This window comes from Brachyistius frenatus, unplaced genomic scaffold (genome assembly GCF_029030835.1).
Source record: "Brachyistius frenatus isolate BFR_SWC_R1_liver_20210118 unplaced genomic scaffold, ASM2903083v1 Contig_45, whole genome shotgun sequence".
NCBI classification, from domain to species: Eukaryota; Metazoa; Chordata; class Actinopteri; family Embiotocidae; genus Brachyistius; species Brachyistius frenatus.
In genome coordinates this window covers 1,339,361-2,492,793 of record NW_027210644.1, presented here as the reverse complement: position 1 = coordinate 2,492,793, position 1,153,433 = coordinate 1,339,361, and the positions used below count along the sequence as shown (strand labels likewise).

General features: G+C 39.4%; 18 protein-coding genes across 27 annotated transcripts in view; 9 read left to right on the top strand and 9 right to left on the bottom strand.

Annotated features, from left to right (window-relative positions):
* The window catches only part of sypl2a (synaptophysin-like 2a), a 12,084-nt gene extending 5,831 nt beyond the window's left edge, over nucleotides 1-6,253 (top strand). Inside the window, exons 3-6 of the mRNA XM_069703260.1 lie at nucleotides 446-561; nucleotides 1,975-2,170; nucleotides 2,767-2,940; nucleotides 4,452-6,253. Of these exons, the coding sequence (XP_069559361.1) occupies nucleotides 446-561; nucleotides 1,975-2,170; nucleotides 2,767-2,940; nucleotides 4,452-4,577 (612 nt within the window). The 3' untranslated portion in view covers nucleotides 4,578-6,253. The remainder of the gene's footprint in view (nucleotides 1-445; nucleotides 562-1,974; nucleotides 2,171-2,766; nucleotides 2,941-4,451) is intronic.
* A 3,340-nt stretch (nucleotides 6,254-9,593) lies between these two features.
* On the top strand, nucleotides 9,594-27,363 carry atxn7l2a (ataxin 7-like 2a). The gene is made up of 10 exons (XM_069703255.1): nucleotides 9,594-9,752; nucleotides 10,873-10,941; nucleotides 11,770-12,109; nucleotides 12,671-12,921; nucleotides 14,988-15,070; nucleotides 19,039-19,250; nucleotides 20,395-20,572; nucleotides 20,760-20,881; nucleotides 23,225-24,182; nucleotides 27,044-27,363. The coding sequence occupies exons 1-10, from the start codon at nucleotides 9,623-9,625 to the stop codon at nucleotides 27,059-27,061; spliced, it is 2,361 nt and encodes a 786-aa protein (XP_069559356.1). The 5' UTR covers nucleotides 9,594-9,622; the 3' UTR covers nucleotides 27,062-27,363.
* A 1,217-nt stretch (nucleotides 27,364-28,580) lies between these two features.
* On the top strand, nucleotides 28,581-33,975 carry cyb561d1 (cytochrome b561 family, member D1). Its single transcript, XM_069703259.1, has 3 exons — nucleotides 28,581-28,994; nucleotides 30,204-30,241; nucleotides 33,359-33,975. Exons 1-3 carry the CDS (start codon nucleotides 28,838-28,840, stop codon nucleotides 33,866-33,868), a joined length of 705 nt encoding a protein of 234 aa, XP_069559360.1. The 5' UTR covers nucleotides 28,581-28,837; the 3' UTR covers nucleotides 33,869-33,975.
* Nucleotides 33,976-38,273: 4,298 nt separating this feature from the next.
* Nucleotides 38,274-50,388, bottom strand: zbtb40 (zinc finger and BTB domain containing 40). The gene is made up of 12 exons (XM_069703254.1): nucleotides 50,321-50,388; nucleotides 49,480-49,644; nucleotides 48,317-48,750; nucleotides 47,957-48,150; nucleotides 46,757-46,970; nucleotides 45,827-46,216; nucleotides 44,340-44,546; nucleotides 43,858-44,022; nucleotides 42,840-43,054; nucleotides 41,804-41,960; nucleotides 40,180-40,424; nucleotides 38,274-39,084 (listed from the first exon to the last, which is right to left on the bottom strand). The coding sequence occupies exons 2-12, from the start codon at nucleotides 49,629-49,631 to the stop codon at nucleotides 38,863-38,865; spliced, it is 2,595 nt and encodes an 864-aa protein (XP_069559355.1). The 5' UTR covers nucleotides 49,632-49,644; nucleotides 50,321-50,388; the 3' UTR covers nucleotides 38,274-38,862.
* Nucleotides 50,389-52,165: 1,777 nt separating this feature from the next.
* usp48 (ubiquitin specific peptidase 48) lies at nucleotides 52,166-67,688 on the bottom strand. Of its 4 annotated transcripts, XM_069703247.1 has the most exons (28): nucleotides 67,202-67,688; nucleotides 66,911-67,048; nucleotides 66,143-66,263; nucleotides 65,814-65,955; nucleotides 65,283-65,410; nucleotides 64,834-64,958; nucleotides 63,658-63,766; nucleotides 63,078-63,211; nucleotides 62,803-62,888; nucleotides 62,410-62,589; nucleotides 61,945-62,082; nucleotides 61,589-61,738; nucleotides 61,186-61,386; nucleotides 60,173-60,284; nucleotides 59,912-60,054; nucleotides 59,226-59,300; nucleotides 58,958-59,082; nucleotides 58,519-58,641; nucleotides 58,354-58,415; nucleotides 57,989-58,099; nucleotides 57,330-57,460; nucleotides 56,479-56,585; nucleotides 56,273-56,380; nucleotides 55,578-55,796; nucleotides 55,350-55,475; nucleotides 55,149-55,197; nucleotides 55,003-55,029; nucleotides 52,166-52,825 (listed from the first exon to the last, which is right to left on the bottom strand). In XM_069703247.1, the coding sequence occupies exons 2-28, from the start codon at nucleotides 67,042-67,044 to the stop codon at nucleotides 52,791-52,793; spliced, it is 3,201 nt and encodes a 1,066-aa protein (XP_069559348.1). In that variant the 5' UTR covers nucleotides 67,045-67,048; nucleotides 67,202-67,688; the 3' UTR covers nucleotides 52,166-52,790. The 4 variants fall into 4 exon arrangements, with proteins under 4 accessions (XP_069559348.1, XP_069559347.1, XP_069559349.1 ...); XM_069703246.1 differs by having other exon boundaries at nucleotides 66,911-67,688; XM_069703248.1 differs by having other exon boundaries at nucleotides 52,216-54,098; nucleotides 66,911-67,688.
* Nucleotides 67,689-70,477: 2,789 nt separating this feature from the next.
* On the top strand, nucleotides 70,478-83,232 carry LOC138623631 (calcium/calmodulin-dependent protein kinase type 1D-like). Its single transcript, XM_069703258.1, has 13 exons — nucleotides 70,478-71,540; nucleotides 72,986-73,094; nucleotides 75,520-75,645; nucleotides 75,863-75,937; nucleotides 76,334-76,472; nucleotides 76,581-76,704; nucleotides 77,915-77,990; nucleotides 78,526-78,638; nucleotides 81,246-81,324; nucleotides 81,412-81,499; nucleotides 82,199-82,509; nucleotides 82,946-83,027; nucleotides 83,131-83,232. Exons 1-12 carry the CDS (start codon nucleotides 71,435-71,437, stop codon nucleotides 83,007-83,009), a joined length of 1,410 nt encoding a protein of 469 aa, XP_069559359.1. The 5' UTR covers nucleotides 70,478-71,434; the 3' UTR covers nucleotides 83,010-83,027; nucleotides 83,131-83,232.
* An 808-nt stretch (nucleotides 83,233-84,040) lies between these two features.
* Nucleotides 84,041-103,442, bottom strand: lamb3 (laminin subunit beta 3). The gene is made up of 22 exons (XM_069703245.1): nucleotides 103,359-103,442; nucleotides 101,815-101,969; nucleotides 97,918-98,032; nucleotides 97,568-97,641; nucleotides 97,162-97,353; nucleotides 96,584-96,647; nucleotides 96,298-96,485; nucleotides 95,534-95,654; nucleotides 94,733-94,921; nucleotides 94,030-94,185; nucleotides 92,647-92,840; nucleotides 91,533-91,629; nucleotides 90,744-91,119; nucleotides 90,282-90,442; nucleotides 89,834-90,045; nucleotides 88,889-89,095; nucleotides 88,227-88,371; nucleotides 87,907-88,114; nucleotides 87,005-87,146; nucleotides 86,734-86,910; nucleotides 84,952-85,111; nucleotides 84,041-84,781 (listed from the first exon to the last, which is right to left on the bottom strand). The coding sequence occupies exons 1-22, from the start codon at nucleotides 103,381-103,383 to the stop codon at nucleotides 84,642-84,644; spliced, it is 3,498 nt and encodes a 1,165-aa protein (XP_069559346.1). The 5' UTR covers nucleotides 103,384-103,442; the 3' UTR covers nucleotides 84,041-84,641.
* Nucleotides 103,443-107,715: 4,273 nt separating this feature from the next.
* Nucleotides 107,716-109,449, top strand: LOC138623578 (G0/G1 switch protein 2-like). Its single transcript, XM_069703169.1, has 2 exons — nucleotides 107,716-107,907; nucleotides 108,385-109,449. Exon 2 carries the CDS (start codon nucleotides 108,428-108,430, stop codon nucleotides 108,794-108,796), a length of 369 nt encoding a protein of 122 aa, XP_069559270.1. The 5' UTR covers nucleotides 107,716-107,907; nucleotides 108,385-108,427; the 3' UTR covers nucleotides 108,797-109,449.
* Nucleotides 109,450-113,158: 3,709 nt separating this feature from the next.
* On the bottom strand, nucleotides 113,159-124,428 carry ldlrad2 (low density lipoprotein receptor class A domain containing 2). The gene is made up of 5 exons (XM_069703244.1): nucleotides 124,204-124,428; nucleotides 119,132-119,617; nucleotides 118,636-118,785; nucleotides 118,372-118,512; nucleotides 113,159-116,928 (listed from the first exon to the last, which is right to left on the bottom strand). The coding sequence occupies exons 1-5, from the start codon at nucleotides 124,301-124,303 to the stop codon at nucleotides 116,624-116,626; spliced, it is 1,182 nt and encodes a 393-aa protein (XP_069559345.1). The 5' UTR covers nucleotides 124,304-124,428; the 3' UTR covers nucleotides 113,159-116,623.
* A 3,006-nt stretch (nucleotides 124,429-127,434) lies between these two features.
* nampt2 (nicotinamide phosphoribosyltransferase 2) lies at nucleotides 127,435-146,194 on the bottom strand. The gene is made up of 11 exons (XM_069703257.1): nucleotides 145,903-146,194; nucleotides 140,372-140,507; nucleotides 139,999-140,102; nucleotides 139,771-139,899; nucleotides 138,481-138,639; nucleotides 137,263-137,393; nucleotides 136,765-136,990; nucleotides 135,611-135,730; nucleotides 132,836-132,976; nucleotides 132,281-132,406; nucleotides 127,435-131,070 (listed from the first exon to the last, which is right to left on the bottom strand). The coding sequence occupies exons 1-11, from the start codon at nucleotides 145,948-145,950 to the stop codon at nucleotides 130,909-130,911; spliced, it is 1,482 nt and encodes a 493-aa protein (XP_069559358.1). The 5' UTR covers nucleotides 145,951-146,194; the 3' UTR covers nucleotides 127,435-130,908.
* A 2,925-nt stretch (nucleotides 146,195-149,119) lies between these two features.
* cadpsa (Ca2+-dependent activator protein for secretion a) lies at nucleotides 149,120-323,048 on the top strand. Of its 4 annotated transcripts, XM_069703250.1 has the most exons (29): nucleotides 149,120-149,889; nucleotides 184,009-184,122; nucleotides 187,374-187,706; nucleotides 205,327-205,407; nucleotides 205,653-205,889; nucleotides 206,112-206,233; nucleotides 210,919-211,030; nucleotides 211,123-211,262; nucleotides 215,665-215,731; nucleotides 222,848-222,956; nucleotides 224,636-224,848; nucleotides 236,715-236,851; nucleotides 238,620-238,807; nucleotides 245,386-245,487; nucleotides 245,579-245,642; nucleotides 246,077-246,200; nucleotides 249,907-249,975; nucleotides 255,246-255,352; nucleotides 259,935-260,091; nucleotides 264,924-265,065; nucleotides 265,646-265,780; nucleotides 270,307-270,462; nucleotides 270,963-271,110; nucleotides 275,011-275,085; nucleotides 275,877-275,960; nucleotides 276,719-276,751; nucleotides 278,753-278,860; nucleotides 314,805-314,909; nucleotides 318,031-323,048. In XM_069703250.1, exons 1-29 carry the CDS (start codon nucleotides 149,539-149,541, stop codon nucleotides 318,202-318,204), a joined length of 3,987 nt encoding a protein of 1,328 aa, XP_069559351.1. In that variant the 5' UTR covers nucleotides 149,120-149,538; the 3' UTR covers nucleotides 318,205-323,048. The 4 variants fall into 4 exon arrangements, with proteins under 4 accessions (XP_069559351.1, XP_069559352.1, XP_069559353.1 ...); XM_069703251.1 differs by lacking the exon at nucleotides 249,907-249,975 and having other exon boundaries at nucleotides 149,121-149,889; XM_069703252.1 differs by lacking the exon at nucleotides 265,646-265,780 and having other exon boundaries at nucleotides 149,123-149,889.
* Nucleotides 323,049-337,954: 14,906 nt separating this feature from the next.
* fezf2 (FEZ family zinc finger 2) lies at nucleotides 337,955-342,926 on the top strand. Of its 2 annotated transcripts, XM_069703167.1 has the most exons (5): nucleotides 337,955-338,066; nucleotides 338,368-339,258; nucleotides 339,556-339,690; nucleotides 339,808-339,940; nucleotides 342,150-342,926. In XM_069703167.1, exons 2-5 carry the CDS (start codon nucleotides 338,494-338,496, stop codon nucleotides 342,398-342,400), a joined length of 1,284 nt encoding a protein of 427 aa, XP_069559268.1. In that variant the 5' UTR covers nucleotides 337,955-338,066; nucleotides 338,368-338,493; the 3' UTR covers nucleotides 342,401-342,926. The 2 variants fall into 2 exon arrangements, with proteins under 2 accessions (XP_069559268.1, XP_069559267.1); XM_069703166.1 differs by lacking the exon at nucleotides 337,955-338,066 and having other exon boundaries at nucleotides 338,172-339,258.
* A 9,604-nt stretch (nucleotides 342,927-352,530) lies between these two features.
* Nucleotides 352,531-357,104, bottom strand: cep15 (centrosomal protein 15). Its single transcript, XM_069703243.1, has 4 exons — nucleotides 356,991-357,104; nucleotides 356,485-356,608; nucleotides 355,274-355,342; nucleotides 352,531-353,890 (listed from the first exon to the last, which is right to left on the bottom strand). The coding sequence occupies exons 1-4, from the start codon at nucleotides 357,041-357,043 to the stop codon at nucleotides 353,714-353,716; spliced, it is 423 nt and encodes a 140-aa protein (XP_069559344.1). The 5' UTR covers nucleotides 357,044-357,104; the 3' UTR covers nucleotides 352,531-353,713.
* A 3,598-nt stretch (nucleotides 357,105-360,702) lies between these two features.
* LOC138623620 (receptor-type tyrosine-protein phosphatase gamma-like) lies at nucleotides 360,703-739,772 on the bottom strand. The gene is made up of 29 exons (XM_069703240.1): nucleotides 739,238-739,772; nucleotides 661,500-661,616; nucleotides 520,611-520,793; nucleotides 509,314-509,462; nucleotides 476,956-477,051; nucleotides 459,259-459,325; nucleotides 446,797-446,954; nucleotides 437,457-437,649; nucleotides 426,059-426,243; nucleotides 414,181-414,289; nucleotides 413,603-413,652; nucleotides 412,164-412,908; nucleotides 403,134-403,287; nucleotides 392,942-393,033; nucleotides 389,367-389,458; nucleotides 386,380-386,476; nucleotides 385,776-385,858; nucleotides 385,425-385,559; nucleotides 383,964-384,098; nucleotides 383,382-383,551; nucleotides 379,605-379,740; nucleotides 379,299-379,445; nucleotides 377,414-377,507; nucleotides 376,641-376,717; nucleotides 375,565-375,693; nucleotides 372,128-372,274; nucleotides 370,566-370,708; nucleotides 367,463-367,598; nucleotides 360,703-366,750 (listed from the first exon to the last, which is right to left on the bottom strand). The coding sequence occupies exons 1-29, from the start codon at nucleotides 739,329-739,331 to the stop codon at nucleotides 366,601-366,603; spliced, it is 4,263 nt and encodes a 1,420-aa protein (XP_069559341.1). The 5' UTR covers nucleotides 739,332-739,772; the 3' UTR covers nucleotides 360,703-366,600.
* Nucleotides 739,773-751,226: 11,454 nt separating this feature from the next.
* LOC138623621 (bis(5'-adenosyl)-triphosphatase-like) lies at nucleotides 751,227-1,027,967 on the top strand. 2 transcript variants are annotated; one of them, XM_069703241.1, is made up of 9 exons: nucleotides 751,227-751,270; nucleotides 758,138-758,218; nucleotides 781,149-781,230; nucleotides 851,078-851,202; nucleotides 972,176-972,321; nucleotides 976,803-976,832; nucleotides 987,650-987,718; nucleotides 1,025,242-1,025,352; nucleotides 1,027,756-1,027,967. In XM_069703241.1, the coding sequence occupies exons 4-8, from the start codon at nucleotides 851,097-851,099 to the stop codon at nucleotides 1,025,338-1,025,340; spliced, it is 450 nt and encodes a 149-aa protein (XP_069559342.1). In that variant the 5' UTR covers nucleotides 751,227-751,270; nucleotides 758,138-758,218; nucleotides 781,149-781,230; nucleotides 851,078-851,096; the 3' UTR covers nucleotides 1,025,341-1,025,352; nucleotides 1,027,756-1,027,967. The 2 variants fall into 2 exon arrangements, with proteins under 2 accessions (XP_069559342.1, XP_069559343.1); XM_069703242.1 differs by lacking the exon at nucleotides 987,650-987,718.
* Nucleotides 1,027,968-1,089,236: 61,269 nt separating this feature from the next.
* On the bottom strand, nucleotides 1,089,237-1,100,573 carry apobec2a (apolipoprotein B mRNA editing enzyme, catalytic polypeptide-like 2a). Its single transcript, XM_069703231.1, has 4 exons — nucleotides 1,100,155-1,100,573; nucleotides 1,093,615-1,093,839; nucleotides 1,092,774-1,093,082; nucleotides 1,089,237-1,089,772 (listed from the first exon to the last, which is right to left on the bottom strand). Exons 1-3 carry the CDS (start codon nucleotides 1,100,379-1,100,381, stop codon nucleotides 1,092,779-1,092,781), a joined length of 756 nt encoding a protein of 251 aa, XP_069559332.1. The 5' UTR covers nucleotides 1,100,382-1,100,573; the 3' UTR covers nucleotides 1,089,237-1,089,772; nucleotides 1,092,774-1,092,778.
* Nucleotides 1,100,574-1,103,983: 3,410 nt separating this feature from the next.
* LOC138623611 (dihydropyridine-sensitive L-type skeletal muscle calcium channel subunit alpha-1-like) lies at nucleotides 1,103,984-1,141,736 on the top strand. The gene is made up of 42 exons (XM_069703230.1): nucleotides 1,103,984-1,104,355; nucleotides 1,104,553-1,104,658; nucleotides 1,108,479-1,108,618; nucleotides 1,110,702-1,110,844; nucleotides 1,111,047-1,111,199; nucleotides 1,113,065-1,113,270; nucleotides 1,114,207-1,114,310; nucleotides 1,114,471-1,114,616; nucleotides 1,115,872-1,115,953; nucleotides 1,116,836-1,116,996; nucleotides 1,117,405-1,117,630; nucleotides 1,117,887-1,118,094; nucleotides 1,118,374-1,118,494; nucleotides 1,118,616-1,118,730; nucleotides 1,119,540-1,119,642; nucleotides 1,119,743-1,119,812; nucleotides 1,119,911-1,120,043; nucleotides 1,120,538-1,120,667; nucleotides 1,120,785-1,120,844; nucleotides 1,121,582-1,121,688; nucleotides 1,121,819-1,121,906; nucleotides 1,122,005-1,122,112; nucleotides 1,122,226-1,122,278; nucleotides 1,123,220-1,123,366; nucleotides 1,123,621-1,123,822; nucleotides 1,124,882-1,125,040; nucleotides 1,125,537-1,125,647; nucleotides 1,126,973-1,127,056; nucleotides 1,127,502-1,127,549; nucleotides 1,128,548-1,128,574; nucleotides 1,128,667-1,128,792; nucleotides 1,128,876-1,128,941; nucleotides 1,129,419-1,129,510; nucleotides 1,130,617-1,130,776; nucleotides 1,131,714-1,131,841; nucleotides 1,132,204-1,132,300; nucleotides 1,133,299-1,133,401; nucleotides 1,134,312-1,134,413; nucleotides 1,135,231-1,135,361; nucleotides 1,136,904-1,137,014; nucleotides 1,138,100-1,138,254; nucleotides 1,140,869-1,141,736. Exons 1-42 carry the CDS (start codon nucleotides 1,104,168-1,104,170, stop codon nucleotides 1,140,876-1,140,878), a joined length of 5,010 nt encoding a protein of 1,669 aa, XP_069559331.1. The 5' UTR covers nucleotides 1,103,984-1,104,167; the 3' UTR covers nucleotides 1,140,879-1,141,736.
* Nucleotides 1,141,737-1,143,969: 2,233 nt separating this feature from the next.
* optc (opticin) lies at nucleotides 1,143,970-1,153,190 on the bottom strand. Of its 2 annotated transcripts, none has more exons than XM_069703165.1 (7): nucleotides 1,153,108-1,153,190; nucleotides 1,149,991-1,150,207; nucleotides 1,148,264-1,148,408; nucleotides 1,147,995-1,148,153; nucleotides 1,147,694-1,147,896; nucleotides 1,146,636-1,146,731; nucleotides 1,143,970-1,145,406 (listed from the first exon to the last, which is right to left on the bottom strand). In XM_069703165.1, the coding sequence occupies exons 2-7, from the start codon at nucleotides 1,150,189-1,150,191 to the stop codon at nucleotides 1,145,239-1,145,241; spliced, it is 972 nt and encodes a 323-aa protein (XP_069559266.1). In that variant the 5' UTR covers nucleotides 1,150,192-1,150,207; nucleotides 1,153,108-1,153,190; the 3' UTR covers nucleotides 1,143,970-1,145,238. The 2 variants fall into 2 exon arrangements, with proteins under 2 accessions (XP_069559266.1, XP_069559265.1); XM_069703164.1 differs by having other exon boundaries at nucleotides 1,149,991-1,150,203; nucleotides 1,153,108-1,153,186.
* Between the last annotated feature and the right edge of the window lie 243 nt (nucleotides 1,153,191-1,153,433).

Here is a 1,153,433-nt window from a genome sequence, read left to right as displayed (position 1 = left end):
CTCTGCTGTATTTAAGTTGCAGGATTTGACATTTGCCTGTAAACTGTAAAAGGATGACTTGTTTAAGAGCTTGACTGGTTCAGTTTGTCAGCTTCATGTTTTAAAGGCCATGTTTGCTTTCTGCTCTGAGAGGGAGGGAGTTTCCTATGTGGAAGAAGGATGTGACAACTGCAGGCAACAGTGCGATAGTAACTGTGGGGAAGTTAGTTCAGAGGGTCAGAAAATCAGATCTGTTTTTTATGGTAAGGGAAAGCATCATGGTTTCAGTTTTATGTTGTCTTAAATGTAGAAGTTTCCCTCTGATCCTCAAAGGCAATGTTGCAGCTTTGCTTCAATAAAGTTTTTTATTTTTATTTTTTTTCCTCTAAAACAAAAATCAAGGTAGCTCGAAACGCCTGTCAGTCCAACAAACTCCCGACTGTTTTATATTTCTGTCCCTCAACAGGTCTTCACCATCTTTGCCTTCGCCACCACAGGAGGTTACTCTGGGACAACCCACTTTACAGCCAAATGCCCAACAACCGAGGACACGCAGAATGTGACGTTTGGCTACCCGTTCAGGTACAACCTAGTCTTTGCTGTTATGTCCTGCCAATTACTGCTACACCCAATAAAAGACAAAGAGCTGCAGATCTTTCTCCCTTTTTCAGTTGGCAAACAATCCAAATGTAGATTACTGCCATCATGTGGTGATTAAAAAGTGTTAGGTCACTTGACTTCAACAGGTTAAACATCTAGTTGATCTCCTGTTGCTGTATGCTATTGAAGAGCTTATTTTGTATCTCAACAAGTCTGAGCGCAACACTTGCTGACTCATAATGCTGTCAGAAGACCTCTGAGCCACAAAATACCAGCTTGACTGTGCTGTTTTAAATGTTCCCATACTCCTCTACATTTCAATCCAATATAAAAATGGGGCTTGACCGTATGATTTATATCAATATCACAATGAGAATATCTTTAAATTGCAATATGACATGGTGTGAAAAATGTAAGCAAAACCATTGATTTGAGACAAAATCTAATTCCTTACTTGTTTGTTATACCTTTTTAATGGAGTAATACATTCGGAGAACACTGCTGTGTGAACCAATAACATGATAGCATTATTATATCACTACCATAAATCCTACTAAAAGTCAATAAAGACAGTCAATGGCGCTCACACTGCTCGGCAGTAGAATAAATAGTGCCAACATTAAATTTATCAGTAGTTGGCTGACTTGGTCGGTAGGAATGGAGCAAACAAGAGCTGCAAGCATCAGAGAGCTGAGCAGAAACAAGGTCGAGGAAGCAGAACAAGTGTGTCTTACTGCCTTTGTGCCCTTCTCTTTGATCATTAGTTATGTTTGTAATTTGGACACTTTGAGATTAGGCTATAGTGATATTTACATTTTTAGGGTTTTGCGTCTATTTTTGTTCACCTAAGCAAGCTTTCTTCTTTCTTTTTTTTTCTCCACTTGTTTCGAGCACTAATCTGATCAAAGGGGTTTAAAAATGTCTTTTCATAACTCTTCTTCTTTCTGTCCTTTACTGGTGCTTCAGAGTATTTCCTAGCAAGTTACCACCAGCTGATAATTGGAATAGTGCCATACCATTAGTAGCAATGCGTTGCCTGTCACCTGCGTGCACATGTGCGTCCTTCTGTACGTGTGCATCGTGGATGAGGATGGAGTTTAAAAAATCTCCATGGAGCCCCTAAACATATAAAAAAAAAAAAAAAAAAAAGACTGGATTTTTAAATGTAAAATCCCACTTCCTATCAAATGCCTTCATGAATAATCTGCCCTCCGATCAGCTCTGTTTAACGGTTGCACGCAGTCTTTCTAACATCTTAATCCTTTCAAATTCTCTCCTCTTGCGTTCCTTGGATAGAAGAGTAACCCAGGTGAGGACATGTTTTCTCTGGAAATCACACAGTACAAACACAAGAGCCATCAGAGCCTCTGACGAAGGTGCCCTCTACCCCTCCAGGTTGTCAGCATACCACTACAAGATCCCGACATGTAACAGCAGTTCAACTGACGCCTTCCTGCAGGGCAACTTCTCCTCGTCTGCGGAGTTCTTCGTGTCTGTCGGCGTGCTCGGGTTCCTTTATTGCACCGCCACGCTGATCCTCTACCTGGGCTACCAGAACGTCTACCGTCAGACCAGCCGTGCTCCCGTCATAGTGAGTGCACATCGTCCGGCCAGCAGTGAGCTTTGTTTATAGCCACTAATTCTTTACACACTAGCAGCCAGAAGCACACATTTGAGACGGCCGACGGCCTGCCTCATTCAGTTTTAGCGGTATTGTTTGTTCCCACTTCAGTTGCAATAAGTCTTCTCATCTAATTTAGTGTAAAACGGGTCCAGGTTTAGGAAAACAGGCAACTGCCTCGATTGTTATATCGCCTTCCCAACATGTGCACTTAAAGGTCATAATCTTTTTTTATTTATCTTTGTTTGTCTTCATTTAAATGGTCAGAAACTGCATGTTTTGTTAAAATTCAATTTTTCTACCACTTAGACCTTTTACATTGAGATGCTTTGTTTAACTAGCAGTGAAGAGGATTAAGTACTTGAGGATCAGGCACCGTTTTGACGAGTCCTCCCTGACGGTGTATTGGAAGTAAAAATCGTTGTCATTTTAAAATCATTCTATGAATGACATCAGCTCATTTTATTTAGCAGATCATTTTTACGTGTAACATGAACTAAAAGGTTTCTGAGTATTGATGCGATACTGATGTGCGTCAAACAGTGTTTGCTGTTCTCTCCTGTCAGGACCTGGTGGTGACTGGTGCTTTTGCCTTCCTGTGGCTTGTGTCCTCCTCCGCCTGGGGAAAAGGCCTGACTGACGTCAAATGGGCGACGAACCCCAATCACCTGGTGGAGTCGTGCAAAGATATCTGTCATCCAGGAGAGTTTCCTTCCATGGGCCGCCTCAACGCCTCTGTGGTAAGTCGGGTTGAATGGCAGCAGCTGCCTCAAACTTGATGAACTTCTTCTGTAAAAACACAAAATTCTCATTGTGGACATTTTTGAGGAATTTTATTTGATCAACTTTTATAGCCTTATAAAAATCGTTCTATCTGCTCGGGGATTTAGGAGAGACGCAGAGTCATCAGGAGTTTGCCGCTGGTGCACAAAAACAGGAAATGCATTCTTGCACTTTGCAGGACAACTTGGGTTTCTAGATTACACTGATCAGTTGCAAACATGTTGAACAAGTTGAAGCAGTGTGAACCGGCCCATCTCAGCTTGACTCAAACCAGCTGACCGTGTCGCTGCGACTCAGATGGCACTACCTGTACTAATCTATTATCAGCCACACTCCAGTGGTGTATTTAGTCATCTGTGTTAAAAATATAAAAAGGAGAGGTCCTGAGGTTGGCAGGAGATGCTAATCTGTTGCAAAAGGCTATTTGTACGAAGTTTATAACTGTGATCTTCCTAAAATTGAAAAGTACTGGGTGTGTCTCACTATTTGTTGCGGCAATGTTAACCATGTAAAATACATTGTGAGTTAATTGAATTTTGCAATTTGTACCAGTTTTAATTTTCCATTTTTGGGATGCACTTTAAATTAACATGTAAATGCAGTAATTGTTTTGAGTTTTCATTTCCAACATTTATTGATAGTTGTGTAAGTGTAGAGCTGCACATCTAACTTCTTTTTAAACCTCATTTCGATGTCTCCAATATTCAGATTTCAGTGTTTACTGCAAAGCGCTCCAGAGTGTTTCATAGTTTTACACGATTGTCTAATTCAATCTCTCTTCTTTCATATAAATGTTGGGCTCCCTGATACAAGTGATGATGGGTAATTTTGTGTTTCCCAGTTTGACCTCTGGATGGAGGTGTTGCTTCACTGTTACGGTGAATAAATAGAATGATGATGCAGCCTGTCAGGTTTACTTCAGAGCAGCAGCTTCATAGATACTGGAGGGTTGTGATGGCAACAGCGCTGCAGATGAAAATGTATCTGATGAGGAGCAATCAGTTTGTATGCCATTCATGGATCAGATCATTTAAAGCAGAGCTGGAGCATAAAAATGGATCTTTCTGTGAGGAAGTTGACCGAGTACAAGATAAAACAGAATAACGTGAACTATATCAGGCTATATATATATATATATGTATATATATATATATACATCTTGATGGATTTAAAAAAAAGAATATATATATATATTGTCAATAATTTGTGACATTTAAGAAACTTCATAAAGGACAAAAAACAATTTTGTGTGTGTTTGTTTCTGTTAATATTACAATATGGGGGACAATATGATTTTAGTGTATGGCTTCATTTAAAGGAATGTAATTCAGTGAAAGGCAACTCCTGCACAAACTGCCCTCAGAAATGACCTGTTCAAAATGAGCACCACCCGATCAACAAAAACTGACCAAGATGAGCTTCCGGAGCACGCAGTAAACATCTGTTCTCTTTTCCTGTCTCTCTATAGATTTTTGGCTTTTTGAACTTGATCCTGTGGGCAGGTAACTGCTGGTTCATTTACAAGGAGACTCCTTTCCACAAGGATCCCAACCCACCAGCCACCATGGAGGAAGGTGGTGCCCCTGGGCCCTAACAAGTATCATTGAGGGTCCTCAAGCATAGCCATGTACCCACAGAGAAATGCTTAATACCCCCCAATGGTCTCTCATGTTAACCTGCAGGAATGGAAAAAAAAAAAGGAACGCAACTGTCATAAATTCCCCCTTTAAATCCCAACACTGGTGTTTAACTTCAGGTAGTGATCAACACTTGGTTTATCTCTTTGAGCCTTGAAAACACTGCGTGTCAATACACTAAATGTTTCGACGCCATGTACAAACCAGAGCTGAACGTGTAGTTCAGAGCAGCAGGCCTGCAGTGCATCAGCATGTTAGCACCTTGTCCTCCATGATGTCTCCCTCCAGGGAGCCTCCTAGTGATGAAATTGTGCTGTAAGAAATGCTGGTCTCCAGCCAAGGAATTGGACAAAAGATTTAATTTGTATCCACATCCAATAAAAGCAAGTGTTGCCATAAGAAACATCCAGAAGCAAAGATTTAGATGGGAGCAAAGGCACAGAGGAGGAGTCTGGTAGCGTCCTGCTCTTCCTTCATGCTACTCCACGTCTGTCACTTCAGTTTTAAAATGATCACTTGCAGCCCGAAGTTCAAAATAAGTTGAAACTATTTTCCTTTAGTTGAAGAAAAAGCTGATATCAGGACTAGAAGACTCTCCTTAATTTCTAAAGTCTTCCTCTGTGGAACCCCCCTCACCTCACCTCACGGCACCTCACCAGAACCTTATGGATATTTCAGTTTCACAATGTACGCAAGAAGGAAAATCACACTACAGTCTGCACTACACTACAGTTTCTGCACTGCCCTGCACTTCAAATGGGTAAGCAGATGTTTATTTTGAAAGTGTCCTTTTGAGCCCTGTATGAAGCTTTACAGTGTCTTGTTCCTGAAGGGGTAGGCTCTACAGGTTTACTCCTGCAGCTGTGGGTCATGACCTCACAGTCTGCTTCGTAACACTAACAGTCGTCCTTGTTTCAACTGTCTTTTGGAAAAGGTGACGTGCAGCAACTTTATTTATATACAGTTCACATGTACTTTTATCTACATTAGTTGGTCCGGTGAATATTTTGAAAACCAGTGTTGGGTTTTTGTTCTTGTCAAAGGCAAAGTTTGAGTGTGCAACTTCTCTTTGTTTTTTGTTTTTTTTACTGTTAAATTGACCGTGCCACTGAGGAGCTTCAGGCTTAATGTTGTTCTGACAAATGGTTCCAAATAACACAGACAAAATGCAGTTTCCAGACTGATTGCTGTACTTCTTTCTGACTCCTGCCTGTAGTTCTTCTCTAAATGTAACTTTCCATATGTTGTAAGCTTTTGTACTGAACTCCTGCTGTTGTTAGGAGAAACTGTTGATCATTTTTTTTGTCAACACTCTGACGGTTTGTGTTGCACTAAGGAATCTAATGATCTCTTTTCAGTAACTGCATCAATACGTTGTTGGGGCTGTTGCCCTTGTATGCAATAAATGAGGGTCTGTTTCAGTCACTACAAGTAAAGTAATATATTTTGAACACATCTTATTGAAATTAGGCACAGTAAGATCAATTTTAAAAGATCATTCTTTGTTTGATTAGAGCACAGTGACGTGTAGGATGTTTATGTAATTGATTACTGACTTTGAACTTTCTGTATTTTATTCCTTGTGTGTGCTTGGTTTATCTGTACTGTCACTTGTAAAACATGAGAGCTGCAACTGCTGGATTCGGTCTCCTTTCTTAATCGTTGCAGAGTGTGTTTCTTCACAGGTAGCTGTTCATCTCTCACCCACAGTACTTACACACACATTCAAACTCCATGTCAAGTGTTTTTGCACATTACACATATAAAGTGGTGTTGATGGTTTTTTTTTCCAACAGCTTGTGTAAATGCTGCGTTTTCAAAGATAAGCCTGAATGTGTCTGCTTGGATTGATAAAACAGGAAAGACTCCCAAGATCTTTTCTGTGGAGTACTGTGAGGAAAGTAAGGTTATAAATTGGTTTTAGTTTATCAGTAAACTTCATTCAAAAAGCGGCAAAGAGAAACATCCCAAATCTGATCAGTGTTGACTGTGAGCACTTTTTGCCTTTCAGACAGCAGAACTTCTCCTTGGCACACTTTCATACAGGAAGGCAGGCTGTTCAGCATCTTGGAGAACTGGCAACCGCTCTTTCTGTCACTTCATGTCATCTAGACTGACTCCATGATGCAGAGATCAGGCCTGCGTGGGGGGCCTCACCATCTGTTGCAGCCTTCTTATAGTTCTTTAGGACACCTCCCTGGTGATGCAGAGCTTTTTTCAGTTTGATTTAAAATGCTTCATTTTCCCGTGAAACGTCAATTTGTGGCAGCTACAAACAAACACCACAGATGCACGTTAAAAGTCGAATTCATCACAAGACAAACTGCGCGTTTGTTCAAAGTTCTCATGGTTTTTGGAAAAACATGAAACTTGTCTCAGTTTGATTTACACGAAGCCGATCTAAAACCCATTCCTGATGCATCAGCTTGTAGCAGTCACTGCACATGTCTCTCGGGTTGTTGATAATCCTGTACATGTTTTGGATAAACTGCTATGGATCTGAGTTTTACCAAAATGTCTAGAGATAAGTTTAACAACACCTTTTGATCACTTCTTGTCCAACAACCAAGAATCGAAAAATCTAAAGTGCCTGAAATGTTTCCACAGTGCTGTTTATTACCACGTATGAAAAGCAGAACAGATTCAGAATTTGTCTGATTGCAGACTTTAAAAAAAAGAAATTCAGTCTCTGTCCTCCGATCGATCGAATCAGGCAGTATGTTTGCCAAAGTATACATTGTCCATCAACACGGGTAAGCACCATAACCAGACCCACTGTAGTTCCAGCCGGATGTTTCAGCCTGCTGTGTTTAGTGGTATGTTGATCCACCCATCTGTTGCGTTGTTGCCCAATAATATTGTTTAAGAATGTCTTGAGGGAATGTCTTTAAACTCGGCAAAAATATTCACTTGATAACAAAGGTGAACTGATTAGATTTTGGGAGTTAAAGGTCATGGTCACTGCCCCCTCACATCAACGCATGGTTGTGAGGACCATATCTGGGGAAGGCCTTCAGAGAATGTCTTCAAATTTGACACAAACATTCACTTAACTGGGCTCAACAAATAAATGATTACATTTGTATGGTCAGAGGTTACAGTCACTTTGACCTTACGTCTGTCCCATTCTTGTAAATGTGATATCGAAAGAATCCCTCGAGGGAATTAAAAAAAAAATGTGTCACTGACATTCAGTTGGATTCAAGGATGGCCTGATTATAATTTGGTGGTCAAAGGTAACTGTGACCTCACAAAACATGTTTTTGACAAAACTCAATAATTTATATCTTAATTATTACCATATTTCATCCAAATATCTGATGGGATGAAATTATTATTATTCTTTTCTGTCCATTATTCAATACCATAGCTGAGGAGCGGAAGGGGAGATTGTGACCATATTTTACCAGACTGCACATCACCTTCTGGACTATAAAAAAGGATAAAAGGCATAATGTACTATAAACTTAGAATCAAAGTTTTATACTGTTGCTAGTCCTAAAACTATGTAAATGATGTACGTGATACTAAAAGATAGCATTTTAGTGTTTTTAGTGAACATCATCTACGGGTTGACAAAGACACAGTTACACGTCTTTACAGCGAACTGTTGTCGTTTCCTTGCGGCTCTGATTAGCTTAACCACTTACAGGGATTAGGATCAAGGAAGCTGATCGCGTGTGGGCCTGTGACTTCTGATCACCATGTTAAAACAGTGGGGCTGTCTGCTCTGTGTTGCACTATTGTCCACAAGACACAACATTTTGTTTCCCTGCATGCCAAAACTTGAAATGAGACCAACAGCCGGGGCCTCAGGTTGATGCAGCTATATGACGACAGTATGGTATATTTGTGGTTGGGAATGGTAGCATTTGGAAGAATGTGTATAACTTTTATACAAGTGATCTGTGGTCATGTTTATTTTTGAGACTGTAGTTGGTGACAGTATTTTGCACAGTACACATAGTGAAGAGGTATTCCTACTGTTGCATCTGCCCATTTCAACAGAGAGGAAGAGAAATCGGAAATCTTCTGGAGGCTTAGCTTCAATTCCAAAGACTGGATTACCAACAGGGGAAAGAAAAGCAGGCAATTTACAGCTCGTCTTCTCTTTACAGACAGATAGCAGATCATGTCACTGAGCATCTTTTACTACTGTAGTTAGCGTTTATTGCATGTACACACACATTGATATGTGCCTGTCTGTGTGAATCAATTTAATTTATATTGAGCTCATGTGGCGCATACTCCAAAAATAAAGCTTTCCAATAAAACTAACTACCTGACACAGTTACCCTGGGGCCATGAAAGACCCGTGGTTGTTTTCACTGTGCAAATTGGATAATAAAGCCACATCTAGTTCATGGAGTGTACTGTATGGGTACAACAACATGTACTGCACAGTAGAAGTTGTGAGGGATTCAGGCTCAACAGGAGGCCAACATCAGTTTTCTGGCAAGATTAACTTGCACTATTCTTCTATTTGTTGTCAAGGATGGTGAACCCTGTTAACTAGGGTGGACTTTTAGGTGGAATTTAGTTTAGCCCGAGTGCTTTCTCTTTAAATAAAAATAAAAACCATTTAGGCCTTCGTGTGATGTTTCACCTATGTTGCTGGGTTAGTTCTGTGTATTTCTTCACCCAAAGGACTCGATCATGTGGGTTTAACAGGTAGTCAAGTACAGAAATGAGCTGGTCTTGCCTCACAGGCTATACGCTTAAACGTGTTACATTTCCACTGATGGCCTATCGGTGTATCTTGAAGAAGATGTGTTGTTTTTACTGCTCAGTAATTTGAAGTGCCTCTTCCAAGGATCAGACAATAACATTACTCAATTATTTTTTTTTTTTTAAAGTAGTCCGAAAAAGAAGAACAGGACATGCCACACAGACAGGCAGGGGACTGCTTGCTCTCTGTGTGGGTGTCCCCAGAACGCGCACGCAGGAAGTTCCTATCCTGTCGAGAACGCGAGATATGACGTAAGTTGCTTGCCGCGCAGTGATGATGGCGGTGCGTGAACGCGCAGTAAAAGTAATGGCTGCTCTGGATCGGCGGGTGCCTAGCCTCGATGATTTCGTGGGTCAAAGCTGGACTGCCTGGGCCGACTGGGCCGGTGTGACAGCTTCGGATGGTAAGGAAGCACATCGACGCAAACACCGGCAGCTATTGAGTCATTTAACCAAACCACCGGGGTTTATATTCGTGGAAACGGAGGACAGGGCTAACCATGTTACCCAAACAAAGACCCTGCCGGGTCCTAGTGCTGGGTGGGTAACATGTTGCTCTCTCCCATGTCTCACTGCATCCACTGTCCTCAAGCTAAAAAAAAAACAAATAAATAAAAAACAAAACAAGTGGTGGTTATTTGGACATCACCGTCACAGAGTGCGTGTTTACCGCTTGTTGCCATGAAACAGGCTGCCAGCCTCCCCCCCCCCCCCACCCACTGTCGGGGATCAATACAGTCCAAAACCGGCCGGGCAGCGGTGGCACCGGAGCGGAAGGAGGCTCGTGTGGATGGCTGGGCGAGCAACTTCTTGCTGTGCGAAGCTAAGCTAACAAGCGAGCCAGACCAGCCGTAGACGAGGAGGCAGTTAGCGCTAGCGTGCTAATTGGCAGCAGCAGCAGCAGCAGCAGGCGGATTGAGAGTAGACACCGGTGACGGAGGAGGAGTCTGATGCTGCTGCTGCTGCTGCCTCCATGGAAATGCTTGGCCCAGCCTTTGATATTAGCGAGCGTTCCCCGGTGGGCTTTTCGCTTCATCTTAATGTCCCGTCCCCCCCCCTCCAAATCCATTGCCTTGCGTCGCCGCCTCCGTTTTTACTGACGTTAAAATGTCTGTGAACAATAGGAAACCTCAAATGTGTGACTTCTGCCCCGAGACTCTGCTCTTGCCCTTCCCAGCTTTTTTTTTTTTTTTTTTAAGTATGTGCGCTCATTCATTGTCTGGCATCCTTCCCAAGTGCTACTCTGTCCATAACTGCGAAATAAAGTCCTCCCGCCACACAACGCCACGAGCTACTCATTGTAGTCAACAAACTATGAAAACAGCTGGTCACAAAAACCTGACCAGCAGCTGTGAGTGCAGAAGCAGTTGACCTGCAAATCACAGCTTAAAGGCCTGCTTCTATGCAGAAATTGTGAATTAAGGTTACACTTTGGCTCGCCGATGATCGTGTCATACAACTTTTGGAAAACATCAGACCTCACCCGGGGGCTTCTTGAACATGCTGTGATATGTGATGTTTCAGGGCCCGATGTGGACGACTGCAGCAAGAATGGCAAAAAGGCTGCAGAGGCCATGTCACTCAGTAAAGAGGGTAAGTCTGCACACTGAAATCTGCAAGACATCGTCAAGGCTGTCGTTGTCGGGGATCTCTAAAGACAAGAAAGCATGACCAAACAATCATACCCGTGTGTGTGTGTGTGTGTGCGCGCGCTTGTATTTCTGTCCACATGCATTGAGCATGCAAGTCTCCTGCTTTGGCCAGAGACAGGGATGTAATAGAGCTCCTGGTTTGGAGAGACCTGGGCAAGTATTAGTGTTGGATAGTGTTGCGCTTAGACACCTTCTGGCACCGAGCCTGTCTGTCTGGAGCAGAAACTGTTCAACAAGACGCTCCTGTGTGTCTGTGTGAGTACGAGAGGATAACGCAAAAGGAGCGCCTTGACAGTACATGTGTGGAAGTTTGTTCACCTTCTGAAAACTGAGCAGGGATCAGTTCACATCGACATGGGGATTTGTTTTGGAAGTAACCTTAACATTCATGAGATGGTAGAACAGGCAGCTCTTTCAACATTGGTGTGTGAGTGTGTTTGAATGATTGGAATAGGTGACAAAAAAACGAGTGCTTTGTAAACCTCTAAGGTAAAAAGGTACCATTATAAGTGCAGACCGTTTCCCATTTGGTAGGCTGACCTATGCTAGGGACACTCTGGGCTCCTAAATGGAATTTAAACTGTATTTCCCACGCAGTTGTCCAGCCCTGACAGCTCTTCAAGTGAGAGGATCTACCATTTTTTCCATAATGCCGTATCATCCCTTCCTGCTCCCTCAAAGGGACATAACCATGTTCCTCCTCGGCAGCCTGATGTGTGTCCATTGTATTTTCTCACCTCTCCACTCCTCCTCTCCACGCTCGTTCCAGACATGTCCATTTTTGGCCTCTACCCCGGCCACGATGACTTCTACCTGGTGGTTTGCAGCCATTGTGGCCAAGTAGTGAAGCCGCAGGCGTTCGAAAAGCACTGCGAGAGGAGACACGGACCGCTGGCCAAGCTGTACGCCAGACTGCGCTCTCCCACTCCTGCACCTCAGCCCCAGCAGAGGCCCCACCACGGCCACTCTCCTTCTCATGGGACCAACGCTGCTTCCGCTTCATCGTGGGACGGTCGAGGCCAAGGGGCCGGGCAGCAACGGGCGGCCCCGCCGTCGCCTTCCACCCCACCCCAGTACAGACACTCCAAGAACACCAAGGATGGAGTACGGTAAGAACAGAGCGGGGCAAGTTGGGGAGTCGTGGAATAAAATGTTAGGAATAAAGGTCAGAGCTGGGTTGAATTAAAGTACTAGTTTTAAGATTTTGGAAAATACACATATTCGTTTTAACAACAGTTAGATGAGATGATTGGTGCCACTCTCACATCTGTTTGGTGAACAGACAGCTTGGTAGCTCTCCTTTGCTACAGACCAGAAACAGCGGTTCAGAAGCTACAATATCTGCAGACGAGCATCTCTAAAGCTCACTGATTGACTCCTGATATGTTGTTGGTTATGTTCATTCAAGATTGAAATACGCACTGACACGTTGCTGTTTTACATATGATCGTGTGCTGGGCTTCTTCTCCTGGGCTGTGTTGTTGCTTCAGGGAGGAAGTTAGGCTTATTTCAGTTTGTAAAGAATGAACCGTTGGAAGACATATTTAAATAAATGTCAAACATTTATTGAAAGATTTTTTTTATTTTTTTTTATTTTTTTTTTTAGCTTGGTAGATATTCAGATGTGTTACAAAGTTAACTTCGGCCTGGTGCTTCTTCTCCCATCCCAGACATTCCCCACTGGAGAAGTCCTCCCACAGCAGCCACACGGAGTCATCAGTATTCAAGCAGCCGCCACCTTTGGAGCCTCCGATGAGCTCTCCGCCTCCATCACTCAGAGATCCGCCCTGGCCTCATGGAGGTACTCCGCCTGGTCGGCCTTCACCCAGTGACAGGCACCCTACACAGAGGAAGGACTCCCCTCAGCACTCTGCGGTGCCAGGCCACCGGATCCCCAGACCCTATAACAAAGTGGCCTCCAGTGAGTACAAATGGAGAGATGTGGATAATTCAAAAAGAACAATAGGTGGGGATAAAAACTTTTTCATGTCCTACTAAAACATTTCAATCGTTTTTGTCAGTTCCCATATACATCGAAAATTTCGTAACACATTATGTAAATGCTTGAAGATTCAAACGGTATCCTGCTTCATCCACCACAGCTGGCTGAAAAGCTCTGAGACACCTTCACTGCTCCTTGGAGTCACTTGCAGTTTATTCGTGTACTAGTCTGTTCCGATAGGACGTTTTACAAACTTGGCTCAGATAGTTGCTGATGGTTGCGCAGCCTCTACCTGTAACACAGGGATGCATATCACCGTTTTTATGAAGGCTCCATACAGAAGGACAAGTTAAGGTCTTTTTGTCCTTCACAGTAATGCTGTACTGTCCATCCAGCATAGCAGGTGCACTAGGGAAGAGTTTTAGTCACACTCGACAGATTTTTGTGACAATAATGGTTCCTCTTCCAGTCCTGCATATCACGTGGCCTGTCCTACAGATCATGTATACCAACTAAATATCCATGGTCTTTGTTTTTAGAGCCAAACTGGAAGTCGAGAAGAGGATGTTGCAATTACATACAATATCAAAAGAACATAGAAAAATATGTGCCAGATTCACTTTGAACCCCCGACATAGAAAGTACTTAACTGTGCCAGAGGTTGTCTATTTTCAGATAATGTGTAGCAGTGACTTTCTAATGACACCTGGAAGTCTACTGGTTTCAACTGTTAACTGAACTGTCTTGCGTCATTGTGTGGCCCACTGTTCCCCGGCTCGGTGTAAGAACCGCAACACGTCTTAAGACTGAGGAGCAAAACGCTCCTCCTGTTCTTCTGATGCTGCATTGGCTGGGCATGTTGAGACAATGAAAGGCTAATTTGAGTATCCTCTGAATTGGAAAGATTATCATGAGGCAAACACTGCAGAGTAGTGTTAAATACCGTGAGGCACGGTTTTCCTGCCCTCGAAGGCAATCACAGGGGAAATATGCTGGTCATGTTTTAAAGGTGAAATGCATGTATTTGCCATTTTACTTTGCTTGTACTTTGTTTTGGGGGCCGTGCTAATGAACCCAGCGTTATACGGTGTCTGCTCAGACTGAGTGGGGAGAATTCGTTTGGTAGCACAGCTTCAGTCTTCTATGAGGGCCTCTGTAGGATGCATTCAGGCACACCGTTGCTGCGTAGTCGTTTGACCTGCACAGTCAGATACAGTTATTGTACTTCTGTGAATAGAATTGAAGTTTCTGGCCGAGTTCCAAATGAAATACTTCCCTCAGTACACTAACAAAAAGTGGTCTTACGTGGTAGAACTCTTACTTGTAGAGTACTGAAACTTCAGTGTTGTCTCAAACCGCATACTGCCGTTCTGTGCGCGCCGGAAATAACCGTAGCATTTGAATGCATCACCCGCCAACATATTTAAATTTTTTTCACCCAGGAACTGTGTTTTCATGCCCTCTGGTTCACACGTTCAATAAACACATAGATAGCTTCAATCCAACAGCAGTATGATGGTATTTAGGGAAAAGTAAACACTTTTGTGAGGTGTTCTGCAACAGCTGCAGCTTCCTTAGACGTCCTAGTTTGAACACTTTTGAAGTTGGTGGTCCCTTCTTTTCTGCTATGCAGCGGCTGTTGAGTGTGAAAAGTGTCCAGCATTTCATACAAATTTTTTGGGCCGTTTTAAGTGCATCATATAAGTATTTGTATTTATCAGTACACAGCATCTTACTTGAATCTCCGAAGATGTTTTAGGTTGCGTTTCTGAAACGCGTACTGTCTCGCTGTCAGTGTAAACATCTGTATTGATCATGTAATCTGTCAGACGTGTGAGGTGAAAAACACCTGCTGTTTAGACACCAGTCAAAAACACAATAGCGTCAGTTTGTAGAACATATTCTTGTAAAAAGTGACAAATGTGAATGTCTGTTTGTTTTTGTTTTTTATAATTATTGACAGCACTGTGTGTTATGGAGGTGTGGACATGTTGTTGGTTCGGTGTGGGATTTTTGGAGCTAAAATGGTCTCTCTGTCTCCTTAGAGAGGGAGTGTGACTTGGACAAACACTGTGGCGTCCTTGACCCCGACAGGAAGAAGGTCTGCACTCGCCTCCTGACATGCAATGTAAGCCACACACACGCTAAGCTCCACCACACTGATGCTCTCCTTCTCATGTCTGTGCAGTTTTTCTTTCTTTCTTGTTTCACTTTTTCAGTTTAGCTTTAGTTCAGTGGAAGGTTAAGAGGCGTTGAGCATCTGGTCATGTCCCCTTTTGCATTTGACCCAGCTAGAAGACGTGAGAGCAGCAAAGTAGTCTGTGAGTTTGTGGTCTCTCGTTTCTCAGACAACAGCCAAGAAGTCAGATATTATCATTGGCTTTGAGTCTTTATCAGACTGCAAATTCTTTTTTTTTTTTTTAAATGCATCAAGTTCAGATTGTTTTTTTCCTAACTGCAGTTATGGTTGTGTGTCAGTCCCACACTTTCATTGATTAGGAATCACAATTTGGAATTGTTTTTTGATTCCTTACGAGTTTTATGGTACTTGATCAAATTGAGGACTGAGGCCCAATCCCATTTCCCATCCCGTGGCTTTACCCCTCGTTTCGGAGGGCCCTCGACTGGGTAGTTGCCCTTCAGATTGAAGCTAGAAGGAGTAGAGTTTAAAATCCCAAACTGAGGAAATGGGACTGCACTCGTTGTGTCAACATTATTAGATTTATGGAAATCTGCAGTGTGATGACTAAATATTATATCTCAGAGAATCAGCTATTAACGCTCCCAAACAAGACTTCTTTTAATCAATGTTTGAACCAGAAATCGCTTTATCATCACAAAGCGGCACTTTGAGATTACAAAAATACTTTTGAAGAAAAATCGATTTATTTATTTTGTGGACCATTTGTCATGTTGTGTTGCTTCAGTTTGGAAAGCATTCTTCTGCCACACTGTTTGAAGCCTTGAGATGCATGACTATGCTGATGATATAATTTCAGTCTATACGTGGTGTTCTCACTCATATTTGCCTGTAATGACTCGAGTACAAATCTGTGCTCAGCGTGTATCTAACATACTAACATATGACAGTGAAGACCAAAATAAAGATAAATATGTTGCTGAATCTCGAGTGTCCAGATCTGCTTCAGCGTGCTTTGTCACAGCTTTTCAAAGTGTGTGGGCCTCTGCTGCAGGGATGAACCGCAGTTTTCCAAAAGATATTCCCCGTACTGGTGTTTGGATGACTGCGGCGGACACGCCAAACTCTCCCGTTGGTTCTTTTCATGGCCATCTCCTGTATGGAGGTATTTTGGTTCGTTATGGGTTTTCACTCCTTCGGGTTCCTCCTTTCATTTGTTATCCTCCCGTAGTACTTGGTAGACCGCAGTGCTCACCAAATGGCATTTGAACAACCTCTGATCATTTTATAGCTCAGACTGGTAGCGTGTCAGCCAGACGTTTGCACATTAACACTGAATAGGTGTGCAACAAATTCCATTCACAATCACAGTTGATCTGGTTTCGTAGAGTTATGAAATCTGACATAAAACAAAAGCCGACGTTTTAAATCATGTAGATGATAGAACAGTTTGAGTCAGTGTCTTGATTAATGAGCTGTACCTTCCTGTCTGCATTGTCCTGCTGTACGTGTGTGACGGTGTGTTTAAAAGTAGCAGTAAAATCAGGTGACCTGTTGTTTACAGCTGAGTGACTCACTGGCTCTTCATGTACCCGTTTCCTCATAAAGCCGTGTGATCTTATTGTTAGAATATCTTGCGAAGCTTCAGATTATCTCCCTGAAATGTATCAAATATCAAGCTAGGGGAGCTTTTAGTCCCACATTTAATGTAAAGTCGCCATTAAAAGAGCAAAGTGGGGGTGGGATGGGGGTGGGGAATTGGGGGGGCGGGGGAACACACGACCAGCGATGACTCTGTGAGATGAGAATAGACGTTTTCAAATGAGAGTGCCGTCACAGCTGATCAGCACTGAGTGATACTGAGCGGTGAAAATGGCTCCGACCACAGGAAGAGTCCTTATATGGTGGCTGGTGTGTGTAAAGGAGGAAGTGAGTGTGAGAGGCCACATCCAGCCGGGGAAAGACAGGATGACCTGATTAACAGGAAACGACAGGAGTGGACGAGAAAGCCACGCTGGAACACAGCCTGCATCTGATACCTGCGCTCCGTAGGAGGCTGTGCTTTCTCCTCCACCTGCTGCTCAAAATGCAATATGTCATGGAGTTATCGCAACGGCTCATTCAGCAGTGTTTACAAGTGTGCCGTTTAAACGATGGCGATGTATAATCCCAGTGATAACTTCCATGGAGCTGTTCAAAATTCAAGGTTTGTCATTTAAACTAGAGCCCGGCTGATGCTGGATTTTTGGGACCAATTCTGATATTCAGGAGTACGCAATATATCAGACGATATTCTTCACATATTTACATACAGTACAAATAAATGCAAGTTTTTTTTTTACAATGATGCCTCATGAAGTAATCAAACACTTTTGATCTTTGACAAAAATATGTAATGAAGGCAGGATATAATGTTTATTTTCCACGCTGACGTCGGTGCACTGAAACAGACAACTTTACTGGGGATTGAAGAAGTATGAATAACTAAGAAAATAACCACTTATAGAACCATATTCATTCCAAGCATCTTTTTCCGCATTAGGTTCTATAAAAATATTTGTATTATATCGGTCAACTTGCAATATCACAATACCATTATGTCTGTGAGGCAGATGTATTGGTTGGACTCTACTTTAAACAAATTAAACTTCAGCCGGTCAGAAGAGCTTTGTGTTTCCTCTGCTTTTGGCTTCGTGAACGTTAAACCTCCAGTGTGGAACATTTGTCTCCCCCTTCAGCCAGTGAGAGTAATTACAAAAATGAGCTCCATTGCTGATGTTGCAGCTGTAAAATGATAGATAACTTGAATTAGAGATATCACAACCTCCACAAGAGAATTTGATCCATTCTGTCTGAAAACATTTGGAAAGTCTAGAAGAAGCAGCATCATCGGATTATTTTGTCCCCGTTTAAACTAGCATTGGGCCGAACCGGAATGTAGCCAGCTTGGCGAGTCTTTACATAGATCGGTGGCACGTCTGCTAACACGCCGAGCTGTGACTCGGGATGCACCGGCCAACGTTCAGTCCTGATACGATAACCTGGTATTTGGGTACCGGCTCATACTCCAGCACTGGTCTGACAACAGGGTTTAGTTAATAAGTTGAATGCGTCACTGTGTGGAATAGGCTGGGAGCATTTCTAATCAGGTTTCACTTCTCAGTGTAAAATATCTACAAACAGCTGACACTTAGTGTTTTTTGTTAGCTCCCTCCTCCTTCCTTCGACCGGGTCCATCATCACGTTACTGATACACGACGTAGTACGTGCATGTAGATGGATACATTTCAATTAAATTAAATAGATTGAGCTTATTGTCACAGATACACCATCCAGCTCGTTGAGTGAATAATTAGTATTAGATTGGCGCATCCCAGGCTGTGACCTGCAAGTGAACTATGCGACCACCTGTACATGATTTAGTTTTTGAAGCCTCAGCTGAAATCTTGAATTAAAACCGTACACCACAAAAACACCTTTGAATGATTATGAGGGCTGAGCAGCATTTCCTTTCGTTGTGAAGAGCCTTGGTCATATTGGTTGAGGCTGCCGTTATATCATTGGTGCCTCCATTGTTTCCACTGCAAAAATGTACCTTGTAACCATGGCAACCACAGAAACACATAGGGGAAAACAATACAGTGGTTCCCTGAGTGGCGTTCCCTTGCTTTATTAAATACATTTCCGATATTTTAAGCTAGGCGTTGCGATAAGCGCATGTGGAACCTGTGCCTTGTTCTGTTGCCAACCAACCGCAGGCCATCAGCATTTCTGGGCAGCAGTTGTTCTGGTAGCTGCTCATCATCGGAAAGAAAACTTTGCACCTTAAGCTGGTCAGGGCTTATTATCTTGTGCTTAAAGGCAGCCTTCTCCTTTGGCAGGCCAATCACATAACCCTGTTTAGATACACAAACACTCACAAGATCAAAATTAAATATTGATGGACTTGTCCTCAGATTCACTCCATCCACCAGCGGAGGAAGGTGGTGGGCCGCAGCAAGAACTTTGACCAGCTAGTGGCGGAACTCAAGACCAAGGTTCGGGAGAAAGGGGCCCAAACCCTGGAGGGAGGCTCCTCCACCGGCCGGTCCCCCAGCCCTGAGGCCCCCAGGGAGCAAGCTGGTGCTCCACACTGCAGGAGACCTCTGGCCAGCCTCCCTGCTTTCAGGTTGTGAGCTGTACTAAAGCTAATGATGCATACATGAGTGTGGCTGCCAGTCAAATTATAAGATTCGGGTCAAACTAAGATAACCAAACAGTGTTTGTTTAAGCTTGTTAATCACAACTCACTATTAACTTAACCAGCATGCTCGTGTCAAACATCCCAGTGGTGGATGAGACACCGTGGGCAAAGATGATGGAAAGATCTCTTTTCTGCATGTTTCTGCTTTTTGTCATGATAATGATGTATAATGTCAAATTTCTGTGGTGCCGTTCCTCTAGCAGTGCTGCCGCACAGATGTTTTAAGCATGAAGGGGAAACACTGCCACACTGATCAGACAGAATTTGGCCTACAGCAGGAAACCAAGGTCTTTCACTTAGGAGTAGGCCGGCTGACACATTTCAATGTGGACTCCTGCTTTCGGTAGAAGTGTTTCTTGCCGATCCAGTCAACAAGTGCTCATCCCACACTTGGCTGATTGGCTGCATCGTCAAACAAGTCAGTATTCACAGACAGCAGCCTGCAGTTACAGTCTCTGAACCATAAAATGTTAAAGAATTACACAACGGAGCCACCAAATATAGAGTAGCTACTTTGACCGTCAGCTCTCAGTGGCTTTCGCACACTCTCCCCGTTACCGTCCTGAACTGTCCCCGTTCTTCTCTCTACCTCATATTGTGGGGTAAGTTAAGTGTCACTACTATTGAATTAACAATGTCTTTAGTTGTCTCTCTGAAAAAGCTCAGTTCCACCGAGTAGAGACCTCTGTTCGCTAAAAGTGGGCACTCCAGGTGGAAAGGGTGGTGGTAGACGCAGGCTGGCTGGCTTATCCTTTTTCAAAATGACCACCAAATCATGTAAAACCTCCGACACGGTTTGGGTCAGTATACCAATACCTGGTCGAAGCCGATTCATTTCACTGTGGATGGGACTAATTACAAACCCTTGCAGCCACAAAACAAAGTAGCATGTTGGAGTCTTATGGTGCACGCCCATTCTGACTTGGAAACGAAGCAGACGTTTTCCACGTTCATCAGACCAACCCACAAGCAGCTCTGACTAATGTTGACTAATGTCGAGGGTCTAACTGGGTCTTGCCCCTGCATGTTCATGTGTAGTTGAAACTAACTCGCTGCCTTTGGTTTCCAGTCGATCTACTGTGCCAGAAAGCACCTCAGAGGAGGAGAAGCAGCGGCAGGATGAGGCTAGTTTCCAAACCCCCTCACCTCTCGTCCACGGACGAATCTCCAGTGAAGAAAGTGAGGCAGAAGGACCTGAGGAGCCCGCTGAGTTCCCATCTTCCACTGCACATCCCAGACCAGTTGCGGTGAGCAGTTTTTTTTTTTTTTTTTTACTGAAGTTTAGCAGAGTAGAAAAAAAAAGCAACAGGCCAAAAACAACTTCTGGTTTTCTTGTGACAGAAAGTCACCAGGCCGTCTTTCAGGATATTTGGGCCTCAGGATTTGTTAACTGCTAAATGTGCCAGTGGTTTTGAGCAAGTCTTCTCTCCATAGGTGTGTTCATTCGGAAGCCATGTGTTGGGTCACGGCATCTACACGTTTGACAGGAGACTCCACCACCTGAGGTCGGCTCTCAGCAGCATGCTGGAGCAGCACATCAGCGCCCATCTTTGGAAGTAAGAAACCCGAGTTCACGTTGCTGCATGGCTTTGCGCCGCTTATATGGTGCTGATACTTAAGGTTTTTTTGTAAGAAAAAAAAAAAACCGGGCTCTCTTTTTGTAAATTCTTTTGTACGTTTCCTTCCAACTAAAAATAAGTATCAGTATCACCTTCAAACCCTTTTGAAAACATCCAATCTTTATGTTTAGCTCAAACCTGTTAATCATTTGCGTGTTGCTCAGGGGCTTTTAATGGTTTTCAATGTCATCAAATCGGAGAATTGTGTTTTAATAATACATTTGTTTTAAATATCATGATTTAAATCAGGAAATACAGTACTTAGTCAAAGAAGAAGTTAACATGAGAGTATAGCATCCCATGCTCAATCGTTACAATACTTTTAATCTGGTATGTTATGATGTACTATGACATAGATTTATCTATGGATTTTTTTTAATATTAAATAAAAAACAGACATGTAAGCATAGCATGTTAAAGCACTAAAACACTAATTTTCCAGATGTGAGCAAACAACACACAAGGCTTTACAATATAAAACTAAGTCATAAAATCCTGAAATCAAATATTGCAATAACACATTATCACACAAACACTCAAGATATTTGCATGAAAACACACCTGTCCTGGTATTTTAGAGACGCTGTCATTCTATCCTCCTAAATACATCACTGCCAACATGGGGTTTGGGATGCATTAATAAATATAAACGATTATTTGGCATCACCTGCAGGTTTTTCCTGAATTAAGTTGTCACTGCTATACTAAACAAACAGGCAAAATCAAAATGACACTATCGATGATGATACAAGAAGTTTCTCAGTAGAAAGGTCAAAAGCCTGGTTCTGCCAAACAGGACCTTCATTTTGCTATTTTAGCAACCAAGAGCAACTGTTGTATTCCTAAGTAGAAGGGCCCTCAGTGAGCGCAGTCTTCTGCCAGGCTCATCATTTCTTCTATAATATAATAATCAGCAACCACTATATAGAGTATGTCTGGATATTCTTACAGTATGCTGGTTCTGATTCTCCCCTATGAAACTTCCTTTCCTGAGTGATCCACAGTATTGTGCCCGCCATTGGAAATACCAGAATAAATCACAGTGGACCACTACATCGGAGGCCCGTTGGACCGTCAGAAATCTGTCTGTCCCTTTAACAGCCGTCACTGTGTGCCTGTTATTCAGAGTGCACATCAGAGTGTGTTGCAGGTGGTCCGGTCCCAGTGGATCATTCCAGGGCTGAATCTTTTGTTCCTAGTACATCTCTGGTGCTCCATAACAGCTGCTTGCAGTAGTAAGTTTGAGCGAGTACATGCGCATCCCCGAGGATTGCTGGTACCCTTGAATGTAGATTGTGATATTATATTTGTAGAGGTGCATTTGTTTTATCACTGTTGAATTTTCCTGATATCTACTGATTTTAACATGTATGGCCTTTAGTCAGACAGTGCCCTGTCTGTAAGTCCAAACCGCCTTGGCAGCTGGGGAGTGGGACTCGGAGGGTGGACGGTTGGGGACGGGATTTACTGCTAGAGGAAAGCGTGACATCGGTCTGTTCGTGTGGGAGAGGCGAGGGAACGGGGCTTTGGAGGAGGAAGATGAGGAGGAGGCAGTAGAAGGTGGGCGGCCCCGGTCCTGGAGGATGATGCGGTTCCTTCCTGGGACGGGGCCTCGCGCTTTCGGAGGACGGCAGCCGCAGCGGCCTCCTCTCGCAGCTTCAGCATCTGCTTGCTGGGACGCCCCACTGGATTCTTGGTTCGCCTAGAACCCACCTGACGCCCCACTGGATTCTTGGTTCGCCCATTCAAGTTCAATACTAATGTATTGAACTTGAATGGCTATTTGACCCTCTTTGTTCTTGACAACTTCTTGGTCCCAAACAGGACAGACTTGGTTTTACTTGGACATGCTGAAAGATTTTTGACTATGGTCCACATTCACAGATCCCACTAATATGCCACCGTCAACATCAGCAACAAGTGCTTTCAATTTACAGCAGCTAGCATATGAATAAGGCTCTAAAATAGAGCCTTGTGGCACCCCACATGTAATATCCCTGGACTCTCATTTTGCTACCTCAACAATTGTAGAACACTGTTGGCATGTTAAGCTCAATTTTGTTTAAAAAATATATATAAAATACTGGATTTCAGAAGCTGCAAGTTAGAAAAAAAAGTCCTTTTGATAAACCTCAAAATTCGTATTAAAACTCATCGGTAAGTAAAAGGTTGGAATCAACAAGGTAAAACAGACAGTTGAATTATTTTTTTCTTTTTCTTTTTTTTTACTAATCTAAGTATCTGGGATTGATTTAATGGGTTTCTTTTTTCTCCATCCAGGAAAATACCTCAAGCCACATCTCCACCTGCTTCAGCTAAGGCCATCACGTCCTCATCGCCCTCCTCCATAGCCACTACGTCCCCCTCTTCATTACATTCTAAAGTCCGCACAGGAAGTCTTTTCAGCTCCTCCCTCAAAACTGCATCGTCCTCGTCCTCTTCCAGTCGTGGCCCAGGGAGACCCCAAACAGCCATACAGTCAGAAAACTCTGGGGGCGGTGGCAGCAGCAGCAGCAGCAGCATCACTGGTGGCCATCTAGTGTCTCCAGGTAAGCCTGCGGTGGGGCGTCAGGTGGGTTCTAGGCGAGCCAAGAATCCAGTGGGGCGTCCCAGCAAGCAGATGCTGAAGCTGCGAGAGGAGGCCGCTGCGGCTGCCGTCCTCCGAAAGCGCAAGGCCCCGTCCCAGGAAGGAGAGCACTCAGGCCCCGACAGGAACTGCATCATCCTTCAGGACCGGGGCCGCCCACCTTCTACTGCCTCCTCCTCATGTTCCTCCTCCAAAGCCCCCGTTCCCTCGCCTCTCCCACACGGACAGACCAATGGCACGCTTTCCCCTAGCAGTAAATCCCGTCCCCAACCGTCCCCCTCCGAGTCCCACTCCCCAGCTGCCAAGGCGGTTTGGACTTACAGACGGACACACCCTCCTCTGGGCCATTCATCACCCCCAGACCCTTCCTCCGCCACCAACTCCCACAGCCGGGCCGGCGTGGGGGACTCAGGACTGCACGGGCTGGGCAGCGGGAGGAGCTTTGAGCACCAGGGACTAGTGAAGAAACGCAAGGGGGGTGGCATGGAGGAGCACTCCTCCTCCAAACCCTCAGCGCACCGCCTACCCTCCTCCTCCTCCTCTTCCAGCTCTGCCACCTCCTCCTCTTCGCGCTCTAACTTCTACCCCTGGAAGGACAATAAAGGTGGGGGGCTGGCTGGGGGCGTGGAGAAGAAACTGGGCACACAGAAGGTAGGTTTGGAGGAGAGAAAATCTGCGTACTGAGCAGCACAGAGTGACAGGAAAGATGATTAAAGTTACAATGTGCCGATTTCTCCTCGAGGCCGAGGTGTACGGTTAGTGTCCTTATTCCTAACTTGGTAAATAGTTCCAGCCCAACACTGATTTGTCAGAGGTGAAGAAACGGCCTCTGTAAAGCTTCGAGAACACTGCCAATCAAAACCAAAAACTAAACTAATCTTGATGGTTTTTCTTTTTACTTTCATGATGTGTAGCTGTTGTCTTTACACATCCAACTGAATGCTTTTCATGCACATACACCGACCAGCCACAACATTAAAACCACCTGCATAATATTGTGTAGATTTCCCTCGTGCCACCAAACAGCTCTGACTGGTCGGGCCGTGGACGCCACTAGACCCGTGAAGGTGTCCTGTAGTATCAGTTTGCCAAGATGTTTAGCGGCAGATCCTTTTTAAGTCCTGAAAGCGGCCCCGTGGGGCCTCCATTGATCAGACTTGTTCTTCAATCAAATCCCGCAGATGCTCAATTGGATTTAGATCTGGGGAATTTGGAGGCTGAGTCAACACCTTGAACTCTGTCATGTTCCTCAATCCCTTCCTGAACCAGTTTTTTTCAGTGCAGCACGGAGCGGTTTTTTCCTGCTGAAAGAGGCCACTGCCATCAGAGAATACCGCTGCCGTGAAGGAGTGCGTGTCAACGTAACATCCACATGAATGTCAGGACCCGAGGTTTCCCAGCAGAACGTCTCCCCAGAGCGTCACACTACCTCTGCTGGCTTGCCTTCATCCCATAGTGCATCTCTTCCCCATCTGAATGATGCTCACGTACTCGGCCGTATGTTTGTTGTGAGAAAGAAATGTAAGGGAAGGTGATTCATCAGATCAGGCCAGCTTCTTCCACTTCCACGGTCGAGCTCGGACACTCGTGTCCGTTGTTGGCCCTTTCAGCAGAGTACACGGATCGGCGATTCAGACCATCTTTCTACATTGGTTGCCCTCGTTCGCCGAATTCTTTTCGAGTTGGATACGCCAGCACATAATTTAGGACCACCTACTTCTTTTGGCACTGCAACCACACTTTTAAGTTTCTGTTTTTGTCAGTGCCCATACATATAGATAATTTCCTAACGCATTATGTAAATGACTGCAATTTCAGTATCCTGCTTTATCCTTAGCCGCTGGATGAAAAAGCTGCCAGACACCTATACTGTTCTTTGGACTGAACTGCTGCTCATTTGTACATTAAATTTAGGGACTCTGCTCGAAGGACTGCAATGGTCCTTGTCAAAGTTGCTCTGATCTTTTACGCTTTCCTATTTTTTAAAAAAATTTTTTTTTAACTGTTTCGAACACATCAACTTTAAGAACTGACTGTCCACTGCCGAGTGTATCCCATCTACTGACGGGTGCCATCAGAACGAGATAATCAGTGTTATTCACTTCACCTGTCAGTGGGTTTAATGTTGTGGCTGATCGATATATGATACACTTTTATGTTATGTTCTCCAAAACATCCTTAAAAAGTCAAGTTCAGGTAAATCAGAGGTGCAGACGTGAACTTAAGGATTATGCAACGAATAAAAGTGATGTTTTGAGGATCAGACAGGTCTTTTCTGGCGCTCGGTATTGGAAGGCGGTACTGACTTTGAGGCTAAAATTAATGGGACACTGGGTCACCAATCTGAGCTGCCTGTAGCTGCTGTACTCTGCAGAGGACCAAGCGTCAGGACCACAGACGCATGCTAATGAAGAAAAAAAAAAGATGCCCCCCAAAAAATGGTACATTCTAAAAAAAAAAAAATTGGTCTGTACTCAGGATCGGTGTGTTGGTGGTCTGTGGTGTCTGTAGTCAGGCCGGCATCAGCTCTGCTCCGAGACCAGTCGAACACCAGTCTGCTGCTCAACATGGAAAAAATGGATGATCCTTAGGTCGGCAAAGCTTCTCAACTTATCCCGAGGCTACCTCTCCCCTAAGAGGCGCTTCCATGGCAGCAGTCAGGGACACTTAGTACAAATGATGGACAGAGACTGCAATACACCACCCCCCTCTCCCCCCGTCTTGAGATTTACAGCTTTTGATGTTAAAAAGACGTTGCTGCTGCTCTTCAGTAAGGCACAGTTGCTCTGGGGAGTCGACTGAGGTGAGCAGCCCGGGGCCGAAGCCTCCTTATCTCTGCATTTTAAACCGAGAGCTACCGACAGCACAGAGCGACTCGTATTTAAATAAAGTTCCACCAAATCCTTCAGTAAACATAAGACCTTCGAATGCTTTTTATGAAATATGAATTCAACACGTACTGTCTGCACAAAACAAAGGGCAGCTGTGAGGCTGTATTAACTCAGGTCATTTAACACATTATATATGATTAGACTGATGCAGGGAAGTGTGACAATCAGTAGCCTGAGTCTTATAACACCGCATTTCCCATAAACCCTGTCACATCCTGTTTCGCCATTTTTCCCTGTCAACTGGCCTGTGGTTTGTTTGACAATGAGGAGAGGTTGAAGAGCTGCTGCCTGTAAACGAGGAAGTATTTTTGCTGATAAAGCAGGTTTTGTTTGGAAAAGCCGTAATACCTTTAGCCGGGCTTTGAGGAACTTTATTGTGGGAATTTTGCAAAATTGCAAGCTCCCGCAAATATTGTAGTTTGGGTGAAGTTGCATTAATTATTGCGGTCGCAAGACTGCAGTTTCCTGGAGGGGCCCTTTAATGTCTTACTATGTTGCTGATATATCTGACACTGTATAATGTTTGTTTTAATTGACTCCATTTTGTACAGTTCTGAAGTGAAGATACAACCAGCTGTCAAAATGAAGTAATAATTCCAAACATGTTCTTTTGTCCCACAGCCAAAACTGCACCATTAATTGTGCCTGCCTTACAAGCCACTATGAGGGAGCCAGCTCTGCTCAGTCCAGGACTGAGGAAACAGGACTCGTGTGTTTGTGTTTGTGTGTGTGTGTGTGTGCGTGTGCGTGTGCGTGCGCGCGTGCGTGTGTCCCTTTTGTCGATTGAGCATACGCTCAAGGATAAGTGTGTCAAGTTGTGTTTGTATGTGCACAGTTAGTGAACTATGGATCTGTCTGTGTGCGTGTGTGTGTGTGTGTGTGTGCGCGCGTGTGTGTGTGTGTGTTTGTATTTGGATGAATGTCTGAGGGAGAAATGGGAGTGGGAGGGTGGGAAGAATTTTAGAGTATGGATTTAGAAATACCTCAAGACCATCCGGTTATGCTGCTAAATTAAATATGTTGGTTTATAAAACTGGATTAAAAATGTTCTTTTCACTTGGTTGGTTTGACTTTTTTTTTTTAAGACTATACTGTAAGTGTTATGGAAAGGTGGTCTGCGGGCTTCTTTTCCCATCGCAGCACTGCGGAGCTGTTTCCTGTTTGTTTGTTTGTTTGTTTTATGCATGTTAATGAACACGCAGGCGACACAACACGCATTCCTGCCAATTGTGTCACACTGATCTCCAGTGCAGCAGATACACCAGAAAACACCAGAAAACGATACATATTCTCCACTTATGTAGCACTTCACAACACACACACACACACACACACACACACACAATTTGAGGCTCAGTGTCTCGGGCACGTGGACCAGAAAAACTGGGGATTAAACTCCCAACCCTGTGATTTGTGAACAACCTGCTCCACCATCTGAAAAAAGGGAAATCCAGTCATCATATGTGTTTCACTTCAGTATTTCCATCCTCGTTGTCTGACCATATGTGTTTTCGCTGCAGAACTTCCAGAACAAGCCAGTTTCCGGTGTCTCTAGAAGACTTTATAGAGTACGAAGGGACTGTCTTTACCCCATATTTATTCCAGAAATGACAACTTGATTTAATTAATTGATCAATGCCATATATAAATGGACAGTCCAGGCCAGGACACATTTTGAAAGAGGGATGAGTGGATTTAAAGAAGTCCTTTACATTCCACACCAGCTGAAACACGAGCTTTATCCACATGTGGGGAATCCAGTTTTCATTGTTATTTGCACTGCAGCTTTATTTCTGGACTGGAGGTATAAAAACTGCTCGGTTTGTCTGAAGGAGAACGAGCTCCCCGCGTGTGACGTCAGTGTTTGAACACGGGGCTGATCTCTGCACGTGGCGGGTTAGGACCCGGAAAACAGGAAACGCGTGACCGCTGAAGCGTCGCACCGTTCAAACCAGGAAGTGGAACCAAAATACGAAGCGTCAAGCCGAGATGGTTTAAAGGTTCAGTCTGCTGTCGCTTTATCTCGGGAGGCCCGCCGGACTTTGGTTCTCAGGTGTGTGTGTGTGTGTGTGTGTGTGTGTGACCTCCCGAGGGATTTGTTGAAACAAAGTAGCTGCTAGAGAGCAGCCCGGTTGTCCGTGTGCGCGTGAACCCCCACCGGAGCTCATTCTGCATTTCGTGCAGCGACCAGCCGACTGCTTTCTTTCACCCTCGACCGGACAGCGCTCAGCTCGGGAGGGACTCCCCTCTTGTCCACTCGGGTTTTTGTTGTTGTTTTGGCAGCTCGCTTTGGGTCGTTTTTTTTATTATTTTTTAACCGCGTTACAATGAAGCTGGTGCTGTTTCTCAGCCGCACGTGCGCCGCGTCTGCGCGCGCAGCCGGCGGCAGGTAGCCGGCTCCAGGAGACCAGCGGCATGCCGTCGGACGTGGAGTACAGCCCGGTGGGAGAGGGACTGGGGATGCGGGACTTCTGGCTGTACGTGTGGATGCGGAGAGCGGCGGTGATAGCGGCCCATGTCACCGGTCTGGGCCTGACCGTCGTCATCTCTCTGCTGTCCCGGCCCGGAACCAGTGAGTGGATTGCGGGAGTTTTTTGTTGTTGTTGTTGTTGTTGTTTTTGGATGTACACAAGTGCGAGCCAAAACGGCGTTATAGCTCTCATCATCACAAGTTCATCTAAATCCAAACTGACCCAGATAGAAAGAGCTGCGGGTTTTTATTTTTTTTTATTTTTTTAAAGCTGTTTAAATCCTCAGATCATTTGGCTCGAGTCGTCAGTTGCTTCACTCACATGACGAACTAATGTGAAGAAATCAATGAAATGGCCTGTGTTTTAGAATTAAGAGCAGAAACAGCGTCTGCATGTAGCCTTAGTAATAAGGGCTTTTAGGATTTATGTAATTTTATTTGTCAAGATTTTGTCACTTAAAATGCAAATCATGCATTCCCCTCCTGCTTTAATATATACCCCAACAATTTCACTGAATTACGGCTGCAGCCAGCAGTTATTTTCATTATCTATTAACCTGCAGATGGATTCCGAATTGATTGAACAGATTTTTTTTCCCCCTAATGATTCCATTTTAAACGAACATTTAAAATGTTATTTTTTTTTCCAATAAACTGTCCCAAACCACCAAATATTCAGTTTCAATATAAAACAAAGATTAACAAACAGAACATCTATACATTGAAGTAACCCAGATGGAAACATTTGTATTCCCCATTAAACTAAAAGCAGCAAATTCTCCCATTTGAGAACCATTAAATGTCATTTTTGCGAAATAATGATTTATAATCTCGAGTTTTTAAATTTAAAAAAAAAAAAAAATGGTAATATTTCTGTTTATCTCCAATAGGGTAGAAAATTATGATTATTTTCATTAACAGTTACCTGTCAATGAACCTATGGACTAAAAAAAAAAATAGAATATCTTAAATATGTGACCTCTAACATTAAATGCCAACTGTCTAAAACTAGTAAACCATCTTGCTAATTTGTATTAGTTAGATGAAAATGAGTTAATTCTAGTTAAGATTGTTTCATTTAGTCATTACGGGATCCGTTTCCCAGCTGGGATATCAGATTCTAAGCTCTGGAAAGTTTGATCATCGTTTTGTACGCAGGCAATAGAAACTGGATGGAAACCAAGGTCAGTGACCCCTGATGAAGCCTCAGCTCATGCTCAGCACATAGCTGTCCTTAATGAACTTCCATCAAGTTTCTTTTTGCGTAGTTTTGAGTTGTGAGATGCTCACTGGTGTTTCTCTTTGTTACAGGTTTGTTTTCTTGGCATCCAGTGTGCATGTCTGCTGCCGTAAGTTTACACTCCATATATGACATCACTTTCTCCACACGCACGCACACACACACACACACACACACACACACACACACACACACACACACACACTCACTCACTCACTCACTAATATCTCCAAACTCTTTGGGGTCGTCAATTTCATTTCGTTGTCGAGTCCCATCCCACTCCGGGTTTTCCTTCACTGTCTTTTCTATGCTGACCTACAGCATTATTGTAGTAAGTCATGTCGTAGCAAATATCATTATGCATAATGAACAGTTATCTTATTATCTTGAAGCAAATTCCATATTCCCTTTGGTCTTCTGCACAGTTGGAAAGCGGGTTATTTTTGGCTGGTCGCAAGCAGGTTCTGGACTGTTTAACTGAGAGACCTCCACTGAAGCCTTCTGAAAATGAACGCATAGACCAGTTTGAAATATAGGTCATTGAATTATTTACATGCTCTTTAAGCGTGGGGCGTTGTTGTTGTTGACTAATTTAGGTAAAAACTCAGCCCTGAATCCATGACTACGCCAAGATCTCTGGTTTGGTTTGTGGTCTTTAACACTAGCGGCTGACGTTAAAAATGTCTTCTTTGGCCACAGAAATAATTATTTCTCTTTTATTGTTTAGTCATTGGAGGTAATTTCATGACAATCTGATTAAAATTGTTCAGTGCACCAGTGTCTGTATGGGACTATGGCCACCTAGTGACGATATATTAAGTCTTATTCTAGTACCCGGCCCAGGAATGAAGCTTTCGAGAACTCCACATCATTATGCTCAAATGTTTGATTACCAATTAGCACAAAGTAGTCGCTGTCCTTCAAACAGGATTCAAACCGGTTTAGTGTTGTGATTAGAAAAGTAGTTTTTCAGTCTGTGTAGTGATATGTCGTGGTCAACCGTATAAATGCAGACCTGAGATGCAATTATTATCGAGGCTTATATTTTGCCGGTGTCTCTGCCTCAGAGCTGTAGCGTCTTCAAAATCCTGGAAACCATCTGGCTGAACAACCCCATTTCAGTTGGGACGCAGAATTTGCAAGTCGTGTAAACCCATACTTGATTAAAAATAGTCCAATCATTTTGAATTTTACGGCAACATGTTTCAAAACAGTTGGGACATGCGCATGTTTAGCACTGTGTTGCATCACTCCTTCTTTCAACAACATTTTTTTTTTTTTTTTTTTTTTTGAACAAAATGCTGTTTACTGCTGTCGGGTGGTGAAGTGCTCACTAACCTGGATGTTAACACATTTGAGAATACAAATTTGCGAGGAATAAATATTGGACCGCGAAAGTCTTCGATCTTTGACCTCGGCTCATGAAAACTAAGAGGCCAATTCCAGAGTGTTGCGTTAATATTTTAGTTTGAGGGTACAAACGATCCAATTTTCTTAAAACAAAAAAAGGCACTTAGTCACATCTGCTGACTGCTAAATGTATAATAGCTCTGTCATGTAAAAATATGACTAGGCCGTGCTTTAATGACTCCAGGAGATGCTTCTTCGAAGGTTTTAAAAGGCCTTTGATTCTCTTTCCAGAAAATCTGAATATGTCTGAAGAAGTACAAGGAGCTGAGGTCATGTTTAAGTGATGAGAGCTTGCGTTGAAGCAGTGAGATGAATAACTCTTCCCTTTCTCTTCGTTAGATGTCCTTCTTTTATTTTAGGCTACTTTTCACTGGTTGGTTTGTACATTTTGCAGTTATTTGGCTGCACTCGGGTCGTGTCAGTGTTGTCTCGGTGTTAGTTTTTTTTTTGGTTTACGATGGTCTAAAATCAGTAAATACACCGTCTCAAAAAAACCCAAAAACCAAACCTTTCCTGCGAGCGCTCGGCAGTCGCCCGCTCTCAATCCCTCCGGTCTTTGTGTCTCCATCTTCTTTCCGCTGTGAATAATAGATGGGAAGGGGTTGGGAGCGCCGACACCCGACGACTGGCTTGCAGTCGCTACGTCGGCTATTGTGTTTCACATCGACCCAGAAGATCTCGGCTTTTCACCCTCAAATGACTTTCTTGGTCGTCGCTTGATGAGCCGGCCGCGGCGCATCGTCACCGAACGTCAGCCGTGTTGACTTCCTGTGTACAAACATGACGCCTCTCCTGTTCACAGGCGACCCTTCCCTTTGAGCTGTGGAGCTTTGATTGAAGTTCCTGCCTGCCTTCTACAGAAAGCAGTTCAACACACACACACACACACACACACACACACACACACACACACACACACACACACACACACACACACACACACACACACACACACTTCTGATAAATAAATCACACACACACACACACACACACACACACACACACACACACACACACACACACACACACACACACACACACACACACACATTCTGATAAATAAATCATGTCAGTCTGAATTTCAAAGCTTTGGAAGGTTGAAGTCTTGCTTTGTCTCATCATGACCAGCATAACGTCTCTTAATTCTGGAAGCATCTGGGTTCCAATATGAAAAGATGTTTTGATTCGTTCACAAAGTCGGAACGACCTGCGCTCTGTCACTTCACCAGCGTGAGACGGAAGCAGTGCCACCAGCAAAGCGAACTTGAAATTCACGATTACAACTCGGTGTTCATTTATTAGCTCGTCCCGGTTTCACACGGCATTCGCACTTTACACCGGTTCATAAACTGGAAGGGAGCCATCATATTTAGTTGAAACTGATCAAACTACAAATTTAAATCCTGAAGTCAAAAAGTTAAAAATACTTTTTTTTTTTTTTTATTATTATTTCAACTAGAGGAAAGTGCATGTGTTGGATGACAGCGAGTGTTTCTGGCAGCAGGACGGTTTCTGTAGGATTTGAGTCAGAATGAACTGCCCCGTATTGTGTTTATTTACTTCACAAATACATCAAAAAAGTCAAAATACGTGTATAGAATGTTTGCAGATTTAAAGGCGCCCACAGCCTTTGGGGAGGTGGCTGAGCTATACGAGCCATCAACGTACAGCAGGAAGAAAACACTTGTATTTCCTTCCTGTCTGTGTGTGTGTGTGTGTGTGTGTGTGTGTGTGTGTCTGTCTGTCTGTCAAACAAACAAACACCGGCGAAAGCACCTTTCCGAACACCGTGCTTCTTCTTCTTCTCCCCCTGCAGTACTGCCTGTGCCTGACTGAAGGCATCCTCCTCTTCTCAGCTGAGGGATCCCCCTTCTGCTTCAAGTCGCGGAAGGGTAAAGTCCGTCTCCACTGGTTCTGCCAGGCTCTGGTCCTGATCGCCGCAGCCACGGGGCTGGGCTTCATGGTGGCCAGCAAGAACGTGTCGGAGCGCCCCCACCTGGCCACCTGGCACAGCCTGCTGGGCACCTGCACCCTGGCCGCCACCGCGCTCCAAGCGGCCTGCGGCATTTGCGTGATCTTCCCGAAGCTGCTGCGCCTGTCCTCCTCCTCCCCGGCCAGACTGAAGCTGTACCACGCCACCTGCGGCCTGGTGGTCTACCTGCTGGCCACGGTGACGGTGATGTCGGCCATGTTCTCGGACTGGTTCCAGGCCACGGTGAAAGGGGCGGCGTGGTGGACCTTCTTCCTGCTGCCCCTCTTCCCCGCCCTGGTGGTGATGAACCAGATCACGAATGCCTACCTGCCCCGCAAGAAGCTGACCAGCTAGGAAGCGCGTCGGGCTCCGTTCGCTCGAGAGGCCCGGAGAAGGAGACGGAGAGGGTCGAGATGAGTCGAGCAAGGCGGCTTCGCGGGGGAATCGCGTTCGGGGAAAAACGCGAAAAAGCGCCCGGGTGTCTTTCTGAAGGACAGTTGTGAATGTAGTGAAACGGGCGGAGCGCTGTTAAAGACGCGGCTTCAGTGACCACAGCGCCGCGGCTCATTTCAATACCAGCCTGTTTATTCTCTTTATTTATTCATTTAGGGTCTTTTTTTTTTTTTTTTTTTTTTGGTGCGTGTTTCGGCTTTCACGTGTCACTTGAAGCGTTTTAACGTGAACGTTTGCGTCGATCCACATTTCCATTAACTTCCAGTTCTCCTGCGGGACTTTTACACGGAAATGACTGGCTGTTACTGTCCGGTGAGACACGGCTCCGCTGGGCGGAGGAATGCACCAGACTTCCAGCGGCGAAGCAAGTTAGCAGGGAGCTACCCTGGAAGGGGGAGCGTAGCTCATTTAAAATAACTCAACATGCTGCTCTGCTAGACTTTCGTAATTTTGTTATTGGACCGAAGTGATTCGCTCTGATAATGAAGCGGAATAATTTCGCAGAAGTTTATCCACAGCCAATTCACCGTTTTACAGCCGCAGCATTAATGACAAAACAGACTACCGAACAAAGTTTTACTTGGCGAAGCTCCGTATGTTGTCTAACGGCCGTTGGCAGACAGCCTCCAGGTGCGTTACCGACACCTTTTGCGCCATTACAATCGGGAGTCGGTTAGAAACGGGGGGGGGGGGACATCAGGACGAAACGACAGCCGCCTTTACTAATCGCGATTTTCATATTTGAGTATATTCAAAACTCGCGTCCCAGCCTTGTGACGTACGCACATGTCGACAAGGGTTTTGTAATTGCTCTCTGGCCGAAGGAGCAGACCAAAGTTTCTCACTGAAGGTTTAATACGAGGTTTCGTTTGCAGCAACAAACCCAGTTGGGAATTTTTGCCCATCCGTGTAGCTCAGGGTTTTGGTTTTGTGCCCCACTGCTGTTGGGACACCGATAGGCTGGACACCGACCGATAGGCTGCCTAACAGACTTTCGCGTCGGTAAGCAAATTTAGGAGGCGAGAGGCCTTTGGCGACCGTTAGCAATCGTCACTGGGGTTTTATCATTTAGAAAAACTCCACGTGGTTATCTCCCGATTTATGAGCCGTGAATCATTTCCGTCAGCGTGTACATGTGACGCCCTCCCGTCGTCCGTGGGCTTCTAGGTTTCGTTTGCTTTTGTTCTAAGTGCGCAAAAAAAAAAGAAAAAAGAAGAAGCTGCACTTTGTGTTTTCCATTCAAGACCGAAGGCACGAGCTTTTGTCAAAGATGCCGTCAATCAGCCAATCCTGATATTTCTTGCAAGAGAAGAGAGGAAAAGTTGAGTCCGGTAGTCGTAGTATTTTTGCAAAATAGTCAAATTAGAAGACTTGCTCCGTTGCCCGTGAAGGGAGTGAACTACACGACAGGCTGAATGTAGGGCACGGACGCCGTTTGGCTGCAGATGCTTCTTTGAAGCCACAATAATTGGGATGACGAATGCACTGAGCCTGAAGCACTTTGCCAAAACCTCCCGTCTTATTTGACAGCACCCAAAATACGCAACGCAACATATTCACTGGATGACCTTCAGACAGCGAGCGGGCTTCGATATCCGCTGTACCGCGTCCGTTCAAAATATCTGGGTTCTCCGAAAGTATTCATGACATGAAATCAGGATTTCATTTTTTTCTCTGAACTTGTTCTTCCTTTCTGCCTTTGTCAGCGCTCGTGTATCTGGTTTCACTCCAGCTTGGATGAAAAGCATGGAATGAAATAAATGCAGAAATATGGGAAATACACTTTTTTGTTGTTGTTTTGTTAAGGTCTCATTTTCCTGATGACGCAGCAGAACGGTTGTGCAGAAACCTTTCTCCTTATTAAATGGCATGAATACACTGCGACCTCTTTTTGAGCTCAACTTTGTTCAGCCTACTCAGGACTTTGCCGTATGATTGTGAGATGATAATAATGGAGGTTGAAGATTGTATTGATCCGATCCTTGTTAGCAGGTTTCTGCTTGTGAACTTTCTGGAATAAACGTTTTAATCCCAATGACACAAATCCTCCCTTAAACACTGGGCTTGTTTTTTTTTTTGGTGACAAACCCTTCTGGACTCATGAACTTGGTCTGACGGTGTCATTTCAATGTTCCTGTAAACCGGAGAAACTAATGTCAAGTGTGAAGAGAAATGTTGTTTGGGATCTGTAGAAATATCCTCCTTTACTTCACAGAATAACGACAGAAAGAAACCCGACGGTCGCACTAGATTGCGCAGCCACAGCAGCGCGCATGACCTTGACATGCCAGCTTCACAATTCTGAAAGGTAAGATCGTCAGTATCCAAACGTTATAATTACAAAATCCTATGAAAAGACCCTAACCGTTATAAACCAGTAAAAAAAACTAGTTTATTTTGACTGCAGCCAGAAATCCTTGCCAAAGCACTGAGTGTATTAATCCTGTGATAACGTGTCGACAGGCCAGGTGGGCGGAGTCAGGTCACGATGGGCGAGATTCAGCTCACCTGGTCTGCTCGGCTACACAACGAAGTGGCATTCAGCCGTTCCCTTCCGCCTCGTTCTTTGGTTAATTTCTTTTGTAGTTTGGTAAAAAAAAAAAAAAAAAAAAAAAATCCGATTTTCAGCGACAGTTTATGCGGTCTCTCCCCTTCTTTGTCCAAACGCGAGCCGTGGCGGGACAACCCCGAAGCTGAAAACAGTCTCTTAAGCAAATGCCACATTTCTTCCCGTCGGAGGAGGGGAAGAGCTCGTGGTTATTAAAAACTAGTGTCCAGGTGTTTGGGTACAATATTCGTCCTTATATTAAGAGTTAAAGTACAGTTGCAACCCGTTCCTAAGGATGTGTATCTTCAGTTGGAGCTGAGGGAAGTCAAGACAGTCCCGACAGGTGAACAAATGTTAGTTTTTGGTCTTTTCGTGGTGTTTGACAAAAAAACAACAACACACAATGCAAACCTTCACCTACACTACAATGAACACACTCTTAAACATAACCTGACAGTATCCGTCAGTGCAGCAAGTGCGCTCAGTCAGTTGTGTACTCATGGCCAGACCGAAGTGGAAATTATGGTCGTCTCGGTTTGCTCAAACAACCTTTTCTATAGCTATTCTGAGTGCGTCGGTACATTCACACTCGCCAGAATGGTGCACAACGGACTGCAATGATTTTGAAATCACATAAACGTATATTCATTTGGAAATAGACCAAACGCAATATATCAAATGTTGAAACTGAGAAATTGTTTCTGAAAAACACATGCTTATTTAGAATTTGATGGCAGCAACACGTCTCCTGGGACGGGGGGGGGGGGGCAACAAAAGACTGGAAAAGTTGTGTAACACACCAAAAAAAACCAACAAAAAAAACACGGTGGAACATCTCGCAACAAATTAGGTTAATTGACAACAGATCAGTAACGTAATTGAGTCTCTCGGCAGTGAAGATGGTGAGCGGTTCACCACTCTGTGAACGACTGTGCGGGAAAATAATGCAAACAAATTAGGAATAATGTTCCTCGATGTAAAATTGCAGAGAATTTGGGGGTTTCGTTATCTACAGTCAATAAAATAATTAAAAGAGTCAGAGAATCTGGAGAAATCTCTGTATGCAAGGGAAAATGCCCAAAACCAATACTCGATTGGCAGTGCTCTTCGGGCCCTCGGGCGTAAAAGTCCGGGGCGACGAAACGCTTCCAAAAACAATTGTCTGTGAACGCAGTTTTTACAAGCTTCCTCAAATGCTGGTTAAAACTCAACCATGCAAACAGGAAACCATATTAAAAAAAATAAATAATAAAAAACATGCAGAAGTGCCGTTGGATCTGTGACGGTACTGGAATGCATTAGTACACATGGCGTGGCTGCCACTCGGGCAACTTTCTCATGAAATGGAAAATATGACAAAGGAGATCCTGAACTGTTGAGCAGCTGAAATCCTATTTCAGGCAACAACAACAAAAATGGGACAAATTTCACATTCAAAAAGGTCTCCTCAGTTCCCAGACGTTTACAGTGTTGTTAAAAGAAGAGATGATGCAACACGGCGGTAAACACAACCCTGTCCCAACTTTTTTTGAGACGTGTTGCTGGCATCAAATTCAAAATGAGCATGTATTTTTTTTTTTTTAAATAAAACAATACAATTTCTCAGTTTCAACATGTGATATGTTGCCTTTAGTCTATTTGCAATTAAATATGGGCCTACATGATTTGCAAATCATTGCATTCTGCATTCATGTTCGGAGTTCAGGCAATATAAACTACTGAATAAAAAGGTGCAGCACCTGGGGTTTAAAAATACTAACCGTTAATAATAATAATAATAATAATGAATAACTAACATTTGAACGCATCACCTGCCAACATCTGCAGCTTTAATTATTTGACACAGAAATGAACGTGTTTTTCTGCCCTCTGTTTAACACCTACAATAAACACACGTATGTCCAACAGTGGTATGGCGGTACTTTGTGAAAAATAAACTTCTGTGGGGTTCGGAAACAGCCGCCGCTTCCTCAGACCCTCCAGTTTGAAAATAATTTAGGTCGGTGGTCCATTCCTTCTGCTGCACAGTGTCCATTGTTTCATGCCTAGTTTGTGGAGTGCACCATCAAGGCACTCGTAGTATTTTCGTACTTAGTGTGAATGCACTTATGCACTCAAATTGCTAAGTGTAAGTACACTTTTTGGAACACAGCACGGGTTCCTGTGAATAAATCAAAGGGAAACACACGTTCACCTCATTTAAACCTGCAAAACAACTCTTACCAGAGAAAGAAAAAAAACCCTCACACAAAAGGTCCTCAGCTCAGTCTGTGGTTGTGTTAATGATCGTGACGACCACAACACTGCTCAGTGTCCCAGGCGATCCTCCAGGGATCACGTCTCACAGTTAAGAGTCGGGACCTGATGGTTTGTCTTCACAGATGAAGGTGACCGAGCTGCTCAGCAGGTCGTACATGTTCACCTCCACCACCTCCGCCGACAATTGGCCCTCTCGCGCCCCTGACAGAGCTACGAACACCTGCTGGCCTGCTCCCAGCTGACTTTGCTCCTCAGGCAGGACCGACGCAGCCCCTTCCTCTTGGTCCCCGGGTGGATCTGTAGAAATCACCTGATTGGACAGAGAAGACAGACAACATATGTTTGCATTTATTTTAAAAAGTAAAACTGCAGAACAGGTTTCCACTAGAGACCAACATTTTTTTTAATTTTTTTTATAACAGATATACTAGTACTTATTTAAATATGTATAGTAACATGAGCCTTAATCTGGTTAAATAGCCGCAACAACCCAATCATGTTGAGACTAAGTAACTGGTGCTGTATAAAATAAGTTTATTATTATTATTTTACTTGTATCTCTACTTCTTTTTCATTAAGATGCAACATAAATGTTTTTTTTTCTTTTTCTTTTATCTGTTGATGTTTCTGTACTGTATTCCCTCTGGTGTCCAAAGATCTCCCTGGAACAAATATACAGCTGCATGAAGCCAAACTGCTACAAGCATTTCCATTGTATTTAGCGCCGTTATATTTTCACAGCCTTCCCCTGAAAATGAAAAGAAATGAACGAGGATTCAAATCAAATGAAAAAAAAAAAAGACAGAGACTGTATTTTTGGTATGAAATGCTCTCGTACTCTCTTTTTTTCTTATTTCTGGCTTTGGAAATATACCAGATATCTGCTTTTGTGTGTGTGTGTGTGTGTGTGTGTGTGTGTGTATATATAGAAATATATGTAAGGCGAACTATGAAATGACACGTTGTACATGCTAAGATCTTAACATATTAATTTACAGGGCAGTATGTTTGATGAGGCCTCTTATGTACAGGTGTCACCATCCTACTGAGTGAATGAATCACTGGGTCTAATAAACGCACACAATAGTAACCATGTCACATTACATTAAGGAAACATTTTTTTTTTTACCATTAATTATAGTTGTTGCAACTAAAACAAATTTATAGATAAAAGCAAGTAAATAATTCGCTGAATGTTCGACAGATTACTACGGAGTCCCTTAAGGGTCACGAGGGAGGCTGTTTTCAGGACTACTTTTGCGTTCCCTCGCAATATGTTTTCTTCTTCCGTTTGCTCAGGGTTACCTCGCAAAAGTAGTAGTAATACATATATATTGAAATAAATATATATATTTATTTTATTTTTTTTAAGAGTATTTGGCCAGGTGAAAGTTGTTCTCCATACCGTGTAGGAGGTGGAGGCCTGCTCCTCCTCCACGCTCTCCTGCTCGGGCTGGGCCTCCACGTGGCAGGCGAGCAGGTGCTGCTGCAGCTCCGGCTGGGAGGTGCTGACCAGGGAGCAGAGCGGGCAGCCGAACGCCTCGCCGCTGCCCTGGCTGAAGTGCTGACTGCTGATGTGCTCCTGCAGCTCCTCGTTCCCGCCCAGCGCGGCGGGGCAGTACGGACAGCGCGCCGTCGTGGCCTCGGAGCCTGGAGGACGCACGCACACACACACACAAAATATGTTTATACACAAATAAAATTCACACTGGAGAGACTTGGAAATAACATGAAAACAAGCAGCGCCCCATCGTGGTTCAGTCATTTCAAACTCATGCTCTGCAACTAAGCCTCGTTCATGTTCTCTCTCTCTGTGTAAACTTCACAACAACAAACACAAGTTTTAACAACCTCGAAGCTACTTGCGGCCAATGAAAGGGGGAAATGGATGTTAAGGGGTTAATAAATAGCATTCATAACGCATGAACATGTAGCTTCACGCGAGACACACGAAGCCCCACCGTGAAGGATCCGTTTTCGTTGAAGTCATCCCACCATGCTGGAGTGAAATCAGTGAAGAAACTGGGATTCTCGTTTAATCCTCGCATGCATACTTCACTGCCTACATTAGACAGGGGTCGTTCAGGGGTCCCATGTTTGGTGTGGAGCAGTGTTTCCTCGGATGTTGAAGGGGTTTGATGGCAACCGGAGATGCCACTGAACGACACAACTAGAATCCATTTTGGTGGCATCCATGAATCAGATCATTTAAAAACGGAACCACACGAACTCTGAGCAGCGGTCAGCTCTGATTGGCGGTTGAATCTCGCGAGAGTCCTTCAGCTGACTTGCTGCTGTAAACGCACGAGTCACGTTCCGGGTCAGAACAGAAGATCTGACAAACTGCAGGAAAGCGTCCGCCTTCACCCGCAGAAAAGGAAAGAGGAGCCGCGACTTCCCGCAGCTCAAGGAGGGCTCTAAGAGTCTTTAGTTTGTCCAGAATCAGAACAGAAACGCTGGAGGCCCCTCGTGTGTCTGCCTGCAGCTTTGTGCAACAACCAGGCTGCAATAACCGAGAGCACCTGACTGTCATTAATTATTACTGTGCCGACAGATTTGGCTTTGGTAGGTGTCACTCTTGTGAGAAGTTACAGCAGCTGCGTACAACAGAAGACACTTGGAAACAGGAAGTCATTACTTGTTTGATGGCTCAGGAAGTCTGTGGTTAAAATCCAGCCTTTCTGTGATTCTACCTTGTACAATACTGTCAATAATTTGCACTTGCATAGTTTTCTATTCACTGGCGTTGAGTTCATTATTATCACTATTACATGATGGCTCTGTTTGGACTTTTTACCTAAATACATTTACTGTTATTTCCTTTAAAGTTTCCCTGAGGTTTATTCATGATCTATAATGTGTCTCAAAAACCGGACAACACATAATGCAAACGGGCGTTCTAAAGGACGATAGACTCCGACGTTGTTGTATTTGTCCGTGTCCTCAACTATCTGCGGCTGCTCCGGTCATGTAGTCGTGTGGTTTGTCTGTGCTTCATCGTCATGGTTGCTGGCGTGCAGCAGACTCACCTTGGTGCTCGGCAGCTTGGTGTTTGGCCACGCTGGCGGCGCTGGGGAAGAACTTGAAGCAGACGTCACACTGGACCAGAGTCTTCAGCTGCCGGGTGTGGCTAGCAAACACATCGGGGTGGTTGGTCCTGTTGTGGTACCAAAGGCCTGACAGTTGCTATGGCAACAGAAAGAGATGCACACATGAAATATACGGGGAACTACTCGATGTTAACTTTGGGGACTGGAATATATTTAATCTATTGTCTGATTGATTGATTGATTGATTGATTGATTGATTGATTGGTTGTCACAACGAACAGCTCGGCCTGAGAACCACACTGACCACCGAGCTGCAAAACAGAACACTGAACTACGAAGCAGGTTCAACAAACCGAGGACATATTTTCATTATATAGCTTCATGAAGACCAACAAACGTTGATCTGGCAATCACACAAAGGTGGTTATCAACTCGATAAGTCAACCCCAGCTATCTTTGAGCAAACTCTGACCAATCACAAACATGGACACAAAACCATCGTGCCTGACCGTCATGAAGAGCACGAGTACATCTGACTATAATTACATTCTATTAAATGTGCCGATTGGATGTATTCTCACGGTGTGTTTGACAGTTTTTGTTTTATTCTTTCAGCTGCAGTGTCAAACTGACGAGGGAGCGAATAAGGAGTAAAACCATAACTCAAAGTAGGTTTACTGTTAGGTCTTATAAGTACAACCAGTACAAGACTTTAGTGCTTTAATAAAAAAAAATGGTCAGGCAAAGAGGTTTGAGACCATCTCTGAACACCCTGCCCGTGTCTCTTCCAGCACACCGAGCTCCACAGGATCTTCTATAATAAGGTATGCCATTCATGTGTTTTGATTTGTGATCTCGAACTTAACCCGCTCTGCAGCACGAGTTACCGAGAGGATGAATCCTGGTAAGAAGAACCGCCTTTATAGTCCTGAAAAATCTGAGGTTAAACCTGAAATTACCTCGATTAAGCTCAGATCCTGCTTCATAGTTCAGGCCTCTGAACCATCTGTCCTACCTGGTATGACTTGTTGCAGAGTTCACAGCTGAAGGGCTTGGTTCCGGTGTGTGCGCTCTTGTGTTTGTCCAGCAGGGCGGCGCTGGTGAACACTTTGTTACAGGTGGGACACTTGTGGAAGTCCTTCGAGTGGAACTCCTGGATGTGCTGACGATGGTCTTCCAGCGAGGAGAAGCTGAGACAACACTTCTGACAGTCGTGGGGCTCTGACAAGTCTGACACAGAGCGGAGAAAAACACTCAGCAAGAAAAAGTCAGTGAGCTCTTTGGAATAACCTGGTTTCAAAAATGCATTCAGATTTGAATCTAAGTCACAAGTACAGCAATATACAATGTGCTTGAGCTAATAAATGCATGGAAACAAATTAAACATTCCCTCTGTTGGTTTTTATAAGTGGTGAAACCTTCTTTTGACAGCAACAACCTGTGTTTCTATTAGTTCCAGATCAGATCAATTGAGTTTTTCCCCCTCCCATGGACACCTGAGCTCTGCCTGTTCAATGATCTGCACATGTTCAAATCATTGAACAAGATATTAAACGGCTCCAATGATTCCTCTGAGCCGCAGCGTTACTCTGGGCTTCTTTTTCTTGTTTTTTTTTTTTAATTCGTTTCAGCATTCTGTACCTGGGCATCCTCTTCAAGAGAGAGAAACCAAAGGACCAAAATTCAATGTTTTCAGTTTGTGGTCAGATAAATGTCTGAAATTTAGTTTTATAAAAATACAAATATTTGATGGTAGTTCTTCGGTGATTATATTCTAAGCCAAAATTAAACATAAATGCAGATAATTCCAACGGATTCACTTCCTGTTTCTTACCACTGTCTCATCATATTTAATATGGTATTAGGTCATTTATGATTTTATAAATAAAGAAATAAGTTCAACTTTCTGTGTCAGCTTTTCTAATTTCTTTGACAGCTGCGCGACTCGTATTCAACAGGAACATGAAGTCAGCCCAAAAACATGGGAAGCCAGCCGCCGAGTGACTGGGAGTGATATCCTGATGTGTTCTTACTGTGGAAGGTGTGCAGGTGGACGGTGAGTCCGCTGGCCTGGCTGTAGCCTTTTCCACATTCCCGGCAGACATAAGGCCGGTCGCCGGTGTGTGTTCGCACGTGACGAGTCAGCTCTATGGACTGGGCGAAGACGGCCTTACAGTACTGACACACGTACATCTTCCCTAAAAAGACAAACGCACAAAGTCCAATGAAGCCACAAAAGTAGAGGATGGCCCAGATGACAGTCCAGTGTGAGTGATGGGAGGACAAAATCAGCAGCCCTTGTTCTGTGTAGAAAGACATTCCGGTTCGTCTGAAGTTAATATGATTCGTTAGCGGTCTGACACACACACACACACACACACACACACACACACACACAACACTGGTTGGTTGGTGTGTGTGTGTGTGTGTGTGTGTGTGTGTGTGTGTGTGTGTGTGTGTGTGTGTGTGTGTGTGTGTGTGTGTGTGTGCGTGTGTGTGTGTGTGTGTGTTTTACCCTCAGAGTGTTTCTTCTTGGTGTGGTATGCGAGGGCAGCGGCCACGCTGAAGCTCATGTCGCAGTGTTTGCAGTGGTACGGTTTCTCTCCCGTGTGCAGCCGCATGTGATTCTTCAGCGATGAGTTGGCGCCGAATTTGGCGCCACATTCCTCGCAAGCGAACGGCTTCTCTTCAAAGTGCTCGGTCCGTTTGTGGTAAATCATACCTGGAATATGACAAGTTCAGTCTCTCGCCACAATCACGCCTGCACAACTTTCACATTGAAGTTGAAGAGAGACCTGCGAATGAATCGGGAGACACTCGGGGACAGGACGACACTGCAATGCAAATCTAAATCTTTATTTTAACCCTCGTGTTGTCCTCGGGTCAAAATGACCCGCAGCTGTGTTCAACCAAGTTCTATTTTATTTCTATATTTTTATATTTTTTGGGGATCATTGGTGATCACTCTTTAAAGAAACCCTCACAGCCTCCTTGTCACCAATGATCCCAAAAAATATGAAAATAAAATAGAACTTGGTTGAACACAGCTGTGGGTCATTTTGACCCAAAGACAACAGGAGGGTTAAAAACTTATCATAAATTATTATTTTTTTTAAATCAGACTTTGTACTTTGACAGCCGAAGCTGAGCTGTGGGCCGGTGAGTTTCTACCAGTTCACACGTGGAGCACGTCTTGGAGCAAACTCATGTCCAACAAATGTAAAGGATCTCTTGAGGTCTTTACTGAAACTGGCCAGTGTCTGAATCATCTGGGGAACATGCAGCAGTCACTGCTGCCACAGAATCTGATTAAGGAGGATAAATTAGCAATAACTAGTTGATCTGGTGTCATTTTCTCTCATCACAATTTTAAAGCTAGGTATTGTATTATAAATGTTGTATAACAAACTACAAACTTTAATTCAGAGAAACCGGGAAAGTGAGCAAATTATCTTGAGGATGACTTGTTTTATGTTTCCTATGAAAAGAATGGAAAAAAAAATTTTAAATATCATTTCTATGTATTTTTTCAATGATGTAGTAGTGAAGAGTCAACACATCAGATTGTGATCTTAACACAACCAAACATGTAGTTAGCGTGTTTTGCCTTTGCAGCACATAGACACGGTTTCGCCACTCATCCAGCAGCTTTTTCCAGCTGTTGTCCAACTGACTGGTTTAACTTTATCCTGAAGACCAAGAAAAAGGAACCAGTTACCAAATTAAAATGTTGTATTTTGATATGGACTATTGGACGAATGCACATGAATTTTACATGTTTTTTTTTTTGTTATTTATTATTACGATTATTATCGTTTGTATCGTTTTTTATTTTTTATTTGTTTACTTCCTCACTTTTTTGAATTGTTTGACTGGCTGCTCACAGGCAAACTCATATCTTTATGCACAAGATATGAGTTTGTTCACGTCAGATTTGAGTTTGCGTATGTTGAAATTCTTAACACGACACCTTGCAATGTCGAGATGTCAGCTGGTCCTCACCTGATGGGTGGGCGAAGGTGCGCCCGCAGAGGTCACAGGCCACCTTCTTCTTGACCCGCGTGGTGCTGCGGTGAGCCTCAGCCCGGTGGCGCTGCAGAGCCCTCTGATTGGCCAGTTTCTCGGGGCACTGTGGGCACTGCTGCGCGCACTCCTGGGACATGGAGCAGCGCTTGGTGTGGGCCAGCATTCGACACTTGTAATCGAACGTCTTCTTACACCAGCGACAGGAGTAAGGCTTGGAGTGGGAGGAAGGGGAAGAGGAGGGGGGCGGTGAGGGAGAGTCTGTGGTATCATTTGTGTCTTTCTCGTCCTCTTCGGTCTCTTCCTTACTGTTTTCATCTTCGGCTTCTTCCTTCGGCTTTTCTTCGCTCGTGGTGTGATTCTGCTGTTCTGAGTCAGATGTAACGGACGGAGAAAAGGTTAAAAGACCCCGACGGACATGTTTTAAGATGTACAGTTTGTGTCTGATACGATTTTATCACAAAAAAAAAAAAAAAAAAATCTTTCAAATCAGTCTTTCTTTCTCATTAAACAGTCCATGAGTTCAATAAATATGCAGATATATTTCATTTTTAAAGTTTAACTGCTGGACTCACGATGCCTCCTACTTCACTATAAAGTCTATTCTCAGTGTTTGTGCAGTGGAGGTTTCAAGTTTCCACGTTAAAATCGCGTAATCTGAAATGGACCACGACCGGCTTCCAAACTATTTGTGATGTCACAAATCCCGCCAAGTAGCACTGCCCCCTTTAAATGTCATGACAACAGCCCTTCCAGTTTTAATCTTGGCACATCTTTTACTGTGCACAGTGAAGCTCAAACGTTCAACTGCGGGAAACAAAAGAAAAACGGGTCTGAGTGAAGGGACACTTTAAAAATGAGCAGATCGACGATGTCCTGATCGCGCCATCAAAAGGTCCTCGTCTTTACCTCCTGTTTGTTTTCCGTCAGGCTGCTCTGCGTTCTTCTCCACCTCCTCCAGCAGAGAGAGCAGTGCTGCGGGGAAAGAGGAGGAATCTTTCTGCTGGACGGCCCGGAGCAGCTTGAGAAGCGCTGCCTCGCTGAGCCGCCCCTCCTTCACTCTGTTCAACAGCTTCTCCATCACTGCGCTGGGATCTGCCTCCTCACAGCACTCACACACAACCTGGCAGGAGCACAAATGTGTTGCAAGTTCTCAAATAGCAGTAGAAGGCATGACTGACAACTGCAGAGAGAGACATGACGGGCATGTCTGTACTCCTACTTTTACACGAATATGTAACATTAATGCGCCAGTAAGACACCTACATGCTCTCTGTTAATTTGTCGGTCATGCGTTAAACTATTGTAAATGAAACGTAATTATTCCCACGGAGATTTTCTAATTAAAAGGCCTCCCATATCTCAAGGACTGTCTCATCCTCGAAGGCTTTCAATTTGAAATATCTGCAGAAACGGGCCTTTATTTGTTTGAAATGCCAGTCTGTATTTGGAGACTTTACAGTATACAGACATGAGGGCTGGGCAACTGCAGTAGAGTCTCAGTTATCCAATTCTTGTACCTCTAGTACTGTTGGGCAGGCGAGGGTGTAGGACACACACATGCCAGTTCTATCTCACAGCATGGTGTCACAGCATTATTCTTTTCATGCTCTCCAGTGACATTTACAGTATGAAGCGCTTAAAAGGTCCGTTTTTTGTGTGTTTTTTTTTTTTAAATACAGGGCTATGTGGGATTTTTATAAACTGTTCACTTTTTTCCAGATATTCTTATTTCACACCCATCACCCCTTACTCTCAATAACTTGGTTTACTGCTTCTCCTTTCCTTACAACGTGATTCCTCCTTCTTCATATTTCTACGAATTACTCTTTGTAGCACCGAGAACGACCATGCTGCCGCTCGATTTTGATTTCGAAATGATCACTTCAAACTGGAACTGAGTGGGTGCAGTTGTTCTGAACGAAAATGGAGATGGAGAACTGTGCAGATTACAGCAGAAAGGCGCTCAGCTGCGAGGAAGTGCAGCGAGGTGTAAAAAAAAAAAAAAAGGCTGATGATCACTTGTAAAAATGTGTTGACGGTATTTTAAGATGTACGGTTTTAACTGTAGCTCTACAATCTTTTGAGGACTGAGGCGTGCTGCTCCACCTGTCTTTCCTGCTCATCCAGGCTGCTCTGTGCTGCCTGGACGAGCAGCTCCACGACGGATGACGCGTTGGTGAGGAGCTCCACAAGCTGGGAGGAATGTTTCAGGAGACCAGCAGCAGGCCCGCTGGGTTCCTCCTCTGCTGGCGCGTTGTTTTCTTCCACGGCACGCTCGGAGGATTTGGCTTCTTCAGTCCCTGTGTACACAAATGGGAGTCCGGTTGGTGGTGACTTGGATTTTTTTTTTTTTTATTCGGGGGTCAATTCTGCCTGCTGAAGTGTTAATTCAGATTATTTATGCTTTGAACACGTTTCTAGACTCTCCAGAACGGGCTGTTGAAATGGGAACCAGCTGAAACTGACCTGAGGTGTCAGAGGGCTCCACACAGGCTCTTTTACATGCCGGTTCCTCTGTGTCGTCTCTGTCGCCCTCACACTCGTCCTCCTTCTGCTCAGCCCTGACCTCCATCATGTCCGAAGTGCAGTCGTCCTCGCCATACGAGGCTGAACCTTCGGGATTTTCCCCCTTGGCTTTGTTGATCATGGTGAGGTTTGGGGTTTGTGTAGAACGGACAGGTGCCGGGGACTGCTGGTTCACCAGGCTGGTGAGGACGTTTTTAAAGCCGACAGCCACGTCGAACATCTGCAGGCTGTCTGCGGCGGCCACGATGCGGCTGACGTTGTGTTTGCCCAGAGGCAGCTTGCCGGTGTAGACCATGTCCAGTAGGCAGCCAAACTCTTGCGAGGAAACCACGGCCGTGTCGATGGAGATGGTGTCGGAGCCATCGAGGAGAGACCTAACAGACACAAGATTATTTGATTTATTTTCGAGTCTCCATTTAAAAAAACAAAACAAAAAAAACCTCACCGTCCCACTACATCAGCCATCTTTCTTTTCCTTGCTCACTTGTTCTGACAGTGCTTTGATTAATATGAATGTGCTGAATGAGTAAGACACACAGTAAAGACCGGGCGACCGGCTTCAGAGATGTCTGGTTGTTCTAGCGGCAAACAGTTATTTCCAGATGAACTTCCAAGACATGATCTTGAATTGGAAGAAAATCTTACAGACAAATTCAAAGATAAAGCAAACTAGTCACTAGTCCACCTTCGCTAAGGTTTTTCCAGTACTGTCAATGTGTATGTTTTAACTGTCTTTAATATTGAACATTTATGTCAGCTGCTTAAATGGAAAGTTTAGTTTGGAAACAGTTAAATGCACATGAAGGGGAAATGCTGTGTCATTGTGATGCAACTCGCCCCTGATCATCTGTGAACTGAGACTGCAGCTGAGATCGAAGCCCCCCCCCAACAACAACAACAACAACAACAACAAAACCTAGAACCTGAAGATTGAAAGATTATTTATTTGATCAAACTTTCTCCAAGGTTAAGAGTGATATTTCAAACTCGACTCGTGTCTACCAACCGGTTTGGATTGATCTTATATGACATGCTGGATACAAATCCCGGACCACCGCATCGTATAATCATCAATCAATCGGCAGCAAATGACGGGACGCTACCTGAAGAGCATGCTGGAGGCGGCCAGCACCACTTTGTGTGCAGGGTGTCGGCTGTCTCCCACCAGGATGGTGCAGTCGCAGAAGTGGTCCTCCTTCCTCAGGGCCCACAGCTGCTGCATCAGCTGGCTGCTGTAGTTTGGGAGCTCCATCATCTTGTTTCGTGGTCTGGAGGCAGAGCCGGAGAGAAAAACAAACAAACAACATCGTGGCTTTTAATTTATGATCAGGAATCAGCAGCAGACGGAATATCTGGATTTCTTAGTGAAATAACAACAGACACGATGAAGAGGAGCGGCGCTTTTTTTCTTTTAGAAAGTTCAGTTTTTTGGGGGGATCGTTTTCGGATAAATAGCACCACTTCTGACCTCCTTATTCTACTTCTCATCACGAGAAGTGCTGAACTTTACTTTGTGTGACGTACACACTTTTGGAAATGTGTTTTAATTCATCTTTTGAATCACAAAAATACCCCCCCCCCTCATTTCCCCTCCTCCCGGAAGTCTTTTTGAGTTGTGTGTCTGTAGAAAAGCCTTCCCGGCTTATTTCACATTTGAACGGAGCTCCTGCGTCTCTCCGACGTTACGACACAAGCGGTCTGCGGGTCACAGCAGCTTCACAGGTTGACGTTTAGGTTGATGTTGTTGCATGTTTTTTTTTAAGTCTTCAGCCTCGCTTAACCGGCTCGAGCTAGCGCTAGCTTTGAGATGCTAACGTAATCTTAATGAAACTGTTCATGTCAGTGCCGGTGAAACGATGCGGGATACGGGAGCCGCTCACAAGCGCCTATTAAAGCCGCGACGGCAATCCGACATGCAAGCCTCCAATCAGAGGAAGTCTTTACCTTGAATAATTCAAACGATCCGTCTCTTTATTTAAACTTCTTTGCTGAACAACTCTGGCGTGTGCAATAAAGCTTAGCCGTTTTGAAAATGGCGACAAGGGCGGTCCGGCAAATAAATACGACCGCTTCCGGTTTCGTTACTTCTGCTAAAAAACAACAACAACAACAACTGCATTACACGGCTTCTAGTACCTCAACGTAAATGAGAAACAACATGTGGATTGTTAAATGAATCGTTTTAGCGTCGTAGTTTAATTACCGAGCTTTTGTAAAGCGTGCTTTGTCGTCTGCTAAAAATTAGTGCTTCGATTCTTCCGCACGTGTTGTTGAACGTTGTGTTTGTTTTCTCGCAACGAATTGAGAGAATCTGTTAGAAAAAAAAACACACAAAAAACCCAAAAAATGTTTTCACTCCTATGATTTAACAATGTAATTTTGTTTTAATGTACCACGTAGTCAAATTACTGTTTGGATTCGACCCAAATATGTTGTAATTCAGTCCTTCTCTTTTCTCTTCTCATCACACGTCTGTTTATTATTATTATTTTTTTTTTTATAGGTCTCTAAATGACCTGATCTCTGTCAGGCCTATGTCAGCATATGTCCCAATGCTGCTCTAAGATGTTCACCTCGAGCACAGAATCGGACTTTAAAATGTGATTAATCACTATTCATCACAGCTAGTTGTTTTATGTCGACAGGAGGACACCAGACTGCATAAACAGAAGTGTGTTGTGTAAAGTTCAGCTGGGCACATGCAGTGTTTTACATCCGCCATGCCTTTTAATAAAACTTCCATTTTCTCCAGGTTCAACTTGTACCCCACTGTCACCACATCAGACAAACACATTTGGTCAAACCAGATTTTTTTTTATTTTCCTGAAAATGCAAACTAAGAGTGGTTAGTGGGAAGAACATTATGAAACTCTTCCTCGGTGTTGTCAGTGTATAAAATCTGGTATTACTGGGAATCGATGGAAATGGAATTTTCCTGTCATCTTTTTTTTTTCTTTGGGGTCATATGTGTGACAAAATAAAAAATGTTTGTCTTAGATTTGTTTGGTATTGGACCATTTGTTCTTGCTTGGTACACTAGCATTTACCTCAGTCCCATTGCTTATGTATTTTCAGAAAATAGTGCAACCAGACTGATTAGTTCATTTTAATCATCTTTTCCATGCAAAGTTTCTGGGTATTTTGAAAACTTTTCCTTCAAGCTCAATGAAACTTAACTTTAAAATAGTGTCATAGTAGTTTCAATACGTATTATATCTGTAACCAAAATCATTTGAAGGCCTCTTACGATGATAATAAAATGTTTAACAAACATTATTGAGAGTTATTACCTGTATTACTTTATTAAGTATTGCAATTTTTTTTTTTTTTTTTAATCCCTTCGCCCATTTGTTTGGCTTTCAGAAGCTGGTTGCCTAATAAATGTATCCTCTTCAACGGCATTGCGCTTTCTAGTTTTTCTTTGGAAAATCCCTCATTTCCTGACTGCTTCCAGTTTCTTAGAAATCTTTTTTTCTCTAAGGCAGTGCCCAAACAGAAGTTTTCAGGAAAGTCCTCTTGGTGGCAGTGTAGTTCTGCTAAGCTGGAGGTCCCGTCATACCCTTGTTACCCCAGTTTCACCTTATCTCGGGTACATTTATTTACATTTTGCAAAAAATCCGACATCTGTGACTTTTCTGCTCATTCTGCTCGAGGGCTACAACACTTTCCTCAAGTAGTTTTATAGATAAATGTTTGCTTGGATCCAACCCAAGTGTTTTAAACTTTAGGGCGCCTTCTAATGTTATTTACCAAGCATGCCAAGGGTGCAGAAAGTAGTGGACAGACTGGTTTTCAAACTGTGAAAAGGGATTCATTTATTGAAGAGAATCGTACAGAGCTCCACATCAGTCACGTTTATTAATTAAGGTGGATCAATGGTTTTAAACTTTTTGGACAAAAAACATTTCACTGCAAACCATTCATATTTCTGAAAAAAAATAAGTAAAAAGTTTAATTCTTTAATAAAATAAACATTTGTCTGTAACCTAGACACAGTCACTGTCCTTTGAGAGACTCACAGAAGACACAGGACAGTCGAGGGGCGTCACAATTTAAGAGACTGTGTTTTTACTAACTTGCCATTCATTTCCTTGAGACAGGTAAAGTTAGCTTTTGTGCCAGTAGCAGGTGAATAGTTAACTATACAGCACACTAGCACTCTTCGTTGTTGGTTAATCTAATCATAATCAAAGGTCTCTGAACAGATGAACCTCTCTCCGGAGTGCTGCGCCTGGAGCTGTCCCACCTGAAACACACTTAACAGTTTGCCTCAACTCAAAAGCTCCGTCATTTTCTTCAGTTCTTAAGTGCTTATTTCGCAGCCCGCTTGTTAAGTCTGGGAGTGGGAAAGGAAGTAGCAGCTGGTAATCTCGTCTGTGAACCATTATCCATATCCAAGCTGGAGTGTCTGGTATTACCTGCTGTCGAAAACGCACCCCAACCAGCCGCCTATCATCAGCAAACAGGCAACCATGTAAAAAAAAAAAAAAAAATCAACATACATTACACAGATGTACATTTTGTATGGTATATATACGTACAAATATATATGCTGCCACACCACGGTCCTTCATCTCGGTAAGACAGTGATAAAATATAAAAGGTAAACAACAATCCAAACAATCATACAGTATCTACACGTCTTATCAACTGCAGATGGAAACGCAAGAATTTGGACTGAAAAAAAAAAAAAAAAAAAAAACCTTCCTCTGCCTGTTTGAGGAGAATAAAAATGATGTTTTTGGTTTTATTCCGTCCAAAAAAAAACTTCAGTCCTTCACAAAGTATTTAAGAGTACAAGCTTGATACATGGAAAATGAGTTTAAACAACGGATGACGTAAGCTGTTGGCGCGCCGAATACACCTAAATAATCATGTTCGGTCAGTGTTACATGAGGTACCGGCGTTCACGGGACAAAAATAACTCTCAGGCCTTTGATTTACATTTATAAACACAAACAACTGTAAGCATGGGAGGACAGGGTGCTTTGAAAATAACTTTATTGTCCATAAGAAATAACAGTGAAAAGAACAGGACATATCAATGCTTGCATTCTGTTTCTCACTTCCAACGCATGAGGTTTGCACTGCTGAAGCCTGCAGGAATCAGCATCTATACATACCTTGTAGTTATGTATCTCTAAATGCCACGTGGAGTATATGGATATAGATTTGCTGTAGAGGTAATAAATGATCTAACATTTGAGAGCAGTTATACTTGTAATAATTAACAGTTACTCGTGCATTCTTTTGGCAAACCTGAAAACTGTGCAATGAGAACACAAGCTTCCACATATCGGAAACGAAGACCATCGTCTTGGATTTTTCTTGTCATAATTTAAAAGAGTCAAAAACAAAAGTTCATTTTCTTGACTACCAGTAAAACGTTACGGAAGCCAACGGATCATTTGAGCTTCTTCCAACATCTTTCTATTAGCCAGGCTGAAGCACTACCACAGTGTCCTCCAGAATGATTAGGAATTTTAAATATCAAAGGCCAGCTAACCTTATGTTGAGAAAAACAGCGGCTTTGCAACATAGTCACAGTTTATCAAAGAAAGCCTACTCAATACGTTACAAAAACAAAACAAAATTAAAGCACTTATTTATATATGGACACTTGACAAATTCAAGCTTTTTTTTTTTTTTTAAAACTTCCGTCCGTCATCCTTCCAATTCAAGCATAGCTAAAGCTTTCCTCAGTGCCCGAGAAGCCCAGTGCCTGGAGAGGGACAGAAATTCTTCGATTAAATCAGATCACAAAAGACACTTTCCAACCAAGCAGCCTCCAACGATGATCCCCGTTTGGTTTGTGAACTGATGTCAGGAGGCCTCAAGTTCCAATTTTGGCCGTTTCCATCTTGGCTGGCTCGGGAGCGGTTCGGAGCGGTTCCCGTATTTGGACCACGTTTCTATCTAATTGGAAACTGACAATACTGCGTCCCGTAGCGAAAACCTGACTGCGCCACAGGCCCGTCCGTCGAACAGGCCGCCCCCAAAAATCACGGCTTTGTGAGGCTTATTTTCGAATTAATGACGGGATTATTTTCAGATGGGCCGCCGTGTACTGTTAAGGACGAACTCTAGCTCACAAACTTTTGGAAAAAATGTATTGTCTTTATATTGCGTGAGAGAAGTGGACAGAGAGTCCATGGAGCCGAAGGCTTTTTGGAGCCAACCTCTAGTGGCACTTTGGTGGTATTGCACTTTACGGTCCTTCTGCTCGGCCTCATTTCTCAGACCTGGAAGGTGACGTCCACTTTTTAAAACATTTTTTTTTTTATACATTCTCTGTTCCGAACACACAAATAATCTAACTGAAAACAGCAGATCCTCTAACACACAATAAAATGAATAACCATCCTATGCTAGCAGTGGTGCTCGTCGGTTTGCCCCCGTGCGGCCTACTTCCGCAGCTCTGAAACACGCCGCCCACATCTGACCAAGTTTTTTCTGCTCTTCAGATAGAACCCATGAAGTACATCCCATCTAGTTATCAGGATCCTCCCTCTCAGCTTTAATGCATAAAGCGTAGATAATAAAGTGATGCTAACTTCCAACGGAATGAAGTAAAAAAAAAAAAAAAAAAAACCTTTTCACCACAAATGAAGTAAAAGCATGCTTACCCTTGAATCCCTCTTCAGGCATTCTCACTGTGAAGGAAGTACATGAAAGCAGTTTTACCATTACGTACCTCGTATTTAAAAATAAATAAATATATAAATCATGGCGCGTAACAACTGCAGTAAGAGCTGAGGATAAAACCACCTACCCTGATAGACATCATCCATTGCAGCATAATCTGCTATTGGCTCATCAGCCTGGGAGGAAACAAAGAAAATGAACGTTTCGGAGGGAACGGAAAATGTCTGCACTCCCGCCGCAGACCAATTTGTGGAGGAAGATTCTCGTTATGAATGCGCAATAACGCCGGTGGACGGGTCTAGCCACGGAGGACTGCGGCGAAGCGCACCTTTAGAAAGATGATGCACTCGGGGATGACGCCCAGACTGCCCAGTGTGGCCGAGTCGTCCGTCAGACTTTTGCCATCAATGGAGAGGTTCTGGTCAAATGGAGCCACGGAGAAGGCGTGCATTATCTACGGAGTCAGAAGCGGGAGAGGGGGGGAGGGGGTCAGTAGCTGTGAAAACAGACTCTTGGCCCCACCGGCAGTGTTGTGTCCCGCGAGACGAACCCTCACCTGTATTTTCAGCTCTTTTAGTGTCTGATTAGCTGAAACGATGAGCGCTTTCTCTCCGCGCTGTTTCCTGTGCCGGGTGCTTCTCCTGATTCCCCCTAGTTTGGTCATACTGGTCACAGGAACAACGGCCGCCGCCGCCGCAGCCGCCACCACCGCCGCCGCCGCCGCCGCCGCCGCACTGCTGTCGCTCAACTTCAACCGCTTTGCGCTGTCTTGAGACTGAAAGGAAGGGTGTGATTATTATCGGGGGAGGACGGCTTTAGTCTTCATTTTTTTATTTTTTTATATAAGCGCCAAAAGACGGCGCTCGACTGTCCAGAGCGGAGGTCCCCGACCTTTTTTTTTTTTTTTTTCCCCTCGGAGAGCTACTTTGACAAAATGAATAAAGTCCTAGAGCTCGTCGTGTTTAGTAACATTTACACTCGTAGCTTGAGCTCCACCGAGCCAGCTGAACAAGCTTCTTTGATCCCGATGAAAACTGAAGAATCGTGTTGTTTTACTCGTGAAGTCTAACAAACACCACGACCAACTAAATATTGGGAGATGCTTTTTCCACAAGGCAAGCGCAACCGGTAATGTGATACCCAGCCAGTCCCCGTGGTGGAGCCGTTCCTGAAAGCCTGCGCAGCTCCGAGCGTCCGCTTCGAGTTGGCTGATTAAAAAAAAAAAAAAGAGGCGCTCAAGTTCACGGTTACCTGACTGAAGTCCGGGTCTCGCTCTCCTTCCACCTTTGGATGCTCTTCCTTCTCCTCCTCCGCCTCGGAGCTGCTGGCGTTCAGCTCCGGCGCGGCCTCCTTTATCATCTGTCGGGAGAGGGCGGCGTGAAAACACAAAGTTAAACGGCGAATCGGCCGCGCGGCGTTGTCACCGTTGAGCTCCGGTGTCTTGTTTTCTCCCGTACCCTTTTGTCTTCGATGACTTTGCGGATGTAGATGGTTGCTTGGGTATACTCTCTGAGGTCCCTCTGCTGCTGGAAAAGGAAGCTCTCTCTGCAATCCCAGCAAAGATCTGAACATACAAACACACTCTGTATCAATATGACAAGGATCGGGGACGGCGAGAAGCCAAAATGGGCCCAAGAAACACTCCATCCCAACTTCGACCTGTTGCGGTGTTACAGAGTAGATGTGAAAAACACATTTAAGCCACAAAAGACAAATCTAAAGTCATCAAACAAATCCTTCTGCAAAATCCACTACGGACCTGGAATACTAAGGACTTGTCCTTACTATGTTAAGTGCCTTGAGATGTCATGTTATATTTTGGCAATATAAAAATACAACAGTGTAAAACACCACAGGCCTGTCAATCAAACAGATACACCCCCAATAACACAGCTTTCTAAGGCCTGTTTTCTAATTATTGACAGGATTATCTTGTGCTGGACTGCTGGAAAACTAATAACAAGGAGGGTCTTTAGCTAACAAACACCATAATGACTTGTGGAATTTTTTTAAATTTTTTTTTTTTATTGAATTTTGTATTTAAGGAGAGAAATTGAATGGGAGTCTATGGAGCAAGAAGATTTTAAAACCCAACACTAGTGGCACTCGGTGGTATTGCAGTTTACGGCACTTCCGCATCAGCCTCATTTGTCAGACCTGGAAGCTACGTCCACGTTCATGTACAGTCTCACGCATTTTTCACTACAGGCACGGAGAGTGCACTCGTAAGAAAAAAAAAAAAAAGGGCATTACAAACACATTATGAAATTGAGAGGTTAACCGTTTTCCCCTGACTTTGCGCTCTTACCAGGCTGAGTGGTGTACTGGGTGGTGGGACCATTAGGTGTGGTCTGTTTGAGGCAGTGGATGGAGATCTGCTGGTCCACAATGAAGAGTCTGCTGATCACCTCCCATTCGTTGGGCCAGAGCAGAGCTATACTGTGCAAGAAAAACAGCACAACATGAGAGCACAGCACAGTGCTCACAGTTCTCCAGGTCAGGGTTCTTCATATATTCCTTTCATTCATGCAACCTGCCCTGTTGTATTCAAAGCCGCACACCTTCTTATGCAGACACACAGCTGTGGACAGAAGCATTATGCTTTTGGGTTGTCCATCTGTCCAATCGTCTGTGTGTCCCATGTTTGTGAACGTCCGAGTTCCGCTTCAGTTTGCAATAGTTATTTAAAACCTGGTCAAACTCTTGGACAAGTCAGCTGCTGGCTGAAATGTACCCAACGAACATAAAACGGGCGATTGTGAGGTTATTGTGGCGAGTTGAGGCGCCTGCAGTTGATGCACACTTGTGGCTATGGTTTCACACTATTCCAGGGATCAAGCTAGTCCACACGGATGCAATAAAACATCGTAAGTAATCTAAAGAAGAAAAAAAAAAAAAATCGTTTTGATGGGTATCGCTGACGTAAATCTAATGTTTGTTGGTTTGCTTTAATCAAGCGGAACTCACTGTTGTGCATCTCCACTGATCAGGGAGTCGTAGGTGAACATGAAGCCTCCGTGGGGACAAAGCAGCAAAGTGTTGCCCACGTTAGACACTGGAGAAGATTTTGTGGGCCTCCTGAAAATAAATCCACACACAGACGGAAGAAAAAAAACAAAAAAAAAAACATCTAAAAGGATTGATTTTTATCTGCAGGCATATCCGACATCATCAGTGACCAGACAACTTAGAAATGTCAACTAAATAAACCAAGTGGTTTTTAATCAGGACCCCTGATCGAGCCCTGACATTCATGCCAAACTTTGATCAACGCCTTTCGTGGAAGGCCGACGTGTTCTGATGTCTTCACCTCTCTGCTGTGACTAACTTACCTGATGAATTTTCTCCACTCGTCCACAAAAAACAAAGGGACTATGTAAAGTACATCTGTGCCCTGAGAAGACAAATCAGACAGGTAACACTCAATGTTTGCTCTTTAAACGGCGCTGTTGATGTGAAAGGCCGGCCGGCCGGTAGCCGCTCGGCTTGGCGTTTACCTGAGGCCACTTGGTGAGTGTTGGCCGGTTCTTCTCGTTGAAGAGGTTGAGCAGCTGGTTCTTCTGGTCGAGGGCCATCATCTTACTGACTGCTTCATTGTCCTTCTCCTCCTGCTCTAACGTCTGGACGCACAGGGAGAAAACGCCGTGTCAGCAGAGCCGGCAACCCGATTCCCAATTCTGTTCCTCGACACATCTCTCTTGTCTCTGAGCTCCGCGGGCAGTTTCTTCAGCCTCGCGGTTTGGTTTTTGCTCTCACATACGTCGTCATTGTTATTTAGACATGCGTGTGCCTTTTTCCAAATCGTGTCCAATCAATTCAATCCAGCAGGTGGTCTAATGTTGCTAAAGTGCTAAGTTTTGAGTCTACATTCAGTCAACTGAAAAAAAAAAAAAAAAAAGTTCAATATGAAAGATCCAACTAAGGAAAGGTACCCACCAGGCACTGCTGACAGGCCTCTTGGTTTTGGGTAAACTCTGGGGCTTTGGGAAAGTATTCCCTCAGCTTGGTCCAAACTTCAGAGGATACCAGCTTCCGTTCAGTCTCCAGAATGCTCAGACCTCCTACAGCAGGAACATAACAGTACAAATTATATTATGGCTGCATATACAACAGCAACGATAACAGCAAACATTTTTTGTTTTTAGGGCCACTGTTAAGAGGGTTTTTCTTAATGTCATTCCAGATGCTGACGGGTGGGACATACCGTGACAGCAGACAATGTCTTCATTGAAAGTCTTCATCTCATCCTCAGTGCCCTCCGAGAGCTCGGGGCCGAACTCTGAAAATCAAACAAATTACCAAGGATGTTGTCATTCGATGTTTGAATCCAGAGGAACTGCTGAATGCGAGACTAAAATTCAAGGACACCGAAATGCACAGCTTCAGTGTGGCATGCTGGGAATCAGCTGGTGTCTCAATGTCCTTTAATAATATGATAAACATGAGGTTCTTTTTCGCAGCCCCTTTTGAGTGTTGAGTGAAAGACCGACACAATTATTGAAACGATTCAAGTAAAATTTGGTACATGCATTCGTGTGATCTCTTTGACGACACTGTAACTCTTCATCCAGCTCCACCATCACGTCTAAACTTGTACTCTTATTTTGGTTGATGACAAAAAAAAATAACAAAACAAAAAAAAGATCCTACGACATTCACCTGAGCCTCCGCTTTCTAACACACGACAATAACGTGCACATGGTCGACATTGTACCGGCTGACCAGCACTATGTTAGCATTGTCAACACGAGCAAATTTGACACCATTTTCTAATAGCAGTTTGGCACGACAGATTATGGAAAAGAAAAAGAAAAAAAAAATCGACTAGAGTCGCCGCAGATTAACACACACACACACAGAAAGAACAAACGTGATCCCGTTCATTCCCACCTTTGCTGTTGGCGCTGTGTGGTCCCTGTCCATTGGTCTGGCCATTACTGTGTTTGGTTTCATGTTCGTCCTCCTCCAGCTGTTCCAAAGCCAACTGCCTCCAGCTACGCAGAGATGCTTTGCCCACCCAGTACCCCTCACCGCTGACACACACACACACACACACACACGCACACGCACACACAATAAGTATAGAAACTTGAGTTACGTCACAACAGTGCTGCAATCTGTCAGTCTAACACTTAACTTGGGTGTATTTACCTGAGCATGCGTTTGACCAGATTGGAGATTTCCTTGTAGTCTTCATTGAGCTGGTTTTTTAGCCGCAGAACTCTGCACCGCTGGCCAACACACTCTCGACACAGAGAGGAGCCTGAACAAACGTCATATGTCCAAAGAAAAACATCATGGTTTTAGAAGCAGCGAAGATTAAAAACATTTCTACGGACTTGGATATACTTTGTGTGCAAAGCTTCTGATCTGACTGCAAACAAGGGAATAACTAGTGAGATTAAGGACTCGATTGATGAAGATCGTCAAACTTGTTTTTCAACAGACCGCATCAGTTTGCTGCAACTTCTTGGACTATTCCTCCCTCTTTGTGTTAACAATGGCGTAACCCTTCAACTCGTTTTTTTGTTTTTTTAAATTGAGTTATAGTGAACAGCCTGCACACACACAACCCACCCCTGACTACGTAGCTCATGCATACTCGCATTAAAAAAAAAAAAAAAAAAAAAGTGTTTCCTAAACTGTGGTCCTTGAAGCTCCACCTGATGGTCTGTAAAAGCCTTGATGACTACGCTGGTATCCGCAGTGTAAACGCAGAGACAGCGTCGGGATTTCCCATTTAGAAATGTGCAAAGATACACATAATAATACAATAATAATAATAATTCTGTGCCAGAACTTTAACTTCAGTGATTTTGCTTCACAAATACCCACAGGGTTGCCAATTTGTACACTTTTGTTGTAAGACACGTGTTTCCTTCTGTCTCAGGCTGCTCAAACTGATCTGATGTAAAATAAGACAAAGCCCCTCCATCATGAAAAAACAGTTACATATTTTAAGCAGGATATTTTGTACTGCACACAAGACTAAAGTTTTCCTCACGTTTCAGCACCAACGCTGGTGACTTCGTGCCCATAAAAATGGATTTAATTTTCGGAATCATTGTGACGGATGTGCGACTGGACGCTACGTATTCTAAAACTTCGTTAGAATTGCAGAAGCTCATGATTTGTGAAGAGATCAGGCCTTCTACTTGACTAACCGTCCAGCCTTGGCCCTCCGCCGTAGCGATCGTAAAGGAGTTGCGCAGCTTGCAGTGAAACCCTCTTGGACTCTCCCACCTTGTCTGGATGCAGTTTGCCATGAGAACACAGGAAGAGGGAGCTGTCGATTTCTTTTGTGGCAGTCGAGTCGTCAAGCCATTTCTTCAGCCATTCCAGGGGGATAAACTCGTACTCCTCGCCTGTGGACGGAAAGAAGGTAAAAACACATCAACTAAAAAGAGACAAAACAAGGTTTCCTCTGTAAAAACAACTGTATATTATCCCACACGTAGCAGCATAAGCACAAATGTTAGGTGTGTGCGTTAAGTGTTAATATCTTTATATTACACCATATCAAGCTACAGTATATACTGTGGGTGACTAAGGAATGTTTTTACCAACCGTCTCTTGCAGGCAGAAGCTCGTAGAGCTCCTTCACCTCTTCATGTTTGGCCTTGCCCTTATCCACGCTCTGTTTTCTCATGTCGGCCATCTCACTGCACCACTCCTCGAATTTGTGGTTGTCTCGGTCGACCAACCTCTGAAGAAAGGCTGGGAGTCAGGACAGAAAGAAAACAGCATGTCATCGTGCTGCAGTTCACTGTTAAAAGCCGATTTCACAAAGCCCGCTGTAATTCCTTGACACAAACTGGTGTCAGTGACCAGAAATGATCATTTGCTTTTTGTCTGGTTACCGGCGTTTTATAGAGACACATGACACACAAATATGTGACATGAATTACAAGTGCTGTACTCACCTGGCACTTCAATGTTGGTCCTGGATGGATCAGAGTTCTCCTCTTCCTGGACCTTGTACACCAGCATGTAGGCATTTCTGGAGCAATGGTAGCCTTTACTGCACTTTGGCTTTCGTGTCTGGGATTTCACTGTCTCAGCTTGAGAGCAAGAAGAACAGAGGAAGAGGACTTTGAGAAATATGAAATATGTATGCAATTATAGACATGACCCTCACGTTGGTACAATGTAAATCTCTTTAATTCAGTCCTTTATTTTATTAAAGCACTGTCATCATGGTGACTACACATTTTTTTAAACAATTACCTCCTTGACTGCAGTTGGATATTCCAGCATGTCTTTAGTAGTAAAGAACATTATTGCACATTACAAATAACAGAAAGTAACACAATACTGTTGCTTTGAACTGAAGTGTTTCGTTCTGTTATGTACCTGTTGAAGTTCAGTGTCCGTTTAATACTACTCACCAATGTCCTCCTCAGTACCAAGTTGCAGCTTCTTGCCTTCCATCTTCTCAATTTCTTCATCGTTGAATTTGTACCAGTCACCAGTACGAGCGTCCTTCACGTGGGCGATGTAGTGGCCAGAGTAGGCACTGATTCCCCGATGGATCAGCACCGCATTCAGTTCATAAACACACTTCTGGTCTGGAGAAACAGTCAGTCCAAGTACGCACAAACATCAGCATGTTTACTTCAGACTTAAGAGTCATCAACAAAAACTTTTGCTGGGGGGGAGAAGAAGTAGTACAGTCAAGGAAGCCATATAATGCCTCGAAATACCTCACACTTAGCAAGCGAAATGTTTGTCTGCATATGTGTAGACTGTGAATGTGCCACCGAAACACATACTGCTCATACCTTCTTTTCCTTCCAGGAAAGGCCCCATGTCCAGCTGCTCTGGAAAGCTGATAAAAGTGTTGAGCTTCTTCTTGTGGCCTGTTTGTCTGGAGAGGACACCGCACAGTTCAGTAAAGCCTCCGCTCTCAAACTAGCAGAGACACCGGTAACATCAGCAGTTCATCAAATACAACTGCTCTGAGACCGTTTTAACACAAGTGTTTTGGGACACTCGACCTATTTTATGATCGCTATGCCCTTTTACAATGGGAGTCCAGTACAGCGTGACGGCTGACCTATCGAAGACGAAGCGCATCAGCTGCAGGTTGAGGGTTGGCGGAAGGCTGTGCAGTCTGATCCTCCGGGTGGCACTCTGTTTACTCTGACAGCTCTCGCAGAAGTAGCGGTTCTCCCCGTCCAGCTTCTCCTCCTGCAGGGTGAGATGCGAGTAACCGTTACTGAAAACTGCCCACAAACACGCATGTCAAGACATCATAAAAGGCAGTAATTCATCTACAGGGTGCACGCGAAACTTGCGTGTGAAATTTCAAAAGTCAATATGGACTGATGAACTGACTGTTCTGTCTAGCACATTTAAAAAAACAACAACAACAACAAAACTGATCCCAATAACTCTTTTAACAAAAACTTCCCTCATGTTCATGGCAATTATTTCCTCATGTATATTTGAAAAGATTTTGCTTTTGAGCCATTCAAAATGTGTGTGGATTGATGTTTTGTGTGTCCCGTTGCTGTAGTTTCTTCCTTTGTTGTGTAATCTATTGTTGATACACAACATTACAATACACTCATTCAAATGTATGATTCACTGCAGTAGCTGTAAAAACATTCATCATGTTAGAGAAGAGAAGTTACCTTTAAGAACTCCGTGACACACTCCGTAAGGTTCTTGTGGCCCTGGATGTTCAGCTCCAGCTCGTAGAACCTGGACGGCAGTGCAGATGATCGTCCGCACTGATTGCACCTGGAGGACGGCCAAACCAGAGGGACGGCATTTATATCGGCTCCATGCATGCTCTAAAATGATGTTGTTGATGGGAGTCATTTTTGTGATAATAATGAGTTTTCATATTCAATGTCAATTTAAATGATCTAAATTGAATATAATGTGCTCCTAAATATTGGATTATTCCAGACTTAATACTTAATCATCATTCCCACTTTTATAAAAAATGTAACCAAGACCCCCCAAAAAAACGGCTGTGTGCAACTGGAAGATCCTGGTCCCAATCACAATTTTGACTACATTACATTCACTAAACCAAACTTTAGTGTGCCTGGTATCGAGCTCGCTCCGTTAACATGACAACGAGATGCCTTTGATCTCCCTCAGGAATGTGAAATAAATGGCCGTAAAACCGAATCTCACCTTTGACTGGCACCACATCTGATAAAAGCCAGACGCACAAGACAGTGTGACATTTTGGGGAAAAAAATGTCCTTCAGTAAAAACAAAAGCACGTCTCCCTGAGCAACAAGAAAACTTCCCCACTGGAAAAGCCTGTTCCTGTCTTCCACATACCTGCGTTCTCTTGACATGACCCAGCCAAGTTTATGACACGGTCTGAACACAGTCTGAAAGGAACTTGTAACACCTTCCAAAGTAAATGTCCTTTATCCAAACAACTGTTTAAGTTTGATCTGAAATACAGACGTGCCGAGCTATAAGGTTGTCACAGTGAAGAGCCGAGGCCTGACACCTCACTCACAATTGAGGTTCGACTTACATTTTGGTCACGTTGTCAAGGTGACAACGGCCTAAATTTTACATGAGAAAAAAAGAATTGTGCAACAAGTCATGGGACATAATGCAGAGAAGACAGTTTTGGCATGAAGCAAATATTTTGCACATCTGCAACAGATTTTAACACTGTGTAAAATCACAGACAACATCATACACTGGGTGAAACGTCACATGACAGATGGTGACAGAATGCTCAACAACATCCTTTTGGAGCTCAGGGTACCTCGAAGTTAACGAAACTAGTGTCATAGAAACTAGTGTCAGGTTTGAGTGTTGAGCGGCCTTACATCGTAACGTAGGAGAACTGTCCACAGAACTGCTGCTGGATGACATTCTGCAGGTTGGGGTTCTTCTGCTTGGAAAGCGTATCCTCCAATAGAGACAAGAAAAGCTTTGAAAACTCCTGGGCATCCTGGAAATAGAAGGTCTGGCGTTAGTGCGCTGCAGGTAAAACAATCCTGCACTCATAAAAAAAGCTGGCATTGCACTCTGTTTATTAATTCTGCTGTGGACTTGGATAATCAGATTTTAGGGTAGCGTCTGATGGGTGTTGCCTTTGCAATGCTCTACAGAGAAGTGGGAAATTTCTGACCACAATTGTCACAATGAGGAAAAACTAAAAGAATTGAGCCCTGGTGAAATAAATAGCCACAGTTATCTACAAAAACTGTGAAACCAGCTCTGCACTTCTGAGTTCAAGTTATGATCATTTCTCCTGGTTTGTGTCTGGATTTACCTGCTGCTGTCCCGTGTCCAGGCCCAGTGCTTTGACCAGTCCTGAGGGGTCAATGTACTTTCTGTTGCTATTCTGCAGAAGTGCAAATAGATACTGCAAATGCTCACAGATGGACTGAGGCTCATAGTCTGGAAAAGACAGAGATGTCTATTTGAGAAGATGATAAGTATTCATCAAATCAACAGGTAAAAACCTACAGAGCAATCACAGTACAAGTTTAGTGTCAAGTCAGCCTCACTAAACCACACAAGCCAACACCAAGGTGGGCCTTCACTTATGTCGAGTTATGTCATCATCGTGTCATCCATCATGATAGAGTATTATAGAAAAGCTCTGACGCGTCATTCGCCCCGAGCAACAGATGTATTCAAACTTAGCGACATGGCAGTGCTGATGTTTAGTTCACTACTGTAACTTCCAACAACACGGTTGTTATTGCCCCTTTCACTTGAATCAAATCATGCGCACTTAAACCAGTGAATATACAAACACGAAGAAGCAAGCGCCCCTGTGTTTCGTGTTCGGTCATACCAGACTCAGTGTTGTGCTCCTGTGCTCTGGAATTGTGGCATTCGTAGAGACTTCCACGCAGCTCCAGGTTGTGGAACCACACTTGCAGGAATGTGTTGACGTAACACGTTGCACCGAGGTTGGTCAGGCCAACAAATGTGTTCTGGAAGAGGGCAGAGACAGACAAGAGTGAGATACTAGGACGAACTGGATCTTTAGGTATCCCTCCCGTCTCCGGTCTTACGACAGCTTCTAGCCGGCGCACGTCCACCGAGGTGGTCTTCGGTGACCGGGAAAAGTCAAGGTGAATACGTTATTTGCAGCACGTGTTGGGTCGATTGATAAATTACCTTGTCACGACGTTCTGAATTTGGGTCATCGATATTGTGGAAAGCATTTTCATCGATCTCACCGAGCCACGCCTGTTCACCAATACCCACAAGACAGTTGGGATTCCCTTTGCAGTTCCTCCTGGAAAAGCAAGTCATGACCATTCACGTTACTCTCCCGCGACCTTCTTCACCTGCACTGCTCTTCAAACAAAAATAACAATCTGTTGACTGCCTCGTGATGTTCTTCTGCATGCAAAGACACACACACACACACACTTTTCTTTTTTTCTCTTCTTCCCCGCACTGAGCCTTTCGTTTGTTGTTTCGGGGCCACAAAGCGAGATAAAAGTTCAGGGACATTATTATTCCCCCCCCCCCCACCTCCCCCCGTGACTACAGGAATCAGTGCCGGCTGTGATACAAACTACAGACACACACACACACACACACACCGCCCTGGTCCCATGTCCCAGCTACAAATGAAACATGTCGGGATCTCAGAGAGGATCTCTGTGACCTTTAATCGTCTCCAGAGCTGCCCGACGCGGAGCAAGGAGACAAACCCCCCCCCCCCCACCTCCACCCCCCCCCCCCCCCCGCTGCGTGAGGCGGATTAACATCTCTAAAACCCTCAACTTTAAAAAAAACAACAACAAACCCCCCACCCCCCCCCCCCCCCAATGCACTTCTACTAACTGGTGTTGGTTTTGTTCACTTACATACTTTAAACACAACAGCGCTGAACACTTTTTGTTTTGTTTCTTTGTTTTTTTTGAACGACGGTACCTGCAGGCTCCTCTCTTGCAGGCCGGGAGCTTGACGCGGTACGCTAACTCGATGTGCTCCCGCCCGATGTCTTCGGGTTTGACGGTGTCCACCCAGCGCCAAGCCGCCTTCTCGAGCTGTATGCGCGGCGCCATGACCCTGCGACGCAACGTTCACCACAGTCAAGAGACACACGCGACTCGGGAGCAAAGCAAAAGCGAAGCGAATGAGCAGAAGTCAGCCGGACCGGGTCCAGGTATGCTAACATCGCCGGCTAGCGGGAAGCTAAATTAAAGTTCCGTGAAAACAAACCTGCGTTTTTAAGCTAATCGGCGGCGGGCTACTTTAACCTAGCCGGCTAAAGTTAGCTCCGCGGAGGCTCTCGCTGCCGCGCCGGGACTGAAAACGGGAGCGGAGCGGCGCCCGCATCGCGGCGACGGATAGGTCGGGGGGAGATGAAGTAGCGACGGAGGGTATTTGCGGGTTAACGTCAGAAGAAAGAACCAGACTCGTGCTAAATGGTGGCTAACTAGCTAAACTGTAGCTAGCCCCCGACCGGCGGCGTTAGCAAGTAAAAAAAAAAAAAAAAAAAAAAAAAAAAATCTTTCCTCTTTTTACTTTCTAGTTAAACGCTAACTGACGCTAACGTAACGACTTTATTGTGTTTAAGCTCAAACATGATCGAACCTTTCATGCGTGCGGCTGCTTCACCAAAATATTGATGTATTTTCACATTTTATTCACGGTTTATTTTAGATTTAGCGCCCTTGCGTCAGTATATAAATAAATTAGTTCTCCGCTCAAAAAGCAACACGTACGTCACGTACGTCAACACGTGACGTACGTGACGTCTCTTTGTTGTGACCGCTGCCCACGTGAGAGCTGGACCAGAACCACGGGCCTTCTTGTCTCTGTGACCCAGTTTACACCAGTTTTATTGTAAAAAACTAAATAAATAAATTCGCTGTCTGATAAAATATGTTGTGTTCAATATTTCTTTTAAACTACTTTAGTTATTAAAACGTTTTTTTTTTAATTTTTTTTATTTTTTTAGTTCTGTTCATGTGTTGCTGTGAATAGCTGTATAAATATCTCGGGTTTAGATTCAGAACCAAATCTGAGAGGAAAAAAAAAAGTGGTTTCTGTTAAAAAACTCTTTGTTTGTTTGAAGTAGAGCCACCCGGCCTGCCTTGGTGCTACTTGTCATTTTTAGCCTTGGCTTGTAATATTTATGACTGCGCATCTTTGAAGCCTACTTTAATTGTTCTGTAAAAGAAGCCAAATCGGCCTAGTGTGCACGGGACCCTGGAGGAAGGGATGCTGAAAAAAAAAATACCTGATAGTACTCTCCAAGGACAATGAAACCCCCCACCCCCCAAAAAAATGAGTAAAGCAGAGCCAAGCGGAGCCCAGCCAGCATTCATGGCAGTATAATGATATGGTTTTAGAGCAGCATATGCTGCTACCCCAGACAATGTCTTTTTCAGTGAAGGCTTTGCTTATTTCAGCAAAACAATTTCGCTTTGCATTCTCCACGTATTAAACCACATGGCTACGTAATAGAATAGTCTGGCTGGCAGGTCAGGTTAGCACCCATTTAAAAACAGTTGGCTCATTACGAAACAAAAAAATACGACAAATGAGACCCCCAAATAGCGAAAATCCTTTACTATGCAAAAATGGAACAACATTTCACTTTCAAAACTCCAGCGACTGCTCTCCTTAGTTCCCAAATGTTTACAGAGAATGTTTAAGAGTAGAAGTGATGCAGCACACTGGTAAACATACCCTTGTGTCTCAACTTCAAATTCAAAATGAGCATATATTTTTCATTAAAAAAAAAATGAAATTTCCAATTTACATTTGACGTATTTTCATTATTCTCTTTTGAATAAAATATGGGTATACATGATTTGCAAATAATCTAGTACTCTAGTTGTTATTGCTCACATTTGCCCCCCCCAAAAAGGATAGTAAAACTACTTGATAATGGCTGAGAGGAAGGTGGTTTAACAAATTCTACTTTTGGAACAATAAAGCTTGGCCCTGCCTGTTAACAAGCAACTTGTTCACGTGACATAACTAAATATTGCCTATGTTTGAACAAAAGCAGAATCTCATATCTTGGAAAATGGTTGTTTATGGTCTCCTTTCACATGTTCTTTGTAAATACTAATCTAAATATAATAACTAATGCAGTTACAACATAAATGGCCAACAGGGCATCCCTTTGCATTAGCTGCTGACACATTATATATAATCTCCTTATCTGTGCTATTAATATCTTTGTCTTGTGCCACAGCATTGCATATCTTCATGCTGCTGAAATATTTCCCGATGGGGAGTTGCAACACCTGAAATCTTCTCCAAATTTCTTGTGGTATATGAAAATGTTCAATTTCAATTAAATTGAATTTTGATTTCAATTGTAAAAAAAAAACAGCATAAAACATTTTACAGCCACACACACACACAGAACAATAAAAAAAGGAAACAAAATGACGGAAAAAAAAAATCATTGAAACATCAATGTTAGACAAGTAAGACTGCGGGCCTCCAGCACCATAACTATGGTTCAGGATCATCTGAGCCAATTGAACAAGAACAAACTGCAGTAGAGAGAAGACAAAAAGTTAATGTCTTTCAATGATAGTGAAAGAGAGATAAGAGTAGAGAAGTACTCAGTTCACCATGGGAGGTCCACCAACAACCAAGGCATAGTTTGTTTTCACGCCTTAAAACAACATGATTTTTAAAAATGAGGCTTACATAAAACAAAAAAAATATAGGTAATTCAATGATTAGTAAAAAGAAAAAAAAAATACTGTTAAAACCAGGTTAAAAATCCGGTTTAAATGCAGGTGCAGCCCAACAAATCTTCAGTTTGTAAGAAAAACTTAAAATCCATGACCGATGAATAAAATTATTCAAAAACAGTTAAAAGATATAGTTAAAAAGAACAAATATTTAAAAGAGTGTATTGTAAAAAATGTGAGGTTTGTGAGCAGACTGTGTACATGACAGATCAGCACCTGACAGCTGCAGAAATAAAGATACATACGTCCACAAACAGTTTAGTGCATCATCAAAGAGAGGCTGTACCCGAAGAGCCAATGACCATGTGATTTGGTGATGTAATCATGATGGCAGGTATGCTGACTACCTGTTTATAAGATAATCACATGCAATAATACAGCTGTGCTGTTTCAGCGGCTGCCTCTGTTCACTATTCTGAATGTGTCCATGCGAAATATGTTGCCTCCAGAGAAACAGATTAGGAGATAAGTGTACAGCAGGGTTCACTGTGATGAACAGGAGAAGGGTTATACAAGGCATTTAATCCTGAAGCCTCTACTAAAACAGCAGGTGATGATCCCTGTGCAAGTGTATGCAAAACAAAGAGAAGAAAGGAAATGTTTCTTTTGGCTATAGTAAGTTCATGGGCATTCTCTTCACCTCTTAATTTAGACACTTAATTTTAACACACTACTATGTTCTATAGCTCAAATTTACTATTTTATCTATTTAGTGATTATTTATTTATTTAGATTCTAGTTTGTTAATGTCAGCAATGATTGTTCTATGTGCACAAAAAGTAGTCATCAGAGTTCCTCAGGGTTCTGTTGTAGGATTGATACTTTTCACATCATACATACATGCCTTAGTCAATATTCTAAGTAAACACTCCTTGAATTTCATTTGCTATGCAGATGACATACTTATGTATGAAACCAGACAAAAAAAACATAAATTAATCAAACTTAGAGAAGGTCTCAAAGGCATAAAGGGCTCACTTTCACTGAGAGTGAAAGACAGATGAGAGTTGAGAGGAGCTCAGTGGATCATGTGAGGTCCCCCATCACCCAAGTTATATGGCAGTTTAACTAAGCTAACCAGCTTTTTTAAATTTTACTTTGCAAATTGAAAAGGTTAAAAGGCGCTTAGACCATTTACCATTTAACTTATACACACAAAGTGCCCTGCAATAACTAATGATGTCTTCCCTCTGTCTTTCATTGGTCCCCCATCTTTCCTTCATTTCCTAATTCAAATCACATTTTTTTTGTGTAAAATTGGTTCAGTCCACAGTATCCATGTAAGTAATGAAATTATACTTGCAACATCATTAAAAATTTAAGTTGCCTGGGTTCTTGTTTTTATCTTCCATGTTTTCTTAATGTAGATTTAAGTTTGTTAAATAATATTAAACAAAACATGATATGAACACAGGGTGGCATGCAGTGTTACATATTTCCAAGTAGTTATTGTGACAACAAGATGAAAAGTATTGTCATTGTGGTATTGTAAATAGAAAAGATGCCTTCACAGCTATTTTGAAAAGAATACATTTTTATTATTGAATTGCTTAAATATAATAACACAAACATATTTCTGAATGTAGTGGATAAATATCTGCAATGAACAAAATGAAAGCACAGAGTGTGTAGGCTTTACATAAAGGGAACAACAATGTAATATCTGGCATGGTGCAGCTTCCATGAGTAATGAAACGCAGCACCTTGTCAGACTGCTGTGAGGACACAAATGGATGAGGCTCCACCTCCCTGCTCCTGGAGTGCTACACTCTACCCGAGCCAGTCAGGTACATGCACGAATACCTCAACACAACCATCTCTGCACTGCTGCTCAGGTAAGAACTACATTTTTCCCACTTCAACTCATTTTGTTGCCATCTTTAAGCCATATTGATAAAATGAAGGAACATACTCAGTTGTAGGCTATAATTCGTTTTTAAAATTGAACCTTCAGGGAAAGCAGTTTCCAACATGATCTGGCTCTTTGGCTAGTTTCTATCCTCTCCTCACGCCAAACTTCATTTAATAATGTATGATATTGTAGATGGACAACAGTCTTCACTTTAGATGAGATAAACAGCACTTAACTGAACATAATGTTATTAATCCACTTGACAGAGTTTGCTCCAGTGTGGAACTACTGTGTTCTGGTGTTGGGTTTGTGGAGCCATTAAAGGACAGACACATCTAAAACAAGGCTATATTTATCATCATTTAATCTGTATCCTCTTAATTCTGTGTTTCCGTCTCTGCTTCATTTTGTGCCCTAGTTTTTTCTTACATATGGTTAAACAGTTGAAAGTGTCCTCTGAAGAGCAGGGTACATTTAGGTATTTCAAAACTAGGAACCAAACAAATGATTGAGGAGATTCTGTTCACCGATGAGGAACAAGACCATGAACAAAAGTTGTAAATCTGTACTTCAAATTGTTTATTTACAGAATCAAAGATGGACTTGTAGTTCCGTTTATGGAGTATATTTGTGTAGCAGCATACAAAGCGGTTGTGAAATATTCTGTTCTTGCATTTTATCAAATGTCCCACAAAAGAAATGAAAAAAATTGATGAATGTGTCATAATTGAGCTTTTTCAATTTTAGTATGTACTGCTGAATATTGGTGCATTTCAGAATGTATTTTTTGGAAGGCCAGACTTTATTGGCCATTAAACGCCCGGATTATAAAACGACCCAGGTTTGGGAATCACCAGATAATCTGTTCCCACAACAGACACAAGAAAGAAGGCAGGGCTGAGAAGATTAACTAACTAACTGCTATCACCTGTTAAATCCTCTGCCTTTTTTTTTTTTTTTTTTTTATCTTGTGTAACTGACAGGTACAAATGGGATTTACTCAGCAAGAACTGACCTCAGCTGTGGGCATGCAACTCTTTATGTAATTAGCACACATGGGGAAGTGGAATAACACTCAAAAAAGTCTTGGAACACGGAAGGGTCAGGGGTCAGGGATCAGGGAAGGATTTTGAGGTCCTGAGTCCACCATCCCCAACAAGAATTTCAACAGAACCTTTTTAAACATTTTGTTTGAAATATTTGAACATTATTTCAATATTTATTTTATAATGATCCAGCTGTCCATTTTCACAACACTAGGCTTTCTATATTTCCAGCACTATAACAATGCATTTTCAAATAATGAAGTGATAATCTAGGAGGTTTCCATCAAAAGCACCAACAAAACACAGCATTTATTGCATGGTGATGTTTTTGTGTTCTTTCCCCCAGAAATGTAAATAATCAATGTCACCTTTGCTTCAGGAGTCTGCGGCAACGCTAGAGCCAAGATGCGGCGGAAGGAGATCATCTGTAGCTGGAAGAAAAGCATCAATAACATCAAGGATGTGTTCGACTTCAAGGGGAAAATGGGATCGTAAGTACTGCAAGTGCAAACAATGACAGAGTGGAGGAAGAGGAGGTCAAAGCTCTGTGTATACTTGAAGGAGAGACCACAATGACAACATGACAATGACAGGCAGCTAACCTTTCTAGTTAGGAGAATTTTTCAAAGTTACATATTGCAACAAATTTAATCAATCAACTCTCACATAGTATGCTTTTAGGGAAAAAAATATTTGAACTTTAGCCCGTCGTTTAGCTCTGAGGCTGGAGATTTTCTCAGTGAGCATGCTCGACTCTAGGTTCATGTAAAGAGTAAAAACTGAGTTATCATCCACGATGGGATCTGCATCTTTGTTGCAGACACTATCCAGATGTACAGTAACATAAAATTATTTTGTCTAAGTTGCAGATGATTGAGTGCATTTAATCACAGCTGTGAGTTGATTTCAGGTGTAAAACATAAAACCTGCCAGTGCAGGACCTTACATCATTAAATTTTTGGGTGACACTTGAGCCTCACAATTAACCATTTAATGCTAATCTAATCTGATTTTGCTGTAGCTCCAAACAGCTGTTTTTATACATGTGCTCATGTAATACCTCTATTTCACTGCCAATGCCAAACTATAGTTGTTCAGTGACTTAGCTTGGTGAATGTAAACCTGTTTTTCTACAAAAACCACTTCACTTTGAGGGACACACCACCAAATCTGAATGTCAAGAGTCAGTTTACTAGTCACGAGAAACACCAAGGAAATTGTTCGGAGTGACCAAACGAAAAGTGCTGTCCTCCTGCATAACAGAAAATGTGGTTGCCTCAGTCATTTCAGTTTTCAGCAAAATAAGTAAAACTTTGCTAAATCCTTATGTTTATGTCTAAACACAACCAGATTTATATCAACCTTCAGTAAAACTTACAGGGCATTTCTGATCAAAGAATGTGAATGATTGTAAAAGGCAAATTAAAAACATTTCAACCACAAACTGAGTTTGCACCCAGGCTTATATGTGATAAATAATTAGTGGCCTAAAACTTGCAGAAGCACTGGTATGGTCCTTAACCTTTTAAAAACAAACCTATTTTTTTAGGCCTCTGCTCGAAAATTGCATACCCATAATAAAAAGAGTACATCTCTGCAACCACAAGGTCTATTTGAATGATTTTGGTGTAATAATAAAGGGAACACTTGTGAGATTTGTTCAGATGTGTAAATATCAGTATATAGGTCCATATTTTAACAATAGTTTTGCTAAGTCTTCTCCCTGGCCCCCAATTGGGGGCCTCTCGGGCTTAAAAGGTTAAAACAAATATGATTGCACAGAGTTATTTGTCTGCATCATTTTCAGACACTGAAAGCAGGTTAGTCAGTGCAATTACCAACACAAATGGTTGTTAACTGAAGGAGCTATCACACAGTGTCAAAGCTGCTTAAAGTGCTTCCTTCTTGCCTGGCTGTGAATGAGTCCAATGTGTGTGTGTGTGTGTGTGTGTGTGTCTGAGGTCTCTGAGCAGTGACGTTAGAGCAGCAGCCCAGGAACATCCTAGCACCAATTCATTATAGGATTAAAAGTACGATTGTACTGAATATACTGTATGTAAACTGTATGTAAAGGGAGCAGGTGCAGGTGTGTGTCTATGCAATCACGAGATAGATGAATGTGAGTCAACGGAGTTACATTGCACTTAGAACATTTGTATTTGGGTCTTCCCTGTTGGGTTTGAGGTGTTTAAGGTTAGCACTGCAGTACAGATGCTCAACTCAGTGGCCAAAATGTACGATTATACTGTGGCTGCCAAAAAAGAAGTTCCATGCTGGTACCCAGCCAAGACTCTCTGGGCTACATGGTGCTGATTTCAATGCTGCCTGGCTTAGACTGGTTTAATACTGCCAGCTGCAGTATTATGAAAATCGCTTCAGGAGCTTATGTGGTTGCCTTTTATGAAAGCACTGACAGCAGATGCTCTCCCCTCACCCCAATAGGTCGAGGCAGGTGATACATTCATGTGCCTCGGTTATTTACAGTGAGTGCAAAACGGCAGTGTGCGGTTTGAAACAACACTACCCTGTTGAAATTAGAGTACTACACAAGTAAGAGTCCTAACATGTAAGAGCGCTATTTGTTAGTGTACTAACGGAAGTATGTCATTTGGAACACAGCAGAGGGGTCCTCATTATGGGACGTTTCAGTGAGACCATCTTGTTCAAGTGGCTTCAAATTTGATACCAAATGCATCTGGGCTGAATGTAGCAGTATTTTCAGATAACTGTCCATCACCCTGGAAACATTCATGTTTTTGTCTTTTGGAGAAGTGACAGAACTTTTGAAGCAGAATAAACACCTGGTCTGTGTAACCAGCACATAAAGGCAGTTGTATCCTTTATAGTTTAAAATGTTTGTAAGATGTTTATCCCCATTTCAATTTGTCTCTCTTTCTGTGCCGTTTTATTTTGCAGGGGCTCTTTTTCAGAGGTTTTTATGGTGAGAGAGAAGAAGACAGGAAACCTGTTTGCCCTGAAATGTCTGAAGAAAAAATACCTCGCCCACAGCAACCTGGAAAATGAAATCAACGTACTGAGGAGGTAAAAAACACACACGCACGCACGCACACACATTTGTGCAGAAAGCAGTGCAGCAGTAGTTTCCTGCTCCATGTGAAATCAATGTTGACTTACTCCTTGACTGTAATTCATTATATGTGCAGCACCTTCTTATAGACAGCCAGAGGAACATGCAGTAGCTGCAACACTGTAAACATGAGGACAGCAGGACTCCTCATTGTCTTTCTGATTGTTTCAGGATAAAGCATGAGAACGTGGTTGGACTGGAGGATTTCTATGAGACTCGAACACACTACTATCTGGTCATGCAACTGTAAGTGGGCTCTTTTCTACCACTTTTTCTAAATGATTACATTAGAATCCTGCAATGGGTCTAATATTGACTGCAATGAAATCATTTAATGATGTGATCAGGCACTCATGTTCAGACAGTAGCATGTGCGTCCTCTTTATACTTATGATAACAGTTTACTAAAACTTAAAGCAAAATTTTGAGGTTTTCAGATCCTCAACAATGTTTTGTGTCCAACAGAGTTCAGGATTGGGATAAAGGGATTTAAGAAGACAACAAGATTCCTAGAGAGATAGAAACACTGACAATTCCTCTTTGTGTGTGTGTGTGTGTGTGTGTGTGTGTGTGTGTGTGTGTGTGTGTGTGTGTGTGTGTGTGTGTGTGTGTGTGTGTGTGTGTGTGTGTGTGTGTGTGCAGGGTGTCAGGTGGTGAGCTATTTGATCGCATTTTAGACAAGGGGGTTTACACCGAGAAGGATGCCAGCAAAGTGATCCAACAGGTGCTGGAGGCCGTCAGCTACCTGCACGAAAACAGCATCGTACACAGGGACCTTAAGGTAACAGACACATAGACGAACACCAACACGCACACATACACACATGCACACCGTTTTTTCTCTGCCTGTTTTACTCTCTCACATCCTCTCTCTCTCTTCTCTGTACAGCCTGAGAACCTGCTGTACTATAACTCAGATGAGAATGCGAAGATCATGGTCAGTGACTTTGGTCTGTCTAAGACGTTGGAGCACGGTGTGATGTCTACAGCCTGTGGTACACCAGGATATGTTGGTGAGTTAATGGGGATGGGATTACACAATGACAATTTGGAAACCTGATATAAAATAGTGCTCATAAATAACACAACAAACTACATGTATTTTTTTTAATCTCATTATATTTCAAGATTAAATTACCATTTTTTTTAAATGATCCCCCCAGAAACTTTTCTTGGAAGCTTATTAGGGTTTTCTGCCATACTCTTAGCTGCTACTCCTCTCCATCACTACATTTGAAACTGTTGCTTTGCCCTCCACACTTCAACTCTGGCGAAACAATCACTGCTGGGTGACAGAACCATCACTATTGGTGCCGGTGCAGGAATGTCTCACCAGACACCACATGTAGAGACTGTAGAGAGAGTTATCTGGCTGTGACAAGTTTAATCAGCATTATGTGGACTTATTCAATAAGGTCTTGAATGTATGCATGTTTATTATATGTAAAAAGTGCGGGATGCGCCATTTGAAATCGGCACGACAGGTATTAAGATGCTTCAACGTGATGTATTGTGAAACATCAGTCAGTCCTGATACGGCAGCTGGACAGACAGGGAGGCAGCCATTTTGAAAGAGAAGTTTAGTTTGGGAATATTTGGGGTTTAGACCTGATGATACAGGCGAGCCCATCGACACAGACCAATCTGTGAGCACATTCTGCATATCTCTTTGCATGTGAGCTTCAAATGTAGCATCTGAATGAATTTTGTCCACAGTGGAAACCCTGGATGTCACAATACCTGAAATGCACAATCTGATTGGTTGTCTTTATTTGCGGTGCAAAAGCTCAGAAATATCTATGCTCTTCTGAAAAAAGAATGTGCTGCTTTTTCACATCGTAATATTTGCCTTCTGTGTGAAAGTACTCGTGACAAAAACAACAGTTTGAAAAAATATAAATATGCTTCAACTCCAAAACAGAAATGCTTATTCATTGTGTTGAATGATTTTTTTTTTCACTCATGATATGTCTTCTAGCATATATCAAACACCACATGGATGTGTGAGATTAAAGACTGGATTTTAACAGCAGGGGGTCTGTAAATTTACTGATAATATCTATCATTTAAACATTTGCCGTTAGTTATAAGTGCAGCGACTGTGTTATTCAGTTCAATTCAATTGTTTGTCATTACATTTGTGCAGCTGAACATCCATAATAAAACTAATCTATTTGGAAACGTGTTTCTTTTTTTCACTCACTGTTGTGTGTCACTTTACAGCCCCTGAGGTTTTGGCTGAGAGACCCTACAGCAAAACAGTGGACTGCTGGTCTATTGGAGTTATCACTTACATCCTGTAAGTATATTTTCTGTTCTCTATCAAAAACATTATATATTGTATGCTGATCATTAATAAATCAGCAATAATTTAATAGTAATCTCAGTAATAACCACTTTTTGTCTCCTGGATATTTTGTAGACATTATTTTATGGCCATACAGGCAATACCAAGACCTAATCTTTCCATCAATTGTGGAACGGTTTTATAGACTGAAATACAAACATTTATCTGATGAAGATCCAAACGGGATAAAAATATTGCCAGTCAATTGTTGTGGCTTGGTGTAAGTGTGCTGCTGGTACTTAATTTCACTTACACTTCAGCACCCATGAGCCTCAATGAATGACAAAACATAGCATACAGTATGTGTAACACTTTGTTGCTGTTGGAGCCACAAATGATTCGATTTTGGATATTAATAATGAATTTGTATTTTTATTTATCAAAGTTTATCCGTTGCTATAACCAGAAACACAACACTGCATCACTGCTGGAGACACTGAAAGTTTTGATTTAAAGGGATCAATCGTGTTCACTGTGTGTGCTGCAGGCTCTGTGGCTACCCTCCGTTTTTTGAAGAGAACGAGACCCGTCTGTTTTCAAAGATCATGAGGGCCGAGTACACCTTTCATACCCCCTACTGGGATGACATCTCAGACTCAGGTATGAAAACAGCAGAAACCACTTCACCTTTCAGTGTTCAACAATGACCCTGTTTTACCGTTTCATTATCTCAGTGTAAATAGTCAGGACAGTCTTGGCCAGGACAGTCTTGGACATGTGCTAATTAGAAAATTAGGACAGGAAATTAAGACTGGAGACCTACTTATGACTTGATTGTATTTAGATCCGGCTTTGGTTAAGACCTGAAAACTTTTTTGTAAATGCTGTGCACTAGTAGTCATCTTTGAAACATCTTCGTTACACTTTGTAGGACATTTTTCTAAAAATGAAATAAAAATAGATTGCACTGTTGCAATAGCTAATAGGGAATATTGAAAGCAAGAAGTTTCATATTGTTATACATAATAAGGTCCGTATGTGTCTGCCAATTTTCTCTGAAACTACTAAGACTTGTTTTGTGTTTTGGTTTAAATCCAGTTTTGGTTGTTCTACAAAATGTAAGAAACAACAGTGTCATTATTATGGCTGACCACAGCGTTAGCTAAGTGTAAACAGAGATTAACCTATAATATACTACTACTGACATCATCACCAGAGGCAAGTTAGTGGTTGACTTGCTGGATTAAGTCAGAATTAAATGCTGCAGATACTAAAAGAGAAAAGATAGTTTTTACCTACCTAAGAGATTAAATTATCCACCATTAGGAGACATGTCAGCCGTCCTCCTGACCTAAACAATAAAATATAGGACTGAATTTTGTCTGTACTTTCATCCAGCAGTTTTTATGTCTACTTTATTGGTGCACGACCCTAGTACGGCACACGACACAAGTAAAGTTAAATCTCTTTTAATGATTGAGGTGCAAAAACCAACCAGGTAGCCAGGTAAACAGAGCAGTACGCAGAGGTATAGGAGGGAAAGGCAAAATCCAAAAGTCATAGCATGGGTCAATGCACAAAAAACTCAAAATGTTGACAGGAACGCTGGAAATATGACACAGGAGGTAAGGAGTGCACAGACTTTATACAGGAGGGCAGGAAGATAATTATGCACAGGTGAAAACAATCAGGGGGGATCACTTACTGCGGGGCAGGAAGTGAAAGTAACAGAAACAAGACAAGAGGTGAGTTAGCAAAATAAAACAGGAAATTAACATGAAAAACTGAAAGGACAGGGAGACATAACTGAACGATGAGGATAAGATAGAAAGAAAAAACTAAACAATGCGGACAGACTGTGAGACACAGTAAAACTTGCATCTGAAAAAAGTAAATGCAAAATGATAGAAACATAAACACATTATGTTTCCGGACCTACTTTTACTTTATTCATTTGCAACTGGGCTGCTGCAGCACTAGATCGTGCTGCCACCCACTGTTACATCCCTCGCCTTCACTCCACCAGATTATAAGAAGATATAGAGCCATATATAAGAAGAAATGGCCGAGGCCAGAAACTCTGGGAACAACTTCATGTGTTAGGTAAAAGTAAATTCCACATTAGGCGTGAAGAAACAATACAATTAAAATGAAATATCAAGATTTCCATGTTTTCAAATGTATTTAAACGTGATTAGAATTGTATTTATCGAGCACTTTTAATAACTGCCATTACAAAGTGCTTCAGGACAATAACAGAGACAAATGGGAGACAATCAAGTACGAACTCACAGTCAACAAGGAAAATTACAAATACTGCAGTTTAAACAAAAATTGTTTTAATTTTTTTTAATAAAAATAAAGTAGGCAACATGACAATTTAAAAAAGGCTACATGACAAAAGTAGGTTTTGAGATGCAGTTAATGAGAAGTCAGAGAATTTTCTATTCCAAGTTCCTCAGGCCCTGTCTCCCATAGTCTTCAAATTTGATCAGAAAATAGCTGACAGGTTTTTATCTGAGGATCTTATTTACCTTATTTACCTGCATTTACGTTCAAGATGATAAAGTCGAACATAACAGTGGCAAATGAAACACAGACTGAGCCCATGCTAACCCTGGGCAGGGCCTCATTTTTCTCCTAACATCCTCAGTTCTTGGTGTCATGGTGTCACAAGATGTTGGAAACCTTCCTCTGAGGCTCCGCTCTATGTCGACATGATTCATTACATCATTTTTGCAGATTTGTCAGCTGCACAATAATACACCTGATCTCCTGTTCAACCACATCCTAAAGGTCCTATGCTGACTAGGGCAGCCAGTTTGAGATGACGGAGCATTATTCTCCTGGAAGATAGCACACTGTGGCCATAAGGAGATACACATGGTCATGGTCTACAATGCTCTGACTGATTAAAACCATAATTGTTGGTGTTAAGTGCCATGAAAGGTCCAAGAAAGTATTCAATATTCTCCAGAGAAACATCACTCTAGCAGCAGCAGCCTGGACTGTTGACAGCAGGCAGGTTGGCTTCATAGATTCATGCAGATAATGCTAAATTCTGAGCTGACTGTCTGCAGCATCAGCAGAAATGAAGATGTGTCACACCAAGCGTGCAAACTGTTGTTGTCTTCGGCTGTTGCAGTGCATTCACTTTAAGGTTGGATGTGTTGGCCGGATCACATGTTTATTACTGTATGTTTGCAGCAGGTCAGTGAACTAAGCTTTAATCAGAAGGTGACATCTGTCCATGTCATGTGTCAACAGCCAAGGACTTCATCAGGAATTTGATGCAGAAAAACCCGACGAAACGCTTCACCACGGAACAGGCGCTCATACACCCTTGGTTAGTCTTTTCTCTGCCAAACACACACGCTTTTGACCATTTTTCATTTTCTTCCCACACTAACATCTGTCCTTGACTTGATTGCAGGATTGCTGAAGGCACAGCTAAAGACCTGGACATTTATCAGTCTGTCTGTGACCAGATGGAGAGAAACTTTACCAAATCCAAATGGAAGGTAAGCAACACTGCTTCTGGCATATGGACTACTTTCTATCACTACTACATTTGCTTTTAATGTTAATTACAGCCCTGCAGCAGAAACTGAGCTCACCCCATAAGATACACACACAAGCAACAGTGTATGTTGTGAACAAGTGGATTATGCTGCGGAGGGCTTTAAGAAGTTTTTTATGCAAGAAGTTATTATATCTTTTACACTGTTACAGCTTTTTACCATCCATTCTTTATTCATGTGAGCTGTCATCAATTCAAACTAATCAGAGCTGCTGTTCTCTGTAAAGGAAAAAAAGAAAAGTATTTTCCAGTCAGCTTTAAAGCATACATGTGAATGTATTTCATACTAAAATGATGATGACACAAGAAATTCCAGTGACCTAGGATAAAGATGCCAGGAAGCTCAGGCATCAAATACAGTAACAATGCCCTTTAAGTGTTGGCACAGTAAAAAGCACTGTAACTGCATTTTACACTTAAACATTTAATCATATCACAAGAAAGTTTCCAAACTGTGCCATTATACTGACGGATTGGTGAATTACATGATATATCATCATGTGACAGAACAGCTTATTAAACAGCTTATTAAATAAAGCAGACATGTTTATGACCGACTGTCCTCACTAATTCAAGGCAGATGTGTTACGTCAGATGTAGGTCAAACCACTAGAACCAGCTTTCTTTGTGTGTCCAACAGCAAGCCTTCAACACAGCCTCAGTAGTCCACCACATGAAGAAGATGCAGCCGACCCACAGCGAGCCTTCCCTCCTCTCCGTGCCCAGCATCGTAGTACAGTCCTGCCTGGATGACGGTGACCCCCTTGACCCCAACGGAAATCCCATCCACGATGCCAGCCATGTATCCTGCAGCAACCCTGAGTCAGGCAGAGGTGCCTGCTCTCAACTGAGACTCAGTCACAGCCAACCCAGCTACCCCATTACTGATGAGTCAAAAGAAGTTCATAACTCCCATTCAGGGAGTGACCCTTCTTTGAGGCCATCCAAGAGGTGAGAGCTGCTGCCCTGTTGAGGCTGCTAGAAACTCCTGCACGTCCGAATAGAGCCTTGAGGTGACCCACAAGAGATAAGAAAGCTCTTTAAGAATCATACCAAGTATTTTTTTTTTCTCAAGTGCAGTGGATAATATAACTCCAGTATGAGTTGATAATGTCATAGAGCATAACTCATTTTTGTGAGAACTGTATCAATTAAGTATATTACCATTTTCTAAATGGTTTAACGGTATATTTTGAGATTCGATTGTTAGCTCATTTTGAGATAACATGCATCCTCTGTGACATTCTCCATTTTTGAGGAGGGGAATAAAATAATAAGATATGTGGAACTTGAAAAGGTCATTCTGTCTGTAGTTTTTTTGTCATTATCTCACAGTTCATTTATGTTGTGACAGTCTAATCCATTCTTGTTGTTTGATGTGTTGTAGCCTTGATGCTGTGGCTACGAGGACGGACAAATCTCTTGAGTCTGGAGTGTGTTCTGTCATGTGAAAGATGAATCTTAATCAGGTAAATATTTTGTTCTCGCTCTCTGTTGGAATTGGATGTACTGTACTGTACAGATTGCCTATAACTGATAACTGATGATAACAAAATCTCTTCTTTTTTTCAGCGGTCGACATGTGCTGCTCTGTGCCCCATCAATATACTCATATAGAGTAAAAAACACTTTGAAGTAGGAAGACTCTCTATAGAAAGTTAACGCCACATTCAAAGCAGGAATTTATCACTGATATATGATGACATTATATATATATATAACAAATATATATATATATAAACAAATATATATATATATATAAAACAAATATCGTTTGTTGTGTATTACTATCAACATGTTAAAGAAAACAATTAAAATGTATTTGTTTTGAATAGACTTAAGGTGAAATATGCAGTGTCTGAGCTGATGGATGTTTTTTTGTTTTTTTTAGCTCTGTTTTGACTGACATGGCTTCGCTTTGAATTTTGGTGGGCATATGAGTTTTCTAAAGGGGATAAAGTCATGTCATTTGTATGCTGTGGCCACACTATTTTTATTAAGATATTCACTTCACAGTGAGACATTATACATTTTGGGAATGTACCTTTAGCCTCCGCAGATTTTTTTGGATATGTATTATTATTTTGCCTGTTATGCTGGACTATGCTGATGGATTTCAGTGCAACTTCTGCATCACACAAATACGATGGATGGAGAGTGTGCTTTTTCTTTAAGAGATTAAACCTTATTTTGAGGCTGAGTCATTGACACATAGAGGGCTGTTTGTTGTTGGTCTCTTATATGTGCACAAGCTGCTCTCTTGTTAAACGTCTCAATCATGAAGTGCCACAAGCTGGTGTAAAGATATTCTCAACACTAGTGATGTAATGGAGGATTCTGAATTAATATGTGTCGTGAGATGCATGTTTTTACCACTTTGTTTCTCAATAAACGTGTGGTAACAAGTCTTCCCGCTTCCTCTTGTTGAACATAAGCAGCTGCAGTTCTATGCGGGCCTCTCCCAGGAACTTTAAAACTAAAATGAAGTATAAACAGGATTTTATTTAAATATAACACAAACAACAGGTGCAAAACAGAAAATAAATAATGTAACATTCACCCTTTCAACAGTTCTGAAAAATACAGTAATTGAAGTGTAATGTTGACAGTAGAGGGGGCTGCTCCTGACAGACAAGAAGTTTGTGATGGCTATTTGCAGAGTTTAAAGAAAGTCAGGCTTCATTCGATTGTAAGTGAATAAGACCTCCAGCACCATCACAGGCCCTCATGTGATGACATTTTTAGTTTCTTATTCTGACTTTTTGTCTTGAGGGTTACTCACGCAAGCGTTCCCATTTGGATTCGCTGAAGTATGATTGCAAATTAATACTAAATTACATATGAAAATATTTTAAAGCAGTCTGTGATGAGAGACAGGCGGGGGATGAGTGTCATAAGGAATATTATAGCCTACAACAAGTGATGTTACACTGTGCCAATAAAATTCCAATAATACAAGGTATAACAATAACAAACATAACATTTTAAAATCCTCTCAGAAAATTGGCATGATGAAGAAACTCCGTCGAAGGTGTGAATATTGAAAGTCTGCTAGGATGTGTTGTAGTGACAGCTGCAAGTTCTCAGCCCTGGCAGGTGCTGAGATCATAGGCTTTCTTTCGAAGTTGTGCCAAAAGGTCTTTAAGCTTGGCATCAAGTCCTTCAAGCTTTGCTGACTTCTGAACAATGTCACCCTGCAGGCCTCGAAGGGAGTCTGCTTTTCCTGAAGAAAGATAAGAGGTGTGAGCAGAGCGCTAAGATCAGCTGTATTTAGCTTTCAATCACTACCTGGAATCACTCACCTGAAAGGCAGAAAACAAAAAGTTCTCCTTCTCTTTCTTTTTATTAAAAATAGAAACATAGACTTGTGGAAGTGTGATTTTGGTGTATTACCTTCGAGAGCCTTCATCATGTTTTCAGTGGTGTTAGCCAAAGCTCCGGCATCCTGCTGCAGCTTTGCCAGTCGCTCCCCCACCTGCCCAGGATCTCCACCTCCTCCCATGGCATTTTTATCTTTAAGAAGATCAAGCTTCCCCTCCAAAGTCAACAGGTCCTACAAACACATATGCTTGTATTAATACATTGAGCTGACCACGTGCAAAGGTTTTAGCCACTTTGATGATCAGGGATGTGTCGGATTGGTCCAGAATATATTCTGCAGCAGGACAACGAGCCAAACATACAGATTGTGGCAAGCACCTTTTAACATTAAGTTTTGTAATGCATTTCTGACTAGTTGCCAACTTGTAACTAATTTTGGAGTCAAAATTCTAATTAGACATCTGTAAGTCAGCATCACCCACTGAGTCATTAAGAAACACATTGTAACCCATTCAAATTAAACCAAGGTCCCTGTGGGTTTTCCCCATTTGCTGTTGTCATTTTAGTCCAGCAGAGGGCAGTGGCGGAGACGCCGAGAAAAAACAACAACAACAGCAGAGTTTCCCGGAGAGAGAGAGAGAGAGAGAGGGAGATTAGAGTGAAAGGAGGAACGGTAGCTGAAGGCAGAAAGGAAAGTTGTTGTAGAGTAAAAGCAGATCAAAAAAATAGTTAGTTCAGGGATTCGCTTTTTAACAAACAATGTCATGCAGTTCTGCTGTTTACTGAATTTGTGTGAGTTTTGTAAGGTGGCAATAACCTCTTTAAAAAACAACAACAATTGGAGTTTTGAACGTGCAGCTATTTTAAAGGGTGCTTAAGTACAATAAATTGAAGTTTCATTTCTAGATTTGGTAATAATTAATAATGAAAATGAGGCTGGAGCCTATCCCAGCTCACTTTGGGCGAAGGCAGGGTCCACCCTGGACAGGTCGCCAGTCTATCACAGTGATTTCGTTGTGATTTTATTTATTTTCTCCTTTACCTGAGTTGGTTGTTAAGGGGAAACCTGACTAACAAAAAAAACCTGACTAATCAGCTGAACATATTACAAACTGTGTGAACCAAAAGGGAATTGTGCAGGTTATTTTGAGAACAGGTTAAGAAAATGAGTTAATATGTTAATTGTTTACTGTTAAACAGGCTCTTTGTTTTTAGTTCTCTTAAGTGTGAGACTTTTATCATTCCTCTACTGCTCCTTGAAAAGAACCCTGAATAAGTTCTTGTGCATAACTTCTTACAAAGTGTGCTAAGCAAGGGCTACAATATTTACAATTATATTTCACCAACCTGAAAAAATGAAAACAAACAACGAAATGAAATGTTGGAAAGGCTCGCCACATGCAGAGTTATAAAGAACTACGACTGTATCGTCAACTACAAGAAGAACAGAGTCATGCAGCAGTTGGTGTGACCCACAAAGACTCCTGATCTCAACCTGACGTGATCAGTCTGGATTGTATGAAGACAAAATGAGTCCACAGAAGAAGGCAAGACAAGTTATCCAAGATGTAAAGCGGGAACAGGGTTCTCGCATGTTTCAACAAATCCGTTTGCGGGACACTTAAAAAAAAGAACCCATCGAGCAGCCATTTGCTGCCTCATTGGCGACGTCTCTTAGAAATAACCTGCAATTAACAGTATACTGCTAATATTCATCTTTGCAGAACATGAACAATACAGAGAGAGGTTACCCGAGTTAACATTGCAGTACGTATCCTCTTTATCACGTCAAGAAAACCTTGTGAAAGTGAGCGCTCATATTTCACATTAGAACTGCTACAACAGGTCTCTCACCTCATTTGCAGTTTCTGCTTCACCCTCAGCTTTGTCTGCATTCTCCTGTGCATCCTGCGCCTGCTGGCCTCCATCCTGCAGCAGGTCTTTCAGATCATTCAGCTGGGGTTTCATTGGCTGCATCAGCTTTGATGCATCATCCAGAGCTTTCTCTGTTGGTGTCAGCTGGGCTTGGGCCTGGATGAAGAGAACCGCAACAGTCAGTGATGCCTGGTGAGCAGCTTTTATTGGAAGTGTGTCATCCATTATTTAATGTATCCATGCTTCCTACCTCAGTCAGATTGTTGTTCACGTTCTCTATGAGATCAATGCTGTCCTGCAGTTTGTCCTCCAATTCAGAGAGGGAACCCTCCACGGAGCTGAAACTCCCCAGCAGCCCGTCCACATCGGCCTTCACTCCCAGTGCTGTGTCTCTGTGAATGTGCAACCAGAGAAATCATCTTTTTTATCAGTCTGAAGAACTGCCCAGCTAAAACTGATGGAAGCTGGAACACTATAGATAAAGTCTTTGATAATCATGTATTCATATTTAAGTTTCAGAAATAAGGTGCACTTATAACCTTGTTGCATCCTCATTTTGGATTCAATGTAAGGCCTTCTTTACAACTGGTTTTTACATGTGTTCAGTATCAGGATATGCTACCTGGAGGCTGACATGGGTCTTTGTATTTACAACTGATGTTTAAAGGCATTCTTGTTATCTCCACAGTGCCTGCAAATTTGCTCTGATTGCAGTTTAGTAGAGTAGTTTGGTGAGGCTGACTTCTCAACAAATATTGCTCATCCCAGGTCCAAAGAAGTAATCCTGCTGTATGGCATCTATTTTTTTTTTTTTTTACCACTGTCAAGCTACATTACTACTTCTACCTGTAGCTTTTGTTAGACTTAATGGAGTTAAGGATACGTTTACGCTGTACAGACTGCATCAACACCTGCAGAGAGAAAATCTGAGCATGTGCTTTCCCTCATTCAGATAACCTATCTGCATATAGATTGCATTTTAATATCTGGTGTCATTGTGTTAAAAATCTGGCAGCCTCTTGGTTAAAACTGTCGTGAATGTTTGCAGTGTATTCACAGAAAAAAAGAAATCGACTACATACAGATTCAAAGTGTTTGAATAGACAGTCGAAGTCGGCAACAGTACTCTGATCATGAAGTGTGAAGGCCCACCTAGCATCCCGGGCCTCCTGCAGCAACTTCCTGGCTGTGTCCAGCTGCGGCTCCGCCTCCTTCAGCACGGCTGTGCTGTCTGGTAGATTGGCCGCCAGTTTCTTCAGGTCATCCAGCTTCCTCTTCAGAGTAGCCAGGTTGAGGGGCAGTTTGGCTTTCAGGATCCAGTCGCTCACCTCCTTGATGTGGGTCAGGTTGGAGGATGGGTCTGGACACAGAAATGGGAAACGTTGAATAAATTCATACAGAAGCCCAGTGAACCTTCACCCTCCTTTCACAAGTCAATCCACGCATCTATCCACTGTTAAACACTTGTGTACCTGACAGGAAGTCTTTGAGCTCTTTCACGACGTCACGTGTCTCCTTTAAGTCGTCTTCCAACTCATTTCTGGTCTGCTTCATCTTACTGGACAGCTTCTCTGCAGACTGTCTCACCTGGTTGGTTGTTTCTTGTGTTTTCTGGAGCTGTGAAGAATAAAATAATTCTTTAGAGTCTGTAAACTAAAATAATCTCAGAATAATAAGATTAAAGAGTCCCTATAGACATGAATTAAGTTCTATAAAACGCTCTATTTTAAATAAAAATGTTGATATTTACATGAATATGCAAATATATTTGATTTCAAATTATGTCTGCTACTTCAATGTAAAGTCCATTCTCAGTGTTTGTACTCGGGAGGTTTAAAGTTTCTACATCGTGCTTGTGTAAGTTTAATGGACCAGGATTGGCTACCTATTTGGGATGTCACAAATCATGCTCATAGCCCCTTAAAATCTGATTTTCAATTCCAACTGGAGAAACTTTCCTCCTTATACAACCTTATACTTTTAAACTCTGCACAATAAAGCTCAAACATTTAACTATCGGAACAAGAAGGAAAACACTTTTTTGAGTGGAGTGGGTCTTTTCTGAAAAAAAAAAAAAAAAAGGCTAATGCTTTTGCAACAGAGGTACAGTGAGGCAGATAAAGAGAGCGTGTACCTTCTCTGCAGCCTCTGTGATCTTCCTAGTAAGCCTGTCCACTCGGTCCTTCACATCTTCAGCATCGGCGTCCGCCCTCTTGCTCAGAGGCAGAGCACCCACACACTTCTTCCCCTTTTCACAAGGTGGGGTTCCCTCTGCTGGACACAAGTCCCCACCCTCACACTGCAGAGGGGTGCAGGGCTGCGAGCGGACACTGCCGCACACCTGAAAAACAAAGTCACAAATAAGTGGCTATTGGTGCATGGAAATTTGAGAACCTCTATCCCCAAAACAAAATTCAAACCTAATTTTCCAGCCAGCGCTTTATTTTGAACAAAACTATCCACATGTATAAGTTTTCCCTTCAAGGTACTTGCTTTACAAGGGGTGGAGCCCAAAGATGGTGATGCTGAGTTTCAGTCGTCAGCTCATTCAGGTACAGATACTTATACACACCAACTATTTACCAGAAAGTCACGAAATGCAGCAAACATTTACAGTCCACAGAGGATGATCCCAAATTTAATGGCCCTCCGACCCTCGTGCTACATAAGTGTCAGGCAAAAACACTTGTCCTGTTTGTACATATGACAATCTGATAGATGTAATCCATTTAACTTTACTTAGCATTTGGATCAACAATTTTCTGGATCAAAACAAGGGTTTCCTACTAATTACAAAGCTGGCGGTTCAATTGTCAGGTTCTACTGTCCACATGCTCAAGTATCCTTAGGCAAGACACTCCCGATGCATGGTGCCTTTGTCCCCGTTGGCGTGTGAATGGGAGGGAAATGTTAAAGCGCTTTCACCGTTAAGGTGAAAAGGTACAAGAAATTAACAGATGTTGTCAAGTATCTAGCAGATGAAGGAGTTCTGCAACACGAGGTGTAGTTTTCATCACGTCACAAAACAGACTACAGTCTATTTCTGTGTTGATGAGGTTAGGTCGGCCATGGTAGGTACCTGTTTGGCAGCAGGAGTGAGGTCAGGTTTGGAGGCCATGCTGTGGTTCAGTTTGTCCAGATCTCTGGTGTTGGCTGGCTGTACTCGGTTCTGAATATCCATGGTCTCTTCTCTGACATCAGCCGACTCTTTCACCGTGTTTTCGCTGTCATTCACTTTCTTGGCTGCATCTGTAGACTCATCATAGGCGTTCTTGATGGCATTAAATGCTCCTGCAAAGAACAGAAAAAGTCAACATGAGTGAATTTTATGCTGTCAGTGTATCGGAGGCTGTTTGAGAATAAAAAAAAATTGCTGATGCTGGTTCCATATTTTAGATGGATATATTGAAAGTTTAGATGAATAAGAACCTCTTGAGGTTGCTGTTACCCAATTTATGCACCAAAACAATTGAAGTCAATGATTCATCGCTAAGTGTTGCAGTGAGTGATGTGTCTTTGTTTCTGACCTGCGTTGTTGGGATTGATGGAGTTCTCTATAGCATCCTTCTTAACTTTGTACACCAAAGAGAGGCTGTCAAGCAGATCCTGCAGTTTTTCCAGCTCAGAGTTCAGACCAGGAGTTCCCACCAGGACTGAAAGGTCATTATCAACCTTTTCCAACTGGTCCCTGTAAGACAATGAGAGTTGCATTATTAGTGAGAATAAAGAATCAAATCAACAGGGTGAAGAATTTACATTCATGAATATCAGAAAACAGCGTTGCCTAGTTGAATGACACAACTCACTGTATCTGTTTCAAATTATCAGCTCTTGTTTCAAAGTAAGAGCCTTCTTCTGTTTTATACACGGCCCAGCCTTATGAGTTATGAGAACTGAGTTTTTTGACAAGGTCAAAACTCAATATAAACTCCAATTTAAAAAAAGAAATATGAAAAGCTTTCCTCCTTAAGTTGTCAGCAGTTCCTCACCTGAGCTTGTCCAGCTGGGACACGACTTCATCAACCTGTTTAGTAGTATTTGGTCGGCGGGAGATGGACTCCTGGATCAATTTCAGGCTGGCTTCCAGGGCACGAATGCGGGGCCCGATATTTCCAGGATCACCAGCACTACCAGGACGAGTGGGGACTCTGGCAGAAAGTCTTTCCAGAGTTAAGCTGAGGTTCTGTCGCTGAGCGTCCAAAGTGAAGAAGCAGGAGGGACACAATTCGCAGACAGGGAAAGAGTCACAGTGTCCTCGACTGCAAGAATCACAGCGAGTCCCTGTGATGCCTGACCGACACAAACAGACCCCTGTCTGCTTGTCACAAACCTCTGGAAGAGTTCCTTCAATATCACACCGACAAGCTGGGGAGGCAGAGACAAGAAGGTCAGAAAATAAGAAATTCACTACAAAATACTAGCAGGACTTCAAGCCTCACGTTTTAAATGTTACATTTTAAGAAGCTGGGTCACTGCTGCATCTCAGCACTTGAATTAAGCCACAGAAAACATATGGAACAACAGTAGCGGACTCTGGCCATGCCATCATGGCAGTATGAGGGGTCACTGTGACTGCAGTCTGGTAGTATGTTTAATGAAGCTTCATTAGCCTGAACTTTGTGTGTGAACACAGGTTTACAAGCCACTCTTAATAACTGAAGTGTAAATACTAAACTTTCTTCACCGTGGCTGGCACAGCAAAAATGCATAAATCCAATAATCCAACAAAAGTCCTCTCAGCAGTAAATAAAAGGAAAGATCAATGATGGCTGACTTACGTCGGCAGCCAGTGAGAGCGTCTCCAAATGTGTTGTCGGGGCACTTGGTACATGTACGGCCTCCAAAGCCTGTTCTGCACTGACACTGACCCGTCAGCTGGAAAGAAGGAAACACAACTGTTTTTAGTATCATTACCAGTAAGGACAAATATAAACTCAAATATTACAAAGCCGACCGCATGTCTTTTGATTTAACATTAAGTTGTTGCATTATTTGAATGATATATAAAAAAAACCCCACTAAACCGATAAGAAGATAAGATAAGAAAACTAATAAGTGAAAAGAAGAGTATGTCCCAGTTTTCTTCAGCCCATATCACGCCAAAGTGTATCAGTTTTAACGGCTGAATTTGACTCAGCATGAAAAGATGCATGTTACACAACAAAAGTCACGTGACAGGTCATGTGTTAAAGTACAAAAGTGTAAAGTCCACATGGGCAGGCAGGTCAAGGTTGTTGGATGGATAAAACAGTGAACTTTTATTGAGGTGAACCAAGGTTTGATAGCCTGCTGTTGCCAGACACAGATATTGACAGTACACTTCATATGGAATCGGTTCCAGTTGTTGCATGCTATTGGGCGAAGACCTCAGGATAGTTTTGAAATTATTAGAGCAGCCTTTAACCAATCAGGATTAACCACCATATGCATTGAAACTCTACCACAGCTGCAACTACATTCAGAAAAAAAACTTTGACTTCACCATCATCGCATTGAGCCACTCAGTTGATTGGTCCACATCTTCAGAGTGGCTGAGTGAACCTTAATCTGAACAGGGTTTCCAGACTGTAATCACGGCAAAGAAAACTGAAGCTGTGAGCCAAAGTCTGGCGAGTCTAAAGGTTTAACTCAAGGACAAAATGACGTGGATTTGTTTTTAAGAAATCTTTTCTCAACCCCAAACAAGTAGTTTTGGTCCCCAACGCCAGTGGTTTTGTTTTCATAAACAAAAATGTTTTTTGAGGCTTTGGTGAGTCAAAGCTGTAATGTGACACACTGTCCTCTAGTGGACTGGTAGTTGTATTACATGCTTTGGTGTGATATTTTACAGTACACCTTTGGTGGGAGCTGATTGGTCTGAGCTGTAGAGGTGTGGGCAGCTACAGGTCATACCTGGTCACAACTATCACTGCTAGACCTGGTGGGGTCACAGCTGCACGGTTCGCAGCGGTCTGACAGCAATGGTTTCCAGTAGCCTTTTGAACACGTGTCACAGGTGTGGCCGTGGAAGTGGGGACGACAGGGACACTGTCCGGTTAACTGGTCACACACATCTGACCGCGAGCCATCAGGAGAACAGGAACACTCTGGACAGCAGGAGGGAGTCAAGAGTTAGAAAAAGTAACCGGACACTTCACACATCACATCCAGAAATAATAAAATTCTGTTTGACAGGATTGAACAAACATTAGCATCAGTATCCTTCTTCAAAAACATAAACTGTTCAATTTATTTATGAATATTTGGACACATAGACACTTTCCTCAAAGCTGTGAGGATGAGTGACTTGGTGTATTGAACATTCGGGAGCATGCAGTGAATGCATTTCAGGTGGAACTATTGAGATCCTTTAGATAAGTGTATGTCATGTTTTTGGTGTGGTTTGTTTGTTTCTCAGATTACAGAAAAACTACTGGCCCAATTTTTATGGAACGTGTGTGTAGCATGGACTGAGGAAGGAAACATTACATTTGGGAGTGGATCCAAATCGCAGGGTTGATCCATTAATTATTTTTTACTTTCATTTGGCCTACAAAGTATCATACCTCTTAAAATCCAGTAGCTGGAACTAAAGTTCACGAGACAACAAGCCATTCAAGAAATACGATGACTCCATATCACAAGCCACATTCACTCATCTCTGTAATCCTCTAGGATACACATGGACTCAAACTTAATGTGGCAAGCAACTATTATGGGGCACTTTGGATCAGTGGTTTAATAGAGAAGAACTGGTACATGTAGTGGCTGTGGTTGTGGATTTGCATATTATAGAAGAGTGGACTAGGGAAGTCTGCACTCTCCAAGTGTCCTTATAGTAACTTACGCATTCATTTGAAAGCAAATCTTCACATTTGAGAATCCAGAACAACAAAATGTTGTTTTTTAATGGAAATGAACCCAAAATAATTACTAAATAGTTGCTAATTAAGTTTCTGTCAGTCATAATGGTTTCAGCTGTGTGTGTATTTATTTGTAGGTAGTTTATTTTCTAACAAAGCATCTATTATATTACATATTATATCATATATATTATATTTTAAAAGTTTGTTATATATTTAAGGAAAAAATATTAATTGCATAAAGTAACCAGATACTAAAGCTGTAAGATACATGTACTTGAGTAAGTAAAGAAAACTGAAACAGAAAATCTTCCTCTTAATTGTAGTGAAAGTAGAAGGTAGCCTGAAAAAAATAAAATGAAAAAATGCAAGTAGAGCACAAGTTCAGTACAGTGGGTCTAGCAGGACACAGCTGTTGTGTTGGATGACTCACTGGTGCAGCCCAGAGGGTTGGAGGCACTCAGGCCATAGTATCCTCTCTTACAGCGGTCACAGCGGGGCCCCTCCACGTTCACTTTGCAATGACAGGAGCCTGTGCTGTCGTCACACTGGCCTCCATTCACGGTCCCCTCAGCACTACAGATACAACCTGCCAGCAACACAACAACACAAATATGAGCTGCTCATCATGGAATGTTCATTCATAAGAATACTGTTAGTTCAGTGTGTAGGATTTAGGAGGAACTACATACAGAAATATAACACAATATTCATAATTATGTTTTCATTAGAATCACAGAGTTTTCATGAGCCCTTCATGCCTACACAGGAAGCAGGGCCCTCTTCCATGGAGCCGCCATGTTGCACCACCATGTTTCTACAGTAACCGGAAGGGACAAACCAAACACTGGCTACTGGTTCAGTCCCAGGGTATTTTTAACATACAACAGTGTTTTGTCATAATAAAGACAGCTGGTTTGGACCCTAAAAATCCAGCAAAATTTGGGTGTTAAATTTGATTCTGTCACACCGTTATAACCCTCATCGCTTGCTCGGGTCTTTGGATCAGCAGGTTTAATAGTTCCTAGATCACGAGTACACTTAGTATGCAGTTATATGTTGCCGTTTTTCCTCAGAGGTCCACAAAGTGTTTTACATTACCTGATGTAAAGTTCAGTGATTTTCATTTCACTTACGTATGCAGGCATCAGGACGGTCCATTTGGCTGCGGGGGTTTGGCTGGTAGCCTGGGGCACACTGGTCACACTTTGTCCCTGCGGTGTGGTGCATACAATCCTCACACACACCTCCGCTCCTCCGCCCGCTGGCCTCGTATACTGCCCAGTCGAAGTGACAACGGTGGGAGTGCTTGTTACACTCGCAGCCTGTAGAGAGCACACAGGGGTTTTAAACACTACATACAATATGGGCAATAATTAAAATGAATAGAAACACTTTATGAATTGAAAAACACTTAACAAAATAAAATAACAATCAAGAAATGCCTTCAATGTAACAAGTTGTCTAATGTGGTGGACTGTAAACTCTGTAGGTCCGTATTGACCCTCATTCGTTTTCTGTTCTCAGGAGGGAGGCTTCATTTCATTTAATCTGTCCACTGGTAATTTATATAAAAAAAAAAAAAAAAAAGCTGTATTTTAGCACACAGCCCGATTTTTTACATTTAAAACAAATTTCAGAAATACTGTCATTATATTTTCTTAGTTTAGCAGTCTGCTAGTAGTATTAAAGCTAACTTCAAATATCTCTCTGTTCAGTCGTCAGTAAAATGTCCTCATTTCTGATCTAATTTCCAAACTTCCAGTTTAAACTCTGAGGTTTTGTGAGAAGCAGATACAAATTATTTTTTCATTTTATTTTCCAAATGAAGAAAATGTGAGCCTTTCCAATGATTTATGTCGTTGCAGTGTAAATGAAGCTTTATATTTATAGCTAATAAAGTTTAAAGGAAGTGTAACATGTGAGGGTAGTCTTACTTTTGCAGGTGCGAGTGTTGCTCTCCTCTGCAGGTGCCCAGGGCAGATCATTGTAAAGATCAGCACAGCGCTCACAGTTCACACCTGCTGTGTTATGCTGACAGTCACACTGAGGATTCACCTGCAAAGACACGTGTAAAAAAAGATCAGTAACAGTCGCAGAGTTCAGTTCACAAACATGTTTGAATATAACATAGTAATAACAAAGACCATGCTTGTTAGATAAGCTGTCTCTTTTGTTTGTGTCAAATTTGAGCATGCATGTGGATCAATGTCAGGCAGCAGGCAACAACAAGTGTTCTACTGAACAAAGTTTTTGTTCTCCAGAAGGCAGAAGAACAAGGCGATCAGCATAAAACAGAGACCTCACCTCTCTGTGAGGGAAAACCCAGGAAGAGCACATTGATCCCACTGAGCAGCCAGTTCATTTATCTATTTTAAATAACATTGGATTGCTGCCATGACAAACACCTCTGAGGAATTCAGTTTGTTTGTCTCTTTTAACAGCACTCCTATTTTCCATTCATATAGATTTAATGAGATCTTTTATTTTGCCAACTAAACCGCAGTGAAGAAGTCTGTAATAGAGGCCGTCATGTTTTCTGTTTGGTGTAAATGTTGGTTAGTTAAAGTTGAGAGGATGTATACATGGTCGGTGGTGCAGTGCTTTGACCTAAATTATAGGCTTCGATATAATGTTCTATTTCAGCTACAGAGTCGTAGTTTTTGTGTTATGCCCCCCCTAAAAACATGCTCAAACCTACCTGTATGTTGTTGGACAGTGCGTTGTATTCTTCTGGCAGGCATCGGTTGGCATGTCCATGGCACATGCAGCTTCCCATTACCCTCATCTCCTTCAGGGCATAAAACCTACTCAGAGCTCTGCCTGGCGGATGAGGAACATCGCCCAGCTCCGTCAGCCTCACCCTCAACCCCGTTAATCCCGACACAGCTGTGGATGAATCAGTGTCACTCACCGAGTCGCAGACTTGAAGTTGGTGTATGCTCCTTATTAGTTACGAGTCATTCATGACATCAGAAGACACTTACCTTCAATTTTGTGGCTGTTGGGAGCTGCTACGTAAGCATACTGACGCAAAGGATTGAACTCGATCTGGGGATGAGAATTTTTCACATTTTTAATCTATATACACCATCATTCTTTTTATTCATCCAAGAATGTTTTAAACTGTTGAGATCCTGTAATTCACTTTTTTATTAATACATTTAGAAGGAACTGGCAGAAACAGGTCTGTTGTGTGTTTTTGCTGTCTTTCTTTACAAGTGATGAGTGATCAATTAAATGTATTTTACTTATACTTCAGTGTATTTGTGTGACGTTTAAGGGACAAAACTGCAAAAACAAGAGACCCAGACTTTAAAAAATACATTTTTGAATTCTACATCGTGTTGATGGTCAAAATGATACAGCATCCTAAAAATGAAAAACTCGTTGAAAATTGTTGTTTTCTGCTTCAAGAGGGCAATGAACTGAGATGCTGTTTTGGCAGGGACATCTAGGAATATGCTTCAAAATAATGTAATGCAGCTGTCGGATTTTTGTAATCTGCCAAAACTAAAAATGTAGAATAATTAGCCCAGATTGATAACAGATTGTTTGCACTTACCACGTGATCTTGATATGCATTGGGTCCAGTAGGGGGCAATGTGTAGCAGTACATCTGGTCCAGGGTAAGAGGAGTTGATGTGGGAACACCGGGAAATGCTTTTTGACAATCTGTAGCCAAGTAGAGAGCAGGCTGCCATGTCCTGCCATTATCCAGAGTCCTCTCTATGACGAATGTACTGGGACGAGGACCCTGCAGAGAAATTATCAACAATCATTCCAAAAAAAAGTATACTCTACAGATTGAACACATCTGTTTTGTTTGATTGATTGTTTTGATTGATGTTTCTACTTTTGATATTAAATTGGATTTGAATCTTCACACACAGTGCTTCACGATTAACAAAGGAAAGCAATGAGTGTATCTCTGTAAGAACATGGTGTTGGTATTGCAGACTGTATCCTACCTTGAAGCTGAGCACCAGGTTGTCAAGCTGAAACAGGTTATTGAGGTCCAACTGGAGAGTAACTGGATTCACCTCTACAGGACAGACAAACAAAATAACAATTCCATTATATACATTGTAACTCTATGATACAGTTTGGGAGTTTGTTTGGACTTTGTTTTTTGAGAAATTGTTTGATTTGATAAGTGCTAGTATTCTCTGGACCTTATGTTACATTTCCTTCAGCATGCAGAATATGAGACAAATGACAAGGACCTGCAAGTCATATCTTAGTGACCATTCATGAGTTTTTTTTTGTTGTTGTATTTTTTTGCATGAATAATGAGGACTCTTTTGCTTTATTTCCTGACCTTTCCTGGACTGCCACCATTTATCTGGTCCAGAAGTAGACAGGACATCTTGGATAGTGTGGGCCAGCTGATTGTTTGGGTCCCTGGAGTCGCATGGGCAGCACTTCATCCTCCTCTGAGAAAAACAAAGAACAGATATGGAGTCATTTATTATCCTGCGAGGTAAGAGCGTTATGTTTGGTGCATACGTGTGGAACTGTCTCAGAGTAAAAGTGAAGATTTGGCCCTGAAACTGACCCATGGACCTCAGACATCCACATGAGGAATCAAACTTACAGTCAAAACCGTTTAAATGTATTCTCCTCTCAGGGAAGTGAGAACTAAAGGCTCCCGACACTGATCTTTAAATAATGTCATTAAATTATGAACGACAATGCCTAAAGAGCATTTCATGACGGTTATATTAATCTCACTACCCAACAAAATGAATTCTCTGAGTTAGGTGGGTTTTTCTAAGTGCAGTTGAAGATCTGTTTGTTAATAACACTTGGATATTAGTAGTAGATGATTTTAAGGCAGGGGAAGAAAAGTTTGGACTTTTACTGTAAAGGCTACTGCAGGAGTGGTTTGGCTGAAGATGATCTTCTTTAAAGAGCTCCAGTCAGTTTAGGAAAGTGAGTTTTCCACGAGTAGGATATTTCTACAAAAGTCCTTAACCAGATATAAAGCAGACAAATACATGTGTGTATGTGTGTGTGTGTTTGTGTGTTTGTGTGTATGTTTGTGTATGCGCGTGTGTGTGCATGTTTGTTTGTGTGTGCATGTGTGTTTGTGTGTGCCTGTTGTAGTCCCTGTTTGATTGCTGTAGCACAAACAGAATAGGACATAAAAAATAGTGTATTATGTTACTGCAGCAGCAGGTGAGGCACAGTCCTATGTTTCAAAAAATAACTGAGATTTTAAGAGTGTATAATAAAAATAAATAAAAGATAAAGATTTAACCATTTCAAGGACTCAAATGTGTGTCCATGCCATTTTCACCAAAGTTTCACCTCAGTTACCCCAGCAAAGCACAACAGGGGAATTCTTCTTCACTTTAGGTTAAACATGACTCCACGTGGCACCTCAGGTTTTTGGCTTTTAGCACTGTAGTGTGTAACCGCAAACACACACTGTTTGCATTTATTCAGTGCCAGCTGTCTGCATCAAAATGCATTTTGACTCACAGGGTGTAAAGTCTACAGTGAAGATTATGATCAAATAAGCTGGACAAACTTTATCTGGATCTGTGCTGGCACAAAGAAGGCGGTGGTTACATTTTAACTAATTTTAACTGCATACTTCAAAACTAATGATTAAAAAGATAGGAAGAACAACCACAAGGTCTGTGGTTGTCTTGTGCCAACAAAAAAAATGTTTTTAAAGGTGCCCATACATAAGATTAGGAAAGAAAACAAAAAGCCTCCTCTAACTGCCTTAGTCTTTTTTACTGAGTCATTGGGTTGACATGGTTTCATTAACACGGTTTGGAGACAGACTGATCTTTTATCATGCGGTGCTGACTTTAAATGTAGCTCATTTCAGTTTGAGAGTTAATGAGATGTTCCAGTCTGTTGGAGGTTTAAATCTACCTTTACCGAAGCTTCACCTGGACCACTGTGCAGGACAGGTCTACAAAAACTAACAATTATATTCTCACATCAACAAGAACGTGCGTTGCAAAATCGCAAGTTTTCCAGGATATGCTGAACCACTTTTAGCTCTTCCATACGTTACTATCAAAGCTCCTTTTTAAATAATATCTACACGACTATGTTTGCACGGTACAAACACATCATCATTCTAAGCAACTATACTAAACAACACAACTGTATTTCTGCTAACAGAGGATGATATTGTAATGTTCATTACATGAAATTACTTGTTTCAAAATCTGATACCTACAGCAGTGAGAGGAAGCACACCCAACAAGACCTGACTAGTCAGTGGGCATTCATCTTTATCATCGTTTGTCTCGTAATCTTTAATGCGTGTGTGTGTGTGTGTGTGTGTGTGTGTGTGTGTGTGTGTGTGTGTGTGTGTGTGTGTGTGTGTGTGTGTGTGTGTGTGTGTGTGTGTGTGTGTGTGTGTGTGTGTGTGTGTGTGTGCACGCGCGCATGTTTCTGCTTAAGCTGTAAGGTACACCTGAGTGTTCCTTCCTTCCTGCCCCTCCCTGTCTGGACGAGGCATGGCTCAGGCAAGTAACGGGAAAAAAAAGGCAGTCCACACCTAACAGCGCATACTTACTCATTCACTCACTCACTCACTCACTCACTCACTCACTCACTCACTCACTCACTCACTCACTCACTGATTACTTTGAGGAACTATTTTTCTTGAATATTTTCTGTTCATTTCAGCTCTGCTACATCACATTTTATAAAGTAATAAAAATAATCATTAAAATTAGCTGCACATCAACAAACCAAATTACTACATCAACAATCATCAACTAACTAACTATCATCAACAATCATCAACTAACTAACTATATAATATAGAGATATATATATATATATATATATATATATATATATATATATAAGCTTATTATATATATATAATAAGCACCTCTACTTTTTATAATCTAGGTACATTTTGTTGCTCATACTTTTGTCTAAGTAGTTTGAAATACAGAACATTTTGTAATCGAGTATTTTGTAGGCTGGTGTTACTAGTTTTACTGAAGAAGAGGATTGTTTTAAGCTGTGGAGACTTTTTTTTCTCGACTGAATTCATGTGATGACAGGAACTTCTAGTTAATTTCACATTTAACATCATGGGCTACTTTGACCTTTGTTGCCCTCATGCTCTGCCTTGCCCCGCCCTTCTTATCACAACAACATTAAATTACTGGTAATTAAATACTTTGCATTGTACATTAAATATCATATGGAGCATCTGTTTTAAAAAGTCCCTCTCCAGGGGAATTATGACAGCACAGCAGATACACAGTACAATACATGAACTAGATTGTGCAGGCTCAAATTATCCATGATAGTTTCAATGCCTTTTTACTTTTTTTTTTTTTTTTCCGTGGGTTTTCTTTTAAAAAGCTTCAGTATGATTTCTGATGAAAGACGAAAGTTCTAAACTCACACTAGAGGCTCTTTTCCCCCTTTGTTGAGTGAGAATAACAACACGGCAGGCTTGACTCGTGCTCATTGCATAACTTTGATTTCAAAATCAGCATTTATGTCCAGAAAAGGATTGTGTGTGCTGAGCCAGCTGATGGGCCAGTGACAGTTTTTTTCAGACATTGGTCAAAGAGTATAGTTGCAACATGATGCTTTGGCACTGTCCATTTCACAAATGGACAGCGGCGAACTGACTAAAACCACCCCCGCCTGCTCCATCTGCCACGTCTGTCTGTTCAGCATGACCTCTGCACTGCTTGCCCTCTGCTGATACAAACCCCACGCAGAGACCCATGCGTAGCCTTGGTGATCACAGCTGGCTGAGGCAGTGTCTGGTCTGGTTTTTAGGAAACCAATATTGATATTTTAGAGCTGAAGCTTTAACTCAAACAGCCTTCATTTGCAGAGAACTATGTCCTGAAGTTTTGAGCTCAATGTTGATTACATTACATTACATTTCATTTAGCTGACGCTTTCATCCAAAGCGACTTACAATAAGTGCATTTACAACCACGAGGGTACAAAACCCAGAACAACAGGAATCAAGTAAATACAATTTCTTCAAGAAAGCCAAACTACAAAGTGCTATTAGTAAGTGTCATTTTAAGCGCTACTAAAGTTCTCCTGTTCAAGGTAAAGTCGGAAGAGGTGTGTTTTTAGTTGTTGATGTTGATGTTGATACTTACTGTATATCGTGCAAAAAAGTGACAAATAATTGTGTCTGAAATGTCTTTAATCCACTGAGATGAAACTTCCTTTAATCACACGACCGTGCTCTTACCTGTTGGTATGGGGTGCAGTAGACCTCGGAGCTGGTGAGGCCGCAGGTGGAGGAGGCCCGGAGCTGCTGAGCCCTGCCAAGGAGCAGGTCATTGCTGGGTGGGTAACACGCCCCCCGAGAGCAGTCATTCAGGGCCTGCGATACTGCTACTACCGCTGTTAGGGGGAAGGTAGCACAGTGTTACGGTGGACTGTAACTATATGACAGATATAAATGTCTCACTTCATAATTAATACTGACATTAATCATGACATACTCTGGAAAACCCTGGCGTCATGTCGTGGGAAAAAAATAGAAATGTGAAAATGTATGTGTGCAGATTTATAAACTGACTGTCATCTGTGTACACAGACCTTCGTTTGGCCTGATGGTATAGGTTGTTAAAGTATAAGAAGGGTATAATCTGTTAGCAGCTGATGTTAATTATTTTTTTAAAATATTTATACATTTTCAGATACTGATTTTTAAACAGACATTTAAATCAAAGAGAGTAAATTTGTCATTGACCACTGATTTATCAATCTGCAGTTTAAAGCAAAGGAAAGCAGAAACATTTCCATAACAACAGTCTAGAAAAACGAAAAGTTTAAAAAAGCGAAACGTTTTTTCATACAAAGAAAAGGTTCTTTCTACCAATCATTTGTGAATATGTTCATATATTGTGTAATCAGCAGTAAAGAGTTACCATCTGTGTCACACAATGTACATCAAGAGTTACACAACGCTTCAGGTAAAAGTGCAGCATCAAGGTTACGCCCAATTTACCTTTAGCTAATCTCCTTATGTGATGTGAAGACAATTTTGTAAAATAATTAGAGCTGCAGTTAATATATCAACTAGTCGCTTGATAAAGAAATTAATTGGCAATTATCTTACTGTTTTAGTCATTTTTCAACCTGAAAGGCAAAACATCTGCTTTTCAAATTCCAAAAGATAAAAGAAAACACTGATATAATGGTGACTACTGCTCAGTATAACTCTTGATTACAAAATTTTACAAAATAGATCTATTACACTGTTGTATGACTGGGCTTCACTCATAACAGAAGTACTATTGTTCCAGTCTGTTTTTACAGTTACAGTCAGTTCACCCCCTGAGTGGGTTAGCTGCTTTAGTGTATTTCTACAGATGAGTTGAAGACTGACACCAACATGCTGTGAACAAATATTTTGTTTTTGAAAATCTGAACACCTTTCATGCAAGAATTCCAAGTATTCAGTGTTTTCAGTCTTAATCCTCATCAGGGTGGAGGAGTCTCTGAGTAAATAAATGACTGTAAATGTGTGCCATCATGACCACAAAGAAGCCAATGACGGTTTTCATTGCAACCAATCACTGCAGTAACGGGATTCAGGTTACTTCTTCCCCTCTGCTAGAAAAACTGAGTGATAAGTGTAATCCGCTGTTGCACTCCCGGTGATTTAGGAATCTAAACCTCTGGTGTGGAAAGTTGAAGTCCAGAAGTTACAGGACAAACATGGAGATTGAAAAAGACAAGAAAGTAAATCATAATAGCAAAAGAAAAAAAAAACTGCATTCTTACCTGCTAGAAGTAAAAGTATTCTCATAATGTGTTCCTTCTGTGAAAAAGTCTGGGACAGATGAGAAAACAGAACAGCTGACCTGGCAGCTGTCTTATCAGCGTTATTAAAGTGTGTGCTGCTACCTGGCTGCTGCTTTATAAACACACTGTCTCACCTGCATGGAGTGATACAGTGTGTGTCAGAGTCACACCCTTCACCACCACTCCCTTCACTCATGAATCAACACATACACACTCAGGCATGCAGGCAGACACACAGTCAATACAAAGAAAACCAAGGAGCCATCAACTCAAACAAGAAGGAACCGAGGTGGAATAAAACATGATGACTTCCTGTGATCTCATGTACAGACACAACTAAAAAAAAACATTAAATGTTTGTAGATCTGTTTCTTGTTAAAAAAAAAAAAGATATCTGTACAACATTTTGTCCAGATTTTCAGAGACCCTGAGGAAATATTCTAATAAATTTAACCTCTGATGCTCCATCATCAGATCTACATTTTAATTTGTGTATTAATTTGGTTTCTGACCAAATACCCACAAAACTAATGAATCCTCATCAGCCTCCTCTCTGCTTGTGTTAAGTGCTAATTTCCAAATATAAGCACGCTAACAGATGATTGATGATTAACATGGCAGACATAGTGTGTGGGTCCAGTTGGGGGCAACACAGCTCAGACACCAGGCCGGGTTAACTTTATTCAGTTGATTTGTTTTGACCCAGTGTTATCCAAATTAAAATCTGGACATTTAGCCTGAGTCTTCAGTGAGTAACAGCTCTACAACTGGGTCCAAAATGAACAACCTCAGGCTCAATGGACGAGAACTCTTTGGAGAATTTCAAAATAAGCCTCATTGTCCCCATCAGTGGGTCACAGTGAGAGAACTGACATTTTACTTGCACCTTTCTACAGCAGCTGAAAGGAAGAGTGAAACGGTTAAATTCCTGAAGCCCCAGAATTTTCAACAAACATGTCTAAACAAAGTCAAGCAATATCATTTTCTACATTTATTTTCAGAGACATAATGCATGAGTTTTGATCTGCAATGATTCTATAAGTTATTTATTATAAGAAAATGTATGAAGTATCACAATTTACTGTAAACATTGTTTTTTTTTGTTTGTTTGTTTTTTTGTCACACAGAAAAGATGCCCTCCAGACAGTGTTTCAGCTCAGCCAGGCTGTGGCGGTAACTCCGCCGTGTGCTCCAGTCCTGCTGATCATCACTTGTGTGGAAAGAAACCGCAGCCCGAGGGCCAGCTGAACACACACCTTATGTCTTTTTCATTCTCCGCAGACAGAATGACTAAGACCAAGTACAGGGTGTGTCTTCTGACGCACACACACACACACACACACACACATACTCACACACACGCAGACCACTTTACACGTGCTATTTCAGACAAGTACTATCAAGCCCGTTGTCGCGCTGGATGGTAGCTGTGATTTATTTCTTGGTAACAGGCTTGTGTCTCGACAGCCAGAGTTCTTTAGTTACACGCTGAGATGAAGTCAAGGCTGCTTTGTTGGAGTTATTGATATCATAAGGTGGTAAACATCAAAGCTAAACACAACCATAATCACTAAATACCTGATAAGTAAACTTTTGATTGACACACACACACACACACACACACACACACACACACACACACACACACACACACACACACACACACACACACACACACACACACACACACACACACACACACACACACACACACACACACACACACACACACACACACATCATCATCATCATCATCATCATCGTCTCATCATCACATCAAGATCTCCTCACTGCACAGCACTCCTGAGAAAATGTGACTGATGACACCATGGTTGAATAGTTTTACCACTAACACAGGGAATATTTATTGGATGTGTTTAATGAAGACATGAAAGATTGTACAGTAACTGATTGTGTGTTATTATCTTAGATACTTAGACAAAGACTTGAACTTAAAAAAAGACTTTAATATGTTTTTCCAATTAATGCAAAAAAACAGGTTCTTCAAAAGGGATCAATGACTTTTTCTTGCCACTGAAGCAACGGCATATAGGTTTGCATATGTCGCTACCAATAATTTGGTATTATTTATACTAATTTCTTCACATAATCCTTGGATTGAGGTCCTACTCAATAATTCCAATGTGGCCTTCCCAATGATACGTTTCCAGAAAGACTAATATAGGCAGGCTGGCTTTTGATTGGCTGAAAGAGAGAAGAATATATAAAGGCTCACGTCAAATACAAATACTTTACTTACTGCCAGATGCGGAAAAGCACACATGACTTATTTCTGTTCATGCCAACTTGTTTTGCGCGTTGTTGATATGCTGCTAGCACCCGGAGAGTAAGTAACAGGTAGTAAACCAGCTGTCCAGTGGCCACGCTCTTTTTTGTTCAGCCAAAATAAGAGCAGCCATCCACTTAAACAATGTGTCACACTACATCAAATGTATTTTCTCTGAAATAACACTGACAACCTCAGCCACTGTTGTGTTGTCTGCATCATTGACTGTTTTCTTCACGTGTGCCTGGAACACACAAAAACTAATAATACATAAAGTATGAAAAATACTTTCATACAGTCAGTAAGTAAGTGAGTAAGAAAATGTTTTCTCTTGTAGGAGACTTAAATGGGGCAGCTTTAAAGACTGTTAACTTAGCAAACACCTGCCAGCTCCCATACATCTGGCACATGACATCCCATTAGTAGATTTGTGCAGCCTCAATTTAAGCAGATCATTTAATAACACTGAGGGCAGAGGAGCTGGCTACTGTGAGTTCATGGTGTAAGTGGGTTTTGTGGATAAGCGCTTAAATGAGTAGCCCCAGTCAGACCTTTTGCACCCCTATACGCCAGCCTGCCCCTCCAGATCAGGTCATCGACTTCACTAACAGTATCCAAATCTCAATTAACAACATAATTATTTTCTCTGGCGTCTCCAGATTAGGCCCAATTTAATTTTGATTTGACTTAAATTGTGAATTTTTCTTGTTCATATTGCTTTTAATTAATTTGTTTTTGTTTTTGTTTTGTTGCTTATTTTGTTTTGATGTTGTGCAGCACTTGCTATATTTAAATGTGCTATGTAAATACAATGATTTGACTTCAAATAATTGTAAGAAATGGGGGGAGCGATGATAAAATTGTATCCCAAAGAATCATTATAATAGAATTGAGAGAGAAAAAAATTATACACAGCAACGAATTCTTCATAGTATGGAGAGTGTCATAGACTGTTTCTTAATTATAGAATCACCACCTCGTGGTTGTTTCCCTCCGCCAACCAGTCAGGTGTCAGTTGTAGTGACACCAATGGACAAAAAAGTGTTTTTGCAGAACATTATGATGTCAAGGTGAAGTTTACCTTCAGCTTTTCGGGCCCTATTTTCGGGCTCAGTGCAGATGCAGTGCAAACCCAGTTGCATTAGCATTTTGCTGCAGTGCAAGGGGCTTTTTTTTTCTGTGATTGTGCAGATTTGCAATTTTTGTGGCCCAAAGTAAACCCAGCTGTGCTGAGATGGGCAGAACGGCGCTACAGGGGATGTGACGGTGGAGGGCTGTTCAATGCGCAAGAGATCATATGAACAGACCTATCTAAAATCCCACAGACAAGGTTTTGCGGATGTCCTTCAAATTTAATCCCACTTACATAAATAATTAAAACAATAGGTTTTTTTTAAGGCAACCTTCCAAATTAGGTAATCATATGAAAAATGAAGCTGACTTTTTTCTACTTGAGTTGGATGTGATTGAATCCGGCAGTTGAGGGAGTATAGTCTCAAATATACAAAACACAAATAAAGGAAGAAAACCTCTTCACCACTTTTCACGCACATTTAGAAACACTGCTGCCAATAAATATAACAACCGCGAATTACAAACACATATGTAGCCTACATAGATGCGCTGTAGTTGTTGGGTTACAATGGAGACATCTGTGGGATACAAAATCTAACAAAATACATCAACTACTTGACAGAGACGTTTGAAAATGAGCTACAATTGATTTCTATTATTAATTCAAACTAATTGCAGTCTATCAATATAATTGGGGATACTGGCTTGTTTTTTAGTGTGAATTCGTGGTATGGAACAGTACATTTGTTATGATACTAAAATAACAACAGCACCACCTCAAACAATCTAATACCATAAATTCACAAATTAACCAGCAGCAATAAACACTGTAATATCTGTAAATGTTACTGTGAAATATCAAATTGAACTACTAACAATTACAGACACTTAAATGGGATATTAGTAAAAACAGTAGTGGCAGTGTTGACTGTGCAATAAGCCTACACACTACTGGGTAAAAGGTTTTGGCCCAGATCCTGCTTTGACTGACCTCCATGCTTCATGATTGTCCAGCAGCTGTCACTGTGTGGGTGGAGAACAGGACGCTATAAAGGACCACAGTCTCCAGTAAAGGTGGCTATTAGTCCACTATTCCATTAGTTAAAGCTTGCCACAAACTGGAACTTGTGAGGAGGGTGGACCTGTGATCAACCAACAAACTTCACAGTAAGATACTGTTTCTTTCTTTCAAGATATTAGTGGTAAAAACTATGTCAATGCAGTGGGATAATATACTATTTTTTATATGATATTAGATAATTTTTGTAAATTTTAAAGAAGCCCAGAGCAGCAGAGCCCACAAACTTATTTAATTATTGTGTCTACTGAATTTTCTTTACATATTCTTTCCAAAACCTGAAGTCAAATATCAATATATTTAATTGTATTTTATATCATATAAATCAATTAAATTGGTCACTTTGTAATACTATATTGTTATGGCTGTGCAGCTAGCAAACAAAGTAAAGATAACATTTGATGATTGCAACATTCAATGTCTTTATCCAATGAAATTGGACAGTTGAAGAGTTTTTGAATGAAACAGAAATGTGCCCATTAGAGAACCTGGACCCCATAATGTTTGGTAGTTTCTCATAAATAATGCCTCACATCTTTAAACTGGTAAATGTTGTTCATTTTCAGACATCTACACAAAACACCTCGTGTCTCAGCTGAAGTAGAGCCGATGGAAATGGAAAGGATGCAGGAGTTGATCCTGTTTGCAAAAGAAATGCTGAGTCAGAAACCCAGCAGGGGCCTACTGAAGGTCTACCTGGTGGGTTCTGTGTTTGCAGTGCTGGGTACAGTCATCGGGTTGGTCGAGACAGTGTGTCATCCCTTCTCTGGTGAGCCAGTGGACACAGAGATGGTCCTCATGTTGGCCCGGGAGCGGAGAACTCTTGAGGCTGTGACACAGCACAGCGTGGGAGGCCAGGCGGAGGAGAAGGAGGAGCCATTCACTCATGAAAATGGGGCCAAAACCCAGAGTGTGACTGACTCAAAGACTCATAGACTCAGCCAGCGAAGCATGGCCAACCGCCTGTATGCTTCCTAAAACCAACAGCGTCAACCCAAAGTGTCTTGGGGTATTTATTAAGAGGCTGCTCCTGCAACGCACACCCAGTCTGATGAATGAGAAGTGCCTGACCTGCTATTCTGTGCTGCTACTTCTTGATAGGCCCTTCATGGGAACCTGGAAATCATGTCGATACTCCAGTATATGGTATAGCTGAGGTGGCTCAGGAATGGTTATGTGGAAAGTAGAAAATATTAAAGTTACCGACAGCTGAGTGGAGTTGTAGGCTATTTAAGAAGTAAAACTCATATACTACTCATATACTATATTACACTATAGTGTATATCACTAGAATTATTTTAAAACAGTAGTCTGTAGGTTACTATGAATCTAGTCAAGGTTACAAGATATGAAAACTCTGAATGAGCCCACAAAACCTTTTTTTTAAAGTTTGGTGTCCAGAAGAAAAAAAATGGAGTTCATGAGGAGTGCCTGAAGGCACCATGGTGCTGAGTCTCTCCGTGTGCGGTAAGCTGCTGTGTAGCGCCGCCTGTTGTCCAGTGGATGAATCTGAACTGCGACTGCACCCACTGTTAAAGGAGAGGAAGGTGTGTTGTAAATATTTTGCTACGTGAAAATACTGTCATTATACAATCTTTTTTTATACCAATAAAATCTGTCTTGTTTAGTAAGTCAGTTTTCCTCCTGGTTTAACTCTTGCAAGCATCACACACACTGAATACACATAGAATCACTCCGTACTGATATGACATGAAAAAAGGTGGACCACCTAAATGTTTGAATAAACCTGCTTGACCAGGAGTTTCTGGTTTTGAGAATTCCAGTAGAATTTGAATCAACCAGTTGACTGGATGATATTTTTACTGTGTCTACAGGAGCTGTGACGAGGCAGGAAACTACCGCAGTGTTTCCCTCACCAACAATAATGATTTATTGTATATCCAATACTGCATATTGTTATTGAGTATGAAGACATTTTAAACCCAAAAAGGGTCAATTATAACGCCATGCTCTTTTTGAAGCAGGGATGATGGCAAAGCTAAAGGATTTATCATGGATAAAGATTTGTATACATCACCGGAGCTTTAAGCATATTAGTGAAGATTAAGTGTATAGAATATATGAGTTTCTATCAGAACCACAGCTCATCTCTTTACGTGTATGCACATACTGTGAGTTTTTACATATGATGTTTGTGTTGCAGCTACACCAACATGTTAACTCTTTTCTTGGGATCAAGGAGTTTTTGTGATATCCTGCTGCCTTGCAATACAAGTCGGTTGGTGATTTACAAGAGGTTTATGCATCCGTCAGTGAGGACAGTCCTAAGTAAGAACTAGAATTACCACCTTGCAGTTGTATGCCTCCACAAACCACTCAAGTTGGAGTTTAGATCCGTATATGTCCAAAGTCATGTTGATGTTGCCGCAAAGAATGCACAAATTCTAAAACGTGAATGCTTTCCAAACAACGTTTAATCCTTACAGCACAGATGATCTATACAATCACCACAGTTTCGAGATGGGGTTATGTCTCCAATTCAGTATTTGTCATGAATGTGAAAACCGTCACAATTTCCCCCTCTGTTCCAGGGTAACTGCTTTGAATAATGACCAGAAGAGTGTTTTTGCAGAATATTAGAATGTCACAGTGAAGGTGACCTTTTGGATATAAATTATAATTACTTCATCCCTTTATCCTCTTATATATTTGTGTGAAATTTTGTCATAACTATCAAAAATGTCTTATGTGAAGTTACCATTGACCTTTGACACCAAAATTGAATCACTTCATCATTGAGGCCAAAACTGAAGCAATTCCCTGCAGATGTTCCCGAGGTATCATGCTCACAACCATGGGTCGGTGTACTGGGTTTGAGGAAATTCATTCAAGGTGTTTTTGTAATATTGCATTCGCGATAGGAACCTTTCAAAGAATAAAAGATTGAACACAAGTGATTGGAACTAGCAAACGATGCTCACACCAAATATTGATTTAATTTAGCATTCATCCTTTTACTGAATTTTTATCTTATTAAAGGATAAATAAAAAAAACTATTCATGGCTGCTCAATTTTCCTTCAGTAACCACAGCCTTTGCACAGTACTGTACATTATGAGGAAAACATTGTATACTTTTCACTTCACTTCCACTCATGTTACTTCAGTGAGTTGAAGTCGCGTACCAGGTCAGCTGGTACCAGGTTTGGGTGGAATGCCTATAAGTTAACGGGTCCTTACACAGTCTGTGTTGACCAGAGATACTCAGCAGGACACAGTTTAGTGTTGACTCTTTGCCCTGAGCCCTGCTGTTTTGTTGGCTGACTGCAGGCTTTATAGGGTCACAGGACATTTCAGCTGAATCGCTAACAGAGCCAGCAGCATGGCTCACTGAGATAGCACAGCAACAATGGGACAATGCCGCCTCACACGTGAACACACGACTGTGAGGCCAACATAACCCTGAGTCAACATGATACTCTTTGGTCTAAGAATAGTTTGAGTGATGGTCTCTATGTGGGCTTAAACCTGCTGACTGTGAGCCTCCTTAAATTAGAATGAGGGATTACATTAGACTGTCCAGAACTCTTTCTGACTGGTTTACTCCTTATCTTTTTGCATAGCAATTGATATTAATTTCTTCAAACATTTGAGAATAGCTTATGGGGTTCCCTAAGGATCGATTTCAGCTAGTACTTTTTAATTCATTTAGTTTACCCTCTGGTGGTGTCAGCAGGAAACACAGGAGACAGTTATGCAGATGACACACAGCTTTATGTGACTGTGTTTGCTGGTGACACAGAAGAGGTTTTCACTCTTTTCAAATGCATTTCAGATATCATTGCCTGGATGTCACAAAACATTTTATAGCTCATCCATGATAAAACGGAAATTTTAGTTGTAGGTTCAAAGGCTCAGAGAAAGAAACAGGACACAAAATGAAATTCTCTAGGAATTACTCTGTGTCAGCAGGCTAGACACTTGTGGGATATGTCAACATATCTGCTTTTCATCCTCTCAAAACTGCCAACTCCTCTCAAGATTAATCCATGCATTCATATCCAGCAGGTTAGAATATTGTAATGGCTGCCTATCTGGGCTACTTATAAACATATAAGTCAATCACATCTAATTGTGAACTACAGCATTCCTTACATTGGCTGTCTATCAATTTCTGTATAAGTCTTTTATCTATTTTAAAGCATTTTATACTCTCACAGCAGCTCACTTGTCTGACAGACATCCAATGTATGAATGGCCCCCAGACTAAAACTTTTGGTGACGTTTTTTTTTTGTTTGCTTTAATCTGTTGGAAATGCCTAAAACTGATGATTTATTCAAACAAAAACTTAAAACCAACCTATTCAGCCTGACTTTTGATTGGAATATTTTATAGCCATTACTTAATTTACTTGATGTTTTATATTATGGTTTTAATGTGTTGGAATATTCTGCCACCTATGTCTGATTTTATCGGACGTGGTCTTTTGTTCATTTTATTTAGTTTTATTTAATTTTCCTTTTTAAAATGTATTTTTCTTTAAAAAAATAAATACTTCTTGTCCATTTTATTCTCATTTATTTGAACTCCATTATGGATGTTTACATGTAGTGTAAATGGTAAATAATATTAAACAATGATATCCAGGTCAGGACATTGCAGTTTGTTAAAAATCAGTATCATGGATAGATGGATGGATGGATAATTAGTTCTACCTCAATTTATAATAATTTAAAGGGGATTTGATCTAATTTAGGGCTTCCCTTTCCAGCTGTGATATATGTGAACATAAATAAATGAGACCATGCAGTCAGGTAAACTCTGTTGCTGTGGCAAATAACAAGCTGGGCAAACAGTTAAACTGCTTTTCCTCTCTGCTTAAAAAGGTTAACCATCATTTTCAGACATTAATACCTCTATACAGAAAGTTTGCCTCGTGTCAACACATTTGAAAAAATTATGAACTGCCCAACTTATTAATTTAACTAGGGGTCAGGAGGTCAATTACAGAAAGTCTAATCAAAGTGACAAAAGGGCTGGGAAAGACTTTTTCTTTCAAAGATACGAGGATTTGACTTGAAAGGTTGCCAGTGGATACCAGAAGCAACACACACAGTGTGAAGCTGCTGACTTTGCCAAGCCCTCCCCTATGTCAACCAAGCAGTCTGAGTCAGATGAAGATCAACAGAGACTGCACAGTGCTGCCGTCGGAGACGTGATTACATCCTGGTTTGAATTGTGAGCTTGGCTTTAAAAGCACCATGTGTGGCACAGAAAGCCACTCTCGTTAATTATAGCCAGTTGAACCGTTTAATGGTGTTTAAACTCACTGGCAAGTGGAAGAAAAATTACTAGCTGCGTGATGAAGATTTGCTCAAACTCAATTTTATTATGAATACTAATATTTCTAATGTGATGGTGCATTCAAGGCATCATTAGTTTGAAGATCTTGTCGCAGTGTAAGCGCTGCGTTCAGTGAAGTGAATAAACAGTATGTTATGTTGTCACACAACACAAAGGTTCTGCTTTAATCTGAAAGCTATACCATGTGGACAAAATCTAGACATTAAAACATAGCAGTACATTTATATTATCCAGTGGTAAATAAGACAATCCAGGACATACAAAACTAACATTGACATGAAGAAACGGCACTATAAAAACACTGAATAATCCCCAAAAATAGAAAAAAAGAGAACACAATATTCTCTTCCTTTTAGGATAGAAAATCTTCCTTTTTAGCTGTGCAGCATGTCATTATTTACATTGTGTTACAGCTTATGGAAAATATGATTTCCACATGTAAAGTGATAAATGTTCAGTATGTTTATAGCACATTCTTTTTTAAACAAAATCAAATCATTCCAAAACTTGTATTTACATTTACTGCAAAGTGATAATTCTGTCATCACAGCGAGTGAGTTTGACTTTTATATTCGATCCACTGTTGATATAAAAATTAAAAAAAACTTTAAAAGCTGCTTAAAGAGAAACAAAAGGAGGAAGCTTTTCATTGAAGGGCTTTAAACCCAGATTCTATAAAAACGGCCCGTATCCGTGGAATTTATCAATAAAGTTATCTGAGGAAATAGATCAATGCACATGAAATGTAATCCTTTCGTCCAGTGGGAGAAGAGTGTTTTTTGGCAGGACCATTTCGCCGGAGTGATGACCTTCTCCACGGAGTGATGCACATACATGTCTGAGTGTGTGTGAGTTGAGTGGATGTATACTGCAGTTGGTGTGTATGTGTTGTCTGATGGGTGTACAGATACGTGTGTATTCCCGTACAGTCTCAACAGAAAGCGAGACAGATAAAGAAGTCGGCATACTTCATTGTGCTGCAGCCTGGCAACCTGAGGGTCAGAAGCACAGTGTTTGTTTAGGCATATGGCCTTATGCTTTACCCAGGACACAAGTCAAAATTCCTAGAAAGACAGTGCAGGGGGCTGTGTGTGATGCGGTTACACAACACATGGGCGAGGAGTTATGGAGCTCCTCCATCTAGAGGACACCACAAAGAAAGTTTGCCTGGTGGACACATGAACCCTTCACAACGAGCATCAATCTGGGGGAAAGGAGGAGAGGACAGGCTGACTGACTCTACTGTACTATTTGAAGTGTACATGAAGCCTGGGAGAGAACAGAGGAGTCTGCTGGAAGGACAATATTTTGATCAGTGCAAAAGCTGTTAGTAGATTATTTTTCAAAGCAATGGAGTGATTCACCCAAACAAATCATTAAACTGTCAGTTTGCATGGCCTAATTATGTGTCCTTTTGCCTGGTTTTGTTTTTACTGGTTTTGGCCCGGCCACTCAGTTCCACTGAAGTTAAATTACAGTATATTTACACTACATCATACGATGATGTCCCTGTCAGTAGTAACACGTGTGTTTGGTCTTTTCCATTTTCATTGCGACCATACCACAGAGCCACTCTTTACCTCCTTGCGCAAACCCATCTGGGATGAACTGGAACACCTGGAGGGTCTTATTACTGAACATCACTGTTGGACCACACTAACAATCTTGAGTATGAATGGGGGAAAAAAAATCTGGATCCAGATGACGTTTTATAGAAGGCCTTCAGAGGAGTGATGGCTGTTATACTGCAGCGGCAGATTAATGCCCATTGTTTTGGAAGGCACACGTGGGTATAATGTTCAAGTGTCCCCATAAACTGCTCGTGTGCTGAAACACAATATTATGAGGGTATCATTGAGTTGACACATTTATTCTTGAATTATGATTTTTGTTGTTGTCAAAGAAGACATTGATGACAACAGACAGCCGTGCTTGCGCCCCTGTGTGACCAGACTTTGGTACAGCTTGTCTTTGAGTTAAATGCTTTAAGTTCAGTAAGCAAAACTGATGCTACTAAAGTGAGGCTGATGGGAATGTGGTTCTTTTTGCAGGTCAGTGGTTAGAAACAGATGTATTGAACAAGTTCAAATTTTAACCTGATGATGGCACTACAGCAAAGTCAGTAGATCACCAACTATATTACAGTTCATCCTGAGGAGAACTTGACTGTGTGTACCCGATATGATGTTAATGGCCCAGAGAAATAATTCACAGCAGTCCATCGCTATCATCAAGTTGTTCTGCTCACATGGCTAAGAGACATATAATGGAAGAAAAACTGACCTGATTTAACAGTCACATGGTGGTGGAAAAAATTAAAAGAGGAGCAAGTTATTCCAACAGAAACCTCTTAAAGATACTCTCCAAGAGTTTGTCAGTTTTACGACTTCTTTTGAGCTTCACTTTTCACACTGGTAGAACAGAAGCAGACTGAAATAAAGCCAAGACTTTGATCATTCAGGAGCCGACACCCTCATTCTGGCCTCAACACATGATGGTGAATGTTTGTCAAAGAGTTTTTTAATTTCAGAATATATCCATCACTTTCTTTATTAGTTTATTGTGATTGCATAATATAAAAAAGTGACTGTATTTGATATAGTATCACTTAATATTTCAGCTTTATGTCTCAGAAATGTGCCCACCACAGCTACTGTCACTGTTTATAGTTTAATGTACTTGATACTCAGCTTGTGTGAGCTGTTAGTTTGTTGTAATTTGGATAAATTTATATAACGCCCATAATCGAATGTTAGAAGCTACAAGACACAGACTGCTCTACTGAATAACTTTGTGCTCTGGTGTCCAAACTTTCACATTGGCTTTATGAAGAACAACAGTGGACTGCTGGGAGGAAAGTGGAAAGTTTGAAGGAATTTCTCCAAGGGAGAACAGCTGTTGTCACCAGGTGGGGGACTATGTGTCCCCGGCATACTTTTGGTCAAAGCTGTGGACTGGAAGCAAAGTTTCACTGCATGACTGAATTTTTACTTCGAAGACAGAGTGAAAACAGCTGTTTTAAATGAGCAAACAAGACTAGAACCTTTTCATACAATTTCACATTCTTCAAGGTCTGTTCTCAAACTTAATAAAAAAAAGTCTCTCAAACACAGTGAATAAGAGACAACTTCAAAACAGATGAACTGTGCTGGGAATAAAAAGGTTTCCTTTGTGATTCTAATTATCATTTACATTTATACTTTGATACAATCCGTAGTCAAACTGTACCCTGCTTTACCTTCTCATAGCAACATAAACAGTAGTCTCCTCATTTGCATTATCACATTTAAAGCCACAATAAACCAGTTTATCCATAAACCAGACCCTTTCAGCTCTGCTCATGTTCAGCATTGCGTATTGGACCACATCTCTCCAACCTCCCCTAAAAAAATACTTGGTAATGTCCACCACTGGTCACAGCTCAGCATCAGTATACTCTACACACGTCTCTGTATGCCAAATCTGATCAGTCCTTTTGCGCTACACAGCTGCTGTGGTGACGTTTTCCTCAGCACTGTTGGCTGTTGCTGCCGTGCCCGTTGGCGTCCCGTTGACCGGCGTGTGCGGGGTAACTTTTGCCAGCCGGTGCTCCTTGCTGTGGTTGCAGCTGCGGGCACAGAACTGGCAGGAGGCACAGGCCGAGTTGCAGCAGGGTGAGAAGCGGCAGATGCTGACGCGCCACAGGAACCAGCCGGGTGACCAGCAGCACCAGCAGAGCACTACCCCGCCCACCACCGCAGCCAGGATGATGTAGAGAAGCAATAGATACAAGGAGGCAGGAGAGTCTGGAGGTAGGGGGGAGGGGCAGATGAGGGGGGGGGGGGCACACAATACGCACAGTTCTTTTTATCTCATGTGGCAACTTCAAAAACACTTATAAAATGCTGGTGACTTCATTCAAAGTATTTCTGATATTTGTAGAGATTGAAGTCTTCCTTGTGTGCAGTGCCACCACAAGCTGCAACAGACAGCAGGGAAGTCTCACATTCTACTCGCTGCTCAGCATCAGCTTGTCAGATACTGAACTGGTGACACCGATCTTGGTTGCCCATGTTGAGATTTTTCTGATTGTATAGATCTTCTGTGCTGTCGAGTTGAAGATGTGTGTGAAGCACTCACTTTTTAGAATTCATAGCGCATCTTTTCACAGCAACTTCTTTATTTGAGGCATCGTCTACTATCACGGCTACAACGTTGTGTTCTATCAGAATCAGATGACTGTTTTTGGTTTTTGTCAATGAATTTACATACTACCACAGTAGCAGAAGTCCAGCAGGACAAGACCAACAAAGCGTAACAAAGTCAGAGTCAACATTGGCACCATCACTTATCAAAAAGAGATGTATAACAATGAAATACAGAGCATATTTAAAAAGTATAAACACCAAGGATGAATAACAATCCAACATTTACATGTACGTGATTCAGTATGTTGTTGTAAAACACCAACACAGAGATAAAGAAGGCCCAAGTCCAGAGTTAACATTAACTAACTTTTCCTTCTAGCACATCTAAAGCGGACTAATCACTCTGGTGCGAATGATGCACCTTCTCCCTAGAGGGTGCCTGTAACAGCACTGAAACTTAATATTGTGCAATAAAATAACCCCACATAATTATATCCCTGGAGCTCACTGACTGTTTAAAATCGTGGTATTTGCTCTCTTAGAAAATGAAACAAATTCAACAGCTGCCAACAAGTTGCAACAGAATCAGTCTGTCAGTTCATCTACAGTAACTGTGGGCAGAGCAGGGCGCATTGAAATGCACCTCAGCTAATAAAACAGCTGGTAATTTGCACAGCAGGCGAATGTGAACCCTGTGTCCCCCTCCCAGTTGAACAGACTGTCAGAAAAGAAGAATAGCTGTTTTCTTTGGCCAGACTTGGCTCACTCTTGAAAGTAATCAGAAGCTTACAGGCTGGTCCAGACATCCTCTGTTTGCACCACCGATATTAGAGTAGAGACAGACCACTGAAAAGGCTGCCTTTGCTGTGAGAATCCATCATTGTTTATTGGTTTATGAGTCTTTTGGTGAAACTGACGACTTAACGCTCCCATCATCAGGACACTTTGCATCCGAATGGGCACTTAGTTAACTTGTTTACCGACCAACGGACTGCAGGGTATAAGCATTGTGCATCACACTGTTATTCTGATTTAGAAAGGAAAGTCTTCCTGCCTTTCTGAGTTGAGTTAATACATATTTATGTCACATTGCTTACTCACCTGTTATTGACTCATGACTGGGAGCGCTGTCCGGCACGCCACAGTTCATATGTGTCGGAATTGGCACTGTGGGTGGATTCATGTAGAGTGGGGGCGGGGTCGCTATTGGTGGTGCAGTCTCAGGAGGTAAAAGCTGACCTGCTGATGAAGGACAGATTTGGGTCAACTATTAAGTTGTAGGAAATGTCATGTTGTTGTTGTACTTTAAAATCCTCAAAATCCTCCCAAGTAGTCCTCCCCGTATCAGTCCAACACCTAACTAACCTTTGCAGCCTGTGGTGAGGTTTTCCTCCAGGTCACTTCCATCCCCACAGTTGTCAATGCCTTTGTCATCACACACCAGACTGAGAGGAATACACTTCCCATTCCTGCAGGTGAAGTAGGGCTCGCTGCTGCAGTCTGATTTGTTGAAACCTGAAGAGCAAGATGACAATCAAGGAGTCAGTGCAAAAGAGGAAGGCTCATGTCAGCCATCCAAATTATTAGATTGTTAAGAGCGTTAAAAGAAGCTGATGCCTTTTGAGGATTCTTCATCAGCTTTTCAAACAGTGTTATTACATTTTGATTGTGTAGCTGTATGCATGGAGCATCCATCCATCCAGCCATCCTTATTACCATGCAGCCAAATAGCAAAATTCAGTTTGTGACAGACTCCTGCTTTTTTGCCTGGATTGACATGCACATGCTGTTAGTGTCCTGTTACTTCGCAAAAGTCAGTGATGGTTTCTTTCAACGATGATTAAAATCCTTTCTATCTTACCCAGTCTGAAGGAGGTGAAATCCCCCACAAAGTCAACCCTGGGCTGGGTCCCCCGGGTCACCAGCCTCAGGGTCAGGTAGTTTCCCGTGGACAGCACAGGTCGGGGTGGACTCTTGCCACAAAGAGGAGTCCCCAGGGCAGGTGAGCTCCTGTCCTGCCCATCGTAGAACTGAACATATGAGCCAGCGTGACAGGGGTCCCCTGGGATTTCACCAGAGGTGGGCTCCAGTCTGGGGTTGAGAGGGGCGGAGCCACGAGGGGACTCTGGGAAGAGAGGGGCGGGGCTCAGAGGGGCCACTCTAAGCAAGCTGTAGACCAGGAAGAAGCGGAAGTGGAACTGGACCTTGTCTTTTGGAGAGCTAGCCTGCATGGTGAGGTGGCAGTCGGTCCCCATGGTCACAAAGTAGTACTTCTTGGATTCCTGATGTGAGTTGACGATCATGCCATCACCCCGGATCGTCTGGCCACAGAAGTCCACCACGTTCACTGACAAGGAAAAAACACTGTTCAACTTTTGGTGTCATGTTAACACAGTGTTTTCTGATTCTATTAAAATCCTCTATAATAACAACCACTGCCACATTCAGTTGAAAGCTGATAAAACAGTCATATTTATTGGTCTATGTATCCCTTCTGTTTGTTATGATATCTTATCATAAAAAAATTATCAGACAAAACAAATGATCCTAGCTGTAGTGAGAGTTCAAACCTCCAACACTTACCTGAGTGACAGAACATCAACTATATATGTAGAGTCTTACAAATTAAGTCACTTAACCTCTGAATGCATTTGAGTATTAATACATGAATCAAACAGCAAATTAGACATCATATCCAGACACAGAATTAAAGCCTCCACGGATGTGCACTTTCTGACTTTTTATTGCATTATATTAATATTGTGCTGTTTGACTGGGTGTGCAATATTGAAGTATTCATCTTCACTCGAACATATTTAGCATTTTAAGCTGTTTATAAACATGGGATTTAACTGTTTTTTATGTTTGTAAATGTGCTTGCCTCAAATTTTCCTGCGAGGGACGGATACAGGATCAAATTAATCAACTGTCTCAAGCCATAAAAAAAAAAAAGACATTTTGAAGAGAATAACTGATGACAGCATTCACGCTTTTCCAAGTTACATATTACACGGCGGTGGATTTCTCTCCGCTAAATGGCCATCATATTAAAACAGTTTCTCCAAAACTCCCTCCACCATCCTTTACCGTCAACAAAACCATCCGGTAGTCATCGCTTCCCCTTCATGGGAGTAAAGGCCAAAAAGATCCATTCCGACAACCTCCATGTTGTCAACGTCAATAATAAAGAAGAAAAAACTCTCTCGCCATCATGTCATCGTGCGCTGTCTTGTGTGGCTCTCACTCACTTCTTCATACTTGAGTCGAACGTGTTCTGCATCTTTCTGTGTGCCCTCGGTCTCTTCTCCTGCTGTATTATCACCCTTCGCTCAAATTGCTTCCTCCAATGCTGCCGCGCGCCCAGGAACCGACGTTTTTTTTTTCTGCTTCTTCCGTTTCCTGTGAAATGCTGAGTTCACTCTTCGTCAATCAATTCGTTCTAAGTTGTCACCTCTGGTTATCCGACCTTCACCTCATTTACAAGGACTGCTGGCTCCACTCTAACAAGCAAACATACCTTATCGGCAACGTGGTTCCCATATTCAATTTCAACACATCCACATGTAAACCCTTGCCAGCCACAAACGCATAACCTGCAGCTACAAATCCTACCATGTTTTCTTTGCCATAAAATCCGGCAACGTCTCCACTTGATCCTGCTTGTACCCCCACTTTCATCATGTCGGATTTTCTCCCGACTTTTTTTTACTGGCCACTCCTTCCAGCCGTGTCTTCCCCTAACACAGGAGTCCCAGATCACCTTGTCATGGTTATGGTCTGATGGGCTTCCGAGACCTGCGCATCGCTTAGTCATCACTGTTTTCTTAGGAAGGCTTTTTTGGGGGATCTGCGAGGCCCGAGAGCCGCAGTGGATTCTCAATAAAGCCTTACCTAAATTGCAGTGTCTTACCCAGCCCCAATGCATTCCACCATATCGTAATCAATAAATTCTGTTAATACTTAATTGAGGTGGCGGTCCTTGCTCGTGAAATACTGTATGTGGAGTTGTTGTTCCTAAACTTTGGTTTAAAATGAATCTGGAGGTCGACAGCTGCATCACGACAGAGGCATTTTAGAGAGGATTCTCTGCATGAACTCATTTTCAGGTGCAATTGACTTGCTTTCTTAGATTTACATCAAAAGAGTGTGATTCAAATTTGTATTTTATATGTTTAGACAGGTTTCATTTTCATAGCAGGTTTTTGATTATTATTAAAAGGGCCTCTGCACATCCATCAGAGAGAATCTCACCCATTACTGTTAGTCTGAACATGTTTATTGGTGATGTCTTAAGTTTAATTAGGATCACAACAACACTGTAGAGCTCACCAGTGAAGAATATAACACCCCAACGACACAGCAACGCACATCAAATGAAATCTGCTGCCCCAGTGCAATCAGCAATTTTATGATTGATCATCATAGTTTTAATTGTCTACTCGTTTTGCCTTTATTTCAAAATAAGGGAATACTGCGATGAAGATAACATCATCAATAATGAACAAATAAATACTCAAACTGCTTCAAAGAACCAAATCAGCTCAATGAGAATAAACAGGATCATTTTGGCCTGATTGCAGCATCATAGTCTGGCTGAGTTAAACAATATATGAAAAAGGAGACGCCTGAATGATTGAGCATCTCCTGACAAGTCCTCCGACCCAATACGATTCACAGGAGTGTTTCCTGAATCAGTGTGCTGGTTAGGTTCAGGCACAAAAGACACTTGGTAAGGGTTAAAATTATCATTTGAACTGTGTTGTGCATTAAAGTTACTACTTCCTTAAAGTTATGCTACCTTTGTTGTCATGGCAACCAACAAAGCCGAGCCTTCAGCTTTGAGTGTAAACCTGCATGGTCTGCTAAATCAGCTCCGTTATCAGTGTCGTGATAGTTTGAGAAGCAACTCACAGCTCATCCACAGGCAGGACCAGGAGCAGATGGGTGGGCAGATCTGGCTCCAGCAGCCCCCACCCAGTTACCCACTGCCCCCTGTCTCTGGGCCACAGGCCAAATAATGAGGAAATTTATGACCACCCCTGGAGTTTATTAGCTCCGTTTCCCTGGGAGACAACTAGATCCTTCTTCACTGACCCCCAGGAATGTCTCAAAACCCGGGAGCCCTGTTGGTGGGAAACAGCTCATCCTCTCCAAGCATATACAAAACCTCGAGGGGACACGGTCCAAAAACATGGGTGACCAGAGGACGCCAAGTCCACAGTAAACCTTTTTACAAGCTGAAAACTGAACTCTTTTTAAACACAATCATTGTAAATGGAGTCCATTTCAGTGAGCAAATCCAGAGAGAGGGTGAGGTTTGAGGTCCTGAATGACACACTATAGTAAGAATGTCTCTGCGACAGCATTGTGTGGAAAAGGGCAGCAGCCTCACTGTCCATCCATGTGCTATCCTAACACTAGTGACTCAATGCAGCTCAGCTTCCATTGTATCACTATACACTGTCCTGCTTTACGCCAAAGTCAATAAATGACACAGAGATCACGCAGGAAATATGTAATAAAAATAAAGAAAATTAATATACAGTGGGAATACTTGCTCAACAATCAAAGGGATTTCCAATTTGCCTCCCATTCACCCACTCCAGCCTGCCATTGGAAGCAACTTGAGTTCAGCGCCTTGCCCAACGAAACATCGGACAAGAAGACCCGGGGACCAAACCGCCAATCTCAGGATTAGTGGGCAACCCGCTATATCATCTGAGCCAATGTGTATTAAACTGCTTCATCACACAACAGTAATACGTTTGTCAAACATAAATGCAGACTTCACAGCGTTTGATCGACTATTTCTCGATCCGAAGCTGTTTCATTCGGTGCATTATTGTCCTCACTTTGAAATGTGGTGAGAGTGTAAATGTATGTTTTCAGTGTATGTTAATATAATCTGTGCATGTATGTGTGGAGGTTCTTTAGGGGAGACCGGGTATGGTTATAACATGGGGAGAGTCGCAACACCAAAAATTCCTCCAATCAGGAGCAAGATAGGGGTTATTTGATCATTTCTGTTTACCTACTTCTTCCCTGATCTCACATGGTGATTGTCAAAGCTGTGAATAAGCATTTGCAGATTTTATAGAGAAAAAAACAAAACATTTAAGTAAGAAAGTACGTTTTTTGACCAAAATTATTTTTTTTGGTACTTGCAGATAAAATCACAAAATCTATATTAGATGAAATTGTAGTTTGTCAAGCAAAATGTAATGCATTTTCTCTAATGCTGATATCAAACCACTATGCTGATACAGCTGTTTGAACCATGGGGTGTAACACATCTGAAAATATTGTTACAACCATTTCACAGAATATCTAGGCAGTGGAAAAGAAAGATTGACAGAGTAATGCCTGCCAATGTCTAAAAAAAACACACATCTTATGAGGGAAAGTCAGTCAGATCAGTTTTTAAGGCACATGGGATTCTTACAAGGGTTTAAATCTGTCCCTTTTGTAGTAAACAAATGTGGATAGTTTGTATAAAAGTTTTGGAATTCTGTCTCAAAAACTGAATGCGTTACAGCCACGTGTCATACCCAAGAGGTCAAATCAATCAATTGGTGTGATTGATTGTACAACTCGTGCAAATCTGAGTTAACTAATCAATCTGAATCACAACAAATGTATTAAAGATTCTCGCAAAGTTTTAAAAACGGCTGGCCGCGATATCAAGTTATTTATCAGTAACACATCAGTTCCTTTGAACCCCAAAGAAGGCCGAACCCGAAATAACACGTTGAGTTATTCTGCATTTCTTTGCTTCTGCCTGAACATACACCAGGACACTCGGAGCAATCCGTTTTAAGCACAGAGGAAATTAATTACGCACACTCACAAGTGGGCCTCATAAAGAATCCAAACCCCATTAATCAGTGAGTGAGGGTCCCTCAGTCGGTGTATCCGGTTGTTGTGAAATCTTACCCGTCTCGATGGCCAAACTGCGGAGAGTCGTGAAGCAGAGCAGCAGGAGCAGCAGCTTAAACACGCGCTGCCTGCAACTCTCCACCTCCACCTCCATCATCCAGACTCCGAACGGTGCGCAAAGCAGAGAGTCCGTTCCGGGCAGCTCACAGAGGAAGCATCAGGCTCTCTAACTTCACATGAACCTGTCACATGTGTCCACAGGAGGAAAGAAGCGGTCTACCAGTGAGGGTTATCTCGCAGTCACTTCTGCTCTCCATCATAAATACCTTTTCTCCAGCAGAACCTCCTCTCGCTCCCCTCGGTTCACGTGTCCTCTCATCTCCATGACAATACCCAACCAATCAGTGGCCAAGCCAAAGAAAAAAGGCTTGCGTTTAAAATAAAGGTCCTTAAACTTGATGAAAACTTTACTTAAACAGCTTCCATGAACTGAGGTGCTCCTTGCTGATGTCGCTACTCCGATCAGTATCTTGAACCTATCCTTTACATGTTTAAATTATAATTTATGGCATAATAAAGGATGTTCAATTTAAGCCAAAAATTAGTGTGATAAGATTTTTTTTTCTAACTTTTCAAACTAATAGCCTATATTTCGTCTAACTGTCTAAAACCCCATGAGGAGATCAAACAATTTACTAGTCTATCTCTCCATGTCAGTCCAGTTTCAGGCATCAAATTCTGACATCTTGTTCAAGCCACTGGCATCAGTACCATAACCAACCAGTTTAAAGAGGTCATGTAACGGAGTAGAAAGATTGACAACAGTGAATATTTACCTGGGAAACTCATGTACATACATTAAGTAACTTACATGTAATGAAATTGCTAGAATTACTTATTTCAACTTAAACTGTAACCCTAACCAGAGTTTGTGGTGCCTCAACCTGAAGCAACATATTGTATCCAGCAGGTTGTGACAAAACGGCAGGATTTGATACACTGGGATGAAAATGGCTTGCAAGTTAGTTGTTAGTGGATACATTCGTTGTTAATTTGGGGATTTTCACGAGAAAATATAGATTGTTACCAGACTCCTATTTTTATTCTGTCTGACTGATTTATTGACTGATATTTTCAAGAAGAAAAGGGTTTGCATTTGTGAGAAATGGGAGGCTGAGGTTGACTGAGGTCCACTGGCTTTCACGCTGAATATTAATCAGGTTTGGGGGGAAATCTGTTGAATTGTTTCCTGGGAAAAAAAAACTGAGAGAGCATATTTGAGCGCAACTAAAGCAACAACAGATGAAAACATGCAAAAATTTAGAATGGAAGTGAAAGTAAGACCTAATGGAGTTTTGATCAAATGTTATTATTTTGAAACTTCAGAAGTGAGCGTTTAGATTGAAGCCAACAGACAGTGATCACATTACCAACCGTCTTGATGTCCTCATCACAAAGACACCCTGGAGGACAGCGAGATGGGTCTCTGACCCCACAGCTATAGAAATGAATCGAGGGGAATATTCCTTCTGATGCTCAAAGTATTGAAAATATTTGTTTCCACAAAGTGTCACTGGCAACCTACTGACGTCACTGAGAACAGTTTTCATACCGACTGTGTCCCAAATAAGTTCCATTTCATTTCTTCTTGTATTTTGGGTGACCGGAAACTTTACATTAAGTCCAGGTCACCTTTACTATGTTTTTAGATGCAGTTGGAATATAAAAGGGCTTCTTGGCATTGGCAGTTGGACAAAAAAATAAATAAATTATAATATAAACAAACAGGTAAACTTGTGTTTTTGCAGCGAGGATTCTTCTCTGACATCATGGCCACACAGGTAACAGTGAGCGGCCCAAACCCAAACTTTGTTTGACTCTTCTTCCCTCTTGTGGCTAAAAGAGGACAACATACATATACACAAATCAATCCACAATCCAAGTTCCATGTAAAGGGCAATAACTAAAAAAATAAAATAAATTATATCTAAAAACATACAAACAAACAAACAAAAAAACAACTGCAAAAAACAACCCAATCACTCAGTCTCAAAGGAAAGACTAAAAAAAAAGACAAAAAAAAAATAACCAAAAAGGCACATCAATCAATAGCGAAAAGACAGAAATGACTGCAAACGAGTGTGTCTTTGGGGTCTGGTCCCACAGTATGTGGGAAGGTTTGGGGCCTTTCAAAGTCTTTGCAGGGGCCCACTGTACAATAGGGCTGCAAATTGGCTCCAAGTGTAACCCAAGTGTTTTTGTTTTCAGACAGACACAGTTGGTTTTTGCCCATCCAACATCCACATGAATTAAAAAGCATTTGTATCTGAGCACCCATGGGTGTGCTGCTCTAAGCCTTGCCATCTTAAGATGCTTGTACTTAAATCGACTGCATGGTACCATATAAAAACCTGCTCTGATAGTCAGTGCCGCAGTATTCTACTGTTATTTGTGGATCATGGTTTTAAAGGTTCAGTGTGTAGGATTCATGGGCAGAAAATGGAATATAATTCATAATGATGTTCTCATCCGTGTTAACAAAACACTTTCTCTCCAGAGGGCCTTTCACATTTTTATTGCTGCAGTAGATTTTCCTACATGCTTGGAAGAGGAGGGTGACTGGCCCTTTGGGAGAGTAATATGCAGCTCCATAGGCAGGCACACACCGCGTTTACACTCTGCTTGTCCCACACAAGGGAAATGAAATATAACGATTACAATGTGAAAGATTATTATTGTGAACATCAGTCTGCACACGAGCAGATCCGTTTCCTCGGCAGAGAGGAGTTCTTTCTACGACTTTGTAAACCCTATAATAGTAACCCTTCAAAGTGCAGGCGCACCTGGCTTTTACAGGACATGAGGATGACACTGTGACTGGTATAATTTAAAACACAACTGTGATTAATTGAGAGACGGAGTATCGTCTATAAACCATGCACCTGTTTGTGCTCAGATTATCGGCTGTTAAACTAGAAGCAGATTCGGACCACGTGCTGTAGACTGTGTGCTCAGACCATCAGGTCCTGATGTGGTTTAACTTTTCACCTTTGACACAGATATGTACAGATGTACTCCAGGATCAACAGCAACAGGGCACACCTCCAAGCGCACCTACCTACCAGAGAGTCATCAGAGGTTAAACTTTGAACCAGTGAAACCCTGCTGACAAGAGACTCTTTAAATAATGAATGCTTGGTCTCAGTAACAGAGAGAACACCCTCCACCTCTCTGGTGCCGTTTAAAGCTTTGTTTTCAGCTCGAGCAATAAAAGACTAAACCCACGTATGAGTTTACAATTTTTGTTTTGTTTTTAATCTTACAAAAGGTCAGTTTTTAAAATGCAAATAAAATCAAAGACACAGAGGACTAAAAAGATACAGACCAGTTCAAAGCAAATCCTTTCCTTCGGCATATTTACAACAGAATTACATACATGATTAATGTTGGCACAGAAGAGGAAAACCATGAATTGTCTTGTGTTGGTGGCAAAACGCCTTACTTCTTTATCACTAATGTGTTTAGAGCAGCCATCAAACAGGTCTGCAGTCTGAAACTGAGGTGAACAAACCAAAGGGCAAGAAGAGAAAGTACACTTCAAATATTTTCCTTTGTCAGCACTTGTGTAGCTCACACCACTGTGTGTCAACCAGCCAAGCAGCTCACATTTTGTCTGATCTGCTCAGATGACATACAAATCAACAGGCCGGTTGGTGTAAAAGGAGTTCCTATTTTCTACACCGCTATCTGCTCAAAACAGAAGAAAGGAACCACCTGATATTATGTTAAGGCAGGAAATTAGATGATGAGATTTAAAGGCTCCACAGCAGTCTGAATCCTCTGAAGCACAGTCGATACAGAGATTATAAGGGTCTGAGGGACTACCTGTAAGTAATAAATGACATTTTTTTAGGAGGTTTTTGAAAGGCATTCTGGGAAATCAAATCAATCATTCTAAGCAAATAAAAGGGAGCAATGGTACATATAGAATTATGGTGTTATGAAATTATGGATTTAATCAAATACCTGGCAGCAGGACGGGGACATCAGAGGATGATTTACTTTTAGTATCCAGAGGATTTTCTCTTGGCCAATGTCTGTAATCTTCTACTCAAATAGATTCTGTTTGTGAATAATTGCTTCTAACACATGAGATTATACTTTACCACGTACTGCTGTCATTTCAGCAGTACACAGTAGGCCTCCTACTGCGGTACATTTAATAATGGCAGTTTAATGTCCAGTCCATTTCCCAAGGTTTGTCTGCACAAACAAATGATTCATTGGTCAAAAATCAATACAGCATCAAACAGCAGGAGATCAAAAGAGAATCCCTGCACAGTGGTGAACTAAAACAGAGTTTGGGTTTAGTGCTATTCTTTAGGTTTTTAGGAACATTAAAGACAAAATGCCTGTGCATCATGACAACGACTGAAATATTACAAAGCACATAATCAAACTGCTTTTCATCAAATTCATTAAAATGCATACAGTGTATTTTAGATGAAAATCCTAAATTGAATAAAATCCAAACTTCATTGCAATCCATGACTGATTGTGGTTCAATTTGTCTTCATCTATGTAGATGTGACAACTCAAAGTCATCACATCTCCACATCACGTGTTTTTCACAATCATGTCAAAGACGATATAGAGTTATACTACGGGACCTTTGAACGCCTACTGGAATTACAAATGACGGAGGATGCATACACCCTGCATGGAAGATAAGAAAGTGGTTCAATGTGCCTTCGCTGTACCTCATTATAGCAGCACCACTAATTCAATGGAAAACAACTCAAAGGTCAAAAGGTCATTAAAAGCAAGCCAGCACCTAAAGCACACACGGTGGTCTTCCTGCTGTCACTAACTGCCTACAGACACCCGTGTGTCTCTGCGGGTGATGAGTGGGACACTGAAAGACTAACTTGACCAATATGGTAAGCTGAATGTCTGCAATTCTCCAGGACAACCGACTACTTGCAACCTGTTGTATTTGAACAAAATACAAGTACTGGTGGCTTTAATGTTTGAATGGGAATAGTTAACGTTAACACCTGCATTTATTTCCGTTAGAAAAACACCATAAAGTCACCGAAGTGCCACAAAGGTCAGAAACCAGCTAATACAATTCACAATTTAGACATCAGCAGAATTTATCAGAAGACTGGATGATGAAAAAGAGTGATAAGGTTTTTAATATCAAAGGAAACAATAAGCAGGTATAAAAGGAATACTCATAAGATTTGGTTGTGTAAAATATATAAATGCTCAAATCATCTCTAAAGTTAAGAATTTAAAACTAGACTTCTTATTATATAAATTCTTTCTTCAATATTTTATCGTCTGTTTTCATGACAGAGCTGTGGTCACCCCCGTATCACCTTTGAAACAATCACTGTCTATAAAGCTGGCCACCGTGAACTGCTGTTAGCAGCAACTTAGTGCGGCTCGCAACCTGTTAAACAAAACAAAATGGCAGACGGTAGGCAGCCGCTTACTTTACATCAAATATTTTTCTAATCAGCACTTAGTGTAACCTGCCTGGTGGTGAAGCCCTATTACTGTATCCCATAACGGTTATTGTTTGTAATTTTTTTTTTCCATTTTTTTTGTGTCCCGTGGTTTAAAATACTGCTTTAAAAGGATTTTCTTAATACGATTTTTTTTTAATACGAACACTAAATGTTTTTACACACAAGGGGCGTTTTCTTTCCTAAGTCAATATATATTTTAAAACTTCTGTTTTGGTCAAGAGTACTTTCAAACAGAGGATGGATACTACGTGTTGAAAAAGCAACGTTTTATTTTTCTAGGAAATAAGTGGATTTTTAAACCAAAACCATCAACCAATCACATTGGGGGAATTTTATCCAAATGTTCCGCTGTGGAGAATACTCATTCTGATGCTGTACTTGAAGCTCACATGCAGAGCGATTTGCAGACAAGAGCTAACAGCTTGGTCCGTGTCAGTAAGCCCACATGTATCATTAGGTTTACCTCCTACTGTGGAATATCTTCATACCCCAATACCAGACATGCAGATTTAAAAAAATATATTTTTGTCATTTTAAATCCATTAGTGTTTCTGAAAAATGAGCTGTGCAAATGTACTTCAACTTTTTTTTTTTTTTAAATCATCACAAAGTCACATAAGTGCTGATATAAAGAGTTTTGCCTCCGGTGTGTAAAGACTTTAAGAGAAAGAAATCTAACGGAAGCTCGGAACATTTGGAAGTTTAGGTGATTTCTGGCCAGAAAACGCTCACTATAAAATATCTTCACGGGCATACTTTCAAGATTTTTCTTTCACTGGTGAGTCGCTATTTCAAACTGAGGAAGTATAGCTTCAAATTCAGAAATGAAAGCAGTACAAGCAAACTTGGCTTGTCGGATGCGGCCCTGAGATTCAGTTCTGGTCATGGTTTTGACGGGACAGTTTAAACTGTGCGCGCACAGTCCTGCAGCATCAGTGTGCTGGCTGAGAGAGGAGGAAGTGGGACGAGCTGATCTACCCGAAAACACTATAATCACTTGGCTCCTGGGATGAAGGTGGTGGTGGTGGCGGGGCGTTGGTGTTTCGGTGGTGACCGTTAGGAGGAACAGCTTTTTACTCCCCTTCTAAAATGTTCAGTTCACACTGTGATGGGTGCCTTTCTAAAACAAAACAAAAACAAAACAAAACAAAAAAAACCTGCAGACCTCGTTCCAGCACACCCACTAAAACACAGTGGCCTGCGCACGTGAGCGGGCTTTGCGGTTCTAATGATTTCCGTTGATGATGTGATTGTGCAGCAGCTCCTGCTCTTGGTTGTGCAGGCTGGGGTCCAGCTCCTCATCCCGCAGCCGAGCGTGCTTCCTGATTTCCTCCAGTGAGTAGTCCTGCACCAGGCTGCCGTTCTCAAAAACAGTCACCAGCAGATCCTGAAGAAGGCGGAGCACACAGAGAAATCAGCAAGTACAGGAGGAGAAAGCTAAACGACCTCTTCGATGCCAAATTCAATGTCAGGATCGATATGTCTTATTGTTCGACTTGGCTGCTCTCCTCTTTCTGACATCACGACCAAGTTGTGTTTTTTGAGCATTATGTAATATTGGCCGTTTCTACTCGAACGTGCAAAACACCGGGCGGGAACATGCAAGTGGAACAATTTAGCACCGCAACGATATTTACTAAACCTGAAAGTAGAAACGGGAGAAGTGATCGCGTGTTTATTTTAGTACGAAAGAAAGCGACGTATCAATCAGGTGCGCGAATCTGGAGAGCCGGCCGCTCTTATTGTGGCGAGAAGGAGACGCGGGGAAAGCAAATAATATGTAGAGAACGTGGTTTTACACCCGTGGAAACGTTTGAGATGTCGAGAGGCAAAAAATAAATAAATACGTAGACATATCGTTTGTCCAGCGATGAATACCAGCAATTAAAAAAACAAAACAACAAAAAAAACTTTTTACGACTCAGCATTTTCCTGCCTCCGAGTCATGCCAGCGTATCCGCTGCTCGATATCCCACCCGGTCCCGTTATTCAGGTGTGCCGTCACAGGTGCCGAACGTGTCCCGCAGAATTCACAGGCACATAATGTTCCCGAGCGCTCGCAAAGTCGCCCGCTCATCGCAGAAAGAGCTGCACCTGCCGATCTGTGTTTGGTAGAGGATCTCATCCACCGTCCCTCCCGTTTTATCGCTTTGTTTGAGATCTTAGTAAATCAGGCCCTAAATGTTATTGACGTACTGTGGTTTCTTCTTCAATATCTACATATTAAATTACTGGGGTCACCAAATCTGAAAGGTGTTTTTTTTTTTTTTTTTACAATGTAAGTCTTCCATGTAAAACATGAGTTCTGGTAGCTGTTACAGGGAGGTGAGTGCAGGCAATTGCTCTGCATGTGCAATGAACTCTATTATACCAGTGTGCCGAAGAAAAACGACAGAAATAAAATACTACCTATTGAAAAGAAAAACCTTGGAAGTGGAATTGTGTGTTTGTAACGTGTAATCTACTAAGCGCGTTTCTAATTTCAATAATCTGCTCACTTAGTGTTAAACAGTTGGACCGGTACAGACAAAACTGCTCTGTACTTTAGACAAACAACATACTGCCAGTGAGGGTTAAAATGAAATGCCATGACTGACCTCCTCAGGCTTGCCAGCTCCTTTCTCTATTGTCTCCAAGAATCCATCGGAGTTTCTCCTGAGTGATAATCGGCCCCTCTTTGACTCTTTGGACGGGTCGCCCACCGGCTGCTTGTACACGTCCATCTGGAAGAAGACAAAACTAGTGTAAAGGAAACTGAAATGTGGCTCACATGCTCCAGGAGCAAATGGAAAGTCGGTCTCTGTGAAGCAGGGTCGTAATTATGCAAAATGACAATCAGGTACTGGCTCTGGAAGAGAATTGTAGCGCTTTTCTACACAAGCAGAGACATTTATTAATAACCTGAATTAAAATAGTTTTTCTCGCAGATCATTATTGCGACGTTGTCTGACACAATCACAGGCTACCCAAAATCTAACAGCCAACGACGGGAACTCAACACTGATGATTCTGGTTAAATTTCCCATCAAAAATCCTCTTGCGCTCGTGTAAATTTTACGAGCAAAAAATGAAAAGCGGTGATGACGATAATGAGCGCAGCCCGGCCGTAGGCAGTGACAGCATCCACATCAATCCATAATCCTTTGACCTACCCCCTTTCCGTTGCTCTCCACATAGCTGCACTTGAAGGCACAGCTGAGTGTATCTCTGTTGAGTTTCTGAAGCAAAGCGCTGCCGCAGCCAAAGAAGACGTTCTCGGCACTCCAGCCTTCTTCACTCAGCTTCTTGAGAATCTACGACGACAGAGAAACGAAGGACTCAAACACAGTAAATCAGACCCCATTATGATTTAGATTTTATTTTGAAGCAGAGGAATATGCTTTGTTTCCTTGCCAGCCTGAGGTTAAGAGATGAGTGCAGAAGCCAGAGTGGTGGTAGTTTGAGAGATGGAATAAAAAGACGGCAGCAGACAGTCAGTGCATCTTTTAGAGAAGCTAAACTTAGAGTGATAAATACTCCGAGACAAGACAGTGGAAGTTTACTGTTGTCGAGACATCCGCGAACCTCTGCATTATGAGGCTGGCCGTGGAAGCAAACACCGATATTACTAATTGCTTTAATCATGACAAAACACATTAACATAGTGGCCTTGAGAGCAAACAGCATAACAAACTGTTCCATGCATCTTTGTGAGTTACATTTCACTTGTTCACTACTGTGCGGACGTCGGAGGATACAGTGACTCTTGTGAGTCACAGAATAAATGACCAGACAGGTTTGAACAAGTCCATAGTTGAAATCAGGTCCAATGGAGAGTGTTAACTTTTTAACATATTTGAACAAGCAAACACTTGATTCTTTTTTTAAAAACAGAATCTACAGATAAAACAAATTCAAACTCAAACAAATAACATAAAATGAACATTAGAAGAAGTTAATTATGCCAAAGTGGGAAAGGCTCGCTTCTGATGCCAAGAGTGTACTTAGTTTTTCAACAGAAAATTACTATACCTATTCATATTTTTGTTAAATAAATGATTCAAAAACCTAATTTCTCTTTGTTCCAAGTGTACCACCTTTATCTGTCGGCACCGTTTCACAGAGGCTAAAATTTCTGCTTGTTCCAAATATCTCCAAAAGGCCAATAATATTTTCCATGGGATCTACTTATTTTTTCATTAATGCAGGTTGTCGCCAAGGGTACCACGAGCTGGAGGGGGGGCCATAGAGGAGGAGGAAATATTAAGTTTGGAAGTCAGTCATTGATATCGAGTGTGCCCCTTCACATTGCTCACGCAACAGATAATACTGAGAGGAGGCGACAGACAGGCTGACTTCTTTTCCAACCATGCAGTTCATCAGCTCTCACTGCTGGGTAAAACCATCACTTCAGTTCCCTGCAAACATCATAATGTGAGCCACACTGGGATGAATCTGTAGTCCTTATTAAATCGGAGAGTGAGTAGCTTTAAAAAAAAAAAAAAAGCAATAATAAAACAATGTTCTACTCCCTGAAATCAGAGTAACAGTGACAGGAGGCAGCCATTTTCATAAAGTTACCGATCAGCTAAAAATAAAAATCTTTGCTTCTGGAAATATCGCTGTCAAAATCCCCACCGGCGCGTTATTAAAACACTGAAGGCGCCACAAAAATGCATCCAAAAAGCTGTAATGCTGAATGTATACAAAAAGTGTGTCAGCAGGGCTTTTCTGTCACTTGTCACACGTGTCGCGTGACAGATGTGCTTTTATTTGAATTATCCAGCTGTCTACACAGGCAGAGTAAGACTCAGGTTTTACTTATGGCATACACTCAGAAATGAGTGCATTTCTATTCTTGTCTTTCTGTCTTTTTTCCTTCGTTCTGTGCCCGCAAATACAGTGAATGTATTTAGACTTTATATCTGAACGCAACCTGTGCTGACACAGACGAGAGTATCGGAGCTACCGGTGCTGCTCTGCTAAAGCTGTGTATATAAAAGCAATCAGCAGTGAGTGAAGCCGTGACATTTAGCAGGTAAACATATCTCTGCACTGCTGCTGCAAAATTATTATTTTGTTAATACTGAGGATACTGATAAGAATGACACAAAGATTAATGAGTTTCTGTCCGAATCCTGTTCACACCTTCCTGGTGAGGTGAAAATGAACAGTGGAGCTGTTGTGTGATGTCATTTGCAGAATGAGTTTTTTTTTGGCGGGAATTAGAAAAAAAATGCAGGTAGATAAAAAAAAAAGATGGCTTTTTTGCACACTACCTCATAAAGAGTAATATGTAATCACTTCTCTTAATAAGAAACATCTGTTGAACTTAGAAAATACAGAGCTTTACAGAGCAGGCAATCTGTGACTGTCATACAATACAATGTCTACATCTGCTGTCAAAATAAGAGCTTTAGATGCTGTTTATTTAATATTAATTCATTATTAATTCAGGCCTACTGTATGCACAAAAACAAAGTGCAGTGTCTTACAACTTGAAGTGTGTATAAAAGTAATTTAACATTCAGTATTCCTCATTTTAACAAGACGACCTCATTCCCCCAAAAACCCGGTCACTTGCGTTTGAGAAGAAGAGCAGAGCCTTGCTGATTGTTTACGAGTTATTTTTCTTAATAAAGTGAGTTTCGTATAGAAAAGGCTGCTTTATGCTGTCACACATTCAGCAAAGCTTTTGATGACGACATTTTTTTGCAGAAAAATCTTAGAAATTTTGCAAAATGGCGAGCTCCCGCAAATTTAATTAGGTTAACTACTGCGATGTCTTGGATGGACTGAATAGCCAGAATGAAGGCCTCAATTACACAAGGACTAGCATATCAAAACTAAACATGCAACACAAGAGATACAAAATAGAAAAAATATGAGACAATATAAGATGTCAATACTCACGATAGAACCAGTACGACAACCAAACTGTTTCTTACCTCGTCTACAGAGGTGAGGTCAATGCCATCTCCTTGGATGATTCGCAGGTAAGAAGGCAGCACCTTGTATCCAACAGAGTTAAGAGAAGAGCCAAAACACTCCTCCAAAATCTTGATGACCTGCAAGTAGAATTTCAAAGATTATTTGAGTTTGATGCAGACACAAGGTGTCAGCTTGGTTGAAACAGCCCGAGCACGATACAACCTCAGCATATATAATCATGTTTAGGAATGCCCCAGGTCTAGTTTTAACCTGCATTACAGCATCAGACAGTTGGACACTAATAAGGTGTGGTCCAATCCAAGTATTTCTGCATGTCATAGCTGTGTGTCACAAAAGTGGACACTTTTGGCACTTGGGAGGGATAAACATGGTGGATATGGTCATGAACGAGGAGCTACCCGAGACTAGTTTCACTTCATTAGGGTGTATTTTCCTTGCGCAAACATTTTATGAAACAGGAATGCAACAAGGTGAGAGCTGAGTTTGTCTGAGGTAAGCATTTACATCAAAACACATCCAATCGGATTCTACAATGGTAACCTGAGTCCTGGACCACAATCATGTGAAAAAAAAAAAAAAAACGTGTTTGGCCCTGGTCGAGAGGAGAGTCGGGTGACATGAGTTGTCACAGATAAAACCCCGACGCGAGTTGAACTCGTGTCACTGTGCTGGTATCAATTAGGGCTGCAAATAAAAAAGTTTCCATTATCGATGAATCGGTTGATTTTCTCCATCGATTGATTGGTTGTTTGGCGTTTGAAATGTCTGAAAATTGTAAAAAATGTTGACCTGTGTTTCTCAAAGCCGAGCGTGCAAACTAAAATGTCAAAAAAGTCTTGATTTGTCCTGACCAGCCGTCTACATTGTGCTGTTGGTCATAGTTTTTTCAAAAATTTTAACTAACCCAAAGAGTTGAAGGATATCAAATGAATGAATGATGAAAATAAAAGTGCGGTGACTCATTGCGGAAAGTAAGTAAAACTGGACTTTTCTGACGCCCAATAAGAAGAACACATTAAAAGTTTGAAGATTTCTCTCACTTTCATTGTTTAAAAAAAATAAAATAAGTAGGAATATAAAACTGAAAATGGAACATAAAAGTTGCGGTATAGACGGAAATCAGCACTAGTAATCCAGTCCTGGTATTTACCTCCAGGAGTGTCTCGGCTGGGTCTCCGGAGTCCGGCCGAATCACCAGACAGGAGTCCTGGCTGCGCTCCATCACTCGCTCCTTCAGCTTGTCTCCCCAGATGTGTTTGCAGGCGTTAAAGATGTTATAGCTGTCACTGACCACTGCCACGGGCCCTGAGGAGAATTGGTCTAGGACTCGCTCAAACGCCTCCTTCTCCCTGCTCCTGCCCCAGGAGATGATGGTACTGGATAAGAGAAAGTAACGGTGAGTAGTTAACAGTCTCATCATGCCTACGGTAGAATATATACAATATATAAAATATATAAAAGTTCTAATATTTGAAGATACAACCTGTGGTGGCTACAGATTCCTCACAGTTCTAAACTAACTATTTAATCTACAACTAACACCAAAATAAATGAGAAAGCAACGAGCAGCTTTATGTTGTTACCACGGAATACATGGAAGAGACCATCTGTCATTTCAAAATCCGTGTGTGTGTGTTTGATAATGTACCTGTGCTCGGCTGCTGGAATGGAGAAGCCCGCCATTGGACAGCCATAATATCGTTGGGCCATCAGTAGCCCAGCAACTGTGTCTGTGCTGCAGAAATTCACCAGGTGAGCGGCTCCACCCAACGCTGCAGACTGGACATTAGAGGTGGAAATCATCACTTTGCTGTTTCAAACCATTCAACACATTTCAGCAACCACCAATCTGTGACAAAGCTAGGAGATCGGAGTCATTTCCTCAGTGAGATGAAAACATGGGGGGAGAGGGAAATCATATCTGGTGGTTATGAGGTGACAGAAAGAGAGTGACTTCTATTAGTCAGTGCAAAGCATATAAAGTAACCGCCTGCTCTCTTTGCTGAAAGACCTGCATTGCCAGATTGCCGAAAATTATGTTTTTATAACTTTACACGAGTCTGACATGATTTTTACAAATGCTAAATGACTTCCCCTTCTACGTTTCCATATTTACAAAATGTATCGACAAATTTTCTCAACAAAGGTTGAGTTGCTCGGATGTACAAGAGACTGACTCCAGATTTATGGATATTATCTGACAATTCCCCTCTGACTCCACCCCTCTTAATCTAACCTTTGTGCGTGTAATCAGTGATGTGACCAGTACGATAACATGCAGTAATTAGATGACATCAGCATGACATAGCCGTTTGCAGATACCACAACACAATTTCTTTTCATTCGTTTCTGATTCCCTAATCGTTACCGAGGTTGACACCGATTATGTAGAAAGAGACCATTTTGTATGACACTGGCCCCATCGCAAACCAGGTGCCGCATGACAGACAAGTTTCAAACACAAATCAAAAATGAGCTCTAATTTCTGTCACTGGCATCAAAAAGGCATCAGCATGTCTGTGTCTTCATATATAAAGCCTCAGTATAAACCCTGGCGAAATATTTGACATCTGTAGTTGAACGCAGAGCTGAACACCCAGATCACAGGAGAGACTGGCTTTAAAAGTTCCCCTTCCCCTGTATACTTTCAAAACTTTAGGGACTTTAAAACGTTGTTTATAAAGTTAAACATAAATATTACCATGGAACCGTTTTTATTTGTGTGGCCATGTAATCTCTATGAGTTGACAAAAAAAAAAAAAAAACATAACTGACTACCCAACTACGCTACAGTGCTGACATACTGTCTATACATGTAGTCCAACATCAGCAGAAGCAAGGTGTGAGGACAGACATTCTTCCTGACCTCCTGTGAGGAGACTCCTCTGTAGCCAAAGTCATGTAGTTTCAGGTCCAGGCCTTCCACACTCCCGGAGGTAGCCATCAGGTGTTTGGCCAGGATCTTCTTAAACTCCCTGGATATGGTGGCTACTGTGATAGGATACCACATCTGGACCAGCATGGTCTACAGCCGGCAAGATGGCCGTTTGAAAATAGGAGGAAAATGAGAAATAAGCAATCAGTTGGTCAGAAAATAAATACCCAGAGAAAAGTGCCAGTTGTTAAAGAGAAAGTGTGTGTATGAGTGAGTGTGTGAGAGTGTGTGTGTGTGTGTGTGTGTGTGTGTGTGTGTGTGTGTGTGTGTGTGTGTGTGTGTGTGTGTGTGCGGATGCCTCGGTGAAGGTTCTAGTCCAATTTTGAAATATAGGTAAATAAAAGCCATAAATTGTAGAAGTGAGGTGCACAACTGTCATCTCAAATATTATTTCCTGTGAAAAGAGAATATAAACATGGACGTAATGGAGGAAATCCAGGAAATAACAATTCAAATTTGAAAATAAGTTCGTAAACGACAGTGCAGCCACTTTATTATACTGTCAGATAATTTGGGCTCAGTCTTCACTGTTCTTTACCTGTGACGTTGTCTTGTAATTCAGTAACTATGAGGGAACATCATGTTTCCTCTAATCTGGTGGATCAGAATTCCCAGAACCTTCGAGTAGCTCTCACAGATTCTTGTTTGTGTTCCCGCAGCAGTAAATCAATAATAACACGAGCATTTTTTGCAGAACTGTTCCCCTGGCATTTAGGTTGCACAATGGCAAGTACGGAATACCCGACCATTCACAGATAAAGCAGATAACGGTGATTATCCCACAACAGAGGTGCATGAGGAAGGTCTGGGATATATTATGTATTGAAGCAACAGTTGATTCTCGTAGTGAACGTGTTGGATGTGGGAGAAGCGGGCAGGTAAAAAGACCTGGGAGACGTTGACAAATGGGTTGTGGGCCAATCAATGAAACATCTTCGGTTCGGCGAGGACTGTGGTGTTCTCCTCTCCGCAGTGGTGAGTATCTACCGACAGTGGTCCAAGGAGGGACGGGGTGTTGCGGGATGTGTTGGAACAAGTCTAATCTGCAGGATTTAAAAAGGATCTTGCGGCCTTGATCCCACAGGACACCTTCAGAGGTCTCGGCCGGGTGGTCGGAATGTTTTGGCTCATCAGTGTATACAATCTGATGAATCTACTCGTGCAGCCCTTTCATCATTTAAAAAAAGATCCAAGTCTATGTATACACATTTCTGAGTTTACCTCAATGTAGTTGGTGAGCCAGTAGAAGTTGGGATCTGTGTTTTCCACGGTGAAGAGCACATTGCCTCTCGGTATGATCCTGCCCTCGGGGACGGCTTTAATCCGGATAGGAAGGCGACCATCATGTTTCTGACACGGAAGCAAACACGTTTTAATATAGAACGACGAACGCCTCTCGCTCTGTGAATCTATCGAGACAGACGGAGTGTTAAAAATCTCTCGGTATACCTCTAGGACTTTCCTCCAGCCTTCTTCATCAAACACATCCTGTTTGAAGTGCATCTGGTAGAAGAGCTTGGCTTCCTGAATCTTCTCCTCAGTGACCACCGGACCTGCGGAGAACCCATCAACGATGGAACAATCAAAATGTGTTATTATATTGTATGTATGTATTCCGTGGTCTATTTTAGTGAAACACTGGGCAATTATCAGGTGTGTTGACAAGAATGCTGTTGGTTTTATTGCAAGGCACTCCTTCAACTAATACTCATTTACATGCATTTCCTCATATCAGGAGATGTTTTCTTAAACATGCATATCCCCGCTCCTTTCTTGCTGCATGCTTGTGTCAGATAATTTTGGAGATTAAAAGAGAACATACCCGTGAGGTACTTCTTCAACAGATACTGAAGACCAAAGAACACCACTTCATTGAACTGTGAGCCTTTCCTGCGCCTGCATTCAAAGTAGGAGTATATTTTGTTGACATTTGGAGGATACTGTTTGTAGTGTGTTATCTGAAAGAGAGGAAAAAGACAAGAGTCAAGCACATCCAGTTAGCTGACTAACTCTAACATTCACCTACAGTAGTGTTAATGTTCATTATAACGTCACACAGATTTGTATTGTGAAATGCCACGGCAAAAAAAAAAAAAAAAAATCCTGGTATGTGCATTGATGGTGACCCCTCGAGCTCGTGGATATTTTCGGGGACTTTTTTGCTGAAAAAGACATCTAAATTTAATCTGCGAGAGTTCCACAACCGTATGGCGTAAATGAACAGTCTTGGGCGCGATGGATGAAGGTTGGATTCCACCAGGAACTGCTGCGACGTGGCAATCATTCTACACAACGCTTGTGAATCCACAGAAGCATCCAGGAAGCAGCTCTCCGCTGAAAATGTGCACCTCGTCTACTTTTGATGGAAGCCGTGTCAAGCTGCACGGAGCAGATCAGCCGGGCAGGGAGTCAGACACGGAAACGATCTCGGAGAATCCAGACAATTTTCAACATAAAACAGTCTGGGAAGACTTCTGATCGTATATCACATCACTATGTCTTTCAAATAGAAGAAGAAATGGGTTCTCCTCCTGTTAACACAAATTATGAGGATGAATTTTTTTAAACAACTAAAGTTGGTCCAAATAAAATCCTTATCACAATCAGCCAGTAAACACTAAACACTACAAACAAGTATACCAAATACGCTGCAGAAATTAAGCAAAACAAATGCTACTTCTATTTTCATCATGGTACAAAGTGCTCTCTACATTTGAGCCATTTGGAGAGTTTTGACAAACGTATCACACGAATCCACCTCCTCGAAATAGCTGCGGGAGGTGACATCGTGTACGAGTTACAGTGTCGTGGTAAAAGAACACTCGAGTGGAAAGGGTTAAGCAGAAAACCAGAGCTCAACGTGATGCTTGCGTTTACAGTAAACTTGTAACAATGATGACGTTTAAAGCACAAGTCTCTCTTTATTCTCCTGCAGCCCTAATTGAATAATCGGCAGCAACAACCAGTCAGTCACTGGAAGAAATAGCTTCAAGGGGCATTCACTTTACATTCTTCTTCCTGCTATTTCAACTCCATCTGGTCTCCCCCTCCTCCAACGTCAGGAGAACAAACTCACAATCACTGGGTCGCCAAACAATGGGAAAACTGTAGAGTCACAGGAAGCAATATAAACATTTATCCTGCGTGTAACTTTGTCATGCAATATTTGAGTATCGTTTGCTTCAAGGATCTTTTTATCACACTTTATGGGTGGTAGATAAAGCAGTATGCCTCATAGCGTGTGCTTGTGGCCTCGCCCTCCCGTCACACTGGACCCCAGATTGGAATTTGGATGCTGCGTCCACTTCGTTCAGCACAGCGTTTCTTCTGTAGGCAATTGCAACACCACCATGAAAGCTTTTAAAGAATGGAAATACGAGGACTGAATCGTCCCTATCAGATCTGGACTCCCCCAGTACTCATGACTGTGCTCTGAGTTGCAGAGTTAAATGAAGGAAATATGGACCACACATTGTGCTCTTGTGGCCACGTACGGTGTGTTCATGTTCTCGTGGAAAGGTCTGGACATCGGATCTGTTACTGTTGTTTTGTTACATTTGCTCTTTTATGCGTTATGCGTTTCCCAAGAAGGTCATCGATAATACTCCAAACAAGTAAACGGAGCTGCCTTAGAATTAAAAAAAAGTGAGAAAATGCAGCAATAATGCTCGAAGAAGAGCGCCGAGCTTGAAACACCTTGCAGTCCATAGCAGATGTTTATTCAAGCCTACTAACATTTGTCCATATATTTTGCATAATAAATGTTCCCATTTTTGTATTCTACTGCTCGCCTCTCTTCTTTTTTGACACGCAATTTTTAAATAACAGTGTGTTCGCTCTGCCTCTTGCTTGTCCCCCTGCTTCAAGTCGCCCGGGGACCTTGCGCGTCTCAGCGAACAGCCTTTCACCGATTATAAGGTCTTAAGATACACTGCGGCACAACTGTCCTGATGTCAAAGCATGCAAGCTGGCAATGAGTGTGTTATTACTTTCGATCATCCTCAGAAAGTGTTTTTGGAGCACCTAAGTTATGTTATGTAGTTACTTTATTAATCCCCGAGGGGAAATTTTACAGAGAGGTTGGGATGGGGCAATGGGGACTGGACCACGAACACACCACAGACACATAACAGTGCTAAAGAATAAAAAGAGTAGTACTAGTAAGTAGCAGACATGTGCATACGCCAGCATGATTAGGGTATTAGCTCGCTGTTAGCCAAATCCAGGGTGTAGTGAAGTATTAAGAGCTGCGCACAGCAAGGCACGAGGAAATATCAAACCTCTGTTGATTGCTCAAACACTTTGGCAGTATAAGCTAAAGCTCGCAGTGTTTCGGAGTGCAGTGCTGTAGGTTCATACAGGATATAGTGGTTAATTATTACACAAGTTACGCAACCGAAAAGTTCAGTTGAAAACAAAAACACCCAAGTCACATGCTGACCGTTGGCTAGTGCTCAAATGAAAAAGCACATATTCATGCATGAGATGTCATAATCAGCGTTATTACTGCTGTGAGAATCCAATTATGCAAGAGTGGATAATTAAATCTGCGGCTGCAAATTGTCGAAGGAACGCACCAAACATAAGTCAGGTTGCTAGAGATGGTGGAGCATCTGAGGTGAAGGTTGAACTGCTCCTCTTCTCTCTTGCACCGAAGGCTGATGGGAATGTCGACGGTGTTGCATTTTGGACATAAACTTGGGGAGGTTTTACCACTTTGGTCCCTTTAAGCCCTCAAAACAAACAGCAAACAGCTAGTCAGCAATTTTTGCACATTATGTTAACAGTCCAAACGCACTCAGACCCCCTCTGAAACGAACTGAACCGAGACCACCCCATCAGGTTCAAGTCCCCGTTGTGGTTTGCTTGACGTGTGCATGAGGGTCACCAAGTGCTCCTGGTTTGCTTCTCTTTTTGCCCTGTGGGTGTAGATAGATAACGTGCTGCTGCACTCAACAACATACATAAATGGGACCACGGCCGCTGGCGACGACAGAACAACTGACGCCCAGGGAGTCGTTTGGTTTGAAGGAGAAACCAGTGCAAGGACACTTAGGCATGTAGACAAGAAGACCCGGCGAATCACGCAAACGTCTCCAGAGTAATATCTTTGCCAATTTATTCCATGATTTTCAAGCTACTGCCTCACATTAGAATAAAGTCCTAAATGCTAACCAACGTACCGCGTTATCAAAATAAAGAGCAGAACTTCTCCTTTCAGATGACACACATTGCTTCTTTGTTCGACAGAAACTATTGTCCACTTATCCGGTTTTGCAACCACAGCTCTCCGACATAGGGCTGAACTTACATCTCACTTTGTATGAAAAACATATAAATATTTGCAGGGCTTCCCGATAGCGGCGTCATTAGCGATGATGTCACATGTGAGCAGCGAGTGTCTGGTTCGGGTTGTGACCATGTGAGCAGTCGCTGCATATCATTCATCTCTTCTATTCACCCTTATTTCCTGTCAATCTCCACTGTCAAATAAAAGGCAGAAAATGTCCTTAAAATTGATATTTAAAAAGATAAATAAATGAAATGGAAAAACCTGCCCCATAATATTAATATTAGGCCCCTTAGCGCCTTATAGTTCTGCAAGAATAGTTCGGGGTCAACTTAGCCCCATTTTACACACACACACACACACACACACACACACACACACACACACAGAGAGTTAAACCTGGGTTAATGTAAGCTCAAGGCTACATGAATTACGCTGCATTTCCTCGAGCCCTGGGTTTACGGTCTCTTACTAATGTTTGAATTTTAGAATGATGTTGATGTTACAGAGTACCTGTTAAAACAGCAAGTAGCAAACTTAAGTTCTGATTTGCGGTAGATGAAAAGTCTATAAGAAAAAAAAAGTTCTTACCAAGTTTGGGTTGACACAAAGAAGGACACACTGTGAGTGATGAGAAGCATCAGGAACATGTTCTGTGGCCGCAATGATTGCCCTACTTAAAAGATTTCTACACAAGTTAATGAAAGGCTTTCGTTTCCTAATCATGGAAGTTGCTGTTTTCGTTTTTCAGTCTGAGTGCACGTAACCTCAGGGCTTTGTGTCTTATAGCTCATAGTGTCGCATTTCTCTGAAAAATAGGTGACCATCAATAAAAAAAAATAAAAAAAATCATTTTGGTGAAAAACAGTCCTTTAAAAAAAAAAAAAAAAAAAAAAAACTGTCAGGTGCTGTCCTGTAAACTTGGCAACCCCAGGGGACTTTCAGATGAGCACTTCACATTGTACATTACATCTATTATGTAATTGTGATATCAGACAACAGTGAAAGAATCCTCCTGACTGTGCTGCTGCTTTGGACTTGTTTTCAGGGGTCGTTGGAGCCAATAAAAAGGCTGGTCGGTTGTCCTGCAGACCTTTCCCATTTGGCTGCACTGCAAACCTTTGAAATGACATCTAACAGTGACATCTGACATTTAACATGCTATTGCATACCACCACGCATTTCGAAGCAGTGAACTGACTCATGGGGGATTTAAGTTACAGTTTCAACAAAAATGAAACTGAAAGTTACAGCAACTTCAAGGGTTTGGCTTCCCGACACGCACACATGCACTGTAAAGTACAAAAATAGGCGTGAATTACTGGAAATGCGTTTTAATGCACTAAATCACACTATGACTTGAACAAGACAGAAGATCTGAAGTTGAATTAAACTGGAGTCCAGGTCAACTGAATGGTCCTACCGAAAATTGGCAATACATGTTGAATTATAACTTAATCAAAGTTCTTAAACATGATTTCTTTAAACAAATATAACTTAATTATAAGTGTAACTTTCTTATCGTTTGTATTTTGTTTTTTAAATTTATTATAATCTTAAAAGCTTAATGGTGTTTTAACACGGGTCGTGCGCCATGGTTTAGGTCGTCCTAATTAAACACTAAGGTGTTTACACTGGCATCCGTAAAAATGTCGACAATTATCCATTTACTGATGTCCTTTCTTCGACAAAAGGTTTTATGGATTAGACTTAGATTTTGTCCCGGGCTGGGACTCTGGGAATTCTTACCAGAGTCAGCTTGTTGTAAACCAACAATCGGGTGAAATAAAAAGTGTATAAAAGTCATGTGTTTAATCACATTCTCACGCTCGTGTTTTACTTTCGGTTTTACGCATGGTTATCTACTGCAACCTCGTAACAACATTCAAATGACCACTAATTCACAACTCACGTTGTCTGTGATGTGCTGCGGTATGTCGCGAAATACAAGTATTTATAGCTGCCCGAATGCCAATATAAATTGGATTTATGTATTTCTATCATTAAAACAGAAATAGCACGGAAAAGGGGAACATGCAAGAAGACCAAACGGGTCCACTCACCTTGTAAGAATCCGTCGCAAGCAAGAAATTAAAATCGTGTGCTGCCATTGTTGTTGTTATTGAATGAATTAACGTAAATGTCACTTCAGGCTCCGTCTCCTGCTAGCGACTTAGGACACAGACCGAGAACCCCGACCAAGGAACTGATGGGTGAAGACAGGGTGGAGAACACGCAGCGCAGAAAACGAGCATTCAGCGTCGAAAAATGGTGATATCCACTCCGGTATTTCTTCAGCGAGCCCGGAATCCGACGTTACAGCACTGGCGGAGGAGCCACAACGGTAGTCATTTTGTAGGTTGAGGGGGTTGTTGTAAAGGGGCGGGTTTCAGTACGCATGGCCATGCGCACGTCCTCTCATCGCCTTTCTGATCTGGTACGTCATGCTGCTTTCAGGTGCAAATAGGATTTTTCGAAACAGAAATTTTGATAATGTTCTCTTTCTACCCATCGGTCTCATTTCTCCTTTTACTTTATCTTGCATTTCAGGTTAATTTACTAATAATCAGAGGCTACCTGTAAATGTTTTTTTAGATTTTAATTGGATTGGGCCGCTGCATTTGCAAGCTTCTCAGGAAACCTATTGTACTTTTGTAAGTCCCTCTGGTGGCCTATTGTGGAGTTACACTATACAGTTACATTACAGTTAGCTGACGCTTTTATCCAAAGCGACTTACAACACACAGATCGGGAGCAATTTAGGCTTCAGTGTCTTGCTCAAGGACACTTAGGCATGTGGACATGAGGAGCTGGGATTGAACCACCAACCTTCCGGTTAGTGTGCAACCCACTCTACTGACAGAGCCACAGCCTTCCCCTTCCCTTAAGACTACATAGTGTCATAACCACGTGGCGTCTCCACCCAGTAAAATGTATGTATTAGGAACTGTATATAGGATTGAAAGAGGGTGCCTAATTCTAAGCAATGAAATGTGTTACTCAGCCGAAAGGTTTCCATGCTTCCTTCATGAGGTACCTGGATGATGAAAACTGAAAACTGCACCATCAGTAATGCAGAACCACAATACTGAGACTGTGTTCCAAAATGACATACTTCCTGTAGTACACTGATAAATAGTGCTCTTCCATGTTAGGATTCTTACTTTGAGGAATTTTGACAGGGTTGTTTAAAATCGCACACTGCATTGACAGGAAAATAACCTCAGCATGTGAATATATCACTGCCAAAATATCTGCAGCTTTATTTATTTTAATCAGAAATAATAAACACACCGATTCTTCTGTCCCGCTGTAGTACTAAAAAAGAAACAGTTTTGTGTGGTATTCAACAATAGCTGCAGCTTCTTCAGAAGTCTCAATTTGAAAATGTATAAGTTGGGAGTCCCACCCCTTCCTCTATGTAGCCAAAATGGCGACCGTTTCGGGTGGAAAGTGTCCAGAGATTCACACTTCATTTTTGAACTGCTTTGAATGCATCATCCTGGTGTTTATAATGCACTGCATGTCTTTGTACTTGACAGTGTGAACACACTTCTGCACTCAAAATAATGAGTGTTAGGGCACAAGTACACCATTTGGAACACAGCATGGATGTAGGTATAAAAAGCTATTTGATAGCTTAGGAGACTAACTAAAAAAGTGTGGAAATAGATAGTCGAGTGACAATAAAAACACGTTATTGTATCTTCATTTGCCTTATTATAAATTACCATCACTCATGGACAGAATAGTCATTGTTTAGGAAATCATAAATTAAGATTATTCTTTTTTGGGTTCTGGCACTTTATGGGTGAGGTTGCCCATATTTATACACAATGCATGAAAAATGTTAGCCTATGTGTCACTGCAATTGTTCCTCCTATCAATACTTGCCATGAAGAGAAGAGATCCCTTCAAAAGTCATTTCAATGTAACAGTTGGGGTACAAAATCCACAGTCCTCATTCCCTGAAAATGTGTTCCAGAGTTAAGCTGAAGACAAATTGACTCAAAGAAAGGGACAAGTAGGGAGTTGATGAAAGAAATGGACTTAAATCAAATTTAATATATCAAAAATCAACTGCGACGAACCAACAATTGATTGTGGAGGCCAGCAATATCAGCCAGGCGAGTAGTGAATAGTTTGTTCACTACAAATTGTTGATGCCAGGTAGACAGAACAGAGACATAATGAAAACATGTACAACCTTTCAGAGACTGGAAGGCTCAAGTGAGCTGCATGTGATGACAACCCTCCAATGTCAGCCAATCCCAGCTAAGGTAGGCTAGGAGTGCCTCATAGACGGTGGGAGAAGCATCACAGAGGCTTCAGTTGTCTTGATTTAGTCAAACGAAATGGGTATTCTTGAAAGTTCTAATGTTTTTATCGAAGAATCCAATCTTTGTGTTATTTTCCCTTTTCACAGAAATTTCAGAGGACATTTTCACCAAGGCATTTCTCCAGGCCTTCAGGGTTCACAAGAGGTTTTGTGGTCCAGGTTCTACCCAGGGACATCTCAAATTCCTTTGACATCTTCACACTTTTATACTTCTGCCTGAATGTGTAACTTATTACAAGTAATATTTTAATTAATTATATATATTTTTTCTATTTACTTGATATTGTAACTCTGTGTCTCTGAATTGTAATTCTACCACCTCATCACACATCTACTCTGTACATAGATACTGTATGACTTTGGACTGTTTTTCTTTGAACAACAAATTATGGTGTAACAATGACATTCACTTATACCAATAGCCTGCTTTATGTATCTGTAAATATTAACATGTGAAACAGTTTGAGATGATACATCTGTTACCACAAACAGGTCTTTAATGCTGTACCTTTTTCCATGAATGACCAGTGTCGCACTGATGATCAATGGTCAATCCTTCAATAGATAGATAGACAGACAGATACGTCACTGATCCCAATAGAAATTCAGTAGCTTTACATCATTTGTAAAATAAATAGGCTTTGTAAACATAATAAACATCCTAAACTAACACTCAATTTCACCCCGATGTCACTGCGTGAAGTTGAAGACAACAGACTTCCTTTCAAACCATGTAGTGAAGCTTTTATTGTGAAAGCCGAACTGCTTTGATTCCGGTTTGGTGCTGTCTGAACCTGTCCTATTTTGACTAGATCATCAGGTGGCCGTTCATCCATAGTGCTCGCTGCTTGATCAAACTGATCCCAGAGCAGCCTGGTATCGGGTTTCAGCACCGCGGTCAGCTCCGAACCCTCCTCCTCCTCCTCTTCCTCCTCCTCCAGCGAGCTGAGCATCAACACATCAGCGCTTCCTCCTGTTTTTTTTTTCTCTCTGCGACCCCTCCCCCTTTATATCAGCTCTCCTGATAAATCCCTCCTGTGTACCTCTGACTGGAAGAGTTGAAATTCTCAGAAATCACGTTGCCACTTAGATTCTACAACTCTTTGATTTTTCTCGCTGAGATTGACTCGTGTGACGGCAGTTTTTTTTTTTTTTTTTTTTTCTTTCTTTTCTTCTTGAGAAGCAACAGTCTGAGCCGCTCATCAGTCAGGTTGTGCGTCTCCAAGCGGTTTCCCTCGGATTTCTCCCTCTGTGGTTGACACAGCCGCTGATCAACCTATTTAAAAAAAATATATATTTTTTTTTACTTTTGTAGTTTTACCTTTACTGAGGGTAAAGTCTCCATCCAAGCCACAGCAGAATGTTGGACCCATCTTCCAGCGAGGAGGAAGGGGATGAGATACTGGATGTGGAGAGCAAAGAGCTGGCGGCCCCGAAAAGCCTCGGAGGAGAACGACTGACACCGGGCCGAGCAGCCGACGGCCACAGCGGAGGAGGGCTCCAGCCCCGGGCCCGCGGGAGCGGCGGTGTGCGACCCTCCAGCCCCAGCCCGTCGGTAGGCAGCGACAAGGAGAAGGAGGACCTGGAGAAGATGCAGAGAGAGGAGGAGGAGAGGAAAAAGAGACTCCAGCTGTATGTGTTTGTGATGCGCTGCATAGCCTATCCGTTCAACGCAAAACAACCTACTGACATGGCCAGGAGGCAGCAGAAGGTAAGAGCAGAGTGAAAAAGGAGAGGAACCCACACCTAACTTCAAAGCTGTGATCTGAATACGTTGCTCTTGCAGCAGGCATCGCCTAGATCCATGACACCAACTGTTGCTTCCACAGTCGCACCGCGGCGCGTGCTGCCTTGAGGTCGAATAATCAAGAAAACAGAAAATATAACTGAGTTTATTCAACCTTACGCACCTTCACATTTTACATTGAGGCTACCGCACGTCGCACAGTGATCCAAAGGTAGATCGACTGTGATTGAGGAAGTGCAGTATCAGATTAGAGTTTGCGCCACCTCACTGCATCGCAAAGATTCTACTAGAGGCATGACACTAACTCCACAAGAGCAAATATTCTGTTTGATTGCAAATATGTTCTTTTCTCCCTCCACCCCACACCGTGGCGATGACAAAGCTAAACTGCAAAGCTAAAGGTGTAAAAAGGTTTCTGAAGCAATCATGTGGGAATCCAAAGTAAAAAAAAAAAAAAAAAGACCTGATTGGCAACAAAAGGAAATACTGAAAGATGAAATGAGAGAGAGAAAGAGACAAAGAGAGAGAGAGAGAGAGAGAGAGAGAGAGAGAGAGAGAGAGAGCGCGAGCATGTGCCTTCATGTTGTTCCCACCCATTGTAGTAGCTCTTGGAAATGTGAATTGTCTCTGGGCATGGCTGCATCAGTGTTCCCTCCTCCTGTTGCTCTCAAGCAACACTCTTATTTGAACAGTCTGTTGCACAGAAGAAAGAGACTCTGCAACACTCACCATGTTCTGTTTGATTGAATGTTCTCTATACAGTAAATATGCGTTGATGTACCATTTATGAAGGAATACCACTTTATGTATGACCAAGCTATGTTACCTGGTGGTTGAGGGTTGACAGACCCCCAGTGTTCTGTGCTGGTACTGCAGACCTTTAAGTCAGGCGTGATACTGAGGGCGTTTGTATAGCATGCTGTCCCCAAACACTGGAGGCAAAAGTGTTTGCAGTTGTTCCAAAAATCCACACTGGAAGGCTGTCTGAAAAACATACTGCCATAGAGAGAGAGGAAGGAGATGCATTAAAGTTCCAAAAAAAAGGGGATGACATCACATATTTATGGACAATCTTCTCCCTGCAGGATGTTACAGTGTGCTTGAAAAATAGCAGCAATCATTGTGTGTAGAGAATGAAAAAGGAGAGCTTAAAGGTTCAAACTTCGCTTCCTTTCTTATTTCCACATGCGAAGTGGAGGGAGGTGCACTTGTTCGACAGTCTGCTGTTGGTAAGGTTGTGTAAATTGTTGGACACAGCATCTCAATTTCAAAATTCAAGGTTTTGAGGGCAGGGGTCTGAAAAAGGCTGCCATCTTAATGTCCAAAATGACAGACTCCAAGTGGTCTGTACTGGTATTAAAGGCATTCGGTGACAGCATGGCTCTGAGCCCACACCATGTCGACACCAGTTCTGCTGTGCAGTCCTCAGACAAGGCTTGACAATACTTAGCGTAATAGCATGAGCAGCCACAGCAGCATGTGTATGTAAGAGGGGAGAAAAGATGCCTTGGGATTCAATTACAGGTGCAAAATGTGATGCAGTACAAGGCTGGTGTAGACAGCTGGACTGAGCAAAACTGAAGATTACACTAAATGCTCACGAGATAGGCACCTGAAAAACATCCAGTGGGTCGACTGGGTGTGGCATTTTTGAGTTCTGCCTGCAGTTCCTGAACCACAGTGGCCTGATGTTGTTGGATTGCCTTAATTTTGTTTGGGCTTCAATTTAGCAAATTTGCCCTTCTCTTTCTCCTTTCCCCTCCCCCGACCCCTTTTAATGAAGTTCTTGTGGTTAATTAGCTAATCACAAAGGCTCCAGGACTCAGTGGAGGCTGAAAACCGTGTTTAAGCACTTTAAAAAAATCAGAGTAACACATAGGTTACTATTTGTACGCTTTGAAATAAATAACTAAAAGTAATTTTGTCATACTTTGCCATAAAAACGGAGGTTTGGCTTCGACATTGCTGCCCTTCTAGGTTGTAAAATAACCGACTAAGTGTAGCTTCAATAGTAACCTGATTTTCTGAAAATGTCATGTGACGTCAGGTGAAGACAGCTAAAGAGAGTCATTTTATCTCATTATTTAACTGTGAACTTGTTTCTTGAAGTGTGTACACAATCCCATGACAAAGATCCACAAGAGGGTAGGTAGCATCAATGTGGCAGCCGCTTACTGAAATAAAAGAAAAATCAATGTTTTTACCAGTCTAAAATAATTCTATCCACAGTTTGAGGTCACAGAAACACCAGTCTATTGGCTGTAAGCTGAATCAGGTCATTTTCCACAGCGCAGCAGTAAAAGTAAAAATGTACGTACAACTGAAAACTAAGAGAAATCCCCCTGTCTAAAGAGCCTATTGTTACATTGCAGCATAGGCATCATGGTACATTTTCAAAAGGAGAAATTTACCAGAGCTCTCAAATAACATTAATTCTTTTCATCCATTCAGCCATTATCTGTAACCATATTATCCTGAATAGGGTCATGAGTTGATCCCAGCTGAGCCTGGACAGCTTGTCAAGTCCATCACAGGGCCAACACAGAAAGGCAGACAACCATTAATGCTCACATTCTACCTACAGCTACGTTAGAATCACCAATTAACTAAACAATTAACTAAACATTTATGTCTTTGGGCTGTTGGAGAAAGCCGGAGCACCTGGTAAAAACTCACGCAGGCACTGGGAGAAGACGCAAACTGCACAAAGAAAGACCCCAGACAACCTGCAGGTTCAAACCCAGAACCTTTGTACTGTGAGTGAACAGGGCTAATCACTGCTGGCTAATTTAATTCAAATCACATTTGATTGATTTTTGCCAAATCACAACACAGGTTATCTCAATGTACTTAACACAGCAAAGTCCTTACAGAAGATCCTTATAATATCATAAAGAGGAACCCAACAACTCCCACATGAGCGACAGCTGGAGTGATAGCAACAGCTATCTTTTAACAGGAAGAAACTTACGACAGAACCAGTCTTAAAGGTGGCCAGCCATCTACCTCAGTCAGTTGGGGTGAGGGGCATGCAGAGAGAGAGAAGAACAGTAGAGAGATACAAGAGATAATAAACTGTCGGTGGGGCCGGTAACCGCAGAGCAGAAATATGCAGCTCCAGAGACAGTTGCAAAAAAAAAAAAAACACACAACAACGTGAGTGTGGAGAACTGCATAGAGAGATGACAAACAATAACAAAATTATGGGCAAGGAAAGGCATAAAGTTAAGGAGATGTAATGGTGTCATATAAATGCTTAGAGAGTGAAAGACAGAGAGGAGAGGAGCTCAGTGCATCGTGGGAGGTCCCCCAGCGGCGTCCTTTAATAGCATAACTAAGGGATGGCTGAAGGTCATCTAAGTCAAACCCTAATAACAGGCTTTAACAGAAGGTTTTAAGCTTAATTTTAAAAGCAGAGAAAGTGCCTGCCTCTTGAACCCAAACAGGGAGCTGGCTCCACTGGAGAAGGACCAGAAATCTGAAGACTGTCTCCCATTCTACTTTTGGAAACTCCAGGAAGCACAAGCAGGCCAGCATTGAGAGTGAAGCGCTCTGTTGGGATGATATAGTACCAGTTGATCTTTCAGAAAAGATAAAGCTTGGTCATAAAGAGCTATGTAAGTCAGCAGAAGAATTCTAAATTCTTGATTTTACAGAAAGACATCATGAAGAAGCTAAAATAGGAGAAATATGACCTCCTGCTAAATCCTGGCAGGACTCTTGCTGCTGCATTTTGGATCAGCTGCAGGCTATGTAATAAGGTGACATCCTGACAACAAGGGAATACAAAAGTCCTGCGCTTAAGTAACAAATGTATGAATCAACTGTTGAGGCAGGATGTCCCTGATTTGATTAATATTACATAAATGAAAGGAAGCACTGAGAGACTTGCTTTATGTGTGAGTTAAAGGACAAATCCTCATCAAAAATGACACCAAGGTTTCTCACACTGATGCTGGAGGCCAAAACATTGTCATCCAGAGTAAATATGTCATTGGAGAAAGACTTTCTGATGTATTTACAATAACTTAAGTTTTGTGTGAATTTAGAAGGAGAAAGCTACAGGTCCTCCAGGCCTTTATGTCTTGGAGACATTCTTGAAGTTTACTAACTGGTTTTATAGATAGATTTAACTGGATTTTATCTGCAAAATGATGCAATTTATGCAGTACATCCTTTGCATAATTGATTTGCGACAACTTTTTAAAGAATTTTAGAAATAAAGGTCAGGTTGGATATAGGTCTATAGTTACTGAAAACAGCTGGATCATAATTGGGTTTTCAAGCAAAGCTTTAATTGCAGCAACCTTAAAAAGTCTCCAGCATGTAGCCGGTTATTAAAGATAGATTGATTGATTGTAATAATTAAAGTTAAAACATCCTTGAAAGCTGGGTTGAGTTTCTAAAAGAAGATTGATGATTTTGATGAAGCAATTGAAAATTTAGCTCAGACATCAACAGCAACAGAAGAGGTCTAAATGTAAATCAGAACTTACAGAGATTTTGATGCCGCTGTGCTTGATGCATCAGTGAAAGCTATAGGAAGCCTGATAGTAACAATTTTAGTAGAATAGAAGTTTATGAAGTCATTAATACTGAGAACTAAATGAATACAAGACTATTGCTGTGAGTCTTTGTCCACTTGGCTACAGTGCCAAGAAAGAAACCTGGGGTTCCTCTGTTAAGAGGTGATTTGACAACACTTACCCCAATTTTGAAGATATTTCCAGAATCCTCCAGATTCCTCTAACCATCTCGATAAAAACAGGTCTGTCTGCTAAAAAGATTTTAAAATCATTTTGGTTGTAAGCCAGTTTCTTGGGTAGTAAAAGTTTTCTAACTCATTTTGGTGACATACCAAAACCCAATGGTAGCTGGGAGCTATGAAATATTGTCATAGTGTGAAGTGCTCGCTAAAATGAAACGTATATAGTATGTGTGACGGGGTTCAACCTCAGCCCTCGGATAGCACAAAACATGGCGTAGTCGTAGGTAGAGTGATGGTGCAATTTATTGTGCTCATCTTGCAGATGTGTAGATTGGTGTCAAAACTATATTTGATTACAGTAGATTACATTAGATTTAGATTTGATTTTATTAATCCCACAGTGGGGAAATTTACTCGTCACAGCAGCATAGAAAAAGAAAAGAAAAAGTGCACACAATATGAACAAATTTACAAATACCTGAGATATAAGAAATTAAATAATTATTTTAGAAAAAAATAAAAATAAGAGCAATGAATAAAAATACACACACACACACAGACTATATACACAAACACAAATTAAATGAAAAATAAATACAGTTTGGCATGATGAATGTAAAGTGACAGGTGCTGTGGAATGAAATGACCAGTGCAATATTATTTTATTGTGGTATTGAAAAGTCTGATGGCTATCGGAACAAACGAGCTACATTAGCGCTCCTTCCTACTCTGAGGGTGCAGCAGTCTGCCGCTGAAGGAGCTGCTTAAAGCTCCTACAGTCTCATTGAGGGGGTGAGAGGTGTTGTCCATGATCGATGTCAGCTTGGCTAACAACCTCCTCTCACCCACCTCCTCTATGCAGTCCAGAGGACTGCCCTGGACAGAGCTGTCCCTTTTGACCAGCTTGTTTATTCTCCTCCTGTCCCAGACCACCGCATAAAAGATGGCAGACGCAACCACAGTGTCGTAGAATGTCCTCAGCAGAGTCCTGCAGACTCCGAAGGACCTCAGTCTTCTCAGCAGATGGAGGGGACTCTGGCCCTTCTTGAAGAGGACATTGGTGTTGTCCGTCCAGTCCAGTTTATTGTTGAGGTGAACAAAAGAATCAAACCTGTTGAAAAACAGGTTCAGTTCGTTGGGGTCACCCAGGGCTTGTTGTTTGAGAAACACCTTCTTGGTGGGCACGGTGTTCTCCACACAGAATGACATGTAGTCCGTGATGCAGTCGGTCAAGCTGTCAATGTCCTCCCCGTGAGGCCGACATAACACGTCCCAGTCAGTGGTGGCGAAGCAGTCCCTCAGCGCCTCACTGGCCTCCTCAGACCATCTCCTCACAAACCTGGTGGTGGGGGGTTGTTTGTTCACCACAGGTATGTAAATGGGGAGCAGATGGACTAGGTCGTGATCTGAGCGGCCCAGCGGGGGGGTGGGGGTGGGGTGAAGAGCTGTATGAGTCCTTTGTATTTGCATACAAAAGGTCCAAGGTTGTATTGTTCCTGGCGTTGCACTGTATATACTGGGTGAAGGTGGGGAGAGTGGAGGACAGGGATGCATGGTTGAAGTCTCCGGAGATGAGGACGAGGAACTGTGGGTGCAACGTCTTCAGCTGTGACACAAACAGAGTCAACTAGAAAAATGGTACCAACAAACAACAAAAATGTTTGTAAAACAATAAAACAAATTCTAAACCAAAAACTTACAAAAGTCAACACCATCTCAATCAAAGTAACTGTTACCTTCTGTAACTTGGCCCACACTGACCTCCATCATGAGGAGGCCCCTTTAAATGTAGTAAGCCCCTCCCATCAGGCTAATTGATTATAATAATACCTACAAAAAAGCAAATATCTAAACCCAGAGGTTATCATTTGTCTGCTTACTGCAGAAACCAGATCAGAAAACTAATTTTTATTTTCTTTCACTGAGCCTAACAAACAGCTCTCAGATAAACCTGTCTTTTATGATTAAAAATTTTATTTTTAATAGCAGGGACCGTCACATACTGATGATGTCACACAACTACTCATCGCTACAGGCGTACTAAACAGCTGATTGGCCTCTGCTTCGGTTTGAACGGGAAGCCCCAGCAACAAGGTTAGAGGAGAGTCGACCTACAGCAAGTGACCAACGGTGTAAAGTTATGCTAGAACTACCAAGTGTGCACCCTTGATAATTTACTGGCAGGCCAAATAACTGATGTTTCCCGGGTCCCTGACGTAGTAATCTGTATGGAGTGTGATGAAACTCAGTGAGAGCCTTTCACTTCACCACCCTCATGCACGAAGCATTGAGTGGTGAACTAACTGTGCTTACTAGTATGAACTTGTAGTCTCGTCTCTTAAAAATAGCAGAAGGCTGCGTTGACAGATCTGTGGCTGAAACTGAATTCAAATGACATTTTAACAGTTTATAGACAAAACTATTATGCTTGTAAAAACACAGGAAAATAAGACTGTAGTCAATAAAATGGGAGCATAATTTTCAACATTTTTCAATTCAGTTGAAAGTATGATTTAAAAAAAGTATGCAGAACATCATACACACATTTTTTCTGATTTAATAATCCTTGCTCAAAAAGTATCTAATGTTAAAAGTATGCTCTTTTCAGAGGATCATCAGAATGGAATAACTTGCCTCAAAATCAGTCAGCATCCTTACCTTTAAGAAATACACATTAGCTCTGTGGCTGAACATTCAGCTGGGGTTACTGTTGTTAGCTGGTTTATAACGTGTAGAATCATGATATTTATGTAAGCACTACCTTTGGTTATTGTTGAACCCTGTAAAATGAGCAACCACTGTGGCAAATAAATAAACAAATAGTAACATAATTCTGAGGAAGGATTTTTCAAATCTGAATATGTGTTTTAGTTTTAAAGTCATAATGGTGTGTGTGTCCACACCAGTGCCTACTCGTCAGCACCCATTAAAGCCTGTATGTTACTTCAGTAAATTCATTTTTCAATTTCAATAATGATGTTGGAGTTCCCAATCATAAAAGCTCTCTCTTGTTATTATCATTACCCTCTACACGACCCTTTCCGCTGCGTGACTTAAACACAATGTCTCATTGTCATTGCACTGTTATATTAATAATGTTTCTCCCATGCTAAGCTCACTCAGATGAGAAAAACTAATGTGTAGATGCTAAAATAGTCATTAGTTGAGGGAGAACTGATGGTACAAACATTAGCTGTTGGCTCATTCATCACTAACAAAGGTGGAAACTGATTGAACTGATGTCAGAACAAAGCATACACTTTTGGCATCAGTTCAAACAACTGTTGTGTGGACAGAACCAAAGCTATTCAAAAACACATTATCACGAGGGTTCAAACTTGAAGCTATGAGAAGAAATGCAGCGGTTGACAGAAAATAAAAGTCTAATTTGACATTCTGTGTTTAGATCACACTCCGGAGTTCATCCGCCTTCTCAAACACATTTGCCAGTCAGCTGGGAAGTGGGTGGCACTGCATCAGGCTTGAGATGCTGTGGGCTGATGAGAGATAAAGCATGGCTGTTCCTTGTTTCAAAGGTTTCTTTACTATTCAAACCTGCCTCATGAAGACTTTGCAAATTGTAGTATTTTGGTCTTCAAACAGTTCTTGCAGGAAGCAAGAAGCAAAAAGTGTTGACTGAAACTTCAGAGGGTGGGGCCAACCAATAAGCACAATGTTGATATATTGTTACCTAATATAGCTGTAATGGTTATCAGACTACTCCCTGTTTACACATCTACAGCAGACACAAAATGATATCCGGCATGCACGATTCACCGGGGCGGTGTTTCCTTCAGTCACCCAGCCTCCCTTGCTCCCTGGCTGCTGGGGGAAGGTTAGGAGCGGCGCTGGCCGACTACAGCTATTGATCTTGTTTTCATGGTGTGAAGTGTTGCCTCCATCACAGCAAATAAAGTACATTTATTCCGTGTTCCACTATCTATGAAGGAGGCAGATGTACATCAAGTTATCAGCTGCTGTAATCAGGAATACAACAAATAAACTGGGTCGAGACACAGCAGACATGCTGCCACCAGAAACACAGAAAAAGCAGATAACACGCTCACCACAGCACGCCATTTTGGTAATGATGTTGAGAACAACAAAGCATGCATTCTCAGAGATAGATAGATATTGTTATTTGATATAAGCAATTTATTTTATGTCATTTTTCTTTGACATATTGTGCAGCTGTATGTTTTCAAACAGAAAGGAAACCCACTATTTTTATTTTATTTTAAAAGCACTTGTGACATGTTATTTGTGGCCTTGACTTACACATTTAATAGGAAATACCCAGATACATATCGTGTACCTCCATTCAGCCAAAATATAATGTAATATAATATTTGGTCCATATCGCCCAGACCTAACAGTGTGGGACATTTACATATAAATGAACGTTACTTGACTATGTTGTCTGTCTTGGGGGCCACTCATCGGTTAACACTTCCATAACATGTGGAATTCCTCAAGGCTCCATCTTAGGCTCCTGTGTTGTTCAGTCTCTATATGTTGCCTCTGGGAAACATTATCAGACAACATGGGATTTATTTTCGGAGCTATGCCGATGATACTCAGCTGTATATCTCTTTATCACCCAATGACATTACCCCTATCGATAAACTGGTTCACTGCATTGATCACATCAACTTGTGGATGTCATACATTTTTTTAGAGCTGAACAAAGACAAAACTGAGGTTTGAATCATTGCAGCAAAGGTTTAAAGGGAGACTCTGTGCTCCGGCTTAAAAACTCTTGCCCAAAATGCCAAGCCCCTTGCAAAAAATCTTGGTGTGCTTCTGGACCCGGACCTTAAATTGGAATTTCACATAAGCAATGTCACCAAAAATGGCCGAATTATTGTTAAAGTCCAACCATTGCTCTCACAGGGAGATACTGAGAAACTTATACGTGCTTTTATTACCAGCAGGCTCGATTACTGCAACGCTTTCTTTTCTGGTTTACCTAAGAAAGCAACAAACAAGCTTCAGATCATTCAAAATGCAGCAGCACGAGTACTAACTAAGACACGTAAGTCTCTTCACTGGGTGTTACTGAGTTTTAGAATAGATTTTAAGATCCTTTTATTAGTATTTAAATCTCTCAATGGTATTGCACCAGATTGCCTATCAGACATGCTTTTAATTTATGCTCCCTCTAGATCACTCAGATTCTCTGACACTGGCCTTTTAGTAATTCCCAGGGTGAGGACAAAGACAAATGGGGTGGCAACATTTAGTTTGTAAGGTCCTCGCCTCTGGAATAGCCTGCCAGCAGAGCTGAGGGCGTCACTCTAATCTTAAAACATACCTTTTTGACTTAGCATTGTCGTAATTTATCTTATATATATTTTATACAATTTTATATATTGCCTTCTCTGCCATGTCACTTATTTTATGTCACTTATTTTATATAGTCTTTTTTTTCTTCCCTTCTTTTATCTGTTCTAAAAAAATGTTGTATGTTTTATTGTGAAGCACTTTGTATTGCAACTTTGCATAGAAGGTGTTATGTAAATAAAGTTGACTTGACTGGACTTTCTATCCCTTACCTAACAAGTTCACACAAAGCTGATAATCCTATCAGATCAACCTCTGTGTATTTCACAGTATATAGACTTTTCAAATCTGGTGTCTGGTGAGGCACTCCTGTGCTCCCTGTCCCTTTCTCTCCTCTGTGTTTATGTGTCTCACGCTGAACAAGCTTAAACAAAAGCAATTACTGATCGCCATTATCAAAAGGAAAGCGCAATAATTCAATGATAGGACTGGCAGTTGCAGTGCCGCAGCAGACACGCTGCTAGTGTGGACACTGTGAAGCCAGGTAGAGGTGATGCACACGCCCTGCAGGCACGGTGTCTCAGGCACAAAAAAAAAAAAATCTCCCAAGGGGTTGTTGTGAGACTTTGTGGGGTTGGGGCATAGTGCACTGTGCCTGGAAGGGCACATATGATTTATTGTTCTCATCCATGCCAATTTTAGGGAGTCCCTGATTGATGTATCAATGGAGCCTTCCGTGTCCCTCCAGCAGATCAATGCGAAATGACAGCCCCATGCATTTTAAGATCCTTATTTGGATCGCAATTGACATCGATCACACTCAGAGTTCTTAAAATGATTGACAACAGTTCAATAATATGCAAATTTTCACTAATGCTCGGATATAATATGAAATCAGTGGTAATGATTCCACGGGGATTATAGCATATGTATATTTATGACATTGTTTTTCTGGCAGCAGGCTATGTTTTTAAATTTAAATTTTTTTTTTTTTTTTACTTTATTGAACAATAAGTCAATTTACAAGCATTGTAAACGAGTACTCATTATTTTGTACAGAGGGTAGTAATGTGGAAATAATAGGACAGTAGAATAACAAATAACAACAGTATAAGATAAGTAAATAGATAAAATAAAAAAACAAATGGATTTAAAAATATAAATTCTCTTGATGCAAAAATATCATAGGAAAAAAAATTATATACCTGAAAATAGCATGTGATTCCTCTTAAAAAAATGTCTTCATACAGTTTGACAGTTATGTTACTTTTCTCAGTATCAATCCGTTTGAGAGTCTTAATATAATCTTTGAATTCATCCAAAAATCTGGTGAAGTTGAGGGAGATTTTTGACATTCTACATTTGTGAGTGAAGAATGTGTCATACAGAATTAATACATTTATAATGAACTCAATATTATGATTTTCATGTTCGTAATATGTGATAACATTTTTACATTCAATTTTAATATTTGCATTTATTTTACCCATTATATAATCTTCCATTCTAGACCAGAAAATAATAAATTACTTACTGTATATGACGATAAGCCATAAATCCTGTTTGGGTTTCATTTATGATTTCTTCAAGGTTGCATTTTAAACGTTGAGCAAATACCAGTGCAAATAATTTATAATCCACATTTAGGAGTGTGATTGGTCTCCAGTTTTCTATTGACAGCGGGTCCTTATTTGATTTTGGTGTCAAACTGATGAATCTTTGCTTCATTGTTGTTGTCATTTCTTTCTTATCAATTAATTATTTATACATTTCCATAAGAGGAGTTTCAATAAAAGTAAATTTCAGTAGATAAACAATCAATTACGTTTTTCCAATGCAAAGAAATAGCTAGTGTTTTTTCCCCCCATTTTCCAACCATCTCGATCTGGATCGTCAAAAGGCTCATTTAGCAGTGTCTGTGTATAATTTATCTATTTCATTCTGAAGTTGTAAGAATTTTAGTTTCTTATTTTCTGAAAGAATTTCTTTATTTAATACAACTTTAAAATGTTCTATACCAATACCAACCATTCACTGAAGCCCTCCAGATCTTCTTCCTGAATGTTCGCATGGTGAACTGTATTATCACTGGACGTGAACTCCTATCCTCTTTCGGTCGTCTAATCCAATGTACAGTGTCGATGAGGAAGCCAAGTTTGTTTTTCTCATCTGGAGTGAGTTGACCAAAGATTTCAAAAACTTGCTTTCTGGCATCCTCTGCAGTTTCGTTGACAGGTTCAGGGAGGTTAAACGGCTTTAGATTCCAACGCCGGCTGTAACGTTCGGCTTCTTCAATCTTCATGTCTTGTTGGGAGATCCGCTGATTCATAGTATGCATCTTCTCAGTGTTTACCTTCATTTGGTGACCTATTCCTTTAATGTTGTCTTTAATATCCACGATGTCCTCTGTGTTTTTGTTTATTTTTTTTTCTTGGGCAGTAAATCTGCTGGATAATTCCTGGATGGCTTTCAATATGTCCACATTGGACACTTTATTGTCCTGGTTGCTTGAACAGACATTTTTAGGATTAGGACTCAACACAGGAGTTACTGGTTCGGGTGAACATATAGAAATCACGTTTTCTTCTTCTAAGTCCATGAGGAGGTTCCCCCTCCTGTCCTTATCTCATTTTGGCATGTTTAACGTGCGGCAGCCAACTCAGCTTGTAGCTGGTTGGTTAGCAAAACTTGTCGTTGAAGTTGGAATTTCTTCCGAAAATTACAGTTCTGTATTAGACTATTACCTTGTCAGGCATTGTACCTTGTCGTGCCAATTCTTTAGGTCGACATTTCATAGATTTTGTTTGGACTAGAGCAACTAGTACTCAAAATCTTTTTTTAGAGCTCAGAGCAGAGCGTGTGCACTGTCCGCCATCTGGCAGCAGGCTAATTGCTTGTGTCTGCAAATACTGTGACACAGAGACCTGCTGTCCACGTCAGTCATGTCAGCTTTCTGCTCCAGCCACTGGTCAATTATTTCTAATCCTGCTTCTTATCAAGATCCACTTTCAATCACTGAGAGAGTTTTTTCTTAAATCTTTGTATCCATGTCTGTATCTGCAGAGAGAGAAGAACTTTTACCGGCTGTCTAGAGGAGGGCTAATTTTGCTGATATATGACACATGCCTGGTTATTACTGATTACTTTGATCTGAGGGGAATTGATCAAAAAGCCAGAGCAGCCACTTCTCACTGTGATTCATATTCACAGCACATTTGTACACTTTATGGGTCCATTTTGTTTGTCTTTGATTCACTGCATATCAGCAGGGTTCTTGCACTGCTGGTTATATATAGAAGCTGAGGGTTGAAGTGGAGACAAAGACATTATTTGAGGTAAATCTGGGTTAATAATTGTACACGTTCTCAGAGCCATAACTCAGTCAAATCTGAACAGAAACACGTAAAATATGTATTGATATAATTCATGCTCAGTTACACTTTCCTTACCAAGACCAGTCTCTTTATATCCAATGTCCATTGTGAAAATGAGTCCATAATTTTACGTAGAAACGACTCTCCAGGACTTCATCAGCAAGTTTTGAAGGTTTCATCAGTGTCACAATAATCCAGTAAAACAAGACAAGTTTATTTGTACATTTTAACAGCAAGGTAATTGAAAGTGCTTTATATAAAACATAAAAAACAAAATGTAAAGACAACGGATAGAAATGAAAGAGAGTCAAAATAAGAGCATTTAATGGGGCCATTTTGACAAAAATGTATTAAAAATGAACAGGGGTTCAAATGGAATACCAATACCTCCCTGCTGCTCACACACATAAGCTTTTATTTGCCCTCTTGATGACTTTCATTTATTCTCTCACTGTACTGGCTCCCAAGGCATACATGCTGCTGCTGTGTTTCCATCTGTCAGATGAGCAAAAATATTTTTGGCTCTCTCCATTTTCACACAACAGTCAACATTCTCAATGAGCCGATGTAGGAAGAAGGACTCTTCACAGGGCTAAACAGTCAAAGATTCACTTGAACATACAAGGATGCTGCTATGGGTGAGATTTAACTAGATGGGAACACCAAATTCACAGAAGAATTGCAAATGCAGCTGTAACTGACTTGAGGGGAATAGTGCATGTTTTGATATGAAAGTAATTCACGTCATGAATGTCATGAACAGCCATATTGCCTGTCTCTCAGCAGGTTCAATACAAGCTTTCTAAAGGGCTACTACCAGCCTAATGTTATGTAACGTTTCAATCATAGGCTGAAATAATCCTTCAAATTGGGTCAGTAAATTTGAGTTCAAATGCACATCCCTTCTTCTTGATTAATTTGATTAGGAAGTGTTCACCACAGTGAGGTGAAGGCCATACCAAATTAAACGTTACGACTATACCTTTCCAGTGATGTTAGTTGTTTGTCTGTGTGACAAAGTGTCACCGGGTGGTTAGCATGCATATCACAGGGGCACATATGCCCTCAGCAGTGAGTCCCAGGTCCAGGGACAATGACGATTATTTTTGTTAAGCACGAAGCACATCATTTTCAAATTGCTAAATCCTACAGTATCCCAACATTATGGTTCTGATGTTGCCAGATTGTAGACAATCTCCCCAACACAATTATGAACAGTTCTCTCTACTGCCAACATTTTGTGGTGAGATACATTGAAAAACATAACAATTTACAAGATGCAATCTTTTTTCCCTTGATATAAAGATTAATATTAAAAAAAAAAAAGTTTAGTATTATCATATCAAATGATTGAAGATCTGGACAGCCTAAACTGGTATGTAAAAAAAAAAAAAAGTATAGAACATGAATGGGTAGCCCTTATAATGACCCAGATAAGACCTTAAAAGTGAAGGTAATGAAATTCTCCTGAATATAGCTGGAAGGGAGGATTAACTCCCCACTCAGCCAAAAAGGTGACAATACAAAATTAATTTGTGTGTGTTGCCGTAAAAATGATGACATAGTGGCTACTTGTGCTCTTGGTTGCTGATAGAAACAGTCTTTTAAAGAATATATATATATACGACTGACTCATAACTGTAGACCCTTGCCCTTCCCACCTTTAGAAAGGTAGTTATAATCAATATTTCTATCGCAATGATATTGGATAGGATTATTTGTTGACTGTCCACCTCCCTTTGGCTTTAGTGAGCTTCAGCTCAATGTTCAGTTGTCTGGCCACAATTTTGCTGTACATCCACTGCTCAAACAGCTGTTTTGCTTTGAAAGAACAGTAAAACCCTTTTGTAATCTGCATTCATCAGGTAAGGATCTAGCTATTCCCCTCAGGAGTTGGTGGAGAACAAACGCAGAGCAGAAATATATTGAATACTGGACTTAAATTCATAAGGTGAACACAGATCCTGCTCCACATGAGTGATCCATGTTGCTTTATAACTGTTGGATGTAAAAATAAGCAACTATTTGCTAAAAAAAAAAAAAAAAAAAAAAAATCACCCTATCTATGTAAAAGGTAATGCTACGTCAATGCTGTGCTCAAACTGTGTTTCTGCTTCCCCCAATGTCCAATAAGAAATCAGTTATTGCAGATTTAAACTCTGGCTGAGCAGGATTACAGAGAATTACTGGAGATAATGTGAGACAGTGGACATTATAGCTTTCTCCATCATAAGCTCTGTGACTCTGTAGCTGTCTTTTCTCAAAGCTCTGCATTATAAAAGGTTCGCAGTTGGTCATTGTAAAAATAATGCATTTCTGAATTGAATTGCTTTTATTCTATTTTCTCTGTCTCCTTACCAACCAGCCTGAGGACTGCTGCTTATTTCTGATCAAAACCACTACTGTTTCCATTAATACAGAGCTGAGGTGAACGCAAAACTTTGAGGTTCCTCAAACTCACATCAACAATTGTTTTGGTTTTTAGCAACAAAAAACAGAAACAATGTATGAGTTTATGAATAGTGAGCAATGCACTCACACTAAATTATCTTGGTCTCCTCAGCGTTTCAGCATCTTTTAGACCAGTGAGACACATTGAGAGAATAGATGGTGAACACAGTGGAGCATTTAGCAGCTAAAGAGACAGATATTTTTCTCAGGAGTTGGTGGGAACCAAAACAGTTTAAAAATATAACGTGCTGTTGTGTATTTACTTCATATCATAAAACCAACACAATGCGGATGAATTTCACTGACTAACTGGTGGGCCCATATCCTGATAAAGAGTTTATCATCAAGAAGTTATGACTATACGATTGACATTCTATCTGATAAAAACACCTCCTTTCATTAAATATGGCACCAATAGGACCTCTGCTTCATTGTGTAATAAACTACCTTAAGCACCGCAAATTGTCTTTGTCATACTAGTTATGTAAGGCTGAGAAACATGATGGTGAGCTTTTCTCATCATCATTACTGTGCAATGCATAACATTAAAACCCCAAACACCAAAAATGAAAGATTATGAAGAATAGTATGAAAACACATTAAGAATACGATACTGTAATGCATGCATTTTTTGCTGTGATGTCTGGATTAGATTGCTTTTATGCTGTTTTCTCTGTATTTTTGTTTGGTCATGGTTTTGACAGCTTAGTATGCACATTACATAATATAATTAGACTTTTGTCACACAATCACACATTTCACAGTGTATTTTCTTCCTCTCTCTTATTTTATACATTGCTTTCTCCGCTAATCAGGCCGGGGGGGATTAGTATGCCCAGGTGAGACACTTAACATGGTAACACAATCAGGCCATCTGTCTGCTTGTTTGCTTCACAATAGGAGCTCTGATGGATCCACTCCTCTTTCCTCTTCTGCTCAACAGCTCCTCTTACTTTGCTTCCAATTCTGCTTTTTTTTTTTTCATCATCTCTTTTATAATAAGATGGATCCTCAGATCTAGGATACAGGCTCACTCACCCTTGCTCATCAAGAGCAACTTGCTGCACCTGTGATATGCTCCCTCACCTGGTGGCAATCAGCCTGATCTAAAGCGATATTAAGAGGTTGGTTTGGTATTCAGTAGTACGTGTATCTCCAGAGGGTCAACTCGGTCGGTCGTATGTGTGTCTGTGTGTCTGTGAGAATATAATTGGTAGTGGTTTTGATTTGACTCCCTGTAAGAAATCCCACTATAGCTGTGTTTGAGTTGTACACTCGTTCACAACTCCGTACTCCCTATATAGGGGAGTTCTGTGCAGGGCACTATATTAGCTCATTGGCCAACTGCATTTTTGTGATAAATACATAGTGGACTGAGTGTATTCACCCAGATTTATTAATTATAAAGTATGAAGTACTTTGTACCGTGTCGTGATTCACTGTTCTGCTTAAATTAAACACATTTTTGCACCACGACTACGGCCATAAGCATACTATACTCCATCAGAAATAGAAAACAGCTTAGTTAAAAAAAACAGCTTGTTGCTCAGTGGAAATGCCACCTAATAGCAATCCTTTTTCTCACAATTATTCAAATACTTCTGTCTAAAAGAAGCAGAGTCAGAAGACCAGCAAATTGGGAGAGAAAAGTTAGACATGATGACTGTTCACACAGTGGCAAGTCAATAATGTATATTTCTAACGCTTTACATTAATAAAGTCAACAAGAGAATTCTGCTATTTTCAACAACTGTTCTGGATTACTCATCTAATGTGTGATTGTCCAATTTCAGTCACAACACCTTCCTGCAAATGTTCCTCAATGAAAGCCCTTTTAAGAAATAAGTCATTTCTATCTAATGAAACGCAAGGAGACTTTAAACTTGAAATAATGAAAAAAGTGTTTGGAGAGTTTGTTAATGCTATAACTTTGACAGGTCAAATGGTAGCTGATCATAACGAGCCTTCAAGTTGATGTTGTAATTCAATTAATAGGCTACATCTTAAATGTATTTAGGACAAATCTGACCATTCCGTTTGTTTTTATCGTGTCTTGCCTGACATACGCGTTTGGATCTTCAAACACTTCAAACATGTTAATTAATTTCTGCCGGATCAAGAAAACTGTGAACAAGTTATTCCCACACTTGGAGAAAAAACAGTGGCGGAGTGTCGTTACAGTTCAGCACTACACCTATGCCTCTCAGTTTAAGGTGTGAATGCATTTCTTCTTTAGCACCAACTAATTCTCACTGCTTTCAGGGTCGTTTCCTGGCAGCATAACACCCGGCAGTTAAAGAAACGAAAACCTTCTTGAATTATGCCATCAAAGGTTTGTGTGTGTCCGTGTGAACGTGTTTTTAGAAACAAGTCCAATAGTATCTGAATAATTCATGAGGACAACATGCAGGCTGCTAATGGTGATGAAAGCCTTGTCAGTTGGCTTGTTGTGTTCATGTACAAACACACATACACACACACACACACACACACACACACACACACACACACACACACACACACACACACACACACATACATAGCACACACGTGGGCACCTAGCATGTGCTTTAATGTATGGTGGTCCTTTAACACGTTCATTTATAGAAAGCAGTGAGTGCTCTGTAATTACTCACTCTACTGAGACTTTAATATGATACTGAACATTACAGTCTCCACAATCTTCCATCAACAATGATGTCATAGCTCATAACACAACAAAAGTTTTACACAACTGAATAGCAAAAACTAAAATGTTTTGAAGGAAGCATAATTGTGACTGGTCTCTTAATGTGGTCAAGAAATGTTAATGAACATATTTGTAAAGTTGCAAATACGTTAATACTGAACGTATCAGTAAAATGCTGACACCATATTTTTTTCTGCCCACAGCTATATATCCAGTTGTAGTGACCACAACATTATTCAACTTTTTTAATGTTCTGTTTAGACACTGGCAACTTAAAATTAGAGAAAGACTGCTTTAATACAGAACAATATACAGGGACTTCAAACACAATATAAATACAAGTTCCACCATAATTCCCAAACTAACTAAAGTGCTTCTGTTGCCTAAACCACAGATGGTACTCTAGATTTTAACCCTGATCTCTAGTGAAGGAGTCTCAGGCACCATCCACCCCAACAATCCCCTACTGACTCCAATGGAGTTCATAAATGGAATTTTCCTTGTTAATATCAGATGGTACATTTTTTTTTAATGATATCCGGATGTCATAATTACAAAATGAAGTCCATGCCTTTGTTCAGCACAGTTTCATGTTGTTTTCTGACCATTTTGTTATTGCAAACTCAGCACTTCCACCACCCATCTAAATATTTTCAGGTATCCAGAAAACAAAACAAATCCAGTTGTATAGGAGCATCATTTCTTGGAGACAGGCTTGGGAGAGAGTTGGAGGATCACACGCTTAATTCTCATGTACTATCATCAAGATGGCGTACTTCGCTCTTTCGTACTTTTTGTGATTTTGTTTATTTGCGTGGTTTTCTGCTCTCCCTCTCTGGTCACATACACCAGAGAGGAACTCTTAAACTTTAGGCTATCCTCCAGTAAAACCTTTTCTCCAGTTTTCACCGAACCAGAAAGTTTTACGGAGTTATTGGTCGGCGGGGCACCGTATCAGCACCATTTGCACTTGGTGCAATTGCACCATTGTTTATGTGTATATATGTTTCTTAGCTGTATATATGTCTATTTATGTATGTTCTTGTTTTTGCACGTTGAGAGAGAAGTTACAACCGGGGTCAAATTCCTTGTAGTTGTTAACATACCTGGCCAAAAAAGCTGATTCTTATTCACTTAGGCTGTGTTCAGACTGCAGGCCAATCGGATTTGTCTCTCAAATCAGATCTTGAGGACAGACTGTCTGTGGTGTTGTTTGAAAGTGAGCGGACTGAATTTGGCGTGTCTAAACATCACCAACCTATCTGCATGGGTTGCTGTGGTAACAACAGATGTGCAGCTATGCTGGTGACGTCCATTTCCAACACAGAAGACAATTTATTTCGGCTTCTGTCCGTGGACTGTTGTTGTCGTTTTCCTCCGTAGCGCCAAAACCTACACTCTCTGATATTGCACTGCTAGGGGTAGCATAGATTCTGCTTACTCTGTTACTCTAAAAATGAGGTTGTCACTTAGATGCAATAATTGGATATGAGCTACCAGATTTTCCGGACTGAGACACAACTGTAGAAATCCAATTGAAAGCCCATTTCGCCTGTTTTTTTGCTGTCCAGACTTAAAAAAAAAAAAAAATCAATCTAGATACAATCTGGATATGACAAAATACGGATTTGCGCTGGCAATCTGAATCAGGTTTAATCGAGAAACAGACAGCATAATATCCAGGCCACATGACTTTATTAGAAATATATCTGTTAACCTTGGATTTACAGGATGGTTGGGAGTGGAGAAACCAGAAGACTAACTGACATAGGCAGATTTCCAAGCTGCCGGTGCCTCCATTTACTGATAATTTATTTGACTAATCCCTAGTCTGTCACTCCAAGATTAGTAAAATCTATCGAAATCAAAAGTTCTCGACGCTGCTTACAACATCAGCAGGCCAAGAAACGAGTCATGAAAGGTCAGTTTATTGCATCCAAAAGGGTGAAGTACAGCATCTTTTGGCATCAAACGTCTTTTGGCAAGAGAAGAGAAGCTGGCTGGAGGTAAACTTTTGACAGAATGAGTTGCCAGCAGCTGATCCAATGCCAATATTGAGTGGGTGGTGTATTTGAAGCTGTCTGAATTCAGTATCCATACACTCTCAATCACAAAGTCATTGCTCTGGGAAGACTTTTTGCCTAAGTGTTGATAATTAGTTGCACAGGAAAGGTTTAAAAATATGGCTTTTTTGTTTTCCTGTATTTGAGAATTGCTTAAGGACCTGCAATCATGGCATAACATGAAGGAGGAGGCAGAGTTGTGTTTGAGTGTGTTGCAAGAACTTGCCCCTGCCCTGTATTCATGTGAAAGCCTCTGTGTGAGTGTGCAAATAGAAGCTCTTGCCCTGATGAACACTTTCTCAATCCTTTGTTGGTCTGTTGTGCAGTGTGTAATCTGGGATTACCCGTCCATTTGATGTTATATCATTGCCAGAGAGCTCGACATGTTCGGAGGGAGAAAGGGTTAATATAAATACTAATGTCTGTGAGCGTAGATGTGTGTGTCAGAGTCTGTGTGTGTGCGTATGCGTGTGTGCGTGTACATGTGCTCGTATTACTTAAGTCTGAATATGCAGATCAAATGTATATATGTCTTTGCTTTTCTGTTGCTATAGTAAATATTTTGCCCAATAAGGGACAACTGTAGATTTACATGTTATTTTCCTTTGATCCGTATGTTGTCTAAACAGGAGGCTGAACTGAAAGACTTATCAAACTGATCAAATTTTGGGGCTAATTTGAACTAAAAGTTAAAAGTGTGTGAAATTGGCTGAACAGTGATTGGGGGATTGCTGCTGTTGAGTTGGCATGAAAACAGTCAACATGCAATTAATTAATTTGTACACCCTTTTATTGTATTACATCTGTGGAAGAAAACAGTTTCACGTCAACAGTTTGTAAAGTACAGTTGTGAGCACAAAGGATGGATGATTTGTAAAAGATAAAATAAAAAAAAGACTTGTTGAAGCAAATTAAATAAGTCGGTTTAAGCAAGTAAATTGAATTGAACCTGACATAGAGGTCTGGTTTCTTTGCTTAACCCTCCAGAGGAGCTGCACTGAACGAGTTAGTGTGTGTGTGTATGTATGTATGAAGGTGGGATGCTTATTAGTGAGAATTCCAGTTCTTTACCTCCCACACAGGTCTTACTGAACTGCTAAGCACGGTGGAATCGGTCTGGCTGCTAAAGAAGGGTCTGCCATGTACAGGGTCGTGAGATTGGAGTGTCAAGGGAGGCCATTAGTCTGTTGACCCCCCAGGCCACAGGATGGCCTTCACGTATTCTATTGCCATCTTTATCAGTTTTCAACTATTTTGTACCATCTCTTTTTAACCAGATTAACTATTTGGGCATTCACAACTGTGAATAATAAAATGTAATTGATTGAACTCCAGTGTGTTGTCTTAAGAGACTGAACCCTAGTCTCCTGGGTAAATGTCTTGGGTTTTATAGTCAGCGCAACTTGAATGCACTTCATTGTTAAAAAAAGAAAGAAAGATAGGATGACATACATCTGCTCACGCGCTAAACTGTTTCATCATGTGTTTTCCAAATTCTGGGAAGGTGTCCTTCGCAGCCTCTGTAGGACCTCTGGAGGGACCCCTCCTCCCAAGGATGCATCTCTGTGGATTTATGGGTATTTTTCAATCTTACAGTGTGCATGTGGAGGAGGTCAGGGTGAATGGATGGGCCTGCAAGAAACTGAATTTTCATCAGTTAGGGATATTATCAGAGCAGAATAGAGATGCAAATCAAAGCAGCATATTATTCACTACGAGAAAAGGGGTCTTGCCACCCTCCATACAGAATCGTTTGCAATCGTTCCATCCTACTGGTCGTAGACCTTTTAACCTATCAGCATGTGTCAAAACTAGTCGACAACCTGCCACCGCTGCAACTACCAATGTCCCGTGTACACCAAAGCATGGTTTCCTGAATACAGCAGGATGTCTGTCTGTCTCTCTATCTATCTATCATAACTTGTAGACATAAGGGTTCCAAGATTGTGGAAACTTTGGTCAAGTGCTGTTGCAAAAACCATCAAACACTGTGATGAACCTAGATGGATGGATTATGAGGACCAACCCATGGAACGAGGACCAACAGTAGTTTAATTTACCCGCTTGGTAGTATCATGCAAGAAATGTAGCTAATAATTTTTTTTAACAACAGTGACTATTCAGTTAAAGCATGTACACAGTGCCATTTTCATGCATCAGTGAGTCATCAACAAGTATTTGAAGAGTTTCTTTCAGTGGTACTTGACTCAGACCTCTGAGTGACATAGGCAGCACTTTAATTTACAATGATTTTGAAGACTATCCTCAAGAAAAATGTCATTGAGAAACAATCAGTTTATGTAGGGTGCATTGAGGCCTTGCTTTCAGTGAAAGACAAAAACAAATATCTGACTGCTTCAGTTTAAGTTAACAAAATGAGTTTGCTCCTGAAATATGCTCTTAGGCTAGAAACTGACAGCAGTGCGGCTGCTTCACTCCAGAAGCCACACAGGTTAGAGCAATAACTGGCAAGTAGATAAATCCTACTAAAACAAACAAACACACACACACACACACACACACACACACACACACACACACACACACACACACACACACACACACACACACACACACACACACACACACACACATTTTTACCCAAATCACGCACTCCCACCCCACCCCCAAAAAACTGTTACTTAGTGAACAGATATATGCCATCACAACTTGCATAATACAAGTACACACACAAATAGATGCACATACACCGAGGCAAGAATCTGTTCCCAAACTGACACACTCACGCAGACCTACAGCAGTGTTATCTTTGTGATGTCCCAGATGGCAGCCGTAGCGACTGGTGATCGTGCACTCGCAGCATACACTCTGCTTACACATTGCCCAACTATTTCTGTCTGTCTGTGTATTTAGTTTAATTTTTCAAACATTTTGCGAGGGCGGAAAAGAAGCGGGATCTCTGTAGATGGTGTAAAAGAGCTGACACAGCTAATGTGTGAATAGTTAAATGTCCAAATAGAATGAGCAGTGGTGCTCTGTGAAACATCAGTTAAACAGAAAACGGTGCTCTTTATGTCTGAAATAAACATTTGTACAAGCAGAGAAAACAGGGGTCCTGACACCGCCAAGCTCGCCACGAATCAACTAGTTTCTATAACTCTGCCATGGATGTCATGAGAAAAACACTATACAGTGTCCCAAGATGGCACCCCACTTGTTCCATGTAAGAGTTGGTTTAAAGCATGGAGCCTATGTTTGCATGAGACAGATGCAATTCATACAGGCTGCCGGCATAAGGAAAGCATAAAATATCAACCAATAGCTTTTTTTCTCTTAAAAGCTAAGAAGGGCAAAGAAGAATAAAATACAAACATTTTAAAATATTATCTTAATATCACAGTCATTTAGGGGTGCCTTTGGAGAAAGTCTTTTTGGACAAATGTGCTTCACCTGATCCTGCATCACACAGTATGGTTCATCCACCAAAGTCATGTCACAATCCAGAGCTGTTCCCTCAGGTTAAACTCCATCCAATCTTTCATTGAAGGTCTGACTCAAAAAGCAAAATACATTTGTGGGGTCTACTATTCATTTTCAAAGATACAAATCTAGTAGCCAAAGTCTGAATTTGAAAATTTTGACTTGACAACTGTTGAGACTTGTAAAATAGAAATAACTCTCAACTCTGTACATGTATTCTCATTCCTTCTTCGTCACACCTTTATACTGGAAAAGTAATTAGCATTACCCTCTTCAGGCCACAGTAGAAGTTTAGACATTTACTTTTAGCATTTAAAGATGCAGTAACTTATCTTTTATATTAAGCATTTAGTGTACCATCTGTCTGAGTGGAGGCTGATGTTTGAGCTTGCTAATAGCAGTCACCACTGGACTGTATCTTTAAGCTGATTGTTTTTGTTTTATAACCCACAACTTTACTGTTTCAGTTCACTGTTCTCATGAACCTTATTTGCAGCATCAGGCAGCTGTTTCCTGCAAAAAAATTCAAAACCAAGCGCACATTGTCTGCACAGGCAGACTCTTGGTACCATACATTAGGTGATTACGAGCCAGAACCCCCGATAAAACGATGTCAGCCAAAGTTTGGCTGGTGATGCCGGTCTGCTCATTCTCCAGCCTTCAGAAACTGACAATAAGCTGCGTCACAGCGGTTTTAAAGGCAATGAGGGGAGCTGATTTGATTGGCCATGACTGAAATCAGCTGTGACACACCTTCTAGTTATCTTTTCCTCTTACTTTACTGCATGCGCCACAGTGCACCAGAATTTAGCCTGCGCTTGTGTTCACAAAAATACCAAAGAAGTTTGATGCAACTACTTGCTGTGCCCTGGCAGACAAAAATAGGTCCCGTATTGCAGTACTTTTTGACCCTAACTACAGTTTGCATTTTTCCCCTTTCTATCTTCCAAGCTGTCTAGTTTCTTGTCTATTCATATTACTGTTTTTTTTATTTTATTTCCCTTTCTTTGATTCTCTGTTACTCATTTCTTCTTATTTCTTTCCTCTTTACTTGAATGGAGTCTCTCATTACTTCCTTCCCTTCCTTCCCTTATCGAGCGATTGCTTCTGTCTTTCCTCTTCATCCCCTCCTTTCTCTTTTCTCCTCCCACTTCTTCTTTCTCTGTCATCTTTTCCCAGGAGTGGCAGTGGTAACAGAGCGGTACATTATAACAGATGCCTCTTGACATGCATAACTGGAGTGGAACAGTATTTTCAGAAAAGCGAGTAGAGAGCCCAAGAGTGGGAGCCCTGAGGAGAAATGATTTTGTTTTGAAAGAAAAGTGTGCACTAGGCCTACATGATGCGGTTTGTGTCATTATACTATTAAACATGCAGTCAAATGCTGTATACATCAATCATTCACAACATTAACCACTGACAGGTGAAGTGAGTAACACTGATTATCTCGTTATGCCACCTGTCAAGGGGTGGGACTCCTTTTTTGGGCAGCAGGTGAGTTATAAATTCTTTAAGTTAATTTGTTGGAAGCAGGAAAAATGGGTGAGCGTAAGGATCTGAGTGATAGTGACAGGGGCCGAATTGCTATGGCCAGACAATCGGGTCCAAAACTGCAGATCTTGTTGGGATGTTCCCATCTGGAAACAAAATTAACTATTTAGTTTAGCAGGCAGGTTGGCTGGTCGATGAAAACGTCGTCTGCAATACATGGAAAATACATAACATCAGTTTCATAAAATACTGAAACTCATTTCGGGCTTTGTTTTCTATTTTCCTTCTCATAGTCACAGGATTTATGGTACAAGTTGGCCTCCACAGGCTGATGATGTTTAAGCAGCTTGGAAAGAGGTAAATAATATTATCAATGCCTCTTTTCCTGGTATTATGAGAACCACTGCTCAGTGTAGAAAGCAGTTCAATGATATAAAACAAAAACCTCTGTCTTATAGACACCAAACATTTGCATTAATTAAATGTCAAAGTGAACAAAAAAAACCAACATATCCAATTTATTCCAATCAGGTGCTCAAGTGAGCAAATGTATATTACGCGCATTTAAAGCTACAAGTGCAATTTTTGTTATTTTTGAGGCTGAGATTCGCCACTGCGACATGACACACGCCACCTGCCCGATTCACATCCACTTCAACAGACATGAGTAAGTTTAATTTTCTATATAGTGAACTTAACTAGAAAGTGGCATTCAAAAAAATCTTGTTTCATTATTTATGTGATTCGAATTAAATATGTAAAACATCCACCAAACCTGACTGTGGGATTTTGGATTGGTCTGCTCATGCGCTGCGCTGCACTTAGACCGGGTTTAAGGTGGCAAAAACTCAAACGCAACTTCCTGTCAAAATTGCACAGCACCAGTGCATCTTTACTGACACACCCCTGTTCCACCCAACTCAGTGCAGCTGGGTTCATGTTGAGCCACAACAATTTGCAGAAAAAAAAAATCCTTGCGCTCCATGAAAATCCCAACGTGCCTGGATCTGGACCTGTGTTGTGGTGGGTGGGAAAATGTCCTTTGTGGTGATAGGGTGTTCCTCCCTGTTGCTGTTGGGATTTTAAAATAATGTTAATGAAGGGCATTATGGTTACCATATATGGTATGCACCACCACCATCACGATAAGTTCCTGTTCGGGTTTTAGAGTGGAAATTCTTGCAAGAGACCGGTACCACACAATGTCAGCTGAAGTCTGCTCTGGGACAGACCTTTACACAGATCGACTTCGTCAACCACCTGTTGAGAGGAAAACACACCTTGAGTCCATAGCACAACAGAATAATTTGGTTGCTTTTCAGTAAGCATCTTCATATGTTTAGGTGTTTAACCCTGTAGACGTCTGACGGTTATATAAAAAAAAAAAAATTCTAGAGGCGTTGACAGGCTGTAATCAGCTTCTCTGGTAATTGCCAATAAAAACAAATCGTAATGAAGCAAAATCACATCAGCAGGAAAACAGAGGTCAACAGGCTTGTTAACACCACATATCTGCTGATCTTCAGAGCAATTCAGTTGTGCAGAAAGTCAATATTATGAACTTGGTGATGATGTTTTTTTTCAGAAGGATAAAACAAATGCAGGGAATTGAAAGTAGCTTGTAATTCTGCATTACAGATATAGACTAAATTGTGTTATGTTTAAACAAAGCTGCTGAGCAACTGCATGAAAAATGAAACTTATCCAGTGATTGCACTCCAGTTTACATAAATATTTTCTCAGAATCAGAGGTGTATAGCTGAACTGAATCTGATGTTAATCACAGCATAAGTGTGAAAGACGCCTGTGAGCCAAGCATGTGCACAGTTTCAAATTAGTTTCCCTTGAAAATCTTGTACCCTTGTCGGAATGTAAATCTCCGACAATGACACCCCTCTTCTGCTAAATCAAGTCAAATTTATTAAGCCCAAATCAGGGATCAAGGATGTACACTTATGTATAGCATCAGACTTTATCTGTCCTTATATAACCTCAGTTTGGATTTAAGCCCAGCATATGGAGAGCTGTGGAACTCTGCTGCTATGTACAGAAAGTCCTGTACAGTTTACACAAGTCCTTAAGAAAGATAATAAGAAAAATGAATTGGAGCTTGCTATTCTTGAGATTACGATCTCCTTTTCAAGAGTGATCTGGCCAAGGACCAACATGAACATTGTAACAACAATAACAACAACCAATACTAGCGGACGCGTCACGTACAACTGTCACACACTACAAATGAGTGAACACAATATCCATTTACAAGATTACAAAATTAGTTACAGTGAAGACTGTTTTCTCAATCCCTTAAAATAGACTTAAATTCCCCAGTAGTAATTAGCTTTGCCAATTTCATGCCCTTGTGTACATCATAACAGAAAGCAGAAGATGCAGGCAGGCATTTTTTCCTAATTCAGATTTGGACTCTTGAAGGATTGTGAGGACCTCCTGGTTGAGAACTAGTGGTTTGAATTGTGCATGTCTGTGGAGATAACGTACCAAGCAGTACACAGTGGTGCAACACAGCAGAAAGATCATTTTTTTCCCTCTCTATCTTGTTCAAACACACAGATACTGTTAATAACTCACTGCAGGTATATTGTGCCAACATGACTGGATAAATGACTGTAGAAACAGGAACATTGTTCCAGGTCATGCTTGCTCCGACTTACACAACCGTTCTCCAGCAGTAGAAATCTTTGCGGGAAAACAAATTGAGATTAAACAATTTTTTTTTCTATTAACATAATGACATTATTTTGCACATTTAGCAGGTCGCAAGATATTGATATTGAACGTGTCAGAAAAATGTTAACTGACACTTTGTTTTCTACCAAAATATTGGATATCCACGAGTGACAACAGGATCATTCACGTTTTTATTTGGTTATATTTAAACCCTGGCATCACTTCGCTGAGGTTAGAGAAAGAGGGTGATTTGGTAATTCAGCAATAATACAATCACTTCTCTACATATTCTGTAATTGGATGTAATTCATATTGATGTAATATGTCATTAATTACATAATTACTCTAAACAAAAAGTTCTGCGTGTTTCTCTGCTGGGTCAATTTGAATGGCATCGAGAGACTGTTTATTTCACTGTGAAAATGCAGTATGAATGTCCAATCACTCTAATGTCAGAAAATTACTCAGTAACTAATGACTCAATATTAGTTAGGCTACCATATGGACAGTGGAAAATAGAAATTAGCGATGTGCTGGAGTGAGAGTATATCTTGGAGGTTATTTTCCCTGTTGTTCCTGGTGATTTAAGTCGTACATTTGCTGTTATAATTTTGAAATAATGCCAGCTGAAGTCATGCCCCAGGATATTTGCTTCAATTATAAAACACTAGTGTACAATTTACTCACCAGCTCCATATAACTATTTTCACGTCAGTATTTAGTCATGCACTAATTTATTACGGATAGCAGGAGCACACAGCTGGAGTTACTGTAATTGACCTCAAGTGTAAACTTTGTCTTCTAATAAGGACGTTGTAATCTCACACTGCTTCCTCTGTTGCAGTGGCCATGGTAACCGTTACCAGGGCAGCGAGCAAGAACTGGCCGATAGGTGTTGAGTCCAGCAGGGATGGAGGCTCTTTTTGGTCATGAGTGTGAATGTGTTTGTTGAAGGATGGTTCAGTGTTGCATACAGTACTATATTTTTGGACAACTGTCACAGCCTACACATCTGAATGTCACTGCAAGTATAGATAGATTTTCAGTTGTGACTGGAGGATCATTCACAAAGTGAGATCAAGACTATCATCGCCTGCAGAAAACCAGGAGGCCAGACGGTGAAAACTATCGACAAATTCAGGAGACAGCCAACGTTTGAGGACAGTGGAGTTCAAAAATAGACATAAAAAAAAAAAAAAAGCACAAATCTACCGATTTTAAAATTATAATAGCAAATGTACTGCTTAAATAACCAGGAACAACAGGGGAATTCACTTCACGAGAAGTGTAAAATAATAATAATGTTTGCTATCAACTTGATAAAGTTTATTCGTGAAGTCTAAATGCATACATAGACAACGCTTTACCTTGTTTTTCGTGACTGTGTCAACCGTTGTTACTGAGCCATTAACCTCATAAACTGTCATATCAGCCTCGATTTGTACAAAGCTGAACAGACAGTTTTAAAGTAACACTGGATTTACTAAAGTTGGGACAATCTGTGTGTGTGTTTCTTTAACCCCAGAGCATTGCAGTGAAATCTGCCTAAAATGCCTCATCAAGTCAAACTCAAAGTAAACAGAAAGCTGTTCTTGAACTGTTTGTTGTACAAGCAGTTTGGTCTCTTCTGAAAAGAAACAGTATGAAGTTTTATCCCCGACATCAGAAATACTACAGGTGTTACTCGCACTGAGTTATACAAGTTTGAACACTCTAAAGTAGAAGGTTTTTATTTCCTCAATTTTTTTTGTGCAAACAATGGCCTGCAGATGACTGGTGCTCTGTCTTATCATCTGGAAAACACAATGGGACCACAGTATGAAGGTAAATGGTTGCATATGTAACTGCAACTTAACAGCAAAGTGGATAGGGTGCATATTGCATGGGCAGAAATGTCCTCAGTCCTGACTGCTGCATGTGCTTCCCCTGTACTCTTTCCAACATTAGCTTTTTGTCTGTGCTGTGACTAATAGAGGCAGCAAGCAGGAAAGAAAAAAGTGCAGCATTTGTATTTTTTTTGTGATCTTGTTATTGTTAAGGAAGGATTTTATTTAGTGTCTCATCCCTTGTATTGATTTAAGGAAAGCTCTGTTTGAAAAAAAAAAAAAAAAAAAAATCCACCTGAAGACTCCTAGTTTCTTTTGGTTTTCTGAAGGCAACATTAATGTGATTGTTTGCTAAGGGAATTTTAGTTTTTGATAGAAAAAGCAAAGCAACAGAGACCCCCATGTAGTTGCTGTCATGGAATTTAAATGCTTTAACATGTTTTGTTTTTGAATTGTGTACTGTGGTTGTCATGTGACTGTCCTGGTGTTGATATTTAGTGGTAAGTCAATATAAAAGGAATGCAATTATGTCTACCCTGTACAACAACAAAGGTACAGTTTAATCAGTGTGTAACGTTTATTCAAACAAGGCAATTGTGTCCTCAGCAATGTTGACAAAAAGAGAGAAAGCAGGGTTACTTTGTGTAATTCTATTATGAATGAAAAAATAGACAAACCTGGTGCAGCAGATGGCTGAAAATCCAGACAATATGCTCTGTCAGTTCTGCAGCAAAGTTCAGTTTTTTTTACATTTTTTTATCACAGCAATCACAAGACTACAATTTTAGCCATAACATGTAAAATACTCCAGTGACATTGAAACAGTCTCATTACAGCAGACAGCTTACCAAAACTCCTGACCTGCAAGACATTTTGCTGTTTACCCAAAAGCCGGGGTCCTGCTCCTGCTATGTTTGAGGACAGAACTGAACCCGGATGCAAGACACGAGACGAAGTAAACGTTAAATGATTCATTAAGATGTTGTTGAAGGTGGCTCAACCAGGGGGTTTGGAGACTTTAGGCTGGCGGGGCTGTCGAGGTGAGTGGCTGGAGATCAGCGTATGAGGAGAAGCTGAAGTAGAGCTGAGGAGGAGTCATCGACTGGCAGGCTGAATTTATGAACACGGGAGAACAGGTTCCAGAACAGACTTTCGAGAAACAATAACTCGGCAACACTAAACAGTTTGCCACTCTTTGATGACACAACAATGCGGCATCGAGCAACTGCAGGACCGGAAGGCTGATGACAACATTGTGTCCAGGTGTGCGGCAGGTGATCAGCGGCAGGTGGACTGAATGTAGAATCTGCAGGTGGAAGGGCTTAGCGCTGAGGAGACAGACTACATGAAAGAACCCCAAAACAAACACACAGGATACAGAAGGAAACCAGGATTGGGAAAGAAATTGGGATCAGGAAGCCAGAAATGGTCAGAATCTAACAGCTTTATGAAATATGCAACAAGAAAGCTGCAGCTTGCAACCACAGGTTATCTTTTCTCTCTATTAATTTGACACATTTATCTCATCATAAGAAAACATTATGCATGCAACCCTGCATGAGCACTTATCTGCAACTGAGACAGTCATTTGTGAAACAGGAAATCTCTTTTGTCCTACATCACTGATTATTCCATGACTACTTAAATTTGGCCTGATTTTAAAATGAGTTGGTGTGAAAAAATATGTTTGATCCACACAGACAGACGGGTACAGCGTGTTAACATCACACTCCTTTCAGAAAGAAAAGTGACACACATCAATTTTTAACTTCCACCTCGAGCACAGGGATAACCAATACAACTTTTGATGTTTTTTTTGTCTGTTGACAACTTTGCCTGTATGTTTAACACAACCTCTGTCAAACTACAGGTCAGAGTGAAAGCACACACCTGTGCCGTGTTAGAAGACGAACTCGGCCATCTCTTTTGTGATTATACATTTTTTTTTTCCCATCATTTGATGTGTCTTTATGTATCATTAACATTTTTAAAGACAGTTTAAAGAGAACTATGTGTTAAGTTTGAAACAGTTGCATGAGGGTACTGGACGATTTTAGGTGCTATTCAGCATTTATGGAGAAACAGGGAGTGTGTTTTTAAACTATCATTGCTTTCCTTAGTCCTTTAGGGTTTGTCATTGAGCAGATGCTGTCAGCAGTGCTGCCTCTCTCTTCTTGTTCTCTGCTGACTGCTCTCATCACAGCAGATCTACTGAAGCATGACACTCCAGTCTGTCTCCCTCTGGATGTCTTTTGGGCATCTTTGTGTCCAACATCTTAAAATGAATCTCTGTGCTGACAGTTGAGGGTGATTTGACATGGTTTTACTTTTAGTTCTACGGACAGGTTTCCAATTCCCATGCAGTTGTGAGCACTGGTACGAAGGCACACTATCAGTGTCACGGTGACATGAAAGCTTGTATACGGAAATGTTTTACGATACATGTCATATTTTGTCAGTCTTATGATTATTACCTGCACATGTTAAGAGAACAGAGGCCCTCTCACTGTGGATATTATTGATTTCAGTATGTTGTTTGCCATTAAATTAAACCACACACTGCACATACAGTATACCAGAACCCAGTAACATTTTATATCCTTCCATTTATCCTTTCTAACCAGAATGTAAATATGTGCTAAATGGGACATAAACACAATCCAGCATAGGTATAAGAGGACACAGGTGTTTTTATTTTTGAATTACTATAATTCTTCAAAAGGGAATACTTAAAGAGACTCGGCACACCTGAGGGCTCACAGGTATAGTACTAATACCTCTACTATTCATAAAGATAAAGGTACAAAAACTAGTTCTCCTGTGGTTCTACCATCCCATTCATTGATTACTTTTTTTTTTTTTTTTTTTTATCAACATGATGAGGAGACTGTTGATTATTATATTTGGCAAGTCCAAATGCTCTGATTTGGAATGTATCAGTAAAATCTTCACTAACATCTACTGATGTTCTGATTTTGCAGTTAAATACCCACTCATAGTAGCTACAGTATTATTAAACTTTTTTGTGGTTATGTTTACAGTTTGGCTGCTCTTGGTTTGGGAAAGATCATGGTCTGGTTTAATATAAAAATGTCCACAGGGACTTGAGACATAAAATGTTTGTACTAATACTGATACTTCAACTATTTTTCATCCTTACTTTTTTGGCTGAAATAAATTGCTTCTTGAGTTTCCTGTATATACAGTAAGTGAGGAGCAGGGATGGATATTATTAATATTTTAATGACACTACTGTTCTTACCATTACTGCTTATTGATCCAATACTCTAATGACTGTAATAGGTACTTTTTAATTTATTTTAAGAGAAAGAAAAACGCCACATGTTCTCTATATAAATTAACATTTTTGGGTAGCAAACTGCAATAGCATTATTTTAAATAGCACTTTTTCTTTGACAATATTCTTATTGTGCAGTAGTTTGCCTGCAGCCCCCTCATCATGAATACTCCGCCGTGCTCTGATTACTAGGAAAGTGAAACTGTGAGTTTCTGTCTGACAGCTAAGATGATGCCCTAACTATTTCAGTCTTAATTCATGAACTCACCCATAACTATCAGCTGGTTAATGGTTACTTTCTTACAGTTAATGCATGTTCATATAATTTAGTTGACTTCGTGTCTTGCTGCTGGCTGCTTTACACCGACAAAATTAACTTTGAGCTTGGTTGTCGGAGACTTTGCATCTGTCCGTCTGTATGTGACGGGCTTTGTGGATGTCTCTTAAAATGCGTTCATTCTCTCTGCCTCTGTCAGTCAGAGTAGGCGGGTCTCTGCTGCAGCGGCCATCTGTCCGCTTAGAGGTTCCAACTCAGATCACGCGTCATTCTCTTGGACAGATTAAACAAAAAATAAAGGAAAAATACTGAAATGGGTCACCAAATACTTGGGCGGCCGACAATTTACCTGGGCGGGCCGCCACAATAAAACGGAGCTCATATACATTCTGTGTTTGTTTTATTCATCAAGTGGGATTATTTTTAGGGGTTTTAGTTGTGGTTTTCATGACCTATAACAGCGTCTGTGTCTCCTGTCCTTATGCCTCCCTCAGATCAGTAAACAACACCTGCAGACAGTCAAAGAGCGTTTCCAAGCGTTTCTCAACGGAGAAACTCAGATTGTGGCTGACGAGGCCTTCATCAACGCTGTCCAGAGCTACTATGAGGTGAGTTTCTGTCATGTTTTACATCAGTATGGCAAAACACATATTTAATGTAATCATTGCTCCGCTCTGGTATGAATCATTTCAAGTATCCCTGACTGATTGAATGTGTTTGCTGTGCCTGGCAGACCTACCCTACCTTAAATAATTGACCTCTGGGCTCTCTGTGGAGAAAAAAGAAAAAAGACAGTGCTAAGTGCTAATTGCATAGAATACATTAAAATAAGAAATGTCTGCAAACCTTATTTAATTTTAAAAGGTATCCACCCTAATATGTCAAATTATCCAAGGTTAATGTTGTGTTTAGTTTGAATACTGCAGATCAAACCCTCTCCACGTGATACAACAGTAAATTGTAGACCTAACTTTTAAGGGGACTTTCAAAGTTAACATAATGATACTCCACACACTGTAACTATTTCAGCTCATCTTTCTTGAAGTGCTTAATGGTGGATTTTGAGATCTGCTTTGAATCATTGCCCTGTTGTAGAAGCTCTTTTCACTTTCTGGATTTGGATCCAGAAATTGCTTATATGTAGTGGAATTAATTCTTTCCTGCTTATCATGTACAAATCCCGAAAATGACTTCTACTTCTTAGTCATAAAAATGTCCTAGAATCTATGAATATGCAAATATATATAATTTCTAAAGTTCGATTGCCTTCTGCATTATAAAGCTCAAACATTCAACTGCAGGACCAAGAAGGAAAACATGTTTGAATGGAGATGTTTTAATGATGTTATTTGGACTTCAGTTTCCCTTCTATGTTCTATGTAGACATTTTGAAATGGCATGCAGAGGACAATATCCATATCTCTCTTATATCTAGAGATGTAAGGGTGCTGGTGGGTGCTCAAACAAACCTATGTTTTGTGAGGGGTTGGCCACACTGACACATTCACTGGCATTTCCTTATCGTAAATGGAGGCACTGTGATATTTAACAGATGAAACTGATGGCACATGTTATGTAGTTCAATTGAAACTAAAGCCCTCAGCTTGGCTTTAGACTTGGACTTAAACTGAGTCAGACAGCCAGACAGAGGGAGAGAGAGAAATAAAGGCACAGACAGAAATAGAAGGATGGAGAAACACGGACAAAGGGTCAGAAAGAGTTCGGCAGTGTTGGCAGCTGGTGACAGGAATTCACCATCCATCAATCACAAGTTTGTTTGCAGTTTAAATACAAGTCAGCATTCGCTCAAAGACAAAATGTTTGGTTTGTGATTGGAAATCCAGCATATCTGTCTCTAAGGTTTCTCACTACAAAGGAGGACAATGGAATTTCCTTTGTGCTTTTGACTGTAATTTTCACAGAACTTGTTGCAATCAATATACTCAATTTTGCAGTGGCTTTTCTCACAACTGGTGATGCAAGAGTTTTATGTTTTTCATTGTGCTGTAAAACTGCTGTAGAAAATTTGTAGAAAGTTTTTTTTATTTTTGAAACTTAAAGACGCAACGTTACAAAAGATCCTGATTTATAAAAGTGACTTAGCTTTACAAAACAGTCTGACTGTACAATAGAACACAAAGATTCAAACTTCTGTAAAAGTAAAAGGTTTAAATGCCTTTTATGAAACATTAATTCAACCAATACTGTATGCACAAAAACAAAGTGCAGTCTCTTACAGCTGTGAGGCTGTATAAACTCAGGTCATATACTGTATGATTAGACTGATGCAGGGAAGTATGATGATTGGTAGTCTAATTCTCATGAGACTGAATTTCCCATAAATCCCATCACTTCCTGTTTTGGAATTTTTCCCAGTCAGCCAGCATTTGATATGTTTTAATAATGAGGCTGAATGTAAAGGAGGAGTTCTATTTGTTGTTGAAGCAGGTTTAGTTTGGAAAGGTTGTAATACCTTTACAGTAGCAGAGCTTCTGTTGGGGACTTTCACTGTGAAGCAATTGCTGGAATTTTGCAAAATTGCGAACTCTTACCAATACTTTGGAGAATAGTTGGATTTGCATTAATTATTGTGATCACAATTGTGCAATTTCCTGGAGGGAACTTTCCAGTGTGTTTTGTTGTTGGTGATGATTTTTTTTAAAATATAAGGTTTCAATGTTATGATCAGCATAAATTAAATTCCACCACCCCTGCTGTTAGAAATGTCAGTCAGATATTTCCAAATCTGGACAAATGTGACCATCAGTAGAGGTAACACAGATAATATGCTTTTTTTTGTAACTTTGATGGAGTGAGCTTTTAAACTTGCCCTGAGCTTGTGACTCTGATTAAAGCATTGTTTTTACATTGTAGGCTTTTGCATTGGTAATTCAGTTTTTGTCAATAATATGAGCTTCATTTTTCCAAAAAATTAAAACAATAGGTAATTAATGAAAAATGTGAATCTGCAGTGCAACATACCTTGATGAGACAAAACATTATGACCAATTTGGCTCAGACCTGTTGACGCCAGGACTCCAGACTTGTGAAGGGACCCTATGATATCTGGCATCAAGATGCTAGCCGCAGATCCTTTAGTTGTAAATTGTGAGTTTGAGCTGTGTCAGACTTGTTCCAGCATGTCCTCCAACACTTTGTTCGCCTCGTTCACGGTTTGACAAAGCTCAGAACACACTGATGACTGGGAGCGTGTCAGAAACCTGGTCATTTTAGGGATACTCTGACCGCTACCGCCCTTGTTTAACTGGTTCAAGTCTCACATCCAGCACATTAACTACAAGAAACATCTGATATGTTCCAGACGGTGACATTGTAATTTGGGATTCAGCCTGGCTTGCATCATCTGTGAGTGGTCACTATGTTTTGGCTCATTGGAGTATATGTATTCTGTAGTACTAACTGTGGACGGAAAATAGACAGTAGTAAATGTTCATACATGTTACAAATTAGATTACAGATTACAAATGTTCAAATTTCTATATGTATGAATAGAAAATAAGATAAAAACATGTACGGCCTGTTTTAAGGGCTACGTCACACTGCTAGTAGGACAAGCAGCAGAAGATGTAGAGTGAGTTTTAAATGACAATGGTAACCGCTGATGGCCACTGTGAGGATAGATCTTTGTAGTTCAGTGGTGTAGCTTGGTGGTATGCTGCTGCTGAAGGTGTTCCTATGTTTATCCAGACATTTGTCCATGATGTAAATATAGCAGCATTCTTCTCTCAAAAATGAAGATCCAACCCCAGAAAGGACCCAATATTCCTGTTTGTATACAATCTAAAAATATTTTGGACTGAAAAACAAACTGATTTGTTGGTTTAAAACTTGATTGCAGATCTTCCTGAAAAGTGACCGTGTGTCCCGGATGGTGCAGAGTGGCGGCTGCTCGGCCAGTGACTCTCGGGAGGTTTTTAAGAAGCACATAGAGAAGCGGGTGCGCAGCCTGCCTGAAATTGACGGCCTGAGCAAGGAAACGGTGCTGAGCTCCTGGATAGCCAAGTTTGACACCATCTACCGAGGTGAAGAGGACCTCAGGAAACACCAACAGAGAATGACAGCCAGCGCCGCCTCTGAGCTCATCCTCAGCAAGGACCAGCTGTACGAGATGTTCCAGCAGATCCTGGGCATCAAGAAGTTTGAGCACCAACTCCTGTACAACGCCTGTCAGGTCAGTCCTCCAAAGTGGATTCTATGTTTCTGAAGAAAACTGTTGATATTTGAACTCTGCAACCAAACAGATCTCAAGATCTCACACCAGTAGCACCTTTCTTCTCCTCTTCCTCAGACCACCGCTGCATAATCTCATCGTAATGGTGATTCAATTTCAGATTCACGTGGTTTGCGGTGTTGCCACAGTACCTGACAGTCCTCCCCCATCCATCACATACAGCTTCATGGCTGCTTTGATGACGGAAAAAGGTTCACACATACTGCACTTGTTGTCTGCAATCATCAATGCCAAAACTCCGTTCAGTGCCAACACATTAATAGAGCTGTAGTTCTCATATGACATATGCATATTCTAATTCATGTCACTTGATCAACAACATGTTACAATTGTTTGTGTGACCACTGATGTGTGTGCCGTTGCAATTTCATCATGGATGTGAGCAGAGAGCACACATCAAATTTGGATCAAACTCTGGAGAAATGCTTCAGAAAGTCTATGACAATGAATTGAAAATGCACAAGTTTCTCACCTTCAACAACACAATGGTAGCTCTGCGACTTACCTACTCTTCGGATTTGGCTCCTTGCAGCTTTTTCTGTTTATAATATTTCAATAATTATCTTTAAAATTGTTTTCTCCCATTCTAAAGTTGTATTATAGTCTTATTGTATTATTATAATTTAAATTACAGTTATATTTTTTTTTACAATTTACAATATTGCAATAACAATCTTTATTATTTTGTAAAGCATTATGGTTTTAAATAAACACTACACTAACACTCAGAGGACAAAACAACAGACCTGCTGTCCAAGCTTCAAATTAATTAAGTGCTTGTTCCTAAATAAACCAGCTTTTTTATTTTATTTTTTATATATAGTTTACAATTAATCTCAGGAAGGAAACACATCACTAAAAAGACAAACAGGTTTCTTGGAGATTCATTTTAAGCTATAAAAAACACAAGCAGTTTCTTGCTTTATAACTTGGACAGCAGGTCACTTATTTGGTCCTTGGAGTTCTTGAATGTTTATTTAAAACCATAATGCTTTACAAAATAATAAAGATTGTTATTGCAATATTGTAAAACAAACCCAATATAACTATAATTTAAATCCTAATAATACAATAAAACTATAATACAACTTTAGAATGGGAGAATTTTTTTTTCACAAATATGTCACCATACAAATGTGCATAAGTGTGCTCTGAGTGTGCTTAAAATCTGTTCTTACTTAAGACCTAATCTTGAATAAGAAAACATTGTTGAATGTCAGAAGTTTTGTAAAAACTGCACAAGTGGGTTTTAAGAATACATTTCTTCTCAAGATTGGTAAGATAATAATGGCCCAATGTTCCTCTTCCTAAATGTCTAGACAAATGACCCAGACTGTTGTTTTTCTGGTGTGTTGAAAATCCACCATGAATCTTTTCGCAACAGGTCTTTGGGTTTTAAACCAAAATATGAAAAACTTAAAAGCAAGTTTTGCAGAGTACTTTATAGCAGAGGAAGGATCATACGATGTGTTGAGGCTTCTTCAGGCTTTTGGCAAAGTGAATGCTGGGAATCAGTCTGAGCCTGGGGGAGGAACAATAAGACAGGCTTCTATACATAGATGATCCACTATTGAAGTGCCAGGTATTGCATCACCGCAAAATGTGCTGCTGGATGGTAAATGAGTCATTAATATATGCAGAGTGTAATGATAATAACAGGGCAGAGAGCTGGACTGTAGAGGCTGATTGATGTTGTAATGATGGTGCCCAGTTGCCAGCAGCTGGAGGCCGACTTATTGGTACTCAGCCAGGCTTTTGTCAGAGGTCGGTCCATCACTGGAGACAGTGTGTCCAGTGAATCCTACAAACTGTCAGGGCTCCTTTATCCTCGTATCTCTATTTCCTTCAATGTTTTATTCTATCACAGGCTGACAAAGAGTGAGCCAGCTACCCTGAATCTGGAAACACATCCCTTGTTAAGTTTTTTGCCAACCAAACGTGACAAATGTGAAGAAACACAACCATATTTGTACTACTGAAGTGTTAAGTGTGAACCAAGGTCTTTACAAATAAGATCAAATGCATGCTCATCCTCCTCATTTTAACATTTTAAAATTAATCAGCTCAGTGAGAACACCGTCACAGTCTTGGAGTTGGGACCATTAGTTCATACACTCAAAATCTTAAAGGTTTTAACCCTTGTGTTGTCCTTGAGTCAAAATGACCCGCAGCTGTGTTCAACCAAGTTCTATTTTATTTCTATATGTTTATATTTTTTGGGATCATTGGTCATCATTCTTTAAAGAAACCCTCACAGCCTCCTTGTCACCAATGATCCCAAAAAATATGAAAATAAAATAGAACCTGGTTGAACACAGCTGCGGGTCATTTTGACCTAAGGACAACACAAGGGTTAAATACAACAAAGTATACATTTTGATGAACTGGGTATTCAATATAATTTTGAAAACTGGGATTTAAATACCTACCACCACTGCCATAAATCCTTACATTGGATAAACTGGGAGGGTAGTTGATGGGAATAAATAAACTATTTATAAAACTTCTGTTTAATTGAAAACAGAATACAGCGATATGCCTTATACTACACATGACAGGTAAAGAGAGATGTCTATGATATCAATCGATTAACATTTTTTATTGGGTTAATCACAATAAAAGGCATTGATTAATCATGATTAATCACAAGTTTAAGATACTAGTATTTCCTAGTATTTTGTGGGGAGACACAAAGATGACAGAGCTGATCTCTTTTCTTCTTCTCAGTAAAACCCTGTCGAACCTATGTGATTACTCTCCGTATAATGTGTTCTACACACGATATAGGCTCTAATAGTAGACTTCATGCTGCCGTGATCAAATTGCGAGCACTATCTGTTCCTGTAGTGGTATGTGTTATCCTCGACTCTTTCGTAACCCTGGATTGTGGCTTGTATTGTGTGTCTTCTGAGGCGATTTGGATGATGCCTGGAAGCCCCTGCTCTCCAGCAATGTTGATGAGTCTGCTGTGCATGGTGATCCATTTAGCAATAGCTTTGGTTAGTTTAGTTGTTGTCACTTTGTTGACAGACTTGCCCCGTCTGCACTCGTTGATGTTGTCGACTTGTTGATGAACATGTAAATCAGTAAAGATGTGCTTTATCTAAAGGTGGTACTTATAATACTTCAGTATAAAGGCAGTTCATTACTGCAGAGTGTGCACACAACTTTTGTCTAAACTTTGATCTGGAGGCTTTTTAAAGCAAAATTTTGCCCTTCAGGACACAAGTGTCTAATTAATACCAGGCAGGTAGGAACTATTTCTCCTTACATCTGACATACTCATATGCAAACTAGGGCTATGAATGCGTAAACCAGTGTTGACATTGATGATAGCAGACCCCAAATGCAGTCATCCGTGGACCTTTTTCCATTGTCAAAACAGCAACAAGGCTGTGTAATGTGTGTGTGTGTGTGTGTGTGTGAAGACTGACTGTGTACTCTGCCCACACCACAAACTTTGTTAAACACATGAAATGTAATCACAATACAGGTTATGATGAGGTTATGTGGCAGGAGTCTGAAGAAGAGAAGGAGAAAGGTGCTGCTATCGCGAGACAAGTTTATGTTATACTACAAGTATTACCTGAATAGACCTGATCTTAAACACTCAGACTGACCAGAAAAATAGCAACATGCAGTCTTCTCTTGATTTAATCCTGTGGTTTTTTTAATATGGTGGTGTCAACGCTAAGGTCATGTTGAATATTTAAGTTCATGGCAGTAAGTAAGTTTGTGTCATAAAACGTTGTCAATTTTATGAAATTTTTTTGCATATTGGCCAACTGGCTTGCAGAAATTCTGTTTTACGTCTGATGTGTTATTTTCTAGTCAGTGCCCCCTAATCCTAACATATCCTAGAAACCTATTTCCATGCCTGACTAAGGTACAAAATGGAGGCATTTTATTTCTTTTGTCCTCTCGTCATGGACAATTGCCATTTTGATGTAACCACTATGAATTAATGAGCTGTAAGCTGAGAAATCTGCTGCTGTCTGTTGCAATACAGCACTGCAAGGAGACATGGGGGAAGGAATAATAGGAAGACTTCTTGGTGATGGCAAAGCTGTTACTCCGCATTTGTGTTGCTGCTTTGCAATCTTGAAGGAGTTATCATGCTATTCTCATTTATAAGTCCTGATACATATGGCTGTCTGAAATTGTGCGTTTGCATCTGTGCAACAGCTGTGCTGTGTTCTTATTAGCGATATCAGCCCGATCCTAGAGGATATTATATTATATTATATTATTATATTATATTATGGGAGTACATTGATTTTTTATTCAGATGGAAAATGGGTTTATTTCTAAGATTCTCTCTTTTCTAAGTATTTTTTAATCGTGTTTTAGTATTAAGCCTCCGGTTTCCTTCTCTCCTTTGCAGCTGTTGCTGTACAATAATAATATATAGTCTGTACATCTAATACATCAATTCAATCTATATAATGCCAAATCCTAACACAAGTTATCTCAGGCCACCCTTTAAAGTCCTTAGAAAAGTCTCTCACAACATTATAGAGAAAAAAAAACCCAACAATTCCTTCATGAGCGGCAGCTGGGAGGAAAAAAACTCCTTTTTAATAGGAAGAAACCTCCAACAGAACCAGACTCAGTGGTGGGTGTCCATCTGCCTCCACCGGTTGGTGTGACTGGAGAGCAGAGAGAGAAAAGAACAGCAAAGAGATACAGGAGCCCAGCATCTAAGGCCGATAGCAGCATAACTATGGGGTGGTTCAGGGTCACCTGAGCCAACCCAAATGATAAGCTTTATTAAATGGAATGCTTTTAGCCTAATCTTAGAAATAGAGAGGATGTCTGCCTACTGAACCCAAACAGGGAGCTGGTTTCACAGGAGAAGGGCCTGAAAGCTGAAGACTCTGCCTCCCATTTTACTTTTGGAAACTCTAGGAACCACAAGCAGGCCAGCGTTCTGAGATTGAAGCGCTCTTTTGGGATGATATGGTTCTATAAGCTCTCTCAGACAAGAAGGGACTTGATTTCAACAAAGAGCGCATTAATGCAGGCCTTGCCAATTTACACCAAAGCAACTAGATAAGACCATGTAACGGAATATAAAGGAACTTCCTCCACTTACTTTTGAACTGCCGGTTTTTCAGGCGTTTTTGTAGCTGGATATAATTTGTAGCGTTTACAAACATGAATGAGAATAGGGATAGGAAGTTAGTGCAACAGTATGTGTCATCCACACATGACTGTTCCTCCAATAATGTGATGATGTAATTGTCTCTTTCTTCTGTCGAACACGCAGCCATTTCCATCAGCTGATAGTTTGTATCTGTGACTAACTAGCTGACTTTTCTGTAAGCTGATTAGCTGTTGAAAGAGATGACTTACGTTTTAAAACTGCCTACTGGTGACTTGACAAGTTAAGTTTGTCGGTGACACTGGCGGCTGGTTTAAGTAGAGCTCAGACGGGACAGTTCACACACATTTTCAGCTCATTCTGAATTTTTGTTTTTAGCTGGTTAAATGGTAAATATTACATTTGGATAATTGTAAGGGTTGATTCTGTATTTAAATGGATTTTTTTTTTTTTTTATGTCAGTACTCTTTTCATTGTAACCTCAGTCACCAGATCGACACATATACGTGTAAAAAAAAGTCCATATTTTGGAAGGAAAGTTCTTGTTCCTTGAAACAAGGACACAGGCTCTCTGGCCTGGTAAGTTGCCTGTTGTAAATTTACCCGTCATGACGACCAAATGCATGTAGTTTAACTAATTCAGCACTATTTCATACATCAATGCAACTGTCCAATGTGTCTTTATCAAAGTCAGGATGGCCCTCTGGAGAGAATTGTTGCCCACCCCTGGTATAGGTTATCTATTACTGCAACAAGACAGTACTTGCAGTTTTCACAAATAAGTATCCAAGTGAAATCAACTGTATTTGTTTGTATGTCAATACTCATTAAGTCTCCCTCAGCTTCTATTAAGATAAGAAGAATGAGGGAGCGATAGAGATGATAAAAAAAAAGACTAGAAAAAAATAGAGGACTGGAAAAAGAGCATTGGGTTGTAGGAGGGAGAGACAGAAAGAGAGGAGGATGAGTTAATTGAACTGTTCAAAAAGGGGTGGTGATTAGGAAGAGGCAGACAGGAAGGGAGGGCCAGCCATTACAAGAAACAAAGACATTTCCACTGAATGAGCCATTTGTTTTCCAGTTATCAGTGCTGAGAGTAAATATTGGCTGCTTGATGCTGCACACTGTGGCTAATAACTGCTAATTTAATCCGTATCAGTACCAAGCCATGATTAAACAACTAATCTCCCACAAAAGGCAGATGGTAACTCTAAAACAGTGCTTTCACTGGGAATAAACATGGCAACCAATTTTGAAGCTTCAATTCTACAAGAGCTGCTGTCCCTAAAAATCAAAGTGAAATAATTCCACAAAAGGTAAAGCTCTCTGGAAGCACTGACAGATGGTTTGCACAGTTAAAAGATAATATTATGTTCAGTAACTTCTCTACAAATATTTTGTATTTGCATCTCACACCAGGACATCATTTGAACAGGCTTCAAATCCAAACCCACAGCATACTGTACAAACTAATCCTTTAATCCACATTGTGCACTTGGAAATCCCTCCATTAAACTGGTGTTGAAACATCCTTTGCCACGCAAACTGATATCTTGATTTTGGTGCTATGAAGCGGGCTAATGCAGCGCCTGTGCACCATGGAGATGACTGAAGTTGGAACCAGTTCGGAGCAGATGTAGGTTGAGGCAGCTGGAATGAGATTTGTCCCCCGCTGTCATCTTTGGCTGCCTGTGGCTCAGTTTGGATGCTTTTTTGAAGAAGAGCCAGACAGAGAGCCCCCTCCCCAATGTCTCTCTGAATAACATGTTGCTTCCTCATTAGTGAAATGACTGCTATCTGGCCCACAATGAGACAGATGCTGAATGTCTGTAAAGCTCAACCCAAGAGACGTGTAACCTTAATTTCCTACAGGTAGAGTCTACTAAAGGTCAATCTTAAGAAATCATTCAGGGTGTTGTTAAATGTCTTTATCAGTTACTAAGTACTGAACAGCATAAAGAATAGGATCATCATTTTTTAAGTCTGTCTTAAGGTATTAGTCATGTTCCCATTTGAACACTGAACCAGGTTTTGCTATCTGTAATCCTTCCACCTTTTCATACTGGCCATTCCCCCCCTATGTACTTCTCATGTACAGTAAGTGATGATCCTTCTTCTGTGCAAAGATGCATCCAATTGCTTTCTTTAATTTAGCTCATAAGAAGAGATTGATAGTAGCAATAACAGACAAAAGGACTAGTGATGATGAAAAGTTACAATGCGCATAACACACACGCAGTACCTGTGTATCCACTTTGCTTCAGTGAATTCCTCACAACAGCAAATGAGCTGATCACCCTCTGACAAATTGCACACATCATATAAAGAGCAGAGGAGTCAAAAGGCGAGGCGCATCTCTTTTGATGCATGTGTCTTTGACAGTAATGATGGCTGGAGCTGGGAAACAAATTCAATTGTAGGCCGTGAGGGAAGAACAGAGTGGGTGTTTTTCCTTTTTATCAGATGGATTTTAGCCATTAGGGCTGCGGTGAAGTCAGCGGCCACTGAAAGCTTCTAATTGGTCACAATATACTGGAGACAACACACCGGAAATCACATTGAGTGCTGAACCAATCAGACCATGAGAAAATGGAAAAATTATCAATGGTGATTTCAGTAATCAATCAGAGGGCAAGTTCACCCAAATAGAATCTGCATTAACAGTAAAATGTCTTGTCAGAAAGTCTCTCTGCTCTGTTGCTCTAGACACCACTGTGTACACATGTACACATGACCAGTATGTTAGTGACAGTTAGTCCAGTTTGGTGTTTAAATGTTATCTGTCATGCCAGATTATCCGACACATCCCATGTTTTTACCCATCCCAAAGCAATTTCGGCGATTTGATCCACCATAAAGCAGATAAAACAATGTACTGCCATCTTGTGTATAAATAACACAGACTCTGTATAAAAATGAAAGTAGCCACCAGGTCTGAAAAGAGAAGCCAATGTGGACGTGCCTTAAAGTACAATACCACTTAGGGGATCGAGGTACTGACTTCAAAAATCCTTTGGCTTCTTTGACTCCCATTCAGCTTCTCTTATGATATACAAAATCAATAAATGTTTTCCACGAATTAGTATGGTGTCATTAGCTTTTTTTCTTCAAGTGAGAAAATAAAATGTTCCAGGTCTCTTGATCCAGTTGAAATTCATTTACATGTTTTAAGTGTTTGAAGATCAAAAGATCTGCCCCGGCACTGTCAAACGGGGAGCAAATAAGAAGATCTGTATGTCATGCAAGAGAGCAAATAAAAACAAACGTAACGGTCAAACTTGTCATGGTTATATTTAAGAAGTATTCCTTGATTCACAACATGAACGTAAAGCCTCGTTATGATCAGTTACCTTTTGTTAAAGTTACTGCATTACGTGGTAATACAAAAGCAGCACGTCCCTTAGTAGTTCAAAGTAAAAGACCTCTAGTGGCTTGTTAGATGAAACCCCCCTCGTTTCTTAAAAAAAGGATTTTATTGCTAAACATTTGCAGGAACGTGTTGTGACCAAAGTTGGACAATCACATTTTAGATGAGTGATTATATTGCTTAATTTATTAAAGCGATAAAAATATACATGATTTAATTGCCACCGTGGGAACAGTGGTCACATATGAGAAATGAGCCGTCCGTGCCCCCATATGTGCACGTATATGGCGCTCGTGCACGTGTGTCACATTGTGTTACGTGCACTCCAGTACTTCAACAAATAGCACTACACCCCTTGATTACACTATTTAAAACTATTTTGATAATTAATTAATTGAGCTGTTTTGCAAGAAAAATTACGAAATGATCTGATTCCAGCTTTACATGCTTTTACTGTTTTATATCTTTGTAAATTGAATAGGACACGAAGAGACTATCCTTTTGTCTGCTAGACTGTGTTAAGAAAATCTTCCATGTAAATATATGTGCACTGGGTGAAGTTGTGAGGACCTGTGCAGCCTCACCACTGATAGATGGCAGCTGCCAGTTTGAGGCAGAACTCTGACCTTTTGCCCAAAAAGGCTTTGAAGATGCAATTGCAAACATGTGAGCCTTCCAGTAGGTGCAAATTTCCACTGGTCCCTCACCTTTGTAAACTAAAGACTTATTGCTTTTTCCTTATTTGTCTGTCTGTTTTGATAGATTATCTCCCGATTTACTATAAGAGAAAGGTAAATGACGTTGGGGAGGACGTGCACTATGGTTGATAATCCAGTACAAGCTCTCAGTAGGCTACTGCTGTAAAACCCTTGATTGCTCTGTGCATAGTTACTCTGATAACACAAATGATGGAGAGACCAAATAACCTGCAACTGTGCTTCATCAAAGAACTGCTGCTGTCCTGGTCAAACAGAGACCATGAACATTTCCACGGTGTCACGTTGTGTCACATTTCCAGTCTATCTCCACAGTTAATCTCAGCATTTTGATCTCAGCACTGCGTGTGTGCGTTTGTTAGTGTGTGCGTGCGTTTGTGTGAGTATAAGAGGGATATGAAATGCCTACTGATGATGACATGCAGTATACCTGAAACACGATTGCGTACATGTGAGCACTGCACAGAAGTACACATACAAATAGGTGCAAACACTCTTCAGTGCCCTTTATCCCCTTGTATTTGGTTGCCATGACAACTGTACACAGGGCCCACTGCTCATCCCCCCCCTCTTTTCCCCCCTTTGATTTGCCATGCCGACTGTTGTCCCCTTATCTGAAATAAGGTCGAGCGATTGCTTTTCTTTTAATCACCATCAGGGTTTGGGGCTGTTAATCCATCCAGAGGAGACAGCAACTTGCTTAAATCAATGGCAAGTGGAGAGGATTAGGGCGGATGGGGTCTGTGGAAGCAAGGATGAGGAAAGAGTGAGGTTATTGTCTATTCTATACTATTAAATAAAACGATGTACCAGTGTTCTTAGTTAATATTGCGAAATGTCCCCATCAAATTCACATTAAAACATTTTTAGATGTGGGCATTCATTCTCTCAAAACAAACACAAAAAATGTATATATTAGTGCAATGAGTTGATTTTTTTTTTGGGGGGGGATGATGTAGTTTTATAGGCTATAGAGATTTTCTAATACATTTCACCACAAGTAGATCGTAAATGTTTAGGCTGTCTAGTTTTCCTATGGTTGCGTGTCGTTTACCAGTGGCAAGTTGTTACTTATTTCAGATTTGTGCTGCTTAATGGAAGATTCTTATCAGACAAACATTTTTTTGTTATCTTTAATTCATATGTTTATCAGCAGAAATGAAGTTTTCTAGCAAAGGGGTTATCATGTTTATATTTACGTGTTGACGTCTGTACTACAAAGCAGGTTTCACATACTCACGATATCTTTCCGTTATCTGGTTTAACTAAACCTGACAAAGAAGACTGTTGCATGCTGGCAAGCTGGTTCACAACTCACGAAATCAAGCCAGGGTTTTCCTAATCCAGCTAAGAGTGTGTTCACATAAAAGTAGCAGGGTTTACAGCAATTGACCTATCACAAACATGGACAAGTGTACTGGCAGCAGAGCATCATGTTTTACAAACACAGATCAAACTATGATATCAGACAAATATGAAGAAATTAAAGACATAATCCAGCCTGAAAGCAGAACAGCTGCAGCGGCCAAATGCAGGAAGGACAGCTGCCAACAAATTTACAGAATGTGTGAATGTTTTAGTAAAAAGGGTTCTCATATTACTGACCATCATTAGAGCATGAATGCATCTGACTATAATAACATTCCATTAAATTAAATGTATCATAATCAGATTAATTACTACATTTTCACATAGAAGAAATTAGTCTTGGTGTCGTGGGGGATAATTCAAAACTAGGAGAAAAATCAAGTGATAAAAATACAACACAAAAGGCAGGTGATGTTTGAATAACATTTCACGATTAAGTACAAAAATACATTTTAGTGTACAAATGCACACAGTATAGTTCATGTAATGTGTGATTTAACACTGCACTACCTGGCTTTGATAAAGTGAAGGAGCACTCATTGGACCTTAACACACAACTGAAAATTGTACACCAACTATTAGAGTCCCATTTGTGTATATCTATTGGGCCAGTAGTCATTACAACACATTGATGATGTTTTTTTTTTTTTTTTTTTTACTGAGTGCAACTATTATATAGTATATTAGTTATGATTATATTTTTAACAATCTAATTTAAGCCCTAAATCCAGTTTTAAGATATCTTAATATGTTTGCTGGAGTTCTGTGGGGTACTTCTGTTGTGTCATGGGTCAGTTCAGAGGACAGCAGGTGAAAGTTGCAAACAGGTTTACTTTTGGTTCCCAAAGGTTATCTTACAAGGCTGTAGAACCAGGTAGGCTGACAAACATCGGGAGCAGGCAAAGGCAGAGTCCAGAAACAAGCAGTTTACCAAAAGGTATAAGGGTAGAAGTAGAGGTACTGCAGGAGTAGTGGTGGGAGTGAGCTGGGAGTGACAGAAACACTGAGGACCTCTGGTGGGAGGAAGGGGTGATAAGCAGAAAAAGAAATATCCGATCCAGGCTTCAGTAAAGACTAGTTCACTAAATCCTTGCGCTAGTGGAGTGAGGATCAGTTATGCTGATCAGTCTCTGACAGCTTGACTGCTATTGTTGGATTACAACGGTTTTAATAGTTACTACCATGTACCTGTAGGTACTATAGGAACTCTTTTGCTAACAGCAAATGAAACTGAGGGATTCACAGTGAAGCAGACAAATTCAATGTTTGAGGTTATTCTAGGTAAGGGGCAGCCTTCAGCTTATTGGAGAGGCAAGTCCTGAACCTGATTGTTCAATGAAGACTGAGATTGGAACTTCAATGACAGTGATTCAAATTTATTTTTAAGCTCTGTAACTTCAGTATGAGAGCAAAAATGCAGAAAAAAAAACTTGCATGGCTTTGAGACACCAGGCTCACTATTCTCTGTTATATGAGTGTGTGTGTGTGTGTGTGTGTGTGTGTGTGTGTGTGTGTGTGTGTGTGTGTGTGTGTGTGTGTGTGTGTGTGTGTGTGCGACTTTCTGTCCAGATGAGCGTGCATACACAGTATTGCTCTGCACGCATTCTGAGGTGCATATCATGGAGTGTGTGTGTGTGTGTGTGTGTGTGTGTGTGTGTGTGTGTGTGTGTGTGTGTGTGTGTGTGTGTGTGTGTGTGTGTGTGTGTGTGTGTGTGTGTGTGTGTGTGTGTGTGTGTGTGTGTGTGAGTGATGCATGTGCTTGCCTGGGAGAAAGCAGTAATTCAAACGTGCTCCTCAGTCAGTGGTAACAGCAGGGGTAGGTGTTCTGGCAAGATGTTAATACCAGTGGGAGGAAATCAATGGCAAAGACAGAAGGGTCAGAGGGTGTGAGCGAGAGAGAGAGAGAGAGAGAAAGAGAAAAATCAAATCAAGCTTCTGTATCAGTCTGTTGTCTTCTCTACATGTCTGTCATTAGATGTAAAGAGAAATACCAATCACAGAATCAGACAGACCAACAGAGACAGATCGACAGATACATGGATGGATAGATGGATGGAGTTACAATGTTGAAGCAGTATATAGCCTACGGTTGTGGAGGAATTTGTTGGTACCCTTAACAGCTCATTAAAAAAAAAAAAAAGGAATTATTTTCTTTTGTTAGTATCACACATCTTCAATCTTGTAATCAGACATTGAGCCTGTTTTAATGGGAGAAAAAAAAAAGTGGTCACTCTGTTCTTTGGTATCATTGTGGGCACCACACTGAAAATGGACCAGAGAAAGCAAAGCAGAGAGCTGTCTGAGGAGATCAGAGAGAAAACCTTAGACAAACATGTTGAAGGTAAAGAATAAGACCATCTCCGAGCAGCTTCATGTCCCTGTGACTACAGCTGCAAATATTATTAATACGTTTAATAACTCTTATCATCCTCCATTTCTGTAAAGCAAAGTCAGCAAAGGTCCGTGATCATGAATACCAAAGGAGGGGATTTTTTGTTGTTGACTCTTTTCATGTACATGGTGAACATGACCCCAAGTTTCACGCCATAAGATGTTTTTTCCACTTACGTCAATATCTGGGCTAATCAAAATTAGCTATCTTTTTGATAGCATGACATTTTTGACATGGCAACAAGGATTTTTAAGAGTTAATCACCAAACAATAAAAATAATAGTGTTAATCGTATCATACCATCTGACAACACAAATTACCGCTGATGAAGTAAACAGTCATAAACTTTACCTTGCAATCTATCCAAATACCCAGGAACATTATTTTGAACTCTTTGATTTAATACGGACCCCTTCACTACCATGGTATCCACATAACTGCCTGTTTAAATTACAAAGTTTTGTCAGACCATTAAAACCATGTTTTAAAAACACCTATTAATATTAGTTTAACTTTGTAATTAATGATGATTTATATCTTTAGAATTTATTCAGATGTTAATAGAGAAACTGGACAGTCTTACCAATGATTTTGATGTTCGGATAAAAAGTACAGACATAAATCTCAATTAACTGATTGACATTTTTTAACAAATACCCATTTTTATCGTTGCGTGACTTCCCGGACTGTTAAAATTCTACATCATGTCATTCACACATTACACACTGCTTAATCCTCTCCTTCATACTTTGGCCACCACGGAGATCGAAGTTGACCTTCAGTGTTTCCATTTTGTTGCACTTTTTTCCTCCTCACACTCGAATAGTGATATATATTTGTGTAAAGGAATTAGACATCAAAGCCATTACATACAATTATTATACCATAGCCAGCAACCAATCAGATTGTTTGATTTGAGCCAACCTTTTTTCTAAGTCTATTTTGATCCGTACAGCTCAGGCTGCATATTGGTTTATGTTTCGCTCGCACTATATGTGCATAACTGTTGCTTGTACTTTTACACTTCAAGTCAATCTTATTTTGTTTTAATGTGTGGAAATAAAGTGAGTTGTTTTGGCCTTGGAGCACTGCCAATGCCACTGGCCTACAGTTAATACACTGCCTGAACACATCATGTGTGGAAAGCAATACGCCCAGTTATGTGTCCTTGCAAGCTTCAATAAATGTATTACCTCAGTCTTCAAGTCTTACGCACAAAATCCATAACATAAAATATACAAATCATGAAGGACTCCATCTAAGGTATTTAGGACTCTTCTCATGTCAGTCTAAAAACTTGCACAGGATTAAAATGGAGCCCCAATGTAACACTTTCATTCTGTGATTGTAAAGATTGTAAAACAGACATTAGTCATAATTTGTTATCAAATAAAATAATTAATAAAGCTGATGAGAACAATGTATTTGTAGTCTCGCTGTAAACCAAGGAACATTAAATTAAAAGTCAAATATATACTGCATGAATGACACAAAGCTGACTCATTCATGGCTTAACAAAGCCAGCAACATGAGGCAGAGCCCTTAACACATCATATGACATCTGGGCTGGTGTTTGCCAGACAGTATGTGGGAGTCACAAAGTGCAGAAGGTTTGGTCTGATGAACCGTCGTGACACTATGTTTTCTCCAAACCAACTGAAATTCCCCTCTCAGCATGAAGCGTGGTAGTGGCAGCACCCCACTGTGGGGAGGCTTCTCTGCAGGAGGAGCTGAAGGGGATGTGAAGGTAGACAGTGACACGAAACTCCTGCTGCAGTGTGATAAAGAGGAGAACATCAAAGAGATGATACCACAAGACACAGCCCCAAACGTAGAGCCAAAACTCCACAGGAATGACTTCAAATGCACTTCTGTGACCCAAGTGACAGTCCAGAGCTCAATTTAATCCAGAATTCATGGCAGGCCTTTAATATTGTTGTTTACTCACATACCAGCAAAACTCTGCATGGTGAAAATCATCAATGCAAAAACAAATTATTTTTGAAGGCTGAACTTCTGCAATGGATCAGTGTCAATGTTTTTTACTTAATACAAAGAGCTGCACATAGAATCTCCCACAGGTTGATAATTTATTTGCAGATGGTCACATTTGACACTTAGAATTCCACAAAATGACTGAATCCAGAACCTTAAACTAGAGTTTTGTTGGATGACCAAGTCACTGCTCTTTGTTGTGTCCTTACCTGAACATAGCAGGAAATTAAAAAAAAAAAAAAAAAAATCAACTCAAATGCATGGCATTTTGAGTTTTATTGAGTCAGAACAGGGTGGAAAATTGTGCTTTATCTCCAATTTATTGAAATACCATGAATTGATTTTCTAAAATAATAATTTCAAAAGAATCTAGTTAAAACTGTAAATAGAATCTGCAAAGTATTTTTGTCCTAGTTACATGAGGTAATCAGAGTAGGTTTCTTGACATATTGTTCATGGCGGGTCGCCCGGCACTTGAAACAGTTCCTGGCGTCCCCCTGTAACAGGCCGTTTCATTTTCCTGTTCCAAACTGTCTGCCCACTCTTCCTCTACCATCTGCCCCCCTATGAGGATGAGGCAGTTGTTGAAAATACTGAACAGCTTACTTTGGAAACCAGGCAAAGAAAGCAGTCCGTAACACTGACAATGGTCAGAAGCAGCTCAATTACAGTTCAATGCAGTATATGACAGTGTGTTCCCTTCATTTCATGGTTAGCTTTATTAAAAGATGCAGCCACAGAAAATATAATCTTGTTTTTAATCTTAATGGACAGAAGCAGTTTGTTACACTCCTAATTTCTTATTTTGGTTTTAAATTTAGCTTTATTTATCTTTTCCTATCATGTATAATATTGTCCCCACCAGAGAAACAACAGCACCTGTTGTAAAAGAAAGAAAAAAGTCCAAAGCACTCTTCTTGCAAAAAACAAATCACCTTTATTAATGAAACAATGAAATCTAAAAACAAAGTGCTTGTACATGTTAAAGGCAAACTGGGGAATGTTAAAGGTACCTTCCAGGCATGTTGGAAGTATATAAAAGTACTTTGCTTTAAATAATAATTTGTCTGATCACTTTTCCATGAAAAAGTTAAAGTACCTGTTTAGAAATTCTTAAAATTACATCTACACCTACTCCCTAATTGACAAATCAAGGATCTATGAATATGCACAGAATGTGTCCAAATTCACAAAACTTTTTCTCAGTTAAATTGTTCGGATAGTATTCATCACATCAGGGCAGCACGCACATTAAATTAAATGGCATTACCTGGCCATTTCAACAACACTAGTTGCTTGTATGTGCGACAATTTCTTTTAACAATGACATCAAAATGAATCATAGTTACAGTCTGCATACAGCTCTGAGTCCATTTCCACTATAGCTTTAATTACTGGTAACACTTTGCAATTAGGGTACATTAATTGACCTTAGCTAATGCCGTAATAAGCATTAACAGTTAATTAACAGTTAAATAATATGTAAATAATAATTTATTACTGGTGTTCATGTTAACTAAAGTATTAATTCGGTCCTGGGCCTTTCCGTGCGGAGTTTGCATGTTCTCCCTGTGCTTGCGTGGGTTCTCTCCGGGTTCTCCGGCTTCCTCCCATCATCCAAAAACATGCACCTCAGGTCAGGTTACCTGGCGCCGCGCTAGTGGCAGCCTGCTGCAGCATCTCCCCCCTGCTGTAGTGAAGAAATTTCCCCTCTGGGATTAATAAAGTGTATAAAATCAAAAAAAAAAAATCATACATCATCTAATAGTTTACAAAGATCCTATAAGCAAGAGGCTTACCTGTTACTATTCTCACCTGTCTGCTTTTCAAGTCTAAATAATTATACATTTATTTTTCAATAATGTTGGCCTGGCTCTAAAATGGCACAGAGAACACCAACAAGTAAAATGAAGACATAACTGAGGTTCAAAAGTCAAATCCCAATCAGTACAAAATGCAGGCCAATTAACAAACTGATGTTACCAGGACTCCTAATGGAGAAGAGTCTGTTGGTGTAACGTTAGCATCAGCAAAAACACTACTATTCAGTTTAACACTAGAACATACTGGTGCCAGTTCTGTAAGTATGTGAACATCTGATTCATTATGGATATCAGTGTTGTTTGTCCTCCCAAACATATCCAGTGCGTTCTGAATTTATGCCATCATCAAACACGAACTATTACTACCTGATTGTCGACTGCTTCTTATGAACTGTGCAGAGTTAAGAAAAGACTGGCATTTGATTGGATCACTAGCAGGGATGCTTTTCCCATGTTGGTTGGCATCACTTACATTTGTACCAAAAAGATGGGTTTAAAGAAAAAGATGATCTGAACGTACGACTGCTGTGCATTTATGAAGTTAACAGCAGGGCAGTCAGAGCCGCAGCTAAATGGCAGATAACTATGAGTCCTCAGAATCAGCTCATCTGTTGTTTTCTTTTGATCAGATTAAATACATTTCAACAAGGACATTTTTTTTTTGGGCACTTAATAGTCAGAAATGTAATTTTTAAATTTACTTTTTTTACACTATTGTTTTTATATTAATTACTAAACTGTATGAACATGTTTTGTATGATTGTAAAGAGTAATGTGTTCCTGTCTTTCCCTTAGCTTGACAACCCAGATGAACAGGCAGCTCAGATCAGAAGAGAGCTGGATGGACGACTGCAAATGGCAGACCACATCGCTCGAGTAAGAGACAAAAGATGGATGATTGTTTGGAGGGATAACGGATGGGTTGACTGGCTTTAACTGTGAATATATAAAATAACTTCTGAAGGATCTACAGTGTGTGTATGTGTGTGTATGTATGTATACACATATATATACACACACATATATGCATATGCACACACACCCGCGTAAATTTATCATGCATAAATTGGATCACTGGATCACATTCATTATTTCATTGATTGCCCGACTGTCTTGGTCAGTATGGTGGAAGGTTCCCTAGGTTTGCCTCCAGAGAGATGGAGGCCATGCATATAGAGGAGCTGCGATCCTCTGTCAACCTGCTGATGGCGAACCTGGAAAGCATGCCAGTGTCCAAGGGAGGAGAATTCAAGCTTCAAAAGCTGAAACGAGGCCACAACACCTCCATAATGGACATGGGCCAGGAGGATGAGAGCACGCTGTCCAAGTCTGACGTGGTGCTGTCCTTCACCCTGGAGGTAGGTGGAGACCCCCCCGAACAGTCATGAAAACGGTGTTTGGCTGGGATCTTTTACTGGTACACATTACACCGAGAACCAAGACATAAATAACATCGGTCATAATCTGGCCCTTGCAAGAAAAAAATAATGGCAATATTTAGTAACTTTCAGACTGTGTGACAGTTTGTGTTTGTTTGTTTGTTTAATTTTGTGTTTTACCTCTGCGTGTGTGTGTTGCAGGTGGTGATAATGGAGGTACAAGGTCTCAAGTCTTTAGCTCCTAACAGGATTGTTTACTGCACCATGGAGGTGGAGGGAGGACATAAACTGCAAACGGACCAGGCGGAGGCATCAAAACCCACGTATGTACACTGCGCACTCAAACACACAGGCATATGCGGTTTGAGGTCATTGTGTTTTTTTTCATGGTTTACAGGGACCCACCTTTCCCACCATCCAGTCAACTCAAAAGTTGCACTCATGTATCATGTCCCAATATATCAGCCAGCTGATCTGTTTCGCTGTTCATTAAGTTTAGGATTTGTGAAGTGGTTGCAATTTCTTCGCGCAGTTGAATAGATCTTAAATAATCCGACTTCTTTGCACCACATTCATCTGCGAGACACTGACGTCCTCTGTAATAAGTCAGGCATTGTGGTACAGCAAATAGGTACTCGTCGTCGTCTGGTGCACCACATTTAATTTTTTTTTTTTATTAGATTTAGTGCATTCATCATTTCAGGTGTTAGTAGCACTTCTACCTTTCTCCCCCTTTTCCCCTTCAATTCAATTCCTACAGCCCCATTTCTTCATGGGTGTTTGAGTAATCTTGTTCCAGGAAATACCTCCATTTCATCTTCGGTGTCTTCCCCTACTTGTCTTCCGTTCAAGAGGAATATCTTAATCAGTGTTGTTTTGAAACAGTTCTGCACTGTCGTCTTCCTTCAGTGCTGCAGTTGCTGTTTCATCATTGTCATCAAGATATTTGTGAAGTTTTGTGATGTCCTCAGTGAGTGGTAGTTTGGTTGGTTTGTTATGGTTCAATTCACTAGGCAAATCAATAACTCAAAGCACTGTGATATGTTTACTGGCCACTTAGCTTCCGGAATGCTTCTGAGGATTTAATTAGGTTCTCATCTCCAGCAATAAGAGTATTGCAATAAATAATGTCACTCACGTTTAACAGGGAGTGAAGACGTTTGGTCGCATCTTGTTTCATGGTAGACACTCATTCATTGTCTCATTACTTACACTTCCTGTTTTTCTGTACTCAGTCTTGTTTGTGCCTTTTTAATAACTGTTTTACTAGTACAGTGGGAGTAGGTCATGGGAAAATGGCCAACATGGGGGATCAGTTCCTGGCTGCGTACACTGCTTATCTCCATCAGCTGGGCTTCTTAAACCCTGAAATGTGCTTTGCAAAAATCTAGACTGGCTTTATATTCTGGCAGACATGAGGACAGACTAACTGTAACACAGATAGACGTTCCTGAAATCTGCTGCAGACTTGTGGAAATTAGGGTTCTTTAATTTGGAGCAACACTGTATGTGAAACACAGAAATGTTAAACTCAATAAAGAATTTCACAATGGAGAAAAATCAATATGAAGGCTGAAATACATTTTGACTGTGAGTACTGACTGCATGCCAGACAGGGGTAAACACTATCAGGCGTTGATGCTTCGATTTAAAAGCGGGAGTTCTTTTCACGAATCATCACCTGGCTCTGCAATCTGCTTCGCCTAGCTGTTTTAATTTTAAAGGTGGCGATTTTAAGATTTCGGTTTACACTCATTGCTCTCATTTACCTCATTTCGAGCATGCAGCTGTAACAAAAAGACACCGAAAAACCAACTGTACACCATCCAGCAGCAAACAGCCGACAGACGCATAGAAACTAGCTGGTAAGTATAGTGGAGCACTTAGTTGCCAAAGGGCCCAATATTTTTCTCAGGAGTTACTGAAGACCGACAACAGAGCTACAGGGAAAGTTATTATTGGACATCTATTCAGTGGATGTCCAAAAATACGACTACGTGCAGGGTTCAGGGTGCAGTCCAATGACTGGATGAACCTCCAGGAAGACCCTGGCACAAAAGTTTGTTGTTGGGCCCCAAGCAACTCCCAGTATACATGACGGTTTCATTACCTCTCCAGGCATTATAAAACCAACCAGTGCTCTCAAGCTGAAATTATCAGATAAACAACCGATAAGTCATTTCAGAGAAAAAAAATATTTTGACAACTGATTTGTTGGTTTTGTATTTTTTTTCAGGTATTTTCTTTTTTTTTTTTTAAGTCAATACATTTTCAGTTCTTGATATTTGCTAGTTTTCCCTCTTTTTTCTATGACAATAAACCTCTTGAGTTTTAGCTTTTTGACTTTTGTTCAGACAAAATAAAACACTGAATACCACATTGTATTTATTGTTCTGACTGAACATGGCAATATAATTGACAGAGAAGAAAAAAAAATCTATCTGACTGTGACTCGGTCATCCAGTGTTCTTGAGTTTCTGTGTCTTCTGCTCAGTAAAGGATGTGAGTGTAACATCTGAGGTGTGTGGGATGTTAAATTGATTTCTCCAGTAGAAACATCATTATTGTACACAACCACAGGTCTCATGTCAACATTACTGCAAACAACAAGATAATGTGTGCCAACGCTGTTCCTGAAAAACCCTTGGCTCTATTTCTAACATGACAGATTTCTGTTCACAAGCGTGATACACAACCACAGGTGAAACAGCACCCACTGGAACTCCTGACTTTAAGGCAGCAAGGTTTGTGCCTCTTCTTGAGATCTATTTACAAAGTGGCTTAGTGCAATTTGAATTGTTAAGCTTAGGGAAGAGGCTGGATGACCTCATTGCTGTCGATGGCATCCTGTTTAATCAGTTGAAACACAATCTTAATACATATTTCCAATATTCCTTTTTAGCCCTGTTGTGTGTCTCTACCAACTCCTTAGAAAAATATTTTGCTCTTTGGCAGCTAAGTGCTCCACTATATTCACCATCTAGTTTCTGTATCTGCCTGTGGTTTGCAGGTGGATTGTGTACAGTGGTTTTGTTAGTGTGTTTTTGCTAAAAACACCTGCTTGCTCGAAATGAGGTCAATGAGCATAAACTAAAACAGAAAAATTGTTGTCCTTAAAATAACAACAACTACAAAAGGCAAAGCAGATTGCAGATCCAGGTGATGTTTCTCTGAGTTTCCCCCTTCATATTACACAAAATTATCTGATCCATTGATCCAAAACTGCTAGATTAGAGCAGATTTGAACGGCCATATTAAAAAAAAAAACTAATTGTATAAAATACATTTCAAATTTTATCAGCTTTTTAAACCAGAAGATACAGCTTCACATTTCCTTGCAAATAAACAAACTAGTTGTTTCTCCATTGCTTGTAGATCTAATGAAACCGAGATGTACAAACAATGAAACAATCTGGGTTCAATAACAAGTTAATAAAACAAGCATTTCATCTGTGTCATTATGCATTTGAAATAGAGTTATTTAACTCCCCCCCCTTTTTCAATCCATTTCATGCTTGCAACACTTTTTTAAACATACACTATTTTCTTTTCTTTTTTTTGGAGGGGGGGGGAGTTATGTTCATATCTTGTTTACTGATGTAGAGAATATACAGAAATAACTACAAAATAAGTGAAATAACATTAACGTTAATTCAGCTTGGGATATACTTTATAGTGTAAATAAAAAAGGAAGGAACGGGGTGTTGTTACACCCTGCACTCCTCTCCTGGTGGAGGTTGACTTGACCACTTACATTTCAAAAATTTTAATTCTGTTATTTCATTTTCAAAAAGTAATTTGTAACATTACCTTCTAGTCAAAAGTAATGAAATTACAGTAATTAATGTTATGGAAATCGTGTAGCAAGCAGTTATTCCCAACACTGGTAATAACTAAACTTGACAAGTTATTTAATTTGTAATATGGCCTGACACATGAATAGAAACTTAGAATGTAATGTTTATAATCCATCCATTATCTATACCCACGTTGTCCTGAACAGGGTCAAAGGGAGCCAGAGTCTATCAGCTGACTTTGGGCAAAGGCAGGGTTAAACCCTGAACAGCTCACCAGTCCATCACAGTAAATACACAGCTAATACAAAAAGACAGATAACCACTCTCACCTACAGGCAATTTGAAATCACCTATCAACCTCGCACACGTGTCTTTAGAATGTGGGAGGAAGCTGGAGCAGACAGAGAAAACCCATGCAGGCACAGGGAGTAATGCAAACTGCCCACAGGGAGGCCCAGCCAGGGTTCAAAGTCACAGCTCTGTCTTACTATTGTGACATCAGGTGTCAGAGGGAAAATCCCAGAGGAAAAATCTGCTACTTCTTCACTGGCAGTGGTCAGTCACAATGTTTTGGCTCATTGGTGTCCACTATCGCCCTCCGAAGGCAAAATGCAGCAACCAAATATTTGACCAAAAGGAAGTTCAGACCTGAATTTGACTGTCTAACATTTTACCTTACGATATAAACGTCAATTGGAGCCATATAACTTAAAACGTTAAGCTAAATTACCCACATTTTCCTTTTTCTTGTATTTTAGAAAGTTAATTAATGATACATCCTAGTCATTGATGTATCATTAATGTAATACTTGTTATTTGTTCCATCTGCTCCAGGTCCAGGTCACAGCAAAGCAGCATTTTAAACTCCTGAAAGGACTGCCTGGGGATGCAGTGATTAGCATTATCGATTCACAGCAAGAACAATTTAAACCTGCCAGCCAGCTGGGGCCTCTCTGTGGAGTTTCCATGTTCTTCCTGTGTCTGCATGCGTTGTTCCTCCCACAGTCCAGAGACATTGAGGTTAGGGTAATTGCCCCGATGTCAGCTGGGATAGGCTGGAGCCTCCTACAAAACCTCAAGAATAAACTGGCTAGCAGCTAAACTAGTTAGGCACTAAGTGTCAGACAATGCCATAGTCATCATCATCTCTAACACAGTGCTTTCTATCTGTGTTTTTACCTGGCTGTATGTATGTGTTTGTTTGTGTGCAGATGGGGTACCCAGGGTGACTTTACCACCACCCAGCCTTTACCTGCTGTGAAGGTGAAACTGTTCACTGAGAGCACAGGAGTGTTGGCTCTGGAAGATAAGGAGCTGGGGAGGGTAAGAAATGACTCAAATGATTAATTTAGGTGATTTCACTTTTTTCTATCTTGTGTAGCTCACATGCACTGTTGTTACGTGATTACTCCCAGGTCGTGCTCCACCCGACCCCCAACAGTCCCAAGCAGTCTGAGCTCCATAAGATGACAGTGTCTAAAGGATGCCCAGACAGCGACCTCAAGATCAAACTGGCCATTCGCATGGATAAACCACAGAACATGAAGCATTGTGGGTAAGTGACAGTGAGATTCTACATGCTGCTGGCCCCAAAGATTCAGAAATTAGATACTTATTCTCCACATTAGATTTTAATTTAAGCACACTATAGAGTTGTTTTTGTTACTGTAGTTTTGGGCACTACCCAAACTAAAGCAACATTGAAAAACATTTGTTTCATAATGTACATTTGAAATGTAAATGAAGACCTTTATTGGACACTTTGTTGAAGATATTACAAAAAAAAAAAAAAAAAAAGATCTAAAGGTCTCTTCTGTTTTACTCAATCATTGCAACTATTTTACTGAAACAAGAGTAGACAAAGATTATCGTATCATAGTAAGAAGTTTAATAATTTCCCTTATCAGTTATCACTGTTGTAGGCAGGCTACTGGTACAATGCAATAGATGTCCCACTGTAGGCATTTTGTCTACAAGATAATGTTTTGCTTCCCTCTTGTGGTCACCAGTTGTTACAGCACAGACTTTATTTTCCACTGCAGTAAAATATGTGACCACCTGTAGATCACTGGAGTAGTTTTGCTTCACTGGTAGGATAATGTATCAAGTATCCATCCTCTTTCTCGTGCATCAGATAAATAAAACAGTCCCAGTCACAGAAAAACAACTCCATTGCTTTACTAGAGGTTAAAAATTCTACAGGCAATCTTTAAAGGCCCAACTCAGGCCCCAGGTGTTTTCATTTAGTTTACCTAATTATACCTCCTGTCCAGACTGCGTGGTATCATTTTATTGCACATGTTTGAGGCAACTTCCACATTTCTTTCTGGAGGTGCAATCACACCTCTAGAAATCTCAACTGTCACATGACATTTTTGGTCAACGAAATGTATCTATGCCCAGCCCCCTAACAAGACATGATGTCACATTACTGAAGTGAGGAATAGATAAATAATGATCAGGGTGATCATAAACTATAAACAGAGCATGAATGTAATGGCACAGTGGGTTTTCTGTTTGTGTGCCATTTAGACTTTAGTAAAAGTGAATTAGAAACAGAGTGAATATGGTTTGAGTGGACATGACTTCACCTTATTATGACTCGCCATAGTAGGAAAAAACTCAGGTGTAACTGGTAACATCAATGAGACTGAGATTAATTATATGGGACACAGCCATGATTGACATAACTAACTGAAGCTGTGCTTTTCTTTCCGTAACACTGATGTGAGGAGGATTTGTTATTACACGCTTCCTGAACGAACTACTGCACCTTTCTCCGGTTCGATGGGTTTTATTCTCCTAACTGAGAGTTTCAGCTCCTTCCATAGATATTCAATTGGATTAAAATAAGGACTCACAACTGATGCACTCAGAATGGTTAAATATTTTCTTCTCATGGTTTTAGATGTCTGTTTTGGCTGATTGTCCTGTTGAAGGAGCCAGTCCTATATCTAAAACAGAGCATTCACTCAAAAACATCTTTATAATCTGATTAGTGATTCATTATGTCCTGCACAGACTCTAAAGCACCCTGTGCAAGGTACAACATAGCACAACACAACTAGTACTTTGGTTCTTCTGAACAAAGTCCTGATGTGACGCACCAAAAACCTCTAATTTTGTGTTCACTGTCTTAAGGACACTATCCATGAAGCATTGTGATTTGTCAATTTAACAAATTCCAGTTGTGTTTTTCTGTTTCTCTTTAAAAAGTGGAATCTTCCTGTTGGGTCAGAAGTGAATTCTTCTTCCATGAAGCGCACTTTTATTCACAAAGTGACATATGGTGCGACTAGATAAGGTTGTACCTTGATCTAGGATGTCAGTTTGTACATGTTTTAAACTTTTCCTTCATTCTTTTACCAGTATTTGAACTGTTGTTTTTTTTTCAAACGGGTCAGTTTTCTTTTTATAGCCATGACCCAGGAGGTTGGCTTTGGTCCTAGGGACCTTAAACTTCCTATTCATATTGGCAGCTGTGGTCACAGGAACAAAGAGCAGTTAGAAGGTGCTCTTGCTGTTGCCATGACCATGCTTGATCATTTTTCTGTTTCAGCTCAGACAGCTCTATTCTTATTCTTGTCCGTGTTCACCAGTTAACACGATGACACCAAACAACACAATGAGCCATTTTAAAAGACTGACTCACTGATTATAAGGTTGAAAACACCACACAATCAATGATTTTATCTAGGAAATTGTAGATCTTTAACAATAAGCAGGAATTCAGCTCTTTTCCCAGATTCTTTGTTTTTCATGCGGACAGTAATGACAAACGATTTTTTTTTGTGAGAATGGAGCACTGTTTCAATAAAGACGGATTTGAACTGTTGAATCAAGCATGGTTCAAAACTATTGACTTCTTCATGTCTGTGAGCTGGTACTAAAGCGGAACCTCAATAACAAGGCCCAATCCCATTTCCCATCCCATAACCCTATCCTTTGTTCAGGAGTGCCCTCTACTGGGTAGTGTCCTTCCAGAACAGCGTTAGAAGGGGAAGGGCTTAAAATCTTAAACAGTATCCCAAATTCGTGTAAATTATTTTAATTAATAATTTGTAAGTCTCAGGAATTTGATTATTAAATTTATGGAAATAGTATGATGACAAAATGGTGTATCTCAAAGAATCAGCTATTAATGCTCACAAAAGACTTCTTTCAATCTGTATGAACCAAAAATTCCTTTATTATCCCAGATTACAAAAATATTCTTGGGAAAAAAAAAAATCTATTTATTTATTTTATGGACGATTTTTCATGTTATGATAATTCGGTTAACCCTCCGCATGGAGTCTGCATTTTAAACCACTTTACACTTTTGGAGGTCAATTTGAGGGCTCTCCAGAGCGAGCATGCCCATTTCAGAGATAGTTAGGCTTTAGTTTTGTACAGTTGGGAGAAAAAGGTAATGTTTTGTCCATCTTTATCCACAGTCTATGCTGTAAAACTAAAGTGGCAGTGTGGAGAGATGTTGACTGGAAAAGAAGTGCCGACCCGGGTCACGAGACAGTGTGTTATACACACTGGGCACACATACTTATTGTTTTAAAGCATTGCTCCTCTGTCTGTAGCTTTAAGAAGTTGAATGTCTGCCTCCCTGCCTCTCTTTCCTCCATATGCTTTCATTTGGGAGCCTTGGAGGAGGCTGCTGGGCTGCCCTGTAAGATGCCCACACTGCCTCTCTGTACCACATTACTGGTCACACTCTGCACAGCACACAGGCAGGGTGCCTCATGTGTCACCTCCTGGATGCTGGTTTATTTGGCACGACAGGCTGAAGCAGCTCTCGGAGGGGCCGGGGGCAAAGGCAGACCAAGGCAGTCTGAGGCAAACTGAGGCGGGCTCACCAGGGAGACCGACAGCTAGGCTGGGAGCAGCAGAGGCAGATCAAACTGGGGTCCTCACCCTCAGATGTTCTTTTAAAAAAGCCCTCTTCTGCCCTTCTAATTCTGCGCCGCATGTTCTCCTGTCAAATCTAAAATTAAAGTAAGCACAACAAGCCTGAAGATTTACAGAGCACTCTTTAATTTGCACAGTATGAGGAAACACTACCTAGATACCAGAATAACATTCTGGCTGTTGAATATCTGAATGAAATAACAAGAAAGTAATCAGAGTGACTCCCTCATTGAAGGGCTAAGAGGTTACGCTCACATTTTAGAAAATCACAATCAAATGAATCACAATCAAATGAATGATATTGTAGTTGACAGGAACTTCTTTTATAATTACTATTACTGTATAAACTTCTTTTGTTTAGTTTTCAATGTTATCCAATGTTGTTCTTATAAATTGTGGTTGTGAAATAGCAGAACTTTATTTGAACTGTGAATCAGATGTCAAAGTTTCCATAACTATCAAATGTGACATGCATAGTAAAAATATAGAGTTGGGTAGTTTCAGAGGGTTGTTTTACAAAACTCAGATCAGGGATTAAGATCATGTTCTGTTTGTCTCAGCATGTGCTATAACGCTATTTTAATCATCAAAGTGCTATAATAGATAAAATTGAGTTGATCCGAGTTTCTCATGCAGACACTTTTACCCCTTTTACAAAGGTTTTACTAAAACAAATCTGGTGCTGTGCATGCTGGCTCATCTGACTGAAACAGTGAAATGTGTCATTAGTTGCACCTGCACTTTTTCCTGTTATGACAAATACATGGTTTAAACCAGGTTTATTAGTTTATTAGAATACAATAATGAGAATATACTAGGATGCACTTTAATGTGATGTGCCTGATTGCAGTACTGCCATTCTACCAGAAGAGGTCAGTAGATGCACTACAGTAAAGCTCTATGCATCCGTTCTGTAGATCCAGTCTGGCGCATCAGATATCAGTCACATCAGTAATGACAACTCAGAAAGAAGCAAATGTAGGTTCATAAAGGTCACACCAAGACATCTCTGTAACAGTTTTATTTTGTATAAATGAGTGTTTTTACCCCCAAAGGTATCTTTGGACCATCGGCAAAAACGTGTGGAAAAGATGGAAGAAAAGGTTCTTTGTGCTGGTTCAGGTAAGAACTGTCAGACGTTCACTGGATTCATCTGGATCCTACAAGACACATTAAACTCGTACTGCAGAGTAAAACACCAAAAAGAATAAATATAGTGCACTACATACAGCTGGATTTGGTGTTTGAAAGAGCAGTTGTGCGATTCAAGTTTTTAGTTTGCCACATTAACTAAACTGTATTTCTAATGAATTTGAGCCACTGTAACTATGACAGCTACAAGCCTTGTTCATTGGGCTCTGGATCCTACGTGGTGTCGGATCTTGTGCAGATATAATTGTTGTAAAATTTCAAGACTAATGTTTTATATACATACATTTTATAAAAATAAAAGCCTTTGTCAGCTCACATACAGTACACGTATGCATTTAATCCTGATATAATTTTTACAGAGATGATATGTTAATCAATGAATTTGTCAATGAATTTAAAATTAATCTTAAAATATTTAGATAACCATTTAGATCATATGTCATAAAATAAAAATAAAAATAAATACTCTCATCCAAGTTTTCCAACATGCAATTATTGTGGCTGAATCTACATCTGAAGTACAACTAAAACTAGATAAGGTCAAAAAGGATTTTCATAATCTACAGAGCTCTGTCAAGGAATTAGGATGTCTGACAAAAGTGCACAAGCCATACGGTTGCAGGCAGATTGACCCTTTTTGTTATTTTTTGTGTTATATTGTCTCAGAAGTTATTGGACAGCATGATCAATTAAATACCGTCAGAGGTCCAGCTAAGTGCTCAGGGTCACAAGGTCAAATGCTTTCTCAGCCAATTTAAGTCTTTATTTACTATTCATGTTGACCTTTGTTAAAATGGCCCTTACTTTGTTCAGAGAGCTACAATAAATACAATACAAAAATTAAGACTTCTATTTTTGTGTACAAAACTGGAGAGGGTGCATCAGTGATGAACTGGTCAGTGATCAACATGTTTTCTTTGTCTTTGCTCATTATCATACTTTCAAAACCACACGATCAATTTTGGATTGAAGTAGATGTAGCATGAGCTCAGCCACCTGATCACACCCAACACAGAAGCACAAAGCAGCCTTCAACATGAGCTCTGCTTTATGGCTATAATATTTTCACTGGCCACATGTTGTGTGCAGCGAGAAAGAGAGATGCAGCCAAGCTGTCTTCCCTCGGCTGTCAGAGGAATGATGGAGAGGCCAAGCAGGCTTTTGTCAGGAGGTGGGGGGTGGAGTGGGGGGTGTATATGGGAAGCGATGGTAGCGGCCATTTCCTGGTGGCTCTGCATTGGGAGGTGGGCATCAGGCGGGGGGAGTGGGGTGGTGGGCGGCCTGTCTCTTGTGTGTTGGAGAGGATATGTCTCAGAGCTACAAGTTGACAGGGGATTGACAAAGTCGAGTGAACACTAGCTGGCCTAACACTTGCAGCTAGAAAAGCTTGAGCACCGCCAACTTGAAGCCTCTCACTTGCTCCCAGCTAAATATATAGCAAGTGACAAATAATGGTCAATAGTGTGTGTGTGTGTGTGTGTGTGTGTGTGTGTGTGTGTGTGTGTGTGTGTGTGTGTGTGTGTGTGTGTGTGTGTGTGTGTGTGTTTTTTTGTCTGTCTTTGTATGTGCACGGATGTTTGTCTTGAGGAGTAGAGACACTATCTGGTTATTGCTGTGTGGCTTTGTGGGTGCACTGCTTGTTGCTGTTTTAGCGTTGCTGTATTGTAGAGATAACTGTATTGTGATTTTTTTTTTCTTTTAACACATTTTGTAACAAAGTGCTTACTGTTGGCATTTTATTACTACCTCTATCTGCTTTGATTTGATTTGATTTGGATCTAGTTCTCTTAATTGTGAAAAAAATATTCTTTGCATCAGAATAATCTTGTACCTCCTTACTTTAAATATGACTTTTAAAAGGGAATTCGCACTTCCTCTGGTCCTTCAGTTTCCCACATATAGCAGGACGTTTGTTAAAGGACAGGTTCACATTTGGGAACGGTACTTACATGTCATGTGTACATTAATAGAGTCACTGCTACCAGTAATCATTCTTCTCCCTTATACTGGCCTTGAAGTGATCAAGAGATCAGCATTGCATGTTATTGGCCCATTAAATGGTCTCTATCGGTTGCTATCACGACGACAATTATGGTTCAGACTCGGCAAACTGCACCTACTGTGTCCTTATCTGGCCGTAGTAATTATGATGGAGCAAAGGAGGAAGTCAGTTGACTTAGTATAAAGAGTAACAAAGTCTATGTAGGGAGGAAGTCGGGATAGCTCAGTGGATTATTCAAACACAATACATTTGCCCAGGAGATTGCTGTTCATGTCCTATATGAAACTGTCCTGTATATCACCTATACCTAACTTAAATAATAGATATTCATTTAATTTGAAGATCTGGGCTATTTTTTTTTTAAAAAAATTTCACTCTTAACTCTTGGTCCCTGAATAGGGACTGCCAGAGTGGAAAGGGTTAATAAACAGCACCGCACTTTATTACCACAGAAGTCTTGACGCCTAAGAGCTTTTTCAGACTGTTTGTAGCTTAAATATGAGTACAGACTCCAGTCTGTCCACCAGTTAAAACAATATTTGCAGAGAGCAAATCCCATCCTATGTTCACATTTATAGTAGTAAAACAATAATAATTATAATAATAATAATAATAATAATAATCATTGTACGTGTACAATAGATTCCAGCATATGAGTTGTAAACCTTGTTGGTACAACAAACATAGTTTGGACTAAATTAGGAGTTGAAATAGTAGTAGGCCTATTTACAACTTTCTGCATCACACCAACAGTTTCTTTCTATCATTCGCTCCATCTCATTTCCAACTTTCAGCCCATCCTCCTCTTCTGCATGACATTTATCTCTTGTCTGTCGTTCCTTCCTTTCCCATCCTGCAGACTTCCTCTCTGTCCTTAAATCACTTCCTTGTCCTCGCTCATCCATCAGTTCATAATCATTGCAGTGTTTGTGGCCCGAGTCGCCCCTCCTCAGAGAGATTACATATCAGCTAAAACCTTGCGTGTTCATAGTGAACCAAATGTAATCACACATATGCTCACATCTGTCTTTCATTTCAGTCCAGTTCACTTCACTATAGTCAGTGAACTGTCAGTTCAGTTCATTTTACCTCACTCAGTTCACTTCACTTTATTTAAGATCAATTTATTTATTTTAGTTAAGATCAATTCAAATATATGATTTCACTTTATTTCAGTTTTGTTTAGGTCACGTTACCTATTTTGAACACTTATTCAATTCACTTAACTTCAACGTACTTTAGTTTAATTCAGGTAAAAAAAAAAATTAAAAAAAAAAAAAAAAAAAAAGTTTAATTCTGTTCATTTATTTATGACATTATTCAAACATGCTGACTGCATAAATACTTTGTTCAATGGACAAATATAAATGTAAATTTATATTTGGTTGGAAGCGAGAGTGCAAACCGACATCTCGGACCATGTGTTACGACTTAGATGCATATTTTTGCTATTGGACTCTGAAGTTTGTTAGTGAGCACATATGCCACATCCAGCAAATCATCTCTGGTATTCATGTCCATGTGTTTCCTGTAATGATGTGAACATAAACGACTGCAGCAATCGCTTTCATTCTGCCTTCCTTTCTAATTCTTCATCACTGTCTCTCTCTGCTGACTGACAGCTGAGAGATAGAGAGAGAGAGAGAGAGAGAGAGAGAGAGAGAGAGAGAGAGAGAGAGAGAGAGAGAGAGAGAGAGAGAGAGAGAGAGAGAGGCAGAAAGAAAGGGAGCTGGTGTTTTGGGGTGTGGGTAGAGGGGGGTCTGTACTTTAGACTCTGATTTGCCTTTGTGGTATCCTGGAGGCCAGGGAGCTGCTGGAGTGTTGGTCCGGTTCCCTCCATCCTTTACTTGGCCTCAGGTCTCATCAGTGCTGTCGTGGGGAATCTCATTTGTCACACACACACACACACACACACACACACACACACACACACACACACACACACACACACACACACACACACACACACACACACACACACACACACACACACACACACACACACACACAGCATGCAGCTGCAGCTAGAGTGAGAGCTGCCACTTGCAGCAGCAGAGGTGGTGACAGCGGTGGATTGGCCAGGCCTGGTGATTTGTGACGACAGGCTGGAATGACTGGCAGCTACAGTAACAGCAGGCCAGCTACAGCTAGCAACAGAGTGTCTCTATACTTCCTGTTTGCAACACAGACAGCAGTGACAAGACCACAGCCACAAACCAAAACTAAAATTTTAATGGTATACGGGTCACCATGGGCCTTTTATTACCTGGACTGAAAGTGTAAAGTGCCGCTAGCTTCTAGTACAGATTACATTACGCTGTACAACATGAAAGAGTTGGGTGGAACAAATAGCTCATTATGTTTTTCTTCGTAGCGGTGCTAATGCTGCATCTTTGTCATGCAGGATGGAAGGTAGTCAAGAACACTAACAAAACCTACACAAATGTTGGCTACATTTTATCAAAGAACACAATGCCAAGCAAATAATAAAGTAGCAGAGGAATGGAATTCAAACAGCGTAACAACATTGAGAGATGTTTATTTAATGCATAGTTGGACATGTGAAGATTAGAATAGTGAGTTTGTTCAATATAGCACCATATTTATTACATTTCAGTGTAATGCCTTCAACAATGGATGTTGGATGATGTGGCACGACCATATTTGCTGGCAGTTCCTTACTTTGCAACAAGTCAGATCAATCAGCATTTAAATATTCTGAATAATGAAAAAAATTTAAATAATTCTGACATGACATAAATACAGCATAAAGGAAACCTACCGGGTCATTCAAATTAAAAGTCAGCCCCATGGGAGCGTGATCGTCTCTGCAAATAAGATGCATTATTTTTCACGTCAATCTGAATACTATAAGAAAGATCATCGTAGTGTCCAAAATGAAAAGTGTTCATCCTCAAGGGAGCATGAATGTGTTCAGTGAAATTAGTATTCAACTATAATGTGATGGAAATTGAATCCATCCTCTGGGATAATACATACACACCAAATAAAGATGGACATCACCCATTGGTTTGCATTGCAGTCCTTTTGAAGCCCAGAGTTGCAGTTTATGGTCAGGGTCATTGTCATTGAGCCAGGACCTTACTGAGGACGAAATTGGACCAAATCAACACCAGCTTATTGAAGACAGTGACCACTCCACACATGGAGAAGTTAATAGAGCAATTAATTCCTAAATGACCACCCACACACTCACACTTATTAAAGGGCACCATTTTGTAATTGAGACCATAATGACAAATGCAGCAAACATCTAATTCAATTCAATTGAGTTGTATTTATATTGTGCCAAATTAAGGTTGAAAAACTCCCTTTTAACAGGAGGTAATCTCCAACAGAACCAGACTCAGATAAGTCTGTTCAGACCTGGCATTAACACGAAACCTTGGTGAGCCAACATGATGAAACACAAAAGCAAACCAATTATGCCATATGATGTGAACGTGACATGAGCTTTTATGGAGCATTCACACTAGTGTGTCACAGAACAGTCATTCACCCCTTTTTAACTGAAAAAAAGAGTTATATATTCACTTCACTATATATTCACCCACACGTACACAGTCTCTTCTCATTATTGCTGATCAGGCACACACATAGATACTTTATCAGTGCTTTTTTCTACAACACATCTTCAAGTTAACCCCCTAATTCAGCTACTTCAGTTTTCTATAATGTGATTATCATAACACACATGCACACACAACAAGAGGTCCACTTAACCTCATTGTAACAGCTGTTGTGTCATACCCCTTTTCACCCCGTCACCCTCTCTTTCTCTCCTGACTATATTGTGTGTCTGGCAAGTATCATTGTCTGTTGTTGTTCACTTGTATCCACAAACTGGCCTTTGGCTTGCACAGTAACTGCGGGCCACTACTGGATCCTGGAGTTCTCATTGCAAATCATCTTCTCAAATCTTGGAAACATTGCCACTATGGATGGCACTTTCTTTTTATGTAAAATGTTTGGGAAAGCCTTGCATGCGGCACAGCTTTCCCAAACATTTTGAGGACAAAGCCCGGGGTCTTTATGTGAAGCCAATAAGCTTAAATTAGCACTGCTACCTGACTTTCAAAGACTTCTCTGGTCCTCCAACCCCATATGATTTGTCTAATGTTCAAGATAATGCAGAATTCTTCAAAAATGCTGTAATAACATTCATGTGTAAACCATCTGTATCACACAACCCAGTTGCAACTGCAACCCCCTAACAACTAAATGGAAACACAAGCATACATTTAGTATTCTTTCCTCTGCAAGCACCATGCATATCTTTCACAGGTAGAATTTACTTTTAATTAAAAAAGCAACAAGTGAATCTACCTGGATAGAGTACACATGTTAACACTGATGCATTCACATCACCTCTCAGACTTACACATCTTACATGTATTATGCACATTCTAAACCTGAAAACGGAAATAATTTTATTACAGGCAGTGTTTGGCAGTAACACTGACTATGGGGATAAATGCATCAAATGAACCCCTTCTAAAAGTAACATAGATGTTGTGGTGATACAATTTAAAAAGAAAGTAGCTTTTGTACTTGTGCAGTGTTTATTGCAAACTGCACTAAACCTAAAAAGACACTATCACAAAAAGAAAGCATTATTATTTGTCTTTAACTGTTATTAAGGAAAAGTGCATAATTATCTTTTCTCAAATGTGTCCTATATGTTTATTTGTCTTGGTGGGAAATATTGTGATAAAGAGTTTTGAAACATTGTGCATTCAAGTTGATGTTTATTGTAGCTGACGCTAATTAAGTGGCACGTACTTATTACTGATACATTTTTAGGTGGACAACTTTCCTGACCGTTACAACATGTCTGCATCTCATTATATGGTCAGATTTTGGAATGCCATATTTTTGTGATTGTTTCATAATTTTGTTTTTGTTAACATGTTTGTCATTTATGCTTAGTTTGGATGTTGTATAGTGATTACTTCATCAGGAGGAAGGGATGGGTGGTATGGGAAATAGCTGACTCACCAGTATATGAATGTTGATGATGAGCCATCTGAATAATGCGCATTTCCTGTCTGTGATTGGTGCAGGTGAGTCAGTACACCTTTGCCATGTGCAGCTACAGAGAGAAAAAGGCCGAGCCAGTGGAGCTTCTTCAGCTGGATGGCTACACAGTGGACTACACCGACCCCCAGCCAGGTAAGAGCAACCATATCATACAGCCGTGCAGTGCAGTGACGCGAGGCAGCGTCAAAGACGGGACTATGCGTGGTGTATACGAACTGTGCTCAACTGATATCTCCATCACTGTCCTGTTAGGGTGGGGATATACTGTACTTGCTTTTCAACCACAGGCCGAAAACCAATATTTGATGTTTTTGATCTTTGGGCCATCAGGCAAGAATGGGACAACATTTCACTTCCAAAACTCCAGAAACTGGTTTCCTCAGTTCCCAAACGTTTCCAGAGTGTTGTAAAAAGAAAAGGCTGTGCAAGACAGTGATAAACCTGCTCCTGTCCCAACATATATTTTTCATCAAACAATTACATTTCTTGTTTGTATATTCATACATAATTTAGATCCATAGACATCACATAAATGCTCTACCCAACTTCAACTTGACTCGATATCTGCTCCTTTAGACTAATTCAAAATCCATTTAAACAAATGAACAGGACTTAATGTATGCTGTACAATGGAATATCATAGGGTCAAACACAAAGTTTAGCTTTACCAACGTAAATGTTAGTTTATTAGTCATGGGGATGGCTATTTAGCCTGTTTCTCCTGTGCCTCCTGAGGCTTTGTCAAGTCTTGGTTAATAGTTGGTAGGGCTTTATTTGGGAGTCCCCACATATAAATTATTTTCTGCTCCTACAAGTAAATGAATTGAACAAAAGGTCCACAACTATACTTTTACAATATTTATTGTCCCGTTATGTTCATAGACAGTTACTCAATTTTCTTAATGCTAGACAACTGGTCCTGCACATCAGGTCACATCTAAGGACAGCTCAAAGTGACTGTTGTTAAGCTGTGTGCAAAACTTTTGAGAAAAATATCAAAATGAAGTGCTTTGCTATGGTAATCAAGATGCACATGTTACATTTTATTGAAGGGGCATGTAGTTAATAAGTTTCAATAAGATCAATACAGAATGAAAATGTGATAGTTGGACCTTATCCTATCATGGTTGATATCTCTCTAATTTGACAGTCAAGGATTTTGTAACTGATGGGTATTGACTATCTAAAGCTATATTTAGTCTCAAGCCTTTGTTTTATGTCAGCTGTTGCACAGGTGTCATAAATGAAGAGCACGATTTGTGGCAGGATGCAAAAGTGAATTCTGACAGGCAGGTAAAATTTGTGCAGTGTGGAAATATTTTAAAATGAAACAAGAAGCAGAACAACAGCCCATGATGTCTGCGATGCAGAATTTTGCGTGGCAGTAGTAACAGGGCTGAGTTACTCATTGAACCAATGGTAATACCTGCAGCCTGCTGGTGAGATGCGCCTGGTGTGGTCGCAATCGTTTGATTTAACATCAAACGGAGAAGGTTGGACTTCACCTTCAGATGCAGCAGAGGTCACAGATGAAAGCAACAAAGTCTCACAGATACTTTTGGGGCAGGAGTAGAATTTAGGAGTTCATAAGAGCATCGAGATGTGCTGCATTGACCCGCATTCTGACATTGGAATTTCTCTCGTTTAAATTTCCAACTAGCCCCAACTTTATGTAGTTTTGAATTAGATTTACCAAAACTGGGGCGGCACCCTGGTAGAGCTGCCCCTGAGTCAGTGAGTATGTCCGCTCTGATCTTGTTAACATGACAGACACACTTAAGTCAGGAACGCCTTCTTCCTCTATTCTTCAGGTCTGGATGGTGGCCGAACGTTCTTCAACGCTGTAAAGGAGGGTGATACTGTGATCTTTGCCAGTGATGATGAGCAGGACCGCATCCTTTGGGTGCAGGCCATGTACCGGGCCACTGGCCAGTCACACAAGCCGGTTCCGCCGACCCAGGTCCAGAAACTGAATTCGAGGGGGGGCACAACGCCGCAGCTAGATGCACCTATATCTCAGTTTTGTAAGTTTTTAGTTCTCATATCAGTATTTGTCTCTGACTACTCATACAAATGCTTTGCCATACACAGGATATCATTGTCTATCATTTTGAATTGCCAACTTGACAAACTAGCATCTACTGTAGGTCTACCTGTTAAACAGTTTTTTTTAATATATTTTTTTTAAAACCTCCTTTACAAAACATGAACCTAACCATTTAAATACAGACAACAATCAGTGGAAAAACTAGATTAAAAAGCAGTTCAGACTTTTCTTTTTGTCACCCAGAGCTTCTCGTTCTCTTCTGTGCTCCACATCTCTCTCTGGCTCCCGCTGAGCAGTTGTCAAAATATTTTCGTACATATTAGCCAACAATGTCCTCAGTTTGTTCTGGACATGCAACTGTTACTGTTATTGTTTCTCTGTGTGCTGCTTCGCTCTTTGTCGTAGAACTGCTGTAGTGTTAAAGTCTTGGTGGCTTTGCTGTGTGTCTTTATGTTTCTCTGTTTGTTCCTTCTTCCTTTTTGTCTTCTTCTAAACCCTGACCCTGCTATCTTGTAGCTGGATTAAAGGGTAAGTGCTTTCCTCCCTTTTCTTTCTCTTTCCTCCTTTTGTTGTCCATCACTCTTCCTCTTTTAATGACTATGTGTCCGATTGTTGTGTCTGTCAGGACAGAAATATCAGATATACTAATGTCTGTGTAACTTAAAAAACATGCAGAATTTATTTGCTTTGGCTTTGCTACTATATAAAACATTAACCAGTTTTGTATAATCAGGGTATTTAATAAAATGTTTAAAGTTATTGAACAACAACACCAAAACAATACTAGGTGAAAACATTGTATATAGCTGAACTGTGTATGGATTAATAATTTGAAACAATGGCTTTTAATTTGAAATGGATACAGGATGTTGCAACCTTTGGCCAACCAATGATGTAACCTTATCACTCAGTCACTCAGTGACAGACATTTGTATTTAAATGACCACTGTTGCAGTTCAACAAAAAAGGTGAAGGTGCTTCCAGGACGCGGCACTAAGAAGAAATTCAATGAGAGAAGTCTGCGAAGATTGGTGTTGAAAAAAAAACATCACGCAAGACATCTAAACAGCTTCAGGCTGACCTGGTTCAACCAGGTATAGTACTCCTGATGAATAGTACTCATGGATGATGGCCAAGGTGTACTCATCACAGAAACGCACAGAGAGGCGGATTAATGTTTCCAAAACCTGTCATAGAGAACAGATGAAAACAAAGTAGACCTCTTTGGGAATACAGCGCATCCATTTCTTTATAGTTGACGAAAGTAAGCCCATAAGGAAAAGAACACCCCATATACAGTAAAAATGGTGGAGGTCCTATCATGCTGTGTACTGGAGGTACTGGAGAAATTTTAGAACAAAACGTGTAAACTAGCCAGCTGTGAGTCCTGACATAAGTCCCATTAATAAAGAGCTAAAATCTACCAAAATGGACTCTTGTAAACCTGAAAGAGCTTGAACAATCGAACAGTGGCAGAAAGTACAAATAGGTGTGTGCACAAACCTTTGAGATACAAGAAACATTTTCAATCTGTCATTGCGGCCAAAGCAAGGGTACCAAGATTTGTATCTGGGGTGCATTTTGTCTATATTATTTTTTTTCTTCAGTAATCTTGGACAGTTCATAAAATATCTTGGATATTAGTTTATTTGCATATATTTCTGAAGATATTCTGAATTGTGCATTTGAAATTTGAGGTACTAGAACTTTTAACCAGACCTTTTCAAAAGGTGTTCGCTGGTATTGATTTGAATGCATATGTAACCTAATCACTTACATTGGACAAGAAATATCTGTTTGTCTTCTGCTGCACGTGTGTGTATGACAATGTTACGCAGTACTGTAAGTCACCCTGTTTTTTACATCAATCAATGAGAAGTCAACCAGTGCAGTGCACTTAAGATTACATTTATATCAAGTTGTCTACATTTTAAAATATGTATAAAAACGATTGGTACACCCAAGAAAAAGTTCCTCGAAAATCTATCTGTAAAACAAAACTGCACAAAACACTGACTCAAAAAAAAAAAGGGTGCAGAACAACATGCCCAATTAATGAAGAAGTGCTCCTGCATGCAGTTGTGTGAGTGAATTTACTGAGCAGGCTGTTTTTGACACAACCACTGGAGTCCCACTGAGTCCCAGCAGCTGGTAATTACCAAGTTAAAAGTGCCAAGCCATGAATAATACAGTGTGGTTGCTGTACAATTAGATTGGGCAGCAATCAGTCAATGTTACCAAATAACTACTTGCCAGTTCACAACTGGATCAGCGCAATTAATAATATAACATCATGTCACCCCCACCCACCCAGTCAACTAGACCCCCACCCAAATAAAAATAGACTACGTTAAAACATTGTAACAACAAAGACAAAATTGAGAATTTTGCTTTCAGCTGCTGAGAGCTGAAATTAGGCTTCACAGTTTACTCTTTTTCTTGGTGTGCTGACTGACAGTTTAATTTGTTTTGACATATTTTAGTGCCACAATAGGAAGATAATAACTATTCCATAGCTGAAGTGAAACTATAAAGTTTGGGAAGTTTTCTGTACTTTTTAGCTTTTCCTTTTTCTCTTGTCTTGATGTGAATGATATTCACATGCTCTTCATACATACAGTGTAAAACCACAATCTGGTCTTTGAATTAGTTTTGTACAGTTTATTTGCTCTGACTAATAGGCTCGTACTTCATCACCTTCATTTCAACAAAACATTGAAATTTTGACGGAACATATGACTAAACCAAAAACATTACACATATATGTTATGATATATTTCAGCTGTTTGTTAATTTTGGTCAAATGTGGGAGCCAATAAGTTGATGCAGACATTAACTTGTTAATCTTATATCTTAATTTATTTCACCTCTCAAATTCCAAATTTCAATATTTCATTGAAAATCTGCCGTTGGGACAAAGCAGGGAAGCTAATCTTGAGAAGACCTGTAGGATAACAAACAGAGAATTTTCACCCACCCTTTTTTTAAGGGCATTTTCAACTTTTTTTTTTAAAGAAAAATCAAGAAATCTAGAAAAATATCGCAAACAGTACACTTGGCTGAGGTGGAAAGGTTTGTGTATTGATAAAAGCATGTGGCAAAGCAAAAAAAACATGTTGACTTACAGTGTTCAACAAAACTGTTTACACAAATGTTAAATTATTCTAAATGATATCATTTTTCAGTATTATTATTTTATTGTACAAGCCTGAAATGTCACATAGCTCTGTATGGTAAGGAAGAAACCAAATTGTGAGACTTCATAAAGATGGGAGACAACATCAGTATGCTTCTGAACATAAGCTCAAACCCAGCTGCAGCAATGATTAGAATGAGTAGGAAGAGCCATACTCTCAATAACATAAGGTACAGTGGTCCTCAACAAATGGAACCAGGCAAAAGCCGCACAACCCTGCATTGAAATATATGCACCGTGATTATCTCTGGAAAGTGGTGTTTAAGAATGCTCAGACAGTGTTAAGGATGTTGAATGAAGTCAACCTCTAGATAAGACATGCTAAAGAACATGAACATGTTGGCAGCGCATTCTTCAGTTAGATGAAACCAAATTAAATTTGTTTGGATCAGATGGGGTCCACCATGGGCGTGGACCAGGCCAGGACTGCCAAATATATAATAAGGAGGTGGGAATGTGCTAATATGGGGCAGCGCACTCCCACCTGTTGGGGATATGACAATTATAAATGCCGTGCCACCATGAATGCAAGTTTTATACACCCAAATACCGAATGAATCGACAACTCCCAGTGTCAAGACGCTTAGCCCCCAACATTTTTTTAAAATCTGCAGCAAAGCGCAGCAGTAAAGGCGTGTAAAGATTGGCAGAATATCTATGTCAAGGAGGATCACATCTGTGATAAAAAATGGAGGCAGATATACTATATATTTGTAATTATGAGCTAATAGCTATAAGACTGTAACTTTAGGCATTGGGGATGTGTGACCACTGTGGTAAATCGATCAGAATGCAGCGATGTTATTCCACTCTTCTTTATTGAATATTATTGTTCGGTTGTGTCTGTTTTTATATGAATGTGTGTGGTTGTGTATGGATAAGTCTGTGTCTTTAAATGTGTGTTTCTACAAGAAAGCAGAAACAAAAGAAACATCAGCACACAGTGGTAAATACTGAACAGAAATAGTGTGCAAGGCTCTCGCTAACAACGACTGAAAGTACACTACTTCACTCAATATAGCTTAACTTCAAACATAAACTGCAGAGCATCCACTCACAGTCATTACAGAACAACATACTCATTTGCCACAGATAACTATCATTGCACACCACTTTAGCAATCACCGTGGCTATTTCGGCCTCTGATTAACAAATGCTTAATAAGCATTGCTATGCGATCCCATTAGCATTTGGCGAGCAGACTTTATGCTTATACAGCTCAATTCTTAACTAAACATACTTAACTCATAAACACACACTTAAAGCACTTAATTATGTATCACATGGCTATACTTACTGGTCTCTGAACGCACACATGGATGATTGACACAGTGAAACTCTGGTAACTCTGTCTGCCCTATAAACTCTCTGTCACCCACCTACCGCTGCAGCAACAACGTCAATAAGTTATATATATATATATATATATATATATATATAAAGAATTGAATCACATGAATGAATACTGATGTCTGTTGCCTTGAGGTTATATTGAGGTCTGTATTTTTTAATGTACTCAATCTGACCTGCATTTAGTTATAGCCTACATTAGTTTATCCTTCACTTTACCCATACACAACTAAAAATAATACAGTTATGATGACATCATTTGGAATCATTTAATATTTCAGTGATATTGTGTACTTAGTTTTGCCCTATAATGTCAAGCTTCCACAGGAAGGAGAAGAAAACGCCAGATCTGTGTGGACTGATGCGAAAACTTCAAACACTGTGTGTGTGTGTGCACTTTTAATCCTTCATGTTGTGTGTTCTTATTCTGCAATTGTTTGGTGGAATCTGACTGGAAAATTAGCACCACCAAGTTCTTCTGATGAACTAACTCCTAATATTTGTGCAACAGTAGTTGATGGATATGTGCATTTCATGACTGGGTATGCACTTTAGTGATCTCCTGTTAGACTGAGGTTGGATATGGTAATCAGTGAGGATCTTCACAAGTGTAGTGGCCGAAGGATCTCGATCTGTTTGTGTTTGCATGTGTCTCATGGTCAGTCCACAAAAAAAGCAACACACGTGCTAAATAGCCCCCACTGCTTTTGACCACCAAACTCAGGACCAGCAGTGTGTCCACTGCCTCCCGGTTCCTCTCCTCTGGATCTATAAATGAATAGCAGCCATCAATCATTGTCAGGGCCGTCCTTCCCCAGCCCAGACGGACGGGGGTGACTAATGTCACTGCATGTTACTGTCCAGCCCTCCTGCCTCCACTCCCGCTCACTCACATCAAACAGACCTGACAGGCCACTAGCTACAGACCAAAGGGGCACCACAATGTCACCTTTTTGGATTTCTGGGGGAGGGGTTGGGGTGTGGAGACTTGTTGAGGGGACACAATCAGCTCCAAGCATCCCGATCTTTGTTGTGTTTGTTGACTGACAGCTGGGGTTCCTTCGATGGGCAGTGAAGAGGACGATCGCTGACCAATCTCCTGATTGCTGTGTAGCTCAGTATAACCTTTAGTCACATCCACCCCAGGTTTGTCCCAACTGTGTGTCCTGTGTCTATTCAAGATCTATTGGAGTAAAAGTCTCATTAGTATTTACAAACAAATGTTGTTATGTAAATTCAGTGATTTATGTCTGTAAATCTGTGCCTGCAATTTTGGACTCGCATATCATTTGTATGTCATCATACCATATTTTTAACAGAAATATTTTTGTGAATCTCACCCCACTTGTGAGGAAACTTGTACTGTGCCGTGTGTGTCCCACAAATACACAAATGCAGAAAAGACAAAGCACTTTCCAGTAGATGGCGAACAAGCGCTGGTTGCCTGCTCTGGAAATTAAGGGGGCGGCAGCAGCATGGCTAACTAACTAGCTGCTTTCATGGAGAAATAACTAATTTAATAACACTTTATTTATGATGCAAAGTCACCACCTGTTTCTGAAGAAATATACTGAACTAAAACATACAGCATGCAACGAGTTCAAACACGATTCAGTTGCGGGCAATGATTCAAAATCAAGCCAGCCCATTGGACCTTATTGCAGATGGTTTCTTTAGGCTATACTTTTTTTAAATGTATAATTTAGTAAAATATATTTGTCATTGACATGTATAGGTTTTATTCTATGAAAACAAACCTAACTGCTGTTACAGGTTCTTCTTTATAGACATACATTATCAAGCATTCGGCTGTCCCATTACTTCCCAAGCAGGCAACCATTGACAGCCAGCCAAGAAAATCTCTTTTTCTAGTCTTCCCTGCATTTGTGGACTTTGAGGGACACACGGTGCAGTACAACTGTCTCAAAAGTATCCACATGAATACGTAGAGATTCACACATGTATTCACGTTTAAAAATGCTAAGTTGACCTACAAATAATGGCATGTGACTTGTAAATCAGAAGGACATTAGTTTACACTGGGTGCCCACTAGGGATGGGACGAGTACTTGGCTAAAATGATTATCCGGTAAGGAGAATGTACTTTTGACGAGTATGAGTATCATCCGAGTAATTGTGTCAATATCCGTGCAGATGAAGGCTTCTAATAGACACTAGCTGTGTCCACACAGACCCCCGCCTCCTCACTAACAGACTGCTGTAGCTCTCCTAACACATGTCCAGTGTCAATCAGGTTTTTATAAAATATCATCAGCCGAATTACTCTGACAACTTTGCTATTCCCAGACGAGTTGCAAGTTATAGTTCGTGACTCTGCTTCTGCCCTTTTGTTTTCCTTTTTTCCCATGGGCTCGCAGCTCGCTCCTTCCTCTTTAAGATATCTTCACTCAGCTGACCGCTTTCAGCAAGAATACAGTGTAAGACTAAATGCATATTTCGATGTGGACTGTTTCTGTTTTAACCATCCAGCTTCCCAACATTAGTTTATTTAGTAAAACAATAAAACCAGGTTAACAACCCCCCTTCCACACACACACACACACACACACACACACACACACACACACACACACACACACACACACACACACACACACACACACACACACACACACACACACACACACACACACTATAATATAATTTTAATTGTATTTTCTATATGACTAGCCTGACACTTTTTATAACTATAGCTCAACAATAACAAGAAATATAGCAACTTTTCTAAAGAAAATAAATAAAAAACAAACAAATGTTTAATTAGTTATCTTACTCTTGTGAGCACAAACATTGCTCTGAAGCTCAATTCTGGGGATGTTCTGGAAATAGTTTTCTAATATATAATATATTTAGCAATTTTTTGATCAGCACATATCAATCTCAGGCTTAAATGAACAACTTCCGGTTACTTCCCACCCACTTTTGCTCTAAGCACTGCCTACTTACAGATTAAGCCCCGCCCCATCCAAGTACAGATTCAGATGCAGATAATATAGTTAGTGTAACAGATACAGATATAGATACAGGTACAGATAATGCTGTACTTGCTCGTCCCAAGTGCCCACCCTCTGTACTTATAATACTTTTTGACATTTGACTGATCCTACCCCTTTTTTATTGGAGTGTTATTTGTGACCCAAATGCAAAGCCTTTTCCCACCGTTTCCCAAAAAGAGGACAAGCATTGTTTTGGACATGTCAACAGAGCTGTGCTTGTCAGAAAATGATGACTTTGAGTATTCTTTGCGCCAATAATTTTTAAGGTAAAGTGTGCAAATGCCACAGGTCCCTAGATTTTGTGGCCTTTTTTCCTCGAAGAGTCCTTCTAATTCCTGAATTATTCAAATTTTTGGTTTTGCGTGATGCATAATTCTAAATGAGGTGTGATTACTCAAATTACTTAAACAATTTGATGCATGGAAAAGCTGTCCTGGGGCCAGATGGTTAGGGGTTTTGGTTGGTGTCTGGGTCTCCACATAATGATCTATAGTGTGCATTGGATAGGGACCCAGCAGCTTATTTGTGCCCTGGGGCCTCCAAATGGTTCAATGCACTAGTTCTGGTAAACTGGTGGTGCAGATCATGATCAGTGCTTTTACTGAACATAAAATTAATGTTATCTGTCTTTGCAAAAGACAGGACAGTTTAAGTCTTCTACTAAGACAGATAATATGTTGTTTTTTTTATATTCATCTTTTGTACCTGAGTTATTTTTTTGGAGAGTCTGATCTATGAGCCACGCACGCACACACGCACACGCACACGCACACACACACACACACACACACACACACACACACACACACACACACACACACACACACACACACACACACACACACACACACACACACACACACACACACACACAGTTTTACTCTTTTTTTTCTACTTTAATGTTTCATCGTCACTATACAGAATGATATATGTGCATAGTTTAAAGCTAGAAGGCTGTTTACACCTTCATCTGCTGAAAGTGCGAAGTTCCTCTCCTATTCACACTAAGAATGGACTTTACAGTGAAGTAAGAGACATGTTGTGTCCAGCAGTTAAACTTTAGAAATGAATTGTATTTTATAGAATTCATGGAACTTTTAATCAGTGAGAAGAAGTAAATTTTATTTCAAAATAATTGAACTCTATGTGGATAATGGTATCAGACACACATCATTTTTCCAGATTATTTTGTAAATGTCTTCATACATGTTTGGAAGGGATCTTTAATTTAATGCTAGTGTCAAGCAGGATGGATTTTTGGTGTTAAAGGTTACTTTGCTGTGACATATCAAACTATTTGTCTGTAATTACCTCTATTGCAAAACACTGTTTGAGTTGTAGACCAAGAACAATATTGCACAACATTGACACTGCATATTAACATATAATTAACATATCATTAACATAGGGTTTGTTAACACACTGACATGTAAATCTCAAATTAAAAAGTGGAAACAGAAACAGATGACCCCCACTACTTTGTCGCCCAGTAAAGCCCGGTGATACAAAATGCCCTGCAAAATGAAAATATACCTTTACTCTGAACTCAATCCCACAGTACCCTGATGAGATTATAATACACCACCAGGACAGCAAGTGAAAATGTGTTGACAAATTTAATTTAAGCGCTGTATTTTGAGGACAATTAAGATGTGTGTGTGAAGTGTGGGGCTCCCACATCCTTGGATCATTCTAACATATTCAGGTCTACATTTGATTGGGAGCCACACCAGGGTGCTTGGGCCACCACCACTGCAGTGAAGAGGCCTCAAAAATGGGGTGTGTTAGTAAGTGCAGCAGGGGGACTAGGGAATGGTATTTTGTGTAGCAAAATATTTTAAACCTTAATTATTCTTGAGTTTCAGAGTTGAAGTGTGTGCCTAACATATAACTGATCCATTGGCAGTACATGCATTAGCCTGTTTTATAAGGCAGCAAATCTGACTATCAGCTGTGCAGCACCTCCTAATTCTGAAGGCCTCCATTTTACTGGCTATTCAAAATGTCACTGACATCCACACATTCTTTTTTTTTTTATTTTTTATAGTTAGTCACTTCTATAACAGTCATAATACTGTTTCAGCAGAACTTGTACTGTGAGTCTACAAACCCTTAAAATCTCAAACATCTGTGGTGATCGTGTTGTCTATTGTTCGTTTTGCCATCCATTGTTATTTTTTATTCTACTGGCTTTTTTTAGTCACTTGAAAGTTACATCATTTTACATGACTATTTTTACTAGCTGTTGCCACTTCTATAGTGTATATACCATAACAGTGGGCAAATTGAGCTTAGTTCACAAAACACTGATGGGGTGCTATTGAGCAAGGCTAACTACTCTTATGTTCGTAAGTGCAGGCATGTTCAGCTGGCAGCAGTAAAATGCTGCGATTGCATGGCCAGCTGTCAGTGTTTGTAATCTTTCAGGTACTCACAAACACTGACTAGGTCTTGTGGTCTCGCACCTTGTCTACATTGGCCACGTAGTGAAGCAGTATGTCAGCAGCTCAGCAGCAGCAGCTGCTGTCCTCTCCTCAGCCAACATTTTGCACAATGCATGTGTACTGCTATGCACTACAAGGGTTTTCGTCATGGTTCACAACCCACAAGACCAAAGAAAATATACTTGAACCTAAGAAGATGTTTAGACTTGTGTAGATTCAAATTAACACGTAAAGTATGAATATATATGAATATGCATGACGACCACATGAACATAACCCCCTGACCTCAGAATTAACCTTCATCCTCCTCCTGATCAGCAGTTCCCTCCTGACATCTGCTTGGAAAACTTTCCCATCCACCTTAACTTTACCCAGACTGATTAATCAAAACTGTCAACCTTCATGAAGGGCCCGTAATGGAGTGATTGCTGGACACATTAACTAAGAACTGATTGGCTAATGCTTATGTGACATTTCATTCTTCTTGGTTATTATATTTCATGGATAGGACAGTAAAATCATAATTTTTGAGTATATCATAGTTATTTCAGAGGCCACCATTGTGAAAGCCAGGCAGAGGAATAAACATACAATCCAGGTCTGACAAGTGCCTTAAAGTACCATATCACTAAGGGCCACTAGGGACTGACTCCAAAAAACCTCTGGATCCAATAGACTCCCAATAGAAAAAGCATCAACCTTCGAGAAAGGTATGTTTGGGGCATGCCTGGTTTTCAGTATCGGTGGGCATGCATAGCGTTTCTTGGGCTCTCGATCATATCCACCCTTTGCACCTAAGCAGGATCCCCTCTCATCCAAATATTGTCACTTCTGGCTCCAAAAAAAAGATGGTGGCAGTTAAAACGTCAGTTCAGAAACCAATGGATGATGTCATGATGGTTGCCCTTTAGGGTCTACCAAAGTGGAAACCTGGAAGTACGGTGATACAACGGTGGCTTGGACCACAGACCAAGAGCTGTTACTATATTCTACCATGAACAATGTCAAAAATGGGCTGAGGAGGAATGCCAAATACCAAGAGCAGTTTTGTTGAAAGAATAAAGCGACTGGATAGAGGGGTTCATTACTGATCATTAATGGCCCAATTCTGCATGTAGTTACACTTACAAAGGTACATAAACACAAACACACACACCTTCAAGTTCCCTAATGTTTTAATTGCCTTCCTTGATAAGCACAAGCTTAAAATGTTATTAGATGATGGTGTAGAAACTCAGTGGAACTGCTGCAGCTCACTCTGACTTAGATCCTTTTACTGAGGGAACAGTGCATGTTCAGTAATTAATTCACTATCATACTACATAGTAAGTAAGAGTATACTCTGCAACTCAAATTGCCTAAATCAGGCCCAGCAAGTTCAAGAGTTATTCAGAATCATGGATCAGTTAAAAAGAGTTAAACGTTGTCACCAGCGTAACTCTTAGAATAGCAGCAATAAAATATATACAGAGTTTGGTGTGTTTATCAAAGCGACAAGGATTCTTGTAAGATTTTTTATATTTCAAAATGTCGACTGGCTTGTTATTAGCAAATAGTATTTGTCTTGTATAGATAATACAACAAAAGATACATGTAGCCTACATCAAAAGTGACAATTCGGAACAATGTTACTCAACTTCTACCCACTGAGAATTATTACTCTGATGTCATTTTGCATTTTGCAGAATCTTACAAGTCTAGTTTATTACATTATTTAACTTTGTTACATATGAAACTTTTAAAGTTGTTTTTTCTGCCAGGATCTGACATTTGCCTCCTGTTTCTGTCTTTTCCTCTTTGTGTCTCCTTTTCGGATGGGTAACTTGGTGAAAACAGATGCTGATCGAGCCCAAAAGCACGGTATGGATGAATTTATTTCAGCCAACCCCTGCAACTTTGACCATGCATCACTGTTTGAGCTGGTACAGCGCCTCACCCTGGACCACAGACTGAATGACTCCTACTCCTGCCTGGTAAGGAAAGATTTTATATTAATTCCCACTGTCGTTTCAGCATCTGACATAAATGTGAAATAAGGTCACAATCTCCCCTTCCGTTCCAAAATGATGGCATTGAATAATAGCCAGAAGTATTTTGCAGAAGATCATGATGTCACAATAAAAGTGACCTTTTGGATGGAAAAATCATCAGTTCATCAATTAATCCTATTAGATGTTTGTGTAAATTATGATAATTGTGTATGAAGTATACAGATATATAGAGTTATGGCCATGTGAGGTCACAGTAAACTTTGACCTCTAAATTCTGAATAGATCATTCTTAAGTAAAAGTGAATGTTATTTCTGCATTTCGAAATCCTCTTACATTCACAAAAGTGGAATTGGATAAACTCAATGTCATATTGGCCTTGATCTCTAAATGTTGACCACCAAATGCTGTTAAGTTTATCGTGGAGTCAAAGGGAACATTTCTGCAAAATCTGAAGAAGGTCCCTCAAGTTCTTGAGCTATCACGTTCACAAGAATAGAAAAGACGTGTTTTCACAGTGACTTTTTTGACCGCCAAAATCAAATCAGTTCATCGTTCAGGCCAAGTGCAAAATTTGAAGAAATTCCATCCAGTCGTTTGTCGAGACATCACGATCATGGGTCAATGTGAGGTAACAATGACCTTGACATTTGACGAGCAAAATCGTTCCTTAGATATGGCGTTCATGTATAATGTGACAGCATGAGATCGATATGAGGTCACAGTGACCTTGAACTTTGACCTTTGTCCACCAAACTCAAATCAGTTCATCCTTAAGGCCAAGTGAAATTTGCCAGAAGGCGTTCCTGAGATATTATGTTTATGAGAATAGATCAAATTGAGGTCTCAGTGAACTTAACTCTGGACTTTTGACCCTGAAAATATTATCAGATCATCCTCGGGACAAAGTGAATGTTTGGTGTCAAGCTTGAAGAAATTCTCAAGGCATTCTTAAAATGTTGCCTTCAGGACAGTGGGACAAATGGATGTACAACCTGAAAACATCATGACTTTTGCCTCATGGAGGCATACAAATATTCACTGAAGGAAAATGTTTCCACTTACCCCAATGTTCCTCATTTCTGAAATGACAGAGGAAATCAGCCTGAAGGAAATTAACAAAAACAACATGGGTTTCTGGTATGTTTTGAGATTAGTCAGGGTCAGAGCTGTCACTCAAACACAACCCAGCGTTTTGGTTGGTGTATCTATTGTGCACTGTAATACAAACTGTCCAGTCATCAAATTCAAGTGAATAAAGCATGGAAGAGATTCACTTCACGTTTTGAACACTTATTAATACATATCAAGTAACGATTGCTAATTCAGTATTCTGGAGGTCAATTCCACCTGTTTTTATGCACATTTAAAAAATGTTTTTACACTTGACACCAAAGATTTGGAAAAATCAAAATACTGAAAAATAATGTATCCTTGACTAAGGTGAAAAAGTTGGTGTGTCGATAAACTGAAATGTACCAAAGTTCAATGGAAACAAACTACCTAGTGGATAAGCGATGACGCATATGAAGCATGTGACCTCAACTTCTACTCAAACATCTGCTCCACTGAACTGTAACCTTCTTCACATTAATTCATGAAACAGAAATATCATACTCCCATCATGTTTTTTACATTCTTTTTTAGCATTTCAAGCTCCCTGGCTTGTAGACTTTTATGGCATTTGCATGTGCATATGAACATTTACCTCATCAAAGAAGTCACACAGCAGTGTTTGTCTGTTTCTAACAGGGCTGGTTCAGTCCCGGTCAGGTGTTTGTCTTGGACGAGTACTGTGCTCGCTACGGTGTCCGAGGCTGCCATCGGCATTTATGTTACCTGAGCGATCTGCTGGAGAGGGCAGAAAATGGAGCCATGATCGACCCCACACTGCTGCATTACAGCTTCGCCTTCTGTGCCTCCCACGTCCATGGAAACAGGTAAAAATCACACGACTGGGGAATCCTATGTCCTTCATTTTACCTGACAAGTGCAAACTGCCCATGGATGCTAAAATCACTTAATCTCGAAATATACAGCGATAAATGTATGGCAATAAACTTAAAACACGAGAACTCCATAATTATGTGCAAATAATGCAATATGGAACTCCTTTGTGTGTTTTCATGCCTTTAGGTCTTAGTGCTATGATTTCTTTTTTTCATCTGATATGTCTTTTAGTTTCACTTTGCATGTTATGTGCATGCTCACTTTTCCTCTTTCTTTTGTCTTTTTTCCCTCGTATAACCTCCTTACCTTTATCACGTTCACAAAATTACCTCCCCTCCACTGTCCCAAAAACCCTGCACTTCCACATAATCGCACCTAGTCAGCGTGTGTCTGAGTTGTTAAACTGGCCAGTATCTGAGGCCGAACTCGAACGAGCCCTATTCCCCTCTGTCCCTGAGCTCCCTGCCCAAACCGCTAAGAGAGAACTCAAAATCATTGAGTTCATGAAGAAAAGAGACTTCAGATCCACAGTTTTCTCAGGAACTAGAAGGTAAGTTATTTCATGATCCAAGCTACGCAACAATCCTGTACACAGAATACAGTAAGTACCGGGTAACTGCTCCACCAGGACACAGCTCAGTAAAACCTGTGCTTTCACTTTTGAACAGGTGGTTTAGATAACTGGGGAAAACTACAGACTCATTTCTAACCTGTCTGTGCAGTCTTTTGAGAATAAATAATTCAGGTTTTCAAAAAGAAATCTGAATCATGATTTTAGTGTCTTAGAGTATCTTAACTTTACAGATTTCTACATATCCACAGACCAGATTTTAAAACACTGATTTTGTCTGTAAAAGTTCAAAGCCTTGTGACATGTTCAAACTTGGAATGATGTTTTTTTTATGGTGGAGTATACCAGAGCTGTAGGGCTCCAAACAGGGTCGGGTTTTTCAGTGATTGGGAAGATTTGGCTTTGACATTCGGATTGAGCAAAGAAGACATATTTTCCTACATTTGGTGAAAAAAAACTATACGTGTAGAGGTAGCATTTTGGGCACAGCAGCAGGTTAAAGTGGAAAATCTCTTTATATGCCTCTCTCACTTTGCCGGGTCATGTGACTCACTCTGGCTCTTTGCATCCAGTCTATTACATATCCACTGTAAACTAAGAAATAGTCCAAAAAAATGTAAAACTTAAACTAGGGTTTCCTAAAAAACACAACAGGTATCAAAACAATTTCGTGATCTGAAGTTCAAAGCCTCATGATCTGTTTAACAGGTATGCCTGGGCTATAAGGCATACCTGGCTGCATTTTCCATTCTTTCGGATGATTTTGCATTCAATTCAATCGAACACATATCACAGATTTTTTACAAATTACATAAACACTGCAAATTGTTGCGAATCTTTAGTAACCCTGTTGTTATTCTCTGCAGGTTATTCCACTTATTTATTATGTCATATGTGCAATTCTGTAAGTTTTATTAGGTATATGACGCAATTTGTCACATTCTTTTGACTCTGAAGAAGACATTCTTCATTGTGGAACAAAATCTGCATAACCGTCAAAGTGCTTTTGCCTCTTTGTTGTTTAACTACCGTGACCAACTACCATTGTCCAGTTCACAAGTAGTTTAACCGACTTGACTAGCTTTGAGCACTAGAGCTGTGAGCATTAAAGCAGGAAATGGCAATAAAGGTGAAGAGTAAGGGTAGGCATCAAGCATAATTTTTCTCTTCCATTAAAGTAAATTTGCAGTTAGCTCATTTTAGGACAAGTTAATTTTTGTAAATGTTGTTGACTGAAGTTTTTGTCTCCTTGACCGATTGAGTGGTTGAAATTTGAAGTGAAACTATGTTTGAGATATCCCAGTTTATGACGTTAACATCTGACCACAAAGTCTCTCCTATGGCTGTGATGTAAAACGAAATTAGGAATAGTAGTTTTTATTCAGAAATCAAATGGTGTCATTTTGTGAACGTTTTTTGGTCTGTGACGCAGATGTCATCTGGTCTTTATTATATACTCTGTTACCTAAGTTGCACTACTTATCTCTTGTCTAATCTGCTGTGATGTGCTCAGACATCAAATCTGTCAACATCACAGTCAGCCGTCTGCGGATGAAGCGTAACAAAGATAGACGAGGGCCACTCCAGCGCTGAGGGCAAAGGTCAGGGAGGGCTGTCTGTCAGTGCCCCCCACGTCCACCTCCCCCATCATCCCTCCAACTAACCCCATCCTCCATCTATCTATCCATCCATCCAGCCTTCCTTCTGTCCCGCTGACAAACAGTGACGGAGGACTGAGGCCTTTTCTGATCAGCATGGACACATGGACAACAGTCGCTCCAAGAGAGAAAGAGAGAGAAAATAAATAAATAAAAAGAGGGATAAAAGGAAGTATGGAAATATGACCAGAAATGGAGTTGAACAGAAATCTGTTGGATAAATGTGGAGGCCAGTATTCTTTTTTTAACAACGGCAACAACAACAACATTTATTTACACAAATATTAGTTTGATTGAACATCAAAAACTTGTTTGTTCCTATCAGAGAAACAGAGTTCAGATTATTATTACATTTCAAATGAAGACACATTTATGTGTCTTCACATATGAACATACATTTTTCTTTGACATAAAATCCAAAAATAATGAGGCCTACATAACCTCACATCCACATGCATCAAGAGACCTGCTCTGCCAGTCCAGCCGTCGTGCCTGGAGGTCAAGGCATGACAGGTTGACAGGTTGTCATGTGTGACGGCCGAATGTCTCCACTGCCAATGCTGCTGCTGCGTGTGCCCCCATGCACACACCTAATCCAGACCACCCCCCTACTTACCCACCAACCCAAACAAACATACACACACTCACAAATACCCCACCCCCACCCCTGCCTCCTAATAGCCTGCTGGCCTGGAGGTGTTGGTGCACCAAGTTGGACTCGGTTGCCTGGTCGCCAGCTAAAGTGTCAGGATTTGACTTCTGTCCAGCTAAATGTCGACTCTATTTAGATCCACTGTTTGTTATGAAATGTTGTTAAAATAGATAAATGATATATGAGCTGCTATTGATTGTATATAAAAGAAAACACTGAGATTCATTTGCTAAATTTGAAACTGCAGTGAACTGAAAAATAGATTATTATTCTTGATAATGTGTTGTCATTCCATCGGGCTAATTTCAATATAAATGTTTTTAAATTAGCTTCTCAGGTAAAATCATTTTGGGCAGATTCAGTGCAACGCCTTAACTCTAATGTTTATTTTATAATCTAAACAATTTGACCCATAAAATGTCTGAAAATATGCCGTAGAATACTTCCATCACAGGCTTCCACTTGACATATTCAAACATTGTCATAGAAAATTAAGACAATCAGAAATCACTTGTGTGATAAACTTGAACCGTATAATTTTTGGTTTCTTAATTTGAATGATGTCTTGCGCAATTTACCAGTTAGCATGTTTCCAATTATTCCGGAAATAAAATACTTAAAATAAATTAGTGATTAAAAAAAACAAAACATTAAGGATGACAGTGTGCTATACACATATAATTTCTAGTTAAAACTCCTTTTTTTTTTTTTCAAACTGCAGGAGATTTTCATTGCAAATGTCTTAAATAGTAGTTTACCTTGATGACTTGATGTGATCGTCCACTGTACAGAAAAGCAGATGTGAAAGTGCTGGCTTGCCGTCTGTCTGACACTGATGGCTCATTTGTTTGTTGTCTTCATTGAAGCTGTGAGGTCATCAGGTCAAGCAAACATGAGGAAGCTGCCAGAGAATAACATGCGACTGGTAGAAAAAAAAAGAAAAAAAACAACAGCCCCGCAGGACTTAATTAGTGTGAAATTCCCCTCTTTCATTTTCTGTCACAGACAGAAAGGTGAGATGGCCTTTTACTGTGAATTTTTAACAATTCCTCTCCCATTTTTATTTTTTGCCATGCACTTACTGAAAACAATTTTCTGATGCATATAATCACCAGCCTCAAAACAAGGGGTAACAAAAGCAACAAGAAGTGTGACATGAGATAAAGCAGCTAAAATCATGCACAAAAGTCACAACCGTGACCAAAAACTGCCTGAGATTTTAGGCTCCATTCATTACTTTTTGTATTTTTTTTTACATGTATTGTCTTCTACAGTGTGTTATAATTTTCCAATATTGTATTATCATCACATCTTGTTCCCATTTTTGGTAACTCAATACCATTGTATTTGCACTATATTTACTTTAGAAAATACACATAATGATTAATAAATCTTGCCATGCAGTCCTCTCAACCTCCTCAAGCTCTCAAAGCAGTATAGAGGCCCACAGGTGGCTGAGAGACACACTGTGTCTGCTCAAATGTCCATGAAAACTGAGGGAAGTCTGGATAAGAAGGTCACTGGTGCTGACCAAATTGGTACCCCTTAAAATCGAAAGCACCCCACACCCCCTCCCACCCTGCCCAACACACTCACACACAGTTTCTCACTGTCCGCTGAAATGACATGTCAAAGGGAGGGTAGAGAGAGGGAGAGTGTCATGTCTCCTGCTTCTCATCATGCTGTCATGGCCACCAGTTCAGCGCCTCTTCTGTCACATGCACTCTGCTCACACTCCACCCAGACCCAACCATGTCACAAACGATAAACACATCGGGCCCGCACGCCCGCACACCCGCACACACACAAACACACACACACACACACACACACACACACACACACACACACACACACACACACACACACACACACACACACACACACACACACACACACACACACACACACACACACACACACACACACACACTTTTAAAGCCATAATGGATAGATGTGTTGAAATGAGAAGAACATGATACAATAATGCTCTGATTCACGTCAAATTCAATACACAAAAGTCAACATAATTTTTTTCTATGATTAACTACATTACATTACGTAACATTTCATTTAGCTGACGCTTTTATCTAAAGCGACTTACAATAAGTGCATTACAACCATGAGGGTACAAACCCAGAACAACAAGAATCAAGAAAATACAATTTCTTCAAGAAAGCCAAACTACAAAGTGCTATCAGTAAGTGTCATTTTAAGCGCCACTAAAGTGCTACCTATTCAAGGTAAAGTCGGAAGAGGTGTGTTTTTAGTTTGCGACGGAAGATGTACAGACTTTCTGCTGTCCTGATGTCGTTGGGGAGCTCATTCCACCATTTAGGAGCCAGGACAGTGAACAGTCGTGATTTTGTTGAGTGTTTAGCTCACAGTGAGGGAGCGACAAGCCGGTTGGTAGATGCAAAGCGGAGTGAGCGGGCTGGGGTGTAAGGTTTGACCATGTCCTGGATGTAGACTGGACCCGGTCTGTTCGCAACGCAGTACGCAAGTACCAATAACTAAATCGGAAAGTTGCATTCAAAAATGTTGTTTTATTATTTATGTGGCCTAAATAAGGATTAAATACGTAGAACATCCACCAATTTGGTCTGTGGGAGAAAATAACCCTGGGTTGAGCTGGCACAGGACAAATTGACCTCAAAATTGTCCCCAAAAATGCACTGCACAGGTGCATCTTTACTGACACCCCCTGTTACGCTGTTCCACCCACCTCGGCATAGCCGGGTTCACATTAAGCCTTAAAAAAATAGCCATTTGACTCAAGCGCAGTCAAAAGCCCTTTGTGCTTAACCAAAACGTTTAAATACATTTTTGGGAAATTGGTTTGCCTTTGTGAAACACTGTGAAGTCCCAAAGGACAACACCCCCAACAACAGTATATACACTTACTGGTTGAGAAAAATATATTGTGTTGCCTTATTTTTTAATAATAGTGTGATTAAATACATTTCAAGCTTGCAAAATACCACTACAGAAAATATCATTGCATTCAAGATGCAAAGTCCTATAAAAATCCACTTGACACCCTAGAAGAAAATAGTTTGGATTTTAAAAATGTCGTGGCAGCTCTGATAATTCCACTGTAGAAGCAGCTATTGCAACTTTTTACTTGTGCTGCCAGAAAATGAGATTGAAAACCAGAGAATGATGTTCAGTGTCATGTGTCCTGATTGGAATATCAACAGCTTTTTATACTGAAACAACAACAAGTTTCCCCACAGCGATCCATGGCTGAGTATTCAAGAATGATACTCATTATGTTACCCAATAAGAGTTAGACTGTGTTATATGGAAATGGCGACAGAACATTTCATTCAGGTAAAGTTCAAGAAAAGTGTTATATCGCCAATTTTTAGGTGAACCCTGCCAAGATTTGAACCACACTGCCTGAATGAAAGCACCCTGAGATAACTGCTAACGACTGTACACGACGCACGCTCTGAAAATAGAAACCTATTAGTGTTGAGATCTGGCTGTGGAGCTCTTACTCACTTTTATACCTTCGGTCTGCTGTTTTCCCATTAAGGCATGAAGAGGAGGCCCATTCATTGAATCTGACATTGACTTACTCTACAAAAATAATCACCAATTTGATTCACTTTCCGAGCACTGAGACACTGGCTGGAGAAGCTGCAAAACTTTTCATTACTTGTTAATGCCTCTGTCTTTCAGGCCCGATGGTATTGGCACAGTGACTGTGGAGGAGAAGGAGCACTTTGAAGAGATTAAGGAGAGGCTACGGGTGCTTCTGGAAAACCAGATCACACACTTTAGGTAGGAGTTGGGTGCACCAGCCATGTGCAGAGATCATGCCAAATTTCACTGCTCAGGGTTAAAATGAAAATCAAATCTGTTGCTTCCACAGGTACTGCTTTCCATTTGGACGGCCAGAAGGAGCGCTAAAAGCAACTCTGTCCCTGCTCGAAAGGGTACATTATTTTTACAACCTGTAAAACTGACAAATGCATACAAGATTTTACAATATAAAACTTTAAAGTATGCCTTCTTTGTAATTTTGAATGTCGATACAGCCAATCATACAATACCACTATTCATTTTTTCCCCCCCATTGCTGTGCTCATGTTACTGCTACTGTTCGACTTGTTAGAATTGGCAGGAAGGGGCATGCAGGTAACCTTTCAAAGCACTGGACAGAGTGTATTTATACCTGCTAGATCTGACAATAGAATTCCTCCTGACTGGTTGATCTGATCGACTTCTGAGCCAAATGTGTTCTGTGTACATTTAAACCTTGTGTTCAGATACAGATCACATCTTCATACCAGATGTAAATCTAAGAGAAGATTTTGTGCAAACTTTTCCCAATAAAAAACTTTCCATCTTGCTGTATCTTTCCTTCAAGGTACTGATGAAAGATATTGTCACCCTGGTGCCGCAAGAGGAAGTCAAAACTGTGATCCGTAAGTGTCTGGAGCAGGCAGCTATTGTCAACTACCAGCGCCTGTCAGAATACGCCAAACTGGAAGGTAAATTACTCCTCCATCAGAGCTCCTTTGTGCTTGTACTATTGTAATAAGGACACAGCATGAGAATTCAGCCTTGATATGGCTGTTAATGTAGTGTTGAGAAGATTTCTAATCTCAGTGGGGCAGAGCTTGGTTGTGTTACAGTATGTGGTTATTATTGAAAGCAAATGGAACAGTCAGGGATAGTCAAACAAAACTAGTAAACCTGTTTGCTAAATTTGACCCCACAGGATATAATGAAATAACATTGTCAACTGATGATGATGTTTTTCTGGTCTTGTTATGGATACATTATTGGAACTGTTGCCGTGAACGGTTTTCAATTAAGCCCTCACACATGACTAGCCATGTTTAGGTGGGACTTTGATGTTACATTCATGCATAGTTGTGATGTTTGAAGGATGTTAATAACTTGAATGGAATAGAAGTTAAGATGTTTATTCTTTGGTCAGTGGGAATCCTTAAAATATAGCAGCTATGCAGTAACACAGCATAGAATAGATTTGTTGCATTGCGATTATGGATATCAAAAAAGGCTAATGACTAATACATTTTTCTTCACAGCTGCAGACAAAGCCTCTCTAAGTGTCTTTTGTGTATTTATTTAAATAATACTTGTTTGAAGTGACAAATACTATACTTATTTTGTCTCATCTTCAACCTATTTAGTAGTGAAGGTACAGTAAGTAAAAATGCATTCAATTCAGTCTTTATGCTGACTTCGTCCACCATGCCTCAGTTTCTCTTTCAGCTGAGTCTTACACTGCCTTAGCCCTACTTTGGCTTACCCAGAAGCTCCTTCTTTTCCTGCTGTCTTTGCCATACTTTTCCTTGCTCTCTGATGACTTCCATACTCACTCTTCTCTTTTCCTTGTCTTTTGGCTTTTGCTGCTTCTTATTAGCTGCTGTTTGAGAACAGGAAGCTCATTAAATAATGGAACTGCCCCTTGTGGCAGTTTTCTTTTTCTGTTGCGCAGTCCACATTTTCTTTAATAGGCATTGCAAACATCTTTCTTTTTCCTACATTAGTTTTACTGGGAGGAGCATCAGGTGAACAAAAACATACAGATACAATACAAATGAAAATTGTGTCCCTCTATTATTTAATATTTTCCTCCTAGTACCCTCCTATCCAATCCTCATACATTGCAGTTAAATAAACATCAATAACATGTATATGAATTAAATACAAAATACAAATGCAATCTTCAGAGAGCTTTATATCAAACACACAATGTACTTTTATCTCGGGAACCAGGCTCAAGGACATCAAATTTAAAGCAAATGTGCCATCAGTATAGCGGTCTATACAGATACACAGCATCCAATTAAAATAAAAATGTAATTGTGCTGTTAGCAGAAAAACGTTAGAGTAAGGGCCAAAGTAGTGCGTGTGTTTGTGCTGAAAGCCACGACTTCCTGTATCCATTTCAAATTAAAAGCCCTTGTTTCAAATTAAAGGCACTGCAACTTTTCATTCACATTCCAGCCATATTAACCGTGTCTTGTTTTTTTTTTTTTTAAAAAAAGCATAAAAAACAGACTATCCCAATGCCTAAACTAAGTCATATGCAAAATATAATCCAGTACTAGAATTGCAAGCAATTATAAAAGGGTCCAAGCACATAATAATAATAATAATAATAATAATAATAATAATAATGCAAAATTCGACCAAAAACAATAGGGTTCCACAACCGTTGGTGCTTACATCCCTTATAAATACAAGAGCTGAAGTTACTATTTTTTTTTATCATGAACTGATCATAAACGATCATTACAAGTTATCCACTACTGCACTCTGTCCCTGTGTGAGCTACTTTCAATCTAGGCAAAGTGCACATGCAGGTCTAAGTTCGGTGGACACATATGTAGGTGTGTCCAAATACTTTGATAGTTTGGAAAACACAAGTGCAAGTACATCAGTATCACAACATGGCAAAGTGGTGAAGTAAAAGTAATAGATACTTAGAAAGTGTTTCACATCGTCAATGACCTAATTACTTAGCCTGGTAGAGGATGAAGTAACCTCAACAGTCTTAGCTTTGAGTATTCTGGGTAAAATTACTTTTTTTGCTAATTTATCATTAATTAAATTTCAAAGTGAACAAAAAAAAAACCTCAATATTCTAAAATCAGGTGCTGGGATAATGTTGAGGAGTGAGCAGAAGTAAATTGTGCATACTGATGCAATTAATTTATTAAAAACAACGTCACTGATGTTGTGTTGTTGATAAATCAATCATATCAGGAGCTGCCCTAAGCTGCCATGTGTAAATTGCCCTAACTTTTGTACTTAAATGACACAGTGTCACTCTCCGTGGCCTTGCAAGGCTGGCTAGATTACTGAACCAAATGAAAAAAAAAAGTATTTACTCTATTGCAACCACATCACAGTTGTGTGTAGCCACAAATACCATACAACTATATTCCCCAAAATACTGTTCAATTAAAATTGTGCTAAAAGAGACCATGACCTTATGGAAGACAATGAAGATTTAACCTTAATATCTCAGTTGCGATGGTTGATTGTTCCCAGTACCCCTTTCCATTTTTCTGCCTTCCTTCTTCAACAATTAGGAACAAAAAAAAAAACACACAGACCTCATCTTCGCAGAGGAAATGTTTCAAAGATCCAACTGACTGACTGAATCACCTCCATACATGCTTGGATATATTCTACTGTACTTGTAGCCGGTTACCCATCTCTCTCATTAACAGGCATAATGCCATCTTACTCACTTTGACTGTCCCCACCCAGCCTGGAAAATATGAACTCAAAGATTAGACTGATAAAGTTTTTTTGCTGACTTTGGCCTATTGATGAAAATCAAGGACATGGATCAGTCATCCAACTCAGGTATGAGATGTGAGGATTTGATGCAGTTTGATAACATATTTATAAAAAATAAAAAAAATCTTGAAGGTGCTCTGTATAGCATTTTGATATATTCTTTACTTGACATAGCATATTCAGTTAATATGTATACATTGGTATTACCAGAATAAACAAACCAGCAAACAACTTCATTTTTTTTACATGACATTTTTTGCCATGCCACTCTCTTCTAAGGAAAATTGTTTTACTGCACAAACGTATGGAATGACAACTGTTATATAAGTGTCATCAGAAATGTGAGGTTGGATTTAGTTTTATTTTGACTTGATCATTCTTATTTCAAAGGAGCCACACAAATTGTAAAATAATAAAATAAACTTCGAACTGGAAGTATTCAAAACTGTTGGGTGTTTAAGTACATCAAGTCAGACGCATTTCTAGCAAATTTGTGATTGATCAAATCAGAATCATAAACTTTGTGATCTAAGCCCCCTGGGTCTGGTTGGTAACCCAGCTTTAAAGAGAATCCTAAAGTGTATAGTGAAGCTAAAGAATTCAATGGTCTGACAAAGTGGCTTTTGTAAAGTCATTTTGTGGTTTTACTCAGTGTAATTAGACCACGTGACTCTGGTTAATTTGCTTATAATACATTGAAATTTCAAAATGACACCTATTTCACTTTTGATTCCGTATAGTTTTTGGTTTTAAAACATGCAATTCTGCTTTTCCGGCATGAAATTTGTGAAATTTCAAGATTTTTAATTGCAGCACAAAACCTCATATCAGTCATACCCTAGTGACCTCTGTGCTCGTCCGCTCTGACCCTGGCCTCTCGCATGCCTCGGTATCCTCCCTCTTTCTCTGTAGGGAAAAAGAGAGAGATGTATGAGCATCCTGTCTTCTGCTTGGCGTCTCAAGTGATGGATTTAACCATTCGTGAGTACCTTCCTCATTTCCCAGCCACACCCCACCTATGCACCCTTTTGTTTTTCTCTTACAACCAGTATGCACGCCAACTACCACAAGCGACCTCAATTTCTCTCGTACCTGTCCTTTGGTTTGGTTGTATATTATTTTAGTCTGTAAAGTGGACTTGTTACAGTTCTTTAAAATGTTTCAAGCTCAGCTTGTCACTAAAAACACTTTCTACTCTTTCCGTGAACTTTTTTTCTGTCCTGCTCAAACCACCTGTTTCTTGTCTATGATTTGAATGCATTTTTACTTTGCTTGCGTGTAAATCCTTTTAAGTGTTTAAGATCATGGTACATTCAAACAAAAGACACCCGCATCAAGGAGTTACTTAGAGGGTATCCTCTCAATCCTTTGAGAGAAACATGTCCATTTGTCAACATGTCCCCGTCTTTGAATGTATCCACAATGAAATGCTGACACAGACTGAATATCTTACAATTATTTTAAAAAGTTTTTATGTTTTTTCCAGATTTTCCCATGCTGGATTTTAGGTTAAAATGAAGATGCTCTGTGTTTTGTCTCTTTTTCTTCTAAAGTGTCGGATTTTACAAAATGTACCGAAAGAAGACACCTTTGGCTCAAAGGCTGCTGATATATGTTGAATTGGTTGCTTTTAAAGTGTCAGTCTAACATTTACTTTTATTTTTGACTCCTGTCTTCCACTATATTCTGCCTATTCTACCTGCACTGAATGTTAATCTCTTCTCTCACCCTTGACCTGATACTTTCCCACCTCTCTCCACCTTCTCTCCATCCTTGCAACCTGTATTTTTTTTTTGTGTGTGTCTGTCACTTAAATTGAACCTTTACTAAGTGGAGAAATCTCAGAAAGAAATGAAGGATGCAGGTGATGTACTCTATGTCTAACCTCTGCTGTTAGCTCATTCCTGACCAGAAAACACTCTTAAATCATGCCACCATAGACCCTGTCACAACCTTCCTGATACATTGCATAGCCTTATAAGAACATGTTTCAGGAACATTGTGACAACATCTGTGCCTCCCCCTCCCCTCCCCCTCAAGAGCAGTAACAATTAACACAAATTCAAGGGTGGCACGGTGGTGCAGTGGTTAGCATTGTCGCCTCACAGCAAAAAGGTTCCGGGTTCGAATACGGTCCTGGGCCTTTCTGTGCGGAGTTTGCATGTTCTCCCTGTGCTTGCGTGGGTTCTCTCCGGGTTCTCCGGCTTCCTCCCATCATCCAAAAACATGCACCTCAGGTCAGGTTACCTGGCGCCGCGCTAGTGGCAGCCTATTGCAGCAGCTCCCCCCTGAGAGCCCCCCTGCTGTAGCAAAGAAATTTCCCCTCGGGGATTAATAAAGTGAAAAAAAAAAGAAGAAAAAAGCAGGTTTGCAATAATTGCACTTTTATGATAATATAAAATCCAAGATCAAATTAGGTCTTATCCAAGCGACGCCCATACTTTAAAACCAAAACCAAAGGAAGTGCTTTTACAGGAAAAAAAAAAAATAACAGGAGAGAATCAATGAATTGATGTTTGACAAATGGGGAGATTCATTTTAAGAGGGAGCACAACAGAGTTAGAGAGTGCAAAGTTAGCATGATCTATAGAAACAGAATAGCAACATTAATATGGAGTACGGTTGAAATAAACCGGAATTCTCCGTAAAAACAGAAATCTATGATCTTTTGTCTCAACTGAACAGCCAAGATCAAGCACTGCATCCAGTGAAACCTGAACTTAGTGTGAGAGAAATAGAGAAAAGAGGAAGGGGATCTCTTGAGGTCATTATAAAACAGAGGAATGATCACAGCATATAAACTCTATTTCAGTGTTATAGACCACTGACTGCTTTTAGGATAGGGACAGGCAAATATTATGAACCTGTCAATCTGTCGACTAGCTGGCCTGATTTTAGAATATACAATTGAACAACAAACAGAAAACATCTTTTCTTTAATTTCCTAGACTTCATAACTCTTACATAATAACCCTGACTTGAAAGACATGACTAAATCCTAACAATTTCCCCATTGAAGCAGGACACAAGTCCCATTCTATGGGAGCTTTCAGCCATGTTGGCATGACTTAAGTTCCAGCAGGCAACCACTCATCATCTGCTCTCTGGTCAACAACATTTCTGAGCTACACGATCTCAAGTGGTCGCTGGACTGAGCACAGTCATGACTCTGGCATGTCAGACTAAGACTCTTTATATCAGTATTTTTGTGTGGGTTCTTATCCAATAGGATGATGGTGCTGAGTACACCATTACACACAAGACATACTGTATCTTTACTTCCACATGATAATGTTTTAACTCACTTGAATTGTTGAGCTGGTTGAACAATTAACTCAATAGGAAGGTGAGGTGTGTTCAAGCAGTATTTCCCCCTCTTAGAAACAAATTTAATGGCATTTGTCAAACATAGATCGAGAAAAAAAACAGGCACAATGACAAAAACAAAAACAAAGCAGCATTTTAAGATTCCCTTCAAAACAGTGATTTATAGAGGTTTGCCAAGAATGCCTTCGTCAAAGATAAAGTTTATACATTTAATCTTAAAGTGAGACTTTTGAAAGAAGAAAACAAAAAATAAATTACGTGTGAAAAGTGGAATTCATACACATTCAGTGTTTGATACAATACAATCAAGGGTTTTGCTGCTACAGCATTATCCTGTCTGATATGACCAATAAACAGTTTGAGCTAAATACTAAATACTTTGTGAAAAACTTTTCTTCAGTGGTTTTTCCATACTTGTACTTCTGCTACACAATTTTCTTTTAGAATTGACCATTGTCTGCTGACTTTTCCCAATACAAATTAGTTACAAAGCTTTGCTTAAAACATGAAATTAGGGAAGAGAGGTTAAAACTGATGTAATATGTTGTCATGGTTTGCATGTTTTTCTATACATCTGCGTCAGTGACTGCTTTGACCAGCGGTATTATGTTTGCTGGTTGTCTCTCCGTCTTTATCAATCTTGTGATACATCAGGATATCTTAAAATTGTTCACAAATGTTCACTTGAACTCGAGGATGAAATAATTTGATTCAGTGGTTTTATGTCCATTCGAGTCTTGTGAATGCAATATCTCAGGAACATCTTAAGGGTGTTTGATTACATCAGGCAGAAACTTTGTTTTGCCTTTGTTTTGGGAGAAATCAGATTTTTGGGAGGACAAAAAAAGTCTGTTTGGTTTTTGAAATGGCACAAGAGGAATTAACCTATGCCTCATGCTAAGGTTGCACATTGTGCAATGTGGGGTCTCGTCAGCACTGGCATTAAACAACGTAGAACAAAATTGAACTTAGACTGCAAACAAGCTTTCCTCCAAGAACCATGTCAAAGGGATTATAGGTTTCACAAATTTAGTGAAATAGAAAAGAGAATTTTTTTTCCATATCTGAATTACCAGAGTCAACTCTATGATCCAGTCCCACCAGGAACCTGCTGCATTCTGGTTGGCTGCATTGTAAGATGAATAATGTTCAACACAATGGGCTTAATTGTCTGCTCTACCTACATATACGTTTGCTATCAAACCAACCTTTGGGTTGATGGTAATACAGTTTAATTTCATCCCAAAAAAATTCCCAGTCTTTTAGAACCCCAGCCAGTCAATTTGTCCCGGATAATGTTACTCTATTTTGTGTACGTGTGTGTGTGTGTGTGTTTATTTATATATATGTATATATATTCATATATACTTATAAATAAATATGCACCTTGGAGTTAATTATCATGCTTATACCATGGCCTCTGTCAAAAAGCACCAGTCAGACAAAACCACGTATAGTTGATGCCTCCTGGCATATGTCCAACTAATAAGAAACAGTACATTTTCTGGCCATGGTATAATTTCTGACCTCCCACTGAACATGCTAAAGACATGAAAGTCAAAATCCCATGTTGTGCAGTCTACACTGATGAGCCAACATATTAGGTCCGTCTCTGAGTAATATGGGATGGTTGGTTGCATACCACCACAACAGCTCTGAGTCCCGTGGCATGTCCTCAACAAAGCCTCTAAATTGTCCTGTGGTATCAGGCACCAAGACGTTTGCATGAGATCCTTTAAGTCTGTAAATGTCTTGTTCCAGCCTGCAACACCCTCTCACCCGGTTCCAGGTCTGTTCCTCCTTGGACTAATTGTTGCTAGGTGACTTTACTGAGTGGAAGCAACGGTTTTCAGTGATTCTCCAACCTTGTCTTCTGGCCATACGTTCTTGGCCCCTGTCACAGTAGCTCAGGTGTTCACACCTGCCCATTTCTGCTACATCCAAGATGCTGACTATAAGAACCAACCATTCGCTTACTGCTTGACATATCCCAGACTTTGACATGAGCTGTTGTCATGATATGATCAACTTTATTCACATCATCTGTGAGTGGTCAGAATGTTTTGGCTCATCAGTGCATCTTAATAACAGTACATTGATATGAAACTTCAACCCCCAAAACAATAATAATTTGCAGCCTGTGAAGATAAACACAACATGGCCACAGTACTGCATGATGAGTGTTCGGTGTACATGCTGTTTACATCCCTCATTACGCCCATGTTTCTCTGGATGACATCATCATTGTTCTGTCACAGTGACAGAGATTTGACTCATTAGCTTGATACTACAGGCCATTACTACTTCTAGCCACCCAACAGTGCTTTTCAACACTAAAGGAAATACTGTTGTCATCACACAATGAGTTAAACCTAAAATTACATTATAAATAGGGCTGGGTTAAACATACAGTGCGTTTAATGTCACACTTAAACTTTGCCTCCAAAAATTATAGAACAAAGTAAGGATCAGTGCAATTTAAGTCAGCCAAAATCTGACCAGATATATTTTCAATTTTGAATCGTGATTTAGCCTTTCGGACAAAAGTATGAAGGTCTAGTACCCAGCCCTAATTATAACAAGATGGAATTTCATGCTTTTTAATATGACTATGAGATTGTCCCGATGATTCAGGATGAGGCTATAGACTGGACTAAGGATCACTTTTGAGGCAACAGCTATATCCAAAATTTGTGAGTGACTTAATCCTTAAGCTCCATTGTTTGGGAGTAGGAAGGATAACATGCATGTCGGTTACCTTTGTACAATATAAATACTGTATCAAAGAAGAAACATATCTCAAAGCACGGTTGCTCTTAAACACCTTAGCTTGCATGAATAGAGAGTCAAGAGCCTTTGTTCATAAATGAGTAGATACTGATGGATCTTTCAGTCCACACTGATCTTTGACCTTTGTGCTCCAGAGAATGTGGGGCGGTTACTCACCCCTGCCAAAAAACTGGAGGACACCATCCGTCTGGCTGAGCTGGTGATCGAAGTGCTTCAGCAGAATGAGGAACACCATGCTGAGGTTCGTGTGCTGGTATATGTGCATGCATCTACACACACACACACACACACACACACACACACACACACACACACACACACACACACACACACACACACACACACACACACACACACACACACACACACACACACACACACACACACACACACCACGTGGTTTACTAGCAGTGTGGCTTGCTTGGGCTGGTTAAAACTAGTGATCAGCATGAATTGTGTTCTACCTATCTCAGCTCCTTGTATAATGAATAAATATCATTAGTGAAAGAATGTTACTGAGTTCCGTGAGCTTCTACAAAAGAGATGTATTTAATATTGATAGGTAACAATTTAAGAATGACATCAGGATGTCTGTAGGTAAGAAACACTGTCAGCAAATACTGAATCATTTAAAAGACATTTTGGCAAGTTGAATGTCCAATATCCTTGTTTTACATACCTGATTTAATCAGATGTATTTGACTATGATATTAATCTGTGTAATTATTGTAAAATATTTAAGTTATAATTAAGATATTCAGTCAAATGTTGTCTCTTCTTTCAGTGAGCTGATGATATTTTTCTGATGTGAAATCATTATAATATTATAGTGACTGCCAAACCGTGTTTCCTTGAAATTATGTTTCTCAGTTATAGTGGGGTGCAACACAATTACTGGCTGAAAAATGTTCACAAAAAACATTTATTTGAATAAAAGAGGTGCTGCATTTATGACTGCATCAGAATTAACAGGAATAGGTCGGGGCTGAAATTGGGGGTCACATCCAGACTCCAGTCTGTGGTTTAGGCAACAACAGCACTATCAGGGGAGGATGGTGGTTCTGACTAAATGCAGATAAACACGTGTCAAGTCACTTTAAACTTTTTCTGTACCAACCAGACTCCTGTATTTTCCTAACCTGAAAGAGCTACTTTAATGCTCAGTATGTTAATTAACAACATTTCCTTATTGTGTTGATAGGAGACAGAGTTGTCTGCCAATCAATTGCAACCAGCCATTTGGTTCCTCAAAAAGTAAACAGCTATCCTAAAACTAGTTAAATGATGCGATGTACGAGGAGCAATGAAAAAGTCTGCAAGAAGCCTGTGCAGCGAGATCCTCATGCTGCACCTTTGTTTGGTCAGAAACCTGTGTAGCTGAGCCATATTCCAGTTTGAGAGGAGTACCCCATAGGGCCACTTTTCTCAAACTGTTACAATAGATGTATCAGTAACAGAGTTTGGTTTATGTTGGGGATATTGATTGACTTCAGTTGATAGACTTTCCATTTAATATGTTTACATTTATGTCCATTACAGTTTTTAAAATCTTCAAACCTACAGTGCACCTCAAAATTAATTAATAAATAGATAATAGATGAATTCAACAGGTTATATTGTAGTGCTCCTGACTGTTGGTACATTTAGCTTCTAAATAGTACAACACAGATCCCCATTGCCCACCTGCGTCGAATCATCATGCTACTGTATGTATTATGTGCACAGTAGGCCTGACACAAAGTACACACTCTAAGTAGTAGTGGAGAACTATCAGTCATGGTCTCACAGCAGAGCAGCTTCTCTGTTTACACTGAGCTGAAAGGATACTGAAGGAAAGCAACACAAAACATGAAGACAGAGGGAAAAGAAATGCAGTAAATAATATGCATTCTGAAGGTTTGCTTTCATTTAAGTCTTTCAGCTTTGATACTTACATATAGTACATTACATTTGTGACCTTGTTATTTAACCAAAACAAAACTGACTCACTTCCTTTTTGCTTTTTATTTTAATGATTTATTTGGTTTGCGGGGAATTGTTTGAACAGGGAAAAGAGGTATGTGATTGTCTTAGAGCATATGCCCATTCTCTATCCTACCCATATTAAAAGTCCTTTGCATGATACAGCTTTTGTTGTAGAGGATCAATAATGTTTCCCATCGCAACAATGACCCACAACCCCTTTCAGCTTGTGGCCACTGCTAATCAAGTGCTTGTGGTTTCTGAGCTAGCAACCGTTTTGCCCTTGGTGATAAGGAGCAGAGACAAGCACTTAGGCAGCGTGCTTTATTTGTCAAACTCATTAATCTACGCTCTGAAGAAGCAAAGTACAGAGTTGTGACTTTTGGTGCTGAATGGGTATTTTTTTGTTGCAACTCTGTACCTTGTTTTCTGGGAGTCTATCCGAAATCATCCCTGAATATTACCCGTTTCTTGTATTATGTATTATCTATTCCACCAAGTCTAGTTAGTAAGCTCGGGGAAGGTGTTGGGTCATGTTATTTTTTCCTAAAGCAACCCATTTGTCTCCTTTGGATCCCTCAGCACACACAATGGGGGAAGTGTGAGGCATGCTTTGTGTGATCAGGGATAACATGATCCCTCCCCTTGCATTTAAACAAAAGTCATGCTGTTGTTTACCAAGTTATGTGAGCACATTGGTGAACAAGCCTAACCGGCGTTAGACTCCAACCTAAACAATTATGTTGCTGTTTTGGTCAGTTCACAATGTGAACACAATCAGAGCACAAGATTGTTATAATTCAGTGCAATTACCGTTTATTAATTACCACTGATGTAGCTCTAATGCTGGTTTTTGCTCATATTTACTAGGCCCATTTTATGCCTCACATGTAATCACCAGTTGTAACTTGAAGACTTTTACACAGATAACCACATTCAATGTAGAAATGATCCACAGTTTTATAAAAAAAAAAAGATTAATAAAACTGCAACAGGCTGTTTAACAAAACTTGCATTTGTAAATATATGCCCCTAAACCTCTGAGACGCTTCTGTCCTGCCACTAATAGAAATATAGCAGAGGGGAATATAAATTCAAGGCATATGCAGCCTCCTAGAAAAATGGCGATGAGAAGGTAATAGCTACCTAAACAAAGATGGCATGTAGATACAGTGTTAGGGTTATGATGGTGCCCTATACGACTAAAGTTCTTCAGACTCTGACAGTCCTGATACATGGTACATGCACATCTGGGTTGGTCTGGATGAGAAGAATTCTCACACAAATAAATGACATTAAAATAAAATGTTGATGTTGAATTAAATCTGGGCTCTTGGTGGCTTTTAAACACGTGTAGGACCTACTGTTTCAAGTGAGCACAAGTCTGTTGTCCTGCAGTGTGAGCAAACAACTTTTTGAGATGTCCCATTTGTTCTGAAATTTCTCTGTCAATCTGTGTGTGTTTAAGGACATTTTCATTTTGATGGCGAGGCCACAGCATGAGATTGTCATTGTTTCTTGATCTACTTCATCCACATTATTTAGTGAAATATCTGAGTCGCCACGACAGGCCAACGAAAGGACCATTAGACCATTGTAATTGCTGATGTACAACAAAGATTTTTGTGTTCCAAATTAAAGTACCAGACACCAGTTCCTTGCTTAAATACCCTCTCATTGCCTTTCCATGATTGGGTAAACAATAATTATTAATGCTGTTGGAACTTCGAGACTTAAAATGCAGTTTTAAAGCTAAACAGTTCATCACGTTCATGGAAGTTTAATAAGCAGCTGTCATTTCTGGCCGCCATCTTTGTTTGGTTTAATAATTGGGGGTGCAGCCTACAAGCACCTTCAAATCATAAATCTTTGTCTTCACCCTGGAAATTGGTTTGTAGTCCAGGAGAGTGTTGAAAGAAGAGTCTTAAGACATGCTTTTAAAATATTTGGTGAAGTGTCAGAACTATCAAGTTTATTTTTCTATTTTTGGTTCATTTATTTATGTTTATGATCTGAAATGAAAATGAGAAAAGTCTCAAATATAAAAATGATGATTACATGAGTGGCACTGACTGGAGGTATCTTCTTTCCAACTGTCCCGCACCAAATATCCACTGCTAAGAGCTCCCATGGCAAGTGCATGAACCCCACCACCACCGCCACGTATGCCAGTGGGTACATTCACATTACAGTGTTGACAGCTTGATGTGAATGAGCAAATACCATGGATCATCAGGGGTCCCTCTTAAGAGGCCCGCCAAGAGTGGAGGTGCATGGAGAAAAGCAAGTGTTTTTGATGTGCATGAGAGTAGCCCGGTCCCTAACTGTCACTCCACTGCCTTTACTCGATGGGGAGATATGAGCATGGCACAGCTCACTAGCTCCTTTCTTCTGATTGACTCACTGAAGGAGCTGCGGGTGAGTGTTTAAGTAGCTCCCTGCCATGCCTGTCAAGGAGCTGCTGCTGTTTCCTCTGTGAGCCAACAGAAAAGCGTGTGATTTTCCGTGCCCAAGCACTGTTGTTTCTGCTTCGAGTTGTGAAGAATCCTTCCCCGGAGATCACACAGTGAAGTCGTTGAGGCAACAACTTGATTTCATATGGTGAAAAGTGAGAGAGAGGGAGCCAAGAGCCTGTGCAATAGAGTTACATTTCCTCCTCAGACTTTATGGTAAATGTGATTCAAATTGTTTCCTGTAAATTCTCAAAGCAGTATAAGTGCTCATTGGGGAGCACTTACACTGTATGTATTCTCTATGTGTCTAATTTCTCTTCTTTCTTTCACTCTCAACTTCTTGAATTTCTTCTGCTCCTTGGATTCTGTCTCTCTTCCTTCTCTGTCTTTCCTTCTGTCCATCTCAAGGCCTTTGCGTGGTGGTCAGACCTGATGGTGGAGCATGCTGAAACCTTCCTGTGTCTCTACTCAGCCGATATGGACGCAGCTCTTGAAGTTCAGCCACCTGACAGCTGGGACAGTTTCCCTCTCTTCCAGCTGATCAACGACTTCCTGAGGATGGACTGTGAGTGAAAAGCTATTAAAAGAAAATATTTAAAAGATAGCAAAGGAGACTGAAGTGGCTGAATGTGCCTGAAGTGATCTAATGTGGGATGCCGCCATGATCAGGGGTAACATCCAATGTAAATATCAATTGCGATATAATCTCATTGTCAAAACACACATGAATCATGCAATGTACACCATTTACATTAATACAAGTTTAACAAATTAAAGTTGAACATTTTCACCTTACTCAAATTTGACAGATGAGCTTTACAGTCTATGATTTTTTTTCCACTAACAGTTACTTACCATACCTTACTGTACACACCTCATCTGTAGCTGTTAGCTAGATAGCATCAAGCCTAAATGCAAATTTTACCATGACTAGTACTTCCTGTTATTTTCCTTTTTCTCATTTTGTCATTTTATAAAAGTTGAAACATTTTGACTCATGCCAAACATCATGCTGACTACTATATTTGCAATTTATGCATTCATTTCAGTCACTATTATTTGTATTTGTAAGCAGAAATAGGCGATATTGGTGATATCACCAACAGTTGAAATCCCTCATTTTGAACCATATACAATCCATTGTTTTTTGTTTTTTTAGATATCATTATTAGGTGATAAACTAAGTCTGTGGCCTCCCCTATATATATTGGTACTAACCCCCGAAATCTTGTTGACATGTTAACTTATTTACAGCTCGTTATGTTTAAGGTTGTTGTGATTAAAGTAGCACTTGTCACTATTATCTATTCAGCCTTTGAAAGAAATTTCCAACCCTGCTTTACCAATCTTGGTAAATAGCATGTTTTATAGTAGCTACAATAGCTGTTGGTGAATTCATGTAATATACCTTAGGTCTGTCGTAATAATCACCTGAATATTTGAGCTAACTTTGATCATTCTGTAAATATATTAGAATCGTTTCCATTCATCTGTATGAACATTAGCAGGCATTTTTTCACTGTTGAAGGTTTGACTGGTGCTCTTTTAATGACGTCACCTCGTTGCGCCCTCTTTTTCTGCTATGATTTAATGGCACACGAGTGGAGAATTGGCGTCAAGAACTGTTTACCTTGCAGTCTTGATTGTTTATCTAATACTTGATCGGTCGCATTTCTATGAGCATCTGTTTTTTTTTATCATCATGGATTTAGTGGCAAAGCCAAACACCAACAGCCAATAAATTGGCTCTTCTTCTACATAAGGTGTATTATTAAACTATGATCAAGCTTACAGTAGAATAGCAGCATAACATGAACTGAAAAAGACAATTAAATCAGCAATCACAGTTGTTTGTATGACAATTAATTGATCAACTAAAAGTTCACAAGACAGCACTAATGTACCCCTTCAAAAGTGGATAAACAATTTATAACAAAGAAAACCTTTGTTGTGATCAGTGTTTATGGTGTTTTATCACCCAGTTCTGTTATCATAATCAACTACAAAAATCAAAACCCTTTGTAATGGAGCTTTAAAGCCACTGTCGACCCTGAAACATCCCTCAAATGTCTCACACCTGCCAACGTGAGATGTACATTTGGCCTGGGGCGGTTCACATACTGAATCGTGTGTGTGTGTGTGTGTGTGTGTGTGTGTGTGTGTGTGTGTGTGTGTGTGTGTGTGTGTGTGTGTGTGTGTGTGTGTGTGTGTGTGTGTGTGTGTGTGTGTGTGTGTGTGTGTGTGTCTGTGTGTGTGTGTACATGGCCAGGCATGTCTGACTGAAGATAATGGTATGGTCTTGATGTTGGTTGCTGCAGGCCAGCCATCTCTCTAATGAACTGCATGCACTTGCCTGCAGGAAGACAGTGGAGCTGTCCGTGGTCCTGTAAAGGATCCACTTCAGTGTTCACAATGCGGACTCAATCTGCGGGGTGCTAATTGTCCCTGGGGAATGCTTCCCCTTTTCAGTTTTGTCAGCTGGGAGTCAAGGAGAAGGCAGAGCGAGGTCCACTTATTCAGCTGAACAGAGATGACTGCAAATAGCTCGTTATTCTCATTTGTTAATGTCATCAAATTGGCCTCTTTCTCATTTGCTACACATGGTCAATTATGTGCAGATAGCAATTGAAGTGCATAGCAGGGGACATAGCTACACTAGGCAGCAGTAAAAAGAGTGCTGGCAATAATACAGTGACAAAAAAACAAAAACACCCACAGACTGTAAATCTTCTTGTGTGTTACAAATTGAGTTTCTAATTAAATCAGCTGGAACATATATATATATATATATATATATATATATATATTTATTGTGTCCCATTTGAGAGACAATAACAAGGCTTTGTAAGCAAAATTCTCTAGTTCGTGATCAAAACCAACAAAATGATGGATAATTTGTAATGCTGATCATTTTATTGTCCATTCTTGTGTTTTCATAAACAAAGTGTAAGAAAAACTCTTGCTCTTAAAACTTTTTCGAAAAAATAATTCCATACAAAACAACACCAAAAACAAATAACAGATTACTTTCTTTTTTTACATATATATTTTTTTAATCTTCTGAACAGCTCATGAATATGAAGTGTCATTAAAGAATAGGTCAGTAATTTCCCAAAATAGGTGGAGACAGTGGATCTTATCAAAATCTACTCAAACAGGAGGAAATAGGGCTTTTGTTGGGGACAGTAGTTGTGTAGCATGGTGGCAACAGAGGATCTTGCTGTGAACAACCACAACAAACAATCTTCTAGTACCAATGAACGACCCAGCAGAGCCCCCCACTGCCCATACAGTGAAACAAACACAGTTTAGTAAAGCATATCATCACAGGGACATCTTTTCCACAGAAGGTCATCTGCTCTGTTGCCCCAAAGCGGTGCACTTATGTAGCAGTAAATAGCCGAAGCACTAGACAGGCGCCAAAGTCGGGCTGCCATTCGAGGAGTTAATGAGGTCTAAAGCAGTGGTAGCTGGGCCAGGGAAAGCCCTGCGAACACACTCCTGGACACAACACATCCAAGTGGACAGCAGCCGCTCAAGTGGCTAATTGGTATAGTGGCAATCAGGGAACACAACAAACATTGCACCTACTGTGTATCATCGACCTTGACTCCAATGCCAACACAAACACACACATGCTCAGAGGGGGAGAGAAAAACAAAGAGAGAGAGAGAGAGAGAGAGAGAGGAAAAGCAGACACACTGCATGGAGCCGTGAGGCATCACATTAGCACACACTGGCCTCCATTTTATCTCCTGTGGTCTTTGTCAGTGTTGCCTTTTTACCAGTTGGGAGCCGGTGGAGACTGGGGGGAATGTGTGTGACGGGTTGGATTTAGAAACACCCGAGACTCCGACCTTTTGTTTGGAAAGATCGAAGAGTGGAAATGCTGTGTCATACCTGCTAATGAAGAGCCACAAACACCAACCTCTTCTGTCATTGTTCATTATCACCACCATGGACAGGGCTTTTTTTAATTTTATTTTTTTTTTAAATTTTTTTTATTATTTCTCTCTCTGCCCTTCATGTTGTAACCCAACATGAGCTGTTGCACTGCCTGCATGTACATATGTAGTGACTAAATCAGAGGAGTGTCTCTTGTGTTAAATGACTTGAGAAAGATGACTGAAAACCCTGACTAACAGGCCTTCAATGTGTGTCCATAAATCTGCAGATGAAGGAGCGTTTCAGCTGAAAATAAGTTTCCCTCACACTAGGAAATGTACCAAACAGATTTACTATTGTGGGTGAATTTTTTGTTACCCTTCCATGATAAAACACACACAAAAAAAAACAACACAATTTTCACTGGAATAATATAAAACTGAAAAAGTGATCGGCCTCTATCATTGTTAAATCAAAAGCAGAGTAGGATTTGTATTAAATATGGATTACAAAATACTTTAGATAATGAAACAAATTTAAATGGCAATGACAAATTTATCGGGACCCTTAACTTAATATTTTGTTGGACCTTCAGAGGCAATCACTACAAATAATTGACTTGTGTAGCTTTCAGTGAGACTTCTGCACCTCTCAGCAGGTGGTGTCGTCCAGTCTTCCAGAGCAAACTGCTTCAGCTGTCTCAGGTTGGAAGGCTGCCTTCTGCAGTCGGCATGTTTCAGATCTTTCCATAGATGTTTGATAGGATTCATATCAGGAATCATACAATGCTACTTAAGAACAGCCTAATGTTTTGTTCTGGGTCTTTCTGGGTGATTTTAGTTGTGTGTTTTGGGTCATTATCTTGTTGTAGGACCCATGACATGTGCCTGAGACAGAGCTTTCTCACATTGGGCAGCATGTTTTGCTCCAGAATGCCTCGGTAGTCTTGTGATTTCATTTAGCTCTGCACAGATTGAAGGCAGCGAAGCAGCCCTAAAACAGAACCATGTTTCACAGCAGGTACGGTGTTCTTTTCTTGGAAAACTTCATCTTTTCATCTGTGAACATAGAGCTGATGTGATTCAACACAAGATTTTGAGCCCACTGCGCTCATAAAGTGAAACATGCTGCAATCAGAGACTGATGTACCTAGACCTTGGAGTTCTTCTTTCTTTGACTACCATTACCACCATCTTTATGTTCAATCTGGGGTCAGTTTTCCTCTTGCTGTTGCATCCAGGCAGTTTGACTGCAGTTCCATGGACCTTAAACCTGTTCATAATATTTGTAGGAGAAACAATAGTTGATAGTTGTGTAAACTTTCTTTGCTTTACTCTGTGACAAATCAAAGGCTGCAGGTATACAGGAGAAAATTGCTTTTAATTTCACCATTTTTTTCAGATAAATGAAGCAATTTTTTTCAATAAGCTGTTAACAGTACCACCAAATCCATCAACGACTGTATCTGTGTTTTAAATTTCATGTCTTATTTCTTTATCTTCCCTCTCTCAGGTAACATGTGCAATGGGAAGTTCCACAAACACCTGCAGGACCTGTATGCCCCCCTGGTGGTGAGATATGTGGACCTGATGGAGTCTTCCATTGCTCAGTCCATTCACAGAGGCTTCGAAAGGGAATCCTGGGAACCTGTTAAGTAAGGATGCCTTCATTTTCTTTATCTTTACTAACTTCTTCACAGAAACAAATATTTTCACTTTGCAGGTGGGTGCTCTTGCTTTTGATTCCTCATCAGCCACATACAGTATACAGCCAGGTTGTTAGATTGTTAGACATTATAACAAAATCCATGGATGTGCATCTCCATGCAAAACACATCTTTAAATGTAAGACTTGTGTATCTAAAATTAACATTTTGGTGTTGATGACCATTATGATGACCATGTGAGGGTCCAGTAATTTTGAAAAAATAAACCACAGTGTATAAATGCTGACAGCAACATTCAAACATGTGTAGTGTTTTTACTTGTGTGCAGATAACAGATTTGAATGCAAATTTTAACAGATAAATAATATGGAATTGGGACTTTCTCATGGTTGGGTTTCGAAACTGCACTGAGCTGGGAGAAAGATTTAGGTTTAGGAGTCCTAACGGGTATACAGCTATAGTATGAATTTAATCTATCTTGAACTTGTTGCCTATGACAACTCATTTGCCACAGTTTTGATGTAGAATCTATTCCTTTTGTTTTCTGTTATTTTGTTTTTCTCCACAGGAATATAACAAACACTCTGCCCAATGTCAACCTCCAAATGCCCAAAGTACAGAATCTAACAGTGCCAAGTGTTAACCTCCCACAAATACCAAGCTTTTCTACACCAAACTGGATGATGGCTAATTATGACTCACAGTGTGTATCTGCCTTGAACAGCCTGAGACACACGCACATGTTTTTGGCATGAACGTGGCATCAACCCCACAGCAACTGGGTCATCTGGTACCTTAATGGCTCTTTAATAAAAACAGAAACATGTTATCCTAACTTGGTTTGTTGGTTTGTTGTCGCAACAAAACCATCCTAAACAATGTCAACTTTGCGTTAAATGGGGCATAATTGACGGAATGACACTTAATGGCCACAATCACAAATATTCATAAAGATGAATGTTCATTACATGTGTCATGTCAGTGTTATGCACATTCCTTTAAGTAAAGTGTAGCCTAATTTTATTTCTATAATACTAGTATTTTAGTGGTATATGCAATAATTTTTGTATTCTTCACTTTTGTGTGTTATCTTTAAAATCACACTTCAATACTCTTGACACATAATCTACAGCACTTTGAAAACATTGATCTCCGTTGTTGCTGAAGGCAACACAGATGAAAGGTGTAAAACTTCCTTCATATACTGCAGCATCCTGCAGAGTGTGATGCCGTCACCGCAGCACATCCATCCCTGCTCCCTCATCTGGGAGCTTGTGGATTCATATTCAAAAATACCAGCCCTGGCGTTGTCATTGTGATAAATTTGCTGAGAGCTGCAATTCAACCTTCTCTGTATAGTTACCAACAAATTCACTTTCCAAAAGAAACAGGGTGTCAGCAGTGACGATAGACTTGTTTCATTTGGGCTTCCTAATATCCAAAGAGCAACAATAAAAGCCTTCAATAGCTATCCAAAAGGACCCGTGGAGATAAGTTTAGGAAGGCATAAATCAACATGTGTAGATGGTGGTCTGTTGCCAATGTTTTATAGAGGCCAAAAGCCACGTTCATGCCAATGTCACAGCATAGTGTGTGTGTGGATGGATGGAAGAAGCACTAACTTGTAATGAAAGCCCAACATTTTAACTCCTTTATGTGTTTTTGTTTGGACTGGAAAGATGCAAAGGCTTAACAAGAAGACAGAAACAACCCATAAAAGACCAACCATTTGAAGAAAATAAGTTATTACAAACACACAGGTCTGCTAAGAGAAAGGATCAGCTAGTAGGCTGCTGGTTTTACTATCTGATCTTTAATTCACATTTACTCAATTTATAATGCTCTACCTTAAACCTCTTAATTTATGTCACAGTCTGTTCAATGTAGAAAAAAATGTTTTAAACAAGCCAAGGATCACTGTGAGGCTGTACACAGTGATCTTTTAAACGAAATGCTGAAATCAGCATGATAATAGGAAAGAGAACATCTGCTTATGACAGATACATAAAAAGAAAAACAAACATTTTAAAATCAATATTTTGTGACACACAAAAGGTTTATTTCACTAAAATATTGTTTGGGAATTTGTTAAATGATGTGTTACTGAGCACTTCACCTTTGACAAGATAATCCATCCATTTGACAGGTGTGGTAAATCAAGTTCCTCATTAAACAGCAGGATTATTGCACAGTGCCTTGGACTGGACACAACAAAACATTTAACACATTATACTAAAATGATAAACTTGGTCATGTATTTATTGAGGAAAATGATCTAATATTGCATATTTGTGAATGACAAAACTATTTAAGTCTTTACTTTACAATATCTAGTGTGATCCCCTGTGTGAAAATAACAACTCTGGGATGTTGGTAGTTTTCCTCAAAAGAACTACTCGCTCCTGGTCCTTCCACAGCATTTCTGTCGGATGAAGGTCAGGAATTGGATTTGGTAATTCTAAAACATCAACTTCATTCTTCTTTAACCTTTCCTTGTTGGAACGACTTGTGCACTTTAAGGTCATCTGGCTGCATGACCCACATTATTTTGAGATTTAGTACACTGATAGATTTCCTGACGTTTTCCTTTAAAATTTGCAGTTGTAATTTGGAGAGCTGTCCTGGTCTAGATGCAGCAAAACTAGGCCCAAACCAAAGCTCTGTTTCAAATGGCGTACTTATGTACTAACACTCACTATTTTGAGTGCATTAGTGCGTTCACATTTAAACGTATGGGAACATGTATACGTATACATGTATATATGAATTATGTATAAGTACTCAAACGGTCCAAAAAATGAATGGGAAACGCTGGACACTTTTCACATCAAACTTTTGCCATCTTAACTACAAAGTGGCAAGGGAGGAACCACCTAAGTAAAGAATTGTCAAATTAAGGCATCTAAGGAAGTTGTAGCTGTTGCAAAACACAGCACAAACTTGTTTATTTACCACCATACTGCTATTGGATTGAAGCCACCGGTGTGTTTATTGGGTGTGTGAACCAGAGGGTCCAAAATCACATTAATTTCTGGGGTAAAATAATTAAAGCCGGCAGATGCAATCACATGCTGCAGTTATTAGCACCGAACTGCAGTGTGCAATTTGGGATAACAGTACCCTTTCGAAATTCAAGTATTATACAAGTAAGAGTCCTAACATGTAAGAACACTATTTGTTAGTGTACTAAGGGAAGCATGTCATTTGGAACGAAGCCCATGTATCACCACCATACTTCAAAGATGGTATAAGGTTTTTTTATGCTTGATGCAGTGTTTTCCCTTGTCCAAGCATAACACTTATTATTTAAACAAAAAGGTTCTATTTGTGTCTATTTGAGCAATATTTCTTTTGGAGAGCAGTGGCTCTCCTCTGTTTGTGCTATACACTTCCACAAGCGTGTTGTGCAGCTCAGACTTTGATAGATCCTTGTTCTTTGAAAAAAGAAAAAGGGCGCCCACTCACACCTGATTAGCATCCTATTAATTGAAAACACCTGATTACAATTTGACCTTCAAATTAACTGCTAATCCTAGAGGTTCACATACTTTTTTCTTTTTTTTTATCACTTACTGGTATGTAATATTGAATAATTTTCCTTAATAAATAAATTACCAATTTTGTTATGGCATTTGTTTAATTGGGTTTTCTTTATCTACTTTTATGACTCGTATGGAAATCTAATAATGTTTTAAGTCACATTTATGCAGAAATATAGAACATTCTGAAGGTTTTATACACTTCAAAGCACCACTGTAGGTCTTTTTCCAGATCTAAATTAATATATGCTCTGAAAATTGCTTTGGCAGCATGTTGCAATTGCCAAACTTCCACCAAAAAAGAAATCATTTACAAACTGTGAAAGATACAGAGAGGTTACCTTTGCAGTAGTGATTGTTATGAACTTGCATCTTTTCATTTCTTTCCATTCCAAAGCCTTTCCCTGAGTTGTCTGGTGTTGTGGAACCCTCCCTGCTTTCTGGGGGTAGATGTTGAGAAGGGTTCCCCCTGTGTCTGCATTTTCCTTTGTTCTGTCTGCTTGGACTGAATTGAAGTCAGAGTTGAAATGGTCTTAATAATGTTGTCAGTGGTAACAAGATACCAGCATCTAGTGGTATTCCTGGTCGTACCAGTACTCCTCTTTATCTAAACATGCTGGCTTGAATGAACTGAGGGTCCCCATTCATTCTGATAAACATGTGCTTTTAAAGCATTAAAAAGACAATGAAAAGACTGACTAAATTGCACATGCGGCCTTGACCACAATACCTTTGGATTTAAAAATATCCTGAAAATAGTTCTGTGAAATATGTGGGAACCCTGAATCTGTATGGATTAGGGGTTCCCACACATCTAAGTATGAGGGATATTTTATTTGTATTTCCTCTGCGAAATAAATGCAGTCTTTCTTTTTGTGAGCTTAGTACTTTGGTTTGTCTGTTCTGTCAGTAGTTTTTACTAACACACACAGTCAGCATGTATCCTGCACCCACACATTCACACAGTGTAACCAACTAATATTGCTTGGTGTGCAAATGACAGGATAGATTATCCATAAATTTTCCCCTTTACTCAGTGTGGTGGGGATAACAGTATTAGCGTGCATCCTGTATCAGTGCACAGTGTGGAAACATATACAATCACATGGTATTCACTGTGCAAAGGTCCATTTGAGCATTTAAAAAAAAAAAAATGTAATTACATGTTTCGTTATTAAAGTAAAACTAAGGAAACACTGACAGAATAACATTTAGCTGGTAAGAGGCTCATAGACAAAGCAAACAGCAGCTCTGGGCACCGGGGCCACCAGGAAACCCGTCAACCAGCAACTCACAAACATGAAATCTTCTTTTTATTGCCATATTTATTGAAACAGACTGTGACTATTTCCTGTACTGTGTATTCACAGGAGTTCAGTAATGCCTCAAAAGAATCTACAAGGAAGCCACTAAAATATGAACATGTATTTTGCGAACTCTTGACATGTTGGCATTTTTTTTTATGTGGTAAAATTTTGTTTGTCTTGATACCTCTTTCACAAAACTAATAAAATGGGTTATTACTCATTATCAGATAACTATCATCTTGGCAGGTTAAATTAAAAATACATGACACAAAATATCATTAACTTTTTTTTAAATCAACCTTAGCAGAGTAGAACACCATTTATCACCATTTTGTAATCGCTCTTGTGTTCAAAGTGCCAAATTCTGACATGTTGTTCTGCAGTAATGGCTCAGGGACGTCCGAGGATCTCTTCTGGAAATTGGATGCTCTGCAGACCTTCATCAGAGATCTTCACTGGCCAGAGGAGGAATTTGGTAAACACCTGGAGACACGACTGAAGCTCATGTCCAGTGACATGATTGAATCCTGTGTGAAACGGTGAGATACTGTACAATCATAATTACTGTTTCTAGTTGTAATTCTCTTTACCAGTTAGACATGTGGGGGAGTTGTACAGATTCTTGATTTAAGTAAAAGTAAAAAAAACTCAAATGTAAATAAAAACAGATGCAGTGATTTGCAAATCATGTAAACCCTTATGTAATTGAAAATAGAACAACGACAACAAATCAAATGTTGAAATTTTATGTATTATTATTTTATTATAAAAAAAAGATATGCTTATTTTGAATTTGATGCCAGCAGTGTGTTTCAAAAAAGTTTGGACAGCGGCATGTGTGTGTGTGTGTGTGTGTGTGTGTGTGTGTGTGTGTGTGTGTGTGTGTGTGTGTGTGTGTGTGTGTGTGTGTGTGTGTGTGTGTGTTGAAATACGAGAAAAGAAAAAGTACAATTTTATATTTTATTTGATGTTTATTTTGGGGTTTGGGGCCTGGTGATTTTAAATGCTGTGGCCTGGACATTCCTTCCTTTCTCTAAAGGACTCGAGCAGCTTTTGAGGCCAAACTTCAGAAGAGCAGCCGGGCCACAGACTTCCGTGTGCCGCAGTCCATCTGCACCATGTTCAATGTCATGGTGGATGCCAAGGCCCAGTCAGCCAAGCTGTGTGCCATGGACCTGGGGCAGGAGGTAGGACACACTGAACAAATCTTTCCATACAGTTTAAACTAACTGCTCGTGGACATCATCATTTCTATGACTAAAACTCACATCATGGTGATGGAACTTAAATGGAAATCAATTGTTAAATAACTTGGAGCATGCTCCATATAGACAATTAATTTTTTTAAAAAAAGGTGAAAGCCTTTATTTTTTTGTTACTTATATGCAGCTTTCTTTGTTCCTTTGTCTATTGCTTCATGTGTAATTTTACATGTGCCATGTCACGTCTATGTTTTTCCTTTTCTGCTGCTTTTTTTCATTCTCTCTGTCTTGTGAAAGTTTATTAGAAACTGGGTAAGTGTGGCTACAAATTCAATTGAAATCTCACCCCCCCTGCCGGTTCCCAAATGTATAATTAGTCATCAGTTTTCCCTTTCTGCCTTCCTCCACTTGAACTGTTTGGATTTCATTAGCATATGGGTAGATAGTATTGAATATACATGGGGCAGAAGTGAGAGATCTCATATTTCGCAGAATCTTGAGACTGATTCCAATTACTGACGATGAATTAATTATTGCTAAGTCCTTCGCTGTTCTGTTGGTGCTACAAGGCTAAACAAAAGGATTCCTTTCAGGGATTCTGCCTCTGAGTTTCCATGACAGCAGTTTTGTAGCAGGACTAATCATTTCAAAGTGTTCACTGCTCTCTGCTTTACAGGACAACTCAAAGGGTCTGAAAAATGTGTATTAAGCACTAAATCTGTTAACATGTAAGATAAACAAAATTATTTTATAAGTAAATAACATAATATGTCAATATATAGGCCAAAAGAAAAAAAAAAGGCTTTTTGAATTACCTTCAACAAAAAATAAATAGATTACTTAATTTGAAAAACAAAAAAAATAAAAAAATAAGAATAGGATCTAACTGAGGGTTTCATTGTTCAATCTCCATCTCCATTTAGCTGTCGCATTTTTACATTCGTGTAATGAGTGTTTCTGTGTGTGTTTGTCCACCTATTTAATCCTCACATTCTTGTTCTCCTTTAACATTTAGTTAATTTCATTCAGTTTGACTTCAAATGGAATCTGATCCGTTTAATGTGCTCTAACGTAGCCTGCACTCCTAACCAGTGAGCTGTACTGTTCAGTACAGTGAAGCCTGACTCAAACTCTATACTTTGACTGAAGGCCACGGACACTTATTTTCAAATCAATCCATTTTTCAGCAGCGTATCTTATTTTATATATTTAACATTTTCTTTGACCAGCAAAAGTCCTAAACTGAAAAATCTCTTTTTCAGGGGAGTTCTGGTCAAAACAGGCAGCAGCACAAATTAAGAGCGAATAAAGTTAAACAGACACAGTATAAAGTATACAAGCAAAATAGAATTACAATATAAAACATCCCAAGGAATAAAAGTGTCATGCCAGCCATGCATCTAAGAACATCAACACCCCAACGACTCTTGTCCTCTGGTTTCCTGGGGCCGTGTTCATAAAACTTCCAAGTCCTAAGGCATGGAACACACTGCCTGCCTGGCGTGTGCGTTACCTCTCACACGCTGTTTAGCCGCGGCACGGTCACAGGTGTGTATCTGCGGAGCTGAGTTTCTCTTTGATAGTGGCCATTAGTGGTATTTCTGAGATCCAACAAGTGATGAGTTGTAACTGAAAAGCAGGCACGTGGTTTTTGTTTACCCTTGTTCATAGCGAGGCACACTGACACACATAGGCACTCACACCCAGACAGAGGAGAGATACAGAGAGGGAGGGAGGGAGGAAGGGGAGGAAAACGCCGCTCATTACCTAGTAAAGTATCATCATGATATAATTAGAGCCTACACCGTGTTTCCGCTATGATTAAACAGTACAAATGTGATTGCAGATCGTTTCCCTCTATATTGTAGTTGGAAACCGCACGTGGCACAGGAGAATAATATACGTTGGTTCTATTTTATAAGTGATGCCCAGCCCGTGCAAGGCGTGAGACGCAGGTGAGACGGAGGTCTCAGCATGCAGTGTGGCTGCTTTAATCCGTTAATATGGATGGCAAAATGAAATTACGCCACGCTGGGAAGTATGTTCCAGGCCTAAGAGTTACTCCTGGTGACAGAAATTGAAAAATAGCCTTAGAATTATAATATGTTCTAAGAATATTTTGTTAAGTTAAGACTCGATCCATGTCAAGATAAAAGTTATTCACAAAGTATCTTAGCCCTTAAGAGGAAAAACTGTTAGGAGCAGCGAGGAGGACTTTAAAGAAGCTTAATAATATCTAAAGCAGAGGAGAAAATTGCAGAAAGTACATGGTAGGAGGAATATTCTTCAAACGAGGAATGACAGTGAGTTAATGAAACACTACAGATTATATCGTGCAGGGATGACATTTGTGGTCGATCTCATTGGAGACACACTCACATCTCCCACACAACGCAATAACACAATAACACCAGAAATGAAAGTGATCATAGCACTAAGATATTTGGCAACTGGAAAAATGCAACAGTGCAGCAGTGATTACTCGGGTTGGTCACAATCTTCATCAGCAGAGTGATTACACAAACAGTTACAGCACTTTCACAGCCTCATGTTGGGATGCAGTTCATTTAATTTCCACTGGATATAACTGTCCATCCTGTGCCCATTATCAAATAAAGTGTTTTTTCAACCAATTACATATTTTAAAACAATTCGTCATACCTAGCAACGGGGTCAACCACACCTCCTCCTCTGTCCCTTTCTTGCTCAGAGTTCAATGACATCAAATGAATGGGTTTTTAACCTCTCTGTAATAGATTCCAGTCTGAAGGTCAAGAGTACCCAAACAAAGTTTCCCAGTTTCTGTACAAATGTTTGGTAGAGATCAGTTGACCACAAAGAATTAAGTCAATCACACATCAGTGTGATACAAGTACATAGATAGGATGGAAGAGGCCCAAGAATTGCCTTGTATATGAAAGTATACCAGTATTAGCACCATTCTACCCTGGAATAAAGCTCAGTTGTGAGTCAAGGCTTTATAGTTTGCGATGAATCTGAATGAGGCGTGGTAGCAATCATATGCGATGGCTCAGCAAAGGCATGCATATATACAACATGCCATGAATTCAGCACAATTCAACAAGTCTTTTATTAAAAGATAACACAACTTGTTTTTAAAACAGGAACTTCATTTAAGCCTCAGTGTTTTTACCAAGCTGTGTACATGTGGCTTAAAAGTGAGGAAATCATTAATTAGAATGCCTTGCAGGTATTATATTAACCATCTCAAAGACCTTTTACTCAAGAGTGACCGCTGAAGGGATATTCTGTTGCTGTTTCTTTGCATTAGAAAATAACAAAAGCTTTGAGAACAAGCTTTAGTTGGGCCAGTGTGTTCTGTACAACAGTGGGTTGTATTTATTTTTCACCCCCCCAATACATTTCTGTAAACCAACTGTGATGTGGGTTAGGCTTATATCCATCATAAGCAGATTTCGGCATGTGCGACAAGGACAGTTGCCATGGCCACATCTATTTGTGTGTGTGTGTGTGTGTGTGTGTGTGTGTGTGTGTGTGTGTGTGTGTGTGTGTGTGTGTGTGTGTTTTATGTCATCCTTTATTTAAACAGTTATTCTGAAAAAAAATACATACAGTTCAACATAGACGCACAGATAATTGATTGACACTCACAGAAATACATTATTTATTTTTCACAATTACGAGAAACATTTTATAGTGTAATTGCAAATTCAGAAGTACAACCTTTTGAAATGTTCAAATGCAATAAGACCATAGGACTTCATATGTTTTGGAGCTCATTCAGTTTGTAAGCATCAAATAATGTTAACCCTGTTTCTCCATGTTTGTTGTGAACAAGAGGTATAGCTAATGTTAAAATGTCCTGAGTGACCTGAGTAACGTGTTTTTTTTCTTCTTCTGTAGAGACAATACCACTCCCAGATCGACAATCTGATTGAGGAGACAGTGAAAGAGATGATTACTCTGCTGGTAGCAAAGGTACAAAGGAGTACAGTACAGTATACACAGACACCATGGACAGATTATGAGCATGTCATACAGATACGGAGCCTCTGTTTAAAATAACTGTTTTGAATTGGAAACTCAATCAAATGACCATGAAAACAACTTCACAAAACAACTACGAATGGACACAAAATAACCAAAATGAGACATTTAACATTTACGAGATATAAAACAATGGCAATGAGATGCACAGGACTACAAAGAGATTCAAAACAATCACAAAGACAGAGAAGCACAACAGAAAGACTAAAGGAAAATCAAAATGACCACAACACAGAAATTTAAAATAGACACAGAGAAAAAAATATATAAAAAGAAAAATTTGAATTTGATCACGAAGACATGGAAAATAACCACAAAAAGACTCAAAGTGACTCAAAATATCAACAAATAAATTTAAAACCACCACAGAGACATAATATGACCAGACAAAGATTCAAACTGACCACAGTGAGAGTGGGGCTAGTAATATTTCTTCTACTTTGAGAGCTTTAATGAGAAGTAGTTTAAGCTACTTCTTACAGGTCAAATCCGTAATAATGTAAAACATGATGGTCGCAACTGAAAGAAAGTGATTTTTACTATCATTACTTTTGTTTTTGATACTTAAGCACATGTTGCTGCAAATGTAATACGTATCAATTTTACAAGACTTTATTTTTGTCAGACTATTTATCATTAGTGGTAGTGCTGCATTTCCATAAGTAACAAAATTCTTCCACTGCTTATCATCCACCTTTTGTTTCTTCTCTCCTCTTGGTCAGTTTGTGGTTATTCTAGAGAGTGTGTTAGCCAAAATCTCCAGATATGATGAAGGAACACTCTTCTCTTCCTTCCTTTCTTTCACAGTAAGTACATTGCATATCCATACTTCCAGCTCCATACTTCTTTTCTTCCTATCACACCTTCCTGTAGGATACTTGCCAGCTTCATTGTTGGACAAATTTCCAGTGCAGAGCATCATGTGTCCTTGGGTGATTGGGCTCCTCGATTATCAAACTCACTGAATTGGACCATTTGAGTTTTTGACTGTTGGATTAAGAAGAGTTGCCTCCAAGTTTAACTTTGACCTGCGGGGTACTAACTGTCTGAATAAAAACAAAAATATCAAAAACAATTTTGCAATGATGCATGTTTCAATTATAAATGACATTTTGAATCTTTTACCTGTTTTATTACATTCTACAAAAAAAAAAGTGCTGAATTCACAATTAATTTAGCTGAATCGCCATCTTAACAAATGAAAATGCTTTTAATTTTCATTTCATTTTAATTTATTGGACGACTCAGTAATTCTGTATTTTGAAATGTATAGGGTTTTATTTTTTGATGGTAAATGTAATCCAGTTTGACCTTTTCTGAAGCCTTTCTCAGCACCAAATAGCTTAACACCTCAGCTGGATTTCCACAGTATAACAAAAGCCAGATTATTGAATTTGTGAGTGCACTTTTACAGCTGAAATCACCTCGAGTCACTGTTGCCAGTTCAGCAGGCACTAAACTATAGGGTGTTCATTCTCACCACGGTGGCCTTTGTTCTAAAAAGTGGTGCCACAGCTGGGTTACTGACTGTTTGTTCACCCTCTCCTCCCTCCTTCACGTGAAGGTGAAAGCTGCCTCAAAGTATGTGGATGTACCTGTAAGTATTAATATTTGTTGATTTTAATGTGTGTGCACTGTGGGACAACATGCCTTAATCTAATCACTAATTTGCTTTGTTAGATATACTTTGAGAAAATGGCAGATTAAATAAGATAAATTAATTTACTCCTGCAAATTACTTGTATATAAGTAAAACCTCCGTTAGTTTAATTGTATCTTATTGTGCAAACTAAATATAACGTAAGTTAAACCTCATTCATTCCTGCTGAAAACCATAAACAACATTTATCACTTGGCATCAGTCTTAAATGTTGGTGTTTTACTCCTTGCAGTAAACATTTCACTTTTATCCAATAATAGTTTAAAATGGTTTAAAGGATTTAAAATGAAGGCATTTTGTTCCCTTGCTCTGTGTATGTGTGTGTGTTTGTGTGTTTCTTGTGCATGTACAAATATTTGACCATGCTTTCACATGTAGCATCATAATCCAGATGGTTTTGATTGTTGTATTTCCACAACGACTGTCCTTGTGTTTCCTCCCCCAAATGTCCATTCATATGCATGTGGCCAGATACTGACAGACAGCCATGCCTCGTGCCTCGTGCCTCACTCTCTGCGCAGCATACATTGTGAGTCCATGTTGTACAACACATGCCCATTCTGCTGTCAGGTTGGCGGTGGCGGTGGTGTGTACATGTGTCTGTGTGTGCATCAGATCTGTATTAGCTGCCAACACTTCGGCCGTAACAACTTGCCAAATTTCAAATTAATGCCTTGTCAGTGAATGTGAAGAGGCACTGTGTACGCTGGCAGGGGTCACAGTTTCTGGCCCAGCGTGCTGATTGTATCCTTAATGTACAAAATTAGAGTTTCACTGGTAAAAAAGACACTCATTTACACATTTTAAGCTTCATGGCAGATGTGTTAACTAAGTTTAGTCGTAGTTCACAATTAGGTCTCTACACGACTTTTGGAATTCTTAAGAGACAAACCGAGAGCAGAAGGTTAAAAGAGTGTTATCCTATCCTGAAAATGGGATATGTTGATGTAAGAAAGACAAATTGCCCTTTAAAATTGCATTGTCCTCAGTGAATATTTTAGATGTCAGAATGGCAGGCCTCCTAACAAGCTGTTCTCCCCATCAAACCCGAGTGTCTGCAGTGCCCCTGTTCCCTTTGCACATGCCCAGACTGCAAGGGCTGGTTCCCCGCCAAGCTTAACTCTGTGACAAGAGCTGAGTGAAGAACACAACGGCTCTTCAGCCCCAGCCGGCATCTATGAGAAGGAATTAATGGTCCTTCTCTCCAAATTATAACCCTAACCCAAACCATCTCAATCTGAATGGAATATAAATAGCTTCAAACTAAATTGTATGAAATCATTCACGAGCCAAACTCAATACATATTTTTTTAGTTTGCCTGTTTTGTGCTTTTTGTCATACAAAGAAGGATTTCAGAATTTGTCATGAACAGCATTTAGATAGCTAGCTAGTAGTGTGCTGTGTGGCCAGCATCATGGTGTTGATCGATCGATAGCACTCGCGGGAACAATGACGTGATGTCTCACAACACACCAGAATTTTCATTGGTTCCCAGCTAGGGTGAGGAAGATAGTAGCACAATGGTGTGTGTTTTTTGTTTTTTTAATTGTACAGGTGTTAACATGTATAAATATCACAAGCACTTTTTTTATTATTATTTTGAAGAGCTCAATAGGCTCCAATTTATAAAAAGAAAATGTAATTGTAGATATTCTCAACAGAATCGTTGCGTGCCAAACTGTGCTTGGTAATTTAATATAGGCAACGGGCTAACTTTTCACTTTGAAGAAATGCATTCAATAATTAGGCATGGGATTGAACTGCCATACTTTTGTTCTATTCATTACCTCCCAAATTAATACATATATATATATATATATATTTATGTATTCAGCAAATACAATTTTATTCGGACTGGAAATAATTTTACATTTCACCAGTTGGATGAGCAAATACCATTTTTCTTTCTTTCTGTCCCTTTTCATGGTCTTTCGCAGAAGCCAGGGATGGACATTGCTGATGGATATGTGACGTTTGTTCGTCATTCCCAGGACATGCTGCGGGAGAAGGTCAACGAGGAGGTGTACATAGAGAGACTATTTGATGTAAGTAAGCCACAACAGCACCTCCTCTTCCTGTTAAATCCAGTCCAATGATTACATTCATGTGGTAATAGTGAAACTTTCAGTTTCACATTGACTCCCTCACATGTGATTATAAAATTCCTATTAATTGATTCCTCTAAATGAAGGTATAAAAGCGTAACTGATGATATAAGTTGTTTTAACCTGTGTTAAACTGGACTTCATATAGGTTGAATCACAGTTATAGAATTGAATATTCAGAAATAAAAATGCTATGACTTTGTTTTGGCATGGATCATGCTAACCAAAAATAAATTGTTTAGATATTTTTAAGTGAATTCTGACATGTCTGTGAAATCAGTCAGGGTGTGTTTGTTATGATGGACCTGCAGGTACATCTCATTGGTGTATAACTTCTGAACGTCTTGTCTGTCATTCTGCCAACATTTTGTGCAGATTCATATCTCTTTGAGTCTTCACAAGTCCCTTTGTGAAGCTGACTGTACTGACACATCAGTATCCTCCTCCTTAGCTGACAAACTGTAATCAGCTCAAGCTGTAATCAACTTGCAAAACAGCCTCAGGATGCTGTTTACGCCATTATGTGACATAAGGTCAAATAACTCCAAAACAATCTGTAAATCTCTAAGCTCGGCTGCTGAGCCTCCTCTTGGGTCAAACTGAAGGATTTCTCCCCAAAAAGTGCTAAAACAATCCCTGTTGATGAGTTGTGTATTGAACCAAGGCTCGATGCGAATCCTTCTATGCGATCCTTTTTTTGTTGTTGTGAGACCTGTATTTCTACAATGCTTTCCTCCCTCCTCGCCCTGCACTCCTTTGTCTCCTGGTGTTTGTGTGCAGTTGGAGCTGATCTTGAGGAGGGATTATCCTAAGCAGCGCTCTCCTTTTCTGAGTCAGCAAACAACAGTTAATCAATTGAAAAAGAGGCACAAAAGATCACTTTGTTCAATGGCTTACCTCCATGTTTACAGGCAGCCTCCCCCAACAGATTCTGTACACATTTTGTTTTTGAGGACTTACAAGCAGGTCATCTCATTAGCTGCTTTAAAAGAAGCCTGAAAACTCTGAAGTTAGTGAGGTGTGGATTACTATCTGAAAAGACAGAACTCAAACTTTTTGTCATAAAGTACAGACAGGCACATAAATGAGGAGACACTGGCTGCTGTCAGGAGGAGGTTTCCAAGTAGCTTGCTAAAGGTTTTGAACAATATGCAGTGTTTCCCATACATAGACTAATTTGGCCCCTCTGAGAATCGCGACCTTAACAGGGTGGAGGGGTTTGAGTGGCTCAGTGATCCTGGGAGTTATGTTGTCTGGGGCATCAGCCCCTGGTTGGGTCTCACAAGGCAAACTGGTCTCAGGGGAGAGCCCAGACTAAGAGTTCAAAAGTCCCCCAATGAACAGCAGCACACAGAGTTCAGCCACGCTGCCCGGATCAGGGAAAACGGGGTAACGGGGTATCCTGGTATCCTAGACCTGGGAGCGGAGCTCGCCGGTGAGCGTCTGGTGGCCGGGCCTTCGCCCATGGGGCCCAGTCGGGCTCGGCCCTAAGAAACATCATGGAGCAGCCACCCTTTGGACCAAGCATCGCGGTTAGGTGCATTGTTGGCCGGGGGCCCGGGCGAGCCGATTGCCGGCGGCATAGACTAGCTCTAGGGACGTGGAACGTCACCTCGCTGGCGGGGAAAGAGCTGGAGCCGGTGCGGGAGGTGGAGCGGTATTAGCTAGATATAGTTGGGCTCACCTCCACGCACAGCACTTGCTCTGGAACCAAGCTCCTGGAGAGGGGCTGAATTTCAGGTCTCCTGAAGCAGCTGAGAGGTACCGGCAGGCTAGAAGGGCTGCAGCTGCGGTGGTCGCGGATGCAAAAACTCGGGCATGGGAGGAGTTCGGTTGGCCTCAAGGAAGTTGTGACAAACCATCCGACGACTCAGAAAGTTAAACCAGGGCCTACCCCAGGCTGTTCTCAGCGGGGTGTGGGGGGAGGGGGGGGGGACTGTTGACTCAGACGGGGGATATCATCGGGCTATGGAAAGAGAACTTTGTGGAACTCCTAAACCCGACCAGCATGCCCCCTGGAGAGGAGGCAGCATCTGAAGACTTATCCAGTCTACATGTGCTTTGTGGACTTGGAGAAGGCTTTTGCTGGGTCCCTCGGGGGTTTTTGTGGGGGGTACTGTGGTAGTACGGGGTGCTGGACCCGTTGCAACTGCAGTAGGAGCCGTGTTTGTATTCTCTGCAATACGTCAGACATGTTTCCGGTGGGTGTTGGCCTCCTCCAGGACTGTTCTTTTTCACCGATGTGACCTTCATGGACACGATATCTAGGGACAGCCGGGGGGAGGAGAACATCAGGTTTGGGGTCTTGGGATCGCCTCTTTGCTGTTTGCAGATGATATGGTCCTGTTGGCCTCTTCAGACCGTGACCTCCAGCATTCCCTGGGGCGGTTTGCAGTCGAGTGTGAAGTGGTGGGATGAGAGTTATCATCTCCAAATCTGAGGCCATGGTGCTCTGCTGGAAACCGGTGGATTGCTCCCCGCCAGGTGTGGTCAGAGTGCCTGCCCCAAGCAAAGGAGTTTAAGTATCTCCTTTTGGTGAGGAGGGAGCTGAGCCGGAAGGTGAAGCTTTCCATTTACCGGTCGATCTACATTCCGACCCTCACCTATGGTCACAAGCTCTGGGTCGCGACCGAAAGAACGAGATCGCGGCTGAAATGAGTTTCCTCCGTAGGGTGTCCGGGCTCAGCCTTAGTGATAGGGTAAGGAGCTTGGACATCAGGAGGGAGCTCGTAGTAGCTGTGCTGAGGTGGTTCAGGCATCTGATCAGGATGCCTCCTGGGTGCCTCCCACTGGAGGTTTCCCGGGCACGCCCAACTGGCAGGAGACCCTGGGGAAGACGCAGAACACACTGAAGGGATTATAGATATATATCTGTTACTGAGTGAGAGATCAATGTTACATCGCTGCTGGGCTGAATTCTGCGGCTTTTCAAATTAAAAGCATACAGAAAAAAACTTGCTTTGAATTTAGGCTGTTGTGATACAAAATGTGTGTTGTTGTTTTTTTTATCAATTTTTTATTGTTCACCTGCAAGCTTTTTCAGCTGGTTTTTGTGGAGCTCATATGTGACTAAATATTACTGGACATGAGTAGCTCTCGTACACTTTAATTTTATCAAACAAGTTCCTAAAGAACAAAGATTGGAGACTCCTGGCATAGATGTACAAACAATACATGGAAGCAGACAATGAGCCATGATAAATACAAATGTCCTGTGCATGTCACCATCATTAATGATGACAGATAAAGTCAGGTCGCTGACCAGGGCAGAGCTGGTCATAAAAAGGCTGATGACATGATATTAGATTGGTGCATGTCACACACTGCAGTTGTGTTGCACTTTAGATTCTCATGTATCAACGTTAAGAATCTAAATGGATATCCACACTAGCTGAAAGTCCTGAGCATTCAGCTGGTGTTCACTGCTTCACGCTACTGTCAGAGCGATCACTCACTTAGAGCACTCCTACAGTGCTCAGGCTGTGATCTACTAAATAAATTGATCAAGAGAGAGATTGTATGAGGATCTGTCTGGCTTACCCGCTCAGCTAAATCATTCCCGGGGTGACCCCCTACTCGGCAGTGAGGATCCGCCTGTAATTCTGGGTAATCTTTGATCTCAGAGTGAACACGATCACACAAACATGTTTTCTTTCGACTCTTAGCCAAAATGAAGTCATCCTTGCCTTTATTTCTTCTTGTTCGACTTCTGGAATTTGCTTTATCCAGGGCTCAGACAAAGGCTGTCGCCTGTCAGTTAATCCAAAACACTTCTCAGTTGTCATTTGTTTCTGTTCTAACTTAATTTGACAAAGATAGAGAGAGATAGTTCATTTCTTGTATCTGGGAATGAGTCAACAAACACAAGCAGTCGGATGATCAGACAGGTTGTAAACAAACACCCAGGTCACAGACAATTTTGAAGTAATGACAAAAAGGAAACATAGAATACCTCCATCACACTTTACAGACCACTTTTGATCTGTGTGACCTGTGGACTGTAGTTCTCCACAATTTCAGTTTGACCTCCAAATCAAGTGGTTTTAGTTCATCTAGATAAACTGTTCACAACCTGTCTGATCGCACTGTCAGACTTTGTGGTAGTGATGTTACAGTGTTTGCAGATCTGAGCAACATAATAAAGAAACGACCACAATTTAATTCCCCTCGGGGATTAATAAAGTATATACCTACCTACCTACCTACCAATTTAAGATTAAAGTTGAAATCAACTGAAACAGAGACAGATAAAAATGGAGTGAAGAATACTTAACCGAGCACATCATCCACGTTGTGTGATCCCTTTGTCGGATGTGACTGTCACCTCCTCATCCTGACTGTGTGTGTGTGTGTGTGTGTGTGTGTGTGTGTGTGTGTGTGTGTGTGTGTGTGTGTGTGTGTGTGTGTGTGTGTGTGTGTGTGTGTGTGTGTTAATGTTGCATCCATCTCTCCGTGCCATTGTGTTCACTCGAGGCTCTGAGGTGTATTCCGTCTCCTATCGTCTCCCTCTCAGTTTGTCCTGACAGAGGGTGACAGAGAGGTGTCCACTGCTGGATGTTTGCTGTTTGTTGCTGCAGTTTGACCCGCTGCTTTGCCATGTATCCTCTTTTCCTCTGCAAGAGCATTTCTGCTGGGATTTGTCTCAGCCCGGCTTCTCTTTGTTGTCATTCCGTATCAGTTCTCCCTCCAGCGTCACCGAGGACGATGAAGGTGTCTGTGGCTGCTCTCTGCAGCTCTGTTGTGCTTTTCTTGTCACTCTAACATTTTTTTTTTTATCTATTTCTCTTTCTCTCTCTCTCTCTCTGTCTCTGTCCTATTAAGTCATTTTCAGTTGCAATCCCGTTTGTGTCTCAGTTTTATAATATGAAAGTAAAGTCAATATTCTATTTGCTAATGTGAACATTACACAATAATTGAATGAGCTGAAACATTCTGACCTCTCACAGATGAAGCTAATAAGACAGATTTTACCGTAACAACCCTGCATGTCTTCATACGACAGCAAGTAAACAGCTGGTTTTCACATTAAACGAGCGACCATGACAAGGGCCAAATTGTTATGGCGAGATTACTGTCAGAGCATCACTGGAAACAGCTTGTGGGTGCTCCTGTCAGGAGTGGTACCTGCAGACACCACAGGGTCCCTTCAGGCGTCTTGTAGAGTACAAACCTCGGTGGGTTGGACCTGTTTGGTGGCATACAAAAGACCAACACCATATTAGGTGGTGGTGGTCATAATTTATTTCACACTCAAGGAAGACTTTATTGTGGGCATGAAGTGTTCATTTCAACAACATCTCTTTGCAAACTTTAAAACAAGAACTATGGTAAAATTGTCGGTTAAGAAACTAGACATTGTTTTAGGCAGGTGAATGGATAAATAAATTAATCTCTATTTTACTGCAAAGTCTTATCCAGTGACATGCAGCGTCTTGAGAATTAGTAAATGTTTCCTCACACTGTAAACGTACACAAAGATGGCCACAGCTGTAGCCTCACCAAGACATAAACAGAAAAAAAAAGCAAAAATTAGAATAAATGTATTCAGTTTTTGTGACAATAACTAACAATTATAAAATGACTAAAATTAGACTAAAACCAGAACACATTTTCATCAAAAGAAAAAAATAATTAAATCAACACCAAGATTAATACTAGGCAGAGTGTTGCTATGGCCCAAAAAAATCTGGCACAGGATCAAAGTTTCAAAACTGCAAATAAAGGACAAGTCTGAAACATTGGAAAACAACATTATAAAAGCATTAAATAAAACCTGAGCAACAGTAACCCAACAGTCTCCTCTAAGTGATACAAAAAGGAATCTACACTCATCTTAAAAGTCACCAAGGCTTGTACCAACAGTGAAGTCCTCATAATTATCTCAGAGCGTTCTGATACAAAACATCTAAAGAGAGAAGAATAGGTGGTGGTGCGTTCATATAACTAATATCACCATGATACATAGCAAGCTTCCTGTATGTGTAGCACAATTTTGTTCTATACCACAGTGTAGGCAGTTACAATTGTGAATACAATACAGTATAGGACAATGTGGCCTGATCATGTACACATCCATCCAGTGTCGCCGACTGAAGCCCTAATGCCCTCAATAGGAATCTATGGCAGGACTGTCATTAATCCTTTGCATCGAGTATAAACCCAGCTTTAGTGTAATACATCGTGATGCTAACTGCAGTAGCCTCTGACAACCCATCATCATGTAAAACTTTGAATGAATCACGTTCTAAAACAATCAGAAGGATAAAAGATCAGTTGCTTCATAAATGAAAAGTGACTCAACACTTTGACTTGATGTGAGAATAACACGATGACAAAGAGAAAAGCTGAACAGAACCCACTGCTGCAGAGTACTGAGTATAATGAGGTGAGACAAGGACAAGAGTGTCACTTAAATTCTCTCTTCATTAATTGTATTTGACCTAATGTATGATTTTTTTTAGAAGCATATAATGTTTATAACACTGCATAGTTATTATTTTTTAGATTTGAGGGAAAGAGCTCATTTTCCAGGGTGGGACAAAGCTTTTCCATAAACCTAGAAGCAAACCCGTCCAGAGAAGTACGAGTTTTGCAGGTTGGACATAGTTTGAGCTCTGGATTTTAATGATGTCACAGACAAAGACAAATGTTAGACAAGAGTACCTCATTCAAAAAAATGCAGGGGGATCGATGTGTTACTGACAGGCACAGTCAGGTTTTATGATGAATTATCATCTGAAAAGGAAAACAAGGCAATGTACAATGTTAAGAGTCCCAGTGAGACAAACAGAGCTACCCTTAAGTTTGATTTATATATAAAATACTCAGTATTGAGTCACTGCATTGAGGATATTTCAGCTGCTTTGGAACTTTCCATCTTTTCATGGAATATCTGGAATACCAGGGAATTATATATAAAAAGAACAAAAAAATCTATTCCACACATGGAAAGTTGGGGAATTTGATGATTTTTGATCTTTTTTTTTTTTTTGGGCTAAGTCATTGGCAATTTTTTTTGCAGCATGTTTCAATTTTAGTTGCCATTTATCAAAAATGAATATTTTCCATGAAGTGTTTTTCTATATATTGTTATTGAACTTGTTTCCTGAGTGGTTTTATCCCCTTCCCACAATCATTTTGTTTTCATTTCAGAAGACATATTTTTCTCAGTTTATTGTTTAACCACCTAAAAAAAAACTTTAGGTTATTGTTCTAAGAAAGCCTGTGAACTAATAGATAAAGCTCACAAACTGCTGAGAATTAAATCATGTGACTGATTTTTTTTTTTCCTGATCAGTACAACGGCGGACTGTTTTTCACATCATTATGGTCATGAAAAAATTTGACTTTTTAGTCAGTGAAAGTCACAGAATTTGACATTTGACTGTGTGGGAACCCTGTCTGATGAGAAACCACTTGAATTTCATTCTGGATGAAGGCGGTGAAGCCTGGTGGGTGTGTTGAACTATTTGTTTTTAATCTTTGCTGGGTTGTAGGAGTATTAATTTTTGAATGGAGTCCTACTAGCTTTTTTATTGTCCTGTGAATATGGCCTAAGTAACTGGTTTATTAAGAAATGCACATCTGGAAAATTTGCCTCACCTGTCTTGCATAAGTATGATTATGCAGGAGGAGCAGCAATTTACCTCAACATGTCTTAAAAGCATATTCATACTCTTAACAATGTCATCATTGAAATAGGCCTCGTTCGAAAAACATTATTCAAAATAGTAAAAGATGCATGATGCAGGTTATGTTGAAGACAAAAAAAAAGTATATTTTAAGGCATCATGTACAGCCATAAAGTAGTGGGGATGGGGTGATTTTATGCAGATTAAATATTACACAGTAATTTTGTGGCACCGCAGAAGTCAGTACTGAGTAACACAGCATGCGTGGTAATCAGTTAAAGGTAAATGTACATGAGCCCCGATAAATGAGAGTGTTGCAGCCCACCAAAGCAGATACCCCAGCGTGTGTGTGTGTGTGTGTGTGTGTGTGTGTGTGTGTGTGTGTGTGTGTGTGTGTGTGTGTGTGTGTGTGTGTGTGTGTGTGTGTGTGTGTGTGTGCGTCTTGGGCTTGGGGAATGTTGTCTTCTTAAAATAAGGTCAAGATGGACTCCCCCTAATCTTTGCTTTGTTAGGCGACCCCTCCCCTCCCCAGTGGACTTCATTTATTTATCTGTTTCGTCCGTTCCCCCTGGTGAGGATTACAACGGCTCCCATTCACGATCACAATAAGACAGCTCCTTACACAGAAATATTGTCTTATGGCTTATTGGTTTTGCTGTGGTCATTTCCTGCAATTGCATACATTTACTTAGTCATGCCTTTTGTGAGTCTTAAAATAACATTTTGTTATTTAATTTTACAAACCCTGCAAAAACTTTACTTGTTTGCAATACAAAATCAGTTTTGTTTTCAAGAATTTTCTATAATTCATTTGAAATAATGAAAAACATAACAAAAATGTAAACAACAAAGAAAAGCGGAACAAAAATAAATGCTTGGAAAACAATTTGCACTTACTCACCTACATATAATCCATTTAGTTTTTTTTAGGCGATAAAGACATTATATGATGTTTTTTTTGACCCGGCAGGACACATTTTTTTATGCTGGTTGACAGGATTAAAGTATTTCAATCCTTCAATGGGCCATAGCGTAGGATGAAAGAAGTCCATCGACTGTCCCGAGGCCGTGATAAAGAGATTACATTTCATATCGCATCAACACATCAAGTCCTTTATGTATGTTTCATTTCACACATTCTTGCCAAATGTGAAGATGAACATCATTGTGTTTTTGGTCTGGACACAGTCAGTAGAACAAAACAAAATAAAAATCTGAAATAATAGAATAAAATACAGGTTGAAGATGGAGCACAGGGTTAGTGGAAACGTTTTGCATGTTCCTCAAGTAATTTAGGTTTCTTAAACATTTTTGGCTTTGATTTTTCTGGAGACATTAAGCCTAAGGTTATATGTCTTTTTAATTGGGGTTATGACATGCATCTATTGCAAGAGTAGTATCAGCCACAGTAAGCCGATTACAGTATTTTTCTGTGTCCTCTTAATTTCTAAATATGTGTCAACACTCACAATTTGATGTCTAGTGACAGCAGACAAGCCCATATGTGGTCTAATGCTGATAATGTTAAACAAAAAACAGTGTCTTAAGAAATGAATCATAATCTGAGACACATTAACAAGTGCTTATATCCATGTTCTGACAGAGATTAGTAGGCAGGGGGGCTTGTCAGAACAGGACATTTTTAATTGATATTTGACCCACTTCTCTGACCAATCACAGAGGGGAAAGAAAGCTTCCCACTTTATTTTTGCTCCGTCACAAGCATATAATGTGTTCCTTTTCAGCGTCAAAATCAGATTTACTTTATGTCATTTTATTGACCATAGTCCTGAACAGTAATCCAGTCATAGAATTGTTTCATTATGATTATTGCTTTTGTGAAAATTGCGCTGAAAGCAGGTGTCTGTGCCATCATGATTAAAGTTTGCTTGGAAATCCCCCACAGAGGGGTGGCTGTTGTGAAGTTGCTTTTATTTTCTGATATGTGGTTGCCACGGGTTATGACCTTTTTAAGCAGTTACATTTGAAAACATTTTGCCTGCAAACTGAAAGAGCATTAATCCCACTGAAAACTGATGTTTTTAAAAAGACTGGTTACATTTCAAATTGCAACCTCTGCACTGTAGTGGGCACTGAAAAAAATGACTAAGCTGTGTTTGTTCTGCTCATACCTTTTTACTTTATCAATTATCATCAGTCACTTTATCTGATCACACATAACAGGTGTATTTACTTGTTAGTAGTAGGAGATGGTGGGGCTGGCTTTCTTACAGGCTTTTGATGCTTGTATCAGCCCTATCGGTCCTAAAAGATTGACAGGAAGTAATGTGCATTGTGGGCACTGGGCTCCACCATGCCAGCTTTGGTGAGGTGTGTCCCTGGAAGTACTCCAGTCACATCCAACCTACAATAGATAAGAATATACACATCCAATGTGACCCCGGAGTACTCGGGATCGCCCTGGAAGTGTTATAAGAAGTGTTCAGGGATAAGGTTTACCATGCTTAGGCTGATCGCACCGCAGCCCACACCCAGATACTTCAGGGAAAATGATGGAGGTTTTGAAACTTGTGGTACAACTTGTAGCAGCTTTTCCGTATGACTTGCGTTCTTTATTTGCAGGGTTTCAGAGCTTTGCAATCTTTTGAAAGTGATGTGTAACTCCGACAGTAGTCGGAATATTTTGTAAGTTATTATGAGATCTGCGTCTTTGTCAGAGGAACAGGGAGAAATTAATTTGCTCCCCTGCAAACCCCCCCCTCTCACACACACACACACACACACACACACACACACACACACACACACACACACACACACACACACACACACACACACACACACACACACCCCCCCACTCTTTTCTGAAAGAGTGGCTGAAGAGGCCCAGATTAAACAGATGTGCTTAAATGATACTGGAGGGGGACTTAGCACGGCGCAGCCTGGGGATCATTGATTAAAAAAAAGCCATGTCTTCGGTTTTAGCCAAATCCAACCCTGCACTGACACACCACAGCTTCCTGCCCCATGGTGCTCCCCCTGCAACAAACAGGGAGGAAGAGGAAGACTGAGATGGTGCTCTAGTGCCAGTGAATCTGTTAGCGCCCCCCACCCCCACCCTCCCTCCCACCGAGGCTAGAGTTGCAGATACTGGGATTACACAGGTCAATTATACACTTAATCTGCCTTTGCCCGGAGGGGATTAGCAGTGCAGTCATTGATTGATTTGAAGTATTTCCGTTGACCTTGGGTAGTTATCAGATTCACAAGCGTGGCGAAATTGCACTTCTGTGTGACGAAAGTTAAAGCGCTTTTCAATCGCTGCTGCTCCTCCCGTCTCGCTCTGCTTACCAACTGCCGCACGGCTGTGGTGGAGCAGGGCGAGGTCAGAGGTCAGATTGAGCTGCAGATTGGGGGATTTGAGATTGTTGTCGTCGCCACCGCAGCACTTTGGTCACAATGGATGCATTTGTGGATGGTTGTGTGTGAGCATGTGTGTGTGTGTGGGGGGGATAATGGTGACAGAGAATGCCCGCAAATTCACAAGTGATGGAGATGTCGTCATACCACTTGGCTGTCCGGGGACACTTCACCACTTTTCCGGCTCTGGTCACGAGCCGCTGGACCCACAGCCGCACCAAGTGAACAATTTAATCAACACTGAGCTCAGGCAACATGCAAAACTAACTCCCTCCATCTGTCAGCCGTCTTCTTCTGCTCAAATGACTTGGTTGTATTTTATTCAGAATCTTGAGACAAATCTTGAGTTAAAATTTTTTTTTTTTTTTTAATCCAAAAATATATAATAGAATATAAAAGGTTGGAAAATGATTTTTGCTTTATTTCAGTAGACTAACTGTTAATGAAGGCTTTTTAGGGGAGTTATGGGGCCTGGTGTAGCAGTTTGAAATTAGTATGTATGATATTTATAAGGATTTAATACTGATTCTAATATAAACGGCAAATGCAAAACTACCTGGAAAATTAATATAACTAAAACATTTTACATCATTTTGTTAGTGTTTGCAGCATTTATAACAGCACTTTATAAAATGACTTTAAATCATGTTGCTTGTGGTCAACATAAAATTATATATCACGCATACATAGACAGTAAGTGATGAAATAATATGCTAAGAAGGATGAGATCTGATAATTGTATCTCTTTTTTTCTTATTGATACTCAGTGAGAAAAGTAGAACCACTATTTGAACCAGCACTATAGCTGAAGTTTATCTCTGCAATGTTTTGTTGTAGGATTTACTTTTTCAGAGCAGTTTAGTGTCTTTAAGAGACAATGACTAGATGTCCTTAGTCTTTCCTCCACAACAATATGACTGCAGTACTACATTGATGTCGTCTTGTTGTTTTTCATGCCAGCTAGTAATCTCCTTTAAATTTAAAGAAATTAACTGTAAAAGGATTATAATGGTTAAAGTAGTAGGTCACAATAATGATAATAATAAAAATAAAAAAAGGCCAGCTATACAGGATAGGTTTGATGGACTGTGTGACTGTTCAAAACATGCTCTGAAAAGGTTTCACTTCCGTTTAATGAAGTCCGTAAGCAGCTTAGAGTCCTTAATAATTACTGAGAGCATTTTGTTTCCCTGCTTCGTTTCTTTAAGGTCTAAATCCTCTGTGAGCATTCCCAGCTCCGCGTTGCTGAGAGAAAACAGCAAGGACGCTAAAGCCATGATCATCCTTAGAGGAGGGAAATACAAGTTTAATGGAGACTTCTCCTTTGTCAGGTCCCACTGGTTTATTGATGAGGGCCGGCGGGGTGAATTGATCGAGGACACACATGTCATGTCTTGGGTCTCTATCACCCTTTTACAGGCCCCTTCTATCCCTCTTTCCTTCTGCCTTGTTAAAAAGGGAGGTACGGTGGCATTTGTTTGATTAACTTGTCTGACAAAAGTGACAGCTGCTCACGGGTGTATGTGGATGAGTGGCCCAGCGCCGCTCCCTCTTTGTACATCTGTCAGAGCCGGAGCAGGGCGAGCGGGGTGAAAAGAGACAAATTGGACCCAAAAAGAAGGCCATTCACCTTCTCCAGACCCCCCTCTTGCGCTCCACCCCTCTGTCCCATTCAGGTGCTCGGCGGGACCCTCAAGTGCTTGCTGGCTTATTCCATTTTCACTCCCCCTATAGAGTTCCCTGAGCCCACAAGTGTTTTAGCCCTCTTTTTTTCTTCCCTCAATCCACCCCTAAGCGGCTCTTTGTAAGTAGAATGGCTCACTTTTCTCAGGGCCCGAAGCTGGCGGCTTTTTTTCTTTTTTATTGTCCACCACAGAGCTTTTCTGTCGCTCATTGTATGTTTACTCAATGACTGGTCGCTGACCATAATTCCAACTGTTTAGTTCCTCACAACATGGTCCCTCAACCCCTTCCACCCACCACCCACCACCCCAAATATACACCCAATCCTTCTCTAAGCCAATGTGTTTTTATAAAGTTCCTTATTTAGTCTCTCTTGTCCGTTTAACTGACACTTGCAGGTAGAAGTAGAGGGGTTTATTGTAAAAGACCCAGATTGCTGGCCTGAAAAGGAAAAACAAAACCTGAGATAAACATTTACCTTTCTCCTGTGATGTTATGCCTGAGGTTTCCTGCCATCCTGTTCCTCAGCACTCCTTCCTTAACCAGCTGCCTGGATGAAATGCCCAGTGAGCCCATTTAGTTGCTGTCCCAGCTGTGCTCAACCTGCAGTCAATGGTCAGCCACAGTTTGCCTTTTGTGTCACCGGCACAATCCACACAGTTTGAGATCCGTGAGCTTGTTGAGCCCAAAACTTTACTTCAGTCCCAATTTCAGAGCCCCTCCACTCCTTCCTCATTTAACATAGCCACTTACTTGAATGAAAGACAGAGAAAGTAGGAGGACAACAATATCCAGTACAAGATGCTGAGCCTCATTCAGCTTCTGTGAAAAGCCCTTTCTTGTCTGTCCACACTAAATCAGAAACATTTGAAAACATGTTTATGTGTCAAACAGGGTTACACTTACTTGCGTTTTCACATCGTCTTATTAAAGTCTGTCATCCACACACCAATGACCAACTAAAATAGAGAAGACTGCTTGTTGAATCATCGAAAAATTCCCCTTCAAGCCGCTAGAATCGAGGAGGACAGCTTTTGTAACTTTCCAGAACCGACAGTCCGACCCTTGGAACCATTTGATAGGCCAGATGTGTGAAGGTGGCCGTGGGATGGCTGCGGGATGTAGTCAGCATGGTGTCAGGAGGCAGCTCTGACTGCAGGCTTTTCACCCTGCCTTTGTGGTGTGGAAAGATGTACATATTTTGCCTTTAGACATGATACAAAGTAGTCTGCTTAAAACTGTACGAAATAGGAGAAACCACAGTAGGTATGTTTGCAGTAGTTTGTGGGTTTATTGCTGTTGCTGTGTTGCAACAACACACTTACATGTGGAAACCATGATGGTTTTAACTGTGCTTGAATAGTTGTACAGTTATCATTGATGATATTATTGGGTAACAACAATCCCACTCAACATTCTTGTTGGTAATTATTTTTAATTTTGATGGGCCCTATGCTTCATGCCATTGTTCATTATTATTGTTACTTTTGTCATTCTTCTTCAACTGCTAGAATTATTCATAATTCTTTGTGACGTGGTTTTTATGATTCATTTAGATGTTATTCATGCAGTGAACTAAATAGAATTCTTGCCAAATTTCCCGACAACTTTGCCACAAAACTTTATGCCCACACACTGCTCAAGTCTCAGGCATAAGTTAAAATCAACCAGTGATCACAAAAACATGTGTCACTCAAATGCTAATGTCAATCAAGCAGTGCAACTTGAAATACTTAATCTTTAAAGTTATTGCTTGCATGAGTGACACATCACTGTGCTGGGCTCTGTTCGCGAGCAGCAAAAATCGTTTGAGCTAATTTGCTGAACTTGTTAACAGCTGTTTATTTCCACATTGAGCAGTTATGGACCAACATTATCATTCATTTGGAGGCATGTTTCTGTCCACCTGTTGAATATAAGTTTAATATTTACTGTATTTTAGCTCTGCCCCTTTAGCTGCTTAATGCTCCACTCTTCCCTCTTTTCCACCAAAACAGTGCCAGTGCAGTGCCAGTTATGCGTTAGTCCCTTTTGAGCACCAACCCACGTTTCGACAGGTTTGAGAATTTAGAGAATTTTATTTAAAAACTACTGGGGGACCTGGACACTGTATCAGATTATAAAATTCTCATAAAAATGAAAAATGGGTACTTCAACAAACATACATTCCCATAAATAATAATGGTACTTTATAGAGGGAGGAGCTGTAGGGACTGATATGGAATCAGAGTGAGAATGTTTTGTCCTAAAACGTTTTCAGAATATTATGATGTTATGTTCTAGTAGTGTTTTTATCTGGAAGTTTTAGTTTTTTCTTTGTTTGTTGGTTTGTTTCTGGTGTTTTTCTTGAAGGTAGGATAATGTTCTCAAAAAACATTCCACAAATATTAGTTAAATGTTTTCTGTTACAAGCTTCTTCTTTTTTTTATGTCCTCCAAATGTTATTATGTTTGAAAATAATATTTCTATAATAAAAATAGACAATATGTTTTGGGGCATTTTTGCACTCATTTGAAACAGACAGAAAAGACAGGAAATGAAAAGGGATTAGAGAGACACCATGCAGCTAATGGTTCACCCGACCGGGATACGAACAAGGGACTTTTAAGAGCATTTGTGCTCATAAGGTATGAGCCTTACCCACTGCCACTGTCCAATTGCTCTAGGGATCCTGCTGCATCCATGCCAATGTAATGATGCGAGACTATGTACCCACAATAAAATATTAACGCATTATATCAATTCAATTCAATTTCATTTATATAGCGCCAAATCACAGTACAGGTTATTTCACACCACTTAAAACATTAAAGTCCTTACAGCAGACCTTTATAATATTATACAGAGAAACCCAACAATTCAACAATTCCCACATAAGCTAGTAAGGAAAAACTCATTTTTAAGGGAGAAAAACCTCCAACAGAGGGAAATAAAAACTCCCTCTTAACAGGAAGAAACCTCAGTACTCTTGCTGCACCATTTTGGATCAACTGCAGGTTTTTTTTAATCAGTAGGTTGGACATCCTAACAGCAACGAATTACAATAATCCAGCCAGGAAGTAACAAATACATGAATTCGCTTTTCTGCATTACACTGAGGAAGGATTTTCCTGATTTTATTAATATTACGTTGATGAAAGAAGGCAGTCCTGGAGACTTGCTTTATATGCTAGCTAAAGGACAAATCGTCATCAAAGATGACTCCAAGATTCCGCACAGTGGTTCTGGAGGCCAAGACAATGTCATCAAGAGTAACTAAGTGATTAGAGAAAGAGTTTCTGGGGTGTTTAGGACCAAGTACAATAACTTCCATTTTCCCTGAATTTAGAAGCAGGACATCTTTGATTATGTCTTTCAGACATTCTTCAAGATTTACTAACTCATTTGTTTTGTCTGGTTTTATAGAAAGATATAGCTGCATATCATCTGCATACCAATGGAGGTTTATCCAGTGCTTCCTGATGATATCTCTTAATGGAAGCATTTACAAAGTAAAAAGTATTGGGCCTAACACTGAGCCTTGTGGAACTCCTCAGCTAACTCTTGTCTGTCTGGAAGACTCGTTGATATGAACAAACTGAAATCTACAAGATAAGTACAATTTGAACCAGTCTAATGCAGTTCCTATTATCCTCGTAACATTTTACAATCTCTGTAATAAAATCGTGTGATCAATCATATCAAAAGCAGCACTGAGGTCCGGAAGAACAAGTACAGAGACGAGTCCATTGTCTGAGGCTGTTAGAAGATTGTTAGTAACTTTCACCAGCGCTGTTTCTGTGCTATGATGAACTCTAAAGCTTGACTGAAAATCTTCAAACAGACCATTCCTTTGTAAATGATCACAAATTTGATTTGCAACAACTTTTTCAAGGATTTTAGAAATAAACGGCAGGTTGGAAATTGGTCTGTAGTTTCCTAAACCGGCTGGATAAAGAGTAGGCTTTTTCAGTAAATGTTTAATTACAGCCACTTTAAATGCCTGTGGTACATACCCGGTTAAAAGAGATTGATAAATCTGATCTAATATGGAAGTACTAATTAAAGGGAAGACTTCCTTGAGCAGTTTAGTTGGGATGTGATCCAAGAGACAGGTAGATGATCCAGATGAGGACATGATTGTAGTTAGCTCAGAGAGCTCAACAGGAGAGAAATGTTCAAGGTATGAATCTGATCCCACGGTTGCTTCTAGGGCTGTTGTGCTTAGCAACATATCAGTAACATTGGCAGGAAGGGTCTGCCCAAGTCTTTCCCTAATAGTGAGAATTTTATTGGTGAAGAAGTTAATGAAGTCATTACAGCTGAGAGCTGAAGGAATAGATGGCTCAACAGAGCTGTGACTCTTTGTCCGCCTGGCTACAGTGCTGAAAACAAACCCTGGGTAGTTCTTTTTTTCCTCTATTAATGATGAATAATATGCAGTTCTGGCCTTACGAAGAGCTTTCTTTTATGATATTAGACTATCTTTCCAGGCCAGGTGAAATTCTTCTAAATTAGTGTAACGCCACTTCCTTTCCAGCTTTTGAGTTGCCTGCCTAACAGAGCGTAATTGTGACTTGTACCAAGGAGACAGCCTCCTCTGGTTCATTGTTCTCTTTTTCAGAGGAACGGCATTATCAAGAGTTGTATGCAGAGATGCTGCAGTGTTTTCTACAAGATGATTCACTTGTGTGGGGATTAAAGTCGACGTAGCTGTCTTCCACTTCTTTGGCACATGGCATCGAAGAATATAAACATGTAATTGCTTCCTTAAACTTGGACACAGCATTATCTGACTACTGTAATGGAATTTATTCCAATCTGCTGTGTAGTCCATTATTTTAATTTCAAATGTAGTTAAAAAGTGGTCCGACAAAAGAGAGTTTTGAGGAAATATGATAACAATTTTCAGTTTCTATGCCATATGACAGAACCAGATGGAGGGTTTGGTTACCACAGTGAGTGGGTTTATTTACATTTGAGAAAAGTCAATAGAGTCTAATAATAAGCTGAATGTTGAACTGAGGCTGTCAGTCTCCCACTATCATCACTTTATCTGAACTCAGCACTAAATCAGATAAAAAGTCTGAGAATTCCGTTAGAAACTCTGAATAAGGACCAGGTGGGCGATAAACAACAACAAATAGAATTGTTTGTTGTGTTTTCCAATTTGGGTGTGAGAGACTAAGAGTCAGACTTTCAAATGAATTACGACTAAGTTTTGGTTAATTGATAAGCTTGAGTGGAAGATGGCTGCCACTCCTCCTCCTTGGCCAGAATCTTGAGGAATATGATAATTAATATGACTGGGAGGAGTTGCTTCATTAATACTGGCATATTCTTCCTGCTGCAGCCAGGTGTCTGTGAGACAGAATAAATCAATTTGATGATCGGTTATCAAATCATTTACTAACAGAGATTTAGATGATAGAGATCTGATATTTAATAGTCCATGTTTATTTGTCATATTTATTTGATCCATTGGTAGGATACATTTTTATAAAAAAAAATTATTGATACATGATTTGTTGAATTTTGTGTATTTTTTAAATGTAGGTGTTGAGAGTTTTGGGTGAGTGACAGCTCTGAAGAAGCTGCAGAGGAGCGTGTAAGACTGCAACTCTGTGTCCTGGCCTCAACCCTGGGATGTCATGTTTTAGGGCTGTTAAGAGACATGGCCATACTTCTAGAAAGAAGAGCTGCACCATCCAAAGTGGGATGGATGCCGTCTCTCCGGATCAGAGCAGGTTTTCCCCAGAAAGTATTCCAATTGTCAATGAAGCCCACATTGTTAGCGGGACACCACCTCGACAACCAGTGGTGAAGTGAAGACATGCGCCTAAACATGTCATCACTGGTCTGATTAGGCAGGCAGGGGTCCAGAGAAAACTCCGGAGTCCAACGTTGTTTTTGCAAAGTTGCACACCGATTCCACATTCATTTTAGTGACCACCAATTAGCTAACCGGGTGTAATTACTGCCGACATTAATAACAATATTACTGTATTTATGATTAGCCTTAGGCAGCAGTTTCAGGTTTGACTCAATATCAAACCTCAATATCAGGTCAAGGGTCTGATGGCTGTCAGACAGATGTATGTCATCTTCAAAATCATCACAACACAGCACCTTTTAAAAGCCTGTTCTGCTCAGCAATAAAGTAGAAAAGAAATATAAATTGGGATACGGCATGGTTGATTGTATTTCATTTAAAGCACAAAAAAATTGTAATGAAAAAATAATTTTGCAGCAGAATTGTTGACAGTAATAATAACTTAGAGATATGAAATACGTCATAAGTATAGACAACTGACAACAGATTATGATGGTGCTCAAGTGAGTATGTAAAGAGGTCACATTACGATAAACTCCTGTTGCTTTGAGTCTTCTCTCCTTGTGTTTCTGTACATGTTCACATGTTTATTCACTTTTGTACTGACATGATGTACATGTTTGTTTGCATATAGAGCAGGGAAATAAGATCCGATCACAAGTGGTCACTTGAGGCACACGTGAAGACTCATTCTTATGTCAGGTGTGAACAGATGTGCACAGAGCTGTCCACTTAAGATCAGATCACCCAAGACCCATGTTAGTGCCACGTGTCGGCAGGGCCAATGAATCAATGAACGTTAATCACAGGGATTAAAGTTACCTGGATCTAACTCTAGAAGCATGTAAACCACCATTGCTCTGTATCACAAAGTAAATTTTTTTTTAAAAAAATACATGTTTAGTGGGGAATATAATTAAAGAAAATTAAAGCAGGTTATGGTTTCATCAGACTGGATACCTGATCAGGTGAAATAAGAAACTAAACTGTAAATCAAAAACTGCATCATAGGTATTAATTGGGTGGAGTATGAATCCTGCTTAATACTGTGTCATCTTTGCTGGTTGAACTAAGATCCAACTCAGCTAATATAGCAGCCTTTGATGGTTGGTGCTCTATATTGATATAAATCCATTGAAACATCATGTGAAATAAAATATCAAGTCTTGTTATTTTTTGGCTAAAATGTTTTATGTCTAAAATATGACAGTTGAAATGGACAGGAATTTGTATGGATGGCTGTTGCTCAGATGGTAGAGCAGGTTTGCCATTAATTGTAACATTGGCAGTTCAATCCCTGACTCTTTCTATCCATTGGCTAAAGTGTCTTTGGGCAAGACAGTACAGCAAGTTGCTTCTGATAGCAGATGAGCACCCTTGCATGGCAGCTCTGCCACCATTGATGGGTGAATGGGAGGCAAAAAATGTGAAGGAGGCTACTTTGTACACTGCTAACGTTTTTTTAAGGTTTCACATTTACCACAGGGCTCTTTTGGATGAAATGTGGTTTATGGAGGATGTGCATGGATTCTTCAGTCAAAATAAATGCTGTTGTAGAGGCATACAAATATTACACTCGAAATATAGAAAGCTGTTGTGTTTACAAATACTTTTCTTTGTCCGACGGAATGAATACATTCGCCACGAAAATACACGAACACACCTCCATGCAAGTTGAAAATATTTCAACTATTGCAAAAAAAATTGCTGTGTCACCTATCAGCATTGAGATTGTTTTTGATTTTACTGAGAATCAGAAATGCAGAACAAACTTACAAACATCTTTGGGTACCCAGAGTTGAACAAAACAACGATTGTATTTTACAAAGATAGAGCAAAAAAGGAGAGGGCTTGGAGACAAGTCAACTAAACAGGACTACCAGGTAGATTCTCAAAATATGTGTACATTACTATATTCCAGATATCAATTGTAATTTACTACAAACTAAGTGAGCACTAGTTTTAGCTGCCTTCCCCAGCTAGGTAGCACAATCATTAAAACAGCCGACTCTCCCAGCCTACTTGTCTGGCTTACCAGCATTTTAGATCCAACAATTCTTGTTTATGAGAGTTTCTTAAAGGAGAAAGTGGAAAGACCTGAGGGAAATGTGTCTAAAGGGAAAGGATAAAAGAGCAGGTTGGCAGCAGTGTCATAGAGAAAGTGGAAGTAGTCTGTGGTCCTGTCTTTCCTAAACCCCTTTGTTACCTCAAGAGAGACAAGCAGTAACACGAAACTGGGTATCAAGGAAGACAGGACCCAGTTTGTCACATCATAGGATTCAGGATCAGTAGAATACCAGGAGGCGGCATCACAGATTGACAGTGGAGTGTATTGATGAATCCATTGTTGTCATTTTATCTTAGTGGTGACATTTCTTTTTACAACCTCCATTTTTTTTTTGTTTTTACTGACAAAATGTGAGAATACCCAAAAGTAATACATTATCCGCATCTGCAACTGCCTGGAGAACTAAAGAGAATGGTCTCTTGTAGTTTCACAAGAAGGATACTGAATTAACAGAGGCTTTGAGAACAGCATGCGTAACGTCCTGTGCTATATAGCAGTAAGGAAAGTTTCACAACATCTATAACCTCTCTGCAACTGACATTCACTCCTACGTGGTGGGCACAACCATGACCTTTTCAACAACCCAGTCCTCCAATTCTGCTACTTTTATAGGTAGTATGAATAGAGTATACTACAGTGGCTTTATTTCTGACATTGTTTGTTATATTTCATTTGACATATGCCTTTTCCAGATAATTCCCAACAAGGAATTGAATGTGGAGAAAATCGCTTCCAAAAAGCACCATGCAGCCAGCCCAAAGATTCTTTAGCTGATAACAGAAAGTATGACGATGAATGGAGGGAGTGAACAGAAATTTTAGTCAGAAGAGAAAACACCGGAGACCAATCCATCTCCTCCACCCGTTTATATACTGTTGTAGGTCCACACTATTGGACCCGGTTACTAGTTTAAGTTATTTTAATAACCACAGAATCTGTAACATGAGCTACTGTGCATACATTTATAACACTACAAGTGAGTTTAAAGATACATGGTTCTCATTTCACTGTAAATCCAAATTGCATCAACAGTGAAAGCAAGCGTTAAACCCGACCTGGATTGAAACATACAGTAACTTGTCTGTCCACAAGTGGCTAGTGTTATGAAGTGTCTGCAGCAACAGGTAAACTTTTCATTTTATTTCCTTATTTTTTGATTTTTTTGTTGTTGTTGTTGTTGTTGTTTTGTTTTGACAGGCAAGTGTTTCAGTCTATTGCACTGTTAACCTAAGCCGCACCTGCTGTAAACTGTATGGTTTGAACACAATATTTGCCAAATAATTTCAGCAGAAATAAGTGACCATTTCAAATGATATACTGTATAGTATATAGTAAGGTTGTGCTTGTCACAAGTGGATGCACATTTAGTACACATTTAAAAAAAATTCCACTCGGGGATTAATAAAGTATATACCTACCTACCTACCTACCTTAAGCACCAATGACATTTTACAATTATGTTTAATCTTTTGAATTTATCTTTTATTTGTGGATATATAAACCTTACCTGTGTTACAAAGCTGTCTGAATGTTATTTAAAAAAAAAAATCATTATAGATAATTTAGACAATAAACATGATTTTACATGGATTTGTTTATACAAATTAACAGATTTATTAAATACACAAGATTTGAATCTGAAGTTGCATATTACACTTGGTATGATATAAAAGTAGCAGTGGATTATTGTATTTATACTAGTATTTGTTCAACAAAGTTGTTTGGGCATTTTTTTGTAATAATGCAAATCCATAATAATTGTATATATATTTTTTACAACTTAAAAATCTACTAAATTTACACGATATTTATATAAAGTTACATGTATACATTCATATTGCACCTGATGTGATGTAAAATTAACAGTAAAACAGTTACAAGTTTTATAACAGAATTTAGATTTTGTATTTAAGTTAATCAAATGTTTTATGGGTGGTACATCATTTTATTACATGAAATTAAGTTTAAGATACAACATTGCAAGATAATATTACAATCTGCATTTAAACGTATGTAAAAATAACTGTTTTTCCATTAGATACTTATTTCCTGTTATTTCAAAGTATTTTTGTGTTGAAATATTACCGTTATTTACAGGTACCATTTAGAATAAACACTTCTTTTTTTTCCCTCAATGCTCCTTCCAGGGATTAATGCACCCAGACATTTTTCAGCAAGTGTGCAATTTGGATGAGCCATTTAGAATTGAATAGGATAGTGATGTCACAGACTCATGCTCATGGCACTGACCTCAGCATATAGCCCACAGTCTAAACTTTTTTGCAGAAGAAATCACAGAGGAGTCATTCACAGGTTTCACAGAGCTAGCAAGCTATACAACTGAGAACCTTTTGTTGTTTGTGTGGACATCACTAAGAAAAAAGTCAACCTATCAGAAGAGAGGGTCATACAGGCACAAAATCACCTGCTCCTGGTAGACTTCTAAGCTTGAGAGAGGAGATGTAACACTAAATTGATTGTTTTTAGTACCGAAAACCACAAAAATACTGTGTTTTGTATTTTAAGTCTAAAAATAAAACACAATTTTAGAAAAAAGTGTAAAATGTGGGACCTTTACATTTTACATTATTTTTTTATTTTTTTTATACATGCAGGAATGACATCATCCAGTAAAAGATGTTGAGTCCCATTCGCCTTCTGTGAAAAGCTCCATTCTCTGAGGGTCAAACTTAGTCCTGCTGTTGGGTGACAAGAGGAGCATGGACCTGGAGGGATAGGTGATGTTGGTGCTGTGATTGGGGCTGGGTGGGGGTTCTCAACCTACTGTGTGAGTTTCTATGGTAATTGAGTGTCATCGTCAATGGGTTCTCTCTGCTGAGCTGGTGAGCAGGACTAGAATAGGCCAGCGGTGGGCTCTGAAAAGCAGAGCAGGTAGGATTAGACAAGCCTTTTGTTCAAAGTGCATAATGTCTTGCAGTCAGATTTAAAGACCCCCCATCCCCCAACTTTATCCTTATTTGTTTCCTTGCCTGTGTGAATGTGCATATGTGGACTGTGTGTACACCAGTGTAACCATGTGTGTTGGGAAAGTGGGAAAGAAAAAGTAGTGTTGCTTTATGGCACTCAGCGGCCTTCCTTCTCCTTCACAAGGAAGCCTGTCACTTGGCATTAGTGTTGCCGCACCAGCAATCATCATTCCATGCCTCCTGCTAATTGCAGTCACAGCTGGGTCTCAGCAGGACATGCTTTCTCTCTCTCTCTCTCTCTCTCTCTCTCTCTCTCTCTCTCTCTCTCTCTCTCTCTCTCTCTCTCTCTCTCTCTCTCTCTCTCTCTCTCTCTCTCTCTCTCTCTCACTCACACACTCACACACTTACACACAAAGCTTACAACCATGGCCTTAGTGTAGCAATGACAATACAGACTTTTAATCTCTTCTGCATAGAGTACAGGCTCAGACATCCACACCAAGGGGTAAGTTAAATGGTTGCTTGGCCAAGAAAAGGTGGATCTCAATCGATAGCCATTACCCCTGATTAACTCTTTGTAATTAATAGTAATTCAACTGTGAATGAGATCATGCATTTACTTTGAATATGGATTTTATTTGTTTTATATTCATTTGAATTTGTACTTATTGTGCAGTCAAACACACTCTTCGTATTGGGCATGTCAGACCTAAGACCACAGAGGATTCAAAAAGTATTCAAACCCTTTTACTTTTTGCCCACTTCATGGTGTTATAAATTTGATTTTAAATTTAAAATAAAGTTGGAGTCTCTCATTTTTATATTCAATACTTTGCAGAAGAACCTTTGGCAGCAATTACAGCTTCTTCTTGGACAAGTCTTTACAAGCTTTGGACAACTGGATTTGGGCAGTTTATCCCATTCTTCCTGACAAATCCTCTCATGCTCCATCAGACAGACACATCTGTGAATTGTCATCTTCAGGTCTCTCCATATATGTCCTATGGGGTTTAAGTGATTTAGCCATCGATAAGCACTGTATCATGCTGTAAAGACGTTGTACTTGGAGTTGTGCCAGAACAGTAAAACCACAATAGGATTTTCCTCATGCTCCATGTGGTCCTCAGCCCATTAACATACATTCTGGGTGATCCATAGAATGTGTATAAAAGTGGACGTAGCTTCAAAAACTATTCAAATCTTTGAGTATATGAAGAAACGACATCATAAACAAGCCTGTAATCTGACCAAGCATTCACTGCCAACTTTCACTACTTCCAGGCGATATTCAACAAGTAACATGGTTTCCTCTTTCTAAAATTAAAATGGTCTCTCTCTCTCACTCATACACACATACACACACACACACAGCAGCAGCAGCAGAGGCAGAAAGAGGCAGAGTCCCAGGTTGCTTGTAATCCCTGTGTACCCCCCGCGGTGAGGCCCCTCCTCAGCTCCAACATTCCTGGCTCTCAGCAGCACAAAAGCTCCTGAGCAGCCCCACAAAGGAGGGCCTCTGACCTAACAAATCGGTTGTCTTTTTAGGGGTTGTGTGTGTGTGTGTGTGTGTGTGTGTGTGTGTGTGTGTGTGTGTGTGTGTGTGTGTGTGTGTGTGTGTGTGTGTGTGTGTGTGTGCGCGCGCGCGAGTGAGTGAATAAGGGCCGATTTATGGTTTGTTTGAACCAGTTTGTAAGATGTGTTGTCATGATGGAGTGTGCGGTGAAAGGCCCGCTGTTATAATATTGATATTCTTGAAATATAGGGGATAATGATGTCTCCTCTGATAAGGGCCACAAATAATTGTGTAACAAATGACAAGAAGAGATCTAAAGAGAAGTTCAAACCCAGCTTACTGTCTCACCTCCGCACAGCTGGCCACAAATGGCATCATGGCTGTCTTTTTTTTTTTTTTAAATTACAGTTACAATGGTAAGACACGAGGGGGGGGTTCCGAATATCCGGCCATCCGTCAGGCAATTCAGACAGAGGAAGGAACAGTATGTACTGGTATCTAGTGGTGAACTTGCAGAACTGAACACCTCCACTCTTGTATGAGAATCTATGAGGGCAAAAAAAACCTAAAGTTTATTTTTAGAGCCAGTGTTTGGTTGATTTTGCCTTGTTTTTTTTGTTGTTTTTTTTATTCTGGGCGATTGTGGAAACATGGCGGTGCAACATGGTGCACTCTGTGAAGAAACTGTTAGCGTTATGTAAATATAAAGGGCTCCTTCTAAGGTAAGAAAATTACAACAATTCTTAGTTTCAGGTGATTTCCGACTAATGAAAACATAAGTAGCAATATTATATACCATTTTTGGAATATAATACCATGGTGGTTCACTGGTTAAAATCACAGCAAGATGTGATGTTCTGAGTTCAAGCCTTCCACCACTGTGTGGAGTTTGCATGTTCTCCTTGGGTATGCATGGGTTTTCTGAGGGAGGTCTATTGGTGACTCTGAATTGACGATAGGTGTGAAGGTGATTGTGGATGGTTGTCTCTCTTTGTGTGTTTGCGCCCATCAGTGTTGGCGCAAGTCCACCAGTGTTGGCACAAGTCCATCAGTGGCAGTTTGTTAATACGGGGCAAGAAAAAATATACTACTTTAACATGTAAAACATAAATTCATTATATAATAATAGTTTGCTCGTAAAATGCACCTGGTAGTCTGTCAGTGCCTGTGAGCATTCAATAAAACTGTTTACAAATTGTATTAAGTAAATTTCTGTGTAAATACATTTACTTCCTAGTGCGGGGTGTCGGCTAAATGAGAGTGAATGCATGAAAAGTCCTTCAACTTTTGTTGTTTTAGATTTCCCACTGGTCCCTCCTTCTTTTATTGGCAGCAAATCGGTATTGTTTTACGTTTAAAAAAAAAAAAATTGTATCTAATGTGATTTTTTTTTTGCTCTCTGACCGGCAGTGGAATGGAAACTCGGTTGAAACAAGTATCCGGTACCAATAATGTGCTTTTGATGAGTACGAGTATCATCCAAGTAAATGTGTCTAAAACCATGTTCATGAAGGCTTCTAACACACACTCGCTGTGTGCACACATCGGGGCCAGCTACACAGACTGCTGCAGCTTCAGACCAGTGTCAGTGTCCAGCATCCACAGGAATTAAAAACAACTTCTTCTGTATAATTTCTGAATGCACGGACCATGCTATCAATGACAAAGAAGCTGGTGACTGAGATGACTGACTTTAACCGGAGTCATTGAGAAATGTGGAAGTCTGGCTTCAGTTTGTTTGTCCACCTCCAAACACTGTGCCCCCTCCCAAAATGTTTTCTCACCAGCCACCACTGAAATCCATCAGTGGACTTCCAACCTGTCCAGGGTTTTCCCTGATTTATGCACAAACTTGACCCAAAATGTTTAAGTTGTCACAATATTGAATTGATTGTAGAAAATTGGCCTAAATACAAGATGACCAACACCTGATTTTGAATAAAGACTTTGAAGAAAGACTATGAGTAAACAAGTTAGTCCTTGCATATTATGCAATCCTCGTGTTCTCAAATACAATAGAGAAATGACATTATAAATACAAACTGATTTTGTAGGTTATTATTATGTACTAAATGATGAATCACGTGTGTTAGCATTAATTGAACTATGACTCCAGAACACCAGCACAATTTTTTTTTAAATGTACTACCATCACAGCACAGGGTGTGTAAACAATAATTTGAAAGTTGTTCTTTTGAAATGATGTTCTAAAGCAGAAGCACATTTTCATCAAATACTAAATTTGAGTCATCATCATTGTGCCACAGTGTTGAAACAACTGTTTGTTGCTTCCTGAGTTCAAACAGGGCCTCAAAACTATTTGTCATTTTTTAATCCAGTGTCGTCTTTTCATGGGTAGCGAGACGCAGTGGAAATGCAATACGGGACTCTAACCTCATCTCATTCATGTCCTCAACGCTCAGACTGAAAGAGTTCTGTGATAATTGTTACAGCATAGCTGTACTGTAGTGACACTTGAAACCACTAGCTTTATGGCTTGTGTTGCTTCAGATTTAACAAGGCGATGTCCCTTTCGTTACACTTCTCAACAAATATATGCAAAAAGGTCATGAAGGAGGTGAGTAGGTGGATGGGGATGGGAAGATGGAGAGGTGTGCCATTTTTGCATTAAATCCTGCTGGTGGCATACCCCCCACATTTGACAAGCACCATGTGAAAGCTTGGGTGTGAACGCAGGCGCGGTTCATGTGTGTAGCAGTGGGTGGGGGTTTTCAGTGGTAGGGGTGGGTTAGTGTCAGATGGGGGCAGGAGGTCGCTCTGTCTCCTAGCTTTTGCGTGAAGGGGGATGGACCGGGAGATGTATATGTGTTTATGTGGGAGTGTGCGTGTGTGGTGTTGTGCAGGGTGTGCATGTCGCATGTGTATAGGTAGGGGTTCATCAGTATGTTGTGAGGTGACAAAACACACACAGATAAGGTGGTTGAAGGAATGGAGGCCCTTCCTTCAGATAGAACTCGTTAGAATGTCACAGATTTGATCCCTGTCGGGTTATGGCATTATGTATTCAGAGCCATATTACGCTTGTTTTGGCTGTCAGCAAGTGCTAGCCCCCATGCTGATCCCCTTGCATCCTAAAAAAAAAAAGAGCTTGGGCGAATTTGTCTGTTCAGATAATTTTCTTTTGTTAGTTCCTGCCAAGAGGAACAAAGCAAGAGGGGCCATCACTGTTCATTTGACAAGCCGAGCAAGTGTCAAAATGCCTTTCAACTTTATCAACATGTGGATGCTACAATGTCTTAATCCTGCCCCGGAGGATTGTCACCTTGTCTGGGTGGTTTAAAGAGAATCTGTGGCGTTTTCATGTTTCTATTTTGAAGCAGACAGCTCAGATAGTTCCGTGTTAGAGAAGGCGAAAAGATCGCTCGAGAAGTGGTGTAAAGAGTACCATTTGGAGGGGAAGAGGGTTGAAGTCAGGGCAAAGGAAATAAACAACCACAATTTGGAATGAAAAGCTGGAGAACTATCCATGTAAAAGATAACAAAAGTGAAATTCACTTTCAAAATTGAACTAATGTGGTCAGTTGTTCTTTAGAAAAGCAAAAGATGAGAAAACTAAATTTGATGGAAAAAGATGTAAGAGGAGAAAATAATCATTCCATATTAAGTATGTAAGAATGTCATATATAACGTGGGTGCTTTGTCGGACATTTTCTGTGACTTTCTGAAATTCACAATCCTCCAAGTGTGCACTTGGGAGTGTGGGAAGGTGAGAGAAAGTAACATTTGAATGCTCAATCAGACCAGGCTGTGGAGTTGACCCAGCCTCTCTAGCCTCATTTGGGTTGAATTTACCAAGTGAGTCTTTGGATATTGATGTGTTTGTAGAATTATGGATGCCTTCTACTGTCAGAAAATAGTTATTTAGTCGCCATACCTACAGGGCTTCGGCGTTATTATTACTAACACTCACGAAGGCTCTTTGTTAGCCTGCAATGCAAACTACCTTTGTTCCACTTATATTTTAAAGTATTCGACAGTCCGAACGTTTAATTTTTGCCACATTCAAATCAAATTTGTGTGTGCAGTTATTGTCATTTAAATGTTTGGAAGAGTTACACACACTTTTACAAACATCGTAAAAGTCAGAATATATATTTGTTCTATGCTTTATCAATTTGTACCTTGCTTCTTAATCTGTGTCCCAATTTTGCATGAGTGCAACACTGAATTCGTAGAGTATCTATATGAACAGGCTCTAAAATTGGTAGGATTTTATTATGCATGCGAGAGAAGGATCTGAGTCACCTAGGTTACCTTTTACTGCTGTGCACTCCTGGCAAAGGGCTTCATGAGCAGCAGTATTTGCATTGGGTTCATCATTTCTCCAGAATTTTTCTCTTCCCTCGATCCCTTTTCATTTTGGTGCAATGCAGGCCACACTTTGTCATCATCCAGCCTAATCCCAAGCCATTTCATTGGCCTTCAACCGAATTGACCGAATTGAGTCTAAAATGTAAACTCGGTGGACAGTCAATGATAACAACGTATCAATGATGGGTGTGTTGTATTTGATATCGTACACCATATGCAATCCTGTAACTTTTACCAGCAAAAAATAAATTTTGATTGCACTGCAAGAAATTTGCTCTCAAATCTGTGCAACTTCATAGAGAATCACCTTTGAAGATATCACAGACTGTGGTCTTGTAACACAATTCCCCTGATGTGATTCACTTTTGACTTTTTCTGGACTGTTTCATCATGGATGTTGGATGAAGTTTGGAAAATACTTGTGAGGAGTGAGAAGTTTAACCATTTTTCTAAAACAGTACTGTGGTATATGGTTAACTCAAATACTTTACCGGGTAACTGTGTACAAAAACAAAAAATGCTTTGTCAACAGTCAATGTGGGATTCTTTACCAATGACCGCAAAACTAAAACCAAGTATTTTCAATTACCTAAACTAAAGAAAAGACTGACTATGGTCATTTCAAAAACATTGACCAACCTCCATTTGTTTAGTTCGAATTGTTTGATACAAGTAAACTGAACTTAGGTAGGTAGATAGGTAGGTAGGTAGTTACTTTATTAATCCCCGAGGGGAAATTTTTTCGCTACAGCAGCATACAGAAGCAATAGATAGTAATAGAATAGACTTATCCTCAATTGCAAACATTTAATGACAAGATAATTTAATAGAAATGCAGTCATTATTTTTTCATGAATCACTTTTTCAAGGCAATCTGTAATAGAGATCCAAAGTAAAACAGAAACTTCTGCGTTCCAGAGAAATAAGAAAACATCATTTAAAAATCACATTGAAATTTGCACTTGGAAATCTGGCACATATCCTTACTGCACCTCATGTTATATTGTTCACCTCTCATATCCTGTTTTAGAATTAGAATTGTAACATTTAAAACAGTCTGGTGACTCTTATTGAGATAAAACAAATTCATAAATCACACATTTTTATAAAAGAGCTTTACAATCTCTTCTGCATATGATTTGAACACACTTAAAGTCATATGAAGATTCTTATATTCTTATGACTTATGTCTCTCTGTTCTGCTCTTCTGGTAAGAGTTTAACAAGTCAAGTCAATCTTCTGATGGATCAACAGATGAAACTGGTATTACAATCAAACTGGCATTAAAAAGGTCTTAAAATCACAGGCATTATGTGTACACAAGATGTCCCTGACAAACCTCCAAAATGCCAGTCGTGGCAGCAAGAAGACTTGTGACATAACTGTCAAGTCTCTTTTTATATAAAATGAAGAAAACTAAAGCAGAATGAGCACAAAATGGCTGCTGCAAAAATGGCTGCAGATGGGAGCCGTGTGACATGGTGCAAAGTCTAAAGAAAAAGGAAAAGCAAAAGAGGAGTGGATGATGGAAAGAGGGAGAGCAGCCAGTCAGTGGATCAGTCACTCCAGGCCTGGCCTCTCAGCAGGGGGCTGTGCTCGGGGCGAGATCACAGGCCTGCTGCCACGCCGAAGCCTTCACAGGCACACAGTGACAGATAGGAAGCTGCTGGCACCAGGTCGCCTCACTGATTCACCCAGCACTGCTTCGACACAGCCATCTTCTCTGTCACCCATGTTCCATTGACTAAGCTTGACCTAAATGTAGACCTGATTTCTTAATCATCTTATGGCCTCAGCAGTTCTGAAATAGTGGGCAGGTTATACTCTGTGTTTGGTCTGGCACTTCAAAATTTTACACAACTCCAAAAAAATTGTGTGGCAATATTATGAATCATTGTTAATGTACATACACAAACTGATATCTTCAAAATATCCCTCCTTTAGTTCAACCTGGAGTTGTTGTTTTTTCCATAAGTAAGGCTGTCATGGCTCTTTGGGTCATGGTAACGTTGCACTCCTTACTGACATTGAAGAGTTTAGGAGAAATAGGGAATCCAACAAAATAATATACTATGTCTATTGGAGAGCACCTTGAGCCTCCTACTGCTTTCCAAATGAACGGGATTTTTTTTTACATGAATCTTTCCAAACACTTGTCTCTGCCTCTGTCCCAAAGTAAACACTGAAATGGCCACCTGGGACAGCTATAATATTACCTCTATAAAGGACAACTGAAAAGAAAACCATTGTTATCCACACAAGTGTTTTAGTGTTGTTTCAGGACTAATCTCTGTCCATACTAAATCGCCTGAATGTAACCATTAATGTACACTTAGGATGCCACTCAAAACCTGTGATACTGTAAACTGAATTTGGTGACATTCTGTGACCTGCAGTGTTGATTAGGTTGGTTAGATTTGTGTATGAGGAGCAAGATGATTAGGGTAAGAATATTCGAGCAGGTCACAGAATCGGATGGGTCACTGAATCTGATGCATTACTGACTGTTGGGGCTGACAACGCTGTTGGACATGGGAACCACTCAAATATAAGCTTGCCTCCTATGCATGTAGGCATAATTGCATAATTTAACTATATCACAGCTGCTAGGACAGCCAACAAGGTCAACAATACCTGAAATGAATTATCAATGTTAAATTACTCACTGGTACTCTAATGTAAGTCTAATATAGTCCATTTTCTTTCGGAAAAGGGTCATGTGATAGAGGTGTAACAAATCAGGGACAGGTGAGTCATGACTGATAAGATCCAATCAGGAAGCAAATGTGAGTGTTTTTGTTATTGTTCTCAAAAGTCTCCACTTCCACCCATCCTCATTAAAAACACAATCCCAGTATTCAAACTAACACACGGTCAGCAGCAAGTCTCCGTTTGGGGGTGTGGATGGAGCCTAAGATTATTTAACATTATTTTGTCTTTGACTGCAGTGCAAGATATTATGTATATCTACTGTACAACTGTTTATTGTAATCCATCCTGCTGTCTCCACTTGTTGTGCAACGGCTTGCATTTTTCTTGCAATATGCACGATTACACAGAACCCAGAGCATAGTATTTTGCCTTAACTCTATTTTCTTCTGTTTTATATGCATAACCAATCATGATTGTGTACTGAGCTGTGAGTGCTGAGGCTACAAACCTGATGAGACCCCGCCACACAATTTGCTTCCAGTTTCTCCCAGTGGTCACTTACACTATTGAAACAAAAAATGCCTTCCATCCCACAAAAAAATTCTCCATAGACCACTATTATAAAAGAGAAGTTGGTAATGCTGTTGACGGGACACCTTTCACTATGAACAAGGTCGGTTTTAGTTTTTCATTTTTAATTCATGTAAGTTTCATATACGTTCACAAAGCCGAGAAAAAGTTAGTTTTTTTGTGTGATGCAATCACAATGTACATGAACTAAGCAGCGGCATGCAGACAGGGCCAGCAGGGGAAGCATTAATACACATGTGCAGACAGCTGCACAACATGAAAGCAAACCCAACGGCTAGAAAACTTTTTTGGCTTATAAACCAGGCAATTCATTTTCAATCAAGTGAGGGGGCTCTATCTTTTAGTCTGGTGTCCAGTTGCTATATTGCAACAATGGTTAAGTGGCATTGTTGTCAATAAATACAATTACTGTGTATAAAAAATGGTTTCGTTAATATTTTGCAACGAGGGTCCCTGATTATGATATTCCTCATATCACATCATTAAGACAAAAACGTTTTGCACTTTCAAGGATAAAATCTATCTTGTGTAACTTGGAAATGACCCTCTGGCATCCAATCCCCTCTGAACACAAATGCATAGTCAAACTGCAAACCCCCCTTCCTCTTCATTTCTCTTCCCTTTCTTCTCCAGCCCCCCATCCATTCCACAGTGACCCTGACTGCTGAAAGTCAGTCGACTTCTATTAGTATCAGCGCACGCTCATCATTATCCATCAATTAGACTGGCAACAGCCAGAACCCACAGAGAAACATCTGCAGCCTTTCGGCTCTTTTTCTGCAGAGCTGCAGTGCTCTGTGCTCACTGCGCCTCACAGAGCTTGCTCTTTAGAGAAGGCTTGTCTAAACTGAGCAGTGGATGAATTTCAAGGTTGAAGACAGTAACACCTGTGTAAATCATATTACCAGAACCAATCAGCAATCAGTGTCGGTCAAGCATTTTATCCTAAACATAGCTGCAGCTGTGGAATTCCGGGGCATATGTTAGTCAATAGTGATTGGTTAAAGGCTACTCCAATAGTTTCAAAATTAACTTGTGTGTTAACACCCCAGTCGGATGCAATAACTGCAGATGATTCCCTCTGGAGCGTTGAAAGAATACTAAACATATGCTCACACGTGGCTATATGGTGCTTGCCTACAACAAAACGGGAATACAGGCCAGACAATATGCCACCAATAAAGTCACAGTGAATAGAGTATTCAACTACATTAAATTAAATCCAAGTCATTATCCAAGATGACTAATAAGTGCATTCAAACTCCATAGGAAGAAGCACTAGATGTCCAAAGCATGGTAATAATAACTGAAATGGTCATTGTCCTGTCCTTTATGTTGATGAAGTGGTTAGTAACCAGGTGAATATAAATTCCTAAATTAAAATCTTAATTCACTTGTCACTGTGATTGAAATGTAGTTGTTTTCAACAAAACCCCAAGTTGTCCCCTTCATCTTACCAAAGGTAGCTCTACCACAAGCATTTCCAGGGAATCAGCTAACATCCCCAGTTGTTTCATGTCTCACATCTGATTGTGTGTGTGTGTGTGTGTGTGTGTGTGTGTGTGTGTGTGTGTGTGCGTGTGCGTGTGCGTGTGTGCGTGCGTGCGTGTGTGTGTGTGTGTATGTTGAGAAGGAGGGCCTTCGAAGAACATAAATCATTTTTGCTTCAAATTCTCATCAGTATTTTGGCCAGCCGATGAAACTGTTAGCAGTTTGTGATTCCAAGGAACAAGTCTTCACATTAATACAGTAATTTGTTTGTCTGTCACATTACCATTTATCTTTTTGTCTTTGATAAAGAATGGCATAGTTATCTGTATCAGAGGTGACATTGTAAGTTTTTATATTTAAAATATTTGTCAATGAATATTTTCTGTTCAATCATCGCACCAGCAGAAACTATGACTGACATGAGGGGTGTAGTGTCACCAAATCCAATGAAAAATCCATAAAAGATGGCCAAAACGCTGACTGGGTTAGTGTGGGTTAATACGGTTTGAAACCCAAAAAGACTTGTTTCAGGCACTGTGGCATTCTCAGAATATGTTGTGCCTAGAGTGTCATAAGCCTTTCTCTTCATTAGGATCCCCATTAACTGATGACTCATTTGCTGTTGGACCTACCTTGAGTCCACTTTAGACTGAAATAGATTCTATGCCTATGGGACTATCTGGTGGAGACTCAAATGATTGGTCCCAGGCAACACTGTCATGATGGTACACAGCAAGGATGACATCACTTCTTTTACCAGACACACCACAAGCAACATACATGAATTGTATATAAAAATGTCCAGGCAATAATTGCTTCTGGTGGTGAAGTTTCCCACAGGTTGAGAATTTGTGGTGGTGGGTGGAGCAGCGTGTCTGATGTGCATGTAAAGACTCCTGCAGTTTAGAGGGGGAGAAAGTAACCCAGGTCATTTTCTGTAACTATAATTTATAGATGTCCCATAAATGGCTCACATACAGGTCGGTAGGTTCTACAATTTACCATGTAAATGTCTCACATTAAGGCTATCAGTCGTTGTTACTTTGGCAGCTGCGCGCAGAGAAACCTCTAGTACCCACTCTGTCATGAAGTGCACACAACTCGTGTGGGAAAAAAGTTGATATTTTAACAGAATTAAATAAGCCGTTCTAAGAGTTACTAAAGCTAAATCCCAGCGTTTCCGCCACCTTTGGGACCCCCGCCCCACTGAAAGAAACACAAAACTAGGTCAAAACCTAGTACATGAATGGGCCATGTTTGAAACACTAAAAGGCTTTTGATTTGAAACAAGGGCTTTTGGTTTTTAGCAAAAGTTGCAGCAGTTGGCTGTCCAATGGTAAAGTTGTAATCTCTCACTCACTCAGTGACTGCTTTTACAGTCCAGCCAAAAATATAGTATTTACTTCATTTACCTAATTTCCGTGCACCCATATCTTTTTTGCTCTACTGCATTTTGCTGTCATTGATGGTCGCGCTAGTTTGTCTCCTCTCCTCTGCTCTCTGAATATTTCATGAAGAGCTCCAAACATCCAATTTCTCGCAAAAGCAGAACAAACAGGAACTGTAGGGTTGGCCAGTGGGGAGATTGTCCACTAGTTAATCGAAAATGGCAGTGTTGTCTCGGAGAAATAAAATGATGACAAATGTTAAACTGTGTTGCCAAATATATCTGAGCTGGCCGCCCAAGAATCTTCCACGAGTACGAAACACTTGTATTTGATTATGTGTGGTCTAAAGGTAGCAAGCTTTGAGTGCACAGACTCAGAGGATGACATGTACGTTATGTTTGTGTGTCTGTTACAGCAATGGTACACCAGCACTATGAACCTCGTAGGAACATGGCTGACTGACCGTATGGACCTGCAGCTACACGTTTATCAGCTGAAGATTCTCATCAGGATTGTGAAGGTAAGACTGGCTACATATGTACATGCATTTCAACATTTCACTGCTGCTTTCCACATAATTTGATATGTATTTTTCTTAAAAATCTATTTGTCTCCTTTATTCACTGTGGTATTTTTGTCAGTTGTCCTTAAATTTGCACTCTCTAGAAAAGGGACTTTACACTGATATTGCCTCTTTCAGTACACTGTATGCGGCATTATTTTATTTGACTTTTTATGATTTTATTTTCATCCACATATCAACTTTTCTAACTCAGGACAGAAGATGATTCAGATGGAAACATACTTTTCTGATTTGTGGTATTTCAATATAATGCTACTTTTATCTACAGCACTGGCCCAAATATAGGACAATTATGAGTCAAAACCAGTTTTCCAAAATCTGTTTTTGAGAAAATAACTTTTGGAGAATAGAAAACACTTTTACTCTCCCTGAAATACCAGTAATCCAGAGAGAAGAGGGTCCTCAGAATTTGCGGGTTGCAAAGTATAACACAACCCACACATTTTCAAAACTAGAGTGTTGCTTTTAATGTGGGCTAACAGCAATATATTTTCTATTATTTGAGAAGATTTTGGGAACATTTGCCTATTAACTCTATTTCATTCAATTGACAACTATTTGTTACACACAAGATTTTGCATGTAAAGTATAAGGTAATTTTAAATAGTATAGTATAAATGTATAGATTAGATTATCCTACTCCTTGGCCAGCTGAAACCTTAAATTACTACTGTCCTAATGCATCGCTAGTAATCCAATTTAATGTGACACCTTCCAATGAAGCACTAAGAGGTTCAAGCTGTTATTTTTATATTGCACCCCAAGATTAAAATAGGTCATCAGACTTACTAGACTGAACTGGTCTTGAGTTTTTGGCCACATTCTTGTTTGAAATTATTAAAGTCCTCCACTTTTCAAATTCAGTTCCTTGGTGAAATGATATCACAGTGCTAACCACTGAGCCACTGTGCTGCCCACTGTTTGGCTTGTCCATTGTGATTACTGAAATTATTCACAAAGTAAAGTTGACCCTAACATAGGGAATCAGTCAGTTTAAAGTTTCAGCTGTAAACCTAAGAAAAATTAGCTCAAGATAGAAAAGCAAGACAAAGGTGGTGATATTGAAGCATGACAATCACAGTTGGAATTATGACAGATCACCTTAATTTACTGACAGATTTTGTTGATTTATGATTCCATATCCTATATATTGCTGTCAAGTTTGAACCATATGTGTAGTAAGAGAACAGAAACCTGACAACCGTAGTCTTCAAAGCAATATGTTTGTCTAGGGTCCCACTGACCTAAAATTCCAATATGGGTATTGTGGCACATCATAGTGGATCACCAGTTACAGCTGTGCCCACACTAGAGGATAATTAGGTCAATTTTGGGTTGGATTCACCCCTAATGATTATCACAAAGGCGTTCCAGATTTGAGACTGTTCTGAATTATCTGCCCAAGTGAACTTGTAGTGCAATGGGTTTACAGACATAATCTTTATGTAACCAACTGGATCGGCGACTTCCCTTTCAAATTGTAAATCTCATACCGGGTAGCTGGTGGCTGACAGTCAACACAATCGGAGCCCAGCCACATGATTATGTTATGTTGTCTGACCACGTTGGAAATCAGGAGTGTTGCCTGATCTGAACAGCCACACAGGGAAACTTCATTTGTCTTATAGGTGGGGGACATGATATCATATTAATATGGGCATTCCAAGTGTCCAGAGGTCAGTAGGTCTGATGACTTGAATGAAATGCAGGGTTGGCTTCCATAGTAGTTGTGGTCACAAAGTTAACGCTTTAAAATCATAGTTTAGGTGAGGTCAGGGACATTTTGCACAATCAAAGATATTAAAGACATCTAGCAATTACATTTTTTATTTTTTTTAAAATGGGCGGAGAGACCTTATAAATTGTCTCATTTATCACCCACATTTTCTACCCATTAGCTGAAGGAAAACTAAGGCTAATCAGAACTTGGGTTTTGTCCCGAGCACTGGTAATTGGTTCTATCAGTTATGGGCACTGTCCTCACTAAATTCTAGATTATCTAGACCAAATTAATTGGAAGTAAAATGATAACAAAACACCTCATCACCCAAAATCATTATCAACTAAACCACATATCATACTTCAGCCTTTCAGAAAGGCCTGAGCCCCCTGTGACAAAATACTTTGTCTAACCAAAATACTTTATCTGACCAGTCCAATGAAACAGAGGCTATCTTATAAAAGTTGTTGACCTTAACTGAACTGCACAGCAGTGAGCAGTCTTGTATTAATGGGATTAACCCATAACACTAGGGGACAGGTGAGATAATTATCATATCTCAGTTCACATATATGTGTGTGGTACAGAAACATGTTAGGGATTTTTAATCTAGTGTAGTACCAGTGGCGACTGGTGCTAAAAAATCTGTATCAGTGTTTTGGGGGTGGACAAACAAACTGAAGCCAGATTTCAGCATTAGTGTTGCCGAAACTGAATTTTCCAGTTCCACTTGAAGTTGCCATTCCACTGTCGGTCAGATAGCAAAGAAGCAGGAGTAACCATTTAATTATGTAATGGCGGCTGTGAGGTGAACCTGAAAGACGTTGTCGAGAGTTGTCCAATCACATTAGATAAAAAAAAAAAAACTAAAACAATACTGATTCACTGCCAATAAAAGACGGAGGGTCACATCTCTGCTGTTTTGTGGAAAATTTGATACAACCAATTGAAAAGCAGCATCAGGTCCTGTGGTTGCCAAAAGTTGAAGGAGTTGCATTCACTCCGCACCAGGAATTATACGTATTTACACAGAATTTAACTAAATACAATCTGAAAACTGTTCTTATTGAATGCTCACAGTCGCTGACAGACTACCAGGTGCATTTTACGACCAAAGTATTATTATATCATTAATTTATGTTTTATATGTTAAAGTAGTATTTTTTTTTCTCTCGATGTTGGAGGGGGCGGCGCCCCGTATTAACAAACTGCCACTGCAGTACAACGACTAAAAGTATCTTAAGCATCAACAGCAGAACACCATCTTTCTCACAAAACCTGAAAAGATATTTCTTGAATGCATTTGCTAACTGTTTCTCATTCTCCTGTTTGTGATAGAAAAAGTACCGTGACTTCCGTCTTCAGGGAGTGCTGGACTCCACATTAAACAGCAAAATGTATGAAACCGTAAGAAACCGGCTGACCTTGGAAGAAGCCACTGCATCAGTGAGGGAGGGAGGGATGCAAGGCATTTCCATGAAAGACAGCGATGAAGAGGATCATGACAACTAGAACAAAAGGCCTGAAAACTACAAGAATGGCAAAGGTGTTGAGATGGTGAGATATACTGCCTGAAAACCCCCACCCAGTCTTTCCGTGATGTCAAAACAGATTGGCCTAACATCCAACTTTTTCCCATCATTATTTGCGTCTAGTTTTTCAATCTGTAATAATTATCCATTTCTGTTAGAATAAATAAAGGAAGAAAATTTGTTTTGTGTCTATACACACTTGCACCACTAAGTCTGTTCTATCACCACTCATTAAGTTATAATTCCTCAAAGCTACAATGCATAACAGCCAAGTAATTAAGGATAGTACCTCCAGTCAAACACTGATGGATTTTTTCCTGAAATATGAAAATCTAAAGTATCAAAAAGAGGCTAAGACATGACAGGAATGTTTGACACACACAAATGTGAGTGTAAACACTCTCTATCCTTATAAAGATGATAAGACAAAAACAGGTGAATGCAACTATATGGCGTTGGTGTTACTTGTTACTAAGATTTCTCTTTCACTTTTTGAACAGTACATGCAGTGTAAAGCCCTCTCTACGTTAAGCAGTTCTGCTGAAAAAAAAACAAAAAAAACCTCACATGATCCAGGTCACTCTATTGTGATTCCAAATGAACCACTAAAACGGATACAGATTTCAGTTTTTAAAGCCTGCCTACAAATACACTATCAACTTTCTATGTCTGAAATCATCCTGTAATTATTGCAAAACTCTCTAGAAGTAATGGTAACTTGTCCAAACCAACAATGTTAAAACTGAAACATTTAGAAAAAAAGAATAACTATTTTGTTCCCAAGATCATGACCATAGCTATGTTATGCTAAAAAAAATGCTACTGTATGTTGCATTGTTGTAACGTGTAACTTTGTCATGGGTCTGCACTATTCTCGACCACAAAACAAAACAAATGAAATTATATGCAGTGATATGATGTGACAGTAATGGCTTTTGTCTGTTCTTTGACAACTTTTCAAAACATACTTGGCTATTTTCAACAGCAACAGTTTCACAGCAAAGAAAAAAAAAAGTTAAAAGATCTAGTCCATCATCAACACTACGGTTGATGGTCGCAAAGTAGATAATGGAAGGAAAAAAAAACATAATTCAACCTTCAAATGTTTTTGTTCAAGGAAGCATTTTGAGAAGCCCCACGTTTTGCCCTCCTCCAGCCTTGCCATATCATTATCAGTTTCATATCTGGGTATAACAGTACAAGTGTTTGTAAAATGTATTGGGCAGATTGCTTGACGGCTGACATTTGCAGGATAAAACTTATTCTTTATTCAACAAACATTTCTGTTGGGAGAGAGACCCATACACACCAAAACTCGGGCTGAGCAAATGCTTTCCACTTTCAAAAACCTTCCTCTTGAGCGAAGCTGATGGGAAGCATGTTCTTACTATCTTTGAGATGAGAGCTGTGGTTTGCTATGCACAGCAAACATCTAATTTCATCTGGTCACAAAGCTACCCATTGATTGCTGATCTGTGTGTGGGCCGCCTGCTTGATGTTTTGCTCCTAAATGACTTTGCCTGGCAGTTTGCGCTGCATCTAATTAAAAAAACTGAAAAATTTAAATTCAGTTGAATTTGCATAATGGAAAAATATGATGCACTCTAAATCCTAACTGAAAATTTTCAAACAAACCTTTACTGTGGAAATGGTTGCATAACTGATTTGTAATGGCATTTTATGGGATTTTAGAAATAAAGAGGCGGTTGGAAATACGTATCGGTATAGTCAGGTTTTTTTTAAAGTATATATCTGATTACAGTAACTTTAAAAGCCTGCAGTTAATAGCCTTTTAATAAAGTTAGATTGATCTGATCTAATATTGAAGTGTTAATTGAAGGTAAAACATCCTTGAGCAGTTTTGTTGTGATGGACTCTAAAAGACAAGTTGATGATTTAGAAGAGGCACCTGTAACTCAGAGACATCAGTAGCAGAGTGGTGGTCTAAATATTAGTCTGGTCTTATGTACATGTTCAAGGTTCCTGACAGCTAAAGTAATACAAAGCTTAACAGAGATGTGTCTCTTCGGCCGCCTGGCTACAGCCTGGAACACCACTTCCTTTCTAGCTTTTGCAATGTGTACTTTGATGAGCATATTTGCAAATTGTACTAAGGAGATAACCTCCTGTAATTCATTACTTTCTTTTTCCAAGAGACAACAGTGTTGGGTGTCGCATGCAGTGAGGCTGCTACACTATCAACAAGATGATCGACTTGTGTGGGAGTAAAATTGAGCTCGCTGCCCTCCATTGTATTGGCACATAGCATCAAAGTAGATAATAATGTAATCACTTCCTAAAATTTGGTTGCAGCGTTCAGAAAGACATCTAGAGTAATGGAACTTTTTCCAAAATGCTCTGCAGTCCAATATTGTAAATTTGACTGTTCTTAAAAGGGACTTGCAAGAAATACTATTACATGTTTAGTATCTTTGCCATATGCCAGAACAAGATCAAGGGTGGGATTATAGCAGTCAATAGGTTTCCCAATTTTTTTTTAAAGCCAACAGAGTCTAATAATGAATTAAATGCCGTTCCCAAGCTGCCATTGTCAACATCAACATGAATGTCAAAGTTGCCCAATATAATCACTTCAACAGTACGAAGTACTAAATCAGATAAAAAGTCAGAGAATTCAGTTAGAAACTCTGAATAGGTGGCAGGTGGCTGACAGACAACAAATAGTTTTGTACCTGTTTTTTTAAGTTTTCTAAGTTGGGTGTGGGTACTAAGAGTGAGGCTTTCAAATGAGTTATAAACTAAGCTTTGGTCTCAGATTGATTGTTAGGCTTTAATTGAACATTCCTAGCGTTTGTTGTAAGCTTTGCATGTTCCTTCTGTTTTTACTGTGGCATCTAATCTCACAGTACTACACACATTTTACAGTGCCTCGTAGTAATGTATTCTTCCACTTATTTTCTTGTTTAATGGTAGCTGGCCGATTTTTGGTGCAATACTACTACCTAGGGTAGGAATACCGACCGCAGATTGAAAAAAAAAAAAAGGGGACATTAATTTTAGTTTCCTAACAGCAAGATGGGATCTTAAATCCATGGGCTCTATTTTTGTAAGTGTAGAACAAATGCAGGTCTAAGTTCTGTGTGCTGGGAGCACATGTAGGTGTGGCCAGATTTTTGGGTTATTTGGTAAACACAAGCTCACCCAGTTTGCAAAGTGTGGTGCAGTGGTAAAGTAAGAGGAATAAATAACTAGAATGTGTGTCACAGCTGACTTCTATAATAGCCAATCAAATCATCTTTTTGTAATCCCTTTAAAACCGCTGTGGCAAAGCATATTATCGATTTCATACTGGTTGGTAAAAGAGCAGAGTGGCACCGCCAGCCAAACTTCAGTGGAGGATGTAGCAGTTTTTGGGGCATCAGTAACTTATCTCATAACTTAATTTGCTATTTCTGCTACATCAGGAGCTTTGAGTGTGAATACTATACTTTCCAATCATTTAAATAAATGGCCTGAGCTGCCGTGCATAAAGTGCCCTAATCTTTTGTGCGTAAATGACGCAGTGTCACACTCCATGGCCTTGAATTACTAAACCAGATGAGTTGGTGAAAAGACTTTTGAATTGTTACCCCTTTATGTGTAATTTGTTTCCAAGTCATTTGTAGTTAACCCAAGCTGCCTTTTATGTTATGTGTGGCGGAGATTGCCTACTGCGTTGTGAAGCATGTTAAGTGTGTGATTAGCATCCAATTCAATAGACAACAGTCAGTTTAATTTGTTTTATGATGAACTGAATCAGAAGGTTGCATTTAAAAAAAATTGTTTCATGAATTTATGTAAGTTGGATAGAATGCGTAGGACATTTGTCTGTTTTTTGGATAGGTCTTTTCATGTGGGATCTTCCCACTAGGGCCACAAAAATAACCCTTCGACTGCTACGCTGCACTTAGACCTGGTTTGAGCTGGTGGATTGCACAACTGAGATTTCCACTCAAAAATGACACTAAATTTGCAGTTTATGAGCGCATATTCACAGACGTACCCCTTGTTGAGCCGTTTCACCCATCTCTGCGCACCTGGGTTAATGTTGAGCCACAAAATTAGCAACTCGAACCAAACACTAAAACAAAAATGTGCGCTGCACCATCTGTTCTTAGACCAGCTTTGTGCCAGTTCCAAAATAGGGTCCAAAGATTCCACCTTGTGTGAATGCACTAAATTCTTCCATTACAGAGTGAAAGAGCTGCATTTATCCTTTATTAAGAAAGTGATGCACTGCCAGTAATTTAAGAGTCTGTCTCAAACAGCTCAGAGATAAATCTCAGTAATACAAGCTGTATCTTGTTGAGGTAAACACTAACTGCCCACGGTCTAAAATCAGTCAGTGTTGGAACGTTGATTTCCACAACAACCCAACACCTCTTTCCTTTCTTGGTTTTGGTCAATTGATAAGTTAGGAGGCAATACACATGTAATTTGTTTTATATGACGGTTTCAATATCAAAGCAAGTGGACTATTCTAGTCTAATATTATTCAGAAAAATAGAGTCTATTTGTCATCTATTACACAGTATATGTTTATAAATGTGCCCTGTGCTCCATTCCAGGATGTATGATGAAGCTAATCCATATTTTTATAGTGGATAATGAGAAGTGAAGTCTGCCAGTACTTTCCCTCTGTCAACTGTTTTATACTGTACTCCTAGAGCTGTGTCATCCTGTGCGCAAGTACTGCATGTCCCCGGTATTCACCCCCAAAGTGTTTTTGCTCCTTGTGTGAAGTTACCTATGGGCTCACCATGCTTCTGTCTTCTAGAAGAACCCACCAAGGCCAAGAACATTTAAATAAAGGTGAATGGCAAATGTGCAAAGAACTTGTCGACTCATTCATTGATGTTGCTGTGAGTTGACTGACTGAATGGAAGAGAGCGATCAGGGGAAAAAGTCCTGATGATTTGCGCAAAATTTCTCTTTAATTTGGTTATTAAAAAATGTACTAAGTAATGTATTTAGTCTCAATAGACTGTGCTTGGAGTGGACAGGGATACAAAAATACATATTTGTTAATCTGTGGCCCAGACACCCCCCTCGCCCCCGCCCTCCCACCACCACAACCCCACCCCCTCCTCCACAACATCATTTTCTTAAAACACGGACACTGCGATTACTGCTGTGGATTAAAGCATCAGTCATCTTGAGAGTTGATATTACCGTCCAGAAGGAGATTGAAACAATTGCCAGAGATAAAATCTCCAATGACCAAAATAAAATCCAGAGATAAAGATGGAAGCTAAGACTAAAGTCAGGGGGATTAAATATAATATAGTCCCAAATTAAACGAAGACAGGATATCTTTTAATTATTTTATAGAAGCAGGGGGGGAAACAAATCCTTCTCAGAAGAAGAGAAAAACAAGATTTTGGATAAGAGTGGAAATGAGGTAAATCAAACCTCAAGTTTTACTTTCTATCTAATTGATACTACGCTCCAAGCCAAAAAGGCTTATTCATATGTACTTGTCTGTCCAAATTTAGTTTATTTTGGCTGTATTTAATCATGACAGATATGGCTGACCATTAACACAATTGATTTAACACCTTGTAAAGAAAGGGATTTGACGAAGACTTGTTGGATGAAGGGTTGGCAGGGTTGCCCCAAAATCTATCACTCCAACTGATTGAAAAGGATTTTTTTCTGACAACCACCCAGATCAACTGAAAAAAATCGGACACTGTGGAGTTGAGATTTAGATGGACGATGTTTTTGCTGTTACAAAAATATGTATCTAGCAGGTTGAAGAGAAAGACACTGGATATGTACTTTTTAACAAAAATGTCATTTTGCATTTCACTGGTGTAAGTGAAATGGTGTAAGACTTTTTACACACTGCAATTCAAACATTGAGAGCACTTTCAGTTATTTTCCAGAAATCATCACGGTGAGAAGATATGCTGTGGTAAATCAAAATATATTTGAAACATATCTCAAAGGTATGTCCCTCCACCTTTCTTTGGTTATTATTCAGTTATTGTTATTCAGTCACTTGTACACAGAAATTCATCCTTAGAAATGAAGGCTGTCAATGGAGTAGAAAGAGACGTCTGAGTTCAAGTAACAGAAACACTCATGGTTTTGACCTGAATTGTCTCTACAGAGGCTATTGCTTCATATACTATACATATAAGAATAATCAAGAGCAAACGCATAAAGCAGCCCACCTATTTTAACATCCAATCTGCAGTGTGGGTGAGCTGCCTCAGAATATCATTCATTCAATTTTCCCATGAATATCGAGACATGATTGGGCAGTTCTGTGCGAGAAACAACACCAGGACGGATTAATGGGCCTGGAGATTTATGTCGGCACGATCTGAGCTGCTTTGGCTTTTAAGCTCCAATCAAGTGGGGAAATGGGAAATGATAACTGTATCAAAATAAAAAGAATCTCCAACTGACCATCACAGTGAGAACTGGCCCTGAGTCTAAGCGCTGACAGGCCGATGCTGTGCTGTGGGGAGTCCTGCAGTAATATGGATGTGAGAACAAGCCGTTGCGACACATTGAGTTCATCAAGCCGTCTCTGACATGATACGTGTGGATAATGACAACAGGAAAATGAAAAGATGAAGAGAGAAATCAGCCCATGTGTAGACATTCAAGCTGCCAGATAAATTGGTCTGGGATTTGTTGTGAAGAAGCATTTCATTTATGATGCTTTTCACAGCATCCTTTAAGGTAAACAGTATCAAAACAGAGTAGGCCTACAGCCCAGGAGATGTGGTTATTTTTGCAAGGCTGCTTTGCATGCCAGAAGTGTCAAAAATTGCCTGCCATTTGAGAGGGCAGGTAGATGTCAGATCCTTTTAATAAAAGCGGCCCCTAAAGCCTCTTATGTTTCCCTCCCCATGCACCAAAACCTTCTTATCGTGGCCTTAAGAGGGGACAACAAACCCGCTGATTAATTTTAGATCTTTTCCATGGAAAGAGTAGCTTACAGTTTAAAGCAATCTCACACAATGTTCAGGCAAGACATAATGGCAGATTGTGTTATACCTCAGGGATGAATATTACACAGGACTGTTTGTCCTGTTTCACTGACATATACAGTAAAAGCCCATATGGGGATCAACAGTATCACAGTCTTAAAGTGGGGCTGCTGAGGCCACCGTTATTATTAGATGGATGTCAGGAGTTAATCCTCACCCCCACAGGAACATTTGATCATGCACACTTTTTTTTTTTTACCAGATATTTTTTTTCTTTAAAGGCTCTCTTTCCACAGCTTCATTTTTGCTGGAACTTTTTTTGGAATCACATTTTCTTCCGTCTTTGTATTTGCATTATTTAGGCACTGATTTATTTGCGCTTTATTAGACTAAGCTGATCAGACTTTTGTTCAGCAACCCAGGTAAACCTTTCTGTCTCCTCATAATTTTGATCGTAGGACAATGTTTCATGTTGCTTTAGTGGACAGTGTCTTCTTTTTCAATACAGAGGAATTTATCATTAGCTGCAAAAAGGCAATCAAAAAAAAAATCAACTAGTTTGGTAATTGATTATTTCATTTGTCAAGCTTAAAAGTGAAAGTAAAAGTTGCAGCCCCTTAAAGTGCCACTTGAGTGTTTGTTTAGTCACATGAAAATAAGGTTTTAGTCACACAAAGCAGGCAAACTACAGCCTCTGAGAAACTGAGTGACATTTTATCTTCTTGTGAAAATACTCTGCAGATTCATTGAGAATAGAAATACACGTCGACTGTTGACTGAGATTTATTTAGAATATGATACACTATAAATATTAAACACTAAAGAAATGTTTAGTTTGTTCATCTTAGCACGCAGGTTTCTACAATTAGTCATATTTTGTCTTACAGTTATTATTTAGTACTTATGTTGAATTTCAACCTGACAAGAAAAGATATTCAACACAAAGTAATAACGATTATAGCATTGTCATTGTCAATAAAGCTGCTGGATATTTGATCAATGAATCAGTAACGCAGAACAACTGTGCATCTTCACATTTGAGAAGCTTCAAACAGACTAATTTGGTTATTTTTGCTTTAATAACTACAGAAAACAATAATCAGAATAGTTGTAGATTAGTTTTCTTTCAATCAACTGATTGGTTAATTAGCCATATTGGCTACAGCCAAGGTATTGTTCTTCATCACTTAATGTGATCTCTGATCTGATTTTTGTTGTCTTCTGGCATTTGGTTTCTAGGTGAATGCTTTCCCTGCAGGCTTGTGGGGACATTCCTTGATTACTTGACTTTTAATACCTTGCAAATTTCTTCGAGATATTAAATGTTTTCCAAAAAAAATCTTCACATACGCAAAAGTGCCTGCGCAATGAAACTTACCATCGGAACTTTTGATATTGGTAGCTGTCTAATAGTTATCTAAAGTGCTAACTTTAACCTTACCGAAGCAGGTTGAGTTTAGCCTATTTTTACTCAACATTGCCATGGAAGTCCTGCTGTTCCTCATACTGAATAACACTTCTTCAGCAGTTAAAAACGGTTTCCTTTTGTTGGTTAACCTACCTGGTTTATATGAGTTGTCAGCTATTTTTGATCCATGTGCTATCTACAGGCCTTACCCACAATGCATTTTTAAATGGCAACTTTTGGCACCAACTGTTCCCTTTGTTTTTCCATTAATAAGTCTAAATTGATCAAGAATTAATTTTGTTTATTTTGACAGAAGAAAGAGTTCATCAAGAGTTTTCATTTGATGTCTCTATTTCAATCATGATCAACCAATCAATCAGACTTTATTCATAGCACTTTTCAAACAATTAATTAAGATAAGTTAAGATAAAAAAAAAAAAAGATAAATAATTGTTTAAAAAAAAATGCCACACCCTCCTGGTTCTCACCCCTCACATAACGTTACAGCCAATGGACCTTCAAGTGTTGAGAGATTTGAATGAACTCTGACAACCATGCATCATCTACATATTCTCTGCCATATACAATTAAGCCCTGATCCTCGTACCAGTCATTTCTGTGCAGCCAGCCTTTGGACTGAAATTCTTCAGAATTAATTTTAGTGACTTCTAAACCTCTGACTGCTAGGCTTTATTCACTGCCGCTCAGAGGATTTCCTTCATCCCTCATGACTGCCTAAGGACTCCTGAGCAAGACCTGTCTACACCTGACTAACTACAGAGCCAGAGGCTGTACACACACACACACACACACACACACACACACACACACACACACACACACACACACACACACACACACACACACACACACACACACACACACACACACACACACACACACACACACACACACACACACACACACACACACACACACACACACACCTGTGGTGATCCATCAGAAATGTATTATATGAAGCAAAATAAATCATGTAGAGCTGCTTCAATTCTCCACTGATGCAAAAATGAAAATTGCGTCACAATCATAAACATTCAACAAAATGCTCTGTGGCAAGGAATTCTCAAATGACCAAACAGCCCCATTTTTCTTTTATCTATCAGAGACCGACTGAGTTCAGCTCATGGCAAGATGTTTTTTTTTTTTTTTTTTGCCCAAAGATCCCAGTTAACACAAGCTTTCAGGAGGAATATAAGGGAATGCTTACTGGATGGACACAGTGTTCATTTTTATTTAGTGTTCAGGTGCATCATATTCACAATAGTTATGGAGGTTAGGTATCCAACAAAGAGCTGTGCAAAATAAATTGTCATGGACTGTTGTCGAAGGTGCAACCTCAGGTGAAAAAGGACATTTTCCTAGAACAGAGCACTGTTCTTGTGAAATGGGACTTCCTATTATAAGGCTGTCCTCGTGTCCAGTATTACAGTATTTAACAGGGCCCTACACTGTGACCGATCTGTCACAAATTGTGCAGAGACAGCATTGTGACATAAAAGAGGAGACACATAAAAAAAGATGTATTTGGACATGAGTGATTAGTGGAGTGCCCCCAGCAGAGGTACAGTAAAGAGAAGAAGCAGATGCTCTGTACAAATTGTGCAGAATATGATGTTGCTGGTGCAGCAACATAAAATTTGCAACAGCCTCAACAAACTTTGAGCATGAAGCTTTAAAACAGCGGCAGCATACAGCACAAAAGTTGCTCCTCTTACCAAGACAGCACTAGCATGGTGAGTGAGAAAGACAAGCTGTGTGTTAAATTCAACAGAGGGTATCACATTGCTAAAGAGGACATGGCCGTTATTCAATTCAAATCAGAACTTCTTCATAAGAAAAATGAGCTACCAATAAGCTATTGTAGGGCTCCGCCAATCCAAAACTGATACAACTATTCAATTATATTCAATGTTTACATCTACATGCATGCATTATGTCATGCATCAGCAGCGTGCCAGTAGACCCAGCAATTCAGCTCAAAAGACAAAAGAGGAACCTACGTATAGAGTGAGCTAACAACAAGGAGTCAGCTGTTCGGGGGTATTTCATGTTGTTAAGTCTAATCTGCTTTTAATTTATACATAAAGTAACAATCCCAACCTCTTTGACAGACTGAGGCATACAGCTTGTAATTAGCACTGGCATTGGACAGGGACCAAATATATAATTGAGACAGAAAAAGTTGGATTGGTGCGTCCCTATGCTTCAACTTATTATTTAGCATTTTTGTCTGATAATAATAATAATAACAATAATAATAATAATAATAAAGTTAATATAGTGAAGCAACATTAGTTACTAAGTGTTTTACAAGGCGACATAAAAGGGGGGAAAAAAAGGACAGAGTAAAAGTATGCAAACATTCCCTGAGATATATCATTAAAAACATAAAAACTAGTGAGTTTTTATCATCAGCTGTATATTTTCAATCAAGGACCTTCAGTATGTGGATCAAGCTGCTTATTTACAATTAGCTAAATCTGTTACATCAGTCTGAATCTTCTGCTGCAATGGACATAATCATGTGTGAGCATCTTAAACACAAACATTTCTTTCACCCTGGCTCCAAAAACACAAAGCTTGAACAAAAATTCATAAAATGGTTTCATGAGAGACCAGATGTTAACATACAAAACCTGATAAACGCCTGTAAAAGCTGACGCAACTCTGGAAAACAATTAAAGTAGCTGTACTAACAATGGTCATCATGGCTGTATCAAATTGCCCACCTATACTTAACACAGAACTGTTCTGGTGGGTTTCATCCCTTACCATAATGGCCACACAAGGACAGCAGCTAGACTTACATCAATCTCTACACAGACAAAATGTCAGCCTCTGTTATGATGCCAGGAGGGTCAACAACTAATGCATACATTCCTAATTGAAAACTCAAAACTCCCTGTTGCATAGACAGACTCGATGTGTTTACAGTAATGCTAATCTGTAATGTTTTTAATACGTACAGAGGGTTTCGTAGAGATCGTTATTGATACCGAGTTGTCCTGCTGGAATAGCAGTGTTTAAGATGTTCAAACTGTTATGTATCAGTGTGATGTCCCTGACATGCAGGGATCTACTGTAATAAACTGTCAGTGATGACACCTGCTGGAATATTTACAACCAGTGGTGGAAGTCCTGGTGCTAAAACCATTTTATGGCACAGGTGAGTAAATAAAAAGCTGAAATGAAATTATATTTCATTAATTTTCTCTGTTAATTGGCTGATGTGAGTGCAATGTCAGCATACTAATCCATAACAAAGAGACACAAAAACAACAGTGAAAGCAGTTTAACTATATACTCAAAATGTTTGACATCTCATCCTGTGTGCCTCCTTGTTAAGTTGTTAGGGCAGTTTTGGATGTTCAGTTCTTTGTCAGTGTGGGCTGCATTCATCTCAACATAAGCACTCAAGGATGGGGTGGGGGGTGGGTTGGGAATCAAACGCCAACCTGCTGCCCCCATCACCTCACAGAGCCATTGGCCAGTCCTGCTGACTACACGTTGAAAGAGAGGGGGTCACAAAAGTAGATGTGAGCTGGGATGTTTGAGTGGAAATAAAAAGGGTCTGAATTGTAAAAATGGCACAGGGGGTGACCGGTGAAAGGGCTCTGAGGGGGTTGAAAATGTCTGCAGACAATTAATTGAGGAAATGGAAGACCGAGGTGAACTGAGGAGCAGATTGCTTCATTGAACCAACGTTTGTTATCTCTACAATCACATGGAGCGCAAGTCGGAGGTTCTGCAGAAAATATTCTGTAGTTGTGTGTGTGTGTGTGTGTGTGTGTGTGTGTGTGTGTGTGTGTGTGTGTGTGTGTGTGTGTGTGTGCGTGCGTGCGTGCGTGCGTGCGTGCGTGCGTGTGTGTGTGTTTCATTCATATTCAACGGTAACATTTAGTTATATTATTACGGTTAGATTTACAATTAAATTAAAGGTTCAATCAGTATTCTTTTCTGATTTAACTGTAAGATTAAGATGAGAGTGAGGAAACAGAGAATGGAACCTGGCAATGAATGTTCCTCACAAATATAGTAAAAAAAAAAAAAAATGTGCGTATGTATGTGTGTGGGAACAGAGGTGAGGCGGTGTGACAGGCCACATGGCAGCTGGGGGGGGGGGTTGGAGGGTTGAGGTGGTGTTCAGGAGGCCAGGCAAAGACATGACAGACTGAAAAAAAAAAATACCCTCCGCAGTGCATCAGGACGGAAACTCATGCTGACAAAAAGACTCACGCAGGAATCCAGTCAAACAGTCAGTTCTGCTGTTCCCAGCACAAACACGCCACATTGCCTTGACACACCAGGTTTTCCTCTTTGTTGGCACCCCTCGCCAAAAACTTTTCTTCTTTCGGAACAGAGGAAGGAAGTAAAGCAGACCCAGAGTACTGGACATGAAGTCAGCATAAAGCACAGACACATTTGATATTATTTCAAAAATGATTTTAAAAGGTCCTAGTCAGTACAATTCATTAATATCAAAATCAAAATGTGTGTTTATGCTCATAAATATCAGATGACTTTTATTGTTTTTGGATGTTTTAAACTACTGTTTACTGTTATTATCAGCCAAAAAAAAAAAAAAAGAATCAGTCCATTTATGTGACCATAATTTGCTCATTTGAAATGTGTCTTATTTTGCTTTTATTCATAATTGATATGTATGTAAATCTGAATGAATCTTTTTCACAGCTACTTTGCCATATTTGAATCTTGCACTCACTACAAAGCCTGCAATGATCTATGCGGAATACTGTTACAATGTAATGCACCACAAAACAACGTTTGCAATAAATAGGTCTGGACTGATTTTTGCCTTTTGACGGTGTTGTGTTGCCTTTACTGAAGGTAAATGCAGCATCCCTACACTATAGATCTGGACAGTTCTGTTTGTAATAATGAACACACAGCTGTCACACTTGGAATGCATTATGCTAAAAAGCTAGCTCATCTTGGAAATCGCAAAAAGACAAATAAAAAATGCAAGTTTTCCATCATTTGTGAAATTCCTGATAAATATCTGAATTTGGATGACTATATTTAAATTGGAAAAGTGAAAGATTGCCTGTGTGAATATCAGAATTCATTGATTAATGGCTCACATTCAAAGTGCAGAAGAAAATAACAAAAATGAAAGAAAGAAAATGACAAGTCAAATGTTGCTTTGAGTGATTTTTTTTTTTCTCGATATCTATAATGACTTTCTTGTAATATTTTCCTTAGTGTGAAGCGTACACAGCCACATCAAGTCAAAATGACTGTGTCTCAATGAAATCCTACTGTATGTAACACATTGTGAGATGAAATGAGCACTTTCTGTGGGAGAATTCTTCCCCTCGTCTTACGTTCCTGTCTTATTTCCTCAGGTTTAATGTCAGTGAAAGTTGTCACCACTGGCGTAAAGTGTGAGGACAACTGTCTGTGATTTCCTGTACTGAGATGTGTGAGGACACAGTTGGGCACATTATCAGCATATTATAGTAGATTGACGTGGACTGTCTGTTGTACTTAGTGAAGAACATATGGATAGATTTAATGTTCCAAGGTAGTTTTGACACTGAAGACAGGGGTTTGCATCTGGGTGTCCCACTTTGTATGGACCCAGCCTGCACCACAAAATAAAAGCTGCAAGTGCTCCAAACAGAAATGACGCTGCTATGTCACAACCTCGGAGTGGCTGGATTTTCTTTTTTAATAGCTGCTAGGCAGGTTACTTTGGTACTCATACAAAAGGAATACTGTTTTCAATACCCATACATCATGAAATGCTTTTTTTTTTTTTTTTTTTTACAAACCTCTTTTTTCATTAAAAAAAAAAAAAAAAAAAAAATCTGTGTTCTTAGATGTTAAATGTTTTAACACAAATAGCCACACAAGGACTGTGTCTATGAGTCTGCAATGACCATGCAATTCAGTAAATATAAAAGACTATAACTCTATTCAGGCATTAAATAAAAGCTTTTAGGTTTTTGTTATGGTGTGGAGATATTTTACCTGATAAAAAAGTTTTGATATGCAGACCTCAACTTTTCCAAGCAGGGGGTTTGTGTTCCAAAAAACACTTTTGTCGTTCCTAGGGACAACAGGGATTACTGTGAAATAAATAGCTAGTTTTAAGTACGTTTTTATGGCACTCTGCAAGTCCAAACATCCAGCCGGAGTCCTAAAGACCTATGTTCAACAAGAACAACCAGTAGTCTTGCAACAGGTGGTGTAGCCCCAACCAAGTCCTGATCCCAACATCATGGAGTCAGTGTGGATGAAGCAACTTTAAACACCGAGACAGAATAAATCCATAGAAGAGTAGAAAGTTCTCCAAACTGCTGTAGCAACCTACCTATCTGCTAATGAATATTCATTGCACTATTCGACTGAAAAGACGGGGTGTGAATTTGGACGCAATTTGCGTCAATCGGGTTATAAAGGCCTGATGGCCTGCAGATCTCCTGAAGCGACATTATGCTGGTCAGAAAACTCCAAACTGAAGCAGGTCCAAACATCAGAAATGTCCGTTATTTGTCTGTGTTTAGGTCGACATTTGATTGACAGCCAATTCAGTATTATTGGAAAGTCAGACTGGTCTCTTTTTATTCACCCTAATTGTATCTAAATGTCAAACACAATTACATATTAGTGCTGTAGAACTTATTCACTATTGTATTGACAACAAAAATGGTCTCGTCCTATTTCTTTAAATAGCAGTCCACATGCAATGAAATAAATTAATTGCAATAGATGCAAAACAGAGGGAAGAAAGAAGAAGAAGGAATACAGTACAAAAAAAAAAAACTGAGCTTAGAACTGCATTGTCCACCAAAAGTAGTTATCATTCATTCAATCATCTATTACACCTAAATCCTCAACATGATCAATGAAGGGCCATACATTTGAAAACTTATGCTGTTTAGCATTGAATAATAAGGTTATCCTCTCTAGTGGAAGCCTTGATCACATCTGTCTTATTCATCGAGTAGTGCTTAGTCTGTAATTGTTTTTCCATGCAATACAATGTTGGGCTTAAAACAACCTCAAGTCTTAAAATACTAGTTAATTTGATCATTAACTGATTATAGCTCTTACTTCCTCGATAACATTTTAATCTGTCTGCATTGCCAAATACAAATAAATAATGTTCCTCTAGCGTTTCCATACATTTTGTGCATGTGTCTGGTATTTTTTTTGTTCTATAGATTTGCCTCCACTGATGGCACGCATGTCCACATTAACAAATGAGCAAGGTGCTTTCCAATTTTCATCTAAAGTTTTGGACTTGAAAAATGTTCTCCCGGGCATTCTACTTGTACTGTGAGTTTTCAAATGAGTAAAGTGTCCATACTTTAAAGCAGGTGTAGATGATGGATGGGTGGATAGAGTATCTCCTTTCGGATACTTAATTTAATGCATTTCCATGTAGTAAACTACATATAGAACACTTACTTGCCCCGTGCATGAATTTCAACAGGGTAGTGTTGTCAACAGTATATTGGCACATAGACGACGTGCAACTTGCATTTTTTGGTGTAGCTTCCTCAGCTGCTATGTTCAGCAGTTTGAAGATAGGTTTGGTCCTTCCCCTTCCACTATGTAGCCCAGATGCCAACTGTTAGGGGTGAGAAGTGTCCTCATTCAACTTCTCAACTTTTTGACCGTTATGAGTGCACCATCCGGATACTCTTAGTCCTCTGTTGCGATACTTATCAATTTGAAGGCACTTAAGCAGTCCGAGTATAAGTACAGAAGATTGCACATTGAGAAACAGGTACTTCCAGTTTGCATGAGGAGTAGGCCTACAGATAAAGCTAACATTTATTATCATCGATTCCATTAATATGACCCCATAAGTCAGGAAGGCAACCTTCACAATAGGCATACCAGAGCTGGTACCACAGAGACCTAAATGAAACACATAATATTCCAATGACGTGAAAATGTGTGCTGTGAAAAGGCCTATACAGGTATCTTGTCCCTACATGCTCAAAAAACAAAAAAAGAAAGTCTCTGTAGATGCCCACACAGTCCTGTGGGGAATCCTTTGGGCTTTTATTTTTTGATCAGAAAAAGAAAATTCAACCGTATTTCATTTTACTGTAAACTAGTGCTTTTGCTCCGGTCACAAGTCAAAATGTCTTATGTTAATAAAAAAATATCTGCACCGCTGCTGAAATATCTCCAAGAAAAACGCAATGCACAATGTGTGTGTATATGTCTCTGTTTCTGCATCCGGACTGATATCTGCCCGACAATAACTTATCACACGACCAAAGACCCATCGCAAACAAAATGTGTTCTCCATGAAAATGAGCAAGAAGGAAGGTGAAAGTTGATATTTGTGTTGAAATGTTGTTTTTCTTTTCACAAAGCCAGTTAACTTTAATTTCTTTGATATGATGAGAAGCGATACATTAAATCTCATTCTAAAAATGTAATGGTTAACACACCAAATCCAGGACTGATTTTCATCATGGTTCTTGTTATGTGTAAACTGAGTAATGCAGACATCACCCCTGTGCATGATGGCTAAAAAAAAAAAAAACATTCTCAATTTAGTATCATTATAAAGAGTGAACTACTATGTGGTGAATATACACTAAACTTGTATACATTTAAACCAAGTTAACAAAATTTAGGTTAACTTCAGTTAGGATTTTCTAAATTAAACCACCTTCTTTATCCTATTCTGGAACCCTTTAAAGGTCCCTATTTATGGACAAAACCAATAATATAGTGATTCAAGTATTTTATGGCTTGGTCGAAATTGAGTTTAAATAAAAATGGCTGCTAACTGGGTCCTCCAGCAGCTGTGAAAGAGTAGTTTCAAAAAAAAAAAAGGAGGCTGGACAAAAGAAAGATAAAAACAAAGTGGAAGAAACACCATACAGAGACTGTGGATTGATCAATGAATCCTCATGATTCAATCTACAAACTATATTGTACTGTGTAATTGTTTGAAAAGAGGAGAGCAAAAGAGAGCAAAAGACAAATCCCAGCACTGTGGGGAAAGGTTTGCCACATCCAGCCAGTATTTGTGACCCTTTGCATGCCTGCAAGCAAGAAGCAAGAGCCCCTTAAATCAATGCTTGAGCTAATTGCTGTTAGAGCTGAAAAGAGGGGCCTGGGTTACAGCAATAGGATCAATGTTTATTGTGTGGATGAGCCGGCAATTGTGCCTGAATAAACTCAAATTAGAGTATTTCTGCCCTATTTACATATGAGTTGCACAGAGACAACAGGCAGTAATCCCTCCATGCTGAGATGCAGGTGTAAAACAAAACAGAGTAGGAATGTTCTTTAAGGTTATTAACAGGAAAACTAATGTTATAGGACGGCAACCTGCTGGGCTAACTATGGCACTGTGTCTATGGGGATTGACGTAAATTATCACCTACCTCCACCTACAGCTGCCTAGGCTTGATTAGCAGTGATTAAAAAAAATACAAATCACAAATCCTCAATTTCAGTAAAACATTACACTTTTTATTCAATATATCTATGGCTACTGACGACATGAAATGTTCCACCAGATTTCTAAGAAATAATTTAATAAATCAGTGTATATGTCTAACAACAAACAGCTGTACAATAACTTTTAAGAAGAAAATGAACAGAGTTGTTTCTTTCAGCAACAGTTATGTGTATGTATATATGTGCTGCAGTAAAATGATGTACAAGGCATCTAAACAACATATTTTACATATATACAAGTTAGTAATTCCCTGTAGAGTGTGATGTCAAGGTTTAAAAGAAGTAGAGACAGAATTTACTTTATACAATTTCTAATAAAGATTATAAGAAGTGATTAATAGCATTATTCGTGGCAAATAAATAATTCACTGATGTTTTATACATAAATTGGAAGTCAATAATAAGAACAAGTCATTGGCTGCCAAAATGTTAAAATGTATTACAAGCGGGTGCTTTTTAACCTTTTTTTATATTTTTTGGGGGTATTTTTTTAACATCCAGTCTGCAGTTGTAAAATAGTTCCTGATAGATGTATTTTGATCCACATGCTTTTGGATCCAGAAGGCCAGTGGTCTCAGTGCCAGAGGGTCTCCTGGAAGAATGAAATGGTTCACTTATAAGGGATCCCCCCCCCCCCCTTATAAGTGAACCATTTCAAACACCAGCAACCTGGCAACCCCAAAGTGTTTTTTTCCGAAATAACTGCTCTGTAACATAAGAGATTTATATGAACTGTTCCTTAGTTAAGTAACTTGCACCTTATATTCCGTTAGGTTTTAAAAGGCGCCTTGTTAAAATGTGAGCATTCATGTTGAAATGTTTGACTCAATGACTGAAGTTACAATTCCTACATTATGAAACTAAATGATGATGGATTTAGTAATGCTATAGCATTGCCTCCATGTAAAAAAAAAAAAAGAAAAAAAAGAATAGACATTTTATATTATTTTATTTACTATCTATGGTGAATAAAATAACATTACCTTTTTCTATATTAGCCACCCCTATGAACCGCCCTTAAACCCAACCAATCCCGTTGTATGAACTCTCCTCTCTCCCCCTAACTTGGTGGAAGTCCCTCAGGTAAAATGGCCTGCAAACACATGAATTCAACACGGCCCTTGTGGCGAATAGAAGAGAGGCTGCTGCTCATTGTAACTCCCACACAACACTGTGGATTCCAGCAAACTTCTTGTGTGCCTCTAGAGAAAAAGCCTCTCTTTTCTTTGTCCTTGTGTACCTCTAACCAAGCTAAGTCTTTTCTTTTTCCTCTCTCCCTCTTTAATCCGTCCCTCTATTTCAGGAAGAAGAAGAAGGAAAAAAAAAAAAAAAACAGGTTCACGCAGTGCTTTAGTGGCTAAAAGTGAAAGAGCTTGCGTTTTTTTTCTTTCTTTTTTCCCTCACTGCGCTGAGCTGAGCCTTGAATCGCTCTGGAAAATTGCCTCTTTTGAATAGGAAGGAGGAACAACGTTTAATAGGATCCAAAGGGAGTCTGCGCTCTTAAACAGGTGGAAATTGGACGTCCTCGAATTTATACAAATAGTAAGTATAAGGCGGTGTGGAAAAGAAGGGATCCAATCTCCGAGGATTAGCAGCTCTCTCCTGAAAAAAAAAAAAAAATTACAAACTAGGAAAAGAAAAAAAAAAGATTACTGTGTTGTTAACCAAATTAAAGCAGTGGACGCACTCGGCTCCTCCAATGCCTGTTTAATAATGAAAACACAATTATGATCAGAACATGTTCTTCCATTCTCTTGAGGGAAACGGTTTCATATTTATTTCGCAGTTGACATATGGAAGCCTATAACCCGTGCCAAACCCCTCTATATATTTTGCTATGAGGGCGTGCAGGTTGCTGAGGGCGTCTCCCTGTCACCCAGTTAAGAGTTTGGGTGCCCGCTGATGTCAGGAGACACTGATCCGCGCTGAGGAGGGGCGGGCGCTGCCAACATGTGACAGAGAGCAGTCGGCTGGTTTCTCCACTCCCATCTGACCATTAAAGAGGTAAACTCCAACACAGACTCAACTTTATGCTCTCACGTTCCCCTGGAGCTCCGACTGCAACATTTTTTGGGGTCTTTTTTTTTTTTTTTTTTTTTTTTTTCTTCTTCTTCCTCTTCTTCTTCTCCAACGAGCTCTGTAATGTCCTGTTAATTTTGTGTGCACCAGTTAATGAGCATTAATCCATCACCCCTGGACGCTTTTGTTGCGGGGGGATGGCCATTTGAATGCAAATGCGTTGACACTGACAGCAAGGTGCTTATTAATCTGATGTGTCCTCCTGTCTTTTCTGTTGGGAGCTCAGGAGAGTGAAAAGACGCGGGCAGCTGGAGGAGCGAGTCGGAACTATACCGGGAGTTGCTCACACCAAGTTCTGCTCTGCTGCAAACAAAACAACAACAACAACAACAACAACAACAACAACAGCAAAATGGCAAGTTCTGCCTCCTTGGAGACGGTTATGTCCTGTGGTAGGACCGTGCCGTCCGCGGCTCCCAAAACCCTGGCCTTCTCCATAGACCGAATCATGTCCAAGAACTCGGAGCCAAAAAGGAGCGCGGAGGAGCGGTCAGAGGGGAAGAAGCTGCTGGGGATCTGCTCCCCGATTCCCTGCATGATCCCGCTGCAGCCCTTTAGCTACGACCTCCAAGCCAAGGCGCTGATGAACTACTCAGAACTGTGGAGAGCCAGTTTCAGGGGAACTTTCTGCGGTTCCGCTGCCGCTCCGTGTAAAGGGAATTGTGGCATGTGCGGCAAAGCGGACCCGGTCTTGAAACAGCCGCTGCTGACGTCTGGGAGCAGGGTGGTGAAACCGCAGGTCATCCACCAGACCGTCTCCGTGCCCGGCGGCGGCGGCGGCTCACTCTACTATCTCAACTACCTGGACTCTGCTTACCAGCAGTCAGAGCTGTTGGCCGGACACTGGTTCTCCAACCCGCAGGCCCAGGCCTCTCTGTCCGCGCACCACAGACTCTTGTTGCTGGAGAATGCCAAGCTGGCCGGGGTGGGCGCCGAGAAGCTTCCCACACCTCAATACCCGCACAAGGAACATCTGCCGGGGCAGCTGGACCAGATAGTGAAGGAGAACCACGGCCTGACCGCCGAGAAGAACGGCGTCAAGACGCACAGTAAACTCAGCGGCAGCGGCAGTGCAGATGGAAAACCGAAAAACTTCACCTGTGAAGTGTGTGGAAAGGTAAGAAAGGGACGAAACGCAGCTGGAAAATTACTGAACAACAATTTTTTTTTCTATTCAAATTTAACGTTTTAATAATGATAATGTGTCAACGTATTCTATTACAACGAAAACTTTTACTTGACAATGACTAATTGAAAAAAAAATATTTCGTTAGCAACTGCATTAAATTCCGGTTAGTCTAAATTTGAATTATTTTACGCGCAGATTTCAGAGGGACTGACAATCTAAAATCTCTGCTGTTGTCTGTTAAAATTATTCTTGCTAATATTCCGTGTGCTCTTGTATCCTCCGCAGGTTTTTAACGCGCATTACAATCTGACCCGACATATGCCGGTGCACACCGGGGCCCGGCCCTTCGTGTGTAAAGTGTGCGGGAAGGGCTTTCGGCAGGCCAGCACCTTGTGCAGACACAAGATCATCCACACGCAGGTGAGACGCGGCGCACACCGCGTCACTTCATCAGTGTCTGACTTACTAAAAATCCCACTTTTGATTTTTATTTTCGTTTCAACAGTTTTTTTTTTCTCTTTAATTTCCCTTTAAAAGGAAAAGCCTCATAAATGCAACCAGTGTGGGAAGGCGTTCAACAGAAGCTCGACGCTCAACACTCACGTACGAATCCACGCCGGATACAAACCTTTTGTCTGCGAGTTCTGCGGCAAAGGCTTCCACCAGAAAGGTAAATGACCCGCTGATACCATGTTTAAAAAAAAATTTAAAAAATTAAAAAAAAAACTCGACATGAGCCGAATTAGGAAGGAACATTTTTCAAAACTTCCCCTTTGCGGCTTTACTTGAGCCGGCACCAAAATCCTCAGATGGTTCTAATTTACCAAACATATTTTGGTAGCTCTCGGTGTGTCTGTACTCCAAATTTTATGAGACAAAAAAATATATAATATTTATTTTCTCCTTCGTTGCGTCTCAAAATGTATTATCAAGCCGAGAAAAAAAAAAAAAAAAAAAAACGCGCTTTGGAGCTTGTTTCAAGAAGGGCCTCGTTTCTTCATATTTATTGATTATCCTCCTGTTTTAAGGCAGTGAGTTTACAGAAAATCCGATGCGATCTATAGATGCAAAATAATATATATATATATATATTTTTTTTTTTAAATCACATTTTTATGAAAGAAAATGTGAACTCGGTGAGAATCAAACGTCCAGTTTGTTTGAGGAATTTCATGCAGCGTGCTTCTGGCTGATTGATTTTGGGCTCTAATGCTGTTGGACAGTATTTTTGCAGTGTTGCTGCGGGCATTCATTTGTTTTCCTGCGTAGTTGGACTTGAGACTTGATCAAAATACGATATTATGTGCAGTAATTTCACTGCATTTCATTTGGCAGGAGGAGACAGATTTTTCCTCTCTCTCAACAATGACAGCTTAGAGTTTCTTCAACACTCATATTTCTGTGAGGGGGCCGCCATGCAGTGGTCTCTGTTTGTCTGGAGGAATCCTGAGTTTTTGGATTTGTCTGCGTGCTGAAATAAATACGAGCTGGGGTAAAAAAAAAAAAAAAAAAAAAAAGCAGCACCATATGCTGCTGCTCACAGTTGTCTGTGAGATCTGAAAGGGGGAAATAATTGCAGGCTCACCGATGAGCATGAAGCGATCAGTGAAAATAGGACATGTCACTTTACACGAACTAATGCTCCCTTCAAGGCGGCAGCATTTGCTCTGGGTCAGCTGCTAGACCCCGGCAAAGTTGGGAATCGGGGCTCTTTTTTGGGGGAGTTGTCGCTGTACTTGATTTTGACAAAGTTTGACAACTTCTTGACTTCAACACACAAAAACCTGATTAATGAAGACTGCGCAGAGCAGAGGGACCGAAGAGGCTCGAACTTCGCAACGAACTGCTGACCTTGGAAAAGGAAAAGAAAAGAGAAGAAAAGGGGGCCTCTTTCATCCTCACTTTTTAATAAGATTCCCAGTAAAAAAAAAAAAAAAAAAACACAGTGTCTCACCTTCTCCCCCCCCCTACTTCTCTTCAGTCATTTAAAAATTGTTGATCTGTGATTGAAAATCTGCTTGGTTGAGTTCTTGAAGAAAATACATCTACTTTCTCCAAATGACTGTACCTTCCTTTTGGCATATATATATATATATATATATATATATATTTACATTTAATGAAAGGTGGAATTAACCCACCTGGCATCACTGCGGCACACACATAACCCAGGTTGTGCTGACATATTATATCAGAATTTACTACGTTTTTAGTCAAAGGGAAAATGTTGAAGTCCCAATAGAGTTAACCTCAAATAATCCAGAGGACAAAGAAGAGTGGCTAATATAATGCATGTTCTTTTTTTAAATTTTTTTTTTTGTGGCTTCTTTTTCTGTGCCTCAACATTTTTTTTTATTATTATTATTTTTTTTTATCATGTTATTCTGCAGAAGAAAGACTTTTAGAATTATGTTTGCAAATTTTATTTTTCACATTTTCACACAGGAAGATATATATTTATGAAGGTACGTTATTTTCACCAGAAGTCACGGGAAATTGCCTGAGCTTGGTGTGATGTTATTCATACTTTGCACACAGTTCATGTTACATATAGAGCTGAAAGGACGAGTTCAATTTTGGATAAAAAAAACAAAACAAAAAACAACAACAACAACTAACAGACAATTGTTTGTAATTTCACCACTCTTTTCTCTTTGAATAATTCTGAGGTTTGAACTGCTGGTCAAGAGAAATTAGAAGACTTCTTATGAGCTCACATGGCATAAGTTGCTGACATTGTTTAAATGACAATAAATAGATCAATTAATAATTAATATCATAGTTGAAAGCAGCTGTTTTTGCACTCAAAGACACATCTTCACGTTAAGTTTCTGTTAAGTCATCCCATGTCTTCATGTGTTCCTTCTGTTATCTCCCAGGAAACTACAAGAACCACAAGTTGACACACAGCGGGGAAAAGCAGTACAAGTGCTCCATCTGCAACAAGGCCTTCCACCAGGTCTACAACTTGACGTTCCACATGCACACACACAATGACAAGAAGCCTTTCACCTGCGCCACCTGTGGCAAGGGCTTCTGCCGCAACTTCGACCTGAAGAAACACATCAGGAAGCTGCACGACAACGTCTTATCTGGGGCGTCAGAGGCCTCCAGAGAGCTGCAGAGCTGAGCCACTGCTCACTCGTTGCTGCACTTCCACTGCTCGGGCTGCGAGGCCTCAGAGACGGGCTTACTGTGGGTGCTGCATTCGCAGCTACACTGAACAGTTTTGCGAAGGTCCAGAAAGAAGAAGGTGGTGGAGTCCAAGAAAAACTGGACATGATCTCTTAAATAGACCTGTGGTAATAAGTTTAAGGATTCTGTGAAAGTGACACTGCAGGGAATAAAGAACAACACCACACACTTAACACTGGGTCCCAACCTGTAGGAGTAGGGATTTATTTTATGTCCAGATAGAATTTCTTCCTGCATTTTCACTCAGAAGCATCCAAGGGGGGGGGGGGGGGGAGGGAGAAATCATCCGTCTCCACCATGGAACTGTAAATAATAGGGTATGGAAATAAAAAATAAAAAATAAAAAAATGTTATTTAAATTGTGAATGCCTGAGAAGTGCATTGCCATGTTGTGTAGTTCACAGAAAAAAAAAAATGTTAATGTGAATAAATAAGTTATAACTTATAATGAAAACTGAATGTTTGAGCCACATTGTTTCAATTTTTTTTTTAAGGGATTTGAAAATAAAACTGAAAAATGTCATGGCAGTTCTATTGGCTAAGTCTAGAAAAAAAAACGGTGTGCGTTTTAACTGACGGCTGCAAAGCTAGACAACTCGGAAACAAATTTAAAAACACAGTTTCATACTTTTAGAAAAATAAGAGCAGAAACATGTCAGGAAATATTTTGAGAATGTAAATACACACTAGAATTACATAAAAAGTCATCGATAAAAGAGAACACAGAACAAAGAAAAAAAAAAACCGAAATAAACAATAAGGAAAACACATTAACACAAATAAACAACAGTGACCAACACATTACAAAACAAATAAACAAAGCAGAAAACAACAGTAGCTACTTAAAATCAACTGTACAATTTCCAAAGCAAGGAATCTGTTTAGATTTGTGACCTGGTTTGTTGTAGTCTAACAAGCACATTCTTCTTCTGATGTCAGTTTGTTTTCTTCTTGTTTTGTTTTTTTGTTTGTTTTGTATTTATTTATTTTTCCCCCTGATTCAATTAGTTTATACCTCTGGACTGCTAAGCTAAATCTAATACTACGATTTTTGAGCTTTAAGAGATGACAGGTTTGTTTATTTCTAAGATCGATAATGTATTTGTTGATGACGGGGGCTATCAGCGGGAGAACGAGTGCCGGTTTACGGACAGTGTGAAGGGACCTGCGTCAGTGCGCTCAATTCTGGGTGTTTTATCTTGGGAGTGTTGGTAGAAAGCCACATATAGACTCACTCTGACTCTACTGTATGCTCTGCAGCCACTTTGCTTCAACATTTATTGACAGACACGATCTTAATAATGCAGCATTTACACTTGACTCTGGCGTAATGGCGCAAATAATCAGAGATAACATGGCCCCTTGAAAGCGAATTACGTTAACCAGCTAAACGGCCTCGGGGGGCTCGACTGGGGTGTGTGTGTGTGTGTGTGTGTGTGAGGGGGGGGAGGCGGGGTGGGGGTCTCATCCTGAGCCGCTCATCAGAACAGGAGATAATAGAGCACTCAGGCCGCAGCTCCTCATCTGGGCCTCCGCGTTAATGGAGCACAAGTTATTCTCTGCACGGCTTCTGGAACAATATTATCCCTGCACACATTCTGTCGAGAGGCAGATCCGTGTTCCCAAATGGCGCTCTTTCTATTAACAGCCAATTAGCGCTCGACCGGGCGGGCCAGGCCTGCAGAAGCCTGGCAGGGCTAATGTTAGCAGATGCATGCCCTGCTCACCTATTTCATCAAGTCTGCACCAGACACAGACGTTTGCAGCAAAAATCGGCCCAACTGGTAACTTTACTAAACGAGACTACAGGGCCGGAGGTCAGCAAGCCCTACAATTAGGGAACTGTGCTCCAGGCGGCATCATGTCAGTGCAGCTCTACTAACATTTAAATGAGATGCTCTTCTCTATTGATGGAAAGCTTTGGGAACTCAAACGGCTTAAGCGGCAGCACGGCTGTCGACAATTTGGATAGAAGGTTAACATTTGATGAAAACAACAGAGATCTGAACGGACATGAGATTCCACGTCTTGCGATTTTCGAACAAGTCGAAAATAGGAATCATATTAAAGTAGCCTACAATTCTACATTAGTATTCCCCCCCCCCCATGTTTTACTGTGAAATTCCAGCCGATGCCCTAATGTCCCGCCTCCTATCTCTGTCTGATGAATACAAAATGTCAACATTGTCTGAAATATTCATTTGTCAGTGAGTAATCTCGTAAACGGTGGTTTTTATTCTGTTTCAAATCCTTCCCGACAATTCTACGAATATTCAATGAAGATATAGCCTATAAGTCTGGGTGAACAAATACCAGAGTCTACTTAAAAAAAAATAATAGTAATAATAATAATAATCCACACAAAAGTAATGTGTGACTTGACCTCAGTGGTCGCCCTGTCCATCTTCACACATCTGCACTTCCTGCGCTTTCTTTCCATTCAGGGAACATGCAGCAGTCTAATACAGGAAGGACTGATATGACCTTAGTACGTTAAAAGACATCGGTTTGTCTTATATCCAAGGCAATGTGTGTGGTGAGAAGAAGAAAACACACACACACACACCAAGCAGCCGCGTGTGCGCACATGAGTCCAGGGCCTGCAGGCTGCGGGGACATGAACGAAAATGTGTGCCGCGCAGTAAACAACCTAAAGACAGACAAGTTGCCCTTTTCCCCGCACCTTTTTTTTTTTTTTCCTGCGCCTCTTCCAACATCTGAGCAACCGGCTCAACCTCCGCAAACACGTTAATTGACGAGCGGGAGCTTTAATTAAGGCGCGCCCACGAGGAGTCAGAGGGGGAGCGACGGGAGCGCGCGCTAATCAGCTGTCAACAACATGAGGACATCTTTCTTTTTGCTCTCTCCGCCAACGGGGGATCGCCGAGGGATTCAGGCAATTTATGGGCCACAAAGGAGCTCGTTTGAGACAGGAAGAGAAGAAAAGCGAGAGGCGGACTTTTTGTCTGGCCGAATGAATTGATTGTAAATGGGAGATTAGCGGGGACGCTTCAGCGGCGGCCCGCAAGTGCCCGATCGAGGAGGCGGGAGAGAAAAGGACCAATTAAGTCTACCAAATGTTAACTTACATCAGTTTCCCCGCAGTTTAGCCCACATGAAATTCCAATTAAAGCGTCCCCGGGGTAGTAGCTTTTTTTTTTCTTTAGGAGCGGGTGGAGGGGTGACAGTTTGGGTCACTCAGCCAGCAGACAACGTTCCCACAATATCTGAGAAAATAACCTAGAGGCTGTGGATGGGCCATTTAGAGAGTAATACAAGCATTGTATGTAACAATATTCCTAATACACAGTATAGCAGATCAAAACTCTGAGAATATAGGCCTACTAATTCCTTCGAGCAGCACAATAATTAAAGCACAGGATGCCAGCTGGTTTTCACAAATGTATTACAAAATACATATCATTGTTTGAAACAAAAACAACATATAATTATAGTTACATGCTGACAAAAAAAAAATGTATAGAGCTGCAATGATTAGTTTATTAATTGATTATTGATCACAAGAAAATTGATCCGTAATTATTCTGATAATTGTTTTGGTCACCAGATTTGTTTTTAGTCTCAAACATCCTTCCAGAGACATGAAATATCTTTGACTAACAGGCAGATAAATCAAGTCATCTAAATACATCTGCACGGCTGTTATTTACTGTTGCCTGACATTTCATATAGACTAATGATTCATAAAATAATCCAGAAAATAAACGGAAGAAGAATTAATTGGAGGGAAAAGAACAAGATGAGAGAATAAAGTCACATCCCTCCAGGTTCAAACAAGATCTGCAAAGAGGCAGTTTTCTTTGTCTGAACATCTAAAATAACAGCAAACGTTTGCTGGCTGCAAAACTAACTCAAACAGTTTTCACATGATTTCACTGTTAACTTGCTCAGTGTTTGGAGGTGCAGCTGTGCATTTATTTTCTTTGAATCTGGTTGCCTGACAACTCCTGCATTTGATTTTTTTTTACAAAGATGTGATGAACCTCATCAATGTTTTTACAGAATGTCACTCTTTTAATGTTCGAGGTGCAATGTTGTAACAGGAACACAGTGAGAATGCTTTGAGGATGCATTCAGAGCACACACTTACAGAATCTCCCCGCAAAATTAAAAGGTGAGAATGTGCTAGATTTGTGTCTAATTGTTACGAAAGAAGATTTTGAACAAAATCCAGTGATCATCTTCACACATAAACCCCATCCATGCTTTGTAGAAGGAGGTACTGGGTTTCACTCTATTTCCCGGGAGCTTTATTTGCTCTAGCAGCAGATTGAAAGTTAATACTCAGATAAAATTCTGCTTTGGAACGTAAAATGCTTGTATTGGCCCTGATGCTTGAGAAGCCCCTTCACCCCCCGTCCCTCGTTAGGGAAGCACTGGCCCTTTGGCACAATGAGCCTCCAGGACTCAATGTAAAGTACTGAGGGGTTAATGAGCAGTGGCTTCTCTTCACTCTTTGGCTTTATTCCTGCTTTAAATGAGAAGCAGTTGAAAGGACAGAACATGGGCCACAATGGAATTTAGAAATGTTGAGATGTTATGTTTAAAAAACACATTTATGGGATATTTCTCCTAATGAGCAAGTTTGGCATTGTGTTTGCTGAAGAAAATGGTTTGATTTAAAAACAAGCAGAATGCCCCTAATGTGTCGGCCCAAGCACCTGGAGAATCCAGGGTGTCATGCATGGAAATGAGCCACTCAAGAAGCAGCCGAATACACAGATTAAAATGGAACAGCCGCAGCATTCACTCACACCTCATTTAGATTCTTTTTCAAAGTCAACCCTGTGCCTTTCTCCACCCAAAACCTCATCAGAATGTCTTAAAGACAGCGGCGAGCAGCTTGTCCCTGGGATGTGCCTGCCCGCCTGCCTTGGCACATCAAGGGCACGGCAGTCCGGGAGAAGGTGCTTTGTGGCTGGGAGGGGAAGCGGTGGGCTGCTGGGAACTGAGCAGGGAGGGAGCTCTCATCGCTGATCTCTTGTCAGACTCCACTCTTTGACCTCCACCCATCCGTCCGACCGTCCCTCCAGTCTGTAGCTTGAGGCTGAGGGTCTGAAGGGGGAACTTCCATCTCTCTTAGGTGGTGGAGGAGGGTAGAACAGGCTGGACCCCACCAGGCTTCTGGTTCTTAACAAACTCTAGATGGCTGACGATGAAGACTGATGCCGTGGTTTTTAATTATGTGTGACCCATCTTAGGATCGACACCTTTTTGGGAAAAAGGTTTTTGGAAATTTATTGTAGAGATTCCTTTAATTTTCTCCATTAAGTAGTGAACCCACAGAAAACCTGGACGAAGGTGGTGTGAATTCCTAGCATTAATAATTTTCATCATCAATATTATTGAGTTATTTTCGACCTTATTCAGTTGTTCAGTGAATATTCCCAGAAGCCCAAGTGAACATAATCAAGTCTTGTTTTGTCTGATCAGCTGTAAAACCCTAATGATGTGAAGTTTTCTTTGACTGAAATATGAAAAAGACTAAATATTCAGATCAGGGGATTTTGGGCATTTTTATGATAAAATGACTTTAATAGCAACTCTCTTTCAAATGACTAATTAATTGATCAGCCGATCATTTTAGCTGTAGAGCACTGGTCAGTTTCTTGTTGTAGGGGAAATAATGAAACTGCAATGTAGAGATCATCAGGAGCCAAATAATGGATATTGTTTATAGGGCCCTGCAAAAGGTCAATCCAGGCATTTGTAAGACACTCTGAAACAGCATTTTGACCATGACAAATTATGTTCATACTGCAGGCTGATATTCAAATGGTAATGAATAATTTGCAAGCTATTTAAACTATGAATTAATAATAATTTAAACACTGGCTTGTTGTCTCATTATATGAAATTATGAAATATCTTTGGTTAATATTATATTTATATTTAGGCAGCTATGGAAAACTTGTATGGGGATATTTTGTCTGGAAGTGTTGGCCCTGTGATAGACCGGCGGCCTGTGTACCCTCCCTTTGCTCAAAAGTAAGCTGGGATAGGCTCCGCCCTTTTGAACCGAGTACGTCCTTGTGACCAGGAGCACTTGTTTTTACTGTTGTTACTGTTAAGATTCTTACATTAATATATTTTGGACATATGAAAACAGACTTGTAATTTCAAACTTGCCTGCAGAGTCAGCATGTCCTTAAACACAACACGAGTCCAGGAGTAATGCATGTACACAGAAAGTATACATCACTGACTATTTCTGAGCTACCAGACACCACACGAATATCAAACACTGATGTTGTCCCAGTGTACAAAAAAACCCCAAAAAACCAACCTTGTGCCCACATAATTGCAGGCAAGACAAATTAACATCTACATAACACAATCTATTCATGTATGTAAATCTTTGTCCAGCTAATTAAAAGCAAATTAATTTGATCCTCTGCTGCTGCAAACCCATGAGCCATTTTCTTTATCACGCTTTGAGGCTGCACTCAGCTCTTTTCTAGTGGCATTAAGCAGTGTGTCATTGTTGGGGAGGATCAGTTGGGGATGTCCGGTGCCACAGCTAATCCTTTTGACCTGACCTGGCCCTGCTGCGAAACGTCCTCCCCTCCTTCACTTAAGGCCACCATGTTAATGATGAACCTCTCTGTTAGCTCACACAATCAAAAGATCCCCTCACCTGAACAAAACTCTGCGTATGATGCTACGCAGCAGACAAGATGAGCACTCACTGTATGCAATGTTTTCTGGCTTTTCATTGAAAATGCATGCTTCAATAATGCTGCACATTAAAGCAGTAACTCATCAGTTATCAAACTTGAAGGATTGTGTCTATGGTTCAATCTCAGCAAAAAAACAACAACAAACATCTGGTCTTGAACTGTTGTAGTAGACTCAACATATTCCTCACGTAATTGTACAGTTTTCCTGTGCAGTGTCCTACATGGAAGAGCAATACATTTCCTATTCTGAGTCACAGTAGTCAGTTCCACATGTGATTGGCAGTTTGTTACTCAGACCAAGGAGCAGGGTCATAGATGTCTTGTAAAACCCAAGGATTAACCATCTTTGTGTGACTGCTTATCCAGGATCACTGGCGTTAGGTTTAGTTGAGCCAGGTTAAGCCGATAGTCTGACTAAGCCAACTGCGAACTATTTATGTCTTTAAAAACAATTCAATACAATTTACAATTAAATTATATTTACATGACTTCAAATCACAACATAACTCCTATTAAGGCAATTAACATTGTGAGATGGAGACCTTACAACATTATAGATAAAAAACAACAACAACAATTCCTACAAGAGCAAGTACAAGTATATAAAATTGATTATGTTGCTTACTTTTGCAAAGCTTTGTTCATATTTATGGTAATAAATCTAGTCTAACACATAAATGATGTTAAGTAGGACAACATGTATCAAAACTTTTGTGGTCTAATGATATGCTTTTCACCACTTAATTTTGCTGGTAGAGATTCTATTTTAAATGTTACATTTTAATTAAATTATGAGCATTAATATACAGAGACAGTACTGAAACAGAGGTTGAAATAATCTGTTGAAAAAAAATGTAATTGTAACGGCAATGATGATTGCAGTCAATGTGGCACACTGATGCACCAAGTAGTCACACATGCATGGTCTCTATTTACCCAGTGAAAGCTTTACTATACGAATATAGACGTATGCTCTTTAATTCAACGTGGGAAGGGAGTGAGTGTGATATATTAGACCAATTAGGACCAGTGGGAGAGGTTGTCAATCTTTCTCAAAAACATTTTTTACAGAGCTCTGCAGTAAGCCTAAACTGACAGAGAGTGATTACGTGTAAGTAAGAAACTAATTCAAGTGAAGCTTCGACAGGCGTGTGTGATAGTAAACTGATTAGTGCGGGATAAAGGATTTCATTAAGAATCAAACACATCACGCTGGTGCCGTGTGTGGATCCGTTCCCAGGCCGGATCAATAGCCTGTCAACAAAAGGCGCAAGTACATGAACGCAAAATTCATACGTGTCCTTTCAGCAGCCCACTTAATCCGTCAGTCGATATGAATAGCACCGCACTTTCTGACTTTGCCAGACGAAGGCAGAAAGACATCCATGGAAGCACAATCGATACAGTTACTGAAGTGGAATTCAGCTTGCAAAGCCCCCCCCACTGGGCTTCTCTACAAGCAATAATGCAGCTCAAGTGTATTAGAGTCCAGAAGAATTTTCACATTAGCTCCAAAAAGCTGGTTCCTTTTAAGTGCATGCAATTTGAAAAAAATAAAAATAAATACTTTTGCTTTTGGAAGGAGCTACGTTAGAGCTGAGAGGTAGTATATGTGATCACAGTGACGCGAGGGAAGTGAGGGGCTTTTAAAGGGGAAATGCTACACTTGGGCCCATACAGGAAACAGGAAAGAGCCAGGCTACCTTAAGGCCAGTGTTGCTTCCACTTAGTGTACGACACGAAGCCCTCTATTTAATGTGAGACAACATGACAACAGTCAAGGCTTCTGTGAAAGAAAAGACAAGGAGCTGGCAGCCCGGGCTCTTAAGTAGAGGTGACATGCCATGATCAAAGGAGAGACCCTGGACATACAAGCTCACACAGGGTCAGAGGGAAGCCTCAAACACCACCAGGCATGACGCGGCAGCCACTCTGATCTGTGAAATCTCAATTCAAAAAATGAGTGTGAAAATGGAAAGCTTTAATAATAAAATGATGTCATTTGCAATGGAAATTTGCATCAACTGTTGCTAAAAAAAAAAAATCTGTGAACTCTCCACGCTCGAGATCCAAACAAATGCAACAGACTCAGTGTGGGAAATAACAGGCTGCAAAAACGCAGCACGGCAAAATATTTTCCCTCCTCCGTTCTTCCCCTCCCCTTCACTTGCCCTGCTACACCCGCAGCATATCACTGAATGAAATGCAGCATGCAATTACCCATTATCCAATCAACTGGAGTCAACACTTAACCATTTGCAGGCTTTGGGCTCAGCCAATTAACTGTCAGGGCTCTCAGTGGGCTCTCAATAGCCAAACAGTGTTGCATAATCTCATGGCTCCAGATTCATGCCACGCCACCAGGGACAGAGGAGGGTTGGAGGAGAGCCGGGCTGCTGTCTGAGGGGTTGTTGTTGTCGGTGGCTGGCAGGGTGAATCCAGGTCTGGTCACTGACAACAGTGGTGACTCGGGCCCCAGCACCCCAGGGCCTTGGCCATTAGAATACATAAAGCAAGGCTAGTCATTTGGAAGGGCTCCAGATCGTGCTCTTCAAAACCCTTTTAGATAATTCGCTACATCGCATCTTCATCATCCTCCATCTCACCCTCCCACTCCCCTCGACCTTGTCACCCACGATTGGACACTCAGCCGTAATACCTCCCCCACCCCTTCCTTTCTTAAGTCCTGCCCTTGACCTCACGACACCCCCCCCCCCCCTCCATCCGTGTCCTGGTCCAGCAGCCCACCACCCAGAACACATCAGTCCAGACTGGTCCAGTCAGTCAGAGGTGGCCGGTGGCTAGTTGACCCCCCGAGGGCATGCAACGCTGGGGCCCCAGCTGAGGAGCCGGGGCAGCTGCCAACCACCGACCACCTCAACCCCCGGCTGTCCGGATGATTGCGTTTGTCAAGCCGCCAGTCCGAGTCAGCCTGGCGCAGATCTGATCACCGACAATTAGGGGTTAAAGGCAGGGAGGGGTACAGAGAGGTAGTAAAAGTGAGAGGCTGGGGGTCTTCATCCCCCCCGAACAGTGAAGAAGCAGGTGCCATGGTATTTTGCATTTAACGACAAATGTATGGGTCTCCTCGCATAACTCCACTGTTACTGCGACCCGTGTCTCTGCACTGTACATCCACACACAACTCAAGTTACATCAGCCAGTTAAACTGCAGGCTGTGTGATGTTGGGACCCCCCCCCCCTGTAACCCAATGAAAAGAAGCAGTCATGCTGCATATAGGCTCGCTTTATAAATAGCAGCTGACAAAGCGGAGACCTCCAAAAACACTTTGGACGGCCACAATCCTGAAAACATTTGACCAGTGCCTATTAAAAACAATAATTAAAAAGTAAGTAGCCAAACTTTTTAAATGCATTAGTGTTTATTGTCTTTTTTTTTTTTTTACAAAAAAAACAGTACAAGAACTCAACAGTGAAACTCATTTACAAATGACTTTTCTTGTGAGAATTGACTGTTTTTGTGTTGTGAACAAGAAACAGGTGTACTGCTGGTAAAAACTTTATTTTTCAAGCTACTGGCTGAGCCCTAACTGTTCTTGAAAGATGGAAAGAATATTAGCAGATTGTTTGTGGACATTGTCTGTAATGCAGATGCATGTTGAGGTCATCATCAGAAACACTGCATGCCCACAAAAACTCGTCAAAGGCTTCTCTTCTCAGAGAAGCCTTTGACAAGTTTATTTGTTGATTCATTTTAAAATGCTGAGATTCAAAACCTCAGCAAACAAAGATTATTTCAGGGTTGTTAATCAATGTTTTTAGAAAATAATACAGCCAGTCATAATTAGAGACAAGGCAACTTGTAATTCCTTCTCATCAATATGAACTGATTGTTTTGCTGACTGTGTGGAAATTTCCTAAACTAAAGTTTTAGCTTTTCTTATGAAAACCCTTTTTTTTTTATTTTTTTTTTTATCTTTGACGCTGGCTCCCTCTAGTGGATTTATGACAAAACTGCAAACACAAACACTTTATTTAACTGTGTAAAAACATCTGCCAAGGAGTCAGTAAAAGACTGTTTAGACAGTAGTGTTGGAGGTCAGCCGGTTTTGGCAAAGTTAAACACCAAGTACAAATCAAAGTCAGTGACCTCTGATTGAAGTAATTGGATGTCACAACAGCCTAGGTTAATAACTATCTAACTTTAGCCTTTGCCAGCAGTTTCAAATAGGATTCAATGTCGCCTCCTCTGGCCCCAGGAATACATGTAACTGTATCACTGTGGTTGTCACTGTTAGTAAAGATGCCGGTGTGGTGTGTAGTTCCCCTCCATCCCGCCCATCTGTTTTCTTGTCGGCAAGTTAAAAGAGATTTGAAATGTTGGTGGCACCCAATTAACTTCCATCCCTGAAAGAAACACTGCCACTTAACCCTGGCCAGAATGAATGAAGGTCACTGAACCACACTGACTCATTCAGATAGACTCTCAGATTTACTACTTGGGTCTGAAGGAGATATTAGAATCACCTGCACCATGGGATCACAAGCACGACATTTCTGGCTACAGTCGGGCCATCACGACTCACTTATCTAGCAGTCCTGGGTTTTGGGCGAGGAGGCAGGCCGTGGTCTTTAGCAGTGCTGGGTTTCTGTTTGGTTCTATGGGGTGAATGTCGGGAGCCATCAGTAGGGTGTGGGCCTTTACCCAGCAGGGAGTGCTCCCAGGTTGGGAGGGACTCTTCCACTGACATCCAATATCTTGTCTGAAAGAGAGAAACCATAGAAGCCTCATTGATGGGCAAGATGGGCAACATATGAATGCATCATGAAGGCTCTATGCCAGCACAATAACTCACCCGACCGATATTGACACTTCAGTCAATTACAGTATTGTATAAAATGAAGGATTTTCTAAATCCAGCTTCATTATATACCTTATACAAGGGTGGATCAAAAAGTTCAGAGACTGACTCTGATGCGAACAATGCGCAGCACTGTGATGTGCACAGAGCGGAGGGAAGTTAGAGAACGAAGAGGCAGGGAGTCAAATTCAGCGAGAAGGAATGCTGGGGAACGATAATTGTGATGATGCAAATGACAATAAACTTGTACAATGTCATGTTGGATACACCAGTTGCCATTGTGTCACAATCCTGGTCGTTTCCACGGAATATTTTCCCTTAAACGCCTCAGAACGCCACAGTAGAACCTGCAAATATCAAATAAAAGTCACCTGGTTCCTCCTGACCAGACACGCCTTCTTCGGTTTTAGAAAGTGACGTTCTGCACCTCTTGAGACGTGAATGCCACTCGGGACACCTCTTCAGGCTCATTGCTTCATTGCCGGAGGTTTTCTAAAGCATTTCAAGGTCTCTGTTGTCAATTTACCAAGTTTGTCACAAAATTTGATGTGCGCTCTCTGCTCAGGTCCTTTTGAAAATTGCAGATGCACCAGGACCACTGGAATACAAATCCTATATACTGAATTAAAGATACAAAAATGTATTTTAAAATGGCTAAAATAACTTATGAAGCAATGTGTATGTTTAAACAAGACTCGATAAAATCCTAATAGAGCAGCCCAATTTGGGGCTAAGCTTGGGCCCCACCTTCTTTGTTCTGACCCAGTCAAGATGAGAAATTGAGGCAGTGCCACGAGATAAAGTGTCAAAAAAATTGGCAAGATATTAAATAATGAAATTATAATTATGCCAGAGTGGTGTTTTAATCATTCTGACATTATATCTTTGATTTAGATTGTTCATTTTCTGTAAAATATATAACATTTAAATGAAATGTAATTACTCAAAACATAAACATTTCTTTGTACCCCACGGTCCTCCGTCCAGAGATCGGTTCATGTGATTTGTAAAAAAAATAAAATTGGCACAATAAACTGTAGATTCAGCTTGCACCTTTTTATGGGCTGCAGTATATTTTTCATTGTTATTGTGTGGTATTGGTTCTCAGTGTCTGAGTAATTGCCTTTTAAATGTATTGTTTCCTATCTAATTGTATTTCTTATTGATTGTACACTAAAATAAGTTACAAAATAATAAATAAAAAAAACCACCTAATAATTACAAACTAAATTTAAGACTTAGTCTGAAACTTCACACAGCTGTGCGTATTTGAAAGCCTGTTACCTCCAGAGCCAGCAGACTTGGGTGTGGTAGCTGTCTTCCTCTGAGACGATCCTCTATCCTCTGGAGATCCTGCAGGAACACAGAGCAGATGCTGCTACTGTTTCTACACTCGTATCCATGCAAACTGTGGCCATGCACTCTTACAAATATGGGTTCCAAAGGCGGTCGACAAGCGGGATTCTTTGAAAGACTATGGGTCCAAAGGTTGTTTACCCATGTTTCAAATATTATTTTACTAATGTAGATGTACAACCCCAATACCAAAAGAGTTGGGACACTGTGTAAAAGGTAAATAAATACAGAATGCAATGATTTGCAAATCACGTAAACCGACATTTTATAGCAGATAGACTAAAGACAACATATCAAATGTTGAAATTGAGAATTCTATTGTTTCATGAAAAATATATGCTCATGTTGAATTTGATGCCAGCAACACGTCTCAAAAAAGTTGCGACGGGAATTATTATCACTGTTTTGCATCACTTCTTCTTTTTACAACACTCTAAATGTTTGGGAACTGAGGAGACAGCTTCTGGAGTTTTGGAAGTGAACGGTTGTCCTTTTATTGCCTAATATATAATTTTATCAGCTCAACAGTTTCTCCTTTGTCATATTTCTCATTTTAATAATGCACAGAATTTTTTAAATGGGTGACAGGTCTGGACTTCAGGAGGCCAATTTCGCACCCGGGGTCTTCTACTAGAGAGCCATGCTGTTGAAATATGGGCAGAATGCAGTTTGGCATTGTTTTGCTGAAAGAAGCGACGCCTTTCCTGAAAAAGACATTGCCTGGATGGCAGCATATGCATATGCAACGCAGCCGCATAGTAGTATTCTGCCTAAAGCTTAGAAGCACAACAGACTGACTCTACCTGTCATTAAATATTTAAAATACAGATTTCTATTATTATTTAATCGTGGTTGCGTTTATTTCTCCCTGATATGCCTCCTGTTCTTTCAGTAACAGAATGAATGAAGCTGGGTTGTTTTTTGTTTTTTTAACAGAACGTGACAGAAAGAAGACCATGTGCAGAAAGTGTACTTTTTTTGTTGTTGTTTTGTTTTACTGGTTACTGTTGACATTCTGTGCATCGGTAGTTCCCGTCTCTTCACACAGACCGCAGCGCCTGTAATCTGTGGCACTGCGGAAGTTACGGGTGAAGAAGGAATAAAAGGGCCCACCGGCAACAACCACCAGTCCTTCCTACCTGCAGCAGTGAGGCGTTCCTGCGGCGAGCGGCCTCACACTCCCTCCCCTGCCGCTTCCTCTGGACGTCCGGCTGCTCTCTGCGACCCTCCGTCCGCTCCAGCAGCTCCGCTCGCCTTCCTAAACTGACGTCGCACAGCAGAGAGGGGACACCTGAGTCAGAGGGACAAAGCGCCGGTAACCCCGTGGTGGGAGTTTCTGTCACGTTGTCGCTTGATTAACAAAAAAAACAACAACCCCAAAACAACAACAACAACAATGGTTAGCTCCGTTTGCTGATTCGCGAGGGGCACAAACTAGGGCACATTCTTCGTGTTGCTGTTACACGCGCAGGCTTCCGATGAAAAGCGTGAAGACGTCAGTAGGTTATTCACAAAACGCCACAGGTAAAAGGTGTGCTCGGTTGCGCACAGTACCGACGTCACACACGTAGAGCGCAGTCTTCACGGGTGCGCCGCAGACCCAAACTGGATCCACACTAGATCCTACTCAAGAGTGCTGACTCACATCTCCTCGTGTTTCTCAATTAATTCCATTTCTTCACGCAGAGAGGCAGACATTGCCGGCAGATAAGACTCCCCTCTGACCCTCCGGAGTGTGACGTTAACCTAACCAACAGCTTGACGTAATGAATACGGCCGAAGTGGGAGAAATTTGTACTTCAAAATAAAAGACTTCTGTGCATGCTTTAGCAGTTTTACTGAAAATGCTACCTGACTGCTGCTGATGGGGGAAAAAAAAATTGCTTACGTTACTCTACAATAATGTGTATTATAATAGAGTTTGACGTTAAGTTTATCGCTTCATATCAAAATCCCAAACTTTCTATTCGAATCTTACAAATAGCATGTTTATATTTTGAAAATCTCACCCGGAAGCTGACAACAGCTGCTCTTTGGTAGGAGTTTAGTCCCAGAGCAATCGCTATACCCGGTGCTTGCTGCCCCCTGATGGTTTTATTTTAGAAAGCAGTGGATGCGGTCAATAGACTTCCCGTTGTGTTTAATTCACTGCAATTTGAATCTGTTTTATGATGCGAGGCGTTTTCTCAATACGTGGCCTATATTGCATGGAGGCAATATAGGTGTCCTTGACAGTCTTCCTCTGTCTCTCTCCTTGTCATAGACAAGATACATAGACATGTAGCCTATTCTGTATCCAACAATCGTGGAAGTAGAAATTCATATTAGTAAGAATAAAAACAGACCTTGTTTTTGAGTTTTACAGATATCTCCTCTATAATTGTGGTGTATGGAGAACATGCTTTCTGAGCCTGAGAGTGACTACAGGGACAAACTGCCATAGGGCTGAGTTAAGAGGGCCAGTGACTTCCTATTGGTCCCCTGCATACATGAATGGGATGATCATATGACTCTTGTACACTTTCCAAATGCTAGTGGACAGAATGGATGGCATTTACATGATACAAACACACAATTACAGTATGTGCCTGTGTGTGTGTGTGTGTGTGTGTCATGTAGAAGATATTGCAATGCAGTTTAACTACTGAAACGTATGTCACCGGACTAAGCTGTGTCTAAGAAAAAAGTGTTTCAGACATGTTTTTTTTTTTGTCATTTCTTACACGTGTCTGTTTAACAGAATTTTTAATTTGTTTTATCAATCTCGCTACGGACACAAGAACTCTTGTTTCACGCAGACTGTAGGCCTGTAAACACGAGCTGAAGCACATTTTACAGCCAATGTCTCGTTTCTTCTGTTGAACATGTGTAACCACGCTGACTTTAGAATTTCAGCATTTTCCTGTCCTACAGCTCAATCCTGCACTGAGTGCCTTTTGTGTAATGGAGAAAGACGGGGCACCAGAGCTGCTGCAGCTCTGCTGACATGCTGCTCTCACTCCTGTGTAGACACTGCATTAATCTGACTGTGCTTTTGTCATTAATTTGCCCGGTTTTACTGGAGTTCTGCTTTCGGAGCTATCACTGCATTTGTTCTCTTTGATCGGAGTATTTTAGTTTAGTTTGACATTTAGGTACACTGTAATCTGCTTTAGCTTTAACTAAATCTGAAAGTGAACTGATTTAACACAGTTCATATTTTTTGAATGCGTTGAGTTTTAAGGTGCAAGGTTAATTTATTTATTATTCTACAACACACAGAAAAATGCTAATTGTGGTCCTCTTATTCGACTCATAAAATGACAATATGGCAATAGAATTATTTAATAAAAAAACACGATTTATATAGGACAAGGTTACAAGGTGCTTCATTGAAAAAGAAACAAAAACAATAACATAAAACCACTGATAATCCCCCCCCCCCCCCAAGAACAGCAGATTTTAATGACTCTGAAGAGAAAATTGGACTCAGAAGAATCCTTGGACTGAAATAATGAAGCATAATGGGAAGGTACTGGCGGGTGTAGAGACCGGTGTGGGCTGCAGCAGCAAGCCACAGGCAGTGAAGCCGATCCTCCTGAACACAAATAGAAACACAAGTCAGTACTTGACAACACAAGGTAACATTCCTAAAGACTCACAGCTAATGCGTCCGTGAGCATTTCTACCAAGTTGGTTAGACAATCAACCAGTATCTGACCTGTAATACAGGTTATAATGTCTTCTGCATGTTCCATGGAAGAAAATGTACTCAACAAAATAACTAATGTTTTAATGACTTCAACAATTAATGATAATACTGACCTTTCACTGAGTCCTGCCAAGCCATTTGGTCAAAGTTCAACCCCTGCTTTTGTTTGGTTGTAAAAAATCAGTGTCTGGCTTTCTCCTCATGTCTGTGGAGATGGCTACATGCTGGTGTTGCGTGCTGAGGGTGTTTCTATTTCTGTTGGGCTTCCGGTGGTATATGGACAGTACCATTTTATCATGTTTCAGCACCTTGGAACTGGACAGCTCCTCTCTCCCTCGCACAGAAGGTGGGAGTTCCTGTTTGTTCCCGTTGATGTTGCCCAACAGGCTGGTAATGCATTGGAAAGTGTGTTGGAAGTGCTTCAGCACCAGACTCTCTACAAGGCAATGTGCGTCTGGCCTACGGTCATCTTTTTCCAGATATGGGAAGCCATTCAGTATGTACTTGCTGTCAACATCGACTGCCAGTGAAAACTTTTGTGATGGCAAATCTTCTTCTGATGTAGTCGCCTGTGGCGCTTGATTTCTCAAAACCGTTTTCAACAAACTGTGAAAAACACAGACTTTTTAGGACATCACATTAGACTGCTGTCTCTGAGGAAGTGGCTTCACCAGCCATGGTCCTCCATACCCATAATGCTATGCAGGTGCACTAATGAGTGTGAAACAGAACATTTCATATTGGTCCAAAATGTACTTTTTTCAAGGGATTTGCTCATTTGAACATATAAGGTTCCAGTTAGCCTTCAACATGATCAAAAGAGCCAACTTTGAGGTAAACGGTCCTTCGATAAAAGCCAAGAAGAAGACACATTCATCAAACAAATTACTCATCCTTACAAGTGTTGGTTCAGCTTTTAAAGCAGTTCTCAAGTTACATGTACAGTCAGCAACAGCCAATTAGAACCAAGAACTACAACAAACTGGCTGATATATACGAACAAAAAGGAAATAAAAGAAAACAGGTAATACGAGCTGTTTAGTTGCAGAGAGTGAAGACGCATGAAGACTGACTACAAACAAAATCAGTAAAAAAAAGAAAAATAGCGTCACATCTAGTGCAACAAATGTGCATTTGAAAATAACAGTTTTCAAGAGAGCAGGAGCTAGAACTACCTTTCTGTGAATTACACGTCTCTATGGAAACATAACATTCATAATAACCAATAATATATATGACTCAGAAAGTCTCTTTCTCTGTCCTGCAGATTTCTATGATCTACTCACAGAGTCCTGGAGCTATTCTAAATGCTGCTTTCTTAAATTTAAAAGCATCTTAAGTCAAACTAAATTTGATAAACAGCTAGTATTGTTGTGTTCAACCTTCATTCAAGTCAAAAATTTCACTTGTATCAGTTTGGTACACAAGCATCTTCATAATGTGCAACACCAAAAATAAATGATCATTCTTTTTGTTTAAAAAGTAATAGAAGCTCACACATGATAACGGTAAAAAAAAAAGAAAAAAAAGCCTGGTTTCTAGAAATGTTTTATAAGCTGAAGTGAGTCAGACGGGCAACCAAACAAGAGCTACAACATAGCCTGCAGAAAAAAAACTATCATACACAAAAAAACACTAATATTATCACACAAATGATTTCAGAAAATTACATCAAAACCCATATTTTATTTTATGTATAGCAATACCATTTACATATTAAATAACACTATAATAGAATGCTCTGATATAGCTTTTAACCAAACAAATGAACACAAAAAGAAATCCATCGCCTTGTCTTATTTCAGGTTACAAAAGAGGAAAGAACAGCCACCTTTTTAAAACAGGTCAATGCACAAGAGATTAAGTCATGACTTATAAGAGAGCTGTTCTATTGGACACGCCTGACAACAGAGCCATCACCTCCTGAGGATGGAAACCAAGAGGAAATAAATCAAAAAGGAGGGGATAAACATTGTAATATCACAATCACTGCCTGAACATTGATGGAGGGCATGAGGCTGGAAACTAGAATGCGAAGCCAACAGTGAGTGAGTGAAAATATTTGTGACTCTAAACCAGACAGTGTCCGATTGGAAACCGTGTGAGAGTTTTGTTGTACATGTGAAGTCTTACAAAAGAGAAATGTGGATATTTGGATGATGGGACTTTCATAATCTGATTCATCGTTTCCACTGACAGTCAATACATACACAGCTTCCAGAGAAGGGCCGGGTTACAGAGGCAACAAAATATATGTACATTTCTTATCGACAGTACAGCTGCGTAAGCGTTTCAAAGGCAACACAAAAACCTTTTCATTCAGAATGATCATATTGATCATAATCACTTGGAGAAAGGAAAAACGGTAGACTGACCATCTTAGGGGCCTGATCACACCTGCAGTCCGAACAACAACACTTCAAAAATCTCTTCATTTCATTCAGTCAGTTCCTTCACCATGCTAACCCACGGGAACTGCAAACTCTTCTCACAGTGCTAAACTTTGAGGTCCAGACAGTTTACAAATAGGGGCAGCTGCCAAATTAGCTGCGCCAACCCCAGTTTGATATCACCCTGTCTCCTGGAAATGGCATTTCTACATATCTACAAAGTTTTCCAGTTAAGTTACAGTGCAACGTAATTGCTGGCTGGATGATCTTTTTTGAATGAAGCGTCACATCTATGAACTGCATTGGAGTCAGGAGGAGGTGCTTGGTGTGGATGGTGGATGTCCAGCACATGACTCTTACACCAAAGATTGGGGTTCACATCCAGACTCCCGTCTGGGGTTTAGGTAGAAAAAAAATAATTGGTTAACAGGTTGGGAAACATGGCAGTTTTTCTTAAATTTAAATAAACAATATCCTTGTGGACTTGTTTGGTATTAAAGCAGACCAAGCACACTACCTTTCCTTGACTTTAAGCAGGAGCTGTCTAAAAAAACATAAAAAATTGAATAATGCTGAAGTCATTGCAGATGGAGATTAAACATTTAACTGAAACCTTCAGTAGTAATGTACTTATGACTCGCAAAATACATTAAGATGAAATGTAATCTGGTCACTTTGAACTTTATAATTGCTGTTTCAATTTAGTTGAATATAAAGGCCATTTGTAGGAAACAGGGTTGACAAAATATTGCACTATGCTCTGCAATCAGCTGTGTCTTGCATAGTAAAATAAATTATCTTTGAATTATCCGATCGAACTTGTCCTGATGGCCACTGCTTACTTCTTTAACTGATTAGCACAAATGCGTAGAAAACATGCTAAAAGTTAGCTCAGCAGAAACATTAGATCACAGAAATGAGTTTTGTTGTGCCTCTTTCTGGTGTGACTTGTTAGGCTACTTAAGAAAAGAAAGCAACGGCCCAGAAACAGTAAATGTTTTTTTCGATGGAGAGTTTAGCTCATATGGCCTTCATTTCAAAAAGAGATAAAACTGCAAGGGAGTCTGTAAATATATGTTTAGCATCTTTAATGCTCTGTCTGCTTACTTTACTATCTTTTGATGCATCCCTTTATCCGAAACAATGACGTAAACAATAACTGCCTGAAGGGACTTTGTTGCTGAAGTTAAACAAACTGATACTTAAGTGAGAATTTGAAGCAACTTTTCATAATGACACTGATATAGACACAGTTCTAGTGTGAGGGAGAGGTTAGGAGTGGGGTGGTTGCTGGGCGTCCAGTCAGGAGAAGAGAAATCAGCAAAAGACAGAACAGCGAGCCCAACATATTTTTCTGCATGGGAAGGAGTCTTTGGTTAAAGTTCTTTTGAAAAGAAAATCAAAGTACATTTGTCCCCCTTGCTGTTTCTCCTCCAACACATCTGTCTTGTGCTGTGCGGGGGAAAAAAATAAATAAATAAATGCGTTCACATTTTCATTCAAAATGCAAAACCACTGAACTTCATTTTACATCATCGATCACAGAGGTACAGAATGTCATCAAAATCTGCACTTAAATTAGAACAACATCCTCATGTCAAAGAAATGTGTAGATGTAGAAATGTCTGTGTGTGGGTGTGTGTTTGTGTGTGAGCGGTCACTGCAGCTGAAGCAGGACACGTTTTAGACTGTGCTCCTTGCTTGTAGGCCACAAAACCACAAAAAAATACATCTCTCCAGAAAAGGGGTTGAGAAATGGAAACTATGTACACAAGGCCTTGGGCGGGGGGTGGGGGGTTGGAGCGAGGGACCACACCTCTGTGAGCACGGATCTCGAACAGGCCTCCACAAGGTCTATCTTGTCTAATTTGCAGTTCAATATATCAGTCCCTTTAATAATACACTGTAGACAGACGTAGTCAGAGGGTGCTCCTGCTTTAAAGTTTGTGACGTGTTAGAAATGAGCTTTATAGGTCTGTGTACCACGGCAGTTGACTCAGATCTGGTTAGAGCCCTACAGTTAAAATGGAGATGGTCTGAAAACTGGTGAACCGGCTGGTTAAATGAGAAGAGCGACAGTTTGTCAGGGTACGTTACAGTGTTATGTGTAACTGGGCCACAGCTGACAGTTTGTTAAAATTGAAAGAATAAGGGTGATGAAATTCCACAAATGTGTCATTGTCAACAAAACCAACAAGCTTGACATTCTTCAGTTTCTTTTAATCTGCCACAGAAAATAGTCCCCAAAAATGTTATCTGCTTTGTGATGTTTGCTAAAGACCACAAATGTTTTGAGAAAAGAAATAATTTAAAAAAATGTAATGTGTGTTGAATAGAACTCAGTATGGGGCTGAGAGCCACAGATAGGGTGGCAACATCTGAAATTACTGAGACCTTGTGTTTTTTTTTTTCTTTTCATAGAAATTGCTGACAACAAGACTAACATGGAAACAAGTTTGACAAAAGAGTATGGTAGGATACTGATGAAGCTAAATTGATGATTAATGAAGGTTCTTATCAAACTCTATTTGAGTAATAAAATAAATTTAAAAAAAAGTTTAAATGCTGTTTACTTTCAACACATTTGAGCTGGTATGCCATGGCTCCTTGTCATTACAATGAAAGAAAATGTAACTATCTGTGAAGAGCATAACTTTAATGTTTGAATAATGAATATTTTCCACTTGTTTGACTAGAGTTGAACACCTAAGCGTGAGTTGATTTTGACAGTGACATGAACAACGCGACTCCATGTTGAAAAGAAGAAAAAAAAAAAAAAAAAAAAAAGCTTCAGCACTTATTATTTGAAGCGCATGGAAACCACAGGATCTACAAAAAAATGTGTTTCATCAGCTCAGTCTAATAAATGAATCATGAATTTAACAAATTGAAATATGTGATTAAAGGTCGCTCGACCACTATGAATCAGGAGTCCTAGGCTACTCTGAGCTGAGTAAGGTTTGCAAGTTTAGTTACCTTTCTTCCTGCAGTAAAATTTTAGACGTAGTTTTTGTCTGATTTGATCTGACACACTGAATCAGATATCAAAACAGAAAAAAATAAATAATGGAAGGAACTGGGTGAAGTGTGTAAATTGAGTTAAATGTATCATTTGATGAGCAAAACCAGCTGGAGAGATCTTTGCAGTTTGGTCTTGTGAATCTTTACTTTTCTTTTACCTAAAAAATGACACAGTTCTACGATGTAATATTTGTATGGGAAGGAAAGACCTCCCCTGTGATTCCCATCTTAATTCAGTTTTGACTGAATGTCTAGTTCCTGTGTTTTGGCTTTGTAGGACAGAGCAGCTCTCATCTATCATATTGTAAACAGACATTATCGATACAGGCAGCATCGAGATTAAAGATCAGGTCAAAATTTCAGTGAAGTCAGGAATGTGTGAAATGACTCAAAAACCATGTTACTAAACAAACTGCAGCTCTTCACATTCAACCCGACAGAGGTGACAGACTGATGGACATGACATGACTCATCGGGGCAAAAAGGACAAACGTGTGGCATTAAAAGCACTGGCTTCAAGCTTTTAAATGAGCAAATTAAGAGAAAGCAAATGTGACATGCTTCTTGTCTGATTCTCTGCTCTAACACGCCATGCAGTTCAAAGAGGTATTAAATATCATGTTAAGCACCAAACAACCTAAAGCAGAAGAAAAGGGTTATTTCGGGTTTTTTCCCCACTGTAGTGACAGCATAGGGGAAGATAACATGAATGAGACTAGTCAAAATTGGACTAGATTAACTCTGAGAACCCTACAGACTGTTTTAAACCCTGTTTTGAATTTCTAAAATGTAGCCAACTTGTTGCATAGAGCTGGTTTTTGAGTCTGCTGTTTCCCTGCAGATCATACTGATTCAACCTAATGACACACAGGAGGCTAAGCAGAGCTTTGTATAGGTACTGAGTACATGAATGCTCCACCTGACGTACAGGCCTGTGTGTTCGTAATCCGTGCTTGTCTATGAGAATGACTTTATTACAAAAAAAACCCCCAAAAGAACAAAATAGGATTTTCCAAAAAAGGCGGGCTGGCATGTGTTTGCATCATCTGTTGTAGTTGGTCAAATGTTTATATGTAAAATCTCTAATGTGGCATCTGTATGTATGTACATGGGTGTGTGAGTTGAAATGACATAGCAGCATACAAGAATGTTGAGGACTGAGGGCGTCCGCTTCCAAATGGCTGTGAGTACTGGAGTGGTAAACTATAGCACGCAGTGGAAATTAACCGGCCTGAGGCGGGAGGCCACAAAGGACATGTACAAAAATCACAAAGTTATTATGATAAGGATATATTTAGATATGTCTACATACAGTTTCCCATATATTAAAAAGCATAATATGAATTATACAAAGAAATAATCTTTAAATTTCACAGTAGCAGTTGTTACACCACCTTAAGTATTTTAACAGGTGTGACTCGCTAATAAGAAGGAGAGTGACAACCAAACAAGGCAAAAAAAAGAAAAGCAGGTGAAGAGGAAATTAATTTCAACAACAAGCGCTACCTGTGGCAAGAGGTTCCAAGATATTGTTTTTTGTGATATGAGTGGTTATATGACTACTATAGATGAGCAGGGCAGAGGAGGTCACGCTTATCTGAAATCGGACGGCATCTTGTTATTGAGGCAGAGAGTTTGCGCCTCCCTCTGTCCACTGTCTTAAAACAACTGGTAGGTGGAAGGCAGAGTGATGTCCTTCACAGAAACAGTTGCTTTAATAAGGGCCAAAGACATGGAATGTCAAAAAAAAATCTGAGTTTGAGTGAAGAAAAGCCAAGGGAGTCAGCTTTAGTACAGGCAGTAACACTGACATTATATAGTGCAAACAAGAAAAGACAGAAAAGTGTTTCTCGTTGCTTACCAACGCTGTCGTGAAACTGAAAAATGCAGGTGCAAACCCTTCAGTAGGAGAACGTTAAGACATAAAATGGCAAAAAAAATAAATATCAAAACTTTTTATCAGTGTAAAAAAGTGATCAGGTTATTCATTTTAACCAAGAGTCTGGCGAAAAAGGCCTCAAAAAGTCTTGTCCACAATAGTTCCTTGTCGTTTTACAAAGTTAAGCGCCTCTTTTGTTGGCTCAGGGACCTCGCAGGGTGTTTTGTACCCACAGGACACCCTCAGCTCAGCTCTGGGCCTTGAAGGGCCTCTTTCAGAACAGTGACTCCATGCTCACTGCCTGGTTTGACTGGTTGGACACAGATAACATCATCCCGTTAATGTCCCTTGCCAGAAGACCCGAGCCGTTCTCCCTGGTGCTGACGAGGCTAAGCAGAGCTTTGTATAGGTACTGATACTGGTCCTGGGAACCAAACAGAGACAGATGAGGACGAGAGACAGAACAAAGACAGACAGAGAGGAGAGCAGATTATATATAGGGACATAGGTTTGCTAAATGTAGATGCAGCTGCCATGTTCAATGATACAAGACACAGTCCTAACAAATTGGTACACAGACTTTAGAAAATCCCTATCGATATTTGGTATTAGCAGTATAAAGCACAAGATCTTGGAAGCAAGAAATTGTGGCATTGCTGTCTCATCATGATGTCTCTGTCTTTAATATAGTCTTTTTTGTCTATTTTTATGTTGACTGTAAGCATGTAGCTGTTCTGACCACTCATATGCAGTGAATAACACCGAATATGTTGCAACATGCATTGGGATGTATTGAACAGTCGGTTCTCGTAGTCAAGATAGGTGAGAGAAATAGGAATCAGGTATGAAGACCTGGGAAACTTTTACGAGAACCAGATTGCTATGGCTAGATGACTGGGTCAGAGGACCTCGGAAACAGCAGGGCTTGTGAGGTGCTCATGATCCAAGGGGCGAACCATGAACCACAGCCACCGGGTAATGGAGACCCGCTGCTGCTCCAACTTGCAACTTCCATTTCTACGATGCACATGAAGGACCAACAGCATATTCGGCAGGTAGTCCTGATGTTTTGGCTCATAATTATGTGTATCTCTGGGATCAGTAGGTATCACCTCATTTGCAGTATTAATACTCACAATGTCTGTAAAGACTCCTGGCCTCATCAAGTTGATCATCTTGGCCACTTGATAAACGTTGACAGCGCCCTCGCTCTCCAGCTGCTGAGACAGGGTGGTGAGGGCACACAGCATGCCAGCTGAAACTGCTCCCAACCTGACATGCACATACACACACAGGGTCTGGGGTCAGCATGAGTCTGCATGATGATATCACAAAGGTCTTGTACAGCAACAATTTCTCCTCCACTAGTTCATCAACATCCTGTTAAATCTGCTAGTTTTGCAGGTAGTAGGGGTGACGGTGGGATGTTTTTTTTTTTTTTAAGGTGGCCTAAAATCCTGGGGTTTTCATAATCTCATCTATTTTGTATGGCTAGCTGAAGTTTTAGTTTGAGTGTGTCATTGCAGGAAAATTTCAATCAGAACATGAGGGCAATCAGTCGCTGTGCTTCATATTATCTGGCTGCTTCTTCACTTCTTCCGATTACGTGTTTTCTTTAAATATGCTTCTTCACATTCTAACTGGAGTACTCCATAGGCTGAGAATGACCTGATGTTATTCTACTCAATAACACCATGCTTCCCACTTTATGTTACGACATACCAGTGGAGCTTAGTAAGGTTTGCTATCGAAGAATTTTTCAATCTACATCATGAACATATATTTATGATGCCTAAATAGTTCACATTTATTTTTCATTGTTTCACTGTTAACATCAAACTTCAGTCTGTCTAGTATTGTTGTGATTGTTGCAATCAAAAATGTTTGATTTTGCAGAGGCCTTTTTCAAAATCTGTGATACAATTTGTAGTTAAGTCATTTTCTTCTGTAAAATTGCAGTCAATGGCAAAAATTGCAAGTCAAGGACAACTACTACTATTACTACAGAATGAAGAAAGAGTCATAATCACTCCCTACATACTGAACATCACATACATATTTTAGTTCTCATCAGTTTTGGGCTCAAAGTTACCAAAACTTTGAGTCATAGAATTGACTTTCCTTTACAAAACAGTCAAAGTGCATAGGTTACATTTTCTGTAAAAATAAGTGTTATCATTTTCTTAAAATAATGTTAATTCAACTCATACTACATGCACAAACACTGAGCAAGCTCATACAACTGTGAGGCTCATGTAATTGAACACATTCTGTATGATTAGACTGACACAGGGAAGTGTGCCGATCAGTAGTCTAATCCACATGATAAGACCAAATTTCCCATAAACCCTGTCACTTCCAGTTTGGCATGCGGTTTGTTTTGATGATGGGGAGAGTAAATGAGGAGGTATTTTGGGGGAGAAAGTAAGTTTTGTTTGGAAAGGTTTACTCTGTCATAATGCCTTTAGCAGAACATCTGTACCTTTACACCAGAGAAATCACAGAAATTTTGCAAGCTCCTGAAATATTTGTATACATTGCTTTGATTGTAAGATTGTTCCAGGAAGGAATCAGCGCTCATGCATTTTGAAATGGACAATCTGACTTGCACACCCTCTTCATGCTGTGATTGGCCATTTTTATGAATGGAAGAAAAAGCCTGGGTTTAAATTTTACTCTCTTACTCCATTTATCCGTTTTGTCACTTTTTGAGCGAACAATTCAGTGCAACACTGTGTATTTCCTCCACGAGAGGCTGTCTAAATTGTGTACCATTATCCTCACATTTATAAATTTAAATATGTCCCTCCAGTCTATGAGGGCCTGAGCTTCATGTGTTTTAGAGCTAAATGCTCAAAACAGCTAATTACAGGTCTTGCCATTTCTGGTGTTATTTCTTTAAATAGTCTTTTGTCAAAGTGTCTGATTAAAGATTGTCACTTTGCTCCCTTGTTCTGTGTGTCATAATTGAAATCTGATGCAGAATAAACTGGCTGCAGCAAAATCTCTCAGTGGACTGGAAAATGTTTAATGTGGAAATACTGTGTCGATCTCTACTGCTCAAAGTTTGAGACGTCTTTGACAGCAGCTCACTGAGGGAGTGAAGAACCTCACAGATCAAGATTGTCACTGCAGAGATTAAAGATTTATTAGCAAGTGAATCCAGTTGAGAAAGGCAGCTCAGCCCAGTGTGAATATCCCAGGAGAGCGGCATGTCGCCTTCACAAGGTAAAAGGTCCCGTCTTCCATTAGCAGCTCTGTCAGGAGCGCAGCAGAAACTGCAGCTAACAACCTGCACCTGGCTGAATAATGAGCACGCAGACAATTAGGATGAGCCTCTAACTGACAATCTCTTGGGTGCTGTGAGGCGGCTACGCCATAGCAACCAGATGAAGAGCTCAATTAGTCACTTTTCTGTTCGAGGATGCGACAAGCAATCTTCATTATTCTAATGAATAAACATGAAGAGAGCTGCTGGATTAGAGTGTCATTGCCGAACACTAATGTGTGTCAATACTAAAGACACTTTCATTACATTTAATTGGGCAGTTTGCTGGGGTATCTGTGGGATGAGGGAGGAGTGGTGTCAGAGGGCTGGAGGGGGACCGTCAATTGTTGGAATGAAGATGGCGGTTTAGAGGGGAAAGAGTGTGTTATTTCTAACTTCAACTGTAGGATCGTCATGTTGCCAGTGTTTCATTGGTCATTAAGTGATAAGCTGTTGTTGCCGGAAACCATTATGAATGAGTAACAAAGTATGTTCCATGTTTTAGTAGAATCCTGGAACTCAGACTAACATATTTGATAATATAACCAGTCCATAGCACTGTTACTGGTGTTTAAAAGTGTCAAACCATGTTTTAAATGTACATTTTGTATAAGTTAAACTTATAAAAAAAAGTCAGACCTGAGTACTGATCAAAGGCTTTTAGCACTTTAGATGTTTACATTATTAGATATTACGCTGTTCCATTGGGGGCACTCTGATTAATTCAATGAGACATTCATTCTACAACAGGACAACCAGCCAACACACAACACACCCACAACAAGTACTGCAATTCTCCTCATTCTAGAATTTCTAGCTATGATTAAAAATGCAAACGGTCCCAATAAAGAATGCCCTTTCATTGTTTTTTTTTAAATTTATTTTAGGCATCATAATATGTGGTGTCTCCTTGGAAATAAAGCCATGCAGTGATGTGGTGGCATAATAAGTAGTAAATTAATAATACTGACTCATCATGGACGATGGTTGGTCCATCTCGAGAGGCCGCCTCCTCTTTAATAACGTTGATGAGCTCAAAGGTGCTGCTGATGGGTGCATCGGATTTCGGCCACTTGGGACACTGAAAGTGACGAACCTCTAGCACGTAGTCATCCTGGTTGTCAGGCAGGCAGGGGGAGAGAGATGCAGAAATACAGCAAGCGACACAACACAAGAGAAGAAGTCAGTTCAGAGGTATTTGGTTCAGACTTTGATGTGACATGTGAAGCAAGCAAATAAGACCTGGCGGTGCCAATGGGCTGCAACTAACATTAGAAAAACAACAACAATGTTTTGCCTTTAAATTGTCATTTTACACTGACAGGCAGATGTGTTTATGATGTAAATTATTTGTTTGAACGTAGCTGTCATGTTGGTTAAACTTTGGTAAATGTATATCTGAGCAAACAAACAAAAAAAAGGAATATAAAAGCCCCTTTAACAATTTTTTTTGGTGTGCATAAAAATGCTGGGAAGTGAATGAGAGAATGAGAATTGTATCAGCAAATTCTGGGTAACATTTCCATCTGTTTGTCTTATTGCTCTGCTCTTGATATTTCCACAAGGAAAAGAAAACCTGAAAGGGTGCAGCTTGGGGGATAGTGAGCGAGGACTCTTTCATTTTGAATCAACAGACACAGTTCCTCTAGAGCAGGGGTGTCAAACATATGGCCCGCGGGCCGAATCCGGCCCGCCCGGGGGTCCAGCTCGGCCCGCCGGATGACTTTGCTAAGTGTGAAAATTACAGAAAGACATAAATTGCATTTCTATGAGAATATGGAGGTTTATGACGTTTTGTAATTTTTTTTTTAATCGATCCAGTAATTGCTTCCAAAACAGCGTAAATGCGATGTCTGCTCCGGAGGCAGAAGTGCTCGTTGCCACAGGCAGCAGCGCTCGCTGCTCGCTTTGTGACGTCACAAAGCGAGGGAATCTGCAGAGGAGAGCCCAGGCAGATAAACAGTGGGCTGATGTCTGAGTTTTTGCTCTTTATGTTTCTAGTTTATTGTAGAAAGACCTTAAAATAGGGTTTATCATCCAAAAACCTTCACCAATGATTTAAACATAGAGACATATTGTCGTTCTGTTGGCGTTATTATGCTATGATTTTACTGGTCTGGCCCACTTGAGATCAAAGTGGGCAGTATGTGGCCCCTTAACTAAAATGAGTTTGACACCCCTGCTCTAGAGGGTCAAAACATGGATCATACTCAGCCCTCTGTTCCAACTCACTCTCAAACCTTGCACTGCATTTATGAATCTTTTCCAGCTCACAATCAAATCTGGTGTGACAGTCTGATTATTACTTGAATTTTCTTTGCTCTGTTTTCAGTACACAGTCTCAGCTGGAATTGTCCCTGTGTTAATGGGCAGCGAAGAGGATGTTAAAAGGTTCCATGTGCAGTACTTCTGTCAGTGTCCACATTATTTCATTTGAATAGGATGTCATAGTACTAATACTGTATTCAGTGAGTGCAATTCAATTAATTTGACAGTGTTTAAGTCCCCCCCTCTCTCTGTCACACTCAACAACCTGTGTAGCTTCCAGGATGAAGTCGTGGATGCTGATATGGTCCTCACTAGACAGACAGAGTCGGTCTTTACTGATGAGGGTGACAGTGAACGCCTCGCAGTTCATGGCCTCCTCCCGGCTAGGCCAGTAAACAAACTCGTCTTCCGCCTGCAGAAGAGCACACACACAGTTTCACTACTGTGCCAACTGACAAATGATACATTATTATTGCAATATGTTCTCTGTGGAGTTTTGTTTAATACAACACTGAGATGTGATTTCCACTGTGTGTAAATAACAAAACCTAGTAATGACAATAATTGCAGGAAATTAAAACAGTTGAACATTTTATCTCATGCATACAGGTTCGAGGCACCAGAGATATGTCTCTGAATCTGCAGTAGCTGGATCTTTTATTATATCCTGAACAACTAAAAAAAACCTTCTGTTGCATTTACAGAATCTATTAGAAAATGTCAAGCATAGCTGTGGGCGAAACTTTCAATTAGAGGCTTGCTAAAGGTTAGCTAGTTTAGTAATGTTAAAGGTAGAGGAAGTGCACCTATTGATCGACCATATGACTGGCAATTTGCAAAGCCGCATTGTACCGGTTGCAGTGCTGGTCTGAAACTAACGAAAGCTTCCTGCAAGCGTGCACCTCCTTTAATTACAGCTCTTATTTAAGGTAGATGTGTCTGACCTTAGATAGCTATATGTTGGTGTATGTGAGTACGTTAGAGGGTGATGTCTAGGGCTAAGTATTGTTCAAAGATTTGTGATGCCAGAACCGATATTGTGACCTTAAGATCAGTTCCTCAATGGTGAAATCGCAAACATGCACATAACAGAGGTCAAAAAGCTGTGTAATCTGGTAAACTTACTCAAGAGAGATATGACTTTCCCCCGCTCTGTGCACATTACTGTGCTGTACTCCATTCTTGCACAACAAGAACAGTCTAAGAACTTTTTGACTGATCCTCAAACCACTATCGCTCAGCGCACATTGATGGCAGGATAGGTTAATGGAAATGTCACATAGATACTTCCTTTAGATACCCATTGTGAATATGGCTGACTTTTACATTGGTTGCACTGGTGCACCAGCACAGAATTTTTCTATTGCAAGATGTGGATCATAAAATACATTTACAGCAGTATTCACAGTTTGTACTGCTCAGCCAGCACCCACTTGTTGAAATAAATGCTGGTACCAGCAAGATTAGAGTTAAACCATTTTTAGTTTTAGTGCACCGAGAAGGTTCTGCTCATAACAGGCTGCAACGTACAGATTAGCGATTGACTATTTATACGAATCACATCCACTCAGGCATCATTTTTTGTCCTTTACCTACATTTCCCAAAGCAGGTTTGTTTACATTGTTCACGTTTCTTGGTGCGGCAATGATACATTTGAAGTGTTACCTTTTTTTCAGTGTCCATACATATTGGTAATTTCTTAACACATTATGTAAATGGTGAAGATACAGTGTCCTGCTTCATCCTCTATATTGAGCAAAATGTAGAAATTCAGAAACTCGTCTTTGCTAGAAGCACATCATAATTTATTTATATTGCAAGATGTGGATCATAAAATACATTTACAGCAGTATTCACAGTTTGTACTGCTCAGCCAGCACCCACTTGTTGAAATAAATGCTGGTACCAGCAAGATTAGAGTTAAACCATTTTTAGTTTTAGTGCATCGAGAAGGTTCTGCTCATAACAGGCTGCAATGTACAGATTAGTGATTGACTATTTATACGAATCACATCCACTCAGGCATCATTTTTTGCCCTTAACCTACATTTCCCAAAGCAGGTTTGTTTACATTGTTCACCCTCCCAAAGACAGCTCAGCTTTTGGTGTAATGCGAGTTTTGCCTGCTTACTGAATATTCTCTACACCCTGTAAGATATACTGAATAATGTGTCCACCAAATCAAAATGTTTTCTAAGCATGTACTTTTTTTTCTCAACAGTGTGAATTTCATGATTCATGATTAATTTATAATGAACTAAAATTAAATAATCAAGGATGCATTAATTGCCAGCAAAACCCTGTTCTGATGAATAATGCATGCAATAAACACTTCCAAATTAAAGTTTGATTTGAGTCGTGATTTTATCAGCACTTTATTTGAACTTTGAGAGATTTGACACCTCACACTTATTAGTCCACACATGACTACCTCATTTTAGTGTAACTTTCTGAATACCTAAACTATGGTGAATCACATTGAAATATATATTTTTGATTTAAAAAAAATAGATCAAATAATAATAGTAATAATATAGTATGAATGTGGAGAGATTAATCAAAGAAACCTTGTCAATTACAGATAAATCCTATAAAGGACATGCTCCTACTACTGAGTCTAATATAACACTGATGACTCTAAATGTTCAAAAATGATCATTTATCCAATCTAATGAATCCAACAAAGAAGATTATATCCTTTTTAAACAGTAGGCCTACTATTTTGCCAAATCGTTATATATGTCAAGTAGTTTTCCCTTTCGGTGTACGCTGTTTTGCAAGGTGCATGCTATTCTCTGCGGGCAGGTAAAAGTTAGCATAACACTGGCCGCTGCCAGTCAAACAAGTCCTGACCAGCTTCCTATGTGTCAGCTTAACCGCACCGCTCTCCCCAGGAATGATTTCAAATGGGCTTACTGAACTAAAATGACCAAAACCTATGACCTGCACGGTGATTGACTTCACTCAAACAATGCTGCTTGTGGAGAGGTCCGAAAAATATATTTACAATTTTTGTTTGAGTGCGATCAATGAAAATGTTTAGTTGCACCTGAAAGACTTTTGGCTGCATGTTTGACCAAAATGGTCTTCCTCTGAAACCTTGGTGTTTTTTGGGAGACTTTTCTCTTTGTGGATCTACATGATACCAAATTTGTCATTTTTATCTGTGTTTACAAAACAATGTTTGGTTCTTTTCTGTTTTGTGACAAACATCTTTGAATAATTCAAATGACTATAACTCAGTCCTGTAAGTGTTGTGGCTGTCGGTCCGATCTGATTCTGATCACATCACTTTCACTCCCAGCCCTGTTTTATGTGTTTATGGGTTATGTATACATTTTCTGAATTTACGCTGAGCAAACCCATAAATGTCCCATGCTTAAGGACTGTGTGACATAAACCACTGTAATATGGCACCATTTGCTGTGCATTTCTGGCAACTCCTACCTCATAAAAGTCAGCATGTGTTTGTGTGGGGGTGACTTATACCGCAAACTACAATTTCCCAAAATGGCACATGGACAGATGTGCACATGCTCGTAAAAGTGGTAAGTAGTCATCATATACAGTGTATACGTGTATTATACTGTGTGTGTGTGTGTGTGTGTGTGTGTGTGTGTGTGTGTGTGTGTGTGTGTGTGTGTGTGTGTGTGTGTGTGTGTGTGTGTGTGTGTGTGTGTGTGTGTGTGTGTGTTTCCTACCAGTCCATGGTCGGCTGGCAACATAACGATAATTTGTGCATTATGGTCCCAGATCATTCTCCAGAAGTCTTTTGTGGTGTGGGGCAGAGGGTGCTGGGTGATGATGAACTCATTACTCCGGTTGTAACCCTGAAAAAAGCAAAACAACAAATCAAGGGGAGAATTACACGACACCATTGACACCACAATTATTTCTTAACATACTGAAAAAAAATCATCAGCTCATTATCATCTGCATATTTAGGATTTGGTTGCATTTTAAAGAACCAAACTACCCATTAAGGGTGAAACCTGGCCTCTGCTGGTGAATAACCTGCTATAGCTGAATTATTAGGCTAGTTTGAAATGAACTGCGCCTTGCCTAGAAAGCAAAAACTGCAGCAACCTTGATCTCATAATGTTAACGTTGGCTACATAAAATGATGTCACAGCAAGGCAGGCTTAAAGTCAGAGAAATCTAACCAGCATACAGTGTGTACTGATTGATTCTGCCTCATCTTAAACAAATGCAATATTTCTCTCCACAGGAACAGCTTAACCGGACCACAAAGAAAAGCCAACTACATGGACACTTAACAACCTGCTTTTCACCAAGGTTTTTGTAGGTTTTCCCCTTTTCAGTTTTGGGTCAATATATTTGGACCCATGAACATCTCATGAAGATGTAGGCATTATCTAGCAGGAGGGATGTAATGACACACGAGTCACCGGCAAACTGAAAGGCAATGTCAATCTGAAAATATAATTCAATCTGATGTAGTGTTCTGCTTGAAATCGGTATTTTGCAAGTCCCCAAACTTTACAGAAGTTCAACACCGATTCTCAAGTACCTTGTGAAAGCAACAGTCCCCAATTTTACTGCAGCGAATCTCTGAATTCCTCTTTTCTGAAATTGTATTGTGTTGAGTCAAAACATTCGGTCTAAGCTATGTAAAATTCGGGCATCATTATAGCACCATCAGGAAGCTACTGATACTGACAGATTGCATTTTGAATTGGTGTAACCTGCTCTGAGTCAAACAATCAAATAGATGGTGTAAAGAGCAATGATTGACAGAATAAGTTGAAGTGCTGACCATGATGTAAGAGGCGTTGATATAATCGGTGCCTTTAATGCCGGGTAAAGGTGCTAAGCCAACCCTTGCTCGCTCCGCTGCTCACAGAGACAGAGAGTGAAAGAGGTGAGAGGGTGGGGAGAGAGAAAAAAAAAAACAGGCATTTAACAATCTCACTGACAGGCAACTGCATGTGTATGTATTCAAACTTCTGCCATTACTGGTTGAGTGTTGACAGTTCTCAGTAATTCTTGGCTGGTGATTCAGGGAACTACGGAACAGGCAGAGACTGTAAACAGATTGTGTAACAGCTGCTGATAATGGAGAGAAGCTGAATGATGGTACTCAGAGAAGACAGCCTCTAAACAATAGAGTATTCCATTATGGTTTATCCAATGACTTTCCAAATATAATAGTTAGACATTTTTGGGGAATCTTTTTGTAAATTGCCTTTATTTTATGTACCAGCATTTTGTAAGGAGTAAATAGTAATTTATGCAGTAACTCACACAGCCAGTTAATCTTAAAAAAAAAATACATAATAATAATAATAACAAATCTTCTTTCATGTCATCTATGAGTTTAGAACAGCACGTTGGCATTCTCCATGATTCTTTATGCGCCACTTAATAGTTCAGTCCTGTAAACTCACAGTTAATCTAATGTATTCACCGAGTAACATGAATGATTTCTAATTGCAGCTGGTAGTTGTTATTTTCCAACTGTACACTTGCTACTGCCAGAGGCAGTGTCGTTTTCAATGTAATGAGTTTTAACATCAACGTGACACTTACATGGCACCACGGAGGAATTTCGATTTTTCTCTTTGTTGCACTCCTTCTGAGCGTTGAAGCATTCCGTGAACCTGCCATTGCACTGAGTTACCAGCTGAAACACAGCAGAAGAGGAGATGGAGGGTGAGAGTGCTACACTCATCAAACTTTCAAACAGTTGCATGGAGAATCAGTTTTGTTGCTGGAAATCAAAAGCGCAGAAGTGGGGAAGTGACATATATAACTTTGAGACTTTTTCCATAACCATGTGAAATACTGAAAGTTACCATAATGCTGCGGGTTTAGTACAATACCGTGGCCATTACCTGCACATACCGAGGTTCGGCTCGCCTATCCTTAGGAACAGACGCTACGTTAGCCATATCACAACTGCCCTGCGTACTGGACACAGTAAATAGTAGTAGTAACGACATATATACCTAGCCAGCAGGTCGTGTGCTTATATTGAAATTAGATCTTGCCGGCGCTACTGCTACAGTACATACAGTACATGCTCCTCGTGTTTGTGCTAAGCGGTTTAACTTCTTCTGTGCTGTCCACAAATACTGTTGATCAAAGTGATGGACCGTAGATTTCTCTGTTGAAGCAAACTCCATAAAGCAAACAAGCACACTTCCCAAAAGTTGTTGAATTTTATAACTATACGTTAAGTTCAGGATAAAATTGGACAATTTTTCCCATGAACTATTTAAACCTATTTTGCAACTTTAAGTGTGGTACTGACTGTCAAGACTGTTTAGATCTTTTGGCAGCATATAGTGACTCTCATGTATAATACATGTACTTCAGTACAAAAATGCAAATGCAGTAGTGTTATTTTTGAGAATAAATTGTGCTGTGTCATTAACCCTTTCACTCAGCAGTATTTTTCTATTACATTACATTACATTTCATTTCATTTGCTGATGCTTTTATCCAAAGCGACTTATAATAAGTGCATTTCAACCATGATGGTACAAAACCCAGAACAACAGGAATCAAGAAAATACAATTTCTTCAAGAAAGCCAAACTACAACAATGTCAATGGAGTTCTATAAAAAAAGAAAAAGAAAAGAAAAGAAAAGAAAAGAAAAGAAAAGAAAAGAAAAGAAAAGAAAAGAAAAGAAAAGAAAAGAAAAGAAAAGAAAAGAAAAGAAAAGAAAAGAAAAGAAAATACAATCGAGAGCAGCTCACAATAGAAAATCCCCAGCTAAAACCACAAAAACCCACCAAACCCAACTGGCTCAAAGAAGTTGCGAAACGATCACAAGAAAAAACAAAAGCGCTGCAACAATGACTTAATTCAGCAGCAAACAAATTCTAATCCCATCACAAAGTCACGAATACATTACCATAACAAAGAAATCTATTGTTTTGCACTCACTCTGCATCTAGTCTGGACCTTGGACTTTGCAGCATATGTGGTGAAACAAAATGAATGACCATGCTGTTGTCAGAACTTTGAACCAACCATCATCCTACCCACACCCAGAACAAGCCGGGGCAGAACGATGAGAAAAACTGAGAAAATGATGAATAAGATTAAGAATTCAGAGCTAAACAACCAATATATATTAATATTCTATTACTGTCTTATTAACTATTGATTTAAAGAAAAAACATACAGATTAAATTTTGCAGCAGATATATATATTTTTTAAATTATTTTATGTCAGTCATTTATTTTAATGAATTAAATATATCAGAGTGGAGACCAGAAGCTAATAAGAAAATTAGACAGTACGTATCATGTCATACAGCCTTTTTACTTGTACTTGTCAAAAAATGTTTTTTTTTTTTTTTTTTACCAAAAACCCTTTTGTGGCAAGAAATTAAATTCTGGACAGTTATGCCACCAATGCACTGATGTGTTGTTATATGTAACAATATGAGATGCCTTTTCACCTTGAACTGTTTTTCCAGACACGTCCCGCCGCTGTGACCTGGTGTTGTGATGCTGTTTAAGTAGCTGTGAAGCTGGCTAACTGGCACCTCCGTCTCCTTCCCCAAAATGGCTTCCATCAAGGCATCATGGATGAAGATATACTGTTCCTGTATTAGCCAAAATGTAACATAAAAAACATGCAGGCAAAATGTTTAGCAGATTGGCAAACTGTTCAAATCAAAACCCAACAGAGGAAACAACAAGAAATGAATGTGTGCAAGAGCATGTCATACATTTGGTTTACACACGGACACAGATATACAAACCTCAGTCTGGACTAGGTAGTTGCGTTGGGTGCGTATGTGTTTGAGGAAACCAAGAACATTAACTGTGCTCTTGTCTTTGATTTGCTGCAGCATGCTGTCTATGACGATGTACGTCCCTGTCCGCCCCACTCCAGCACTGCAACACAACACAGTAACACTGAGGAACAGCAGGACAATCCAGGAATGACTGGATTCAGACCTGAACAGACATGTTGCTTTCACACAGTCAGTATCTTCTCAACTGGTCTATCCTCAGGACCCACATTTCTCCATGGTCTTTAAGTGAGACACGTTTTTGAAATATCTGAGCCACTCCAATTTATTTTACAAACACAGTGCAGTGATACACAACGCCTTTCTGCAGTGTTAAAATCATGTGCCAAAAACGGCAGATAAAGCTAAAAAAAAAACCAATGGAATTGAAAGACAGACTTACCTTAAATGTACTTCAAAAATAAAAGCACAGCAGCATAGGTTTTGTATATTTTATAAGATAAAAAATTCAGATAAAAAGTTGAGCAGTGCTTTCACATAAGGGTGTGGTCTCTGCTGCAGCACACTTTGCAGTCATGACAGTAGTGAGCAGTTGTGATTCCATGGGTTGGCCTTTTTTGCTTGTTTTACTTGACATTACGTTTCATTTTTCAGATGCTTTCATGGTGAATCATTGTGTCGTTACATGTTGCACACATTCGAGCCTACCAGGACACTGAGTGCACACTTTCTTTAACAGGAAATGGAGTTAGCTTTAGTGCATAGGTGGGTTTATGCAGGTGAAGAGACGAGACTTCACTGCTGCATCTGTAATAACAAACACGGTCGTAGTAGGAGCTCATTTAAGGTCTTTTTTTTTTTTCCCTGGATATATCTTCGAGTTTCAGAAGGGATGTCAAAGCAAAGAGAGGACTGAGACTGATTGCTGGTGCAGTTCCTTCGCTGCAAAAGTTGCTTCAGTTCTACCATCAGCAGCAACTTCTGGCTTCTGGGAGGAACGATCACGGATCTGTCAGATTTAGCTTGTTGCAAACTTCACAGTACTGTGATGTGATCACAACGTTTACGATTGTTACCCAACCTTACTCACCAAGACACCTGCCCAGTTCTCCTCTGGTTTCCTCCCACCACAAATACATTTCTCCCTGATGGCTGTTATTTCTCCAAATCCTCGTCTGTTCCTGGTCTCTTTGATGCCCAACAGGTTCATAATTTGAAGGCTGTGGTATGTTGTATGTGTATGGCTCAACACTTTTAACCTCTTTAGTGTCAAATCTGGATCCCTATTTTGTATTGTTAAACTTCACCTGACTTCGCCGCTCTCCGTTTTGTAACATCACGACCAAGTTGTGTTTTTTGAGGCAGGTATAAAACTCCTATAAAAACTTGAAATGTTTTTTCAGTGAGCAGACATATTTTTTCAAAACTCTGCTTTATTTTCATACACATTAATTCACCAAGGTCACCAACCTGCTTCTTTTTAAAATAATTGTTTCACAACAAATCTCCAAACCTGAACTTCCACGCTCATATTCTAATCATGTCATGTCTCCAGAAGAGGATGACACATCTAGAGCACAACAGTTCAGAGCTGAGTAATTGGTGCAAGAAACACAGACAATGTAAGGAACAGTGGAGATGTATTGTAGAGCAGTTTCAATAAAACAGTCATCTGTAATTCCAAATTTAAAACTTTGAGTTTTCTATTGCGTTAAGCAGCAGGGTGAATGTGAGTGTGTGTTAGGTGTGTGTGTGTGTGTGTGTGTGTGTGTGTGTGTGTGTGTGTGTGTGTGTGTGTGTGTGTGTGTGTGTGTGTGTGTGTGTGTGTGTGTGTGTGTGTGTGTTTGTGAGTGGTAGGTCTGCAGCCACAACAGCAAGGCAGCGTGACAAGTTGCTATCGACCACCACGGTGCAGATGATAGCGGAGAGTTTCATGCTCATTCCTCAAGGGGCAAGAGTCAGCGGGAAAGTCCCAGTAATTTCTCTGCCCACCTTACTGTAAAATGGCCTTACAAGCTTGCAGCTGTGACTGCAAGTTCACTGAAGCTGCTAAAATGTGCAGATTAAAAGCAGCTGCAAGAGTGAAAAAGCCCAAAATTAAAGGTGCCTGCAAATACAAAGATTTGACAAAGATTGCAGAACTTTTGAATTCGGGGCAGTAACAAACACCTTTATTCCCTAATGTGTAAATACTTTTTATGTGAATTAAGTGTGCAAATTTGTACAAAACTAAATATGAATGACCAATGTTTCATAACCATAGACTTTAAACACATTTGTCCCCACCTGATCAGTGTCTCCCGGTTATTCTAAAAGGTTGTAAAGGCTATAAGTATACAACAGAAGTGAGTACACCCCTGTACATTACTTCAATGTCAAATGATATTGACAAGTAGAGAATTCCGTCTTATGAATATGTAGCTGTAGAGAAAATAGAGGCTTTAAAGTAGAAACTCAATCTTACAAAAGAGAATACACCAAAATCACTGACACACAAGCTAGAAAACTTGTGTTCATTGAAACAAAACTTTGTAAACCTGTAATTTCCAACTAGTCTTGCTGCATGACCATGATTATTAAACAATCTGAGAACACTGGAACGATCCCAACAATGGACCGATAGGCTGCGTCTATCTGTATGTCTACATTATGTCCAGAAGAATCCAAAAATATGATTGTGAGATTTACAATGATGGACAATGAAACTGGAAGATCAGTGACCAGCTAACAATCAGTCAAAGCATAGTTACAGCATTAATCAGGAGGTGCATCAGGGGTCAGTGATGGCATTCTCAACTCAAACCTTATGCCGGTAGAAAAACTGCCGTGGGTCCATAGAAGTGGTAACCTGAGGTCTGAAATGCGTCAACTAGTCTCTCTGGGATTTTCATGACGTGGGATGTCAAGGTGACTAAACTTCAAGGATTCAAGATTTGGAGGACCCATACTGAAGGATGCATGAACATAGCCAATAAGTTGAATGTGTTCTTCAACTATCCTCCACCCTACACCTTGAATCCTGTGATCGTCTTGGTTCCTGAGAACACTTCCATCACTTTTCCAGCTTTCGTCTGTATGCCTCCCTGCCCTCCCTTAGCCTCACTTTCAGCTCTGCCTGCACACAACTCAGTAATATTCTGTCTAGATCCCTGAGAGCTCTCTCCTTCCTGTTTAGCAGCTCCACCAGGTCAGTGGAGAATATTTCGCCACGATAACAATCCAAAACACACTGCCAAAATAACGCAATAGCTTCTACAGAGGATAAAGTGAAAACTACAATCTGGCACAGTATGTCATCTGACTTATATCCAACAGCACACCTTTGGGGTGAGAGACAGGTGCAGCAACACCCCCCTCTCATAAAGAGAAGGTGAAAAAACAATGTCTGTGAAGAAAGGCAGAATGTCTCTGGAGAAATTTGAGCATCACTGGTATCCTACACACCAAAGAGGATTGACTCTGTTGTCAAAAATACAAGTGCATATATTAAATATTGACAAAATTTAAGATTTGACTCGATGAAAGGTGCTTGGACATTTGTGTTGATTTCCAACTGAGTACCTGCATTTTTAATACATTGTATCTAAAATTTTACAGTTAACTTAGAAGTTATGCAATTTCTGTATGTTGATACAATTTTGAATCATTTTACATTTAGGTGATTTCACATAGGGGTGTACTCAATACACAATACAGTTTAACACCATCGAGATAAAAGACCACAGGATCACAAACAGTGATGAAGGCAGTTACAATAAGGTGAAAGCAGCATAGAAACATTACCTGCAGTGGACGAGCATGGGCCCCATGTCAGGCATCTGGGCGTATGAGGACCTGCGGACAAAGGTGAGGACGGGCAGGGTGTACTCCGGGACACCCATGTCTGGCCACTGGGTGTAATGATACTGGAGGACTGTCCGTTCACTCTGAGCCCGTGCCTTCCCTTTCCCACCCTGGATGGAACAGAAGATGTTTGTTATATCTTCTATAAAAAGAAAAGATGGTTGTGAAAGTATCAAATGGGGTGAGGATGAAGAAAGAACAATTTACCTGGACTCACCAGCCTTTAAAATTTGCTTCATTTCTTGCACTTACCCAACCAAATTATTTACAAAACTAATAAAGTAAAGTAGTCGCTCAAAGCTGAAGATACATTATTATCTGATCAGTGTCAATAAGTAATTTCAACACAAGTTTTTACTATAGTGACAAATACAAAATCGAACTTCATATAGTCCGAACAGATTCACATTGTAAAGCTGGAAACCAGATCTTTCAACAACATGAAGTCACTTTCAGAGAGATTTTGAGGCTAGAATGACTTCCTGTGCAGACAGGACTTCCACCTTTTCCTCTCATCCTTACCTTTTTGACTTTAGTGTTGTGCAGTGTGAAGCAGCGGACAGTATAGCAGGCATGAACTTTACTGCTCTTCAGTGTGACTACCATGTGGCCATACTCTTCACTGTTTTCTGTTGGCCAGTACTGGTCGCATTTTCTCTGTAAAACACACACACAGACAAACGAACAAGATCCAGGTCAAATTACTGTCAACTAATTGTGAAAGGTGTGTCAGTATAATCAGGATGTATTGAACTGTAAAGGTGTCTGAAGGTGTCCTGTGATATCTGGCACCAACAACAAATCCTTTAGGATCAGACTTGTTCCAGCACATCCCTGCTGATCCCAAGAGCCTCGGCATTTCTAAGATGCTCCGATCCAGTTAAATGGCCATAAGGGCCACCCCCCCTTTCTCCTGCATCCAACACATTAACTACGAGGAGCGAATGTTCACCGACTGTCTAATTTAATAATAATAATAATAATAATAATAATCATGAATGCTATTTTCTTCATCTGTGAGTGTTCAGGATGTTTAGGCTCATGAGTGTGGACATTCAGTGAGTACTTTCATAAATATAATGCTCTCCTTTGCGTTAAAAGAATCCTCCAGTAACTGTCCTCGTAAAAGTCAAAGACGGGTTCGTAAAAAGCCACGTTAGACAGCCGCATAAAGCACAGCATCAGGAACCTGCAGGTCCACGGACCTCATTCACAGTGTACAGTTGCTCTTTTACTTTTTTTGAATTATTGCCTCGCAGTTAATTTAGAATTGACATCCATGTCTGTCCAGCATTATATAATATATGAAGTGAAGACTTTAAAAGAATCCTTATGCGTTGACATGCTTGTCCAATAAAACTGTTTCTGATGGAGCACAAAGTTTTTGCTATAACAATAGACTATGTTTCAAATATGGATGTTGCTACAAAAAAGCAACAAATTCGAAAGCGTGGATTCTTCGCACGCAACTTCAACCAAACAGCACAGAAGATCTATACAATCAGCACAGTTTCAAGGTGGCCACACAAGATTGGTGTCATCAATTCAGTAACTGACCAAAACTTATGGCATTATATTCATAAGAATGGAACAGACGTGAGATCAAAATGACCTCTGACCACCAAAATCTAATTAATTTGTCCTTCAGTCAAAGTGAACATTGATGCCACTTTTGAAGAAATTCCCTCAAGGCGTTCTTGAGGTATCACATTCACGAGAACAGTACGGATGTCTAGATGGACAACCTGAAAACATAATGACTCAAGCTTCAGCTTTTAGTAAAGTATTGATGGCTTTACCGTGACAGCCCTTGGAATCGGCACACCAAACTTACCCATTATCAACTTTTAATTTTGTTAGTTATACTGCTTCACAAGTCAAAAAGTGAAATGCTGAGTCCCTCGCAGCTGGGTTAACAAACATTTTAAAACCTGGCCTTAAACATGCAAAAATCTCCACCTAGTTTGTGTGTGTGGTACATACCCGGCCTTTCTCCACTAAATTGGTGATCATGACGATGACACCTGTATTTTGCTCCCACACCATCCGCCAAAAGTCCTCAAAGGTGGACTTGAGAGGTCCCTGGGCTGCAATGTAGGCTTTAGGCTTATTATAACCCTAATGGATACATCACAATGAGACACACTGTTAGTCTGGTAAAATGTGGGATATAGAAATCATATCATTAAACTATAACAACCAAAATTATTCCAAGATAAATAAATATCTGAAGTAGTTCTTGGGTTTTTGTTATTCTGTTTTTGCTCTGCAGTAATCTCTCCTTCATGCACAGACACATGTCAGTATTTCAGAAGTCCCAGTGGAAGCACTCACATCCACATAGTTGGCATTGATGTAGTCAGTGTGTTTGGAGTCTTTCCCAGCTGGCAACCTCAGCTTCACCCTGCTGTGGTCATCTGAGAGGGAAACACAGAGCATTCAAAGAGTGAGTTTGTGTGACAGAAACCACGGCAGGAGCTAACTTTAACCCTAACACAGTGCTATCCCTGTCCCCGCAAGGGCACCTGCCCCCAACTAGGAAGAGCATTAACCTGTGTGGTTGAAACAATGATCCAACTGGGTTGTGTAGTTTTTTTACACAGTTAAACAGCATGGCACCTGCCCTTTAACTTCAGCAAACACAAGACTGAGCTGCTTCCAGCTACAGCCAATGTTTGAATGAGACATGGAATAAAATATATATTACAGACTGCCATAGTCAAACACTGGGACTGTGTGGTACTTTAAGGCTCAAGGGGTTTGTGGTCATTTTTTATAGTCGCGTGGTAAGCCATGAACACTCTCGCTGTGAGAATGATCTGTGATTTCTGGTTTACAACAGTACAACAGAAGGGACACACAAGAAGAATTAACAGAAGAAGTACAAATGCAGCAGAAAGTAGTTTTGGGAAGATGTGCGTGTGTTTTGTGTACTCACAGGCCACTATGTTGATGTATCTGTTCTTGTGCTTGTTGTCAGGGTGGTTCGAGTGCTCTGACGTGATGTTCATTTCAGCGGAGCACCGCTGAACCTCCTGTGGAAGGATACAAACATACTGACATGGATGTACACTTTGTTGCATAACAAGGTAACTTGGAAATGACTCGTCAAACTCCCTGAAAATGTACTACGGATGTTCATAGTCACCAGAGAATGAACCCTAATGTTTTAGATTATCATTTACCTTCTGTCTAGCAGCATAATTAGAATTTACAAGCATGAAATACCCAAATTTGTTGGATAAATTGCTATGAAATTTACTCCACACACCGTGCTCCTACAATAAAACCCTTTTTGGATCTGAAGAGGTTTTTGTAGCAACACCCACAGGACAGCATGTCAACTCTCCTTGTTCTACCTGCTGTGGATGATTCCAACCTCCTCAACTCCACATTCTTTTTCTCTTTTTTTGTCATTCTTCCTAGCTTCAGCTAGTGTTTCTTCCTTTCTTCATACCTTGTGCTTAAATGCACTACATCAATTATTTGGCATATCCATTCATTTTCTTGACCTGAGGATATACTACAAGATGTTGGGAAATAAAAACTATGAAATGACTAGTGCTTGAGTTAAAGGGAAATATAGACTGAAAATCAAAAATTTACTCAGGAGACCTTCATTGTTTACAAAATTGTTTTTAAAATTGTTTTCCTGTGTGGTTACTGTCTATGTATACCATCAGTCCTAAGAATGACAGTGAGCAATTCTGGGCTTAGCAGCTTGTGAATATATGTCAGTGGTTAATGTCGAGTTCCTGCCAAGTAAACAGCTGTTGGCTGCTAACTCAGCATGGCCAACAGGGAAGGCAGGCACTGGATTTGGCTTTGACCCCTTGGCCTCATTTCCTCTGGAGCTTTACAGACCAAGTGCCTTGTTTTTGCACTATTAAACATGGATTCATCATACTAATTGGGATAGGGAGTTATTTTGGGAGTAGCAGGCTTCAGGGTGAGCATGTGTCAGCAGCTCAGGTTGCAGGTACGACTGGAAGAGACGGGATTTGACGGGAGATGATGTCATACAGACTCAATGTGATCAACAGATGGTTACACAAAATGGCACAAACAGTATACACATATGTGCAGACACTTCTACTCAGCAGCATGCAAGGCACTGATATTTTCACACACACATGGATTTCTGCACATTACAACGTGTGATTTATGTCACTATCTCAGCATGAGGGATGATGTAATATCACTTTCCCTCTTCTGCAAGAGTATATTTCTATGACTTAGGATTTGGCCTGCAGCTCAGGAAGGTGGATATACTAAAATGTTCTGCTCTATCAGGCTAATACAGTGATGTGACAGTTGTCATCATGTCTTATCCAACCTAACTGATGCACCTCTTACAATACTTGGCTTCAGTATAAAAGCGTGCAGAGAGGTTTTTCAAATTATGTGTTTCCTGGTTACACGCCTCTAAGAAATATGTCCGCCCATTGATGAGTTACATCAGTGGGCCCCTTGTAGGTCTCAGAAATCAATTTAAGCTCCTATTGATTACTTTTAAATGCCTACATAGTCTTGTTCCATTTTACATTCAGATCTTTTAACTCCATATTTTGCACTGAGATCCTTCAGAGACAACAACCAAATGTGAATAGTTCCACAGTGCAGGCTTAAAGCAAACAGCGCTCTACTATATTGTGGAACAAACTCCCCCAGATTTATTCAGGATTAGCATTTTTCTATGACTCCACTCTATCAAAGGTGGGAAACTAGGACAGATGGTGAGGATGTGGGGCTGGGATAATTTCATTTGAGAAGGGGCTGCCCTCATAAAGCCCTTCCCTGCAGCCCATCGAGCCTAAACTGGGACTTCGGTGAGGTGGGGATGGGAAACCCTGGCAGTGTGAGAGGGGACCTGTTTTTCCTATTAGCAACTTATTTAAGGGGTGCTGCTCAATCCATCCACTTTCTAGGAGGAATGTGGACCAGGAAATCAGAGAAATTGAAGGAAAAGTAGGAAAAAAGTGATGAGTAAGGATGAAAAAGAGAAGAGAGCAAGATATTTTCACTGAATAGGCTGGTGTGATGAGGCATGCAAGGGTCATAAACTTGACTAAATTGCCCATATCTGAAACCACCCACTCAATTTCTCAGCAAACCATAATCACAGAGTAGTCCGCCTTTTTATCTTCATTATCTCTTAACATCACTGCTTTCAATATTCATTTGGTGTGTGAGTATATTTAGGCAGCAGAGAGCCCATATTTGCTTCTCCACTCTTGCATTAGTTTATAATATTCTGGCCCCCAGAAATCTGATAGTACTGCAAGTGTGTTCATAAACACATACAAATGTGTTAACATTCAGGTGTCTCCAAACTGTCAGACTGCTGCAATATACTGCGCTGTCTACAGAATGTGTTATTGGCTGGTTCTTATTACTATGTAATGTCATGGGATAGACTACAATAAATACCTGTTACATTCCTGCCTCAAGTGGCTTCACAAAAACTAAATGAATGTGTAAAATGGCTGTAATCAATATTTTGTAAATACTAATTTATCAAATTACTTTGAAAACAGAACTCTATGTTCAGCTCATTGTATGGCTGTTGAGCTACAACTGTTTTGGTTCACTCTCATTGCTGTCCAGTGTAGCAAGCGGCAGACAGACACAGACAAACAAATGGCTGGTGAACACAGTGGTGCGTTTAGCAGATAAAGAGACAGGTATTTTCCTCAAGAGGTTGTGAAAGACAACTCCAAATGGATGATACCGTTGATTTATAACTGCTGGATGTGGACGTAATTTTGTTGCCGTTTGTTTACACGTTTGACCTTAAAGGTGATGATACGACAAGGCTGTGTTCACAACTTGTTTATATTGCCCTTGGGAGACAAGAAGGAATCAGTTGTAGCACGTTTGAGAATTCCAGTATGATTACAAAATCATGATTTGCACATAACTTACCTCAAAATCCTCAGAAAATCCATGTTGGTTATTTGAGTAAAGCTCGGAAATGTGTTTGATGAAGTGCTTGACTGGAATGGCTTCCAAGTCATCTGCAGAGGAGACAGGATTAGCATTACACCAACTTTCAAAGGAACCAGGACTTTCCCTGGAGGCATGAACCCCACCAGCTGCTGCTAAAACACTAAAATCTGACATTATGTGGAGACCTGGGCATTCAGTAAACAGAGCAACCTGCTCCTGATAGGTAAAGGTAAAGTACACCAGTATGTGACATGACACTGTACCAGACCATTGCCGTTGTTTTGTCAAATCAAGTCATCCCTTGGACTCTCAAGGGTTACTGAAATACAAGAGTTTGAAGAAGCCCTGCTAAACTGGAGTACAACTCACAGGCTCAGTTTCCACTACTTCTGGAAACTGAGATCTGAGTGAACAACACATGTGCAGCAGACTACTCTGAACCTGTGACGCACCTCTTAAACTCCCAAACCTTGAGAGTATCTATTTAAACTAAGTGTTACAGTTATCAGCAACTGCATGGCCTATTTCTCAACACAAATTGATTGAGAGTCTGATTTTGGAGGTTTGGGACAAAGTTGATCTTTCAGAACAAGTCAGCGATCTTTTGTTTTGAAAACTGAAAGACCAATGACAGCCAAGCGAGTACCTCAGATGTAAGCAGGGTTTTGAATAGTGAGGTCTGGCTGAAGAAAATAAAACTGTTGATTATGTTGATATAATTGTGGTGATAAATGCAGTTGTACATATTAAAGAGAGGCAGGTTAAGGTGAATTTAATGCTGTACAGAAAAGCACTGATAGAAGTCAGTGAATCAAATTGCCAAGTTTAGAGACGAATTTTAAACACTGTATGCACTCTTGGATCTGATGGAGATTTAATAAATACATAAATAAATACATTTATTCCATGGAATGGTCTCTGCCAAGAATAATGCAAGTTCAGTGAAGATTCAATTGCACTGCAGACAGATCAGCAAGCAAATAAAACATACAAGAAAGGCTGCATGTTTCATTTTTTGCTGAGCTTTTAGCAAGACAAGCTTGTTTCATCAGATGGCAAACAGTATAAAAACAGTTGCAAAGTGGTCGTTGTTCTAAAGTTAAATATCTGAACTCCACCCAGATGATTGGAGCCTATGCAGTTAAAAGGATGCAAAAATATTACACAACAGCGAAAACTATCTCAAAGCTCACTTCAGTTTAGGCTTCATCAAATATTAACAAGATCATATACTAACTCACTTTCACTTCATCTCTTGAGAGACGCTCATTTAAGTATGCAAATATGACACAGCAGAGAGCTGAGTGTTCACAGAGAGGTCTGTGAAGCCAACTAGATACACAAAGAACGGAAACAACCCTGTTTTTATTGCTCTGACATAAATTAGTCACCTGGTGTTCACGGACCCAAATTCACTGTGTGAATATCTGGGTCTGGGAACACTCCATGGGGAATTGTTTGCAGTCGTTGCATCTGTTTAATGTGCACTTGTACTCTCAAACATTTAAAGTCTGGAATGTAAATTTGACCACCGTTTCACTGTCATATATGAAGATGTGTGACAAATGAAAGGAGAATCCTGAATAATAATATCCTGGATATATCAATCCAAATAAACTGAAGTGTGGTACAGTTTTGGTTAAACCTTTGATGTGTAACAGCAGAGTAACATTAATTGATTAATAATGTGACTATATAAGTTTATGTTTCATACAAATGTAAGGTGATTGTCAAATCTAATGAAGATTGCCAAATTATCAATTAGTAGTGTGATTGTTTTTTGAAGTCATTCTTTACAGTATAAATGAATGGAATACGGACAAACTCCCAGGTCAAGTTGAAGTTCTACTCTTCATTGTTATCTTTCCTAAATAGGCAGCTTTAGGATATGGATCTGCCTGTCCTCAAAATAGCAAATGACACTAATGTAACACGTGTGTGTATGTTTGTGTGTGTGTGTTTGTGTGTGTATGTGTGTACTGAGGGATCCGTTCTGTAGTAAATGGCTGATGCCTTCAGGTTTTAAATCCAGCAGAAGGTTATAAAGAGGATTATGGGATGTGTAAGGCTCTTGGTCTGAGCTTATAGAAACAATTAACACTACTAACATATGTTCTTACATCACATCCCTGTCTGCTCTTTCAGCCTCCAAATGTCTGTGAGGGTATACCTGACTCTTCTTGCAGTTATCATAGTGAAATTAATTTTGGATCCATAGGGGGCACTGATGGAGCCGGAATTGTTCCGGCAGGAGGATGACAGGGACAATGGCTCAGTGGCATACTCCCTTTTTTTGTCAAAGCTGGACTCTGCCAGGCTGGGCACACTGGCCCTGGTGTGAATTAAGGTTTTTGGAATCAGACAGGGCCTATTGAAAAGAGACCTTTCACAATGGGCCCCACAAGCTTTTAATTTATTTGACGTATCTGGATCCAAATCCTGGACCTAAGGACCAGAGCTGGAGCAGCTAAAGAGCAGTGTGTGTGTGTGTGTGTGTGTGTGTGTGTATGAGAGTGAGCGAGTGTTTGTAATTGGTGAACTAGACACAGTCTCTCTGTCTCTCTCGCTCGTACACAAAATTACTCTAAAAATGACTTTTTATTGTCACACAGCAGGTTGTGGTTACAGATGATATTTTCTGATTGAAGGCAGTTTGAACTGTTTAATCCAAAAATCTGCCAACATCATTTTTTTTTTCTGTACTTTGTCCTACCTTCAGAGTAAAACACAAATCAGCATAAACATAAAAAATAAAAAAAAAACATCTTTGGATGGGATGTTTCACAGATATTTGAACACGACTGAGAAGCTTGTTTCTCTTTATTCACACAAAGCTGTCAGTAATCTACAGGAAAAGGGTGGAGTGATGGCTATGTGCTCACAGTGAGTTTTAAGGTGATGGTATTGCATGTAAAGACACTCATAAGTTCATGTGTTATATATACCTACACTACATTAAGAAAAGATCATGTTTTGTTGTTGCGGATGGTGGGAAATAATTATGTATAAACACATGTTAGCTCACAGAGATGTAGAACATCTGAGATGATACCAGAGAAAGAGAGAGTGGACATGTCCTGGACCCTTTTCGGGGAAAACCATGAGGTCCAGTTATGGGGTGGTGCTCATGAAGATAATATCCTGCAATCTACCTGCATCACTATGTTTTTATCTACTTTCATTTACATTTTCATTCATGCATCCAGTTTGGATTGTTGCTGCTCATACAGGCTGTTTGGTCATTGGAAGTTGAGACAAGCAGGGTCTTCAGTCTGCATTATGACCTTGGACCTCTGCTGTAAGAATAGCCCTCACCTGGCCCCTCACAGAGTGGACGACTGAGACACAGTTGATGGATGGAAATTCATACTGTGCTACTAACACAGCTCGGGGTTCAGTGCCTTACTGCAGGGCTCATCAACAGATGACTTTCAGTGTGAAATGAAAGGAAAATGAGACAAAAACAGCTGTCTGAAATCTCTTGCCCTGGTAAAGTATAGTAGGACCGGGCTGTTTTGCATGGGGTGATAAATGTGAAAGGTGGTTGTTACCTGGGATTGGGATGACAGGGATCGTCTCATTGGGCACCACCCTGGGTGAACTGCTGTCTTCCACATAGAAATGTGCTGTCTGGAAACAACGCCTGACAGGAAAAGAGAGATCACATTTCAACACAATGTTTTATAAACTGGTTAAAGTCTCACATGAGTGACAGAAACTTCGCTGTGACAACTGAAAAACTCTTATCCAGCATAATAAATGTTAATATGGGTTTCATTTTTCTTGATCTACAAGTTACCACTGTGATAAGTTATTTGCAACTGGAATATTTCATTTCATTGTCATGCTGATAACACACACAAATATACTGTACTGCTTCATCTGCTAGCAACTCCACTATCCGCTGTCAACTAAGGAGCAGCACCATAATTAGATCTGGATCCTTTTGATGTTTGATGCACAAATAGATAGAGAAAAGGATAGAATGCAATGCAATAAATCCAGAGACAGAGAGCAAGAAAGAGCTGGAGACAAGCTACATTCACATCTAACTGTCTAATGGCTTTTGACAAAACTGTTATTCACAAAAAATAAGTGTGTCGATGAGATTTCCCCCAAAAAATGTCTGTGTTTATGTGATCACATTTACTCCCAATGGGAAGTATACAAAAAAGCCTTTAACTAATGACTAAACAAGTTATCAGAATCAACCTGGGGGGAGGTCTTAGGATTTCAATAAGGATCACCAAAATCAGCTTGTGTGTCTTAAAATGGTAGTACTGTCCTCTAAACCTCAGCATACTTTTAGAATGATGAGGGTATTACTTTGAAACCATTCTAGTATCTTTATCCAAGTGAAATCCCGAATATGGATTGATGCATGTTCAAATTATGTTAGATCTGAGCAGAATAAAACTGAGCGGAAATGGCAGAAATAAGTGTTTTCTCTTGACTAAGGTAGAAAATGTGTTCCATGGATAAGACAAGATGAGAAAAAAGAAGAGGAAAAGACTGCCCTCACCACATCAGTCATTGGTTTTCACTTAAAACAACCTGGGAATCTGCTTTTCTGACACAAAACGTCTTGTGGTTGAGTGAGTAGTGACTGTTGTCTGTTAGGGAGAGCAGCACAATGACTGTGATGTTGTGAGAGCACCATAACACCTTGAAGGGAGGAGACTTGGGTGGAGGTTTTCTGGGTACTTTGACTGAATCCTGCTGCCCTTCTGTCCCCTACCAACAGTTCCTGCTTTTCTTTTTTTTTCTTTCTTTTTTTTTTAACCACAGTTCTTTCTTAACCTGAACCACACAGATGGAGGATCAGAAAATACTGTCATCAATCACAGGACTTGGTTCAGGAAGCACTATGTTCTGTTATTTATGAGGTATTAGGTATTGTTGGGCATATAATGCTGCCCATAGCAACAGCCCAGCATCAAGTAACACTCCAGATCATGAGCCACAGCTCCCGGCTGAAGTGTTGTAAAGCCTGATAGCTGTGGGTAAAAAAGATCTTCTGAACCTTTCAGTCCTGCAGCACGAGTCGATTGCTGTACCTGCTGCTCTGACCTGCCAGGGTGAATAGGGTGGCTGTTTTTGTCTATTATAGCCAGTATCTTGCTCCGTATTCGCTTCTCCACCACTGCCCTCAGTGAGCCCAGACTCCTGTCAAGGACTGAGCCAGTTGTTATAACTAATCTGCACAGCCGCCTAGTGTTTTAATCTAAAAACCCATATTGGTGGTTTATCCCTCCACTCTCAAGTTCTAGGACATGTTCCACATAGAAAGTGTTATAAATCAGTGTTGAAAAACAAATAACCCTTTTTTTATAATGGTTTAGGGAATGATCCCAGATTGGTTAAGATTAGTACTCTGTTAAGAAGAACTTAATCGTTATGGTTAAACAAATGATCACATGGTTAACATTACAAAGTGTTTGTAGATAAATGAAGTTAACTACTGGTTTGAAATGGGAAAAAAACTGCAGCCTTCAAATCCATTGCTTTGTTAACCCATCCCCTCACTACACAGACTCTGTGGCTCTAGGAGCTCGGGGTGGCACAAATGCCATAAAGACTGAACATAATATTATTTTCACTTCTGCGCAAACCTCAGACAAACGGACAGCAGCTCTTCCGAGTTGACCTCCTGATAAAAAGAAATGTCCTTAAAATGAAAAGTCCAATTTTCCAGAGCAACACTTCAATACAAAAGTGGCGTACTGCTTGAACCTAGCTCCGTTCAACTTTAGCTCTTAATCCAAACGAAGACTGGCGGGTCTGTCCTCTCTCTTTAGGTGCTGCAGTTCTCCTTTTATCCAGAGCAAGTACTCTATTCCGTACTGACATTTTTACACTCAGCATTCATTGAAAACACAAACTATCTATGAAATTGGATTTTTGAAACACAAATTAATCATTACTTACACAAATATTCTGTATCATAGCAACCAAAGCGTCTCAACGGAAAAAAAAAAAAAAAAAAAGCTGGGCCTCCAAAGCACTCCCAGCTGGGTGTTTTAAGCTGGGGAAAAAATGCTTTGGTGGACACAGGGCCTAACTGTCACCTGACTTCTTTTGTTCAAGTCCCTTGCACGTAAACATACAATATATCGCTTCAGGATATTTGTTGAAATGACTGATGTTGTTTTACATGCCCACCAGAGGTAACTATGGTGTGTGTAACTATAATAATTATGGATTGTGATAAGCTGCTCCTCTTTTGCAGGAGAAATATCATGTTTGTTCATCAGCATTCACTATTACACACCTCAACCTCAACAAAAACATACAGACCAATAAATCCAGAACCAAAAGAGTTGCTGAGAAAGAAACTACACATTTTGTGAGAACTGAGGAGAAAACACCACTTATGACATTATCATAAACTACATATTAGCAGTGAAACAGCAGCGATTTCACAATTAGCAGAGACTCAGAAACATTTATGAAACTCTGTTTCCTATTCCTTCTTGGGAGTTTACATGTACATCAGTTGATAGCAGCATTCACTCACAGGCCTATGTGTTTGTGTTCCTTCTGACTGTTTTTTGACCACTAGCAATACACTGAACTGCTATGACAAGATTAAAGACTCACATTTGGCTTGTGGTGCATTCAATAACAAAATAAAGAAACTCAAATTACTAATAATGTGTGCCACCATCAAGCCTCTGCCTTTTCCTTATCATCTACCACGACAACTTCCTGTGACAATAACAGTCACTTAACACCTTCTGCATCTATGCATGCATGTATGTGTGTGTGTGTGTGTGTGTGTGTGTGTGTGTGTGTGTGTGTGTGTGTGTGTGTGTGTGTGTGTGTGTGTGTGTGTGTGTGTGTGTGTGTCCCCAGACCCTCCCTACCTGTATTTGATACAGAGCAGAGAGCAGAGCGCGTTCATCCTGGTGAGCCAGCACAAGAGAGCGAGCAGACGGCCTGCCGCATGCTGCTGATATGAACTGAGACCGAGTGAGCAGAGACGGGGAACAGAAGGAGGGAAGACAGCAGGAGGGAGGACGGCTTTCCTAACAAGGCATGAAAGGGGTTGTCCCCTCTGTGTGACACCAACACACCAACACACACAGGTCAATCCCATGCCGCTTCCTGGTGTAAGACAGCTGGTGTCATGATGCATTCACTCACATTGTGAAAAGTTGAGACAGTCATGCTGTGGTTTGAAGAAATTATTTGCAGGCCTAGTGCACGTCACAGTTCTTCATTTTGTTTACTTCTGCTCGACTTTTTTTTTTTTTTTTTTTACACTTGGGATTCAGAAGTATGTGCTGATATCATTATTTATCATAACTACAAACTTTTTAATTGTTTTAATTTCTCTTTTAATTTAATCTATAATTCCTCGTGAATGCATAATGCCACATCCATGCTTAAAAATACAGAAGCCTATATCACAAATATTATTAATCAAGCCAAATTGATTATTTGACCAAATGCGAGCAGTTGTCACTATTCTACGTGACAGATATAACTGTGCTTATGAAGACCTAAAATTCAAAAGATAATAATAAGGTAATAAGAAATAAGGAACAACATTAAGAATCTATCAGAATTCATCAGTTTTCCAAACATTAGACTCAAACCAAAGTAGCTAAGTTAAAGAGGAAGTGTTCTTTATTTTCATGTTTGTGCAGCAGAAAACAGATGCTGACACATTTCTTTAAACTTAGAAATGCATCAAGTACATTTTATGAATATATTCATAGATGTATTACTGGGTTAGTATATATGTAACTCAGTTAAGGAAAATAAAATATCTGTTAGATGCCTAATGTAACTACAGTTTCAGAAGGTGCCCCAAAACAAGGTGACCTGATGACAAGACCATCTAGTGAGCATGATAATTATGTGTCAGGAGACATTATTACAAAGTACATTTGCACAAAGAGAAGGGGTGGGTGGAAAAAGGTGATTCAGAAAAATATTACAATTATTTTTGTGCTAATTTTAGGCATGAACATTATTTTGGTGGAATGAAAAAGGATGAATGAAAAAAAAAAAAAAAAACAAAAAAAACAGTTATGAAGGTCTTATTTCCCTCTTTCCCATAGCTCCTGAATGCAGCCAAACAACTGATTAGGTAATGTGGGTGGCACCAACTGCTGCTTGAGGGCCAATAGGGCTGCAGTGAGGGTGGAGTCTGCGTGGAACATGAGGTTGTGACCTGAGCTTTGCTCCACAATAGGATTAAATATCCCAACACACCCCTAGCACCTGCTGCCAGGCTCTCTCTCCCTCCCTCTCTTTCTCTGTGTGTGTGTGTGTGTGTGTGTGTGTGTGCATGCGTGCGTGTGTGTGTGTGTGAGAGAGAGAGAGGATAAGTGAGTTATGCACAATTTCTCAACTTGTACCCTAGCGAGTGCATACCGGCCTAAACAGAGATCATGCGATATGAAAATGCACGAAACAATAACCGCGTATGATACTGTGTCGATGTTGCTTGCCATCATTTCTTGCCTTTCTGTACATGGCACTGATGACTAGCTAAGCGTTTCCAATTTCAATGTAGGACCACACTGCTGTTTTCAAACTTAATCTCCATCTAAGGTATTTTGTTATTATATAAAGTATATTCCGTTAGGGAGAAGAAAAACATATCTGCAGCACCCCCAACATTAACACACACGAGCAAGGTTCTATCTTTCTGGAGAGAAATGAAGCACATAAGTAATATATTTATGCGGAGGCCAAGCCTTAAGAATCATTTAAAAGTTGATGTTTTCTCTTGTGGTTTTCACTTCTAACAATGTAAAGGAAAGGTTATTCAACTGCAGAAAGAGAATGCAAATGTTGTGCCTTATAAAGGAGGCTACTACCTGTTCTGCATCATATGTGGGTTTTCCCATGCAGACTCTGATTTACTTTTCGACAGCAGATCCTCTAGTCAGACTTGACAAACATGTATTCATAAATACTGACTTTGAATATTTTGAGTTATCAAAGAATAGTGGATGTGGTCCATATAGCCACTGAAGTAAGTTATTTGGTGTGGTTGGTTCCTTTCAGACAATCAGTCGACTAGGCTGAAAGCCAGTCTAATCCAGTCTGACAACCTGAACCATGGTCAGCTCACCATGAGGTTCCTTCATGAGCTGCTTAAGGTGGTTTATATTCTTGGAGGGAACTTTAGACATACACTATAAATCTGTTTGCAAATTTAAAACCAAGGTGACCAAAGATAATCAGACATAAAACACAGACATAAAGATGGAAGCTGGTACCATAATATTATGACAGTGTGTGTTTGAAAATCAGTCTTTACCGTATCTAATCTTGTATCCATAAACACACTTTTAAACCTCAGCTAGAAAGAAGGTGATTAACCTTGACACCTCTTGCTCAGACAAACAAACTCACATTTGTTCGCTGTCCTGGCTCCTAAATGGTGGAATGAGCTCCCCAATGACACCAGGACAGCAGAAAGTCTGTACATCTTCCGCCGCAAACTAAAAACACACCTCTTCCGACTTTACCTTGAACAGTAGAACTTTAGTAGCACTTAAAATGGCACTTACTGATAGCACTTTGTAGTTTGGCTTTCTTGAAGAAACTGTATTTTCTTGATTCTTGTTGTTCAGAGTCTGTACCCTCATGGTTGAAATGCACTTATTGTAAGTCGCTTTGGATAAAAGCTTCAGCTAAATGAAATGTAATTTAATGTAATGTAAGAGAGGCTGCATATGAATGATATGTAAAAACAGGTCATTTTACAGTAGGTGTTTGAACAGAGAACTGGTGCCATCCTTTTTCTGGGGTGACCAGTCTAATTCATATTGTACACTTTTCAGCATGCCGCAGTTAAGGGTCCTTCCCGTGATTTTGGTGCATGTCAGATGTCATACTGCTGCATCTCTATGTGGTGGTTTTGGGAGTCAGGATATTTTATACCAGACAACATTGAGGATTGGCACACCTGGTATTATCAATCCGTCCTGGGTGATTGGATCACAAATGGCCAGATTTATGCCGTCAGTGCACACCTTGCATTATCTAGCATCTCCACATGCATCTAGAGTGACCACTAGTCGTCAATACATACAAAGTACATCATGGAAATATACAAGTAAATAGGTGCCTGAACATGTGCAGAAACCAGAGGAAAGTAGTTGAAGCAACAGGCACTTAACAAAATTAAACATTATTGAGCAGTCAGCCTCAATTTAATACTCAATTTATTCCAAATTTATGACGTATTTCACAATTGCAAATATCTGAACACAGTTCAGTTCTGTTGCTGTGGATAAATGGACTGTGCGGGGGGCGGCGGCTCATCCACAGCTCTGGGTCAGATGTGACTCGCAAATTACACTAAAGAAATGGGAGGGGAAAAAAATAAACAAAAAAATAAAACAAAAGAAGAACAGATAGACATTTTAAGATGTAAGGACTGTTTAATTGAAAGGAGAAAGCAAATCCAAAACTTACGAGCCTGCTCTAAAGTGATGGTAACATGTAGAAGCACAGAGTCAGATATAAACACAGGAACAAGGCACAGAGCTCTGCATTTATTTGAACTGCTCATTCAGAGGATGTCAGTTGAGTAGGCGGTCTTCGATTGTGACCCGGGACGCACAGCGTAAACACAGCTAAAAGTATGTGGCCACTTATGATCCAATTACGCTGGGACAGGTTAGAGCAGATTTTTATGACAGATGTGCACACAGTCATTGTGAAATCAGAGGCTGAATTATGAGTTTCTGCTAACAAATGCAAAAGTTGAAAGTTTGTTTAGATAAACTATTGTGTCAATGTCATTTTACGTGATTAATTTCAGTTACTTATGTATATATTAAATGTTATTATGTGTAACGTAATTTCCGTCAGCAAAAAGCAATCAATCTTCAAAAGCTAAATTAATATCTTTCTTTGAGAGCTAGATTGTGAGATATTCACATCCTACCTGGACTTTGTTTTGTCTCTCCCTTTAATGGAAATTATTTCTGAAAAGACACATTTAGTTAAATCTTGAGGGCAATTTGAATACCTAAAAGCCTATTAACAGTGCTAAATATTATCTTGCAAACTTGTTTTCTATTTAAAACAGACCTCCCCAAAGGTTTCAGGTAATACCCATTGTGTTTCTTATCATTTCATTGAACTTTAATTAACGCAACAAAAGATTTGGCATCCCCTGACACTATCGCTCAGAGGACAAATTCACTCTAAACAACTCCCAGTGCCTGGCATGAGGTTGTGCAGTGGTTGTGCTGCATAATTGAAGAATGGATTGAATCAGCTTATTTAAAGGGAGCAGGCTCTAATTTATACATTAGTATAGATCCCAACCTGTATTTTTAGTCCAATAATAATCCTGTATTTACACATTCCACTAGAAAGATGGTAAAAATGGAGCTTTAACTGGAAAATACAATACATTTCAGTTTGCGATCTTAAGAGCTTGCTATACATATGGATGTCACCTATAAAATGGTTTAAAAAGGATGGAGACATCCCTGGGGAGCCCTGGAAGTTTTTTTTTAGTTGATTGATTTTTCTGCATTATCCCTGTATTATACTTTCCGCATTTGGGAGCAATTGGTGGTGGTGGTGGTGGGGTGGGAGGTGGGGGCGCTTGGGTCTTTGTGAGGTAAATTTTGTCATCAGGGGGTGTACACGAGATGGATTAAATCAGTGTACCTCCAATTTGTTGTGTATCACGCATTATCTATACCTGCCTTATCCTGAACAGGGTGAACAGACCTTTGGGTGAAGGTAGAGTGCACTCTGGACAGGTTGCAAGTCCATCACAGGACCAACACAGAAAGACAGACAGGAACAATTCATGGTCACATGAAAACTGTGGGGAAATGTAGAATCGTCAATGAACCTAATCCAGAGTAACTGGAAAAACCTCATGCAGGTAAAGAAAGGTCCATACAGAAAGGTCCTAGCCCCAGCCCAGGTTAGAACTTTCTTGCTGCGAGGCGACAGTGCAAACCACTGCACTGCCGTGCTGCTCTAATGGTGTACCACCACAGTATAAGGGCATTGCCATTTTCAACATGGTTTTCAAAACAAGTGAACTGTTTTCATGAACAAAATTCTTGCTTCGAACATAAGGAACATAAGCATTCCTTATTGTATAGTCTTAATTAAAAGAATAGGTTTTCTAATTAGTGCAAACCAAAAATACAGCTTTGTTGTTTCTGAATAAAAATGCCCACATTAAAGACAAAAAAAGTCATCAACATTAAGGCAGCATAAACTTTGTTGACGTGTCTGCCAAACTTTCCCACTCCGGAGTGATGCAGTGCAGTCACAGTTAGCTAACTTTTAGTAGCTCTTGAGATCCATATGTTTGGAGTAAGACCTATGAAGATTGTTTATTACAGTTCTTTGACAATTCCTGGTCGTGTGTGTTCACAAAGTCAGGGAATTACCGCGCTGCTAAAGGCGATATCGTAGCGTGGCTTAAGTGCTTTATCATAAGGTGAAATCCGGTGTCTTTAACAACTGCTAACAACTATTTAAACTCTGCGGGGAGAAGGAGTTGGACTTTCCAACCCAACTCTCCTTGCTCTGTGATGGAACACACTGAGGTAATGACTTCTTAAATGGTTCATCATATTGGAAGTATTACCACTAGCAGGAGCACCACGTGTTGCACAGTGCTCTCACAGTCGCCATTTAATCCACACATTTTTTTTAATCATCATTGGCAACACTAAATCTGTCATGCGCCCACAACAGACTGAAATGATGCTGGCTTATGATATCACTGGGTTATTGCAAGTATTTTTTTTTTCTGCACTTGCCTCATTGCCTATTTCAAATGAACTGAAAAATATAGACATTCCCTGAACCATGATGAGCAAACTGAAAGGGATGGAATTTTTACTTGAACCCTTCCACCCCTATTGTAAAGTTAGACTGTATGCACACAGTAGTGAATCGACTAAAAACATGAAGATCAGTTCATCCTGTAGTTTCATGACAGCTTGATTATCTCTGTTTTTAATATCATAGTAGCAAGTATACTAACACAGCAAAACCACATATCAATGCCATTTGAAATATTTTTTGGTCTAGTTTATGTTGTCATTAGCTGCACTAAAGATCCCCTTTTTGAACTGTGCAAATCAGGTCAGTACACCTTATTTGTTTGCTACATAAAATTACCTCAGTGTAGCAGCAATGATGAGCTAACTGAGGTACTCATACAGCTATTCTAACTGGTCCTGATCACAAATCAACAGCTATCTTTTCATATGAACACCCTCAGTAATGTTATATAATTAGTCACCATTATGAAGAATCACTAACATCAGCAGTTACCAGCTGTTAACTCAGCAGTCTAGAACATTGTGAGTTCAGGATTGAACTTCATTCCTTTACTTACCAAGGGCTGTCTCCAGTGGTGGAAAGCAACACCAGTGTTAGATCTTGTTTTATTTCTATTTAGCCAAGAGATTTAGCCATTATTCTCAATCAGCCATCAGACTCAATAACAACTGGTAGTAAATCAAAACATTATGAGGTGCCAGTAAATACGCATTGTCCATAAAATACAGAGTAGTAAATTAGCTAATAGTGGGGGAATTCAGGGTTGGCCTCAGAATTCCATTAAATGTTTGTGTTTGTGAGCAGCCAAACTCTCACACTAATATCACTAGTTTTCCTCATCCCGTCTGCAAACAAATGCAACACGTCTCACCCACCTGTCTGGTCTCTCGGTGACCGCCTGCTCAAAAGATTGTTGATAAGTGAGTGTGCAGTTGTACCTACCTCCAGTAGACAAGCACAGCCAGCAGCAGGACGAGGCACAGAAAGGTCAGAGCTGAGACCACCACCAAAGGTACAAGCCACTCCACACGGCCCAGCCCTGCCCCAGACCCAGGCCTCGCGTGGTTGGTCAGGTTGGTAACCGTGTTAGGACGGTCTGGAAGAAAAGGTTAAGGAAATGAATGAGCAAAAGAACCGAAATCCACTGCCAGAGGCCACAGGGGAGAAGCAGAAGGAGGATTTGACTGAAAAGAAGGCAATTGTGGCGCATGCTCATGCGGCGACAGTCGGCAAGTCACATCTGGCTTTGTGTTTGTTAGCTTGTTTGGTTATTAAAACTAAATGCAATTGGCTGAGAGATCAATGTGTGAGAAAAAAGTAATGAGTTGACTTGTTATACTGTTCTGTTGCCAGATTCTAACGCAAAACAAGAAGCATAAAGTTAACAGCTTTGTTTTTACCATGGATGGCATTCCACTTTGTGGAAACTCTGAAAGAGTCGCCAAACGTAATGCCCCTTCAATACAGTGGAGATTTTCCATATTAAGCCAAAGACTGTTATAAAATGCATAATTTGCAAGCTCATTTATGATTTCAGCATTAACTGAGAGATGTTTGTTTTACCGTTTTTTACTGAAACTTGGCTTTCAGACAGATTTGGACACAGAAGTAGCCAATTGACAGGTGTGATGCACCCGTGTGCTTCGACTGAGATGCTGGTGTGAATGGCATTTCTTGTAAACGTGATTCAAAGACATTGCAAACCATTTTTTGTCTGAGAAAGACTGTACACTAAAGATGTTAAAATGTCGTCAGTCATATACATCCACGAGTGCAAACAAGGATAAAGCTTTGGGGTCTACGCTGCACTCTATTTCTCCCGACTCTCCAATTTTAGTCCTTGGTGAATTTAATCACTGTTCTCTGATTAAGACTTTGATAAACTTTCACCTGTAGGTCACACGCCCGACCAGACACAACAAGATACCGGACCTGTGTTACAGTTTTGTCAAAAGAGTATAGGCTCTTTGCTTTCCCCTGCTGGACATGGCGGACTTCAACTGCGTTATAGAAGCACTGCCCTAATTAGATCGTGAAAGTGCGCTCTAATAGTGGGTGACTAATTGGTGTTATTGAATAGAAAGAGCATGCATTTCAGATGAGCAACCTATCAGAATTGAACATGATGAGAAGGGAAGTGAAACTTGAAATGAGGACAGCAAAGAAAAGTTACAAAGAAAAGATAGAAAGGGAATTGGGGAACAACAACTTAGGTTCTGCCTGTGACGAATGAACATGTTTGTTTTTTTTAACTGGCAAAACGAGCAATAGGACCTCTGATGTTGAACTACAAAGTTTCAGATGTGACAAACAGCTTGCATTAAAGTTCAGTATGTTTTACCCGAGGCAAAACACCCTTAATTTCAGGGATATCATTCAGGAACAAAAAAAACAACTGACAACATGACAGTGATCTCACTCCTTTTGTTGAACTTGCTGTGATTAATATGTTTAAACACTTCAGAGCAATAAAAGGCTGCAGGCCTGACAATATAGACAGCCACATAAAGGACCACAAGTCTCATTAAAATACAAATAAAGTATTTCAAGCAATATACTAAATTACAAAGTAATTCATTATTTGACATTGTAAAGGGCAATAAAAATAATATATTATAAAAATAATTTACAAATGAGATGAAACAAGCTCTCTGACTGGGTATTACCATGGCATGTCATATTTATGCCATGGATGTGGTAAAGGAATAATTGCTGTTTGAAACACTATAATGGAAGAAACAGTGTTAAACAACACATGGAATAGCACAGTAAATGTCATAATTGCTTTGGCTGGCTATATGTTAATAGTAATATTGACTCTGACCAATCAGTGAACCTTTTACTTTCTATGGTTAATTTGCATTGCTTTACATTGTTTTACCAGTGCAAGGCCTGAGTGTTACAGGACGGCTAAAGGGAGAAGATAAAAGGAGAAACATAATGGCTAAGCAAATTGAATAGGAAAAGGAAAAGAGTGATGGAATTGAAATGCAAATTATAAAGGAAATTGTCCTTTTAAATTCCTGATTAACATCTGTAGTCCTAATTACATTTTTAAATCTAGTTTTTTATTTCTCTTTTTAAACTGGTTTTCATATTTTAAATTCCTTATTTATTTATGCTTTTATTAATCTATTTTTAAATGATAAAGTTATTGACTGTTTTATGTTGTTTTTGTCAATTAATTTTTAATTTGGAACTATTTATTGATGGGTTAATAATGTCTTGTATAATTTAAATTATTTGTATAATTCCTCTTATTATTGCCCTTGAAATAACACATTATTAATTACTTTGTAAATTAGTCTATCGGTTGCTAAATTAATTTGCAAATACAATCATCAATGCCCAAATTACTTTATTACTATTTCTGTGACACTTGCAGAGCAATTGGGTCCTTTCATTCATTAAATGTTCTAGCTCTCCCCAATCAACAGGGAGGCCAAACATTTGGAAACAGTCTACAGTTATCCCTGTGGCCAAACACAATTACACCCAAGTGCTGGTTTCAGGTGTAGCGGACAGATCATCTTTAGCTCATATACCAGTGCCAGGTCATCCTGGGTAAGTACACAACTTTTATGGACAGAACCAGAACGGGACACCTCCCCGGTAAAAAATAAAAAGAGATAAAAACTCCCCAAAGCGAAAGACACCAAAAGACAGGACCTAAAAATCCACATGCCCACATCGGACTGATCCCCTGCTGTCATCCACCCACTTGTCTAATCTCTAGGTCACCACCAGCTCAGAAATAGTTGAGAAGTGAGTATATGCAGGACCTCACTATTGCCCAACAACTTAGGACACTGGACTACAACAACAACTTTGGAAGAGACCACCTGAAATTCAACGCCACGAAACTGAACGTACAAATCATCCACAGCCTTCATCACATTGGAACAAAGGCTCTCCCTGATGGCAAAGTCATCACTAAGTAGGCACAATCTTCTCTGGATTGTTGTGATTTGGGGTGATGTTAGAAAACTTACTCAATTCTTAACTTCATCCATAAATAGCCTATGTTTCATTTCCCCCTGTTATAAGCAATATGTACAAACACTCATTAATTCTCACTACCATGTCCTTTCTGAACTTAGGCCTGGTTGCATACATTTTATTGTACTTATTCATGTTGTAATATTGCTGATCCCCTCAATGTACCTAGGGAGGCCTTTTGTATTTTATCACCTTGTGTCTATGTCTTGCTGCAAAACCCAATAGTCCTCCAAGAACAAATAAAGTTGAACGCTGAAAGTTAAGGTGAAGATGAAACGACTTGGGTAAAGAAGAGAAGGATCAAATGTTCTGGCTTATATATATATATATATATTTGCCTTCACATTACAAGGCAAATAGATAAAAGGCTGCACCACTTATCTCACATTGTGAAACCAATTTCATTGAAAAGGCAGGAAGACAAATTCAAAAGATATTTTAAAGTATAAATACATCCGTCTAAAAGCTCCATGAGATCCAGTAAATTGTTCACAATGATCACTCTAATATTCAGTTCCGCTGATGAACAGTAACAATAACTCTTTTACTGCACAGACTGAGGTGTGCCAAAAGAAGCAACCAGTGCAGTCCAAAAACATTATGATGCAGTCATTTTCAGAAAGCTTAACAGAAGATGTTGCCCTCTGAGTCCACTTATTAAAATATATTGCACAGCACAGTACCTTGAGTTTGTCTTAACACATATCTATCCTAATTAAGATCTGATAATAACAGTATAATAGTAACTGAGACAAATATTTTAGTGTACAGCTCTTACCTGTTTCCTTTTGCTGTTTCAAGCAGCCATAATTTTATGGCAAACACCAAAAGCCAGTCACACAAAAGTGCGATGTGTGGTTGTTGTGGTCCCAGAAGCTGTTTACAGTGTGTCAGTGCTGGAGAGAGCCAACAATTGTGACAGGACATCTGAGAAATCTCAGCCCTTAAAACATGTAAAATCGCAAAAGACACCCCAAGACATGGCATTGCATCAATGGTACACATTTCATACGCAAGCATCTTTTCAAAGGAACAATGATAATTTTTGAAATGTCTTTTGACAGGATTAGAGTACATGGAAGGTGGATTTTTTTCAGATTTGATGGCACTAGGCTAGTAGTTTTCAGTCTGCATCCTGTCTTTAGCCACATTATCACTCCATACCTAATAATGATTCAGACCAGGTTTAAAGTAACTGAAAATTTAAGTTAAATTTGTACAGCCTTGGCTCATATCTATGCAGCTTGATAACATTTTTGTCGCCATTTAACTGTTGCTATTTTTCCTGGATGTAGCTACAGTAGCTTGCTGTAAAGGAAGAGGACATTCCCATTCTTATTCCCAGCTAGAGGTTGTTTCTCAAACCGGCTGAAACAGTGACTAATATGCACAAAGCCAGACCTAGCCAAGTCACCAAAACAATCCACGGGATTTTTAAAACTTAAAATAAATTACAAAATAAAATCTTTCTGAAAATGTCACTTTATAATACAATATGCTCTTCACTTGCTCTTCCTGTATACAAATAAAAACAAAACAGTTCACAAAGGCACCAAGAAACAGCTAACAGAAAAAAAATTGATTGATTATTTTGATTATTTTGATTTCTCAGTGTTATTTTAAATTTTTACATTGGCGGAAACAAAGTGCGACTGACAGCCATTGAAACAATGTCCTGTTTCATTTTCTGCTTATGGTCATGTTTCTGTTCAGTACCCAATGTAAACTTGATTAGAATGTGTATAATGTGGAATAAGGGCACAGCTTATTTTCTAAGCTCGGCTCATGTATCCCAGTACGGGACACACCAAGATGAGCTATCTCATGCTGGGTAAGACACAAAACAAGCACCAAAAACAGGAGTTTGTTCCTCACACTTCATCTTACTGAATATTGAGGGTCCTGCAACAACATCAAACACATCAAAATGAACACAGATCAGTACAGGCTGCCAGGCCAGTTCTCAGCTGAGCATCCTCTCTGCACTGAGCTCTGCACAGTCTGTACATTGTTTGAGGAAGTGCAGGCAGATAACTACAGCAAAAAAAAACAAAAAACACAGCTCTGGATAATTTGAGCCATTTGTTAAATCTAATTTGCTTTTCGTCCCCTTAATCACCACCACCACCACCATCACCACCTACCCAGTTCAGCTGCTGCAGCCGTGACGTTGCTGGAGCTGACGCGGGCCCCCATGGCCTTCAATCTGCAGCTTTGCCTGGAGCCGAATGCTACATCAGGCCGGGCCCCTGCACTGCACCACAGCTGGCTCGCATCACCACTAACTTGGCATCTCCTCGCTTACATCCACACACACACACACACATGCACAGACATAGACAGCGCACACAGAGAAACCCAGAGATGCTGCCTGCCTCTGTTCCCTTCTCCTCTGCTTCTGCTTTTCTCTCACGATTACGGCGGTCTGCCAAAAATAAAATAAATAAATAAATAAACCCTCGCCAGCAGCACACAAACACAGAACACGCATACAGACCCGCACACACAGCCAGTCACTATTGTGCAGCGAGATACATACATGCACTTACACACACACACACACACACACACACACACACACACACACACACACACACACACACACACACACACACACACACACACACACACACACACACACACACACATGTAACTATAAATGGAGCAGAGGCTTTTTTTTTTCTTTCTCCCCAGCAGCTGAGTCTAGCCTCCAAGCCTCATCTCCTTTTGCCATGTCTGAAAGTAGGCCAGCACTCAGATCAGAGTAAGAGGAGAGGGAGAGGCAATGAGAGGATGAGGGGGTGGAGGGGTGAGAGAAAGGGAGGGGGTGATGGGGAGAAGAAAAAAAGGGAGAGAGACTAAAAGAGGAGATGAGGAGGGTAAAGAAAACAAAATGAAAAGAAAAGAACAAGAAATGACATAACGTTTGATCAGTAGGGGTGTGTGTGTGTGTGTGTGTGTGTGTGTGTGTGTGTGTGTGTGTGTGTGTGTGTGTGTGTGTGTGTGTGTGTGTGTGTGTGTGTGTGTGTGTGTGTGTGTGTGTGTGGGAGGGGAGGTGCAGGAGCTGACAAAACACAGACAGAGAAGGATCAGATATGAGAGGAAAGAAAGAAAATATGGTGATAAACAGGAAAGGTTTCATTGTTCTGGTTCTGCAGCTTTGAAATCACAAGTCCGCATGCTGCTGACTCACAGTCCCCACTATGAGGCTGTCTGTCTGCTGCTTTAACTTTCTCCTAACCTACCACTTCTACAACGTTACCAAGGAGGATGGAAGGTTAGACGAAGTTCACAGTTCAACACAGTTCAAGATTCATCTTACATTATTACTCATCCAGTCATGTAATCATGTATTTATTTGTTGTCAGCATGTGGTTTTGCAATAAAATCTCCTTTGGCTGCATCCAAATAAGTGACTAAGATGATTTAACTGCGGATTGCACTTTGTTCTAAGTTAAAGCTGTGTGTGGGAAATTCACCGTGTACTCAGATGTCAGCCACGGTACTGAGTGAAATACCCTACTGAACAGGTTGCTAAAGTAAGTTCTAGGTTGTATAGCCTATGTTAGATATATTATTGGTACTGTATCTAGTGGAAGAAGAAGAATCATTTTATTTGCAAACACAGTACGTTACATGTTTCTACACACAGCAATATACCAGAATTAGACATCTCCATTTAACACATTGAAAAGATTGGCTGCCTAATTAAAAAAAAAACATTTTGCCATGAAAACCCACATTTTTTTTACCCAGTATCCTGTGTTATTGAATCCTGTGTCATTGATACATATGTGGCAACAGCTGGAAAACCCATGGTAAATCCAGGAAGGTCATTATTTTGATAGTGGACAGAGTGGCAGCAGCCAGTGAGGCATAAATGAGTATACATATCTCTGGTTAACAGACCTAACTCAAGATACACAGATCAAAGTCCTCTAAATTTTCAAACAACACAATATAATAAAATTCAATTAATCTCATTTGACCTATACGCTATGAAAATTGAGATTTTTTTTTTTTGAACTACTTATGCGAATGTGAGTATGGAATGTTAATTGCTCATACTCAGACATCCAATAGACCTTTTAACAGCAGACATTTGGATGAATCATTGTAGAGAAAGCACAGGTATTTTAATGATGACTTTGCCCCATTAACTTTCCCAGTAAGTCATAACAGTAAACCAACATGCACAAACTGGAATGCAGCCATCTCTGATAAGCCTGTGCTTTTCCTATAATGACAAGTAAAAATGTCTGCCTTGAAGATGGTTTATATAGAGCCAGACACAGATGTTATGAGATGAGTTTATGTCTCCCTGCCTTGAAAACTGGGAGCTTGTAGTGGTTTGTCGTTTATAGGGATTAATGTTTTCTTCAAGCATTCACTCAGCATAAAATCACTTGCCACAACATAAACTGAGCAGAATATATATGGTTAGCACTTTTACAAAGTTGTGGAACAACTTTCACGTTTTTTCCCTTTGAGTCCCTCCAGTTCAAACAGAATAAAATTTGCTAAATGTGCTCTGACAAAGAGTAAGAGAACCATTTCCGGGGAATATCAGAAGATTGCTATCGTGCATAATAATGCCTGGTCTGGAGCTTGCACTGTGTTACAAAGCACTTGAAATTGAATTGATGTCCCATGGTGTTTGCTTGACTAATGCAATATCCTGCTGCAAGTCTTGGCTGAGGGGAGGAGGAGAAGGAGTGGGAACAGGGAGGAGAAAACATTACATCTGCTCTCAGTTCCTGGTGGAACTCTCATACTCAACATCAATGAAATTCATCAGCACTTACTGCAGTAAGAACTTTGGATATACAGTAGAGGTCCCTACGCAGTGCTGTGCCAGTTCTTACACTGTATACAACACAATCAACTCTCTAATGTCCAACTCCATTTCTCTTGGCTCTACACCTACATGTATTAGTTGTCTTGGTTTTAGTTATCTCTGTGCACACTTCAGCAATGCAACACTTTAGAAAAGTAAGTTGAAGTTGTAGTTGAAGAAAAAGTACAATGTACGATTTAAAGTGTTGATTCTTTGGCTTGGCTGTGGCTTCAAAATCTTGTACACTCAACAAAAGTACAATGTTTTTTGCTCCCATTTTTCATGAGTGGCAGTAAAAGATCTAAATCTTCTTTTATGTACACAAAAGGTTTACAAATTAGTTAAAATCTGTGCAATTGCACATCTCACCTTTGCCAAGATAATCCCTCCACCTAACAGGTGTGGCACGTCAAGGAACTGATTAAACAGGATAATTATGGCACAGCTGTGCCTTGGACTGGTTACAATAAAAGGCCACTCTGTAGTTTTAATACGCAAGACAATGCCACAGATGTCAAGTTTTGACAGAGAGTGCAGTTGACATACTTACTGCAGGACTGTCCACCAAAGCTGTTGCCCATGAAATTAATGTTTATTATATGGTCACAGTTTGGCTAGGTTTTGGGCACCAAAACTACTTGGCTAGGTTTAGGAAAGGATTATGGTTAGGGTTCAAATAACTACCTTTGTTGTGTAGGTTACATTACCTACATGACAAAGGTTTTCTACGTTATGTAAGCTAACTCAGGCATGCTAGATCAATGCTGGCTTTTGTGTTTACACAGGACACAAACAGCCGTCTCCTGGGTGAGAAGTCCTGTGTTTGAGCCATCCCACCACCAAAAAAAACTCTCTAGATGGACTTCATCACTTTTTATACATCACCTAACCTCCTCTTTGCTCCAGTCATGATTACTATGGCTACTAGAAGTTGGAATAAACGTAAATATATTATATAGGGCCGTGTTTTAGGTGAGGGCGGTCTGTGAAATAGTGTATCTTGATGGTTCCTTGACCGGAGAGAACTTTCATTTTGTCAAAGTAGCTCTAGTAGAGTAAAAAAAAGGTTGGAGACCCCTGCTCTACAAAGTATCAAAGCATAGTGATTGTTTAGATGACCATATTTGTTGACTCACCAGTGTGGATGGAAAAAGGCCAGTGCTTCTTGTTCCCCTCTTTACTCGGTCTGAGTGTCATTGCAGGGTCCTTGGGGACAGGGAGTGCTGCCGTTTCATTGTCAGTCTCTGTCATGGTAGTGGAGTAGGAGTTGTGGATATGCACCTCCATTTGCTCCTCAATGCCAGGGATCGGTTCTGTCTGTTTTTTCTCTTTTGCAGTAGAGTCCGGTGTCTCGCTGGGCGGCTGGGTTACTGCTTTTCTGCTGTCCTTCCACCCTGCCTCACCAATACTTCCTGATCCTTTCCTCGCCTTCTTCTCTTCTTTCTTTTCTTCTTCTTCTTCCTCGTCCTCCTTATCCTCTTCTTCCCGCTCTCTGTCCTCTCCTTGTCTGTTGCTGTTCTCTCCGTCCTCACCACCAGCTTCAGCATTATCTGTAGCTGCGACTGTTGTGACAGCAGAGGCAGTGGTGGTGGTGTCTTTGGCAGGCTCGGTTGTCTGGCGTGAGGAGGTGGGATTAGGGGTGGGTGCTCTGCTCGGCCAAATGGAGCTAGGAAAGGAGGAGATGACACCACCGCTGAAGCCCAGCCCGGCCAGTAAAGTGCTGGTCACCACAGATGCTACAGTTGCCTGACTCCCACTAGAAGATGGGCCAATGCCTGTCGCCATAGAGACGAAGGAGAAGGGGATGCCAGAGGAGGTCCAAGTAGAGGAGCCAGAGCTGATGGGAGCCATGTCAGCTGAGGATGCTGGAGACACTGTTGGCTGACAAAGAGACAATGTAATGATTACACTGTGAAATCATTAGTGGTTTTAGTTTTTCCTCATCAGTAACAATTGACCTAGTTTGATTCCTTGAGGTATATTTAAGGATACGGTCTTAGAGGACTGTAGTCTGGATGTGAGTTCGGACCTTCCTGCTGCCCAGAGGACCAAATCAAACCCCACACATTTCCGTTTAATTTATGTTTTGTGTATTGATTTGATCTAAGTTGGAATTCCAAACTTTGCAATCACTTTTAATAATTTAATTCATATTAACTGTGCATGATATCATAAAACAAACAAATTGGAAACTTAGCACACCAAAACACAAAATATTGCTTGTTTTATAGGCATATTTATATAACCTTTTAAGGTATAAAAAAAACCAAATAAAACAATGACATTTTATTTGAGTTCATAGATTTAGATACAATGATGGTAACTTCAAGATGACTGATTTAAATGAATGTGAGTCAGAAAAGTAGAGGGATTTGAATTTTGATGTATTTTTCCAACAAAATAAAACACAGAAGGATTAAAATGCCATTATCCTGTTCAACCTGAACCAGTCCTTTCTAATCCTGAATTTGATTCACATCGAGACATTTATGTCCTCACAGTGGTAAAAGACACTGCTCCCTGCTGGATAAAAAGTAAAAAGACAATAGAGTTGAATTAGCTCTACTAAATTTACCATTCCAGTTTTTACGATCCTTGTCCCCTCAAAGATCCTTGTGGTGTTTGCTGAAAGAAAAATAGAAGAACAAAATAATCCACATTGAAACACATGAGTGCAATCAAAGCACATTCATTACAACATTACATAATGTGAATGCAAGGTGCTGAATACTTAATTAGGCAGCCAATCAATTAGATATTGTTAGATGAAACTAATGTGTCAGTTTATTTCAGCTGTCTGCTTTTTTAGTTATTTATTGACTGATATTAACTCATAAATAACTTGAATATGAACAAGTTTTTTGATATTATGATCAGAAGAATCACTCATATCACTCTCTGATAATACTGTTTGCGCAAATGTAAGACAGTACTTATGCTCCTACTGGAAGGATGCCATTAGAGATAACTTAGCACCAATGCATGAGCACTTGAGGTCTAAGTGGTCTGCACGTGTGTGTGTGTGTGTGTGTGTGTGTGTGTGTGTGTGTGTGTGTGTGTGTGTGTGTGTGTGTGTGTGTGTGTGTGTGTGTGTGTGTGTGTGTGTGTGTGTGTGTGTGTGTGTGTGTGTGTGTGTGTGTGTGTGTTTGTTACCTCGAAAGAGCATGCTCTGGCTGAAGTCACTGCGCATGTCATTCATGCAGACAGCCTGGACTCGGAACAGGTAGAGCACATCAGGGGAGACGGGAGAAATGATGGCCTCCTGGACAACAACATGAAATGTACATGTCAGTGAGGTTGGCACAGCGTGAGTCAGGTCTGCTGTAGTCCTCTAGGTTTGCATTATAAGTCACGTTCATTCACTCACAGGACAGTGGATTGCTATCGGGAGTTTTGAGGTGGGGGCATCATTTAACCCTCCCGTTGTCCTCGGGTCAAAATGACCCGCAGCTGTTTTCAACCAAGTTCTATTTTATTTCTATATTTTTTGGGATCATTGGTCATCATTCTTTAAAGAAACCCTCACGGCCTCCTTGTCACCAATGATCCCAAAAAATATGAAAATAAAATAGAACTTGGTTGAACACAGCTGCAGGTCATTTTGACCCAAGGACAACGTTAAGACATGATCATGGCATTTTTAAGCTTTTTAAGGATGAATTTAGATAAACACACAAGAAAATTCCTTTTAAAATGAACAATCATTTAAAAAGTGGATGTTATGTTTTCACTATCAAGGGATAACATTTGTCAAATTCATAATCCTTGGATGCACAGGAGGGTCATGAAGGAAATTATTTAATTGCAAAATAAACATTTCAGTTTTTCATATACTAGGCTTTCCTTCAAAGTCTTGCTTTTGATTCTGCTATCCACATTTTATTTACCAGTTACACCCCCCAAAAAATGAAGCCTTTGCATTATCATGAGACAGAGTAAACATTAGGCTGTGCAGTATGGTGATGGATGACATGACAGAAGTGAAGCCAAAATATGTTGATCATTCCCTGGGGGCTGGTTGCAGTATCCAAGTGGGCTTCAAATACATTTTCCCTAAATATAGCCTCTGTCATATGAAGTACTATTTTTTTTTTAATCACAAAAATGTTTGTTCAAGTGCTCCTTTTCTGATAAGTTTGTTTCTGATTAGTTATTTGATACCACATAACAGATGTTGTCATGATTGGCTGAAAGAGGATATCAGAAAGTACCACTGCTACAAAGGGGCTGACTGTCTGCAACAATGTTTGTGTAGGTGGTATTTTGTCAAAGTAACACCCACATGAATGTCTGACCCCTACGTCTACCCTTCACAATTTGGCCCTTGTTGAAGTCGCTTCGATCCCTTTTGACAGGTGCCATCATAACAAAATAATCACTGTTATTTACTTCACCTGACAGAGGTTTTAACGTTGATGTTAATGGCTGATTGGTGTATAGTGAATCATCACTAACTCTACAGCCCCTGCTAGCCTTACAAAGTGTTTTTACATCTTTTAGCTCATTGTTGAGTTTCCAAAGCTGCTACCTTGCTAGTTTGGTATGGTCTCAGTGCTCTTATCAACCTGTTTGCAGACACAGTAGGCACTTGTTCTTAATGAGTTGACTTTGATACAGCCCACTGCACACCACCAAACAGCATACATACAAAGTAACAGACAAGCTTGAGAGTTAATTTAATTTAGCAGCTAAAGATGGATATATTTCCCACATGAGTTGGTGGAGACCTAATCAGAGCTCAAAGACAGAAATAAGATTGGATTCATATTCATCAGGTGGCCCCAAACACGACTCCATTGTGTCTGTGTCTACCAAATGTGTGTTGCCAATATGTTAATATTAACTTTATAAGGTCAAAATACAAACAATTGTTATTTATACCTGTTGTGAAATTCGGCCATAAAGAGTAGTACCGCTTAAGTAGCTCGAGACCTGAATGCCCTAAGTGCTTAGCAATCCTTTCACTGCACAAATCTGACACTGGTCTGAAAAAGTCCAGTATCCATTTTCACCACCATACTTATTATTTTTCCCCAGGCAAAAGCAAAAAAAACAACACATACACCATCACAATAGTTTGAAACATGCCAAAACACATACAACTCTGCTCACTTAGCAGTCGCTTTGATTATTCTGCTTTTCCCAGAAACTGAATGCTGGCAGAACAACAGCGTGGCCCTCATTTAAGCTATGCCATTAGGCAATTTTCCAGATTTCTCTCCAAATCCAACATGATGGAGCCCAGTAGCTGTGTCCCAGATCGGGTTGCACCTCCTCTGACACTCTCAGCCTATACATGCATGCTTTTCAAATGACTGAAGGCTGACAATGTACCTCCTCCTAAATACGAGGGTCTGCATTACAGTTTCTCAGTGGCAGTGCTGTTTTACACTGAAATCAGTATAACATCTGCACAGATGTAGTAATGACATACTGATGTTAAAATTATACATGCAGCGCCTTCAGTAAAAACAAGCAAGGTTGATTACAAGTTTTCACCTCTGATCTTTGAATTGCCAAACAACTCCTTTCATCTCCTCAATATATTGAGTGGGAACTAGATATCATCACCACCACAATGCACCATGGGACTGTACAAACCTGACATGTAACCGATAGCTTTCATGGGAAGGCGGCGCTGTGTCAGATGTGGGTGTTGCTGTTCACACTAACGCTGTGGAGAATTCACACTTGACTAAATTCACAGCTGACTCCTGACTCTCACATATTGAGAGAATCAAAAGGTTACATGTAAACATCTCAGGGCTTAGATGTACAGTGGCATAAGCAGAAGCTGGTAAACAAACAGGATGTGCCAACAGCAGCTGATAAACAAACAGGATGTCTGAGGAGTCTGCAATCACGTCAGTCTCTCCTTTCCAGAATCTTTCTGTACTGTTACAGTGACATAGGAAGATTGGTCCTTTTATAAATTTTTAATGAGAACATTTTAAACACAGGAAATGGATGGCCCACACCCAGCATCAAGTAATAGGATCGTTTTCAAATGATCTGATCCCAGCCTCCCCGATCAAACAGTTCGTGTTGCTTCCATCCTGCCGCAGGTGCAAACTGCAACAAGTAGACTCAATAACCATAAAATGAGTCCCAGCTGAACATTGGCCTTTTAAACAACATCAAGTGACTTTTAAGCTGTATTTATTATCTATGGACCTTTTAGTTAACTCTTTTATTTTGCATTTATTGTCCTTCATATTATTGTTTGATGCTAGTGTCATTACGGTTGACTGTACATCAAATTACCGCTAAGGGATAATAAATATATCGTTGATCCTTGATCAATTTACTATGCTGATAACAGTCACTGCACCCAGCTAGTTGCTCAAAAAAAAGAAAAAAGGTCCAATACAAACTGCATTTAAAAATGTAATGTCTTATTATGCATTTCTGGACAATAACATACAAAATACACAAGATAAAGTAGGGTCTAAAAGTCAGACTAAAGAAGCAAAGATACTTCTGCTTTACATTTGTTTAAAATGTAATACAAAAAAAATAATTTGAAATTATAATATCAGTGAAAAGTTCATAAAGTAACAACATGTAACATTTACTCACCAGCAGCGACAGCGGCCTCTGTGGTCATACATTTTAAATACAGGACTCTGGTGCATTGGATTCTGCTTCATAACTGTGCATGAATGAGGGGATAAACCCAATAGTGACAGCTCTCAGGGCCACTGTAGTTATACCTAACTTATAGATCCATCTATCCATCCATTATCTATACCTACTTTATCCTGAACAGGATTATGGGGTTAGCCTGTCCCAGGTGATTTATGGCGAAAGCAGTGTACACCCTGGACAAGTCGCCAGTCCATCACATTGGCAACACAGAAAGACAGACAGAAACAGACAAACATTCACACTCCCATTAGCATCTACAATCAAGAGTCACAAATTAACCTAACGTGGGCTTTTGGATGGTGGGATGAACATGCAAACTCCACACAGAAAGGTACTTATGGTAAAGAGTTCACTTTTTTTTGGTGGGAGATCTGAGATCTGACCTGCTAACCAAAACTGCATAGTGTAAGAACAGGCGTGTGGGAATGAAATAGGTGCCATTCTTCCTGTTACAAGTGAGTCTACCATTTTAAAGCTGTTATATGAGGGTAAAAAAGTTGGGGTTTTAACATTTCTGAATATTCTAGTATGTGGAGCCTGCTCCCTCTTAATGACAGAATGCACCAGAGATGCATTGACTTCACAAGTTTGTGCAAAAGCTGGTTGCCATGTTGTGCCAGCATGATTTGACAATGTTCCAAACAGCTTGCACAGTCTTCAAGTGCCTCATTCATTTTAAATGAGGTTGAGGTCAGGTGACTGTGGAATAAAAAGTGCATGACAGTAAGCACTTCTTGGTCTTCTTTTGTCTTCAAATCATTATTTAAAGCTTCAAGTGTGTTTGGGTTCACTATCATTAACTGGGCTTCATCGCTACATTGGACTCTATTCCATTTTCACTGTGATAAGCTGGTCTAGTGTCTAAATTCTGTATCTGCGATGGAGATGCTTTTTTTTTTCTTCTATCTCTCAGTCAACAAAGCTTCGTGTATTGATCTTCTTTTGGCCTGATCACTTCTGTTCTGCCTGATTGTGCTTTGGATCCAACTGATCCAGAGTGTTGTAGAGCTCCATGTAATGAAAATCCTTTGGAACCTTCAGTCCAGTCATGACGTGATGCTGAGACAGCCCCTCTTTGTTCACGATAACAATCTGACTTCTGACACTTTCACTTAGTTCTGTTGTCAAGCCAGTATGGCAGTGCTGCTTAGTCAGCAATATTCTGCGGAAACTTGAGGCCCAGCCATATTTCATTATAGCAGCTGATCAATGGCTGCATTTTGATTTACTTGATCGAGTCTCTGATCGGTCGATCAGATCCACCTGACTGTCATCTGAACGCTGCTTCAATGGAAGGATACAACCCAAGGAAATTTGATCTTTGTACAAAGGAGTTAACAGGATCAAAGATACTGATGTGCAGTAGTTTGATCAATCATCTAGAAATATGATCGAAAACATGTCTTCTTCAATTGACATTTCATAACCTGTTGATTAACATTTTTCCAAATTGTCAAACTTTCTAATTATTTCAAGTTTTACCGTACATGAAAATAACGTGACAGACATTAGATGTGGTCTCAGACTCTTGAACACTGTGTTTACAATTATTGTTTGAGGTTAACAGCCTCTATGGCTCGACGGCATTCACTCAAGGGGCCTATATGAGCACAATGACATCGTAAGAATCCCAGGACATTTCTGGAATCATAGTCTACATATTTTCTCTTTGAAGAATTGAATAAAATACCATTTACTCCAGATGGCTAGTGTATAAAAAAGATCATTATGATGATGTTGCCCATAACACTAATATCTTTATTCATATGTCGCATCTGTCTTTTTGTTTATCTACACCTCCACGCCCCCCCCCCCCACTCTCACCCCCCACCCTCAATCATGGCAATTCTGCTCTGTTCAATCCAGTTAGGAATCTGTTTCCCTTATTGGCTCCACCAGTCTTCACAAGTGGTATGGGCTGTAAATATTCAGGTCCACAGTGTTTTATTGCATAGGGATTCTTCATTGATTGTGACAAGGGGGAAGTGTGTGGGATTTGGAGGTCCTAAAGCCATTCTAAAGTCCCTGTTGTGACCTAGATAGAGGCATCAAGGGAGGATGTGAGGAGTACGAGCAAAATCAAAAGGCTGACAGAAAGAGGGTGGAAAAAAATAGTGTGTGGGAAGAGGGGAGTATAGGGAGACAATACAGTACATGGAGAGGAAGAGGAGGGTGAAGGAGAGCGAAGTGGATTTCAGAGGGAGGGATAGTCTCTTGGGTTAATGATGTAGAGGATAAAACACCTCCCACATCTCCCCCTCCATCTCTTGTCATGGTAGATTTCCAGTTTTGCAACCCAATGCTGATTCCACAGGCAGGGGGCACTCCGATCCCTTTTTTGCTCTGTTCCTGTTTTCCCACAGATACACTGGCCCAAGGTCATGCTTTCTGCGCAGGCTGGCAGCCCTGTATCCCCTCCAGCTTAGCATTAGTATTCTGCTACCCAACTGGCAGACCACAATGTAAGGGAATGAAACCTCCTGCCTGCTCAACAGCCTTCTCTCATAGCTAATTTTGGCTCCTGATGAGACCATTTGTAATTGAACTGAAGGAGAATGTTTCTTGGTTTGTGGGTTTTGACATGTGTGTTCAAAAAACTTTTGTTCACTCATAAAATAAAAACGACCTTATTAAAACCTTTGCTGACCTTTTTTCAGATAATAAGTTCTATCGAGCAGCATCACAGTGGAACATGCAGCAGAATGTGTGTGTGTGTGTGCCTTTGTTTAAAAAAAAAAAAAACATTTTAATGATGCAATCAGTGCTGATGTTTTGTGTCAAAACAGTTTTCTTCCAAACAAATTATTAGATTTTCTAAAGCCCTTGCAGTCATATTTTTGATGATGTAAAATCCTCTGTATATTTGAAACAACACACAGACACACAAACACATGCACACCATTAATGCTTCCGCCCACTGCAGCTGCAGTCGAAAACATTTCAGTAGTAATTTACAATCACAGCAAGTAAAGAGTTTTGCTCAGTTGAATGCAGTTTCAGTGACTAACCACAATTCATGTGAACAGTTATATCTGTACACACAGAAATATACTAAATGAGTAAAATATGTTTGAATGCCCAGTGCATCCAGTGATCATTTTCTATTAATCAAGCTAAACAAAGAACATATGGCTTATGCCTGGGGTGGTGGGCAGTGTGCTATTAGATTGCAGTGCTTCAGCAGATAGCGGATGTTAAAGAATGAAGGAAAAGCAAGGAGAATGAAAAAAACTGAATAAAAGAAAAGAGTAAGGAAAGAAGAAAGGACATGAGGAAGGAAGCAAAAGAGGACACAGGACTATAAACAGAAACTGTAAATGGCCACTATAGTTATAAATGTGGAGCACTTTGTTATTTGGGTAGATATGTATTTAGGGAAATCACCTTATTATTGGCTGATGATCAGTTAATAGTTGGCTGATCTGGGATCTGGACTTTGATGTGGACCATTTGGGTTTTTCAAGGCCTGTACATGCTGAATCAAAGCTGCCAAAAACGAACTTGGAATAACATCTATAGTTTTAGATTAGGAGGCACTAATAAGCACATCATTTAAGGTTGTCCCCTCAAAGTTGGTGAGTCAAATGATCTGTTGGAGGCTCCTCAACCCATTGACATTCACTATTTCCAATTTTTGGTGTTAGTGATACAACTATTGAGACCCTCAAAAATCCAGAGTCAAAACAGAGAGATAGTCTAATTGACAAAACAAACAAAAAAACAACAAGTAGACAAATCTTCATGTTGAATAGTCAAATCTGATTCCTGAGAAAATTCTGCGTCAGGTACAGCTATGAAATAGTTTACTTTTAAGTCCTTGTAAAACAATACATATATTGAATATTTTTCAAAATCTTCCAGCTCACTAAAATAGTTTGATTTCTTTGCTGCAACTGCTTCATATAAATCGTATCAAGATTTTCAAGAGGACTCAAATCCAGGAATTGAGATGGCCCCTCAAGCATATGCCCAGATTCCTAAACCAAGCTGTGGATGTTTCAAATGTTCTCTTGCATATTTGAATAAACTTTTGTTCAATTTTTGGTCAAGAATGGATTGCGGCATGTAGTCTTAACCTCGTTCGTATCCTTTGTATAGTGTGTACTGGTACTTTTGTTCCTGGTTTCAATGGGTTCTTCTGCAGATCTTTTGTAGTAATACAGGTTTTGTTGTATACAAATCTCTGATTCCCTTTGGAAATATTTTGCTCTATTTTCCTCGCCTAGGAAGGTTTGCTGTTGTACTGTGAGTTTTAAACTTGGATATAAAGACTTGAAGTCTCTTTTTGGAGAAATGATTTTGTGTCTGGGCTTTTGAGACAGCTCTTGTCATATTTGCTACTCAGCTTGAACTTCTGCATAGGTGAAATTGTTGTCTATATCACAACTGGAGCAAATTCTGTGTCGTTATAGTTCCTCAAAACTTTAAGCATTTTGCAACAGTTTTTTTTTTCTGTAATTACTGGTAATGGATTGAAAACAGCAGTTTTAGAGGAGGGTGATTTATTTTGATGACAAAAACTCCTGTAACTCAGGTGCTGGGGCAGTTTGGCGCTCAGTGTGAAACGGCTGGGATGAAAGTCAACCCCTTCAAATCTGAGGCCATGATTCTCTGCCAATCTAGGTGTTCTTCATGAGTTATAAGTGAGGGTATGATGGGGCAGGAAATTGACAGGTGGATTGGTAAAGCAAGTGTTGTACCGGACTGTTTTGGCGAAGGCAGAGCTGCGAGCTGGAAGACCCATTTTTTTTTTTAATCTTCAACAGTTGATCTATGTTCTGTCTCTGACCTCTGGTCATGAGCTTTGGGTAGTATCCAAAAGAATGAGATTGCGAAAACAAAAAGCTGAAATGAATTTCCTCTGCAGGGTGGCTGGGCTCAGCTTCAGAGATAGGAGCTCCGACACTTGGAAGGAGCTCAGAGTAGAGCTGCTGCTCCTTTGCATTGAAAGGAGCCAGTTGAGGTGGCTTGGGCATCTGATTAGGATGCCTCCTGTGTGCCTTTCATTGGAGGTTTTCCAGGCACGTTTAACTGGTAGGAGACCCTGTGGTAGACCCAGAACACTCTGGAGGCATTATATATATCTCATCTGGCCTGGGAACAATGTGGGATACATTTAGATTCGCCAATGACTCTTTCAATGTGCATATGGCACACGAGTGTCGTCTTGAGATATTTTTTTTAAAATCCTTAAATAACAACAACAAAAACTCTGCCATTACACATTTACTATGAGTACCAAAAAACACAGAAATCACCAAATCAGCTGGAACTAAGCTTAATACATTATTAAAACACTCAGAGGGAATGGTCTTCTAGTTAAAAAGAAATACATAACGCAGGGAGGTGGTCATTTTGTTATACCTCTTTTTGCTGTGGGTCTTTTTTAAGACCAGTCATTATTTAAATAACTACATTTTAACGTTTCAAAAATCCGTGTATGTCCAGGAACAAATTATTTTTGTCTTTTCAATTCATTTCAATTTCTTGAAGCCTATACCCAGTGGGTTTTCCATCAACTGCAGTATGAAACAACGAGTACTGCCTTTAATATTCATTATTCACAATTCATTCATTATTCAGCTGTGGTGGCTGCTGCTTGATTTCAGTATTTGAAAGGCCATGCACTGACAAGGCTTGAGGTTGAAATCAACTTCACTGAAACCAACTTCACACATGAAATTCCTCACAAAGCCTTAAACACAGTGGTTTGGTGGTGTGACTTGGCATGCAGAGTTGTGGACATGGAACCTGAGTCGTGTGTGAGGAAGAACTGGAAACACTCATTGTTTTTTGTTTTTTTGGTGGAATATGTCAGAACAAACATGGATATCAACATCCATGTGTCTTAAAAGTCAATATTTTTTCTCAAAAATCTGGCCAACGAAGCACATCAGAGAAAGCTTTCAAATGTCTGTGTATGTGTGAATGTGAATGTGTGTGTGTGTGTGTGTTTGTGTAATGAGAGATGAGTGAGTGTTTCAAAGATGTGTGTGTGTGTGTGTGTGTGTGTGTGTGTGTGTGTGTGTGTGTGTGTGTGTGTGTGTGTGTGTGTGTGTGTGTGTGTGTGTGTGTGTGTGTGTGTGTGTGTGTCTAATGAGAGATTAGTGTTTGTAAAAAGCTCATTCAAAGAAGGTTTTAAAGCACTGAGCTCATTACATGTGCGCACATATTTGATGTGAAGCAAATCTCATCTTTATGGTGATTTTCTAATATTTTATATCAGAGGATACTGCCAGTTGTCATAGGGAAGTGTGTGCTTTAAATGCCTTAGACTGCATAAATGTTATGTTTGAAATACGTTATACCTATTACAAATATGAATATATCTATCTATCTATCTATCTATCTATCTATCTATCTATCTATCTATCTATCTATCTATCTATCTATCTATCTATCTATCTATCTATCTATCTATCTATCTATCTATCTATCTATCTATCTATCTATCTATCTATCTATATATATATATATATATATATATCTTTTCTGCATCTTTTCATGGTTGAAGGGGATACATTTGACTTTTGACACTCCTACAGTATCTTTTACAAAATATGTATTTATTCTACTAATCTGATATTTTTCCAACCTTGTATGTGTCCTAAATTGGATGTTCAAATCTTAGGACTTTAACATTCTTTGTCCCATGGCTTGGTAGGTTTAAGCAACTAGTTACTAGTTACAACTGTTTGACTCATCTCTAGAACACCATGAATTATTCACCACATAGCACTGACTATCTTGCTTCCTTTAAAGTCATATAACTTGTAGACCACAATACAGTCCATAGTAAGTATACAAAATATCATTATTATCATATTTTACAAATTACAATATCAATATTTAGTATTTGTGGCAAAACGAATTATCAACACCAACATCCAACTACTTTCAAATTGACTCATCAATGTACAGAAGTGAATCTCCATTAAAAATAAAAAAAAATAAAAAATATATATATATAATATATATATGCAAATTTGATCATTTTAACCATCTTTTTATCGTCACTTAATCTCTTTCATGTCTTTATACTTATGAATAACACCAACTAATTGCAAAGTCAGTTTATAGCTGACCTAACCTAAGTTTCTAATATCTTTGTTCAAATCCTGCTTTTTTGAGAGAAGTTGTGTTGGGTGTGATGTCTTTAATGGACTTGCATTAAAGCCCACACAGGGGTGGTTTAGATTAAACATTGATCAACATATTCTGCTATTTTTATAAAGTCTAATGTGTTGTGAACTGATGAATATATGTCATCAATGAATATGATATAACAGAAGCATCATTTTTCTATGTAAATATGTCACATTCATTCACACAGTGTGCCTGTATTCATTTTTATCACAAAAGAGCTCATCAACACAACACTTCAGCAAGAAGTCTATCTCACATTTCTATACTTCCAATCACCTGAATGCAACATAAGTCAGTGTTGGCCTTTTCACATGAGTCTCCACTTTTCATCTGCACTCAACTACTGTATATGGTAAAGGCCAGGTTATGCATCTAGTCATTCAGAACTAGATCTTACATGGAACAATGTTTGAAGAAGAGAAGAGAGAGAAGATTGATGATGCCAAGAAGAAGAAGAGCGATGATGAGTTTTGTAGTTATGAAGGAATCCAAATTAGAGAGAATTAAAGTACCCACGCTGCCATGTTTTTAGTTTCTGTATGCAAGCTGTAGTTTTTTTTTCTGTGCTTACAAAGTAATCATTCAAAATTATATTTGGTCTATATATATATATAAATTCCTTGAAACACTCTTAATTTGTCAGAAACTCTGATGAAAGAGATGCTAAATGGAAGAGTGCATTGAGTCACTGAAGCCAGTGCAACCCTCACAATGACTTCACTTCTGGAGACACGATATTGTTTAAAAAAAACTTGGATAACGGTGCACATTTTTCTGGCACTGTATCCAGGGAAACAATCATAGTGTTGCATTGAGTTGTTCATATGTAAGTGCCACAAACAGTTATCTAATGAAAAATAAGAGCTGGAAGGAGGAGTACAATCAAGGCTCATTTCCTCTCTCATGTCTGCACAGCTGGCCAATCACAGCTTGAAGTGGGTGTGATCGTTAGATTGTCGGTTTGGTGATCGACGCAGACACCCACTGTTTAGCATTGAAATGGTGTGGTGCAAAAATAAAGCTCTATCTCTCAAATACTAAAGGAGTATTCAAACACATTCTCTTTGTTATCACTGAAATCCAACAGCAATCTCACCTCAGTCACATCCTAGGCTCCTTTGTTCCTTAAATGAGGCCTTCACTGTGTTGTTATATTTTATGTTTGATTCATCACTTGATGGAACATAATCATAAGATTCACCATCAACCCAATATATCTAACCCCTCCCAGTCTGACCAGTTTGTGCTTGGAGTCGGTGAGGTGCGTCTCCTCATAGCTGTCGTCGTGAGCCGTCCAACTGTAGGACACGAGGAAGTGGAGGATAGGCGGGTGGTAGGTGACCTCCGGAAGAGCCCAGCGGACCACTAGAGCACTGCTGTTCACATGTTGCACCTTCATGTTGATTGGAGCGCTGCTGCAAACTGGGAGGAGGGAAATAGGGGGAAATGTACAGTAAAAAGGAAGAAGGGGAGAGGAAAGGAAGGAGGGAGAGTACAAACAGTATTAGTGGGAGAGAATAGAAGGAATAAGTTGCAAAAAGAAGGGACGGATCACAGGGGAAGAGCACAGATGAAAGGATGGTTAAGAAAAGAAGGGAAAATAAAAGGGTTAGGATGGTGCATAGAACAGAAAGAGAGGGGATGAGGGAAATGGGCAGATAAAGGAAATAGAGGATAATTGGTAAAAAGGTAGGAAAGGAAGGGAATTTATAAAAGAGAAAATGAAAAAGAGAAAGATGTACAGCAATGATAGGAATAATAGAGATGAAGAAGGATGAAGACATTAGGGAGGCGGGTGGGAGAGGAACAACAAAGGAAATACGAGAAGAGAGGAAGGAGGAATAAAGGAATAAGAATAGATGGTTGAGTGTGGATTAGAGGCAGAAAAGGAGAAAAAGAAGGAGGGAAGGAAGGAAAGTGGTAAGGAATAATAAGAAATGGAAAAGTGCAGGAGGAATGAAAAGCAAAGGAAGAAAGAAAAGGAGGGAAGATAGGGAAGTGGGAAGGAAGTGGATGTGAAGGTATAATGAATGAACCAAATGATAATTAAAGGGAGAAAAAGACAGAGAGATTATATAATGACTGAATACACCAGCTCAGTTTATCTTTCAAATACACTCAGACAGAGAGGAGGGGTGTGTGAGGGTGATATATATATATATATATATATATATATATATATATATATGTGTGTATATATGTGTTATTAATATTGTTGTGAGACACTGAATCATCTAAACACACACACATGCACGCACACACACACAATTACAAATTCATATATAGTCGCCTTCAGGCAAAATGCAGCCAACCTGCTCTGTCTTGAGACATCTGGCTGTGAGAGATATGAACTCAAATACATAAACACAGTAATTTTTTTTTTTTTTAAATAAATTTAACAATACACATCTTTTATTTTGAGACGACCAGCCCAGTACTGGCTGCTGCTGACCACAAGATGTCTCTGTTTGACCAGTGAGATTTTCTGCTGAGTTCGGACATGCTACAGATGGAGTATTTGAACAGATATTGAATATACTTGTATTATAATTATTACAGTCAATTCTCAAATACTGGCTGGGAGGCTTTATTCACTTGGCGAGGCAGCCAAAACCTGTACAGGTTTATAATGCAGAGAAACCTAGCAAACCCCCTGCAAGTGTCTTGATAAATTCTATCAGTACAACAGACGAGTCATGTCATGCTCACTGTGCTGCTCAGAGGTTATTTTGCTCGAGCAGAAATACTTCTTTCATTCACTAAATAATTTGTGCTTTGCTTCCATTTTGTCATATTAAACATCTGCAGGAAATTTGGAGTGTCACTGGTGACTCAACATCACTCCAAAGTGAGTGTCTAGAAACACCTATAAAATAAAAACAGTATCTGTGTTTAAAAGATACTTAAGGCAGCACTGTGCTGCTGTGCTTTTACTGATGGAATTGATGTTGTGGAAATGTACATTACATTGAATCAATCTGTACATTATTTAATTCCCTCCCCCCTCACTGTATTTAGTATGATTTTATTTTTTAGTCATTATTTGTTTGCTAGATTTTACATTACAATTCACAGTATCGTTCTTATTCTTGTTAGCACCAGTAGTGATAGTCAGTCTAATATATTTGCAAGTGTGTCTTGCTGTTTCAGTTCTCTTTCAAGTGTGTGGACACATTTTTAAATGCCATTTTGTTTTCTCATGGTTGGGTCTTTAGGCCAGATAATTCAATTAATGGAAAAGCAGTATAATAGTTACATGTGCAGAAAACGTTGTGTTTCCAACTTTCATCAATTTTGTCCCTCTCATGTTTCAACATGCACGGTGGTGCAGTGTCACAAGAAGGTTGTGGGTCGAACCTTGGCCGGGGCCCTTTCTGTGTGGAGTTTGCATGTTCTACCTGTGTCCATATGGGTTCTGTACGGGTACTTTGGCTTCCTCCCACTGTCTACAGACATGCATGTTAGTAAACTGGTGATTCTAAATTACCCATTGGTGTCAATGAGAGTGTGAATGGTTGTCTATTTCTGTCTGTCTCCCTGTGTTGGCCCTGATGAACTGTCTAGGGTGTACCCTGCCTTCACCCAACAAGTCAGCTGGTTTTAGGCTCCAGCCCCCAGTGATGCTGTTCATGATAAAGCGGTACAGATAATGGATGGGTGGATGGATGGATGTTTCAATAGGCCAATTCCCGCTGTGTACCAAGTCAGCAAAGAGTTATTTTCCCAGCTTGCTATGGAAGAACTTCACTGGGTTGCACACAGATCTGATCTCAACCCATCCAACACCTTTGGGATGAACTGCAGTACTGACAGTGAACCAGGTCTTACAACCCAACAACAGTGTTGGACCTCAATACTGCTTTTGGGACTGAAATATAGCAAATGGTAGAAAGCACTCAAAGAAGAGTGGAGGCTGTTATAGCAGCAGATTAATGATGGGATGTTTGGTGTTCGCATATTTTAGTCATTAGTCTTGTGTAACTGTATGTTAAGCAGCAATTTGTTACACTACTTACTTTTGAGAAAGAGAGAGGAGCATATTACCGTCCACCAATGCAAATGATGATTATTCCAAATACTGCATCATATTATGCAAATGTGAAAGGTAACTCGAAGATGAACATGGCTGGAGTGAGAATAGAGCTCACGTGCCTGGTGGAGCCAAATTGATTAGCTTGCTCATAAAGAGCTGCAGTGGAGGTTCTCTATTCATAACTTGCAGTTGAGCCCCATGTGGCTTAGCATTACTAAAGTCATTAGTCACACAAACACACAAAAGCACACAGTCACAAAGTGGAACACACATATGCACATGCACAGACATCATTTGGAAGTCAAGCAGTGAATGACCTCTACGCAGGGAAAACATATTTAACAGATTATATTAACTTGGGCCCCATGTGAGTATGTGTGTGTGGCCCAAGTTTGAACAATTTCACTATAACTGCAGTTCTAAATGGATATACATACGCAATGTGAATTTAGGTGCAAAAAATAAGAGTAAAAATACATGCTGCGTTCTATTTAGGAGTATCCGTCTAAGGGCCTGCTACTATGGAGGCTTTCTCACTGGTAGGGGATGCTTCAATGGAACAAAGTCAATCTTAATGTTATAACTTACACCAGTGCATTTGCTTGTAAATTACAGAGGAATTTCACTGCTGTAAGGTTGTTTTTTTTTTTAATTGGACCAAAGAAATCAGAGAAAAAGGCCTGTATGAGTCCGTAAAATAGAAAATCCTTAAAAAAAAAAAAAAATGCTTTGTGATCTGTTCCCTCTGAGGCTACTGCTCAGGTCACAGCTTTTGTTGAGGGGGCCCAACAAAAAACAAAGAAGAAAAGTCTGTAGTTTGAAGTTGACCGTGGATTCTAGGAGGAGCTTTGCAAGCAAATTATCAAGGAGATCCTAAAGACCACATGGAGGAAAGTAAAATATAATTCAACCAGGTACTTTATCATTTAGAAGGATAGAAAGCAAGTCAAAATTTCAGTCACTCCTGACTACAGTTTGAGACCCATTAAACCACAAAAAAAAAACTTTCCACTGGCTCTATTTGACTCTACTCAACTCTACTCACTTTTTGTACCCGTTACTTTTCTAGATTTCGTTTTCCACTGTAGCTAGTATTCCCTCAATGTAGGCGTCACATAAAACAGCCATGATGTAATCTACAACACAACACACATTCGCCATATCTTTTTGTTGATAACCAAATGGAGGAATGACTGCACATACTATTTTTCGGTGGGTTGCCATTAATGAAGTAGTGCATTGATTCAAAATAAAATAAGTGTTGCTACTATACTAGCTTGCTTACTTTGTGCAGGATGTCCTGAGACTGGCACAAAGTGCTTAGCTTGGAACCTCAATGGAGGTGATACTAACATTAGTACCAGATACGAGGTATTTTGCCTCATGGAATACCAAAAAGCTGAGTTGAGCTGGTACCGGCTTTTAAAAATAGGCTTTAGTAACAGTAAGGCTACAAATGACCCACAGTACAACACTGTCTTAATGTAACTGACTCATTTATGTAGTTGAACTTACTCTATTCATGAAAGGTGCTTTGTGTAATACTGTATATAAATGCTTAGTCCTCAAATATCAAGATTGATTGTAGTGCGAGCATTTTACCAGATTAATTTCATGTTGTCACTGATATATGTAATTGGGATATAATCACAATAAATCCTCACCACTCACCACACCTTTTACATCTTTGTAAGGGTCAGACTAAGATGTGTAAGTATATAAGTGTGTGTCTTCCTGCATGTGCTCTCATTTTTGCAGAATTGATACAGATCAGATTGGGGCACTTAACATGATGACTCCTCCTATTTTCTGTGTATAACACAACTGAAAGAGTTTTATAGCCCACGTGTCTGGTAGGGTGATGAAGATATCCTCTTCCAGCTTTCACCAAAGGTAAATGGACACACAGACAGACACACACACACACACACACACACACACACACACACACACACACACACACACACACACACACACACACACACACACACACACACACACACACACACACACACACACACACACACACACACACACACACACACACACAAACACCTTTGTGGTGGAGGTCTGGATGGCAGTTAGTGATGGATATAGGGCCCGTTCACACAGGAAATGTGGCACAGTGGGTGTTAGACACGAGTAAAACCCAAGAAATCTCTCTCTCTCTCACTCCCTCTCCCTCTCTCTCTCTTTCTCTCGCTCTCTCTCTGTCTCTCTAAGAGGCTATTTGGAGTATCGGGAAAAGCATCTTTGGCCCTGCAGCTACGGACCACAGCTGATCGATGACCAGGTCTTGATTGGTTGGTCAGTGTTTTGCACCAGGATGGATTGGGTGAGATCTCTGAGTACTACACAGGATTCACATTGCTGTGTATGCACCAATCATGTCAGTGGTAAAAGGGCAAGTGCCAAATACTACTTCATGCTGTTTATACATTCTATCCAGTTAATCATTTATGCAGTTTTTTTTTTTTTCTCTTTAACTTTCTAGTGTTAGAGCAAAGTTGGGGGAAACTGATTTTCCATATTACATGTAGAGCCAGACATCTTCACATTGAATTTGAACTGCTAATTTGGAGCAAATTGTGTAAGTACAGTCATTCAGTGAACATGAGTGTCAAAAAATGAGGGAAAATCACCTCTGTGTAACCACATTGTTACATCCAACAGTGGCACTCGGTAAAATGTCACTGAAGACAAATTGACGAACAAAGCTGTATGAAAATGAGCCAGCATAAAAATATCCATCTATTCTTTAACATTGAGCTCTGTTCAGAGAAACTTCAGTTGTCAGTGATGGCAGCACTTATTTACAGTATATTACTGATGACATTTAGCTGACATTTAGTTGATTTCAACTTTCCTGAGACTCAGCATCATCAAAATGAACAGTAATTGCAGTTTTCATGTACTTAAACTGCCACATTTTTGTAGCAGAAAAATGTCCTTTTATGTGAAAAATGTAAATCTCTCATACTCTAAATTGACTTTTCTTCACTGTCCAATCTCTGCAGTACAGCTCATCCCCGTTCTGTACATCTACAACACTGTGTCATTGTTTTATAACAGGCAACCACTTGATGTCATGAAGGACCGTAAATTGAGTAGCACTTAGACGGGCACTTGTATTGTTCAAACTGCTTCACAGTACTTGTATCTTTTTTGTAAAACTGTTATTGGTGGCCCTCTGGTTATTATGCAGGGGCCTCTGAGTTTTCAGACATCTTAACTTTCACCTAAAACAAAGTAGACACAAAATGGGTAAAGAGGTGAAGAAGTATTTCTAGAATGCATGTTAGGATTACTTTTTTTTTTTGTTTTTGTGCAGCAGGTTAACTATTCAAATGAGTTTTGTTCAAATACTTTTTTAAATAACTAAATTACATATGCTTATTTTTATTGTTCATTAACACAAAATGTTGTTTCTGCAAAACACTGACAGACAAAACACTTTATCATAAAAAATAAATAAATAATACAAATTGAGTATGTATGTCTCAAGGCATGAAGCATACTTAACATTTGAGCCCCCAGCTATTTTTTAAACTCCCACCTGAAATAAACTGCAGCTAAAACGGAAGTTTTTCCTTTCCACCTAATCAAAGCTGTACATTTGAGAGTAAATAACAGCCTTACAACAATGAGTCCGTGATACTGATTTTGTTGAACCTGTTTTCAAAATTCAACTACAAGTCCACCACATTTGATAAAACAGAAATTATATCCAACAATGTGCCAAATTCGACAATATTCAAAATTTTAATTGGTTACATTTTTATGACAGACCTTTTCCTGTTACAGGAACCTTCAGGGTGGGAGGGGGTAAATAAATAGTTGAGCATTTTTGGAAATACACTTTCAAAACTGGATCAGTGAAAAAAAAGAGTGCAAAAGTGTATTGATAGGGGGGTGTTAATTAGTAGAGAGTGAGTGAGCACAACTTTTCCTTATAAAGGAGAGTTTTTATACTGCGTTGTTGCTACTTTGACAATCTAAACACTTCCTCCACCATTTATCAACTAACCAGTCCTCCAGCCTTACAACCACCTATTTTTGTCCCAAACCTCTGAATACAACCCATATGAATGTTTCCTGAATTAGTGACCCTACAGTTGGAAATAAATATAGCTCAGATATTTTTCCCTTCTGTTGTGTTAGGTCTAGGCAAAAACAACTTGGTTTGATTTAGGGAAAGATCAGAGTTTGGATTAAACATATAAGACCCTTGTTGTTATAATTACATAAATAATGTGGTTAAGGTTGTATAAGGGATATGTTTTTTAAGAAACATTCATTTTTGGATTGGAACAAAAAACAAACAGCAGTGTCCTGTGTCCAATGTTCTGTCAACCTATCCATTCACCCCAACCTCCTCCCTACTGACTTCCTGGCTCTATACATATGAGGTCTATCTCTGTTTGCTATCTGACTTTGATCAAGACAGGTCCAGGTTGTGTTTAGACTAGCTTTGTACCAACAGTGGAAACAGCAAGAAACTGCAAACTTAACTCTGTCGAAAATGGAGAAAAAAAAAAAAGATCTACAATATTCTAAAACTGATCTTTTCTGGTTTCTGATCAAGGACACATCTTTAATCACACTCCTTGACTGGCAAAAGGAAGCAAAGGCATGTCATCCACGATGTTGGCCTTTTTAATTTGTGCTCACAAAGCATCTTAGTGTATTTGCTGCCTGAAAATATTGCTTTACTCTTGATTCTAAAAAGAAACATTTTTGTAGCAGAATAAATAGCTTCAATAGTGGACACTGCTTCCCAAAGGCTCCAAGACCATGGTGTGCTTAAAGGGTATTAAGCTCATCCAGATATGGCTGTTGTAACAGGAGGGCTGGGAGTAATATATTTTTTTAGATGTTTTTAAGACAGTAGAGATTGTATCGACAGAAGGTAAATATTTGGGAAAATCATATTATATTAAAGCACTGACACATATCACTATGTGTGAGTGTACTACGGGAAGTACGCCATTTGCCTATACTATTAAGTTTTAGATTGTTTTGCACCACAACAACAAGACAACTTGCTTCCCAATAAATCGGATGCTGATACAAGCAACACAATAATTTAGTAGAAAGTAATTTCAGTCAGATGTACAAGTGGTCTAATGATCGGGCAGTGCTATCAGAAGCCTTTTAACTGACACATTCACTCTGTGGTTTTTCTAACAGTTGTCTTTCCTGCATTTGGCTGCTGCAACTGTGCTGCTTTCAGCCTGGATTATATTTTAAACTTTTTCATATTTGTGTAATAGGCTATACTAGTTTTTTCCTCATTACTAAAATATGCCGCTCTGCTGCCAGTACACGTCCCCATATTTGTGATAGGTCAGATGCTGCAAACTCTTCCCCTAACATGTGAATACTTTCATAGCTGGCTTGAGAAACCCTGGTTTGACTTAGTTTAGTTGTTAACCAGCTTTGTGTGACTGCTCAGTGGGATTTCTTTATTAGGTTTAGTAAAGCGAGATAACAGGACGATATCCTGGGTGTAGTACAGGCCTCTGGCTCCACTTGTGATCAGGGTCATCTGAATCACTTGCTGCTACTCGTGCTCCAGCTCACTCCAGTCTCCTCATCATCTCTTCACATCAGCCAGTGCCTTGTCGTCCAGCCCTGCTGTCTCTTCCAGTCTGCCTCTAAGACTTCTCTTTGGAGTCATCACATGAACATCATTATCGGAAAGCAGGCTAAAAGGTAAAACATAATGTACATGCAGAGCTTCTAATTGGTACAGCAGAAAGGCTAGCTGGATGTAGTCACGTAAATACCTCATTGTGGTTTGTGCGTTTTCTTTTTAATTGAGTAAAAAAAATCAAAGACAATTCTAGATGCAGAAGATTGCTGAGTGCTGTACATTATTCTAGCAGTCAATTCAGCGACGTCATAGTCTTTACAGACGATTAACTTTCCTAGAAACCTTCCGTGTCTGTCACTAAATAATTTTGAATCAACTATTCATGAATTAAGATAAATTACCCACATCTGGACTTTCAGAGATTAAACTAATACTATTGGTTTCAAATTGTCAGAGTGTAGCTGAAACCACAGCGAACATTGTTCATCTCTTTCTTTTTCTATACATGCATCTATTATTCCGACTCCTTGAATGTGAGGCTGCCAGTCATTGAAGGACCCAAAAGTAAATGAACCATCATGGCTGATGGGACAAAATCACTTGCAGGAGGAAGGTGTCCAGACCAAGCCACAATAAAATGGAATAAATTAGCACCTGGAGGGGGTACTGGAAGGAAAATGACACATGTAGTCTCGCTGTTGTTGTTGCTGGCTTTGTTCAGATATTCATTGTACAACACCATCCTTGTGTTGTGTGTGTATACTGTCAGGCAGGGGAAAGGAGGGGGTCTACAGGCTGGGTGTAAACTCAAATATATACAGTGATTTCCATCCTTAATCCCCTTTGCTGTAGCTATGACAGCATATTGCAGAGGCTGTGGAGGAGGCCTGTGGTCTATATATCTGTCTGTCTTTTTTTTTTTTTTTAGCTCTAATTCTCCTCTTTGCTTCTTTCCCAGCTGTCCCTCCTCCTCTACTGCATTTTCTCTGCCAGCCTTATAGATCTGCTTACAGAAAATGTCCCACAGCATTGCTCAAGGACATACTGCCCTACCATGCAGCACGCTGTGCCAGGACAACGCACACACATACACTATGTGTGAGCGAGTGGGGTTGTATATATTCGTGTGTGCACACCTAGGTGATGCATCTCTTTCCTAGTTGACCATATGGAAGTGTGCATGAAGGAAAGGAGGGGACCATCCATGCTAAGACAGTTGACACAGCACAGATGCTAGGCCACACACACAGCCTTGGAACCCCACAGAGAAACACGTGCACATTCACAAACATGCATGCATACACACAAACACATACATGCACCCTGCACAATGTGTGGGGCTGTTCGAGTGGTAATGAGGCAGGAGTGGGAGGATGGCTGGTGTGCCTCCCATTGCCTTATGGTAGGGGAGTTACCCAGCTTAATGGTGAACTGAAAGAAAGCTAGTTCAGACTACACTCACCCACAGAGATGATGACCAGTTTCCTCTGGGCATATGAGCGACAATGAATGTCCCTCATTTATTAACATTGCACAATGTCACCATCCAGGAATAATGTCAGAATATTGGATCAGTTTAGGAAGAAAAAAAAGGGAACTTTAATAATGTTTTATAGATCAGTGAGTAGAAAAAGAGAATCTCACACTAGGAGATTGGGTTACCTAATGAAGTCAAATATATTTTCAAGCTCAAATGTAATAGAAATATAGTGGCAGTTTGCAGTCGTAGAGTAGTAATGTAGTCTATGCAATATGCAGGATTAAAAAAAATATACAAAATAAATATTTCGTAAAAAAATAAATTTTCAACGAATACAAGTAGGATGTTGACATTTAAGGCCTCCAGCGCACACACTCTGAGAATGGACTTCATGATGAAGTATTGGACATCTTGAGCTTCATTTTAAACAATGTTACACATAAATGTTAAAAGCAGTGCCAGGCACTATGCAATTGACATTGCAAGTTTCAGACCAACAAAGTTGTCATGTTCAGGGCCCATGTTTTTTTTTTTTTTTTTAATAACAAATGTATTGGCACCTTTCTGAGCACCCATGGGTGTGTTGATCTTAAACAAGGTGTGTTCTTGAGGCACAGGAAAGCAATGGCATGACTGACCAACCAAAACCTGGTCTTCAGTCAGTGGAGCAGTATTTGACTGTTATTTTATGGGCACATTATCAAGACAGTAATATTAAACTACATTGGGACAATGCGCTTACATTCTGCTTTTTTTTTTTTTACACACACACAGGTACATGCAGAAGTGCACAAACATGAAAACATTTTTAAAAAAAGATTACAATGTGAAATATTATTAACAATATGTTCAATCTGCAGATGAGGTCTATGTTTCCTCTGCTCTTTCCTTTTATTCTTTACTACTACTTGGCAAATTCACCATTGTAAAATAAATCCTCCAAGGTGCAAGCGCACCTGACTCTTAAAGGGAGTGAAATTAAATATATTAAATCTCAAATCAAATATATTTGCATAGTCACAGAATGTGGAATTTTAACAGAGGGAGAAGGACTAGATATAATTTTAAAAGTCTACTGAGATTGAACTTTTTTTTGTGGCAAAACCATACCAGACAGACATTATTGTTCCAAGTGGAGTATTCTTATATGTCTTAATACATGTCTGGAGGTGACCTTGAAAATATATTTTATAATTCATTAGTATTTCCTAAATTTAGTTTTTTGAAGAGGCTGAGGCAGTAAAATGTTATCTCTTTCATGGCTATGACAAGGTTGAGTATTTCCCCTTTTTTTTTCTGTGGCATCATTGCATACCTAAAAGTTAAAGCTACCAGTGTGAGGAAAGAAACCCGAGTACAATTGTAAATAATGCATGCAAGTTTCGGTGCAGTTTCTCCCTTTTTTGACACAAGCATCGAATCAAAGAGGTGTGGTACATTTTCTTTGATGAATTAGGACAATTGTGGCGATATGGAAGAAGAAAAAGTTTATGTGAACTTGAAACTTTATGTATTAGTAGCCCTACCTTTGGAAGCCTCTGTTCCATACGGCCCACTACCACTGTCAGTCAGGTCAGGGAGCCAGGCATCTTTGACTGCTGACTTGAAGACATGGCGGTTATCCAAGCTCTGAATGGGCCTGAAGTTGCTGCGCAGATACTCCACCGACTTAACATGGTCCTGCTGCTCTGTGGTGAAGATCGAATAGAAAGCCTCCAACTGGTACCAGCAGAGAGAGTGAGCATGGCAGACACAGAAATGGAGAGAGAAGAGTGGAGACAAGATAAGTTTGCCAAGTCAAACTCACATCCTGTGGTTATTTTGAGTTGGTGACGGTTACATCTATCACACAGCAGTAAGAAGCCACTTTCACTCACTCCACAAAACCCACAATATAAGAATGCAATGCAGACATCTAAGTGAAATTCAAGTTGAGAAAAGATGAAATTTTAATGATCCCCATGGGGAAACTGGGTCACTGCAACTACAAAACAAAGACTTTACATGAAAACCAGAAAATTCAAAGGGGAATACTGGAAATAGTACTTGCCTAATAACCCAACATATGAAGGACATATTCAGTAAACAACTGCATCAGTGAAATCTGAACAATTACTAAAAATAGTGGAAAAATATCGCTACAACACTTTTCTGCGTATATATCTTGGTCTGGACAGACTTCATAGGGAATCATCTTCCGCTGATGCATCCCATTGGGTGTTAGACCTTTGGTTGATTTTGAAACTACTGAAGCAGCCTTTAAATGGCCAAACACTCTAATCCCCCAAACCTGACTATAGCCAGCATCCATATACGACTCAAAGCAAGATTATATCTGCTCTTTTGGGAAAATAACACTTTGGGAAACTACAGGAGGCTCCTCCAAATGGATGGATATGGTTTCAAGACAGAAAATGTAACTTTAAAAATATATCTAAATCAAAGTTGTGTCACTGTTGAATTCCTGAATACATACTGTGCCAACATTAAAGAAGAAATGACATTAATTCACCTTGTTACTGTTACTGGGGAGCTCAGTACGTGACAGAGTGAAACTGTTTCTTAAATTGTTTTAATCTGAATTTAGCTGCCATGCTCTCAAGCTGCGAACATTTGGGTTGATGTTGAAGTTGGCCTCTTTTTGCATGTTGCCATTTGTCAAACGCATGCTGTGTGGCAAGACGTGCAACCAGACATGAATTTGCACTGTGTGATAGAAGTGTCATCTTTCTGTCTGTGTTGGCAGATGGATACTCTGTACAATGTGTTTGGAAGCAATGCACACAGACAAACAGCTTGTGTGCATGGGAGTGTTGGAAAGAAGATGGGTGGTAGTGGTGGTGGTGGTGGTGATGGGGATGTTGAAAGGCAGATTTAGGTTCACGAAGGTAAATGTCTCAGTGGATGTGTGAAAACAGTGGACTCATGTGCCTCTTTTTGTGCTGTTTTGGCATTCAGGTTCTATAAAATAAGGACCAAACAAATAAAGATCAAATATCAGTAAAATGACTGCAAAAGTCTTGAGATAATTTATTTTTTGCATGGTGGTGGCTGATTATTAAAATAACAATTTTAGTCTGTTTGGTAGAGTAGTGTAGTGGACATCTTTTGTGACCATGTAGACTGCTACAAAATATGAAAGCCATGTGGACAATAGGAGTTGCGATATCTTGTTCTGGAACAGAGTGTGATCCGTGGCTAAACTGACAACCATCCTTCTCATCAAACTCCACCTTTTGAAAGGAAAAATGCAATGTTATTTTGTGTGACTGTGATTGCAGCAAAGCCAAATCCTAAATCTCCAAAGCTCCTACAAAACAAATGTAAAACTCACACAAAACATCATCCTTCCAGCTTTGGTGATCAGCTTTAGGGGTGAATTCCAGAGATGATAAAGTCAAATCTGGATGTCAAAGCAAAGGATTAATAAGAATAAGCCCAAATGTGATCCCACTATTTTTTTGAGCCATGGTAAACTCTCAGGATTTAGGCTCAACAAAGACTGAGGACGGAGGTAACGGTGCACAATGAAATGCATGGGCAGCTTCTTAACCTACTCCTTTGTGTTAGGTATTCAGTCCAGCTTACATTGGGATTTGTCTTCATAGTTTAGCATGTTTTCCTGAAGTTAGCAGGTTACAGTGTCTGCAATAACCTTGCAAAGCTCTAGACATTGGAAACAACTTGTTGTTTCTGTTAATTAAAGAGGAAGTATGCATCCAGTTTTGGTTCCTTAGCTTCTGCAGTCAAAGGGGTGCTAGTTAGACCGCATTTGACCAAAAGGTGTTAATCGATTCTCTTAAAAAATTACGAAAAAGCTGCCATACAACATTGACATTTCAGATGATGATCAATGAAAGTGAGACCTAAGAGGACACAAGTATTTGGAGAGCAAGAAAACTGTAACAATGACGCTGAACAAATCTGAGCTGAGGAGAGGAGAGTAGAGGAGTTTCTCATAATGAGCGGCACCTTTAATCATAAACAGTAAATATATTAATTTGTATAACTTTACGATTAGTCTCATGATGACTGTAAGTAATGTCGTTGCAAGGTTCTATAAAGTTTACCTCAGCAAACTCAGTTTTCCTTAAAGCTTAAAATCATCAGTGCCTCTAAATGTGAGATTGAGAATGTATTGTATAAGAATGGTCACATCAGTAAAACGGTCTTGAGTTTGTTTGAATGATTACTATTGATGGCTTGCTTCCAGTCAGTACTTCTCTTGACACAGCGGACTGAAGGAGTGCACAAGCCTGAGAGCTTTCACGCCTTCCTTTGGATCAAATATAGATAGGACTTGCATACACACCACAGCACAGCCTCATACAAGGCCCTGCTGGAACTCCAACCTCCACATCTGCCTCCAATCTGTGTTGGGATCACTATACCATCAGAGCATAAAGCTGAGATCGCAGCAGAAACTAGCAAATAAAGATTTCTGTAGTAGTTAAGGTAGATTACAGTATAGGCCATGTGTATGCTGTGGAGCACATCATAATCTATCAGCAAATAGGGACCGGATCTAAAATGTGTTTCTCTACTTTGAGTCACCAGTGCCTCAAGCTAAAGCTGCTTTCTTTACTTTTGCAGGGAGTAAATATGTCATGTTCTCAGTCTGCGTCTGATAACAAGCTCTATTAGCATTCCTTCAGATATACAGTGTACTGTATGTGCTATTATCCTTGTAGCATAAGGCTGACAATCAGTGTTGTGTGCAGAATTGATCGGAATCACTGCATGATCAGGTGGTAACCTAGATGGTGTAAATCCAACAGAACTGTGGAGGTGTAGGTTTAAAAAGAAAATCAGCATATACCTCTACCGGCCACATTATCCGCTAAGCACGGATGTAGTGATTTGTATGTCAATAAATCCATCCCTCCAGGAATTTTTATGGTTGTTTTGATCAAAGATGCTTGGTTTTATGGCAGCTTTTCTCAAGAATTGTGATATAATTTGATAAGTTTTCAGAGAATTGCAGTGATTCACAAAAATTGCAAGACAAGTAAAACAAGAGCTTTGTTTCTAAAATAAAAAGTCATATGTAATCACTTCCTATGATGATACACATACTGCACTTCACATAAATATTTTATTTAATTTTTCTTCAATGATTGAAATTAGGGAACCATTGGTTAAATTAAAACAAATACAAATAATGAAAGATAAATACTAAATGACAGCTGTACAAGTGTTGTTGTTGTTGTTTTTTTGTTTTTTTTAAATACTATTAATTCAACACATAGTGCTAGTATGCACAAATACAAAGGGCAGTCTCTTAGGACTGGAAGTGTGTAAAACACTGACTACTCTGAAATCCGTATTTGCCGTTGATGGCTTGAGAACAACATTACATTTTACTATCGCAAAACATGGACTTACTTGAAGAGTAAAAGTGCAATATTTAAGGTTAAATCCTGCCTTCTACTACCAGTATGTAAGTTTAAAAGCAACAGTGAGTCACTGTGGGGTATAGTATGCCCTCAGTCCAGTTCTGCATATTTTCAAATAATGGAGATCTATTGTATTGTGTAAACCAAGTGTTTGAGTATGTGCAGGAACTGAATGTGAGAAGCTCAAACTGCATTGCTGGGTCTCAGTTAATTCAAATTCATTTTAAACGACGCAGACAAAAAACACAAGACTTTTAGATGGATCGGTGTTATTTTCGTACACCCTGAATATTGAACTTTGTGTAAAGTTCCATCCCTATTAGGTAACATTTAGAGTTTCAACATCTTTTTAAGTTTGACGAAAGAAATGTGTGAGTAAGATCGGCACACTGAGATGTAATAATAAAGGTTCTTGTGAAATAATAGTTAAATGTATACTTGACTTGAAAGAATTATACCATATTAAGACCAGATTAATATAGATATGTAGACGTGTATAACATATAAATCAGCGTTACTGAGCTGGTATTTTACAATCTCAAGGCACTATTTATATTTTCTGAAAGGTCTCAGGGAGAAAAATTAATCCATATGGCTGCTTCTTAGCTACTTCCTGAAAATGTTGGCACACTTGCACACTATGCCAGGTGGGGAATATTAAAATCTTCCCACGTGTCCCACTTATCATTGCAACTTGGAGGCTGATCTCAACATGATCTCTGGGTTGGCAGCTTACATTTAGGGTGAATGTGATGTGAGACCGGCATGGCGTAAGACATCTGTCTTACACACAACACACACATCAGCACACAAATACAAGTCTGGCAAGTCAACCTGACTGTTTGAAAGGAAAGCATTTTCGGTGAGTTGTTTTGTAAGAGCCTGAGCATCGATCCACTCTAAAAGCAGGCCCAAAGCAACGGCTGTCACTCCCGCTGACCTACTTCAACTATCAGCCAAAACAAAAGACCAGCAGAAAGAGGGAAAAGACATAAAATACAAAGAAGCAGACAGATACAATAACGAGTGTCACTATTGGTGCTAATTCTCTTCACCCTTCTTCTTTTATCTTTCTCCATAATATTTTCTCTGGAGAGCTGAATAGCAAAAAAAGATGAGAAACAAAAGGACTTCAAAAGAGGCTTTTAAACATGTTGAGAAAGACTTGCTAATGGTCAGGAATCAACAGCCCGAGAAGAGGAAGGATGAACGATGCCCCTATTGCTTCCTTGTTGATTCTTTGTTGATTGAAGCTCTCATTTCATATTCTGTTGGTCTTTGCATCATTTCCCTTTAGTGTGTTAGACCAATATTGTGACCACTAGTGACTGTGCATTTGCAATTTGAACATGGATCTTAACTTGAGCAGAGAGCACACATTAACTTATTGCAATTTTTTTGGGGAACAAAAATAAGTCATGGGAAGGTTGCGTATGTGTGTTGCCATTATGACATTGATGATCATTATTTCAATCAATGTTGATGATAATAAGATAAGCTATCATAAAGTGAGGCCATCACATACTGCTGGTGGTCACTTTGGGTTTGTTCAGACTGCAGGCAAATCAGATTTGTTTCTCAAATGAGATCTTTCGGACAGACATGATTGCAATGTTATTTGCAAGTGAGCGGATTGGATTTGGTGTGTCCAGACATCACCAACCTATCTGCAGGAGTTACTGTGGTCACAATTTATGCCTGGCTGCACTGGTGCTGTGTTGCGGGTTGTTGTACAAGCAATTGTGGTGAGCCGCCCGAACCAAAATGCCAAAGCCAATTTTTTGTCGCAGCCCAGCACTGTGCCACAGTATAGCTACTAGTCATGCAGCATGGTCTGGGCAGTAACCATATCCACAGCCACACCTTCAGCCAACTGTGCTCACAGCCAGTGAGAGAAGGGCTAAGTAATATATGTATCACATGATCTATCCTTTCTACACTATCTTGTCATGAAATTGAAAGATTAATTGACCCTTAAACTACTAGTTAGTTGCAGCATTCAGATTACCATAGTTTGATTCAGAATTCCACCAATACTGGATTTTTGGGGACTGACAATAAGGAGTACAAAAACACAGTTGTTTTTTTTGGCAATAATCACTCAAAATGTGGTTAGCAAACAATGTTGACATTCATGCCAAAGATAGGTAAGGAAGGCAGGATATTTCACAATGCATTGTCGACACTGATATACATGTAAGTGCACTGCAATAGTGAACTTCACTGGGAAACTGTAAATAAATCAATAAATTAAACAAAACATTTGCATTTTTCTAAATAATCCCCAAAAGCTTTTTCTGTATTAAATTCTGTTAACAAGTTTTTATATCGGCTAACATATATGTCCATACCAATAGAACTGCGATAGGCTGATATCGGCTGATAAAATTGGTTGATATATCGGTTGGGCTCTAGTTTCCTATACGTCGTTGGCTGGTTGTAAGCTTTCTGTCTCCCAGTTTCTGCTGCCTTCTTCATCATTCTTCCTCCATCTCATCAATCTTTGTAATGTCTCTCCACTGCCTGCTTTACCTTGACCTCCTCCCCTAACTTCAAGACAGAGAAGCCAATACTTAATCCACCTTTGGCTCGCTCCACTGCTGTTCTTAAGCAAACTCATTTCGTCTCATTAGAGCGCGAGTCTGCTAAATGTTCTTCGGACTGGGGAAGAAAGATGAGCGCTAAAGAATTTTTCCCAGCGATTGTTATTCACAAACACTGTGACACACGAACTGTTGGTTTGTTTGAAAGGACAACTCTTATCTCAGTTTATTTGCATTTTCACTGAGAAGTCAGAATTGTCTATAATTGCTTGTACATTTCTTTGCATCATAAATACAGTAATCATCCAGGCAAGACTGGCATTCATCATCCTTATAAAAAGAAAACCTATTTGTCGTTTGTGTATCTTATTAAAAAGTTGGATATGCACTGCAGGGTGTTGTTTCATCACACCAACTTTTGACTTTCTGTTCTTTAAAAAATCTTGGAAGGAGAATTTAAAATGTTTTGATTGGCTCAAAATATGTATAAGAAAGAACTAAAATACATTTTTTGCAACTTATCGGGTTTAATGATTCTTCTGGCAAAGGGAACTGTGATCAGATAATAAAATGTTCAATGGTAGTTTTCTCTTTATTTCCCCTTTCAGTTCCAGCCTTCTCTGTCAGCTGTGCATGCCACATTTTGTAGAGTAAATGACAAACAACATTTTTTTTATTTAGTTTGGGGGCTTTGTAGGATATTTTGAAAAACACCACCTCCAAGTCAACAACTGATGGTTCTGCTTCAAGACTCAGGGCTTACATTTAATTGAGACGCTCCACAATTGATCGAATCCAATCTCCGAACATTTTCTATCTCACTTAGTATGGTTATATATCAGCAAAACACATTATCACCACCTGCCTAATATGGCACTTCTGCATGCTGTCAGAACTGATCCAAGGTCTAGACTCTATCAGACCTCCGAAGCTGTCAGACAGTACAGTTATGTATGTATCTAAAACACAAAGATGTAATATATATTAATCATTATGAATGCAGACTGTGGTGGTGAGCTATTAATACTGTGCTGATAACAATGTAAATTCTGGACTGCCATTCAAATTCAAGAACCAGTATAGATACATGATTAATCATTCTTTGCCACACTTAAATTTGAGATTGATTATAAATGCTTTATGGCCAGTGGACTAACATGTTCACTATACACAAATAATCCAGTTCATTATCTTTATTGTATATGATTACATTTCTGGGAGGTTATTCAGAGACACGGATTAATATTTCACAATTTGGAGACAATGCATAACCTACTATCCAATACACTTTGGTAATGGTTTCCCACTGACCCAATACACTTTGGTAATGGTTTCCCACTGACTTTAGCCATTTTTTTTTTTTTTTTAGTGTTACTTTGTTTATAGGGGCTCAGTCACACCACCATTAAACCAGCCATGTTTAAAAAGCAAATTGAATCATTTTAAATCAGGCTGACAAAACTTTACTGATTTGTGCAATGACTTAAGTTCAACTTTGATCATTTCTCACACAAACTTGTGTTGCTGATTTAGAGCAAACTTTCTGGACTGTGCTGGCTGATGAATAAATAACAAGAAGGCATCATCATCCCGTATTATCAAAAGCTAACAATGGCTGGTCATCAAGAGCATCATGCGTGAAAAACATTTTGTGTTGCTTCTTTTCTGCAAAGTGGGTTGCTGCTATCTCCTGCTGCTAACATTCACAAACTTCCTTAACTCTACATTGTGTATGATATTTTATGAAATTGCCTCCACCTACACCTCCACCTCCTTGCCTACCAAAGTGAAGTTAATGAAATATTGGTGTGAAATGCTATCAGCTGAGTTGTATCTGAGAGATTTTAATATTTATTGCCAGTATATGAGCCCAGCTTCTACTCAACACTGGAATCAATATTGGTGCTTCCCAAGTTATTTCAGCTGGTTGGCATCCAGTTTAGTAAAATCCCACAAATAAATGTTTTTCCTCATATCTGTTTTGCTAATATGAACAGTAGCCACTGCACAACCTGCAGGTAACCCCTACTTCACTAACATTCCAGCAGGATGTGTAATTTGCCACCACATTTCTGTGTGAATGGACATTACCTTGTATTGTAGTAACATTTCGTTTTTCTTTTCAGCATAAAATTGGAGGAAGTAACTAGATTTGTATCACTGTATTGTAAGAACAGACTAATTACTGTTAACAAATCTTACAAATACTTAGAGTAGAGGCAGTTTAATTTAAGTAGCCACCATAATGGACAGCTTTATCAGTAGTGATTTAAACATTGGCATCCTGCAAATGAAGCTGCATTGACAGAAATCAACAGGAACACCACTCACATCTTCTTAGACTTTCAACAGGAAGAAATTAATCAAAGCTTAATTCTGGAATAAATGGAACAAATACAAATGATTTTAGCTTTGTTCAATATGTTGAGAAATTTTTGCACGGTATTTAATTAAATTAAAAATATTACAATGATGTATACATGTTATTACTTTTGTGTGCAATCTTTTATAAAGGCCATCAGGCAATATCTGAAGATCTGATGGAAACAATGTTTCACATAAAACTGTATAAAAACATTCAAAACTGCGAATGGGTACAACAGAATTCCCAACGTCAATCTTTCTTTGATACCAAACGTACACATATCAATTCAGCACAATCATAACAATATTTTCTTCATAGTATAACCACTTCCAGCATTTTGAATTCATGGATTATGACAAAGTCTTTGTACACATAGTATTTAATGCTATGGATGAGTGATAAATGGTCAAACTTTAACACGCAGCCAAAGCTGGTTACTTACTCTGCCACTCCAGTGAACATCTTCAGCTCTCTGTGTCTTATCACCAACTAATTGTCTAATCTTTTAGATGAACAACCAATACACATGAACCCACTTGTTGTTTGTATTTTTGTTTCTTACCTGTTTGTAGGAGACGTAGATAGGTCTACTGAAGATTATCCACTCCACCACCTTACTGCAGGGCGGAGTGGTCAGAGAGCCTGTGTAACGATAGTAGCTTCCCAGTGAGGATGGCAGCAGGTCCTTCAGCACAAATGGCTCCAGGAAAGTCTCTTTTTCTGTATGAGTGAAGGCAGGACAAAGTGTTCCGATCAATACAACAAGATCTACACAACACTCCATTCCTCTGCAAACTATGGTGACCGGGGCTTTTGGACCAAATCCAAACGCTACTGTTTCACAGCCTTTAGGTTTATTCTATTGATTTCATTTGCATGGTGCTTGATTCATTCAGGGTCCCCATAGTAACATACATAATTGCACTTAATTTATCCCCGTGTCTCAAAGAAATATTCACTTAAAATTCTATTTAACTTAATTTATGTACCCTGACATCCCACACAAGTCCTCTCAGGGCACTTAAGGTCCTTCCAACAAAGCCTTACAATATTAGAAAGGAACCCTACAATTCAACAAATCCCTCGTGAGCAATAGCTGGAAGTAAAAACTCCCTTTTAACAAGGTGAAACCTCCGAAAGAACGAGCCTCAGAGATGGACAGCAGGGATAAACAAACAAAAACTAAAAAGACATACAGTTCAACTATTTGCGACAGTAAATCATAACGTTTGGGAGTAAATGAAAACTTTGCCGAGTCACAAATATTGTGATCTCGTATCTGCAGTATCTGTTTCGAATTACATATTTTTTTCACCAAGATATTTAATTTTGCAGTGCAAAACTAAACCATTTTATGGTTATGTTCAGACACTGGCAGGACTTTGTTAAGCTTAGGGATAGATTGTGGTCTGGTTAAATACAAAAAAGTCCAGTGACTTGAGACACTAATTGAATTTAATGAAAAACATGGCTTTTCCCCAACTTTTGTTGCTTAAACCAGAGAGGAGTCTGGAAATGAATCCTGCACTGTGACAGTTGTGCACTACGTACAGCAGTCATCTACTTTAACCATCGTCTGCTGATCCGAGTCCAATTCATAAATATTGTACTTCATTTATTAAGTTTACTTGTTTTTATTAAGTTTGCCTTTGAAAATGATCCAGCTAGTAATTACAGTTGCCATCATATTGTACACTGACAAGCAGAAACATTATGAAAACCCACAGATGAGCACTGATAATCTAGGAACAATGGTGCATGTCCAATTTTGGGGTATATTAATTGCCTTGAGCTACCAAAGACCTCAGAAGAGACGTAATCTGTACGAGCATTCTGTTACCTGCCATGAGCTTGGTTTTCTTACAATTATTTATATTTTTGGCAACTTGAGGGCAATGAAGTGAGCTGAAAACACTACATCTGATATGTTAATGTTACAGTAAGCAAAAACATAATTCTATCCAGTAGTTGCCAGTGGATACATAAAGAAAATACCTAGTCACTAGGATTCATGTTTCTGTCCCACTGACGAATATTCAGTCTCATTTTAGCTGTTTTCTTTGAGAAAAAATATCTGCCCCCTAAGCTGGAATGAGAAAGTGTCTTCTGAATAACTCCGTCTTAAAAAGATGGACCCTTTGTATTACATTATGTCCTAATGATGAGATCCTAAAACAATGTACTGTCTTATGAGGTAACACTTTGTGTTCCCTTGTAAAATGTTTTAGACTGAATATCAGCTATTGACATTTTTTTTAAACATAGGTTGCACAGTAATTTTTCCACATCCTTTATTGATACATTTTCATTTTCAACACCTCATTACTCAACTGCCTCAAAGCATTTACGGAGGGAAAAAAAGAAACAAAACAAACGTGTAGATGCGGACTGAAGGTAGAGTAGAGGAAGGAGGGAGTGTGGCAGGAGGAGGGTGGAGTTGTCACCAGTAGAGAGAAGAACATGCAGGATGTGAATTGTGAAGCAAGCAGAAAGGTGGGGAAAGAAGTGTTGATAAATAAGAAATCAGCAACAAAGGAGAGAGAAATGATGAGAACAGATGTGAGGAAGGGGAGGAGTGGAAGGTGTTTGATCCACTTTTCCAATGAAAATGTGAGGAAGGAGGGTGACAGGGATGGAAATAGAGAGTGAGGGAGTGTATACGAAACTCCGGAATGCAGGGCTGACGTGTGCAGCAGGGTGGGTCACTTGACAGGGATGGCGGCAGGGTAGATAATGTCGTCTTTATCTGCACCACGGCAAGCCTCCCCCTCCCATTCCTGCACCTCTTCCTCCCTTTCTCCTCTGTCCACCTTCCCCCTCTCCCTCATTCCCTCCTGCTGACAAGGCCCATCTCCCACTGCCTCCCCAACGCAGAGTTCAGAGATGTACTTTCAGCTCCGTCAAATCCGTGCGACAGAGCAAGCCAGGTAAGGAGGAGGAGTTGGAGACAGGAATTAAATGTTTGTTGTGGTGGGTGTACTTGGGCAATGGAGGATCAAGGGACAGCCTTTCTTCAGGACTTTTGCTTCTGCATTAGAACTCACGCGAGGCATATCTCACTTCAAACACAAACTTTCTCGATCTTGTACACAGACAGGCAAACAGGGCTTGAAAGAAGAAAATAAGATTCAGTGTGGCCTATGGGTCTGTTTTTTTCTCACCAGCAGCTACAGCAGCAGTGACTGTGGCGAGGTCCCAGGAAAGTCTAACATGAGTAGGAGCAGTGTGAGGTTGCGATCACACAACGAGTATTTTAGGATTTGAGCCTTCTGTGAGGCATCAGAACAGCTGTCCACTCATTTAATCATCCATCATCACCCTCAGTTACTCCCTCATGCCTCAATGTTTCATTGCACAGAAAAGGAAAAGCACAGAGCCACATATTGGGAGGCACTCAAAGACTGCTGAGTATTTCTTCCACCAGCTTACTACATGATATGAAGCACTTTGAAAAGTTTTTTAACAAAAAGTTTAGGTGCATATTAAGTGGGACAATCACTTCATATCTGCAGGTGAGGCTTAATTTTCTCATTCCATTCATTTCTGTGTAAATATGTTTACATACTGTTTGATGTTTGCTGGTCAAATGAGTGTGTAGGTCCTTCAACTTGTAGCTTCAGAAGTGGGAATGATATCCCGGACTCAAAATCAAATTTAAAGATTGGTGGTACCTTACTGTTTGTTAACTGTACTGAACTAAGTTAAGCACTAGCTTCAGCACAGCCATGATACATGGTTGTATCACCTGTCAAATGGCTTTTTGATCAGGCATTATTAATGGTGCAATGTTTGGTTTGTACCCAAAAGAAGGCATGGCAGAAGACTACTTTGTTGGCATGGATAAAAAGTTGGGTAAAGGAGTGAGTGATGGTGGTAAGTAATGCTTTCTAATTACATTGAAACTAAACACTGGAATATATCCAAGCTTAAACCTGCAATACCAAACTTAAAAAGTCAACTAATTTAAGATGCAAATTGTGCTTTCAAAACAATAATATTCAGGCTGATGGCATCCACTTGCCACCTTTGGCATGGCATGCAGGCTAGAGTGGATGCTGGACTGTACAGTCATTTATAGTGTATTTTGATCTAAATCGAGCAAGTTCATGACCAGAATGGGAAAATGACAGTGGCAATGTTGCAGATAACTTTGTGTTGTTCCTTAAGAAGCTTAAGGACATAACAGTTAAACCTGTCTCCAAAGCTCCTGTAAGAAGGCAATTGAATTGGCAGACAACTGAAGAAAAGCAGATTATTTTTTTGAAGACAAATGCAGATGCTGCCAGTAAGTTGGTAAACTGAGGCTTTGCTCTTCCTAAAAAAAAGAAAAAGTCATAACATGCCTGCTAACATGGTGACTTTTTTTTATTCAGTTTTATTATTATTCTTTTTTTTTTTTTTTTTTAATCTTGCTCTCACATCTGATTTGACAACTTAAGATAAAGGAAATACACCAACAGGGCTAAACAAACTAAATAGCTAACCATTTCCTTGACATCTGTTGGATAGGTTGCCAGTGAAACCTGTTTTTAAATGGGACCACAATCTTTCCCCAACCTTGATCTTAAGTGTTTTAGTTGTTTAGTTTGCTATGAGTCTTATTAGATCTGGTGAATCATGAGATGTTAAATTTAAATGAACTCAGCACTGATGGTCCTTTATTACTTGTGCATAAAGAATAACATGAGAGAATGATCAGAGTAATTGTAATTACCATTCTGCACGAGGTATTATTTACTATAACCGGGTTGCATCAGAAACAGAAAGCTCTCATTGTACTCACTAATTCAAGAGTACAACTCTAAAAGGAGCTCAATCTGTTGGTAACAGTTTGATGGGAACACCTCATGAGTAAAGGTAGTGTGGAAATTACTATTGAAATAACATTCTAACATTTCTAAATGGCCATTTGAGTTAATATTACACTTTCATACATGGCTGAAAATTTTAAATTTTCAGACTTTACCAACAAATAAAATATAGCCCAAAGCCCCCCATCCACACACACTCCCTCTCTCCCCCATCCACACGTAAAGCAGAAAGTGACCATCTTAGAATAAAAGACTCAACAAAACAATAACAGAGAAAGCCAGGAAATGCTATCTATCACAGATATGTAATGAAGAAACACCCAGTGGGAGGAAAAAAGTTTTAAAAGTTAAACAAAATATTTAAAAAAAGAGTGTGGGGATATGGCAACTAGTGAAACCAACTGGAATGTATAAATAATAAACTATTACATGAATATACAAAATAAATACAATTTGCCAAATGTAATTAAACATTTTTTTTTTTTTAATCACTGAAAGAGTAAAAGGCAAGAAGTAAAATAAACTAACATGTAAGGATGGAAATTGTGGAGATGAAGTGAAGAAGTCAAAGGAGACCGCAGAGATGCTTATTGACAGCAGCTCGATTTAGGAGAGAGATCACAACATGTGGTGGTTGTAAATCTCTCTGCCTGAACTCTCACAAAGGCCCAGTTACAAAGGAATACATTATTTCTTTAATTCTGCCTAACTGAGAGTCAACAGGCTGTCTCAAGTTTAAGCACAATCAACACCAATCTTGGACAGTTCAAAAAGTTGGGGTGCCATTACAGGAACCTTTATCAGTCTCAGACTATGTCAGGCCTGAACAATAAAATTTCCCTTAAATAGCGCAATAAATAAAGGAAATAAATAATATCCTATTAAAACTTAAAATACTCAAATATATGTACCAAGAGGTAAAACAGTTGAAATGAATAGACAATTTAACAGCTAATCCAAATAAATTAAGTCAAATTAAAAGTTAACATATTAGTCTTGAATTTGTTTACCCAGACTTTCTGCTACCCTCAGGTCTTCAGGAAAGCTGTTCCATTGTCATGAGCAAGAGTAACTGAAAGATGTCTCACTATGGGTTTTTGTTCTGACTCTGGATATAATTAATAAGAAGACTTGAGGACCCTAGAAGGTCATACAAAAAAAAGCAATTCTGATAAAAAGACAAACCAAAATCATCAAGAGCTTTAAAACCAAATAAAATGATTATAAAATCAGTTCTGAAGTGGGCATGTAGCCAATACAGAGACATGAGCAATTAAACATTTATCATCAATGACAAAACAGTGTAAACACAGTACAGTCATAACAGTCATTTTTGATTTCTTCACAAGGAGAGTAGGCCTTCTAAAAGTCATACAGGGACAGTGACGCACGTTTTTAAAAAGCTGAGCTATTCCACTGCTAAATCCTGGAGTGTTTGAGGGCAGTTTAAAGAATAAAAGAACCAGGAGCTCATTTATCTGCGCTGCAGTTAGATTGCTTCATTTGCACATTAAATGAGGTGGCATTTCATGCCAAGATGAGAATGTTGTATTTTGCACTGATAAGTGGATTTTTACGACAAAATATTGAGCAAGTGACTCCCTATGCAGCCTTATCAACAGATGGTACATGTTGGGATTTATTGTGTGGATTTACTCTGATTTTAATGTAGTTTTAATTTTTTTTTAATGTGTGTTTCTTTTGTAAAGCCTTGGACAATAATGTTTGTATCAATTTGGGAGGTTTATGCTCGTGAACATTGGTAGCCATGACATAAGTTTTGCAAGAATGAGTTGTTCTTCTTTGAGGAGATGATACAATACGTAAAGGAGAAAATTCAGAAATTATGAATTACATTTCAAGAACAATGCAAGGCAGTCTATTAAGAAACATACAGACCTAAAGCTGCTAACCTGGTCTGTGTCTAGTCCCTAATGTTTTGGCGGTCATCTATGTTCTCTCTTGAAATCACTAAGTTATACAGACTTTTGGGTTTTATTCACTGAATCAATTTTTATACACTTGTTGTTGTATTTTATTTATTGGAGGTCATTTGAAGGTCTGGAATGGCATTTAATAATGTGCTGGCTAACTTCAAAGGCTGTTAACTGTCAATCTGAGGTCTGTGTGTCAAATATGAAGTTGAAGCAGGGAGGCAAGCAAGCCAGCTGTTCTGTCCAGAACTCAACAGCACACCTAACCCGTTTAATCCGTACACAAACAGAAATGGAAAAACACTCTCATCTGTGGGCTTCTGATGAGTTATGTGCTCGAACTAGCCTATTTCTTTGGGGACAACAGCCAGGTGCTTGACTTCCCGGCGTCTTAACAGTGAGCACCATAGGAATACTGAACAGATAAATTGAGCCTGGATGTATCTTCTCACCAAATGTTTTATCAGACCGACACAGAGAAGTGTTATTTACACATACGTGTTATGGCTAGCCGTAGGTTGCCAACGTGCATGATCCTGCACGTCAAAAAGCTGATTGGTTGATTAAATTGTCAGTACTTTGATTCAGAAAATAGATCAAAACAAAAATAAATGTGCCTGTGTAAATGGATCTGAGTTTGCCTGCCCAGGTGCAGCTAAGTGAACTGTAATTACATCTTAAACGCATAGGTTTTTGATGGCATATGGTATTGTTGATTGTTGATTGTTCATGTCGTGAAAAAAAACCCACCTTGTCTGTTATTGTGTCCAAAATAACCAAAGTAAAAGCTCTGAAATCAATAGTATTTCTTTGATCTACATGACTGAAAATAACATCCCACCTCCTACCAAAAAACAACAAAAAATATCAATCTGGCACTTTTTTTTTTACATTTTAATCCACATGTGTTCATTTTAAGCTCCACTGGAATATGATTGGCTGCCTAGTAGTGGATAATCCAGTATTTAAAAACACAGATTATTTCCCATGACTAAAACAAAATGTCTGCTCTCCACCACCTGAAGGTCAGGCAATCGTGGACATGAGACGGAAAAATTATGGATATTGCCGACTTCATGGATCTTAGTAAGAAACTGTATGTCTGTAATTCTGTAAAAGAGTCCGGTGAACTGGAAAAACATGGAAAGTACTACACTCCAGGTCTGCTGACTTTAGAGCATTATGAGCTTGGAGTATTTCCAGTAGGACAGTGTATAATGGGGTAAAAAGTGAGTCTTGGTATGTTGCCATAGTGCTGTATAGAGCAGTTTATTTAAACATGCCTTTATGTCAGCACAGTGTCATTACCTCTGTTTATCTACTCAAGCATCTGCGCACCTGCTGCTTTCATGCCACAGTGCTGAAATGAAGTCCTTCCTCCTCTCCGGCACAAATTACAAGGCCATTAATTCACTATCTCACTCAGTGTTCGAAGTCTCCACTGACACAGCACTCTGCGACCCTGATTGGCAATTCATTTTTAAAGGGTGTACATGGCTTATGGTGGTTTCCCTTGATTTCAGGTACCATGTCGACTCTGTGTCACTTGACGAAGATAAATTCTGTTTTCATTTCCCTCTTACTCTCCCCATCTGTATAACTTCACCAGTATTTCTACCCTTCCTTTACTGATGGGGGTTTAATCCCCAAGCACTCTCTTTCACATCCAATCTGATGTGGCTCCACAGCACACTGCTCACATGTTAAGCTTCTTTTTCATCCTCTTCTCAATAGGATTTCCCAAAATTTGGGGCAGACATCTATTTATCTGTTCTCCTTTTTTTTTTATTTTTTTTTTTATCATGGTGTATTTTGAAGTATTCTATTCACAGCCTCTATCTTGATTTCATTGGATACTTAAGCAGTTTTGGCATGATTGTAGTTAGTTTTGCCAATATTTTTTGAGAGTATCATTTTGGACTAGCACGTAGGCTTGTAGAGTTACTTATTTAGAGTCCTTGGTTTGTTCATCACACCTTTCCTTTATATTTTTTGGTGCACTGTGTTTTAAAACTACCTTGATTCCAGCTATGCTGTGCATTATGCTAGTGTGGGGATAGTTTTTGAAAGCCGTGCTGTTTAGGAGGAGCTTGGATGAGATGCTAAAACTATTTCTGCTCTAAAGGCCACATATATAATTGCTTTTCATAACACGTGCAGGATGTTTAACTCAATTGAATCAAACCTCCAACCAGACTCCATCTTTGGTTTCTGTTGTGAGAGTCGTGCAGTTTCCATATGTGACAAAATCCTCCTTCAATATGGCCTCGCCTTTGTAAAGTACACAAGGCACGATGTTGCACCTACATTATTTTCAAAACCTATTCAGTTGTAAAACAAAAAATAATTCAGTATAGACTCTATCATTGCTGTTGAGCAAGATTTGCCTTAACACATTGTCAAGCATTTAATCTTCTAGTTTCTCCAAATATTGCTTGCATTGTAACAGTAATGAGCATTTAACATGAATACACAGTGAGGATTTTTATGTACGCTTACTTTTATGTCAAACATCTGTGAGCATTCCATATACTCCAGAGCTTACTCCAGAGTTATAATAATGATTCGTATGACCTGTAATGTTTGTAGATAATAATCAATTCACTCAAATCAACCAATTAAAATGAAAAGTAGAGAAGGGAGAAAACTATTACCTTGCTCCTCTCCTTCAACTATGCCTCTCATCTTTCCCATCATCCTAGCACATCATTATCAGTCTTTGCATCTGCCTCCAAAGCGCCTACAAACTCTGTGTATACAATGAGCTGCTCTGTTTGCCACCAGAGCCTTTCATGAGTCCGCTATGTAAATCAGACTCAGCCTTTTTACCGGGCTGATTTCACAGGGATGGCGCAGAGCCGCTTGCTGGCTAGGTAGTCAGAGGCCATTTGTTCCAGAGAGGTTTCATGTAAAATGCAACAAGGCAAGAGGTACAAAGACAGAGGAGTCAGACCTGTGGTGCGTGTCCGCCAGACAAGCCCGGCAAAAAGAGAAGAGAATGCTGTGAAAAATTTAACCACCCGCTGCTCCATAGCGTAGCACTGGTGGAGACAGAGCAAATTAGCCAACCACCTTCCCTGTGGGAGAGATTGGAGCTTGGCCTTGATTGAACTTGAGTGGTCTTTGTGTTAGATGAATTATGGAGGCAGAGTAGTTTTTACCAAGACAGCTGAGCAGGAGATAAAGTGTAAGGATCATGCAGTGGGATTTTATCAAAGTTTTATTTGTGTATGGCAAAGCTCTCAAAATTCACTATGAAGCTGTTCTGTTTTTCCAAGGCGAGTGGGGCCCTTTGGGGGGGACAAGACAGAACATTGCTGTAGGATAAATGTTTTGATCATGACAGGGATGCACTTCGGGGTTGTGCGCAGGAGACAACAAATTTTGACTGAGGCATACAGTTCTAACAAAAAACTATGTAAAATCTTCTAATTTCTTATGTGATGAATAAAGAGAAACACTGAATCATCCTAGAAGTCCTAATTTATTGTGTGGGTAGATTGTATGCAAGGCACTAAATCATGCAATATGCTAAGGGATGATGAGGAGCACAATCAAAGCTAGAGTACCCTGCAGTTAAAGTTTGGTAAAATATCATGCATCACTAGTAGTCAACTGGGTCCAACATCAAAATCATGTTATGGCTTCCAACATCAATAACACTCTGCTCTCCATATCCAGCACATCACATACCGTGATAATTCACTTCCTCCAAAGCCCTGTCCATGTTTTGAACCTGGCCCACAATTTACCCTCTTCATGTGAAGGTCAGCCGACCAGATGAGTGGATTGATGTCCTTTATAAAGCTGGTCATACTGTCATTGCTGGCAGCAGTTATTTTAAGTGAAAAACTCCAAACTCTGTGTCTATCACTGACTGTTGTTCCTGATAACAATGCAATGTATTTTGTTAAACTAAGGCCCCCATTAAAAGCTGCACTGGACTGGATCAGACTTAGCCTAAAGGATAATTACATTGATTCACTCAAGAGACTAAAATTAGACTAAAGTAAAACACATTTTAATACACGTCAAAAGACAAAGATTAAATCAAAATCAGGAGCCGAAGTTAGCACTGACTGACAGCTATATTTTAGTTCAGGACTTTTGGTGCATAACAAGTTCAATTAAGCCTTTTCTACTCTGGAGACCCGTGTGATAGGACCAGGCCGTTATCTCTTAGTAAAATGCAATCCTAAGGCCATGTTTTGGTTGCTGATCGTTGCACATTCATTGTAGAGGCTGTCTAGTTCTACTATGACTAAAATGGGTGCAGCATTGTTCTGCTGTTGCATCAAATCTGGTAGAATTGTAATGGAGAATTTCTAGACCAGGGTGAATAATGTCAGTGCCGCTGAGTAATTGTTATAAAGCTTTTTTTTTTTTCTCACTAGTTTACGGTTTTGATTCAGTAAAAGTTTTTGTATTTTATTAGATTTTTAAAAATCTTATTCTGGCCTGGTGATGGGTATAAAGAGAATCATTTTATTTCGAAATACGTCCACGTTTTTTCTTTATCCATCGATAAAATGGAGGGGGATAGTTATAGTTTTAAAATGGAAAATATAAAAATGTCTAAAATGGAATTTTTAAAAGAAATTAGCCTCAGGTTTAAATGGTTAATTATGTAACAACAAATTGTCTTGTAGAAAGCTGCCAAATGTCCCAGGACCAAAATGGAACGATTCAATAATGTTCCTTAAAGTCTCAATAGTTTCTACAGGCTGGGTTTGACCGGGCGGCAACTGCAGGGCCAGACTGCACTGTCACTGGCTGAGTGAGCAGTGACTGATAAAGTCAGTGATAGAGTGATAAAGTTATGCCATTAGTCAGTAGAATGCCATGTGATAAACTGAAGTTAACCATTGGTTGGTGGAATGAAGTCCTTGTTTCAAATTAAGACAGCTAGCATTTAATACACGGTCAAGCCACACACTGGGTTTTGACCTCATGTTGTAGCTATCTTGGCTCATACCATATCCCTGTCTGGAGAGGCAGGAAGCACATACAGTCAGTATGTGTAACAATTTAGCCAGATAATCTATACCACATCCTGTCTTGTTCACAAGGTAAAGAGAAGTATGTGTTTGGATTTGTTATGTAAGTGCAACATTTGCAAACCAGATAATTAAAAAATGCAGGTAAAATAAAGTTTCATTTTTATTATTGTTATTATTATCTTATTACATACATACATACATGTATATTTTTGATTTGGGCATATTTGCCAGCTCTGTGCTTTTACAGTTTGCCTCTTTTTTTTAATTTTAATAGCTAGGGTATATATCAATTTAAATATGATGTTTAACTCTTGACCAGAAGTGACTTTATTCCTATTTCCCATTCAATCAATGTTGCCCCCATGTTCTTTGAGAGTTTTGGGTTGTAGCAGTCAATAAAATTAACACCAACATTCTCCCCATAGCTGAGAGTGCTAGGTGGTTGTTAGCAGTGCTAATATACTATGCTAATTTCACACCTCTCCTGAGTACAGAGAGGAAATTAGCAAAGTAAATTTACAGTTTAAATATTATGCCCCATCAGTGTGTACAGCTAATCTGGATTTGGGACTGGACTTCTAACAGATTTCTAACATACCATGCTCACAGCAGGAATGCTGTTCTGCTGTAATAGTTTCTAGATAAATGCTTCTGCAAAATTAATTGAATTAGTTAAACTCATTGAATCTGAGGGTCCTCACAATGCTGGAACCTGACTAGCCAAAGCTTCCCTGCACACTGGCCTGATTCGACTGTGTGTCCCAGTGAACACAGTGGGGGATAATGTTGGCATTATCCATATTCACATTTCAAAAGAGGCTACATAATAACAGAATGGCAATGCCAATATACATGCAGGTGATGATGCTAACAGCGTTATCACGAAAAACATCAGCTTCATAGACAGTTCTGTCCACCAGTAACAGCGCTGATATTGGCTTTAATGAAAGATGCTCTGAATATGTTGTGCTATTTTGTTTCCCTAGAAACTGAGATCCATTTTGTCATTGTTTTATGAGAAGGTTGCCATCCAGTGAGTTTGTATTTTCAATATAATTGGTACATGTTATTAGCAGTCATATATTATAAGGAAGATCCCATTCTAGTATAAAGCCAACAACCAGGGCTACACTTAACCAATACATCAAACGTAAAGTTTATGGGACCAGAAGAATGAGCAAAAAAAGACTAAGAGCTGTATAAATATTAAATTAGTGAAAGTATACCCATTCAGAAATGCAGATGCCCTGACACACAGGGTAAAAGGGCTACAACTCACCATGATGTACCACACCCTTCAGGCCGTGGATAATGGGGTCGGCAGCAGGATTGTCCTTCCCTCCCACCTGAGGAGGACAAAAAGAAAGATCTACTGTAAAACAGTGATCATAGCATACATAGCATTACAACTGATAAGAAAGCACCATGTCAATAATTTGTATTTATTTAGTCCTACAGACTAATATGTAAAATATAGATCACTATTTGATAGTTAATTATATTTATGTTACAACAATATTCAAGGGTACGAGACTACAAACACTGCTTATATGATTTGTAATATGACATTATTACTGTCTCATGGGTAAATTTAAAGTTAGATGAGTATCATTAACCTTTATTCCATTGTGTATCTTTGTACTCTGCAGTGCTGTGGCAGTGATGCAGTTCTTTGCATGCATGAAGTGTCCACTAATCTATGCTTACATAATGCACGCATCTACTTGTGTGAAAATGTATTCATTTAACTGGAATAATACATTCAAATGTTGAGCATTTGTCTTTTAAAAAGCTTGTTTAGACCAGCTTATGCTTAGTTATAACAATACAGTACCCAAAAGTATGCATTATTATTCATCAGACATGGGAGGAAAAAAAAAATACTGTTGGTAAATCGAGAGAAAGAATGTCAGGAGGGAGAGGAGAGGCTGAAAAGTCTGAGGAGATGCTAGAGAAAAGAAGTGCAGTGTAACTAGGAGAAACAAACAGCAGCCATCAATAAGCTCTCAATGGCCCTGTTCATCTGAAGTCAAAGAAAATGTGATGACATAGTATCACAATAATATTTCTTCTTTAAATTGAGTGTTATTGCTGTCATGAAGGCTGCAAACTTAGCTGAGTCAAAGCATACAAAAACATCTAAACAGCAAAATACACACAAAATAACTAAGGCCCCTCATCTGAATGTTTTCTGATCTGCAACCTGTGCATTTCTTAGTGTATAAAAAATATTATTTCAGACTACACTGCCTATTTTTGCATGAGAATAGTTTGTATTCAAATATATTTAGGAAAGATCTTGGAAGAGCCTTTGGAAAGGCACCTGGTAAGACATGTTTGAATGACATGCTGTTTAAACGGTAGAACATCATGGTCATTAAGCATGTTATAAAATAATCAGATGCTGGGAACTATTTTTACCACTGAAGTGGTTACCATATCTGGGGGGGTCAGTGAAAGTTAACAAAGTGAATACCTTAAAACCAAGCAAAGCTGTCTATACTGCTGATACCACTGTGACCACTGTTTGCCACAGCTGGAGCTCCCATTGAGAACTAAATGTGGTTGACTTTTTCCAAAACCTATAGCTTTGGCTATATATATATATATAATCTTAAATGAATAGCAATTTTTGTAAATAAATGTGTTTTGGTGTGGTCTATTTGCCTCTCAAGTTTATTTCCTTGTACTCTACCCACCAGAGGTACCCTGTTTGTCTGTTGCTGTCTCTCCCCATGCCTGCTCTACTGCCTGCCACACCCACCTCACCTGCTCCCAGTTCCACAATCAGCCCCTGCTGCTGTCTGATGGCAATCACCCTGCCAGTTCACATGCTTTCCAGTTGCCAAATTGCAATGTCACAATTTCAGCAATAATAGGGACCCAAACTCACAACACAAAGACACATGGATGAGGAAAGCAAAATGCCCATGAAGTGAAACAGAACACAAAAGAAACAAACAAAATGACATGAGAGTACCCGAGGAATCTAAACAAGTTTTTTTTTCCAAAAGGACTGACACATGGGGTTAGACTAAGATTTGACTTGCTGTAGACTAAACAAGTTACGTGACTTTACAATCCAACAACTGGGAGAGACTGAAAAAGGTATGTATACTGTCTGAGTGATTACCAAGTGACAGCAGCTGGGACTGATTGGGGAACTGAGAACCGGTGAGGTGGGTGTGGCAGGCAGCAGTGTAGGCATGAAGAGAGAGACAGCTGGACACATACAGGACACCTCTAGTGGGTAGAATGGGTGACCCAGGGAGTGGTGCGGGGAACAAACTAAACATGAAAGAGGCAAACACACCAAACTATGAGACTGTGGGTTTCAAGTTTCTGACAACTTAGAATCGCTTGAGGCACTACAGTATCTACATTTACTGGATCTTTCTGTAAAGATGACTGTAACGGACATCTTGCTGTCGCCATGGGTTCTTTCAGAACGGACGAACAACAACAATATATCAATGACTGTGTGCTCTCCTGCCGAGCATCTGAGCATCTGAGCACACGTCTGGTCTGCAGCCAGCCAGCTGGTCATCTCCAGGAGTGCGAACCCGCTGGTGTCCTGCTACTTGGTTTTTAAGGAGGAAGAAGAGAGGGACAATCAGGGATTTGATTCAGCTGGGCTAATTAAGCCTCTTCCCGGCACCGTTCTGTGAACCACTCCCCCAATCAGTCTGTCCTGCAGCTGAGCCAAACCACGCCCCACTACCACAATGACCAATTGCTTGGGATACCTATGAGAGTATCCCTGGAAACGTACAACAAATAAGAGCAATGCAATTTCTTAAACATGGCAATCTTTTTCCTGCATAATACATGAATAGTGTATGTAACTTATTAGTTACCCTGGGAATGCCACCCCTTACAAGTTACACAAGAAAGAAGCTCCACTCTGAACCATCGTCATTAGCATCAACTTGGTTATCCATAACATTGCCAAACACCGAGCCACCATCCTACCTCCTCTGGTCAGTCACACTCCACATCACATCAAAATCCCCCAGGCCTACATAACTTTGCCCACAAGGTCAGAAGAACAAAAGTGAACTCTGATGAATCAATGATGTCCCCTCACTCTTTACATGCACTGACATCCTGCAAGCAGTAGAAGCTGAGAAGAAACACCTATTACATGACAAGGCTCTGTCTAAGGAAAACCACATCTCACAGTACACATACAGTATGAGTCCTGCTCGACCTCGCTGACCACCACCAATTCCAACACAATGAGGGTTTCTACAGACAAAACCACAGTTGTGCCATGCGTGGGCTCACCGGTGTCTCAGATAGTGGACAATCTGTAAAAGCAGAAGATAGCAGGGCAATGATCTCCTTCACTGGAACTGCTGCCAGCCACTGGTTTAGTCTGGTCTGATGGTCATTGTCTGATTAAGGCCAACATAACCACATCATCTACAAATAGCATGAAACTGAACATAAGGCCAATCGAAAAAGGCAGCTGTCATTTTGGTCTCTGTCGCTGTCACGCACTTAGATGGCTCAGAAAGAGGTTTTGAAAGAAAATGCAAATCCACATTCGTGACATTGCCTTAAACTGCCCGCTTGCCTAATTTGTCAATATGTCAAATGGGCACAATGCTGTTGCCAACTGCTTTCTAGCCCTTGCTTATTAAGTGGCTAAATGCTTTGAGATGATGTCATGCACTAATTAACATATATGTGACATCATCATAACATATTTTCATTCTGCTTAGTGTCAGATGGTTTCAGCCCTTTAAATGTGTTTGCTTCTCTCCTACTCGCTGTGTTCTCATGTACTGCATTTTTATACAGCCTACTAAAGCTGTTCTTGTTTACACAGTTTTCTCTTGTCAGACAATGAGACGTGCATGAAATGGTGACTGTAATCCAGTCCATTTAGACTGCATGTTAACCTGAAGTCACTTACGAGCCATTTCTATGCTGCTGCTCTGCAATGCTAAACTACTGATTATCACAATGTTTTCTGACAAAATCACCACATAATTTTAAAACAACGGCATGTAAGATGATCACTCAGAGAGAGAGCCAGAATCAGCGAAATAACTTTGATCTTTCATACAGCGCATAGCATCTCTGCCATTCACTGAACAGAGTACAGGCAGAGAGAGGTGTGTGTCTCGCTTGCAGAGAAGTACTGGTAACTCTTCTCTATGGATAGCAGTTAAGCATTGTCCAAAAAGTTGCTAGAAAAAGTCACTAAAGTAGTCTAAAAAGTAGAGAAAACTAGCCACAAAGATGCCAAATTGGCAACTCGGTGGACACAAACTCTAGCTAAAATCTAGCATACAATATTTAATGTCTACATGTAAGGAAAGGCTCATCATTTCTGAAAATTACATCTGTAAGTTATGAAAACATTTATTATTTATGTTGTACATAACACATCCTCCGCACTCCTAAATAAAAGCTCATGACTGTCATGGACATTCCTCCACAGTCGCCTGAATTCAACCCCATTTAACATTTATAGGGCACTTGAAGACTGAGAAAGCCAAACATTCCTGACATCACAAGGAGCTCTGTGGAGCATTGTCACATCATGTTGGAGTCCATGCAGCTTGAGTGCTGCTTTCAATAAAGCAAAGAGAAGACACTGCTACTAAGACATTGTGTAATTCATGTTCATTGTTCAGAATCTTAATTGAAATTGGTAAACTGATGTTTTTAGTTGCAATGCAATTATTGTATTAGATTAGAGATAGATGCAACATGGAAATAATAAAAATAAATTGAATAAATGGAAGGGAACCAGTGTAGGTCACTTGTAAAAAAACACTGGTGACGAATGATATAAGAACTGCTATCACTTGCAAATACTACTATCTACTTTTTTATATATATATATATATGTGTAAACATAATTATATATGTTGTATATACATCATTTATATATGTATACTCACTCAACTACTACTGCTGCAACTACTGTTGTTATTAGAATGCTGCTACAACAACTACTGCCTGTAGCAGCGGTACATTCAGCTGCAACGATTGCTGTAGAATTCCTCATCATCGGGCGTGTTTACACCATTTAGTATTGTGGTTATGTTGTTCATAATGTGTTATAATAATGTTATTATATGTTATTGAAATTATTATTCATAATGTTGTTCATCATAATGGGTATATGATGGCTGCATGCAGCACAAACAAAGTCTGGTTCTGCTTATCCCTGTTTATATGGTAAATACTCACATCCCGGCTACTGATTTTTGCATACATTTTCTATGACAATTTTGAAATGGGTAATCTGAAATTACCAGAACCTTTATTATGTTATGCCCAGCTCATTCAGGGTGTGACAAAGAAGAGAGATCCACAAAGTAACAACTGTTTGAAGCCAAATGTTTACTAATTAGAACTCAAAATAAACCAAACAGAAACTGCGTAAGTGACGACCTAGAACTAGGAACATCTTGGGAGGAGACCAGTTTATACAGAGTCCTCCGCAGGTGAAAATAATTCCTCAACGAAGCAGGATTCATAACTGAAGAGGGAAACAGAAATCTGGCCACACATCCAACGTGATAATATGACCCAGTGCTGTCATAAATATGATTGTATGGAAACCAGTGTTCTGTGAGCTGTCCAGGTGTCTGAGATCAAGATATTATATTTTGATGCACAAACAAAAGAAAGGATACTTCTAATACTAATCAGAAATAGGACACTCATGTCCCCTCAGTTGAAAACATTATTACACAGGTGACAAACATTCAGAGCATCCAACTTTTAAATAGTAGTCAAAGGTGCTGTGTTATGTTTTAATGTTTGTTGTGCATAATAAAACGAACACAAACTAGCACAAAGCCACTGCCAGCATCAATATCCAACATGTTGCGTGACAAGACAAGAGACTGCCAAGACTGCTGTCGTGCTTCCCCTCTCCTTACTCTCCACCACCGTTCCGCTCCTAAATTTGGAAACGCATACCCTCTGACCCAGGGGTTTAAGTAATATTACACACACATGCACGCAATGTCCAGTTGGATGATGAAACACACACTCGTTGTCTGGTTTTGTGTGAAGGATTAATGGGATTTGTTCTTACACTGCCTGCCTGCTTGAACCCCGGTGAAAACATGTAGAACAAAACAGTCTGTTCAATTTCTATGCTTTTATCAAGCACATGAATAGATGCTGTTCAACAGAGCCCATTTTTTGTGGATTATGTTTTGAACAATTTTATATAATTCATTTATAAAAAAAATAAAAAGAAACATATATATATATATATATTCTGCATGGCTGTGGTGAATAATCATGCAACGCTCTAATGTTATCATGTGCCCTGGTGCGTGAAGAGCGAATAATGGAGGTGGCTGATTCCTCTACAGGTGTTAGATAGAGGCGCCACTGCCAAATCCAGAATATGGCTTTGTACAACTGATAAAGAAAGGCCAACAGTGAATGAGAAAATAAGAGAAGTAGTAAAAGTTTAATTGTGACAATGTCAGACAAAGTTTATAAACCCCACCACACACACAGACACACACACACACACACACACACACACACACACACACACACACACACACACACACACACACACACACACACACACACACACACACACACACACACACACACACACACACGAACACACATCAGTCACAAATAAATTACATAATCATCTCAAGTAACAGAGGAAGTTAATAACTGGAACGGCAATAAAAAAAAAAGTTTGTTTTTGGTCCAAAGCAAGAAAGTGGGTGAGGAACAAAGTGTTTATGAAGAGGAAAGGAGCTTAAGAGAAGTAAAGGCGATCACAAAGACACAGAGAGAAAATGACAGACAGAGAGACAGTGATGAGGAGAAAAAGAAAGGAGGACAGAGGGAATTAGCGTTTCATTATTAATGTTTGTCTCCGAAAGCCCACAGGCTCGTCCCCTGAGATCCTCAGCCACGGGGCCACACATCACAATGTCCTACTCTGTCTCTCTCTCTATCTACCCCGGTTTCCCTCTTCTAATACTGCATCCCTTGCTCGTTCTCTTTCTCTTTATTTCTCCCCACAGCTCCATCTCCCTCTACCTCCCCAGGGACAGGCCACTGCACTGACAAATCAGAAAAAAGAAACCACAGAAGACTGTGACACATCCTCATATTTCTCTCTTTTACCATTTTTCTCTCTCTCTCGTCGCCTGTCTCGTCCTCCCACTGTCATCCATCTAATATCCCTCACTATGTATCCGTTTTCTCTTGACTTCCTTCACTTCTCTCTGTGTCTTACAGAGATTCTCTTCTTCTTGCCCTTTGGCAGCACTAACTGCTGATGAATGGATGTAATGGTTGGACCTCTTTTAAAAAAAAAACACACATTACTGTGCAGAGTTACGAGTTAGAACAGTAACCGTTTTGTCAGCTGGATGACGATGTGAAAGACAGATAAGAAATTCTGGCATTTTGTTCTATTCTTTACCTGTTAGTTTTAGAACTAAGAAAAGAATAACTGTCCTTGTTGTCAATATTGAATGACGGCAAGTATATTGGGCCTCTAGGGTAGACACATTTTACATTCTTTTATATGGTAGTGTAGACTAAGCAATTGTGGGCCTTGCAGTCAATCTTGGATCGAGACAAAAGAAAATAGCCATTCTGGTTATTTCTAGTTCTAGACTAATAGATGCTGGGCTTTGTAGCCATTTTTAAGTTTAGGAATTGTGCGTTATCTATGTATTGTTATAGTAGATACTTGTCTATATTGGGACTTCATTGGCAGGCGATCAAACATTGCCAAATGTTTCCAAGGATTGTTAGCCTTCTTCAGTACATTAAGTCAAAGAACTGAGTCCTGCCTGCAGTATATCTAGACTAAAGGAAATTCAGGCTTCAGGTCAATGCTGCATCCAGGTTAAAAGGAGGCTGACCTTCCAGAATTAGGCTACTACAATTTCTTGGCATTCTTACACCTAAACTACAGAGTGCTGCCTTCTGGTCATTCTTTGGTCCAGATTTAAAGAGATTGGGCATTCCCATCATTGTTAGGTCTACATGAAAGGATACTGGCTTACTTGTAATTCTTCGGGCTAAGGATACCGGGTGTTCTTGTCATTTTAAGACCTTAATTAAAGGAGACTGTAACTTTATTAATATTCTCTGAACAAACAATCCAGCTGTCTACATAGGCAAAACAATATGAAGTGTTTTTACAAGGTCCAAGTCAGTTTACTTTTGTGTAACGTAGAAGCAGGGTTTAGAAGCAGAAGACTCTGAGTGCTGCTACACTCAGTATTGTGCTTGTACACATCCTGCAGAGAAACAGGTGTGGCACTGAAGCTGTTGCTGCTCCACCAACATGCTGCTTTGTGTGACACAGTGAAGAAGCATTAGCCCACGGTAGGCTTAAACTGAAGGAAAACAAGCTTTCTGGTCACTCCAGTGTAGATTTAGATGTGATGAAATAAGCTCTGGCGGATATCTTCCACCATTTTGAAAACCATGTTAAAACATTTTGTGTCATTTTACTATGCCCACCAATAACTATTTTACATTAAACAGCTGTCACTGTAAGCCACTTGATGTCTCACTCATTGTGTAAGAGATGATTAAGAGAGTCTTTAAAGTTGTTGTGTTTGATGATTTTAAAGATGAAAAGTCTAAGCAGCTTAACGTGATTTTGTTTTTGCACTAAATCTCAACTGGATGTAAAACAGACATGCCTGTGTGACATGGCTTAGTGTATTCACTCTTTATTAAATGAACTCTGGAGATGTAAGTTTGAACCGCTTCTCAAGATTAGTATTTTTCTGTAGAAAAACAATGTGGTAATTACATAGCTTTATATCCATACTACTTGGATTCAGTTGTGGTCATGGTTTTTCTGATTTTTTTTTTTTTTTTTTTTTTTCTCGTTCTTCAAGTTTTTGAGCTTTGAATTTTGTTTCTCATGGTCTGAGAGTCCTTCAGGTGCCTTTTGGTCAACTCCAGGCGGGCTGTCATGTGCCTTTTACTGAGGAGTGGCTTCCGTCTGTCCACTCTACCATACAGGCCTGCTTGGCGGAGTGCTGCAGAGATGGTTGTCCTTCTGGAAGGTTCTCCTCTCTTCACAGAGCAACGTTGGAGCTCTGTCAGAGTGACCATCGGGTTCTTGGTCACCTCCCTGACTAAGGCCCTTCTCCCCCGATTGCTCAGTTTGGCCGGGCGGCCAACTCTAGGAAGAGTCCTGGTGGTTCCAAACTTCTTCCATTTACGGACGTTGGAGGCCACTGTGCTCATTGGGACTTTCAATTCTGCAGACATTTTTCTGTACCCTTCCCCAGATCTGTGCCTCGATACAATCCTGTCTCAGAGGTCTACATACAATTCCTTGGACTTCATTGCTTGGTTTGTGCTCTGACATGCACTGTTAACTGTGGGACCTTATATAGTCAGGTGTGTGCCTTTCCAAATCATGTCCAATCAACTGAATTTACCACAGGTGGACTCCAATCAAGTTGTAGAAACATATCAAGGATGATCAGCGGAAACAGGATGCACCTGAGCTCAATTTTTTTTTTTTGTGCCATGGCAAAGGCTGTGAATACTTGTGTACAAGTGATTTTTTATTTTTTTTTATTTTTAATAGATTTGCAAAAAAAAAAAAACATTTTCATGTTATCATTATGAGGTATTGTGTGTAGAATTTTGAGGGAAAAAAAAAATAATTTAATCCATTTTGGAATAAGGCTGTAACAACAAAATGTGGAAAAAGTTAAGCACTGTGAATACTTTCCGGATGCCCTGTATGCTTCACCACTAAAACATCAAAAACACAGCTGCAGATATGGACATAATTCACTAACAGTGCCCTTGTTGTCCTGTATAGTAAAATGATAAAATTTCAAAATCATCAGAAAGGGATCTTTTTTTTTTCTTTTGGTGAGAGGGAGGAGACCAAAGACAGTGGCAGTTGATTATTCAGCCTGAGCGATGGAGTGAAATAAGTAGGGCAGCGGTCATGGAGACAGGATGACAAAGCACACGGGAACATTTCATTTTGTCAGCCTATCACATTGAAGAACAAACATGTCATTGATTTAAAGTTCAGTAATAAAATGCAGAAATTCCTGGCAAATTGTTAAAAGCTATCCAACAGCAAATTTTATGTTATGATTTGTGTTTTGTGCATAACAGCTGAGTCTAATGCCTCCTCAAGTGGTGTGTGCTGTGTTGAACTGGAAACAACCCAGTAATGGTTTAACAGTGTCGGCATATACTGCCTAATTAATTGGGAGTATTGAATTTTGAACAAAAATTATTTTATCATGCTGTTCTTATCCCTGATGACCACATCAACTTTAATGTGAAGAATAGTGACCCATCTAACCACTTCCCCACCCCCTCCCCGAAGTATAGTATCAATTCAAAATAATCTCAGGGTTGTCTAGGAATGAATATGTTCAGGGCTGCACTTACTGAGTTCTGAGTATCCTCCTACTATTCATCTGTATTCATGAGAGGCAAATTGTTTGCTCCTGCCCTTTACTTCAGTTTTGGAAATAAATAATACTATAGTGGCATTTTGTTTATGATCAAATTAAGTGCATGTTTTTGGCTTCTTTTCATTTGCCTTGATCATTTTAAAGAAACCGGTTGTTAATTTGAAAACAAAGCTTTGTGTAACACTGCCAACCTCTGCTTTCAATATCTCACCAACATAATAAATAAACCAATGCATTTTTGATGAACGACAAAAAAGCTCTGAATTATGCCTTTAATTAAAGGCATGATGGGATAAAACAACAAGAGCCCAAATTAAATGTCAGGAAATGCTTCTACAAGAGACCTAAAGGGAAGCAAATCTGCTTTGCTCTTTCAGCTTTGGAGATACATCTTCTCTTCAAGAATTTAATGTTGCTCTTGTAAACATGAGATAAATGCATTGATAGTGCTTACATAGTGATCAATAAGATGACTTAAAAAAAATGCTTGAGACACTTTATTGCATTTTCATTAAATTACTACATGCTATCAGAAACTGTGTGGGTTAAGGCTTTGACTTCCTGCCAGCTCTCCACGCTTGTGACTTGTGAATGGTTTTGTGTCTGTGACTTACAAGTCAAGTCCAAGGCTTTTATTTCATTCTCTTTGTTCTTATGTCTTCTCACTTGCCTCTCAGTCATATATATAATATAAAAAGGTCCTTCAAAATAATGTGAAATAAGACTCAGTGGAATTCTCATGTTGATTTAAGGAATAAATAGTAAAAAGCAGAGCTGATGTTTCATGTAATTTGCATCCCAGCTGGGCCTCTGCTTGCATGTTGTTGCCTCTAGCTGAGTGTGTGCAACAGTGGAAGCATGCAGCTCTGTAAATAAGCAAATACAAGGGCAATGATCAGTGTTTACAACTGTCATTTATTTCAATCAGAGCCTGCGGTGCAATGCAATGCAGGGTCATAAAAGTGTGATTCCCAAACTCAGCTGATCTGATGGGGCCAATTTGTCCCGTAAGTGTGAAGATTTAATAAATACATGACACAGAAAGCAACAACGTAGCCACATCAGACTGATGGAAGTGGAGGGAGAAGCTCACAAATGAATGAAGAAACAATTAGGAAGGAAAGGAAACGAGACATGCAAGGCACTGACCATGTACTGTATATACAGTGTAAGAGATTAAATGAAAACAACCAAAGCAAAATCCAAAGGGTCATGCTTTGTCAAATTTTGCAGCAAATGGCAAAGTGCCATTTTTTCAGAGTTTGAGCTTTTGTGTGTTAATTGGACATAATGCATGTTTGTCATAATGTGTGGTGTCCTTCCTGATGGGTGAATGACCAGTGTTTACAAGTACATTTATTATTTAGACAGTGGACATGGGACAGAAAAATGACAACTGCATCAGTTGGAAGCTAGCAATGGCAATTCTGTTGTGTTTGGTGCCACTTTGCGCCAGGTGTAAGAGCCCTGAAACTCACATGGACTTCTTTTTTCAGGAGTACAATTTATATTAAACATAAAATCGCTTTATACTTTATACTTAATAACCCAACATGGACATTTTTATTATTGGCTGTAGTTAAATGGGTACCTGGCATCAAACAAATACAATTCAATGTTTGTAGGTTTTTTTTAAACAAATAAAAGTGTAATTAGTTGAATTTAAGTGTTTAAAATCCAGTTCTTTTGATAAAAATTGAAGAAAAAACAGCTGCTCTAGCTGATTAGCTTGTACACTCTGAAGTGTTCACTGTCTCTGTGGAGTGTCATGTGGGCGACTGCTGTGGTACAGCACAGACTGGCAGAGGACACATTTAAAGAACTTCTCCCTCAACAGGACTCATCACCGTCATCACAAGCAGGCCCAGGAGACTCTTGAAGCCCTGCTCCAAACATACACACACAAACACACGCACTCGCAGATAAATACTATATTCTATATAATACTATAACTCATAATGTAGAATTGATTTTCTTACACACAGTAAAAACTATTAAAGTGGTGCAGCTGCAGGATACAAACAGACATCATTGACACCACACAGTGGCATGCTCACATTCTCTCAATCGACATTTCACCTTATTCCATTAATAAAAATGCCTTAAGTCAAACACTTATGCACACACACACACACACACACACACACACACACACACACACACACACACACACACACACACACACACACACACACACACACACAATTGGTCATGTTTGTGTGTGTGTGTGTGTGTGTGTGTGTGTGTGTGTGTGTGTGTGTGTGTGTGTGTGTGTGTGTGTTGTGTGTGTGTGTGTGTGTGTGTGTGTGTGTGTGTGTGTGTGTGTGTGTGTGTGTGTGTGTGTGTGTGTGTGTGTGTGTGTGTGTGTGTGTGTGTGTGTGTGTGTGTGTGTGTGTGTGTGTGTGTGTGTGTGTGTGTGTGTGTGTGTGTGTGTGTGTGTGTGTGTGTGTGTGTGTGTGTGTGTGTGTGTGTGTGTGTGTGTGTGTGTGTGTGTGTGTGTGTGTGTGTGTGTGTGTTTTCATCACTTCAGTGACAATACATTGACATGTAGTCAACTCCTGGAGACTTACCGTAACCCTAACTATAACAACTACTTTCCTTATCGTTAACCAAAACGTAATTGCATAACCTTAAACCAAATATTTTCCCTTATGTTTAATGATGGACAATATGGGGGCATGCTTGTCCACCAAAGGGAGACATGTCCCTACAATGTGACTGGGTAAACAGAGTTATGTCCCCGCTGCATTAGTGATACAAGTATACACCCTCAAACATATAACTCTTTAAATATGTGTATATACATTGGCAAGAAAAAGTAAGTGGATCCTTGATAATTATCTTCATTTAAGTGTTTATTTGTGTTATGTTACAGTTATGAATGAACACAATCTACTTTAACTCACTTTGTTGTATCATTCATTCATCATATCATTCAAACATTCTTAGTGTAGATTGGAACCAGTATGGGAACCCCTGGGCTAATGACATAAAAAAACAAACAAACAAAAAAAACATTGTGAATAAACCATGTCTTACAAAGATGAGATCTCTAAATCAGAAATTGCTGATTGGCATACAATTCATGAAGAAATCTCAAAAAGTTCATAAATCTGCAAATGGATATATTTTTGTTCTATGGTTACCCTCCCCAGAAGGGGGTGGCCAGATGATTCCATGCTCAGTGAGGTGAAAACAAAAGCCCAGCAGCTTAATGGGTTCATGCTGGTTAACTTCTCTATTTATGAGTCTACCATACGTAGATCATTGAACAGGCATGATGTCCTTAGCAGGACACCAAGGAGAAACAAGAACAAAACAAAAACAAAAAACACACTATCCACCTGAATTTTGCCAAAGAGCTCTTCAATACTCGACAACCCTATTGGCACAATGTCAAGAGGACGAATGGAACTCTTTAAATCTTTTGGGAAGAACATGGAGCAATAGGAAATTGATTATCAAATTATCTATTTGGACAGCCATCCTATCCAGCTGAAGTATATTAAAAATAGAGTATACAGAAGGACAATGACCTTAAACATCAAAGTAAAGCTACTACAGAATATTGTCCTACTTGACCTGAACCCAATAGAGATGCTGTACAGGGAGAATGATCCACAATTCTTCCTGAACACATTTTATGACCATTTAATGTGGGAAACCAGGTCATTGTACAGGGTTCACTGATTTTGTATTGCAATATACTAGTTTTTTTTTTTTTTTTTTTTTTTTTTTGGGGGGGGGGGGGTTGTTTGTGATATTTTTATCAAGGAAAAAAAAATGAATACTGAATTTGCCTCCTTTAAACAAACTCCCACCTCCACACAACATTTATATTTTTCAGCATACTGAAGACTAACTGAAACGTGAGCAGGGCAGGACAAAGAGTGGCATCAGGATGAATGAATACAAATGTACTTCTGAGGCTCGGACTGTAACACACACACCTCTTTTCTTTGGGAACAAACACACAAACACATCCTGTTGAGTTCATTCTGCGAGAACCAAGTTACTGAGGTCACAGGTTTGAATCAGGGAGCAGTTTTGGCTGCTTTCAAAATAATGAAAGCTTTTTCTGCCTTTTATTTCAATGGCTGTTTTGAGATCATCAATTTCTTCATCTGTTTATTCATCTCATCTGTTTTCTCGTAACTGCAAAACCATCCATTTCTGTGAACTGCTTACTCATTGTTTGTTCTCCAGAAAATTATTAGATAAGATCACCATAGTGACCTTTTCTCTAACATAACCCTCAAGTCCCAATTTGAAAATGTGTCAGCTCTACTGTTTTTGTTTGTTTGTTTGCTTTATGCTCACTATATGCCCCCCAAAAATCATTTTTGAGAATTTATTACGGGCGAGTGAAAAAAAAAAAAAAATGAGTGTAGAAAATAATAGCCATAACTATCCTCTATCTATCTATCTTCTTATTTGAAATAACTTAATAATGTCATGCTGACAATGAAAAAGGCATACATGAACCAAGAGATGGAGACATACCTTTCGTAACAATATATCTGAGCTGAGCTCTCCACTATGTTTTCCCTTTTGCCTATTTAATGCCTGTAGGCACACACCAACTTCTGTTTCTATATTATATGTCTCATAATTTCCATAAAGGAAAACAGCATAGATGCATTCAAGTTAATGCAGTTAACCTATTTTAAGAGTAAAAGCTAAAATACTGTATAGTATTTTTCTTTTCTTTTTAATGATTTAGAATCATGATTAAACTAAACTTTTACACCAGAGACAGGGGTTTATGTATTAGTCTGTGGTTTAGGCAACATACTTACTGGGTAAAGATTAGGTACACATTATGGATTTGATTAAATGTAAATGTGCATGTCATCTCTTCAGTCATTATATATATTTTGTTCTACTTTAAACAAAAGCAAGATACAGTATGTCCCTTACCTGAATAAAGTTTGGCCAGTGTTTAAACGTAAGCATTAAAACGTTGAATTGAGTGGATATTATACTGAAAATTGGACATTTTGTCTCAAAATAAATTAAACGTGTCACTTTTCCATTAAGTATACATTTTTTATCCAACCTGTCAAACACATTAACAACGCTTCCACGTTACTCTGATATAAAACATAAAACACGATTATGTAAAAATGTAGGCTATTTGCTGTGGCATTTTAGCTGAACAAACATTATTTCGAGAAGATTGGGTTGGCTGACTTTTAATTGCAACACATTAATGACAACACAATTAAACACAATTAAGGTGAATTTAGTCAGGATAGTATTCCTTAACCTTGTTATAAAATTAATCAAGAAAAGGGATCTACATTTAAAAAAAAGATGCAGCAGAGTTAATCCAGAAATAAAACCGTTCTGTTTCATTTATGAGACTGTGTGATGCTCCAGTCAATGGCCACTTGAATGTCTTTAGATTCCTCAGGTCTTTCAAGTAGAATTCTTTTTAATGTCAGGTGAAACATCTTCCAAATATCTTCAGTCTAAAGCAAGTTCAGTTTCCCTTGATTTAGCACTTCTGGAACTCAAGTCTCTGTACTGCCATCATTCCAAACTAGAAACTAAAAATCGTATTTATCCATATATACATAGAAGTATCACTCAAAGATCTTTGATTAGAATGAAACATGCAGACAATGGAATGTTTCATAATGTAGAGGAATATTTTTTTCACCTTCGCAGATCATACATCTTTACACTGTCATAACCTTTCTTTCAGGGCCAAACGCTTTACCTTTTAGCCTCAAAAATACCGTTCAAACATTGGAATTTCAGAAATACTCTATATATTCATCTGTTGTACCTTCTGTTGAACACCCTATTGTAGTTTGTTATGAAAACTGCAGAGTTAAGTGGTGGTGTATGAGGCTTTGCTGTACTCTTGGTCCCTACACAGTCAAATATATATTTTTGTAACAATGTCACTCGTTGGTGCATCAGCAAGTCAAAATAGATTTCCTCTTACAGAATGAAAGAACAACAAAAATGTTTTATTGATGGTGATAAATCATCATTTTACCACATTTTAGACGATGAATTGTTTCAATAGGGGAACAGTAGGTAAAGTTGCATTACTGTCGTGTGAAAAGCAAACTATAGTTTGGGATGTAATAAGTAAAATGCAATGCATAATATGTATAAAGTACTCAGGCACAAAGGTTTCATTGTATGCAGTGTGTAATGATGAGGACACAACCAACAGCAGGCATAGCAGAAATATCTGTTTGTTTTGACAAATTCACAAGTGATTGTGCTTGATTCAGTTGGCATAGGTTACATGTAAACATGTACAAGAGTGCATGTGTACCAGCGCAAGACATATAAAGTGGCTGAGAGGAAGAGAATGAAAGAGAGACGGTAGACAGAGTGAGAGAGATTGAAGTGAGACCAGGAAATATTAACTTGGGGTTAATGGTCCAAGTAAAAGCCCACTTAGGTAATCGATGACCTCAAATTAACTTTTCATTCCTGCCAGTTGAGAGATAGAACTAACAATGATCCCAGTCCACCCACAGCTCCACTCAACAGGCTAGGACTTTATTGGTCGCTTTGATCTTGATCTACCAGTTTTACGACTCTTATCTGCACACCGTCCCAACTCTCCCACATAGATAATCTGGCTTTTTAGATTTCTGAAATACGGAGCCAAGGAGTGGCCATAGGGAGACTTTTTTTTTTTTTTTTTTTTTTTTTTTTTTAATTGTTTGCACAAAATCAAGGCAACAAGATACTAAATCATCCCCTCGGATTACCAAATCGTGCGCACAAAATAACACTTCGTTCCCACATTTTAAATCATTTGTTCCCCCGTTTTAATTAATTTCGTGCAAGGAATGCAAAGGATTATTTTTAGTAAAAGTAATTTAGTAATAAGTAATACGTTTGTGGATTATATCATTGGCAATATGCTAACTTTGAGGATGCTATCGACTTTATAGATGGTCAGCTGCCACCTGAAGTAGGTGCAGTGCACTTCATTCTTGTTGTGCTGTGCTGTCTCTCTATATATAAACTTATCTCGGGTGCACTTAATTAAAATGTGCACAGGAGATAGTAAATTGGGGCCTCGATTTAGTATCTCATGGCCTCAATTTAGTATCTTGTGATACTAAATTGTATGTTAATTGCATTAATGATCAGTCAGACCCAGAGAACTAATCGACCAACTGCAAATTCTAATTTCTAGGAACAGCTAATCCCTAATGTCAGTGCAGCCATCACAGCACAAAATTCACCCCCACTTTAAAACTTGGTGAAGGAGGTCTTCAATAAAGAATTTCAAAAGTAAGATTTCCCTTGTTACATGGTGTTAGATAATCAGAAATAACTGTAGTAGTTTCTGCTCTGCATTTTTGTTGTCTCAACAATCTCTGACAGTGATAAACCAATAATGCCAGAGGTTTCTCCTTGAGGGGAGCTGTTCTGTAAACCATGAACCACAAAGTCAAAATTATACGTTGGAAAAGACAAAACTGGATTCTTCCTCATCTTTTTTGTAAGAATACACACACAGAAAAACCAACAGACTTAGGAAAACAGGTTATTACCTGAAAAAATACAGCCATTGCTGCGATGATCCTCTTTTCCCTGAGTGCCGCATTGAGACTGTCAAAGTCATCTGAGTTGTATGTGTAGATTTGCATCTGTGAGAAACAAAAACACTGAATTAGTTGTGGGACACATAACCAGTCATATGAAACTGGATGAAATCATTATGCAGACAACAGATATACTTTCACCCTGCATGTAGTTTTATGAAAACTGGAATCTTGACTTTTGCAAAGATGTTAATAAGTGGACATATCAAATTACACTGACACCCTTACAAACAAAAACAGAGACTGTAAATCAGATATTCAAATTGTTGTTTCTGATTTAGCGAATGCCTGCATTTCAATTATAGATCTGACAAAAAGTATGTAATCTGTTATTTATATTTAACAGGCACAGTTTGACAGAATTTCATCTGGTTAACAAGATCTTCATTAGTAGTATGCCAAATTTTGAGTTTAGTCAGGTTTATTTATGGGGGGGAGGGGTATTGCTTTGAGGTTTGACCTCAGCATTTAGAATGATAAAATTCAGGGCCACTGTGAAGTTTGTAGCAAAACTAAAAGCAGGCTTAACTTGAAAAAAAAAAAAAAGGAAGGGTGAACATTCAGTTCAGAGTCTCTTCATATACTTCTCACTTGTCTCTGAGACATTACATTACTCATGACCTTTTTGTTTCCCTTTGCTGTTGCCTGGAAAAATAATAATTCAAATGTTATTCTGCTGGAAGTAGAAAATGCCCAACAGAAGATACATAACCCACATTACAGTTTTTGGAGAGAATTTCCTCTGTATATTTTTTTGTATTTTTATTTTTGCTAGCTGAAAGATGGTAACATGTCTAATCAACAGAAGGAATGATTCAAATTAAAATGTGATGTTATTTCATGTTTATATAACTGCAATTCATAAAGGGTGCTGTGATAAATAGTTGATGGGTGAAATATGACCTCCAGTCAAAGGCATTATGACCCATCTAAAGTACTGTTAAAAACAAATCAGTTATTTCTATTGTGAAAAACAGTTTTTCCCTTTTCACATAACTCACATTTTTGTGACATATTCTACATGACTGAGTATACATTTTTAAATATATCCTGTGAGTCAAGGTTTGTGTTGTTGTCTCACTAACTAGAGCCAGCCTTAAGCATCTGGGGGTCTGTTTCAAGAGCTAGTATGTGGCCCCACTCTTCATTAAAAGCTAAAAAAAAAAAATAAGAAAGTAGATCCTGCCTTTTTCTTTGGCTGCATCCACTCACTAATTTTATGCTGTAAATATTGTAGCAGACTATTGATTCTAAGGGGTTAGAATGAGGCAGAGAAATTATACCAATTTTAGTGTAGACCCTGTGTATAATACATTGTTCAACTCCAAGAACTGCTCTTTATTTTGCAAGAGGAACAAGCCTTCAACAGCTCATACAAATTGAAAGCCACATATGAGATGGATGCTACAACAGTTTTCAACTAACTTTATTCATAGTACAAAATGTTTTCTTTTCCGACAACAAACTGCACAACTCTACAAACAGTAGAATTAGTCTGAGAGCCAATAATGCTAATACTGTTTGACACATAACATCTGTGGGGGCTTAGAACAGTGTACTTAAACACAAATACATTAGCTTAGTGCAAAAGAACATCAATTAGTCTCTCCCGCTCTCTCAGTAGACATATCTGCGGCAGAGTAATAACTGTTATGGTTCCCAGTGCATATATTTTTCTTGGACTCCATTTCCCAGCATGCCGTCATTGCACGTATCCTTTAAGAATAAAGCAACCAACTTAAATATATGTTGGTGGTTGTTAGAAATTATGGGTTGCATTTATTTTTTGATAAAACATGCTATATTGGACAATCGGGTTCCCTTGGAGCGTGGGGCCCGATTACAGTTGAAACGGGTGAATTATAGCTCAGGCCACCTATGCCACTAACAGGTAATGCTGGCAATCACAGTTTATTCTGAAGCAAGATTGCGTAACAATCAATATGGTTAGATACCCATTATATTTGCACTAGATGTTTATGAATTGCCGAGGATGATTTGTAACGTTTGTAAGAACCAGTCAACACAACTAAACCATATGTTCATCATTCTTTCAAATCAGGACACAAATATATATATATATATATAAATACATAATATTAGAAATAGATACACTTGTATCCCCGGGAAGCTCAAGATTGTCTTGCATCATGTTATATTGGGCCTTGGTTTCTTCTGAAATGAGTACACATTCTGAACCATCTAATGTTATTGCTATCTGTCATTATACAACAAGTAGTTCTGACCCAGTGATCTGATTGGTCAACTGTACATTTGGAACGTGCTCAAATCACCATAAAGCACACCCTGCTCATCACAAGAGATATCACTCCGTCTTCTCAATGGGAATATATAATTGAAATTGAATTCCATATCATATGCAATATAATGTTGTTTTTTATTTGTTATAGGACTACTAACTGTAACTTCTTTTGGTCCTTTTTTGTCGCTCCGAGCACAAGTACGGAAACACCACGGATAGGCTTGCACTCCTAGCGGCGGCTAGCTGACCAGTTACATTTAACACATGACATGGTGCTAAAATCTTAAAAATATATGACTCCATTATCATCTTTTTTCAGCGGATATTTTACTTACAATGAGATTGAGCTATCTAAGCAGTTTAGTGTTTCTATGTGCTGTATTTTTTTAATTTTTTTTTGCAGTTTGAGAAACGATCTCGTCTCTGTTGCTGTGTTGTTACTAAGGGTCGGAAGACTTCCTGGAGTGGTAAACATTGCATACATTACATTCACTTCTACTGACGTGACTGATTGTTTTCAAGTTGTTAGTCATACCCCATGTATTGCCATGGAAACAGAGATCATGCTAACAAAACGTTTTCTATATATATTTCTATATCCAGAATATGAATACATTTAGATTACATGTTTTATAATCACAATATTATATGCAGGCGCCTCGGTCCTGACCGCATCACTGTCATACCAATAATCAGGTTAAAGTACACCCTCTCATGTAATATTGCTTGACTGAACACTGCTGCTGTTCCTAGTTCTAATGATGACTTGACAGTGTACTTGAGACTTATTATGAGCATTGCCTTTGTCCCACCTCTGTTATTTTCAGCCATGCATTAATCTAGTGAACATTTTACAGCAGCAGTATATGTGGGGTTAAGTCAAAAATAACCTACAGTGTGTGTTTTCACGGTAATGAAGGAACCTATCAGTATAGCAGTGTAACTCACTGATATGTTTTTAATAGTTGTTTGCACAACAGTGGAGCTCAATGCAAATGAGGAATGATATCAGGCTTTGATACACATTCAGTAAATTCATTCATTGTTGGTTTGGTTTTGTGATGGGATTTGTTGTTATTATTTAATCCTATTTCAAATGATCCATTAGTTTGACAAATGAATTGGAATATCCCATTTTACTGAGTTTATATATAAAAACACAGATGAGTAAATTGTCAGTTGCCTATTTGTACTTAAGAGATAACCAGGTTTCAGCCTGAATGCAATAATACTGTGAAATAGACTTGGATGATGTGTTGTTGCTCTGTGAAAACCAATGAGAACACATACATTCAGAGAAAACTGGCCAAAACAGTCAGGCACTCTATGTTGTCATGGTGATATGGATACATGACGCACTAAGGCACATAATAAGTCCCAGCACACACACTCTGTGTGTAGCAGAATATGTTAATGTGAATTTGTGTATGTGCATGCACATATAAACTGTGTTCATGTGCACACGTTTACATAATTTGTAGCATTGAAGAACACTTTCCTGCATGCCAAAAGCAATTGTGGGGGCTTTTTCCTTGCCAAGATCTACACTGTCAATATCACTTGTGTAGCATTTTCTCCAGCTCACTAATCCTCACATAAAGAGCCCTGTGCATCACTTTTTGATCTATTTGCAGAGTAAACAGTTGTCAAGCCGCCTGATATAGAGTCTTTTTGGTGAATGTATAGCAAAAACAGCTCAACTGGAACAACACATTCTCCCAGACTGGCATTAATTAAAGTGGGAGCGGGGGATTGTGCTTGTGTATGTAGCAGTAAGGCAGCAACGAGAATCTTTTCAAACACAGGAATATTTGCCCTTAGTGATGGTGATGTTGTCTTTCTCACACAGTGAAATGGGAGAGTAATGACAAAAAATGGACAATAGTCTGAATTTTACTCTCCTAATGAACAAATCCAACAGCCATCTGTGGCAGTTGAGTGTCAAGTGTGGTATAGGGTGTCTCTGGGTCCTTAACAGACACATGTCATATACGTTAACTTCAGTGCAATCTAAATAATAAAGACATTCATTAGAATGCAAAATGATCAACTCTGACTTCTGATAAATTAATGTATTATGTTGTGGTTCATTCCAATTCTGGATTACAGAACACATTACATTACATAAGGACACAACTATAGTTGCAGGTAAAATATGGGTGCTTCAAAAGTTCAATCAGTTTACCAGAGCTTAGCTTCTGGTCATTTGAAGAGTTGCCCCGGTGACTTATAATAGCATGCCATGACAATAATCATAATTTTAGCACCTGAGTACATTTCAGTACATTTCTCATAATGCAACGTAATACTGTCTTTTGTAGGCCCTATTCTGCTTTGTAAATACCAATTCTAAACATGCAATTCGTACTGTGTGGTTATTTTCCTCAGACAGAGCAACACAAAATATGTATACACTGGCACTGCAATTCAGCTTTTAAATGAGGGCTGTTTGGGTTTAGACTATGAGATAGGATGCATTTTATTGTGCTTCAGGAAGAAAAACATGTCAGTAGACATTACTGATATTTTCAGGATCAACGTATTGGAGACTTCAAATATAAGTAACTCAGTATTGCCTCATTATGTTGATAAGAAATGGATTAGCCTCGCAATTTTGTTTACTTTCAAAATGTTTGCTGTTGCAATTGCATGGAATAGAAACATAATTTATCTGAGACAAGGTTGATATTTTTACAATATACCCTGTTGTATTCTTCCTGCTGTCTTGTGTTGTCTTTTTGATTTTCTTTCAAGCACCCTGCTCACATGCTCACCATCACTATCTACCCTTTTGGTTGTGTTTTCCTCTCACAACCACCACTTACAGACAGATTCATCTATATTATGTTGCTTTTGTCTTAAAGCTTCATAGATCTTTTTTTTTTATAAATGACTTCAAATCCAGTTCTTGGTTGGCATATTTCTTCACAGTAGCATCTACATTTCAGTAGCTCAGTATGTTGTGCTGAAGGAAGAAACGTAGGGAAATGCTCTCGCTCTGACAGCTGGCTCAGGGGCTTCAGGACTCTGTCCAGTATCATCCTCTGCTGAAGTAACAGTGTACCATCATCTACTGTTGGCTGTAATATTGTCTGCATAATATCTCAGTGATTGTCATCCCTCAACCGGCTCACATATTGCTTTAGAAAGTACTTTTTTAACTTCATGCAATCTAAACCACTCCTTCTGGGTTTTTTTTTTTTTTTTTTTTTCTGTCACAGAACAGTGGCTCTGATGAATATGTCACTGACAAATGTACAATTAACATTTCGTAATTGTTTTGGATCCTCTCACAGATGCCCTGAGTAACTGTTACATACATTTGCTTCCATGTCTGACTAAGTGGGAGATCAGCAGCAGACTGGGGGTTTCGGTATTAAGCTGGGACAATTTACTGTGGAACATTTCCAGGATACACAACTGAGAACAGTCTTCATGATAAGAGCAGTTTCACCTTTAATCATGTTTAACTCCCCTGCTTGTCATGACAGTGCTTTGTAGTTCAAGTCTCTCTTCAATGATTTCAGTTGGTCTGCCTGTCAAAGTTAATTTTTTTTTAACTTAAAGGGAAGTTTAATACAATAGTTTCCCCATTAAGATCGTTATGGAGCATTGGCATGGTCCATCCATTAATTACCTATACACACTTTATCCTGAACAGGGTCATGGGGGGGCCGGAGCCTACCCCAGCTCACTTAGGGCAAAGGCAGGGTACACCCTAGACACATCACCAGTCCATCACAGGGCCACATAGAGACAGACGGAAACAAAGACCATTCACACCTAAGGGCAATTTCTAAAACCACCAATTAACCAGAGGTGCATGTTTTGGGATGGCGGGAGGAAGCCGGAGTACACGGAGAGAACCCATGCAGCCACAGGGAGAACATGTAAACTCCGCACAGAGAGACCCAGGCCCAGATTTGAACCTGGAACCTTTTTGCTGTGAGGCGACAATGCTAACCACTGCATCACTGTGCATGTGGCATGGTGTTTCATATAAATGTGATTTTACAAAAGTAAAAATGTTGACAAATTAAAGCACTCTAATGACCTTTTCTTGGAAAATAACATCTAAATATGAATTACCATTTGTTCTCCAAATTTACTTCGAAACTCAATACATTTTCTTTATGCCTCTTGAGCCTAGCCACTGATGACTCTACCCTCACCAATCCATATTAAGTTGTGACTCAAATCCACTAAATTCAGTTTGATTATTCTAGTGGAGATGCCAGAGTTTACAAAGTTGACCAACTATATTAGAAGTTGAGGAGAAATGTGTTGAAAACATTGTCCTTGACATTTACGGTACAATACAAATATTTCAATCTGATGGATTGATTGTCATCTAAACCAGGGCACTCAGTGTAAGCAACATGTACTAAACAGTGCCTTCACAACACAGACAGATAGTCAAGTCATACTTTTTTTTTTTTTTTTAAATCCACGTCTTTTGCAAAGTACCATCATAAATATACTACAGAGACACAGTTGTCTCATTCACTCACTTTTTGTTTCCTTCGTAAATCAAGCTGTAACGATCCTACTCTCTCTGGATCGAGGCAGTGAGTTGCAGATAATACTTGTGGAGCAGCCGTTGTGTTGCGGCCTGCCCTGAGCCTTCAACCTGCCAAAACAAACCTGTGTGTGTCACTGCTCATTTAGCATTTGGCCCACTGCACTGCTATCTCCATATTTACACAGCAAGGGGAGCTTCCAGCAAGCAAACTCAACTATAGTAGCAACTACCAAGACTGGAGACAGTGGAGGAGGAATATTTAGATGACTCCTGTCAACTGTCAACAGTCAGTAGCTGTTGGTATTATTATTTGAAGCCAATTATTCATCAATAAGTCTACGTTTAAACAAATTGTGCAGGAATGTTCAGTCAGCAGGATTCTGTGGAGGTGATTTCAGGATTAAATATACAATATATTATTATGTCTGATCATATGTTGACACTATGTCCACATACTTCTCTGTACTTTTCACAAGGAGGTTTTTATTTTTTGCACCTTAGTCCCAGTGAAGTGAAATTTAAATGCCACAGCATACACAAACATGTACTGAGTCAGATCCATACGCAAATGGTATCCCAGTTTTGTGTGGAAGAATATCTTTGTTCTGACATCAACACGATTCAACACCTTTGAGATTGAGTGGAGCATTACCTGTGAGCCAGGACTTCTCACCCACCATCTGCTGGCGCTCACTAACACTCTTGCGGCTACAATGGAGCAAATCCCCACATAAACCTCTTGTGAAATGCTTGTAACCAAAAGAGTGGAGGCTTCCCACCTAAGCTTTTATAATATGGCTAATGAATACATGAGTTTCTTTTAACATCTGGAGGTACAAATAGGATGTGTGGTGGAAAAACTGCCTATAACTATTGAAATTCAAAAACACCAACAAAATACCGATGGGTTGTTAATAAAAACATATTGTACAGTACAATACGGAGACAAAAACTTTACAGCCGTGTGTCTCAAAGGAAGACACAGGGCACACCTTACTTTTATAGCAAAGCAAAGCACCTCACCATGTTTACAGAGGTGTTACATTAGTGGCTATACGTGAACCTAAGCAATCCTTGTTATACAACTCCTTAAACAAAATGTAATTTAGTATAAGATGTTTTATCAGATATTTTGTACCATTTGGCTTTAAATGACCCCCACCCACCACACACACACACACACACACACACACACACACACACACACACACACACACACACACACACACACACACACACACACACACAACAATAACATTCTAATTAATAAAGGACAAATTAATAAATATAAACATGATTAGACATATATTAATTTACATATGAATACAATATAAACTATGATCTTCCAACTGAGTTTACTTTCACAGATAAACTGTAAATAATTATTTTGTATGCATTTGTTGCTGGAACAACTTTATGCCTTTGATGACAAGTGGTGAGAGCTACTATTTTGTGTTCATGTTTGTCTTTGGAATGTCTTTGACTGACTTTTTGAATATCAATTTTTCCCACTGGCACCATAATACATCTGTCAAACATCTGAGCTCTCTGTCTCTCTGCATTTACCTCTGTGATTCCTGTGATCTACCAGGATATTGAAAAAAAAAACTCTTATCAATCACAGGAGGCAGAAAAACCTGTTATTTGTAGCAATGTAGTGAGGGGAAAGGAAGACGAAGAGCAGAGAAAGAGTTAGAAGAATTGTGTTTTGGGAGTACAGAAGGAGGGAAGAAATAGGAAGTCTGCCTCCCTTTGGCGATCAGCCTTAGGGGGCCTGTAACAGCACCTCTCCCTTCGTGGAGTTCAAAAGTGTGAGTGGGAGGTAGAGATGCCATTACGCCTAGAGGCAAATAAACACCAAACAACTTATTTAATGTCTTCTTAGAAAAGCACTTTGGAGAGGAGAGGGGAACCCCCTGTTGCTCCTGAGGCAAGCATGATTCACTTTTCTACTTTTACATCTTCACATGAGGCCAGAAGACACCATCACCCAGACAGTTTGAGACCTGCCATACACTAAACTGAGACATGTAATCATAGTTGGAGGAAGGATGACGGCCGGGTCAAGGGCTTGTTTAAAAACCTCACCACTATTGTCCGTCTACCCAGAATGAACAGCAACACTCTGGGTGTCATGCCTGGAGCAATATCCCATAGGGCCAGACAATCAAAAGCACCTCAAACTCACAGGAAGATGTAAAAAAGTAGAAAGACAGTGAGCAGGTACAGCTCATTAGAAGAGCGAGACAGCTTTAGCCTTCCTCTGCCACTATTCACTATTCCACTGCACAGGCATTCGCACAAAGTAATCTCATGTGATGTCAGTGTTGATATAAATTTCTTTCTTTTTTTCTTTTTTTTTTAAACAATCATGTAGTAACTGGATCGTGCAATAGATTTTTGCTATGAAGACTTCTAGCAGGACATGGTAATTGATTATTGTATCCTGGCATGAATGAACTTCAATCCCTCTTTTTTACTTTGAGATTATTTGTGGCAATGTTTCATACTTCTAATCAGAGGAGCCTTTGTGCACAAACAGAACTCTTTAAGAGAACAAAGGAATCGGTCGGATGGAGGGAGGGAGAAAGGGAGGGAGAGATGGACGGACAGAAGGACGGATGAATGGACGGACGGACAGACAGATGGATGAACGGATAGATGGATGGATGGATAGATGAATTGGAAAGCAGAAAGCCCACAGTGGGCCTTATATTTGTATTTGTACTATTAACCTTTTAAGCCAGGCCTTTTTTTTTTTTCTTCTTTTTAAATTTGCATGAGAGAAAACATCACAAAATTCAATCAGTGATAGCCTCGCTACTGTAAAATCAAAACTGAGCAACCTTAGGTTTGAAGGACAAGAGACACTTTATCATAGTGCCACTTAAAAAGCAGTACAGTTTGATTTTATTGGACATTCTAAAAATCCTGAACTGCAAATCTACCAAACCTGATGCTAATAATTTTTACTACATTCATTTAAATTAAAGCAGTAAGAGGTTGCACACTCCCTGCCTTGCGTGTGCGATGCAGCTACCATACCGTACTGCTCTAGCTAACTCTTCATGTGTGTATCACAACCAGTATGTCTGTTGCTTTACATTACAGATTCTTTGGTTCATAAAAGTCATAGTGAGAGGGAGAGGGAGAGACAAAATACAGCCCTTCCCCTGTTAAATTATTGACATTACCAAATTGCAACCTACACTGGTTTCTGCCATGACTCTATAGCACACATGTAGCCCCCACTGTTTCTACATGCAGTTGGTGTAGTTAAAATGTACATATATTTTGTTCATGTCTGTGACATACGAAGATAATATATTATAGTCATTGATAATATAGTGAAAGGGGTCAGTTTCATGTAATGTTGTATTTTGTATGATGCCATTATCTTTATCAAACATTTTTTTCCACTGTCTTTTGGCTTGGAACTGTGCATATCACGTGTGAAAAATAGGCAAGACGCCTAAACTCTAGATAAGGCGCTGCAGCAGGCTGTGTGGCTGCTCTAACCTGTTAATATGAGTACCGAAATAAAAACCAAGATGTTACGCAACCGCCATGCACTAACAACACAGACAGTGTGTTTGGGCCCGATAAGCTGTCGCACTGACTGTAAAGGAGATAGAATTTGAAATTCAAAGTCTTTGATCTGTAGCAGTTGTAGTGAAAGAAGTCTACAATTTATAACATATGGGATCAAAACGGTTCCCCGCTGGACATTGTAACTGCTTATACATGTTAAAGTTAATTAATTACATTTTAATGAAACTAATTTAATTGGGGAAAACTAAAATATGCACACGTGTGTACTAGAGTACTTATGGAGGTAGTTTACATATTGTTGCAGTCAGTGTTTGGTTAGGCTCTGGTGGCCAAAGACAATGGTATTGGGTCTTCTTCAGTTAGTATTTGTGTTGTCAACTTTTTTTTTTCACTTTGATCCAGCAGCATCAACCTGCTTGGTGCCCCAGGTGAAAAAGCAGGGGACTGCCAAACTGTGCCAGTTTATCTAGTAATTGTGGAAATAATAAGTGATGACTTTGAAGCTTTACTCAACAAAGACATTTGGATTCATTATTTAGGATTAATAAATGTTTGTGCTAATTTGCAAGGCAATCTTAATAGATTCAGGGTATCAAAGCTATTTTACTCTGAACCAAGGCCATAATTAATCAATTGAAGTTTTTCTAGATCCCCAAATCACACTCCACATCTCAGAGTGAAATGGCATCTCTTTGTTGTTTCGTAACAGTAACACCTGTAACTGTGACTCTGAAATGTGTTCTTATACAGTGATTATGTTGTGAAGGTGTTAGATAAATTCAAGCTGCTGTGGCGTCAGCCTGTTACACAGTTGGGGTAAAAATGGTTTAAAAAATCCCATTAATGATGTGTTTGTGTGTGTGTGTGTGTGTGTGTGTGTGTGTGTGTGTGTGTGTGTGTGTGTGTGTGTGTGTGTGTGTGTGTGTGTGTGTGTGTGTGTGTGTGTGTGTGTGTGTGTGTGTGTGTGTGTTCATCATCAAACACAGATGTGATGTAATGTAAAGTAATCAATGAAGCATTAATATGTGAGAGGGTAAGCACAGGAGACAGACTCTCAGTATGAACAGGCTGCAGTGATGAATCAGGCAGGCTGCACTGCCGACACTTTAATGCATCATTATTATAGATGGTCTAAGTGGTTTCTGAGGGAGGGGAGGACGAGCTGGTTTAAAGCTAACAACCCACCTGAAAACTAAATGTACATGCATCCATTCTATGATCCTACAAGATTCTATTATCTCGCACCATGAAAACCTCTCATACAGCTGGAACTCAGGGTACAAAGCGTGCATAATTCCCATCTCTGAAAACTGCCCAAATACAGACACACAGACACAGACACACAGTTTATTTTAGATTTTTTGAGAAATCACATGTAATTGAATTATATTTTGTGAGTTATTACTTATCAAAGACTTTGCGTGTTTAACCCTCTGTCCAACAAACTATTCATATTCAACTTCTTAGTGTAAGACAACTATAATTTGAAATGACACCATTTAGTTTTCTTTGGCATATTTTCAATTACAAGTACTTATTCATTCTGTATCGTTGAACCATTCGACTGGATGTAAACCATCACAAAACATGTTTTAAAACGAGTTCCGCAACACAAACCAAACAATTTACTTCCTTCGATTTTTCTTGTGAATTAATGAACAAGCTGCCTCAAACAATTAAGTGAAATCACTGTAGTTTAACCGGTGTCAACTTTCTGACAGTGTACGCACCTTGCAGTGAGGGGTGCAAAAATCAGCACAAGTCTCTTTTAAAGAGAAATATGGAATCGTGCTCACAAGAAAACCAACAGCATTTGTCCTTTGTTGGCCTTGATACAGCTTACACTGATCGACGAAAACATCATAGCCACCTTTGCCTAGAGTTCCCATCATGTGGCAACAGAACACTTGTAACTTGAAAGGCCCTGTAGTATCTGGCTCCAGTACACGAGCACCAGATGCGATAAATACTCTAAGCTGCAACTTGAAGACATTAATAGGATCAGAGAATTTCAGAGATGATCTGACCCATCTGTGTGGTCTTAACAATTGTGTCGATTGTCAACGTGGCTTAGATCTTTACACCTAACCATTTCTCATTGTTCACATACATTTTGGAACCATTAAACAGTTGTACTCGCATAGCCACCAACATTGGTAAAATCATCTCCACAAATGAATTGACGACATCAATTAATAGCTGAAAACCATACCAACAATAGTCTTGAATGTTGGTATCAAATGTAAATTCCTACACAGGAGTTGCAAATTATGTGAATATGAGTTGTAATATATATATTTATATATATATATATATTTTTTTTAATAGTCTGGTTAACATTTTCAACATTTTCTGAAGTCCAGTTTAGTTAACGGTCTACAAATTGAGACATGCGTCAGGGTTTTGTTATGTGTCTCAATCTCGATTTGAGCAGTTATTTTTGCATTTGGCTCCAATTGTCAGGACCAGTAAGTGTTTGTATCAGCTGTGGGTGTGTAGATTTTGACAAGAATGTTTGGCCAACAAAAACTGTCCAGATTCTGTCGAGGGTGTTTTGATGCACCCAGGGACGTCAGAACTTCCAGAAGGATGTCCATCTTTGACAACCAGCAATGTAAAAAAATCCTCAAATCAAAAGCCTAAAGACATATAAGAGGATAAAATGAGAGATCAGTGCTCTGATACATGTTTTAATGTGAGAAAGTTAAGTGGGAAACTGAACAACTGTTTGGTTAATGGGCTTTAAAAGAGATTCCCTCTGAGGAACTCTTTCATTTGTTCAGAGGAACAAACACTTCATTTGTGAATAAACAAGTGTGACTTTTGGCTGTTTTTTTTGTGTGTTTTTTTTTAAATAAAATGAATGACTCATTTTATTTGCAGATTATTGTAAAATACAAGTGCAAAAAAAAAAATGTTTTGAAGCTCATAAAGCTAGCATGACAAGCGGGCCCAGGGGGAAGCAGTCTGCTTGCTGCCTTGTTAACTCTGACCACATCATAGGCTGTCTCTCTAGGTGCCAAGTTCAAAGTTTTCAATACACTGGTCAATTGCATAAAACCTGTGGGACTGTCAAAGCTGTTTATAGTGTTTGGCAGTGCTGTAGTTTGGGCTTTTGTGTTTTACATATAAATGAATTCCTGTGAGGCAGAAATTGCTCAAACACTGAATGCCATCACGAGAAGAGGAGCAGGGAGGGACACAGTGAACTGACTTCATCTCACACTGATGTCTAACTCCACTCCTCACTCTAACATTACGAGCCCCGAGGTTACAGATCGTGAGATTGAAGGTGATGAGGAAGATCAGTCACTTACGGTAGAGCCTGTGGCCCTAACCCTTCAGACTTTACGAACTGCTTGTCTAGGCCAAGATGGTGGCCAAGAAATTGAAAAAGCCCACATACATAGGTGCAGCAGTGGACTGAATAGAGGAAAAGACATATGGATATAGTTTTACGTGTTGTTTGAATTCTGGAGACAAAAACATGCACCTCCCCTTCAGGTTGAAATTGGGTGGACAACTTGTAGCCATTTTGGCAGTTACTGGAGACAAACAAAATTGCATAGCTGGCTATAATGGGTAGAAAAAAAAAGAAAAAAAAGTTTTATTGAGCAAACCAAAAAAAGTTCATGTTAAGAACTTTTAAGTTTTACTCCTTGATACCATTCATTTATGCAACATTGCTTCCAAAATACCAGCTCACTTGTTTTTTCCTAACTAAACTGTCAAAAATGTTTGTCTTAAGTTGATGTAAAAAATGATGACTCTGGTTGGTCCTTCTGAATCAAAACAAATGGAATATTTTGAGTTGTAAACCTTTCATGAATTTGAAGTTTTTCGATGTTTGTTACATTGTTAAATTACATCTGTGTAAATTCATTCTTCACCTCTGGGGATTGTATGTGACAAAATTTTGTATCTCTAAATATTATTTCCAAGCTTCTTTGAGCTGCATATTTCAGTCTCAAATAAGACTGTGACAAGTTGAATGCTCTGTGATGCTAGTACTGTGAACTGTGTTTTCATCTACGTGTTCGTGAAAAGTTCCATCCAAACCAGTATCCAAACCTGGGTGTTAATTGGGGTTTAGATTTGGCTGCTTTATGGGCTCCATTTTATTGCCCTTTGCCAAGTCCAAGTTAGAGAGATGGACAGGCTGCACTAATTTCACCGGGACTGTTTAGTTTTCCTACAAACAAAACCTTCAGAATTCCATGCCAACTTTGAGAGATAATAAAGGGTTCACAGTCAAAACTAAAGTGAACATATAGTACTTGGGAGCTAATTTCCAGACAAAAGTGTTGTTCCCTCAAAGGGATTCCAGAAGTTTCTTATGACTTTGTCGGAATGCTGCTTATTAACGTTTGGACCTACCAGAATCTATCATATTTTCATAAATGCTTAGCCGGGCCTGCCCGACCTGCAATACATCAGATTATATAGATTTACTTCATGTTTCAAGGAAAACTGACACTGTATAATGGATTGATGGTGAAGAAATGGAAATGGTTGACTGGAAGATTAGCTTACATGCTACTGAATACTATTAATATAGATTTTGATCATAATAGTTCCATCTTTTGTTTATAAAGGCCTTGTTTTTTTTGGTGTTTTTTTTTAGATGTGGTCTTGAAGACAATCTTTGGAACTGGACTCAGTTGTACCAATTGCCTCGTATGTATATTTTACCGGTTTTCTCTAGCCTGTTGCTTTTTGAGGTCAGGTTGATCAGGGTTTTACTGTCTGATGTAATTTCTCCACTAAAGTTCTCCTCTCAAATTGATTTTGGAGAGAATTGAATTCGGGGACAGCTGAAACCCTGGGTCTTATGCGCCCCCGTTCATCATTGTCAGTAATTACAGTTGTCCCTATTCACCACAGGATGACTGTGCTTGAGGCAATACATTATTTCCCCTTTGGTCATCAGATTTGTTATTTTACACTTTAAACCAGCACATACTTAAAGTAATTATATATTTTTTCTTTCTTTTAGAAAAATCAAATAACCCTCTTTTGGCCAGCTGTGGCTGGCTGAAGCTCTCTTCTATATCAGTTCTATAACTGACCTGCACATACAGTAACTCCCTGCAAATCCGACACCGTTTCCATGTCTACCACTGCAACTGACATAGTATAGTAGCACTAGTTTGCATCAATCAGCATACAAATATAGTTACGTACATGACACAATGATATTGATGATTATTTGGCAAATGACTGATAAATGTCACTAATTTATTATCCATTAATCAGCAGTCCTCCATTCATATCATAAAATGTAAATATCCCACCTGCTAAAATGTAAACATTGAAGCTAAAAAAATATTCATCATTATAATCTGAAAAAGTGTGCAGCACACTCTTGTAGTATAGTGTAAGTTGATTTTATCAGTTTACTCTTTAGACATGGATTTGGAATTCATGTGCCAATAACTGTAGTGAAGAAAGTAATTGCTGCAACCCTCCAGCGGGCATGCTAATGAAATATGTTACATGCTCAGTAACCACAGATAACACATTAGGAAAGGAACGGTTTCCTGTTTGCAGTAAACTACTGGCCATGGGAAATGTCACATAAGTCTCTCCTCTGTCCCAAAACACAAGACAACAATTCAAAAACATGTCCTAACAGAAACCTCAGAGAATTCTGTTCTTTTTGCCCACCTTCAAAAGTCTCTTCTGGGACAGCTCTGTCTCCTCAGGATGGAAATGCAAAGCAAGGGGCGCTTGGGGAGGGGGGGGGGGATCTGTCATGACCCCTTTGCAAATGCTGCAAGACCAGCTACAGTAGCCTGTGATCCCCTCCGTAGGGACTGACAGATCTGAAGCAGCATAAGCAAGGCTTTGTATGAAAACAGACAACAGAATGCGTTGCATGGAGTGCACGTCCTTGCTGAGAGGGGAACGCGAGGACATCAAGAAGAAGGTTTAATGCAGTCTCTCTCTCTCAATCTGAGCCACGCTATGGGGTTTTAAATTCCCTGGCCCCTCTCGGAGCTCAAGAAAGGGCATCTATCAAAGAAGGTCACACGATGTAGTGTTGCCGGCCACTGATGCAACAGACATCCTGCCTTTCATCTCCCTCACTGCCGTGGCTTTACAAAACAGATCAGAGACGCAGGGACAGGATTGTACAATCTGGGTTATGAGATATGTTTAGAGCTTGCTACGACCTCGTGCAATCTATCTTAAAAACCCAATTGAAATGCATTACATGAGAAACAGCCCTGAGACTGAGCTGTGGCTTTTTCAATTTCATGTGTGTTACTTTTTCATAAAAGCGAAGGGGGCAAAATATTGCTTTTACACCCCTTAAAAAGGTGGTGGGGGCTTCCCCTATCAGCACGCCTGATTATTGAAAATGGTACTGAACAGGCTCGGCAACTGGGACAGCATCTATTTGCCCTCTAGGTAGCATTGGGCTTTCAATGAATGACTGTGTTTTTTTTTTGTCATTGAGGGCAGGCACTGGGAAATATAACATTATGTTTGGAATGGCATGTGTTCCCTATCTAGAGGGAAGGCCAATCATAAATAAAAGATAAATAAATATAAAAAGCAGGAGAGTTCAGCCTGGCAGTCATCAGTTATCTTTGAAGGTTTAATGGAATGTAGCTGGCTGAGAGAGAGAAAGCAAAATAACAAAAAGCAGAGAGAATAAGAAAGAAAAGGCAATAAATGAGCAGAGCACAAACAGCATAAAGGTAGGAAAGGCTAGATGTTACAATAACACACACACAAAAAAAAAACCCCGCCAAGGACACCATTACTAATAAGATCAACGGCACAGAAAAAAAAAGTCCCATCACCATAATGCGGTTATGTACAGAGCACCTCCATGTGTTAGCCTGGAACATCCAGTAACACTGATTTACTTACTCCTGTTGTGCTACAGGAGTGAAGAACAAACACTGTTTTTCATCAACTCTTTCTGTCAGTGGAACAGCACAGTTCCTCTGCAACCATCCGTTTAATATCCACTATCTCCTATCACTGATGTGCCACTGCATCACTACAGGCAGCTGACTGCACATCTGTTCTTTAGTATGTAAATGCAATATGTACACTCAAGCAATCCATTCCTAAATATACACAATTAATACATGAAAAGAAATTGCTCAAATCTGTTCAAACTCTATTTTGCGTGCTTTTCATTACCAGTTTTCACGTTTAAATGTTTTACATTGATATTCATTGTTTGTCGCAGAAATAAGCTACACATATGCTCAAAAGCAAATACAACATTTGTGAAAAACCCGGTTCTCACCAGGTGCACAGTGGCTCTGGTCATTTTTTAAACTGTGAAAAATGGTATTACTGAACATAACTCCAGATGAATGAGTATGTGAGTAGCCTTCTGACGGGCTTCGCTTTTGGTAAATCCCCTCGAGGCTCTGCCTCAGCACCCTGGGACAGTTCTTTGTATTCACTGACAGATCAAGGTCCAACTCTCAGGCAGGGGTCCAGAGGTGACAGGCTTATCAGACAAGATTCGGTCCACACAATGTTAGTTTGTTCGGGATGGCACCCTGAATCTGAGACAGTATCTCTTAATTATGGCTGCACAAACAGAAGTAAAGGACCAGAATGCAACCATCCAGACCTACTCCACTGACACGCCCATCAACAGTGCAGCCAAGGTCGCAACTCCTATGGTGGAATGAGCCTTTAGGTGCACTTACAGATCATCCACTGTAACATCATAGCTCCACCGAATTGCCTCGCACACCCAATGAGACAACACTAATGCTCCATAATTTATTGAGTGAGGTCTACGTAACAACTAAGCATTAGCCAGGTTTAGAAGGTATGGATGTGCCTTTTCTCCTCACTATCATAAAGTGAGGGGGCAAATACCCTCAGTTAAATCAATCTTGACCTGAAAGGTAAGGTAATGTAAAAGAACAGGTTAGGTTGCAGCTCAACCACGACCCCATCTTCAGTGAAAGTCATGCATGACGGGTGCACCAACAAGGTGCACAGATAAAACAATACCCTTCCGTAAGAGCATTGTTTTAATCAACACCATAATATGGCCAGCTGCGATTGCCACCATGAACACACAAAAGCTGGACACTACGCTACCTTTCCCTGCTAACCCCTGCAGAAATTCCAACAAGTCCTGCGGTGAACAAGAGCACTATACAAGACCTCTACAAATACATGCCAATGCGTCTCATAGGCTCTGATGGTAAAGGCAGCCCGAAGGGTCTAAACTGTATAAACGACTGCAAATGGCAGACCAAGTTCGGTCAGTTTCTTCCTCTCAACTGCCAAACCAACACTGTTGGCAGGTCTGGACCTGCAAATGGCTTCACTGACATCAGTCACCCAGGTCTGGACACCACCACAATTACCATTTGCATTGGAATCCCGTGAAGCAGTGGTACCATTGACCTCAGCAGAAGAAGCATGTACAGCAGCCAGGGGGCCCACTCCAAGTGAAGAAACGCATCCACCCTACAAGGAGGGAAACCCAGAGCAAAGGGTCTTCTCCCTCCTCGCAGACAGGTCAGCTACAATTCCACCTGAGCGCCAACATATCAGTGAAGCAACATCAGAGAAGATGAACCTCTCATCCCTTGAGTGGGCCTGGCAGTTCCTAGAACTTGATGGTACCTCAGAGAGCTTACATGGCATTCTGCCCGTGTCAGGATTTCTGCGGCAATCTTTTGTACAGGCTTCGGGACCTCACATGCGCCTGTCTGTTGAGACAAGCTAACGGGGTGATGTTGTCCAACCTGACCATGGTGTAGTTGTGGGGCTGAATGGTGCAGCACCTCCTAGACACCTGCACGTAATATGGGAAGCACCCTATCCTCACCCTGTCATGGAGAAGACCAGGTGTCCTCCAAAATATGATCTCCTGGCATGCAGGTGGCAGCTACTAAATTCGACTGGCCTCAGCCTGTGTCTGGTTTGAGCTGGGCAAACCATTGCGACAGGTTTCCCATGTGCAGCAGCCCAACATCCACCACTTGGTGAGCTGCCAATATCTTTAACAGCAGTGACACCAACCTCCCAGCTGTCAACATAGGAACTGCACCAGCTGGCCATCCATTTCCCTGATAGACGTGCATTCAGCCTGTGTGCGTCCAGATGTAGCCCCAAATATCGCATATGCTGACTCAACTGCGTTGTGCTCTTTTCCATGCTGATTGGAAGCCCAGCTGGTTTGCTGAATCACCAGATCTGTGTGGGCTTTGGCTTCTGTGTAGGCTTTGGCTTCTGTCTGAGATGAGGCAAAGTTTAGCCAATCGTCCAAGTATGCCAAAATCCTCATTCCCTTCTCTTATAAGCCACTTTGAAAAACAGATATTTCCTGTGTTCCAGAAGAATGGGAACGTGGACATATCTGTCAAAATAATGGATGTCATCCAATCTCTTGGCTGGATACATTGCAACAGCTGCCGGCGTGTCAACATTCAGAAGTGATGCTGTGCAGTGCAACTGTTCAACGCATGCAGATCCAGAATCTGTCCCATGTCTGCCAATCATAGGTGTAGTGCTGACAAAGCGCACCGGAACAACACTTCACCATTTTTTTTCACTAAAAGAGGAAATCAAATGTTCACCGTTTTCTCGATCCAGATTGGAATTTATGAATGTGTTTTGAAGATCCAAAGCATATGTCATGCAATAGAGAAACGCGTATAAGTCAGGTGCTGATTATTATCAAGCATAGACACTTTGAATAAAGTACTCACAAAGGTTGTGGCTTTCCCCCAGTCTGTGCCCATCATGGTGCTACTTACCATTTACACGCAACAGGAGCAGTCTTGTTTTAAAATTGTTTTGATTTACCCTTGTATCATATCAGGCTAAGTAAAAAAGGTTATCCTTTTTTATGCTTCTGTGAAAGCAGAAAAAAAGCCAAATGGAATCTGGGTGCTGCTTTTGAATGCAGGACAGGCCCTATTTAGCTGCACCAAAGCCAAGGAATACGTGAATAATCACTGTCTGCGCTGGGAGATCCCACTCACCCGACACTGACCAAGTGTAGCAAAGCATAACGCCGCTTGCTATTACATTGTAACATAATCAGATCACCAGCTGATACCTTAGCTGGAGCCTTACTGTGTCCAATGGTAATTACTACCATTGGACTAAACTCTTTTCTGATCTGTCATTAAAAGGTTAAATTAAAATAAAACTACAGATAGTTAGCATTAAAATTGACCCAAGAATCAAATCTCTCATTATGGTTATATGTGTTTTGGAAAGCACTTCACTCTAAGCATTGAAGGGTTAGTGTGAAGGCTATTATCTTGCTGTCATAAAATTCCCCTTTACTGTCATTGAACTGGAACTTTGATATTTCACAAAGTACATCTCCACTTCCTTGACCCAAAGAAAATTGCAATTGTAATTGCAATTTTAAGCTGTGACAATTTTTAGATGGCATCTTTGAGGAAGTAAGAACGTTGACACTTCTAAAGAAAGAGGTTACAATATCAAGGTATACTCCATGCAGTGTATTCTGTTTTTTGTTTTTTTCAGACAGTGCATTGGGTATGGCACTGCAGATCAGAGGTTCAGACCACTTTGAATGAGGTTGAGATAGCACCACCAACCCTCAAAATGTACAGTGCATCCGGAAAGTATTCACAGCACTTCACTTTTTCCACATTTTGTTATGTTACAGCCTTATTCCAAAATGGATTAAATTATTTTTTCCCTCAAAACTCTACACACAATTCCCCATAATGATAACAGGAAAAAAGTTATTTTGAAATTTGTGCAAATCTATTAAAAATAATGACTGAAATAATCACATGTACATAAGTATTCACAGCATTTACCATAACACTCAAAATTGGTTAATTTTCCAACAGGACAACAACCGTAAGCACACAGCCAAGATCACAAAGGAATGGCTTCGGGACAACTCTGTGAATGTCTTTGAGTGGCCCAGCCAGAGCCCAGACTTGAACCTGATTGAACATCTCTGGAGAGATCTGAAAATGGCTGTGCTCCCCATCCAACCTGATGGAGCTTGAGAGGTCCTGCAAAGAAGAATGAGAGAAACTGCCCAAGAATAGGTATGTCAAGCTTGTAACATCATACTCAAAAAGACTTGAGGCTGTAATTGCTGCCAAAGGTGCTTCAACAAAGTATTGAGCAAAGGCTGTGAATACTTGTGTACGTGTTATATTTTCGTTCTTTATTTTTTAATAGATTTGTAAAAATTTTAAACAAACTTTTTTCACGTTATCATTATGGCGTATTGTGTGTAGAATTTTGAGGGAAAAAAATAATTTAATCCATTTTGGAATAAGGTTGTAACATAACAAAATGTGGAAAAAGTGAAGCGCAGTGAATACTTTCCGGATGGACTGTATACTCCGATATGATAGAGGTGCCCCAAGTGACACTTGAATTATAAATATGGGTTCTGTCTGGAAAACTCATATGCTCTCTTAAAATAATATGTTTGTCTTTTTTAAGACTCTTAAATAACATTTAATGTGGGCAAACTTCTGGGATTGCTGAAATGCTCAGTAGGGATGTTACTTAAAAGATATTGTTAATGTAAAAAGTCTCAATTGTAAAAGCAGGGACTACATGAGGCTCAGACAGGGCCAGTGTAAAGTCAGTGACGGGTAACAGGCGTGAATAGGGTTTGCAGCACAAACAGGCTGTCTGCCTGCTAATGAGCAGCTGTTTGTGTCCACAGGCTGTTGGACGAGAGAGTAAACTCTCCAGTTGCCTGTGCTGCTATTAGTGTGGAACTCCAAGAATCAATGCAGTTTTTGTTTCATGCTGCGTTGCCAGATAAAAAGTATCCATCTGAGAATATTCCCATGAATACGGAAATGAGCTTAGTATCATTAGGATTACATTCATGTGCCCCCCCTTTAACGTTCACGGTTTATGTCCAATATTTAGAAAGGTGGAAATAGAAGGTGTGGAGGAAAGGGTGTTGGGAGGCCATGCATCAATGATCTGTACGCTTACCTTACCAGACCTGATGGAAAAGTAAATTATTAAATACAATTTTAAAAAAAATTATAAAATCTTGAGAGAATCTTCGACTTAAAAAAAGTTGTTGCGGTTGGACAAGAAGCTTCAGGTGAATAATGAACTTCAGAGAGATGCTGTGCAGTACAGCTGACATTACTGGGTCAGTTTGCTAACTTCAAGACTCTCCTCTGTTATACTGTGTATTTTAGCATTTAGGATTGTCACATAATTGTGTCTTGTGCCCATCACTGCTTTACATGCCGAATGTGCCACGGAGCTGAGGGCCTCTGCAGAGTTGATGACAATATTCTGTGGGTTCACCACCTTCTTTCATTACTTAGTCCTTATAGTCCTTTGATCCATTTCTCATAAAATTATACTGATGATAATACAACTATTGTTATGCAGCTACGCTGCAGCAGCCATGTGCTGTACGGTCAAAATGATTGTAAAAGATCTGACAGCTTGCTAAGCTATTTTATATTGTTTGACAAATATATGCCAAATAAAAGTTTATAGGTCCAAATGAATGATAGTGTGTTCGTGCTGAGCACATGGATTCCTTTATCTAGGAACTCACAACAAATGACTGGCAGAAACATTAATAAAACAGTGAAACCAAATACCAAGGACTATGGAGTTGAGGGTTACCATTATGTGTCAGAGAGATGTTGTATTTGTCATATTATAAGTCAAAGAAGGGGTGTACGTTCTGCCCCTTGCTAGGGAAGGCTGAATTAGGAGCTCTTTAAGTGCTGTGATTAAACAAGGCAAAAAGATGATTTTAAACGTCAGCACCACAGCTTGTGGAAGCTCAGTGATTCTTTTTAGTTGTAATGTAAAAAACACACACACACACTACAAGCGCTGATAGAAACAAACAGTTTGCATACGGCACTTTGCAGACAAATACTGCAAAGAAATGAAAACTGCTACCCAGTGTTATCATTATTCATCTGATGATTTAGGAGCAGGGATGTGCTTTCCATTTCCAACGCAGCAAAGGTTGATGGGAAATAAAATCCCATTCATCATTGACACATCTTTATCTGCGATACCTGCGGCAAAGCAAAGAGAGAAAGTGTGTTTGTATATGTGTGTGAATGAGTGCCCAACCGCCCCTCCAATCTACACACTCACACACACCACCCGTGCTCTCGGCCCCCATATCGCGTGTTAATTTACAGTGCCTCTCTTATCTTGGCAGGTGGGTAAAAGCTGGCAGAGCAAGTTCTGGAGCCACACGCACACTCATCCTTTCCCCTTCCATCTTTTCATCCTTCCGCCTCTCGTTTATCACGTCTAGGAGACTTCGTAGGGGGGTGGAGATAAAAATGAGCCTTGGCAAGAGGCAGTCGGACAGAATGGATATCTTAGCTCCTCATCCAGCTAGCCCTGTTAGCACTCTCACCTACTCGGGAGGGGGGGGTTGGGGGGGTTGGACATGGGAGGTGCTATAATGGGATGTAGAATAGGGCAAATATGTTAAACTGCGGATTTTGACTCCATTAGAATGATGGATTTGACTTTTTGTATTTTGTACTGTCACAGTCATAGTTGAAATTTCAGTACTTATAGATGTACTTAGAACTGGAAACAGGTCATGGATGCCAGCTAAAAATCCACCAGTGAAGCGAAATTAAGACCGCGTCCCCTTTTTGCTTGATTAGCACATTTTTCTGATGGTGTTGAGAATGTGAAGTCTCAGTACTTTTGCTATTGAATCTGGACGGATGGAATGCTAAAGATGTTTTTTTCTTTATTTGTTTATTTATTTTGTATGTACTTCATAGACTTAATCAACATTCAAGGTACAGTGTCTTATTTGGTATCTTAAAGTGCAAGTAACCGAAGCAACAATAGTGTGTTTAAAAATCTAAATTCTGAGCACGATCTCAGCCTGATCTCACAAAAATGTGTAAAATGACCAGTCTGCCACATGCTGGAACCACAAAAACAACGTGAACAGAAAGTCCGTTATGATCTTCTGTCGTGGTTGCCACATGAATGTGAAGAAAAATTAGAGGATGTTTGTATAATGGGATTTTTTTCTTTGTTAAGAGGAGGTTCGCTGAATGATGACATACAACAGCAACGGGTTGGGATAGTTTTTAAAAGCTTGTTTGACTCTTTCCATGGTGACAGAGTGCCTAACTTTAAAGAAGTCCACTTAGACCTACAATGTGTTTCAAGTAATCATTTTAACACAAGTCATTATCTTTCGCTTACCCTTCCCAAAAGTCTTTTCTGACTCAAATGATCTAGGCTTTGCACTGTCACACTGTAAAATACTAATTATTTTTTTTAACAGTGATGAACGAATGATCTCAGAAATATGAAAAAAGGCCATGACCTACTAATGCTGTATAATGTGGTGCTGGCTCATAATTTAACAATGTAGTGCAGTGTTAAGAGTTGGTTTTAGTTATAAGGCCAGATGGTGACGTCGTTTCCACGTCCAATGGTCCACTTAGACATTCTCTTAAATAAACCAGAAATATGAATCATCTTAAACTGCAACAAAAGCAAATGCATGTGTCCTTGTTTTGTATTAAATTTGACAATTGATTGAAATGTATTTGGGTGTGAAATGAGTGTGATCAGATGTCCACTCTACATACAAATTATGGTATGTTAAATATAAAAAAATGTCTTGACTATTATGATTATTATTATTATTATTATTATTATTATGATATATTATTATTTATTTATTTTGTGTCTCCCCAGTGGAGAGATATAAACGCCCTAAGTCACCTTCTCTGGGGATCTTAAAGTCCAAGGACCGAGTCATCAGGTAGCCAAGTCCTCCTATTTATTGCCTCCTGTCTCTCTATGCTGTTCTTTTCTCTATTCACTCTCCCCTTACCCCAACTGGTCGAAGCAGATGGTCGGCCACCTCTGACTCTGGTTCTGGTTCTGTCGCAGGTTTCTTCCTGTTAAAAGGGAGTTTTTCCTTCAAACTGTTCCTCTTGTTGGAATTGTTAAATTGTTGCGTTAATTTCTACATAAGGTTATGTGATAAAGACTTTACGATCTTAAGTGCCTTGTGATGACTTGAGTTGTGATTTGCCGCTATGTAAATAAAACGGAATTTAACCTAAATAGAACTTATGTATATCTACCAGTAAAATATTTTCCTGTCTAACCGTTTTAAGCCTGTGGTGTTTGCAAGAGCCACATCTTTATCCAAGCTGTGTTTGAGCCCGCGATACACACCATCGACATGTGATATGACAATCATATCATGTGAGACTTCTTGCATCACCTCATCTTGTGCTTAAGAGAAGACTAGAGAAGCGTGGTGGGTGTGGTGAATTTTTTTTATTTTGCGAGATTTAACAGAAATTCTGCAGCACGTTTTTGATCTTCATGCCCGTTGTGTTTAACTTTCAGGGTGTAACATTTCCCCCATGAGCTTAACCTCAATTTAAATTCAGTGAACATTAGCTTGCAGGCTAATACTCTGTTAGCAGTCTTTTTGAAATACTCTCAGATCTCTCTCTCAGGAAAGTATACTGGTTGTCACTTCAACATAATCGCTGATTTTGAATTCACTGAAATCTTCCCCATTACATGAAGTAGGGTTTTAGACTTATAACCAGAAGACTGTTGGCTCTGTGTAGTGCATGGGAGCCATCCAAGTTGCCTTTTTTTCACTAGCATATACTATAATGTCATGCTTTGTATTCAAGCTGTGATGGCCGCTGTTAGAAAGGCAGTATAAAGACTGCACACATTCAACTTTTGTATCTTATTGCTGTGCCCACAGGACTTTAAAGGTAAGTAGAAACAGTTGGTCAGTGGGTGAAGTCTGGAAATGTTTTTTATTAAATTATTTTAAAAAATAAATATCTAAATATTGTGGGATCGGATAAACAACACAACAGTAAAAATAAATAAATACATAAATAAAATAAACAAGCAATTTCATAAATATCAATTGACCTTTCACAGATATTTGTCTTGCTTTTTCACTCTTCCCACACATGTTTTCCAAGTTTATTTTATCTTCCTTCAGATTATTTTAGAAGATGAAACTCCAGCAATTGGGGAACACTACTACAAAATTACTGTTTATACATTTTATTTTGAGAAAGAAATCATGGTTCTGCTGTTAATTTAGTTTCAGAGGATACATTGTGAGGCATTATACTGTGTAGACCTCCAGTTTTGACCATCTGGCATCAGTGTAGGACGCTTAAATGTAATTGTAATTAACCCGCCCGTTGTCCTTGGGTCAAAATGACCCGCAGCTGTGTTCAACCAAGTTCTATTTTATTTTCATATTTTTGGGGATCATTGGTGACAAGGAGGCTGTGAGGGTTTCTTTAAAGAATGATCACCAATGATCCCAAAAAATATAAAAATATAGAAATCAAATAGAACTTGGTTGAACACAGCTGTGGATCATTTTGACCCAAGGACAACAGGAGGGTTAAGGTTTATGTATTGATGGCGATGGCAGAGTTGTATACAAGTAATATTTAAGCCACAATTAGCCTTTTGCTGGCAACTGCCCTTGGTTCCCTCAAATACCAGGGCTGCCCGCTTTGTAACCGGCCTTGATCCACAGCTATTCTATTATTATCAACATTTTATCTTATTTACATTATGCATGCATATCTAATCTATTTCTGTTTTGGGAAAACCATGTCATCAATACAAAAATCACAATTCCTTGAACCAAGTTATTCCTTGGACATGTTGTATTTATAATTCAAGTTACTTGAATGTGTATACAGAGCACAGTCAGTATTAAAATAAACTGTATCCACTTAGGAAAGAGTCCGCACAATAGTAGACATGATATGCAGAGTATATATTCTTAAGACACACTAAAAAAGAGCTTAACATTATTTTTTTAAGAGCTTTCAATCAAAGAAAACCCTGAGTGCACGGCTACGTTTTTTTTTTTTTTTCACCGTTAGATGCGTTAGATGACCTACAGCTTGGCTTGACAACTCACAATCAACCAGATAAAGTGCTGGTTAAGACTGCCTGTAGTTGAATTCATACATGTTTGACTTTTGACAAAAGCATACAGCAGAGGAATACGAATGTCCAGGACACAGGGGTGTGTGTAAATACACACACAAAGTGCAGGGTGACATACTCCAGCTGAAGACATGTGCTGTGCTGCTTGGCAGTGCTGTGCTTGGCATATTAACCAGAGCATTACTGTTTAAAACAGCAGGTAGGGGAGCAGCAGATCCATACTTCATCATACCATTCAAAGGCCCTATTAGGCAACAATTACTAAATGGCAAGGCTTGTAAATCATACATCATTCATGTGGAGCACTCAGAAAGCGGATTAGAACACAAATGAAGACAACATTGAAAGATAGGAAATAGAGAGTCAAGGAAATGTTTGGCTTGCTGAAAACTAGAATCATGATTTTTATGAAATCTGCTTTGGATATTACATATTTATGATAATTGGAGGAAGAATCCTCGAGTTGTTTGTGACATCTGACATGTCACCAAAAAAAACAATATTATGCCAAGTACTACACTACAAATAGCAGATTCTGACAGGCTTCTCATAGTATCAGCTCAATCAATTTGGACACGAGTTTTCCTGTATCATAACCAAAAAACAGAATGCAACTAAACTGTCCAAAAAACATGTGTTCTCTTAAGAAAAGGAATTCTTCAAAACAATCAGCTTCTGTCCAACACTGACAAGCTTCACATATAAATATGGGCATGAATCATGACCTGATAATGGTGCAAGCTGAACAAGTCAGGGGCAAGTTAATACAATCATTTTTTACAGTTACATTTTTGGTTCAAATCATCTGAAAAATGTGAAACTCCTGAAGGCACTAGAGAACCATTAAAGTCATTAGGAAAAATCCTTTGGGAACCATGAATGCTTGTACAAGATTCATGAGCAATACAACTAATATTTGCCTTGATTTTTTGTTCTGGAACAATGAAGTAGTGGATTTACTAACCGAGTGACACTGGCATGTTCGTAGCATGACTACATATGCAGTTGGGATTAATTTACACTAAGGAAGCAAGACATTATAGCCACTAGTGCCTTCTATGCTACTTGTGCTTTGCGTGCCGACAAAACAGCTGTAACCTAGTGAAGCTGAATACTTCTGAAGGAGCCTTGTAGCATCTCACACCAAGACATTAGCAGTAGATCATTTGATTTGTTGTTTCTCTAGCTGGAGCTGTCTTGTTCTACCTCCCAATACCCCTGATTGGCTGAACCTTTCAGTGTAGGACTTAGGGGGTCTATTGGGAGAAATGGAATATAATATTCATAATAAATTAATTTTCATTCGTGTACAATCACCTGAAACTAATAACCATTTTATTAGAATGACCAAAGGGAACAGGTCCCCTTCCATGGAGCGCCACCATGTTTCTACAGAAGCCAGAACGGACAAACCAAACACTGGAGAGGGACATTTGCATTTTTCGCAAGTTGCATGGCCACCGTGGATTATCTTACAAGATTGCAATTTGCAACCTCACCATAGATGCCACTAAATCTTACACACTGGTCCATCAGCGGTTTATGGCTGAAGGACCAATTTCCCCCAAATGTACTCCACATTTCCTCCAAATGTGGAGGAAATGTCCTCCACATTTGGAGAGATTAATTGAAACTGAAAACACAGGAGACACCGGAATATTCAGACAGAAGTTTACACAACACTCAGTAACATGTACAGAAGAGGAACAAGGAGGAACATTACCTTTCAGCAACAACACACATATAAAATTAGATCAAACGTGTTATTATGGCTTTAGCTGAACTGTGTATAAAGCCTGGATATATGCGCTGTGTGCCTTTGCTTGCCATGATTTCATTAACAATCGGAATTTCAGCTTCTGCATTTCAATCAGCTGGGAAAACTGCACCACACATCACACAAACACTGAATTCAGGTCAGTTGAAAAGGGAGAGACAACTGATTTAACAAGTGGGCTCAAGTTTTGAATATATATATATATATATATATTTTTTTTTTTTTACAATAATGCCAGATGGGAGGAATAAGTGTTGGTTCCTTTTTTTGCACTTTGGATTTGGATTGCACATGCAGATTCTATATAAGCATACAGAATAAGTCCAGTATTCTTTTAATCTCTTCACTCCTGCTGGACCCACTTGTGTGATTGTTATAAAAATGATTCACTGTCAGAATGAAACTGTTTAAAAACATTTTTTAATTTAGAGCCCTTAAACAGGCGGTTAACTTGTCTACACAGGCCATGTAGCAAAAGCATCAACTGTTTACACTGTTAGTGTCTGTATATGATCTGTGCCATGATAGTACTGCTGTTCAATCAGAGATGTTTGATGATTACATCCACTGTTGTAAGTCTGGAGGAACTCATGCTGACCAGACTAGTTGGCAATTTACACTTGTCAAGATGTAATATGTTCTGTGGTGGCAGACATACAAATCAGTGGATAGATTTTACTCATAATTACTTTTCTGGTACCATTGTTGCATCTTTACTGTCTTTATAGCAAAACGTACCTTTTATATTTTTACCTTTAATACGTTTTGTAATTAAAGTAATGAAAAAAAAAATCTAAATTGAGAAGTGAGCGTCATCCAAATGCTGGGCCTTCTGAGTGCTTGTGTATATGCATCCATGTGTGTCCTTTTAGTTTTCCATTCTCTGCCAGAAGAGATAGCATTGTGCATTATAGCAGGCGGGCAGTAAAGTTGCTAGACAGCAATCAAACTATGTTCCTATCACACTGCTGCTGCTGCGGTCATGTGAACCAGCATCAGAGGCCACGCTGAGAGGGCTTTACAATCTGATACTCCACTCGCTCACATTCAGCCATTTCTCATACATTCTCGACAGCTTACTGTCTGACCACAAATACACAAAAACAACCTGGATCATTTACAATTCTGGGAGAAACAGACAGTCGAGAAAAGTTCTCCGAGACATTTCCGGTGACTTAAGGGCTTTTGTTTTGTGAATGTTTAATTTGAAATAGATGATAAAGTGACCAAAATTAAATAAATACAAATTATTGTTTGTGCATGCATTACAGATTCATTGGCAGTACTAAGTTTTTTCACTAATTCCTAATGCTGAAACAAATATGTCCATTGCACATTTAGCCAGTGAATCAAATCACAAAGTTGACATGCAATGCTAAGGTACATCCAAAGACTGGATTTCAGCAAGCAGCAACGATTTAAATGTTAATCTAAGCTGTTCCAGGTACATACAACTTTGTGTTAGATGTTCTGTAATTCCTTGTATTTGTTCTGTAAAAAATAGATATTTTGGTACTGATTATTGAGGAAAGTATCTACAGTTAACTCGGACTCCTTTTTACTCTTTGAAGAAAAAAACAGGAAATTAAACAGTAGTCATTGTGGTGAAATTACTTGGAATATTACTGAATTGTCTTTTCTGAGATTGTCTATAGACTTTTAGCCTTATCATGGAAATGCAGTCTCAGTCATTTCATTTGCATATGTTTGTGCAACAGAGCATTCATCTCTATGTCTCCTCATTTGCTTAAATGTACACCTGCCCCTCATTTATACATACACACATGCTTTACTATGTCCATGAGAGTATACTGTACTGGACCAAAAACCTATGAGTGATGGAAAATCTGAATGCATGTTTGGATTCGGTGTGCAAAAATGCATGAACAGCTTTTTTGCATCGGACCGAATTTTTGTTGACCTGTATAATTTTAGACTAAACACTTTTAGACTTATCCCTTGTGGTTTTCAGAAATATCAGTACGCTATCCGGTGTGGCCTTAAAGGACTTAGCTCAGCTCAGCCAAACTGCCAATATTTAATATGGCACAAGGCAGAGGTGTGTGTGTGTGTGTGTGTGTATCTCTAGGGAAATAGAATAGTTGACTGAGAGCCTCAGTCAATAAGAAAATAGGCTTCATTTTCACTGGAACTCAGTAAATGTGCTACATATAAAAACTTTTCCTTACCAATGTCTCAGCGCTAAATCAATTGTGATGGCATGTTATAAACCTAGCAATTGAAAAAACAACAGCCCAAGAAAGCTTTTCCATGCATTCATCGAAGAGGTTATGTGTTTTGAGCACAGTCTTTGATTTGTACACTGGCAGACAGGTAAGCAATATTTTGAAAAAAGAAAATGCCTAATTTCCATGCAGGACAGGCCTCTTTATGCAACTTTGTTAAAAGGTTTGAGAGGAAAAAAACAAAACCGGGAGGGAAGAAGATTATACTATCAAGCTGAACTGTCAGCATGCTGATATATCAAATGTCAAACAATACATATTCATCTGTTTGGCTGGCCACAGCAAAGAGACAGCGCTCTAGAACAGGTCCAAACAGGGAGATGGCTGACATTTCAGCATTCAGGAGACTGACAGCTGCACATAAGCAACATGCAAATACACAAACTCTCAGAAACGCCCGTACACACTCATATTTCAACACTTGGCATGTTGCAGTGAGTTTGGTTGGATGATTTTGAAGCTAAATGAGTCTCTTTTGCCATTAATCTATTTTGAAAGGTTTTTCCTGGTGTTTAAAGATAAGCTCTTTCAGTAGTTGCTCGTAACGACATCTATAGCTTAATATATTTTTTAAATCTATGCGCAGATCATTAATGTTGAAACTATTTGTGTTCTCTATAATTACAGAGTTTACTTCCATCCTACAAAAGCTTAAATAAAGATTTGCACTTTTTGAAAGAGTACATTTTCAGGACAGTTGCCGTGTGTGCACTAGCAATTTGTGCATCTTAGCCAGTGCTAACAATACAATTGTGGGATTCTTCCTAAGTAATAGATCAAACATCCTGAACTCAACCATCTGAACCTATCCTCAACCAGCAAAATATGGCAATTCTACTTTTTCTCAGTCCAAGAGCAACTGATTTCAGTTTTACCCAGTTTTATTGGTCTCAAAATATACACTTGTATTAAAGACATTTAACTATTTGCATTCACATGGTTCATTCCCAGGTTTTGTCAAGGATTGCTAGATTGAACTTACCTCTACAGGGTAACGCCGGCCATTGATACTGTGTTCAGAGCCCTCAGATCCATTGCTCGGACCCCAATGAAACTCCACTTTTTCTGCTTTAAACCTCCCTGGTAGGCCTGCTCCTCGAACAAAGTAATCATCCTTCAACATAATGGCCACTGGAAGACAGAAGAGCAGAGAAAAACAGAGATGGAGTAAAAAAAAAGATGTTGTGGTCATACATCACTGAACATCCTTTTCAGCATCCACAGTAATCATTCCTCTCAAAGAAACAGACGGAAAAAGAAAATTGGTGTCTGTCGTAGGATCACTTGAAACACAACCAAACTGTGCGTGAGGACACATACACGGCATTAAATCCCTTTAAGGTTTGAACAAACAGATAAAAGGACGTATTCTGAGGACATGCTAAAGGTAGATTTGTGTTTATCTTTTAGATTTTCTCCGAGGAGGACGTGCTCACACAAGACCATTTCTGTCATTTCCCATCAGCCTCTGAGGTGAGTTCTTAAATGAGCGGCTAATTTGCCAAGTAAAATGGTTCTCTTCAGCCAATGATAATTGCCCTTGCAGGGTCCTTTGTTATTCCATCACATTTAGCTGAAATATCGTGAGAAATAAGACAGGCCCTTATTTTCACATTCACAAATGGTTCTGAAAGAATTTCCTATGTTCCATTAACCACTGCAGTGCCTCCTTTCCCTACTCCATCAGCCAGTTCTGTCACGTGTATAGAGAAAGCACTCAAGTGAATAGGGATTCATCATTTCATCCAGATTTTGGCCTAGACTAATGAGTCATGAATTATCACCTACCCATGATAACAGTTTAATACACTCTGTTTGCATGACATACTATGAATGTTGAAATGTTCAGTTGAAAGTGGAACCCTAAAGTTGCCATATCTCAGTCAGAACTCTTTCAAGGATGGTTTATTACATCCCAGGGTCATTTTCTTCACCACTTAGAATAACATTTTATTCACCAAATAACTTTGTAAAGGTTGTAAAGAAGCAAACACTTCATCCAGAATATCTAAACTTCCCTATATGAAGGTCAAACTGACGGTGAATATACTTGAATTGTTGCCTCACAAATCGTCATTAGAGAGAAATTGTGAGTATGGTTCATTTAGAAAGTATATTTATGAACTGTGATTGAAGTTTACAAAGTGTAAGTTTATTTCAAAGCACAATTTAATACAAAAACTGTTCAAAGTGCTTTACAGAGTAATAGAACTGCAGATAATACAAATGCATTCATATTTCCCTGCATCCTGACTAGTCTCCCAGTTCCTGCCACTGAAAAACATCCCCACAGCATGATGCTGCCACCACCATGCTTCACTGCAGGGATGGTATTGGCCAGGTGATGAGCAGTGCCTGGTTTCCTCCAGACATGACGCTTGGCATTCAGGCCAAATAGTTCAATCTTTGTTTCATCAGACCAGAGCATTTTGTTTCTCATGGTCTGACAGTCCTTCAGGTGCCTTTTGGTAAACTCCAGGCGGGCTATCATGTGCCTTTTACTGAGGAGTGGCTTCCGTCTGGCCACGCTACCATACAGGCTGCTTGGTGGAGTGCTGCAGAGATGGTTGTCCTTCTGGAAGGTTCCCCTTCACAGACGTTGGAGCTCTGTCAGAGTGACCATCGGGTTCTTGGTCACCTCCCTGACTAAGGCCCTTCTCCCCCAATCGCTCAGTTTGGCCGGGCGGCCAACTCTAGGAAGAGTCCTGGTGGTTTCAAACTTCTTCCATTTACGGGTGATGGAGGCCACCGTGCTCATTGGGACCTTCAATGCTGCAGAAATTTTTCTGTACCCTTCCCCTGATCTGTGCCTCGATACAATCCTGTCTCGGAGGTCTACAGACAAGTCCTTGGACTTCATGGCTTGTTTGTGCTCTGACATGCACTGTCAACTGTGGGACCTTATATAGACGGTGTGTGTCTTTCCAAATCATGCCCAATCGACTGAATTTTTACCACAGGTGGACTCCAATCAAGTTGTAGAAACATCTCAAGGATGATCAGTGGAAACAGGATGCACCTGAGCTCAATTTTTTTGTGTCGTGGCAAAGGCTGTGAATACTTAAGTGCGTGTTATATTTTCGCTCTTTATTTTTAATAGATTTGCAAAAAAACGTTTTTCACGTTATCATTATGGGGTATTGTGTGTAAAATTTGAGGGAAAAAAATAATTTAATCCATCTTGGAATAAGGCTGTAACATAACAAAATATGGAAAAAGTGAAGCGCTGTGAATACTTTCCGGATGCACTGTACATGCCCATGCTCTTCACTGGTACTAAGCAAGAACAACAGCACTAAATGTTGTTTAGTTGTTCCGTTGTTTAGTACTACTAAACAATAGTAATACTGTTTTTTGGGGGGGTTTTTGCCTTAAGAAAATAAATACTCAACACATAATCACGTCAAAGTGATAAAAGGAAAAATGTGTATTCTATAAAGAAATGATTAAACAGTCCCTCCAGGAAAATCGCAATCACAATAAGTAATACAAATTCAAGCATTCTTCATAATTGCAATTTAGCACTTTTGCTAAATTCATGTGATTTTTCTGCAAAAGATTTACTCAACAGAAGCTTTGCGAAACATTTTACTGCATAAAGTAGCCTTTCCAAACAAAACTCACTTTATTCACAAAACAACTTCTTATTTACAATCAGCTTTGGCTCTACTATCTGGAACAAGTGGAAACACCTGAAGTGACTGGGTTTGTAGAAAATGTGATCTTGTCATTGGAATGAGGAATACTGTACATTAAATTAGGTTTATACCCACTTCAAGTTGGAGGGAACTGCACTTCTTTTTTGGTGCATACAGTAGGGCTATGTGTTAAATTAATATTATATCAAGCTCTTATTTTGGCAGCAGCCTTTGTAGGCTTTGTTCTCTATATTACAGTCACAGAATGTCTGTCCTATGTCACTTTTATAAATGTATTGTAACTTTAAGCACTTTATTTTTTTTCCCTGAGGTTCTCAAAGTTAAAAAAAATATATGAAAAAACTTTACAACTTTTTGTTTCAACAAATTACATCACAACTTTTGAGGAAAAACTGATGCAAAATCAAACATTTCTGATAACAACAATCACAAAAAAAACCTGGAGGGACTAATTAAAATAATAAATGCGATCACTTTTAACAACTTTTAATTATGTCAAAATAATCATGCATCAAATGATCATGCATTACCCTAACACATGTCTAAATGATTTACTTGATTTCAATATTGTTTGCATGACCATGTCACCAGAAGTTTAATTTGGCCAAATTTTAATTATTAATATCTTTTTTTACTTAGCGCTTTTATTGAGAGACAAAGCATAATGAGTCACCACAAAGATTTAGCAGCAGTTTGAGCGGGTTCAGTTTGTGTTCTTGTTTTTATCATGAGCCCTTCAGGGATTTCAATGTTCCTCCTTTTTTCTTCAATCATATTTTTCCTCCATCACTCGCTGATTGTACCTGTTCAGACTTTCTCTGTAAAAATACATTTTCCGGATTCATACCGTGCTGATTTGGCTTCTGGTTAGTTCAGTCACTGGGACTCTTCCTTTAATCTTGGATTAAACAGCCTCTTTTGTCACCACATCTTTCGATACACATTATACTTACTGGCTACTTGGTATAGTCATTATTGAACACTTGAATCTGCAGTATCTGGTGTAAGATACCAACAGTATAAAAGGACTGCATAGTCTATATGGATTGTATCAAGTATTTTTGTTCAGATTATTGTTTATAATTATTTTGTTTATTTTTTTACTTCTAAGAAAGAAAAATATATATATATTTCACATTCAAAGTAATAAACTACAGTCAAGTCTCGGAATCGGGTTTGTTCTGCAGGATGTGTGGGATGGTTCAGCCCCTCCCTGCCTGCTTTTATGGTTCCATCACAGCATTCAGCAGCATCTCAACCAGGTGATCTCTCCATGGATAAAATGCTCATCTGTCGTTTACAAACTACAGAAACTATGCATAATTCATGGAAAAACACAGGGACATTTGTCTTGTTAGCCATGCATTATGTAGCGGGGGGAGAGCAGAAGCTGCGCGCCATTTTGTTTCGCAGCTGTTGTTTGTGTTAGCATTTTTACATGGCTCCCTACATGCTGCAGCTCCCCAAATCCATTTAATTTATGCTCCGCTGTGTTTCTTACTTTGCAGGTGGTCATCATCATCATCATCTTTTCTTTCTATGGGTGGCCTTGGGGAGATGGATTGTATTGCTAAAGGCCTGGGGACAATCTGCATCAAACATGTGAGAAATGTTTCATGTTGACAGCAATAATGAGGTCCTCGCTTTCTCTGTATGTGTCTCTGCTTGTGCTAGTGGGTGTGAATGCTGGTGATCCTACACCTGAAGGTCAGCTACTCGGTCTACTCCCACAGAGGATGACAACACGCTGTTTGTCAGCTTCACCTGATTGAGCTGCCTGAACTCCGACAAACAGATGTCTCACATTTCAGTGACATGCAGCCACTTGCTCAAGATGCAGCGGCTGGGAAGTGGACAGGACATTGCTCTGTAACCTTAATCAGTCACTGGAAGTCTGGAACAGACATGGGTACAGCAACAAGGCTGCCAAGGGAATTTGCGAGCACTGAGGGATACTTTGTTCTTCAGCTCTTTTGTCCTTTAATCACTCTGGGATTAGTATTATGACTAGGATAGCCATATAGCCATTTTGAGATGCATTTGATCTGTCATTATATAACAATATGTTTTAAAGGATTTAGGGTGCTTAACCAAAGGATGTCACTAGTCACTAGATTTCTAAACAAAATCTGGAACTGCCTTCAATGTAATTTGCACTTTTCTCACAAAAGCCAGCAGTTTCCTGATGCTTCCAGCCTTTCAGTGTCAGTCACATATTTGGGACCTTTCACTGTCCTTAATCCACCAATTCTAAAGTGTTACTGTATCAGTGAGGCAGCAAACCGATTTTAAAAATGTTGCCATCACATGCTGTCTTTCTTTGGCCTCATATTTCACCAAGGTTCAGCTTGTGCTGAGAAGCTTTGGGCTGTCAATTGATTTTAGGAAACAGCAAGGTGAAGTAATGGATACAACAAATTGCAAATGTCCCTGAGCAATAGCTTGGTGTACAGATGAAACGATAATGGTCTCAAATGTTAAGTTTTGTTAACCCATCCATCCATCCAGACCACTTCTCTTGTCGACTTTTTTGCTCAACAATTACATCACCAGACCTCCTCCTTTGCCTCCATTATAATTACTCTGGCAACTAGTTTGCATTGTAATGTAATGGTACTGTAAATGTAGTAGCCACCATGGGGTTGTTTGTTTATGAGGGGATATTTTCAAAGTTAAAGTTTGTTGTGGTTACCCAGGTTTATGAGAATTACCACAAAAAAATAAACTCAAGAAAGAACTGTAGCTAAGAGTACAACAGCAGCACAATCTATGTAAGGTATGTTGTTTGTTCCATATGATATTTACTGTATATAGTGGGGTGTGATATCACAGCTTTTAGGGGCCACTGGCAAGTTTTTATACTTAAATACAGTACATCTGTTTAGTCAAACCAAGCTTGAAGTTGTTAGTTTGAGTAAAATCTGCTATATCTGCTCCACTTTTCTGGAGAAATAGATGAGCATGTTACAGTAGCATCTGTTGTAAAACTGTATTTTTTTTTTTTTTTTTACTGTCTGCAATGAGGTATTTAATCACACCTTTTCCATTACTGAAGTCTTCACACTCATTATCAATGTAAATGCAAATCAGGTCTTTGACATCCATATGACTTGAACCACGGGAACTCGTAAACAACTGCAGGAGCCATATTTTTAATTTCCTTCGCTGTTTCCACTGCGTAGCTGTTTTAAAAATGAGTTGACATTTGCTTGTGTGGATAGCTGTATAATTAACAGAAATGACGAATGGCATTGTAAACATGTACGGTTTAATACACAGCCAGCATTAAAAGGGGATTTTACCAGAATATTTAACATTTCACAAATAGGCTGTATATGATGATGTGGGGTTCCGGGACCTTGGAAATAGTGCCAGCCCATTCTTGCTGGTAAATCAATGCACTGAGAGTACCAGTGTTTTCCCTACCATAAAAATGCTCTGGAAGTGTGCAGTAACTGTGGCTGAACTGCTGAAGTCTTAATTTGATGAGCATCCATGAGGCAGCTGCATGAAAAAAGGAGTAATGAACAACACGACAGATGTTGGATGGTCTACAAATTATCTAATTAATGTTTGCATCATGATGCGCCAAGAGTATTTTAATAATAAAATGGTCTTGCATTGTTATTTAGCAATTTACTTGGGACTATGATTTAAATATTGAAACTTCAGTTGATGATAAGGTATTTAAGCAGATTTCTTCTGCCATGATCCACAGAACAAGTCTTGTATTTGTTGACCCCCATGAAGCCAGATTATTTACTTGGGTTGGGTTTAAAATATTTTGATACCCGAGTCAGTTATTATTATTTAAAAAAAAAAAAATAAAAAAATAATTGTTTACAGTGATTCACTATAGGAAATATAAACATGCTTTTCTGCAAAACCCAGGAACTTGCTTTAATGGACAAAAGAAGCTGAAGTTCTCAACTGTTTAACATTATGTCAGATCCAAGTAGCAGTAAGAAATATCTCGCATATATCACACAACACCAATTGCAATCAATAGCACAATACAACAACATACCAAAAACAGGAATTGGCAAGGCATAGTCATACACACAATGTGTACAATCTGTCTATTTTAATGTGCACACTTAGGTTAAGCGAATGCTCTATTTTCAAACTTTAATCAAAGCAAACATTTAAAAAGCGTATCTGTTCTGTACTTCGCAACTTTGTTGTTGTATGATTTTTGAACATTACCAATTCCTCCGATCCAATTTTGAAATTAGGATCCAAAACATTATCACAAGGCTCAGGTGAGCAGCTGTGTCCTACTGATTTAAAATGTTGCTGCTTGATATAAGATACAACAAATATATATGGTAAAGACACTTTTCTAAAACAATAAAAAAAAAAAACTCCCTCAAGAATTTTATTTAACAACCGAGTGAAGTTTGAGGTTGAAATGGATTTTTTATTTATATTTTTCTTATTGTAACTTTGACCACCATTCTGAGAATCAGAAACATTACCATGAGGCTTGATGGTTGTGTGGCATTGTTCTTTCACTTTTCATGCATGCTTAATTACGGTGCAGGAACATAAAAGGAATACCCTGCAATAAAAAGATTGAGAACAGCTAAAGATTCAAATGTTCAAAGCTCACTTATGTAAGTACTGAACTTTTTGTGTGTCAAGCACTATAATATACATTTTGCAGATGGGTATATTTGTGTTTAATCCTCAGACCAGTCACTCACAATCACTGGAGCATGTTCATTTTCAGTGCTTGGACTTTTGATGAAAGATGGGTTGTGTCCTGTTCCATCAGGATTATTGGAAAAACTTCAAGTGTGTTCTTTAGGTATTTAGATGGCTTAAGTATATATTAATAACAATAATAGTAATATTATAAATAATAATAATACATTCAATTTTATGTATAGAGGACTTTTCAAGTAATAAGCAAAAAGTGCTTTCCAAAGTCAGACAATTAAAAAAAGATAAGCGATATAAATACATGTGTAGACATACAATAATACAACCATAGCACATATGAATGTACATAAATACATGTACATACACACAAGACCCTGAGTACAATTATTTAAAACCAACAGCTGATGACCACAGATGTGTCATTTGTTAGCCGTTAGGAAAATCTTAGATTTAAAATAAAAATGTATTTCCACGTTTTAGTTGGTCTCTCTTTTTTCAACATATTAATAGTCCATTTGGAGATGACACTGTTACATATTGAAACAAACCTTTTGTATCAATATGTAAAATTAACATACAGAAACTTTCAGAGGTTTACAAAGGTTGATTTACAACTAAAAGCTTTAAAGTTACTCATGAATATCACTTTACAAGTTTGAAACCTTATTGATCCTAATTTGAGCCCATGGAAGTGTGGGGTGCTTCTTTTTTTTTTTTGTCTGTATGGAGGTTTTAGGGGATGGTTGGAGATACATTAAACACAACTGAAATTTGCACTCTGTTCTCTAACCTATTCACTAACCTATTTCAAGGCTAGGATGATCTTTGTCCTAATGCAAGTCTTAAACTAACACGAACTTAGCTTCACGATTCCTTTCAAAAATGGGCCGTGCAGCCAGTGCGGGGAATAAATGGTGTTAAACCTCATCCTAACCTAATATGTAAAGAAAACATCTTACATTTTGGGAAATACTCTTATTCACTTTCTTTTTTGAAAGATACATGTGTGGATCGATACCACTCATATGTTTGTTTGAGATTGGAAATTGCTAGCCCAACTCTGTCCAACACAAACTAAATCCACGCTCTAGCTCCTCTTCAGATCATTAAAGAACACCAGGATTTATTGGTTTTATAACCTGCACAAAAAACAAAACAAAATAAAAACAATATGTAAATAAGGTTGTTTTTTTTAGACATACTATCACTTTGACTCTTTGTATAGGCATGTTGGGTGGTCGGTCTAATGGTTTGGTTATGCTCTGGCTTTTCCTGTGCTGCCACCAACAGAATTATGCTCGGTGCACATATCCATTGGATTTGTGATATCTGTTGATGTTTTTAATAATTTCTCTTTCCACTCGTGTCTAAACTTTTTGTCCAAGATACATTGTAATATAATGTTTTCTAGTCTTATTTATTTAGTACGGTGTGATTGATATAGGATATTTGTTACTAAAGCTAAGCGGAACGGATTTATTTTCACATCTTAATGAAGCTACAGTACGCCTCGAACGAACTGGTCAGTAAATTTAAATGAATTAACACATGTGACACACACATCCTTGATCCAGCAAATTATGGGATATTAACTATTCCTGTGATAAACTAACATCTGTGCTCCAGGCACTACTCAGAATCCTGTCAGCAGTGATGACAACCACCTGTGGCCTATCCCTCTCAAAAGCCTTTGATGGGAAAGTACTATCCATCTTTGTGACAACCTGGAATTGTGAAAAATACCTGTAGCTAACAAGGAGGGTCCTCAACATGCTAAGAGAGCCAAGTGCAGATGGCCCAATGCTGAATCCTACAGGCAGTGACACCTGCCATGCCACTTGTAGTAATACGGATGCAGCGTCACTGAATGGAAATTGGATGTGTAAATGACTTGCACCTATCTTGTTTTACGATTATGTGTGGGAAAGCGATGCGGCAGATGCTGGACATGCTGACACCTGCCAATGTGTCACACTTCAGTTTTCTCTATGGACTCTGGTCTGTCATAGCATTGTACACATGAAAACATTTTGTCATAGACAACTGGCAACATTTCTTTGAACATGACCAATATTGCTATTTTGGGACAATGTCATTGTCTTAGCAAATGTGATGTGAACTGAAACATTATTTTAATTATAAAATTACAATTATGCATAAATAAATCATCTTGAAAAAAATGTTTTGGAGGAAATGCTACTGCTGTAAAAAATAATGTTCACTGATTATATTTTACACAGTTCAGGAATTATTGTGTTGTAATGTCTGTCAGGATCTCTGCCTGTCCCTGTTTGTTGTTCCCTCTGTTTCTCCGATCACCCTTTTCCTCATGGTTCCTGTCTTCTCCCACTGTTTGTTTTTGTCTGTCATGTGTTCTATGTTTTGGTCGGTGTCTGGAGGGTGTGGAGTCATTCCACTGCCCGCCTCCAGTCCCCTCCCACTAACCACACCTCATTCAGTTGGCACAGTTGGGTCTGATTCCAGTAATCACCACCTGGCAGTATATCAATCCCGGTCCTGCACTTCACCTGCATCAGTCCGTCTGATCATCTCACTTGATACCAGGCTGCAGTTCACTAAGTCCATTTGCTTATTCTGCAATTCCGGTTCTGACCCCCTGTCTGTCTCCTGCCTGCTGCAGTCTTTCCAGTGTGCCTGTCTGCTACCCTGTGGTATGTACCTGCCATCCAGTGACGATCCACCTGCACAAAAAAGCCATCCTGTGATGTTCCGTGTTGCTACCGGTTAACGTGTCTTGGCAATCCTGTGTCGGTTCACGGGAAACCACACAGTTGACCCGGCACGCTGTCCCACACCGGTCCATGGAGATCACCAGATATCCAGCCCCCCTGCTCAGACCACCTGTCTGCCACCGCTGAGGTTCCGCCCAAACTAACGCTGCCCGGTGTGTAGCGCCCTGCATTTCATCACAGGATTGCCTCCTCGGACAATAATTCGGTCATCCGAACCTCTGTGGACCGTTTTTCTAAGGCTGCCCACTTTGTCCCCCTATCCAAACTACCCTCAGCCCGTGAGACAGCTGACCTACTGGTACGTCACATGTTCCGCCTGCACGGCATCGCAGTGGACATCGTCGCCGACCGTGGCCCTTAGTTCCCATCCCCAGTCTGGAAGGCTTTCTGTACCGCCCTGGGGGCCACGGTTAATCTCACTTCTGGCTTTCACCCACAGTCCAATGGACAGACTGAGAGGCTGAACCAGGAGTTGAAAGCCATCCAGTGTTGATCCGGAGAGATCACCTGCACGAAGAAGCTGTCCTGTGTCATTCCTCGGAGATCACCAGTTGACGTGTCTTGGAAATCCTGTGTCGGTCCATGGGAAACAACACAGTTGACCTGGCCCGCTGTCCTGCATTGGTCCACGGAGATCACCAGGTATCCAGCCCTCCTGCTCAGTGTCAGTCCTCAGACACCACCTGTCTGCCTGCCTGCCGCTGTTGCTGTTCCGCCCAAACCCACGCTTTCCGGTGTGGAGTGCGGGGACGTGCTCACTAGCCAGCTTGGACCCTGTCCCTGCCCCGACCTCGGAAGGATCCTGGGTCGGTAGTGACTGTTGTTGGCTTACAGCCATTCTGGACTTGCCTCTGTGATCACACACAATCCCCTGGACTCCTCACCTGTTCTGTGTTAAGAATAAACCTGTGTTGCATCAAGTCATCTGCTGTATGTGTGTATTTGGGTTCTGTTCGAACACCACCTCATAACAATATCATGCAGCAGTCCTGAGGAGGTAGTCTGGGTTGATAATTTGGTGTACAGAGCACAGACTGCATACAGACAGAATGTGAAATAACAGAACAGTGGGGACCTCAAAGGTGATTCAAATGATTAACAAACAATATGAGCACCTTTTTACATCTCAGTCTGCTAGATTGTCCTTTTCAACACTGAGTTGAGACAATCTGCATTGGGTGTTTGTGTTGTTTGTACTGTACCTGTTTTGCCAGTGTTCTTCATAGATGTCTTGTTGGAGGATTCAGAGTCAAAACCCTCTAGTGTCAGTTCCTGATACTCTGAGGATACTTTGGTATCCTGGTCCACAATGTTGACTGGTGATTGGTTTCTCTCTCTACATCCTGGGTAGGCAGACATCCAGCCCTCGTCTGGCCCATATATACCTGAGGAAGATAAGAAAGGCAAAAGGGTCTCATCACTAGAGGGTTACATGGATATTAAACTGAGATGCATGACAGAAAAGTGACCTTTCAGAACCATCTCATGTCTTCTTAAAACAGCTGGCAGTGACCACTGCCAAGTTGAATCCTAGTTAAACATTGCTAATAGTATAACCACCATGAGCCCCAAACAGAAGCAGCTGCTGAACAAGCACAATATTTTATTCATGTGGTCAATGGAGAATCTCAAAATGTCATTGTTGTGAGCACATGTTGTATCCCTGGATGCCCAGGATGAAATCATATAATGTGAATATAATATAATTCTGTATTTGTAATTCTGTATTTCTATGCTGACCTCCTTCTCAAATTCCCCTTCAGCAGTCAGTGACAGTCACAGCATCACATAGCAGACACGACACATCCAGAGGAAACTGATATGTGCTTGTATGTGTGAATGTGTGTGTGTGTGTGTGTGTGTGTGTGTGTGTGTGTGTGTGTGTGTGTGTGTGTGTGTGTGTGTGTGTGTGTGTGTGTGTGTGGAAGGACATCCTTTGACAGTAAATGTCCGGAGTGAAAGCCTGAGGCCAGAAGAGCACTTTTGAGTCACTTTTTTGCAGAGACTGTGAGAGAAAGATAGTCAGAGGGAAAGCCAGGACTTAAATGTCAAAGGTGTTTACCAAAGAGCAGAGCTGTAGCTGCTGGGTACACTGGGGGCAGAATGTTGGATGAAGGCCCCCTCAACCCCGCCTCTGGGCAGAGTAAATTCAGAGCCAACAGGAACAAATATATGCTATATATAGCAGAGGTGTAAATAACATCAGACACTAGAATTTGCAGCAAAAACATTGTATTGTTTTCACAGGTGAAGAGGCCGCAACGTTTTGAACATAATACGAATATGAAAGTCAAGGTTTCTCTTTTGAGAGAGACTAACAATGATTACTGTATGCTGAGTTTTTAAAGTTTGGTCTTGTCCGTAAATCCGCAACTCAAACCAACGCAAATATTAGAACACTAAATCATGCACCAAATTATTACACTGAGTGAGGGTTAGTTAAACTGGCCTAAACATGGCTGTCTACATAAAAACAACATTTCAGTAATGCTCTAGAATATTTGATTGAAATATTTGTTTTTGAAATACATGGAACATACAAGGATGTTATAAGTTCCATAATAATGATGGTTGAACATGCTGTTGTGATTATGTTTCACGGCGCCTACTGTACTGGCCAGTTTTTTTCTCTTCCATCACTCTGGACTGGTCTGCGCATTACCTCATCTCACTGCAATCTGATTTGGATTATCTAACTGAAATAATAGGCACATGACCCTAATTAATTGCTCTACATTCAGCCCTATATTCAGATGTTCTCCTTTGTGCTCACAGCTGTAATGCCATTTCTCTCTCAGACAGCATTGTGAGCAGTGCAGACCAGTAATTCTCCTGTCGGTGGAAACTAGTTGATCTCTACAATGTGGAGGACAAGGCAGGATCCATTAAAAGCTTTTTTTCCATGGAGATGTGACCAAAATCAGGCAAGGGGTATTGCTTTGGCATTCACTGTGATGCGTAGGAAAAAATAGCTCAAGATCTGTTGAGACAACTGTTGAAAATAGCAATCATCCTTTCTCTGAAATACAGGAAACTGTGTAAAGGCCAATGGTAGCAAATAACTTCCCCGTCATAGGCGTATTGATGTGTTACATTGAATTGCAGACAACAGCTATTTCATGTCCGCCCAAATCCACTGGTTGGTTATGTTGTTTACGGCTAGTTTGTGTGGTTTGTATGTTTATTTAAGGTGAACTTTACTGATTTTGCACATCAAGGACAGTTCATAATCATTTGGATTACTGTACATGAATAACATGCTGTTTGTTGTATTATGAGAAATGTAAGTGTAATGTGATGTACTGGATATCATTATTAAGGTGAAGTTCACACCTCATTCTCGATCTTGGAAATGCCACTCACTACACGGTCCACTTATACCTTGCTCATGTGATGTGGGAGGAAAGGTGATGATAGGAAGGATTCTCATGTTTACACTTTGTGAGTGTTCATGTCATCAGACAATTGAAGAAGGCAGCTGCCGGTCTTCTTGTGACACTATTTCTCCTTCAGAAATATATTTACTCTTGCAGTCATAACAGTAACAAAACCAAATGTCAGCACAATTGTTGCCTAAACATCAAGTAATGGCTACAATCAGCCTGGCCACATTCAGAGGTGTTCAGGTCTCATGTTGTGATCTCACCACCTCAGGCTGACCACATTCTGTACAAAAGCTATCAACATCACAAGATGGAAGATAAGCTAAGTCTGTCTCATGCTGCTCACTCAAGCAAGCCTGAAAGAAGCTACAGGTAGCAAGAGGTAATGCTAGCTTCGCAATGTGTCAAAAATAGACCATGCGCAGCAGCATTGCTTCCCTTGACCTGGGATGATCAAATTGTGTCACAATCAAGACAATGAGAATGCATTTTAACACCAGGTGTAAATGCAAAGGCTTGTGGATCAGGTGGCAGTGACTAGATCATGTTAAAACAATGTGGCCTGCGGTAACAAGGGGAATATTTCAGACACAGCCTCAGCAGTTTGACATTTTATGTTTATGTGACTCACCCTGAACACATGCAAGAAATGAGGACCATGCTGTCTCAGAAGCTGTCTGAAAGTGGTAAGGTTGAAGAGAGCTGCCTACATACAGACCTGCTTTATCTGGCTAGTAAGGGTCAGACTATTGCAAAACATAATGTCTCACTTATGATGTATAACCCCTGTGTCACATCAGTTCAAAAGCCAGACTTAGTTTCGTGGCATTGTCACAAACTGAGTTACAGAAAGGCTTTTCAGAGACAGGTCCTGCAAGTGTGAGTGTGCTAAGCCCATTGCACTCCATTAGCCTTTGAATCTGCCAGTGAATTTAAATAAAGGAGGGGTCAGACCTCAATTTATTGGCAACGCTGAGTGGATGTACGTCTGGGTTTTCTGTAGTCAAGAGAACTGTATAACTGATCACACACAGCTTATTTCTAAATGAAAATGACTTCCATTTCTGATTAAGTTGTGGTGGCAAATGTTTCAGCAAGCAGCTGCCTTTTTACACATTCAGCAGACACAGCGGAAGGGTTTTATGCAGTAGTGGATACCTTTACCACACAAGTTTACTTTACTTTCAGCTTTATTTTGGTCTCTGCCAGCTTCCTGCTGTTCAGTTGAGAAATGCTCCATTATGTTCATCAAATAGTGTCACAATTTGCAGGAATTGAGGGATGTGGGATTTAGGATCCACATACAAACAAAGGAACTTTACTTACAATGGTGAGTAAAAAAAAAAAAAAAATCCAAGCATTAAGGAACCACACAGGGGAAGAGCAGAGTCGGAAACAGGTTGACAGGGTGATATGGAGGTTCTTGACCTGAGTTTGGGGCCCTGAGGCGCGTTCCTGGGAAGTCTGCGAGGGTTTAGGATGTCCTACTGTCAAATCATCAAGTCATCAAGTCCACGAGGGCTCTCTGGTAGACATTTTGAGCCCTTTAAGCACCATTTTTGTAAGTCTGCACTTCTGCAGACTTTGCCTCAGGGAATTACCCAGTTCATTGCAAAATTGGTGATGTATCAAATGTGGTTGTCCCGCCGCCCACAAAATATAAACAAACCAGCATGGATGGCGGTATCTGAAAGTGACAGAACTTGTTGCATGTATGTAAAGTTGTTTGCATTTTAAGTCAAACATCTGCATTGGATTTACTCATATTTATGGCTTTACTTGGTTTGGTAATTTCATCACTTTCTGTACTGGAGTGTGGGACAATGGATGAACAGAGGAAAAAAAAAAAAAAAAGATCTTATTCCTTATACCCGCCTCACTATAACCCCTAGCCTTTTCTGTGAAGCTTTCCCTTGCAAACTTCCTTGTTATTTCAGACAGGGATATGCTGGCTTGGGTGATAGGCAAGTGACTGCAGCTGCAGGAGGTGATTAGGAAACGGACAGCAGGTGAGGTGGGTGTGGCAGGCAAGAGACCGAGCATGAAGAAAAAGATAGAGGGGAGCCCTGGTGGGTGGACACGGGCAATGACATCAAACAAATCAAATTTAACAGACACAAACAGACCAGAACCATGGCAACTAGCCTGGGTCTGTCTGTGTTCTGTGAACAGGTAGTTGTACTCTGGTTTCATCAGATGTTTTTCACTGAGGCTGCTGCTGAAAACAAGGTTGATGAAAGACAGGGAGTGACCTCTCTTTCATCACACAGTAAAGTTGTCAGAAAATTCAAACAATGAGCTAAAAGACAATAAAAACCTCAGCAGCTGCAACTGCGGATTTAGCAGTGACCACTCCCTGACCTAAACATGTAATCCAGTATTAAAGTTAAAAAGTTCATTGTTTAATAATAAAAGATTTAACATACATTTAGAAACATGGGAACAATTTCAAGTCTCATATACTGAAATATGTACAAACTGTTCAAAGACAGTTGTGATCCCTTAAAGCCATATTTAATATATCACCACTGATAACAACTGCAATTTATCAAATATTACATTGGGAACTTTTCAATTTTAGAGAGCTCGGTAATGTCATTAAGTGGGAAGGAGGTTAAAAGTGACCCATTGATTTAATTTCAGTGATCTGAAGATACGTCAGCATTATTTAGCCAAAACAGTGGCTCGAAAACTGCAATCCAGGGGGAGAGTATGACATTTTAAACTTCCACATGGGCAGTTAAACAGCAATGCTGTTTTGTTAGAAATAATGCCATTGTGTCAAACAATCAAATCCAAAGCAAGCTGAAAAGATGCAGCCTTCATAACTGCTTGTTTTACTCATAAACAAAACCACTGCTGGAAAATTGTGCAGCAAGTAGTGGACGTTTGTGTCTCTCTTGGTATGCTCTTGTTTTAACTGCATTCTTATAGAAATGCATGCATGAATGCCATATCTTACATCCCATTCACTTTACAACATTATGAATGTCAGTCCAAGCATACCAAATCTATGAATACCAGTTGCACAACTGAATGATTAGAGAATTTAATGACCACATGCCTGCATTTTGTCATAAAACTGGAACCCTTTTTGGAGTTAAAATCATGAAGCACACAGTAGGAACATTTCTGAATCGTTTAGGGTGAGAAAAGATGACAAACAGAACATTAACAGAGGACTTGGACAGATATATACAGGGGGATAGAAACAAGGGCAGATGAGGTCACTGCTATGGAAACAGTGACAGAGAACATATTTTGTACGTATATCTCGTGTGTATGTGGGTGCATGTAAATGTGTATCTTTAACAGCTGATTAACCCCTCAGCACCTAAAACTTCAAAGTAACTATCACGCTATAGCTGCAAGGCATACAGTACATTTTTGTGCATTAAAAAACAGGTTCTTAAATACATATTCAGAACAGTATAGATCTAATTTTGTGTTTGTCACGATATATGGAAAAAAAACAACTCCATTTACAACCGAGTATTCTCTTTATCTCTGACATATAGTTTTTAAGGACAAAATTAATGAGGCGTTTATTTGCCTTAGCTAAAGAGAGGCCTTTACTTGAGACACTTTATATCGAAACTTAATAGTCAGCAGGCCGTTTGCGTGTTTACTACTCTGCTGACACTTGCTGTGTTAATTTGCTGTTTCTGCCGTGTGCTGTTGTCACAAACTCAACACTTTCTCCATCTATTTCACTTAGAAATGCTTCCAGTGGTTCAGGAGGCGTTATCCCTTGAACACAAGTGCATTAGGTGACTCAGCAGCAAGTAGTATAGACCTTTGTCAATGGATAGATGCATAACATTTTAAGACATTCATTGGTCAGGAGTCCAAGCATGAATTGAACAAGGCTTTTTGTGCTCTAATCCTTCCTTCTGCCATGAATAAATTATGTTTTAAACTGTTTTAAAATGTTTAAATTTTGTAAGTAAATGAGAGGGGACCAAATTGACACAATTCAAAAGTTAATCTAAAGCAAATACTAGGATTCAGCCATCTGTGATGATCAAATAAAGTGGATATCTTAAAAATGCCTCTATTTTGTTTTCTGTATAGTGCTTCCTCTGACATTTAAAAAAAAAAGGCTTAAACTTTAATGAATATATACTTAATTGCATACATTTGAATGGTTAAAACCTTATATAAACGAGAGGTAAACATTTAAATATGTTTTTACTTAAAAGTGAATTAGTAGGGAAATGTGAAATAGCAGGTTTAATGGATCACGTTAGTTACTTTTACTGTGTTCGTTGTGCAGGACAGATTAATCTGCAATAGTCCATCATATTTCTTAGCCTGACAATATTGTAAGTCAAATCTTGTTATGCAGTATAAAAAAAAAAAACTGAATACATCTGTCAAATAATAAAGCAAAAAATAATATAGTCAAGTAAAAAGCAGTTATTTCAAAGTTGTACTTACTTACAGAATTCAGGTAAAATTTAATATTTACCACTGTTGTGATACTAGGTGATAATACATCACACAAATTAAACAATAGTTTACCCCACATCCTTGTCATCTATTTCAGACCTGATATTATTTGATCATATCAATTGGGATATAATGTGGCTGCTGACTTTTATTTCAGAGTTTAAAGTATTATAAAAGTTACTGCTGATTTGTTTGCTAGGACAATGCCCAATTTAGTTACTCTTCAAATATATTTACTCTGTAGCTTAGTTTCAAAACACTCTGTGAGCCACACACATGTAATCTCAAAATGCTTCCTTTTGTACTCGCAGTTATAAAATGCCAGTGAATCATTCACTGACATTTAATCTGTAATACAGCCATTGACTGCAGCATAAACTCCTTTCAGTTCTTTCAATCAGGCTTTAGTTTATAATAAGCATATAATTCACAATTTACAGTTAGAAAACACATCAAAGTAAATTTACATTGACTCTTGGTGTTAAACTAATTTGAAACGGTTATTTTATCCAGGATTCCAACCACATAATTTTGTAATGTAATCGTTTTTCATTAGTTGAAAAACAATAGTCTTTTGTGGAAGGATGACTGTATGCATTTCATGCTGAACTTTTTTGTTAAGCATCACATCACCTACACGGACTGTACTAAATGCGTCTAGAAGATCTCGGCTACAAATTGGCAATGTCAACAGAAACTGATCCGAGCTCTGTCTGAATTCATCCTTCTCTGTATCGCCCTCCTCCTCCTGCCCCCTCACACTAGCTCATAGTGTATGCACCCCACTTGCTCTCAACTCTGCCCTTAATTGAAAGCAATACTGGGCTCTTGGGCTCTAAAATGAATTTGTCTATGATTACTCATGCCCTGGCGCGTTGTGAGCTCCGGGTAATGTCTATTTCATTGAATTAGGCGGCATCCTGTTCTCCTTCCCCTCTCCTCCATCTCCGTCCTTGCCCAGGGGTGGTTATTGATTGAGGTGGTCTGGCTTTCGTATAAGGCAAGCATTACCTATGGATCTAGACAGCCATGGCCTGGCCGGCAAATGCAGTGGAAGGGAAAACGTGAAGCGATTAGTCACTGCCTTAATACAGCTAATTTCTGCTGAAAGCAGCAGTATGGGAGAGTGCAAAGGAGGAAAGGAAAGAAGGGAGTAGCATGACTGCTAGAGTGCTCACCTTAATCACACACCTGGCTAATGGCAAAGAAGCTGCGTGCTGAATAGGCGGACTCACAAGAGGGTGCTGAACCCAGAAATGTACTTCTCTCTTTAAGTTTCCATTATACTCCTGCACAAGAGACTTATGTTAGGATGTAATTGAGACTGACCAAGTGCAGTATAAAGAGCCTACATTGCAATTTGGAACAAGTTACACAATGCTCAATCATTTTCCAATGACAATAATACAAATTTACAATGTCTTTTCAACAAGTAATGTAAAGCCCAATCCTGCATAAACCTATCTATGATAATATTCTCCGTAAAAAGTTGAAGCCACTTACATGCACTACTTCTACCTTCATTCTATTATATGGAAGCAGTAATGGAATATATGGAGGAAGACTGTAATGTAATTTTAAGGTCTTGGTCTCACATACATCTGAGGCATCACAGATTTCAGCAAATCCCATTTTCTTGAATGCATTTCATGGAGGATGGGGAGGCGGAGAGATAATTAGTAAATTAAAATGTCAAACAAATGTCAAACACATTTCGGGTAGGCAGTTTTCTGGAAACAGCAAAAAAAAGTAACAATAAAACACAGCCCTCCTTCAGCATGCTCTTTCCAGATGACCACTTGCATATGCAAATGCTTCATATGCCCATGCAACTCAATGGTTGCTTGCCTGCATGCCTGGCCCAGCAGCTGTGCTCTCCTTTGTCTCCAGATCTCCGATGGTCTCTCATCCAGTCAACGTGGCAGGTGTCAGGTGTCAGTTGGTGGAAGGCCCTTACCCCAGCTCCAAAGGGGCCTAGGCCCTTCACCCTCTAATGGTATTATTTTGGATTCTGTGTGGGTCTACCAGGTCCCTTGACAGCAGCTGCCACCCAGACCTCTAGTAAATCCAGCCACAGACCGTCTGTGGTGGAGACAGCAGGGTCGGATGGCTGTAACCCTGTGTAACCAAACACCTTTCCTTAAGAGACACACCTCCAGCACCCTAACGTCTGGATGGACTTGATGTTGGGGCCTTTGTCCAGTGACACCCCATCCAGGGCCCTCATCCAGAGCCTTAACGGCTTCGCCCTGTGCACCCTTTGTGTGCTTCAAATGGGGGAGACTCATTCAATGTCACAAAGTTGTCGCCAATGCTAGCAGGCTTAGTATCTGAATGAAAACAGCCAATAGGAATGCCCTCTGTCTGAAGTGACCCGTGATTGGCTAAACTCTCCATTCCAGGCTGGGTTGTCAAAAGCCTGAATCCAGAGTCCAGAGCAGGTACAGAAGCACTGTGTTCTGTCAGATCATTTGAATTGCAATATGCTAAAAGGTTATTATGGACGATTTGCCCAATGAAACCTGCCTAACCCAGCTTTAACTTTGAGCAGTTAGTGTACAACACAGTTGTGCATTTTCTTTCCAGGTAAGGATTTGGAAGCAGAGACGGGTTAGGGAGAGGCTGGGGCAGGCCGTGTCCAGAGATTACAACTAATACCCCTGCCTCACTGGCTTGGTTCTTCTCCTCAAAATTCCAGCATCCTTGACATACAGGCAAACTCATCAGTGCATTGATTTCTGCCAGTTCCCCACTAATCCTGATGGAATCAGTGCAGGGGGAGAAGATCTCTAAGTGGCTGCTGAGAGGAAGCTTTCTGCCAAACAGAAAAGGGAAACACACCACACAAAGCTTTCCACCTTTCTCTTTGTCATTGTTTCCACTCTGGAGAATATCTATTCTGACGTGAATGGTTAATTGCAGGAGATGGACATATGGAAAGAGGACGTCTCCTGTTTTTTTTTTTTTTTTTTTAGAAAGAACATGAATCACTATACAATATCACTGTTTTCCTCCCATATAATCCACCCTGTCCTTTGTCTCATTAGGCCCACCTTGATTCCATCATTATTCTCAAGTTTGTCAGAGTTTTTCTGACATTAAACTTCTCTCAAAGGTATTTTTTTCACTTTGTGTAAAAAAGCTTTTGTTTTTAGAGGCTTACATTCCATAATTGTGGTCTTCAGACAGCTTTTTTCCCAAACAGTCCTGTTTTTTTTTTTTGTGCTGAATTGAGGCAGGTTTTTCACTGAGGTCGCCTGCAAAGCATCTGCTTCAGAAATGGCTCTTAATTGACTGAACAGCCTCAAACTCTCTCAAAGGTCAGACGTGGCAGGCAGATGTATTTACAAAGTAAATAATTGACGGCGTTGAAGAGTGCTCTCTCTCCAGAGAGTTGCTTACAATCTGCAATGGAAGTAGCACAAAAGCAGAAGGAATCCCAAATGAGAAAACAATGTCTTCCCCTCCCCGCCTCTCACTCTGTTTACCTGAATGGACAGTTTCATTCATTTTTGCTAATCTTAGCTTCCTGATTTGTGGCAGGCACCTTCTTTACTGCCTGCTTCTTGTTACTTTCAGTCTGACTGTCATCTCTCCATTTGTAGTGGTCAGTAGCGTATCACTTCTATCAGTGATGAATTCCACCTCAAACAGAGATTTGGATAACTTGTTTTAGTATTTAATTGATTAGATACATTCACAGGCTTATTGTTGTTCCTAATTGCGCTTTTTATCCTTGGAGGCCAAGGCCCCTTGCCAGGCTTCTTTATCCTCTTCTGACAGCAATTTAAGGATGTTACAGTTCTCAGATTTTATAGTTAGCCTACGCATTACTTTAAAATTGTGCAGCAAATTGGCAAATTAAGCCAGAAGTGCCCAAACCCAGTCTCCTTTCAACCCATAGAATGTGGTCATACTTGCTCCTAAAAATATTAAACAGGTCAACGCATGCTGAATTTTAGTTTAGTTTTGACATCTTATACAGTGGGTATATAGGGATTTTACTTTTTTATATTTAAACAAAATTGACAGACATTAAAGCTTTGTCTTGTGAGAGATTTGAAGAACATCATTAAATCAAATGTTTTTATTCTGTGAAAATGCCCAAACCTTAGTGTTGAAGCTGGTCAGATGTCAAGGGGTTTGTCCGATTGACATTTCCCATTCGAGTTTTGGATCGCTCGGAAAATGATGGCTGAAAATTGCATCATTGTAGGTATGACTGCTCTTTCAGGATTAATATCCTGATATAGAAACTGGGTGGGTCCCAAACAGAATTGTTGCTTCATATCTGCTGGATGTGCAAATAGGGATTTTTATTTTTACTAATGGGTTCAACATAAACTTTTTAAGGTGAAAATTTGTACATCTTTCCAACTTGCCAAGAAAGAAAATGCAGGTTTAATTGATTTATCAATCTTTCATTGTTCTAAGTATTTGTTGACTACATGGTGAAAAGGGTTGGTATAGTGCATGCTGTCTAAGTAGTATATCGTCTTCCACATGTTGGGGCCCATTTTTCAACAACTAAGTAACAAACTCATGTGAATAAAGCCAAATATAGTCTGCCGAACAGCTGAAATGAGACTATTTTCTTTTACATATTTTCACATTTATCACATATAAGCAGTGATTTATATGTCATCATTTTACAATTGATCAAGGCAATGCTTAAACAGAAAATTGTATTGAGTTGAAATCAATTACAGGATAAATCACCACTGAAGCTCCTCCAGGTACAGTGAGGATGGAGACCGAGACAGTTCTGCTGAATGGGAAGAGCAGCAGCAGAGGCTGTACTGCACCAGCAACACGTTTTCCCAGAGTCACCCCATTACCTTACATAGGACATGCAGTATGTCTAAAAGCTTTGTTCCTGAATCTATTAACTACCAGCATCATGTGAGTGCGCATCATAACAATATGTCACCATAAAAAAAATTAAAAAAGAAAAAGTGTTATCTTCCATATTTCTTTCTTTCTCTGACACCTCAGCTCTGGAATACGAACCAGTCCACAAACACACCAGAATCAGAATCCAACAGAATCCACAAAAATTAGATTGATTAATGTACCTAAGTCTACCAAATCATTCCATGTTCTTAATTTCCAGTCAGTAATCAGTTGGTAATTAATATTCATGAATGTTTAATCTGGAATCAGCCTGCTAATAAATTCACCCAGTGATATGCCTGATGCAGCAGTTAATTGTGTTAACTACTCAAAGTGACTGTCAGAATTATGCTCAAAATGGCTGCCTCATTATCTCCTCCAAGACATTGGTTGTCACTCAGTGTGGCCAATTACTGTACTCCGTCATCAACACATGAGAAAGGAGCTGGGGAAATGTGCCCGTCAGCTATAATAAGGCATGATCAGTAACACAGGAGTGTCAGAAAAATAGCAAAGCACCCACTGCAAGCCTAAAGAAATCACAGGGCTTTGGAAAAAGTCCCTGCAAGCATGCCATGATTGGGAATGACTCATGAATCTGTCATGATCCAATCAGAACTGCTCTACTACTACTACTACTATTGCTCTAGCTTACCAGTCTATATTCCCATTAAATATAATGACCAACATATGGGGTGGAAATTTGAATTGGTGTTTTTTTTTCTTTTTCTTGAGTCACTGGAACCTTTTTGTTTATTATTGTTCTCAGATACATCGGAATTGTTGTGTGGACCTCTTAGTCAAGTATGCATAAAAAACCAAACAAAAGAATAATGATAAATTAAAGAAATAATAAAAAGTATTGTAATATTTTTCAAAATTTTTACGTGGTATACAATATAATTATTGCAATTGCTTTATTTTTACGCAATAGGGAGGTCAAAAAGTGGAAAGTTGAAGGTTATAAGTAGTATTAAAGACAATGACGACTCTTCCACATGACAAATTCAACCTGGTATCAAGCCAAAGTGTATGACACACACACCAGTTCACTCCAGCATACTGTGTCAGTGTCACACCTCACAGAGGTGAGAAAAATCCTGTGTTCAGGGTTAGGCACAAAAACGACCTGGTTAAGGTTTAGAAAATATACCTTTAAAGAAATGGAAAATATTTTCTTGTGGACTAGAAACCTTGCCTCCTGGATGGAAAACGTTGATCTACCCAGCCATCCTACATTTAGCACTTTTGCTAAATGATTGCTAATTGTCAAATGACTTCCATCACATGACCTCTGCCCACCTTTCACACCAAGGTGAGGTCAATTGTCATATTAACACGGTGTGCTGTGGTGGACTGGTGTGTGTATTTTACGCTTTGGCTAAATACTGGGCTGAAACAAAACTCTCAGTATGAGTCTCTCATGTATTGTTCTAAAGAAGAGACATAAATGAGTAGCAGGTGTAAACATTTTACAAAAGCTGGTTAAATGAAATAAAGAGAATTTGTCTAATTCATGAATATGGAAAATAAGACCAGGAAGTGAGTGTTTTATTGACTTACAGGGGCAAACATAATCTCCTATGAATGTGCGTGCTGGATATAGGCTCCCATGGGTGCTGGCCACTGTCACCTTGAACACAAGAACCATTTATTTTGTTTTGTGACTGATGTGAAGAAACCAGCCAGAGGTGAACGCATACATGGGTGGAAAAATACAGCCTGTAGTAGCTGAAATGGGACTCAGCCTTAATGAGATACAGTACAACTCTGTGTGTGTTTTTGTGTGTGTGTGTGTGTGTGTGTGTGTGTGTGTGTGTGTGTGTGTGTGTGTGTGTGTGTGTGTGTGTGTGTGTGTGTGTGTGTGTGTGTGTGTGTGTGTGTGTGTGTGTGTGTGTGTGTGTGTGGACAAAGAGACAACATGACAGAGACAGATAGAGAGGAAGAGAGAGTATGTTGACAGAAGGCCACTGGGGCTCCTAGCTTGCCATGGGCAGTCAGTAAGTCTGGTTGAAGACACTGTCACAGTCCATTTCACAGCTGTCCAGTGAAAACACACATGCACACACTCAGTATTAGGACACTGCACACATGTTTAAACATACCCAAGCACAAAATGTCCACATCCCACCCATAATTTCATATTTATGTCACAAAGTTACACACACTTCAGCTTTGCAATTTTGGGATGAGTCTAAAAAATGTTTTTAAGAGCTCGACTAATTACAGTGAATATCACTGCAGTTACTCATAGAAGTTATTTAGACAAATCTGGAAAATGAATTATGACTGAAACAAGAACCCTGAGAACTCTACAACATACTGAATGTATAGGCATTCAGTAGTAAAACAAAGGAGATTGTTATAGACTTCAGGAGAACCCTCACCCAACAACCCCCTCTGACCATCAACAGTTCTGCTGCGGAGCACCACATTTCTAGGTGTGAACATCACAGAGGATCTCTCCCGGACAAACAACACTGCATCACTGGCCAAGAAAGCCCAGCAACGCCTCTACTTCCTCCGCAAATTAAAGAGAGCAGGAGCCCCAGCACCCATCATGTGCTCCTTCTACCGAGGCACCATCGAGAGCATCCTGACCAGCTGCTCCACTGTGTGGTATGGGAACAGCACCGCCTCCAACAGCAAGACCCTGCAGCACATAGTGAAAGGCAGCTGGAAGGATCATTTGTTCCGCCCTCCCTCCTGGACATCTACAACACCCGCCTTACCTGCAAAGCAGTCACCATCGTCAGAGACTCAACCCTTCCCTTACACAGCCTCTTCAGGCCTCCTGCCTTCTGGGAGGATGTACCGCAGCCTCCGTGCAGCTCCTCCAGACTGAGGAACAGCCTCGTACATTAGGCTGTCTCCCCCCTTTCCCCTTTGCCCCATAAAGTCTGAACATTGTTCCCACCCTCACCCATTTTCTTTCATCACACAAGCACACCCATATCCAGCTCCAGCACTTTATATTAATAGACTCAGGTACAATCTTTACACAATGGACCCATATTTGCACTATGTTGTACATATATATATATATATATATATATATATATATATATATATATATATATATATATATATATATATATATATATATATATCACAAGCATCACTGTGGTTGTTGGCTGTTTTTATTGTTACATAGTCATACTTTTCTTGTTTTTTATTTTTATTTTTGTACACTGTGGGACTGTGAGAAACAACATTTTGATCGCTCTGTATGTCTTGTACATATGGTGAATTGACAATAAAGTTGACTTTGACTTAATTGTGTTGAAGCTGTTCCATTTCGGGCATTCCAATATTTCCTGGATACTTCGTTCACTTTATCAATCAAAAGTTGACTGAAAAGTAAAGAAAATAGTAAAAAGTACAAATAATATAACTATGCTAATAATCAAGCAATGTTTTCCAAAGGCAGCCCTGTCAGCTCTCTGTCAGTAGGCCACAGAGAAGGGATTTCACACCTCGTCCTGTGTCCGACTGACCCTGTCGGTCTGCATGGCGCCAACCATTAATTCCATCTGACTGTCCAACTGAGCGTGAAGAGATTGGAAAACAAAACACAGACACACGCACTCTTACAAACACAGATACACACAGGCAAAAATAAGTAAAGAAAAAAAGTCACACTTCACACAGATATTGTCATTTTCACCGAACCCTGGCACCTCCCACCACTATCGTCTCTCCACATGTACCACCGTGAAGGACAGAAAGGACAAACACTGATCCAAGCACGAATAACTATGACTCCATGTTTTACTCCTTCTTTATCTTAACTTTGCCTTGAGTTTAAGAAGAAGAAAAAAATTAAAACAAAAAATCAGTTTATTCTGTCAAAGGACAAAAATATTGAAGTAGAATCAAATTGTTCTGCAATACATGTTGATCAGATCATTATCCTAATACAGGAACCTGCTTGGTTGTGGAGACCGTTTATGAAGAGAGGACTTTGGTGGCCTTGACATAAATTTGAACTGTTCCTCTGCAGCTTTATGACTGCACTAGACCAGACATTGTACTTCACACAAATGCCAATTTATGGCCTCTCTCTCTCTTTAATTAATGGCAGTATTTGGCGTTTGTGAGATGCAAGTTTTTGTCTTATGTCAGTGAAAAGTTTCCTGCACTCATAATACCAGGGGAAGTATTGGTAACCTCTTTCTAAGCCAATTTAACATCCTCAGCCCATGGAGGCTGACTCGTAGTACCATAAACTGGGTGATTAAAGGTTAAACATCCAGACAAGTCTGTCAGTTTCCTCCTGCATAAAGTTTGGCTGGCTGTGCCGGTCTGCTCCTTCTCCAGTCATAAGAAACTGATGGTCGCTGTGCCGTGTGATCTCAAAGGAGAATAAGAGGAGATGATTTGATTGGCCATGATTGAAGTCTGCTGTTATACACTTTTGTTCACCACAACACCAAACACATTACACCTGCTCGGCCCACGGCGCACTTGCGGAAGTGCTGCACCTGCGTTGCACTTAGGCAGACGAAAATACGGCCCATGAACTCTTGAGTTCTGTGAAGATGCATAAACCTCACTGGAGGTATGAGATAGAAGGTTTTCTGTGGACAGCAGCGATATGTTGCCTCCATCTGTAAATTTGACACTTGAGTAGCTTACACTGCACATCTGGACACATTTATAGATGTTTTCTACCATCTGTACACCTGGTACAGATGGGTCTCTAAAGATGTTTTGTTGATGTAATCATTTCTAATGGCCATTCATACATTTTAGAAGTGTACCATCTGAGAATAAGGCCTGCATATCCTTATTCCTGGATGATTATCAACATGTTGTGAAAAACAAAAAAGAAGTTCAAATGTAAGCACAATCCTTTGTATTTTTGAGGTGAAACATCTGTCAATGTGACTATGAGGCAAATACGTCTTTGTTTTCACAGAAAATGCATAGTAAGGACAACTTATGGAAATCACAGGGGTTTTTATCTCCCCTCCAACCAATAATAACTTGCGCTGTCCACGCAGACCCTCCTGCATAGTGAAGGATCCTTCCCACCCATCTCACAGTCTGTTTGCTCTTCCACCGTTATGCCCAACTTTCACAGCATCAGAAGTTGCTCTGCGAGGTTCTTTGACAGCTTCCCCCAAGCAGTGAGACTTTGAAACACCCTTCTCCCATCCACCACATAAACATCACATTATCGCACCCCACCCCCTATTACACACACTGCCCCCCTCACCTGAGATTAATAAAACAGTTCAAATTTCTCAATCCAGATGATTTTAAAACCTAGGGCCATTAAAAGTTGTTTGAAGTAAAAAGTATATTTTTGTGAAGGTAATTTCTCTGGTAAAAGCAAACAAACAAAACAAATATAACAGCAAGCACTTGTTTTGGATTGTAACGTTTCAGGTTAAAAGAAACAAAGGTGGTTTGAAACATGAACCAAACAGCTGCCCCCCGTGCTATACAGCCCGATCCATCCCTCCCTCCTCTCGACACTGAGTTAACTATCACTCAGCCATAAACATATTTCGTTTTAAGACAATTGCTGAAAATAACTAATGCTATCTTACGCAATGATTACAGGTCACTTGATTAAATGTAACTATGTTCTTTTATGGGAGGATAGTCTTAAGTCAGCACAAACAAGACTTTCAGACAGGGTTAAGCTGCTTTTTAAGTTAACAGTAATTCAGAATCACTGATATAACCTGAAATTAAACCCTAATGTAATAAATTAAACAGAGACCAACAAAACAATACCGTGTAACATCATCCCTGAGCCTAATAAGTAAAGTAGCCCCAAACATTTGAAACTCTGACTTATAATTTACACTTTAAAAACAAAGACAGCGCTAGTTCTGTAATATAATAAAGTCATATCATAGCTGACTGTGAAACCTCTTACCTGTAAAATAAAAGACAAACTGCAGTACAGATATCTCCAGTCCCCAGCTGTCAGGCTATTATGAACGCAGGCTGGCTTCCACACTAGATGAATTCATGACTGCTGAGGAGCTGCACCCACACCACCATACACTTCCCTCTCCTTGCCTCTCACCTCGACACAACACACTGCAAATGAGTGTGGGATGAGTTTTGTTGGAAAAGTTTGTTATAAACAGCTGCGTAGGCAGAGTTGGAGACGCTTTTAAGTTGAACAATCATCCTCAGAGTAGATGTGTTGCTCTGACTGACAGAGGCCAGCCTGTTTCTGGCTATAGGCTCTCCTCACCAAACTGTTTGGCCACAGTTCCTTTTTAAGGTGAAAAAGCAAACTTGAAATAAAGGCTGTGCAGTGTCGGAGCTTTGTCAAGTGATGGGAATTTACACCAACAAAAGATGTGAAGCTCTCCTTCTGCTCTGTTACTTCAAATCACAGCCACACTGTTTAGCCTGTTGCAGTGCAATTTTCCCCATGGTTATTTAGTTATTTTTGCTTTTTACAAAATGTTTTTCAAATGGGCAAAAAGTAATTCGCTGGATTCAATCTAAACTAATAAATAAATGTTTGTTAATTATGATTTAATGGATGTAAAGCATAACATGTTGAACACAGAACCTTTTACGCATAACTAAGCTGAGAAGTAACGTTCAGAATTTACCTTAAAAACGGATTATATTGATGTGAAGATTACAGCTGTGACTAAATAATGCAAAAATGATGGTTGTAACATGTTTGGATTCTCAATTTACCCTTCCACTATGTAAATTAATGACTCACTGAGTAGTGAATGTGTGAACATGAAAGTGATTTTTGACGTAGCCCATAGCAACAATTTACATAAATATTAGAAAAAATAATATAAAAAAAAATTCAATTACAATTATTGTTCCAGAACAAGTGCAGCACTAGCCTGGCACCGCCAGACTATTACTTACAGCTTCAGATTTTATCTGTAACTACAGTCTGGATACGGTGCTCATATTAGCGTCCGCTCAGCTACTCTGAAGGGTGGACCAACGAGCAACCAGTGTCGGTGGTTAAGCACGTCCCACCCCACCTTCACTGTGATTGGACTGCTGGATAAAAAGTGACAGTGATGAGTGCAGCATTTTACCCAAAATTGATCATGTTTCAACTCCATGTGACCGGAAAACGTTCAGCACTCAGCTTAAAATAAAAGCTTAGCGCCTTATCTAACTGCTGTTATTCTTTAAAAACAATTTGAAAAATACGCTGTGCTCAGGAAAAAAAAACAACAACTTGTGGACACTAGGTAGTTGCAGCAATGGCAGAGTGTCGACCGGTCTTGGCGCATGTTGATTGGTTAAATTAACTTGGGGTCTACGCCCAGTAGAATTTAACAACAATGAATTTGGGTCTTGGGGTCTTGGTATGGCAGGACGTTGCAGCACTTCCGTCAGGCCAAATGTTGGAGTCTGAGTTGTCCAACTGAGTACTCCTAAAATAACATGGGGTGAGCAAAGGCATTTTGTGAATAACTCAAAAGCCTGTAAATAAGAAGAATAAAAACTAAAGCGAAAAAAACACACAAAAACAGCCACTAATTCAAAGTGTTACGAGTCATAGATAGATCCATATATTTAACTCAGAAATCTAAATAAATGTGTATTTATTTCCTTTTCACAGCCTACTTGGTTCTGCATTATACCAGAGACATGTGGTCACCTATGAAACATCAGGACAATTAAGTGCTTAAAGAACATAAGTGCAGCATCTACACTGCCTGACAATGAGAGCGTCAAGGAGAAAAATATAATGAAGGAAGATGCATGAATTCAGTAATTAAATGGTGTGATGTAGTAATTCCAGATCATTAATTATTCATGTGGGGGAAGAATTAAGTAGCTAGTGAACAGGATTGATTGTAACAAGGATACAAATGACTAATTTCTGGGTATGAATTATGAAATAGTTTACATTTGATGCTTGTCCGGCTCTGTAGACTTTATTTCATTATAGTTGATTAAAAAACTGCATTGGGCCAATACGAATATTCCAGGGCCAGAAATCCGGTCGGTGACCTTTGGCTTTACAGTACCACAAATGGCTACAGACATTAGTCCAGTGATAAACATGAAATCTTGCAGTTGTATGTGTATCCTCTAGTATTTCTTAACCATACAAATTCTTCTTTTCATTGTTTATTTCATTGATTATTGTTTAAAGTGTCAGCCAATAATAGCAGCAGATACAATATGCAGAAAACTACTTGCAAAATGTTCACATAGCTGCATCTTATTAAAACTAATTGAATAAAAGCTAATGTTCAAGAGTTAATGTAACCACGGCATCATTGTACACAAATCAGACTTAGATATATCAGCTTGATGTGGTTAATTAGCTCATCATATTTTGCTCTCAATTGATCTGAAATCCCAAAAGATATCAACACTGGCTTAATAAACTACTGTGTGCAAAAGTAACCCAACCTCCCAAAGAGCCCTTCAACAAGGCAGTCAATCCTGTCTGCTCAAGTAACTGCTCTGAATAAATGGATACAGCAGGAAGGACCATAATATATTGTGTCTGTGGGAGGTTAAAAGGCTTCTCAATAAATACCACTCTGTGATTACTAGAATAGCTCCTGACATTTCTTTACTTCAAAACTGACTTTGTGCTCTTTTCTGCTTTTGATTTCATCTGCTCAGGGTAGGGCCTGCGGGAAGCAATGACAGTTCATGTCATTTGGCTGTTGGCAGCAGAGGTAAAAAAAAAAAAAAAAAAAAAAAAAAAATGCCGATCTGACATGAAGACAGACTTTATACTTAGGTAGAATTTCATTAAACTAAAAATGTTGAACTCTACCAATGGTGAATATGTTGAAACTGCTTTTTCAAAATCAACAGAAAATATGTGTTTCATGTCTTTTTATATAAACAGTAGAAACTGCAGAAAATGTACATCACTATCTAATGTCCTCACAGCCTACTGCCCATATCCACACCCTTCATGGATATGAAATGGAATCTGTTGAATGCTATTCATACTTCTGACTCAGCTAAACCCGTTCTGTGTGAGTTAGCATGTTCTTCCTGTGCCTGCATGGGTTTTCTCCATGTACTCTGGCTTCCAAAAACACGCATGTTAGGTTAACTAGTGATTCTTAATTTGTAAATGTGAGTGGTTGTCAGTCTTTCTGTGTTGACCTTGTGATGGACTGGTAACCCATCCAGGGTGCACCCTGCCTGCACCCAAAGCCATGCTGGAATAGGCTCGACCCCCCTGTGACCCTGTACAAGACAAAATGGCAAAATCCAATTTCTTTCTCCCAGAAATTAAGTTCATATTATGAAATTGTTTACCCAATTATTGCAAGAGAGTAATGGCTGGCTGGATTATATTCAGAGGCGACATTTTATTGAGTCAATGATGTGCTACAGGGAGGTAGAGACAGAGGATAGTGATTGCACAGAGTGCACGGTTGTCCATCTCTTAAATTCATATACAGTATTACTTAATGATTTTCCAATTATGTTGTGGTGACAGTATAATTACTGGCTGGATTATGTTCACTAGCAAGTGATGGAAGCTTGATTGAAGCACTATGACAGTAGGTGGATGGGGGTGGATGGTTGCTGTACAAAGAACATGAGTCTCACTTATGTTACTTCCTCCTAAAATACACGCGGTGAAAAACTTGTCAGTGAAAATCAATTAAATATTCTTATTGCCATTATTATCATTATTGTTGGTTTGTGGGGAAAAAAAAATAAATCTGCATTGTCCGTCATCAATCTGTATGCAACCCCGTCTTTACCACTGTGTGCCTGAATGCATTTTGTGAGCATGTGGCTGAATTCACTGTGTGATCACGTATTTATGCGAGCGAGAGAGGGAGAGAGAGAGAGAGAGAGAGAGAGAGAGAGAGTTTTACAAGCCGAAACAAACAGCACTGATCCGGATTGTGGAAATAAAACATTTCATTTTCATGGCCCGGAATCCCTTTGACCTTGCTTTGTTCAAATCCTCCTCTGCTGCACTATTCCTGGGTTGTTTCACTACTATTATGATTGTTGTTCTTTCCCTTTCTTTTGCTGCTTATAAATAAAAGATAATGAAAGTCCCTTAGGCAAAAGAGGGCAGCGTTTATTCTAACAGAGATTTAACTGAGATTCATTGTGTGTGCGTGCGTGCGTGCGTGCGTGCGTGTGTGTGTGTGTGTGTGTGTGTGTGTGTGTGTGTGTGTGTGTGTGTGTGTGTGTGTGTGTGTGTGTGTGTGTGTGTGTGTGTCAGAGAGAGACAAGAAAACAGAATAAAAAAAAAAATGATGCCCACAAAAACAAAATGAAAATCAATTATCTTGCTATATTGTTCTGCCAAAAGTAAAGTGACACAGGGGAGGAATTTCAGAGATGATCAAAACCATTCTCGAAGCTGATTGAGAGGAGGGAGGCACATAGAGAAATTCTGAAAATGGGTCATAACAATCTAGTCGATACGTGAAAGGCCACAACTAATGAAAGGATCCCCTATATGTAACTTCAATATTATTCCATCATCCAGCTCATAAGGACGCCTAGATTGAAATCCAAAATGTCCTTTAGATTTCCCAGGCAATAATGGGAAATATCCTTGAAGGGCTAATTTCACCTGACTGATTTCTCTCACTACACAGGAGCAATCCATGCTCAGTTATTTAAAGGATTGTTCACGTTTATTTCAAACTGCTGTATTTCTCATTATTGTGGCTATTTTGGCACTATAGGTCATGCTAACTATGTACTCTCCAACTCTATTATCGCGTTGCGTGGGCCAAATCAAATAAATAGGATTGTCACATGAGTCAATTCAAATACCTCTGAGCCTGACCAAAAGTAAACACAGAAAGTAGCCCTTTGGAACAGCCATCATGATTTTTGGCATTAGAATCTATATTCACAACAATGTACAGTCTGTTCACATGTAAGACTGAGGATGGCTTACAAAAGTAGGGGCAAAGGAATGCCTGCAAGTTCACTCATGCAGTTTTCACTGAAAAACTAAAACTAAGTGGTAGAGACTGTAGTTGGGACTAATTGTTCTGCACTGCACTGTGGGCCTCACAGACTTTTCTTGTCACTTCTCCTTTATTAGCTTGCTCTTCCCAGTAACTGAGGTTTGGTTTGAAAGCAACCGTGGACATTTGAGTTCAGGAGCTTTGTGGTTTGTGAATAGAGTGGTTTCTTTAGTTATGGTAAAGCTTGAGGTGTGCCTCTGTGTTTTACTGTCATCCGTGTGGACTTGTAATATGGTTAACAATCTTGTTCTCTGCGTACACCCCTGGGCAGCTACTTAACCAGCAGATACATTAATTATAACAAAAAGCTTTTTACTACAGTGATTATAATCCCAGGTGTACACACATTAGCAATCCCATTGGTGCACACATGATAAGCACATACATCTTTAGACCAGCCAAAAAACAACATGCAACCAGTTGTACATGAAAGTCACAGATCCTGTGTTACTGTCAATGTCAATTATGTCACTATTATCATGGTATATTAAAAATTGCTAAAAAAAAAAAACAAGAAAAAAAAAACATACAATTATTCCTAGCAGTACATATTGAAACTCAGGAATGTGAGATACTGTACAGAACTACATCGAACAATCTGACCCTCACTCTGATCTCATCAATATCCATTTAGAACACCTCCTCAGAATCGAATCAAGACTGTCTGGTCATCATTCTGATTTTAATCTCCTCTGATATTTTACATATCTGTCACCCCACCACACAATAAAGCCTCCAAATACAAAACTCGAGCAACTGGTCTCCTCAGTTCGCAAATGTTGACAGAGTGTTGTTGAAAAAAGAGGTGATGCAACATAGTGGTAAACATGCCCCTGTACCATTGTTTGTTGTTGTCATCATTTTCAAAATAAGTATATATTTTTCATACAATCAAGCAATACAACTTCTGAGTTTCATCATCCGATGTGTTTTTGATCTATTTTTTTTAATGAAATATAGGCTTACATGTTTGGCAAATGATCAAATTCTGTTTATATTTACAGTTTACACAGTGTCCCAACTTTGTAGTAAACAGGGTTGTATAATTTGTTTTATTTAAATCATTTTTTTGATCATTTATCTGCTTTTTATGTTGCTATTTTTTTCAATTTCATGCCATCATTAAGTGTTGTAAAAATATATATAAATATAACTGTGATGAGATGACAATAAAGGTCCTCATATCCTTGTATCCGTATTAACAGAGACACACATTTCACTGATTGCTGTACACCCCTGCACCTGCACATAATACATGGAAGTTCAATAGGAAGTCAATGTCTAAAAGCAATAAAAACTTACTGTGTTGAAACTAATCTCTATCTTTGAAATCTTATCTGTATCTTAAAGCAATAAGAACTTTTAGAAATGTGGAGAAAATTAGTTTTTAACATTAATATGCAAATTTATGCAGCAAAGTGCTCTGAAATTTAATCAGATCATCTGGAACCTCTAAAACAATATAACGCTTTTCTCATCTACTGCATTCAAATGACAAGAATGTGACCTCACACACGAATACGTCAACGTGATCACATAATACTTCAAATACGCTGTTAATACCATGATGAAAGATAACAGATGCAATCATGTCATAATTTATTAACACTCTTGTCTAAACTTTCACTGTTTCTTAAAAGTGTTTTCTGTTGAGACTTTACCTACGGGTCATATCTGGAGTATAATGTGTTAATTGCTATAGATACTCTAATAACATATAATCAATCATGCATCATGTTTTAAAGGAATTGCTGTATCAATTAATAGTAATTGTCTTACAGGCCTGCTTGTGGTGTGTGGGTCTCCAGTAGTAGGAATGGAGGCGGATCCTTCAGCTTTCAGGCCTCTCTTCTGTTGCACCAGCCTCCAGTTTGGGTTCAGAGGAGGCAGACGCCCTCTCTACTTTTAAGATTACACTAAAAACATTCCTTTTTGAGAATGCCTATAGTTAGGACTGGTCTCAGGCAACCCTGACACATGCCTCAGTTATGCTGCTCTAGGGGAAGGCTGCTGGGGGACCTCCCATGATGCACTCTTGCTCTTCTCCTCTACCCTCATCTCTTTCAATCACCTTGCATTGATATGCCAGCATTGTCTCTGGTTTTTCTCTCTCCTGTAGTTTGTTATTCTTCCTCTCTGGTTTTTCTCCCTCTAACTTTCTCCAAGTATCTACGGTTCTGGAGCTGCATGTTTCTGATCTGCAGTTGCTGCCTCCACCGACCTGCCAGTGTTTATTGCAAGCTGTTCCTCTATGAAATGCATTTTTTCAACCGAGACCCCCACAGTTAGCCAGTTTTGTTGTATATTCAGTGCAATGCATTTATGTGGCTATATGATAACAGTAATAATACTACACATAATGTCCTTAATTTCTGTTATAGTTGACAAGAATTCATTAAAATAGTCATAGGAGTTTAACTTGGTTGAACCTTAGATATCGCCAATATTACTGATCTATTACTACAAAAAATAGATGAAGGGGGAAGAAAGAATAGCAGACCAAATGTTTTGTCTTTCCTTTCTAGAGCTCTCTCATCACTTCATACAGTCGGAGTACATTTAAATTTGTCTGTAACTGTAAGCAGCTCCTCCATTGCCTTTATGCATTGTTTGTGGGACAAAAATCATATGTACATCAACACTATATGAACTTTTTTTTTTTTTTTTAACATGTTTACATGCACAGCACAAGTGGGATACTCTAAAAACCTCATAAAAAGCCAGATACTCATGCATGTAAATGCACCCACAGAATCAGTTGGCTTCAGGGCTGTGAGGTACTGATCACTCATCCATGCCACAGTGAACTTGCAGCAGTAAAGCTGCCAACATTTGTTATATTTTTCCTTTTTTCAAAATGGTTGCCACTGATCTGTGATAACAGTAAACAAGTAGTCCTGTATGTGGGTGGTAACTTGGACAGAGCCGTGTTTATTGTTTATTGCTATTTTGTGTCAACAAAATTATCATTGTGCAAAAAAGAGTGGGCTAACTATTGTCATATATTTTCCTGAAGCCACAGCTGGTGTGAGCGTGTGTGTGTGTGTGTGTGTGTGTGTGTGTGTGTGTGTGTGTGTGTGTGTGTGTGTGTGTGTGTGTGTGTGTGTGTGTGTGTGTGTGTGTGTGTGTGTGTGTGTGTGTGTGTTTGCGTGCGTGTGTTGGTCCCATTGATTGTGCACGTGATCTTAATGGAGAGCTGGTTGAGTTATTAGCAGGTGCCCTCCTTTCCCTGTCAATACAGCTTCCGCTCGGTTTCCCACCCCCATCTTCCTTTAAACACACCCGCTGAACCAGCTCCTACTCCCACCCATCCGTCTCACCTCCACCCTCTGTGAAGTCCAATGGAGTTGCTGCACCAGCTGCACCAGTGTCACAGTCTTTATGGGCTCTATCCAGTCCATGATCATCCAACCTTTTATTCCCCCTGTTCTCCAGTTTTATCTGCACCGCTGTATTCATGATACCACAAAGTAACCAAGCATGCAAAGCCCTGCCTTCTCAACCCATACACACACACACACATGCTCACACATACATGAACAAATACGGCCTAGCCCAGCTTGAGCTCAGCAGCATATCAGCAGCTGAAGTAGATCCGTTGACCCCCTGCTTGTACTCTGTGTGACTGCTGAGGCCCAGGATAAGATATCCTTAAGCCTGCCTGCCTATTACCACAGTGCTTCCTCCCCAGCCTGCATCCTCAGCTGCCATGTCTGCTGTGACAAGTTTTTAAGCTTTCTCAAGTATTACCACCATCCCTTGTTGTGTTTTCAAACTCAGAGAGATACACACAGTTTTTGGAAGATTGTTTTGTCACTCAGCTTTCCGGCAAAGCGATGAGAGCACAGACTGTAAAACTGTCTACTTGTCCCAATTGAGTTTATTATCATACAAGAAAGTGAAAATACAAATTAAAAGACAAGTCAAATCCACTTATTAGAGTTCATACTAAACCGTTTCTCAACAGTGAACTGAAACTATAATCCAACAATGGACAGAGAAGATAACTGTTTTTAGTAAAATCTTTTTTTCTGTCATCCTCGGACACACAGAGGGAACACACACAAAAGACCTATCGGCCATCAAACCATGCAGTGAAAAGAGAGAGCAATGTGTGCGATGATTTAAACAAACAGACAAAAATAGCTCAGGAAGTTCTATTTGCAGGTCTGAATTGAAAGGGAAATGCATTTTCCCATTTACCTATAAATTGTTTTCATGTTTCACTTTTCCTGAGTGACTTATATTTATGGGCGGCTTTCAACACTGAGCAGCTACCAGTAGTGTGACATCATTTTGTGAAGTCTCATTTTTCAGAAGCAACCAAAAGTTAGCAGCTCATTGTGTAAGCTATGAAGCGGTGTTGTAGACAGTTTTTTGTACATCAGTGGTATGAACATATTGGATGTATGGATCATTGACAGAGAATTGTCATTCCCATCATTCACAAAACTTACTGACACACAGGTAAGGTTCACTGCTTGGGAGATTCATAAAAAAATGATTACCGATTCTATTAGTGGAAATGTGGAAGATTGCTTTTTCTTCATGTGAATACTGAATACTTTCAATGTAATATATGGGGGTTCATACTCTATTTTGCACTTTCTGGAGTGAGAGAGAGTGTGCGTGAAGACAAAACTATGCTGTTTGACTGATTTGGCTTACCTACACACAATGACAGACTAAAAGGAGTTGGGAGTTAAGGAGGACTGAAATCGACCAATAAAACCCACATAAATAATAATAATAATAATAATAACTTTATTTATATAGCACCTTTAAAAACAGAGTTTACAAAGTGCTCTACAGAGAAGCAAAGCATCGTCATACATAACGTCAATACCGGTAAACATTTAAGAAAACAGGAGGCAAAAAAGACCATACCATAAAGGTTATGAATACAACAAAACCAAACAAATAACCAAAACCAAAAATATACCACATCTCACACACACACACACACACACACACACACACACACACACACACACACACACACACACACACACACACACACACACACACACACACACACACACACACACAGGACACCGTAGTTTTGCTGAAAGGTCCCTGCGAGGATTTGTACTTGAGTAAGGTGGCAGATTGGTAGGTGATGAATGAGAGCAGGGAGTCAGGCCCTTCAAATGGCCCGTAAGCTGCCTGCATTGATTTTTGGTTCCTCGTGAACAGTCTCTGGGGGAAACACAGCTATCGCCTACAGTGCCTGTTGTACCTCCATCCAAAACGCACACCCTCAAAAACACACTCACCCTATTGCACTTACTGCAGAGTGGGCTACATGGGTGAGCCGACATATTGGCTGGTAATGTAACCGTCAACCACTTGTGCAGCAACAAAACCACTGAAATGCCCCTGGTTGGAAAAAGAAGGGCGCTGCCAGCACCTCGAAGAACTGAAAATATATGAACATGAGAATATATTTCATATCAGTAGCATCCTTAATATTATACCGTCTATATTACAGGGTATACTATTAAGGATGCTATTGATATGAAATATATTCTCATATTCATATATTTTTTAGATGATGTCTTGACAGAGATTATGAGCTTGATTTAGGAATCAGCAAAAGTTGTACATCTCAGAAATGATTTGGTGAACATTTGGTGAACATTTGGTGATAGTCCTCTACGAATAGCTGAGATGCTGCCTGACATATTGCCACTTAGAAAACTGCCAATTTGTACAGATGGAGATGCTATTCAACATGTCCAACTGTGGTGCGATGCACTCCAGAGCCACTTGCAAACAGTTCATGGGAGGTTTGGATTGGCAAAGAGTGAGTGTTTGGGAAAGTTAGCCCTCTCCTGTCACAGCCAAGTGCTCACACATGTCACTGCTCTGTTGAACGTTTAAATACATTGTGTGTACAATTTGCTGTCTATTAATTAAGGCACCTCAGAGAAATTAGAAAATTACCTGCCAGGTGGCCTGAGACTGTGACTGTGAAGAAAGCAATAAAAAAAATAATCCAATGATTTATTTCTTCTTTGTTCATATCTCTACCACAGGGTATACTGTGTGGGTTCATCCTATACATCACAACCGTTTCACATCAATGTTTTTTGCTGAGTATGACAGACAGAGTGATTTAATCTATTCCTGATACAACAACAATATGGCAGCCTTTCTTATAACACCACAATAAAGCATGCCAACATGACAGCTGACTGTCCAACTGTTTAGAGCTCTTATTGAGCTCAGAAAAAGTACAGAATGTTGTTGAGTGTGTGTTTGTTGGTTGTTGTTTTTGTGTGTGTTTTTTTTAGGTTTGCATAATGTACCGCATTACAGTGAACAACTGATATTGCTCAACTCTCAAATTCACTGTTTACATACAGAGCTGGTGCAAGAGTGACGGTGTGGTGATTGGATGTGCTCGCTTATAAAAACACTTTTTGACCCTAAACATTAATCATTTCCCAAACATTATTATTATCATCATTACATTTCATATCATACTACAGCCCTCACCTTAAAATTCCTTCAATACATAGTGGTGAAGAGTGAATGAGTTAAAGAGTTCTGACTCATCTTCAACTTTTTTTATGTTCAAGCTTTTCAAATTTGTTGAAGATTGAAAAGCTCCTCGACAGGATGAGGGAATTCTATTCAACTGCTTCTTAATCTGAGCTTTTTATATTTTCTGGAGATTTATACCTTTCCTGCCAAAATGTGCTATGTGGGAAGGTAAAGATATAGGGCCAAAAATATGAAAAAAAAAAAAAAAAAAAAAAAAAATCCCATTGTGATATGTGGAAATAAATGCTTGCATAAAACTGAAAAAAAAAATAGCAAACACATAAAATGCCTTTTAAAGAGTGATTTAAAGGACACAAGGGAGTTGGTGTTTTGGTTTAGGAGTCCTTTTGACAAGCTGCTCAATCACAAAGAACACATTTAAGGAAAAACAAACAAACAATTGAAACACTTGTGCCTTGGAGAATAAACTTCCAGAAGAAAGTGTCTCTCTGGAGAAATCTCTGCATATATGTCATGAAAATGACTGCATGGTACATATTCCCGTCTAGACAATCTGGCTAACACTGTCCCAGGGTGCCTCCCTTCCACAGAATATTTTATCACCAGCAGATGGTGTATCCTCAGAGAGGAAATGACTTACACAATGGCTAACCTGAGCTGGGTTAAGATACAAAGACAATAGGTTCCACCAGCTGGTTAACACACCAGAGAATCCAATAACAAAGTTTGTGTGCTAGCAGAGATTTCTAATTGATTTGTTTTTCCCCTGGCACACCAGCTGCTAGTGCCAGATTAGCTAAACTGAGTGTCAGCCTCCATCTGAGGAAGACACTCCGGATAACATGGTCTTCTCAAAGCTCCTAAAGGGGATACTGTAAGGTCAGCCACGGGGATTACAGACCCAATTCAGACCAACCCAACACTGCTCTGTTTCAGGCTCCAGTGTGATGAGAAATGACCCCGGAAGGCCATACTGAATAATAAATCCATGAACCTGAAGGTTTTTCAGAAACCAAACCAAAATTTTTAACATTATGGGACAGGATTTTAAAACTCTGGAAATGATCAAAATTTGGTTTATTTTCCTACCATCTGGTAGAACAAAGTATTCTACCAGGGATATGTGTTTTGCTTTGTATTATGGTTTTGCTGCCTTCTACAGCTGGGTGATACTTATGTTTATGGGGGACGACATAATGTCGTCAGGTTTTGGATGGAGTCAGATCCACTATTCCGAGCCTCTTTCCCAGCTCGTGACATGGTCAATTCTGGCTCCAAACCTCTCAGAACTAGCAAGATGGCTACAGGCGTAAAGTCAAACTGCCAGCTTCATCATGGCCATTCACAAACCACTGGGTGACGTCACTGTTGGTTGCGACTTGGAAGAAACAAAACAATCCCAGAGAAAACACTGTGGTGGGCAATCACTAGACCCCCGTGAGGCACAAAATTAAAACAAAACAAAAATCTCACAAGTACACACAGTTGCTCTTATTTCATATTTTGGAAACAAGCTTTAAATCTTTGTGAACAGTGTTCACAGGGAGAACATTCAAAACCAGAACAAAAGTATCCTTTAGTTAAAGGTCAAACTAGAGGATGGTGTTCATTTATTAGCCATTAAACAAGATCCACTGCTAAACAAGCCAAGGATAACGTAATGGGACAGACGGTTTTCATTCGTCCACTGTAATTTGACCCAGGTACATACTTCTCAAGCTCAAATGGCTACTTCCTCTTCCCTTTAAAAGGAAATGAATAAACAGCTATTATGATCTTGAACTTCCTCTCTTCTCTTCACTGTGCCATAGTTAAAATCCCATCAACACACCACGCAGCTACCTTCCCCAATGTGCCCACCTTTGGCCCTCCATTCTATACGTATCATAAATCAACACTGGCAACAAATAACATTACAATCATTCAGTAATGGATTGCACCTTTCACTGGGGGGATGCACGATCCATTAAAATTCAATTTAGCCCCCACACTTATTTCTCCAAACAAGTAAAAGTGCCAGTCATCATTTTGTGATGCAGGGAGAGACTTGGGCACTTCTGGGCTGGGGAGATTGATGAGAAGAGAGATTAACACTTCATTTTCAACGCCACTGGAGATAGCCAGACCATAATGAGATAAATGGACTGAAAAGAGAGTTAGAAGGAAAGAGGAAGAACGGAGAGTGCGGAGACAAAGTGAGAAAAGATATAGATCCAGAAGAAGAGTAGAGTGTGTTGGAGCACCAGGCATGCCTGACAGGGTTTCAGGCCCAGGGCAGAAGGTTCAGGTCGAGGGCGCCTGGGATTGGATGAGGCAGAACATGGATGCGACATCTATTACAAGACAAGCAGGCTGACATTCAACTGGCTGCTTTCAAGGCCAACACACGCTCTGTCTTATCCTCCGTCCTCGCAAAGCCACTTTAAATCTGTCAGCTTCCGTTTTCACTCAGTTTTAAACAATTTGACTCTTATAATCTGGGCAGATACACAGCATGCCAATAAGTGAACTATGAGCAAGAACTTTATTTCTTTAATGCATCAAAAAACTCATGAACAACTTTAAAAGGCTGTTGGTGCAGATACACAGAATTAAGAAGCATAAAACTTTTTCTCCAGTTCCAGAAAAGACCAACAGATCATTTGTGTGGTATATTCTCAGGATGGGATGTTATTTTTTAATATTCAAATAGTAATTATGATATAAATAATCTCTTAGTATATGCGACTATTGTTTTTCCTTATTTCCCGTTTTTTTTTTACCGCCACCTGATCGTAATGCATTACTACCGTCAGAAGGTGGCAGTTATGCACCTGAAAGCTGTCTACCAGCCACCACTAAACAACATAAGGAGAAGAAAATATGCTGCTACCAGGCTCTGGAGGTTTATCGCTAAAAAAAGTGTAGCGCTGTGAGATTAGATGAGAACAGGAGAAACATACAAAGAGTTGTGTCGGTGCAGTGCAAACCCTGCAGGTAAAGCTAGAAAGTAACACACTTAAGCACTGACATTATAGTGAAGAACAGAGCAGACCTCCCATCCACTGATCAATGATGTATTGCCACACAAAGAGAGTTTGATGTTGTATATGCAGAGTGAAAGATAAAACTATGGACATGCTTCTTATTTGCTATGTCCAAGGCGACGGTTTTAGAAGTTGAAGTCAATTAATAATCAAATAGTTCAGAGTAAATTTCAAATAGTATTTTTGCTTAAAATGTCCATCACTCGTGTGTTTGCCTGTTTAGAAACCAGCCAATCACAGATGATGAGAAAACCACAACAAAAATGGAAGACTTGCTTTCCCTTTTCACATTGACATATGCCATTTTTACATTAGGTCTGTTATTTTCCAGTAAATAAGCTTACATGTAGGTTTTATTACTCTGCCTGCTTAAAGCAGCGACATGCTTTAATAAAACCCACATACATGTGCCAGATAAAAGCAGGGTTTCTATCAGACGCATCTTAATGGGATTCAGTCCATTATGTGTCACTAAAGATGATACCTAGATTCATCATTTTTTCAGGGTTCGCAGCTGTTCTTGGCAGAGTGAAATTTCAGTTTTACTAGAAACCTTTATTTTATGTTGTTGGTAGTGACCGCGTGTTGGAGAGTTTGTACTGATTGGACTTGATAGCAGCATCTTCTCACCTGATATACTCTGTAGTCACTAGGAAATGAGTCATATTCTCTGACCTGACAGTTTAAATTGTATATGTTTAACACATTTTAACACAACATTGCTGAAATTATTTTCTGCTGCATGCACTTAATGCTTGCAGTAAAGCAATCTTCCAGAAAGGGACGCAGCTATAAAGCTGCCACACATCTCAAATTGCAAAACTATTAGCCTCAAAGTGCCCAATGTTTACAGCCTCAGCTTGTTTGGGCTCTGCCTCCCTTATGCTCCTTTTTTTTTTGAATTTAGTACAACTTTTATCATCTTGAATTATTAATGTGCGTGTTGTTCTTTACTGTTTAATGCATAACCTTTCACATGCTGCCGTCTCGGACTGAATACAGAGATGCTCTTCCCAGTGCTGTTTAAGTGAAGGTCAAATTAAAGTAAAAGTAAAATATTTATTCAGCCAGGAGATCATGAGTTCAAATGAAGCCTTTAAAGGGCTGTGATTCAGTAAGCTGTAAATAGCAGGGGGTACCCATGCTCAGCAGGGGGTTAAGTAGGGGTGTCGCCACTCACACACCCCTTTCTCATCTAACTGCAGCAGTACATTACAGAGAGTCTTTGTTTTTGCCACACCTCTCCCCAGTGAGACTACTATCTTCCAAATCAATATTTATAATGGGATGACAAACAGAATAAATTATGTATATCCTAGTTTAATTAAGATATGCAGGTCATCTCTTCATTCTATAACACTTAAATAGGCATAGGTTACTGTCATGATGACAGAAATACATTTATAAAAAAAACATTAAGAAATAAGATTTCTTCTAGGAATACAAGTTGAAATAGTCATCTGAATGTCATAGTGTTATTTACTTTATACTTTATCTGAACACAGATAAACAGTATAGTTAAACCTCAATTACAAATGCAACACATTTGATTTTAACGTACAGATTTCGCAATTTAAACATTGATTTTGATAATCAGGAAAATGTTTGTTTGAAGTTTGAAGTCAGAAAACAACAGTGTTCGGTGACTTTGTGTCTGACAAAAGTGAGTGGCATGCAGCTATTAATTAAGTTCCCTCGTCATTTACTAGAGAGATTTACTGAGAGGGAACATGCATTCATATGCGCATGCACGAAATGAAACTTGCACTTTCCAGAAGCAGCCTATGTGGGGACCAGTACAGAAAATACATGTGAGGGATGGCACTCTTCAGAGACACACATCATTTTAAAACAAGACAATGATGTAGTCTCTAAATAAATATTTAGTTACAACTAATGCAAGATGGAAAGCTATCAATCCATTATTGATTAGATATTGAATTTAAAGTATTGATTAGCTGACCAATATGGATGCACATCTCTCATACAGAGCATCATTAGTGATTTATATTTAAAAATATATAAACAGAAATCCGATGTAGCCACTTTGAATGGCAGATTGCCATTGTGCAGATGGCTTACATTGGTCACAATTAAGAACGGGAGATACCCTAAGCTAAGTTTTGCTTTGGGCCTCAGGCAGCTCAGGACTGTCTATACATTATCTCTTTCACACTCCATCCTGTACAGGATCACAGGTTTTCATTCACTCTCACACATTCAGTCAATTGACAATCACCAGTCTTTGGACAGCAGGAAAGGAGGAAGAAGCTGGAGACAAGAAAACTCAATCATCTGCCCTGGCCGACCAGCAGGTTTGAACTCAGAATCCTCTTGCTGTGAGGCAACAGTGCTAACCAATACACCACTGTGCCAAGGTCACAACCAGCTCTAGTCAATTGTACTATAAAACAGTTTGTATGTGGTTGCCAAAAGTCAAACCAAACATGTATTACTAACAGCTGCTATTCCCTGCTAATTCATCTTAATTCTATTTTAACACAGACACTGAAACAATAGTAGGCCGCCTCTTTTTTCAACATGTCTGGCCCAGACGCAATAAATGTACCTTACAAATAGCTCCTCCTGTACACTGTGTCTGAGCTACCCAGTGATCTGGAGCTGCAGTATGCTGCAATGTTAGAGGGGATGAGGTATTATATGTTTATGAGTCATGGGGTGACATTCGGTGAATTCCTGCTGGACGTACAGAATATGTAGCGCTGCATGTTAAATATTCTTTCACGCTAATTACCACTTCTTAGCTTGGCCATTTTCATGCAGAGAATAAGGTCATATTTTGAAATCACATGTCACAGAGATGCTAATGTTTTCATCCTGACTGTTGGCAGGAGGTTGTTGGTAATGCACACTACTCAAAACAAACCTGTCCGTGCCTTCAGGGAATGCTCTGGCCTTTAGCAAGTCTTGTCCTGTCTTGTGAATGTCACGTTTTGGCTTAATACAGACATATCTGATCCTGATGAATAACTGACCCAGTGGCCCACAGTTATACACAAGTGCTTCATAATACACTATGACTGTAGCCTACATGTCTTTGTGCATTCAACATCCCAGTCTTCCATCTAAAATGGCTTTCATTGTCATTTCCATACTTTGAAAATGAATGACAGATTAAATTCTGAATGTGAACAAAGGACATTTTATACTGCTAAACATTATTGCCAAACTGTCTTAAAACAGACTTTTGCACATGATACATGTATATCTGTTCACATGGTCAGTTTTGATTTTAATTTTAATAAAATGTTCATTATTTTATTCTGTTTGTGACCATCACACAATGTCTGGGAGCTGAGATGTGATATACATTTCCAGATGGTTTGGGGGGCAAAAAAAGTAGATTACCAGAATGAGCAGATAAAGAAAAGAGCGCCATCTGTGAATCCACAGAAAAGAACACTTGGCATCAAAGACGGGGACAAGCTCAAAGAGAAAAACCTGGGCTCGAGGATTACTCTTTAAATCCTTGTCCTTGACCGGTCTGCAGGCTTATCTACAAGCTTTCACTTCTCCAAGTGGTCTTCCGTCAACATACTTTATATGTCAGGGGTTTGCTAAGCAATAACACAAAGTTTACTGCAGACTGTTCTCTTTCATACTCTGAGTATAGTCTGTTGCTTTAAAATTCTCCCTGGCAACCACTATACAATTGATCAGCATAGATTGTCCTCCGTATCTCCATTCAGTATCATCCAGTATCAGATCAGGTGGTAGTCCACAGTCCAGTTCAGACTTTGCAGTTTGGGCCAAACCAAAATAGCATGTGAATGGTGCTTCAGACTAAAATCCGTACCAAAGGAGTAAAAATGTGTCTGATCAAAAGAGGTCGTCTCGGTCTGGATCAAACTGCCACGGTTTGCTTCATATGCAGTATAAAAGCACTATTTGGATGGTTTGGACTTTACAGGAAGTGGAGGCGGGATGTTGTCACCCATTAAACAATAGCAGCAAATGAATAAGGAGATGAGGCCTGGCAGCTCAGGGGAAGAGAAGGAGACAGAGTATTTGAGTGTAATTTGGTCTGAAGAAATCTTAAGTCACTCCATCATGGAGTTCTTTGCCTCTGCTCTGTCCATTCATTTTGTATAACGGGAGACCTTAGTGGCTGTATCCCTTACGTATCGTCCTCTTAGTCATTGTTTTAGTCAGTACCACTCACCCAACTGGCTTCTCCAGAAACAGTTGCCAATGCTCACAAGATTGCTTGCAGTCTTCACCTTTACTTGTCAGCAGCAACATAACATTTGCACGATGAAGATATTCATTTGGGAAAACAACTAATCTCGAACCTTTCAATTGGAGTTGGTGCTCGTGGCAAAGTTGAAAAGGCTACAGGGCCGAATTGACAACACGGCAGCATAATACAAATTTGTAATGTTCCAGTTTGAGACATTAGACACAATAGATAAATATTATTATTTTTTTTTTTTTCATATGCGCCCCCTGAAAAATAATGGGCAGCCAAAATGCATCTGCAAACAATTGTAAACGTTCCTTATTCTAGTTGTTAGCCTGCAAGCAAGTCGCAAGTTTATTAAAGAGTGACTTGGACTTTATTAGGACTAATGCTCAAACTTGGAAACCTTATTAAGACAATTGGGCCTTTTAAAATTCTTCATGCTGGTTTATTGAAGGCTCCCAGCAACAGGTGAAAGAAAATTGGGGATTCAGCTTTTGTCAGCTATGCTCCAAAGCTGTGGAACACACTAGCTGTAGATATAAGGGAAGCTAGCTCAGTTAATACTTTCAAAAGAAAGCTCAAAACATATCTCTTTACATTAGCCTTTAACTAGCAACTCTTGAAGCTCTATTGCACCTGCCATTCTCTTGAACTGCCACACCTTTGTAATGCATATTGCTAATTTTATATTTGAACTATATATTTTGATAATACTTAAAAATACTGACATGTTAGTTATAAGGTAATTTTAGCTGTGTACGAATGGGTTGGACACGTGCTAGTTATTAACCGAAGTTTAGCAGAAACCTGGAAGGTACACTGACGAGTCTACTTTAAAGAATTTACTAAAATCATAGCAGAAAAGGAGATTTAATCTCTAGTATGTTACTGGGTAATATCATAGACTGTGTGAAGTAAAGTTCTAGAAAAGTGCACAAGACGTACAACTGCTACAACTGCTTTTTCTGCCACTTCATATCATGAATTGAATCCTAGAGAACGACTCAAATCAAGTCTACTTGTATTCATTTGTATTTGTTTCAGAGTTAGACGTCAAACAAGCAGATTTACCAAAATATGGGAGTGTTCCTTTAACATGACCTCTCTGACCCTAATTGAACACACGGTATGTGTTCCACTCTGTAGCCCATCAACCCTCTCTGCTGGAGTCAGAGCAGTGTTAAATGGACTGCTCTCTGTGTGTGGGAGACCCTGGCTGGAGATCCCAGAAAAAAATAGTCAGACTCAGCTAACTGAGCAGCAGACACCTTCATTATGCTGCTGTCAGGAACACACAGGCCGGGGTCAGCCACAGTCGACCACACACACACAGAACACCAGCATGCCATATTGGAGCCTTTGTGTTCTCCCATGGCAGCAGCCCCAGCTTTAATTAATGTTGTTCTTGGTGTTTGTCAAGCGGTGATGACATGTTCCCTGATATCATAAATACCTGCACACACACACACACACACACACTAACACATACACAATGTTCTATAAAAAAAAATAGAATATGGCAGATCATTGCAATGGAATTTGGAAAACCAGTACACAGTTACACAACAAACTTGTTTACTCCGGACTAAGGTTACAAATAGAACTGCACAACACGATTAGATTCAGCCGGTCAGTAATTTGATTTTAAATCATCACAAATGTTTCTTGGTCTTTACACTTTGCTCACTTTATACTCATTCTGTGCAGATTTTATTTCATGTGTTGCAAATGAATGTGCCACATAAATGCATGCTCACGCATCCACTGTGGAACTGACTTATTAGCATTTTAGAGAACTCACAAAGAGCTGATTAACAGTGACAAAAACAAAAGGAGCTGGTAAAATCCAAAAACCAGGGAACAAACAGAAGTCAATTTCCTCTTAATAACACAAGGATAACACACAACTATTTAAAGTAAACAGTAGTAGCATAGACAAATCGAATGCAAATAACAGAAATATATCATAAAGTTCATAAAAAGACAGTAATGGGAAACAACAAGAATGGCAGCAGGAAAGCAATGCTTTCCTAGGGAGAAACAAGCAAGTCAAAAGAGGAGAGACAGCACTATATATACACATGGGGTCTGATTGGCTGAGGAGATACAGGGGAGTATGAAAACTGGCAGGAAATGACACAAAGGCCGGATGTAAACAGACCAACACAGATGGGGAGAGCGATTACAAAATAAATCAGGATATATAACAAAGAATAACCTGGAAAGAGCACAAAAGTAACATTTGATCTCTACAATTCCTATGAATAACGACAGCCCAAGCCTGTGTCATCAACATCATGTTGAGTGAGAGAGCTGTCAGGCTACTTTTGTGTGTGTTATGTGGGAATTAAAGTGGGGGAGGGAGCAGCTGTGGAAGCAGAGGTGAATCTAATGAGAATTGGCAGGCAGATTATGGATGTGGCATTTTCTGCAACAATGGTGGGTAGCTCGTCCACTGCCCGGGGCTGTCGCTGGTTTGGCGAAACACACAGGTGTTGATGTTCCGAGAGGCAGTGAGTGACATTGCCAAAGAGAGGAAAACCTTCTGCTCATGACTGTTGTTCACCTTTAAAGTCAACCTCAATTTAAAATCAAACCGAGTGTTTTTGGTCTGTCTCTTTTGGTATGTTTTACTCTGGGTTCCACATGCAGCCACATCTCTTTTAAGGTTGGTGATTTGTTAGATGGAAGTGTAATTATTTGGAATTCTTTCATCAATTTAGTGTGTGCTACATTATTGAACCACAGCTGAAAATAAAGGATGTCTTTCTTTAAATCATTAACTAACAGTAGATGTGTCTTGATGTGAAATAAATTCATATTCTAAGGCTTCAATTTTGGAGCAGTTTGTAGTGTCATATTGCTGCAAATTTACTACTTCCAGTGAAGAGTTTGTGGCTTCACTCTGACAATATGCTTCCATAGGAGCTGTTTTTTTTTTCTAGTGCATAGGCACTTTACTGCGCTACCTATTGTTAAAACTTGTTTTCCAAAAATGTGTGATGAAACAGCCTACTATGTCAGTATGTGAATTAGAGAGATCAGCAGGTGGTAGACCACGTCACCTGCTGACTCATGTGTCATCTTGCATACAAGAAAGCATTGATATCAGAAGAGCTACAATAAGAAGCAAGAATGACCAACTCTGCAAGAAAACTCTGTAAATATGGTAAATGGCAAAAGGTCTGCAGTAATATAGGGCCTTTTCACCTTAGCGGTCTCAGTTTGAGACAGTTTCAGAGACAGTTTGGCTCCCATTCACCCATTCACACATGCACTGCAATTAAAGAAAGATGATGCCTATGTTTTGATAAAGAAGATCATCTGATTTTGTTTGGTGTTTGATATTTCATCTTCACACCAAATAGACCACTTGTGTTCTTAACAAATGACTTGTTTTCACCAGTTCTTTCTGTGAATCCCTTATTTTCCTTTCTTTTCTTTTTTTTACTGACTTTCATCTTTTCCTGTCTCATACTGTATATTCACTGGAGGGACTCTTAACCTCCTTTTGGCAGGTAACCTAGTTTAGTGGTGTGAAATCTCCTATGAGTCCTACATTTAAAACACATAAGACTCAAACTGTGTCTTTCATATGGCACAATCTGCTCTAGAAAAAACAGGGCAAGCGTGTACGTACAGACTAAAAGATGTTCGCACTCTCTGGGACTTTTTTTTCAGAGCCAAAGTCATTTGTTTATACATTTTAGTATTTCCTTTGGTTTGTCTCCTCTTCTCTCCTCCTTCTGTTCATTCCTACCTCTACCTTTTCTGTCCAGCTTACCTATCTGACATCTACATAAGATATATTGCTTGGATCTAATTAAAAATGATTGCAGGAAGAAGTAGTGCAAGGGCATTTCTGTGTAACAGCAAGACCATGAACTTAAACTACAGTTAATAACAGCCACATTGTGCTGTCATCTTTGTAACACAGTCATCTTCATTTCTCAAGTGCCTTACGCCAGTGCCTCTGTAAAATATACAGCGCTTGTGCAGCATACAAGCTCTGGCATGCTAGATCAAAGGGCAAGCAGGAATTGATTTGGATGCGTCTTTGCTGCCTGAAAATAAAAGACCTTGTAATGAAGCGTGTTTACTGCCAGAGCCCTGTGCAAATGTCCCCTAGGAACCATGTAATGTATAGAGAAAGGAGGTGGTGAGGGGGAGTGTTTATTGTGACATGCTGCCCACCCATAACAGCTGCTTGAATCTCACAATATAGTAGTGTTTTCACATAGCCTACTTCAGATTCAACTGGTGAAAAGAAAGGCATCTGTTGAAGATTGAACTGTAAGGAGCACCCCAAAGCAAGTGGCAGTACAACTCTCTTAAGATCTGTAGACATCCTTGAGTTCCGGATGGGAGAAGAAGGAAAGGGACTCGGTGATAAGATGGTGGTGCACGAGGGGGACCAACAGATGGACACAGATCTGAAGATGGCACTGTCCACCAACCAGTCTGTCCAGGACCTTGATCATGGCCATGACAAGGTATTCAAACAATAGCCAGATTTCTACGAAGCTAGTGGTAAATATTCAGGTTTTTACAACCCAAATCCAAAATCAAATTGCTAGTTTACTATTGCATGGGCCTTTCCATGAGGCGATGGCATGTTCTCCCTGTGTCTGCGTGGGTTCTCTCCGGGTACTCCGGCTTCTACCCACCGTCCAAAAACTCACATCTCAGGTTAATTGATCCTACAAATTGCCCTTAGGTGTGAATGAGAGCGTGAATGGTGTTTGTTTCAGTCTGTCTCTATGTATTGGCCCTGTGATAGGTGTGCCCTGCCTTCGCCCAAAGTGAGCTGGGATAATAATAATAAACTATTGTTACATATTGTTTGTTTTAGTCGTAAAAAGTGAGTGGGAATGGAACACTTTTTGAACATAAGGATTAAATGTATACTGTCCAAAGCTGAAGTCAAAAAAGAAAAAGAAAATCTTGAGGGCCTTACAGCACTGTGTAACAACGGACTTCTTTTTGCTAACTTGCACCTCTGAGAAAAAGTACAAACTGGGGAATTTTACCAGAGGATGTATGCCTCAGCCCTGACAAGGCCAATTAGGCCAGCTGATAATGTGACTTAATTAACCATGCATTTGGTGCTCTAAGGAGTTCTGCTGCACTCTGGAGAACGGAAGGATAAGAGGTGGACAGAGAAAATAAATTATTTACAATTAGTATTTTTTTTTTTAATCAACAACTTGTGTTGTAGGTGTAATAAATGCTTTGTTTGGGCATACAGAGATGATGCCGGTTGGAAAGGAAAATACAGAGATATTTGGGCAACGCAACCAGCAGTCAATAATTTTGCTCGAGAATGTAACCCTCTGCTGGGAATCGACATTAGCTCCCTAAATAGCTAAACTACAGCCAAACTAATCCCCATAAGCATTTGTAAAGACTGGCAGTATCTGAAACCCAACACATCGCATTTATTCAAGCTGTTAGCCCCAGTCCCCTGGAGCCTGCTTCCGATCGGTAGATGCACACCCTCACTGAGGATAGGGTATTGACTGAAATCAATTATAGGCCCATTTACTTAATGAGCTTGGTCAACATCTGTGTCGGTGTGGCCACTGTGCGCCATGCTTGATCAGCCGGCTTCTGACGATGGCTGAGGCCAGCACTGATGGTGATGGGATTTAGAAACCTCTGAGCTGCCATCTACTGTACATCTATTGGAGAGCAAAGTCTGTTCTCAGTTTTCTCAATTAAAACTAGAGACACTGTAGGCAACTCAGGAGAGGCTATTATTTGAGTTATTATTATAGTTGAACAACACAAACTTGGTAAAAATGGCCAAAATCCTACCTGACAAAGTATATTTTGTGAATCCATGACCATTTGCACTCATGGGACACAACATAAATGGCCAATTGTAATTGTAATAGTAATAGTAATGAGTAATTCTTGCCTTCACTCAGAAAAAGATAACTTCTTCTTTTATAAGCATATTTAATTTGATAAAAAAAAAAATGGCAACCAAGTCCCACAACATCACCCAAATGCTGCAATGCAATAAACCAATGCATGGTTCCGTTTTATATTCATTCACAAGACAGATGAGAAGCTGGAAAGGTTGTTGACCGGAGCATGAATTCAAACTGACGACAGTGCCAGTGCAAAACCATACAGGTCTTCAACATTTCAGTGGGAAATGAAATAACTGTTTAAAATAACTTCCAGTGCCCCGGAGATTATGATTGATTATGAGAACTAAAGCGCGATAAAAAATGAAAAACAAAGTGAGGTGAGAGACAGTCCTCCGTTTCCGTCACTCTCTCTCTTTCTCTCCATCCCTTTCCCTCTAAGTGCTAAATGGTGTGAATAATTGAGTTGGAGGTGGCAACTTAATGAGGTGAGCAAGAGAGTGATCACGAAGAAGGCCAAGACTCCCAGTGTGGCCCTCCCAGCAGGACTGGCTAACACTGCCTGGCACATGCTAATAATGAGAAAATTCACGCGTGCAAAAGACGTGTTACAAACCCTGGAAGGAAAGGCTTTCTCAAAATGGTACTTGGAAAATAAGGAGCTAATGCAGAATGTTCACGTCTGATGTACAGCTATCACATTTAACCCTCCCGTTGTCCTTGGGTCAAAATGACCCGCAGCTCTGTTCAACCAAGTTCTATTTTATTTTCATATTTTTTGGGATCATTGGTGACAAGGAGGCTGTGAGGGTTTCTTTAAAGAATGATGACCAATGATCCCCCAAAAAATATAAAAATATAGAAATAAAATATAACTTGGTTGAACACAGCTGCGGGTCATTTTGACCCGAGGACGACAGGAGGGTTAAGTGATAGGCAAAGGCGAGTTCGCACATTATGTAAAGATCTGAATGTGTGCGTGTGGTTTGTGCTTGCTGCGGTGCTCACGAACTATAAATGAGGAGGAATTACTCCATCCCAGATAAGCAGTTTCTACAGGACCTGCAAGAATAGGTTATAGACCAAGAACTGAACACAGTGAGATGGAGATAACAGGCAAAGTACATGTGGACCTAACAATCTGTTCTGTATGGCATTGATGATACAGACGTGTTCTTAAGATGCATTCATTGCGGTAAAGGTGTGGTGTGAATGTGTCATAGCCACCTATAAAGTAGTCTTTCATATGTTATTGGTAGGATTTAATATGGTGGTAAAACGACTGGTCTAGCACGTGTGCAACCACTAACCTGATGTGTCACACCCAACGCACAAGCCCTCCACTGTACAGAACAAGATGGTTATTGTCAAGTGCGGGTGTGCACTCAGTGGTTGTAGTATGACTTACAGACATTACATATTGTAAATACTGGTATTTACCAGGTTTTGTGGCCAATGTTGAATTAATTGGAACTTCAACCCCCATTATGTTGACTTCCATAACACAGATCCGACAACATTGCAACCTTGTCAGGGAGAAGAGAATGGAAAAGTGCATCAGTGTCAAACTGACGCTGTGTTTCAAATGACATGCGTCCCTTAGTATTGTTATTCACGTCGGCAGTAATGTCACCCGATTACGGCAGTCGGATAGCATTAAAATTAAGTTGTAATCGGTGTGTAACTTTGCGAAAACAATGTGGGACTCTTAAGACCTCATCCTGATCTGATCTGATCTGTTAGTCGCATGATGTTATTCAACCACTGGCTGTCGAGGAGGTGTCCATCAAAACATGTGGGCTTCAATGACAATTGGAAAACTTTCTGGAGAAAAATCAGGTCTGATTCAGAGAGACAGCCTCCATCCCGCTTTGGATGGCCGTTTTCAGTTGTAGGAGACTGCTCTTTGTATTTTTGGATACACTAGTCCCATGTGTTGTATTGAATGTTTTTTTTTTATCAACTAAGATTTTTCCTTTGTACTGTATTCTAAATTAGTCACAGACTGTTTTGTAAAGTTACATTATTTTGACTTTTTTTTTGTAACTTTGAGCCCATGCAAGTTCAGAAGATAAAAATAACTAACTAAAATATAAATGTTTCTTATCACAGGAAGTGGTTCTGTATTGGCTGTTTAATAGGTATTCAAAAATAAAATCTCAAATACTTTTTATTACTTTCAATTTTTGCTAATTTCTCCACTTTTACCACAAAAAATGGGAAAAAGATCACTTCAAACTACATTGCAATTTTTGAGAAAAGCTGCTGCAAAATTAAGCATTTCTTGACCTCGACAATTAAAAAATTTGGAGGGATTGTTTAGCTTTCTTAAAATGTAGTTGTTGGGGACTAAGAGCAGATTAATACACATTTAGTGATCTACATTTGAGTATTTCAGGCAGCAGGACAATGTACTGTATGTGGTACTGAGTCAAAATGAACCAGACGTGTGTGTTCATAGTAATGACTTAACACGGTGTGGCTCACTGTTTGTGGACAATAGAGCTCTATGGCACAGAAAAATTAAATGAATCAGTGTTTGAGTACACACACAGTACTTGTTAGTTGTAGTGTTTTCATGGGAATTGATAAACATTGCCAGAGTGCCACACCACATAACAGTAATGCTAAATTTTACCCCTATAAAACAGCCCAAAACTGTTTGTTTATTATTTAACTCAACATTCAGTTATACAAAAAAAACAAAACATGAAAAGCTTATTACCTGTTGTTAAGGAGACATCACAGCACATACAAAAAGAAAAGAACAGAGAGAGATTTAGAAGATTACCTACTTTTCCACTTAAAAAAGCTGTAGAAAAACTGAAGGGATTTATACCTTTTTCATGCTCAAGAGAATATGTCTTACAGAGATTGATTTGAACTATAATTTCAGTTAATCGGCAACAACAACATGTCTGACTCAAGAATCGATTGTCTAATTTTAGAAGCCAGTCTCCGAAAATGATTCTCCAGTATACACAACCTGTAAACAGGAAGCTGAAATAAACAAAAGAATGGAAGTGTGTTCCAGTAATTAGTGCAATGCCAGCCATGAGAATCCAGGAAAAACCTAGTGTCATTTTTCTGATCAAATGTGTGCTTGTAATTAGAGTATCCAAAGGTACCCAAAGAACTGTTGTTGAAAGAACAACCTGAGGCTTGAATTTCCCACTGACTTTACACTTTTGGATTCAGGGGACATTGTAAAGAATAAATGCATTTATAGACTTCCGACTGTGTGCTTCAGCACATTCAATTAAATACAAGAATGGATATAACATTAATGGTCAATAAAAGTCTATAATTTCAGTGGACTATGTTTACAGCAATATAGAAAAAAAAAAACTGTGTGAGAGATATAGCTCTCGTTTACATGGAATACAGGAAAATAGAAAATGGTGAATGAACTTGTATTACATAAGCCAAGCTGCTCAGTGAGTCTTTATGGTGAATTGGTAACAACAAAGAGGAGGACAAGGACAATTATTTTTTTTTATGACAAAAAGAAAATCAAAGTGCTTTTTGATGAGGTGATGTATAAGAACAGTTATTGTTTGACAGTCACAGTAGTAAGAAAATGTAACAAGAGCCAACATGTTGCTGCTGCATTGATAGCAGTGTTACCATGGTATTGCCAGTGTGCTGCACTCTTGCACCTGATAGGACAGTCATTTACACTGCACTCTTACACACAAAAGCTGTATGAAACTATTTAAAATGTTATATACATATATATATATATATCTGGTGATTTGTTAATACGGGGCACCGCCTCCACCAACGTTGAGAGAAAAAAAAATACTACTTTAAAACATAAATTAATTATATAATAATAGTTTGCTGGTAAAAATGCACCTGTTAGTCCGTCAGCACCTGTGAGCATTCAATAAAAAACTGTTTACAAATTGTATTTAGTTACTTTCTGTGTAAAAACATATACTTCCTGGTGCAGACGCTTGCCAAATGAGAGTGAATGCAAGTCCTTCAACTTTTGGCAACCACAGGACCTGAGGCTGCTCTTCAATTGGTTGTTTCAGATTTTCCCTCCCTCTATTTTTGGCAGCAAATCAGTATTGTTTTAAGTTTTTCAATCTGATGTTATTGGACAACTCTCGACGGCCACCATTACGTAATCGCACGGTTACTCCTGCTTCTTTGCTATCTGACCACCAATGGAATGGCAACTTCAAGTGAGACTGCGGAAAATGTGGTTATTTCTAGGGATGAGATGAGTAGTAGTTGAAGTAGTGCTAATGGCTAGTGTTTAGGTAACATTAGTGTGTTGTGCTGCTTTGGGATTTTTTTTTTTTAATCCATATATATGTATATACATATATACACACACACATATATATATATATATATATATATATATATATATATATATATATATATATATATATAAAAAACTGAATCTCAGTATATTCAGGTCTAATGTCAGGTAAAGACCATCAGACTTTCCTGAATCTGCCACATCCCAGACCTCATGACCATTAGTCAGTCCAGCCCTCTTCTCTGCTCTCCGGTGGAGGGGATTGTGATGGTGAGATAGCGTTGATGAAATGTTGAGTGGAATTTTTATTTGGCTTCTATCATTTACAATTGAAAAGTACTCTTTGAATAGTTATGGGTAAGAACACAAATAACAATGCTGGTTTGAATGTTTACGATAAAGTGGAGCCAGAAGTAATGTCTCAGATGAAGTGAAACTAAAAGTGAAAGGCATCATTATGTGCAATGATACCTCTTGAATTTAATTACTACAATCTGGCTTTAATTCAACTCCTCACCATCTGCGTAGTCATTTTCTCCCGTGTCAAAAATGCTTATACACATGGGTCATAGGTTCCGTACACATGTGCACATTTGCCTCATCAAATTTGTCTCAATAAATCTCGATTTTTGTGTGGAGATTCGTATATTTTTTGGTGTATGCTTCGGTTATAAATGAGGCCCCAGAACCTCACTACAAGACTGAAAACTCTGGAGAAAAGCTGAGAGAAAGCTGCAATTAAAAAAAAACAAACAAGAAAAAGAGGTGAAATATCCTATACCGGCTTTTTCAGTTAACTGATCTCAATCTGACTGAGCTGCATCCCTCCGACTGAACATCAGACTAAAGGCAGTGAGATCCACAACAAACAAGAGCTGAAGGTGGCTGCAGTGAAAGCCTGAGAAAGCATCAGCAGTGAAGATACAAGGCATCTGCTGATAGCTGTGTCCTATTTTTTACTTGCCACAAGGGGCTGTTTTCCACAATTGCACAGATTTGCAATTTTCATAGATCAGGATGAACACTGAGATGGCCGAATCGGTGCAACAGGGGTGTTGTGTTAAAGATACGTTTGTGCACTGCAATTTTTAAGTCTTCCACCTCCGCCAGCTCAAATCAGGTGTCATTACAGTGCAGCCAGCATAGTTTTTAAATAATTAAAATTATGATGACAGCACAATTTTGACTCTGATGTAACGGCGTCATGCCCTTACACAGTGTAACAGTATGAAGAAATTTCACAGATACAACTCACGCGACGCAACAACAAACGTGACAGAAAGCAGCTTCACGTTGGAGTAACTGCCAAAAGAGGAGCAACTTCAGTGAAAAGATAAGACGATAAGACCTACGGTAATGTGTTAACTGTAAATTAATATTTGAAGGCAAACTTGTGATTATGCTGAGATCTAAAAAAAACTAAAACACGTATTTTGTTGCTATTGTTGTTGAAAGTAGAAATAAAATATATTTCAAGAATATCAGAAATACCTGGAAATATTGTGATATTACTTTAGGGGCCATATGACCTTCACGTAGTACACAGGCCAATGAGCATACGTTTAACCCACAAGCAAGGGTTTCTATCTATCTATGTTTCTATCAGGAATAGCTAAATGTTTGCAAATGGGTTTTGACAAACTCAAGACTTGACTGAGGTGCATCAAAGCTCTGAGGAGAGGAGATGCCCTCTGTGATAGGCAGCTGTCAACCCATAGCTTGCTCTCTGCTTTCCTGAGTTATGCAAGCAATGTCAAAGCCTTCCTGTGACTTCAGATGAGCTTGTCTTTTCTTCTCTCTTCCCTCTCATCAGTGATTATTCAGGGACGAGCAGAAGCTACAATATTTAGCCAGTCGAGGAGACAAGACCTACCTTGTAAACCAAATCAAGTGTGCAATTGACAGTAGGATTTAATAATACAATTCAAAGTCCCCTCTGGCATACAGTGTTTATTACACATGACAATTTTTCTTTTGAGAGATGTTAATATTTTGGCAACAATATTAAATGATTATTGGAATTGTTGAAAAAAAAATCAACAATATTAATAATACTTCCAGGGTTTTGCATAATCAACATAATGTGTATTCAGATATGGTTGACAAGACCAAACAGAAACTGCTTCAGAGAACGTAAAGTTTTTCTCATCTCCCACCTCTACATCAAATCAAAATGTTTGACTATGATACCAGGGATTGCTCGTTGTACGGCATTACCTACTAACTCTCGGCACTGGTTTCTACTTGAACCATTTTAACTGAGAAGTATAATAAGCATTGCCAAACCTGCAAGCAATAGAGAAAGCAGATTAGAAGACCCTCATGAAATGCCTTTGTCATATGAGCTGTTTTGAGGGGCACCGATATCCACTTTTTTTTATCATTTAAATTTAGGGACCGTTTGATCTTCTGATTGTCTGACTGACTATCTCCCAGTTATCTTTTTGCACTTCTGATCACAGGTTAAACATCCAAAAAAAATGATTGGAGTGGAACATTCTCCATTATCAGTAAGAATCCTGAGCTGCAGTGAAGCAAATGAGCTCGGATAAGTATAGGGTAGAGAAAGGACAGTGTGATAGTGGTAGTGGTAGTGGTGGAGGTGATAGGGAGGGGGGCTGGGAGAAAAAAAAATCAGTTACATTCAGATTGGGGGGAGTGGGGGCCTCCATAGAGAGACACAGAGAGAGCTGAGGCAGGCACAAGGAACAAGTAATTAATGGTATTCAGGCCAGTCTAGGTGGGAGATAAGCCGGGTTCCTCTTATTGCACACTTTCCCCAGGCCTTCCCATTACCTGGACCAACATAATGACTTTCTGAGCACCTCAACACACAGTTCATCCTCTACTACCCATCCTCTTCCTCCCCTAACAATACCCCCCCCCCCCACACACACACACACTTCCCCTTTCTTCTCTTCGTCTCTCGAGTATAAGGAAAATGGATGGGAAACATGAAAAACACTATGGCCACAGTCACCACTGGAGAACATTACAATGCTCTCCAGTGGTGCTAATTATTTCCTTGTCATGTTTGTCTCGTCTCATAATGGATGTCATAATTATTTTTAAATTGGGTAATAACGGTGGGAGCAGAAGGGAGGGCACAGACAAACCAGTGGAATTAAAAACATGAAAGAAAGAAAAAAAAATAATCTAGGAGAAAATCTTTTTCTTTTTTGGGGTCAGTTTTAATGTTCCAAAAAAAACAAAAAAAGAGTGTGTTTGTAAAATGATTGTCTGCTGACCCAGAGGAGTGCAGATTTTCACTTATTAAGAAATGTGTTTACACTACAGGCATCATTTTTAGTCTTGAAATCCCAAATAGCATGACCCACAACTCAATTAAAGCAGTTGAAGATGACCCTTGACTGATATGTTAGAATAAAAATTGAGTCTTTGGAAGGCTGTGAGTAAACATCTCACCAGATGAGGCTAGGGAAAAGTTGCAATGCACACCCTGTGTGTGTTTTTTGTTTTTCTTTCAGTGCCTGAGAATGCAATAAGTGTCCCTGTATTGCTATTTTGGTCATTTTTTATGCTGGGTCTTTATGGAGGACATAAACAGCTACCATGAGGCTTTGGAGTTGCTATTCCTCTTGTCTTTGTCTAATTGTATTGAGACATGATCATGGCCTGATGTAATTATATATATTATATTATACAGAAGTAGCCACCGTCTTTCATGTTTCTGTATCGTACCTTGAGGGTGCATACAAATACTGTTTACCTACCTTTTAGATTCTCAAATAGTGTTTATGCAGATCTGAGTAGTTACACATTAGCAGCTTTAGTGCACAAAAATGGGTTCCATCTAACCGTTTCTTCTGCAAATATCACTCATTTTGTACTCCAACGCAGTAATTCCCAAACTGGTGGTGTGCAAGGCTCCACCTGGTGGTAGCTTAAGTATCTCAGGGACTTTCTAACGAGCGAGGGTAGAATGGAGTGCGAGATTGACAGGCAGATTGTTGCGGCATCAGCCGTAAAGCAGGTGTTGTACTGATCACTTTGGCGAGACGGGTAATGAGCCAGAAGGCAAAGTTTGGGATTTAGCAGAGAATCTATGTTCTTATCCACACCTGTGGTAAGGAGTTTGGGTAGTGACCAAAATAACAAAACCCTTCCTCCAGAGGGTGGCTGGGCTCAGTCTTAGAGATAGGGTAAGGAGCTACAACACTGCTGCTTATTTGTGCTGAACGGAGCCAGTTGATGTGGTTTGGGCATCTGATCAGGATGCCCTCATGGCCGCCTCCCATTAGAAGTCTTCTGAGCAAGTCAGACTGGTGGAAGACATTTTGGTAGACTGAGAACAAGTTGGAGTGATTGCATATCTGGAAAATAGCTGGACATTTTTGCTCAGGAGAGGGACATTTGGGGTACTTGCTTAACCTGCTGCCACCACGGCCCAATCCCAAGTAAGTGTTTGAAAATGGATGGGTGGATGGATGAAAAAAGGCACAAGGATACGTAATACTATATCCTATTGACAGAACTTTCCCTTTTTGGGTTTTGTTTTGCTTTGGGGGTAAACGTAATTCCATCAGATACACCTCAGCACTTTTTAAAGAGTCAGTTTACCCAATTAAAAAAAAGTATTGCAAATTATCACTTGTATTAATAACTTGTACATCTATCTGGGCTGATTAATAAATGTTTTTTCTGAATTTGAAAGAGGAGTGCTATTTTGTTGTTATTTCTGGGGCTTTTGCAAGGTTAGATAAGTCAATTTTATTTTATGAAAAAAAATGTTTGTGTCTGCGGTAGGAAATGATACTTGGAAAATTAAGTTTGGTACACAGTGGTAAATGGTTTGGGAACCTCTGCACTACTGGAACAGTCTATCCGTGATTACTGAAACAATTAGTATCATCTATATTGAAGCTAGTACTGCACACAAACATTGGACATGGCCAATTTCACATTGGCAGATAAAGAGATGAGAGAATGGGAAACATCATCAGAAATAACCTAAAGCATGCATCATTGTTTGGGTGTTTTGGACGTACTGTTATTTCAGCTGTTCAGTTTATTTAGCTTGGGCCAACACAATCATTAATTTATGAATGAACCTGACACCTGATAAATGTAAATCCAAAATTCCCTCAGTTTTTATTTTCCAACACCTCCTGAGAAAATGATGTGTCTCTTCAGCTGCTGAATGCTCCACTATGTTCTTTAGCTCGTCTCTGTTGAGCAGGTAGTGCACAGCGGCTTTTTCACAGAAAGAAAAACGGTGCTAAGACAGCTAAACAATGAACTGCAACTGGAAGTACAAAGCTCCAAAAAACAGATTAGAAAAGCTTCAGATTAGGAAGATAATTCTCTGTAAATTCATCACTATGATAAACTCCTTTAACATCACAACACTGCTTTGATAACTTGATATTGTCACACTGGTATTATAGGAATCATATCCATTTAATTTATAATAAAAACTACGCAGTTCCTTAGGGCCATTCCTTTTTTCTTTTTTTTTTTACAGGGAAGGTGTAACTGGCTACTATGGATAAATACTACTTGTGTGTTTATCTGTTTGTATTAATGCCCTTATGGTGATGTCCCCCTAGGATTGTATCTTTATTCAATTATATCCGAGCAGTCCTTTCATCTGTTTGTATCCCGTGTGCTTCCATTTGTTTGCATCATGCAATGTTTGCATGTAACTCAGTTTTTGGTTTTAGTTTTTAATAGTTCCTATGCCAACACGTACCTTAATTAAATGTTTGTACTCTTTGGTTTTACCTATTTATTTCCAAGCTTTTGTGTTCCCGTTACATATTTATGTTCTCATATTTCACTGTCGCTCAATTGTAGCTTGTTCTCGTCAACTCCTCCTTAAAATTAAAGAGGAGCGTGTTTGTCGTTATTTGACACTTGTTTATTGTACTAAACACTTCAATAAAAAAGTGTCTAAAAAAGACAGTGTTTTTGTCCCCTGTTGTGTTTGTATGTCACACATTCCTGTTGGTGTGCATGTGGGTGTGGGTGGGCCAGCATATGACTGCAGCTCTGGGTTTTGGTATCATAATGAATACACTCATGTACCTGTGAAGTGTGTGTGTGTGTGTGTGTGTGTGTGTGTGTGTGTGTGTGTGTGTGTGTGTGTGTGTGTGTGTGTGTGTGTGTGTGTGTGTGTGTGTGTGTGTGTGTGTGTGTGTGTGTGTGTGTCTGGCTGAGAGGAAATGGGTCATGAGTGGAGCAATAACACTTTAGAGAAGAAAACAATGAATTTGACTGACAGTTGAGGAAAATACAAGGTTTTGCTGTTAACAAGCTCCACAAAAAAAAAAGATACAAAAACTCGTCCAATAGAAAACAAACGGTGACACAAAGGTGGGATTCACAATCAGTTGCTGCCGAGGGCACAGCTGCTGATGCCACCTGAACGAGGGTTAACGACTGCAAGGGATATAAAATTAGAAGTCGTAAATATTCAGCCATGCTTTAAACTGACAATCTGTCAACTTAGAGTACTAATGACTGGATGTAAACATTTTGTGTTCAGTGCTCTTTGCGAAGTGTGACCCCCTGTAGTTTTCTACTCGTATAGACTATATAGCATCTGGCGTGTTTAGTGTACCTTACTGATGTTTACTAATTTTATTAAAATTGTAGATGTCTTGTTTTACATCAGATAAAATGAGGCCATGGTTTGTGTGTCAACTAGCAACACCATTTTGTTTGGTGTCCATACATCTCTTGTTGCATGTCTGTCTGTCCTGGAAGAGGGACCCCTTCTTAGCTTCTGATATTATTTGTGTTGTTTTGTCTTCTCCACTAAATGTACTATATTCACGCCCAATAAGCCTTTTATTTGCCTTTGCATTGTCAGAACTTATTTGTAACCTGGGTTCTGAAAAGTGACTAAAAGGAAAAATAATGACACATGTATTATTGTAAATTGTAATACCGTGTGTGTTTTTGCCAAAGATAACCTTAATTAAAGCTTGTCATTTTCACAAATTTGGTTAAAGGCTAAGAAAAAAAGGGTTTTCTTTTATAGTATGATTTAATTCCTTCTCACGCATACACCCTCACTCAGTTAACATTTTGCTCAAACATCAACATTTGGAGTAGAGGAGCCAATCCTGAGATGAAAGGGCAACGTGCTTTACCTGCTGCTAAATAAAAAAAAGGAAAAGGCGGGGCGGGGTGGGGGGGTTTGTAGCGGGTACAGAGGATTTTTTTGAAGGACAAAATGTTCTGACTGAAATAACTGGTTACTCCACATGGTCTCAGCAGGACGTAGCGACGTTCTGTCTCCTGTGACTGAGTGATCGTGTAACTCGGGTGTTATCATTGATATATCTGCTACATTCACATCAATGACAAAGAGCACAAAAAGATGGTTGATCACGCTGATGTGTTCAACTGTGTCTGTGTCTGTGAAAAGCTAACAATTACACTTTAGGAATTTTCAAAGCTGTTTACATGTGACTAGATTTTACCAATGTATCCATCCTAAAGAGCCTATTAAAAAACTGTCAGCGAGATGGAGATGAAATGACGCATTTAGAGATCGCTTTGGGTGACAAGGCAGTGATGTTTATTGACAGCAGCTTGATCGAGGAGAGAGAGCAAATGTGTGGATACTATCAGACCCTGCTTTTAAATTAATCTGCACATAACCTATGTTGTTAAGGGTCGTGAAATTAAGTTTTAGGAGCTGATAGTTCTCACTGATGGTGTATTCATTGGGTAGAATGGATAGTAACAATTATCTGTGTCATCCTCCACCCAAGAAGCCAAACTATTCCAATTGAACAATTTGTAATCTGCCTTCCTGAATGGGATCGGCGAGAACATGCGAGAATTAACAGATGGTGGCATATATTGACATATTCAACAATTTCTCATGCATAATCAAGCACCAGGCTAATGGGTGTATTAGCTTCTTTAGGTAGAAACCGATACGTTTAACTCTCTAAGTTATTAGGTTGGTTGCGAATTTCATCTGTACACATTTCTGGTAATTTAGATTTAAACTGCACAGCTGAATCTTCTTTAATGTTTAAATGCAGAGACAGTAAGTTAGTTAAACTCCTAAAACACGTTCTCAGTGTAATTACTGGAGTGTTGTATGGTCAGGCCCTGAATGTAGTTTAAAATGTGCAAGCAGACCTGATTTTTTTTTCCATCCTGTTTGTTTCTACTAATTCTCTGTCAATAGGCAGCAGATACAAATGTTGCCAAATCTGGCACTCGCATATCACAGTAATGTAATTTAAGGTTCATGGTAATAATACAAGAATGCACAAAAAGTATCCTTCTTTGCGGAAGAGGATTTTTTTTCCAATCTCTAAGTTGTTAAAAATTGAAAATGCTAATGTTTTGGTGGCTGTCTGTTGCTTCAATAGTAACTGTAAAACATAAGTTCATTACAGTCCTTTAAACTTAAAATAGAAGTAATATTTGCACATTTACTTTTCTGCGCAGCTCTCCAGCTGTTCATGGTTGGTCTGCTTACTGACCACTGCTCAGATAGGTGCAACACAATATTTTCTAAATTCTAATGCTGTCATTTTTTTCTCCTCCTCTGTCTTCCTTCATGACTCATATTGCCTCAAAGAAGAGCAACAGCAACTGCACCTCATTGATTCCTTTATTATTGCTCTTCTCATGATGACATTTCCCATTTTGTCAGTTCAGCTTTTTTCCTCCCTCTGATTTCAATTGCTGATTATTCCGCATCACCCGGCTCTGATTTGATGAGGGAGCCAACAGAGTTATTGCTTCCCTCATTCACAGTTATTGCTCTCCCTCGGCTGGCCCAGCTCAGGCTGCACACTGAGCGGCAAATAATATCGACCAAGGAGGCGAACGACATTTTGACACATCAGCAGAAGGCTGTGACTGAAAGGGGGTGCAACTAACCCAGAGATCTATGCATACGTTACACAATGTACAGCATATACAGTCACTGTAGTTTTATACATAATGCACTCTGGCATGCAATGCTCCAATTTTGAACACATCTGTATACTGTATAAGACTTAATGGTGTTTGGACTGTTTAAATTGAAATTTTAGCCTTACCAAAATCCATCTCAATAGTTTAAAATCAGCATTATTGAGATTTGTTTTCTGGAGTTGTAAAAACAGACTGTTTTGTGTCTGTGTCTTTAAGGGGCATTGATATCAATGACCCTGTCTCCTGATAGGCTGACTCTTTTTTGAGTGATACATTCCCAGGCCAACCACAGGTTTTCTTGCAATGGGGTATATGACATGAGCATGGATTTGTGACATCACTAACTTTCAGTCTATTCAGCTAATCGGAATGGCACATTTGCTGAAAATGAGCTCCGTGGATTTCTCTGTTGCCCAAGCCTTTTGACACATTCGCAGTATCCGTATAGCACCTGCACACCAACTTTATAACCAAAAATAAATCTTAATTTAAGTTTACACCATGGAACCTTAAAACCCTACTTCCCTTTTATCTGTGCAAGGTTTTATTTATGTATTTTCCTTTCACCATAAACTTTATTAAAAGCAACAACTCACAGTCGAACCTGCAAAAGTGCAGGGTTGAAGCCCAATTCCTTTTTATATTAACAATGTGTTCTTTTGTTTTAATTACCCATTTATTGTACTCACTAGTAAGGGACAAAGTAAATTCTATGCATCACGTTGTTGCAAGCTAATATACTGAAGAGGACGGATTGCTCATTCTGTTGTGGAAGTGTGCGCCTGGTGATGCTGTCCTGACAGATTGTTATATTCTGCCAGGTCTTGCTTGGTGAAATAATATAAGAGAATGTTTTCTACTCCTCAAATTCAGCTGTTATCTGAATGGTTTTACACATATCTAACACACCTTTTTAATTATGGTGGTCTATTTAAGCCACCAGTGATCTGCTTTTCTTTTAGCTCAAAGCTGTCCTGCTGCTTGCATAGGTACTGCTTGCTTCTATGGCTGTAGAATTCAAAGTATCAAAAGCCCCACCTCCACCCAGCTTCCTAATGCAGGTTGTGGGTCAAGCTTCCCTCTGGGGAGAAGTATTATTGTGCCCCACTTGCTGCTGAGATGAGTTCAGAGTTTCCCTGTGGGAAGCAATGAGGCCAAAGCCTGCCGCTGCTCCAAGGGCCAAACATTAATGCTGTAAATATTCCACATGTACATATTAATCTATTGGATTTGGTTGAGTGAAATATATTTGGTTTATTACATCTATGTTGTTACTGGTAACTGAATATTAGTCGTAAAGAAGAAGCATACAGTACAGTACATTTTGGAAATAACCCAAGCATCTTTAATTAAAACAAAGCTAACTCGCTGTGATTTCACCAGTTTTTGACAGATGAATTTGTGATTTCTCTGAAAATTTGGCAGGTTGGTGAATAGATATGAGTCTATGCGTCTTTGAAACACTTTTCAAGAGTGGTTTTGGAAGCTTAAAATGTATACATTCCCAGAAAAATAAAAAATAAAAAACATGATTAGATCAAAGGATAAATGGTGACATTGAATATATACAACCTATTAGCTCCGATTTTCAACCATCCATTTCTTTTCGAGAACTGCTTATACTCATTTAGATTTGTCATAGCCCACATCCTATCACTGTATTAGGATTATCTATGCATTGCTGTGCATTCACACAGTGCATGCACAAAGTGCATTATACAGTGCATCATTATGCTGTCTTATGTTTAGTCGGCTTAGAGCTGAATTTCAGCTCATAAATCGTTCTCCTCTTAAGCCGTTTTCTGAGTGAACATTTGTTATGTACATATATGTGTATGTATATGTGTATGTATGCATATATGGGAAATATAGCATGCCCCTTTGTGATAACCCATCCACACCGTGTATAAATTAGAAAAAGGTAAAGTAAAGTGAAATAGGATCTGTGAAAACATCTGTCAACTGTCTGTGAATATGAGTACATTCCACAGCTCAGACTGAACATGACTTGCAATGAAATTACACTTTGAGTGCAAAAATGGCAGCAAATGAGTTCACAAAGATGGTCTCCCATTCATTATTCATTGCTGGAGCAGATCCAGGTGGTTCATTACAGCGGTACCATAGTGTGGAAGTTTGCCTTTCATGGCTCATAGGAAAGAGCTTCACAAATATAGATTTAACCATCTAAGCCAGAATAACAAACTAGTCTTGAAATGTTAGACTGCCCCATAATGGTTCATAAATATATCAATTACCAGTGCCAAGTGTCTTGAATACAAATCAAGTGCTGCAAAAAAAACAACCTCTGCTGTTGTCTGACAAATCAAAATTATTTTTGGAAATCACAGGGAGGGGGACCATCCAGATTGTTATCAGCACGAAGGTCAAAAGCCAACATCCGTGGTCGCGGTGCATTAGTGCACATGGCATGGGTAGCTTGTACACTTTGGAAGGCACCAATATTGGGAATTGATAGCAAAACATAAACGTCCATAAGTATATATATTTTTAACAAAACAATACAATTTCTCAGTTTCAACATTTGATAAATTGTCTTTTTACCTTTTTCCATTAAATACAGGTTTACATGATTTGCAAATCATCACATTCTGTTTTTATTTACATTTTACTCAGCATCTTAACAACGGGGATGTACCTCTCAACTACAACTGCACATACAGGCATTATTCTATCAGATTTCTGCTCGTTAATTTAATTAATTCCAGCTTAAATTTTCAGACATTATGAGTGCGTGTATTCAGGGATCAACATGTGTCCAAGATTAACCTACTTTTATCTTTACATTTGACAATTAGAATCAATGAAATTGAGTTTTCTCCTCTCCACCTCAATTATAGCGACTACAGAATACGTGTGTCAACATGATGCAGAAAACCCCAAAAAAACAATGACAAACCGTATAATAAAACGAGTAATGCAGGTATGTTGCTAAACACATCAGTGAGGTACAGTCTTTGAGTTTTTTTTTAATTTATTTTTTATTCAGAGACAAACAGATATACTTAAGTTATCTCCTTTGCAATTCAGGTGTCAAGTCTGCAGGGTGTAGAACAGACAGGGTAGAGTCTATTGTGCACCAAATCAGTGTAGCCACATCCTCGCTATAATCCATTTAGCTTGCTTTCTCCCCAACCCTGCTGCGAAGAGCTGAGAACAGCAGAGTAAAGTGACAGGCCATACTGCATGTAGAAAACTCAGAGACTAAAAATACCATTTGCAACTTGTGTCTCTTCTCCGCTGCTTTGTTGACACGCCTTCCAGATTCTCTGATCCATCAAAGTCACGTCTCACATCACGACTCAGACTGAATTCTCACTTTCGCAGTCATATTAAACCCTCCGAATGCAGAACCTTCTGGGAATTTATTTGAAATTATGATTATATTCATACATGGTTTTACTTTATAATAATGGGCTGGTATTGTTGAGTTTCTGTTAACCTCTGTTCAACACTTTGTTGCTTACACCTTCCCAGTTGGAACTGTATAATGCACAAGTGACTGTATATGGCACCAAGCAACAGACTTAATGATCTACTGAACTGAATATAGTTTGAATCAATGCTGAATATTGGGATGTGCGAATGGCGATACATTATTTTTCTTTATTATTTTTATGTGCCAGCTTAACTTTGGAAAAACAAGTGAATGCATCAAAATCAGTGACGATGTATCTTTCAATTTAGCTGCACATTGTTTTACACAGTGTGTAAGTTAACTGAAATCAATGGAAATGGCAAGAAAGCATTCAATGGTCTACAAACCAATGACATACTTTGCTAAACAATGATAAATGGGCTCAACCACAGGAATGGTCTAACCAGTGCCATTTTATAAACCTACATGCATTTTTCAATGTACACAGAGAACCTGAGCATTTTGCCAACTACTTACTGACATTAAATGGACAAAAATCCAATTACTGCATTTAAAATTGCACTTTGATGCTGCTAATGGGCTTAAGCTTTTAGGACATTATGAGTTCTCATAGGTGCCCAATTGTTTGCTATATGTGCTGAATGGCATCCTGTTGGCTCCATGGCCTCTCTTATCAGCCCTGATGATAAACGACTCAGCTCCATGCCTCATTTCACATTAGGCTCAGCAAATAGTCTGCGGGACAGATTAACAGGACGGGGGATGCCGGCACCCTGTGTATGAACACTGTATTAATCACAAGTAGCCTTTCTGCTGGACCACCTCTCCTTCCTGTCCCTTTACCTGCATGTACACACACAGCAGTTATACTAACAAAGACGTTGAAACACACACACGTACATACAGTGTAATGGTAGGCTGACTGTTGCCCCCCTCCTGTTATTTCACGCTGTGTGCACCTGGCAATTGAAGGCCTGTGCTTTGGGGACAGGGCTGAGGGTGTGTGTGTGTGTGTGTGTGTGTGTGTGTGTGTGTGTGTGTGTGTGTGTGTGTGTGTGTGTGTGTGTGTGTGTGTGTGTGTGTGTGTGTGTGTGCGCGTCTCAACGTGGAAAGTAGGACAGCATCAGGACCTAAGGGCATGGAGGGGGGTGGAGGGGGCAGCCTCAGGGATACACAGCACAGACAGCAGGGTGTCTGAGGAGGAGCAAAATGTGTGTTCAAATATTTGCGTGTGTTTGTGTATATGTGTGTTTGTGTGTGCATATCCCTGTATTTTAATGTGACTTTATGTTCTCCTTTGTGTATCTATAGGGAAACAAAATGTCATCTTTCTCTGATGAGTCATACTGCAGCCACACCTATTGCTGGAGCCTCAGATTCTAATTATAAAGGCATTGAATACATGAGACATAATCTTCATCTAGACACATCTTGTATTGCCAGTGGAAAAAAAATAATTGGAAGCATTACAATAACCTAAAAATCTAAGGAGACTTCTGAACTACCATTTTATACACACATTTATTATAGTACATTGGTAAGTGCTCTGCACTTTGGACCAGGCAGAAGCAACAAGCTGTTTTGCTCCGGGACTCTTTGACAAGTGGACAAGAAGAATCAGGGATTGAACCAGTTGTGTAATCTCAAACCTTATTTATGACTACTGCCAAAATATATTGCATTTTTCAATTATTACCAAAGAGCACCAACCGTAGCTAGATCACTACGGTGAGGCATCACCGTTATTATTATTATTATTACAGACACTGTGCCTGCATGTGTGTGATGGCGACCTCGCTGTACTGCTACAGCTTGTTCACGTGTGTGTCCACACTGCCAGTGTGTCTGCTGCACTGCTGTTATTGCCAGCCCAATCTGTCTCCATTAAGTTTCCCTTTGATATTGGCTTTTGAGTAATTGAAAATTTTAGAGCGGACGAGTCAAGAGTTGCAACCGAAGAGAAGTCTTGTGATTTTTGCTTATTCTCAATCAGAGCCGCACACGCACATACAGTTAGAGAGAGTAAGAGATAGCACCGGAAAAATGCTGCTCTTCCTGTGTTCATTTTTTTTGACAATTTACTGTAATTGGAGCTTAAATTGTGTTTCTGCTATGACTATACACTATCACAGATCTTTTCCCGATGTACTTTTGCTCGGAATGCGTCGTGTGTAAAACAAAAACAACCACCAGAACTCTAGGTGATGCGATGCAGCAGTGAGGCGTGAAAAAGGCTGTGCGGCTGCTCTTAACTGTTAACACGGGTGCCAAAATTAAAACCGAGACATTCTGTGATTGACAGGGCTTTTCTCAAAGTCTCATACAAGTGATTTACAACAAAGCAGCAACCACCTTTGCTGAATGATGAAGTCACTGCTCAAGGGAGCTTAAGGCTGCAGTTTCATTATGGCCATATGGCATTTCTCCTGTATTTCTTGCCCACTGAAAAATGTACATTCAGACATATTTTGTTAATTGTATTCATGATGCTTGATGTTCCTTGGTACAGTACTCTCTGAAACAGGACTATAGTCTATGCTACGGCTTTGCCAATATTTCAACATTTAACATGTTTACTTCTTGCAAGCATTAACATTATCTGACACCTTACAACAAATGAATGTTGTGCATTCACAATAGTAACATTTACAGTAACATATTTAGTTCAATCACTGTGAATGACAGAGAACGACTGATGTGAGTGATTCTGTACATCACTGGTCTTAATTATAACTTGGGTACAGATATTAAAAGGCTTCTCTTTTTTTTCTTTTACCAAAAATCCTAGATTTGATAAAGTGTAAGCACTTTCTTTATTTTCTCATACTGATCTCTATCATATCACCCTGTAAAGTATAGACACTATTACAATGAAATTGAGAACAGTTAGAATCTTCCGATGTTGGTCTCCAGAGAGAAATCTTATCACTCAAATAAAATGGTCCTCTGTGGCATGAAAATAGAGTAGCTCTAATGCAGACAGCAGTCATGTCTAAGAGGGCAGATGTTGTCTGTGTGCTGCATATTACACCATCTTGCCGCTGATACTCAGAAGACGAGATATGGGATGCTGTATCATGTAAATGTAATTTAACACTTAAGATGCCATTATTGATGGGAACGTTTGGATGTATTGGGACTTTACTTTCTTTTTATATGAACGCATTTTATTGTTCTTTTCTCCCAAAGCTTCTCATCGTCAACATGAAAACAAATGATTGACGAAAAGGATTTTAGTTTTGTGCTTTCTTTGACCAGCTTTGACTTGAACTGGCTTAACACAACTGTTCAAAATGGGAATTTGTGGCAATTTTACACCTGTTAAATGCAACCAATTTACAGCTCAAGCAATCTGAGGTTGATGGAATAAGTATTTGCCTTTAACAGAGCTGGGCAAGCAGCAGTGGCAGCTGGTGCAGCGAAGGAGGCCAAACAACCTGACAACGTCACCATCAGGCAGAAATATAAGAATGTATCTGTAAAAACACTGAACAAATAATATAACCACTTATTGCACTGCATAGCTCAGATCAATATAGTTAAAGCAAGCCATATTGTATCACAAATCAGGGAAATTGATTTTGATGTGGGTTTATTATTGACGGTAATATCATTTTCTTCCATTTTGGCAGCTCTGCCAAGCTGAAACTCTGTGGTTCCAGAGATATCATGAAAACACATAAACACGCACAGACGCACCTGTTGAGCAGGAGAGATGTTATGTACTTATTAACACTCTTCTGTCTTTCTTGCCTCGACACACACACACACACACACACACACACACACACACACACACACACACACACACACACACACACACACACACACACACACACACACACACACACACACACACACACACACACACACACACACACACACACACACACACACAAACATCTATTTATTTGCCACTCCCAGAACAGAACTTCATTGTTGTGTCAGAGGCTAGGCTGTGTAGGAGTACGTAAGAAAATAAAATGACAAAAACGCCAACTTTACCTAAACTGTTGTAACATGAGAGTTTACAGTTTTCTCAATTTGTGATGCATCTCGAGGCATGGTGGTAGAGCTGCTCGTGTGTATATAAATGTATAATGCGTGTAAAGTATGTGTGTCAAGTCTGAGCTGATGATTGTGCGACTGTGAAATTCATGCAGTCCCCTTCAGACCTTCAAGGAGAGGCTGTAATTTATTCTCCGAAGCACTGCTGCTGCTAAGAACGCACACACATACAGTACACGGAGCACGCACGCACGCACGCACGCACGCACGCACGCACACACACACACACACACACACACACACACACACACACACACACACACACACACAAACACACACACACACATGTAGATCTGACAAGCTATAACTCCACTGTGCTCGATGGATGAAAGCTTTTTTTCAACCAGGGTTTACATTAATTAGCAGCAGAGGGTTCCCCGCCTCTCATCTCCAGGGGCCTCGGGGCTCTATCCCAGGGACCCTCCCGCCCCCGCCTCCCTGCTGCCACCTACCCACAATGCATGTGTCCCAGGCTTCACCAGCGCTTTGCGAAAATAATAATAAAAAAAGACATGATTGCTGGAGTAACACTTTACATTTTCAATACTGGACTGATTGAAAAGACACACACACACACACACACACACACACACACACACACACACACACACACACACACACACACACACACACACACACACACACACACACACACACACACACACAAATACAAAGTGCTTCCGGTGTGCTCTGGGTTAATTAAACGACCAGACAAAAAAAAAAAACACTGCAGCATCTACATACATTCATATGACCTTCACCCATACTTAGAAAGTGCTGCTACACAGCTGACAGTTTGTTCTTTTATGCAACAACAACACAAGGGGGTGCTCTAAGGTGTGAGGTGGGAGCTTTAAGATCAAATATGGACTCATTTATTGGGGTGTGCCCTTAATTCTGCTAACTGGAGGAAAGATGATTTTGATGAACCAGAATAATTTATGCACATATACACTACATTATATATAACTAGTTTTTATAATTAGATATCTCATTAATTTAGTTCACTTCATATGGGATGATCAAAGAAAATGTGCTCATTTTCCCTTTCACATCATGTTTGAAGAAAGTGTGTGTTAGCAGTGTAATATCCAGCTAGCTCCGCCTTACAGTTCCAGATTTACAGGTCAGCATTAATCTTCATTCAGTTTTGAGGTGGTGGATATGCTCATTTGGCTATTAGAGATGCTGATGCACTGTGTTTAGAGATCCTGAAGTCATTATCCAGCATGTTTTGCCCATCATCACACTATGAGACAACACTTTGTTGCCTCGTGATTGCTCGGATTAATGTTTATTTATTCCCCACATCAGACATGTGACATCAGGGTGACCGGACGGCCCAGTGGTTACTAAGCTAAAATGTACCAGCTGAGTCACCAGACTGACACCCAGCCTGCCTTTCCCCACATTGTCTGTCTATCACTACTGTACTATCTAAATAAACCATTGTGAAATGGTCACTTTACAACACAATTCAGTCAATTAATATTTTCAATTTTGCATGAGTTTTTTTTATTCCTTTTAGTGCAACAGTTGTACAGTACAACCCCTCATTAAATGTCAATGTGGCAATGTCTCAATGTTTACTGTGACCAAATATTTATTCATTAAAAAAAAAACACCAAAAAAGAACAGCCATGGCCATTTTTCCAAGGCTGCTTAATGGCAAGAAAAAAAAGAAGAAAAAAAAAAAAGATGAATAACACCAGCAGCAGTATGTATTATGAAGTGAACACAGGCTCTAACCATCTCCATTTTTTCCCAGCAAAACACTGTTGACCTTTTCAATCCTGTTTTATTTCCCATGCCTCGTGTTCCCATTGCTTCATATTCACTCTACTCTCTATTTCACCCACCCTTGTAATTAAAGTCTATGTCTCAGTTTCTTTATGTTTCCATTAGTCATCTGCAATTGATTGAATTTCCATTTAGATTGACTGTTTGCTTTTACTTCACCTGCTCTCACTTTTGCTGGCGTTTCATGTCAGTCTACTGTAATTAAGAAGGCACTAACATCTCATTAACCTTTTTTTACTAAATGTTGATTGTTTGTCAGCTTCTTGATACCAGACCCTATAACTGAAATGTTTACTGTCAATACATTTTTTTTTTACATAGATCATTTGTTGTGTATTTCCAATAGACATTATCAGAAATATAGTATAACTGTATGCCACAAAGAACAATCTCAAGGAGTAGAATAATAAAAAAAAATAACTTCAGAGCAGAGGATGGAATTGTATTAAAATAAATGTGTGTATTGCAGAGTAGTGTGAAGAATCTTCCAGTTTTAGGTAATAATGATGAAGCATACTCCATTTACCGCTTTAAAAAAAAAAAAGCACATTTAGAGAATTAGATTTTTTTTTTTAAAGGGTCATTTTTTTTAATTTGTCAATTTTGTAAACGTAGGCATTCTGTTTCATTTAAATGACTCATAACTGCAAATCGTCCCTCTTTGAAATAAGATGGACTATGATATATGAGAGGAGAAACTCGGGCCAGCCAGAGAGTAGGAGGAGGAAGCAGAGCCCTGAAAAGATGATTCGTACTCATTACTTGGCTCTTGCCTGTTGTTTGTTATTGTATTGGTTATTAACTGTGATGAATGTTTATAATAGACAGTTTGGGCCAGACTCACCTTGAGCCTTTGTTTCCTAATTCAAATTAATTTGCATAAATACATATCACAATTATTGTATTATGAAAATATTTTGTCTTTCAAGTCTGGATTTGGAAAGGTCAAGGGCATTGTTATAATAACAAGAGGAGTATTCAGCAACGTTAGCAGGTCTTTAAAGTTGTACTTGCGCTAACATCAGCATGGTGGCATGCTCACAATGATAATGTTGACCTTCTAATGTTTTGCATGAGATATCAGTGCCAAACACAGTACAGTGGGATAACTAATGGGATCATCATGACTTTTACTGGCATTTGGTCGTAAACTAAAATGATGCAAAATATTACAATTTTGATCTGAAGGGGGCACAAATGAAAAGACATCACGTTTGTCTCAGGCACATCTGATGGAACAGATAGATGGAAGGTTGTGTTCAACCGTCGACACAATCAGTGTAAAAGGTTTGCATTTTTAAAGGATACTCGAGTGAATACAAAGCAAAGAACATTTTTATGCTTCAAATTAATTTTCTTCTGTTTTATTCATATAACTACAGCGAGTGAACGCTGAGCACTGCAAAACCCATGTGACCCACACTCGAACACATACATAGACGCACACAGAGCACTGCAGGTACTGCTGCTCTGACAACGCACTACTTTCTCTACACCAGGGGTCTCCAACCTTATTTTCCTCTGAGGGCTACTTCGACAAAATTAGAAGTGTCCGAGAGCTACATGAGTATTCACATAGCTGAGCTCCACCAAACCAGCTAAATAAGCTTATTTTATGTAAACAGTAACAAGTTGATACTCAACAGAGACATACTCAACCAGTTGCTGATTGGAGACCCCGCTACACAAGCTCTGTAGACGGTGAGGAAAAGACGGTGTTGATGAAACCAAGGTTGACATATAGTCGGAAAAACAAGACATGCTTCGTTGACCAACCCTTCCACCCCAACCTCCTCACTTCGAATTTTGGCTATATTTTTCTTTTAATTCTTATGTGCTTCTGACAGATACAGACCGGTCGAGACACCTTGCAAGGTAAATGTAACCCATAGGTTCTTCGAGACACTTCAACAAACAAATAATGCTGTCGGTTTTCTCGTGAGGAAAGGATGTTGAAGTGGTTTGCTTTTTTTTTTTTTTTTTTTTTCCCCATGGAGAGCTGCTCACATTCCTTACTCTCCTCTTTTTTCTGCTCTAAGTCTGCCAGAAAGGTCAGCGGGATAATTAGGGCCGTCAGAGCCCGGTCACTCCTCCTTCCTGTCTGTCTGGGACATCACCCTGCACTGTCCTTCAGCTGCTGCCCATCACTCAGGTCGGGTTAGTTTGGATCAAGCGTGACTGGGCTCCTGGGAGGGTTGGAAGATGCTGGGAGGTGTTGTTAGGTTGGAGATACCGTAAGTAGCATCAGCATTAAGACATTTCTTTTCAGCAGGGCGCTAACCTAATTAGCCTTGCTACCCCCACCACACATATCTGCAATCTAATAAGTAATTAGCATCCAGCATTGCCTCTTCTCAGCATCTAGGGGGTGAAAGAGAGAGGGAGAGACAAAAAAAAAAAAAAAAGAGCAGGAATGAGAGGGAGAGAGCCTCAGGCTATTTCTCTTGCCTTCTTTGTCATCCTTTCTTTCTTTTCACCACATCTCTCATTTCTCCCCCTGCCTCTCTCTCCAGCTCTTCATGTCTCTAGCTCTCTCTTCCTAATCTATACACTACACCCCGCCTCCCCCTCTCCTTCTTTCTCTACACTTCTATGGCTTTCTTGTCCTCTCCCTTTAACACCCAGAAGGAGAACAAGGAAGCAATGGCAAGGAGGAGGAGGGGGTGGGCGGTGTGTGTGTGTGTGTGTGTGTGTGTGTGTGTGTGTGTGTGTGTGTGTGTGTGTGTGTGTGTGTGTGTGTGTGTGTGTGTGTGTGTGTGTGTGTGTGTGTGTGTGTGTGTGTGTGTGTGTGTGTGTGTGTGTGTGTGTGTGTGTGTGTGTGTTAATTTTTCAATAATGTACCAGAGGATTCTGGGAAGACAAAGAAGTTCCAAGAAATCGGGAGCAACAGGGCCAACAGGGAGTAAGAGAGAGTTCTCTGTGTATCTATTCAGTTTCAGACCTTCACAGTTAACACATTTTCCTCATACTGCTTTCTACGAACAGATGCATTTGACTGAATTTTAACTTGGGTGAAGGTTATACTCAAAGGATTGAGGCACCATCTTGTAAGACAATTTTTATGTGCCATACTACCGAGAGTCTTAAACAAAACTGATGATACGTTTTACGTGGCCAGTGCAGGTACAGGTCTGGGGTGTGTGTGGCCTTGTTCATCACAAACACAGGAAGTAGATGGAAACTACTTCTACTACTAATCCACGACTAATTTGTGACAAAACTGTATTCTTCTCATTTATAATTTAGTCAAACCACAAAGCTCGGGTACATTCTGAACAACATGTGGGCGACTAAAGCCTTGTTCAGACTACCAGCCCAAATCAGTTTTTTTGTCATATCCAGATTGAGTGATGAAAGTCTGGACAGAAAAAAACAAAACAGCAACAACAACAACAACAACAACAACAAAAAAACATGAAACAGATCCAAACGACATTTGGAAGTGGTTTGAAATGTGATTCCAGTCTGATCTCTACAGATGTGTCCAGATGCTCTGTTGGCTTAGATTGGATTTCTTGCGTCACTCGCGACTGGACACACACTGACAACGTCATTTTCAGAGACACAGACTGAGCAAAATCGATGCTACCACTAGCAAAGCGCTATCAGAGAGTGTCGATTTTGGCCCTGTGGAGGAAACCAACAACAACAATGTCGACAACTGTCTGCTGTCCTTTTCAAGCCAGCAGCTTCCGGCGTGGAAAGCCACATCACCAGTGTTGCTACGCCTACGTCATTACCACAGCAACCCATGGAGATGGGTTGTTGCTGTCCGGATACATCACATCTGATCTGTCCATTTGCAAAAACAAATACAGACAGTCAGTCCTAAAGATCTGATTTGAAAAAGAAAATCTGATTTCCCTGCAGTCTGAAAATGGCCTTTGTGGTATGGTGTACCATGTGTCTTGCTTCAAAATTATCAAACCAGATTTTCCTTTATAATAGCAGTACTCCACTTTATCAGTACATCCATTAATTGCAATGGAATTTGCTACCCCAGAACATAAGGGGGGAATTTATGTCATATCCTGGTCTGCTTCAATTCGATTGCAGTTTGTGTATCCTTCTGCACATGACTCATGTGTCTCTCTTTACGTGGCCATAGACACTGATTTTGTAGATGTTATACTGACAGGTCGCAAAAAGAGATAAAAAAAAACAAACAAACAGAACAACAAAAATATCTAGCCTGTGGGGACAGTTTGTACAAATATTAAACCCTTATGGATTTGGATTACAAATTATTAAAATAAAGACTGACCTTATTTAAAATTTGAGGTGTACTGCTAAAACATTTTTTTTTCTCACACATTTCTTTTAAAATTGTCATCTATTGGCCATATATTTTTGGGCCTCAGGTGACAAATATTTTTGGCCGCAATACCACATTAGCAAGGTTGACTCCCTGAGCTGGATCACACTCTGTTAATACATCTGACAGCATTCTATTTCCTGTTTAAATCACCCAAGAATAGATTTACAGAAGTGCTGGGCTGTTTCCTCAAAGTCATTGTAGTCAGTCCTCACAAATCTAGTACACATGGGTGTGTAAGAGGTGACTGAGAGTCAGTGAGAGAGAAAGAGACTCAACAGGGGGTGAACAAATCAATTCAATTCACATTGATAGAGCAAGATGAAACAATACAATTTATACTTTGCAAAAGTTGCTGGATGACTGTTTAGGCATGATTCCTCCTTGCAATCCAGCACAAGTGCTGACTCCGATTGAAAAAGAGGAATGGCATCTGGCAGATGAACCTCGCCACATCCCAATGTTAACAGCTCTGTCCCTGCACACGCACACAATCTGCAGGCTTGCTTTCAATCCATATGAAGGAAAGAGTAGGACTATCATCTCAATTATCACTACCTGTTCACAAAACAGCAACACTTAAACCGTGTCCCCAGATACACGTATTCACTTTAGTGTACAAACTAAAATATGAAGCAGAGCAAGGTCTCCATATATCATGCCCTGGGGAGAAACACTGCGGTGGACAGGAGGATGATAATAGAAAATATTTGTATTTTACAGCTTGGCTGTGTCTTGGGAGCTCAGGTTTTTAGTTTAGACAGATGTGTACCTGAATCAAAACATTAAATGCTCATAAGTGACTATTAACTGACTGGCAAAGTTGTAATTCAAATGAATTATCATATAAAACCAGACCATGTACACACATAATACACCCACTCTGACTGTTGCCAGACTATTAAATAGGTGATTATCATCACACATCTGTCCAAAATAAAAGGGCTAGAAGGGGCCCACTGAAACTCCTGGTGGAACTGTTGTGGGTAATCAGAAGAAGAAGTCCGTTTTGTATAAAGAGTGATAAAGCTCATGTAAGGAGGTAGGGGGATGGCTGGATGGATCAAACACAGGACTTTCACCCAGAAGATTGTTGTTTGTGTCCCATTTGTGTCCTGTGTAAAAACCAAAGACAATGACTTTTTTTTTTTTAAATGTACAAAAGTTAACATGTTATTATTTTAAGTCTCATACAATTGCTGGCACATCAGTTTAGGACAGATGTGTGATGATAATCGCCTAGTCCATAGTCCTAAGTCAAATCAAGTGTGTAATGGCACATGTCCCAAAATAAGCACAGGATCATTTTCACCTCAAATTAATTCAATAACTTGGACATGATGCTTCAGTCTCTGGCTTCCTTATTTTCCTGAAACTAAAATGAGCTTATACTGTAACTTCTTATTCTCTATGGCCTCCAGGCCCTTTATCCTACTTCAAACACGGTTTAGTATTTGATCTACTCTCCACTAATAATTTCTTTCAGTGGATCTATTTACTAATATCAGAACATGTTGAAACTCCACAGAAGCAGCAATTTCATTCTATTTGCTGCCTGAACATCCAAGCTACTGCACTTTGACTGCTTCTTCTTTGGGTTTTTTCAGTCCATTAAATGTGTGCTGTAGGAACATTTGGTTCTTACTTGGAGGAGTGTGGGGTTTTTATTTATTCTTTTAAAGCTCTGTCAGAATGACATTTTGAAACAGTTTTTTTTGCAACTTTCCCATGGCATATTCATTGGATATGGATCTTAAGCTGTTTTTAAGAACTTTTCTAACCTGATGAATGGATGAGTCCTGCCACTTTTCATGATCAAAAATGAAAAAAAAAGAATACAGCTCGTCTGGAGGCTGAAATCAAACAGGGGAACGGATTTGTCTTTGACTTTTTTCTCTGTCACTTCTGCTCAGGCTAAACAGCTCACTGTTCTTGGCTCTTCTGGCTCTGATGTCTGTGACATGACCAGCTTAATGGTGAGTCTAGTTCGCTCTCTGAACTTGCGCTGTGAGCTGCGAGCTACAACTCTTTTAGTTTGTATAGTTAGACCGTATTATGTGCACTGGACTGTCAGCCAACTAATCCAAACAATGATTTTATTCAAGATTTTTCTGAATTCCTGGCTGAAACTGTACTTAAATATGATCAAATTGAATTATTGATTGATGGTGATTTTAATGTTCATGTCTGTTGTCCTTTCAAACCGATAGCAAAATTCTTCAAATCTCATGGACTCTTTTCTTTCATAACAGCTGGTTACAGGGTCTCCCCATGGTTCGTGTTCCATCATATGGCATTTTTGTGCATATTTGTGAAATCTGCGATGCATCTCTCTCTGGCCAAATGCCTGTTTTTTTTTTTTTTAATTTAAGGTTAGCATCCCACATTTTGTCACCACTGCTCGTTGCTCTTGATTAATCACCTCCAAAATGTCTGACCAGCTAACTATTGCTTTTAGAAACTTGTCTTTGATGAATATTGCGCAGACTTCTCCATCGCATCTATGTGCTTGTAAAATCTTAACTTCATTATAATTCCACTTGCTTTGCTGTCCTTGATACGAGTTAGCCAGACCCAAATTCACTACGTGAATATATAGATCTTGTTACGCTCCATAGGGATTCGTTCGCAGTCATTACCTTCCACTAGACATAGACCTTGCGTTAATTTTAACCAATGAGCTTGCGTCGAAACTGCCCAACACTGCCACCGCTGCAACTTTCTAAGGCCTGTGTCCATCAAAGGATTTTTTTTCTTAAGCACAGTGAAATAAAAAAAAAAAAGTTTCTGCTCAGCGCCAGCAGCGTGACGAGGCGCTAAGCGTTTGTTGTGGGATTTGCATTGAATGATCTGCATGTGTTGAAACATTTTCAACGTTGGGTAAAACGCAAAGCCACTTTCACTTTTTACCCAGCCATCCAATCACAGTGAAGGAAGGGTGGGACAAGCACACTTAACAACAGACACTGGTCGCTGATTTGTCCATCTGAGCGAACGCTAATATGAGCAGTGTATCCAGACTATAATCACAGCGGAAAATTCAAGCAGAAGATATGAATCCCCCCCGTAAGTCATATGGCCCTAAACTCAAACTACAACCATGGTTAAATGAGAGAGAAAAAAAAAAAAAGACAAACGAAGAGACTGTCTGGGTAAATATCAGGATGCATAAAGCTGCAGGGAACAAATGCTAATCAGACCTAAGTGCTAATCATTGTCATAGGCCAAGAATCCTCTTCAAAACCATGAATTGTCATTACTCCCCCCGCCCCCATATGTTCAAGTACTGTACGTATTCAGCACGGTTGGACACCTTTGTGAAATACTTCTCAACTAATGTCATGTGTTACATTATAACTGTGGTCCACACATATTGCGGACTAAGTTGGTTGTGTTGAATGAGTTTGAGCCCGTCTCCCTTTCAGCCTTAACCGAAATTGTTGTGCAACTCCGATACTGTTCATTGTTGTCTCCTTAAGGAGTTATTTGGCTAAATAGGGCCATGTATACAAATAAATAATATAGATATAACTATTTGTCTTGCTGCTGGTGCAGTCCAGGGTGTTTCAAACATGCAACTACGCATCCAATGATGAAGAGGTTTATTTTGGAACCTACAGATCCAGCAAATTTGATACTAATCTCTACCTTGCCTTTTTTTTTTTTTAAACGAAGATAATGGAGAACGTTATCCTCCTGCAACTGCAATCTTTTATGAGTAATAATGGCATTGGAAAGGTTTATCAATCTGGTTTTCAGTTATATCACTTCACTAAATATGGCCTGTTTATCCTTCTGTCCTTGTATTATATCACTGCAATGTTTAATACAGTGGACCATGAGATGGTTGTCCCTGTAGGCACCTGGAATAAAACACGTGGGGCATCAGTTGAACTGTAACTCTCACTATACGGGACTTTATTTCAACATGCCCTTTGACACACACCAAGCATCACATGTCCACATCAGCTCTTCTCATTGGCTGTTACCATAATTTGCTGTAACATACATGCCTGTTGACAATACAAAAATAAATATTAACATTAACAATTAAGAGCACATTTTTATGTGTGGCAACAGGCCCAATTATAATCCAATCTTATATTGTTCCAGTATTTATAACCACTCATTTATATTCTTGAGTGGTTTTTGATTTATTTAGCTTTCTTTTGAATTGTTTAATTTGTTTTAATAGCCTATTGTTTCAAATTCATCTAATTTGTTTTAATTATGTTTAATGGTGTGCAGCACTTTAGTCGACTTCAGCTGTATATAAATGTGTTATATAAATACAATGACTTGACTCGACTAGCTACGAGCTTCAAATGGCAGCTATCATTAAAGGGAAACCCAAAAAGCAGCAACTACACTATTCCTGTTTACTTCAGGCTAAACCCCTTTTAGCCAGAGATGATAAGTGGGACATTTTGTATCCTTAAAAGACAGCGTAGGAAACATTTTGCGTTTGATGCACGCAAATATCCAGCAACAGTATTGAACAACTAACCTTAAAGAGTGTTCATGTAACAAGAAAATGGAAAAAAGGCAGTAGAGGTTTATAATAAAGTGTCACAAAGTGAAGAGGGATCTGTGCGAGGATAGACAGGGAGAGAAAATGACAGACTGAGAGATGTAGGCGCACTGGGAAAGAGGAAAAACGAGGACATTTTCTTCTTTCCACATGAAGTGAGACTTTCTAGTGTCAGTCCCAGTGGCTCTCTTTGCATCTCAGAACTCCTTCAAATGGAGCTTTCTAATGACTCGGCCCACATGTACTGTACTTTAGGGCAGCCTGGTTACATAAACAGTGCCCAGGCCTGATTTGGGGCTTTCACTTCTGCCTGCTTACGTAATATAATTCCAAGAGTCTCCCGCTCAACAGAACTTCAGAGTTAGCTAAGACATCCTCTCCGCAACACACAGACAGACCTCTGCTGCAGAGCATGAAGCCACATCCTCCAATTCAGCCCTGTGTCCTCGCACCAGCATCTCATAAATCAACCATCACCCGAGTGGCCCACCTCAAATTTCACATCGTTTAAATCAATTCTTCAGTGGCTCTATTTCCCTGCCACTTTATGTGATGTAGAATCCGTCGACAAAGTGCTTTACTCCAAGTCAAAGTGTCTAAAGAGACAAGGTCGTGTGATCAGAGATTCAGGCCTCCTGTCTGTCTCCCATGGCCCTGAGCCCCCCATCCCCATGAATTCACTTCCCTGTCAGGCCCTGCGGCTCATCAGCCCCTTTGATTGTCCAACTTCAGGGAGATCTGACATTTTTTTATCCATCGCTGCTACAAAAGGCTTCAAAAGCGCACGCCACAGCCGTGGTTTCTGCTGACTATCTCTGCTCTGATCAAATAGACGCCCAAATGTTTGGGCTTTGGGTTGAATCATGTAGAAGAGAGTACAAAAAAATGAGCTATGCAAACTTGGCTGGCAGAGTTAAATGTGACATGACTGTTGGATGCTGATCTTTAAAGGATGTGAAAAGCATTCAACTAAAGTACCATCCTAGTTTAATATCAGAGAATGGAAATGTGATAAAAGCATAATACTGTTGAAAAGAAGCTATTCTTTTGACAAAACACAGTAGATTTGACAGCGTGCTCTAACAAGTCAAATATTTCTACGCAGTCACTGTATTTAAGGCTCCCATTTCACAAAAAAGGAAAAAATAAAGAGAAAACATAAAAAGAAGTTGGCTAGCGTCAGATGATTACAAATGCAGCTGTACAGTTGCCCCTGAAAACCACATCACCAAGCATCAAGGCGTCGCAGGACAGCGAATCCAAGTCAATTTATGCTCTGGAAGCAATGTTGTCAAGCAGCACTATCTCTCACACTCAGCTGTGACAACCCATCATCTGTGATACACAAACTGCTACTTTTTGGGGCTGGGAAGGATATCAAGACAATCCTCATCCAGCCAGTCAGTTTATCTGTCCAGGATGACACGGTGGCGAGACTACAGCGTAACCTGCCGCGGTGAGATTGGCTGGAAAAAATTATGGAAAACATGCTTTATTATTTATACAATGACACATTCTTATGTAATGATTATACTGAATATTGGGCCATGGGACCTAATAATAACTTTACTGACATGGGCAGTAAAGATAAGGCTTACTTTGCAGCACAACATTGTTTTTTTTCTTCCAGTTTGTTACTGTGCTTTCAATAAACTATTTATTCTACTAAAGAATCTATTCTTCACATCGTTGCAGTGTTCTGTCCAATCAGTTTACTTAGCTCAGGTACTCAACCAGTGTCTTTGTTTCTTGTGCTTATTACAGCAGGATAATCATCTGTTATGTTGAAATTCCATTTGCAATATAGGCACAATCCATACAAAGTCCTTGGCGATTTTTGTATGGATTGTGCATATACTGAATATATTTTGGACTGTGAAAGGAAGCCAGCATATCTGGAGGAAGCCCACACTGGCATGTCATCGCCATACAGAATGGCCTCAGGCAAGGTTTGAACCCAGAACCTTCTTGCTGTAAGGCAACAGTGCCAACAATTGCATCACTGTGCCACACCACACCAGTCATCTCCTCTGTCTCATATACTGTATACATTACAGAAAATGCACACCATTGATCCTCACTATCATATTATTATGATCTTCCACACAACAGTCTTTCTTTCTCCACCTTACATCAAGTAGCATATGTGAGCTTGACACATCATCAGCTCATGTATATAAACCCACCTTTACCACTGTTAAAAACATATTGAAACCAGACCTGGTATTTACTCTATGTCTTCCCCATACATAACAAAAAAAAAATTACAGATAGCTCAGCTCTTTTTATCTCGTGTATCTTGTAGTGAATAAGTCATACAGGCAGATCAGCGTGTAAGCTGCCATAGCAAACACCTCAGAGAGACTTGCCATGGCACAATGTTCGGAATTCTGATTTTTCAATAATGTTTGTTTTAAATTCAGAGCAGGTTGCAAACACCAGTCTCTGTGTGTGATGTAAAGCCGTCCACACAGCCTGTCCAACATGAAGATGGCATTAAACTGCTGGGCGTTGTGGCTGGGTGTAATGGGAGCACTCGCACCATGTCTGCGCAGACCTGACACAGGTACAGAGGAAATCAAGATACACCGAGATTGCCTTGGATTTTTGATTGATATGTCGACAGTGTCTGACACTGATATGTCTTTGTTATTGTCTGTCATTGTCTTCTACATGTTGGTGGCAAACAGAAACATTTTCTTGATTATTTCTCAGTTTCTTAAAGAAAAACACCAAATAACACGTTTAACACTCAATAACAATAATAATTAAAATATTTTGAAGGATATGCATGAAATATATATTCAACCATAAACATTGCACCTCTGCTTTTGAGCAAACGAGTTCAGTTAGATAAGATATGCAACTGATGGCAGAGGCCCAATGTCTATGTGGTCCAAGCATTTCTGCATGATGAAGTTATAAAGGTAGACGCAATATCTGTGTAGAAATGTGTATAATGACTCAGATAGACTTGAACTCTGATTCATATTTCGGTCAGCAGGTGCCAGTCAGTAAATCAGTCCGCTTCACTTCAATAGGTCTGATGGCCATTGGCCGTGTTTAGTTAAAGTCAGAATGTCCAGATTATGAGTCTGCTGCTGCTCTGCAGTCTGTGAGGTTATGAACCCATCAGCTCCTAATTGACCAAAGCTAGAGACAGGAGTGGGAAGAGAGGTGGGCTGAGATATATTATTGTCGACTGATTCTGCTCTTGCCTGGGTTGGAATTTAATTGCTGGGGTGTCAGTCAGGTGAATAGGTGTGTAAGTGTTTACACCTCTGCTCATTTTGTGTTGGACCTTTGAGAGTGGTCACACTCGTGGGAGTTCAGTCACCATGGAAGAAGAGAAGAATTAGTAGCAGTCAAGTTAAGTCGTGTTTATTTGGAACTAGTCCCGCGTAGCCACGTCTATAGTAACTCCACCACGCTGTGCCAGCACTGAAAAATCGTCTGGCTACACCCATATAACATCCTGGTATCCGGGAAAAAATACGGTTTGGCTCGTTTGCATTTCGTTAAACCAATAACAACCGTCTTGGCCGGGACTAAGTGAAGGATGCAGTGACTTGTTTTTGTGGAACATTTGCATGTGAGGAGGCGAGCTCTGGCATTAAAATGGCTAAATCCCCACAAAGGACCAAAAACAACCAAGCGGGCCTGCTTTATTCAAAACTCGTCACTTTTAGCGTGGCTTTTCTGGCTTGGAGGTTGTCGTCGTTTCCTGTTGGGTAGCCGATTTTGGAAACGATGACACACAGAGAGTAAAGGGTAAGCGCCTGTTCACCTGAGTAGTTTGCGAAGCACAATTTTTGTCTCTCATTCACACAGTCACACACACAGATGGCAACAGAGCTGCCATGCAAGGTGCTCGCCTGCCATCGGGCGCAACCTGCTCAAGGATAGTTGGACATGTGGACAAGTGGAACTGGGGTTTAAACTGCCAACATAATGATTAGTGGGTGACCCGCTCTACACATCAGAGCCACAGCTGCCCCAAAGAGCAGAAAAGGAGGAAAATGTTGCCTGAAATAGCCAACCGGTTTATACCAACATTCTACATCCAGTAAATCAAACTAATATGAAACGTGCCAACAACAGCAGTGACAGAGGATGATAAAGAAGGACGGTAATCCCCAATGCCATTGCATTAATATAGTTAAAAAAAAAACTGATGACAAATAATGTTACGATAGTTACCCAATGTATGCCAAAAAACATTACTATAAAATATTGGGCATATTTTTGGAATAACATGTCACATTAAGCACCTGCCTGTAAAGCATCTTAACCAGAAATTAACCAGTAGGCTATACTGCTAGTAAAGACAACTTGTTTTCATAAAGAGACCATCCTTAAGCATAAAAATACCTATATTGTTTTCCCTGCTGCAACTGGAACAAGCTTTACCTATGATGATCATGTGGCCATAAAACATAAGGGAAATGAAATGCAAAGACAAATTTAAGATCATAAAAGATCACTTTACATCATAAATTTGTGATAATTTCATACTATCAAAGATAATCCAAAATAAAGTTAAAAAAGTTCCCTCTTTGTAAACACCACTTTAGCCCACCAAAATACATGTTTGAAAGTACTGACCAGATTAGACCATCAAAGTTCAGTATCAAAACCAAGTTGGCAAACAAAAATAATACATATTTCCCCCTAAAATCCAGTGGGTCAGAGTAAAAAATACACCTGTTCTTAAAGGGTTTATTGTCATGCTGCTAATGCAAAGCTAATGTAGCCACAGTGATGCTGCATTTTCTCAAACATACAGTCTGGCAGAAATAATTTTGGCTGAATATCCGAGTTGGCCAAAACACTGTAAAATGCATTATTGTCTTGAACTGGGAATGCAGACAACTCAATTAGTTGTCTGCATTTCCAGTTCTTCCAGCCACCAATCACATTACTGTACATGTCAAATGATGCATCTGGTGCCAGTAGAACAACAGCTTTAACAGCTGCTTTCCACAGAAATAAATAATTTATTGATGAAAGTATTGCTTTAATTGACCACATAGACCATCAATGATGGTAGGACATCTGCATAATAAGTCACACATTTTCTTTTCAAGGTTGGGTCAACCATTTAAATGTATTACAGACATTCTGTTTTTTCACTATTCCATGACACCAGCATTTCTGCAGGCCTCCGATAAACAGTGTTTCTGTAATTTAACGTTGTAAAAACTCTATACAGCTAGTTTGGATTACAGCCCAGATGTCGAATATGTAATTACAGGTACTCTACGTATTGTGGGGTTACACCAGTTCACAGCAATGATATATACAAAGCAAACAGAAACTCTCACTGCTATTAATGAAAGAGATAGTAAATAAGCAGATGAGGTTTACTTTGTTAAGAAGGCATACATTTTATAGGATGTGTCTTTTATGACCAAATGCTGGCACATTGGTCAGTTAAACCATCTCACACCCAAACATTCAGCTGCACATTTCCTAGTCCTTGGTCACTTAAAAACACGTGTATCTTTCTCGATCGATTTACTCGAACACATAAGCACATATTACAAATGGTCTGAAGGATTTATGAAATAGTTATTAACTCCCATTACAGAGAAAAGGTGTGGAGAGCCACTGTGATATGTCCGAGTGCACAGAAAGCCCACGGGGCTGGGGGAGGAAGACAAGCAAACACATCGCATAGAACATCCAATAGTATGTCCTCCTCATTACTCTCCAATAATAAGCCGAAGGTCCCTGTTCCCAAGCAAAAAAAAATTGCAATTAGCTGCTTCCCACTGAGACAAAGATGTCAGTCCTTAGGCTGCATTTTCAAGTTGTGATCTTTTACAAAGTTTTCTACATAAAAGCTGAATTCTGTGATGGTGAGGTTTCTCAAAGAATCTTTATTTCCTTAACTGACATTTCCAAATAATCATCATTTTATGAGATGTAACACAATCTCGGGAGATTTGGTATTACACGGCAGAAGAGACAAGAATGGTTGTTTTCAGAGTGAAATGATTTTCACAGTAAATAAGGCAAATAACAGTATGATAATATTGTAACATAAAAGACCTCTCAAAGCCTCCTTATAGATGATAAAACACACAAAGAACTTACTTCTAAAATATGTTAATGTACATATGACTTGATTGAATTAATGAAGACTTGACTGACTCAATGACCTGAGTGAGTTTATGTCGTTGATTGAAGACTAACATGTTGTTACTGTATCTTCCAAAGCACTCCTTTATCAATTCTGCAAGGAAACAAATTGATAAATATAATTCACCTTTGAATTTAAAGGAGCACTTTAATTCCTTACATCTATTCAAATGAGGGACTTGTGTGAGAGAGATTTGAAAAGGGGTTTTAAATGAAGCAGTAGAGGCAGAGATATCTGACCGTTAGTATCTTGTACGGGTCATTTTTTTTAATGAAAAACAACAACAACAAAAAACATGGCATTCTACACTTCCCATAATGCAATTTCAGCATTTTTTTTTTTTGTTAGCCCATAACCCCCTGACTCCGACTCTTTTCCAACCCACCAGTCTGTAGAACAGACTTTCTGTTGTCAAACTTACTTTTGGAGGCAGAGCAACAGAGAACACTACCCTGCTGCTTTCACAGTATGACAAAGAAACTCATCTTCAGGAGCGTCCCTTCAACAATGCAAACAGCATTGCTTGAAAAGTGGTAATATTGACTTAAATACAGTTTTGACGGTGGGGCAACAATGACAAAAAGGGTTAACCTTGTGCATCCTATGTCACACTGAGTGAGGTTTCTTTTTCAGCAACTACATCGTAGAGACCTCAGTGTTAGAGCTATACAGCATGAACAGCCTTTGTTTTTCCTTGTATTTAAAATGTGCCTAAACTACCAGCAACATTCATTTCCAGTCTTTCTATTTCATTTAACTGTTAACAGGTCGTACCTAATGTGTCGGTTTATCAATTTATACACATATGTAGCCATACAAATACACATATTTGCTCATGGGGTCCATTGTTGTACTGTTTTACATTTTTGACCTTGCTGTGTACACATTGTAAGAGCTCAGTTTAAAGCTGAAGTTATTGTGACTAAACTTTTAGCAAACAGTTTTCCCTTTTGAAATTTTACGCTAGATTTGTTTTTTGGTTCTTTTTTTTTTTTTTTTTTTTTTCTCTAAACAAATCAGTTAAATAGATTTTGCCCTTTTTTTCTAAACACACAGGAAGGAAATATACTGGACAAAAAAAAAATACAAAAATAAAATCACAAAATATATTTAAGCAGCAATACAGAAGTAACTTATTTATAGATTAATTGTATCATCATAATGGCCTCTGTCCACAGCAGGAAAAGACCAGCAACCCAAGCCAATGGGTGCAGCTACCTGCACTGTGTGATGCACACACACACATGCACAAAAACTTCAATAAAAAAGCACAGGCTCTCCAGGCAGAGTGCTCTTAATGAGACTCGTGGTAAAGTGAGAAATGGTAGAATAGGATACGGTCCAGAGCACCTCACTGCCAGAGGCTGCGACTCCCTGCAAGAACAAAGCCTTTGACCTTGCAGCCCCATCTGAAGGATGAGAGTCAAAGACTTCTCTGTCTGAGCCAGCTGGAAGTGACTCAGACTTCCATTGTTACAAGCTATGGAAGGTCATTTGTGACAGAATCCTCGTGGAGAAAGTGCAGGGAATATTGAAAATTAAAATTCCCAGTAGTATGCCCTGATCGTCACACAGCACAGCCCTGAATCATTATAATTCATTTTAAAATAATGAATAAAGCTCTCTGCCTTAAATGTTTTGGGTGAAAGCACAATTGCTTCATGGATTATAATCACTGGCAACGTTGCCTCCATATCACCATTTATAAATGTATTAAATTACAGTTTGGTTGAGTTTAAGCACTAAAACAACAGTAAGGTTCGGGGAAAGATCATGGTTTGGGTTCAAATGAGTCCATTTGTAACATAAGTTACGATACGTACGTATTGTAAGTTGCATTATGCATGTTATATAGATTAAATACGTTAAATGAGTTCAAATAGGTCCACTGTTGTTTTTACGTGGGACATGAACCCTGGGTGAAAGTCCTGTGTTTGATCCTTCCAATCATCATCAACCTGCTAATTACTACAGCCAGTAGAGGTCTACTACTGTATATGTTTTGCAACTGAAACATCATCATTATAGTTTCATTATCAATAAATATTTTTCCACAATTTAATTTAGTCATAGCATTTACAGAGTGATTGTATGCTGTACCTGATTCTAATTGTTTGCCTCATAATTGCAGTATGACTTAGTTATGATTAGGAAAAATACATTATGATAATAGTTGCTAAGTCACAGCTGTAAAATACTACAGTTAAACATGGTTGCAAATTTATAAAGTCATAATTATTTATATTTCCCCTTACTTTGCATCAATTTCCCGGCAGGAATGGACTATCATACCCATCAATCTTGGCTTGCATTGGGAACTAAATTAGGAGACATTAGAAGTAAGTTACAACATATTAAGAGTAATCACGGCTGCTGAAATGCTTCCAGAACAAATAACATCAAGATGAGCTGCATTGGCAGAAATATCTGAAGAGACACAGAGACTAATTTAGATTTACAGCACTGCATTATGAATGCACCCTCGTCCAAATGGGTACATTGTTACAGTAAATGTTTATGTGGGTCTTAAAGTGTTCTGTTAAGACCACTTACGATCAATAAAATCCATATGGCATGCCTTGTAAAAGACAAACACCGGCATCTAATGGCTTGGCAAAAAACACTGGAGTTAATATACGCACAATTGACCCATTGCTGAAATCAAAGGTACAAAAAGTCTTGCATGCGCACAAAGGAAGATGCCTTTCAAGCTGTAAAGATAACACCTTTTCTTCACATGAAATACTGGCCTTTCAGACTGCCACTTAAGGAGATTTAAGGAAAGAGCTATGGATTCCCTAATTAAGATTAAACAAAAAAAAAAGTGCATTTTTGGTGCCTCATTGTCTCAACCAACTTCCGGAAGGAAATTAAAGATAAATAGCGTGGTCAATTTTGCCAAAGTAAATGTCTATAGCTAAGGCTGTATTTCAACCAACAAGTGAAATATACTAAAAGTCTGTGTGTTTACAGCCTATAAACTGTATGCCTACAATAGATTTTTATTTTGCTGTAGCATTTGACAGCTTAATGTTCTTGCGTTTGCCCTGGAGACTGAGATCACACTGTTCCCGGCCACTGTCTCTGCTTAAAAGTAGAGCTGGAGATTGTTCAGCCCTCTTCAAGGCTAAATGCAATCCAAGCCCTGGGGGTATTGCATCAAAGAAACTGTAATATCAAAGCAATATATGTGAACAGCTGCATTGATTTTGGAGGACTCCTCAGCGCCTATGCTTTGCGGCTTCATCACCCAGGTACACATCCTCCAGGCAGCACAGAAAGCTGAGAGCTTGGGGACTTCTCTCCCGAGGGCAGCCCGTATATATGTGCAAGCATGCACGTGTATGTGTGTGATGATTGGAGGGTAACATCCACCCAGGGTTGAAGTTAGCACCTGTTGAAAATAAGCATCTCTCCTGGACAAATAAAGTGGCAGTATACTATTATTACACTATACAAATAATCATTCCAGTATCAGAGGACATAACAATTAATAAAATAGATTCAATACAATCACAAGTCAGAATGTAAAACAATGAGAGTGCAGAATCCTCAGTCATACTGGGTGGGAAAAAGAAGACCAAAATGTCCTCATTTCGGTCATCTTTTTTGTTACTTTTTAAATAAACAACATATCCATGATGAACCTGCAAGGATTGTTGAGGTTTGTTGTGATCTACACTGGCAAGAAACGGTGAGTTTGGAATTGCCTGCATTATGTGTGAATATGTCTTCAAATATGGTCAGATCATCATTAAGGTACAATTATGAACAAATGTAATCTAGTATAACCAATAACACACAAATCATTATATTTTTCTTGTTCATATTCACAAAAAGGTATGCAAAATCTGAGGCTAATTATATTAATAAAAGCCAATTTTGAAACAGGAGTTAATTATTCTGGAATCCAAACAATGACATCAGATTTTAGGTGCGAGTTAGAGCTACCTGCTTTAGACATTTTTTGGGGGAATTCATGCCTTTATTCAGATCATATTCTGTAGACAGACAGGAAATTTAAGCCGGGCAATGACATGCAGTAAAGGTTCTGACGGCCAGGAAACCAACCGGTTACTCACTGTTGATGGCATTTGCGCCCACATGGTGTGCGCTCTAACCTCTAAAATAAAGCTACACTGACTTACAAAAAACACTCAAACATTTTGACTAGCTTTTCACAAAAAAGCATTATGTGAACCATGGACACAAAACAGAGAACTCAAATGACTTCCCATCAATAATCAATGATTTGCCTGAAGCTGGAAAGGGTTACAGAGTCATCTCAAAGAGTTAAGATATTTATCAGTCCACAGTGAGACAAATTATCTATAAATTATTTAGTTATGTAGCTACTTGCCTTAGAAGCGGATGCCCAGCCAAGATAATGTCCAAAGCGCAAAGCTGAATGATCAGTAAAGTAAAAAAAAGATTAAAAAAAATAAAATAAAAATAAACGCCAAGAGTAACAGCTTCAGACTGAAAGGAATCTTTGGAGCTTGAAATGGACCAATCTGGCAGGCAAGAGAAGTCACAGGGATTAAAAAAAGAAGAAAATTCAGATTTAATTTACCAAACAAACAAATAAACTACAACAACAACAACAACAACCTCAGGAAACAATTTACAAAAATATGGAATTACAGTCCGGGGCCCATAAAATAGGTCAAATATCTAACAAACAAGACACAATGATGAATATATATGATCCAACAATTTAGAAACGAAGGGGGAAACACACAAATACCAACTGAACTACAACTAACAAAACAGGATTAATCCTGTAATGAGTAACTTCATCCATCCAAATCAAAATATACCAAAAAATAAATGAATAAAGAACTGACTGAAATACCTGTGTATGTCTAACTCCAAGCCAAAGCAATTGCTTTCATTGACTCCTAATTTGAAATTCAGAAAAACACATATAGAAAAAAAACATTGCCCTCCAAAGCTTAACCCCATCTACTTTCATTCCTGTGTTGCAGTGTAAAATAGAAGCATTTTCTATGTCTTCTTCCGTTTTGCAATATTCAATCACAGCCCACCAAGACGAAAAACAAGTTAATTAGTTGAAATTGAGATAAGTGTCAGCAGGGGTTGAATGCTTTTACTTGTTTCAACCACAGATTTCTGCCTTTAGGGTAAGAGGCTGTGCAGAGAGCTGAATTTATACCACAAAGAGCTGTTTCTCATCCACCAAGCTACCACATCTCCCTTTGTTTTTGGTTATCCTAAACTCTCTAAATGTAACATATCATATAGGAAAAGAAAGAGAAACAGAGTCAGACATAAAGTGAGACAAAGTCATAACAGTGCATGTGAGTTTCTTGTTCAATCCGATTAAATTTCGATTGTCTAATAACACAAGGTGGTTTGCATATGACTGACTTCTTCCGAAACAGGCAAGGTGTGAAAGCAAGCTAATGTCAGGTAGCAGCGAGATGCCAGTAGTGTTCAAAATGAACAAATGATGAGGGAGGCAGAAACAGTGGACTTGTAAAATGGAAATCCAGTCAACCCTAACTCCCTTTGGTCTATGGTTACTGTTAACAGTGATAGCTTTGCTGTTACGCTCTACACTCAGGCCCATGAATATTGCAACAGCCAGCAGTTTACTGTAATGCCGGAGACTTTTCCATCCAGTATCGACGGGTATCACAACAATGCTTTAATGGGATGAAAGGAAAAGAGAGCGAACTGTTAGCTTTTTTTTCTCAATGTCCCCCACGAGGAGACTCACACAGTGAAACGCAGCTAGATAGGTAAAGGAAATTGATCAAGACAGGATGATATAACGCCTGTCAGCAAAAGGTGAGATGAATCATGAATAAAGACATGCGCAACACAGTCACCTCCCCAGAATGTGCTCGAGCAGGTCCATAACTGCTAGCTAACATCTAAACCTTTCATCATCTCAGCAGTCCAGCACAAAGTGTGGGCTGTCAACTTTTCACATGCAGAGTGCGAGCCAGTGTGACAAGTTGGTAAAAGAGAAGAAAGGGACTGTTTCCACAGAGTATTTTTATTTTACCATTTCAATGACTTATCATGCAGGGTGTAAAAAGCTCCCCGATAATACTTTCTTCTTCCACAGATCTATCCAGTCACAACTTTCAGTGACAAATTTACCTGCCATATGAAAGAAGTGTGTACAACAACATGAAGAGCAATTCAATGCCAGGGTTTTTTGCAAAATAAGGGATATTGAATAAAAAAATACTGCAAACAATGAAGTCAGTTCCAGTAAAAACAAATGAACTGGTGCAGCGGTGAAATGGGCCTAAATGAAATGAAATGTACAATATTGCGTGGGCTTTTACTTTATTTTTTGACTTAAGTAAATATTCAAGTTGTAGCTTACTGTGTTTTTTCTCCTACATGGGGCAGCAAGGAACAGCTCTCAGACTTATCTGTATATACAGCTTCACATCCTAACAAGAAGAACAAGGCAAAATATATTGATGATTTAAATGTACTTATGAATACCTTCGGGTAAAATGAGACAGTAGCCTGGATGTTACAGTCGTGCAATTTCATCATCATTGCAGACGCTGGAGGCACTGACTAAAGGGTATGAATTAATTTAACTTTGGTTAAAGGGTTATGATGTCCTTGGACACATGACCATTAAATAAAGCAAGTATTATGTTTGGTTTAGAAGCCAAGAGAATCATGTAAATATCCCTTTCTCTTCACTTCCTACAAAACATCAGATACGCTGCCCATAACAGTAAATGTAATGAATTGGCTAAAATCTGCTGATATTACTCAGAGTTGTGTACATAGACACCGTACTATGTCTATTCTTATTTGTGTGATTTGTTTCTGCTGGAGTACAGAGATGCATATAAAGCACATTCCAAATAGGACCTTAACCAGGATGATAAATCATCCACAACGCTAGATAAAATAAGTAAGAAACAGCCCAGCAGCAATGGTTTCTCAATTTAGACTGAAATTCTTGTCTAGATATCGTTGATCTATTGTCTATGCCTTTGTTCATGCTCAGTCGTAGTGTCTTTTTAGGACTACAGTATGGAGTTTGGCTGCAGAGATTCTTGGTAAACTGAGCATACCCCCCCCCCCATGAGCAATCAAACAGCTCTCTTTTGACCTATAGAAAGCACTGAATGTGGTAGGCGAGCACCTTCAGCTGTAAATTAATTCTCCATGAGGAATGGCAACTCAGGCTAACAAAACAGGATTATAGGCAGCCAGGGACAGGCAGGTGTTGAAGAGGGTGAAGTTCAAATCAGTGAACTGTGACCCACAAGAAAATGGGAAGGCAAGACAGCTGTGATCTACATTTAGATTGTCAAGAAAGTGTACCTGCTCACAAGGGGCAGGGTATTTTGTGAGTGGTATCTACGGAGTCTGGTGGCCTATAAATGTAGATTGCAGGATATAAAATCAACCAATCCCATCTGTTTTCAGGCCATACGAGGTCAAAACAAGTGGGGGACAAATACTTATGAGTAATATGTGTGCTATTAACTATACACTTGCATTATTTCACCAAAGTTTTAGTCGAGAAAGAGACCAGGGTTTTGAACACCTGCGCTATTGAGCCTTTGTGTTGAAACTACATTCAGGTGATTGGGATTCATTATCTAATAACTCCGCCAGTGTAATGCTTGAGCGGCCCAGCTAAAGTTAACATAGAGTGAGCATGAGGGTTAATGGTTTTAGGCAGGCCCCTGAAGTGCCTCACATATGGTGATGCAGGTTCATGGGCCAGCCTGGAGTAAGTGGATGGTGAAAAATAACAGGTGGTGACATGGCCCTTAGTGGTGAGATGGAAGAACCCCGGACATGGTGTGGCATCCCAGCCATCCATCATGTGGCAGGACAGAGGGGAACTCCCAACTACCCATGAATCATCTTCCGAGAACACAAAGGGATGACGGAGACACAGCGCTTTTCTCTTGCATACAGAGGACGCCCAACATTCAACCTTTCTAAACTGCTTCATCCTTGACTTCAAACACAGAACATTCTAGCTGCTGGTCGACAGTTAATGACTAAGTTACAATGCAAAACTCCTTTGTATGGGGGTGGAAGCAGAAATCTTACACATACTGTTTGTAGACCACTGTCCTCACCGAGTCATTCAGTCAAACCCCTGACACTTTTGTGGCCAGAAATAGTGTGACAATGTAAAAACACCACAACACAAGTTGGATTGGAGTTGAATTGAACTGAATTGCATTTAAAAGATGCTCTAAGTAATCATGTGTTAGATGGCTTATTCCACCACTATGGGGAGAAAAAGGTGAGAAGTCACAAGGGCCACAGAGTGATTAGACAATTTTTCTGTCCCTCCTCTAGTTTTACCATAAATTAACCCATATGAACACAGTAGAAAATGTCAATTTGCAGAGATGCAGTATACTCTAAATAATGCCTGAATGAATACACAAAACCAGTGTAATTGCTGATATGTCTGAAGCCCTAACAAAGCCCCAACAGTTATTCCACTGACATCACTGTGAATGAAAGCAGGAATTCTTTCTGTTGGTGTAACTAGCCATGAAGCAGCCCTGGGTCCCGATACAAGCTCTCCCACAATGGCAGTAATATAGGTGGCAATGAGCACCCACATTAACAAATATGGGTCAGCGGCACTCCGATATTATGATTTATTTTGCTTCTGTGAGCCCGAGGTCCTAATTTATCTGCCGCTGGCAGTTCCTGAGGGGATGCTACGCTGGCTAACTGAAATCTCCCCTGATACAATGTGCCATTGAATGTGCTCTTGCAAATACAGACATAACTGCATACTGAGCCATAATTGGCTGGCATCATTTGCATTTGAATGAGGGGAAGTCATGCATGGGAATCCTCAGCAAAAGGAATATCGACATGTCTCACTGTGGCAAGGAACATGAGAGGAGAAAGAGGGCTGGGGAAAGGGAAAGAAAAGGAATATGGAAGAGAAGAAAAGGGAACAGGAGAAGGAAGGCTTCAGAGGAGAGTTTGGAGAAGAAAAACAAGGAACCAGGGAAAACAAAACAACAACAGCAAAAGAAGAAAAGATAAGGAAATAGAGAAGAGCACTGAAGACAGAAAAAGAAAGACGTTTAGAAGCTGTGATTTTAGGAAATAAGAAATGAAAGTGTGAAAGAAACCAAACAAAAATTGTACAGTTGTCTTACAGCTGGCTGACTGCCAGTTTAGCACGGTGGCCCTGAGTGCTCAACACACCGCAGTTTGTGAAAACACGCAAATACACAAAACACAAGCAAATCAAGAGAACATCCTCAATTTGACAACACATGCACAGCATTTACACAATTGATTGTGAAATCCGTGATTTAGTTGGATGTAATGCTAATAACAATGTTCAAAAGCCGTACTAAGGGACAGGTGCATTAAATGACTGATTTTGCTGACTTTACTAAGCCTATGACTATATTTATTTTAATCATTTTCAACTGAACCATAAGTAAACATAGCTGATGATCCTTCAAGTAACTAATGGATAACTGAACTAGAGGATTCTAACACTGCTTAGATAACTTGTCTGTGGCACGATAAAGGAGGAATTTGGGATTTAACGAGTGCTGGACTAGATCTTTATCGCAGTGAGAATGAAAATGTGTGTTCATACTTTTGTCAAGTCAAATGTATTTATAGAGCACATTTAAAACAACAAAGGTGGACCAAAGTGCTGCACATAATCAAACAGTATCAAAACAGCCAATTAGACTTGATCATTGGGAGAAATAAGCAATAAAAACAATTAAAACCAAAGGCAAGAATAAGTCAACATGAGGCATATAAAAGTGCTGGAGCAGTAAACAAAATAAATAAATACAAAAAATAAAAATAATAGTTGTTAATGTGAAAGAGCTGGTGAAAAGAACAATATCTTTAAACAGGTTTTGAACATTGGCATTGAGGTTGCCAACCTGACGTGGAGGGGAAGGTTGTTCCGAAGCTTAGGAGCTGCATCAGAAAAGGCCCTGCCGGGACTGCTAGTGTACGAGCCCTTTTGTCCGGCTAATCGTGAGGGTTCTCAAATATAACTACACACCTTTGCATTGGGTCAATCTGTCCAGATCTATGAATACACAAATTCCTCCCGCCTCGCTCTCCACCATTGGAGGGGGGTCTTTAAAATCTAAACTGACCTGCAGTGACACATAAAGGGTAGTTTCTCAGGTGTTCAACATCCTATCACTAAGAAACTAATAAGCTACTTTCCTTCCTGTGGATGTTTGCGCGATAATTAATCGACAATCCAAGATGCAAAAAAAAAAAAAAAAAAAAAGCCAGCTCATGTGTTTTTGACGGTTTGATACAAATTGAGTTTACACTTGTACGTATTGCCTCCAGGAAAAAAAAAAAAGTCATGTGCACAAGCTATTATGTCCGACATGAAAAAAAAGCTTTCTGCCAGCTGTATAAATGAAAGCATTACGACCTTAATGGAGTTAAAAACTCACTTGAGTTCTGTGTGACTAAGTTTAGCTTTCAGCAGTGTAGGTGCTGACTGACTGATTTCATTATGTTTTCCACTCTGGAATTACCACAGATAGGCTATATGTGCTTTGCTGCTGAGACTGTTTAGTATGGGAAACCCCGACAAGCCCATATACTCAGCTCGACTGATAGTGCTTCCAGCTCTCGTACACACTTGCTGTCTTCAACACCTTCCGTACATGCAGCCCATATGCAAATAAATAGCAAGCATACTGACTGGGAGGTTTAGGGCCTTTTAGGTACCAAAGTAAAAAAAAAAAGGTGTTTCTGACATGTTTTCTCGGTCATCCGTCAAACCGATGGAACAGACACATTTCTATTTATATCAAGCGGCCTATAAAAACACCGTAATCACTTGCGCTGTATCCCTGCGAGATTGTTTTTTGTGCATAACTAGACTAGTTGGGTTCTGTGCGTTTCCATGCTTGTTAGCCTCTTAGCTTGATAATGCTTTGGATATTACTGCTGATTACCGCTGCCTGTGAACTTTGGAGAAACATGCTGCTGCAGCTGGTTACGTTTCACAACTTTTAGTGCTGGTTTGTGTTAATAATTGTTAATTTCTTATTTTTGTTCCTATTGTGATCCAATACGAAAACAAATGTATTTATAGTTAATATATTGTAAGAATAATACATATGTAGCTGCTAACAGCACTTCTTGATTTCATTAGTTCATCAGCTTTGTGCAGCATACTGTTTTGGGAAAATAATAAAGCAATACTATTTTACTTCCCCTCAATACAAACATATTACAATTGTCTCCTGCACTCTATGGCCCGAAAGGTATACATCACCTAATACTTCAGATATTCCAAATGCCAAAAATGCTTGAAACACCTACAATAGAGAGCTCCAGATGTTTAAGTTGTTCTTCAAAGTTTTTTTTTTTTTGTGTCACAATTTCTTTCTGTCAGTTGGTTTGCTAGGTGACTTTAGAAGACATGATGTTGAACATTCAATTTATTTGTTGACTATAAGCAAAAGAGGAAAGAAAACAACAACACAACATTTTTACTTTCTTGCTTCTAGTCAAAGTCTTTTAAAAAGGGATCAAAGGATATGTACATTTAGTTTACAAAACAAACAAAAAAAACGTAAACATAAAATCAGCATAAAACATCAACAAATTCAATTTGAAAATATTAGCATTGATTCAGCCACCGGCCATTGGCAGTCATCCTGACAGTCTTGGTGCTGCCTCAACAATGAAGATCACAGTGGAGAGAGAGTGTAGATGGTTGAAGCTGGAAAGGAGGCCAGTGACAGCAGGGAAGGGTAAATATAGTCATGCCAGAATTTTTTTTTAAAAAAACAACAGCTCTTGATGCAACTCAGCACAGTTACACACTCACACTGGGACACAAACACACACACACACAAGTAACTCCCATGATGCTGTTGTCCAGCTGTTTAAAGATGTCCTCAGAGAGCGCGTTTCAACCCCCATTCTATCCTACCAGCGTCACCTGGCCCTGTCGTAGCCAATCAGAATGGCCATTAATCACGCCTCACACAAACACGGGCACCCCCACTGGAGCTCCAGCTCCATCCCTTTCTCCCCCCGCCCATCTCTCTCACCCTCCTTACCTCCCTTGACTCACCAAGCATACCCTGGATTCAGGAATTTTCTTTTCCTCACTTTGCTGCTGACATTCCTCGGCTTGCCACCACTAGTTGACCCTGACCACCACACAAAACATTGGACCTGCTTTAAGCTGCTTGACCAGAGAGCCCCTTTGACTCTGAGATTTACACGAGCTTTCAGACAGAGGATAGAGGTTTTAAAGGAGGAAACCCACGACCAGTTGTGTGCACATACTGAGCCATAATAAGTTATTAATCAGTTGCCATTACTAGTTACTCCATTCTAAAGTCAGGGATTTACTTTTGAATTTATTGCATACAAAAAAAATAATAATAATAACTCTTGCATTACTTTTGCATGTCTGCTTTTTTGCCCTGGTTGCTCACTGATACTCAACTCTCCTCAGGGGCAGGGCAGACAGGAAAAGTTTGCAGTTGTCCATTATATATACACATTAAGTAATGAGCCCACATCAATTACAGTAATTATAATACTGCTATTTAGTGTGATTTGAAAACATATTTGGTTATATTAATAGTTACCACCAAACTAGTGGGATTACAGGAACACATTATGTTGTAACCCAACACTACCCGTGACTGACTGATAATGTGGACAGATGCAACAGCTGACATTTTAGACATCCCAGCATACGGCGCACTGCATGATCAAAAGCACATGGACACCTGTTTAACCCAGCCACACTAACATCCAAATCCAAAACCCACAATCATTAATAGGCAACTACAACAGCCTCTACTGTTCTGAGCAACGTTCTCTGTAAGAATCCAATTACTTCATCAAAAGTGCATTATGTGAAGTAATGTTGGTTGATGTTGGTTGATAAAAAAAACTTTCTTGCAGTCTGCATTCAATTTCATCCCAACGGTGTTGGATTTGGATGAGGTCAGCATTTTGTGCAGACCAGTTTTTCCACAAACTATTTCTTTATGAAGCTGGCTTCTTGCACACTTCGAGACACGGACATGTTGGAACAAATGATAGCTTTTGCAAAATGCCATAACATCTTTTTGTGCTGTGGCATTAGGATTTCCCACAGCACAAACTACAAAACAAAGGCCTCAGACAAAAGGCACCCAAAAGCATATTTTTGCTGTATTATGTATTGTAACCTGAATGTTCCCTCAGAATTTCCCTTAAGCAGCTGATGACATCTGTTTTTTTTGTGTTTTTTTTTTAAATATCACCATATACTCCAGTCCCTGGATAATTACAAGTATTACAGAAAACAACAGAATGGTAATCAGTAGAAAACGTTATATCATAGCACACAAAAGATGCAGTTTTTACAGAGAGAAAAGGTGTAGGTTGTGGATGTAGCCTATCACGGCTACTGTTAATACAAAACAGAATTTATTTTGCAGAAAAGGTCCCAAAAAAAAAAAAAAAAAAAAAAAAAAGAGTTATTGTGACGGAGCGGCCCCGTCACTGAGGAGTATTCAGACACACATGGACACGCACACCTGCGATTCATTCTCACTCCATACAGATTACTACGTCAGGGACCCGGGAAACATCAGTTATTTGGCCTGCCAGTAAAATATCAAGGGTGCACACTTGGTAGTTCTAGCATAACTTTACACCGCTGGTCACTTGCTGTAGGTCGACCCTCCTCTGACCCTGTTGCCGGGGGCTTCCCGTTCAAACCGAGGCAGAGGCCAATCAGCTGTTTAGTACGCCTGTAGCGATGCGTAGTTGTGTGACATCATCAGTATGTGACGGCCCCCGCTATTAATAATACCGTTGTTTTTTTAATGATAACATAATATACTCATAAGAATAAGTGATAAACAAATAAATGTACACCAGCGCAAAGGGATGCCTGAAACACACAATCTTGTGTGGATGAGCTTGTGGCTGAAGGTGCTCTCCATCTGCCACAGCTAATCATGGAAGGGGTGGGAGAGGTCTCCCAGGATGGTTGTGTTTTGATCCCTCCTTCTCTCTACCGCTGCCTTACCATGCAGCAATAAATAAAAGCAAAAGTGCCATCCATTGTGACAGATAACTGGAGTTAAACACATCTCAGGTCATTTTTTATACTTAGTGAAGTTAAATGAGTGGAAACCACTGGCTGCCTGGGAGTGTGGAACAACATTCAGCTTCACGTAAAACAGAGGTAAACTCAAGAAAATCCTCTGGCAGCTATGAAAAATGCACTAAAAAATATCAATATTTTTAGATATACATGTCATAAACCTCTCCTTCCTTCTTCTTTAAGGTCAGTCAGCTAGGTGGATTTATTCACGGGCTAATTACCAATCCAGGGAAAATCAGGTCAATAGTTCCAAGGTCTTTGATGTATTCAGGAAACTACAAAATAGCAACGGCAACTTCAAATCAAAACAATTATATCAGCTAATTTATTGGTATGATCACAGCTATGATACTGAAAAATACATTCAGCTACAAATATGATAAAGACCTAATTATGGTGACTGCTCATCAGATTATCATGAACAAATTATACCACACCTTTCATCCCTGCTGGTATAATTTATTCCCTTGTCTGTCTGTTTCTCATCTCATAAAGTCTCAGTGATTTTTCTTAATTGTTTGATACGTAAGTGATAATACTAACAGCAAAATTTTAAAGCAGATAATAAAAGGAAAAGCTAAACAGCATCCTCAACAAGTTAATTCCATTCATACATCCATATATAGGTGATAATGCACTGTAGTGCATTATCACCTGTATAAGGCCTTAATGAACAAAAGGGATGTTTCATTGAGGATCCTGAGTGTCATCACTGGAAATGTAATGTTATGTATTAATCAAGTTGACAAGGTTACTTGCATTGATTTATAAGGTGGGAGTGAACTGTGTTTGAGTTGCCAGTGTGTTAAACTTAACTGCAATTGCCAAAAAAATGACAAATATGTTTTCTATAACCGTGATGCGATAAACTGTAAATAGCCATTTTAGAATGTTGTTTAAAGGATCTCCTCAGTTTTCTTCAACATGGAAACACTAGTATCTCCTCAACAATTTATTGACAATAGCTATATGTTATGGACATGGTCCGTGAGCCACTACTCACGACAATAACCGTGAACCTAATGTGTGGTTGCGATGGGAAGGAAACTCGGTCTCGGGCTGCATTCAAAATCCCCTTTGTTCACTCTTTTACAGCTCCGTAAATGCTAGACACTCAACTTGGACACTCAAATGATATGTCAGACAGTACTACACACTGAACAATACAGTACATTGTGATTTTGTACACTGCACACTGTTGTTGTTGAAATAAGAATAAACGTTTGGGTTGAGCACGAAAATATGAAAATGTATTGCGTTGCGTTAAGATCAACTAATTCCCAGGCCCTGGTTTTGTCCTTGTTAGCTCACTGTATTGCTTACTGATGCTGTGGATAGGACAACGTTTGTTTCACACGTGCTTTTCCTGCTGCAAGTAGTGAAAATGTCTCTAATAAACTGGCCCAAAATTAGAAATGTACACCAATTGTATCCACTAACAATGTTTTTACTTAAGATCCTGCCTGCTGGTAGTCATACATGCAACAGAAAACTCCTCAGTTCAAGAAGATCGAATGTTTCCTACACAAATGCAAATTGGGACTTCATTTTTCCTCTAAATGTTCATAGATGTGCAGTTTTAACTTCTAATCAAAGAACCACATATTCTTTTAACATAATGCCCATATAAGCTTTGGAACCACTCCACATGTCAGTCATCTCCCATCGAATATGCATGAAATACAAACTAATATTAACTACAGCAACTCCCTCCAACATCATGACCGGCATACACAACACCTGTCCAGATTTTCTTGCCACACTAAACCAAAATACTACAGAACAATGCTGTGGTGAATAATGTTCACAGAGGCAGTGCAAGTTCACGCAAGTTCACGAGTCCTTCCGAAACCATGAATACATCTGGCATAATGTTCATTCTTCATAATAAGGTCTGCAGAACTCTGAGAACATGAAGTAGCGGATGGTATTAATTCATTACTCTTTTAAATAAAGTAAAAAGTCCTTTATATAAGAGCAATATTTATTCAAATGGATGTATTGCTCTTGTTTACAAACACACCCACACCCACATTCTGTATGCACAAACATAAAGTGAAGTTACCTTGTTGATTAATTCTCCCTCAGGAGGACAGAGGCAGTGCGGGACAGTGTAAATAAAATGAATAACACATAGTTTCTTACCTGGAAGAGAGAGGATGTCCGGCAGGATCAGGGTACATGGAAAACAAGAGAACAGAAGAAGACAGAACAGAAGAAAGGGATCATTATAGGGCATTAAAGTGTGAGTCAGAACATCACTGTGGAAAGAAGTAAAATACACAACATGAATTTAAGCAAAAAACAAGGCACATCGGTTTCCCTGCACCCACATATTGTTGTTGTTGTTGTAATTTATCGAAACCACCTAACTACAGCATGCAAACACCTTCAGGCAGATGAAACTCTTTGAAACTCTCACTGAACAAAATACAAAAAATATAATCTTGGAGTGAAAAACAAGGCGGTTTGTTCCAGTTATTGATAACGTTTTGCAGATGCGACAGTATCATCAAACTGAAGCAATATGAACACACACACAACAAATCAAACTTATAAAGGTAAAGGTACATCCACACTTTTCTAAACAACAACAAACAAACAAAAAACTGCTGAAGTGCAACCGCAGCCACAGAATGAGCTGCTATTTAGCACGATTTATGTGTTTTTAAATGTGCAAATTATCATCAGGGTTTGATAGAAAGACGTAAATATCCACACTTTTACTTGATTTATTTTTATCAAGCTTTTTTCCAATAATGTGTTTCCACTTTAAGAAACTGTGTGAGCTAGCAGGCTGCCACAGATGATATTTCTGAAATGAGTAATAATCTATAGAAGGATAATAATCAAAGCAATGTTAGGCACTCACCTATTTTACACATGGAGGTCAGTTTATTAGGCATAAAGATACCACTAAGCCTGTGGGAATTGCATATAATGTCCTCGAGTCATCACTAATAAACTCCAAACCCTGACACTTAATGATCTTCAGCTTGGAGACAACATATTTCAAACATAAATCCTGTGATTAAAAACTGCAGGTGTGGAGTTTGCACTATGTAAGTGCTCAGAAGACACAATAATTAACAAAAGGATGCTCATATTTGCATTTTTGAAAATGTAGGGCTTGGGGTGTTTGTCTCCTGGGAGTTCCCCGACTTAACAGGAGTTAATAACAATCAGTGAAGCAAATAATATGATTCCTAATCAATAAACACGTATTTTTAAGTTGAGTACAACCCTACAATACAGATCAAGTTACAAGCACAGAATTCCAAACTGATGGAAATGGGACAAAGACAGTTCCTCCATTTAATTTCTGTCCGCCTTAAACTGATAAATAAAGGCGCAGTTAGTCAACATGTGATCCACTCCTCTTGTCAGAATATGGCAGATAGTTCACCATACTCCGACAAGCCCAACAGTCCTCAGCTGTAATGTGCCTTTACCTTCCCTAGCCTAGCCTAACCCCAGGTCCATCATTAAGAGCGATTCACCTCCCTCCCCTAAACAGTAGCTGGCTCTCAAAAGAGAATGAACGGCTTGCTTCAGGGAGCACAGACCGTCTTCTCGCCTGCTGAGAGCAGTTTGACCACAAAGGAAAGAGACTGAATCAGTAGAGACACACAAGAAGGCGGGGAAAACACACTTCAAACACATGGAACACTTCATCAGTGTTCATATATTCCATCTTTTTTTGTTGAACTCTTACCAGCAGGAAAAAAAATAATGAAGTCAGTATTAAATTCAGGTTTAGAATGTTGAGCTCACACAATACTTCCTGCTGTGAAATGTTTTGCATTTGAATTTATGTTTTATGTTAATGTAATACAATGCTATGTGTACAGCTTGCATGCTTGGAAAACACATATATACTTTAACAATTTCAAGAGTTGAAGCACAGACTACATAAGACTACTGTAAATTAAACATTAACTTACTATAAAGGACACAGACATTTTAATGAAATGTTGAGCTGACTAAAAGCGCACATGAAGACAACCAAACTTAGCAGAAGTTAAAACTGTTCTGCTGCGACAATGGGCTCTCTCTGGCCTACTTTGAAGAGAAGTCGTTGATCAAGTCATCAAAAAGCAACTTCACATTCAAGAAGATCTTCCTCTCATGGTAACCGACAAGCATCAGATACCGTGTACAAGTCCATGTACACATTAGAAATCGCAATCAAACCAGTACCTGTACCTAAACAAGTAAGCAAAAACAAATATTTTCCAAGCAACTTAAATGTCTGTGACTCAAGTGGCAACCGACAGTGATGTCACCCATTCGTTTTTGAACAGCCATTATGAAGCCTTGAATTTAGATATTAGTTGTCATCATCTCGCTAGTTCAGAGCAGTTTGAAGCCAAAAGTGACCATATTTGGAGGAGCTGGGGGAGCGAGCGGCAGAACTGACCTGATCTGATGGGAAACCCAACAATACTACATCCCGCCTACGGATATCTGAAACCTGACTGTACCCCTGACCTATCAATGAAACAGACAAGCCCCCCCCAAAACACAGGGTTTTTTTAGGCTTATTTTCAAATTAATAATGGGATTATTTTCCAATGGACCAGCACAAAACTAATAAAAAGGAGTGAATTTACCTAACAACTACTGACATTGTATATCGTGAGACAAGTTAAAGTGTATGGAACCATTGGCTTTTTTGAGCCAACCTTTAGCGGCACTCGGTGGTATTGCAGATTAAGGCACTTCCGCATTGACTTATTTTTCAGACCCGGAAGCTACATGCACTTTAATATATGGTCCATGTTGTGACACCATGAACAACGTGCCAGAATTCTTCCTGTTCTTAGAGACATAGCAGTGAATGTCAAAATGCTTAATCATTGGGTCATTGTACATTGTAAAATCTCGTGGGAAGCATGAATTTGCTCAACACATTTAATGGCTACCTGGCAGTTAATTATGAGTCATGTCTTGTTCACATTTTTGTTTTAGGGAAGTGTCAAAAATATTCATTCATACCATGTCAAAAATGACAGAAAAAAAAAAAAAAAGGCTGGCATTGCCGCTATGTAACACAAACAACCTACAGCCGAACACTTCCCCTTCATCCCCCGTCTGTAGGGCACCAACTTGTCAAAGGTAATTCTGGGAAACGTTTAGAAAAATCACTGACTGAAGACAACATGTCAGCAGGAACAAAGTAGAGTAGAGGTGGAAAGAAAATAAGAGCATCAGGGGAAAAAAAGAAAAAAACACAACAATGGGGTTTAAAGTAACTAAACATAATGGGTGTGTATTATCAGAGTAATACATGATTGATTGTTGTTATCTTTCAGAACATATTTGCCTTTGATTCAGGAGACAGCTGCAAGACTTTAAAGTTTTGAATCCTATTATCAAGATTTGGTCAAGTTGAGTTCCACGTGGGTGAGCAGCTCCAGCAATCACTGTAGTTAGTTAGCTATCAGACACCCTGTTCCAGTGGGGTCCATTTATAAAAGAAAGGGCCTACAATGTTTCATTGCTGTAGAATTAATCTCAATACAAGAATTCCAAGTTTATCAGGGGTGGGGAAACACTCTTGCAGATGAATGCATCTTTCTAAGGTCAGCTTGTACTATGGAAGTCACACGGGAAATCATGATTAGTTAGGGAAATGAAAAATGCCATAATCAGGCAACGCAAATTCAAAAAACTGCTGGTGTGTCTGACAACCTATTTTTCACAGAATATTGTCATCCAGGAAAACCTGTTCCTGACAGGGAGTATTGGTTTTGAGTCAAGTATCAAGCAGAATATTTCAGGAGCCCGGGCAAGGATGGTGTTGCTAGGCACCTATGAAGTGATTCGTTTGGAAGGGTGGGGTGGATGGATGGTTAGTTTGTGATGTGTTTACTGTTCTACTGGGATACATCTGGAGTTTTACTGGCGTGGAGGGTGAAGACATCTTCAAAGATGAGCTTGTACATGGAGACTGGTTTCTCTCTGTGGATGTATTATTTTTAGCCCTCGTTCAGCACCTACCACTCGCATGGCCTTGAACAAGTCACTGGGTCCCTCAAAAGCTTGTTTAGGAGAAAAATGAGTGGAAATGGGAATGGGGAATACAATTTGAGAATATGGAATGAAAGATCTGATGATATTACATGAAATGAATGTGCTGAAAGAACATACTTTGTGTTCGTGTGTATACAGTGTTAGCCCGCCTTGAATTCACGTCTCGTTTTCTTGGGTGAATTGCTTAGGAAGTATTCAACCCAGTGAGATACAGCACATATCAAATGAAACATTACAATTTGACCTTTCCATTAATGCCTGTGGAACATAATTTTGAAGTTGCTTAAAATTGTATCATCATTGCAATTTGTATACAACTCTAAGACCATCTGCACCACTAATACTCTTATTTGAATTACTAATACATGTCTTGTTATATAGATATGGAACACATATCACAAGATAGAGTGGAATCTGAGCTTTGTAATGATGATAGTCACATTAAATACCAAAGTAATTGTGTCATGAGGATAGATTATACTGCTGTAAAGTTATATATTTACTCATTTCTTTGCTGATTGTCAAACTCCTACTTGTTGTTTGAATAAGTTATACATTCCCAATCGCTTCACAACATCCTAAACATCAAAATAAACAGCAGAAATAAGCCTTTCTAAAGATAGTAGTCGGTATGCTTTTTTTTAGGTATATGTTCAGTGGGAGAGCTGAGTGATTTGCACATGTATCACATAGGGATGTACTGAGCAGTGAGACCCTGATTCAGGTCCCGGTCGACTCGGACCTTTGCTGCATGTCATTCACCTGCTCTCCTTCCCCTCATTTCCTATCATTCTCCACTGATGCTGAAAAGGTAGAAAATGCACGTACTATAATATAAAATGGTGGGAGATCTGGATAGCTTTCACTGTTGTAAAAAAAAGAAGAAGAGGATATCGCATATCTGGGTAGTCCTTTTAATGACCAAGATAAGGGTTTAAAAGTGAAGCTAAGGGAATCACTCTGAAAGTAGTTGAGGGCTCACAGTGTTATCAAAGTGCCACCATATGCATACTGTTCATACTATATGTATGTATTCACACACCGTGCTAAGACAAGCCCAGCTATACTTTGATGTCTCCGGCATTCAGGAAGCTGCTGGGCGTTTCCAGAAGTGAAGGTCACATCTCGTGTGTGTGATGTCATTTCCCTCAGCAGGGCCTGACCCCTGACCCTCCGCCCCCCCGCTCTTTACTCCTCCCCCACTCCTAGTGCAATCACAGTGTTTATTTAGAGCCCAGGCCATTTAACGGCTGAGTAGGTCTCCCTCAGCATCTGCTCAATTATTTAACAGTCTGTGTGTGTGTGTGTGTGTGTGTGTGTGTGTGTGTGTGTGTGTGTGTGTGTGTGTGTGTGTGTGTGTGTGTGTGTGTGTGAGAGAGAGAGAGAGAGAGAGAGAGAGAGTGTGTGAGAGTGACTAAATGTCAGTGTAACTGTCAAAAAGGCCAAAAATTAACTGAATGTATTTATGTTCCTATGTGTTAACTGTATGGAAACTAACATCACAGAGTTTTTTTGCGAGGGCTGAGATATTCACCCTGTATCCTGTACAGAACACTGTTTGTGTATTTTTGTGTGTGCGTGCGCACGCGGTGTGTGTGTGTGTGTGTGTGTGTGTGTGTGTGTGTGTGTGTGTGTGTGTGTGTGTGTGTGTGTGTGTGTGTTTGCTTACTACAGAGGACTACCTACGGAGAAGTGAAGAGCTGGTTAGTTTGCTGCCAGACACAAACACCAATTAAGTCCACAGCCTTCAGTGGATCGACACTGGATTATTGTGACCCTCACACTCTCAAAATACACCCATGCACACGATCACAAATAAAGCTCAATTTACTGCACTATTGTTACAAATCAGTCATCATACAGTCGTTAAAAAATAAGTACATCCCATGGCTGAACTTGTTGTTAGCTTGTTTTGACATATTTGGATAAGTAATCTTTTTTTCTGATTGTAGGTGCATGCTCTTTAACACTAACAGCTGCAAGAATTACCTAAAGATCCTGTAATAACATTTTTGGGTTCTTGGAAAGTTCTTCTTGCACTAAAAAGGGGAAGCAAGTGTTGGACAAACCGGCCATTGTTTGTAATCTACACTCCTTGGGGAGGATGTTCCTTACAGTAGAATGATTTATTGTATTTCAAATAATTTGGAGATCTTTTTTAGATCCTTTGCCAGACCCATTGGCATTCACAATATGTTTTCTGAAGACCTTAGAGAGCTCTTTATATCTTGGACTGATTACACCAAACACTGCAGTAGCGAACAGTAGAGAACAGCATAACCTACATGTCAGAGGTTTGAATAAGACAGGTTCCACCTGTCACTCCCTAGGAGTGCTCTATTCATTGTCTCCTTATCTGGAACCTTGATTCTACTCTTATGGATTTGAAGTTGTGATAAATTATGTGGTGTACTTGAACTGTTATTTATTTAAACGATGAAAATGACTACAAAGTATACATTTTATGTCATGTTGACGGAGTATATGGCTACCTCTGTGTGTTTATGTAAGTTGCTATATATCACTTTGCCTGTAAACTCAGTGTTTTGCTACATTACCCGAAGCTCTTTCACCAGAGAATAACTCATGAGCATCAGAGAAACTACTTCTGTTCATTCATTTCTCAACTTCCACATCCCATGCGGAAATACTGCACATTTGGTTTTGAGGTTCGCTCACCTTTGTTCACGCGGTGAAATACTGAGATAAGGCAACATGCCAGTGCGTTCATGCCGGCATGTCAATTTAAGGTATTTATGCCTGCTGGCCAGCGGAGCACTGCATGACTGTGCATTAGACAGAATATAAAAATGGACAAAGCCTCCAGGTCTGAAAACTGAAGCTAAAGCTAATTTATTATTGTTTTGTTTTCCATACACATTTGTCCCTTTTTTACCAACCATCTCTTATTCTAAAGTTGAAAACACGCAGTGCGTCATGTGCGTAAAATGCGCAATGCGTAAACTGACGCCCCAATTACTGCTAGAAGAAGCAATTGACGTGTTGCGCAATTTTGGTCACACAGCTGGGGATATTTCTCTACCTCGACAACTGGTCTCTCCTCACTAGTGAGAGACTGCAAAAGAAATACATGAGGAGGTTGAGTTGCCCAGGAGCACACTAGAAAAGTAAATGGTTGGGGTTGGGAAAGAAAAGATGATTGGGGTTAGAAAACAGAAAACAATTAAAATGAACATGGTCACTTCCCGGATTCAAACCTCATTATCCCGCATCTTTGACGAATACCACCAAGCCACTTCCCCACCTCCTACCGCTGCCAAAATATGTCCTTTGTTGCCTATGTTGCGGGACCTTGTTCACACGATCCCGCGTCACGTGACATGTACGTGTCTGTTTCACGCTTTGACAGCTCAAAGCGTAGCTATTTCATGTTTTGCTGTAGTTGACCGGCGTGTCTATTTCACACTTTGCCGTGATACTGGGTTGAATTGGGACAGTTGCGTGAAGTGTCGCAGACAATGCATCCACCATCTAGCTGCCGATGGTGTCTGTGTTGTACATAGAAAATAATAGAAGTAACTGTAATGTTGATACGTCATGTATGTTGTCATCATACCATCTATTATGCTTATTGTATGTGGTGTGGAAGGTTAGGAGTGATGGTTCCTATGATATTTCTGGTTGGTTGCTATGAATAATTAAAATCTATTGCACAGTATGATTTGAATAATTATCAATACAAATAAATTCAGTGGAAAAAAACAACAACCTTGCTTCAATTTCATTTCAAAAAGTACCAATTCTGGAGGCAGCCAGAATGTAGATGTTCTAACACCTCTGTCAGGCTGTCTGTGTCACTGAGTAGTTCCTGTGATAAAAAGTGGCCCATTTCTCCCATGTGAAGAAAGTAGTGTGGTCTCGCCGAGGGAGAAAGCTGACTGTTACTTTCCGCAGAGGTCCTTCCTGCCCAGGGGCACAAACCAGAGTAAATGTCACTGTTTTCATCTCCCCCTGCATTGATCTCACACTCGGCTGTTCAAACGGCCAACAGACCCCTTTATGCCCTTTATGAAATCAATGCATTCCTCTGCCCACCTCATAAAAGTCCTACAAATGGATAGAAGGCTGGACGGCCTCTCGCACACACACAGTCCGTGGTCACTTCTCTGGACTTTTTTATATGGATCATTATCTTAATTAATTTGTCAGGCTATTTGCTGACCCAAGAGCTGGCAGGTAAAATGGATTCCTTTCCTTCCTCTCCTCACCTGACCTTTCTCTACGCCTTTTTCCCTTCTGTGCCTGTTGACGTTCTCTTTTCTTTTTCTTTTTTAATGGCCCTGCGCCTTTCTTCATCGGTCCATTTACTGTTTCTTCCCATTTTTTTTTTTTACACCACCTTTTGCTAATACCTTTTCTTCCTAGCTCTCAATCCTTTTTTCACCCTTCCCTCAGTTGTATTGCTTTCTTCACCATTTCCTTTCCATTCCAACACCACCAGGACTATTTAAGACCTTTTATTAACACCTGTAAGTAAATTTACCAGTTCAATTACTAAATTAAAGAAAAACAAAGCTGGCAAAAGCATCCTCTTTACAAATTAAAACAAGTAATTAAAGTTCAACAACTACAAATGGGCAATATAAGAGAACAGACACCTATTAAGGAATAGCAAGTGCAATTACATTGTCCTTAAAAAAAGCAGACTGACATTTTGTACAGCCCTCCAATATTAATAAGCAACACAAAGACATTTCATTACATGGTGGAAGGACAAAATCACGTTAAGTTGTTTTTTTTAATACTTTTAAAGGTTTTAAAACTAGATAATATATTTCATGGAGAGTTTTAAAGACCAATGTCATGCTTCCCCTTCCATCGCTACACCCTGGTAAATTATGGTCTTGTTTTGCCTCCTAATAGCACTTTTTTTTTTACCTCCCAACCCCTCCTTCCAAACCTCTCCCTCTCAGAACTCCTCCCCCCCTATCACCTCATGGCTCTCCTTTCCTCTGTCTTCTTTGCTTCCCTCCACATGTAACAAGCTCTCTGAGATTTGCCTGAGGTTCATGGCCTCCCCTCAACACTTGAAATTACCCACACATAAAGACACCCATGCAAAACTACAAACTAGACTTCCAGACCTACACTTTCCGTCCAATGGGAGAAAATGTAATTGTAGTAAGAAAAATAAATGCTCCAATGTGTTGCTGCATTATTCCTCACAGAGCGTAGAAAGAAAAGAAAGGGAAGTCCCATGGGGTTGAGGTTTAACCTGTTCTGGTTCACTAAAACCTGGATTTTAAATTCATAATATTGGACATGTTATGCAGTAATAATAACATTTTACTCGAGGTGATTAAAGTGATCTAGTAATATTTTCACATCTACACAAAAGGGAAAGTAGTGACACAATCAGACAGACAATCAGCAAACACTGAAATGTAAATGTAAATCACACCCTTATAATTATTCAATTTGTCTTAATGTTCTACTCTAAATAAAGACGGTTTGTTTACGACCTGTGTATTACAATACTAATATTATTGCCCAAAATTGTAAAGGCAGTAAACATTCAACTGGAATTCCCATTTAAGGAGGGATGTCGTTTCCACTTTGAGGGAAAGTGCAGTGTTTTTGGCCATTTACTCCAAAGAATGTCTACTTTATAAATTAAAGCAACTGTTTTTAAAGTGTACTATGGTTTTCCCTGTTGTTTGAAAATCACAAATAAGTCTAACACATTACATTCAATTCAATTCATATTTTATATTTACAGTGCCACATTACAACACGTTATTTCATGGCACTTGACACATTAAAGTCCTTACAGCGGAATTGTACAGCATTATACAGAGAAACCCAACAATTCAACAATTACCACATTAGCTAGGAGGGAAAAACTCCTCTTTAAGGGAGAAGAACCTCCAACAGAGGGAAGGAAAAACTCCCTCTTAACAGGAAGAAACCTCAGATAGAACCATGCTCAGAGGTGGACGGCCATCTGCCTCACCCGGTTGGGGTCGAGTCAGGTAGTGATTACCTGACTATAATTAATTACCCTGGATGTTTTTCATTTGATTAAAGACTAGGGGCCTTATTTTCATACCTGGTGCAGCATGGATGCAGGGCAGATCCAAGCACATTGGCATTTTGGTGCAACGCAAGGGGCTTTTTTGGTGGCTCAACAATACCCCAGCCATGCAGATATGGGTGGAATGGTGCAACAAGTGGTGTGTCGATAAAGAAGTGCCTTTGAAGTGCCTGAATTTATTCTAGCTCAAACCAAGTGCAGCCCAGCCAACAAGGAAAATTTTTTGTGGTTTCAATGGTCAAGAGTGCACATGAACAGACCTATGCAAAATCTGGTTTGGTCAATGTTCTACATTTAATTGCATTCACATAAATAATTAAAACAAGATTTATTGCTGGCAATCTGCCAATTTAGTTAATTGTACAAAAAACTGAATCTGGCAGTTGGCACGTGTCATGCAGCAGTAACCAATCTCAGCCATAAAATATTTGGTACTCAGGGTAACTACAAATTAATTGCAATTAAATCACACATAAAGAGGTCATAATTTAAAAGCGTTTTCATCTGCTCATCTGGTTCACTAATCCAGCAAGCCCTGCAAGGCTTTGAAGTGGGACACTGTAATCTACAAAAGATTCAAACAATTTATGCATGGCACATCAGGCCATTTAATTCATGATTGGAAAGTAAAATATTTAGACTCAAAGCTCCCGATGCAATTAATTTATTAACACCACAAAATAAGTGACGTTTGAAGCACATTGCTGTTTATCAGTGTTGTTGATAAATGATTTGCAACCGGTCCTTTGAGTGTACGTAATTTACTTCTGCTCACTTCTCAACATTGTTCCAGCACCTGATTTCACTAGATTGATTCATTGTTCTTTGTTCCTTTTGACATTTAATAAATACGATTGTTCGTCATCTATAAAACGCACAATTTTGTTTGGCCCTTCATTGAACTGCCTCTTTCCCTGGGCAGTGGTTCTTATAATGCAAGGTGAAGTGGAATGGATAATGTTCGTTACCTCTTCCCAAGCCAATTTAACATCACCGGTCCATGGAGGCCGATTTGTGGTACCCCAATTACAAAGCCTGAACCTTCCGGAAAAAGTATTTCAGTTTCGTCCTTCGTAAAGTTAGGCTGGCAGTGCCGGTCTGCTGCTACTTCAGCCATTAGAAACTGACAATTCGCTGCGCCACAGAGGTTTATAGGGAATGAGAAGAACTGATATGATTGATCATGATTGAAGTCCACCCTGACACACCTTCTAATTATCCATTCGTCTCACTTCATCACTGCGCCACGCTGTGCCAGAGATGTGCCTGCTTTTGTGCTCATGAAAATACCCCAAAAGTTTGCCACATCTACTTGTGTTCCCGGCGCACAGAACTTAGACCTGTGCTTGCGCTGTGACCAGGCTGTGCTTAGTCAGACAAATATCGGGCCTTCTAAGTTAAGTTAATTAATGATAACAATAACATCACAGGATTACATTTCACTCAGTTAAAAGTTATTTCCAAATAGATGAGTTCTAAGATATAAATTATGAATTAATAATAAAAAGTATTTTGCCTTAGCCTAATTCATTTATAAAGTTGTAGTTTTAGCTGATGCTATAATATCAAAAGAACAGAAGGTGATTTCTCTAATATTCCTGTGGCTGTCAGGCATGTGACACTTCATATAGAAAGCTGGGGAAAATAAATTGTACTGCATACAATTTTCAAGGGTAATATAAGGTTTTTCAACCTGTTTCAACCTATATATATGACATGAAAGTATCAATAATAATTAAAGATTCTCCAAGATGAGAAAAACCTGACATTATTTTACATTAAATGTCAGGTTTTTCTCATCCAATATCCAATATTAATGACTCAAAATAGACTGAAAGAAATAGCCCCTGTATCTCAAATGCATTATTTTCTATTCATTTTGAATCATGCAAATGTCTGTGCGAAAGCCATGGTGAGTTAATCTGGACTTTATTTTGGATTGAGTGAGTAAGAGTGTAATGCTGTGGTTGCTGAGACTGTGGAAGTGACAACCAGGCACCCACACAGCCTTTCCCTGTGTGTGTGTGTGTGTGTGTGTGTGTGTGTGTGTGTGTGTGTGTGTGTGTGTGTGTGTGTGTGTGTGTGTGTGTGTGTGTGTGTGTGTGTGTGTGTGTGTGTGTGTGTGTGTGTGTGTGTGTGTGTGTGTGTGTGTGTGTGTGTGTGTGTGTGTGTGTGTGTGTGTGCGTGCGTGCATGTGATTCCACCTGAATGTGTTGAGAGTGTGTTTGAGTCTGGGGTCGCCTCTAGGTCACAGCGAGGAGGAGAAGTGCTCTTGTGGTGATTTATGGCTTTCACAGCACTGTCAGGCAGGCCCTATTTTCCCAGAGGTCTTTGCAACGAGAGCCAAAATAACACTGCTTTTCCTTTAGACCTCTGCCTCTTTCCTGCCAGCCAGCCAACACCCTTGACACTACTTCACCACCACCTCCATTTCCCTCTGCAACTCCTTATTATTTTCTTCCAGTCACTCATTTCCAGCTTTACATTCAGAGATGTAGTGGAGGGTAAACCTCCCTAAACTCAGCTCACTCACCTTTCTATTTGTGGAAAGGAGTGTGTCTGGACTGAACTAAATCTTTATGCCCTCTAGTACTTTTTAGAGTACATCATATTAAGTTGTGAAAATATGAAAGAATTTGCAAAAGGATTTTAGGTCTGACTTGGTGTTGCTGTCACAGTTTGTAAAGTTCTTACAAAGAATGGGTTTCTAAATCTAAGGACAGCAGCGTCTGTCAGTTCTTCATCATGGATGTTCATCCAACACATATTTTGCCACTGGTCAGACTGTTGTAAAATGTATGTGGATATCCAAGGTAGAGTTATTCAGAGGTACACTCAGTATTTAGTAACCAAGACCTTACCCAGAATCCATGGTAAGTCAGGTCCAATTTATATTTGGTGTAATTGGTCCCCTATCACAGTTCTGTGAGTGTCTATGTTCTCTCCTAGTTTGGGTTACATTTGACAGCATTATGGATCAGGACTATTAATCCTCAAGTCTATTTAAATCAGATTGGATCAAGCTTCATTTTTTGAGAATAAATGAATGGATGTCAAGTGTGAATGGGTTTTCTATGGTTCTGTTTCAGATCTAGACTTTGGTCAAGATGAATTACAGGAAACAGTGTTATGAAAACTAATGTTCAGAATTCCATGAAAGTTGAAGTTGACAGAGCCATCTCTAAGAGCATCAAAGTAGACTGACCATGTCACTGACGCTCAACTGAAGGTATTCAAGTCCTCCCACCATGTCACCTCAATCTCAAGTATTTATATACAATGTATATATTAAATACATATTAAATTGTCATGTATCATATTTGATATTTTACTACTCATATACTGTATATACGTGCAGCATACTATAGATAAAATGTTATATATCTGGTACATTTTACACAATATTTTTCGATACATGTTATACCATACTGTAAACTGTATATATCCTATGTATAGCTTTTGTATTTATATATTTATACATAGGTCATACATTTTTTTTTTTTACATTTGTTTTAATTCTGTTTTCATTTTATGTGTATTTGGATTTTTTTTTTGTACTTATCTTTTATACCTGTATCCTTAAACTGTTGTGACGACTGACTTTGCCCATTGTGAGTTTAATAGCCTTACTTTAAAACACGACTGTGGTAAACATACACTTTAATATCTGCTTAAGGTGGCGCAAATTTTATTCTGTGCTCCAAATGAGACCGCATATGTGCCAGAACAACAAACAAGTTCACTTATAATGACAAAGGCAAGACTTATTAAACTCCAGAGAAATAACCATGATAACCTAGTGCTTTGAGCTGTAGTCAAGATGTCAGCCTTCAGAGACAACTAACAGTGCCTTAGACTCTTGGCCTTGGTGATTGATGATGACTGAGTCATTAATAGATTTTTTTTTTTTCCCCATGGAGCACATTGATCAGTCTACCCATCTTCCTGTTTATATAACTGTGGAAACTTCTGTTAACTGAAAGGTCCAGGTTTATGTCCTCACTATAAATGTACTTCACTATTTGAGTAAAATTATCAAAATCTACATTTTTCTGCCTCTATATTTTCCTCTTCTGTCATTCTCTTTTTTTTTTTAGAGCATGTCACTCACCAGATCGCTAACACACTACAAATATCCTTCATATGACAAAACTATCAACAAGCCCTTGACTCTGCACTCCAGCATTACCTGTTGCATTCTTCTCATTTAGTTTCAGCACCAGATTCCTCTCAAAAATCAATAGGGGAGGAGGACTGCAGACTGAGTGGCAGAGGTAATAATCACCATCTATCATCTGGAGATGGATGTTGAAAACAATGAAAATGTGGTAGAAATATTTTTCAGCTCACTTTTCTTTATACAATGCCAAATCACAACATAAGTCATCTCAGGGCACTTAACATAGTTAGGTTGAGACCTCGCAAAAGTACAGACAATTCACACTTTGAGCAAGCACTTGGCGACAGTGGGAGGATAAACTTACTTTTAGCAGGAAGAAACCCGCGACATAAACTATACTCAGAGGTGGGCAGCCACCTGCCACAACAATTCTGAGCAAATGATTTCACAGATCCTATTCCAAAACACGATACGTTCCCAAACAAACAAAGCCATTTCTTTTCTATTTTGGTTCCCATGACTGATAGGGGACTCGACCCCTATTGTGGCCCGAACCTGCACTACTTGGCTAACTCCAGCCTTCTAATCACCTCATTAGCAAATTTATAGGAAGGAAAATAGAAACGTGCATTTAAAGAGAACAAATGAGGTGGATAGAAAGCATGACGATCACCGTCTGAAACTACAGGCAGCAATAACCTTTGTTATTGCTATGGTAGGGAGGGCCTACCATAGGAACATGAATGTCGACTCTGATGATGGACATCCACACATTAGTGAATATCAGTGGTCACGCTTAATGAGATGACACCAGGAAACACTTTCCCTCCAGATATGTAGCACTTGATGAAACTTCATTCATTTAGTTGTCCTGTCCTCAACTAATTAAGAACATAATTAACCACTGGATTGAAGCTATTTGCTCTCTTAACATGCTGAGAACTAACTGAATAATTTATAAATGTTACAACTGTGGGCTGCATAAAAATGTAACACATTTTCATAGAAACTTAATCCTTGTATAATGAGATACTATCAAATGAAATAAAGATAAATTAATCTTAAAATCACTGTCATTTTTGGGGGGATACTTTGATCACTACATCATGTGACAGATGATATATGCATAGCAGAAGTTACAGAAGTGTAACATTTCCAAACCACATGGTATTATTCTCTGAAAGAAATGCCGTTTATACACGAGTAAAAAAAATATTGAAAGGCTGAATTGATCCCTGTTTGTCAAATGTTAATGTTGTCGCTTGAGTCCCCAAAGCCTAGCTTGGCTTTTTACATTGTATGACAGACTTATCAATAATGCAGATCTCATCCCATATTCAAAATGAGTAGATGAGGCTCATGGAATTGTCTTGTATGTGGATTTATTCTCATTACCTATATAGGCTACTATAGAGACCTTCAGACTGTGTCCTCTTCCACTTACTTACAGAGGAATTCTAGCCATTGTCAACATGAATACTATTTGTCAATGAACCAATAAATGAGAATTTAAATACCTTCCCTTTATTGCTTCACTGGTGATTCTGAAATATTGTTAAAATCTTAGTATGCGTCACATAAAGTACTGTACATGTATATTGAGTAATTGTAAATGCTCTAACAATGAATTCAAGTGGTGCAGACTTTAGCAGCGGGCAAATATTTTAAAGTGCTTCTCAAAGTCTTACAAGAACTACTAACGTCAATACCCACAGACACATCCGTCATCTTTCTGTCGGTTCTGTTGATACAGCTTCTTCTTGCATTGCAAAACAATTCATGTTTCAAAGATCACTTTAAAAGGTTATTGTCAGTCAATTAATATAGACCGGCGGTGTTTTGTGCCAAGAGGCAGGGGGTAGAACAGTCTCAATATCATTTTTATTGACCGTAAGGTGTTACAGGTGAATTAGGGTGAGACAGTAAACATTAAAAGATGAAAGTTTGTTTGGAATTATTCAGCAAGAGGAAAATTATGGAAAGTGGAGTCCAGCTTCAAACTGAAAAGGTTATGCAGTGGGAAAGTGGAAACAGTCAATGGAATAAGTTGAGTTGAAACGGACGGCAATAACCATGCCCTGTCATACATAACTGAGGTGGCACTGCAGAGACATATACAATGACCTGAGGACCTTACACTTCTCTAAAGCCCATTAGGTAATTGGTGGTGGTGGTTGGGGAATTCCAGTGACATTGCTGTTCAGGATGGGATAAAATTCATTTAGGTGCTCAAGTAATAATTACGATCATTCAACCTCCCTTGGTGATAGTAAAGTCATTCAGAGATGGCTTGTTGTACGGAGGCCAACTGAGTGTTACGACAAGATTAAAATTATGCCATCCAATACTTCTGTGACCCTCGAGGATAAGTACCTCAGAGGATGGAGGACACACTACTTGAAATATCTCATGGAGGAAGCCCTTATTTATTGCCTATATGATGTTTCATCTAAGCAGTTTTTCAACTATGTACACACATATAGCAGTTAGATATGGAGTAACCGAAAATATGTGGCTGGTTTTTGGCTTCAGAAGCACTCACTGAAAGGCTCTAACAATACCATAATAAACTGACGCAGCAATTATTTTCAAAATGGTAATTAAAGTTTCCCTGTTGCATGAAGGTGCTTCAACCTTCGCACTCGTGCTTTCCAAGTTCAGAAATGTTCAAAGGATCAAGTGAGGATTCAAATTAGATTAAACTGGAGCTGTTTTGGGATCATGAAGGGTCACCTGTCTTCGCTTAATAATATTCCGTACCAGTGGAAGTCAATGGTAAAAGGAGACCTAGGACAACATGGGGCTAATTTCACTGCCAGAAGACGTGATGAGTTCCCTCAATGGACAGTCAGGGGCCTTATTACCTGAGCACCCTTCAGTAATGAAGCATGAAACTCATTCGGCACACACACACATTAACACATCCACCTGATACAGAGCAGTAATTACTGTCCCATGCCCCTGCTTCCCCCTGCTATTTGAATGCATTAGCAGTCATCACAAATATTCAACAGATGCAGATGAGATGCATGGCATATTCCTGAGGCCATGATCCCTGGCATTACACTTTAATGGACATACTTAAGCTTCAGTTAGACAATGAGAACACCCTTCCCTTGCTGCATCATTTTTCTGATTCCTTTCTATGTCTGTCTATCTTTTCTTCCCACTGACATAAAACCGCTCAGCCCAGACACCCGAGCTGATCTTGATTGAGACCAATTAGCCCCCCCCCCCCCCCCCCCCACACACACACACACACACACCGGCTGCTTCACAATGGAAACGCTTGGGGAGAAAAGCAATAGGTTTACTCTCTAAACATGCCAGGCAAAAGGACAGCAATCAATAGGCACTCGTGTAATTCACTTTACGGAAGATAACTAGGGGCTAGGAGGGGGGATTAATGACTCTGACCACTGACTCGAGGAGAATAGACACTTATGGGCCATGCCTCATCAGGACTTTGCCAGTGCTCAATGGCAAGTAGATATACGGCTAAAAAAAAAAAAAGATAGGGGCATATTGGGCTGAACTGGACTGATGACAGCATATTTTTCACTTAAGAACAAAAGATCAAAGTCTGGCATGCAAAGACACTAAACACAACACTAAACATATTCTAGTGTCCACATCTGCTGAACATCTGAGATCAAAATGGGGCTTGTATCCTTCGGCTAGTTCTACAGCACCATTTTACCACTGACATGGAAGCTCACAATTACAACACACACATCAGACTTGCTCCATCCAGGGTTACACAATAACTTGAGTGTCAGATTTAACCTCTCCTTCTATATTCCAAAGGCAGAGGGATGCCCTTCCACTTACAGTCGAGATGAGGAGCCAAACTGAATCAATTGCTGTATATCCTCAGTAATTCTGTTGGATCTTCAGAGGAAGCCGCTTGGCACGTATCTTCAGAGTGAGAAAAAGATTGCATCTTTTCCCAACACTTTCGTCTTCCATTTTCCTACACAGCTCAACCACACTGTTCTGGGACAATCAATGTCTCTACTACCTGAATAAATCATGTTTACCTGCCTCAGTGTTCCACTGACCAGTAGTCAGACACTAAACCAGTAGTCTACCCTCCTTAACCTACAAACTGACATTTTCAATTACACAACGCTAAAGTAGCAAGAAAGCAGCACTAAGCATCCATCAAAGGCCAGCATAGAGATTTGGCTGATAACCTAGCTGCAGCTGATAGTCTATTAGTTGACACACACACAACACACACACACAAAGATAAACAGTCTAGATATCCGTGCATGCATGCACTCTATCTCTCTCATACACACACATAGACCGTGATGTCCTCCTCTCTCGTTCTCTCCCTATCCTCACCATGCCTCCCTCTAAATCATTTACTTCTGAGCAACTCTGCATTGCAAAAAAAAATCTTCATCTTTCATCATTTTGTCTTTAAATGAATCATGCAGTTATTTTTTTCTTAATATGATTTGAGCAATCTGAATGATGTGTCCAAAAAAAAATCTGCTTGTTTAATGAATCTTCTAGAATCCCAAGTCCTTTTTCTTCACGTTACTGCGGTGGTCTTCGACTTTCGCCTGACATGTGTGACAAAGATTTGCCTATTCTATGAATTCCCTTTGTCAGGGACATCATAGAATAGACAACAGATGAAAGTCACCGATGGGGAGAAATTGTACTCAGAATGCTCACAAATCTGTAGTGAACAATCTACAATTTCAAATGTCCAAAATGATTTGTGCAAAATTGGGGGTACTCACAATGCATGATTCAATCCACTCACAAATACCGAGCGATTTGGACACTTGTGAAACTATTTTACAAATGCACACTTGAACAGATAATATTTTACGTGTCTAATGAATAATACATAATTTCAACTTCCCCGATCTGGTAATTATTGCTGTTGAAAAGCTTTCTGTGTATACAATTATAAAAAAAAAAAAACATGAGCTATATATTTGTATTAATTTATGGTTGTTAAATGTGAGTGTGCTGTGCACAGATTTCCTGATACGATTCCTGATTCTATTCACCCTCTCCAGCTCAACAAACACATGCTGCGTATAAGTGCCGATGGAAAACTGGAACATCTGGGCTTGCAATGAATTAATATGAAATTTCAAAGTGTGAATGAGGTTTCTCTGAATAGTTCGTCACTCCTCGATTATAACACATACATTTACCACCTACAGACTCTATACAGTAGCCTATAAATGTGAGTATGCAGTTTAAATAAGCTACTGCTACGTGGTACACGTGTTCTTCTGCTCCCTGCCACCCATACTCGCCCGATTTGGCTCCATGCTGCTTCTCTCTGTTCCCCATTAATGTGTGACAAACTTTGATGTGCGCTCCATGCCTAAGTTCCAAGTGCGTAAAACATTACAGATGTACCGGGACCATTACTCATATAAGCATTATGTAAATCAGTTACTAATTATGATTAAGCAATGAAGACTTATACATGATTTATAGTGTTATACCTTCCTCCTTCTCCGTGCGCATCACGATGATGCGCAACAGGAGCCGTCTCGGAACATCTTGATCCACCCTCTTGTTATCTTACTTCAAATGGTCTGCTGTGTATATAGACGGCACATTTTGAAGTTGAACAGGTCATAAACGAATGTTCAAATTTCTAATAAAGAGTGACAGTCAGACTTCTAAGGAGAAACACATTTCAACAAAGGGAACAGACTTTGAAACAACTCCAGAATCCGTATTTTGCCTGGAGTAGCTGAATATATACATTTGTAAATCTTATTTTTCGTAATACACATTAGTGACCATTTCCAGTCCTTTTTCTTTCCATGGACACAGCCCTGAAGCACACAAGTGTAACTGTTATCAGGGAAGAAAAACTGCAAAGAAAATCTAAAGTGTTCTGTCTACATTTGAGTGGTAAATACTTTATTACCTCAAGGCAAACGAGTCTGCCAGTACAATGACACCATTTCAGGCTGTTTTCAAAGCAATAATTGAAAATATGTTTTGACAGTAAAATTCAGCTTTTAATTGTGCTTTCCTGCAGCTACCTGTCTAAGGAGAAACACACATTCATACAAAGCATGTCACATGACGCCCACAAACTACACATCAGAAGTGGCTTGAATGACACCAATTAGTAATTATAGTTACAACTGGCATTTTAATACCTAACAAGGTCATGTTAAGAAACTCACACCAACTCTTAAGCTGAAAAAGTCTTAACCTCTTAAAATGTAGTCATCACTTTAAAACTGGGTTGCCAACTGTCACATAAGATACCTGTTCTCAGGCTTTGTCTCACACTCTTACACTGCCAAAACAAATCTCACACCAAATAATCAGGAGCATCAAAATCCCTCCTTCATGAAAAATGTAATTATTTAGGTTAAATTGAGTTTCTCTGCACATGATACAAAATATGAACGTCAGGCTTTTCTTTTCTTTATTTTTGCATATTTCAGCACTAATATTGTTTCATAAACATGCTTAGTAACGTACAAGGTACTAAAGGGATGGTGGCCAAGATGTTTCACTCTTCATTGCAGGTTTAAATTAAAAACAGTAGCTGGAGGTGTTGTGCCAAGCATCATAGTCACCTCTGGTTTCACATTCTTGACTTTTCTTTTGAAAATTTGTAAAATGAGTCGATTTCTGCTGGATGCTGGTTTGAATTGTTGTTGGTTTTTTTTACTTAATTGGCAGTTTTGTTTTCATATATTCAACTGTTCGCCTTTGTTTCCTCTTGACGAAGTTTGAATAATGTGGGTATTCGTCTCCAACCTTTCTGATATTCTGACTGCTGTTTCTTGCCCGGTTTGACTTTTTCATTGTAATTAATCTTTGGTTAGTCCATTATTGTTATTAGCAGTGGGACTGTAACAAAAACTAAGCAAAGCTGTAATAAATCAGAATTAATATTCAGATAGTTTTGCAGTGCAACCATTATGCCTCCTCTTGTTTTCCCTTTTCTTTCCCACGTTGCCTTCCTTTTCATTTCTTTATCTCTTGGTCTTCAAAGTGATCACTCTATTATCGGTGCTCTCCATCTGTCACTTTCACCGTCTTTCCTTCTCTCGTCATGATCCACTGGGTTCATTCACTATGTAAACACAAACTACCGTTCACTGTCACTTACTTCGAGCTCACCTCTAACCCACTCTACCTCTGCTGTGTGTCCTCAGGCGTTGTTTGTACATGTCAGCGCTAAGCTTCTTGTCTCAGGGTAACCACTCTATGCCGCCATGTGGAAGCAGTGTCAGGCATATTAAATACACTGCAAGCCAATAAAAGTTGACTAGTGTGGATTTTAGAAACCACAATAATCTACCCTGTGACTTTGTTGGAGATTTACTGTGTGATTTACTGTTTTTCTCCACTGTTTTTGTGTTATCCTTCATCTTATTGAAATGATATTGTGGAGTCTCTTGAACTAATCTGACATCTGCATTTGTAATATATGCAGGCTTGGGATGATGAGTGATGGTTTGTACATCTTTGCCGGTTTAGCAAAATTTCATTTGCACCCGCAGCAGGCAGAATATAAAAAAAAAAGTCCTTGACCTTGAGGTTTTGTGGTCAATGTTTGTCATTTTTCTTCTCACAAAAAAAAATTGTCATTTAAATATGATTAAAATACTTGCTAAACAGCATCAAGAAAGCACTCCAAGGGATTTACAGTGACCCACAAGACATTAAATGGACACTCAAGCAATTTAGTATTACACTCCACAGCATGGGGACTCACAAAGACACTTTTTTTTTTCTCGAAAGAATCAAATGAAATCAGCAAAAGCAGATATATCCTGATATTTGATCCCAGTGACAAACTCCAAAATAATAGTATATTTATTAGTTCCTACTTTTCTTGTCTTTAACACTGATTTAGATTTTCAGCCACTGACATGGTTAGCAAACTACTATACCTGGTAAACTAATGGCTTACATGCTTGTCTCAGCACCGAGAGGCTATAACCTTCCTGAATAAGTACCCTATGTTTTATTGCTCAATTGAAATTAGAACTTGAGTTAGACATGCTTTCATGGGCAGTGCGTTGCTGATTCTTTACGCACCTGAAACCTGAGCAGAGAGTGCACATTAAAGTTTGTGACAAACTCTGGAAATTGACAACAGACACCCTTCAAATGCTTCAAGAAGCAAAGGGAAATGAGGCGATGAGCCAAGAGAAATGTTTTGAGTGACATTGGAGTTCTGATGGGTGGAACATCACTATCCAAAACCGCAAAAGGCGCATCAGGTAAGGCATTTGTATTACATTTGCTGGATTATGAATTGGTCCTTCAGGGTCAGATTGTCAACACCTAGTCCTACTGTGATGTTCTGTGGCGTCTGAGGGAAAACACTCAAAACACAGCAAATTGTAATCCTCTTTAAGTTTAACATGAGCTAATATAAGCCACTATAAACTACCCGTCATACTAGTGGGGCTGTAGCAGCAAAATCCACGTGTGTTTTGACATGAACAGTATATGCAAATATGTGCATTTTACTTGTTTTTAGTACATAAACAAAATTCCACCAGAACTTGTAAATGCTGTAGATTAGAAATATAAACTGAGTGAATATAAATAATATAATTAAATCAATTATTTAAATACAACATAATTAACACAAACACATATGCCTGTAATTGTCTTGACATATTAATTGACCAGCAGACTGACTTCAGGCCCTGCTAAACATGTGCAGAGATTCAGATATTTAAACTTCTCAACATGCATGCAGTGTAACCTGTTTAGGCAATGGCATCACCGCAGGGATGCCCCTATGGTATCTCCACTGAATCCTGTTCACTGGAGATTAGAGGGCTAAAATCCTAATTCCAAATTCCATGGCGGATTAGCTATGTAAGGATGAAGTTAATTTGCTCTGCATGCAGAGGAGCTTGTGTGAGCTCAGGGGATGATCCAGGATCTCCTTCACTCTCCTATTATGGCATGTGGTGTCTATGGTTGGGTCATCTGTAGGAGTAAATGGGCTCTGTCGATAAGTGAGTAGGAAAACACACACACTAACAGACATCACCTACCTGAGGAGTGTTTGAAGGATTGCATGTATATGACAGCAACCCCCTTGCCCTTGTGTTGCTCTTAAGTGTAATTACAGCCCTCAAAGATGAAGGATCACTCACTATTAATTAATCAATAGACAGCACACAAGGGCACGAGAGGGAAAGCAAATGCAAGCAGTTGGTACCTTTCCAAAAGCAACACATTCAATTTTGAGGGGTAAAAGAAAATCATTATCTGATGGTCAGCACCGCATATTTCAAAAACTGGAACAGTCTGTTAAAGTGGTACCATGGTGCCAGTCAAGGACATAAGTTACTTATTGTCCTATCAATATAAATTAGGACCTGTAGATTTTTGTCTCACTCAACTAATCTGCAATGTAACAGAGGTGAAAAAGACCAAAACTGCATTCAACACAAGCTTGGTCTGCTTTGAGATCGAGCTTGAGACCATGTCAAAACTAAGACGAAGAGAGAGAAAATTGCCCATTTAGCATTTTATATACTGTTGTCTTACCTTTGTTATTGATAAGAGTCATCTGTGACATAATGTCAATCACTCAGGCCAGTTCTTTGAATTAGGAAATGTGCTAAATGTTGCTGTCACTGGTCAGTGAAACAACAACACAAACTGCCCTTTAATGCTGCATTCATTTTTTTTAAAATTGTTATTAGAACTCTGGAAAAAAAAAAAAAAAGTAATTATGGAACAATTTACAGTAGGTGATATTGTATTTACAAATACAACTAACCGACACTCATTTATTTGGAACTATTTTTAGCTGCGGATTAAAATAGATCTGGTGCTACAATGACTCTGTGCTTAGTAAAAGGATCGTGCATGTGGGACTGATTCAAAGTAAACTTTAGTTGCTATAATCACCAGCCTTACAATACGAATTGCCACTACTGCCTGCTGATGATGTGTATGAGGAAGGATTGTGGATGGAATTCTTAAACCAAAGGATCCGCTATATGCAAGAGATATTGCCTTTTAAAATGTGAGCTGCTTTCTTTTAATCAAAGAGGATCACAGTGCACACACACACACACACACACACACACACACACACACACACACACACACACACACACACACACACACACACACACACACACACACACACACACACACACACACTATAAGTCATGACTTAGGGTGCATCAATAGTCCTTCAAATACGCTCATTAGACCCTCAATTAGCACCAGTTCCTTTGATTCCCGGCATGATGTAGCAAAAGACAATGCAGTCATACGCATACTCCCAGATGCACGCTGTGTTTCAAGGAACACAGCCTACTGATGTTCATTAACAACAGAACCACTGAGGAAGCAAAAATGTTAGGTTTAAAAAAAAAAAAAAAATCTTTACGTTGATATTTAAAAGCACGCGGGGACATATTCACGAGAGCAGAACAAGGACAGTGCGAACAGGATGGATGGATTGCCCGCTGTGATCACACCAAAACTCGATAACGCAAAAACAAAATCTGAGCATTTCCCCACAATTATTTAAATATTTAACAGAACCCGAAACATTTTAAAAATTAAGCCACACAGTTGTCCCCAGATATCAGGCTCTTTTTTTTTTTTTTTTTTGCATTTCTAAGTGGATTAGTACAATATATTCTCTTATGAGCACTCAGAAATGCCTTTAAGCTGTCGGGAGTAAAGCAGCTGTACATTTTGGCAGGTTGAAAAGCTCCTACATGATGCCTACTAAAAACCTTCATCTTAAAAAATGCATTTCAGTAGTTGTCGAGGACCTCTTGAGGTCTGGAAAGGTTTTGAAAAAAAAATCCAGGTTTTCTAGATTTGCAAGGATGTGTGACGACTATGTTGTATTAAAGTCCTTTGGAAAAATTTGAAACCAATCACACACATAAGGAGATATACTGTAAGCTTCTTAAAAGATGCTCATAGGCATGCGTCCATTATCAAGCACACATGCACACACACACACACACACACACACACACACACACACACACACACACACACACACACACACACACACACACACACACACACACACACACACACACAGAGAGAAAAACACTTCAAAGCCAGCTGGCAGAAAAAAAGCTTCATGTTTTGGCAGCAACACAGCTGTCATCAATCAATGCTAGAACAAATCCTTCAATCCCTGTCGATACAATATTTATCCTAGCCATTGCACCGTATACTAATTTATTTACATTGCTGATGTATTGATGTGGATTTTTTTTTTCAGCTGAAGCGGGTTGATAGATGGCAGGATGGGTGAAAGGAGGTGATTTGGTGATTTAAGGCCCAATTCTGGGCGCTAAAATTGGTTCCTGCCAGAGTAATACATCAAAGGGAATTAAAAGGTGATTGTGGTGTGTGTGTGTGTGTGTGTGTGTGTGTGTGTGTGTGTGTGTGTGTGTGTGTGTGTGTGTGTGTGTGTGTGTGTGTGTGTGTGTGTGTGTGTGTGTGTGTGTGTGTGTGTGTGTGTGTGTGTGTGTGTGTGTACCTCATTGTGTTTGTGTCTGTGGCAATGAGGAAAGAGGGGAAATGGTTAGGTTGGATGGTGCCATGGTAACGTGCAAAACCACACACACACACACACACACACACACACACACACACACACACACACACACACACACACACACACACACACACACACACACACACACACACACGGGAATGGATGGATTAGGATGTGGACAGAAGACGGAATTGGAAGAAAAGAATAGAAAAGAGACGGAGCGGGTGGCTTCAAACTCTCATTGACCTTAGCCTGATTCAGGTTGACCCGACACACACGGACACATGTGTGTTCACACAAACACCTCCTCCATGTCTCCAAAGCACTAAACGGTGAGTGATGGGGCACTTGTCTCGTCATCATGGCTGTCATGTCAGACACAGAGGATAAATGATATCCAGGACAGCAGGCCAGTTTGGCTCGGATGTGGGAGAGAGAGGGCTCATTCTGAGTTCCACTCAGCATCTGACACCTGAAATTATCCACAAACTATGATGGAACTTGACATTGCAGTATAAATTCCACGATACACTTTACAAGCTACTCCTGCTTTGAAACCTACTCTGAAGCAACACATATAATTAAACGCCTCTATTGAAATTACAATCTTCATTCTACAACACAATACAGAAACAACCTACTTTATAATCTTGCCATTGTCCCAAGTCCCTCTCCAAGTGATAGCAGTATGTTGTCTCAACCCAGTCTACGAGAAATTATATTTATATGCAACTAAACTGTTTTCTCAATTACATGATGGTGGCAATATAATTGCTAGCTAGATTATACTGGAAGGAACTTATTTTATTTTAAATGAATGAATTGCCAAATTTATGAACCACACCAAACCATTGTTAGTTTAGTTAGTAGACTCGTAATAAGGTCAATTGCTGCCCTCAAGGTATTATAGAATTCAATTTACAGGTTATAGCATTGTGTTTTTTAGGTAACTTAAATCTCCTAAATAGCCCCATCAATAATGATAACATCAGTTAAAATGACAATATTTACAGGCGTATGTAAACTCCTTTGCAAGTTTCATTTTTTTTTTTTTTTTTTTTGCACCCCAGTCTGGCATATTGCCTGGTTTGAAATCTTGCTGGTCAACTTCTGGGAAACTGCTGGACCATTCTTCAGTTAATACACAGTTCACAGTTCCCTATAAACTGAGCATTTCTGCTCCCAATGATTAGGAATTTGCCTTAACATAGCTGTATACCCCGGGCTGTCCCCTTCAAAAGGAAACTACTACATGATAGGTATGCAGCCATACACTTAATCAACCCCACATGCATAAACCTAAACGTTACATGCATCAGCCACCCTCACCATTTCTGACTTTTTTCATTGAAAAAATTCCAGTCAACACGATACAATATTTTTTGTTTCCTTAATATGTAAATGGTAAATTAATTAACACATGGCAAAGTTTGGATAAGCTCCATGTATTTCACTGGAATCTGTTTAATTAAACAATATCTACATTTAAGTGGCACTAGAGGAAAGATAAGGGATTGAGTGGATTGGGATAAATCCTTGGAGGACCTTGAAAATCCAAACTGAATGACATAATGTGAGCAGTACAGGTCCAGATGCACTGCTCTGGATCAGACTGTTGGACAGACAAAACAATATTCCACTAACATCTTATTCCTCTAGCTGTAAACAAAGCAAGAATTAAAACATTTTGGACAAAGCTTTCTTGACTTTGCACTACCCCTTCCTTGTCTGACTTAAGTGACTCCTGCCCTCGCATTCTGCTTTTAGGGATCAGTGCATTTTATCTTTCCTTAAATCTCATATCTGTATGCTGGCCTTCCCAAAAGAGTGATATTTCTGAACCAGAGCAGGGCTGATGTTCTGTTTTTAGTGGAGAAATGCACTTCAGATCATACATGGATCCCAGTGGTCAAGGTTGAGTTTTCCCTAGCCCGTGAGTATGATGTGTTACTTCAAAGTACTACACACAGCACTTTTCTGCCTTAGGGGGCCAGGCAGGGAATATGATTTTCACATTCTCGCTAAAACCCTGGACACTTAGGTTGGATCAGTAAGTCATGCAGGCAGGGATCAGAAGCTTCACAAAGGCCTCAAACTCCTGCTCTTTATATCTGTTGGGTTTCTGACTGTCAAAATAACACCTATACTGACTGAAACACAGCACAGCACTGGAACACCAATTAAAACACAATCTGATGCTGTCAAAGTTCTATGTCAGTAATATTTAATGAAAACAAGATCATATTTTCAGTTAGGATTGTTGACAAACCCAAAATGTGCAATGCTTGATTTTTTTTTTATGAGTCTTCTTGACTAGTGACAGCTTGTACTGTTGACAGTAACAACTGTCCTCTCAAAACAGTTTTAAAACTGGAATACATTTTACTAGCACTCCACATTAAAAGTCAGACACGAACAATGCTTAGGTTTACTGAAGTGCCAATCCATTCAATATTTTGACCCCCATTTGGAATTACTGTCCACACATCCAGCTCTCTGTCTGTCAGTAACATAACGGGGATGAAAGGTGTGCAGCCATACAAAATAGAGAACTCCCCTATATATGATTGTAGGCAGATGACAGAGTAACAATTTTGTTATATTGAATTTACCATAGTGGTACTTTTACTTTTGGAACCCAGCATCTGGAAATCAGAAATACTGTATGTATCCCCTGTCCATGAAAATCTGTTTCTGAATCACTGAGACGAGAAATAGACCATAATCACTTGAAGCTAATTTCTCAATTCACAGCATACGATCAAAACACATTTTTGGTAGGTGCAATATTTAAAAATGGACAAATTGTGCTTTGTCATAACCTGTTCAAATTTGTGTGAGTGCTACAACTTCAGGTTTACCCCTGCTCTGTGGAGACGACAACATTTCCCAGTAGTCACCTGTCCTCTATCATCAAGGCCTTGTATACCATGAACAATAGTGACTAAGTGGCTTTGCAACAAGACTGTTCATCCTGCACATGCAAAATGTAGTTTTAGTCTGACAGTACTGCTTGCAATCGCTGTCATATTCTACAATGAATACCCATATGTGGACAATGATATGCATGGCTGCCTGCAAACACAGTATGTTTCCACACACACACACCGTACCGTTTAGTACTGTACCTACGTAGTTTTTAATAGTAGTAGTAGTAGTAGTAGTAGTTTTCAATCAATAATTTACTGTCTTTGTTCAGTAGGTGAAGTAGTGCCGTCATTGTCAATGTGTATGCAATGTATAGATGAATGGATTAAGGGAATCTATGATCAATACATTTTAAAGTTTAAATCATGTATCACCCTCTGGCACTTTAGATCTGCTCTGTCCTCTGAATTAATACCTAAACAGGTCAGTACAATGGCCAAGGATTACAGACAGAAAATTAGGTGAAACAAATGATGGAGTTTCTGACACTAGAAATTTCAATGTTTACAGGATTAATTTGCAGTTGTACTAATTCAGCTGCTGTTTTTACCAATAAACTGAAAAGAAATGAGCATAAATGTATCAGTGATAAAGAAGACATAATTAATGCCTGAACCTTAAGAGCAGGTTTTTTGAGGGGCAAATGTAGGCAAAGGAAACGACAAAAGGGTTCATATTGTACCTACAACCAGTGATGCCACTGCAAATAACAGATGATAACAGATGAACTACGACCCTCATTAAAACATTAGTCATGAAGCCAATCCAGAACTGCAGAGAAGCTGCGAATGGCCCTGCACCTCACATTATAACATTTATTCAGTTAGTAAAGTTTAGCCAAAAAAAGATGAACATGTAGGCAGACCAAAATGGGCACTTGCAAAATCAGAGAGAACAGGAAACCCAGTGGGCGGGGTTGCAAGCATGAACTCTCACTGATAAACAACAGCAATACATTAGTAATACAACAGGAATTACCTTTCTTTTAAATTGTTGCTATAACCCATGTTTTTCTGTTTACTAGCAGACATGGAACATTTCTCCTGCCCTTGCATATGTATTATATGTCATGCAGGGAGAAGAAGGGATTTTCTGAACGAAAGGTCATGTGAAACTGGATGAACCTTGAAAAGCTTAAGGTCAAAATTCAATCTGATTAAACTCTGCACACAGGCAGATTGAGGGATGTGAGCGATTGTGTGGGGATGCAGTACGTCTCATAGACCATACCTACATCCTGTTTAGTCTTTATCATTTCTGGTGGACATACAGCACAAAGCCATTAGTCCTTGTATGTTGTAAATGATATGATTTGTAGGAATGCTGACTGTTAAAAGCTTTATGGAACAACATTTTTTTTTACTGTTTTTATCGGTTTTAGTGCAGATACGTATGGACGTTGTGTAAAATGTAAATAAAAACAGAATGCGATGATTTGCAAATTATGTAAACCCATATTTCATTGAAAATAGACCAAAGACAACATATCAAAAGTTTAAACTGAGAAATTTAGTTGTGTTTTGAACAGGAATTTTGATCATACTTCTCAAAAAAAATTGGGAAATTTCCACAAATGTTCATTTTGGGATATATTCTTGTCATTCACCCTACCAGTTAAATTAATTTTTCGAAGGTGTGTGTTTTGCTCTTTTGGGCCAAACTGGTGCACCCAACTGTGTTAATCTACCCTCTCTATGCTGGTCACACTGAGAAGAAAGTTACATCAATTCTATCATCCAACTTCAGGTAAGAAATAATGTCAGAGTACAACACTGTTCCTTTAAGACCTTGACATCAGACAATTTGTTTTAAAAATCATTTGAAGGATCCTAAAGTACTTAATAGATGGCAGTGTTTTATGCATATTTTCCAGGGTGAAAAATAAAAAAAAATGTGCTAATCAAAATACAGGCACAAGTGAATCAAAAGGTGTTCTACAGCAGTTTGTATTGCGCACACACACACACACACACACCTTGTGTTTACAGGGATATAACACCCTACCTCTCACGTCTGCAATGTTGTCACGGCCTCGTCAGATGATGTATGACAAGACTTGGAAATCTTTAGCCGAGATGATCTGGGCCAAATGAATTAATAATTCATTTTTGATGGAGTCTTTTTAATATTTCAGGCATAATTAATAAGCAGGGGCATCGCTTCCCCTCAGCAGAGGAAATCACACTCAACGTCAACAGCAGATAAATGAGACAGAGCGGCCTGCTCTGGCCCACTGTCTCTCTCACACACACAGACACACAACACACACATTTCTACATGCAGACACGCATTCGGATGGATGAGACAGGAGGCCTAGGGCGTAGCCTGGCTTATTATTAGTCAAAGAGCGAGAAATGAGCATACACAGTCACACACACACAAGTTTGTGAGTGATGTGCGGTAGTACGGATGTGGAATAAAAAGAGACGGGGAGGAGGAGTGCACATCTAAGTCGCTATTAAGTTCAAATCCGACTCTCAGCTCAAAGAAAATTAATTCAAAAATGGAAGAGAACGACGCTCATCTCCAACACACAGCAGCGCTGGATCTTCTCAGGCCGACATGCACACATGCAGCACTGTGGGGGGAGATAAGATACAACACAAGCGCACACACACACACTGTCCCTTGTGTGAATCGCTGTGTGTGGTGGCTGGATATTATCAGTGCATCGTGATGAAGAATGGTCCCAGAGTACACGCTGCTTGCTCTAAATAAACCACAATCAGTTTCAGAAACACCAGCTATTTCAGCTAATCTATCCACCTCCGCCTGCAGCTGGTAGGTGCTGCTGTGTAGAAGAGCACAGGGAGGGAGGAGGGTGGAGGCAAGGAGGCTGGGGCAGTTTGCGCATCCAACTGGCTTGATTACACCCTCCTTCCCCAGCCACAGGAATTTACAAGAGGTGGAAGTCAGAAGAATAAAAGTTCCAAACAATGTGATATAGTAGTGGTGGAGTTTAGCAGCTGTTCACTCTGGACCGAGACCATTACACCCACTCTCTAGACCACGTGGTGATTTGTTCGTTCACCCAACTCCTCCACCATCAATACCAGCATTGATCAAAGTGTCATCCAAAAGATGTCAATTGCAATGGCCAAATAAATTAAGTTTTGAAATCTAAAACTAGTCCTTCCTGATAGATTTGCTTCCTTTGTTATGGGTCTCAGCTTTTACTCAAGGATGAACAGAGGTTGAAAATAAGATGCTGAGGTGGTACCTTGAAATAAAACACGATACTTCAAGTTGTATTTAAGTGCTTCCTTATGTCACTTCCATAGAGTTGCCTGGTTAACAAAAATCTTTCAAATTCTACATCTTTAGTTTTTAACACAGACTTTCTGGTATAAAGTTGTTGTTTCACATTTGTGCTGATATCACTCAAGTGATGTTACTTGACTTTTCTAAGACTTAATAAAGATCCTCTAGATCCGCAGGAAATGACTTGCATCGGTTTCTAAATGCCTTACTGGTACTCCTTCTGACCAGTAAACTGATTGAAATGCTGTAAATATCCTTGAAATAGATACATACTAGCCTGGCTCTGCCCTACAGTTTTTATTCAATTAAGTGAGTATTCAATCAAAAGCCATACTCTAAAGAGTACTTTATACACATACAAAAGTATATGTTAAATGTACACATGCAAATCAGAAAGAAAAAGGAAAATAACATTAAAATGCTGAAGTCCTAAAAAAAATCTTGCAGAAAAGCCAGAGTGCCTGTTTCTGTTTAGGAAAAACACCAACATTTGCATTGTATTGTACAATCCCTCAGTGATTGTAAACATGATCATTTTGTTTTGGACAGAAACTAGCACTTTTCCTGATTCTGTTTTCAATAAACTGCAGCCAATGTAAGACCCAGAAGTAGAGAGAGCTGGCAGAAGCTGCCATTTTCCACATCAGTGGCCTCATTTGTTCACACTAATTATACTAATGTGTGAAAATTAATGTGCTAATGATTTATTGATGCTAAAATGCTAGCACCTTTAGCTGTGGGGCTCAAATTAGCAGCCAACATTTAAACCAAATCACATTTCATGTTCACATAGACTCTGAGTTCCATTAGGACTGACCTTTTTACGGCCTGAAACAAAGGAGAAAGTGCTGCAAACACAGACACACACACACGCACACACATGTGCGGTAGCATTTTCATTGGTCTAACTCATGTTGGATATCTACTACTGACAGATGAAGACCTCGTTACAAACATGAAATGCAACTTACTCAAATGACTTTCATTTGAGTTGACAGAATACATAATTAAACATGTGAACCACAATGACTTTTAAGATGCAAAGGTCACAGACTTATATGACACTGATGCAACTCAACTCACACACAAAAGAACATGATTTCTGATGAATTTATGTTTCAGTAGGTGATAGTTAGAAAACTTTAAGTTGTGTGCCCCAATATAGCCCAGGTTCTGTGGTGATATGAGAGAATTGCAGATGTGTCTTTGGAGTTCACGTCCCCGAGATCAAAACAGTGTCGCCTTTGTGAAATCAGTCAGTTGGAAGTTGCCACCTGGGCTACGCCTCCATAACAATTTGTTGGCACCAGTACACATAAAAGCAGAAAGGGACTGATGTCTTCTGAAACACCAGCAATTATGGGAAAAACTGCACCGCTTCTCCCCCTGCCCCCTTGTTTTTTTCTCTCCCTTTTTTGTCTTTTCAGTGCACAAATTCACACATCAATGAGTTTAGGAGCAAGTCTGATAGGTTGGCCCCTCTGGCAAAATAACCACTGCTGGTTGATGGAAAATGCATCACTAATAACTGTGCACTGCTTTTGATTTTTCCAGCCAAAGTTATCCCAGACAAGTGCTTTAATCAGCGGGCCACAGTCAATCATTCAACCATTGTGCTACCTCATTTTGCCATGTAATGTCTTAACAGACACTTAGTTAATTGGAAATCTTCAAGATTTCTACTGTACATTGTATTTTTTTCATTTTGTCTTCCGTCATGCAGTAATGATATTTTTTAAACGGGAAGTTCCTTCTCTCTCTGATGTTTGTGTTGCAGAGCAATGACGCCAGCAGCAAAGATCATTGCAAGTAGCCCGGCAGCTCAATGTGACCTACATGCTTTATCTGCTCAAGATTCCTCTACCCACCTCCCATTGTCACCTCTCTCTCTCTATTGCCCCCCCCCCCCCCACACACACACACACACTTCTCTGTCTCTCTGTGAGGGGTCACGGCATGAAACGAAGAGATTACTCAAACAGGACAAAGTCATATTCAATTACAGCACAGGGATATTGGCTGTACAGTAAATTGAACAATTATGTGGCAGGGCAACAGTGGCAGATGTGCAAGGGGCATTTTAGTGGAGTGTGCTGTCAGCAGTGCTGGGTCATTCCATTTCAGCTGCAGACCAGTAGGAAGGCCGTGGAGCATAATTATTAAACTGCACGCACACACACACACACACACACACACACACACACACACACACACACACACACACACACACACACACACACACACACACACACACACACACACACACACACACACACACACACACACACACACACACACACACACACACAAGCGTAAAGACGGTGATAGAAAAATGAAAATTAGCACAGATATTTATTTAACCATCTTTAAAAAGCATATTTTTTATCATATTTTAATCCCTATTAAGGCGTTAGAGCGTCAAGAGTCATCAATGGATGAGGAGAATACACTGATTACAAAACATACACTAAGTTAGTAACATTTTTCTAACTCTTGGAGACGGGCTAGACTTTCATTTACTGAAGTGTCCTTCGGTGAGAGGCACTGGGAAGGTGGGGTAATACTCACATGCCCACAGCTCAGTGTCACCGTGTTGGAGTTCTCCTTGAAAACGAGGGGGGTTCTTCTATGCAACTATGTGTCAGTGGGAGGATTCATCCAATGAATAGTACTCCAATGGTCATCCAATTACCTCAAACACTAGTAGGTTCACTGGGAGGAACACTCTGACTGGTGTTTGTGCTTATGGACCTACCAGCTTTGCACGCTATCAGGCCATAGTGAGTCACTGTAGAATCCAGACAGCTTTCCCAGTGCGCTCCCAAAGTTTATTTTGTTTTGTTTATACATACATCCATGCATTATCTATCCTGAACATATCACAATCAATTAAAATATCCTCACTTGTTGTTAATGTGTCTTCACTACTGTAATCTTGTTTTCATATTGTCTCATTGTTGTACGTCCCCTGTCAACCTTCCTTCCCCATGTTCTCACCTAATGTTTCACTGCAGCACGCTGCCAGTGAATTTATTAGCACATGAAAAAAAAAAAGGAGAGACAAAGGGTGATAAAGAAAATGTAGATTTACACTAATGATGATCAAAAAAGTATGTGACAATTAAGTCAAATCCAAACGTGTCTGATAAACAGCACCAACTAGGGGTTTTATACAATGTGACGGTGATAGAGACGAGCGAGAGCTGCAGTCATCAGCAGGGGTTGAAACGCAAAACAACTTCTCTCTTTTATGTGTAACTTTCCAAAACGGAAGATCCAACAATTACACCCACTTTAAAATGAAAACATTCATAAACAATCATAATTAGTTTGCAGAATTTGAGAAAAGAAGAATAAGTCATATTTCAGTCCCAATACATGATCATGTACAGTTATTAAAGTGTAAACTATTGAATACGGTCAAAATTAAATTCTCATGTTGAACTAACTTGTTGCTGGAGATCGTTTTATGAGGACTGTTTTACCATCCCAGCGCCACACAATTTCTTGTACATGAAATCCTCAAAAAAAAAAATCAAACAGTTAATTTTGTTCTTTGTTCTCTTAGTCACGTGTCTGATCACAGTATCCGTTGAAATCAACCGTTTCCTTTTCTTCTGACACCTACAGGGGGTCTCTGTGTCATTTATTTTTCTCATTCCACTCATTTTAATAGGCTGCCTTGTATTTATCTCCACTCACAGAAACCCCATTTTCCAGGCCTTTGTCATATTTATCAGTTAATCTCAAATTTTTTTATGTCCCTCTCAGTCTCCCTTCCTCCCAGCTGAAACACATTTCTGCTCTTCATTTCCATCCGTCTCGGTGGTGTTCCCATCACTGCTGAATTATGTCTCCCATCAAGGAAAACAACACGAGTCAAAATACTTCACAAGGTCTGAAAAAGTCAGCTCGGCTTTTTCAGATGGCATCCTGGAGATGCCTCGGGGCACATAGAGGGCCAACACACTGAAGAGTACATTATGGGACATTACTGTCAAAAGTGATGTCCCTATACACATTAAACTACCAGCTCTTCAGTATTGCACAGGGATTTTTTTAAGTGTGTGAAAGGAAGAGGTTTATTTTTTCATAAATTCTGGGTATTCATCTCATGAAAAAATACTTGAAAGCATTTATTGTAGCTGCGAATGACCTTCTACAAGACAGCACTAAAACTGTAGCTTTTTTCAATCTTGTATCCATATTTCTATATATTGATTCTCCAATCTCCAGTGGCTAAAGAAGCATTTCCCCTCTGTGCCTCCGAGTTAAAGATATGTCTGTGATTTTATGAGCTGGTATAGTCACCACTGTCCTCAAAAACTTGTAACTCTGGGTAATTAATTCTCTTCTGTTTATTACTTTATTAATTTTGTTTATTTTTTTCATGTATTTCTAAATTAAAAGTTGCAGTATCTATCCCAAGCCTAGACCGTACAACCTTTAGGAAAGGCCTCTGGAAAAAATAAAGTCAGTGTGTTTGTATTTTCTACAGTTCATGTGGCATCGATGATTCTGAAGGAGACTTCTTTTCTTTGAGAAACCTCTAGAGAATGATTATAAGATAGAGACATAAGAGGCTTGATGGTTACGTCAGGTGTTTAGGTAATTTTCCAGAGAGAAAGAGAGTGTGCAGAGGAGTGCGGAGGACAGTTAGCATTGAGATTTCCTGACATGCAATGACAGTAGCAGTTGTCATTCATCTGTAGATAATAGTCACCAATAATTATTATAAACCTGGATGAGGGAGCTCAAGTAGCTTGGTGCTGAGCTAGTGGACACTCTGTAAGTAACCTTTAGTGGTTTGAATTAATGCAAGTAGTGACTGGAAGCCATTGTAGTGTAATGGAAAGTAGAGTGCCGTGAGCTGGCAAAAGACCAGATGTGCTGCTGCATTTTGGACCATTTGCAGAGGTTTTACTGTGTGGCAGCAGCCCTTGTATTAGGGCATTACACACATGAGATGAACGGTTCTTGTACAAGGAATGAAGTGGCACACCCAGTTAGTTAAGATTGTATTATGTTGATGTTATGTATTGTAAAGCGGTTTGACCAATTACCAGATGCAACATACTCAATGAAAATTAGGTGGTCATCAATCACAATGGCAAGGTTTCTTGCAGACTTTGTTGGAGAGGGTGAGGTGGAACTGAGCTGAGAAATAATCATGTACTGAAGAAAAGGACTGGCTGCGATCACCAGGAGTTTCGTTTTAGAGGGACTCAGCTGAAGAATCAGCCAATTTCCATTTGCATCATCTGGCAAGTAGGACAGGTACACAGAACTGTACAATCACGTCATGGAAGGACTTCTCGGCACTTCAAGAAAGTATTTAAAAAGAGTAAAAATTGTAACATCTGGAAGTGCATAACAATTGATAATGTGACATACAGTTACCGCCATTGACACTAGGGCTGTATCAGTACTTTACGCATTAATCCACCTACTCATGTCACAAAGACACATTTCGGTAAAAAGCTGCAAGAAGGAATAGACATTAAATTATCAACACAAACAAATTGACACTGGAAAAAGTATCTTATTTTACTGCTGAAGGTGCCGCAAGAAGATGGAGATGAGGTGAAAAACAAACATAAAAAGTGATAGTAAAAACTTCACTTACTAATTAAAACTGGTTTCAGATTGGTAATCAGTGTTCAGTCTTCAACACCCTCTAGCTTCATCAGTTTCCATGTTTCACTGGGCATCTAATTTTCAAATGTTTACATTCCACAAATGTATTTTGCCTTTACTTGTACTCCAAGAAGAGGGCGGAATCATAATTATATTAACAAACCAGATGAACCACCATCTATGTTATTAAGTATGCTAAATTGAATGCAAGTATGCTGATTCGAGTTTATCAACATTAGGTTAAGTCACCGAATTGAGGTTAGCAATGCAATAAATAGAAGAAATGTGTTTGTAATATGTCTGTTTCTACAGAATGCAACTGTTCACAGAAGAAAAGCATATATATGAAGTACTCAAATTTACATGATTCATTCAGGACTGATCCATGTATGTTTTTACTAAACTAGAAAGATAAATACACCATCATATTTTTAGCACTATGTTAAATAATACTGCTGATACTCTCCTGCTTGCCGATCAAATACCATGTATATGTCAATATAACAAAGTCTACTAATTCTAAAGAGGTCTGACAAGAGACTGAGATTCAGATGGTTGCAGAATGAAGCATTTTCTTTTATCAAAGTGTGCCAAAAAGTTTTGTTTCTCTTTGCAAGGAACCCCAAACTACTGTTTGCAATGGCTTGTTGTTCAAATGGAGGTTGTCACAGTGTTTTTCAAATGAGCAGACTTGACCTGTGCATCTAACTGAATGACAGTCCCATTTGTAGGTGCTTCGCTGACTGCAGAGCCAGATTACCGGCTATATACACTTGATGGATATTATTCTCTGAGTCCTCATTAGATGCCAGGGCCACTCAAGGACTACTTGAGAGGTGTCGAAATATTATGATGGCTGTGAAGGCATCAAATTGATGCGGTTTTTCTCCCAGAGTGAATCGGTTTGATCCTGCATTAGACACACAGCCGCTGACGCAATCACAGAGAGTACTCGTATAATGCATCACCCCTCACACCTCGCACGGACAGCTCAATTGGTTCCTCCCATTCATTTAATCAACATATACACACACACACACACACACACACACACACACACACACACACACACACACACACACACACACACACACACACACACACACACACACACACACACACACACACACACACACACACAAACACAAGCCTGTGTACACACATACACACCTATAGGCATTTATGTGATGACAGTGGCAGTATAGTAGTGACAAGGTTGATTGAAAGCAGCTTTCTTTGTCCTCTGTGTCCTCTGAATGTGTTGAAGTTCATCATCAGACAACAGAACTGGTGTGTTTACTGTATGAGCTGACCAAAACAAAAAGGCAATGGATATGTCTGGCATACTATAAACTATATGGTCAAAAGTATGTGGACACTGAAACATTACACCTGTATTTCAAAGTCAAACATGACATTCCTAATGCATTGGGCATTGTCCAGTCCACCAGGTGCTGGTCAAAAGGCTACATGAAGCTCTTACAGTTAGCCCACATGGCAACAGCACAAGGGTTTCAATAATCATCTCAATAATCAGGTCCTTTCTGTATCTGCCAGACCCTGAGCATTTCATGCATGCTTGTATTTCTTCATGCTTAAATTACTGTAATTCATTGTATGCAGGGTGAAGCCAAAAAGTTATCTCTCGCCTTCAACTGGTACAAAATCCAGCTGCCAGGATTTTAACCAATATTAGCAGACAAGATCACATCAGCCCTGTTTTAGTCTCTCTTCACTGGTTATCAGTAAGTTTTGAAATATATTTTAAGACTTTATTGATCACATTATAAGGACTTCATTCGTCTAGATGTTGTGGCAAATTTTAAACAAAAACAAAAAAAAAAACATGTAATTTCCATAGTTTTAAGTGAGTTTTTTGCAGGAAAATTATGGAAATTAGAAACAAATTCAAGTTGAGGAAATTTGTTTTGTTGATTTGTTTTAAACAACTACCTGATGCATTGTTGTCATCACTTCATTTAATAATATTAAGCATTCTGCACATCAGTAATAATATATTTTTTTAATATATTAATTGAACTTAGAGAACCATGGGGAAGTTACAAAAAAAGCATACATGTGACGTAGCTTTACAAAACAGACAATCCGTGATTGCAACATAGAATACAAATGCTATATCTGCTGTAAAAAATAAGAGCTTTAAATGATTAATATATATTAAAAGGGTTTGGCTCATCTTGACTGGACAAACCAAACCTCAGTGAAGGGGGGGAAATGTTTATTGGCCTTGGTGGGTTTTATGGCGTGAAAACTCGTGGGGATTATCACACAAACATATGCTGTCCCGTTTTGTGTGACTTTCAAATGACCTGATGTCACGTGAGAGACGTAAGAGTTGGAGTGGTCTCTTCACTGCACAGTCGCTCTAATCCAAACTCCCTTGAGGATGCCGGAGCTCCTCACCCAATCTCTGAGGCTGAGCTCGGCAACCCTGTGGAGGAAACTCATTCCAGCTGGTTGTTACCATGATTTCATTCTATTGGCCAAAGCTCATGACCATAGGTGAGGGTCGGAACATAGACTGGTAAATTAAAAAAAAGCGTTGCCTTCCGGCTCAGCTCTCACTTCACAAAAACGGTCCGGTCCAACCTGACAATCTGCCGCTCCACTCTACTCTCACTCGTGAACAAGACCCCGAAATACATAAGCTCCTTCCCTTGGGGCAGGCACCTGTCCCCACTGGAGGAAACAGTTTATTGTTTTCCCGGTAGAAAAATCCCAGGTGCTTCACCCTCGCCTGCAAACTGCCCCAGTGCATGCTGAAGGTTACGGTCTGAGGAAGTCAACAGGAACACATCATCTAGTAACACATCAAATAGTAACCAAAATGTATTTTTCTTTGACTGTTGTTTAATTTAACGTGCAATTGGTCTAAAAGTTTAAACCATCAAGAAAATGTTTTCACACTGCACATGAACCAAACCACCATGGTCCGTGGCACATTTCACACATGTTATTTGGGTTTGGACCAAATTAAAAAAGGCAGAAGGCCCGGACCTAAAGAGGCATGAAAGCTCCCTTAAGCCTGGTAATATAGAGTAAGGCACTTTGCGACTTTGTTTGGAAAACATACAATGACCTATAAATGCTATAATCTGCACAGTAAAGATGGCTTTCATATTACAGCATTTACAGATAGACTATTCCTTGTGCAAAGTGCAACTGAGTAAACATGAACGTTTTGAAGAGATTGTATTTCCTAATGTCCTGAGTTGCAGTATAGATCCCTGCATAATCTTTTCTGGTGGCCCCCTGGAGTCAGATGTCATGCATAACGACTGAACGGATCCCCCAACCTGATAGGAATTTAGAAGCACTCCAGCGCAATGCACTGAGTCATCCAGTTATAGGAGTGAAATGCATGTTCCTCCTAACAGTGGAGCCCTGATGCAAAGCATAAAGCATCACAAATAAATAAAAAAGAATCCAGTGAATTTTTCAAGTTTTGTGAGGCGGAGCGTGTTGACAGTAATAATCCTCTCTGAGAAAAGACTTTCTTTGACTGACGTTGTAAAAAGTGGCGGTAAAAAAGGGGGCGAATTAAAAACTCTTGAAAGGTCAAGACAACATGAAAAGTTTTGAGAGATGTGACAACTCAAAACTTTGTGCCTTTTAAATATCATAGGAAAAAAACTGTGATTCACATTGTCAGTGAAAGGAAGAAATGTGACCATGGTCTTAAAAACATTCTTGCTGTCCTCTTAACCCCAAGTTTTTTATGGAAAGATGTGGCACACTGCAGCTAAGCACACATTTTATTGCACCTTCTCATTCACCCAATCTGTTATGGGAGTCTGCAGCAGCAAGAACTGCACAGCGATTTGTTGTCTTTGCATGATGGATGTTAAAGGCACAATCCAGGAATAAACCTTTTTAACCTCTTATCAAATTACAACTGGGACTCTCCATGTTTTATGTTGATTCAATGTTCATATGTAAAAATGAAAAGTTGTCTTTTTAGTAGCAGTTGACATTGGAGCCATGTTTGACCAACAATTGCTAATTGCAGTCCTGTTCTCATGGTGGAGTTGCCAAGTTTGAACTCTTTCCTGCTATCTCATATCATTGTAAATGAAGGGACAAGTGAGCGAGTAAAAGTTTTTGTCGTTGATGTTTATCAATATTTTCTTTTGACAACAATGGATTTCAGTGGCAGAACAAAATTTAATTAGGCTTAAGACAATGAAACAAAATCTAGAAGGTTGGTTCTTCTGCGCTGTATCTGTCACTTTTACTGGAATTTTTTGACAAAAAATTAGGACTAACACCTGCCAGATCTTTTATTGTTTACAAAAACTAAAAGGCACAATCAATGATCTAAAGTTTAAAGTTCGAAATAAATATATTTTTTTACATATACATGTAACCTTATATTATGTGAATTATATTATTGAATATTTTACCCATTGTCACATATATATATATATATATATATAAATATAATATTTGTAAACAGAATTATCTTTGATTTAAGGTTTGTGATTTACTATGATTGGAGAATAACATGGAGAGCCCTCAAATTATTATAAGTCTCAAATATTTTAGACAACCATATCCTTCAGAACATGTTAGTGGTGAACAAACTAGGTTGGTGTTTCTTTTCAAACTTTTAAATTTAATGCTCTTGCACATTTCAGGCATTTCAATTTTCAGATGTAAGAAAAGATAGACAACACCACTTACTGTTAATAAAATTGCTTTTCCTTGTGAGTAAAATGACTGTACAACATATCATCAATTTCCATCTTCATTTACCCACTTCAAGAATGAAGCACAAAGGCCTGAGAGCTCTCTGATGGTGGCTGATGTTGAATGGTAAAACTGCTCAACAAGGGGCACGCAAATTAGATTCGCCTCTCCCATCAATAGCGAGCCTTGACATTGTGCAGGTCTGAAAATTAATTTCCAGTCAAGTGTGTATGTGTGTGTGTGTGTGTGTGTATAAATGGTATAAGATAAGGGCAGGGGATTTTTAATACCAGAACATGGGTCAGACCAGAAATGAAAAAAATGAAGAACAGTCTTTTGTATTTCAATTGTCCAGCAGCCAGGGAGCACAAGCCTGAGTTTCACCTCAGTGTCGCAGTATCAGTATAGTGTAATGATTTATATTGCACATCTTAAGCAAAATGCTTGGCCAGTGGAGCTTTTATCAGGCTAACATGAGCAGTTCAACTTTGAGACTCAGCCTGATGCTGACTTGACTAGTCATTACAATGAAAGTTACAGTAAATGTATATAATAAGCATAATGATTAATCTAATTGGAATGATTGCACCATCACTTCTTATGAACAATTAGTCAGTGATAGTATAGATGCACCAGTAATTCTTTATTAGTATTGTAATTACAATATGAGGAAAACTACCATGGCAGAGAATGAATTACTGTGTTGTATAATTAGAATTGATATTCTGCCATATTATCCAGAAACGACTGATTGATTTTCCCTGAAATGCTCTATTGAAATCGTAGTCGACTACTCTAAGCACAATGTAATGGTACATTAACTGGTAATTTATAATTAGGAGTACAGTTGACCATGAATAAAATTGTTGTATTTCTATAAAATAAAACATTAAAATTAAATGAAATCAAATGTTTCCCCGTGGTAATATTCTGTTATATGTTGTTACTTACTAAAATGTTGACAGAGATTTTACATTCCTTTACATTCCTATATGTCTCGTGAAAAAAAAATAATGTCAGAAGTTGTCTTTTGTTAAATGAAGCACACATCACATATTAATTGTGATCCTGCAGTGATAATGAAGCACAGTCACAAGGTGAGTGTGTGAATCTTTGTCTTTTTCTGGCTCTTTGTCTCTGTCATTTTGGAGGTACAGAGTCATCCCTAGATAACACTTGATTTGTCAGCACTGTGCCTGGTTTTAATCTGTTATTCTGATCAGGCAGAGGGCAGAACATCCATGGCCCGTTGAGGTTCTGATTAGAGTTTGTCAGACCTGTGTAGGACACGATTAGAACAAGCTAATTAGGACAGATGGAAGTTTAGGAAACTTTGGAAAAGTCATCAGAGGAGAGAGAGAGAAACAGAAAGACAGAGCATGTGCATAATGGAGAAGATGGTGGAGTGCATGTTTTTTATCCAACACACAAAAAAAGTAAACAAACAAAACAAAAAAAACACCGTATTGGAGTCAACTTTGATTTCTGTTAAATATCTCAACCCCAAAGACGATGGGCACAATCAGAATGCTACAGTCAACAAAATATATTATTCAACTTGGTTCACTTCCTGCTATTGCTTGTAAAGTTTAGACTGAACTGAGGATTTTGTTGAAAAACTTTTTTTTTCCAGCAGCCTTCATGGCCACCGTGTCTACAATGACAGTGATGAACAGTCTTGTGCTAATCTTATGTAATATTGGCTAATAAGGCCCCAATTTTTATTAAACACCAAAACAATTACTATGACATCAAAATAAATCATCCACCAGTATTTCAGCCTGCTGTCGCTAATGTTTTTCTCTCTTGCTTGAATTCTGTCCACCGTTACATCAGCATCTTATGTAAGAGCTGCGATCGAACATGTGCAGAGGGGACAGCAGGAGAGCATCGGTAGATCTTAGCATCAGCTGCAGCAACACTAAGTGAAACTGTCACCGGGTCTGTTTTTACCCACAAGCTGCCGCACTCTCACAGGCACGTCGGGCAACCAATTAGGGTTAGACGAGAGCGGAAATATTGAAATAAATAAACTAAAAGATCATTTGTGGCCCGAGGCTGGTGTCGCATGCATGGTGAAAGATTAATGCTACCCTCCTGAAAAACTAAAGGCTCTAAAGGGACAGAGGAAGTGGCTTTTTCTCTTCTGAAGCACTAGTAAAATGAAAAAAAAAAAAAAAAAAAAAGGGCCTAGAGATGCCTCTAGGCCAGAGGAGCACTGAGAAGAAAAGAGGAGAGTAGCACAAAGAGGAGGAAAAAGAGGGAGAGAGGAAGGCAAACATAGTGCATTGACAGTGGCATAGAACTGCCTTCACACCGACACACAAACTCACACAAAGAATGCCTTAAATCAGACAACTTACTGCCTTACTGTACTGTGTATGTAAAACATATGGCTAAGAGCCACAGAGGTGTATGACCTGACTGTTGTGAAGAATTAGTGTTGTTGAAATATGCATTATCCTGCATTTATTAAGAGAACAGGTCAATAGAGGAGGTCTTAAGTTTGGCCTTATAGCTGAGGTCTCCCATATAGGCCTCTTTAAAAAAAAAAAGAAAAAAAAAGACACCCAATGTTCTCTGCCGTTGGGGCTAATTAAGTTCCACAATTTGAGAATTCATAACAATTTAAGAAATCCGACCTTGAGACATTTCTAATATACTAGTTCCTAATCCAATGTGTATGTGATTCGGTTTGAATTCAGTAGCAGTAAGTGCAGGACTGTTAAGTTCCTCCCAAACAACAGTAATTCTGACAGTGATCTTAAAAAAGACAAATTTGAAAATTGAAAGTAGTCTCTGTCCAGTAATGAAACATTTGAGGCATAGCAAATTTTCCACAACATGTGGAACAACCGAAGGCTCACCACACTATCCTGACTGGAAAGGCTCAGACTGGATGTCATAGAAAAATAAGTCTGTCACAGACAGACACACACCTGAGTAGGCCCAATAGGTCTCCTCGGTGGTGGCTCTTCGGAGTCGTGTCCCGCTGGCTGTGGCTCTGTGAAGGCCTTGGATCGGGGCTTGGGACTCGGCTTGGCTTCCTGTCAGCACTGTGGGGGACAAGAACATGGGGACAGGCGGGTTAGCGTAAACTCTGTAGCCCTGACTGGGTACCTGCTGCGCAGGATGACAGCCAACTGTGTCCTTAGCTGCCTTACCACGCAAGCTGCTTCGTAATAACATTCACAAAAGGAACAAAGGTCAACAACAAAGAAAACAAATATATTGTGGAACTTAACTGTCTGGAAAACAGACCAAGCTACCTTGCAAACATTTAACAAGTACCCTCAGCCCTCAGTACAGGTTCATTCATCAGAGGTGACGCTAAATGATCGAATAGTTCCGAGCCAATTTCAAATAGTAATTTTGCTTGAAATTCTCTTCCCTATTCATAATAAAAGGTGGCGTACATGGTGTCTCATTTATACTGTGTTGAATGAGACTACAGCCTCTCCAGTTGAAAAGAATGATCCATAATCTGGTGTTTTCCTAATGTCGTTACATTATGTATTAATGAGAGCGTTCACTTTGATTACATGCTCCTGTGACCTGAGGCCCTCTGGTTTGAATTAATGACAGCAGAAACTAAACACAGTTTGGCACAATTTATATTAGTCCCACACAGGAGTTCAGTTCTTTCCTGGGTCTCTGGGCATACGAGCGAAGTTGCCATGTACATTTTACTTTGAGCTAAAAATCTGATGACCAAGGGAATGGAAATTGGTAAACAGCAGGTCCCATAGAAAGTGTGTGCCCTGGGGTCCCTGGGGTTAGATTACCAGTTTGATGCTAGTAATTACCTCACGATTCAAACATCTTAAAAATATCAGATCCCCTCTCAGAGTCAGGCATATTACAGCAGAGCAGCATTTCTTACAATTTAATTCCTCATGCATTTCATTTGGGAGTATAATGTTCAAATGAAAAAAATAACAAAAAATTCAAGAACTCCCCTGTTGGTTTCATGTGTGAAACTTCAAATCGCCTCCTTAAGGGCTCAGAGACCTTCCTGATCCCTGCGAAAGAAAAGGCAGAGATGGGTTGCTTGGCTTTCTTCAGAGGAGAGCACAGGCTTTCTGACAGCTTCTCTCCTAATGGCTCCACTGTGCTCTGTGATTTGGCCTTTTAAAGATCTTTCACGAGACAAAAGTCATGCTAAAAGGAAATGACTGGAGTTTCTTTTAGACACGCTGAGGGCCACCTTTAACTTTCCATTCATGGCATGTCTTACAAGCCTCAGCCAGAATACAATACCAGTCCAAGAGGAATATTTCCTTAACACTTCTTAAACAGTTTTGCTTTGAGGAAGGGCATTTTGGTCCTGGTTCGACAAGAGTCATCAAGCAAGTTCAGGCCATTTATTTTAAGTGATATCTAATTAGATTTTCTTGCAGTGTATACACACTAGGTTTTTGCAGCTGATTACAAACAGTAGGCTGCATACAATGTTGTTGTGGTCTTGTGACACACGAAAGGAAGAGTTTGAGGTACAGATGAGGAGTTCACTCTGGAGAAAAGTAGAACAATTCAGCCCAGACATAAGTGAATACAACAAAGGGAACCCCGCGCTGTTGAGCAGATAAAATCCAATATCAGGCTAGAACGGGACAGCATTTCACTTTCAAAACTCCAGCAACTGGTCTCCTGAGTTCCGAGACATTTCCAGAGTGTTAGAAAAAGAGGTGGTTCAAGACGGTGGTAAAACTGCCCCTGTCCCAACTTGAAAAAAAATAATAATTAATTGAGCATATATTTTAAAATTTCAACATTTGGTCTATTGTCAATTAAGTATGGGTTTACATGATTTACATGAAATCATATTTTGTTTTTATTTACAACTTTTTTGGAAACGGGGTTGTAGATTCACCTCGTGTTTTGAACTTTGACCATGGTTCACGTAGACATCTGACATCATAAAAGGACGCAAATAACAGAAAAATCACAAAAATCCTGATATGTCATGTTGAACTCTTGCAGCCCAACAGACTCACTGTGAAAACAAATTCACATCCCTTCTTCTTGGCTGAATTGCTCAGGAGGTATTCATTACAGCAAGACTATCAAATGAAATGGCACAACTTGACCTTTCCAATGAGGCTAGCTGCTTGTCTGTGCAACAAAGTATTGGTCAGAAAAATATTTGTTAATTGACACCAGTTTTTATCCTGCTCCTATCTCCACATCCATTAATCTTGTTTCAATTACTCTTAAACTCCATATTGCATAGATAGGGAACATATCACAAGAAAAAGCACAAACAGGGCTTTGTAATGATGCTTATCACATAATTGTAGACCAAAGTAATTATGTTATCACAATCAAATGTCTGCAAAAACATTTCTTTACAAATTGCTTCACTAATTTACCAACTCGGTTTGGTATAATAATTGTTATTATATAACTCCAAATCCTGATTGCTTCATAACGTCACACAATTTAAATAAACGGCAGAACTTTAGAATCATTTTTGTAGATATCAGACATAGTGTTGTCAAGTAATCTGTTTTTGAAATCACAGCAATTTATGCATTGTCACCAACGTAAGGCTAACATAAAGTCATACTTTGTATGAAAAATGTACTAAATATAATGTATTTCAGGTGCAACCTGTTTACCGAGTGGTATATTCATAAACCATGGGTTAATATAATCTTAGCAGTGAGTCCTGGTTGGCCAAGCCAGTTGGTTTACATTGTCCAGAATTTTAAGTTTCACTTTTTCATTGTCACGTGTTCTCTTGCTGGGATATCTGCTGCCGGGTTTCAGAAGGGAATTTCAACCTTAACCCACCATAAATGTACTGTGGCAGCATCAGGAGGAGGAACTGCCATTTCACATCTGACCCCACAACGGCCAGCTGTGATTATGTGAACACGGAGGTGTGTTAGTGAGGATGTGGATGATATCTGAGCATCAGTTGGACACAAACCTGAAAACATCAATTATGTCACAATGAAAACTCAAAGCTTTTTACAAGGCATTATGGCGGAGATTTAAGGGCTGTGGATGAACAAAGGGTGAGTCTTTGTTTAATGACAGACAACTGCTGCTTTCCACATCTCCCTCCTCCACCTCCTCTTGTTTTAATTCTTTGGGACGTAAGCGTGGCTCATGTCTGTGAATGCCAATGGGAGGCAGCTCTATGGCTTTTCTATGAATTACATTATTGATTCCCAATACTGCTCAGAACAGAAAATGTAATTATGCAAGGACCCAGCCCTAACCCCCTTTCATCCTCACCAAACACATCTTTTTCTTTCCCTCTTTTTCTGTCTTGTCTTTCACTCAGGGGCTTTTCATCAATTTGTCTTTCGTTCCTGCCTCCAGTCTCCCCCCCACCCCCCTCCACTCCCCTATCTGACCTCTCTAAAGCTTGAGTGCATTGTCCTTCAATCGTGTCATGACGGCAATAGTTTTTTCCCCCCGAGTTGCTTTGCAGTAGCATCAGCAGTACTATCGGCAGACTGCAAAAATCCCCACCTTCTCTCGTCATTTTATCTCAAAAATCCAAAACATGTAATTATGTTCCAACCAATTACTCATTTTCTAGTAACTCAGCAGCAGAAGTACCGTACTCGTTACATTACATTAATTCATCAGCCCAGTTCCAACAGATGCTGCCTTGCAGCAACTACAAATCCTCCGCACACATCCTCTTTTGTATGAAACACAGGAATAGAAAACAAGATATAGTAGTTTAAAAGCAGACAGCACACAGTACACAGTTTGGGGTTATTTAAAGACCATCCTCAGTTTGCTTAGTCGCAGACTCTCCAGAAGTTGCTGAATTTCAAATTGTTATCCCTACACTCATTAAAACTGAAAGAGTCATTTCATCTGGATAGATGGTCGTCATCTCTCTCTCTCTTACAGACTTAATTATCCCTAAATGGGATTAGTATGGATGGTATGTTAGGAGTCTCAATGACTGATACTTCATGGGCAAACAGGTTCAATACTATTCAAAACAATAAAGGCGCCTGGTCGCTTTAAAGACAGCATATATTACAGACAAGACTGTCTAAGGGCAAATAATATCTTCACCGCCTTGCCCTTAGACAGTCTTTATTGATGGGGAAGTGAAGTGGTAATATATATATATATATATATATATATATATATATATATATGTATGTGTGTGTGTGTGTGTGTGTGTGTGTGTGTGTGTGTGTGTGTGTGTGTGTGTGTGTTTGTGCATTGCTCAGCTTCTTTGCCAGTACAGCTGCCTGCAGCTTCTCAAAATTCTAAACGAATACTCTGACAATGAAAGTACTTCATGGAACCCCCACTTTAAAAAAAATAATAATTAAAAAAAAAAAAAAAATGCACCCCATGCATTATTTGGCAGAAGTGATTGTTGCTACCAAGTCATGTATCATGCACTATTTCAGCTTAGGTTACTGTTGAAATTCACTGTCAAAAGTTATTTAAAATACGAGTTACCTCTTCCCGGGCTGATTTAACATCAGCAGCTCTTGGAGTACCATTAATTTGGTTGTTAGAATCTGAACTGTCCCAGACGAGTTTGACAGTTTGGATGGCGTTGCCGGTCTGCTCCTTCTTAAGTCACTACAAACTGTCCGCTGTGCCACAGCAATCTTAAAGGGAATAAGAGGAGCTGGTTTCATCGGCCACGACTGAAGTTGGCTGTGACACACCTTCTAATTAACTTTTCCTCCTAATCCCCCCGTGCTGCACTGCATTAGAGTCGTGCACGCACTTGTGTTCAACCGAAATACCAAACAAGTTGTCCACACCTACTTGCGTTCCCGTTGCACCTGTGCTTCGCCTGGCCGGACAAAAATAGTCCTCCAGTTTTTAAGATGTCTCATCCAGGGATAGTTATCAGTACATCCAATGATACACACCTAAAATGAAGTATTAATAGTTCATTCAGCCAACTTCATTTTACCAAATGTAACAACTAAAATGGGTCTCGTGTTGCTGCCGACAGTCTAACTTAACGTGTCAATTTTGTGCTTTCTGCTTCATATACAAGTTTACATCTGTTCACACAAGCGAGGACTTTTACAAGGCCATTTTCCAAAACACTTCATCAAAAATAATTAAAAAAATAAAAACATGCAAACTTGCTCCCAAACTTGCTCCCATTTTTGACTTATACATTATTACCAAACAGACTATAAAACTAGCTGTTAAATGTTTGGATGTTTTTTGGATTATTTTTCATTTTTTTTGCATTTCATAAATGAATAATGAAATAATAGATTATTGTTTCATTATCCAATTTTTACTTCTCAATTGGACAATCAAAATAATGAATTATAGATGGTCTCAACATCCTCTCCCTGTTTTTGTTACTCTCTGAAACCAGTGGAGCACCCCAACCCCACCTCCATCCTATCACATCTTGGTTGTGGCCATTCAGACGTGTCCAGCCATTTAGTTGGATTTATTTATACAGAGCTGATGCCTCATTAAGGCGAGCGCAAAGACCCAGATCAAATCTATTTCAGGGAGAGGGCCTCTCCTGTTGGCTCCTAGCATAGAAAAAACAATGTTTAAGTATGTGACAGCGAGAGGAGACGGCAGAAAGATTGAAAACAGAGGTGAAGGACATTGAAAGAGATGAGAAAGGAGAGGAATAACCAGAAACTCGGAGGAGGAGGGAAAGCTGGGGTTAAAAAGCAAAGAAATGGGCTTAAGGAGACCCATAACAAGGGGTGAAGGAGAAGGTGGAGTGAAGACGAATATAGAGTGAAGAGGGTGCATAAATAAGCGCTGAAATAAGCACCAATGATAAAATTACACTCCTCTCCTAGCAACAGTTATCGGGTCGCTGATGGACAGCCCACTGCATGGCAACCAGTCCGCAGAGAATGAAAAGAGGAAAGTTGAACAGAGGCCTTCTGTTGTGTTGAAGGGGAATAATGGGAGAATAGGGAGAGCTGGAGGGAGGGAAGCCGTGATGGTGTCAAGGTTTTTTTTTTTTTTTTACCACAAAAAGAACAATGTTCCACACAGTACTGTGTGTATATATGAATATTAACATCCCAGGCATTTAGCTGATTCTCTTTCCCACAGAGAGTGGATAAACTCTGGTAAAACAAAGAGAAAAAGCGTTGAGGAGAAGTTCGATTTTCAGGCTTTTCACATTGCCATGTCAGTCGCACTGAAATGTATGAAAAAGGGAACTATAGTGGAAGACAGAGCTGTCAGTGAGAGAACAAAATAACTCTTGTACTATATCGCTCTGACAGGAAGGTTTGAACGTCATAACAAGGTCTATGTTGTCAAAAGAACAAAACATGCTTGTGATAAGGACAAGCTTTTATCGGGATTCCACAGATAGTTATCACTTTATGTGGAGACCCGATCAAAAACACTGCACAGATAAAGACTGCCTACTCATGGTGGACAAACAGTGACAGAACACGCTGTACTATGAGGGACAATGTAACGTGTGACTTTGTCTACCCAAAGCAGATTATTTTCTCCGACAAAATGACAACGTAGGCAAAAATCCGACATACTAATGACAACACAAGCTTTAATGCTCAAGTCAAGTTTCATAAATTTCTGCAGCAGTGGTAACACTGCTTCAAACTGCTTGAATATCTTCTGTTTTTAAAAAGAAAATCTAATTATAGACGCAGGGTTTTTGTTAAAACAACCTATTTATGTAAGTGATAACATATTATATTGGATAATATTAAAGGTAAAGATTATTATTTTCTACATCAAGAAATGGCAGAGCGGCCCATGGCATCATGGCTCATATAGCTTCATAAAAGTTGGCTTTTAAAGATTTAAAGTAATCATCTTAAAGATATTTATTAAAATGAACGTATGTTAAGTCACTATCTATTGCTAAATGATGTAAACCAATAGTGAGGCGTCCTCACCTGAAACATATTTTCTTTTCAAGGTCTAGCACCTCAGAAGACATCATTCCATTCCTGATGAGAAAGAGCTGTGATGAGAGTAAACGTTCCACTTGACCTTGTGGTGAGACTACTGTGTCAACTATTTAAAGTTAACAGTCTAACCCATGGTTAGATAACTAAACTGAAATCAGCTGTGGTTTAAGTGTTTTTATAATAACAGCAGCTATGAATTGCAATTTTGGCATGTTTCAATGCCACCAAACACACGTACAACCTAAAGTATGTTTAGCAGTATTGTATGTTACTGCAGGTGTAGACACAAACGTATTAACCGATGTTGTGGTGTAGGAAGACTACAAAAAAGCTTCCCATTTCCTTCCTTCCCTTCAAGACCTCCTCCCACACCCCTCAGCTAATATGCATTGCCAGACATCGGTAATGGCCATTTTTCCACTGGCAATACTAGTCAATGCTTGATATTCCTTCGGATGTGTGTCAGCAGCATGGTAAAAGCAGATTAGTGCTCTGCTGCGTTGCATATATGCGCCAAGTCTATTTTGACGGAAGCGCAACAAAGAACGCGTCGATCTGCACAAAGTAAATCAGCCGCCAGACAAAGGCAAGCATAGACCATCAGGACAATGTTCTAAATAAAATACCCTGTGCTGACTTACATTCTCACAGCAGTTTACTAAAAAGTGAAAACGGATACCAACATATCATCTTTCATCACTGGAATTCAATCCATTATTGGATTTTACTTTCTTATGCTGCCAGTGAGCATGGTTCTGTAGCTGTAGCTTCTATTATAGTTCTATTATTGATTAGGTACTGCTCACTGCAGACTTAATGTAGTTTTTGTTATGTAGGACCCTGTGAATCCGTGAATGATTAAGTGACTTAATGGTCTCCCTGAGTGAAATATTTAGTTCCAAGAAAGATTCAGTCGCACAAAATTCAGCCTGACAGATTTGGAATCTTTAGAAAGTTTGGGATTTCCACAACGAATCTGAAAAAAAAAAATCAGTTTGCTAGACCAGCAGAGTTTACGGATATGTACCAAGGTAACTCATTTTCTGTGGAACACTCTACCTTGTTGTGTAGTGCCAGAAGTCAATAAACCTGAAAGGAGCTGGGACTTTGGCTAGCCTGGTCTTTGGTGTCCAAACGCAGAAAAGTTCCTTGTGAGAAGAAAAAGAGACAACATCGGTTCCTGTCATCCATCACAGGGGGCCATTTAGGGGAATTGCAGAATGTTTGCTCAAGCCTTAATTAAAATGCACAGCTCATCACTTCGTTCCTGTACTTAACCTTGGCTCACCCACTTCTCACTTGCTCTCTCTTCACTTGACTTCAGAGAGTGAACATCAGGGTGTTCAAATTCACAGGAAAGCACACACTCAGTCGTGCACACACACACACACACGCACACACACACGCACGCACGCACGCACGCACACACACACACACACACACACACACACACACACACACACACACACACACACACACACACACACACAGAGATACTGTGTATGTGTGCCATGGCTGGCCAAGTCAATCCTTACTCGGGTGATTCACTTCATTAGCATTCTTTACATCTCCCTCCAATGCTCTTAGTGCTGAAGGACATCCACTGAAAACACACACTGATGCAAAACTAGCTTTAACTCTACCTCCAGTGTGGAGCGGCTCTCTGAACGAAGTGTGCAGCTTTGTCACAGCAGCTGCTGTGATACAGCACGCTGGCAGGGAGATGGGCAGGGGGTAATGGTCATCCTGCAGCCTGCTGGTGGCTGAGCAGATACCCAGGCAGTTGAAACCGAGAGGAGTGTGTGTGTGTGTGTGTGTGTGTGTGTGTGTGTGTGTGTGTGTGTGTGTGTGTGTGTGTGTGTGTGTGTGTGTGTGTGTGTGTGTGTGTGTGTGTGTGTGTGTGTGTGTGTGTGTGTGTGTGTGTGTGTGTGTGTGTGTGTGTGTGTGTGTGTGTGTGTGTGTGTGTGTGTGTGTGTGTGTGTGTGCAGGGAGAGGATGTCTGAACAACAAAACTAAACTAAAAATCCAAAGCTCTACGAGCAGCTTTCTTTATTCAACCACATTTTCTAAAACAATAACGCAAGATGATCATATAATCACAACAAAATTCCCCAGAAAGCTAGAGGATAATGATATCAAATTATCACCCAGTGCAAAGAGAAAGAGCGGAACCCAGTTAGTCTCTGGAAAACAAACAAACAACAGCAACACCTACAATTACCACCTCATGGTTGTCTGCCTCAACCGACCAGTCAAGTTACAGTTTACAACCACGTCTGTCCAGACTCATGTATGTAGTGAAGACTTGTGTATCACCTGCTTGGCAAATAAATCTGATTCTGATGGAACACAAAGCCATATCCATGAAAGCGAACAATGCTTTAAACATGGATTTTGTCGCTGATGTTGAAGCTATCAATTTTAAAGTGCAGATGTTCCACGCACATCTTCAACCCAACAGCTCTCGCGTTTTAAACTGAACACCTAAGATTAGAGTCACCGATTCAGTATCCAGCCTGATGTGAAATATGGTGACAATCTCCCCTTTTGTTCCTCAGTTATGGTGTTGAATCAAGGACAGAAAAGAGTTTGTTTGCAGAACATTTTGATGTCACAAGTAAGGTGACCTTTGACCTCTGGTATATAAATGCCATAACCACGAACTTTTAAAATATTTGTGTACAGATTTGTCATGATTAGCGTTTTAAATCTCGAGTTATTGCCACAAACATTCTTTGTGAGGTCACAGTGACTTTGAACATCAAATTCTAATCAGTTCATCCTTGAGTCCAAGTGAATGTTTGTGGCATATTTGAAGAAATTCCCTCAAGACATTCCTGTCATATAGTGTTCAGGTCAAAGTGTCCTTGAACTTTAAAATCAGTTCATCCTTTTGACCAAGTAGTGACAGGTTTGAAAAAATTACCCTCTACGTAAGCATGGGCCGTGCATATTTACATACGTACAGACAGATGGACAAATTAATAAGATCAATATATCGGCTATGGCTATCATCAGCTCTGAGGCATAGAAACAACAGAAGAAGGATTTGGTTTAAGAAAAATCCAACACAAATATGGTGTAGGTTATTAAATGGGGTTAGGATATTAAGAGAAAGAAAGAAAGAAAGAAAGAAAGAAAGAAAGAAAGAAAGAAAGAAAGAAAGAAAGAAAGAAAGAAAGAAAGAAAGAAAGAAAGAAAGAAAGAAAGAAAGAAAGAAAGAAAGAAAGAAAGAAAGAAAGAAAGAAAGAAAGAAAGAAAGAAAGAAAGGAAAGTTTGGAGTAAGGGTGGCTGAGCATGGAGTGAAAGAGAGGGCTGTGGTGAGAAGAACAAGGGAGGGTGGAGGGCTGTAGGAGGTGGTGGGGTGGCAGCGGAAAGGGATGGCAGCCTTTTGTGGATGGCTGGACGTCGATCAGAGAAAAGCAGGGAGAAATCACTCGCTCATGGAGTCCGCCCAGCATGAGTTCATGTTGTCTGGAGCCTCGGCCAAGGACAGAGAAAGACAGTAGCTAGTATACACACATGCTGCACACACACCGCGCACACACAACGCACACACACACACACACACACACACACACACACACACACACACACACACACACACACACACACACACACACACACACACACACACACACACACACACACACACACAGAGGAGCTATGAAGCCCAACAAGGCACATCATCATCTATGAAGCAGAAACAGGGAGGCAAGGCAGTGTGAGGACGGCAGGGGAGACAAAGGAAGAATGGCTGCATCATATAGCTCAAAGAGCTCTTTAATGTCATTGAAAATGTGCTCGCTGACATGCCTGGCTTCCAAAGCACCCCCCTCTCCCCCCTTCATCCTCACCTTCCTCCAGTTCATTGATTGTATATGGACAGCCAGTCAGGCAGGCTGGCTGCGAACGGGTGCCACTCACACCCTCCTTCCCTTAGCCCCCACCTATTACCCCCCACCCCCACCCCACCCCCAACACACACACACACACACACTTATGCTTGGCTAATTAATAGCCACTGTTCAGTGAGACAAGGTCATGCTGCCAGGGGGCTAAACACAATGTCACAAAGCTGACACCTCTGCTGGGACACAAGACACAAGCTGTTAATGCACTCCTCCATTGTGCTGTCCTCGTGAAAGCTGTCCCCTGTCCCCACCCATTTCCACAGCCTCTACACCCAACACCCACCCATGCTTTTTCTGTGTTTTTTTCTTCTTCTCGTGTACCGCTGCGAAAGCAGCAAGTGCTCAATTTTTTTATTTTATTTTTTTGTGCAGTGAAGGTCACATCACTCCCATACCAAGTGGGTGTAACCATCTGCTCAATGCATGCTTTTTTCCCTGGTATCTGTATATCCCCACAGCATGATGCCTAGTCATAGTTGGTCTTAGAGCCAACGTCTTCAGTAAAGCAAACACTATGTAAGCTTATAGTTATAATGATACAATTACATTTGGCAGACTTATAAACTAAAGAGGAACTTTAAACCGTTCACTGCATACAGTATTGTTTTCTTGGATTTTACAGGATAAAAGCTCACCTTCATTTAGTTCAAATCCTTTAAAGCCACCATTATTGATGTGACTGACAGCAAGTGGAATAAAACCACAAAAAAGAGTTTGAAAACTAAATTATGCAAAAACAGAACAACAACAGCAGAAGACCATACAGCCAGCAAACTGACACAGCAATAGCTTTAGCCACCACACGATACTGGTCATACTGGGTCGAATAAGCCTGTAAAAATGTATTGTCTATGAAATAAATTCCGTTTGGAAAAGTATAATAGAATAAGAATAAAAGTGGAATAATTTCTCCTTTTAGAGGTTACATACAGTTATATATAAATAGATACCAAGTTTTATAGTCAAATGAAATTCAAGAATCAAGAATTTGACACAGTTTCAGGCAAAAAAGACAGACATATTTGCTCTATTCTACGACAGAAACAGCAAAATACGGTACGTCAGAGTATAACAGCCAGAAGGAAACCAGCAGGACAGCACACGCAACTGTAGTGATCTTAACCAAAAACCCATATGACCTATCAATAATAAACATATAACTAAATCAGTAAAATATATTAGTCATTTAATCACATCTGTACCTCCTGGTAATGTCTACATACTTGCATATGATAGAAGTCTCAGAAAAAGGGTTGCATTGTCAAATCAGTGATGCAGGCATTAAATGATGTAGTGTGCACTTAGTATTTTTTACCATCTCTGCTGGGCGTACATGATGTTCCGCTTAATGCCACAGAAAAATGCTTCTAGCTTCGGCTGTGACTTTAATGACAGCCTGATGGAGTATGGGGTGGGCCTGCTGAACTTTATCCAGAAGGCACTAGTCCTCCACATAAGTATTCAGTGCAAGGAACTGTGAGTGATCTTTAGTAATGTTCTAGCTGATTGGTGTAGGATGGCAGGGGTGATTTGTTGGCATCACCTTCCCACAAAACCGGGAAAGGGAAATATCTCCCAGCCCATATTGCACATTTACCAAGGATGAGGGCTGTGGAAAGAGAAATGAGACGTACTCTTCTTTATCTCTTTCCTTCTCTTTTCTAAGTAGGCTTGAAGGTCACTGCATATGAAACAATCCATAACAGATGTCGCTTTGCAGAATCTAAGAGGAGACAAAAGGCATCTGCTGCTCTGGCGTGCTCAATGGAATGCTTGTTTTTCTTTTAATAACTCACCATCTTCTTATGTGACATTTCAATATTCACAGATACATGCTCATCCTGCAGGCTTTTATTGTCCGGCAGCAGACCATGTAAAATGTCAATGCATTTGGCGAACTGACATGTTGTCAGGACGTCACCCTTATGCTCATGTGGCCCTTGGCATTGCTTTGCCCTCTTTTTTGTTGTTGTTGATGGATCATGTGGACGAGGGATGTGCCCTGGACATTGTTTAAGAGAAGACAAACATGAAGAATCACTAATTACAATCTTGTCAAACTGGTCCCTGATGCACATTTTAAACAAGTGCAATTTCCCGTGTTATTTTTTGAAGGTCTGATTCTCAAGTGATGATTAGGATACAGACCAATTTCACACTCATTTTAGCTTGGACATGTCCTGTTCACATATTCCAAAAAATGACCTAAAACCCAGAAACACATATTTGGCCCTCTGCCCTTGAGGGTGCTCAATGACCGCTGACCTTCCCAACACCCCCCCCCACACACACACACACACACACACACACACGGCTCGGACAGATGTTTGCTCCATCTCCCTTCTGTCTTTTCTCTGCACTAGATGTTTTTCAACCATGTTAATGCACAGATATAAATCCGGTGGTCGTCCAGAATTCAGTGTAGGGCATTGAAGAGCATCATCAGTTTCTGCTTGGACATTTGGTCCAGAAAATCTCCGTTGAATTACCTATCTCCACATCTGTTACGGTCCAGGGGACCCTGTCCAGCTGTACAGACAATATCTCTTGCTGACGTGAGAGTGAGTCAAATCTTTCCCCTCAAGAACATTAAGCGAATCTGTTAACTCACAAACATATTATTCAGCACATGTATTTATTCCAGGTATTCACTGAGGCCAGGTGTTAGAAATACTGAGGTCAAGTACAATTCAAGTTGAAGTCTGATATTCTGATCTCATACACTTTTTAACAAAATATAACAAGTATATCATCACCGTTCGCTTGCTGTCCATTCTTGTGAGCCTTGGTTCTGTAAATAGGATAAAAAAAAAACACTCTTCCAGCCATTTAGCAACAGGCGGCATTGATGCTCATTCACAGCACAGGGCCTTAGGTGGTCCTGTTTTTTTCATGTATTTCGCTGAGATCATTTGTCAGTGCTTCTCAGAATCCGTACAATCACCATTTAAAAATAACTATATTTTATGGTATGACAGTGTTGTGGTTAAGGTGTTGTCAGGTTCAGGGGAAAAAAACTCCACTTATCCAGGGTTAGGGAAAGGTAATGGTTTGGGTTAAAATGGTCACGTGAAACATGTACTCAAATTTACTAAGTTACGCAACCTTTCTCATCATGACAACAGTAAACACCAAACTATCCCGACATGTGGTTGGAAACAGGAAATGAACAGCAGTCGTTTGCACCCTGTCACATCAAACCATCCACCCAGCCCACCTCCTCACATTATACCGATGTTATCTGACTGGCGTCACTTCTCCAGCTCACATTTATGTGGATACCATGACTAAAGGATCCCAACTGACTTTCCATTACCACGGTTTACGTGATACTAGCCTATAATTTAACACATTATGTCCACCCACCACAAAATGCAGTGTTAAGAGGTCGAGGTCAATTCTCACTTTTCTGTGGGATTGTTTAAATGAATTCAAAAATTTGAATTCAAAAATCTGTGCTAGCTAATGCTACGTTCCTGGTTAGCTTAGCTGCAAACCAACAGTCATCTCTTTGGTCTGAATAGTTTGTAAAAAATAATCACAACTAACTCTTCCTGGTTTTTACTCTGTTGTGTTTTGGATGCTGTGTTTGTGTGCTCCTATGTCATTCATTTGATGATGTTTTAATTCTGGTTTTTGTTCTGCTTTAGCTATGAGAAAGATCATTTTCAGTTTCGCATTGTAAAGGGCTGGAACATCTTAGTATCCTTCCCTAGGCAATACACCTCCATGAATTGTGGGCCGGAGCTTCTGATGGAGCACTGAAGGGTCAGTGTATATTGCATTGACTGATGACTTTAGATTCTTTACATACTTTAGATCCCAATTAGATCTAGATTTTGTTTTGGTTATTATTTCCTGTAAGTTTTCCATCCAGATGAAGATGAAGGTCAAACCTCTGAATATCTTGATAAAACAAAGCGATCATGACCTCAGCATTCTCAGTGGTAGTATTGCCCTGGGTAATTGGTGGTAAAATAAAGCATTAGGTTTTGGGGCATGGTTTTTGGTTGGGGGGCAGCAGGTGTCTGGCCCTGGGACAGAAAGGATAAGTCTTGGAGACTGCAGCCTGGGACAGGTGTCTCTACTTCAGAAAAATCTCTTAGCGCAGCAATTTAGGCACATAAAAGCTACATGAACTAAACCACGCTGAGCTGCATTGAAGTAAGTGAGAATACAGCGGATGTTACACAAAGCTTCGGCTTTTCAGGGTACTGAATATGCTTTTATTAGGAGTAGTAGTTGTTTTTCCCTTTCTTTTTTTTTTTTCCGGCACTCCTGTGGCTAAGTGGCTGCTTTAATTAGGCAAACATTATTGTGCAGTCATTCAATAGACACTGTTAAGTCAAACAACTCAATTAAGCCTTGCTTTCAGTACAAATGTGGCTTAATTGGGAGTTAAAAGTCTAACTGTCAGGTTTTCAAATCTAATCAGTGTGGCTTTGAAAGGGCAATCTGCTCAGAGCAGCCTATACTTATGTTTATAATGTTTTGGCTTGACACCAACCTGATCTACAAGGCTGTTTTGGTTTGTTTTGGCTTGGCCGTTGTACAGCAGCTGATGGAATAGCAGAGGAGTATTATATTTAGTGCCATCTTGGTTTTGATTTTCTCCTACTATGCAGAAAAGCTGTGAGTAACTTCATGACGGCAAACTTAAATGGGATTGAAACTGATGACTTCTATTAAAGAACACAACAGTCAGACACGGGGGACGGTGCCCATCTACAAATGAAGTCTGATTTTACTGTAGTGCAAATGCCCTGCACTTAGTAAAACTTGTTTTTGTAACTGCCAGGTCTGAATGTAAGATGCAAATACAGAAAATATTATAGTTTAATCTCTCATTTAGGCTTGTGAAGCTCGATGCACCTGTCTGAAGGACCCTCCCAACTCCAGTCACATCCTGTTCATCCTCCTATCATCTGACAAGAGGTATAATGAACCATCAGAGCCTCCTCAACAAGAATCTGCACCAGCGTCTTACCTTAAGCCGTGAGAATCCCAAGCACCCCCCATGACCTACTATATAAGTCCCAGGTATACTGAACCATCTCCACAGAATCCAATGGACCTGCATTCACATGGACAGTAGTGATGACACATATCATTGCACTGTATGCAGTGTGTTGCCTACTACCGTCTTTCTTAATCATCGAGACAATCATTCTCATCCACCCTTAAATGCTACTGAATGTTCACTCTTATATCACTTTTGTAAATGATTGCTACACCCTTAATGTCTGTCCTACATTACACTGTGGTCAAAAAAATAACGACATTCATTTTGGGATTTGGTGACAGAGTATAGTGTAAAAATGGCAATCAAATGAAACAAGATTCTGGAAAATAATTTAAAAGCCTTTTTTTTTGTGAGCTAAAACATACTTGTAAAGAAAAAGCAGCAGCCTTGGCACTGAAAGGCTTAAAAAAATGTTTTAATTTTTTTTTTTTTTTTTAAAAAGGACTAATGATGAATCTCAATGATTAGAACTGATTCAAATAATCCTCTGTCTTTGAGACCTGGAGAGTGAAATATCCAAATAGTCCTCCAGTGGACCAAAATGGTGACTTGTTCAAAACAACACTGGTCTACTAGTCTGCTGGAGGTGCAGTAGGTCTGCCATTATAGGGTCTTTTGGTTTGCAGCTGGCATTTTATTTATTTACCTATTTACTTTTTAAACACAGGCACATTTATTCCACATTATTGCTGCTTAACTTTCAATTAACCAATATTTGTTTTACATCTCACCATAAAGTGAACAGTGGGGCTAGTTGAATTGACACTCTCTGTCCCATGAAGCTAACGATGTTATCAGGGTTGACACAGGTTCTCCCACCTACACAAATGAATTCCAATTTATGTTTAAAATTAGGGGAGAGTTTGAGACTACATCGCTGTAGTGACACAGGTTACTACAGAAGGTAATTTCTTTGCTGGTAATCAGGAAGGTTTTCATCTTCTACTTGCCACAGAGCCTGTGGCAAGTGGCGATAACATCCTCTGAGGACGACTAAGATAATCCACATTGACTGAAAAAGCTTTTAAAAAAAAGGTAGTTAACGAGATACTGATTCAAGATTTTGTTTAAAATCGAATGTGTGGTTTGGTTACTTTTATGTCAATCAGTTAAATCAAATAATTAGTTAAATGTTCTTAACAAGGAGCTTGACACGGGGTTGATGGCTGATGTTGAGCAAGTCACAAAATTAATTGAAAAATTTGACACCATAAATAATGATAATGAAGCTAAACCTGACCAGTGTGCTGAAAAGGAACTATCGTATCAAACAATAACAGATGTTGAATGAGTTGGCAAATGGACATAAAAATAAAGGAAGAGGCCAAAGACAAACACCAGTGCTTTATTTTTGTGGGAATGTGCTTGTGTGTGTGTGTGGGGGGGGGGGGGGCATTGAAGTATTGAACAAAGAGTTACTTTGTCCTTACGTCATCTGGGATGAACAGATTAATACCTATTGCATCAAGTCGAGACACCTTCCGACCAGCAATTATCAACTGTTCATTTGAAGGGTTACGAGTGAATATGAAGTGTGGCTTGGATTTTTCCAATTGAACAAAGGAGTTTTCAGGATGGACGAAGAGAACAATAGGCACCATGAAACATTATAGAAAGGCATTATAGTAAAAATGAGTGAGGAAGGGAAGAATCTCCTTCTGAGCCTCCAAAGTGACCAGGTCATTGAAATGCTGCGTAAAATTGTGCTTAGAGCTGAAAAAGGCAACATAAAGAGTGGGGGGGGGGAATCAAATGCATACTTGAGCTGCTGTTGGAGTGGGAGATAAGGAAGGCCAAGCAGATGAGTGATTGTGAATCGATAGCCTCTGGGCACACTGCTTTCCTCTCCCTCACCAACAAGTTAACCTTGCAGGTCAGGAATGATTCAATACGCCTCCACTACCAATGTGCCTTTGAGCCCAGAGGCACACCAACCCCTTCATTAACAGCCCTGTATTAGTGACTTATGGTTCCTAGTCTTCAAATTAGGCAGTGAGCAGTGATTTTTCCTTCAAACCTGCACATACACACACCTGACTTTATTGATCTCCTGCTCTTCCCATGATGCTTTTCTAAGGCTCAAATGAGACACTTAGGATCAGTTGCAAAACAGTCTAGCACAGTTCAATCAGTTATTATTTAAAGGCCGATGGCATTTTATTTTCCATCGAAGCAACCTTTATTTTTCTGCCCTGGGGCCCTCACAGTTTCAGAGGGCTCACTGTTCCGTGTGGTCACGATCAAAGAATCACTTTAAAATTGATTACACAGAAATGATAATACCTGAAACTTTTGTTTATGGCGTATATGAATGAATAAATGATCAACCCATTTACTGCATGGGCCCAAAATATATTCTAGAACCCGAGGCTAATTAAAATAAAGGTGATTTTTTTTGTGTGTGTGTGTGAATAATTACGGCAAACACATGAAACCATGTTCATAATGTTAAGTAGCTCTAGTTTTACAGTGTGAACGCATGTCCAATAAAGTCTTGAATATATTGCAAATCATTTTTTGATCATCCTTTGAGGCTTGCCAATTTGCAAACAATTTTTCCACAATTTCTCCATTAAAAGTATCCACAGAAGATCTGCTGAAGGTCTCACAGTAAGTCAGGCTTTATTAATTCTAAATAACTCCTAATTTACAGTCAGCAAGGTTCTTCTAGCTCTCCTCTCATAATCAGAATGTGGTCTTAAAATTAAGTATGTATTACATGTCAATGTCAAAAACATCAATATACTTTTGCATCTCCTCTCTATGGAGTTCTCTAAGAACAGGCTGTTTTGTATTTGTATTCTGAAGGAGCAATTTTATCTGATAATCTCCTCTGATTGGCTAACTCATTTTTGAGTCAATCACAGTTTTTTTTTATGATGGAACGAACACCGTTTTTCTCCTGTAGCTATAAAAGATTGAAAAGTGGGCCATGTTGAGGGCGGACAAGACTGAGTTCATGACACCACAAACTTCCACAAGTCCAAACAGCATAATTATAAGTATAGCCAAGTCCTGCAATTTTACCGAAAAAAAATAAAATCCATAACACTTTGCAAATTGCATAGCAGTTTTTGAATAAAGCCACTACAAAGTCTAGCACTTTATATCCCAACAATCAAAAAACAACTCCTAAAATCCAGGAGGATCAGTTATTTGCTGAGATCTAAGGAAATTTTGACATGACTGAAAGAAAAAGAAAAAAAGGCTTCGGTATGTCCAAAATAAATCACAAGCTTGAAATTGATCAGACATGCTCAATTAGATGAGTCAAACTTGAGGAGAAAAACAATCAAGTAAAATGTGTCATGATAAAATGGCTGAGAATGTGCATCTAAATTGTTGATGAGTGATGTCATGTTTCTTTTGTCCCAGTTGACATTATTGTAGTAACACCACAGAGGCCAACAATTACTTATGGTAATGTATTGTATCCCAAATTAAGAATTTCCCATTTAAGCTAGGTTAAACAAATGTAAGGTTTTAAGTTTTTCATTAATCCTGTCAGACGTGGTTGACACCGGCTACCCCCAATATCCACTTCATAATACACTCTTCTCAAGTGTTTCTGTCTGTCTCTCTTGTCTGTCTGTCTGTCTTTCGCTTGACCCAGCCCTGCCTTAACAAATATGGCTGTGGAGGAAGGAGGTGGATAAAATAGAGATCCGACTGACCGGGGGCGCACACCTCCTGACAAGATTAAGACACCTGAATGGATAAGATGCAGCATGCTATGCCGCTGCTCGTGCCGTCGGGGCTTTTAAAGTTGCATTTGAAATTGCCTCGGTGAGCTGATAAACAGAGTTTTTGGCAGGCAATGAGAGTTCGCGGGGCATAATCCCTCAGCAGTGGGGATGCGCTTGAGTGCTGGACAGCGAAAAATTCGATTAACGCCTCCAGGGTCTACCTCCCCAGCCCATCTCCACCTCACAGCCTACTGCACCCCTACTCTTGAGGGTTGGATCCAGCTCTGGATATGGACCCCGTCACCCACTACTGGCTAATGACAAAGCCGCTGTTCCCTGGCTGGAAAACCATCTGCTGGCGACAAGGTTTTTAAAGCAAACACCGTGCTCGAAACGATGGCTGACGAGCTGGCTGCTGTGGGTGTGGAATGTCTGTGTGTCTTCATCTGTTATCAAATGGTTTTTTTTTTTTTTTTTATCCTATTTTCACCTGACAATAACATGCATCCTGAGTATTCAAATTGCGGCCAGGCAACTGTAAAATGTTATTAATTTAACCTGTAAATGTGGGAGAGTTACATGAAAGAGCTGACCGAGCTTGCAACTTTTTGAGGTGAGCGGAGACGCACATGTCAGAGTGCATATCTCTGAGATACACAAGCACAAATAAACTTTGAAACATGAAACCAGCCACCGACAGACAGCTCAGACACATCTTTAACTTCCTTTCCTCAACGTTAATCTCTTTACTGCTGGGTTGACTTGGTCACACCATACTGTGAAAGGCAAAATGCATTCGTACAGTATGTGTCCCTCTCATAGACTGTATATAAAAGTGGACGCAGCTTCAAGCGCCGAAAAAATGAGGCCAGTGCGGAAGTCCCTTAATCTGCAAAACCACCGAGTGCCACTATAGGTTGGCTACAAAAAGCCAATGGCTACATAGACTCCAATTCAACTTATCTCATGATAGTCAATTCATTTATTTTAGTGTTGTTAGTTAGTCCTTCTTATCAGTTTTCTGGCAGTCTATGTGAAAATAATCCTGTAATAAATTAGACCTTATAAAAGCTGTGTTTTTGGGCACGTGTCTGTTTGATTGGCAGGGTTGTGTTACAATCAGGTTTCCACTGTAGGTGTACTCGAGTTTCCAATCAGAGTCAGATCTACCGCTCAGTCCTCCCCAGCTCGTTCAAATATGGTCACTTCTGGCGCCAAACCACTCCGAACTATCAACATGGTGACAGCCAAAATCTAAACTCGAAACTTCATAACAGCAGCTCACAAACCAATGGGTGACATCGCTGTTGGTTTATAGGTGGATATATGGAGGCTTGGTGATGCGCAGGTACTGTTGACTAGTTGGCTAATTTTATTCAGAGCAGAATAAACACAAAGAAGAAAGCTCTTCTGCCGTGTTTCATATTCAGCATAGTAAGATCATGCAACCATTGCTCATACAGATTACACTTGTGGTTTATACTACTAAATGGTTGTGACTGAGATGTTCTGGAGAAAACAAGGTGACTGTGGATTATTTTGTTTTTACTAAATTATGCAAAGTCTTTTCCAGACCGAGAAGCATTACATTCTGAGGTCGTAAGCGGGACTATGGGGTGTATGGTTGCTGTGCAAAATGCAGGACTGAACATGACTAAATATTTTAATGACCACTTTGAAGAAGCAGAGAAAATAGCATCATAGAGACAACTCTCTCCTTCTGTTTAAGAGGTTAAAGAGATTAGATTATGCATGTTGAAGCTTTATACTGGTTTCACAAACAATTACAACCTAACCACTATTTAAACCAGGCGAAGGTCTAAACTAAAACCTGCAAACATCCAAAACGTGAAATACAGTTGCAAAAGAGATGCACCTTCTCAGCCTAATCCATCCCTGCATCGCAGCAGTTGCGCTGGCTTGTCTTAAAAACATTAAGAGGGCCTTTACATTGGTTGTTCTTTTGCATGGATGCCTAAATACACAAGGACGGTCATTACTAGGGGTCCATTAATCATCAATTCCAGGCTGTGAGCTGCCCTACCACACATAGAAACCATGTATTTAGGTGAAATCCTGAAGAAAATAAATATTGATATACGATCTGAACAGTCTTCAGATTTAGAATCTCTTCAATATCAGACACTTCGAAAACATCTGAAAGTGTTCATGGAGAAAATCAATAAATAAAACACCATTGCACTTGAAGTAAGGAAGTGTAGCATGCAAATCCAAATTTGTCTTTTTTTTTTCCCCCCGGCAGCATGTCTCGCTCCAACACGGTTCTTGGACAGACTGACTGGTGGAAATGCATAAATATTCTGTCAATTAGACGTTTAGTGTTAACCTGCTCCTAGCAATTTGTGATAAGGTGTGGGAGTGGCGAGGTGAATCCAGCTAATAAATGACTACAGCCGCGGCAGCCACTCCTTGGAACGACAGATAAAAAAAAGCTATACCTGGCAAATGTATTTCTCTTGGGAGCAGCCCAATCTAATTATGAAGGGAGATGAGGGGTGGAGGTGGCAAGAAAAGGGGCTCAGGAGGTAGGTCGGTGTGTGGCTGTGCATGTGTGTGTGTCTGTGCAAGCCAGCACCAACAGTCTTTGTGAAACATAGACTCAATATCTATTAATATGTCTCTTGGCCACAACTTGCATGATTGTGTGAGCTAAAGGCAATTTCAATACAAAAGCTTGAAGCCTTGGTAGTGGCTCCTAGAGGCTTGACTCACCCTGCATTAAGCTGATGTTAATTACCAGTAGAAGAGGTGACAATTTGTCCTTAGGTGAGGTTAAATGGTAGGTCACGAGGTCTCAAAACATGAACATGTCTATCAGATTTAATGCTGATCTACGTGTTAGATTAGAAAAATTCACATTTTGGCAAGAGGAACCTTCAGAGCATATCGACAAAGAAAAGAGTCCATTCTCAGGACAGTATGGATGTCTAGAAAAACTGGATTACTAACTGCATATCAAAATACATTTTTTGCTCTGAAGCACAATGTTCACAGACACTAGCAGTAGAAACAACGGAAATCAAAGACTGATCAGATTCTCATTTGCCTCATCATTTGATCAAAATTTGAGTTTTTTTGTCTGGACCTCAACAGTATAAACTGTATCATACAACTGTATAAATGTGTCTGTCAATGGGTGAATGAGTGACTGATTCACCGAAGTTAGACCATTACTCAGCCGACTGGCTGAGACTGACGGATGAAGTTACCACATGTTGGCCAAATTTTTAAATGTCCTGTATTCACTTCAAATTAAAAACCCCTCTAGTGTTTGATACACAGCCAAGCCAAGTCATACGGTTTATTTTTTTCCTGGCATTTTTATATGCTCAGGGTTCATTTTCATACCCACAAATTGGTTATCTGCTGTGTAAAAATATGTAATTACGCCCAACAATACAGACAAAACACAGAACAGAAGTCAAACACTGTGCAGCTGCTGTGTAAAGTACGGTTTTCGTGAGCCAATGTAGGACTGTGGTTGGATTTCACTAAATCTTTAATGTTGCACTTCTGAAACAATTCTGCCTCAAAGACATCATTATTCAGTAAAGTCTAGACAGGTACCTCCACAGAATTCAGCTTTACTGAATTCAGGTAATGGATAAAAAGTGTCGTTTAAAAAAGGAGCTAGGATCAAAGCTGCCTCGCCTGTCATGTTGTGAGCAGCTTGACTTTGGCATTTCCAGTTTTTGATGATAGAACTGTTTTGTCAGTGATGAAATCCCACCTATCAGTCTGCCCACCAAGTGAGCTACCCCTCTGCTATATGCATGTGCATGTAATCCTGTCTGATGGAATAAAAACACCTCATTTTATACTCAATGCCAGATCAGTGAAAAGACTAATTAGAAGCAAAAAACATGCACCACTTTTGTGCGTGAAAAAAGAACTGATGGAGGTTTAAATTGTACTGTCCCTTCCAGCAAGAGCATTGTGACAACACTGAGCTAACTTTGTTCAAGCTAATAAACCCTTTTACATGCCACTAGAGAACTTCCCTTTGTGCAATACTTTTTCATTTTTAACCATATAAGGTTTTGTAGGTGGAATTTGAGTTGTGGAGATGGAAGAAGCTTTAAGAATTTTTTTTTTTTACAGGTCAACCTAGTATTACATTCAGACTGATAGACAACCAATCATTTGACAGGGTTGTAAAAAAGACAACAACTTGCATGTTATGATCCTAATACACCGTAAAAGCATATAGCATCCAAACTATTATTAGATCTATAAAAATAACAATCTCTTAGATCTCGTTTTGTTCTCTTTTGGCACCTATGGAAATAAGCGGTAATTGCACTGCCGGTAAATGTGGATAGTACCATGTTTGATATCACCTCCATTGAGCCTCCAAGGGAGCTGAGCTACAACTAACAGCTGACTTGAAAACAATGCAGACCATTTAAAATAGTAACAATCTAAGCTCTGTCTCAGGGTGATGAGGTGGAGGCTTGAAGAGATTATACAACAGGGAAGCCCATTGGAGAGGTATGCACATACTCAGAGAACTGCAGTTCCATCCAGGGACCACAATTCTTAAATGAAGTGTCGTTATAATAACGATACTTCAAGAGAGTACTATCTGCAGTGTAAAACCAGACCCAAAAAAGTTTGGTATCAAAAGCGTGTTGAGTCGAGTTGGTATGAGCAGTGAAAAAGGGGCTTTCACAGGCATTAATTTAAAAGGAACAAATATTTAAGATTATTATTTTGATGAGGTGATTAAAAAAAGCTATTAATACAGTTATTAGAAAATAACCCCTGGCTGGATGTATTCACGTTTTCATTGTAAAGGCTACAGGTGTTAAAGCAGTTTCATACATAGAGGGAACCATGGAGTATAAAAACAACTTTTCTATCACAGAATAGTCTTGTACTCTGTTCAAAAGACTGCAAATATACAGCAACACGTGCAACCCAGGGATGACAAATTATTCCAACTAACATGTTTACAAGCCTGAGGGGAGACCAGGCAAAATAACGACTGCTGCACCTTGTCAGCAGCAAGAAGAGATGTGGTACACATCTCAAAAAGCTAATTCATATGCACACAAAAAATCCTCCTTTTTTTTTTGCCAAAGATTTTTTAAATGTATATTTGTGGTTCATAATTGGTTGAGTTATACCACATTACAGTCTGTTAAATTTGTCCTCCAGCACTGAGTCCCGCTGAGGAACAAAAAGGTCACATTAAGTCTACAGTGGCAGCCTGACTCACATTTTCAACATGTTATACTCTTCAACCAAGAGAACCAAAAATAATGAATTTATCATTAAAACAACATATGAACTGACTTAATGAACCGACTATTTTTCCTTAACATTTGCTGTGTTGCAGCTTGCTTCCTTTTCCCAATATGAGTATTCCACTGAATCTCCTGAGATTTCAAAAAAAAAAATAGTGTTGTTGGCTTATTAAATCCTTAATACAACCTTTTAAGTATTTTTTTGTTGTTGACGTTTTGAATGTGAAGAACAATTGAAGGAGTGGATCTGGGAGTTTTCAAGTTCAGGAATGAAGAGTGTAGCTCAACTTATATGTATTTATTCCATTTTTATTTGTTTTATTAAATTGGAAAAAAGATAAAGAAAAACCTATCAAACTACTTTGCTTATTCAAGTATGACTTTATGCTTGGTAATATCATTTTTTTTTCTTACTCTCTGGTCTACAATCTGCCACAACAAAACAAATATTACTGGAAAAAAAAGACTGCCCCACTTGCATAAAGTTCAATATGATCACAGACTGTGAAGGAGGGGGCCAAATATTTTATGAAGGGCTCACTTTGGCTTTATTTGAATACCATTGGGCTCACCTCTATTTTCTATCTTCATTTGGTTCCTTGCCTTTCCCTACCCTCCTCAGCTACATCCATATGCAAATGTCTCATGCCCAAACACTTATCAGCTGCCAAATCTCCATCTTTCTGTCTGTGTTGCATGGAGCATGGAGAAAGGAGAATGACATCTCATTCCTGATTGGGCAAGACTGACAGAAGGGCCATATTTCACTATAGGCAGCCTAAACACACACACACACACACACACACACACACACACACACACACACACACACACACACACACACACACACACACACACACACACACACACACACACACACACACACACACACACACACACACACACGACCCCTCTCCTCCTTGAGACTTGCCATTAAAAGAGAGATAAAAATGAGGAGATGATGAATTTACTGGAGGAGTGCTTTGTCCCCTATTCTGTTCCCATCACCGTTGACTGAACACGGGACAGGATGATAGATGTCTAACCCCTTCTCAACCCCCACCCCCAGCCGTACAGTCGCGCCAGTGCTTAATGGTGCATTCCAATAAACCTACATTCAATCTGCACATTACTGGTACAGCTCTCCCTTATTGACCCCGCCTGTTATCACTTTCTGATGGAGTCGGTGCCGATCTGAAAGTTCAATTTTAGATAGAATCAATAAGCACAGGATGAATAAGTTGGGGAGTAATTTATATACTAAACCTCATCCCCTCATCCTTTTGACACTACAACAAAAGACAAGAAACAAGAGAAGAGGTTTTGGATGTAAAATATGATTCCATTGAGAAGCATTAGCATTGAGCCGTTCTATTTTTCCCAACAGACACTAGCATTATTGGAGCTTCTCTCTACATTCTGACAGTGTACACGGAGGGTAATTCTTCTTCTATCCAAACATGTAATCAAACTCTGTTTTCCCGGAGTGCTGTCAAGGCAAATATAAATAGCCATTAGCATCAATCAGCATAGAGAAAGGTCAATAGTGGCCCATAGAAAGGCAGCAGCACAGAGGCGAATATATATTTAAAATAACTCCAGTCTAATCCCTAACAATCTGAAATACATATAGTTACCTCCATAAAAGTCAGCTTTACTGTTGACAGCATGTTATCAGCTGGGTCGTTTGTTAAATTAGTAGACAGACATCAACAAATTGTTCACTTTACACAGAAAAGCAGTTTTTGTTGCCTCCTTTATTTTATAACTATATCCATGTGTGTGTGTGTGTGTGTGTGTGTGTGTGTGTGTGTGTGTGTGTGTGTGTGTGTGTGTGTGTGTGTGTGTGTGTGTGTGTGTGTGTGTGTGTGTGTGTGTGTGTGTGTGTTTTCAACGTTGAGTTTGAAATTGACTGAATTGATGATGTTTTATTATTGTGGAAACACGCAGGAAATATTATTTGATCACCGGGAAAACATTTTTATAGTACAAGGTACGAGGTTGTGGACCAATTTGGAAAAAAAACCAAAAAGAAACAAAATAAAATACAAACAAATGTATTATTTCTCCTTTAGTTGAGTAAATGGAACCTTTAACATTACAAAGTATATACACCATGTAAAAAAGAATGTAATTGAATTAGTTGTTCAACCAAGTGTGAACATTGTAATCCTTTTTCTATGATGACATAAAACCCCATCTTCACCTGATATTAATATGTGATCTACTGCTGGATATGTTCATGGGTTATAACATATGATTAACATTTTGCATTGAATATCATGAACTAGTATCCTCTGCTGTATGGACTCTGCTTATTATTCCTTTGCTGAAGAAGGGCTTGTTGGCAGCTTCAGACAGCAGAAAGGGGTGAAATTAGATGACCTTTCAGCATTTAGGCAGAATGTGACTAAACTGTGCACATTACATCGTGCCGTTGTTGGTGTCATCGCAATGCTAGTCGGAACACGCCAATATGTATTGCCATACTGCATGCAGACCGTAAGCATTTACACCATTAGCATGTGTTTTTCCAGCTTCAATCCAGATACAGATTACATGTCAATACTATCAAAGTTTGAGTATATTCACATTAAACATTAATTTATTAAAATAAAGAAAGAGGGGCTTTAGCTAACAACACCTTAAGAACTTGTGTGAAAAAAAAGCATTGACTTTGTATTTCAGGAGAGAATTTGAATTGGAGTCTATGGAGCGAGAGGTTTTTGGAGCCAACCTCTAGTGGCACCTTACTGATATTGCAGCTTAAGGCACTTCCACATGTACCATTTTTTTTTTTAGACCGAGAAGCTACGCCCATTGTTATACACAGTCAATGCTGGAAACCCAAGAAAACATGAAGCAGTGAAGAGAGAAGGAAAGGAAATGGGGAGGGGAATATGAAGTGGGAGAGAGAGAGAGAGAGAGAGAGAGAGAGAGAGAGAGAGAGAGAGAGAGAGAGAGAGAGAGAGAGAGGTGTGGTCAAACTGCCAAGAGCATAAAATGCATCTTCCATTTGAGTCTGCTAAATGCAAATCAACAAGACTGGTTACAGCATGATTGATGAACACATCAGGCTGCTGTCTGACACTCTCATGCCTGTGCTCAAAGACACACACACACACACACGCACACACACACACACGCACACACACACACACACACACACACACACACACACACACACACACACACACACACACACACACACACACACACACACACACACACACACACACACACACACACACAGCTCACACTAATTGAGCTTTGTGGCTATGAATCACCACCCAGATTTTGTCTGTGCTGTGATGTTTATGCAGGTGAGTGAGGTGTAAATCACAAAGACGACAACTTGGTAACAAGAGGAAAACACACACTCCCTGCAAACCCATGATACTGGGGGCATGAATAACAGAACACAAACACACACATTCTTCAATCTTGCTACTCAAAGCAGGAGTGAATCAGAGAGAGACAAGAAAAGGTCAAACTTCAAGGGCACAGAAAGCAGCTAGCTTTAAAGAAAACTGAGGATACAAACAACAAGCCAACAAACTCTCAGCCAAAGGGGAAGTTAAAGCAAACACCGCTGCTCCCAACCTCTTACCCCCAACCTTCCACCCCAATACGTCAATGTGGGATTAGCTACACAGGAAAACTAATCTCTATAGGTGGTTGGCTGAAGCAACACAATAGAATGAGCAAAAAGATGAGGAGAAAGACCTTTGATTAGTTGAACATCAGTCAGAAGGCCACTTCATATATCTTACTTCATTAGCTGCTGCAAAATTTCCAAAGTTACAAACTTATTTGCAAAGATTGATTGTGTTAAAAACAAAAACAAAAAAAGCAAAAAAACATGTTAGAAATTGTTGTAAATGTTGACTTGATATTGCAATCATGTGTAAGGTGAACAACTTATGAGAATAGCCGATTCAATTAGTCAATTTATAATTGTATAGTTCTGAGTGAATTTTGAATAGTATTCTTGCTTCAAATGACCATCCCTTATTGCCTGTAACCTTTTCAGAGTTTAACATCAGTAGTAACAAATACTCCAAAAATATGCTTTTGCCGTTCATAAAATGTCACACGTTATTTGCACAAATCACACATCGCTCTGTTAATGTGCCAAAACGGTTTTGATTCTGGACAAACCTGGCGCACATCAGCTTCTTTCCTTTTCTCCAAGAATTTTTTTTTTATAAAATGTTTGTATTTTTAACATTTTGACCCAAAAACACTGCCAGAGAAACAGTTTGAGGAACACCAAGGAACAGAGTGCTTTACTGAATAAATTACACATGGTGTAAAATAGTCTCAGGCAGCCAACTACCCAAGGTGCATTTAAATGTTTCGTTTAAAATATTGGACCAGCCCTGGGAAGAGCTGCATTCGGTACTCATCATCCAGGCTGGAGAGATAGCCCACATATGAGCAGTTTGTACATTTAAACTGATTGAGGAATTTCAGTGGTTTTATCTTGTATATCTTTGTCTTCTTTTATCTCTTCGGACCTTGTAGCAGGTTTAAAATTAAAACATGTAAAAGCTGTGTCAATATGACACTTGAGGTTAAGCTAAGTAAAGTCATTCAAAAAATAATGAAATAAAGGACAACAGATATTAGTCTGTGAGTGTGTTAGCTTTAGCCAATAGCTACTACTTAGAAAAAGATTTTCAAATCTCAAAATACAAAAAAACATTTCATAATGGCATGAGTAATAACAAAATAATCCTTCTTAAGAGGCATAATGAATGCAATTTTTTTTAGGAAGCAGAAAACCATTGATGTAATAATATAACATGCCAGTAATATCCACTATTGTAGCAACAATTCAGCAAGTAGCATATACCTCATTGGTTCATGGTAAACCTGTGGCCCAGTGCCCATCTGTATAGCCAATAGTATGGTATATACTGGAGGTATATTGGCCGTGTGTGGCAAATAACTATAGACCGTGAGAGCACCCCAACATTAATCTGAAAGTACCTTAATGATCGGACCAATAATTCCGCAAGAACTTTTAGTATTTGACAGTTTTCTGCACTTGCTACTATGGATACATTTCAGGTCTCAGAAAGTAGTGTTCCATTCCCAGCACTACTCTGCCTCCTCCACATCCACACACAGACTCCATTCATTAAGCATGTCTACCTGTGGTTCACAGTAGTGTGTGATGCCAGACGTTCTCTGTGGGTTAAGATCTATTTGTAGCCTAGTGGAGGTGGAGGTGGTCTCCACAGGCTAATTATTCCATTTAGTGTTAAGGTGAGCTGCAGTTCAGGTAGAGCCAAGGAGAGGTAATTATGTCGATAAAAACAAGGGCTATGCAAGTTACACTTAGACCAACTTAAAAAACAATAACAGCTTTTAAAAGTTCCCCCTGTTGACATTCAAGAGAGAAGCTTTTGGGAAATGATCAAGCAAATATAGAGAAAATAGCCGGGATCCAAAAAGATGTGCATGAAAGACAAATACAGCATACAGGTATAATGTAAATTTTAATTCTACCAGCCCTTTTTTATTCAAAATCTGTTCTCTGTGAACACTTCCATCTAAGAGGAAATGTTTTCACAGTTACAAAAAAGTGTTATATTTACAAAATTCCACTATCAAAAGAAACTGGTCAGACCAGCAAGTCCAAGCCGATAACAGAACACTATATTGAAGGGTCAAGAAGCAAAGAAGACCCGCAAAATACTGGAAATGGCAGTTTTTTTTTAAGCAGACTGCCATTTCCAGAACTGGTTGTTTAACTGAGGCAGAGCGACATGAAATGACCCCGGCTGAAAACCAATCAGTCAGAGTGGAATGGTGGGAGGTGAGATGAGACTCTGTGCTATATAATATGTATAACAAAATGCTACAAGGTTTTTTTTGTAATGTTAAAAAAAAAAAAAAAGAAATGACCTGCTGATTCTGTGCTTATACTGCAGGGATTAGTAAAACGAACTCTCTCTTATGATAGTAAATCGAATGTCCATAAATCATTTAGAAATCATATTGCCCTCCTTATGGATTCAGTTCTTCCTGAAAAATTGGTTTCCTCATTCTGAAAATAACTGTGATTGAATTCAGGTGATTGTTGCAGAAGAAAACTCGTGTAACTTGTAATATGCCTCAAGATGAATCTTGAGGACCAGTCTTAAATTGGCACTGGCAACTGATTGATATGAACCACAGTACATATGAGCTCCAGGAGCGTTGGTATTTGAATATTGTTCATTTCTTTCTTTTTTAACATTCAGTATTTTCATTTTCACACTGTTAAATTGACTTTTTTTTTTTCATGCCTCCAACCATCCACTAACCATGATGTGTTGCACTGCACATTCCTGGCTGTTGTTGCACTTTGCTACACTTGCTTCTCCACTGGCTTCTCAGCAGATCCACTCCCCTCAGCTTGTTGGCAAGTGACTTGACTGCCAACACCACCAGTCAACTGAAGTCACAGATGATAGCAACTCCAGTTATTAACTTTACAAAGTTACAGCCAAGCTAATGTTTGCATTAGCAATACCTTTAGCAAACATTTGAGTACTTCTGATATGTGTAAAGCAAATATACCTGTGCAAATATTATCAAAATTGTAATCAAACTAAAAGAATAAATGGCACATTGACTGCACTCTCATTTAATTATAAATTCCACTGCCATGAAATTAAGGAATAAGGACCTATAAGCAGTATTGGAAATATGTAATTGTATAAAATGTCAATATTGCCCAAAACCATATCATGATATAGCTGGGTATTTTTTGCAATGATGAAATTCTTGTTGATATGACAAAATACTGAAAAATATCTGATCATCAATTTTGATAACATTCAATTTTAACAAAATAAGTATTATAGATTTATATGTCAGAATAAACATGACAGTATGGCTTCAAATATTCAGAAAAACAAAATAAAAATGATCTCTCAGTTTGTAGTTTGTGAACAACAGTAACTCCAAATGAGATTCAGATTCTGACAACTACCCTGATCAGCACCAGAGCTTGTAATTGCTTCCGTGCCACTGTTGGCGGATTCAACAGGGTTAAGAACAGAATTAGGGTTGACATGTATCCATTAATAACTCAGTTTTGGCCTTTAATTACCCTTTTATTTCATCATGAGTCGAGTGGTTCACCACGAGCTTCTGCTTTGCCCTGTGTTTGTGTAACGTTGTGTGGGAGCTCCGGGGACGGAGCCGCCCTGGTGTGAAGCACAACGAGAGGACAGAGGAGGAACAGAGGTCAGAGAACGCGACCTCATACACTGAGCTGAGAACCTGAAGAACGCTTCCAGCAATGCATGCTGCTGATTAACCTGCAAACGTGCGTCATATGGTTACCTTGCATAACGGTATGACGTCATTATGCCCACAGGGCATGACGATGACAAATATGACGATATTAGTTTTCATCGTCATATTAAACATTTTCAGAGATTATTGTGAACAATATGATATGACACACCCCTAGTTCAGATTCATAGTTCATAATGTAAACCCAAAGTGTCGCTAAAAGCTGTCTGACTCCATAGCAACAGCACACACTCTGCTTATAACAGAACTATGGTAAAACAAATAAAAATGAAGTGAATAGGGTCCATCTCTACTATATAAACAAAGACACTGACACTCAAGGAAGAATGTGAAGAACATTTACAGTGACTCACACTCTACTCCCACATGGGGAATAAGAAGCAAAAACAAAGGAAAAAACAAGAATAGAAATGATTAAACAGAAAACCACAAGAGCTGAGATTCAAACAACATGAAGAAACCAGAGAATAAATACTTCAACACAGCAGCCATTACAGTTTGCAAACATGGCTCCTGATCCCCTGTTTAGAAAAGGCTCCATCCATCACAGACCCTGGTATTAAACGGGTATGCTGGGGTTAATTGAATGTACGAAATAGAAAAAAAGGCTCACGCACCCTGCCCTACTAACTCTCACACACGTTCCCTCAAAGCTGCAAACAAAGCACAGCAATCTTGGCTGTCGCCTCTTCACGTCCTCTCAGTTTCAACAGTCTCACCTCTCTCAGTTCTAGCAACAAGAAGGGGGCCAAAACCCCAGCTGGATCTGAGGTATTATTTACATGTTTCCTTTATGCTCAATGACAAACTTGGTCTGCCTGACTGCTGAAAGAGGGCAGAGGTAAATAGGAAAGAGAAGAGGGATGGCAGAAACAAAACAGTCTCCTTCCTGTATCAGTTTGAAGGAGATTTGTCTCCTGTTTATCTTCAAGAATTGTGCCTCATTTTTTTAAAAAGCCTGTGCAGGTTTTGAAGCTCAGAACCATTTAAAAGGGTCATATGAGTCAAAGCCAAAAACAAACAACAGCACCATTTACTTTCGACATGAGCAGCTGAGTCAACCGTAAACCTCGATAAGGTACGAACCCTTGCAAAGATTCGACAAGCTTTGTAATCAAACTTTAATTTGGCTTTCATGTCAGATCAGAAAGTAATCATCATAGCCCATTTCTGTGCACTCAGTGATATATACATAAATGCATGAATATATTTTTGATCTAACGCAATGGCTTCTATTTACTGCCACATATTATGCAAATGGGAAATGCAAATGGTCATTAAAAAAAACGTAGAGCGAGCCCATCCTCGCCGCTGTGCCACATTGTGCCGGTGGCAGTTTAATGTCTAATCAAAGACGAAAAAGCCAACTTACTATCAGTGATATCAAAGGCCTTCTCTGAAAGACAATATAATCTTATATCTATCCCAATTATAGGACTCTTTTTCTTCCATAATATAAATAACTGGGAGCTTGCTTCAAAGAAAAAGAGAAATTGAGCACGCTGTTGGTTGAAGTGCGTTGTGATGCAGAATAACAACAACACACCATCAAACACAGGCCAGAACATGTGCACACAAAGGTCAGAGCAAAAGCACTGTATTATTTCCCCACTTCAGAAGATTAAGATGACAGTCAATGATGTCCCTGAATGCCATGTGGACACACTAGTCCACTAGTTTTCATTTACATTTGCAATTTATTTGTGTTAGTTTAGTTGACTTTATATTGGTCACAACACATTGCACATTTAAATAAATGACATTGGTTAGTTCATTCATCCTACTGACAAGTTATCAAGCTGTTTTTAAAGTACTTTAGTCTTCTATTGTAGCGCACACATTTGATTAACTTTTGTACAGTAAACATGTTCATCTTTGGTTAAGCTTTCTTAAGTTATTTGAGTTACCAGTGCTGGGGGTGCCGCTGTTGGAAGACATCTTGCAAGGCCTGAGTCAAAGATGTGCTACAGGAAGTGTTTTTTTTTAATACAGGAATTGGCCAATCAGACCCTACCAAAGGCCTGGGGGGGGAATGTATTTCTTAGTTTAGATATTTTGTTTGTTTCTTTTGTGTGTATTAGGTTTTTTGGTATCTTTTGATTTTGGATAACATACCAATAAGTTAGCTATTCCATGATTAATCCTGTTTTTGGTACTTGTAGTGCAGTTGGTATTGTGGTGTTTGTGTGTTTCTCCCTTTTTTTCTAAATGGCCTTTTCAGCCAGTATACATGTTCCCCAATGTGTCTTGTTTGTTAGGTCAGTTGGTCATGTTCACTTTGCTGTGTTGATGGAACCTGATTTGAGTTCTGTTTAGCTGATCTCTTTCGTAGGCCCAGAGTTTTAGTTACACATTTTTGCAAACTTTTTCCTGTTTTTTTTTGTTTTTTTTGCCAGCCATCTTGGTTCATTACAGGAGGCTATCAAGAGTCTTAGGTTAGCTCAATCAAAATTGTCCATTAAGCAATCCCATCGGGCAAATCCAAAACTTTAAGATGTGTTTCTTGAGTTCACTTTCAGTGTCATGAAAAACCTTTTATGTTTTAGTCTGCTCAAAGGATTCCCACAGGGTTTTATAGTGAAGGTGGCACCACTTCACATAGCAATATGCTATGTATTGAATGACTTTAGAAAGTGCTAAAAGATTAAAATCATCAAAGTGAGGCAGATTTAAATGTTGTGGTTTAAAAAGAGCCAACACTTATTTGTCTGGCTTATAAAGGGAGGCAGGGAGACGTGACAGAAAAAGTTTGAGAAACCAGTGCGACCAATGGAAGTCACAGCAACAGTCAACAAGATTTTCATTGTAAAGAAAAAGAAAAAAAACAGATTGACTTCCTAATTTTTTTCTAGATTTGCTGTATTTATGAATTCCCAAAGACTCCCACAGTCTTAATGTCTGCCAACTCCCTCTGCTGGCCTGAGGAGACTGGGTGAAGACTGCCATGTGTGTCCTCAAAAACACATGGAGTCACCAGCTGCTTCTCTTCCACTGACAGCCCGGAAAACTTGGTTAGTTAAAGTTTTGGGACAGAAGGGCAACTGACTCGTGAAAACTGGCTGAGGTATCTGCGGTGGTGGGCGGCAAATGTTTGGCCTTTTAATTCCAAATAAACTTCCAATAGTGCCATCCGTGGCTTCTTTTTTTGTTTGACTGAATTTTAATTCTCTGTTCATTTTGACAAAGTTTGTTACATCACAGACAGAACAGGCACGGTTTGTATTCTATATTGTTTTTACTAGCCTCAAGCCTTCCTTTTAAACAGTGATGTCCCTTTAGATTTAGGGCCTTGATAGGGAGGAATGTCAAAACAAAATGGTGGTAGCTTGGGGGGGGGGGGTTTTCTTTCTGTCGGTAAGATAAGGAGGAAAAATACAGGCATAACTACATCCCATTACCAGGATTGCATTTTGTAGCTCTGAAAAAGCAGGGGTGATACATGTCTCTGAGGCAATCTTGTTTTTAGCTTAACCGATGGCAAATGTAAGCATGCAACTAAATAAAGCAACGCTCGCATTATGTGACATTCCTCATACTCCATAATCGTCTAACATACACACCCTTCACATTTGGTGGTCTATTTAAGCTGCAACAATTTCCCATCTCACCCCTTTGCCTGTCAATGACACTGCTGCCCTGCGTCAGTCCTCCTTTCAGCCCCACCACCACCCCAGCATCCACCCGCATGCTCCAGGTGGTTTAAGATTTTTACTCATTCCCCAATATTTCTACGTAATCACATCTGTGGGGAGTGATGAGGCCGAAGCCTAGATTTGAAAATCCAACTATGGTCTGCTGCTGTAATAGATATTTCAAGCGTTAGTTGTCTGACTGAAGTTAAGTTTAGTCATATTGCACTGCTATTGCACTAGTGACATTTTAGTTCAAGGAAAATAGACTGAATTGTTACACACATTAAGCCAAGCTAATTCAAATCTATGGCTGCATTCTGTGTATTACCAGCGATCTTCCTATGTATCCATCTTGTTTTTACATTGAATAGCACTGCATTAGGCTATTGACATCTTGTGTGGTCAAATATGAATTTTAATTAGAGCAGATGGGGAATGCTGACACGCAGTTACTGCACTTTGTGATGGCCTTCACCATTTTAGTGCAATATCCCCGTCCCTTTTTATTGCTTCTGATATGTATTTCCATTAATTGAGTTTCCTGGCTGCTTTGGTATATCTTCAGGTTTTATGATTTTATTATATGTATTTATAAAATATACTGTATAGATTTTCCTGTGTTTTCACAGTGCTAAGCGGTGTTTTAGTGAGGGAAATTGTGGAACTTCTTCATTAGGCCCTCACAAAGTGTGTTATGCAACTGCTAGTGTTTTCCATAAAGCACACGTGTTTTTAAAAGTTAAAGCATGTTTATGCCAATGATTTGCCAAACATTTGCCCTGCTTACTTTAGTGTTGCATACTTGCCTGAGACCGAGGTGTTAAAAAAAAAAAAAAAAAAAATCCTCATTTTATATTGGATATTTCATGTGTTCTTGCAGGGAAAAACGGTATTGAAAGGTTGCTTTAGAATTAAAGGTCCAATAATCGGATAGCACTCTTAAGTACACATCTGACATCCTAAAAATGATTGCAACTAAGTTTGTCTGCTACGAAATATCTATCATTGAATTTTATTTTTTTTAATTTCTTGCTGAGAATATAATTTGTAATACAATATTGGTGAAATATTGAAAGTTGTACCTCATTAAATCCTAAGAGCGACTGTGCCTCCATACAGCCAGAGGGACACACACTCAATTATCTAAACCATGATGAATAACTGCAGTTTAGTTTTACCAGCTGAATGCTGTAAGCTTGAGCCATGCTTTATAAGCATGTAATTTGTTTTGTCAGAAGGAGGAGAGTTGGTTCTTCTTTGTGTGTGTTATCATAATGTTCGTGGATGTTTGTGTAACCATACACAGAAAAACCCAAGAGAGTGGAGGACCTATTTGCTATACATTATTGACCTATGTAAGTCTTGCAGATGTACATTTATAATTTATATTGGATTGTATAGTAAGTGACCTTGTCATCATGACCTCTTTTAAGTGCTACATGGCTGCTGCTACAATGCACACAGCACCATGATAGAAGCTTATGATACACAAACTTCATAAATCAAGATGAGATTCTCAGTTCAGGGTTACCTCATCTCAACAGAATGCAGAGTTTCGGGCGGCTGCGGACAATTTTCCCATCTACTCCTTCCCTGCTGTAAATGACTTTAAGCTGTGCATTATGGTCATAGTTTGTTCACTGGGTGTAGAGATTAGAGTTCTGTGTGTGTGCATGCATGGAGCAATATTCGCTTACGGTCAACCATGAAAATACTAACATTCCCAACTCAACTCCTTGAGGGCATGTGAGCTCTGCAGAGTTGGTCATTGCAGTCCTTTTTTTATACAGGGTCAACTCTTCTGCAGTGTCATCATGAAACATGTCTTTAATTTCCTGTGTATGGTGTATGACATCAAAATTAACATGATTTCCCTTTTTTTTTAATTATTATTATTTGAATTCAGACTACAGCTAACAATGATCGTCTTCATTTCATCTGTAGATTTTTATTTTATTTTATTTTTATTTTTTTTATTATTATTATTTTTTTTATAAACTCCATCCAAAGGCTCCCAGAGTGCTAGCTGGCATCATGGTCATTTTAAACTCACTTTTGGCCCCTGCAAACAAAATTCAACTGAAGAATATATATCACATGAGTACAATATAAACTTGAATAAATATTAACAAAGTGAAGCTTAACTTGAGAGTGGCTGTGGCTCACATGGGAGTGGGTTGTCCACTAATTGTAAGTGTCCTTGGGCTAAACACCGAACCCCAATCCCAATGGCAGGATGAATGTAAAATATAAAATGCTTTGTACACCGCGAAGTTAAAAAAGATGCTTTATAAATGCGGTCGATTTAACTTGGTGCTTTGGAAACTCTTGAGGTTCTGGAGCTCTGGAATAGTTGCCTACTTTACCCAGATGTTTCTTAAGATCAAGGTTCAACATTTTCAGATATTTTCTTTTGTTTGACTATCAATCCAAACACGAAAGATATTAAGTTTACAACAAAATAACCGTGCAAATTACTGGATATCCCGACAAATCTAATTAACTGTTTGTCATTTTGACTAACTGTGTCCAGAACTTGTTTGTATCATAGTAGTAGGGAATAATGTAAATGAACATGCAATCTGTTTTTAAGTAAAAATCCTGAGAGTAGGAAGTTGGCTAAAGAGATAAAAAAAGTCGCATGACTTCACAACCTTTTGCTGAACAATCAGCAGCATTTACCCAGCACGACATCTTTTAATTCCACTTGATTTCCATAATGGCCCCATGGCTCCGTAGTATTGATTATAGCTGCCAGCAAACCTTCCACCACCAGCAGCACCAAAACTCAATTTCACGAGACTGAGCCAGCTCACAGAGATTATGCATGTGGACCATAAGGAAGAGCTTGGAGTGAGGAAGACAGACCGTGAGAGACAAATGAAATGATGGAAAAGAGAGGAAGAGAAGCAGCTGCCTGGCTGAGAGTAATAAAGAAGAACAAGTCAAAGCTGATTGGAGTGGAGTAAGGGAGTGTGTAGTAAGTGTGAGCAAAGCCAGTTTGTCCCTTTTGATTTCATAGTGTAGTTGTACAGCCATAACACCCCTACAGTAACTAGGTGAAGCTCTGATTTTTCAGATTAGCACCATGGAAACCAATAATGTAAAACAGCAATGGGCTGGTGGCTAAAACACTTAATGTTTGATTTTGGGCCGTTGGGGCCTGTCAGGTCTGTCTGAAAAGCAAACAACTTAACGCTCTGGGGCCCACGTCAGTTAGTTTGTGGTATAATTTATTATTAATCTGTTGGGATTTGAGCTTCACGTTATTTTACAGGCCTGCACTTTCTATATTAAAATTTCTATTGTATTGATTGAGCGCTCATTTGGGTTTAAATTTACTCCTAAGGGAAGAGCCGAAGGGGGTGGAGGAACGGAAGGAGGACAAAAGTCAGTGGAGGAGGGCAAGTGGGGGAGGAGGCAGAAAGAAGCAGAGGAAAAAGGAGGACAGAGTTGTTGCCTTTAAAATGTCCTAGGACCAGCTGGTTTTGGAATTTAATTTAAACAGGCATTGCACCTTTGTGATGCACCTGTACTGAACCATCTATTAGAACTGGTATCAAAATCGACGTGAAAGAATATATATATATATATTATATATTATATTATATATATATAAAGACTATATATGTGTTTTTGGTATACAAGATATACATCCTGATTTCGAGCAAAGTCCGTGTTTGTCTATTATTTAGATATATATCCATGATCCACGGACTGAGGAAAAGGGTTTAATGTTCAAAAAGGATGTGAAACAGCATTTGCATTAGTAATGTGCATCAGTAGGTGAAATACATCCATGTGTCACACCAACTGATTTCACTGATTGCCTTCCAACCAGAGAGAAGGTAAAATTTGTCTGGAGCATTAGCTTGAAATGAAAATCTGCAGAGCATGAGAGTCCATGATTGACTTAACATGCCTGACAAGGAAATAAATGTTGAAAACAAAGTGTAATGCAGTGCAGTCTTGTAGTTCTGAGCAGATCTAGTTTAAATGTTGTACTTTGAATCCATTATCCACCTCCAGTAAAAGAGAAGGGGACACTGAATCATGTGTATTCTTTCTCAGTTCTCATTTGAGCCATGGGATATTAATCTACTGTAATTAACACGCATAAACATACTCATATAAGCCTAGTTGTACAAGTACTTGTATGAAACCTAAAAAAAAAGGTTTCACAAGAGTCAGTTCTGTTAATTGGCTACCAAAAGACAATGTGCGATGTATTAATTCTGAAATGAATAGAAACTTTTTACAAGAAAGATTTATTATCATTATTATTTTTATTATTATTGATCCTTTTTACTGCCCATACAACTGGGGTTATCGCCAACTTGCAGTACTCATTGTCTCCTTATTCTACTTGACCAAATCTCCTAAACTAACCTAGTTTAAAAACTGCCCACATCTCTGACTGTTTGGTGATTCGAATAAGTCTTTACCATCATTCCTAACAAGTGAACATAAAAATCATTGGAAGATAACGTATATGTTATATATATCATTCAGTATTGATTGGATCGGACAAAACAAGGTTAAACAAAATGTTGATTCACCAGTTATCTTAATTAATTGGTCATGTTTGTCTTTAAATTAAAGAACCCACCCTATGTATTGCTGTATGTTTGCTATACTGAAAGACGAAGCCTAAAAAAAGAGAGCGGATCTGAGCCCTTTGCCATCTGTATAGGCAGACTGCCACTGAGCTGACATCAGTATTCGGATATATTTAGGGCCCTTACTGTATATATGCATGGCACTGCAAATTAGTCACTTTACACATTCATCCCCAGAGCTGCAGTGACATGTTTGAGTAGAAACTGCACTGCCGGCACATTACTACCGTTTCAATGACTCCATGTTGTCCTCAGCATGTGATGTGGATGGTGTCGAATCTGAAATGTGTTGATGCCTCCAAAACTTATTAGCCCCAAATCCAACCCCACCATTAAAAAAAATTAAAAAAATTAAAAACATTAACTACACCACCATTTGGGAAAAAAATATTAATTGAGTTCCCTTTTGTAATAATGGCAACTTCTGGAAAGACCATTTTTTTTCCAGAAGAAAACTCCACCCCCAACATGCTGTTTGTTGTTTGTATGATGATCTTTTACAAAACTGAAAGCACATCGATGTCATTGCATGAGCTCTAAAAGCATCTGCATCATATTAGGACAGCCGCAAACAGTCAAAAGGGTATGTATCTATCTTTTTCTTAAATGCTATTTCGTGTTTTTTGCAGGTTTTTCTTTTTTTCTGTGCACTGTCTTTGCTGACAGCCAGGCAGGGAGGTGTGAACAAAGGAAATGAGAGATCCTGTTACATAAGTGAGAGTCTGGACTGCAAATATGTTAACCTCACCAAAAGGAATAAATTGAAAATCATTTGAGTCCTTTCAAAATCAGAGCAAAGCTAAAGACTAAATAATTAGCTGGCAAAGGGAAAGATGCAACAAGTAGCAGGCGTGTACCTTTGCTCGTTCAGAAGAGTCACTGTAAAATAAATGTTTTGAGTGTGTGTGTGTGTGTGTAAGGTTCAACGGCACAATGTTTCATCTTGGGTGGTGCAGTAGCTGGTACAGTGAATTGTTCAACTAAAAGGCTGGATTCCACCAGGAACGGCTGCACCACGTTCTGGCCGCAACACAGCCACCGGAGCTCATTGCGGTCATTCCAGTCAATGGTTGTCGTTCCACAGAACAGAACAGAGCAGCCAGGCAGGCTGTCAGACACAGGAATGGCATAAAGAATCCAGTTAATTCTCCAAATAAAACACACAAATCAATAAAAAAATGACAAAGACGCAAGTCAACAATTTGGGCATACAAAACACTTTGCTTCTGAAACACTCATTGTAGTGTATGCAGGTGTGTAGAAGAACACAACAGTATCACACACACAACATCACAGACCTGCACCCGGTGGAATCCTCGAGTAAGAGTGGACCATTGGAAGTGGTTAATAAGGCCTGTGGTCCCTGGTCCACAAAGGGGTCATTATGAAAGAGAAATTTGGTTTCGGGATGCCTCAGATCCACACTCCTCAACGGCTTATCCCCCGTAAGGAAGGACATCTTGCGTGTAACACTATGACCTGATAATACTAATGCCGTATGAAAAACAATAGATTGAAGTTTTCAAATTTAAAGATGCCATTATATTCACAGGTCACAGTGTTGTTTGCTTGAGGTTTAATTTCTACAATCTATAAAAATCCATTTTAGGAAAACGAAAACAACAATATGTTTTAAGCTACAATTAACATGTTTCCCCTAAATGCCATACATGGATGTTACCAGATGCTACAATTTAACAATTAAAATGTTCCCTAAAGGCCTCACATGCAATCAGAAGATGCTAGCAAGCCGGCGATGCAAAGAGAAGTCCCTAGTCACTGCCGCTGGGAAAGTCCCCAGGAACTGACCCCTGTCCTCACCAGCCTCTCAATGAAGCTGCTGATACTGGAAACAGATGTGCTGCTCATCCAGCACACCCTTAAGCAACACACTAACACACACACACACACACACACACACACATCCACACACACACACACACACACACACACACCCACACCCACACACACACACACACACAGAATAGGCCACTATAATTAGAGTCAGGACAGAACGTGAACAGAGAGAGAATGGGTGCCTTCAGCACAGAAGTCAAGGAGTTCATATTGGGGTGAAAACTCCAGAGTGAGCAACAGAGACAGAGAATAGAGATAATGCGAGAGGGGGATAGTGTTTAAAGTCAACTTTCCAACTTTTCCACAATCTTTGTCACACCGCACACCTGTTCTCCAAAGAATCCACCAATAATTCCAAAGTTATCTATTTCCATGTGTTTAAGCCTTTGAGGGTTAAGTACCCTTGGCCGAGGGCATGCCAGTGCATTCCCATTAGGGAAGAGATTTGAGTAGATTGCCGCCACAGTTCTGCTCAGATGAGACGAGAGGAGCATTTCCTTGGGGACATTTCCATTTTCTGCTCTGCTGTGGTACCAGGCAGCAGGAGGTATGAGGGAGTCAACAGTGAGAACCCGTGGGACTCTAATTAAAATGGTGCCAGAAATCCCTGCTGCTAGCTGAGCATACATTAACATGCAGTTTATTATGAAAACACCTTCAGACTTACTCAGAATGTACATGGATGACTTAATGCACCTTATGGTGCTAGCCGGTAACATACTTTTCAACACACACCATAAAACAGAAACTGGGCTTTATAAAAGTCCACTGTACATGCAGCTGGTAAGTAATCAGATCATACAGTTACATATAGTGATAGAAAAATGACTCAAATCAGCTAATGTGTGATACTGCAAAGAATAAATAACACAAAGGAAAACAAATATTTCAAGTAAAAACTGGGCATTCATAATTCATGTGCTGTAAATGGCTGTAAAGTTCCTATCAAATGTAAAAGTACATGTCTTTAAAAGTCTGCTCTGCTTTCATCGAGAACACCTGCAATCTGTGACAGTTTGAATCCAGCCAACCTCAGCTATATCTCTATTCATTATGTAGCTATGTGTGCAGGCTCCATAGCTTTTCTGAATTTTATGACAATCATCTCAAAAGTCAAACCACGCAAGTACAGCTGCTCCTGACATTTCAAGTAAAGACCGCAATTACATGTGTTCCTCCTACAAGTCTCTGCTGGGGATTGTTGGAGACAACAGGAGTCAAGTTGAAGAAAGGATCAGTCATCTGCTACATTTCAATTAATCCTGAAAAAAAGAGTTTTTATGAAGAAGAAAAGGGGATGAAAGAAACTCCTTTATTGTGCTTCAAATTGTCCATGAACCCAAAGACCTCCATTCCAACAAGATGCCAATGAAAGCTCAACGCTGCTCACTAGTAACTTCCTCTTCCTGTTACCAAAAAGGGAATATTCCAAACACAGGGAGCAGCTTCAAATATTCAACAGCCAAATGGGACATCGAAAACTCCCACTAACACTCTGATTTCCTTTGCTATGACAGGGTGCATAGCTAAAGGAAACACTGTGATTGACAGCAAGATCCTGATTTAATAGAACACACATATACAAGGCTTATCTGTGGAGTGTTAATTAGCATTAGTTAATTATTAATTGTGTGTTGTGGAAAATATGAGAACGTATCAAATGAATACAGTGAAATCCAGATTTGTAATGGTAAAACACAACAGAGCAAAGACAACGAGTTAACCAGTCTCATTAATGACTTTGTCTTTGTCTTAGTGTTCTCCAATACAGCTGAAAATGTTGACATTTTTACAAGTCTCCCACATTAAACAGCAAAGTATGTTGCTAAATTGCTTTCCAATAACCTTTCCAAGAAGTGTTTTTTTGTGTGAAGCGATGCCCTGTGTCACCAGTATTTGATGACGTGTTTTCTGATCTGCAACATTCGGTTGTGTTGAGGAGCAAACCCTTCCTTTGTTCTTAAAATACAAATGTTTGGACTGTTTGTAGGAAATGGGAAATGAATGAACGAGCAATCTTCAGTGCAACATTCTCCAATATAAAGAGCCATCTTGGTGGTTTGTCCCTACCTTCTGGTACAAGCCACAGGAGCGCACTGGTGGCAGGAAATTCAACACACATAAAGGGTAAATTGTCTGCACTTATGTAGCACTTCATCACCTTACCAGTCTCAAAGTGCTTTGTGCTGTTTTCCATTCACACACACATTCACACACCAATGGCGACAGACCTGCTCCTCTGCCATCAAGAGCAATTTGAGGTCCATTGTCCTGGCTGAGGACACCGGCACGTGGACAGCAGGAACCACGGATCGGACCGGCAAACTTATGGTTAGTGGGCAACCCACTCTACTATCTGAGCTACGGCCGCCCAAAAAAAGACAATTTGACCGAGCCAAGGGAATAAGTACATTGTTAAGGTTAGAGCACCTTTGTTGTCATAGTTATGATAAGAAAACAAGTGGTTAAGGTTGTGGAGAGCTTATGTTTAAAAGAAAGAATTGTGTCTGTCAGTTTGAAACAGGAAGTGATCCGCGAGCTCCAGAGTCAGTCTAATTAATACCTGGTGGTTGGAACTACTTATGTCATAGTCCTGTGCAAACTAAAGCTCCATAAATGTGTGAGCCTCTGAATAATGATGGCAGACCACAAATGCAATCATCTGTGGACGTTTTTCAGTTGTCAAAACAGCAATGACACAGTACATGACGTGTGTGGGAGGACAGTGAGGTACTGTGGCAACACCACAAACCTTGTTAAACATCTGAAATGTAATTACAAAACAGAATATGATGAGGTTATGCAGTGGAGGTCTGAAGAAAAAGAGAAGACAGGTGCTGCCAGGGCGAGTAAGAGTTCACTTAATGCATCCTTTGGCAGTGCCAGCAAATATCAAGGGACAGGGAGAGTGTGTCGTGTACAAGCCATCACTATGTTTACTTTGTGCATGAAACGGAGAGCATCAAAACCTGTGAGTACTTTGCTAAAATAACCAAGTAAAGCCATCAGAGATGTTAGGAGGTGATGCAAAATCAAACGTTACGGTCATTTCCAGTAAGTGCAGAATGGCAGTGTGCGATTTGAGACAGCTATGTAAATAAATATGCTTAAGAACTAAGTAATGAAATAAATGAATGCTATATAAATAGCTATATAAAGATCAGCTCAGCAACTTGAGATCAGTTTAGTCAGATTTGTGTCCTGAGGTCACCTCCAATCAATTCAAAACAAAATTCCTCATTGAAACAGAAAGTGTTGTGTTTTTACATATATGTCAACTCAACATGTGTATGGTGTCTGATGGGAAATAAATGTTACGAATGACTCCGGGTGGCTAAGGCCCCAAATCAGATACTCACACTCAGTGCATACGCCCATGTGATATGTGCTAATAACTCATTTGTAGCGGAGGAAGGCAGACACAAGTACATTCTTACCTTGGTTCTTTCTATATAAAGTGGGATGTAATGTCAAAACCGGACTATCTGAAAACGTTCTGTCGTGAAATGAAAGGGTAAGTTCTGAGATGGATGCAGCGCTTCGTGCAGAGTGAAACAACTACGCAAATTCAAATTGGATTGTTTCTGCAACCCTTCGTCACACAGAAGAGGCACAGACATTTCTGGATAGCTCAAGTCGTGCAGTTTCATAGGGTATGCATTAAATTTCTCTGTGATGAATACTCGTTGCGCAATTTAACCAAGAAAAAGAGGAGTTAATTTGAACACACTCTGTGTCCATCTGGTTTTAAGGGTTCAGCTGTTTTACAAAGTAATAGTATTATTTTGGTATCAGCCATTACAGCCTGGGTTAAACTTGGTATTGGTTTGGAAAAGAAAATCCGTGGTAACACACCTCACTACTGAGAAAAAAGGAAAGTGAAGCTGCATGTAAACAAGGACAGCTTTGGCCAATTCATTTGGAACATTTCACCCTAAAGCAGCATGTTGGGCTTTTTAGTCTAAACATGAACTCTGGTAGCAATACGGGTGTATTATGTTTATCTCCGATATAGAGACACAAATTTAGTCTTTGCTGCAATACTGAAACACCAATATGGCCTGCAAAATCTAGCACACATACGCACACAGCTCATCATGTTGCCCGGGTCTCTATCTCATGCAGCCATCAGAACAATCCCCATACTCTAATTGGCCTATTAGTTTTGGCATTAGCTATGGGGGACGGGCCTGCAGCCATTACTGCTGCAGCAGCCTCTGACCAGAGCACTGATTGACTGGTCGGCTGGCTAGCTGACCAGGGCATGGGGGATATGAAGTGAGAGGATGAATAAAGCTGGAACAGCCACACCATTAGCCAACTAAAACAATTCTCCATACACTCTCCCCCTAATGACACGCACACAGCCTCTCAAACCAATTACTCATAATCATGCAGTCTGCATTCACCACGCCATCTTTGATTATCCCTCGCAACTGCCTTTCTGCTAAAGCCTCCTGTCACATGCAGAACGCCTGCATGGCATTTGAGGCCATTTGTCAAAGAGCGTTAAAGCCTGTATTTACGGCTCTGTGTCCAACACCAGCGAGAGGGATGTTGGGAAATTCCAAAGAGCACGCATTAAGTGGCTGTATAGGAGATTTATGTTTTTTGGGGGGACCCCGTTTTCTTGGAAGAAAAAGGGGGTGCTGCCCGTATCGCAAGCTCGACGCAGGCTATTAAAACGAGTTATGCCAGGAACACAACTCTCATTCAGACTCAGTTATTGATTCCGGATCATTTTTTGGCAGAGTGTATTTCACAGATGGGGTGGAGGTGATAGTGAGGTGACGGGTGTGATGGATAAAAGCAGCCTGACAAGACAAGAACAGGACAGGAGCACAGAGAGGGAAAAAGCAGATTTAAATCAAACTGAGAGGCTGGAGAAAAAGACTAAAACAAAAAAAATGACAAAAGTTTTCTAAATGTGAAGTACTTTTAATGAATAGAAAATAATGTAAAACAATGTTGTACCAATTTCAAATCAGTTTAATGCAATATATTTCCAAGACTTGAGTGTTAATGATATTTTTACATGTGCATGAACAGAGAGGGTCCACAAAAATGTAGGACTGGCACAGATGTGAACATGTACATCTATAAGGACGTTCATTTAGCACAAAGCAAGTCAAGTATGCACGGTTGCTTGTTTTAGGACATAATGGGCCCTTTTCGGGACAGAGGTCTTACAGGCTTGATTTAACCAAAAATGTAAAATTTGTGCTGTAGGTAGTAACAATATAGAAAAAGTCATGAAGTCATCAAAATCAAAATCAAAAGGTTTCATCCTGTGGGGATAATGGGGAGTGGGAAGAGCTCATCCTCTGGGAATAAATGTTATGCTAATTCATCCACCCGATTTTTACGTCCCTCACCTACAATCTTTCACCTTTCAACATGACTGTGGCACAGGTTAACCCTATGAACCCCAGGGCTATTTTCAGGGTCATTTCGCTGCCTTTACTTTTGAGCTCATATCTTGGTCTTTATAGAGCTCATATCTTGGTCTTTCATGCTATATTATTTCTTTATTTTCAGAACAGCCTAGGCTATCCAAATCTTTCATTATTTGATGTGATGATACTGAGAGATATTTAATATTAAGGAAGAGAAATTGGCTTAGTAGTAGTATTTCAGCAAGAATGAGGTGCACTTGTTTAAAAGGAAGCCAAGAGAGAAGGGCTGCCCATAAATAGTTGATCAAATGTTAGCTGATTAGAAGAATCATTAGTTGACCAAGGTTTTATCAGCCTATTTAAACACTGCAGTGTTTTTAGTCATACTCATGGTTTGTAGAACAATACCACCATCGGGCAGTAAAGACGTTATTGGACAGAAGAATCGCAGTCTAGTTTATTTCAGAATTAGACAATAAAACATCACAGAGGAAATGGGCTTCCTGCCAAGACCTTGCTTGCTATGGTAATAGCCAAGGCTATATATTTGCACCATACTTAATGTTGATTATAATGATTATTTTAAACAAGAAAGGGGTGACCCCAAGAATGCAAATTCTGCATGCAGAAAATTGCTTATCATTTGTCAACATCAAACATGACCCCTCATCTGAAACATGTAAGTAGCCCGATGTTAGCCACCTTGCTTGACTACTTAAGGAAGCCTAGATAGTTTTATGGGCTGTTAATTGATGCCTTGCTTAATGTGGGCTCTTGTAAACTCTTATATGTTAAAGGCTTTTATTACAGTTATGCATTCTTACTTAAAACGTATCATTTGTTCTCAGCCCTAGAACACGAACAATTTTCTATTTCCCCCCAAAAAATGTATATTTAAATAATAAAATTGTCCTAAACATGGAACGACTAGTCGACTATTGGCTCAAACTAATAATGAATTGTCGAGTCGAATACTTTTTCGCCTGGGGCAACCTTACGACAGAGTAATGAGACATATCCAATGCATTTTTGCTGTTGAGTCTTGGCACAGATTAGCTTTTTGTTTTGCCTCCAAACTTCTCTTCTTCTCTTGTTTTTCTTCCCTCCCCTCCTTTTCAGGCTCCGACACCCATCTTCTCCCATTGCCTTTCTCTGTTGGATCAATTTGCACTGTAAGTGCTGTCTGACTAACAGCATATTCCACATTTAAGTTCATTTCACACAGCAGTGTCTGTAACTGAATCTCCACATTACACCGCTCCCTGATGATGCTTAGTGCCATTTCTCTCAGCTCCCCCTAATGTAGGCTAATGTGTGTATGTGCGTGTGTGTGTGTCTGTGTCTCACTTGGGCAGAAATGTGTTTTCCTAAACTTGAAAACGCATAGATTTATTGTTTATAGCTTCATATTCCATTCGATTTTAAACAGCACAGCAATACCACCCACTAAGTACAGATGTGCTAAGTAGTGCACACTTATTTTCTTACCTATACCCATGTAGTATCGATGAGAGAATTTAAACCCTTTGAAACTTGGCCGCCATTTTGAATGTCTAAAAAAATGACAAAAAGTGACACTGAGACATCGATTGTCCCTGAGTTTGAGCATGTCTGCCTCCATGCAATGGAAACCAGTGTAACGTTGTGCACAGCTGGATTCACTGTTATAATTGTTCTGTTTGTTGTTGTGGATCGTCATATCCAGGTTGTTAACAGTCCTGAAGAATCAGCATAGATGAGTCAACAGTCTGACAGATCCAAAACTGGTCCACACATTTACTGTTCAGAAGAACAAGTACAGCATTTTCCCATAAACCCAACAACAGGAAGGAGAATAATATGGATTCCTTTACAAATCACAATGACTTACTGTATTAAAGGTTTTGGCTTCTTCACAATGGTTTGAGAATTCATATTCTTATTCAGAATTTTTTTTTTTTTAAAGTGCACCAAGCCCTCATAGCAAAAAAAGCACAGGACTCATTGACGTCAAAAACAATAAGAGTCTTTTCTGACCTGCCACTTCTACAATACCACAGCAATAGTCTGATGTTGTCATTATTTCTTTCAAACAACTTCAATTACATTTTTATCATCATCCTCTCCTTTTGTTCATTATAAAAGGAAGCTTTGCTTAGCATGAACTCTTTTGAACTGCTGTCCTTCTCCCCAATCAAACTGGAAGCTGTCCGGTTCAGCCACTGTCTGATCCATCCGGCACCAAAAAAACAAAATATCTTGCACTTCAACAGTAAAAATAGGAGGTCTAAGTTGTTCTTGCCAGTTCAGAAATCAAAACACTGACCTTTCCGTTGCAATCCCACTCGCCTCCTGAAGCTTTAGGCCACCTTTGAGCCCGGTATTTGAAAAAGTAAGCAGAAATGATGTGGTCATGAATAAAACTGGTCCAACATATAAATACTGCTGAATAGTCAAAAAGAAGAAAGAAGCTTTACTTATCTACCTTTTGGGCACATTTCAAAGTCAGCAGTCAAACATCCCAAGTCTTTTATCGGTCAAATCTCTAGCTCCTCACTGCTGTCTAGGTACAGTTCCCCTCTAGCAGGATCTGGTTTCGTCATCGTCTTCCTACTCTTGCAACCCTTGCCTTTCCCTCGCAGCACATCTTAAGTCAGTCAGGCAGCCTCTTTGATGTTATTTTGAGATCAATATGTTCTGGAAGCCAGTGAGCCACTCTCATGCTACTGCAGGGAGGTAGGGAGGAAAGTGTGAAACATATTTTGTCAAATGACCATGTATGAGGAAACATTGGATCTCTGTTTGGTTTGTGCCAGAGGGATACACGCTCTAAGCTCTATGCAGCACGCTGTGATACGTTACTTCACGGTCAGTAAACTGATCCCCATCCCTAACCTTGATCCTAACCCTAATCTTGACCCTCTCTCAACATAACAACAAATCACAGGCAGAGTGTCCCTCCCACAGATCTAATCTCGCACCTGCCCTGTGTTGTCTCAGGCCACTTAAAGCTGCCTGACAACCGTTTTTTTTTTTAGTTCTATAGTGTACACCAACTACGAAAGCACATTTAGGGTGTTAGCAGGCAGAATACTACGATGATGTGTGTTTGCACACTGTGGGTTTTTACACATTCAGTAGGAGTACGGTTATGGTGTTCACATGCAGAAATATAAGCGTTCCCACATAAGAAATCTACACCCATAAACATATCATTTAGACCAAGCCTTGCAACCAATGTGGGGGAAGCTAATGGGAAACCAAATAAATAAATTAATTAACAAATAACAACCAGGCGCCCTGCTTGTGTTGTCCTCTAAATAGTAATTATTTTATCGATGTGATCATTAGCATGAATCGTAGCTTTTTCTATCTGTCTATAAGTGCTTGGTAATGGTAAAAATGGCAAAGACTGTAAATGGTTTCAATGGCATTAAAATGTTTATATTATTTGCTTGTGTGTATATTGTACGGTATAAGCGGTTTATAAAGCACTGACAGGAGTTGAAGTGTCCATTTCAATTGAAGCAGTAAAATGTTAGACCTGTCAACTGAATTCTGCTGGGGTGTTGGTTGAAGTGGCTGAAAGCACTGCGACCCTACAGAGATTGTGTATTAACAATAAATAATAAAAGCTAAAAGCAGCTGAACAAGTGTATACATGTATGATGGCAACTCAGTTTAATATCTTAGCTACAAAAACAACTGGAATGGCCTTTGATTTATAAGCAATGAAAGTAGTTGAACTGGTCACGAGTTACAGATAAAAAACTGTAATAGTAAAAGCAGCTGAGTAAATTAAAATAAAATGTTGTTAACAATTACTGGCCTAATTATAAATCGATAAATGCAACCAGATATTTTTTTTACAGTGCTTACTGTCTTTTCTCGTTGTTACTTGATCTGTTTTTTGTTTTTTTTTACCTGTGTCGTGATGGATCTCCATTTATGTTATGTTTTATTTTTCACTTCTGTTCAATATTTCATTTTAAGGCAGGAATTGACTAAAAATACAAACACTTGTATAAAAACAACAAAACAAACACATCGGCCCATGCAAACGCTCATTAACCGAAACTCAACATGTGCACACACTTACAAGAACACATTTACGAATGCACACGCACACACGCGTGCCTTCATGCTATTACCTCAAGCCAAAGTCCCTCGGCCACATTTCAATCTGCATTCATATTAGTGTCAAAGCAGCCGAGCTGCTTGCCACCCCAATGAATAACCATTACCAATCCATTTGGACTGGGTTATCTTCAGCTGGCACTGGCCCCAAAATCCCATTTCACCCCTTCCACAAGCCCTAACTCTGCCCCTCACTCTGTCCCGCATCAACATTATCTGTTATTGACAAAAATAAAATCATCTCCTCATATATGCAGGCTGCAGCAGATCTGCATGCTGCCATGCTGACTCAGTTAGTTCTAGTTTAAACTCTCATTATTTATAATTCAACCCTCAATTTCAATTAATACCTCAAACTCCACATTTGGTACCCGTTTTCTCTTTAATAACTTCAAATTCACACATGAATGCTTGTCATTATAATTGTAGTGTTTCAAAATCCATATATATATATATATACACACGTTGGTGTCATCACAGTAACTCATGAGCCATGTACTAGAGATATGTCAATTAGCTTCTCTGTTTTAAGGCAGGATCAGTTAATTCAAACCTGGTTGAGGCAAAGGAAGATGACAAAATTAATATCACAATAATTAAAGAGCCAATCTTAAGTATATTAGAAAACCCTCTCTTTATTTATTATAATGCCACACAATAAAGTCATGACATATGTGTTACATAAGATTCATAATTTTTTTTATCCTTAATGTGCTGTGTGTATTTTTTATGTTTCTACTCTATGGAGGGCCAAGCTCTGAAATTAGCACCAGATTGGTGGGGTTTGTTTTAGTTGAAGTGAAGGTATGTATTTGGTTTCAATCTCGTTTTGTGTGCTGAATTCGAAATCATATTCACAACGTCACAGGCTTTGCTGACGTAGAATCAGGATTTTTTTTTTTTTTTCTTTCTCAAAATGATATACACTGCTCTACTTTGTCGTTTATCCTTTTCCTTTCTTCGTCGCATCCGTGTCCTTAGCGGCGACTTAAAGTTGACGTTTTGCAACGTCGGCTGTTGAACAGTGCAGCGCCGTACACGAATCGAGCAGCTCATTTCATTGTTGTTAAGTTCAAGCCACAGATATATTTTGAACCATTTAGTGAGTCATTTTTTTTTTTTCATCACTTTAGATGATGTAGCTTTACGTTTTAGCCAGCCGTCCATGTCTTTAAGTTCACCTTATTGAAACCTTTGTGTAGATGCTTGTAGAGAGGGAGACAGAACACGTTAAGTCGACAGGGTGGAGGTCAGTCCATCTGATCCGTGCATCTGATGATGACGCAATGCATTTTGCACAGGAGCAAACGTTGGCTGAACCTCATGAGACATTGCTGTAGATGTGTGCAGGAATTTCCCATATTTGCGGAAATCGCTGAAATTATGTACAATCCTGCGGTGAAATTCAGGCTGCCCTGATTTATTATATATCTATATATATACACATACAAATATATATACATACAAATATACATATATACAAATATATGCAAACACAGCACAATAAAGACATACCTAACCGAATAATTGGATTGTTGCAAATACATACAGTAGCATGAAGCTTCTGCTCGATTTGTCAAATCTAGACAGAATGTGTCCTCAAAAACATATCGAGCAAATGCAAACTATACTGCACATACACAAGCAGCAAAGTGTCTTCCTCTCTCTTTATCCATCCATCCATCCATCTCCTTGGCTCTCTGTCTGCCTCTGCTGCTCTGTAAGCAGAGCTCAGACTTGCCGCTTGCCAGTTGCATAATAACTACTGCCTGCTTGGTTCACATGGGATCACAATCCTCTACATTAGCATTTCTCACACACACACAAACACAAACACACACATACACGAGCATGGCTGGCAGCAGTGACATCAGCAGGCTTGTCAACCTAAACACATTCCCAGCCGTACACACCGGGAGCCTGCTACAAACACCTTGACGCTTTCACTTGCTTCACCTTGCTTCATCTGTATACTCCCCACTGACTGCTCCACCATATGTGTACAGGCTCGGCTCACTTTTGGAATCACAGTTTCAAAACAATAAATATTATTACAAGAAATGCTTAATGTACTGTCCCACATTTGGGCCATCAAGTGTCTCTAACTCCGTAATCAGCTGTGTTAAATTACTGCTCCATAATTGCAGAAAATAGTTCAATAATTCGCTGTGTGATTGCTGGGGTTGGGTATAATCATAGCTCTTTTTTTTTTTAAAAAACAAACAATATCCTCATAACATGAGATCTTCAAAAAGCTTCTTTTGTCAAACACTTAAATTTCATACGGAGAAACTGATATGAAAAGCAGCCACGTTCAGTATTCTACTTGCTATTTGACTTAACGTGTAGTTATTTTCAAAACTGCCATAAACTGTTTCTGCAACACATGTTTATCAATTTTGAGCACCAGGTTTTAAAATCTACAGTGCCATAGACATTCCGAATGGCACTAAACAGTAGAATGTTAAAGATTTGTCATTTTGATTTCACATTTGATTAAAATAAACATTAAGCTATTTCCTTTCCCCTAATTTATATGGGATGATTTACTGGTTTTCCTTTTTTTCAGTGTCCACGAGTTGTCAATGTAACACAAATGTTAGTATATGAATATTTGGAGGACAGCTTCAGTGTTGTAGAGACATTCAAATGCGTTCTGCCATGTCTTTAGTGGTCTAATGATTGGGTAAACCCTACCTGACATCAGCTACTTGAGATAATGGAAAGATTGACCTATCAACGTCTGTCTAAAAAACAATATGAAAATCAACAATCTATATAGTATATTTACACGTAACGCTTGGAGAGCCCACGCACGTGCCGTCGAAGTTTAAATGGCAGCGGCTTAAACTTCTAGTGCTACAGCTCATGTGTTGCTCATGAGATGTGTGTAGGAAGCCAAGATTCCTGGGATTCAATTGACATAAACTATTTATACATATTTATATACACAAATACCCCAGCAGGTACAGTAAACAGCTTTATCATACTACCACCAAACAAACAAATGATTACAGTATTGATGTAGCTCACCAATAAAGTCTCATTGTCCTGCCAAGATCAATAAAAGTCAGACAACAAAAGTGTGGCCCAGTCACCAACGGTCCAATAAATCCAATCAAGTAAAGTATTTAGTGTAAAACACATTATTACATTCATAATACACACCATCCGCTGTAGTATCATTTTAAATTATGCGGCAGGCATTTATAATTTTCAAATGCTCTCGGTTAAAAACTGGAGTCAGCAGTGAGTAAGGCCGTGAAGTGGCTTCCACACGCTGCCGGTTTAATTAACACTTCACTGAGCCAATGAGAGCTTTAAAATTGTGTCCCCAGCCTTCAACAGCCAACTGGAGTCGATGTATCTGCCTTGCTTTTATTGTTTACCAATCCAGCCAGTCGGCAGCCACGTTGGTGACCATTGACGCTTTGTTTAGCCAATTCGATTCTGAACCAGACGATATATGGGTTAAATGGGTTTGCACTGGAAATAAAGAGTACCACCCGTAAAGATAACTCCCTGCAGCCAGGCCTCATGCCCCGTGCGTACAGGCAGAAATTAGTTTGGTTTTCTAGATTTTAAAAAGTTTTATCATGAAAAAATTAAAATAGTCCCTGATGGACATTTAACAAATTTAACAGTGCTCATCTGTGTTTATGTAAATGGTTAATTGTGTTCTCTTTTATATAAATTAAATGTCCTACCACACCACTTGTTATGTCTATAAATCTCTCCTAATTGCATTGTCTTTGAAAATGCCTGGACATACTCTTAGAAAACCACGTGTAAAATATTCATATTCTATGGAATTCTTATCAAATTTTAATCTGGACTAGGTCAGACTTCACTTCTGGGGTCAATCAATGTTTAGAATATAGTCTGGCTAAGAAAAAAAAAATTCCATTTCAGTCACACGTCTGACTTCTGACTTAAAAATCATTTTGGTGGGACTACAGGCAGTGGACTTTTAAGCTAACTGAAGCCAAAACAGCAATAAAGCTGATAAACAACATTAAAACAATACTCTGTGAAAGATAACTTCAAACCAAGGGATCATAATAATTACTTACTTTGTGGCCTTCCATTTGATTAGGTTATTCTTTAAGATGAAGATTATGACATTGTACCTGCCTCACTGAACTCTTATTTATGTTCTGTGCCATGAAAGTGGCTCCCACATTCAAAGAAGCAAGTGATAGTGTAAAACAAACAAACCTCTTTTTCTCTTCATTCAGTTTCAGCCCGGAGGAACAACCCTACAGAACTTCAGTCCGCCTTCGCATGGTCCATCCCCTCTCCATTCTCCTTGATGGATATGGAAGGAGGGAGGAGGAGAAGAGGGGAGGTGCTGGCTAACGCTGATGAGGCCTAATTAGAGATATTAGAAGTGGAGGGAGTGACTCACACTACAATAGCAGCTCTGACCTAACTGCTAATGTTCTCCACCCAGCCCATTTAATCCAATTCACATCCATTATCTTTAGCCTCTTTGTGCTCGCTCCCCCTCCGTCCCATCACTTACTGCTGAATGTCATCCTCTGTTTTTTCTTCTTTTTTTTTTTTTTTTTTTTTGCCTTCACATGCTTGGACAAGGAAGCAAGTCACTACAGATGTGACCAAAGGATGGTGAAGATCTCGCCTTTTACTCTTCCTCGTGTATTCATGCATGTATCAAGGGCGCAGTAAACCAACGAGGTTTAATGATATGAAGAGCCATTATGTATTCAGCTAAGTGATCACAATTTCCAGAAGCCTTGTGTCACTTCAATGCAGACTTAAGTGAAAACCTTTGTGAATTACTTCTTAGTTGGTTAGTATCCGGTGAAAATGAGACACTTGATAATGTCACTGAATTACAATCTGCCAAACATCCTATTTTGAAAATAACCATAAAAGCACCCATGTCATTAAATATGGATTTAATACAATTTTGACTAAACACTTTTGTGGCGATCAGAACATCATCTGTGACCTTGTATATGTCATGGGCTCTCTGCACTCTCAGGAAATTGTATTGCGTTGAAAGTCTTCAGAGAAAACTGCTGCAATAACAGAGTAAACATAAACAGTGTTATCATTATGATTATGATTTGTTTATGAGGACACTTTGACAACCATTTGATCTGTGGAACACTGTTTTTGCTTTTGACTTTGCGAGAAAATGCCTTCTTTTTGAAATGGTGACACACCAAGGTGTTTTAAAGAGACCTGTTTTAAATGTTTGTCCCAAAAAAGCCTAGGGAAAATGATAAATGTTGATCATGTAATTGTTTGAAGTAAAGGTGAAGGGATCTTCTCTTGTACTAAAAGGTCTGCATGCACAATAGCTGACATGTTTTGCTTTTTAATTGGGGGAGGGAGGGAGGAATTAGTCAATTAAAAAATAGTCTTTCCTTGTACAAGAATAGAGGGTTTTCAGGCTGAAGTCTCAATATGACATTGACTCTCAACCTCTCTTCGGTGAAGGTCTTTTTTTATGCAAGAGAAAGCGAGTATCAGCAGTCACCAGTCGGCTCCATCGTCAACAGCTCAGACTGGCTTCAGTCCCACATCAGAGGGGGCCTTTCAAAGCACCTCCAAAGGCTCGGCAGCACCAGACTGTTAAGGCGAGTGGCTGTGGCAGGCCGAGGTTGGGTCAACCTGATAAGGCGTTCAGGCTCACTCCCTGGCTGAGCCGGGAGACTGGAGTCTGGAGTGCAGAGAACGTCATGCCTTTGATTTGGTGCTATAGCCCAACTCCTGTCCGCGATAAAAGCTCAAATCCATCCCGTCTATGATCAAACTGATGATTTCATGGACCCACATGAGCCCACAATACACACTCTCTGAAGCACACACAAATCCAAAAGCTCTGTTTCAAATGAACCCTGATAATGAAGAGTTGGCCCTACGTGTCACACTTTTCGTTTTGCCTGTAATCAGATGACTATTACCAAAAAGACTCAAAAATAAAGATTAAGACATTATCAGGGCCTGCATAGACAGCTTAAAGATGACATTTGTGTGTGTTTTAATTGATAAGCACGTGAACTGCTGTGGGTAGATTACCCTGGGGAAACTCAGGATTGTAGAAAAATAGAAATAAAATAAAAAACACTGAATCTTAGAAACAGCAAAAAGGGCAGCATGGCTGTAATACCTAAAATCTGGGCCTTTCTCCCGTAGTTGACATGTACATACTTCATAACATGAATGCAAAATGATCTATGATCTTAATCCTGTAAATCACATGAATTAAAAGGATATCTGACAGAATAAGTGCTGGAAAAAGAGAAACTTGACTCATGCAAAACCAGGTGAACCAGGTGGCATGCATCATAATATCAAAGACACTTAAATTAACTACAAATAAACTGTAATTAAATTACACATAAAGAAGAAACAATTTCAAAGTATTTTCACCTACTCATCTGGTACTGTAATCTAGCCATGGAGTGTGACACTATGTGACATTACAGCACATTTTCTCATGCCTACTTTGTTGAGGAATGACAATACAGTTTTCAGTTTCTCAGGATAGGATGCATGTGAGCTGTGATACAAAGATTATCTGAAAACCACATGCAATACTCATTCCCTTCAATAACACAGTATGGGTGTAATACAAACTCAAAGGGCAATCTTTTTCACAATCACTGAAAAGCAGCACTGGCACAAGCAGTATGTACATGGTGTTTTTTTTTTATCTTTCTATTTAAGTTTTAACACATAGAAAAGGTTTGACTTTTTATGCAAGTTGTGTCGGGTGACAAGTTGGTGTGGGAAAACTATTATGGCACGTACTAATATGTCATTTGCCAGTGGATTTTATGTTTATGTGTAAGTCATTAATTTCTGCTTGGTGACACTGATGTAGTGCACATTTAAAAATCACTAATCAGCCCTAAAATAGACACACTGTTTTCACGAAGAATGTATTCATGTACCGCACAGCGAGGTACATCAGATGTATGTTTACATGTATAATGCTCATAACCGGAAGGGTGAATGAGACAGGATGAAACACTAACCGGATTAATCTTGAGACAGAGTCTCTATAGATCAGGAATTGGTCTCCGAGAGAACACAGAAGCCATTTATGTCACTGTTATTATTTCAGCAATTATCGCAGTACCTAGAAACAATGAATTTCTCTGCTGGTGGAAGAGTGGATTGAGGGGGCTTTAACAGCAAATAATAACTTTTGGTAGCCACAGCAACAAAGACGGCATGACAGATGATGAACCTCCACCCACCAGTCCACTCATTGACTCTTCTCCATAGAGCAGCCACTTAATAAATTTGCTTTAGTTACAGTTTTTACATTTGCGCATAACTATTTTCACAACAACATATCATGGTCACCACTGGCAAATGAATGCTGTAGCTATATATATATAATATGTTATTGTATTAATGTTTATGTTGCACATGCTCTTGTCATGAAAACTGCAGCTCAGCCTTTTCAGGAAATACAGTTCAGCTACAGTGGATGACAGTGCGTTCCTGGCATTCTCCCAATGACTTCTAAAGGTTTTATAAGCATAAAAGGTTTGAGAAATGGTCTCAGCTAATGAAAGAGCATGTAATCCTTCAACTGATTTGAAAGCATGAAAATCACCAACACTGAAGATGAAATGCTTTCTCTTCAATGTGTCAATACCTCTTTGTTATTTGCTTAATGTTCATAACTATATCTGCCAGGGCCGTTTTGCTTTTAACCTTCTTTCTTCTTCCAACCATTGTTTTTCATATTCTATGCAGTGTTTTGGCCTGACAGATTGTCTACGCCATTCACCACGTTTGTTGAGTGTGAGGATTAAAAAATATGAACCCTCTTCATTTTTTTTTTTTTTTTTCAACATCCTCAATTGTCATTGCCTCAGTGGCAGTTTCTAGGTAATGTCTGTCATTGTGTCCATCCAACAATCTGAGATAATGAGGGAACTATTTGAGATCAAGACAGCAACAATACATTATTGTACAGTATATTCAATATATGTGCTTGAACTAGACCATTGTGAGCAACATTGCTATCAATAAACAGGACAGCTTAATGGTAATGTGAGACTACTATCACTGACGCATTAATGTGAGCATGCCTTGATTGGGTATGGAATTTACTGAATTTGAAAAAAATGTAATACTTCTTAGTACATGTTCTAGTAATTATCCTACAATTGAATATGTATAGTATCATAACTAATATCATTATATGTATTGATGTGGTGGTATAAAATTGCAAATGCCATGTGAGAAAGTTGATCAATATCATACTCAAAGAAAATGGGCCATATACATGGTCCCTGCAACTTCTTGGTGATGCCTTCACGCATCTAGCACCAACAACAGATCTTAGTTTACGACTGTCCGATACAACAGTCTAACATACAGTAGGTACCTCAAAATCTAATGACTGTCTGCTAGGCAGCCTAAACGCCAGGTGTAGCTACACCTAAATGCTGAAGTTTAACATATTAGCAAGCACCCTAGCATTAAGCTCAACGTCAAGCTAAGCCTGTGCACAGCTACAGCAATGCAGTGTAACAATAGTACTTCCTTTACTGTCATTACAGGTTCTATAACACAAGTTTACGGCTGTTTTTGTAGTCCACGATTGAAAAAGTACACCTTGGGCTTTAAACTGTTGGTTGCAAAGCAGGCAGTTTAAGTAAGTCAATTCTCTGAGCTCAACCCTTTCTTTTCAGACTCTATATATCTATTAAATAAATACTTGACCTTTTTTTTTTTTTTTTTTTAAGATATGCTGAATGCTAATGTTTTGAAAATAAATACTGTTAAACCAGTCCATGGTCTACATTAAAACCACCTACCTGCAAGTGGCTCCTTGTTGGATTTATGATGCGAGATTATGAAATATTATACAAAATTTAAACAAATAATAAAAAAGGAGTCAGTTCATAATAATGTATGATCCATGTGAAACAGTTTATTAGACATATTTCTGCATTAGCATTTTCCGCGTAGAGTGGAGATGTGCACTGCCTTCCCTGGATAATAAAGCTGTGGTCTGATTTCCGTGCTGCGAAGTTCAAAGTCTTGTTTTATCACTGAGCTGCCAGCACGAGTGGCAAGAGGAAACATGATGATATTGTGTTACCAGCCATCTGCAGTGCAGCTTAAAACACTTAGCCTGCAACCCAAAACGCCTGTGTGTCTGTGTGTGTGTGTGTGTGTGTGTGTGTGTGTGTGTGTGTGTGTGTGTGTGTGTGTGTGTGTGTGTGTGTGTGTGTGTGTGTGTGTGTGTGTGTGTGTGTGCAGCCATGCCGTTATTCTGTGGTCTCTTCCAAGTAGAACATGTAATGCATCATCTACACCTACCTACCGTGCAGCTCAAAACAAGGTGGGATCAAAGCCCGACACATATCATAATGGACAAACTGTCTGTCGCATTCAACTGGGGTATCAGATTCAGTATGTGACTCAGGCAGCGTTACCAAAAAGGATGTAAAAAAACAACAACCGCCATTTAGATGAGACAACATGCACTCCCTGCACCAAAGATTTAGATTTTCACCTCCTGAAAGTTGAAATAAAGTGAGGAGGAGTGTGAAAATGGGGATCGTGGCAAGGACAGGGAAATGTGTGACTGCGAAATGCCTGTGAGTGTGGCAAACTGTGTGTTTAAATGTGTGTGAGTACGTGTGCTAATTTTGGCTAATAGGCCTGGGAGTGATGTTGCTGGCTAAAGCGTGGCTCACTGGTTGAATGGTAATTAGATATTACTTTTGGTTGGCTAGCCCGGCGCCTGTCAACATCATGTCACAGCAGTGGTCTTGGGAGTGACACTGCCTGCTCAAAACAGGGCCGCAGGCATGAGGGCAGACTAAACGCACAGTGCAACAAGACACAACTAAAAAGCAGGTGAGGAGAAGGACAAAAGGACGTTGTGGTAATGAAACATGAAAGCAAATTACGTACAGTCAAAATATGAACGTTAGTGTCAGGTGAAAGCAAGTATACAGGGTAAAGGTGTGGTGTAGCGCATCCACAATCCCTGTTTTGGCTGGTCTCCAGGACAAATTTCACACTGAATTTTGGTCAATCAATGCAGCCTCATTTCTGACTAATGAATTGTTTTTTCAATACATATCTTTGAAAGGAAATCCAATTTCCCTTTCAAATCAAGGAAGTCTCCACAGTAAGCAACCCGCACTACATATCCAGCAAAGGTCGCACCTAAGAGGAAACCAATGGTGTGTTTTGAAAGAAAAATAATAAGCAGTGGAGAACATAGAGCACCTTCAATGAAACCAGCCCAAGAGGGATTCCATACTTTAGTTCAGATACCATGAAAACTACCACAATGTACATATGTACACTGATGAAACCCACACAGTATATATAAATGTATAAAAATGTACACTATGTATGTGATGTTTGGAGATAACTATCACCCACACTGAAACATGGTTGGACCAAGCAAGCAGTCCAATTACCCTTCGGGAATCAGCTCCTCCAAATCAGAAGAAGAGGGAGAATATTGATAGTAATCTTTATAATGTAAACAGATTTATTTTGATGCCTTTATATCATTTGAATACCTATGTGCTATCCGTATGAGTTTTCCTCATATTTTGTTAGTATTTACACACACCCATATCCAATCTACAATTTATTAGCATAATCACTGAAAAAAAATATTAAATCAATAAATGTATTTATTATGTATGTATGTATAATAAATGTATTAAATCAACTGACGACTTTCATAACATCAAATTGGTATTTGGTCAATAGTTGGCTGAAATAACTAGATCGAAATTAAGCTTTTTAAGTAGAAGTTTAATTACCGAAACCATAAAAGCTTGCAGACCATAGCCTGTTCATAAAGATAAATTGAAGTGTTAATGAAGGCTAAAACATCCTTAAGTAGTCTTGTTGGAATGCGGTCCAAAAGACATGTTGATGGTTTAGATGAAGCAATTGGTAAAGTTAGCTTAGGGTGATCAATAGGAGAGAAGTAGTCTAAACCTAAATCAGGTCTTATAGACAATTCTAAAGCCCCTTTAATTTATGATAGGGCTGTGACAGCCGTTGGACGGATGTGATTATTTTTTTCCCCTGACAGTTCAAATTCTATTTGAAAAGAAGTTAGAGAAGTCATTACTACTGAGAGCTATGGGAATACATGGTTCAACAGAGCTGTGACTCTTTGTCAGCCTTGCTTCAGTGTTGAAAAAATAACTGTCGTCGAAGAGCTTGCTCAGTGGGAAATGTTGGGTTTTTCCTCTATAATATTGTACGGTATGGTGCTATATAAATACAATGTAATTAAATTGAAATCTGCTCATTTGTAAAACACTTTATATTTCCAAAGTGTATGCACTGTGCTATAATAATAAACTTGGTTTGCATTGCCTCTTTACCTGCTTGTTATTATTCAGAGTTGTCTCCCAGACTATTTAGTTAGTAGATCACAGTGCAGTGAATTAGATTAAAGGGTCTGATTAGGTTACTGATTAAATGAACATTCTGACACTGATGAGTTAATGAGCTTCAATTTCAAGGCATCATTAATTGATGTCAGCTTGTTTTGGTGTAGATTTACCATCCTCCACTACCGCTAAACCAATCTCAGAACCCTTCCGCTATGTCTCTCAAAATTAATTAGTCCTCTTTGGTCAACGGGCAATATTTTCAGGGTTCCGGAGTAGCCAGCAGATATCTGGTTAACAGATATCCAGGCCAAGACTTACTTTTCCATGCCCTGGTCCTTGTTTACAGTCCGATTAGCAACTAAGAATGGAGTTGGACTTTGGAAATGTCTGCTGAAATGTTTTACAAGTAACCAGTTTACAATCAGTTTGATGATGAAAATCACTGCCAAAACAGCTAATAGCTAATTACCGAGACTTTAAGTCGTGCAGGTAGTAAAAGGGTGTTACTTGTCATCAATAGTTTTGTGAATAGTGGCTGAAGGTATACGGTACATACACAATGAAAGGGAAGTGGGAGGAACAGGGTGGCAAGAGGTGGCTGCCAGCTTCTTTTTTTTTTTTTTTATCCCAGGACACCACGGTGGGATAATATGGCCATGGATGTAAGACAAAATTAACTGATGAAATTGGGACTAAAACAACCATTCAAATAGTCGGTCAGGTCACTGATATGAGAGTCAGCTCCTCCAAGTCTGATCCCATCATTCTCTGCCAAAAAATGGTGGATTGCTGCCTTCAGGTTGGGAAGGATTTTGTACCCCAAGTAAGGGAGTTCAAGTATCTCAGTAGTGATTTCAGTCATAAGCTGAAATGAGTTTCCTCTGCAGGGTAGCTGAGCTCAGCCTTAAACATAGGGTATAGAATTCTGGCATCCAGAGGGAGCTCGGAGTAGCGCTGCTGCTTCTTCGCACCAAAAAGATCCAGTTGGGGTGGTTTATGCATCTGATTAAGATGCCTTCGGGGTGCCTCTCATTGGAAATTTTCTGGACTCGTCCAACAAGTAGAGGGTAGAGCACACTGGGGATTTTATATCTCATTTGGCCCTCGAGATCTGGGTTACTTTGCTTAACCTGTTGCCAACACAACACAACCTCAAATAAGCAGTATCCATCCAAATTAAACCATTCCTGCTCAGGAAGGCTGTGTGGTCATTGATTGTTATTTGTTAGCCTTGCTCCTAGATAGCTCAATGTTATATTTCTCTGTTTCCTGCAATTCAAGTTTGGATCCCTATGGATATTTCCCCTGCTAATTGTAGATATTAATTTGGCTTCTGGTAACTTATGATTGGCATTCGTCATTATTTTTTAGATAATATAACAATAAAGCCCTTAAGACAAAAACAGGTGTAAATTGTATTCTGAAAGAGAAAAAAATTAGCAAAGAATGTATCTTTGGATAAGAAACAGATTACAGCAAGCATTAAACTACCAGCAAAGCTGTTTTGTGGCCTCTGGTAAACACATTGAATTACTTTGCTGTCCTGTTCTCTCTATCGCAGCTTGGTACCTAGAAAGCGCTTCAGGAGCGTCAGGCTTGGCTGGTTTCCATTCGATTACCCCTGTGGGTCATCCATCGGCCTGGGGACATGGCGAGCCAGAGCGCCCAACCCTGAGGTGATTAACAAAAGAAAGATGGCTGCAGTTCGCAGCGTAAATCCAAAGGCGTTTCAGGTGGAACATGGGTGCTTGTCTAGCAGTGAGGAATGGGGGAGGCTTCACCCGATCCAACACTGAAAACCTCGCATCCTCTCTACTCCAGTTTCCCGGAGGAGTGTCGCAAGAATAATGGGCGAGGAGAAGACAAAGAGGGAAAGTTATAAAGAATGATTTTTTATTTTTTTTAAAAGAAAACCACAAAAATAGAAGATAATGAACAGCAGAAAGCTTCACTCAAATAGGAATGAATAACTGCAGATAGGGAAGCTAAAGTGGTAACCTGTGTGCCCTGGAGTGATATTAGTGAACCCCATCTGTTGAACATCTGGTACAAGGAGCCAAAGACCTCAAGTGTCCTGCTAGGGAAATCTTAAATTTAGCAGCCATGCACTCACAGAGGGTAAAACATGCATCAGTCCTGCTGAGATTACAGCCAAGCAAATGTTCCATTCATCACCCAACACATTATCTTGACAAAAAGATGAGAGAATGTCTCTAGATTATTATTTTGATCCATCATTTAACACCCTGTTGCTCAAGGTTATCTCTTAATGTGTATTCTGACAGCCAAAAAACCCCAAAAGATTCAATTTCTAATTATATCAAACAGAATTTATCAAACTGTTATTTCTGGATCATTATGAGTTCAAGTGACTGAATCAGTCATTGTAATATCAAACTATCAAACAGCTGTGTATAGAATTTGACCGCTTTTGGTTTTGGTGCCACCTTGTATAGGGATCAAAAATATTTGAAAATTGTTTTAATTACACAATAATTATACAAAAGGTGGTATTAAATTGTATTCAATGATACCACTTCTTAATATCTGAAGTTCTTAAAGTCCTATAATCTGACAAGACTTCACACTGACGACCTCACTATCTACATTTTTTAAACTGTAACAAGAGCTCTGAGAGTCCGAAGCATTGCAGTGCCCTCCACAGCTGAAACTTCCATTTCTTTATTCATTATTAAAATATGTTTTCACAATTCAACTGAACCAACCTATTGCTGCTAAGACATAACTGGACTGTCACATTGGACGATTTGTCTGCAATCAAATTGCTGAGATTGAATGTTTATTTGTCTTGCAGAAAGCAGTTAATTTGACTTAACATTATAATAAATCATTTTAGCTGATTGTGGCAGCAGTCACTCATAATTTGTCAAATTGCTTGGTTTAGTAATCGACGTGACATGCTCAAATTCCCTGAAGCAATATTTCTGTCAGTTATCATAACTTGAACTCTACGACTGATTTTTGATCTACAAATTGCTCAACTTCCTTTCAGGGTCCACTATTTTACCCATATGTATCTGAGGTAAGGACAGGTGGAAGTGATTACCGGGAGTAAGAAGCCCTTGATAACTGAAGTGTAATTGTCTTATAGAAAAATGCAATGTTGCTATTGGAACTTTGAACCCAAATAGTAGTGCAACAATGGAATGTTCATGTAACGGACATGTTTAACTTCATATCTGTTTGGTGCACTTTGCAGGTACAGTTTTTTTTTTTTTTTATCCTTTGTCACTATCTTAGCTTTCTATACAGGAAGCTGAAACATTTATTTGTGTCAAAGGAACTTTTACATGTTTACTTCCCTGCTGAACACAGTTTTTATTAGCCAGGCAGGTAGTGTATCTACAAGGGATGACCATACTTTCCTGGTGTTTTGGTCCAACTATGTATGGATTGCCCTGAAATTTCATAAATAAATGAATGTTCCACAGGAGATTAATCTCACTAACCTTTAATGTTGTTTCTCAGCAGGCCAAAGTTTGTTAAATTTAGTACAGACATTCAAGTTCTACACATAATATACCCTAATGTTTACATTTAGTGCCACAAAAAATGTTGACATGATTTTGTGCTGATCAGTGCCCAACAGTCCCCGTGTTCATGATGTTTTAAAGGAATTCCAGTGCACACTCTGCAACTATAAAAACAAGTTTAAGGGTGTATTGTCAAGCCATTTTTTTTTTAATTGTTTAACTTTTGAATTATTTCTAAGAAATATTGTAGCTAATGCACAAACCCAATAATGTTACTTCAAGTTACTTGCACTTTTGAAATATTTTTTTGTCACTTGCTTTTTCCAACTTACATGTCCTTCCTTTATATATAACAGCTAATACATTTAGCTCAGTTTACCAAAAGTGACACATCAATCCCATGGATTACTATAAACGGTGCCCTGGGCATTGCAAAAGAATGCAATTTTACTGATTTGAAAATGAGATCCCCGACAAGCATGCCTTGTCAAGATTGTGGCAAGAAAGGGACCTAAAAAGAAAGTGAACTGAGATGCAGTGTGACAAAACTCTCCACTACCTTCATCTCACATGGGATGATTGGCTTGGAGACTGAGAGACGAACACAAAACATGAAGTCAAAGGAGACAGCTCAAAGAGGACAAAGAGCCAAAGAGCATGGGTGCTCAAAGCACAACAGAGATGTAAGATGTCGAGAGATGGAGAGGTCACTAGAGATTAAGGGAGAGAAGAGGCCATTGCTGTTTAAACCACCTCCCCCAGGAACTAAAACAAATTGGGCTACACGCTCGTCTCAGTGGTCCCAGAGTCTCTATCTCTCTCTAAGGAGGAAGCCAGCATCTCCCAAGCATTTAAGTGGAAAAACCAACGCCACTGCAAGAATTTAATGAGGAGGGTTCTGCACTGCTCTCCACTCAGTGTGTGATACAACACTTCTTGGCATGTAGTGATTTTCACTCTTCCTCTCTTCTTTATTCACTGCTTCTATACCCGCTGCCTGCACTGGAAGAATGAAGTAAATATCCAGGCTTGAAACCAGCCCAGGCTCACTCAGTCCGCAATGCGAGCATGCAACAAAAACATTGCGAAAAAATAGTCCTGTTTTACACACTTTATCAATTCTTTATGCATCAATCGTGTAAAATGACATCAACAGTAGCTGAAACTCTATGCAATACACAAGCAAACCAAAGGTTAACATTGCCATTACTTTTCATTGCTGGAGACCTTTTTTCTATAATGGTGAGTAAACAGCTGTTAATGCTAACGGTGGCTATGTAACGAAAGCTTACAAAGGCAACTAGTTGTATAATGTCAGGGATGAGCTGGCCATCGGTCAGACCAAAACAAATCCCGGTGGGCCATCAAAAAATCCATCAAGTTTCTATTAACCTTGCCTGTCTGTTTTTCCCAGGCAGTATCTATGTGCCTGTCATTCAGGGTGGCCATAAGAGCGTGGACCAGGGTGGTCCATTGCAGGACTGCATTTCTTTACCCATTACACCAATGTATAACTGTACTGCCAATTGGAATATGTTTTCTGTTTGTTGATAAGCCAATTAGAACAAATAGAAAAGCTGTCTAACAAGCTCAATTACTGTACCTCATCATCAAACAAAACTGGAGTAACTTTATGGAGCAAACAAACCAGGCGCACTGACCTTGGACACTTCTGTTAATGACTTCAATCTGATGAATATATAAGAAATATTAATTTTTAAAACATTCCAAATACCTATTAATATTTATTATTCAGAAAATGGTCCACACTTATAGAGCGTCGTTCTAACTTAGCAGTTCACAAAGCACTTTAAATGTTTGCCACACACACACCAATGGCTGTCACACGAGGTGCTTATCTGCCCCAGCCTTTAAACTAGTAAAAATACACTCACTATCAGTCAACATCTATTTCATTAGGCTAAGGCGCCCACATTGACTTTAAAGAGATCACAGTCAAGCGGCTCAATTGAGCCGACCACAACACAAGAAATGAAAAATGGAGCTGCAAAGAAGGTTTGTGTTCTCTTTGTAAATATTTGATCAAGGTACAAATCATGGGTAGCCACGAGATTGGAGTGCATGGAGGCATTGACTTATATATGGGAGCTGCTTATGAGATTGCAGCAGGAGTGGTAGGGGTACAAAAATGTAATTTAAGGATTGGAGGCAGCAGAGATTGCAGGTGAGCGGAAGGGGGGCATGTGCAAGGGATTGATGGATGAACGTTCCCCACACTGGCCTGATTGAGTGGTAAAACCAGACTTGTGTATTAATGGCCAGTGATAATCCACAGTACCCACATATCTGAGCTATATTACAAATTTATTTTTAAGAACACCCACGCACATTCTGCTTTTTCTACTTATTCACAGATCTATATTTCTATTGTTCTACATGTAGTAGAAAACTGGTCTTAAGGTTTTATGTTCCTGCATTTGTTTTAAATGTGAACATCTGATGACATCTAAACTGCACTCCATTCCAGCAGCCAGATCTCAGCAAATAACTTGCTGAGTAAAAGATAATTATCATTGATGGGAATGATGGCCAGAACTACAAAAATGAGACCAAAGCTGTAAAGAAGCTAGAGTTTGGTTTTCTCTCTCTCTGAGTCAAAGCCAATGATGCCTGTTTTTCTTAATTCATAATATGATATTATCACATTTATTTCCTCATTAACAGCCAGGAGGAGATTTTAAAAGGTGTCCTTATGTGTCCTCAACACTTTGCATCTTAATGCTGACTTTGAGAGTCAACCTCAATTTGCATTCAATTACTTTATACATAACTTTTACTGCAAATGCTACTTTGTGAGCATTGAAAAACTGTGAAATAATGTATTTTGTAGATGTGTGTGTGCTTGCGCACATAATTGTTTTTTACTCTGATGGAAATTTGTATTTACTTTTATGGCCAGTTTCCAGATTCCAACTATAGTGTGTAATATAATAATAATCCATGGTTATAGGAGCATGTTAATGTAAGCAAAATGGATCAAATGCTGCTGAAAGAAAGAAAGAAAGGCAGAAAGAAAGAAAGAAAGAAAGAAAGAAAGAAAGAAAGAAAGAAAGAAAGAAAGAAAGAAAGAAAGAAAGAAAGAAAGAAAGAAAGAAAGAAAGAAAGAAAGAAATAGAAAGGCGATAGACAGGAGGTGAAAAAAAGGAAAAAGGGGAAAAGACAGATTATAAAGAAAGAAAACAGAAGGAAGAATTAAACAATGAAATTACATTTTCAGTAGAAAAAAAAAAGAAAATTTCAGGGATAAAAATGGAAGCAAGGACCAGAAAGAAAGGCAAAAAGGAAAGAGAACAAATAAATACTAAGGAATAAAACCAAAGAACAGAGAAGAGAAGAGCAACAAAAAAAAATGTTGCGAGAGAAATAATACAAAGACAGAATGGAAAATGAAGTGAAAAAATTAAAAACAAGAAGGTCAAAAATGGGGAAAATGATAAAGTAAGTAGATGAAAAGGGAAAAAAAGAATGAAAGAAAACAAAAAAGGAAATAAAGATCAGCAAACAGAGATGACAGAAGTGATGTAAAAAGCCAATAAGAAAAAGAAGAGGAACTGAAGCTTACTAAAATGTTATGTAAAACATAAGGACTATGCCCGACACACCAAATATCATAGTAAGGCGGTGACACTCCTTTCACCTTTTTCAGGGAAAAAGCAGCTGTTTCCATTCCACTGTCAGCAAGGATGACTGATGGAAGTCGAGTGAAGTGCATTTCACCATTCAAAATGAGAGAGCGCTCTGGGAAATGGCAGGAACACCCATCTACACCTTTCACCGCTGTATCGGAGAGCTGTCACTGCTCTAGAGTGAATGGCCACCTATTGAGCCTGACAAAAGAACACAAAGTGTCTGAAAGTCCTGACATGTGCCAAGGTGGCGGCGGAGGTTGAAGAAGAGCCGATGGCCAAAAGAACCACCACCTGGCATCCGTCCGCCACTTCTCTGTCAACAATATCCTGTCGAATTGCATCTCGCGGCGTCCAAACCTACTAGCACTGTCACAAGTTTCAATGTGGAGGTTGAACTCTCTCTTTAGCTTTCATCATGTCCATTTGTTTTCCCATCTCATCTCCTTCTGCCCTCACCTCCTCGTGTTTGTTTGGCGTCGCCGTCGGTTAGACTCGTCAGGCTCCATGCCGGCCGACAGCCTGTCAGTCTAAGCTCCTTTTAACACGGAGCAGCCCGGCACAGTGACACAGAAGCTCCCCTGGCATCGCGCTTAGCAAAATGGAAAAAAGGGCTTGGCTGTGTATACCTCTCCACTCTCATCAGCATCTCGTAGTGTCTGTCTCTTTTCTCTTAGTTTTTTTTTTGTTGCTCTCTGTAGGGTTTCTGCCCGCACGCAACCACAGCCTGCCAGGGTGTCTTGCAGCATTTATTGGGCTAGTCCAATGGGAATGGAGACAAAAAAGACAAACGTGGGGAGGCTTTTTCTGTCGGAAGTACATTCCACTAATCTTTTACTCTGTTGCTGCTGCCTGCAGGGTTGAGCAACGCCTGAAATGTTTGAATATGAACGTCAAGACGGAAATAGAGTTTTGCCTCCAGTATCCATTTTAGACATATATCAAAATGTTAACTTTTTTTTTGTTTGTTTATGATTTATCGCTTGTGAAAAAGCTACAATTATCATTCAACTGCGTGTAGTACCTGACTACTGCAGTGTACCCCCAGATATATTCTTTAGGACTTGGTGGGGACCAAAATGGAGCTAAAAGGAGAATGACTTTCATGTTTTTCATGGACAGAGACATGAAGTCAGATGAGTTGTAAATAATAACCTACCAAATGGACGTTTTGTGCCACCGAGTGGCCAAAAACGAAATAAAAAAAAAGAAAAAGTTATTGTTTAAATACAGAATTTGTGAGGACGTTTTCCTCATTAAAATACCTGAAATTGGTAACATTTTGATTTGATTAGCAATCTTCTGATCAAAAGTAACACACGATTACACAAACATTAAATGACAGTTTCAAAGTATGTTTGATTGTAGATTAGAGCATTAGTTTCAGCATTAGTTAGACGTATGAATGAAATGTCTGCTTCAGAAGCATGATGGTGATAATGGCAGGGGGAAGCAGAACATATGGCAGCTAACACAAAACCCTGCCGGAAGCAGAATGAACAGAGTGAGTAAAGTGGGGAGAGATGGGAGGTTCAATGGTGCTGCTGGAAAGTAGCTTTCATCTTCCAAAACATGGTAGGGTAATACAACCGCCTCTTCTTTGAATAAGTGGACTTGATTAAAACAATGAAGTGGAACAATGGAGAAGGAGGGGGAGAGGGAAAAAAAGTGAAACCTTGGTGTTGGTTGAAAAGCATACCCTATTTTCAGCAGCCCATTTAGTCTGAACGCAATAGGGCCCAGCAATACTCAGCAAGACAGCACCGCGTTTCCTAGTATTCTCAATTTTCAAGCTGCACTGTGGGACCACAAGCTTATGAGGTGCAAAGGAAAAAAGAAAAAAGAGATGAGAAACAGATTAAAAACCTAACGGGCATGCTCAGTCGAGCAGAAACGCTGATCGAAAAACAAAATAGACGATATTCCACGCTCAGCTCCCCTCATCGTATTCTTGAGATATCATTAGTGCTTCTGCACTTAATATCGTCATGACTATTGTTATCATTATCAGACCTATTTATCTTTAGTTTCCCCCTTTGTGCAACAAAACAGCATCATTTCCTGCTAAAGATCAATAGCACAAGAGAAAGGATTTTTTTTTTTCTTCTTCTTACCCCATTTATCTGGCTCCCAACACCCCCCCCCCTCTCTCTCTCTCTCTCTCAAGCAGCTACCTCCTCATGTCAAGGCGACAGCTACCAAAGTGGCATCCTACATGGATAACTGCCTAACACCACCCCTCAACCCCCGCTGCATCTTACATACACACACACACAAACACAGCACAGTATCTTGTAATCAATCTATTAAGGAAAGCCGGGGTGGCGCTGACAGGCCCCGCGCTGACTGATAAAGTGACCCGCGAGCCGACGTGTGAGCATTTTTCTGGCCTCAGCAGAGACCAGATAAAAGCTCGGTGAGCACTGGTATGATGACGATGATAATGATAATGTTGGCAACCAAGAGCCATAAAGCATATCTAATCCTTCCCCTAAATGTCAACCTCTTCCCCGTATCGCTGCAACAAAAAATAAAACGACCCGAGAAAAGGTCTGTGACACCGGGGCCTGCTTAGAATGATTAACAAACCCACTTGTCTCATGAGCCCGTGGACTTAAAAGACGCAGAAAAGGTGCACGTGGACGTGCGTACACATTCTCGCAGCAGACAAAAAGAGGAGGAATTAGGGAAGAAAAAGACAGAGATAGATGGAAGAGGAGTGTGTGTGTTTGTTGGGGTGAAAAAATGTGCTAGCTCAGGCGCTTGTTGTGAGATTACAATGACTGTTCTGTTTTTCCTCCCAGCCGGGAGCGACAGGGCCCATTCATTTTTCACAGCGGAAAGCGACAGATTGAAGGCCAAACATCTCTTTCTTTCCCTGTCCCTTCTGTCTTCTTCCTTTTCCGTCTAGCTCCCTCTCTCTTGTGTGTTTGGTTAACCCAGGGCTGAAGTGCAGCACAGTGACAGGGGCGTGATGCCTCAACGCTGACACCACACGCCGCGGACAGAAAAAGGAAAAGTGATGCCCTGTGTCAGCTAGCGGATGCCCAACGGTGATGTTCACTGTTTTCTATCCACCCACCCCGTCCAAAAAAAACAACAGATGTTTGTGTGGCTGCAAACCGGCCATTATGTGACCGACCTGGGGCGTGTTGGCAGCAGTCAGGTCACTTGTGTAGACACCACAGCGCCGCACAAACTTCCTGTATTTCTAACAGCACTTGGCTGAATCATTGCGGGTGTTGCTCTGCGGCGAGGTATGACATTATTAATGTGAACTCCTGTGTAAACAATGCACTCTACTCTTTGAAAACGAGCTTACCAATGCTCTTCCAACACTGCAGGTTGGAGACGAGGCTGTAATTGCAGGAGTCACAGCCTCCCAGCTCAGGAAGTCATGGAGAGAATCTTCAAAGATGAGCTGTATGGCTGATGAATCAGCGGACAAATACTACATCTCACACACGTGATACGAAATAAATCAGTGACATCGTTCTCTGACAGCTTCCATTTGTCTGTTTCCAATGCATAATGTCCGTTCATTTTAAAGGGAGTGATGATCTTTATCACGTCACTCAGGCTGGTCCAATGAACGAAACAGAAAAAAAAAATAAAAGTTCTTAAAAACCATACACCGTTTTCAAAACTTTCATGAGCAGGAAACGACATGTATACATGAGGCAGGTAATAACTATGTAACATACACCATTATGCAACACCACTGAAAACTCTGTGAATGAGAACTTAAAAGAAAAAAAAAAAGTTTCCTCAAACTTGTATTGTTTTGTTTAATACTGTCGTTTTTATCTGCAATGCATCTTGAATGTAAAGTTATGTAAATCTATTTATAAATATGCATCTTTATTTCTGTACGGGTGCAGAAGCACAAAATGGACCGAATAATAGAAAAGAAAAAAAAAAAAGTATGAAGATATTTTTCACAGAGTACAAAATGAAACAACCTCACATGTAGTGAGAGGATTTCAGTTTTAGATGTTTTTTCACAGTTGCATTTTAACTTTCAACACAGTACAGTTCAGAATCTTTAAACAGAGTGCAGCTCTTTAAAACACCTCACTCACCAACAGCTTCACTCGACGCTGAGGTCCAGTAAACCAGAGATGCTAAAAATGAATTCTTCAGATGCTGTTTTTTTTTTTCTTTGTTTTTTTTTTCGCTCATTTTACATCATCAGCCACCACTAAGATTCACATTTGCGTGTGGCCTGAGGGTGACGTATTTTTTTTTTTTTTTATGGAAAGCCGATCTTGCCTTTCCCCATACTTTTCCAACCCAATCTCCCGGCTAAGAGCCTTATTAATAGAAAAGCGAGCAGGCTCGAGGTAAGGGGAGCAGCGCTGAGAGCCTGCGGATGATGATACCCAGCAGGAGAGAAGCGCACTCATCTCTGTTTCTACATCATCTGCCAGCCGTTCAACATGAACCAGCCACCTTGGGTTCGCTCGGAGCCGGTGTGATGACCGCATGCGGTCGAGCCACGGGGAAAGAGGAGCGAAAGAGGAGGTCAAGTAGAGACGAAGAAAAAAAGAGGATAAGAGAGAGAGAGAGAGAGAGAGAGAGAGAGAGAGAGACACAGAAATGATCAATGTGCGACATCCTGAGCCGTGGATTTGCCCTTCAGTGACGATACCCACTTCCCCCGGCATTTGCCATGTCACAAACGCATCACAAACTGGCAACTGAAAATCCATCCATCCCTCCGTCCTCTATCCTATACGTAGCTTGTATTTCACTGGAATAGATTTTTCCCAACTTAAAACATGTTAGTATCTTTATAATTGTATCTTTCATAGACAAAGTACCAGGCAGAGGATTTTGGGAGGTATTTAAGGAATGATGTAATCTGTACATCCTCTTCTAATATTTGTAACTGTTCAGAAAACATTGCATTTATTGGCTGCATGTCTTACACGTACTGTCAATAAACATTCTGAAACCAGAGCATTTTTATGTGTTTAAGTATTCTGTCTGTGAAAAAAATTGGGTTGTTCAGCAGTACAAAAAATAAATGTTTACATGAACTGCCGCATATATATTCTCAACCTCTGGGTGAAAATTGTCCTCCTATTCTTCCATCCATCTCTCGCAGCAGCTCTCTCTTACTTCTCGGCTCACTTGAGTCAATTTCTCTCCAGATTTGTGATCAGATGGAATAGGAGATGAAAAATAGATGGGTGAAGAGGCACAGCAAAAAAAAAAAGAACACTTTTGTGTCTAACAAGAACCCTTCTTTTCCCCAAATTTGAGGGTCAGCCTAGCACTTCAACAGTTTATAAAAACTGGTTTGGATTTGTTAAGGCCGTCACCGCTTAATTAGTCAACAGGGGCAGTGTTATAAATCGCCCTCTGACTCCACTCTCATTCTCATTCTGAGTGTGTGTGTTTCATTACATATTTTCAGACCGATAGGATATAAAAGAGCTCATCTTTGAGAGTTAAAAAAAAAGTAGGCTAATACTGTCCGACTAACCGGCCCGCAAAACGTGTCGCATATCTATAAACGGTTACACGGCTTAAATACAAGTTTGATGAATTTTAACACCAGAATTGCTCATCAGGCTGGCGGCTTGGGAGCCAGTGAGAGTCCGGTATGCAACAGAGGGTCCAGTGGGGTCATTAATTCACTCCTTCATCTTACCATTAAGGAATCACTTGTTATGACTGTTTTCTCCCCACCGGATCTGTTACACAGCGGTTTGGGAGCAGAGCTGAGTTATTTATCACTATAATATTAGAAACATGACATGACACAACATTTACACCATGTCAATGATTTTTTTTTTCTTATCATAACGTAAAAGGTTACATTTTGAGTTTGTCATTTGGTGCTCTACGAGCTGAATAAAATGTTTGAGCTGTTGAGCATTCTTCATACTTCATATCATAAATCCACATTACATCCATCTCCTTTACCACATCTTTTAAAAGCACTACAATAAATTCACTACAAGAAAAGATGACATTTTACTTATGATATGAAGGCTGCTTTCCATTTTCTTCCCATCATTCAAGCTCAATTAAATATTATCTAACTCTTCTGCTACTAATTTGATTTACATGACAAATGCTCCCAGAGGGACTTCATTTGTCAAATACTATCTCATATGAACGTAATGAATCTTTTCTTTAGGTTGGGAAGGTAGTGATGAAGAAGGGAAAGGTGCAACTCCACAATCAAAACCAAAAAGCTCATAGAGGGATGGACAGCCAGTAAATGTTCAAGAGACATTCCTTCCACAGCTGGAGGAACATTGTGTATGTGGACATACTGGTCAAGGTCAAATTTGATATAAAAGGTTTACTTTCTAATTGTATACAACAGTTAAAGTCTGACAGTAAAAACAACAGAAAATGTTTTTTTGTCCTAAGATATTGGCTACTGAGGGTTTAAATCCTGGAGGTTTTTGACGTCATAATGTGGGGTTCGGGGTCCAGAGGTTTTTGATTTGCAAATAATTGAAGCAGAGGCTTCCGCATACAAAATGAATGTGATATTATACCTATTATATAATAGCTGCAGATTAGCCCAATTAGAGAAAGCCAGCATGCTGAACGTTTTTCTTGTCTTTGTTTTTTAACAATTCAGATGCTTTGTAGGCTGTATTCAGTGTTACGTTGTCATATGGTTATCTGGAGTCAGATCTCAGATCTGTGATTTGCAGACCCCTTGTGTGGGTCACTACATGACAACCCCAAACACTGGCACGAGGTCAGCTGTAACATCAACACACAGGCCTAAACTGCAATTTTTGAGTTGTGTGCCTGAGTTGTGAAGCGTCTTCACAGCCCTGCTGTCTTGCTTCAGGGTGAGATAACGGCTTTGGCGTACGTGCCGCCGGCTGTCAAGGCATCACATTTTGCTCGCTGTAAGCTGTATATCCACATCCCAGACTAAACTGTCAGCCTACCCTACCTGCTACTAATTTAATGACATCCAAACCATCCTCTTTTCCTCTCTAGTTTGATTGCCTTTTAACGGGTTAAAAAAAAAAAAATTAAAAAAAAAAAGGGGGAAAGGAAGAAAATTGACTATGGATAGCCATAGAGGAAGGACTGAGTTTACATGAGGGAAGACAGCATGGTAAAATTCGCTCCTGTGAAAAAAAAAAGTTGTGCTCTGAATAGGTTTGAGGGGGTTCAAACAGGTCACCCAGCTACATTTAAAAAGACGCCGCTAACTGCTTGTTCTATCTCCGATAGTTTCCAGTCTACGTGCCGGTGCCGGGGAAGCCAAGGCACACGGCACGAATATCCTGAGCCAGTGACCCGTCACAGAAAAGAGATGACATGACTTCAATCTATCAGTTTGTGATGGGATGCGTTTCGTCTTGACAATACCACGGTGATAATCACGCTCCCCCGTAGACATAAGCGACAAAAAGCTCAGTTTGACTTGTAGGGGTATGAAACTTACCAGGGTGACACTCGGCCCAGAGGAGCACGGAGGCTGACAAAATGAGAGAGAAAATCCACCAGCAGCAATAACACGATTGCAGTAGCCTCCACATGGTAGTAATATGCACCTCGACATGCAAACAATAAGCAGCCACAACTGTTGAGTTTCTCCCCTTTGCTGTCAAATCTGTTACGCCTTCGCTGCGTAAAGAGCAGCGCCGGAGACGCAGCACAGATGTAGTCTGAGCACAATGGAGATGGAGGGCGGTGAAATTTAGTTAAGAGGTCCAGTAAATTGTCTTTCCGTTCCAAAATCCCCCGATATTCCCGGATATGAGCATAACACTTTGGATACTGATGTTTGTGGAGGAGCGTGTGTATGCAGCAAGGGACAAGCGGGTTAGAGGAGACTAGGCACGACAGTCCACACAGCGCGTCGTCGGTCCTGCAGCTGCGGCAGTGAAGGCAGCGCTCGCCGGGCACTGGGAGACGGGATAGTCGGTGTTGGTGTTGGTAGTGCAGAGACGCTGGAAGCTTTATATTCCTCCATCCATCCAGGAAGTAACGTGTGAGCCCAAGTCTGGCAGAGACTTTAAAACAGTCTTGGTTGGAGAGAGAGAGAGAGCGCGAGAGAGAGAGAGAGCGAGAGAGAGAGAGAGAGAGAGAGCGGTCATTCCTCTGGATCCTAGCGCCGGCGAAGGGAAGCATCAGTATCATGCACGTGCCCCATACTAATAGATAATAATAGATTTGTGCTCTCTAGGGGATCTTCTAGCGTTTTCTTCATATTAATGACCCTAAAATAGATTCACGTGAAACAAAGCCCCTCAGATCCAGGGTTGCAGGACAGTTAGTCTTAGAAGGAGCTCTATGTGAAGGGACCATGTTTAGTTACGATTTATTAGGCCCATTAAATCAATTAACGTAATGTCAGATGTAGTGATCTCCACTTTACTTAGCCTCCATGCATGTTGGACACCATAGGCACTGTCAAGATGGTGCAAAGCCATAGAAAAAAAAAAATGTCCTAATCAGTATTTGACCCATGTTTCTGACCCTTTCCACCTGTGTTGGTGTAGCCATGGTTTTATGTTATATTTTTGTAATCTTGGTGACATCTTGACAAGTCACCATGTGTTAACACACCTCAGGATACACCATTGCTCTGATGTCAGCATGTGTGTAAAGGTGCTATCACAGCAATCATCACAGTGTAGCTATAACTGATACCTCACAACTGCTTCTTACTATATGACTCAAATAAAGTAATTCACATGTGTGTAAAAAAAGAACTAAATATTCTTGTGGGTGTCGTAATTGTAGGCAAACTATACAATACATTGTTTTACATGCTCAAATGCAGTACAAAGGGCAACTCAAACGAGTATAATATTTCCAGACGAGACAATTTAGCTGAGGCTGAGGGTACACAGAGGTTGGAGTTCACTATCCTGATGGCCTGATGAAAAAAACTTCTTCTCTTGTTTCTTTGTTGGATTTATGACCATGGAATTATTTGTATGATCATAGAAACTGGAGTCCAATCAGCTACAATCAGATTTAACAATATGCACTTTAAAGAACAAAACTGTCTTTCATGATTTTGCATGTTTTTTAAAGAAAATAATTCACTGCCAGATATATTTCGAGTAATCTCAATTTAGAAAATAAATATTTGATCCATATTATATAATTTTAAAAGAAAAAGAAGGTAAATCAAACAGTGCTACATAATAAAATACTAACTAAATGCAAAAAAGTGGTCCTGTTACACTGGTCTCACTTAAATCATGGGTGAAGTAGTTATTCCCAATTTTGATGTAAAAATAATTTAAAAAAATGATGTATTCATTTTAAGACTATTGTTACTGCCCAGTAATTTGACATAAGAAAATGTGAAAGTTTTTTCATGACAATAAAAAGGAGAAACTGGACATTTGGGCAACTGGCCTCTGATACAGCAGTGAGTTATTGGATTGTGATTATTTAAGATAAAACAATTTTTTTTTTTTTTTTTTCCCCACCAAGGTAGACTATTGAGGGGCCATTTCAAGTGTCAAGATTAAAGGAGCAATTTGTAAAAAATAGATCTAGGCTTCTGCCCCAGGGATGGAGTTGTTCAAGTACTCGAGCGCACCTGTGACACTGCTGTGCCCGCATGCTTAAGTTGTGGATCCTTTCTAAGGTTGTGTTGACACTGCTTATACAGTGACACGTTTACATACAGCAGTCAATAGTGTCTATCTCCTTTGCTTAATTTTAATAAAGTCAACAATGTAATCTTACTATTTCAACAGTTGCTCTGGATATTTGTCTGACGTGTTATTGTGCGATTTCAGTCAGAACATGTTCCTGCAAATGTTACAGAATAAAAGCCTTGTTTAAAATGAAGGGTTTCTGCCTACTGAAACACCAGATGGATTTTAATTGGAATTGGATAAAGAAAATGATGAGTTTGTATTGATAGCGTAGTTCAGTAACTTCAATAAGGCAAATGGGAGCAGATCAAAACAAGGCTTTCTTTTAATACAAATATAAGTAACTCTAATAATCAAACAGATTTATTAGAAATAAAGGTCAGTTACTTTCAACATTTGCCATATAACATTTGGTTTATAAAGTCCACTAAATGAGAAAATAGTGTATTCATTTGAATAATAATTAAAAAAACAACATCAATGCTAGGTTTGGTTAGCATTACCAGAAGCCTACTTGAGGTGGGCATAGACATGGTGCCAGGCACATTGTTATTGTTGTTTAACAACATCATCATAAACCTTTAGTTTCCTTTTTAGGTTTTCCATAAAATGTAAGGATTTTTTGCTACCTTTTCATCTTTATTAATGTATAGACAAGAGAAACATTGTTTGAATTCACTGTGCTGCCGCTCAAAGACAGCTACTGGCAACTCTAAAGGTTGAATGTTTTCTTGCATGTTAGTCAATGCATGAGTTTGTGTTATCAATCAATATACATTAAGGGCCCTATTTTCATACCGGCGCAAAGTGTACTTGCAATTTGGTATGGCACAAAGGTCTTTTATCCACGTTCAAGCGACTATTTTTGTGGCTCAACATAAACCTGGCTGTGGTGAGATAGCTGTAACGGCCAAACAAGGGCTTGTCGGTAAATTTTTGGTGCAAAATCCACCATTTCCACCAGCTCAAACCAGGTCGAAGTGCAATGCAGCTAATGGAGGGCTGTTTTCGTCGCTTCAGTCCCATATGACCAAATGAGGCATCTTAGCTTGGTTGTCTGAAAGGTAGAGAGCTAGCCCACCATCATATCCTCTGTAAAGCGCTATTAAATCCTTTCTATTACATCACCCACAGTTGAGTTTAACTCATTTTTATGCTTGTTTTTTTATTTTATTTTTCCATTGGACAAGGATTATTAAAAATGATGTTTTATAACGATTACAGGATTGTTTTTTTGGACAATATCAAGTACTTTGCTTTCCCTGGTGATTTATAGGTTATATAACTTTTTGATCCCAGATCAAAGATTAGAATTATACAAATATATTTGATGACCAAAATATTTAGAATGATAGAGTGGTGCAGTCATAAAGAAGGCAGAGAAAGGTATTTTGGTTAAGATTTGGAACAGACGTGATATCTACCATATTCATAGTCTTTCAGATTTCTAAATAATAGTAGATAATACAGGGGGATTATTATAGCGATTTGGATACAAAACAAGGCTTTCTATAAAACCCAAATGACCTTGCATTTCCATCACAGTCAACATTTTCCATTAAAGCAGTATTGTACTGTTGTCCAGTTTTATTTCCTGTACAAGGTTGTAAATGCACAATAATAAAGTGAAGAAAAAGATGTACACCTAAAACTGATTCCCTGACTCAGACTTGACTGCAGTTACAGTCTCCAGGGTTTATACACGTACAAACATCAATATCTGCCTAAAATGTAGCTACAGCATGTTAAAATACTGCTTTGTTCATTTGATGGTTGTCAGTCTCCCAACTCCCAAATACAAAATAAATAAAAAAAATAAAACAGCTAGTGTGAAGATACTAAAGGAGAGTAGCTTATCATGGTCTCAGTTTGGGTACTTAATCACATTCAGCAACAAAGCAGAATCTCTGTACAGTCTGAAACTGGCTCTATATATAAGCTATGACAGGAGAACAGGGCATTTCAACGGGATCACATCCCAAGACCCCGCAAGACTACAACGGCTGTTAACAGCTGCCAGTCACACAGGGCCGGTCTGTCACTGAATGAGCCGAAAGTGTGTGTAGAAGTCATTTGACTTGTAGCTTCAGGTAAAAAGGCGTAGCGGAGATTTATTGTGCCCAGTAAGTGCTAGTAAGAGCCAATCTGGCGTGCTACTACCAATACTTCTGTATCAGGGTTTTAATATATGAATATAATAATCATAATAATGACTAAAAATGTCACACATTAACTAGTTAAATATTAATATAGGATATTGATCAAGTGCAGGACAGTTTTACTCAAAGTATTATTTTCAAACCATTTGACTAAACCTTCTTCCTCCATCGACCTGAGGGTCAATACCTACAATCTCATTATACTACAGCTGCATCATAACCAATAAATGAGAATAAATGCTTTTCAGTATCAGAATGTTCTTTCCAGTCTGTGCTGCAGCTGGCAAACCAGCTTCAATACCTTGGAGTACTAACTCAACTTTTGAGCTTGCTAGTTTGATCTATTTATTTAAAATAATAGTTCTGTCGACAATAACAACATGAGTTAACATGTTAATAAGGTAACATGAACAATTACTCATCCCTTATGTAACAACAGAAACAATGGATAATAAGTATCAGCAAAGTATTTCATTTTTGCTTCAGCTCTGTGAAAATCTAAATTTGGCCTGTGCTGCAGAGCTTTCTGTGCAAGATTTGGTGCTCGGTAAATTTAGAAATAGATAATCTGATGTTTTTTGTTTTTTTTTACAGTTTACAGTGTTTTTTTTTTTTTAAATAGAATATACAAATGTACTGTATTGTAGTCAGTTCAGTCTAATTCTCACAGTGGATGAAGATTTTCATTTAGGTGCACCATCACAATAATTTAGCTGCACCCAAAATTCTTCACTGCAAACTTTTGGCACTGCAATGATACATTTTAAGTATTCATTTTTTCAGATCTGCTAGACATTGGCAACATGTTGTCAAATCGTGTCCTGCTGAATGCTCAAAAGCTGGTTGAAAAGCTCTGAGACACCTTTACTGCTCCTTGGAATAAATTGTAGCTCACGATAAGCAAAATGTATCGACACAAAATTCAGGAACAGTTTTGCTCGAAGGACAGTATGATTTATTTTTATTGCAAATTTTAGATCATAATACACATGTACAGCTACATTAAGAGTTTATACTACTCAGCCTGCTTTCATTTGTCAAAATTAATGCAGGTGTCGGCAGGTTTTAAGCCAATCCCAAAAGCCTTTATGATGTATTACTGCATTGGGAAAATTCTGCTCATAAAAGGCTGCAGCCTTCAAACTAGCAATAGACTTTTGCTGTTTGAGTCGCATCCACTTTGCAGCCTTTTGCGTGGGTAAACTGTTGGTTTACTTTTGGTTGTTCTTGAACAAAACAGAGGAGGGTTAACTTTCAATCTTGTAATTACAGTTACTAACAAAACTTTGTCGATACCGTCTAACGCTCCCACAGGCAACTCAGCTGCCTGCCGCTAAAACACATTCAGAGTCAAGCTTCCTTTCTGTGTCCTTAATCATACTGCTCTTCCTAGGGGTGATTTTAGATTAAACAAAATGACCCAAAACTCAAAATGACATTGCGCATCATTTATGTCAAATAATGTTCCTCTGAGGGGTTTAAATAAATGTCTGCTCACCCCGACCTGTAGGACTGAAAATGTTTTGTCGCACTTGACAGATTTTTTGCTCACATGTGAAATCAAAATGGTTCGGCCCGGGACGCACGGCCTACGTGGCGTGTGCATTACCACTCCAGCTCTGCACAGCCGCAGCTCGCTTGCATCTGTGTGTCCACAGTGGCAGCATGTCTCCAACAGTGCTGCTGCTGCAGGTCCTAACATGGAATCAGTGATTTTAGCTTTGATACTAGCCATCAATATTGAATGTTTCAGATATGACAAGTGAGGAGTTGTAACCAAAGAGCAGGCGTGTGATTTATATTTCTCCTTACACCAAGAGAGAGCCACAGACGCATACACCAACACAGACGAAATAGAGGGAGAGGGAGAGAGCATCGAGAATACACTGCCCTTCACCCGTTACATTATCCCCATAATATAATCAGAGCATACGTTGTGTTTCTACACGAGGCACATGATGCAACACACACGCCACACAGGTAGTGTACCCTGGGCCTACTACTCTGGAGCCCTGTCGGTTTGTGATCTGACCCAGGATTTCTGTTTTGTGAAAAAAAGAGATATCGATTTTGACTGACAGCTTCAGGTCAAAACTGAATTTCGTTAAATTCAATGTACATTACCATCAGCCACAGCTGTAAGTTGTGATTATTGCCTAGTATGCATGCAGACATCCGCATCAATATCGTGCCTACACAGGAGACTAGCATGAACATTAGCCAAGCAGTGACAATAACTTCAGTCTGTGTCTACAAAGGCATTCGGGTGCTGCACGAAGTACAATAAGAGCCAAACTCACCACTGAATTACCAGGTATACAATGGAAGAAAAATAAACTCAGCGCAAAAATTGGCACCAGGTAATGATTACGTGCACATGCCACAATTAAGTGGCCTGTGTTAAAAGATGGATTGATTAAAACAGAAGCATATTCTTCCGGTCAAACGTGTGGAAAACAAGGCTGAAATGCCTCTTATGTTGACACGCTGTTTAGGTTATTAACCCGCCCGTTAAGCTGCCCATTGCCGACCTTTCTTTCAACTGCCCTCAAGTCAACCAAGTTGTGGGGAATCAGTGCAGACATTCAAGTTTCTTAAGTAATAATATAACTGTTGAAAAAAAAAAAAAAAAAAAAAAAAAAAAACATTCTGTTTCTTTGGACGACATATCTGATTTTTTTTTTTTTTTTTTTTGGGGGGGGTTGCTGATTTTACAGTAAAACAGCATCAATATCCCGATTAGAAGCATGTGTCTGATCTGTGAGTGATTCAAGTTGTGGATACCAGCTGACACAGAACCACCAGAGGACTGCCAAATTGTCCCTCATTGCATACGTAAAGGGGTGGACCATATGGGCAATTTTGTAGAGGTGTATGGAACTTTTACTACCCTCCAGTTTGATGTAAGATAATGTAACTAGCTGCCCGTCCTTACCAGTGTGTGTTGGCCTTTGATGCTCTGAGCTCTCGGACAATGATTGTGTTGATCTATAACCTGACCCCCTGGAGATGGAGAGGTCTCAGTCCCAAACTGAAGAAGTACCTCTCCACTGGGTACATGTGCACTCAAGCTGGTAGAATGACCCGTAGTGATTATGAACTACAATTGTCAGAGGTACTAAGCAATTAATACCTCTTTATAAGAATTAATGACGCAGAGTCCAGCAACAGACTCCTGCCTAACAGACCACAAAACGGACATCAATGACAGATTCATGAGTTCTCACTGGCCATTTGAAACGCATTTCAGGCAATTGCCGTGTTAAGATGAAGAAACTAGACAATTGGAGTACAAATGACAAGTCACAGCACAGCCCAGTTCGAACAATAAAGAGACCACACACAATTAGAAAGAACTACAGCAAGCCCACTCAACTACAAAGAATCCAGAATCCACGGAGCTGGTTGTCGACCACCATACCGACATTTTCAACGCAATGTTTTAGAAATGAGGCCACGAGTGTTCAATTAGGTAGGTTAATGTTTTCCACTTTAATCTGAGGGCTGAGCTGGAGTTTGCATCCATGTCTGTCAAGAACCATACAGTATAATGTACGTAAGACTTTGAAGGAAGATTCTGAGTAGCTCGCTGAGGGTTCGATCAAAATATCCAGTGTTTCCCACACATAGACTTACTTGTGCAGGCCCTTCAGGTACTTGTACACTGATGACGAGCCAAGTATATTTTAGAGTATTTTTTGCAAGAGTGACGCTATCAATGTGATTGATTAACAAGAGGACAATCTCCTCTCGTTCTCCTTCACCCGTGTCTGCCCTGCACTGTGTCGGAGGGGGGGAGGGAGGGGGTGGGCAGGGTTGAGCTCCACCCTTCAAGAAACACAGAGATCAGAGAGACTAAAACTGAAAAGAAACAGGTGCTCATAAATTAGCAAAATAATATACATACAATAGTTTTGGCTGGACCAGAACAGCGGGGCCAGAGTTATAAAGTATCTGTCACTGAGTGAGAGAGATCAAAGTTAGAGTTCAGCTATGAATAAATGTTGCTCAACATGAGGACCTCTGACCTAATAAAACAGAAAGATGATTCACAATATGAATGACAGTAGACAATGCTTCAAATATGGAAGCGAGAAAAAAGAATTACAAATTCTAAAATATGGATGCTTCACAAAAAATATTTAAGCCAACAGCACATGAGATCTATACTGATCTATTTTCATCACTGTTTAAAGGTGTGCATTCACGTTTAGTGTCATGTATACAGTGTCCTTCCCAAAATGAAATCGTCACAATCTCCCCTTCTGTTCCTCAGTTATGGTATTGAATACTAGCCAGGATTTTTGCAGGACATTATGATGTCAAAGTAAAGTCGACCTTTGACCTGATGGATATGAAATGTCATCACTTCAGTGTTATATCCTGTTTGGCATTTGTGAGAATTATGTCCAAACTACAGCATGCATTCTTCAGTTATGACTACAAAGGTGTTTTGTGAGGTCACAGTGACCTTAAACCACCAAAATCGAATCGACTCACCTTTGAGTCCAAGTGTACATGTGTGCAAAATAAGATAAGATATGTAAGATATCACATTTACAACAATGGACACGGTGACGTTTATTACTGACCCTTAACCATTCAGACCAAGTGAACTTTTTTGTCGAATTTAAAAAAGAAATTCCGTCTGTCCGTTAATAAGATATCACATTCTCAAGAACGAGATGCACAAACGGACAACCCGAAAGCATTATGTTTCCAATCCAGGCCTCTCGCTGGTGTATAGGAATAAAAATGGAAAGTACAGCCCCCTTAAAGCTTCAAAGGTGTTAAAATCTTTTGTCAGATGAAAATGATTATCCTTCTTCAGAGATTCAGAGAAAGTGCGGTGAGACAGAGATTTGACTGGAAGAATCGTGAGTCTTTCAGCAGGAAGACAGTTTAATAGTGTGTCAGTCTGTCTTAGAGCAGATGCTGGATCATTCCTGTCTGACTTCTCCCTTCTCACATCTGGATGACAATTCATCAATTCTGTGATACATTTATCTGCTGCTATCAAGCTCTCATGCTGAGGCTGACAAATTGTTACTTTTATTTGACAGAAGTCTCTTATTGGCGGTCGTCTGACCATGAAAGTTTTTTTTTTTTTCCCACTTTCAAGGCAATTAATTTACAGCCGATATAAAAAGCTTCATAAACTTAGCAGCTGCTCATGTGTAGTGCTATCTTTCACATGTTTAGGCAGCTCCAAAATCACCCTTGTCTATTTAACTCTTCTTAAATTAATAGGGGTGTTAATGTGCCCCGTGATGGCCATCATGTGCAACTCTGCATGGGGTTGGGTTTGTTCTACTGACATGGTATTGCTCTGTTGCAGCCTAGGACTGGAATTGCTCGCTCTGCAGTGCAACACACTCCACAGAAGCCGAATGTTAGAATTGGAATGGACATATCTATAAATACAATTTCTGAAGCCTAATATATTTGGCTGCTTCAAATCAAGGAGGCGCACCGCGAGTGGTTGGACCTTCTTTCTGTCAACATTAAAGGAACATAATTACACATTTGAAAAGGTTGTTACAAGACTAAACACATAACATAAATAGTATAAATAAATAAATAATCAAAACTTTGCCATGTTAAAAAAAAAGAAAGAGGGGAAATGTATGTTTAAATAAATATTAATATAGCCAGTGAACCTTCAGTCAATCCTTTCTAGATTGGCAGTCAGTGTACTGGGAGTAGGCCATATTTGTTATTAAAACGCATCACATTGGCATTTTGGTTGCTGATTGGATTTTGATTATTTTTCAGGGAGGTATATCAGAAATAGCCGAGGACCTAAGAGGTAGGAATAAACAATGTCATCACTGAAAACATCCCTGATGGGAATCTGTGCATTTTGTTCTTTCGTGTGTACAAGGTCAAATTTGATTGGATTTGTAGGCTATATCTCTATTAATCTTCTGAGAGTCAATAAAACAAATTTTATAGTAATCTGATGGATACATCATTTTTTTATTTATTTCACCATTTCATATATTGTAAAGATCGTTGATGGTTCGAACGGATTTTACTTTGCTGTATTAAATCTATATTTAGGGCCCGAGCACCAACGGTGCGAAAGCCCTATTGTTATTTGTAAAGTTATTATTATTTTTTTTCCTGAAAGTTTAATTGCATTTGTGGAGGCTTTATGATATTCAAAAACTCATAAAAGTTTTTACACACATCTCTGTGTGGTAATATTCACTCAGTCATAGCGCCACCTGGTGGCAAACGGAAATGACACTTTTCATACTTTCACATGCTCCGTTGAGCTGGTTGATCCCATGAACCTAAAGTCGGGATCAGAATAACTTAAACATGTGGTTGATGATACATTGAGAAATCACATACTTCGTGAGACGATACGTCTGATATGTGTTTTGCGAGTGGGCGTGGCCAAATGGCTCACTGGTGCCCCCTAAACTGCAGCCCCGGGCACCCAGTTTCACCTACACGCACCAAATTCGTTGGACTGGTGTATCACACCGAGATGTACCGAAAAGTCTCTGAGCATAAATTAATTTGTTTTCGTCGACGGGTGTGCCCGTGGCGTGGCGGCCATTTTGAGCGTCTCGCCATGAAACTACAAGTGACTGTAACTTTTATGCACATACTCCGATCTTCCTCAAACATTACGTCTTTGGTAACAGTCAACTCCCTGAAGACACCTGTATGGTAATATTCGCCCATAGTCGTGGCGCCCCCTGCCGGAGACAGGAAATGAGACAAAAAATACACGTCGGGGAGCCGGCGTCGGGGGCCCACGCGCAGCCCGCATATCACTGCTTGCAGTTTTAATTGTTTTTCTTCCTGTTTTGCATCTCTGCCTATTCCTTAAGCTCATTTGCTCATTCAGCGGCAGCAGGAGGTTCGGTGAGGCATTATGGGAAAAGCAATGGAATTCATTCTCTGCTCAAGATATCACAATTGTCCTGACCTGCAGTGTTGGTCAAGTTGGTCATGAAAGCGGCGCATTATAATTGGTCATCCTCCTGAGACCAGAATATACACACAAGATTTCACAGAAATTTGGTCAGTGTAACGTTTTGTTCTTCATGATTTTAAGATTAATTCTGGGAGTACTGAATGGACCGAGAGACTGGCCATTCAATGTCACACTGATTCATTAGACTTTTTGTCTTTGTTTCTGTTTGAGGCAGGTCACTGCAACGTAAAGGACGAGAGGGAGTGGGTTATCATTGTACACATTTCATGATAATGACCCAACAATTGGAAAAACTATTTTTTTTTTAAATTACAGCTACTTATGGAAAAAAAGTTTTAATAATTACAATGACTAACATTTTATAAGGAATTAATAAAATTACACTGAGGCATTTTATGACTGTTTTTGTAATTTGTTGTTGTTCTGTGTATGCACATTGTAGGCCTATTTGTTTGAAAAAAAAAAAAAAGACTTGGAAAAATACTTCTTTGATCTCAGTGACACAATCTCTTAACATAAAGGATGCAAACGCATTTTTGAGGTATAATTAAATCAGAAACCAAAGTCAAATATGTCAAAAGTGTTCCTTGTTTGCATGTAAACGCAACATAAAGCTTCTTCTTCTTGTGCTCTGGTACTTGTAGTTTTTTTTTAAACGCGGCAGAGTCTTGTTTGGCCGGCTACGGCGCGTACATAAAACTACACTTCCCATAATGCAAAGTGCCCCCCAGCGATAGAAGGTGAGTTACACACAGCGTTGAACGTGCTTTTTTTTTTTTTTTTTTTTTAGAAACAAGCGTCCCGTCTAATGGTGTTGAATTCGGCGATAAACGAAGCTGTTAAGGTTTCGTTGTCCATTTGACCGGAACTGCACATTAACAGAGAAGCGAGCCGGCGCGGCTGAAGGAAGCGGTCCCCCCCCCCCCCCCCCCTGAGCTCCATTCGTGTGAATGTACAGCAAACCGAAACATCCGCGAGCACGTCAAGTCCCTTTAAAAAAAAAAAAAAAAAAAAGCACGTTTTTGAACATTTCCGATATCGACGGTGTGCATTTTCAGAGCTCGAACCCGCGTGTGCGTGTCCTCGGCACTTTGCCCCCGGTCGAGCGTCGGGAGGAAGCAAAGCGCTCCGCTGCTCCGGGGAGATGAAAGCCGGGGCGAAACGGGCAACTCGCAAAAGCCCTCACCGCCGGGGTGCTGCCGTTCAAAGTGGAACAACGCGGACGTTTAATTGCAACGGCAGCAGGCCTCCTTTTGGATAACGTTAAAAGACGAGAGCTGTTTCTTAAATTGGGCCGGATGATAAATAGTTAAAATGGTTTTGTATTATTAAAAGGACGGATTCACACACCCCCCCCCTCTCCTCCGCCCCCCCCCCCCCCTCGACGCCTCGCTTCCTTCGCAATAAGGCGATCTTTAAAACTCAGTGTTGCGTATTGTATTTATTTGCAGCTTTTGTTTCCCTCTCTTAAGCCGAAGTTTCAAGTGATTCGCAAAAGATTTGACCGGGATGTTCATTCTTGATTGAGAGAAATGTACATTTTGCTATTAAGCACGGCAAATAACAAGCTTTTGGGAATTTGTATAAGGAGATTGGTGGGACAGGAGAGACATTTTCTGGATAGTGTACGCTGTTGCGTATACGGGGAGGGGTGGGGGAACGTTAACACGCTGCTGGGTCTACTACAGGTCTGACATTATATTTAAAAAACCAAAACAGTTTTTAGTGCGTTCCGTTTTAATATGAATCTGTATAATTAAGACCGTGAGAAAAGAATATTTCACGGCCCCCGCATTCAGCTTGTGCTGCGTGATAGTTGACGTGACACTGGGTGGGTTATTTATTTATTTTCTATGTACATTTTTTTTTTAATTTTCTAATTATGCGTTTCTCCAAACTTCGATCTCCGCCGGCGTTAATTTGTGCGCTGTGGTAAAAAAAATTAAAATTAAAATTAAAAAAAAAAAGAGCACACCTGTACGCAGGTTTGTAATGAAGCAGCTGCCGGTAGGGACTTGAGAATTCTTTCCACATCCTAACCCCCCCCCTGCGGGGACATCTCCAGAGCCCAGTGTAACATGGCCAGTTTTAAACAACAAAAAGAAAAAGAAAAAAAAAGAAAAATCGTTTTTAGATCGCTGTTGAGTTTCCAGAGAGTAATGCCCTACACACTGTGTCAAGTGAGGGACGTTTTTAAAGGCACTTATTTGTACAGGAGCGATTGGAAGGCATGTTTCAGCCAGCTGAGAAGAGGCAGTTTCCATCACTTTTTTTTTTTTTTTTGGACCATAAACCATTGACCTTGAATTGTGTGAGCAACAATAACACGGGATCAATTCGAAGGTGGAGGAAATGTCTTTCGACCGGTGATTTTTTTTTTTTTCTTCTTCTTCTTTTCTGCCTGCTGTACCGGCGGTGTGATGGGACCGCCCCGTAAGCCCCCGCTCCATTTGATGGGATAGTACGGCCGTTGTATTTGTCGTAGGTATTTTACTTGCACATTGGTCTTTTTTTTTGTTGTTTTAAATCGGAAGCTTATGACCAGCTGCAGAGCTCTGCGAACACGTTGTGGATTTCAGAGCGGGCGTCCGGTAACCCCGTCAGCGGTGTGGCCAAGCGTGTCACCTGCAGGCCTCCCGAACTGAATCCCGTTTGACCGCGTGGCCTCCTGTGTTGTGGACCCTTTTTTTTTTTTTTTGTAGGTGAGCTCGCAGGAAGATGCTGTTTGAATCCCCCCCCCCCCCGGTTCTTTGCTGTTCTCAAAGTCTTCTTTGTCTTCGTCAGATGAGAGTAGTTACAAGCAGCAAAGCTCGGAGGATCGAAGAGGCGCTGCGCTTCCAAATGGGCCCGCGGAGGGGAAAATGAGTTCTCAAGTGCTAAACTTAACCCCTGAGACATATTGATAATGAGCAGATGTATAAAATGGAAAATGATTGTAGTCAGCCCAGCACTGGAGTTGTTTTTTATTTTTATTTTTATTTTTTTTAATATCAGGAGTTGAGTGCATTGGCTGCATGCAAGCATCTGAAAGTCCTGCCTTTTTTTAAAACATTTGTTTTTTTTTATGGAATTGTCCCTTTGGCCAACCACGGTACTGAAAAACAACATGTAGTACAATTCATTCAGCAAAAGTAATTCGCTTGAAATAATAATAATACTTGTCAAATGAAAAAAAAATCAACAACAACAACAACAACACGGCGATCTTGGGTAATATAAACAAACTGAAAACGTGTGGTTGCCTGTCTGATTGTAAGATGCTCTACACGTTTGGGGACAATAACGGCAATAATGAAACGAGCTGCTCGTCAGCGGGGGGGAGGGGGGTGATGGGAACAAGAGGGCTTGCGCAGAGACGTATTGACGTAAACGTTAGGCGTAACGGACTCGGGGGGGGGGGGGGGGGGGGGGGGGGGCTGACGTCCTTTTTATGTTTCGTAAGCCAATTTCAAGAACACTTCAAATCGCTTCCAGAAGCCGCCGGGAGCAAACGGAACGACGACGGAACCCGTCCGATGTCGTCCCTTTCCCTTTTTTTGTGTTTCGGGGTAAAAGCTTGAACGGCACGAGTTGCAAATGAACTGCGACGTGCTAATTGGCTTGGGGAGGAACGCGTTGAAAGGCCACTTAGTGGACTTGTCTTAAAGCGCGGATGCTCTTTCCACGCGTCATGTTGAGCTAAAAAAAAAAAAAAAAAAAAGAAAAAATGGCCGTACCTGAGCGACATTTCTCAGGTGATTAAAAAACTTCTTTTTTTTTTTTTAAATGTTTTTTTTTTAGTAAGCCTGTGTTGATTTAATATCAATTAAACGGCATCCAAAGCTCTTATTTTGAAAACAGTCGCCGTCTTAGTTTTTTTTATACTACAGTCACAGATTGTCTTTTTTTTTTTTTTTTTTTAAAGCTGCGTCACTTTTATGAATTCTTTGTAACTTTGTAACAAAACAACGGTTCTCTATGTTCTATGTTCTAAGTTAATGAACACAAATCAAATAGAACGGAGATATGTCTGCGACGTGCAGCGTGCTTATTATCAAATGATGTGATTACATGTTGCTCTTTATCAGGTAGTTGTAAAAAAAAAAAAAAAAAAATCAAATTGTTGTTCCTCGATTATTATTAATTTTTTTTTTTATTTCCACAATTTTACCCCCGAAAAACGAATCTTGAACTCTGCGAATTACATTGTAATTTTTTTGAAAAAAAAAAAAAAAAAATCAGCTGCAAAATCAAAACATTTTCGTCCAAGCCGAGTTCGGCTCGACTTCTCGTGCGCGTCCAGAGGCTGAGACGCGGGGGAGTAGTCAGCGGGGGCCGGTGACCAGCTGGATTTTCTTTTTTTTTTTGTGTTGTTTTTGAAATTAATTTTCAGAGTCCTTTCTTTAATTAGCCCGTTCGCAGCGGTGCTGTTAAGGAAAAGCCCACACGACTCCCCCCACCTTCTAACGGCAGCCATCTGTCCGTAAGGCAAAATAAAAAAACAAGTTAAGACGCAATGGTTTTGCGCAGAGCGCCCTTCGACGGCGTTCGCTCCTCTTTGACCGTCGGTGAACTTTGGACTTTCAGCCGACGTTTCCCAATCTCACAGATTGAACTTTCACCCTCGACCAAAAATGTTGCCTCAAACCGACTGAGTGAGGAACATTAGATTAGATTAGATTAGAAGGAGACTTTATTAATCCCACAGCGGGGACATTTAGCCGTCACGGCACCGTAGAAACACACACACACACACACACACACACACACACACACACACACACACACACACACACACACACACACACACACACACACACAAAAAGGTGCACACAATATCAACAACATTACAAATATGTATACATAAAATAAGATGGATAAAAATAATTATTTCAGCAAAAAAAATAAAGAGCAAAATGAACAGTTCAACCAAATTGCGCATTCTTTGGAAAACATTTCTCGTGCAATAGTAGAAGTTTCAAAAGTTGCTTCCTTGTTGTCTGACCTGGAGAGGACTTCCTTTTTTTTTTTTTTTTTTTTAGCGATATGGTGGCCCAACTCTCTGCAAAGCTGCTGAGAGGAAAGCGCTGTTGGTAACCATCATTTTAAGGGGAGATGACCTTCCAAATCTCAACCTGTTCTGTTAGACCGATGCACCCAAGCCCAAAAAAAACAAAAACCCAAAAACATTTACTCGACGGAATTTATTCAACAGAAGCTCTGCTGAAAACGTGGCTTAAAGTAGCCTTTTCAAACAAAACTCGCTTTATTAACACAAAAAAAAAAACAACCTCATTTACAACCGGCAAGGCTCTGCTGACTCCCCTCTTATCAGCAAAGCAAACTCAAAAAAGTGGGCAAAAAAAAACAAACAAACAAACACAAACTGACTGGTGTTTGTGGGAAAGGTTGTCTTTAAGTTAATAAGAGACTGAACTTTTTGTTTTTGTGCGTATAGTATGTGTTGAATAAGATTTTAAGTACATGGCATCTACGGCTTTTATTTTGACAGCCGACGTAGCCTCTGTTCTCTACATTAAAGTCGCAGATTGCCCGTTTGGTAAAGCTTCGTCATTTATATCATTTTTGTAACGTTCAATGTTCAATAAGGAAAAAAAAAAAAAGATTAGAACTAAAACATTTCTGCGATTATGCAGCATGCTTATTATCAAAGGAAGTGATTATTATTCTTTATCGCTTTTGTTGTTGTTGTTGTTGTCGTTTGTTTCCCCTCGACTTTCCCTCAAGTTTTTCTAATTCCTGCAATTTTACAGCAAAAAAAAAAAAAAAATTCTCCTGAAACTCTGCAAACTACATCAAAAATGTTTGCGCAATCGAGCATTTTTTTTTGATTGATATAATCACAAAAGGAATCCTGGAGGGACTGGCTAATTGGTTAAGCCAACTCTTGTTGAAAGGAGAAGAAAAAAAACAACAACAAAAAAAACAACCTCCTCAGCCACGTCTTGCGTCACCGGCAATTTGCATCGGTACGTCAGGCCGGTGGAGCCAGCGGTGCGTATTTAGCATAAAGCATTAACGGTGAGGACCATTAGATCAGTGACACTGTATCCCTCAGATCCGTTGACCTGCTTCGAGTCACAGCGCCGCATGGAGATTTTGCGAACAGCGATGCATAATGTAAGAGAGCCTGTATCAATTATGCACCATTTATTCATGCCACAACAATACCTCGCGCAGTTGATTCGGCCCCTTCTGCTTCATGTATTATTCAGCAGAGCCGTGTCCGTTCTCTCAAAGCGCTGTATCCCCCCCCCCCCCCCCCAAGCTCCACGCTGACGTATTGCGCCGGCGCGTTATTGCGCGTCATCCCTGTCCCTGACACGCAGGTTTTTCCCGTTTTGACTTTTGGAGAAGCATGCTGTCTGCTGCGTGCGTTTGCCTGTCTCCAAAACCCAAATCCCCCCCCCCCCACCCCGCCGCTTTTACGCTTCATCACTCCTTCGCGTATTGCGCTTTTGACTCTGGCTGATTTGGTTTAAACGGCAGATCTGCGAAATATACCCGAGACGTTGGATTTGATAGTCAGAAATCTCTGAGGAGGTTTGACTTTGTAGAACGAATTTGGAGGAGGGGGGAAGGTGGGGGGGATAATAATATATTAAGAGAGAATTCATACATTTTTAACAATCATTTTCAGTAGCGTGTTTTGTTAAAAGTCATTTAAAAAAAAAAAAACGTTTTTTTTATTTATTTTTTTACATTTTTAAAAGTATGTGCTCTAGATTTTGTCGCCAGGTTTGGGAGGTTAACCTCGGGACAAAATAGATCGTCATCGCCTTCCGCAATCGCAGTTTTCTGATCTGACACCCATATTGGCAGAATATACAGTGAAAGTATTCAGACCCCTTTACATTTTTCACTCTTTGTTTCATTGCAGACATTTGCTAAAATCAAAAAAGTTCATTTTATTTCTCATTAATGTACGCTCAGCACCCCATCTTGACAGAAAAAAAACAGAAATGAAGAAATTTGTGCAAATTTATTAAAAAAAGAAAAACTGAAATATCACATGGTCATAAGTATTCAGACCCTTTGCTGTGACACTCATATTTAACTCGCATGCTGTCCATTTCTTCTGATCCTCCTTGAGATGGTTCTACTCCTTCATTGGAGTCCAGCTGTGTTTCGACCCAAACCAGGCAGTGTTTTGTTGTAAACTCTGTTTTTGTCTTTGTGTTTTCTCTGTCTATCCAATTTTGTAGATGGTGTTGAACTTGGCTGTTTGATACGTTCCATAAAATGAAGTAAACGCAAATAAACGCGTTTATCAGTTTTTTTTTTTTATTTTTTTTTTCCTCTTCTAATTCTATAGTCCTTGACATTGTATGAAAATGGAAGCGGTAGAAAATTGGATAAAAAAAAATAAAAAAAAAAATCCTCAGTTGTAACTCATCTTTCGGTCTGTGCTCCTGCATATTGCTTGCGGTCAGAGGAGCTGCCAAATGATTTTCACTGTGAGGTCGTAAGGTCAACCCCAAAGGTGTGGAGAACGGGGATCAGCTGGACTTCAAGCTGAATATCAATGCTCCCCCTCGATGGTTCTCGCGCTTACATCAAAAAGAAAAAAAAAAAAAAAACATCCATTCTGCTTTCTCCTCCCACAGGCGAAGAGGGACGAGCCGCCCGTGCGTTCTGTGTCGATCACAAGTAGTCCACCGCCGCACTTGACAAGTCATCCTTCAAAGGTAAAGTTCACGCAGCTAGCGCGCCGCCCGGTTCAGATTGCGCAGGCTTTAAATGCTAAAAGCAAAACAATTTCCACTCGTGCACACTTGACATTGCAGGCAACACTGTTCGGAGCTATAACGGTCCGGTAAAGGATTTTGAACTTTACAGCAGCCTTATGGTGCCATTTGGGGAAAGTCACTCCTTCGTAGTTTTCTAGCGGTCCATCTGGAAATAATTCAGTCGTAAATTAGTAAGTCGGACTCAAAAAGACATGTTATTTTTTTTTTCTTTGGGGGGGAGGGCATGCACGCCTGTTTGATTGACAGGCCTGTTGTGCAGTCATGTTTCCGCTATTGGTGGGCGGGGCGTAGTGTCCTTGAGTTTCCGATTTAGATCGAGTCGGATCGACCACTCGCTCCTCCCAGCTCGTCCGAATATGGTCACTTCCGTCTCCAAACCGCTCCGAGCTATCAAATAGGCAACGACCATGAAGTCACTTCGCAAACCGACGGTGACGTCACCGTTGGTCGCCGCTTGGTTACTGATGGAAATCCTTCTGCAGAGACTCGAGAGGAAGTTCAACATCTCGATTTCTACGAGTCAACTTTCTGATAAGGGAGGTCAGACACAATACTTTAAATGCGTCAATAACTTCCAGTCGCTGCGGTGTTACTACTCAGAAATAAAGTGACCTTTTAAAAGTCCCTTTTGAAAATGGCGTGAATGTGAAGTGTACACAATTTGTCATTCATAAATGCAAAACCACCAGTAGAGTCCTTTAAGTTAAAGTAGTCGCCCTCGGTAATAAATGAATGCAAATTGGTTGAGGTGCAAACATACGCTCGTGAAGAGGAGTGTAGAAGCAAATGGCTCACTCATCAGTATTTGTGCTCACAGTGCTCCAGACTTCAGCCCCCCGCCAATCCCCTAAGTGACTACTTCTGCCTCCATTCATTTTGGTGAGGGATTCGTGGCACCAAACCTCCCAGCTCTTGGAAAGAAGAGGGACTAAGGTTCAGAATCGGGTGATACAAATGTCCAAGCCTGGTGCCTCTTCTGGATAATTAATAATAATAGCCAATAATGATCAACAATGTTATATTGATGAATACAAATAATAATGAATAAAAAAAAAAACCTATTAGTTAAAAGTCTGTATGCCAGAAAGATACAATATCTAAACACTGCAGTGGTTTTTCACCTGAAGGGCATTAGACTATAACTTTGAAATGGATCGCTCGCGTCCAGTGAACATGTAATGAAAGTAATTTAGCTGTTTTGTCAGGCATCCATAGCCGGTTCAGCTGTCGACCGTGGCCATTTATGTAATTAAATATAACTCAAGACATCCTTTTAGGCTTTCGGTCAAATTTGACAGGCTTGTGTGCGTGACAGTGAGCGTTCATTGGAGGACTGGAGCTGCTGACACGTTGCTTTCAGTGACAGGCGTGTACACACAGGATAGTGCGGGTTCAGAGGAAGGCATGTGGAACCACATGTGTATGTCACCTGTCAGGGCTGCAGTGGTTATTTGTTGAGGCACTGGAGCAAACCTGATATCCGGCCACGCATGAGCAAACACGCAGCCGTGTGCATTGTTAAGTTGTGTTTATGTTTACATACAATAGTCATTAGTTGAGCCTAGATATTTTACTTGCTTTAAAACATTAAGCCAACGATATAATCACACTGTTTTCATTGGTGGTTCTGGATTACTCATTATCTGATTTCAGTCACAAATGTTTCACATAGAAAGCCTTGTAAAAAAAAAAAAGAAGGGTTTCTGTCTACTGAAATGGTAGTTGGCTTTTAATTTGAAATGGATACGGGAAGTAGGTAGGTAGGTAGGTAGGTATTTACTTTATTAATCCCCAAGGGGAATTTTTTTTTTTACACTTTTTACAAGTGTTGAGTTTGTATTAATGCAGAATGCATGACATGCACTTTACAGATATTTGAATTTTTAAGTACTTAAAAAATGTAAATGGAATTCAACAGAGTCAAGACAACTGCATATTTTATTTCCTCACTTGGAAAAAAAAAATGAAGAAAAGTGGTAGAGCACGGTTTTGTATCGCTCTTGCAGCTCTGCACCTATGGTCACAATGATTTACTGAGAAAATTACGCATATATTCATATCAAATAAATTTTTTCACAAGTTTGGATCTTTAGAGATGGACCAATTGGGATCCACGTACATTCATGTAAAGTTATATATCCGGGAGACAGAATAAAAGGTGTACACTTATGGTAGGGTTTCAAGATATGAACTTTATCTCAGTCACAAACAAATACAGATAATACAGTTTGGGGGGATTTTCTTTGATATCAATAATCCCTGGACACGTAATGCCATTGATCATGTTGACAGCAATTTGGGTGAAATGGCCCCTATTCATAGCCCTCAATGAGAAATGTTGCAGTGTATTTGAGGGTGTAAAACTTTATTTCTGTGAACTATAAAGTCTCACAATACAATAATGTGCAAAAGTGTAATGTACAGTTCGTCTACCCAAATAGGTTGTCTATTTTAGAGACATCTTTTCTCACTTAAAATCACGACTTCCTAAATATTGAAAATCCTGCCCATGTGTGTTGATAATATTAACCAAGCGAACACGTGGTACAATAAAATGTGTTTTCATTGTTGCATTCTGTTGCACTATTTAGTTAATTGAGATCAGAGTGGTCAGATATACATGTGTACGCTCTACGGTGGCCCTTTGGGTCAAAGCACAGAAAGATTTCACCTACATACAGTAAACTGACTCTGTGTGACAGCTCACCTGTTTGAAGTGTAGAAAAGTAGAGAATGGAATTTAATTAGACGTGTCATGTCGTCACATTAGTGCTGACCAATCCTGTACTCCATGTCTGGAATAATTCATGATGATAGATAATAGGGTAGTTCTCTGTTTGCTGCAGATATTTCATAGAAAATACAGAAAAGACTCCTACAAACACATGTAAGAAACATACAAAACTTCAGCTACAGTCAAGGTAAAACTCCGATTACGTTCATTATCAATGAGCCTCAGTAGCGTTGCGGACTGTCATCACTGAAGTAAAAGTTGTATCTTTATAGGAATTTGCATTTGTAATATATATGAAATTTTAGAATGTGAAGTGAGGAGAGGTCTGTGAGTTTGCAGGCTTTTGTCAAAGCTATGTGAAATGTGTGTTTTTGCACTTGTTCATGGACCAGTATTGGTACTAAAAAGTGGAAAGGGCCTGATGTTCAGACTCGTTCCTGTGTGAAGAGAAAGCATATTGAACCTACATGTTTTTCATGAAGGAATGGTTTTGTAGCTTCTTCTTATTTGGTGAGAGATTTGTTCAGGTATCACGAGAGACCGAGACAGAGTGGCTGCTTCACACAAAGAATGAGAGTTGGCAATCCTGACACAAGTCATAGACAATTTTTTTTTTTTTTTTTTTTTGGAATGGTTGGATGTTGTATTATGTTTCAGTTTTGACTGTGCTTTGCAGTTTCCCTCTGCTTTTAATCTTGCCAAGATAAGCTAAATGTCCAGGACAAACAGAGTTGAAACTGATATCACTGAGTAACCAAAGTAAGGAGCAAAACATAAATTGTGTTTTTAAGATTGGCCCGACCTGCACATCTTGTTTCATTAAATATACAATGCAGTGTCTTTTCTAAAGGATTGACTAGCAGTAAATTGAATTGGTTCAAGTGCAGCTGGAATTTACCAATGCTGGCACACTGGCTGTGTTCCAAATTACACTTCTCTTAATACACTGACAAATAGTGCTGCTACATGTTTGGACTCCGAGTTGTGTAATACTTGAATTTTGACAGAGAGGTGTTGTCTCAAACTGTTCACCACTGTTTTGCACTTACCAAAAATAACCATAGCGTTTTAATTGCATAACCTGCCAACATAGCTGCTGGCTTTGATTATTTTACCCAGATTTAAATACAAAAAAAATTAAACCCCGTCTTCTCCCAAACCTGGAACCATCCTGTTCCTGTGTTGTGTTTTTTTTAGTCAGGGTCGTCGTTAGGTAACGTGGTGATTTAAGGTTTATATTTGATGTTCTCACAGTAGCGCAAATTATTCTTTTGTTACCCGATTAGTTTATTTTCCAAGATTACTGAAATAGGACCAGTCCCATCATAAGAGCTATAGAGATACATAAATAAATAGAAGGAAAATAAACTGAAAATAAAAATAAGTCTTGACGATACATATTCTTCTTGACTTTACAGTTGATATGGCACAACTATAAAGTCAATTGTACACTTAATCATGTAAACAGTCAATATTGCTCAGTCATTTAAGTGTGACTGCGTTCACTGTCCTTCATATTCCTCCGTTTTATATATATATATATATATATATATTCAGGGAAACGAAAATACATTTCCAAAATTACGCTCGCTGTGCATCATATCATTTTTCAGTCCATCAATTGTACTTTCAATACGATTGGACAGCCTTTAACCAATCAGAACTATCCACAATATGCGCTCAAATTCTACAACCGCTGCAACAAGATGAACACAAAACTCTAATGTGATGCATTAAGCACACTTACTGGTCAGTAATTGGTCCACCCTTCAGAGTGGCTGTGTGCAAACTGTACTGCAAACAGGATTTCCAGACTATAATCACAGCTAAGAAAAGTGAAGCTGCGAGCAGTAGTCTTGTGGAGCCAGGCCAGTTATGCACTACCGAGTTCTGTCAATGCAGTAACATCGTTGCAAACATTGTTGACACCAGGGGTGTAGTGCTGTTTGCTTTCAATTTGAAATAAGACAAGGAAGTGTTCCGTTTGTATTCATTTGTAATGCAGTAACTTTGACAGAGCAAATGTTAGCCGATCGTAACGAGGCTTCAAGTTGATGTCGTGAGTCAATTAATACTTAAATGTGACTGACAAATTTGACGATTCCGTTTGTTTTTATTGGCTCTCTTGCATGACGTACGCTTTGGATCTTCAAACACTTAAAACGTGTACATTCATTTTAAACGGAACAAATAAACTTGCGAACACGTTATTTTCTAACTCCGGCAGCACTACACCTATGGTTAACACGTACATATAACATACAATAAGATTTGCGGTAAGCTACATTCCCCGTTCTTCACAGATCTTACAAACACCTCACAGAATTTTAATACAGTCCCTCTCGACTCTTTTTAAAAACTTTAAACTTGCCTTGTCTGTGGGATACTCCGATCAGATCAGATGTACTTTAAAATTTCAATGGTGTCTTCCCCTAATCTGACTCCATCGTAGTCTTTTTCAGTGACCCTCCTCGCATTGATCAAAGAAATACGTATTTAGTTAGTATTTCAAAGAAATCAATCCTTTAACGGTTCAGTGTGTAGGATTTTGAGGGATATATTGGCAGAAATGGAATATCATCTTCATAATTATGTTTCCATTTGTGTACAATCGCTTGAAACGAAGAATTGTTGTGCTTTTATTGCCTTTATACTAAGTACTTCATATCTACTTGTATATTTCTACAGAACAAACAAACCAAACAGTTACCTTCTGCATTATTCGCTACAGTTTTGTTATGGCTATAGATTTTTGTATGTGCTTGGGAGGGTGACGCTCAGCTATGGCAATAAGTGAAATCATTATTTCTCAAAAAGTAATTGTGACTGTCATCTTCCTATCGCTAGTGGGTTCTTTTACAGCACGAACGACAACAGTCCTCAGAAGTATGGTTTCCGAAGGTGTTTTATTTCACCCACCACAAATGTCCAATAATCGCATGCGATTTCTGTGTGCTCCTCTGCGCAGCAGCCACCCTGCTGCTCCGTGTCCTCCGTCCTCCGTCCTCCCGTCTGGTCACCTGCTAGTTTTTTTTTTTTGATGTGTGTTAGGGATGGACAATCAGGGATCTGATTCAGCTGGGCTAATTAAACCTCTTCCAGGCACCGTTCCCTGAACCACTCCCCCAATCGGTCCCCCCTGCAGCTGAGCCAAACCACGGCCTGCCACCGCAATAATGATTTCATGTTCATATTAGAACTGCATATTTGTATATATATATATATATATATATCAAACAAAAAAACAGACCTTATTGTGATTCCCATCCCACCTGCTCCTGTTGACTTTTGTTTTACGTCCCATTCCGATCATGTGACGATTAGTGAAGCTGACTCCAATCTTTTGGGAATCCCACAGCAATTCAGTGACCCACAAGATTCCCCCCAAAAAAACAGTTTGCCCATCATTCTGTGGCCCCTTCACCAACTGGGTTGGACTTTTGATAGTGGTGAGGATTCTCAAATTGACCTTGACCAGCTGCAGTCAGTTAAGACATTCGGGCACAGTGTCTTCCACCTTGAAGCCATGTCGGAGCTGGGCTGGTTTACAGAAAATGCTGCAAGAGCCTGTCGTCAGCGGCTCTTTATCCAACATCTCACTGTGACTGTTTCTGCTTTTACTGAAAAACAGCACAGCTAACAAAGCTCTGCATACTTTGTAATAAATACATTATAACTGCTACGTCACAATAAAAAAAACCCCAAAAAAACACCACCGTTCACAGGTGGAGAGCTTTTAATGTGAAGCAGTAACAGCAGGGAATGCTGTGTTTGCATCAACAGTAATGTAACACAGCTCCAGTGTAGCTGAAACTGTAACATGAGGCCGACAATCTGAGACTATGGCTGTGCAGTTAGCATCTAAACCACAGAGACAAAGCTGTGTAATGAGAGCGTTTTCTTTATACCAGCGCAGCCACACATGTTGAATCAAAAAAGACACACGATGCGTTCATGGCGGCTTGGCACACTTAAACCCGACCAACTCCAGCACATGGGAACACGGAACGACCATGCTCTAGGTATCCTGTACACCCACTTAAAGAAGCTGTGAACACTATTTTTACATTGTTGATCTTTTTTTTTTAAGTAGCACAATCTGCTCTTGTAGAGAATATTATTCATTTAAGAAATGTCAAATCATGATATGAAAGGGAAGTTTCTACGCTATTGTTTGACATTGTTCTCCTAATTGTGTACGGCTGGACAATACCACTACTCGAAAAGATTTGAGATGCTCTATACAGTAATGAACGATTATATGGGCTTGCTGTTTGCAATAAGAGTATACAAGTCAATAGGGATACGTCAAAGTCATTCACAACCTCTTGGATCATTCAGTAATATGTAAATAGAAAGTGTGAAGTGAAACAGGGACAATCTTTTGGGATACAGTAGCGTGCTTCTTTTTGATGCCCTTCAGCTGAGTCTATCCTGTTAGTGTTGGTGGCACACATCTCTTGGTGGGAGCTTACTGTACATCAATGTCAGCTCTTGCTGAATGGGGAAGAAAAAAGAAACCACAGCTGCCTGTCTGCAGATCCCAACAGAGGATCATCATCTATCCTCTCTCAGTTGGTGCCATTAATCCAAAAACCAAGACTCTCACTGTCAGACACATTAACTAGCTCCCCTCTAATCGGAATCATATCTTTTACTCCACTTATTTCTCCACAGACAAGTAAATATGTTACGATAAGTGATACATACATATACATACATACATACTGTATGTATATATATATATATATATATATATATATATATGAATATGTATATTATAGTTATATCTATATCTCTATATATCTATATCTATAATATACATATATATATATATATATACTGTGACTGTTTCTGCTTTTACTGAAAAACAGCACAGCTAACAAAGCTCTGCATACTTTGTAATAAATACATTATAACTGCTACTTCACAATAAAAAACAAAAAACAAAACCACCACCGTTCACAGGTGGAGAGCTTTTAATGTGAAGCATATATATATATATATATGTATATATATATATATATATATGTGTATATTATAGTTATATCTATATATGTCTATGTCTTCGAAAATCCTAATATTGCTACTGGGAAATGATGGCATTTTCTGGAAAAGTTTGTAAACTACAGTCTTGGATATGTTTTTTTTTTTTACTTTCCATGCAAAACAATTTTGTCTGAAATCATTTGAAATGGACAAAAGTTATCATCTTTTTAAAAAAAATCATATTTAATACCAAAATTTTTTTTTACTTTGATTTAGTATAATATTTTTTATAAAACATAATTAAACTGGCAAGGATAAAACTCTATGGGACCCTCAACTTTTATTTTGCGTTGTTTGAGGAAATCACAGCACACAATCCTATCAGTGTAGGATAATCTCGCTCGGTCAGGGAAAAAGCATGGTTAATGTCCATGCGAGACCCTACGTCTGTATGAAGCATAACAAACGAATAATTAGGGGTGTGGTGAAACCCCCCCCAATAACCAAACTACGAGATCACAACAATAAAGCTCAGTAGCACAAGTCATCATCTAACCGGCTATGTGAACATGTGCTCGTGATCACATTTTCAGTTTAAATCACGCCATGAATGAATGAATGTATCTGTGGAAGTACAATTCTATCTATACAAATGTCCATTCAATAGAAATGCATGTGTTTGGTGAAAAACATGGAAAGAGAGAGATTAGAGAGCAGTTTAAAGCATTTTGTCAGGTACCCCGCTTTTACACTTAAACAGAGCTCTTAAAGCAAGAACGACTGAAGTGAAGACATCACTTGTCTTTGCTGAGCCCTCTTCTCCGTTTCAAAGAAAAGCTGAGCAGACACATCCTTCTCGTCACACCATACATTCTAAAAGCTCTGTCCAGATTATCTGTGAATGTGGCGTGCGGGAACGTTGGGGTGGGCAGGAGCTTTTATAGTTAGATTGTCATGTGGGTCCAAAAATGTTTCTTGATGCGGAGAAACTTTTTCCTTGCAGCTTGTAGTGTAGCATGCTACTTTGAGCTAAATTGTACCATTGCCGTTCTTAATTGATTATTTCTAATAAGGAGAACCTTTTTAGCTTCCCAACTGCATAGACTCCTGGAGTGGCTACATTGAGAAATAAAACTACGTATGTATTAAGGTCGTATGTGACTACGTTGATTGTATTAAGGTCGTATGTGACTACGTTGATACTCACGTTTTGAGGGATTATTTTCCCCCCACATTTTGGTTTCCTTCTCACGTTTTTATCTAATTTGCGCGCATGAGATAATTGTACATACTGTTGTATTTTTTTTTTTCCTAAACTCATTAAAATACTTATACCAATTTGATATTGTTAACTAGCAGCAAGTTTTGTTCCAAAAACAACATCAAAACTCTTATGTTCATATTGTAGATTTCTGCAATATAGTCAATTTCTAGATGCACAACATGTGACGTGGTAGTGCTGTAAGCAACTTTTCACGTATACAGCTAAATCTCTAATGAGATGCTGGATGAAACACTATTTTTCTAAAAGTTGGACTCTTCCTTTAAGAGTATTATTGAGGAACAATGTAGGCCAATGGTTTACAAACCTAATTCACGCAGCAAATTAGGGGCAATCTGTCCCTACGTGTCTCTCTTAATTTCTTGAGGGGGGCATGATCCTATTTGACGTTTGTCTAAATTAAAACAAAATTTAAAATCTTTATCAAATTTCATGGCAGATGTTTTGCATGGGACTTAAACTCTGTATTTGTATCTTTTAAAAATGGTGTATTATCTCTCTCAGCTGGTTGATCTGTGTATTCTACACTGAACAAAGACAGTAAATATTAGCCACAATAAATGGCAAAATTCTTCATGTAATGTCAAGATTCCATAACCAGAGGTCATACATCCAACAGCGCCTGTCAAATCATATTTACTAGAGTGTACTCATTACTTTTGCCCGGTCACTTAAGAGAAGAAGAAAAAAGAAAAGAAAAGGAAAATACTGCATTATTTTAATGGGTTTAACATGATCATTGGGGGATTAAACCAGATCTGTGGTTTTAAATGTGTCACTTTTGGGCAGTGTGGATAGTAATGATATCATTATGCCAGCAACTTGTTCTCTTAATTAAGAAGAAATATGAAAGTCTATTTAATGGAAACTGCTAAAATACCACCTGATCTGCAGTTTAATTTCATGATACATTTGAACTATCATTTCTCTTTTATGTGATCTGGACACAGTGTATTTTTTTTTTACGCTTTATATCTTCCCCTCTGTACATTGTTGGTTGACTTAAATTTATTGAACACGTAAATATCAAAAAGAGAATATGCGCTTTGTAACACATTTAGCTTCCAGCTAATTTACATCTGCAGTTCTGGGCAGGTGAGAGGAAACAATAAAACACCTTACCCACGTAGGCATACCCAGGCACACACACACTTACACACAGACACCCTCCATAGGAATAAATCTAAAACAAAAGTACATCGTAAGGATATCTTATTACAAAGAATATATCTATAGTTGAACAACTTGTCACACATAAGATAATGCTGTAGCTGTTTTGAATAAATTTTTGAACTTCATGGGAGAAGATATGGAAATGCATAGGGGTTTTTAGATGGACAAGGAACTCATTCCATTCTTTGCCAGCTTAAAAAAAAAAAAAAAAAAAAAAAAGAGATTGTGCAAAGGCCGAGCTTCATTTGGGGAACTCTCAATCTCTCCCTGAAGCAGACCTTGATGCTCTACTTATTTTCTCTGAGCGGAACTGAATAAAGGTCCTCAACAGTGGAGGAGCAGCAGCATTATCTTGTGTACTAAACAAACATCTGAATACAAAGTTCAGTTGTAAAAGCTTATCATTTTATATATGTGTAGTAGTTGTGAGTATGTCACAGTGATAACACTGTCATGCGTTCTTGTCCAGAACTTTCAGGACCTGTTTTGTGCAGTCAAAAAAAAAATGATTGGAAGACAGTCCTGCTCACCCTCCACCGACATGAGATGCTACTAAAGATAAGAATAAAGCACTGCACTCAACTATGTCTTAAAGGCTTCAACTGCTAAAGAATAGCTTTTTGCATTGTGACTGTATGGTTGCAATGTAGTAATTATTTTTTACACTATCATCGTCCAGGAATTTTGATAAGGAAATGCTGTACAGCCAGTGTGTGCTAACTGGTTTTGTTTATGTACTTGTTCATCTTCAGTTACACAAGGAGTAGTCAAAGTGTAGTGTGGGTTTATGTTAAGCCTCGAAAGTGCAGTCTGTGCATCATGTATTTCAATTTAACTAGTAACCCAATTCTACGTGGGAAAGAAGGCTGTCACTGTCCTCTCTGGATACAGGTTTCAAATATACTGCCAGCATCACCTTGTAAAAGTCCACTTTGCTGCGTCTGTAGCTTTACTCAACAGTGATGTCACAATATACTGGCCATACCCAGAAATACACTTCTATATTCCGCTGCAGGAAGTCCAGTAAAACCAATAGAGGTCCGCAAAAGAATTCCGATGCAAGATTCTCTTGAACAAATCAGTATGCCTGACCGTTGTATCTCTCTATCAACCAGTAAAGTTGCAGTTTACAACCATGTCTGTCCAGACTCGTATAGTATATCACAATATGGTTGTGGGGGTTTGGTTGTGACATTTTGTATCACAGCACAAATTCAAGATGGACACCAAAGATTTGTCACCAATTCAGTATCTGACAAAAAGGGAAAAGAGGGTCACAGCTGAGTCGCGCTGTTGCCAAAGACGTTTTCTTTTGCAGATTATGAATTCACAGGGAAGTTGACCTTTTGACATTTTGAATACAAAATGTCATCACTTCATCATTTTATCCCATTATGCAGTTCCATTAAATTTGGTCATAATTAGCATTTTAATTTGTGAGTTATGGTCACAAATGTGTTCCATTAGGTTATAGGGACCTTTGACCACCAAAATCAAATCGGTTCATCCTTGAGTCTTAATTGAACGCTTGTGCCACGTTTGAAAAGAAAATCCTTCGAGCTGTATTGTTTAGAAGTGCGAGGGTCCATGAACCCTTTTCTATCCTTTCATGATGAACATGCGGTGCTTTTGATACCTTTTTTCACGCTGTTTAAACATTGAAAGGTCATCAACAGACAAGGTTACAGTCAAAATTGGAGTGCAGTGGTGAGGTGGGAAAGATTGAGCAGCTTTCATTGTGGAAGTAATGGATCCCACTGGCTCATTGTGATTTTGTAACTGATCACTTGTAAAGGTTTTCTGTAAGCCTCTCACAAAGGGGTGCATCACATGCAGTTTTATTACGGAGCTGTAAGGAAACCGGGGGATATGGTTGTGACATTTTGTAATTCAACAAAAACAGAAGCCTTTTTTTGTTGTTGTTTTTTTGGGGGACATGATTTGTTATCATTTTAGCCTATATCAGTATTGTGTTACCAAAAATTGATCAAGGAACCACATACTGATATCCTGGTTATTTTGTTCTCAATGGAAAAGTAATTCCAGTTAGTGCCCATTTTAGCTTACCAATGATCTTCCTGTTGCTGAAATCATCAGTTCATTTGATGATACAATATTCTTAATTTTCAAGACATCTTTTAAATGTTACAGAAAAATATACAGAATAATGTGAATCTTAGTCAGAGCAGTATACTTGCTCTCAGCCCGGAAATATCCTGCTGATGGTCCATCACTCAATAGGAGCAGTGATCAAGGTCACTCTGCATCCAGAATCATGCGGTCCTGGGTGGAGTTCTGCTGGAACAGGTCCAGTAGCTTCACGGACACATCCTGCCGCATCTGTCACGCATGTCAAAATGTCAGAAACTTAAAAGCAACTCTCTTGTCAGGAAGGATTCCTGACTCACTGAACAGATGCAACATTGTCAGACATGAGAAGAGAATTTTTAATTCTTTAAATTACAAAGAAGTTTTCATTTTCCATCCTTTTTCGTAGAGAAACAGGACAAGTGTAGGAAATGCTGGTAGGTCCTGACATTTCACAGTCCTGTTTCCAGCAGAAAATTCCCTGGATAATCATTCCTAATCAATTTCCAATTTGTCCAACACATTTTGAAAATGATGTTCAAACTGGACATTCAGAATGCTGTTTGTGAAGTTGTTTCACCCCTTCATTGTTGGTCTGTAGTGAACATGTAATTTACCAACAACTTCACAAGAATGCCAATGCATTTGAGACGGAGGCGGTAAAGTTCGACGGCGCTGGGATGTCAATCCTTGGTTAATATTACATTCCACTGCACCATATGCACTTCTCTGCCCTTGATCCACATGTCCAGTGTGACAGGTACTCCAACCTATATGACTAAACAAGTTATCTGTCGGTGTATGCTCATCAAAACACCCTCATAGGCACAGTCTGGTCTTGTCAGATTGTCCAAAAATGATTCATATGAATGTTTTCTGATTTGCACCTTTATGTATGTGGTATTGATATTTGGTTAAATTTAGGGAGTGATCAAGTTAAAGTGTTGACTGCTGTTCATGGATAGAATCCAAACTATGACCCCTAGTGTCAAAGACTCACACTTTGACCTGACCTCTATAATGTTTTAAAAGTTTATAACAACTTAGGCCTGCCTTTGCTACATTGAGGTACCACAAAATATGGACTTACTATGAAACTGTCAATATAGCTCCTTTGCAATTTTCTGATATATTACCAACAGTCTCATCTTGACTAATGCTGAATAATTCAGCAGAACACTTGTATTTGTTTATTTTTTTCAGCGATATTGCACATCAATCAACACGTTAGCTCATTTTCAGTTCTTGTTCCTTGTCCAAATGACCGATTAGATAGTAAAACAACAAACAAAACTATTATTTAAAGAGTAAGGTAATCTGCATGGAAAGTAGAACAAGGCTCAAAAGCAGTCCTGGGGTCTCAGAACTACTCCCCTTAATAGTCACCCACCACCCCTGCTCTACCTGTTTTACATCTAAACTAGTGTGACATGCGTCTACATACTTTGGTGAGCTATTCATTGATAATTACTTTGCTTGTTTTCAGAAACCTTTGGTATTACCAACACATGTAAACAGATGTTTACAAATTAGGCATTATGTACAGCCTTTACTACCCCAACTTCTGCACAAGTCTCCAGTCAATCCTTTGTATATATTTATTTCCCTTAACCTTATTTAAGAAAGTATTTTGTCTGTCTGCCCCTCAATGGCAGCAATAGGAACTGCCTCGGGAATAGGACTGTACCTTTACTGATAAAACGAGGGACTCAATACTTAACTCTTCTTCCATGTGTACTTGACATGCACCTCTGCAATTTAAAATAGTCTATCATATCTACCTTTCTAAAATCAAATTAGCTTGAATGTACCCTAGTGTGTGTGGAATGATAAAGCAAAGCAAAGCAAATATGGGGAAATCAAAAGCAAAGGCAATACTCCTTTTCACCTTTATTTGTCTTTATATTTCCACTTTTTTTTTTTTTTAATAAATTCATCTATGTATTCCCATATATTTCCACATTCATGTCCTTATTCTTTTAAATATGTATTATTCATTGCTCCATAGATGTGGATCCCACATGTGACAAATGTAAAATTGCATCCAAGTCACTACTCCACATGTATTAGACATGTCCTTCTATATTTACATTTAGGAAATCTGTTTCTCAAACTCTTAACAGAAATACTTCACCACCAAATTCAGTAAAATCCTCTGACACCATTTTTGGCATTGCTCCATATTTGGATTGGTTGAAAGCAAAACTGAAAGTTTTTTTTTTTTTAACTTTTATATTTCTCCGTTAATATCAAGAAATATTGTAAATATTTTCTTTCTGCTGTCTATCTATTTATATTATCCATAATTTAAATATGTTTGCTGATGATGAAGTTATTTGTCTATACAGTAACTGTATCATTCATTATTGGAAAAACACCTTTTGAAGAAGAAAACTAGATTTTACTGGAATCCATGGGTACCTGCATGTCTGTATATCTGTGTGCATGTATGTACATATGTCCCATATAGTCGTAAAAGTGAATTTGGTCTTAGTATTGCTGTAACATAATTATAACGTGCACCAGTTGGCAGCTGCCCTAATCTAGTTTGTTTTCTTCAAGCCAAAGAAAAACGGATGTGTTCATTCAGACTGATCATGTTAGTCTGACACATAAATAAATAATACATCAATACATCATTATTGTAGCTTTGGGTGTGAAAGGCCCTTTGTCATATACGTACTTTAATGTTACAATATAAAGTTTGTAGAATTTATTATTGATGAAATATGTAATTTGAATATGTTGTTTGGGTGCTGCTGTGTGCAGAAGTCATTGAGGATTTTATGCTGTGGACTTCATTTATTTGAGGTTATTTCAGCTTTGACCCTGTCTGGGTACTCTGTCCTTAAACACAAATACTGCTCTGTCCTCAAATATAGTAAATGCAAGCTGCTGAAATAAGAGCAGATGTGTTGGTTTTTGCAGATTTTAACAAGATCAAATCTATTTTAACATCCTCTAGCGTCTATGTCTAATTTGGAGTCACTGAAATATGTATAATACTGTGCTGTTTGTGCATGTTAACATGAACACCATTTTGTTAGTTATTCTAGTACACGCCATAGCCTGGTAATGGCGTGTGCACAGAACCAAAACTAAAATTGTTTAAACTTTTATGTTAGCCATGAAGTTGGCAATCTTGGTAATTAATTATGGCATATGTAAAGCCCTCAGAAGTGTTGCTCATCTACAAGTTTTTTTTTAAATTCTTAAATAACAACATTTAACATAGCATTTAATGCACACCAAACATAGTAACTTGTTATTAATTGTATTGCTGTAGACATAAAAATCACACTAAATGAAAATATGGCTATTTACAGTTCACTTTTTTGTTATTTTTTCAAAAGGACACATTTAAATGGTTTTGGCTATTTCCCATTTCATTCTGCTTTCAAGACATAATGGTAAATTACGTTTTGAAAGACGCGTATTTGCAACTGGAGATCCGAGATTGGCAGAAAGGCGCAGGGCGGGAATCTTTGAAAATGCGGCCATGCGGGTCAATTTTTGTGTCAAAGTTGCGCTTGTGCTTCCGACAGCACAAACCAGGTCTAAACCTATTGTCGTGGCTTGATTGGACAGAACGCACATGAGCAGATCATTCAAAATCCCACAGACAGTTTTGACGTTCTCTGTATTTTTCGTCCCACTTGCATAAATAATTAAACAACATTTTTGAATGCAACCTTACGATTCAGTTAATCACATGACAAATTAAGCTGACATTAGTCTACTGAATTGGATGTGAATCCGGCAGTTAGCGTGCATCATGCCACGGTAGCCAATCTTAGCTATGAAATATAAAAGCCCTCCGGTTAACTCCAAATGATTTGAAACTAAATTACACATGAAAGGGTAACAATTTAAAAGCTTTTACACCAACTCATTTGGTTTTGTAATCTAGCCAGCCGTGCAAGACCACAGAGGTTAGGGCAATTTACACAAAACAACGTAGGCCATTTAATGAATAATTGGAAAATAAATTAGGCACACTGAAATCATCGATGCAGCTTATTTATAAACACCACATCGTCAGTGATGTTCGGAGCACGTTGCTCTTCATCAGTGTTGTTAATATATTCATTGTGTCGGGAGCTTTAAGTTTGCATAATATACTTGAGCTCACTCCTCAACATCCCTCGAGCACCTGATTTCAGTATATTGGACGAGTGTTCTTTGTTTACGTTGACATTTTAATTAACGGTGTTTATGAGATGCTGGTTATAGTCTTATATCATTTGACTGCTTCCTACACTGGGCAGTGGTTCTCATAATACTAGGGAAATAGTTATTTGTAAATAGTTATCTCTTCCCAAGCCAATTAAACATGGTCAACCCAGGGAGGCCGACTTGTAGTAGCATACATTTGGTGATTAGGACCTGAACCTCCAGACAAGTCTGAGTTGTTTTGTTGGCAGGTAGAAAACAAACCCTGAAACAGCTTTGTCAAATATGTTATACGTAACAAAAAAAAAAAACATTTGTTACTGGTCGAACCTTCACTTTTAGGGAGGGTACTTTGTGGGTAACCAGTGGGCCCTTGTTGCAGGAAGTGAACGCCTGTCACATTTGAGGGGTAATATTAGCAGCACGTTGCGGCAGCCACTGCGAAATGCCTGCCGTTAGCTGCCCCCCCCAAAAAAATGGGTTCATGCAACACTACAACGGTGTCTCTGGCTCCCCTCATCAATGCAGAGGTGGTGCGGACAGTACAATATCAGTTATCATTTAATGCCAGTTAATATCATTATCAGTTACGAGCCAGGCCGCAGTATTCTTCCTGCAATGTATCACAGTGTTAACAATTTCTGATGCCTCAAAAAATATATATTTAAATAATGAAATTAATATTGTTACAACCAGCCAAGGGGAGACCTGGGTGTAATGGGAACAATGAGACTCTCCTCTTTCAGTTCCCAAAAGAACCACCAGCAACAAACGTTTTGCAGCCCTTTTAAAAGGTTTATTTTCATAATATGGCTTCGGGGTGGGTGAACGACAAAACGACAAAAAAAAAAAAAAGGGAAGTAAAGTTGTCTCCTGCAGTTACCTGGAAAGGAAAATAGAACCAAAGGTGAAAGCCTTAACCTTAGTTTACAAAAGAGGAGAAAACTAGCTATAAAGACATTGCCAACCACCCCTACAACAAACTGGGATGATGATCAATAACTACAGATGTTTTAACAAAACTCTCATAAAAGGACATGTTAGCTGGCTGGCTGGCTCAACAGGGAGTCGGGAGAGGAGATCCTACCAGCATCCAATTACCTTCCCAAAACACACCTACACACCCACACACCCACACAGACGCACAATCAGGTCACCTGCAACCCATCACACAACTCAGCAGGGAGCGAGAGAAGTGCGTGATTACTGCACATACGAAGTTGCAATATATAGACATACACAGGCCACTATCCTTAACACCTTTGGTCAAAACACTATCATATTTGATCATATTTGATATGTTTTACTGCTATTTAATTACTTTTCTATTATTCTATTATTATCTTATTGCTTCTGCATGCTGCTGTAGCGAAAAAAAAATTCCCCCTCGGGGATTAATAAAGTAACTACCTAACCTAACCTATCATAAACGTGCGATGACCAGTAGACCATTGGCTTGAAGAAATGACTTTTAGTCCACTAGTAAACTGTGTAGATGCCTTAGTAGTGCGACAGGGAGAAGTGGGCCTCACGGTTTTGTTCTTGGTTTTACCTTGGGAAGCTCTGAGCAGAGCACATCGACTTGGCTCCCGTGCAGCGTTTCAGAGACTTGCGTGACAGTAACTCCCCTGAGATTTTAACCCAATTGAAGTGACTGAGGACAAAAAAAAAAAAAGAAAGATATATCTTCCCTTGTTAAATTGAAGACTGATTTGATGTGATATCTGCTCCAATACTACAGTTTATCCCTCGCTCTTCTTTGGTCTCACTTTCCTGGGAGAGAGTCTTGTTTTCTCCCTGGGTGTCCTCCTTCCGTCACTCTAATCAACCCTTTTAATTACTCTCGCTATCAGCCACCCAATGCCTGCCTGTCACCCCTGGGAGTCTCTGCCTGGAAAAGGAGAGAAATAGAAAGGGAATGCAGGGGTTGATGGCAGGCAAGGGGCTCGTCTGGGAGGATACGGGGAGACCGGGGGCTGCAGTGATATGAGGCCTTTGCCAGTCCATCAGCAGCACTGCCAGCTCGCCTCCCTGCCTGCTGGGCCGCTGATGTCATGATAAATGGGCTTTTCCTGTCCCTGTTCAGCATCGTCCTCTAACAAGTCGACACACAGTCAGGGAAAACAGGCTAAATAGGGGCTGAAGGTATATTCTATATGATGTTAAATCAACTTTATTCATGACGTTCTTTTGACTCCTTAATCTCTTGGTCCCTTGCATACGTTTCTGCCTTTAAAGATATTCAGTCCTGGGTGCTTCGGCGATACAGTTGGTTATTTGTGATAACAGCAAGCCAGAGATGCAACAACATGGCCAAATAAATTATGTTTTGAGAAGATATGTGACTTCATGGTGTGTTTGTAATGAAGAATACATACTGTATGCTGGATGGCACCATACAGACAATCCTGACAATGAGGTTCAGAGTTAATGCTGGATCTTACAGATTGAGACAGTCCCATGTTCTGTTTACTCGATGGTCTGCAGTTTATGATTGTATCATATGATGTTATGCTCAGCAGTGCTAGATATGCCTTATGGAACTGTTATCTCAAAACCTTAAATACAAAAAAAAAAAAATCAAAGTGTCCATCTCTACTAACTAAAACCATTGGTATCCAATGTTTTTTTTTGTTTTGTAATAAAATTGACCCAGTTTTTGATACTTTGTATGGGCTGCTGAATTTTTGTAACAATAGACATTCAGCCACGTTCATTTATATCATCAATTTGTCAGAGTTAGTGTTGAAGTCTGCCTTGGAGCATGAAAGAGATGAATGCAGCTTGGATGCCAGAAGACGGTATTGAATTATCATATTCCGTATCATCATATGAGACTTTCATTGTCTTCAGCCATGTTTAAAACGCAGTGTGAAGTAATAAATCCTCTCAGCCCACAGTGTGTTTGGCTTCACTGTAAACAGATTCACCAGCTGCTCTTCTGTTGCATTTCAGACAGAGTAAATGCTTCAGTTGTGTTTGCTGTGGTGGTAGTCAGTACATGTGTACTGACTTCCAACTGAACTCGGCATGCTGTATTATGCGTTTACAAGTGGTAACAGCACGTACTTTTGTGTATTTGCGTTAAGTGTTTTATATAACTTTCTAGAGTGCTTTTAACCACCTGTTGATGAGCTAAAGATAATTGTGTTGCTACACAATTTAAAGTGTACACTACTAAGGAGTCAATGGGTGTTTGCATTGCTAAAGAAAAATGGCACCATTATGTAACTTTGCTATCAAGTCGGGAGATCAAGATGACTTTGTGAGATTTTACAGATTGTTGTCAGGAATCTTTTTTCTATCTCCTCTGTTGAAGTAAATGTTGGAATATTTTGCTTTGCCTCCCTGGTGAACCAATGTACGCAGCTTGGAGAACGTTGACTTTCAGTCAGTTCCTGTGTCTCTTTTACCTTGCATGCAGACACGGGACACAATAAAAATGTGAATGATAAATACATTAAAGTAGGTTATAGTAAATATTTCATCAGTAATACCTTTGTGTATTTATAAAGCTTTTTCATGTGTATGAATCCCAAGGACTGAAGTATATTTATTTATTTATAAACTAAGTACTACTAATTTATCACATGCAGTTTGGACACACCACTCACTCTCATGTTTTTATTTATTTTTACTTTTTTCCACAGTGAAAACAAACAAGACTGAGGGCGCTAAAACTAGGAAATGACGCATACAAAATCATGTAATAAAAAAAACAGTGTGATCATAGCGAATTATGTTTTAGATTAAATACTATATTTTTGGTAGACACTGTTTGCTGGCACAGTGGTGCAGCGTTTAGCATTGTTGCCTCACAGCGAAAAAAGTTTCCGGCTTCCAATCCGGGCCTGGGGCCTTTCTGTGCGGAGTTTGCATGTTCTCCCTGTGCCTGCGTGGGTTCTCTCCGGGTACTCCGGCTTCCTCCCACCGTCCAAAAAAGCATGTATCTCGGGTTAATTGGTGGTTCTACAAATTGCCCTTAGGTGTGAATGAGAGCGAGAATGGTCTTTGTTTCCGTCTGTCTCTGTGTTGGCCCTGTGATGGACTGGCGATCTGTCCAGCGTGTACCCTGCCTTTGCCCAAAGTGAGCTGGGATAGGCTCCAGCCCCACGTGACCCTGTTCAGGAATAAGTAGGTATAGATAATGGATGGATGGATAGCCACTGTTTGCCTTGATGACAACTTTGAACACTATCATCAGTATGTTAACCAGCTTCATGAGGTCGCCACCTGGAATGTTTTCAGTTAAAAGGAGAAACTCGTTAAAAGTTATTTGGTGGAATGTCTTGCCCTCCTAATGTGTTTTAGACCATCAATTGTGCTGTGCTGAAGTACTGTTGGTATATGAGGGTGGATCAAATAGTTCAGACACTGCTCCTGTTGCGTGTGAATAGTGCGCAGCACCGTGATGCGAATGGAGTAGGGGGAAGCTATCATAATGAGTAAGTGTTAAATCCCGATACTTATTGATCCACCCTCGTACAGAAAATAGCACTATTAAAATACTATGTTATGGCAAGAATCACTCTAGTAAGTAAAGAGGAAGTTCATCAATACTGTAAGACCTGAAGGTCAGCCAGCCTAGATTTCAAGAACTTGGAAAGTTAAAAAGAAAAACACCAAACGCTGTAATGAAACGAGCTCTTATTGTGGATCGTCGCAGGAAAGGCAGTCTCCCTCTGCTGCAGAGAAGTTCATCTGAGTTACCAGCCTCAGAAATCACCAATTAACAGCACCACAGATTAGAGCCCACACCAGTGCTTCCCAGAGTTAAAGCAGTAGACACATTAACTATTCAGGGACACCAAGAAGAAGAAGAAGAGAACTGTTTCAGCAAATATGGACGCAGATGTGTGGAAGTGTGGGGGGAATTTGATGTAACGCAGTTGGCAATTTAGTGACATGCCATGTCATCTAGTTTTATCTTACTGAGACCATCATTGGTTTTATCAAGAGGACAACGAGCCAACACACACCTCCAAGCTCTGTAGGGGCCCTTTGACCAGAGCAGAGTGATGGAGTGCTGCATCTTGCAGTGTAACAAAACTGTTCCTTATTGGGCCTCTCCCTTCACCACAAACACACACATGTTATTCTACAAATAGCTGGTATTAAAGTCATTGAACCACCAAATTATCATATCTCGGCATGCCTTTTTTGTTTGTTTCCCCTTTGTGACTTTGTAAGCAAATTAACTAGGTCAACGTAATTGGTTGAACTGTAGAGTGACGGCGAAGCAACCAGCAAGGGCTCAGTATATGTGGGAACTCCTGCAATGAAAAGCTCCAGGAAACTACCACATGAAGCTGGTTAACTGTGCAAAGCTTTTATCAAACCAAAGGTGGCAACTGTGAAGATTTAAATACATTTGCTTTGTTTACCCCTTGTTTTTGCCTCCTACATAAATCTAGTGTCGAAACTTTTGATTGGCATTATACATGTGATCAATTATTGGTAGTCATGCAAAACATAAACAAACTGCAGTTATCTGTAAACCACTTCTTGTGGTAATATCTCGCTTATTGTTATATAATATCAGGAAGGTTGTCAGTAATTATTGTATTGCATCTATATCAAACCAGACTTTACAAATTAGGATACTTCACTGTTAAGAAAACATTTTTTTTGGGGATATAAAAAAGTTTGTTACTAAAACTGCCATTTAACATTAGGCTTGTAAATGAACCTTTCATTGAAAATGTACATATTTCTTTGTAGATTTAAAAAATACTAAGGAAGTCAGGTAAAAAATGACAAAAATGCTTAAACAATGTTTACAAGATGGTGTCATTCATGTCACCATCATTTAACCTCCTTATTATTTCAGCTGCAACATTCTTTTTTTTTTTTTTTTTTTTTTTTTCAAGAAACACAAGTTTATTTGTGAAAATATATAGTGCATGCAGTTTATTCATATGGCCCTCAGGAGGGCAGCTGTGCTGCTGCTTGTTCGCTGGCATCTTTATGACAGCATTTAGTAAATTTGGAGTGTTGTAATGTGCGTGCCCGTGTACTTTGTTCCATTCAGTCCAATGTAATCTCCTTTGTCAACATCTTTTTTTAAAATCAGCCCTTTTTACTATGTAGAACGGTGCTCGTACCTTAACCCTTAACAAACGCAGCTTGGATAGCATCTAGGTTAAAATTCTATTGTGTATGGGTGATTTAAATCATTAGCAGAGCCTCAGGTGGGGTAACACACCTGTTGGGATCCATCTAGGGGCATCTCTGGTCTCTGTCAATAGTGAAGTGGCTTCCTGCCAGGGCTGCTGTCACACAGGCCTCATCCTTAATCAGTGAGCGTAACATCCCAGCTCACGAAACCCATATGTTTGACCACAATGTAACAGAGACGCCTTATTAGTCCTCTGTACCCTACAGTAATTAAACTTGTCTCGTTATTTTCGATTCCCTCTCCCTTCCAGACGGAGCACCGCGTCTCTCCATCCGTTCCTTTATCCTCCCCGTTATTATCTGTAAGGCCGTGGGAAGCTGCTGAGGTTGAAGGTAAGGCTTTTACTGCATCGCACACCAATTGAGTTGACTGTGACGTTGATTGTCTTCCCCTTTTCATTCTGTTCAGGGATGTAGAAAAGTTGATTGCAGGTAGAATAAACATTAGATGATGCATTCACCTCCTCTTCTTCAGTTCAAACTGCTGCACGCACTGCTGGTGTAATAGCACTGCCAACAGCTCTACTGTGTTCAGTGGCATAGCAACGTGCACGCATGGAACATGTATAGGGCTGTAGAAGACATGTATCTAGTGAATGCTGTTTTTGTTGTGTTCTAATGAGCACACTGGAGACAGATTTTTGAAACAAAAGCTATTGATGGTTTTGATTTAGTGTTCTTTAGCTGTCTTTTAACTCCCAAGACTCCAGCAGTGGTTGTGGAATATCCTTGTACAAATGATACTGTGTGATAACCTGTCACTGGGAATCCTTTTTTGTCATTAGTATTGACACTATCATCGTAAAAACAAAGCCATTCATTTCTGTGCTTGGCATTTTTCTGATCGTTTTTGAATTGACTGATGTACTTGGTAGAAAGGATGACTTTCCCTTGCTTTGGAATAGTAATGTTACACTTGGGAGTGTTACCCCTGATCCCAACCTGAGTCCTTTTAATATTAGGTACGTGCTATCTATGATGGTTACCACTCAATGAATCTATCTAGCTGTGACTAATGCACTCCAATAGAACAACCTCGCCTTTATGAAGGTTCTAATGTTCGTTTTTTTTGTTCAATGTTTTTCCAGGAACTTAATTTAAGGTCATTTTGGACGCCATAGATTATCGGCCTGGAAGATTATAGAATCTGATGTTCATTTTTTTTTTAATTATTTAAATTAGTACCGTGTCTAGTTTCTGGTTAAAACAGAAATGCTCTTATTTCTGCATTAGTCAACACTGGACACATCAGCAAGGCATTCATGACACTCATCATCCACTAACAACGTACCTAATGCAGCAGTAAGGCATGACCTTGCACTAGCTCAGGCTATAAATGCCCTGGTACTGAGCCATCCTATTAAAACAAAAACAAAAAACTGGAATAAAGAACAACAATTGTAAGGTTGTTTACTTTATGATGTTATGAAGAAAGATAAAATAGCTAGCACAAAGAGTGTCAAATGCATATACAATTTTATCATGTCTTAATGTTTTATTTCCTTCTTTATTGTTAGGATTATTATTGCTGTTATTTAAAGAAGTGTCAGTGAAAGAAATGCTCCCAGAGAAAGTGTTCAAACATTCACACCTGGAAGCTGCCTAACACGACAACAAAGTCTCAAAGTCAAAGGGAACTGTATTGTCATTCAAGACAGAGTAATGAGTAGCTGAAGAAACATTTTAGTGTAGTTTAATGTGCAAATAAACTAATAAAAAAATGATCACAGGAAAGAAAAAGTAACTATAGATAAGCACAATATGCACCAGTTAGGGAAATCAAGAGAACCAAGTCACAGCCACATTTCCTGTAACTTATTCCTAAATTGAGTTTTTTTTTGTCAGAGGTTTTACTGAAATGGTTCATCCTGTTGTTAACACAGAACAGTTTAACTGTTCATAAAGTCTCTAGTTTTCTAAAAAAAATATCCTACAAAATGATGTCTTTCAGAAGTAGGAGTCCTTGGAGTCATTTGGGTTAAAAGACTTCAAACACCTTTCCCTTTCTCTCCACTTTGGTCTTGTCACATACTGATCCTAAATCTTGGAAGTAACAGTGCAGCTGCTATTGAATTCAAATGATCTTGTTAGAGCACAGTTTCCCGATGCAGTCCTGGTGTACTCCTTGGCTACTTCCCTCTCCCACAGCACAGCAGTATCCAGTCACCAGATGTTTGATTTGAGCTGCCCTCCTCGGCGTCTCTCTGCTGTTACCTTAGTTCCCTCTGTGTTCTGTTTGTGTTGGCTCGTTTCACCACACATCTGTTGGTTAGTTTTGATTTTTTTCAGTTACATTAGGGCCACTAACCCTGAGTGCTGCTTTCATTGTTATTATTCATTCCATTCACGTTGCTGTTTAGCCGAGAGGCAGAACGAGCCCCTTCAAAACTACCAGGATAATCCACTATCAGCGCGTAATTGCGTTGATGCATTTGGACCACCAGCAGAATATTTAATGCAAGAAGCTGAACAGGTGTAATTACTGCTCATTTGGTGAGTTGTAAGTTGATGTTAATGTATTGTAATGTCATGTATTTCAGAGGAACCACTCTTATTTTACCACAGGCTTAGTATGACCATCACTATCACCACCACTGTCACAATCACATTATCATCATTGCTATCATCATCAGTGTCACCACAGTCTCTGCTAACATATATCTGTTGCTGATCTTTGACACACTGCAGCCCTCTGACCATTCCAACTCTTGAGATAACATTTCATACTTTAATGTTTCCTTGAAATAACTACGTCATTTTGTAAAGACTGTAAAGGACTGAATGCTGAATTGGTATACTTCACTTTCATTGCTAGTGTTAGATGCTTTTGGTCAGACAACTGACAAATTGTACATACAAAAATGTGAAATGAGTATACAGCCATACAATGACTGGACCTTTAGTGGTCCAGACACCACGAGGGTCGGGGTTTTGTATGAGATGAAAATTAAATCCTGACCGTGTAAATAATGCAGATGACCTCGAGAGCCTAAAGACCAACACATTTATGTGGCTACTGATACAATTGCAACACATGCCTTTATATGGCTTGCAGCTAACAGTAAAATATCACAGCTTTAAATGCTTTAAATTCCTGACACTACAGAACAACTCGACTATGTTCAACCCACCATGAAACCAGATGAAAGGTTTGTGCTTTACACTGGATGGAGTATTCATCCACCTCAAATACAAGCCCAGCATCACATGCTCTAAATCATTTCAACCACCCCATACATGATAAAAGTGAGTTCTCCCTTCAACTGTGTGTATATGAAAGAGAATATCAGCAAATATTGTGTTGCTTTAAATAACAATTAATTTGTGAAATGTGAAACAGTAGAGGAGCCACATCATTGTTGTATTTAAACAGCCCCGTTTGTTCAGGTCTGGCTAAAATGTGTGCCATTTGCTGTCATTACGTGTCATTTGCTGGTGCAATACCCCACTAAATGCACAGGTTACTCCTGTGTTAGTAATTTAGGAAAGAAAATGATATAGTGTCGAGCGCATCATGGAAAAACCTAGACATAACGTTTCTGGTTCTTTTAAGCATGACGATGATCTCCCCTACCCTTAACCACATAGCCAAACCTTAACTTAATATGAATCATCTGCTAATGGCAATTCCAGAGCTTGTCTGGCTCTTCAAACCTCGGGGGAACACTCAACTTCCCATGGGCTCCTATAGCAATTGACAGAGGATCTGAAAATGAGGGGGAGGCTATAAAAAGATAGCAAAGTGCTTCTAGCTTTCAATTTTCACTGTCTAAAATGCCATTAAGCTAAGGGGACGTGAGAAAGTCAAGACAAGATCTTAAAGAGCAAAAGCATCTTTTAGATAAAACTGTACCTATGCTGGGCAGGAAGGGAAAGTGAAAAACCTGCTGTAGGAAGCTGCAGGAGGGTTGAGCCGTCACAGAAGTGGTGGTGCACTGTTCTACTGTATCGCAGAGGAAACCTTGCCTGCTTCCTCATCTCTAACGTCAACAGCGGTGTAAGCCATGGCAGTTTTGGAAAAGCACTCCTGTGGATAGATGAAGTTCAAACGAAGCTCTTTCGCCACAAAAAGCAGCATTTGATAAAAAATAAGGCCTTTACCAACTTTAGACCTTTGGGGAGGAAATATGCAGGAATGGAAAAATGGATTACGTGGACTCAATCAAGGAAGTGAATGCAGATAGCAAATAATGTTTTTTTTACAAATGGATATATTTGTAAAATATATATACAGTGCATCCGGAAAGTATTCACAGCGCTTCACTTTTTCCACATTTTGTTATGTTACGGCCTTATTCCAAAATGGATTAAATATTTTTTCCCCTCAAAATTCTACACACAATACCGCATAATGACAAATTGAAAAAAACTTGTTTAATTTTTTTGCAAATCTATTAAAAATAAAGAATGAAAATATAACGCGTACATAACTTGTTTAAAAAAAAAAGATGAAAAACTTGTCAGTAACAAAGTTGCAGCTTTGATGTTACAGCTTTGTTGGCAAGGACTATCAGTTTTTCATTGGTTGATTTCCCTGGTTGAAAATGTGAGATGCTTAAATTTTTTCATTTTGAGTAAAAAAAAAACTAAAAAATAAACTGTGCAATGCTATCATGGATAACTCTCCTGCCCACACGGGCGAATTACAGTTCAAGCTCTCCATTGTTGAAGACAGAACATTTTGTCACAAAGCACTCTGCTGAAGGGGTGTTCTACAGACATACCCTTCTTCTTGTATAGTAATGGTTGCGTTATCTGTTCCAATTCCTAATTCTGACTTTTAATGAAACAGACAAGTTTAAATATCTGCCTTTGGGGAATTGTTATTTTACCACTCAGTCCTGAAACCTTGACAACAGCATGGCATGTAATTTCTACATTCAGTACCATTATGCCAAGTGGATCTCTGAAGATAGGGTTTTTATCAAGTGCTTGTCATTATAAACAGACTTATAATATATAAAAAAAGAAAAAAAGATTGAAATGTTCAGATTCATTATGTAAAAGGGGGTTACAACTTAAAGGTGGTAAAGTGCATTCACTAAAGTGTTTTGTGTGTGTGTTTTTTTTTTTTAAGTTAAAAGGTAGATTGCGCTTTTTGAGCAGGAGTCCAATTCATGGGTAAAGCCTTTATGGCAGCTGCAAGTTATTCTTGGTATAAAACTTGCAACAACAGAAATTAAAGCACTTTCTTTTTTTTGTTGTATTAATCATGGTTAGAGAATGCACCCGCCAGCACACGTGCAGCTTTGTATTTTTTTTATTTAGGGTGGTTTCAATTGCTGTAGTGATGAATATGTTCACCCATTTGTTCATGAGTTCAAAAATGACATCAGGTAAGTAAGAGGATGGTTACTTGACAACTGCACCACTCACACTGCTCACATCAGAGTCAGAAGTAGCTGTCAAGGCCATATGTTGACATTCTAAAGTCAGTCACGACAAACGATGTTGCCTTCTCCTGCCTGCTTCGCTTTTATATATATGTCACCTAACTAATTGGAAGCATTAAACGCCTGTTTTACAAACTACCTGGAAAAGTGTAGACTGCTTTAAGCCCTTTTAAGCAAGTTGTGACTGACTGACACATTGTTTCCCCTTCAGGGCTTACCATACTTATATGCTATGACTGCTGAGACTGTTCAGTTGTACAAACACTATTCAACAATATGAGCTCATACACACCCTCAAGGTCTTCAGTACTTACTGAACATGCTGAACTGTAACCAACGAGATTACCAGGCAGACCAATGCCGTCTTGAAGAAATTGCATTCCTGTACAACTAAAATGTAACGGCAAATATGATTTGAAGGAAACATATTTGTGACCAATTACATTTGTCTTTTTAATCAGCACAATTGGGAAACATTGATAAATTACATTTGGCAAGTTGCAAATTTATTGATATTGAACATATCGGTAACATATTCACTGATGTCTTTTTTTTTTTCCCTACCAAAATATCTACTTGTAGTGTAGAGCACTACTCAAAGTTTTAAGTTTATGTTTTGGTGCTGGCAGCACTGGTCATCTGGGTTAAAACGAAAAAAGACCACTGTGACTAAATCAAAACCAGTTTTTCCCTGAACCTTAGCCAAAGTGCTTCTGTTGCCTAAACCACAGACGGGAGTCTGGATGTGAATGCCGGTCTTTGGTGTGAGAGCACTTGTATATAATACACCCACCATCCATCCCAACTACCCCCTGGTGCAGTTTATTTTTGTAATGCTCCATTCATTCGAAACAAATTGTTGCAACTGAACACAATGCAGCTAATTTGCATTGCCGCCACAACACAATTGGAAATGTCATTGTTATATAGGACAAAACAAAAATCTGCAGAGACAAATTTAACCCCTTGAGAACAGATTCATTCATGTCGAAACTCAGTGCTTATTAGCCTCCTAGCTTGTGGACTATTATTGATTGATGCTGCCTGTGGATGCGCTACCGCAGTTTGTGACATGACTTTTGGTGCCAGTTAGTGTTAATCCTTTTTTTTTTTTTTTTTTTTGCATTATGAATAAAATAGATTTATCGTGTCCGGATCCCTGCTTCTGTCGTGATACAGTCAGGTTTTGTTAATTTACTGTAAGTTAAAGTAAAACCCTTTTACTTCCTAAGTTATCAGCTTTATGCACCCCGCAGCTTCATGTTTTTGGATAATAATGAAGCATATTGTTTCACTTCCACTCAATATCAACATCATTTTTGTGTGACCCACGTTCAGCGGTCTTACAGGTGCGCAATACCCAATTCTCTAACCGTCCAAACATTTTGAGGCCTGGGCTCCGGATAATACAGAGTGGAAAAAAACCATTTAATCCTCCTGAAACTTGAGCTGCGTCTAAATGTTACTAGTATGATGGCTTCCTGCCTGATAAAAAAAATTACATTCACATACGACGAAATGTTTATTTTGTAATACAGTTAAACATCACTGCTGATTGGCCTTTAACATCATGTTCACCTATGGGTAGTCATAGCCCACAGAAAATGCACATTATGGTTTGTTCAAGGAAAGAAAACATCATATTTAAAGTCTACCTTATTTGCATTCATAGTTTGCATTTCTAGTGGCATTCATGAGCTTTCTGAGGGTAGTAGCCTCACTAATCCAGCATGTCTATTTCTATATGTTACTCTTGATTACCTTCTAATAAGAGCTGTCTCGACAGGGATGATGATGCGTCCATCTCTGTCAAATTTCCATCTGTTTTGATGGACAGAAAGATCCAACCCACTGAACTTGTTCCTGAGCCGGTGGATCCATCACCATCTGTTCATCCGAAAAGAGGCGTTTTTAAGTTTGTTTGGAGAGAAACAAGGCTGCCAACAGTACAGCCTCAGAGGAAAGTACAGCCTACACCATCCTGTTGCTGTATACACAACTCATTAAGGAATTACATGAACACAAAAGGAATAATCCTTAATTTAGGCGGTTCAGGTCAGTTTTATATTGAATATTTACTCTCCGTTTTAGTTCAGTTTTTGCTTCCAATTATTGCTGCGATGAGAAACTTCTGGCACCATTGTGTGCTCGCTCTGCTTCCGTTTCACACTTTATGTTTATATGCCATATAGCCATTCATTTATTTTTTTTACTTTTCAGTATATAAATCACAGTTATTGTCTCAGATTATTCTATTGAATCAGAAAATGTGATTTGCGGCACAGGTGTACCCACATGTTCTTTGTCAGCTATAGCCCCGTTACTGTAAAAACATTATGGGAAATAATATATTGTTAAAGAATGGCGGTCACGTATTTCAGTTAACTAGACTGTTGTAATAAAGTGCCCCTTGAACCCTTCATAAATTTGTCCAGGTGAAATGCAAAAGCAATCCGTCAGTTCAGTGAAATCAACAGAACATGTGTTTTACTACTACAGAGAAGCATTTGCCCTCACAACCAGATGTAAAGCAAGGATGTATAGATAAATACATCCAACAACCAACTGTCTCTGACCACATTCTAAAGTAATAGCTGAAAACATATTTATCATTACAGTGCTCTGCTTTAGACAATACGTTCCAGTTGTATTTATTTGATGTTCTCTGATGCTGATGTTTTTTCTGTCTTGATGAGTGAAGAGGCAGAACACTGTAGGCAGGTGTGATTTTATAACTCGCGCGTTAAATGAATTTCGGTTTCATATGTTGTTCAATAATTGGTTCCAGGGGATTGTGCCATGTTCAGATGGACATAATAATTAAATATATTAAATTGGAAGGCTTTAATAGTTAACACAAGCGGCTGTGGTTGACAGTAACGGTAATAATAAACCCCCAGTGCTGATTACATTTAGTGCGCTGAAAACAAATTGTTATTTTGCGAAAAAATGTGTTGGCTGTTTGAATAACGCATATTAAAAACAAAAAAAGCGAACCTATGAAGGGATGAATATTTTGTTGCTGTAGCATGTCATCTAAATAGCTCATTCCACATTAGAGTACATGATGCACAGCAACAACAATAGCAACGATTTGGCTCTGTTGGTTTGTCATCTAAAATCAGTTTCTTAACCAATAAATGGACAGATAGATAAATTGTATTTAAATGTTATGAATTATTTTGACCAATAGACAACACCATACAACTGACTGGCCTCTTTGCCAATAGCCAAAAGCTATTGAGTGATTTGTTAATTAAAGTACAACCCATTTTCTAAAAAAAACTTGGGACGATGTGTAAAATGTAAATAAAAACTAAATGCAATGATTTACAAATCACATAAAGCCAAATTTAATTGCAAATAGACCAAAGACAACATACCAGATGTTAAAACTGTAATTTTGTATTGGAAAGATGAGAATGGCTGAATGCGGCCTCTCTTTATAAACTGAGGTTCTGGAAGATCACAGCCCATCACTGAAGTGACTCGTCAAATCACCCTCGAGTCCAGTGAAATAACTTTAATTCTGAATTAGGTTGTCTTTGCTTGAATAGAGCTGAGGTGTGTGTCTGTGTTTGCATTCGCGTGTGTGTGGTTTCTGAAACAGAGTATTCTTACACAATTCTTACACAATGTAAGAATAATACAATTATTGTAGCAATTATTGTGGCGATGGCGGAATAGTCCAAGTTAGCCTGGCCTTTTTAACATTTATTGTTTTTTTTGGAAAATATATGGTTATTTTGAATTCGATGCCAGCAACACATCTCAAAAAAGTTGGGACAGAGGCATGTTTACCACAGTTTTGCATCAATTCTTGTTCTAGCAACACTGCAAATATCTGGGAACTGAAGAGACCAGTTGCTGGAGTTTTGTAAGTGAAACGTTGCCCCACTTTTGCCTGAGATAGGACTTCAGCTGTTTAAAGGTTCAGGGTCTCCTTTGTCGTATTTTTTATTTCATGATGAGCTGCATTTGCTAAATAGGTGACAGGTCTGGACTGTAGGCAGGCCAGTTTAGCACCTGGACTCTTCTATTAGAGCCATGCTGTTGTAATATGTGCAGAATGCACTTTAACACTGTTTTGCTGAAATATACAAGGCATTCCCTAAAAGACAAGTTGTCTGGATGGCAGCATATGTTGTTCCAAAACCTGTACATATCATTCAGCATGAATGGTTTCAATCCATGCCATGTGCACTAATGCGTCCCTGTACCGTCACGGATGCCGGCTTTTTATCTGTGCGCTGATAAAAAGTTGGGTGGTCGCTCTCCACTTTATCCCGGAGGACGCAGCGTAAAATTTTAATTCATCAGACCACAGGATAGTTTTCTACTTCACCTCAGTCCATCTTAAATGAGCCGGGGCCCAAAGAAGGTGGCGGCGCTTCTGGATCATGTTTAAATATGGTTTCTTCTTTGCATGGCGTTCTAACCTGCATCTCCGGATGCAGCAATGAACTGTGTTCACAGACAATGCTTTTTTTAAGTTTGTCTTGGCCCAGACAATGATTTCCACTACAGAAGTGTGTCTGATTTTAATGCAGTGCTGCCTGAGGGCCTGGCAATCAAGAACATCCAATAATGGTTTTCTGCCTTGTCCCTTGCGTACAGGGATTTTTACAGATTCTCTGAGTCTTTTAATGATTTTAAGTATTGTAGATAATGACTTCCCCAAATTCTTTACAATTTTACTTTGAGGAACATTATTCTTAGTGTTTTACAAAGTGAGTAACCACTCCCCATCTTCACTGGAGAGACTGTCAATCTGAAATTATCTTTTTATCTCCTTTAATGTTACTGATCTGTTGCCAATCAATGTAATTTGTTGTCAGATGTTCCACTGAGTTTTTTTTTGTTTTTGTTTTTTTTTGCTTTACACAACCTTTCTGGTCTTTTGTTGCCCCTGTCCAAACCTTTTTGAGAGGTGTTGCTGGCATCAAATTCAAAATGAGCATATATATTTGTTTCATAAAACAATAAAAGTTCTCTGTTTCAACATTTCATATTTTGTATTTGGTCTATTTCCAATTTAATATGGGCTTATGTGATTTGCAAATCATTACATTCGGTTTTCATTTACATTTTATACAGCGTCCAAACTTTTTGGGAAACAGTGTTGTACAAACTTGCTGTGGCTCTTTATCTACTATTAAAATTACAATCTCGATCATCTATTTCATTTTTATTTTTCATAGACTTTTCTTTGCAGCTATCCAAACAAACGCCTAATATTTGTTTTTCTGTGGATTTGACCTTGTTTTTGAAGATTCATTGTCGGTAGCTGTTGATCTTTTCTTTGTTTGTTAGGCAATTGCAACCATTTGCTCATGGCGAAGGCAGAAAGCAGCTAACAGTACGCTTCTTCTTCCTTTCCCCACAAGCCTCACACAAGGCTGTTGTGCCACGTCTGATGTTTTTTTCATGAATTCTTAATACTGCAAATGCAAGGGCTTTCATCAGTGGACCACAGGCTCAATCACCACTGTGTTACCTCCATTTGGCAATATCATTTTTTTTTTTCAATGAAAATCTGTGAAATGATCTCTTTTAATTCTGCATGTTAGCTGACGGTTATTATACAGTGTCTTTATTCAGACCAATATATTTATGAAACGGTATCTGATCACGCCATCTTATGTTTACAGAAGTAGCTATAGGTGACTGTTGGTAAGAGCCGTGTGGAAATCACAGAGAGCTTGTGGATGATAAGCCGGACTGATGTCGGCTCCAGCTGCTGCAGGGTGGGCTGTGCAATATTCATATAATGTCAGATAGGAGTGAGGCAGAAAGAGTTGAAAGGACAAACTCATCAAAATTTCCATCTTTGGCAGTCACTTTTAGTGAGGCAAGAATGTGTTACAATTTCAGTCTATTTCTAGGTCACAATGCAATTAAACTTACTGACTTTTTTATTCATTCCAATTTATGCAGATGTAATATTTTGCAGTGACACACTTTGTCTCCTTTGGAAGTTTTTATTTTATATATTATATAATCAACCTTTATTGTAAAGTAGTCCTGTGACGAACAGACCTGGTCAAGCAGCTGGGTCATGGCAGCATGATTCTCTCTGTCATTCTTTACCCTTAAACTCGGCAGTGTGGTTGTTACTGACACGCCCTCAAATGTGCCTGGCTTCCCACTTTGGGACAGATGGTGATTCACCAAAATAGCAAAAGGCTCTAGGTGAAGGAAAAACCTGTTCGTGGCAAACAAAAAACGTCTCGGATGGCACAAAGCTGTCATTAAAACAAGGCCCCTAGCGTTACCAAATTTTTAATTATTTACGTATTCCGACAGTGCTGGAGGCACCTTGAGGTTTTGTGCATATGTTTGAGTTGTTCTGCTAATTTGATACTGATTTGTGTATGTCCATTTAATGTTCCTCTTTGTTTGGCTTATTATTGTAATGGTTTACACTACAGAATTCATCTTTAGGTACTGTTTGACTCATTGATTTATTAAAAACAATAATGAAGGCAATTGCATGTGTTGTGTCAGTAACTAAAGTAATGTAAAAGAAAACAAAATGCTGATGCTGCCACGTCCTAATTTTTAAACTGTACTAATTTGAAAGCACATCGTAGTGGGGTTGAAGTGTTCTCAAACATCTGTATATGGTCATGTGCGCGGAAGAAAAATGTCCAACCTATGGAGCTAATGTTCTAGCCTGGCTCTGCCAGACAATTTCAGTTTTCCTCTGTGATTGTAGTTTGAACACCCTATTTGCATCTGAAGAGCAGACGCATCGGTAGCCAGTGTCAGTGATTACGTGCGATCATGTTGACATCAAGCGTTTTTTTTTTTTTTTTTTTTTTCTAAATGCAGTTGCAGCGGTGGTGGAGTTTCGGCAGTTTTCAGGGCATACTGATTGATTAAATCGAAGGTCTGAGCCCAATCAGATGCAGCGACTGCAAACGACTCCTTACGGAGTGTTCCCAGCATACCCATACCGTGTTCATGCAGTGAGAAATATGTGGTGTATTTGTTTGATAAGTACATTTTACATTTGCAAGAATATAATGCATTTGTTTGTTAAGGGTGTTTTGTATTTGTGAACCACTGTGTTTGTAGGCAATTTGTCAAAACCTAAAAAACACAATGTGTTTGTTAGGCTTTGGCAGAAAATGGTAAATGGTCTGCACTTACATAGTGCTTTATTACCTTAGCAGTCTCTAAGCGCTTCATACCGTTTCCCATTCACACACCAATAGCAGCAGAGCTGCCATGCAAAGTGCTCGCCCGCCATTAGGAGGAACTTGGGGTTCAGTCTCTTGCTCAAGGACAACCCGCCCTAACGCCTGTGCCAGAGCTGCCCATTCAAACTGTCCATTTACCTTTTTTGCTTTGGCCTGGATGCAGCTGCTTCTCCTGTGAATGTGATTTTGCTTTTGGAAAAGTTTTGTAAATCATGTTTTTGTCTGCAGACATGCTAGTAGCTCGTTTCTGTGCTTGGTTACAATACTATCTTAAGCTAAATCCTAAGGTCAGCATGCATACTGGTTCACAATGAAAATTACGGGACATATTGTTTACCATCTTTACCACCTTAAACTGACATTTTGGAAATTATAATTAATATGTCTCTGGATAAGTAAAAGACAGCCATAAATGTGATGCGGTCATAATAATACTAATAATAATATTAATAATAATACTACTACTAATAATAAGGAATAGGAGCTTAAAGTCAACCCTGTGTCTTACAGGCAGCCAGTGCAGAGCAGCCAGAACTGGACTGATGTGTTCTCTTCTCTTGGTTCTGGTTAATACTTGAGCTGCAGAGTTTTGGATGAGCTGAAGTCTCTCTGTTGTTTTCTTTGGTAGGCCAGTAAAAAGTGCATCACAGTAGTCCAGTCGGCTAGAAATGAAGGCATGAATCAAATTTTCAGCATCTGTCTGATTTATAAACTGCCACACCGTGACATTGTTTCTAAGGTGGAAATAAATTCCACAGTTGTGTATGATCTGCATAACTATAAAACAAACATTGTGCTCTCTAATGATGTTCCCTACAGGCAGCACGTAAAGGGAGAACAGTAAAGGACCGAGGCAGTTTCCCTGTGGAACCCCACAGCACTTGATCTCTAATGCTGTCATGTAGTGGTTGATGTTCAATGAAGGCAGAGGGATGGTGTGGGAAAGCTTTTTCTGGACACCTAATTAGAAATATGGAGGGTGGCTATGGCAAGTGTTTTATTTGATTTCTGCAATGGATCTGATGAGACATTGGATGCAATGTGAGGCTCAGCATGTGACTTCATATGCTTTACATGTTGTATGCATATTTAGCGGTGCTACAGCTTTACGAACTTGCTTAGTTATGTGTGATACATTATTCAGCAGTGCTCTGTGCTGTCTCTGTGGGACGCAAGAACCAATCAGATGTATCAGAATTGACACTAAAAGCTGTCCAACACAACTCTACTGTTAAATGCCACAACATATAATAAGCAGTAAACATTCATGCAATCTCAAGGAAACTGTGACAATTTCTCCAGCATTATATATATCACTGGTTCCTGTAAAAAGTGTGTAATTGAACTATAGGCATTTTGTCAATACATTCCGTGTGTCAGTTCAGTTTTGGGCAAAAGTACAGTTGAGATGCCTTGCAGCATGTTATTTCAACATGAATAAGTATCATTCTTAATTTACTAATTGATAATGACTTTTAGCCATTCAATTAATGTGCACGCAGGTACAGGATACACCAAATACAAAAATGCTCAAGGATTTCCTACTCACAAAATCTGCAAGGATGTGTAATGATCTAGTTTTGGGACAGAACATTTCCTTCAATGATTTTGTTTTTGAAATACCACCAGGGTTGGCAACTCTCGCACTTTTGATGGGAGACATCTGTTTCAATCTCTGTCTGACGCTGCTTAGCTAATCTAATGCTAAAACCCCAGCGTCCAACGAAACATCTTTCCTCTGACCCAGTTTTACTGGTCCCTTTCATGAGGTGCGATCAACACGTTCTGAGATCGTTCCTGCTGTGCAGAAACGGAGCACAGCACAGTATTGTGCTGTAAATAAGTCTTCCGGGTCACTTCATCAGCAGCAGCACCTGTGGTACACGTATTTCTGTGACCTGTGGTACGTGGGCATTTGTGATTTCAATCTGTGATCAATAAAGTAGCCCACCAAAATATGTCCGTAGGTAGCAAACTTGCAAAGAAAACACATTTTAGTTGGCTACCGTGAGTGGATAAATAATCAATACACATACACATAATTGTTATTGTTAAGGAAATCATAAACTAACACAAATATTTCATCAGAAACACAGGCAGCAGATTTGAGCAAGCCATCTGCTCTGTTTAATACATGTATTCTATGATTTTGAAACAGTAGCCATATGTTGTTATTTAGCCTTTCTGAGGCTGTTGCATCGTTAAATCAGAAAATTTGATTGCATGAAAATAAATTTGGTATCTACAGTGGGATGTGACACTTGCAAATGTGGTTTGGAACGTAGTCTGAAAGGTTTAGGAATATTCTGTTTTCTTTTTTGACAATAACAGAAAAACAAAGAAACGTTGAACTTGAAAACACTGTATATGCATGAAAGAAGTAATACATCAGCAAACATGCCAGTTTGTTTATCTCTTATAAATAAAAACAGTACATCAAGAATGTAACAAAGAATGAGTGTTATTAAAACTCCTGAGCATGTTTGCTGTTGTACTTTATTTAACAAGGCCATGAATCCTTGTGAAAAGCTTGCGGTATCCATGTAGTACATTTTCCTATCTGAATGTCGTTCACGCTGTTTTTTTTCCCCCTCCGTCTGTCCTCACTCTGTCTTTAACACTGTCTGCTGCTTTGGCTGATCAACAGACAAATGCAGCCTCTCCTGACCAGGCCTTAAGTCATACTGCTGTGTTTTTCTTTTATGTTAGGCCATGCTGTTTACCACTTTGATGCCATATACTTATTTTCTCTTTTTTTGAGTGAACACTTTACACTTCACCTGCAGAACAGTCCAGATGGATGGCAGGGAGCATGTGTGTGTTCCCATGCCATCTGCTCATTATCTGCATGGACCCCCTCCCCTACCCCACCCCCCCTGGCTTAAATGGAGCTGGAGCTTGGTATTGGCCTTCTGGGAACTGAGTCATATAAGGCACACACACACATACACACACATACACACACACACATACACACACACACACACACATACACACACACACACACACACACACACACACACACACACACACACACACACACACACACACACACACACACACACACACACACACACACACACACACACAGCGGAATAGACGTGGACGGCTAGTTGTCTGAGCCTCAACACCACCAGCCTGGTACAGTCAGGGCAGGGCAGGTTTGTTTTGATCTGTTTATGCAAAATCCATCCGGAAACAATTTACACCGAAAATGTCTGATATCTTTCATCCAGACACTACTGATATCTGGGGACCCCGTGTGATCTAAGAATTGACACGCGCATCTGTTTCCTGCACAGCATTTGCATGGTATAAACAATGTCTGTCTTTCACCAACATTTACTGGCCAAATCCAAAAGATTATCTCCAGATGCAACTGGAATGAAATTGATTTGCATGCTGAACAGCCACAATACATGGACCTTCTGAATTTGCCCACTTAAAATGGCTTGTTTGCACATGACCGACACTACCAGAGGTTGTTATGTTATTTTTAATAGGTGTAGAGATTGTGTGTTCTCAATCCCATGCAAATTCAATGCTATCTTCCGGAGGATTATACATGGTGGATCAAAAAGGTTAAGAGACTGATGTTGTTGTGCGTGAATGGTGCACATCACCATGACGTGCATAGATCATAGAGAAGCCGGAACCTTTGTGAGTAGGTGGTCCAAGTTTTGTTGCTTGTTAAAATCGGTACCTAAATTAAACATGCTTTTGTGTGCAGTGGTCCAGGTGCGTCTGCGATGTTTTGGGACGACAATGGTTGCGACGACTGTGAACAGGTGCATTGTCATGCTGAAGAACCCAAGTGCCATCACTCCACAGTTTATATAATTTGCACTGAATGTTTTCCCCTTAAACACCTCAGAACATCACGGCAAAACTTGGTCTCAACCCTGCGGGCAAATACACGCCGCACAACCCCGCGAATGTCAAATAGAACCAACCGAGTTCTGCGCCTGACCTGATGGACCTTTTTCCGTTTCAGACAGTGATGTTTAGCCTGTCTGAAATGCGAATGTCACTCAGAATGCCTCTCCAGGCTCTTGGCTCATTGCCATCGGCTCCCTGAAGCATTTCAAGGGTCTCTGAGGCCAATTTTTAGAGTTTGTCATAAACTTTGATGGGCGTTCTCTGCTCAAGTTTCTTTGTGCATAGAGAGCAGTCTCTTAACACTTTGATCCACCCTTTAATGTTGGATTCACCCCAGTAAGTATTGAGGGAACGAAAAACATCCTCAATCTTGTGAAAATATGTATAAGACAAGCAGCTCTATGGGACTCATGAGATCACATGAGAATCCATTTTTTCAGGCTAGAAGGTAGGCACTTGTGTTCAAAACAGAGTGGTTTGAACCAATTTAGTATCATATTAGACTCATTGGCAGCTACTAGCAAGCGTGGAATTTGCGAAAAAGGCTTGCTAAATGTCGCTTAAGAGTTAACTGACAGCTCCTGAATGACGTTATCTGACCATCAAGTGGATGATCTAATAAAAATGATTCTTTGCAGTCTCAACCCAGAACAAAAATATATCCTCATAATCATTTTTGAATGCTTGTCTTTTAGTCTGATCCGAAGTGAATGCCAGAATAATCCTTTAAATCCAGGGCTCCCTCGACGTGAAGTTAAAACACAGCAAGCCTTTTCGCAGCAGACATTTGGACTCCTCAGCAAAAGGGGAAGTTTCTCTACTGTGAGATGTTAAAACGTGTTTTCTGGAAAAGTCTTGTTATCTCAAAACCTGGTTGACCTTCAACCTTGTACGAGACCCTAATGCACTGTATATTGGAGTATGTTTTAATAAGACATTCATTGTGTCAAAGTACAAGAAGAGATGAAGGTAGCTGGGAGGAACTGCAGTTTCCAAACTTAAAGTATTTGTTGGAAAATATACACCTCGACATGTCTACCGGAAAACTATTATTTTGATTTATTAAAAGTAATTAAAAGGTAGTTTGTTAATCAGCTAAACAAAAAAATTAATATCTAAACACATGTTGCAAAGTGCACTAAATGCTATGTTTATTCACCACACTGCCTTCTTCTGCGTTTATGGAGACGGCTGATGGGTTAAGGAACTAGGGACATACTATTCAATATTGACTTTTTATTAATCAAGTTTATCAATCACTGTCATATCTTATGCTGGTGGACTGTATGTTTTGTTAGTGTGTCATATGGAATCTATACTACACTGTTCAAGCTCTTCCATATAACCTGTCTGTGCTGGCGATGTGACAGAAGACAGCGACTAAGTCCCCGGACTAGTTAACCATTTGCCTTCAGGCCCTCCATTACTAACATCTGCTTCATCACGACACATATCACACCTGGAAAGGCTTGCTCGGGCTTTCACGGTTCCTCCTATTTCTTAATCGTTCACCAAACATATATGCAAGCTCCCCATGGTTCCTGAAACACCTGGAACACCTGGGATTCTTTAATGTGGTTATGCTGTCGTTAGGCATGATTAATTCTTAATTACTCGCCATGCTAATAACATTTAATCACATTTTAGTAAGTAGCCTCCCTGTTTTTTTAATGAATAAATTGCTGCCTGTCGAACAAAAATACCGTTCTGAATAACACATTAAATCCAATTGCTTTTACTTGGCTGTTTTTTTTCTTCTTCTTTTTTTTTTAAATGTTTTAATCATTGTCAAGGTCCAAACAATTAATGAATTATCCAGAGATTAATATCATTCTATTCCTGACAGTGGCTAAAAAGGCTGTTCCTTTGTTTCCTGTTAATCTTTTGAAATGTAATGCATTCAGTAAGTGTTGAAAAGACAAGAAAACAAGTGAGTAGGTATGGCTGGAATTGATTAGGAAATAAGAACAGTAGTTCCCAAATTTAGACCAGCATATATTTACATTGTTTTGTGGTTCAGCTGCCTCTCTTCTCCGATAGATTTCCAAGGTAAACCATCTGCAGGAGGTGTTGAGTTTAACCAAGAGTTGAATTCGAAGAAAAGTTCTGAAACTCAGAAGGAGGTTTAACCAGGCACATTTTATTTCAGTGAATCTCAACTCTGGTTGCCTTTGCTTTGCTATTATTTTGCGAAGTTAGCTCCTATTGAGAATTACTGTCATTGAGACTCGACACTTGTGCAGAGATATTCAAGTCTTCCCATGGCTCCAAGGTCACAATCCCTTTTTTCTCCTCTTTTTAAATATTAGAAGTTTAGGCAGTGAGGTAGTAAGAGTTTGCAAAATAGACGTGGTTTGAATGAATCATTTGGTGAAAACAGTATTTGTGTGAAAAATAGAAACTGAGAGTGGGAGAGTGTCGACTCTGGTCTATATATGTGTGGTGTGGCATGACAACGACCAGAACTAGAATCTTGCCAACCAACTGTATTTCCTGCACCATGAAACTGTCTCTGCCCATCTGTGTGGTATTTTGGTGAAGCGGTAGGAGGGTTGTTTAAAAGAGTCACCCCAAAGTGACTTGGCAATATTTTTTGGAAACAAACTTTGCATCAGTCTGCTGCCATTTCACACGGCTGCTTTGTCTCTGAAACTAAAGACAGCAGTACACATACGTATGTAGAGGAACCTACAACCACTAGTTTTTAGGATCATTGCATCACAGAGGAGTGTCATTACACATAACGGTCTACTATCTTTCCCTGGATTAAATCACTGTAAATTGTACATGTATATTTCACTTCTGGCAGCCCTTTGCACTTTGCAAAATGACAGTTGCGCCTGAAGATGCATACAGATTATATGCCCCAGGCCAACCGTTTTGTACTTGTAATGTGCGTCTGATTAACATCGAGTGCTGTGACTTTGTTGTAGTGCTTTCACCTACATGTTACGCAAGGCATGACACAGTACACGCACACACACACACACACACACACACACACACACACACACACACACACACACACACACACACACACACACACACACACACACACACACACACACACACACACACACACACACAAGTCCCCATGTTGACATAATATGCACATGGATGTTAAATTGATCCAGAGTCTCTTATTGATACTTACCTCTCTATCACTCTCTCCCTGGACTGTATTGTTGAACAGCGACAGTGTCTGTCAAACAGGATGCAGCACTGCTTCCCTCTCGGCCTGTCCTCCAGGTTTATGTTGTGTACTCTTTTTATTTTTTTTTAATTTTTATATGGAGCAAGGCAGGTTATGTAATTACTAGTGACCCACCAAGGTTACTATAAAATCGTTTGAGGGGAGGGAGCAATTTGCAATGAACAGCAAAGATGAGCGGATGGTTTAGTGATGTGTTTTACTGCTAATGTCTGTATGAAAACAGTTTGCAGTTAGTCATTGTGCAGATGATGCACAATGTACTCACAGAGGATATATCCTGTGACTGATGATGGTCACTTTCTGTGAGCATGAGGCATATGTTATTCGTTATACCCAGTTGGTACATACCATATATTTTATTAAACCAAACCTAAATGCAAATTGTAGTTTAAATATATTGGAGGACACAAATGGGAAAGTGCACACGCCTGCACATCTATGTGTGTAATGCAGGGTTGGCAGGAATAGGTAATGTACAGTGTAGTAATTACTACAGTAATAGCCCTACTTTTATGAGTAAAAATGCCAGAACCGCTATCTGAGAAGAGAACCCCTTCCCCCATATTAGGATACGGCTTAAAGAAACAGAGACATCTAGCAGATGAAAACCCTTTGATTCACACTACCCTCCCAAGCATGTGAACCTATGATGGCCACGATAAACACAAAAGTCCCCTATTCCTTGTTGGTAAGTCCCTTCTGGCCTACCGCAGAAACATGGCAGTGCAGCATGGCGAACTCTGTGGAAGATGACACGTTACCAAAGTTGATATGAAAGGCTGGATTTAAGGGAACTAAAACACACCGCTGCTTAGGCTGTGTTCAGACTGCAGGCAAATCAAATTACTTTCTCAAATCAGATTTTTAGGGACAGACTGTCCGCATTGCTATTTCTTTAAGTGAACAGATTGGATTTGGTGTGTCCTGACATCACCACCCATCTGCATGGGCTGCTGTGGTAAAGGCAACGCGTAATTACGTTGGTGACGCAGCTCTCCAATGCAGAAGCAAAATGCCAATGCGAGTGACGCAAGAAATCTGATCTGATTTCCCTGACGTTTTGAATCACTTGATTACATCTTGGGACCGTTTGTTGGCTTAGAGTTTGATGTAGCTGTTTTTAGTCCCTCTGTGAGTGTATTGGACATTGCATGTAATTCTCATCCTTTGTCTTTCAAAGCTTTATGATGTTGGTATCTTTATATAAGAAGTTTTGTTTACATCAGTCATTTGACACTCCCCTTACACACTTTACATGGGCCTATGTCATGTTGTAATCATGAAGTGCTTAGATGTCATATCTTTGACATCGGTTGGAAGCCCAAATTAAAAGCAATTCACCTCTGACCAGCTGCAAAATACAGTATAAATGGCAATACAACTTTCAGTTTTGTTTTGGTGCTACATCTTAAAACTATAAGTATGCATAAGCTTCACAATGATCTGGTTTACCTTTTGCCAAGCACAGGAACAAGTTTTGATGTAATTGCTTGCAATGGAATCTGGCTTAATGATAGATCATGTGTGAGTCTTAGTAACTTTGACAGTTACAAATTATAGAACAGAAATATATTTGGCAAACCAGGTTGTGGAGTGTGTCTGTGTAGATTTCTGACACTCTAAATATTTGAGATGGTCACTCAGACAACACATTCCTTGAGTTTATATGTATACAGTGAAGAGTGATGTATCGAACCAAAGACTCTTACTTTACACTTTCAAGATTAAACTGGAAGAGCTTCTGTATTGTATACATTAAAATATATATTTTTGTATATGTGGATATTTTGCAATCAATATTTCTTTTAAAGAAGATGAAGCAAAATAAAATGTTGCGACACTACTGTCTTCATCCTATTTTCCCCAATATAAATGTATTTACTAGAATAATAAAATCCAGTACATACATTTCTGATATTATTACAAATATCCACAATCCTTTTGAATTAGGTGTAATCTTTTCATCTGTTACAAACCATTTTCCAACTGCATTGTTCATTGATCGTGCTGAAAAGATTGATGATTCACAACCAACAACAAAAGTTAAAGGTATGAATAATGAAACCTTTCAACAACTGTGCAAAAACCTACGAGGGAAAATGTGGGACTCAGTTCAGAACTATAAAGATCCAGACGCTACATAATGTACTTGTATATACTAATGTTTTATGTGATGAAATAACTAACACTATTGATTTCAATATATCTAAAAACATCATTATACGTATATATATATACATTAAATAGATACAGAGACCTTTTAGATTGTTGTAGTATTTGTGTTATGCTTGTATACTGTATATGAGTGGTTCTTCATGATATATTTTTTGTTCAAAAAATGTCAATAATTGTAAAGATGATACTTTTATTTTGTTAGATAAAAATGTATTTTCCTAGATCTTGAGACACTTTATTAGTAAGCTAGGCAGACATTTCCCCTGCTTATTACCATGCACAAATGTAAGGTATGTACTTAGGCCTGGTGAGCCCCTCTCACGCTGGCCCTCCCAAGCAGGGTGTGCTTTTGAAGAAATGTAGTGCGGAACTAATGTTTTGATCTCTTAAAAAAAAAAAAAAAAAAAAAATCTTGCCATTACCCTTTTTCATGGGATAACTATGAAATGTGTGTTTTCACATTAGTAACGGTGTGCATTCAGACAGAGAGTCTTTAGGTTTACAGGCTAACCGAGACAAGTGACGGTAATCAACCAAAAACCATGTGAAGAAAATAGGACGAAGCCTGCCATCACTCCTCTTTCTTCTTTGGCCCCTGGGCTTACATTGAATGCGACGGGAGATGAGGAGAGAGACCCGTGGGTAATTTATGTCTGAAAACTCTGGCAGTTCAAAGTACGAGACTCAACAAATAATGACAACAGTTAGAAACATTACACCTTAGTCACGTTAATAAGCCGCTCGAATATCTTTCAGAGACAACTTGGTGAATACCATCGCCTGCCAATTTCAGCTCTGCTAAAGAGAACCAGTTCATTGAGATGACGTCTGACTCCACCCCGAGGCTGAGGTTTAGATACAGTGAATTGTGGCTTAGTGTGATGAAGGAGAATCTGCTCATTGGGCAATGGGCGGTGTGCATTCTTTCTTTCCTTTCCCATATCCTGTCTGGAAGAGAGGGGCTTTTCTTACAAAGTACAGATCTAAGCACTACTCCTGGCTGTTAATGCCAACAAACAAAGAGCATATAAAGTTAACTGCTGTATCATGTTATAGACAGTAGTGTTATAGACAGCTGTTTGTTTATTAAAATAGCTGTATGTGATTCACTCAATTAGCTTTTCATTTAGGTATTTACCAATTTTTTTTCTAAGTTTTCTCTTGTCAGTGTACCACTGCCTCAATTTCTTAACTTGACTGGTAGCCCATAGTCAGTGACGTAGGAGACACCAACATCACATCAGCAGGAGAGAAAGAGAAAACCATCATTCTTTAGAGATAAGAAGTCGGGTTTTGTAATTTAATAGGGAAGCTGAACAGCACTATGCTGTACTTCGCTGTAAAACTAACATTATGTACTTTATAGCTGCACTAAATTTACTGTTAGTCATTACGGTTGTGATTTAACAGCATCTATAATTAGGAGAATAAGCACAAGCTTGTCCAATGCCGTGGTGGGCCAAAACATAGAAGGTGCTGACCAAACTTGGCCCGCTTGTCCCAAATTTGGGTGGTTCTGGTTTACAATGATGCGTGATTCAAAATGCCGGGCACCGTTACCCTCCTCTGTAGCTCAGCTGCAACCCTTTGCTCCCGTTTATGGACGCTGTAGTTTTTGAAAAACAATTCAAACCACTGACTCTTTTGGGACGCTGGTGAGACGGACCGCGGCGCCACTGGTGGGATATAAAGCATTGACTTTAACGACGGTGATCCACTCTGGTAGCCGTGTCGGAGACGAAATGCACTGCAAACGGAACCGGTGGAAAATAGCAGGTAGTCATCAAATCTGAACCCAAAATATTCCCAAACAACCTCAGTCTTTCTGAGACCGGCTGCCTGCCTGTTTGTCAGCTGCTGATTCATGACTAATGTTGTGCACCTCGATACATCACGTTAAAGCATGTCTGTGTCAGTTTAAAACAAAAAGGAACCTATGTTTGCAAGAGTAATAAAGTTTTCCAGCTATAGTGTCATACCTCAATATCTTGCCAGCTGCACGTATTTTAAAAATAAATGAATGCATCGTTTTTTTTCTGAAGACTGAGCTGTTGTGAATATTTCTTAACCTTTTTTTGTCGCAAATTGGCATCGGTGCCTGTATGCCGGCGAGTATTTTGGATTTTCATGTCATTTATTTGTCTCACCTCCGGTGTGTTTAGGCCGTAAGGCTGCCCTCTCCCTGTAAGTGTCCAAAGGGGCAACTGTGGTTTAGATAGTGGAATGGGCGGCCCACTAGCTGTATTTTTGGTGGTTTAATCCCCGCCTCCTCCTGTCTACAAGAGACTCCAGTCTCCATAAAGCCACAATAGTGAAGAGCATTTAAAAAAAAAAAAAGTCATAGTAGGCCTATACTGCTTTCGCTGTTAGTAGAATAACTAACTTTATTTGTTTTTCTATTATCTTGGTATATATTTTACAGTTAGAAATTATACTCTGTTGTTAAGAGTGTGTGCTGACACTCATGAGTTGATCCTCTGTATGTTCTGTATTTTCATCTTCTGTAAGTGTCCCGGCTAAAAGCAGTGTGAGTCATCATGTGGTTGATGGGTAGCAGCTTTCAAACATGAATTATTCTCCTGCTGAAAATTAAAAAAGCATATTTATATTAATAGATGCGTCTGACTAGTCCCCGTGCTGATAACTACTCAAGCCGATGTTTGATTTATCACTTTCATTAGTGTCTGCGATCATCGTTTCATTTAAGATTCATTCAAATATTTAGATTATTTGAGTGTTTTTCCAAACGCCAACGATCTGTTTCACAGTCGATGCTGACAGACTTGAATATGCAGTGACCCTGATGCTACATTATAGTACATTATATAAGTCAATTCCACTTAAGGTAGCAGAGAAGCACATTTTGCTATAAATTACCTCTGGGCAGTGCATTATAAATGGATTCAGTGCTACAGTCCAAAGAGTGGCCTTGGAGTAATTTCCAGACAAGGAACATCTGAAACCATCAGCCCTAAACATGCACTCCACATTTCTCCCATTACTTCCTGGCAGGAAGTGGTCCCGTTGGTCCCTCATCTTGGTTAATGGTGGCTGAGTGGCTCTCAGGCTGCTCGTATAATGACCTGTAATGCATAAAAACTCACCTACTGGGTCATTTTCTTCCTCTCTTAATCCTAATGTACGTTTGAGAGTCCTTTCCAAATGTGTCATTCAGCCCAATGTGTGATGAAAAAAAAAAAAAAAAAAAAATCGGAGAGGGGGTGAAATGGATGGCATTGTGGTTGATGCAAGGCTGACAATGAAGGCTGTTTCTTGTTACAAATAAACAGACTGCATGGCATAACATCAACACGAACAGGGTGTAAAAAAGAGTTGAACAGAAAGAAGAAGGAAAATCGGTATTTCCTCTGAGACTGATGGGTACTGTCCCAGTTTCCATCCTTGCAGTCTTGTGGCTTTAATGTACAGGGTCTGTCAGTGCTCAAGGGGGCTCCGTTTCTATTTCTGTGTCCTGCAAAGGTGATGCGGTGATCCCACCATGATTTGCCCTTTGATGAATTCTGCATTATTAGACTAATCTATAGTTGTGTGGAAAAGTGGCGGTTTGACCAGATTTTTCCCAACAAAACTATTTCACACATGCAGGGTTACACATGCAGTTATTTTCAATTTGGGTTGTTATTATTGTAGCAACCAAGCACCCTGCCCAGTAAAGTTTGTCCGTAATGAATGGCAGCACCTGAGGAAATGATGGATATTTAGCCTCTTTAACAGAACAAAGGGGACAAAGGAAGAGTGTGGCAAAATAAGGGATTGTATCAAAGTTATTGTAGTGGGGAGTGGATTGGAGCTAATGGTTACATCCAAACACACTCCCTCAGTAACTACGTCACTCCCAGCATAGTTTAGTTTTTAGAGCGCATGCTATTTTGGACATTAATTAAAACATTAGGATTTTTGCTCACTTAAGTATAGTGTTGCTTAGCAGTAACTTTTGTATTTATAAAATATGGTGCAATTCTTGGCATTCTGTTGAAAACAGACCTGTATATGATATGGACATTACTAATTTTGAGGGCACTATGCCGTGGGTACCTTGTAGTGAAAAGTGGGTCTCCGGGCCTTTTTGAGTGGCAGACATATATGCTTTTTTTTTTTTTTTTTTTTTTTTTTTTTTTTTTTTATGGTGACAAAATGCCAAACCTTTCTTTTTGCAGTCCGCAGAATTTCTGATGCTGCACTTTACACTTGAAATATATACTTTGACGGCTATTGTGTGTGATGTGTTTTTTAAAATATTTTTGGGGTGTCTTTCAGGAAAAATCCTGACAGAAGTCTCTTTTAATCACACAAACACTCACAAAATGAGCCATTTCAAAGTATGTATTGCCTAAATGTAAATTAAATGCTTAATAACCTCAAAGACACAAATACGTAAAAAGCACATTGTTATTAAACATACAACATAGACAGAGTTACTGTTTCCCTTAATAAACCAAAATAATGTACTTTTGTGTGGTTCAATGCACTTTTGTGTTTATTTCCTCAGTAATTAAGGGTCCAGTTCCTAAACAAAAAATGTTGATAATTCATACAGAAAATGCAGTGCTCTATAAAAGGAGTCTGTCATAATCCATTCTCCAACTGCAATTTGGTGCTCGAATGAAACTCAAAACACTCCCCACACTCTTTAAAAAGGACCATACAAGATTATCAAAAGGAACCCAACAATTTAACATTTCACTCAAGAGAAAGCTGAAAGGAAAAACTCTCTTTTAATGGGAAGAGGCCTCCAATAGAACCCCATTCAGATCTGTCTCCTGTGAGGAGGGAGAGCAGAGATAAAAAAAATAAATTAAAAAAAAAAAATGGCATAGAATGTGTTTCCTGAGGTTAGACCAGAAACAGTTTCATAATGGATAAGTTTCACACTTTGAGCCCTAGCAGAGATACAATAACAGCCAGTAAATAGGGAGCAATTCCATTGTACTATATCTTTCTTATTTCCAAAAAGCATGTATGAGTAAAATCTTACGAGTCCTTCTACCCGGTGTCCCAAAATAACAGTTTAGAAAGGATATAGTCAATTTATATATTATTCACTAAATATTCATCAAAGATGTAGGGGGGTCTCTGTGGTCCATTTGGGGTTTTCCCTCTCTTTGATTAAACACCTAAAAGGTCACCACTGTTCATCAAAATGACGTATTTTAAGTTTCTTTCCAAGAAAAGACTCTCCACTCTACGCATTCATATGTTCCATGTCGTATAAATACAGGTACAAGCTTTAGGGCTTCAATTGGTCTCTGTTGTAGGATGATATGGTTGTACAAAAATACGATGAATGGAATTTATATCTCATCAAAAAATGATCAGGGAAAGCCAAAGAGGTCTGTCCGTCTCTGCACACTGTGCCCTCCACAGAGGACTGTGTCACTCAGTGCACCGAGCTCCACAGGATCTTCAATGATTGGTGATGGCATTTTTCCGAGAGAATTGATTGGTCAGGAGGCGGAGCTTTTATATGTTTCGATCTGTTTTAATGAGCTTAATTTAACCCGCTCTGGAGCAAGTGTTATGCAGCATAAGTTACCTTGGTGACGTATCGCAGTAATAAGTGAACGACCTTTGTAGTTCTGAAAACCCAGAGTAAAACCTGAAGTACCTCGCTAACTGCAAATCCAACTTCGTAGTATAGACCTTTGCTCGAGCTGGCAGCTTGGTGATATAAAAAGCCCCACACTGAAAGTTAACAGGTTCATCCCTTAAGTATGTTACATTGCATTACATGTCATTTAGCTGACGCTTTTATCCAAAGCGACTTACAATAAGTGCATTTCGACCATGAGGGTACAAAAACCCAGAACAACAAGAATCAAGAAAGTACAATTTCTTCAAGAAAGCCAAACTACAAAGTGCTATCAGTAAGTGCCATTTTAAGTGCTACTAAAGTTCTACTGTTCAGAGTAAAGTCAGAAGAGGTGTGTTTTTAGTTTGCGGCGGAAGATGTACAGAGTTTCCGCTGTCCTGATGTCAGTGGGGAGCTCATTCCACCATTTAGGAATCAGGACAGCAAACAGACTTGATTTTGCGTGTGACATATAAAACCCTGGCTGACTCTATGTTTTTTGAGAGTTTCTGACTGTCACTGCTGTTCCACAGTGGAAAAGCTTAGCCACAGTGCCCGTGATATGTCTTCTAACATTATAAAACAAAAACAAAACCACCACATGGGCATGTTAACAAGGTTAAAAACTGTATTTTAATTTCATTGGATGATGTGCCTAATACATTGATGGGACAAATTTTTACACAGCTTCTAAATCGCACATTAGAAGCAATTACCAAAATTACAGTAAACAAAATAAAATGATGCATCTTGTTTACTGAACATACCACCCACTCTTTTGAATGAAGAGCTACTACTGTAAATTGCCAGTTATTTCCTCTGTGACTGAATGAGTGAAATGGCCACAGGCACCATCTCTGAGGCTGCCGAGAGGCTTTCAGCTTTTCAGTTTTCATTGGTGTAGTCCAAGCACAGTAATGTGCCAATCCAGAGTGAATATATTAAAAAAACAAAAAAAACTGTGTTTTCATACGAAAGGATGCTTTTTATTTTTTTTTTGCACGAGTTGCGGATACTGTCACAGTAAGTGTCTGATACATGTGTGAAGATGTGGGATGATTTATTTGGAAGAACTGATCTGGCGAGGATTTGCAGGTAGATGGGCAATCAATCAGACTGATCTCAATGTTGGGCTTTATCTTTCAGAATTATGCCTAGAAAATGACCTTAATCTGCCCGAACATTCATTATTTTCCTTCATATTTTCCTGTTTAATTTAGATGACATATCACCACTCCTCTTTCTTATTTCCCTCAAGAAAGTTAAGGTCTCGGGTTAAATCCAACAGAAAACACGGTGAACACAATTGTTCTTCACGTCTTTTTTCTTTTTGCTGAATTGCCGGTTAGTCTGTAGGCTACTACTTTGTCTCGCTGACATACGAGAACACACCACCAGGAGGAGGAGCGTCTAGATTAACTTTATGTCTTTCAGTTTTTCAGCATTCGCGCTCACACGCACGCACGCACACACACACACACACACGCACGCACGCACGCACGCACACACACACACACACACACACACACACACACACACACACACACACACACACACAGACAGTGTGTTTGTCTTTCTCTGCGCACAGATGACACACAGCACTCTCTCTTGGCATGACTGACGATTAGTGATTGTTTGCTATACAGCATCATCCCCAGCACTGCCAGCAGTTACTCTGAGAGTTTTGTAAACAAGTCTATTTGGAAAGAAGTCAGAGGAAGGTCTTGGACAAAAGCTTTGCCAGTCTCGTATATCATTAATTCCATCTGGCTGCATCCCTGAGATGTTTGCTTGTGCTGCATGAAAAGGCCTAAAAAGACATTATTGAAGGCACAGGAAACAATACCTGAGCATTTGAAGGGGAGAGCCTTTATGCCAGAACTTTCTCCTCAGTCTTTAGTGGACAAAAAGATATCCAGTTTGTTCGAGCTCATTCTAAGAATAGTTGGCATTTTATGATTTTCTTATTTGCAGTCTTACGCTCTTCACTACATATCTCCATCTGTTTTTTTTTATTTTTTTTATTCATCAGTCGTGACAGCCCCAAGAATAGCAACTAATGTTCCAGTGTTTATATACTAATTATGTTGAATGGATTAAAGGGTTCTATTATGCTAATTCTCTGTATTTTATTCAGGGAGTCCACTCGGGTATCATGATTCAGAGTTTAAATTAAAAAAAATACGTATTCATCTGATACTGGCCCTTCATGTAGCCCAATTAGTTCATCCGCTGAATAAAGCTGATTTATGGCCCTCCTCCCCAAACGGCCACTTTCTTCTGATTAGCCAATTTACAGGAAGAATGCTGAGGGGCAGCACCCAGTGATTGTGCCTCCTGTCTCATCCTTTGTATGCTTGTCAACCTCTAAACCCACTAACAAAGAGAATATTTCAGTCTTAATTGGAAATGGCAATTTTCTCAAATCCATCTGGAGATGTTTAAGCACAAGTGTGATCCAAAATATGTAAGTGGACAGTACGAACATCAGCAGCAAGAAAGAGTACAGCGGGACACCTCTGTTTGGTGTTTCCTAACCAAAATGTGTACATTGTCCTGAGATTAAAATTTGAGTCAGCCATATACTCCTGTTGTACAAGTGTCCGGTAAAATCACTGTGTGACATTATTTGAAAGAAACGCATCTTTACTCTGCACTTCTTAATACAAAAATACATTTAAATCCATTGACACCATCACACACACACACACACACACACACACACACACACACACACACACACACACACACACACACACACACACACACACACACACACACACACACACACAGATTTAGAGACTTGAGCTGCTCATACATTTTTTGGGGAAGCAAGCATAATATTGTCGTTGAAGATTAGCATGGGTTTAAGGGTGTAACTAATTACTTTTTGCTCGGCAAGCTGTGGCCACACTTCAGCGTATCAGCGAAAATCATTAGATTACAGTCTGGGGTAACTGAGATGTACACTCTCATCACACCACAGCTGATGAGGTGGATACACACGTGTTCACTCGCACATTCACACATAACCTTTGCATGCTCTCTATTTTATGCAATCTTAAACCCTTGGAAGTGTGATTTGGCTTTCGTCCTGTGTCGTCTCTCTCATCCGTCTCCACAACAAAGCTGTATGTATCTCATTCGCATTTTGTGTCAAAGATGCTTAAATTAGTTTTGTTCAAATGTCAATGTAGCTCAGGCCTCCTACATCCGACAGGTTGGCTACAGGTTGGAAAAGACTATAATTATAATAAACCAGTATTATCCTTCAATATCTTTTTTTGGTTCTTGCAACAGTAGTTTCTCTACCTGTTCTTTGGCAATCAAAACTCTATTGTCATTGTGTTCTCTGTTTCAACCGTGCTTAAACATTTTACTGAAACCTCTTGGGTTTTTGGAAGTTTTATACGGTGTTTAAGCTACGACAGCTATTTTACTTTGGGTATGCCATCAAAGGTGTGTAGTTGTAAAGTATTGGTGGAGTAGAAGAGACAAATGTGTACAGAGATGTAGCACAAACCCACAACACAAGTGGAATAAAGCAGCAGAGTGGGAGTTGAATTAAAAGCACTGGGGAGGGGGAGGGGGAGGGTTAAATTACAAAACCAATAAAGTGGTTGTGTGAAGTGGTGTGGAGGAGAGGAAATACATCTCCGTAGTGTTGAATGGCCCGTAGCTCTTCCTCCCTTGCCATCATTGCCTCCTCCTCCCACCACTATCCTGCTTTTAATTGCCATAAACTCATGCATATTCACAACAGGTGTCAAGCCCTTTGGTGGTGATAGATAGAGGCGTGAAGCCATTTTGCATAGAAATTAATGCATTTGTTTGGGTGGGTGCAGCAACCAGCTCTGGCTGCCCGTCTTCTCTACAGGATCATCTGTCTGGGCAACACACATGTTCAGTATGGGAAGGGTGACACAAGTAGTTCACACGTCTTTGTAATTGTCGCATGTTGATGTAGCAATAAAATGGGAAATGGGTTTATGTCCTATTGAAAATGACATCCTCCCTTGATGCAGCATTAAAAATGGAGAACTCTCAGTTTGGGAGGAGGGGGGTGGACAATTGCCAAGTGGTTAGGGCGCATACCACACAGATGTAAATGCAGTCAGCAGCAAGTCCTCAGTTTGATTTCCTTCCGGCAAGGCCTTTACTGCCACTCTTCCCACATGTTCGGTCTGTCTCTACTTTTCCTATCTACTAATGGCAAAATGCATGACCTTTGCTAGTCCATGTAAAAATGTCAGAATTCCCAGAAATCTGGGGATTTTTCCACACAAGTTTCAGATTTAATCTGTTGTCCATTGTCATTCACAGAAAAGGCAACAGTATACATGTGTCTTTTAGTTTTTGCTAAAGAATTATAAGGTGGAAAAAGTCCCTCTGTCTTGTTCTAGGAGGTAGTTCCAGTTGCTGGTGATGGAGACCGTGAGCACTTGCATTCTGTGTGTTTTAACACTCATCATAATCGTAATCGGATAAATGGAGTTTGTAGTATTCCTCCTCTTTGTTGGCAACACTTTACCAACCTGTTAATGTCTGACATTAATGCCCCATTTAAACCTAAATCCAGACACACCGGTTTTGTGTATGGATGCTTTATCTGAATAATAATTTTAATTTTGATTTTCATTATGCATTTTCCTTTTCTCAATTTTGCAATTTGATCCAATATCTCTTTTTCTTTGTTTTGTTACCGCGATTACCTCTATTTTGACTGCTGGCTAGTGTTTGTTTTTGCAAGAAACAAACAAGTGCCCAAATATTAGCTGTAAACAGCTCAAAATGTACACATAGTTCATGTGTGCTGAGTGTCCCTGCGAGTGTTTTTGATTTCAGCTCTGATTCAGACTGATCTCAAAAACTCACCAAGAACTCCTTGTTCCACTTATCTTTATATGCTTAGTTTAAATTGAATAACTGCTTGAAAAACGTGCTTATATGTGTCTGCATCCAAATGCGCAATCTGACTCATGTCATCTTGTATTTGTGTGCAATCAGGCCATATTCAAATTTCACTTCTGTCTGAACAAATGGTAATGTTTGTGTTGCCATATGTCTGCATTTTGTCCTGCTGGATTCTGAGAAAATGATCAAGAATGCTAGAAACAAGGTCACCCTGAGCGTTGTTACCACAACTGATGGAAACATCTGCTCAACAGAGTTCATCAACTTACAGAATATTAAGGGTGGGAATTTAAAGGGAAAAGGTAAGTAACTGAGTTGAGAAATAATCATGAAAACAGAGAATTTGGTCCACAGCATGAGGAGCCAATGAATGAGTGAAGGCGGCATGATTTTAGGCCAACATGTTAGTTTCTTATCCCGTAAAAGGATGTTAAAACCTTTAATTATATTCTGTTCCAATCCGCCCCTTACACCCTCTCTTTGCAGATACTAACTTTGTTTGCACATTTGTGTGGCCGGTCCGCCACACAAAGTGCCGTTCCACACCAACAACCCTTACGTGTCAGGTTATAAATAAGACTGCACAATTCAGTATAAAATTATAATAATTTGTTGTGTTTTTTTTGCATAGAATTTAGATCACAGTTCTCCCTCAATATTTTTTTTCAGGCAAGTGATTTTAATTTTGAGGAATAGTGTTGTCAGAATGTTCCTGTCAAAACAATTTGGTACCTCTCTTTTTGGAAAGTGCTTTATGATTAAAGATTATTACTAGTACTGACAAACAAGAAGAAAGAAGATAAGATTAAATAGAAATGGGAGCATTGTGGAATGTTTTATTTTCATTGTTGACAATACAATTGAAACAACTCATCTACCAGCAGGTGATAGATAGCGGAATAAATCCCTGATCGCAGATGCTGATTGGATTGTTCCTGTTTCAATGAGTGAAAGGCAAGGGCTTCTCATAGCTTTGTGGTGTGTTTATACCCTAACCCTTAATTAAGAGACCCTCCACATCCGTGAGTGTGACTCCACGCAGAGTGTGATGGAGTGGTAGGAGGCAGGGATTGGATTTGGAAAAGAGCCATCAAGTAGAGTTTCACACTTGGAGACTACGGCAAGCAGCACGGAGGCTTTTCTGGTTAAAAAAAAAAAAAAAAGACCTTACTCGAGCACTCTGTTACAATTCGCTTTCATTTCCCACCCGTCTCTATATGTACTTCTGACAGCGTGTCCTCACTCGTCCCGACTGGGTCCTTGAGTGTCCTCATCAATACCTGCCATGACCTCCCTTCGGGCAGGAAAGAGTTCAATATCTAGCGTGATCTAGCCTGAAGATTGCAAAATTCTGTGTGTGTGTGTGTGTGTGTGTGTGTGTGTGTGTGTGTGTGTGTGTGTGTGTGTGTGTGTGTGTGTGTGTGTGTGTGTGTGTGTGTGTGTGTGTGTGTGTGATCTCCTCCATGTACAGGGAGAGCACATTCATTCACCTACATAACATGTTTGATGACAGGCCATGAATAAGCAATCAGCTGCCTCAGGTTGTTTTGTGGTGTATCTATTGATGACATGCAGCGACCTGCAGTGACTTCCCCACTCCAATAACATTTAGAAATTCTGGGTAATCAATGTGTTTGATGTCTCCAACTGAAATATGTATGACTGATATCAATATCAAAGCCGAGTATGCATGTCATGTTCATTCTCATCCTCTGAACTCCTTTGAAATGTGTTAATTAGTTTCAGTTTGTTAACTGCATATTGCTTTGAACATCATTTCACACTAGCAATTTACTGATTTGCTTTAGACAGAAAATATAAATAAATAAAATAAAAGTGCGGTGCTCAATATCAAATCCCTCGTTTGGTTTATCGGGTGGAATATTGGGCCTTGTGATGGATTTTATTTGATTATATTTGCGTCTGCTCGGCACCAGCATGTACAACAGTTTAATTAAAGGAGGGGAAAGCGTGAATGAGAATGTAATTGAAGAGTAAATTGAATTATTGTATTTGTTCAGTCGTGTTGCCCTGTGGGTGTACTCCGGATTTCATTTTACCAACTCAAAACTCTTGAGAACACAGCTTGCAGACGTGACACTCGCACACAAAGCACTCTCTCACACACACACACACACACACACACACACACACACACACACACACACACACACTAAAGCAGACGCAAAAGTATATACATGCACACACCCACGCAAACGCACACATAAACAATGTTAATTTCATTGCATCAGTGACATGCATTTACGAAGCCCTCAAGGCATATAAAATTAAAGCCTTTCACTTATTCATTTGATGCACTGCAGTTTAATAAGTTTACTTTCAGTCGCTGTGGTGGTAGAAAAAAAAAGAAAGAAGAAATAGAAAAAAGGCATTTAATGAAAGAAATCAAAATTAATGTGCAATTTTATATGTGAATGCATTATGAGCAGAGACTGTGTGTGTGTGGGGGGGGGGGTGGGCGAGGGGTAAAACACACACTTCACTACTCATCCACGTTTAGCCACTCTATCAAGTCCAGTGACTCGGGGGCAGAGCTGCTCACCCTACAGCCAATTAACATCAGGGCTGCAAAATGTTGCATTACCACATCTTTTTAATTTAGAGGGATATTTAACACGACCGGGGTGTAATTGGACAGAGCAGCAGTTCGGTTTATTTGAATGCTTATTAAGGGCAAACATAGACTTGATGACAGCTGTCGAGACACATTTTTTGATCCGCATCACAGAGCCTGGTTGCCTCCATTTCATTTTTGAATATACTTGATATTTTCAGTCTCATGTGTCCCTCTGACTGAAAGAAACAAAGGCATTACACCAGGTAGACTGAGATTCATATCATCAAATTGCAAATCCATGCTCTGAAAAATATGTTAAAATACTACAAATTGACTTTCACGTAGTTTATGGTTTGGAGGAAACTTATCTGTTTTGTAGATTACGTTCACTGGTAGCACCTTTTGTTTATTTCACAATCCAGTAAATGTGACATACGATGGAATCAGGAATATGAGTAGACGGTCCTCATATTTGCATACGCGGTTGAGTTCACAAGCGGATTTGCGCTGAACAGATGTCTGCAGATGTTTGTGCATACCATCACAGTCATGAAAGAGGTGAAAATTTATGTAATACACACACACACACACACACACACACACACACACACACACACACACACACACACACACACACACACACACACACACACACACACACACACACACACACACACACACACACACACACACACGTTTGCACACATGCTTATGTGGAAAGAATAATTCAAGCTTTCTGATATCTTTCCCTGATTTTGACCAGAGGTTAACAAGCATAAACACACACTCATTATTTTGGTGCCAGGAGTGGATATTATAGGAAAACAAGTACAATATTGTATGTTCTAAATAAACAGTTAACACAATCATGAATAAGTATATATGGAGATTTGTTTTGTCAGCAATGAAAAGTTTACAAAATATTTATTACAGCAATTTCTTGATAATAGGTCTAACAATGTTGACAAAAATGTAAGTGAAATTTGCTTCCAAGAAGAATTTTGAGGAGACAGCTGGATATAAAATGACTGCTCATAAGAAAAAGCCACAGGTTCCATATAACCTAATATGTAATGAACTGTAGTATTAGGACTGCGGTCCTACAATGTTCTCCTTGCAAGGATTAACATGGGACTAAATAGCAGTTAAATTTAGGTTCAATAAAAGTATGAAGTAATTGAAGTAAAAAAGGCTTATAACTGGAATATGGAAAGACGGTGTACGGTCCAAAGCTAATAGTGCAAGTGCATTTCAGGTGTGTCCAAATCCACTTTTGCAGCAGATTATCTGAGCACAAAGTAAGGTTGAAAGGGATGGTAGTCGCTTAATTAATCATGAGTCCGTTTTCGGCATAACAGAAGATATACCAATCAGAGGGCCATCTCCTGTTCCCCAATAGACCGGTACACTTGCACCTGGGTGAATTGCTATTATAACTGCGGATTTACAAAGTAGTAGGAAGGGACGCTTCTGTGCAGAGGAGACGGATCGGCTGGGGGTTGTAAAGCTTTCACTACATACTGTATTAGATAACAGGACATTCATTAACCCTGTTCAGACTAATTTTTCCTTTCCTGGCTAAACATTACTGAAACTACATAAAGAGCAATTGCCAACAGCATGTATGAGCTTTTTAAGCGCCCTCTATAGGATCAACACGTCCTCACACATAAAACTACACAATACATGTTGGGAGCGCCGAAGGGTACCAGCGACATGCCTACCAGACCTTAATTGTCATCAATACAAATTGTGTTTAACATATAACACGATCAATGTTTGTTGAGGTTTAGGTATCAAAACCACTTGTTTTGATTGAGGTTTGTGTTAAAATGAAGTACTTGCCTTATCAGCATATGTACTTATTTTTTCCTGAGTGAAAGTCCAGCGTTTGATCCAATCGCCCTCTACCTGACTTCCAACATGACCTTTGTCATTTTTTTATACTAAGTGGACCAATTTGCTGTTTCCAGTGTGAAGATGATCTAAAAAAATATATTTTCTTCCCACTGGGGTTGCATCATAATCTGTGACATTATCAAAAAAAATGTCAGACTATAATGCAGCACTGCCAGGAGGCTGAGGCCAAGCACTTGTAGTTCTTAAGTGCCACAAATTCTGACTTTGACATGTGGACAGTAGATATATAAACAGGGAACTTATCGTTCTCCTTTTTGCTGTTAGTACCCTGCTGCAAATATTTAATTTTACAGTTGTCTGACCATTTCAGCATCACTGAGTCACATCTTTTTCTTTTTTTTTGTCGATGCCTGAAAGATAGAGGCAATAAAATAACTTAATAAACACAGAACATGAGTGAAAGTTTGAATGAGGGTATGTCTGTGAAGATTCTCAACCCAGGTTTTGGTCAATTTAAGTGTTATCTAAAGAGCAATGTGTCATCCCTTACGTTGCAGGAGTGTCTAAAAAAAAAAAAAAAAAACACTGCATCCCTGGACATTTCAAGCCTAATAACACTCTAAGGCAAAAGTTTGTCCACACCAAGGACAGAACACCCAGGCATAAACGATATGTGTACGTAGTTCAATACATTGAGGAATGCCCCGACTTTTACACTGGGAAACAAAACAACCACTGCACAAGCACCTGGTGCAACACAGGAGAGCCAACTCCTCAGGACTGAGCAGTCCATCTTCTTCTGAAGGACAAGGGGCACTCATTTGAGGACAGCAATTTGTTTGTACACATTTTGGCTATGATGAACACATGTTTTGAAAAAGGAATGAAAAAAGCCATCTAGATCAAACTTGAAAGACAACCACCAAACAGAGATGGTCTACGACACCAGTAATCAACCACTTACATTGCAGTCCTGAGATCCCTCCCAAGGAAGATAAACAATGAATCAGACTAGGCCCTAACGACTCGCATGACGGCTGGGCGAATTGATGACCCATAATCCATGTACTCCATGACTATTATGTACCTAATCACTCAGAGGATGGCCAGGTGAGTCTCACATGAGACCTCAACAACTCTCGCAAAGGTTAAAACCTGGAACTCCTTTCCAGTTTGTTAAAACTCAAGATGACCTTAATCCTCCGTTACAGAACTGATCTGTGCACACACTAACAAAGGGATACATTTGGCTCAATGCATTGCCCTGTGACAAACCAAAAGATGATGTGCAGATAACAGATAGATTTTCATTTGCCAATCATCCTCAGCCACGCTTACAATGACTCATAAATGAAAGCGGCCATCATGCCCACAACTGTTTTAGTAGTAATAGTAATTTGGGATCTGCTTATCCAAATAAGAAGTCAGTAATATAAGTCACTTGTATCGTGTGATTTCCCTAAAATAATATTACATCAATTCAAATTACCGATGAGCATCTAAAGCAATGCACCAAATCCTACATGAATCAACCGGACAATCTCTGTTCGACTGTCTTTGAAAGAATAGTTCAGATCAAAGATTCACCACGAGTTTGAAACTTGCAACTTCTCGCAATTGCCTGCAACATTCTGAAACCCGCCAATTTACGCCAACACAGTGCGATTTAGACGATTTTTTTTTGTCCGTGTTAATGGTCTCTAAAGATCATACGTTTTCTCAAACTGAATAAATGTAGCACGTAGAAACACAAAACTGCTTAGTGCACCCAGGTTTGTTAGATATCTGCTGAAAAAATATATGGATGGACTTTTGGTGCTCAATTTCGCCAAACGGGTCACATTTAATAGGCCTACAACAAGAAAAAAACATTATATTGCATATTGTATGAAATTCAATTCCAATTATATATTGCCATTGAGATGGCAGTTATATTTTCTAGTGATGAGCAGGGTGTGCTGTTATGCTGATTTGAGCATGTTCCAAATGTACATTTGACCAATCAGATTTCTCAATCAGAACTACTTGTTGTATAATGGCACATAGTAATTTGTTGAACTGCACTTAGCTGTTACTGTTCTTTGTAACTGATCAAAGCCCCTTTACGAAATATAGAAAGCTCAAGTGGCAGAATCAAAAAGACTACCACCACTTGTCCAAAACTGGGATAATGCATTAAGGAGTTAAAAGCAACCTAATAACTCCACTGGAATTATCCCATTTACTTCAAAGTCAAATGTACAAAGGGGGCTTTTAAAAATGTTGCTTCACAAATTAATATTTATTAAATTATAATATTAAACTATTTTTTTTCATAAGGTGAGGATAAAGAAAATGATATGACGAAGAAAACCAATACATGTCGAAACTCGGAGAAAGGGAAAGTGATTGAACAGCTATGAAAATGAATGGTATACAACAGGTTGAAAGGAATACAAAGTTATCAAAGTGAGATGTCAACAAAGATATGAAAAACTTTCTCAATTCAGACATTCTGACCCAGTAAGGTAGTTTATTCCAGGGCTTCAGGGCCAGAGCTGGAAATACTCTGTCTCCTTTAGATTAGACTTTAGTTGGGGGGGACAGCTCAAAGAAATGACAGTCGCACAATCAGCTGCACGTCACTTTGATTTCTGAGGGGGACTCAAAGCTGTTTGTTTGGGTTGTCTTTGTGTCATTTTTGGAAGATGATACAAATATATTGCAAAGAAAGAAAAAAATAAACCCAAAATATAGTTTTGAATTGAGAATGAATTAGTTAGAGCAGAGCAGACAGTGTGAGGTCTTTGGTTTCAAACTTTCAAAAGGTCACACAGCTCTCAAAGGGTTTGTTGTTAAAAAAAATAAATAAAAAAAAATAGTTCTCTTATTTCCTATCGTCTCAGCATCCATTATGATAGAAAGCATGAAGACACTCGCAATCTGGATAGAGGTCCATTACAGGGCAAACACTCAGACCTGAGCGTGCATTATTTTGTTAAACATTACAGAGGGTCAATGTTTTGCCCTATCTCCTCACATCATCTTGGGTTTTGATTCCATACTCAATGCTGACCTTACTGTTTGGCTGTCAGCGAGCATTAAGGTCACTTGTACAGGACCTGGACATACACAGTTAACTGACCGATGTTTGAATGTGTTTTTGTTTTTTTACTTTGGCAAGTTCTGAAATTACCTCCTGCCAAATATCTTATTCATCTGTGCTATCGAACATTGGACATTGTTGTCCAGAAATTTTAAACCGCATCACTGCGGTGACATGTTTCTTTATTACCATAAACACAAGCACTGTAGTTTATTTTGATGTAATCGCGCATGCGCAGTCATGCTTCCACAAACTGCACACTACAGCAGCAAATGTGCTTACTAATCTGCTTTGAAAAATAGTCCCCAACAAATTCTTTATTTTGTGTTGTTTGAAAAAAAAAAAAAATGATAGAACACACATGTTTTTCAGTGATTTTTTTTTTTTTTTTTAAGAAGAAATACACATATTTTGAGTGGGACGCACTTGGGTGTGTGGCTCAGAGATGAAGACAGAGTAACACCTACGACACCCGGCATTACATGGTATGTGCGTGACAGCCATCTCGCTATATTGCCGTTATACTGCTGCGGCTCGCTCGCGTGTGCTCACCCAGTCAGCGTGTCGGCTGCCAGCACTGTCTGTCTACTTCGAGTTTCCGTCGGATAATGGCCATCAGCAATCAAATGTTTCAGGTCCGACAAGTTGAAGAGTTGTAATGAAAAAGTAGTCACGTGGTTCTTGTTTACCCTCGTTCAGAGCGAGACTCGCACACGGGGAGAGAGAGAGAGAGCGTAAAAAAATAATAGGTAAGAGACCTGTTCTCTTGATAACGTGCTGCGGCCTTCTTGTTTGAATAGCGCAGCGGCTTTTCATCACAGAGGGAGGGATGCAGCGCATGTCCTCTGAACCTGCCCGACGAGCCATGAGTAAATGTCGGCGCCTCATCTGTGTGACGAAGCGTTGCAGAGATAATTGAAGTTGAAGTTGCGTCATCGTTACACTCTGCATGAAGCGCCGCGTTATCTCCAGCCCTGCTGCGCTTAATCGCATAATTCCCTAACACCCGATTGCTTCACAACAAACTGACCCTTTATGATGAAACCCGTAGTTTCGCTGTACGACTAAGCATTTTTAGCTAATGTAGTTTTGAAATCACAGCTGACTTCTGTACTGTCTCCAACATAGGGCTGAAATTACATCCCATTTTGTATAAAAAAATTTTTTTATAATGATGATAGTAATATATTTGTGGACCTACCCGAAAGCTGAGTTATTAGCACATAGTACAGGGGCATATGCCCTGAGTCCTCGGTTTGGGCCCCTGGCCCACCGGAGTCAATGGTGACATTCATTTTTGATGTCAGGCTCTAAGCCTCAGGCTCAAATTGCTCATTGTCATACAGTGTTCCACAAACATGGTTCAGATATTGCCAGATTCTAGACAATCTCCTCTAAAGATATCTCTACTGCCAATATCTTATGTTGAGGTATATGTAAAAACATAAAAATTTCAGAAAACAAAATCATTTCTTTCCCCAATATGAAGGCTAATATATAAAATGTATTATTCAATTACATAATGAAATATCTGACTAGCCTAGACTGCCCTGAAACAAACAAACAAACAAACAAACAAACAAAAAAGATATAGCATGAATGGCTAAACCCAACAATGACCAAGACATGCGCTTAAAAGTGAAGGTACTGAAATTAACCTGAAAATAGGTTTCATAGGGTAACGACATCAGATTACATATTCCATGAAAGATTTTATAAACCCCCTAACACACCCCTAAATATAATAAAGCACAATGTATTCATGTTAGAAATATTTCTCATCCTAATCCCTAATGTGGAGTCCCAACATGAATCCAGAGTGAATTTTACATCGGTGGGCCTAAATGTAGTCAATTGTGTTCTTGTGTAGTATTGGTATCGTTTAGTATTGTAATGATTTTCACGTTTTGCTTTTATTTGCCCATGCACTTTGTATCCGAGTTCCATTTTTACTCCTAACTTCACCTTCTGTTCTTCATACGCACTCAACAAATAGTCTACTGTCTTTTGTAATAATATGCGCTTGTATTGTTTTTTTTATGTCTTTTTTTGTTTCTTTCTTGAAATATAGCAGGTGGATTGATGTAATGTCTGCAGTTGGATGTGTCGTCACACTCGGTAGGTTAAAACCTATTTGAAAACATCAGCTTTGAAAGTTTCTCTTTTGTAGTGGGAAAAAGTTTGATGGCCAGATCTCACATCACACTTAGAAATTCAATCAAGATTAGTGTAAGCCTCCCATAAGCTTCAGTAATTAGTGCTCCTCCAAGCAAGGCGAGCTTACTATTCCGCTAAATAAGGGCTGCTGCACCAGGCCAAGAGTAATTGCCTTACACTATAAATTTTAATTTCCCTTACACTTCATGCAATGCATCTTGTTAAGTAAATAAAGACATACTATATATATGTCTTATATATATATATATTTATTTTTTATTATTTATTTATTTTAGAGTGTATATATATATATATATATTTTTTAATATATATATATATATAAGACAGGACATGGTGAGTTCTACCCTCCCAGTCTGCCCTTGGTGTTGTTTGTTGCAGATGTGCAAACAATGCATAATAATTTGAATTAGATTTTTGTGTTTGTATACTGTCACACATAATTAACACTAAAACAACACAATCCTTGCCAAATATCCAATAGAAGTGATTGTTTACTGTTTGCATGGTGCCAACATGTGGCTCGGAATCAGTGTTTCAAAGGTGTTGTCACCTACGGATTATCTTATACAGATGCAGTTGATTAACAATAGAAAAACTATGACAAGAATAAAATCATCATGATTAAATGATTTGATACTGTTCCAGTCCTCTGATGCAGACCAGCAGACTGTTCTTGTAGGCAGGATGAAGATGGATTATCTCTATTTATCATAAATGAAATAGCACTAGATAGAATATGTTGACGGGATATTTGGCATCTAAGGAAACAAAACCAACATGTAATGTCCCTGTATGTCCCCTAGAGGCTACAGCTTCCATTACAGTGCAAAATGCAGACTGAATCGAACACACAATATACTGCTGTAAAAGGTCATCCTGTGGGCAATGTGATTTTACGGCCTGCTATCATACTGAATGTCTTGCATGCACAATTTTAGGATACAGACTATTTTTCTGCCCCTGTCCCCCCAATAAAAATACACAAATAATTAGTGTAGTCAAATGTGAAATTGTGCCTATTGTAAAAAAAACTACAAAAAAAACCCCCAAACAAACAGGGTACACCTGTTTAAACCTGTCATGCTGTTTAATCAGCACCTTGATGTGCCACACCTGTCAGGTGGATGGATTATCTTGGCAAAGGTGAAGTGCTTACTAACTTGGGTTTTAACAAATTTGCAAACAAAATTTGATAGAAAGAAACCTTTTATGTCCATCAAAGAAGTCTTACATCTTTTACTTCCACTTTAATAAGTCCTAACACAAAAGTCCATAATAAGGTGTGAATTTTGTCCTGCTGTTTCATATTTTTGGATGTTATATCCCAATATCAACAAACTATGAATTCAGATTTTACACTTTTAGAACAATAAGAGTGGTCAGAATGTTTTTATTTCTCCTCTGCTCGCTTGTTTCTGTTTTTCTCTGACATCTGCTCACCAACGCCATGTTTTGATGTTGTTGTGCTTTACTGAGATAAAGGAAAATGTAAGCGATTGAAATACTAATTCTACATCACTGGGACTATTTTTTTTTTCTTGCTTTGATTCTCAGTATCCTGGGAGAAATCTAATTTCTTCAGAGCATTCTACTCCGTGAAAGTCTATCAATTTGTCATTATTGGGGTCATGGTGAAGCCAAAAAGAAGTTACTCTCATTCATCATTGTTGTCAGTAAAAGAAGCAGATGAAGGCACTATTTTAGTTTCTTGGGGAGTGAGTGACAATTTTTGCATGATGATTAGAAAATCTGTTTCTTTCTAACAGCATTATGATGGTACTTAATAAAAAAAATAAAAAAATAAACACTTTAGTGTGCTGTTTAACGACAGCTGCAGCTTCCTCGGCCACCGCAGTTTCAAAACACTTCGTCGGTGGTCCGCTGCATAGCCATGATGTTAGCCATTGTTTCATACTCAATTTGTGGACTCTTTTACATACATCATCCAGGTACTTATAGTGCACTGCGTGTTTCCATACTTGACAGTGGGAACATGTATGCACTCAAAGTAGTAAGTGTTTGTACGCCATTTGGAACAAAGCATGGCAGTAGTTGGTGCACATTTTATGTTCGAAAACGATGCATTGCTACATCCTAAATTCTGGTTGGTCCATGACCGCTTTTCTTTTTTTACTTTTCAGTTAGCGCCACAAATAGATCATCAATTTAACTCATCTAATGAAATATCTCCACATTTATTGGATATATTCTAATTAAATTTTGCACAGACATCCATGGTAATGTCAAATGAACTATATTTATATAGCACATTAAAAAACAACAACACTGTTCAACTACATTGCTGTGCAATTAGAATATCAGAAGTCGTTAGACAACACAGTGAGGACACAAAGCTTATTTAAAGTAAAATGTAATAATTAAAGCCACGGAATAAAAAGTGTGCTTTAAGACTGAATTTAAAAAAATCCCCCTATGCTTCAATCTTGATTTCAGGACAACCAGAAGCAACTAGTCAGCAGACTTGAGTGATCTTGATGGGTCATATGGTTGTGGAAGGTACGATAGATAGGTTGGAATTTGCCCATTTAATACTTTGCAGGTAAGCAATAACATCTTAAAATCCAACGTGAAATGTACAGGGGGAAATATGATCTTCCTTTGTGTTCCTGTTAAAAGATAAGCTGCAGCATTTCAGAGCAACTGTAGGCGAGAGACCCTCCTAAAACCAACACACATGACATTACAGTGATGTCGTGATGAGATTATAGCATGCATAACCCTTTCAAATAATGAAATGATAAAAACAACTTGACCTTGGATAAGAGCCTCTGTTGGGAAAAACCTACATTTGTCACTGAGTTTATGTTTGTCCAATTTATAATAATTGTCCATTATCACACCCACATTGTTTCAAGTGGATCTTACATAAGGTTTCATTATGTCCATATGAGAGGCATCACAGGCACCACTGTGTTCAAATATCAAGATATATACATATATATACACATATATTCTCATTTTAGTTTAAAACATATTTAAGAACACCCATGCATTGATGTCCTCAAGACAGTCTAACAATGGTTTGAGACAGTTTTAGTCTTTCACTCGTAGGGAAATTTGAGTGTCATCCGGCATATTTTCTGAGAGTTCATCCTTTGGGGGAAATGTAAAGGAGAAATAGCATTGCTCCGAGCATAGTGCCCTGAGGGACTTTACAGGGGAGAGGCATTGGGGAGGATACAGCCTCCAAGGATGACAGAAAAAACTTCTATCAAATCTGACCCGTACCCTCCACTCCAGAGCAGTACCCTTATTGCCAACACAATGCTCCATACAAGATCCACTCGGCATCTGCAAATGTTTTCATTATGTAGTGCTGCCACCTGTCACTTTATGGCAGGTACCATATCTATCAGGTTAGTGTTTTTCATTTGACAATACATGCATTAAGAACAGAAAGAGCATCATCTCCTCCATCTTGCTGGAAAAGATAAAACAAAAGACATTTTATTTCATCTTTCCTTTCTCCGCTGTTTTCTCTACTTTTTTACATCTCATAGCACCTCTGACATAAAGCCCTGCTAATGGCGACATTTTAAAGTTGCTGCTTGCTGTTAAAAAAAAGTGCCCTTGTGATGTTTCTTTTAACAAACAGTTAGAAACTTTTTGACTCGGGGCTTGTAGAGGTGAGGTATAAAGTGTATGATCCGGGGCTCCCTTGGTTAACTATGCGTGTGAAATGGGGCTAAGGCGGCCAAAGGATTGTGCTGGGGTAGAAATATGTAGTGTGAAAAAACATAAAAGGGTCTCCACTTTTTGTGACAAATGACAACAACAACAAAAAAGAAAGCTGACAGCAGCCAACAGCAGATTATACTACATTGGCGCCATCTCTAGAAATCATGCACACATCATGGCCACCAGAGGATGTATATTTAACCTTTGGACTCCACCGGGGACGGATCTATAAGGTCAAATCTGTGACACAGTTTTATTCTATTCTCTGCAATTAGTGTGTCAGAAACGGAGCATTTTATATGCCCGATTTTGTTGACTTACTGATTTAATCATTTTTTTCCCTTGATTTTTGTGCCTTTAGAATTGGTATATTTTTGTTTTTGTTGTCGTTGTTTTAATCACGTTCATACTTGTTATTTCCTGCTTTGTTGTGATGTAGCCTACATACAAAGTCCAAAATAGACCGGTCTGAGCAGAGAGCCGCTTCTGCGATCCTTCTGGGAAATGCTGCGGCACATCTGGTAGAATTACAAGCATTGTCTGTAATGGCCGCGATCAGCTCTGTTGGTGGAGATGCAGCCGATGCGCCATACGGCTGCCCCAGTGGAATCCAGCCTAAACACTATGAATATCTGCCATGTCAAATTATGACAGAAACAGGTTAACATGTTTTGTTTCGCAGGTATTTGATGGATTGACATGAAACCTTGTAGACAATTTAATTCTTCCCTTCAGGATTAATTATAATAACTGAGCTGATCGTCTTTTTTTTAAATTTGATATTATATTTTCAGTTTGTTGAGTATTTCAGTTCATGACAAGACACCTGTTCAACTAATAACCTTGCTGAAGTAACACGGCTGAAGACCCTTCGTTAGGTTTCAGGCTGTACAGGGCAGAACCCTGTTCTTGTTGTTTTGGTTTATTATTATCATATGCTCAAATTGCTGTGAGCTGGAATGAGCTGGAAACATGAACCTTGGCCCAATGTGCAGGACATTCTGAAGAAACATAACCCCCGTCAGCTTGGTGGCCCTGGAATGAGGGCCCAAAAATGTAATTGTGAAAAAGCCACACCCCTCAAACCGTAAGTCCGATTGACTTGACATTTGACACACAAGTCAAGCTCCACAAAAAGTCTCTTGGACCATAAAAGTCTGCCATGATAGATACATTTTGAATGTTTGAAAACCTGTGACACCCTAACCGTAATTCCTACCAAATGATCTGTAAATTGTCATTAGACCAAGCTAATCTAATGCATAAAAGGCTTGTTGATATCTCAAGACATTTTTAAGATATTGACCAAAATAGTTCAAGGTTCTTGGACAACATCGTCAGTATTTCTTTTAAAATTTAAATTCAAGTAATCATGTTACAGTGACCCATCATTAAGTACTTAGATACAACCTTACTTATGTCTGAAGTGCCATATGAATTTGTGAAAGTGAGGGTGTCCTATTCAATATTTCTCTATATGTCAAGATGCCTTTGTACAATCCTTAATGTACTAACTGGAGACATCCTGTGCAATCTTTTGAACATACACAGAGTTTCATTCACATCTGATGATGAGATGAAAGGGGTGGAAATACGAGTGCAAACTATTGAACTGCTACAGGCTTTTGTGACAGAAATGTGTATTTGTTCTCACTACTTATCTAATCAGAATGAAACTAGCTGAAATGTGTTTACTTGGCTCTGTCAAGGCTGAAACCCATTTGTTGCTGTTTGCAGCTTTAATTTTGGCCAATTGAACGGTTTTCCTCTGATGAGCACTAAAGGGCTTGAACCCACAAATTGCCATATGTGGTACTCTTTTCATTTATTTTTTTTGCATATTCTACCATGAAGGACAGTCCATCCTCAATGAATGCAGGATGTGAAACTCTGACAGCTAGGGCAGCATTTGTCTTATTTGCTGTACTGACAAGACAGTGACTCAGCATGAGTATCATTAGATTTCTAAAGATGGATGCAATGGACTTTATTCATCCTGGCATTTCAATAAAGTGCAAGTTAAGATTAAAAATACATTCAAATAATGAGGAAAACAAAACACAAATGATGAAAATATAACCATCCTTTTCCAAAAGCTGGTTAGGTTACTTTTAAGTGTATACAAGTGCTTTTAAAAGTAAAGATAAAATATATTGTAAAAAGTGAGAAAAGTGAAAACAAGATTGAGAGGAAATTACTTTCTTGAAGTTAAATAGAATAAACAGCAGCTAAAGGCTTCTTTGCAGGTAAATGTGGATACATTTATTTTTTTTACATTTTTTGTTATTGCTGTTGAGTTACCTCACAATACTATTTGGAGCTGCCAGTGTGTGAAGTTGCCCGGGGCAGCTTGAATGACTGACGAGCTCTGTGAGGGGGCCGTAATGATGACCATTTTCCAAAGGATTCCACTTACCAGTGCAGTTTTGAGATTGGAGAACCCTTCAGGCCTGGTTTGAGCTAAAGGCCATTTTGTGACACCTATCTAATCCAAGGCCTTAAAACCACATGGAAAATTCCAACCAGGAAAACAGCAAAAAAGTGATCCACGTACAGGAAGCAGTGTCCACACCGATGTGGACATATTTCAATACACCATACATGCATTAGATAGCTTCTGTTGGTTCACACTTAAAAACCACAAACCCTTCGACAATATATGTTCCCTGTGGCGTTGCTGAATGGATTTAATGAATTCAATCTTCTTGAATATCGCTTGGAAATGGGAGATTTTTTTGTGTGTAAATTTTGTGTTTGTTTTTCGATGAATGAAGAAAATAACCGTTGTGTGAACCAAAAACTGCATCTTCTGATAAAATTAAAAAATAAAAAATAAAAAAAACAATTAAAAATCAAGAGGAATCTCATGAGGACACATGGCTTGGGTACTTTCAGGTTCTTGTACTACAAACAGTAACACTTCTGGACCATGACATCATAAATTCATCAACTGGATAACACCAGTAATTCATCCCAACCTGTCGTAGCAGGACAAAAATAATCACAGATGGTCAAATCAAAGTGTAATTTTCAGAGTGGAGATGCAGATGAAGTGGGTAAAACTGACTGACTGCTCTCTAAATTGTTGACGCTGCTGTGATTTGTTTGGACTGTGATACGTGTGAATTGTTGAACCACCCAAACAAATCCCAGACAGCTGATGTTGAATTAATTTGGTATTCTCTGGGTGGCACAAAGAAACAGTGATGTCTGTCAGCCTGAATCACATTTCCATCTTGAGGTACCATTTTGAATGCAGGGCTCTGCTTGTTGATGACTACAAGAACACAGTGGAAAGAGATTCTGTAATGCTTCATGTGTGCTGTTCAGCGGTAAAAACAAATATGCTAATCCCTTACTTAAAGCGATACTGTAATTTTCAAAAGAGAGAATTGCACCATTTTCCTCTATGATATGAAAAGCAATACACACACTTTTGTTCAGCTGAAGGAGTTTTGCTGCTGTAGCCTTGTGTGTTCTGTTGTGACCAGTAGATTATGGCTGTTAATGTCAGCAAACTTTGTGTGAGTATAGCTGTTTGACTACCATTACTGATTCTCTTCACTGTCTTACAGACTCTTCTCTGCTTGTGCTATTCTTACAATATTTCCTAGCATGTCACACAAATGCTTTAATGCTTCGGTCACAAGTAAATGCAGTGTTCCTCCCCAGGTTACAGCTCCTTTGTTTCCTGCCTCTGGCTTTATTCCATTCACTTGCAGTTAGGTTATATCGTGAAGATAGATTTCAAACAACTAACTGAATAGAGCTCTGGTAAATGAAGGTGGATTGAATTGCACTTATTTTGTAGTTGCTACATGTGGCCACAAAGCTGCTGCTCGGCATTTTATCGTCTCAGTCTTCCATATCTATTTCATTTCTTGCAATTAAAGGTGATACATGTTGGTATTTAGTCCTTGACCCAATTTACGGTGACTGCCTGCATAAAACGTCCATAATCCTTCCAGTCCCCAAAAGAAACAATTACCAGACCAGTTGCTCACTCATTAAGTTTGCAGATGACACTACCCTATTTTTGTAGCACAGCCGTAGTGCAAATCTAGGTGCATTGGCATTCTGGTGTGAACCCGCCTGTGCCAACATGGGTGAACCGGCGCAACAGGAGGTGTTTCGTTAAAGGTACTCCTGTGCAGTGAACTTTTGATGTCAAACATGCGCCTTGCACTGTTTTTATGGTGTCAGTGGGCAGAGTATGTGTATATGCTACACTCCATGCTACAGTATATGCTACACTTCATTTGTATGTTCATTTCATATCATGCTCAAAACAAATTAATGAAGAGACTAAGTGCGACCTTTTTAACCATGTGCCTTACTCTGTGGTCATAATATCCACTGTAAACTACCAAAGGTTGATTAAGACACACTCTAAATGCATTTAGATTGTGGAAAATATAGCCCTGTAAGTCGTTATAGGCCTTGGAAAAAAGACAAAACATGGTAACAGTTCCTCAATGTCTCCTTGTGAAATCAACTGAACCAATCCAACAAGCAAGCAGGTAATGATTTTGAAATGTAAGCAGATGTCAATGACGTTTGGCACCTTACAAGCTTCAAGTTCAAACCATTACATAACAGAAAGTGCACAGCCAATTGATAATGATTTGAATCACGTCAACTTTAAATAATTTATAGTACATTTGTATTTGTAATAGACACACAGAGGTATAGTCTTTTACAACACGCATGTGGCATAAATAATCACACAAACATCTTTCTCGGGCATCACAATTAATAATTCAACTAACATGCCTTGCAGACTTTCAGTGGTGTCTGTTCATCTGCAGTCAGTCAACTTATTGTGGGTGACGGGGATGTATTTGTCTAACCCCCGGGTCCCTGTGTCACTGCCCCATTACATGCTAGCCTTGGTTTTGTTCCATTGCTTTCTGAATAGTGCTTCTGGATCCCCAGGGCTGTGAGATTGCTTGGTTATCACCGGGAGGAGATTATTTCTGTCTGGCATTCAGTGTGCCATGGCAGTTATCCAGAGGGATGCTCACAGGGCTATTGTCTAAGAGCCTGGGGAGGAGACGGCTCCAACATTCAAGACCGTAGCGAAAGGCGGGAGGGTGGAAGAGATGAACTGCTGAAGATGGATGGCCAACACCGCAGGTTTTTTTTAATCATTTTATACCGCATCACTTTATACACACTGCACTGAAAAGGGAGGCGTGTTATCCATTTTGCCTGGTACAGGCAGGGTTTGTGGCTCATTCTGTGCGGAGCAGTGTAATAATACAAACGCTGTCCGTGGAAAGACTTTAGAGGCTCAAGACCAGTTGTTATCAGGTCTCTTTGGAATCCTGCTTCAACATCGAACCTCAAATTTGTTTGTTTTTTTGTCTTTTGGGTGGGGGTGGGTTGTTGCAGTTTCTCCAAAATACGGAACATCTTAACTTGTCAAAACATTTTTTTTTTTTAAATTCAGTATTTGGATAAAGTTTTGTTGCTTATAAGTAAACATCGTACAGACAATTTGACGTTAAAATTCCCTTTCCTGTCTTTGTTGTATTTTAGTTTTCAGTTGCCCAACTGGGGGCAAGTGGGAGGATGTAACAATCAGGTGGGAGATTCATGCAAATGCAGCACAATGTAAACTGTTGATATTTTGGTGTAAAGTTGGTGTTTGTGCTGCGAACAGACCAGAGACCAATCTCTGTCAATCACAACATCAGTGTGCTGCCAGGCTCCCGGTAATATAAACAGTTAACAAAATACATGGAGCAAATGCGTTGCAAAGTCACAATAATGCTTAAAATGAAAGAGACAGGCAGATCACTTTAAATTGGCATTAAACAATTAGTTATCTATTCTAGATGGATAAAGAAGAAGCATTGGTATAATTCTGACAGTATATATTTCACACGTGCTTTATACTGTCTGAAAGGTTTCTGCTTCAGTTCATTAAATGTCTGCATCAATCTGAAAAAGGCAGGATACACATGTTGCTCAATATGCAGCCATTGATTTGGGAAGTGACATGTCAGAGTAGCGCCTTTATGTATGGGTGTCCACTGTGTGTGCAAGTGACTCAAGGTTGTGACGGATTACCGCACACATTTTTAAATCAATAATCTTGTGAATCACATACTCCTTTCCAATAAAATAAAATGTAGAAAGCAGAATTATAAGTAAAGTGGTGTCACATATATAATCACATAAATGGCTTCACCAGGCTCTTTTTTGCATGTATACACACGTGGACAAAATTGTTGGTACCCTTCCGTTATCATTTTTGTCCAGGCCATTTTCATTAGTTTTGTTGTTGTTGTTGTTTTACATGATTCTGTTGAACCACAATTCAAAACCAACGTCTGATTTCCATTAGTTAATTTTCAGTAAAGTTGTATTTATTATTACTTTTGTCAGTTTCAAGTTATTTCTGTGACCATTGTGTTTTTTTTTTCTTTCTTTAACGGAAGGGTACCAACAATTCTGTCCACGTGTGTATAAGTTAAAAACCCATCATCAAACTGTCTGTTCAAGCTTTTTCCCTAAATGCTGCAGTGTGCATACTTCATTGGGCACAGAAAGACCAAATAGATACTCAAAACGTGTCTCACGGTCAGCAATGTACCAATTTACTGCCGCGCTACTTTGCAGTGGCATGAAAAATAGTCATTATTGTTCTGAGCTGTCTCCAGAGATGTTGCAATAATCACACGTTTTTCATTTCCTGTAAACAAATCCTTGTGTTTTGGTTTGTCTTGCATTTATATTGTCTGTCAAACATAAAAAAAAGTGCAGTAATTTCAGTCTGCAAGCTGGAAGTTTTAAATACATGCACTGCTGTGTGTTGTGCATGCTGATCAAAGTGTTGTGCGTGTATAGAAAGTATGGTCACGATAACGACTGCATTTAAGACAGTAGCAAGCAGACAATTTTGTGATGATTTTGTTTTCATCATTATTGTTTTTTAAGTGGTTTTGTAATTAAAAAAAACAAACATCTTATCTCTGTTTCTCTATTGGAACACGTTTGGAATTCCTCAACTCAGCGAGGACTGAATAGCCTGTCACCTTTAATAAAACAACTCCCCATTCCTCAGGGAGGACACCAAAATGAGGCCTGACATACCTTGTGTTAGCCTCCTAATGCAGGCCTCTTTGCCCTTGAATCCTGATATGAATATTGATATTCACAAGGCTTATTGATGCAGATTTAATGAGATACAACAGCAAACCATATTTGACATGGCGTCACTTTTGCTCTGCAATACTCGTGAGCTTTAATTTGAGCCATAAATATATGACTCAAGTTTGGCAGGGATTGAACAGGCCCTGTTATTCATGTCAGGACTAAAGGATTGTAAATATAAGCAAACAATGTAGTGCAGGGGGTGATAACAAGCCTAATTTATTCTGATATTGTGCTATAAACTATTTATGGATGCCGTTTTTGATTGCCAGCTTTATATTTCCCATCCCAGCAGCTATGAAAAAAAAAAAAAAAAAAATCTTAAACCCATTTAAGATGATTGTCAGAAACAAAGCCTGACATGTTACAAGCTGTTGTCCCCGCAGAGTAGTGTTTATCTTGTATGTTGTGAAACAGCTTCGGCACATTGCATTTCCTTTCTCCTCCAATCATCTGTTGATGGGACCTTGTCGTCCAGATGGGACGTAGTTTGATCACACTCAGAAGGCTGGCTACGGGGTTTGGTAGGGCTTTGAACATTTGCTTTCCAGGATCATTGTGGGAATGCATTACAGGCCTTTTGTTAATTTTTTTTACATTTCTCAGATACTAACTGAAGGCTTGCTGTTCACTTTCTTAGATGAGATTCAAGTGACCTTGGAGAGCATTTGCTGTCTTAATGAACATCATCGGCATTCGTCCATGGCACAGCTTAGCCAGATTGATCTAAAGTGGAATCCCTTGGTTTTTTCGCTAAGATCTCTGCATTTTAACAAGGGCTGTCCAAGGCCGCTGGATGGGGAGATGGACTTTGAAGTGAGGCTTTAGCTTACAGAGAACGCAGCTGGATCCATAGTCTTCCCACATGTCCATCACTAAGCTTCTCATCCTCCTGAGAACCAGATATCAGTCCACCAGGGACCCCCGTGCCTGTTAGAAACCGTGAGCTATGCACTTATCCCACTTTTCATGGCCTCTTTTTTGGCTTGCGTTTAAGTTACATCACCCTCCATTATACACATACAAGCACCTAAAGCTTATCATGTCATTTCTGCAAAAGGTGTATTTTCCACTTAGTTAGCAATATTCTTTCTGCTTTATTTAATTTTTGTGTTGCTCTCTGAGAAAATGTGTCTATCCTGTATCATGTATTATTTTTATTTTTTTTCATCCTTTCTGCATTGATTTGACCTTAAATATACACTCCATGATTTGGACCTGGGATTCCATCCTAATTTAAATATTTGATTGCAGCATAAATTTAGAAAGCACAGGACATTTTTATATGAACATTATTATTCATAATGATTAAGAGACTTATATAAATGGCACCAGTGTGTTCTGAAGTACAGAAACACTGTATTGTTGTGACAGGTGTTAATGCTGAAGCTAAAGTTACATCAACAGGCTCTCAGCTGCTAGAAATGCGGCACCAACATGCGTTTGCTGCTCCGGGACTGCAGTCTGTACTAGTTACTGTATGTAGGATTTGACTTTCAAAGCTCTGTTGTGTCATCATCTGACTCCATTTGTGTCTTCTCTGTTGCCTTTTGGAGCCAGGCCAGCATTACTGTACGGTTAATGTAAACTTACTTAGACTAGCCGTGGACAGAGAAAAGCAGGTAAGCAAAAATGGGAACAGTTGAGCGACACATAACTATGTGCCCCCCGGGTAATGAAGTTAATTATGAATCACCCAGATAACATAATATGATAATAATAATAATAATAATAATAATAATAATAATAATAATTCTGAGAAGTGCCGGTGTGCAAGAAAGAGTCACGATACACCAAAGAGTAAAATGCAGAAGTGCCAGTACTTCATACCATTCATTTGACAATAATTAAAGCACATGTTTGACAATAATTAAATATCAGATTTAGATTTTTTTGTTTGCCCCTTAAGGGGCTTGTAAGAATTATTCAGCTGTTCTCACTAGTAGAATCATACTGTGGGAGCAGAATCCAAATCCTCAGCCTTCACAGTTTTCACCCTTCAATCACCATGTTTATAGATACAGGTGGATAGTTTTACACCTCCTCCCTTGTGTTCAACAGAACAGAAGGCAGAATCTTGTCGCAAACCTTCGATATTTGATTTTCACTGCCGGTACAAAAATGATGTTTTGGAAGTATCCAAAAGCTAAAATCCGTTACATTCTTTCTGTCAGTCTGTGGGACAATGTAACCACCAATTTACCAACTGAGACTTTTGCATGGATAATTAAATTCCATAGACGGAAACAAGTAACTGCTTTCCTTAAGAATAAATTCAAGTATGCAAATTGATGGAATTTTGGATATTTATTGCAAGTTGGGTGATTAGTGTGATGCCTCATGGCCATTATAAGCCATGCCTTAAACTTGAAGGCTGTTTGATTTAGTAAATGGGAAAGCTTATGTAATGGGGAAAATTGTGTAAGGCCAATTATAGTTATTAATTCCCACTTGATTCGACGCCTACAGAGGTGTGTGTCCAGAATAGCCAGGAAATGAGGCTGGTAACTAGAAAATAGGCAGTTTATTAACAGAATTTAGCAAAAGATAAAATAACCTTTAAAAAGACAGGGCACTTAAGTGATCTTAACGCTACACAGTAGCAATATTAAGAGTGCAATGGGCTACGAGCTAACACCACTTGGTAAATAGCAAAGATGCACTGGATGGAGTAACGCTACCGGGGTGTTGGGACCCACTACACACGATAGGGGAAGAAAATTCAAATCCAAGAGCACACCATTTCACGTGCTGTGATGTGAAATTTTACAAAAGAAACACATAGGTGGGGTAACACCACAACCACCTTCATACTATGAGAAAATGAAAGGGCTCCTTAAATGTATATACATTTCAGCTAGAACTCAAGGATTGCACTCAGCTCGGCGACTATATTGCACAATGCCCGGTTTTGATAAATATCCCAACAAAAAAAACAACATAAACCAGAAAGAAAGGGAAACACATTTCCAGCAACTGGCCCATTAATCTAAACAACCATTAATATGGGGAAAAAAAAGGTGACAGTCAATCCTTCCCCTGAAGACAATATGCCACGTGCCTGTACGGTAATCAGTCTTCCGTCTTCAACTGCTGTATCCTGGTCTCTATGGACATACATGCATCCCTGATTTGAGCAACACATTTACACACTCGCGTTAGCTCATTTAAACAATGTTTTAAGGTAATACATCCCCTACCACCAACACATGCTTGCCGTCCCCTCACGCTGTGTCTGACCCCGCTGCCCTTCCATGTTCTGTGAACAGGGACTTAAGAGAGAGCGCAGTAATTCCTCGTGTTCCTAAATAATCTTCCCCCACTCCCAGAGATTGCTAGTTCCTGGTGTCCCTGAATTATCTTTCACTCTCCTCGGGTTCCCAAAGGAATCGCTGTTAAACTTATTGCCACAGCCCTCAATTGGAACTGTTTCAAAGGCACCTTATTCAAGTCCCAATCTATTGCCAAGCAAGGGCTATCAGTCTTTTCTTAGTAATTAAGTTTTAGATGTAAAAGAATGCTGACAAAACTCAAAAAACATGTAAGGATGTGTTTTATAGCAATATCTTTTGCACAACCAATTGTTTACCATTCTCCCACCCTCACTTTTTAGTTTAGTTGCTTTTCCACAAACCCAGCCATTATATTCAACATCCAATAGCAAAATGAAAATTTCTACAATGTTGTCCTTGTTTGTTTTCATTAAATTAGGTAATTTAGCTGTTTATTGTCCCATCAGGCTTTGTTGGTCATGTATTCTTATTCCCAGAAGTCAAATTCTGAGAATAAGTTGTAATGAAGCAGATGCTCGAGGTTGTTACTGATACTATTTCAAATTTTGACCTACCATACTTACCATAGATGTGTACACACTTCGGTCTTCTCTTCCAAAGTAGTTGTTTATGTAACTGAGTTTATTTTGGATTTGTTTATAATTTTAGCTGTAGAGTTAGGCCTGCATTTATGACCAAACGGTCAGCCGTCAAGTTATATTATGGGTAATGTAGGCACCTTGTTTTGACTATAAAGTACAATGTGTGAAATTTAAAAAAATATCTGTTTCTGTTGCAGATAATTTCAGCATTTCTATTTATTATTTGTATAATAAATGTCATCACCATTGACCATGTGTAAGCTACAGCACATAGCTTTGTTTTTTGTTGTTTTTTTTAACTTTAAAAGAGTCCTCATTTACTGAGAAATAGTCCTGCTTAAGACCGCCGAGAATATGCTTTGTGTGGTAGATGAACTCGGACATGACTCTCCAGTCTATTTCTCAGATGTAAGCCAAGTCAGAGTCTACCTTTGTGTGAACAGCCTCTAGTCGGGCTTCCCTAATCTCCCTGCTCGTCAGTGCGTCCTGTCTGTCTCTGATGCTTTTTGCCCACTCTGATCTCATTTCTTCTGCTAATGCCTGTTTCCCGGAGATGGTGTGCTGACAAGACGCATTGTGATAATGATTCATGCACACAACTAAATGGGATCTCTCAAAAATCCCTGACATAGGGAGGGAGCGCTCCACTGATAAGATTTGCTGGCAAGCTTTCCTGGCGATAATAGATTTAATGCAGGATGTGAGTACTTGTTTACAGCTAACTGTTACACTATGCGGACATGTTGGGAGTCTGGGGGTAGACTTCACAGATTCACTGTAACACTTAACTTACCCTGTGATTCAACAATCAGTTTAATTCTGTTTGGTGTAGAGTGCAATACATAGGTTATATCAGACAGATCAATGTCAGCATGCCTGTGATTGTGTACCCACCCGGAATAGCCTGCTGTTTGATGTGCGCTGAATAATTCATAAATGCTGTATACTTTTATATGCGCCGTGTGTGCGCGTGTGATTCTGAAATTCATGTCAGAGGGTCAGCAAGTAGCAGACAGGGACAGTAGACGTATACAACATCAAAACCTCTTAGTTGAATGTTTTCTCATGTCAAGCTGCAAAAGCTTTAGCTTTGTTTTTTTTCTATTTCTTTTGTTTTCTTTTGTTGTTTTTTTCTAGAACATCAACCAAATTTAAACATGATAATTGATTCAGAGAGCTTTTGAACAGTAAAAAGGCCAAAAAGTAACTCAAATTCCATTAATTTGAAAAGGAAATATAACTATAGAATGATATCAGAGGCCTTATGAGTTGCAGAAACAGGTCTATTGTCGATGAGGTGCAACTCTGCAGAGACATGGACATGGATGTCATATAAAGGATATGCGATGCAATATGTGCAGTGAATGCACCTGTATATACTGTATTAACATTTATGAATGTGTATGTATATAGTTTAATCTGCAGCAATTTTACTATATGCCATGAGTAAATAGGTTCTGCACACTGGAGTAATACGGGAATGAATGCAAGAGAATATGGACCTAACATATAAAAGAGTTGCTTAAAAGAAGAAAAACCTAACTTGCCCTTGGAGTACTGACAAGATACAAACGATGTATTGGTTGAAATAAGAAAGCATTGTGATGGTTTCCATCTGCTTCCCAGGCCAGTCTGTCCTTGTAATTTGAAATAGTTTCACCAATCACTGTGCATGTTTCGCCATAATACCATTTACTTATTTTATTAGTCCCCAGTTATCTACCTATCCCTTTCTCTGCATGTAATACTCATTCGGACCTAAAGACTTGATAAGTGCGCCTGCCAGATATACTGTTCACCTACCTCCCATCAGAAAATTGAATCTAAATAAGATTTCCTTTTCACCATGAGAGTCCCATTTGTGTTGAGTATGATACACATGGCTGAATAGCACAGCGAGGGTGTTGTCATAGATGTAGTTCTTTAATTAAAAAGCAGTGTTATGCTACCCTCTCTCCCTATCTCTGTGAGTTTGTATTTTTACATGGACTGCCCTGCTCGCGTATCACGTATCTCCTTTTCCGAGAAAAGGAGGACTTACTGAGAGGAAGGACTGTACTCCCTAAATATATATTTTTTAAGAGGGAGTGCAGATGGGGTTAAATCTTATTTCAATGTCCAAGCTCTCATTAACTAACCAGACACTCGGCACCTGACATGGTCAACAGGTGAAATGATTTGGGGTTTGTTTACTCTTTGTTAATTGATTTTGCTTTGACCTGAGTTAATAAGTCTGATCTTATTTTATAAGTAGGTCATGGCCGCAGGTTAATGAGCTCTTATTGGATTGCAATGGATTTTTTAATGTCTTATCAAGTAGAACAAAAGGAGTGTCTGGTCCCTGATTGGCTGCTACCTTGAAACCTGCTGTGACTAATCTCCATTAGTCTGGATGGTTGGAGTCATTTTATTTTTACTGCATGCCTTCACTCTCTCCAGATAACAAATCCTTACTGCTTTGGACAGATGACCTTTCCTCCACCACCACGCACATGTTTAGACTGACTAGAAGCAAGGCTATGAACATCGAAATCCTCAACTTATGGAGATATTTACTCTATCAAACAGGTGTAACAGTCTGAAATTGAAGTATCATCTGTGCGAGCTTTAGAAAGGTTTATTTATTGCATGTACATGTATGAGAGGAATGTGCAACTAACAAGTTTAGCGAGAATGAAAAAGCTGAAGAAAAAAAATATAAGGCAACAAATAATTTCTGCTTTCCATCTAGTAATGTTGATTTAATAATTCAACCTGACATAGCCTATACAAGAGTGGATCGTTCACAACAATACAGGTATGATGTTTTATATGATTAAAAAAAAAAAAATGTATATCACGGTAACATACTGTTACGCAGCTTAACCCATGGACATACGTTTGCATCTTATTCCGCAGCCAGCATATAATAACTGCTGTATTCTACAGGTCTTCAGCTCAAAGAATTTATTTTGACAGTTGCAGTATTTCTCCTCTCTCCTCTCTGTGTGCTTCACAAAGGGTGGCTCCACCCCTGCTTCACTGAGCTCCAAACACACCGCGGTCCGCACACAAGGAGCTCCACCGACATGGCGCAAAGGAGAGGCTCAGGTGAACGAGTCGACCCGTTATGTTACTGTAAATAAAATAAAAGTGCAACAGAAGCCCAAAACTAATTTTGTAATGGACAAAACTCAACCCCCCCCAAAACATCGGGCTGAAATCTGACAACAGTGGCGAGGAAGCAATTAGAAGCTCTGCAGTTGCAGAGCAGCGTCTCTCCTCATGTGAGAGTCTTGAAATCTCTTGCTTGCGCACTTCCTAAACAAAGCCACACAACCATACTGTAGCTCCACCACATACTGTAAGCCTACATTTTTGTGTTTTTTTTTTTAGTTGGGGGAGATACAGTACATACACGGATCTTGCCAAAATCATTAATTTATTGTGGTGAATGTTGAGGTTAGTCACTTTTACTTTTCTTTGCAACTTCAAGAGCACAAATCAATACAATTAGTAACAGACACAGCAATCAAACACAGGAGTGGGAGTTGTGATTTTGGGCTCATTAAGATGTAATTCCAATGGAAATTTCAGTGAACTGCAAAATTATTGTAGAAGAGTTGGGTCATTTTCTTCTTCTTTTTTTTTACTTTGGTATTCCCCAACTTTCCATTTGGCTCCGTTATCAATTCAAAGCTTTAATTATTGTAGGACTTTGGTCTGAAAACAAAAACGTGAAATATTAAATTACCCACCAGTGTCATCTGCGCTTTGGGTTTAGTGCTAACTATCACTAATTTATACATGCATGCAGCTCTTTGTAGTGAATACTTGAGTGATCTATTGTAATGCAAAATATATGTTAATCGGCTTATATTGTCAGATTATTTCCAATATGGTTATTATTTGTGTTAGGAGAAGTCAGCCAGATGTGTTGATTGGGTAGACTTTTAAAACATACGCACACTTAGGATCAATACAGGCCAACTACAGATCAGTCCATTCGGCTGTGTGATGGGGTGACTGCATTGGATGGATAGTTCCAGCCTGGGGTGTACAGGCTGTCCTTTAAAAAAAAAAAAAAATGCAGCTGCAATGGATATTGTTTGCTGCATGCAAGCACCTTGAGAGAGCTGAAGAAAGCCAACAAAACAAATCCTTCCTTTTCATGTTAGATTTAAAAAAAAAAAAAATTGTTTTGTCGTGCTAGAATTTGTTGTTGACACAGTCTTTTTAGCATTGCATTTGTTGTCATTCCTCCTGTTGTGATCCAAAATTTGGATTTAACAACTCATCCCTGAAACAAACAGAATGGAAACTAAACCAGAATGTGTGATATTTCACACATTCTGCCATTCTGGCAGTGGAGAAAGGGTACATGGCATCAATGAACTATTGTCACAAAAATAACTTCCAAACATCATTGAAACATGTTGATTTGTTCTGGGAACAGGTTAAAAGAAAGCAGATACGTAACACCCAGTAACAGACCACATGGCTGCCCTGATGGAAGTTTGTGTGAAAGCATTTATATGACCACCCAGATGGTGAAGAAACTACATAAACTTGATTTCGTCGAAGTTTCTCGTTTAAATACTGCAAATCCATTTATACACGTTTTTTTTTTTTTTTTACACCATGACACTGAGTTATTAGAGTCAGTGGCTGTGAGCACTGGGCTCCAATCTGACCAAAACCCCAGTGTGATAATCAATAGCCATTTACTTTTCTAAGGTGTTAAAAAGTGTGGGCTGGTGATTGAAATGAACTCCAGGCTTAGTAGGGGTCGAGTAAAAAAAAAAACTAAAAGGACGCTGTTATGCAGCTCCTGATGGTTATCAGGAATTACAAAGAATGATTTAATAACTTCAGAATATCCTACTGTGAAAAGGAGTGCAATTGTATAGCATCTGTCTGAGAGCAAAGTTGATTATGGCAACGTTTCTAGGGTTTTGATGGCATTGATGTTTGATTAGACCATCTATTCCACCTTGCGTGGTGGTGAAACTGCTGATCCCAGCACAGTGCAGAGGCAGAAGAGTCTGCCCCCAGTGGAGCATCATTGACGGCGAGGAAAACATTTTATATTATTACATATATCAGTTAAAATGTCAGATGCTCAAAGACAAGTATGTGCATTGGATTTCCCAGGAAAGAAAGCTGAGCTGGAGCTGGGGAGAAACATTCGGCCGGCATCATTCAATACTCGGGTGTTTGAGAGGATAATGGATGATTATGTGTGTGTTACTTAGTAGTGAAGGTGATGGTCTTTCATATCCAGTTTTTAGATCGTATGTTATTGGGATTAGGATGCATCGCTCTCTCACAAACACACAAACACATTTCCGAATAAGTAGCAGGTAATTTGTCCGTACTGATAGATCCCATTGAAGTGGACTTGTGGCATGAAATATGCCACAAATAAATTGTCGAAAAATAAAGTACTAACCCTTTAGCGATGGAACAATTCAATGGTAGAAGTTTGTTAGGTTTCAGCACAAAAACAACTTTAAAGTAATCATTTTAAAGATTTGTATTGAAATGCATGTCTGTTAAGTCATGACATATGAGGTAACGCAATACGGACTGAGCCTTTCATTCAGCATTTACATTTGCGGCATAACAAACTTGATTTTCACTTGATTTTTCAAGTGAAAGATGAAAGTTTCACTTTCATCTTTCACTTGAAAAATCAAGCAGTGCAGTGTTAGAGATGCATTTCCCACCTCTCAGCAGTGTTTTTTTTTTTCTGTTAGCAAGGTTAGGTAGAGTTAATGCAAGAGGCTCGCTTTTCAGCTCAGGTGTATGTAACGTAACGTACTAAACGCCAACTGACGGATGTCAAACGGAATTTTTTTTGTGAATTTATTAGAAATAAAAAAACCTCAATCAAATTATTTAAACACTTTTTAGAAGCCTGTTAGGCAGAAATCACAGCTTCATCTTGGTTAACGCTCCCAAGGTTTTGCACATCTAAATGTGTGGCAGTTTATTATATTTTTCCTGGCAGATCCCCCAGGCTCCTTCAGACTGGATGGTAAGCATCTATTACCTGGTCTCCTCACATTGTTCTGGAAAAATTGGATTGATAGTTGTATGAATGGATGTTGATATTCTCATTGTTTTAGTTTTATCCTGTTTGTGGCTTCAGTTGCCCAGTTTGTCATGCGTTTTTTTTTTTTTCATCATTTTGAAACTAAAAAAATATGTTTTGCTTGCTTTTCTATGAAAAATAAACTTGCAGCACACCTCTGGTTAAACGGTTGGCTTGTTTTATCTGTCATCAAACCTACAACACTTAAAGTAGCTCCGATTCTCTCTCCCATTCTCTGCAGTTGTTTACTAACTGTATTTAATTTGTTTAATTAATTACTAAGCCTCACATTTGCTGTGGCCATACAACGCAGAACATGACACGCTCTAATTCTTTATTTCAAAGTCAAAATGTATATAGTTACCTTATAATCTGGTGGACTAGTCCCAACAAACAGTAAGCTGTTCATTAACTAAAACTTTTAGATCCCCAGGAAACAAATACAGTAACATGACCTGTGTGTTCTCAGTCGGACTCACTGTCTGTGCTGTGAGTGTTCTCTGTAAGAGAAGGGAATCAGTTGTGCTTTTGTAGCTGAAGAGGCTGTTGGCATTCACATATTGTAGGTGATAAAATCTGTGTAAAGTAAACACTAATTGGGTCATCTCTTCACGCAGTGAACTAATTGCAGCATTTTAGTTCTTAATTGTGGAATTGTCAGAACTCATTTGGAATGCTAATGCGGGAAAGACAGCTGGTGAGAGAGAGTGGATAAGTCTTCTGGGACCAAATCCAAATTCACCCATGGCTTTCTCTCTCCATCTCTCTGTCACTCTCTCTCTCTCTCTCTCGCTCTCTCTCTGTGTGAGCAGTTCAGGTAAAAGAATAGAGAGCGAAAGATGGGAGGAAGCAGGGGGCATGGACGTAGCTGTGATTATCTCCAGGCTCCAGCCTTTGTCCTCCCCGTCTTTCTCCCTCACTCTGCCTCGGACAGACTGCAGCCCACCAAGAGGGAGCTCTATAATCACTTAGTCTTTATTTAACTCATTTACAGTAACTAACTCACACGTTAAAAAAAGAGAGGGATCTTCTTACGGTTATTAGGTGTAATGACTTCGGTCACGGTGGCGTATGGTGTTTGTTTAACGATGAGGAACTTGTTTGGCTCTGTGGATTTAGAATTTCCATTTCGAACATTTTGTGCATTCTCAAGATTCAGAAGTTGTACTTGCAAAAAAAAAAAAGGTAAGAGTGAATCGCAATGGAATACCTCTAAATAATCGTACATAAAAATATTTTGAACAGTTTGTGTTCAGGTTGCTATGGATGCATTATTCTTTCGTGTCTCAAGAATTACAAATATAATACACGTGAAGGTTGAAAATGTGCTTCATAGGTTTTCTGACATGAATGGCAAAATAGGTGGTTATTGCAAATTCATAACAAATAAATGATACCAAAAAAAAGCTACAAACTGTGAAGAACTGATTCTTCAGACACATTGTCAACCCAACAGCACAACATATGCATGTATAATCACCACAGTTTCAAAGTGGACAGTAACTATCAGTGTCACCAATTCAGGATCTGACCAAAAGTGAGTTATAGCATTGAATAATGCCCAAAAATATGTTTTTGCCAAAAACTTTGATGCAGCAGTGACGTAGATGTTTGACCTTTTTAATCATTTCACCATGTTATCCAATTGGACATGTGTTTGTAATGTTGTCTTACATCAATTCATGCATTTATTCTGACTTTATGGCCACAAACATGTTTTGTGAGGTCACAGTGACCTTTTGCCACTGTAGTCTAATCAGTACATCTTTGAGTCCAAGTGGACATTTGTGCCAAAGGGAAAGAAATTCCCTACATGTGTTCCTGAGATATTGCATCCTTGACCTTGACATTTTAACTTTATGGATGGCAAACGTGCGAACATAAGGACAGTCGGACAACTGTTCAATATTGAATTGAATTGACATTTTTTTTGTTTTATTTTTGTGTTTTGTTTTATGCTACCGCCAAAGCCGGAGGCATTATAGGAGGCAGTTTTTTGGTTGTCTGTCGTCCCGTACTCATGAATGCATTATCTCAAGAATGCCTTAAGGCACTGTCACTTGGTCCCATTGAAAAACTGATTAGATTTTGGGGGTCAAAGATCAACATCATTGTGGCCTCATGTGGACTAACATCATGCTTCAGGATATCGCAGTGTTTTTAGGAAAACCTCGAGGGAATTTTTCTCAACTTTGGCAAAAACGCTCACTTGGACTCAAAGATAAACAGAATTGATGTTGAAGGTCAAATGTTGAAGGTCACTGTGACCAAACATCTGTCCACTTCTTGAGAATGTGATAACTCAAGAGAAGCCCTAAGGTGTAAAGGGTAGCTAATCTACCTCAGCACACAGCTTCCATTCGCAGCAACTACAACAACAACAGAAACAACAAAATTCACAGAAATTAAACAGGGCTTGCTATTTTTGTCCATACAGTAAAACTGAAAATGTCAGTCAGATTGAGGTTATCACTGAATTTTAATCAAATATGCAGGGCCTTAATAGTATTAAGGCTGCAATATATCTCAGGTGGGACTTGAAGAAAGGTCATTTTAAGGCGATTTATTTGGTAGCTGTTATGAAACCTCATAATACGTAAGTGCAAACCTTTTGTGGGTCACTCGAATAAATCAGGTCCAAATTTGCCTGCAACAGGACCACTTTTCACATATGTGCAGCACTCCGACAATTTTTTTTAAGTTGTAATTAAACAAAAGTGTTATTTTAATAGAACAATTAAGCCTGCCCTTACTTAATCAAAGCTTTCTGATCACTTCTTCACAGCATGTATTTTAACTTGGCAGGACTTTATGATTAACCCTGCTGAGTACCTTACATGTTCAACACTGTACTGATACACTACAATAAAGGTTTATACATGTTTCAGCCTTCAGCTGAATGTCTGTTTCAAGAAAAATAATTTAACATCAAAAATATGGTACACAGTTTAAAAAGTGGCAGATTGATCTTTAAATGATAACAAAATGCCCAAACTTGAATTATTTTGAAGCTAAAACTATTTTGTAATTTGTCTTGATTTCAAGGGATTTCCTTTACTATTGCTATACAGTGGGATATACGTATTAGGACTCAAATCTTCATCTAAAACAACAGAGACAGAAAAACAAGAGTGTTTTGTAGTGAGTTCAGCTTGTCTGTACATGCTGCGGTGGCAATAATGTTTTTTTCTCAGCAGGATGTCAACCATGTAACAGCTGATGGAGGAATTTGTCATATGTGACACCATCTTACTATCGTGGACACGGTCCACTAAGATAGATTTGTCTCTCCACCACAGCAGAGAGTCACCAGAGAAAGAATTCCACAAAATGTATTTTTTTCCACCTCTGCTGTGATTACTACCTGAACAAAAAGAAACCATCAGCTTCATTTTTCCACTTGACTCAGTATCAGGCCTGTTGGTTATTGGATTTCTCTGATCATTGCTTTAGTTAGCGAGACTGATCATTTTCACTACCCAGGTCATATTTTGGAAAATTGTGTAACCAAAATTTGTGTGAGGCTGTCAAGCTTTGAAGGTTTTTTTTTGTTTTAAACTGAGGCAGGGGGCTCAGCTAAGGTTTGAGGTTTCTAACAATGTGACGCTGTGGCCTTCAGCAGCTTTTGTACTGAGCCTTTTACTTTTTCAATAAGCTTCCATTTGTCACACATTCATGTTTCCCTTTTTGACTGCATGAGTTACTTGCTTGAGTCCATTAAAGATCTCCACATATCAGGTTTTAAACCAGACTGAGGAGTGGGCTCTTATCTTTACCACTAGATGGTCAGTGGCTATTTTAGATGCTTTCAATGCTCAAAAATGTGGGGCAAGTATTGTAATGCATAACAAAGTGATAGCTGACACTCCCTGTTCCAGTCTTTACGAGTATGAAAAACAAAAAGAAATGTGAATCAGCTTGTGTTGATGCCTTCAACTTTTCAAACGTATCAAACAAACAATCTGAGTCTGCTTGTGGCCAGGAGTCACACTGAATATGAGGTGTACAGAATACTGAAACCAAAGAGGAATTTGTCTCATGTTCTCATATGACAAATTTTTGAGTGCCAGAAAAAGCACACAAGCAGACAAACATCCTTTTAATTCTGAAACTTTTTTCTTCTGTTGACATAGTTTTCAGGAACCTTACACAGAAGGGCCACCAAAGAGGCTATTTCACATATTTGTCAGAGCTGCAGTGAGACCAAAATCCACCGTACTTACATGGTGAGCCAAAGCAGGGGGGCAGGACATATCATGAGTAGGGTCTTTTCAGGCAGGAGTGAGCATGGCTGACAGGCTACCAGCAGCAGTCACACAGTCAATCATCTAGTGTTCTGTCAAACATTTTACGTATTGATTGGACTGAGTAGAATCACTATTATTTGTCACCTGTTTGTTTTGATATTTAACTTTTTAATACAACATAGAGCAATCAGAAAACTCAGGGGAATAGGTCATCTTTCAGACCTTCAGTTGAACATATTAAAATCAGCTTAATATGAAATGCATACGTTGGTAAATTGGGCCTACATTTGCTTAGTTAAACTTTAATTCATCAGTGTCACAGTCTATGTTTACTACGACAGTATTTACTTTTTCCAGAAAAAAAAAAAATCAATCGTTCTGTTCTGGGATCATTTTCACAGACATTCATCCCTGGTGAATCCTTGGTGACGTAATGACTTTTCCTCGAGTCCCTCTCATCCAGCGAAATATCCTGGGGTGCCACCAAAATGTGTACAGACATTCATGGTGGATAATTTATAACTTCAGGGATCCTCTAACTTTTCCAAAATTTTAATTTTGTCCAGTAATTTGATAAAAGCTTCCACTGTAATATTTTGCAAATCCATGTTAGTATGTTGACATTAGCATTTAGCTCAAAGCAATCTTGTGCCTCAGTATAGCTACTGGCATTGCTGTAGACCCTCAGCCTTATTTACAGGTTTGTGATCAGTGTGATAGTGTTGGCAGACACTCATTCACGAATCTGTCTCTATTGGCCACATCTGTTGGAGACTCGAGTCCCTGTAAATGTTTATTATACCAATATTTATTTCAGTTTATGCCTGTGAAATGTGAGCGATATAGGCATTACAACGAAAGTCTTGTACAGAAGAGTGATACAACTCTGGTTCTTGATTACCATGGGTAACAAAAATATACATGCAAATGTTTCGTTCTCGCTTCCATTTTTCATGAGTTGAATTAAAAGATCTAAGACTTGCACAAAAGATCTATTTCATTCAAATGTTGTTCACAAATATGTTACCATGCGTGTTAGTGAGCACATTACCATTGCCGAGATAATCCATCCATCTGACAGGTGTGGCACATCAAGATACTAATTAAACAAGCATGATTATTGCGCAGGTGTGCCTTGGACCGGTCACAATAAAAGGCCATTCTAAAATATTCAGTATTCTCATGCAACACATGCCACAGATGTCCCAAGTTTTGAGGGAGTGTGCAATTGGCATGATGACTGCGGGAATGTCCAACATTTTACTACCATAAACCGTCTCCAACATAATTTCAGAGAATTTGGTATTATATCCAACCAACCCAACGACCACAAAACACGTAACCACAGCAGCCCAGGATCACCACACCTGCAAGATGGTCTGAGACCAACCACCTAGACAGCGGTGGAGTTATAGTATGGGCAGCATAAGGTACAAACAACAAACACGGGTCCTTTTTTTTTTTAATGGCAATTCAAATGTATGTGGAGACCCATCATCATGCCATTCGTCCTCTGCCATCACCTCATATTGCAGCATGATAATGAACAGCCATTTGTGGCAAGGATTTGTGCAGAATGCCTGGGAGCTGAAAACATCCCAGTTCTTGCTTACTCACCAGAATGTTGCTAATTGAGCATGTTGGTATGCTTTAGATCGCCGTATATGACAGTTGTTCCAATTTCTGCCAATATCTAACAAATTCGCTGTCAGGAGTTCAGTTTTGTCCTCCATTTTGCCCCCGATCACCTCTCCTCCTGTGTCCCCTGTCTTTGTCTGTGGCCACGCCACTCACCTCCCGTGGCCACGCCCCCTCACCAGTCCCAGCAGATGCAGCCACTCATCCCTGATCACCACCTGCAGGTGTGCTGCATCTCCCTGATCACCTCCCCAGACTATATGTAACCTGCCCCTGCACAACTCTGGTTGTCGGTTCATTGTGTTTTTGTTAGCCACCCGTCCGTCTTCCGTCTGCTCCCCGTCAGCTCCCTGTCAGTCCTGTTCCTGTTCCCGTTCCTCCGGCCTCTGTGTCTCCTGCGGATATCCCGGTCAAAATCACTAGTCGGTGGAGTTGCCCTCCCGGCTAGGAGGATTGTTGACGCCGTCCCTTCCGCTGGTCTGCCGGCTGCCCTGTTACCCGTGTCCCCCTGGAGCTGTCGGTTGAGTTGCCCTCCCGACTGGACGTAAAGTGGACACGCTCGGTGCCACCCTTTTGGTTTGTAGTTTTTGTTTGTTTATTTTTTGGACAATAAAGACAGTATTTTTGGAACTTATACCTCGAGTCTGTGTGCTTGCATTTGGGTCCTGGAAAAATACTCCACCTCATAACATTCGCTCAGCCATTAAAGAGGAGTAGAACAGCATTCCACGGCACATTTTAGAGTGGCCTTTTATGTGACCAGTCAAAATCACACCTGTGGAATAACCCTGCTGTTTAATTAACACTGATAATCCCTCCACCTGTCAAGTGGACAGGCAAAATTACAGTGCTCACTTACATGGATTTGAACACATTTGTGCATGAAATTTGGTAGAAATAAACCTTTCATGTGTACCGAAGAATTTTGAGAACAAAATTGTTCCATTGATGTTTTTTTTAGGTGTAGTTAAAGATGTTAAAAACATCTCCAGTGAAAACAGAGGGTAAGACAACTGAGCTGTGATTGGGGTGTGGGTGAGTTAGTCACGATAGGTGCACGGGGAGAATGAGTGTGCATCTCGGTGTAGGTACATTCTCAAAGCTTTTTATACGATTTATGAAGATACTCCTTTTTTCCTCGTAATTGTATAAGTAAATTGCAGTGTTTTCCATATATAGTTTTCAATTTAATCTTTGGTTTTTAACCTTGTAATATGCTATATGTGTCGTTGTTTTTTTGTGAGGTTTCCATGGTGGGCTACAGAATCACCTTCAGCCAAATCACATCCTAATCAAATGAAACATGTCAGCAAGGTTCTTCAGTAAGGGCCTCCAGCTGTACGTGTGCGCGATGAAGAGAATCCTTGTTCAGTCTGATGTTATTGACCACCTGCTGCCTCTGTGTCTCTCCCAGGCCTGAGAGTCAGTGAGACATGTCAACCCTGCGCTTTGGACAGCATCTCATCAAGGCTTCAGCTGTGTTTCTGCAGACGGAGCTGTCCTTCGCTCTGGTCAACAGGAAGCCTGTGGTGCCAGGACGTATCTTTTCATTACTTACAGGTGAGAGGTGGGCCTGCTGAGCTTATACCATTGTCTGTGGGCTGCAGTGCATGTACGTATTTTAACACATGTCAGACCCTCTGAGTCTCGGGATGTGCTGTCGCTTTGTTGCTTTTATGCATTAGTTTGGTCAGACATTTTTGGACAGGTGAGGGGACATAATGCTCGGATTTCTTTCTTTTTTTTGATCTTCAAGAGTATCTGCTTTTACAATTCAAAGTAAAAAAAAAAATAAAAAAAAAGGAACATGACATGCTCCATGATCCCAAAAGCAAACTTATATGTTTAATATAGGTACCATGTCTTGTATCAAAATCATTTTGAAAAAGACTTTTTCAACCTCTGACTCAGGATCTCTGCATGGTATCAGCTGATAGACATGCACAACATTTAAGAGTAATATGGTAATACTTGTTTGACCAATTTAAATAAAAAAAGAAACAAATACATTAAGGTATGGGAATGCTTGATCATTATCTGGGATGTACCATGTAAAATGAGGGACAAACATTCCTTTCCAAACCATAAAAAAAAAACACGTTACTGATGTTTTAATCTGTGTTGAACATGTCTAATACAAACTAAATATGCTATTAATCGCTGAAGTTTACGTTTTAAGTTGATCCTATTTTGCAAGTTTCACGATACCCTCACTCATTCAGTAGTTAAAGCCTTTTAACCATGTGATATGGTGACAAGGCGAGAACCCAATTGCAGGACACTGGTGACCAGAGGTAGGAGCAACACGTTGTACTTTACCTGTGGGAGGCTGGTCAAATTAAAGAGACCAGGCAGGCAAGCTAAATATGATGCTCGGCAAAGGCAGAGTCCAAAGTCCAAGCGACAAACCACATGGGGCAGCCAGAGGCAGAGCCCAGATTCCAAGCTTTGTCAAAAGCTGATAAGAAAAGTGACTTGGATATAGATAACTTGGAAAACTAAGAATTAAGCGGGACAGATACACCAATCTGGCTCTGAGAAGTGGGAGGCTAGGGGTGCGCTGGAATAGTCAACTTTGCTTAGGAAGGATCCTGAGTGAAATGGCCTAGGAGTATACTGTGTAAGTGCAAGCCATATCTAGAGCTGTTTGAATTCTCAAAATGCTCAGGACAGGGGCTTCGATGCTTCCTGTCGCATCTACTTTAGCAGAGGATACACCAGGCCATTCTTTATGAAAGGGAAGGAGTTAACTCCATCCCACAATTCCTTGCAGCAGCAACATTTAATGCGACACATCACTAGGCCGTTCACGAATGATGATGTGTACCGTAGCAGATTTGTAAGACGAAAACGCGATGCCTATCTTGAATGAACTGGACAATTGTTTTTTATTCAATCTTATTATTAAAATGTGTGTCGATAAATGTGATTGGACAGGAGGAGGAGCATAAGCAGCCACCTCATAGCCCCGATCAACTATAAATGTGAGAGAGGATATTTTTTTCAGAATAAGAACCTTTAGTTGCCAGTGTCACACACAGACCTCTTCAAATTCACTGAACGGGTTTCACATATGTCGAGGTTAGCCTCATTCAGTTTGTTTGAATTTCACAAAGATACAAACTGAAATGTCCATACAAGTACAAGTTTACTGCAATTAGGAGTCTTTAAAATATCTAATTAATGAGACCTGAAGGTTAGTTTGTTGCTTCCAGCTTTTTGTAGGAGTCTTTCCTCTGAGATTATTAAATACCTGCAGCATCAACAAGCAGCAGAATCCATATTAGCGTCTCCAATGAGAGAGAGCAGCGCACATTAATGCACAACAGCAGTAACTTCATTAAAAAATAGCTATGCCCGACATGGAGACCAGATCGATCTGGATCTAACAACAAATTACAATGTTTGGCCTCATTTTCTTAATCTTCTTCCCTTCAGACAGGTGAGCTTTCACACAGTCAGGGTTTTTAAGCTGCAGTTAAATCATCCTTGTAAACTCTCCGGTTGAGGTTTAGTATTGATCTCTGTCACAGCTGTTGGAATATTTTTGTATTTCCTTGGAAGTAATGATCTGATCTGTTTACTTAAATCAAACATATTTTAAAGTAAAACGTAAAGTGTTTTATTACAGACAGTTCTCAGTCTCACATCAGGTATTTGCTGTATAAGATTTTGAAAAGAGATGTACTCCAATAACTAACGTAACCTCCCTAATCAATCATGTATCCTCACTCAGCAAAATGTGGAAATAAGTAAATAAGTAGCCTGCATGAATCAACTAAGAACGCACAGAGATTTTGGCTCAATGAAGGACAACGAGAACAAAAATTCTAGGACCGGCACTGAAATAAATAGTCAAAGACAAGTAGTTGGGAGAGGAATTGTTTTGACATTTGACTGCACCCTCGGAGTATAGATACTCAGGCAAGTGAATGCAGGTGGGCTGATTGGGGAAATTGGACCAGTGGAGGAGGGTGTGGCATACAGAATGACTTGTGGGCAGAACTGTGCCAAATGATTTATATCAAAGCAGAGATGTATGCTTTTACTACAAGCTGAAAGGGTTGAAATGTATTTTTAGCTTCTAAAATTAAAAGCATATATCCAAGTGTGAAAAGTTACATGCTTTTAAAACAACATTGATACATATGATTTAAAGTTTTTGTGAATGTCAGAAGTGGCACCAGGTTTTTTTGCACAGCACAAAGCTAGTCAGCAGATCAGCCAGTTTTAAAGATCTTAATTAACGCATCTTGTGAGAAAATTATTGTTATGATTTTAAACTGAAGACCGGATCCTGGGCCAGCTATGGTTGAGAAACCCTGTTTCAAATGAACATGTCAGTGGCTGAATGCCTGAGCAGCTGTTCAGGAAGCAGCGTGATATACAGGAGGATGGTCATTGTACATGAAGCCCTCCCATGGTTGTCAAGGTGATCTTGGCTTCATGTTGTTGTTTTTCAACCTGCCAGCATTTTACTTATAATAACTTCCTTCCTGTACATTATCTTTCAGCTATTATATTATACCTTAATAGCAAATGTATTGGGGGAGTTTCTGCAGCGGTTTTACCTGATGTCTCTATTGCATGTAAACAATTTTTTTTTAAATACAGGTTCAGAATAACCATCTTTATCACAGAACAGGTAAGTACTAATGTGGTGGATCGCCGAATGGTGATGTTAAAATGATCCTGTTTCTTTACGAGCCCTTATGTAGCATCCCATAATATAAGAAAAGAACCAAACTGTTGGCTGTGCGTGTGAGCCAAGGTCTGGGAGCAGCAAGCGTTAAATGCGTGGCACTACAGTATGTGCGGGCTGTTTGTAAAAGTGGAGACTGAATAGCGGAGGATGTTATCTCTGTTCGGTTTGTCACAACAGAACATGACAACTGTTGCTGCCGTTTCCTCCCACACACCTTTCTCGGTGGCAGGACTGTGTGCGCTTGCATTATTTTTTAAACGCATGTATCGTTTGACTGCCGTCGATCTCTATAGATGGAAATGTCAGGAACCTCTGAACACACCCAACATCAGAGCTAGGTTTGGTTAGGTGTTGTTAGCGTGGTACAACCATGCACATGCTGCCTGGATGGTGTGCAGAAACGGCACGTGGTCTGGGAAAAGTGGGAAGAAGTTTTGTTTCTGAGTTTGAGTCAATTGTCCTTATTCTGCAAAAGATGTATACATGGGCTTTGACCACAACATGTTTACAGTGAACAATGTTTGGCATGTCCTGCTGAGATTGTCGACACCGAGCCGGTAAATATAGGGAGCAAAAACTGAGCAAAAGCAGCAGATGGTACTGCACTAAAGCTGTGGTGTACTATTTTGTTTTTGTTTCCTTTGTCTTTTAAAGTAAGTGACATTATTGAGCACAAATTCCAATGTTCCTCCTGGTGGCATTTGCTCGCCACCACTTCCATCAAGGGAGTCCTGTGGGAATGGATGGGGGCTTCAAGAGGCGCTGGCAGTTGTGGACATTACGCGCGTCAGGAGAACCGCGTAGGTGTCGTAGGGAGAGCAGAGCAGGGCGAGGGTGAGGCATGCCTCAGTTGACGTCAGAACATTTAAATGACACCCGCTGTCCATTCTCCATTACCAATGTAGAAAACATGCAGTGTTGTATTAGGCAGTGTCCCTGACTGTGATCTGCAGCACAATCAGTCTCCGTCTTTGACAGTCAATATCTGTCTCATTGTTTCTCTCTGACTTGACTTGAACATTCACTGCTCAGTGGAGCACTTCCTAAAGCCTCTTGTTGTTGCCTGGCAACAGCTGCTGTCTTTGCTGAAGTGAACCTGTTCTTCATATAAAGGCCATATAAGCAGCTGTTTACCATACGCACGCTCGGAGAGGAGAGGCAATTGTTGGAGGTTATGGAGGCCTGTCACTGTGCAGGATTGTTTTGAGTCTGTTTGGATGATCATTGTGTTTTCATACTCCATCACAAAAAAGATGTTTGGTTTACCTTTAAATCGGTACGGGCATCTTGAAGCGGGAAGAGGAAGAAGTCATGAATACCTGTCCAATCTACACGTACCTCTCCTTTTTTGTAAGAAGAAAAATGCAGAACAAACAAACAACCTTTTGTGTATTTATCATTGTTTTCAACCAGTCAGAGCAAAATAAGAAAGGAAAAAAATAAATACAAATTTGCATGGCTGATTTGTTTGAATAATGGTGCTTATTTTCCTTGGGGAATGATAATCAAGTTTCTGGTAAACTTCACAAGTCCTGTTATCGCCTCACACAACTCCTCAAAGCTAAAATTGACTAAAGACCAGGCAGACTTATGTCTGCTCTCCTATCCATAGAATTTTTTGCCTCTACTTTAAAATAATTTTATAGGTCTCCAACCTTATCTTAATCAGGTTTCAGCTATTGGTGGGGGCGACGTAATGTCATCGGGTTTCCCATAAAATTGAGTCAGATTCACCGCTCGCTCCGAACTAGCAGGAGGGCAAAAATCTGAACTTCAGGCCTCCTAATGGCAGTTCACAAACCAATGAGTGACGTCAATGTTGGTTGCCGCTTGATGCAGGCCCAGCATGGGTATTTAGTCCCACCCTCAGGTTGGGAAATTCTATCACCATCCTAAGAATAAAAAAAAAAAAAAAAGCATCCTCTACACCTCCAATCCGAGGTTATATGTCACTGTTATAATTGAATCAAATTTCTCTTTGATTTTCAGTCTTTATTCTAGAGCTACAGAAAATAACGTACTGTGCCTTCCATCATCGTGTCTGTGTCTGTCTCACAGATCTAAGCTCGTCTGTGCTGTTAATTGGGAGGTGTGGCTACGCTCTCAGTTTACCGTCACTTGAAGAAATAGAAAAAAGAGACACAAATAGATTAGATATCACAGTGCATATTGATACATACAGTATACTGTAGGTGCTATATTATGCATGTGACAGGAGCTTCAGTTAAAAAGAAAGAAGAGTCTCATAAAAGACGTTACTCAGTCTAAGTTGTCAAAACTATATACCTGCAAAGTATCAGCTTGTGTTTATTTCGTCCTTACACCATTGAGCAAACAGGTACTCAAGCAGTCATCAAATTAATCATCTAAATAACTACTTAAATTAGAATACAAAAGTATCTACTTTAAAAACTATGAGTTGAGGGTAATTTACAGAGTAAACAAAAAATAATCTTCCCCTCCACCTGTCCTGTCAATGAGCATCAACGCCCACTGCTGCTGATTGGCTGCAATAGTGTTGTCTGGCTCGATTCAAGCCACTTTCTTTGTTACCGGGAATTCATAAAAATAATTATTTCTGAACATTATGTGTCAAAAGGTATATTGGATCAGAATTGCTGATTCCACCTTTAAATATGCTAGTAATTTAAGGAATCCTTTTTCAAATTACATTGCGTGCATGTTGTCTTCTATACTATATTATGATTTGGCAAATGAATCTCGATCATGTGTAATATTCAGTCAGTAGCGTGACTGTCCCAAAAGTCTCAGTTCCCATAACAAAGCCACAACTCAGGGGTGACCCCGTACAATAAGAAGATTCAAACAAAATATCAGATGACTCATAGGGCCAATTAGAGGTTAACGATGTGACATTTCATCATTGATTACAGATTAACTACAGGTGTTTCTAGTTTTTACTTATTTATTCAAATCTCACACTGAAGCTTCATCTTAAAGAAACAGAAGGTAAAATAGAGACCTATGTCAGAGACCGAACTAAGGGGCTGCATTAAGGGCCAGTATAAAATACAATGCCAGCAGAACCCCAGAGTAAAACTATAAACCTGGAAATGTGCATGGCATGGCCCCTTTAAAATAATGGATAATATTGAAGAGTGCAATGTAACAGTACGATTTTTTTTTGTTGAGTAAGAGTGAAAATCATGCTACAAAAGTATCCTGTGTATCTGTGACATAGCATGTGACTAATTCCTTTTTTTTATTTTTTTATTGAATGCTGACTAAACACGTGAACACAGCAATGCTTACAATTTATTCAATTCCTTGGCCATTTAAATGTTAGCCAGGTTTCTAATCAGCCTTTTGAACGTGTAGCCTACATTTAAGAGACTTTATGGTTTAGAAAATGACACATCTCTACTAAATCCAAAGTCTGACTTAACCTGAAGCTGACACTAAGAATCTCTACGAATCTAAATGATTACGTTTTCACCACTGAACATTTAATTATTAAACTCAGACACTGCTTTCAGAAAGGCTGTACTGTCTTCTCCTGTCCTCAGCAGTTTACTAGAATTCCAGACACCCAACTGAAGGAAAACAAAAAAAAAGGGAGGAATGATACTTACTTTGTCACTAATCATTATAATAATTAAAATAAGCGAGCTGCATTTCCCAAATACAAAAAGGGGCAGCAGAACAACAAATTACTGATGTGCATCATGTATACACTGGTTTACAGTAGTGATGTGACTGCAGTGTATGTAAAAGTGTTCTCTGTTTACGGGATCTGATTTCTATGACTAACCTGATGTTTTGAGTTCATGTAAATGCCCTGAATGTTCATCATCAGCTTCACTGCTACATCTGCTCTGCTGTACGAAACAGTGGAAGACAAAATGTCTTGCTGAGTAACACACTGCTTTGACTGATTCAAGCACTGTTTGGTTAACCTCTAAGCTGTAAAATCACAGACTGAATATGGGCTGTAGAAACAAACTCACTTTCAGATAACATTTTAAACAGACACAGACAAACCACAATATGTGAGATTTTAGGAAAAAAAACGTCCCAATGTTTTGGGATGTAATTAGTATTGTTGTCCCACTTGAAATCAAAAATGTGAAGTTTCATTTTACATTTTACCTGTCCATGTAGCCTTGTGCCAGTAATGCAATCATAGAATATTGTTTGAATACTATAAATATCCTCACTATTACAGATTCTTGATTGTTTCATTTGCATAGAAATATAGATGGTGCATCATTTGTGTGCATATTTGAGACGAAAGATTAAACAAATAAATGAATAAATAAAATGTATATCATCAACAAGCAAGTTGAATTAAACCAGCGGCATTTATTTACAATATGCAAGTGGGTATGTAAATGTGCTGATGTACGAGGGCTACAATAATTTAAATTCCCTGTGCAATGATTATGGGAATTTTACCACACTGATATTTTATTAGCAGGAAATCAATCAAAATTATCAATTTTTTTTTTTTTTTTTTTTTTTACTGTCTTTTGAAATGGACATTGTTATAGAAATAACCGGTGTCCTTAAGTTTGCACAGAATATTCATGATATGAGTTTATGGTGACTCTTGTTGTGCGTCCATCAGTTTAATATTAACATTGGTTGTCAATTGTATACACCAAATATCCTAATCTGAGTAGCAGACTTTAATTTAATATACTGAGCACGAACACACATAGATGCATCAGATAAGCTTCCCTTACCACCCAGTGATTCCCAAGCTGTGGTAGGTGAAGCCCATCCTGGTAGTAATCAAAGAGCCTTCCTGAAAGCAGTGGTGTAGTCTACATTATTCACAGGTATGCGCCTTATACTCACTAAGAAAGCACCACGATTCCCCACTTAAAAATGACCACGGATATGTAACAGTTTTGTGACAGAACTTTCACTCTTGCGATTTTGTACTACTGACTGAGCTGCCAACTCTCACCCTTTCGGTGCGGGACACAGATTTTAGTCTCTTTCTGTGTTCCAATTGGCATACTTAAGTACTAACACTCACTATTTTGAGTGCATAAGCATGTTCACACTAACGAGTCTTGAAACATCCAGTGCGCTACATGTACCTGGATAATGCACTCAAAATGGTCCCCAAATTTTTTTTGTAAAATGCTGAAACAACTTTTAACTCTCAACTGCTGCCATCTTGGCTATGTAGCGGGAAGGCAGGAAGCACAGACGTAAAGAATTATCAAAGCAAGGCGTGTAAGGAAGCTGCAGTTGCAGAACGCTGCACAGAATGGTTTATTTTTCACTAAGTAGAACCATACTGCTGCTGGATTGAAGCCATCATTGTGTTTATTGAGTGTGTGAACCAGAGGGCAAGAAAACAATTTAATATCTAGATAAAATAATTAAAGCCGGCACATGCTGTATTTTGGCAGGTGATGCATTCACAGGCTACGGTTATTTCTGGTAAGTGCAAAACGAAAGTGTGTTTGAAACAAGAGTACCCTGTTGACTTTAATAAGTAGTAATACACAAGTACGACTTCTAACATGTAAGAGCACTATTTGTTAGTGTACTAAGGGAAGTATGTCATTTGGAACACAGTCTCCGTCTCATGATTACGGGCTTCCCAAACTAATCTCATGCCACACAGAAGGATGCTTCAAAGTCCCTCCTTTTTTATCCAGCTATAAATGTTAAACATGATCTGCACTCAGGACATCTAAACATCAGGCTTTTCCGTCATTTCACCACCAGTGTTGCTCCATAAACATTTTAGAGATGCCTTTACTGGAAAAAGTATGCCTATTATTTTGTTAAGGGTAAACCTTCCCCTCAAATACACTGCAGCAGGAAGGTTACAACTATTTTCTGGGACAGGGTGCAGTAAATTGGGGCACTCATTATAGACAACGTCTATGCACCACAGCATCTATTCTATTCTATTATTATTATTATTTTTTTTTTTAAGAACCTGCTCATCCAAATGAACCTACTATTAAAAAAATAACGTTTAATAATTTAAATCAATATTAATCTTCTATCAGTCTAGTCTGATTAATAAACATATTCTTCGTGTTTGAAACAGCAGCCTTATCGTGTTGTTATTTAGCCTTTTTGAGGCAGTGGGAAATATTATTTGGGAAATTTGCTTTAGTACATAATGGAATATGCTGTGACATGTTTGCAAATCTCTACTATACAAGACCCTCAGGGAAAATAACCAAACCTTCTGTGCAGCTTTGTTTTATCAGTCTGACAGTTAAATGTAGTCTAGGGTGAGTTCAATTAGGTACTCCCATATTGATTAAAACATTTTATTGGAGGGAATATAAAACACTTCAAAGACAGAACCTTTAATAAAGAATTGTAAAGAAAACATGCTTGTTTGTGGCTCGCAGGATGTTAACTCCTCAGGCCCACTTACCGAGCCTGTAAGTGCTAGGTAACAAACGGATGGCTGCTGGACGTCATCCTTTTTATGCTACATTACATTAAGTAACATTACATTTAGCTGACGCTTTTATCTAAAGAGACTTACAATAAGTGCATTACAACCATGAGGGTACAGACTCAGAACAACAAGAATCAAGAAAATACAATTTTCTTCAAGTAAGCCGAACTACAAAGTGCTATCAGTAAGTGCCATTTTAAGCGCTACTAAAGTGCTACTTATTCAAGGTAAAGTCTGAAGAGGTGTGCTATTAGTTTGCACCGGAAGATGTACAGACTTCCTGCTGTCCTGATGTCATTGGGGAGCTCATTCCACCATTTAGGAGCCAGGACAGCAAACACGTGATTTAGCTCGCAGTGAGGGAGCGACCAGCCGAAGCCGATGCAGAGCGGAGTGAACGGGCTCGGGTGTAAGGTTTGACCATGTCCTGGATGTAGACTGGACCCGATCTGTTCGCAGCACGGTACGCAAGTACCAATGTTTTGAAACGGATGCGGGCAGCTACCGGTTATCAGTGAAGGGAGCGGAGTAGTGGGAGTGAATTTCGGGAGGTTAAAGACCAGTCGAGCTGCGGCGTTCTGGACGAGCTGCAGAGGACAGGTGGCACTAACAGGTGGACCTGCAAAGAGGGAGTCACAGTAGTCCAGACACAATATAACCAGAGCCTGGACCAGAGCCTGGACCAGAGCCTGGACCAGAGCCTGGACCAGAGCCTGGACCAGAGCCTGGACCAGAGCCTGGACCAGAGCCTGGACCAGAGCCTGGACCAGAACCTGTGCCGCCTTCTGAGTGAGAAGGGGACGTATTCTCCTGATGTTGTGCAGCATGTATCTACAGGAATGTGTTGTTGCAGTGATGTTGGCAGTCAGGGAGAGTTGACTGTCGAGTGTCACGCCGATGTTCCTCGCAGTCAGGGTCGGGGATAACACGGAGTTGTCAAAGGCTATCATCGAAGCACATGAAATGGGAACCTATGAAAAGAGAATCTATTTTTACATTGATGTCCTGGAGAAATATCCCTGCTTTGTAAAGGTTACAGTCAGTCAGAGAAATTGATTACAAGCTGTATCAGAACAACATGCCTACTGGTCGAATCTCCTGTAAAAAAAAAAAAAAAAAAAAGTTCTGCTTTGAGCTCCTGACAGTCTGATACGGTCAACAACATACATATTTATTTGGATTAGGAATCTTATTTGCCAAATAATTCATTAGACCAATAGATGATTCCTTACGCATAATAATTGTATGACAAATATATATTTAGTAGTCTTGCAAGGTTGCCAGTGGAGGGTGGGAAAAGCTGGCAAAGACAAAAAAGCTGTAACCCATTCGCTAACAATCTAATTACGCAAAGTAGCAGTGACTCAGGCAGGGATTCGCAGTGCTCCGACACCCCCACCTCCCTTCCCCTTGAATAGCCCCTTAGGTGTCTTTGTAGTGCTGTGATGGCAAAATGTGGGGATGTGAGAAGTCATTTACCCCTCATCTATTCAGACATACATCTCTAACATGCCATTCTTAAACAGGTAAATCCAAATATTAATAAAAAAGAAAGAAAAAGACTTGTGTTTTATTACATACTGCTTTTACTATTAGCCGGGGTTTAACAAACTAGATTCTCCTGCGAGGCCCGGGACACAGCGCGCGCTACTTGTCACACGCTGGCGCGGCTGCGGCGGCCAGCGTGTGTCCACACCGGCTGCGTGTCAGCAGCGGTCTTTGATAATGGCGATTTCATTTTTTTTTTTTTTTTTTTAACATCCGGAAAGTAATTGGTTGGAGCCCAAAAAAAAGCAGGCACGTCATTTTGGTTCACCCTCGTTCAGAGCGCGACACACAGACACGCATTGGCGCTTGCACTGACAGAAAGGGCAGCGCGAGACAGGAAGAGGGCCGGGAATATGCTGCTCTTTATCCGGCAAAGGGTCGCCGCGACATAATCAGAGCCTACGCTGGCTTTCTGCTGTGATTATATAGTGTACATGTGATCACGGATCTTTTTTTTTTTTTTTTCCCGGTGTATTTTTGCTGGGAGCACAGTGTGGCACCTGTAAAAAAAAAAAAAAAAAAAAAAAAGGCATCAGGTCTATTCTCTCGATAACGCACCGCACATGTGAGGCACAAGGCGCAATGTGAGATGTGCCTCTCACACCGGCACCGTGGCTGCTCTAATTTCTTAACGTGGGCGCCGAAAATGAAAACACGCCACGCGGCAACACGCTTTGCATCCAAGTGTGTCTCGGGCCTGGGACACCAGCAGGAGTCCCTGTGCTTGCCTCTGCACTGTAGTTGCTCCTGTAACTTAGACAAAGACTTTAGATTTGACTACATATCATAAAGATGGCGTGAGTGTTAAAAACGTGATTTCATTAGCCCATCTTCCCATAACAAACAAACCTACTGATTGTTTTTGCAAACAGATTATTATGTAGTTATTTTTCAGTTTGATAACACCCTTCAGGGCACCGTCATGATGGGAGCAAAGGAGGAAGCCAGTTGATATATTTATACAGACACGAAGCCAGAATAAAATGGATGGATGGGTGGAAAGAACAGTGTACTCTAACACAGCAGACCACAGTTGGTTTTCTGTTTTTAACTAAAAGTTAACATTTATTTAAACCTCAACCTCAACTGCCTGTTTATTAATGTAACCATGACAACAAAGGATCATTTATTTGCCTTTTCAAACATTTTTGTAAGGTTAACATTTGGTTTTACTTTGTAAGACGTGGTTTTGATGTGTTAAAATGTACTGCCATAAGGAATATAGTTTTGTTTACTGTTGTTGTCATCACTCCAGAGCTCAGCAATTAGGCTGGTGGGTGAAGTCAGTGTTAATCAGCATTTTTTTTTTCATTCTTTAATATGTCTACTTCTGTTTCAGTGTACCAAGGTTTTGAAGGGAAACAAAAAAAAAAAAAAAAAAGAAATTCTAGTTTCAACCCCGTGCTTATCTGTTTCCTTAACCGAGAGCATACAAACTGAAACGTGTGCAGCATTAGCATATTTGTGCAAGTGTGAAGGCACTGGGAGCATAATCTAAAGCATGTTTGTTCGGAAACAGAGTGAAGTGAATGGAAGTGTATCCTCCGATATTCTTCCAGTCTCCATCCCCTACGTCCGTCCGTCCGATCCCCTGTCCTCCTTCTCAGAAGGGAACAGAGGACTGATTATAGCACAGAATGAATGCGCCTATACCCTCAACTAAACCCCCACAATTTCACATCCTATGCACAGCCCAATGTGCATGGATCACTGGTGTTCGCATGCCAGCTACCCTTACAAACAAAATCAGGTCATCGGCTTCTTTGAGCTGCAGGAAATGCTGAGCCTTGACCTTTTTTTTCTTTCCTTTTTTTTTTTTTTTTTTTTTTTTTGCTTCTTCTAATCTGGTGTGTTTACACCCATATATCTCCAGAGGGCTTTGTTTGTTGGCCAGTTGGGAGTCAGGGAGACATTTCGGCCGAGCCCCCGCAAAGCTGTCACAGCACACTTCCGTAGTCTGGACAGCAGGCGCAACAAAGGCCAGCATAGGATCAGGCCACAAGGCACAGGGCGGTGGTCAATCATGCATGCGCAGCAAAACAGACACTTAAAAAAAAATGAGAAATGTGGTTCGGCATGCAAGTCCATTTAGGGGTCACCTACATTTCCTGCTTTGCCAGTTTTTAAGCCCTGGGTTAGATTTTCAGGCTACATACAATCTACCCTACCCATCTTGACTGGCTGAGTTTGCTGCCAAGATGCAGCCTGACAAGAACCTCGGCAGACACTACTGGAGGCTGAAATAAATTACCCACACTGTGTTCTGAATTAACTAAATAAAATCATTACCCTTATATGAATGAAAGTCTTGGCCATGGGAATAATAGTTTGACAAAATGTTTGTGACTCGGTGTCCTTCCCCCCCCCATTTATTCCATAAAATTAGAATTGTTGATGCACCGATAACTCTCCAGTTTTAACAGAAAAAAAAAGCATCGTTGGAAGCCTGCTAAAATGCTAGTCCTTTTTCTTTTGTACATTAAGCACTACATTCCTACAACTCATCTCCGCTCACTTCCGGTGAAAAGTTTTCAATATATAGCTATGCAGACAGATATATGACACTGTAGATTGTTTGCCGGACCTTGCGAGTACTAAGACCGCCACTGAATTAGACCGATATGACGTCGTCAGTTCTTTTTTTGTCAAAACTTGCCCAGAACAACAAAAGACATTCCAGGACTTTTTAAAAGCAGAGCACTGACAATATCAGTATTTTGTGTGGTTTCCAAGGTAACTATAAATGCATGTAAATATTAGTTATTATTATAACTGTTTGGTTCAAGACCTTCAACTTCTGAAACTAAACCGACTCCCAGTAAAGTAGCCAAATAAACAACTTACCTTCATCATTACACATTTTTTGTCAATGCTGGTGAAGAAAAACATTTCTAAACATGTAGTTTTATGACAAGGACGTATAAATTGGGCAGATTCACAACAACAACAATTAAAAGTTAATGTAGCCTTTTGCTTATGCCTTATGCCACACATATTTGCTTTGAAGATTTCATTCTCATCTGATAGATGACTTGACTTGGTGAATTATTTCTTCCTGTGTATCTTACACGATGTTTGCCTTTGATGTTTGACTTTTTCCACTCGTACATTTTTGATATGCAATGTATTATAGACACTATTTTGTTCTTTCTTCTCTGTAATCAATAACTCACACACCTCAATGGAGCTGAAATCCCATCTTTACAAAAACAACAATTTATCTGTGCCTGAAAGGTTTGGACTTTCTGAGGAGCATGGGCATTGCTTAAAATAAGCAGCACCTTTGGATATGTATTTCTTACTTTTCTTTCATCTGTCATAATAAACATCTTGTGAATACATCCATCAAATGCTCAGACACATCAAATTGCACCCAAAATCATTATACACCACTTAACATTAAAAGGTTTGCCGCAGTTGTTTTTTTAAGGACCATACATCACTATATACAAGTGTTGTTTTAAAAAAATAAATAAAGATCATTCCCAGATGTAATATGATGATCATAACAATCAGTGGCACTTTAACATAAAAAAAAAACGGAAGGTTTGCCTTGTCCCATCTTCTTAATGAAAACTTTGCCTTTTTAAAATGATGTTTGTTTTTGCTTGTATTTGCTGAGCTGGCCCACAACCAAGGCAGGCTTATCCTGTATTATGTCAAGTCATGGAGGTGTTTTTTAACTAAATTCCCATATTGATGTAAATTGTAGCAGATGTTGAATGTAGCAAATTCACTGTTTATTTGTTTTTTGTTTGTTCTTGGATGTTTCTGAAATGGTCTGTGCAACCCCTCAAGTAAAGTAGAAATATCTGCCACATTCGCGTTTATGACATGCTCTATGTACAGAGAGGAATCACCGCATTTAGCTAATATTCTCGAAAAGACGTTGTTTCTAATTGTGAGAAGTTGCTCCTGGGCAACAGTGAATTCTGCATTTTGGTAGGATTTATTATGCGTTGAATGCAAATAGAGTAATAGGACTGCAGATAACTTTGTGTCACAAACCTGTTCAGGCAGGTGAGTACAACAACTCACTGAGGGTTGAACTCTCTCCAGAGGAGACTGTCAACAACGACTGTATTGCCTGGCAACATAGCATTGTGTAGGTGTGGGGGTATGCACTGTGTAAAAAAACTGCAAATACTTTGTGTTTGTGGGCTTCAGCCACACTGGAGTTTATGCTGATTGCACATCACATTAGTGATACTTTATTCTGTTGATTTGTAAGAAGTGGCAGTCTAAGTGGTGATGTAGCTCTTCTTACATGGTGTCAGGCACCTTTGGTTAATTGTCTGAGTGTTGTCTTTTATATGGTTTATTCTATTAAAGCTACACTGAGGTTGGAAGTGGCATGTTAACAAAATAGTTCTGTAAAGGTCTTTCTGTAGAAAGGTCTTCTTACATTTACCACTTATATCGTATAATATTTTTCTTTAACACTCAGAGTTTAACTCACCGACTTTTTGCATTTTTACACAATATTTTACTTTTATTTGTAAACAAATTGTTGAACATAATTGAAATTTGATTTAAGTAAAATGTTTTACTGTGCTTTGAATCCCTGATTTTGTGTAATAAGCAAGACTACAATGTCTCGTGAATTCAGTATTATTTCCGACATGTTTAACTGTCTGAGCATTTTTTTTTATCAACATTTAATATAAGTAATCCAATTAATAGTTGCCCTGTTTGGCTGCAATGCAAACAGATTCACCCCTTTTTCTTCTTTTGTAGCATTCCTGACAAAGAAGCTACTCAACATAGTTCCCCAACTGGGTTAGTAATAAATAACTTTGGGTAATGTATTCAGAAAACTCAGTTTGTTACTGTACCACCAGTAACAATGGCTGTTACCAAATCATCTGACAAATTACAACGTAAATGCTGGAGTTTACTCTTCGTACAAAATCAGTCACATGATAGGAGGAGGACAATGGGACTATAGCAGAGAACTCTCAGTGTAAGTGTCTCATTGACTCTTGTTAATTTAATAATTCTCGTCATAGATTTTAGCATTGCACACTTCAAATGCTTTGATAAAAATATGAATTCCTGTTTGATGCGAGACTGTGATCTTCCTTTCGGTTAAATAATGAGGCCCAGTTTTTAGATACATGTATTCTAATTGAGAGAGGCTGAATGAGTGTCAAGAAATGTATTGAATGCATTCACACGCCTCAGATTAATAACCCATTCCACTTTGAAGAGCATTTTAGGACAGTTTAGGGCAAAACAAAATAATTTTTCTGATCTTAATCCACCTCATTATCTAATCAGTCCCCTCAAGATATTGCAATTTTGCAACTGCAATAATGAATGAAAATTTTACTAATCTCAGCAATATTTGCAGAAGCTTTGCAATGGAGTTTTTTTTATTGTTTTATGGAAGCTCTGCTGAGGGCACTATGGCACACAGTAAGCCTTTCCAAACAATACTTACTTTATCTACAAAAATAACTCCTCATTACAGTCATAAAGGCTCTTCATCCTCTTCTCTCATCATCTTAACAAACCACATACCGAATGACATGAAAAAAGGGTAAATCTAGAAGTGAGGGGTTTATGAGCAATGTGGTTTTAGCAGTTGACAAATCATTACATTTCCCTGCGTGAGTCTAAATATGTATGTGTTAAATTAATATTATTTAAAACAGATTTGTAGCACTTTTTTTTTTTTACAGCAGATGTAGCCTAAGTATTCTATATTGTAGTCACATAATTCCTACTTTCTAAAGCTTTTTCATGAGTAAGGATTTTTTTTTTTTTGAAACTTTGAGCCTTATGGTTCTTTAGGTTCAGACAATTCAAATAAGATAATAACTAAAATATTTCCAGATATTTCTGTCATGCATATTATATTAATTAACATAATGATTATATATGATTGTATATATATATATATATATAGATATTTAATGTACTGTATATATACTGTATGTACTGTGCATTTTATATTTATATTTTTTATTTTATTGCTTTTCTATTATATTATTCTATTCTATTATTATTTTATTCTATTGTTTCTATTATTGCTCCTGTATGTATGCTGTTGTGGCGAAAAAATTTCCCCTCGGGGATTAATAAAGTATATACCTACCTACCTAAAGAAATCACATAAAACTTCACAATTTTTGAGAAAAGACACTACAAAATTAACCATTTTTTCAATCACAATGAAAACTGTGTAGGGACGCTGTCATTCAATTTATTGGAGTGATGAATGATTCCAAGAAAATTGAATTAATGTCCTAAATGATATTGCCACATTATATTGCAAACTTTGCATTCTGAGATTCATTTATTTGATGCTCAAATGCTAATATTCAGCTACAGACTATCCTAATTGCAACAAGATTAAAAAAAAAAAAAAATCATTCATGGAGGAACAAAATAGAACTTGGATTTGCTGAAGTGCACAGATTGTAAAACAATTGCTTCAGTGTGTTGCAGTGTTTTGTTAAGTGTGTCTATGAGCATATGTTTCAGTTTGTGTTTGTGTGAAGACAGATTGCACGTGAGGACAATGCAAAGTGAACCACCACAAACCCAGACATTCTCCGTAAGCGATCGAGGGGTGGCCTGCTTTTTCTTCTGTTGAGGTTGTGTTTTATAATTAAAAGCTCATCTCCCATCGGCGTGCTCCAGATGTGCTGCTGAGCTTGTCAGCCTCCTCATTGCCACGAAACAATAGCACATACAGCCGGGCAGTTTGAACTGAAGGAGTTCCCAAACCTCATAGAGTTTATGCAAACCACCACAATGAGCAGTGACTGACTCTTTGCTTTCTGCTTGCAATAATGTATACAAAAAAAAAATATATGTATATATTGTTATTCAAAAAAAGTATACATATATGCTAGCAGCACATTAAAAAAATTAAGTGACGGGCACAGCAACTATCTGAGGATTTCAATGTTGCTAGTTTTAAAAGGGTGAAGTTTGTTACAAAAATAAAGGTCACAGGGGCCATCAAAATTAAAGGATGGAACCAGTGCACTTCAGGACAGTCTGCCCATTTGATGAATAGTAGTAGTGATATTCTTTATTTCAAATACATTACTGAAAATACCAAACACAACACTAAATAAATACTGTTCATTTCACACAAGACATTATGACTTGGAAAATTGTCATATATCCCTATCCATATTCATAAAACGTAAGGGCCCAAAAAAAGCAAATAAACAAGACTCCCACACTTGGACCTCAGTCTGTTATTCATGGCCAAATTATTATTATTGTTATATTGTGTAATATTGAACAATACACTGTTTTTTTTTTTTAACCTGTACGCAGCCAGCTCTGCAATCATACAACTATCTTGAGATATCAGATAATGTGCAGGTTTGGAAGTCATATACATTGGAAGCTTTCTTGTTGCTACCAGCTGTTCCACACAACATGATGTGAGGCAATGTTGGAAAAGCAATAATCCACCTATTTGACATTTAAAGACTGGACTCAGGGACATTAAAGTGTTACTTTATGTGCCCACTTTATTATTTTGGTGATACCTTTGTGTCGTGTTGAGATGGTAAACATCTGAACTGCAGTTAATGTGTTTAATGCCCGTTCATGCAATTACATTTTTTCATTCTATATTTGGTCCATATTTAATTTCTTAATAGCTTATAGTGTAACCCGTTACACATACAGGGCATTAAAGCGGTGCTTATTTATAGTTTGAAAAGTGACCAAAACAGAGAGGGTTAATCTTCTGATGTGCTTGAATGATGCGCGCCTAACGTATAAACTCCAGCACTGTGAGAAAACTATGCAGTCTAGAGAGTGTATGGTTGGATGCACTGTGTGTCAAATGTTTTTATATTAGACCGAAGCGTGGCACCGGAGGCAAAGAAAGCTCATGTAGTCAAGATCAAAATAGCTTTATACAGTGGAGAGGATGGACATGATCAGCATATTCCAGAATTGTTCATTTGATTTCGATATCCTTGGTTTATAAGTGGAAAAAAGGCCTGTTGAATTTAGACCAAAGGTCGGAGGGGGTCACCAAAGTTTTTGGAGATTTACTCTTGGGATCATAAACATCCACAATATTTCACAGTGATATGATCAGTGTTCAATGTAACATGTATTTCTCCCACTGGCCCACTTGACCAGTAGATCAGAGTTTTACTGTCCTCTTTTATTTTTAAGGGCCTGGCAGCCATCAAATGAAAACAACTATTTTTTTCATTTTGGTGATTCATTACATATAAGAGTGATGTTTCCTTGAGATTTAGTCGTTATCAGTATAAGAACAGAATTTGAATTCGTAGAACAGGTCCTACCATTGAATCAATGAGTTTCTCTTTGATAATGGCCATTAGAATAGCATTTTTTAGGTCCGACAAGTGACGAGTTGTGGGTTGCGTTTACACACACACACACACACACACACACACACACACACACACACACACACACACACACACACACACACGCACACACATACAGTACACGCACCGACACAGAGGAAAGATAAAAAGTGAGACATTTTTCACTGCAACTTTTGACCATCCAAAACATTGTAAGTGTTAACTTATTTGTCAGTCCCCACATAGGTGATGTCTTAACACATTATGTAAATAATTGATGGTGCATTATCCTGCTTTGTTGTCAATAGCTGTTTAAAAAAGAGATGCCTTTACTGCTCTTTGGAATAAACTGCGGCTCCTTCATGTCGCTACAATCAGCAGAAACTTATCTCCACAAAACACAGGAACTCTGCTTTGCTAGGACTGCATACTTTTTGATTTACATTCATCATAAAATGTGGATAATAATATACATGCAACTACATTGACAGTATAGTGCTTACCAGTCTCCGCGCTGACCAGCATACATGTCTCTGTCCACCCTAATAGTAGCGACAGCACATCTCCCTTATGCACCCACTCACTCACTTCAATACCTTACTGTTATCAGTTTCAGTCAATCACGTTGCATTTCCCTGTAGTATATATGTACCGTGAAAACGGTGATATCATCTCCAACCCGCTCACGCCACAGACTCCGATTGGCCACTACTGGCCCAAACAGGCCATTGACTGCCCTGAATCAACTTTAATTAGGTTACCAGTGATTGGGTTATGTTGGACCCAATCACTGGCCAATGTTGGAGCCTGATTCCCCTAGTCTGGATCAACACCCACGTGTTGTTTTTTTGTCACTTAAGTGTGAACTTGTTTGTGCAGGTTGTGTGTTTTGTGAGTGTGTGCGTTGTCTGTTTTACCATTTCATTTCCTCTCACGTGTGTTTGTTTGTGCACATTTCTCTCAGCATGTTTATCGTGGCCCTCCGTGATGTGACTGAGCAATGTTTTCTCCTTCTCGTCTCCATCATTCTGCTCTCCTGCTCCCTCAGATAGATGACAGCGCTGCCTGGCAGATAATTCACGATTCGCGCACCAGGGGCCTTATGTGTTGGAACCGCAATAAAGAATTTACGACAACTACGTGCGTCACTGCTAGTTCTAAATTATAATTCTCCAAAAGATATACACTCTGACCTCAGCCACCACTCTCACTGGCTTTGATTAATTTCAGGGCCTAAGTACTACATGAGATATTCCTTGATTATTTTATTTGTTTTAAGCTTGAGTGGAACTGGAAGCAGTTACAGCTAAATTAGACGAATGTTTTGACACAACTGCTGGAGAAAAGTAATGATGGGAGCAGGGAGGCAATGACCCCTTCAGTGATTGTCTGAAAAATTGTATTAAGACAGAACAACTCCCATAGGCCATCAAATGCTTTGTAGTAAAGAAGCTGTAGGATATGTCAAGTTAATGTAGCAGCATAGCATGTAAAGATAATGGATCTCATTAAGCACAAGTGACCCATTTGAATTCCAGTCACGTTCCGCATGATGGTAAATTGACCCGTGGCTTTCTTTCTGTTAGTTTAGTTTTCTTTGCATTGACTATGCTTTCGGAACAGACTGTGCCTTTGGATAACAATAAAACCTGTAACTGACAAGAGTGTTAAGGCTGGGTTGAAGGTTGTTGACACAGGATGCGTTTCAGCCACATTTTCCTCTCATCTGGTTTACTTGCTTCAATTTTAATCACACAGCTGTCTACACAGGTTTTTACTCACACTTAAAGCGCATCAACAGACAAAGCATCATGTTCGATTTCAAATATATAACTGCAGTAATTGTGTGCTAGGCTTTGAGTGCTGCCAAACAAGGGTGACCAACACTCAGTGCTGTACCAAAATGTATCCCATGGATTAGTACGTAAAGACAGAAGTAGCCAGGTGTGACACCACCCAGTGCTCTGCATTGGAGCCAGGTTAAAGCCCAGGGTTGCAGACTGGTTGGTACCATTTTGTTCCATTTAGAGCAAGGACCTTCCAAATAGTGTGGATGTTGCTTTTCCCAACCTGGAAACTTGCCAACACTTTGAATGGGAGTCAGTTGAAGCCAGGGATTTTTTTTTTTTTGGAGCCAGCATCTATTGGCCATCCCCATTGCACTTTAAAGCCATGTTAATTGCTGCTTGACACATGCTGTGTAGATTTAGGCAGAGGACTGAAGTTGCTACTGCTGTTCAAATTTGCTGTTAACAACACGTTCGATATTCTGAAACTCCCTATTGAACAGGAGTGTATTTTTTTAAGTGTAGGATTTAACTGGTTCTAGCATTTCCACAAGAATAGAGCAACTGCTGTGCTTTGCCAGGCAGTCTCATGCATTCATCGCTCTGGAATGGCTTCCATTAACCACCAATTACAACACTGTCTTACGGCATTACTGAAATAGAGTCGATTTTCCTACCCTCCACTAGCTCTATGTTGTTGTCATGTTCTACAATTAATCCTGGCACCAAACACTGCACCACAAGCTGGCAAGTTACAGTTCTTGCAATCCTCAAGTAACCCATCGTACAATCATTATTTCTAAGCATTTGACAGGTACAACTCTGATAAGGTGTTTGACCTTTGTTTTAAGGAGTGTTCAACTAAAATATGCAATTGCTTACATTGGTGAGGGTTTGGAATTTGAACAAGAGGTGAGAAGATGGCATGTTCCTCGACACTGGCAATTCATTCATAAATAGTTCAGTTTATTTATGCACAATTTGTTTATATATTACAATAGCAGTTTGAGTGCAACATCTCAAGGCAAAAGTTGGGTCCAATATTATGTCTGAAATAAGGAAATATCTATTGCAGAAACATAATAACAATAATGGATATTATTTATGTAGTTCCTTTCAAATCAAAGTTAATCATTTTTACACAACCCTGTTTCCGAAACAGACATGTTGCTCGCATCAAATTCAAAATAAGCACATATTTTACATTAAATTGGTGATGAGGGTTTCTTTAAAGAATGATCACCAATGATCCCAAAAAATACAAAAATATGGAAATACAATAGAACTTGGTTGAACACAGCTGTGGGTCATTTTGACCCGAGGACAACGGGAGGGTAAACATTGTCCAAACCTGCATGTTTCATTAAGAATAAATTATATTATACCCATTATTCAGTCTTATTTAATTTGGTAGCTTTATTCTTAAAAGTTACAAAGCAGGAAGGCATGCAAATGCAAATTTTTTTGTGATAATTTATGTCGTGTGACGGGTGTTTGGGGTGAGGGGAGGGGCTCAAGGGACACAGGCAGCGACATGGAGCTGGGAAGATTATAGCAGCAGCTGATTATGTGTCCTGAGGCAAAGCATCCTGTCAGTAGTTTGCTTATGATATCTGGAAAAGATTCATACCTGCCTGGATGTCACAAAGTTTTGCGTCAGCAGTCCCACCTTCAATTTCCTCTGATCTGTATATGCGTTTTGTACATCTGACTCCACACTGAGCAGATAATGTATACGCATTCAGACCTGTTTGTTATTTTAAGAAAAACCCTGACACTGACAAAATTGTGCAGGAAATTAAGGACTTTTGTTACTTTTTTTTTTTTTTTTTTTTTTTGTTGTTGTTTTGATAAATGCCAACAATAGGGCATCTGACGAGTCAAAATTATAGTAGTTTACATACAAATGCTTTGGTGAGTTGAATAAATTGAATGAACAATGTAAATCATTGTATCAAAGTTTTCTCTATTTCATCCTTGTAGTTTTTCAGCCAGTAGATTATTTCCTGTAGGAAAGGAAATGCCCACCACTTCAGTCAAGACTGAAACATCTTGACAAATTTTGGATGGATTGCCAGGAAATTTGGTTCAGACATGTACTCTATAAGATTAATTTTAAGAACTTAGACAAGCCCTTAACTTTTCTTCTTGCCCCATCATTTGGTTAACATTTAAACATGTCCAGTATATTGGTTTATTAACAAATACCTGACAGCACATCGATAAACAAATCGCATTTATCTCTCCAATTCATTATTTTATGTTTAATTAATCAGAATATTATTTTTGCTGACTTTGTCGAAGGGTATTTTCTGTTGTCATTGTTTCAGCTCTAGACCATGGTAAGCATTATGCCTGCTAAATAATAATAATCATAATATGCCTGTTAATTCTGTCACTGTAATCATGGTACCATGCAGCCAATATTTAACTCAAAGCACCATTGTGCCTAAATACAGCATTCAGAACTGCTGAGTGGTTTTAGTGTATGGTTAGAAGTGCCAGTGCATGTGATCCATTCAACTTCTTTATGGTCACTTGATGAATTATAAGTCTTAAATTTGCATTTTCACACGTTAATAATGTAATGCATGAAGTACATCGGTTGCTCAGGGAGTCTGTAGCTTTACAGTTGGTTTCTTCTAGCCAGCGTCTCACTTCATGTTTCTCTGACTTGGCTCCTTGCTAAGGAAGCTTGTGTTCGTTGCTCCATCCATTATGTGCTTGGCCACCACCGCCTGTTTACACCCCTGCATTATTTATTTCTTGTTTTTCACATTTTCAACATAATTGAGAAATTGTGTTGGTGGATACCTTGCCAGCAGTCAAATATGAGCCATCTCTATTGTCAGAGAAAGCAGTCACGCTGTAGGAAGTATTTATTCCCACTGGCAGTGAAGGGATGAGTTCACCCGTCCCCTCTTGCCCATTTCCTTTGTCTCATGTCGTGTGTTGTCTGCAGCAGAGACAGTAAACATTTTCTAACTTGCTCATATGGAAAATGTGACATTTACAAGAGAGATCATTTATCCCGTGGTGCTTTTCACTAGGGGATGTGTGTCATTTGATGTCCTTCAGGGAAGAGCACGGTTGCTAATACAGCTAGCATGAGATATGGGCTTTTTTGGGTCATCCCATAGGGTCACAAAACAGTGAGCATGTCAAAACCTTCAGATCCTGTAATCTTTAACAATGTTGGGAGTTTCACTTTTGAGATGTTGAAAATATAATATTGCATTCTACACAATAAATGTATTAAATTTGGACATGAAAGACATGACAAATATACTGCAGCTGGATATTTTACAGCACAACAAACACAATAATTCAGATTTTTTTTTTTCTAAGAAATGTATTTTATTTAGGAATGCATTTTATAGTTGTTAACAAACATTCCTTAAACAAGGAAATGCATTGTACATTTCCACCCATGACTCTGCCCAGGACAAAGCAGGTATAGATAATGGATGGATGGATTCATTCATTTGGGTGAAATGATCCCTTAAATACCTGAGCAGAAAAGATGCATGCATTTGAGGAAAAAAATTCTGTCCATTCATATTGATCATTTATTTAATTACATTTCATTGTTACTCAGCTACCTAATTATAAACTCTGACTTTCTGTGACAACTCACCTGTCTGAAGTGAAAAAAAAAAAAATAGGCTGAACATTGTCATTTGCCTGATCATCCAATCATCCATGTCTCGAATAATTCATTAGCTATTTAATTAATGAAGCTACTGTGATTGTCATGTCTAAATGTGTGCGAGGACACTCGTATGGGTCCTGCTGCTGTTTGATGCTGCAGGTATTTAATAAAGTCAGTGGAAACATCCCTTCAAACACCTGAAAGTGACAAACTAAACTTCAGCTACTGTTAACGGATTACATCCATTATTGGTGAGCTTCATTAATCAAACCTGTTACAGACTCTGTCTTTATCACAGTACAGTTACATTTTTATGGACATTTCAGTTGTGAAATTGTAGGGCAACACGAAAGAGGAAAAACTTAACACACAGAAGAGGTCTATGTGTTTCTCCCTTAACTAAAAGCGTGTAAACTGCAACTTTTGCACTCTGCAACGCTTGTGGGCCAATATTGATGCTGAAATGAAGGAAAAGCCCAATCTTTGGATGTCGTCCTATTTGCAGATTAAAGTCTATTCATAACGTGTAACTTACATAGTTTGGACAGTGTGAGAGTGAAACAGGTGGCTCCCACCAAAAGTGTGAGAGTTGACAGCCCTGCTGGTATTTGCAAAACAAAATCACTTAAGTGACGGTTTTGTCGCACAACTATGTTGTGAGGTGTGCTTGTGCACTTTTCAGTGGGAAATACTGGAACTCTCTTTGTGGGTATACGCCACATACCTGCCTTAAGTGTCACACATCACATAGACCAAACCACTGCTTTCTGCAAAAGCATCTCTGTTGGTAGCAGGTGGACCTTCACGTACCACACTTTGGGAATCTCTGCTCTCGAGGATTTGGGGTAGCAGCATGATGTACGTGGGTTTGAGTTCAAATACATTCTTTTGTGTTTGTTCATGGGATTAAAGGAACATGCCACCCAGTGCAACAGTGTGAGGAATAAGATTTATCAGGCTTTGATACACACACAATACTTGTTAGTCGGATACATTCATTGTCGGTTCTGATCTTTTCATGGTATTTATTGACAATAAAATTCTAAATCAAACAGAAAAAAATAAAATTAAAATTAAAATATCATCAGACTTGCACTTAATTTTTGCTCCACACAAATACATGGACAATTTACTCGCTAGTGAAAGCAAGAACCTCATATATTTGGCACCCCCACTGGCTGATGGGATAAGATTTTGCCTTTGGCTGACAGTTTAAAATATGAGCAGTGTGACAGATTGGTGGGTTTGGTTTCTCTGCATTGCCATGACATCCCTCTAAATTCATTTTATCAACCCTTTTTCTCATTTGTGTTTCAGCTCCCTTTGTGTGTGATTATGTTTCCCTAGTCTTGTTAATTGACATTGGGTATTCATGCCACGTATTTGATCAAAGTGCTATCATAATTACGTAAAATCTATTGGAGTATTACATTGGATTACAGGGTCCATTCATTTGTGAACTATTAAATGTCTGATTACTGCCGTGTATTTTATTTAAAAGTGATGTCGCTCTGTGTTGTGTTCAGGTACTTGGACTGTGATGTTCACTTTGCTGTTGTTAATATTATTCTTTTCTTCACAGCTGCTAAAATGAACACTGTCGGTGTTCTTGACAAAACATGATTTATCAAGGTGTTATTTACCCTAAACATGTGTGTACTACTTGAGATGTAGTAGATTTCTTTAAAATAGCTGACCATTTTTAGAGATGGAGAAATAATAGTGTGCGCACTCAGTCAGAAATGCACTTTAAACATTCTTAGCTTCAAACATTGGAACATACATGGGTTTCCACACTATGGAGGTTTTCATTAAACAGACAATTATAATGATTAGATTAAAAATGAAGAAAGAGAGAATGAGAGAAATGACTGTATTCATGAGGCCCATATTGCACATTCTATTAGTCTGGCACCACTGCTGCCACCTCAAATAAATATGCTTCTTGATGGGTCCCAACACCACAAGCCATTGCAATGGAGTCCCAAATTAGATGTGGGTTATTCTAGTCATCATAATGAACCGGCTGACTGGGAGCGCTTAACATTGACTCACAAATCCACAGCAGCGAATACGTGAGCCCCAAAACACAATACTGCAGATAATTAGGCTTTTTAATGAGCTGCACTTGACTATGAACAGGTTTGAAGGAGTGATTCTTCCGCTGTTAAGGGCTGGTAAATGTGCTCAACGACTTGTTTCAAGAAGCTGACTCTTATATCTTAAAATAAATATAATAATATTTTAAAAATCCTCAAATGAATCCATACTAATGACAATGAACATTATTCTTCCGAAAGCACCGCCTAAGACTTTGCTTTCTCAAGGCCATAGCATATCAGCAGACCATTGAGTAACAGCATATGTCTGGACTGAATAAGTTAATGGCAACTGAGACCACAGCTGGTGTACTGGGCAGGCACTAATGTAGCCGAGTCAAAAATTCAGTAGGTTTGGCTGACTAAGTTTCACACTGTGTGGATTGGAGCCAATGTGGTGATGTTTGGTTGCAGACTTGGTTGGAACTGCCCACAGAATAATTAGCTCCCTTGGCTTTTACGTAGAGCTTTCTGCTAGACATGGTTCTTGAAATGTTCTTAATTACAATTAAAGATATATGAAACATTATGAGTTATTCAGCTATTAATGATCTTTGGTTCAGATACATTTTTAGTTTCATTCTAGCTCTTGTCAGTACAGTAATGCGGTGACGTGTGTGTGTGTGTGTGTGTGTGTGTGTGTGTGTGTGTGTGTGTGTGTGTGTGTGTGTGTGTGTGTGTGTGTGTGTGTGTGTGTGTGTGTTTACTGGTCCCTCCTCTATCTTCAGCCAGCTAACAGAGTATCATGGGAGGAGCTACTGATGAATTATTTTTTTTTTTTTGGGGGGGGGGGTTTCTTCCTGACAAACGTTTGTTTGTGGAGCTCTGGCCTTAACTCTTAGTGACCGATGGCAACAATAATATAATATTAACAAAAATGATATTTATATTGACACGTTTGATTTAATATTTACAAATCCATGTACACTGTATCTGTAGGTGTTTGACAAAATAAAACATTCCTTGTTTACATATATTCATTTCACAGACATATTGCAAGAAGGCAAGCTCAAAATTAAAATTGAACATCCAGGAACCTAACAGGCACTGAACCCAATACAACACGGTATCCAGTAGAAATACGGAGTACACTCTTTGACAGGCAATACAACCCATGAGATAACACTTGTAAATGTGACCATGCTGGTCATGTGTTACATCCTAATACATACAATGCAAAACAACGTCATGTCAAAGGTTAAGTCCCAAATAAGTAAATTTTAAGATTCACAATACAGTATGTTAAGTATATATACATGTATTATTTAATCATGTAAAAATGAATAACTAAATATACAATCCAGTATCCAGTTAAATGGATATATTTGCATTGAATGTGCATGTTGCCAAGAATATGAACATCTAAATTAATAAATCAAGTCAAAAACTTAAAGGAATAACTTTTACAAGTCTGCTCATGTATTCTGATTAAATGTGTTAATTAAAATTGTAAAAAAAAAATACAAGCTAAGTAATGGAGTGTTTATCGGTATAATTCATTGAGTCCTTCAGAATAAACAATAAATCAGAGCTCTGTACTACTAAACAGGATTTGCGGTTGAAAAGGCAACTCCGGGTTCTCAGTTCTCTGAAGGTGTTGAATTTCTTACCGGGATACATCGCAATGGGATCTAACCCGCCCCCGAGCAGGTGAAGTTCGAAATAACAGATCAAAATTATCTTCCCAAGTGATTTTTATGAGATCTAGATTACATTCCATGCCAAACCGAAACCTACATACCACTTTCAATTATGTTTGATATTTAGTTCTTATGTGCTCCCCAGTCTGTTTGACACTGCCTCAGTATTCACTAAGGCTCACTAATAAGTATGGCAAAATGGCCCCCAAAAAAAGAAAACCTGTCCTGAGACAGTGAATGTAATGCAGATAGCAATTACATTTCCTCCATAACATATTGGTGGTATGCATAATTGGAATGATGCTTTGTTGGTATTGTGTATGCTGTGCTATTCTCTGCCAGTGGGTGGTCTGTGTGAATTCGCTAACACGTTTTGTGGCAGAGGAAAGATTGTGGCATTAATTCGCAGTGAAATAGCAAACACTGTTTTGCTGTTGACTTTGTTTTGTTCATGTAACAATGTTACCTTTAGAATAACTATAATATATACAATTTATAACAAAGAACTAGTTAATAAACAGGGTTCTTAGCCAGCTCAAGAATACTTCTTATTCGCCCTGGTGGTGTACATGTTCCACTCAGTGTCCAGTGCTTTTGGAGGCAGATGGCTGTGCTCTGTGGCTTCCTATCATCAAGTAGACAGTGAGTGAGCTGTCTTTGCAGCATCTTCGTCAACTGTCAGCAGCGGGGAGATTCGGCCGAGCAGAAAGACCTGGGGTTATTGTGTCCTTTTGATAGTGTCAGTGCACAGAGAGCTTGTAATTTGTCTCCCCAGTCCCAGCCCTCTCACCCAGCCTCTCATACTCTTCTGCCCACAGGCTAGTAGTTAGTCACACCAGCGAGCCAGCCCTTTCTGTCAATTGTGTTGACTCATTCAGCTAAGATAAATCTTTATTTTATGTACTCAAGGTCGACATTAGCAACAATATCATCATCTACATGTGGAAGTTACTTTTAATGTAGAGAATACATCAATTACACAACTGATCTCAGTCAGCATCTTGTTTTTGGCTCTTATCAAATCAAATATTTGACTGTTGTTGTATTTTCTCAGACTGCCTTCAAGCCTTGGTGTTAAGATTTTGGCCATGAACGAACTTTGAGTCAACCCAGGGAGCTGTTAGCCTTGCCCTACCATATTTCTTATTCTCAACTGTCTCTAATAAAGGCTTCAAATAATCTGCAATATTAGGGATGAGCGAGCACAGCATTATCTGTATCTGTAAAACCCCAAAAAATGATCTGTATCCATTTTGAAAGGCATATAATTCCCATGACAGTATGAGCTACCAGTAGCTTGTTATCTGTTGCTGAGTAGTTTGCTGAAGATTGAAATAATATGCAGCGTTTCCCATACATAGAATTGCTTGGATGGGCCGCCCAGGTATATTGATGGCTGCCCAAGTATGTTTCACCATCCATTTCAGCATTCTTTATATATTTATTTTTCATCCTGTCCGGGAGAATGACACTATCAACTTGATTGATGAACGAGTGGACAATATCTTCTTGCTCTCCTTCAACTGTATGTCTCACACAGTGTCAGCAGTAGCAGAGGGGGGCTGGGGTGGGGGGGGGGTGGGGGGCAGGCAGGGTTAAACGCCAATCTTCGGGAAACACACAGAGATCAGAGTGCAGAAACAAGCGTGACCTGCAATGCATCTGCAAAACACAACAGACACGGTCACAATGGGCTGAAAAGAAACAGGTGCCGATAAATTGGATAAATAACAAAAATGCAATATTTTTGGCTGGACTGCAACAGCGGGCCCAGAGTTATAAAGCGGGCGTCTTTTACTGAGTGAGTGAGAGATCCAAGTTACAGTTGGTCAGCTCAATGCCGTGACTTTTCAAATTCAAAGCATATAGAAAAAAAGCATGTGCATGCTGTTGAATTCAAGCTGTTGTGATACAAAATGTGTGTGTTAAGTATCAATTTGTTATTGTTCACTTAAAGGAACCTCATTCAGCTGGTTTGGGTGGAGCTCAGATATGTGCATACATGTTACTAAACAGTAGTTCTCAGACACTTTCATTTTGTCAAAGTACTTCTCAGAGGAGAAAAGCCTGGAGAGGACCTAATGACCTGGATTTGATACTTATGGTTTGGGTCTGTTCTCACTGCCTCAGGGTCTAGATATCTTGCTCTCATTACTTTAACCATGAATTATGCATCATATCAAAATGTGCCTGAAGATATTGTGAGGCCATTTATCTGAAATACTGAAGTTTAAACAGTCCTTTCTAAGTATAATGATCCTCAGCACACTAGGAATGGTTTAAAAAGAAGAATGGGAGGGTTATTGAATGGCCAAGACAATGGCCAGTTTAGAATTATGTTGAAATGTTGTGTGGGAATTTGAAACTCGTGAAATTCAAACATCTTGCAACAAAAATAACTTTTCGTGGAAGACTGGTCAAAAGTTTCAGCAAGGCGATGTCAGAGGGGATAATTGTACAAAATACCTACAAGTGGCCATTGCTTCTAAAGTGGGCTTCTGAGAGAAGAGGGTACGTACGTTTTCCACAGAAGAATATTACATTTATCAATATTTTTGCTCAAGGTAATTTTCCATTTATATGGGCACTGTATCAAAGTGAATTTGCTTGTCCAAAACGTAGAAAGAGTCAATCATTTCCATGGTATGTTTTTTTTTTTTTTTTTTTTCACGGCTGTATATGCAGCAGTACAAAGTGCAACGGGCGAGCTGTATCAACCGCATCATTTGCCTGAAACAGCTGAGCCAATCACATTGACACATGATGACATCAAATGGAAAGAGGCTTCTCCAGGAACTTTGATTCATTGCAGGATGTTGCAGAACAGTATGACTGAACAAAAAAAATACCTGTATTCTGCAGCCAGAGACAATGCTGCTGGTTTTCATGCAACATGTGTGGGGATGATGAAATGCTGCTTTTGCAAAAAAAAAAAGATAGTTTTAGAGAACCCACTGGCACATAGGATTGATGAGCCGCTGTAATACTGCAATCTCTCACATAAACAACATAATACAGTCTTTACACATCCATTGGGTGCTTGTAATGCTTAATAGGGTTACTGTGTAGCAGTGTCCTTTACATGGGATTTATTTAAGATAGAGGCAGCGGAGAGCTTCCATAATGACACGCAACTTCTCCAAACAGAAACTGCAGGTTTATCAACATCTGTCCTTCTCTCTTCAGATGCTGCTGGCATTTTATGAAGTGAAAGAGTAGCTTATCATGCAGTTTAACAAAGGTCTGAACAACAGATGCTGTAAGAATCACCTACATTTATATGTAAACACAGACTGATAAACTGATATTCCTGCTTGAAACACACTCAATTTGAGTATTTTTTTAAATTTAATTTACAGACTTATATTGGCTAATTAATTCAAGCGATTTATTAATACATCATCAAGTATTTATTTTCGCTTGTTGATAAAATTACCAAAGTGGCAGCAGACTGATTTGGCAAAACCACATCTGTTACGTGGTTTTGAGACATCTGTACTCAATGCGAAATCTACGACTTGTTCCATGTCCTTTTTCCAGTGTGAAGTGTTTCTGACAAATAAATCTGATTGGTCAACTGAAAATGTGGAATGTGCGCAAATCAGCATAACAGCACACCCTGCTCATCACCAGAGATATCACTCCTCAATGGGAATATATAATTGGAATTGAATTCCATATAAAATAACCAGCGTTCTTGTTTGTTCAATAGTTTGTGTATACCTCAAGTTGAAGAGAAAATGTTTTATTCATCCTGTATCGTCTGAGCACATATTATATGTGGACAAGTAAACAACCACTGAAGTAAAGGTCAGCAAGTGCTGCACAAACATGGTGAAGAGAGGTCAAGTTCACTCCTAACATGTTATAAAATGTTATATAAAAAAATAAAAAAAATCTTACAGAGAAATCTGAGAATATGTCTCTGCATAGAACATAGAAATTATTTTAGATGGTGTTGTACCATAAATACATCGAAGCTAAGCCTGTATCTTTAACCTACAGTCCTCCACTGCCCCCATATTGGTGAAATGAGAAATTTCAGAATACTTATGCTGCTCAATTTAACAGACTGGGTGTGTAGTATTAATTAAGTAGACTATATAAGCCTGTAATTAGGATTTTTATGGGTGTGAGAGGGTCATAATTTGGAGCACCAGAGGGCTCCAAACTTTTTTTTTTTTTATGTCCCTGCTGAAGTTTAATGACTACCTGCAATCCTGTTGGAGCTCTTTTTCTGGCCAGGAAGATGATCTTCACTTCCTTGCTTTTGACACACAGTGTGTCTCACGAATGCTCCATTCACAGACTATGATTTTTGGTTTATGTATTCCGGTACTAATGTATTACAATTACATTAGCAATCATGAAATCACCAGGTTTATGAAGGCAAATGACACAGGCTGGCTACAGTATATATGGCAGCAAAAACCGGCAGCCAACAGCTTTTCCAATAAAAGTGTATGAAATGATCAACACAAAAAGCTTTAACTTCTACTAATCAGGTGGACATAATAACGAGCAGCAGTGGAATAAAACAGGCACATACAGTGATGAGATAACAAACCTCTGTAAATATTCCAATGTGACTGAATACATGTGGGAGTGCAGAAAATGCTATAGTAGAGAGGAGGGGTGTGTGTGTGTGTGTGTGTGTATGTGTGTATATATACGTATGTGCATGTGCGTGCGTGTGTGCGTGTAGGTGCAGCTGCAGCTGCACACTGTAGATATAGTGAGAGAGAGGTGGAGAGGCTGTGTGCACAGGTGAGAGGAATATATCATATTTAAACGTCTGTGCATGGCGCTACGAGAGTGGGCGGGAGCAACAAAAAGCATATGTGTGAGTGAGGAAGAAAGTATTTTCAACTTGGAAACTGTAGTTGTAAAGTTGTGGTGTGTAATGTGGTTTAAGAAACAAGGAAGTTAGAAGGAGAAAGAGATATAGCCAGCTTAAGCTGGCAATAAAGAAAACAAAGAAACATTACAAGGGGTCCAAGATCGACCCCTACATGAATGTTCCCAAGATGCATTGTCAGAGAAGGTATCGGATTTCATGTTGATTCCAACTTGTGGACAAATGCAGGAGAGAGGAAGACTAGAAACATGAACATTACTACGTATTATAAGTGATTATACTGTAAATGTTGTAGATGTTTTTTTTTCTTGTGCATTTTTATTTTAGCCCTACCATTTTTATTTAAATAAATGTAATAATAGCAACAGAAACATTTGTATTATAATTGAACCAGCAGTTTGTCATACTGGTGATGTTTCTAACTACAACCTCGTTTTTGAAAAAGTTGGAAAGCTGCGTAAAAAGTAAATCAAAACAGAATGCAATCATTTGCAAATCCCATAAACCCATGTTTAATTAAAAAATAGACCAAAGACAACATTTCAAAAGGTGAAACGGAGAAATTATATTGTTTTATGAAAAATATGTGCTTATTTTGAATTTGACGCCAGCAACACGTCTCAAAAAATGTTGGGACAGGGTCAGCAAAAGACTGGAAAAGCTAAAAAGAAAACACAAATCACAACCAATTAGGTTAATTGACAAAAGACCAGTCCAATTATTGGGTATTAATAGCAGCAGTGAAGACGAGGAGAAGTTCACCACACTGTAAAAGACTGTGTAGGAAAATAGTGCAAATATTTAAGAATAGTGTTCCTCAATATAAAATTGCAAAGCATTTGGGGATTTCATCATCGACGGTACATAAAAATCATTAAAAGACTCAGAGAATCTGGAGAAATCTATGGATGCAAGGGACAAGGAATAAAACCATTATTGGATGGCTGTGATCTGTGGGCCCTCACTGCATTAAAAATAGAAACAAATCTGTAGTGGAAATCCTTTGTCAAGAAAAACTTCAAAACAAAACAAAAAAAACATTGACTGTGAACACAGTTCATCGCTGCATCCACAGATGCAGGTTAGAACTCTACCACGCAAACAATAAACCATTTATATACATGTTTCAGAAGTGCCAATGCGTTCTCTGGGCCTAAGCTTATTTTAAAATGGACTGAGGTGAAGTGGAAAACTGTCCTGTAATTGGAATTTTTTTTTAAAAAATGGAGATTTCTTTGGGAAATCATGAACACTGCATCCTCCAGGTTGAAAAGCAGTCGGAGCATCCAGCTTTTTTTTTTTTTTTTTATTAGCGCTCAGTTAAAAACCCAGCATCTGTGACGGCACAGGATGCATTAGTAGACGTGACATGGTTAGCTTGCACGTCTGGGAAGAAACCATTAACGCTGAATGATGTATAAAGGTTTTGGAGCAACATATGCTGCCATCCAGACAACATCTCTTTCTGGGAACGCCTTCCTTATTCCACCGAAACAACGTCAAACCACATTCTGCACGTGTTGCAACAACATGGATCTATATTGACATAGTCCATTTGCTAAACTGGCCCGCCTCCAGTACAGACCTGTTACCCATTTAAAAAAACTAGGAAAAATATGACTAAGGGGACTCTGAACTGTTTAGAAGCTAACATTATCTGTATAAGACAATAATAGCATTTATTTGTGTCTGTTTTTAATGCAGTGCTGCCTGAAGGCCCGGAGATCACAGCCATCCAATAATGGTTTTCAGCCTTGTCCCTTGCGTACAGACATTTCTCCAGATTCTCTGAATCTTTTAATGATATTATGTACCGTCGATGATGAAATCCTCAAATTCTTAACAGCTTTACGTCGAGGGACATTATTCTTGGATTTTTGCACTATTTTCCCGCGTAGCTCTGAAATGCTCATTTTATGTCCAAATAATGTTACTGATCTGTTGCCAATTAACCAAATAAGTTGTGAGATGTTCCACCAGGTGTTTTTTTTAGTTTTTTTTTTTTAGTTTTACGCAACTTTTCCAGTCTTTTGTTGCCCCTGTCCAAACTTTTTTGAGACGTGTTGCATCAAATTCAAAAAGAGCACACATTTTAAATAAAACAATACAACGTCTCCATTTCTACACTTGATATGTTGTCTTTGGTATATTTTCAATTAGATATGGGTTTATGAAATTTGCAAATCATTGCATTTGGTTTTCATTGACATTTTACACAGCGTCCCAACTTTTTCGGAAACAGGGTTGTATTACAGACACAAAATGATGCTTCTCTCAATCTAGTGGTTGGAAAATACCACTGTTCCACTGTTTATTTTGTATGTAAAATGACAGGTGGGACAGGGTGATCCTTCACTTCCAGGTTTAATTAAAAGGTTGACACTTTGCTCTCATCAAAGCATTGATGCAGTCTATTTATTAACACCACAACATCAGTGAAGTCTGGTGCACATTACTCTTTATCAGTGTTGCTCATAAAATAATTGCGTGGTGAGCTTTAAGTGGGTATAATTTACTTCTTTTCACTCCTCAACATCGTTCCAGTACCTGATTTCACTATATTGGATGAATAGTCTTTATTCACATTGACATTTCATTCATGCCAGTGTTTAGCGTCTATTAAATGCAAATTTTAGTTTGGCTCTTCCTGTATCATTAAAATACTTCCTACACGGGGCAGCAGTTCTCATAACTCCAAGGGAAGAGTTACATATAATATTAATTACCTCTTTACAAGTCTGTTTGACATCATCAGCCGACGGAGGCTGACCCATAGTAGCTCCTTTTCATTTGCCTGATGTTTTTTATGCTTTTAATGGTTTTATGTGAAAGACTTTGAATTGCCTTGTTGTGCTATGCAAGTAAACTTGCCTGAAGCTGCAGACAAGTTTGACTGGCGGTGTTGTTCTGCTGCTTCTCCTTCATTCATAAGAAACTGACAGTCCGCTGCGTTATACGTCTCAAAGGGAATGAGAAGAGCTGGTTTGATTGGCCATGATTGAAGTCGGCTGAGACGCTCCTTATGGTTATCTGTTCCTCCTACTTTCCCACTGTGCAGCGGTGGGCCAGAGTTGTGCCTGCGTTTGTGTTTCCAAAATACAAAACTAGCTGGCCAGAACTCCTTGCGCCTCTGGCACACCGGCCCTGCACTCAGACGGACAAAAACAAGGACCCGAGTTGCAACTTCAGCTCTATGTCGTCTACAACACTGAAACTCGGCCTCTCTTATAGACACTGTTGTTTATCCTGACTAAATGGACGCTATGACTTTTCCCATTCTTCTACATAATGTTTTATGATTGATTCCAATTATTTTTTTGTGTCTTCATGAAACAGATCAAAATGATTCTCATAGGGCCATGTCTTTTCAGAATTTAAACTCTGTGAATTTATTTCTCAGTTGAATATTATAAACTAATGATTCCTCATTATGAGAGCAGTGCAATGGCAGGTTTGACACCTGCATTTTCACAGGATTTGAAACAGGGAAGTGTGGATATCAGAGTCCTCCTGGTTTACCAGTAATGTGCAATATTTGTACAACCACTGTCAATAATTCAAATTATACATTATTTGTGTGAACTGGCAGCTACCACTTAATTAGATACTTGTTCAAAGTGTTAGAAAGGTGCAACTTTTTCAGACTAGAAGTCCATTATGAAGTAACTTTTTTTTATTTTTCTTTCTTCTCGATTTTGTCGTTTCCTTTAAAGTGGCAGAATAAAGAGGAGTCTTTGATATCCACCCAGAAAAACATGAGCATCTGGGAGATGCTGAGAAACAAAACAGCATTTGAATTATTTGCCTTTGAAGCTCCATTCATGAGCACTTTTCGTGTATCAGCCAGCATGACTCACGCTGCATCTCATTCTTTGTTGTTGGGTGAAAAAAAAAAGAAGTCTCTATGTATTTGACTATGTACACATTGACATTTTTGTGTGTTTGCGTCTGTGCACGTGTGCATACGCTGGTCAACCTGTGCTGTTGATAGGTCTATGTGAGCTACCAACACATATGGGTTATCATGTTTGTTTGGATGTCAACCAGATCCCCTTCCCATTGCCCCCTGTTCTTTTGGTGCATATTTTTGGCAGTGAAATCGCGCAAGTGGTAAGTAATTGATGAGTGCATTTATGTGATAAGCCGATCATGAACCCAAAATTAAAGAGCAACATTTGTTCATGCAGCTATTACTGAGCAGATAATGGGGCAGAGGGGGAGGCAAGAATGGAATACTTTTCAAAGCTGGAACAGTGGGTTGTAGGGTTTGACAAGACTAGGACAGAAAATAAATTCAACCTTTTATTCAAAGCTTTGAGACATTTATATTTTCTCCACTGTGCCAAAATAATGACAGCAGAAAAAACGAAACATCAAATGATCACTCATCAACCGTAATCTCTCTTTTGTCAGACAAATAAATGTAGTATAAATGGAAACTGCTGCTGTCGTTTGTTGCAGGTGACGTGAAAGGCTATTCTCCAGTGCTCCTGCCTGCTTATGAATCAGTTTGAGCTCAGCTAACTACAAGATTTTTGAGTTAATCACCAGCGTGCTCATTAACTAACAGTAATTTAAAACAAATTATGGAAATTGTGGGTTTGGAGTTAGGTTTTTGGGCCTTTACCAGTTTGGATAATTAAATAGTTTGCTTCATGCTAATGAAGCAGGAAGCAGTTATTTTGTTGAGAGGGCAGCGTTTCCCTTAGGATGGAGTTGTAGCAGTGGAGGGGATGCACACTTGCCTGGTTCAAGGTTGGTTGTTTTCTTCTTTTTTTCGAGTGCTGGCGGAAAAAAAAAAAAAAATCTGTTTGCTTGCAAAGTGCTCCCTGCCACAAGGGTCTATATTTCTGCCAGCACCAGAAGGGCTCTTGAGGCCTAAGTACATACATTACATTTGTGCATAGCAATTAACAGGTGAAATGTCTAGCTTACAAATGAGGTGTCCCAAGATGTAGGAAAATACACTATGATTCAACACAATTAAAGGTTTCATCTTTAAAACAATTACTGACATTTATTGAACGTAAAAATATATCATACGCCAACAATCCAAAGGGACCGTGCCTCCAACCCATCCAAAAAATAGTGTATCCTTTTTCACACCTTGCTGAACATTGCTGCCGGATAGCAGAGACCTACCTTTCATTCCCTTGTACTTGACTGTACTTTTGCTGTATGATACTTAAGTGAAGTTGCAGGATGTTTTTTACGTTAGCGAATGATAATCCTAAAAAGGTCGGTCACCGTTGCTTGCATCATTGTTGACGCCAAATCCCGGTGCTTGTTGTTACAATCATTGTGCCCTCTTTGTCTGGCAAGGGCAAAGTTGCTTTACTCACAGGTGTGTGAACTGACCTGGACAAGAAGGGTCCACACCTCAAAATGATGTCATTTTTGTGTCTAAACAGATAAGGCGAAGGCCTCTCTTCTCCACGTCTCTTGTCCTCTACTCTTATTAAAAGTAAATGGCAGCAGCATTAGCAACATATCGGAAGCAGACATATAATCGCTGTTATTTGCACATGGGAGAAACACTGGAGGGATTAGCTCTCTCGTCGACACTGATTCCTTACTGCCAAATCACATTATGGAACCTCTTGCTTTAAACGGTCGCTTTCTCAACATAACATGAACCCTGACTGATATAAAATATATATTTGCTTTCCCCAGAGCACTCAAATTTGACAAAACGTTCCCGGATTTGCAGCTGGAAATATCTAGTCCCACTCATTCATTTGCACAGCACTGACATTATGACCTGACACTTCCCACTTTTACTCATGTAAGTGGTTCATGCCAACACCTCCACAGCTCCTCAAGTTAAAGTCAACGTTATTGTAATTCCATTTCATGTAGATGTGTTGAAGACAAAAATGTAAGGAGGTAGACCAACTGCGGGTCGTCAGCGGTAATAACTGTTGTGCATGTCTTTTGCAGCATTGAAGTTGGTGATTAAAGTGTCCATGCTTGTAAAGTGAGTGCAGTATACGTGATGTAAAAGATGAGAGGAGAGTTAGGACTGCGTTAACAGAAGTGTGAGTCCACAAGGCAGATGAGTTCAGCAGTGTGACTGCTTGTGGGAAGAAACTTTTGATGAGTTTGTAAAACTTGGTCTGAATGCTCCAAATAGTCCTTTTCCAGCTGGGAGGAGTGTAAAGAATCCATGTGAGAAGTGAGAGGGACTCTTCCGGATGCTGTGGGCATTAAAGGCATTTTTTTACACTGCTTGATGTATATGTTCTTGATGGCTGGAAATTTGACCCAGTGATGAGCAGGGCAATCTTAAGTCACACTGCAATGCATTTTTGTTTGATGCAGAACAGTTTTCGTACTAGACAGTTATGCTTCAGATCAGGATGCTCTCTGTGAGGTTTCTTTACAAGCAATTGAGAATGGATGTGTGCATGCTAGTCCTCGTCAGACTTCTCAGGCAGTAGAGCTGGTGTGCCTTCCAGGAGAGTTTATCGCTGATTTGCAACCAACTTGAATCTGGACATCATCTCCTCTACTGCTAATGTGCAGAGGAGTGTGAAGTACGTGTGTTTGACTTAAAGAACCATTCAAATATATAAATATTCACTTGTATGCCTCTAATTGAGCCAATATTACCTTTCAGCATGGATGTGTTTTTTTTTTTAATTTTTGCCCAAAAAAAAAAACACCAAGTGCTCTGCTTATATCAACTTTTAGGTTACTTAGCCTGTTCAGCTGTAGCACATTGCACAGTTTAAAAATGTGCCTGCAAATGGCAACATATGTCAGCATAAATGCTCAATTAGACATAGATACCAGTTGATTTGCACTGTCTGAGGCTAGGAGACTGAAGGAGCATGTCTAGAGTATTGTCCAATGACCACCTTTTGTTTTAATATTTTGTATACCAAAATTACTGTCATACTTTTTGACATAATAAAAGAATGACTGGTTTTAAATCCAGCTAGACTTTGAACGTTATTTCTGGTGGACTTTTACACAAACGTGCTTATCACTCTTTTCAAGATACCCAGACTTTTTTTGGAATCCATAAAGAAGATGAAAACCAATTTATTTTTCTCCTTCCAGTACAAATATCAGTCTGGAAAAAAAAAAAAAAAATTGGAAACAGGGGAACATACTAGCCCAACTTAGCTTATCTAGCAGAGGAAAATAATATACATTTTAACTACTCCAAATCTGTCTCATTAATGCCTTCAGTTTAATATTTTTTTGTACATTGTGCCAAATCACAGCATGAGTCATCTCAGAGAACTTAAAGTTTTCAGGTCCTAAAAACATTATAGAGAGACACTCAACAATTCCCATATAAGCAATGATGGCGAGGACAGAGAGATGAAAAATGATGAACACTGAGCAGGTTAATGGGGCAGGTAACCTGCAGATCAGAAACATATAGCTCCGGAGCCAGACTTACCTGCATATATCTTGCTGTAAGGACTTCCATGTGATAAGTGCCATGAAATAACCTATGTTGTGATTTGGCGCTATATAAATAAAGTTGAATTTAATTGAATAGATAGGAACTAGACACAGAGGAAAAGCACAAACTACTGGAGAGAGATGACATACTGATAGGCAATACTAGCATAAAAATGCAAGGAAAGTGAAAGAGAGAGGAGAGGAGAGGTGATCAGAGTAACATGGGAGGTCCCACATCAGCCTTGGCCTATATAAGTATATATAAAGCAAGCTTCAGGGTCATCCTAGCAAGCTCTAACTATGAATTGTATTAAAAGGAAAAATTGCAAGCCTAATCTTCAAAGTAGGAGGGATGTCTGCCTCCCGTGCCCAAACTAGTAGCATGTTTCACACGGGAAGAGGGGGTGGGGGGAGCTAAAGGCTCTGACTCCCATTCTAACTTTTGGAAACACGAGCAACCACAAGTAGGCCAGCACTCTGAGAAGAAAGCATCCTTTTGGGATAATATGGTACTGTGAAATTGTTACAAAATTGTTCAGCACGGTCGTTAATGCTTTTGTATGTAAGAAGGAGAACTTTTAAATCTATTGTGTTTTTTTTACAGGGAGCCAGTGAAGAGAAGCTAATATGAAAGAAATATGACGTATCTTGCCTAATCCTGTCAGTACTCTTGCTGTAGAATTTTGGATCAACAGGAGGCTTTTCAGAGACGCGTTGGTACATCCTGATAATGACAAAATTGCAACTGTCCTGTCAAGAGGTTACACATGCACAGACTAGTTCATCAGTTTTTCTCCCTAATGTTTTATAGTATTGCACAGGTGGAAGAATATAGTCCTATAGAGTTTGAGCGAAAGGACATATCCTGGTCAAAAATAAATCCGAGGTTGCTCACAGTAGTACTGGAGGCTAAGAGTGTAACCCAGGATATTTTCACAAGCTACAATTTACAGATGTCCCCTGAACACCTCACACGCTCGCACGTCACAGGCTATCATCAATAGACTCTTGCTAAGCAGCTATGCACAGCAAGGTCTCTTGTCCCCACTGAGTTACTGCTCTGAACCAAATTCATGTGAAGCCTCAAAAGTATGAAAAGAGTGAAATAAGGTGTTCTGATACAAGATTTACCTAACATAAAACCCCGTGTTTGTTCTACTATTGGGCTCCCAGCCACCTGGAAGAAACACAAGATGAGGTCAAATCCCAGTATATGGCTAGACTGTGTGGGAGAGGACTTTCTATTTTAGACAAGGGCTTTTATTTTGAAGTTGCAGAACTTGGCTGACCAATCGTGTAACTTTGATTCCTCCTTCACTCAGTGACATAAATTCACTTTATAAGGCTGGCACTGCTGAGCCGCTGCTTCAAACAGACCAAAGTGAACAAGACTGAGGGGAGATTGTCCACTAGTTAATGTATCATGGTTGGCGTTATTCTGCTGGACAGATACAAAATTGAAATACAAAATGCTAAACTTTGTTGCAAAATAAACTTGGGAAGCTGTTAATATAGCTTGGTAGCCCGCCAAATTCAAATCTAAGACTGCAATGAGAAGATTATTGGGAACTTTTAACAGTGGTTCTTCTATGTAATAATGCACTCTAAATCCTGACTGCAATCCAAAAACATGCACCTCAGGTCAGGTTACCTGGCGCCATGCTAGTGGCAGCCTGTTGCAGCAGCTCCCCCCCTGAGAGCCCCCCCTGCTGTAGCGAAGAAATTTCCCCTCGGGGATTAATAGAGTACTATAAAAAAAAATAAAAAAAATCAGTCCCGAAAATGCTCTAATCCTTGTATGCAAACAAGCTTTATTCACAAATTGTTGTGTATGTTTACGTTATTTTCCATCTTTTGTTGTGAAATCATATTGCTGTGATTTTAGATACCCATTAACTACCACTAAGGCAGTAGCTACTCTTTCATCACTTTGCAACAGAAAACACATATGTAGATATGTCATGAGTAATGAATCTCATGGATCTTGCAGGATGACTTCGGCTTGATAATTTGTTGTGTTTTTTCATTAGGCTTTGTGAAAACAACCAGCCTCTTGCAAAATGAAGTGAAATAAATGAAAGACAGAGTCCTCGCTGATGACAGTGGAAGGCCGTGTTGCTAAATGAATGAAATGTCTGTCATGAATAAGCAGTGTGCTGAAACAGCCAATCTAATTACGTTTCTCCGATATAACAGCAGCCAAAGAATAATGACCACTGCACAGTTTTCCTCCTAATAAATGCATGCCTCTTTCAAAGGTCATCGACTTGTTTAAAAAGGTTTTTGTGGAGTGATCTCCCTGTGCAGCTCTGAACTTTGAAATTGGTTTGAGAAATAATGCTGACACTGGATGTCCCACATGATCTACACCATGACTTTTACCAAATATTATGTTTATACCAAATGTTGCTCCTCCAAATTACAATCGTTTGCAAATCTGAAATGGACATGTATTGTGGTGGAAACACAACGTTAACCAGATTGGGACGTCTTGCTCAAACAATAGATAAAGTATAGATAAATGTGACTGCAGTGACGGTGTTTGTATCATTTAAGAGTTTAACACGAAGTTCTGACATTAACCTCAACTTTTATTTGTATAAAATTACACAATAATGGGAATTTAAAATGTAACCACATGATCAAAAGGCTTTTGAGACTATTGGATCTCAGAAATTTTGTCAGAACACAAAATCAAAACTTGCTCACAAATCTTCTTAGCTGAATTATTTAGCAGTTATTATTGTACAGTGAACCCTCGCTATAACGCGGTTCACCTTTCACGGTCTCGCTGCTTCACGGATTTGCATCGTGCATTGAAATCACATTACGACTATATGTAACGTAGATATATTTAATGTCCAGTTCTATCTATTTCAATTGTAAAATAAAGGTTACTACTTTTTCACGGTTTCTATTTGGAACGTATATATATATATACAATCATAGCCAGGTCTGAAGCGAGCGAGGACATAATCTACACTGGCAAGCTCTCTTTTTCTACAAATCATTTAAAATCAGTCAAGGTGCAGGATTTTTTTTTTTTTGTATTTATTTCATTTTTTTTATTTGCTCAATTATTTGCTGCTCAGAAGCTGTGTGCTCCATGCTCCCATTGATGGCCAGAATATATTTTCTTCCTATACAGCCAAGTCCTAAAAATTAAGATTTCAAAGAAATAATACTGTTGCTTAATGTAAAATGGTTTCCCATACCACAGGTAAGGTTTATAAGCCTCCTGGCTGCTTTTAATGTAATGTTTACTCGAGGTAAAGCAAAGGTAGCATTCAATTAGAACACCTTATTGCCCTCTTCTCAAACTAACTTATGTTTGGCCTCACACCTATCTGAGTTACAATGCTGCAGTGGTGATTAGACACGTCTCTGCTCACAGCCGACTGGCTAGCAATACTCTCCACGTGAGGCGTTTCATGGACATTGATAACAAATTGTCCAGTGGAGAAAAATGTTATGTTGGACACTGGTTTAGACCAGGAGTTATTATTTGTGCCCAGCTGATTGCTAATTATCCCTCCATAATAGAGCCAGATGTTGGTGCTCTTGATGTTCTGATGCCGCTGCAGAGCTGGTGTCAGGTTAGCTCCACCCATATGCTGCTGTCTGTCCTGGTAGTTTGGGTTTAGGATGTGCAGCCATTAACTGCGGTCAGCAGCTGGTAGAGCTGGCAGCTCCTCATGTTCTCCCTGACCCTGTGTCACCCACTCACCCTGGATGCATGTAGATGAGCCGGGCGACACAGCAGTGTGAGGTTATGGTGTCACTGTCATTAGAAAGGAGGTCAGAGCGCTGTAATGACTTCCATGCTAAAAAGCCTGCTTCTTGTCAGCACCGCCACAGGTCATCAGATACATCATCATCATGGGACTGGCTATTTACTCTGGCCAGGCAATGTCAGGGCTCCGTGGAGCTTTGGGTAACACAAAAGGTTACAACTTCAATTTTACTCTAATTACAGTGGAATTAAACAAAAATATGTTAACCACAGGTGACCTGTACGCCACAGGGAAGTAAAGCTCTGCACTTGAGTTTTAATTTAGTAAAAGCACATACAAGAAAATATAATTTTGTTGTCTTTGAATAATTTCCTACTCGTTTTGTGAGATCTTTCCTAAAAATGATTGTCGTATAGACTCATTGTTTATTAGTTACACTTCCAGAATATTAATTTCATTTACAGTTCTTTAGTTCTGTTCACAGTAAATAAACAGTGAATTAATATGCTTCCGAAATGCTTAAATTTCCTTTACATACAAACTTACCCTCGACCGAAACAATGGATCTTTCTTGTCTTAAATTAAATGCTTTCATGCAGCATGTCAGTAAGGAAGCAACAACAGCTCAAAAGCTATATTGAAGCAGCCAATAAGCTTTTTATGAGAAATATCTGATTTAAATTGTGTAGCCTAACCACAATCCTAATCTGAGACATAGCCAGATGTTTAGGTCCATACGATTACATGGACATATAAAAAAAAAAAAGGAAATATTTGGACTGACTTCTTGCAATGTGAGAAAAGAGCAACAAAAATGAGCAGAGAGAGAAAGTACATGCTTAAACAATGGACGGGAATAGTTGGTTGAGGTAAAGGAAGATGACGAGGGAGAAAAGCTGGACCCTGCAGAAAAGCGGTTGGACCAGGTCAAGGGAGAACAGGGGGTAAGCAAAAAAGAGTAAGAATGGGGTGTTTAAAGGAGACTAAGAGCTGTTGTCACTGATGAAATAGTAGCCACCATCAAATACCTTGTTATAAATCATTGCTTATCACTGAGAGAGGCTGATGAAAGAGTCCAGCCTAATCAAACGGTCAACTAAGGATTCCATTGTCTGGAATTTTCAACAAACCAACAGGTAAGTAATGCAGTACGAGTATTGCTTTTGTGATGTCCCACAGTAACTGCAGGCAGTTTAGAGTATGGGGTCATTTTAGTGTCATAAATCCATCTGAAATCAACCCTAGGGAATGAGGATGTATACAGAAACCTAAAGTGAAGCACTGATATGCCCCCATGTTCCTGGTTCTGCTCTCAGTACTGGATAAATTAAGAACATAGATTTAGCATTTTAGTATTGTACCATAACATAAAAGTACCACTTGTCACCTGGTGTTGCCGTATCACTATTAAATATGTCTCATGGACAGCTGAGTTTTGTGTTGATACATTTTGCTGTTTGTAGGGACTCGAATGAGCTGCAGTTTATTCCAAGTGGTGGTAAACATGTCTCAGAACTTTTTCTACAGCGGTGGAGGATAAAGCAGGACATTTGAATATTTAATAATTTACATAAAGTGTTAACGAATAACAATGTGTTTCCAAAGTGACAAACAATAATGCTTAAAATATTTAATTGTGGAGCCAAAAGACCCGGTAAATAATTGTAGGTCCAATGTAATTATGAGCTGGTGCCCCGAAATGAAAATGTTTGGCGCACCGGTGCGACTGATGTGAAAAGTTAGCCTGAAGCAGTGGCTCACTTCTACCTGAACTAACTTCTGTCTTTTTCCCCCCATCACCTTGTCATACTGTGGAGCAAATATCATCAACACACTCGGCTGCTCCTGCGCTTTGTCCCAGTCTTGGCCTTCACCATTGCCTCGGTCCCCTTTGGGTCACTTGTACATCATCACCTGTCTTGCTTGAGTCACAGTCCATTTGGGTTGCTCATACTTCACCCCTTCTTGGGCTCCCCTGAGGGGTATTCTCCCATGAGTTGTTTGAACTCATGAACTCATCTGTAAATCGCCAGTTGTGTTGCTGCATCTCAGATTTAGAAGATTCTGGTGAGCGAAATGTTCTGAAAGGTTGACAGAAACTACAAAAACCAGGCTGAATAAAACATATAATTTAGTTTCTGTGTATGTGGGGTGGGTGTGTCTTCAGTCTGTTTTTGTATGAACATTTACAAAAATGTTGAATGTATGTCCATGTGTGTTCTTGCGCTCTTCCCGACTTGCTCTCGGCTGCTAATTGTTATCTAGAATATTGTAAATCCTCCTCGTTCCAACATTGTGCACTTCAGAAATTATTTCCCAAATGGTTTTAACTACATTGCCTTTATTAGAGTAGTTCATTACCAAAATGTAAAAGCTGCACCATAATGTATGTTTTACAATCTGTTTTTGTTGTTGACCAGTTGGATATTGTTGACAGACAGGTGGAATAATCGACAGCTCATTGTGTTTCTTTTTTGGTGCTCTGATCTCCTCGTGGTAGAGTGGGCTTGTTGGAGATATTTTTCTTTTGTATGTGGCCTTCTCTTTTTGGCTTTTTTTGGCTTTATATTTCAAATGAACAGAGATTACAGCATGGTCTTCTCTATTTTAGAGCCTACAAAGCTGCATTGTCACTGATGGTACTATTATACTAGTCTAGTATTCTACTCAATTTTGGTATTTGGTCATTTTCTGGATTTTGTTTTCCACGGCAGATAGTACCCCCTCATTGTAGCATCATTACTGCATGGAACTGGCATGTCGTGACTTGCAAGCTCAACAACAACCAAATCGCCTTCTGTAATGTGACAGAGCAAAAGCAAGGATCTTTTCAGCTATTTGCTGGTTCAGTTTGGTTGTTTGTACATATGCTGTGAATGATCGCTCGCTAGCTCTGGTGTGGTCATGAAAAGTTCATCTGCACTGGAGTTAGAGCGTTTAAAAGACTGCACTAATGATGCCATTCTCGACAGTAAAGGAAGATAAACGTTATATTCCTTGTTGCGAGTGATCCTTCTTCCTTCAAATTGACGTCTAAACAGTCTTTGTTAGCAGAAGCTAACAATAGAGATACATTTCATGTATATATATATATATATATATATATATATATATATATATATATATATGACAAAAAATTGCTCCTAAACACTCCTCCCTCCGCATTCTACACGTTGTATTATGTCATTGTCTGATGGATTCAATTTTAGCGCCTGTCACATCTCACTTCTTAAGATATTCAAAAGCTGTGAGATTCCCTCAACCATCAATCTTGTTGTTTACGTTGCTGTACATGGCAGAATATTAAAGTTTTGTCTGTGGAGTACAACTATTCTTGGGCTCATTAGTGAGGGTTTAGAGCTTTATTTACTGACAGTGTAGGCAGGCAGTAATGTAACACTCACTGTATGATGGCTCTAACTCTGCTATGACCCCACCCCCACCCACACCTACCCATCAAACCTCTCCCAACTACTGCAACCTCTTCATAACGTGGCCCCAGAGCTCCACGTCAAATCAATTCCAGTTCCCAGCCTGGCAATTTTTCTTTTTCTCTGTTTTTTTTCCCCTCTGTCCGTGTGTGTGTGTGCCTTCACCTGTATCTCTCTGTTTCTGCTCCCCAATAGCAGTCTAAGGGGGAGAATGTACAGTCATAAACAATAAAGATGATTTTTATTTTCTCCTGCCTTTTCCACTTCGGCTCGAGCAGCAAGTAAATCTCCAACACTGTAATAATTTATTTCAAAAGGAGCATGTGCAGTGTGTGTGCTTGCATTTCTTATGTTGTGGGTACACAAATCTGTTTACACAGTAACGTTGTAGGGACTTCCTTTGGGGGACGAAATCAAGTCCACATAACACAAATCATTAAAAGGGCAAAGACTTTGTTTATGGTTAGGGCGAAGTTAGGTTTAGATTAAGGCTATGGTTATGGAAAATCTGTAAGAAATGAATGTAAGTCAATGGAAATTCTTCCAAAGGTATGGCAGCATTAATGTTTACACCTGTGTGTGTGTGTGTGTGTGTGTGTGTGTGTGTGTGTGTGTGTGTGTGTGTGTGTGTGTGTGTGTGTGTGTGTGTGTGTGTGTGTGTGTGTGTGTGTGTGTGTGCGTGCATGCAGAGTTTGTTTTGTACCCACGAAAATGCCACAGCTGTGTGCAGGAAGATGAATGGTGAGTTTTCAATTGAATAAGACAATACAAATAATTTGTGGCTATATAAGAACATCAGGATTGATGGCTGCTGGGGGTTCCCTTGTGAAGCAGCTCCTACAGGGGTGAGGATAGTGGTGAAGGAACCACGGGGTTGTATGCAGGAGTCAAATGAAGAGAGACAGGAAAGAAGAGTGCACAAAGATGACAGTAGATGGAGAGAAAGCCCCAATGGATGGTGGGGAGAAGGCCTCGCGAGGGCAGGCTGTTCTAGCAAAATCACTCCCTCCCTTCCTTGTTTCAAGTTGATTAACCCTGTCATACATTATGCATCCTGCACTGGAAGTGAAAATGACTTTTTGATTGGGAAGATGAGTAAGAACACGGAGCCGGGCCCTGCTTTGCAGATTGGTCTCCTGCAGGAACATCCGTTTTCAAGTAATCCTTTTACCATTGAAATTGTATTGAGTTTTTTGACACATCAGCTTTCACCGTCGCAATGCATATATTATGCGTCTTGATGAATAATATCACACTTCCATTCTTAAATTTTAATATTCTTACTGTGAGTAAGGTATTGCGAGAATAGTTCCCATACAGCATACAGGATTTTATTAAAAAAAAAAAAAAAAAAAAAAAAAGTATGTGGATGAAGCTAAGGTGAGGACATTTGTGTAGTTGCTTAATAACTGAAATGTTGATATTGATATTTAATATTTTTTGTGTAGTACTTCCAAGTTCTAATATTGTAACTCTATTGCAATCATTTGATGGCTGTAATTGTTTCTGCACAACAAAGCTTACGTTGTTGAAATTAGACAACACAATACAGACTACGTGTTTCCCCTCTGGCACAAATGGTTCTATCTCACCGTTACAACGGGACATTTTTCAATTCATCACCTTTTGTAATGTTATGTTGGAAAGCTAAATGGAATTTTAGATTTATTTGAAATTGGTTTATTTATCATTAATAAATCCAAACGGACTCCTTTGAAAGAGAGAGCTTAGTTTAGTTCAGTTGGTATAATATATACAGTATGTGCAGTTGCTCACTTATATTGTGGCCACAGAAAATACTTGCCTGGGGATTAGCTGGTAGGCGCTCTTTACCGTAAGAAATCACTCCTCGAATGTAATTCTAGTTTATTTAATCACCATTCTACTTGAGTGCATAGAAATATAATGCATGTAACCTCTCAACACATTAGAGTACCTGTTAACACACTGTCCAAAGCACTGCTTTTATTGTCTACCAAAAGCATGATTTGAATACAACCTGTTTTTGTTCCTATAGTCAATCCATAGCATGACACAATTATCATTAATTAAAATAATTTTTGTATTGTCATATCAGAAATCTTGTCAAACATTGATTACATCGCTGTCCTCGCCTGATCTACTACTTTAAGGAATACTTAACTTGGTAGCTTTAAGTACACTGCTTTTACACCCTGTTATAAATTGTACTTATATGCAACATTCCCATAATTAACCCTTTAAATCCAATTTAACCTTAGAGCTAGCGCACAACGTTTCACACCCACAGTAGCAGTGAACGCTGTACCTCCAATCTGTACCTCATGCTATATAATTATAACGTCGCCTTTCTATTTTTGGTGCCCACTGCACTCCTCCATTACAAATTATCATCAACATAAGTATTTTCTCTTTTTGCTCTCTTTTAGTTGTTATTAAGGAACACATTGTTAATTGCTCAGATCTGTGCAAATAAAGTGACGAGGAACTAGTTTAGAACAACTCTAATGTGTCGCTGCACTTTGGGGTGCACAAAAAGAGTTACTAATGATAAAGTAAAAAATTAGTGGGTACGAGTTTGTGTCGTATGCTGACTGGTTCAGATGTTATCAGGAATGACTCATGGAGAAAGTGATTGTTTTTCATGTTTTACAGAGAATCATGAATTGCAACAGGCATATATTCGTCCAGTGTGTGTTGTCCAGGAGCTCCTCAATCAGCATTCATTTATTTTTGTATTGCACAACATGGTTTCTGATTTGTTCCTCAGTCATTCTTCAATAACAACTCACATTTGCGTTTACTATATTTACTGAGATTTCAACTACAATTAAACAATTACCTTTTCAGCATGAAGCTACTGGGACAGCAGCACAATTGCACATGGACATACAGCATCACAACCCTCCATATCAATTATATTATAATCTCTTAGCTGTAATATGAGTTGTCTGACAGTGTTTCCATTTGTTTTTCTCTGTGTTGTTATTACAGACATGTCTGATCTAATTGCATGCTTGCAACGTGATTGTTTTGTGATGAACTCCTGGAAAATGGTCTTCATTAAATGTGAAAATATTATAGAGAGAACAGAAATGCAAAATGTATTTCTGTATTAGATTGCTTATCCTCGAGTAATGCTACATTTATTCATGTGTTAATTTTTTTACATTATTACATAGGCCAGTCTGATGCTAAGTAATGATTTCTTTTTTTTTTTTTTACTTACTGGAACTGCACCAGGGAATTCTGGTTTCCTTTTCGATACCTAAAAGTCACTAACTTTATTTTCAGAAGAGCCTTCCCCCCTCCACCCGTTAACACTGTAACTCACTGGTGTTGCTAACTGAAAAATAAGTCTAATTACATTTTACCTGCTGTACAAACTATCTGAACAGTATCTTTGGTCACATTGACAGTAACACATGCAGGACAGTGTGTCAATTCAACGCCAGACTTCTCATTTTCATGAGCGTAGTGTCGAATCTGATCCTCATGTTCTCACCCACCAAGCACAAAAGCCTTTATCTATCTCCTATCAGTGTTCTTAATGCAGCAGATAAATCCACCTCCTCTCTGTGATCTCCCCTACCTCTCACCCGCTTCATCTGTAATCCTGTTCCACACGGAACTGTTTGTGTGTGTGTGTGTGTGTGTGTGTGTGTGTGTGTGTGTGTGTGTGTGTCTCAGTTGTGTAGAAATATGCACGTCTGCTCATTTGTGCATGTATGTTCTCACGAAGGAGCCTTAGCCAGCATGGTAGATTGCTTATGATCTAGATAACATATTTAATACCTGCCAGGCGTCTTCATCTGCTCTCACATCTTGATAGTTCCCACAGGGCCAACGGACGGCTCAGCTCTGAATTATTAATGAATCCTTCCCTACACAACAGCGCCATGCTGATCAGCACTGCTAATATGTAAGCATGGCTGTTAAAATAACGTGACAGCCAATGAGAGGGAGAAGTCACATTAACTTGGCACTAACAACAGTGATTTGAGCCCTCGTCAACAGCACCAAGTCTCTGAGGGTACGGAGGGATGTTAATTGAATAAATTACTTCATGTTCACTTTTAATTTTAAACAGTTTAGTCACGGCTCCCTTCGTGTTTTCTTGCGTTGCTTTTGCACCCCTTTGTCAATGAATACATATTTCTGCCTCCAAAAATCTTACTTTGCATGCTTCATGATTTTACTTTTTTTTTCAGTCAGACTGTGCGTCTGCTGCCTTTTCCTGCATATTAGTTGTAATTTTTAGGCATGCACATGCTTCATTCAGCTGTAAAACGTTGATGCCATGTTCAGTATGCATTTATTTTAATTGATTTCATAACAAAGGTTTCCCTGCAGTTCAGTTACAGCGCCCTAAGCAAGGCCACTGTACTTGGCAGCACTGGCTGTGGCAGGTTTCACACCAGTCTCCGCACCATCATTGTCGGAGGACAAAGAGACCAGTTTTTGTACCCAGCACAACACAAATCCTGGCACAAATATACAAACGTGTTACTCTGAGGAAGCCATGAGATGAGATGACCCTTCTAACAACTTCTAAGGAAAGTTGCAGTGACTTATAGCTGAGGCTGTCTTTTGGATATTAGTATTGCACTTGCAGTTATTTTCACACTGTTCTGATTTACTGATGTGTTTATTTTAGTCTACAGTGCATGGCTATTTTGACTTTTGTATTTGACTCACATTGATAATTTTGAATTATTAATACTGCTTTGTGTATTGTTGGCTAGTTTAATCTACAGCATTGCATCCTATTCTACTATGTAAGAGGGTAGTATGTTTGTAGCATGACTGTCCTATGAGAACCACATATTACTTATCCACCACCCAAAGATATTTACTTTACTGTCACTAAAGAAACCATAAACTATCCACACAAAAGAAGCTGGACTCGAATAATTTGAAGTTTTTTTCTTAAAATATTACTTAAATTCAATAATTGATTATCAAAAGAGTTAGCGATTTGTTTAATAGTTAACAACTAATTGATAAATTGTTGCAGCTCTAGTTGTTATTTTTCTCAATCTAGCTAAGAATGTATTGAGAGCAGATTGTTATGTGTGAACTGTTTCACAACACAGAGCTGAAGAGGATCATCATTATCAAAAATACTACTGCAATGAAAACTGATATTGTTGTACATAATGTTATTATTGCACCTACGTAATCTGCCTTCGGCTACTTCTGGTGAGTTTACTAATTGCACAAAGAGCCTAATGTTGATGAGACTATCATAAACAAGGTAACATGTGTATCAGAATGTTGATGATGCTAAATAAAAAGGTCAAATGCAACTTATTTTCAAGGTAAAAGAGTAGAAAAGATGATGAACACATAAAATACACGGTGCAATTGAAAAAAATAACATAAATAATTGTTCCACTTAGTAGTTTAAATGTTGAAGAGACAGATCGGTGGCAACCTTATTTTATGTTTTGTCACTTTTGGGTGTTTTTGAAGTGAACAATATGATTAGTCGAGTACAACATGGTTAAATACACCTTTTCCACTTGTTCTTGGCACTGACAGCTTTTCTTATTTTTTGCTCACATCTACCTTAGTAGGTTTTTAGGTCAAGCAGCTATTGTAGCCATGTTAGAAACGTGGTAGCTGTACTTAGATTTTAGTGAAAATGTTTTAGGGAAACGCTGAGCAAATATGGTGGGACAATTAAAAAATGTATTCTCTTCCTGGAGTGGCTTGAAAAGTTCCTAAGTTGTCATTTGAATAGTTTGTTGTGACTTTTGGTAGCCATTGGAGTTCTAATTGTTACTCTCAGCTCACCACAAGCTACAAACACGTCACAGTTCCATTTTAAGTGCAAGCACATGTGGGTTTTAAGTAGAATATTCCTTTCTTATGGACACTCATGTTGTGGACCTGAAATAATTGGGAGCTTCTGTAAAATGACAATGGATTATAATCAATATAGCATACTATACAGAAATTGACTATGTGGTACTTTCTGTGCGTACAAATTTAACATTACTCATGTAAGACTTACTGAATTATCAGGAAACAAAGGTAAAGCAAGACATTCAAAACAATGTATGACTTTATGTTGATGAAATGAGGCCTTTGGCTGTTTTTTCTGTTCCCGTGACCTCTTCTTATTGTTCCCTTGAGTGCCTTCTTTGTAAACCAGACAGCTTTTAGCTGGTGAATAACGTGCAGCGCAGCACTGAGCAGCAGCCCTGTTCTCCCAGCTATTATCATTTTGGCTCATATGATCAGCTAAATGTAGAGTTTTAACTATGATAGATTTGTACCACATTAATTTGGAAGCATTAGTAGATTAAGTGTAAGCAAAGGGTGTCCCACCTCTCTATTTTATATTATGCTGCAGCAGGTCAGGGATAGCAGGGAGCTGGCTGGCTTGCCTTTTGGCATAGAGAAATATGACTTGAGCTAACGATGATGATAAGGACAGCTGTTGTGATTGGGTTAATTTGATGAAGCCCAACAGTTCCTCATTCGACCAACTGACAGCTTAAAAACCAGAACATCTGACAAAGAGTAACAGTCCAATCTTATCTCTATGAATGCATTCACATGTGACTATGCTGGTTTAATGGACATACATCAGGTGGAGTTGTAGCTGCATGGATGATAGGCTGTCTTCATTTTATCTGGCAAAATACTATACTGACTATACGTACAGAATCTTCACTGACAATGTTTTTATTGTAAAATACTTTTTTATTATCAGCACTTGACAGCTACAGTTTGTTAAAGCTACATTTTCATGTATGCAACTGCTTTAAGAAACTGGATGAAAGAGGTATTCACTGAAATTATAAATAACTCATTTACCTCTTGTGGTGTCATGAACATGCAAAGTAGGATTGCTTGCAACACCCTCATCTGTCAGGCACTTTACAAATGTCATGCGGAATGAGGGGCAAACTGCATTTTGTGGATGAGGCTTTTATTTTAGTTTCATATTATTGAGTGTGTTGCACACACACACACACACACACACACACACACACACACACACACACACACACACACACACACACACACACACACACACACACACACACACACACACACACACACACACACACACACACTGTGTTTCAGAGGAGTTATCACGTGTCCATGAACCAAAACAACCAGAGGATACACGTCCATTTCCACCAATTTATTTTGCATCTCACCCCAACCCATCTGTTAAGAGACTTGATGAGAGCGCATCATTATATTTGTTACAACTTCTCCAGATGTGCAATAATCACATACAGGCCTTTATTATTATTATTATTATTATTATTATTATTATTATTATTATTATGTGTTGTAGTATCTATAGTTCTGTGTTATATTACAGCTTGCATTAAGGTAGTGTTAATTTTGGAAGCTGACTTTGATTGATGTGCTTTAGTATTTGTCCAAATTAGTAGTTCCAGTTGTTTCCAAATCCTGTTTGTCTGTTTGAACAGAAGTGCTCCCTCATCTTCCTGCTCACCCGGCATTACTGTTAACTGTGCTGTCCACTGCAGCGTTGCTTTTCGTCTAATTCTGTCGATGTAATTTAGCCAATAAATCTGTTTCATCCAAGGACTGGTAACATTAGATAACATTATTGACAGAGAGAACAGGACTGAATACACGAAGCTGTAGATCAACAGTGGTGTAACAGGTCAAACAGCAGAATCAACTTCTGAACAAGATCATGTCTGGGTGGTGAAGGAAACAGTTTCACTTCAGAAAATACTTGTTATGTATTTGTAGTCTTGTTTTTGGTGCAAACTAAACTTTGGTCAGATTTTAATTGATGAAATTAAGATGGATTTTTTTGTTGTTGTTGTCTATTTATATTAAAGCCAAATTAACAGTGACCGATGTGTATATGTACAGTATATGTGAGTGGGCGGGCTTTAGGTCCCTCAGTGCAGGGTTTGGTGGCCTCTACTGATCTCAATAATACTAAAAACACAAGAGAAACTTTCCAGACTTTTCTTAACGCTGTAGGTGTTGATTATTTGGGTTTTGGTGGTAACTAAAAGACAGACTGGTGATTTCTGGGTGGGAATTATTTATGCTGTTTCCTCACACAGACACACACATTCCTGGAGTCGGGTAAAGCTTTCTCTGCCGACAGCTTTATCAATATTCCCTCTCATCAGAGCACTCGGTCAGTGAACGTCACTCAAAGGCCACCGCTGCACGGCTAACTGCCTCATTAAAAAGTTTGGAGGGGCACAGGGATCAGCTGGCGGAGCCCAGAAGGGGCCCGAGGTTGACAGAGCTGTGAGTCCCCGAGGCTGGAGCCTCCGGAGATCAACTCTCATCGGAAACTCTGACCCTAGCCACTGACCCTGTCTATTTACAACCTGCTTAGACAGGCAACAGGGGGAATACCGCACTATCTCTGTATCCATCTGTCTCTCCACCCACTCGTCTTTCTCTCACTGTCTGTCTCTCTATCCTCTCTGCTGTGACTCACCCAGGTAGCTGACTGAGAATGAGATAGGACAGAACGGAGAGCACGTAATCATGTATAAGTGAGGGAAATGGCAGAGATGAGAACTGTGAATCAGATTCTTGTTTGTCCACGGTGTCATTTTGCTACAGAGTCTTTCACACAACTAGTTTAAATGAACATATGAGTTTTTATCTGTTTTCACTTTTATCAAACAAAATTTGTATCTCATCTCGGTGAAATGTCCAGGCAAACACAGCTGTCGCCACACGAGTGAGGGATAAAACACAAGGGAAAATGTTCAACAATGCAAAATAATAACACCAAGCCATCTTTGATAAAGAAAATTGAATTCTAAAATGCATTTTATGGGGAAGAATCACCTGCTCTTCATTGAGTACCTTAAGGCCAGGCACTACAAATATTGTGGGAATACTCATAAACAAGGCATAATCATAATGTAAATCTCTCTCCACATTTGTTCTGTTTTTATAGCAGCAAAGAAACTTTTGGCACTCAGTTCTGCTGCCCTCAAACGAGCCGTTTCAGACACAAAACAACAGGAAACTGGCGTAGAAAGTAAAAAAAATTTTAAAAAAGAAGATTCAAAGGGGATGAGGTGGTACTGAGGTAATAAACCCCCAAAAAGTGTGGGGTGCTGGAAAAAACAAAAGAGGATAACAGATTTATAGACTTAGTACAAGAGCAATAGAGAAAGATAAAGAGTTAGAGTTAGAGAGAAAGTTAGTGGACAGCTTGCTTCCCTTCTCATCTTGGCTCTGCTGGCTGAATGTTTAACAGATGGAGGATGACAGCGGATGCTTAATGAGGTTTCAGGCGCGCAGGCAGTAACCTGTGCCGCCAGGAAAAGAAACACATGGTTAACTACTCCTCAACATTTGGAGAGTCCCTCCTACTGAGATGCACACATTTGTCAATTACCTCACACCAGCTTGGGCCACCGTTTTCCACACTTCCCATGAGGCTACGCAGCAGAAAATAATAAGCTGTGGTGTATTTGATAACCAGAAGTAACTCTTAGGGCTCTGTTTTAATTGCGTAGTCACCATGTACATCACTAGGTCTTGTGCGCCTGGAAAGTAACTGGGTGTGTAAGCTGCAGTCATTTTCCGCTGCCAGGTCTGTTTGAGTTGAGGAAATAAAGACAATGAAGTCGTTATAATCATACATCTGTGTACGGCAGAGAAGATGTTTTAACTGTAGGATACAGAAGCTGAGAATTTTAGATCCCTAAAAAAATTATAATTGTTGTTACATGTTATATTCTTAGTTACAAAGTTGTACATTGTTAGTGACCGGAAGGCATTTATAAATGTTAGGCTAAATGTAATATTTTAAAGGTACAAAACTGGGCAACAACCCTTTGTAGCCATGCCTGTGTTGTCGAGTTTGAAGGTGCCAGAGAGGCAAGATGTAGAAGATGTCAAACACATTTGCAGTGAAGTTGTCTTGACGGAAAGACTGGAAATAAAAAGCTGAGAATGGATCTGCGCTGCCAACTGGTCTGGTGACATGTTGTTGTGAACCGTTAGAAAGATGTGAACTCTGTGGCATGGAGAATAATGAGCATGTTCAGTGCGAGAGACTCGAGTCAACAGATGGGCTTCACTATCACTGTGCAGCTGCTAATGTTCAACAACTAAGTTTAAGGTTAGAATGTAGAAACGAAATGCGTTGGATGAAGCAGTTCCCTGCAGTTATTGTGCTATTGTACTGATGCCCTAGACATGAGTCAAGTACAAGTGCAGTACAAGTATGATATACAGTATAAGCCTCACACAATTTCCTTTATTGGAACCTTTGAGTGAGGAACGCTACATATTGAACCCTGTTATATAATTTAACTACCTGTGAACATACTATTATTGTCACTGCATTTATCTTTGAACTCAAGTGTAACTCATGAAATATGTGAGGTGAAACTGTTACCTGTAGAGGTGGAAATCTTGAATTACTCCTTTCAGTTCAGTTGAAAGATTTAGAGTCACAGTTTGACTTTGCAATTGGCCCCCTTACATGCATGTTGTACTATGTATTTCGGTAACATTCTGGTCAGTGTAAAGCCAGCTGATAAATGGAAGGCTCTTATTTATGGTTGTCAGAACATTATTATTTATGTGGCTTCGACTTTCTTGCCAAGTCCTTTTAAGGAGGAAGTGACACACTGGGAACTAAAGCTGAGCGCTCATCCCCCAGTGAGGCGCTCCATTGGTATAAGCTCCTGATTCAGTGAGTGGCAATGGTGACTCTGTCTTGTTCATTTTAGTTCATTCTTAAAATTTGTTGATTGAGATTTTTTTTTTATACACGTATTGACTTGAAAACACTGACCCCAAACACAAGCGTCACCTATTAAAAGCCAGTGTGTCACTAATAGTAATTGAGAGTGGTACTTTGTTTCTCTCAAAACCTCGGGGAGGGGGTAAAACATGTTTAAAATATGCAAGTGCATATTTATCCTTTATAGATTTAATCCGGGAGAGATCCAACAGCGTGGTGGGTGTGGATTCCTCTGGTTTCTTAGCATTTCGGCACAAAGTCCCGTTCACATTGGGGAAAGTTTAAATCCACAAAAAATGTGAAGTCTGAAAAAGTAAGACAGATGGCAACATTTTAACGTGACATTTTTCAATAGATTAGGCATGTTCTACATTGTAGTTTCATTGTGTTATGAATACTTTGGGAACGGTCAGCAAATCTGAGTAATATACAGATGTTTTTGTTGTTTGAATGTGCCACATGAAGCACAAACATGGCAGCTTTTTTTTTGGTTCCACACTAGGTCCTCCGATAGTACGATACTTATTTGAGCTTGCTTAATAACAGATTAGTGTGCTAATTAGTATGTTATTCTTACCTGCATATTTATATCATTGTCATTTCTCACTCATTTTTAATTAATCTGCTACGGATTATATTCTAGGCATTTTAATGTGTTCTGTCCTTCAAGCATGACTCCACCAGATAAAAGCAGAGGAGGAAACAAAAAAACAACTGCAAAAACAGCTGGAGTACCCACCCATACCTCAATCAATCCTGCAGAAAATATACATTTTACATTGATCATGTAGGATATGTTTGACAAATAGTGAACCTGACTCATAACTGTGGGGACAAGCCTCTCAGGGAAAGTATCTTTAATCAGATGATTTGGAACAGATAACACTCTGAAAGAAATGTATTTTTTTTCTGGATTAGTGTATATTTTCTCTTAACATAATTTGGAAATATTGTTAATTTATGAGTAGAAAAAAACATTGATAGTGACTGTATCCAATTCAATTTAGTTTTATTTATATAGTTCCAGTGATGGGTTCCGTGTTTGGAGAAGTTTTTTTTTTTTTCCTTTTTTTTTTATCGGGATCATCAGATCACTCAACAAATTGTGCGCATGGTAGATTATGAACATAGAAAACTACTGCAATCATAACAATTCACTTAAGATCCATAGGGGGTACTAGTATCATAGGGCTTTAAATGGGGCTTCATCACCTGCTGACTTCTGAAATAGATATAGCAAGAGGTTAACTCGTCACCCTGCTTGTCACATACACACATCCTTGTTATTTTTCATGTACTGGTATATGCCATTTGCTCCGACAGAATTTCTTTTAGAAGCACATCTGCAGTGCTAGTTGCCTGTCAGAAATGATTGGTGGGAAATATGTCCTCTGCTGTGGCATCAGTAGGTTGTGACGCGTGCAGTACAGAGCTTTGTTGGGGAACACATGTCCTACCTCTCCACCACTGTGCCATGTTTTCTGCAGCGTCGGCAGCTTGCTTTCCAGCATAATGGGTCTCCCCACGTGCAGGCATCAGTTTGTGACATCCATAATTAACCAGAGCGGGGCTGAGGCAAGTGCAGGGAAGATGTGGCATCACCTGAGGGTTAAACAGAGTTTAGCTCTGGAGGGAAAGTGACAGGGTCAGCTGGAGAGGTGAGAGATTAAAAAAAAAAAAAAAAAAAAAAAATGTATAACTCTCTCTTTTGACCTGAACTCAAAAGAATTCTAATGTGATTATGCATCATATGTATCGTACGTGCCTCGTGCTCTTGGCAAGAAATCAGACCTAAATAGAGCTTAGAAAAAGAAAAAAAAATATATATATTTAGCCTGATTAAGTGGGTGACAAAAGGGAAAGTCTAATGACATTACTGGCTATTGCTTCACTAATTTACTGAATCAGGAATTATCTCTAAAACTACTCAACATTAGAAAAATAGACCACTGCAGTTGAGCAACTTAATATGGCCACTCTACACTGATTTTTCCTCCATGTCTGTCCTCCATATTTACTTTCTCTCCAGGGAGCTGAGTGAGGGAGGTGATAATCTTAGTGTCTCATTAAGGCTCAAATTAAAACGATAAGCAGGCTAGACTGTTAGGCATGTAGGTGACTTATTAAACTTCTTCAAAGCTTAAGGACTGCAATTCAGCTCCTCCTTTGATCAGAAATTGCTGGCAACTTTCCCACAATTAACTGATTACTCTCGGGAAAACGCGAGTTTTCTTTTTTCTTACTTCACTTTGTGTGTGTTTGTGTGTGTGTGTGTGTGTGTGTGTGTGTGTGTGTGTGTGTGTGTGTGTGTGTGTGTGTGTGTGTGTGTGTGTGTGTGTGTGTGTGTGTGTGTGTGTGTGTGTGTGTGTGTGTGTGTGTGTGTGAGGGGAGTGGGGAGAGGGTGCTTTCTTCTCTCTTTTGCTCAACCTTTCCCAAGGTGACAAAGAAGCACAAACTTAATCATAGAGCCCCCAGTCTTCTACTCCCGTTGGACTTGAGACTTATCGTATCTTGACTTGTAACTTTGTTGGAATGTCACAGTCCAGATATACAGTAGTTACTGACTGAGGCTGGTGGATACTGTATGGATAAGAAGGCAGACTGCTGCTGGTTCCCATGGGATCCACTTGCAATGTGCTGGAATCCCTTGTTTTTCCCTCTGTGTCCCTAAAGCCAAAGTGGGTCCACTGAGAGCTGTCATCTACTTCGCAGGTGGAGAAGAGAAGACAGCAAATGATCTAAGTGGAGCTTAGAGTGGCTAGAAGACTCCGTGTGTGAACTCGTCATGTTTCTACGGCTGCGGTCTGGGTGAAATCTGTCATGTCGTTACGACTGTGGTGTATCCCCCTAGTTCCTGACTATAGAGTGTGGATCCATTTTTTTTTAGCCCATTTACTGCAGATCACGTACACTGTAGTTGATACCAGGGGTCAGTGAATAAAAGCCAGTGATACAAATTTTGTCATCCAACAAAATGATTTGGTCCCCTTAGTAATTATAGTATACTTTAGGTGTCATGTCAACATTTTAAATGTTCTCAAACATATATAGCTATATCAATACTTCATGTATTATCATCCCATAATGAGAACCTTTGTTACAGAGAAAAGTCATGCAACAGATACTGATCCTTTACATTATCTGCCGATCGACAGCCCCTGGTGCTAAAATGAAGTTTCTGTTATTTTAGCCAATCTGATGGAGACATGACATGTTCAGTCAGGAGGTGCTGACCTTCACTACACTCTTAAACAACAGGAGGCAAAATGATCAATGAGAGAGATCCCGTCCAGTCCTCTACATCTGGAGACGTTGTAAAAATTGACGTGAGTCAGGTGGTGGGCTAATTCAAGTCCACTGCACGGCCAGAACTGCAGTAAGGTAGCAAATACACCATCACCTAAATACATTATTTTTAAATGAGTTAACTGGAATTATTTTCACGCAAACAAAATACATGATTAATAAATAATTTCTTCAAGAATTTTAAATGTTTTTCATTTAATTTAATTTCATTCTATTGGTTTGAAAATGCCATCGAAGACTTGCAAGCAGATACATTGTGTATCACAGCAAATATCTGACTGTTGCAATTTTCCTTTCAAGTCAATTTGCACTGTCAGTTCCAATACACCAAAACTGTGAAATAAAAGTAAAAAGACAGTAGCCTTTTGAATTTGTTCACAGTCAACAGATAAACTATTTGCAACCAATTCCAAATCACTGCAAATTTATTTGCATACCCCGTAAACAGAAATTCCCACAACTAGATACCTATAAAAACATACCAAAACAACACAAATCAAAAAGAACTCACCAGACACGTGGTGAGAGGGTTTTGGCCATTGCTGCCTCCTCCCTCTGAAACCTTCTCCGCAAATGCAATCATGAACACACCAATCTATATTCAAGAAATGAGTCAAAACATACATTTTTAGAACTTTATTCAATTTGTGATTAATGTCCTGTGTTACTTCTGTCTTTTAGGAGTTAAAGGATACAATGTGTCCGCCCCAATGGGATACCAACACTTTTTATATAATGCAGTCCAGTGCACCACTACCACCACCCACAACAATCCCAATATATAAACATAAAGTAGAACAATCACCTTTCTGACAATGTCAACAAAAACTGAAAAATGTATGTGCTGAGTCAGAGTAGGATTTATGGCAAAGCTGTTGTGGATTGCATTAGATCCAGAGTAATATAGTGCACACCTGCTCTCAAGTTCTGCTAAGACTGCGTGGAAAATCTATTTCTCCCGATATTATGGTTTATTTCCCTTTAAATTGAGTCATAGGATTTATGTCAATTTAGCATTCGAACCAAACATAGTGCCAGGTAGATCACGACATTGAATAGCCCAGATTATTAGCAATAAATAAATAATAATGCTGGACCTACTCAGCTCCTTATCTCATTACCCAAAAACAATTCTCTTCCCTCTAATGAACTACAGTTCCGGCTTTGTTACCGCCATAATACGGTTGTTGTCATTATGTAATGGCACTCATCTATTAGGTAAATTACTTTTAGGGTGATCACAGGAATTGAAGAGGAGTTTGGTCTGTACAGATTGATGGTAATGACTCTGAGAGGCTGGGCCTGACACAGAGAAGCCAATATGTCAGAAGTGAAGTGCTTAAAGAGCAATCAGCTTAATAAAGACGTGGCCCAATGCTGCAGAATCGAACCGTGGTCTCAGTCGTTAACTGCTGCTTTTCTCTTTCAGTATAAAAGGACAGTGCTTACAGTATCGGCATATTTGGATGCGTGTACTTAAGAATGTGGCCATAAAAGTCATAAATGTGCATTGCATAACAAAATCATTTTTTTATGACAAGGTAGTCACGAATTCTACATTTAAAACAACACACACGTATGCACACACACTCTATCTAACACAGACACACACACACACACACACACACACACACACACACACACACACACACACTGAGGCAGCAGCTTGGAAAATTTGAAGGACAAACTTTTGAATTCTACTTTAGGCTCACTGTGTTACCGTTATGAATTAAGAGCAATTCATTTTAACGAAAACTATTTCACACTTGAGGGAATCCATGAAAATGCCTATGTGTATGTATGTACTGGCTTGTCTCAGCAGAGGTCTTGCCAAAGTAAGCTTGTGATCGCTATGTTTCAAGCTTCGAAGGATATGTTAAGGACTGAGGATGACTGATATTTACGTATCTGCAAACAGAGCAGGCAATAGGTACTCTATGCGTATGCAAGTATTTACGTCGATGCAATCGTTTTGTCTGTACAGCCCCTCTGAGGAAGTTATAGAAAGTGGTTACTCAGTGGATATATCAAATATTCATCTGATTAGGATGCCTCCTGGGCTCCTTCCACTGGAGGTTCTCCGGGCTTGTCCAACTGGTTTGGAATCACCAGTCCATAATAAATAGATACAAAAATGAACAATGTCTATACATTGCTAGGTACAAATATGTTTAAAAAAATATATGTTGGTATTATCTCTGACAGTTTTATGTAATTAATGCTTGCACTGATTATTTATTTATAAGATAAACAAAGTACTTAGTATTTTCTCTTCTGAATAGCTTGAGTTTTAGTTGGGGGAGAAGGCATCTAATTTTGCTCTCTTACGTCTGAATGCTTCCATCTGCTGTCGGGATTTACATATACTTCTTTTTTCAGACTTATAGGTGTAAAAACACAGAAAGCATGCACACACACATACGTGCACACAAACACTGTCCTGCCTTGCCTTGCTAAACAGATTGCCTGTGTTGCAGAGCATGTGGGCTGGGTCCACAGAGAAATGTCTTTCCGTGGTAATGGCGTGTCTGTAATGCCTGGTGGAAAACAAATCTCACTTCTTTGTGTGCACAGACACGGGTGAACAAATTCTACTTATGGTAACAACACCCAGGCATTGACAGACTGATTCACACATGCACATGCTCATGTATTCTAAAGGCAGACACGTTTGCATCCTTGTACTTTTGTCTTTTTGAAAACAGTGCAGTGACAACATTCCCTCTCTGAGCCCTAAACCTGACATTCCATTTTTTTTTTTTTTTAAACAACCGGGAATATTGTTCGTGTAGCTTTTGTCTTCTTTCAATTAGATTGTATTATTGTAACTCAACAACCATGTGTATTGCTATAAGTAATGTTCTTTGCACAACCTACAGTTTTAGCCTAATCAATTTCTGCCCAATATATCATGCAATATATCATGACCATAGTTAATTAATATATATATATATATATATATATATATATATATATATATATATATATATATATATATATATATATCAAGCTTGTCTCTCTTCATCCAAATCAATGCTTTATTTAATTTTGTCATTTGATTTGAATTGATCCTTAATTTGATTATGTTGTAATATTTTTGGGTTCTTTTTTTCAGAATTGTGATGTCGACGTAGATAATTGACACAGCCCTACTTTAGATCTGAATCCTAATGCTACACCCGCCTTTTGTTTTATAAAGTGAAAAATGACAAAATATGATGTCACTTTGCCACAACTGCCACGATATGAAAGGTTCAACACTCAAATGAAATGATTGTGTCTTATGTACTTGAGTGCATGTGGATTCGTATGACACTGTACACATTGCGGAGAAGATGGACACACACGGACGCAAACAGACACACAGTGTCAAGCACAGCAGCATCTCAGAGGAAAATAGTCTCCCCTTTGTTTCCATGTCAGAAGGCATCATGTTAAACTGGCAGATGCTTTTCACTTGACATAACCATCAACGCTGTAACAGAATAGTGACCTCTCCACTCTCCGCCTGTCTGTCTGGTGTGGACCTTCCAGCCCTCTGGAAAATAATTGTTAAAAAGAGCAGGAGAGATATAGAGAAATGCGTAACCCTACCTAACCCACGGTACGCTCAGCAATGGCATGTCTGACTTGTACTTTTGTTTTTGTTTTACTTTTAAAAATGATGTGTGTCCACACACAGTTTCTAATCACAAACACTATAGCTAAATGCTGTTTGAATACCTTATCTAATCTGGAATGCCTCAGCTTACTTAACAGTAAATCATTTTCCATGACCATACAGGCTGGACTCGGTTATCCCGCTGTAAGCATGGCTCTAAATGAGCTACGGGATAATTTGGCAGACATTTGACAGGAAGGTACCACTGTCACACATTCTGTCCCATGTCTGTTGAGGATTAAAGTGTAAGGACTGCCGACGCCTAACTCGAAAGCGAGCTCCTTGGCTGTGTGATGCCGTTCAGAACTTACATGAGGTTGCTGGTCTCCTGTAAAGATTGCACGTTCACGCTTCAGGTCACGACACCATCTACTGCATTGTGCAGGGAAGCACACTAAAAGAAACTAACTGAATCACGGTCTTCCTCTTCTATCCTCACTCCATCGGCCATCTTGTGATGCTGCCTTTTATCTAGTCTCCTGATACAGTAAACAGCAAGTTTATCAAATTTTCTCCCCAGACTGGCAATCTTCATTCCTTTATTCGCCAAGCACTGTCTTCAGCAGTGGAACATAATGCTAGTGTTGTTTCTTTGCTTCTATTTTGCTAAGAGCTTAAGACATCATTGCGTTTACTGTTCCATTCTCTCTCAGGGCAGACTGGCTGCTACAGTGACTCACTGTCTCCCGTTAAGGCACGGGGTGGTATTATGAGACGGGACGGGGACGGCGCTAGCTGGCCAGCATGCTAACTTCAGAAGGCACATAAACATCTTGGACGAAACATCGACACTGCTATTTCTTCACATTCTGTCACATTCTAATTAAAATTGTAGAATCTTTTAAACCAAAAAAAAAAAATCGGAAATATTGCACCTTTATTGAGCATCGGGTTTTTTAAGTCGAGCGTGACTGTAAGTCTGTTAACAGTTTGGAGCGCATACAAAATAGAGATGTTGTCTGATCAAAGTGTCATCTTTACATGAAATGTAGGTCATGGTCCAATAGAGAGAGCCCCACCTCTAAGCTCGACAGAGAATGTTTCTATTTAATGATTGATATCCCGTATCCTTTCCTTTAGGTCCACTCTTAGGGACATTTTTTAAATAATGTTTGGCAGTAGTCTTGGTATCCTCCTAAAGATAGCAAATAATAGAAATTATTTTGTTCTCTAGGGTTTGTGTCTCACATACAATATTCTGAAAGACTGTATACCGAGATGAGTCAGTCTTCCAAGCATGTGTGCAAACGTGTGTGTGTGTGTGTGTGTGTGTGTGTGTGTGTGTGTGTGTGTGTGCATGTCAGTGTGCATTGTTGTATTTACAGAACAGAGAGGTTGACATACAGCTCAGCTAAAGCACAAACATTAAGCATGATAATGCATTCATGTTGGAACCTGACGTGTAGGCCGACGCAATCTGAGATGCACTTTGACAGTTTTGTTTTTGTTGTTCTTTGTGCTCTACTAGTCCACTTGTGTGACTGTCTGCCTTAAGACATTCTCATGTCTGTGACCGCTTTTTATTTTTTATTTATTTATTTAAATATGGTGGGCATATTACATGACAGCTTTTTTCAAAATCTGCACCCTTGGATGTCAGTGGGATTTTTTTTTTTGGAACCCTCAGTATTCTGTACTAATCTTCTACAATATTTCCTGCCTAATTTTGTGAAGTCATTATGTGAATAACAATTTTAGAGTAGCCTATTTAACAGCACAATCTTACCACGATGCATACATTGCATCTAACATAATGTGTCTTTAACAAGTGTGTAATCAGCAAAAACTAGCAATGCCATTTCTCATCAGTTTTCCACTTTTTATTATGTATTTATTTTCCATTACACACAGTATAGAAATTATACATAACAGAAAAGTAAAGTACAAAAAATAACTGGTATTTCAGTATGACATGGACTCAAAAGGGATAACGACTAAGATACTTTTACCGCCAATCTAAATAAATCATGTAGTCCTGAATCATTAGTTGCTTTCATTACATTTAAATGGCACAGTTATCATGTATGAGCTTTCATTTTTTTTTTTTTATATATGTGTCTTCCGGGGAGATGAGAGTATTTATACGTGTAAAGGCCCATCAGTGTCTGGTAAGTAGTTAAGGCTGTTATTGCTGCACTTAGTGACATTGGTCCATGTCATATGCTTGTCCCTGTCATCAGTGTTTGAGCCTCGACACCAATATTAGACTACTCAGTTTTGTCGATTAAATATTAGTCCTTTGTTAACACAACCTGAGGCTGTACACAAGTCAATCAGTGATCAGCACAGATTAGGTGAATCACAGCATGCAGTGTTGATGCCCTTTTAAAAATGATCAATTATCATCCAATGTAAACAGGATGTGGCTCATGTTCGGTAAACATAAGATAATAGATGCATCACTGACCTTGATCACCATCACTGCTGCGCATGCCTTGGGCCTGGCTCATTCCTCTGAATGTAAATGACAGACTATTAAAGGGAGGCTGAGGCATGTATGCTGCACTGTGCCAGCACCACACAGCCAAATTAAAAGGACATACATTTTAATAGGCACTGGTCACATCTGTGGCAGTTACCACGATCTGATTAATGGCTCAGCGCTCTCATCGCAATAGCCCATGAATAACTCTGCTCCACTGCCAAAGTCATGATTAAGTATATTTATTGAGAAAAGAAAAGACAGATTTGTAAGGAGAGCGCTGTGAGGAGAGATCCACCTGGAGTACATTTGGACAAAACTGGCAGTTTTAGCCTGATATATCAGCATGTTTTTCAGACATAGTTTTGTATATTTAGATATCCTTCAGCAAAAAAGAATTATAAAAATAAAAATGTCAGCAACCCTTTTTTTCCCTGATGTGATTTAAGCTGAGTGGCATCGTGATGAATTGAATGTCTCCTCTGATCATGGCCCCACAGCAGTGACTTACTTTGAGATTCAAAGTCTCTTCTGTCGTCCACATGTCCTTTTCTTATGTGGATAACATTCTGCAACTACTGTTTTGTACGCCTACGGAAAGTGACATACAGTATATGTGACTGTATGTTTAATCAGTGTGTGAATATCTTAAAAGGAACTGCCTACGATACAAAATTAATTTTAGTGTAAACTGACAATAAAGTTGTGTATCGTCTTGTATCAAACCCGCGAAAGCAAAACATGGCTATTGGTCATCAGAATTATTTTATTTGAGCCACTGTACGTTTACTTTCCTTCTTCAGTGATCCATCAGTATTGACTTCTTTAAACCATTACCTTGATTAACACTTGGCCTTAAATTAAATTTTAGTTCCCTAAATTAAATCAAGCTTTAATCATATAGTTTGAAAATACTCATGTGAACCATCATGGAAATCATACCTTATTAAAAGGGAACATAACAGAGATGTCCTTTATCGTTATTACATTTGCAAATTGACTCAAAAAGGCAAATGGTACATATTAGCAGGATTCAACAATTTACACTGTATTAAACTTTTGCAAAGACTCTTCCAGGACTGTGCATCTCTGTGTTTGTGTGTCTGTCTCAAACCGGTCAAACAACGTATATTTCTCTGCCTGGCCGGATCTCTGTTATCTGAAGAACATTCCCACTCAACGGTATGAGTTACATATTATCATGTTTTTCATTCATTTTGTCCTGGAATCAGTTAGGTTTAAAACACGGAGCGTATCTCTGTAAGATACAAAGTGTAATCCTGGAGTGCATTAATGCAAGCTGTACTTTTCCACTACAGTTATGGAAGGTGTAATTTTCCACTTGATGAACTTTTTTTGTAACTGTCACTGGGCTCTTTTGGAAGGCGCTGATAGATACTGTAGTACATCTTGTCATTTAGGAGAGAGGACCTATATGGAAATGGTCTAATTTGTACAGAAAATGTTCTAATGGGAGTGCAGTGTCACTAATAATACCAACAGCGTTCAGACAGGGGAAGAACCAATAGGGACTTGTAAATTGCCTATGGGAACTTGTGATGTCCAGATTGAGACTTGATTTAATTTAAAGTTAAAATCAGCTCTTGCACTAGCCACTGAAAGGACTATTAGGTCAGAGTAGAGCACACTTTATTGTCATGACATGATATTTGGGTAATGAAGTCCTCAGATGTCCAGCAGTTTCCAGCAGTTTCCTTCAGCTGTCATCTACAAACATATATGGCTGTGCATTGCAGCTCTAACCTTATTAAGAGGAACTGAAGGTGTATAACTGCCCACCCCTGCTGCCACAGCTATGCCTTCATGCGATAAATAAACCCCTGTTTTTTTGACATCAGTTGAAGGAATCAGTTGATTTTTTTTTTGCTAAAGATATTCCTTTCTCCTCTCCCATTTCTCCTTGTCTCGATTGTTTTTTGTTTTTTTGTATTTTACTCTGTCAACTGCTGTTGCATCAAATCAAGTAAAATGATAGAATATGTGTTGCTATTAAAATGCTAATTTCACTTCCTCTGCTGGAGAAAAGTTTTCTCTCTCTGGTGAGGTGGCAGTAAAACAGCCAGCTTATCCCTTGCTGGGCTCCGTTTTATGTTCAAGTAGCTGGAGTTAATACTGTATGCAGATGGCGACTGCAGTGGGAAAAATACAGGAGACAAAGCTGCTTCAAGATAAGCATATCCTTCAATTAACTGTCAAAATAAATTATCTATTGGTAAAAATAGGATATAGGACTTTAATTTCCATGGTACTGTTGTCACCTATTGCTCGTGGCCACCATATAAAAGCTCAGTACTGTATAGATGTAGTGAAAGCAGAGCCAATAAAATGCTTTGATTATGCCATGCCTATGTCCACAGAGATCTGAGTGCACAGTAAACTTCAGGTGCCTATCAGCAGTGTTTTTTTTTTTTTTTTGTATAGCTTTGCTGTGTTGTAGATAGGACCATATGTTTTCTTCTGCAATCAGCCTCCCTTGATAACAGCATTGGAATGCAGTGATAGGGTTCTACTATTGCGGATATAACAGCATTACACCAAGGAATCAAATCTCTGAGCAGCTGGAAGGCATCTGCTGCTTAAGTGTGGGCTTCTGTGTGTGTGGCACATCAGTATGTGTTTCACTTATTTGCAAATGCCTGTGGTTTTGTTTTCAACCCTCTTGTTTGTGGTGCTTTATCAACTCATTTCTGGAGTTGCGCTGTGTTTCCTCAGTCTTCTCTGGAGATTAGTTTGTTTGTTTTAAGATGTAATTTCATAGTCTTCATAGTCATTGGCACTGTATGCAGCATCACAGTCAATCAAACATTATGTTCATATGCTCCCAGGTCTGTAGTGGTCAAATAAATGTGGGAAAGCCCTGCCTTAGCTGAGCTACTCCGTTGTGGGCCTGTAAGGGCCAATAAGATGTGTGGATGGACCAACCCTTCTCTTTCTCAAAAACAAACCTGGAATCCTTCAATGTTTGACTGACAGGTCTTTGGTGCAGTCAAGTTTCCACTACAGGTGGTCGGTGGAAGTTTCCTCAGGTTCCCAATCAGATTGAATCAGATTCACCATTCCAATTTGTCCAAGATGGTCACCTCTGGCTCTAAACACTCAAGATGGTAACGACCAAGATGCAAAACAGGAAGCTTCAAAACGGCACATTATCCAAAGGGTAATGTCTCAATTGGTTGCCATTTCTAAGTCACTCAAGTGAAGTAACACAGCGGCGATTGAGCTTGCGGCCCACTAATGAAAGTTATTTCATTTGCAGTGTTACAAACTGTCAAGATGGGTGTTGTTGGTGGTATGACCGGAAAACATCACCCCATTTCCCATCACCCAGCAGTCGGTGTACCACCAGAGAGGATACGAGAAGCTAAAGCAACAGGCTTGCTCTTCAATTCACTTATGCGTGAGGCATTATGCTGAAAAAAAAGATCCCACTGCCAATTGACTAACGTCACACTGGCGACACTGTTTGGATCTAATAAGTCCAAATCCACAGCTGTAATTACCAGTTATCTCCATAGATGCTGTCAAAGAAAACAAAGTCTTGGACACTTTAACACAAAATAACAGTTCAACATGGATAGAAATATCAGTGTTTTTACTTTTTATCACTTTATTGTTGTGTCTGTATATTTACTATTTTAATTACCCCTTCAACATCATAAGGAATGAATTAATATTCACAGCAGGCTCCAAAATTATTTTTTGAATTTAGTTGGGTTTAAATTATGTCTTAAACCATCAAGATGTTAGACCTGAGCAGTCTCTCTGCCTCTCAGGGTTTGTAGCCTACATGTATTTCTATATTTTATTTGACAGGTTACTGTTTATGAGAAAGATGTCAAAGCTTCTCTTGAAACTATCATTTACTCTCTGCCCCACAGAAGCCGGTCATTAAGGTTTCTACAACCGACCGGGTTTGATTCCAGCCAGGTATCTGTCCCTCTCTCATTCCATTGCTTTTTCAATATTCACTGTGCAAAAAAAAAAAGGCTAAGAATTATTCTTAAAAAGAAGAAGAAGCTTAATGTCTCTAGTCCTGAACTGCCTAGTCAGGGATCATTAATCTTTGATGATTCAAATCATTTTAATCAGACTTTTTAATATTTTGACAGTGATAATGTAGGACTTTGTTTTACTTTTACTGGAGTTTTCTCGTAGGTTTAACCTGCTTCGAGATGTTGTAGGCTAAATGTGGCTTGGACTCGTCTCTGTACTGGACACACAGATTAAACTGTCAATGCTTACATCTTGTAATATAGCAAATATGAGTATTTCTCAAATTGTTTAACTGTTTAACTTGATGCTTCGATGCTTGATGCTGTTTTCATTTTTGTAAAATATTTAGTATAAACCTCACAAGCCTTCCATCACTCAGCCAGAATGTGAAGTTAGTCATAGCTGCAAAGTCTTCATGTTTAGATATTGGAAGTGCACTACAAAGGATCCACAACTGAGTCATCCTGACTGTTAACGACTGTGGCTCTCATGATAGATTTCTTCCCATTCAAATTGGGTAAACAAATGCCTGCCAGAGAGCTAAGACAGTTTGAGCATTTTTCATATCCTTCCATTAATGCTGTGTATATCGTCCTGTTGCAATACCCAGAGGACATCAGGAAAGCATCTCAAAATACCCCAAAATCAACATAAACTATATGCATAACTCAATTAGGCCTTCAGCATGACTTTGAATGCTTGGTTGTTGTTTTCTTTCTTTTTCTCCCATTTCACTCTCCTGTCCTTGCTCTCATTTTTTTCTTTTTAATATCAAAGACTTCCTGAATGACAGTTCTCTCTCCGGCAATATTCTCAGAATAGTCTCTGGCAAAAAATAACTAAATAAAAATCACTCTGTTGAGTCTTATTGCAGTTGCTTATCTCTGCCATCAGTATAGGGGACATTCTGCAGCTATAGAAATGTAAAGACTTGCAGAATAAGTGTGCGGTTCTCGCACTTTTCCCTTATTCATACATAGCAATGAGATAAATCTACCCAAATGTGTCCACCTACCCAACTCTTTCAGACACTACAGCACCTGCTAATGCTGGTAATAAAGTTCCTGCAGAGGACGGTACAAACATCTTTAGAACATGTAATATGTTTGATAGCCATCTGCAATCGGCTTGTTTTTATAACCACAAGGTAAATACATACAAATATTATAGGATATAAAAGAATAGTCTGTCGCACTGATACTTCTCGTAGAATCTCATCATCTGAGCTGTACTGCAGTGAATATGAACTGAATAAAAGCCATTGTGCCTCAAACATACTCAAGATGTCATGCAAATACAAATCCATCAGAAAAAGATAACTAGTTTTGTTTCTCCAGTCAACACATTTCAAAAAGTCCCTAATAGTGTTTTCAGTTCGTTTTAAAAAAAAATATGTTTCCACATTTAAAAAAAAAGAAAAAGGAAAATAAATAAATACCTTAACAACAAAAGAACAGCTGGAGCCCTGGTTCCTTTACCTTTTTCATTTGTTGAACGATAGCATTGTACACTGCAGCCAACATCTGGTGAGGATTAGGACAGACCAACCCAAGATCAGTCAGATTGGATGGATCTGCAGTGTTGACATCCAATACCAAAGCTGGAAGTAATGTGTTGCTATTTTCTTTCACTTGTAAGTCCAGTTTTGTTCTCTCACCTTACCCATGCTGTAGTTACCATTCTCACATATGTTTATATAATTCATTTTGTAAACAAAGTTGTTCATAATCTGGGGTTTGCAGAATAGTACAATGTCAACATCCTGTCTCATCTTACCCCTTTTTGACAATCTATAACGTATCATAGTACAACTGAAATCATGATTACGTCATTCTCATGGACATGCTTTTCTTGCCCTTGTTGTCACACAACTGATGAGCACAAAATAATGATTTGATCACAGCTCATTAATGTTATATTGTAACCAGATGAGCAATCAAAATACAAAAGAAGCAAAAATGCTGAACAGTTTACTAATGAACTTGTTGTTGTCTAATTGGCTATTGAGTGATCATAGCGAGGTCTATAGGCTTGAGCCATGCATTCTCTCCAAAAGACTCCCATTATATCTAAGCCCTGAAACTTCGGGTCAAAGTCTGAAAAGGTGGGGGTCTCCAACCTGTGACCAAGCCCATTTAATAAGCAGTAGGAACATGAAATTTAATAGATTTATTCATGACAAGATTCTGCGACAGATAGTGACCACATTGCTTTGATAGGACTTCTAGTTTTCTCTCAGTGAGAATCCTGCTGTATGCGTCTCCTCTCTGTGTCCGTGTGTTTGTAGAAGCAGGTCATATATATATATATATATATATAGTGCTCAGGTACTCAGCAGGTGGCTGAATGTTTACATTACTTCTCTCTCAGTCGGATTTCCATCATGGCTGCTCTCGTGGCAATTTATAATCTGTTGATCTGTTTTGGAAGGACTAATTACACTTTAGTGGCTGCATTGCTACTCTCAAAATCCCCTCTAGATGTGTTTATTGTTGTTATTTTCTACTTTGTGCTATAGCCTAAAAATAGTTTCTTGACTTTTTGCCCTTTTTTTTTTTTCCCTTTTGGTTGAAAAAAAGAAATGCACTTTCACTATTTGCAGTGCTTTTTAGTGGGAGGAGAACACATCTCTTGTCTAACTTGAAAGACCACAGGGGATAAAAGTTAATGTAGTGATGCGACATACAACTGGGAGTCTGAACACGGTCTTTTGTAAAAGTTAACTGGATACTCGCTTTCCTTTTTCTGACTTCCTGCACAGCTGATCTGCTCTGTGCACCTTCCGTCCAGCTACTGTCAAAAAGCGAAGTGTTAAGTCTTGTGGAACAACAAGCAGAATGGGAGCGATTACCTCTGGTGGCAGTGTTGGAGCTGGAAGGCTCAATCGTTCTTAAACTTACTGCTACACAGCTCCATTCATTTCAGAACAGGTGTACATTATTATTAGAGCTCCATTTCCCCCCTTCACACTGGAATATAAAGCCTGGTTTTTCAGATGCATCCTTCATCAGGAGTTGTTGTTGAAAAGCTTGATTAAGACCAAAAGATTTGTTTTGTGATGTAGCTGCCTTACCTTAAACCTGATTTATCCGATTTTTTGAAAGTCAGCTCAAATAACGCATTTATTATAATCCACCCAGTCGTGATCACTATGTGAAGGAGGTACACTCTTCCTGAGACAACATCAGCTATTATAGGACTGATGAAATGTCTTGGATGACTTAAGATAAGTTCTCAAGACCTGAGCAAGTCCAATTTCCTTTGAGTTAGTGCTGCTTCGTTCAAACTGAATTCCATTCCAACTGATTAGTTCTTCACAAGCTTTCCCCCCCCTGACCTTAAAGGTCCCTGTGGGCTCCTTCATGAGAACATTCACATTAAACACTTTTGATCATTTGTGTTTCCAATTCAGAGAGGTCTTATTTTACACAGTCTCCCTGTTTTCAATTTCACACTGAATACTGACCGAGCAGCCCCAAATCATGGCTAGTCTTTCTCATTAACCCTCATAAGTGAATGTGCAGCCACACTGAGATTGATGTTATCGCTCTGATGATGAGTTTGGTTTCACAGTAATCACTCCAACCTTCCCTAAATCACTGGGCTTGAATGATCATGAGCATTTTACACCTGGAACATCTGTTGCAGCGGCCACTCTTAAAGCAGCATGGTTTTGATGATTATTTATCCATTAATCAAGGCCCGTCTGTGTTTGATCTATCAAAGTGGAAGCTTGTCTAAGATGCAGGAGATTAAGAAGCTGATTCTGACTGTTTCCCTCTTAGGGGCCACTGTGAATACCCTAGAACCCATTCCTATTTCAGATGATAAAGTGCTGACGATAGCCCTGATCACATAGAAAGAGGCAATTCTATATTAATGATTATGGAATCTGTATATGTATATTTGATGGGTGCCACAGCATGTGTTTGATGGAGTCACAGCAACATAAAGCTGAAGCCTGATGTAGCGCCATATGAAATGAATCACTAAAGCGTCATAGCATCCCTAGAGAGACACCCAGCAGGAAAGACTAGGACTTATTGATTCTCTCAGCAGAACCCTGAGGTGACAAGTGCTATCTAGCAACAGTAAGAGGAAAATTGACTAGATGTGAAGCAGGCTACATATTATAGTTAAAAAGGCTAATCATAACACTGTATTGCAGATTTTCATCATGGTGTCGTAATATGTTCTGTGTGGATCTGCAGAATTGTACTACGTACATGTAACAGCATTTTTTTTTATTCACATTTAAAGACATGTATCATTTAACAACAATGTCCATGAAATAGCACATGTAGTCATACAACCTTTGTACCTTTGCTTTACTTCAATGTATGTACAGTGAGTTGTTCCTAAACATACTGTGTCTTTGGTAGAACTTTGACGACAAGGTCCCTCACTTTGGGATCTGTACTTAGTGTTTTTATAAAGTCCGGACCAAGATGGTGATAGCCTGCTAGACTTAGACTTGTCAGATGATGACTGAGACAACTTTGTCAGTATAATCCAAATACACTGGAATTTTTCTGGATTCTTCCCTCATCACATAGGTAGTGCAATGTGCATGTGCCCTATTTTTGACGTTGCTCCTTCCTTCTCCTGTGATGGATCAGGGCTGATCTGGGCATAAGAAGGTTTTCTCGCCATTCCATGGGAACAAAACTTAATTTATAAAATTATCCAACCAAGGCACAGGTTCTTCCTGGCCTCCTCCAAAACTGTGCCCTTGATAAAAAGTGAAAAATGCTGCTCATAACTAATTGTCACAAATTGCTCAAATGTTAGCTTGCCTTCTGCGGTGTTGGCACAAGTAGCCTTATTAAAGTAACATTTTATTGCAAAACAGCTGCTATCATAGACAAAATAGGCAACAATGCCTGTAATTCATTATCCATGTTGAATTAAGCACCAGTAGTTAAGGCTGATGATTATTTTCTATTAGGTCGTGTGATATGTAGATGACGGATCAGGTAGGAAAACATCATGACTTTTAAAATCAAGAAGAAAATGTGTGTGTCTGCTTCACCTTATTCAGAAGTCTGATTTCCCCCACGACAACGCACACTAAAACAGGTTCAGCAGTGTCTTCAAAAGTATCCGTTTTAGAGATTAAAAGATGCTAGAGTAGTGTGCATGCTAGCCGTAAAGTTATACAATTTAAAATGAAAACATTTAAGCGTGGATGTAGCATGTCTGCACAGGATGCTTCTCACCTGTTTCAATTTGTATGACCTAAGTGAGACTAACGCGCAGATCAGTTTAATTAATGAAATTGTCTTACCACATAATGACCCTAAATACCTGTAAATTGTACAGCTGCTTTGAGAGTTTTCACACCATTTGTTGTTGGATTATGAAGTAAAAATGGGATAAAACAGAAGAATACAAAAGGCCAGAAGAAAATCTTGTAATTAGCATTTTCACTTTATTTGTTTAGTCTAAAAAAACAATTATCCCTTGCACGTGCTCTTTCCCTGTTTTTTTCTTCCCCTTAATTTACTGGTTGCATTGTCTGTTACTTCAACACTACAAAATGGTTTACTAGACATTGATCGGTGTCTTCTTACAGGACATGCGACGGTTTTATTTATTTATTTTAAACATTAAATCTTCCTTCGTTTAAAAAAAATGTGTAACAACAACAGTGGTGATTGCTAAACAAAAAATATTCTAGGTAGGGCGGTGCCATATTCAATGACTTTCAGTAACCATCCCCATACAGTTTTAACACAAACTGCAAGATACCAGTGCTCTGAAATAATAAATTATTATCAAATGCCAATAATAGAAATTGCAGACATTCCTACACAAAGACATAAACAGCATATTACATAAACAAAGCTTTCCATTGGTATTTGAAACTTAACTTTAAAACGACTTATTTTGTCTTATAATATCTGTTGAAGCAGCTGTTGACTGTCACGCCAGTGCCCCCTTTTGGCAAAGGGGTGCAGCCGCATGTATGAGCACTAACAATAGTCGTAAATCACTAAAAAAAAAAAAAAATCGCAATTCTGCAATTTCAATAATTAATGCAAATTCAACAAATCTTTATAATATTTGAAACTTGCCCTTTTCAATTCCTGCTATTTCTCCACAACAGACATACTCATTAGACACCTTGCTGAGGGTTTTACAGAACAAAGTAAGTTAAACCAAACTTGCTTTATTAACACCAAATTTAAATGGTAAACCCAAAAGTGATGGAGTTTATGGGAAATGCAGTCTGATCACAGCAGTGCTACTTCCCGTCACAATTCCCTACTTCAGTCTAATCAAACTGTTGTGGTAAATTACATGAGTATTTTAAACCCTTCCTGTTGTAAAATAATGCCCTTTGTTTTTGTAAATACATGTGTTGAATTGATACTATTTAAAAACGGGTTGATCTCATGAAGCTGAGGACAGTACGCCTGCCTACCTATAGCTGAAACCTGATTGCACCCCAGGCATGTCCATCAAACCAGACACGCCCCCAAATGCACCATGTTTTAAGACTTAATATCTAATTAAGTATGGTATTATTTTCAGAAGACCATCAGAAACCTAATAAGAAAGAACAAATAGTTATTGTCGACATAATGACTTGATAAAAGATGTGACTTTGTATTTCATGAGAGAAGTTGAATGGGCCAGAGAGTTTTTTGGAGCCAACCCCCAGCTGCCCTCAGAGGTATAGCACTTTATGGCACTTTCACATTGGCTTTACTTTTCAGACCCGGAATAGAGTTTTATAGAGTCTATGGGAACGAAACGTGTCCCTACTCCACCACAGACTGACTCTACTTGGGGCAATAGATTGATTTTGCTCTATGATTGCAATTCAAGGATGCTGATTGGCAGAATTTATGTTACAGTGTGCATGTCTTGCATTCCTACTTTATTGTTTTTGTAATGTGGTACTGTAATATGGTAATACATGATGGTATTGCGTATCTTCTTATTCACCATACATAGTCTGTGCTAATGTTTCTGGTACTTTTCTTCAACACAGAAAAAAACACTCATTTGAAAAATCTCTATAAAAGGCAATATGTTGCTATGTTTAAACAAACCTTCTATGTTTTACTCTCATTATAGAAGAAAATATAGATGGAAAGGCGGCTGCTGTAATGTATCTTTGGTCTGAAATGAATCAAAACATTATTAGGCATTTACAGGCCTGTGCAGTAGAGGAGAAACCAAACACAAAGTCCCCAAACTACAAAACAGCAGGTTCTGACAGCTTATGATATTTCAAAAAAATGAACATATGAATCACGTAAAACTTAAGTAACTCACCACAGTACAAAAAAACACAAACTGTGTTTTGAAAATCATAGCATTATATATTCTCCTCCTCGCAGTATGTGCAAATATCAAACTGAACTGAAGTAATCAGTATTTGCTGCATGGGGTCCAGTCGGAGCAGCAATATTTGATTTTGGTGTCAAAACACATTAAAGTGAATGACACCAAACAAGAATGCCTGGGTATTGTATTCTTATAAATGATGTGTGAAAGCGCCTGGTGGATTGTGAATGATTAAGATAGTGGGGGTGAGTTTATGAGTTAATTGTGATGGAGGGGTGGGCTGATGGATTCAGATGGGTAGCTCAAGAAAAACAAGCGCAGAGGGACAGCATAATAGCCACTGTATGGTAGAGCCAACTCTCCTGTGGTCCAGACTCCCTTCACACTGATCCACACAGCTATTCTGTGCTATTATGCATAATCTCTTCCAGGTACAGCAGCACTATCACATTTATTTATTACACGATGAGCATCACACCGACGTCTGTAAAATGATCTGAATACAGTGTCAGCTTAGTGATGGATGTCATCATTCATTTGTTTGAGTGACATCTGACTCATGAGGTATGCCACCAAAAAAAGGATTACAAGTTTAAGCATTTGTTCAGAATTTATTGTTCGAGAGTTCAATCTTAACAATAAATTCTTACAATATGGAGTTACAATACATGCATTCTGGTGCCTAATATTTTGTCATTGTTTAATCAAATGTTTTTACAAAAGCCAAAGCTGGTAAAAAAAAAAACCAAGAAGGCAGCTGATACACAGGATCCCTGATGGCCCCACAAGTGATTTTTGTTTGATTATTTTTGTGAAAATATAAGGGTCCCAAGGTGGCTCTTGTAAAGTCCAGTTATACATACCTTTTATTTTTTTCATGTAACATTTAAAAAAAAAAAAAAAACTGCTGTACAGTCACACTTTGTTCATGAAAAATGTATTGAAGGACAACGATGAGCTAACAACTCTTCAGGCCAGGTCTGTGGGGGAGGTGCATAGACTGTATGTAAATGTGGACATAACTTACAGGTCTGAGAAATGAAGCCGAATACCACAGAGGGTCGCGAGGGATTACTTCCAAAAAGCCTCTGCCTCCAAAGAGTCCCATTCAACTTATTTCATGAAATACAAAGTCAATACTTTTTTTTTCCCACATCATTATTGTGTCATTTGCTAAATTCCCTCTTGATCAGTGATCTGCCAGTCTATCTGAGAATTCCATTATTAACTACATATCTGGTCTCGAAGAACAGAATATTTGGGGGCGTGTCTGTTTTGATTGAGATTCCTGGGATGCCCACAGACAATAGGTGGCCATAGGTGGTTCCCAACCAGAGTCAGTGCCTGCACCTCCCCAGCTCGTCAAAATATGGTAACTTATGGCTCCAAAAATCCAAGATGACGATGGTCGAAGTGCCAAACTCAAGGTTTTAAAATGGCAGTTCACAAACCAATGGGTGATGTCACAGTTGAGGACTAATTGGTGAGCAGTCAGAGTCAGAGGCCGACATCATACTCCTTCATGCCCCATTAGAGATAATACTTCATGATTTATCTCTCTTTGTCTCTCTTGATTAATTATCCATTCCATACTTGCATGCCTACATTTACTGACTAACACATGGTCACCTAAAGTCACAATGTAGTCAGACATTAATCCTAAAAGATGCTAAAGATTTATATAGGAATACTGTGTGCTAATAGGCATAAAAGCAGACAGTGCTGAGACTTTCCAAATTCTGACAGTCTGCTGACAGAGGACTGTCTGCAGATGTCTCTGCCACCACAATTAACATTCCAAAAGGCTCACTGGCCTCATTTTCCCAAAGCCAACATCAATAATCAGTCAATTAGTTTTAAATATACCCAATCCATTCATTACCCATGTTAAGCACCATGAGTGGTTATCATAGGGAAATACATCTGACCTGTTAACAGGGAATGTTTTACTGATATCTACATAAAGAGCAAGTTTTGTTTCGCGAATTTGCTGAAAATTCGGACGCGTGAGCATGTGTTAGCAAGACACAAGCCATGTCTCCCTAAATATGAGTGAAAATTTAGAACGTTAAGAATGAAGCGCATATATGATTGTATCATTATGTTTGTTCAAGATGGGGACTTTTCGGCAGCAGAGATAATGGGTCACTACGAGCAAATGATGCAAAACCTCACTTGTTTACAAAAAGTGCTGAGGAAATGATCCTGAATTGAAAACCCTTGGTTGTTGCTGTTATTTATCATTATTCTCCAATTTAAGGTGAGTGGCTGATGAGAAAATGGTGTTTAAATTTTGTGCGGGACAACAGCAATGTCGATGCCCAAAGTGTTTGGCTATGAATATGAATAACTCAAAATTCAGGTGAGCTGTGTGCAGCAGGCATACTGCAAAATATTAACGGGAGCACTGCAGTGAGAGGAGTATATCTTGTGAGTGTAGCACTGGACTGACTCTGGTTGGGTTTCTTAAACAAGTTTGTGGGCTCTGCTTCATTTGTTGCCCAACTAATAACACCATTGTACCATAGTGAAATTTAGGGGAAATTTGAAAATTGCACAGTACACACCTGGCATTTTTACTATAGGTTGAGGTAATACAGCGGACATCTTGGCTTCTTTACTAACCTGCAGCTCTTTTTTTTGGTACCTAACCATTTTAATGTCATTCATAGAAACAAACTTCATTCAAACCTCAACATATTCAGTTAACACATCATTTGTTTTTAAATATTGAACATTGTGTGAACATTTATTTTTTCTCCAGTCAAATTAAATGCACAGAACATTAAGAGGCCAAAGTGTGTAACATCACACACAGTGCTGTTAAGTTGTTAAACTCTAAAAAAAAAAAAAAACTCTTTTCACTTCCACAATGTTTTTGCTTCATACATCATTTTTCATGAAAACGCTAAAACATTTAAAACTGTTGTTATTGTGTTGTTTTATGCACGACCAGAACTGCTTATTATCAGATATTAGTACAACGATAATACTGAACTTTATTCAATCAGACATCCTCAATGAAGCCCACTGTCATTATTAACATGTCAGCGGTGTGGAGGGAAAACCAAGGGTGTTCTGGGCAAGAGAGCCAGTCTTTGAGTGACAGTAAGGATTACTTTGCATAACATGCAGTGTGATGATCATTAGGGAGACTTGCCTGGATAGCTCTGCTCTCAGTGTGGCAATTGAACAAACTGTCCTCCCCTAAGTTGCATACGTACAGGTCTTCAGCCTAATGCGACCCATATATACGGTGGTGCTTGAAAGTTTGTGAACCCAAAAGATTTTATATTTCTTGAAAAACATGACATAAAATATCATCTGATTTTCACTAGTCCTGAAAGTAGATAAGAGATCCCAAATAAATGAGACTAAAACATACTCGGTCATTAGTCTATTGAGGAAAAATTGCATTACATATTTGTGAGTGTCAAAAGTATGTGAACCTTTAGGATTAGCAGTTGATTTGAAGGCGAATTTAGTCAGGTTATTTTGGTCGCTGGGATGATAAACAGTTGTGAGTGGGCGTCCCGTTTTATTTAAAGAACAGGGAACTATCAAAGTCTAAACTTTACAATATGTTTCTGGAAGTCACGAAGGTGAATCAAAAAGTTCAGAGACCGATCCTGTTAAGTTGCAATGGTAGGAGTCCTGGATGAAGGATCTCACACACAGAACTTTCACCCTGGATACTGCTGAGAAAACTAAAGTAAATGCTGACTTAGTTTAACTTATATAACATGTTTAACCTACATCCCCCGAGTGTAAGATAACTTCAGTAACTAACATCCCCTATTTTAACCCACTCCATGATCTTTTCCTGAAGATTTTTCTGATTGTAGCCATGACAACAAAGGTCCTGTTGTTGCTCCTCTCCAACACCCCCACATGCTGTTATGTCAAATGACAGCTATGAGGACGTGTTGATCCTACAGGGGGCACCGGAAATGTATTCATTCTGTCGTTTCAGTACGCGAATGTGTTGCAAGCGAGCACGCCACTCTGGTGATCACGCAGACAGGTACATTGTTATCATAGCTATGTACATACTCTAACAAGCTAACCCTGAGCTTGCCCGGGAGAAAAAGCATGAAGCAGAACTAGAGATTGTACTGGCTAAATTAATGTAAATTTCACAACAAAAGAAAAACACATTCTGAAATCATTTCACGCAAACATCCTGGGAGCTTCTAAATATCCACTTCATGGCCACAGCTCGGCATCCAATCAGATAACATCGATTTAGCTTCCGGGCATTTTTTTTTTTTTTCCCCAGCAGACAGAACCTCCACGGCGGTTTCAGCAGAGATTCCATTTTCTGTTTTTTTACTTGCTATTAAAAATAATAATAATTATAACAGTCATAATAACGGTTGTATTAGTAGGAATGCAGCTATTTATTTTTGCTCAAATATGAATAAAATATCCCGTTTTCAAATTTTTTTCGACTTTGCATGTGCTTTTTCTCAAAATTGGTAAAGTTAACTCGCTTCACAGTGTTTATGGAGAAATATGATCTGAACAGGATTAGTTGGTTTCAATGAGAAAAGTGTAGTGGGCCCCATTTTTTTTTCCTCATCACTATCGGTTTAATAATGTGACAAGAAAGAAAAAAGATATATTCTCAATTAATATGGACACTGTCTCTCCAATGGTCCAAATTAGACTGTTTCTGGATGTTTTGTACATTTCCTAATTTTTTTAGGTAAATGTAATGAATGTGGAGACTAGGGTCCTCATGTTGCACAAAGGAGTTAAAAGGCGGATAAACGTCGTATAAAAATCGTTAATATGTTGCCTCTGCCTCTTTGCAGTGTTTCAATCTGTGATATTTCAACCCACACAACATTCCAAAATAGATATATTCTGAAAGTTGTTCTCCTTGTTTCAGGTGTGATCCTTTCAATTGTTCAGCTAAATTGAAAATTGTTAAACAAGCACACTTCTGAGATGATATTTAACAGCAGTTTGCACTCTCGCACTTTACTTAAATCCTCAGGCAGTAATTACTGACTGGATCAATCTTTATGTAGATTTATTCTACTTTTCCTGAATAATTGTCATAATAACATAACACTAAGCTGTCCGTCAAGTCCACAGACGAGTCACCTGTAGTCCCCATCCTCTCCTTTTACTTCTTTAAAGATATGCCTCCTCTGTCCTAGTCATGCAAATCAGCCACAGGCTAAGATTGAGGTATTTAAATATATTTAAATGAAATTGAAATGTATTGAGATGAGCAGTTCTGCTGCCTGTGAGCCAAATCACGATGATTGCTGTGTGCATTCATGAGGAGATGTTTTTTTTCTCCCGCACCCTCTAAGGAGACCTGCACAGCCAGACACCTGCAACGGCCTTATCTTTCATTATACTTAGTCAAACGGTTCTCTGACAGTCTCCGTATCTGCTGATATTGCAAATGTTCGCCTCACGTTACTTGCACGAGTACAGCCGCTCAAGTTAAAAACGTTCAAATTGCATGAACGCAAATTTGCGTCCTTTCGCATCGCCCAGCGCGAATTAGCGGACATCCGCGTATTTGCATTGACTTTGTATGCTCCCCGGAAGTAATTCGCTTCGCATTTGGTCTGAACATAGCTTGAGGGTGCATCTGCTTGAACTGCACCTGTTCAACATTACAGAAATTTGAAAAGAGAGTAGAGGGCATGAAGGAAAATACTCGGCACAGGAGTTCAACTATTTGGAGTTACACACAGCATTGGCTAGAGAGAAGTCCTGGATGGACATGGACTACAGACATATACATGGAATAGATAGAACAATCATGGGAAAAGGGGTCAGAGAGAGAATCTAGTGAGATGAAGGAAAGGAGGCAGTTGGAGGAGTCAAAGCCATTGAGGCAGAGGGAGCGATAGACAAACGTGATATGAAGGCCAGAGGGGAAATAGAAGAGTATGGGGCTAATGGCAGCTGGTCACGTGTTCCCTGACATGTGTAGTCTCCAGCGACCAGATGAATAGCAAAGAGTTCTGCCGAGAAAGGCCCCTTGGCAGGACGTAGGTGGCAGATAAATGACAAGAGGGAAATGAAGATGGGAGATGACCAAACGGCAACCCACCCACTGGTTTGTGTACTGACATTTTAATGCGTTGAGTGATGAGCACCTTGTCATGCTGCTGGCGCTCATTAAAAACAACAAACAAAAATACGCTGTGCTCAGGAAAAAAAACGCTGTGGTGGGTAGTTGCAGTGGTGGGAGAGTGTCGGCCGGTTTCTGCACGAGCTGATTGGTTCAAATTAACCCGACAGCTATGCCCAATAGGATGGAACGCCTTCAAACGATTCTCTATGGAAGGTGTCCAGACCCATATATTCACACAGTGAAATTGGGTCAGATTAACACCAGGCCTCCACTATCTCTTGATTTCTGCAGGTTGGATAATTTGATTCACGGTGTCTTATGATTTCAGTCAAATGTTGTTATGCAAGCATATAATGTATCAAACCATTGTGATGTAGGTTGAACAGGGGTAAAAAAAAAACACACAGATTTTGCGTAATACAGTCATGGTTACTGCAGCTATTTTTCAAAATAGTCAAATGGGAAGGTAGTTCCAGCGGGTGTGGTTTTCTTCTATGCTTTTTTGTAACGCTATGTAATTCATCAGGAAAGCTTCTGACTTGGTGGAAACACTGATACAAAGGAACTTAATGTTACCTTTGCTATTGTACGAGGGATTTCTCCAGTTGTGGCATTCCAGTCTTCCTCAGTGTGATAATATAGATTTGACCAATCTATCTGGAATAATCTGAAACTTTTTAAAATTAGGATATCCTATTGAAACATTCCAGAAGGGTTGTTGAGGCGTCTGCTATGTTTAGCAGGATGTCATCTGCATATATTTCCCCTCGGGGATTAATAAAGTGTATAAAAAAAAAGAAAAGAAGCACATTTTGTGGTAGAAAGGATTTTTGTTTCCTGTAATACGATTGTTCTGATAAATGGCAGATGCAAGCGGTTCAATGAAAATGGCATACAATAATGGAGAGTGGACATTCTTGTTTTGTGCCCGGCTGCAGTGTAAAGCACTGCAATGTGTTGATTCGGTTATGACTGATGTGAGTATTTCACCCCCCACAAAATCAAATATCTTCATGGTGGCAAAAAGAAACGTCCAATTGACTTCATCAAATGCCTTGTGTGCCCAATGATGCAATTAGGGTTTTATGGTTTGTTTGGCTGATGGGGTTGATTTGTCATCTTACCAAATATGCATCTGGCATCTGAAGTGCCAACAAGCTCTCTTTTCAGCATCCCAGATCTGTCTGTAAGTCACCTACAATCTCGTGATTATATGGAATAGGAAGCAGAGACTTGACAGATTCAGACAATATTTGAACCGCATTTCTAAACAGTATTATCAGAGATAAATTGAGATATTTATAAAACATTGTGTTTGACGCACAGGCGCATCCGTGGACCCCAGAAAGTTAATTTGAAAAGGCCACAGAAAATTAGGGTAATCAAAGTCAGATGGCAGTCAGCCGACCAATGTTATAACTTCATCACTCACTGAGTAACAGACATTCATGTTAATAAAAGCTTTTGATCGTTGGAAGGCTTTCATGGTCATTTGTCCATCATACGTTTAAGGCAGATGATTGTAGCCATTTTAGAGTATAGTATTAGGAATGACAAGCAAACAAACAAAAATATGTTCTTGGAATTTATGAAATTTTTATAATAAATCATAGATCTTAGAAAATGTCACAAATGTTTTCACATATTGGAACTGACAATACAGTAAATACCGTATGTATTTATTTTAGGTTGTTTAGTTAGTCCCTCAGAAAATGATACCTCTGTGATCCATCATTTAAACAGAGAATACTTATTCCACCCTTCACATCTTTCTGCAGGATGTGCCTTAAAAGTCCTCTTCAGCTTGTTTTTTTTTTTAAGTTCTACAGAAGTGTTGTATTAAACTCATAAACTTTGTATCTAGTTTTGAAGATTTTCATTCAGGATTAATTTATTTTGGAGGTACAGGTTTTCCACCTGGAAACAGCGAAGTGCTGTTTCACAAGCTTTCTTGTCATAGGAAAAAAATAAACCATATGTGTTTTATTCAGTTCCACCTATAGGCTTTATCATAACACACGCTGCATTATTGGCATTCTTTTTTTTTTTCTTATTTCCCACATGCTTGATACGATTTCTCAATCATTTGCTACCTCAGGCTGTTTGGAGGAGAAAGAAGGATGAAATGTTGTAATTTGTTTGCCTCCGGTTGAGTTCTGCAATATTGTACTTCCAAGAGTGACAGCTACACAATTCCAGCTGTATTTTAATCAGCTGGAACTACTGAATTCAGAAGGGTTATCAGAAAAAGACAGGTGGAAATATGCAGGCAAATTATGGGCTATTTGACAAAAAGGAGGTACATTTATTTTTGTTAGACAAAGGACCTCAAACATATGTGTTTGGCTTCATTCTCAGGGCTAAATTACATCAGCCAGGTACATATCTCAGTTGTGAAAGTAAAAACATTAGAAAACAAATTGCTGTAAAAAATTCAACAGAGATGTCATCTTAATTTTGTTTCCACCACGCAGCTTTACCTAAAGGATAGGTAGGGAAATAATAGCAAGCTATAACAGTCAAGTGAGGTTTTCATTTTAAGAGTTTCTGACAGCAGCAAAGTTTGAGAAGAAATGGAAAGAAAGTTGGGAGTTTTGGTTCTTTTTCATTCTTACGGTAAACTCCAAGTGGAATATGGTGGAAGACAAAATGAGAATATTACAATCATCTTCTTCCCTTTATCACCTACATGGGGGACAAACTCTGGATGGTGCTGTCACTTGTCTCCACACACAACCCCTGGATGTGATTATAAATGAGGGGCAAGCCACTGGTGGATACTTTTTTAAACCATAATTATATTTTTTTAAACTGGTTGCCTGCTAGATTCAATTTAAAATGCAAATGGTTATGTGTAGTGCTGTGTAGGCAAAACACAGTCCAGGCTCTGAGGAAGTTTACCAACACTGTCGACTTCTTGAACTTTTAATTAATAAATGTGTTGCAATTTATGTGACTGGCAGGTCGTTTTTTGGTTTTCACCTGTCCGAGGAAGATTAAAGGTTCAATGTGTGTATTTATGAAACACTCTGACCACACAATAAGCCACAGTGAGTAAAGGGCCCCAGGCAAATTAAGAAGCTTGATTAACTCTCCAATATACTTTGAGTCTTCACAAATGGTGTTTTCCTTTGCTCTAACAGAGAAGAGCTCATGTGAATAGAGTTCGTGGGGAGTGTAGCCTAAAGCATACGGTAGAGAAGCGGCTGCTGCATAAAGCAAGCTCTGTGGCAAAGATGCCAAAGCTGAAATGCCACTAATGGCTTGGAAGGCAAGTTAATTTAGTTGCATCTGCAGCTTCCCAAGCTTAATGATGATTACACCATCACTCCTGGCCTTACTGCGGGCCTGTGAGATGTACACAGCAGCCTGTGAGGGAGAAGACAGACATTAGATCACAAACACTTCATTATCTCTGTGGGAAATTCCATTATTAAGTCATTTCATCAGAAAGACTTCAAAATTATATTTTCTTGAAACATTACTCAGATAATTTTAGTCTATGAAAAACAAAACATCTCAAAACCACCGTGAAAAAAGTACAATAATCATTCAATCAGCAGAGTTTTACCTGCATTTTCACTGTTTTTTTTTCCCCACCAACAGCTGAAACCTCCTAAACATGCAATATATGAATCATATACAGTGAAGAAAAAAAGTCAGTGCTTGCACTGGATAAACTATCTCACAGCAAGTAGTTGAGTTTTGCTTGTGGCTGTGAGAGTAACCTCACACAGTCCAGAGGTCTAGGTAACAAATTTGGAACATCTGAACTACATACTGTTTTGTATGGATTTGTTGTCTTTCTATAGTGTTCCCCTGTGACTGACTGTCACCCTATCCAGCACGTCCCATTCTGTATGACCAGTTCAGGATGGAAGAGGCTGTAATCAAAAATAAAAGCAGGTTTGACAATGGAAAAAGTGAACAACACAAATCATAGGTGCAAAATGGAACAATTAAGTCGAGTATTGAAATACTACTTTGTAGGTTAAGAGGCAAAAATGAGTGTCTTGAGCATTTTGGCATTCTCTCCCAGTCTAGCTCTCAGAGTTTTGACCATTTGCCATCAGGTATTCATTCGGCTTTTATTATTGTATGGAACTAGTAGTTGATCCACCAAATATGTGTATATATGTATGTATTTATATCTAGATTTCAGACAGCCAATGCACATGGGATAAATGGCTATGTATCCTTTAAACAAAATTGGTGTTTGTTGTATTGGCTCTGATCCTGTTGCCCAACATTGAAATAATAACGTGACATATTTCTACTCCTAATCAAAAAGAGCAAAACCTAAGAAATTTGGACTTACTTTTAATGACATATGTAGGTATTGCAATAGACCTTACTGACATCATGTACGTGACGCAACTTCACATACGCAATGTGACTTATGCAACAAATGTACATATTAGAAACCAAACCATGGTCTTTTCCATAACTTAACCATGAGGTTTTGCTGCGTAGACCTAACCAAACATTTCACAACATTAACCGCTTGGGTATCACTGTTACCCTGACGACGGAGGTCAAAAACGCTTGTCGCTGGTACTGTGCAATGGTCATATATGTTGTTTTCTTAAAATGAGATGACTTATTTTTGTTGTGTCCGTATGAGGACGTGTTGCACAGACCGTGTAAAACCTGTAACGAATGTGAGCAGTGTCTGTTATTCTCAGGCGCGTACTATTCCTGGTGTTTCTGTTATACTTGGGGCATCAATGGTGTAGTCTCACTGCAGGCTTGACCATTTTTTAGGTTTAGCTATTTTGACAGGCATATGTTTAGATACGTTTATGTGAAATGTCTCTATAGTGTCAAAGGGTTATAACGTTATCCAAAATTATTATACCCTACCCAGTTCTGTCATTAAGCCATCACAGCTGTAACATATTTTCCTTTTGTGTGCTTCACGATTGTGTACCACAAATAATGTAAATTTTGTTCTAAAGGAAGCCTATTACAAAGCACAACAAGGGGTAGTGAAAGGATACCAATTATCAGACTGAAAACTCTTGTTGTGGTAAATGGCCTTAATTTAATATAATTGCTGAGTTCACCCGGAAACAAGAACATTTAAGTTTGTTTGGCTTACAGGCTCATCAAAGGCTCCTGCAAGGCAGTCTTTTTTTCTTGTCAGCCTGCGCTTCTGTAGGCATAATTTTCTATTATTAGTTTGAATTAAATAATTGATCTTGCCGCATTCACCTGTCACACAAAACTCACAAAGCAATTTAAATATCTTGTGTGCTGCTATATGACTTTGTTTTTCTTGTATTTTTGTATTTCCCTCCCTCCTTCCAACCCATCCCTTACTTTTTACAAACTTGTTTCTCTATTCAGTCCTCTCTTCTGTCTCTCAGCATCTCTTTTTACCTCTGTTCCTCCTCCTCTTCTTGTCCTTTTCCTTTAAACCTAGACCTGGAAATGTATATTTATGCTACTTGTGAAACTCAAAGCCAGGAAAACTTGCAGCATAACAAGTATTCTGATGAAGAATTAATATTGCTGCCAGCCTCAGGGCACTGACATTAGAGCCTTCACTAAAAATCATTAAATAATTAAAAACGTCAGCAGCATAGTCAGTGACGTGGGCTACTGCTCAGGCATACAAAATGTTTCTGTGGTTTAGGCTTCATTTACCTAGACCAGTATTACCAGACCTAAATTCACTGAATAAATCTGGCCTGGCTACGCTCCAGTGAGGATTGTAGACCTCTGGTATATTTTGAAACTACTGAAACAGCCTTTAACCAATCCGGACTGACCACCTCATATTGTAGAAAGTCCATCGTTGGAACTACTTCAACATCATTGCAATGAGCAATACAGACATTCATGTTTGTTTCTGCTTCTTTTATCTGATATGTAAATTACTGACATCATCTTAACCATATAAGTCCCACCCAGGTCAGTTATATTGTATTGAACTTTCTCATCATCCTTCGATTAGACAATTGGCTGCATACATCCATATTCTGAGTTTTTATGTCATTTGAGAGCACAGAATAAATGTTTCACTACTAGATATGATATATTCATGAGGCATTTTAATTACAGTACATTCTTTGTTTGTTTCCTGTATTAATTTAGAATATAACCTGGTAAATAAATCATCAGATCACATCGAGTCTTCAGTGTCTTCTGTTAATGTGAGCTGCTGGTACTGCCTGAAGTCGAACTCACAAATGTCTGTCAAAATCTGTAGCTTCAGCCATTATTCTGCTATGAACAGTGCCATTAGAGGGGTTAGTTCTTAACAAAACGGGCATTGAATATAAAAAAAACTGCGATGAATTTAAATATATCTCTAAAAATCAACTCAAGTAAGAGTGAAAAATAGCTACAGTTCTCTATAGAACTTGGGTTAGGGGAGTGCGTCAAAGTATCGGTCAAAAATGTACTGTGCAGCTCTCGCCAGCAAATGGAAAACACTCTCAGCAGAGCAATCATATCAGACAGTACACTACACTACAATATAGCACACTTCCAATTCCACTGAGACAATTCATAATGAGGTCATCAGGAGAAAATGAGGGGATACAGAGTCTGTTTCTACAAAAAACAAAGTTGTGTATAAATTTCACAGTAAAGAAAAATGCTCTACTCACAGAACCGTCACATTAACAGTTTTATTCACTGTAAGTTTTCCTTTTTCAGTTGTAGTGTTTACATATCATCTCAGGCTTGTTTGTGAGGTGTTGCACCTGACTGATCAGATAACCAACACCGAGCAGAAACATCCAGACTTTATCCGACCTCAATCATTGAACTGCCAGCATGCAGACTGCACATTAAGTGTCCTACCAGAAATAAAACAACAATGGTGTGCTGTTACTAGCCTGGCTCTGACAGAATATTACTCATATCCTCAGTTTTCTTCAATTACAGTCTTGACACGCTGCTCGTGTTAATGTTCGCTCAGCCACCCTGAAGGGTGGACCAATCAGCAACCAGTATCGATAGTTAAGTGCATTTGTCCCGCCCCTCCTTCCTTGTGATTGGACCGCTGGGTAAAAAGTGACAGTGACGAACGCAGCATTTTACTCAAAGTTGGCCATTTTTCAACCAAACGTTCAGCGCAGATTTAACTGCAGAAGCTCATCTCACTGCTGGTGTTCAGAGAATTACAAAGGTCCCATTAAAAACTATTTAAAAAATATGCTGTACTCTGGGAAAGGCGCTTTAATGGACACGGGTGCTATTGCAGTGGAAATGCAGTGCAGTGTTGCTCGGTTCGGCGCATGCTGATTGGTTAAGTCGAACCCGAGGTCTACGTTGAGTAGGATGTGAACTACATGTCCCCATGGAACACTGTGAATATTTGGGTCTGGCCAGTACACCGTCCTCTTAAATACGCGTACCAACTGTAATATACAACAAAACTACTGCAAAGCTGAATTGTAAGTGCTGTAAACAAGTTTACCAGTGCATTGAGTCACTCTTTACTGACTCCCTGCATGGTGACCAGAGGTGGATACTGCAAGCTATTGAGTACCACTTGGAGCAGGTGGTACATGTACCACTTTTTGGAAATCACTGAGTTACGGTATCAATTTCTAGCATTGTTTTTTTTTTTTTTTACTTTTCTGTAACTGTAGCCAAGTATTTAGTCATTGTTACAATGATGCTCAGCTTTGAGTGGGGTGATGTTTGCTGCAATTCCAGGTGGCTTTAACTGCTGAGACTCTTTGAAGCAGATACAGTTTTGTTCTTGAAATTATTATGCAGATAAATTGTAGTATGTCAGTCTCTAGGATTTTGAAAATAGTCCTCTACTATACTGCATCTTCACCCATCCCTTTGCCACTTGCTGGCACCTGTTGACAGGTTTGACAGGATTTGTTCCTCAGGTATGTGATTTATGAAACCTTGACTGTCATTGGTACACTGCAGTTCCAAAGCGAAAAACCTCAGCTTTGGATTCCCTTGCTTGTTTTGCTGAAGATATGTCTTCAAGCATGGAAACGTTAACAAGGTTAAAAACTGGATTTTCATTGGAGGAAGTATTTTTGCCAGAAAGCTTACATCTTGGTGTTATAGCTAAGTTATTGTGATACTGTGTATTTTGCTGGGGGTATTTATGATGATTGCTTGTAGCACTGGCACAAGTAGCAACATCTCTATCAGTTAAATTCTCACATCTATAAACAGCATTTTCACTGGGGGTTCGTGAAGGTGGCAGTAGAGTACTTAGTGAAGCCATTAGCTATCCAATTTCGCAATCCTTACATGAAAACCCAACAAAGGACGTGTTGGCAAATGTCCAGGCACCCAGAGCTTTGGGCATCTTGTAATGAAAACAGTAATTACAGTTAATTAACGTTCATTTCTACCACAATGGTTAATGCTTGCCACTTGCTTATGAATCATTAACAGTGAAAGCCAAAGTAGTCACAGTGAAGTCCACATCACTTCTCCCTTTGCCTTTACAAATTTAAATCATAAATTTAGATAGTTTCATAATTGTTATTATAAAATTGCTCCTGGCATAGTTTGTAGGGTTTGTAACATGAAATATGTTGCAAAAGGTATCAGGGCTATTATCATAATATGCTAATGTACTACAGATAGCTACATAATAATAATAGCTACAAAAGCCAAAAATCATATGAAGTAAATTTCAGAAGAGAAATCAGAAAATGTTCCTCTTCTACATGCCCAACATGATACTTTAATAATAATAAAGATGATGATGATTATGATCACATATCTAGACATGCAACGGTTGGTAACAGAAGCCAGCGGAGCAAAGACAAAAAAACTAAATCAGTGACTTAACCACCAATGTATAGAAAATGCACTGATATTCCGCCTCTTTATGTACAAGGAAATATACATTCAGTGCAATAGATTACACAATTTCTCACACTAATTAAAAATCCACATTAAATCCCCTGGGAATAATATTAAACGTGCTATATACTGCATATACCGTATATTCACATGTATTTATTAAGCCAGTACTGATTAATTAAGACATTTTTACACACACATCAGCAAAGCATTATGGTCTGTTTTATCAGATTCCTCAGAACGGTTTACGATAGGACATGGATGAAGGGCAACCATGATGCACTGTAATTTGCAGTGAATACTAAATATGGGGCACACAAGACATGAATTAACTCATGCAAACATCATGAACTCATTGTAATTGTTAAGTGTGTACAATATTAATTATATTATTATTATTATTATATGAATTAATGTTGGAGGAGGTATTCAATCTATCCAATAGTCAACTGGCTTTTGTTGCATTTGGACAGACCGTAAACTACCTCCACTATTAGGGCAGGACCCTTATGTCTTCATGACATGCTGGAAGTTTCACTAACTGATTTGTTGCATCTGGCACCATATTAATACGTAAATATAGCTGGGTGTCATATGCATAACGAATGCATGCAGTACTTCCTAATAATAATGCCTAAGGGAAGCATGTATACGGTGGAAAGTATCAGTCTTAGTACAGAACCCCGTAGAACTCCATCACGAACTTTTGTGAAAAGCAGTCATCGCTGACATCAACATCATTAATCTATCAGAAGAATAGGATTTAAAAAAAACTGCCAAGTGTGGTTTCTATAATCCTAATGGCATATTTCAGTCTCTGTAATAAAATGATGTGATCAGTTGTGTCAAATACGACAAAAAGATGTAGATGGACAGGTATTAAGATGAGTTCATTGTCTGAGGTAATAAGAAGGTCATTGGTAACTCTCAACAATGGGGTTTCTGTGCTATGAGGCACTCTAAATCCTGACTGAAAATCTTCAAACAAATCATTCCAGTGCAAATGATTTGCGACAGCTTTTTTGAAGATTTTTGGGAAAAAAAGGGGAGGTCGGATACAGGTCTATAATTGGTTAAGATGCCTGAATAAAGAGTGCACTTTTGAAGTACAGGTTTAATTACAACAAACTGAAAAGCCTGCGGTGCATAGCTTGGTAAGAATGGTAGATTGATCTGATTCAATATGAAAGTGTTAATTAAGGGTAAAACATACATAAGCGTTCTAGTTGGGATGGGGTCTAAAAGACATGTTGATGGTTTAGATTAAGCAATTGTTGAAATGTTCTCAGTGAGATAAATGGGAGTGAAGCGGTCTAAATATAAATCAGGTCTTTCTGATGTTTCTGAAGCTGCTGTACTTGACGCTGCATCTGTGACAACTGTAGGAGGGACACTAAGATATTTGTTTTCCCTTATGGTTACAATTTTATATTTAAAATGCTCATAAAGTCAATACTGCTGAGAGCTAAAGAAATGCAGGGCTCAACAGAGCTGTGATTCTAGGCTAGCTACAGCTAAAATTAAACCTGGGTTTGTTTTTGTTCTCCATTATTGATAAATAATATTGTTCTTGAATTATGGATGATGTTCAATTCTTGTACATTTGTGGAAGGCCACTTCCTTGTTAGCTCTCACAATGTCTACTTTAAATAGTGCATTTGCAAATTGTACAAAGGAGCTAGCCTCCATTTTATTACGTTATTTTAAAGGGGCAAAAGTGTCAAGTATCCTGAGGCTTCAACATTACCAACATGATAATCTGCTTGTGCAGAGCTAAGTTATAGTAGCTGCCCTTCCTTGAATTGGTACATGGCATATAACTAAATAGTAATGGAGTCACTTAATCAAATTTGATCACAAAATTAGTGGATATAAATCCATTGTAATTGAATGTTTCCCCAAGTGCTGCATAGTCCATTGTTATACATTCAAAATAAATGGTAATAAAAATGGTCAGACAAACAATGAAATTTGATGAAATAATATTAAAGGTTCTGTTTCTATGCCATCTTTTAGAACAAGAGGGTGTGACTAAAATACAGAGTGGATATATTTACATTTGCAGAAAAGCTACTAAGTCTAATAATGAATCCAATGCAGTGCTGAGGGTATAATTGTCATTATCAACATTGCCTCCAACATTGGGAAAACACTACATGCATTACAAGTACCACTATCTCAAAAGGGGACAGAGGAATAACAAAATATCTGATAGACTAAACTAAAGAGAGGAGGGGGTGGGGACGGAGAAAGAGAAGCCATTGCTTCTGCTAAGCTGATGGACCTGCACATTCAAGGTTAGCAATGGTTAAGAAATATGAACTAAAGTAGCCAAGCTAAATTTGTAAGTAGAGCCAAAATCAACATGAATTTGCAACAGTGACACAATATGCTTACACTGATGTCAGATATCAGACCACCATGGTACAGGTTACCAAAAAACAGACAAATTGTTCAAAAATGTATTCTTTATTGCTAAATGGCAGCCAGCAAAACAAGAAACCCTTCATTAAAGACCATTGGTTACATATTGTAACCACAATTTCTATGAGTATAGGATTAGCCCTCTAAGAGCTTTCACACACTATCCCCTAGCGTATGAGCAGTCAGAAGATGTCTTTTACGCCATGCGACTCCACAGGGCGCACACTCTCAGGTCTGCATCCGCAGTATAAAACACCTATTATCCTGAGCCTGAGCTCTGATCCCCACAAGCCAGCTTTTTCTTCAGCCTACAAAAATGGAGCCCATGGAGGCCCCAGTTTACAGGGCTATCAACCACTACACTCACAAAATATGGGGTTACAGTACGTAAAGCAACATTCCACTTTGTATAGGCTTCACACTTTAAGAGCTGTCACTATTGGGATAAAGGCAAAGCAGGATGTGGTATATGCCCCACTGACCAATCAGAGTCCAAAAGCACTAACATACACCAGCCCTCACCGTTTCTGGCAACCTGACCCTATAAAAAAACTGCTGTCTAAGCAAACATTCCACTTGGACAATTGTTAAACATTCCGCCCTGACTGGGAGTTGAACCCACGTGGCTCATACACGTGTACTCCAAGATTAAGAGACGAGAGCTAGCAGTTTATAGCGAACCCCAGCAGACAGATGTCTCATGAGAACCACTGTGTGGAGCGCAGTACTGTCTCTGGAAGAAGCCGTTACAAGCAGGGCGTCCAGAAAAAATAACACTCGGATGCCCTGCCTGCGTGAAGGTTCCAGAGCCACCTCTACATACTAAGAATGTGTGAGGATCCCCCTTGAACACAAAAGCAGGAATTTCCTATGTTTTGGGATGATAGTGACATAGAAATACACATATGTTAGGTTTTACTCCAACACATGCTTTATAGTGATCATGTGAAACAGTCACCTCAAAATAAATTTCTTGAAGAGAGACAGATCGATAATAAATCTCATCCCTCCTGTTTTCTTGGGAATGAGGACATAACAGAAGAAAAACCCTTCACTCCCCTCAACCCGTTAAACTCTGGAAATCATTGCGTTTCCAAGAGCTCTGACAGCTCCATCATCAGCTCTGCTGTCTGTCTTTGATAACATCAATGTTTCTTAACACTCTATTGAATGGCGGAGAAGGGCTGGCAAACTGCAGAGTGAAACCTTTCCTTATTTATCTGTCCATTTAGACCAACATGGGTAGCTTGGGCTCGGGAGCCGCGTTGGTCCAGGTGTGAGCTGGGTGCCAAGTAAGAGCAGCAAAGCGATGAGAAAAGGGCTGGGAAGCTGTGGCTGTGCAAGGAGTAAAATGCTAATGTGACTGTGAAGCTGGCTGGGACATAGCAGCATTAGTGGCTGCGGGGCATCTCTGCCTGGAGCGGGAGTCCTTGAGGGTCGCGCCTCTTCAATGGTAAAGGTGGAGCGCCAAGCCAGCTGTTGTTGCCGTCTTCATCTCCATCCTCCTGGAATACTGACAAGGTGTCAACATGCCTCTGCTTTAACTGGTCAGGCGAAAGTTCACAGTATGAGCATGTAAGGCGTGCTGTGGGCTAAGGCAGGCTTTGCAGTGAGCATTGCCTATGGGTCGACCCACACATCACTAGGTGCTGTTTAATCAGTCATTAAAGGAAATTAATATACTGGCGATAACTCATGGCCCGAGCACTTTGAAGACGTAAACACTTTTTTCTTCTCTTCTCTGACTTCACATATATTTGCACACCTTGTTTTACTCTTAGTTTTGTTCTACCTGTTTTAAACGATGTGAATATTTTTATTTTAATGGAGCTAGGACAGCAGTTTATCTGCTCTCAGTCTTTGTGCTAAACTTGACTAAACACATCTCAAAACTGCTGGTGATTCAATTGATGTTGACCATATCTGTCTCTCAAATCCTTCTCTTTTAATACACTGCTGAGATGAGTGATTCCTGTTCAACTGGCATATGTTTGGTTCATGTTACACCCTCCAAAAGTGAAAGTCTAAAATACAATGCCAACCAGTCTGCATCTGCAAATGTTATAATAATAATTTTAAAAAAAAGTCCAACACTACCTTTAAATATATCAGTATTTATTTGAAGGCAATACATGTAGCCTACCATTTATTGATAACATTGGTAGATACAGACGGACTTTCCCTGCACATGTGGACCCATACAGTAGAGACAAACAAAAAGGTGACATTATATATTGTGTGGAGGTAACATGAAATCGCTGTTGAAATAGTAAGGACGATTGTCATTTATCAGCACACTCCACACTGTCTGTCTTCCCTCTGTGGCCGGTGACACTCACTGTGTGCTGCCAGGGGCACATCAGCTCACAGCTACAGCAAATGTCTCAAACAGTAATGTGAATGAATCTCCTCGGCATCTTTTGAGAGCTGACCAAAATGAGTCATCTTTCATAGTGAAGAAGATTTATAGATTGTCACCTCAGCACTTATCCTCTACGTTCCTGCTCTTTCCAATCGTTTATTGTGGACCATACACCAAAAGGGGGCAAAAACAAAACACCGGGAGCCATTTTGTCATTCTTCACAACAGCCATCTCCAGAACAAATGATGGCTTCAGGTGTGTTATCAAACAGGATGCTCACAGGCCAAGGTGACTATTTGTTTTAGTAATGCAACAGATCTGAAGCAGTAATAAAGCCTTACATGTTGGTGTTCTTTCTCAGGAACAAACAGTTGCTTAATGCCTTCAGGCTGCTCTGAGGGAGGCATGTCATACAAGGCCACTGCAAGCACTTCACAAAGCCTGATCTTACCAACATTCCTCTGCTGTCACTCACAGCCTGCTGTTTATTCATCCTCCGTACTGTCCCTTGTTCTCTAATCTGTGACAACTGTCTTTATTGTGTTGCTAATGTCTTATCAGATCAGATATACGCCAGTATAGTCAAATAAAACCTAAAATAACAAACAAAAGTAGCAATTTAAGAGAAATTACACGTATTAATGTGAAACAAAAAGTAAACCTTGTACCTCTGTTTGTGGCCTTATATCTAATTCATTATGGAAGTATTTTCACAAGGACCACTGGTATTGGCACGAAAAAAAAAATGATTGACTTAGTATTTCATGAAAAAATTCCATTTTTAAATGGGAACCCACCTTTAGGAGCAGAGGAGGGTGGAGGGGCTGTGATTCGATCCCCGGCTACTCCTGTCCACATGCCTAAGTGTCCTTGAGCAAGACACTGAACCCTAAGGTACTCCCGATGGCGTACCATCGGTGTGTGAATGTACTCCTGATGGCGAGCAACTTGCATGACAGCTCAGTCTCATTAGTGTTAATGTGTGTGTGAATGGGTTAATGGAAAACTGTGTAAAAGCGCTTTGAGACCGTAAGGTGATAAAGCACTATACAAGTGCAGACCATTTACCATTTAGCAGAGGTTTTTTGGAGCCAGCCCCTAGCAGCCCTCAGTTCTATTGCTCTTTAAGACATTTCTGCATTGGATTTAAATTTGGTACCGGGAGTCAATGTTGTAGGTTTATATACAGTATATGATTTTGATGCAAGCTCTCAAGTGGTTTGTGTTAGAACGACGTGAGAGGGGTGTGTCCCTTCCCGTTCTCCTCTGACTTTTGACCAGGGAGCGTGGCGCCTTAGTAACCTCAATTGGCAAACCTCAGCTGCCTCATATTGGATGTCTGCAGTCAGACCCCTCTGAGCAGTCATTCAAAAACAAAACAAAAGCAAACAAAATGAATAATATGATCATAAGTCCTCTTTAAAGTAGTGTATTAGTTTAACATTCACAGCTGTAACTACTACAACTCACAATTCTACCAAGCAGCAGTGTCTTAAGATTAGTATACTTAAAATGAACAACAGAAATACCAATTCCACCAAAAACTGATCTAGCAGCTTAGCTTTAACATTAAACATAATCAGTTCCTACTTATTGACGTATCAGCATTACAACAAAACCTCAGAATAATGAAATTGCATGACACGGACTTTGCTTTTCTATTTCCAAAGTGTGCAGCATCTCCTTATTTGCCAGTTTTACATGCTCTGCTGTATGAGACCCACAAAACTGTTGAGCATGCAATACTCCACACTTTAATTCAAAAGTGGAGTCAATCGGTGAAGCTAAGCAATGACATCAGGGACAAATCTGAACCACAGACTGTATATAAAAGTAGAAATCAAAAACCTATATTCCACCTCAGCGATGGGCAGGTAATCCATAGCAAAGTCTACTTTTGAAAGTATCCTCTAGTGTCTGTTATTTAATTGCAGCAGACTTTACCTGAGTGAGAACACTGGCATCTATTGAGTTTTTTATGTTTGTATTTTTAAGTGGCATATCAAATTTGTAGTACTGAACACAGCTTGGTTGGTACCGCCTTGTAAAATGCTCACATTGCAAGTGGCGGTTGGACTGCTTTTGTTTTCGATTTAAAAATAGTCTCACACTACAGGCATTTTATCTTCATATGCGTCACGTGCATAGCTTCTACGTCCTGACACAAATTTAGCTAAATTTACCCATTAGTTCAAAATTGCCTGGATGAGCCCCAATACTGATATTTGAGATCGGCTCAGTACAGCCCTAGTTTGTTTACTGTTGTGGTCATTGAAATACTCTGACTCGGTCGAACTGGCTTATATTGCCACCTTGGGGACTGAGATTGATCACCTCCATCGCTACACCTGCTACACCTGCTCTCATGCTGTCCAAACAAATCTCACACCAGGTGAAAAGAAACCATAAAGCACCTCCTTCATAAAAAAAAACATAATTATGTAGGTTATAGAGGCTTTCTCTGAACAAAGAGCAAAGTCAGAACAAATTGCCTTAAAATCAACTGTCATTTTTTAAAATAATAATTATACTACTACTATTACTACTACTAATAAAATTAATAATGATAATGAAACGACTTCAGTGTGAATACAAAGGTGCACTCAGAAAACATATGTACTTCATGTGTTGCTTGTAGGACCAATGCTAAACGTTGTTGTTTAATAACTGCAGGGTAAAGGTAGATTTGACTTCACAAAATGTAACAAATTATTTACATATAGACAAGAGAATCAAATCATGTTTATAATAAAACGCATACTTTTAATGCCTGTACAATTTCACCTCATTTCTCAATATCCATTTCTACATGCATAGAAAACAACAACATTTTGCAAGTAAAACAACTTCTGGAAGGGCTTATTTATGAATGTGTAAACTTTGAGGTCAAAAGCAGAAGTTGAACTGACCACTAAACCTAAGTTGACAAATACATAGGCACAAGTCTGTCCAGATTTACTTGAGGCTTTGAACTGTGCTGTTTCCCCTGTCCGAATTTAACTTATTTTTAGTTTTTGTGTAAATAGAAGCATTCATATTTTGCTTTGTGTCTCTTGTGCCTACCTGATTGTCTACTCACAGACTTGTTATGTAATGTATCATCCTCGCAGGGGATATGGTTAGTAGCTCTTTGATGGATGCTGAGGCTGGAATTTGTAGCAACGATAAAGGTGCATGAGGAGCATTGTGGGGTTTTGCTGTTTCCTGACAAGGTTTATTGCTTTGACAAGTCCCTGTCTCTGAGGTCCCAGGCTTTCTGACTTCTTTAACCCTGTGATCTGGAAGAGCAGCTGTTCCTCTGGCTGACAGGCCCTATGCAGCTCACATTAAGGCTAGACATACAAAAAAAGAAGAAGAAATAGAAAGAGGTGGGAGTCAAGGGGTGTGATATCCTTATCTAAAATCTCGGCACCCTTCTTGGAAGCATTTACCACAAATATTGATTTCTGCCTCTTGCCTTATTCTCTTCCCCATTCTTGACTCCTTTGTTTAATCATATGAGATTCAGAGGCCCATTCAACATTGATAGAATTGATTGCTTGAGACAAAGCTGCCAATTTTTATTTCAGGCATTTTCTTTTTCAGATCTAATGTTGGTATGTTAGAGCCCTTGAGTTTAAATTGATCTGACATAATCAATGTACTTTTAAGGAAAAATCTGAAAGGAAAATGGACTTTACTTTAATTAGCTTTGACTTGAGATTGTAGTTGACTGACTATTTTAATACCACCCTTATTACTCAGTTTTGTTGTTTTTTTCACTCTGGATGTTTGCCATGAAAAAGCAATTTATGAATTTGCCTGTAAAATGCCCCTTTTGGTTTTCCCTCACTGCAATTTATTTGAGTTCTGATAGGAAACTAAAATAGAAAAACTTGTTTTCTCACAAAGTGTTCTCACAACACAATCTTCGCTATGAATGCAGGATATGAAGGTCATTCCAATTAGTCGTGTGGACAGTAATTCAACTAAACATCCCAGCTGAAACTATGCTGATGTGTGATGATCCACTTCAGTGGATTTGATATTTTATCAAATTTGAGCATTTCTCTGCAACTTGATATTCAGAGTGTCGTTTCACAGAAGAATACTGTCTTCATAAAATACCTGCGATTTCTGTGCGCATTGACGCTGATTGGAAAGATTTTGGAGGAATGAATTTAGTGGCTAAAAAGCACGTTAGGCATCGGCTTATAATTTAATAATTTGAATTTTAAAGTATATTCAGATATTTCACATGTTAATTATCCTCCGTAGACATATTATGCAAAATGTAACTCATAAACTGCACATAATACACCAATATAAGTTAATCAGAGAGCAGTATTGAGTGTTTTAATATGTGTTTCCAATGGGTAATGAATTTATTAGGACTGAATTGGCCTCCAAAGACTTTAAAGCATTCTAAGGTATAATAACTCATTAACTAGACATGCTCATCAAATTAAGTACAATTGATAAATGTGTCATACTGCTTTGAATTATGGATGGAATTTGTCCTGTAATACAATTGCTGAGATACTCAATAAATAATAGAATAGACACATTTGGAGCTATTTATAAAACCTAAAAGCTTCAGGAAAATGTAAATACCTTTAAACAGGTAACCTTTCATTTACACGATATTGTTAAAGCCTGTATGATTGCCACTATTCAATTGCAAGTACACCCGTGTGTAATTCACCGTTTATTAATAGAAGAAAGGAATGCAAGATTGTTTGTTTCTGTAAATAGTTTGGACAGATTTCTTTTGTTTTATTTGAAATGCAGCCACAGTATAGTTCATCTGGTTTTAAGTTAATCTTCACCCTATAGAGAAGTGCATTATTAAAACCCTTACACCCATCTTTGGTTTGCACAAAGCACTTGTGTTATCCGGTTGAGAAGGGATTTGAAGAAGGGAGTTGTTTTTGTTATCCTAGATGATTCCTTGTGGGTTTTGTCTTCCTTTCTCTGCTCTCTGCATCCTAACAATGTAGGCCCAGTGCTAAGATGTCACAGTAAATCTCGTTGTCTTTTTTCTTTGGGTTGTGGATTGTGTCAGGGTGGCTTAAGACCATCTAATCCTAGCTGACACTTAAGTAATTATTGTGAAGCCAGGCTTTGCCCAAGACACTGGGTATTGAATGAGTGCCGTGCTGTATTGACAGGAGACAGGGAAATTCTATTTTTAACAGGATGAGCAAGCTTTGGTAGCGTGAGAAATTTGACACTTCAGGCTTAGCCCAACTGCCAGTTTAACATTTGAACAGATATTCATGTACATGGTTAGATCTATGTTTCTGTTGCATCTCCATGAAAAGCAAAAAAGAAAAGCAAATTATGTTATGGAAACGACTGGGCTGTTTTAAAGAATGAAATTCCAAAGAAAATTGTTGCATATGTGTGACTAATCCAGAGTAATGTAGAATAAATAAAAATACAGTGTAAATGTCCATTTTACTTCTGTTTTAAAACTGTATATCTAAAATTGTGCCTATTTTCCCATCCAGAATTTTCCTGATTTAAGCTGTGGGCAAAACAAAAAATTGAATATTGTGCTTTGTGTCTTGTGCATACCTGCTTGTCTTCTCACAGACGTGTGATGCAACGTCTCATAGCCAGGGATAATTTTCGTGGCCTTTTAATGGATGCTGAGACTGGAATTTGTTGCAACGATAAAGGAGCATTGTGGGGTTTTGCTGTTCCCTGACAAGGTTTACTGTGTCCCTATAAAAGGAAAACAAAATAAAAAGTGTTTTCATAGAAACTACTGCGTTTTTGATAGAATTAAATTACGATTAAAATTGTGGGATATGTGTGGATTATTCAGAGTAAGGCAAGGCAAGTTTATTTGTATCGCACATTTCAACAACAAGGCAATTCAAAGTGCTTCACATAAAACCATTAAAAGCATCAAAACATCAGGCAAAGGAAAAGTTAATTTAAAAACAATTCAGAACATTGATCGAAACATTAAAAACAGTCATTAAAACATTAAACAAGCTAAAAAAAAAAAATAGAATGAAAGTTGCAGGGCAGTTTAAGAAATACAATACAGTAATAAAATGCAGAAATTCAGGAAATTGATCAATATCCTTGAGTCTGGTTCAATTGAAGGCAGCAGCAAACAGAAAAGTAATGAAGAGTAATGAAAACAGTGTTACTGCTGGAAAGATGCATTCCTATTTATTTGTTTTATAAAATGTAAATACCTGCCAGACCACCTCCACAACTCCTGTGCAGTGCAAGAATGTCCCACTTCCTGGATTGGAAATGCTGCCATATAATTCAAACTGAAATTATGGTTCCTAAGAACATATTTTGTTTGAGTTAGAGTTGGATATTCATAAAGTGTGTGAAGGCAGAGTGGTAAGAGTTTCACCATAATAACATTAACTTAATATTTAACTGACCTTACCTTCTGGTTTTGTGACCAAAACTGACTTTCCATGAAAAATGCTAGTAGTGAGCAGTCAGCATGTATGTTGAATGGCCCTCATAGACTCCCAATCAAAAAGTTTCAAATTCTCTCAAGCAATATTGTCAGTCATTCATCAGTTATTTCAACAATTCATAAAGAGTGGAAAACAATTAACAGTCAGTCATCTGACTCGACCAACTGGAGAGATCAGAGTTGACTGATGGGAACGTCAGTGGAGGTTCCCAGGAAAAGCACACAGACCTGGTGGTGATGGTGAGGAGGAGGGTTTGCATCAATAAGTCTGAAAGTTAGAGCGAAATAATTAACTGATGGGAAACGGATTGGCTCAAAAGTGCAGGCGCAAAGATCAATGGGCAAATATGGTAATGGAAAAATTATGAATGAGTGAATTGACATCATGCAAAAGCGGAAATGACGAAGGAAATAGTGCAGGAGGAAAAGGCCGCCCACAAAGGAATGAAGATAATTGGAAAGAACAGATCATCCTTACTGAAGTGGTTCATAAGCTTCATGATTGTCTCAATAGCTAAATTCTGGCCCTCCATCAAGCTGTGGCGTGTGGTGGGGTCATTTTGGAAATACTTCTGGATAAGGAGTGACACTAATAAGATCCTTATAGGATGTTGTCACGCAATTTCAAGTCTACGTTTGCACTAGGGATGGGCGATACCAAACTTTTTAAGTTCGATACGATACCGATACTTTTTGTTAGAATTGTACCGATTCTTAAATGGGTTTGTTATTTGTTCATAATAATGATAGTTTTTAGAAAAAAAGTCCATTACACTTACATGAATACATTAATTATTCTCATATTGTACCTCAAGAAACCAACTGTGAAAGTTTCACTGTGATATCTATTAGTTTATTCATGTATTTATTACTCTATTAACCTGTAGTGACTGGCCTTAAAATGAGATTGTGATAAAGATGTTTTGGAATTAAGGGCAGACAGACACCCAAAAACATGACCTCTGCCACTTTCTTGGCAGAGTTATGAGCTAATAACTGCCATCTCTGCCTGGATATGCGTTTCCTCTCTGAAAACTCTCGTGCAGCGTCTTTTCTCGGACAGGTGGCGTTGAGGACTTGGACGTTTGGGTGTTGGATGTTTCTGGTTTGCCTCCGTGAAGCTTTCAGGATGGGTGGTTTTAAATGCTTAAAAATAAATACATGTTTTGTATTTATGGATATCTTAAAAAAAAATATTCGATACCAAATGAGTAGCTTGTAAGTATCGACCTACCGATCCCGCAGAATCGATACGCCCACCCCTAGTTTGCACTTAATTTAAATACCTGCCCTTTTAGTACAATGTAGCTAATCTAGCATAGTGCTTCCAGTGAGTCAATGTTGTCTTCTGTCTGAGGACGCAAGAGTAAAAAGCAACATCTGGCGCTGCCTTTTTGGATGGTTTTGCCTCAAAATGAAAAAGATGCCAACCATAAGTCTGGGCTTCAAAGTGGTTCCAATGAACTATTGATGGGGGACATCACAACTCACTTTGTCCAACTTTATTTACAGTCTGTGGCTCTAATTCAGGAGGGGCTTAGTTTCCTCTATAATATACAGTATTTTGTTAAATCAGAAATGCCACTGCTATGATTTCGGTTTCAGGGTACTTGTCAGTATCGCTGAATTACTGTTTTCCAGGCGATTGGATGCGTGTTTGCCAAGGGTTATGGCTCAGACCCAGAATATATTGCAGCAGGTCCTAACACAGCATGCCTGATTAAATATATTAGACACAAACTCTGTCAAAATCAAAGGAAGAAAAACCCTCTCTTAGACCACCCTGTCAGTAATATTAATACGATATATCCTATGATTTATTCCACTTAAATGCACAAAACAACCTCATATTGTACTCCATTACCAGCTGCTATCACTGCTCCCAGACCTGTGCTCTGTTGTGACTTTACTTTTGCACACAATGTATATTCATCACAAATTACAGGTCTTCATGTCAGTTTTATGGGGCGAATATGGAGTAGCTTTTGCATAATTTCAAGCTCTGCATCTCTTCCTAATATGATTATTTATCCTCCACTTTTTTCTGCATTTCAAGCAGGGTGATATTTCAATCATAAATCATGAACGCAGCCGAGCCCCTGAATAATTTGCCCTCCAACAGAGGGACTGTGTATTTATAATGGGGACGCATAATACCACGCTTGCTTGCCCTTGTGTTCAGGTAAAGGTTCTCTCCATGTCATAGATCACAAACTGTATATGGCTGTAGGCACTTGGGAGCTAAACAGCTTTGCCTCCTCCCACAGGCCATATTGTGGGTGCATAAGTGTCAGTTAAGCCTGATCGATTGTATAGACCCAATTTGATTTTGGATTCATTTTGTCTCCTGAAGCAGGAGAGGCTGCGCATTGCTGGTGGTGGTTGGCTTGTTTTTGTCTTGAAGATGTGGTTGAGAGGTTTCCTGAATTTAACTAAAAATGAACCTTCCTGAAATGAAATAGGCATGTCTTGTCGTTCCCTTCATATTCTCATAGTGTCTCTTTTTGGCTAATCGCTGCCATTCACTTCTATAGTCTATTGAAGTTCAAGCAAAGAAATCTTATCTTCTCAGACAATGGCACTCTGATTTCGAAAACAAAGTCTTCCACATCAGCACAATGCCTGTCAAATCTCAATAGAGCGTATTGAAATGAAATTCAGATTCTTTTTTCTTCCCTTTCACTCCTTTCCCACCCTTGTTGTTTTTGCGATGCCAGGAATGATGTATGTTTTAAGCTGCGAGTGCTCGAGTGAGAAGACATTTTTGAGCTTGAGGCAGACTCCCGATGAGCGCAAGGCTTTGTTCTTCTGAAAGGAACATGATGGGGAGCACTTATTCTTCTCCCATTCTCTCCGTACTGCCTGTCAGCACAGACTGGTGGCTGCTGGCTGAGTTTACCGGAGCCCTGGCTTCTTCTCATTGGCAGGCAGCACAACCTCCTCTTCACTGGAGCCCTTAATGACTCTGCTCCACGCAGTCGCATGCTCGCTTTAGCATGTGAACAACAGACCAAATACTTTACAGAGGAATATCTTTTATTATCCAGCCTTTTGAGTAGCATCTAACATGCAGCTGCTTAGTAAAATCAGTTCTATTTTCTTTATTTTCTTTTTCTTTTCTTTACTTGTTCATAGGGATTTCCTCGAGCACCACCAGGATAAGTCCAAAAAGGAATAAGCACAAAAGAAGAAAAGATGTATTTTAATGTGTTTCGAGCATTTTGTCTATATTTAACTGCATTAAACGAGAGTGATGACAAGAAATAAGGGAGAGAGAGATGGGGGCGCAACAAAGGACCCTCTGTGGGCTTGAGCAAAGTAAAATTGTCAGTCAGAGACTAAGGGCGACCAAATAGTAATACTATGCATACATACAGTATTCTGGAATCAGCAGGTCTTCACATAGTCTGGGAATGTGCACACACCTCAGGTGCAATGGTGACCGCCTGCGGACATATCTGCTTTCTGACCAACAACCCGGTCAGTAACCTGGTTAAAGTGGCACAAATGAGGAACAAACAAACCATAGATCATATTTTGTAAATGGCAAGTGAAAGAGGGAATAAAACCTCGTTCACCAGAACAAACTCAAACTTTGACAAGGACCTGAGTTCCTGTTGTTTTCACTGTTGGTTTCACATGAAACTTTCATCGTTGTGAATCGAGATTTCTACAGCAGTCATTGTCTTTAAGCTGAGTTGAATAGAACTGAATATTTGGCGTAACTAATTTGATCTCGGATTTGAAGATGTGATTGATCGTTTGTAATTGAGGCCACATGTGTACTCTTGCATGTGCTTGTATATCTATTAACATGATGCTGCAAGTGTAAGCGATATCTGTAGCCATTAATTGACAAAATATTCTGTGCATTCCCTGTGATCTTCCCAATGCACCATCTTGCATTGACGTTTAGTAGTTCTGTACTAAAACATAATGTTATTTTGTGCTAGAAAAAGGAGGGTTTGTTTGTTTTTGTCTCCTTGTAACCCAATACGTAGCAACTGATGTATCCTTCCAGCTGGCGTCATTGTAAGTGAACCTAGAAGCTGGAGTAGCTTTTGCAAGGAGCAGGTGACATTTGTCATCACAATCAAAGAAATGAGGTCATTTAACATTTGCATATGTCTCATCTATATGTGTTTCAACATTTGTTATAATATTCTGTCACTGTTTGATCATGTTGGGAATACGACGCTTACATGCAACACAGACATTTGTATCTGCACATCTCTGAATACATGATAAATACTAGTAACCCTGCCAGTGATACTGCTACTGTTTTTGCCCGTGATGTTTTCAAACACAAAGCGGACGCTTTGAAATGGTTAATCTGACATTCACACATGGACAGCCAGTCTTGGAGCACCACAGGGTCGTTTTGGTCTGCCGTCACCTGCAGTAATATAGAAAGCAGGAACCACTTGACGGACCGCTCAAAAATCAGGCATCAGGTGCAACTCTCACTCTCACTGTATTGTCAAAAGGTTGCACCGGCAAAAACATGACCTCATCACGTCTCTGGGCAATGCACATAGCAGCAACCGATAACATTTTAGACAAGCTGCCAGGTGAACCGGATAGTCAGCAGAAAAGAAAAAAAAGATCAGACGACCGTTTCAACTGAACAACTATTAACCCAAAACATAGACAAAAATTGTAAATTTGAAGGGGAATGTACAATAGTACGATATGATCGCAATTGTCCCCTTTACTTGCTCTAATTTTGGATTTTGCATTACAGCACTGTAATTTCAGGGGTTGATTCATTTAATCAGAAATTCTCAAGAAGTAGCTCCTGCTCTTTCCATAGCTTCATACAATCTTTACTCCGAGCTTCTATGTTGATCCTCCAAACTCACAGAGACCAGAAAAAAACCCTCAGGATGACACTAATATATGAAGCCATTCCATCTCTCCACCACTGCACATGTAAAAACATCACACTATGAGCCCCCGCTGCAAGTTAATATGCTAAGTCATTTTCTCCTGCTGCTGCCTGAGTGTGTGTGTGTGTGTGTGTGTGTGTGTGTGTGTGTGTGTGTGTGTGTGTGTGTGTGTGTGTGTGTGTGTGTGTGTGTGTGTGTGTGTGTGTGTGTGTGTGTGTGTGTGTGTGTGTGTGAGAGAGAGAAGAGAGAGAGAGAGAGAGAGAGAGAGAGAGAGAGAAAATGTGGAGACTGAGTATAATGTTGAAAGTCAGCATCCACCAAAAGGGAGGAGACATATCAGCAGGGCCTGGTAACAAAAGGCAACTGAAAGGGAACATTAAAGAGATCCGCGCTTAAAGGAAGCCTCGCCACTGGAATTGTGATTTATTTTTCTCCCTCCGTGTTTTTTTGGTTTGTTAGTTTGATTTGTTTTGTTTTGTTTTGTTTTCCTCTGAAGACAGGGGACATTTTTTATTTGATGTCTGTTTGATAGGCTTCAAATTTGTCTCCACCGATTTTAAAAGATGGGTTTCCTCATGATGAGGAGTACAATGCTGCCCGTGGAGGGTCCACAGTGTTAGTACTCAAATTATCACGCACTGATCATTCAGTATACTTTATGTAAAATACTGAAAACTGAAAAAGTGAGGGCATTTTTGTTTCTTAATTATGCAACTGAAAAAAAAAAATCAAGTTTGTGTCTAAAAATATTTGAATTTTGTATCACTTTGTATAGTTATTTGTTTTTTTTTCTCTTTCATTTGTTTTTTTTTTTCAATTGTTATGCACCACCGGACCAAGATAAATACCTTTTACGTGAAAACCTTCTCGATCTGAAAATTATATTTTGACCTAATAAAATAAATTATTACAATTAATCCTGTTGGACAAACAAATGGGTTTGCCTAATTTCATGGCACTCCATCTAAAGGTTTCACAGAGAAACAAAAGTATCAACTTACTGGTGCCTCTCGATGACAACTTAGATCTATATTCCTAGGCATACATCACATATATCATTCCCAGATACCCTTATTGTTCCTGAAGGATTGGTATGGTGGTGCAGTGGTTCTGGAATCGAACCTTGACTGGAGCATTTCTTTGTGGAGTGTGCTTGTTCTCCCTTTGCCTGCATTGGTTTTCACTTTCTCCAGCAATCCATACACGTGTGCTAGGTTAATTGATGTTTCACACTTTCGATGTTAGCATAGCTTTCAAGACTGAAGTTAATTTAATGTATTTACCTTTTTTTTAAACACCTACAAGGCATCCAAGGACAAGTTTACACAAAACACATTCCATGTAAAACACCAGAGGTTTTAAGTAGATGGTTTTATTAATTCATCTCATGCTTACAGTGCTCACAGAGTTGTCAACAATAGTGGTGGAACGGCGGTCATGGCTTTTGCGTATGTGAAAAGCCTTAAAACCCCTCCAACACTGACATCTAGACAACATTCCAGTGGTGGAACTTACTAGCTAGCTGATTCTATTAAACGCACAATAAAACCAATTGCTTTCTCAGTGTCTCAGCATGACTGAAAGCCTCATATTAAAGGCTTAAATATTTGATGAAACTCACAAATTTTGATAAGAAAAAAAAATAAGTAAGCCAACCCTACTGTGTGAATTTTTGTAGTAATTAAAGAAAGGGAAAATAATGTATTTCATATGTATTTTTCAAAAAGGATTAATTGTAGTTCTTGTGATTGAATGTTATTATGGCAAAGAATGTACCATATTTTGATTTTGATTTTTTTTCTCCGTCCACTTGTGTGCAACACAAGTGTACAGCCCTGACTTTACTGAACCCCTTTATTTATTTAGCTGAACAGTGTGTGTAGATGAGTCAGTAGATGTGTGTCATTTTCCAGGGCATGACAGGGTGATGGGGGACGTTTTAGGCCAGCTGTAATCAGGCAGAAAGAGCCAATTGTTGCAGCAGCAGTGATGGATCTCTTTGTTTTGGCTGGCCAGGATTTGGAGCTGCCAAGGGAAAGGGCATTTTGATTCATTTGAGGGCCTGCTGCCTTCATCACAGCCTGTTTTACTGCGAGTGTGTGTGAGAAAGAGAGACAGAGGCAGACTGAAAGAGAGAGAGAGTTTGTTCTTTTGTCATTCTCTTCACTCTTCTCCATTGCAGCAGTGGGTCTCTTCACAAAACAAACAGAGGCTTTGTGTTACTTCAGTTTTGTTCCAGTGAAGTACAAGGATTTGAAACATTTTACATAAGATGCCACACACATTCATTGGACATGTCGAAATGGTCTGTCTCAAAAGTAGAACTCAACACATAAAGTCAGTTTACCCTTCATAGAGAGTGCTACAAACCCAGTGAAAACAGCTGTGTAACATCTTCTTTACTGGCTATGGAGGAGCTTTTCAAGACAAAGAAAATCATGGTATTAATGTCACAGTGATGTGAACAGGTTATTACATGAATTTCTCTCGATTGTGATATATTGCACACAGCCCACTGTGACTAATCATATAGTGGCACCTACCAAACCCCAATTAATCAACGAAGTAATAACTATGATGTGTTTGTGATTATTGCACAAAGCATATATGCCTCCACTGTTTTGCAACCTCACATGGATGAACCATTGAGGCATCTCCTGCAATACATTCAGTTGTAGAAGTTGGCAGTCTGTCAGGAAAATAAAGGTAATAGCGTGTTGCTCAGTTGCATCGTTAAGACTAATTAGCCGTATCTTAGTCAGTTGTTGGGTGGCTGACTAGTTTTGATCTGACCCTCTGAATTACACTTAATCCATACATGTTCCTTTGTGGAGCAGGCACATGGAATGTATCACTCTTTCTACTCCATTGTTTTATTTGCTTAAACTTTGCAATTAAAATGAACAGTAACTGTACAAAAAAAAAAAAAAAAAAACATGATGGTGTTGTAAGGATAATCAAATTGGTCTTTTGTAAATTCAGAAAAAAAAATTAACTAAGTAGGATTAATAGTAAATAAAAAAAATAAAATATAAAGTGAATCTAAAGCAGGGGTTTCCAGCTACAAGTAGTCTGCGACCCGGAGTAGATTACGAAAGGTTAGCAGAATATGCAGTATTTTCCACATAAAGATTGACTTGGGCTGGCCGCATTGGTGATACATTTCAGCATTTCTTATCTATTTATTTTTTAACCTGTGCGAGACAACAACACTATCCACGCGATCAATTAACGAGTGGACAATCTCCCCTTCGTTCCCTTAATCTGCATCTGCTCCGCACTGTTTAGAGCCACAGAGGTTGAGCTCCACCCTCAGTGAGACACACAGAGATCAGACGACATAATCTGCGACCTGCAACACACCTGCAAAACACAGCAGAGACTCTCACTGAGTTGAAAAGAAACGGGTGCTCAACATTTTTTGGTAAATAACATAATTACAATATTTGCAGCTGGATCGCAACAGCGGGGCCCAAATTATAAACAAGTGTCTGTCACTGAGTGAGTGATAGATGAAAGTTAGACTGCAGTTCAGCTGAATCCCGCAACTTTTCAAATTAAAAGCCGTCCAGTTTCACACAGAGCCCAGCCAAGATATTGACTTTGACATGTTTCTTTCAGGAGGGGAAGGGGGTCCGAATCGAAGGGGAAACACAGGTTTTTTTCCCGTTTTTTTTCTGTTAAATCTTATACAAGAATGCCCTATTTGACCCTTTTCAAACCAGTTTGGCCACACAATAATTGCCTACATTGCAGTAGGAATTTATGGAACATCTGTATAATTGTAGATTAGTAGAAAATACATAAAAAAGCATGCACATTCTTTTGAATTTAAGCTATTGTGATACAAAATGTGTGTGTTGAGTATCAATCTGTTATTGTTCACATAAAAGAAGCTTTTTCAGCTGGTTTGGGTGGAGCTCAGCTGTGTAAATATATGTAACTAAACACGAGTAGCCCTTGGACACAAACTTTGTCAAAGTAGCCCTCAGATTAAAAACAAATGGTTGGAGACTGCTGATCTAAAGCAACTTCAACCACTGTTGTTGTTTTTTGTTTTCCCTCAAAGGAACAGTCACATTATTGCTTACACTGGCAATTACTACGTATAAATGTATTTAATTACAAAAGGCTGATTATGAAATCTCTCACTGGCTGCCACTGATGTTTGAAAATGCCAACTAATATCCTGCAAATCCTCTGACACAGCCATTTTGATGCAAATCTGTAATTCTGTTACACTTGATTACATTAGATTCGCTTCCATTTTAGATTTCAAATTTTCATTAAAAAAAAGAACCTTAAGATTGCTTGCCCAGGTTTCATCATGGATTCTCTAATTGTGGGCACACCTATTATTTATCTCCTGTCTGGCTACCTACAACAACTCTCAAAGCAAAATGAAAAGGGGGCCGGGTGGGTGTAAATGAATGTTATGGGTGTGTGAGAGAATGTAAATGCCTAGTTTATTACTCATGAACACGAAATCCTAAAGTTCTAAATCCCCCAAATATACACTGTGTAATAATGTTACCAATGAGAGTTTAAAACAAATTAATGTGCATTACCATTCTTCACCAAAAGCAGAAAAGGAAAAATTATTCAAAGTTGGTAAAAATAGAACCACAATGTTGACAATGGTCCTACAACTGCAGAGAGTTCAAAAACAAAACAACAACAAACTCAATCAATACATATTTTGGTGAGAAATAAATAGCTAAATAAATGCTTGAAAAGCACAGGCAGAGCATAATGAATTCACAATTAAACATGCATAATTTATTTTTCATTCGTTTAATTGAATTTTAACTAATTACAATCCATATATTGAGGTTAACTAAACTATCTCCATTTTTACACTTCATTCCCTCAGCAGCTTGAATATACATTATTCACACTGATATACTTAAAATAAATGAAGAAAAAAAATCCTTTCAGCAGTTTCTTTTTTCTTTTTGTTATATGTCACTCTGTAATATATGCCATATATGCTACATCATATACCTCCAGATATAATAAAAATAATACCACATTCCATATGCATGCAATTTGGGGCCCTGCAGACATTAATACGCAGCACACATTTTACAGCATTAGCATTGGGACGTAATGCTAATGCAGCGCTAACACTTCCAGCTGGAGAAATGTCATCCTGCGTGTGAGCATCATGAAGTCTATTTCATTTGGTCATTTTCTAGAAAGAACAGCCCTGAGACTAACGCTCTACTACAATTAGCATGCAGTGTGAAATTACTGTGGTACAGATGGGGCAGAGTGGAGGAGGAAGGTCACTGAAAGGGTTTTTCCGGCTCAGGTGAAGTCATTGTAATAGTGTAAAAACAACAGTGTGGCATTGGGAATGGAGATGAGAACATCGTTGGTGAAGATGTGTGTGGGCATGCGTGTGGGCATGTGTGTGTATGTGTGTGTGTTGGGGGGGGGGGACTGTCAGTGTGTACAGGGACAGATGTTTTCCTTCAAAGAAATGATTGCATTTGCAATGTAAAACCAATCTGCGATGCCTTGTTCTTATTACATGCACCACGACCCCGCGAGTGAATCAGACGAAAGCAGTCAAATAACTGTTGTGACAGATAATAATGGGATATGAGCAGATGGTTTTCTCACTATATGGAAATGCTCAGGCTCTTCAATCTCATCCCTCAAACCCCTCGACTGGAGCAGCCGGCCAGAGACAAAAGGGAGAGACTGTTCAGAGCTGACGATGAGATTGGCCCAGGCAGAGACATATGGAAAGCTATCCCCTCTCTTACCCACACAGTAGTTGTGGTGGTGAAATCAACCTCCCCTTGTACACTAAAGACCTAAGCCATTTGGGATCCCCTTTTAAAAAAATGTTGTTGTTGTATACATGATGTGTATGCATGTAAGGTTCTGTGTATGTGTTGGCATACAGTAAAAGGAGTGAAGGATTGGCACCTTGCAAGTTAAACCTTCAAAGTTGTAGATGTGGTGGACATGATTAGTTCTAGCACATCATCCAATACACCATCACCAGGTCATAGTTTGTCCCTACGATGACCACAGTCGGTAGGTATTTGCTACTGCTGACCGGGAGCACACCATACAACATTATTTGCTTCATCTGTGAGTGGTCACTGAACAATAACAATGTGTCCGCAAAGGCTACACATGACCTACTCCAAAAGGATTCATATGAAAATGCAAGGTTTGTATATGTTTGTGGAATATATACAGGAAGTACTGGGTAAAGGTTAAACAAGCCATGGTTTCCACAAATAAGAACCATCTACCCTAACGTCCTCTTTGAAGGGAAATGTGCTATGTTCATAAAAGGATCCAAATGCATAACAGAGACAGGAATTGAAAGCATGTGAGTTGTTCCTACAAAATGCTGGATTGCTGAAGAAATAAGGAAGGCAAACAAAAACTCAGAAAGCAGGCTGGAGAAGAATTCAAAAGTAGTCCAAAAAAGTCGATGGTTAAACAAACTGACAAAACAAAGGCACCAAGAACAAGATGCAACAAAACAATCTGGACATGAGGTAGTGGTGAACTGGGGCTATATGAACCCATCAGCAAAAACATTAAAACCACTGACAGGTGAAGTAAATAACCTTGATCATCTCATTGAAATTACACCTGTCAATGAGTGGAATAAATTAGGCAGCCACTTTTTAAAATTATTGGCTTGGAAACAGGGAAAATGGGCAAGCGTAGAGATTTGACAAGGCCCAAATTGTGACGGCTTCTGCAAAATGTCAGATCTCGTGGAGTGCTTCTGGTAAGCAGTGGTTAGTACCTACCTAAAGTGATTCAAGGAGGGACAACCAATGAACAAGGCATCCAAGGATCATTGATGTGTGGTTGTCTCCTACAGATGAGCTACCATCATAAAAATTGCTGAAAATTGTAATGCTGGCTGTGATAGATAGGTGTCAAAACACATAGGGCCTGATTTACAAAAGCTTTGCGTGTGTAAAATCACGTGCAAACTCCACACCACCCGCAAAAAAAATGTCCAAGCTGGCTTACTAACAGCGTGCAGTGAGGATTACATTTTTCAAATGTGCAATTTAACACACGGCGTCCATTTTGCGTGTTTGCCTGTATGCATATGTAATATTGGGCGTTTCTACTTGAAGGTGCAAAATACTGGGAGGGGAAATGTAAATGCATAAATTTAGCACCCGCAATATTTACTAAACCTGAAAGTAGAAATAGGAGAAGTGATTGTTGTGTATTTTAGTACGACTGAAAGGAACGTATTAATCAGATGTGCACATCAGGAGAGACGGCTGCTCTTATTGTGGTGAGAAGGAGACGCAGGGAAACAAAAGAATACGTAGAGAACGTGGTTTTACACCCGTGGAAACATTTTTGAGACGTCAGAAGCATAAATTATTCAGACATATCGTCTGTCCAGCAATGACATTTCTGAGTTATTGAATGAACTGAATGATGATTGACAGCCAACAACAAGGCCGAGCCACGTAACACCAGCAATTAAAAAAAAAAAAAACGTACCAGTCAACATTGCCCTTCCTCTGGGTCGTTCCAGCTTATCGCTGCTTGGATATCCCGCCCAGTCCCGTTATTCAGGTGTGCTGTCACAGGTGCTGAATCTGTTCAGCATTGATTGTGTCCGAGGACTACAAACATCTGTAGGCTCTGCCTCTTATATCCGCTGCAGGCAACATCACCCACTACTAGCATAACAAACTTGAATCTCCAACGTTTACATCTAAGTTGCACTATTGGTAATGCAGGGAAGGATGATGTGCAGGATTTTAAAAAAAAAGTCAATATCTCTGGTTCTGGTACATCAGCTTTTTTTTCCTAACTGTCCATTGTGAGCATGGCATTCTTGTTGGAATCACATGATACATTAGTCCTGTGCTCGTTGAACTTTATTTTCATGGACTTCCGCTTTGTTTGGTTTAAAAAAAAAAAAAAAAAAACAACAACCTGTTAATCCGCTATCATTGACACTACTACTGAAGTGTGAATGTTAATGTGAGATATCTGTCCACTACACGCATTTATGTTTTGGTATGTGCAACGGTGAGAACTTTAGGCCTGTACTCTCTGCACACGCATTAAATAGGCCATACAGTAGTGGATAACTGGATAACTTCTTGAGGTTAATCCATTTGTTGAGAGACATTATTCATCCAGCAACACAAAGTAAACAAGCTCTATCTGCGTCTGTGCACTCTCCAGCCTCGGCTTGCCTCATCTTTCATGTCGGCAAGCTCCATCACCACAGGAGCACGGAGGAAAGAAAGATATCAGCTCATGTGATATCTGATTTCATTTCAGTGTGGCTTGTGCACACACACACACACACACACACACACACACACACATACAGAGAAAAAAAGAGCAAACCGATCATTTGTGCCACTGTTTGTGACTCTCGAGATGAATGGTTCCCAGACGACGCCACTGTGGCATGAAATGCTAAGATGTAATCATCTTCTCTCAACAGGATGCTGTTTCATGAGAGGGGAATGAACTCCAAATGTCACTTTCACTTTTATTTTACTTGCTGCCTTGATATTTTCTCTCAACATTTTAATGCCATCCTGCACGTCTTTGATCTGGGGAGAAAAGCAAATTTGAATTTGAATTTGAAAGAAGTTCAGTCTTTTCTAGTGCCTTTACCTGCCAAATTAAATGAGAATCCTTTAGAAACCTGTTGGTTCATAATCAGTCAGAAAAAGTGAACATGCACACTAATCATAGTTCAGCTATAAAATCCTAGTGCACCTCAGAGTGTCTCTTGTCAGGCAGATGACAGTGGTGTCATCCAAGGATTCTCACTTGATGACAGTACAGGAGATTGTACCCATGGGTGGTTCAGTGGTAGTTAATTTGACTTCACTGACAGGCAGCACCAGAACTGAGATCTTTACAGCAGCCAACAGACATTAATTGCAATTGCCTCAACTTGGGGTCAGCTCAACTGGTGACTTCAAATCAATTGCAAAGCTAGTTGATGTTCAGAAGGCATCCGAATCATTATTTTAGTTTGAAACATAACAGTGATTTAACTGTAATGCTTTGTTCTGCTAAAGAGCTGCTATGCTGAAAAAAGTATATTACCAAGTCATTTTTCCCACGTTATTAAAATGTTACGTATGTTAATGAGAGATGTAATCCGCAGGTTCAATCAGATTATTTTAAATTGTTTTCAAGAAAATCACTTTTTAAAACAAATTTCTAGAAATGAGTCAGTTTTTTAAACAAGGCAGAACATAGCCTGCTGGCTGTTTCCAGTCCTTTAGCTAAGCTAGGCTAACTGGCTACTGGTTGGAACCTCATAATTAACATGAGCATGGTATCAATCTTTGTATGTAACTCTCTACCAGTAACAATAACAAAAGACAGTTTGCAAAATTATTATTATTTTTTTGCAACACAAAAATAACACTGAACTGCCATCTAACATTCATTATCACGGCTGTCTTAAATTCAAAATTAAATTCAGCTTTGTATTTTACTCTGTTTGAATGATACTGTATTTGTTGCTGCCCAATTCTGCACCCATCTTATTTTATCGCTTGTTTTTCCCCATTATTTCCAAAGAACTCCATCTCACTTTGTACCTTTAAGTCACTGTTATTGATTAAATGACCCATGATGGAAAGCAACTAAGGCCTTTTGGATATTTGCCCGCCACTGCAGTTGCCATAACACTCATCAAACTGTGTCTTACTTCTGTCAGTGAGCTTGATTACTTTTCTGTGTGCAGTCACTCTGACGTGGGATGAGAGCTTTCCTCGCAATATGTTCCATGACCTTTATGACTTTTACGAAATGGATCATTTTCCTTCAAGAGTTGTCTCACACTTGCGCTGTAAGCCACAATGGAGACAAGTAGGGCAACAACAGCTAGTTTCAACACATACAAAACCGTAACTGTGTTGGAACTGAGCTAAATCAACGGTGACATCACCCATTGGTTTATGAACTGCCCTATTGACGCTTCAAGTTTGGATTATGTCTGTTACCATCTTGCTAATTTGGAGCCAGAACCATATTCAAATGAGCTGAGGAGGCTAAAAAAATATTGACATCCCAACCCTTCTGTGGCATGGCGCTCAATTCTATTGACAATGGTGGTCCTCTGACTTCACCTATGCAGTCAGAATTTCAGATTTTTCACTTACCACGTGATACACAATGACATGAGTGCTGGACCAAGTCCTACAAATTGTGATTTAAAGGATCTGCTGTGATCATCTTGGTACAAAATAGCACAGGAAACTTCCGCAGGTCTTTTATAGTCCATGCAATGGTAGGTTGGAGCTGTCTTGGAGCTAAGCAAGGGACAGACAGCATATTAGTCATTATGTTTTGGGTCGTTAACATATTTTGTATAATATCAGTAAACTCTCTAACTCTTTAACATTCATTATTCACGGTTAGAAATTTTGATGGTGTCTTTTAACATAGAATTCCTTAACAGAGCTTGTTCAGATGTGTTGGTTTGCCCTCTGAGACCAGTGGAGCGATTCCGGGATCTTCAGCCAGATGAGCTGGCAGATTTATTCAGCACCACTCAGAGAGTTGCCGACCTGGTGGAGAAACACTTCAACGCCACCTCGCTCACCATCGCCATCCAGGTAAAGCACAGACTTATTAACCGTTACAAAATACTGTTGCATCACTTTCAGTGTGTTCTATGGGATAATGAGAGAGAAGCCTCATCTCTGAAATATTGTTAAATTATATGAACAATAGTTTCATCAGGAAGGGCCATTTGGCTTGATGAAAACATGGCATACACATAAATCACAACACTAATAAATATAACAGAGAGGAACAGAAATGTGAAAAAGAGAGGTACAATGTGCAACAAAGAGTCAAACTGTGGACAATACAGTTGCAGCATGCGGTATGTACCTCTGTTTGGTCACCTTGCCAAATATTGTTTATGAGATAAAAGAACAACACAGTTCTCTTCACATCAATTTCAGGAAATTAATTTCTCCTAGTTAAACTAATTAGCATCAATAATTTAAGCTTATTAACTTTGGTATTTCGCTCAAGTAGCAAGGGAAACATAAAGTGGCTGAAATGATTCTAATTTATGAAGTAGGTATTTAGGCTGCCATTTAATTTAAGTATCAGTTCAGATTTCAAATTGGAAATGCAAAACTTAGTTTTTTTTTTCAGTTTCAGCTGTCATGAGGGTATGTCAAAGATTTAAGGGTTATTTCTCTCAAACTTTGTTCACAAATTTGTTAAAATCTGTGCTGATATAATCCGTCCACCTGATGTGGGGAACAGAATTGAGCACAATTTGAATTGAGAACAGAAACACACACACACACAAAAAAAAATATTTACTCTAGAAAACTCATTTAAAGATTTTTTTTTTTTTTACATTCTAAAAAGAGTAGATAAAAACCTACTATGTAACTAGACCATATATGAGCTTTTTATTCAAAATAAGCCCCTTTGATTTGACAGGGATGCAGGAAATTGTAGCACAAACAATGGTGTGACTTCAGTCAGCCAAGTTAAACTTGTGGTGTAACTTCATAATTCGGAGCCCTATTTTTGTATGCAAAATGTGTCCAAGCACAGATTTAAGCGTATTTGCAATTTCATGCAGTGCAAGGGCCTTGCGCTAAGTTGCTATTGTTGTGAAGCCATCTGAGCTGAAATAGGTGAAATGGCAGAACAAAGGGTGTGTCATTCAAGATACACTCGAAAAGTACAAGTTTGGTTTCATTTTTGAGTTGAAATCACAGTTGTATTTTCGCACGCTCAAATCATTTCTAAGTGCATTGCAGCCACCCAAGGGTTTATTTCATGGCTTCAGCAGGCAAGAGCACACATGAACAGACCTATCCAAAATCCCACAAACAAGTTTGGTAGATGTCCTACACATATCATTAACTTCTTTTAAATCACTTCTTAAAACCCATTTTTATAGAATTGCTTTTAAGTGATGTCGTCCTTTTATGTCCTTTTATGCAGTTCTTTTGTTCCCCTGTTTTTGTTTGTTTATTTTTGTCATTTATTTATTTGTTTGTTTTCTATTCCATTTGCTCGTTTTGGTTATTTGTTTGGTTTTGTTATATTCATTACCTTAATGGTATGGTCTTTTTTGCCTCCTGTTTTCTTAAATGTTTACCGGTATTGATGTTATGTATGACTATGCTTTGCTTCTCTGTAAAGCACTTTGTAAACTCTGTTTTTAAAGGTGCTTTATAAATAAAGTTATTGTTATTATTAGTAGTAGTATATCATCCCACTTACATAAATCATTTAAACAAGATTTTTTTTTTTTTATTGCAAACTTCTGATTTAGTTAGTTATAAAAAAAAAAAAAAATACGCTGACTCTTGTCTGTGGAATTGGATGTGAAATAGGCAATTGCTATGCATTATGATGCAGTGGCCAATCTCAGCCTTATAATATAAAAGGCAGCTTGGGTTAAGTGCAAACAAATTGCAAATAAATTATACATAAAGAGGTAACAATTCAAAAGCCTTTTCACATACTCATCTGTTTCAATATTATAACGAGCCATGCAGGGCCAGAGTTTTATGCACAAAAGGTTTGGTCAATTTATGCAGGACAGCTTAGGCCATTTAATTAATGATTAGAAAGTAAATTACGCACACTCAAAAGCTCCCGATTATCAGTGTTGTTAATAAATGAATTGCATCAGAACCTTTGAGTGTGGGTTGTTTACACAGGTTCAATCTTTAACATTGTTCCAGCACCTGGTTTTAAAGGGTTCTTTGTTCACTTTGACATTTATTTGGTAATGAAATAGAAAACAAAGAGTTGAGTTGAATTATCAACATTGCCAATGCATCACCTGATATGCCGACCTCAACGCCCCCAAAACCCTCAGCAGCAGCTGAGACTGTTGAGGTTTCTACATCTCGATCATCAATGCTGATTTGAGTGGCTGTGACGGCCACTGATACGCTTGCATTTGTATTCACCAAATTACCATAAAATTAAACACCTACATGCGCTCCCAGTGCATAGAACTTCGACCTGCGTTTGCTCAGTGCCCAGATTGACGAAAGTAGAGCCCTCAGTCACTCACTCACTCACTCACTCACTCAGTGACAGACATTAATTTTGAAAGGGCTCCTTGACATAAAGTTGCTGTTATGTCAAATATGTTAAAACAGTCCCAGTAGGTGATTTATTTAACTTGTTTGAAGAATATCCAGTTTAGAACTTAAGACACAATGGTTTGAAACTTTGGGCTTAACAGCAAAGTAGCATGAGGCCCGTTGGTGTTTTCAGTGTAGATTAGCGACGCTGTCGTATTATGAAAGCTAAATACAGAGCTGACTCTGACACCCGGACAGGCTCTCATCTCAGATTGAATGGCCTATTCTGTGTAACTGGTGATATATATGCTAATATCAAAATAGCACCTAGCTCATTCTGCCTCTGTGTCAGAGAAAATTGTTTCACCGGTTCAGAGAGAGAAGAAAAAAACAGCGAAGAGTAATCTTTACCTGGATATAATTTTCTTTGACTATGAATGTGATAAGAAGTGATGATAAGAGATTAGTTGTGACAGCTCCCGGGTTACAGCCACCACATTAAAGGAGAACTCTCTGCAGGAGGGTGCAACTGTTCTCTGCAGCACGCCACTCCTGTGACAAATACTAATATCACACAAATCAACCTCACTTGGGGATTGATGGTGAAAAAAAGATGTGTGCATGGTGACAAAAATGTTTTATTTTTCCTCTATTAGGGCTGAGGAATAACAATGAAGATCATCAGATTTTATGTATTTGTTTATTCACTCACCATGTTCATGTGTATTGTAGCAAAACAAAATATCACCTTCTGCTAACAAATAAAAAAGTATAATCTCAATAAATGTAATCGCACCTAATTCGACACAGAGAAGTGTTAAAAGGTTTCTTTGTTGGCAGATTAAACACTAATTGGGCTCTGTAGCAGCAACTCAAAGAAAAAGTGTACAACATTTCTTTAAAAAGAAAGAAAGAAATGTACCTTATTATTAAAGCACAATGTTGTTTTCAGCTGTTGCCTTTGCTTAAAATCTATAACATTACATTATGAAAAGAGATGAAACTCTCCTCATCTTTACATTAGTGCAGATAAATCTGAAAATGTTGTTTACACGTTAGAGTTCCAACTACACTACACTTTTGAGATAATTCCCTCAAAGCTTGCTGTTCTCACTTAAATCCAAAGACCTTAATTCTCTCTCCTCTTTCAGATGACAATCAGCAACATTTGCATTACAACACTACTGCTCCCCCTGTGGTTTTAAAAATATAGCCTGCTATAGCTGACCTCGCAAGTCAATGTGTGTTGCCAATGTCTTATCTTTGCGTTTTTGTTTCTGTGCAGACAGCTGGATAAGTAAAAAAAAAAAAAAGAGTGTAACCGTCTTACCTATAAAATACAGTAAGTAGTACTGTAGTATATTTGATATACATCCATCCATCAATCCTTCCATCCATTATCTAGACACACTTTATTCTGTACAGGGTCACGAGGGCGATATAATCTATTCCAGTAGACTATATGGGCGAAGGTTGTGTTGCCGTTTCATCACAGAGCCAACACAGAAAGACAAACAACCATGATACTTAGTCAGCAATTACCCTAGCACACTTTTTTTCTCTTTTTTTAGACTATGGAAGGAAACTGGAGCTTTTGGAAATGCATCAACACTGGTGATATAGAGCTACTCAGTTTACACGTGGATATGCAAGACTTATTATATAGATGTGTGTGTATTCATGTTAACAAAAATTACATAAGCTTGGCAACAAAAACAAATTTACACAAACAATTTAGTTGCTGTGTTAAAAAATATAATATAATATTATAATATAATACTGTGAAAAATGTTTGACGGAAAAAACCTAAAGTTTATTTTTGTCTTTCTTCTTGATGAAAAATGGCATAAAAATGGGTCATAAAGAAACAGATGTCAAGACAAAGGCAATAAAACAAATCATGGGGAGAAAAGTAAGGTGCTGTAGCTCATCTGAAATTAAAATCGTAGTTTGAATTATTAATGTAAATATTTCTGAATTCTTAGGTTTTTCTAATTACCTCTTTCTGTTCCCACCAGGATGGCCCTGAAGCTGGACAAACCGTGAAGGTGAGAACTTAATAATTTACTACCTTTAAATATGCCATGACGCCTCTGTAATAGTTATATACTATTAAATAATCATTGTATTTCATTTGAGGTGCTAAACTCTTGGACCAGATTCATTATTTAGAGATCTATTCTAAAAGGTTTAAATCATTTTTGCTTTGGCTGGAGACTGTATGGAATGATTCATGTGGCTGACTGAGGACCTACTGGGGTCCATATAGGTTAAACTGAGGGAATATGATCATCGCAAGTCACTGGACTGAAACTTCCACTCAAACCTTTTTACACTACTACACTGTATTATTCTGCTATTTTTGGTATCAAATATATTACATGTATTGTGTACTTCTGTTCAAAATGACCTACAGTGACACCATGAATAATTAATTAGTGTATGCAAAGAGGTCTAATATAAGCATACAAGTTTTCTGCCAAAGTTACTTGACATGGGAGAACTGTGTCTCAGCTGGTGTTTCTTCATGTTCTTGTCATTGATATAACGTAGGGCTTAGTGTGAAAATATTTTGTGTGTATTCAACTTTAAAAAAAAAAAACATAAGTCACCTCAGGCCCCTGAAACCAGTAAGGTTCCTACAACAGAACCTTACATCGACATGCAGTGTAGATCATCTTATTTGCTCATTATTTTAGTGTTTGTGTATTGTCATGAAACATTCCGGGCATGATCAATAAGCAAAATGCCTACACATTAAAATCCGTACAGCTTAAATTTAAAACCTGCACAGCTGCTCTGTGGTTTGTATTTAAAAAAAAACATGTAAATAAGTGTTACCCACAGTGTTTCACACTTTTGTGCGAAATCTGTACACTTTGTTTATTCTCCCAAATATGTTGTTTGAAAACATTTTCAGACCAGACACAAGGGTACATCAGACTCTGACACATGAAATGTAATGTTTAATGGAAACATGTACAGGGCGATGGGTTAAGGTGGAAAGTCATACATGAACATCTGCAAGACAAAAAAAATAATAATAATTCTGTCATTTTTGTTTGAGACTGGTAGACTTGAGAATATTACGAGCCAATATAGCAAATAATAGGAGTAACAAGGGCATTATTTTGTTTACAATAACAATCAACTAAATTGTTCAGTGTTCAGATGGAAAAACTGTGCTTCCAGAAGGACAAGATTAATCAATTCGGAGAGATAACTACAGGAGATAATTGCTCTGGGGGTTTTCGAATAAAAACAAACATCACGTCATGCATGTTGGTGAAGCTGTAAACCTATCTGGACAAAGTAGTTTACTTACGGTGGAGGTTCTCAGCTGGTCACTCCCGCAAGCTTTTAATATTAAGTGGCATTGTGATGTTGCGCCGGCTAATGTCGGACAAAATGTCTAGCCACCATGCATTGCCGGAGGTCTAACATGCTTCATGTTAAGTCAGCGCTGCGTAGTGCTGCATAAAGTCAAATGGACCATATGTCAAATATATCTCTGAAGAAATTGTGATGCCTTACACTACTTACCTAAGAAGTCCCCTGAGCTAATTTTACATTTCCACCATATCTGAAGAACAGATATGATTTGGCTAATTCCTCACACAATGGCTGAAAAAACATTTTCATGAACAGTTATCTTCAAACTGTTTTTTTTTATTTATTTTTTTTATCATTTTGAGTTTACCGTACCAAACAAAATTATGTTCTGTATCAGGAAATTCAGATCGAACAATGAATAAGAATCTGACTTGAATAAAAAATATATATGGTAAATAGCTCTACTGAAACTGAAAACTGTGAACTCAACATTGAGAGTTGATAAGTTAGCCAGCAATGTCTTTGATACAAAGTAAGGACAAACATTTTTTAAACAGGAATTTTTGTATGTTTTATTTTCCACAGCTTAACCCTCCCATTGTCCTTGGGTCAAAATGACCTGCAGCTGTGTTCAGCTCTATTTTATTTCTGTAGTTTTATAGTTTTTGGGATCATTGGTGATCATTCTTTAAAGAAACCTTCACAGCCTCCTTGTCACCAATGATCCCAAAAAATATGAAAATAAAATAGAACTTGGTTGAACACAGCTGCGGGTCATTTTGACCCAAGGACAACGGGAGGGTTAAGATACCAACAGGCACACCTAAAAATGTCATAGTCACGCTCAGTACGACTATAAATTGTTGTGTAAACAACTATGAACATCTTCAAGGAGGGACAGTCTATAAGTGTGTGCCTTTAACCCTTGTTGTCAATGTCCTGTCATGGTGACAACAAAGACACAAAAACAACACAAGCAATAAGGCTTTTTGCCCCACCTTTGAGTTTGGTTATCTGGAACATTGCATAAAGATGTAGTTGGTCGATACATCACATGAAGTTTGTTTTTAAGAATATCAAACCTTATGTTCCACCACAGTATTAACCAAAGTACAAACAAAAAAAAGTCCCTGACCACTTATGAATCTTTCTACACATATACACATAGATTGGTGAAGTGGCCTCAAATCTGCTCTTGCTTGGTCACTGCTTGCTAAAGTTCACTAAATTATCTTTCAGTTTGTACCAAATGCAAAAGTCCTACTGTCCAGCACTTTTTTGTTGTTGTCTTACAAAGCCCTATTTACCATTGAGCATTGTCTTTTAAAATACATTTTACATATATATTTCTGCAAAAGTTACCATTTTTCATCTACAGGTTATTTAAGATGAAATCGCTTTGACCTGGCAGTACAAACAAGCTCAACAAATAATTGCATTCCATATTATGTTCTATTCTATAGCATTATATTTATACCTGCAGATATTTTGCACCATTATTATATTATGAGAAGCTCTGAAATATTATTTTAGACCCTTTTGTCAATGGCCATTAATGCAGGAAAGCACATCAGGGTGGCAATGAATCAAAGGCAGCAATAGAGGAGCTGATGTTTCCCCACTGATCCTTATCTCATTGAAATAATCTACATATTTTTTATCAAATCATTTTAACAGAAAGCAACTATTCATATGGAGACCTGTCTGGTCTTTTTTATAAAAACAGATTATCTAAGCACATATAGCTAACCTGCTACAGTGGCAGCCCAACCCCATCTATCAACTGAGTAATTGCAATCAGGTGCTTGCACGCCAGCAATAAAAATGGCCCTTTGATTAAATAAGAGCGAGGTAGGTTATAAGAGAGAGGCAAATGCACTCTTATAAACTTACTGCCTGGAGTCACAAAGACACAAGACACATATCTGTGTTTCGAATGATGGATTTAATTTTTGTCTTATGGAAAATACAGGTGACTATAGTGATTTATCATGTGTATGGCTTTGTATAGGTCCATTTTGGCTATGCAAATCTGGCTATTATATGTGATATATTGATTTTGATATGAAGATTGCTAGCTGTAACACATTCAAGTAGACAACAACAACAACAACAAAAACACAGTAATATATTTCCTTAGCCATGAATATGTGAGATGCAAAGTGAGACACAGCAAGAATATGATGGAAAACTCTACTTTCAGTGTATTTACCTGCCAAAGAATTAACATGACTGCTTTAGTGGGTGTTAAACTGGTAATGGAACTGTTGGCATTGTAATTAATTATCTACATGTCTGAAAGTTTGACATAGTTCTGCAATACAGAAAAAGAAAAAAGAAAAAACAAGACAACTACTTTACCTGTCAGAAAAATGTCATGTAAAGACGATCTTTCAAGCTCAGGTTACATTTTAAAATGTAACTCATCAGTGGGAACTGATTTGGCAGTTAATAGACACAATGTATGAATAAATTATGTGGAAACTTGCCAACCCTACAAAGTGTTACTGAAAAACTCTGTCCACACTACCACATACAGTACATGTTTTCAGCTCAGTCCAATCTCTCATATTTAAGAGCTCTGCAGTGCATGATTCCCATGTCCACTAGCAGAAGTACACTAGAGAAAGCAGGTTTGTGGGCAACTGAAATGTATTGACAATTATGAGGTGGATTTCCATGAATGTTTACACAGAAAGCCATGCCCTCCTGAGGATAAATTGTAAAACCTTTGATGATCACCTGACTTTTCTTTTAGCTATATCATTAGGTCATAATTGTTATGTCTTTATGGAACCACACAAAACTAAGTATGTCTAACTAACTATGTCAACCATGGCAGACTTCATGGACCAAATGGTCATTAACTGGAATGAGCTACAAATATGAAAAGCCTCCCAAGAAACATGACCCTAATTTGCCAGATGGTGGTGCAATGTTTGAAAGGCCACATCACTTACACCATAAATTTGACTCGCAAGTCCAGCCCACTTTTCTCGACAAAAGTGTTTAATATTTATAACATTTATAACATTTTGAAATGCACACTTTTTATCTCCTAAACCGTAGGTGTAATTACTACCACATTTTCTTTACATCATTACTGAACCAAGTTCGTCAAAAGTTGTCTTCATCTTCTTGATATTTGATTTACTTTACAAGATATTTACCAATAATCTGCAGGATTTATCAGGAAAACAACCATTCCTCAACAATGATTGGTCCAGTCATTGTACAATCTTGAAAGATATTTTAAAACCAAAGCACTTTGAGCACCAACACATGGGGGCACCACAGATACCAAAAAAGCATACCTCAAACCCTGGCAGCTGGAATCTCACCAAAGTTGGTGAACATTGATCTTGTGGCAAATATTGACCAAAATCTCAACTCATTGTTATGTTCTATTGTTTGCATTTACCCAATTTACTGTCGTTGTTCTCAATAAGGGGTCGAACAGCATTGCGAAATGATTTTGGGCGTAGGTGTGCCAAAATTGCTTGGTAGTGCCCAGCAAAATTCAGCTCCCATGGCTCCCTTTCCATGCATATAAGTTCCATAGCATGTGCATCATAACTAGACCTACAAAAATGTCTCCCGTTGCCATAACCTCGACTCAACAGAACATATTTTTTGTGCCATTTCCCCATGTTTTACTTGAATAAACTCCTAGAAAATCAGAAATTTGGTCTGTGCAATCTTAAGACCATTGTGATGACATTTTTTTAAAAAGCCTCTGTTTTCATTGAACGGTGTCTCTGTGATATGGGGGCCATTTTGCAAAAAAGTCATCCTACGTGCTTCTAACAGTTTTTTTTTTTTTTTTTACCTTGGGAGCTATCTTAACTATATTGGCTAAGATGCTTTGTGAATAACTTTTATCTTTACAAAGATCTCAACTTCAGGGTGAAATTCTTACAAAAGGTTGTAATTCTAAGAATTTAAATAGATTTTTGTCAAAGGAGTACACATTAGTACGAGGAATCTTGATAAATATGGCCCTGGATCAAAAAAGCCTTAGAACCTGGATAAGGCTCTATTGAGAAACCTGTGAGCTTTCATTGAAGGGTATTGCCATAGCAATGCAGGGGATTTTGATGTTTTTCCATGACACAAGAAGTTATTGTTAAGAATCAAGAGATGTTCAAAAACTCAAGAAACCTGGCACACGTCAAAAGTGGCAAACATTTATATCTGATATGAGTACCAGCTTTGGGTGTTGCAAAATGGCTAAGTAGTGCTCCCTACAACTTTTCAACAAAGTAGTGCGTTTCACCAACATGTACAAAACTCGGTAGCCACACATATCATGTCCATGGTGAAATCACAAATGCAACTGGACCACTGCTTACAAAAACACTGTAATTCAGATGTTGATTTTCATCAAGCGATAAAACGTACTCATGAAGGTTGTAGTTTCTCCCTGCTCCACGCATGTCACAGTACTGCGCACTGTTTGTGTGCAACAGGAGCAGTCTCTGAATGTTCTGTTCAACCCTTGTACGATAAATGTATCTCCGATCCAGAAAACCCAGGTCATCTGAAACAGGGTTACCCATTGTTACCAGAATCAAAACCCAAGCAACATGAAGCATCTTATTGTTTGTATGCTCCCCACTTATGGAACAATCTTCCTGAATACCTGAGGTTTGCTAAACCTGGCAGCACCTTGGGGCTTAAAACATTATGTTTTCTGAGGCATTACATTAAATGATTGATTAATTTGTAACTACAATTTTAATGCCTGGAATATCTATGTCTCTATAAATCACATTGAACAGCCTTCTTTTTGTTGTCTTTTAAGTAAAATATTTTAATTAATATCTTATCTTATTCTTAATGTATTTCTATATAAAAGACTTTGAATTGCCTTATGTCTGAATTGTGCTATAAAAATGAAAGTGCCTTGCCTTGCCATACAGATGTTTGGTCAGTTTACATGTCATTAACAATTCAATTTTATATCATGATGGGCCAGTTTCCACTAGAAGCTTTATTGTGACGTCTGTATATTACTTTAATAATTCAGTATTGTTACATTCTAAATTGTCTTTTTTTTATATTATTATATTTCCTCAGAATCTCACCACTGTTCAGTAAATGTGAGGAGAGCTTAACATCAAACTAGTATATCAGCCAATGCATACGTAATATCTATTGTATGAGTTATGACACCTGCCTGAAGTCATTCTCTGCCTTCTCTTTTTGGCTGCTGATCATCCTGATTAATTTCCCAACAGAAATGAGTAGGAAAAGACCAGTTACCTGAAAGACCAGTTCATATTTAACCTGTTCAAACAACATTGATTCCCCTGTGACTTACTGAAGAAAGTCACTTTGCTTTAAGGTGGTACGGGTGAAAGTTGGGCTTTGTGGGTGTCTGTCTATCTGTCTGTCTGTCTGTCTGTTGGGGCACTCTGCTCTAGTCTACCTTCATTTCCTTTTTCCATTAATGGCAACCACACATGTTTATGACAATGCATATTTGCCTGCCTGCCACACTAGATTTCATTGAAGTTCCTTAAATTAAGATGACAGCTTTTTTCCACATTTGTTCCGACGATTATACATATTGTGAACACATTAAGCAAATATGTAGCTTCCTTAGACACTTCATTCTGTCACTAGAGCTGATGGGAGGTGAACATGCAGCTTTGCATGAAGGACGTTCTGTTTGAGTGCACATAATCTTCAAGCAGTGGATGATTGACTAATTATCGTTGGGACATACAGTCTGGGGAAGTGTTCACCCAGAGCCCGACTGAAGGACGCCACATAGGAACTAACAGTGAACCATGAACTCAACATCTGCAGTGTGTAATCAGGCAGGCCCCGATAATAAGAGGCATGTCATTGGGAGTTAATGTCAAGGACATAAAGCATCAGCATCTGAGGAAAGCTGCAAACTAATGCTGACTCATTAAAGAGAGGAGACGTATTTTGAAATCTGGGATTATTGTTTTTGAAGCACTACCTTATTTTCTCAAAACAAGAACTGCAGACACAGACTCAAACATTTTGATTCATAAACGCTAATAGACTGTAGTGACATATTGTTAACACATTCATCAATATCTTAGATTATCAGGCCAAAATACCACTTTTCTTCAACAAATTCTCCCAAATGACAAAATGTGTAGTGTATCATTAAATTCTTCAATTGCGCATACGATCAACTTTTAGTTAAATCAGTGACGACAAGCCTTCCCTGAGGCAGCGAAGTAACCCCAAACCATAAATTCTACAACACCCTGCTTCACAGTTTTACAAGGTTCTTCTCCTGAAAAGCTGTCTTTGGTCTGTGCCAAACATGTCAATTATCACTGTGGCCAAATAACTCTTAACAAAACTTAAATTTTTCTCTAAAGTTAATTTTAAATAAGGAGTTTTCCTGGCACACCTCCCATGCATATCAAATTCTTGCAATCTTTTTCTGATCGTAGACAATTGCACTTTGACACCCAAAGTTTGAGTTACCTGCAGATGTTTCCTAATATTTAGATATAAATATTGTGGCACATTTGTTCTGAAATGTATTTGTAGCAATTTGAAGGGGAAGCTTTTCAACTCTCAAATGAACATTTATCCACAAATGAAGCCAAATGTTATTTTTATCAGTGGAGAACGTGCTATTTACAGCAGCTGTTCTGCTTGAAAGCTGGCAAGGGTGAGGTAGAACTCTTGGTCACCACAGGTGTGCCTCACAGATACACCATATGCAGACGCTGCACTGCAGGTGTCTTGGAAAAAAAAATAAGGTTTTTTTTATGGGAGCAGTCGGAGTGGGAGACATGCATGATTCTTCTCCCACTCTCCACTCTTCATGATTCTAATATCTCCAATAACTTATGTTATTCATTGTATTTGAGTTTAACAAAAAAAACAATATTTCTAAAGACAAACCTGCTTAAGCTAATAAATGTAAAATTGTTAGACAGGATTTGTGATTAGCCAACAAAAAAAATTATGACAAAGACAATAATCAAATAGAACTACAGATACAATATTTAATAGTAACCCATTGTTAACAGTGAATTCATATACACTTTCTTTAACAACAAATGGACTTTAACAGAGGTTTGACTTCTTTATAAACATGTTAACCATGTACAGCGGGAAACAACATTGTTCCTCTTCCTTTTTTTTTCTACAAAATTGCCATAATGGCTTTCAGGTGTTGTCATCAAAGTCTGGCAGTTAATTACAGGGTTCGAACCAGTCATGGAATTTCTGGAATATCTTTGAATTATAAATAGTCCTTTCTATGTATGGAAAGTCAGGGATCTTGACTTCTGAACTATTTTTCTAAATAAAGTTATTTAACTTTAGAGAGTGTTTTTTTGTTTCCCCTTGCCGCTTGACAACAATCACTTCAGTGCAGACATGGGAAGGGAGAGTGACACTGGGACTTGACACAGAGAGGGACAGACAGACAGACTGGTGCGGGTAGGGAGAGGAACAGAGGGAACACACACGTTGTAGAATCAGACTAACTAAAACCATGAAAATACTCTCACGAGTGTTTGGTGTCACGCACCACTACTTCAAGACAAATTCACTATCTGTAAAACCTAACTTGGCAATGAATTTGATTCTTATTCTAAAGACCACTTATAAGCAACACATACATTTGATGTAATGTTCTTATAGTTAATCTGCTGTGCCCTAGTGATGGGACAGTGATATTTTAAGCCTTATAATTAAAAAATGATTGGTAATTTTTTTTATTTTTATTTTTATTTTTTTGCCAGCTCCTTCCTACATTTGGCAGCTGAAGCTATGCTGCTTTTAGCCTGGATTGTGTTTAACTTCTTTGAGAGTAAAATATGCCACTCTCCTGCTGGTACACTTGTCCATCTTGGCTATTGGTGATATGCTGCAAATACCACCTCTTTTACGTGAAGGTGCACATCACTGACTTATGTGTGACTGCTTAACATTATCACATTTGTTCATCTTACTTTAGACAAATACCGGACAGATATACCGGTGGGTATGTCGAACCAGCTTCGTGGTACAGGCATTTGAACTCAACAAGTTTTGAAGGCTGCATTCTGTGATGATTGAAGGGAGCAATATTATGTCATTAAGCACAGCACAATGGCCCTTTGTTATTCTTGTTCATATAATTTAAGTTATGTGCACATGTTAGTTTTATATTCTACAACATCATTATGCCCCCTCAGCTTTTGCTTCAAGGGTGTATTATTATCTATTGTTTTCTCTAAAAGCTTGATTTAAATGTGACAAGGCAGCCTTTTTAACACTATCCTTGAAATATAAAGTTAGTCTGTCCCTTCTTTCTGACACCTCAACAATGTATTATATAACTTTATTGGACTTTGTCTGACTAAGACGCGCAGTAAGAACAGGCAGGTTGTTCAACCTATATACTATGTGTAATTTACCAGCATGCACTAAGTTGGGTCCAGAAGTGGTTTAGAAAGGTGTTTAGCTTGGTTTCACCTGCTCCCACAACTCTATGGTAATGCTTTATGTATGGGTCGAACTGGTCCCAACCTCTGCACCAAGGCCATTAACCAGGCCAGATTGTTGGTAATGTCTAAACAAAACTCCTACCCTAGTTTCAAATGGTACCGTCCTGTTGGTCCAGGACTGTGCCATGAGGCTAAGTGCAGTTCCAAATCATCCCAAACTTTACATAAAAGTGTTTAACCTAGATTCTGTGGTGAGGCTCTTAGCCTTAGCCTCTTTGATTCTTTACAGGAGTGTGAGCTCTTTTTGAGAATGGAAACAGAACAAACACTGTGATCAATTAGGTTTAAAGTAGTGTGCTTGGTCTTTGTCACTAGTTTAAAGGAAGGCTGGTAGCCCAGTGTGTGTGTGTGTGTGTGTGTGTGTGTGTGTGTGTGTGTGTGTGTGTGTGTGTGTGTGTGTGTGTGTGTGTGTGTGTGTGTGTGTGTGTGTGTGTGTGTGTGTGTGAGAGAGAATATATCTTCAGTTACGTATTTCATTTTAAATATCACAGTAAATATTTATATAAAGGGAGAAAAATGGATTATTTACTTGTCACTTCCAATAAAACCTGAGAAGCACTAGAAGAGTTTGTGCAAATGCATATCAGAAAAATCTGTTTATTTCTGCCTTAGTGCATGTTTGCTGTTTGTTTATGTGGGCTTTGCCAGATAAAGCTGTTTCTTAGGAACATTATTATGTCGTCCATGCAGAGAAGGAAATCAAAGTTAACCATACAGATGGGCAAGTTTGTGACAGCAATGGGGCTGACACCAGGAGGAGGCCTGGGAAAAGTCAATTAAATCCTTAAGAGCATAAAAATAAGGAGTCTCTGCGGTGTGCAGACAGCACGCATGGTGAAATGCACGGTCACCCTCCTGTGATTTGTGACACGACAGTAACGCTCCACTCTGGCTTACCAACGTACTGTGAAGTAATGAAGGCCCTCTATGGAAACCGTCTTTGTCACATCAGTCTGTCAGACAATTCCCAGGTGAAATAGTACTGGCTTCTCTAGGCAGAGCACAACATATAAACCTTGTTTGTGTAATTACAGCATGTTCACGTCCATGTGCTGCCCAGGAAGGCGGGGGACTTTGAGCGGAATGACAGCATATACGATGAGGTAAGATGGCAGATTTTTGATCATCAATACTGTTTATGCCTTTGAATTTGTGCAAATTACACTTGGTTTAAAGGATTCTCATAAATCTGTCAGAAAATGAATAAAAGGACAAAGTCAAAGGCATCAGCACTTGTATGGTCTGTGGAAAATAAGTTTTAGAAGAACAAAATTATATCATCAGTGTATCGTCATGTACTTTTTGCTCACAGGGAATGAAATACACTTGTCAGTAGTCCAGGAGACAGGGTATTTAAAGCTACAGCCTTACTTGGTCTGCTATGACCAGTAGCATTTACATATCGCTGTAATATTGCCATTATTGATACGGTTTTCTGACCTCATGATTTTGTTTTACTTTTTTTTTTCTGCTTGTGGATCCATTGCACTCTGAATGTACTATGGGCTTGCGACAGAAATACTTAGACCCTTTCACGTTTTACCTACCTGAGAGCGCTGTAGAATAAATTAATACATTCCATTCAGTTTTATTTACAGTGCAAGATCACCATGGAACATGATCCCAACGCACTTTACAAAAACATTTGTATTAAAATATCAGGGAAATGTTGAAACAAAGAAGTTCAGAAAATAAACATTTACACCATCTACCAGCTTAATAATGCATGCCAGGAAAGCTAAAACGTGTTTTTCAATTATTTTTGCAAATTCATAAAAAAAATCTAAAACTAAAATCTCAGCTAATTAAGAATTAAACTGAGCAAGTCAAGTCTTTGTAGGTGAGAGAGAAAAAGTCCCACTGTTTTGGGAAAGTCAGTAAGGAGTCGGTACACTAGTAAGTTGAATGATACAAAGTAGTTTGGGCAGATTGGGAGAGATGTTGCTAAAGGTTTAGAAAAAATAGAGAAGTCATGACTTCTGTTAAAGCTTAAGCTGTGGTGTCTAAAGTTTTGGGATATTCCCAAGGGTAATTTGGTCATTGTCAGTATATGAGTGTTCAGTTTCCAAGATAGAAAGGCTGTGTTAGAGTTTCAGGAATAGGACTCAAGTGCACGACCCAAGACACAAGTAAAGTTAAATTTATTTTACTGATAGAGGTGCAAAAATAAACTACAACCATGAAGGGGAAATCCGCAAGCTCAGTCTCACACAGCCAAGGGTCCAAAAAGCCAGGTAAAAAGAGGACTACGCAGAGGTACATTAGTGAACGGGAAAATCCGGAAGGCAAAACATGGTTCAATGCACAAATACTGCTGACATGAATGCTGGAGAGATGAGCTTATGCTTTTGCTGGAAGGCGTGAGCTCATGGTTACAACATGGGAGGTCGTGTGCACCGTATGCTTGGCTTTCAAGTGGTTGAGTTGTAAAAACACTGTTGCTAAGCAACAGAAACATGGATAAGTCTAGAAGCCACAGAGGCAAACAATTTAGCAAACTAACAGTACATAACATAATGCAGGAAATGCAAAGGCACATAGGGAAAAGATGAGGCTGTTGGGAGGATCAACATTTTCTTCAGACGTAGGCTGTTATGGAAGCTACGAAGATAAACTCTACATGACTAAAATCACAATATATTAGCTAAACATCCAACGAAAAATGTACTTCCGTGGCCTCTGCCATTTCCGTAAACATCAGCGAGAACGTGATAACCCATGCACTCGAGGCTTTCCAATGTCATAAATACGACATGGAGGGATATATGGAACCTTCTTGTGTACACGGTAACTCCAACCATATTTCAACGCAGCATTTGACAAAAACAACTATCTCACACAGGAGGTAAGGAGCATGCAGGCTTTATACATGTGGGCAGGCAGATAATTACACACAGGTGGAAACAATCAGGGCGGGGAAAACAATCACAAAGGTGGAAAGACACGAGGGCAAGGAAGTGAAGACAACAGAAACAAGACATGAGGTGAGTCCCCAAAATAGGGAAATGAACAGGAATAACTGAAAAAACAGAAAGACATAACTAAACAATAAGGGCAAGACAGAGGACAAAACTAAACAATGAGGACAGACTGTGACAGGTTGGAGAGACTGATCAATTCATTTATTCAGAAGAGGTTCGGGATTCCCCGATGCCTCAGTATTGTAGCTCTGAATTGCAGGGACATCCTTCAATTGGTGCTGTCAAGCCTAACTGAAGAATTTAAGAGCACTGAGATAATAATACAGTTGCTGTTGGCAGGAAGCAAAGATGAGGTTGTGAGGCACCAATAACCAGAAGGAGGTGGGGTGCACTACAGGCAGCTCAGGAGGCACAGGTGGTGGGTATGGTGCAGCAAGGAAATATCTGAGCATGAGAGTCTATTGTGGAGTAAGGCTTGCCCTGTAGAAATAAGGAGGCTCATGGGACGTTCGACGAGACAAAGGGGGGCAGTTAGGGCAGTTACTCAGGGTAAGCAGGGACAGTTGGTAAACTGGGAGAGTGTAGAGAAGAGAAGGCTTAGTTGGAAGGACCTGGGGTGCATGGAGGTGTATAAACTGTCTGCTGGGATCACCATATGACGTGTTTCCATCGTACTTCAAGCAGTGGGTAGGTGCAGTGGCATGGCGTGAGCAAAAAAAATTAAGCCAACTGTCCTTTCTTTGCATAAAAAAAAAAATGCAGAAATACATTGCTTATTTTACAGCCAATTTTATGTAACCAGATGTCATCATACACATGCTAGACTTGTACACGCCTGTTATCTAACCGACACTTGCATCACAACACACAGGTGGGCGCACACACACATGCACATCGCACTCATTCCAGCCGACACTTGCGTTTACCAACACATCACTGCTGTCCGTGGTGCAGATTTTTTAACCCTAATAAAACAACTTCAGTGGGCCGTCTGACACGAATCCAGGCTAGCATGGCACAGTAAGCGATTTAACCACATAAAAAAAATGCAACAGTAAAACCACAGAGAGATGGGTGTGTATTTTACTCACTCTATTTGTGGAGGGAGGCCATTCCTCTTTCTTTCATGGTTGCAAAGTGGTTGATAACCTTGTCATTATATTTCCCACTGGCCTTTAGGTCCTCCACAACATTTAATTTGAGGTTGCTGTTCAAATGGTAGTTTAGTAAAAGTGTTGTTTTTTTTACTAAAATCTCCTAATCTCTGCCTTCCATAACTGCGCATGCTAATACTGGACACTGGACTGGTAGTCCAAACTTGCTAATACTGATCTTCCAATCATTCAAAAACAGTAGTCTCATCTAATTGGTTAATTATTAACAAAAAAATTCCCAAGGGAAGCAAACTTCCTGACTGTGCAAATTACAGTGCAATACCATGTTTTACCGCACATTCACTCAGCATCGCACTTCGAGAGGCGCTGTTTCACTCATTGTAAAATACTCCGAGAGATACAGAAGGGAGACGGCATTCCACGGCAGTGTGGGGAAAAAAAAGGGGAAGCTTAGCTTCCCTCAGCCTGCGGGAGAACATGCCACTGGGTAGGTGAGGACCCAACCTTTCCATTATGTTCACCAGCAGGAAAAGTAAATTGTATTTTGTCAGGCTACAAAATGACAATCTGTGTAGTTTCCAACTATTAACAAAAGTATTCAGACCTTTGATTCAATATTTTGAAGCACATTTGACAGCCATTACAAGTTTGAGTCTTTTTGGGGAAGTCTCTACATGCTTTACACACCATAATTTGATAAGTTTATCGTATAATTCCTGGCCGATCCTGTAAAGCTTCATCAGATTGGATGGAAATCCGTGATTAACCTCAGGTCTCTCTCCAGATGTTTTCTGGGATTCCATTCTGGGCTTTTGCTTGGCCACTCAAGAACGGTCAGAAACTTGTCCTGAAGCCACTCCAGCATGGTCTTGGCTGTATGCTTTGATTAACTGTTCTGCTGAAAGGTGAACTGTCGCCCAGTGTTAACTCGCTATGCTCTGTAACACGTTCGTTTTAAGGACCTCTCTGAATATGGCCGCACTGATTCTCCATTAAATTCTTACCCATCTCACTGGCCCTTCTGCTGAGAAGCACCCCCATCGCATGATTTTACCACCATCATGTTTCACTGTTCGCCAGATGGTCAGCAGTGGCTGGTGTTCGATCGACATAGTGTTTGGAGTTTTACCAATACAGTGACCCCTCGCTATAACGCGGTTCACCTTTCACGGTCTCGCTGCTTCACGGATTTGCATCGTGCATTGTGTTCTGCATTCTGATTGGCTAAACAGTCTCTCCGCTTCTTCTCTACCTGTTTGTCAATAACGTTGCGGTTTAATATGTACACGTACGTAAAACAGCTTGCCAAATTAAAAATAATCGATGGTGGCATGTCGGTTTATAAGAATCTTTTTGCCCAGAAGAAAAAAGAGCGACAACAACTACCGATAACTATGTTCTTCTCTCGAAAAACCACACCTGCACCGCCGGCTTTAGAAGAAAGAACCGCTGCAGAGCGGAGTCAGGATGCAGCGGCTCAGTCAGAAGAGCAGTGAAATACACGAGTCACTATTTGTCCTACTGTACTTTGTATTTGTTTTCATAATCATTTTTCATTTCCTCCCGTTCTAATCCAATGACTCGGGTCGCAGTGGGGCGGTGCCGATCTCAGCAATTTGAAGCCTTCAGTTCGTATTGATGATTCAAATTATTATTTTACAGTACAGTAGTTATTTGTAAAAAAAAAACATTTATACAGTACTTTTATTTGTTAAACAAATGCTTGGGCTTGTAAAAAGGTTTTGTTCTTTGGTTTCAATGTATTATGGAGTATTTCATTGTATAATAATTGTAAAAAAAATAAAGGTTACTACTTCACGGATTTCACCTATCACGGTCTCTATTTGGAACGTAACCCCCGCGATAAACGAGGGTTCACTGTATAGCCAATTTTTTTGGACTCATTTAACCAGATAATCTTTTTCACCATGCTCTGTGAGTTTCTTAAAGGCACTTTCGGTATATGACAGGCCAAGATAGCTGTCATATGCCTTTTACTCAGGGTGGCCTTCACTTAGTTGTTCTATCATAAATGGCTGATCAATTATGAGCTGCTAAAAGGATTTATTGTATCCCTTCTATTGCTCTGTTAGAGTGACCGTTGGGTCTCTTGTCCTCTAAAGACATACTTGCTTGGTCACACAGTATGGCTAGATGTCTCCATGAAGAGTCCTGGTGTTTTCAAACTTTGTAAGTTTCTTAATTATACAGTTATTGAGCTCTCTGCTTCTGCCAACATTTTAAGGTTTATAAAAGTGTTTAATTAACGTTCCCTTATATATGCCTTGCTGCAGTTTTATTGTAAAGATCTTCAGAGATGTTTTTGGACTCCATGGCTTAGTTCTTGTCCCGAAATGTCGTGTGAATTGTGGGGCCTCATAAATACAGGTGTGTGCCTTACTAAATCCTGTCCGATCCCTTCACTTTGCCATAGGTGGACTCTAGTAAACTTAAAATCTCAAAGATTATAAAAGCAACCAAGATAAATGGCCACAATTTAGAGTGTCATTGCAAAGAGTTCAATATTCAAAAAATTTCGAAAACCTTTTTCACTTTGCCAAATGGGTTTTGAGTATACAGTCCATCTGGAAAGTATTTACAGCGCTTCCCTTTTTCCACATTTTGTTATGTTACAGCCTTATTCCAAAATGCATTACATCATGTTTGTCCTCAAAATTCTACACACAATACCCCATAATGACAAAGTGAAAAAAGTTTGTTTAACATTTTTGCAAATCTATTAAAAAATAAAGAACAGAAATATAACACATACATAAGTATTCACAGCCTTTGCGCAATACTTTGTTGAAGCACCTTTGGCAGTAATTGCAGCCTCAAGTCTTTTTGAATATGATGTTACAAGCTTGGCATACCTATTCTTGGGCAGTTTCTCCCATTCTTCTTTGCAGGACTGCTCAAGCTCCATCAGGTTGGATGGGGAGCGTCGGTGCACAGCCATTTTCAGATCTCTCCAGAGATGTTCAATTGGGTTCAAGTCTGGGCTCTGGCTGGGCCACTCAAGGACATTCACAGAGTTGTCCCGAAGCCATTCCTTTGTTATCTTGGCTGTGTGCTTACGGTTGTTGTCCTGTTGGAAGATGAACCTTTGCCCCAGTCTGAGGTCCAGAGCGCTCTGGAGCAGGTTTTCATCAAGGATGTCTCTGTCCATTGCTGCATTCATCTTTCTCTCCATCCTTACTAGTCTCCCAGTTCCTGTCGCTGAAAAACATCTCCACAGCATGATGCTGCCACCACCATGCTTCACTGTAGGGATGGTATTGGTCAGGTGATGAGCGGTGCCTGGTTTCTTCCAGACATGACGCTTGTCATTCAGGCCAAAGAGTTCAATCTTTGTTTCATCAGACCAGATAATTTTGTTTCTCATGGTCTGAGAGTCCTTCAGGTGCCTTTTGGTAAACTCCAGGTGGGCAGTCATGTGTCTTTTACTGAGGAGTGGCTTCCGTCTGGCCACTCTACCATACAGGCCTGCTTGGTGGAGTGCTGCAGAGATGGTTGTCCTTCTGTAAGGTTCTCCTCTCTTCACAGAGCAATGCTGGAGCTCTGTCAGTGACCATCGGGTTATTGGTCACCTCCCTGACTAAGGCCCTTCTCCCCCAATCGCTCAGTTTGGCCGGGCGGCCAACTCTTGGAAGAGTCCTGGTGGTTCCAAACTTCTTCCATTTATGGATGTTGGAGGCCACTGTGCTCATTGGGACCTTCAATGCTTCAATGCTGCAGAAATGTTTCTGTACCCTCCCCCAGATGGGTATTTAAAACTTAATGAGGCATTTATGCTTCTTTTCCTGGCTAATGGTACTCGGCAGCAACGTGGTTCACCTTCACACTTACGAAGCAATAAGTGTAGTGGCATGGCGGTCCATTTATCATCTAGTGCTGCACAACTGGCATTGTTGTCCAAGAGTCTGAATCCAATGTGTTTCTGCAGGAATATTAAAATACAATTCACCACTAATGAACTGATTCACTTGTGGCTCCTAATAACTTTAATTAAACATCTGAGAAATGAGTTTGAACAAATATCAGTGGGCTCTTCAGCCAGAATCTCCAAACCAATGAACTACAACACTCCAATAAGGAAATAATGAACATGCCTTTCAGGCTGTTTTAAATTTCACTGTGACATTTTGAATTTGTAACAAGAGAGTCTGTAGCAAATGAATATCAATGACTGGTGAGTTTGATTTGAATATTCTAATAGCCATGTCTAATGAAAAGAACTTCACCATACATCCTCATCCTGCCTGAGGGGAGAAATAAAACGTGCAGTTCCACTGCAGACTCCCACCAGCATAATATAAATAGGTTTGTTTTTAATTTGCATGTGATCATAAGGGTTATCGTGAGAGCAGCAGCACCACCAACATTTATACATTCCATGTCACACCAGGCAAATAAGATTTTTTTTTCCAAGGTGTTTTTCTTTGCAGTGAATAATTGACCAGTATTTGTTCCCCTTTACACTACACCACTGTTAAGTGTTTTATAGCCCAGATTTCGAAAATGTATTTGTTCATAAAAAATATATTTAGGAGGCAGCAGACTAGGTGAGACCTGTGTCTCTATACTGTAAAAAAGGGAGGAAACAACCATCTTCCTACTGCCTAATCTGGTTCTGAATGTACCCAGCTCAATAAATCAGTGTTCAGGCTGCACTTATAGATAACATTCCATGATATTGTTGCAAGGGCAGCTTGAGGAAACTACATTTTTAGCCAGGTGACTTAATGGTTAAGGCACATACCACATAAATGCAATGTCCACTATTTGATACCTGTTTTTTGACCCCACACATTAGAAGATGTAACGTTGACCTCAGAAGCATGCACTGGCAAAGGTCAGGGTGTATCCATTAATATAACACCCAGATTAATTTAGTAGTTTATTGTAACTACTCACACAATAACTGTGTAACACTCTTTACAGTTTACAGGAAAATATAGACACTGGTTGCTAATACTTCACCACCATCCGGGCCCTGATGACCTTATGAGTAGATTTTTGAAAAAAAAAAAAGTAAAATGAATTTTAAAACAACTTTTAGTAAATCCGTTGTAATGCGTTCACATAACAGTGAATATACATTGTAGTGCAATGAAGCAAAATACTAACATAGTAACAAAATACTAACAATAACAGAGTGAGCTTCATAAAACATGTCCGAACTGTAAGACAGGTGAAAAGTAATTCCTTTCCACTCCCCACTGAAGTCTGGTGCTTTATCAGATGTAGATAGTATATGACAGTGAAGCTACAGTGAACGAGGTGTTTATCGTTGTACCGAGAAGGGATGGTACTCTAGAGTGCAGTTGTATTGTCATTTTATTTAGATGAAGTGGTGCAGCGCAGGATGCTAGTGCTGCTCGGTCGATCTGGCCGGCTGACAACGGCTCTGTGATACAGACAAAGAGTCAGAAGCAAAACACTGTTGTAGCTGCTTGTGTATTTGTCTCTTCCTTTGTCTCCCTCCGTCTCTTTATTGGTACCTATGACTTAAGTACCCAATGGCACATTGAATTTGATTTTGTGTCACCTAGCCCAACTAAGACTGTATCATACTCGTTTTGGGAGCCATTATCTTTTACTTTTTTTTTTCAGGGCTTTTGTTTTTTTAATTTTACTCTTTGCTTTTGCTTAATTCATCTGAAACCCAAAGCTTGTCACCTTGCACACAGTGGTGCTTAGAAGTTGATAATGTTTGTGAATTAGTTCTACAATACTGCATAAATATGATCTAGAACATAATCAGATATTCACATAAGTTATAAAAGTAATCAAATAATATTAAAAAAATATATAATACTTGGACAATATTTATTGAGGAAAATGACTGAACATTACATGTTTGAGTGTTAAAAGTATAGGAACCTTTGGGATTTGTAAAGTCAGGTGTTTTTATTCAATAGGTTGAAAATCAGGTATATGTGGGCAACAATTTTTTTTTATAAAAAAAAATTAAAAAAAAATAGATAGATAGATATCAGGGATTTGTCAAAGTCTGATCGTCACCACACATTTATGGAAGTTTAGTATGACTCGAACAAAGGAAATTGCTGAATATGTCAAGAAAAGAGCTGTTTTGATGTTGATTAGCCTGGAAAAGATTACAAAACCATATCTAAAGGGTTTGGACTCCAGCAATCCACATTCAGTCAAAGTGTGCAATTCCAAGACCATTTTTTACCCTCCTAATGAGTGACCAGCCAACAAAGATAATTTCAAGAGAATGTCTTTAATAGTCCCAGAGGTCTCAAAAGCACCCAAGCTATATTCTAAGCAACTAAAGACCTTCCTCACATTGGTTAATGTTCATAAGTCCACAATCAGTAGAACATTGGACATCAAAGTTGTGTTTGTCAGGATAACAAGGAAAAAGCCACTGCTCTCCAAAAGGAACATGACTGCCTGTCTGCAGTTTGCCAAAGATCATAAGGACAAGTCAGAAGAGTACTGGAAACATGTTTTCTGGATGGATTAGACAAAAATATAACTGTTTGGTTTCAATAAAAAAATTTAAAAAAGTATGTTTAGAGAAAGAAATAAGAACCTTATCCGATCTGTAAAACATGGCGGGGGCAGTATTATGGCTTGGGCCTGCATTGCTGCATTGTGCCAGGACAGCTTGCCATCATTGACGGAGCAATGAATTCTGAAATGTACCAGTGACTTCCATCCATCAATGAACTGAATTTCAAGAGAAAGTATGTCATGCAGCAAAGCAACAACCCAAAGGTCAAAAGTAATTTTACAAGAGAATGGTTCCTTTTGAAAGTTCAGTTATTGCTGCACAAGGGCGTGACACCAGAAACTGAAAGCAAAAGTTCACATACTTTTGCCACTCAGACGTAACGTCCAATATGATATTGGATCATCATAAATAACCATGAATAACATCATTATGCCGTTGCTTTAATTGGGTTTCTTTGAACTATTTTATAACTTGTGTGAAAATCTGTTGATGTTTTAGGTCATATGTATGCAGAAATATAAAAAAAGGCAAATGTTAAAGCACCACTGCAAAAGAGGCAGTGCTATTTCAGTTTTTCTGGGTTCATTCTGATTATACTTAGCTTGTCATTTTTTAGAGTACTCAAAATCTATAAACCTGACATTCATGGCTGCAGCAATCCACTACCCAGCTACAGCACATCACAATGAATGTATTATGTACAATAAGGGGAAAGTCTCACAGCTGTGGAAACACTCCTCATACACAAGTAATCGCAAGGATTTCACCGTTGTTAAAGGTTTAGCAGAGTGGAGTAAAACTATAAATTTTGCCCTGGGGGGGTGACAGTAAAGGAAAGGGAATCATGGGGCCATTATTATTAAAAGTGTTCATTCCCCAAGGAAAATAGTTCTATGACCCAGTCTGAACTGAAAACATTCCAACAAAAGATTGGGTTTTGTTTTGAGCTGTTTTATTGTGTACACCATTGGGTTCACTTGAGTATGGGTTTTGATTATTTACCAATGTAGTTTATTTGGGAATATCTATCTTTTTCTCTTTGACTTCAAACATCATTTGGATAACCATGAGTTCTCATTGGAAAATAATAATGTCAGACTGGTCAGTAGTTGTGGACACACTGCACTGCATCTTGCTTGCTGAAAGGAAAATGTTTGATCAGAGAACTGTCTGTAAGTCTGTGGGTGACAGAAACCAATGGCTTGCCCGATTTGATCAAATTGTCAAAATAAACCGTTTCTGCTGAGAATGAGCAGTTTAATAACTTCTTGATAACAAAGTTATATCACAGTATACAAATTAACGTCAACCTAACTGGCTGGTTCATTAGCTGTTCAACATAGTGTAGCTTATTCTAGCTCTGATTATTTAAGAAAAGTATGACAGCAGTGCATTGCTTCCCACAAGAGAAATATCTTCAGACCAGTTGGTGAGTACTAAGTTCAAACAATAACAAAGATACTACTCACGAGCAACTAATGTTCGAAAGTGCCACTGCCAAAGTGTGTGTTTGCATGTGTTTGTGTATGAGAGAGAGTGAGTGAGAGAGAGAGAGAGAGAGAGAGAGAGAGAGAGAGAGAGAGAAATAAAAAGTACATGTCATTGAGATTGTAACTAATTAGTTCCTTCAGCTATTCTTCCCCATCTCTGATCAACATCAAATGCTGTGTCCCCTACAGTTATAAGAGCATCCACTGCATGTTACATGACCTACAAATAAAAAAAACAGATTCATACACATGTATGTTGAATTGTAGGTAGTTTATGGTATTCGCAAATCCACAAAAAAATACCAAACAATTTTGAACAAATGTTGCAATCTTAGAAATACATGCATTGCACCATTAGTATTTTACATTTATTCGCCTTCAAGTTTGTATGCGATGATTTTTTTTTTTTTTTTTTTCCCAGAAAGCTTCCTGGGCGTATAGAAAAAAATATATATATTTGAGAGTTATTTGGCATTTTATTTTTTACAGATGGTTAAATGTCTGTGTATGGATTGCATGACATAGGTGGATCGGTTACATCAGTTATGGAGTTCATAGACTGCTTTCATGCTTATGGAATTACATTTCTTCAAATGTATTTTTTTGTTTTAAAATAAAAGGGGGAGGTGGCTGGATAATAAAGGGGGGGGTAGTATTCTATTGAAAGCAAATACAAATTATGCCTTTGCCTCAGGCGTTAAAACATGTTTGTAACCAAAGGCCAAATTCAACAATGAGCAAAATTACAAATACATGACTCTGACCTCTCGAGAGTTCCAAACCAAAGAAGTTGAAAAGCTCTTTCCATCAGGCATTGTAACAGTAAATCACAGCACACACACAAGGACTCAAAACTTTGAGATGAACAACGAAACAATAGGTTTTTCTGTTATTCAATATGCTGCTTTACCACTGGCATAATGGTTCACGATAAAGAAGCTCTGATAATTTTCTAAATTGCGGGTGACCTATGCTGAATGTACTAGAATGACGCCTGTATGGGCACACATCAGGCATTGTAACAGTAAATCACAGCACACACACCATTTTTTAGACTCCACTGCTGAATGAGTAATATAATGACTTACAGTGCCTTTACTTCTCTGGCAAAGAGGCTGGCTTAGTATAAGTCTCTTGTATTTAGGAAATATAGTAATTACTTTTTCTTGATACCATCTCTGAGGCCCCTACTGTTGAAGGCATTAAGGCTACTTTCTGCAGGTTTCGTCTTCGATGCATTCCGTCTCCAACACGGCTGGTGGAGTGAATCGCCGTCATTAAAGCCAATGCTTCACATCCCAACGGCTGCGCCGCGGTCCATCTCAACAGCGTCCCAGAAGTGGCTCGCCACACTGCTCCGCTAAAGATAGGCGGCAGATCTTTTTTTTGGAACGCGGCAATCTCAAAAAAGCAGATCGGCTGGGCAGAAAATGTGTCGAGAAAAGTGTAATCACATTCCGGTAAATTTTCTAAATAAAACACCCATGTGCAAACTCCAGATCCAAGAAATGCGTTTTCCTCCTGCTACAGACACAGCATGTGGAATAGTTACGCAATAAATAGGAGGATTCATGTTTTTAATGACTAAAAGACAGCAAGCTGCATTAACTTTGTCTGTAGGCTGCAGCACAAAGTAGGAAATGACAACAACAACCACAAAACGGACAAAAAAGAAGCCGTTTAACAACGTCTACCCACGATAGAAGCACACAAATCAAGGAAACATGATCAAATCAAGGAGTAAGATAAAACGGGCAGACAAAACGTTCCGCATCTGACATGCTCCTGGCAGAATGTGAAGCTGTGCAGAGGACGGAATATGCAGTGGAATATGTGGGTTAGAGCTCAGACAGTGCTACAAATGACAACCACTACCATTTCTTTTCCGCCAAATCCGGAGAAAACCCTGCAAGTATGGCGTCTGTCCAGATAATTTGACAACATTATCTTTGCTCGAAGCCACAAGTTCATACCTGCTACACATACCCACCAATACCGTTCCTTCTCCGCCAAGTTCGGCTACTTCAGCCATCTCCTTCACAGCCTGCTGCAGGCTCAACCCTCGGAATTCTAAGCTCCTGAAATAGTGCTGTTGTTGACCACGCCCGTGCCAAACAAGTCTTACAGCCTGATACGATGTCCTTTACCTTTCCTACCGCTGCACATAATGGACAGGTTGGATCCCCACCTACCATTTGCTTGAGGTTCTGTGGCAATTGAAGTAGCCTACATCATACCTTGCTCCCAGCAGAAAACCTATATGGCTTTCTTCTTTTCCCTAAAGGTCCCTACAACTACGTCTCCAGTCTTAAGTAAAATACAGTATTCTAGCCGAAAAATCTTGAAAACTCTCATTTAAATAAATGTCTGTGAAGTCATTATCATCAGTGGATGAAGTAAGACAATGGTGATTGAACCAGTGGCCCACTAATTAAAGCTCTCGCATTTGCAGTATCACATACCAAATGAGCTATGTATGAGACGACATTCACAGGAAAAAAAAACCTCTTTAACTGATAGCTAAATTACGTCACAGTGTTTGAGTTTCTGGGAAGTAAAGTTAAATCCAAAAACATAGATGCAATCGCGGCTCATTGCCATAGTTGCCAAAACTGAGGACATAAAGATTGTAACTTTAAGCCCCACAGACACAGCAGTGGCTCAGAGGTTTCACTGTCTGACAAAATGAGGGAATTTCATGATAAAAAAAAGTCTATAACCTTGGGAGAAAAACACATATCAACCTTTCCCCTTAAGGTTTAAACTCTATGAACTACTCCCTCCCTGTACATCAACTTTCCTTTTATTTTGGCCAGTGTGATGTGGCAATCCCACAGTCATTTTTAAAAAAAATATTATTAAGGTGTGTAACAATAACAGTTAGCTGAAAGTAAACTTAAAAACTATGAAAATGTCTTCGGCAGCTCTGGTGCAATGTTTACTTAACAGTTACAATGATGAAAGGTTCTGAATTGACGTCAGTGTTGATTTGTTCCTCGGACTGGCTTCTCCAAGGCAACAGCATCTCAAGTGCATAGGTACTGCTGTAATTAGAGTCATCAGACATGCCAAACTGATAGACTAAAAACATGTTTTCTCTGATAGATAGCTTTAACCTCCAGTATTTCTTCTGATATAAGCGATTGGGGTCTTATTAAAGGAAAACACAAAAATATGAATTTGCAAAAAATACCTTCAAAACCACCAGAGCCTGCTGCCACTTCACAACTTCACTTCTGTTACAATACTATTACTGTAATAGACTGAATATAAGATGACCCAACTTACCTTTTCCAACATCCAACACAAACTTACACTAACTCCTATCAGGCTCAGTCTGTCTTTTGAAGCTCCTCATCTGTGAGAGCAATTGTTGGCTGTTTGAGGGATTTTGTCGCTGGGTAATGGCAATTCATTTTTGGATGAATTTTATTTTCTCATGGCAACAAAACCATTCATACACAACCTTTAGAAACTGTCGCATATTAAACTGGGCTAATGAAACATATTTGGCATAGCAACATTAAGGCAACAAACATGCAAGAAAATCAAGTTCAAGAAATGAATCGCGTGGTTGGTATTGAATATTTTCCTTCACAGCAAATACTATATCTTGTGCTAGAAAATGTTCAGACACTGCCTTTCTTTTGTGAATATTATAATATTGTCTTTTTTGTAATCTTCCTAAAAATAAATGTGAACATAAAAATACCTCCTGTTATAGTTATCCACGACATCGATATCAGCAGTATCGGTTCATTTAAGATTTTAGATACAGCAACTCTAAATAGGTTATTATTATTTCCGAGAAAATAACATTCCTCCTCTGAAGTGGATCTGCATACATCTATCAAATGAAATATTGATCAAGTGCCTGCTACTTCTATGAATATTTAAATGAAACTTTTAATCAAAACTTAATTTTTTTAGATGAAGATGACACTTAGGCTTATTACCTCCCCTTCAGTTTGTTACTGGCATTTCAACTCATCTCATTTAAACCATGAGGATTGTTGATAGGCATGATCTAGCCTTTAATAACCACATGGCTTTGTGTACCAAGTACTCTGCCAGTCCTCTTTGCTTATTAGCTGCACAGACGCTATGGATTCAAGCTGATCTTGTTGTGAACAGTAAGTTATTTTCAAATAGGAGAATGAATTAATGGAAAATGGTCTGGAGAGTCCACACCGCCTCCTCCTCTCTGCACTCAACCTCCTCTGGGAACACTGTGGACTCAATTACATTGCCATGCTTGTGATCGTGAAACACAATGCCAGTTCCTGATTATGTGTTATAATGATGTTGTTTTCTTCTGTTAGATGTTCCAAGTGTGACTTTTTTCTACCTATTTGTATTCTAGTTTACCAAAATTATATATAAAAAAGTCTGCTTTGAGAAAAAAAAAATCATCTTAATCATAAAGGTGCAATATATAAGTTTTTCAGTTTAAAACATTTAAACTGGCCAATAAGAGTTCTTGCATTACGAGTGAATGTTGGCCTTGCACATAAACCACCCAGAAGTAACTGTGTGATTTCTTATAGAGTGGGCTTTTATCAAAAATTAATCATCATACAAATTAAGAATAGACGGGAAATGCTTATCATCATAAATCTCCTTGTTTGTTATGCCGTGCTGAAGAATACAGTTCTTAAGAAGCCATTTCAGAATAAAGTGAGAGGCGACTCATTGACTCACATTCACTTAGCATTCAGTGATGCTGCTTTTTCTCCTCCCGTGGGTACCAGCGGGAAATGGCTCTGTTATTTAGCTTCCTCATAATAATGTTTCATTCCACTCTGTACCTTCCTGATTGATTCTTCCTATCGTTGGTCTCCATCCATTCCATTTTCTGCAGCTACATGTCAGGGCAGCATTGGCACTGTCCTAGCAAAGTATCTCAATTCTTCCTCTCCGTGTCTCCACCTCCAAAGCCTCTCAGTCTCTGATATTGTCTGACAGTATTCTTCATTTAATCTTTATCGATGGCTGTTCTACAATTGTGTAGTCATGTTCAGGGGAGTTTGTTTTTTTTACCATTATTGGATTTGATTTATCATCTAATGTGGATGTGTTATTATGGAAGCAGAGAAAGGAATTGAGACTGTCTCAGACTTTGCTGTGTGGTAGATAGGGACTTATCTGTGGACCCTCATGTTCTTTGTCACAACGTTGGGCTGCTATTCATCTTTTTTACCATTTAATATAAGATAACAATATATGATAACATTTGCATTTAATGAATAGCCTAATTGGTCATTTTCCATCCCATCCACCCACAGAAAGGAAGTTATCACGCTTCTTCTCTAACCTGACTAATAACCTAACCTAACTTCTTGTCACTTACATTATGGGCACTCACTGCTAAATGGAACTGTCATTTATCCGACATGCTGACCAAACTGTAGAATGGACAGGAAGCATGATGATTACACTGCAGCTAATGTGAAAAGGAGAAGGTAATTTCTGTCTGTCTGTTTGATTAATTCAACAGTGCAAATCACACTATCTGACTTTTTTCTCAGATCCCTTCCAATAGGACATAAGCCGGCCAGTCTGGAAAAGAGAAGATATACATTATTATAAAAAGTTTTAACTATATAATAGATGTTGATGTTCCGCAAGAACACTTCTCTGGCCATTATTCAATGCCTTAACTGAGGGACTGAATGTGAAATAGTTACAATGTTTTACTTTTGGTTGGATACTGAATTAGTGACACTAATCTTGAGTGTCTACCTGGGAACTATGGTGATTGTATCGATCTTCTGTGCTGGTGGACTGATGGTATGTGCGAAGCATCCACGCTTTAGAATTTGTTGCCACTTGGCAACAACATCTTTATTTGAAGTTTTGTCTCCTGTCATGACTACAACATATAATAATTCTTTCAAAGTCTTCATGACATGCATTATAGGAGACAGGACAGATAGGTAGGTAGGTAGGTAGGTATATACTTTATTATGGATGTTAACTGCAACTTGACTGGTTGGCATATAACCTTAATGTGGTGATTTTAGTTCATATAATGAAACATTTAATTTAAGAGCACCTGTCATAGCATGGGGAAAGCACAGGTGTAGCTAACAGCATTAATTCTGGCTGCAGTCAGTTTAGTTGAGAAAGACACAGGTTCAAAGCCATTGTTCACATCCTTCGTAAGACCTCTGTGTTTCCTGTCAAAAGTCTTAAATGTCTGCTACGAAAAGGTCTGTTGGTTACGAAACAGAACTGTTGGCTCTGATATAATTTCATGTTGAATATTCCTGAACAGAGCACCAACTTCAGCTGTCAGCTGAGGTTAGCACACTGGATAGTAAATTCTAGTGGATGTTACAGTTAATATTACACCTGATTATTATGTTGTCATACATAATACACTTTTCCCAAGGCAGCTGCTCTTCCAGTATATTTTTTCAGTTTTGTTCAGGACTCTTCCACAAAAGCAGCATGAAAGAATTTCATCTTTTTCAAAGGGAGCCTTGAATAACTGGCAGACTACCAGGACTTGAGCAATGACGGCATGTGTTTTGTAGAAATATAAAATAGCAGCATTTTGCTGACATTTTCTATGGATCACATCACAGTCACAAGTTCAAATGACTGGCTCGTTTGTCAGCTTAATTGCTCCACTGTCATACTTCTTATGGTTCTGTAAATAGATTCACTGACACACTGTCAACTCTCAGATGTCAGCTTGTCACCACCATCAACCGTCCAGTCTTCAACTCCATTCGTCTGCCATTCCTTTTCATGTGAGTTTGGAGCACCGGAAAGGGGTTTCAGGTGTTTTGCATTTCATAAGGAGCGAGATCATTGTGGAAACCAGTCAAATTCTTATTAATGTACTCTGTACCAGAAATGCATCTGTGGTTCAATTAGGAGATTTAGAAAAGGGAAAAGGGCCACGCTGCACAATAAACATACACTTTATGTAAAGTGGTTTTACATTAATTGAGTATATTCATATAGTCACAGTCACATCTTTGAACCTGGAGGAGTAGATGTACCATTACTCCTCAAAGGAGTAGTTCAGTATTTGGGGAAATTAATTGTTTAATTAAGTAATTGCTTGCTTTTCAGAGACCAGATGCATGATGACAAAGCTGGTCTGCACTGTCTGCTTAGACTGTCCACAACATCATTTCCCTAAAGTTATAGATTTTCATTTGTGTTTTACATATTTTTTGTAATGCATTTGGGTCAATTTCTACAGGAATTCCACCCCTACCAACTCTGTGGTAAAAATAAAATGTAAAACGTCCATGAATAATTTTACAGAAACTTAACAATACAAATCTGGAAGGAAAAACTGAAAAACTGGGGCCTCCCTTGTGCTCCCAAAAAAAAAAATCAGACAATCTGTCCCCTGAGCCATGAAAAAAAATATTGTAGTATAAATTTGGAACAGTCCCTAAGCTATAGTTTTGATACTAACTTTGGTTCAAAAGACCAGATGGCATCAAAAGGCCAATCCAAATCCAGTGAGAATTAACACCAACTCTGCAGCTCGATGTAACTTAAAGGCTCTTTGTAGAATCGAACTTACTCTGTTTGTGTGTGCCAGTGTATGTGTGTACCTGTATTAGTGAGACAGAATGCAAGAGTTAACCAAACCAAAGGTTTGAGAAATGCCCTTTCAACTTTAAAACCAGACTTGTGTTTTTAGTGCCTATTTTGGATTTATATTAACATGTTCTCTTTTCTTGTATGCATTCTGACATGGAAGCAGGATGTTAGCCGGATGTCATTAATTTTTTGTAGAAGGCCTTCCAAACAACAAGGCAAAAGAGGTGGGACGGTGGAGAGCAGCAACATGCGGTAGGACAACAGGAATATTTACCAGTTTAAGCCCGTCGAATGCGTGCGAGTGAGATAAAAAGACTGATGGTAAATAGGTGCAGAGCAAACACTGAGCAATTTATGAAATGATATGTTCACTGCAGAGTTACAGAGTGAGAGGTGATAGGCAGGCCCTTCCTTTCTGTTTATCTTCAAATTTGCACTTTTATTTCTTATATAAATACTGTCCATCTGCAGACTCTCACTACTGAGTGTGCACATCATACTTCAGATTTCCTCTATTGCCATCATCGGGTCAACATTTTGATTTGTTCAACTTTTTAGAGTTATGACCAAATACTGTACTTTTAAAATGAATAGCATTCAAATTAGTCCATAAACATCACACAGTATGTCTAGAAGTACATTCTCACACAGCTGCTGTGTGGATGTGGTTTCTTTGTTTTGTTTGATAAACAAGAAGAGAGCCATCATTTTACTGAAGGATGTCAGCCAGTCTGTGACTTTCCAACACTACTGCTAATTTAATGTCATTAGAGCTCAAAAATTAAAAAAAAAAAAATGATTTAAAATTGATTGAGCTACATGCTAAAAGTGAATGCGCTGGTCTTTTTTTTCAGTTGTGGACTCCTAAATTTCCTCAATTGATTCTAAAACCAACTGTAACACTAGTAGAATCGGATTATCTGTCCAGAACACACTACAGAGCCGATACGTGTACAATTGCCCCACACGTTTATTATTCACACTTTGCTTGCTGTCAGTATATGACATGTAAGCTCAGAGAATGTATTATAAACATTAGTTCAGTGTTCTCTCTACAAAGATAAAGCTGTCAGCCAGAAATATTTTTTTGGTTGAAATTTGTTGCTCATTTCAGATTCAGAGATCAGGCATCTAGGAACCCAACCCCTCCTTTGCTCTGATGGATATAGGAGAATGATTAAAGCTTGATGTAAAGGTGAGAAAATAGGAAAAAAATAATAATAATAAAGTTACACTGTAAACGAGCTAATCCTTTTTGAGTACCTGTTTGTAAAACCATTAGTTTAATTATTTCAACAGTTTGAACATTGTCTTAAAATAAATGTTGTCATTGCTAATTTTGTTCCATTTTATGATGATCAATAATCATTGACTTAGTCTCACTAGCTTAAAAAAAATTGTAAACCTCCTCTCACGAGATCTGGTCCTCACCATTTACCATGGAGCCAACAAGGGACATTTAACATAGACCTAACACCTGTCAAAAGGGTGACCTGCTATTGAAATATATTATTTAATCCATGACCATCTTTCATTCAATTCTATACTGGTTTCATCCGTCAATTAAAGGTAATTGCTTCTTGTGTTTCAGACATAGTTGTCCATTGTGTAATTATATTTGAATGGCTTTATTCAGTCATGACATGGCTTATGCAGGAAGCACAACATTGGTATCACAGTATTTGGCACCTGTGCTGCAAAATGGAGCAGTGGAAGTTCTAGATATAGCTGTGAGGATAATTAGGTGAACAACATCATAATATAAGTCACAAAGTTCTGTTGTAAGCATCCAAGTGCAACATTGACAATGCCATCATATTTACGATATAAAGCAAGGTAAATGTCTGATATGGGATTTAACCTTAACCCCAGAAGTGACAGGTCAGAAAACATTTCTAAGATAACATATCATCATTATAGAGTTATCTATTTTGCTATTCGAGTATAATGATTTGTTGGTGTAAAGGCATTTGAATTGGAATTATTCCTGACAACAACTTAATCTACAGTACAAATGGACGGACATATTCTTATCCAGATTCTTTATTAGAAAATAAGACTTTGGGGCACAGATCATATGACTTGAAGACTGGGTATTTTTTGCAGTGTGAAAGGAGGAAGAAAATCAGCAGCAACCTTCCGATTCTCCCATGGGATGCTGCAGCATTTCTCCATTTCCCCTCTCCACTGCTCCATTCCTCATGAGAGTGCGCACTTTTCCAACCCTCTATCTGAAGCACTGTGAACTTAAAAAGCACCCATGTATGTCAGTGTCCGGCGGGGACTGTCACAGTTGCGTAGGCGCATGGATGAGGACGTGATAGAAGCCGCCAGTTAGGCTGTTTTTAATTTCTTCAGGGAATCCTGACAGAGCTGTGGTAAGGCGCAGGGATATTTTAAACACGTCGTCTCCCCCATTTTCTAACATGTCTCTGTAGTAGAAATGACTTTGGTAGTGTGGCCAGGGGAGCTGGAAGAAAAGGCGCGGAAATGGCTTCCATCTGTGGTGCCTGCTGGGAGTGGAGGTAGAATAGTAAACAGTCAGACAGTATGAGGCTGGTCTGGGATGGTTATGGAGGACAATGTGACTGTCCCCAGCTGGACATCCTGTTCCATCTGCTATTTAATCCTGAGAATTCAATGGAAATGGGCTACACTGCACAAAAACAACACCTACACATGGCAACTTAGTTTGAGGCCACTGGCAGTGGAGGGAAGATGAAGGTCAAGTGATGCAAAGTATTTGAGTGAGCCAATGGTTTGCTCTGCCACGTTCTTTCTTCAGGAGAGAAAATTAGATATTAACAGCTCTCTTGATCTGGTTTAAATGTATTTGCTTTTACACAAGTGCTCAACAATCCAATCCTCTCTAAAAGTGTATGTCATGCAAGAGAGCCAATAAAAACAAATAGAAAAGTCAGATTTGTCATATTTACAGTTCAGGTGTAGTGATTGATTTACGCCGTCAACTCGAAGTCTCATTTTGATTGACTACCATTTGGGCTGTTAAAGGTACAGCATTACACATTAATACAAACTCAACACTTACAATACAGTTTTAAATCAAAAGCCCTCCAGCGTTTCAGCAGAGAAAAACCTTTCATTTTTATTCTGAAATATTTGAAGGAACGTGCTGTGACTGAAATCTGACTTGAATAACACTGCTGAGGACTAATCCAGAACAACTATTATTATATTGTTGACTCGACTAATGCTTTATAAAGCAATTAAAATATCTATCCTACATTATTGACGATTGTACGGTATTTAAACTTGATTCCACAGTGTTCACACAGCCTTAGAAGTGAGCACCAGCCTAAGAGTGCGCATGCCTACATGCACACACGTTACAACATCAGTCCGACAGCTTTTCAGTTTTATTTCTAGTGTCACATTGTCACATCATATCAAAAAATGTGACCCAGCAGAAATTACACCATAATGCATGCATTATCTATAGGAGCTTTTTATACACTAAAGCAGCTATGGGGAACAGTAGGAACTGTGAACTGTAAACTTTAAGTTTTGATACTCATTTAAACACATCTGCCGGCTAAAGAGTTTTTAATTAAAATGTTTATTTACATTATTCCATTGTTGCTGTGCATTTGCTCCAAGCATTTAGTTTGCTCTCGATTATAAAATTACCAGTGGCAGCAGATTGATGTTGCAAAAGCAACAGACATATTTCAGATTTTTTTTTTTTTAAACCCCATTTCCACCCCATACCTACTGTATGTGCTCCCTATTTGAATTAATCCTCCGTCAGTTCCTCTCTTCCCCTCAACTGCTCTGCACTGGGAACCAGAGTACCACACAGACAGGCCGAGAAATTCAAGGTCAGAAAAACACCCAAAAAACCTCTTTATTTCATATGTCTCAAAATCTTAAACTTACATTTACTACGTTACTTCGCCTAGATTTGGGTGTGGGAGCCACAGTAATGTTTGTCATAATGGACACTGGATACCCCCTTTATTTTTCTCATGTATTATTTTTGTTCTATTTCTTTTATTGTGTTGGATTATTATTTTGTCTATTCGCACCCTGATGTATGTTCACTTGCAATAGCAACTCATATTCTAGTAGGTGAATTCATGGTTAGAGTGAGTGAGGCGCACACAGGCACTCAGGGCAGCTTACAGGTCTTTTCGAGCAGGGCAGGGGACCGTGTCCGTTTAGCGGGCAGACAGCCCGCGGTATGAAGCCACGTCGAGCTCATGTGTTTGTGTTTGTGTTTTTCCAGGTGAGATACGAAAAAAAAAAAAAAAAAAAAGTATTACAGTAGTGACACAGGTGTATAACACTGTTGAAGAGTAACGGACAATGCGTTTGGCAATACAGATGAATTACTGTGTCGTGTGAAACAGTGCCACAGCTAGCAGTTAGCTCATGAGGGAAAAAGTACGGCAACCGCCTGCAGCCCGCTGAAATATCTGTTACGCGAGTGTGCGGAACATTGTCAGCGTGAGTGTGTTTTAACAGCTGAAGTGACGACATTTTATGTTTCAAGCACACTCAAGTGAACGCGAGTGTTTATAGTCTGTAAGTTTAGCAGACAGACAGCCGGCGGTATGAAGCCATGTTGAGCTGATGTGCTTGTGTTTCTGACGCCTTGAAGTCCCCTCTGTGTGTCCAAGTGTGCAACATTTCATGTACACTGATGTATACTGAAGCTCAAGTCAGTAGACATGAAATTGGCGTTGTGCTTTTGTACATACGGATGTTTCTGTCTATACTAGTTTTGCATACACGGAAACATATAAATACTGCCTACGATTATGATGCATAATGTACTGTGTTACGCGTAATTCTATGTCCTGCTGTGAAGGCATGTGCTTATATGTATGTGTGTGTGCATATGTGTGCATTCTGTCTTTCAGTTCTATGTGAAACTCTTTGGTGAACTAATGAGGGCACCTGCATGAAGGTGTGGGTGGGGCCTTTATAAGTGCCTCCTTGCTCCGCCCACACTCTCTCTCACCTGCCTGGCATCAGACCTTGGTCTTCAGTTTGAATCTTATTTTGTGGTATATCTGTGTCAATAGGTCTTTTCAAAAAGCATATATCCCACAATGTGAGTCTCCCTGCTATTTTTTAATGTATGTCATACTTTTGCATATGGCTGTTTTGCTTAATTGCCTCGTCCTTGGCATCAGCTTGCTGTCATTTTTTTACCACTCTAGTGAGCAGAATTCCTTCCGTTGCAAGATGTTTAAGGGTTTTCTTGCATGCATTGCTCATCAACTTCTGGCTAAACGTCAACTTTCAGAAAGATGGCCTCCTATTACCTTAAGATACTCTGAGATAAAATGCTAAATTCAATGTTAAATCAATGACGGCAGGCTGCCCAGTGCTTAAGGCAGCGAAACAACCCCAAACCTCAACATTTCTACCATCATGCTTCACAGTTGGTATGAGGTTCTTCTCCTGAAAAGCTGTATTTGGTCAGCATAAAACATGTCTACTTTTGCTGTGGCCAAACATATCTTTGATGGGTCTGTACTGAGCACAATAATCTATAAGGCCTGGTCTTTGTCTTCTTTGTTCACCGGCAAACCGTATTTATGATCTTTTTGGACACACACCTCCCATTGAGGGTCATTTTTGTGCAATCTTTTTCTGATTGTAGACGCATGTACTTTGATACCAACAGCTGCAAGAATCAACTGCAGATCCTGACATTATGATTTTTTTTTTTGAGACTTCTTTTTTAATCAAATGGCTGAATTTGCAGGGGCGGCCAGTCTTGGATAAACTGCGAGTAGTTTGAACTGTATGCCATTTCTAGATGGTGGTTCTTCAAGTGGATTGATTTATTTCAAATAATTTGAGGATCTTTCTTAATCCCTTGCTTGACATTTCACCATTTTCTGTAGGCACTGTTTCAAAGAGAATTAAGTGTTTGCTTGTTCAAATATATTGAAAAAATTAACATTTTCCACGAAATGTTCTTATTTTGTCACACGTATGGATGGTAATGGAACAAATGCAACAAAAGAAAAAAAAATCACAAAAGAAAGAGAGAAAGCCAGGGACCTGACTTGAGCTTCACATTCCACACACATGCCTGAGGTAAAGATAGACTATTCTATTGGCCTGACTTTTGATATTCAGTTTGCAGAGCACAGCATTTCTCGAGCTTTGTAATTTTGACACAGGTCCAGCGGTCAGAGTCATTAGCATACCAGCCTTACAAAGAGCACGTTTCCACTCAGCAAGACAAAAGCTTGATCAAGTCATGTAAAAAAAAAAAAAAAAAAAAATACCAGAATGATTCTGGACAGAAAAGTGCAGCTGCTGAGGGGAATGTTTTTGGGTTTTCTTGTAAAAAATCATAACAATAATGATAATTAAAAATGATTACCCCTACAGTGGAAGCGATGTTTCACTCTGGGAAGCAGCAATTTTGAGTAAAAGAAAGGACAATAACAGACTATAGCGCAAGTAATTCATCTTTTTAAACCTTGCAGTAGAGGAATGGTTTTGGTGTAAATGACATTCCTTTACTGTAATAATGGCCCACTGTTGTCTCTTGAAGGGTTATTTTGTGACGCATAGTCGAATTTGTGAGGACAGCATAAATACAGCAGTAAATGGTCAGTTCTTTGAGAGCATGCTTTCTTTCCTATAAGCGCTGAAATAACAACATTCAGCTTATTATTACAAGATTATGGTGGTTTTCGAACTTGTTGAGTTTGATTGGTTGTCAATTTTACTCGTCTTTTATTTATGTATTTAAAAAAAAAAGGTATCCTGTAAAATTCCAAAGTGTAAATTATGCTTAATGTATAAGTAATCAGCCGTGTAGCGGATTAGATTCATCGTCGGGGCACCACTTTCTGTCTCGCAGAAAGAATCAAGATTTAATTTTATATATACAAGTGATCAGTCGACATAATCTGAACCGTGACTTCTGCAATCAGGGTTAGGGTTTCAATATCTTCCAAGAAATACACAAAACAAGTGCTTGGTCTATAAGGACATTTAATGAACAATATTTACATCAAGAATAAACTAAATGAATATGTATTTTAGTGTATGGATCATGGATGTGAGGAATAGGATTTCTAAACTATAGCAGAGTGATGGTGGGAAGAATAATAGTTAGATTATTAAGAATTAAACTAGTTCTTGACGTAAATGAGAGACTTAAGTAATTTAGAATTGGATAAATTAGCTATCAGACATCAACCCAGTGAATCAAAGTACTCAGATGGATTATTCCTACCGGAGGGTGGTTCCATCTTTACTAGAGGGTGGTTCCAGTCGTCCAGACAAGCCTCTTTCTTTCGGACCTCCGTGCAGATGTCAGGGACCTGGAGTTTGGCGTCGTGCTGTGGGTGTTCACTTGTGCAACTGGCGTCCCGTCCAGGCTTCTTCTGCTGCTCCCGTCGGGTCTTGCTTAAGATCGACGACCAGGGTGCAGTGACGCAACAGCTGTCAGCTTTGGCAAAAAGGATCTTCTGAGCTTTGTCCGGGTTGAGAGATGACTGGATTTATCCTTACTAGATTATCAAAAATACTTCTTATGAGACAAAGAGTAAAACAACATCGTTGTTGGTTGCAGCTGATAATTAAACCCAATTAGATGCAATTCAAATTATGTGTCATGGTGTCAAGTGTCAGATGACCACTCACTGGGCCCGCTCTGAGAAGAGGGAGAATGCTTCTTTTAATAAAAGGGGTAATTATCAATTATGATACGGCTAATAATACAAGTTTATTATTCGTCCACCATGACTAAAGTTGAACACTTCTTGATATTAGTCACACAAATACTTAATACAACTTTATATTGTTAGCCAATATGAGTAACTAAAGACAGGCAGAGAGTGTGCAGATTGACTATATAAGCAAGGCTTCTAAACATCAATGACATGTACAAGTGTTAACAATTTCCTTGAGAAACAAACTGAATGAAACATTATATGTGCACTATAGATTCAGCTTAAATACTGAGTTTGTCATCGTGGAGTTGTAACAATGTTCCACGATAGGGCAGCAGGCATTAATTGTCTGGATAGTTTCACCTTGTCGGGCTGACGGAAATGTCAGAGGTCAGCTGGTTCACACCATGAGATCGAGTCAAACCCCAGCCGGAAGGGGAGAAAATATTTATTCGGCCTGGTGAGTTTTGTGGCGTGAAAGCTTTTTGGAGTTTATCTGTAGATCATTGGTGTCCTGCTTCGTACATTCTTGTACTTTTAAGATGACCTGAGGCTCTATGTGCTGATAAAGATGTTTTGCTGCAGCCGAGGTACATTTTGGACTTTTGTGCAGGTGATGATTACATTGCAGTGACAGAAAAACTACAATATATTCAATCAACACATTTTAATTCAACAATATAATGAACAAAATTTTGAAGAAAAAAAAATACATTTCAAATAATGTATTACTTAAAGATTCTAATATCATGCCACTATAAAAATAATCCCTCCAGTGTATCTTATTTTTTATTTTTTTTAATCAGTTTTCACAATGTTTATCTTCAGTTACTAACCCTAACAAAATGAAATAAACCAAGCATGGTTCATACTGTAATCATTCTCAAAAATATATAATATATAAATTAAGAATTAATTGTAGCAAAAATGTCTCACTTTGATTTCACTCATTCAGCCAACAGTGTGACGCATGCATGTATTAATGCAAATCCCTGAAATAAACAGATTGTGTGAGAGGCACAAACTGGCTGTCTCGCAACAGATACTAATTTTATTCATTTGAAGAGAGGTGGCAGCTCAGGGTCAGTTTTAATGAGCATCCAGAAAACAAAGCCAACGATGGAAATATGTTTCGGCAACACTATGTAATTCGGTCTGACCAACACGTGCACTGACAGCACTCCAGTGCCAGCACACCGCCATTTAGCCACTCTGGCCTTTTTGGGCCAACCGCAATCCTACTGGCCTAACACACACCCCAAACCATGTTCGCCCCGGCACAAGAAGATGCCAAATCGCTAACCTCATTGCTGGATTTTTGGTGGTAAGCCACAGAAAGGTGATATTTTACGTACAAAGGAAGCCACAATCAGGTACCACAGCAAAGCAAATGTACCCAGTCACACTGATCTAAAACAGCTGAGACCAATAAGAATCTAAATATTTGTTTCTGTTGTATGGAGCCCCAACTGAAGTGCTTGATGGCGTGTCTGTAAGCCGTGCAATCTTGTGTATGTTATTACACTCATTTAACTGATCAATTTTATATATTCATTTGAAATATTGTGACTCAGAAAAACAAAGCTGAAGAAAAGCATAATAATAACTGCTATTGATTGTTTCAACACAGTGTTCTTTTTGTAGTCCCATACCCTGTGTAACACGTCGAAGAAAATATAGGCCAAAAATGCAAAACAAATAACAAAAAAACTGAAGCGTATGCTGTGGGATTGTTAATGAGTATATACAAAATATCCTCTTGAAAAATATATTTTCTTCAAACGTCACCACTGTAATAGGCATGTGGTAATAGTCAAAATAGTTATGTTTACTGTATGTTTACATTCCCCAGCTCAGGATATCAGACTATATATAGTCTGATGTCCTGTAGAGTCAGACATAAAACTAAACAGCATAAGAGGTATGTGCCAAGTTGTTCTTTATGTCATCTGGAGGAGAGGAATAATATAAAAGCCTTGTTTTATCGGGAAAACCAGTATTGTTAATAACATTTACCAAAGCTTCACGAAGCTATTCCAGTAGCTCCCCTAAGTGAAATGCAGCCATCATTAATAATACCTATAATTTTCATGTCAGAATGTCTAGTGTGAAATAGGTCTTTACAATGAGGTCTGGTATTTTTGCTTAAAGAGGGCTTTTTGGCCAGCTGGACAAAATAATGAGTGATTGCAATGAAGGTGCATTAAAAAATAAAATATTACAGAAAGGGTGATGGCCTAGAAAGCTAGAAATCCAGCAAAGAAAAATAGCTGTGAAAAGTATGCAGTATAGGTTGCTGTATATAATATAATGTAAATAAATAATGAACAAGACAAAAAGTCAGAGCATTCTCCCTGTTTTAGTAGTGAGAAATTGATATGGGTATCTCTGCAGACTTGAATTATCTTAAAGTTGGTGGGGTTGCCAGGCCACCTCCATCTGTGCTGGACTTCCCAAAGTTACCAAAAGGCAGCGCTTGAAACAAGTAAGGGACAGAGAAATGGCATAACTGGAATATTTTAAGGATGTGGAATATTTTGACAATGGTAGGCAAGGCTAACCAAGTGGTAAAAACATAATCAAGCAGGACGACTTACGTCAACTAAGGTCTAATTTATCTGACCTCCCCTAGAGAAGAAGGACTTGGTGTTAGTGAACGTGTTGCATGTGGAAAACTGGAGGTGCAATCGTTATCAGATGTGAAGGGTGAACTCTGGAACCCAATCATTGTACTATCAACATTTTTTGTGCGGGACAATCTCTAAGGCAATGAGTTTATAATTTGGCTTTTGCTGTCTTACATCAATTAAGTTTATTAATGACCAAACTAAAAAGAGAGCACAATATAAATGAAAGCTGTAATCAAATGTGTAAGACAATATAAGGTACTCAATACAAGTCCTCCTCGAGGCATCAGGGCTCAAAACAAGCCTTTCCAAACTTGGTTTGTCAGCAAAGATAATCAGTTAGCAAGGCCATTTAACTTCTCATTATTTCGTTAGAACAAACAGAATGCCGTTTGAATGGAAAAATAAAACCCCGTTCAGATGACTAATGGTGACTTCAGCTATTTTCTAATGAACTCCAGAGTTCATGAAACAGTAAGCAGTTAGGTTGTACTATCTGTTTAAACATTGGTTGTGGCATAAATGCAGCAAGGCAGGACAAATAACACTGGGAGGACAAACACTGTTATGCATAATTATTAAAATACTTTCATAAGATACTTACAATTTTTGTAAGTGTTGGTCAGACTGAATATTTTACAAGCTTTGTTGTGTCCTCATCTGACCCAATTTGTGTTGTCTTTGTGCCCCTTTAGAGCCTAGCTAACAGGAACACTGTTGGTCCTAGATGAGATCCGCTGTAAGAAAGGAACTCCATGCTGCTGTGATTGGTTGTTACCCTGTCAATCAATTTGTCCCTATCCCGAGCCTTAATCCACCAATATTATATAACCAAGTAGGTACAGCAGAGCATCCATTGCGGTGACTCTATCCAGCTTCTGCCAAAAGATTACTGACAGCTTGTGAAAAGTGCTGGTGCGCAAGAAAAGAGATGCAAGCAGCGAGGTAGGGAGAGCAGCCCCTCTGAAGACGAATTCACACAACAAAATCAATGTCACTTAATAACTCAACAACTTCATCTAAATGCACCCATTGATGTTGTGACAGCTCTTATTTTGAGACGGCTCTGTGAGTCCATTGAGAGGTGGCACTTCTCCGCTGCCACCGCTGCAACCTCAGCTCTCTGAATTGGCCTTAAGCCCCTTTTCCACTGACGCAGTTTGACACAACTCACTTGTATTGGTTTTCCATTGGGCAAACGTTTTAATACTTGGTACTATTTGTGGTATCATGTCTATCAAGGTAGCTGGAACAATACTGAAAGGTGACATGAAAACACTGCAGACCACTTACTGGTCAGAGAGTATCACCACAAACACTGCATCACTGCATGCGCACATGGCGCGTCGCCGTGGTCAATTGAGGAGGAGTGCCAACGAAAATGTTTTGGCCACTGTGTGTTGCACTGAACATGATGTCATAGCAGTTTTATTCAGTGGCACTTTAGTTATGAAAATGAGGGGATACTATCTGCAGTGGAAATCCAAAAGATAGTGCAAGGTATCAAACTATCTTTACTCTTATATATACTCTTGTGTATATATACAAATTGGTATTGGCAGTGGAAACGGCGCTTTAGTGGCACATTAGTACGGTTATATGCAAACACAAGCCAGTGACTCTCAGAGGACAGACATTTATCTTTTTTATCTAACTACTTGGGGAGAGTTTTAAATTCACTCACACACACACACATACAAATATAATAACAGCATTTTTCAGTTGCTTCAAACAACCTATATTCACATGTACCTGACAAGGACCTCGTGTTATATGAAGTAAGAATCCCTTCTGCCAGGAGCAAAGGTGAAGCAGCATAACCAAGTTGTAATATTTTCCTTACTGAGTTTATAGTGACTTTGTGTATATATATATATATATATATATCCTATTCTGTTTAAATGTGAGAATCTATATTAAATGCTATGGAAAATCTGGGCAGTCAGGATATCTTGCTCTGGACACAGTGAAGGACAGACACACAGAGGTTCTGCTGAGAAAGAAAGTGAGAACACTGACAAGTTCTTCACGATATTAACAGCAACACATTCTGAAATGTCGTAGCGCAAGAAAGTATAAAATAGAATAAAAATATAAAAGGACATTAAAAAATTGGCGAATAACATTACTACCATAAAGAACACAGGAATGATAATATTTGTAATAGTTCAATTACAATATCATACAAAATTAAGCATCATTTCAGTCATGAGAAAAATCCAATTCAATCTTAAATCCTAGAAATATCACTTTGAATGTAACGGCAATTTTGTGGTCCACGAGTAAAGACAGACATTTATGAAAAATAGGCCTGCTCATTACACTCCCTCTGTAAGTAAGTTGAATGCCAAGGGTGGAGAATGGTGCAAGCATTTAATAAGTTAAACATTGTATTACCACCCACACAGAGCATCTAATTATCCTTTCAGAGTTATAATTGACTGTAATTTCTCAAAATTACATACTTAAGCGGCTTGCAGGTTTTTGATTTGTGCCTTAAGAGCATCAATTTTACAGGAAACAACGGTAGACCGTGTATAAAAATGGACATAGCCTGCCGGTCTGAAAACCGAAGCCAATGTGGAAGTGCCTTAACTTGCAATTCCACTGAGGGCCGCTAAGGGATCTCTCCAAAAAGCCTTTTGCTCCATTGACACCCATTCAACTTCTCTCATGAAATACAAAGTTAATACAAACATGTCCACAAGTCACAATGGTGTCATTTGCTAAATTCAGTCTTTCTGGTCAGTGCACTGGCAATCCCTCTGAAAATAATTCCATACTTTATTAAATATTCATTCTGAATGAAAAAAAAAAAAAAGACAACTAAAATATGATGATCTGCATGTGATGTGCAGTATGCTTATTATCATAAGTGTCTACATGACAATGTCATGTGACATATACATACATATCCTTTTTTTTCCTGTACTCATGATAAAGTCTTAACATCAGGATTTTCTTAACCTCAGCACTTAAACTGGTAAAAAAAAAAAAAAAAAAACATCACAGAGCAAAAAAAAAGTCACACTTTGTGTGGTTTGACGGAGGTGTACAATCAGTGTACAGCTGCACACGGAATTTGCGCATGCAATAAATTGTTTACTCTATTACTCTTTTTCCCATTAAAGTTCACATAGGGCTAAAAGAGATGCAAGATATCTCAGCGGGTGTAAATCGGTAGTGCAGATACTCTGCCCAAAGAGCATTCCCAGTATACATTCATCCAGTTAGCGCAGATATGTCTCCCCAAGGACCAGACTTAAAGACTGCGTACTGTGAAACAGAGCTTTATCTTGCAATAATGAGCTTGAGCAGCATTGAGTGAACTTGTTTGGCAAAGGCTTGAATGTAACATTCAAAGTGTACGGTGAAAAACAATATTCAGTTATCGTAAATGTCTGGCTGTGCTAAAAATAGTTTGATCGGTGAATAGTGGTTCAGAGGGTTGAATCTTGGGTTTGATTTTCATAACTTTGACTGTTAGTTCAGTCAGTCATTGTATAATTAGATGGCATATTCTCAGATGTTGCAACATACCACTAGGTTCAACAGGGCAACAAACCTGAGTGGTCAGATCAGACAGGGTTTAATCCATTAAAGCTTTGTCTGATTGGCTGCTACTTTACGTGTGGTTGAAACTGTGATTTTATGATCTGATTAAAACTAGGACATATTTACATTTTCAAAGATTATTTTTGTTATGTTTTATCCTGGATTCTTTTTTTTTTTAATTTGATTTATTTTCCTTTTTTTCCGAGCCAGAAGCATCAGCACATAAGGTATTTTTTTAGTATGTGACAAATGAAACCAAATTGAATTTGTGAAACCTTTGACCAAGTTTGTCTTATTGTCTGACTACTCGTGTTTATTGCCCTCATCTGACAATTATTGTGATGCTCCCATGTTCTCTGGTTTCAGTATTGTGGGGAGAGAGGTGTTAATATGCACGTATAATAATAATAATAATAATAATAATAATAATAACATAAGCTGAAATAAACTAGTTTTCCAAAGTTGTTTAGAGGATAAAAATAACCTGGTTACTGCAGTAATTACACTGCTTACCGTCTGCTAATGATGGTAAAACATTAGAATGTTTACCTATGCTTTGTTAAAATGATGAATAAAGTACTTTTACCTTTGATATAACTTTAGTTCTATGCTGTGAATCTAAACAGACGGCCTATTATAACTGTTCAAAGTCTGGTGATTTACTATTAACATACAGTGGGTACGGAAAATATTCAGACCCCTTTAAATGTTTCACTCTTTGTTTCATTGCAGCCATTTGCTAAAATCAAAAAAGTTCATTTTATTTCTCATTAATGTACACTCAGCACCCCATTTTGACAGAAAAAAAACAGAAATGTAGAAATTTGTGCAAATTTATTAAAAAAGAAAAACTGAAATATCATATGGTCACAAGTATAAGTATAATTGTCATTAGTGAAATATGTATTCTGTTTAGTCCAGGAAGAAGTTTTGAATTTCTCTCCCTACTAAAAATGTACTTTCTCTGATTTATCACCCATAAAGCAGCAAATACATGAGGTGTGGCGTTTTAAAAGTCTCTTGAGATATTTGTGTTCAGCTTCTCATTGACTTTAGACCCAAAAAAGCAGCTGTTACTTGTTTACATGAAGGTATTCAGATTTGACAGGCCAAGGTCAAATTGGTGTAAGGTGGTCTTTGGTGAGTTTATTTTACATCAACACTGCCAAACATCACACACTGCATTTTGTTCTGACACAGTATCTGTCAGGAGTCATTTGCATATTTTTCAATTCCTCAGGGGGAGAGGCAGGCAAGGTTTTTGTGCTGCTTATTGATAGCAGAATTTTGGCACTTCAAATGCTGTCGTGGTGCACTGATCAAATCCCTCCTGCACAGACTTCAGTCATTTAGACGTGACTTTGCTTTCCTGGTGGAGATCATTAGAGATAAAGAACGTACACAATTAGACGACAGCAACTCTGACTCTGAAATACATCCACAATCGCACACACTTTCTTTGGGGAAAAACCCTCATCTGTTCAAACATCTGGTGTTTATGCTACAGTGCTATCATGGTAGTTATTCAAGCAAGTCATTGTAGAAATGAACGTTAAGCTCATGTGTCAATCTTAATAGCAACTGTTTGGACTTTCTTTATTGCTACTTTAATATGAGGCAAACCTGACTTGTTGTGGTCTATTAGGGGTCAATTTGTGGTAATTATGATCAGTGATTGGCCATGGTAAGTAAATGGCGTGTTGGTTTTAAATGAACAAAAGCCAATAGTTTTCAAGGGCTTGTAGGACACCAAGCAAATGAGCTAAATATAGAAAATGTAAAAGTAGTGCCTTCTGTTTCTCTATGTAAATTAGAAACTGTACTGAACATACTGGGGACAGATATTTTCTTTTTTGGAAACTGATGTACAGAGATATATGGTCAACTATTTCTTCCAAGATATTAAAACTGACAACCTGAGAGTCTAACTTGAAGATTTAGAAAAAAAAAAAAAAAAAAATCGACTCAACCTATGAATGCCATTTGTTTTTAAATAATGATAGCACACACATAAATTACAGGCAAAATAGTACATCAAATACATTTGTATATTTATTTGTGTTTATCTTACATGATAAAACAATAGCTATGCAGTTCAAATTGAAGAACACAAATATTTGGACATTTAACAGCTATTCTTCAGCTTCCATAACAATGAAATGCATGCAGTCTACTAGTTTCTGTAAATGTTGTGGTGAACATGTCCTAAGACCTGGTTTCTGCCAGAAAAACAAAGTTTAGTCACACCAGAGCATCAACGTTCTGACCTCCAGCCTTTTCAACAGCATATATAAACAGAAGATATTGTAATGGTCTATAGCTTCTGAATGTTTCACTATTTATTTATTTTGCATTCTCTCTACAGCCTTCTCAGCTGTGGGGCTATAAATGCATTTTTTTTTGTCTGAACATATCAACTGCAGAACAGGCCATATTGTCAGATTAGTAAAGGATGGTATTTCTTGTGTACAACAAAACATTTTATCCAAGTGGTGGTGCTTAAAGTCAAGGGGCTACACAACACATAATTATTCATCCTATGGGGATCAGTAATTTAGTTGCTAATTACATGCTAACACAGCCATTCAGCCATTTCAGATATGCTATCATAGATCAGTAATGGTCAAGGGGATATTGTGTCTTTCTTGGCAGCAGCTTGAGAGGAAAGGTCAGGAACTCACCAAAATCATTAGCAGTTATGACCGAGTGTGGGACTGATGAAGATGTCAAAGTGTGCACACAATATGACTGTAAAATTCACTTCTTTGGAGGCTGGTTTACATGGCTTGTATCTATGTAAATTTTTCGTCATTAGGAAGAGATGGGTTAGGTGGATGGTTAGATAAAACAGGATTGAGTGCAGGAGACAGCTGTTTGCTACCCATTTCCAGCTAAGGTTTTATTTTTTTATTTTCTTAAACGTGTTAAAGATAAGGTGAACAATTAAACAGATAGGAAATAGCCTTGCAGAAAACACTTTAGCTCTATGTACAGTAGTAATCTAAAACCAAAGCTTAGCATTCCCTTGCAATGAGATACTGGTGTCAATTGACTATAGTGGAAGCAAATGAACTTGTTTGTTTTGCCAGGCTCTGTATTAGGGAGTCTTGAAAATGCAGTCAATTTTTTAGAGCAAATGTTCTCACTCAGTATTTGTGCCATCTCCTTCTATGACAGTTATATAGATAATTGGCAGCATTTTTTTTTACCTTCAGAAAATGTATCTACAGAGTTACAAAGCTTACTCCAAAGTCAAAGCAATGAGTTGTTGCCACAGATTATTGGGCAACCATTATGTCATGCAGGCAAGAAAAAAGTGCCCTGCTTAATACTGATTCTGCATCTGTGTCTAAATTCTAAAGTCTCACCTTAAAACAAAGAAAACTGTAAAGGATCATTTGTTTGTAATCCAGATAAATGTATTCTCAGTTCAGCAATAATGTTTATGATTTTCAACATTTAAGATGAGCTGAGGGATGATAAAGTCCACGAGTATAGGAAACACTTATTTTTGTGTGTTACAATGTAAATCAAGATAAAACAAAGCTATTTTTCTTCATGAGAAGCTTTCCACCAATGACTTAATTTATCAAAATACCACAGTAGCATGATAAATTCCTGTGACTAATAAGGTAATTGTACAATTAAATTACTCAGATCTAGGTTGATGGACAGGCTGGGGTCTTAACCAAATCTGGTTTCACTCAAGATTCCTGCATGCAGGGCCTTTCACTTATAGTTGCTCACCGTTTGTGTCATTGAGCATATTGGCTGTTGGCTACAGTACCTATGTAGGACTTGTTATCTGTTCTATGAATGTGGATGGTGCTGAGGTCAAGACAACCTCTCGGTCACCCTGTGGGGGTCACTGTTTAATGAAAACGTGTCCTGTCTGACGTTTAGGGTTGCAGCCTGTGTGCAGTCCAACACCCACTTGCCACAGGAGAAAATGGGTTTACCAGAGGTTAATCAAGTGCAATTTATTTCTCTCTGTCCTGCCTGGTATTTCCTTCTCCCACTTTTAGGAGTGAGCTGAAAGAGCTGTACATTCTGTTGCTCCATATCCTAGAATCCAGTGTGTCAAAAGGTTTATATTGTGGTTTGTAGTTTTACTAAAGTTTATAAGGTCCCATTTGCAAAAGAAGGTACTTATAGAAAAGAACAGGTGCTGTTAATCTAGACTTTCCTGCATGCAGAATTTCCCAGATTGCAATGATAATATTTTGTTGGCCTTTCATTATTGCAGTTTAAAATATTGCTTCACAATAGTAAAATTCAAACACAATCCAATACAGTAAAAATGCTAACAATATTAAGATGGTTACACTAGTTTGTTAACCTTTTTACCTCTTTATGTTCGATAATGTACAAAGATGAAGGACACATTCGTTGTGTCCTTCACAAAGGTTGAAGGTCTGACTCGGAATGTGTCAGTACATTTTGTTTTAATGTTTTGTCCTCTCATAGTGTGTCACAATAATCTTATCACACTCTAACTTCCATGAGAACAGATGTTTGTGATAGGAAATCTGCTTACCTTCTGGCTTCGTTTGTTTATTGTTATGCAAGAACATTTCGCAGTTCATAAATTTAGACTTATTTGTCTGCCAGACACCACCGCTAGAACAATTACATAGAAATGTCAGATATTCATGTAACTTGTAAAAATTACAAGTCACATAAATTGTAATGTCAACAATTTCCACAGCGTGATACAAGTCATAGTAGCAAATTAATACATATTACATAATATTTTAGAAACAAATAAAAATAATTTCCTTTGAATCATGGCAGTGATGACATTGTAACAGCATCCTTGACCAAATTAAAAGATTGTGTATTCTAAAAGTAATAGCTTGTAGTAGCTGAAATGATGATAAAATGGTTTGCAAATAAAATATTTTGGCCATTGTTGAATTAATGGATTCACATGTTTAAGTGACATTGAAAGACTGGTCACGGTTCTGTTCAAGCTGTTTATACTGGCCAAGAAGATATATTGTCATCGTTTGCCTCCAGTGGAACTGTTGAGGAACAACATCTGCACTTGTTAAACATTACTGTTGAAAGTTTAGTTAAACCTAGCTCAACAGACATTTAAAAACAATTTCAAGGCCAGGTTAATACTGAATGGAAAATCAAACAAAATGACTCCGTTCTTATCGATTGACATCAGTTTGTTTTTTCAGTTGCAGAAACACGATCGAGAAGATGAGGACGTTTCCTCCAAGTGGAGATCAGAAGAAGAAATGGCAGCAGAAGCTTCAGATTTGATGAAACAGCTCTAGAAACCCTAAATGGTAAAGGAGGAAAAACAACATCTGACAATAGAATAAGCAGTCACAGACTGCTGCAGAATAGGTTTAAGGCATTAAGGCACTGACTAATGTTAAGTTTTAGCTCTTGATATAGTATTATTTGTCTGTGCTGATTAAAATATCCCACCAACTATTTGGTGGATTGCAGTTAAATTTTATAAAGAAATACAACAACTCTGGCAGTCTCCAACTCATGTTATTGTGCCACAATCAGGTAAAGGTTTGTACTTATCCTGCCAAAGATATCATAATCTCCTGGACAGACTGGCACCAACTGGCATTTCAAACAGACTTTGATGGAGTCACAGTTTCACAAGGGAGAAGCCCCCAGCACACAATACTGAGGCAGGTCATGAGGCAAACAGTGAACTTTACTTCCAAAGAATTGGTGAAATTACAAAGACCAGGCAAGTGAACACATTACAGTGGAAAAAGGAGAGAGGACGTACAAAGTCAAGCCATAGTCCAAAGCTGACAAAAAGCAGAACACTAGGGAACCAAAGCTTACTCTCTGAAATACAAAAACGTATGATCTGGCAATCTGGTAGGGGCAGACTGGTTCTGTGTTCCAACTACTGTACTTACCTACTAACACTATTTTATGTGATGTAACAGTGTTACATCATTTGGAACATTTTGAGCACAATACATGGAAGTAAACACTGTATAAATGGGAGGCTGTTGCAGCCATTATATGTAATGTCTTACAATGCATATTTTAGTTTGTTTTTGGAGATATCTAACAAAGGAATTAATAACTGATCAATATATTAGTCAGGAATTAAAATTATTATTTGTGACAGCGTTGCATGTGAACATTTTTTGCTGAAATTACTGTGCGTTAACACCGTCACATCATTTGAAACACAGCCTAGGAGTATATTGAGTGGGCTGATCGGCTGATTGGGGAACTGGGAGCAGGCTGGGTGGGTGTAGCAGGCACGAGCATAAGAAAACGCTTACTTGAAAAAAAATGTACAGTGTTTGAGCAGAGTGGGATGGAGCTTTCAACTTATTAAAAACCAAAAAGATATTACTTGGAAGATTATTATTATTATTATTATTATTATTTTAAATGATCAGTGTTTTAGCATTTCTACTCAAGTGCCCAGCTGCCTGAAATATAAAAAAAATAATGCAAATAATAATTCACCTAATCACAAATAAATGCCTCACATCCAGTCTGAGGAGTTTAAGAGAATCTGCTGAAAAGAATGGGATAAACTGCCCAAATCCAGCTGTGGAAACACAGTGGAGACTGCTGGAAAAAGAGGCTTCTACAAAGTACTAATTGTAAGTAGTGAAAAAGATGACAAGATACAAAATTTAAATCTGGTGTGGGGGTTTTATGACTTTGTTGATCCCAACATTTTCATCTAGGGCCATTATCAGGTCAAACTTTCAACTTGGCCAAAACATTGGTCTAAGGCCAAATACCAGCAGAACTAATGACATTTAATCACTCTTAAACTTTGCCTTTAATGCTACGAGGGTGGATCAAAAAGTTAAGATATCTGCGATTTCTTCATGCACCTAAAACTCGAGCAGAGAGCGCACATCAAGATTTCCATGACATTTTTGGTTAACAGAAAGAGGTGGCAGGTACCGAGTCAGGTGAGTGGGGCATGTTTACATGTTAGCACCTGGCCAAGACAATTAATGGTTCCTGACCTGATGCGCTTTATTTGGTCTTGGACAGTGACGTTTCGCTCCTTTGGAAACGTGAATGTCACTAATAAGCCTCTCCAGGCTTATTACTTTATTGCTGTTGACTTTCTGAAGGATTTTCAGAGTCTGTTGTCAATTTCCTGACATGATTTGACATGCTACCTCTACTCATGCCCATGGAGAAATCACAAATACACCTGGACCACTGATCAATATAATGTGTGTAACACTTGGTAAGCTTATTCAAGAAGTTTAAAGCTTAAAGTTGAAAGCAAATGTAAGCATGTTAAACTGAAGAAGGTGAAAATGGTAAACATATCTGCATCAGCACCGCAAACATGTTACCAGCTGATGTTTAGCGTAATTGACCTTGACTTTGCATGTCTGCACATTTAAAAAAGACATGAAAAAGATTTAAGGCATAATAAGTCAGTATTGATCACAGTAGTACTAGTTAAGGTCCAGTAATTCATCATCCATTACATCTATCAAAAATAATAATTGTCAGAAGTGATGTCCCCACATGTTCATTTAACTTATGGTTTACTCACAGGAAAATAAATGAAAATATTTTCCCAATTCTGAAGTTTAATCACATGCATTAATATTTCATGCCACAGTTTCTCTAAAAGTTACACTTGCCAACTCACAATTACTGTGGAGAAAAAAAATGTAAAACCCTGTAACTAAAACGATGCTTTATTTTTTTCTCTCCAGCATGGTGTTCAACCTGGTGCCAGGGTCAGCAGTGCCTGAAAGACAATACCAACACCTGAAATTAATGCAAAGTTTAATATTCTCCAATATTCGATTACATTTGAATTACTTTATTTTTTTGCAGCATGGTTTGGATGTACTTGTTTTCCAAATTAAAATGTAAACAGCTTGTAATTACTGACTCTAGCTCACATAAACAAACTGAAATTGAACTGTAAGCCCATTACCTGATTGGTCAATTGACAGAACATTACTCAGTGACCATTTAAATCCTTAATTGATTTAAGATATTTAACAAATAATACATGCCAGTAGAAGCTCCATAAAGGGCAGGCTCTTGCAGCCATTAGATTTAATAACTTGAAATTCACATTTCGCACAATTCACACAGAACAATCATTAATTGATACATTTATTCATCAAGAATGAAAATACTTGTTTTTATAGCCTTGCATATGTCTTTAAATTCAACTTCAAATTAGCTTTATCTTTGTGCTGCTGGTCAGCCACAGCAGAGGACAAAGATGAACAGAAAATGTGGTTAACTAGGAAGACCAGATGCTCTGAGATCTGTGAGATTGCTCTAAAAAAATATCTACAACAGTCACTAAGGATTAGGAAATGAATAAGAATACCCAAGGAGGAGTGCTGTATTTGATATTTGGTTACAGACACTGAAACATATCATTTAAAGGAACTGTATTAGGTTGGTTTGAATCATATCAGGTACATTTCAATGTGTTCATGTCAATGATGATTCTTCTAGGCAAACAAAAGTTAGTTATGGAGTTCCACAAGATTCGGTGACAGGCACGATACTTTTTGCTTTATACATGTTTGTCTCGGAAAATGTTATAAGGGAACCTTGTTATATATATCTATGACATATATATTTATTTTTTATTTTATTTTTTGTGTGCACCTGGATAACATCCTCATCTACTCCGCCAACCGCCACAATCCCCACCGCCATTTCCGCCTGGTCCTGCAGTGGCTGTTGGAGAACCGATTGTTCGTGAAAGCAGATAAATGTGAGTTTCAAGTCTCTTTGGTCCAGTTCCTTGGCTTCGTCATCAAAAGTGGACGGTGGCCAACTCCCTCCTGACGGAAACAACTGCAGCAATTCCTGGGGTTTGCAAATTTCTACTGCCGCTTTATTTGGAACTAAAGCAAGGTGGCGGCCCCCCTCAAGAGACTCACCTCCTCGAAGACAGTCTTTTCTTTTTCAAAAAAGACTGAAGCTCGGTGGTCACTATTCTTCGGCCATTTTAACTTCATCTCCTACTGCCCTGGTCACAAGAACACCTAGCCCGATGCTCTCTCCCACCAGTTCTCCCCTGAGGACCACGCCTCCAACCCAGACACCATCCTACCGGCAACCTGTGTTCTGGCCTCTTTCACCTGGGAGATGGAATCAGTGATCCGCGACGCTCTCCGGTCCCAGCCTGACCCAGGGAGTGGACCCCCTCCCCGGCCGCCAATTCGTTCCCCCATCTGCTCGCTGCCAGGTGCTTCAATGGGCACACACCTCCCATTTTTCCTGCCATCTCGGCATCAGGCGCACAATCACTCTACTTCGGAGGACCTTTTGCTGGACACACTTCATTGATTCTGATTGGTAGGTAAGAGAAATGCTTCATGACTTTGGTTTACAAAGGCTTACACTTTTGTGTTACCTTGCTTCTTGTTCGTTTTACTGGACTTTACAACTTATTTAGATTATCCTGTTGAGTGCGTGTCATAATCTTTTGCATTTCTCGCTGTTTACATATCCTAGTGTCCTTTCTTTTTTATTCTCTCGGCACTACAATGTTTGTCAAAGTCTTTATATCTTTCGTCACATATTTTGCAGCAAAACAAAGTAAAGGAAACAGGGTATTGTTTATTTGACTGTCTTGTAGGGCGGCCTCAAAATGGTAAAATCTTCATTAGTCAATGAGAAAAGTCTTAGTCAACCAAGTTTACAGTAGTTTAGACACAGGAGGAAAATAAACTGAGGGATTTACAGACATTTTTGTTCCCATTCGATCCCGCCCAGGCGGTGGCCACTGATGTATATCGATAGTGGGCTCTCGTTGCGGGAAGTAAATGTTACGGCCTCAGTCGTATTGCTAATGTTTTTTTGTAATGTACTGATACTTGCCTGAATGAGTGTTATTGTCTCGGTGAGAATATATTTTTCAATAGCCAGAGTATTTTGGGTTGCTGCTAATTGGCTGCTCCAGATGCCTGTCTCCTTAACTACCAGGTTCTCCAAGACGCCATTGGAGGGAGAGAGACTGGTGACAGATGACAACAGGGCTTTGTTCCTCCTCAGACCTCAATGTAAACTGTGTGAACCTTTGTGAGAAACCATTAGAAACTGTGTTTAAATCAGTGAGCTTAGTGTTGTGTTAATAAGCTGCTAGTTACTACTAGGTTGAAGCAATTTGCTCTATGCAAATATTTTGTAAATAGCACATTTACATACCACCAAGCAGTAGAGGTAAAGTGCCATTTGTGTTTCTCCCATTTATGTTTGGTTTCAGGAGTCCCAGGAAGTGGATGTATTTTTTTGTTTTGTTTCTTTAAACACGTGTGGTTCAGTTACGGGTTTAAAAAAGAGATTAGGTTGGTTCTGTTTGTTGTTTCAGCCGTTGGTTCATCCCACAGACACGCTTCACGCACTGTAAATATTGCTCACTGTGTTTTGTAAATAAATTATTCACTTTTTTTATTCATTCCACTCTCTGTTCTTTGTCATGCACCACCACTCCTAGACTGGGGCATGACATAAAAAGGGGGCTGGTCCGCCTTTTTTTCCCCCTCACATTAGGCAGGTACGCTTTCAGTTTTCTGTGGTTGTCCATTTTTCTTTGTGTGTGGGAGGTATAAAATGTTTTCTGATATGGATAGCTTTGAAAAAAAAAAAAAAAAAACACTCGAAAACTCGGGTTGAAGCACAATAGCAGATTTTGTGTTGATTGCTAGTATGTTTAATGTTTCTGTTCCCTTTGAACACAGATAAGGCAGAGGCTGGCGGAGAGGGGCACGATCAAGGAAACCAAGCCTACAATAGTAAGTGCACCTTGGGGTTTAGACGGCGAGCGACGGCTGCCACGGCCTCACGAGCCCTCTGCGGCCAGGTTGAGCACAAAGTGGAGGCTCCTGCTGCCACTCTGGCCTCCGGCACAGATGCGGTAGTGCTTTCATAGACCGAGGTGGATACAGAGGATCGTAGGCTGGCCCTCCGTCTCAAAAAGGTGGAGCTCGCAACAAAAAACAGTGAGGTTGAGATGATGCGTCTCCGCATTAGGGTTATGGAGCTGGATAAATCCAAAGCCCCTGTCCACATCCACCCGGGTGGTAATGCATCTTCTTACCGCTCCTTCTTACCGGGTCAATGTGATCAGGCACATTGTCTTTATAGCACCATTTGGAGCGTTACAGTTTGTGGATACGGTGTAAATGTGGGGATAAGGCTCTAGAAGTGGGTGCAAGCTTGTCCATTGAAGAAACCGTACATTATGAAATTGTGAAAGCCACAGTTTGGTAGGCATATGAATTGGTCCCTGAGCCATCCCGTCAGAAATTCCATGCATGTGAAAAACCTGGCAACTCAACATGTGTGGCGTTTGCATGTGAAAAAAAAAATGTCTGTTTAATAGCTAGTGTACAGCTAGCAAGGTGACTTTCTGACACTCCATCCCGCTCACATGCTGTGTCTCACGACTTTGATACAGGTGATCAACCACCCACGAAACAATCTGCTTATCGTGTAAATTCCACCTGGTGTGCTCTTCTAAAAGAAAAGAACAAATAGATAGATTTGAACAATAGAACAGATAGATTATCCTTTGTGAGAAACCGTGAGAAACTGTGATAGCCTATGTTTAAACCAGTGATCTTAGTGTTGTGATGGCTGCTCGTTACTGCTGGGTGCTAGCATTTTGCTGTATTTTGTAAATAGCTTATGCCACTTGACAGGACAATATGCACACCTGTATGTAAACTGTTCGATGCGTACAAACATTTTGGAGACAGGGAAAATTGGCGACTCAGATGGTGAGGTGGGAAATTGAAGCCACATTGTCGAAACTACTGTACATATGAAAGTTACGATTATGCTCATAATTAATCTCGCAACTTTTATTTCACTTCATATAATGTCATACAGATCCACAAATATTCAAACCACAAGTGTTATTTGTGTTTAGGAGCCATAACTATTCCATAAGCTCCTTCAGTTGTCAAAGATGAAAGCCTGCTCAAATTTAAAATCATATTCCGCCAAAAATTTCACCAGTGCTGTCTCACGTTCCCCATCCCCAGAGTGCAGAGGAGAGGGCAGGACTTGCTCTTGGGGTCAGTCGTGGAGGGCACTGCAGCTGTTGAATTGCAGGATGATGCTCGGATGCGAAGGTGGCAGAATTCAGGAAAGTCTTGTTGGCCTTTCCCCGATATTAAGACTGAATATACTGTGGATAATTACATCTACTGATAGATGCAGATATGTCCATTTTACTATCCTGCTTTTTCATGTGGAGGGGCACAGGAGGGCTGGAGCCTGGAGCCTTTCTCAGCTGGCATTTGGGGAAAGGCAGGGTACACCCTGGACATATCAACAGTCCATCACAGAAAGATAGACAATCATCCACGGAGGTCCCTCTTATTTAGACAATTATTAAGAGTCGACATTGAACAAGCAGGCCTACAGTGTTAGAAATACCTGGGTTTATAATTGATAGTAAGTCGATGGTTACCTGCAACTCGGTGACAGTTTGTAAAACAAAAAAAAGCTCAGCAGTGACTGGAGTTCCACTGATTTGGGTGTGTTAGGTAAACTGATGACATTTCTATTGCTGGAGTTAGTCATTATCTTCGTTATTTATGCATGGTTGAGCGTGTCCTGTCCGGGCAAGATTTAGGCCAGATCTCTGAGGCTGAATAATTATTTACCTTGCAGGCCACCAGACTGTTAAATATTAATACAAACTCAGTTAATGATGTGTTTTCAATGTAACCATTACAAAGGACATGATATTTTTTAACTGTCTAATAGCTGTATTAAATTGTGAGGGCTATACTAATATTGGTTTGTTTGATCCTCTTAATTGTTGTGCACATGGTTCTTTTTCTGTGTCTGATGTACTCTAGTCTAGGTGTTCACGTCTTCATATGTTTTATGTTTTACCTGGCTGCAAAACAAATTCCCCCCTGGGGACAATAAAGCTGTCTGTTTTGATTGACAAGCCTGTGGTGCAGTCAGGTTTCCAATCTGATGAAGTAACATCTTCTCCTTGCTCCTTCACTGCTTGTCAAAATATGGTCACTTCTGCCTCTATAGCACTCCAAATTAGCAAGATAGCAACGGCCAATATCGGAACTCAAAGCTTCATAATGGGCGTTCGCAAACAAATGGGTGATGTTACTGTTAGTTGGTGCGTGCATGCAACACCACAATGCCTTCTGTCTGTGACAGGACAAGACGAGCTGCTCTTTGTGTTTTAAGCTTTCCATCATAACAGGATGTGAACGATACGATTAATCTGTGATGTCATTTAATGGGTTATTTAAAGGAGCAGTGTGTAAGATTTAGCTACATCTAGTGGTGAAGTTGCTAATAATGTATCTCATCCTCCTGAAAAACACTGAACTCACAAAAAAAACTCCAAAGTCCTTCTCTGTTGTTTTGCTTGTCTCTCCTGGGAAACTATAAACATGGTGGTGGAACATGGTACACTTCAGAGAAAACAACCTGCTCCTTTTGTAGTATTCAGGGCCTCATCCTAAGGTAATAAATACATCACAACTTAGTTTTAGGCAATTATATACAAATGAAAACTTGTATATGGTCCATATGATATATTCGGCTAATATATCCTTTTAAATACTTCAAACCTGAACCTTTAAGTAAGTGATATTATGGGATAATTTAATACAAACCAGATTGGAGGAGCTATTTAACTTATAGCAAATGGTAATGAGTGAATAAACATTATTTTAGCCTTTCAGCAATGTGGAGCAAAAGTAGTATCAACCACAAAGCTATCTGGTGACATGGCCTCACTCGACTTGTGATAAAGCCTCAACCTTCCCTCTCCGGTGTACATGCATTTGGTATCAGGGGAGAAGGTGATGAAAAACATGCAGTAAGGTACGTGTGTGCAGAGCTCAGAAGAGCTGACATCTATCTGTCCATCTGTCATGCTTGCCTAGTCTCTGTTTTTGGTGAATGAATAAGGGTGCCTCTTAAGTTCTGCTTCTCATTCTCTGTGTCACTCCCAGCCATCCTTAGGAGTCAAATCACAACTCTGTTCACTGACCTCTCTGCTGGGGATGTGGGGATATGGTGGGCTGAGTGGAACAAGCTGGAAATATGCAACCCTCTTCACTGAACCCTGTCCCACAGAGGCACTGGGGTGATAAATGATCCAGGTTCAAATCATATTCCTCCCCTTTTCCTCTGCCACCTTGGCTATATAGCCATCCACAGCTGGAATTACCTCTCCTTGAATACACACATTCAGCAAGAGGCTCCCCTGGATGAGCCACTGATAATGACATTGCACTGTAAATATGTATGCTCTGGCTCCTAACCGCAGGCAAACCTGCTATAGTGCCACTCAAGGTCTGCTTCTTTGATCCTGAGGCTTGAGATCAGCAGATGATACTGTGTATACTGATGAGTGGACTGCACTTTCCCCTTCTGTAGAAATTGCTTCAAAACCAGGACTGTAATCTGGTGGAGATCCTATATTTTTTCACTCCTTTACTTTTTTAAAGTGTCAAGCAAGTGGCAAAATATATCTGTATCCGCTCGTAAGCATCGTCATAAGAAATGTATGAATTAGGTTTAAAGCAAAGCAAGTAAAAGTACTCAATACATGTACATCGTGTACATCGATTTTTAAATAAATTACTTTCAGACATTTTTGTGCTTCACTTTAGAAATTCTTATTCTTGCTCCTTTATACTTTAACTTCATTATGTTTAAAATGCAAATACACATTCCACTCCACAACATTTATATGACAGCTTTAAGGTTTCACATCTAAAACGTGCGATGAACTATAAGCAACCAACAGAAATTGTGGATAAGCTACAGTGCAGGAAAAAGGTCAGACTGTGATAGATACATAGACAAACTGCCTCTGCTCAACACTGTGGTTGTCTCAGTGTCTCAGTGTCTTAGAAAATTGAGGATTAATGGATTAGAGTTTTTTTTTTTTCTTCACATGGCTTTAATTATGGAAAAGAAAAAATCAGCACGCTAAAGTGTAAACCTAATTCTGCAAAGCATAAAGAGAAGAAGATGATGAAACACTGTCCTTATCTAACCTCTGGGACAAGGACAAGGGTGAGTCATCAGGTTCAAACCCAACTGCATACTTCTCTCAATAATCCGATTATACAAATCAGAATCCGAACTGCTGATTTTAGAAGTTAATATATTTGAAAGTGTCTGGCATGTATTGAAACTGACATTATCCTGCATTTTCTCCCATTTAGTAAGAAATGTTTTGTCTGTGGCTCTCTGACCGAAGCTCATTAGGCCTTATTCACTAATATCTTCTTAAATTCTTTCTAAAAAAAATTCTTAATAAAGGTCCTAAGAAAAGTGTAAATCAGATTCATAAGGTGTTTTTAAACCGCAGATTTGTTCGCACCTGTTTTCTTATATTGATTAATGCCATTGTCCTTGCTAGTTGAAAGCACCTGCCAGTTGTTCCTAATTAGCATCGTAATCACCATAAAAAGACATAAGACTGCAGGGCCGTGTGCACACGCAGTCACATAAACTGGGAGATAAGAGCAGTTAAGAGAAATGTAAATAAGGCAAAACTCTAAGAGGAAGAAAACACTTCAGTGGTTCTGAAGTGGAGTTAGAGCTGCAGGAAGTGAGCACCAAAAGGGCTGTCATGTTTAGTAGCATCAGGAGTGGATTTAAAATTAAAAAAAAAAAAAAAAAAATGCATGGGATGAAAGGCTCATTCAATGAACAGGAGAATGGTGTACAACTGATGAGGTAAAACAAAAGCAACCACCCACTGGAGGAAGAGCTGGCACCGCGCAGCCCATACACTTGTGCGGCAGCACCACCATATGTGCACCGAGATCCTGTTCAGCTGCCCACGTCTGATCTCAGATGGTTCTGGACATCCACGTGCAAATGGCCCGAACACTGACACAGAGCCTCAACATTGGTTATGACCTAATATTACAATACACGTGAATAAACCTGTTTGTTTTTAGTTGTTACCTTCTTGAGAATAAAAGAAAGAAATATTCTCACTTAAAGTCTATTTAATTTGAAGTCCTTTATTGCTCTTGAGTTTGTGTAGATTACGTTCTTACTTTAGAACGAATCTCAAATAACAAAACATTGGTGAATGCCAGAATCTTTGTGAAAACCGCGAAGTGGGTTTTTAGGTTCAGGAAGTCCCGAAGTACATCATTAACCAGGACCTGGAAAACAGCGGGAGTGTTGGTGAAATCTTAATTCAGTGTGTTCTTTAATGGAACAACCATCGGTTTGCTGTATTGACTTTTGATATACAGGAAATATCAAAATATCATTGAACTCTTCGCTGACTATTGCTGAAGATGTTCTTGACTCTTGAGACAAATCTTTTGGAGAACCTGAAGACATCTGGCCCAGCTGAAGGTGTATCCACAACCGTTTTCATAGACTTTGAGAGGGTATAAAGCTGTTAGTCCCTGTTATGATTCTTCGCAGAGGCACTGCAATTTTAAGTAATGAGTAAAACATTCATAATTTGGATCTTAAATTCAACCCTCACCATTTATTTATTCTGTGGTCCTTTTTAAGAATTCCTAAGAGCCATAAAGCAAACAAAATAGTTTTTGAGGAAAAACAATTTTGAGTAACAACCACTTAGTAGGTTTGAAAGGCGGTGTTACCATTTTTTGAACGTTTTCTTCATCATGTAGGTAAGCAGCTGTGGTGACCTTGGATTCACAGATGTTACATTGGTGACCCAGGTGTGTGGTGAAGAAAGTATCAAAACATGCCAACTAAAAGGCAAAGGCAAACTGTTGCCAGACATGTTGACATGTTACCCAAATGAGAATAATTCAATAATTTAAAATTATATTAATGGTCAGGCTTTAATTGTTCTTTTATACTCTGGATATCACTGAACAGCTACTTTTGTCTTAGCTAATGCCTTAAGCTTCCAGCAACACTGATCAGTCATTAATGTCCCTGCTCTTACACCATTGGTTCTCTAACTTTGTTTTCATAGCGAAACCCCTGTCAATTTCTCCCGCATGATCCCCGACCCACACTGAAATTAGAGGGGAAAAAGCCTTAACAATCATGTATAAAACAGCTTCTGAATAGAGACAACTTGATGTTCAATCAGATGGAAAACTAATGATATTTAAGGCTATATTCCAACCCTCTGTTCCTTTCACACTCCTCTTTTCTGAAGACATCTCCAGCAGCCCTCCCTTTCTGTTAGCATGAGATGGATGCTGATTGGAAGCATGTTTTCCGGGACTCAGCCATTTCCTCAGTGAGCCCCAGACAACACCAGGCATCACATTATCTCTTACATTTAATTTCCCCTGTTTGTGGCTCCATGGGTAATTTGCTTCGAAATGGACGTTTAAAGAAGGGATTTACGGATACCAGACCACCTTGGCCTATAGCACAAATTGGACAAAAACATTTTTTCAGGCAGTGTTAACACTTCACCGGTTTAGTGCATTTGCTTATTTAGTCCAGTTTTTTTTTAAGCTTGATTGTACATCCACACATGTAATGACACTGTAATGTTGTAGCCATACTTTAAGGATGTCAGTGTCGGCTGGTTCAACACAGTGGTCCACACTGAAATACGTCATCAAATATTGGATGAATTCCCATGCAATTTTTACAGAAATCCATGGTCCCTACATGGTGGATTATCAGGTCATACCCGTATTCATTTTAAAACAAAAGCAGTGTCTATGAAAAATATTTGTTGACGACCTATTTCTCACAACAAAAACACAACTAAAACCAAATCAAGACTAATACTTCAAGATGACAGCTATAATGAAATGTTTATTATTTTTCATCAACAAATGAATTATAAATGAAAATGTTCACACTGGACAAAAAGACAAATGAAGTAATTATTGTTTCAATATTAATTGACCTGTAGTCTCTGTGGATCTGCATCTGCTGGTTGGTTAAAGTTTACTCTGCCGACAAAAATATACAGTATATTGTTCAGACGGTGCTGACCTGTTCTACTGCCTTTAATAAGAACTGCCTTACATTCAGTAACAATATCTACCAGTAATGATATATTTTATATTACTTTATATTACCAGTTCTAAAAAGAAAATGATTTATGAACTAAACTCAATGAGAATTAGACAATAATATTAATCAACTTTATTTGTATAGCACCTTTGAAACAAGAAATGGAGCTAAAAATGGGTTATAGCAAGAAGGTTACATGCAGTGCTTCGCATAAAACCAGATATAAAGGGATATAAAACATTTTAAAATGTAATTTAAAAATAACATGAATAAGAAAAGATGAAATTAAACAAAACAATACATTTATAAAATAGAGTTAAATTATAGAATAAAGCAAAACACATTGTAAATGCGCATAAGTGCACACGTGCAGTCAAATGTAAGAGCGCTTTAGGTGTATCCAGTTAAAGACTTAAGCAATAAAGGCATGAATCAGCTTTTTACAATCTGTCTGATTTATAAATGAGCATACCTCAGCTATGTTTCTCAGGTAGAACAATTAGGTTTTAATAACCTTGTTAATAGGGATGAGATGAGTACTCGGTTGAAACGAGTATCCGGTATGGATAATGTACTTTTGACGAGTACGAGTATCATCCGAGTAATTGTGTCAATATCTGTGCTGGCTGAAGCTTTTAACAAACACTAGCTGTGTGCACACATCCAGGCTGCTCTGTGCCACAGACACACACACTCTGTCAGCCTGCTCAGTCACAGGAATTAAGAGCAACTTGCGACTCCTCTGGTTAATTTCTTGGCTCGTTTCAATTAGGTTTGTATGAAATATCTTCTGTGAACTTTGCTCTTACTGGACGAGTCACAAGTTTCCGCTTGCGACTGTGCTTCTGCCAGTTGTTTCCTTTGTTTCCATCGGCTCACGGCTCGCTCTTACCTCGTTAATGTCTTCACTCAGCTGACCGCCTCCAGTGACAATATAGTGTAAGCCTGAATGCATGTTTCAATGTGGACTGTCTACATAAATTACCCAGCTTCCCATCCTCAGTATATTTAATAAAATAAAAAAAACAGGCTAATGATCTACACCCCAGTCCCCCCCCCACACACACACACACACAGACAGACAAAAAAAACCTTGTTTCATAAGGAGTTCTCTTACTCTTGCGATCAAAAACATTGCTCTGAAGCTAAATTCTGGGGCTGTTCTGTAAATAGTTTTCTAATAAAAAATAAATTTAGCAATTTCGGATTGACCGATATCAATTTCAGGCTTTAAAGGACAAGTTCAGGTTAGTTCCTGCCTACTTCTGGCCTAAGCCCCACCCAGTTCCTAAAACAATTTAGTGTCTCTTCCCAAGCTAAAACCACTTGGTACACAGTAGAGGTGTACATTTTTACTGGCCTCATGATCTCATTCAGTTGTGATTCTGTCAACGGTTCGATTGCAATGTCCTCTGATGGCAGTTTAGAGGAGGACAGTGTAACCCTCGTCATTTGCCTGAGCGAAAGATGCGTAGGACTGCCAGAATTCTCACAACCCTCTGGGGGGTAAGAGTCGACCTCGTTTTGAGCAAGTTTAGGCAAAGTCCCAAAAAGACTGTCTCCTGCCTTGGCTTGAGGTTGCTCTTCAAGTTCATCTTTAAGCTAAGGGACTGTATGTGGGACAGGACTTTCTCAGTGTCCTGCACGACCTGTTCGCAAAATGTAACACAGATCAGCCAGTCGTCAAGGTAGTGGAGGATCTGTCAGCCTGACCTCTGGAGCGGCGACAGAGCGGCTGCTAGCACCCTGGTGAAAACCCTCAGTGAGAGTCGTAGACCAAATGGAAGGACCAGCTGTGGCAGTATGGGGAGATGGCTCTCCTAGCCTGGCCCTTCGTGCCCTTTCATCCAGGGGGGCAACTACAGCTGCACATTGACAATTCATATCATCCAGTGGCCGTAGAAAAAGGAAAGGTTGGGATGGTGTGGGTAGCCCTTCAGCCCATTCAAGATCCAAGGAGAAGGCATAGCCAAAATGTCCTCACTGAGGCTGTTGGCCCCACAGCACACGTGAAGCGCAACATTGAAAGTACACTCAAGGCCTTCTTGTGTGTATTTGATGATGGAATGCTGAGGCACATCTGGGACTCCAGTGTGGCTGAGGCGCATCAGCACTTGGGTGACAACTTGTGGGACATGCCAGTGGCTGAACTGAAAGCCTTTATGTGCATACGTGGAGCCAAGGGTGCAAAAAACATGGAGCTGGACAGCCTGCGGTCTGAAAAATGTAGCTTCCCGTTTTTCAAAGAAACCATGGCCAGAAATTGTTTTAGGGAAATCATGAGATGTCTCCAGTTCAAAAGCAAGGAGACCCACCGTGTGCATTTGCAAGAAAGCAAGTTAGCCCTGGTGTCGGCCACTTGGGACAAGTTCGTACAGAATGGCTCGGTGCTGACGTCACAATAGATGAGCAGCTGTTCACACCATGTGAAATAAGCCTGATAACTTTGGCACCGTAATTGGACTTGTTGTTTTAGATCGGCTCGTTTACATATTTTGTGATCATTTTTTGTTATACATTTGTAATAAATGAGTTATAAATGTTAAAATGGTTAAAAATCAAATGTGTTATTATCTTGTTCTGAGTTGTTTAAAAATATATATATATATATATATATCATCCCCAGTTGTAGAAGATCCTGTGAAAGCAAAGTAAAATAGTCCTCTGCAAAGGGCAGCATGTTCAGAGACTCACAAACCACTGACTTTCCCCAGCGATTTTTTTATTATGAGATATAGATTCAGTTCCATTGTGTTTTTTACTGATATCAATCTACAACAGAGACTGATTGAAGCACTAAAGCCTTGTACTTACAAGATATGACAGCTTTGTATCATGTTTTTATTTTCAATTTAGCTCTTCCCATAAACTAGAGATGGTAAGATGATAGTATGAGCTTTTCAAATTTGGCTACGCAGTCACACAGTCGGCGATTTTCTTCCTGTACATTCTTCCATCATTTAGCAGCTGCAGCTGTGCTCAGCCTGTCCTCTTCTGACGAATATGTGCTTAACTTGTTCACATAAGATTATAATTTGACCTTTGTCTTTAAAAGATGCCGCTTTGCTGGCAGTACAATTGTCCATGTTAGTGATTGGTCATATGGTGATTTGTTAATTCAAGTTTAATTCAATTTTTCCCGTTCCCACCTCCGTTGTTCTACCTGTCCACGACTTAAAGAGCTTCATGCACTTATTGACAATGAGGATATTATAAATAATAACAATATTGAATTGGGGTGTTCATTTTTTTTTTTTTTTAAAGGAGCTCATGAAACACTCACAACATCCCACCCACACTTTTTCTTGTCGTTGTTGTTTTGCGCAATACATCCAACCGCACATTCAGCCCAGGCCTTTGTGATCAAAGTCTCACACATAAGCACTTTCAAACACTATCAATTTGATATTGCATAAAGGTCATTTCATCATCTTTAAAACAAATGGAGAACTCTTGATTTATATGTCATGCATTCATTGATTCTCAGTGACCTTTACATGGGAGAAGGGGTCAATTATCTTGCACAGAAAATCGTGACTGAAAGGGTTCTCTCTTCTACATTAATGTGTTAACTGCCACATTTATCAAAGTTAGCAGGACAGGCATGGAGAATACACAGTGGAAGAGTATGTTTTTTTTTTCCAACCTTGATTGGTTTACTCGTGGCTCATACTCGGATAATTAGATGGCGCTGGGAGAGAAAGATCCCCACAAAAGACTGCGTAAAAAAAACATTTAGGAGGCAGTAAAATAGGAGAAGAAGCTACTGTAGCACAAACTGCTGAAAATCATAATACTGGCGATGATAAAAAAAAAAAAAAAAAGTGTCAGAACATAGAGTGCATTGCAGCTTGCTGTGTGGGGGGCAGCGTAGCCGCAGACTGGTCAAAATGCCCATGCTGACCCCTGTCCACCGCTGGAAGCAGCTACAATGGGCTCCTGAGCAGAACTGCCCCATGTACAATGGAAGAAGTTGGCCTCTACTGGGGGTAGCAGAGATAACAGCAGGATGCACTATGGGACGAATGAAAGCTGGCAGGCGCAGTGTGAAGCTCTGGCATGTTCTGCTGGGAAATCTTGGGTCCTGGCTTCATAGTGGATGTTACTTCAATATGTACCACCCACTTACACATTGCTGCAGACCATGTACACCACTTAATTTGAGGGATATTCCCGGATGCCAGTGCCTTTCAGCAGGATAAGCAGCCTCTTATCTGCCTAAGTGATCTCTTTTAAACAGGTAATGAGAATCGGTATTTGGGCATCCGTCCTGTTGCCTCCCGAGCGGGTGCAGATTTGCCGTTGATGTGTCCAAAGTAACCGACTGGGCTGCCAGCCAGAGACGCGAGACCGATGCAGTGGCACACTGTTGAAAGGAATTTTACTGATTTTTTTTTCCAAATTTTATGTTAGATTAATTTCCTGTAAAATGTATCACGCTATTGAAATGTAGCTACTTAATTTATAAATATAGGCCATGTACACAATACCGCCTAGGCTACCATATTATCCTGTAGACTACATTATATAGTTATAGGTTATATGCTATTAAGCATAATAATGTATTGTTTTTTTGTTTTTTTTTCGATGGCAAGCAATTTCTTAATATGTCTAACCAAAAATACAATAAAAAATAAAAGTAATTTAGTGTTAACGCGGCCTTCGGTGTGTTCAGAGTTGTTATTTCGGTTTATCCTTCCTCCCTTCCAAAACCCTAATTTGCAATACTCTCCAGTCCGGCCTTCTGCAACAGCCAGTATTGTGTGTGTGTGTGTGTGTGTGTGTGTGTGTGTGTGTGTGTGTGTGTGTGTGTGTGTGTGTGTGTGTGCGTGTGCGTGTGCGTGTGCGTGTCCATCAACGCTGAGCGACACCAGCGGGCGGCTCCTCATCGTTGGTGGTTGCATTAGGCTGCGGTCGGGAGTGGCCCGTACGCGACATTTGCTCTCGCAGATTCCGACAGAGAAACTTCTCGCCACGAGCTGCGGTTAGCCGTTTGCCGCGTGCGGACGTGTCCTATTTGTCACGTGTGAATAGCACACGTGTCACCGTGGAGACCTGGCAACGTACGGTCGATGTTAGTGGGAATAAGCCCAAGAGTGGAGAACCCTTTACTTCCCACGTCTGTCGTCTCTCCTCGCAGTTCCCCCCCCCCTCATCCCCCCAAACACCTGTTGACAAGGCCGAACGACGTTTGACAGCTGTGGTTGACAGAGGAGGATCGCCAGCTCGAACCAGTGAGTCCCCGAGAGGAAGACGTCCATCGCTCGACTTTTGAATTCAATTCCCGTTAGACGCGCTGCTATCTGACGACAATTGAACTGAGCTAATTTCGGACTATTTCACCGCGCCGGGAGATGACAGCCGAGCCGTGTCTGACAGCAGCTCGACCTCCGAGTCTGACGGGGACGACTCCGTGGACGCTAACGCCAGTCGTGACAGTGAAAGTGAGTCAGAGGATGGCGACGAGGAAGATAATCCACTCGTGACAGGCTCCGATGATAGCCCGCAGTGTGTCGGAATGTCGTTATTTAAATGAGGACACTGTCAAAGAGGCAGCCCGGGAATTCAAATTCAAGTGTAGCTGTAAACTCCACAACGGCAGCGCTTGCTCCAAGCTTCTTCACCCTGGAGGACGTGGTGAGAAGACGGTACCGAATTAAAGAAATGACTTATGGTGAGTGTTGACTGGACGATCTTTTTTCTTTTCTTTTTTTTTATCTGTTCGTAAGCGCTTTTAACAATCACTTGAGTGGGTCGAGAGGCTAATATATTGTGTGTATATATATAACTGGAGTCTAGGTGTAGGCCAGCAACTGAGATGTGTTTCACACACAGGTGTGCCTGTGTCTTAGGTGTGGCCATCGGTGTGATATTTAATAACATGATTAAGGAATTTTTGTGTAGTGGTTCATTCACTAAAATAACCTTACTGAACATAATCCAGCCAGTGATTACTTTGTCACCTCAATGTAATTATGAGTATAGTTTTGTAATAGCCATTATAAGTATATTTTCTAGGACATGGGGTGGCTGTGATATTTTAAATATAGCCCCAAAAAAAAGGGGCAAACATATAGTAAAAGTATAGGTGTAACCATTGTGATATCACAGTGGATATAGTTGTTTCTTTTCAATAGGGATCGTATTGATGTAGAAATGATCGGGCCTCATTTAAAAATGATTCCACATGATTTGCCAACTTCAAATCTTTGTGATTACTTGAATGTTCATTTCATGCTCTGCCATTTTGTAGATGAAAAACATCTGGTTCTCTCCTGGGAAGATTAGCTCCCTTCACCAAGAAACTTGCTCATGCGGCGGAGGAGCCTTTCATGTTTCTTCGTAATGGAGGAATTGCTGACCCCAAAACGCTGCTCACTGCACAGACAGCAACTGGCCTGAATGCAATGCGTCAGTGGTATCTGTATGACAGCATCGGGGAATTATGTTCAGAGGACACAGAAGAACTGCTGTGTCCATAATCACCTGTGGCTCGACCAAGAGCGATGACTTGATGTGTGTGTGTGTGTGTGTGTGTGTGTGTGTGTGTGTGTGTGTGTGTGTGTGTGTGTGTGTGTGTGTGTGTGTGTGTGTGTGTGTGTGTGTGTGTGTGTGTGTGAATGTCTATGTGCGAGTGCATGTGACAGTGATTCAAAATATAATAATTGTAAATAATAATAAACATATGGAATAATATTAAATGTTGTCCATAGTATTTGTTCATATGGTATCTATTTACTTTAGGTTTTTTTTTATTGCTTGAATGTTGACTTATACGTTCGGAAATTATACTCTATATTATTATATTGTATATAGACCAAATAACAAAGTACACACCAGTGCGACGCTACCCAAACCAGAGAGTGCCTCTACACCTTCGAGGTCCTCTGGGTCATCCTCATCCTCATGCATCTTCCTTCTGAAGGACATACATCCCATCACAGTTGGATCCATGATGCCTTTGGTTTCAGTGTTTGTATTCTGTGGGATAAAATACAAACAATTTTGATATTTTATCCACTGTATTCTATATGTTTTGGACCCTTGTTTTTGTGGGCTTCTCGGGCTATCTGCAATACGATGTTTGTGCATGTGCACGAACACAAACACGTGCTTGCTACATACACATATGTGGGTTATCACTTTTAACCAAAAATACTGTTCATTTTGACTTCAGTCTGAATACATTTGTTTTAATTCATGTGAAAAGTGGCTGAATATGAATCATTATCTTTAACACCCTTTTTCTCAAAAATGCCTTTTGATAACAGTCAAAACTTTTTAAAGCACAGAATATTTGGTGTGGAAAGACCATCTTGGTACCGTTACAAGACTTTCCTCTTTACAGACGTACAGACAACTCTAAATGTGTTTCTGGGTCCAAGTGACTCGAAATGATGGAGGAGGTCACATTTTCTCTCTAAAAACCTGCCATAGATCAAGCTATTAAACTAGCCTAATTAAATTCCAAGTGTACATGCTTAGCTAGGGAAAGCGGCCGTGTCTGACGCTTTCAATGCAATGCCTTTGCATCGCTCTCAGTGGCTCTCGTTTCAGTGCGGTGGAAAGGAATCTCTACTTTGCAGTCAAGTTGACTTTCAAAACTCAGATCTACTTGTGGGATTGACATGTGACTCTGCTCATCAGCTCCTGTTAGGATCGCCAGTTTTGAGGTTTCGTGGTGTCAGAACTGAACTGTCATGCTTGTACAGTCCCTGCCAAACAAAATTCTATACACGTCTTTAATAAGTGATTAAATCTGACGCTGTGTCCTGACTGAAATGGAGTTTCACTGCAGTTCAGGCAGGCCTGTCACTGGCCCCTTTCCTGTCCAATCATACAAAGGCGTCAGTCCCTTCCAATTAGTGTGCTTTGAATCTGTGCACCATTCATTTATTTCGCCCCATCCACATCGCTCTTCAATAACAACAATTATGGAACCGCTGCAAATCTCCTCCACTTCCCAGCCTCCTTCCTCAATAACAAGTGTTTCTCCGTTTATTGTGTCCATTCATTCAAAGTGGTGAATTTCAGGCTCTGCCGGGGGGTGATGGGATCTCAGAATTGGTTTGTGTAATGCCCACACAGACTGTTCTAGAGCGTCACTCATGCAGAGTCACCGCCAAAGAAAAATGTATGCATTTCTTCCATGAATGGCTAAATCTGATGCCGTGTCCTGACTAAAATAGTTAATTATTTCCCTTTTCTGAACACATAAAGCAAAAAAAAAAAAAAAAAAAAAAAAGTCGGTATTGGTATTTGCGACACCAGCCCCCATTTAACTTGCAATTGCAGAATTTGATGAGATTTAAATTTGCATCTATTATTTACAATTGAAAGTTGCTTACGGAATAGTTATGAGTCACGAGCACAAATTAGACTGCTGGTTTGGAATGTTGACAATACAGTGGATCTATGCTCATATAACGTGATGAAGTGAAATGAAATGTGAGACATCGTTATGGGTATAATGATGTATCACATTATATTTTTACAATGTGGTTTTAATTCACCACCTTACTATCTGTGTTGCCAATTTCCCTTATCTCCAAAACGTGCGTACGCATGTATAGGTGAGCGGTGTGTGTGTGTGTGTGTGTGTGTGTGTGTGTGTGTGTGTGTGTGTGTGTGTGTGTGTGGCGCGGCGTAAGCATCGTTCAGGCCCTGTTTTTGTGCATATAGACGTCTACAGTGGATTTACAATGCGGTTATAGATAAGGCCCCCTTGTTCTATGGTTACCATCATCCATCATCACTATCAAGCCTAATGCTTTTTAACACAGGGTTTGACAGATTGCATGTTTTCTATTCATGAGAATGACCTAGTCGTGTAGGCAGTTCCGTGGTAATGTTGAGTTACATATCTGGCCTATCTTAACTGGATACATTCCACGGAGAAACTTTTTTTGGTGTCAACAGTAGTGGTAGCAAAATATGACGAAGTTTTTTCGCCAGAGTACAAATTTAAATTGTGAATATATGGCCACACTCCATTGGGTTATTGTTTGCAGTCCATCCTACGGGGCGTAAACCTTTTCTTTCTTTTTGTTTTTAACCGCCCAGCATGCGCCAAAACCAGCTGACACCCTGCTACCGCTGCAACCCCAGGCCTATATCCACCAACGCGTTATTCCCTGAGCGTATTTTTTAAATTGTTTTAAATCTTTGCCAGCAGTTTGACAAAGTGCTGAGCTTTTTTTTTTCTGCCGTTAGACACTGAATGTATGGCGGGTTTTTTTTTGTTGTTTTCAGTCACCGGAAGTTGAAAAATGTTAAAGCTGCGCTCGTCACTGTCGCTAGTCGTCCAATCACAGTGACAGAGTGGCAGGACAAACGCGCTTCACCGCTGACACTGGTCTCTCATTGGTCGGCCCTTCCGAGTGGCTGAGCAAACATAAATACGAGCAGCGTGTGCAGACTGCACAGCAAAGAAAACTGAAGCAGTGAGTGGACGTCTGCCGCGGACAGGCTATTAAACTATTGCGGTCAGTTGGTGATTTAACATTTTTTAAATACAGACTGGACGGCACAGCAACATTTTAAATCTATACAATGTGATTTATCTGTACACATGGCAACAGTGAGGATACTGATATTTTGGAGCCATAGTCAGGCCCATAGATTCTAACCTTCACAAACCTCAGTCAGATAAAGGTTTAAGGAATAAGACCAGACTAGACCAATTATAATCAGCTAAACAACCCCTCTGCCCCTGCTCTCTCTGCTACTAGGAGATTGAGAGGGCGCATGGCAGGAGGGCATGTCACCACCCTCAAATCACCTACCGAGTACAACAGTGTGATTATACTGTCAAATAGCTTTTAGTCACGCAATTCCTTAAATGGTATCCGTTTTAAGAACTTTATTTACACTGCGAACAACCGTCTAAAGGATATTTTCTAATGGTTCCATCTCCGACGTGGCTGCCCGAGTTAATCGACGTCATTAATGCCAATGCTTCCTATCTCACCGGCTGCAGTGCGGTCCGTCTTCACCAGCGTCCCAAAAGCGGCTCTGCTATGGATGGACAGCGAGTCTGTTTCTGACGGACGCCGCTCGGAGACCGCGGCAATCTCGAGTGGAGCAGATCGGCCGGGCGAGAAATTTGTCGAGAACACAAAATAAACTCCCGGTCGTAAAACAAAACTGTACAACAACACCGTCTACCCCTGCAATCTCAATTTGGACAAGAAATATATTCTCCTTCTACAGAAACACTATATGACATAGTTACACAATAAATAGGAGGATTCATGTTTTTAATGACTAAAACACACCAGGCTGTGTTAACTTTGGCTGCAGCGCAAAGTAGGACATGACAATAACCACAAAACGGACGAATAATAAGTGACTAACGCTCTTCCCCACGGAAGAAGCACAAAAATCAAGGAAACATGACTAAATCAGGAAGTAAGTCAAAACGGGCAGACAATACACTCCACTTCTGACCCGCTGCCGGTGCAATATGAAGCCGCGCAGAGGAAGGAAAAACTGACTCGTCTTCATTGGAATATGCAGGTAACACCAGCAGTGTAACCATCTGCCATTCATGCATGTGTGGACACCATGAAAAGCTCAGCAATGACTTGTTATCAAGACAAGTGAAACCTGGAAAGGGAAAAATCCACTTCCCATCCTCAGGGAGAAAAGGCACCAGCACTAGAGTGATAGTGGAGTACCACACACACACACACACACGATTTACCTGCTTCCATTGAGTCAATGAGTTTCTCCTCGATAATGACCATTAATATAGAAGCTTTGAGATCTGACAAGTGATGAGTTGTTGCCAAAAACAAAACAGGCGGGTGGTTTAAATTGACCTTTATTGAGGGTTGCAGAGAGAGGAGGAGAGAGACAACAGCAAAGAAGTCCCCGCCCCTCACCTGGTGGAGTGTCTATATATATAATCGGCACCTACTATGCTTTGATTATACAGTACAAATGTGATCACAGATCGTCTCCCTGTATATTTTAGAGGGGAACCCGCACGCGTGAAAAATGGTCGTCGGGATTTATTTTTATAGATGGTGCGATGCGCATGCAAGCGCATGCGGGAGGCATCCGAGACGCACGTCTCAGCGGGCAGTGTGGACCCTCTCAATCATTAACATGAACGCTGAAATGAAATGACGCCACAGCAGCAGCAGCAGGTAACGCATAAGCCACGCAGCCAGTGTGTTCCAGGCCTGAGGCAAAGAGGAGCAGGTGTGGTCACCTAGGGTGCTCTCGCAGGCAGTGAAACAAGCCAACTGAGTAAGTCAGGGAATGTAATGATCCCCCACTTCTTCAGACACTACATCCTTTGTACCCTGTACTACGGGCAGCTCAGTTGATGTGGGTTGCGTGGCCCTCTCTGTTGTGATGCTAGGAGCATATGCATCATCCAGGATTACATTCTTGCTCACAGCGAACCTCCCAGTGACCCAGAATTTCCAATTGCTGCACTCTTCTGCCAGGGCCTCGCGAAACAGAAAGAAAAAAAACTCTACTCATGTCCAGACAGTTTTCTTTTCCACTTCCGCCCTTCCTCATACTAGGGATGTTATAAATTTTTGAAGAGGGATTTGTCAGCAGGCTGGAGGGAATGTGAGTTGGATAAACCATCACCAGCACATTTTTGGCTTTCATCCGGAAAATGAAATCCAAGTTGTAGATTTTGTCAGCTGCTTGGTAAATCTCTGAACCTATTGTGGGGACTGGTCATGATTTGCCCAGCCATTGTTGGAGACCCTAACAGTCGAATTGTTTGAGCAAACGTAGAGCCAATCACTCCTAAGTCACTGTCTTTTAAACATGTCCATTGTGCGACTATATGTTCCAACAGCACTGAAAGTTGCAAGGTCTGCTGTGGTCTCCTTTCTCCCTCCCTGCTGCTTAAACCAGTTTCCTGCTTCGTCAGGGCTCAGTCCTGCTGCTCTTTCTGCTGAGAGAGCCTCTGGTTTCCTGGTGCTGAGGTCTGGATTTTGTCTAATAAAGTTTTAAAACCAGTCACGCCAAGCCGTCCTTTTACATCAGATTTGATTTTGTTGACTTTTGTATAATTAAATGCAATTCTCTGGACATCTCATGCCTGTCCTCCTGCAATACATAATTTAAAAATATATATAGTTAGGATACACAGCTGGACCTATTAATCTATTTTGTACCCTCATTGCTGTGTAAGTTCTGTGTTGCTGGCATCAAATTCAAAATAAGCATATATTTTTCATAAAACAATAACATTTCTCAGTTTCAACATTTTATATTTTGCCTTTGGTGTAATTGCAATAACATTTTGGGTTTATGTGTTTTGCAAATCATTGCATTCTGTTTTTGTTTAGATTTTACACAGCGTCCCAACTTTTTTGGATACAGGGTTGTATGATTAAAATGTTTTTTTATTTGTATTAATGTAAAGCCCGTTTATCAAAGAGCCAGCAGTCCCCCCACCACAAACCAAGTCCAGCAACCCTGTAGAGCCTCAAAGCCAGCTTCATATAGATGATGGTATTGATAAGTTGCTCCATGAACAGAAACAGTAGTCTGCAGCCTTTTCAGATGGATTGCCATCCATTGAGCAAGAGGTGAGAGCACTGTCCTCTTTGGTGGGGGAAATCCGGTGGTACACCCGGGCGATTGCCACACCAAGCAGCTGATTGGCGCTGTATCTGGACTGGCAATGGCCATCAATTCCACGACAAGAGGCATCCAAGAAGGACAGCAGGCAGTAGTGAGATCGTTGAGTCCAACCGGGACACAAGTAGAGGAAAGAGAGGAGCAGCCGTGTACAGGAGGGGCTTGGAGGAGAGACGATACAATGGTACAATGGTTACAGTGCATTTTAGTTCAAATCTGGAGAGCTCTGTTCCTCAGGATAATGGTATTATGATTTTCTGCATTCCATGGAGATTGTTAATAATAAAAAAAAATTGTATAACTCAAACAGCTCATGAGAAGTAACAGACAGTAATCACATTCATGAGTGTCTGGAGTCCTGCGGCATTGGGCTGTTGGCCCACTTGGAGCCAGTGGTCATTCTCTTCTTCCCCCATTTCCACCTCATCAAGCTGCAACCTGTGGTGTTTGCTGTTGTAATGTAGCATACAGCTACAATTTTGGCCACTTTGTGTGGTTGGTACAGTAGTGCGTTCCAAACAACAGAACATGCTTTGGCAAAGGCAATATTTCGGGTACAAATATGGGCCGCATTGTATCGATTACTGTCACTAAAAAACTGAGAATGATATTAACCGGTATGACTTACATCAAGTTGTTTACTTTGATTGAGTTGGCTAATTGTTATATAGGCAACGATAAATTTGAAAAATATTCTCATCAAAAAGACAGCCATCTCCATATTCCCCATGTTGCTGATTTAAAAAGACCGCTGATCCTCAGGATAAAAGAATCTCGTACGAACCCAAGATATTTGGCTGCAACGTTTGTGATGACGCCATTGGAATAACAAACGGCCTAAATATTTAAAGGAAGTGTGTGCTTATGATTCCTGTACACATGCTCTGTGTCTAAGAGGGGAACAAGTTGCACGAGTAAATTCAATAGCTCCGATTATATTAGGAAAACCAGCAACAACCTTGAACCCATCTTTCATTTCATCCAGTGCCTTGCAAGTGCTAGGGAGCCTTATGGAGCGGTAAATTATGCAGGACGTAGCATTTCGGACTTTGGAAAGCTCACCTGAAAAACTGGATTGGGATATCCCAGCAGTGATACCTAGAGCACGCTGGAATGACCCAGAGGCAAGAAAATGCAGAGTCGCAAGAAGGTTTGGCATTGTTGGTATTTCATGGCTCCTTGTTGTTGGCTGTAAATTATCATCAATAACTCAAAAGTAGCATTGCTGGACAGGTAATATGTCTGAATAGTTTTTGCCTCTGACATCTTAAAAATGTTTACGCGGGTGGAAAAACATGTTCTCTACATATTTTTTTTTAGTTTACCCTGCGTCTCCTTCTCACCACAATAAGAGCAGCCGTCTCTCCTAATGTGCGCATCTGATTAATACGTGACCTTCAGTTGAACTAAAATACACACACAATCACTTCTCCTATATTTACTTACAGGTTTGGTAAATACTATTGCAGGTGCTAAATTGATATATTTACATTTCCCCTCCAAGTCAATTCAATTTTATTTATATCGCGCCAAATCACAACACAGGTTATTTCATGGCACTTAACACATTTAAAGTCCTTACAGCAGAACTTTACAATATTATGCAGAGAAACCCAACAATTGAACAATTCCCACATGAGCTAGGAGGGGAAAAAACTCCTCTTTAAGGGAGAAAAACCTCCAACAGAGGGAAAGAAAAACTCCCTCGTAACAGGAAGAAACCTCCGACAGAACCTGGCTCAGAGGTGGGCGGCCATCTGCCTCGACCGGTTGGGGTGAGAGGAGAGCAGAGAGAGAAAAGGACAGCATAGAGATATTAAACATGAACTGTTGGTGGGGCTGACAATCACAGAGTAGAGACATGAAGCTCCATGACGGGACATCTGCAAAAGGAAGAACAGAAACTACGCGATGGAACTGAATGGAGAGACAACAGACAATAAGCAAAAACTATGGGAGAGAAAAAGCATTAAGTTAAGGAGATGTGATGGTGAGATATGAGTGTTTTGAGAGTGAAAGAGTGAGAGGAAAGAAGCTCAGTGCATAACGAGCTCCCCCAGCAGCTATGACAGCATGACTGCAGGATGGTTTAGGATCACCTGAGTCAGCCCTAAGTATAAGCTTTATCAAAAAGGAAAGTTTTGAGTCTAACCTTAAAGCTAGAGAGTTTGTCTGCTCCTTGAACACAAACTGGGAGCTGATTGCACAGGAGAGGAGCCTGAAAACGGAAGGCTCTGCCTCCCATTGTACTCTTGGAAACTCTGGGAACCACAAGTAGACCAGCGTATTGAGAGCAAAGCGCTCTGTCAGGATGATATGGTTCTATAAGATCTCTGAGATAAGATGGAACCTGGTCATGTAGGGCTTTGTAAGTCAGCAGGAGAAAATTATATTCTTGATTTAACAGGAAACCAGTGAAGAAAACTAAAACAGGAGAAATATAATATTACATTACATTTAGCTGACGCTTTTATCCAAAGCGACTGACAATAAGTGCATTTCAACCATGAGGGTACTTAGTAGTACACTACTGCATTAAAAGTGTAATATCTCTTGCTAAATCCCATCAGTACTCTTGCTGCAACATTTTGGATCAGCTGCAAGGTTTTTAATAAGTAATTTGGACATCCTAACAGCAAGGAATTACAATAATCTAGCCCAGAAGTAACAAACGCATGAATTTGTTTTTCTGCATCGCACTGAGGAAGGATTTTTCTGATTTTATTAATATTACGTCGATGAAAGAAGGCAGTTCAGAAGACTTGCTTTATATGGTGGCTAAAGGACAAGTCCTCATCAGAGAGGACTCCAATGTTTCTCAGTGGTGCTAGAGGCGAAGACAATGTCATCCAGAGTAACTAAGTGATTAAAGAAAAAGTTTCAGAGGTTTTTAGGACCAAGAACAATAACTTCTGTTTTGTCTGAATTTAGAACCATGCTTTTATGTCTTTTAGACAGGCTTCAAGTTGTACTAACTGATTTGTTTTATCTGGTTTTATAGAAATATATAACTGTGTGTCATCTGCATAATAATGGAAGTTTATGCAGTGCTTTCTAATGACATCTCCTATTGGAACTAAAATTGTGTGATCAATCGTATCAAAAGCAGCACTGAGGTCCTGAAGAACAAGTACAGAGACAAGTCCATTGTCTGAGGCTGTTAGAAGATCGTTAGTAACTTTCACCAGAGCTGTTTCTGTGCTATCATGTGCTCTAAAGCTTGCTGAAAATCTTCAAACAGACCATTCCTTTGTAAATGATCGCAAAGTTGATTTGAAACAACTTTTTCAAGGATTTTAAAAATAAACGTCAGGTTGGAAATCGGTCTGTAGTTTCCGAAACCGGCTGGATAAAGAGTAGGCTTTTTCAGTAAAGGTTTAATTACAGCCACTTTAAAAGCCTGTGGTACATAGCCGGTTAGAATAGATAGGTTGATCTGATCTATGGAAGTACTAATTAAAGGGAAAACTTTCTTGAGGAGTTTAGTTGGGATGGGATCCAAGAGACAGGTAGATGATCCAGATGAGGAAATTATTGTAGTTAGCTCGGAGAGCTCAACAGGAGAGAAATGTTTAAAGTATAAATCTGGTGTCATGGTTGCTTTCAGAGCTGTTTTGCTTAACAACACATCAGTGACAGTGGAAAGTATTTTGAACGGTTAAGTAGAAACGCCCAATATTGCATATGCATTCTGGAAAACACGCAAAATGGCCACAGTGTGTTAAGTTGCACATTTGAAAGACTCACTGCACGTCATTAATAGATCACCAAGGACATTTTTTTTTGTGGGTAGTAAGACGTTTGCACATGCATTTACACGTGCAAGCCTTTTGTATATCAGGCCAATTTGTTCCTGTTTTTTGTCTGAACCGCTCATTATTACACTTGTGTCTCTTGGCCGTTTGCCCATCAGAGGTACTTTTCAGTGGAAACTCCTGAAAAACACCATCTGTTAACATTCTTTTATTTTGACTACATGGATATTCTGTTGAATTCATGTTATTTTTTAACAGAAAAGCAGTATCAACAGTGAAAAATTGTATCAATGTGGCATGCCAGTATTGCCATCGGTACACAGTCAAAAATCTCCAAAGCTTTGTAAATTGTCCACACGTTACCTACCTATGATGGCCTGCACTTTGGCAATGTGCAGTTGTCTTTCTGCGCATCCCGCTTTCCTAGAATTCCCAGTCAGGGTGGATTGTTCAAGGACAGTATTTGAGATTGCATCAGCAACAGGAAGGCCCTCTTTGAAACTGTCACAGCGCTGCTTGCCAAGAGATGCTCTCTATAAGAGAGACATAATCTATTGAACAAGTATATAGTTGAAAGATCTCTGCCTACCCATAAGGAATGAATAAACATGATCAAAATATGCAAACAAAGACAAATTCACACCAATTTACATGGTGTCACTTTTCTATAGCCATTACACTGTGCAATCAATCGTTACTTCTTAATGACAAGTTAGAGCAAAAAAAAAAAAGGTTTCTTTTTCCACTGTCACTACGCACAATTTCAACACTGTCCACAGAAAAAAGATGAAGATGACATTGTTGACAAATGAGTCCCCCTGGCTCAGGGCATTAAGACTCGGACACACTCCAGAAAACTCTTTCATAAATGTATTCATTACAGGGAGGTTTAGGTGAATGTAAGTGGTGGAAAAACAAAGTTTGGTTTGTTTGATTAGTCTGAATTGGTGTCATTAGTGTAAGTGGCACAAGACAGATGAAATAAATGTGAAAATTATACTGATACATTCAGCTTTGCTGCAGCTGTGCAGCATAATGCCGGGATGTGGCCAGATTTAGGAAAGTCTGGTTTGCCTTTCCTCGACATTAATCGTGAATGCTGAGTCCTATTCTGATTATCATCGGTTGAGGACATCCAAGAAAGCATCCAAGAGCTTTTGTGCACACGAACACTTTTATTACGGATCCTACACACGGTTTTATACATTAGGCCCCTGGCCACCATATCGAGAATTACTGTACTCATGCACATTGCACAGTGTATTCCTTGTATACAACTTGTTAAAATACATTCGAATGAAACCCTCTAAAACTGTTTGAATTATGTAAAAAATGCAATGACATCAAGCCTTAAATAAAGCTGTTTTACTCGTGAATAGATAGATGTCATTTTGGACATTGACCAGTTTTACACCACGACACTGATTTGCAGTTCTACAGCAACACATTTTTAAATAAAGTCTTTATACGTGTACAACTGCCAAGGACGACAGGACAGGAACCGTTATTTCTGATAGTTTATTATCTTGATAGCCAAAGTCTTTGACAGTGTTTAATGTTGGATTTAATGGTGTGTTTTTAAATGTTGTTTCCAGGCACAGAGTTTGCTGGCTTGTTAACTTTGGTTATTGCAAGGATGCTGTGCAGGCATCATCCATCAGGGTCCTTCTGGGCTTTTGCTTGTAATTTGGCAGATGAATTTAAAAATAATTCCTACCTGCTTCATGGAAGGAGATGATTAGAGGGATGTGTCACAGTAAGGAGGCAGCCAGTGAATGACAGAGCTCTGATGTACTGTTTGATGGGCCACACACATTCTGCATTTCATTATGAAAAGGATTTATACATTTCTAAAAATATCCAATGCTTTCAATATCTGAAATTCATGGTTTTTAGTTATCTTGTGACAGTGATGATTTAATGTACCCTAATAAATGAAGCAGGGCCTGCGGTTTTTTTGTTTGTTTTGTTTTGTTTTTTTTGCTCATCTCTCTAAATAGCCCCACATACACGGGCTGCAGTTTCTGTTGGTATTTTCAGTGATTTTTATTTGTACTGACTTTTCTGACAAAATTGGTACCTTATGTTTGTCAACTGTAGGTTTGTGGAAGTTGGTTTTTTTTAGGACAAATTTTATGCATTTTTATGTTGCGATCCAAAGTTAATGAAATAAAACCAAGATCTTACACAGTATAATGGTTTATATAGTTATAAAAAAAAATATTTGTTAAATTATTTTTCAATATTTGCCTCAGGTTTTTAAGAAGACAGCACGTTGCCTTAGCAGCATGGTGGGATTGTTAAACTGAAAACTGAGACATTTTACAATGCAGACATTAGATATAAACCTACTATTTTTTTCCCAGTTGTACTGATTACTGAAGCTGAGCATTAACACATTATATTATTTTTACTGTAGGCAGATTAAAAATTGTTTGGTAAAGCTTCTCATTGCAACTTCTTTTTTTAATTATCTAAATTAAATTAATAAATGTCCTCAAATTTCAAATTGTTCTTTAAAATGTGAGTGAGCTCATACTAATTTTCCATTGATTGCAAACAACATGAGGAAAGTTCCAAATGTTTGAGATGCCCAATAAAGCTAATCTTTGGCATTCATCATATTTTTTTCTTTGTTGCTGCTCTACCCAAAAGCTTTACGAGGATGGACGGTACATTAACATAGCATTACTATTTTGTCACCTCTGGATGCAGGATATTGTGTATGTGCCTGAGAACTGTTGTGAAAAAAAGCACCCGAAACACAGGTTGTGATGGATGCATTAAAACATTTGATATAATTCAAATTAAAACATTTAAGAGCCAGTCACTGTCTGCCTGGAGAACTCTAAATGCAGATGATTATAGGGTGGAGGAGTTAGTTGTATGGTTATATTTAAAAGTGATATTGTTTCGGAGAAAGCATTGCTGAAACATTAAACAATGCGCATTTTTCCTTTTTATATGTTAAGTCTTGAATGATAGTGGTTTATAAATGTCCAAATGTAGATTCAGAAAAACTGATTGAACATATGTTAGTCACATTTTGGTTGGCAGATATGTTGCATGCAACAAAAACAACAATAGCAGAAATTAAACTGCAAAAACAATGAAAGGAGAACAATTTTAATTTTCCACAACACTGTTGGATTTTAAAATTAGAATGAGTCGGTATCATTACAAAACCATTGTAAAGTAGCCTTCATTGTTCATATGCAAATCAATCTGATCATTAACTAGTATTAAACAGTTTTCCTAACATACTGGACAATGTTAGATACAAATATGTGTCAAAAGTATCTTTAAGTTCATCTCAAGGATGCCCAGCCCCAAAATGTTAGATCCAGTCAAGCATTGTGCAGCTTCAACTCTGTCTCTTGTCGCCAGAGACTAAAAGAGTCTGTTGACACTGAGGAGACACAACACAGCCACAGGCGGAAAACCTCCCCCTCTACACACACACACACACACACACACACACACACACACACACACAGATCCTCTCCCAGTCACCTTCTTGCAGTTTTTGTGTGAACTATTTTGTAAATTTAATTATCTGCTGTACGCAACTTGTTTGCTCCATCTGGTGGTGGGTTTTTGTATAACAACATTTCCACACCCAACATCTCCGTCGGGGTCTTGTGATACAACTTTGTACTTTTGGAGGTGATAGTGAGTCATATTAGCCTTCAGCCAGTCGGTCCCCAGTTTGGTTTGACACCAAAAGCTGTGTCCCATCAGATTCTGTAACCTACAGTGTTTCTTTTTATTATTTGTATCTATCATGTTAGATGTCTCACACAATCCAATTTTATACATTTCTGCTCTAGCAGAATACAAAGTGCTCTAAAATTGAGGTGTGGTATGAATTGCAATCATCCATTGGACAGCAGTTAATACAAATCTCTTTAACATGACTGTATTTCTTTCTGTCAGAATGTGAAAATCACAGCTTTTAACATACAATAAATGTGCCTTTTGACTGTGACACGTAACGATATACACACCGTGGCCAGAGAAAATACAAAGAAAATACAGGAAAATAAGAGAGGGGAAATAAGTATTGTACAATTCAAGCAATTGTAAAAATGTAAAGCATGGCAGCTGTGACTGGCTGCGTGCATGGCTGGATTGTATGTTTCGTCACGGAGTTATAGTAGTGAGGCACACTGCTGTAGCGTTCGTCTGAAGCGGCAAATTTAGTGGTCGGAGCATGTTGGCTCGAAGCCAACGGCCTTGCAGAATGAGGTGATACTCTTCCCTGAGGCATTGAGATTGTCAAACGGTATATCTAATGTATGCTATATGGGGTATATAAGAGGGTAATTAAGCAAGGTGTACTTGGTAAAATGTTTATGGACCAATATTGGTGCTGGAATGTGGAAAAATACTGATGAAGACTTTGTCATGTGTGCAGAAAAAAATCTTGTTTAACATATACAATAGATTTTTCATTAAAATAAGGGCTGTAAGAATTTATCTTATTTGGCATGGGATTAGTTTGGGCAGCATCAGAGTGTGGTAAGAGTTAATCCAAAACTGGTCTCTCAAGCATCTATGTTGGCAACCGTCATGCATATATTATTCAAATGAATTAAGTAACTTCAAAGCAAATAAATTATGCCCCAAGTATCCAACTTAGGTCTGTAAATCTAACTTGATTTGTTTTAAATGCAACTCTATCCAAATGTATTGTAGATATCAGTATTTTAGATGCACATGCTTAACATGATCGGATTTTTTGTATGTTTTTTTCTTTTTTGTTGTAAATTGCTGCAGTCTGACTTCCAGACTGGATATTGTATATTTGGTTACACAGCTAAAAATCATTTTTGTGCATCACTAGCACATTCTTGGAGTTCAAATGATTATTTGTTAAATCTGTTGGAAAGAGAGGAAGTGTGCAGTGTTTTTTTTGTTGTTGTTGTTTTTTTTAACCTGTGGACTACTGCTTTCTTGCCTTGCTTTGTTCTATTCAGGAGTGATTTATATGCTGCAGTCTCCTTAACAGACGGTTTTTGACACATGAAATGGTTGGTAGTCACAACTGCTCTTTCGTCATATTCGAAGAGGCATTAAGATCAATAGAGTATACACTACTCCGTGCCAGAAACACTTCAGCATCTCCGGAGGTATCAGATTAAAGACTGCTGACACAGTGTCTGTTGCAAGTTTTTGAGTAGTTAAAAGCTTCAGCTCAGTGTAGAAAACTATTTGTTCCATTCATATTCCCCAAGATCATTTTTCATCTCTCGCTATATGCAGTATACAATGTCCAAAATACTGAAAGGGGAAAAGATTATGACCAACCAATAGGTGTAGTGCTGACAAGGAACGATGCTCTGCCATGTTGAGGGAAAAAGTTAGGAATGAGCAAGTACAGCATTATCTGTATCTGTTAAACCAACAAAATGATTCGTATCTGTAATCGGATAGGGCGGGTCTTCAAACGGAAGCAGGCGGAAACTATTGCTCATTTAAGCCTGACATTGATTTTGGTTGATCAGAAATTGCTAAATTTATGATTTATTCAAACATTATTTAAAGAACAGCCCCAGAATTGAGATTCGGAGCAATGATTTTGATCACAAGGATAAGAGAACTATTTACAAAAAAAAAGTGACGAGTGACAAAACCTCTCCTCCACAGAGAAAGTGCAGATAATTTTACCGATTATCGCTGTAATCTTTTTGGATTGAGGATGGTTTGCCGGGAGTGGCAGATGCAAATGCAATGAGTGAAGAGGAAGGTGAGCCCTTAGCAGCAATCACCTGAACACCAGTGCCTTGAGAAGGGGGAATGCTGCCAGAAGAGGGGGAGCTGGATCCAGTGAGCTCACGGTACTCATGTGATGGACATATAAGAGATGGTTATGTAGAGGTATTGTATTATAATGTTTTGAACCCCTAACTCTGCGGATTTTGTACTTGCAAAGCTTAGAAATGGCTTTGGAGGGATCACTTTCACTTACAGTGAAAAAGTCCCACACTCTAGAGGTCCTCTTGGTCTTTAGTGGAGGAGAACCACCATCAGCAGATGTACTGGTTTCAATTTCACTGACTTGATCCTCACTCATTGAATGATCACTGATTTAAAATAGCACAAAAATAAATTTAAAAAAAAAGAGAGAGAGAGAGAGAGAGAGAGAGAGAGAGAGAGAGAGAGAGAGAGAGAGAGGACTGTCTGTGAGTATGCGTGTTATCTTATTAAATAAACCGAGGGGTTGATTTACGCAGACACAATTCATGTGGGCGAGCTCAGGTTGAAATATGCAGGCAGCCGGTCTGACGGCTCATACGCGTCGCAACATTGACGGCCCTCTGAGTGCGTTTTAGCGCATGATTGATCGTGTGTCTGCCCGGGCCGTGACCAGAAGATTGCCGGTTTATAATATGCTAGACATGGCTGCACTGAACGCATGGGTCCTGTACCGGAGACAAACATGACCCGGTGAGAGTTCATATTGGAGTTATGCAAGGAGTCTGGCATCACCGTGGCAGAAGAAACTTCGAGGCCTACCCCACGTACTCTGCCCGAGGAGAAGAGGAGGACCTGCGGGGACAAACGGAAATAACAACAAACAAACAACAAAGATGTGCATGAAGTGCCTACATGCAGTGTGTGGACAGTGTATCGTGAAGGTTTACACCCTGTGCGTACTGTGTGTGTGTGTGTATGTGTGTTTGAGGGAGAGAGACAAACAGATAATAATTCAAGTATTTAATTGTTATAATTATCTCAGATGTGTTCACTTTTTTGAATAAATTAATAATGTAAGTGTTTTAATTATTTCATTGTTTGTTTGTTGTAATTGTATAACTATTCTATTTTTACATTAAAAAAAAAAAACATTTACAATGAAATAAATCAGCTGTAAAAAAAAAAAAGTGAGGTCTCCATTTCTTTTTTTTCACAGCTTTGGTAAAACAACGCATTATTATCCAAACATTTTCTTTTAACTATTCTTCTTTTTAACGTCACAGGGATCACAAGTGACAGATGGAGTTAAATAAAAGATGAGAGCAGAGTAGATGACTGGATGCAGCAGAACCTGGCTGGTGACTGGCTGTGCAGAGCAGGTCCAGAGAGCTATCCGGGGAGTTGGCCTCCTTCAGTTGGGAGTACAGAAGAGAGACTAACTCACTATTACCAATTACCCACCTCACCTAAAACTCACATATAGAAAATAAATGCCTGTCAATGCACTTAGTCACTCCCAATGGTCAGTGACTGGACTGCCCTTCAGAGTGGCTGAGCAAACATCAATGCGAACAGGGTTTCCAGACTACAATCACAGCAAAAAAAAAAAAAGGAAAACTGAGACCAATAGTCTGGCATATTAGGCTAGAAGTTTGTGTCTGTGCAAGTGATTTTTTTTTAAAAAATTTTTTAAATGTTTTTGCAAGTGTAAAAAAAAAAAAGGAAATTCAAACAAGCTTAGACAAACAAGCTATAACCCTGTATCCAGAAAAACTGGAATGCTTGTCTGTAAATAAAAACAATGCGATGATTTGCAAATAATGTAAACCGATACTTAATTGAAAATAAGAGACAGCACATGAAAATCATTGAAGTTGAAAACAATGTTAAGTCGTAAAATAAATGAATAAGAGATCCCAGAGTTAAATGCAATAACAGATTTGACTACATATCAAACAGTAAAACCAAAGATTTTTGCAATCTGTTACCAAACCACATTTGGAGGGGGTTTGAAATGTAATTCCAATCAAATTTCTCCAAACGGGTCTCAGTCCGGACGGCCTGCTGGCTCAGATTGGATTCCTAGCGTCACTCGCGACGCGGCACACGGTGACGCCTTTTTTCAGAGCGAGACCGACTGAAAAGAGCGTCGATCCGGTACATTCCGGCAGCACTATGCATTTGGGTTGGCTCGATAAACTGTAACTTTGCTTGATGAAAGAAACACGCAGTAAGGTTCCAGGTCTAGCTAATCATGGAGCCCAATCCTCTGAAAGATGAGGATGTGGGGGCAAAACTATGCAAAAGGTGGGGATTTTGGTGGGTGGAGTTTTTGTGTTTTATTCCAGCTGTCTGAGACTTCCAGGTTGAAACCTAAAGACTCTCTCTGCTTAACACCACCTGACAAGTCAGTTTAAATCCTAGAGTTGCTTTAATGTATTCTTAAACCTCTTCGAATCTTTTTTCCCCCACCCACAAAATTCATGAATAAAGCACAGAGCTCAGTCAGCATGTGAGTGGCAATGAGGGTGGGAGTGGTGGTCAGGTCCCATCCATCACTGTCAAGGAGCAACCCCCCCCTCCCACCTCCCCTACACACACACACACACACACACACACACAAAAATGGTTTGTCAGTAGTATGCAGGCTGATAGCAGTGCGTTAGAATGGAGATAGAGGGAATTTGAGAGGGGTATATTTGTGTGTCTTTCACAAAACTGCTGTTCCACGTGCACTGCAGGAGGTCTGTGGCTCTGTATTACAAATATGACGGTGTGGTGTCTGCATTTTCTGTCCTCGTGTGTTCACCTGGTTGTTTCCATGTACGTCCAATTGTCTTCCCGCTCTCCCGTGTGTCGAGTGTGTAGCCGTTTTCCCCTCGTACAGTCACTCTTACATGTCAGTACACTGACTGCTGTGCCAGTGTTGTCTCAAACTGCTCCCTGCCGTTCTGCGGTAACCAGAGCTAACTAGCATTTGAATGCATCCCCTGCCAAGATATCTTGCCATTTTGGAACTATGAGTTACCATATTTGGACTAGCTGCGGACAAACGGGTGGGGATCTGACTCGATCTGATTGGGAACACTACACCCTGTCCACCGATAGAGGAAGTCTGAAGGCACCACAGGCCTGTCGATCAAACAGACATGCCCCCCAAAAGTGCTGCTTTTTGAGGCCTGATATCTAATGATAGGATTGTCTCTACTGCAGTGGAGAGTGCGGGAGAAAAGGAAACAAGAGAATAGACAAGTTTACTCCTTTTCATGAACATATAGCAGAAGACATGTTTATCCCGAATCACACACAAAATTAAAACAAACACATAAAGCCTTCTACTTCTTGCCAATTATTGTGAAGAGGGGGAGTGTGAGCCGAGGAACCAGCGTGCAACATGTATAGGAAGGGCAATATTCAGTAATCAGTCCCACCACCTCTCCCTCCCGCTGCTGACACCCAAACCATGCCTTGCAACCACTTATCTTTTCAGCATTGGTTGTATGACACGAAAAGCTCTTTGAGGACAAACACAAAGAATATTTCAGCAATTAAAACACAGGTGCATAGCGCACTTTACAGGAGCGCTGCTCTGCATTGAGCACCACAAAACCAGAGACACACAAATAAAGACAGAGTAATGCATGAACAGCACAAAAATAGTTGACTTGTTTTTTCTCACCTCACTGTTGTCCCTAATTTGCTTCCTGCTTGAAGCTGTATTCATCCTCAGGCCATATTCACAGAGCTTCCTAGTACTGAGATTTAATCTTGATGATGAAAATCTAAGAGTAGAATTAGGTCTTTGTGCAAGGACCTCCCCTTCAAGTTAAGAGTAGATCTCGGTAAAGATAAAAGTTAATCACAAAGCATCTCGGCCCTTAAGAAAGCTCATAAGGTGAAAAACTGTTTGGAGCACGGATGAAGCCTTAGGCCTGGAACACAGTGCCTTGCGTGGCGTGTGCATCACCTGTTACAGGGAGGCTTCATTTCATTTCGGCGTCCATATTGACGGATGAGAGCAGCCACACTGACCGCTGAGACGTGCGTGTCATGTGCATCGCGTCATTTATAAAATAGACCCGCCGGCTATTTTTCAAGCGTGCCGCATACCAGCTAAAATTTACAAGGAAACGATTTTGATGAACAACTGTTCATCGATGGTGACATCCGCATCCGGTTTATAGCAGGGAGTGCTGTTTTGAATCAGCCTGTCCCACACCTCACTGCCCAGGGCAAACTGGTCAGTGGACAGACGGATGCGCCTGGTGTCTTTCCTGTCAAACTGGAGGCATTATTTCCCTGACACCAATTCCTTTCCGTTGTGGAGCTGAAAAAAGGGAAGGCCCCATTTTATGGACCACAAGTCCTCCACGTCTATGTTTCTCCCTGACTATGAATGTGTCGCGTTTGTAGGAATACCTTTTATTTGATCCTACATTTTCTGAGGGGTGCTTTAAAGTGGAAAAGGTGGGGGTTTCCTCTTCTGTCATCAGAAGCCTGGGCCTTTTGGGGGTCGGCTCCTCATCCTCAGATGACAAGTCTTCATCCGGTGAAAATGAGGGGTCAGTGATTTAACCCTCACCTTCGCCCTCACTCAACTCCTCCATCTCTCCCCCATCCGACTCTCCCTCACTCAACTCTTGGAGCATTGCCAGAATTTCCTGGGCATTCAACAAAAAAAATTGCCTTAGCCTAAGCCAGCTATCTCACTCGCGCTCTCTCAAAATCAATCAATCAATCAAAAAGTCAATCTATTTATCTACCTACATCTATTTGCCTATCTATATCTCTATCTATCTATCTATAAAACCTATCAGGAATATGGATCTCGCATTGTGGTACTCCCAGTGTGTGTGTGTGTGTGTGTGTGTGTGTGTGTGTGTGTGTGTGTGTGTGTGTGTGTGTGTGTGTGTGTGTGTGTGTGTGTGTGTAAACAATAAGTTAAACAAGATGGCGGACGTAATCACAAATCACATGGGTGAGTACATCTCAAAATGGCGGATGCAATCACGTGTAAACACTATTTTTATATATATATATATTATATGATATTTTATGAATATTTCAATGAAGTAAATAAAATGAGGCTATCATTTAAAACCATACATGTACAAGGTAGGAACGTAACATATATACCAATCAGTCGCATTAAAACATTGGTTAGTTTGTAACTTGTTACACAAAGTTTTCATGCAGGATTAATTGCTGCACACTGCATATAATCACACTGCATGTAATTGTTAAATATAAATGTGACAAATATGTTGTTATCTTGTAGTCAGTCTTACCTAAAACCTTTTTAGTGTGATGAAATTGTAACTCTATGAATGTCAAACCATACACACTTTTAAGCGTTGACTATTAACATTGTGAAAGAGCTCACATTCAAACAATTCAAGTAAAATTTGACTCTTCATGGGAGTCCAGTTTTAACTCCTAAAGAGTTGAGGTTCAACTCCTGAAAAGTGTTAAAAGATCAACTCCTAGAAAATAGTTACTTTCCCTCTGCTTGAGAGTGTATTCGGTGGTCTCACATGTACAAGCAAATAGACTTGATTTGAACTTGGGGAGTTTATTCCAAATATGTAAATTTGCTGTGTGGGCAGAATCATTAACATCTTAAAAATATCCATCCCTGTTCCTCACTTATTGTATATACAGAAAACTCAGAAAGCAATTGAAATAATTTCAGCCAAAAAAAGTCAAAGTTAAATCTCATCTCATCTTTACGTTGTGTATTTATTTAATCTTTTGTGGAGAGCGGTATCAATAACTATCTGTATGTAAAGTAAATTTGCAATGTATGGGAAACACTGTTCAGATACATATCTGATAGCTCTCTCCTTTTAAATTCTCAGCAAACTATGTTTTTTGTCCTACGTTCAACTAAGTACTGCATATTTGGTTGTTTGTTGTGGCGCTTGTCCCAAATGAATAGTTCTTTCTCATTTTGTCTCCCTAATGTTTGGCAACCAGGCTTTTGGCATTACTAAGTTTCCACCTCCCTTATGGGTGCATTTCTGCAGACACAGTGCTGCCCACGTCCTGCGCCAAATATGTTATCAAAACATTGTCAATTAACTATGTCACTTCACATTTGTGTAGTAAAGTCTCTTCTAGCTCTTTAACTCTTTATAACTAGAATTCCCGCTCACAGTTGTATGCCTCTGTCAACCAGTCTAATTGCAGTTTTTAACAGTTTAACATAACTGACCAGACTAATTTTATCGTGAAGACTTTGAAGGAATTTTTATAAGGGTTTCTCATGCTTGGCTAATAAAGCTGAACTTCAGTCAATTTTAAGTAAATAATAAGTCATAAATAAGCTCTCCAATTATCAGAGTGTGATAGTGCTCAGCCTCCTGAGGGAAGCTTATGCTCGGGTGCCAGAAAACATGCCCAGACTGACTGTCAAACTAATTCTGTAGAAAAGGAATGCCGATTATGTCCTGGCCATAGAACAGTAGACCAATTCTTTACCCTTGCATGGTTACTTGAGGGATCAAGTTTGCAAATCATGTCTATGTGTTATGTGGACTTTGTGGATCCCTGCTGGATCTTGTTGTGGGTATTGTGGAAATATGTGGTTCCAGGGTCATTGCTACAAGCCGTGCATTCCCTATACAACTGTAGTGAGATTTGGGTCTGTATTCACAGCAGAAAATCAAACATCATTTCCAATCGATGTTGGCCTTCACCAGGGTTGTACTTTATCACCAATCCTATTTGTTAGCTTCATCAGACTGTAATTTTCAGCCTGCACTACCGTGTAACAGAATAAAGAAAAATGCTATTTAATTAATTTATACTTTCATTTTACTCGTTAAATTAGATTCAAATTTTATTTTTATTTTATTCATATAAATTAATTAAAATCAGTTTTCCCTTGTAAGTCTTATTTATCGTTGAATATTTATTTGTATTTGTTAATTTTATTTGTTTCAGCTGATTTTATTTTCTGTTTCCTGCAGAAGTGTCACTGCTGCGCACCGCCCTTGTTTACCTCTTGGGCTTCTATGGCTCCTTCCTTAACTTTTCCGTTCTGCATTGCTGAGGCGAGTTGTATGAAGAAATGCTGGTGACGCTGAAGTATTATTTTGGTCGTAAATGGACCCATTTTAATTTCTAAACCTTGGTGCATGTTGTTCACCGTGAATATAATTTTTCTCCTCAGCCTTTTTGTTGTTGTCTTTTTACATGTCTTTGGCGATGTTTTGATTTGAATCTGTGTGTTCACCTGCACCATTTTTTGTCCCACAGCCCGCTTTACAAAGCGTCATTTATGTAGCTCTGCAAGATTCAAGCAGCTATTTCTCTGTTTAAATCGTATTTTGTGGATGAAGATATGGAGGTGCAGGACAAAATCAAAGGACAACGTTATATTTGGGATCTTTGTCCTTGGCAGGAACCAAAATAAAGGGTGGAAAAGCAGTCTTGTGTGTGTCATCTATGGGTAAGCCCCACTAACACCTGTTACACAAGGGCACTTTGCAGTCGCAAGTGTGAAGTGACCAGGATAAGAGTCAGCTCTTCAAAGTGGTTTTATCACGGAAAATGGTGGGTTTCTCCCTTCAGGTTTGGGGGTAGGGTTCCAGCCCCAATTGAAGGAGTTTAGGTATCTCAGGGTCTTGTCATGAGTGGGGGTAGGATGGGTGGCAGATTGATAGGTGTATCAGTAAAGCAGGGGGCCATTTTGGTGAAGAGAGAGCTTTGCCAGAAGGCAAACCTTTTTTATTTACCAGTGGATCTATGCTCTGACCCTCACATATGGTCATGACCTTTGGGTAGTGACTGAAAGAATGACATTGAAGACACAAGCAGCTGAAATCAGTTTTCTCTGCAGAATGGCCAGACTCAGTCTTAAAGATAGGGTAAGGACCTTCGACATCTGGCGAAAACTCAACGTAGATCCACTGTTCCCTCATCTCGACAGGAGCCAGTTCAGGTGGTTTGGATATCTAATTAGGATGCATCCTGGCCACCTTCCATTGGAGATTTTCCAAGCATGTGTGGTAGAAGACCCCGGGGAAGATCCAGAGGGATAATACTGTATATCTCATTTAACCTAGGAACTCCTTGCGATCCCCTAGGAGGAGCTGGAAAATATTGCCATGGAGAGGGATGGGCTAACTTGCTCAACCTGCCAACATGACCGAACATGGGTAAGTGGTAAAAAAAAAAATATGAATGGATGGATGGAATACTTCATTATTTAGAACATATAAAAAAAAGAGTTTTAAAAGGAGGAAGGATGTCTCCTTTTGTTAACTGGCTTTGCTTCCACCCCTCTCACATATTATCCTGTGTGTACTGGTGCTTATTTGTGTGATGTCTTTAATTGCATATTGAGCAACGGAGTGAGATCGGATCACAAATGGTCACCCAACTGCAAGTGGAGACTCCTTTTTATGCTTGGTATTAACAGACGTACTTAGAGCTGTTGACTTGTGATTAGATCACCCAGGACACATGTTAATGCCAGGTATGAGCAGGGCCTATGAGAAGTGTACGTGTAGTGTGACCTTGACTTGAGACTAAAAGTCAGGTTATGGCAGCATTTGTTCAAAATAATTAAAAAAATTAGCAAATGTACACAATGAAGATGGGGAAGTTGGGTATATCTGACATTTTACACCCACAAGCCTGCATACATTTCAGTTTTGCAATGATATTTGGGGAGTTTGCTTGGTATGTTTGCTGTGGTAAACAAAACCACATACATCTCCTGTTGACTGCCAGTCACAGGATTACCTTTGCTACTCAGGAAAAATGAGAAAACTCAAGGACAAAAAATTATGAAGGACAAAAAAAAAAGGACCCACCCAAGTCAATTGAGACAATGTATACGGCTTTGGAATGCAGTAACATCATGAAAAAGGGAAATCTCACTCATTGCCTCTTACCAACCACATTTGTTAATCCATTGAAATTTAGGACTACAGTAGCATTGTGCAAACCCAACAGGGACAGCTTCACAATAAATGGACAGCTCTCAGACAGAATAATTAGCCCAACCCCTCAGCTTATTTCAAAAAGACACATACCATCAATGATGACTTTCATAATGACTCTAATATTTATATTGTTCAAATTCAACCTAACACTGTTTTCAGAGATCTTTCCATTAAAGTCAGGTTTCTTGACCTACACTTTAAACAGACTTCTTTACCTCCCTGGTTTATTCATTCATTTTGTCTGTGTACATTATCAGAGCCCAGGTCTTTCTTAAGCAGTTTTAATAAACCAGTTCGGGTTCTACTGAGAGTAGCCAAGAAATAAAGAACCCTGATAATACGTAGCTTTGTGCCATGTCACTTAAGTTACACCAGGTTATATACATTTGAACTTTTTTGCAATCAACCAGTTGGAATCATTTTTGTAACATTGGATCTAAAGTATATGAAAGAAATTTAATAAAGAACATGAATAAGTGCCCTACAGTTAACAAGTACTGTATCTGTGCAGTGAGAGGATCATCATCATCATCATTATGATGAATAATAACATGGTCAGTGTCTTGACAGAACAAAATAATGCAAAACTCTGGAATAAAGCGATAAGAATGAAGAACAGCCTGCAGAAACGACTGGCCATTAGTAAGATGTGGTCACTCAGAGATACGAGGATGATTTACTGCATCTCTGCAGGTTAGTTAAAGCACAGGCTTATGTTGAGTACAATTCTGGCTCAGGCTAAAAGAATAACTAGGGTGTTACACATACTTTTCAGATTGGGTTATGTAGATTGGGTTACAGATTAGACTAATATCACAGTTAAAAAAGGACAAAAATTTACAAGAAGTCACAAATAGACAGAAAGACAATGAATGGATTCTATCATTCGATGTTCGAGGTGGGGCATCATCATTTATTTGTGGGCAAAAGCACAAGGAGAAGGTGCGAATTGAAACACCACCACATTTCTTAGATATGGCAAAAATCTATTTCATTGTCCGACCACCTGTAAATTAAAATAGGGAATTTATTTCATACACAGTGACCCTTAAGCCGCTTTGGGAAAAGGTTGAACCAAACACAATCAGAAAAGAGAAACTAGTGCCTGATACTGACAGATGAAGGATGAGTTTCTGTGATTGCTTTTATTCCCCTCAGGCTCGTTTGCAGATAAATTGAACTTTGAACAACTAAAATATTGAAGAAAAAAAAACTGTTTGCTCTTTGTTGTTGTATCAGTCACGAATGCTTATCATTTAAATAACCTAAATCATTTAAAATCTGCTCTGGATAACCTTTGTTGTTTTTTGTCAATCATTCCCTAAAAGAATAGTTATTCTTGTTTTGTTTTTTTGTCATGTGTCTGAGCTTCTCGGTATTATACTGTGATGCTTGGACGTTTGTGTAGAATTTGCATGCAAGGCCTGAACGGTAAGAAAAATAATGTAATTAAACAAATGAGATTAAAAAAATAACACTTGGCCATTATTTATTGAGAAAAATATAACATATCCACAAGTAACAAAAGTATGTGAAACTCTACAGTGAAATTAAAGTCAGGCGTTTGCTTTCAACATGGTTCTATCAAAGCCTGAGCTTAACACCATATGTTGGTGGAAGTATATCATGTCACAACAGAGGAGGTTTCTAAGAACCTCAGATAATAAATTGTTAATGCTCATGAGCCTTCAAAAAGCCTCGACCAGTCCACACAGCTAGTTTTTCATTCATCTATCTTTGTTATACATTGTTATGATGTGAGATGAGCGACTAGTGCATTTGTTGATGTTTTTCTAAGATCGACAGGGAGTTCGTGCGACTTTCCACTGGACTACTGCTATCTGCTTTCTTCGCTGAGCGTGACCAGCAATCACCGCGCTCAATGGAGACGTTTCAGAAGAGACAAGGGACAGCCGGAAAAAACAAGAAATCACATTTTTTCAAGGTTTGTGTTATAAATTTGTAGACAGGTGGCTATAATGAGCTTTTTACACCTCTGTTTGACCCGTTGGATGTCCTGAACAGTCAGCAGCCTCCTGCTCAAAACACGCCCACCATACCTTTTTATTCTTGGTGCCAATCCATGTTGCTTATAACATTTTATAAGGTTGGTGAGCTTGTTTTGAGATAAGATGTAATAAAGAATTAATATGATGATTGGATTAAAGATACCATATGCACGTAATTTACGTGCACTTAAGGCTGTATTGGTCTCCCGGTACATTTGGTGTCCGTCAAGGAATAGGTAGTCCTCTGGTGTTGTCGCTCTTTCTGCTGGCTTCTCTTGGAACACACTGTATCGTTGGACAGGTTCATATGGGAGCTGAGCTGATCTTCCCAAGAAGAACCAGATGTTTTTCATCTACAAAATGGCATAGCATAAAATGAAAATCCAAGTAATCACAAAGATTTTAAGTTGGCAAATCATGTTGAATCATTGTTAAATGAGGCCTGGTCATTTCTACATCAATACAGTCCCTATTAATAAACTATATTCACTGTCTGATATCAAAAGATTTTACAGCCTATACTTTTACTGTACGTTAGCCTATTTTTTTTATATATATATATATATTTAAAACGATGTCACCCTGTCTCCTAGAAATTACGCTTATTTAGGCTATTTCAAAACTATACTCAAAATTACATTGTGGTGACAAAATAATAACTGGATTATTTTCAGTAAGATTCTTTTAGTGAATGAACCACTACACACAAATTCCTCATTATGTTATTGAATATCACACACACACACACACACACACGCCACACCTAAGACACAGGCACACCTGTGTGTGAAACACATCTCAGTTGCTGGCCTACACCTAGACTCCAGTTATATATACACAATATTTTAGCCTCACTTTAGTGATTGTTAAAAATGTTTACAAACAGATAAAAAAACAAAATAAACATTGTTTCGCCAACACTTATCATTACTCATTTCTTTCATTCGGTCCCGTTCTTCTCACCACGTCCTCCGGGATGAACAGCTTGTAACAGGCGCCGCCGTTGTGGAGTTTACAGTTACACTTGTATCCCCGGGCTGCCTCAACCTCTTTGACGGTATCCTCATTTATGTAACAATAATCCGAGATATTGTGGGCTATCATCGGGTCCGTCATGACAGGAATATCTTACTCTTCGCCATCCTCCGACTCACTTTTACCGTCATGAGTCGTTACTGTCAGATTCGGAGGTCGAGCTGCTTTCAGACCCGGCTGTCATCTCCCGGCGCAGTGAAATATTCTTGAAATTAGCTTGGTCCAATTCCCATCAGGTGTAGCACATCTGATGGGAATTGGATTTAAAAGCTGTGCGATTTCCTTCCTCACGGGAACTCGTTGATGCTCGCTGGCGATCCTCCTCTGTCAACCGCAGCTGTCAAATGTTGCTGTCATTCACTTATAGCTGTCATTCAGCCTCGTTAATGAACAGGTGTTCGGGGGAAACTTTCCGTCCTCACATACCGTTTAAGAGCTTGAAAACTGTACTTAAATTTCGCATTTTAAATTAATGATGACATTGTTTTCATGCTGAGCCTTGATTTATTCAGAAACACATAAAAAACCCAAACTGCCCCCCCCCCCCAAAAAAAAAAATGTCTGGGTTGATCAAAAATTCCTACATTTATTAGAAAACTATTTACAGAACAGCCCTAGAATTGAGCTTCAGCGTAATGATTTTGATCACAAGAGTAACTATTTACGGAACAAGTCCCTGTTGCTGTCCTACATACATACCACTGACATATTGCATTAAAGACAGCTGGTCTTGAAATGTGATTAAAGCGTCCCAATGAAACCATTTTATGCTCTTCGAGCGATGATTTTATTTTTCAGAAACAAATAATCCTCATAATAATGTTTGCACATCTTCAAGCCAGTGGAGTGCACAGCGGGTCTGCAGGACAACAACGTTTTATGAATACTAACCAGTGAATAATGATTCATGAGGGAATACTGACCACCTGCATGCAAAACTGTCACTCCAGTAACCATGGTAACAAGTGTTCACTCCTTAGCTGTTTTATCTCCACTTATGACAGAGTATTCTCTACAATACTCTTTGTAGAGGTAAATCAGGTGCTGTGATGGGCCAATGTGATTTATTTTTTTATTTCCATTTCCCCCACTTAATTATTCCTTGTGGATATATCAGAACTGGCATGTACTTGAGAGTAATAAAAGTGGATGATTTCAATTTTACAAGTTCGACTGTATCTCAGTGACAAATCACCACAGTCTGATTCAGTTCTTAAGCCCACAGTCAAAGTACATCCGTCAATATTAGAGTGACTGCATCCAGGTGTGGGAGTAATAGAGAAATATGATCATTTAAACTTTTTTCCAAAATATGTTTAAATTCTTTAATTGCATTTACTAAACCAGTGACATAGTGTTGTTCACCTGTGGATGCATATAGTGTTTGCCGTTATAATATTTTAATTTGCTTTTAAATGATTGCTTGTGCTAATAAGAATAAATTATGTGCATTATGCTTGTTCTGGCTGATTACAAGTTGCAGAGGAAACAGACTTGTTTTCCAAATGTCAACTATTGAGATGAAATTATGGGTTATTGAATGCAGATTATTGGAAGAAATGTAAAGTTTAGCAATTTGAATCGAAATACTTCCTGAATTCACTCATTTTTATACTTTAGGCAAATGTCATGATTTAATAAGTAGTTCCTTAATGTTGACTGTAGTGACTGTTTTTGAGTGGCAGTTTTGTAATGCGGGTGTTTCCTTTGGCACAGAGGGCAAGATAATGTAGTTGTGAGAGGACTTCAATCTAATGGTCACAAACACATAACAATAGAAATAGTAATGCCAACAATTTAGACAACATCGACCAAAAATTTAAATAAATTGAAAGGAAGCTCAAATTAAAAAGTTTGAATAAAATAGCCCTGATAATGTCACTAAAGGATTATCAAACACACTTAAGTGCTGTGTAATTTACCAATGATTTAATGATTAATGATTTACCAGTTCCGAGAACTCCATGAAAAAAAATCATATAATTTGGCACTGACTATTAGTAACAGGAATGGCTTCCTTAATTATTGTAAACAATTCTCTGAATCTTTCTTAAATGCCATCCTCAGATTATAGTTAATTTGTAAATTTCGGTGGCTTGTGAGTGAATAGTTGTAATATCAGTTACATTCCCTACAAAATCAGCATATCACACATTGATGTTAGGGAAAACAGTCCTGTGAGCTGTAAACTAAGAACAGCCTCACTGAGCTGCTATCTTGGCTGGATGCTCAGTTTTGATTTGTTATTTTGTCAGATATAGTATAGTTGTGCTCTTCATTCCTGTTGGAAACCCATCCAGTGTAAAGGGGACGAACAGTTGGAGTGTCGATAAAAAAATGTCAGATATGCAAAAGAAGAAGCGCCCAATTTGTCAGTGTGTGTGTGTGTGTGTGTGTGTGTGTTCCAACCTGCTCCCCCGGCTCCCCACAGTGCGCTGCCTGTCAATCATGCATTTTTGTCCACTTTCACATTAATTATATCTGACTCAGGCTGACTCCCCTGCCGGCCCAGCCAGGATTAAATTGACAGTAGACTTTCCCTTCTGACTTCACTTAAGATATACATCTCAGCTCCCCCCAGGCAAAGAAAGATCACATCAAAGATGGATAAATTCACCTTAATAAAGGATATTATTTTTCTTTCTTCTAACAGTTCAAATAAAATGGACATGTGATGGAATGCCTCCGTCTTTTGCTGAATGCCCCCTCCAGCTGTGAAACCCCAATCTGCGATTGCTGCCATTCCTGTCTTCACACGGTACCTAATAGTCTGTAACTGAAAGCGCTTGCTCACATAGAATTCAGACAGTTTTGCCTTTATTCGGGGCTGTGTAACATAATTTACATGGATGCTCGTCGAGTTGGATTACTGGAAGAATATAATGTCTTCCATGACAAAGAGGGCATCAAAATTGATTTTAATGTTGACAGCTTTATTCTTCCTAATGTGCTGTGTGGCAAGCAAGGAAGATGAGGGCAACCTTCTCGATGGAGGGATTTGAAGGCCATGAAAAACAGTTGTCACTATTTAGCAGTTAATCTGGTTCAAACCCGACCTAATTTCATTCTTTAATATGGGTCTGGGTACCCTCCATAGAGAATTGTTTGCAGTCGTTCCATCCTACTGGGCGTAGATCTCGAGTTCATTTTAACCAGTCAGCTTGTGCCGAAACCGGCCGACACTCTGCCACCACTGCAACTATGTACTGTATCCACCAAAGTGTTATTTTTTCACAGCGTGTTCTTATAGTTGTTTTAATGAATGCCAGCAGCGTGACGAGGTGCTGAGCATTGATTCTGCGCCTTTTTTTTTTTTCCGGTCACCAAGAGTTCACAGAGAGTTGCGCTTGTCACTGTCACCAGCCTTGGAGGCTGCACACAGAGGGGCAGGACAAATCCGGTTTACCACCGACACTGATGCTGATTGGTACTTCAGAGTACCTGCAAACACTAATACGAGCTGAGTCACCAGACTGTTATCACAGCAAAGAGAACTGAAACGGTGAGCCAGATTTGGCGCAGTCAGGCACAGCTGAATCATGAGGGAGTAAAAAAGTAATAAAAAACATTGCTGGGATGTCATCTTCATTTAAAATCCCAAAAGGAAGTTGAATAATTGAAATAAGAGGGGGTTGTGGTACACTCAAAGGTGGGTGGAGCTATGTGACAGCCAGTACCTCTATGGTTTCACACAGTTAAATATAAGTAAACCAGAGAAAGGAGCAAAATTACATTATGATGTTTTGGAATTTAGGGTGACAGACACCCCGAAACATGACCTCCCACACTTTCTTGGAAGAGTTATTAGCTAATAACTGTGCCACCTGTACCTGGATGTTTTGCCTCTCTGAAAACTCTTCTAGGTGGCGTAGAAGACTTGGATTTTGTGGCATCTTCTTGTTTCTGTTCAGCCTCCTTGAAACTTCCAGGGTGTGTCGTTTTTAAAATGTTTCAAGTCACTCGTGTTGCAGCTGTGTGGCACTTTTTTTTTGTCACAAATAGTGCCTCTGGCTGTATTTTTATCAAAAGATGAAAAGGTAGCACCAGACCACACTGCCACCTTTCTGCCATTTTCCAGTCTCTCCCCGATGCTTGCGTCGAGTCAACTTATTATGCAGAAATGAAGTGTGCGGCAGGCGGCTGCGCAGTGCGCACTCACTTGGTCTGTCCACGTGTTTCATTGGTTCCCACGGTCAGGTGACATGGGCCAACTAAATATGTTTGGACTGTTTTCACACAAACATGACAAATTTACAAAGACTTAACGACATTTGGAAGTGATGCAGCCGCCCAGGTTTTGTACTTATCAATATGTTTTCAAAGGATTTGATACATAATGATTAGCTGATGAGTATTGAAGTATTGAATCCACAGGATCGATACACATGTCGTCGTGGACATGGAATGTTTTCCACTATGTTTGCTGAAACTGGCTCACCCACGATCACATTAAATGATCCATATTTGCTCCAACACATACCGTGACAGACGTCTGCTATCACGGTGGGTTTTCTCAGCAAGAACGGCAGCAAACCAGCTCTGGTACAGTTCAACAATACTTGTATTGAACTTCCAGCTTTAATCAATCACAGCTTATGGGCTCTCCTGCCGTGCCTCCAAGCCCCCACACAGTGTCTGTTGCGTTCGCTGTGCTCCTTGCGTCTCCAGGCTTGAGAGCCGTCCGGTGTCCTGCTCGTGGCTTTATGGGACGAGAGAGACAAATGAGTAATTGAAAGCAGCTGGGCTAATTAAGCCTCTTCATGGCACTGGTCTCTGAATCACTCCCCCAATCAGTCCCTCCTGCAGCTGAGCCCAACCACGCCCCACCACCACACATCCCTATTTACCAATAAAACAATTATCCCAACCATGTAAGCGATGTAACCAAACGTGTCTCCCCACTCATATCCCTCATTATCTTAAAACAAAGCAATGGTTAGATGAAAAACGCAATCTTGTACTTTTGTTCACTTTCCATATTTGCATATGTACTTCACATCACAAACAGAAATTTGGTCTATAAAAAGATGACTTATGTTGGTTTGATTATTCTGCATGTCTATTTTGGAAAATAAAAAGTACATCAACTGTAAAGAAAATGTTAAGGTCTTAAAACAATAATACACAATTGCACTATGCCTTTTTTTCAGCATCTCAACAACTTAAAAATGGGAATATAATATGGACATATGCATTACACAATTAAACTATTTGTATATCTACATTCACTTACAATTTGCACACACACACACACACACACACACTTACGCTCTCATAATCCCTAAATTGTGCTTTAATTTCAGTGTCATCTGTTTGGTTATAATGATTAGATTATCATCATGACTGAATGGCAAAAAAATATCAAATTATCCAATTACTCTGATGCACCATCCAAATAAATTACACAAAAGTATAGTAATAATTTCTAGAAGGGTGATGGAGACAGTTGAGCTCCAATTCTGAACCTGACTGCAATGTTTGCCAAACAGAAATCAGTACGAGTAACAATAGATATAGCAACTTAACAATACATTTGTGTAAATAGTATTATTCCTCTTTTTTCTAATGAATAATACATTTAGCAATTTCTGATCAACCCATATCAATTTCAGGCTTAAATGAACACCTTTGCTCTCAAATCAAAAACATACGAGTTTAGTTGGAGGTAGTGGGCGGTGCATATGATGGAGACGGGAGTTTCTATTGGTGGATTGACTTCAGCCACATAGCATGGACACACCCCGCTGCCTCTGTAAACACCCGGCAGGAGAGGACTGCGTTTAACTACGTGCAGTGATATTTGTGTTATAATAATCTTTTTTTCTATTGAAACGCTTTTAACTTTGGCAGCGCAGCTTTCATTTTGGTTATATTTCATGCTGCCAATGCCATCAGCATGTTGATCCCTTCAGCGGGATACACAGCGGTATGCTGCTCGTATTTCCAAGGCTACATATAATTTCCCATCCCGCTGGATGAAGAGCAGCCTGTTAGGAAACATTTGTGCCTGTGAAAAAAAGAGCGGTACATGTCACCTGAAAGGATCAGCACCACTTGTGGAAAACTGCAGTTGTAATCTTGTTCACTTTAACAAGGTCGGAGACGGTACGTGCCGCTGGAAATACGGGCAGCCTACCACCATATACTGCTAACGGGACCACCTTTGATAGCGTGAAATATAACCAAAGTGTCAAGTTTTAAAGCATTTTGACAGAAAACAGTGATACAACGTTAGCAGACCTCTAATGTAGCTCAACACACAATCCCCTGCTGTTGGAGGCAGCGAGTTGTGTGTCTGCAGCCATGCTGTGTGGGTCTGAGTCACTCCACCAATAGAAACTCCCGTCTCCAGCGAATGACCCGCCCACTACATCTAAACATCTAAAGGTTTTTGATTTGAAAGCAACGGTTTTTGATTTGAGAGCAATTGTTTTTGATTCGAAAGCAAAGGTTTTAAATTTGCAGCCATAAAGTCTAGTTTCATAAGCAAAATTCTCAATTCTGTGACCAAAATTAACAAAGCTGTAAGAGCAAACTTGTTTGCAAAGCAAATAATTGATTTTTATTTTATTTTTTTGCTTGCATAATAAAGACACTAAATTACCTTCACAGATTTCAGCTTAGGTAAACATGGCAAATTGTCAAATTTCACTCTTTTTAAGATAACACATTTTTGGTCACACACCTGTCCCTTCATGCAATCGCCTCGTTAGCAATGCCCTGAGGCATTCAGGGAACAATTGTAAATTGTAGTTTCTACCAATACATTGCGTCTGAAGTGCCAATGGGACATCGGTAAATTGTCGCTAAAGGAATTAACCTGTGGTACACTCCCTACTCTAAACTGCATGTGTCTCAATATTAACATCGGTCACACGCTGCATTTGTTCAATTAGAGGAGTGTGCTTTGCCATAATTTAGGGCTGAACTGCACCATTGAAGATTAAGGTAATGGCAGGGCAGGGCTTCTGTTTTAGGGCTTTTGGCAGTCCTCCAAAACTGTGTATCCTGCAATTCCAAATATTATGCACTGTTGACTTGGCACTGTTGACAGTGAAATTCTTCCTATGCTATGCCAAAAAAAAACTTTCTCCTTGCCTCTCCTTTCTTCTTCCATTTGCCTCTCAATCTTTGCAGTTTGCCATTGGAAAGGCCATCTGGTGTGATTGCAGACTGCATGAAACTTGCCCTTCATGTTTAAACAGTCGATCTAATCCTTGTAATACTGCATCACACTTAAAGCCCTTTTTTTAGGTGGCAGGAGTGGGAGAGAGGTTGAAAGCAGAAAGAACATGCTCTACACTGCTGCGGAGCGGTGATCCGTATAACATTCAATGGACTGCTTTATTTCTGACTTTGAAGAGATATGTGCTGGGAGAGTAGAAGTGACGGATAATGTTTCCAGCTTGTTCCAGGATATGCATGCCGCCAATATGGAATGACAGGTACATTTCCCAAAAGGAGAGACGATAATGTTTTTCTGTTTAGCACTTGACAGTTTGCCTTCAACATGAGCTTAAGGGATTCTGAAGTAGCGTGATTATTGCAGGCCCCCAGCACCTCTCTACTCCGAAATTGAATTCCTATATGGGGAGATGAAAGCTGTTAAAGGCCCAGCCTTAAAAGATTGAAGAAAAATCAGCATACTAAGTGAATTATATATGTGCCATTTGTTTGACCCCATCTGGTGACTGGGAAATTTTACCTCTTTTTTTGTGACCTTAGTTGAACAGAGGATTATGAATTTGTAGAAGACACTAAGCATAATGGTTGCTGAAGAGATTACATAGCATCCACACATAAATGGGTGCCTTGCAGGATGTCATAAGCACTATATTTACTTTGATGTAGCGTCACCTTTACCCCCATTTTAGTGCAGCACACCCAGTATGTTTCACACAGATGGTTAGAGAAGGCTTTAGAAGCCTATATTACTGCAGCAATAGTTTCCTGCAACCTGATGCTATTTACAATTTATATACAGCAGTGCATGAACGTTTGTGAACCCTTCAGAATTTTCTATAGTACTCCATGAACATGACCTAAAACATTATCAGATTTCCTAAAAGTAGCTAGTAAGAACCCAATTAAACAACTGAGACCAAAATATGATACTTGGTCATGTATTTATTGTGTTGGATACATCAGTCTACCTTGTCCCTTCCTTATGTTTCTGTTTCCCATCTTCCTTCAGTGTGCTGTGTGCGTCCCTAATCCGTCTCCCTCTCTGTTCCGTGTGTGTGTGTGTGTGTGTGTGTGTGTGTGTGTGTGTGTGTGTGTGTGTGTGTGTGTGTGTGTGTGTGTGTGTGTGTGTGTGTGTGTGTGTGTGTGTTGGCATGGGCATGCCGCTTTGCCTCCCTGCTCCTCCCGCTGATCTGCTCAATACCTACGTACCTGTTATCCATCACCTCATCAAGCGACATTATACCAACTTAAGCTCTGCAACGACTCTCCACCAGATCATTGTTAAACTTACCTGGTAGAACTGCTCGGTGCAGTTTTTTTTTTTTTTTTTAATCTGAATACTCTTTCTGTCAAGTGCTGACCTGTGTTTTGTGTCTCGGATCATTTGCCTTGCCTTCTGCCTGCCTCGCCCTCTGCTCCTCACACCAGCGTCCAGTTCCATCTTCTGCAACTTTATCAATATACTCGGTAACTTGTTTTGTGTACACTTGAGTCTTCTCCCTCTTTTGGAGTCAGTACATTTATTGAGGAATTTGATCGAACATTACTTTTTTGGGAGTGGCAAAAATATGTGAACCTCCAAGATTAGCAGTAAACCCTTAGAATCTGATAGAGGCAAATTGTGTCCAAATTCCCACCCCATCTTATCAGTTGAATTGTGCAGTAAGTATTCATCACAGAGATGCACCACTTATCTTATGAAAGTGCACAACTTAAGCTTTCTAAAAATGCCATGCATGTAATATTCCGAAAGGTCACGAAGGAACTCATGGTAACTTCTGAGCAACTAAAAGCCCTTTCACATTTTCTAATTATAATGTTCATTAGTCCACCTTTAGGAGATCATTTAACTACAATGGTGTAAACGTATCAATGCTACTGCATGATGAATGAGCAGCTTGGTGTATGGATGACTTGACCAATATGTTTTTAACCCTGTTGTCCTTGAACCAAGTTGTTCTGCCTGTTTTAGTCTGCCTCCAACTCTGATTAAGTTTTAGCCTGTGTTATATGGTGGTGCAAAGCATGAGAGTCAGGTGCTGGGAGGGATTGATTTCCCAGCCTTTTAATAGGTGATATTCCTCTTTGAAGCTTTTCATCTACACTTTTTGGAAAATATATTGCTCAGTCGTGCCATAAAATTCTGCTTGAGGAGAGATGGTCACTAAATTGAATCACCTTGAATTGCTGCCCAATGAAGCATTTAGCAACTCCCTCGTGATGCAGATCTTTGTGGTGTCTGGAATCAGTGGTTAAAGGATGGTGATTGCCATACAACAAGTAGTTGATCATTTCAGCTTTGTCACATCCTGCAGTGGCTGTGTGGTCTATGAAGCTGGGTAGGAAGGGCATTTAGGAAAAACGAGCAGGAATTCTGGTCTCTGCGTCCCCCTGTTTAGATTTGTTATTTCAATAAGGGTCTTGACCATTGTAATGACGGTAGGTTCCTGGCCAAATTCCTGAATCACCAGGGTTTTAGGTCTGTGAGATCTTGAAACTCAGTGGCCAATGAAGTATGGAATTTGAAATGAAGCCAGTGTAGTACAGTAGTTGAATTAGACCAAAGAGTAATTTTCTCCGCCTTCAAGGTCAGGTTGGTCTCAGAATCAAGTTCACTGTCACTTCCATGATACATGGGAGCGAAATGCCGTTCTCCACAGTCTGCAATGAAAAAATACATTAAAACTTAAAAGGACAATGCGCATTCATTTAAAACAAATAAGAAATAAATAGTGCGATAAAATGTGTATTTGGCAAGGGCAGATGATAATAACCCTGAGAGAAAGAAAGTGGCTGGTGCAGCAGTGCCACTTAAAAGTGTACTTTAAACTGCAAACAGTTGCTGAAAGTGCCAGTGTGTGTGCACATTAGTTTGTGCTGTCCCATGGTGTCGGCGGGAACAGACGAGGCACGATCCGGAGGGTGTTCATACTCTTGATGGCTTGCGGAAAAAAGCTGTTGCCGAGAGTCTGGCTTGCACGGATGCTCTGGAGCCTCCTCCCGGATGGCAGGGGTGCAAAGAGGTGGTGGGAGGGGTCAGCCATTATGTTGGAGGCCTTTCTGACACACCAGTCTTGATACATGTCAGCTACTATGGAGAGAGCGACACCTATGATTTTTTTTCTGCAGCTCTCTCTGCAGCTTACTCCGCAGGGTCCGCGACTTTAAAGTTCCCATACCAGACAGCAATACAGTGTGTCAGGATGCTTTCGATCATTTCTCTGTAGAATGTTGTCATGATGGTCAACTGTTATGTGCACCCCCAGGAGCTTGGTGCTGCTGACCCTCTCAACGGCAGTGCCATTGATGGTTAGTGGAGGGAGCGCACTGCAACCTTTTCTAAAATTCACAACAATCTCTTTGGTCTTCTCCACATTTAAGAGAGGTTGTTGTCACTGTACCACATGGCTCTGTTGTGCGTTTCATCGTTGTTTGGGATGAGCCCCATTACTGTTGTGTGGTCGGCGAACTTGATGATGTGATTGGACCTGGATCTGGCAGAGCAGTCATGGGTCAGTAGAATGAACAGGAGTGGGCTGAGCACACAACCCTGGGGGGGAGCCCGTGCTCAAGTGTGGTGGTAGGTGACGTTGTCCTGCCTATGCTGACAGACTGTGGCCTGGTGAGAAAATCCAGTATTCAGTGACAGAGAGGTGTGTTGAAGCCCAGTGTGCTGAGCTTCCACATCAGCTGTTTTGGTATGATGGTGTTGAATGCTGAGCTGAAGTCTACGAACAGCATTCTGACGTGTGTGTTCTCGTTTTCCAGGTGTGTTGGTGCCAGGTGAAGTGCCGTGTATACTGCATCATCAGTGGACCTGTTAGCCTGATATGCACATTGGTGAGGGTCTGTGGTTGGAGGGAGGATGGTTCTGATGTGCTGCATGACAAGCCTCTTAAAGCAATTCATTATGGTCAGGGTCCGCGGTATGGGCGATAGTCATTTAGGCACGCTGCAGTGGACTTCTTAGGCACGGGTATGATGGTGGGCACTATGTATTTAGGCACTTGCGAACAACAGCCTGCTGCAGAGAGGTGTTGAAGATGTCTGTGAGGACATCTTTCAGCTGCTCGGCACAATTCCTGAGTACACTTCCAGGTACTGGTCCTGCAGCCTCGTGGGGTTGGTCTGGGAAGGGCTCTCATCACACTGGTTGGGGTAAGACAGGGCAGGCATGTTGTTGGAGGCCTCGATACATGCGTAGAAGTCATTCAGCTGGTCAGGGAGGGAGAGGTCACTATCACAGACCTGTTGGGGGGCTTTGTAATCCGTGATGGCCTGGATTCCCTGCCATAGGCGCCGTGCGTCGCTGTTGTCTGTGAAGTGGCCGTCAGGGTGTACTGTCGTTTAGCTTTCTTGGCTCCCCCGAGACAGGTTGTTCCTTTCCTTTCTCAGAGCTGTCTAATCACAGGCAGCATCCAGGGTCTTCAGGAGAGTGCAGACCTCTCAACTCAACCATGGTTTCTGATTGTGCACACAGACTATTTTAGTCACAGTTACATCATCAGTACACTTGTTGATGTAATCCATCACAGTCTCTGTGTACTCTTGCAGGTAAATGTGGTGACTGTGAGTAGCTGCTTATCTGAAGACATTCCAGTCTGTGGTTTCAAAGCAGTCCTGAAGTGCTGAGGTGCTCCCCTCTGGCCACACTCTAATTTATTTCCTGACTGGTTTAACCAGTTTCACTCGAGGTCTATATGCAGGTTTTAGTATAATAGAGATGTGGTCTGAGGTGGGGGCAACGCTGGTGTAGGCCTTGTCCAGCATGTTCTTTCCTCTAGTTGCAGTTTATGTGTTGATGAATCTTTGATGAACTGTATTCAGGTTGGCGTGGTTGAAGTCTCCCAATACAATGAAAAATGCATCATGGTTTGCAGTTTGCTGCTCACTGATGGCATTGTGCAGTTCATTCAGAGCCTCCTTAGCATTATCCCTTGTGGGGATATACACAGTCGCAATAACAATGCTCGTGAATTCCCTTGGTAGGTAGAATGGCTGGCACTTTAAAAACAAGGACTCCGCTAGTGCTGTACAGTACTTGGAGACGACGACAGCATCCTTGCACTACGCGTTGTTGGGATGTTTTCATTCAGACACGTTTCCATAAAGGCAAAAGCACAACTCTCATCTCACGCCCAGTGGTTCTCTGGGCGGTACAGCTGGTCAGTGCGGGCTGGCTTTTAGCCTAGCCTGGAAACCACTGCACTTACAGCGTTTCCGGCTTCTCTCACACTGTTTTCGCTGCTTCCTCAGCTTCCTCATGCCGGCGTGGTTGGTGCCGCAGCCCGAGTAGCTGTAACGGTTCCACCGGGATGCTCGTATAGAGTCAATTGGGTGCCCTTCAAATTTTTAACAGAAGCTGCCGGCTGTATACATATTTACCTGAGCTATTTCTATGAAAGCAGTTTATAGACGCAGACTGGGACAGACATTTACACAAATCACACGGACCGGGAGAAGCCACTGCAACTGGGTGTAACACCATCAGTATCTTTATACAGGTGCTTCACCCTTGTGAAGAGAGCAGGAATGAGCAGGAATTCTGGTCTCTGCTCTAAGATAGCTTCATCAATTGTGCCCAAGTGAGGACTGCCCACAGGTACAACCCAAGTAATAGCTACTTTTTCAAGGGAAACGCGTGATCTCGCCATGAAGAAAGACAGGTGTATGTTGCCATACTGACCCACTGAGCCCAAATAGGCAACATAGCCATGTGTGATGTACGTAAATGTCCATGAACAGCCAAAAAAAAATCCCCCGGTAGTTTTCTTACAGAAGGATTTTTACTACTGAGACATTTGTATTTGATGACTTAATGCCAGTCTACACCATGGTCAGTAAGTCAAAGTTTGTTTGGATTAGAATTTTTCATACATTTCCAAATCATGACGTGTTATCACATTGTCTAAATGTAATTTGGTTGTATGTACCAAAACTAATGCCACCTACTGAGTGTCATACACATATCAACACAGAAATTGTAGATTGGGCAGCACATTTAGCAAAGCAGCAGCAGCAGCAGTGAGTTCTCATTCTGTGTGCCCATACAGGTGTCATTCTAGTACATTCAGCATAAGTCACCCGCAATTTAGGAAATTCTCAGAGCTTCTTTATCGTGAACCATTATGCCAGTGGTAAAGCAACATATTGAATAACAGAAAAAACGATTGTTTCGTTGTTCATCTCAACATTTTGAGTCAGATGGACCAAAAACGCTTATTATGTAGCAGAATATATGGTCTGTTCTAACTGCCAATGTCGAGTAGCATAGGAAACTCCCCCTACACCCTTACATTGTTGGCTAAGGAGTACCTGTATCGAACATTTTCTGAAACTTTCCAAATTTGATGATATAACATTCACACCCACTTCATACCAACATACTTGTGTAGCTCTTCCAAGTAAATAGCAAAAAAGAGGAATGGCCAATTATTCCTATCTTCACTCAGTAGAGGATAGTTCACTGATCAGTAGTCCATCTGTCCAACTTCAGTCCAGAACACATTCTGACAAGTACAGGTCAGATTGGCACAAATTAAGGTACGTATTTTCTCGGCATCCAGAAATGAAGCCTTACTGTTTGTTCAGTGTCATCAGATAATATTTACCTCATGGTCAAATGTTCATCAAATATATAAAGATATGATGTACTAGATTTCCAGGGAACAGGTCTTGATGTTTTTGAAGACCTTTGACCTTTCTTTGCACATGTATTTCAGGCACTTTTACTTTACTTTTAGCATAGTACAATATATATATATATATATATATAAAGTGTGCAGATTGCCATGAATTGTACAAACACTTGTGTGACTTGTCAAATGATCTCTGTCATTTTATGTAGGAGTATAACTTTTTCTGACTGATCCAATAGACAAGATTTCCAGTGTCTTACAGCTTTACATTGACCTAACTTTTCTTTTCAAGTGTGGAGCCCTGTATTTTGTTTTCAGTTTCAATTATACCATAATATTTTATTACTTTTGTTAAAGGAAGAATACACGCTGAATCTCTTCCGTGATAGATGCAAGCAGGCCTACTTCCATTGCCAGAAGATAATCTATTCTAATATTTATTTTTTACTATTCTTCTAAGTTAGTGCAAATTTAACAGCTTGACCCATATCTTATGTATGAAAGAGGCTTGTTTTAGCAAAAACATAGAAACAACTTGTGATTTCATAGAAAGCAAATTGGTTTGTGTTGTTACAAAATCATTTATCCCCAACTAATTAAAGTTTTCTATTGGAGATGGCACTGTTGATTGCTGGAAAGTATTACACAACTTGTAAAGTGACATGACTTAAACAATGTGGCTCAAAATATCCTTACAGTATTTAAGGTGATAATATACATGGTTAGCATAACTAATAAAGATAGTATTACATCAGTAAATATGTGCTGTAGACAGTGTGGTCACACAAAGTGTTGCCAAATATAATGTGAAATTATCAGAGTAAAAAGAAATTAAGAAAGTTATTAAAAACACATATGATTCAATTTAGATGAAAACAGCAAGGCTCTTTGTTCTCCAAAAGTAAAACCAAAGGGAGTGAGTCAAGACTTTCTTTTTCTAAACAGCCAGTCTTTTGTTTTTTAGAAGAAGTAATGTGGTTGTGGGTGCTGTCATCTCTGTCCCCAGCGTCCTCTCTTTCCTTGACGTGTTGGAGAGCATCTGTCATGGAGGTCTCTGGTTGTTAGCTCATCTGTCAGCCTCAGACAGCAGCTCACATGTCACTTGTCATTTCCTGTGCCATATTCAATCTAGCAGTTTTCTTAAGAGACCCTCCGTCTTTGTTATACATGCCGATATTGACTCTGACAACTGAAGGGGATTTTGTTTCATGCTGCCCTCTAGCACTGACTTCATTTTATGGGTGTCAGTGTGTATCTGGTGGAGAGTGGGTGTGACAGACACGAGATTTGTCTCCATGGAGATGTATTGTTGCCTAAGTGTAGCATAAGGTACAACTACAAGCCGTGTACTGCTTAAATATATTATACTTAAATAATTACAAATTGTGTTCTGTCCACATCTCTTTGAAAACATTGTATTATTATATCCGATCTGCTGCATGTGGGCCGGTCCCTGCCACAGTGGCGCTGAAACAGCGGTCTTAACTGGCTTTGGTGTTTGACCTCTGGGAGCTGGGTCCAATGGCCTTGTACTTTGATCCATTTTTCTTCTATTGACTCAATACTATCGACTATTGGGGCGAGTACTTATTATTTGGTATACAATTTCAATACGCAGGCTACAGTCACACATTTGATGTGTTTTTATTTTAAAATGCAAAACGTCTGCTATGTTTACACACGAGTAAATCTCATCAGCGAGCCACAGCATTTACCATCTGTAGGGTCCACTTAGGCAGCTTGCCCATGGATATACAATCACTTCTGTCCACTTACGTATGCCATATATTAAAACATCCTATTGCCCTCTTTTCAAACTAAACTGACATAACTGTCAGTCAGCGGTCGTGAGTTGCATGTGCTACAGTAACTAAAGGCTTCTCTGTCTGCAGCCAGCAATCGAGCATCTCCCGAAAGCATGAGATGTTTAGCGAACATTGGTAAATAACATCTAGAGATGGCTTGCATAAGAGCTACAGAAAACATTGCAGCTACAGAAAACCTGAAGTTACACTCTCTTATTCCAATCTGCATAAAAACTAAAGATTCGTACCACTTTCAAGTAAAGTCATTTTCTCATCCTGACAATGGACTTCATAAAGCTGATATAAAAAAAAAAGGATCGTTCAGAAACTATTATCAAAATCAAACTATGTGTACCAGTATCCAACATGTATTTTCTGATAAACTAAGCCCTAATTAACAACCTAATTCAACACAAAGAAACTAAGGAGCACAGGGAAACTGTTCAGGTAGTATTTTTTTTTTTATATTTCTAATTCATTATATATGTATATGTGGTGGTGGGGCATGGTTTGGCTCAGCTGCAGGAGGGACATATTGGGGGAGGGGTTCAGGGAACTGCCTGAAATGGGCTTAATTAGCCCCAGCTGAAGTCAATCACTGATTGTCTCTCTGTCCCCCTTTAATTGCATTGCACGGAATTCGCTACAAATGTACTTTCATAGTAGTGAGATTAAATGTATCTTAATGGTCATGAAAATACTATATTTCCCGTACGTCATCACTTCTCATTTTGCCATTTTTGTGGTCAACCTGCATGCGGTTTGTTTTGATGAAAGGAGGAGAAGTTGCAGAGTCTTGCTGACTGTGAATGAGAAGTTAATTTTTGATCAAGCAAGTTTTGTTTGGAATGACTTACTTCCTGTCATAATTTTAGGAGAGCTTGTATTGATTGCTTTATTGCAGAGAAAACATGTGCATTTTGTAAAATAGGGAGTAGGGTATGATTGAATTTGCATTTATCATCATGATCTTGCAATTGCGATTTCATGCAGCGACTGATAGATGAATGTTACATGACAAACATACATACATACAATACTGCAAGCATTTCATTAAACAAAGGGGGCATTAGTGTAAGGGATGAACCAATATGGTTCACAACTATGTAGAAAGGAGAAAAACGAATAACAGTGGGTGTTTTATTGTTATTTCGCCTTACAGTCATTACCCTTTTCAAAGAAGAAAAAAACATAAAAGAAAGCTGTTCTTGGAAATTAGGCAAAAATGGGACTTGGATGGAGTTAGGGTGGAGCGTCAGTGTTTTTTGTTTTTGTTTTTTTAAACTACACGCGTCAAATTAGCACAAACCACTGTGATTCAGGCTCCACTGAAAGACATTCCTTTTTGTGGTAGCTGTAGTCTCTGTTTTGACATTACAATCAGGTAATTTGATGTTTTGGGGGGTTAGGGTGAAAGTGAGGTGCATAATGATTGTAATTAGGACAAGACTGAAGTGAATGGAGTTTTGACAAATGAAAGAACTGCTGTTGTGTTGGACAGTGTGAACAGAAGGAACAGGAACAGACTATTTAAATTACTTTACTACTGAAAACAGAGCAGGCAGGAGGCAGAATAATACAGATAAAACATTTAGATCTAATTAGAGCCCCACGGGCCCAGAATGGCCCATGATCAATTTCCCATGTATTTGTATTTTTGTATATACACAGCCTCATGATACTGAAGGATGTTTCTTATTGGGGGAAAACTAAAGACTTTAAGTCAGGTTTCATTCATCTTTTTTGTTACAAAATTCCCGAACAGAATAAACCTCTCATCTAGACAGATATGAACGGTATTACAATAGACAGTTTTTTTGACAGATTTACAATGAAGAAAAGAAGCTGTATAGTAATTTCCATCCCATCACTTTCTCACAGTGCTTGGCTCAACATAACATACTGCACATCAGAGCTTATTTTCTAGGTTCCTCTATCATCTATTATTCATATCCACTATGGATTTGTATTACTTTCAATCAAAAACAACGATAAAGGCATGAATCATCTGTGAAGAAGAAATGGTGATAATTGTTGGTCACACATTCCCAACTGGATTCCTGTGTTAACAGAAAGAGGAAGAGAGAGAGAGAGAGAGATTTAAGATTAAAAAGAAAAAAAAAAGTACATTTATTACAGTGCACTGGCTAAATGCTGGCCTTTATCAAACGCATGATGTTATATCCTCAGAAAAAATAACACCTTTCATAAATAAGAGCGGAATTTTAGACATACAAAGGACTTAACTGCTTTAATCCCATGTAATACACGTAAGATAAACCTTGAACATCTTTACAAACAGTGCCTTATATGAAATGGTCCATATAGCTTTTACTTTAGATTTATCTTGCAATGTTCTCTTGTGTGTGTATATATAGCGTATCTATGCAATGTATGTTTTCTGTTTGTTTCAAACATTGACACACCTTTTTAAAGACAATTCCAGAGTCTGTTGCTAGTGAAACAAGTGAAAACTAACAGAAGATATGATGGTTTGCGCAACTCTATACTATTAAAGTCAGCCTGTCTACTAAAAAATGGTATTGTACAGCGGCTTGAATCGGCATTTGTGATGTTCGGTAGTCTGTTTTCCGGTTATGGAGCAGTGTGATCTCTTCACCACTAACCAAGTATCATTCACTTTGCATTTTCTTTGTTTTGTTTTCTACTAAAAAAAAAAAAAAAAAAAAAGACCAACATCAGTGACTGCATTCATTTAATGAATTTCAGTTTATCATTTTTAAGTTTGGTATGCATCTCCCTTCTTTGTTGCAACCCAAGTGCCACTCATAACAAGTAACACATGAAACTGCAAAATTATCCTTTAGTAAGGAAGGTACAAACTGGAGTATTTAAATAGGTTCATTCCTTGTTTGCTGTTAACAGGAAACATCCTACACATGAACAGTGCACTCCAACAGTAAACATGCATCACATTACACCCACATAAAATCAAACAAAAGTGGAAATAATACAAATAAAACATTATTTGAACCAACTCAAGTAGACCAATCTAGAAGTCTGTGAAAGACCATATTCAACATATCTTATGAATCGCTTGTTTTCTTAGCCATGTATTTACTATTAACTTGTATCTTAGTACAACTTATGATTACACTGGGTTTAATTAATTCTTGTAAAATGTAGAGACTTTTGATTGTGTTTGTGGCCTCACTTTTATTTGCTGACTTTGCACCAGGTGGTAACAAAAAATAGTTATCCACCTCTTTTAAAACATAAGATACAACATTCTTCACACAAAGATATTAAATGAGAGATGTCAAATATAAAATAAACACAAGTATAAAATATATATGTAAATAACAAAAGATTAAGAGCAGGTTTAGTCACAGGTTCACAACAAGTATCCCAACATCCATAGTTCAAATGGTGTGGACCTTTGTTGCACATTATACCTCTCTCTTTATATTACCTTTCTGTCAATAATAAAGACAAAATGCAAATTAGAGCAGGGGCCTCATGTATAAATGGTGCGTACGAACAGAAATATTGCGTATGCTAGTATTTATGCACACAGTTGGATGTATAAAAATGAATGTAATGTGAGAACGTGTGGGTCATGGCACAAACTCTTTTCTGACTGTAACTTGACGATTTCAACTTTCATAGCACTGAAACTCGCCAAATGTTTCAAAATAAAGTTTCTACTCCAATTTCTGGGATATGTCTATGAAGTAGTCTCTAAAAATGTTTAAAAAAAAAAATGATGTCTACTAATCCACTATGATAAGTTAAACATTAGTTTGCATATTAACACCAGAAAGGCCAAAATCCAATTTTTTTGGCAATATTGACTGGCAGGAGGGGTGGCTTGATGGCATTAGTCACAGACGGCTGTTTGGGATAAACATGTTCAAACCCAGCAGGTGACAGTCTTTGAGTTATTTTTTGTTTCCCAACCATGTTGATATTTTTTCCGAACCCCAAACATGTGCTTATTTAATAACCTCAACTATGTGTTTTAGCCATACGTTTAATTTTCCTGCAAATCACATTAATTTCCGTCCACTACAGGAAATTGTGTAACTGTCACGCCTAGACAGGCAAAAGCATGGCTATGTCATGTTTTGCTGTAGAGGACCAGTGTGTTTATTTTACGTTTTGCTGTGATACCGGGTTGCCACGTCAGGGTCTGTATTGCTGAGGTGTACATATATGACAAACAGGAGACAAGGGCGCACAGATCCAGATCCTTTATACACATTTAGTCACTCTTCATATCACATGTTATATAGATCTACAATTCAAACAGCAGTGTTATGTGTGCAACTCAGCCATAACTATTCCATAACCAGCTTTCAATTGTAAATGATACAATGAAATCAAAGTCTCAAATCTACATCTATGTTTCATGAACGCTTCCTCAACACGTTCCCCACCCCTGGAGCTCAGAGCAGAGGGCTGGACTGACTCTCGTGGTCAGTCGTGGAGCACTGTAGCTGTTGAAATGTAGGATGACCCGGGATGTGACAGAATAGTGGAAGTCTGGTGTACCTTTCCTCAATATTAAGCCTGAATACTCAGTAATCACTGGTTGTAGAAATCCAAAATAACATCAGATAGCATTAAAGGTTTGCGGAACAGAGCGCAAAAGAGACACTGCCACTCGTTGCATTTTCTTTTGGTTATGACACTGCTGTTGCCACCATACAATATGTGCTTCATGTCCTCCACCTCCACAAGCACCTCCATTTCCGAATCAGAAAAATTCCATTTCCGGATTTTCCTCTGTTGTTGCCACAATCCACAAAAGAATAATTGAGTCACATGGCTATTTTTAAGTACAATAACATTCATAACATGCTCTGCATTGACAATTTATGATTGAAGGTTGGCGTGTAGATGGCGCAATATAAGGCCGGTCTATGTACACACATTTCCATGTGGATTTATAAAGGAAACATTACATGCAGGTGTGCGCGCGCGCGTTTTCTAAATCGGAAACTTTTCTGCACATGCTATTTTTGTGCCCATGTACACTTAGTGTGGATCCTACGCACTTTTATACATGAGGACCCAGATGTTTTGTTCCAGACTTACTGAGGTTACTCCAGAATCTCAGCCAGCTTTTCATGGTAATACTCATAATTTTCTTTGCAGTCCTCCCACAGGTTCAGAGGTTGGTCATCGTTCTCCACAAATGTGTCCCAGGTGTAGGAGTAATCTAGAGGCTTCATCACCCTCAGCTTACAGCCAGCAGCGTGCAGGACCTTCAGCCCAGCCTGGATTTCTTCTTCCTCCCACTCAAACAGCCGGGCAGCATAGATACTCAACTTAACGTTTTTCCGAGTCTTCAATACTTCAGCTATCTTTGAGGCACAATTAGAGCAGGGACTGGAGGACACATACCTGAGAAGAAGGTGGCAGTATAAAGACAAAGAAAATGACTGTATCAGTGCATCACTTATTTTATGAAATGAAAGAACATTGTTCTTGATTCTCTAGCATGCCAACATAAGACCACACTTATGTTATCATTTTAATTACTGCAATACCTTTATCATATGGGGTTTGATTTTTGTCATGTTTTTTTTAGGAGTTGATAGGGATGTGTGCATTACCACAGCACCCCAAAAAGTATTTGATAATGATAATAATAAGAACCATAATTGAATAATCTTACAAATGTATTATCAAATTTGACATGTGCCAGTTTAGAGTAGATGACACGAGGGGGTTGTTGTGAATGATGCATGACTAAAACACTAAAATACCTTTTTTTTAGCTTATTATGTGCAAGCCTAAATGAAAACAAAGTGACAAAATATTCAAACAGTCATGGAAACAAAGACAATATTGTCCAGACTGATTTTAAATTATCTTGTAATTTGTCACATTCTCTATTTCACACACCATCTGACATTTTAAGAGAGGTAAGTACCAAGTGACCGTGTATTTGAGTTCAGGCTGGTTGTGCAGCAGACATTGGGTGAAAAAGGCCTCCTCAGCATGAGTCCCAGCATGCTCATCCTCCAGATAGCCCCTGAGCAGCCCGTCATCCGTGTTGCCTTTATCCACCAAGTAAAACAGGAAGGTCTTGTTGCGGCCAGAGGAGTATTCTACATTCTTGAACTGGAACTTAAAGATAAAAGGGTCTATCCGGTCCCTGTGTTAAACGGAAGAAATGAAAGGGAAAAAAATGGCATATTAATTTTCACATATTGACTCGATACAAAATGGCTATGGAGATGTTAAGTTTGATTTTCTTAAATTCATCTTTCAGAGTGTTGGCATGGGAGTGTTTTGTTAAAATCTCTTACGGAGAAAGGAAGAGGACAATCGTTACCCAGTTGCAAGGGATAAAAGGTTGACTGCTGAAGACATCTCAGAAGTAGTCCTGGACCTAATCACACTCGAGGGGGATCAAGACATTATTTTGGATGTAATACTACCCTTTGATAAAGACATCCATAAGCTTGCCAAGGAAATAAGGAAAGGTTCAAATTTGGGATCACAGCAAGTTGCATCTAACCCTGATTGATAGATGTGTCATTGTTTATCAGTAATAATAAAGCAGTGTTAATGTTGGCGCCTGTTGTTGATTTAGTTGAATTTTTGACAAAAATAAGCAAAGGTTTTCATTAAATTGTAATGCTTTGATTTTTTTTTTATTTCTTTTTAGTCTTGTACTCAACAAAAAGTATATATATAATATTTTAGTATATCTTTTGTTCTTCTGTTCAAAATTAAACACAACAGAAAAGCTAGTGTGTTAATTTACAGTTACAAAACAGTTTTGAGCGTAACATTAAAAAGGGTGTGTGCCTCTCAAAACCATACTAGGAGCTGCCTCCACTTGAGAGCTGCCTGAAAGGCTCTGTCTCCCATTGTATTTTTAAAAACTCTGGGAACCTCAATTAGCCCGTGTGTCGACTGAAAGCACCAGGCATTCTTCCGAAGACAACCAGCTTGGAGTGCTTGCGAGCACTTTGGAGGAGCGTTTTTCTTAAATAAGATGCTTTGGTTGCTATGATACATATCCACAGAACGCTGTTGAAAGTATGTAATTTCACATTATCAACAAAAAAAATGCCAGCACTTGCTCTAAGCCCTTGCTCTGGATGAAGGGGAGACTGAAGCATGTAGGAAGAGAGGACGAACCTGCTGGTGTATGTGGGTTCCTGAGATTTTGCGTGCGAGGAAACAGCTCAGCGAGTATTGTCGTTTGGTCCAAAAGCTGTATTTGGACAGGGCCCGGTTCATGGAGCAGGACACAGTTTGAAGTGTTGCGCTGTATAATTGGAACTTTCATTTCAAGAAAAGACATAAATTATCGAGAGGCCATCAGCTCGGAGAAGCATATCCCCCTTTTCTGAGGTATGTGAAGAGGTGAAAAAGATATAACATTAGGTCTTTGTGGCATTTGTCTCACCCCGCCTCCATTGTGATTGTGACGTGACAGTGACGAGGGCCGTGTTTAACTCAAAGCAGAACATTTTTCAACTCTCAGTGATCATAAGAAAAAGGCAGGTAGCATGTAAATAAAATTTCACAACAAAGTAAAAAATGATGTACGACTGTAAATTTACACAATACAAACTGTTATGTGCAAAGTAATGCTACATCCTGTAATTGCGTTTTTATTGCTCTGTTAGATGTGATGAGTTCACATATACGTAACATCAGATTATCGATATAATTGTGATGCCAGTGTCAAACAGGCTGAGAGCAAATAAGAAATAAATATAAAAACATAATTCAAGCGGTAAATTGGCTTGCTGTCATATCTAAGAAGTACAAGAAGTACAAGGCTTTAGTTCTCCAATTAGTCACTGCTAAAAATGTCAAAAAACAGAAGATGAAGACTAGGAGCAAGAAGCTGAGGACCTTTGTAGTTCTTTGAGCAGTGTTTTAAGGAGGGTTTTTTTTGGCGTACTTCAGGCTAGGTACTTTCCAGCACAAGAGAAACAGTGACCTGTGGATTCCACCCGGTAGGGGTCTAGCACATCACGTGCCCGTCCTGTGCAAGGCGTCATACTGCACAGAGAGCGTTTAAGAGGCAAAGTGTTTTGGCTGACTGATTTTGTTGACTTCCTTTGGTCATTATTCTTCGATTTTTGTGCTTCTAGCATGGACAAGTAAGCTTAGTTGTTGGAAAGTTTATTTTTCATCCATTTTGTGTTTATTATTTTTTTATTCCTGCATTGTACTGTAGCTGTTGCTGGCTTTTGGAGGTTCCCAGCAGCAGCCAAAAGAAAATGGTGGATGCAGCTTTTGTCAGTTATGCTTCAAAGCTGTGAAACACACTAACTGTAGATGTCAGGGAAGGTAGCTCAGTAAATATTTTTCAAAGAAACCTTAAAATATATCTTTACTTTAGCCTTTGACTATTTACACCAGAAGCTCTCTTGCACTTGCTCGCACGTATGCACTGCTGCGCCTTTAGAATATTAAAATATTTTGATTTATTAATATAAAATAGCCTACATTTTAAGGTTTTTCTCTTTCTTTATATCTGTCTTTGTATAAGACACTGCATGTAATTTTCTTGCTGTAGAGCTGCATTTCTTGTGAGAAAGGTGTTATACAATTCACATTTGTATTATTATTATTATTAATTATTTCATAACTATATTTACAGACAGTGCCTGTTAATTGGAGGAGAGCACCTTACTTTTCCTACTTGAAAGACCTGGGGATAGATGTTGATGATATTGTAATGTGAAAATGGTGTAGCCGGAAAGCAAGCAACCTATGCCCAGTTTATCTAGTTTGAACTCAGGAGTGGCTGGTCAGCTCTGAGAGTCAACACACACAGGAATTGAGGGATTTTCCATAATATTACTTTATTCCTACTTAAATCATACGATGCCAAGTCTCCATGGTACTACATTTGCCAGTCATATATCAACCGCGGAACATGAACACTTCCAACAAAAATAGATGAGGTGATATTTTTAGCGAAGTGTCAAGCTGCTTCTGGAATGCTGCTGACACCGATATCTGGCGGAGTCATGACACAGCCAGTTAGAGGGGAATCCAGCCTTTAGTGTATGAGAATTAGTTCAGAGTGAATGTTGATTGGTGGAATTTCCACTGCTTTACTTTGTTGACAGACTGCCCTGTGTGACAGTTTTGTTTTCGTTTTCTTAAATGGGCTTTTGTGTAGGTGGGTAAAATATGTTGGTTTTCTTTTCCCTGTCCACGGGAGTGTATTGCAAACGTTTGTGCCGCAAGAGCTGCCTTCTTCACCAAACTGGGGACATGCCGACCCCCAGATAATACTAATAATCCCACATGCAACCGTGCTTTAAACAATCTAAACTATCCCTTTTACGTCAATCTTAAAAAAAATGGAGCAAAACACTTGCCTGGTGTGAAGCAAACCCATTTTTATGACATAATTTTTCACTACATGAATATGGGACGAGGGAATCATTTCCAGTTGTTCCATCCAACTGGGTGTCGACCTCAGATTAATTTTAACCAATCAGAATGTACTGAAACCGACTGGCAATCTGTTACCACTGCATCTACCTACAGCCCATATCCACCATTGTTTCCCGAGTACAGCATTTTTTTTTTTTATTGTTTTAATGGACACCAGCAGCTTGACGAGCTACTGAACGTTTATTCTGCACTAAATGCAAAATGTTTGGTGATTTTTTTTTTCTGGTCAGCAAGAGTTAAAAAAAAATGCTGCACTTGTCAATGTCACCAGCCATCCAATCACAGTGAAGGAGGGGCAAAGGTTAATAAGAGCTGAGCTCCCAGACTTTTTTCACAGTGAAGAAAACTGAAGCTGTGCACAACTTTGGGGGAAATAGCAAGGCAAGGTAGCCCTGCACTATTGATATTGTACAATACAAATGTTCCCCACAAGAGGGTCTGAAAGCGCTAACTCACTTGTTAAACTTGAGAGGACATCAGCCTCCCCCTACATTTTTTTTTTGGATATGGCTACAGATAATCTAGTTGGTTTAACAGATACAGATACAGATGATGCTGTACTTGCTCGTCCCTACCCGAAACCTTCCTCTTCAAGGGAATCTATAATTGTATTGGCTACCACATTTTCTACCTAAAATAAAGAGATTAAAAAAAGTGGTTACCAAACATGGTCACATTTTAGCCAGTGACCCTCAAGTGAGCCACATTTTTTTAAAGATCTTCCAAATTGTGCTGATAGGCACGCCAGGAACTTAAAAGACACCCTGGTTAAGGCTGGTTGTTACATACCATTTACTGCCCAACCTAAATCGTGTCAACTTCCCATGTTTGAATTGGGCACAATACAGCGCTATTATTAAAGGGACACTTTTTTTTTTTATATCCTCACACTGGATGGATATCTAGAATAGGATCTCTTCCAGAACTAAATTTGTTGTCTTCCTCTTGTGCCCTGGTGTGCTGGCATACATAAGTAAGACAAAACGAGAGTTGAAAACAAGAATTTCTAAACACCAAAGCAGAATATGAAACAAAGATTAGAAATCCCCAGTGGCCAGACACTTCATTTTAGATGGCCACAATGTATGTTCTCTTACATTTCATGCTGTTTGCCTCCATCAGTTTCAGATTTGGATTATGTAATTTTGTCACTTGCCACAGCTCTGTTTTTTTGGTAAATGTATCTAGTTCATAGGGTCTGATAACTCGTATTACATTATCTTGTATATGTCGTTTGTTGTTACTATAGTTTTTACCTTTGTCAAGGAATATTCTAGTTATCATATGTTGCCAGTGTGGATACAGATTTTCTTCATTACAATTAAGTCATAATTTCCTATACTGTTCTGATGGTATTTGTTTTCTCCTTAGGAGCATTTCCATTCATTTACCTGGAATATTTATGTCTGCAGGTTTGGGTATCGCATTTTTGGACATTAGTCATTGATGTTACGATGTTTTATGAGCCTCCCTACATCCAAAGTGGGTCCTTTTCAGATGGACTCATTATGTTGTTACATGTCCTCTTTATTGATGAGACATTTTGTCCCCACTTATTTATATGGACAGTAGGGATGAGAAAAGTACTTGGCTGAAATGAGTATCCAGTATCATCCGAGTAATTGTTGATGAAGGCTTCTAACAGACAACTAGCTGTGTCCACATAGCTACACACCGAGCCCCGCCTCCCCCGCTTAGACCGCTGTGACAGTCTGCGGTTCTCTCTTTGCTGAGACACAGAGGCACACCTGCTCTATCAGTGTCCAGCGTGTACTGAAATTAACGACGTCTTGCAACTCTCCTGATTAATTTCTGGTATAGGCTCATTTCAATCAGGTTTGTATAAAATATCTTCACCCGAGTTACTCTGAGAACTTTGCTCTCACCGGACGAGTCGCAAGTTACAGCTTCGTGACTTTGCTTCTGCCGGTTTGCTTTCCTTTTTTTCAATTGGCTCGCTATTTCCTCCTCAAGATATCTTCACTCAGCTGACCGCTTTCAGCAAGAATATAGTGTAAGGCTGAATGCATATTTCAGTGTGGACTGTCTGCATTTAATAAAACCAGGCTCACGATCTAACCCCCTCCCCCCACAGACACACACCCGCACACACACATTATTTGCTGAACAAAATACAAAGTATTTTTTAAATGACTAGCCTGACATTTTTACTCCCTATAGCTCAATAAAAACAATTAATAGCCTATGGCAGCTTAAAAAAATAAATTAAAAAAAAATAGTTCTGTAAATAGTGCTCCAAAACTCAATTCTGGGGCTGTTTTGTAAATAGTGTTCAAATAAATAGTACATTTTGCTATTTTTTTTAATCAACTCTTATCAATCTCAGGCTTAAATCAACACCTTCCGGTTACTCCGCATTGTCTTCTGTTCTAAGCACCGGCCACTTCCAGATTAAGCCCTGCCCCATCCGAGTACTGATACGGATACATATAATGTAGTTGGTTTAACAGATAGAGATAATGCTGTACTCGCTCGTCCCTAATGAACAGTCATTTCCGTATGTTTTGACAATGCTGATAATGGTTTATGCCTTTTTTTTCCCCACAATAAATTGTTATAATATCTATAAGTGCCAGTATTCTACTGTTTTCAGCAGTTTAGCTGTTTATCCTCATGTTTTATTCAGGTATTTAAGTAGATGTTTATACAAGTGAACATCAAAAGACAGTTTTTTCTAACAATATACTTTAAATTCAATAAAACATGATTAAACATGTTTAGAAAGACGAGATGCTCCTATTCTTATCTGAAACATTTCAAAATTCTATATTTGCACATTAAAATCACTAAAACTGATTAAAACCAGGGGAGAACACTTCTTGACCGGCTTACCTGATTTGAGTTTATTATGTTTAAACCTTTTTCACCCCTCTAGAGTTTGCAGGTATGTTATTAAAACAGGCTTGTGTAAATAAATCAAATGTAGCATAATAATGGGTTTAGTCAGCTATGCACACTCTAGGCTTTAAAAAAAACTTTCTATGAACTATACTAGCTGATATGGACCTACCCTGCGATGAGTTCAAATGGAGGTACTTCCATTGGCTCAACCTGATCTCCATTCTGACCGTTAGCCACAGCACCATCGGTGGCTGTCGCTTCAGCTGATGAGGCCTCTCCATTATCCACTGCCTTTTCTCCTTCATTCTTTACTTCTTTCTTGTCCTTGGTTACTTCAGAGGCATCCTTTTCATTTCTGTCTTTTCTTTTCGTTGCCATGCGACTTTTGTCAGCCATGATGAAGAAATGCTGTCTCAGGAATTTGTTCAAAAAGTCTGTAGAAATAATTGAAGTGATGAAAAAGGACAAAATGTAGATAAAGACGGGAGGTATGGGCAGCTGAACCGTGACAAAGAATGAGTAAATGAAACACAAGCAGAAAGGAAGGGAGATCTAGATACGGGAAGGGGCGGAATGGTGGAGAGATCAGGGGGACAGAAAAAGAAAGAAGGAAGTGCAACCAAGGAGAGAGAGAGGGAAGGAGTCGTCTTACACTATACCTTACACTGTACAGTTCATAGGTTTGTCCATAAACCAGGATAATATAAAGGTTCTTCTGAAGTTAGTCATTTGTCTATTAGATCCCTTCTTGGGGAAATGTGCCTCGGAAAACTTTGCACAGAGATTAAAGGAGGGGGGAGGGGGGGGGGGCAATAACAACAACAAAACCAACCTGTGCAGCTTTGAAGGCCAGATAAACAAATGAATTATGGGCACAGGAATTGTAATATCTTAAAGATATTGTATTAAAACCTAGAATAAAGTATTGTCTATTCACAGTACAATCTAAAAATAATCAGTATTGCTACCAACCTTTAAAGGCTCATTTGGGTCAAATCACAGACACACACAAACAGCTGCACCTCACAGACCAGACAAGTCTATTTAAAGACTCTGGGGGTGGGGGAGGCAGGCCCAGAACCCCTCCAACTGTACAGTCTTATCTGCACAGACTAAGACTGACTAGGACTGCAATTAATGTCCTCTACTACATACATGGAGTATTTGTCCTCCTGATAAACTGCTTGAAATGATTTTGAATAAAAGTGAATGCCTGGACAGCCAAATATTGCTTGAGTTTGTCTGAAAACTCGCCTGATGGCGGAACGATTCTAAGTCACTGTATTAGTATCTGACAGATATGTGACAGGGCACAGACAGACAGTATAGGTTCCAGCTAAATAAGACAGGTCCACATTCGGTATTGTCATTTGAAGGCTTTATTGTTATAAAGTCATTGGATAATATTTTGTTGTACAACCTGCGTTCCAAAAAGTTGCGACGGTGTGTAAGATGTAAGTACAAACAATGCAATGATTTTCAAATCATCTAAACCCATGTTCAATTGAAATACATGAAAGACAACATTTAAAACGTTGAAAATGTTATTGTTTTATATAAAATATGCGCTTATTTTGAATTTGATGCCAGCAACACCTTTCAAAAAAGTTGGGACAGGGGCAAAAGAAAACCAAAAAAGTAGTATGATAGTAAAAATAAAAATAAAACATCTGGTGGAACATTTCATAACTAATTAGGTTAAATGGTCATGTTACCATTTTAATGGTCCTGTTACCATTTAACCTAATTAGTTATGAAAGAAGTAAACATGATTGGGTGTAAAAAAGAGCCTCCCAGAGAGACAGAGTCTTTAAAGCACCATAAATGTAAAAAAAAAAAAAGAAGCTGCCTCACGCTCTCCTCCTATTTCCCCAGGTGTTGCTATTGTTAACTGTCCCCTTGGTTATTTAACTTTCTAGTCCCAGTTTCTTTATCTGTCTGTCGGGAAAGAAGTCACTTATTTCTTGCGATTGCCTGCCAAAAGTTGAATCCAGGAAGTAAATAATCCCCTGTACTGCAAATGGCTGTTTTTCATCCCGTGACGCAATATCAGAAAAATGTGACAGAAAATATTTCCTTCACTTCATTTTCAAAAGTCACAAATTGCACAGTTCAATCCACCAGGTGTTACACTTTCCACCTCAACTAAGCACCATTCACGGCTCCTTTTGTCTGCCCACTGCTACAGCAAGGAGAACCTGTTCTACTGTGTATTGTGGGATACAGTACACCCTGGAACAGTGGATTTTTCAAGGCTAAGAAGGTTTCATTACAGCAAACTTGAAGGCCTGTGGTATATAGCCTGTTTGTAAAGATAGACTGATCTGATCTAATATGGATGTCTTTCAGGGCAAAGCGTCCTTGAGCAGTCTCGTTCAGATTGAGTTTAACAGACAAGTTGATGCAATTTTTGCTGCTAGCTCAGAGAGCTCAACAGAAGAGAAATGATCTAACTACAAATTCGGTCTTACAGACGTCTACTAAGCTACCAGTATTGTGAGCAAGACATTTTGCAAACCAGGTCCTTGAGCAAGCTTCTGATATGATTCAAAATTAGCCAAGCCGGTTGGAAAACAATCACAGTTGTCAGCACATAGCTAGCATGTGCCCCATGGGCCACATCAGCCTGAGTGATGTAATAGATGTTGAATAGGTCTGACAGTACCTAGGGATATTAATGAGGCATCACCTACGAGCAGAAATTGCATGTAATATGAAAAAAGTAGTATACATGAAAAATATACTTTTCATTGCTATATTCTAAACATTATGGAGCCCTGGAATAAGGGGACTGTGTTTTAAAAGTGGTGTAATTACTCTGACTTTTCTTAATTCCTAATAGAAATAGATGTAGGTACAATATTTGCACAATGGACCTGCATTTGCACTATATTGTACATATATACAGTATATCGCAGTCAAGAGTCACTGTGGTTGTTGTCTGTTTTTATTGTTACATATTCATACTTTACTTGTTTTTTTTGTTGTTGTACACTGTGGGACTGTGAGAAACAATATTTCGATCTTTCTATGTCTTGTACATATGGTGAATTGACAATAAAGTTGACTTTGACTTTGGCTTTGAAGGGTTTAAAAAAAGGGTCTTTTCTCAGTGTTTCAAAGTCAGTGAGTCCTCATTTTATGTTCCTATATTGCCCAAGTATAAACAATCATGAGTTATCTTATCAGTATTGCTCCCGCCTGCTGCTGGTAGGGATGCTCTTCAGCAATTGCACTGTCCACCATCAACCATGAGGTGGCAGCCCTAGGCAAGGTCCATGTAAATACCATTGACATCACGCTCTACATCTCACCTCCCTCCCATCTACATTTTATCATACAATGATGACACAGGTCTATTTTTGGTTTCACCCAATTACAGATTTATGGCTCAGCTGTATTGATACTGCTCAGGAGATGGGCATCACAATGCAACACAATACAAACAGATGAAGGAAGCGAATTCTTTTCCACAACTATTGGCCTCAATCAGCATTCTCTTGCTGTATGTGTGTGTGTGTGTGTGTGTGTGTGTGTGTGTGTGTGTGTGTGTGTGTGTGTGTGTGTGTGTGTGTGTGTGTGTGTGTGTGTGTGTGTGTGTGTGTGTGTGTTAATATGAGACACACACACACATGCATACACACCAACAGTTGTTGACATGACTTCAGAGGACATTATTAAAATTAACAGTTTCTCTGCCCGCTGACATTGCTGTCACACTGCTGCTACAATACTTAGTTTCAATACGACACACAACAAACATGGACTTTCACATATTTATCCAACTTTGCCAGCACTCAAAATGTTTTCTATTTTCTAGTTCTACTTTTCTCATTTTAGAACACTCATTTTCTAAAAGACATCCCCCAGACTATATACGTGCACATGCCCTGTTTTGTCACTCCAGGCTATGTGGCAGCAGTGCTTATTGTCTATATTTATTCCCTTGTCCAAACAGCTGCTCAGTAAACCAATACAAGCAACGGGGACAGCTGCCATTCCACAGACAGAGACAGAGAATGACAGGGAGCTCAGTCAAACCATCAGCGAGAGACAGTGTGAGAAAGATGATTTAGAAAGTTTTAAAAGGCTTGTGAACAGACCAGAGGACTTTGACAGACCTTTTGCGATCCCACTTCCAATTCAAGGTAAACTTGGGACAAATACTCTATTGAAGCTGCAATGGCTGACAGCAGCAGCCCCGCATTATCATCATACATCATGGATGAAGAAACACTGAAGAGAAAACAGAAGGAGAAGCTAAAGAAGCTGATGGCCACAGGAGGCAACCCAAGGCCTGCACGCTCTCTGCTCTTCTTGAGACTGAGGAATCCCTTCCGCAAAGCATGCATCACTATTGTGGAGTGGAAGTATCCTTCTGTACTAAGGGGTCACGAGGCAGAGGGATGGTATTTATATCATCGTTAAATACTATACTGTAGGTATAGTGTTGGTTGGTGTTGTCAGCTTGTTGTACAGTTGTGTTTGCTGTTCCCTGGGTCTGATGTGCTAACATCTATATGAACTACAATAGTCACCATGTAAGATTCCTATTAATCACTTTCAGACCTTTCGAAATCATAATCCTGCTGGCCATCTTTGCCAACTGTGTGGCCCTGGCTGTGTACTTGCCCATGCCTGAGGAAGACAGCAACAATACAAACAGCAACTTGGTGCGTCACCATGATATTATGATACACTGTGGATACTGATAGTGGGTCAGACACATTGTCATTACTTAACTCAAACATCACTACTAAAGTCCACGTTAGAAATATGTGTACTTTTAATGATTTGACTTCTTGTTACTCAAATATTTCATTGTGACTAATTAGGTATGGTGTTACTATTTTCTTCCTCATCTATTTATGGATACTATGTCAATCAATTTATCAATCTGTCTCACATCACTGGAAAACCGATGTTACTGTGTGAGCAATGCTTCCAAATTAGTTACATTGTCCCAAATCTTGCTCACAGGTCAACTCAGATTTTAGGAAAAGAAAACCTAAGAGTTAGCTCTGCTGCCGAGGATAAGTTCATTAGAGTTACATGCCTCAAAAATCTTCTATTTACAGCATCTGAGATTAGAGCTCAAATTAGTGCTTCCCAGAGTACCAAACATCTAAACATCAGTTATTTTCAAATAAATTATGAAAATGCTAAGTTGAAAAGGTATGTCCTAATCTTTAAACACCTTTAAAATAAATATTGTGAAGCCCTCAAATCTACTGGCAGGCTATTCCAGAGGCGAGGAGCATACACACCAAATGCTGCCTCCGCATAAGTCTTTGTCCTCACTCTGGGAATATTATATATAATATTTCCCAGAGGCAACATATAGAGACTGAACAACACAGGAGCCTAAGATGGAGCCTTGAGGAACTCCACATATTATTGAAGTGTTAACCGATGAGTGGTCCCCATGAGAGACAACATAGTCTCTGCCTGACCGATAGGTCCTAAACCAGTCTAAAACTGATCCAGACAGGCCACCACAGAATGACAACAAATGCCCAGCATATATGGAAATTTAAAGACTACTGAAATACCTTGATGATTTCTGCATGTTTTATAGTTTTGATATCTATTGCTCAACAGAAGAAAAAAATAAACATTTGAGAAAAACCCTGGACTGAGTAGTTGCATCCAAATATTTTACTGCTACTGTATTACATTCGGTACAGTGAATGTAAAACACCAAAGATAAGTAACATTGACCAAAACATGTTTTTTTGGCAAGGGACGTCAACCAAAACGTAAAAATGAATTAATTGAATACAAAAATAAACAAGAATAAAATAGTCATTGTCACAATTCACTCTGTAAGTCATTACACAGTGGCTAAACTTTCTCTGCTTCTGACCTTAAAGGAAAACTCAAAACTAATCATATACATGTACATTCTAACTTTCTGTTGGCTAACTAACTAACTCAGAGTGAATAGTCTGCATTTTTTGTGTATATGTGAACACTTCAAACAAACTGAGACCCCTCTGAAGCGAACCAAACTGAGACCATGTTGGGAGGTGTTCTCAATTAATTTTGTTTTCAAGAGTTCACTTACACTGTGCTTTGTGAACCGCAATTTTAGCCCTTTAAGTTATATCTGTACGTTCCATATTCTATAAAGGATCATGAATCAAAATTGGTTTAATCAGTTTTGACCAAACTTAGTGCACAAGTTTGAAAGGCTTGATGCATTATTTGCTGAGCAGTCATCTGATATGTTGCCACTAACGGGCGACAACAAGATAAATAAAAAAAATTAGCAACGTATTTCGGTTGTGTGATTTAGGATCATGACTCAGTTGAGGCATAACATTTGCCGATGATCAGTGAAAGTTGTCATGGCTTATTATAACAATTTCACATTCCGAACTTCAAACATGTAAAGATGAATCACTTTACATCCACAGAGCTTTGTATCACATCCACTGAAGTGTGACACAAGCCTGCCTTACTGCAACCCATGGTGCATTCAGAAGTCCATCACTTCATATGTTTGAAACTTGCTAAATCAATTAACATGTATATTTCCATTCTTCATTCAAATAATACCAAAAATCAACAAAGAAATTCTTTAGATGCTAGATATGACATTTCGAATGTTGTTAAGTTTTGTAAATTGGTGAGTAAGCAGTGATTATCAATGTCTTGCTGTAATTTGTACTGTATGCACAACATTTTCTACTTTGCAAAAGTCAATTCAAATGTATTTTTATAGAACTTTTAAAACACAAAAAATGTTGACTAAAGTGCTGAAAAGGGTTGATCCTTATGCTCATAAGACTAAATTTCCAAAAGGGATTTCTTTTTTTTTTTTTTTTTAATAATAATCCACCTGGCTTCTTGGACCCCATATATTGTGCTTGTGGCTATATTTTATCTTATCTCACGTCTATGGCACTCAATTGTAAACCTCAAGTAAAGAACCTGGGTGTTATGTGTAATTTTTCTTTTAAATTAGACTTGTAGATTCAGCACACTTCTTTGTCGAGTTTTAGTTAAGTTCAAGCCCTTCCTTTCTTTTAAAGATCTTCAGGGCACTCATGCATCTATTACTTCGAGGTTGGACAATTGAAATTATTTGTATATTTGAATGGGCCAGACACTAATATCCCAGTTCCAGCTTGAAATGCTGCAGCGAGGCTTTTGACAGGTAAGCCTAATGATAATCACATTTACCTTTCCTGACATGCTAACATTGGCAATATGCCCAGCATATGATTAATTCATAAATGTTATAGTTTATGTATGAATTCTAAAAATGGAGCAGCCCCAGTTTATCCGTCTGACCTTTTGCACCACTATACTGCATGTCGCTTGCTCAAGTCAGTGGACCAGCAGGTTTAAATGCTATATCAAAGTGGCATTTAGGGCCAACCAGACTTTTGTAGTCACGGTTTATAAACTTGTGAAAGGCCTCACACTCAAGATCAGATCAACAATGTAACTACAGGTATTTGGCTCCCCAGTTAACACTTTTCCAGAGTAGGCCCAATTTAGAATTTAATACAAAAAATTATATTGATTTATTTTTGTATTCATTACTGCCCATATATATCCTAGTGTGTTGTTTTGTTGAACATTGTTCTTATCTGGTTTAATTGTTTTTATTACTAAATATGTTCTATTACTGTCTTTTATCGTGCAGCACTTTGGTAAACTTTTTAAATATGATATATGAATAAACTGGACTTTTTTTAAACATGGCATTTTACAATTTCTTATTTTCTGTTGGATATATAATAGACAGGAAGACAGAAAATAGAGGGAGGGAGTTGAATGTCTTTTACAAAGGTCCAGAAGTGCAAATGAGCCAGAGACGATCAGGTCAGGTTTGTAGTATATAAAACTAGTCATTGATGGTTTAACTCATGCCTTTGAAGCATACATTGTTTGAGTCTGGTTACGGGCCTTTGCTGCTCTCATCTACTGTCATAGCTATGATTTTCATTCCAATACAGTATATCAAAAAAAATTATTCAAAAGATAAATGAAATTGGACTTGATTGTGGGCACAAGTCTGTGATTGTTTAGCCTTGAACTTTTGTGAAGTTCAGTTAAATCAGTTACTTAACCTCATTTTATTTAATTTATATCCAAGGGCATGGATACAAAGACGTTATCCTCTACTGAAGGGCACTAGTGGTCATATTCAAAATAGACATTGACTAAATACCTCTGCTGAAACAGGATAGTCCATAAAACATTCCATTGGTGTGTGAGTATGTCAGTGACTTGAATAGACAGAGGTAGATTAATATGACGTCCAACAAGAAACTCTCATTAAGCTGTAGGAAACATGAGCAGGGGCGATAATCAGACTACTCTGTGACAAAAAGTCTGATGTTCTGCTTTTTAACAAACTTGTACTGTATATCAGAATGTTGTCAGTAAATTCAAGTCAAAACTATGGATTAAACAACACTACTAGAAGTTACTTTTGAGTGTAAATATATTTCAACTAAACCCATTGTTGTTTTACAGGAAAGCCTGGAGTACCTCTTCCTCATCATCTTCTCCATAGAGTGTTTCCTGAAGATTGTAGCCTATGGATTTCTTTTTCATGCAGATGCATACTTAAGAAACTGCTGGAATATTTTGGACTTTGTTTGTGTATCTGTTGGGTAAGTTGATTAATTTAGTTTGTAATCTAACATTTTGAATGATTATATTACTCAGTGGGGCAATGCTTAGAACTGCCAGCGCATTCATAGAATGTCCTGGATTTGATGCTTAGCCCTTTTAATTTTGCATGGTTTCCTTAGTTCTTGTAACTTCTCTTCAAGTGGTTTTTCACAAGCACATTTCACTAACTTTTTATGTGAAAGTTTCAAATTGTTGGCCATAGTTTACAATTATGCCTGGGTGTACTTTAAACATGCAAGGAACACTTCCAGTGAGAAGTTCCAGTAAAGTGAGAACTTTGAATACAGGATTTGTCACAACAGCTCAGCATGATTTAATTTATTCTGAGACCCAACAGGACTGTGCATATAAGCACACAAAAAGCACATCTAAGAATCACAGGAAAACACAGCTGTAAAATTTTGAAAATCACCACAGTCAGATCCACTCTTAAAGGATACAAAGTTCGCTGTGTGAGTGGCTGCAGTGAACAAAAACAGTCAATTGAATAGTCAAATTCATCACTTGTCCAGTTTACTGCCATTTCTTTTGGAAATTTGATGTTCGATTAAAACTACTCAACTAAACTAAAATTATCACTTTCCATCAGTATGCCTCCACCAAGCAGCCAAGATGCAGTTTCTTAAAGTGTTCAAATGCTTGGTTAATAAAGGTAATTGCCAGTATACAATTATTTTAAGTACAGATGTTACTGCAGAGAAGGTACACATTTTTAAACATGCATGCTTTACAGACATAGTTAACCCAACAGCACATAATCTCAAGAGTCACCATGGTTTAGCTGGACACCCAAGATTTTTTTCACCTATTCATTGTCTGACCAAATAAGAAATATGGTCACAATCCCCCCCTTCTGTATATGTATGGCATTGAATAATGGCCAGAAAAGTGTTTTATCAGGACATTTTAATGTCACAGTGAAATTGACCTTTTACCTTTCAAATATGAAATGTGTGCCGTGGATGTCTGGGAGTCTCTCTGGGTAAACAAAAAAATAAACTACTTTTATAGACCACTTCTTAGAGATATTCCTGAAAACTGGAGTGGAAATGCTATTTGTTAAAATTTAGTTAGTTGCAGTACTTTGCAAGTTGAAATCGCAAAGTTTCAGAGCCAGACAAGAGTTTGCAGCTTTACCAGCACATTCTCACAGCTCGTCTGGTCTGCGAAACCCAAATATTCTAACATCGCGTTCATTTTAGTATGTTAGTTTTGCCTGAAACGCAATGTTTTAGTGGGTGCAAACCATTTATACATGAGGTCCAAGGAATTTTGTCCCTACAGGGCAGGACATAGAGGTCCTGGAGGAAGTCCAGAAGGTTCTGAAACCCCCTTCAGGACCTTACTGTTGCTTCGTCATGTGAGAAGTATCCTACCCTCTCATCTATCAAACCTGCCCTGCACTTTTTCAGCACAATTCTCCAGGCAGAGGAAGAGGGTGATAATTAGCTGCACAAATCAATCAAGACCTACGCTGTGGATTACCTCAATACCTAGAAGACACAGCCATCAGTCACCTTTTGGAAATAGCTTCACTTTTGGTTGCAGGACCAAATATATCCTTAATGAAAAAAATATCAGTGCATGGAAATACAAAACTGTCTTGGGGTGAAGTCTCTGCTGGCAGATCAGGGCAGCCATCAGCTTGAAACCAGCTGTGTCAAAGCCAGCAGAACAAGCAGCAGTGCCAGTGCCATCAAAAAAGAAAAATAAGTCACTTCCAAGCTTCTTAAAGCAGGGCACAGCCACCAGCACAGCACATACACAGAGCGCATTCAATTAGTGTAGAAAGTGATACAGCAATGATTTGCATATAAACCAAAATAGTTAAATGAACATAAAAAAAAAAATTCTGTAAATGTCAGTTTCTTCAGAAACAGTGAATCAAAATTGAAGTAGATGTAGAGGTATTGTGGCACCTGTCAATGAGCATAGTCAGGAAATATGCTCTCTTGTTCCCACAGTGAATTCTGGGAACTTTCAATCTTCAAAATTACCAGTTTGGTAAATGTCATCTCAACATGAAACAAAACATGAAATGTTCTGTGTATCCCTCTCCAGGTTGTTTACAGTGATTGTGGATGCCATTAACCACATCAGTGGAGTGGAGGCTCCAGTGGGGGAAAAAGGTGGTGGCTTTGACATGAAAGCTCTTCGGGCATTTCGAGTCCTCCGACCACTCCGACTGGTCTCTGGAGTCCCCAGTAAGTAAAAATGCTGCCGTTGAATCAGATACTTTGCACAGTTAAATGTCCTCATGCTAAAGGTTAAAGTGAATGTTCCACAGTCATGTGGGAGTCAGAGGCATAATGATTATTAACAGTATTGGAATGAATGCTTGCTTTAAGAGAGAACACAAAGAATTGATTTGATTAATTCCAAGATGCAACCTGTTTTCCCCCTCAGGTCTGCAAGTGGTGATGAACTCCATCCTGAAATCCTTGTTGCCTCTGTTTCACATCACCTTGCTGGTCCTTTTCATGGTCACCATTTACTCCATTATGGGATTAGAACTCTTCAAGTGCAAAATGCACAAGACTTGCTACTACACAGGCACAAGTATGCAGCATAACAGACTCATATATGGCAATAATTCTAGGGTTACACTAATCCAATTGGTAGATTGTATTATGGCTCATAGTCACCTCATTTAGTAGCTCCTGCATTGGCAATACATATGGTTCTTTTTTTATGAAATAGGGTACAGACAGGAACACAAACAAAATGTCCAGGTGCAAACTCAAATAGGGGTGACCAGCACCTTTTTGATGACCAAAATGTCTGGGTACAGGTGGACCTAGACGCTAAACACAGGAAGAATATGGTATCTGTAACTTCAACAATGACCATTTTAAGTAAAACAATAAGTACATTTAAATAAATCATCCGTATGTCCCACAGAGCTAAATTGTTTTCACGACATCCACTGAATTGTCAGAAAACTTTGGCTAACTGTAACCTATGGTCAATTAAGAAGTCCATCGCTATAATTTAAAAAATGTGAAAAATAGACTAACATCTGTATCTCCATAAATTTTCATTCAAATGCTACCAAAATCAACACAGGCATTCTTTGGATACTAAATATAATGTTTTCAATGGGGTTTAATTTGATCAAAGAGTAGGATACTCAATATCGTTTGTATAGTTTGTGCTGAATGCACAACAATTTAAACATTGCCAACTGTTTGCTTATACTTCACATAAGCATACACCTGACATCACCAGAACAATGTATGCCTTTTTGAGAATTTTATCACTAACATTTCATTACATTATTGGACCACCTACTCACATGATGTCTTCTAAGCAATAAAAATAATATCCAATAGAAAAAAATGTCCAGCATAATTCTGCTGAGGAGTGCAGAAGATTGTAGGATGAATGTTTTTACCTGCAAACTGAACTGGTGGGCTGTAAATCAGCTTTTTAAAGACATACGCTGTCTACCTGACACTTGTTTCATCAATTTGTTTTTTACCTCGTCTGTCATTTCTGACACACTTGAAGCCTCCAACTATGAAGGATCCCAACCACTACGGTTCATCAGTCCACTGCAACACAGAGCCCAACTCTCATTTTTTTCTGGGATAATTAAACAATCTGAGCCTGAACTGATTTGATCGAGTCACACCTGACTGTCCGGATAGTGAATTACAAACTATATGTTCAAACATTTACAAATGTGAAATACGTTGTATGTCATTAATAGGTTAATTGACGGCACACTAAAATGAAGGTTGAGTGAGCAAGCATGTTTTCATTTTACTGCCTTATCTCCTCTGTCATCTCATTTATATTCATGTTCAAGTGTTTATTCACTTGTTTATTTATGCAGTGTATGTCTTTATTTGCAAAGAGAGTGGGAAAGTGATATCACATCACAAGCAGTCACTTGAGTGGCATGTGGAGACACCAGTTGTAAGCAGGTCTATTTTGAGCTGTTGACTTGTGTTCCGATCACCAAGAAAGTATGTCAATGAACAGGATCCAATTGTCCAAGCAGATACAGAGGAGCAAGGCAAAAAAGGCAGGACACAAATGCACCAGGTCAGAGCACAGGTAGCATGGTAAAAATACAAGAGTGGACAGGTGTTCTACAGGTCTACTGGGAAAAAGAGAAAGTAAGAATGTGTCTGAAGGCAGGCACAGAGGCAGAAAGGGTAAAACAGCACTGAGGCAGTCATTGTGACGTTATGGTAAATTACGCATAGGAAAATAATCCCACCATTTTAAAGTTTATACATTTTCTCTTGTGAAATAAAGATCATTGTGAAGTGATCTGTGCTCTGTATTGGCCAATATGTAGTTTAAATGAAGTTGGAATTGGGAGAGAAAAATTATAGGTAAGTCTCGAAGTAATGTTCCCATTGATTTGATATACATATGCACAAACATAACCACTACTCTCTTCTGCCCCTCAGACATCATTGCTACATTGGCAAATGAAAATCCAGCTCCTTGTGCCCAAGCAGGGAATGGTCGCCGCTGTGCCATCAATGGCACACAGTGTCGGGCTGGATGGCCCGGCCCAAATGGTGGAATCACCCACTTTGACAACCTGGGCTTTTCCATGCTGACTGTCTACCAGTGTATCACCACACAAGGGTGGACTGATGTCCTTTATTGGGTAAGGCATAAGACTGCTCTTTCAGTAAATGGGTTTGAACCCAAAGTAAATTCTCTACTACTCCATAGTAATAGTGCTTCATAGCTATCACTGGATATCCATAAGGAAGGAAATATGAATTAAATCAAATTACAAAAAAATAAATAAAATGTTTGTACTCTGGATGTGTGTAGAGATTTCCATCTTAATACACTGGGTTGAAGGGTGTTCTTAATAATAAATACTCTTAATATTAAAAACCCTAAAACTATTGCTCACAGCTTCAGTCTTAGCTGTGATTCTAGTCTGGAAACTCTGTTCGCATTAAGGTTTGCTTGGCCACACTGAAGGTCCGTAGTTAGTAAATGACGATTGGTTAAAGGCTGCTCTTGTATCAAAATTATCCCGACATCTAAATCCATTAGGATATAATGACTGGAAACAATCCACTATAGAGCTTGGCCAGGTCTATATATCTATGCGTTGAATTTGGGTCTGGTAATAGTAGACTAGCAAATGACTTCTGGCAAGCTGTTGTTTGGCCAGATAACAAACAACAACCATTTCAATAATCCAACTTGATAGCATCTTTTATTAGATGATCCGTGCCTGGTAAATGTCTGCATCATACCCACTACAAGGCTTTCTTAGAACTTTGTCCCAGTTCTTAATTCTCAGACCGACAAAGAGAGATCCCTGCTACACCTTACATAGTGCATAGTATGTTTCAATGTTATTCTGCTAGCAGCATTGTATGACTACTGTGTAAACACATACCTGAAACTAATATTTGATCAACTTGCCTGACTGTGCTTGACAAAGGTATGCTTGTAAATTTCTCATTTGGGAAATGTGGCAATAATAACAGTTGGTTGTTATAAAATGTAACTTACACTTATCTACTTATTTGAAACAAAAACAAAACAAATAAAATAACAACTATGCTTTCTCTGACAGGTAAATGATGCTATTGGAATGGAATGGCCATGGATCTTTTTTACCACACTCATTCTGGTTGGCTCCTTCTTTGTGCTCAACCTGGTTCTTGGTGTGCTCAGTGGGTAGGAATATCCTAAATCTAACTACTCCTGTGCTGTTAATTTTTTTTCTCCCATTATCCTGATTTACTCATTACTCTGGCCATCTTTTGAGTCTTCTCTTCAAACTATTTCTCAGCTTTCTGTGTTTTTTGTTGAGATCACTTCTTTTGTTTCCCACTAGTGAGTTCACAAAAGAGCGAGAGAAGGCCAAGTCCCGTGGAGAATTTCAGAAGCTGCGGGAAACACAGCAACTGGATGAGGACCTCAAGGGCTACATGGAGTGGATCACTCAGGCTGAAGTCATTGATAGTGACCAGGAGAGACAGGGTAAGACACAACACACAGAACAGATTACCTGCCATGTCAATCTAACACAACTGTCTAAATACCCATTTGTATAAGTTCATCTATTTTAAAATCCAATAATTATTCTACTGATTGCGATTTTAGGTGGTCTTCCCTATTTATCTTTGGTTAAATTTTCATTTGGTGGACTTTTGTCACTTAACGATGCAAAGCTATTGTTTTTAAAATATACTGACCACAACATGGATATTCCTAAGTCCAGCTGGTGAATACAAACTTAAACTTGATGCATGATCATTTTCACCTGCTAAGCTCACTTAGACAGATCCTAACAGTCTCCATAAAAAAATAACTTAATGAATGTTTTTTTAACAAATAGCTTACTTATTAATATGTGACCTGTGACAAGTGATCAATGTGTTTAGTTCACTTAATATTAAATTTCATCAAACCTCTTCTATACTCACTCTTATATATTGTGTTATTATGTAGCATTTGAAAATAAGAAACCAACCATTTCTACCATAAAGCATTTTCCTTTTCCTCTCAGCTCGCCCAGGCACACTTTAGAAGACCACAGTTCCGTTCCCCAATGCAATAGTTGCCTAATCAGGCAGACATTTCAGATTGGTTGGTTGGTTGGTAGAGAATATTTAAAACTTAGCTACACTTCTGGGAAAATGAGTAAAAGACTACTTCATGTGTCATGGTACATATTACACATGATAAACGTTGTAAAGACTGATTACTACCCCCTAATGAATTACGTAAGTAGAAAATTTAACAATGATGACATAAGTTATGAGTAGATCCACAACTATTTTTCTTTACTTCTGAAGAAATGTTTTCAACACATTTGAATAAGCAAACATGTGACCCACTTTGAAAGAATGTGTATTAATAAAGGTGATTTACTCAAAGAAATGACACATCAAATTTACATTTTGTAGCCATTTTCACAACTTAGATAAAACAGATTTTGAATACGACACAAATAAAAAGTGTTACCTTACATTTATCAAACCTTCAAATCCATAAAATGACTAGACTCTCCTCTGGGAGTGCGCTCGAATCTGTCTACTACAAAGCCATGCTATTGTAATACATGCAGGATACAGTTTGGCATTGTCTTACTGAAATAAGCAAAGGCCTTCCCTGAAAACGATATTGTGTGTGTGTGTGTGTGTGTGTGTGTGTGTGTGTGTGTGTGTGTGTGTGTGTGTGTGTGTGTGTGTGTGTGTGTGTGTGTGCGCGCGCGCACGTATATTTTCATCAGGCCTGCTACTGCTGGAAAATGGAGGGTCAGAAACCGGAAGTGTCAGTAAAATGGACACCATGCAGCTGATCATCTATTACTAGTCAGTAGTGCACCAGTCATCTTTACAGTGTTTGTTTTTGTTTTGTTTTCAAGTTTTAAGATTTACATTAGGTTTTGCAGAAATTGTATTTTTCAGAAATTTTAAATTATTCAATATTAATCGTTTTCAGTGTCTGTATGTATACCCTTGTGTCATTAAGGTACTTTGTGAAAACTTAGTTTCATGAATTCCAGAGTCAAAGAAGTGACTCAGTTGAAAAAACAGCCTGTATTTACAATATATAATAGATCTTTTGTAAACAAAACATATTTTAATTCAACACATATACATGTATGCACAAAAACAAACACATACTGTATAGTTAGATTAATGCAAAGTGTGACGATTGGTAGCATAATTTCTCATGATAAGACCACATCTCCCAGAAATCCAATCGCTTGTTTTGCCATTTTTATTTGGGAGAAGAGTTTGAAGAGCCTTGGTGACTGTTTTTTTTTTTTTTTTTTTTTTGAATGAAGTTTTGTTTGAAAAGGTGTACTTATTGCCTCAATGTATTCAGCAGAGCTTCTATTGAGTACTTTTTTGCTGAGAAATTGTGGTAATTTTGCAAAACCGCAAGCTCCGGCAAACGTTGCAGAGATTGGTTAAATTTGCATTAAGTATCGCAATCACAAGATCATGATTTCCTGGAGGGACTGACTATCTTAATACTAAAACCAATTAATTTCAAGAGATCAGAATTCCAGGCTTTCTGGAAAGATTATTGGAAAATAAAACAATTTGACCTAAAACGCTTGGGGTTAAAAGGGTAGAAACAATTTTTTATCAAAGTCTTTCAAAATTGATTCTATCTTATTTTGGAGCTAATAGGGGGACTCTTTATTTTTCTTAATCAACCTCATCATTCTTCTCTTTTTTCAGTAAGCTGGCTCGTAAGTGGAATCGGTGGTTGCGCCGTAAATGCAGAGTGTATGTGAAGTCCAAACTGTTCTACTGGTGGGTGATCATGCTCGTCTTCTTCAATACACTGGCCATCGCGACGGAACACCACAAACAGTCTCAGAGACTCACAAACTGGCAAGGTCAGAGCGGGACACACCACATTTCATTGTGTGTTTCATATCAGTTTACTTTTAAAAATGCTTCTTACTTTTTGTGTAAACTGTCTATGAAGTGTAAAAAATTAACCTCCCTTCTTCATCATTTCATTTTTAATTTTGGGTTATAACAAAAGAGTGCATTATTTTTTTTCTGTAGAATACCTGCAATTTTCATTTAATTTAAAACTTTTAAAACAGATTTCAAGGATAACATGTGATAACAAACCACTGAAAAAATGTATGAAATGATTCACGTGACGCAACAAATTCTATATTTACTTTGTAGCTCCATGCAACATGATATAATCTTAGGACAACCTAATAACTCTAATAAATATTTGTTTCTATCTCATTCTGTTTCCCTTCTTCAAACACATCCAACATCGACAGACAATGCCAATAAGCTGCTGCTCTCTATGTTTGCCATTGAGATGGTCGTGAAAATGTATGCTCTCGGCTTGCGCTCCTACTTCATGTCTCTCTTCAATCGCTTTGACTGCTTTGTGGTGACCTCTGGCATTGTAGAGCTTATTCTTGTCCACATGGGAGTTGTTTCAGTCATGGGCATCTCTGTGCTGCGCTGCATACGCCTCCTCCGCCTACTCAAGGTCACCAGGTGAGGTAGCCCAAATCAAATATAGCTGTTATAATGTTTAGTTAGCACCATGGTCACATTTGAACACATCAAATACACACCTGTTTTTGACAAGGGTCCCTTAAATCTGGATAGCTCATGAATTGTGACTAAGATATTCAGTATGCCGTGAAAGACAATGCATGTGTCCGTTCACTCAGCTCAACAAATTATGTAATTTCAAAACAAAAATGATGATTTTTTTTTTTTTTTTTCCAACTGATATTGTGTTCTCCAGATACTGGACATCAATCAGTAATCTGGTGGCTTCCCTCTTGAACTCGATCCGTTCCATTGCCTGCTTGTTGCTGCTCCTTTTCCTTTTCATTGTCATATTCTCCCTGCTGGGCATGCAGGTGTTTGGAGGGAAGTTCAACTTTCCCAACAAACTCAAACCCCGCAGCACCTTTGACAGCTTCCCTCAGGCTCTCATCACTGTATTCCAGGTGCAAGAGTAGTGGTTTTTTTTGGCATTCATTGTTCTGAATGTAAACAGACAATAAGACTTTGATATTACCAACTAACCAGCCCGTATGAATTGAGAACTACTAATCTGTTACCAATAAACCATACATATAATTTATAACCAGTAAATTATTCAAATGAATCCTGTGCTGCTAATGTTTAGAATGAGTAAGTCTGTCATATTTTTTTTTCTAGTAATTCAAACTTTTACATTAAAAAGCATTCTGGTGAAGATAACATTTCAATTGTTTGTGTTTCAGGTCCTGACAGGTGAGGATTGGAACGCTGTTATGTATGATGGCATAAATGCTCATGGAGGACCCACCATGCCTGGAATCCTTGTCAGCCTCTACTTTATCATCCTCTTTGTTTGTGGAAATTGTATCCTTCTTTAGAGAAAGAGTGTGTTTGTGACTATGCATATATTTAACCAACACTAAATGCCATCAATTACTGCATTTCAATTATAGTGACTGTTATCTTTGACTTCAATGGCATTCAGTCATCCTTCTAAATGTATTCCTGGCCATTGCTGTTGATAATTTAGCAGAGGCTGAGTCTTTGACTTTAGCCCAGAAAGAGAAAGCTGAGGAGAAGAAACGAAAGAGAGCGCTTAGGTAAGTTTTTGTAAGACAAAAGCTCTGCTGAATAATTGGGTTTGTGTCCACTTTACTTTTATTGTCTATAAGCAACCCCCATGTGGTCTTAGTTAGATCATTTATCAGGGTTACCATTGTGAGACACCCACTTTCAGTCTCTGTCTAATGCTTTCATTGGGCCTTCACTCATCTTAAGCAAATGAGAAGAAGCCTGAAAGCCGTTACTTCATGCAAAAACAGGTTAAACATTGTGGATGAAGTCTGAACGTCAGACCTTTTTTTTTTTTCTTTTCACATTTTAGCACTAACATTGGTCTACAAACATTACAGTGAGCGCAAAAGTCACAGTTAAAAGACTAAGCTAAAGTTGTTCCCTGGGTTTAATAAATATCTGCAGCTTCATACAGGATTCATCTGAGCATCCCCAAAGCAAGACAGTAGTACATATTTATGCACATGACACAACAGTGGTAACCTCATTATTTATTCACAATTATTAGATATTCCCAAAACATAGACAGAATCAGCCAGGAACTGATAGTTAGTCACAATTTATACTTTCTCCACCACAGACAGGTGAGCTGTCACTCTTGTCACATGCCAAGTCACAGTTTTACTGTTAGATCATGAGTAAACTCTGATCGGTTGACCCTATTAAAGTCACTAAAGTGTTTCAATATGGAGATTGATCAGTTTTCAAGTCTCACAACAGAATATTCGCAGTGGGGACATTATTCCGCGTATGCATTCCCATAACTACATATATGCAAAGGGGTTGGGGGGGTTGTTAAACAACCAGTTTAATCAGCTTCTCTATGGATTTGCAGGGCTAACATGTCTGACAAGGCCTCAGAGGAGAAAGCACATCTGGCAAAGAAGTTAGCTGAGCAAAGGGCCAAGGGTGTTGACTGCATCCCTACTACTGCAAAGGTGAGGCATCCAAGATCATTAACCATGGAAATTAATATCTCTTATGTCTGTATCATTTGTCTGTGTTGGCTCTCAACTATTTATCTTCAAATTTGCTTAGCTCAAAATTGATGAGTTTGAGTCTCATGTAAATGAGATCAAAGACCCGTTCCCTCCTGCAGACTTTCCGGGTAAATGCCAATGCCTCCATACATCATTGTTTAACATATTATTCCAAACTCAGAGCTAAGAAAGGCTTCTGATAATCTGTTCCTCTTCCTTTGGTTAGGTGACGATGAGGAGGAGGACCCTGAGATTCCAGAAAGTCCCAGACCCCGTCCAATGGCAGATTTGCAATTGAAAGAGGAAGCGGTGCCAATGCCAGAAGCAAGCTCATTTTTTATATTTGGACCTCAAAACAAGTAGGATGCTGTAATTGTTGGTGTTGATAATATTTAAATAAAGTGATAATGCATTATGTCCCAAAATTACAAGCAGTGTAAATATTGAGTTGTAAGTCTAGAAAAAGCAGAAAACACCAAACTTAATAAATAATTGTAATAATCAAATGATCTTTGACATTTTATAGTGCTTCATCCTGTGTTAAGAGTCCAGGTTTATGATTTTATTTGGGTGGTTATTGTTTTTTTTAGGGAAGCACAGCCTTTGCCATCTTTTTTTGTTTTTTTTCCCCCCTTAAATTGTATCTAGTTTGGGAGGTTATCCAGGGTTTGGAGTGTTTGAAGGCCTTTGAAGTGGTTGGCAGACAGGGCGCATTTTAATCTACATTTACGATAATTTACGATGCTAATGTTCCCAATCAACTTTTTCAAAATCATGCCAGTCTTCTGAGGGCATTTCCTATTCTTTTATCATTGTCATTTTTAAGTGATGACGTGTCTTTTGACAATTTCAGGTTCCGGAAGCTCTGCCATCGCATTATCAATGCAACTACTTTCACCAACATCATCCTCCTCTTCATCCTGCTGTCATCAGTTTCTTTAGCTGCTGAGGATCCCATTGATCCCATGTCTTTTCGGAACCAGGTGAAAACAAGTGCATGGCTGCCACATGGTAATTTAAGTTTATAAGTTACATTGTGATTGAAAAGTTACAGTGTTAACTTACATTTTCTACATTTTTTTTTTCATATATTGTTCTAGGTGCTGGCCTACGCTGACATAGTCTTCACTTCAGTGTTCACAGCAGAAATTGTGCTCAAGGTAAGAACAGACATTATAATATATAATATATACATATATATATATATATATATATATATATAATAGCAATAATAGCCTAAGGCCTAAATCCTTAGAACTGATTAACAGCATGCTTATTAATATTGATAATGATTTGGAGAAACCTTCCTTTCCAACCACAGTTGAGGTGGTCGGACAGGAAGGTTTCTCCAATTCAGTTTTTTCTGTTTAATGCTGGTTTTCCACATTATTGTTCAAAAATACAGAATATATGAGGATGTAAATGTGTTTTGCTTCAATGAAAAATTGGTTGACAGTCTCAAAGGGATTTTTTTTTTATCTTTGAAAACATGTCAGAAGGGGATCTTAGATATCCTACTTTCTTGGCTGTGGAGGAGGGGTCACTGGGTGTTACAAATGTTTGGAGAGGACCCAAACGCACGACAGTAACTTACAGACACTGAAGGGTTCGGCCATTAACGATAGTTCTTTCCTTTTAAGCTAAAACTCTATCAGTTTACTTCCCCATACAAGCCAGTTTGTCCCTTTTTCTTTTCTTAGTTTCTTAGTTGTTGTTTTTGTTTTTTTTTTTTCAATTTAATCACCAAAGCAGTTGAGATAAAAAAAAAAAAATAAAAAAAAATGTTTTAATTCTGTTTCATTTGTTTGTTCATAAGCTTTATGTTACATAAACAGCAGGGACTCACTCTTAAATACGGTTGTTGTTTTCATAAATGATAACAAGTATTATTTTTCAGATGACAACATATGGTGCGATTCTTCACAAAGGGTCCTTCTGTAGGAACTCTTTCAACATCTTGGATCTTTTGGTGGTCAGTGTATCTCTCCTGTCTATGGGCATGGAGTAAGTGAGTCTAGAAATTAACTTTATCACTTCTCATCGACCGACTTCCCCTCTTAGGGAAACAGCTTTAATCCCGCATGCCATCACACCATTTGAAAGAAGCGGGTGTGCTTGTGTTTGTTTCTTGCAGATCCAGTGCCATCTCAGTGGTCAAGATTCTCAGGGTATTAAGGGTACTCCGGCCCCTGAGGGCCATTAACAGAGCCAAAGGCCTCAAGGTATGAGATTTACAGTAAATGCACCTCCTCTTTTAAAGATGTCCTCAAAATGACCTGATTCATCATCGACATAACGTGTAATATTTATCTCGTTTTAGCATGTGGTTCAGTGTGTGTTTGTTGCTGTCAAGACCATTGGGAATATTGTGCTTGTCACAATGCTGCTGGACTTCATGTTTGCCTGCATTGGAGTCCAACTTTTCAAAGTGAGAAAATAAACAAACCAGATGCCATACTGTTGCTTAATGTGTATTTGGCAATGGCAACCTCTATCAGTTTACTTCCCCATACAATAAACTTATTTATTTATTTTTCTTAGGGCAAGTTCTACACCTGCACAGATCCAGACAAAATGACTGAAGAAATGTGCAAGTAAGGACTTTTTTTCTGTTTATTTTTTGTTCATTTAACTTAGTTTGTCCTGTAGCTTATGCCTTTTCTGTATTATTTCAAGCCATTATTCAAAACAATTTCAATAAGGACAGAGCATCATTAGTGAAAAACAATTTATTGAACAAATGACTGTTTGAGTAATACATGTTGGTGATATGACACCGACAATGAGAAATGTCCCATAATGGATGCAGGAAACAGGAAAGGACCACCAGGAGCCTAGATGCTGGAGGTGGTGAAGTGGAGGATGAGAATTTCACCTTTTAATTTATGTAACATAATCACATCTTGCAGCACTTAACACTGGAACCCAACATTTACCATGTGCCACAGCTGGAATGAAAAAGTCCCTTTTAACAAGAAGAACATTTTCAACAGTGGGAAGGAAAAACTCTTTTAAGAGGAAGAAGGTAGAAAGTTCGAGTTTTTTTTATAGCCCGACATTGAGTACTAAATGGCCATTAAAATTCAGAGGAGAGATATGCAAGCCTATGATGGGATACTATGCTTTGGACACACCTGCGGTTCATTCTGGAGCCTTTTCTCTCCTCTTCTGATCTGTAATGCATTAAAGAGATGAGAATGTTCCTGGTGGTGGCCCTAATTCAGTTTCCCGTTCTAAGGCTGGAGGCAGGGAACAGGCATGATGAGCAGAATGGAAGAAACCCCATCTTTGAACAGTGACAGGGTTTACCATTACCCTCTACATATGACAACTTCTTTTCATGTGACTGAAGACTCATATTTAGGTCATTTGAGGATAAATGAGCAAATTCTCTTCAACTGAGTAAACTCCACGCATCCATAAACCACTGCCTTTACCAGACAATCATTTGTAGCTAACCTTAGGCCCCTGATCTTTATTTGGACTTGACTGTAACTCCATCTCACCTGTCCTTCCTTCCCACTTTGTGGCTCAGAGGATGGTTTATAAAGTACCAGGAAGGAGCACTTCATGAAATGGAAGTCCATAACAGGGAATGGATCAACTCCGAACTAAACTTTGACAACATACTCAATGGCATGCTGGCTCTGTTCACCATTTCTACATTTGAAGGATGGCCAAAGTGAGTTATGATTTGTTCTGTGCCAATTCTTTGATGGTTTCAATTTATTCCAACAGTGAAGCTTAAAATTTAGTAATCTGCAGTAAGCAGCATACCCTTTTTATATGTACTGATTTGTGTATAGTCATTTTTTTTTAATGTTAATATATGTGGCATGTCTGTGAGTTGTGTGTGACTTGTTTCATTTGTGTGTGTGTTGTACATTAAATAAAGTACCTTTTGTCAATGCTTATTTTTTTTTTCTTTTTACCGAGGCTCCTGTATAAAGCCATTGATTCAAACTTGGAGGATACAGGCCCAGTGTACAACAACCGAGTGGCCATCTCAATATTTTTTATCTTCTACCTTATACTCATCGCCTTCTTCATGATGAATATATTCGTGGGCTTCGTCATTGTCACCTTCCAGGAGCAAGGAGAACAAGAATATAAGAATTGTGAGCTGGACAAAAACCAGGTATGTTAAAAATAACTGGAAACTAAATGAATGCTGCTTTTGCATAAGGTCAAGACTGAGTTCTTTCACTTACACACACACACACACACACACACACACACACACACACACACACACACACACACACACACACACACACACACACACACACACACACACACACACACACACACACACACACACACACACACACACACACACACACACACACACACAAACACACACTGAACATGCAACAATGCAACTTGAGAGAAGAGGTGATGCCAGAAAGAATAAAACTGTCTACAGTGTACTTTTTGCTTGAGTTGTGATGACAATGCTTGTTGCTGCAAGGGCAACAATAACCCTTGGTTAGGGTACACTTGGTCAAGATACACTTGCAAAGCCTTTTTTTCCCCGAGAGACATAAGGTTGACGGTTCAATCCCCAGTTCCCCCCTTCCTAGGGCAAGACAGTGAAGTTGCTCTTGCAAATGTATGTGAATGGAAGATTAACATTGTAAAGCGCTTTAGAGGCTTCGAAAGTAAAGGATCTATAAAAGTGCAGACCAATTAACATTCCCATGTTATGTTCTACTCAGCTATACATAATTACAGACACCTAGATATCTTAAAGAGTAATGAGCAAATTATGTTAAGTAGACCAAGTGGTGGTTTCCGCCTCTGTCTTGCCACATAAGTCAATATTCGTTTAGTTTTTTTTGTATTTATTTACAACAGTGACCATGTACAACATACATTAATTTTGTAAAGAAGAAAGATGCTTTGTACCAGATTTAGCTACTTGCTTATTACCATATGCAGGTGAAAGGAAGCAATGCAACATCCAGGTACAAATGGCCCTCTTAGCCCACCGACACTCATCCACACAGACTAACACAGACACATACCCACACAACAAAGACATGCTTAATAGCGATAAATATATATTAACATTACATAGATAGATCAAAAATCAATCCATAAACATATCCATTGTTTTACTCTCAGCTGTCTTTTGTTGTTCCCACATCACTTTTTTTAAGCCCTGCATCTTTCCACTCCTTTTTAACCCCTCCAGCGCCAGTGTGTGCAGTATGCTCTTAAGGCCCGACCTCTACGATGTTACATTCCCAAGAACCCCTACCAGTATCAGGTGTGGTACATCGTCACCTCCTGCTACTTCGAGTACCTAATGTTCCTGCTTATTATGCTCAACACCATGTGTCTAGGAATGCAGGTATGTATACAACATATCACACACATCACACACGTATCTACAGAACTATCTGTCTGTCTTATGGTGGAGAACAAACGTTGTGGTGAAGGAAACATAGGGTTGATCCTATCCTTCCTGGTCTCGTCTGATACCACTGTCTCTTTTAAGCTCAGATAATGTATGCAAAAACTTTGATGCTGCCATAACATCAATTGTGATGGAATGGATTATTGTATTTAGAAAACTAAAGAAGTTCTTGCCAAAACTGGTGCATTTCTTCAGCCCTTGATTCTCGGTAGTACAATACAGTAAAGAGGCTGTTACTTGACCTCCCGAAGTGTAGAGGATATAATAGACAGTCGGAAAAAATCAGTCTTGTGACACTGGTCTGGATGCGTTTTGGCATTTTGCCAGATGGCTCATATCATCTACTTGTTTATAACAGCTAATATACAAGTACAATCACTGTCTTATTTGTATTTGTGCAGATGTTAATCTTTAACTGTTTTACCCACAGCACTGCAACCAGTCAGACCATGTTACTCACCTGTCTGACATGCTTAATGTGATCTTCACTGTGCTCTTCACTGTCGAGATGATCCTTAAACTCATGGCCTTCAAAGCCAAGGTTAGTCAAACTTCAACCTAACATGACACGTGTTATCTCTTGCCTCAGTCACAGTGGGTCCCTTGTAATATTCCACTGGTTGAGAAGCTTGAGAAGGAAAGGACATATGTGATGTAAGCCTGTCCTTGAGTCATAGAGGAATGTGCAACTCAACTGTAGCCATTCGGTATTATAATAGGTGCTGATGAGGGTGTGTTATTTGTGGCTTGTTTAGTTGGTTACAGTTTTGTCAACGTTGGTGACTTTTACATTGCGGTAAACACATGTTTGTTTAAGCTGGAGGTGGAAATAATCAATGGAGTTTTATTATTCATAGTCACAGACTGTAGTGTCTTCACCTTTCATCTTAAGCAAAGCAGTGGCATGAAAGTGCCTCCAACAGTGAATCAACTTTTCACGTTGTTCACCGATCTCCTCCTCGTATTTTTAGACACTTGCTAGTCCAAGCTGCAATGTTTAGTTCTGCACCGAAATAGCCTATAAACAAACTGTACATAAGGTTAGTGGCACAGCAGCCTTATTTACGACTGACATTAAGATTTTGACTGTTTCTGTGTCTTTAAAAAGGCTTTTAAGAAGGAAATAACAAACTGAGGCACAGCTGAGCTAACAGCAGTGTCCTCAGTTGCCAGTGAGAAACTTTACTGAGAAAAGTGACTCACTTGGTCAGTAACGGCAGTGAATTACAATAGACACTCTCTTTGAAAACCAGTTTTGAAAATGAGGTTGTTGCTGTTCTGAACACCTCTAGTTTTGGTATTGATATGACAATAAATTGTTGGATAATGCCTGTATATTTAGAAGAGTCCTTGATGGGGATTGGAAATGTAATAAAATAACATATTTGAACATTCGAATATATTTGGTTAGATCAGGACAAAACAAAACACACCTCCAAGAAGAGAAGATAAAGGAACTAGTTTTATGATTTTGTAAACTCAATTTCATTAAATCACAAAACAATTAGCATTTCAACACAGACTTTGACACCAGTGACTTCTAACTTCATTTGGACTTCTTTTACTTTTACTTTGGATGCACACCAGCACATTTATCACATTCAGCCATTAGGACAGGTAAAAGCATTAATCTAATTTAAAAGTTTTAATAGTTTAAAGTTCTTTGATGGCAGATAACTTCAGAGGGCCCACCTGGCTTGCCAGGACTCATTAGCAGAGTTCATTAGTAGACAATCACAGCCACTGCTTTGTCTGGCTGTGGAGAAGAGAAAAGAGGCATACAAATGAAAGCATATGCATGAATAAAAGTATTACAGCCAGTAATAGCCAAATACACTCATCAACACTTATCTTGTTCTCTCAAAGGGTTATTTTGGAGACCCCTGGAACGTGTTTGACTTTGTCATTGTCATTGGAAGTGTTGTGGACGTGATGCTGAGTGAAATTGATGTGAGTATCACAATTTGCTTTTTTATCTCTCTCGCTTAAACAGATATACGAGGGTGCACACACAGAGAGATTTCAACACACAGACTAAAAATACAAAGCACAAAGTATTATCATACATGTTCAGTGATTACATTGACCTTATATTAATTGACTGGTAATTTAACACAGTCTAATCCAATAATCTGTAAGTACATAATGTAATAAATGGCTGGATTCACATTTTGTTCTATAGATTTAATCTTTCTTTCTTTCTTTCTTTCTTTCTTTCTTTCTTTCTTTCTTTCTTTCTTTCTTTCTTTCTTTCTTTCTTTCTTTCCAAAAAAGTTGTGACAATGTAATTAAAAACAGAATGCGATGATCTGCATATCATGTAAACCCATATTGAATTGAAAATATCTTGTCTTTTCTCTCTGATGTCACTTGAATTTGTGTTTATCTTCCACAGGCAGCACTGGCTTCCTCTGGAGGACTTTACTGTCTCCATGGTTGCTCCGTAACTATTTTTTTCTTTCGGTTTTGCATGACATTCACATTTTGAATGAATTAATTATCAACAAAGCTGAGACTAAAAAGGTCGTTTAAAAGCCACGGCTCCCTTTACTACATACATTGTAAGGCGAATAAAATCAGGAAACAAATGTTCCCATTTGTTTTGAGTTTATGGGGTGTGTAATGGTTTCAACTAGACTTGACACAGGCAAACATAAATTTGCAAATTAATATTACACAATCAAACACTGACAGTTTAGTCCATGCTATTCTATAATAATATATAATATTAACAAGAAACAAATGGTAATTATGTAGCCGAAGAAATGAGACTTACTGTACATGATCTGCTAAACATATTTTTTTTACAAATCCTATGGTCAGCTAAGACTACATCAAGCTGTTAAAATTTTACAAAGTAAAAACATGCTTTGCAAATTTATTGAAATTAAAAAACTCATAAAAAGATTCATGACCTCATATTTTGTGGAAGCCTATGTGGAAAAGAGAGGGATTCAGACGATAACAAAAATATTACTTTTCTGAAATTAATTTAGCATAATGATATATTTGATCTGAAAATTTAAAAAAAAGGTTCGAACAGATTGATCCTTGGATTTTGCCACTTATTTCCCAGGATGCTGAGAAGGATTTTAAGGCATCCAAAATACTGCATGCTGTATTTCAAAGGATGACACCTTAGCTTTTAAAATTGTTATGTAATTCTTAGAAAACCTGAGAACCTACTTGCCCGACTGCTATGAGGCGTTAATTTTTTTCCTTTAAAAATACTCTTTATATCAGCGGTGAATGCTGGCTTGCTGATTATGATGGTTGGTTATTATAAAATGACTGAAATGATCAGGTGTAGTTGTGCTGACACCAACTAAGTTTGCTCCATGAGCATGAAAATAGTTTAAAGCTTTATGGACATATGGACCTAAATGTATGGTTATTAAAGCAATTTGTCAGAGCAGTTGAACAAAGTATTTCTTTCTGCAGGAAGTGGATCCCATGCAGGCAATTGCAGTGAGTTGCTTTAACTTTTCTTTAATTTGAGTTTAGTAAATGTGGCTGTTGGCACTGTGTAATCTTCCATTTGTCCTCTTTCTTTAAAAAAGTCATCTGAGAACATGAGTGTATCAATCACATTCTTCCGACTCTTTCGTGTCATGCGTCTGGTGAAACTTTTGAATCGCTCTGAAGGGATACGGAATCTCTTGTGGACCTTCATCAAATCCCTTCAAGTCAGTATAATCAGTCAACATATTTCAGCTTGTTGCCCTGAGTGACAATGTCTCTCTGATTGTGTCTGGTCACTGTATTGCAGGCTCTTCCCTATGTGGCCCTGCTCATTCTCATGCTGTTCTTTATATATGCTGTGGTGGGGATGCAGGTAAACACACACACGTGCATGTATGTAACAGTTTTGTACTCTTTTTCTTGTGTTGTGGTATGAATCCAGTACAGTTGTCACTTTTTGGTTCCAACCAGCCGTTTATTTGACACTGCAGGTTCATAACAACATATTCCAATGACAAAAACATGCTTATTAGTGTCTCTCATAGCCAAATTGCCATTTTGAAGGGGCCCAGTAGAGGGTACTCTTGTTACACAAAACATACCAATCCCAGTGGTAAACTGATAATATATTATAACCGTTATTAACAAAAAGAAAATAATGAAATGATGACAAGTGATGGTAAGAGGATTCATTGACTCCACACACACACAGACACACCACACCAACAACAACAACAACAACATGTCACTTTGTTATGATCTGCCAAGTATACTTATTCAAACCACCTGGTTTGACACAGGCTACTTGCCATGGTGTTTTCCCTAATGTAACATTCTTTTTTTTCCCCAGATATTTGGTAAAATTGCATTGATTGATGGGTCATACATCAACAGAAACAACAACTTCCAGACATTTCCACAGGCTGTGCTGCTCTTATTCAGGTTGGTGGCCTCTCTTTTTCTGTTTATGTTAAGGCAACAAAATATACATATATGCATATATATGCAGCAGATACTACTCCACTGGATGAGAGTCTGGTGTGAGCAGGGAAATGTCTTGGTATTTAACGCTTATGATTGATTGCCCATTGTCATTCAAGAGAGCAGGTCTGACCTAATATGATACCTAGAAAATGAGAGTGGTGGATCTGAGCAAAGAAGAGTGGTGTGCTGCTGAATTTGATACATTTTATGTTTGTTTTTTTTGTTTTTTTACTTCAGAGGACATTAAATAACTCTCCAGTATTTTGATTTAGTTTTGGGTGCTAGTATTATATTAATTGAAACCCACATTGAGGTCAGAGTGTGTTTGGCAACACATTAAGTCGATTGCAACGGGTTGGCCCCAACCATGAATTAAGTAGTGCATAATTGGAAACCTGTTTAGGGATTCATAAAGAACTGTCGCTTTATTCATTCAGCGTACATGATGACATGGCGAATCATTGACTCCACACACACACACACACACACACAATTACATTTATTGACTGATAACAAATATTGCCAAAATTATCTGTGCCGAAACAGAGGAAAAAGTGCACTTTCAGTAATCTACTTAGATTAGTTTTCCTTAAAGTAAGAGGATATGCATCTCTGTGATAAATACTCGCTGCGCCATTGAACTGAGAAGAAGAGGAGTGAATTTTAATGCAATTTGAGTCATCAGGTTCTGAGGGTTAAAAAAATAATTATTGCAATTAAACATTTGTCTTTTTGGACAAAGATGATAGTAAATTCTGACGAGAAAAAATAATTACTTGTAGACATAAAGTATTTAAAAAAATGTCCACAAAAAAATAACATGGATAATGATTTCAGTACATGTAAAAACATTTCTGTATGTATGTTTATGTGCTTTCATACTGATTTGCTAATTTAATTAGTACAGAGATTATATTTTACAATCAATACTCTAAGGAAAAAAATTACCAACTGCCTTTGTAGAGGAAAGATGCTTACAGTATAATACACAAAATACAAATTGCTTTTTCACTGTCTCTGGCTACAGCTATGATTGTAAACATGTTGATGTCTCTATTGTGTAGATGTGCTACAGGGGAAGCGTGGCATGAAGTGATGTTAGCGTGTATGTATGGAAAGAGGTGCGATCCCAAGTCGGACTACCTTCCCGGGGAAGAGTACACCTGTGGAGCCAACTTTGCCATCATCTACTTTATGAGTTTCTACATGCTCTGTGCATTTCTGGTAAAACAATGCACACGATTAACACATATTAAAGATCAGCTTCACGCACTTCAACACGGCCTTCACATGTTCAAAAATACAGGTGTCTGCATCAGCTGCTTAAAGTTCAGCTTCAGCTTTCATTTTTGCCTGACACTGATTCAATACAAAGACTCAAATGACCAAAAATGTGCAACCAAAATGTCTCTCCAAAAGCTCTGAAGTGGAAAGGTACCATTTTGTTTGGAGAAAGGCAAAGAACTGACATAGCAATGAACACTCTTGTCATGGTTCAAAAACTGTTTATTCATTTTTTTATTTTTGAAAAAAGGACAAAGTACAGCAATTGACTTTCAAATTAATGTAAATGTATCCCAGTTAGCCGAAAGGGTACTTTTATGGCCAGTCACTTTGCCTTGATATTAGACATAGATAATAAAAAAAAATCATCATACAAAAAAATCAATAAAAACATCATATAAATCTGTACAGTTGTAAAAAAAAACATACTATGTTTTGAAAGAAGCATGTACAATACAGAAAAAAAACATACATATATAGTACCTTACTCATGTACTGTCATGTTGAAAGTAGATAAAAAAAGGCACGTTTTAACATTGTTTGTTCTGTATTAGCCATTTCTTAAAGTTATGCTAAAATGATTAATAACATGCAGACTCTCTAAAGCAGAGGTTTCCCAACATTTCAGACCATCTACTACTATGTATCATTCCAAATTTCCAAAGCCTTTTTTTCTTTTCTCCAGGCAGACTGGCATTCTGGTGTGAGATAGCCATGTTTGTAAAAAAAAAAAAAAATGTAATCTAATAAATACGGAACTATTTCTACATTTATGCCATTTATGCCCTGATCTCTCCAACCACTTGGGTGCAGTACCACAATCATTCTCGTGAAAAAATGAAATAAACACATATATTGCCTCATTTTTTTCCCACAGATCATAAATCTATTTGTGGCTGTCATCATGGACAACTTTGACTACTTGACACGTGATTGGTCCATTCTTGGCCCGCAGCACTTGGATGAGTTCAAGAAAATCTGGGCAGAATATGATCCTGAGGCCACGTAAGTGTTTGTGTTTAACTTTAAAAACCTGAGGCTGGAAGCATTACTGTAGATCCAGTATGAACCTCTATGGAAACCTGCACAGCAGGCTTATGGAGCCTGTTCTCATTCTGAGGGCCTCAAATTATACAGTTTTTGACACCTAAAACATACACGCAAGGTACCTTACACCTTGTGCACTGTGATGAGTTGAGTCAAAGGAAGTTATGTAACACAGTACAAAGACTTCTGAGAAGGGAGGAGGTGGAAGATGTTTCAGGGGACGATTTTCTCTTTGGGGTCTTCCTGAAAAATACTGTATATCTATATATCCTCTCCATTTTGTTTATATGGAATATTTTGCTTTTTGTCCTGTTTTATAGGGGGCGTATCAAGCACCTTGATGTAGTGACACTGCTTCGGCGAATACCTCCTCCGTTGGGTTTTGGCAAGTTCTGCCCTCATCGTATTGCCTGCAAGGTGAGAAAGATTTAGAAGTATTTTTTCTCTTCGGTTACAGGATGGAGGCAGGTTCTCATAATCTTAAGTGGGAGCAATTATGCTAAATTTAAAGAAAGGGAATGCATTACTAAAGTGGGTTTACTATCTGGATCAATAGATAATCTACCATCAGAGTTTACTGAGAAAATAATAGTCAGATGAACTAATCTTTAAAATAACCCAGGAGGTGAGATGCTGCAGTTTATACCATTCGCAGCACTTGGTTAAACCTTTGATGTCTCCCAAGTAGCCTTTAGTGAATTTTCTTTCTATTAAGAGCTCAGAAGAACAATCCTGTTCCCATATAGGAGTAATCCATTTGCCTCTTAAAGCGAGTATCACATAGTAACGTCTACCTTTATATGTGTCACATGGCATGGCCAGCCTTTCTGTACGAAGCTCATGAGCCTGCAGTGTGGGTCAGAGTGTTTGTCCCGATGCTGTCCAACCCTGGCTGTGTTACTGGAGAATAGCCTCAGTATTTGGGTTAGTGTTGTCACTAATGTGTTAAAAAGTGTCAGCTCTCAGTGCACTAGAATAAAATGCAAATCTCTCACCCCAAACAGCATCAAGGTGTTCGTTTTCTGTTTGTAACAGTGCTTCGCATTAATGATTGACATGGAACAAAAAGCAAGTGTCTAAAGGACCGCAACTCCCACTCTAAAGCTGCTGGTATCGATGCAAACAACGCAACAAGACAGTTGCTTAGATTAGCATAGTTTTTACTCTTTTGAAAACCTGCTGCTTTGGCACATCCCATACACGTGCTGTCTTTTCTGAGCAGGCAGTGAAGTGGGTGGAATTTTGTGAAGAAATCAGAAAGAAACTGTCGAAAGTGATTGACCATCACAGGGACCTGACCGATCATACCGTTTTTTAATGTGATTGTTGTTGTTTTTTTTTACAATGAGTTTGTCTCTTCAGTTGCAAACATTTCAGTAACAACATATCTTTGTGTTTTGTGTTTGTTTCTACAGAGGTTGGTCTCCATGAATATGCCTCTCAACAGTGATGGAACAGTCACTTTCAATGCTACACTGTTTGCCCTTGTTAGAACTGCACTGAAAATAAAGACAGAAGGTTTGGGTTTAACTATACATACATTTTGTCTTTCTTGTGATATTTTGAAAGAGGTCTCCGGTAGTGATAGATCTGCAGAGAGTTAATGCATGAATCTTCATCTCCTGCTTCAAGAAGCATTATAGTGATTTTCAGCTTATGTATGAGATAGTTCAGAGTCTAGCAGCTTTAATTTTGTCTTGCTGCTCTGAAAGCAGTGTTTCCAGCTGCAGCCGTCAGCTGTTATCAGAGACAATACTGAATTTACAACCCCATTTCCAAACAAGTTATGACGGTGTGTAAAATGTAAATAGAATCACAAGACAATTTTCATTGAGTAAGTGAGCTTGAAATTTGCTTTTGTCATCTTTCTCTAAATAAGAACAATATTTGTAACTGACACAATCTGATATTCAGCAAAAATATTGGGATTCTTTAGAAGAAACAATATTTGAACTTTTGCCAAAAATAAAAATGTAGGAACTATGGTGATGCTGGATTCATCCTCAGCATGACTGCCTTGTTCCCAAGATCCCATTCACAAATAAAATGCACACTACTCCTCCTTCAATTTGAAGAACTACTCCTTCTTAGTTCAGAGATTAGTTTAGAGCCATTGCACTTATGTTTATGTGTGAGCAGGTTTTTGTGAAAGAAGCACCATCTCATGGTGACACCCTGCAACTGAATCAATAGGCTTGTTTAGAGTGGAAATTAGATATGGCCCAGGAGGAGGAGAGGGGGGACTCCCTGTGGCTGGAAATTGTCTGGCAGCCATTTAGCAGCAGACTAGGAGTCTCATTTCTGAGTGGCTGGGACAGTATTGCAGGAGCAACATTTTTTCTTATCAACAGATAATGTCATTTAGTGTCATGTTTCTCTTTTGATTGAATTCTTTTTTTCTTTGCCTTGTTATTCTTCTGTTCCTCAGGTAATTTTGAACAAGCCAACGAGGAGCTGAGGGGAATTATCAAGAAGATCTGGAAGCGCACCAGTATGAAACTATTGGATCAAGTCATCCCACCTATAGGAGGTCAGTTTTATTGAGGCCTAGGGGGGGAGAGGTTATCATCAGGAGGCACAAACACATCAATAGATTTTGAAGGTGCTGGGTAACAACAAGCTGCACAAACAAGGCACAACGATTACCTGCACGTTGTTCTAATATGCTCAGTTCTTCTTTAATCCCCAGTGGGCTTGACAATGTTTCAACCACAGATGGTTTTCCTCAGAAATAAATAAAAACTCTGAATAAAGTAGCATTATGTCATAACTTTAGTTCACTTTCTGTCAGGCAAAAAGACAAAGCAGAAATGTATGCTACCATACCCTCTGATCTGTGATGCTAGATACACTTCAATCAAGCCCCTTTACATTTAGCAGCATTTCAACTGCATGAGCCACACGAGCAAGTTTGCGTGGAGACACCCACAAACTGCATGAATCTGTGAAACGATAAAACATCTCTACGCTGAATGAATAGAGCAGTCACAGTTGTTTGGCAGACTTGGCCCACACAAGCATATTAGATCGTTACTACTATATTGTATGTACTACGTCAGTCTGTATCAATATTATCAAATAAAGGCATAAAATGCCCTTCAAAGCAATCTATTAAAGACAAGTAAACAAAGTATTTGCTGTTGAAATGAGTCCAAAGTTATAGTCAGTGAACACAACAGTTACAGTATATGTACTGCCGTTTACTGCTGCCATGTGTATAACTATTGTTTTTTTTTCATATACATAATGATAACATTTAAAATACAAACATACATTTTTGTAGTATGCTCCTGTTATGGTGTTTCCACACTTAACATGCATTTTATTTGTTTTAATTTGTTTTACAGATGATGAGGTGACAGTGGGGAAGTTCTATGCCACCTTCCTAATTCAGGATTATTTTAGGAAACTGAAGAAGAGACAAGAAGAGTACTATGGATTTCGCCCCACCAACAAAAGTGCTACCCATGAGATACAGGTAAGCACTTAATGGTTAATTATAATAATGATTTTATTCCTAATTGCTCTCAAGTCAATGCATAATTTCCTGCCTATAGATCTCTTTATGGGGAACAGGTCAAATCCTTTATCAAAACACAAACAGCGCAATTTTTAAAGGTTGCCAAGCGTGTTACATGTAATGAACTGGCTAAAATGGGTGTAACATTTGTTGTACTTCATTTCTGTTACATCAATTTTGAAAGAGTTTCGGTTCAGATTTTTTTTACGTAGGATCAGTAACATTATTGTCTGTGACTCAATTTTTATAAGGCTGTTCTTTTTCTGTCAAGGGTGTTTTGTTTTTGTATATGTTTTCATTAAAATTATAGTGTCGCATCGGCCAGAAAAGAAACCATTACATTTTGAAACAGATCCGTATCACAAGGTGATTATTTCACTGCCATTAACATTGTGACATAGGGTATTTGGCCAACTTAAAAAAAAATCCAGTAAATGTTGGTAGTAAACTCAATAGTGATGAAACATAGTACAGTAAGCAGTCAGTATGGAGCCCCAGAGATGTAGTTGGAAAGAAATTGACCCACGGATTTATCTCCTGGGACTGGATCACACGCAGCATCATGTGCACCCTGAATGACAGGAACACAGAGAGGACTGGTACAATGACAGAGGGGGCAGTCAGAAGCTTTATGGAATCTTTGATAGCCCACTAGCCCATTGCAACTCTCGATCCCTCAGGATTTGTCCGACAGCCAGTACACCACTTTTGAGTATTGAGGAACAGTGGTTTCACAGGGCAAAACCAGAACCTGTACAATTGCAACATCGCCACAATTATTTAAAAAAAATATCCAGACATACAGTATATAGTAATTGCAATTGCAGATTTGCAAATCATAGAAGAGTGTAATAATAGCTAAAAAGGGGGCTTTGGCCAATTGTCAAACCTCAGATTCAGGATGTGGACTCTCTAATGGCCAAGGAACAGTGGACCAACTCTGTACCCTCGCAAGGTTATTTGAGGGATCATGGTTGGCCATTCAGTCAACATGGGCTTTGTGGAGTGGTTCTGCAACAGTGTGGGAGTTGGCTTCATTAGACCGTGATATGCCGCATGTGCCAGGGCAGTTTGCAACCAAATGTGAAGCGGCTGGGCAGCAAGTCTGTATGAGGCCATGGTTCTTTGCCTGAAAACAATGGATTGCTCCGTCTGGGTTGGGACAGAGTGCCTGTCTCAAGTGAAGGAATTTAAATAACTGTGGGTCTTGTTCACGAGTGAGGTTAGGATAGAGTGGGAAATTGACAGACGGATTAAAGAAGGTGTTGCACTGGAACATTTTGTTTGAGAGGGAGCTGAACTGAAAGGCGAGGCTTTCGATTTACCAGTCGATCTACAATCGTATCCTCACCTTTGGGTCGAAACGTAGAACGTACCATGGCTTTGGGTAGTGACAGAAGATGAATGGTTGGCTGGATGGTTATGCTGTTATTACTGCTGCTGTGTGAGACCACATTTTTATTCCCTTGCTTCTTTAACAATTATTTCTATGTCAATCAGGCAGGACTGAGGAACATTGAGGAGGAGGCAGCTCCAGAGCTCCATAGGGCGATCTCTGGAGAACTTATCACTGATGATGACATGGGCCAAGGAGTGGACGGCCTTTTGAGGGTAACGAGACAGGATGGAAAGAGTATTAAAGCCAAACAACTTCCCCTGTGTCTATTTAAACAGTAGTTTTGGAGAGCTTGTCTAAAAAAAAAAAACAATGAAAATAAACTTGCTGTCAGCATTGAACAGCACCATATCCATTTCCAATTTACTCCCAACTCAGCTACGATATTTTGAAAGTTGAGTGTGAATTTTGTTTTATGAAAACGTCAGTGAACAAAATATTTGTGTTGATGGTCATTCATCCAGGACATGGTAAAATTAAGTGTCAAGTGCTTTGGAATGAGAGGTTAGTTTTCAAGAACTTCAAGCTAGACTAGCTGCCTTTGGATAACACTAGAATCTTTGAACAACATTCAAAAAAATAGTACTATTATAGTTCTCTATAACAAAAATAAAGGGGTGTGTTTTAGAGTCGTTATGGTTTGACAATAAATGGACACACCACGGTAGGAAACCACTTAAATAGGCTGTAATTATACCACGATATCTGTCTTTTCAATAACAAATTAACAATAATGGCCTTAATATATTTATCTTTATCTTCTCTCAAAATTTAAAATTCATTGTTGTCTGTCATACAATAACCTTAAAAAAAATATTTTTTTGTAACTTATTTTCGAAAAAATTTAACTCATGAGGAGCAACAAAAAATGTGTAACACTTATATACTGATGAGCCAAAACCTCTGCATATTATTCTGTCGTCCCCATCGTGTAATTTGCGAGTTTTACTCTAATAGATACTCACCACGGCCAGGTGAGAGCAACACACAAGCCTTGCTCATTTTGAAACTCTCTGAGTCTGTAATGTGGCAATCACGATTTGGCCTTTGCCAAAGTCACTCACCTACCCATTTTTCCTACATCCAACTTGTTGACTGTGAGAGACAAGTGTTCACTTACCGTCTAATATATCTGACTTTGACATGTGCTGTTGTTGTGGATGTTATTCACTTTATCTGTGGTCAATACGTTGTGGCTAAATTGTGTGTCAGTCCACACGCATTGTTTTGTATTGACATATAGGAGATATATGTCAAGTATGAAAATTGCCCACAATAACTGCTATTTTCTTTACCACAGAGACGAGGTAGCCTGTTTGGAAACCACTCTGACCCTTTTGCTGAAGAAAGTGACCTAGCCAATGCTAGCCAGGCCACTAGCCAGCGCCCTCTGAAGATGGCAGAGGGAGTCATCGACAACAATATAAATATCCCCAACAGCGACATAAGTCACAGGTTTGCTTATGTGTAGATATATTATGTATGTTTTGCTGAATTGTCAAGTTTACCACATCACTGTGCTGTATCTGTCTATTGGGCATCAGTTCATGAGTGTGTTAATGAATGATGTTGTTAGATCTGAACATAATACACCTTTTGGCAGGATCAGGCTGTTTTAAAAACTATTCACCAACTCTATTGTAAATTACCACCCAAGACTGCAGTTTTTAAATCCAGCAATTGTTCAGTCATACGAGCGAGGTAAATGACCTCAGCCACAGTTCAGTGTGCATTAGAAAGTGATTTGTGCTGCTGAACTTGCAACACTGTAAAAGTATTTCCTGCAGCAACATTTCACAAGAAATGCTTTTTCTACACCTCCCTGACTACAGATTAGGTCCTGTATTTACCCCTTATTGTCTTGACGATACAAAGCAGTTCGCATATAGCTATCAAATGCTCGACATTGAGATAATTGCATGGCTTAAGCAACACTGAATTTAAGTGTTCTTAATGCTTTCTTTTAAAGTCATATAAGTATTTAGAGAAGAAAAAAAATATGAGCACATCATTCTGGATCTGTCTGAAAATAGCAAGGTGACCAACTCAGGACAAAGTCATGCTGATCGTGTACTGTCAACATCAACAATGTATACTGTGTCAGCTTTGCATCTGACTATTCTGCATATCAACCTGTGGTATAACCTCTTAAATTTGAATAAAACCTACTGCTGACATACTTACGTGTCATTTAAACAGAACAGGATAAAAGATGTGGACTATTAAATACTACATGTGCTTTATCTGAATCTCTTTTAGTAGATGATTTGATAACTGAGCAGCAAGTTGATTTTTTTTTTTTTAATCTTACATTAACCCTGTTGTAGCAGGAGGAATGTGTCAGTCTCAATGAAACATTCAAAGCACAGACAGATGAGGTGTGGCTTCAGTCTTCCACTCAAACTTATGAATCGACTCAAGACCTAAACATAGCTATAACTCATTTGAAAGCCTTACTCTCAGCATCCCACGCCCAAACTGGAAAAGCACACAAAAAGGGGTTATTTGTACTTGTTTATTGCCCATTTGCGCCTTACTCAGAGTTTCTATCTGAATTATCTGACTTTTTTTTATCTGATCTAATGCTTAGTTTAGATTAAGTGATTACAGTGAATGACTTAAATATCCACGCTGATATGACAATGACAACCTCAGAACTGCATTTACCTCAGTATTATACTCCATTGGTTTTCTTAAAATGTAAATAAACCTAATCACTCTTTTGGTCACACCCTCGACCTTGTTCTAACACATGGCATAGACATGAAAATAGATATCAATCTGATAATGCTAAGAATAATAATCCCATTATTATTTACTTCAGTGCCATGTTTCAATATGGTAGAAGGCAACTACCTCAATTTTACTCCTACACCTGTGGATTATCTTGTTGATGGTGCTGCAGCCTCACTTTGTACAACACTATACACTGTTGCCCCTTCGAAAAAGAAAGTAATAAAACAGAGGAGGCTAGCTCCTTGGTACAATTCGTAAATGTGGTCTTGAATTGCAAAAGCTGGAAAGGAAATTTAGAAAAAAATATCCTTCGCCCTGAAAGATCAAACCTAAAAAAAAATTCCCCCATAATGGCCAAACTACATATTATTCATCATTAAAAGAGTAAAACAACAACAACCAAGGGTTTATTTTCAGGAGTGTTGCCAGGCTGACAAAGCACTTTTTACTCTTTGTAGTAATGACTTTAACAACTTCTTTACTATCAAATTGTAAAGGTTGTTGTGGACATAATTCATCACATTCCAACAGCTGCTATAGGTATATTGTCAAGTACAGTACCTTTTGAAATGTCTGTAAGACCCGATTTTAAATTTGGATTACTTCTCTATTTTACAGCTCTCTTAAACTAGCTTTAACAAATATATTTTATCCAAGCCCTCAATATGTCTTTAGAACCCATCCCAACTAGAATGCCCAAGGATGTTCTATCCTTAATTAATACTTTCATATTAGATCTAATTAATCTATTTTAAAAGGTTACATACCACAGGCTTTTAAGGTCACTGTAATTTTCATTGAGTCCATCTTAGCACAGGAATAGCAGAGATGAAAGTTACTAATGATCTTCCCATTGCCTCAGACAAAGGACTCATCTCTATACTTGTCCTGTTAGATCTTAATGCATTTCTTAACACTGATTATAACCTTTTATTACAGAGATGGGAGAATGTCATTAAGATTAAAGGAGCCACACTAATGAGGCATTCTCCAATATATTTAGTTTAAAACATTCAAAGATTAACAAAAATTTACCCACAGAATGTGACGAAATAGCAGTGTTAAGTTTTTGTCGAAGATGACAGATATCTACTGAAATTAGCATGCTCACAATTTAGCCCCAGCTTGCTTTCTGGCCACTTTGTACCACCAAATGGAATAGTGAGTCACTGTAGCGTCCAGTCTGCTATCAGTCCAAATAAAAGGGTGAAAAAATACTGTCATAACATTTTATGATAAATATGACAACAGCGTTATTGGTCCAAAACAAGTCAGCATGCTTTCCTGAAACTAAGATTTGCATTACTGTTCATTCTTTTCTTTCTTTATACAGCCAATATTAACAGTAATTTGGAAGAATTGGCCTTTGACAATTGATGTCTGAGAGCACTTCCAAACACTGACCTTCAACTTCAGCAAACTCAAGACAGCAGGAACTTTTCAACCTATGCAAAGATGGACTGTGATGAAAGAAGCTGCCATGGCTGTCAACCCACCTTACAGAGTGTGGAGAAGTAGGCTTGGGACCTGGAGGAGAAATTCAAGCCATAATAGCCAATGTTAAACATTAACATTAAGTGCTAACACATGTAATGAACAGTAGTTGTATTGAAATGGTATTTTTATTTTTAAGTTTCACCTGTGTTGTGGTATGTTCTGTAATTAAAAGATCAGACAACGTATACAACCATACCCCTAAATATTTGTGATAGGCCAATATGAGCTAATACAATTTGCCAAATAATAAATCAGTCAGGCTCTGTTAAAACTATTTTTATAATACAGAACATACTTTCAAAGGTCAAACTAGTTGTTATTAAGAGAGGACAATGACATTATCTATGCAAGACAAACAGGTGTGCATTCATCATTCTGTTCCTATGTCTTCATAATGTTCATGGTTCAAATTGTGGATTCACATTTTCTCATAAAAGATGACCTCACCCTCTGCACACACACTTCACAGCTGGGTACTTATTGTCAGATAACATATACTGTATACTGTGTGAGGATTTTCTTGTGGAATCCTGTGACCACATTATACATACTACCTGGAATAGGACAATAATATGACTAAAATTTGTTTGTCCATATTTTTTTTTCATGCCCCCTTCTCATTTCATCCCAGAATAATTCATAATTTGACGTTGCCTTTGACGATTGACCCTGCTGACCTCTCAAATAAAGCATATAACAACAAAGTACTGCCCCAAAGTAGTTTTTCACTAGACAAGTGCTTTTTTTTTTATAGGCCTACATGTAAAACTATAATACTACCACAACCAGTTGAATGCAATATCTGTCATTACACAGGTGCCAGATGCTACACTGTTTTCCAGCTATTTGCTTACTTGCAATGTGACTAAAACCAAACTGTTTAGCTATGGGCTATGAAACCACAATAACTGGCTTATTTGAGTTAAACTATGTCTGGCCTGGAAAGCACACAAGAGCAGGCGGCAGCAGCGGCGAGCAGAGATAAAAAGTACTGATGTGCGATACCAAAGGTATCCTTTTGGATCCGATACCAAATAAACCGGGGCTGGTATCACTGATACCGATACGATGTCAAAAGTGTGTACCAAAGCTTAATGTGTTCAGAAAAGGTAAATAATGATATTTGTATGCTGCCTATCAAAATACACCATAGGTACTGTGGAAGAGGGGACTAATTGATAGCTTACTGAGGCTCGCTGTTTTATGTAGAATACTGTGTTAAAATGAAATGAAATCAACAGGGGAAGTGCAGGCAGGAGACTGACCATGCACAACAGACTGGGGACCTCTAGTGGGTGGACACAGGAAATGACACAGGGAATGACACAAATAGAAACACAAGAGACCATCAATGAGAATAGAGAGTGACACAGGGACTGGACGAAGAAACAGAGAGAGAGAGACACACGGAGGACCCTCTGGTGGGTACAGAGAGTGAGATATGCATTGACATTTATTAGAAGCTTTGCATTGACCAGTTATGGTTTAATTGGATATGAGGTTAAACTTCCTGTGCACATTACCGGGTAGACTGTGTAATAAAGGAAACACTTGTTTTTATAAATCCGATTGTTTTTTTCGGCTCATGCCAATTTGGGCTTTTGCATCCTACGCACTGCTTTACAAATGAGAGCTCTGGTCTCCCCCTGTATTTTCATTGCCAAACTAGTTTTGCTGAAGTATTCCTTTTGGAGAGCAAATCCTTTTCCATGGCATGTCTCCCTCGCAGTTCGAATTTGTGCAATTTCTTTCTTTCTTTCATTGTAGATGCATGCCCTTTGACATCAATAGCTGTAAAAGTTAACTGCAGATTGTACAATTCAATTCGCCACACTTCTTTGGCATCAAATGGTCGGCTCTTGGGCCGAATTTGCAACGGCAGGCTGTCCTTTTGCCAGAAAAAAAGAAAGAAAACGCAAAGACTGACTCTAGATTACAGAGGTTTAAATGGAAGAGGTTTCACGTGGCACTCTAATTATTGCCACCTTATGTGGAACCCCTTAATGTAATTTCATGGATATGAAGGTTTAATAAATCTAGGGATATGCTTGCTTTATTCTATTTGTTTTTTTAATTAATTTGCATTATGAAAATGACTATAAAAGGTCAATTGATACCTCAGTAGAAATTGTTTCAACGATGGCAACATGTTTGCTTGTCCAATATGTTAAAAAAAAAAAAAAAAAGGGCAACATTTTTGAAGGTGATGTACTCACTCTTTGACATAATTGTACTATCCTTCTGGTGAAACATGTTTGTGGTAGCATCCTGCCATGGGAGTCCATTACATTGAAAGGGAAATCAACACAGCCAAAGAATGGCCCTTTAATAAAACCTGCTCTAGTGTGCATGTGACCTAACACTGGGACAATTATTCAGCATTTTGCACAACAGTGAATTAAAGCATACATACAATTCTAGTCTGATTTCAGGAAGAGTCTGTGACTGTCTTTAGATCATCTCTGACAAGAACTGAAGGTGGCAGTGAACAGACACTTTCCATTCAATCTGAGAAAGGTTACCAGGAAGAAAAGGAATAGTTGTCCAAATCCAGGAGTTAAAAGCTTCTCTTCTTGCCCAAAAAGACTCGGCGCTAAAGGGGCCTGTGCTGTACAAAGTACTGAATCAGGGTCGAAATAATTTTGTAGAACTGGCGACCTGTCTAGGGTGTGCCCTGCCTTCACTCAAGGGTCACCTGGGATAGGCTCCAGCCCTCCTGTTGCCCTGTTCAGGATAAAGTGGGTATAGATGATAGGTGAATGGAACATTTTGTAAGTTAAAAAAATATGTTTTTGAGTTTTAATACATTTGCAAAAAAAATACTAAAAACCATGTGCAAAAAGTGAAAAGGTCTGAATATGTTTTCTGCAGTTATTGCATTCTCCCCAAATAAAAATAAAAAAAAAACACAAGCAAGACAAAATCCATGCAAAAGTGTTTTATGTCATTTGTATATTATAAAAGCATTTTCAGTGTCAGAATCTTCTGTTAACACAATTCTAATTTAGTATTTCTCTAAATGTGTACCTATCCTTTCAAATACAGATGTCTTTTGTGTTGAAAACCTTCAGCCAAAAGAACAATTCAATTTTTTTCACAAAAAATGTTCTGGAAAATGACCCTTGGCATATCATCCATTTGGCAGGTCATTGGTATATGTCACTGTTAAATGACCTGCCAAGTCATATTTTTTCCGAGTAAGCAAACATATTCAAGACAAGAGAAGAACAATATATGATATACTTGACATGAAGAAGCTGTGACATGAAGACTATGCCATAAGCCTATAAATAAAGAGGAAACCGAGTCACCACGTAAAACAGCCAAGGGTCACGAGGTTAAGTGGCCAGAACTAATTCTCTCTTTTACCACATTGCCATAATAAGTACAGCTCCACTAATCAAATTGTGTATCCAAACAATTAATCAATGAATATGGCTGTGTTGAATTTTGACAGGGGAGTGTTGTCTCAAATCGCACACTGCTGTTCTGCATTAACTGGACATAACTGTATAGCATTGAATGCATCACCTGCCAACATATCCCCCTTTGATTATTCTATTCAGAATAAATCTGTTTTTGTGCCTTCTGTTTAACACACACAATAAACAAAGTGATGAAAAATAATGATGACCATTAAGTGTGTCAGGTGTACAGCATTTCAGAGGGGGTTTACGTATAGGAATGAACCCAGAGTCTGTCAGCTCTTTGTTTTTGTTTTTAGGCACACAAACTGCACTTATGAACCTAATTTGCAGCAGAAAGCTGTTTCTGTGGAAAACTGTCAATACATCCACAATAGTGTACACAAGTAAACAGCAAGCTGACAAAGGTAGTTAAGTACCTAACCACTAATTTGTTTATCAGGTAGGCATAGGCACGACTACAAAAACATTTGTATTTTTCTCTTACAGCTGGATGCATAAAACAGTTTGGTAACTCTTTGCTAACAGTTTGCTAATGTTAACCGTATACAGCTTTATAAGTCAAAGGAGTCATACATTGCATGTCTCATTATTTTATTTTATTTTAAATGATGTGTCTTCTATTACAAAGCATCTGTGATTTTTGTCTTGAAAGCTGGTATTGAATATTCAATAATTCCACAATGCTAGTATACACACAAAACAGATATTGCAAGTCAAAGGTTTATATTCTTATATTTGTTCTATTGAATGTAACCTGAACTAAGGTGTCTGGCAGCTCTCAGTTATTCCCTACGGGAATGCGTGGCAGGCAGACATAGGCCTTGGCAAACAGGTTGATGTTCAGGGGGTTTCCATCCAGACGTATATCCTCCAGGTTACGGCGGATGAAGTTGAGATCATTGAGGTTACAGAAGGTGTCCTCGTGCAGAAACTGGATTTTGTTATTCTAATAAGGGTAGAAGAAAGTTATTAAATAATTGTGGACAGTTTGTGTTGACTCTCTGCAGTTTATTCAATATTCATTTAGCGTAACTGTATAGAATGATTTTTCCTTTAGAACTATTCACCACAAAAATACAATTTAACCATATAGTGATACCTGAGTAATTACACAATGCTGTGGACCTATCTTTTATAGATATATTGACCTCAAATATATTTTTAAAGCCTTTAATTTATTTTTTGTGCTTGCATGTTATATATTGCTCCATATACTGTATTGGTGTTTAATCAAGTTAACCGACGTTAGTTATCAACAATATTGTGATACATAAAATTTGTGCTTGCTCAAGTTAAAATACCTTAGTTATCAAAATGATCTTGATACATAAGCAATGCCGTCATTGTTAGAGAAATCTGGTCAATTTGGACCACCAGCTGATTTTCTCTCTTGACCACCAAAAGAAAAATGTAATCTGGTGCTAGTTCACTGGAAGCATTTTTACAAATCAGTGTCACTCTTTTATACTGAATAGAAGTTATGCAAGGTGGGTAGTTTGGACACAGAACAACATAAAGCGGGGTGTGGGCGTTGTGTTTAGTGTTTTTGTTAGATTTAAGCCACTAAAGTACTCAACCAGGTATCTGACTCTGCAACCACACTGAAAGCCACATATCTTGAGGCCGTTCATAACAGCGAACTGTGTTTTGGATCCATTAGCCCTATGTTTTCACAACTGACTTACTCCAGTAATTTCACTCGCCACTTTTGTAATGCTGTTAAGTGAATTTTTACTGTATGTGAAGATTCTCAGTCATCCAGGTCACGGTCAATATAGGCACCATCTAAAAGCAACTTGCAACTTTCTTCGAAAGGCAACCTCTCATGGCAAAGGCTTCTACTGTTGTAACGGACTTCTTGGGTTTCCCAGGCTTTTAACTTCTTGTGGGATTGTTAACACCTTGCATTGATGCGGCAAAGATATGTCGCACCAGATTGTCAGTTAAACAGGTGGTCCTTCAATGTGGCCGAGGATGCATTGGCGTGCAAACTGCTAAAAGAATGTGGCCATATTTGTCCAAGACAAGTGGCAACTCTCTGTCACATCAGTCTACTGTTTTAAGTGGCTTTTAAGTTTTCTACTTTTGCTCGTAATTCATGTATCATTAACCCGGCAATTAGCTGCAATGTTAAATTTGTATTTTGAGGCAATAAGGACATGGATATGCTTCTACCTGAAGATGTAACACTTTCAGGCTGAGTGGAAGTGGTGTAGGGATGTAATCCAGGTTATTGTTCGACAGATAAAGGAATTCCAACTGGCTCATATCCTGCACGGAGGAGAAAGAAACACTCATATCATCACAAAGTAAAACTATAATATCCACAAGAGGGAGCCCTATCATTACTGAATATAAACTATGTAGCTCTAGAACAAACTGAATTCACTGCATAAAATGTGTGCCTCATTTGCCATTATGTGCTCATTGTTTAAGGAAGCATAATTAATCAGTATGGCTTAAAGGTCAGCAGCCCCCTGAAACATCCATCTGTGATATACGATGTCCATATCCACAGATACATAGATGCATTGTTGAGTAGAAGTAAAATAGCCTGCTCCTGTCTGATGCAATTGGGTAACACTATTTTCCGCCTTCTATTGTTTTCCAAAACCTCGTGAGTGCAGGATTACTGTTAGAATGTGTGTGCCACTGAGAAGAGATTATTCTAATCCTTTACTAGATGGAAGAACTTGCTTTTAAAAAATGTGGCATTAATAAATAATGTATTGTGTGTCATGCCTTTTTCAAACATTGTGAGGATAAGGAAATCAATGTAGCCAGTTTCTGTTGTAATTGTGGTTTTCTGTCACATTATTGAAACTGTATTATGTAATTGCAACATAAAGTTAGTGCAGTGAAATAATGGTTTTTGTTTTTTTTAAATTGGGAACTCTCAAAAGCCAAATATATAATTTACCAAACAGCATGATCTCTGCACATCAAGGCTGTGAAATATGGTTGAAAGTCTTACAAAAGTTCCAGTAATTTTACCTTTTGGTAAATCGTTTCATCAAATCATCAGTTTCATTTTTGTCGCAGACCTGACAAAGCTCCTCCAGAGGCACAAAACCCCTCATGTGTATACAGTATTGCTGTTTTTAAAGGTTTAGTCGTAGTGCTTGAGAAAAGTTCTTTGTGTGTGTGAAATCATTGTTGTCCCAATGAAAATTTCTATCAAAAATATCTGTATTATCTTTTGTTCATGCTGTGCATAAATGCAGAATATTTACCTTGAATCCCTCAGAATGGACCCCCTGACTGCTCAGCCTGTTGTTACGTAGATCAATGCGTTTCATGGTGATTGGCAGCTCGGGCATCATCTGCAGGTTGTTATCAGCCAACAGTAATTCCTGGAGCTGTGGCAGAGACTGAAACACATCCTCATCCATCCCTGAGATCTGATTCCCAGTGAGATCAATGGACTTAAGTTTATCTGATAAAAAAAAAAAAAAATCAAATCATATTAACCATGATAGGCAAGTACCTGTGAGTTTACAGTTGTTTTGAAAATGTCCAGAGGGATTTTCTCACCGAGATTGATAAAGTCTGTGTTCTTGACATGTCGGATATTGTTGAAGCGGCAATACAAATGTCTAGTGTCTTTGGGCAGGGGTGGGATCTGATGTAGGCCCATGTCATCACAGTACACACTGCCCCCAATACACACACACAGTAGGCAGGTAGGCATACCTGCTTACAGACAGGCAGAGTTTTAACATATATATATATATATATATGCATGCTGACACAAAAATATTTAGGACCGTTGAATTTAAATTACAACTGATGCTTTGACCAACCCAATGCAGTCTCAGGGCCAAAGAGGCCTGGTCCCTTGAAGTCCAGATTGAAAGGAGCTGGTGGCAGGGTCACCTCTTCCTCGTAGTGTTGAGTTGGGGACTGTTTGGCTAGTGGTGAGATGTCTGGTGCTTCATCCACCTCGCTCTATCCTCACAGGACACCCAGGAAGAGAGGAATAATTCCAATCAGATTTCCATCGCAGGAAAAAAGGGGGAAAGACGCCTTTACAACCCTTATATGATACTTTACAATTATAATAAACATTATTAGTTTTAATGACCATTAAAGGAGTGAAAACTGAAGGTTTAATTTGGTTGAATGCTTTTTTTTTATAGATGAAATTTTGAAAAGAAATTATACATTTTAAGTGTAAAAAGTCACCTTTTTGAAAATAAATTGAATGCCGTAATACGTTTTAATAGTGTCGTTGGATTTTGAGCACTTTTGAACTGTTTTGTATCTAACTGTATCTAATGACTATTTTCAGTACAGATAAATCTGCTGATTATTTTCTCTGTTAATTAATTTGATTTCCTGGTTGTAAAACGTCTGAAAATAGTGAGAAATGCAGTTACAAGTGCTCTATGATCAAAATAGCTGCCAACTTACTAAAGGTGCCTGACTGATCCTATCTTGACACTATGTAAATTTGAGGTAGCTGCCCTTCACTGTATTGCCACATGTAATTGAAGTAAATATAATTTGAATTACTTTTTTAGATTTGGCCACAACAACATTACCAAAAACACATCTATTGTAATTTGAAGGGCAATTTGGCCATATCCAAATGCGGGTCCTAATTAGCTAACAACCAAAGAATAAGAGGAAAAGCTGCAATTCTGACTAACATACCAGTGAAGGAGGCAGTTGAAGCTCAATGACTGCAACAACAAAACAAAAAGCTGTTCCAAAATAAAGGTAGGTTTCAAATCGAATAATCAATAAAAAAGAAAAAGCCAGCCTAAAAAAGATTGACTGTAGATGACTCTTCATGTAGATGTAGATGTCTGTGCTTTGTTTGTGTGGAGCCATTCCCTAACAGTTTTCCCAAAGAGATGTAGATACAGTGCCTAAAATGCAAGCAGTGGGCCCATGGAAAGTGCAATCCAAGCGTGTGTGTGTGTGTGTGTGTGTGTGTGTGTGTGTGTGTGTGTGTGTGTGTGTGTGTGTGTGTGTGTGTGTGTGTGTGTGTGTGTGTGTGTGTGTGTGTGTGTGTGCCCCAGAACCGCAAGTCTGACCTTGAGTCAGATAGGCAAGACAAGAATAAAAATGGAGATTATATTACAGTTTCAGTTAAATTTTGAATGGTTCTGTTTTAAAGGTTGTTTAAAACGATTCTCCAGCTGTTGCAGTTCAGACATTTTGGAAATAAAAAACAAGCCATCATGAAAGCCACTAAATGGCCATAATGATGACCCATAAGGGCTGTTGAAAGCAAAAAGAAGCAGAGGAATATTAAAGAAATCATCACTTTTTTGTTCCCACACTCAAATTGTGCACATATTTTCAATTATTTTGTTTAATCCAGAATACACAATCACTAAATTACACATGAACAACAGGAAAATAGACAGTTATGGGCATGTAGTAGGACCTCTACCTGTGTAGAGAGCTGAACTGATTAGCAGATTAAAACAAATCAATCAAACTGGGAAAAATAGTTTCCCAACAACAAAATGAGAGAGAGAGAGAGTTCTCTCAGTTCATACTATTATGAGTTTCTTACCTCTTGGTCCAAGTCATTATAATTATAACTGTCTTCATAAACGTTGATATCCAGGTTCTCCCACTCTGTCTCACTGGTCAGGTCGTAGCTCTCTATGTCAAAAGCGTCATCATCTGGCTCACTTGGAGGAGCTGTCATGCCAGGGCAGGGGCCCAGGAAGTCCAAAACCAAGGCAAGAACCACCAGAGACTGCATTGACATCCTCAGCACAAACTACCTCACAACATAAACAGAGGAAAATAAAATGTCTCATGTATTAGTATCAACATGTTCATTGATACTGTGTCTCATTTTGTTCCGTAGCTACCACTTAGAACACTGGATATCTTCTTGGTATTTTTTCAGACCTTTGAGACCCTGTATATTTTCATTTTATTTCTATTAAGCCAACAAAATAAACAACTAAATGGTGTACTAGCACCAGTAGAAAGGAAATACATGTTGCAATTCCAGTGATAGCCTTTTATATGCCGAGTTGAGGGAGGAAATTCCAAATAGTTTCTTGCTTTACACAATTTATTACAATTCATTTTTGTGACTTAACACTATATTGAGTATAAATCTAGTTTTCTAACACCTTTGAAATTATGCAACCAAACTTTGCGTGTGTTTCCTCAATGGTGATTGAGGTAAGATTAAAATGATTTAAACGCACATACAATTTGCAGAATCTATTTATAAATGATTGCATTTATAAGAAGATTTGTAAGAATATGAAAGAATAAATTAAACAAAAGAGAAGGGTAATAAAGTAATCATATTTTTATTGCGTCTTGTTTGTGAGGTGCTTGACTCCTTCATTGCTACTTTGGGCATGGGCAAGCGTGTACTGCTTTCATGTCAAAATGGATCAAAATCTCCGAGCAATGTTTTCAGCATCTTGTTGAATAAATGCTGTGTGGAATTAAAGCAGTTTGTAAGGAAAAAGTTTCTTTCTGCAGTTGGAGACATCTGTGTAATTTCAACATGGCCTCAGGGCCATTATGAATAAATTGTCCTATTTGCTGCCTCTTCCTAAAGAAAGCCCCGATTGTCTTTAATGTAAAGGGCAGCCTTCAATATCAATAAGACATTTTCTGCAGTACGAGAGGAAGTGGAGTCGTTGCATTTGATTATTTTTGTTGCTGTGATTTTGAACTGTTTTCTAGTGTGTTTTGGCTCAGACTATCCTATATTAGGTTTTATGCAATTTGAAATCGTATAAATTTTCAACACACTCAAAATATCTGTGCATCAATGGACAAAGGACTGTCAGTGTTCCTGGGATAAGACAAATTGATGGAACATACTGCGCCTACTCATATCAAAATATGTACTCACTTCAAAAAAGAATCTTAATTTTGTTGTTGCAGCCAGGTGGACCTGACGTTTCAGGGCAGTTGGTCTGGACCTGTGATGTAGTGCACGGAGAGTTAATAGATAATAAAAAGCACCCGTGGGCTCACCCACCCAGGAAATGATTTGGGCTTTGTCCCTGCTGCTTGGTTGTATACAATTTGAGATTATTTTTTTTGCATTAGAATTTAAATCATCCTTTGGGAGGGTGTTGTGAATCTGCACAATGGAAATTAATTCAAAAATAGTAATGTAAGCATGAATATAGACATGAAATTGAAAAATTATGATCATGAGACATGATCAAAAGCTACTAAATAGGGCTTGGGGCTCACATATTGTCATGGAGACAAACCCAATAATTCAACAATTCGAACATGACCAAGCATCAATGACGATGGGGGAGGAAAAATTCCCTTTTAACAGAACCAGACTCGGGGATGGGCGACCATCTGCCTCACTCAGTTGGGGTGAAGGGAGAATGGAGAGAGGAAAGATGAGCAGAAAGAACACAAACATGGTTTGTTAGACAATTATGGAATGATTTAAAATCATAATGCTTAATGAAAGCATTTATAAGCTGAAAAGTATTAGTCCTAGCACAGGGCCCTGTGGAACTCCATGACTAACTTTAATGTGTGTAGAAGAGTCATCGTTGACACAAACAAATTGGAATCTATTTCATAAAACATAATATGTTAATCGAAATCTACAAAATCTGCTCCTCCTAACATCAGGCATTCTTATTAACAGACCAGGACCTTTGTCTCAGTATCAAGCATATTGTAACTTCTCAACATTTCTTATGTAACACGTCCTGAGCTGACATATATAGTGCCAAACTAAAACACAAGAATTGAATGCTGATTCCAGTTTGATGTTGATGTTGATGCATATGCATACGACTCTGAAGAACTATTTTGACGCAAATTGAATCATTTGGGTTTAAATACACTCAATCTGTTGATGGTCTAAAATGGATTCAATCTTCATTTATCTCCAAAGGTTGAGGTTGTGAGAATGAGAACTGAAGCATTATGAAGTCTTCATTTTGTTAGACCTGGTTATCTTCAAAGATTCTTTAAGAGTTTTAATAGCAGCCCTGTCTGGCTTGGTGATTAGAGAATTGAAGGAGTGGTGCTGGCTGTCTCCCTAGAATGACAAAGGAATGTTTGCTTTGAAAGCTGAGAGGACTGTGCGTGCACTGAGTTGTTGGGACAGTTCTGGGTTTTAAAAGAGAGGTGTTGCTTTACTGTTCATTATATCATGAATGTCATTTAAATGGTAGTAATTATGACCATTATCACTCACCCTACACAAAACAATTGTAAAGCAATTTATGTGTAAGAAGCTTAAATTACTTTTTTCAAATATAGGACGTATGGCACAGTTCTTTAAGTAATCTGTGTGAACAACTGAATCAATAGAGCCATTCTTAACCTTACTCTGCCAACACTAAGCCATCTGCTTACAGGAAGAATGAAGGATTTACAGTGGCTGTTATATCATCCACTGCAACTGATTTAAATACAGTATATGAAATAACGTGAAATGGGTCTCTTTTATCTTGAGGTCTCTCATTTTTACCCAGCAACAATTTATTGACCACCAGAGCAAAACCTCACCACTGTCACTGGAGTCCCAAGTGACCATTTGCACACTCGAGCAGCTCTGCAAGCAGACCGTTTTTTTTTTTTATTTATAAGTAAACAAGATTTTTACCTGACAGAATAACTTCAGGAAACAAAATGCGTATACATACAATTAGTGAAGATAACTTACTGCTTTGTTTCTGCTGTGCATTTATGAAGATCACTCGTTCTTCTGATCCTGTTGCCGTTCTCTGCTGCTTAATCCAATGGGGTTTCTCAGACTAGTGCCAGAGTACCAGCGGGCCCCTGTTGTTCACTTAGCCTCAGCATGGCGTGTAGACAATGCCTCATTATGAGGGTAGAGAAGGGGGATGATGCAGCAGAAAGAGAGGGGGGGTGTGAAGTTCTTGAATTCAAAGTGTACTCAGCAGTCACCAGTACCCATTATAGTTAAACATTCAAACGCACACAGTCATGGATGGAAACACATAAGGTTTGGAACATCTGTATAGCTTC

Excerpts from the sequence above, each read along its gene's own strand:
- zbtb40 (XM_069703254.1), bottom strand. The coding sequence starts at position 49,631 with ATGATGGAGCTCCCAAACTACAGCAGCCAGCTGATGCAGCAGCTGTGG. Across the intron at positions 48,751-49,479 it reads GCCTCCAGCATGCTCTTCAG|GTCTCTCCTCGATGGCTCCG; the intron begins GTAGCGTCCCGT and ends TGTGTCTGTTAG. Across the intron at positions 44,023-44,339 it reads CAAGAAGAAACACTCTGAGG|GGAAGATGTACGTGTGTCAG; the intron begins GTAAAACACACA and ends TTGTCTTTTTAG.
- fezf2 (XM_069703167.1), top strand. The coding sequence starts at position 338,494 with ATGGCAAGTTCTGCCTCCTTGGAGACGGTTATGTCCTGTGGTAGGACC. Across the intron at positions 339,691-339,807 it reads ACAAGATCATCCACACGCAG|GAAAAGCCTCATAAATGCAA; the intron begins GTGAGACGCGGC and ends TCCCTTTAAAAG. Across the intron at positions 339,941-342,149 it reads CAAAGGCTTCCACCAGAAAG|GAAACTACAAGAACCACAAG; the intron begins GTAAATGACCCG and ends GTTATCTCCCAG.
- lamb3 (XM_069703245.1), bottom strand. The coding sequence starts at position 103,383 with ATGAGAATACTTTTACTTCTAGCAG. Across the intron at positions 97,354-97,567 it reads ACCTGGTGCTCAGCTTCAAG|GGTCCTCGTCCCAGTACATT; the intron begins GTAGGATACAGT and ends ATTTCTCTGCAG. Across the intron at positions 96,486-96,583 it reads CAACAGCCACAAAATTGAAG|CTGTGTCGGGATTAACGGGG; the intron begins GTAAGTGTCTTC and ends ATTCATCCACAG.
- LOC138623631 (XM_069703258.1), top strand. The coding sequence starts at position 71,435 with ATGGATGAGGCTCCACCTCCCTGCTCCTGGAGTGCTACACTCTACCCG. Across the intron at positions 75,938-76,333 it reads TACTATCTGGTCATGCAACT|GGTGTCAGGTGGTGAGCTAT; the intron begins GTAAGTGGGCTC and ends GTGTGTGTGCAG. Across the intron at positions 76,705-77,914 it reads TGGTACACCAGGATATGTTG|CCCCTGAGGTTTTGGCTGAG; the intron begins GTGAGTTAATGG and ends GTCACTTTACAG.
- LOC138623578 (XM_069703169.1), top strand. The coding sequence starts at position 108,428 with ATGGAAATGGAAAGGATGCAGGAGTTGATCCTGTTTGCAAAAGAAATG.
- nampt2 (XM_069703257.1), bottom strand. The coding sequence starts at position 145,950 with ATGGCAGCACACGATTTTAATTTCTTGCTTGCGACGGATTCTTACAAG. Across the intron at positions 140,103-140,371 it reads GTTGAAGAAGTACCTCACGG|GTCCGGTGGTCACTGAGGAG; the intron begins GTATGTTCTCTT and ends GGTTCTCCGCAG. Across the intron at positions 137,394-138,480 it reads GAGGAGTCTCCTCACAGGAG|TCTGCAGCGTTGGGTGGAGC; the intron begins GTCAGGAAGAAT and ends TCTAATGTCCAG.
- optc (XM_069703164.1), bottom strand. The coding sequence starts at position 1,153,128 with ATGCACAGCAGAAACAAAGCA. Across the intron at positions 1,147,897-1,147,994 it reads CACAGACTTTATCAATCTCG|ATAAACTTAAGTCCATTGAT; the intron begins GTGAGAAAATCC and ends TTTTTTTATCAG. Across the intron at positions 1,146,732-1,147,693 it reads TCCATTCTGAGGGATTCAAG|GATATGAGCCAGTTGGAATT; the intron begins GTAAATATTCTG and ends TCCTCCGTGCAG.
- cadpsa (XM_069703250.1), top strand. The coding sequence starts at position 149,539 with ATGTTGGACCCATCTTCCAGCGAGGAGGAAGGGGATGAGATACTGGAT. Across the intron at positions 205,408-205,652 it reads TGGCAGACCACATCGCTCGA|TATGGTGGAAGGTTCCCTAG; the intron begins GTAAGAGACAAA and ends TGTCTTGGTCAG. Across the intron at positions 270,463-270,962 it reads ATTGAATCCTGTGTGAAACG|GACTCGAGCAGCTTTTGAGG; the intron begins GTGAGATACTGT and ends CTTTCTCTAAAG.
- usp48 (XM_069703246.1), bottom strand. The coding sequence starts at position 67,044 with ATGGCGCCGCGCATACAGCTCGAGAAGGCGGCTTGGCGCTGGGTGGAC. Across the intron at positions 58,642-58,957 it reads AGGCCTGTCAGCAGTGCCTG|ACGTTAGAGCAGGAGGAGAA; the intron begins GTGGGTACCTTT and ends CTGTGCGTCCAG. Across the intron at positions 58,100-58,353 it reads GAGTGGAGAAAATTCATCAG|GAGGCCCACAAAATCTTCTC; the intron begins GTAAGTTAGTCA and ends ATTTATTTTCAG.
- atxn7l2a (XM_069703255.1), top strand. The coding sequence starts at position 9,623 with ATGATGGCGGTGCGTGAACGCGCAGTAAAAGTAATGGCTGCTCTGGAT. Across the intron at positions 9,753-10,872 it reads CGGTGTGACAGCTTCGGATG|GGCCCGATGTGGACGACTGC; the intron begins GTAAGGAAGCAC and ends GTGATGTTTCAG. Across the intron at positions 15,071-19,038 it reads CTCGCCTCCTGACATGCAAT|ATTCACTCCATCCACCAGCG; the intron begins GTAAGCCACACA and ends ACTTGTCCTCAG.
- LOC138623620 (XM_069703240.1), bottom strand. The coding sequence starts at position 739,331 with ATGTGGAGGCTACTGCAATCGTGTTATTGCTGCTGGTGGATTTTCTCT. Across the intron at positions 446,955-459,258 it reads GAAGGGTGTGGTACATCATG|AAAAAGAGACTTTCCTGGAG; the intron begins GTGAGTTGTAGC and ends TCACTCATACAG. Across the intron at positions 393,034-403,133 it reads GCTGTGCTTGTCTACTGGAG|GCGTTGTTTCCAGACAGCAC; the intron begins GTAGGTACAACT and ends TTTTCCTGTCAG.
- ldlrad2 (XM_069703244.1), bottom strand. The coding sequence starts at position 124,303 with ATGATGGAGGTGGAGGTGGAGAGTTGCAGGCAGCGCGTGTTTAAGCTG. Across the intron at positions 119,618-124,203 it reads CAGTTTGGCCATCGAGACGG|TGAACGTGGTGGACTTCTGT; the intron begins GTAAGATTTCAC and ends TTTCCTTGTCAG. Across the intron at positions 118,786-119,131 it reads TTTCACCTCCTTCAGACTGG|GTTTCAACAAATCAGACTGC; the intron begins GTAAGATAGAAA and ends CTTGCTCTTCAG.
- apobec2a (XM_069703231.1), bottom strand. The coding sequence starts at position 1,100,381 with ATGGCTGACAAAAGTCGCATGGCAACGAAAAGAAAAGACAGAAATGAA. Across the intron at positions 1,093,840-1,100,154 it reads CCATTTGAACTCATCGCAGG|GGACCGGATAGACCCTTTTA; the intron begins GTAGGTCCATAT and ends CGTTTAACACAG. Across the intron at positions 1,093,083-1,093,614 it reads CTCAAATACACGGTCACTTG|GTATGTGTCCTCCAGTCCCT; the intron begins GTACTTACCTCT and ends CCTTCTTCTCAG.
- cyb561d1 (XM_069703259.1), top strand. The coding sequence starts at position 28,838 with ATGCCGTCGGACGTGGAGTACAGCCCGGTGGGAGAGGGACTGGGGATG. Across the intron at positions 28,995-30,203 it reads GCTGTCCCGGCCCGGAACCA|GTTTGTTTTCTTGGCATCCA; the intron begins GTGAGTGGATTG and ends TCTTTGTTACAG. Across the intron at positions 30,242-33,358 it reads CAGTGTGCATGTCTGCTGCC|TACTGCCTGTGCCTGACTGA; the intron begins GTAAGTTTACAC and ends CTCCCCCTGCAG.
- cep15 (XM_069703243.1), bottom strand. The coding sequence starts at position 357,043 with ATGTCTGCCTCTCTGCGTGAAGAAATGGAATTAATTGAGAAACACGAG. Across the intron at positions 356,609-356,990 it reads ATTGAGAAACACGAGGAGAT|TTTAGGAAGGCGAGCGGAGC; the intron begins GTGAGTCAGCAC and ends GTGCGACGTCAG. Across the intron at positions 353,891-355,273 it reads CAAGTCTGCTGGCTCTGGAG|ACAAGATATTGGATGTCAGT; the intron begins GTAACAGGCTTT and ends TCTCTCTTTCAG.
- LOC138623621 (XM_069703241.1), top strand. The coding sequence starts at position 851,097 with ATGTCAACCCTGCGCTTTGGACAGCATCTCATCAAGGCTTCAGCTGTG. Across the intron at positions 851,203-972,175 it reads GAAGCCTGTGGTGCCAGGAC|ATGTGTTGGTTTGCCCTCTG; the intron begins GTATCTTTTCAT and ends GAGCTTGTTCAG. Across the intron at positions 976,833-987,649 it reads AAGCTGGACAAACCGTGAAG|CATGTTCACGTCCATGTGCT; the intron begins GTGAGAACTTAA and ends GTGTAATTACAG.
- LOC138623611 (XM_069703230.1), top strand. The coding sequence starts at position 1,104,168 with ATGGCTGACAGCAGCAGCCCCGCATTATCATCATACATCATGGATGAA. Across the intron at positions 1,127,057-1,127,501 it reads TGATGCTGAGTGAAATTGAT|GCAGCACTGGCTTCCTCTGG; the intron begins GTGAGTATCACA and ends TATCTTCCACAG. Across the intron at positions 1,128,575-1,128,666 it reads ATCCCATGCAGGCAATTGCA|TCATCTGAGAACATGAGTGT; the intron begins GTGAGTTGCTTT and ends TCTTTAAAAAAG.